Here is a 1119782-nt window from a genome sequence, read left to right as displayed (position 1 = left end):
TCTCTGTCAGTCTGGGATTGGCCACTGGTGCCTTATTTAGTTAGTTTGGTAAGGTCACATTTTCCTGGATGGTCTTAACGTTTGTGGATGATTGTTAGTATTTGAGCATTGAAAGTTTAGATATTCATTTTTAAATTATTTTTTAATTAATTAATTTTTTTTTTTTTTTTTTTTTTTTTTTTGAGACGGAGTCTTGCTCTGTCGCCCAGGCTGGAGTGCAGTGGCCGGATCTCAGCTCACTGCAAGCTCTGCCTCCCGGGTTTACGCCATTCTCCTGCCTCAGCCTCCCGAGTAGCTGGGACTACAGGCGTCCGCCACCTCGCCCGGCTAGTTTTTTGTATTTTTAGTAGAGACGGGGTTTCACCATGTTAGCCAGGATGGTCTCGATCTCCTGACCTCGTGATCCGCCCGTCTCAGCCTCCCAAAGTGCTGGGATTACAGGCTTGAGCCACCGCGCCCGGCAATTTTTTTTTTTTTTTTTTTTTTTTGAGACAGGGTCTCGCTCTGTCACCCAGGCTGGAGTACAGTGATGAGATTGCAGCTCAATGCACCCTTGACTTTCTGGGCTCCAGCAGTCCACCCACCTGAGCCTCCCAAGTAGCTAGGACCACACGCATGTGCCACCACACCTGGCTAATTTTTGCATTTTTGGTAGAGACAGGGTTTCACTTGTTGCCCAGTCTGGTCTTGAACTCCTGAGCTCAAGCAGTCCACCCACCTTGGCCTCACAAAATCCTGGGATTATAGGCATGAGCCACCATGCCCGGCCTGGTTAGATATTTATTACAATTTTTGCAGTCTGGCTTATTTGTTTCTGTCCTTCTTGGGAAGGCTTTCCAAGTATTCAAAGGGAATTGAGTGTTGTGATCTAAGATTTTGGTGACTGCAGCTGTATCTGCATTAGGATGCACCCCAAGCCCAATGATGCTGTGACTCTTGCAGACTTGTAGAGGTACTACCCCAGTGGTCTTGGGTAAGATCTGGGAGAATTCCCTAGATTACCTGGCAGAGACTCTTGTTCTCTTTCCTTGCCTTCCCCTAACCAGAGTCTCTCTCTCTCTCCATGCTGAGCTGACTAGACCTTGGGGAAGGGTGACATATGAACCCCTGTGGCCACGACCACTGGGACTGCACTGGGTCAGACCTAAAGCTAGCACAATACTGGGTCTCACCCAAGGCCTGTGGCAACCACTGCCTGGTTACCGTTGTTTCCTCACAGCCCACAGGCTCTACTGTCAGGAGGTTGTGAAACCAGGCTTACTGTCTTCCTTTCAGGGAAGTGCATTCCCCATGTTTCCAAGTATGTCCAGAGATGTCATCCCATCTGGGAGTCAGGGCCTGGGGTTGGAAAACTTAGGAGTCTATCTGGTGCTCTATTCTACTGCTGACCTGGCACCCATGCCACAAGACAAAGTCCTTCCACTCTTCTCTCTCCTTTCCTCAAACAGAAGGAACCTCTCCCTATGGCCACCACCACCCCAGGCCCGCAGCGAGTATGACTTGGCTACTGCCAGTGTTCACTCAAGCCCCAAGAGCTCTTCAGCCAGCTTCTGGTAATTGCTGCCAGGCTGGGTCTCTTCTTTGAGGACAAAGGGCTCCTTCTCACCTAAAGCAAGTCCAGAAATGCCATACAGGAGCCAAGGCCTGGAATCAGGGACCCCAGGAGCCCACCTGGTGCTCTATCTCACTGTGACCAAGCTGATATCCTAGCTGCAAGAGGAAGTCCGCTTTACTCTTCCTTCTCTTTTCGTCAAGCAGAGGGAGCCTCTCCCCATGGCCATTGCAGCTGGGAATGCACTGGGTCATACCTGAGGCCACCACGGCACTGGGTCTCACCCAAGGCCCACAGTGGGTAGGGCCTGGCAACCACTGATGTTTATTCAAGGCCCAGGCCCTCTTTAGTCAGCAGATGATAAATTCTGCCAGGACCGGGTTTTTCCCTTCAAGGTGGCGGGTTCCGTTCCAGCCCAGGGTGTGTTCAGAAATGTCATCTGGGAGCTAGGGCCTAAATGGGGGCCTCAGGACTCTGCCTGGTGCCCTATTCTACTGTGGCTGAGCTGGTATCCAAGCTGCAAGATACAGTCCTCTTTACTATCCCCTGTCCTCTCTTCAAGCAGAAGAAAAAAGTCTTGGCCAGCTATGGTGGCCCATACCTGTAATCCCAGCACTTTGGGCCATCAAGGCTGGAGGACTGCGTTAGCCCAGGAGTTTGAGAGCAGCCTGGGCAACATAGTGAGACCCTTGTCTCTACAGAGAAAAACAAATTAGCCAGGCATCGTGGGGCATGTCTGTAGTCCCAGCTCCTTGGGAGGCTGATGTGAGAGGATCACTTGAGCCTGGGAGGTCAAGCCTGCAGTGAGCCATGACTGCATCACTGCATTCCAGTTTGGGTGACAAACCAAGAGCCTGTCTCAAAAAAAAAAAGAAAAAAGAAAAAAAAGAAAAGAGTCTCTCCCACAGCTACACTACCTGGGGTGCTGGGCCCTCAGCCACCCCATCTGATGTCTCATTATGTCATGTGCACCCCAAGTTCACTGGCTCTGAGCCCAACAAAGCACAGCACCGGAGTTGCTAAGAAATTGCAGTCCTTGTGGCCTGGACTGCCTTCTAAGTTTAGTGCCCTAGGACAGGAGGGCACTTTGGCCCACGGTGACAAGGCTTGCTGGAGTTCAGGTTCTGACAGCTAGGACGGATAGTTCCCTTCTGGCTAGGGCTGGTCTAAATGCTGCCTCCAAGGGTACCTGCTGAATGTTGCCCTGTGTTGCTTTCCGGTGTTACAGGGAAGCACTGAGTTCCAAGGCAAAGTTTCACAATCACGGCACTGTCCCTCCCCAGATCACACAGATTCTCTCTCGTCATGAGGCCGCTGCTACTTCTGGGGAGATGGGGGAAAGGTGGCATCAGCTGTTCAAGACAGTCTTTCCTTCCCTCTTCAATGCCTCTTTCCTTGATATGATGTTACAAACTAGTACTGTGATCGCTCGTCTGATCTTTGTGTCTTATGAAGGTGCTTTCTTGTGCAGATAGTTGTTCCATTTGGTGTTCCTGCAGGGCAGAGGATTGGGGCGATGCTTGCTGGAGGGTTCTATTCAGACATGTGCTCTGCCTCGTCCTCTAAAAGCTCACTTTTGAAAAAGTGGTACAGACCAAAACCCAAGGGCCTATGGAAAAGGAGGAAGTAGGTGGTAAGGAAACAGGTGCTCAAAGTGGTGATTACCTTTTTGTGAAATAGAGAGAATGGATATAGGTATTTTCAGTATATAATCATATAGAAAAGTTGCCCATTTAGGGGGTGTAGAGTTCTACATGTTTTTTTTTTTTTTTTTTTTTTTTGAGATGGAGTCTTGCTGTGTCGCCCAGGCTGGAGTACAGTGGTTCAATCTCAGCTCACTGCAACCTCCGCCTCCCAGGTTCAAGCGATTCTCCTGCCTCAGCCTCCTGAGTAACTGGGAGTACAGGCACGCACCATCACACCGGGCTAATTTTTGTATTTTTAGTAGAGGCGGAGTTTCGCCATGTTGGCCAAACTGGTCTCAAACTCCTGACCTCAGGTGATCCACCCGCCTTGGCCTCCCAAAATTCTGGAATTACAGGCGTGAACCAATGCGCCCGGCCAGTTCTACAAATTTTTTGTAGAAAAAATTTGACATGTACGTCCAGATTCATGTAACCACTACCACAGTAAGGATACATAACAATTCCAACATTCTAAAAACTCATTCATATTATTATTCCTTTTATAGTTATACCTTCCACTCACCCCCTTACCACTGATTACTTCTCCACACTATATACCATATAAATGGACTTATATGGTATGTAACCCTTTGATAAGTTTGCTCACAATGGTGTGTAACCATCATCACTATCCATTTCCAAAACTTTTGATCATCTCAAATAGAAACTCTGTGCCTATTAAACAATTACTCCCCACTCCCCACTCCACAAGCCCCTGGTAACCCTAACTCTACTTTTTGTCTTTATGAATTTGCCTACTAGCATTTTTTTCTTATTGTTTTGTTTTGTTTTTTGAAACAGAGTCCTGCTGTGTCGCTCAGCCTGGAGTGCAGTGGCATGATCTTGGCTCACTGCAACCTCCGCCTACTGGTTTCAAGTGATTCTCAAGCCTCAGTCTCCTGAGTAGCTGAGACTACAGGCGTGTGCTACCACGCACAGATAATTTTTGTATTTTCAGTAGAGATGGGGTCTCGCCATATTGGCCAGGCTGGTCTCGAACTCCTGGCCTCAAGTGATCCACCTGCCTCAGCCTCCCAAAATGCTAGGATTACAGGCATGAGCCAGTGCGCCCGACGTTGTAGCTTTTAATGACTGAATGTGTGTTAACATTTTATAAACTACTTGATTCAATTTGCAAATTTTTTTTGAGGGTTTTGGCATCTAATTTCAAGAGGGATATTTATATTTTCTAATTTCTCTTCAAATATTCTCTTTGATACATGGATTAATTTAGAAGTCTGTTGTTTAATTTATAAGTGTTCAGGGATGCTCCTATTACGTTTGTCTTATGGATTCCTGGTCTACTTTTGTTATGGTCAGAGACCACGCTTGGCATGATTTCACTTCATTTAAGTTTGCTAAGGCTTGTTTTATGACCCAGGATATGGTCTATCTTGGTGAATGGTTCTGTGTGCACTTGAAATAATGTATAGTCTGCTGTTTACGGGTAGCATGTTCCTCAAAGTTCAATTAGATCCAGTTGGCTAGTGGTGCTGTTTAATTCTCCTCTTCTTTGCTGATTTTCTTTTTCTTTTTTTTCTTTCTTTCTTTTTTTTTTTTTTGAGACGGAGTCTCCCTCTGTCGCCCAGACTAGAGTGCAGTGGCGCGATCTCGGCTCACTGCAAGCTCCGCCTCCCAGGTTCACGCCATTCTCCTGCCTCAGCCTCCCGAGTAGCTGGGACTACAGGTGCCCGCCACCATGCCCAGCTAATTTTCTGTATTTTTAGTAGAGACGGGGTTTCACCGTGTTAGCCAGGATGGTCTTGATCTCCTGACCTTGTGATCCGCCCATCTCGGCCTCCCAAAGTGCTGGAATTACAGGCGTGAGCCACCATGCCCAGCCTTCTTTGCTGATTTTCTATCTAATAGTTCTACCAGTGATTGAGAGAGGAGTATTGAAGTCTCCAAATATAATTTTGGGTTTGTCTATTTGCTTTGAGAATTTTGAAGCTGTGGTGTAAGGCGCAAACATATTTAGGATTGTTATGTCTCCTTGGTGAATGAACTATTTTATCAGGATGTATGATCCTTTTTGGTCCCTAATGATTTTCATTGCTCTGGAATTTGCTGTGTATGATATTAACACAGCCACACCAGCTCTTTTGATTAATATTTCCATGGTATATGTTTTCCTTTTTTTTTTTTTTTGAGATGGAGTCTTGTTCTGTCACCTGGGCTGGAGTGCAGTGGCGTGATCTCAGCTCGCTGCAACCTCCACCTCTCGGATTCAAGTGATTCTCCTGCCACTGCCTTCTGAGTAAATGGGGCTACAGGCAACACCACTACACCTGACTAAGTTTTGTGTTTTTGGTAGAGATGGGGTTTCGCCGTGTTGGCCAGGCTGGTGTCGAACTCCTGACCTCAAGCAATCCACCCGCCTTGGCCTCCCAAAGTGCTGGGATTACAGGCATGAGCCACTCGGCCCAGCCTCTATTCTTTACTTTTAACCTACATATATAATGTTTAAAGCAAGTTTTGACTGGGTATGGTGGCTAATGCTTGTAATTCCCGTGCTTTGGAAGGCTGAGGTGGGGGGATTGCTTGAGGCCAGGAATTTGAGACTAGCCTGGGCAACTTGGTGAGCCCCTGTCTCTATAAACAAAACAAAACACAGCAAAACAAAAAACTAGTCAGACATGATGGTACATGCCTGTAGTCTTAGCTACATGGGAAGCTGAGGCAGGAGGATTGCCTGAGTCCAGGAGCTGGGAGCTGCAGTGAGCTATGATCATTCCATTGCACTCCAGTCTGGGCAACAGAGCAAAACCTTGTCTAATAAATAAATAAATGAATAAATAAATGCAAAACTTTTTTTTTTTTTTTTTTTTTTTTTTTTTTTTTTTTTTTTGAGACGGAGTCTAGCTCTGTAGCCCAGGCTAGAGTGCAGTGGCCAGATCTCAGCTCACTGCAAGCTCCACCTCCTGGGTTCACGCCATTCTCCGGCCTCAGCCTCCAGAGTAGCTGGGACTACAGGCGCCCGCCACCTCGCCCGGCTAGTTTTTTGTATTTTTAGTAGAGACGGAGTTTCACCGTGTTAGCCAGGATGGTCTCGATCTCCTGACCTCGTGATCCGCCCATCTCGGCCTCCCAAAGTGCTGGGATTACAGGCTTGAGCCACCGCGCCCGGCCAGAACACTCTTTAGCATAAACAATATGCTAGAGCATAAGACAAACCTCAATGATTCTTTTTTCAATAAGCCTTTGTACTCCTAAACCCTCAATAAATTTAAAATAATTGAAATAATAAAGCATATGTGTTCTGACCAGAATGAAATGAAATTAGAAATCAACAACAGAAATTTGAGAAATTCACAAACATTTGGACATTAAACAACACACTTCTAAATAACCAATGAGTCAAATAAGAAATCACAAGGGAGGCCGGGTGTGATGACTCACGCCTGTAATCCCAACACTTTGGGAGGCTGAGGTGGGCGGATCACGAGGTCAGGAGATTGAGAACATCCTGACTAACACGGTGAAACCCGTCTCTACTAAAAATACAAAAAAACCCAAACCAAAACAAAAAATTAGCCAGGCGTGGTGGCGGGCGCCTGTAATCCCAGCTACTCACGAGGGTGAGGTAGGAGAATGGCGTGAACCCAGGAAGCAGAGCTTGCAGTGAGCTGAGATCGCGCCACTGCACTCCAGCCTGGGTGACAGAGCGAGAATCCGACGCAAAATGAAAAAAAAAAAAAAAAAGAAAGAAATCACAAGGGAAATTAGAAAGTACACAGGAAATTAGAAGAAATCACAACTTGTGAAATTAGAAAATTAGAGAAATTTGAGATGGATAAAATGAAGATACAACATACAAAAACGTATGGGATGCAGCTAAAGCAACACTAAGAAGGAAGTGTATACCTGTAAAGACTATGTTTAAAGAAGAATGACCTCTAAAAAGTAAGGTATCAAAGCATACCACTACAGAAAGTCATCTAATCATAAAGGAAGACAGCAAGAGGGGAAGAAAGGAAAAAAGGATCTATAAAACAACTAGAAAACAATTTTTTTTATTTTTGAGACACAGTCTTACTCTGTCACCCAGGCTGGTGGAGTGCAGTGGCGCAATCTTGGCTCACTGCAACCTCTGCCTCCCGGGTTCAAGCAATCCTTGTGCCTCAGCCTCCCAGGTAGCTGGGACCACAGGTGTGCACCACCTAGTGGGACTAATTTTTGTATTTTTAGTAAAGACAGAATTTCACCATGCTGGCCAGGCTGGTCTTGAACTCATGGCCTCAAGTGATCCGCCCACCTCAGCCTCCCAAAATGCTGGAATTACAGGCATGATGGGATTACAGGCATGAGCCACTGTGCCCAGCCGGAAAACATTTTTTTTTTTTTTTTTGATATGGAGTTTTGCTCTTGTTGCCCAGGCTGGAGTGCAATGGCACGATCTTGGCTTACGACAACCTCCGCCCACCGGGTTCAAGTGATTCTCCTACCTCAGCCTCCTGAGTAGCTGGGATTACAGGCATGTGCCACCACGCCTGGCTAATTTTGTATTTTTAGTAGAGACTGGGTTTCTTCATGTTTGTCAGGCTGGTCTTGAACTCCCAACCTCAGGTGATCCGCCTGCCTCGGCCTTCCAAAGTGCTGGGATTACAGGTGTGAGCTACTGCGCCCGGCCCGGAAAACAATTTTTTAAATGACAGTGGTAATCCTTACCTATCAATAATTACCTTGAATATCAGTGGACTTAAAAAGAATGATCTCAAATCAATAGCCTGGGAAAAAAAGAACAAACCACGCCTAAGGCAAGCAGAAGGAAGGACATAAAGGTCAAAGCTGAAATTAGTGAAATAGAAACTAGAAAGACAACAGAGACCTCAACAACAACAAACAAAAGTGAGCAAAATGCTTGACATTTTTCTAAAGATGATACACAAATGTATAAAAAACATAAGAAAAGATGCTCAGGCTGGGCGCGGTGACTCACGCCTGCAATTCCAGCATTTTGGGAGGCCAAGGCGCAGTGGATCACTTGAGGTCAGGAGCTCAAGACCAGCCTGGCCAACGTGGCAAAACCCCGTCTTTATTAAAAATACAAAAATTGGAATTTGCACCAAAGCAGCAGCTGCATTCCCACAGTTCTTTCTTCACCTTCACAAAGTTTCACTTGGTCAAAAACCGCACTAAGTCATCTGCAAGTTTGAAGCATTCAGCAAACAATGGCAAGGCAGAGCCACCAGAAAAGTACACCTGATTTTCATGACAAATACGGTAATGCTGTATTAACTAGTGGAGCCACTTGCTATATGGACATATGTAGCAACACAAATCGGAATAGAATGGAACTTGTCCTCTGTTGGCAGAGTCACCCAAAGGAATGGAGACATCAGTAATCATCCCGGCTGGTATGATAATGAATTGTTTAAAAAACAGCTCATAATTGATGGCAAGTTAAAACACTGTGACTCATTAAGATATGGCATTATTGAAGAAATAAAGTATATTTGAAACCTTCAAAAAAAAAAAATTAGCCGGGCATGGTGGCAGGCACCTGTAATCCCAGTTACTTGGGAAGCAGAGGCACGAGAATAGCTTGAACTCAGGAGGCAGAGGTTTCAGTGAGCCAGGATCGCAACACTGTACTCCAGCCTGAGTGACAGAGTGAGACTGTGTCTCAAAACAAAACCAACACCAAAAACAAAACAAAACAAAACAAAAAAGATGCTCAACATTCCTAATCATCATTAGAGAAATGCAAATGAAAATCACAAGGAAACATTATCTTACACCCATTAGGATGTCTACTGTCAAAAAAGCAGAAAACACAAGTGTTAAAGAGGATGTACAGAAATTGGAGCCTTTGTGCAATGCAAGGTGTAGCTACTACCGAAAACAATTTGATGGGTTCTCAAAAGAATAAAAATAGAATTGCCATATTCACTTCTGGACATATATCCAAAAGAATTGAGAACAGGGTCTTTAAGAGATATTTACACATCCATATTTATAGCAGTATTATTCATAATAGCCAACATGCAGAAGTAGCCTAAATGTCTATCAACAAACGAGGGGATAAACAAAATGTGGTGTATACAAATAATGGAATGTTACTCAGCCTTAAAAAGGAAAGGAATTCTGTTACATGATGTAACATGGAAGAACCTTGAGGACATCATGCTAAGTGGAATAAGCCAGTTGCAAAAATACAAATACTGTATGCTTCCACTTATATGAGGTATCTAAAGTAGTCAAATTCACAGAAACAGCAAATCAAATGATTGTCACTAGAAACTAGGGGGAGGAGAAAATGGAGAGTTGTTGTTTCATGGGTATAGATGTTCAGTTTTAAAAGATAAAAAGTTGGGCCAAGTGGTGGCTCACTCCTGTAATCCCAGCACTTTGGGAGGCTGAGGTGGGAGAATTGCTTGAAGCCAGGAGTTCAAGAACAGCTTAGGCAACAAAGCAAGACTCTCTCCAAAAAAAAAAAAAAAAATTAACCCAGTTCAGTGGTGCACATCTGTAGTCCCCAGCTACCTGGGAGGCTGAGGCAGGAGGATTGATTGAGCACAAGAGTTCAAAGTTGCAGTGACCTATAATCACACCAATGCATTCCAGCCCAGGTGACAGTGAGATCATGTCTCAAAATAATAAATAAATAAATAAATAAATAAATAAATAAATAAATAAATAGAAATAAAAGATGAAAACGTCCTGGAAATATATTGCACAACAACATAAGGCTACTGCATTGCACACTTAAAAATGGTTAAGTTGGGCCGGGCACGGTGGCTCATGCCTGTAATCCCAGCACTTCAGGAGGTCGAGGTGGGCTGATCATGAGGTCAGGAGATCAAGACCATCCTGGCTAACACAGTGAAACCCCGACTCTACTAAAAAATACAAAAAAAAAAAAAAAAAAAAAAATTAGTTGGGCGTGGTGGCAGGCACCTGTAGTCCCAGCTACTCAGGAGGCTGAGGCAGGAGAATGGCATGAACTCTGGAGGCAAGCTTGCAGTGAGCCAAGATTACGCCACTGCACTCCAGCCTGGGTGACAGACTCCATCTCAAAAAAAAAAAAGGTTAAGTTGGGCTGGGTGCGGTGGCTCACGCCAGTAAACCCAGTACTTTGGGAGGCCGAGGTGGGCAGATCACGAGGTCAGGAGTTCGAGACCAGCCTGCCAACATAGTGAAACCCTGTCTCTAATAAAAATACAAAAAATAAGCCAGGCATGGTCGTGGGCGCCTGTAATTCCAGCTACTCAGGAGGCTGAGGCAGGAGAATTGCTTGAACCCGGGAGGCAGAGGTTGCAGTGAGCCAAGATTGTGCCATTGCACTCCAGCCTGGGCCAAAGTGTGAGACTCCATGTCAAAACAAAACAAAAAAAAAACAAAACAAAAACTTGACTTGCAAGGATGCCTTCTTTCTTCACTTTTATTTAACACTGTACTGGATGTTCTAGCCCAGGCAATTAGGCAAGAAATGCAAACAAAAGGCATCGAAATAGGAATAGAATAAATAAAACTATATTCTAGATGACATGATCTTATATATAGAAAACCCTAATGAAACTTCAAAAAAAAAAAAAAGATCTAAACTATCAGTGATAATAAATGAGTTCAAGGAGATTGTACGATACAAGGTCAATTAAAAAAATGAGTTGTCTACTTACACACTAGCAATGAACAATTCAAATAAAATTAAGTAACCAATTCCATTTATAATATTATCAAAAATAATAAAATAATTATGAATAAATTTAATCCAAAAGGGTAAGCCTTGTAGACTGGAAACTACACAACACTGTTGAAAGAAAGAAGAGCTAAATCAATGGAAAGACACACGGTGTTCATTAATTGGATGTAAACATGTCTACACAAAAACTTGTGTACAGGCCAGGCATGGTGGCTCACGCCTGTAATCCCAGCACTTTGGGAGTTCTCAATGGCAGGATCACTTGAGTCCAGCAGCTTGAGACTAGCCTGGGTAACACAGCGAGACCCCCATCTCTACAAAAAAGAAAAAACAAAAACAAAAGAAAACTTACACATGAATGTTATAACAGTACTATTTTTATTAGTAAAAGGTAGAAATAGTCCAAATTTCCATCTACTGAAGATGGATTTTTTTAAAATGTGGTATTGCTGGGCACAGACACACATGTCTATAGTCCCAGCTACTGGGGAGGTTGAGGCAGGAGGGTCGCTTGAGCCTGAGAGTTTGAAGTTGCAGTTTGAAGCTGCAGTGACACTCTTTGATCCATGCAGGAGCTGTAATCAGGCCTGTGAAGAGCCACTATACTCCAGCCTGGGGGACATAGTGAGATCTCTGTCTCAAAGAAAAATGTGGTATAGCCAAACAATAGAGCATTACTTTTGCATAAAAAAATAATGAAGTACCAATGCATACTGCAACATGAATCAGTCTTGAAAACATTCTTCTAAATGAAAGGAGCCAATCACAAAACCTCATATATCATTTCATTTATATGAAATATCCAGGCCGGGCGCGGTGGCTCAAGCCTGTAATCCCAGCACTTTGGGAGGCCGAGACGGGTGGATCACGAGGTCAGGAGATCGAGACCATCCTGGTGAACACAGTGAAACCCCGTCTCTACTAAAACTACAAAAAAAACTAGCCGGGCGAGGTGGCGGGCGCCTGTAGTCCCAGGTACTCGGGAGGCTGAGGCAGGAGAATGGCGTGAACCCGGGAGGCGGAGCTTGCAGTGAGCTGAGATCAGGCCACTGCACTCCAGCCTGGGCGACAGAGCGAGACTCCGTCTCAGAAAAAAAAAAAAAAGAAAAAAAAAGAAATATCCAGAGTAGGCAAACTCAAAGACACGGAAAGTAGATTAGTGATTGCCAAGGGCTTGGCGGAGGGAGAATCTGGGAGGGCATGTGACTGGCAACATGAATGGAGTCTCTCATTGGGGTGATAGAGGTATTTTGGAATTAGATTTTGGGGATGGCTGTAAAACACTGCAAATTTACTTAAAAAAATCACTGAATGAAATTAAATGCTATGGAGATTGTAGATATTTTCATTTTGGCCAGGCAATCTACCTGATTTAGGTTCAAACCACAAGTTCCCACCCCTCCATTCTGCAGTCTGTGGTTCCAAAGCCAGTTCAGTGTCCAAAGTCTTCACAGGACTATTCAGTTCTGTCCCACTTGTGCGCCACCCAGTGGCCAGTTGTGTCTGTGGGTGATGGTCTCTCAGTTCAGCTCTCGGCCTCTGGTGTGTTGAACAGGACCAGATCTATGTGGGAGCAGCTCAAGAATGAGCCCTGGGGTTCATAAACAACTTAGTGGGTTTGCTTCACTGATTAACTCTCTCTCAGCAATTACCCTGTTGCTTTCATTTGCTGAGGCTTCTCTCTTTCGTCTTCCAAGCAGAAAACTGAGGCTTTCGTTATCTGGCTCTACCATGCATTTCTACATCTGAAACCAAGCAGTGGGAGGACTGAATTGGAAGAGAAGCAACATGGGCTGTTTCTGCCCTTTTGGGACCACAGCTCTGTCAACTGGAGAAGGTTCCCGCCTGCGTCTTGGCGCTTCTGGGGCTCCTCTTGGGGCTGGTGCCAGTGCCACTGTGGGACTGCTTGGGGGCTGAGGTATGAGAGAATAGGGAAAAGAAACATGGGGAGGAACGAACTTCTGGATTCCCTTGGAAAGTTAGGAGACCCTTTTCCTGTTACTTGAGCTAGAAATAGAGGCATGTTCTGGAGCTCTTTCTATCTACACCCTGGTGCCCACTGCCAGGTTAGTCAGGGGATACCATACGGGAAACATGGTTATCTCACCACCGATTTGGTGTTACTTCCAGTTCTGGTCTTCCTGGGAAAGCTGCCTGCAACGATTTCGTTTTCAGTGCCTTGCAATAGCTGCTCCATGCATTCCGTGCTGTCTCCTGGCTGCACTCCATGCAGGACGCCTGTCTCCTCCACAGTGTGCGCTCACTCAGGTCATTGCTCAGTTTTATTGTTGGCATTTGTTTGCTTTAATTTTTCAGACTGGCTTCCTAGAGGTCACTTCTTATCTGCATAGTTTGTCAGTCAAACATCAGTTAAAGCCAATACGGTTTCCACCATCTGCTGCTGGCTCTACGCGCAATGGGGAGGAGGCACGCCCCGGGCCATTTGCAGTGGTGTTCTGGCTTTTACTTCCTAACACTGGCACCGGCACAGACACAGGCTGTGTGCCCTGGGCATATGGACATGGCTTGGGCTTGCTCTAATCTCTGCCAGCCGGGAGCCTTCAGTCCATTTGGGTAGTGTGAAGAGTTTACCAAGCTCCCTTTGGCTCTCCCATCTCCTGGAGCTCCCTCTTACATCCCTGACTAGTCTGTAGGCCATTTGGTTATCTCCAAAGGCCCAGAGCCTCAGGCTAGGAGTCAGCGGCCTTTCTTCCTCCTGGTCATTGATATCACCACCTTAACTAGCCATGCTGCAAATCAAAACCTTCCTCAATCTTGCATCCAGCCCCTGCAGCGAGGTGGCGGGGGATCTTATTTCCACAGGCTGCCCTGCTGGGGGCTGCGGTGTGTGTTACCAGCAGCTGGGGTAGATGGGGGTAGCAGCCTGGGCAAAGATGCCATGGACACAGGCTGGTCTTCTCCAAGGCTCACTTTAATTCTTTTTTTTTTTTTTCTTTTGAGACAGGGTCTGCCTCACTCTGTTGCCCAGGTTGGAGCGCAGTGGTGTGATCACAGCTCACTGCAGACTCAATCTCCTGGGCTCAAATGATTCTCCTGCCTTAGCCTCCCATGTAGCTGGGACCACAGGTGTGTACCACCATGCCTTTTTTTATTTTTTATTTTTTTGTAGAGACGGGGATCTCACTACTTTGCCCAGGCTGTTCTTGAACTCCTGAGCTCAAGTGGTCCTCCTGCTTCAGCCTCCCAAAGTGCTGGGGTTACAGGCATGAGCCACTGCGCCCAGCGAGCTTTCATTCTTAAACACATCCCCATTTGCGCCTTTGGTAAAATTACAGAATGCTCAATGGTTTGTCCAGCTATATAGTTACATTTTGGAAAGATTTGTTGACCTCCGCACTTCATCATGCTAGAAGTGGGAACTTCGATTACTCTTTAAAGAATCTGAAGATGAAGGGAAGGCCGATGCATGATTTGAGAGAACGGCAAGACTGAGAAAGGTTTCTGTAGCATGGTGCATGCATGTGTGTGTATGCGTGTGTTGGGGGAGGAGGCAAAGGGTTCTGACAAGAGGAAGAGACAGAGAGCAGGCTCATCTCCACAACATGCTGCTGCCACCCAGTCATAGGGTCTCTTGCAGCAGTTTTAGTCCTGATCTCACAGTGCTCTCTTGGACAAACCTCACGCCCTGACTACTGTCCCCTTAATTGGGGTCCCTCCTCAGAGCTTTCCTAAGCCACCCAACGTCTGACAATTAATCAGCAGATATTACTGACTGCCTCTGCCGTGTCAGGTGCTGTGCTAGGCACAGGTCCACGTTCGCCATCCGTCTCCAACTTCATCTCTCTCACCAGAGCTTAACCTCAACTCAGTGAGAATTCTCACCATTCTCTGATCAGACCAGGCTCTTCTTACAGGCGCGTCTCTTTGCCTAAAAAGCCCGCTCACCCCCCTGCCCTTTCCCCTTTCTCCCTCTGGAAAGCTCCTTCCATGTCTTTCAAACCCCAGTGCAGCCATCACCACCTTTGGGAAATCTTTGCAGATGCCCTACAATCACCCAGTCTCTCTGAGCAATCGCTGTATCCCATTCATACATATATATACACACACACACACATTTTATATATATATATTTATACATAAATATATATACATATATACACATATATATTTATATATATATACACACACACATATATATATTTCTTTAGATGGAGTCTCGCTCTGTCACCCAGGCTGGAGTGCACTGGCACAATTGCGGCTCACTGCAACCTCTGCCTCCCAGGTTCAAGCAATTCTCCTGCCTCAGCCTCCTGAGTAGTTGGGACTACAGGCGCCCACCAACACGGCCAGCTAATTTTTGTATTTTCAGTAGAGACAAGGTTTCACCATGTTGGTCAGGCTGGTCTCGAACTCCTGATCTCAGGTGATCCACCCGCCTCGGCCTCTCAAAGTACTGGGATTACAGGCGTGAGCTACCACGCCCGGCCTCGCATTCATATTTCTAACATTGATTCTTATCACATTATATGCTGATGCTTTTGTTTTGTTTGTTTGAGACAAGGTCTCACTTTGTCGCCCAGGCTGGAGTGCAGTGGTATGATCATGGCTCACTGCAGCCTTGACGTCCTGGGCTCAGGACCCTCAGCCTCCCAAGTAGCTGGGACTACAGGTGCATGCTACCATACTTGGCTAATTTTTTGTATTTTTAGTAGAGAGAGGGTTTCGTTGTGTTGCTCAGGCTGGTTTTGAACTCCTGGACTCAAGCCATCTGCCTGCCTAGGCCTCTCAAAGTGCTGGGATTACAGCCTTGAGGCGCCGTGCCTGGCCTCTGATGCACTTCTTTTTTTTGTTGACACAGAGTCTAGCTCTGTCACCCGGCTGGAGTGCAGTGACTCGATCTCAGCTCACCACAACCTCCACCCTCCCGGGTTCAAGCGATTCTCTTGCCTCAGCCTCCTGAGTAGCTAGGAATACAGGCGTGCACCACCACGCCCGGCTAATTTTTGTAATTTTAGTAGAGATGAGGTTTCACCATGTTGGTCAGACTGGGCTCGAGCTCCTGACCTTGTGATCCGCCCACCTCGGCCTCCCAAAGTGTTGGGATTACAGGCCTGAGCCACCGTGACCGGCCACTGATGCACTTCTTATAGCCCCTGGTAAACCATAAGCTTTTCAAGGACTGAAGGTTTATTGTTGTTTAACTATCTTCCGGCACAGTGGCTGACAACAGTTGACATTCAATGTCTCTTTAATTTGCTTGCCTTTAGTCTACCCTCTCCCCGCTTTTAATCTGCGGTCTTTGTTTGGTATAGGAAACTCAGGAAGTTTGTTAGAGCTGTGTAAACATTTCTAGTACGCAGCTGATAAGCAAGGCCCAAGGGATATTTCTAAGAGTAAAGATAGGAACTTTAGAGTATTTGGCATACATTTTGGTCTTTTTAAGGCTTTTAGGTCCTAATTTTTGCCTATAACTTGAGGGAAGTTGCCAGGAAGATCAGTTCCAAATAGTTCAGGTCTCATTACAGGTACACAAAATTAGAAGACTCTAGCTCGGCTGGGCGCAGTGGCTCATGCCTGTTATCCCAGCACTTTGGGAGGCCGAGGCGGGTGGATCACGAGGTCAGGAGTTCAAGACCAGCCTGGCCAAGATGGTGAAACCCCATCTCTACTAAAAATACAAAAAAAGTAGCCGGGCGTGGTGGCGTGTGCCTGTAATCCCAGCTACTCCGGAGGCTGAGGCAGAGAATTGCTTAAACCTGGAGGGGCGGAGGTTGCAGTGAGCCGAGATTGTGCCACTGCACTCCAGCCTGGGCGACAGAGGGAGACTCTGTCTCAAAAAAAAAAAAAAAAAAAAAAAAAGAAGACTCTAGGTCAGTGGTCCTCAACCTTTTTGGCACCATGGACCAGTTTCGTGGAAAGCAATTTTCCACAGACGGTGGTGGTGGGAGTGGTTTCAGGATTATTCAAGTGCATTACATTTATTGTGCACCTTATTTCTATTATTATTACATTGTAATATATAAGGAGATAATTATACAACTCACCATAATGTAGAATCTGCGGGAGCCTGAGCTTGTTTTCCTGCAACTAGATGGTCCCATCTGAGGGTGATGGGGGACAGTGACAGATCATCAGGCATGAGATTCTCATAAGGAGCGTGAAACCTAGATTCCCCACATGGATCTAGTGGAATTTACCACTTGAGAGAAAATAGGCACGTAAAAGTCTCGGAAAAAAGTCTTTGAACTCATGTTCAAACACAATACCTCTTGATTAAACGTGGGGTTTGGTGTAGGGGACTGTGGAATCATTAAAGTATGTGAATAATTTTCGAAATACTGATATCAATGCTTTGATATCAACATAATCTCTCTTATGTTATCTGACATGATGCTAAACATATGTGGAAAAGGAATATCCTTATAAGCTGTTCTTTCCATGATGCTTGTCTCTACTATCTTTGGGATTAAGATCTTCTTGGACCATATAAATGAAACTGGTATTTCTAGTAGTGAACTTATTCTATTCCAAGTGTGCTTCAAATACTGTATCGTGACTGCCTGAACCTGAAGGGCTTACCCAGTAAGGACTCCATGATCATGAGTTCAGTGGTCCCTGACCCACAACCCTCCCCATGTCTTGAGCTCCCAGGGGACACTGGGTAGCACAAGTGAGCTTGCTACTAGATCCTAACCTGTGCCTTCACACTCCATCCCCAAAGAGACATCTCAGTGTTTTACAAAGAGAACAGGGCAGTTTCTCCTCACCTCTGAAACGTGGGGTTTCCTGCTTTTCTTTTTAATTTTGCCGATATATTAGAATTTTTGTCTGTTTTAGACAGAGTCTCACTCTGTCACCCAGGCTGGAGTGCAGTGGTGTGGTCATAGCTCACTGCAGCCTTCAACTCCTGAGCTCAAGCGATCCTCCCACCTCAGCCTCCTGAGTTGCTGGCATGAGCCACTGTGCCCTGGCCAGTATTACAATTTTTGATGCCCTTCTACAGGGTCAAGTAGAAGATTCTCTACTTAATGATTGTCACTATTTTTTTTTTTTTTTTGAGAGAGTTTCACTCTTGTTGCCCAGGCTGGAGTGCAATGGTGCGATCTCAGCTCTCCACAACCTCTGCCTCGTGGGTTCCAGCAAACCTTGTGGGTTCCAGTTCCTGACTCAGCCTCCCAAGTAGCTGGGATTACAGGCATGTGCCACCTCGCCTGGCTAATTTTGTATTTGTAGTTGAGACGGGGGTTTCTCCATGTTGGTCAGGCTGGTCTCGAACTCCCAACCTCAGGTGATCTGCCCGCCTCGGCCTCCCAAAGTGCTGAGATTACAGGTGTGAGCCACTGCGCCTGGCCAGAATGTCACTAATTTTTATTGCAAGGGTAAATGGCTTCTGAGATCTAAAATTTTACCAGGCAGGGTGACTGGTTCATCAGAGTGAAGACTTTACTTTTAGCTCTACTAAGTTAGAATTTGCAATAACTAAGACAGGAGCTGCTTAAAAGCAGCTAAAGTTCAGCATGGCTCCATCTATGGGAAAAATTTTGCTAAAAAATTATGAAAACAATGTTGTAGCATATGCATTTAATTCATTTAACAGAGCACGTTCAAAAAATAGTTACTATTTCCTATTATTATAGAGTTTTTTTTGGCAAGCTGAAAACACCACCTGAAGAGTCCCCTTTCTCAAAAAAAACTCCAAACAAAATTTTTTTTTTTTTTTTTTTTTTTTTTTTTTTTTTTTTTTGAGACGGAGTCTCGCTCTGTCGCCCAGGCTGGAGTGCAGTGGCCTGATCTCAGCTCACTGCAAGCTCCGCCTCCCGGGTTCACGCCATTCTCCTGCCTCAGCCTCCCGAGTAGCTGGGACTACAGGCGCCCGCCACCTCGCCCGGCTAGTTTTTTGTGTAGTTTTAGTAGAGACGGGGTTTCACCGTGTTCACCAGGATGGTCTCGATCTCCTGACCTCGTGATCCACCCGTCTCGGCCTCCCAAAGTGCTGGGATTACAGGCTTGAGCCACCGCGCCCGGCCAACAAAAAATTTAAAAAGCATTTCTGTAACATTTTGATGTATTTCCTCCATCTTTACAAAAGGCCATTTTGCACATATTTGTGATCATGTGTAGTATTTTTAGATCCTGTTTTTACATTCTAAGTATTCCCCAAGTAGACTGTGTTTAAATTTAATTATTTTTCAGACAGGGTCTTGCTGTCGCCCAAGCCAGAGTACAGTGGTGCGATCATAGCTCACTGCAGCCTTGACCTGGACTCAAGCCATCCTCAGCTTCCAGAGTAGCTAGGGACCATACGCATGTGCCACCATGCCTAACTTTCTGATTTGTTTGTAGAGATGGGGTCTCACCACCACACCTGCCTAATTTTTAATTTTTTATAGAACTGAGGTCTTGCTATGTTGCCCAGGCTTGTCTTCAACTCTTGGGCTCAAGCAGTCCTTCTGCCGTGGCCTCCCAAAGTGCTGGCATTAGAGGCGTAAGCTACCATGCTCGGCCCCAAGTAGACTTTTTTTTTTTTTTTTGAGACGGAGTCTCGCTCTGTCGCCCAGGCTGGAGTGCAGTGGCCGGATCTCAGCTCACTGCAAGCTCCGCCTCCCGGGTTCACGCCATTCTCCTGCCTCAGCCTCCCGAGTAGCTGGGACTACAGGCGCCCGCCACCTCGCCCGGCTAGTTTTTTGTATTTTTTAGTGGAGACGGGGTTTCACCATGTTAGCCCATGTTGGGATGGTCTCGATCTCCTGACCTCGTGATCCGCCCGTCTCGGCCTCCCAAAGTGCTGGGATTACAGGCTTGAGCCACCGCGCCCGGCCTTGACTTTTTTTTTTTAAGCAAGGAAGGAGTATTTTTGTTTTTTAGTAAGAAAACCCTGGTTGTGGTCTTTGTGCTGATTTTTAGTTTTAACAGCTTTTAGAATACTTGAATATGGCAAGGGCGTAACGTATACTGCCCACGTATTCACTCACTCATTCAGTGATCACCGAGTTCTTATTGGGGGCTGGGCACTGTGACTGGCAGAGGATACAATGATAAAGTTGCCACAGTCCTTCCCCTCAGGGAGCCAACCTTCTGGTGGGAACATAAACCAATACTTAAATGGCACATCAGAACCACTGAGACAGAGGTGCATACCAAGAACTAGGGGAACAAAGAGAGGGTGACTTGTTGCTTGAAAAAGTCAGGAAACGCTTCACAAGTCAGGTGATATTGAGCTGAGTCTCAAAAGCAAGAAGGGTCCATTTACTAGAAGAGGGCGGGTCAAGATCCGGGAAGACGATCAATTCTGTGGGCACTTGCATTGGCCACTGAGAGAAAAACACACGGACAACCAGTTGCCATGGGAGAGCTGGGACTTCTTGGACTATCCTGCTTCAGCGAGCCAAACCGAGGCTGACAGCAAGGGCAAGGTGACTGATGGGTACCTAGCAAGGGCAGCTAAGGCAGGCAGGGGCTGCAAGTCAGGAGCAGAATAAAGATTTCTGGGAACTTTCCACAGCGGAGGTGATGAATTTTGGAGTTAGATGTGGGGGCAAATGTAGGTTGTAGGGAGGAGGCATTGAAGTCAAACTGTTATTAGCTTGGCAGCCTGCACTGATGGTAACGCCACCAAGAGAAATAGAGAAAACGGGAGTGGAAGAGGGCCTGGGATGCCCACTCCCTATCCTCCTTCCCTGCCTGGCCAACTTCTGTTCATCTCTCAAGATCCAGCTCCTTTAGGAAGCCTGCCGTCTCCTCCCCTCCCTGGGCTCCTGCCACTGTGGTCTAGCATGCTCTGTGCTCACCCCATCCAATACCTCCTACAGGGAGATGTAATGACCTGTCTCACCTCGCCAGGGAAGGAAATGGAATGCAAGACTCAGAGGCCCCAGGATTCTCTACATTTAAGGTGGATGCAGAGCTGGGCAGGCCAAGCACTGGAAGAGGAATGCCCTGGTAGTGGGTATCTTCCCAACACACTGCACACAGTGACTCAGGGCTGGCTCAATGTTTTTATTAAGCTGTATCTCTCCATTTTTTTTTTTTTTTGAGACAGGGTCTTACTCTGTCAGTCAAGCTGGAGTGCAATGGCGCAATCTCAGCTCACTGTAACCTCTGTCTCCTGGGTTCAAGGGATTCTCCTGCCTCAGCCTCCCAAGTAGCTGGGACTACAGGTGCACACCACCACGCCCTACTAATTTTTGTATTTTTAGTAGAGATGAGGTTTCACCGTGTTGGCCAGGCTGGTCTCAAACTCCTGACCTCAAGTGATCCACTGGCCTCGGCCTCCCAAAGTGTTGGGATTACAGGTGTGAGCCACCATGCCTGGCCTGTATCTCCTTTCTTAATAATAATAATAATAATAAAAACCCAGCATTTATATTGAATAGAAGGAAGACTACACCATTGTTCTAGATGGTTTAAAATTTGGCTTATCTATAGTAACCAGGTCATTTTATTCATTTACTTATTTCTATTATACATTCATGAATACTTCAATTTTCATAGGTATTTCATATATATACCATTCAAATTAAACAATATACAACAGGTTATTGTTAATTATAAACATTTATTAAGCACCAAGAGTATACTGTGATGGTTGCTATATGAAAACATAATGATCGATATAGTATCCCTGCCATTGAGCTTACAATCTAAAATGAAATACAAGGCTATCAGCCTACCTAAAAATTTCCTTAACTTAGAAATGGCTACTTTGGCAAATGAGTGAGGCAAAATGACCTATTATTCAGGTGCAGTGTTAATAAGGCTATGAGTATGATCCAAAGAATGTTTTACTTGTACCCATTTTTCCTGATTATATTATACTTGCTAAGAAAAACAGTACTTAGAATTTTGGCATGAACAATGAATTATTTCAAATTGTCTTATAGGACTTGAAACAAAGAGATGCTTACTGGCCTAAGTTTTCCAGCAGCCAGGGAAAGCCGTATTAAAAATATTATGAACTAGACCAAGTTTCTCTTTTAATCCACTTACAATTCTTTTTTTTTTTTTTTTTTTGAGAGGGAGTCTTGCTCTGTCGCCCAGGCTGGAGTACAGTGGCGCGATCTCGGCTCACTGCAAGCTCTGCCTCCTGGGTTCAGGCCATTCTCCTGCCTCAGCCTCCTGAGTAGCTGGGACTACAGGCACCGGCCGCCACGCCCAACTGATTTTTTGTATTTTTAGTAGAGACGGGGTTTCACCATGTTAGCCAGGATGGTCTCGATCTCCTGACCTCGTGATCCACCTGCCTCGGCCTCCCAAAGTGCTAGGACTACAGGCTTGAGCCACCGCGCCCAGCCCACTTACACTTTTTAAACTTCTTCCTCTTCTCCTATATTTAAGGGCTCCAATGATACTACTTATCAGGGAAGAAAGTACTGTATCTAGATAAACTACCCTTAAATATTAGAGGCTTAGCAAGTTGAAATTCTAGAAAACACTAATTCATAATTTTTTTTTTAAATTGTTTTATTTGAGACGGAGTCTTGCTCTGTCACCCAGGTTGGAGTGCAGTGGCATGATCTGGGCTCACTGCAAGCTCTGCCTCCTGGGCTCATGCCATTCTCCTGCCTCAGCCTCCCGAGTAGCTGGGACTACAGGCGCCCGCCACCTCGCCCAGCTAATTTTTTTGTAGTAGAGACGGGGTTTCACCGTGTTAGCCAGGATGGTCTCGATCTCCTGACTTCGTGATCTACCCACCTCGGCCTCCCAAAGTGCTGGGATTACAGGCATAAGCCACCATGTCCGGTCTATTTTTATTTTTATTTTTGAGATGGAGTCTCACTCTGTTGCCCAGGCTGCAGTGCAGTGGCGCGATCTCGGCTCACTGCAACCTCTGCCTCCCTGGTTCAAGCGATTCTCCTGCCTCAGCCTCCCGAGTAGCTGGGACTATAGGCGCCCGCCACCACTCCTGGCTAATTTTTTTGTATTTTTAGTAGAGACAGGGTTTTACTGTGTTAGCCAGGATGGTCTCGATCTCCTGACCTCGTGATCCAGCCGCCTCGGCCTCCCAAAGTGCTGGGATTACAGGTGTGAGCCACTGCATCTGGCCACTAATTTGTATTTTAAAAGAGGACTGAGTAAAGACAGCAGTGGAACCTCTAGCTACAGGAGATGCTTGGCTATGCCTGATACGTAAACAAACACAAGCAGTTGAGTTCAGGCCATGCATCTTCAAAGTGATGAAGAATGTATGTAAATGCTTGTTTTCCTGCTCCATATTTCTCGTGTAGAGGTATATGAAAATTTAGCATCAAGACTCTGTACTGCAAACCCTGTCCTATGTTGCCTATATTCATAGTATAATACTTAATAAATATTCCCAAGGTTGTCATTGCTGGTCACATATTAGCTGACAAAGGCACACTGAAGGGACTTTGATTCTTACTGTCAAATGCAAAGATTGTTTTAAACTACTGAATACATACAATCTTCAACTATGTGATGATTATTTTCAATCATTTATGATAATTTTAATTTTAAAAGATTACTAAAAAAATAATTGGTTGTAGGGTATCTGAAAACAAAAATAGAATGTACTCCATAACGTACATGCACAGAATTTTTAAAAATGCAGGCATACAAATATTTAATGGCAGAGTGGTAATAACCTGAGACTCTTTAAAAATGGCAAAACAATATTTCAGCAATTTTTGGAAAACACAGTATTTTCCCTAAGAAGTCTCTCTTGGCAACTTTCTCTTTAAGTAACAAAGCAGCAGCAACATTTTTTAAATGTTCATAAAGCTCGCTTTACATTAACAAGTTTATTAAGGAAGAGTGGTCCTGAAACCTCAGGATAAAAATTTGATAAAAGTAGAAGCACTAATTTTGACCTAAAACAGACACTAAAACACTCCTCCTTCCAATTTAAGAGTGTCATTTATACCTCCTACTTGTAGTAAATAAATCCAATTAATTATAAGATTTGAAACGGAAAATCTGAAACACCTATCAACATCATTTTCTTCTAAGATGACAGAAATTAACAATGGATTTCCCCCAAAAAAGGAGAAGAGAGTTTTTAAAAACTTCATTATAGCTGTGGTAAATGAATCTGGGTTTACCAATCTCAGATCTCAATGCACTTAGTTTTAGTTGGTATTCTGTGAGATGGCTACAATTCCTGATTTAAGTATGCAGTATGTATTTTTTTAAGGCAAGGCAAGTTTGAATATGTATAAAGCATAGATATCAGCATGGTTATAAAGGCAATATGATGGACATACACATTCACTTTTCTGAAGCAAGACATTCCAAGCTACATACAATTTAATTTCATGTCCTATTCTAAGATTACATGCTTAACATTAAGCTTAGAAACATAATTGCTGTAATACATTAAAAATACTTCATTTTCCAATATTGTAAAGTATATTTTCAAATGCCTGGTATAAATTTTTTTGCACAAAAATTTAAAAGACATCCTACTAGCTAGCTATTCCTACTGTGTTACATAATCATTCGAAGGAAGAATTCACAAGGAGAGCAGGTTATAAAACTAAGTATAATAATTATTGCATTTAACTAAAAAAAAAATCAAGTAGTTCTGAATTACACTTGTTTTTTGTCTTAGTAATGGGTATATTCACTTTATAGCTACTCGTTTGATAAATATACTAAGATCGTATAAGATTCATTTTTCTTGTTTTTGTTTTTCTTGGGTGGTTATTTTTTCTGTGTCCTTCCCCAACAGCAGTTGGAATTTTCTTTTGAATACAAAGTAAATTCATGTTTATACTGTGTTTTCACCTGAGTCATGTAGAAGGTGACTCCTTTCATTTTAAAAAGTTATATTTAATTTTGGGGGGCCCTAATTAAAATTTAACATTTAACCATGTGTTTTTTTTGTAAACAATCTACATGTCAACAAATGGATAAGGGTTAACAAAGGTGAATACTGACTTCATCTGTGTTTTAAACACGATTATATGAATTTTTCTTTTTTAATTAAAAAACAGCATAAAACCATTCATATAGGTCCTTTTCTCGCTCAACTGCTTTGAGATATAGCTTTAAATATGGGTAGATCAAGACAAGTATGTTGGTAATCTCTTATCTTGCATAGAAAAGAAAAAATAACGCAACTTATTTCCTTCCTAAGGTCTCAGCTAGTTTCTTAAGTCTTTTCTTCAGCTCCAGTGGAAATTTCTCATAGCACTTCTTACAGACCGGCTTCATGTCAAACTCCACAAACTTATTCCTAAAGATAATAATTATAAAAAAAAAAGAAATTAGTGGAAACATATTCAACAAAGATATATAAATAATGTGAAGTAATTGTACTGAACTAAATGAAGGCAACTAGGTGATGATATCTATATTCATGTTAGTAAAAAAACCATAATTCTAACCTCAATTCTTATTGTGATATATATATATAAATTCAGTATCATTTGAAAAAAAAAGTCCTTATAAATTGGTTCTATACATCCACCTGTGTAACACAGACTGTAGATTACATATATAATTTACTTAAGTATAGTCAATCACTTTTTTTTTTGGAAACAGAGCCTCAACTGTCACCCAGGCTGGAGTGCAGTGGTGATCACAGCTCACTGCAGCCTCTAACTCCTGGACTCAAGTCATCCTCCCACCTCAACCTCCTGAATGGCTGGGACACAAGTGCATACTACTATGCCTGGCTAACTTAAAAAAAATTTTTTTTTGGAGAGACAGGGTCCTGCTGTATTGCCCAGGATGGTAATCACATTTTAAAATATCTTGGGAATACCTTAAAGATAAATTTATCTAAAGGAAAGAATCATATTTTTATAATGTGAATGATTTCTTTACTGGAGGCAATATGATCTTACTTAGTACTTTAAATTAGGTAGCCATGAGGTTTCATTAATTTTAAATTATAAGGGGTTATTTTGGTTATCTGACAGAAAGGTTGGAAGAAAGTTTTCAATCACTCTTAACATAAACGTAACGAAATCACCTGTGGTTGTATTGTAAATGGTAGCTATTTGAAGAACTCAACTATTCTTTTGAAAAGCTAGGGCAATACACATCAATTTATTTTTAAAACAGTCCTGGAGAAGACAACTTTTCAGATAGCCTCCTGACCATCTGTAATGCATTTCCAACAGGTAATTACAGGAGCATATTACTGTTGAAATCCAGAGTGTTTAATTTTGAATTGAATAAATATACAACTTGATAACTTGTTCATTGTCCGTGAAATCATATTGAGGTAGCATTTGTGAAATAAATCTAGTGGTATATTGCTATCTATGACAAAAATGATAAAATCTACTGATATTTTTTACTGCATTTAAACATTAAACTAGACTTTGCTTCAAGATCATTTTAAAGGACAATACTAGTAACAAAGGAAATTCCTAAACACATATTTAAAATGAAAAATCTTCTCTTTTAAAACACCACACTGGGAATTATTTTACGGCTTTTCTCCCAAGGTCTTCTTAGAGCAAAAGCTATTAAAACTGCCATTTTTGTGACAAACACAAAAAAATTATTCCTGTTTTCAGAGAGACTACCTTAGCAAGCTTTCCACTGTTTGAATCTTTTTGTTTTTGAGACGGAGTCTCACTCTGTTGCCCAGGGTAGAATGCAGTGGCACGATCCTGGCTCACTGCAACCTCTGCCTCTCAGGTTCAAGCGATCCTCCTGTCTCAGCCTCACAAGTAGCTGGGATTACAGGCGCCCGCCACCATGCCTGGCTAATTTTTTTTGTATTTTTAGTAGAGATGGGGTTTCAACATGTTGCCCAGGCTGGTCTCAAGTAATCTGCTGCCTCGGCCTCTCAAAGTGCTGGCATCACAGGCGTGAGCCACCATGCCCTGCCTCATTGTTTTAATCTTACATTTACATTTAATTCCTCTTTATAGAAGGAAACATGTAAACTGAAACAAAATATTTTTAGAGCTCCAAACACAATGGTAACTCTGAGGGAAAACTGGAACAATCATGCCAGTAATTCAAGAGAATTTCAAAGATTGAAATACTTCTCATAAAAATCACGAATAAAAAAAAGAGTTTGAAGACACTGAGGACATGAATTCATAAACAATAGCATATGGGTATTGTATCAATGCATATTCAAACATCATAGAAGAGGTCTTATGTAAATCAGATAGACTTTGCTTAGATATGAAACATGTTGTAAGAGTTTTTTTTTTTTTTTTTTTTTTTTGAGACAAGAGTCTCACTCTGTCAGAGCCCAAGCTGGAGTGTGGTGGCACAGTCATGGCTCACTGCAACCTCAGCCTCCTGAGTAGCTGGGACTATAGGTATGGGCCACCACACCTGGCTAATTTTTTTTTTTTTTTTTACGGATGGGGTCTAGGCATGTTGTCCAGGCTGGTCTCAAAATTCTGGGCTCAAGCAATCCTTCCGCTCTGGCTTCCCAAAGTGCTGGGATTATAGGCATGAGCCACCATGCCTGGCCATGCTGAAATAATTTAATACATAACTTAGAATATATGCATTTTTAAAAATAGCAAACAACACTTATAATTTATCAATTAAATGATTTTGGCAAGGAAACCAAAAACCAGGGTTTTAAAAGCTACAGTTATCAGACAAAAATCCTTTAAAACTTTTTCCAGGTTCTATTAACAGATTAGAATTCTTCCCTTTGAATCCATTAAAAAAAGGAAAGAAATGTACACCATATGGTATTTAAAAAATGAGGTGAGTGACTCTACAGAGTAAGTGAAATATATGACCACAAACTTGTATTAAGTATGGAGCGTATTCATTTAATCTTTGTAATTTTAGCAATTATGCAAAAGGACCAGTTCTACACAGGACAAATACTTGTATTTCAATCTCTGATGACTACAAATACATGCCCAAAAGTTGTGATGAGGGGGGAAGAAAGCAAAAGACAGAAACAGAACACAAACATATTCCAAAGAACTAACCAAAGGAGAAAGTAGCGAAAATGATGACAGAGCGATAGAAAAGTTTACAAACAGACTGGCTTTTTCTTTTTCTGCTTGTCCTTATCCTTTGCTTCTCTCTCCCGTTTGGCAAGCCGCCTCTTAAATTCTTCTGGCATTTTCTCATAACAGTGTTTGCAGACTGGCTTTAGGTCAATTTCAACAAACTTATCCCTTTGAGTAGGACAAAGAAGGAATAGAAAAAAGAACAGGGAACAATTAAAGGAAGAACCTTTACTTTCAGAAGGCCTGAACAGAAAGAGGAAATAAGAAATCAAATAATTCTTTTTCTAAATTCTAGGATTTTTTTTAAGTGTCACCCCAAAGTTTTCAGTCTTAGGATTCACACTGGACAAAACCGTAGACTTACTTGAGTGTTAACTTAGTGTTGCAGGTAGAACAGGCAAAGCAGTTCACACACCAGGCCTTATTAAGAGCAGAGACCACTAGAGAAAGAGGAAAGAGATCTGGTCACATGGAAATACATCCTTATGGGGAGCAGGGCAGCTCAGAATTTCAACTCTAAAACAGAACTACGACTGTGTCTGTGGCACTTGGTGGAGGTTCTCAATAACCTTAAAAAAAAAAAAAAAAGAGACAGGGTCTTGCTCTATTGCCCAGGCTGGAGTACAGTGGCACAATCATGGCTCACTGTAGCCCCAACCTCCCAGGCTCAAGTGATCCTCCCACCTCAGCCTCCTGACTAGCTGAGACTACAGGTGCACGCCACTAAACCTGGCTAATTTTTTTTTTTGATACGGACTGTTACTCTGTTGCCAGGCTGGAGTGCAGTGACACAATCGTGGCTCACTGCAACCTCTGCCTCCTGGGTTCAAGTGATTCTCCTGCCTCATTTTCTTGAGTAGCTGGGACTACAGGCGTGCGCCACCATGACCAGCTAATTTTTGTATTTTTAGCAGAGACAGGATTTCACCATGTTGGCCAGGATGGTCTCGATCTCTTGACTTTGTGATCCGCCCGTCTTGGCCTCCCAAAGTGCTGGGACTACAGGCGTGAGCCACTGCGCCCGGCTTATACCTGGCTAATTTTTATATTTTTTGTAGAAACACAGTTTTGCCATGTTTCCCAGGCCGGTCTTGAACTCCTGGGCTCAAGCAATCTCCCTGCCTCAGTCTCCCAAAATGCTGAGATTACAGGCATGAGCCACCATGCCCAGCCAAAGAACCTCTTTCTTGAGAGCTTCTTTTCTTTTGTTTTTCAGACAGGGTCTCGCTCTGTTGCCCAGGCTGTACTGCAGTGGTGTGATCACAGCTCGAACTCCTGGGCTCAGGCAGTCTTCTCATCTCATCCTCCTGTGTAGCTGGGACCACAGGTGTGTGCCACCATATCTGGCTAATTTTTTATTTTTATTTTGTAGAGATGGAGGGTCTTGCTATGTTGCCCAGGCTGGTCTTGAACGCCTGGCCCCAAGAAATTCTTCTGCCTTGGCCTCCTTAAGTGCTGGGATTACAGGTGTAAGCCACCACACCCGGCCCTCAACCTTTATGTATACAGTTGTTGCTCAGTATGTGCAGGATGCTGTTTCTAGGATGCCTTGAGGATACCAAAATCTAAGATGCTCAAGTCCCTGATATAAAATGCATATAGCAGCTTTCCAGCTTGGACCCGGCAGAATGGCTCCCGCAAAGAAGGGTGGCGAGAAGAAAAAGGGCCGTTCTGCCATCGACGAGGTGGTGACCCGAGAATACACCATCAACATTCACAAGCGCATCCATGGAGGGGGCTTCCAGAAGTGTGCCCCTCGGGCACTCAAAGAGATTCGGAAATTTGCCATGAAGGAGATGGGAACTCCAGATGTGCGCATTGATACCAGGCTCAACAAAGCTGTCTGGGCCAAAGGAATAAGGAATGTCCCATACCGAATCCGTGTGCGGCTGTCCAGAAAACATAATGAGGATGAAGATTCACCAAATAAACTCTATACTTTGGTTGCCTATGTACCTGTTACCACTTTCAAAAATCTACAGACAGTCAATGTGGATGAGAACTAATTGCTGATCATCAAATACATCAAATAAAGTTATAAAATTGAAAAAATAAAATAAAATAAAATAAAATGCATATAGCCTATGTACATTGTCTTGTATACTTTTTTTTTTTTTTTCTGAGACGAAGTTTCGCTCTTGTTGCCCAGGCTGGAGTGCAATGGTGTGATCTTGGCTCACGGCAACCTCAAGTGATTCTCCTGCCTCTGCCTCCCGAGTAGCTGGGATTACAGGCATGCACCACCACACCCGGATAATATTTTGTATTTTTAGTAGAGACGGGGTTTCACCATGTTGGCCAGACTGGTCTTGAACTCCTGACCTCAGGTGATCTGCCCGCCTCAGCCTCCCAAAGTGTTGGAATTACAGGCGTGAGCCACTGCTCCTGGTCCTGTCTCATATAGTTTAGATCATCTCTAGATTAATTACAATGCCTAGTACAATGCAAATGATATGTAAATAGTCATTATACTGTATTATTTGTATTGTTATACTGTTATTTTTCTCTAAATATTTTTGATTCATAGTTGGCTGAATCCACGGATGTTTGCATCCAGCTGTTGGATACGGAGGGCTGACTTTAATCTTTCCCTGTCCTTAAGTATCCTGTGAAGTTATAAATGTGTGCCATGTCTTACACCAGCAACTGTGCCCCCTAGACCTGGGCACATGTGGCGACTGTCCATGCCTCATGTTGTTTAGGTGAGCTTGCTGTTTCTGTCCCTACTGCTGTTGGCCCAACACGGAAATATGAACTAGGTATATAATTTTCAAAAATCCAGACATTAACTTATTCGCCCCTGTAGGAGTCTTTTTTCCAGAGCTGGTAACAAGACAGCTTCCTTTGCAGCTTCTTTCACCTGGCGTCTGTTTCACAGAGGAGGGAGGTAAGTTTTATTTTCAATGGCACTAAAGATTGTTTTCCTGGGTTGTTTTCACAAACTGCACATGAACAGTGTTTCAAAAGTATTTCCTGAATTAGGTGATGTCTGCAGGGAGCCATGAATCATGCTGAAAACAGGATTGTTCAAAACTTTGCCAGGAAGTCTCTGGCAGAATTGTGTTAGCGACTGTTAGCAAACACAGCTGCTTCCTTTCTGTTCCAATCAATCAGCCCAGCCTAATTACCAAAGTACATTACCAAAGGGTGGTAAGTCCTAGATATGCTTGCTGATAACTGCCAGGTTTTAGTATATGGAGGTTAAAGTGCCTCTTCCTAACTACAATAGCAGATGAAACCGTTCCTAATAAACGTTGTTGTAGAGTTTCCTGAAACTGGACACAGAAACTAGTCTTAGGGTCCACCAGGGACAGTTCCCATGATTGCTGGCATACAACACTGTGGTAGTGACCGGAAGTAGTATCATAAATCAGTAACAAATCCAACTCTTTGATACTATCATCTTACTGCTACAGATTACTTGGGAAATATGCCAAAGAAAGAGAAAAAGCAACTGATAACGATCATATTCCAAACAATAGCAATCACCAACCTGAATTTCCACATTACCCTAGTGTTTTTGTGTCAAAGTGGTACGAATCTAAAACTCACACAGATACTTACCATCACCTTCTATAACACGATTGCAGTGGAAGCAAACATCACCAAATAGCTGAAAATACAAAAAGGTGGTCAAAGTTCAAGATGTGTTAAATATTTTAGAACACTGAACATTTAAAAATAGCTGGTTATCTAAATTGAGAATTTATCACTACTAGAGAAAATTAGTAAAAGTTCTTTGACAAGTTTTTACTTCTTACAATGAAAGTAATTCACTGTCATCAATTAAAAAGAAAAACTTTCCAGATGACAGTTTGAACACCCAAATAAGTAATGCAAAATACAGAAATCTGTGAGTCCATATGGATAAGAAACAGATAAATGAATAAACCTATAGATAGGAGAGGAGGTGGGCTGTTCCTCAGGCAGAGCCCTGAGGTGGAGACTATGGGTGGAGGATGTGGGGCTGGAGAACTGTCGTTTGCAGCTGGCACAGAGACAAGAATCATCAAGGGGTGCTAAATCTAGGGCAGGTTGATGAGGAACAGGACATTTCCATGGTCATAAAATGAATGCCCACAGATTGCTTCTTTCTTACAAAAGAGGGAAGGAAATTGTAATTCATAGTGATGTTATCGGCCAGCACCATGCCTGGGAGATCACCAGTGGCAGGAGAGGTATAAAGTGCTCCAGAGACAAGGTTCTGAGAGGATGCCTGCCACTGTTATGGGGCTGCAACCTGCTGTGTATAACCTCATCTAAGCACAGAGAAGCAGCAGGTGAACCCAAGTGGAAAGTAGTCTATTAAAAGGGGGTAGGGGCCCTCTGTACCCCTCCAAAATGTCAATGTCATCAAAAATTTGAAAAGGCTCTGGAAATATTCCAGATTTAAGAAGGCTAAAGAAACATCACAACCCCAGGCTGGGTCCAGTCTGGGAGTGGAAAAAGTGCTGTGAGGATGTTACTGACTCAAGCGACAAAATTGGAATAAATGGGTTAAAGTATGGTATCAATATTGATAACTACGATTATGTTAGAGAGTCCCATATTCTTGGGAAATATACACTGAAGTATTTAGGGGTAAAGGAGTATGATGAACTTACTGGCAAATGCTTTAGAAACGGCCATCATACTTGTATATAATATTTACGTAAGTACGTGTTTTACACAGGAAGACCGAGCGCGGGAAACGATAAAGCGAACTGTGGACTTGAATGAAAGGCATACAGGTATTCTTTGTATTTTCCATTTTATAGTTAGCTTCTGAGTCTGAAATTATTTCCCAAATACAAAGTTAAAAACAAATTTCTACTGAACAATGTACATCTTCCAAGAGATTTACTTGTAGTTAAACTACTGATAAGCTTAGGTTCATAAAAGTCTATCTGGCACCCAGTGACTAAGGTCAATACCTGGTTATAGTGGGTTTCACAATACGCCAGGCCTTTCCTCTCGTAATGGCGATGTCCAAGAAAGGGTTTCTCACACTTGGCGCACACAAAATGCTGAAAAGAAAAACTGCTATAGGTCATTTTTGAATTGCCATATTTTATATCTAATAAAGGAAACCCCGAAGTTAACCTATTTTCAGAGAAGACGAATGAAAGTTTGAGACAGTCATTTCATTTGGCCATAAGTGGCCTCATAATATAATACTTTCGCAGTTTTAATTCAGGTGTCTGTCTTTAAAGGTTACTTTAAGACATAGCCTATTACAATAGCCCAAAAAGAGAACAGAGGTGAGCATCTCAGTAGCACCTATAAAGGACGAGCTGCTGCTGGATATAGACCGTGGCACTTCCTGCTTCAAGAAGGCTTTAGGAGCAAAAGTGCACATCCTGTATCATTACTGAGACATTCACAAAAGCAGTGTACATTCTATATTCTTAACTGTCAGCAAAGTCAATTGTCTTTAAAATGTCCATGTTTAATCTTTAGACTCTCCTAATCTTGCCAGGACACCTGAATCACAGAGATTTGAAAGTACTAGTTACCCCTGAATCATGAAGATTTGAAAGTATTGGTTACACCTTAATCATGGAGATTTGAAAGAACTGGTTGCCCTTTGCCATTCAGAACTCACCTCCACATGCCACTGCTTGCCCATGGCGTTCACCACGCGCCCTTCAATGGGCCGTCGGCAAGCGCCACAGATGGGGACCCCCATTTTATCATGGCATGGCAGGCAGTACAGCTCCCCTTTCAGCTCCCGTGCATCGGCAGTCAGTTCCTTCCTGTCCATGAGAAAGACAGCCAGCTTAATACTAATACTAAGAGAGAAAAACGGCCAACCGATGGGGCTAGCACACTTTTCAGGTTTTTAAAGACATTACTATGACGATTCCTGCAAACTTCTTTTTCCCCCTTTAGAGGTGATCAGAGTAACCTGAATTAATAGGCCCGAACAGGTTTCAGACTCCTACCAAAAAATCTGTATCTTAAAAGGATAAGATGCAAGACTAGGTCAGATACACACCAACACACCAGGCATATTCATCATTTCCTTCTTATATTATCACATTACATTTTAGTCCATTTGCCTTCCTTTAAAAGTTACAGGGAATAATCACAGTGCTGAGGGTAGACTCAGTAATACTACCTGCTATGGTGTGACTGTGCCCTCCAAAGTTCATGATTCCCAGTGCAGGTGTTGGGAAGTAAGACCTCTAAGGGTTGATTACATCATGAAGGCTCTGACCTCACGGATGGATTAATGCTGTTATTGAGGGGGTGGGTTCCTTATAAAAGGACGAGTTCAGCCTCCTTCCTTCTCTTCCTTCCCCCCTCTTCTCTCCCCCACCATGTGATGCCCTCTGCTATGTTTTGATGCAGAAGGTCCTCACCAGATGCCAGCCCCTTGATCTTGGACTTTCCAGCCTCCAGAACCATGAGCCAAATACATTTCTGCTGGTTACAAATTACCCAGTTTGTGGTATTCTGTTATAAGCGCATACAATAGACTAAGACATGACCTTTCCAAGCAAACTGAGAAGTTGGGAGACTAGTTCCATTTACTAACATATTTAAATTGTCACAAGCTGTTGAAAAGAGTTATAGGTTAACAGGTTTATTTTCATAAACAATAAAATTCCCAGAATTTCCTTCTCCAAATACTCAAATTAAATATTATTTTCAGTCTCCTGCATCAATAAACATTTGGTCAGAGATGGTCCCAATTAGTCAAATGGATTTGTTCGGATTTCACCCCTTTTATGTAATTCTCTAGGAGAGATGCTAATGAAAAGTGGACAGAGGAGAATCCCCCAAGAGGAAGGATAGGTAAGAAAATGAAGTAAGGCACAAACTGATAATTCATTCATAAAAGATGAGATGGCTGAACTTATACGACCAAACTGTTTTCTTTTTTTTCACTTTTTTTTAATGAGACGGAGTCTTGCTCTGTCATGCAGGCTGAGTGCAGTGGTGCGATCTTGGCTCACGGCAAGCTCCGCCTCCCGGGTTCACACCATTCTCCTGCCCCAGCCTCCCGAGTAGCTGGGACTACAGGTGCCTGCCACCATGCCCGGCTAATTTTTGTATTTTTAGTAGAGATAGGGTTTCACTGTGCTAGCCAGGATGGTCTTGATCTCCTGACCTCGTGATCTACCTGCCTCGGCCTCCCAAAGTGCTGGGATTACAGGTGTGAGCCACCACGCCTGGCCAGTTATTGCTAATTTTCTCAGGCACAATAAGAGTATTGTGGTTCTGACCAGGTGCAGTGGCTCATGCCTATAATCCCAGCACTTTGGGAGGCTGAGATGGGTGCACTGCTTGAGCCCAGGAGTTTGAGACCAGTCTGGGCAACACAGCAAGACTCCATCTCTACAAAAAATTAAAAAAGGGTGGCGTGTGCCTGTGGTCCCAGCTATTCTGGAGGCTGAGGGGGGAGGATTGCTTGAGCCCAGGAGGATGTGGCTGCAGTGAGCTATGACTGCCCACTGCACTTCAGCCTGGGCAATAGAGCGAGACCCTGTCTCAAGAGAAAAATAAAAAAAATTAAAAATAGTATCGTGGTTCCATAGGAAAATGCCCTTATTCTCAGGAGATATATACTGAGAGTCATGAGAAATTTTAGAGGTATGTGTATACATGCACACGCACACACATACACAGGAGGGTGAAACGAGAATGTACTGTATACACACAAGCCTGGCAAAATGTTAACTGGTGAAACAAAATTAAGGGTATACAGGTTTCATTATATCATTCTCTTAACTCTTCTATAGTTTAACATTTTCTAGACTAAAAATTGGAGAAAAACAATTTGGTTTGCTAGAGTAACAGAACTATAGATAAATGTAGTCTTTCATTCCCACTGCTTGTGTAATAAAAAAGAAACAATTCCAGTACCCGCAGTTGGCACAGTTGAAATGGTCTGGATGGTAGGGGTCGTTCTTGAATATCAGAGGCTGCTCGTCGATGATAGCATGGCATTTCTGGCAGATATATTTCCCAAGGCCTCTCGCTTTCTCACGATTATGACAGGGGCGACACAGGTGTCTAAACAGAGCCAAAACTTAAATTTAAAATTTTAGGTTCTTTCTAATGGTTAAAAAGAAATATGCTTCCCTTATCTCTGAAAAGAAATTAAACACACCATTTCTTAAAAAAATCACTCCTGTGCTTAACAGAGCAGAATCAAGCTACACGAAAATTGTGTTCCAACCCTAATATCTGACTGATTTTCATGAAACTCCATCTAGGCACATCCCCCGTTGGTAGTTCAGCCATGCATGGAGCAGTTATGCCCTGTGCACAGCAATGCAAGGGTCCTCTCCCAGCAGCAGCACTCAGTCAACACACTGCAGTGTCTGAGTTCCCATGCCCTCAATTCGGTGTCCTACAGAACTGCCTTACATCCCGCGTGGAGAAGACACGTGATCTTGTCACAGTCACATTATCCACCCACATCTGACAAGGATGAAAATCCACCTACCTCCCAGCATTCTTGACAAACCCGATATCCGCCAGAACTTCCTGGCAGAGGTCACAGCGGAAGCACTCTGGATGCCAGCTGTTATTCATGGCTTTGATAACTCGGCCAATGATGAATTCACCTGTGGGAAAGCAACACACAAAGGATGTTACTAAGTAACAAGCATGGCACTTTATTTACCAAGAGAGCAATTAAGGAAAAACAGTGAGGGAAAAAACCATTTAAGCCTTTCTCAATAAAGGAACTATTTTCATTTTTTTTTTTTTTGAGACAGAGTTTCGCCCTTGTTGTCCAGGCTGGAGTGTAATGGTGCCATCTTGGCTCACTGCAACCTCCACCTCCTGGGTTCAAGCGATTCTCCTGCCTCAGCCTTCCAAGTAGCTGGGATTACAGGCATGCACCACCACGCCCGGCTAATTTTGTATTTTCAGTAGAGATGGGGTTTCTCCATGTTGGTCAGGCTGGTCTCAAATTCCCGACCTCAGGTGATCCTCCCGCCTTGGCCTCCCAAAGTGCTAGGATTATAGGTGTGAGCCACCACACCTGGCCAGTAGAGGAACTTTTTATTTATGTGTCTACCAGAGTAAGCACATTAAAAAAAAGTTTTTATTTCATCTGAGTTTTTGTTTTTGATTCAGTAGCCATGTTTTTGGGCTGTTGTTTCATCTCTGAATCTAGTTTTCCTTTCCAAATGAGGTACTGGGCTGTCTTGAATGCCTTTTGGTTATTTCTGTCATTGTCAACATAGACAACTGAAATCTCCAGCACAGTTTCTAATAACCTATACTTAATTTATTCTTTCATTAAACCTTTAGAACATTCTACTCAGTTCCTTCAATCTCTGGAAACCTAGCAGAGGGATTAGCAACCAGTGAAGTGGACAACATGCAAGCAAGTCCATCGCTTACGCGCCATGCAAGCAATGCTGAAGCATCCCTAAGCATCGAAAGCACCTCACTGATGTCTTCCCTGCCTCTTTCCTGGCAAAACCAAAAGCAAGTAGATAAAGGTTGTGTTAACACAGGAAAAGAACAATCCTAATCGCCACCCGATAGGAGTCCTAGTTCATCCCAAAATACCTCTACCTTAAATGTCCATAAAAATCAATTCTCTCTAGGTTTTGATACTCCTCCAGCTAGTTATATATTAACAATAGGGAAATGGAGTGATGAAGTATCCAACAGTTATTCATAATGAGCACCAAAAACCATCTTTACCATTGATACTTCACCAGTGTGAAATGACTTAAGGAATTTGGAAACTTATTTTTTTTTTCCCCCCAAGATGGAGTTTTGCTCTGTTGCCCAGGCTGGAGTGAAGTGGCCCAATCTGGGCTCACTGCAACCTCTGCCACCTGGGTTAAAGCGATTCTCCTGCCTCAGCCTCTTGAGTAACTGGGATTACAGGCACCTGCCACCACGTCCAGCTAATTTTTGAATTTTTAGTAGAGATGGGGTTTCCCCATGTTGGCCAGGCTGGTGTCAAACTCCTGACCTCAGGTGATCCTCCTCCCTCCGCCTCCCAAAGTGCTAGGATTACAGGTGTGAGCCACCGCACCTGGCCGGAAACTTACTTTTTACTTGACGTTCAGCAGTAAAACTTACCACACTGATGACAGCAAGGGGCAAAGAGCATCTGAAAGTCATGTTCACAGTACTTTCTTCCTTCAAACTGAAAGAGAGGGTACCACCAACTTACAAACACGAAATAATCACAGGAGAAATATAATTATTTGATGGAGATATACAGGAAAGGTGTTTCCGAGCTAAGAGTTTATAACTCTACCGGGATTTAGAAAAGGAGATACACTTTCGCACCATCCATACATCTGCATGTTGGTACAGGAAAGACACATGGAATGAGCTGAGGCCAGAGTGACTAGTACACCTACAGGGATGGTGACCCGGCCTCTGACTGCGCTGAATTGTTTTCTGGCTCAAATACCCTGCCTTTAATGAATCTGATGAAAGCTACGGATCACCTCTCCCTCCAGAAAATATGCACATACATACAACTCACTTCCCACATTTTTTAGGTCGATATCTGTAATTCTCACTGTAACCTTAAATATTTACAAAGGGCAAATATTCTAGCACACTGTACTTTATTTATTTTTTTTAAATGGGAGTCGTGCTATGTTGCCTAGACTGGTTATTGGACTCCTGGCCCAAAGCAATCCTCCTACCTCAGCCTCTCAAAGCACTGGGACCACAGGCGTTAGCCAGTACGCTCAGCCCCAGCACATTTTAAAATGACCAAAATCCATTAAAAAAAATCCTTTTAACAGCCGCGATTTTTACATCTTTCATTTCTTGAACTGTTTCCATTTCATGTCCTCCAATTTTATCCGAGTATATTTTTTGTACTTGTCTTTAACTGATCGCCCTGCCATACTTTTCTGCAATTAAAAAAAAAAAATATATATATACAAAAACCACGAAACTTTAAAATGTGCTTTCTGAATCCATAAGGCTGTAAAGGTTAACATTTATTTTCTTCTGTAATATCATTACAATGATTAGTACAGGACAAGCAAGACATAAATATTAATTTTTTAATACTATCTGTTTACTTGAAAAGCATATCTTAGTGATAGTGAAATGAGTAGGGCTGCCCTTTCCTCCTCCAATTATTTCATGTATCTCATGCATCAATATGGCTTTCCACTAGAAGACTCAGGTTCAATATGAATTCTAGGTCTATTTTCTATTTTGGGTGTTGCTTTTTTAAAAAAATATATAAATGCTAAGAAGCCTTTTTCATATTACCAAGTCGTGAGACTTGTTATAGTACTGTCTCCCCTTGAGTCTTTGAGCTCCTTACAAGTTACATGTCAAAAGTCATACACTGTTTGATTATCAAAATCCATCTTTAACGACATCCATTTTTAATGTATCACTTGTCAACTCAATTTCCTCAAATTATGGCTATAGATTTAGTTCATCCAATTTAGTGAACATATCTACCACAGCTTAACTGGCAAAGTCAGTTCTTACTATTGAACCAACCAAAGCAGATTTTCTCCTAGAAAAATAACTTTTTTTTCCCCCCCGAGTCTCACTCTGTTGCCCAGGCTGGAGTGCAGAGGTACAATCTTGGCTCACTGTAACCTCTGCCTCTTGGGTTCAAGCGATTCTCCTGCCTCAGCTTCCTGAGTAGCTGGGATTAGAGGCACCCGCCACCATATCCAGCTAATTTTTGTATTTTTAATAGAGACAGGGTTTCACCATGTTGGCCAGGCTGGTCTTGAACTCCTGACCTCAAGTGATCCGCCTGCCTTGGCCTCCCAAAGTGCTGGGATTACAGGTGTGAGCTACTATGTTCAGCTTTCATTTAATTCAAATTAATAAGCTGTCATATATTTAATGTATCTTTTTGTTTTTAGACTAGGTCTTGCTATGTTGTTCAGGCTTGTCTTGAACTCTTGGGCTCAAGTGATCCTTCCACATCAGCCTCTTGAGTAGCTGGGATTACAGGCACACACTACCTTGCCCAGATTAATGTATTTGGTTTTAAAGTTTATTAACAGAGGAGAATAAATTGATATGCTATTACTCATACTCTGCCATACTACATTATAATGTGAAGTCAAAAGTACAAGTATTTATGAAGTGTGATATATTTCTGATAAATGTATGCCATCTATGTGTATAAAAATCTGATGTTTAGCTTTTAGCAGTAATTCATGGAACTACCATATGATCCAGCAATCTCACTACTGGGAATATATCCAAAGGAAATAGAATCAATATGTGGAAGAGATATCTGCACTCTCATGTTTAGTGCAGCACTATTCACAATAGCCAAGATTTGGAAGCAACCTAACTGTCCATCAACAGATGAATGGATAAAAAAAATATGGTACATATACCCAGTGGAGTACTCTTTGGCCATACAAAAGAATGAGATCTTGTCATCTGTGGCGACATGGATGAACCTGGAGGACGTTACATTAAGTGAAATAAGCACTGAAGGACAAATACTACATGATCTCACTCATATGTGGAATCTTTTTTTTTTTTTTTTTTTTTTTGAGACGGAGTCTGGCTCTGTTGCCCAGGCTAGAGTGCAGTGGCCGGATCTCAGCTCACTGCAAGCTCCGCCTCCCGGGTTTACGCCATTCTCCTGCCTCAGCGTCCCGAGTAGCTGGGACTACAGGCGCCCGCCACCTCGCCCGGCTAGTTTTTTTGTATTTTTTAGTAGAGACGGGGTTTCACCGTGTTAGCCAGGATGGTCTCGATCTCCTGACCTCGTGATCCGCCCGTCTCGGCCTCCCAAAGTGCTGAGATTACAGGCTTGACCCACCGCGCCCGGCCATGTGGAATCTAAAGAGGTTGATTTCATAGAAATAGTAAGATAGAGGCTGCCGGAGCCTGGGGAGAATGGAGTGGAGAGCATGGGGAGAAGATGATCAATGGGTACAAAGTTACAGTTGGGATGAGTAAGTTCTAGTGTTCTATTGCACAGTAGCGTGACTGTGGTTAATAATATTGCATTTCAAAATAGCTATTTCAAAATAGCTAGGAAAGGGGTATTCTGAATGTTCTCACTACAAAGAAATTATAAATGTACGAGGTGATGGATATGTTAAATACCCTGATTTGATTTTTACACAATGTATACATGTATTGAAACATCACACTGTGCCTCATATGTGTAATTATTATGTCAGTTAGAAACAAACAAACAAAAAAATAAAACGACCACAAAACAGCCTTCTGTATATTCTGGGTCTGCATCCTTGGATTCAATCAACCAAGGATAAAAAAATATGTGGAGGGAAAAACCCCAAACAATAAAAAATACCACTAGAAAAATAAAAATAAGACAAATTTAAAAACACAGTATAACAACTATTTACAGAGCATTTACATTTCATTAGCTATTATAAGTAATCTAGAGGTAATGAAAAGTATAAGGAGGATGTGCATAGGTTATATGCAAATAAGTACACCATTTTATATCAGGGACTTGAGCGTTCGAAGATTTTGGTAAACTCTGAGGGTGAGGTGGGAGTGGGGTGGAGGGGGTGTCCTGGAACCAATCCTCTGTGGACACCATAAGACAACTGTATAAAAACTCAGAAATAACTCCATTAATTTAGTTAGAAATGATCAACTTTTATTCTGTATTAAATGAAAGAGAATGATGCATATTGCATAAAAACACAAAAAAGTAGCCCAGCAGTTAACATATATATAGATTTTAGAAGGTGTATATATATATATATATTTTGGAAGGTTGAAAATATAATCCCTGGCTAAGATAAAATAAAATTAGGATTAGCTGTAATTTGGAAACACCTTTTAACAAGACAGGTAGGAGTCAAGAACACTGACCATGGATCCAGACTGCCTGCGTTCAAGATCTGACTGAAAGACTCATTCAAGTTGCTTAACCTTTCAGGGCCTCCCAAGAGTCAAAAAGCGATAATGCTTTGGTCTGTTTGTTCTAGCTCATGGCATGCCCTCACTGGGACATTGTGAAATACATATTTGGTCTTCCTCCCAGTTTCTTGGCATACAGCTCCTAAAATCCTTGGAATCTTAAAAGTGATGTCTTTTTATATGTTAATGAGGTGACTCATGACTGGCAGCCCCTGGGTAGATTCAGGATGGGACTGGGTTACCAGAAAGACCAAGGCAGACTTAGACGGTTGGGGTTTTCAGCCCCACCCTCCAGCCTCCAGGGAAGGCAGAGAGGAGCTGAAGGTGAAGTTGATCACGATGGCCAAGTGTTTAATGAATCACGCCCACATAACGAAGCCTCCGTAAACACGTGAAAGGACAGGTGCAGACAGCCTCTGGACAGCTGAACACAGTGCAGCTTCCCAGAGGGTGGTGCAGCCAGAGAAGGTGCGGAGGCTCTGACCACCTTCCCCCATATACCTCACCCTATTTATCTCTTCATCTGTAGCCTTTGTAATATCCTTTTTTAAAGTTTATTTTTATGTATTATTATTATTATTATTTTTTCAGAAACAGGGTCTTGCCCTGTTTTTCAGGCTGGAGTGCAGTGGCATGAGTATAGCTCACTGTAGCCTCCAACTCCTGGGCTCAAATGATCTTCCCACCTCAGCCTCCCAAGTAGCTGGGACTGTGTGTGTCATCATGCCTGGCTAATTTTGTTATTTTTTGTAGAGACGGGATCTCACTATGTTGTCCAGGCTGCTCTTGAACTCCTGGCTTCAAGCAATCCTCCCACCTGAGTCTGTCAAAGTGCTAGGATTACAGGTGTGCTCCACCATGCCTGGCTGGTAATATTGTTTATAATAAACTGGTAAAGCCAGGCATGGTATCATGTGCCTATAGTCCCAGCTACTGGGAAGGCGGAGGCAGGAAGACTGCTTGAGTCCACGAGATGGAGGCTGCAGTGAACTGCGATTGTTCCACTGCACTCCAGTTTAGGCGACAGAGCTTGGCCTTGTCTCAAAACAAACAAACAAACAAAATACTAATAATAAACCAGTAAACGTGTTTCCCTGAGCTCTATGAGTTGCTCTAGCAAATTAACAGAACCAGAAGAGGGGGCTGTGGGATCCCCAATTTACAGAGCATGTCAGCCAGAAGTACAGAGAAAGCAATCTGGGGCTTTCAATTGGCATCAGAAGGAGAAGACAGTCCTGTGGCTGACCCCTCAATCTGTGGGATCTGAGGCTATCTCCAGGTAGATAGTGTGGGAACTGAATCAGAGAACGCCCAGCTGGTGTCCACTGCAGAACTGATTGCTTGCTTTGTGTGTGGGGAAAAACTTCCATATATTTGGTCACAGAAGAACTTCTGTGGTGACTGTTGTGGTGTGCAAGCAGAAGAAAAATGGTTTGTGTTTTCTATCCAGCTCATTCACAATTTCTTACCAATGCTCTTTGCTTTGCTCTCCCAGAGCTTTCTCTTAAAAAGGATGAATTCTTCTGAAATTAGTCGGGGGATGAAAAAGGCTAAGTCCTAAAAGGAAAGCTGTTGGCTGGGCGCAGTGGCTCACGCCTGTAATCTCAGCACTTTGGAAGGCTGAGATGGGCAGATCACAAGATCAGGAGTTCGAGACCAGCCTGACCAACATGTTGAAACCTGTCTCTACTAAAAATACAAAAATTAGCCAGCTGTGGTGGCATGCGCCTGTAATTCCAGCTACTGAGGAGGCCGAGTCAGGAGAATTGCTTGAACCCAGGAGGCAGAGGTTGCAGTGAGCCGAGATGGTGCCACTGCACTCCAGCCTGGGCAACAGAGCAAAACTCAGAAAGAAATAAAGAAAGAAGAAAGAAGCAAGAAAAGAAAGGAAAAGAAAGGAAAAGGAAAGGAAAGGAAAGAAGGAAGGAAGGAAGAAAGAGAGAAAAAAAAAAAAGAAAGAAAGAAAGAGAAAAAGAAAGAAAGAAAGCTGTTGTAACTACTGTCTACATCTCTAAACTCAGCATATACAATCATGCGCTGGATAACATTTCTGTCAACAATGAACCATATACACTACCATGGTATATGGTATATTTACTGTACTTTTTCTAAGTTTGGATACTTTTAGATACACAAATACTCACCATTGTGTTACAACTGCCTGCGGTATTCTGTATAGTAACATGCTGTACAGGTTTGTAGCCTAGAGGAATAGCTTATACCATATAGACTAGATGTGCTGTAGGCTATTACACTTAGGTTAAATACATTCTCTGATTTTTGCACAACAATGAACTCGCCTAATGACACCTTTCTCAGACATTTCCCTGTGGTTAAGGGACGTGCATATCTGTACCTGAATACAGGATATCCAACACAGTTCCTAAAGCCAAGCTTCTCCTTAACAAGAAAATATACAAGGCAGGGAAAGACTAAGCTTATGGGTTTCAGCACTCCTAACTAATCCTTTTTGATGGGTATCCTGGAGCAATTAATGGTAGTAAGATTTGAGATTTCTTTCTTTTGCAATGTGAGAGAAGTGCTATTGTGAATATAAGTATGTTTTCAGTCAAAGAGAAAAGGATCCAGAAATTGAGACCTTTAAAACCAGAATAAGAGGACTTAGAAATAGATTTCCTTGCCACCATTCATCCTGCAAATCTCCTGCACTCTGGGCTATGCTTCTCCAGTGTCACAACGACTGTTAATTCCAGGTGGAGAACTTCTGCTATAACGAGCTGCCTCTTTTCTACAGAGTGTAGAAATGATCAAACACAGTATAGCCCAACTTTTGGGTCTGACAGGCCAGAAGTTTATCCAAAGTAAAACTCCAGGATTTAAATTTTTTAAAAAGTCAAGAATCATAAATTGGGAAGAATTAAACTTCTATAAACATAGCTTTTCTAGGTAACTCCACATTACATCCCAAAATTGATTTAAACAAGGAATACAATAAGCCTATTAGAAATATTAAAGGTCCAAATTAGTGGTATTTATAAACAAAATGCCGTAAGAACCCTGAGGTCCCACCACCTGTGGAAATGGGTCGCTCTGTGTGGGGGAAGATGAACTCCAAGAACGGCTCTGTTCTTAACTGTTTTAAGTTTTGGAGTTCTGTAAATATTCCCTTCAGGGGAAAAAACAGAATTATTCTGAGCTTTCAAGTAAGCTCAGGATGAGAAATCAGCTGCAAGTCTCATTTCCAGTCAAGTGCAGATTTGCAAATCTTCATTTGGTGCTTTACACCGGTTTGTCATAAACTGCCCTGAAGTGAGTGGGTCCACAGATAAACAGATGTGCTGGTTGGAAGTGGCTTCCATTCTCAGTTTCCGCCTTCCTGAATAATCAGAGTAAATGAGTGAAGAAACCTCTCTGTAAAACATCTTGCTACAAACTTACTCATCATAAATGGGTCTTTCCTGGCCAGGGGCAGTGGCTCACGCCTGTAAACTCAGCACTTTGGGAGGACAAGGCGAGCAGATCACCTGAGGTCGGGAGTTTGAGACCAGCCTGACCAACATGGAGAAACCCCGTCTCTACTAAAAATACAAAATTAGCCGGGCGTGGTGGCACATGCCTGTAATCCCAGCTACTTGGGAGGCTGAGGCAGGAGAATTGCTTGAACCTGCGAGATGGAGGTTGTCGTGAGCTAAGATTGCGCATTTGCATTCCAGCCTGGGCAACAAGAGTGAAACTCCATCTCAAAAAAAATAAAAAAAAAAATAAAAATATGGATCTTTCCTGTTAATGCATTTTGTGATGGGAAAAAAGGACATTTGTGAAATTCAAACTAAGGAGAGAGAAATGTGAAGCACCAACAAAGAACCCAGCCCTGAGAATGTACTAAGTCAGGGTTAATCAGCTGCACACCAGGTCCCTGGTCCTTGGTTCAGTCCATCACACTCTGCAACACTTCCTGGACTTAAATCACTCTTGCAACTGTTGGCTCCACCTCACTCCCAAAAGTATTTTCTTATGGAAAAAATTAAGATATTCCTTTTACTGGAGATAACGCTGGATGTCACAAAGTTAGATTGAGGAATCACTAAAGTTAGCGTTAGGGCCTCTAGGCTGAAAGCGTATTTTCCCAGGGAAATGGCATCTAATCACTTGAGTACAGGAAGTCGAGACCAGCCTGGGCAACATGGCAAGACCCTGTTTCTGCAAAAAAATTTTTTTAATTATCTGGCTGTGGTAGTGTGCGCCTGTAGTCCCAGCTCCTAGGGAGGCTGAGATGGGAGGATTGCTTGAGCCCAGAAGTCAAGGCTGCAGTGAGCCATGATGGTGCCACTGCACTCCAGCCTGGGTAACAGGGTGAGACCCTGTCTTAAGAAAAAGAAAAAAAGGCCAGGCGTGGTGGCTCAAGCCTGTAATCCCAGCACTTTGGAGGCCGAGATGGGCGGATCACAAGGTCAGGAGATCGAGACCATCCTGTCTAACATGGTGAAACCCCATCTCTACTAAAAAAAATACAAAAAACTAGCCGGGCGAGGTGGCAGGTGCCTGTAGTCCCAGCTACTCGGGAGGCTGAGGCAGGAGAACGGTGTAAACCCGGGAGGGAGAGCTTGCAGTGAGCCGAGATCCGGCCACTGCACTCCAGCCTGGGCGACAGAGCAAGACTCCGTCTCAAAAAAAAAAAAAAAAAAAAGAAAAGAAAAGAGAAACTGTAGTTGAGACAGAAATACTGGTGCTCATTTCTTCAGATATATGTTCTAGTTAAGTGGTTAGGAAACAAGGATCTCATTCCATACTTGCCTCTGTGGCCAAAGGGAAGAATGTCCTATTTAATTCAAAGTACCACAAAGTTCTACCATAAAAGTAAATCACATTTTCAAGGGGAAGCCAGTGCACAGAACCCACCTCTAAGTCTTCACAGCTAGTCTTCTAGAGAAAAGAACACATAGAGGCTGTGGAAATCAGGGAAGGAAGTTGTTCTGATAATGAGACAAAAGCAATAACCAAGATACAGAGTGGCGAAGATGCATTTGTTATTATACAAAGACTGAAGCACATCAGTCATGTCCCACATGGAAGGCAAACCGGGTAAGCTTCCAAGCTTCCTTTTCTGGAAAACAACTTATTGCTGATATAATTGAAAGTAAAGATTATTTGTTAGCAGCCTTGGATGGTTTTTTCTCTAATATCATTTAACCAAAAAGAAATTTCTTATTCTCCACATGCGGGTTTACACATTCCTGGGCTGGTTTTAATGATAAACAATGTAGCCAAAATAGTAATCTTCCTCAGGACCCAACAGCTTGAACTGGGCAACAGCCCATGAATAGCCTAGTTCTGGGTATTCAACACATCTTTTGGAATAACAGCACACAGACCCAGGGAGGGTATTTATAGTCCAGTGTGAGGGGTGGGCAGGACGAGATGAGTCACACTTTATTCTTCGCTGCTCAAGGCTGTTCTGAGCCTTTCCCTCTGACTCAGCACCAGTGGCCTCACAGCTGACAGGGCCTAAATGCGGCAGCAGGAGCTCAGGAAGCGGTCATGCTGCTTAATGAAGGTAGCTTAACCATCATGTTCATTCCTAAGTCACAGGCAAAATGGGAGAAAGAAGGTGACGGAGTGCTGGGGCTCCAGGGTGCTCTCATGGGAAACAGCAGGCCAGGGATATAAGGAAAATGTTTGGGACAACAGAGCCTGTCTTTTTCTCTGAGTTCTTCTCTATTGCTCCCCTGGACCAAGCTCTCCTAAGGCCTTTGTCATAATCGCCCATTTCAATAAAAATATATTTAAAAAGAATATGTCAGGGAAAGAATACTGTATTGGATACTAGGAGACCAGATAGGTTCTCATCTCTTTCATGTCACAAACAAGCTGTGTTATCAGACATTTCAACCTCTCTGGACCACAGGATTAAAAAAAAAAAAAGGGAGGGATAAAGAAGGGATTCATATAGTGAGAAGACCAATGCTCTCTCCAAGCCAGCTTTCCAGAATTCCCTTCAATGTGCCTTGGGAGTCTCATCTCCTTCCTTGCCACAGTCCTGGCAGGCCTCCATGGTGCTGAGGTAGAGCAGGTCCTCAGGTCCCTCTACCTGAATTGAGTCATGGCTCACCACCACTAGCACCAGCAAACGCCCTCTCTTCTTGCTGCCTTAGCACCTAGGGATTTCCTTTTCCTTCTCCTCACCAGCCAATCACAGTCTACCTATAGCCTCAGTAGGGGTCTCTATGCCTGATGCCTCCATTCACACCTCTGGAGCTCCTCTCCCGCCCTCTTCTGCTGTGGTACATTGGCCTCTCCTGCTCCTGTCCATCCTCACAACTGTCATTTGCCCATCCCTAAACCCATCATCCTTGCCCAAAAGACTCCCACTGCCCAGGGAAGGAGTCAGGAAGAACAGGAAAAACTGCAAGAAAATACACAGAGCATGTTTGGAGGTCTAAAGAAATAAAGTAAAAAAAAGAATTAGAAGAAAAGAGAAAATGAAGACCTCTTTCCACTGCTAAGGTTTTTGTTGTCGGGAATGTGTGTTTTGGGGACACAATAGGAGCTTAAAAAAAATGTGTACTAGTGAATAAAATAGCATTCCCTAACCCAAACCCTTAAAGCTGTTTCCCAGAGTGACATTATTACATACTTGCTAGCCCTAAATTTCATGTACCCGTGATGGGGTAAACAGCTTTTCTGTGGGCTGGCCTGGGAACCCCCATCTCATGATGTTTGTTTCTATGGGAAAATGCTGCCTGAGAGGCACACAACGGACTTACCAATGATCTTTGTAAACTACCTTTCCTTGCTCAAGCATGGTTTATATAACAGGGAAATATAAAAATCCACTAGGCAAAGGAAGAAATCAAAGAGCAGCCACCTCCAGCTATAAAATAATTCTACATACATATATTATCATATATAGATGTGCAGATATGTACAAATATGTAAGAAGTAAGGTGGTAACAGTAAATTACCTATTTGATCTAACACACACCAAATACCTCATTCTCACCTTCATTTACAGCCTGGGGTCAGCATCCCTAGATTATCCCCCAAAATACATGTTTACTGTGAGAAAGGGGTTTCAGTAGGCTGGACATGGTGGTTCATGCCTGTAATCCTAGCACTTTGGGAGGCCGAGGATCACCTGAGACCAGGAGTTCAAGACCAGCCTGGGCAACATAGACTCCGTTCTAGAAAAAATAAAATTAGTCGGGCGTGGTGGCATACGCCTGTAGTCCCAGCTACTCAGGAGGCAGAGGCTGGAGGATCACTTGAGCTTAGCAGTTCAAGGCTGCAATGAGCTATAATCATACCACTACACTCTAGCCTGGGCTATACAATAGGACTTTGTCTCAAACAAAACAAAACAATACAAAACAACGAGAAAGGGGTTTCAGTAATGTTGAGAATACCAAATACACTACAAAGGAAGTGCAGACCATATGCTAACACCTGACGGCCAAGAAAAACAAGTATTTGGAAAAGAACATACACACCCAGAAGAGCTAAATGTAGATAAATGTAGACAGTCTAGTTCCCTAAAATACTTATTTTTTCCTTAGAAAATAAATGCATGGACGCTCCTGGCTCGAGGCTGGGAAGTTGTGGAGGGGGTGACGTACAGCACACACTGTCCTTTAGAGCGGGTCCAGTGGTCCTCTGAGAAGCGGGACAGACACAGAGACAGGAATGGGTGAGGTGTGTTGGGGGCCTGAGTGTGGGTGAAGACTCGGAAAGAATTTTGTATGTGGAGCTGAGCTGCTTAGGTCTGAAAGGCTCTGTCATAAGGGACTCTGGGTTCTGAAATAGGACAACGAACTGAGCAATATGAATGCAGGGTTTGTGAGGGTGTCCCATCCATGCCACTGTCCATACGGGCCATACAGATTCCACCTCTGACCTCATAGCTATCAAATACCTGGCATGCATCCGACACTTCAATTCAGTCTTTCCTCATGAAACTGAACATGAAGGAGGAGGCCTCAGAAAAGAAGGGCAGGAAGCGGGAGGGCGGGGAATGGCACCTCCCTGCTTTTGTCTAGCACAACTCACCTCATAGAAGAGTCCTTCTGGGAACTGCTGGAAGCACTGAGCGCACACGAAACACTGTTCATGGTACAGCTCCCCGTTACTGTTTACGATCTTCTCAGCGGGTGCAAAGCCGCCCTTGCAGCGCTCACAAGTGGCGCTGGCCAGGGCATTGGCCATGTTGCTGTAACACACAAAGAACAGCAGGTTGCAGACCGTCAGCCTCTTCTTAGATTGAAGACCAAACCACACCAAGAACCGTGAGCAGCGAATTCTATCTGATCACAAAAACCCTATTTTATCTAAAAAGTTTAGTTTTTCGCTTGTTCCTTACGTGCTCTGAACTTGGACTCCTCAGCCTCTACCCTAGCATCTGAGGCTCTGTAAGGGTGTCCCACTTTGATTCTGTCTCTAACATTTTTGGCATTTTTCTTGCTAAATATATTATGAGTGCGTGCCTACTATGTGTTAGGCACCTGAGACAGAGATGAAAGTTATAAGCTGCTCTCAAGGAACTTGGTTTACGGCTTTATAAGAAGCTTAATTAAAATATCCAAAAGTCAGCATCTCAAGGCCAATTTCTTTCCCTTCTAAGAATAGAATCTAAAATGCTTGTCAACTAAATGCCATACCATATAACCTAGACACAGGTTACCCCTTTGATTAAATTCTGTGGAAAGCAACTGCTTAAGTAACCTTAAAACCAGCCAAGATGCCCCGGTCCTGTTCCCTAATCGGTAAGACGAACCTGATTACCAGTATTATAAAGTGTATCTTAAAACCACAAAATTTTACATAATAAAGATCATTTTACAGATGGCAAAAGAGGTTCACAGAGATGGAAGGATCAGACCAACATCACAAGGCTAATTAGTTAAAGGAAGGCACGGGACTAGAAATCCAGGTTCCCTGCTCATAAAATCACACTCTCAATCAAAACAGATTACACCACGAATTTCAAACACTTGAAAGGACATGACAGGGATACCATCACGTTTCATGGTTAGGAAAGTGATACCAGGCTGTCAAGTAACCACTGTTGTGGCTGGTGGTGTGGGAAATCCCCCCATCAGTAACCCCACTACACCTTAAAACACAGAAGGCATTCAATAAATAATCTCAGGCTCTAACCATTGTGCAGTTTGCAAGAAGAAAAGCAACATGGCAGCTGGGTGAGGTGGCTCACACCTGTAATCCCAGGACTTTGGGAGGCTGAGGCCGATGGATTACTTGAGGTCAAGAGTTCGAGACCAGTGTGACCAACATGGTAAAACCTCGTCTCTAATAAAAATACAAAATTAGCCAGGTGTGGTGGTGCATGCCTGTAGTCCCAGCTGCTTGGGAGGCTGAGGCAAGAGAATCACTTGAACCTGGGAGGCAGAGGTTGCAGTGAGCCGAGATTTCACCACTGCACTCCAGCCTGGGCAACAAGAACAAAACTCCATTTCAAAAAGGAAAAAAAAAAAAGAAAAGAAAAGCAACACGGCTTCGACAGGCATACAATTAGATCAGGATTTCACATGAAGACCTATTTGTAGGGAGAAGGTCCCCCATGCAGGGCAGGAACTGGTCAAGTGGTCCTTCAATTTTTGGCCAGTTTATTTTCACAGAACTACTCACAGCATGAGCTCTACACCTGTGTGTCTAGTCCGCTGGTACAGCTTCTGACCTTCCAAATATTTAATCAATGTACTTCATGAAGTTATTACCAACTTTCTCCTGAATTTTCACAACCAACTAGTGAGACAGACAGGTGGACAGTCTCCATTCTATAGACAGAGTAACTAACTGCCTTGCCCCTATTGGTTTCCAAATTTTGCTGTTTCCTTAGCAAAAGTGGTCCCACTTACTTGCTTCACTCCCCTCCACACCTCTGGAAGACAACTTTCCCTCTGCCTTCCTCCCACAAATGTTTCACAAAACAGTCAGCCCGTTTTGTAGCCTTGCCATAAATAACTGCGTGTAGACACACCATGTTCATCACTTCAGACCAGTCAAAGATCAACTTTATCTAACAGGTTTGAATGCAGAATTAAATGTCACAAAAAAAAGGAAGGAAGGGAGAAAGGGAAGCAGCTTCACTGCTCAGTAAACCTGGCCTAAGCCTCATGTTAAAATGAATTTCCATTTTGTCATTTCAAAGTTCCTGTGGGCTGGGGAAAAAATCTGTACAATTCTCATCATCGCCCAGCTTTGCCACAAGCCAGATGACTGTGGCAGTTTCACAAAACTCTGGAGAGGTCTGTGCTTCTTCCTTCTTCCTGACCAAAGTCCACAGGTGTTCCTGGATGGAGCAACATGGTAAGCTCCACACCTGCCTGGTCATTCTCAGTACTGTTCTCATTATTGTTCCAAGGAAAAAGTATTTAAAACCATTTGGAAACCAGAAGATGCTGCTCAAATATATGGCACTGTGGTTAATTCTAAACCCTCTCAAAAGATTCACCAAACCTCAACAATCTTAATGGGACTCTAAAAGAGCCCAAAAAGAATATTCTAGAATGTCCTGGCTCATTATCACCTAAATCAGTGGTTTCCAAAATGTCGGGGTCACCATGACTCTTTCAGGAGGTGGAAAGCTCCTCTGTTTTCCAACTACATCTCTGTGGGAGGCCACATTTTCTTCATATATTTCATCTAAAACAATATACCGTAATAGGTTGAATGCAGAAACAAATATGAGAAACTTTTATTAAGACAGATATTAACGGCCGGGCGCGGTGGCTCAAGCCTGTAATCCCAGCACTTTGGGAGGCCGAGACGGGCGGATCACGAGGTCAGGAGATCGAGACCATCCTGGCGAACACGGTGAAACCCCGTCTCTACTAAAAAAATACAAAAAACTAGCCGGGTGAGGCGGCGGGCGCCTGTAGTCCCAGCTACTCGGGAGGCTGAGGCAGGAGAATGGCGTAAACCCGGGGGGCGGAGCTTGCAGTGAGCTGAGATCAGGCCACTGCACTCCAGCCCGGGCGACAGAGCCAGACTCCGTCTCAAAGGAAAAAAAAAAAAAAAAAAAAAAAAAAAGACAGATATTAACAAGATTCACAAAAATGTAACATAATGCCATCCTTTCCTCTAAACCTCTTCCATTTTGGAAAACAGTTATTTTTCATGAAAACATTAATATTAACATTTGCTATTAACATGTAATAAGCTTATTGTTTTTTTTTAAATGAAATAATAAGTATTTTAAATTGTTCCCAGTTTAAATTTCTCATACAGTAAATACTGATAAATGAAAGTTCTTTGGAGACCTTAATAGTTTTTAAGTGTTAAGAGGCCCTTAGATGAAAATGTTTGATTATCACTGACCAGTTTAAACTCATTATAATATAGATTGTTTCTACTTAAGTTCAAATACTCAAGTAGAATTAGGAAATAGGTAGCTACATCATAAAAACAAGCACATAGTTACTTCCCACACACGGGAAAAATGCGCTAGTTTTAGAAGTAACATAATATGTATTTTGCAAGAAGTATTCCTTTTTATAACAAGCAGAGGAAAAAAGGAAACAGAACAATCCCCTTGCTGCCCCCTGAACCAGTCAGGCTTCCCTTTCCTCTTTTGCCTTTGACCCTCTGGCACAATGCCTGTTTTTTATTTTTTATTTTTTTTAAATGTTGATTTTATATTTAATACAGATGACAGAAATTACTTTAAAAAAGTCATTAGTGACAGTTATAGCTATCGGATTAGTTATAATTAATTAGCTAATTTTTAAGAAAAAGATTTTCACTAAAAACTGTTGATGACAAGAAATACATAAGTGGGGAAGTATCTACCTATCTATAGATATTTATATGTAAAAATCAGGCCAGGCATGACTGATGAAGCTGATCTACTTCCACAAATCAACCTCACACAGCACACTTGATATCTTGCTTTCCATTATTCAAGTGTGCAAAACAAATTGTTTGGTCCTAAAATGCAGCAATGTATAAATCCAAAAATCATCTTGAGAGTTCAAGCAGTGAAAAAATTGGTGACTGTATTATTACAATTCCCCAGTTACTGTCCAACTGACCAAGAGCTCTCGGTGAGTTGTGAAGATAAGTGACATCTGTACCACAGAGAACGGATTATGGAAGTAGAGAACCGGGTCAGTTAAATTCCTATTAACTCTTACTTGACAAATTGGGGATATGCAGTAATTCTAAGCTCACAACTTTGAATGAGGTCAATAATCTTGAGCTGGTCTGATGGCTACTCTGCATTTTCTCAAAAAATGTGTTTACTAAAACCCATTTAATAATATAAATTAGCCTAGCTTTTTCGAGTTAACAGTATGTTCTATATGTGTATTGATTTGCTACTTATACAATGTATGTATTTATTCATTCAATTAAGAAACCCAGTTAGCTTACTTCAAACTGTTGATTGTTACACATAACAAAAATATTTATCTTTAAACAGTCTGTAATTTGTTTTTTTCACTGTTCCAACCCATCTGCCCCTTATCTTTGGGCTGTTTTAGAGTGCAGAATTTTTCTAATGTAATTCCTGACAGCGACAACGATAAGCCTCCCCTGCGGACGACATGATGAAAATGCAGCTACCAAGTGATCAGGAATCTACTGAAGACGGGGCCGCGGTGCTCTCAGTGAGGGCAGCACCTCCCTCCCATCTGCGTGTCGCTGCATGTCTTACCGACAAGGAGCCTCCTGTCTCCCTAAACGTGCTGTACTGCGAGCCCCTCAGAGCCCTACCACCCTGGAAAACTCCCACTCAAAGTCCAGTCAATAAAATTGTATGGGCCAGCTCAGGATGGCTCCTGAACAGCCAGCCAAGAACGCCCGACCTGGAAGAGGGCACTCCAGGAGAGGAGACACTCACAATTTTGCATAAAAGTCACAGAACTCCTTGTAGACTTTCACGTCACTGTGCCTGCGCTGCAGTTTGGAGACAGCCCTCTCGTCCTCGGTCCCATTGGCCTCGGGGACACTGTTAAGGGCCGCTGGTGGGATTTCTTCGTTCTCTGGGATAACGCAGGGGCGCGCTCGGCCTGAGAAGGCCATCGTGGGTGCTTGCGAGCTCTGAGCACAGGGACGAGAGCCGCAGGACACAGAGCCAGGAGAAACAATATCCAGGCCTCCCTGCTTCCCAGCCAGGGTCACTCCCACCGTTCCCACGCACGTCAGCCCGACCCGCCAGGGTCACTGCTGCTGCTTCATGTTAAGAGCTCAGCAGCACAGGACAGTTACATGGCAGTCAGGATTTACTGAGGCTTTCTGGAAGTTCCAAAAAACATTCCACAAAATAGTGACACAGTCTGTCAGAGCAGCAGTCCCAGTGGACTATGCTATAAACACCGCACTAGGAGACAGGGGCTACCTCCTAAGCCTCCAAGAGAAGGAAATATCCACATGTGCCTTGCATATTTGCCACAGGACTTCATCACCAATGCCGTGCTTTTCACTCTGAAGGGCATAAGAGGCTTTTGGAGACCTTGTAAAACACCCCCTGACAAGCTCTCCCTGAGGCTGAGGCTGCTGGCACACTCTGAGGAGCATTTGAACCCTGCCTGGCCCTGGGTTTCCACAACCCTGGCCATGACTGCCAGCTATGCCCGATGGGTCCCTTCCCCAGCAGGCCGTGAGCCCCTAAAACTAACAGCAATGTTTGACTTCTATCACCTTTGCAACTGGTACATAGTCACAGTCCAATCTCAGCTTCAATGAATGGGCACCAGTGGAAACAGACAAGGGCCGGTGCTTAGTTATAACTCTTCTACTGGACTCCAGCTAACCTCAAAGCTTAGGTGAGCTGACGTTTCTCAATCTCTACCATGACTAAGGAAGCTGTTACATACTCTGGCATTCTTGCTATAATCAGTCCACACTCCTGTCTCCTGTGATTGAGTTAGCAATGCAAAAGGAAACTAAATCACTAAGCCAAGAGAAAAGTCAAGCTGGAAACTACGTCAGGCAAACCTGCCTCCCATTTTATTTGCTAAATAAGATAGCTACAAAGATAACAACCCACATCCCTTCCTCACCATTTGCCCACAAGAAAATTCCTTATGGACAAAGGACAGACACAACTCAAAGTCATCCCTCTGAAGCTCACCTGAGACAAATACGTATCTGATTGCTTCCTCTACCCTATTGCTCATGTAAAAATGTAGGTTCACTGAGTCACACACAATTGTGTATTCATTAGAAGGCTGATAAAGAACTCAAAAGAATGCAACTTTTTGTCTCTTACCTACTTGACTTGGAAACCCCCCACCCACTTCGAATTGCTCCGCCTTACTGGACCGAACATATATGTATGTACATCTTACATACATTGCTTGATGTCTCATGTCTCCCTAAAGTGTATAAAAGCAAGCTGTACCTCGACCACCCTGGGGCACATGTTGTCGGGACCTCCTGAGGCTGTGTCATGGGTGCGTCATTAACTTTAGCAAAACACACATTCTAAATCGACTAAGACTTGTCTCAGATACTTTTTGGTTTACAGCAATGATGACAATCATGATGTAGCACTAGAGACAACTAAAGGGCTCAGAATCCTTCTCACGTCCCCGTCCTCTCAGGGCAGTGTGCCACCCACCAAAACCAAGAGACTGTGAAATAAAATCTACAGAACAGGCACAAGGCACACTGATGGGCAGTCACGGAACCGGCAGCGGATAAACAAAATGCAGTAGAGACACCAAGTAATGACCATAAATAATGACATCCAAGAGTCAGTGAGTGCTTCCTACCACGGCCCTTAATCCTTCCCATGGCTTCTGAGATAGGTGGTAGTTACAAATGAAGAAACTGAGGCACAAAGAGACTGAAGAACTACTAAGGAGGTAGTGGAGTCAAGACTTAAACCTAGGCACTCTGAGTCCAGAGCCTATGCTGTTAATCCCTATGTCAGAAAATGGTAAACATAATTACTGGGAAGCACAATTAGCCAGAAAAGATTAGGCAGCGGGTACCAGACAGGACTGGAAGCAGAAAGTGGGACCAAATCTTTCTACTTTGAACCCTAAAAATCTCACAGAATGGGTCCAGAACTCAAAGGCTGCGGGCTACAGATCCTGCCCAGGCCCAAGGGACTCACCATATTTAAATAAGAAAGAAACCACCTCATGGTTTAAAATTTTTCCTTTCAATTTATCTACATTTCCTAATTTTTTAGGTTTCTCTTTTATAATGACCATGTGAAACAGTGAGGAGGCAGGGAGGGAGGGAGGAAAAGAGACAGACAGACAGAGGGATGAGGACAGAGGCAGGCTGACTCAGACTGTAAGTTTAATGCATCCGGTGGAGGTGGCATGGTAGGAGGCAGGAAGCCACGTGAGCCTTCTGCTTAGAATTCTCCCTCACAGTCTCCCCAGTTATCATGTTACGTGACTACAGTACAGGAGTAAAACCAGGAATCTGACATTGCTGCAACGTGTGTGTGCAGGTCTCTGTCATTTCATCACACGGGTGGCTTCCTGTAACAACAGCCTCTATCAACTTACAGGACTATTCCATCACCACAGAGTTCTCTTTCATGTTATCTCTGACCATCACATACCTCCGCACACTGCAACACTCCTAACCTCTGGCAACCACTCCTTTGTTTTTCATTTCTATGATTCTGCTATTTAAAGAATGTTACCTAAATGGAATCGTTCACGTGACATCTTCAGGCTTTTCATTCAGCACAATGCCCTGAGACCAAGTTGCTCCACATGCCCACAGTTTGCTCTTGTTTACTGCCAAGTAATATTCCATGACATGGATGCGTAATTTGTTTCACCGTTCACCCGCTGAAGGACATTTAAGTACTTTCCTTCCAATTTGTGGCACTGTGAATAAAACTATAGACATTTCTGTATTGAATATATTTTATTTCTCTGGGATAAATGCCCAACAGTAAAACTGCTGAGTTGTACGGTAAGTGAATGTTTAGTTTTTAAAGAAACTGCCTGTGATATTGTGACTTTTAATAATAAATCTATTATTGGTCTCTGCCCCCATTTCCTGGCACAGGGCTCCGAAAACTCTTGACTCTCTGAAGTGGTACATGTCTTTTGCAGGCTAATGTGACAGGTGTGGGGCTGGTTGCTGGAGAACCCATCATGCAATAAGAAGGCTGAAACTTCCGGCTCCAGCCCCAACCCCTTGGAAACGAGAGGAGCTGGGGATTTTGATAATCACCAGTTGTCAATGATCAAATCAATCATGCCTATGAAATGAAGCCTCCATAAAAACTCAATAGGATAGAGTTTGGGGAACTTCTGGGTTGCTGAACATATGGAGGTGCTGGGAGGGTGGCGCTCCCAGAGGAGAGAAGCTCTGCTGCTTCCCTACACCTTGCCCCATGTATCTCTTCCATCTGGCTGTTCTTAAGTTATGCTAGGTAAGGATTGCTAGGGGGAAGCAGATAGAGATCTTCCTTTTATCTGGTTTCCTCTACCTACATCTGTGACTATTTTAATGAGGGTGGTTGGCACACAGTGACCCTAAACAGAACTCTTCAATAGAGGTCACCTTAATATGACCTGGTTTTATGATCAAAGGTACCATATACTATGAAGATATTTTTAAACTGTTTAATCAATCAATGTAACATTTTATGTGAATGTAAAATAGGTTTGTGGCTCTGTTCCTTTGTTTACAATTTTGCTCGATCTCATTCTCTCCTCTTGGCCTTTTTTTCACTTCGGAGTATCCTAATGGGAGTCGGGCGGGAGAAGAGAGGCTGAAGTTCTGAAGGAAGAAAAGATGCAGCAAGAAAGCTTGATTGTCTTCTATCACATTGTATAGATCACCTTCCCATTAGCTTCTCCCTAGGAACTGACCACCCAACCAGCTGATTCTCAGCATAAATAACACAAGGCAAAGAAATTCTCTGCACATTACCCAAGCTACTTACACTGAAACAACGAAGGAGCTAATGTGGCAGGTAAAGCCAAGCAGGAGGTTCAGACACGTCCTCCACTGCAATGGTGGGAGTAAACAAGCCCTGGGGTTTCAGGAGCTGGTGACAGCACTGATGGGCTGCCCTTCCTTTAGCAGCCCATTTTGGCATTCTGGTAAAGTCTATTTCTTCTCGAAAAACAGTTGCTCGCATTATTCCACTGTTGGCTTTACATCATTCCTGGACATATGGAACTTTTACTATGTGCCCATGATGCAATAGGCCCAGTGTGGTACCTAAGAAGTATCCAGCCCACCATCAGTAGAAGATACTACAATCTGCTGAATGAATGAATGAATAAATAAATAAAAGTCATAGCCTCTGCTTCTATGAGTATACAGTGTATAGTTTGGTGCCCAGTGCTGAGTGAACAAGGTTGTTTTTATGTCCCTACTACTCTGAATAAGGATCTGTAACAGTGTGGCCATGGAAAGTTGAGGTGGTGGTCGGGTGCGGTGCCTCACGCCTGTAATCCCTGCACTTTGGGAGGCCGAGGCGGGTGGATCACCTGAGGTCAGGAGTTTGAGACTTGGCCAGGAGCCTGGCCAACATGATGAAACCCCATCTCTACTAAAAATACAAAAAATTAGCTGGGCGTGGTGGTGGGCACCTATAATCCCAGCTACTCAGGAGGCTGAGGCAGGAGAATCGCTTGAACCCAGGAGGCAAAGGCTGCAGTGAGCCAAGATCGTACCACTGCACTCAGACCTGGGCAATGAGAGCAAAACTCCGTCTCAAAAGGAAAAAAAGAAAAAAAGAGAGAGAAAGTATAGGCAGTACACAATTCTCCCAAAAAGATTACCTGTAGTCACTCCTCTTATTTAGCTACAAGAGAGTAAAGCTAAAAGAAATATGTTATTTTTCCAAGAGGACAAGGGAGTGGTTTAATTCTGAATAAACACCATAGCTCAACTTTTATATTCAGCATTTTGATACTGTGAAATCATTTTCAGGAATTATTAATGCCACTCTAAGAACTGCAAACAAATTTAATTCGAACTACTACTGCCACGGCAGTGGCATCAGAATAGCCATTGAAGTAGGGTGGGAGGATGTTATTTGAAAATACCAAAAACGTCAGATTCGTCTGAATAGCAGGTCTGCTAGGTGGCTTTTGATGAAGAATTAGGATTGTGTGAGGTCCTCAATACCCTAAGGGTGTTTCTTTTTTTAAATGTTGAAAGTATTTATTTATTTTACTGTTGAAAGTATTTATTTATTTTATTATACTTTAAGTTCTGAGGTAGGTACATATGCAGAATGTACAGGTTTGTTACATGGGTATACATGTGCCGTGGTGGTTTGCTGCACCCATCAACCTGTCATCTACATTAGGTATTTCTCCTAATGCTATCCCTCCCCTAGTCCCCACCCACTGACAGGCCCCAGTGTGTGATGTTCCCCTCCCTGTGTCCATGTGTTCTCATTGATCAACTCCCACTTATGAGTGAGAACATGCGGTGTTTGGTTTTCTGTTCTTGTGATAGTTTGCCGAGAATGATGGTTTCCAGAGTCATCCATGTCCCTGCAAAGGGCATGAACTCATCCTTTTTTATGGCTGCATAATATTCTATGGTGTATATGTGCTACATTTTCTTTATCCAGTCTATCATTGATGGGCATTTGGGTTGGTTCCAAGTCTTTGCTATTGTAAACAGTGTGGCAATCAACATACACGTGCATGTGTCTTTATAGAAAGATTTATAATACTTTGGGTATATAACCAGTAATGGGATTGCTGGGTCAAATGGTATTTCTAGTTCCAGATCCTTGAGGAATCGCCACACTGTCTTCCACAATGGTTGAACTAATATACACTCCCACCAACAGTGCAAAAGTGTTCCTATTTCTCCACATCCACTCCAGCATCTGTTGTTTGCTGACTTTTTAATGATCGCCACTCTAACTGGTCTGAGATGGTATCTCATTGTGGTTTTGATTTCCATTTCTCTAATGATCAGTGATGATGAGCTGTTTTTCATGTTTGTTGGCTGCATAAGTATCTTCTTTTGAGAAGTGTCTGTTCATATCCTTTGCCCACTTTTTGATGGTTTTTTTTTTTTTTTTTTTTTTGTAAATCTGTTTCAGTTCTTTCTAGATTCTGGATATTAGCCCTTTGTCAGAGGAATACATTGCAAAAACCTTCTCCCATTCTGTAGGTTGCCTGTTCACTCTGATGATTGTTTCTTCTGCTGGGCAGAAGCTCTTTAGTTTAGTCAGATCCCATTTGTCAATTCTGGCTTTTGTTGCCATTGCTTTTGGTGTTTTACTCATGAAGTCTTTGCCCATGCCTATGTCCTGAATGGTACTGTCTAGGTTTTCTTCTAGGGTTTTTATGGTTTTAGGTCTTACATTTTAAGTCTTTAAACCGTCTTAACTTTTGTATAAGGTGATCTAGTTTCAGCTTTCTGCATATGGCTAGCCAGTTTTCCCAACACCACTTATTAAATAGGGAAACATTTCCCTATGGCTTTTGTCAGGTTTGTCAAAGATCAGATGGTTGTAGATGTGTGGCATTATTTCTGAGGCTTCTGTTCTGTTCCATTGGTCTATATATCTGTTTTGGTATCAGTACCATGCTGTTTTTGTTACTGTAGCCTTGTAGTATAGTTTGAAATCAGGTAGCATGCTGTCTCCAGCTTTGTTCTTTTTGCTTAGGATTGTCTTGGCTATGTGGGCTCTTTTTTGGTTCCATGTGAAATTCAAAGTAGTTTTTTCCAATTCTGTGAAGAAACTCAATGTAGCTTGATGGGGACAGCATTTAATCTATAAATTACTTTGGGCAGTATAGCCATTTTCATGATATTGATTCTTCCTATCCATAAGCATGGAATATTTTTCCATTTGTTTGTGTCCTCTCTTATTTCCTTGAGCAGTGGTTTGTACTTCTCCTTGAAGAGGTCCTTCACATTCCTTGTAAGTTGTATTCCTAGGTGTTTTATTCTCTTAGTAACAACTGTGAATGGGAGTTTACTCGTGATTTGGCTCTCTGTTTGTCTGTTATTGGTGTATAGGAATGCTTGTGATTCTTGCACGTTAATTTTGTATCTCGAGACTTTACTGAAGTTGCTTATCAGCTTAAGGAGTTTCTGGGCTGACACAATGGGGTTTTCTAAATATACAATCATGTCATCTGCAAACAGAGACAATTTGACTTGCTCTTTTCCTAACTGAATACCCTTTATTTCTTTCTCTTGCCTGACTGCCCTGGCCAGAACTTCCAATACTATGTTGAATAGGAGTGGTGAGAGAGGGCATCCTTGTCTTGTGCTGGTTTTTAAAGGTAATGCTTCCAGTTTTTGCCCATTCAGTATGCTATTGGCTGTGGGTTTGTCATAAATAGCTCTTATTATTTTGAGATACACTCCATCAATGCCTAGTTTATTGAGAGTTTTTAGCATGGAGCACTGCTGAATTTTGTCGAAGGCCTTTTGTGCATCTATTGAGATAATCATGTGGTATTTATCATTGGTTCTGTTTATGTGATGGATTACGTTTATTGATTTGCGTATGTCGAATGAGCCTTGTATCCCAGGGATGAAGCTGACTTTACCGAGGTGGATAAGCTTCTTGATATCTGCTGGATTCAGTTTGCTAGTATTTATTGAGGATTTTCACACTGATGTTCATCAGGGATATTGGTCTGAAATTTTTTTTGTTGTTGTGTCTCTGCCAGATTTTGGTATCAGGATGATGCTGGCCTCATAAAATGAGTTAGGGAGGAGTCCCTCTTTTTCTATTGTTTGGAATAGTTTCAGAAGGAATGGTACCAGCTCCTCTTTGTACCTCTGGTAGAATTCGGCTGTGGATCTGTTTGGTCCTGGACTTTTTTTGGTTGGTAGGCTATTAATTGCTGCCTCAATTTCAGAACTTGTTATTGGTCTATTCAGGGATTTGACTTCTTCTTGGTTTAGTCTTGGGAGTGTGTACGTGTCCAGCGATTTATCCATTTCTTCTAGATCTTCTGGTTTATTTGTGTAGAGATGTTTATAGTATTCTCTGATGGCTCTGATGGTAGTCTGTATTTCTGTGGAATCAGTGGTGATACCCCCTTTATCATTTTTCATTGCATCTATTTGATTCTTCTCTCTTTTCTTCTTTATTAGGCTCACTAGTGGTCTATTTTGTTGATCTTTTCAAAAAACCAGCTCCTGGATTCACTGATTTTTTAAAGGGTTTTTCGTGTCTCTATCTCCTTCAGTTCTGCTCTTAGTTATTTCTTGTCTTCTGCTAGCTTTTGAATTTGTTTGCTCTTGCCTCTCTAATTCTTTTAATTGTGATGTTCAGGTGTCGATTTTAGATCTTTCCTGCTTTCTCTTGTGAGCATTTAGTGCTATAAATTTCCCTCTACACACTGCTTTAAATGTGTCCCAGAGATTCTGGTACATTGTGTCTTTGCTCTCACTGGCTTCTAATAACATCTTTATTTCCGCCTTCATTTTGTTACCTACCCAGTAGTCATTCAGGAGCAGGTTGTTCAGTTTCAACGCAGTTGTGTGGTTTTGAGTGAGTTTCTTAGTACTGAGTTCTACTTTCATTGCACTGTGGTCTGAGAGACTGTTACGATTTCCGTTCTTTTGCATTTGCTGAGGAGTGTTTTACTTCCAATTATGTGGTCAATTTTAGAATAAGTGCTATGTGGTGCTGAGAAGAATGTATATTCTGTTGATTTATGGTGGAGAGTTCTGTAGATGTCTATTAGGTCTGCTTGCTCCACAGCTGAGTTCAAGTCCTGGTTAATTTTCTGTCTCATTGATCTGTCTAATATTGACAGTGAGGTGTCAAAGTCTCCCACTATTATTGTGTGGGAGTCTAAGTCTCTTTGTAGATCTCTAAGAACTTGCGTTACAAATCTGGGTAGTCCTGTATTGAGTGCATATATATTTAGAATAGTTAGCCCTTCTCATTGCATTGATCTCTCTACCATTACGTAATGCCCTTCTTTGCCTCTTTTGATCTTTGTGGTTTAAACTCTGGTTTATCAGACACTAGGATTGCAGCTCCTGGTTTTTTCTGCTATTTGCTTGGTAAATATTCCTCCACCCCTTTATTTTGAGCCTATGTGTGTCTTTTCATTTGAGATGGGTCTCCTGAATACAGCACACTGATGGGTCTTGACTCTTCATCCAATTTGCCATTCTGTGTCTTTTAATTGGGGCATTTAGCCCGTTTACATTTAAGGTTAATATTGTTATGTGTGAATTTGATACTATCATTATGATGCTAGTTGGTTATTTTGCCGTTAGTTGACGCAGTTTCTTCATAGCGTTGATGGTCTTTACAATTTGGTATGCTTTTGCAGTGGCTGGTACTGGTTGTTCCTTTCCATGTTTAGTGCTTCCTTCAGGAGCTCTTGTAAGGCAGGCCTGGTGGTAACAAACTCTCTCAGTGTTTCCTTGTCTGTAAAGGATTTTATTTCTCCTTTGCTTATGAAGTTTTGTTTGGCTGTATATGAAATTCTGGATTGAATATTCAGCATTTAAGAATGCTGAATATTGGCCCCCATTCTCTTCTGGCTTGTAGGGTTTCTGCCAAGATCCACTGTTAGTCTGATGGGCTTCCCTTTATGGGTAACCCGACCTTTCTCTCTGGCTGCCCTTAACATTTTTTCCTTCATTTCAACCTTGGTGATCTGATGATTATGGGTCTTGGCGCTGCTCTTCTCGAGGAGTATCTTTCAGGTGTTCTATTTACTTAATTTGAATGTTGGCCTGCCTTGCTAGGTTGGAGAAGTTCTCCAAGATAATATCCTGAAGAGTGTTTTCCAACTTGGTTCCATTCTCCCTGTCACTTTCAGGTATACCAATCAAACATAGATTTGGTCTTTTCACATAGTCCTATATTTCTTGGAGGCTTTGTTTGTTTCTTTTCACTTTTTTCCCTCTGATCTTGTCTTCACGCTTTATTTCATTGAGTTGATCTTCAATCTCTGATATCCTTTCTTCTGCTTGATCGATTCGGCTATTGATACTTGTGTATGCTTCATGAAGTTCTTGTGCTGTGTTTTTCAGCTCCATCAGATCATTTATGTTCTTCTCTAACTGGTTATTCTAGTTAGCAATTCATCTAACCTTTTTTCAGCGTTCTTAGCGTCCTTGCATTGGGTTAGCACATGTTCCTTTATCTCGCAGGAGTTTGTTATTACCCACCTTCCGAAGCCTACTTCTGTCATTCATCAAACTCATTCTCCTTCCAGTTTTGTTCCCTTGCTGGTGAGGAGTTGTGATCCTTTGGAGGAGAAGAGATGTTCTGGTTTTTGGAATTTTCAGCCTTTTTGTGCTGGTTTTTCCCCATCTTTGTGGATTTATGTACCTTTGGTCTTTGAAGTTGGTGACCTTCAGATGGGGTCTCTGAGTGGATGTCATTTTTGTTGATGTTGACGCTATCCCCTTTCTGTTTGTTAGTATTCCTTCTAACAGTCAGACCCCCATCTCTGCTGCAGGTCTGCTGGAGTTTGCTGGAGGTCCGCTCCAGACCCTGTTTGCCTGGGTATCACCGGTGGAGGCTGCAGGAACAGCAAAGATTGCTGTCTGTTCCTTCCTCCGGATGCTTCATTCCAGAGGGGCACCCACCAGATGCCAGCCAGAGCTCTCCTGCGTGAGGTATCTGTCGGCCCCTACTAGGAGGTGTCTCCCAGTTAGGATACATGGGGATCAGGGACCCACTTGAGGAGGCAGGCTGTCCCTTATCAGAGCTCCAATGCTGTGCTGGGAGATCTGCTGTTCTCTTCAGAGCTGCCAGGTAGGGACAGCTGAAGCTGTGCCCACAACCACCCCTTCCCCCAGGTGCTCTGTCCCAGGGAGGTGGGGGTTTTATCTATAAGTCCCTGACTGGGGCTGCTGCCTTTTTTTCAGAGATGCCCTGTCCAAAGAGGAGGGAATCTCTGCTGGTAGCGGCCTTGCTGAGCTGCGGTGGGCTCTGCCAAGTTTGAACTTCCCAGCGGTTTTGTTTACATTGTGAGGGTAAAACCACCTACTCAAGCCTCAGCAATGGTGGGCGCCCCTCCCCCAACCAAGCTTGAGCATCCCAGGTCGAGCTCAGTCTGCTGTGCTGGCACAAGAATTTCAAGCCAGTGGATGTTAGCTTGCTGGGCTCTTGGGGTGGGACCCACCAAGCCAGATCTCTTGGCTCCCTGGCTTCAGCCCACTTTCCAGGGCTGTGAATGATTCTGTCTCGTTGGCATTCCAGGCGCCGCTGGGGTATGAAAAAAAACTCAAATGCCACCACTGGGGTATGAAAAAAAAAAAAAACAAAACTGCAGTTAGCTCAGTGTCTGCCCTAAAGGTCGCCCAGTTCTGTGCTGGAAACCCAGGGCCCTAGTGGTGTAGACGTAGGAGGGAATCTCCTGGTCTGTGGGTTGCGAAGACCGTGGGAAAAGTGCAGTATCTGGGCCAGGGTGCACGGTACAGTCCCTAATGGCTTCCCTTGGCTAGAAGAGGGAGTTCCTCGATCCCTTGCGCTTCCCGGGTGAGGCAACGCCCCACCCTGCTTCGGCTCACCCTCCTTGGGCTGTACCCACTGTCCAACCAGTCCCAATGAGATGAACTGGGTACCTTAGTTGGAAATGCAGAAATCACCCGCTTTCTGTGCCAATCTCGCCGGGAGCTACAGAACGGAGCTGTTCCTATTTGCCATCTTGCCAGCAAATCCAGGGCGTTTCTTAAGAGGTTCTATACTCTAATCAACCCTCATGGCTAAGTTGGGTCTTTGGGAGATCCCACAGGACAGGTCTGAACCCCAAATGTTCCTTAAATCCACTCACAGCAGAGCGATTTCTACTTTATGAAAACAGTTGATGAATTTGTCATTTTTTGATCATCTACTGCGTGTTTCACTTACGGAATGACTGACCTACTGTGGCAAATCTGGGACCCCAGCTGCATGGGTCCAATAGCTTGGTTAAGGGCCCCCACTCACTGCACAGTGATGCAAAGTTGGCACACAGTAGTGTCCTGTAAAGAAGGTTGTAGAGCTTTAGATTCCAACTGTCTGCTAACTTTATGGTTTTAGTCAAAACTAACTCCACCTCTGACATAAGGCATGGCCAAAAACAAATAAGCTACTTAGAGATATCATACAAAAAATTACAGCTATTTCTAGCAGCTTAAATAATTAAAGCCTGGATAAACTCATGAAAATAGCAGCCAACATTTTTTAAAAAGCAGCTTTTAAAAAACCACTAGCAGCTTAAAATTACTCCTCTTAAGAAGTAACGATGGAATTATGTACATCATTACCAAATATTTCATCTGTAGGATTTAAAAGCCAAACTGGACATTTTAACCAATTGTCTCTAAAATACAGGACTCCAATACAGAAAAAGAGGAGTGCTTAGTAAATGCTTCACTCTATTCCACAAAGAGATTTGTATAACTGATGACTAAACAGAGCACTTGGCAATAACAACTACTAGATGAAGCTTCTCCAACTGCATTCAAAGGCTTCCAGGTCATAATGGGGCATCTGAATTGTTGGGGTGGCCTGGTTAAATTACCATATGCCAAAATGAACTGTTTCCACTATCATCCTCTATCCTGCTCAAATGGAAAAATATAATCTAATTTTCCCCAGACTATGAAAAACAAAACAATCATGACACGCAAGTAAAGATAATGAAACTGGGAAGTTCCTTCCCATTTCGTAGCTTCCAGAACAAATGCACTGTGTTTTATTTCAACAGAGAGTGAGAAAATAGACAAAGTTTGGCCACAAAAAGATTTGAATTTGTAATTAATATGCCATTTGGCCTTGTCAGTTTTTTTTCCCCTAATTCTTGATTGAACAGGCAAAAAGAAATTATTCATTACCACAGAAGCAAGAGAGTGATAAAGAAATAATGTACATTTCCTCAAGCTAGCTTAAAATAAAGAAAATAGCACGTTTTTTATGTGTTTGTATTAGCATTGCTTATTGGGATTATTATCAAAGGCAGAGCTACTGTGGCTTTGTTACGTATGTTAAAAATAACTGAAGAGTCACTAAAAGATTATCACCTAACAAAGATGAAATGAACGAAACAAATTCTCTCCCTATGCACCATCAACCCCATCCCAGGGGCCCAAACCATCCCAAACACTGGAATCAAAGTCCAGAAATTACAATGAGGTTGTAATTGTGAGAAGGCTATTTGCATCTGACAGTTTGCAAGAAACTCCCTCTGAAATGAAACTTAATCTAAGAGTTAGGAGACTCTCTTTGGTGTTGCAGATAGGTTTCTAGCATCCCAAACTTTATGATATCTTAACTGCATTTATTTCCCTTAAAAGGAAAATGAGTGAAATGCCATTCGATTATCAGGTTGAAATATTTCTGGAAGGAAACTAGCAGGCACCTATTTAAGTCTTAAAATCAGCTAAAATACAGTGTTTCAGATGGAATATCATCAGCCACAAAAAAAGAGAAAGAATTAGATCCTGTCAGTTGTGGCATCATGATGAGACTGGGGTACATTATGTTAAGTGAGATAAGTCAGGCACTGAACGACAAATGCCAGATGTTCTCACTCATATGTGAAAGCAAACATAAAACTGAACTCATAGAAGTAGAGCACAGAGTTGGTTATTAGAGGGTGGGAAGGGTGGCTGGGAGGGGAGACAGGGAGAGGTTGCTTAAGGGACTCAACATTACAGCCAAATAACAGGAATAGTTCTCGGGTTCCTCAGCACTGTAGAGTGACTAATGTTAACAATAATTTATTGCATATGTCCAAAAAGCTAGAAGAGGAATGTGAAAGTTCTAAACCCAAGGAAATGATAAATGTTTGAAGTGATGGATATGCTGGTTACCCCGATTTGATCCTTATGCATTACATGCATGCATCAAAATAACACATGCACCCCATAAATATGTACAATTATTATGTATCAATAAAAAATTCCTCCTCCAGTATCTGAGGGAAAAGTATCCTAGTTTTATTCCCAAAGCCCACAAAAGAGAGGCAAAACAGAGTGGCCACTCAGAAGCCCCAGGCAGAGGTGTGTCGAGGGACAGCCCAGAGAAGGCAGGAATGGCCCCACATTCAACCTCAACGCCCATGGGGTTCTGCAATACAAGGCAGGTCTGAAAGTGCTGTGTTGCCTCAGAGACACTGCCCACAACAGGCAGAAAGTACTGCAAATAAATAGTTCAGTTACTCAATCCTAACCAGTTTTTAAAGTCTTGACGGCCTATGTGGTGGCCTGTTGCTTAAGAAGCGCCTCTCCCTGGATGATCTCTAAAAAAGTTTCTAACATGAACCAAGCAACAAATACCTGCCCACAAAGGACTCTGTAAAGGACATGGAGCCTGGGGAAGGGAAAGGAGAAAGACTGAAATCAAGCTCCTCCCAGCACTCTCTCCTTTCCCGTGATATTCCCTGAGTGCCTCAGACACTCTTGTGACGCTCTTGCTCCCTGCAACAAGCCATCCTGTCCCTATGATAATGGAGACACTTCCATCACACAGGAAACCCATCATGGAAAGACACGAGACTGGATGGGAAAACAGAATGGGCAGCAAAAAGGTGTAATCATTAAAAGCAGAACACTAACAAATGACTGTACAATGGCAAGCCTGTTTCTGTAAGCCCGTGAGCTTGGATGTGTAAGTGCTTTGGGATGGGATCACTGGATTGTACTGTTTTGGTTTGGCAAGTTGTATTTGTCAACTTTTGTCAGCCCAACAGCAATATAGCTTATTACAGAAAATGTATGAAAGGCAGAGAAGAATCACTCATATTCCTGCCAACTAGAAACAAACTTTAACATTTTGAACTCTATTCTTTTTAAAATACATGTACACGGCTGGGCATGGTGGCTCACGCCTGTAATCCCAGCACTTTGGGAGGCCGAAGTGGGTGGATCACAAGGTAAGGAGTTCAAGATCAGCCTGACCAACATGGTGAAACTCTGTCTCTACTAAAAATACAAAAATTAGCCGGGCATGATGGCAGGTGCCTGTATTCCCAGCTACTCAGGAGGCTAAGGCAGGAGAATCACTTGAACCCAGGAGGTGGAGGTTGCAATGAGCCGAGATGGCTCAACTGTACTCCAGCCTGGGCAACAGAGCGAGACTTCGTCTCAAAACAAAACAAAAACATGTACACATATAGGATATATGATCTTAAATATAAATACAGGGTTGTTGCAAGGTGACTTTAGAATTATCTTTAAATGTGATGATCAACATTTCTAGCACTGGGTGAAACATATAAAGGACACATAATTTTCTGGATGAATGCCACTGTCCCCTTTTTCTCCTGAACTTTCTGCTCATCAGAAACCTGCCCAGTCCTCAAGTACCTGCTCAAGATCTTCTCCAGGAAGCTTTCTTGACATTCCAGGCCTTATCAATCTTCTGTTCAGCAGCCACAGCAGCCACTGTGTGTCCCATGCAGTGAGTGGGTAAGATTTTCATTGGATATAATGTTGTGTTTTGTATTGCAAAGGTGCTCCTCATCTCCTCAAGAACACCAGGAGGCCCTTAAGTAGACATTTCTTTTTTTTTGTTTGTTTTGAGACGGAGTCTCGCACTGTCGCCCAGGCTGGAGTGCAGTGGCGCAATCTCGGCTCACTGCAAACTCTGCCTCCTGGGTTCATGCCATTCTCCTGCCTCAGTCTCCTGAGTAGCTGGGACTACAGGCGCCCGCCACCACGTCTGGCTAATTTTTGTATTTTTAGTAGAGACAGGATTTCACTGTGTTAGCCAGGATGGTCTCCATCTCCTGCCCTCATGATCTGCCCGCCTCAGCCTCCCAAAGTGCTGGGATTACAGGCATGAGCCACCGTGCCCAGGCTGTGTTTTGTTTTGTTTTGAGACAGAGTCTCACTCTGTCGCCAGACTGGAGTGCAGTGGTGCAATTTTCACTCACTGCAACCTGTATCTCCTGGGTTCAAGTGATTCTTGTGCCTCAGCCTCCCGAGTAGCTGGAATTATAGGCATATGCAACCACACCAGGCTAATTTTTTATTTTTAGTAGCAGAGACAGGGTTTCACCATGTTGGCCACGCTGGTCTCGAACTCCTGACCTCAGGTGATCCGCCCGCTCCAGCTTCCCAAAGTGCTGGGATTACAGGCATGAGCCACCACGCCCAGCCTCTGTTGAATCTTTATACCCCTCATGGCACCAAGTACACTGTCATCATGTAATTAATCAAACTGGACATCTTGAAAGAAGTCCCTAGACTGCCCGCAGAGGGCGTCTAAAGAGGACAAGCCCTGGTGAGCTGTGTCTCTCCCCAGACACCCAGACAGCTCAGTCTATCTTGTGGCCTTCGGCGTAACTTTCTCTCCTCAAGAAAGACAGCTCAATTAACCAGAATCACTATAGTTTGAAATCTACAAGCCATCTCACAATTATTTTTCTTCCATGGTCCCTCAAATAAGCAGTGTTTGGTCAGTTTAAAAACATTCTTGGGCTGGGCATGGCACCTCATGCCTGTAATCCCAGCACTTTGGGAAGCTGAGGCAGGAGGATCACCTGAGCTCAGGAGCTGGAGACCAGCCTGGGCAACATGGTGACACCCCATCTCTACAAAAAATACAAAAATTAGCCGGGCATGTTGGCATGCACCTGTAGGCGCTACTAAGGATGCTGAGGTGGGAGGATTGCTTGAGCCTGTGAGCTGTGATCACGCCACTGCACTCCAGCCTGGGAGACATAGCTACTGTCTAAAAAAAAAAAAAAAAAACCTTCACATTTTCTCTCATAGGTTAGGTGATTTTTGTTTAGAAACTTTTACTAGAAAATGTCTCTGTACTAGTTCCTTCATATTTCAAATCACATATCTTTTTATTCTTTTATTGTTATTCATATTGTGATCCATTAACATACATTCTCACACCTAAACATCTTTTTTAAAAGATAACATTGTGTTCTGGTCAAAACAGACAAATTAGAGGAAGCCATATTTCCAATACAGAATGGCAGTATTTTTAGCTAGGAATGCTGACTTAGGAGAACGCCCACATCACCAGTGACAGCCTCCAGTGTGTCAGGAGCTCTTGACATGGCTGTAGTGGCTGCAGCACCAGAGTCTCTGGCTCTAAATCACACCCTTATTTTAGTTCTGACTCAGTCAAGGCTATCTCCCCGGACACTGACCTTCAGCTACACCGGGAGGGAAGTCCGTGGGAGTTTTTATTTCGCGACTAAGCTTAATGTGGGGTTTACTTGCCTCAGTAAGGTAAAAGAGAACCATGAGAATTTCAGAATAGAAGAACAGAATAAAAAACATTTTACTTGATTCAAGTGAAAACAATGAACCCCTTCAAATTCAAATGTACATTATCTTTCACTGCCAGTTATTTTCTTTGTGACACAGAACATGTTTTGTGTAGATTTTACTGCATTAAACAGCATTTGAAAATACTGACCAGGATGAAGCAGAGGAACTAAAAAAATATATGTATACACACATATATACACACATATATACATATACACATATACACATACACACACATATATATTTTGCTGAATTTAAAAAGGTTTCCTCTCTTTCATTAACTTTTAATTTTGTGAAATGTACACAGAAAGGCAAGGGATTATTTCAGCTACCGCAACTTAGACTTTGCCATCAGTGCAATGAAAAAAGTTGTGGAAATGATATAAGGTCAGGAGGTCAACTTCTGTAAGCTGGTGCTCATGTAACACCACCCAGCTACAGCCAGGCTGGCAGCATCTCCCGGGGGTCTCAGTTGCTCCTCTTGTTCTGCAGGCTCCTGTGCTCAGCCTTCCTCTCTCCCCACAGAGCTCACCATTCTCTGTCATGGAATGAAGCTATGGTTTTTGAAAGCAGTTCACAGGGCTAAGTAGGAAGCTCTTTGTTCCATTCCTTACCTCTTCTCAAAAAGCGGTATTCTATACATCTAGCAATAATATATAAAATTATGGCAATTACCCACTTAGACAGACCCCTTGTGTCCTGTAGGAGGCAGCACTGGGATATTGCGGGGTGCTGGTGATGCAGTCACTGCCGCCTCCGTGAATCTCTGTCCTCTGTGAGCAGCACTGAGGCCTTGTCAGTAGAGGGTGCTGGAGAGATGCAGGAGGAAGAGGTGTGCTTCCCAGTCCTGCCTGCTCCCTGGGCAAAGCTCCTGCAGCACTCTGGCTTCTTCGGTGTCTAGCTCCCGCAGGGCATGGTGGCCAGCACCAGCTTCCCTGGCACCGGCCCCTCGATAGTTTTGCAGCAGAGTGCCTTGGACCCTGATGGTGCATGCAGCCAGCAGCACCCACCCCTTGGCAGTCAGCTATGTAGGGGGTGCCTTGGGTGAGGGTCCTCACTGGGAACAGCCTTCCCTGGTACTCGAAAGGGGGATTTACAGCAATCTGTGCCAGCGACTTTTCTGCCATGCAGCGCACCCTGGTAGTGTGACCCTGGGCACGGAGGAGGGCTCCTCCCTGGGCGCTCTAACTCAGCTCTAGGGTCCGTGGCTGCTCCTTACAGCGGCTAGTCCTATACTCTTGCTTTCTCTTCCCTTACTAGCCAATTCCTTATTACTCCAAAACCCTGTTAGAGTTAGTAATTCTATCTTTATATTAAACCTTTCCTATTCAAATTAGTGTGTGGGTTTTCTCTCCTGGTTGGACCCAGGCCAACAGAGGCAGCCTATATCAGGACTCTGCAGCTGATGGTACTTAGACCTTTTGGGCTCTTTCTCCAAGATCTCACTTACCAATTTAAACAACTGTATTTACATTCAAAACTAGGAAGAGACTGGGGGAGAAGTGTGTTACCACGTAAAGGTACAAAATAAAAAACCCGTCAGTTAAATGGGAGTCCGGTTCACTGAAACCCCCCCTTCCCGGGTTCAAGCAATTCTCTGCCTCAGCCTCACGTGCAGCTGGGATTACAAGCGCATGCCACCACGCCTGACTAATTTTTGTATTTGTAGTAGAGACAGGTTTCACCATCTTGGCCAGGCTGGTCTTGAATTCCTGACCTCGTGATTCGCCTGTCTCAGCCTCCTGAAGTGCTGGGATTACAGCCATTCTTTTTTTTTTTTTTTTTTTTTGAGATGAAGTCTTGCTCTTGTCCCCCAGGCTGGAGTGTGACGGTGTGATCTCGGCTCACTGCCACCTCCACCTCCTGGGTTCAAGCGATTCTCCTGCTTCAGCCCCCCGAGTAGCTGGAATTACAGGCACCTGCCACCATGCTCAGCTAATCTTTGTATTTTTAGAGATGGGGTTTCACCATGTTGGCCAGCCTGGTCTTGAACTCCTGACCTCAGGTGATCCACCCGCCTGGGCCTCCCAAAGTGCTGGGGTTACAGGCGTGAGCCACCGTGCCCGGCCACAGCCATTCTTTATTTATGTAAATGAGAGGCCACACATGGACTCACTGTTCAAGTCAGGGCCAGAAGATACGGCCACCCCACACCCCCAGTGTAGACCTCCCCATCCTGATGGCACTTTCTGGTCCCAGTGACATGTCTGGGGGCCACTCAATGTGAGCCCCTGAGTTCCTCTGTGACCCCAGCAAAGAGGCAAAGAGGGACACACACCCACTGGTCAGTCCTCAAGGAACAAGAGGAGAATAAAGGAACCGAGGCGGTCAGTGAACTTTGCTTTTGTTGAAGATGACTGGGAGGGTGCTAGGACAGCAGCTCCTCGGTGAGTCGCTGCGCTCTGCTGCGCCTGGCCGTGAGGGCTTCTGTGAAGCTTTACTGTGAGTGCGCCGCACGCTTTCCTGTCATGGTCATTCCTGAGCCTCCCTTCCTGTCACATCACTCCCACAATAGAATGAAGCAGCAGCCTGTTTTCTAAATAGTCCCTCGATTTCAGGACATCTGTGGTGAAAAGGACCATGTGTACCACTTAACACTGACGTGTGTGGCGTCTCTCCAGAGGTGTGGCCAGGACAAGCTGTCACATTCAGAAGGCACAGCTTCAGGGGCCTGAAAGCCAGCCCTGGGAGGGCTGGAAGATTTGCCTCATGCTAGTGGAAGGGGCAATGTTCTGGACGAGCTTCTTTGTTTTCTGAGGGGATTGGGAAAAATCTAAAATGTAATGCAGTAATAGTCTGGACAATTTCTGTTACAAAATGAACTTTTAGGAGATGACATATTACCTCATTATTTCTTCTCTTTCCTCATCATCTACCTCTCTCCCAATCCCCATTGGTATAGACATTAAATTGAACAGCTGGCATGCTGAATTAACATGAGAGTCACTGAAAACTGAGTGCTGCATGAGAGCTGGCAGCTGGCACACCAGAGAGCCCTGCAGTCCTTCCCTGCCCCAGACATCCTGCTAGAAGGAGACCCCAACCTGACACAGGTCAGTTATTGCACAGACTTCCGTGAGCTTTGCCTAGCCTACTTCCTCCCTCTCTAACCTTGCTGGAGTCTTTGAGGACAATGCTCCCTCCTCTTTCCTCTGAAGCCACAAAGGGGCCACAGCCAGCATCCAGTCCCCATCTCAACCACAAACCTCCAAGAAATACTACTTCTAAAGAACGGCGGTGTGCAAGAGAGAATCACAAGAAAAGCTTGGTGGGAGAACCGCCACAATGGAGCCCAGGGAGATGATTTCAGGAAATTTTGTGATTGAGGCACAAGGATGGACACACATACACAACTGTGTGAAAACTTTTTAACATTTAATTACTTAAATAATATAAAATAAAACTTGAATTTCCTGACTGTAGGGCAACAAAACTCCCTGCTCTAATCCTTTCATAAACAGCACTGGCACCAGGGATTTCAGTTCAGGATGGCAAACGTGCACCTGTATGACTCTGGGCCAATCCAGTCCTTTAATTCAAACCTTTCACCGACTATTAGTAAAGCCTAAGACAGAACAATGTCTTCTATGGCAGCTCATAAATAAAAAAGCAAAAATGTAACCAAAACTAACTTGGCACGAGGCCAAATTCATAGGCTGAGAAAACAGAACAAAATAACTGAGCTTCAAAGAGCTTAGAACCTATTAGGAAAGCAAATCAAACGGTGAAACTGAGAGTGGTTCAAATAAACTAATAAATACAGTGACTGTTTGGACTGAATATAAGTAGAAGAGGTCTGACCCTCTAATGATAGCACCTATGCTGGTTGTATAAAAAGTCAATAATTTAAGCCTATTTAAAAGCAGCAGTCATTTTTACTCTTCTATGTATGGCAATATTCTAACCTGTTAGAGACAAACCACCACATGACTATTTCAAGAGACAGTTTTATTCTTTTAAATAAAACTGCTCTGAAATACAGAAAATAATTATGTGTTAAAAGAATACATAAAAAGAATCTCACCAAATCAATTAGTAAGAATTAAGATGCTGGCAAAAAACAAAGGGACGGAAGAGCAGGAAGCAATTCAAAAGGCAAAAGCAAATCTTCCACTGCCGTCATGATGAACATTAAATGTTCTACGTCAGAGCAGAGCAGAGGATACATGGATGCTTCCTGAAGTGGAGGGTGAAGGGGACGGGGGAGTCACCTGGTACACCTTATTAACCTGAGCACAAACATAATCAGAAGAACAATATAATGGCTCATAAGGCAATGTCAGTGCTTTCTCATTCAGAAATCAATGTGTACACTTGCTATGCAGGTACAGATTGCCTCTAAGTAATCTGCTTATATAAACAGACTTGTCAAGGTCAATTTACCTTCCTTTTGGTTTCATATTTTCATCTACATTTAAGTAGCCTGAGCCAGTATTCCAGTTCTCTGAGGCCACAATCCCAGGCACTCACGCACAGCTCTGCAGAAGCTGCTGAAGTCACGCCGCTACTCACATGTTGGTTCTATAGCAGTGTCTGCATCCCCTTTTACATCTTCAAAGCTGAGGAGGCACAGAGGCTTGTCTTTGGCTCGCTTACCATTTTCATTTGGCCCCAAATACCATTTTATGCAATAAGGTCTAGCACTGCCTGATAAAGAACAAGGTGTCCAGAACATCAGGACTCTGGCTACATTCTCCCTTGAGTTTTCCTTCACTGTTCATCACGCTCTCTGAGAACGCACGTTGCCTGATTTTCAGACACCTGAACCCTACATCCTGTGCAGCATCAGCACTTAACTTTTAACATGGTGTCTTTCAAGGTGGAGAAGATGGCTGAATTCAGCGGATGAAATCACTGACACGAGCTACTTAGAAAGAAAAGGGCAATTAACTTTCTGCTTTTCAAACATGTGTGGCTTCCCAAAGAGTAAAAAGGGAAAGTATTAGCCGGGCTGGATGGCTCAAGCCTATAATTCCAGCACTTTGGGAGGCCAAGGCGGGTGGATCACCTGAGGTCAGGAGTTTGAGACCAGCATGGCCAACATGGTGAAAACCTGTCTCTACTAAAAATAGAAACATTAGCGAGGCGTGGTGGCAGGCACCTGTACTCCCAGCTACTCGGGAGGCTAAGGCAGGAGAAACGCTTGGACCCAGGAGGTGGAGGTTACAGTGAGCCAAGGCTGCACCACTGCACTCCAGCCGGGGTGACAAGAGCAAAACTACATCTCAAAAAAAAAAAAAAAATCTATTCTGTGAAGGAGGCATATATGCAAAGCGGCCCCAAATGTGAAGGAGCTGAGACACTAAAGAAGGAGGAAGACAAATCTAGTTTGTTGGTACTGGGTGATTTACTGAGGAACTTACAGACAGAAGTGTGGTCTCGGTCAGCCACAAGACAGGCAGATCTCTGCACCACTGCCCCCAGACCCAGGGCTTACAGACCATGAGGAAAGGGCATGCGTGCAGAGAACCCTCCAGAACATGGATGCTGTGCGCATCACAGCCTGGAATCTGTGTGGCAACATCCAGGCTGACATGCTCTCACACTAGGGACAGTAAGAAAGTAGTAATCAGGAGGCATTCAAAGGTCTTGAAGGAGGTTGATCAGAAGTCAACATGGCATGCTATAACAGATGTCTTAGAAAAAAAAAAAAAGGCAACATGGCAGATTAGCAGCCAAGATGGAGTCCCTTTTGTTTCCACAGCATACAATCATTTGACATTTAAAATGAAACACAATAAATCCTCCTTGAGTAGGTCTAAATCTGTTAATATAAAAACATTCACTTCTTTTACAAATCATATTCAACTAGCAAAGGGAGAAACTCAAGCTCCTAAAAATAACTGACTTGCAGAAGTCAATTACTAAGTAGTTATTCAAGATACTGGACCCAGTCCGTGGGCTATCCCCAGACTCTTCACCCACTCTACACCTATGTCTCACTCAGCAACTTAAAACAAGTGTATTTACACTCAAAACTAGGAAGGGATGGGGGGAGGTAAATATTATCAAGTACAGGTACAGAATAATAAAATTTTCAGTTAAATCAGAGCCCAAGTCAGTCTACCCCATTCTTTATATATCTAAGCCAGAGGCTAGAAGCGGACTCATTAAGTGTCCCACACTCTGTAAGCCAAGTTCATCCTGTCATAATAAATTTAAATTGTCTGACAAATCAAACGATTCCATCTCTGCTCCACAGAGGTAAAAGTAGTAACTTGAGATGCTCATTTTTCTGAATCTAATCTTTTACACCCACATTATCATTTTCACTTTCTAACAACATTAAGAAATACTGGTTTTTTTTGTTTTGACACAAAATATGAAAGGCTTAATGATTACCATAGGAAGACAGACTAGATTAAGGTAAAGAATCCTACTTTTTTCCACCCTCCTCCTCCCACTCAACCTCCAAATTACTCGTATTAGAGCCACCGGTGGTGAAATCCTGGTGTGGCGTACATCCCAACAGACACACAGGCAGCTAACAGCAGAGGGAGCCTCAGGGGCTTTGCTGTATTCCTGACTACTGGGATAGATGTTTGGATGGGGCACAACCACTGATAACCCCTAAATAAATGAAAAACTATAATGTGTTAGTTACATAAAAGGGAAATATTAAAACTGTGCCACTCATCATGATACATATTTCAAAAAATTTAAACCCTTTGATTACTGAAGATTCCCAACATATATTAAATGAGTGAGTATAACGAATCCCTCTGAACCATTACCCAGCTCCAAAAGTCATCAACTCGTGATCAGTTTGTTCTATCTACTCATCAACCATAAAATATTTTGAAACAAATTCCCTACATTGTATCATTGGATCCCTGAGTTCTTAAGCTCCTGTGATATAATTAAGCTCCGATTTCCCATAGCAGCACAGTTAATCTTGAGGGAGGCTCAGTAGAGGGATGCCTGAATTCTACTATTTTTAAAAATCACACTTTTCAGTGAGGCAGGCTGTGTTCTGGTTTTCTTTTTCTTTTCTCTTTTTTTTTGAGACAGGGTCTCACTCTGTTGCCCAGGCTGAAGTACAATGGAGTGATCTCACCTCACTACAGTCTCAACCTCCCAGGCTCAAGCAATCCTCCAGCCTCAGCCTCCCAAGTTGCCAGGACTACAGGTGCATGCCACCACACTTGGCTAATTTTTGTATTTTTTGTGGAAACGTGGTTTTGCCATGTTGACCAGTCTGGTCTTGAACTCCTGGACTCAAGTGATCCACCCGCCTTGGCCTCCCAAAGTGCTGGGGTTACAGGCATGAGCCACTGAGCCTGGCCTTCCCCTGGTTTTCAAATCTTGATCTCCTAAACCGAGACGCCTCTGCAGCTGCCACGGGACAAAGGAAGGGCCTCAGGAACGGAATCTGCAGTCTAGGCCACATAGCCTTCTCTCTTCACATCACCTCCATGGAGAATCGCTGACTTTGTTTCATACACCACAATCCACAGGGAAATCCTGTCTGGGGAAAAAATGACTCTTTAAAGCTTCTGAATGGACCAACCCTTTCTTTTTATATTTGGAGGAAACTGGGCTTCAGAGAGGCCCAAGGTGAAGTTCCACTTCCTCACATGCTAACCAAGCTAATTAAAGGATGCAATGTCAAACAAACACAGTAACGACCCACACCTTTTCTGGAGTCTCAAACGGAAAGTCTTCTATATAACTCATATTTGCATTTTTTCATCTGTTCTTGTGACAATCAGAAGCTCTAAAAACATTGACTGGCTTTCTGAAATAATCCAACCTCTAGCTATTTCTACTATGAGTGAAAGTTAACTCACTAGAGTTGAAAGAGTCAATTTCAGTCTCTGTCTCCTCTCTTTCTTTATATACATCTCTGAAGACCATCCTCGGTTCATTCATAGACAAGAAACTTTTTAGGAAACAATCCTATACATCTTCTTTCCACCCAAACATGGCTGAAACATTACAAATTAGAAGCCAAAATTTAAGTTGTGATCCGTTTCTAGTTCCATGCATATGAATACTTCTTCCCTATAACACTGTCATTTTTTCATTCTCATTATCTCTAATCAATTAGAATTCTGGCAATAAAATGTTCCATTTCCTCCCAATACCACACCACACTGGCTTCCTTTAAACAGCTGTAATAGCGGATGGCCACAGAGATAGACAAAGGTGATGGCAATACATTTCTGTTGAATTGTACAGCTGCTTATGATGGACACCAAACCTATCGATATTGCTTTAAGCACATACGGTCAAAGAAGCATTCTGCTTTTAAAAAAAATACTTTAATGCAGTCCCAGCTACTCAGAAGGCTGAAGATTGCTTGAGCCCGGGAGCAAAGATCGTGCCACTGCACTCCAGCCTGGGTGAGAGAGCAAGACCCTGTCTCAGAAAAAAACAACAAAAACCTTCATAAAACTCATTACTGTTATATCTTCAAAAGCTAATGCACTGAGGCTGGGTGCAGTGGCTCATGCCTGTAATCCCAGCACTTTGGGAGGCCGAGGAGGGTGGATCACTGAGGTCAGGAGTTCGAGACCAGCCTGGTCAACATGGTGAAACCCCGTCTCTACTAAAAATACAAAAATTAGCCGGATGTGGTGGTTCACCTCTAATCCTAGCTACTCGGGAGGCTGAGGTGGGAGAATTGCTTGAACCTGGGAGGCGAAGGCTACAGTGAGCCAAGATGATGCCACTGCGCTCCAACCTAGGAAACAGAGCAAGAGCCCGTCTTAAAAAAAAAAAAAAAAAAAAAAAATTAATGGACTGAAATGCCTTTTCACATTTTAAAATACATTAAAACATACTCTGCACTCCTCTACCTAGGTAACAAGTGCTTTACTTTGGAGGGGTTTGAAAGGAGGTACAGTCACAATCTTGTCTTCAAAATCTCTACTTATGTTATATTGTATTACCTTTTTAATGGCTTTAAGTTTAGTTTGTAAAGAAAAATCCAAATACTGTATTTTGATTTCACTGCCTATTCAATAAATGATCCAATAAATTGCTTTCATAGCTCATTTCATTCATTTATTGATTCACAAATATTAACTGGAAATCCCTAGTTTAAACTGGTGCTAGTCACTAAGTGACAGCTAGAAATGACTCCTGGCCTCATTTGACAGTGACTGCACATGGATGGTATCTGAGCCATACATACTGAAGAGCTATGGGAGACACCGAAAGACAAGGGAAAAATTGAAAAGAAGTAACTAGCAGGAAAACTAGGAAAAGGCAGGGCTGAGAAGACAAGGGAGGAGAAAATTTTAAGAAGAAAGTATTGCTGCTGTCAAACCAAGAAGTCAAGGGAAAGTGACCAGAGCTGTGGTGAAGACAGACACACTGAGAAGATGGCCTTATGACCACAGGGGCAGAAACAGGAGCAAGGCACCTGCAAGTCAGGAACACTCAGCACTGTAGGCAAAGCCCAGTGCTCGGAAAGGCAAGGAAGCATCTCCCTTCAGGGTTCAGAGTGGGCATGGCCCTGCTGACATGCTGGTTTCTGACTTCTGGTGTCCCGAACTCTAAGACAACAAATTTCTGTAGTTTGAAGCTACAAAGTTTATGGTACTTGGTGATGACAGCCCTAGGAAACAGATATAAGCATTTAAAAAAACATAAGGAGGTTCATATTTATGTGAAACATATTTAATCATTATTTCTAAAAGATTTTTTTAAAGTAAGAAAATATTCACTTCTAAAGTTTGTTTTAGTCACAGAATAGCCACTGGGTAGCACAGACATTGCTGTGTCTCTAAGATATACACATGTAGAATAAATAGTACTGTTTCCTTTTAATAACATCTATCCAAAGTCAGGTAGGTAAAGCACAAGTTTTGGACAACTGTCTTTTCTGACTTTTATAAGTAATTTATACCTGAGACTTCAAGATTTTGTTTGCTTTTTAAAAAACCAACAGGAAAGCAACCAAATTATTAATATTTTGGAATTGTCACAATAAATAATTTAGATAATTTGATGTTTACTGACAACAAAATTACAGATTGATTCTGTTAAAGTGGAGGTTGGTTCATTCCTAAATGTCTCTTATAGCAGTGCAAAAAAAAAAAAAACCAGAAAGGGATCATTATTCATTAACTTTTTACTTCTTATCATTCCTTTAACAGACCTGATTTTTAAGCATCAACACTGCTATTTTTAATTTCAGCATAAACTCCCTCTACTATAGTCATACATTGCTTAATAACAAGGATATGATCTGAGAAATGCATCGTCAGGTGATTTAGTCATGTGTGAACATCATAAATATATAAATGTTCACATAAACATACATAACCCTGGACAGTACAGCCTATTACATGCCTAGGCTATGTGGTATAGCCTGTTGCTCCAAGGCCACAAACCTGTACAGCACAGGACGGTACCGAATACTGTAGGCAACTGTAACACAATGGATTAAGTGTACATATAAAATAGCTAAAAATATTATAGTATAGTAGAGTAAAAATATGGCTTAAAAGATTAAAATGGTACATCTGCATAGGGCAACTTCCTTATAATCTTAAGAGACCAATGTCATGTCTGTAGTCTCTCGTTGACTGAAACGTTTTAGGCAGCACATGACTATATACAGAAATATTTTAGATGACTGAAAAATATATTTCCCTTCGGAAATTAAGCTTTCCAGAACTACTGAAAGAGAAAAGCAAAATAATCATGATCTATACTCTGGTAGATGCATCCCTCTCTTAGTCTTCTCTCAGTGTGATACTGTACATAAATAAAAAGTTAATAATTAAGACTTCAAAAGTAGAGTGTAAAGAGTTTAATGTAGAATAAAAGAGGTAGCTTTAGGCCAGTTCAGTTTCTCATTCCTTAACTCACTCAATGAGAGACAGATTCTGAACCTCGGTAGGTGCTAGACGCACAGGAAATATGGTAAAGTCTCTCGCCTTGCAGAATCCCCTCTCTATTATATGGGGGAGGGAGGTGAGAGGGGGTGAAGAGGGGACCTGTAAAACCAGTTATTACAATATAAGTATTTGCAGGTTACAATCAAACATATAGGAGAAAACACTATTAACTTTTAAAAAGCAACACTAGCAAGTGGTTTTTCTCTTTGCTGCAGCAAAGAGAAAATTCAATTAATTTCTTATTGTCCCATGTGTTTGCTCATTGTTAGGCAGACTAAACGTGCCCTCACTGAACCATCAAATAATAAGAACAGATAATATCACATAATAAGATGATAGCAAAACTGCAATTTTATCCCTATTGTCTAACAGACTACATTTCTAAAACTAAAATTCAAACATAATTTTTCAGTTAAAAGTTGGGCCGAAAAGTGATCGGCAAACTGCAAAAGACGTAAGCAAGAAACACACAGCCCAGGCTGAGCTACTCCAGCGTTGACTGAACTCTAGGCACTAACTTAGTTGAATCAAGGACAGAAACTGGTTTCATAACGATGACCAGCTTTATAGCCTTCAGTTCTTTCTCCCTTAAACGGGATCATGAGAAGTTGTGGGCCCACACACAAAAAAGCCCTTATTTAATGCAGTGCCTGGCCTATCACAGGGGTTCAATTAATGGTAATGTACTAGTCAGGAATACATGATCTGAGTTTTCACTCTCAAACCAAAGCAAGGACATTCCCGCAACTTAAAAATGATTTTACATGCTATATCTATAAAAATACGAGCTTGGAAGGTTTATTCTATAACCAGAAAGTCAAGGTTACATTTCTTTGCACTTCCATTCTTGGTTAACGTGATCCATCTAGGAATCAGGAGAAGGGCACTACTTCAAGGTCAACGCTGCAGGCAAGGAGGAAAAGGAGGTCTAAGAAGCCAAGAGCTCACTGCTGCAGTGTGGCAACTTCACATTTTCACTTTACTCCTAAACTATTAGGGATACAAATTTCAAACTGCATTTTGTTTGTTTGGTTTTTTTTTTTGGATTCACATTCTTTTCAAATGGCTGACGTAGCCCTGATTTTATCCAGGCAAGATAAACCTAACTGGGAGGTGAGGCCGTGAGGAGGGCAGAAGCATGGCCGAAGGAACAGGGAAAAGGGAAAGCTCTAGGAGTTCTTATCTCAGCACTAGACCAGGGTCAGCCCAGGTTTTCCGTGAAGGGCCTGAAGGTAAATAAATTGTTGTCTTTGTGGGCCACATTGGTCTGTGTCACAAAACCACCACAGGCAACACACACAAATAAGCATGGCTGTGTTCCAGTAAAACTTCATTTGTGGACACTGAAATTTGAATTTCATGTATTTCACACGTGAAAAATATTTTTATTTCCAACCATTCAAAAACGTAAAATCCATCCTGAGCTTATAGGCCATACACAAAAGGCAGCAGGCCAGATTTGGCCTGAGGGTCATAGTTCACCTGCCCCTATATATATATATATATTTTGTTTGTTTGTTTGTTTGAGATAGAGTCTCACCCTGTAGCCCAAGCTGCAGTGCAACGGCATGATCTCGGCTCACTGCAACCTCTGCTTTCCAGGCTCAAGCAATTCTCGTGCCTTAGCATCCTCAGTAGCTGGGACTATAGGTGTGCACCTCTACACCTGGCTAATTTTTTGTATTTTAGTAGAGACGGGGTTTCACCATGTTGCCCAGAGTGGTCTTGAACTCCTGAGCTCAGGTGATCTGTCTGCCTCAGCCTCCCAAAGTGTTGGGATTACAGGCGTGAGCCACCTACCAGCCCCATATTTTTATTTATTTATTTATTTAGAGACATAGTCTTGCTCAGTCACCCAGGCTACAGTGCAGTGGCGCAATCTCGGCTCACTGCAACCTCTGTCTCCTGGGTTCAAGCAATTCTCCTGCCTCAGCCTCCACAGTAGCTGCGACTACAGGCGCGTGCCACCAAGCCCAGCTAATTTTTGTATTTTTAGTAGAGATGGGGTTTCACTATGTTGGCCAGACTGGTCTTGAACTTCTGACCTCAAGTGATCCACCTGCATTGGCCTCCCAAAGTGCTGGGATTATAGGCGTGAGCCACTGCATCCAGCCACCAGCCCCTATATTAAGCTGTTTTGAACCCAACCAGGAGAAACTTGAATTTTGCACTGTTTCTAATCAGTTATTTATAGATCCCTTCCATCTGAGGCAGAGAAAAAGTGACTTTGAGAATTTTTAAAGGGCAGGAATTTCTCAGGTGTGTTTGTCATTCAGGTATCCTCAAAAAACAACTATGTTTGACTACAACATAATTTAAAAGATAGAACAGCTAAAGGAGTAAGTATATGTACGTGGGTTTATCTTAGATGTTATTTTGGGACACCAAAAACTTCAGGGAAAAAAGGGTCAATGCCTTGTGAAGGTCTGGGGCTTCCGACCCACCGGAACGAGCATGTCACTTGTGTCACTTCACTCTAACTGTAACCCCCAAACACAGTGGGCAATGCTCCACTGTACAAAGTATGTGAATAAAGTCAGCTTCAAGTCATATTTAATGCTTTAAAACAAAAGTCTAGGAAGCCCAGTGTTTGTCATGCCACCTTTTACCTGCTTCAGTTTTGAATAATTTCAAGTTTGAAGCCAGAACTATTTTCATGTGTTACAGTGCTCTTTAAGCACCTGCCTCGCACGTTTCAGAGCACAGCCTTTTATTTAAACTTTAGGAGAAAAAAATGTTTTCTGGCAGTGGCCACGGCCAATTTTAGTCTCTGAAAGTTTTTTGTTAAGAGTCCACAAACACAACAAGAAATGAACACGTGAGTAAGAAGGAATGAGAGTTGGAACGGGTCTTATGCAATACTTGCGACAGAATAAAAGATGTTTGATAGCACATGTATTCAAAATCAAATAACTGCTCATGGAGAGAAAATCTGTGGTCATATTCAATATGCACAAACCTAGGTGGGTGTTCCTATGGCGAGGCCTGTGTCTTATTCATCACTGTATCTTTACTTTGCAAATAGTAGGCACTCAATAAAAACTAAACAATGAATTAACTGTATGGCACTATTCGCAAGATAACAATGCCACCCACCTCACTGAATTAGTAGTTCGAATTCTGTAAGAGAGTAAATAATGTTCAATAACAGTAGTTACTTTTATTCTCATTTTAAAAAAATAAACCAAGGCTTAAAAAGATTATACAACTTGTCCAGCTGAGTGACACTGAAACTTCGGTGTACCTAACTTCAAAGTCCTTATTCTGTCTGATTCCTATTAGCTCAGAAACCTCATTTAATCCTGAAAACAGGCTTAGTATAACTAGGGTAAAAAAAAAAATTACCTTTCTAAGCTGATTTAAAAAAAAATCCAGGGATAAACAGACAATGGTTTACCTTTCTTGGCTAACCTATGCTTCTAAATAAGGAAAATGATCATTTTCTCGACATTAAGGGACAAAAGTGGCAGAAATAAAAGTTCCGTCCATCACCAGATACCTGCATCACCAGAATGGGTGACAAAATATTTCTCTTTAAACAATTAGGCAATACTCAAGAATTACTCTTCCTCTTTTAATTAAATTCTAAGCAAAAAATAACAACAACAACTAGTTGTTTGAAAGAACATTGTAACTATGTAAATATATGTAAATAACTACCTCCTTGGCATTTACGTTATTTTATTCATGGGTACTTTGGCTATTGTCTGAAAATAAAGAAAAGGTTGGTTTAGAATATTACTTTATATAACTTAATTTTTTTAAAAAAGGAAATTCCTCCAAACCCCGAAATCTGATATTAAAACTGTTTTTGATAGATAACTTCACTCTTGGATCCATTGTAGACTGGAGTCTACCAATAAATGTTGGTTTCGGAGGTCACTTCCAATTGTCTCTCTGGTTAGCAATATAGAGCTCAATATTTTCACTAACCTCACATATAAAATTCATAACAATTTAAACTCTGAGACTTTTAAATTGTTTAATCCAGTCAATTCAAAGTTAATACATTAAATGTAACTAAGAGACACTTGACATAGTAGGCAATAAACTCTAATAATGTTAGTGTCAATAATAGTCCTTTAATGTTACCCTCTTCAAAAACTGGTGAGTCAACAATTTTAAAATAAATATGTCTTTAGCAAATTACAGTTCCTGTAGTATAGCTGTCTATGACAAATACAAATTTAATAGAGAATTTTTAAGCTCGTCAATCTGTCCTTACTACATACAAATAGATAATTTAAAATAAACTCTGGAAGTGAGTGTAGGAAAAAGAGCAATGGTACACAAAGTATAGATAATCTTCCCGCCATCTAATTAGTATATTCACACACTTAAATCAAGACCTCCAAATTAAAGTACTAAACAGTAAATGTAACCTAGAAAAAGGAAGTCTCTCTTTACTGCAGCCTTCTGTCATCAGTAAAACAGGAACGTCCTAGGAACAGAGAAAATCTAAACCCTTCAGTTAACGCGGGATTTTAACACATAGGCTTAATGTTGTAGAGGCTTTCAGAACCTCACATCTAAAATAAATTTTCAGTAGTTGCAACACAAAACTACAATTGTGTTGTTTTAGGGAAATTCAGTTTGAAAGCCAAGAACTCTAACCTTTTTAGTTAAAGAGGTTTCCAGATTTTTGATGTCCTTCCTTCCTAGGCTACATTCAATAGTTCCATTGCATTCCTTTGTTACACCATTCCAGCAACAATCCCCACGACACCCCTCCCCCAACCCCAAACCACCACAAGCTACCCCCCTTCATCAAAACGCAGACAAAAACATGTTCCAATCAGCCAAAGAAAACTCTCTTTAAAATAAGGGGAAAAATTAATCGTTTTCAATTTAAAATATTACTCTGGTGAGTATATAATTTTTAAAGACATAACAACACTGCAGGTTTGGAGAAGAGGTAAAACAACTTAAAGGATTTGTGAAGAAATGGGCAAGTGTTCTGGTTTTGCACAGTTCCAATCAGTACAATCTTGATATTGTGTTCAGTCTTTAATTACAGACTAGAAGGTTACTTTTCAATGAGTACTTCCCAATGCTGCATCCACTTAGGCATGAATCCCCACTGCACTTACTAGATTAGATGCCTTGACCTTTAGCCAACCATGACTTTGCACTCACCTTAGCTCTTCCTCCGGTAATCCATTTACTCTCAAACTATCGGGACGATCTCGTCTCCTCCTGTAGAGACCTGAATGTGAAAGCTCTTTAAGCTGTAATGCAGTCATACTTCTCTCCACACATCAATTGCTGACACTTTAAGCATTTATGCTCAGCAGTGTGGCCGCCAGGGGAAAGCAATGTCCCTTGCCGAGGGACCTCAGCACACCTGACTCAGCCTTAGAAACCTCCAGGCAGGCCAGGCTGCTGAAGCACAGCTTCCTGTTTCTCACTGGTTGGTACACACCCTCCTTAGCAAGGCACAACTTGCCTTATCTCTGGGCCTTGCACCTTGGGAAGGGGGGAGTCGGTGACCAAGAAGGCAGGTTACTTACTTGTTTATTAATAAGAAAAATGTAATTGTTATGAATAATCACACCAATTCCTTTATAAACCTTGCCAGGACCACTCTGAACTAAAATTGGGCTAAAAAGCTCCAGTAAGGTAGTCACTAAAGAAGGGTCCTGCTGTTTTATTTCCCAGGAAATCCATTAACACTTCACAGGCAGTTGTCAGTTTAAAGAACTGCCTGGTTACAGTGAGCTCCTTAGGGACAATTCTCCTTAAAAAGGAGAGGAGGGGCAGAATTCTAAAGGGAAGCAGTCCAATTCCTCCCCCTTACCACTCTACTCCAAATTCTCTTCAGAAGGGAAGGAAGTGTCTTTGGTCCACCCACCCCTCATTAAATATTACTAAAAAATTCATAACTGAAAGGAAGACGGTTTCTTCCTTCATTCAGTGATTTTCCGAATCTGTAATTACTGGCTGTGAATAATGCCCTCTTGTAGTGCAGGCCACCCCGGATGACACAATGCTGTTGCCTTTAAGGTGGAATGGGTCCTATGTACCCTATATTTATCTGTACATCTGACCTTGGAAAGTGACAATGTTTAGGAAGGTTTTGGGTGTGGGGATGTGGACAATAGAGGGCAGGTTTGGGGCAAGTGTCATCCAGCTCAAAGTGATGCTACCCCACAGCAGGCACAGTGCGGCCCTCCAATCCACTTCAGTCCCGCTGGGAACATAGGACCACACCACAAACACAGGCTACCTCCCAGCAAGCTCTTAGCCAGTAGTATGACTGCATGGTTCTAGGAATTTCTCTCTGGGCAATTTATACCAGCCTCTTTTCCTTTAGAATCTTCTCGACAAGAGCACACAGAAATGGGTCTGATACTATTTTTACACCAAGAGTTAGAGAGTTAATATATTCCCATCTTTGAGAGAATCTGCACTATACACACAAAAATGAAGGCAACCCACAGGAAAGGGAAGTCTACATCTTACTCCTTCACTCAGGACATAGATGCTAGTTCCCCTGAGGGCTACCATTTGTTATGCTAGGTCTATGGCCCCAGGAAAAACAAGTGACTTTTCATAATTGCCATCCAAACACAGCACATGCTTTTAAAGATGCAGGGACAAAATTTACCATTTTTGTCACTACATTAGATTTAATGAGTGATGAAACACGTTTTAAAAAATCAGTTGACAGTTATATCTATCTCTGGAATGGCACACAAAACACTGGTAATACTGGCTGCTTCTGAGGGACCTGGGAGGATAGGAGCAGAAGGAAGCATTTCCACTACATACCACTCTACCTTCTGAACTTTGAATATATTGCCACTCAAAATCAAATAGAATTTAGAAGATTTAAATACCAAACAACTTAGTTTACAGTAATAGGAACATTTTAATTTAGACCTCCTAAAGTATCCAATTCTTTTTTTTTTTTTTTTTTTTTGAGACAGAGTCTCCTTCTGTCACCCAGGCTGGAGTGCAGCGGCACAATCTCGGCTCACTGCAGCCTCCGCCTCCCGGGTTCAAGTGATTCTCGTGCCTCAGCCTCCCCAGTAGCTGGGATTACAGGTTTGTGCCACCATGCCCAGCAGAGATAGGGTTTTGCCATGTTGGCCAGGCTAGTCTGGAACTCCTGGCCTCAAGTGATCCACCCGCCTCGGCCTCCCAAATTGCTGGGATTATGGGCGTGTGCCACCGTGCCCAGCCTTCGTTTTTAAAAATCAAGACGAGTTAAAAAAAAAAGAACAGAAATAACCACTAATCTTCCTTGTTTTCCCCTCACCATCAATACAGAATAGACGCCTAATGAATAAAACATAAATCAATTGTATATTCGTTGCAAATACAGAAATCCCAACATTAAATATGACCTGTCTCCATAGGAAATGTAAATAATTGCTTTCTTTTTAAAAGAGTTTTTAAAAATTAATGCAGCTTGCTGACAAGGGAAAAGAACTTGGTGACTACTAAAGGTTAACCAGACAGGAAACACCTAACTGTGTAGGATGAATCCTGTATTTGATGAGACTAGTGTTAAAAGGATGTGCAGGGGTGGGACAGGGCGGGGAAGAGCGGTAACAGGGACAGTTAGTTACCAAGCCATAAAACAAACGAGCTGAAACAATTCTTGCCCTCTGACTTTTAAAATGGCTGTACTGACAAACAGGAACTTCAGCAAATCAATGCTTATGTTCTGATGAAACTGCCACAACTGAGTAAAATTAAATTTTGGGCCTTTGGGGAAGGCCCTTTTAACCAGGATCTTTTTTTTTTCTTTTTTTTCTTTTTTTTTCTTTTTTTTTTTTTTTGAGACGGAGTCTAGCTCTGTTGCCCAGGCTGGAGTGCAATGGCAGGATCTCAGCTCACTGCAAGCCCCGCCTCCCGGGTTCACGCCATTCTCCTGCCTCAGCCTCCCGAGTAGCTGGGACTACAGGCGCCCGCCACCTTGCCCGGCTAGTTTTTTTTGTATTTTAGTAGAGACGGGGTTTCACCGTGTTAGCCAGGATGGTCTCGATCTCCTGAACTCGTGATCCGCCCGTCTCGGCCTCCCAAAGTGCTGGGATTACAGGCTTGAGCCACCGCGCCCGGCCTTTTTTTTCTTTTTGAGACGGAGTCTTGCTCTGTGGCCAGGCTGGAGTGCAGTGGCGCAATCTCAGCTCACTGCAACCTCCACCTCCCGGGTTCAAGCGATTCCCCTGCCTCAGCCTTCCAAGTAGCTGGGATTACAGGCAAGCGCCACCGCGCCACCATGCCGGGCTAATTTTTTGTATTTTAGTAGAGATGGGGTTTCACCATGTTGGCCAAGACGGTCTCGATTTCCTGCCCTCGTGATCCGAGGGCTGGGATTACAGGCGTGAGCCACCGTGCCCGGCCTAACCAGGATCTTTTCACTGAAGACAGAGACAGAGACAGAGACAGAGGACTGCTTTCCCTCCCCAGCACCCTTCAGACAGCAGCACATCAGCACAGGGAAGGGGGGCAGATGCACAAACACCCAGCACACACAGCAGGGCCGTGACAAAGAGGAGGAGGAGGAGTCCCCATCTACTTATCCTTTCAAATGTACTTCCCCATGGAAATGGAATTATTAATTATGCCTGAATTCTCAGATCAGGCCAATTTAAAAAGCTTTTAAATTTCAAATAACTGTCTTAGCATGATTTTGACAGTACAGAGGGAGGCCTGTATAAATGCATTTTCTGTGGGTTTCCATATAGATATGTTTTTCATTTTAGCACTCTAAAAAAATCTTTGAAGGTCAGTCCAGACTCTCATTCAATGCAGAATTCCCCACCGTCATTTTCCCCATGGCCTCATCCCTATACAATATCTACGACCTGGGATTTTGTCTCTTCATGGACACTTGCAGTGATGGGGAACTCACTACCTCATAAAACTCCTGGGGCTTTCCCCCATATGCCCCGTGGTTGCCAAGGAACAACAGTTCACAAAAACTGTGAATAAGACAAATTTGCCTTAACAACTGGTCTGGTCTTTGAACCTCATGACAACTTTTGTCCTTTTTTCCGAACTGTCGGGTTCTCCTCAAATCTGTACTTTGACTCCAGCAGATCTCACGTCCCCATCCCAGCTGAGAGGACTGGACTCCAGGAGTTCCCTGGATAGACTGTGCTTCCTCTCACTTTCTAGCCTTTGCACATACGGCTTGGTAAGACTGGAAGAAAGATCACTGGCAGGACTAGCTCCTGATCATCCCACTAGGACTCACTGCAAGGATCATCTCTTCCAAGAAACCTTTCTAAACCCCATACCCAACTTATCACTGCATCTGTAGGGCCAGGGACATGGAAGAGAGTCATGTTTGTTAAATAAGCTTTACGCTTTAGTTGTTCAACCAATTAATTTTGAGAGCCTAATCATTTTGCAATGTTATGTTTGAGGAGAAATCTCCAGAGTTTTGAAGCTTTTTCATTTCTGCATGTAATACTCAATGTTACCTAAATGAGATTTTAAAAGACACACTCGTTCTACGGTTTTGGAAAAATTTACTTTCTTGGTGAGACTAAAACTCTGAAGCTTTCATATTTGTGGGGTTGAACAGTACCTTCCACAAGTATAAACATTTTCCATTTGTGATAAGAATAAAAAATTAGCCTGGATTTTTGCCTAAACTTGTCACAGTCCAGCTTTTAGCATCCTGTTGCAATTAACCCCTTCAGATATAAGAGGGTAAAGAAACCTAATTAAACATCAAGCCGTTTGTTAAATATGATCATTGATGAATCATCAATTATTTCTCGTATACAGAGTTAAGAAAGCTGCAAGCTGGTTTCCATGGCTAACTGGGGCTCACTGCCAGTACACTAGGTACTAATGGCCTGTAAACTGGTCAAGCAGCTGTACATTTCCAGGCCATTAATTTCCTTGTGCGACATAAAAGAAGAATTTTATGTTTTGCAGCTAACTTTGAACTTGATGGAAAGGAATCATTTTTAGTTTATGTTTTATCTCATAAATAATCATTTACAGGGAAAATCAAATTTTATCTAATAAAGCAAGAATATCCATCCATACTGTCCAACACACATTCATCTGGCAAACATTTATTTGCCAGCCAAGCCGTCTTCCTAAATGAGGCCTCTCAAGAGTGCTCTAGGCTATACATTTGAAGGAAGAACAGTGCTATATATCTGCTGCAGAAAAGGGTTCAATGATGTACCATTGTGAGTAGGCTCAAGGTCAAGCTAACTGGAGCAGAGAGTATGAGAAGGCAGAAGCAACTGTCCACAAAAACTGTTCACTGTGCGGAAAAAAATCTCCAAAATATGGTCCCACTCACAAGCAGATAATATTGCAACTGTCTATAAGCCCCTCTGAACTTTCTCCTTAATCAGGCTTCCTGGACCTCTGCCACATCTAAGTGGATAGGCTGAGCTGTCATTAAAGCTCATGTGAAGCCAGTGTGGTGGCTCACGCCTGGAATCCCAGCAATGTGGGAGGCCGAGGTGAACAGACGGCTTGAGCCCAGGAGTTTGAGACCAGCCTGGGCAGCACAGTGAGACCTCATCTTTACAATACAAAATGAGCTGGGCGTGGTGGCGAGTGCCTGTAGCCCCAACTATTAGGGAGGCTGAGATGGGGGGATCATGATCACCTGAGCCTGGGAGGTCGAGGCAGGAATGAGCTATGGTCATACCACTGTGCTCCAGCCTGGGTGACAGAGTAAGACCCCTATATACCAAAAAAAAAAAAAAAAAAAAAAGTCATGAAAACCTGCCTGTGTCATTCTCATTCAGCAGCCTCTTCCACAACCAGTAACATGGGGTCATCAACAGTTTTCAATTTAGACCATTAATAAATGTTCTCAAAAGCCACTGATACAAAACGGCAAATTTTCCGGGTATAATTCCAGGTATATTCCCAAATAATTTAGAATGAAATTCTAAGTAACCTATCCAATCCCACACTTTCGAGGGGCCAAGGGAGAGTACAAGGTATGTTAGTGGAAGGATACAAGAGAGGACCAGTAGACATTTAGCTGACAGATCCACATTTGGAAACTTCCTTGCTGTGACTACCTTAGAAGTACACAGGAAGTCATTTAACTACCACAGTCCTCCATTGTTCCATTTGGAACAGAAGTGACTGAATTAGGTGACCTCCATGGTCTTCTCTGTAGGCAAACATTACTTGGTTTTCCAGACAGGATCTGTGCAACGTGACTCCCTGACTGAGCACACTTTTCTCCTTCGTCATTTAGTCAGAAATCTCATTCCTGAATAAAGTAGGCACACGTGGGCAGGCTCTGCACATTCAGCAATTCAACAGACATTTCCCAAAGGCCTCAGCGTGCCAGGCCTTTGGGGTGTGGAAGAGAACCCTGAGCAGCCTCTGGGCTCCCCAGATCCTTCTCCATGAACACCTTTTCTTTGGTCACAAAGCTGCTTGAGGATAAGAGCTCTAGAGGAGATAAAGGACCACAAAAAGGTATGCTGATCACCCTAGACCCAACATACACCCGACCTTGCCCAAAGAGAACAGAGGATCCTCCTCAACAGAGCACTGACCTTTCAGGGTAGGAACACAGACTAAAGCTTGCAGCGGGACTGCACTTTTCTTCCCTGAGAGCAAAATACAGGGTATCTCACTGAATGTAGTACACTTGCTTCTGGAAAACTACAGATAAAGCTAAGACTTCAGCACATAGATTAATTTTTCTTTCCCTAAATGAACCTGTTTTTAAAAGGAATTCTAGTGGTACTCTTCACAAATGAGAGCTTTTCTACAATCCAGATTTTCCCATAATTTGACTTAAAACAAGATACATATTAATGTATTGAAGTAACTTTTTAGATACTGTTTCTATCCATTCTGCCTGTCCACCACTATACATAGAACTACACGCTATAGATTCTAGTGTATCTATATCTGCTTAGCATATTTCTAAACCAAACTGTCATTACAAAAAAATCCAATAGGTGAAATACTTCTTTGTGAGAGGAGAAATGTAACAGTTACTTGCAAGCTAACAGTTCTGATATTCTGAAGACCAGAAAGAACAAAAACGGTTCTTCTCCCTACCCTGGAATTCAAGGGGTGTGTCTTAAAAAATAAACCACAATTCCTGCCCCACCCAGTATAGGTTCATGACTATAGCCAATACTGTCAACACATTGGCTTTCACTTCAAAATTGTTTTTACCAGGTTATCAAAATACTTCCCAGATTTTATGTGAAGCCTAATCTTAAAGGCAACAACACACATAACAAGTTGTATGGACACATTTCTGATATCTGTATTATCCCTTTATTTACTGTTATTTTTTCCTAACTCAGATATAAAAGTTCAATTCAATGATACAAATATAATTTAGAAATTTAAGGATATCTAGCACTAAAGACAAAAGTTTTTCAAAAACTTGTATTTCCTATATAGTGTTACGATGCCAGAGTGATTGATGGCAACTGAAAACGATAATGTAAACATGTATTTGGCATAAAAAGGTGTGTTCATGATCTACCATTGAGTGAAAAAAAAGACCATAGGATACAAGCTATGAGATTCCATTCCACATGAAAAGACCACATATGTATGTATCATGTAAGTATGTCTGGCTCATGCTGTACTTCACCAGGTCTGTTTGTTGCTATGTCCACGAAAGAATGTGGGGAGAAACGTTAGCAGGGTCGGAGCTCCAGCCTCCCTCCCTGGCCCTCTGTGTCCAGTCTGCCCTTCTCTCCTCCCTTCCTACACATCTCTGTGTCCACTCTCCTTGCTCTTCTCTCTGTCACCACCCTGGCTAGCTCAAGCTGCTATCTGTTCCCTGGACTGCCATGTGGCTCTGCACAGCTCTGCTGGTCCTCACCCTGGGGCCTCTGCTGCCTCAGAGAGAGGAGTCCTAAGCAAACAGATAGGGTCTTGTCAGTACCCTGCTTAAGACATGGGCTGCCCTTGGCTCTGAGGGTGAAGAACACTAGGCCCTTCGAAACATGCCACCTCCCGTGTCTCTTGTCTCATTTCACCTCCCAGCCTTCCCCTCAGCCACAGGATCAGGCCCTCTTGCTTTTGAGCCTGGTTTCTTGGATGAGATCCAGTGTTTCTCAGGAAGCTTGCCCCTGCTGTCCTGCTCGCCTCCCTGCTTTCAGCATCCACTCTGCACCCTACCTTCTACCACTTGACATGTTTCACATTACATATTCATCTGTGTGATTATATGGTTGATACCAGTGTCCCCTACTCGACTGCAGGCTCCATGAGGCCACTGAGTCTCTGCTGCTAAGAGCAGACCCCAGCCTAGGTTAGACGCTCACTAAAGGTTTGTGAGGGCCACAGCTGGGTTGGGGGCACACCAGGCACCCTTCTGTGTTGCCTCTTATACTTGGCTGACGACACACCCGCCGCATGTGACTTTTGCTGTTTTCTTATCCACTTTAAACCTGTGTTTCCAGTTTGGAAGGCCCGTGCCTCTGCCAGTCTCATCCCCTTGACAGGTCCTCACCATGCTCAGACATCTCCTCCACGTGAACTGCCCTGCGCTTGCTCTCTCACCACCCAGACACTGCCTAGGCTTCCAGCCCCTGCCAACCAGAGATGTCTTGGTAGACACTCTCCCAGATGCTGGGGAGGGTGTGGACACATTATGTTGCCTTAATCTTGTCCACAGAAAGGTAAGCGTTTTAAACCTACTTTGACTCTAATAATAAAGACTTTTATGAGTTTACAAAAGAAAAAAGCTAGGACACAAAAATGTTTGCTTTTCAACTATCGCAAGGACAAAAAACCAAACACTGCATGTTCGCACTCATAGGTGGGAACTGAACAATAAGAACCCTTGGACACAGGAAGGGGAACATCACACACCAGGGCCTGTCGTGGGGAGGGGGGAGGGATAGCATCAGGAGATATACCTAATGTAAATGATGAGTTAATGGGTGCAGCACACCAACAGGGCACATGTATACGTATGTAACAAACCTGCACATGCACCCTAGAACTTAAAGAATAATAATTTAAAAAAAGTTTGCTTCTCACTATTGTAAAGCTCAGTCTCTCAACTATTTATGTAACATAATTATTACTAACAACTGAGGTTAGAGTACCTACCCAGCACACTATGTGTTGTTAACCTCCATCTCAACTCTGTGAGGTATGTATCACCATTATTCCCATTTACAGATGGGAAAACTGAGTCTTAAAGCAGTTAAATGACTTGACCAAACAATATAACCAATAAAGAGAGTGTGGGTCCAACCAAAGTCGATTTGACTAAAACAATCCTGTTTCAGTCATTAAACTGCACTGTCCCATGGCCTAAAACATTCTCCCCCACAGACCATCACAAGGTCAAGTCTGAACTAGCATTGCCTCTCAACAAGACAACCTAATCATGGAAGCTTCTGGGAAACGGGGTGCATGACAGGCGCAGGAGCTGCAGCGCAAGCCCCAGACTGTAAACACAGACTAGAAACCACCCAGACACCTCCGCCAGCCCACACCTTCCCTCCCTCCAAATGACCCAGACCTAGTCCACGTGAATACTGCGAATGGTCGGTTTGAGGGTTCTGAAAGGAGCCTTTTGGGGTGCTCAGGTGCAGTCCCCACTCATATGTGTGTTCCTTTTCAGCTGGTTTTCTCCTGCAGGTTTGGAGGCAAAAGCTAGTGAAAGAAAGTGACCTTCTATGTAACTGAATTCCTAGATTCCTTAGGAGTCTTTGGGTCCAAATTACCCAAACTACTTTATTTCCTTTTACAGTACATGGAATTATTCAATGTTTCCAACAGTTCTGAAAAAAAAAAAAAAAAAAAAGGCAGATTCTAACAGGTTTTCATCATCATAGCAACTATCCTGAAACCAAGGGTACTGTTGAACAGCAACAGGCGCTAGAAGCAACACAAACAGCAACCTTCAGGAGGGCGTGGGTGTATGAAGAGGCACTGATGATGTGTGACCACACCGATTTCGGTTCCTCTGAGAACACTTCATACCACAAACACACTTTAGAGCTCAAGCCAGTTAAGCAGCCACTTGCTCCTACTGCTTCATGCAAAGGAAGTCTGGTAAAGAAGGTGATTCTAATTCGAAAGCACAAATCAAACCAGTCACTCTGTGAGACTAATAAAAGAAAGGCCTGCAGTTTTAATCCTCCAATCCTGATCTCAAGAACTCCTGCCAAGAGAAAAAATCACTCTTAGGGTGTCTATATATATAAATACACACACACACATATATATATTTATATAATATGTAAATACAATTATATTTATATATAAATATATGTACATGTATGTACATATATTTATACATTTATATAAAAATATATTTACACACATATATCTATATATATATTAGATCACAGCTCACAGCAACCTCCGCCTCCACAGCTCAAGCAATCCTCCCACCTCAGCCTCCTGAGTAGCTGAGACTACAGGCTCACGCCACCACGCCCAGCTAATTTCTGTATTTTTGTAGAGACAGGGTTTCGCCATGTTGCCCAGGCTGGTCTCGAATTCCTGAGCTCAAGCGATCCCCATGCCCCGGCCTCCCACAGAGCTGGGATTACAGGTGAGCTACTGCACCCCGCCTAAAGCCAATATTTTCGATTGATCAAAACATACTAGGGAACTATGTTCTACTGAATAAAAATTCCCAAAATAGAAGTGAAACACCTCAAAACGTAGTGAGACCACTATACAGAACCAAAGCAAATGCACTATTTCTAAGGCAAGTGGAAAAAAACATCGATACAGTATTTTCTAAATAATAGTGAGCCTCGGGGAAGACCCAGTTCCTTCCCCGGGGTTTGGTATGATTTAGGAATAGCACCTTGGTCAAGAGCTAGGTGTACTGAGTGCTTCTTATGTGCCCAGAACTGTGATAAGCACTTTGTATACACTTACCAAATTTATTTTTTTTTACAATAATCCAATGAAACGGTACTATTATTATTCCCATTTCAAAGGTGATGAGACAGACATGGAAAGTATAACTTACTATACAGTTATTACGTAATTGAGTGGAAAACTGAAACCTGGCCTCAGCCTGGTTTTTAAACCGTAACGGTGTACTGCCTTCTAGTCAGAAAATGGTTATTTTTTTCAGCAGTAGATGAGAACTTATAACCAGAAATCATTTAAATATTGAACTATGGCTAAACACAATGTGGTATCCTGGATTGGATGATGGCACAGAAAAAAGACATGATGAAGGTAATGGAAGGTGCTGACAAGAGGGGAAGCTAGGTGAGGACTATGTGAGGATTCTCTTGAGCTCCTGACCTCTGCAACTTTTCTATAAATCTAAAATTATTCCAAAATAAGGTTTATTTTAAAAATTCAAAACTTTAATTCTACATGACAACAGAGCTGGTGTCTCTGTCAGTGACTGGAGGAAAAACAGAGAAGGGGTTTTCCTGAAGATTAAGAGACACTTAAGAGACATATCAATTAAACGTATTATTAAACTATGGCCTTTGTTTAGATCTTGGTTTAAACAAAACAAATGTAAAAGGCTACTCTTGGGACAAGTGAGGACATTTGATTATGGGTGGCGTACTGGATGGTGATAAAGAATTACCACTCATTTGTTAGATATGGTAATAGCATGTCCATCTTCTCAGACACCAGCTTATATAAGAAAATGTCCATCTCCTCAGGCACCAGCTCTGATGTATTTTGGGATGAAATGTCCTGATGTCTCGGATTTGCTTTTAAATAATTAAGAAAGAAAAGAAAAGAAAAAAGAACATGTGAAGCAAATATGGCAAGATGGTATTAAGTGTGGGTGATGAGTATAAGAGGATTGTTTCTTCTATTTTTATATCAGAATGAAAATTTTCAGGCTAAGTGCAGTGGCTCACGCCTGTAATTCCAGCACTCTGGGAGGCCAAGGCAGAAGGACTGCTTGAGGCCAGGAGTCTGAGACCACCTTGACCAACATAGTGAGACTCCATCTCTATTTTTAGAAAATAAAAAATAACATTTTTATAATAATATATATGTATACACATACACACACATATATACATATATATATATGTGTGTGTGTGTGTGTGTGTGTGTGTGTGTGTATATATATATATATATGAAATGGAGTCTCACTCTGTTGCCCAGTCTGGAGTGCAGTGGCGTGATCTCAGCTCTCTGCAAGCTCCACCTGCCGGGTTCATGCTATTCTCCTGCCTCAGCCTCCCAAGTAGCTGGGACTGCAGGCGCCTGCCACTACGCCCGGCAATTTTTTTGTATTTTTAGTAGAGATGGGGTTTCACCGTGTTAGCCAGGATAGTCTTGATCTCCTGACCTTGTGATCCTCCCGCCTCGGCCTCCCAAAGTGCTGAGATTACAGGCATGAGACACCGTGCCCGGCCAATAAAGTATTTTTAAGTTAAAAAAAAAAAGTTCAACCGTGGGGATGAAAACAAGCATAACTTCCTTAAAGCCAGAACGCCATACACTGCTGTATCACGCGCGCAGTGTGATGCCCCGACGGCACAGCAGAGGGCATCAGGTCAGGATTCCTGGCTTTTCCGGGTGCTTCCTCTAATGAGGGATCTGAAGTGTCATATCTGAGGATGTTAAATAGGTTGCCCAAGATCATATGAAATGCATTCAGGGATATGTTACATTGTGAAAGAATGGCACCAGGAAAGGGGAGGAGAGAATATTCTAGGTGGAGAAGAGAGTGCCAAGGCATGGGAAGGTGGAGAAGTGAGCCAGGGAACAGTGGGTGCCTCACTCTGGAAGCAGTAGGAGCAATGACTGCGGGGAGCCAGGCAGTTTAGAGTCAGCTTTTGAAAAAGTCAGAGCCAGGCTGATGGGGGTATGTGACAGGTGAGAGCCGCACAAGGTTAGAATTCCAGGTGGGGAGGGTGCAATCCTGGAGACAAGCAGTAGTGGAAGCGGCTCCAGGTAGCAACACCTGCCATGGCAGAGGGGAGAGAAGACTCTAGAGGAGAAGCCTTTTATACTTTGCCAGGTAAACAGGTTGCTAAGAAAAAAATCAAACAAGATTAGCACACGCACCAACACAGGAAATTATTTTGCATGTATTTAGCCAGATCGTGCCGCAAACAAGGACACTTGAAACCCTCAGTACTCTCGAATCACCGATCCCACCCTCTTTTTCTATTACCACCTACGTCAGAGAAAACAGACGTCTTCAGAAAGACGCCACCTCAGCTGTCTCAAGCTATTGTCCCCACTTCTTTCAGCGTGCCCTCTGTTCGACTGGAAATTAAAACATAGCACAAAATTAGCCCTGCCCTGAGTCTGCACTACTGTTATCTTGTTCTAATGGCAGTAATGTCATCTTGTTCTAATGGCAGTAATGATCATGCACTACTATCATCTTCTTCTAATAGCAGTAATGATCATGGTGCTAATGCTTCACATACTATTTCATCTGATCCCCCTAACACCCTGTGAAATGAGCGGTATCCCTACTTCGCGGAAGTAGAAACTGGGCCCTCAACTGGTGAGTGACAGAATGGGGACTGGAATGGGCATCAGGGGCCCCATCTATGATCACTCTACTACCCTGCTTCTCTCAAGATCAAGAAAACAGATTTCTAAAATTGTGATGTCTTCAACGAAACGCTGTAGAGCTGTAAAAGAAAATTCACTGAAGCACAAATCTACATAAATGTTTTTAAAAAGTGAGTGAAAAAGGCAACTTGCACAGTAACACAAACAGTAAACACCAAGTAAAATCTGAAACGAAAGAAGGAATCCCATGCACTGTTAAGAATATATAAATGTGTAATGAAAGTATAAAGATATGCACAAAAGTGAGCCAAAAGCCAAACTCCGTTAAGGAAAGGGTTTCCTCGTGGATGAAAACAGGAGGGGGGAATGTGATTGATTGGAAGAGGAAACTGAACCAAGAGACCTCAACTCTGTTTGTAAGGTTTTATTTCTTGAGGTGGGTGGTAGATATTTGGAGGTTCTTTTTTATTAATTTCAATATCTTCATTGTTTTTAAAGGAAGGAAAGATGAAGATGCACAGCAAACACTCTGAGTATGTAAGTCCACAAAGTTTCAAAGCACTGTGCCTGCCACCATGTGGCTCCTAAAGACATTACAGGCACACAATTTTCAGAGGATGAAAGAAAGGGGCATTAACTCTGAGACAAATATCACATGAATGTTACCCACAGTGAAAGCCCAAGGAGCCCCTACCTGATACATAACCAATACTAAAATCATATCCATTTCCAAATACTGCTTAATAAAACAGAAGACATAAAACATTATGCTAGGAGCCCACTCAAAGGAAGATGAGAAAAGTTACAGGATATAAACTCTAAGACTAGCAAAAACAGATGGGAAAGACTGGGTTTCAGGCACAATTAACAGGTAAATGAGGACCTGTGAACCGACTTTAAGACCCAGAAGTAAATAAGCAAAAAGAATACAGTAAAAAGGAACTCTGCCCATGGTATTAATAATTTCACTTGTAAAACTTAGTACTTTTAATAGGCAGATTTATTAGAGAGATCAATATCTCTTTTCTGGTTATATCCAGGTTAGAGAGAAATACCTAAAAACTACACCATAGTGAATCCTATTAGATGCACAAAAATATACTCTTATGTAAAAATCACTTCTATATGTGCACACACGTACTATTTATGTGATGATACCAGACAACTGGTGTGCTCAATTATGTTCTATTTGTGTTTCATCTGGAGGGGGAATAACTCAATATTGTGCAACAGCACCCCCCATGTCATGTATCTTGATTCAGCGCGTCCCTCATCACCTTGGCTGTCCAAGCTAAGCTCTCCGTGCTCACAGATGGCACCCTCTCACTGTTTCCTCACATGCAGGAAGGGGCAAGCAGGCTCCCTTGGGCCTATTTTATAAGGGCACTAATCTCATTCATGAAAGCTCTGTTCTCATGACCTAATCATCTCTCCAAAAGCTTCACCTCCTAATACCCTCACTTTGGGGTTAGAAGTTCAACATACGAATTTGGGGGAGACACATTCGGACCACAGCAGCAAGGTACATGAGACATATCCTTTACTGCATACTCACCTGTGTGGCCTCATTCCAATCACCTTTTCCCTTCTAACAACTGATTGTGCTATATTTTAATTTCCCAACCACTGCCCTAGACTCAGCACACTCTTGTGTTTCCAGGATCTACCATTTCTCTACGTGGATGAACCTCCAGCCTCTCTCCTCACATAGGACTCCCGCAATATTGCCATTTGGTGGAGCCTTCTAGAGCTCTCCCAGGGAGGCAGTGGAAGCTGTTCTCTCCTCTGGGATCCTACTGAACTTTAGACAAATCCATTCTGTTGCACTTGCTGTACTGTGTGTTGTTCATATGTTGGTTGGTCTTCCTCACTGAAATGTGAGCTCTTCAAGCCTGGCAACAGTAGGTACCTAAGAAATGCTTCTTGAATGGTTGAATTAAGTTCAGAAGCTTCACAGAAACATGAAAGTGCTGATAAAATTTTTAAAGTATCTTACAAATTGTGATTTTTCTTACTGACATACACACACGCACATATACTGAAGTCCACCCCCCCTCCCAAAAAAAAAGTCCTCAGTTCAGTGACAGAGTTTGCTGGTGAATCCAGCTGGCTTCCTATAAAGAATCCCACCTTCGTGAATTTTTAAGAATGTAAAGTCTGACCTTCAGCTTCTGAAGCTGGGTAATCAATGTTGTCAACACACCTAAGGTAGATGTGCCACTTAAGCATCCTCATTCACCAACTTTTAGAACTGATGTGTAAAATCAGAACTCCAACTTGCAAACTAAAATATCTAGCTTTCATAAGTAATGTGTTCTCTCCTAGGCACAGGTCAAATGAAAATCTAAGTTATAATCAGAAGGTTGTCTGGTGTGCTTGAATTCATAAAAATAGCTACACAGTCTGAATATTCAGTGACTATGACATCCAGATTCACCTCCCCCAAACTGGGGGCAGAGCTGGCAACAGGAACCTGGTACTTGGGCCCGAGGGCTACGCTGCCTGGCCCCCAGGCCTGGTTGCCAGCTTCACCTCTGTGACTGCCCATACACCTGCTGCTTCCATGCTCACCGGGCCTTTCAGATGGTCATGTCCTTTCTTTACATATACATCCAGAGCCACTCCATCCCCTTTAGGAGACTACAGAGCTCTACTCCTGGGTCAAGTCTGAAGTTTCACTCTCAGAGGATAATCTGACTTCTTTTCTTTCCAAGTTGCCGTTGGGACCCTCACTGTAGTCAAGTGTGGCCCACAATACACAGATACAATGACCTGGTTATAAGGATCAAGACTACACTGTATGGCATTCTCTAAGTGGGGCATCACTAAATCCAAACACTGACACATTCTTCCGCCTGTGTTTCTGCTTATGTGAAGCCATGTGCTGGGCATGTAGTAGGTACTCGGCAGACATTTTTGGAACAAATAAAGAGGAAAACGGGGACAGCATAAGATGCTGAAAGAAATGAATTTCAGTAAGTTTCAAAATAGGGAAATTTTTTCAAAATTTTATAAAACATTAGATATTTTGAGTGAGCTCTTTATTTAGCTTGACACATGTAGGTTTCTAAGATGCAAGCAACAGAAACCACCTTGGGTTAGTTTTAAGCAGAAGAGATATTTAATAATGATATTGCAATGCTCACAGACTCTGCAGGATTAACAAAGAACCCAGCTTGTAACAACACCCTGCCCAGCGGGGGAAGTCTGCCCCCAGCCCTACACCTCTGGACCGAGTGTACCACATGGACCAAGGCTGGGTACTGGACTGTGCTGCTCACACCGGGTTCTACTGCTGCCCCTAAACAATGGGTGTCGTGAGTGCTGTTACAACCGAGCTCTCCAGAAATGATTCCAGGCAATCCCTATTTCTTTGCATCTCTAGCAGGTCACAGTCCAGTACAAGTGTACCTGATGGCCAGAGTCCAAGGCACATTCCTGTGCCTCGGCTGCAGCTGCAGGGGAGGCTGTGAAGGCAGGCATCTGGCCCTTCCGGATTCTCAAGAGGGAGCAAGCTTCAGTATCCTGTTCAGACTCACAAGGTAGGGAATCACCAGACAACTGGATTCCAATGAAAAAGGAACTATGTGGCATTAATCCGTGACCCATCAATCCTTCCTGCAAGTAAACTGCTCCTACCTGGCAGAGATCAAATTTCAGACTACCAAGTGCTCTGTACAGTCGAGATGCTGCCACACACTCTGTCCAACAGACTCTACTCCTGCTGGTCCCCTGCTCCTCCTTCATCCAACTCAGAGGAGCAGGGGCAGTGGGGCGGTCTTAGACAACTCTCTAGTAGTCTTCCGGGACAGAAAGAAAGGAAGCTAACTAATCCTAGTTACAAGAAGCCCATCTTGAGGAAGGGGGATGAGGAGCAAGACTTGTTTTAAGGTAATTAAAATACGTTAATATCCAGTCATTTCTATTAGAACAAAATTTAATTTGAGAGGCTAAGGATAAAAGATCTGAAGGCAGTAACCATCTAAAATTTGAAAATGTTAATGTTTTCAAAAACTGCTACAACTCTTCTATGGCAGGAATCATCAAACTTCTGTAAAAGGCCAGATAGTAAATATTTTAGGCCTTGCAGGCTACAAAGTCTTTGTGGTGACTAGCCAACCCTGCCCTCGTGGTTCAAAAACAGCCACAAACAATAGTAAATATGTAAATGTGGTTGTGGTCCCAAGAAGACTTTATTTATGAACACTGAAACTTGAATTTCGTAAAATTTCCATATCATCCTTTTATTTTTTTCTCAACCATTAAAAAAGGTCAAAATATTCTTAGCTCACAGGCTGCAAAACAAAACAAAACAAAACTGGAGGCCAGAATAAAACTACAAATAAATAACAAGAGGAATTTTGGAAACGATATAAATACATGGAAATTAAACAATATGTTACTGAATGACCAGTGGGCCAGTGAAGAAATTAAGGAAAATGAAAAAGTTCTTCAAACAAATGATAATAGAAACATAACATACCAAAACCTATGAGATATAGGAAAAGCAGTAATAACAGGGATGTTTAGAGCTCTAAATGTCTACATCAACAACCAAAAACCCTTCAAATAAATAACCTAACAATGCATCTTAAAGAACTAGACAGGCAAGAGCAAACCAAACCCAAAATTAATAATAGAAGAAAAGAAATAGTAAAGTTCAGAATAGAAATAAATGAAACTGAAATGAAGGAAACAAAAAAATCAGTAAAATAGTTTTTTTGAAAAGTTAAACAAAATTGATAAACCTTTAGCCAGACTGAGAAAAAGAGAGGACCCAAATAAAATCAGAGATTAAAAGGAGGCCAGGCATGGTGGCTCACAGTACTTTGGGAGGCCAAGGTAGGCGGATCATTTGAGGTCAGGAGCTCAAGACCAGCCTGACCAAGAGGTAAAACTCCGTCTCTACAAAAACAAAACAAAACAAAACAAAAAAACTTAGCCAGGCATGGCGGCACATGCTTGTAATCCCAGCTAGTCAGGAGGCTGAAGCAGAAGAATCACTTGAACCCAGGAGGTGGAGGTTGCAGTAAGCCAAGATCACTCCAGCCTGGGTGACACAGCAAGACTGTCTCGGGGGGTGGGGGGAGAAGGGGGATGAAAAGGAGACATTACAACTGAGACTGCAGAAATTCAAAGGATCATTAGTGACTACTATGAGCAACTATATGCCAATAAATTGGAAAATTTAGAAGGAATGGAAAAATTTCTAGATACATACAACCTACCAAGATTGAACCATGAAGAAATCCAAAACCCGAACAGACCAATAAGAAGTAATGAGATCAAAGCCGTAATAAAAAGTCTCCCAGTAAATAAAAGGCCAGGACCTGACGGCTTCACTGCTGAATTATACCAGACATTTAAAGAAGAACTAATACTAATCCTACTCAAACTATTCTGAAAAATAGAGGAGAGGGGAATACTTCCAAACTCATTCTACAAGGCCAGTGTTACCCTGACAACAAAACCAGAAAAAGACATGTCGAAAAAAAGAAAACCTGGCCGGGCGAGTGGCTCATGCCTGTAAATCTCAGCATTTTGGGACACCAAGGCCGGCAGATCATTTGAACCCAGGTGTTCCAGACCAGCCTGGGTACCATGGCGAAACCCTAAAAATACAAATACGTCTCTACAAAAAATACAAAAAAATTCGCCGGGCATAGTGGCACATGCCTATACTCCCAGCTGCTCAGGTGGATGAGATGGGAGGATTGCTTGAACTCAGTAGGTTGAGGTTTCAATGAACCATGATTAAACTACTCACTCCAGCCTGGGCAACACAGCAAGACCCTGTCTCAATAAAAAAATAATAATAATAAAACAAAACTACAGGTCAATATCTCTGATGAATTTTGACGCAAAAATCTTCAGCAAAATATTACAAAACAGAATTCAACAATACAATCATTCATTGTAATCAAGTGGGATTTATGCAAGGATGGTTCAACACATGCAAACCAATCAATGTGATAAATCAATCAATGTGATACATCATATCAACAGAACGAAGGATAAAAACCTTATGATCATTTCAACTGATGCTGAAAAAGCATTTGATAAAATTTGACATCACTTCCTGATTGTAAAAAACCCTAAAAAAACTGGGTATAGAAGCATTCCTCAACATAATAAAAGCCATATATGACAGACCCACAGCTAGTATCATACTGTGGGGAAAAACTGAAAGCCTTTGCTCTAAAATCTGGAACATGACAATATGCCACTGTCACCACTGTTATCAACACAGTACTGGAAGTGCTAGCTAGGGCAATCAGAGAAGAGAAATAAAGGGCATCCAAATTGGAAAGGAAGTCTTCAAACTATCCTTGTTTGCAGATATGATTTTATATTTGGAAAAACCTAAAGACTTCACCAAAAAACTATTACAGTTGATAAATTCAGTAAAGTTGGAGTATACAAAATCAACATACAAAAGTCAGTACCATTTCTATATGCCAACAGTGAATGACCCGAAAAAGAAATTTAAAAAGTACTCCCATTTACAATAGATACAAATAAAATAAAATACCCAGGAATTAATTTAACCAAAGAAGTGAAACATTTCTTACAATGAAAACTATAAAACACTGATGAACAAAATTGAAGAGAACACCAAAAAATGGAAAGACATTCCATGGGTTGAAAGAATCAATATTGTTAATATGTCCATACTACTCAATTTCTAGATTCAATAAAATCCTCATCAAAATGCCAATGACATTCTTCACAGAAATAGAATAAACAATTCTAGGCTGGGTGCAGTGGCTCACATCTATAATCCCAGCACTCTGGGAGGCCAAGGTGGGTGGATCACCTGAGTTCAGGAGTTTGAGACCAGCCTGGCCAACATGGTGAAACCCTGTCTCTACCAAAAATACAAAAATTAGCCAGGCGTGTGTGGAGGAAAAGTTAAATATTATATTTGAACTCAACTGAACATGGACACAAACAATGGTCACCAAGTTCTGGAACAGGCTGTGTGAGCCCTTTGAGGCATTCATCCAGCGCTGTTTCGGAGAAATCTCTATTTCAATCTATTCCTATACGTTAGTTATTGAAAAACAATAGACAATCGCAAAAACAAGTTGTGACCTTTTTGTGTTCCTTGAGCCCAGTCACGAAGGGCACTCGTGACTGGGTCTCATGCCAAACAACTTGTTACAAAAAGAGCTAGAGTCCCAGACAGCACTGAAACTTCATGAGACCCTCCCTCGCTGCGCACAGACAAGCGGCTGACTCTGGAGCCCAGGCTGTTGCTTCCTACTCTGGTGGTGAATCCTCCATAGTTTGGTGAGTGTAATACGTTACGTATATATATAGTAACCAAAACAGCATGGTATTGGCATAAAAACACACATACAGACCAATGGAACAGAACAGAGAACCCAGAAAGAAAATCCACACACCTACAGTGAAGTCATTTTCCACAAAGGTGCCAAGAACATACACTTTGAGGAAAAGACAGTCTCTTTAATAAATGGTGCTGGGAAAACTGGATATCCATAATGCAGAAGAATGAAACTAGACCCCTACCTCTCATCATAAACAAAAATCAAATCAAAATGAATTAAATACTTAAATCTAAGATCTTAAACTATGAAACTAGTATAAGGAAATGTTTGGGAAACTCTCAAACGGAAATACTATGAACTGATGATATACCGGCAAACTTACCAGATGGAGGGCTTTGAGCCAGCTACTTACACATCAGGTCCTAACCTATGAAATAACACATGCTGCAGTTGTAGGGATAAGGGGCAAAGTTCATAAGCCACCCAGTGCACAGCCAACCACGGTGGGTGCTCATAATTGGCAGCTATTCCTGGGATGATGAAAAACAAGGATATATTAGAAAACATGCAGAATTCATCTGTAGAACATGTGGGAGAAGGCTTTTAAAAAAACAGCATTTCTGGCTAGGCATGGTGGCTCACGAGGTCAGGAGTTCAAGACCAGCCTTGCCAACATAGTGAAACTCTGTCTCTACTAAAAAATACAAAAAATTAGCTGGGTGTGGCAGCAGGCACCTGTAATCCCAGTTATTCAGGAGGCTGAGGCAGGGGAATCACTTGAACCCGGGAGGCAGAGGATGCAGTGAGACGAGATTGCGTCATTGCACTCCAGCCTGGGTAACATGCAAGACTCTGTCTCAAAAAAAAAAAAGAGGAAAAAGCATTTCTGCTTGTATTACAGATAAGTGAAAAGGAGAAAAAAGAAACATGCACAAAGAAATTCTTTTAGCTATGCAGGTAGAGACAGTGTGTGTGTGCCTCTGTCTCTCTCACACACAGACACAGACATACATACAAGCAAGCACATACACAGGAACCTACAATGGCAACCTGCCAGAAAGAACTTGATGTTGTATGCTAGAAAATATCACCCTCTAGTGACTGCTAGTGAATTTGCTGCTTATTCAATTATCGAGAATTCACATTTTAACTCTCCTATCCAAAAAAAGGCTTTAAAAAAGTCTTCAGAAATGCAATCATCATTACAATCATGTGTTGCTGTGGAGGGACTGGGGGCATGAATTCCTTGACGTTACACACAAATTTTCTATGCATGTGCCTTTGTGCATTTTTTTCTATGAAGGTCGTAAGTGTTAGAGTCTCAAAGTGGTCTGTGAATTTAAAAAAGGTCCAATTAAGATGTTTTGACCAAGCACAGTGGCTCACTCCTGTAATCCCAGCACTTTCGGAGGCTGAGGTGGGCATATCACCTGAGGTCAGGAGTTCGACACCAGACTGGCCAACAAGGAGAAACTCCGCTTCAACTAAAAACACAAAAATTAGCTATGTGTGGTGGCGTGTGCCTGTAATCTCAGCTTCTCAGGAGGCTGAGGCAGGATAATTGCTTGAACCCAGGAGGTGGAGGCTGCAGTGAGCCAAGATCATGCCACTGCACTCCAGCAACAGAGCAAGACTCTGTCTTAAAAAAAAAAAAAAAGGTTTCGTAGGGAAATTAATGAACCATTGCACATACTTCAAGCTCCTATTTCCTCAACATGCCCAACATGCCCTTTCTTTTTTGAGACGGAGTTTCGCTCTTGTTGCCCAGGCTGTGCAATGGCGCGATCTCGGCTCACCGCAACCTCCGCCTCCCAGGTTCAAGCGATTCTCCTGCCTCAGCCTCCTGAGTAGCAGGGATTACAGGCATGCGCCACCACGCCTGGCTAATTTTGTATTTTTAGTAGAGATGAGGTTTCTCCATGTTGGTCAGGCTGGTCTCAAACTCCTGACCTCAGGTGATCTGCCCGTCTCGGCCTCCCAAAGTGCTGGGGATTAAAGGCGTGAACTACCACGCCTGGCCAACATGCCCTTTCTTTACATACACCCTTAATGGGGAACGTAAAATCTGAGACCTAACTGAATTCCATTGAAATGTTCTGTAAATCATTTTACATTTATGTTAATATTCCAAAAAGTGATTTTCCCCACCTCTTATTTTTAAAATGTTGTCATCATATGTATCACCAGACTCCTGAGCCACTCTCTGGCTTCTCTGCCCCTTCCACAGCTACCGTGTGATCTACAGCTCATCTTCCTCAGACCCTTTCATTTCCTCCTTTGTCAACTGAAGACAGCACATGCTCATTTATCTCACACTCTTGTAAGAATTACGAATTGATTTGTATTAATACTAAGAGTATTAATTATTAATTAAAAATAAGCTGAGAAAGATAAAATACTATACAAATGTTGGCTGCTGAATGGCTACTGAGACACAGGAAGTCAAAACAGTATCAGGTCTTTCTATGTCTGGACAGAATGCCAAAGCCCTGACACACATACTTTTAGCAGTTTTAAGTTACTTCTGCAAGTGAATACTGGGAGATCGTTCCCTCACTCCTGATCTTCGCTCTCAGGGAGCCACTCCAGCATAAGCCTTCCACCCTCCACAGATAACCTCAGGTTCTCCTCAAGCCTCTAGATCTTATTTGACATTTTATTATAAGTAGCAACTTCTTGTGCACTTAACACTGTTGAACTGTCGAGTTTAAAAATGATTAAGATGGTACATTTTATGTGTTTTTTACCACAATAAAAAAATGAGGCTCCAAATGAGCTGCAAAATGAGGGCCCCCCAAAATTATAAAGGACTCTAATTCTAATCCTTTTCATTTTTCAGATGAAGGAACCGAATTAAAGTCCCATAGCTCAGCGCCAAGAACAGGACCTGGGGGGTACACTGATTCCTAGTACATAGTTGACTACAAAACAGCAGCAGCAACAAAATAAACCATGTATAATGCAACAAACAACCAAGTGGGACAAAGACCATAAAGGAGGCAGAGTCACAAGGAGAAAGAAGACCAAGCGGAAATTTCAAGAATATTTTTTAAAGTAAGAAAGCATGGAAGAAATGACTGAATATTACAAACACAGGACGGCCCCTGTTCTGCTGGAATAGCAGTCTGAAACCATCATTTATCTTGGTCTGGGTGGAGCTGAAGTCTGGGAATTCCCATATAAGGTAGTTGGTTCATGCTTACTTCCTCAAGCACACATCACACCTCCTCATCTGAAAAAGGCACTGGAAGAAAAGATTCTTTGGGAATGACATCCACACACACGTTAAAGGCTGTGGTTTCCACTCCTAATGGTGAGTAGATTTGCCAAGACACAGCACCCTCGCAACTCCGCCCAAATACGGTTCAGCATCTAGCAGTCAACACCACAGAGCCTTCCTGTGGTCACCACGGGCGGTGGTGATAAAGGTCGGTATGACCTTGCTGCTCTCCATAAATAGCCCTTCAGTCAGTAATGTCCTCGCATGATAAGGTCACATTCTTTCCTTTCAAGAGCAGCCCTGCTTTTACGTATGGTACCTTCCTTCCACACAGCTTTCCACCTCAGGTGAAGCTGCTTTCTTTCCCCACCATAATTCCTCTCAATGGCTTCAAAGCAGGGCCTCTACCTTCAATTTTTTTAGGATGAGTCTCTCTACCTTTTTTTTAGAGCTATGCTGTCCACTTTGGTAGCCAGCAGTCACATGCAGCAACTTGAAATGTGGCTAGTCTGAATTCAGATGGACTTTAAAGTACACACTGGATTCTCTTGGTAATTTTAAAATGCTGATGACATGATATGTATATAGCTTGGACATGACAGTTTGATATACTGGGTTAAATTAAACATACTATTAAAATTAATCTTCCCTATCTCTTCTTGCCTGTTTTAAATGGCTACCAGAAAGTCTTAAACTACACATGGGGTTCACATTATATTTCTAAAGGATAGCACCATTCTAGACAGTATAATAAGCCCTACTTATTGAATAAGCTCAGTAGAAAGAAACCCTGGAATCCTTTCATTTCAAACGATCTCTTATCGGCCAGGCGACTTTCTTCATTTGCACGTGAGATTCTTCATCTGTAATGTAGACAAAATAAACCCCCCTCACAGACTGGTAAGGACTGAGAACACAAAGAAAGCATTTTAAGCATGCAGCAGCATAAAATGTGTTCTCAGTAAATGTCACTTCCCTTTCTGTGGGTGCATTCAGTTTAGTCATCTTGGGGTTAGTCATGGAACGTCTGGATTCCAACCCTCTTTGTTCCTTCTCCACTCTAATCACTTCCACAGAATTCACTGCAACTTATAGGGCAGGCGTGTGTGGTGAACTTTCTAAGCAAAAGCTACCCCTTCCCCACAGCTGAATTCTTCATTCCTGCCACTTGTTGACCATATCCTTCCCACTTCTTCCCTGCTGGTCCATTCATTAATAAATTATTAAAATTAATCTCAAAATTCTGGCTGCTGCTCATTTTCTCCTTAGGGCTGTTACCAGTAGCTCATTGCCACTGCCTGAATTTAAAGGGTGCTTTGTTACTATTCTAGCTATTTCAGATACGAACACTTCCTTCCCCTCAAGTGCATGGATATCCTTTACTTATCACTAAGGTCTCACCAGATATGTAATGACTGAAGGATTCTATAATGGTCCTAGAAATAAGTAAAATAAAACTGAATGTTGACTTTTAATTATTGACCAGGCCAATCAGGATTACAGGAATGAAAAGTACCTTTTATGACTAAGAAATCACACTGACTTGGCAGTCTGGTGTTTATTTCTGGCTGGTTTGTCTGTGGAAAATTCACTTTATGATTTCTTCCCAGCTGTTGCTAGCAGCGTGCTAGGCTGGCAGCCCTGACAGTTGAATTACTCCCATGGATGATGCTATTTTCTCATTCCCCACCCAACCTTTCCCAAATACTTGGCATTTTTTAGTATTATACAGGTGCTAATTTTTCTGAAAGTCTGGCTTACAGTTTATTGTAAATTGATGTTATCTAGCATCTGGATGTCATTCTGTTTCTATGTCCCTCTTCACAAAGACAGCAACTCCAGGTCTGGGTAGGCTTGAGAGTGGCGATGGAGAAGTAACCCCTGCAAGACCTTTTCCCCAGCATTCCTTTATAGAAGGCAGGAGGTGAGAAGGAAAGAATTAGTGAGGGAAAGAAAAGGCAATCGAAGGGGAGAAGATTTAAGAAAGAAAAAAGCAAAAGAAAGAAGAACGGCTTTTTTCACAGTAGAAGTCAGACAGTGGGAGGCTTGGACAAGGTTTGGACATGTTTGGAAGTGGAGAAAAACCATGAGACTACCAGGCACTAAAGTGAATTTGGCTGATCTCAACCTTGACCTCTAGCAATTCTGGATCTTAAAGGAGATATGCATAAATGATGCAGAGTAAACTAAAAAACAAAGGCAGAGAATGACTGGAAGTCCCTCAAAAAGTTAAACATAGAATTACCATATTACCCAGCAACCCCAGTTCTGGGTATATATCCAAAAGAACTGAAAACAAGGATGCAAACAGGTATGTGTACACGCATGTTTACAGCAGCATTATTCACAATATCCAAGGTATGGAACTAACCTAAGTGTCCTTCACAGGTGAATGTTATACACATTTTACTATTAATACAATAAAAAGGGGAACATTTGTTGGCCACCTAGATCCCACCAAATATCAAGCTAGGATCCTTTTACATACACTACTCACAGATTAAATACTATTGCCATTTACAGATGAGGAATATACAACTCAGATATTAAATAATTTGTTCAAAATCACACAAATGGCAGAAGTAAAATTTAAACCTGTAGTCTTTCAACTTACACCACAGTATTTCAAGGATAAACAGGCTCAACGAATAAGGAACAAGTGACAATATGCTCCTTATGTTCTGAAACTGTTAAATAAGTGACAAGAAAAACCATAAACAGTTGAACCCAAAGAACTAGGTAGTCTAAATGTCTTCCCAGGCTGCAAACAAACTTTCTTTTAGCATAGCACATTTTAAAGCCCTATAAGGGAATCTCTGTCTCTTCTCCACACATCCCCTCCCACACACAAAAATTGGTAAAAGTTATTTTTCAATTTTTTAGATTCTATATGTCCCATCTGGGCTGATAAAGTATCCATTTCTCCCAACAATATTACCATACATTTGTGGCAACATGTGGGGTATAAAATACCTCCCTACAGACAGGTGCGGTGGTTCTCACCTGTAATCCCAGCACTTTGGGAAGCTGAGGCGGGTGGATCACAAGGTCAGGAGATCGAGAACATTCTGGCTAACATGGTAAAACCCTGTCTCTACTAAAAATACAAAACATTAGCTGGGTGTGGTGGCTCATGCCTGTAGTCCCAGCTACTTGGGAGGCTGAGGCAGGAGAATGGCATGAACCCAGGAAGCGAAGCTTGCAGTGAGCTGAGATCGCGCCACTGCACTCCAGCCTGGGCAACAGTGCAAGACTCCGTCTCAAAATAAATAAAGAATGGCATGAACCCAGGAAGCGAAGCTTGCAGTGAGCTGAGATCGCACCACTGCACTCCAGCCTGGGCAACAGTGCAAGACTCCGTCTCAAAATAAATAAGGAATGGCATGAACCCAGGAAGCAAAGCTTGCAGTGAGCTGAGATTGCGCCACTGCACTCCAGCCTGGGCAACAGTGCAAGACTCCGTCTCAAAATAAATAAAATAAAATAAAATAAAATAAAAATAAATAAATAAAATACCTCCCCACCTGCCACTTCACTTATTTTAATCAAGCACTCTACAGGACATCAATATTTCATCCTGTAACTATTCTGACAAACTGTGCCCCAGAAGTGACACTTTGACTCGGAGTTAAAACACTGCTCCTGTATACCTCTTTCTCCTGGAACTAATGGGTCAATCAACACATTACTAATTTTTGGGCAAGATGCAATTTAAAATCACTGTTAAGTCCCTGTATTAAAAAAATAAAACTAGGCTGGGCATGGTGGCTCACGTCTGTAATCCCAGCACTTTGGGAGGCCAAGGTAGGTGGATCACCTGAGGTCAGGAGTTCAAGAACAGCCTGGTCAACATGGTGAAACCTCGTCTCTACCAAAAATACAAAAATTAGCCGGGCATGGTGGTGCATGCCTATAATTCCAGCTACTTGGGAGGCTGAGACAGGAGAATCACTTGAACCTGCAAGGCGGAGGTTGCAGTGAGCTGAGATCGCGCCACTGCACTCCAGCCTGGATGTCGGCGAGACTCTGTCTCAAAAAAAAAAAAAACTAAAAACATTTTTAAAAGTTCCCTTAAAGGGCCAAGCATGGTGGCTCAAGTCTGTAATCTCAGCAGGTTGAGAGGCCAAAGCAAGAAGATCTCTTGAGGCCAGGAGTTCAAGACAAGCCTGGGCAACACAGCGAGACTCTGTTTTTACAAAAATTTAAAAAATTACCCAGTCATGGTGGTACGTGTTTGTAGTCATAGCTATTTGGGAGGCTGGAGCAGGAGAATCTCTTGAGCCCAGAAGGTCAGGGCTGCAGTGAGCCATGATCGTGCCACTGCACTCTAGCCTGGGTGACAGAGCAAGACCTTGTCAATCAATCAATTTTTTAAAACAAAAGTTTCACTGAAGGCTTCCTCTTTTTTTCTGGGAACTCTCGGAACTACTGACATCAAGAAACTACCAATGAGACTTCAGACTCCTTCCCACGCCTCTGACAAGGCCCAGGTTCAGGCCCCACCACATCATTTGCTCAGTCCTTTGCTACAAGATGTTCACACATCTGGCACTACCCATGGAAACCATTTCTCAGTCACCTTTGTGTACCCCAGAACCTAACACAGTGCTTAGCATGGGGAAACCACTCAAATGTCAACTGAATGAAGGACCCACTGACACATCCTTTCATTTGGTATTGCTATCTTGCTCTTTTGTCCTTCTAATCCATTCTCTACACTGTAATATTAGCAAACACTTCACAGCAACATCATAGATGCTTCCCTAATGTCCCCAAATTTTACACTGCCCTCAAGACCAGTACTCCACATACACCCTCCCTCCCTGCCATTCTTATCCTTCAAACATTCCAGCACAGTAGATAATTTTAGAATTTCTTTCATTCATTCAACATTTATTTATTGAGCACTTACTACTGCTCTGGGCACTGGGAATACAGAGGTTAACAAGAGGAAACAAAGCCCCTGCTTTAACATATCTTCCAGGCTAATGCGGAAAACACAGCACAGAAAGGAATAGGGCAGGGAGTAGATCCAGAAAGCACTTGCAGCCCAGAATAAAAACTGGATTTTACTCTAAGTGAGATGGAAAGGCAGTGGAGGATTCTGAACAGAAAGTAACATTGATCTGCAAACCTTTGCTCAAGCTATTGCCAACTCTGCCTAGAACAACACTCTTTTCCATCATTTGTCAAATTCTTCAAAGCCCAACTCAAAAGTCACTACCTCCATGGTGCCATCTCTTAGACTTACAGGGGGTTCCCCGTTTTTTGGTTAGCCTCAAAATCTTGACACAATCTGTGATGGCCTGATGTTTATTTCTGTATATTTTAAAAAACACCACCAAGTGTTTATGTTCATTAAGAATATTTTATCCTATTTTCATTCTATCAGCTATGCAGTGCTGCCTTGTTTGCAAACTAAAAAGCATGAACCCTTTTTATCAACTGAAAGACTAAATTAAAATGATCATCCTCTTTTCAACGTTTCCTTTCTTATCCATGAAAAATACTTGTGTTCTCCTGTTCATTATAACTATTCCTTATTTCCTGACTACATATGTAAATGTACACATATACATGTGTACATACACACAACATACATCTACATAAGAGAATCCCTTACACATGCAATCAGTATCACTCTTAATGTTCTTGAAGGTTAACTGTAAAATCAATGCTTTTGCAAATACATTTAAATCTATAGGAAGTCCACTGTATAGGGCAAGTCATGTAGTAAAGTAAAAGATTCTTTTGTGGGTAAATAATCACCCCTTAATAAATGTTTTCCAAATGTAGGTCTGAGGCATTAGAGTTCCTTTAAGGGTGGCCTGCAGGGGAAATTCCACCCAACAGCAACAGAATACATATTCTTCTCAAGTGCACATGAAACATTCTCTAGGACAGGTCAAGAAGCGTGAAATTATATCAGGAATCTTTTCTGATCACAATGGTATGAAACTAGAATAGTTTCTACATTAACAGGAGGACATGGAAAATTAACAAATATGTGGAAATTAAACAATACGCTCCTAAACGACTATCGAGTCAAAGAAAAAATTAAAGGGGAAATTAAAGAAAATAAAGGAAAAATGTAAAAATATCTTGTGACAAACGAAGATGGAAACACAACATACTAAAACTTATGTGATGCAGCAAAAGTTAGTGCTAAAGGAAGTTTACAGCAATAGACACCTACATCAAAAAAGAAAGATCTCAAATAACAGCCTGACATTACACCTCAAGGAACTAGAAAAATAACAAACTAGGCTCAATGTTAGCAGAAGGAAGGAAATAACAAATATTGGAACAGAAATAATTGAAAAAGAGACTAGAAAAACAACAGAATCAATGAAACTAAGAGTTTGTCAACAGGTACAAAATTAGATGGGAAGAGTAAGTTCTGGTGATCTATTGTACAGCAAGGTGATTATAATTAATAATACTGTATTGTATATCTCAAAATACCTCAAGAGGATTTTAAGTGTTGTTACCACAAAAAAGTGATATTTAAGATGATTGATTGGCTAATTACCCTGCTTTGATCACTGTACAATGTACATATGAACCAAAACATCACACTGTACTCCATAAATATGTGTCAATTAAAAAACAAAACTTTAAAAAAAATGACCAGCAGTTTTTTCTTTCGTTTTTTTTTTTTTAAACTAGAGTTTTACAAGTTAATGAATAAGAGTAACTCCTTAATTAGTTATAGCTGCTTTCTTCTTACCATGACAGGACAAAAGTTCACTAAACATATTGTTAAATAGTACATTTCCCCGCCAAAGATCCTAGGCAGCAGAAATAATGTTTCAAAAAATTAATGTAATAAAATGCCAAAAGCTAAAGTCTTTTATAGAAGGTTCTGCAGGACATAACCATATGACACTAAATACTATTTATCAATTGTTTTTAAATTTTTCTTTGCAAACAAAAGGCATAGTTTCCCTTCCATACCCACCCTACTTTCAAACCAATAAAACATAAAGTTTTCACATATTTCAATAATTAAATATATATCTACAAGATAAAAGAACCACAATCATAACCTCTGCAGCAGGGGGAAATTTTAATCAGCACGGCTAAAGGTGACTACAACTCACCCAAGACCCGTTCTGCATAGAGAGTTTCAACAAACATCCTTTAGATTTGCTTCTTAAATAACTGAGAAAGATAGGTCATAAGGAAAACAAATCCAGAAATACAACAATACCCTGTGTTTGGCTGATTTAGGCGATCAGGTCCATTTCTTCTCTTAAACTTCCACTCCCCCGCCTTAGTCACTTTACACACACAGACCTAGTTCTGCAAACCTCCGCACCCTACCTGAGGCACCTCCAGCTCCCCTTCTCTTAATTCAAGAGTAAAGAACCTCCCTCTGGGCTCCTACTCTTATTTAACTTACTTATCAGGGCTTGGGAGGCCAGTTTCACATCACTGTGAATTATCTTTGAAAGCCCCTATTTCCTAAACTGTATAGAACTTCCTCATCTTAGCTTTGCCTCCGTTGTCTTGAACTATATTTGAGCCAATGAAACCAAGTTTAGGGTTTTTTTTTCCTGTATTTAGTCAAATCATGTGACATGGTGTATTACACGAAAACCCCACTGTTCTGAAGCAATAGGACAACACCCCTAAATGTCATAACTCATATCCTGCTAAGTTGTTTTATATACTTTATGAAGTTAAGAAATTCATCCAAAACTTACTGAAAGCACATATAACATGCAGACAAATATTTAGAAAAATGAATAACTGATCAGCATAGAAAGAGGTTACTTTAAAAAAATGACAGCCTCTGGCCCTCTGGATCTCTATAATACCTACGTGTTTGAATTAACGGAGCTTCTTTATGTGCCCTCTGAATGCTACTTTGGGGTCAAGCAGCTTCTCTACATTACATCTTCCGGTGGCAAGGCGCAGGCCAGCTTAGAGACGGGCATGCCAGGCTCTGGCTGCCCCAGCAGCGGAAATTATTTTCTGTCCCAGATATCCCTGACAAACACAGTGCAGAGAAGCAGCAAAGCCAGTGGTGCCAAGGCCTCACATATCCGACTGAGTCACCTCCTGGGACTCCTCAGTGCCAAGTTTCCACTGAAGAATAAGGGGATCTTTAGTTGAAGCTAAGAAAGAACTTGAGAGCAATTAATTCAGCCTTCCCCTTCCATGAATGAAGGTGTCCTCGCCTGGATTCACTAAAAATACAGTAAGAAAGCTCCTTTACCCAATTTCTTTATTATAGAGGAATCATTTTTTAGGATGACGGCATTTCCAGGATGATAACATAACTAGGGCCTGAGGTTAATCTTTAAAAACAAGAAAATGGCCAGGTGCAGTGGCTTACACCTGCCTGTAATATCAGTGCTTTCCGAGGCTGAAGTAGATCACTTGAGCCCAGGAGTTCAGGACCAGACTAGCCAACACAGGGAGACCGTCTCTAAAAAAACAAAAACAAAAACAAACATACCACCACAACAAAACAAACCAAACACACAAAAATCCCAAGAAAACAACTCATTACTTTTGCTTGTTATCCAACACTGAGACTGGGCACTAGCCCCTTTTAGAGCTGGTGACAAGCTATATAACCTGAGGGCACCCTGGCAGGTGACTATTTGCAGGGAAGGGTTTAGAGCTTGAAAGAGTGGAAGAGCACATCCAAGACAAGCTAAAGGCAGAGGGAGTTCTAAAACTCAGGGTTCTGCCCAGCACTCCTGGGAGAACCTCACAGGCTTCACCTTTATTCTGAAGTCCAACCATCACAGCGAGTTTGGGAGCTTTCACACAGTATTGAATCTAATAAAATTCCAGCCAGAATGTTTTTCTGGCTTTGATTTATTTACTTTATTTTGGGAGGTGGGAGTGGAAGGCGGATGGAAGCTGGAAGTGAAAAGGCTGCTTTGGAGTGGGAAGCAGTTCCCTCTCCCATTCCCAGCAGGGACAGTCCTATGTCATGGACATAAACCCTGGGAAGCAGCTGCGATCTCTCTCGGGAGAGGGGAAAGAGAATGGAAGTCTTCTGAGCTACAGCCCCAAAATACAGAATTCCCTCTAGGAAGGCAGCTCACGATGCTGCAGTTAAAATCTAAAGGAAGGAAACTGGGTGTTTTTCTGTGTCCCAGCAGAACATCCTGGGCAGACTGGCATTGTTGTTAACATCTCTACTCATGGATGGGCCCCACCAACCCTCCTCTTGAAGACACGCACCACTTGCATAAGGACTTACTGTGCTTGAGAGGCTTCCCGTAATCGACCTTTCTTCTCTCAGCAGATACTACCTTATTACTTATTCATGAAGAAAACAGATCATCTGGAAGGTTCTCTTTCAACTACCTCCCACCCATATGCTTAACTCTTCAGGCCTTCAGTCCCAACAAGGTCTGTCTGATGTCAGTCCATAAACTCACATCCAGACAGCCACTTTCCTTCTTTTTGGGTTCTTTCCCACGAACATTTTGTAAATAGGCTCCAGTTTCTGCTACATTAAAATGAATCTATCTTGAGTCACTCTCCAGCTACCATCACAGCTCTCTCCTCTTTTCAGACACCATTTTCTTTTTCGTCTGCTGCTTTTTTTTTTTTTCCTTGAGACGGAGTCTCGCTCTGTCGTCCAGGCTGGAGTGCAGTAGCGCGATCTGAGTTCACTGCAAGCTCCGCATTCCGGGTTCACACCATTCTCCTGCCTCAGCCTCCCGAGTAGCTGGGACCACAGGCGCCCGCCACCTCGCCCGGCTAATTTTCTGTATTTTTAGTAGAGACGGGGTTTCACCGTGTTAGCCAGGATGGTCTCCATCTCCTGATCTCGTGATCCGCCCGCCTGGGCCTCCTGAAGTGCCGAGATTACAGGGATGAGCCACCACGCCCAGCCTCAGACACCATTTTCTAAAAGTTATCTCAACTCCTATTTACTCATTAACCTACTGCAGTCTGGAAACACCTCTTACAGTCACAGTCAGCTCTTAGAAGCCAAATCCAGAGGACATTTTTCAGTTCTTATCTTACATTTGACATTTTTAAATGACGCTTTCCTGGGAATTTTCTATTCCTTTGGCTTCCAGATCATCGTACTTTTATCCCTCTGGTCATCCTATTACCATCTCCTTTGCAAGAGCCTCTGCCTGGCTGTAGGTATGGCTACTCCCCAGCCTGACCTTGGTTTTTTGCTCTTCTCATTGTGCACATTCTCCCTGATGACTTCAACATTTCTCATGGCTCAACTACTTCCTCCCTGTTAGTGGCACTAGCTGGACCTTCTTAAACTTCACAATCATACATCGAATTGTCTGCTGATGTCTCCATACAGATATCGTCACAGGCGACTCAAACTCATGATGCCTAAAATAAACTTCCCTCCCCACTATGCCTAAATCCAATTCTTCCTCTTAATGTGCCCTCTCTCAGGCATGGCAACATTATCCAAGCAGGCATGCCGCAGCCTCCTAGATAGAGTCCCCATCTCCAGCCTGGTCCCCTTCAATCAAATCCAACAGACACAGCCAGTAAGTGGTCTCTCTAAGGAACCTGCTATCACTACCCTGCTTAAACTCTTTACTGCACTGAGGACAGTCAGCATCCCTTAAGGTAACATACAAAACCCTACATCACCTGGCCCCATCTTTTTTTTTTTTTTTTTGAGACAGAGTTGTGCTCTGTTGCCCAGGCTGGAGGGCAGTGGAGCGATTTCAGCTCGCTGCAGTCTTCACTTCCTAGGTTCAAGTCATTTTCCTGCCTCAGCCTCCCAAGTAGCTGGGACAACAGGTGTGTGCCACCACGCTTGGCTAATTTTTGTATTTTTGGTAGAGATATGATTTCGCCATGTTGCCAAGATGGTCTTGAACTCCTGACCTCAAATGATCCGCCCATCTTGGCCTCCCGAAATGCTGGGATTACAAGTGTGAACCTACTGCGTCAGGCCCTACCTGGCTCCATCTATGTCCCCAAACCCTCATCCCTGGACACTTCCTGCTGCTCAGTTTACATAGCCTAAGAGGGACATACACACACCACACAGGCCCTCATCTCCATGCCGCTGCTCACGCTGACCTCGGCTGGGAAGGGCGTCCCTTCGCTAATGCTCACATCCTCAAACAACTCAGAAAACCCGTCCATACATTCCTAGTCGACTCTCCTGCCTGGATCCCACACTCCTCCTCAGGGATCCCATTATACATTCTCATTTACTCTGCGAGGATCCTTTTATGAGCTCCTGTTTCTAACCTCGTGGTGGGCAGGGACTAGATTCCTACTCATCTTTATGCTCCTTGGGCCTCTGCCTAATAGACACACTATATATTTAATAAAGTTTAGCTAAACTGAGGCCTATAGGAGGGGCCCTGTTATTCCTTACCTCTGAAAAGGAACAGGAAGCTCAGAATGAGGTTACATGGCTTTAAAAGTCACCCAAGGAGAAGTCTAGGGGGAAACCTAGAATGCATAAGCGCACCAGCTAAAACAAGTCTTCTTGACAGCAGAAGGCCTCTCAGAGCTAAGCATGGTGGGAACAGGGAACATGCCTATGTTTTTCCTCTGTTACCCTAAGCCTGACAAAGTGTTACACAGTGGCCGGGCGCGGTGGCTCAAGCCTGTAATCCCAGCACTTTGGGAGGCCGAGACGGGCGGATCACGAGGTCAGGAGTTCGAGACCATCCTGGCTAACACGGTGAAACCCCGTCTCTACTAAAAAATACAAAAAACTAGCCGGGCGAGGTGGTGGGCGCCTGTAGTCCCGGCTACTCGGGAGGCTGAGGCAGGAGAATGGCGTAAAAACCCGGGAGGCGGAGCTTGCAGTGAGCTGAGATCCGGCCACTGCACTCCACCCTGGGCGACACAGCAAGACTCCGTCTCAAAAAAAAGACAAAACAAAAAAACAAAAAAAAAAACAAAGTGTTACACAGTGTACAGCAAGTGCTTAGCAAACACGGGCTGGCTCACTATGATTGTGGAGAGATCACTTTCATTTATAGACTATGCAAGAGAGAGTTTGCTTCTCTCCAGCAGATGGAGCTACAACTCTGTGTTATCTCCAGCTCTGGGAACCCTGAGAGAAGAACCAGCCTTTTCCATCCATCCCTTGCCAGGCTTCTTTTTGTCCTTTATTAGTCTCACACAGAAACAGCAATGACAGCCGGGTGCAGTGGTTCACGCCTGTAATCTCAGCACTTTGGGAGGCCAAGGCAAGCAGATCACTTGAGGTCAGGAGTTCAAAATCAGCCTGGCCAACATGGTGAAACCTCATCTCTACTAAAAAATACAAAAATCAGCCAGGTGTGGTAGTGGGTGCCTGTGATCCCGGTTGCCCAGGAGGCTGAGGCAGGAGAATCCCTTGAACCCGGGAGTCAGAGGTTGCAGTGAGCCCGAGATCATACTACTGCACTCCGCCTGAGCAACAGAGTAAGACTCTGTTTCAAAAAAAGAAAAAAAAAAAAAAAAAAGAAACAGCAACAAAATAGCAGGATAAATGTTTTCCACAGAATATTCTGAATGGACATAGATCTTTTTTAAAAACAATTTGTTCAATGCCCAACATACTTGCATATCTTTTCCTCCCAGGACTTTAAAAAAATCAGGGATAATTTCACCCAACTTGATTTGCCCAATCTATCAAGTGTGAATCAGTGTTTCTACCTTTATATACTCTTCATAGGTCCTTGCTATGAAAGTCATTTATAACCCAAAATGTTCACCATATTCATCTCTATGTATATACCCTATGTCACCTGGGAAAATATTAGTTTACTAACCATCTCTCATTTAAAAACAAAACCCTTTGGGCCAGGTGTGGTGGCTCACATCTGTGGTCCCGGAACTTTGGGAGGTCTAGGCGGGCGGATCATCTGAGGTCAGGAGTTCGAGACCAGCCTGCCCAACATGGTGAGACCCCATCTCTACTAAAAACAAAATACAAACATTAGCCGGGTGTGGTGGCAGGCACCTGTAATCCCAGCTACTCAGGAGGCTGAGGCAGGAGAATCGCTTGAACTCGGGAGGCAGAGGTTGGAGTGAGCTGAGGTTGCGCCACTGCACTCCAGCCTGGGAAATAAGAATGAAACTCCGTCACAAAACAAAACAAAACAAAACAAAACAAAAACATACCCCTTTTAAATATATTCTAAACATTGTCTTTTTTTTTTTTTTTTTTTTTTTTTTTTGAGACGGAGTCTCGCTCTGTCGCCCAGGCTGGAGTGCAGTGGCCGGATCTCAGCTCACTGCAAGCTCCGCCTCCCGGGTTTACGCCATTCTCCTGCCTCAGCCTCCCGAGTAGCTGGGACTACAGGCGCCCGCCACCTCGCCCGGCTAGTTTTTTTTGTATTTTTAGTAGAGACGGGGTTTCACCATGTTAGCCAGGATGGTCTCGATCTCCTGACCTTGTGATCCGCCCGTCTCGGCCTCCCAAAGTGCTGGGATTACAGGCTTGAGCCATCTAAACATTGTCTTAAAGGATTTGAGCTTCTAAACAGAATATGAAAGAACAATTAAGGGCAAAATGTTCATAGGTGGTAATGTCAGTAAAGCATAAAGTCCAAGCAAATTTCATTCTTCACTCAATTTATAATTTCATGGCATTCCCAGAAAACTTAGTGCTTACTGAAACTGTTGAAAAGTACTTCATGATGGTATCTTATTTATTTATTTATTTTCTTGAGACAAGATCTTGTTCTGCTGCCCAGGCTTGAGTGCCCAGGCAGTGGTGTGATCTTGGCTCACTGCAACCTCTGCCTCCTGGATTCAAACGATCCTTCCACCTTAGTCTCTCAAGTAGCTGGGACTGCAGGCGCGCGCCACCATACCTAGGAAATTTTTGTATTTTTAGTAGAAACGGGGTTTCATCATGTTGGCCAGGCTGGTCTCAAACTCCTGGACTCAAGTGATCCACCCACCTTGGCCTCCCAAAACTGCTGGGATTACAGGTGTGAGCCACTGTGCCCAGCCGATGATATCTGAAACAGATATCAACCTAAACACAGTTAGGTTCTATGTTCATCATTATACAAAGGTGTTTTTCTTTCTTATGTTCTTAACCAGCATCAAAGTCCTGTGGATGAATACTTCATGACATTCAGCATCTCTGGCCTTAGTCCATTTAGTGCCTATGGTACCCCTTTCCTCAAACCATCGAGATAAACTAAAAATGCCCCACAAGTTCCCACTTGCTCCTTAGGGAACAGTTCCAGATCCACTGAGGACGACAGACTCAGAGGATTTCTGAGGCCAGTAAGCATTAATGCCAAAAGTGCTCACTAAAGTACCTAAGGGAACCACTTGTCAGGGTTTGGCTTAACTCATTAATATTATACAACATTGAATACTATTAAAATTAAAGCACTGTAACTAAATTCATTTATCAACTTTACATTTTAATCAAGGAAGTCCCCAATCTGAAGCTCTGTCAAGAAAACAGTGTCAGCATATAGCAAGCTTTATTTATTTATTTATTTATTTATTTATTTATTTATTGAGATGGAGTTTTACTCTTATTGCCTAGACTGGAGTGCAATGGTGCAATCTTGGCTCACTGCAACCTCCACCCCCTGGGTTCAAGCAATTCTGTTGCCTCAGCCTCCCTAGTAGCTGGGATTACAGGCATGCGCCTGTAATGGAGAGTTCTGTCTGCTCTGCTTCCTGCTGTATCCCCAGAGCCCAGCACACGCCCGGTCTCTACCAGGCATTCAGCAGTATTTGTTAAATAATACCTGATTACAAGTGAGGTAATTCATCCCTGCAGTGGGGCTAATACCACTTACTTTGCAGGGTTGTTTTGAGGGTCACCTAGAAATAAAAAATAAAAATGCTTTGCCCATTGGCTGGTGTATCCTTAAGTATTCAGGAGCTACTGTAAGTTTCTTTTCATTTCTTAGACCAAAATAACTGGCCAAAAGCTGCAGAATATTCCAAATGGAAAACTCTAAAAGCGTGGCCAAAAGATCACTGTACCCCTTGTGGGGAGGGGGGGGAAGAAAATGGGAGAAGCAGGACTGCCAATCAGCGTTGCTCAGTGTGGCTCATGAATCACAAAATTTTGCAATCACTCTGCAATAAAATCCATGCAGAAATTGAGTATAAGTATTTAGAAACTTACCAATGTACATAGAAATTTTATATCTGCTGAATCTAAAGAGAAACAACTGGGACTTGTATTCATATGACTTTTTAAATTTCATTTTTCTAGTATCCCATTTTAATTGTCTTTTACAGAAGTATCACTTAACAATAGACCAGAAATTATTTCTTAAAATCCTCGTTCTTCACCAGTTTGGAAAGCACCGGCAAGCATCCACTCAGTCTGATGTGGCCCAGGAAGCTGTGGAACAGCAACAAAGCTAGCACACACTACAAGTTTACAACTGCAATTTATGTGGGTTCTAGGACAAAAGAGACCTCGATGCCAGAAGGGTGGCGAGGCAGGTTCAGTGGCCTGTTCCAGAATTTAGAGAATTCTCTAAAACAGTGTTTCTCAGAATGTTTTCCTATACACATCAAGAGCAAGAGTCAGGCTGGGCGTAGTGGCTCACGCCTGTAATCCCAGCACTTTGGAAGGCCGAGGCAGGCGGATCACAAGGTCAGGAGTTCGAGACCCGCCTGGCCAACATGGTGAAACCCTATCTCTACTAAAAATACAAAAAATTAGCTGGGCGTAGTAATCCTGCCTGTAATCCCAGATACTCGGGAGGCTGAGGCAGGAGAATCACTTGAATCTGGGAGGCAGACTTGCAGTGAGCTGAGACTGCACCATTGCACTCCAGCCTGGGCAACAGAGTGAGACTCTATTTCAAAAAAAGAAAAAAGAAAAAAAGCTAAAGAGTCCCAGAGACCAAGGGAGAGGAGGATTACAAAGGTTTATGCTCATTTTCTTGACTGTAGTAACAATATCATGGGTCAGAACTTATATTGTAAAATGGAATACAAGTAGCTTATTGTATGTAAAGTATATTTCAATGAAAGGAAGTTTAAGGAAGGGAGACGAGAACACTAAGACACAACAGACATGTATACAAAGTCAGGATTAGAATATAAATTCCACGATTAAAAAAAAGCCCAGTCCCTCAAATCCTCTTTCAAAAGAACTTTTCTAGTGGCTTTATAATAGGCCACTCATGACACAACCAGTATTTAGACATAAGCTCAACATGCATTCATGTATATTATTACAGTTTTGGCATTGCTACACTACATGCATATTTTCCAACAGAACATCCCCTTACCCATCCTTTTTACATTATAAGGGCCCATGGTTCCTGGCTTAGAGACAGCTGTTGTCAGGTCCAGTTGAGCTCTGGAAGAGCAGCTGGGCTCAATGAGACACATTTCAAGACAGTTTCTCAGGTGCCCATCTCTACATCGAACAGCTTTCCTCAATAGCATGAGGCCCATGTCCCCATCTGTATTTTCTTATCATACAGAATTATGTGCTAAATTGTCAGAAACTGAAAAGCAAGAGTCTTCAACGAAAGATTAAATGTTTAAGATGCACTGTCTAAAACACTCATTCCTACTTCTATCACAGCATTAGTAAGCTTTTATACTAGTCATGTTATATAACAGACTGCTTTGTTCACAATAAAATGCTATTCCAATGTAACGGATTACAACATTTTTTAAAGACTTTATTGTACCACTTTAGATGAGTAACATGGAGTCAGTGCAATTGTGTACGCCCATGTTTATTTTCAAAGAAGTATATTTCCTGTTTGCAAATAGCTCAAGGAGAATGTCCAGCACACTGGGAACAGTAGTGGACTGTGGCTCAAAACATTCACGATCACTATTCACACTAACATGACCAACAGAGTCACTTTCATGGAGCCTCTTGCTATTTACATGTCAGATATAATGTGTGGAAGACCCAGACCTGTAAAGTTTACATAATCTTTAGCTCTCAGTTTCTCCATCCTTAAAAAGATCTTTCTCCTCCCTCCAGATAAGCCTCAAAAGGTTAACTAGAAAGACAACATTATGTCTTATGATTACTATTATTACCACTGGTATCATAACTATTTACCATTATTTATAAACATTCTGTCTTCTCTACTGCAATCTAAGCTTCCTGAGCTTACATCCCTCCCAACAAACAGTATACGTAATAATATCTGATGCAGAGAGGAAAGGAAATAAAGATACAAATAAGATTTCTATAACTGATTAATGCCAGAGATTTTAACAGAAGATGCAGACATTTGAAATGTTTTAGCAACTTTGAGAAATGTTACCACATTAGCCCAAAAGCTATATAATTTTGCTTCAGTTAGCTATTAAAAGCTCCTAGAGGCTGGGATTAGTTAGCTGAGGGCTAACACTTAAGGGATGGAGGAGCAGTCTTGGCCTCCCTTTCCCCTCCAGGGCAGGACTACAGAGCCGGTACCTTTAGCCTGGTGTTCTTCCTCAAGGTTGCTGCTCACAACCACCCTCAGCACTGCCGACCTCCAGGGCTCTCCCTTGCTAACTCCTCCTGCTCTTCTCCACTGCCTCCCAGGATGGCCACATTCCCTCTGAGACACGGCCACTCCCTCTGTGAATCAGGCCATCACAGTATACAGGAGACAACCTCTTAGAGTTCAGCTTTTTTAATCTTCTATGTTTGTTTGCTTGTGGGAGTTCAGAGACTTATTAGTTTGGCATTAAAAGGTTTCCTCCCCCACCACCAACCTGCCAGCAACTTCTGGATTCCAGAAACCCTGAGTTTCTGGAAAGCTGGTCTCTTCGTAGCCAAAGAGAATATAGTATTACTTTATTTATTTATTTATTTATTTATTTTTGAGATGGAGTCTTGCTCTGCCGCCCAGGCTGGAAGCAGTGGTGAGATCTTGGCTCACTGCAACCTCCACCTCCTGGGTTCAAGCGATTCTCCTACCTTGGCCACCCAAGTAGCTGGGATTACAGGCACACGCCACCATGTCGGCTAATGTTTGTATTTTTAATAGAGATAGGGGTTCACCATGTTGGCCAAGCGGGTCTTGAACTCCTAACCTCAAGTGATCTGCCCCCCCTTGGCCTGGGATTACAGGCGTGAGCCACCATTCCCAGACTAGTATTACTATAATGTCTTGATTTGCTTTCCCCATACAAACAAATATTAATAATAAACTCCTCTATATCTGTCAAACAAGTTCTCCATAATTCCTGTAAATATATTATCCTAGCAAAGATTTATGTACACTTTTCTCCATTTATGTAGCGGCAAACAAGCTAAAAAATACTTCTGCATTATTTTTTCTCCCAAAATAAATATCCCCTCTCTTCACTCTCTCTCCTCTACCCTTACAAAACAGCATGATGGATGAGCACAGTGGCTCACGCCTGTAATCCCAGCACTTTGGGAAGCCAAGATCACTTGAGGTCAGGAGTTCGAGATCAGCCTGGGCAACACAGCACACAGCAAGACCTCATCACTTAAAAAAAAAAAAAAAAAAAAAAAAAAAAAAGAGCCAGACTTGGTAGTGAGTGTTTGTAATTCTATAATAGCTACTTGGGAGACTAAGGTAGGAGGATTCCTGGAGCCTAGGTGTTCAAGGCCATAGTGAACTAGGATTATACCACTTCAGCATGGATGACACAAGAGAGACCCTGTCTCAAAAACAACAACAAACAACAAAAACCCCAGCAAGATGGAAAAGAACAGTTTCTTCAACAAATGATGCTAGGAAAACTGGACATCCACATTCAAGAGAATGAATTACATACAAAAATTAACTCAAAATGGATTAAAGACCTAAACATAAGTCCCCAAAGTATAAAACTCCTAGAAGAAAATACAAGGAGAAAGGCATGACATTGGACTAGGCAATGGTTTCCCAGTCCAAAACTAAAAGCACAGGCAACGAAAGCAAAACTAGACAAATGGAACTATATCAAACTTCGAAACTTCTGTGCATCAAAGGATCCAATCAGAGGGAAAAGGCAAACATGAAACAGGAGAAAATATTTGCAAATCATGTATGGGATGAGGCTTTAATATCCAGAATATATAAAGAACAGCTGTACCTCAAGAACAACAACACGGCCGGGTGTGGTGGCTCACGCCCACAATCTCAGCACTTTGGGAGGATGAAGCAGGCAGATCATGAGGTCAAGAGTTTCAGACCAGCCTGGTCAACACAGTGAAACCCCGTCTCTACTAAAAATGCAAAAAATTAGCTGGGCGTGGTGGTGCATGCCTGTAGTACCAGCTTCCCAGGAGGCTGAGGCAGGAGAATCGCTGGAACCTGGGAGGTGGAAGTTGCAGTAAACTGAGATCACGCCACTGCACTCCAGCCTGGGCAACAGAGTGAGATTCCATCTCAAAAAAAAAAAAAGAAAGAATAACAACAAAAAAAATCAAATAGCCTGGTTACAACATGGGCAAATAACTTAACAGACATTTTTCCAAAGATGGAAATACAAATAACAAGCATATTAAAAAAAGGTGTTCAACAGCATTGACTATCAGAAATACAAATCAAAACCACAATGAAACATCACCTCACACCCATTACGATGGCTACTATTAAAACGAAACAAAACAACAACGAACAACAAGCGTTGGTGGGGATGTAGAGAAATTGGAACCCTTGTGTGTTGTCGGTGTAAAATGGTGTGGTTACTATGGAAAACAGTAAGGTGGTTCTTCAAAAATCTAAAAATTGACCTACCATTTGATCCAGCAATCCTACTTCTGAGTAAATATCCAGAACAATCTAAAGCAGGGTACTGAAGAGGTATTTGTAACCCATGTTCATAGCAGCACTATTCACAATAGCTAAAAGGTGGAAGAACTCAAGGGTCCCCTAACAGATTAATAGATAAATAAAATGTGGTATACATAACAACGGAATACTATGAACCCGAAGGAAATCTTGTTATAAGCTACAACATGGATGAAGCTTGAGGACATTATGTGAAGTGAAATATAAAGCCAGTCACAAAAAACAAATATTACATGATTCCACCTATACAAGGTATCTAAAGTACAGGAAATCCTCAATATTATCAATTGGTTGTCAGAAACCTATGACTTTAAATGAAGGGACACATAATGAAACCATTTTTTCTACAGGCTAATTGATACAAACAACAGTTAAGTTCCTATGGCTGATTTCTGGTCACAAAAATATCACCAAACTTCTAAATACCAAAACACTTCTAATATTGAGCACTAAAATAAATATGAGCTATACAGACATTTAAGACAGATGAATAAAAATAATTATTTACCCAATTTTTGGTGAATCAGTGAGTGACAGCAGTCATAATGGTGGTTAAATCAATGAATCAACGTTTGCAAAGTGAAAATTGCAAGTAGCACCTCCTGACACCACGCTATTTGGAAACTAATAAGAACACAGGGCAGGCTGGGTGAGGTGGCTCACGCCGGTAATCCTAGCATTTTGGGAGGCCGAGGTGGGAGGATCACTTGAGGTCAGGAGTTCAAAACCAGCCTGAACAACATGGAGAAACCCTGTCTCTACTAAAAATACAAAACTTAGTTGGGCGTGGTGACGCATGTCTATAATTCCAGCTACTTGGGAGGCTGAGGCAGGAGAATCGCTTGAACCCAGGAGGCAGAGGTTGCAGTGAGCCAAGATTACGACACTGCACTCCAGCCTGGATGACAGAGTGAAACTCCATCTCAAAAAACAAAAAACAAACAAAAAAAGGAAAACATGGCATGTTCATTGAGTGCTTTTGTACCACATCGTTTACTGTCATGTATTTTATTATTTATTGTATGATCATATACTTTACAAATTTTTATTTTACAATAATGTATGTCCATTCATTCATGCATTTTCCACCCTGCTTATTCCAGTTCAGGGTTGTAGGTGGCTGGAGCCTATCCCAGCTGCTCAGGGAGCAAGATGGGAACCAACCCTGGACAAGACTCCATCCCGTCACAGGGCACACTCACAGCCACACCCACTCACACTGCGACGATTTAAACACCAATTAACCTAACATGTACATCTTTGGGATGCGGGAGGAAACTGCAGTACCAGGAGAAAACCCAAGCAGACATGGGAGAAACACGTAAACCCCACACAGACACTGGCCCCAACTGGGAATCAATTTTTTGTTCTCATCAACATTATAACAAAATCATGTTGAATAAAACAACATTTGAGAATCTGCTGTATTCAAATTTATAGACATAGAAAGTAGAATAGTGGTTGCCAGGAGCTGGGGATAAAGCAGGAGTTGCCATTCAGTGGATATAGAGTTTCAGTCCTGCAAGATGAAAAAGTTCTGGAGAGCTAATTCATAACAATATAAACATACTTAACACCACTGAACTACACACTTAAAAAGGGTTTCGATGGGCCAGGCACAGTGGCTCACACCTGTAATCCCAGCACTCTGGGAAGCTGAGGTGGGCACACCACCTGAGGTCAGGAGTTTGAGACCAGCCTGGCCAACATGGCGAAACCCCATCTCTACTAAAAATACAAAAATTAGCCGGGTGTGGTGCTGGGCACCTGTAATCCCAGCTACTTGGGAGGCTGAGACAGGAGAATCGCTTAAACCCAGGCGGCAGAGGTTGCAATGAGCTGAGATCATGCCACTGCACTCCAGCCTGGGTAACAAGAGCGAAACTCCATCTCGAAAAAAAAAAGGTTAAGATGGTAAATTTTATGTTGGCATTTTATGACAACAACAGCATGATACACTGGAAAGAGTAGGGTTTGGGTTTTAAAGACCCAAGTTTGAAACTCTAACAGCTCTGCCACTTACTGTGTGGCCCTGGGCAATTTACCCTCTGAGAATCAGTTTCCTCATCTATATAAATGGGGGTATAAATAATACATATCTTAAAAGTGATCTGAAGAGTAGATGAGAACTGCTGACATAGAAGACACTCACAGCTGGATTCCCTAAATCTTCTTCTGGGGATTGCATCAATGCATCACTCTCATCAAAGCAGCTAACACGAATTAAAGGCTGAGTCTTGCACTGCTCTGGGTGATATGCCAGGAACCACATTTAATACTTGCAGAAAGGAAAGTAGGGAGGACTGTAATCCCCACTTTGCTGATGAGGAAAGCAAAGCAGAGAAGTGGCCTAACTTGCCCAGACACCACAGTAAGTGATGGAGCCTGCTTCATTTGACTTCAGAGACATGAGACAGAGCTAGCAACACAGAAAATAAAACTGACAGCAAAACATCAAACTCAACAAGGAGCTGCTATGGTGTGAATGTCTGTGTTCCCTCCAAAATTCATGTTGAAACTTAATCCCCAATGCAACAGTATTAAGAAGTGAGGCCTTTAGGAGGTGATTAGGCATGAGGGCTCTGTCTCACGGATGAGAAGAGTGCTTTGTGAAGGGCTGATGGGAACTGTCCGTGCCCTTTTGTTGCTTCCTGCCATATGAAGCCAGGGCCTTCAAGGTGCCATCCTGGAGAAGATGGCAGCCCTCACCAGACACTGAACCTGCTGGCACCTTCATTTAGGACTTCCCAGCCTCCAAAACTGTGAAAAGTATGTTTCTGTTATTTAAAAATTACCCAGTCTGTGGTATTTTGTTATAGCAGCAGGAATGCACTAAGACAGGATCACAATATATAAAACAGTCTACAAGGGCTGTGTCTCAGAGGTCAATGATCAGATAAGATTAAGGAAAACCATTTTATTTTTAAAATTTACATTTCCAAAGAATGGTTTAAAAGGTCATGATTTCCCTGTTTACCTTTTAAACAAATTCATTCCCTCCTTCAGCATTCACTTTAATATTCAGTTGTCTTTCAAGATAGAACTATAACTCTAACTCATAATGCAGTTTAAGTAACTTTACTTCTTACTCCAATTAAGATAGAAAATAGTTACTTAACACCATCTATGATTACTAGATGACTAAATAATGTGCCACCCAATTTTTTTTTTTTTTTTTTTTTTTTTTTTTTTTTTTTTGAGACGGAGTCTCGCTCTGCCGCCCAGGCTGGAGTGCAGTGGCCGGATCTCAGCTCACTGCAAGCTCCGCCTCCCGGGTTCACGCCATTCTCCTGCCTCAGCCTCCGGAGTAGCTGGGACTACAGGCGCCCGCCACCGCGCCCGGCTAGTTTTTTGTATTTTTTAGTAGAGACGGGGTTTCACCGTGTTAGCCAGGATGGTCTCGATCTCCTGACCTCGTGATCCGCCCGTCTCGGCCTCCCAAAGTGCTGGGATTACAGGCTTGAGCCACCGCGCCCGGCCTACCCAAATTTTATTAGACTTTTGTGCTACCAAATTTTAAAGTAGCTACTGTAATAAACTTCCCAGAAATTGTGTCATCTTGGCTCTGTCCTAATGAGTCGACACAGCTGTAGCAACCTTTCCATACATTCCATTTCAAAAACCCTGTGGAATGAAGACAGGGTATCCAAGTAAGGAAAAAGTTACCTCCTGGCTTTTAACAGTAGCCATAAGTAACAAAGTTGAGTTGAGAGAATCAAGTATTCCAGAGGTCAACTCAGTTATAGAGTAGTTCTGAATTTTGACAGAAATGGACTTGGAGAAAGCTCAGAGATTTTGTCCAGCACAAACACTTCCTGAAACTACGGGTTTCTCTTAAAGAACGAGGGCAGAGCGCTGGCCCTTTCCTTCCCTGTAACCCTGGGGTACAGTGACCACAGTACAGAGTGCTCATTTTGGACGTTTACAACAGACAAGTTCCCCTAGGCTACACAGCGTTACCCACACCCTTATTTCTTTTACGGTGTTGCCATTCCCTCTTTGACAATCCCAATTCCAGCTTCAGCCCTAACATGACAACACAGCTGTAGCAATCTTACATACCTTACATTTCAAACATTCTTGTGAAATACTAAATTGTATGATGTGCCAAGCACTGAGCTAACGGGCTTATGTAAGAGGCACAGCATAATGGTAAAAGCAACTGAGAAGTACAAGTGAGTTTGAATTGTGCCAATATACAGCGTTCAGACTTGAAATGCAACACCGGCTCCTCCCTGGGTCTCAAGATTGGGGCGGCCTCTGTGGATTTTAAACTTGCCAGCCTCCAAAATCCTGCAAGCCTGTTCCTCAAAATAAGTCTCTCTATCTCTTTATCTATCTCTATACAGGCATACCTTGGAGCTACTAAGGGTTCAGCTTCAGACCACCACAATGGAGTGTGTATCACAATAAAGCGAGTCACATGAATTTTTTGGTTTCCCAGTGCATATAAAATTATGTTCACACTACACTGTGGTCTATTAAGTGTGCAAGAGCATTATGTCTAAAATGTGCAAGAGTATTAGGTCTAGAAAGAAGTACAAACCTTCATATTAAAATACTTCATTGCTCAAAAATGCTAACAATCATCGGAGCCTTCAGCAAGTCATTATCTTTCGCAGGGTCTTCCGTGATGTAGACAGCTGCTGACTGATCAGGATGGTGGCTGCTGAAGCCTGGGGTGGCTGGGGCAATTGAAGAAAACCTCATTGTGGCAAACAATGTTTCTTTTCTTGTTCCTTTTTTTTTGAGACAGGGTCTTGGCCTGTCACCCAGGTGTGATCAGAGCTCACTGTGGCCTTAAACTCCTGGGCTTAAGCGATCCTCCCACCTCAGCCTCCTAAGTAGCTGGGATTATAGTGCACCACCACACCTGGCTAATTATTTTTATTTTTGTAGAGACGGGATCTCACTGTATTGCCCAGGGACATCTTAAATTCCGGTGCTCATGCAATCCTCCCACCTTGGCCTCCCAAAGTGCTGGGTTTACAGGCATGAGCTACACACCTGGCCACTAGAACATTCAAAACTGCAGTCAGTTCTCTCAAACTCTGTCACTGCTTTACTAAGTTTATGTATTATTCTAAATCCTTTGTTATAATTTCAATAATGTTCACAGGAAGTTCACCAGGAGTAGACCACATTTCAAGAAATCACTTTCTTTGTTCATCCATTAGAAGCAACCCCTCATCTGTTCAAGTTTTATCATGAAATTGCAACAATTCAGTGACATCTTAGACTCCACTTCTAATTCTAGTTATCTTGTGATTTCCACCACATCTGCAGTTACTTCTTCCACTGAAGTCTTGAGCCCCTGAAAGTCATCCATGAAGGCTGGAATCAACTTCTTCCAAACTCCTATTAATGTTGATATTTTGACCTCCTGCCATAAATCATGAATGTTCTTAATGGCAAGAAGAATGGTTAATCTTTTTCAGAAGGTTTTCATTTTACTTGCCCAGGTTCATTAGAGGATCATCATCTGCAACAGCTATAGCCTATGGAATGTATTTGTTAAATAATAAGAATGAAGTTACTCCTTCATCCCTGGGCTGCAGAATGGATGCTGTGTTAACAGGCATGGAAATAACATTAATCTCCTTATACATCTCCATCAGAGCTCTTAGGTGATCAGATGCATTGTCAATGAACAATAATGTTTTGAAAGGAATCTTTTTTTCTGAGCAGGTCTCAACAGTGGGCTTAAAGTATTCAGGAAACCATGCTGTACACACATACCTGGTCATCCAGAATTCAGTGTTCCATTTACAGAGCAGAGGCAGAGTAGATTTAGTATAATTCTTAAGGGCTCTGGCTTTTTTTGGAATAGTAAATGAGCACTGGCTTCAATTTAAAGTCACCAGGTACATTATCTCCTAACAAGAGAGTCAACCTGCCCTTTGAGGCTTTGAAACCTTGAAGCCAGGCATTCACTTTCCCCTCTCCAGCCACGAGTCCTAGATGGCATCTTCTCCCAACAGAAGGCTATTCTGTCTACACTGACAATCTGTTGTTTGGTGTAGTCACCTTCATTAATCATCTTGCCAGATCTTCTGGATAACTTGGTGCAGCTTCTACATCAACACTTGCTGCTTCACCTTGCACTTTTATGTTTCGGAGATCTTTCCTCATGAATGAACTTCTGCTAGCTTCTAACTTTTCTTCTGCAGCTTCCTCACCTCTCTCTGCCTTCACAGAATTGAAGAGTTAAGGCCTTGCTTTGGATTAGGTTTTGACTTAAGGGAATGTTGTGGCTGGTTTTATGTTCTACCCAAACCACTAAAACTTTCCCTGTATCAGCAATAAAGCTGTTCTGCTGTCTTATCATTTGCGTTTTCACTGGAGTAGCACTTTTCCAAGAACTTTTCCTTTGTATTCCCAACTTGGCCAGCTGGTGCAAGAGGCTTAGCTTTCAGCCTGTCTTGGCTTTCAACACGCCTTCCTCACTAAGCTTAATCATTTCTCGCTTTTGATTTAAAGTGAGAGATGTGTGATTCTTTCTTTCACTGTAACACTTAAAAGATTATTGTAGGGCTATTAATTGGTCTAATTTCAACATTGTTGTGTCTCAGGGAACAGGGAGGCCCAAGGAGAGGGTGAGAGATGGGCAAATGGCCAGTAAGTACAGCAGTTAGAACACATACAACATTTATCAATTGAGTTTGGTATCTTGTTTTACGTGCATTTTGTAGTATCTCAAAACAATTACAATGGTAACATAAAAGACTGCTGATCACTGGCCAGGCGTGGTGGCTCACGCCTGTAATCCCAACACTATGGGGGGCCAAGGCGGTCGGATCATGAGGTCAAGAGATCGAGACCATTCTGGCCAACATTGTGAAACCCTATCTCTACTAAAAATAGAAAAATTAGCCGGGTGCGGTGGCGCGTGCCTGTAATCCCAGCTATTCGGGAGGCTGAGGCTGGAGAGTCGCTTGAACCCGGGAGGTGGAGCTTGCAGTGAGCCAAGATCACGCCACTGCACTCCAGCCTGGCGAAAGAGCGACACTTCGTCTCAAAAAAGAAAAAAAAAAAAGACTGCTGATCCCAGAGAACGATAACATATAATTATAACAAAGAAGTTTGAAATATTGTGAGAATTACCAAAATGTGACACACAGACATGAAGTGAGCACATGCCATTGGAAAAATGGCACCAACAGACTTGCTTGACGTAGGGTTTTACAAACCTTAATTTTGTAAAATATGCAATATCTGTGAAGTACAATAAAATGAAGTATGTCTTTCTCCATCTACACACACATAGATGCATACACTCCCCCCACCCCACACACACATATATACTGCATTGGTTCTGCCTCAATACCAATTATTGTTAATTTACCACATGACCTTGATCACACTGTTTAGCCTTTCTAAACCTCGGGTTCCTTATCTGTCAGATGGGCTCATAATAGTACCTACTTCATAGGCCACTTATGAAGATACACTGTGTTAAACAGAGATCCAAACAGATTAAGCACAGTCAGAAAATAACAGATGCTGGTGAGGCTGCAGAGAAAAGGAACACTTTACACTGCTGGTAGGAATGGAAATTAGTTCAGCCACTGTGGAAAGCAGTTTGGAGACTTCTCAAACAAAATACCCAGAGTGAGAGATTCCAACAGCAGGTAAGTGACAAATACCAAACAACTGAGAGGAAGGTCTGTACTGGTGTTTGCACTTTGCAGGCGAATGACAAATGCAGCTGATTTTTTCACTGAGCTACTGGGTTTATCAGGAAAGACAGGGGTTCAACCTTTCTTTTGACCCATTGGTAACAGAATCAGACCAATTAGCATTGAGCTACAGTGTGGCAAAACCAATGATTATTTATCAAAGCACATACAGACACGCAGAAGGCATCATTTTGGCCCTACTAAAAGTGTACTTCAGGCAGAAACGTTGGTTAAGAGTTTTTAAAATTAATTTGACAAATATTGACTGGGTGTACTAACAGGCACTCTTCCAGCTGTTGTGGATACAATGAACAAAACAGAAAAACTCTTGCCATGGTGAGAAATGACAACAAAATTAAAATCCACCCATCCATCCATCCACTGAAGCTGTGTGTGTGTGTTTGTGTTTAGCAGTGAACAAAGAGACATTTATATTCTAAGTGTCAGGAGAAAAGCAAGCCGGGAGGGGGCAATCAGGAGTGTCAGGGCAATTTTTGATAGGCCAGCTATGGAGGACCCCCCAGAGGAGGTGAAAGAGTGAGCTCTGCCAGTCTTTGGGTAGGAAGGCTGGTAAAAGCCTCTGGGATTGAAGCCTGGCTGGTGAGTTTGAAAAGAGCTAGGGGACAGATGTGGATAAAGCAGAATGAATGAGGGGAAGAATAGTAGGAGATGAGATCAGAGGGCAGCAGGGGGCCAAACACTGTGAGGCCTCATGGGTCTCTCTAAAGACTATGGCTTTCCTTAGGGTAAAACGGAGACCCACTGGAGGGCTTTGAACAAGACTAACAGGATCTGACTTAGTAAATTTTAACAAGATCATGTTGGCTGCTTTGTTAAGAATAGACTGGAGCTGGCGAGGGGCAGGGAGGGAGACTCGTTAGGAAGCTAATAAAACAGTCCAGTTGAGAGGTGACAGCAACCTCACCATCCACTCAGAAAACACCTGTGGACACCCACGCTGTGGCCCGTCATCTGCTGGCCCTGAGAATACACAGTTGAACAACTCCCTGCAGGAAGGACACCAGGGAGGCATTCTCCACCACCTCTTCCTCAGGCAGGAAATGAGGAGGCAAAGGACACTCCAACCTGGGGAGAACCCAGGACTCCATGGGAGGTGGTGGGGCTGGCGGGTGAGCTCCATTTGTTCACTGCTGACTCCCCAGCACCTATGACAGTCCCTGGGATAAATATTTGTGCTCGAAGTGACTTTCAGATAACAGTTTTTAAGGCTGCTTTAGTGTCAAACCAGTTTATAATTGTTTGCCAGTTTAAATGTTGATCAACTCACTGAAAATATAAAAGGACACACACCCACATACCTACACACGCCACACACTTCCCACAAGTATATGTTGAAGACTGACAGATTCTATAACAAGCACATTGGAGATAGAATATTTCCAATTTCATAGAAGTTTCATTTGAGGGAGAGGGTAATAGAAAAATGTCTTTTAAATGCGAAGAATGTGATCCCTATAAAGAGATTAGATTTTTATCATGCCTCTTCATAATTATAGTTTCTAATATAAAACTAGCACTGTGCTGCAAACTAAAAGTAACAGTTTTTAAAAATTAAGAGAGTTGATTAGAAGACCACAATTAGAAAGTCTTATTTTCTTACTCCTTATGGAACGTAATTATGTATCACAGGCAATTCAAATCAACTCATATTTACCGACTAACAAACGTTTTAAATTACATGTAATGTAAATCACTCTAGAACAACATATTTTTACAAGTTATTCTGAAGTGTTTTATTGTCACTGAGGACATTTTAAAATTCTCAGGAACTAATTCTCAAATTTTCCTGGCTAGCATTTCTCATACCCATGGATGTCAAGGGATACTGTGATTATGTATTTTCATAGCCTTCTACAGAAGACTTTATGTGCAAACTCTGAATTAAAGCCAATGTCTAAGGGTATATAAATTATTCTATACAGAATAATTTCGTGGAAGTGATATTTCGCTCCTCGCTCAGCCAGTCATAACAGTGGGAATCAGAAGCTACCCCCGGCACCTCGGCAGTTTCTGAAGAGTTATTCTTGCACGTTTAAATATGTTCTTGGCCGGGTGCCGTGGCTCACGCCTGTAATCCCAGCACTTTGGGAGACCAAAGTGGGTGGATCACCTGAGGCCAGGAGTTTGGGACCAGCCTGGCCAACATGGTGAAACCTTGTCTCTACTAAAAATAAAACATTAGCCAGGTGTGGTGGTATACAACTGTAGGCCCAGCTACTCAAGAGGCTGAGGCAGAAGAATTGCCTGAACCCAGGCGGCAGAGGTTGCAGTGAGCCGAGGCTGCACCACTGCATTCCAGGCTGGGTGACAGAGTGAGAATCCGTCTCAAATAAATAAATAAATAAATAAATAAATTCTTACAAGTTTTCTCACAGTTGATGTAAAAGGATATTTGTCTCCAATGCACTCTATAGACTGTCAATTTATTCATATTTAACAAAAGACGAGAAATGCCAGTGCAACAAAGGCATTTTGAGTACTACAAAAACGCACAAATCCGCCAGGCGCAGTGGCTCACGCCTGTAATCCCAGCACTTTGGGAGGCCTAGGCGGGTGGATCACAAGGTCAGGAGATCGAGACCATCCTGGCTAACATGGTGAAACCCTGTCTCCACTAAAAAATTCAAAAAATTAGCTGGACGTGGTGGCAGGCGCCTGTAGTCCCAGCTACTAGGGAGGCTGGGGCAGGAAAATTGCTTGAACACGGGAAGTAGAGGTTGCAGTGAGCCTAGATTGCGCCACTGCACTCTAGTCTGGGCAACAGAGCAAGACTAGGTTTCAAACAAAAAATCCTACTATTTTCTAACGAGGGTAAAATAAGAATCTGTTCGTATGTTCAATATCTCATAAAATGGTCAGTTCAGAAGTTCCACGTTAAAATTATTAAGTCCTCTCAATCAATGAAAAACTACAATCTTAAGAAAAAAAGGCTGGGCGTGGTAGCTCACACCTGTAATCTCAACACTTTGGGAGGCTGAAGCAGGAGCAACACTTGAGCCCAGGAGTTCAAGACCAGTCTGGGCAACATAGAGAGACACCATCTCTACAAAAAATGAAAAATTAGCCGGGCATGGTAGTGTGCGCCTGCGGTCCCAGCTACTCAGAAGGCTGAAGTGGGAGGATTGCTTGAGCTCAGGAGGTTGTGGCTGCAATGAGCTGTGATGACTCTACTGCACTCTAGCCTGGGAGACACAATGAGACCCTATGGCAAGGGTAGGAGAAGGAAGGAAGGAAAGTAGGTAGGTAGGTAGGCAGTGACAGTTACTATGGGACTGAACAAAGGGGGATGAATGCAGAAATGAAAACAAAAACAAAAGAAACTGTTTTAAAGAAGGGGTCAGGGGGATCCTTGCTTCTAGTGAGCAAAGGCAGCCCTGAGCTTCTATAGCCTTTGTATTTATTGGGTAGAAAGAGCAGGGAGGAGGAGGTAACTATTGGTCAGCTGCTTGATTGATCACAGGTTCATATTATTGCTAACAGGCTCCAGATTTGCCTAATCACAAGAAACACTGTGCCTGGGGTGTGACTGCCCTCAGCATTCCTTCCGGGCTGCAGACGCAGTTGTTAGCTTGCCAACATCCTGCATTCATGAGAACAGTTTGCTGTTTACCCATATAGCCCCCAGTGGTATACTGAGTTGATCACCAACACTTATCCTTTCAGTCTCCAACAAAGGAAGGGAGGGAGGGAAAGGACACAAAGAGAAAAAGCCTAAGTCCATCTTCCAATCTATGTCTGAAAATATAAATAACATAAGAGTTAAGTTTTCAACAGTTTGACAGGTCCTAAAAGGTAAATACAGAATTAACATATGATCTGGCAACTCCACTCCTAGGTATATGCCCCAAAGCATTAAAAGCAGGGACTCTAACAGATACTTGTACACCAGCGTTCACAGTACTCAGGTGTTCGTAAGTGACATTACTCACAATAGCCAAAAGGTGAAAATCACCCATGTCCATCAACAGATAAATGGATAAACAAGTACAGTATATACATACAATGGAATATTATTCAGCCATAAAAAGGAACAAAATTCTGATACAGCTGCAACATGGATGAACCTTGGGGACATTATGCCAAGTAAAATTAGCAAGACACAAAAGGATAAAAATATATACTTCTACTTATATGAAGTACCTACAGCAGGCAAATTCATAGAGACAAAAAGTAGAACAGAAGCTACCAGGGGCCGGGAGGAAGGGAGAATGGGAGTTATTGTTTAATGTGTACAGAGTTTCTGTTTAGGAAGATGAAGAAGTTCTGGAAATAGTGGTGATGGTTGAACATTGTGAATGTGAAGTTACTATCACTGAATTATACACTTAAAAATGATTATGATGATACATTTTGTGTTATTTATATTTTGCTATAGTAAAAAAGAAAAAAAAACAGGATAATTAAACTGGGCAAAAAAGAGTCAAGTTTTCAAAGCATTTCCAATCTACCTCCACTATTTCATGATGATTCTTTTTATTTTACAGATAAGGAAACTGAGGTTCAAACACCAAATGAGGCGCAAAGCGTGGACCAGCACTCTAGCCAGTGGGCTCCACAGCCAGCCAATTGCAGCCTGGCTCACCCCACAGTCCAGCACACAACACTTCTGAGTGCAAGGCTGCCTTCCCTCAGGACAGTCTCCCAGTTCTTCTCTCTGCCCTTATAGCTTTCCTCTCCCTCCGCCAACTTCCATGTGAACAATGGAATAATCATCACAGGGTAAAAGCACAATTCACAAGACTAGGGGCAAAGCCTAGGAGCACCTGAGAATGTAGGCCTTTCACAAGAGGACCACGCACACAGCACCACGTGCTCAGAGCGCTCATTACCAAAGCAGAGCTAACTAGGATGCTTCCAGCTGCAGAAAATCAGAAAACCCAAAGTCAAACTGGCATAAACCATAAGAAAATTTATTATCACACATAACTATGAGATGAGAGGCAGAGAGAGACCCCGGCCTAGATCCTATGACCAGCAGGTGAGTGCCAGAACCAAAAATGCAGGTTCCTTCCGTCTTTCGGCTCTGACTTCAGTGTCAGACTCATCTCACGACCGATCCCCTCATGGTCACAGAATGGCTGCCAGTGGAAATGCGGTCACGGCTATGCTTCATTATTTGCTCTCTCATTCTGGATGTGAAGGAAAATGCTTCCCCCACCCCCCTCAAAAAATAAAGTCTTTACTTATGACTGAGTCAACCCAGATTATGCAGGACCGTAAACAGTCACCATGGGAAAACCACGCTCTCACCGACTCAAAGAATGGATTCTCATGGCTGTCTAAGGGTGAAGGGAAAGTAACTGAAGAAAATCTGAATCTCGTTATTAGGAAAGACAAAGGAAATGGATGCTGATAGGCAGCCAGCACTGTCCACTATTCCTGTGTTTCTCAAACTGTAATGCACATGAACTCCCACAGGATCTCACTACAACACAGATTTGGATTTGGTAGGTCTGAGATAGATAGGGCCCAAGATTCTACATCTTCGATAAGCTTCCAGATAACGATCATGCCCCTGGTCCCTCTCTGCACACAGGAGCTACTCAACAATGGTTTGTGTGTACTTACCTAAAGAGCACACCTCCCCTAGTGACCAGGGTGTCTGGCCGCCTTCTGAGAGCATTACGTCATGTACTTTTGTCAGGCTGGTTGCCAGCTGTGCTCTGAACATTAGAGGCCAGCCCACTCCCCTCAGCTGTAATGGCACGGATGTTGAATAGTGCAGGTGACAAATTACCCTGAGGCATCAGGAAACTAAGAAGCTTTTTAAACAAAACACTTGGCAAAATAATCAATGGTGATAAATAATATACTCCAGCTCTAATGGCAAGCCATTATAAATTTCTTGCATTTTATCACCCCATCTATGTTAAGAGTTTCTACCCCAAGAATAAGGAAGATACTCTTCTTCAGAGACTGTCCTCCAGCAGCACTACCCCAATGGGACACCATGCCAAGAACAGGGGGAGAAGGTGACCAGTCCTCGGGAATAGAGTGTAGTCTGGGATGAAGTGGAGCCATGGGTTGGTCTGGCTCATATTGAAGAAGACGTAAAAGGCAGTAGGTATCAAGCGAATACAGACGAAACAAGCAGCAGCATCGCCTAGATTTTCCACAGGATCTCAATACAGACCCCACCAAGAGCTGTCATTCCTCCTCTACCTCTTCTATCTTCTCCTCAGCAATTCTATCCTCTCCTGGCAATTTCCTTGGCTTCAGAATAACAGGGTGTTCCCCACCACTGAATAGATTCCTCAGAGAAAATGTAATGCTACAGGAAAGGCACGGGATCTGAAATTCCAGGGCCCAGGTCTCAGTATCAGCTCTGTCATTTTACCAACCAACTATGTGAGTAAACAAGCATTTCCTGAGTCTTGGTTTGCTCATCTAAAAACATAAAAGAGAATGAGGATAATCATGCCTATCTATATCATCAAATACTACATACATGTTTGTCCCTATCATTCAAAGTTCTCTGTATGGCAGAAGAGTAATTTCAGTTTTCCCCATACACCAGGACCTCTGTAATTCTCACAAATCCTGGACATTCAGATTGCAAATTATCCGAGGCATGGCTCCTCCACATACTATAATGTCCAAGAGAGTCATCACAGCATTTCTGGGGGTGCATGGCCTGAAGCTAGGTTCACAGAGATTCTGGGAAGGCTGGTCTGGGTCTGTACTAGCCTGCAATTTGGAATTTCCTGTTCCTTAGTAGTTTATGGCACTACTAAGAGTGGTTTGCAAAGCAAGGGATCTTCTTTCCAAGTAGAGAGAAGACCACAAAATAGGAATGTCAATGCAAAACTATCATTATTTCTAATGAAAGAGAACTGGATAGTTCTCCAAAGTCTCTTCTAACTCTAGTATTTTGGGACTGTGTGATCCCGGGCCTTTCCTAGAGAAACGTTAGCCCAGAATCCACTGCTAACAAAGCTTCTATTATGACCCCCACTTACTCCTGCCAAGTACAAAGCATTGTCCTCACTGGTTCTCCAAATTTATATAACAGTGAAAGGCCATTTGCTTCAATCGTGGAGCAATGATTTTAAAATGACCAAAAGAATAAAAGCACACAAACGGCAGTGAGCCCCAGACAAGTACTAACTCTCTCCCTCAAAAGATATTTATCTGCACTCAGGCTGCATCTGGACAGCGAGAGAAGGAAACCTTGACCCCTACACATTGTGTCCAGGAGAGGGCATGGAAGACCATGCTAGAAAGTGGCAGCAGATTCTCTTATGTAAGGAGGAGGCCCACATGAATTATGACGCTTTTTATCCTTTTCTCTTTAACATCCCATCAGTGCCCACCGTGATTTCTCATGCACTGGTACCTTCTTCGGAGCCTTCCTGATTAAACTTTAGTTTTCATTGGATATGGCTGTGACAAAGGGTTCTAAGATGAAGATCCTTCATTTTCCCCAATCTATCTCTATGCCTCAGAAACATAAGTACTGAAAAAACTTCTGGTGTTTATAGTTAAATTGGACTAGGCACAGTGGCTCATGCCTGTAATTCCAGCACTTTGGGAGGCCAAGCTGAAAGGATTGCTTGAGCCCAGGAGTTCCAGACTAGCCTGGGCAACATGGTGTGACCTCATCTCTACAAAAAAATGTAAAAATTAGCTTGTCATGGTGGCACATGCCTGTAGTCCCAGCTACTTGGGAGGACTGCTTGAGTCTGGGAGGTCAAGGCTGCGGTGAGTGGTGATCATGCAGTATGGCCGACAGAGTAATACCCTGTCTCCAAAAAACAAAAAAAATTGTGTATATTATATATATACACACATACACCCCCAAATATATATATATCCCAAAGTTCACTCATAGTGAACTTAAAGTATATATGTGTATATATACTTTATATATAATATATAAATATATATAAGCTCACCTATATATAAATATATATAAGTTCACCTTTATATAAATATATATAAGTTCACTTATATATAAGATATATTTATATATTTTATTTCTATATAATATATAACTAATGTATTATATAGTATATATTAATATATATTTAACTGTATATTTTATATTTATATATTTAACTATATACAATTACATAGTTAAGTATATTCAGTATGCATAATATATATAGGTATATATATATGGAGGAACCATGCCTCAGCTCATTTTCAATCTGAATGTCCAGGATTTGTGAGAATTAAAGAGGTTTCCGGTGCGTGTGTGTGTGTGTGTGTGTGTGTGTGTGTCTGTGTGTGTATATATATAAAGAGAGAGAGTTAACTATATATTACATATACCACATCTATATTAATATATAATACATTAGTTATATATTATAAAATCTATTATATATAAATATATATTACATATTTATATGTGTATATATATACACGAGTGAACTTTGGAGTGATGAAACTATTCTCAAACAGCATTGTTGTAATGGTTGTGCAACTGTATAAATACATAAAAGCCTTATACACTTGTAACAAGTGAATTTTATAGTATTTAAATTATACTTCAACAAAGCTGTGTGTGGCTTTGTTTTTGTTTCTTGAGGTAGGCTCTTGCTCTGTAGCCCAGGCTGGAGTGCAGCTGGGTGCAATCATAGCTCCCTGCACCCAACTTCCTGGGCTCCAGTGATCTTCACACCTCAGCCTCCCAATTAGCTGGGACTACAAGTTTGTGCCACCATGCCCAGCTGAATTAGAGAAACAATTTTTTTTTTTGTAGAGTGAGGTCTTGCTATTTTGCCCAGGCTGGTCTCAAACTTCTGGCCTCAAGCAATCCTCCCACCTTGGCCTCCCAAAGTGCTGGGATTACAGGCACAAGTCACTGCACCTGGCCTAAAGCTGTTTATTTTTTAAAAAGCACTTTGTATTTTTCCTAGTCATTTTATGTTTAAACATTATAAAGTTCTAATCATACCACATTTATAATTTCACATCCTGTTTTTCTTAAAATGTCATGACATTAAAATATTACAAAGCTTTAATAAATATGATAAATATTGTATAATTTCACTAAACTCTAGGGTATCATCATGCATTTTAAGTGATCCTTTTATTATCTACATAGTTTCAAACCTTCTGCTAGTATAAATAATGCTGCCAAAATCTACTCACACCCAGTTTTCTCCACACATTCTTAGATCTGATTAACAAAAGTAGAAATTATGAATTACAAGTTATAAATCATTTTAAACTTGATGCATACTGACAAATTATTTTACTAACAGATTTTATCCATTTATCTTTCTTTTTAATAATTAGCTTTTTGCTATTCTTGCCTGTTTATTCCAAATCTCAATGAACTTCATAATTCTGTCCATTTTACCAAAAGAATTCCACTTGGAATTCTGATTAATAGTATTGAAGCTATATATTAATATGGAAAATTGAGGAAATTCATAAGAAAAAAATTAATGTTTCAGCTAAAAAATTTAACCCAGTAATCTGGAAGCTTCATTTATCTAAAATATAGCCTCTTCCCATATCAAGTAACTTGTTCCTGCATTGCCTGTTAACGGAGAAAGCAAACACTGTACTTACCATCCTTGCCAACATGGTGAAACCCTATTTCTACTAAAAATACAAAACTTAGCTGGGCATGGTGGTACACGCCTGTAGTCCCAGCTACTAGGGAGGGTGAGGCAGGAGAATTGCTTGAACTCAGGAGGCAGAGGTTGCAGTGAGCCAAGATGGTGCCACCACACTCCAGCCTGAGCCTGGGAGACAGAGCAAGACTGCGTTTCCAAAAAAAAAAAAAAAAAAAAGAAAGAAAGAAACATTGTACTTGTACAGTATTATTGAAATAATTCATGTCTAATTTAATGTCAACTGAAAGGTTACTTACTAGCAACTACCTACATGTTATTTTATGGCAATATTTAAAGAAATATACTTCACTAAACCAAACAAAAAGCCATATATACCAAATAAAATGTACTGCATCATTATTTATTCATTTGACAAGTATTCACTGAATGGTTACTATATGCAATGTACTGTCTCATGAGCATGAGATTTTTAAGTATCTCAAAAAGCATAAGTAGCTTTTTGCAGAAAAATGCTATATTCTTATAAAGTAACGTTTCATCAAAATTTATTTAAAATATCCAACTGCATATTTTAGCTTTCATCTCATTTGTTCAGCTAATCTCCAGTAATGCTCTATCCTGGAAAGCATGACAGTGCAGAACAAAACTTCATTTCTAAAAAGTTCCCAAGCCTTATATCCTTGGAGTTCCCATCACCCTCCACATTCCAAAACCTATCGCCACAACTTCCTTCATAGAAAGCATTCTAAGTGAATGAGCAAATTATTAGAGATGTTGGTTTTTATCTGTTCCCACGGTCCCAAAATGACCCTTTGCCAGGGGACTGGTGGGGGGAGCAGGGAACAGACCTCTGAAATTTTGAGGAACTGCTGGAACTTGTTTTGTCTTTCATCAAACTCAGTAGAGAGTTCTGTATTAAAATTAAGTGTCACATTCTACCCTTCACCAATGTCCTCTGTCATCATGAATACCACTCCCAAAGGGAAAGCACCCGAATACTGGAAAACCCAGGTCTAAAACAAAGTAGCTTTCATACAGTATATACCACATGCTCAGGGTTAAAACATTCTATTATGAAATATAAAGAAATTGCGTTAAACAGACATCTGCAGATGTTTCATGCTTTGTATAGATCTGGCAAACGCCCAAAAGACAAAAAAGTTCTCAGTTCCTGATGTGGGTTAGCCAGCATTGAAAAAAAAAAAAAAAAAAAAAAATCCCAAACATTGTTAAATTGTTTCAGAAATTACCCTTACACCCACCCACCTCAAAGTTACATCACTGTAATTCTCATCCACCTTACTAACCAGGTAACCTAGTGTCCTAGATATCTATCATTTTAAAATCTTTAACCACATTTTTTCATCATCATCCTCAGTCACGTAAATACACTCAATGACCTGAAATGGGCTAAGTGCGAACACAGCTTTCCAGATTTCATGGGGCTAGTCACAAAGCTCCTACTTTCTTGAACTCATTTTTAAAAAGAGAAAACCAGTCTCTAGCCATGTTTACAAAGGTTTCATGGCTATTGCAAAAATATCACTACCCACGCTCCTAAAACAAAAGGCTGCTCATTTGATGGATGAATTACTCCATCTCCAGATTCTAATTAAGACTACTATATATTCCCTAAAACATGCTTCACTATGACAAAGTCCATATTGTATTCCAAAGAAAGAACTATTCTGACAACAATCCAGTAAAACCCAAGGGAACCGATATATTCTAATGTAGGCAATGACCTTAAACTCTGGTATTTTGGGCACCATTTCCTCCACACTCTCTCTCAATGAGAAAATTTGAAAGTGGAGAATGAATAATTGTTTTGTTCTGAAACTTCCCATTAGAATAACAGAAAGAGACGTTCAACACAACACTGAGGAACCAGGCTAAATTTTAACCTGTATTCCTATGCTTTAGCTTCTAGGACACCCAAAGAACAAACCTCAACTGGATAGAAGACATAAGTCAAACTGCCAACAGCCCCTTTTGGCTAATTATGCGCCTAGCACCTGTCATTTTTAACTCTTTCTTCCTCTGTGTTGTGGGCCCAGCTATGAGAACTACCCCACTCAAGAGAGTGTCCAGACTCTTGGAGCCAGCAGTTAGCAAACTGTCCTGTGCTGGAGACACTAAGCATCACGTTCTAAGGGTATGAAAGAGAAAGACACCCTCAACCTCATCAATTCCACCTCTGCCCTACACTGTCCCTTGGTGATGAAGGGTACAGCAGGGTAATCCCTAAGGATGTCCTGCCTGACCATCCACCACCCAATCCACAACAGGACTTGGCCTATTTCCCAGCAACTTAAAAGTTTCACAACACTATCAGTAAGTGTGGAAGCACACCAGTCTTGTGTTGAAGTTAAAGTCTAATTTGTAATACAAAGCGCAAGGTGAAAACTTTATCCAAAATTTACATGAAACAACTTCAAACCACAACTCCCCCAATGAACTCCATCAACCCTTCTTCTTACCTTGTAATGAAATCAGAACTCTTATCTACCAGCCGTTTCATTTTTTCTGTAACAGACTAAAGATATAACACAATTATAGCCAGGGAGACCATTACTGAAAAGCAAAACGTCACACTTCAAACACAAGCATCATTAAGGAAACTTTATTCTCCATTATAAAATATGCAGAGTATTAACACCCAAATGATTTACAGGTGCTTTACAGAAATCTCCATAACCAACTTACTTTGCCCTATAGAGATTAGCTTCCTTCCATTTCTCATTGAACATTTCAAACTCTGTATGACATTTAACATAAAACTATACCATTGTCTTTTTAAAAAAAAAAAAAAAAGATCACTCAAATTAGACAGGCTTGCTAGAGAATGATCCGCTAGGCTCTGCTGGTTTAGCTATAAATGACGCAAACATTAATGACTGAATGCTAATCAGCCAATGAACAGGGATTACTTAATATATTGAGTGGGAAGTTATCACCATTCCAGTGGACTTCCAAGTGCAGATGCCATCCTAACCAGAGGGGCTCATAATACAAGAGCAACATCCACTTAAAGAGTAGGAGGGCGGGGCAGGCACTGTGGCTCACACCTGTAATCCCAGCATTTTGGGAGGCTGATGCAGGAGGACCCCTTGAGCCCAGGAGTTCAAGGTTTACAGTGAGCTGTGATCAATCCACTGCATGCACTCCAGCCTCAAGGACAGAATAAGACTCTGTATCCCTTAAAAAAAAAAAAAAAAAAAAAAGAAGAAGGCAGCAGTCCGATAGCAAGGAAAAACAATCACTCGTCCAAGTCAGAAAGTGACACTTCAACCCTAATTTAGTACTCTGTAAACCTAAAGCATCCAAAAGTGAAGGACTATCTAGATACCATAAACAATGTATTTTTGGGGCACAGATTCTATAACCACTATTATACTAAAGTGATACATGCTAAGGCGATACACATATTATTGAGTAGGAGACTGGACAGGATTACATGCTAACAACATAAGAGTGATGTGTAATCTGTCAAATTACATCATCAGATTACCAAATAGTTAAGGAGGGCTACTCTTTTTAGAAGTACAGCAGGTAAGACCTGCAATGTCTTCAATAACAATTAAAATATTTCCATCTTTCAAACCCCCTAATGCATTAATAATAATCTAGACTGAACCGTCTGCAAAGTGGGGTCCAGAGGCCAAACCAGCCTGTCCCTGTTTTTATACAGCCTGGGAGGTAAAATAGTTCTGTCATTTTCCCATTTATTATGAAAGAGGTGCATCTGAATCAGATATGGGTAAGACTCAAGGCACCATTCATCCTGAGGCAAATTCTCCTCTAGCTGTGAACCCTTAAGATCAAACAAGTTACCTATTTCCAAAAGACACAGCAGTCCTCAATAATTTCTAAGAGTAAAAACGGAGCCAAGAACGGAGACCAAGAACGGAGAACTGCTTTTTTAGATCCAACTACCAATTTACAGAATATATTAATGTAATAGAGGATGTGCCAGCGGGGTGACTCAGGCCTGTAATCCCTGCACTTTGGGAAGCTGAGGTGGGTGGATCACTTGAGGTCAAGAGTTTGAGATCAGCCAGGCCAACATGGTGAAATCCCGTCTCTACTAAAAATACAAAAAATTAGCTAGGTGTGGTGGCGGACGCCTGTAATCCCAGCTACTTGGGAGGCTGAAGCAGGAGAACCGCTTGAACCTGGGAGGTGGAGGTTGCAATGAGCCGAGATCAAGCCACTGCACTTCAGCTTGGGTAATAAGACTGACTCACTCATTCTCTCTTTACATAGATAGATTAGATAGATAGGCAGATAGATAGATAGATACATACATAGATAGATAGATAGGAAGGAAACCATATACCCTGAGGATACAAGTTGGTAAATCCAGATGGTAGGAAATTCTTCAAGATAACCAGCAATTTCTTCAACAACAAAATCACAAGAGAAAAGAAAAAGATGGAAGGTGTACTTATACGTTGAAAGAGACTAAAAGACTTATCAACCTATCAAATTTGTGAACCTTATTCAGATCTCAATTTAGAAAAACCACAAAATAAAATCGATGTTTGAGATAAACAGAAATTTAAACACGTACTGTGTAGTTGATGATATCAAGCAATTACTACTCTTCTTTTTTAGGTGTGATGATGCTGAGGTTATGTTTAAAGTTTTTCGAAGAGTCCTTATCTTTTAAGGATACATATTAAAATCTCTATAATATGACATAGTGGAGAGAAAAGTGAAAAAAGATTGGCCTTCAGTCAAAGATTTACCATCAGTCAGTAATTACTGAAGCTGGCCGGGTGTGGTGGTTCACACCTGTAATCCTAGCACTTTGGGAGGCTAAGGTGGGTGGATCACCTGAGGCCAAGAGTTTGAGACCAGCCTGGCCAACACGGTAAAACCTCATGTCTACTAAAAATACAAAAATTAGCCAGGCGTGGTGGTAGGCACCTGTAATCCCAGCTACTTGGGAGGCTGAGGCAGGAGAATTGCTTGAACCCAAGAGGCGGAGGTTGCAATGAGCCAAGAGTGCTACTGAACTCCAGCCTGGGCAACAGAGCAAAAACTTCACCTCAAAAATTAATAAATAAAATAATAATAATAATAATTGGGTTTTTTTGTTTTTTGTTTTTTTGAGGCGGAGTCTCGCTCTGTCACCCAGGCTGGAGTGCAGTGGCCGGATCTCGGCTCACTGCAAGCTCCGCCTCCCGGATTTACACCATTCTCCTGCCTCAGCCTCCCGAGTAGCTGGGACTACAGGCGCCCGCCACCTCGCCCGGCTAGTTTTTTTGTATTTTTTAGTAGAGACGGGGTTTCACCGTGTTAGCCAGGATGGTCTCGATCTCCTGACCTCATGATCCGCCCGTCTCGGCCTCCCAAAGTGCTGGGATTACAGGCGTGAGCCACCGCGCCCGGCCCAATAATAATAATTGTTGAAGCTGAGCGGAAGCACATGGAGACACATTATTCTCTCTGCTTTTGTATATGTTTGAAATCCTCCACAATAAAAAATTAAAAAGCACAGACTTCATGACATTTCTCCCTCAAGAAGTACGGGATGAGGCTGAGCAACCAGCATTTTTAGCACGAACCCCATGCCATGAGAAGTCTGCAGCCCATGTTTTGAGAGCGCTGCTCTCCCTGATTCTTGAATTTTCCCTACAACATTCCAAATCAGCCAGGCGTCTGGTTGAACCCTACAATGACCGATACATCTCTACCTGCTGAGAATCCAATAACATTTGACTGGTCCTAATGTCTTCAGTAAGTAACAACTAATCTATAATAACTAGTGACAAATTACCACTTCCTTCTTTAAATTTCTTATTTCTTTTTTCTTTTTTGAGAGAGAGAGGGAAAGAAAGAAGAGAGAAGATAGAGGGAAGGAAAGGAGAGAGAAAAGAGAGGGAGAGAAAGAGAAAGAGTCTTGCTGTGTTGCCCAGGCTGGAGTGCAGTGGCAAGACTCAACCTCCCAGGCTCAAGGGATCCTCCCACCTCAGCCTGCTGAGTATCTGGGACTGTTCCCAGACCAAACTGAGGGTCGGGCTGCTATTTCTCGTGGCCCAATAGAGAGATGCAGACAAACTTGGGAGGAAAAGAGTTTTTATTTCTGCAACCAGTTACAGGGAGAAGGCCTGGAAATTATCACCAGACCCACTCAAAATTACAAAGTTTTCCAGAGCTTATATACCTTCTAAGCCATATGTCTACGTGTAAGTGTGCATTCATCTAAAGACATAAGTGATTCACTTCTTTTAATCTATAACTAAGGTCTGAGTGTTGGAGACCTTCTTCTGGATCCTCAGTAAATTTACTTCATGTAAATGGGTCCAGGTGCTAAGGTGATTACCCTTATCTTGTCTCCTACTAAATCACAGAGGTTTGGGTAGCTTCTTCAGACCCACAATAAAATTTGTTTAATCCTAAAAGGGTCCTGTTAAGAATTCTTTTGTTGGCCGGGTGTGGTGGCTCATGCCTGTAATCCCAGCACTTTGGGAGGCCGAGGAGGGCGGATCACAAGGTCAGAAGATTTGAGACCACGGTGAAACCCCATCTCTACTAAAAATACAAAAAATTAGCTGGGCGTGGTGGCGGGCGCCTGTAGTCCCAGCTACTCTGGAGGCTGAGGCAGGAGAATGGCGTGAACCCGGGAGGCGGAGCTTGCAGTGAGCCGAGATCTCGCCACTGCACTCCAGCCTGGGCGACAGAGCGAGACTCCGTCTCAAGAAAATAAATAAATAAAATAAAAAATAAATAATTATTTTGTTATTTTGTCATGCTTTAAGGCCCAGGAAAGGCCTAGGCAAAACTCTTGGTGGGTTTCATTTGCAGTCCAGCCTTTGATAAGGGCACTGGCTTTTTGAGCTTTTACTATTTAACTTAACCACTCACTCAGTATTGAAACAGTTGTTATGGAGGCCCGCATTAGCGAGACCTGGCCGCCACAGGACTACGGGCGCGTGCCACTATGCCTAGCTAATTTTAAAATTTTTTGTAGAGATGGGGTACCACTATGTTGCCCAGGCTCATCTTGAACTCCTGGGCTCAAGTGATCCTCTTGCTTCAGCCTCCCAAAGTGCTGAGATTACAGGTGTGAGCCACCATGCCCAGTCAAATTTCTAAAAGACTTTTCTAAACAGTCTCTTATGGGAGTTGTACACACAAAGCTACAATATTAGACAATGTGTCCTTCACTCTATTACAGCTGTATACTCCATGGCCTATAGCATAGTACAGTGTATATAATGGACACAAACTGTACTGAAAGATGTCTTCCGAAATTTGTAAATATCACTTTCACATATACAAGCACAGCCGAGAGTTCAACTAAAAATAATGAAGTCTGTGTGTTGCACACAAATATAGACACACTAAATCTGGGTAAAGAACTGAATCTTACCCAATGCATTCTCCGGGAGGTCAAGGACAGAAAGCCTAACAGGTGTTGAAGCAGCCAGGGAAGCCATCTTCAAGATAGAGGAGTTTGCTGAGACTTGAGTGTAAGACTTGGGAACTCCTACCCCCTTCAAAAAGGAAAGGCTACTCCTGGCAGAATAACAAAAATCAAGTTCAGAAAGAGGGACTGTGGTATGGTTGGCAATAAGATGATGGAAGCTTAAGGGTAGTAGGGAATAAAACTGGATAGGTTGTCTGGACATGCCAAGAAAAAGCCTTGAGACTTGGAAAAACAATTAGCAAGCTGTGACCTCTTCTTGACCAGTGATGTGAAGTGAGGAGACACAGGGCTCTACAGGGCACTTCGGTTTGAACCCCAGCTGTCACTAATTGTAAGACCTGGTGAGTTTTTAATCTCTTGAGCTTGGCTTCCTTATCTGTAAAATAGATACAAAGATCCTATTTCATGGTGTGGCTATGATGGTAAGATTATATAAAATAGTATCTTTAAGGTATTTGTGTGGAAGTAGGTAATTAAGAAAAGGTGGTTATGACTAAGAGAGTTTCCAAAAGAGTGGCCTAGGAGGAAACTAGACTAAACAAGGATGCCTAAATATCATTTGAATTTCTCTTCAATGTTTCATGATGTTGGGTCTCTGCCAGCAGTCTGTAATACACTGTAGACTCACTAAACCAAAGAAAATGATTCTGTCTTACTCAGTTTTGTGAATTTATTCAAACAATGTCAAAGACACTAAGCAGAGCTAGCTCTGAACTTTCTGATTCACTAACAAAAGGAGAAATAAAGCCTAATGTCCAGTTTGTTTTTCTTTGGATATTTAACAAATTTGATTAAGACATTCCTTTACTTCCAGAGATTACATTTTGGAGAAAAGATTAGACATATATACAAAAAAACTATAAAACAAAATAGAAATTGGTAATTACCAAAAAAGAATTCAAAATGCTTTGGGAGAACAGAAAAAGCTCTGAATCCCTAATTCCCTACTGCACAGCAGGGGCTAAATTAATGCTCCAGGAATTCGTTGTTTTATAAGGGAAGTGGCAATTTTGCTCCCCCTGCCAAGAAAACACAAAAGATTATGATTTTCCAGGCCAAGAGAAGGGCATGAACAGCACTGAGGCAGGAAATCATCATTTTCAGAAAAGGCAGTGGGCTAGAGAGACACAGGCTAAGGAAATAGTGTGTGACAAGGCTATTAAGATGGGCTGGGCCAGATCACAAACAGCCTTAAATTCCAGGAGCTGGAGTTTGGACCTACTTGACAGGCAATAAGCAGCTTCTCAATATTTTGAAAACATGTGACCAAAGTAGTGCTTTAGAAAAATCTGAAACCGGCCGGGCGCGGTGGCTCAAGCCTGTAATCCCAGCACTTTGGGAGGCCGAGACGGGCGGATCACGAGGTCAGGAGATCGAGACCATCCTGGGTAACACAGTGAAACCCCGTCTCTACTAAAAATACAAAAACTTAGCCGGGCGAGGTGGCAGGCGCCTGTAGTCCCAGCTACTTGGGAGGCTGAGGCAGGAGAATGGCGTGAACCCGGGAGGCGGAGCTTGCAGTGAGCTGAGATCCGGCCACTGCACTCCAGCCTGGGTGACAGAGCGAGACTCCGTCTCAAAAAAAAAAAAAAAAAAAAAAAAAAAAAAAGAAAAATCTGAAACCAACACGGATGACAGATCAGTCAGGTGTACCTGCACTGTACCTTCCACAGAAAAACAAATCCTGTTGAATCTACTGCACTGAGAAGGAGAAACAGCCAGCTGTGGCAAAAGCTGCAACTGCCTACCCAATGTCCATTCTCCCTCCCTTCCTTGCTGTATTAACAAGGCAGATTTTACATGGGACAGCAATGTGCCTAGCTTTAAAAGCAAACAAAAACAAAACAACAACTACATTTACCAATGAGAAATAAACATATGTTTAAGTAGTTGGTAACATTTGTCACTCAGCTGATGCATCGGTAAGGAAGCCCATCAATAGGAAGGGATCTCTCTGGAGAGGAAAAAGTTGCAAGCACCAGCACATGTGGCTAGGATATCAGGTCTTCAACAACACTTCTGAAGTGTTCTTCAAAAGGAATCACTTGAAAGAGCCTGACATCCAGGACACCTGTAATAGAACAATTCTGGGCCAATATCCATAATTCATTCAGACATTTCCAAATACACCATGTTAACGGGCTCAGCTATAGGCCTTAGTCCTCAAGGTATTTACTACATACTGTAGACAAAAAGATAAAATATATACATACAACAAACTGTAACAATGCAATGTGAATAAAGTAACAGAGCAAACCAGTGTAATACAGCAGAGGAGACCCCACAATACAACTATAGCTTGGGCTGTATTCCTAACCCTGCTGTTAACTCACTTTTCAGCCTTGAATAAACTATTTTACCTCTCTAGCCAAATCCTGTCCTATAAAATAAAGGAGCAGTTTAAATAAAGGGCTAACACAGGAGACCCACTAAAGTGCTTAGCGCATTAGTTCAGTAGGTTCCAACTTTTTCACATATAAAGCCATTTTTAAAATGTTAAATAAATTATCTTAGATCTTCACATCACTATGATTGTCTTTTTAGCACATGTTAACAGATAAAGCATGCACTATATAAATACCACCACAAATTCCACAAACCCCTTAAAAGAATCTGTACTTTATCAACATTTAAATGAAAATTAGAAACATTCACAAACATTATTTCTTCCACTTCAAACACTTCATATGTGCATGGATTTTTATTTCCAGCCAGTTGGAGTAAGTTTACAGTCCACAGGTCACTGGCTCTGCATTCTCTCAAGTCTTTCCCAGCCTTAATACTGTCATCTTATGTTCATTTGAAAGATTTTCAGAACCAGGGTGAAAAGGAAATCAGTAAGAAAGGAGTGAAAAAAGAAAACAAAGGATTCAAAAGAAAATTCGAAGGTAAGAACTCAGCCAGAAAGTGGCTATAGGGAGGGGAAGGACAGGAAGAAACAAAAGCAACCATGTTAAGTGCCATCAGCAGCAGTATAAGTCCGGGGGAAAAGAACCAGGATGATGGGAAACGATGACTCACTGAGCAACTACTATGTTCCTGGCATGGCGTTCAATGGTTTAAAAATGAAAACATATACATGATTTTAAAAATCAAAACAGTTTGCGGCACTATTCACAATAGCAAAGACTTGGAATCAACCCAAATGTCCATCAGTGGCAGACTGGATTAAGAAAATGTGGCACATATACACCATGGGATACTATGCAGCCATAAAAAAGGATGAGTTTGTGTCCTTTGTAGGGACATGGATGCAGCTGGAAACCATCATTCTCAGCAAACTATCGCAAGAACAGAAAACCAAACACCGCATGTTCTCACTCGTAAGTGGGAACTGAACAACGAGATCACTTGGACTCGGGAAGGGGAACATCACACACCGGGGCCTATTATGGGGAGGGGGGAGAGAGCAGGGATTGCATTGGGAGTTATATCTGATGTAAATGACGAGTTGATGGGTGCTGACGAGTTGATGGGTGCAGCACACCAACATGGCACAAATATACATATGTAACAAACCTGCATGTTATGCACATGTACCCTAGAACTTAAACTATAATAATAAAAAAAGAAAAAAAATCAAAACAGTACAAAAAGCTATACAACAAAAAATTTCCCTCTCATCCTGGATTCTCAGGTGCCTAGACTCCCTCTCCAGAAGCAACAATCACTAAAAATTTCTCCTGTATCCTTTCAGAAATATTTGCATTTGCCTTCATATTTAATTATCACAACAACCTCTGAGATAGGTGGGATTACTTTATAAATTAAGAATCTGAGGCTTAAAGATGCTGACAGGTCCAAGATCAAAGAGCCTTGAAGGGACAGAACTAGGACTAGAACATGGACCCAACCACCCATGTACATACTAACTCTACACTCAGAAAGCTACGAAAACTCTGGTAGCTGGATGCAGTGGCTCACGCCTATAATCCCAGAACTTTGGGAGGCCGAGGAGGGAGGATCGCTTGAGTCCAGGAATTGAAGACTACGCTGGGCAACATGGGGAAACCCTGTCTCTACAAAAAATACAAAATATTAGCCGGGCATAGTGGCGTGCACCTGTTGTCCCAGCTACTCTGGAGGCTAAGGTGAAAGGATCACCTGACCCCAGGAGGTTGAGGCCGCAGTGAGCCATGACTGTACCACTTTACTCCAGCCACGGTGACAGAGTGAGACCCTGTCTCAAAAACAAAACAAAACAAAACAAAACAAAAAACACTGTGGCAGAGATGTTCAAAGTGTTTGCGATAATTAAAAAACAGAACCCAAATAACCACTAGTCAAAGACTGGTTGTATAAATCATATCACATGTACACTGTGAAATACTATGCAGCCATTAAAACTAAGGTTAAAAAAATAAGGCAAACCCAGATATACCACTCTAAGACAGCTTGTTGAAGTAAAAAGGCAATTGCAAGAAATGGGCAGTTGGTATTTATTGGACATAGAGTCTCAGTTTAGGAAGATGAAAAAGTTCTCGGAAGGAAGGGTAATGATGGTTGCACAGCAACGTGAATGTACATAATGCCACAAAACTGTACACTTAAAAACAGTTAAAATAGCAAATTTTGTTTTGCATATTTTACCGTAACTTTTTTTTTTTTTTTTTTTTTTTGAGACGGAGTCTCGCTCTGCCGCCCAGGCTGGAGTGCAGTGGCCGGATCTCAGCTCACTGCAAGCTCCGCCTCCCGGGTTCACGCCATTCTCCTGCCTCAGCCTCCCGAGTAGCTGGGACTACAGGCGCCGCCACCTCGCCCGGCTAGTTTTTTGTATTTTTAAAGTAGAGACGGGGTTTCACCGTGTCAGCCAGGATGGTCTCGATCTCCTGACCTCGTGATCCGCCCGTCTCGGCCTCCCAAAGTGCTGGGATTACAGGCTTGAGCCACCGCGCCCGGCCTACCGTAACTTTTTTATTTTATTTTATTTTTATTTTATTTTATTTTTTTTTTTTTTGAGACGGAGTCTCGCTTTGTCGCCCAGGCTGGAGTGCAGTGGCCGGATCTCAGCTCACTGCAAGCTCCCCTCCCGGGTTTACGCCATTCTCCTGCCTCAGCCTCCCGAGTAGCTGGGACTACAGGCGCCCACCACCTCACCCGGCTAGTTTTTTGTATTTTTAGTAGAGACGGGGTTTCACCATATTAGCCAGGATGGTCTCGATCTCCTGACCTCGTGATCCGCCCGTCTCGGCCTCCCAAAGTGCTGGGATTACAGGCTTGAGCCACCGCGCCCGGCCCGTAATTTTTTAATACTAAAAAAAGCAACTGCAGAACAGTATGGCTATGATTCCACTTTTGTAGAAAGTATGTGTAAACATTTTTTGTAAATGCATGTTGTCTATTATCTTGCTTTACCTTGCCTGCTACTTAGACATCCTGAAAGCCCTGGATTCCTGGTGTGCTGATGCTGAGTCCCATGCCTCCCACCGCCAAGCACATACTGCCAGCAGTTGAACTACTACCTTCACCTTTCTTCCAACTTCTCATGGAATGCACTCTTCAGCCCTTGCTTTATCTGCAGCTGCCCCGCCCCACTGTTAAATGTCACTGCAGACTCATCGAGCTCCAAAACATGCTCCAACGTGAAAAAAGATGCAGCAAAATGACTCCCTTACTCACCCCTGCAGTAAGCTCCAGGGTGGAAATGTCTGATATGATCAAATAAAAGAGATGAGATTATATCAGAAAGAGGGAAAAGAAAACCTCTGTTGCTGAAGAATGCACAGTATATGGCAACAGGTAGTGCAGCTCCTGCTTCTCAAGTCTCTTAAAATTAAAGTTTTTGGAAGATAATGTGGCAACAGTCCAGCATGTAACGTAGACGACATCCCTGTGGGTGGAAAACCACAGCTTAAAGTACAGTTACGAGAACTATAAAACTGACAGAATGGTTTGAGATGTTTTTCCTTCCATGTAAGTGCAAACCTAGGTAAGAATATGACCTATACTGAGGTGTATTTATTTAAATGATTATCCAAAGAGCAAACACAACATTGCTAAAAACAGAGGCTTTCAGAGTAAAGCTCTGCTCTCCTGTTACTGATCTGTTGTAGCTACGGAAGTTTCTCTGACCCAGTGGAGGGGCTCCAAGGTCCCCCTCTCTAGGAGGAAAGGAAAGCCTACTTGCTGTACCCACATTTAGCAAAGGAAAGAACTGCCCAGGAGACAGGTCAAGGGGCTATAGCAAAGGGAAAAGGGTGGGAATGATCAAATAAAATCAAGACAGCACAATCCTGATGGACGGTTTTCTCTAAGCCTGCGAGAAACGGAACCACCAGAACTGAAATGATCTTTTCTACCACCAAACTTTCCTTAGCTTTCTTAAACATCAAGAGTTTGATTTTCTCACCATACAAACAGGGACAGCGCACTGAAAAGGTGTGAAGACACACAGGCCCATGGCATTTTCCCTCTTCACAGTGGCACTGGCCATTTTCTTACCAGGGAAAATCCTGAAAGGCAGAGAGTTGCTTCTTCCATAGTGGTCGAAGTCTTAGTCATTATGTCCTACTAAATCTCCCCAAAACTACAAGGCACACACTACCACAAGCATTCAAGAACAATTTTAAGAGAAACCTTGTTTTTGTTCCTTTTTAAATATCCCCAATACCTGCATATCCCTCATCATTTAGGATTATGTCTTTAACAGTGGTTCTTAAAGTATGGCCTTGAACCCCTGAGGGTCTCCAAGACCTTTTTAAGGGGTCTGAGAGATCGAAGCTATTTTCATCAAACTAAGATATTCCTAAGAAGTCACTGTAGCATTGTGCACTGTGTTGACACACAGATAGTGCAAAAACAACAGTCGGTACAACTGCTGGCCGCTCAGCACTAAAGAGGGCCACGGTAGCGTCCCTAATCTTTACCTCTAGGTACTCACAGGAAAATAATGTCAATTTCACCTTTTTAAGTGAAATGGTACAGTCACGCTGGAAAAAAACTGTCAGTTTCTTAAAAAGCTAAACATGCAATTTCTGTACAACCTGGCAATTGCACACTCTTGGACATTTATCCCAGAAAAGGAAAACTTACGTTCACATAAAACCTAGACAGTCCGGGCACAGTGGCTCTAAAATTCCAGCACTTTGGGAGGCTGAGGTGGGTGGATTGCTGGAACCCAGGAGTTTGGGACTCCTGGACTAGCCTGGACAACATGGCGAAACGCTGTCTCTACCAAAAAAACACAAAAATCATCCAGGCATGGTGGCGTGTGCCTGTAGTCCCAGCTAGGTGGGGGACTGAGGTAGGAGGACTGCTTCAGCCTGGGAGGTCGAGAGTGCAGTCAGTCATGACCATGTTACTGCACTCCACTCCAGCCTGGGTGACAGAGCAAGACACTGTCTCAAAAACAACAACAAATACTTGTCTATTTGTTCATAGTAGTTTTCTTAACAGTCCAAAACTAACAGCTTGAATGTCCTTCAACACGTGAACAGTTAAACTCCTGTACATCCATACCACGAAGCACTACTCAGCAACAAAAAGGAACAAACCATGACATACACAACAAATAGTGTATGATTCCACTTACATGAGATATGAGGTACCAGCAGTAGTTAAAGTCATAGAAAGTAGGATGATGGCTGCCAGGGGCTGGCGGGAGAAGGGGAATGGAGAGTTGTTTAATAGGTACAGAGTTTCAGTTTTGGTAAGACAAAGATTCCTGGACATGTATGATGGTTATGAATGCACAATAATTTGAATGAACTTATTACCCTCCCCCCAAAAAGTAAATTATTAATGGTAAATTCAGGATGGGAAGGGGACAGGAGGGGGAGGGACACTGCACTAGAGAGGTTTGAAGGTCTTAAAAGGAAACTATTATCTCCTTTATTACACTACATATCCATTATTCTTAATATCTCACAAATACTTTAAATTTTATATCAACTTACTAATCAATACTTGAAGGAAAAAAGTCCATGATGAAGGAGTACAAATTATTGTTATCAAATCTTGAGCTTTGACTCTTTTTTGTTACTTGTGACCAACTGGCAGGTGTGCACTTCTGTAATAGAACGATGAGCTGAATTACTTGCTTGTTTCATGAAATACCATTTTTACTGGAAAGAACAACTGACAAACTAGGGTTATTTAAACCTGCATTGCCAGACATTCCCTTGAAACTGAACAAAGTGAGTCTGTCACTTTAAGGAAAACAATTGACAATATTTGGTTTCCAATGATAAAAAGCAAGCTTTCAACTGAAAATTAGAATTTTGGAAAACTTGTAAGCACCACACCTTGTATCTGACAGCTTTTAACATAAAGACTTTGCTAATGAAATCAATAGTGATAGTAACGAATGTTATTCGGCGCTATTAATGAAATGTGTCAGCTTGGGATCTGCCAAACTCAGTGAGCCAGTATCTTCCAAATGACAAACACATGGCGTTACAATGGGTAACAGGTCCATTCAAACTGCAAGACAGACCAAGGAATTTTAATGTAACTCTGTGCAAAGGCCATTGACAGAAGCTTCAGCTGCATTCAAACTGCAAGACAGACCAAGGAATTTCTAACGAAACTGTGTGAAAAGTCCGCTGACAGCAGCTTCAGATAACTGCAAGACAGACCAAGAAATTTTAATATAACTGTGTGAAAAGTCCACTGATAGTAGCTTCAGATTCCACGCCCAAACCAGCCTTTGAGAAACTTCCACTTACGTAGTTTTGGGGTAGTAATAAAGAATACCCATAATTATCTGAAAAAGCTATTAAGACAGTACTCCCTTTTTCAACTATACATCTGTGTAAGATCAGATTTTCTTCATATGAAAACATACCGCAACAGACTGAACGCAAAGCAGATGGAAAAACGCAGTTGTCTCTAAGTCAGACAACTCAAGAGATTCGCAAACTGTAAAGGACGCCACTAGTCCCACGAACTCTTTGTTTTAGCAAAACCCTACGTTGCATAAAAATGCGGAACCCTATGTTGCATAAAAATGCGGTATGTACGTTAACATACCACGGATTTATTCAATTAGTTAATTGTAACTTCACTGTCTCGGTTTTGCTTTCTAGTATAGTCTATGGAGACAGCCATCCTTCCAGGTCCTCTAGTCCCAAGAGGGGTCCCGAGACCAAGACGTCTGCGACCTGCTGATCCCTAGTGCTAGAAGATAAATGATTAGCTAGGCAAATACTGATTTGTCTTAAGGAACTCTGGGGGCAGCGAGGCGGCGTCAGCGCCCGTGCCACCGCGGACACCCGGGAGTGAACAGCAGGGGTCTCCTCCGCGGGCCCGCACGCAGCCACGCCGCCGCCCGAGCGCTGGGGGTCCGGTCTCCGGGCTCCGGGCTCCGCGCCGCCCGGGTGAGGCCGCAGGGAGGCCGCGGGGAAAGCCCGGCCGCCCGCCCGCGCCAGGCCCGGCCCGAAGGCCCGCCGGGAGCGGCGGGGCGGACGTGGCGGGCGCCGCGCGGCGCGGCCCGTACCTGTGGGTCATCCCGGCCGCCACGCCCAGCATCTCTCCGCTTTCCACCGCCGCAGTCTCTCAGCCCCTCGCCTCACGGCACCACTCCAGCCGCGTCCTAGTCCCTCGTCGCCGCGGCCGGGTACTGGCGGGCCCGGAGCAGGAAGGGGAGGAGGGCCGGGGTGGGCCGCGCGGGGGCGAGCGAGGCGGGGGCAGGAGAGGCAGGCCGCGCGGGAAGGCGGGGAGGGGCGGGGACTGGCGGGGCGGGCGCGGGAGGGCGGGGACTGGAGAGGTAGGCGCGGGGGGCGGGGAGGGGCGTGGTAGGGCGGGGCGCGGGTCAGACCCCGCCCCAACCCGTGGCTCGGGCCCGCCCCCATCTCAGCACCCCAGGCGAGCTAGTCTGGGAGGCTGGCGCAAAGGCAGCTGGTGGCGGGGTTGGGGGCTACTTTGGGATCCCCCGACGTGCGGCGGCTACTCTGAGGCCGACTTCCCTACAACAAGGATGGCGGTGACGGGCGCAGAGAGCGGGCCCGGCTCTCCTTGCGTCGAGGCTCCTTTGATTCCACTCGCGTAGCTGCGCGGCCCTGGCAGCGGCCTCGGTCCCGGGGGTGGGCGCTCCACAGGGTTCCGCCCCGTCCTGGCCACTACGCCTGAGGGGACTCTATGCTAAAGTTCTGTCGGGCAGGCGGGGCGTCCGGGAGAACCTGGTCTGGATCGGCCACCGCTGGGTCCCTGAGCTCCGCACGGAGCCTGCAGGCTTTGTTTAACTTGTGAGTTAAGAAGTTAACCTTTCTTGGAGAGATTTCCAGTCTTGCCTCTGAATCCTGTTCTTCCTTGCTAGCTCTCATTGTCTTCACTCATTCCATCTATCAAAATCTGAAATTTCGGGGCCGTGCAGTGACTCATGCCTGTAATCCCAGCACTTTGGGAGGCCAAGGCAGGCGGATCACCTGGGGTCAGGAGTTCGAGACCAGCCTGACCAACATGGAGAAACCCCGTCTCTGCTAAAAATACAAAATTAGCAGGGCATGGTGTTGGCGCATGCATGTAATCCCAGCTACTCGGGAGGCTGAGGCAGGAGAATCGCTTGAACTTGGAAGGCGGAGGTTACGGTGAGCTGGGAGATCGTGCCACTGCACTCCAGCCTAGGCAACAGGAGCGAAACTCCGTCAAAAACAAACAAACAAACAAAAAACCCCTGCAATCTCCAAAGGATCTAATAGATAAGACAGGTTATTCATCCTGAGCATAAATGATCTCTCTCAGGGTACCTGATTCAGTAACTATACTTACTCTCTGGTAATAGAATGGAAACTTTGGTCTCCTGCCAGTCGAGGCATGTGGGAGAAAAACACTGGATCTATTTGATATCCTGACATCAAAGTAAATTCCAAACAAAGCAAATAGTTAAATATTCAAAAAAAATAAAAAATAAAAAAATAAAGAGAGGGAGAGAGAGGATATAAAAATACCAGAAGAAAACAAGGGGAAAAAAACTAAGGTTGGAGTGGTGAGAGGCTTTTCAAAGAGCATATAAACCATAAAATTAAAAATTGATAAACGTAGGCTGGGCGCGGTGACTCCCGCCTGTAATCCAAGCACTTTGAGAGGCTGAGGTGGGTGGATCACCTGTGGTCAGGAGTTTGAGACCAGCCTGACCAACATGGTGAAACCCTGTCTCTACCAAAAATGCAAAACTTTCGCCAGGTGTGGTGGAGGGTGCCTGTAATCCCAGCTACTTGGGAGACTGAGGCAGGAGAATTACTTGAACCCGGGACACAGAGGTTGCAGTGAGCCGAGGTCGTGCCATTGCACTCCAGCCTGGGTGACAGAGCGAGATTCTGTCTCTAAATAAATAAATAAAAATTGATAAACATTTAAATTGATAAATATAATGTAGAAATTAAATTTTCTGCATAGCAAATAAATATAACAAACCCCAAGAAAAATATCTGTAAAATGTATGACAAAAATTATATTTTTATCTAATTTTTAAAAAAAGAAGTACAAAAATGTTCAACTCAGAGAAAAACAGGCTTCTACAGAAAATACAAACGATTTTTTGGAGTACAAGAATCTAACACCATAAAACAAAAATAAAATATGATTTTTCACAAATGCAAAGATGAAAAGTTTGACTATGTACTGTTTTGATGAGGATATAGGGAAACCCCTTTTTTCCCCCCTAGAGGAGGTCTCCCTATGTTACCCACACTGGTCTTGAACTCTTGGACTTAAACTATCCTTTTGAATAGCAGGGCTTATGAGTGCATGCCAGCATGCCTGGCTAATTTATTGTTGATAGGAGTATAAATCCATACACGCTTTGTAAAGAACAAGTGGGCAATAGGTGTCAATGTAAAATTCAGCTCTACTTTGACCCAGGAAATTCATATTTTGGAATTTATCTTACAAATGTATTCTTATATGTACACCAAAAGAATGTACAAATTTGACTGGGCACGGTGGCTCACACCTGTAACTCCAGCACTTTTGGAGGTTGAAGTCGGAGGATCCCTTGAGGTTAGGAGTTCAAGACCAGCCTGGGAAGAAAAGGGAGACCCCCATCTCTACAAAAAAAAATTTTTTTTAATTAGCTGGGCATGGTGGTGGGCACCTGTAGTTCCAACCAGCCATAATTGCACCACTGCACTGCAGCCTGGGTGACAGAGTGAGACCCCGATTCAAAGAAAAAAAAAAAAAAACAAATTTTAAAGATCCCTTGGCAACTCTCTGTACACTAAATGATATCACTGAAATTTACTTTAAAATAAAATGTAGGGGTGGGGAATGTGGGTTGATAACTTGAAACTACCTCATAAATACATGATATTCTTTATATTAGCTTGTCTACTTTAGTGTATATGTGAAAATTTCTATAATAAAAAAGTTTTTAAAAATTGAAAGCGGCCAGGCTCAGTGGCTCAGGCCTGTAATCCCAGCAATTTGGGAGGCCAAGGCAGGTGGAGCACGACGTCAGGAGATTGAGACCATCTTGGCTAACACCGTGAAACCCCGTCTCTACCAAAAATTACAAAAAAAAAAAATTAGCCAGGCGTGGTGGGCGCGCGCCTGTAGTCCCAGCTACTCCGGAGGCGGAGGCAGGAGAATGGCGTGAACCCCGGGAGGCTGAGCTTGCAGTTAGCCAAGATCATGCCACTGCACTCCAGCCTGGGTCGACAGAGCGAGACTCGGTCTAAAAAAAAAAAAAAAAAAAGAAATCGAAAACAGAAGAATGTACAAGGAGAGTCATTGCAGTTTTGTTTTTAAGAACTGAGAAAGTTTATTTATCCAGGACATTCTTTAAGTAAATTATGGTTTCTACCAGTAATACTCTGCAGCTGTTAAATAAGAATAGCCAGTAAGTATATGAAAAAATGCTCAACATCACTAATCATTAGGGAAATGCAAATCAAAACCATGGTGAGATATACCTCCTACCCTTTCAGATGGCTACTATCAAAAAAACAGAAAATAATGTTGGCAAGGATGTGAAGAAATTGGAACCTTGTGCACTGTTGGAGGGAGTGTAAAATGGTGCAGCTCCTGTGGAAAACAATAAGGCAGTTCTTTAAAAAATTCAAGATACAGTTGCCATATGATCTAGCAATTCCACTTCTGGATATATATCCCAAAGAAGTGAAAGCAAGGTCTGGAAGAGATATTTGCACGTGCACATTCATAGTAGCATTATTCACAATAGCTGAAAGGTGGAAACCACCCAAATGTCCAGAAATGGATAAATGGATAAGTAAAATGTGGTACATTCATACAATGGAATATTTATTCACCCTTATAAAGGAAGGAAATGTTGGCTGGGCGTGGTGGCTCATGCCTGTAATCCCAGCACTTTGGGAGGCCAAGGCAGGCAGATCACCTGAGGTCAGGAGTTCGAGACCAGCCTGGCCAACATGGTGAAACCCCATCTCTACTGAAAATACAAAAATTAGCTGGGCGTTGTGGCGGGCACCTGTAATCCTAGCTATTTGGGAGGCTGAGGCAGGAGAATCACTTGAACCCAGCAGGTGGAGGTTGCAGGGAGCTGAGATTGTGCCATTGCACTCCAGTCTGGGCAACAAGAGCAAGACTCCATCTCAAAAAAAAAAAAAAAAAAAAGGAAGGAAATTCTGACTCATGCTGCAAAATGGATGAACCTTGAGAACGTTACACTAAGTGAAAGAAGCAAATCATAAAAAGGACAAATATTGTATGATCCCACTTACATAAGGTACCTAGAGTAATGAAATTCAGAGAGAGAAAGTAGAATGGGTGTTGTCAAGGGTATGGATTGGGGAGTGGAGAGTTGTTGTTTAATGGGGACAGAGTTTCAGTTTTGCAAGAGAAAAAATTCTGGAGATGGATGGTGGTGATGGTTGCACAGCAATGTGAATGTACTTCACGCTACAGCACTGTGCATTTAAAAACAGTTAAGACAAATACATCTTAATTTAAAAAATAAAAGGAAGTTGACTGGCTGTATGGGTGTAAAGATGGTGGCATGATCTGGGAATAAGTAGCCAAAGGAATGGGCATAAAGTTGAAACAAGCAAGGAAGAGCCAGGTCATTAGGGTCCTGAATGTTAGGGGATGCCAGGTTTTATTATGAAAAAAAATGTAAGCCGGCTGCGGTGGCTCGCGCCGTAATTCCAGCACTCTGGGAGGCCGAGGCAGGCGGATCACGAAGTCACGAGATCGAGACCATCCTGGCTAACATGGTGAAACCCTGTCTCTACTAAAAATAAAAATAAAAAAATTAGGCGGGCGTGATGGCGGGCGTTTGTACTCCCAGCTACTCCGGAGGCTGAGGCAGGAGAATGGCGTGAACCTGGAAGGCCGAGCTTGCAGTGAGCCGAGATTGCGCCGCTGCACTCCAGCCTGGGCGACAATGCAAGACTCCGTCTCAAAAAAAAAAAAAAAAGAAAAAGAAAAAAATGTATAAATAAGAATGTGTAGTGTAGATATGGATGTTTTTATTTTATTTTTATTTATTTATTTATTTATTTATTTTGAGACGGAGTCTCGCTCTGTCGCCCAGGCTGGAGTGCAGTGGCCGGATCTCAGCTCACTGCAAGCTCCGCCTCCCGGGTTTACGCCATTCTCCTGCCTCAGCCTCCCGAGTAGCTGGGACTACAGGCGCCCGCCACCGCGCCCGGCCGATATGGATGTTTTTAAATAAAAACTTAATGAAGGGCATTATTTATGAAAGTGTTCATGTGTATGTGCTTTGAGAGAAGGAACTCACGTGCCAAGGAGAGAAGTTAGGAGTCGGTTTTAATAATTCAGCAAGTGATATTTATAGAAATGGAGGAAGGGTGTAGAAAACACCTATCCAACTCTCCCTGTCTGTGGGACCTGCCCCATATTTGTACAATGGACCCCACTCTTCTGGCTGGAGGTCATTAGACCAGAGAAGGGCACCAAAGTCTGCAGGACCAGAACCCCTACATAGGGATTTAGAATTGAAGCTAAGAGGTTTCAGTCTCACTCGGAGCTGGGTTCTTCAGTGGAGGTGCAAACTCTTGGGAGCTTTGGAGAGAAGCCCTTTCCTACTGTGTGAAACCAGTAGTTGAGAATGAGTGTCCACGGAGAAATATAAGTAAATATAGATCAAAACAAATACAAAGAAATGATAAAAGTGTAAGCATAAAGTAATATAATCGTATTTTAAAGCTAACATGAGGCCAGGCTCGGTGACTCACACCTGTAATGCCAGCACTTTGGGAGGCGGAGGCGGATGGATCACGACGTCAGGAGATAGAGACCACCGTGGCTAACACGGTGAAACCACATCTCTACTAAAAAAAAATATAAAAAATTAGCCGCGCATGGTGGCGGGCGCCTATAGTCCCAGCTACTCGGGAGGCTGAGGCAGGAGAATGGTGTGAACCCACGAGGTGGAGCTTGCAGTGAGCCGAGATCACACCACTGCACTCCAGCCTGGGCGACAGAAGGAGACTCCGTCTGAGGGGGGAAAAAAAAAAGCTAACTTGAAAATTGCAGTCCCTATAATCCTGCTTCCTAGATCGAATTGGTGATCTTGCACTTTTAGTGTCATTTTCTGTCCATCATAGTTATATGTATCCCAATGTAATACATATATTACCTATTAACATGAAAAATTTTAAGCACAAAGAAATTTAAAGGAAATATGCTCATCTATGAATATTATAAAGCCACCATCTAGATTTATCAATTAATATTTTGCAGTGTTTAATTTTTTTACTGTAGTTTGAAGTAAATAACTTTAAACTCTTCATCCCTAAATACTTTAGAATGCATCTTTTTTTTTAAGAGGCAGTTCTTTTACAGTATAATCACACAATTTTCACAAGTAATAGTGCTTTCTAAATGTTGTCTAATAACCAAACTATATTCACATTTCCCTTTTTGATCCCAAAAAATGTCTTTGAGAGCTGGTTTGTTTAAATAGCGTTCTAATTAAGGAGCATAGGTTGCATTTCATTGTTTGTCTCTAAGCTTTTTAAAAATCAAGTGTAGGCCGGGCGCGGTGGCTCAAGCCTGTAATCCCAGCACTTTGGGAGGCCGAGACGGGCGGATCACGAGGTCAGGAGATCCAGACCATCCTGGCTAACATGGTGAAACCCCGTCTCTACTAAAAAATACAAAAAAACTAGCCGGGCGATGTGGCGGGCGCCTGTAGTCCCAGCTACTCGGGAGGCTGAGGCAGGAGAATGGCGTGAACCCGGGAGGCGGAGCTTGCAGTGAGCTGAGATCCGGCCACTGCACTCCAGCCTGGACGACAGAGCGAGACTCTGTCTCAAAAAAAAAAAAAAAAAAAAAAAAAAAAAAAAAAAAATCAAGCGTAGTACCTGGCCCCCCCCCTTTTTTTTTTCTTGACTTTGAACTTATTGGAGAAACCTAGCCAGCTTGTAGAAGTTGGGTCAATGTTCTCACTTTCTGTATGTATCTGATTGTTTCCTCATGGTGTTCTTTAACTGTATTCCCTTTTGTTTCCGGTAAAGCAGAATTTTAGGCTTGAATACAATTACATTAAACGTGTTGGGCAACAATTCTTCACCGTTGATGCCATTTTCTTTCTTCCTCGCTTGCTTGCTGGCTTTCTTTCTTTGTCTTTTTTTTCTTTTTTTGACGGAGTTTCACTCTTGTCACCCAGGCTGGCGTGCAGTGGCACTATCTTGGCTCACTGCAACCTCCGCTTCCCAGGTTCAAGTGATTCTCCTCCCTCAGCCTCCCAAGTAGCTGGGATTACAGGCGCTCGCCACCACGCCCAGCAAATTTTGGTATTTTTAGTAGAGATGGTGTTTTATCATGTTAGTCAGGCTGGTCTCGAACTCCTGATCTCAGGTGATCCACCCACCTCTGCCTCCCAAAGTGCTGGGATTACAAGCATGCGCCAGGACGCCCAGCCTGATGCCATTTTCTTCACATAATATCTAGTGTACTCACTATTAGAGATTCTAAGATCGTAGGGTTAAGGTAACTATTCCTTTATCTTCTTGCTACTAGAAAGTATTCTATGGGTTGATACACCGAGATCTTTGACATCTTTCCCTAAATGGTTTTAGCATGCAGTAATGATTCTTTCTCACATCAGTTACTTAATTAGAAGTTGCCAAATGGTAATTAAATTCTCTTCTTTTTTCTACATTTATTAACTGTCATTCTAATCTCTAATGAAGTTTCCCTCATCCACTGGGGTTATTTTGTATCTAAAACTTAGTTCCACTGCAGAGAAAGAATAAATTATTCTTTATTTACCTTTAATTACCAAGTTTTAGAATAAGAAATTGAATAATAGCCAACCCCAGCAGTGACAAAAAAGATGGTTTGTTTTCATCTTTATTGAATATGATTATGGACTCAAGAAGTTTTATGCTTTAAATGTGTTCCAGTCAATTATGGTTCATTACTTTTATTGATGCTCAAACTGTCAAAATGTTCCAGATTTGGCCAAGAGGAGTCCTTTCTGCTGGCTCCTGAGACCTTTTCAGACCATAGCTGTATCTATCATTAATTTGGGGAAATTTTCAGTCCCTGTTGCTTCAAATGTTTCTTCTGTTAATTTCTCTTTTTCTTCTCTTTCTGGTATTTCCAAAAGTCTCCATGTTCCACCTTTTGTAATTGTCTTGCAGTTCTTTACTCTTGTTCAGTTTTCCCTTTTTCATTCTTTTTTCTCATTGTATGTCAGCTTTTGAAGTATCTATTGACATCTCTTCGAGCTCACTGATGCTTTCACTGGCCATATCCATTCTTTTGATGAATCCATCAAAGGCATTCTTCATTTTTGTTACGGTGTTTTTTATTTCTAATATTTCATTTTTATTTCTTCTTAGTGTTTTTATCTCTCTGCTTACATTATCCATCTGTTCTTGCATGTTATGCTCTTTTTACATTAGAGGCCCTAGCATGTTAATCTTAGTTATTGTAAATTCCTAGTTGGATACTTCCAATATCTCTTTCATATCTGAGTCTGGTTCTGATGCTTGCTCTGTGTCTTCAAACTGTGGGGCTTTTTGTGTTTTAGTATGCTTTGTAATTTCTTGTTTGAGGCTGTACATGATGTACTGGGTGAAAGGAACTGAATTAAATAAGGTTTTAGTATGAGGTTTTGTGTTTCTCTGACTGGGAGATAGGCTTTGTTTGCTATTTGCTATAGTCATGGATGTCAGAGGCTAAAATTTCCTCTAGTGTCCTTGTGTTGTCTCCCCTGTTTTCTCTGGGGAGCTCGCTAGAGGCTTCTTTGTAAAGTGGCTCTGAGTCTTGCAGTGTCTATCCCTCATCATGGGAAAACATCAAACAAACCCATACAGAGGGACATCTGACAAAGTACCAAGTGTGAAGGATCATGGATTGAATCCTGAAACAGAGGAAGGACACTGAAGGAAAGACTGGGAAAACCTGACGGAAGTCTGGAGTTCAGTTAGTGATATTATACCAAGACTAATTTCTTAGTTTTGATAATTTGTTAACAGTTATGTTAACATTGGGGGTAGCTGCGCAAGGGGTGTGAGAATGCTTTTATATCTTTAACTTTGGTCCCTGTGTTTCCAGTGTAAGGTCACTGTTATTACTTGTAGTTCACATATTTGGCACCACAGGATTCATTATGGAATTCTCCTTGGCTTATTTATAACTTTTTTTCTTTTTCTAGTAGTGAGAAACCTGGTTTTCATATCTCATGCAGAGTTTACAAAGTCAGTTTAAACTTTTGTTTTGTCATATGCAATGATTTTATTACCTGTATTTATTTCAAAGCTTATGAATTTTTAATTATTCTAAGGGCTAACAGAACTTCTTCTTGTTTTCTACTCTTCAAGAGTAGGTAAGACTTTAATTTAGTTTGTAATTCATGAATCACATTACAAAAGGAATCCTGTGGCTCTCTGAGAGCTAATTTATCTTGGCAAAAGGCTTTAGAGAGCTGTGAGTGATGGCTCACGCCTGTAATCCCAGCACTTTCACCTGAGGCGGGTGGATCACCTGAGGCCAGGAGTATGAGACCAGTCTTGCCAACATGGCGAAACCCCATCTCTACTAAAAATACAAAAAATTAGCCAGGCATAATGGCATGCACCTGTAGTCCCAGCTACTTGGGAGGCTGAGTCAGGAGAATCTCTTGAACCTCAGAAGCGGAGGTTGCAGTGAGCTGAGATCGTGCCACTGCACTCCAGCCTGGGAAACAGAGAGACTCCATCTCAAAACAAACAGACAAACAAAAAAACAAAAACAAAAAAATTAGACGGGCGTGGTGGCATGCACCTATAGTCCCAGCTACTCAGGAGGCAGAGGCAGGAGAATTGCTTGAACCTGGGAGTTGGAGGTTGCAATGAGCAGAGATCACGCAGCTGCACTCCAGCCTGGGTGACACAGTCTCCATCTCAAAAACAAACAAACCAACCAACAACAACAAAACAAGCAAACAAACAAAAAAACTAAACAGGCTTTAGGGAAAGAGCAATCTAATCATCTGATTATATAATTGGCACTCAGCTCGGGAATGACTCTGGCCTAATTTCTTCAATTTGCATTTTAAAATAGGAGCTTAGTTAGCCTCCCAATAATACGCAATTGATGTATTAGGGTTGGGGAGTGAATATTTTTCAAAGCAGAAGATATTTCTCAATTCTTGCTTACTTTTAGAGGCTGAAGTTCAAGGAAGCCCCTACCTTGGCACTATATTCCAGGGAGGTATTTGGAGTTAATTTCAGGGCTTAGCAGAGTGACTCTTTAGAACAGCAGTATTATGATTGAAATGTAATGTGTTACAAATGAGATCACTACAAGTAATTTAAAAATGTTCTGGCCGGGCGCGGTGGCTCAAGCCTGTAATCCCAGCACTTTGGGAGGCCGAGACGGGCGGATCACGAGGTCAGGAGATCGAGACCATCCTGGCTAATATGGTGAAACCCCGTCTCTACTAAAAATACAAAAAACTAGCCGGGCGAGGTGGTGGGCGCCTGTAGTCCCAGCTACTCGGGAGGCTGAGGCAGGAGAATGGCGTAAACCCGGGAGGCGGAGCTTGCAGTGAGCTGAGATCCGGCCACTGCACTCCAGCCTGGGCGACAAAGTGAGACTCCGTCTCAAAAAAAAAAAAAAAAAAAAAAAAAAAAAAATGTTCTAGTAGTACTTTTATCAAAAGTAAATAGAAACATGAAATTTTCACAATATATTTTATTTAAACTAATACGTTCACGATGTTAAAATTTCAACATGTACTCTCTATAAAAACTACTAGTGAGATATTTCACATTAATTTTTTCATGTAAGCTTTTGAAATCTGGTGTTTATTTTATATTTACCGTACGCCCTGATTTGGAATAACCAAATTTCAATCTTTCAATAGCCACATGTGGCCAGTAGCTACTGTATTAGAGCAGTCCTAGAACGAAGGAGTCCCTTTAAAAATATTTTGAGGCTGGGCGCGGTGGCTCAAGCCTGTAATCCCAGCACTTTGGGAGGCCAAGACGGGTGGATCACGAGGTCAGGAGATCCAGACCATCCTGGCTAACATGGTGAAACCCCGTCTCTACTAAAAAAATACAAAAAAACTAGCCAGACGTGGTGGCGGGCGCCTGTAGTCCCAGATACTCAGGAGGCCGAGGCAGGAGAATGGTGTAAACCAGGGAGGCGGAGCTTGCAGTGAGCTGAGATCGGGCCACTGCACTCCAGCCTGGGCGACAGAGCAAGACTCTGTCTCAAAAAAAAAAAAAATTTTTTTTTTGAGGTCATAGTCTATAAGGCATTATGAAAGCTGATCTGAATAATTTCTCCTTTTCCAGGAAAGGAAACAAAAATGAAATCATGTTAGGGCTGCATATTTTATGAGTCCCAGGAGAAATACACAGTCTGAAAGAATGATCTCAGTCAGAAACTCAGAATGAATCATATGAATTAAACATTGGACAATGTCCAGTGCTCAGCATGTGTTTTTGGTTTACAATAAGGCATATTATGCCACCAAATACAGAGATTTACTATTATACTTAGGGTAGGAGGTATGTTGAGACATTGTTCTAGACTACTGCAGTTCCATATTTTGTGAAAACTTATACTGCACCTTTTTTTTTTTTTTTTTGAGACGGAGTTTCACTCCTGTCACCCAGGCTGGAGTGCAATGGCGCGATCTCAGCTCACTCCAGGCTCCGCCTCCCGGGTTCAAGTGATTCTCCTGCCTCAGCCTCCCTAGTAGCTGGGATTACAGGTGCATGCCACCATGCCTGGCTAATTATTATATTTTTAGTAGAGACGGGGTTTTACCACGTTGGCCAGGCTGGTCTCGAACTCCTGACCTCAGGTGATCCACCCACTTCGGCCTCCCAAACTGTTAGGATTACAGGCACAATCCCCCGTGCCCAGCCTTATATTTCACTCTTTAGGAATTATATCTTATTGTAATCTTAAACTACACCAAAATAAATAATGTAAACCTTTTGTCAAATTGCTCAGAGTAGGTTTCTACTTTGGTTATAAGGAATAAAAAATCATGCTTTTGTGTACACACTAGACATCTAAAGCAATCAACTGTAGTTAACAAGCAGTGCTCTTACCAAAAGGTAACTCTTTCTAGAATCTGGCACACCATTTAATATCCGTATGAGCATATGGTTGGTTTAATAATTGTTTTCCATGTTTATAAGTTTTCTTTACTTTTATAAGCAGTTAAAAAGAATCCCTTTCACTGAAATACAATCTGTGGTGGGACTTCTAGCTTTCCTCGATCTTACTCTGCTAGATTTATGTCGCTGCCATAGCTATGCGATGGGTGATGTTTACACTATGCTCAAAGAAAGTAACCATAAAAACACATCACTGGGCCGGGTGCGGTGGCTCAACCCTGTAATCCGAGCACTTTGGGAGGCCGAGACAGGCGGATCACGAGGTCAGGAGATCGAGACCATCCTGGCTAACACAGTGAAACCCTGTCTCTACTAAAAAATACAAAAAACTAGCCGGGCGAGGTGGCGGGCGCCTGTAGTCCCAGCTACTCGGGAGGCTGAGGCAGGAGAATGGCGTAAACCCGGAGGCGGAGCTTGCAGTGAGCTGAGATCCGGCCACTGCACTCCAGCCTGGGCGACAGAGCAGACTCCGTCTCAAAAAAAAAAAAAAAAAAAAAAAAAAAAAAAAAAAAAACCAACAACAAAAAAAACACATCACTGAATAATACAGATATTCTGAAGTCAGGCAAACCAGCCTTCATTAACTGATCAATTTCCTTAGAAAAGTTGATGAAACTAAAGACTGAGGTTCAAACAAAAAGCCCTCTCAAGGGGGTATGAATTTCTGATAACTTAGGGGGTAAGAAAAAGAGCAAGAAACTTGGAAGTAGGGAAGAGAAAAAAAAGAAAAGGAGCAAGAGGGGATAGCCAGCTCTCAAAAGAGTCTTCACTAGGAAAGCAAAATCTGTATCTAACCAGTACCAACATGTGAAGAAAGAGTGAGCATAGCAAAATTTAGAAGGGTTGCTTGAAAACCAAACAAAAAACGAAACACCTGGCTGGGCATGGTGGCTCACGCCTGTAATCCTAGCACTTTGGGAAGGCGAGGTGGGCAGATTGCCTGCACTCAGGAGTTCGAGACCAGCCTGGGCAACATGGTGAAACCTCATCTCTACTAAAATAATAATAATTAAAAAAAAAAAAAAAAAAGCTGGGCTTGGTGGTGGGCACCTGTAGTTCCAGCTACTCGGGAGGCTGAGGCAGGAGACTCGCATGAACCCGGGAGGTGGAGCTTGCAGTGAGTTGACATCGTGCCACTGCACTCCAGCCTCGGCGACAGAACGAGACTCCGTCTCAAACGAACAAACAAACAAAAACCCCAAATACCCATTTACTCCTAAGGTAACAAAAACTAACAGAAATTGCCCTATTCTGAATAAACTGTGTTTAGATTGCTTTTGCTAATTGGGAAAGCAGTAACAGAAATGAACTCAAAAGCCATTTATAATAACTTTTCAAATATTTACATTTGTATTTAGACTTCAGTATGTCTCTTGGAAAAGAGTTGTAGCCATAAACAATTATTTGACTAAATAACAATAATTTAGGGTAGGAGCAGAGGCTTATGCCTGTAATCCCAGCACTTTGGGAGGCCCGGGTGGGCGGATCACTTGAGGTGAGGAATTTGAGACCAGCCTGGCCAACATGGTGAAACCCTGTCTCTACTAGTAATACCAAAATTAGCCAGGTGTGGTGGCCCATGCCTGTAATCGCAGCTACTCGGGAGGCTGAGGCAGGAGAATTGCTTGAACCTGGGAAGCGCAGGTGGCAGTGAGCAGAGATCGTGCCCCTGCACTCCAGCCTAGGTGACAGAGTGAGACTTAGTCTCAAAAAAAAGAAAAGAAAAGAAAAAAAACATTATTGTTAATCTTCTGGTTAGTGACAGTGACAAGAGCATGCTGAAATTTGTTTGTAATTACACATTTGAAGTGGACAATAAAAACATTTAACATGTATTGTGTATGTCCTGTGTACCAGGTACTGTGCCGAGTCAGCCTTTTCCCTGCATTATTTCACTTAATTCCATTATATTATTATCTTTATTTGAAAATTAGGAGTGAGCCAGAGGCACGCAACAGGAATTATACTAATAAGGGTTTATTTTTCTCATATAACAAGAAATGAGAGATAAGTCATGGACAATTGGTTAACAAGAATTAATTAAAATTTTTTCTGTTTTCAAATCCACCATTCTTAGCATATCTGTTGCCTCATGGTCACAAGATGGTTGCCACAGCTCTAGGCAGCAGTACTTTCTTTTTTTTGACAGAGTCTCGCTCTGTCGCCCAGGCTGGAGTACAGTGGCACTGTCTCGGCTCGCTGCAAGCTCTGCCTCCTGGGTTCACGCCATTCTCCTGCCTCAGCCTCCCGAGTAGCTGGGACTACAGGTGCCTACCACCACATCCAGCTAATTTGTATATTTTTAGTAGAGATGGGGTTTCACCATGTTGGCCAGGCTGGTCTTGAACTCCTGACCTCAGGTGATCCACTCGCTTTGGCCTCCCCAGGTGTTGGGATTACTGGCATGAGTCACTGCACCCAGCCATGTTTTACTTTCAAATATGTGATCGATTTTAGAGGAAGTGCCATGTATTGCTGAGAAGAATGTATGTTTGTTGTTTTTGGGTGGTGAGTTCTGTAGATATCTATCAGGTCCACTTGATCCAGAACTGAGTTCAAGTCCCGAATATCTTTGTTAATTTTCTATCTCGATGATCTGTCTAATATAGACAGTGGGATATTAAAATCTCCTGCTATTATTGTATGGTGCTCTAAGTTTCTTTATAGGTCTTCAAGAACTTGTTTTATGAATCTGGGTGCTCCTGTATTGGGTGCATATATATTTAGGATAGTTAGCTCTTCTCATTGAATTGAACCCTTTACCATTAAATAATGCCCTTCTTTGTCTTTTTTGACCTTTGTTGGTTAAAGTCTACTTTGTTAGAAACTAGGATTGCAACCCCTGCTTTTTTCTGTTTCCGCTTTCTTAGTAAATTTTCCTCCATCCCTTTATTTTGAACCTATGTGTGTCTTTGCATGTGAGTTGTGTCTCTTGAATACAGCCCACCAATCGATCTTCTCTTTTTATCTAGCTTGCCATTCTGTGTCTTTTAATTGGGGCATTTAGCCCATTTACATTTATGGCTAATATTGTTATGTGTGAATTTGATCCAGTCATCATGATGCTGGCTGGTTAATTTTGCAAACTTGTTAATATAATTGCTTCATAGTGTTGTTGGTTTGTGTACTTCAGTGTGTTTTCCTAGTGGCAGGTAATGGTTTTTCCTCTCCATGTTTAGCACTTCCTTCAGGAGCTCTTGCAAGGCAGGCCTGGTGGTGACAAAATCCCTCAGGATTTGCTTGTCTGAAAAGGATGTTTGGTCGGATAGGAAAAGCTTAGTTTAGCTGGATATGAAATTCTGGGTTGAAAATTTTTTTCTTCAAGAATGTTGAATATTGGCTCCCACTCTCTTTTGGCTTGTAGGGTTTCTGCTGAGAAATCCACTGTTAGTCTGACGGGCTTCCCTTTGTAGGTGACCTGGCCATTGTCTCTGACTGCCCTTAACATTTTTTCTTTCATTTCAACCTTGGAGAATCTGATGATTATGTGTCTTGGGTTTAATCTTCTTACGAAGTATCTTATTGAGGTTCTCTGGATTTCCTGAATTTGAATGTTGGCCTGTCTTGCTAGGCTGGGGAAGTTTTCCTGGATGATATCCTGAAGTGTGTTTTCTCCAACTTGGTTCCATTTTCCCCATCTCTTTCAGCTACTCCAATCAGTCATATGTTCAGTCTTTTGACTAGTCCCATAGTTCTTGGAGGTGTTGTTCATTCCTTTGGGTTGTTTTTTCTCTAATCTTGTCTGCTTGCCTTATTTCAGAAGATAGTCTTCAAGCACTGATATTCTCTCTTTCACTTGGCTGATTTGGCTACTGATACTTGTGCTTGCATCATGAAATTCTTGTGCTGTGTTTTTCAGCTCCATCAGGCCATTTATGTTCCTCTCTAAACTAGTTATTCTAGTTAACAGCTCCTGTAATCTTTTATCATGGTTCTTAGCTTCTTTGCATTGGGTTAGAACATAATCCTTTAGCTTAGTGAAGTTGATTGTTGGGGTCCGCGTGTTTCCTAAACAAAGGAATGAACACACAAGACAACACAGGACAAGACATACATGGCGGCCACCCCGAACGGCACACACTGCTTTATTTTATCCAGCCGTTTGTGGAATGTTGCCAAGTAACGGGACATGTGTTGCTTCTCTGACCTTTCCTTGACTCGCAAGATCAGTAAAACACTGACCAGTTCCCAGAGCCCACTGTTTACAGCTGGCTCCTTTATCCTTCTTGTTTGCAGAGAAGGAATGTCCTGCTTTGTTTGCAAGAGCTGGGCTTATTGGGAACTTCTCGTTTGTGAGCACACAGTCCTCTACAGTTGATTATTACCCACTTTCTGATGCCAGCTTCTGTCAGTTCATCCCTCTCAGCTTCAGTCCAGTTCCGTGCCTTTGCTGGAGAGGTGTTGTGATCATTTGGAGGAGAAAAGGCATTCTGGCTTTTGGAATTTTCGGTGTTTTTGTGTTTTTTCCCCCTCATCTTCGTGGATTCTACCTTTGATCTTTGAGTCTGTTGACCTTTGATGGGGGTTTTGTGGGGTCTTTTTTGTTGATGTGGTTGTTGTTGCTTTCTCTTTCTTTGTTTTTCTTTTAACAGTCAGGCCCTTCCTCTGCAGGTTTGCTGCAGTTTGCTAGGGGTCTACTACAGATTGTTTGCCTGGGTATCACCAGTGGAGGGAGCAGAACAGCAAAGATTGCTGCCTGCTCCTTCCTCTGGAAGCTTCATTTCAGAGGGGCACTGACCTGATGCCAGCGAGAACTCTTCTGTATGAGGTGTCTGGCAACCCCTGTTGGGAGGTCTTGCCCAATCAGGGTGACCCACTTAAGGAAGCAGTCTGGCTGCCCCTTAGCAGTGCGGGTGCACTGTGCTGGGGTGAATCCCCCTCTCATCTGAATTGCCCATACTCTTCAGAGACAGCAGGCAGGAAAGATTGTGTCCACTGAACCTGAGACCATGGCTGCCCCTCCCCCGAGGTGCTGTGTCTCAGGCTGATGAGAGTTCTGTCTGTGAACTGCTGGCGGAGTTGCTGGAATTTCTGCAGGGAGACCCTGCCTGGTGAAGAGAGATGGATCCAGGTCCCACCTAAAGAAGCAGTCTGGCCACCATCTCCCACAGCCACTGTGCTGCACTGTGGGGAATTCCACCCAGTCCAAACCTCCCAGTCTCCCTAGCACTCACAAAGGAAAACCTCTGACTAGAACCACAGTAATAGCCGGTCCCCCTTCCGCCAGGAACTCAGTCCTCTTAGGCAGACTCCAGGCTGCTGTGCTGGCCGGCAGGGATTCCAAGCCAGTGGGTCTTAGCTTGCCTGGTTCTGTGGGAGTGGGACCTGCTGAGCAAGGCCTTTTGGCTCCCTGGCTTCAGCCCCCTTCCCACGGGAGTGGATGGATCTCCTGCCTCACTGGAGTTCTGGGAGTTGTTGGAGTATGCAAAAATTCCTGCAGCTCAGTGCTTGTATAAAACATCAATGAAATTAAGTTAGTTTTTTGAAAAGATAAACAAAATCAACAAATCACTAGCTAACCATGAGAAAAAAAGAGCCAAGAAAATAAGGAATAAAAAAAGGAAACATTAAAACTCATACCACAAAAATACAAAGGATCATTACAGACTATTATGAACAAGTATACACTAACAAATTGGAAAACCTAGCAGAAATAGATACATTTCAAGACACAATCTACCAAGATTGAATCAAGAAGAAATAGAAAACCTGAACAGACTGTGAATAACAAACTGAATTTATAATAAAAAGTGTCCCATTAAAAAAAGCCCTTGACTCAATGACTTCACTGTAGAATTCTGCCAAACATTTAAGGAACTAACACCAACTCTTTTCAAACTGTTGCAGAAAATTGAAGTGGATCTCTTCCAAGCTCATTCTACAGTATTTCCCTGATATCAAAACCAGACAGGGACTAAAAAAAAAAAAAAAGGAAACTATAGACCAATATCCCTGATGAACATAGATGCAAAAATCCTCAACATAATACTAGCAAATTGAATCTAGCAGCACATTAAAAAGATCATTCACTATTATCAAGTGGGATTTATCTCAGGGATGCAAGGATGGTTCCATATATGCAAATTAATAAATGTGACACATCTGGTCAACAAAGTGAAGGACAAAAACCATATACTCATCTTAAGAGACAGAAAAAGTATTTGGTAAAATTCAACATCCATCCTTGATAAAACTCCTAACAAATTAGGTGTAGAAGAACCATATCTCAACACAGTAGAAGCCGTGTATGACAAACCCATAGCCAACATCATACTGAATAGCAAAAAGTTGAAAGCTTTTCCTCTAAGAACTGGAAAAAGACAAGGATGCCCCCTTTCACCACTCTTAATCGACATAGTAAAGTAAATATTAGCCAGAAAAATTAGGATAAGAGAAAGAAAAAAAAGGTCATCCAAATTGGTGAGAAGGAAATCAGATTGTCCCTGTTTGCAGATAACATGATCGTATATACATATAAACCCTAAACACTCCACAGAACACTCCGAATTGATAAACTGATGAAGTTGCAGGATACAAAAAATCAACATACAAAAATTAGCTGAAAAACAAATCAAGAAAGCAAGCCCATTTACAATAGCAAAAACAAGATACCTAAGAATAAATTTAACTATGGAAGTGAAAGATCTCTACAAGGAAAACTATAACACATTAATGAAAGAAATTGAAGAGGACAGAAAAAGATAGAAAGATATCCCATGTTTATGAATTGGAAGAATTGATATTATAAAAATGGCCATACTACTAAAATCAATCTACAGATTCTATGTAATTCCTATCAAAATTCCAATGATATTCAGTGTCTCAAGTCTGTAATCTCAGTACTTTAGAAGGCCAAGGCAAGAGGACTGCTTGAGTCCAGGAGTTGGAGACCAGCACGGGAACCATAGTGAGACCCCGCCTCTACAGAAATAAAAAATTAGCCAGGTGTGGTGTCACACGTCTGTGGTCCAAGCTACTTGGGATGTTGAGGTAGAGGGATCACTTGAGCCCAGGAGTTAGAGGCTGTAGGGAGCCATAATTGTGCCACTGCAGTCCAGCCTGGACAAAAGAGTGAGACCCTGTCCTGGAAGGAAAGGGAAGGGGAGGGGAGGCGCAGGGAGGGGGGAAAAAAGGGAAGGGAAAGGAGAAAGAAGGGAAGGGGGAAGGGAGAAGGAAGGGAAGGGAAGGTAGGAGGAAGGAAGAAAGGAATGAAGAAAGGAAGGGAGGAAGGGAGGGAGGAAGAAGGAAGGAAGGAAGGAAGGACGGACGGACGGACGGAAGGAAGGAAGGAAGGAAGGAAAGAAGGAAGGAAGGAAGGAAGGAAGGAAGGAAGGAAGGAGCTGGAGGAATCACACTACCAGACTAAAAAATATAATAGAAAGCTGTAGTAATCAAAACATCATGGCACTGGCATAAAAACCGACACATAGACCAGTGTAACAAAAGAGAGCCCAGAAATAAATCCACATATTTACAGCCAACTTATTTTCAACAAAGGTACCAAGAATATTCATTAGGGGAAGGGAAAGTTTCTTCAATAAAGGATGCTGGGAAAATTGGATACTCATACTCAGAAAATCAAAATGAGACCTCTATCTCTTACCATACACAAATATCAACTAAAAATGGATTAAAGACTTAAATGTAAGACCTGAAAATATGAAACTACGAAACTACTAGAAGAAAACACAGCGAAAATGTGTCAGGACATTGGTCTAGGCAAATATTTTATGGCTGAGACCTCAAAAGCATAGGCAACAAAAGCAAAAATAGACAAATGATACATATCAAACTACAAAGTTTCTGCACGGCAAAGGAAACAGTCAACAAGGTGAAGAGGCAGTCTGCAAAGTTGGAGAAAATATTTGCAAACGATTCATCCAACAACGGAGTAATATCCAAACCTCAGTATTATGCAATATACTCTTGTAACAAACCTGCATATGTACTCCTTGAATCTTAAAAACAACAAAGCAAAAAAGGCTTTGCTTTTGGCCTCAGTCTCAGCTTTTGACTTGCTTTCTTCACTAAGCTTAATTATCTCTAGCTTTTGATTTTGAGTGAGAGATGTGTGAGTCTTTCTATGACTTAAACACTTAGAAGGCATTGTAGGGTTTGTAATTTGCCTAATTTCAATATTGCTGTGTTTCAGGGAACAGGTAGGCTCTGTCGCCCAGGCTGGAGTGCAGTGTCGCAATCTCGGCTCACTGCAACCCCCAACTCCTGGGTTCATGCCATTCTCCTGCCTCAGCCTCCCAAGTAGCTGGGACTACAGGCGCCCACCACCACACCTGGCTAATTTTTTTGTATTTTTAGTAGAGACGGGGTTTCACCGTGTTAGCCAGGATGGTCTCGATCTCCTGACCTCATGATCCACCCACCTCGGCCTCCCAAAGTGCTGGGATTACAGGCGTGAGCCACTGCGCCCGGCCGTCTGTGCTGGGTTTTATGATGTCATCCAATAACTCACAACTATGTAATTTATCTCCTTTTTACAGATAAAGAAATGGGGGCTCAGAGCAGTCAAGAACGTTCCCCAAGTTATTCGTCAGTGAAGCAGAAATTGTGGTGTCCTTGTGTAAGTTCAGTTTATACTTTACCATTATACTGTGCTCCAAAATATCTGATATTCACTTTCAAAGTATGTGTAGGAAGTTTACTATGATGATGCAGAGACATTGTACAGAATCCAGTCCCTTGACTCTCAGGTCCCCAGAATACTCACTTCACAATTTTGTTGACCTCTTACATCAAATTAAAGTTGGCACTCTCTTGGCTGGTTTTCTCTGCTCTTTCTGGGCACTCCAAAGCTTCTGTACTTACATGCTACAATTCCAGTCACAGGAAGATGCTGACTTGATTCTTTAGTCCCAGATCCATATTCCTGAGAAAACCTAACTGCCTAGGCACAGGTCAGAACTCTTGTTTCAGTTGATTATGGCTGGGCCTACTGCCCCTCTGTATGGTGGTGGGGCAAAAGTTCCCAGAGAGAGGCAGGGGTGACACGGACTGTTGTCTCAAATGCTAGGCAGACATCTGGGGTGGTAACCACTACATCTGTTCACAGTGAGCACATCCTTGCAGGGAAACTGGGTTAATCATCTCTATTATTGAAACTCAGAGGCATAGTGTTTCTTCATAGGAATTTTCTTTCCTTTTTTGAGATGGGGTCTCGCTTTGTCGTCCAGAATGGAGTGCAGTGGTGTGATCTTGGCTCACTGCAGTCTCGCCTCCCGAGTTCAAGCAATTCTCCTATCTCAGCCTGCTGAGCAGCTATGACTACAGGCATGGGCCAACACGCCTGGGTAATTTTTGTATTTCTAGTAGAGACAAGGTTTCACCATATAGGCCAGGCTGGTCTTGGACTCCTGACCTCAGGTGATCTGCCCACCTGGGCCTCCCAAACTGCTGGGAATACAGGTGTGAGCCATCGCGCCCAGCCTATTTATAGGAATTTTCTCTATGTATATAATAATTTGAAGATCACAACTAGATGCCTTTTCGTGTAATCGTATCTTGAATGGAATAAATATTTTCATTCTGCATAGAAATTATACATAAATAACTCACTGCTTTTTAATACCCATGAAAAAGCATTAGCTCAAGGACACTTGCAAAATTGTTATCAGGTTGTTTTCCTTGGTGTGTATTAAGTTTGAAGCAAAGGGGATTTTCAGATACCAAGACAAAGTAGAAGTCTTCCAGCAAGCTGAAATCATTACATTGCAATTTAATCATATGATACAACCAACTTTTTGATGTGTTATGCCATTCACCAAATACCAACGATTTTTAGGGGAAACTTTACATCCTCAATACTGTACACTTCCAGCTACGCCACCACCTAACATGGACTTTAAAAAGAATACAAAGTACAGTATGCCTTCTCAGTGCCTTGGTAGTAATTCAGTTACAATTCTGCCAAACTTTAAGAAATACAATTCTCAATCTTACACTGTTCAGAGCACAAGCACAGCTTATTGTACACAAGAGATGTGCATCTGTTCCCACTCCTCAGGGACTGTATGAATTTGGCTTTTTTTTTAGATGGAGTCTCACTCTGTTGCCAGGCTAGAGTGCAGTGGTGTGATCTCGACTCACTGAACTCTGTCTTCTGGGTTCAAGTGATTCTCCTGCCTCAGCCTCCCAAGTAGCTAGGACTACAGGCACACACCACCAAGCCCAGTTGATTTTTTTTTATTTTTTTATTTTTAGTAGACACGGGGTTTCACCATGTTGGCCAGGATGGTCTTGATCTCTTAACCTCATGATCCACCCACTTCAGCCTCCCAAGGTGCTGGGATTACAGGCTTGAGCCACTGTGCCCAGTCAAATTTGGCTCTTAAGAAACCAAGGAGAAATGTGTGCAGTAGGCCCAGGGCTGAAGAGCTGCTTCTCATCAGATGCCTCTCTTGGTCTGGCTGCTGTATCCAGTCCTGTCCGGGGTTAGCTCTGTTCCTCCTCCTTGTGGCATCTGTGTTCTCTGTCTGCTCTGTCTCTCCCCATCTCCCAGTCCAAACATCCAAAGAAATTAGTTATCTCCAGGAGATCGAGACCATCCTGGCTAACACGGTGAAACCCCATCTCTACTAAAAATACAAAAAATTAGCCGGGCGTGGTGGTGGGCGCCTGTAGTCCCAGCTACTCAGGAGGCTGAGGCAGGAGAATGGCATAAACCCGGGAGGTGGAGGTTGCAGTAAGCTGAGATTGCGCCACCGCACTCCAGCCTGGGCGACAGAGCGAGACTCTGTCTCAAAAAAAAAAAAAAATTAATGACCTCTGCCCCTAACTAAACAAAGCCTTTCATCTAAGGCCAACCTTACGTTGGCAGCCTTAGCTAGACATCTGCCTCTGGTCAAATCAATGTCTTGTCCACAGGGAGGCCCAGTGCTGTTTCTAGTTTTAGCTGGATGCAGGGTGTCAGACATGGCAGGTACCACGGTCTACCTGGCGGGTATCAAAGAGTTGGCCAACATTCTCTCAACCACCTAATAGGTCCCAACCATGTAAGGCCAGTAGTAAAGGAGTTTGCAGTTCCATTTCATAGACCAATGAACAACCCCAAAGAGACAGTGTGTAACATAAAAGAACAGCCATAAAAATATACATATTTTTATGTATATTTAATAGAAGTTAAACATATTTAATAGAAATATTAAAATAATCATTACACTTCCTCTCATTGCGGAAACCATGAAAGAATAGGCCTTTTGTAATCAAAGTAATAATTTTTTATCATGCAAAAAGGTATTTTTGTTATGACATTCATAAGTAGAGACTGTATTTTAAAACAAGTTTATACAGACTTCAAAAGGTCTAAAGTCAAAGAGAAAGTAAAATATATTTAAATATGATTAGTTACATTGTAGGCAGGTGGCATACTCAAATTCACAGTTTATAAAGTAAAAAAACTAAACTCTTCATGTCAGCTCTGAAATAGATGCATTTTCATTAATACATTCACTAGTTAGGTCTGTTCTTCTAAGACAGGAGGAAAGACAGATATATGAGATATTATTTAAAGAACAAACTCAACATATCAGCAGCAAATTTCAGTTAAACTAAATTGGAAACCAATGTTCTGCATAACCAAAGTGCAAAGTCAGTTCTCCAGCTCAGAATGAGAATTAAGAGTATAAACTGAAGGCTTAAGAGAACTTCAGAGAGCATACTGTGTGGTGATTAACACATAAATATTAAAAATAGAATTATCAAATTTTTGATTGAAGAACACCACAATTTTGATCTAGTCATTAAAACATATGCAGAGGCGTCAAAGGCAAGTAATGCTACCACCTAAGTTTATTCAGAGGAACTGTGAAGATGTAGCACGGACCTCCAAGGTGTCTTTCTAAAATCCCTTCTGATGGAAAGCTGATGGAAAGCTTACGGAACACTATCTGCCACAACACTGAAAGCACCAGTTTTATACTTAGATACAACGCTGAGTGATCTAGTCACTGTTGTGACAGGTTTTTATTTGGGAAAATGGAGAGGATTCTCAAAACGGATTCATGGCTTGCATGTAGCGACACCATACCAAGAGCCTGGAGAGAGAGCATGAAATCACCTCAACTCAGGGGGTGGGCCCGCCTATTCAGAGTCAGTGTTACACTAGCCAGCTCTAGGGCTCTGACAACATCGTGAGTTTTGAGAGAATATACTTTAAAGAAAAAAAGAACAGTTTATTTTAAAGTAACTAAATTATATTTCAACTTCACATAATTAACTGCAGCATATTTACTTCATAGCCCCTTAATAAACATGTCACTTTTACCAATAAAGCTTTTTCCTTCATATTCTAATCACAAAAATTTCTCAACAATTTATAACTAGTAACAATCTACAAATCTGACCTTGCAATAAATAGTCATAAAACATTATTTTTATTTTATTACTATTATTATTTTTAGAGACAAGGTCTCGCTCGCTCTGTTCCCCGAGCTGGAGTGCAGTGGTACGATCACAGCTCACTAGCCTCAAGTGATTCTCCAGCCTCAGCCTCCCAAAGTGCTGGGATTACAGGCCTGAATCACCACACATGGCCTTGAAACATTATTTTTAAAGCCTAAATTCCAGTTGGTATGGTACCAAAATTTAGTTTAACTTCAAAATTCACAGTACTGCCGAGAAATGGGTCCTGAGGTTCCAGAGAAGTGGGGAGTGAATTCATTCCTGGTGGTTTGATTCTGGCAGCATGCACGGGAGATCACATGAGTTAGAGGGCTGTCGCCTGGTATCAGCACTTCAAGCTGTTATACTTTTACTTCAAGTTGAAACTTTTAAAATACATCTGTCATATAGATGTACAAATATATGTAGATGCAAACATATATACACACTTTTGGACAAAAGGATGATGGTAATATACATGAACCATTTTTGTAAATAGATTCTATTTGGTTAATAAAAATACTCCTTCCATCAATCTATCGAAGTCCAGACCAACTATGAAGATAGGATGCCCATCCAGAAGAACGGGAAGCATTTTCTTCCTCACCTTTGGAAAGTAAAAAGAGAGTATTAAAATTTCTCAATGTAAAATCTGTATTTTAGAACCACTCTACAATATAAGCAAATAATGTCTTTTTTACTGATTATATGCCTTTTTTGGGGGCCGGGGGGTTCTTTTTTGTTGAGACAAGGTCTTGCTCTGTTGCCCAGGCTGGAGTGCAGTGGCGTGATGAGACTTCAATGCAGCCTTGGTCTCCCAGGCTCAAGTGATTCCCCCACCTCAGCCTCCCAAGTAACTGGCACCATAAGATGTGTGCCACCGTGCCTGGGTAAGTTTTTTTTTTTTTTTTTTTTTTTTGTAGAGTTTTTTTTTTGCGGGTCTCACTATTTTCCAGGCTGGTCTCAAACTCCTGGGCTCAAGTGATCCTCCCACGTCAGCCTCACAAAGTGTTGGGATTATAGCCGTGAGCCACTGCATCCATCCATAGGTCATCCTTTAGACATATTACTTACTAAATTTCTCTTTTTAAAGGATATACTGAATTTCTGGTTGAGCCAACCTAACAGCTACTTTTATTTTAGCTTTAAAACATTGATAAGCAACATGAAGCAATCTAGAACTTAACCTCTGAATGGCTTTATTAAAGAAATCCAGCTATGAAAATTATGCAGAAATGATTCTCTACAAACAATCCTACCAGCACATAAGAAATTCTTCCTCCATTCTGAAATACCATCTTCTCATAACATACTTTGATGTTATGAATCAATGTCTGTTCTTGAACATTATTTATTGTCTCTATTAAACAATTCCAAAATAAGATTTCTAGCACAACTAAATATTGTTGACAATAAGAGAATGAAAAATAAAATTCTTTTAAAACAGAAGCTTATATGCAACTTGGAATCTAAAATCAATAGATTTATGGTAAACCTTAAAACTTAACCAAAACAAACAAAAACCAAAGTTTTAATCATTTAAAAATCATGTTTATTGAGGTACAACTTACTTATAGTAAAACCTGCCCTTTTCAGCATATAGCACTGAGTCTTGACAAATGCACAGTTATGTACCATCACTGACCAAGGCCTGGCACATTTTCACCTCCTCAAAGCTCCCCCTGGCTTCTTCTCCCACTCTTTGGCAACCACTAATCTGTTTTCTGTCCTTACAGTTCTGCTTTTTTCCGAATGTCATATAAGTAGAATCACACTGCATGTAGTCTTTTGAGTCTGACCTCTGTCAACTGGCATAATGCATTTGAGAATTATCCATGTACTGGCAGTGCATTCTTTTTTTATTGCTGAGCAGTATTAAACTGCATGGCTGTACCAGTTTGTTTATTCATTTGCTAGCTGAAGGATAACTGAGACTTCCTAGTTTTTAGCAATTTTTAAAGAAAGTTTCTATGAATAATTGTGTACAGGTTTTTCATGAAATGTTTTGGAGATATAATTCATATAGCACATAATTCACCTTTTCAAAGTGCACAGTTCACTGGTTTTTAATGTATTCACAAGGTTTGTGCATACGTTTCTGTGTGAATACTGGTTTTCATTCCTCTTGGATAAAGATATTTAATTTGGTATTACCCTTCCAGACACCTTTCTGTGTTTTCATACATATACATGTACCACAGTTTGATCTCAGGCAGAGAAGCATTTTCAAAATTTTACATGGGGAAACTCTTTCTAGAGTTAAAGCCATTTTCATTTATTTTTCTGTTCTGTCTGGTTTTATCTGCATATTATTTACAATCGGCTGCATAACAAATTACTACAAACTTAGTACCTTAACACATTTCAGAGTTTCTGTGGGTCAGGAGATCAGAAACGGTTCTGTTTTCAAGGTCTCTCACAGGGGTGCAATCAAGATGTTGGCATGGCTGGGGTCTCATCTGAAGGCTGGACTGGAGAAGAATCTACTTCCAAACTTATGTGCTAGTTGGAAGAATTTAGTTCCTCAAGGCTGCTAAGCTGATGGCCTGTTCCTTGCCTATGGGCCTGTCTGGGATGGTAGCTTGTTTCATCAAAGTGTTCAAGCAATGAAGGCAGAGAGAGTCTGCTAGCAAGATAGAAGCCACAATCTCTTGTAATTTATCACTTTTGCTGTATTCTACTGGTTAAAAATAACTCATTAGGTTAACCTACTGGCTCTCAAGGGGAAGAGATTATACAAAGGCATGAATTTCTGGAGGAGTGAATGAGGGCAAAGAATTCTGAGAAGTCTGGCTTCCACAATCTTTAGAACTTCCAGAAAGTAAGAGGAAGAAATAATGCTTAGGGATGGACAACTTGGCACTGGTTATGTGTTCCAAGTGAGGTAACCTTGTTTCCAAGAATAAAGAGAACCAGATGACTGTAAACATTTCCCTAAACTGAAATGCAGACTGCTTGCTGTATGTTCACCTGAAATGAATGGTATAAGCCGAGTATAAGATTTTTGACAAAATAAAAATTTTGCTGTGTTCTCAGATCTGGCAGGCCCCTGCCCTTGTGCAGACAATGTTCCTGGCAGCTATTCATCTCCTTAGGTAAATAAGAACTGGAGAAAAGCTGTGCCGAGATAGGGTGCATTTGCTTTTGCCTTGGAAGGTCATTTTCTGATAAGGTTCTATATCCTCTGCAAATCAAGTCAGGTACTTATAGCGAGTATGCATTCTCCTCCTGCCAGTCTGGAGATGATCAAAAAGCATATAACAGGTTGGGCGCGGTGGCTCACGCCTGTAATCCCAGCACTTTGGGAGGCCGAGGTGGGCGGATCATGAGGTCAGGAGATCGAGACCATCCTGGCTAACACGGTAAAATTCCGTCTCTACTAAAAATGCAAAAAATTAGCTGGGCGTGGCGGTGGGCGCCTGTAGTCCCAGCTATTCGGGAGGCTGAGGCAGGAGAATGGCGTGAACTCGGGAGGCGGAGCTTGCAGTGAGCCGAGATTGCGCCACTGCACTCCAGCCTGGGCGACTGAGCAAGACTCCATCTCAAAAAAAAAAAAAAAAAAGCCTATAACAGGCTTGGTCTATTTTCCTATTGGGTTGTTGGGCTTTTTTTCCTCTTTATTTACTTGTATAGAGTTTTAGACCTCTGTGTATGTATGGTGTACAAGTGACAATATTCAGATCTGTAAATTGTAACCCAGTCTGGGAGCAAAGAAGATACAGAAAAATGACTTACTTTCTGCTTGAGTAGTAAAATTGAGATTCAAATTTTGCATACAGAATTACTATATGGCTAACTTACTTGGGGAGCAAAGCTGACTTACCAAAGTCTATCTCAAATAGAAATGAAACAATTTGTGAACGATGCTGAATTTTAATGTGTGTGGGGGCAGGGTGAATGAACATTTGAGATACAATGAGAGGAGCAATCTACACTTAGCAGTATCTATTTGACATTAATTGTTCGGGGACTACTGCTACACTCTAAGTCATTTTACCTTGTAACACAGAATTGTAACAGGCTACTCTGAACAGCTCATGCCATCTGCTTGAAATTTAATGTGTTTATTTATAAAGAGTTTGTGTTTGTTTCTTTATAAGGAGTTTGATGCTGCTTTTCAGAGTTGGGTAATCTACTTTACCCCCTAAGCTAACGTTTCCCAAATACACCCAAACCCACAGAAAGGAAAACTATTCCCCATAAACTTACAGCCAACATCATAAACATTTTATATCTAGAGCTGATGATACAGTCAGGTATTTACCAATACTCATGCACATATGTAGAGTTTCAAGAAATAACTGCTTACCCTTACTAACATATTCTAATGTTTGACATACCATTTTAATTTTTTTAAAAAAATGGGATTTTACTGTCGCCCAGGCTGAAATGCAGTGGCATGACCAGGATTTCAACCAGAAGTTTGATTGCAGCCTCAAATTCCTTATAGTAAACAATCCTGCTGTCTTAGCCTCCTGGTAGCTAGGACTACAGGCACATGCCACCACGTCTGATATTTTCTAAAATTTTTGTAGCCATAGGTTCTTGCCATGTTGCCCAGGCCGATTTTGAACTCCTGTCCTCAAGCAATCCTCCTGCCTGGTATTCCCAAACTGTTGGGATTACAGGTATGAGTCACTGAGCCCAGCTTGTATTCTTCTGATTAAAAAAAAAATATTCTGAATGTGATCCACCAAATTAATTTCACCATCCACTAATAGGTAGCAACCTGAATGAAAAATACTGTTATAAACTTTAGACAAAACCAGAGATTACAAACATTTGCTTCCAAGGAGATGAAGGAGGCAAGAGGTACTTGTTTGCTCTGATGGGCCCTGTTTCCTTCAGTGCCAGGAAGAGTGGCTCTCAGACCTTTAGTACTTTCAAGGCTTTGGTAACAAAATGCCCCTAGTGTGACCAGTCAGGCTGACAGTCCACACCTGTAATACGGTGGTTACGTTTCCTTTGCATGTCTTTCTTGCATCTTAGACTTTTTATCTAGGAAATTTTCTTTTTGCTTGGAGTACATCATTAAGAATTTTCGATGAAGGCGAATTCTTAAAAAGTTTTTGTTTTCCAGAAGAGATCTTGGAAAATATAAAAGGTTGGCAGTTATTTCTTTTAGTACATGAGATAGTATCACACCAATGGTGTTGAGAAGTCTATTGTGAGGCAATGTGTCTTCTTTCTCTGGCTGCTTTTGAGATTTCTCTGTCTTGTTTATTTAGAGGCAGTTTTACTCTTATGTGACTAGAAGTAGATTTCTTCTTTTTTTTAAATACTGCTTGAGATTTTATTGGGTTTTTGAATCTGTGGATAGACATCCGTCTCCATTTCTAAAAGATTTCTAGACATTCTCTTCATAAATGATCTGTGCTCTATTCTTTTCTCTCCTTTTAGAACTTCAATTAGTAAAAACATGTTTGATGTCTTTATTTATCCTCTATGTCTTTTCCCATTCTTTTTCTTTTTTGTTTCTCCCATGCTGAATTCTGTGTAATTTCTTCTGAACTATCTTCTAGTTTACATTCTCTTTTTTTTTTTTTTTGAGACAGAGTTTTGCTCTTGTTACCCAGGCTGGAGTGCAACGGCACCATCTTGGCTCACTGCAACCTCCACCTCCTGGGTTCGAGCGATTCTCCTACCTCAGCCTCCCAAGTAGCTGGGATTACAGGCATGTGCCACCACGCCTGGCTAATTTTTGTATTTTTAGTAGAGACGGGGGTTTCACCATGTTGGCCAGGCTGGTCTCAAACTCCTGACCTCAGGTGATTCGCCCTCCTCGGCCTCCCAAAGTTCTGGGATTACAGGTGTGAGCCACCACACCTGCCCTTACATTGTCTAAATCTGTTGCTAAACCATCATTGCTTTTAATTGTTATAAGATGTCTTTTATGTACTCACATTGATAAGAGACAAGTAGTAAATAATCTCTAAAGGGCAAACTAATTTAAATGTAAGTGTTTTCCTGTATGTTTACAGGACTTAGCAAATGCACACCTTCGAGTTCTGGGATTCTAATGTATATCTCCTCTATGATATTCTTTAAAAATATGTTATTGGTATCCCTTAGGTTAGTCTCTTTTAGAACTTCTAATCAACGGACGCTTAACTTACAGGAGCCACCTGGATGTTAGCAACATCCACATTAAACGTGCTGAGCTTTTAAAAGAGGGCTGTTAGACATGCTAAGTATTTTGAGATATCATTGTTCTATTGAAAACTATTGAAAACTTTAATTTTAAAATGCAAATGTTCTTAAAGTCCTGGTTAATTTTATAATTATAAAATTAGTTATAATTTTGAGATTTCTCTGTCTTGTTTTTATAGGGGCAGTTTTACTCTTATGTGACTAGAAGTAGATTTCTTCTTTTTTACAACTATAAAATTAGGTTTACTTTTGTTAGAATAAATTAAAGACAGTGAATTTGTAATTTGCAAATTTGTAACTGGAATAACTATTTACTAAAAATATACATGATGTATTCTTATTTGGGCTCTTGTGACAAAAATACTATTGTGGCTATAGAAATCTAAGAACTGAGATTACTGTCAGTATTGAGAACATTCCTCCTTCATCATTAGAAAGACTATAAAAAACCAGATTCAAAGAAACTATCAATACTACTTATGAAGTACGTCTGTAAAAAAAAAAAATTAAGCCTGCATCTTATCAGGCCTCTAGACCAGGGGTTCTCAAGGTATGGGCCCCAGACCAGAAGTATCAGCAACAAATTGTTAAAAATGCAGAATCTTGCGTCAGAAACTGGGGACCAGCAACTGGAATTTTAGTAAGTATACCAGATGATTCAGATGTCTGCTCAATTTTGAGGATGACTCTATCAGTTTAGTTATTAGGATTTACAGGGGATAGGGGAACATGTTAAAGAGCACCAACTAGATGAGGTCAATCAGTCAAAAGTAAGACGTCTGGACATTCTGGGCCTCCTGATGTCTTAGAAAGTACACAGTACTATCTATGATGTATTTCTGTCTACCATCCCACCCAATTGCACCTGGATCTTCCTATTTATAGGCAATTGGAACAAGCTCAGTGTTACCCTGTAATGATTAAAACCAGAATATAGGACTGCTATAGCATAAATGACCAGTTTCTTCAATTAATAAGTGGCACATTAAAAAAATATATTTATATATATAATTGTCATAGATTAAAACAACAACAAAATGGCCGGGCGTGGTGGCTCACGCCTGTAATCACAGCACTTTGGGAGGCTGAGGTGGGCAGATCACAAGGTCAAGAGATTGAGACCATCCTGGTCAACATGGTGAAAGCTCGTCTCTACTAAAAATACAAAAATTAGCTGGGTGTGGTGGTGCGTGCCTGTAGTCCCAGCTACTCGGGAGGCTGAGGCAGAAGAATTGCTTGAATCCAGGAGGCAGAGGTTGTAGTGAGCCGAGATTGGACCACTGCCCTCTAGCCTGGGTAACAGAGCAACACTACATCTCAAACAAACAAAACAACAACAACAAAATAAAGCTTAAGGAACATCAACCAAATGCAATATATAAGCCCTATTTAGGATACTATACAAAGACATTCACAATAACCCAGGCAAAATGAACATAAACTGGGTATAGGTGACAAAGAAATCCAATAAACACTGAATTATTCATTGGGCAAATAAATGATGTGTGGGATTTGTTTTAAAGTCTCTAACTCTCCCCTGTTTGTGCCAAGATTGTCCATGAGTTGAAAACTGTTAGAGGTGGGTGACAGCTACAAGAGAGATTGTAGTGTCCTCCTTGTATGCTTGAAAATGTCAACAATAAAATTTAAAACTAAAAATAAAAATGAAACCATAATTCTTAAGATGCAGTTTGAATTAACTACAGCAGCTGTATGTGAAGCATTTCAAAGGAGTTAATGACATCACAGTATTAAATCCATCTGACATGGAAACCAACTCCAACCACATCATAGTTGTTTTTTTTTTGAGACGGAATCTTGCCCTGTTGTCAGGCTGGAGTACTGTGGCGTGACAGATCACTGCATCCTCCGTCTCCAGGGTTCAAGTGATTCTCCTACCTCAGCCTCCCAAGTAGCTGGGACTACAGGTGCACGCTACCACGCCCAGCTAATTTTTGTATTTTTAGTAGAGACGAGATTTCACCATGTTGGCCAGGATGGTCTCGATATCCTGACCTCGTGATCTGCCCGCCTCAGCCTCTCAATGTGGTGGGAATACAGGTGTGAGCCACCGGTGCCTGGCCTATGGCACAGTTTTAAAACTGCATTTGCCTAGAAAGTGGATTTCTGTATATAGACCAAGTGTTGGGCTATATGACTCCATTGTCTTAGGCTATTTGGGGTTGGAGGAGGGAAGAGGGGTGAAGTAGAAAAGGAACAAGCTAACAAATGTCTTTTAAAAAGTAGAATTTAAAACAAAACCACATTCAACTGAACACCAGAACTCAATACCAGGATACAAGTTCAATTTTCAAAGAGCTAGAAGATCAAGCTAAGCACTGTATTGTATTTTGCTGAACGTTAAAATGACATAAATGTACTACAATTGCCTAAAGATGTTAAAAAAGCCAGCTTTTCAAATCTAGTCATGGCCTACTCATATGATAAACCCAATCCAAATGAGCAAAATTTAAAAGTTACACATACAGACAAATTCTCAACCACAAGACTGTTTAGTTTAAGTTATAAGTTAGAAGTTCTAAGACTCTCCTTTTACCCACCTTGAGCAATCGCAGCAAGTTTTCCCTTTTCTTCAGGGCTGAGCTGCAACATTGTATTTATAACAGGAAGAAGTCTTTCTCTTTCACTACCTGGTTTCAGGAAAATGAACTGTAGCAAGACATTCTTCAAGTATTCCAGGTTAGCTGCAGACTTCTCTCGCTCTTGATTCCTTTCTAATCTTCTTATTTCACTTTTGAGAAGCTGGTGTTAGAGAAATGAATTAAAAATGGGCTTTAGGAGCTTCTGATTAAATATGGCAGACTGAACTCATGTATTTTTCTTCTCCCCGCTAAACGTCCCCCTTCCCTCCATATGGCAATAAAGGAGGGAATTTAGTTAACTGTAGCAGCTGTATGTGAAGCATTTCAAAGGAGTTTATGACATTACAGTATAAAATCCATTTGACATGAAAACCTGAACTCCAACTATGAGATAGTTTCAAAGCTGCATTTGCCTAGAAAGTGGATTGCTGCATATGCACCAAGTGTTGGGCTATATGACTCCATTGTCCTAAGCTATTTAGGGTTGGAGGGAAGAGGGGTGAAGTTGAAAAGGAACAAGCTAATACAAGAGGAGAAAAAGTAGATGAGACACATCAAGAAATTCTCACAAGATGAGAAGCAGACGAAGAAGTGGAAATGAGTCAGTCCAGCAGCTTACCAAGTATCACTGACAAGAGGAGAGGATGCATCCTGTGTAAATACCGGGGTTATTGCTTCAGAAGCACAGGGTATCATGGAAATTGGAGTTGAAAGCTGGGGAACTGATGGAATGTCTACATGAGGAGCAACTAACTGGAGCCATGGGTTGGTACCAAGATGTTTCCTCTGCCTTCTACTTTCTATAGAAACTAAGCCTGTATGGCATGGGGCTCTGAAAATGGGCTGAGGGGAACATCTGTAGCCTCCACTAACTCCCTGCCCCTATCTTGTTCCTAAAGTCCCAGGCAGTTAAGACGTCCACAGTGAATGGCACTTAATCAAAAGTTCAGACACGGTGAAAATTCAAGAATATAAGACAATGTAAAACACTATCAAAGAAATGAGGCAAAGAATGATATAAAAAAGGTAACAGCATGTTCAAGTCTTTGAGGAAGATTTCCAGGTTGAAACCAAGCCGTGGCTTTTAGCATATTTTCATTTTAGGTTAGACAAGAAAGTTAGCCAACTTTGTCCTAAAACCTAGGACCATTTAAAAAAGTGACAATAAAGAAGACTAAGAAATCATCAAGAGAGTATAAATTTATGAAAATATAACATTTGGCCAGGCGGGGTGGCTCATGCCTGTAATCCCAACACTTTGGGAGGCTGAGGCGGGCAGATCATGAGGTCAGGACATCAAGACCATCCTGGCCAACATGGTGAAACCCTGTCTTTACTAAAATACAAAAAATTAGCCGGGCATGGTGGTGCGTGCCTGTAGTCCCAGCTACTTGGGAGGCTGAGGCAGGGGAATCGCTTTAACCTGGGAGGCGGAGATTGCAGTGAGCCGAGATCACACCAGTGCACTCCAACCTGGTGACAGAGCAAGACTCTGTCTCAAAAAAGAAAAAAAAAAAAAAAAAGAAAATAAAACATTTAAATAAGTAACTTAGGTTTACTGGGCTAGTTAGTGATTTGTTAGCTAATGATGTTTTTATTAGTGTGAAAATGTTATTTTATAGAGATGCATACTGAAGTATTTAGTGGTGGAATGTCATGATATATTAAATTTACTAAAAATAACTGAATTCAGCTTTAAAATAATCTGATAAGGATAGCTAGTGGCCTTGCACAGTGGCAGGACAGATCTATTAGGAGCAGCAAAGTACAGGGGAAAAGTATGTACTTTTCAGACAGCTATGAGTTTGAACTTTGTTCCACCATTCACCAGCCTCAATTTTTCTCTCAACCAGTGATGAGATTAAATAATATATGTAAAGCCTAGGGCCTGGGTCATAAGAACTCCTCAGTAAGTAGTATGACTGTATTCTGAGGGGTGATTATCAGTGAGCCAGGGTGGAAATATCTCATTTGAGTAATTCTCAACTGCTCTACAACATTCCTACATGTTTCTGGTGTCTACTTGAAACAGGAGAAAAACTTCCCATGCCACTTTGCCATCTCCACTTGAAAACTGTTTAGTAGTTCAGTACCATAAATATCATGTGAATGATTTAAATTTACTGTTTATCTTTAGAATTCAAAGACTCACACCCAGTAAGTTTTATTTAAGCATATGTGGAACAATGACTTGTGAGCATCTCTCTAGTTTCTAAATCTATTATGGTTTCTTAGAAAAAGTAGGAATTAAGAAATAATCTTTATGTAATAGGTATAAAAGCAATATTTTGGCCGGGCACAGTGGCTCATGCCTGTAATACCAGCACTTTGGGAGGCTGAGGTGGGTGGATCACAAGGTCAGGAGATCGAGACCATCCTGGCTAACATGGTGAAACCCTGTCTCTACTAAAAATACAAAAAAATTAGTAGGGTGTGGTGGCGGGCGCCTGTAGTCCCAGCTACTCGGGAGGCTGAGGCAGGAGAATGGTGCGAACCCGGGAGGCGGAGCTTGCAGTGAGCCGAGATTGTGACACTGCACTCCAGTCTGGGCGACAGAGTAAGACTCTGTCTCAAAAAAAAAAAAAAAAAAAAAAAAAGAAAAGAAAAGCAGTATTTCTCACCATCAGGAATCTAATATAAAGATCAAGACGTTATGGATGCATCTGCAATGTGAATTTTTAAACTTGGGTGCCTGTGTATGGAGGACCAAGAAAACCAAACTGGCGGTTTTCATGGTGGCCAGGTTCGCTGATCTCACCTTAATTTGCTCCATAAGGATTGCATTGGTTGCTTCTGTTTCCCGAAGCAGGCCGTTTAAGTGATCTGCACTTTTTGTGGTGGAACTGAGTTTCTGAACCAATTCTTCTTTGGTAAATTTGGCATGCCATAATGGAGGCTCTGCAAGATGTTCCAAGAATTAATTTTCAAAATCACAGATACAGATGAAGATTCTAAATAAGAAAACATCTAAATATAAATATCTTACTATGTGATATTTTATAGGTCTGCTTTCTTTGCCATTCATCTATTCAACATACCTTGATCAACAGATTATATTGTAGGTGACACAAATAACACAGTATCCCTGTTGTAAAGCATATAATCTAACTGAATATAAGCCCTATAAGTCCCAGTTCTGAAATTTGTCAGAACTGTGTTTATAGGCAGTTTTATTACACATCTTCTTCCCATCTATGAATATTGCAAGACTTTATGTCATTTCACTTATAATGAGGAAAGCATTAACATTTACTGGTCATGTATCATGTACCCTCATAAGAATCTTCTATCAGGTGGGGTAGGTATCATTATTCAAACTTTATAGACGATGAAACAGGCTCACAGATGACAGGTAATTTTGGCAGGAATCACAAAGTCAAATCGGCTTCTGGAGTCTGCTGCTGCTCTATCACGATGCCTCCATGTCACCACTACTAACTTTGCCTGAAGGAACCATGACTTGCAATTTCTACCCCACATAGTCAGTGACCATGAATACAAATGACCCTTACTCCAGGTGATCCTGAAGTTTCAGGAAGATGACAAACAGATTCCCCCTAAATTTTGAACAGTAATATTGATTATAGGTAAGAATAAAATATACCAAAACATCACTACAAAAATTTAGCATTACTTCATCAAGAGGAATAAACTGAAACTGTCAGTTTCTTGGAAGGGTGAGAAGATAGTTTATCCTGCTTTCTAATACCCACTGCCTATTTGTGACTGTAAACTTCCCACCACTTATTTATGGTTCAAACCTAGGGCAAGAGTTAACATTTTATTTTAAAAAAGATTTGTTTTGTAATTTTCCCATTTGGACAGTGTGATGGTTAATGCTGGGTGTCAACTTGATTGGATTAAAGGATGCAACGTATTAATCCTGAGTGTGTCTGTGAGGGTGTTGCCAAAGGAGATTAACATTTGAGTCAGTGGGCTGGGGAAGGCAGACCCACCCTTAATCTGGTAGGTACCATTTAATCAGCTGCCAGCGAACATAAAGCAGGCAGAAAAACGTGAAAAGGTGAGACTGGCCTAGCCTCCCAGCCTACATCTTTCTCCTGTGCTGGATGCTTCCTGCCCTTGAACATCAGACTCTTAGTTCTTCAGTTTTGGAACTTGGACTGGCTCTCGTTGCTCCTCAGCCTGCAGATGGCCTAGTGATCGTGTAAGGTAATACTTAATAAGCATCCATCTGTCCATCAAATTAGTTCTGTCCCTCTAGAGAACCGTAATACAAACAGGTAGTGGAATATTGAAATAAATTTTATTGGAGCAGCCCAAAAAAGCATATGTAACTTAGAGTAATAGTAATTAAATAAGACAAAGAAATTAAATAAGAAAAACATATTTAGATAGAGTAACATACCAAATTTAGTTTCGGGAGAATTAAGCAGCTGTTCTAAAGACTGTGTATATGTGCTGGCGGAAGACACAGACTCAGTATCAGTTGTCTCCATGCCTTCTCCCTCTTCCCGGGTTACAGTGTGCATGTCTAGAAGTGGGAGGTCTGTGTTTCTCCTTTCTCGAAGGTTCTTCAAAGATTGTTGAGAGGAAACTGGGCCTATTAGATTTTTTTTTAAAGGTTAAGTGTGAGATTGTTCAAAATCTATGGATTTGACCTTACAGAGATACACAATAAAATGAAAATATCAAATGATAAGAGCAGAGGAATTAAGTAACTATAAGACAAGTGAAAGGTACATGAAGAATTGCTAAAACATTTCTTAAAATTTAGTCATCAAGGCTGGGCATGGTTGCTCACACCTGTAATCCTAGCACTTTGGGAGGCTGAGGTGGGTGGCTCACGAGGTCAGGAAGTTCAAGACCAGCCTGGCCAAGATGGTGAAACCCTATCTCTACTAAAAATACAAAAGGTGGGCACGGTGGCAGGTGCCTGTAATCCCAGCTGCTGGGGAGGCTGAGGCAGAGAATTGCTGGAACCCAGCAGGCAGAGGTTGCAGTGAGCTGAGACCACGCCACTGTGCTTCAGTCTGGTGACAGAGCGAGTCTCAAAAGAAAAAAAAAAAATTTAGTTATCAAATATCAAACTTTTAACTACGTTAGTCATTTTAGCAGAAGCTATAAATTAATTGCTACTAGCTAAGATAAACTGTGAGATAACACAGCTCATAATACAGTACTACTTGTTTTTTATTAATTTAGAGTAGAGGGCCATACTGCTGCTAAATACTGGCCAAAATTAAAAAACTAGATTCTGGCAATTTTTCAGGATTAGGTATTTGAGATTGCTGCATACTTCTTGAAACACACTTGCTGAAATCTGCTCGGCAGACATCCTCGATCACTGCCCTTATACCTTTACCTCTGCAGCTTCTTAACTGTTGCTGCTCATACCTACAGTGTTCATACAATAAGAGCCCAGAATCCAGAGCATGGAACGAATCAATTACATTGTCTAGCAAGACTTTCCTGTTTGCTGATGAACTGTAAAGTGCTTTTTTTTTTTTCCCCCCGAGACGGGTCTCACTCTGTCACACAGTTTGGAGTGCAGTGGCACAATCTTGGCTCACAGCAACCTCTGCCTCCTAGGCTTAAGCCATCCTCCCACCTCAGCCCCACGAGTAGCTGGGACTTACATGTGCATGCCATGCTGCCCAGATAATTTCTGTGTTTTTAGTAGAGATGAGGTTTCACCATGTTGCCCAGACCGGTCTCAAACTCCTGGCCTCATGTGATCCACCTGACTTGGCCTCCCAAAGTGCTGAGACTGCAGGCGTGAGCCACCATGTCCGGTCTAAACTGTCAAGTTTATCAGGCCCTTTGACATCTATTAGTTTATTGACCCTGAAACATCTGAAGTTCAGATAAATTTAATGACTTTGCCCAAGGTCTCATAACTGAGTTAGAAACCAGAACTGTAATCTAGATTTTTAAACTTCAGATTTCATTTATTTTGCATTTCATTAAGTTGCCTTAGGCCTGACTGCCCTTTCTAAAGCATTTTCCTGAGTTTCTGATAAGCTGACTACTTATTCCACTGCTAATTCCTAGATTACAATCTCCTGTACGAACTTTGCCCTGGCCAATTACTTCTTTTGTTGATTCTTTGGCATATGTTAAATTATCTTGAAGTTGCTTTTTTACCCTAATAAGTGACCGATAGCTGCTAATGCTCCAGTGACAGTATTTCCCATGGGAAACCAAAACACTATCAACTTGCTACTAAAATACTACATCATCATGGCTGACATTTTTCCACTTCTTCCTGGAAGCAGAATGGAAGACACTGGGTGCAGGTGAACTAAAACTCCAACTAGTTGTAAATGTGAAAGGAAAGAAGCTATATTGGCCATGCAATTCTACACATTCAGTGCCGCCTGAGTGTTTCTAAGCTCCTTGCTCTATCTCTAATGTTTCTATTTAAAAAGTAGACAAACTTGATGACTAACAACAAAGAACATGAAACAAATCTGGTGAATACTAGAATTAAGACATATGTTATGAGACTACCAGAGTATGTTTAAGTCAGAGAAAAAGAAATACTCCTTTCCATTGAGGGTAAGAAATACATCAAAGTCAGCATTCTAAGAGGTTATACAGGCCTCTATAAGTATAATCAAGGAAGGATTCAGATGGTTCAAATATCTTCCTAGTAAGCAAATCCAAAATTCATTAATCACAGAATTGATTCTGGTGACACCTAGTAAATTTTCTTTCTTATGAATTTGGAAGAATGTATTTAAGAGACATAAACACACGAAAATTTGAACAACTAATATTTCCATGTGTACATACATACTTCTTGTGGTCGGTTCATTCTTAAGCTGGAAGAGCTGTGCTTCCACCCTGGAGAGCTGCTGCTGTAATGTCTCCACTGTCTTTCTGTGCTCTTCCTGCAAATGTCGCACTTGATCTCGGAAGCTATTTCGAAGGACCTCATTCTGGGATGTTAGCTGACTCACAGTCTGTGTATGCTCAGACTTCATCATCATGTTCTCTGATTGTATGGAACACAATCTGAAAGACGAGAAACTTAGTTCACAAAAGATCTTTCAACTTTATATGTTGACTTTAGCCTTTCTCCACTGGGTTCTGCAAGAGAATTAGCTCTAAGACCTCTATTGAATGTATGAATCAACTTCTCTCCTACATACCTACATTGTACTCATTGTGTAATAACTTGATGAGAACTGACACTGGCTGTCATCTAGTTCAAATAATCTGCGTTCCACATTTCAGATGAAGAACCCCAGTTGAGAAACTGCGTTGTGTGGTCCAGACTAGGAACTTCATAGTTCATCAGAAAAAAGGACCATATTTAAAGCAAAAAATAATTATACTTTTAATTAGTTCACTTCTTCATGTCATCGTACGTGGTAGCTCACATAAAGATTAATCTCCCTTTTATCTACTACCCTGAAAATATGAGGGGGGGGAACTCACACTCTTAATTCACTCAGAAAACTTTAGAGGAAAGTATCCATTTTTGAGTTGATTAACACGAACCACAAACACAGACTTGGTTTACTATAGCTGTTTCAAATCTCACTGCACGTACGAATTGCTGGAGTACCTTGTTGAAAATAGAGACATCTAGTTTTCATGTTACACCCACTGAATCAGGATCTCAGTAGTATTCTAGGAATTCCCTACTTTTAGCAGTTTTCAATGTGATTTTTATGTGCTCAGCCTGAAACTAACCAGTGGGCCTACAATTTGGGAACCATCACTTTTAAGGGTTTACCTGCAGTTTTCATGTTTTATATGTTTGGCTTTGGTAAAACAAAAGAAAACAAAAAAAATTTCCTTTTATACAGGGGATCCACATAATTCTCTCATAAAAATACAAAAGCTGTCGGAGAAAAAAGTAAAAGCCCTCATTAATTACTCTCATGCCTGGCAGGATGAAATCCCAATTCCACAGGTAGATAAATGTTGTTAACGGTTTAGCCTATACTTTTCCAAGATATTTTTTCTACCTGCTACACTTATACGCACCATATAAGGTTTAAAACAGGGGTTAGTGGCTGAAGAGAGAAAGGCAATAAAATACCATGTTTTAGGAAAGAAATCTTAATTACTAAGTTCATATTGATTAATGAATCTAGAAAATACTAGTGTATACACATTTCTCTGCAAGCATTTTGTTCAAACAATATCTACCAAGAAAGTAAAGGAAGAACCATCGGTAGTTACAAAAATAGTCCAAGCAGGATAAATATTAGAGGTAGGGTAAAGTGTCTATTCTCAGGCAGTATCAGTGACATTTCTAAATTTACCTACTTGAAAGCTAAATATTTAAACCCCCCATCTGGAATAAGAATGACTGTGCTGATGAAAGTTCACTGTTCTGTCTCAGTTGTTACTGAAGTGTTTATATTAACTGTAGTCTCTGGGTAATACAGATATTAATTAGCCTAATTATCACATTCCTCTGGAACCATTTTCACAATCTACTACAGAGAAAGTATAAATATTAAAACATTTTTAAAAGTGGAGACTATATAAAGAGGCTATTTCTTCATACTTGGGCACAGACAGTAACAATACTGTTAGTTTTTAACATTTCTGAAGAAGAGCAAAGACTCCTAAAGATACCTCAAAATGCTATGAAAAGTGACTGGCACATAGTAGGTGCTCAAAAAACACTTACTGAAAGATTGAATTACTTTAGAGGAATCAACAGTTACTTTGTGTTAGCAATGTAATTTGCAATAACTTTCCTAAAGAATAAGTGTTGGAGAATATCAAGCAAACATCACCTAATCTCATGGTAAACCCTGGTGATAGGCAGCTAGAAAACTGGTCCATCTCCCTGAAACTTTTGGTTTACATGATTAACATGCACATTACACTGTTAACAGACAGAAGCCACAAAAAGCTAAGTGCTTTCACTTTTCAGATTAGCATAAGATTAGATATATATTATATAAGAAAATCTGTGATAAAAGTATCAACACCCTTGATAAAAGATGCTCAATGAAGAATTCTTTTCCTCAGCCTAATACTCCTATTACCCTATTTCTTTATCACAGGAGTTGAAAACTTCTTGTTCACAATCTATTTTGCCAATATTCCTACTGTCTATTTAAAGTATTATAGTGATGAACAAAATATGACAAATTGAAGACAGAATTGCAAAGATAAGTTGCATATTCTTTTTCAGTTAGCAACTATTTGGGTGTTTTCTTCTAGAAAAAAAAATGCTTATGATTTGGATTGGAAAGTAGTATGTTTTTGTTTTTTTAGAGAAACATCCTAGCCAAGAAGGCTGTAGGAGATGCAGAATACTGGATGAGCAGACAGACATTAGTTGTTCTTAAAAATGCAAAATACAAAAGCAACGTAAAAGGTGAAGCTCTAAGGTAGATAAAGCAAAGTTACCAAGCCTTTAGATATGTCTGTTTTTTATTTTCTCATCTGCATTTATCTCAAGGAGCAACATATTAGAAGTTTCAACAAAGAAATACATTGCTGTCTGGTACAGCGTTAGTGCTGCTAACAACCTTACTTTTCCCGGAGTTCCGCCTCTTTGGACACAGTTTCCTGAAGCATCTTGTTGTGCCTTTCTAGCAGTGTATCATGTTCAGACTGCAATGTTTGAAGTTCAGATACATTCATCTGTAAGTTATTTTGGCTATCTTGTAATTTGATTTTTAGTTGGTCAATCAGCATTTCCAGATGTTCCCTAAAACAGAAATACAGTTTTAAAATTTTTTGAAAAAGGTGAATTTGATTTTGTGGTTTTAAATATAGTTAACCATTTAATCTTTCAATGTCATACTCTTGGATGATTCTAAAGGAAATATAATAGAAGAATTCAAGACTAGGATTAAATATAATACAAAAGATACAGCCAGATTTAAAATCTTAGGCACTATAGATTTACAAAAAATTTCTCCAAAATTTAGAATTTCATATTCAAAAAGGGGCATCAAAATAGCCTATTTTATGTTACAGGACTACGTCAGCTAAAGAAAAAACGTCACGTTACTTTTTTTTTTTTTTTTTTTTTTTTGAGATGGAGTTTGGCTCTGTTGCCCAGGCTGGAGTGCAGTGGCGCAATCTTGGCTCACTGCAACCTCTGCCTCCCAGGTTCAAGCGATTCTCCTGACTCAGCCTCCCGAGTAGCTGGGACTACAGGCACACACCACCACACTCAGTTAATTTTTTATTTTTAGTAGAGGCGGGGTTTCACCATGTTGGTCAGGTTAGTCTTGAACTCCTGACCTCAGGTGATCCGCCAGCCTTGGACTCCCAATGTGCTGGGATTACAGGTGTGAACCACCACACCTGGCACACTCACAGTTCTTAAATTGTTGTTTTAAAAATGGTATGTCAGACCAAGTTACAGTGAAAGATAATCCCTGAAGAAAAGCAGGTCTTTTCAGACTTGGAAAAAAAACTAGGTGGAAATAGTTAAAATCCTAATTCTGCCACAATAAGTACAATACACTATTAGTTTCTTTTTTAAAAAATGTATTTATATTATAAGAAAGTAGAAGCAACACAAAACATTTACATTCATATAATCTGAACTCAAAATTTAGGCATGGTCAAAAATGGCTCTTGAAAATGGTGACTTTTTTTTTTTTTTTTTTTTTTTTGAGACGGAGTCTCGCTCTGTCACCCAGGCTGGAGTGCAGTGGCCGGACCTCAGCTCACTGCAAGCTCCGCCTCCCGGGTTTACGCCATTCTCCTGCCTCAGCCTCCCAAGTAGCTGGGACTACAAGCGCCCGCCACCTCGCCCGGCTAGTTTTTTTTTTTGTATTTTTTAGTAGAGACGGGGTTTCACGGTGTTCGCCAGGATGGTCTCGATCTCCTGACCTCGTGATCCGCCCGTCTCGGCCTCCCAAAGTGCTGGGATTACAGGCTTGAGCCACCGCGCCCGGCGAAAATGGTGACTTTTTTAATTTATGAAATGCATCAGTATCTAATTTCCCCTTTATATAATGGGCTACTGGAGAGAAAATACCATGTTTCAATCTACAGTCTCTATATTTAATAGATTCCTAAATGAAAGTAACAGAAACATAAACATACAAAAATCCATAATAATTAGTCTTGTTTAGAACAGTAAGAGTCAGATGTAAAACTGCTTTGAATACTGAACTGCTACTCAAAGACAAAACACAGATGCCATGGAATGCCCCATCTCTTACTCCCAGTGCAAACAGGATTTGTATGCTACTTTTAAAGCAGCATAAACAACATACCATTCATATAGAACTGAAATGGTCATAAACAAGAAAAGTTTAATTCTAGACCAAAATTCAGTATGAAATTTAAAATTTTTTGAAATAAGTAAAATATTTTAAAGCAACTTCTGTTTAACCTAAATTAATGGCAAATAAGTATACTTTGCATTTTAATTTTCACTTCTGAATTTTCAAAATTGGAAAAACAAATCATAATGTAATTTTAATGCCGGTATTTCTACCATGACAAGATCTTATTAAGACCAGATTGAACTGTTAGCCTATTATCTCATATCCTGGCCTCACTGTGCACTTTAACATCTAATTTTAGAGTTTGTAACAGTGTCCTTTGTAATGAAGTTTCCCTGTTACTGTCTGCAGACACAGTGAAGCCAAGAAATCCTGTTTTCTTTGGTAACAATATACATAATTTCACAGTTGAAAATCATAATAGGATTTTAGGCTGGGTGCCGTGGCTCACGCCTGTAATCCCAGCACTCTGAGAGGCTGAGGTGGGTGGATCATCTGAGGTCAGGAGTTTGAGACCAGCCTGGCCAACATGGTGAAACCCTGTCTCTACTAAAAATACAAAAATTAGCTGGGCGTGATGGTGCATGCCTGTAATCCCAGCTACTCAGGAGGCTGAGGCAGGAGAATCACTTGAACCCGGGAAGCGGAGGTGACAGCAAGCTGAGATTGCATCACTGCACTCCAGCCTGGGCAACAAGAGCGAAACTCTGTCTCAAAAAAAAAAAGCCACACAAAAAAACACAAAAAAATCACACACAAAACATAATAGGATTTTCAATCTACTTGGTGAAGAACCTGCATTGTGGGAGGAAAACTCTGCATATTTAATTTAGACTTTACCTTTCTTGTTTAGCGCCCTCAGTTTCAGCCTGAGACATAGATTTATTTTTCTGTTGTTTTAGAACGTTATGAACTCGGACTTTGTAGCTCTCGAATTCAGAGGTTACAGTAGCTTGTTCTGCCTATAACATTTAAAAGAGAGAAACGTTTTGTATCATAACAGGGTCCTTCTATTTTCTTTCAGAGATTAACAAATTGAGATAAAAACCTGTTTTTTAAAGTAAGAAAAATGGCTGACATACTTTTTGGTTCCTTGATTAACCCTGCTAAAAAGTATACTTCTGTTGGCTTTACACGTAATTTTTTCAATTGATACATAATTGTACATATTTATGGGGTGCATGTGATATTCTGATGGATACACACAATGTGTAATAAGCAAATCAGGGTAATTAGGATATCCATTGCCTCAAATATTTATCAGGTCTTTGTGTTGGGAGGCCTTACACTTTTTAAAGGCCTCTCAATAATACATTTTTTTTTTTCTGATAAGAGATCCGTTTCTACCATGTCTTCTACCCTGGTAGATTAATTTACTAACCATACATTTTATAGTGGCACTATGTGCTTTTGGAACTTTATAAACATTTTCTCTTATGATATCCCTTTTATAAATTTGAGGCAAATTAACTCAAATAAATTATTTGAACTTCAGTTTTCAAAACAGAGTGGTAAGCGTTAAGTTCTAGGTCTTCCACTTTCCTGAAGTGATCTGTGAACTCCCACAACAGTGTTGCCATGATTGCTTAAATAAGACCTGCATCTAACACAACCACTGCACTTGGCCTGTTTTGGATGATGACAAGAAAGTAGGCCCCCACAGCCGTGCTACTAAAATGTTATTTTATCATCATTTAGCCCTAGAAAGAACCGTAACACCTTCCTAATAAAAAAAAGTTTTATAAAGAAGTGACACATAAATTGCAAAACAAGGTTGAAATGGAAAAAAACATCATGTTTTTCCTTTTGGCAAAAAAAGTGATCCAAATTATGACTGGGGTTGGCACGGGATTGGGGTTAGAGGCAGATTAACTGAACAGGTCTTAATCTAATAAGTGCTCTTAACAGCAAAATACTAAAAAGGGAGAGCACAGCCCTGGAGTAAACACCAATGACTAGCTGACAATAAAATCCCAGTGGCTCGCTGTGGCTGCTCTGAAGAACGCACCTTGGCGGCACGACTCTCCTCCTGTAGCGCTGTCACTCTCTGCCGGTACGCACTTAGCGTACGCTGGTGCTGTTCTGCAGAGGTTTTCAGGTGCTCGTGGATTTTGTGTTTCTCTGATGTTATTTCAGCCAGCTGTATCTGGGGGTAAATCTTTAAACTTAGCTTTAGCAAATCCTACCTTCACTAGTTAAAGAGGTTTTCCTTAAAACACAAACTTTAGGTTTGAGACATAAGTACATATAAGGCATAATTAAGTAGCGAAATATTTTTATTTTTAAATATTTTATATTTTTTATTCTTGAAAAAGAGACAAGTAGAACATTTTCTCACTAATTTATCTTTTCTTAAACCAACATCGATTAAAAAAAAATGAAAATCCCAGACTACATATTTAACATACAATATTTAAATACTTCAAGACATTATATATATAAAAATATATACAAACGTAGCAAACATAGAAAATCATTTTATAAACTGTTTCTTGTGACTGCAATATCATTTAGAAAGTTCGGATGCATGCTTATTTTGCACTATTCTACCGTGTATTACAAATTTCCAAATATATGAAAATAATCTAGCTTGAGCTAAACAATATACTCCAGTTATATACCAGACTTGATTTATTGTTGCAAATTCCTCAAAATGTTGAGGAATCTTTCTAGATATCCTTACAGGATAATTAGTAAAATCTCTGAATGGTACCTCACTTCTACATGAAAAAACATTTTTTTAATCTTAAAAAGTAAAAACCTTACTTTATAGACTTCTACTTGCTGCTGGCTTGCCTCCAGCTCACCTTTTAAAGATGCTTGAAGTATTAAGTGATCAGTTTCCTACAAGAATGAGAATCTTGGTTAAATTTTTAAAAATGTTACTCATAAATAAATTATAAATAAGTACTAAAATATGAAACTAAAAAAATTAACATACTGCTTGCTTTGAATCTGCCAGTTCCTTTTTGGTTTTCACAAGCAATTGCTTGATTTTGGTGTTTTTTTCTTCATATTGTTGTACTGAAGACTGTAATGAAGCTAGCACAAGAAATAATTTCAGCAGAAAAAGATGAAACATTTTTTATGAGTGAATTTGAATACACAAATAATGTCTTCTTTGTATTGGCTTATCTTTAAAAGAAGCCTGTTTTAGCTTTTTATTATGGAATACTTCAAACATATGTGACAGTAGTAATAACAGTGCCATAAACTCTACTGTACCCATCTCCCAGCTTTTACAATTACAACCCATGACAATCTCAGTTAATCCAGACAACAGCAAGGTACTTAAGAAATGTTAAAGTGAATAAATGTGGACTATAAACATCTTAATGGCAAACAGTTTTACACCCATTCTGGACCCCAGTAACATTTATCCCGTTAAACACCCGACAGTGAAAGACTGGTGAAATAAACAAGAAATGCCCCCCACTAAATCAAGTTGTTATGATGAAATAATTAAAAGGCAAAGTGAACTTTATTTAACTCACTTATTTCTTCTTGTAGGGTTTCTTGTTTCTGTTTTTGAATTTTTATTTCTTGCTCCAAATCTTCTATCTTGTTGTTTTTATTACTTAACTTTTGATTTAGTTCTTTCATCAAACGTTCATAATCAGCTATTTCCATATTCATCAATGTGGTTTGTTGGGCATCCTGCACATTTATAAATAAAAGATTTAGACAATAGTAGATCAGTTCATTTGTAAAATTGCTAAAATGATGCCACAGCAATAAATGGATGCTTTTCTGTAATACTCAAATCGTTTACACTGTAACGAAAAAATGAGGAGTTGGATATTTTCTAGTTTTTAATTTCACAAAATATTTTCTAATAGTTTAACCCAACTTTCTTAGTTTCATTTTATTTCATTATAACGAACTACAACGGGCAGTTGTAGCCTGTGGAGCTCTTATTTATAAAATACTAATATTTCAAGTGGCTCTTATATAATAGTACATTTCTTTTTAGCCTAATCTTTGAATGAGTAAAGTCAGCCAAAGTTTTAAGTATAATACAAATTTCAAGCTTTGACATTAATTAAATCTTAATGTGTCATACAACAATCATGTACATAAAATGAAATGTCAAACCAAAATCTTGTAACTCATGAGCCTAGATTCTTCTGAAAGGACTGGTACTTAGAGAAGTTAAATTTTCAATTTTTTGAGCAAATAATTTATAAAGCATTATTTTAGTACCACAAGTAACATTCTAAAATATTTCTTTTCAACATGTATAGAATAGTTTAACAATGCAGGCTGGGTGTGGTGGCTCACACCTGTAATCCCAGCACTTTGGGAGGCTGAGATGGGCAGATCATTTGAAGTCAGGAGTTCCAGACAAGCCTCACCAAAATGGTGAAACTCCTTCACTACCAAAAATACAAAAAGTTAGCCGGGTGTGGTGGTGCATGCATGGAATCTCGGCTACTCGGGAGGCTGAGGCTCAATAATTGCTTTGAACTCGGAAGGCAGAGGTTGCAGTGAGCCGAGATCATGCCACTGCACTCCAGCCTGGACCACAGAGCAGGAACACAGAAAGAACAGAACAAACAGAAAAACAAAACAGAACAACGTGAATATTACACCAATTTTGATCCTAGTGTTTTGTTTTACCTTTTTAACCAGCTCTAATTCTTGCATGGTTTTCTGAAGCTGTTTCTTTTCCTTTTGAAGTTGTACCTGAAGTTCTTCAAGTTCATTTACAGTAGTGGCATGTTCCTGAAATTAAAAATAAAAACAACCCACACAACCCAACCAACATTAAAAAGGTATTTTTAAGGGGCTTTAAAATAAATCTGACGGTCGGGCGCAGTGGTTCACGCCTGTAATCCCAGCACTTTGAGAGGCCCAGGCAGGCAGATCATAAGGTCAGGAGACTGAGACCATCCTGGCTAACACAGTGAAGCCCCGTCTACTAAAAACACACACAAAAAATTAGCTGGGCTTGGTGGTGAGTGCCTGTAATCCTAGCTACTCGGGAGGCTCAGGCAGGAGAATGGCGTGAATCTGGGAGGCGGAGCTTGCAGTGAGCTGAGACTGCGCCACTGCACTCCAGCCTGGGCAACAGAGCAAGACTCCGTCTCTAAATAAATAAATAAATAAATAAATAAAATAAATCGGACACACTAAAATACAAAAAGTTTGGTAATATTTCAATGTTTAAAATATATACACCCCCAGATCACAGCATGGATTCTCAAATTTATGGTTGGTATTAAGGAATTAATGAACTGTGCTGTATTCATAAATGCTACTCTTTAGTAAGTCTTCCCTTCATTTAAATAATATTTTGGTAAATGCATCATATATATGTGAATCAATCTCGCAGGATTGTTTTTACCTTTATCTTCTGTTCTTTCTGAAGTTTTTCAGCTTCTAATTCTTTGTCTACCATTGCTTTGGCTCTCTGGACTTCTAAAATCTGTACTTCTAATAATTTGGCATTAGACTGTAGTGTCTCAATACGAGCCAGCAGATCTTCATTATCAGAATTTATTTTTTCACACTGAAATGACCAATGATTCATTACTATAAACATGCAGAAAACATATACAGCAGAGAAGAATGAACAGGTACATTAATGAGAATACTGGTATAGTGTGACAAATGAAGATTTCAAAGTCCATGCTACAGAACGATAATGTTAAATTAAGAATAAGTTTTAAAATCTGTCACTGAAACACTAAAATGGTAAACCTTACAAGAGACCAGGTGCACTGGCAGAGTAAAGAGCAGAAATGAAAAACCCACCCCCAACCAACCAACCAATCCTCTAGGGGAATTAAGACTAGAATAATAAGCAAGATAGTTGCTGTTTCGTCTTATTCTTCTCTCACAAGTGGGGAGGAGGGTAAAGCGGGGGGTGGGGGGAACAAATTCTGTTTCCGACTATTTTTTTTTATGTTTATGCACAAAGTATTGAGATTAAAATACACCTGTTATAGTTTTCATTTTTGAATTTATTAAAAAATTACCTGCAAAGTCGAATTTCTTAGTTGTCTTGTAAGGTCTTCAACATGATGCTCAAAATTGTTAGCACGTTCTTTTTCCACATCCAGTTGCTCTGACTGCTTTTCATATTCTAATAAAAGATTCTTCAATAAAAGAAGGATTTAACTTTGGTATATTATTATGCATTCAACAGGTCAGACTTTATCATCAAGCCACCTTAAGATTCATGAGTCCATTCTGGATGCTTAAAATATTTACCCAAGTTGAACAGAATACCTAACTGGCATTAGGTAATAAAAATAGCACATTTTGGAAAACTTTTAGTATTGGAGGGTGGGGGAAATGTATGAAAGGAGAAGAAAATTTTAAATACAAACAATATAATAGCTCCAAGGTTAAATAGTCTACTCATTAACAACAATGAACTTCCAAAATGTAAACACAACTTAAGGATAGAGGATAAAAAGTTTAACCTGGATACCTAACTCCACCTGAAGAATTCTGATGAGAGAAATACTCCAGGCCTGGCCTAATATAAGGTAAAGGTGCTAATGAAAGAACACTGGAAGACATTCATAGATTTAGTCTCTCATACTCTGCAGTGACACTTTCAATATTTCCTGAAGAATCCAAAGCCAACTGAATTTGCTTTGATATTCCCAGTTGGCCTACTGAAGGACAGAATGATCAGACTTTTTTTTGCCACACACAAGCTAATTAGGTTATCCACCAAAATATGTAAATGAGATTGTTTTGAGACTACATGTAGTTCTTTATGTTCTTCTCTCTCTCCTTCCTTATAAATCCTGTTTTTGCCTTTGTTTCTGGAAAACTTCTATTCTTCCCACAAATGTGCATGCAAAATTACTAGCAAAATGGTGTGTTTTTTTTTTTTTCCTAGAGGTTCATATTTATTGACATTTGACCTAGAGTCCTCAGCATAAGGAAGGCACAGCCCTGGGCCATGGGTAGGAAAATCAGCATCCTACTCTCTCCTCAATTCCATCTGTTAATCCACCAACCCAAATCCCTCCCACCCCACTTGTAGTCCAAAGAAGATAAAATGATAAAAATGATGTGCTGCTCTCTCAACAGTCAGGTGAGTCTGAATTGGAGGGAAGGAAGTATTTGAAGTTCTGCTCATTTAGTTCCAGAACAAGAAATAAGCAGAGGCAGGAGGTGGAGAGCAAAGATGCTGGTAGCCCTGCAGCTTGCTAGGTCTTTATAGCTGTGTCTCTGGATTTGTAGGCACTTCGACTTTTCAGCTCCCACACAATTCCTTGAGGCAGGCAACCAGTGACCGACACCGCATATACACCCGGCTTAAAGTCACTGACTCGCTGCCACTTGGAGACCCAGCTGTCCTCTGGACTCATCATCACAATGATTCCATCAAAGGAAGAGCTGGTGGAGTCATACGCCATCTCTCAGTTACCTTTCGTTTGTAGATATGCATCACAACTGTCAAAACCATCACATTCAAACTGGTCTATAGTCTTGACCAGTCAACACAGCAAACAGGCCCACAGATGCCGCAGGTCCTTCGGCACCATCTCCAGGGCCATCTTCTCTGATGGGAAGAGCAACAGAGAGGTAGATGGCCACAGCCTGCGCACCCGCAGGAAGTAAATGGTGTTTTTAAAAAAATTGTAACTTTTCATTTCAGGGGTACATGTGCAGGTTTGTTATGTAGGCAAACTTGTGTCACAGGGGTTTGCTGTACAGATTATTTCACCATCCAAGTATTAAGCCTAGTACCCATTAGTTATTTTTCCTGATCCTCTCCCTCCTTCCACCCTCCGTTAGGCCCCAGTGTCTGTTGTTCCTCTGTATGTGTCCCTGTGTTCTCATCATTTAGCTCCCACTTGTAAGAGAGAACATGTGGTATTTGGTTTTCCGTTCCTGCATTAGTGTGCTCAGGATAGTGGCTTCCAGCTTCATCCATGTCCCTGCAAAGGACATAATCTCATATTTTTTTATGGCTGTGTAGTATTCCATGGTGTATATATACCAATTTTCTTTATCCAGTCTACCACTGACAGGCCTTTAGGTTGATTCCATGTCTTTGCTATCATGAATAGTGCTGCAGAGAACATACGCGTACATGTGTCTTTATTACACAATGACTTATATTCCTTTGGGTATATACCCAGGAACGGGATTGCTGGGTCAAATGGTATTTCTGTTTTTAGGTCTTTGAGGAATCTGTTTTCCACAATGGCTGAACTAATTTACACTCCCACCAAAAGTGTAAGTGTTCCTTTTTCTCTGCAACCTCACCAGCACCTGTTATTCTTTTGACTTTTTAATAGTAGCCATCCTGACTTAAGTGAGGTGGTATCTAAATGTGGTTTTATTGTTAGCACAGTGTTTACGTTTTCTTGCAAAGTTTACTTTTGGAAGTTCCACTGAGATACTATGCGTAAAAAAGAAATGACATTAACCAAGAGGACTGTGAAGCCTGGCAGTGGCCTTCCTCTGGACCTGGACCTCTTACGTCCTTGGCTCACCTCTGCAGGCTTCTCCGGTGGGTTTTTTTTTTTTTTTTTTTTGAGATGGAGTCTCTGTTGCCAGGCTGGGGTGCAGTGGCGCGATCTTGGCTCACTGCACCCTCCGCCTCCCAGGTTCCAGTGATTCTCCTGCCTCAGCCTCCTGGGTAGTTGGGATTACAGGCACGTGCCACCACATCCGGCTAATTTTTATATTTTTAGTAGAGACAGGGTTTCACCATGTTGGCCAGGCTGGTGTTGAACTGACCTCAGGTGATCCACATGCCTCAGCCTCCCAAAGTGTTGGAATTACAGGCATAAGCCACTGAGCCTGGCCTCTGGTGGGTCTTCTGGGGCATTTACACTCTTTTGGATCGTGCTTGCCAGATCTTTTTTTTTTGAGATGGGGTCTTGCTCCGTCGCCCAGGCTGGAGTGCAGCGGCGCAACTTCAGCTCACTGTAACCTTTGTCTCCTGGGTTCAAGTGATTCTCCTCCCTCAGCCTCCCAAGTATCTGGGACTATAGGTGTGTGCCACTACGGCCAACTAATATTTGTATTTTTAGTAGAGACAGGGTTTTGCCATGTTGCCCAGGCTGGTCTCAAACTCCTGAGCTCAGGCAATCTGCCTGCCTAGGTCTCCCAAAGTGCTAGGGTAACAGGTGTGAGCCACCATGCCCGGCTCTTGCTTCCCAGATCAGATCCTTGACTAATGCACTTTTGTTTCTAATTCTGATCTACACATGGTGAATTATTTGACTCAACTGGTGGCTGACTGTTAGAATCTGAATTTTGATTTTATAGTCTGTCCATTTAGTGATTTCGAAAAGTGGTAGAAGACAGCACTTGGGAATCTAGAATCTGCCTTATTTTTTATTTTTTTTGAGACGTTGTCTTGCTCTGTCACTAGGCTGGAGTGCAGTGGTGCGATCTTAGCTCACTGCAACCTCCATCTCCCTGCTTCAAGCAATTCCCCTGCCTCAGCCTCCCGAGTAGCTGGGACTACAGGCACACACCACCACATCCGGCTATTTTTTCTGTATCTTTAGTAGAGAGGGGGTTTCACTATGTGGCCAGACTGGTCTTGAACTCCTAACCTCAGGCAGTCCTCAAGCCACGGCCTCCCAAAGTGTGTTTTTGTATGTTTATTTATCTGAGTCTGCTACTTCCTGGCACACATGCACACAGGGCTGAGGTATCACTAAGGTCTTTTCTTTTCCATAGAAAGAAGATTCTGTGCTTCTTTTATATTTGGGTAGGCTCCTCTAAAAATCAGAGATATTTATCCACTTAGTCTCTAACTGGCCTTCTTCATTTTTACTCATTCTGGTTCCATTGCTGTCAATAGCTGTAAAAACTGAATTGCTATGCCAAGGCATAATAAATAATGGCTCCCTATGGGAAATTCTGATTTTAATCAAGTATTATTCCTAAGGGGAGTCTTGGAACAAAAACGAATGCCAGGCATACAAGAGTCTACTTTTACTTTCCGTATGTAGGGTAGACACTTCTAAACATCCGAATAATTATAAATTATTGTTCCTCTAGGACTCCTGTGTGTTCAGATCTTTTAATAAACTGATACAAGTTATTACAAGTGATGTGAACACTGAAAAAAACAGCCAAATTAACAAACTCCAAAATTATTCAGTATCTTTATAATGATGCATCCTGAAGAACTTAAGAGCGTAGGTATATGTGTTTTTAAAAGTGATCATTCTTGGCCGGGCGCGGTGGCTCAAGCCTGTAATCCCAGCACTTTGGGAGGCCGAGACGGGTGGATCACGAGGTCAGGAGATCGAGACCATCCTGGCTAACACGGTGAAACCCCATCTCTACTAAAAAAAAATACAAAAAACTAGCCGGGCGAGGTGGCGGGCGCCTGTAGTCCCAGCTACTCAGGAGGCTGAGGCAGGAGAATGGCGTAAACCCGGGAGGTGGAGCTTGCAGTGAGCTGAGATCCGGCCACTGCACCCCAGCCTGGGCGACAGAGCAAGACTCCGTCTCAAAAAAAAAAAAAAAAAAAAAAAAAAGTGATCATTCTTAAACATTTCAGCACTTCTAGTTCTACCTTAAATCCTGTCACATTTTTATACATGTTTATATTACATATGAAAATATGGTAATGAAATTTGAAAATTTAAATCTACACATGACAAAATTAGTATGCTCATATATAAAGATCTTACAAATCCATTAAAAAACCCATTTAAAATTTATATATGGGCTTCTTCATAAGAGCAAGTTACATGAGGAACTTGCTTCTTTACATTTTAAGAGACCTTATAATCAATTAATTTCTTCCAGAGGTACACCAGGCATATCAATTTCAAATAGTTAAATCTTTCAATCTTTCCCTTTGTAATTCATTAAAATACTTTAGGTAGGAGTACAGTGGTACAATCTCCCCGCTCACTGCAACTGCCACCTTGCATGTTCAAGTGATTCTCGTGCCTCAGCCATCAGAGTAGCTAGGAATACAGGCATGTGCCACCATGCCCAGCTAAATTTTGTATATTTTGTAGAAATAGGGTTTCACTGTGTTGGCTAGGCTGATCTCAAACTCCTGGACTCAAGTGACTCACCCACCTCGGCCTCCCAAAGTGCTGGAATTATAGGCGTAAGCAACTGCACCCGGCCTAAATTTAGTATTTCAAGTTTGAAAAAGTCTTTTGTATCCAGAAGTCAGTTAAAGGATCAAGTATTTCATTCTAGGTTTTTAAAAAATATTTTTCACAAAATTTTTTAATCCATCCAGAATACATTTTGGTACGTGGAGCGAAATAAAAAGCTAATTCCTTAGAAGGAATTTCTTTCTTCATTGGTTTCTGTTTCAAATTTTACTGGGATGGTATAGCTTAGTGGATGAAACAACAGATCTGGAACGAGACTGCCTGAATTCAAATTCCAGCTCTGCTCTGTCACTTGTTCTGTGACCCGGAGGTCTCTTAAGAAATCTGAGTCTGCGACTTTTGAGTTCTTTAATCGATTTATGCCTCAGAGTCCTCACTTGTAAAGTGTTGATGCTAATATACTTGGGGGTTGTTTTGAGAATTAAGTGTATTGAGATATGTAAAGTGCTTAGAAGAGAGCCTGGCACCTGTTTGTTGTTATGCGGAAGTAACTATCTCTTCTGCTATGTTAATCTGTACCATTCCTGCATCAGAATTCTACCACATTACTGTAATTCTGTCATAAGTTTTAGTGTCTCTTTCAGTAGGATGTCACTTTATTCTTTTCATTAAAAAAAAAAATTTAGCTGCTCTTGCTAGTTTTTTACTTAAAACTTAGAATTTTGTGTCAAGATCCAGCCAAAAAAAAAAAAATCTAAAATGTTTAATGAATTTGTTTTAGAATTTATAAGCCAATTTGAGAACTGATAGTTCAAATATAGTCAGTCACCGTACGTAAGTTTTGCAGTTTTTTTCACTGAGTGCCAAAACTTCTCATTTAAGTGCTTCTTAAGATTGGATTTTATGACTGTTGTGGTATTTTTTTTTCATCAAATCCTGCCTGATTACCGCTCACTCTCTTCTCCCTACCCAACTAACTTTTCTACATAGTATGTATCTTCTATTTTTGTATGTTTGCCTGTTATTGCCATTGGGATTTTTTTAAGTCCTAAGAGGACAGGAACTTAGTCTATTTGGTTGACCTCCAACTTGCCCCAGAACTCAGAACTCAGTCTGCCATATAAAATTTGCTGAATGAATACCTGAAGAAATGTAGTGATGTCTATCTTGCGTTCAGTGATTTTGTTGTACTTTCATTTTTAATTCTTGTATTTTTAATAATACATTTTCGTGTTACTAAGATAAACAAGCATATTGCCTCCAAATAACAATGCTTCACCTTGTTTAAGCTTCAGGTTTATTCACTTGGCCAGAAAAATATCAAATAATCGTAGTAGTAATAGGTTATCTTTTTGTTACTGATTTTATTAGGAAATCCCAAAACTAAATTTTACTTTTATAAACAACAGTTTAAAGGCACTATTTAGGCCAGGTGCAGTGGCGCATGCCTGTAATCCTAGCACTATGGAAGGCCGAGGCAGGTGGATCACGAAGTCAGGAGTTCAAGACCAGCCTGGCCAGCATAGTGAAACCCTGTCTCTACTAAAAATACAAAAATTAGCCGGGCATGGTGTCATGCGCCTGTAGTCCCAGCTACTCGGGAGGCTGTGGCAGGAGAATTGCTGGAACCTGGGGGCAGAGGTTGCAGTGAGCCAAGATTACACCACTGCACTCCAGCCTGGGCGACAAGACCGAGACTTCATTAAAAAAAAAAAAAAGCATGCCACTATTTAAAGCTTAACCACTTTAAAATCTTGATGTTAGTATTCTATTACATTGCACTCCAAAACAGAATATTTACTGAAAAATACAAGGTGACTGTTTTGTGGACAATAGTTTTATATTTCCACTACATTTCTTAGAAGTTATAACTTTTATAACTTGTTATTAAAATGACTATTTTTACCTTATAGCTTTCTGCTGCTTGAATGAGATCTCTCATGGAAGCAGATAACTGGTCCTTTTCTGACCGAAGAGATTCAAGTTCTTCCCTTACAGTCTGGGTCTGTTTTAAATACAAGCAAAATTAAAGAGGTTTTTGTTTGTTTTTTTTAATGGATAGAAAAACTCTTGATTTTTTAAAATATAAGATTCCTGAATCTTACATTTTTAAAGTAAGCTCACCTCTTTTCTGCTGGAATCTAGTTCTTTCTTTGCCTTCACGGCAACTAATTTTATCTTATTTATTTTCTCCTCCTTTTCTTTGCCTTCTTTTTCCAGATTTTCTAAAAATAGAAAATATATGGATTACATACGAACTCAAAAGGAAAAAATTCAAATTACTTGCTTATTTTAGCCCTAGATTATTTGGAAGCACAAAATTGGTAATTTGATATTAAAATAAGCAGTAAAAACAGTAATACCATTTTTTAAAGTGGAAGCTTATTTGTTATGTGAGGCAATGTAAAAAGTTTCCATTGTCTTTAATTCTCCAAAATAGTCTACTTTTCTCTAGCCATTTCATAAGTTTCTAGGAATTACAGGCTTTTAAAACTTCTCATTAGATTTCCTGGAAATGCAGGTATGCCAGGACTTTAGATAATAGTGTGCCAATTAGGATCAAGTATTGGAGATATCAGATGCAGATCAGTATTTATGCTCCATAGGTACACTCTTCCTCTTGGCTGGTGGGTCTGACTTTCCCAACTAAACCTGTAATATGTTTTACCTATCCAATATGGATCTCTCTGTTAACTTCTTTAGCTACCTACCCCATTTGAACTCCAGAGTTCAGGACTTCTTGGTATTTGTTTCTAAAAATTCAGTTATGATCCAAATTTCTGTCCTGGCCTATTAATTTACTTGCAGCGGTACCTTCCCTCTGGCTACCATAGTGAAGTGTCTCTGTGTGGAGCAAAGGCCAATCGTTCCACATCTGCATTTCATCCTATGTCTCCTTACCTACTCAAGCATCAGAGCAACAATTCTCCCTCCTTCTTCTCCAGCAGCAATTTTCCCCTTTCTAGCAGATTTTTTCCCAATATTTTATAAACATGCAACAAGAAAAATTACCATCAAGAAATTAAGGCCAGGAATAAATAGTGAAAGCAGTTAAAGAGGGTAGGGGATAGGTGAAACATCTCAAACATGCTGTTATTCTTCCCATAAAATAAAAAATTAAACCACAAGGTCCCTCTAGTTTTGTCCCATTGCTTTTTCTTTCCCCTATAGCAAATCCCTTGAAAAGAGTCATCTATATATGCTCTCAAACATTGCCTCCCCCATTTTTTTCTAGAATCAACTACAATCAAGCTCTGGTTCCAGCATGTCATGGACACTGACCTCTTTGTTGCTTAAGGCAGTGGTCTTAAGTGTTGCTTAAGGCATCTTATTTGATACATCAGGAGCACTAGCAATGGCTAACCACTTTTTCCCTCTTGAAGCACTTCACTTCCTGTCACTTGCCTTAGCTTTCAAGACATTTTATGTTCCAGGTTTTCCTACCTCACTAGCTGCTCCTTCTCAATTTCCTGTGTTGTCTCTATCTTCTCTATCTTTACATGAATGGACAACTGTCTCTGGTCTCCATCTTTTGGCTATACTCCCTTAATAATTTCAATCTCCCAGCTTTTTTTTTGGTTTTTTTTTGAGACGGAGTCTTGCTCTGTCACCCAGGCTGGAGTGCAGTGGCGTGATCTTGGCTCACTGTAAGCTCCGCCTCCTGGGTTCACGCCATTCTACTGCCTCAGCCTCCCAAGTAGCTGGGACTATAGGCACCCACCACCATGCCCGGCTAATTTTTTTTTGTTTTGATTTTTAGTAGAGACGGGGTTTCACAGCGTTAGCCAGGATAGTCTCCATCTCCTGACCTCGTGATTTGCCCACCTCGGCCTCCCAAAGTGCTGGGATTACAGGTGTGAACCACCGGGCCCCCTCTCTCGGCTTTTATGCCCACTCTTTAACTACAAATATTTATCTCTAGCTTAGGTCTCTCCCCTTAACTCCAGATTTGCGTAGCATTCTAACATCTCTACTTGGACTGGTATTTCAACTTACTTCTAAAACTGAACATCCCAATCTGCCCCAATAACCTATTATAAACAACTGGGAGTTATTCTACTCTTCAACTTCCCTTACCCTAATCTAATAGGGCACTAAATTCAGGATCATTGGCACATTACATACTTCTAAGTCTTTGTTTCCTGATCCTTATATGGGAATAAGAGAGCTATCCTATAATGTTACTGTGAGGAATAAATGGATAAGATAAAGCCCTAACTCCTCTGCATATCAATCATACTGTTGGGTTCATGATCTGGCTCTTATCTCTCCAGGAACTTTCTAGTATGTGCCTTGATGTATGCTATATGTCAATCTACAAGCACCTGCTCTTCCTTCTTCCTAGAATACCTTTCTTCCCGTGTAAAATTTCTCATTCTTCAAGACTTGGCTAAAAACACTATTCTATGCTGCTTTTCTTAACTCGAAACAGTGTAAGTTCCTATGTTGTCAGTACTGTATCTTGTCCATACCTCAAACTACTGCAATAACAGTGAGATCTTTGAGCACATGGTCTGTACCTCAACCACTTTTCTATCACCAGTGTCTAGAATAATTGGGCATTTAAATAAAGTTTGCTAAATAACTGAAAAATCCAAAATAAATCAGGAAACCATTTATAAATCACACCAATCTTGCCTGGGTTAAACAATAGAAAGTAACACTTTTGAAAGAGAAGGTAAACAGGTGTCAGAGGGGCAAGAATGTGAGCTCGAGGAAAAGACAGCTACGAACTGTGCTTTTAACAACACATTATTTGGCTACTGTATTTCCCAATCTATTCTAACACTAACAAGAATCTGTCTAATTGTGACAACATCTGTAAAACCATAGTTACCTAATTTTTCTTCCAACTCTTTTACTGAAGACAGAGGATCATTTTGTACAGAAGGTGATTTTGCTAAGGAATCCTAGATTTTACAGGGGGAAAAAACAAAACAAAACAAAATAAAAATCAGAATCAGAATTCATTTTCCATAATGAACCGGCCATCATGTTAAGTATAAGAAAATCATTATCAAAGAGAATTCCTACAAAAAGCAATTTGGTCACAGATTTTCCCTTGTTAGACCAGAAAATTAATACTGACCTTACTATGCATATGGCATTTACTATTAAAAAAAAATAGTAACCAAGGCCAAGATACATAACCTGATACATCAAATACATGTGTAATAAGGAAATGAATAAACGACTTTTATTCTTTAATTTTTAAAGAAAACCCTAAAAATTTTAGCAATACCACCAAAGCTCACTCTCTTGCTTAAAAGTGCTCTTTACAAAAGATAACTAGACATTTCACACAAGAATGAAACTCAAGTTTTTTCATGTTTAGTTGTTTTGCTAGCGACTGATAAACTTCTGACCAAGACATTTAAATCCCTAATCATTTACTCTTCTATAAACTCAAGATTTTAAAATTATCTAAAACTCCCCAAAAATAAATGTAATAAACTGGACATACAACATGGAAATGTCTAACGCACTTTTCAGAAAGTTGCCACTTGAACTTGAATGGTAAAAATTTACTTTTGATGTCAAGGTGTAAAAATGTTTAACGTATATATTTTAGAGTTGAACTAAGAATTTATTTGAAACAATACAATTCAAATGAACAGTACCTTTAATAGTATCAACTCTGCTCTCGTATCTCGTAATTCTGATTCTTTTTGTTCTAGTAATGGCTTTAGGTTTTCATGTTCCTTTATAGAACATTTTTCTTTTTCATTATGGATTTCATTTTTGTTACATGTTTGAGATACTTCTTCAACTTGAATTAGAAGATTCTGATTTTCAAGCCTTGTTTTTTCATTAGCATTCTTCATTTCTAGAAGATCAGATTGCAGGGCCTCTTTTTCTGACTGGATTTCTTCTAACTCTTTCCTTAAGAGAACTTTCTCTTGCTCATAGTCTCTCAATAAAGACTTAAGTTCTTCACACTGAACTACACTCTCTTCTTGAAGGCACTTAATCTCTTTTTCTAACTCGAATACCTTTTTATCACACTGAAAAACCAGGTTGCATTTTTCCTCATTTATTTTTGCCAAGGATTCACTGACTGCCTGTAGGATATTAACAACATCTTTCTCTTCACCGTCTTCTGAAACTTCAGACCCCATATCTTTAAGAAAACCATACAACTGAGTTTTGACAAATAACTTCTGAACTTGTTCATTTTCAAGCAATTTATTTAAATTATCTCGCTCTTCAACCATTAACTGAAGTTTCTTTTCTAATTCAGTAGTATGTTCTTTAAGGATAACATCATTTTTTTGAGACAAAAAAACTTCCAAATCCCTACTCAATTGTTTTTTTTCTGAACTGAGTTTATTGTTTTCCTCATAAAGAGACTTCACTTCAGCTGACAATACTTCTTTGTCTTCAGAGAGAACTTTCATTTGAACCATAAGTTTTTCTAGTTTTTGGTCATTTTGATCCTTTTCTTTTAAAGTCTCCTCTAGTCCTCCTGTTAATTCATTTACCTTTTGTTCTAGTTCACTGTTGTACTGGGTTGTCTGCTCTACTTTCTTCCCAAGTTCAAGAATCAATCTTTCTTCCCTCTCACATTTCTTATGGAAATTATCCATTTCTTCATAGGAATTTTTCAGTTTATTTATAAAATCATCTTTTTCCTCAGTAAGAGAATTTATCTTTGCTTCTAATTCTTTTAACATGGTATCTCTTTGACTGAGACTAAGTAAGTATACTCCATTCTTTTCTTCAAGGTTCTTTATGGTATTTTCAAGTTCTGGTACCAATTCTTGTTGAGATAGTAACTTTTCATTTTCTCCCTGGAGGTGATTCACAGTTTCGAGAAGAGCATCTTTCTCAGTAAAGGCAGTTCTGAGCTTCTGCTGCAGTTCATGAACATCAGATGCTTGCTGTTGCTTCATTGATTCAAATTCTTGACTTATTTTTCCAGCAGATTCCCCCAGTTCTGTCTGTAAAATTTCCATAATCTCTCGTAAACTCTCATAATTTAAAATTGCTTCTTGCTTTTCTTGCTGTAGGTTGTCACACTGTTCCTTAAGACCCTGTATTTCAAACATTAATGTTAATTTTTCTTTTTCTGAATCTGACAAAAATGTCTCATTTAGCTCTGATATTTCTTTTTGATGTTGTTCCTTAAGACTCTGTACTTCTTTGTTATGCTGTTCTACGGTACAGCAAAACTGTTTATTTAAACCTGCTAGCTCAGATTTTAATTTTTCAATTACACAGCCCTGTTCTTCTTTAGCTAGTAATAACTCATTAATTTTAAACTCTAAGTCTTCCCGTTCATGAAAAAACTCATCCTTTATATGTTGAGCATCCATTTCAAGTTTTAACTTAAGATTATTCATATAAGTTACCTCATCTTTTAAGATACTATGTTGAGATTCAAGTTCTTTTAAGGTATCTTCTAAGTGTTTGACTTTTTCATTTACTACTTGTTCTACAAATGTATTTTCTTGGAAGAGAAGAGAACACATCTGATTGTCTTGGTTTGCATTTGAGGTGGCTTTCCTTAAATTTTCTAACTCACATTCATATTTCTCCTGGATGTTCTTTTCACTTGCCTCACATTGTTTTACTAAGTTCTCTTTTAGCTCATTCAACTTATTTATCTCTGTTTCATGTTCCTTAGCTGATGCTTCAATCTGGCACATTAATTCTTTCACCTCTTCTTGGTGTATAGCTTTCAACTGTAAAAGTTCCTCCTGCAAACTATTAATATTTTTTTGGTAATGCTGAGAATTAGCCTCAATGATATTTTGGAGTTGAGTAACTGTTTCCTTCTTTTCATCAGTGGTAGTGTCTAATTGCTTTTGCAGATATAAAATTTGCTCCTCAAAGGCTGGCCTAATTTTCTCAATCTCTTCTTGTAGTTTTTTAACATTATCTTCAGAGTTGTTCTGAAACTTAAGTTGTTCTGAGAGCTCTAATTGCTTATTCATTGCTTCTTCCAGTTCCTTTTGTAAGTTAGCTTTGTCTTCACTGTATTTGGCACGTACCGCCATCAATTCATTTTTCAAATTTTCAATTTCTTTCACATAGTTTATATGTGATTGTTCCAACTCCTTATGTGCATCTTCCATCTTAGTTACAGAATCCTATTACAAAACATAAGCACACATAAATTATTTAAGTAAGACAAAAGAAGCCTCTGCCCTTAGGAAAAATATTAGCCACAAACTAAGTAGAGAGAAAAGTAAATGAGAATAAACGTATTTGGAGAAACATGATACTGATATTCCAATAATTCTCCTTAGGTGCTGCCTATCTAAAGTATGACAATATACATCTACAATATTAGATCTACAACTCAAATTAGCTCAGACCTAATAGGCAAGAAACAGAAGCATGTCTCTGAATAGCCTAGAACTAAAGAGATAACGGTATTTAGTCATGTGTGAAAATCAACTTACTTTTTTTTGCTTTTATTAAAGAATAGCATTATAGCTGTAAAAAAGATAAAGCAACAAGTAAATTCACCTCTGTTGCTGTATAGTTAGGTGATTCAGTTATTTTTCTTTTAAAATCTCAATCTCAGTTTCTTTGTTTATATTACAAAATGTTAATCAGATTAGATGCTTTTTAAAGTCTTACCTCTAAAATTAGTGACTACACTATATAAGTTAATAAAAAAGAACACTAAAATATTGACTTACCTCAACCTCTTGCTTCATTTTTATATTTTCCTTTTTCAGAGAAAGACACTGTTGCTCAGTCTCTGCTTTTTCCAGAAGAATAGCATCCAGACGTTCAGTTAATGCCTATTTTAGAACAGGATTTATATGCCTGGGGTTAAAAAAATGGCGGATTGACCACATGCATAATTTTCTCCTGACCTTTTCAAAACACACTAAAGTGAGAATAAGAGATTTTAAAAGGTAGAATACATTAAGCAAAGAGAAAAGGAGAAAAGACATAAGGGTAAGAGAAATTTCAACACATTTTTGGAAAACTGAATTATGGAGGAGGATGAACTGAATTAGAAGCAGGAAGAAAGCTATAACCTAAGGACCTACACAAGGAAACACATATGAGAACCTGGCAAATATTTTGCAGAACTGAAATGCTCAGAATTGGAGGCAACAGATATTGTTGAGGGAGGTGTAATGTGTGGGCTCAAAAATTGGGGATTGGTCAACAATCTGAATAGGGACCAGTCAGAGAGTAAGTAAGAAATAATCTATGTCCTTCTCCCATCAGAGACAGGCTATTCTCTGCAGAAATTAAAGAGGAAGTTAATGAGATGGAAAAAAAAAACTCAATAAGCCAAGAGTCAGCTCTTTTAAGACAGCTATCAAAATAGACACCTTTTAGTAAAACTGATCAAAAGACAGAATTTCCAAAAAATAATACAGTGTAAAAGGATGCACATCTACATAAGTCGGGCATGGTGGCTCATGCCTGTAATCCTAGCACTTTGGGAGGCCGAGGTGGGCAGATCACCTGAGGTCAGGAGTTCGAGACCAGCCTGGACAACATGGTGAAACCCTGTCTCTACTAAAAAATACAAAGAAAATTAGCTGGGTGTGGTGGTGGGTGCCTGTAGTCCCAGTTACCCTGGAGGCTAAGGCAGGAGCATTCCTTGAACCCAGGAGGTGGGGGTTGCAGTGAGCCAAGATTGCTCCACTGTACTCTAGCCTGGTCCAGCCTGGGTGACAGAGCAAGACTATGTCTCAAAAAAAAAAAAAAAAAAAAGAAAGTTAAAGAAAATTATTATGAGTAACTATTTGTCAATAATAATGAAAACTCAATGGAAATGGATTCCTATAAAAATAAACCTTGGCTGGGCGCGGTGGCTCAAGCCTGTAATCCCAGCACTTTGGGAGGCTGAGACGGGTGGATCACGAGGTCAGGAGATTGAGACCATCTTTGGCTAACACGGTGAAACCCCGTCTCCACTAAGAAATACAAAAAACTAGCCAGGCGAGGTGGCGGGCACCTGTAGTCCCAGCTACTCGGGAGGCTGAGGCCGGAGAATGGCGTGAACCCGGGAGGCGGAGCTTGCAGTGAGCTGAGATCCGGCCACTGCACTCCAGCCTGGGCTACAGAGCGAGACTCCATCTCAAAAAAAATAAATAAATAAAAAATAAACCTTTACTGACTCACAAAAAATTTAAAAAGCATAATACTATATTTAAAAATCAAAAAAAACAGTTAAAAATTGTCCACCAAAGACAACAGGAGGAATAGATGGTTTTTAAGCTGAGTTCTATCAAATTTTCAAGGAACAGACAGATCATCCCAATTTCATACAAACTTGTTCAGACAAAGTAAGAAGCAAGAATAATTCCCAAGGTATTCTATAAAATCAGCATAACTTGAAACCAATATCCATGTACTTACAGAAAGGAAAAATCAAAGACCCATTTTATGACAAATCTAGATGCAAAAATCCTAAATAAAACATTAGTACACTATCACTATTGCTAATCAACAATTGTTATTAAAGACCTCAGCCTGTAAATAAAGCTTTAAGAGGACAGGAGGTGGTCAGGAGTGGTGGCTCATGCCTGTAATCCCAACACTGGGAGACGGAAGTGGGAGGATCAATGTTTAAGCCTCGGCAACAGGCGAGGCTCTGTCTCAAAAATAAATAAAAAAATAAGACGTGAGGCATAAAGACTCAAAAAAAAATGTTTTTTTCAGATGATATGACTGTTTATATAAAAAATCTAGAAGAATCTATAGGTAATTAGAAACAACAGTTTCACAAAGTAGATATAGGATTAATATACAAAGTCAGTTCCATTTCTGGATACTAAAGAATTAGAAAATACAGTTAAAAAGAAGACAGCATTTACAATGGTATCAAAGAATATCGACGGTCTAGAAAAAACTTTACCAGAAGATGTGTGAAGGCATTCCACAGGGGAAACTATAAAACTACAGATTCCATGCAATTCCAATTAATTGCAATGAAGTTTTTCATGGAATATGACAAGATTCTAAATGCATATGGAAAAGTAAAAAACCAAGAATAGCCAGGACACTTTTGAAGAGAACAAAGAGAGGACTTACTCTCCTAGATACCATGATTTACTATAAGGCTATAAAAAATAATAAAGACAATACAGTATTGGCAAAGGCACAGACAACCAATGGAATAGAAAAAAGAGTTCAGACAATTCAGACAAACACAAACATTTTTAACTATAATATTAGATTAATGGAGAAAGACTATTCAATAATTAAGGTTGTAAAATAGTTATTTATATTAAAAAATACTTCGAACCATATTATAAACAACCTCCAGATGGATTAATATTTAAATGTCAAAAACACAGTTTTAAATTCTTAAGAAACCTTAAGATGGCCGGGCGCAGTGGCTTATGCCTATAATCCCAGCACTTTGGGAGGCCAAGGCGGGCGGATCACAAGGTGAGGAGATTGAGACCATCCTGGCTAACACAGTGAAACCCCGTCTCTACTAAAAATACAAAAAATTAGCCAGGCGTGGTGGCAGGTGCCTGTGGTCCCAGCTACTCAGGAGGCTCAGGCAGGAGAACGGCAGGGACCCAGGAGGCGGAGCTTGCAGTGAGCCAGGATCGGGCTACTGCACTCCAGCCTGGGCAACAGAGCGAGACCGTCTCAAAAAAAACAAAAAAAACCATAAGCTGGGAGAAGGTATTTAACACATAAACAACAAAAATAACAAAAAATATATATTTTTAAAAATTCTACAAACCCGTAGGAAACCCATTGGCCCATTAAAAAAATGGATGTTGGTCAGGCGTGGGGGCTGACACCTGTAATACCAGCACTTTGGGAGGCTGAGGTGGGTGGATCACAAGGTCAGGAGATCAAGACCGTCGTGGACAACACGGTGAAACCCCGTCTCTACTAAAATACAAAAAATTAGCTGGGCGTGGTGGCACATGCCTGTAATCCCAGCTACTTGGGAGGCTGAGGCAGAGGAACCGCTTGAACCGAGAAGGTGGAGATTGCAGTGAGCTGAGATTGTGCCACTGTACTCCAGCCTGGCAACAGAGCAAGACTCCGTCTTAAAAAAAAAAAAAAAAAAAGAAAGAAGAAAAAATAAAATGGATGTTATACACAAAAAGAATACTTTCAATCCAGACCACATGATCTATCATTTTATACCTATTTGGCAAAAATAAAAATGTATGACAATACCTAGTGCTGGAGAGGATATGGATCCACAGTATCCCTTGTACATTGCTGGTAAAAGTTATTTCCAATACTTAATAGTGGTTTGGCACTATCTCCCGAGGTTGAACCTTCATGTAACTTTTGACACAAAGATTTCACCCATTTACTTATAAGAATCCTTTGCACATTTATAAAGGAGATGTATACGAGAAGGTTCATTCTGCTTGTACTCCATCGCATAAACCTCAGCATAACCCCAACATCCATTAACAGTCTAGTTCATGAATGAACTGTTATTGTAATACAATGTCATACTCTATAGCAGCATGGTGACATGCAATGATACAGATGAGCTTTAGAAAAATATTAAGTGCAAAAAGTCCTAATACATTACAAACAACGTGATACCCTTTTAGTGAAGTTAAAAACTAAAATGAAAAAAAATTATAAAATGATACTTATAAATGCCATAAAACTTCATAAAAGGAAAAGGAATGATGAACATGGGACTTAGGATTATGGTTTCCTGAGGTGTGGGAAACTAGGGGGGGTGGAGTAGCAAGGGGGTGGGGATTACACTGCAAGATGTCTATTATTTTAAAGATCCTAGCTTTTGGGGGAGTTCATTTGTGATTATATCACAAATAATTAAATTGGAAGGAAATGGAGACAATGCAAAGGAGGCAGAAATGAAGTCCAAGACAGAAAAAATTTATTAGCTCAGAAAGATTATAGAACTTGTTGAATCTTTAAGATGAAAACAGAATATTCATGTATCAAGAATGAGCTCTTTGAAATATTTAACATCAAATAGAAATTTTAATACAGTGATGGAAAAATTAAAAGTGGATGACATTTCTTCTTAGACAAAAGGGAAAACTATTGAGAAAAAGGAAAAATTCTATTGAAAATATAAATCTAGATGAGCATTCTAGAAAGTTTTGTGGCATACTCTATATATAGACTGTCTCCTTCAGCTTCTATAATCAACAAGTTCTTTCTTGCCTGTCTCTTTTACATACAGTATAAAAGCTAAAACCTAAAACCCCTGATTTCTCAGATCAACAGGATAAGGATACAGGAGCACAGGGATGAAGAGTGTCTGGGTCCTGATGACATCACTGGAAGACTGCACCAGCCTGAGAACTGCTATGTCTAAACTTCTTAGATGAAATAATACTAATTTAAAAACTTTATTATTTAAGAAAACAAAAACAAAACAGATATAGAAAAATTCAGAGTTCTATATCAAGTTACAGCTATCATTCAAACGTGAAAGTAAAATAAAGGAATATTTAAATACAAGACAATACAAAAATTTACCTACATGTGTTCATTCTTAGGAAGCTACAGAAGAATGTGCTCTACCAAAATGAGACGGTTAACCCAGAGAGTGAATGACGTGTGACCTAGCAAAGAACAGGGGGTCAATACAAGTAAGCAGTGTAGTTCACAGGATCATCACAAAAGGCCTGTCCCAAAGTACAGGAAGACAGAAGGCAGGTACCAGGAATAAAGATAAAACAAAGATTATTTAATCTGTTTGATCATTTGGAAAGTAGAAGGGGTGGTGAAAGACAGCTAGATTTTCATCTGTTGTAACAGGAAGTTTTAGAACTGATAATTCATGTAATAGCAGTATAAGCATATTATTTAGAAATACAGAGATAATTTTCAGAAGTTATTGGGTATTATAAGTTATTTAGAATTTAGTATTAAAAATTACGTGGATATGACTTTGGTTAAAACAACCTGAATTTTAAAATTAGTTTTTTCACATTATACGTAAGTATTGCAATAAAACTTCTGATTGGTAAGTATCGAAAGTCTCAATAAATTAATTTTAGGAGATCTATATATACAGGCTAAATGCAAACAACTATTTAAAAAAAAACTTAAAGATCAGAAGCACAGAATGGACAGTATTTCTTAGGAAATACAAATTTGATTTCAACTTAAAAGAAAAATTATTAACAGTGATATGGACTAGAAATTCAAGTATCTTAACATGCAACTTTTTCATGTTTCTTGCATTTAGAAGCAGCATAAATATTAACCATAATGCTGTGCACCTCAAATTTTGACATGAGAAATATGGTTTCTTAGTCTTTCTTTAAAAGTCAAACCTGTGAGGTTTGCAATGAAACTAAGATTGTATTCTAATGCACTAGATGTTTACCAGAGGTTTTAGTCACAATTTAAACTTGTAAGGACATACATTTTGACATGTTATATAAAGAATAAAAAAGTTTCTATTAAAAGCTATAGGTTTTTCCAGTGTATTTTCCCAAAAAAGTGATATAACTTAGCAAGAAAGCCTTTTCAGTTTTCTAGAAATGTAGAGAACATATTATATTGCTATATGAGTTTTCTAAAATAGAGAACTTAATTGTAGCAGTTAAGTGATGAACACCTGTTAACACTCCCAAAATAATTTTCTTAAATTGTTACCTTCTGAGACTTGAATGGTCAGGATAACACGCTTTAATATTAAATCAATAACCTGGCCTAAGCAAAGAATTCATGACTAATACCTCAAAAGCAAATGTAACATAAACAAAAATAAACAAATAGGACCTAATTAAACTCTTTAATTGCTTATACCCCAAAAGCTACTGAAATAAAAATTAAACTTTTTAATTAGCTTCTGCACAGCAAAAGAAATAATCAACCAAGTACAGACCACTCACAGAATGGGAGAAAATATTTGCAAACTACGCATCTGACAAAGCACTAGTATCCAGAATCTACAAGGACTCAACAAATCAGCAATAAAAAAACCCCAAATAATTCCATTAAAAAGTGGGCAAAGGACACGAATAGACATATGAATAGACATTTCTTAAAAGGATATATACAAATGGCCAACAAATATATTAAAAAATGCTCAACATCATAATCATCAGGGAAATGCAACTTAAAGCCACAATGAGATACCACCTTAATCCCAGCTACTCGGGAGACTGAGGGAGAATTGCTTGAACCTGGGAAGCAGAGGTTGCAGTGAGACGAGACTGCGACACTGTACTCCGGCCTGGGCGACAGAGTAAGACTACATTTCAAAAAAAGTCAAAAAACAAATGTTTGTGTGGATGTGGGGAAAAGGGAACACTTATACACTGCTGGTGGGAATGCAAATTAGTACAACTTCTATGGAAAACAGTATGGAGATACCTTAAAGAGCTAAACAGATCTATCAATCAATTCAGCAATCCAAAATGACTTATTTTCTTTTGGGTAGATACCAAAAGAACGTAAGTCATTAGATGACTACACTTGTAAACAAATGTTTATGGCAGCACAATTCACCATTGTAAAGATGTGGAACCAACCTAAGTGTCCACTGACTAATGAGTAGATAAAAGTAAACGTGGCACATATACACCATGGAATACTACTCAGTCATAAAAAGGAATGAAATAATGTCTTTTTAGGCAACTTGGATGGAGCTAGAGGCCATTATTCCAAATGAAATAAAACCAAAAACCATACATATTCCCACTTATAAGTGGGAGCTAAGCTATGAGTATGCAAAGCCATACAGAGTGACATAATGGACGTTAGAGACTCAAAAGAGGGAGGGTGGAAGGGGAGCTAGGGATAAAAAACTACACAGTAGGTATTATGTTCACCACTCTGGTGATGGGTACACTAAAATCTCAGACTTCACCACTATATAATTCATCCATGTAACAAAAAACCTCTTGTACCCCAAAAGCTATTGACGTAAAAACTTTTTAAAAAATCAATAATCTGAGAGGAAGGTTAGGAGAGGGCTTCAAAGGTGGCTGATTAGAGGCATCTCTTACTTCCTCCACTATGAACCAAAATAGTGAGTAGATAATTACATACATATAGATCATCCAAGAGAGAACATAAATTCAACAGAGAAGTGACAGAAAACACCTTAAGGTGGTAGTTTGGAAATTTGTCCCCACCCAAATCTCATGTTGAAATGTAATCCCCAATGTTGGTGGTGGGGTCTGGTGGGAGGTGTTTGGATCATGTGGGTGGATCCCTCACGAATGGCTTGGGCCATCCCCTTGGTGAAAAGTGAGCTCTCACTCTGCGTTCACAAGATTTGGGTGTTTAAAATTGTGTGGCACCTCTTCCCACAGTGCTCTCTCACATGCTCCTGCTTTCGCCATGTGATGTGCCTTGCTTCCCCTTTGCCTTCTGCCATAAATAAAAGCTCCCAGAGGCCTCCCTAGAAGCCAAGCAGATGCCAAAACTATGCTTCCTGAACAGCCTGCAGAACGATGAGCCAATTAAACCTCTTTTCTTTTTAATTACCCAGTCTCAGGTCTCCCTCCCTTCCTTTTTCCCTCTTTCCTTCCATCCTTCCATTTTTCCCATAGACTTCTGGTATTTCTTTATAGCAATGCAAAAATGGCCTAAAACATAAGGAAAGAGTTCGAAGCAAGGCAGCCTGCTCAGCTACAGTTGGCTGGGAGAAGAGAGAAATTCCCCAATGCTCAGAAAGGCTAAGTGAGAGACTCTCAGCTATCCACATTCCTGTTGCAGACTTCTAGAATCCTAGCCACAGAAGGGTCCCTTGACCCCTGTGGGTCCCAAGACTCACATAGGGAGTTTCCTGGAAGCCGCATGAAGGCACTGCTCCAGAGAGCTCACGCTGCCCCCACAAGCCTCTGAGTTTTGAATAGTGGCAGCACAGTGCCATGGCCTCCACTCCACTGGATTATATCTTGTCCGGCAACCTGGGCTGAGGTGTCAGCATGGGTGGCAATCTTGCCCCTTCTAACCATGCAGAGGGGGGCAGCTGAGCATTGTTATGAACCCTGAGGACAAATTCTACTGCCTGCAGCTGCTGTGGCTAAAGACTGCTGCGGGCCGAGGCACAGGTGATGCTGCCTACCTACGGCTGCTCCCAGGGGAAGCAACTTCACTCTCCTCAGTAGCAGGGACACAACACACTGCTGTCTTCACCTGAACGTTCCGCTGGTGGCCTGGGACGCTCACCCCACCCTTATACACCACAGTCGGAATCTTCACGCACCACCGAGGAACCTAAGGGCACACAGCCTGTCCTGGCTCCAGCCCCTACCAGAACCTGAGCGCAATGTCCAGGGGACTAGGTATTGTCCAGCCCAGTCCATTACCAGTGGCACCTGAGCCCTCCTCCTGGGGCCTGAGATAGGGCCCACTGAACCTGCTGCTACCACCACAGCTGGCACTCATTGCCATGTACCACCTGTGGATATGGAGACTGGCCCAATCAACAAATCAGTCACTGCCAAAACCAATGCTGATCAGTGAGGCCCCAGAGGGTTGTCCTACCACTGCTGTTGCCAATTCCCATGCTATATCCACTGCCCGGGGGCTTAAGAACCCACCCAACAGCCTGGCCCACTGTTGCCATTCCCAGCACCTGATCAAGCTACCTGGAGGCTCAAGAATTGGCCTGCTAACACTGGTGCCAGCAGACACACCTTGGGGCCCAGGGACAGGCATGCTGAATCCACAACTGCCACCACTGCGACTTGAAGACTGGCTTACTTGGCATTCCAGGCCCCAGCAAAACTTTACCACAGCCTCCACTAAAAACTGCACCCTAAGTCACTCACGAAATCACAGTCACCACTGACGCTGTTTACAGCCAAGTCAGTCATACTGATCCTATGCTACAGCACCCACCTAGAATCAAAGCCACTGTGCTCTACCCAATCAATCCTAAAGATACGTCCTCAGGAAAAAGTTCTTCCCTAAAAAAGTAAATTAAAAAAAAAAAACTGGAAAAAGTGACTATTATACCAGATGCAGATATCAAGGTAAAGGACATAGAAAGCATTAAAAAGCACGGAAATATGACATCTCCAAAGGAACACAATAATTCTCTAGCAACAGATCTCAAATCAAGAAGAATTTCATAAAATCCTGGAAAACGAATTCAAAATTTTGATACTAAAGAAGCTCAGTGAGATACAAAAATTTCCAAAAAACAATACAAAGAAATCAGAAAAACAATTCAGGATATGAATGACAAATTTATCAGAGATAGGTATCAGAAAAAAGAACCACATAGAAATTCTAGAACTGAAGAATTCATAGAAAAAAAAATACATTCAAAAGCTTCAACAATGGACTAGATCAAGCAAAAGAAAGAATGTCAGAACTTAAAGACAGGTCTTTTTTTTCTGATATAGTCACACACACAAAAATAACGGAAAAAGAATTTTCAAAAATGAGCAAAGTCGGCCGGGTGTCGTGGCTCGTGCCTGTAATCCCAGCACTTTGGGAGGCCGAGGCAGGTGGATCATCTGAGGTCAGGAGTTCAAGACCAGCCTGGCCAACATGGTGAAACCTCATCTCTACTAAAACTACAAAAATTTTAGTAGCTGGGCGAGGTGATAGGCATCTGTAATCCCAGCTACTTGGGAGCCTGAGGCAGAAGAATAGCTTGAACCCAGGAGGCAGAGGTTGCAGTGAGCAGAGATCACATCACTGCACTCCAGCCTGGGCGACAGAGTGAGATTTTGTCTCAACAACAACAACAGGCAGCAAAGTCTTTGTGACCTATGCAGCTCCATAAAGTGACCAAATATTTATTTGAATTATTGGGGTATCTGAAAGCAAAGAGAGAACAAAAGGATTAGAAAACCTATTTAGTGGCCAGGTACAGTGGCTCATGCTTGTAATTCCAGCACTTTGGGAGGCTGAGGCGGGTGGATCACCTGAGGTCAGGAGTTTCAGACCAGCCTGGCAAACATGGTGAAATCCGGTCTCTACTAAAAATACAAAAAATTAGCTGGGCGTGGTGGCAGACAGCTGTAATCCCAGCTACTTGGGAGCCTGAGAGAGGATCACTTGAACCCGGGAGGCGGAGGTTGCAGCGAGCTGAAATTGTGCCACTGCACTCCAGCCTGGGCAGCAAGAGTGAAAATATGCCTCCAAATCAAAACAAAACAAAACCAAAAAATACCAGAAAACCTATTTAGCGAAATAATACATGAAAGCTCACCAACTCTAGCAAGAGAGGTAGACATCCAGATACAGGAGGCCCAGGTATCCCCAAACAAATACAACGCAAAAAGGTATTCTCCATGGCATATTTATAGTCAATTGCCATAAGTCAAAGACAAAGAGAATTCTAAAAGCAGCAAAGAGAAAAAAAAAAAAAATCCAGCAAAGAGAAAAGCATCTAGTCACCTATAAAGGAGCCTCCATCAGACTAACAGCAGGTTTCTCAGCAGGAAGCTTACAGACCCAGAGAAAAGAGAGTAATATATTCATTGGAGATAAGAGAACGATATATTCAAAATGCTGAAGGAAAAACTCTCAGCCAAAGTATATTAGTCTGATCTTGCACTGCTATAAAGAACTGAGATTGGATAATTTATAAAGAAAAGAGATTAAATTGGCTTATGGTTCTTCAAGCTGTAGAGGAAGCATGGCTGGGAAGGCCTCAGGAAACTTATAATCATGGCAGAAGGCAAAGAGGAAGGAGGCACGTCATACACGGTTGGAGCAGAAGGACGAGAGCGAAGGGGAAAATGCTACACACTTTTAAACAACCAGATCTTGTGAGAAGTCACTCACTATCATGAGAACAGCAAGAAGGAAGTTCATCCCCATGATCCAGTCATTTCCTACTAGGCCTCGCCTCCAACACTGAAGATTACAATTTGACAAGAAATTTGGGCAGGGACACAAATCCAAACCATATCACAAAGATACTATAATCAGCAAAATTACCATTCATAAATGAAGGAGAAATGAAGTCTTCTCCAGACAAGCAAAAGCTGAGGGAATTCATTACCACTAGACCAGACCTACAAGAAATGTTCAAGGAAGTCCTAAACCTGAAAGTGAAAGGATGACATTTACAATCATAAAAACACAAACAGAAAACTCACTGGTAAAGCAACACAAAAATAAGGAAGAGAAAGGACTCAAATGGTACCACTATAAAAAGCCAGCAAACCACTATAACAAACAATGAGAGAAAGAGAAAGGAACGAAGAAAATATAAAGCAAAGAGAAAACCATTAATATGACAAAAAATAGGCTCACACATCATTAATAACTTTGCATGTAAATGGAGTTCAGTTCTCTTCTTAAAAGATACAGGCTGGCTAAAAGGACAAAAAACATAATCTAACCATGTCCTACCCACAACAAATGCACTTTCCCTGTAAAGAGACATATAGAAGAAAGTTAAAGCGTAGAAAAAGATATTCCATGGAAATAAAAACCAAATGAGCAGAGAGAACAAAAGGATTTGAAAACCTATTTAGTGGCCAGGCACAGTGGCTCATGCTTGTAAACCTAGCACTTTGGGAGGCTGAGGCGGGTTCATCACCTGAGGTCATGAGCTCGAGACCAGACTGGCCAACATGGTGAAACCCTGTCTCTACTAAAAATACAAAAAATTAGCTGGGCATGGTGGTAGACGGCTGGAATCCCAGCTACTTGGGGGGCTGAGGCAGGATTGCTTGAACCCGGGAGGCGGAGACTGCAGTGAGCCGAGATCGCGCCACTGCACTCCAGCCTGGCAGTGGCGTGATCTCCGCTCATTGCAACCTCTGCCTCCCGGGTTCAAGCGATTTTCCTGCCTCAGGCTCCTGTGTAGCTATACTTATATTAGATAAAACAGACTTTAAGTCAAAAATAGTAAAAAAAAAAAAAAAAAAAAAAAAGGCAAAGAAGGTCATTATATAATGGCAAAAGAATCAAACCAGCAAACAGATATAACAATTCCAAACATATATGAACCCGACATTGCAGCACCCAGATTCCTAAAGCATTACTAGATCTAGAGAGAGACAGACTCCAACGCAATAATACTGGGCAACCTCACCCCGCTCTCAGCATTAGACAGATCTAGACAGAAAATTAACAAAGAAATATTGCATTTAAACCAGACTTCAGACCAAATGGACCTAACAGATGTTTACAGAACATTTTATCCAAAAACTGCAGAATACATATTTTTCTCAACAGCATATGACACATTCATTCTCCAGAAAGACCATATGTTAGGCCACAAAACCATTTTCAACAAATTTTTAAAAATCAAAATCATATCAAGTATGTTCTCAAACCACAATGAAATATTAGAAATCAGTACCAAGGGGAACTTTGGAAGTGACAGAAATACATGAAAATTAAATAACATGGTCCCAAATGACCATGGGTCAATAAGGAAATTAAAACAAAAATAAAAAAATTTCTTGGAACAAATGAAAATGGAAACTACAACATACCAAAACCTATGTGATACAACAAAAGCAGTGCTAAGAGGTAAGTTCATGGCAATAAACGCCTACATCCAAAAAGTAAAAAGATTTCAAACAATCTAATGATGTACCTCAATGAACCAGAAAGAACAAGCCAAACCCAAAGTTAGCAGAAGTAATACAGATCAAAGCAGAACTAAATGAAATAGAGACTTTTTAAAAAGGCAGAAGATTAACAAAATGAAAAGCTGGTTCTTCAAAAAAAGAAACAACACTGATAAACTACTAGTTAGGCTAACAACAACAAAAAAGAGGACCTAAATAAAATCAGAAATGGAAAAGGAGACATTACAACCATTATCATGGAAATAAATAGACCATCAGAGAATATTATGAACAGCTATGCACTCACAAGCTGGAAAACCTGGAGGAAATGGATAAATTTCTGGAAACACACAACCTACAAAAAAAAATCCAGGAAAAAACAGAAAACCTGAACAAATTAATAAAGAGTAGCAAGAATGAATCAGTAATAAAAAGTCTCCCCACAAAGAAAAGCCCAGAACCAGATGGATGCACACTGAATTCTACCAAATGCATAAAGACCTAATACCAAATCCTCCTGAAATACTCCAAAAAACTGAAGAGATGGCAATTTCCCCTCATTCATTCTAGAAAGCTGGCACTACCCTGATACTAAAACCAGACAAGGACACAGCAAAAACAAACAAACAAACAAAAACCAACAACAACCAATATCCTTGATGAACACCAATGCAAAAATCCTCAACAAAATACTAGCAAACCAAATCTAACAGCACATTGAAAAGATAATACACCATGATCAAGTGAATTTATTCCAGGGATGCAAGGATGGTTCAACATATGGAAATCAACGTGACATATCACATCAACAGAATCAAGGACAAAAGTCATACGTCACCTCAATAGACGCAGAAAAAGGAATTCATAAACTTCAACATCCCTTCAGGATAAAAACTCTTAGCAAACTAGGCACAGAAGGATTAAACCTCAAAATAATAAAGGCCACATATGACAAACTCAAATTAACAGCACACAAAAATGGGGAAAAATTGAAAATCTTTCCTCTAAGAACCGAAACAAGACAAGAGGCCCACTTTCACCACTACTATTCAACATGGGACTGACAGTCCTAGCCAGAACAATCAGGCAAGAGAAAGAAATAAAAGGCATCCAAATTGGAAACATGAAAGTTAAACTGTCCCTCTCTACAGATGACAAAAGACTATCAAAAAACTCTTAGAGCTGATAAATTCAGTAAAGTTGCTGGATACAAACAATATACAAAAACCAGTAACATTTCTATAGACTGACAATAAAATAGCTAAAAAAGGAAATCAAGAACCTTTTACAACCTTTCACAGCAGCTCAAAAAAAAAAAAAAAAAAAAAGCAAAAAACAAAAGCCAAAGAAGTGAAAGATCTCTATAATGAAAACCACAAAAACACAGATGAATTAACTGAAGAGGACACAAATAAGTGGGAAGACATTTCATGCTCATAGAATATTGTTAAAATGACCATACTACCCAAAGTAACGTACAGTTCAATGAAATCCCTATTAAAATACCAACATCATTTTTCGCAGAAACAGAAAAAAGAATCCTAATATTTTTATGAAACCAAAAAAAAAAAAAAAAAAAAAGGCAGAAGAGCTAAAGAAATTCTGAGTTAAAAAACAAAGTGGAGGCATCACACTACTTGACTTCAAAACATATTACAAGGCTATAGTAACCAAAGAAACAAAGTATTGGTATATAAACAAGCATACAGACCAACAGAACAAAATAGAGAACCAAAAAATAAATCCTCATATTTATAGACAACCGATCTTCGACAATGCCATTAAGAACACACACTGGGCAAAGGACACCCTCTTCAACAAATGGTGCTAGGAAAACCAGGTAACTATATGCAGAAGAATGAAAGTGAGTCCCTCTCTCACCATTCACTTGATACAAATATCAACTAAAATAGATTAAAAACTTAAATATAAGACCCAAAAGTGTAAAACTAGAAGAAGAAAACACAGGGTAAACGCATCAAGATATTGGCCTAGAAAGATTTTATTAAGATCTCAAAAGCCCAGGCATCAAAAACAGACAAATAGGACATTAAACTGAAAGGCTTCTTAAAATTTTTTGTTTTTTAGATGAGGGCCCCCTCTGTCACCCAGGCTGGAGTGCAGTAGTGTGATTATGGCTCACAGCAGCCTCAACCTAACGGGATCAAGTGATCTTCCTAGTGTCCCAAGAAGATGGGACTACATGCACTCTCCACCATGTCTGGCTAATTTTTATTTTTTTTTTTTGTGGAAATGGATCTTGCTATGTTTCTCACGATGGTCTGAAAATGCTGGGCTCAAGTGATCCTCCTGCCATGGCTTCCCTTAATGCTGAAATTATAGGCTAAAAAGCTTCTGCATAGCAAAACAATCAACAGCGTGAAGAAGACAACTCTTAAATGGGACAAAATATTTACAATCTCTTCATCCAATATGGGACTAATATCCAGAGTATACAAAGAACTCAAACACAACATTTAAAAATAACCCCATTAAAAGACAGGCAAGGGACATGAATAGACATTTCTCAAAAGACAAAGAAATGGTCAACAAATATATGATACTCAACATCACTAATCATCAGGGATGTGCAAATCAAAACCACAATGAGGAATGGCTATTAAGAATAAAAAAATGTAACAGACGTTGGTGACAATGTGGAGAAAGGAGAACCCTTCTACATTGTTGGTGGAAGTGTAGGTAAGTATAGCCACTATAGAAAACAGTTGGGGATTCCTCAGGCCGGGAGCGGGGGCTCTCGCCAGTACTTTGGGAGGCCGAGGTGGGCAAATCACAAAGTCAGGGGATCGAGACCATCCTGGCTAATATGGTGAAACCCCGTCTCTACTAAAAATACAAAAAACTAGCCAGGCGTGGTGGCGGGCGCCTGTAGTTCCAGCTACTCGGAAGCTGAGGCAGGAGAATGATGTGAACCCGGGAGGCGGAGCTTGCAGTGAGCCGAGATCGCGCCACTGCACTCCAGCCTGGGCAACAGAAGGAGGCTCCGTCTCAAAAAAAAAAAACCCCAAAAAATTAGCCCGGCATGGTGGCAGGCACCTTTAGTCACAGCTACTCAGGATGGTGAGGCAGGAGAATGGTGTGAACCTGGGAGGAAGAGCTTGCAGTGAGCTCTCGAGATCACGTCACTGCTCTACAGCCTAGGTGACAGAGCAAGACTCCATCTAAAAAACAAAACAGTCGGGGATTTCTCAAAAAACTAAAAATAGAGCTACCATACAATCCAAAAACCCCAATGTTGGTAGTTATTGAAAAGAAATCAATACAACAAAGGGATACATGCACTCCCGTGTTTACTGCAGCACTATTCACAATAGCAAACATGAAATCAACCTAAGTGCCCATCAAAGGATGAATGCTATATATATACAATGTATATAGCCATAAAAAAGAATGAGATCACATCATTTCCAGCAATATGGATGGAGCTGAGGTCATTATGTTAAGTAAAATCTAAGTCAGGCAGAGAAAGATAAGTATTTTTCAAAATAGCCAGAAGACCTGAAATGTACCCAACACATATATATGATAAATACCTGGGTGTGGATACTACTCTGATTTGATGATTATTCTATGCATTTAACAAAATTTCACATGTACCCCATGAATACGTATAAATATAACGGATTAAGAAAAAAAAAAAAAGAAGGAAAAGAAAAAAAACCCTTAAAGGTAAAGTTGGCTAACTTGGATAAATTTTGTTTTTCTTGAGACGGAATCTCATTCTGTTGCCCAGGCTGTAGTACAGTGGCACTATCTCGGCTCACTCAACTTCTGCCTCCTGGGTTCAAGCGACTCTTCTGCCTCAGCCTCCTGAGTAGCCTGAGCTACAGGTGTGTGCCACCATGCCCGGTTAATTTTTGTATTTTGAGATGGGGTTTCACAAGTTGGCCAGGCTGGTCTCCAACTCCTGACCTTAGGTGATCCATCTGCCTCAGCCTCCCAAAGTGCTGGGATTACAGGTGTGAGCCACTGAGCTCAGCCGAAATTTTCTAATCTTGTCTTTAGGAGCAGTTTTGACAGTGGGAGAATACATTGATGAGTGATAAGAAGGAAATAGCAGGTAGGTATTTAAACGTTCTTATTCTGAAATGCAATTCTGTAAAAAGTATTTTAAGAATTAATGGATAAAAAACTAGAAAACACTCTAGAGGTTGCAGTGGACGGAGATCATGCCACTGCACTCCAGCCTGGGCGATAGGGAGAAACCCTATCTCAAGAAAAAAAAAAAATCCCCCAGAAATAATACATGGTAATAACAACAATGATAACTAACAATTATTGGGTACTTACGTGGCCAACCCAGTTCTATGTGCAGTAGATGTATTACCTTATCAATCCTACATTTCTACATCAATCCTATTTGTACCTCAATCCTACAAACAAAGTATTATTATCGCTGTTCTACAGATGACAAAACTGAATCATAGAGAAAGAATTTAAGAAACTTAGTCAAGGTCACACAGCTGGTCAGTGGAGGAACAAGGATTTGAAAGCCTAACTCAGGCAGTCTGGGTGTAATTGACCTTCTTCCTTAATTACCATATAGTTGTGTTGTGGCTATCATGGATTAAGAAAACACATAATGATCAAATATACAAAGAAGACTACTGTGAACTCAATAATACTTAAATGAAACAGTACATTATAAAACGAAATGGCATTTGTGTACATCATTCTAGCTTCATAGATTGTAACTAAATAAAGAACAAAATGATACAGCGTGACATGCATATGGATTTAAAGATGCCTTGTAATAACTCTCTGGGAGTCCCTCAGTAGTCCACAGCTCATAAGTAGGGAGCCACTGATGAGAAAGTAAGATAATATATAACCACGCTGGGCGCAGTGGCTCACGCTTGTAATTTCAGCACTTTGGGAGGACGAGGCGGGTAGATCACGAGGTCAGGAGATTGAGACCATTCCGGCTAATGCGGTGAAACCCCGTCTCTACTAAAAGGACAAAAAATTAACCAGGTGTAGTGGTGGGTGCCTGTAGTCCCAGCTACTTGGGAGGCTGAAGCAGGAGAACAGCATGAACCCAGGAGGCGGAGCTTACAGTGAGCTGAGATTGTGCCATTGCACTCTAGCCTGGGTGGCAGGGCAAGACTCCATCTCAAAAATAAATAAATAAATATATAACCAAAGGATATTATGCAAAAGCAGTGAATACAGTATTGCAGAGCTCTGACATGCAAAAGAAACTTTACAGAAGCTTGGCCTAAGGTGGGGAATAAAAAAGCATTTGTTAGCATTAAGGGAGTGGAAATAATAAGCAACTCAGTTTTTTTTTTTTTTTTTTGAGATGGAGTCTTACTCTGTTGCCCAGGCTGGAGTACAGTGGCTCAATCTCAACACACTGCAATCTCTGCCTCCTGGGTTCAAGCAAACCTCGTGCCTCAGCCTCCTGAGTAGCTGGGATTTCAGGTGTGGGCAATCACGCCCAGCTAAATGTATTTTTAGTAGAGACCGGGTTTCACCATGCTGGCCAGGCTGATCTCAAACTCCTAACTTCAAGTGATCCTCCCACCTTGGCCTCCCAAAGTGCTGGGATTACAGGTGTGAGCCACTGCGTCCGGCCTGCAACTCAGGTTTTTAAACAGGGAATAAAAATAATATTTTGTTATCTGGCAGGATTATATAAGACTAAAAAGAGAAAGAGAACCCAGTTAGGTTTTTATTGAAATAGGTTAAGTATTTGATGTTTTTAACATAAAGCCATAGAAATGGAGAGAAAAGAGATAAACTGGAACAATATCTTATAGCTATGATAGGTCTCTGGTGGCTGACGCATATAGAGAATAAAGGAAATAGAAAAGTTAAAGTGTCTCTAAAGTCAAAAGGTATGAAAAACTGTGGTGCCACTGGTCTAACCAAGGGAAGCAATTTGGTTATGTTGAGTTTGATGAGATAAGTGAGATGTGTGAGAGGGAAACACAACTGTGATATCTGGGTCAGTAGTCATGTCCAGGGATATGAATCTATCTATAGATTATATACTGCACACCTAAAATCACTGAAGTCCTGAGCATGGCCAGGTTTTCTCAGGAGGCTGGGGAAGAGCAGACAGAGAATGAAGTAATAACCATAATTAGAAAATATGGGCTGGGCGTGGTGGCTCATGCCTGTAATCCCAGCACTTTGGGAGGCCAAAGTGGGTGGATCATGAGGTCAAGAGAGCAAGACCATCTTGGCCAACATGGTGAAATCCCGTCTCTACTAAAAATACAAAAATTAGCTGGGCATGGTGACGTGCACCTGTAGTCCCAGCTACTTGCGAGGCTGAGGCAGGAGAATCGCCTGAACCCAGGAGGCAGAGGTTACAGTGAGCCAAGATCACACCACTGCACTCCAGCCTGGTGACAGAGTGAGAGTCCATCTCAGAAAAAGAAAGAAAGAAAAAAGAAAATACGTGGGAAGAAAGAGTAGAATAATTTCAGAACAGAAAGAGACCTAAAGGTAATTAACCCACTCTTTTTACAGTGAATCAGATAGGTAAAACCAACCATGGCAGAGAGGAAGTAGAAGAACAGGGACACAAAGCCAGACAGCCTCCAGCAGACTGACAATCCTCATGGAAATTTTATTTCTCTTTAGACATTTCCCAACTTAATAATTACCTTAATAATATCATCAGTTCCTTCAGTAACAGGTTTTGATTTGAGTTCTTCAATTTCTTTCTCCAATTCTAAACAATTAAAAAATAAAGGACTCCGGTTCAGAAATAAAGAACATAATTACTGGGAAACTGATAAGTACATTCTTACAAAACCCCCCAAAATCTGCAAATTAGAATATATGTAAGCAGAATAGTATGATTAATCTCTGCACTCATCACTATGCTTCAACATTATTACATGGCCAATTTTGTTTCCTCCCAACCTGTATTCACTTCCTCCTTCACTGCTCTTATCCATCTGATAATTTTCAAGCATACTCCAGACATCATATTATTTCACCTGTAAGTACATATAACCTTAAAAGCCACAATCGCATATTAAGAATAAACATTATTGAGAACGGCCTGGCCAACATGGTGAAATCTTGTCTTTACTAAAAATACAAAAATTAGCCAGGCATGGTGGTGGCCGCCTGCAGTCCCAGTTACTCGGGAGGACTTGGCAGGCTGAGGCAGGAGAATCGCTTGAACCCAGGAAGGGGAGGTTGCAGTGAGCTGAGATTGTGCCCCTGCACTCCAGCCTAGCCAACAAGAGCAACACTGTCTCAAAAAAAAAAAAAAAAAGAAGAAACGAAACGTTAATCGAAGTGTTTCACTAGCGAATGCCTAGATCTCAGGCCTAGAACTTCTTTCCAAATAAATTATTCTCTTTATTGCAAAGTGATCCAAACTCCCAAGACATAATTTTATCTTTTCTAATAGAAAACAAGTCTCGGCTTTTAGGCTAAGCAGTTAATATTTGTAAGTCACTGGAAATTCAAGAGCTCATGTACATATACTAAGAAAAAGATCTAAGATCTTTTTCCTTCTGGAATAAAAAGAAAACTGAATAGGGAATCAATCAACTTCAACAGATAAATATACTTTAATGTCTATAAATGGAAATCTTTTATTATTTTAATTGAGGAAGCGTTCCATCTCTTTGGGCTTATCTTCTGTCTCTAACATTTCAACTGACTTCTCTTGAAAAAACGCTTTACTCAGAATAATCTAAAGTCTACATGAAGGAAAAACACTTAACTTGCACAAACTTTAAAAATCCTCCTCCCTGACTTTAACAACTCAAAAGTCACTGTGGTTTAAAGACGTGGGAATAATTTAGAAATCAGAGGTAAATTTTTAGAATGTTAAATAACAGATTCTACTACACTAAGGTGTACTTGGAATCACTGGAAAACAAAAACAAGCCAATGCATTATTTTAAAAACTACCATTTTAAACCACGATTAAAGAGACTGTGATCAAGATGAGTATTTTCAACCCAATACCTGTACACCTTGACTTAGCTTTCTGTATTAGCATCATCTGTTTCTTGGCAAACTTGATGAGGTCTTCTTTGGGCAATGTTTCCAGCTGAAAGATGTGGTTATGTTACCAACTTGTTACAACTCATGTTTCTAGTATACCACAAAAAACAAACAATGTCTGCCAGAAAACAAAAACATTCTACAGAATAAATCTTTATGCCAACAGCATACTTTGTTCCACTTTTTTTTTTTTTGAGACAGAGTCTCGCTCTATTGCCCAGGCCGGAGTGCAATGACACGATTTTGGCTCACTGCAACCTCTGCCTCCCAGGTTCAAGCAATTCTCCTGCCTCAGCCTCCCAAATAGCTGGGATCACAGGCGCCCGCTACCACGCCCGGCTAATTTTTGTAGTCTGAGTAGAAACGGGGTTTCACCATGTTGGCCAGGCTGGTCTCAAACTCCTGACCTCAGGTGATCCACCCGCCTCGGCCTCCCAAAGTGTTGGGATTACAGGCGTGAGCCACCGCGCCCGGCCACATCTTTTAAAATAAGGAAATGCAACGTCAACTCTGTAATTGCTATGCAAGTACTAAAAATTAGTTATGCGACTACTATTAAACGCAAATACCAGGGCATATCCTCTTATAGCTAATGTTACAGGTTGACATTGCTAGCTTTTGATTTAATTGTAAAATTAGTGGGTTGGAGCTAATGCTACTTAAAATTGCTTGGAGCTGTAAAAGTATTTCATTCTATTTAAGGCTGAAAGTGTCACAAGAAAATGTAAGCATAATTACAGCAGCAAGATGAACCAGGTGACATTCAGGCTTTAATTAAAAAATTAAGCTTTACCACTTGAAAAAATTACTTAAGCCTGTAGTCTCAGGTTTAAGCTTTACCACTTGAGAAAATTACTTAAGCCTGTGGTCTCAGGTTTCTCAACAACAGTACCTATCTCACGGTTATCATGAAGCTTAAATGAAGTAACTGAGTGGTTAGGCAAGTGCCTGAAATTTAGCATGCAAGCAATAAACCTTAGCAATAAACTACTATCGTTTAGCATGATTAAATGTTAAACACCGTACAAGGCCATAAAACTGGACTAATTCAACGCTTTGACAATGTAAAAACTGGAGCCCACAGATCAGAATCCCTTGATCCCTACACTATGTCACTGCTCCTTCCACTACATCACTATATAAACCTTCTTAAATTAGACTGCTTTGTTTCATGTTCGAAAAATCGCAGGATCTCCCAGCAGTGCTAACCAGGAGCAGGAAGTAAACAAAAAGTCTTTTTATATCGGGGTGGGCGGGGGAGAAAGAAACAGGAAATGGATTGGTGACTGCGTCAACTAAAATTGAGATCCCTTGGAGCAAGGATATTAAAAAAATAAATTATATGTGTGTGTGTATATATACATATATATATAGCGCCCCCCTTCTTCATGCCAAAGTTTTCCAATTCATCACCCTTCCAGTCTTCAGGGAGCCCGCTATTCAAGTATCCTCTTCACCTTAGATTTCCCGGTCCCAGGGGTAGCTGGTGAAGCCACCCCATCTTGAACAGGATCCTACAAAACAAAATCAAACGCAGGTGTCAGAAGAACTCTTTTCCTAATCCCACACGGAACGCGTGGAACCTTTACAGGGAAAAACCTTCTATGGAATCAAGTGGTGGAAAGCCTTGTGAGACAGAGAATGAGGGCGGACGGAGGCGGTCGCTGTGGCAAATCGTATACAAACGGGCTCTATGGGGACAGGTAACCGCCAGGGATGGAGTTTAGGGAAGATGTGGCAGGCGACTGCAGAGCGGGCTTCGGGGTACCCTCCGCGCCCTCCCACCGGGCCCACCCCCACATCCCAAGTAGCTGCGCGGAAGGCTTGATGGGAGGCAGTGGGCCCGACCTGAGTTACCTCCATCGCCGCCTGCCTGCCGCTGGCCCGCAACCAGCCGCCGCCACCGCTGCACTTCTGTTTGCGCCAGCCTCTGACGTAGGCTCGACTGCAGGTCAAAGGTCGCGCTCTCCGGGCGGCCCGCCCCCCGCGTCTCCATAGCTACGGCTCGGCAGCACTTCCGCTTACGCCTCTGTGTCCGGGTTAAGGTTTCCCGCGCCGCGCCGAGGGCGGAGTCGGTGTAGGCGTTCTACCTGGGGCTCGACCCCTGGGCCTGCGGGTCACAGGGTAGGTGTGGTTCCCGCCACCGCCGGTTATTGGCATGGGAACGCGGGCCGATTACCCCTTGGGGCCTCGGTTTCCACGTCTGTAAAATCTTGTGAGAGTGAGGAGAGCATTGGATTGAAGTACAAGTCCCTCAGGCCCCGAAGGTGTCTACTAGCCTGCGAGTGCCTGCGGGACCCACAGTTGCTTCCGGGGGTGGCTCCTTAGGCATTTGTGGCCAGCATGGTGCCCGGGAGCTCCGTGACTCACAGGTCAGTGATGAGGTGGAGGACTTCCCTGAGGAGGCGTTCCTTGACTCTGGAGGCTGTGAGGAGGTCCCGGGACAGCTCTGCCCTGTAGCCGCCCAGTACTGCTGGTGATGTGGTAGAGGCAAGATAGTCTGCCAGGGAGCTGGGCAGCTGTGGGAGGAGACTCTGTAGAATAGGGGGCACGAGGGCACGCCGAAGAATCTGTGGTCGAATCCCAGAGCTGCTGCAGTGTCCTGATTGGCGGTCCAGTGCTCTGAGAGCCTTTCTGTTAACTGCTGAAGTGGTTTGCTACACTTTTACCTTTCCATTCATGTTTTCCATACACTCCCATAACTAAGGTGACCTGAAGATAACTCAGTTTCCTGTAGTTTAAATGGTCAAAAGGATGAAGAGGCAGCATACAGTATGTAACCAGTAAATGGTAGCTGCTTATTACTAGGTAAAAGAAGTGTTATTGTGGACATCTACTCTTTGTCTTTGACAGGGTGTATCACCCATAGTGTTTGACTAGGATTGGTTCAGGGGTGGTGTGTGACCTAAGATGTACAGTCAGAAATTTTGAGACTTCTATTTAGTATTTTGGTTTAGTGATACTATTTTCTCTTTCTTTGGATGTGATTGAAGAAACATACAGCCCTGATTGCTGTTGGCAGACAGCTGCCGCTATGGTAGAAAGCAGCCTGAGGACAAAATTGTTAAGAGGAAAAAGCAGCCTAAGGACAAAATTGTTAAGAGGAAAAAAGCAGAGCCGAGGCAGCTCCGGAGGAATGAAACTGGAGCTTTGATAGGTTATCACTGAGTCGGTAAATTCCCTTTAAGTGATCCAGTTAACACTGGGGTTTGCTGTTACTTGTAACAGTGTACACATCTATTGGGAGGAAGAGTTTTCCAACTTGAAGAAAAAAATCTCTATTAATGAGATGACTAGAGAAAATGTCCATAAATCTGGACATTGTGCAGTGGTATAAAATGGGCAACTTTCCTACTGGAGTAGAAAAATTACTGCAGACAATATTTGAAGAAAAGATCTAAGAGCCACCAACATTTTATGGCAGCACATGCTATTAAAGAAGCATTCTCCTTGAAAACCGGCACAAGGTTGAGTGGGGTGGCTCACGCCTGTAATCCCAGCACTTTGGGAGGCCAAGGCGGGCAGATCACTTGAGACCAGGAGTTTGAGACCATCCTGGCCAACATGGTGAAACCCCGTCTCTACTAAAAATACAAAAATTAGCTGGTCGTGGTGGTGCATGCCTGTAGTTGTAGCTACTTAGGAGGCTGAGGCAGGAGAATCTGTTGAACCTGAGAGGCGGAGGTTGTGTGGAGGTTGTAGTGAGTTGAGATTGTGCCGCTGCTCTCCAGCTGGGGTGACAGTGAGACTCCGTCTCAAAAAAAAAAAAAAAAAAAAAAAAGCTGGCACAAGACAAGGATGCCCTCTCAGCACTCCTATTCAACATAGTATTGAAGGTTCTGGCCACAGCAATCAGGAAAGAGAAATAAAGGGCATTCAAATAGGAAGAGAGGAAGCCAAACTACCTGTTTGCAGATGCCGTGATCCTATATCTAGAAAACCCCATTGTCTCAGCCCAAAAGCTTCTTAAGCTGATACGCAAGTTCAGCAGTCTCATGATACACAATCAATGTGCAGAAATTGCTAGCATTCCTATACATTGACAACAGTCAAGCTGAGAGCCAAATCACAAGAGAACTCATTCACAATTGCCACAAAAAGAATAAAGTACCTAGAAATACAGCTAACAAGGGAAGGGAAAGAGCTCTACAAATCAGATGACACAAATGAAAAAATATTCCATGCTCATGGATAGGAAGAATCAATATCATTGAAATGGCCACACTGCCCAAAGCAGTTTATAGATTCAATACTATTCCTATCAAACTACCACCTACTTTATTTGCAGAATTAGAAAAAGCTATTTTAAAATTCATGTGGAACTTGCTGGGCGTGGTGGCTTACGCCTGTAATCCCAGCACTTTGGGAAGCCAAGGCGGGTGGATCACAAGGTCAGGAGATCCAGATCATCCTGGCTAACACAGTGAAACCCTGTGTCTACTAAAAATACAAAAATAAAGTTAGCCAGGCATGGTGGTGGACGCCTGTAGTCCCCACTACTCGGGAGGCTGAGGCAGGAGAATGGCATGAACCCAGGAGGCAGAGCTTACAGTGAGCTGAGATCGCGCCACTGCACTCCAGCCTGGGTGACAGAGCAAGACTCCGTCTCAAAAAAATAAATAAATAAAAATAAAATTCATGTAGAACTAAAAAAGAGCCCAAATAGCCAAGGCAGTCCTAAGCAAAAAGAACAAAGCTGGAGGCATCATGGTACCTGACTTCAAACTATATTGCAGGGCTACAGTAACCAAAACAGCATGGCACTGGTACAAGAGCATACACATTGACCAATGGAACAGAATAGACAACCCAGAAATAAGATCGTATACCTACAACCATCTGATCTTCAACAAACCTGATGGAAACAAGCAATGGGGAAAGGATTCCCTATTCAGTAAATGGTGCTGGGATAACTGGCTAGCCATATGCAGAAAATTGAAACTGGACCCCTTTCTTACACTATATAGAAAAACTAACTCAAGATGGATTAAAGACTTAAATGTAAAACCCAAAACTATAGAAATCCTGGAAGACAATCTAGGCAATACCGTTCAGGATATAGGCATGGGCAAAGATTTCATGACAAAGCAATTGCAACAAAAGCAAAAATTGACAAGTGGGATCTAATTAAACTAAAGAGCTTCTCACAGCAAAATAAACTATCAGAGTAAACAACCTACAGAATGGGAGAAAATTTTTGCAAACTATGATCTGACAAAGGTCTAATAGCCAACACCTATAAGAAACTTAAATTTATTTATTTATTTTATTATACTTTAAGTTCTAGGGTACATGTGCACAATGTGCAGGTTTGTTACATATGCATACATGTGCCATGTTGGTGTGCTGCACCCGTTAACTCGTCATTTACATTAGGTATATCTAAATACCGCATGTTCTCACTCATAGGTGGGAATTGAACAATGAGATCACTGGGACACAGGAAGGGGGTCATCACATACCGGGTCCTATGGTGGGGGCGGGGCGGGGAGGGATACCATTAAGAAACTTAAATTTACAAGAAAAAAATCTATTGAAAAGTTGGCAAAAGACGTGAACAGACACTTCTCCAAAGAAGACATACATGTGGCCAACAAACAAAAAAAAGCTCAACATCACTGATCATTAGAGAAATGCAAATCAAAATCACAATGAGATACCATCTTATGCCAGTCAGAATGACCATTATTAAAAAGTAAAAAAAAAATAACAGATGCTGGCAAGGTTGTGGAGAAAAAGGAATGCTTATACACTGTTGGTGGGTGTGTAAATTAGTTCAACCATTATGGAAGACAGTGTGGCAGTATGGTGATTCCTCAAAGATCTAAAAACAGAAATACCATTTGACCAGCAATCGCCTTATTGTGTATATACCCAAAGCAGTATAAATCATTCTCTTATAAAGACACGTGCACATATATGTTCACTGCAGCACTATTTAAAATATCAAAGACATGGAATCAACCTAACTGCCCATCAATGATAGACTGGATAAAGGAAACGTAGTACATATACACCATGGAATACTATGTAGCTATTAAAAGAAACAAGATCATGTCCTTTGCAGGAACATGAATGAGGCTGGAGGCCATTATCCTCAGAAAACTAATGCAGGAACAGAAAACCAATACCACATGTTCTCACTTATAAGTGGGAGCTAAATGATAAGAACAAATTGACACATAGTGGGGAACAACACACAGTGGGGCCTAATGGAGGGGTTGGAGGGTGGGAGAAGGGAGAGGATCAGGAAAAATAACTAATAGATACTAGGCTTAATAACTGGGTGATGAAGTAATTGGTACAACCACCATGACACATGCTTACCTATGTAACCTGCATGTCATGCACAGGTACCCCTGAACTTAAATGTTAAAAAAAAAGTGGATAAATGATTTCACAGACAGCATTGTTAGAACTGGAAGACTGAGCGGCGTTTGAGAAAAGAGGAATTCCTACATAAAGTATAATACATTGCCTTTTATATAGCAGGCATTCCATGAATGCTTAATTGAATCAATTAATGTATTAAAGGATCAAGGAACAGAACATAAGATCACTAGTCAGTTTTTCCCCAGGTTTTGAATAAGCTTGAAGCTAAAACTTTGGAGTTATTTGTTCTATCTGTTGATACAAATGATGTTATAGCATTTTTTTTTTTCCTTTCTGGTATGGAATCCAGTCTGGGATCAGGTATTACATTTGTCACGTCTCTTCAGACTCCTTTAATCTGGAGCACACAGTTTTTTTTGGTGTTTTGTAAAATTAACATTTTCAAGACTGTAATTCTCCCCATCTTTTTTTTTTTTCAGTTAACATAGAATGGATTTTCCTTTTGGCATGCAGTTCTTTGAATTTTTTTTTTTTTTTTTTTTTTAGACGGGGTCTTGCTCTGTCACCCAGGCTGGAGTGCAGTGGCCAGATCTAAGCTCACTGCAAGCTCCGCCTCCCGGGTTCACGCCATTCTCCTGCCTCAGCCTCCCGAGTAGCTGGGACTACAGGCGCCCGCCACCTCGCCCGGCTAGTTTTTTGTATTTTTAAAGTAGAGACGGGGTTTCACCGGGTTCGCCAGGATGGTCTCGATCTCCTGACCTCGTGATCTGCCCGTCTTGGCCTCCCAAAGTGCTGGGATTACAGGCTTGAGCCACCGCGCCCGGCCCAGTTCTTTGAATTTTAATACACATATAGACATGTAACCATCAGCACAATCAAGTTACAAAAAAGCACTATTATCTTTCAAACTCCCTTATACTTGTCTGTTTTAGCCACGCTCTCCTTCCATCCCTAATTCCTGGCAACACCATGATCTGTTTTTCATCACTATACTTTTGTCCTTTCATGAATATAACATAAATGGAAATATACAGTATGAACCTTTTGAGACTGGCTTCTTCCAGTCAGCATAATGCCTTTGAGATTCATCCAAATTGTTGCATTTACTGATAATTTGTTTCTTTTTATTGCTAAGTAATATTCATGGTACGGATGCATGACAATTTGCTTATTAGGTTATTAATCCTAATAAAATTAAACAGTAAGTATATGTTTAACTTTTTTTTCTTTTTTTTTGTTTGTTTGTTTGTTTTTGAGACAGAGTCTCACTCTGTTGCCCAGGCTGGAGTGCAGTGGCAAGATCTCGGCTCACTGCAAGCCATGCCTCCTGCGTTCACACCATTGTCCTGCCTCAGCCTCCCAAGTATGTATGTAGGACTATAGGCACCTGCCACCACGCCCAGCTATTTTTTTTTTGTCTTTTTAGTAGAGATGGGGTTTCACTGTATTAGCCAGGATGGTCTCGATCTCCTGACCTCGTGATCCACCCGCCTCGATCTCCAAAAGTGCTGAGATTACAGGTGTGAGCCACCGCGCCCGGCCATTTTTTTTTTTGTTTTTTTGAGACAAGGCCTCACTCTTTCACCCAGGTGGGAGTGCAGTGGTGTGATCATGGCTCACTGCAGCCTTGAACTCCTAGGCTCAAGAGATCCTCCCACCTCAACCTCCTAAGTAGCTGTGACTACAGGCACATGCCACCATGCCTGGCTAATTTTTAATTTTTTTTTTTTTTTTGTAGACATGACGTCTCACTATGTTGCTCAGGCTGATTTGAGCTTCTGGCCTCAAGTGATCCTCCTATCTCGGCCTCCAAAGTGCTGGGATTACAGACATAAGCCACTGTGCCCAGCCATGTTTAACTTTTTAAGAAACTGCCAAACTGTTAATCCTGATTGTTACCCAGGACATCACCAAGAGGAGATGATCTTTTCCTGGGGATGGCTGCATTTAGTGACCAACTGCCTGAGCAAGAGGCACAGACCACGAGATGAGAAAGACAATCAAAAAGCTTTCTGGGCTGGATAAAGTGGCTCACACCTGTAATCCCAGCACTTTGAGAGGCCAAGGTGGGTGGATTGCTTGAGCCCAGGAGTTCAAGACCAGCCTGGGCAATGTGGCAAGACCCCATCTCAAAAAAACCAAAAAAAACCCTTTCTGATTTTGTTTTAATGGAGGCTTTTTGAATGCTTAACAATATCAGATGCCTTTGGATGGGAAACAGCATTGAGTACCTTGGCTATCAACCCATTGTTGAGTAGCTGTTGCAATAAAAGTTGTACCATGGTTAGGTTGCAAATTGTCCAGAAAACCAAACACAGGATACATATTAGTTTCAGGGCCATACAAGTGTAACTATGGTTGGCTGATTGGACTGAAATGACAGCACTGTAGCCTGAAAAATTGTCAACAGAGTTGAGGCACCACCAATAGCCTGGGAGGGCTCAAAGGTCTACTGTCATCAGTCTGCTGGAGAGAATCAGACCAACTTTGGGCAGGAGCCACAAGTGACAGCCTCTGCAGAACAGAGTCCTTCCCTTTTTGCCTTGTCTGCCGTGGTGGATATGTGGCCATATCTGGTGTGATGATGGATCTAGGTAGCAACAGAGTAGCAATCAAGGCAATGCAAACTCAGCAACTTGATTCTGGTTGGTCTCATCAGGGAATGGGCCCTTCCTGTGGGTGTTTACATAGGAATCCCCAAAAGTTTAATCAGCAGCTGTAATTCATTTCGACAGTTCACAGCCCTATGATGCATGTCTTTAATCTGCTAATCTGTAGTTTTCAAAGTGACAGACCAATGGCTAGGCCGTTGGCAACAGCGTAAGTCTGTAAACATATAGCAAAATTCACCAAGGGAGGTATTGGCCGAAACTCTGAGAAGGTCCTTGAGTTCTGTTCTTTGAGTAGAGGTACTATATCTGTTTTTAGTTCTGCAAAGCTGGCACTGAAGTTGAAAAGCTGCTGCAGTCTGGTGGAAACCATTCAGATTCAACCTAGCCACACCAGACTCAAGATTTAAGAGAATCTTTGTGAAGTGAGGGCCCCATTGAGCTAGTAAAATGGCTCACATGGCTGAGTCAGGGTAAAATTTTCCCAAGAGAGCCGCGAATTTTTTTTTCGAGACAGAGTCTTGCTCTGTCGCCCAGGCTGGAGTGCAGAGGTGGGATCTCAGCTCACTGCAACCTCCACCTCCCAGGTTCAACCAGTTCTCCTGCCTCAGCCTCTCAGTTAGTGGGATTACAGGCGCTCGCTACCATGCCCGGCTAATTTTTTGCCGGGGAAAGGTGGGAATGCAAATTAATTCAGACCCTATGGAAAACAGTTTGGAGATTTCTCAAAGAATCCAAAGGGAAACAAATCATTCTACAAAAAAGACACCTGCATTTATATGTTTACTGCAGCACTATTTATTTATAATAGCAAAGACAGATCATCAACCTAGCTGCCCATCAGTGGTGGATTGGATAAAGAAAATGTGATACATATATACCAGGGAATACTATGTAGCCATAAAAAGAATGAAATCATGGCCAGGTGTGATGGCTCACACCTGTAATCCCAGCACAATGGGAGGCCTAGGCGGGTGGATTGAGCGCAGGAGTTTGAGACCAACCTGGACAACATGGGAAAACCCCATCTCCACAAAAAATACAAAAATTAGCTGGGTGTGGTGGCATGCCTCTGTAGTCCTAGGTACTTGGGAGGCTGAGGTGGGGGGATGGCTTGAGCCCAGGAGGCAGAGGTTGCAATGAGCTGAGATCATGCCACTGTACTTCAGCCTGGGCGGCAGAGCCATACCCTGCCTCAAAAAGAAAAAAAAAAAAAAAGGAAAAAGAAATCATGTCCTTTCCAGTAACATGTATGCAGCTGAAGGCCATTATCCTAAGTGAATTAATGCAGAAACATAAAGCCAAATACTGCAGATTCTCACTTACAAGTCAAAGCTAAACATTGGGTACACACAGACAGAAAGATGGGAACAATAGACAACGGGGATTCCAAAAGTGGAGAGGGAGGAAGGGAAGGGTTGGAAAACTATCTATCTGGTATTATGTTTACTACTCGGGCAACAGCATCATTAGGAGCCCAAACCTCAGCATCCCACAATATACCCATGTAACAAACCTGCACAAGTACCCCCTGAATCTAAAATAAAAATGAAAATAAAAGCTGCTTTTGAAAAGGGATGGTAGCCATGCCAGAGAGACAATGAGTCCAAAACCCAAGGGGTACTTCCAGGTGAAGGCTGCCTCCCTTCACTAGAGGCTATCATCGACAAAATCATCAGTCACAGGCACTTTTGGATTCAAGTGGTAATTAGGGGTGTGGAACCCTCTAAGTAGCGAGCATGCTACAGCTCAACAGCTTCCAGTGCAGCCTATCAATTTGCAGCCCACTTAAATGATACTCATTTATGAGTTAGCCAAGTAGAATGCCCAAATGAAGCAGATACTGTCTCTGGTGTCCAAAGAGCCCCATAAGGCTCTGGGCCTCCATTTTGTTGGGAGAGAGCAAATAGATAGCCGTCTTTCCTTCACTTTCAAAGTGATGGAGCATTGTGAGTTCACTCAATCCACATAGTTCTAAGAAACTTGTTAACAGGCCCCTCAATTTATTTACTTTTATTATTATTTTCTGAGTCAGTCTCACTCTGTTGCCCAGACTGGAGTGTAGTGGTGCAATCTCAACTCACTGCAACCTCTACCTCCTGGGTTCAAGCAATTCTTGTACCTCAGTCTCCTGAGTAGCTAGGATTATAGGCAAGCACCACCACACACTGATAATTTTTTTAAATTAATTAATTAATTTTGAGACAGTCTCGCTCTGTCGCCCAGGCTGGAGTGCAGTGGTGTGATCTCGGCTCATTGCAAGTTCTGCCTTCCGAGTTCACTCCATTCTCCTGCCTCAGCCTCCCGAGTAGCCAGGACTATAGGTTCCTGCTACCAGGCCTGGCTAATTTTTTTTGTATTTTTAGTAGAGACAGGGTCTCACTGTGTTAGCCAGGATGGTCTCAATCTCCTGACCTCATGATCTGCCTGCCTCAGTCCCCCAAAGTGCTGGGATTACAGGCGTGAGCCATCGCACCTGTCTCACACTACTAATTTTTGTATTTTTAGTAGAGATGGAGTTTTGTCATGTTGGCCAGACTGGTCTTGTATTCCTGGCCTTAAGTGATCTGCCTGCCTCTTCCTCCCAAAGTGCTAGGATTACAGGCATTAGCCACCTCACCCGGCTCAGGCCCCTGAATTTCACTGGGGTTATTGGCAGAGGTGTGGTAGCACCACAATCAGGTCCATTGAAACCAAGGTTGCTGATTTGCCAACCAATAGCACACTCTATGGTGAATGATTTGGATATCAGAGGGGAGATGCATTTACATTAAATCTTCACCCACCCACTGGTAGCAAATGACAGAAGAGTTTGTCCCACTAGCTGTTTTTAACATGAAGCCGTTTCTTATTGGAAAGATCGTCTTTGGCACTTATGGGAGAGGGAAGTACAAACATGGAATCCAGTGGTTCCTATATAACAGGGGTCCCCAACCCCCTGGCTGTGGCCATTAGATTCTCATAGTGCAAACTCTATGGTGAACTGTGCATGTGAGTTTGCATGCTCCTTATGATAATCTTTACACCTTGAAACAATTTCATCCTGAAACTGTTACTGGAAAGGGGTCCTGATCCAGACCCCAAGAGAGGATTCTTGGATCTTGTGCAAGAAAGAATTCAAGGTGAGTCCATAAAGTGAGAACAAGTTTATTAAGAAAGTAAAGGAATAAAATAATGGCTACTCCATAGGCAGAGCAGCCCTGAGCTGCTGGTTGCCCATTTTATGGTTATTTCTTGATTATATGCTAAACAAGGAGTGAATTATTCATGAATTTTCTTAGAAAGGGGTGGGCAATTCCTGGAGCTGAGGGTTCCTCCCTTTTTTGGACCATGTAGGTAACTTCCTGATGTTGCCATGGTATCGGGGGAATCACTCCCCAATATTTCAACTAAATGTTGGCCAGTCTGAGAAATAAAGAGAAAGAGTACAAAGAGAGGAATTTTACAGCTCGGCTGCCGGGGGTGACATCACATATTGGTAGGTCCGTGATGCCTCCTGAGCCGCAAAACCAGCAAGTTTTTATTAGGGATTTCAAAAGGGGAGGGGGTGTACGAACAGGGAGTAGGGCACAAAGATCACATGCTTCAAAGGGCAAAAAAGGAGAACAAAGTTCACATGCTTCTGAGGCCAATAAAGATCACAAGGCAAAGGGCAAAGCAAGATTACAAGGCAAGGGCAAAATTAGAATTACTGATGAGGGTCTATGTTTGGCTATGCACGTATTGATAAACATTTTAAACAACAGAAAACAGAGTTCAAGAGCAGAGAACCGGTCTGACCTCAAATTCACCAGGGTGGGATTTTTTTCCTACCCTAATAAGTCTGAGGGTACTGCAGGAGACCAGGGCATATTTCAGTCCTTATCTGAACCACATAAGATAGATACTCTCAGAGTGGCTGTTTATAGACCTCCCCCCAGGAATCCATGCCATGCCATGCCATGCCATGCCATGCCATTCCATTCCAGTCCATTCCATTCGTCTTAATATTTAATATTCCTTGCTAGGATAAGAATTGCTAGAGATATCTGTCCTACTTGCACGTCCATTTATAGGCTCCCTGCAAGAAGAAAAATATTGCTCTATTCTGCCCGACCCTGCAGGCAGTCACACCTAATGGTTGTCTTCCCTTGTTCCCGAAAATCACTGTTACTCTGTTTGTTTTCAAGGTGCACTGATTTCATGTTGTTCAAACACCCATGTTTTAAAATTTGTACAATAGTGGTCCTGAGGTGATGTATATCCTTAGCTTACGAAGATAACAGGATTAAGAGATTAAAGTAAGACAGGCGTAAGAAATTATAAGAATATTATTAGGGAAGTGATAAATGTCCGTGTTAAAATGAAATCTTCACAATTTATGTTCAGAGATTGCAGTAGAGACAGGCATATGAAATTATAAAAGTATTAATTTTTGGAACTGATAAATGTCCATGAGATCTTCACAATTTATGTTCCTCTGCTGTGGCTCCAGCTGGTCCCTCCATTTGGGGTCCCTGACTTCCTGCAACACCATGGCATTTGTAAACTGTCATGGTGCTGGTAGGAGTGTAGCAGTGATGACAACCTGAGGTCACTCTCATAGCCATCTTGGTTTTGGTGGATTTTAGCAGGCTTCTTTACTGCAACCTGTTATCAGCAAGGTCTTTATGACCTGTATCTTTTTTTTTTTTTTTTTGAGATGAAGTTTTGCTCTTGTTGCGCAGGCTGGAGTGCAATGGCATGATCTCAGCACACTGCAACATCCGCCTCCTGGGTTCAAGCAATTCTACTACCTCAGCCTCCTAAGTAGCTGGGATTACAGGAATGCACCACTACGCCCAGCTACTTTTTGTATTTTTAGTAGAGACAGGGTTTCTCTATGTTGGTCAGGCTGATCTCAAACTCCCAACCTCAGGTGATTCATCCGCCTCGGCCTCCCAAAGTGCTGGGATTACAGGCATGAGCCACCGCACCCAGCCTATGACCTGTATCTTATACTGACCTCCTATCTCATCCTGTGACTAACAATCTGGGAACACAGCCCAGTAGCTCTCAGCCTTATTTACCCAGTACCTATTCAAGATAGAGTTGCTCTGGTTCAAACATCTCTGACAAAACCATTCCTACCCCCTGGTCTGTGGAAATGTTGTTTTCTACAAAACTAGTCCCTGGTGCCAAAAAATTTGGGGACCCCTGCTATATAACATACAGGCCAAGAAAAAAACAACAAAACAACGATACATTGAATCAACTGAAAGGGCCCTTCCACAAGGTCACTTTAGCTTCCTTCCTCCACTGTGAACCCTGTGCTGACCCTGTCAATTGAATGTGGGTGTTTTCTCCCAATAATGGACCAGGGAGGGGGGTGACTTTGATGTCTTTGTCTAACGAGTCACACAAATTGTAGTCCCTTTCTTTTGAGGTTTCCTAGCATATTCAGCTGGGTACATATGGACTTATATCCCCCTCTTGTGGAAACAGACACCTCTGCCCAAATCCTAATCACCTTTTAAAAGCAGCTCAGTAGAGAGAGTAGAAGGGAAGCAAAGTGGTTCAGAGGGAGAGGATGGCTCCATATCAGTAAACAAGGCATTATATTACATTTTGTTTTGATCAGAGTGGTGACTGCTTGGGGCTCAAATACATAAACTTTGAATGCTTATGATCCACCAAAAGCTCTATGCCATAATTGCTACACCATTTATTTCAGCTATATAACATCCCTGAAAAGATAGTCCAATAAAAAACTGTTTATAGGCCAGGCATGGTGGCCCACGCCTGTAATGCCAGCACTTCGGGGGGGGCCTAGGCATGTGGGTCACCTGAGGTCAGGAGTTCAGGATCATCCTGCCCAATATGGTGAAACCCTGTCTCTACTGAAAATACAAAAATTAGCTGGGTGTGGTGGCGCACACCTGTAATCCCACCTGCTCAGGAAGCTGAGGCAGGAGAATTGCTTAAACCTGGGAGGCAGAAGTTGCAGTGAGCAGAGATCATGCCACTGCACTCCAGCCTGGATGACAGAGCAAGACTCTCTCAACAACAACAACAACAACAACAACAACAACAAAAACCAAAAAACGGTTTCTCTGCTTGAAAGATTTACAGAAATGTGAGAAATCCATGCAGAATTGCCTAGTATCCTGTGACCTTGCTAAACATATTACTTGTAGATATTTTTTCCTGGATATTTTTATGTAGACAATCATGTCACTGTTTTATTTTTTATTTTCTAATATGTATGCTTAAATTAAGCTAAGATTAATAGGAGTGTGAGAGTGCATATTCTTGCCTTGATCTGATCCAAAGGGAAAGGCATTCAGTCTTTCACTGTGAAGTATAATGTTAGCTGTAAGTTTTTGTGGATGCCCTTCCTTTATCAACCCTCTGCATCTGCAGTTAAACCCTTTCTTTTATAACAACATCTGTCTTTATTATGAAAATTAAATGCAGGTCTGGTGAAATGAAAGTGAGCAAATAAATAAAAATAAATGAATAAATACAATGTGCCTCAACCTACTACACTTCTGGAAGTGCTCCTGTTCTTGTCCTATCACCTTTGTCTCACTAAGTGGCCCGTTCCTTCACTTTGTATATACTTAGTTGACATTCTAATTACATTGAAGTCTTTGTGGCCCAAAACGTTATGGTCTTGTTTATTTAGGGCCTCTGTTTCACTGGGGTAACATGGCCAAGGAGGTTACATTTTTTTGTTATCCATCCATTCATCCATCCATCCATCCATCCATCCATCCATCCATCCATCCATCCATCCATCTTTCTGTCTACATTCCCAAACATATATACACCCATATATATTAATCTATCTTCAATAATCGGCAACTTAGAACTAATCTTGTTTCACTTCTACTCACATCTACTACTTCTCCTAATTTTCCTATATTATTTTTAAATAAATCTAAGCCATCATGTCATTTCATTTATAAGTATTTCTGGATGTATCGCTAAAAGACAGAGACACTTTTTAAGAAGTAGAACAATACCACAGTCACACAAATAACAGTGATTTCTTTATATAATCACACGTCCAATTGCTGTGCACATTTGCCAGATTTTCTTAACAAAATATTCTTCTAGAGTTTGGTTGGTTGATTCAGGATTTTAAACAAGGTCCATACATTGACTGTCTTATCCTCATGAGCAGCCTGCTCTGAATTGTCTCTCAGAGTATACTGCCTATTCTGCACCTAGTTTTTTTAAAAAAGGTCCAGGCCAGGCGTGGTGGCTCCTGCTTGTAATCCTAGCACTTTGGGAGGCAGAAGAGGGCAGATCATCTGAGGTCAGGAGTTCGAGACCAGCCTGGCTAATATGGTGAAACCCCAGCTCTACAAAAAAAATCAGCCAGGTGTGGTAGTGGGCGCCTGTAATCCCAGCTACTGGGGATGCTGAGGCAGGAGAATCACTTGAACCTGGGAGGCAGAGGTTGCAGTTAACCAAGATCACACCATTACAGTCCAGCCTGAGCAACAAGAGCAAAACTCCATCTCAAAAAAAAAAAAAAAAAAAAAAATCCATTATATCCAATTGAATTCATGTCTCTTGAGTCTCTTTTAATCTGAAGGTTCCCTCTTTATTTTTTTATTCCTTGCAATTATTAAGGAGTCATTTGCCCCAGAGACTTTTTACCATTGGATTTTGCTGATTGTATTCTTATGGTCTCATTGACCGTGGCACCTTTCTCACAGTATTTTCTATAAATTACTGGTTTAATTTAATGGCTTTACCAAGCTCAATTTGTGTGATGCATGTGTGTGTGTAAAGAATACTTCATAGATGATAATGTAATTCCATGAGGAAATGGATAAAATCTGCAGTCTTGTGAAGTGAGCAGTAACTGATGATCATTGCCTGGATCTATTAATTCATCAGGAGTCACAAAATGGTAATTTTCTGATCCAATCTTTTGATTTATTAGCTGAGATGCTCCTCTAAGGAGAAATTTCCTCTCATCAACAGTTACATTATCCTGATGATTAGTATTTGACTCTCATTTTACTTTTACTTATAGTTTTCAAAGTGATGGATTTCAAAGCAATTCTCCAAAAGTGGCCAGAATTTTTTTTTTTTTCAGAATCATTCAGGATTCTTGGGTTTAAAATTATTTGATGAGTGCCAATCTATTTTAGCTCTTATCCTCCCAATGTTTACATTGTCCCATTCTTGGCTTATAGGAGGGAGCCACTTCAAGTTGGCTCCGTAGTTGGCCATGTCCTTTTACATAGACCCTTGGTGTTTAACTCTCAAGGTTGGATTGTACGTTAGAGGTCAGCTTCTTCAATCTCTCTTCTCTTCTCATTTCTGCTTGCTATTCAAAGAGGCATCTTGAGGCCCTCTAATTAAATTTTTTTTTTTTTTTTTTTGAGACAGGGTCTCACTCTGTTGCCAAGGCTGGAGAGCAGTGGCACAATCGTGACAGTCTTAACCTCTCAGGCTCAAGCAATCCTCCCACCTCAGCCTTCCAAGTAGCTGGAACTACAGGCATGCATATGCCATCACGCCTGGCTAATATTTTATTTTTTGTAGGGTCAGGGTCTCAGTATGTTACCCAGGCTGGTCTCTAACTCCTGAGCTTAAGTGATGCTCCTGCCTTGGCCTCACAAAGTGTTGGAATTATAGGCGTGAGCCATCACTCCTGGCTCCTAATTGTATATTTACAGCTAACTTCCTTCTTATGCTAATTGTTATCGATATTGCCCCAACACAACAATCATTTCTAGTTGAATTTAGAATATTTTTGTGCTTTTTTGCTTTAACCTGACAATTCAAATACAGCAACAAAACTATATATATATACACACAGGTTAACTAGATGCTATGCACGTTCCAATCCTGTAAACATTTCTCAGAGAAACACTATAAGAAATAGTTACATTCCAGGAATCTGGCTACATGAATAGCTACAGAAGAGTTGATGTTCTCCCAGTGGAACTCTCTTTTTCTCATACTTGAAATCAAAAAGAACCTTTCTTATCTTCCTTTTGATCTTCCTTCCCTCGCCAGCTCTCCACTGCACTTGGTTGGGTAACAGGGTCTGTGAGTTGCAGCCACAGGTAGGGCGGCATCTCCTGGGAATCCCCAGGGAGATGAGGGTCAGCGCACCCCTAAGCTCCAGGTCACCTGTGGCCTCCTTACACAGCTCCAGCTCACCCCCATCTGCCTTCCTGGTTGCCATTGGACAGGGATTTTATTTTCTGAGATGATGGAGGCAGGTATAATGTTCTTGACCATCGGATACCTTCCGTTGTTCCTCTTAAGGAAGAAAATCATTTATTTCTTCCTTCATCAGTTATAGTAAGTGCTAAAATCTTCTAAATATATTTATCATCTTTCATGCTTTAAGAATGAATATTTGTGAATTGACTGTGAGTACTCTGAGATCTTGTGATATTCATAAACCTATAGGAAAGGCCTTAATTTAGATTTTAGGAAAAAAAAGTCTTTATATTTCACATTCTCTGGACTGCAGATAAGTTCACATTTTAAAGATGTATATTACCTTAATGAGCAGAACTATGACCTGTTTAATGAATATGTTTCTTTCCAGTTGTAAAAGTAACACAGTTTCATTGTAGAAGATCTGGAAAATATAGGAAAATTCCAAAAAGAAAATAAAAATCACCTTGAACCATTTATGGAAATAGAAAATAGGAACAATGTTAATAACAATGTCAATAATATGTGCTGTGCTGGTCACATTGTATACTAGATAGAGACTGCTGTATGTTAACCAGCACTACTGACATAATATAATTTGAGCAAGTTGCAGGGCCTTGCCTAAGTAAAAATAGCTTCTTTACCAGCTTGGAATGGTGCCAACATTCCATTATTTCCTGAAGAGCCACATTAAAAGGCACTTGTTGCTCAGGGAGGGTTCAGAGAGACACTTGATCTTTTTTGGTTAGTTCGCTAGCAAGTTTTATTTCAGAAAAATCCTTGGCTCTTCAGCACTTCCATTAACTCTTCAGGTAAGTATGGAAAAATCACATTTGCATTGTATTCTTTTTTCTTTTTTTTTTTTTTTGAGACAGAGTCTTGCTGTGTTACCCAGGCTGGAGTGCTGTGGCGTGATCTTGGCTCACTGCAACCTCTGCTTCTTGGGTTCAAGTGATTCTCTTGCCTCAGCCTCCCGAGTAGTGGAGACTACAGGCAAGTGCCACCATACCTGGCTAATTTTTGTATTTTTAGTAGAGACGGGGTTTCACCATCTTGGCCAGGCTGGTCTTGAACTCCTGACCTCAGGTGATCCACCTGCCTCAGCCTCCCAAAGTGCTAGGATTACAGGCATGAGCCACCACGCCTGGCCCATTTATATTGTATTGATGCAGCTAAAAGATACGACATATGTTTTAATTTACTTTTAATATACTTATTACTTACAAGTGAATGTAGTTCTGACCTAACCTATTGCCTCTTATTATACAGGATAAGAAACCAAGCCAGAATTTAAGGTACTTGCTAAGGTCCATAATATGATTAGGGGTAGAGCCAGTACCAGAACTGAGGATTTTTTTTTTTTTTTTTTAGACTGAGTTTTGCTCTTGTTGCCCAGGCTGGAGTGCAGTGGCACAATCTCGGCTCACTGCAACCTCCGACTCCCAGGTTCTAGCGATTCTCCTGCCTCAGCCTCCCGAATAGCTGGGATTACAGGCATGCGCCACCACACCCAGCTAATTTTTGTATTTTTAGTAGAGACGGGGTTTCACCATGTTGGTCAGGCTGGTCTCGAACTCCCAACCTTAGGTGATCTGCCCACCTCAGCCTCTCAAAGTGCTGGGACTACAGGTGTGAGCCACCACACCCAGTCAGAACTGAGGATTCTTGACCCTCAGTGCAATGCTTTCTCCTCCATGACACAAAAATATTATCTACCTGGTATTATACTGTAGTCACATGAACATGCTATAGCTAGCCAGCATTATTTTTTAATTTATAAAGTAAATTGTTATAACAATATTGAAAATAAATGTTCATGAGTCTTAGATGTTCATACTGGTGATGCAGGATTTTTTTGCTCCTTAGTTCAGCTAATCTGGATTCTTTTCTCATGATCAGGAAGAATTAGGCATGCAGACACATTGAAGGATGAGAAAAGTGGAATTTATTAAGTGAAAAGAAAGCTCTCAGCAAAGAGAGGGGCCCTGAGAGCAAGTTTTCACCTCACAAATTGAATACCAGGGCCACCACACATGAGTTGAAGAGGCCAGGCTCCTCCCCTGCATAAGGCGCAAATTCCTGGTGACTCCATCCTATTCCCCCAGTGCATGTGGGCCTCCAGTCCACTGCGGGCATGCCCAGGCATGCCCCCTGTGCAGGTTCCCCTATCTGCACAAAACATCTGGTGTAAACCCTTGTGTGGCTGGTCAGAGATTCTCTGGGGACCCTTCCCTATCTGCCTAGGCATTTGGCTGTCTCCTGCTTCTGTCGCTGGTGAATTTGGTTTCTGCTTTAAGTCAGGATACACTTCTGTGCATTTAGTTTATTCGATTATGTAATTATTTTATTTGTTTGCCAGGGCTTCTGTAACAGGGTATCACAGACTGGTTGGCTTACACAACAGAAATGTATTGTTTCACAGTCCTGGAGGCTGGAAGTTCAGAGGTGTTGGCAGTGCTGGTTCCTCAGAGGCTGTGAGGAAAGGATCTGTTTCTGGCCTCACTCCTTGGCTCATAGATGGCTGTCTTCCCTTTGTTTCTCTTCCCATCATTTTCCTTCTATGCATGTTTTTGTGGCCAAATTTCCCCTTTTTGTAAGGAGCACAATTACATTGGATCAGGGTATATCTTAATGACCTCATTTTGAGTTGATTACCTTTGTAAAGACCCATCTCCAAAAGGTCACATTTTGTGGGACTCTGGGAGTTAGGACTTTAAAATATGAGTTTGGGGGATGGGGCACAATTCATCCCATAGCAGTTATTTTAAAAAGGCACATAACTGACTTTCAGCCTATGAGATTCAGGAATATCATGTCTTGGAGGAAACGGAGATGATGAAGCCAAAGAGCAGTGGTGATAATGAAACTGACCCAATAGTCCCATAGATAGTATTTTTGATAAACACAGAAATGGACCTTCTGGTCTTAAAACTTGAAACTTACATTTGTTTTATCCGGAGTTCCTTCCTCAGGAAATGACTTTTAGGCCTCTCAAAAAAGTATCAAAGAATTGAAACTTACCAGATCACCGCATCCTGACAATGAGATGGTGGACCCTTCATTCATTATGATTGCTTCCTTGCCCCTCCCTAGTTCCTATTTCCTTATACGTTGTTACATTTCTTCCCTGTTGTATACACTCCTAATTTTAGTCAGTCAGAGAAATGGATTTGAGAATGAGCTCCCATCTCCTCAGCTGCAGCACCCAATTAAAGTCTTCTTCCTTGGTGATACTCATCATCTCAGTGATTGGCTTTCCTTTGTGGTGAGCGGCAGAGCATAGACTTTCCCCTTGGTGTTTCTGTAACAGATTTTAGTTCCCTGATTGGGAATGTCTTGCTCTTGGCTTGGCTGTTAGGGCTGGGAGTCTCAGAAGACCACCTAAGTGGCTGCCCACCCAATTTTGACTGGAAGTGAGTTTCCATCTCTCTCTGGCCCTGATGCTGCTGGCCCCAAATGCATTCCTGATTTCCTAGGAAGAACTGCCTTTGAAATTTCACATCTACATCCAGATAGGTGAGTGTCCTTTGTGGGCCCAGAAAGCAGGATCTGCTCCTCCTAATTTGGGAAATTTTAAACTGAATTTCCATTTGTAGGTTGAACAAGGCCAACTGACAGAGAGGGAAGCATTCTGACTGTTTCAATTTGGACAGTTTTGGAGGCTTCTTCATAATTGTGTGTTTTGTGTCTGGGCAAGTGAGTGTCTTTTGTGGGTACCAGACAGTGGGATCAGTTCCTCTTAATTTGGGAATTTTTTTTTTTTTTTTTCGAGATGGAGTCTCACTCTGTTGCCCAGGCTGGAGTGCAGTGGCGCGATCTCGGCTCACTGCAAGCTCCACCTCCCCCAAGTTCATGCCATTCTCCTGCCTCAGCCTCCTGAGTAGCTGGGACTACAGGCGCCCACCACCACGCCTGGCTAATTTTTTGTATTTTTGGTAGAGACAGGGTTTCAGCGTGTTAGCTAGGATAGTCTCCATCTCCTGACCTTGTGATCTGCCTTGGCCTCCCAAAGTGCTGGGATTACAGGCATGAGCCACCGTGCCCGGCCAATTTGGGAAATTATGAAGGAATTTTTGTTTGCAGGTTGACCAAGCTCATCCCATGGAGAGAGGAAACACCCTGTCTGTTTCAGTTTGGACACTTTTGGGACTTGTTTGTTCCTGTTGCAGTTGAATTGTGTTTTCGTTATTGTGTGTGTGTTTGGTATCATCATGGGAAACTAGAATTCAGTAAAGTGATATTATTTTGTAATGCTGTTTGGCCCCAATATTCTTTGGAATCTGGAGTTAAATGGAAAAGTGGACCATGTATTGCGGCTTTCATTTTGCTATTCTAAACAAGGTTGGGCCTAATTGATAGGTTGCAGGTGGTGTTCTTCTGTAGTGTTGTTTGGCCCTGGTGTTCTTTGGAGTCTGGGATGTATGGCCTTTAAAAATCCAATTTCCATGGAGACTGCTTTGCCCAAAATTTTGGTTTACAGCCTTCATTGGATTACCTACTGGGTCTAACAGAGTTCAGCCATGTGAACATGTTTGTAGACTGATGAGTTTGTATTGCTATCTCATGGCTAGAGTTTTCAAATAAAAGCCCCTGGATCTTTGTTTATGTGTATATACATATCTAGATGTTTTTATGTGAATGTTTATTTATTTGTTTATTTGAGACAGAGTCTCTCTGTTACTGGTATGTTACCCCATACTGGAGTGCAGTGGCACAATCTTGGCTCACTGCAACCTCTGCCTCCTGGGTTCAAGCGATTGTCCTTCCTCAGCCTCCTGAGTAGCTGGAATTACAGGTGCCCACTGCCACACACAACTAATTTCTGTATTTTTAGTAGAGATGGGGTTTCACCATATTGGCCAGGCTGGCCTCAAACTCCTGACCTCACATGATCAGCCCGTCTTGGCCTCCCAAAGTGTTGGGATTACAGACATGAGCCACTGTATCTGGCCTGAGTGTACATTTATTAAGTTATATGTTGTGTCTATCAAATTGGCTTATAAATAAAAGAGTAGTCATAAATAGAGTAAATATGTCCAAAGTATTTTTCAAATTCACGTGACCTAAATAAATCTTTACCAAACTAGCTAGCTGGCTTTAAAATTATTGGTACAATAAAAATAGAAATGTCTTCGGAATTGTCAGCACATATGTTTTTATCTGAGGTTTATATTTGTCTCTGCTAGATATTTTGAGATATCAGGGTTTTGCATAGAAGGTTATAAAACTATAAACCCAGTCAAAGCAAAATGATCTTGGTTAATGTGCCTTCTTTGACAAATGAGACTAATGCTGTTAGCTGAATCTTCTGAGTTATTGACAAAAATACCTATGTATTTAACTTTGAGACTCTTACATAGGTGAGCACCTGATGTTCACTGACTATTGAAAAATGGTTAACAAGGAAATAACTTTACATGATGATGTCTAATATTTTAGTTTTCAGAAGTAAGATAAACTGTTAAAAATGAAAGAATTGAGTACATATAAATGAGAAACTTGTTTTAGGTAAACTTTTTGTGTAATTTAAAATCTTTAAATTATTTTTGATGCTTTTTGGATGCTTATTGGATACCTGGGTCATTTCCAATTAAGAAAGGATTACAATATGGGAAAATACATTTCTGAAAATTGTATAATTGTTCTTCTCTATAGAGTGCTGATATCTGATATTTCAAGGAAATTTTCAATAAAATTTAAGGTTACTATGATCATAATTATAGTTAATATATAATTCTTTATATAAAATGTGCCATAAAGGTGTGTTGTTAGAAAAAGAATAATTTTGTCTAATTCAAAGTTATCAAAGATTAATTCGAATTCTGGACTTGCAAAAGGTTATTTGTAAAACAAGGTAGTAAAGAACCAATAAGTGGGGGAGAGAGATGTGAAGAAAGTTATGGATATGAAGATGTATGTTTGGTAAGGAAAGTTATAGAGAAAAGAGAATAATTTTGTATGAGAAAGGATCTTGTATGGTGAATTTTTGTTCTAAAATAAAATGACTGGTTATTTAAAAAAAGAATTGGCTGGGCTTGGTGGCTCATGCCTGTAATCCCAGAACTTTGGGAGGCCAAGGTGGGTGGATCACAAGATCAGGAAATTGAGACCATCCAACCCCGTATCTACTAAAAATACAAAAACAGGCTGGGTGTGGTGGCTCAAACCTGTAATCCCAGAACTTTGGGAGGCCAAGGCAGGTGGATCATGAGGTCAGCAGATTGAGACCATCCTGGCTAACATGGTGAAACGCCGTCTGTACTAAAAAATACAAAAAATTAGCCAGGCGTGGTGGCGGGTGCTGGTAGTCCCAGCTACTCAGGAGGCTGAGGCAGGAGAATGGTGTGAACCCAGGAGGCAGATCTTGCAATGAACCGAGGTTGTGCCACTGCACTGCAGCCTGGGTGAGAGAGCGAGACTCCTCAAAAAAAAACAAAAACAAAAACAAAATTAGCTAGGTGTTGTGGCAGGTGCCTATAGCCCCCTGAGATGGGAGAATGGCGTGAACCGGGAGGTGGAGCTTTCAGTGAGCTAATATTGTGCCACTGCACTCCAGCCTGGGCGACAGAGCAAGACTCCGTCTCAAAACAAAAAAAAAATGTAGGACAAAACAGAAAGTCCAAACATGTCATAGATGGTCTGTGTAAGTCATACATGCTTTTCTGACTGCTTCTCTGTATGTCTATATTTGTGCACATACAGAGAAAATATGAAGTTGAAAAAGTTTAGATAATATTCTTTAAAACCTGATAGAAAATTGGAGAAATTTGGCTAATTAACATTGCATTTAAACATTTGTTTAAATGCTCTTAGTTTAAAGCTCTTAAATACTATTGTTTAAAGCTCTTAGTTTTGATGAAAATAAAATAAATATTATGAAGAAATACATTTGCAGTTTGGCAATTCTTTTTTAATATAGTTAAGCATGAAGCAAGATTTAACATGGAGCCAGGTTTAACATGGAGCCAAATTTCACATAAATGTTTGCATTGCTTTGTTTTACACTGTATAGATAATACTAGCACAAAGTACTTACTGGTCATGTGCCTAAAGTGAATTTCTTAATTGTACAAAATGTACAGTGGTATTGGTGAACTTAAATACATTAATTTACATACCTAGAACAAAATATCTACCTTGTGTATGTGTGTGGATTTTTTTGGCACTAGGTAACACTTTAGCTTCCAAGATAAACTGAGTAGGAGAAAAACTTGGGGTTGGTTTTCTGTTGGTTTTCACTTCTAATTTTCGCTTATTCGCTCTTTTTTTTTGGGGGGGGGTTTACTTATATATACATATATAAAACCATTAATGTTTTTTAGTTTCTAATGGAATGCTTTTATTTGGCTTCATGAATAGCCATTTTGTTTCCTGTGCATTTGTAACAATTCATTATTTGTTCTGTTTATCTAGAATTCCTAAGCTACAGTTGTCAATCCTGGAAAAATTGGTAGAGCACACCAGCCACTTAAAATTTGCTTGGTTTTTCTTACCTCTAATGATCTCTAGAGCTAAAAGAGCTTTAAGGTTCCTGGAAAAAGTAAAACAAAAGACTTAAGTTCTGAACAGAAATAGTACATTATACATTTTGTTATTTGGAAAGTAGATGAGAGCAGAAATATTTAAATGGTGTTTATTTCCAGGGTAATTCTCTTCAATCAATAGCTTGAATTGGTTTCAGATCTTTTCCTTTAATGAGGAAAAACTGATATGGATACAAAGTTTTAAGGTTCAGGAAAGAGTGGCCTTATCTTTAAGGAAATTATGTTGATTGGGATTTCTCTCAAATTAAAGACTTTAGTTGTGTTGAACATTATTAAAATTAAGTGACATTCATCTGGATTAAGTAGTAATAAAAGATGTGAGACTTTCTACTGATGTGTGATCCCAAGCCATTTATCACTGATGGGCCTTCCTGTGTGTACTTGGAAACACAATGTATATAAGTGTTGCACTGGTCTGAAGATTTTTGGTTATGAAAGTTACCTAATCAGTTTTCAGTACTGTATCTAGAAATCAATCTTGGGAAGTGTGTGATGATGCTCTTTTAAAATAGCTGAGAAGAAATTATTGTGTGCTTGTTCTTACTTTGTCCCTGTTTTGTTGTATTTAAGTGAAAGAAAAGTATTTATTTTTATTGAATTTTCAAAACTGATATTTGTGCTTACCATTTTTTTAAAAATAGAAAAGTTAACCATCTTACTTTGATAAGTTTGGTATAGAACCTATCCCTATGATGCTTTTGCTCACAGTTTTGTCACTAGAATACTAGCAATTAGGCATATGCAATGTATAACCTAACTACTTTAATACAGTGGTTTGAAGTGCTTCAGGCAGTAACTCCTGAACAGCAAATCACATTGTTTTAATTTGTAACAGGTTAGAAAGAATGATATGACTTTCTGTTGTGTAAATTTCCTATTAACTAATCCATGTGCTGTTAAGTTACAGAGCTTTGACTCCTGGGTCTGAAAAAGTCACTGACCTCTGCTAAATCTTGAGCATTAACATAGGTTGAAGCCTCATCTTAAGTACCAGGAGAAGGTGATTGACCAAATAACTTGGTTTCATGAGACACAGGGCCAGAAATTAAAATGACTCAATCCCTCTAGGCCCAGGGACTATTGTGGAAGAGGTGGACCCATGAGATTGTAAGTGCAGATTTTGAGGGATAAGATTAAAGTGTTTCTATAAATTTAACATTAATATCAAAAGCCAGTGATGCAAACCCAGTGTCTGGGATCGTGTCAGAATAACAGGGTTTTCTTGGAACATTGATCTGCACTTTAATAGAAAATTGTAAAACATTATAAAAGGTTTATGGAAATCTTACCTTATAGTCAAACTGATTAAAATCAGATACATTTGTTTATAAAGTTTTATTAAAATTAGCTTTAATGTTAATTATATATGATACAAAGGTAAAATTTTGGTTTTCTCTTTTGAACAAAATATTTGTGTAATATTAATAAGAGATAACAGATTTATTTTACCTTTTGAGTAAACTGCAGGGAGAAAATGGAGGAGGGAGAGACAGGTTTAGTTGGTCTCATGCTGTCTTTATTAGGGCTTATTGTTTGGGAAACTGAGTCTCTTTTCTATCAAATAGAAGATGTTTTTGTATTATAATTTTGGCTAAATGAATGACTCTTTTATAGTAAATTGTGATCCTATTTTGAGATATCAAGTGTCTTGAACCTTTGATATTTGACAGATTTTCCAATAGCAAAATTTCAAGTTCTAAATTCAGACTTTTTGAATTTACACTACTTGTTTGGATATTCACATTCCCTGAAGTCCAAAGAGATAGTAGGCATACTTGTTATGTTAGAATTATATAGGAAGTGTTGTCAAATGTGAGGTGGTACTTAACTTTCTTTGGGTTATATTTGTACAGATATGTTGTTAATATGTGTTCCAGGATTGTATACATTTCTGAAATTCTGATATGTCTTAATATATTTTGTCATAATTATGACAAAGTAATAATTATGGCTATTATGTTAAATTGTTGTATGCCATAGAAAGAACCGAATTTCTTTGTCACCTGTGTCTTTGATTATGGCTGTCTTAAGACTTTTGTCATCCACAATTGATGTTTGCTTTGATCCTTCTCAAAAAATTGATATATCAGCTACAGTTCAGGGCTTGTTTCTTTGAAGTAGTTCATGAAAAGGACTCTTGAATGGAGGTTTCTGATAACTTTGGGTGTGCCATTGGATTGGAGAGAAAACTTTCAGGGCACTAATTGAAAGGCTGATGTGTTCGTAAAGATTGCTAACCCAATATGAAGCAGAGCAGGAGTTAATTGCATAGACTGAACTAATGGATGACAGAAATAATTTTGTATGGCTATTTTCCTTTGAAATATTGCTTATTCTTTTTGTTTTGTTTTTCAGAGTCTGGAGGACTTTTTTCTTTTGAGCTATTTATAGCCTATAAGTATATTTTAAGTATATTGAGTAGAGTATACTTTTATAAACAGAATTTGAGGCATTAATTTCTCCCGAGTTTGTAAACTATTTTTGAAGATTGTTAATTGGGAATATGGTTAATAACAACATATTTTCTTTTATAATGGGACACAGTTGGAGGAACTGCTTACTTTCTGTGGGACTTGTTTGAAATGGCCCTGTGAGATGTTCTAACAAAGCCAGTTTAGGAGCGCCTATGTAAACAACGATTCTTGCTGCACTTTGTGTGGGTAATCTAGGCCAAGTATATGGGACTGAAGCTTATTTTGCAGGTAGATTGGTCCTGCTGTGATTTGCCTTTGGTGGAATTGTTGGGGGTCCTGGAAAGAGAAAGATTGTGTTTCAGAAGAAAACTATAGTATTAGATTAACCTTTGATTCCTGGGTGGCCATGAGGTCACCTGTGGTATTGAGGTGCCCAGGACATCCTTCCTTAGCATGAAACAGCCAGAAAGATTAATGACCAGATTCCCCATGACTGAGGAATTGATAAATAAAAAGGGGGCGGGGACTGACATCAACTTAATAGTGCCTAAGGTAGTTTTTTGGATATACATAGACATTGACTTTCTGGTCTTAAAGCTTGAAACTTACATTTGCTTTATCTGAGTTCCTTCCTCAGGAAATTACCTTCAGGCCTCTAAAAAAAGTATCAAAGAACTGAAACTTACCAGACCACCACATCCCTCCAATGAGACTTGGCCCCTCAATCATCATGATTGCTTCCTTGCCTCTCACTAGTTCCTGTTTTCTTACACATTGTTACATTTCTTCCCTGCTATATAAATCCCTAATTTTAGTCAATCAGAAAAATGGATTTGAAATTGAACTTCCATCTCCTTGGCTGCAGCTCCTAATTAAAGTTTTCTTCCTTGGCAATACTCACTGTCTCAGTGATTGGCTTTCTGTGCGGAGAGCAGCAGGACTTAGACCGAACCCCAGGTGTTTTGGTAACAATAATGTCTGAATGTTTGGGGCAGATTAAGGGGCTGGCAGAGGCAGGCCTAGGCACAGCCTGCTGTTAGGCATTCACAAATGGAAGGGCTTTCTTTCCACTCCATAATCCACCATTTTACTTGGTCTTTCAGATTTAAAAGTTACGAAAATGTATACCTTTTATCCAGATTAATAACTTACTGAATTTGCTTTATCATTCTTTATGTATATACATAATTATTTTTTCTAAGCTGTTGAGAATAAATTGCAGACATCATGCTTCTTTATCCCTAAACACTTCAGTGTATTTCCTCAAAACATTATTCAACGTAATCATACAACAATCAAAATCAGAAACTCAACATGGATTCTGTTATTATCTAATCTACAGATCTGAAATTCCACTTATTGTCCCACCAATGCCCATTATAATAAAAGGGGGAAAATGCCTTTGTGCTCCAGGGTCCAGTGCATTTAGGTATCATCTTCTTTAATCCCTTTTTAAAAAATTATTATACTTTAAATTCTGGGATACATGTGTAGAACATGCAGGTTTGTTGTATACATGTGCCGTGGTGGTTTGCTGCACTCATCAACCTGTCATCTATATTAGGTATTTCTGCTAATGCTATCCCTCCCCTAGCCCCCACCCACTGACAGGCCCCAGTGTGTGATGTTCCCCTCCCTGTGTCCATGTGTCCTCATTGATCAACTCCCACTTATGAGTGAGAACTTGCAGTTTTTGGTTTTCTGTTCCTGTGTTAGTTTGCTGAGAATGATGGTTTCCAGCTTCATCCATGTCCCCGCAAAGGACATGAACTCATCCTTTTTTATGGCTGCACAGTATTCCATGGTGTATCTGTGCCACATTTTCTTTATCCAGTCTGTCATTGATGGGCATTTGGGTTGGTTCCAAGACTTTGCTATTGTGAATAGTGCTGTAATAAACATATGTGTGCATGTGTGTTTATAGTAGAATAATTTATAACTCTTTGGGTATATACCCAGTAATGGGATTGCTGGGTCAAATGGTGTTTCTGGTTGTAGATCCTTGAGGAATCGCCACACTGTGTTCCACAATGGTTGAATTAATTTACACTTTCACCAACAGTGTAAAAGCGTTCCTATTTCTCCACATCCTCTCCATCATCTGTTGTTTCCTGACTTTTGTTTTAGACAGAGTCTCGCTCTGTCACCCAGGCTGGAGTGCAGGGATGTGATCTCTGCTCAGTGCAAGCTCTGGCTCCCGGGTTCATGCCATTCTCCTGCCTCAGCCTCCCAAGTAGCTGGGACTACAGGTGTCTGCCACCATACCCGTCTAATTTTTTGTATTTTTAGCAGAGACGGGGTTTCACCGTGTTAGGCAGGATGGTCTTGATCTCCTGACCTCGTGATCCACCTGCATTGGCCTCCCAAAGTGCTGGGATTACAGATGTGAGCCACTGCATCCGGGGATTTCCTGACTTTTTAATGATCACCATTCTAACTGACATGAGATGGTATCTCATTGTGGTTTTGATTTGCATTTCTCTAATGACCAGTGATGATGAGCATTTTTTTCATATGCTTGTTGGCTGCATAAAAGTCTTTGAGAAGTGTCTGTTCATATCCTTTTCCCACTTTTTGATGGGGTTGTTTTTTTTTTCCTGTAAATTTATTTAAATTCTTTGTAGATTCTGGATATTAGCCTTTTGTCGGATGGATAGACTGCAAAAATTTTCACCCATTCTGTAGGTTGCCTTTTCACTCTGATGATAGTTTCTTTTGCTGTGCAGAAGCTCTTTAGTTTACTTAGATACCATTTGTCAGTTTTGGCTTTTGTTGCCATTTCTTTCGGTGTTTAGTCATGAAGCCTTTGCTCATGACTATGTCCTGAATGGTATTGTCTAGGTTTCCTTCTAGGGTTTTTATGGTTTTAGGTCTTACGTTAAAGTTTTTTTTTTTTTTTTTTTTTTTTTTTTCTTTTTGAGACAGAGTCTTGCTCTGTCGCCCAGGCTGGAGTGCAGTGGCACGATCTTGGTTCACTGCAAGCTCTCCCTCCGGGGTTCATGCCATTCTCCTGCCTCAGTCTCCCACGTAGCTGGGACTACAGGCACCTGCCACCATGCCTGGCTAATTTTTTGTATTTTTAGTAGAGACGGGGTTTCACCATGTTAGACAGGATGGTCTCAATCTCCTGACCTCATGATCTGTCTGCCTTGGCCTCCCAAAGTGCTGGGATTACAGGCATGAGCCACCACACCCGGCCACATCTAAGTCTTTAGTCTATCTTGAGTTGATTTTTTAATAAGGTGTAAGGAAGGGGTCTAGTTTCAGTTTTCTGCATATGGCTAGCCGGTTTTCCCAACACCATTTATTAAATAGGGAATCCTTTCCCCATTGCTTGTTTGTGTCAGGTTTGTGAAAGATCAGATGGTGGTAGATGTGTGGTATTATTTCTGAGGCCTCTGTTGTGTTCCATTGGTCTATATATCTGTTTTGGCACCAGTACCATGCTGTTTTGGTTACTGTAGCCTTGTAGTATAAATTGAGTTCAAGTAGCATGATGCCTCCAGCTTTCTTCTTTTTGCTTAGGATTATTTTGGCTATATGGGCTCTTTTTTGGTTCCATATGAAATTTAAAGTAGTTTTTTCCAATTCTGTGAAGAAAGTAAATTGTAGCTTGATGGGGATAGCATTGAATCTATAAATTACTTTGGGCAGTATGGCCATTTTCATGATATTGATTCTTCCTATCCATGAGCATGGAATGTTTTTTCATTTGTTTGTGTACTCTCTTATTTCCTTGAGCAGATCCTTCACATCCCTTGTAAGTTGTATTCCTAGGTATTTTATTCTGTTTGTAGCAATTGTAAATGGGAGTTCATTTACGATTTTGCTCTCTATTATTGGTGTATAGGAATGCTTGTGATTTTTGCACACTGATTTCGTATCCTGAGACTTTGCTGAACTTGCTTATTAGCTTAGGGAGATTTTGTGCTGAGACAATGGGGTTTTTTAAATACACAATCATGTCATTTGCAAATAGAGACAATTTGACTTGTTTTCTTTCTATTAGAATACCCTTCATTTCTTTCTCTTGCCTGATTGCCCTGTTCAGAACTTCCAATACTATGTTAAATAGGAGGCATGAGAGAGGGCATCCTTGTCTTGTGCCAGTTTTCAAAGAGAATGCTTCCAGCTTTTGCCTAGTCAGTATGATGTTGGCTGTGGGTTTGTCATAAATAGCTCTTATTATTTTGAGATCTGTTCCATCAATACCTAGTTTATTGAGAGTTTTTAGCATTAAGTGGTGTTGAATTTTACCAAAGGCCTTTTCTGCATCTGTTAAGATAATCATGTGGTTTTTGTCATTGGTTCTGTTTATATGATAGATTGTATTTATTGATTTGCACATGTTGAAGCAGCCTTGCATCCCAGGGATGAAGCCAACTTGATCATGGTGGATAAGCTTTTTGATGTGCTACTGGATTTGGTTTGCCAGTATTTTATGGAGGATTTTTGCATCGATGTTCATCAGGGATATTGACCTGAAATTTTCTTTCTTTCTTTCTTTTTTTTTTTGTGTGTGTGTGTCTCTGCCAGGTTTTGTTATCAGGATGATGCTGGCCTCATAAAATGAGGTAGGGTGGCGTCCGTCTTTTTCTATTGTTTGGAATAGTTTCAGAAGGAATGGCACCAGCTCCTCTTTTTACCTCAGATAGAATTCAGCTGTGAATCTTTCTGGTCCTGGGCTTTTTTTGGTTGGCAGACTAGTAATTACTGCCTCAATTTAAGAACTTGTTATTGGTGCATTTAGGGATTCCCCGTCTTCCTGGTTTAGTCTTGGGAGGGTGTGTGTGTCCAGAAATTTATCAGTTTCTTCTAGATCTTCTAGTTTATTTGGGTAGAGGTGTTTATAGTATTCTTTGTATTTCTGTGGGATCAGTGGTGATATCCCCTTTATTATTTTTTATCATGTCTATTTGATTCTTCTCTCTTTTCTTCTTTATTAGTCTGGCTAGCATTTTATTTTGTTAATCTTTTTAAAAAATTAGCTTCTTGATTTATTGATTTTTTGAAGGATTTTTCATGTCTCTATCTCCTTCAGTTCTGCTCTGATCTTAGTTATTTCTTGTTTTCTGCTAGTTTTTGAATTTGTTTGCTCTTGCTTCTCCAGTTCTTTTAATTTTGATGTTAAGATGTTGAATTTAGGTCTTTTCTCCTTTCTCCTGTGGCCATTTAGTGCTATAAACTTCCCTGTAAACACTGCTTTAGCTGTGCTCCAGAGATTCTTGTACATTGTGTCTTTGTTCTCATTCGTTTCAAATAACTTATTTATTTCTGCCTTAAGTTTATTATTTATCCAGTAGTCATTCAGGAGCAGGTTGTTCAGTTTTCATGTAGTTGTGTGGTTTTGAGTGAATTTCTTAAACCTGAGTTCTAATTTGATTGCGCTGTGGTCTGAGAGACTGTTTGTTATGATTTTAGTTCTTTTGCATTTGCTGAGGAGGGTTTTACTTCTAATTATGTGGTCAATTTTAGAATAAGTGCTATATGGTGCTGAGAAGAATGTATATTCTGTTGATTTGTTGTGGAGAGATCTGTAGATGTCTATTAGGTCCGCTTGGCCCAGAGCTGAGTTCAAGTCCTGAATATCCTTGTTAATTTTCTGTCTCATTGATCTAATATTGACCGTGGGGTGTTAAAGTCTCCCACTAGTATTGTGTGGGAGTCCTAAGTCTTTTTGTAGGTTTCTGAGGACTTGCATTATGAATCTGGGTGCGCCTGTATTGGGTGCATATATATTGAGGATAGTTAACTCTTTTTGTTGCATTGATCCCTTTACCATTACATAATACCCTTTGTCTCTTTTGATCTTTGTGGTTTAAAGTCTGTTTTATCAGAAACTAGGATTGCAACCTCTGCCTCTTTTTTGCTTTCCATTTGCTTGTTAAATACTCCTCCATCCCTTTATTTTGAGCCTATGTGTGTCTTTCCATGTGAGATGGGTCTCCTGAATACAGCACACTGATGGGTCTTGATTCTTCATCCAATTTGCCAGTATGTGTCTTTTAATTGGGGCATTTAGCCCATTTATGTTTAAGGTTAATATTGTTATGTGTGAATTTCATCCTGTCATTGTGATGCTAGCTGGTTATTTTGCCTGTTAGTTGACGCAATTTCTTCATAGTGTTGATGATCTTAACAATTTGATATGTTTTTGCAGTGGCTGGTACCAGTTGTTCCTTTCCATGTTGAGCACTTCCTTCAGGAGTCCTTGTAAGGCAGACCTGGTGGTGACAAAATCTCTCAGCATTTCCTTTTCTGTAAAGGATTTTATTTCTCCTTCACTTGTGAAGTTTAGTTTGGCTGGATATGAAATTCTGGGTTGAAAATTCTTTTCTTTAATAATGTTGAATATTGGCCCCCACTCTCTTCTGGCATGTAGGGTTTCTATAGAGAGATCCACTGTTAGTATGATGGGCTTCCCTTTGTGCATAACCCGTCCCTTCTCTCTGGCTGCCCTTAACATCTTTTTCTTCATTTCAACTTTGGTAAATCTGACAATTATGTATCTTGGGGAGTATCTTAGTGGTGTTCTCTGTATTTCCTGAATTTGAATGTTGGCCGGTCTTGCTAGATTGGGGAAGTTCTCCTGAATTATATCCTGAAGAGTATTTTCCAACTTGGTTCCATTCTCCTGGTTACTTTATCAAACAAATGTAGGTTTGGTCTTTTGACACCAGTCAAATGTAGGTTTGATCTTTTCACGTAGTCCCATATTTCTTGGAGGCTTTGTTCATTCCTTTTCATTTTTTTCTCTAATCTTGTCTTCATGCTTTATTTCATTAAGTTGATCTTCTATCTCTGATATCCTTTCTTCTGCTCAATTGGTTCGGCTATTGATATTTGTGTGTGCTTCACTAAGTTCTTGTGCTGTGTTTTTCAGCTCCATCAGGTCATTTATGTTCTTCTCTAAACTGGTTATTCTAGTTAGCAATTTGTGTACCCCTTTTTCAAGTTTCTTAACTTCCTTGCATTTGGTTAGAACATGCTCCTTTAGCTCGGAGGAGTTTGTTATTATCCACCTTCTGAAGCCTACTTCTGTCAATTCGTCAAACTCATTCTCCTTCCAGTTTTGTTTCCTTGCTGGTGAGCAGTTGTTATCCTTTGGAGGAGAAGAGGCATTCTGGTTTTTGGAATTTTCAGCCTTTTTGCTCTGGTTTTTCCTCATCTTCATGGGTTCATCTATATTTGATCTTTGATGTTGGTGACCTTCAAATGGGGTTTTTGTGTGGATGTCCTTTTTCTTGATGTTGATGCTATTCCTTGCTGTTTGCTAGTTTTCCTTCTAACAGTCATGCCCATCTACTGCAGGTCTGTTGGAGTTTGCTGGAGGTCCACTCCAGACCCTGTTTGCCCATGCATCACCAGCAGAGGCTGCAGAACAGCAAAGATTGCTGCCTGTTCCTTCCTGTGGAAGCTTTGTCCCAGTGGGGCACCCACCAGATGCTGGCTGGAGCTCTCCTGTATCAAGTGTCTGTTGACCCCAGCTGGGAGGTATCTCCCAGTCAGGAGGCACGGGGGTCAGGGGCCCACTTGAGGAGGCAGTCTGTCCCTTAGTAGAGCTCGAGCACTGTCGAGCACTGTCCTGGGAGATCTGCTGTTCTCTTCAGAGCTGGCAGGCAGGAACGTTCAAGTCTGCTGAAGCTGCGCCCTGTGGCGGCAAGCCACCCAGGTGCTGAGGCAAGAGATCAAGGGCACAAGCTATTCCAGTATAATAAAATATATAAAATAAGAATAGTTATACTAGATATAGATAATAGACATGATTATATATGAATATCATTAATCATTAGTTTGTAGTAATTACTCTTTATTCCAATATTATAATAATCCTTGCTCTATAATCATAACCTAGGAAAAACCAGGCCATACAGAGATGGGAGCTGATGGGACATAGTGAGAAATGACCAGAAGACAGGAGTGTGAGCCTTTTGTTATGCCCGGGCAGGGCTACCAGAAGGCTCCTTGGTCTAGCGGTAACACCAGCGTCTGCGAAGATGCCCGTTGCCAAGCGGACCGTGGTCTAGCAGTAGCGTCAGTGTCAAGGAAAAACACTCGCTACTTAGCAGACTGGGAAAGGGAGTCTCCCTTTCACCAGAGGAGTTCAGAGAAGACTCTACTCCTCCACTTCTTGTGGAGGGCCTGACTGATGTCAGTCCTTCCTGCAGTTATCTGGAGGCCTAACCATCTCCCGGTGATGCTGTGCTTCAGTGGTCAGGCTCCTAGTCCGCCTTCATGTTCCATCCTGTACACCTGGCTCTGCCTTCTAGATAACAGTAGCAAATTAGTGAAAGTACTAAAAGTCTCTGATATGCAGAAATAATGGCGTAGTCTGTGTCCTCTCTCTTTCTCTCTCTGTCTCTCTGCCTCGGCTGCCAGGCAGGGAAGGGCCCCCGTCCACTGGACATGTGACCCACGTGACCTTCCATATAACTGGAGATGGTTCTCACTCCTTACCCTGCCCCTTTGTCTTGTATCCAACAAATATCAGCGCAGCCTGGCATTCGGGGCCACTACCGGTCTCTGCGTGTTGGTGGTAGTGGTCCCCTGGGCCTAGCTGTCTTTTCTTTTATTTCTTTGTCTTGTGTCTTTACCTACAATCTCTCGTCTCTGCACATGGGGAGAAAAACCCACCGACCCTGTAGCGCTGGACCCTACAGTGCCCACAGCCACCCCTTCCCCCAGGTGCTCTGTCCCAGGAAGATGGGAGTTCTATCTATGAGCCCCTGACTGGGGCTGCTGCCTTTCTTTCAGCTATGCCCTGCCTAGGGAGGAGGAATCTAGAGAGGCAGTCTGGCTATAGCGGCTTTGCCGAGCTGCAGTGGGCTTTACCCAATTTGAACTTCCCTGTAGCTTTGTTTACAGCGTGAGGGGAAAACCACCTACTGAAGCCTCAGTAGTGGCAGATGCTTCTCCCCACACCAACCTCCAGCATCTTGGGTCGACTTCAGACTGCTGTGCTGGCAGTGAGAATTTCAAGCCAGTGGATCTTAGCTTGTTGGGCTCCGTGGGGGTGGGACCTGCTGAGTTAGACCACTTGGCTCTCTGGTTTCAGCCCTTTTTCCAGGGGGAGTGAATGGTTCTGTCTTGCTGTGGTTCCAGGTACCCCTGGGTATGAAAAAAAAGTCCTGCAGCTAGCTCAGTATCTCCCCAGATGGCTGCTCAGTTTTGTGCTTGAAACCCAGGGACCTGGTGGTGTAGGCACCCGAGGGAATCTCCTGGTCTGCAGGTTGCAAAGACCACAGGAAAAGTGTAGTTTCTGGGCTGGAATGTACCATTCCTCATGGTACTGTCCCTCAAGGCTTCCCTTGGCTATGGGAGGGAGTTCCCTGACCCCTTGTGCTTCCCGGGTGAGGTGATGTCCTACCCCGATTCGGCTAGCCCTCTCTGGGCTGCATCCACTGTCTAACCAGTCCCAGTGAGATGAGCTGGGTACCTCAGTTGGAAATGCAGAAATCACCCACCTTCTGCGTTGATCTTGCTGAGAGCTGCAGACCGGAGCTGTTCCTAGTCAGCCATCTTGCCAGCCACCTCTTTAATATCTTTAAATCCAAAAAACTTATCTTTCATGACCCTGACATTTTTTAAGATAACAGGCCCATAATTTTTTAGGGTCTCCCTCAGTTTGGGTGTGCAGGTTCTGCAGTTTTGCCAGCATTACCAATGAAGCCATGTTGTGTCATATCACGAGGCATATGATGTTGATATATCTTGCTATTGGTGATGTTAACAGTGACCATTTCATTAGGGTGGTGTCTGCCAGGTTCCTCACCTTAAAGTTGTGATTTTTTTCCCATTATCATTAACAAGTATCTTGTGGGAGATGCCTTGACACTATATAAATATCCAGTGTCTCATTAAACTTTCATCCACTAGTTTAAGCATCCCCTGATAATTCTTGCTTGTAACTTATTACTTTTATGGTGAGTTTCTGATACCATAATTCCTCCTACATTTATTAGTCATTTTATTGTAAGAAAGAGCTCTCCCTTTTTCTCCTATTTATTTATTTATTTATTTATTTATAATACTATGAATTCTTGGATTCTTATTTTATCCTATGGGTTATAATCTGTTATGAATGCTGTTTATTTTGATATTTAAATTGTACAAGATTTGATCAGGGGATAACCTTTCAAGCTGATTCCTGTGTTCTTTTTACATGTCCCCCTGGTGCTTAGAGCCTTTTCTCATTTCCTGTTAGAAAAAGATATTCTGACTAACCTTATGTTTTCCCTGCCCCCGTTCTAAAATCAACCATGTCTCTAAGGAGCTCTGGTTCCTGTTGCTGGAGTATGGTATTTAGAAATCAGGAACTGGGGAAGCATTGTGCTCATTGCCAGTGAGTACCATGGCTTCTAGGTCTTCTCAGCCTAGAAGAGTGAGGACTGGGGAATATATGTATATACAGGTGTGTGTATATATACATATCTCCCCCCCTCCACATACACATTGTGGTGCATAGAAAAGTGGCTGCCCTTGGCTGGGCGCAGTGGCTCACGCCTGTAATCTCAGCACTTTGGGAGGCTGAGGTAGATGGATCACGAGGTCAGGAGATAGAGACCATCCTGGTAGCCAAACCCCGTCTCCACTAAAAATACGAAAAATTAGCTGGGAGTGGTGGCGGGCGCCTGTAGTCCCGGCTACTTGGGAGGCTGAGGCAGGAGAATGGCGAATGGCATGAACCCGGGAGGTGGAGCTTGCAATGAGCTGAGATTGCACCAGTGCACTCCAGCCGGGGTGACAGAGCGAGACTCCATCTCAAAAAAAAAAAAAAAAAAAAAAAAAAAAAAAAAAAAGAAAAAAAGAAAAATGCCTTCATATGTCCTAATCCTGGAACCTGTGAATATATTACCTTACATTCAAAAGGAACTCTGTGGATGAAGTTAAGGATCTTAAGATAATTACCCTGGTTTATCTGGGTGGGCCTGGTATAATCACAGGGTTCTTATGAGAGGGAGGGAAGAATCAAAGAGGAGGGGAACAGATTCTCTTCTGAGGTCCTTGATTTTAGACTTCTGTCCTCCAGAACTGTAAAAGAATAAATTTGTACTGTTTTAAACCACTAAGTTTGTGCTAATTTGTTACAGTACCAATAGGAAACTAATTCCGAAGTAAGAGATATATGTATGTGTATGTATATCTATATCTATATGATATATAGATATTTATATAATACACTCACACCCACACCCACTGGTATCTATTTATCTAGTAAAAACTATGAGTTTCTATTGATACCTAAAATTCCATTTAAACACTGCAAGGATTATTGTAACTTCCCCCCTGTGAGAGGAAAAAAAAAACCACTGAGATTTTTTTCTATTCTTTCACTCTACAATAGCCATCAAGTTTGTGACCAAATGAGTGGGTTTTTTTCCCCACATGCCAAGTAGCAGACACTAGCTAGATGTCCTATAATTCAAATCCGACACTCTCTGCCTGGAGATAGCTTTAGATTCCACAGGTTGAGGGCTCAGTCCCCAAACTGCCCCCTCCTTCAGACACCAGTCGCAAGTCCAGGCCTCTGGAATTTCTGGCTGATCCACTCCAAGTTGAAGTTCCCATGGCCCCGTTTTTAGATATGGTTAATTTGCAGGAGCTGTTCACAAAACTCAGGGAAACTCATTTACCAGTTCATTATAAAGAAGGATTTTTTTTTTTGACAGAGTCTTGCTCTGTTACTCACGCTGGAGTGCAGTGGTGCAATCTCGGCTCACTGCAACCTCTGCCTCCTGGGTTCAAGCGATCCTTGTGCCTCAGCCTCCCTGGTAGCTGGGACGACAAACATGCACCACTGTGCTTGGCTAATTTTTGTATTTTTAGTAGAGACAAGGTTTCATTATGTTGGCCAGGCTGGTCTGGAACTCCTGGCGTCAAGTGATCCACCTGCCTTGGCCTCTCAAAGTGGGGATTTACAGGCATGAGCCACTGCACCTGGACACAAAGGGTATTTTAGAGGATACAAATAAATAGCCAGATGGAGATACACAGGGCAAGGTCACGATTAAACTGCAGTAAAATTGTGGATTGAGTGGGCATTGGTGATCTCTAGAACTAGGGACTATAAAGTGGATTGCAGAGTAAAGAGAAACATGAGATTCACAGAGTGCATAACTTAGAAATGAGTAATTACAGCAGCTTGTCCTGGCATAAAGACCTAAAAAGTATTTTTATGTGGATCCTCATGGAAGCCAGTGTGATAGGATACACAGCATCCCTGACAACATTGCTCAAACAAATAGACTTGGTTTCTTATGATTCTCAAGGAAAGCAGTTCTATAATGAGTGAAGATGGTGTGGTCCAGGTTGTCAGGCTTATTGTTGTAGTAATTTTATGTGCTATTTTTAAATGTATATATTTATTTTCACTTTTTGTTACGGAAAATTTCAAATACATTCGAAACTTGAATGCCCATGTTCCTAATCACCCAGCTTTAACAATTACCAACTGATGGCTAGTCTTGTTTCATCTGTTGCTCCTCCTCTACCTCCAAGTACCTTTTTTTCTTTAATATTTTAGAGCAAATTCTAGATATGATGATGATTTCCCTCTTGAGTACTTCAGCATGTGTCAGGGTCTTTACTCATTTCTTTTTTTTTTTCTTCAACTTTTAAGTTCCAAGGTACAAGTGCAGGATGTGCAGGTTTGTTACATAGGTATACATGTGCCACGGTGGTTTGCTGCACAGATCAACCCATCACCCAGGTATTAAGCTGAGCATCCATTAGCTATTCTTCCTGATGCTCTCCCTCCCCCTGCCCCACTGATAGGCCCCAGTGTGTGTTGTTCCCCCAATGTGCCCATGTGTTCTCATTGTTCAGCTCCCACTTATAAGTGAGAACATGCAGTGTTTGCTTTTCTGTTCTTGTGTTAGTTTGCTGAGAATAATGGCTCCCAGCTCCATTCATGTCCCTGCAAAGGACATTATCTCATTCCTTTGTATGGCTGCATAGTATTCTGCAGTGTATATGTACCACATAGTATTCCATAGTGTATATGTACCAGTCTATCATTGATGGGCATTTGGGTTGGTTTCATATCTTTGCTATTGTGAATAGTGCTGCAATGAACATACTCATGAACGTATCTTTACATAATAATGGAATGATTTGTATTCCTTTGGGTATATACCCAGTAATGGCATTGCTGGGTCAAATGGTATTTCTGCTTCTGGATCTCTAAGGAATTGCTGTACTGTCTTTTATAATGGTTGAACTAATTTATACTCCCACCAACAGTGTAAAAGCATTCTGTTTTCTCTGCAGCCTCACTAGCATCTGTGGTTTCTTGACTTTTTAATAATTGCCATTCTGACTGGCATGAGGGGGTATCTCATTGTGGTTTTGATTAGGTGCTTTACTTTTTTTTGAGATGGAGTTTCGCTCTTGTTACCCAGGCTAGAGTGCAATGGTGCGGTCTCGGCTCACTGCAACCTCCGCCTCCTGGGTTCAAGCGATTCTCCTACCTCATCCTCCCGAGTAGCTGGGATTACAGGTGCCTGCCACCACACTCAGCTAATTTTTCTATTTTTAATAGAGACGGGGTTTCATCATGTTGGCCAAGCTGGTCTTGAACTCCTGACCTCAGGTGATCTGTCTACCTCGACCTCTCAAAGTGCTGGAATTACAGGCGTGAGCCACTGTGCCTGGCACCGTGTCTGTCTTATTTGATGTTTCTTCACACCTGGGATGGCCTTACACAGTGCTTTGCACATTGCAGATACTCAGTGAATGTTTGTCCATTAAATGTACTTTATTTATTCCTAACAAGAAGCTTTGGTAATTCTGTGACACTGTCTTATCTAAAATTGCATGTATTTTTTGTTATTTAGACATAGTTATTTAAACATTATGTTTAATTTAAAAAATGTATTAGGCCCCCCAAAGGGCATAAAAGCAGTAATAGTTAAAAACAATATGGTATATACAATGTAAACTTTTTCTGGGGTGAGGGTGAGAATTTATGAACAAGAGAGTGTCCTTGATTGTGAATAGCTGACTGTCTTCTAGATGGTTGCCAGTTGGCTCACTTCCTTCCCACCTCCAGATTTTGAGAGGAACCTTGGGGTCTCTTGTTTGCATGCTTGCATGTATATATTTAATTCCAACACTATGAAGTATGCATATGGCATGGCATACGTTATAAAAGGCAGTAAGCCTCTGCCTCACCCCATTCTGACTTTCCATTTGCATTTTATGTGATTATATCAGCACAGGGTGAATACAGCCTTCTAGCATTCAATATGAACACAGTTCTAGAGACAGTGATGATTCTAGTCTACTGGCGAGGACCTTGTGTTTGTTAGGTAATCATAGATACATAGAATTGAGTGAAAGACTGGCTTTAGAATCAGCCGCTACTGGTTTGGTTTTGACTTTTTAATAATAAATTTTCACATTCAGTTTCTTTGGTTCCAAGATACTGTTCAAGTACCCAAACAATCTTTTCAGTCTTTTGGTCTAGGATTTTGTCCTAATCTAAACTAAAATCTATCCTAAATGATTCTCCTATTGTTCAGCCCTGGAAACCTGGCCCTTACAAGAACCTGTTATTCAGGTTTTTGTTGTTCTGCAGAAGCCATGACATTCTTGCATAAAGATGAGATTATTTATTGTATAAGCCATACCCAGGTACATGTTGATAGTCATTAACCCACTTCTTCACAGTAGCGATCTGTTTGACCACAAGAAAAAAAGTCTAGATCATTCTTTTTAATTTTTATTTTAATTTAGCTGGTTTTATTTTGGTCATGTCAAGTGATTGATGTGCAATAGATGTAATCATTTCATTGAAAAGATGTTAGCCCAGCAAAGTGTCAACTGCTCAGCGTCCCACTATTAAACAACAGCATTCTGATTCACTTCCAAACCAGAGACTTCAAGCTTCTGTTAATTAGGAATAGGCAATCCAAAAGCAAAAACCAAGGCAAAAGCAGTGACAAAAGTACTTGACAGATCTTTAAAGTGTCAAAGAATCAGATTATGTTAAACACAACTTACTGTTAAATAAAAGGTAAAACAATAACCACACACATAGAGCAATAATTGAAAAATCATAAATTCTTTGTTTTGCAACTCCTAGCTATAATTGCTCTCTATTGTTATCTCCCTTCAGGAAGATAATTAATCTTGAAATTGTCAATAACTTTAAAATGTATATTTCTTTGAGAAAACTGAATAATAGATTTCAATATTTTTTTAACAGCTATTTTGCAAGTCATTTTTACACTGCTTCTAAAGACAAATTACATCATTATATAAGTATTATTTTACCCACTTTGACGAGATACATACTGAAAGATGGTTTATGTAGTAAGTCTGGAGTAATTCAATTTAATTTTTTTGGCAAACTAGTGAAGGGAACCAGGTAGATTTTTTTTTTTTTTTTTTTTTGAGACAGAGTCTCCCTCTGTCATCCAGGCTGGAGTGCAATGGTGCCATCATGGCTCCCTGCTGCCTTGACCTCCCAAGGGCTCAGGTGATACTCCCACCTCAGTCTCTCTAGTAGCTGGGACTACATAGGCATGTGCCACCACACTTGCCTATTCTTGCATTTTTTTTTTTTTTTGAGACAGAGTTTCACTCTTGTTGCTGAGGCTGGAGTGCAATGGCACAATCTTGGCTCACTGCAACCTCTACCTCCTAGGTTCAAGCAATTCTTCTGTCTCATCCTCCCTAGTAGCTGGGATTACAGGCGCCTGCCACCACACCCAGCTAATTTCTTTTTATATATATTTTTAGTAGACGGGGTTTCACTACCTACATTGGCCAGGCTGGTCTCGAACTCCTGACCTCAGGCGATCCACCCGCCTCGGCCTCTCAAAGTGCTGGGATTACAGGCCTGAGCCCCTGCGCCCGGCCTATTCTTGTATTTTTTCTAGAGATGTGGTCTGTCTCCCTGTGTTGCCCAGGCTGGCCTCAAACTCCTGGGCTTGAGCAATCCTCCCTCCTCAACTGTCTCAAGTGTTAGGATTACAGGCATGAGCCACCATGCCTGGTCAGATGGATTTTTGAACTCTTCCCATTGCAAACTGAAAAGAGACAAGTAACTATCCCTTCTCAAGGCAACACCCACATCCCATCCATTCTCCCTTGAGGCCAAACTGCTTTCCCACGGAGACTGACAGCCAGTGTGCATTTCATAACACTCTTCCCCACAGTGCACCCATAGGCTTGGAAGCCTGAACATTTGTGGCCACTATACAACAGATGCAGTTTTCAGCCAGAACCCTCTAGTGCCTTCCTTTTCCCTGGCCCTCAGCTGCTGCTGGCTCTGCCTGCCATCAAGGAGCAGCCAGTGTGTGTGTGGCTGAGGTGTGGGAGGGGCCAGGGTGAGCAACAAAGCAGATCAGAGGTGAATTCTGGGGCTGGGTGGACACAGTGGCAGGACCAGTCGTGGCCCACAGTAAGACCAAAGGGCCTTGTGTCCTCCATTAATTCTTTTCTGGGCGATTTCTGCTAAGGACACCTTCAGGGAAAATTCCAGCTTGCCCTTAAGGCTCATCACCTGGGTGTGCTCCTTGTCAAGCAACTCACCGAGTTTGTGATCCTCCCAGTGCTCTGAGATGCTCTTCTCCTCCTCCACAGGCCTGGGATCCTTTTCCCTGATGAACTGTTCCAGGTGGCATCCCATCCATAGCCCTAACTATGAAGGCCACAGGAAATGTGACATAGCGAGCATAGGTATGCATCACAGTTCAAAGTACAGGGCATGTGACATTTGCGGCCCAGTCTGGCCTGCTCTCCCTGGCTCTCCTAGAGCACATCACAGACATTGCTGCTCCCAGACCCTAGTTTTTCTTTTATTCATTGCTTTTTTATTAGGATTTGGCTGCAAAATTGTTGCATCCCGTCCAGACTATATTCTACACATGAAATATCCAGAGGAATTGAGAGGTCCATTCTTGAAGCATTCCCAGAAGAATGAGAAATGTCCTACAAGTCAGAATTCTCTTCCAGCCTCTTCCTGACTCTTATTGACCAAAGTACATTCCAAGGCAGCTCCTAAACGGACCACTGCCCAGGAGAATGGCTTATTCTTAGCCAATCAGTCTAGTTCCTGAAGCTGAAGTTGAGATCAATGTCCTTGGAGGCATGTGGGCTGCATGGGGAAGAGGCAGACACCAGAACTGGGTTTTATTAGGAAGAATGAAGAGGAGATAGATGCTGGGTATGGAATCAACAATGTCCAATTCAGTGAGAATGGAAGGAGGCAGGAAGGTTTGAAAAATATTAAGGGGATTAATGTGTGGGGAAGTGTTGTGGGGAATATGGGAAGAGATTTGGACTTGGCAACTGGTTGGGTATTTGATGAAATAAGAAACCAGACAAAACAGGTGTAGTGCTGGGGAGGTGATAAGTTCAGTTTTGAATGAGCTGAATCTGAGATGCCAATGGGATATCCAAATAGTAGTTTGATGTTCTCAAGAACAAGCATTGGCCTGAAGGTACGTCTGAGAGTCCAAGAGGCATCAGCATGTAGAAAGAATTGAAGCCATTGAGTGGATGACTCAGAGAATAAAGAGAATGAAACAAAAACAAACAGAAAAACAAAACTAGAAGAATTTTGGAACCCCTCAGAAAGAAGATGCGAGTAGGTGAGAAAGTATTGTGGGAAAGGTGGGAGGAAAAGTCTGGAATGTTCGTTATCAGAGAAACTGAGGGATGAGAGCATTTCATGAAAGTAATGATGGTTACATTGTCAAAGGCTGCAAGAAATATTTGGATTTAAAAGTATCCATTGGATTTAGTGGCAAGAAGGTTCTTAAGACCTTGGCAATAACACTTTTGATGGACTTCTGGAGACAGAGCCTGACTCTGCTGGAGTGAGATGGAAAATGAGAAAATGGAGAAGGTGTGTGTAATCACCTATTTTAAAAGGCAAAAATAATTTTTTTGAAAAAACCAGGAGAGACTTTAGCATATTTAAATGCTAAACAGCCATTCTGATTCAAGATGGGTGGCTACTCAGTACACACTTTAATCTTTGCTCCTTTCAAAATGCTGTGCGGTTAAAGAGCAAGATCTGCAGCAGCGCTGGGAAACGTTCACATTGCCGTCCGCAAACAGGAAACAGTGAGGGATTTCTGGGAGACACAAAGCATGGGATTCGATCTTTGGCAAAAGCAAAGATCCTAAAAAGCAATATAGTAGAGGAAGAGACTATTGGAACATTGAGGTTTTTTGAAAGAACCTTGAAAAAATCCTCAAGACTACAGTCATTAGTAGCTGTGTGGGGGAAGAAGCAGTGGAGAAGAGTAGATTATGGGGCAGAGGGCCGGGTCATTAGTTCCAAGACGGCTGGAATAGGGTCAGGCCCAGAGAGTGCCCAAATGAGTGTTCCTCTTCTAGGCTATAGCTAGAGACAGCCTTGCTCTTAATGACCAGAAAGTGGGGAGGGCCTCCTTTGGGAGACGGAATGTCGTAGTATAATCTTGGAGAGAGATAGTTCAGGTTCTAGCCACCAAAATGGACACAGAGTCTCACATTCTGAAAGCAAGTTCCCCAAGAAGCGTGAAAGGTGATTTTCCTGGCTGCACTTCGCTGTCCACTCACCATGGCCAGTGCTCTGCCCTCAGCCATATATTCACACTGCAAAGGACACAGTGACTTTAGAACACTAGCTAGAAACACTTCTCATTTATAAACTTGAATAGATAACTAAAAGTCATCAGACATTAGCATGAAGAAGAAGAACAAAGAAGAATAATTAGTAAATAGTTACTGAGAAAACGGATAATTTAGAAAATTAGATAACTTAAATTTTCAGTATTTCTAGAAATGATTGAGATTATGTTGCACTCACAAAGCATTTCTAGGCTACTCTGGGCCAAGTGCTGGTGGCTCACACTTGTAATCACAGCATTTTGGGAGGCCGGGGCAGGCGGATGATATAAGGATCACTTAAGATCAGGAGTTCGTCTCTACTAAAAAAAAAAATACAAAAAAAAAAAAAAAAAAAAATCAGGAGTTTGAGACCAGCCTGGCCAATATGATGAAACCCCATCTCTACTAAAAATACAAAAATTAGCTGGGTGTTGCACACCTGTAGTCCTAGCTACTCAGGAGGCTGAGGCAGGAGAATTGCTTGAACCTGGGAGGTGGAGGCTGCAGTGAGCAGAGATCACGCCACTGCACTCCAGCTGGGCAACAGAGTGAGACTGTCTCAAAGGAAAAAAACAAAACAAAACAAAAAGAACAAGTTACCAAAACAGTATGAAAATAAGTTTATAAGTAGACTGGACGTGGAGGAAAATTATTTTATAAGCTGAAATATGGTGCCAATGAATTTCCCAGAACTTACTGCAGAAAGACAAATAGTTGAAATTATGGAAGAAAAGTTAGAAGACAATTTATTATTTCATTTGATAAGTACTTTGAATGCCTACTAGGTGCCCTCTTGGTGGCCTCATAGAGTCTATAATTTAGTGAGGAGTAAGGCAATAAACCAAACGTTACAACAATGAGTATATAAATTGGAATTGTGATAATTTGCTATGAAGAACAAGAACAAAGAGTCATAATATTAATAATAGCTGAAATTTACATAACTTAGAAACTGTGCCAAGAACAGTTGAAAGTGCAAACTTTGTTTATTTAATTTTTTAAATTAAAAAAATTTTTTTTTTTTTTGGATGGAGTCTTGTTCTGTCACCAAGCTGGAGTGTAGTGGGTGCAGTGGCACGATCTCGGCTCACTGCAACCTCCACCTCCCGGGTTCAAGCGATTCTCCTGCCTTAGCCTCCTGAGTAGCTGGGACTACAGGCACGTGCCGCCACGCTCAGCTGATTTTTGTATTTTTAGTAGAGACAGGGTTTCACCATGTTTGCCAGGATGGTCTTGATCTCTTGACCTCGTGATCCACCTGCCTTGGCCCCCCAAAGTGCTGGGATTACAGGCGTGAGCCACCGCTCCTGGACTTTGCTTTGTCACCCAGGCTAGAGTGCAGTGGTGTGATCTCAGCTCACTGCAGCCTCGACTTCCAGGCTCAAGCCATCCTTCCACTTCAGCCTCCCCAAGTAGTTGGGACTACAGGCATGCACCACCACACCCGGCAAATTTGTAATTTTTGTAGAGATGGGGTTTTGCTGTGTTGCCCAGGCTGGTCTCAAACTCCTGAACTCAGGCAATCCACCTGCCTTGTCCTTCCAAAGTGCTCAAATTATAAGCATCAGCCACCACACCCAGCCTGTATTTGTTTATTTAATCTTTAACATAATCCTATGTCAGTCAGGGAGTAAATATTTTAGACTTTATAGGAAATATACAATCTCTGTCACATATTTCTTTTTTCAATTCTATAAATGTATTATTATTTTAAATTAAAAAAATTGAAAAAATTTTTGGTAGAATCAGAGTCTCCCTATTTTGCCTATAAATGTATTATGATGTCAGGAACTTTGAAGGATCTGAGATTTTACCCTAGTTATATCCTAATAAGTTAGATAGAAGCTGACAGAAGACATGAGACTTCTGGGTCAGAGACAAAGGACTTTATTACTGAAGACATAATGGGTGGCATAGATCTCATGGACTTCAGGTTTTCAGGTGTGCATACAGTGGGTCTGTGTTACAGCTGAGGAGTACTGAGATCAGGGAACCCAATCTTATGGTGGGCTGAAGCACACCCACTCTTTCTTAGAGGGAGATATTATCATTGTTACACTTGACAGTAAACGAGGCTGCTCTTTACTGCAGAGGGAAGCACTCTCTTTTCCAAGGCTGTTCTCTATATAAATATCTTTGAAAAAGTAGTTCGTGACAAAGATGTACAGAAATGAGATAAATCCATGGTGAATTGTCTCCTATCAGAAAGCCAAGGCATAGAGAGGTTGAGGCTTGTCTGAGGCCCCAGAACTAAGTAGATGCAGAGCCAGGATTCAATCCCACGCTGTCTATGTAAGACATACTCTTAACCAAGGGTTGGTACACCATGACCTTCCAGCCTAATGTGGACCTGTTTTGCATAGCTGGTGAGCCAAGAATAGTTTTTACATTTATAAAGCGTTGTAAAAAACAAAGAATATGTGATAGAGATTGTTTATGTCCTATAAAGTCTAAAATATTTACTATCTGGCTGACACTTTACAAAAAAATGTTTGCCCACCCATACTCCTAGCCAGTGCACCTGACTGCCTTTTAGGATGTTTAGTAGGGTGTGCATGGGGGGCTAGCATAGTTCTAGGTAATGGTAGTAGGGAAGACATGAATTAAAAATTGAATCAGAGGCCAGGCACAGTGGCTCATGCCTGTAATCCCAGCACTCTGGGTGGCCGAGGTGGACAGATCACCTGAAGTCAGGATTAAGAGCAGCCTGGCCAACATGGGGAAGCCCTGTCTGTACTGAAAATAGAAAAATTAGCCGGGCATAGTGGCAGGCGCTTGTAATCCCAGCTACTTGGGAGGCTGAGGCAGGAGAATCGCTGGAACCAGGGGAGCAGAGGTTGCAATGAGCCAAGACTGCGCTACTGCACTCCAGCCTGGGTGACAGAGTGAGACTCCATCTCAAAATAAACAAAAAGTGAAAAAAATAAAAATAAAGATTGAATCAGGCCCTGAAAGGTGAGTAAGAGTTGAATGAAGAAAAGAGGGAAGCTGGTTCCATGAAGAAAAAAATTTCCCTGAGTGGAGAGATACTTGGGTTTTTAGACAAACTACCACCCACACTGTGTGAATGTGCACCGTCCCCTAAGCCCAGCGTGGGTGGTGGTTGTCGTCACTGAGTGCTGTGCACTGAGCCAGTACGTGGGAGTCGGGACAAAGAGATACCGGACAAAGTCTTCTGAGAAGACGTGGCTAAAATGTGGCCACTTAACCGCTGGTCTACACAGCTCTCAGACCAGAACCCTAGGAGTCATCCTTGATTCCTTTCTTTTCCTTACCCTACTTCTAATTTATCTGGCACTACCTCCAAAATATAGACTGAATCCAACTGCTAGTAATCTTCATCACCACCCCTGCATTCCAGCCACAATTAGAACAGCTTCCTAAGCAGATCTAACTGCATTCACTGTTGCTGCTTTCTATTTTCCATGCAGCAACCAGAGTTTTACTTTTAGAACTCAAGTCAGATAATGTTATTCTCCTGCCTCAATCCTCTGCTGACTTCTCCACACTTTTAAAATAAAATTCAAACTCCTTCCTATGGCTCTGTCCACCTTTTCAGCTGCATTTCTTATTCTTTCTATCTATGTTCACCTTGGTTTCTCAAGTCAATCTCTTCAGAGATACCTTCTCTGACTAACCTCCCTAAAATTAACTCATCCCTGCAATTATATAACCCTGGACCCTGCTTTATTTTCTCCATGACACTTATCCCTTCTTAAAAGTTATATTTATTGATTTATTTGCTTAAAAACACAATATACGCCTTTCTCAATGAGAAAGACTAGAATATACTTATTAGAATGAAGGATTCCTGAATGCAGGGATTTAGTCTTTTTTAGCACTGTATTCTCTGTGCTTGGGGTGCTTGGGAAAGTGTCTGCTACATAAGTGGAAGGTTAATGCATATTTATTGAAAGAATAAACACATCTTTTAATTAATTTGTGAGCTTCTTATGAAAACGCACCAAGTGTCTCCTATGATTTAATAAAACTTTAACAGTGAAGAAGATAAGCTGATCCTATTGATGACAGAGTTTGGCAAGAACCACCTGCCTTTTCTGGTTTTAACATTGAGGGTCTATGAAATAAGTAGACAAGGAGGAAGACATAGATAGATGTGTAGGCCACATAACATGGGGTGCCACCAAGCAAATCAAACCTTGTTTTTGTGACTGTCATGTTTGCAGCCTGCCTTTAGTCATGGCCACTGCGTAACTCCCTTGGGGTGGATAGTCTACCGCTAGGTAGAATGTTGGAATGCAACCTGGTGGAATGGACCACACTTTCCTTACCAGTAGAGTCGATAATATGCTGCTGACACCAAGTCAGCCAGATACTTCCCATTGGCTCAGGGGCTGAGAAGGACATCCTACAATTAGCTGTGAGCTTGGTAAGGATAGTGAAATGGTTTACATGGAATTTGAAACATTATTTCCAGGCCTCTAAGTGACTACAAAAATAACCAGTAGGGGATTTCAAAACTGTCTGACAGAGCATCAGTTAATCTTGCATTTTAGTTTAAGAACTTCTTTGATACAATCAAGAGATGGCCTAAAAATATGGGCTGTGTTTTTGCATACCATGTATTCCACCTACCATATCATCCTGGCAACGTCTACTGACAGACCCTGCTCCTCCTTCTCCCCATCCCAAGCGTTAAGAGTAGTGACTAATTCTTTTCTGTTTTAGAAAGCTAAACTGTTTCTATAAAGGGTTAGATAACAAATATTTTAGGTTTTCTGGGCCATATGGTCTCTGCCACAACTTCTCAACTCTGCCGTTGTAGTGCAAAAGCAGCCGGAGACAATACCTATTTAAATGAATGATCATGACTGTGTTCCAATAAAACTTTTTTTTTGTTTTTTTTTGTTTTTTTTTGAGTGAGGGTCTCACTCTGTCACACAGGTTGGAGTGCAGTGGCACAATCTCGGCTCACTGCAATCTCCACCTCCCCAGTAGCTGGGACTACAGGCACGTGCCACCACGCCTGCATAATTTTTGTATATTTTGTAGAAACGGGGTTTCACCTTGTTGGCCAGGCTGGTCTTGAACTCCAGACCTCAGGTGATCTGCCTGCCTCTGCCTCCTAAAGTGCTGGGATTACAGGTGTGAGCCAGTACACCTGACCCCAATAAAATTTATTTACAAAAGCAAGTGGATTTGGCCAAAGGGCCATAGTTGGCTGATGTGATTTAGACTATCACATAAACACAACTGGGAGATTAGAACAGTGGGCCTGTCAGTCATTTGCTCTGATTCGTACTCCATTGTGGATGAGTCACTATCTATTGATTTAATACGGTACATCTTTTAGGAGACTCAGTAAGGTATTAGCAAGCAACCTTCTTCTCTCAAAGATTTGGTCACTGTGTGCTCTATTTCAAGATACTGTTACTTTTTCCAAGTAAACAACTTTTGCTTGCTATCAAAATTTTACTCTTGGTAAACCAAACACCCTTCTATAAAGATGGAAAAATTACGTTAGAACCCCAGAAGAATATATAATCCTATCCCTTATATAATTCATCTTTTAATTCTCAGAGCGCCTTATTCAAACCCTTAAGGAGTCCTTGTTTCTATTCATATAAAATTAAACCAGAAACTGAGATCTTTATCAAGTTATGGATCATATAAGAAATCACAGCTATAATCTGATTTCTTCAGTCCAGCTTGAGTTTTAGGTGTACTCATTTCTGATTATCTATTATTATAGGACTGAATTTGGGACGTGTCCAAAACAAGGTGACTTACGTGTTTAGAATGACTGATCTCTACTGTATCTGAAGAACAGTGGCCTCATGAAGCTGTTCTGTCATTGTATATTTTAAAAATATATATAAAGTATATATATTTATATATAAATAAATATATACTTTGTATATATATTATATACAATATATCAAATCTATTATATATACTATATATTGTATACATAAAATATATAGTATACATTGTATACTATGTATATGTTGTATACATAGTATACTATATATGTGTATATAGTATATATTGTATACTATATATTTGAGTATATATATTGTATATATTACACACACACACACACACACACACACACACACACACACACACACACTAGCACCAACTAAAGACCAGGACACGGTCAGAGAAGGCACTGGTAGAGTGGATATTTCCCATTGGCTTAGGGACCGAGAAGGACATCCCACAATTGACTGTTGAATAGACTTTGGATTCAGCTAGAAGAGTATAAGATAGGAGAAGCTATTGTGTAGCAGTTCCTTCAGTCTGGTATACATTTACAGAGCATCTACCGTGCACTAACCATTATGCTAGGCACTGGTCAGGGAAGGGGGAATGATGCAATTGTAATTAAGACAGAAAAATTCTCACTTGTTGAATTAGTAGTAGACATAGGCTATATGTGCATAAATGAGCAATATTAATTGTTTTTAGTTCTAGGAATGAAAATGGCTTCCCACCGTTGCTAGCCCTGGGAGACTAACCATTCCTTATTGGTTTTGCTGCTCACATCTTTGTAAACAATCCCTTTTTGAATTGTCCTGTTGGATTCCCAACTGACATAGATGATAATGACCTTGTCATGTTTGAGGAAGAGCAAGAAGACCAAGGTGATTAGAGAGTCATGACTAGTGGGTAGTAGTCACTTCGCATTCTCTAATCACCTTTGCCTTCTTGCTCTTCCTCAAACATGCCAAGGTCATGTAGTAGGAGGTGCAGTTGAAAAGGACTTGGGCAGTTCCTGGGGGCTTTGAAGTTTGTGCTGAGTTTGGGCTGTGTTGTTTGCAAAATGGAAAAGCATTGGTTGGTTTTAAGCAGGGGAAACATGATCTGAATTATGCATCAAGAAGGTCATTCTGGCTCTTTTGTGTAAAGAGGCTATTGGAGCAGGTGTATAGGAGTGAAAGCTGTTAGGAAGACTTGTAGTGGTTCTGAGGTGATGGTGCTGTGGGTGAGGGGGGTTGTAAAGGAGGTAATGAACAGTGATCGGATTAGGATAACATTTGAAATTAGTGCCAATTTTGAGGAACAACTTGGATTTTCTGTTGCACTTATATGGGCATGAGGGAAAGAGAGGGTTCAAAGAAGACTCTTAGGTTTTAGGCCAGAGTAACTCTGAATAGTGGGACTGTTAATCAAGGTGGCAGAAGGCTAGGGGTGAAGATCAGGTAGGATATTTACAAGCCATGTTTTGGGCATATTTGAACAAATTCGAGTTGTCTATTAGGCATCCAAGTAGATATGCTAATTAGGCAATTAGTTTAAAGACCATCTGTCAAATGTGAAATTTGAGTTTGAATTTCAATGCTACTCTTTTCTAGCTGTTTATTGTTATCTTCTCCCCCTGGTTTTCTTGTTTGCCCTGGATGTCGACATCCAATGATAGAATGGAAAACAGACTTTCAAAGTAGCAGGTTGAAGATTTAAAAACTCAGCTGGGGCTGTATGAAAGGGGTAGGGAGAACGCAGATGTGTATGGACACTAGAGGAAGTGGAGCCAGATCCCACTGCTGCAGAAGGGGAGACTGAGAGCAATGTTTCTACTCCCATGAAAGCCACACAAGTCACTGAGGGCCCAGATAACTCAAAAGCAGACAGAACACAAAGTTTTGAGGAACAGGACATGGTTTGGGCAATATCAATCCTCACATAGACTTTATGAAATGATTTATAGTAATTATAATAATCATCAACATTATAATTGATAGCTTTCATTGGTTGCGGATGATGTCCCAAGCACATTTCTTTTTTTTTTGAGATGGAGTCTCACTCTGTTGCCCAGGCCAGAGTGCAGGGGCGTGATCTCGGCTCACTGTAAGCTCTGCCTCTTGGGTTCACCCATTCTCCTGCCTCAGCCTCCCGAGTAGCTGGGACTACAGGCATCTGCCATGCCTGGCTAATTTTTTTTGTATTTTTAGTATTTTTAGTAGAGACAGGGTATTATACAGGATGGTCTCGATCTCCTGACCTCATGATCTACCCACCTCAGCCTCCCAAAGTGCTGGGATTACAGGCGTGGGCCACCGTGCCCGGCCCCAAGCACATTTCTAAATGCTTCACATGCATTAGCTCACATAATTCTTAAAGCAAAAGAGAAGTAGTTACTATTAGTAGTTACTATTAGTAGCTCCAGTTACAGAGGAGGAAACTGAGGTGCAGTTAAATAAATTGCTGACATTTCACACAGTGAGAAAAGTGGAGTGGGGTCTGGAACCTGAGCAATCTGATTGCAGACCTCATTTGACCACTATGCTAAGAATCTTTCAAGAAGGATAATTTCTAGTTGGGAGACTAAAAATAAACACTGATTGAGAGATGACTAATCAATGGTGAGACCAACAGTGTCTGTTCTGTCAGTGAATCCTCCTTCCCTTTTCCTTCATTCCCACTGCTCTGGTTTTGGCACCATGATGAGAACCTAAGTTTTTAAACTGCACCTTCCAACATCATTTTAAGTGGCTGTGAACCACAGCAGTAGAAAGTATGCCTATACCTGAGGGCTGCTAGCTCACCTCTTCATTCTAACTGGCTTCATAGCAGGTATGATCTCAATGAAGTTAACATCAGGGGCTGGAGGCCGGATGGCCCTCAGGGGCCGACTGTAGGTCTCTTGACCTCTGGGAACAGCAGTGAAAGAGTCCTGCATGACTCATCGCCCCAGGCAGTGGGGTTCTGGAAGAGAGCTACCACACAGCTCATGTCCAGTCTGTTAGAGGACCACCCAAGTGGAAAGGGGACAATTTGGGTCTCTCGCTTGCCTATTGCACAAGTGTAACAGTCATTTTTGTTTAGTGTGCGAACAGAATATTTAATGCATTCCAGCCAAGAATTTGCGTCCTGATACCCTGTTTCAATTGCTATAGTTTGTTTTAAATCTTTCACCTCTACAACAGCTACTTTGGTTTTATCATTGGGTATATAACAAGAGAACTTAGGAGAGGGAGAAGGGGTGCAGGAGGTGGGGAAGCAATGAAGCACATTTCAAAGGATCCTATGGAGTCCTTCCCTGAGACTTCTGCTCTGATACCATAGAATAGGCTTAATGAAGGGGAAGACGTCTGGGGAGCAGAGATGGTCATCTGTACTGGATTACATTGGTTCAGCTGACAATTGGGAGGGGTAACTCCTTTAGTGAAATGAATATATGGTTTCAAGAAACTCCAAGTACTAGTTGGGGCAGTCCATCCTTGCTCTTTAGTATTTCATAGAGCATTGGACCAACTTTGGCAGAAAAGCTCTGCTCGAGGAGGACAAGATTTCCAGTTCATACTGGAATCTTTGTCAAACTATTCCCAGACTAACTTATCCCAGTTAACAGATTTCCAGTCTGAGGAGAGCTAGGAAGGACAAAGATACTTTTCTGAAGTGGAGAGTTTCCTCTGGCTTGGCAAATCTCCACAGGGCATCACAAGGCAAGCATCAGAAGTAATAGTTTGGGGTGAACTCGACCTAGGTGCATTAATAATGAGAGGACTAACAATAGAAGGGGAAAAGAAAGGGATGCAACATAAGAGGATCAAACCCATTTTAGCTTTAGCTTGGTTGGAGTTGGTGCTGGAATAGCTGTCTATGATTCTGAAGGAGGTGGTGCTCTTTTGACCCGGGTGTGATGAGTCCATCCTCTTTCTGCTGTTTGAACTGTGGCCTCGGTGTTTAGAAACACTAGGTAGGGTCCTTCCCAAGCTGGTTTGAGTTTTCCTTCTCTCCAACTTTTGATGAGGATGTGGTCCCCAGGCTGATGTTGGTGTACTGGAAACTCCAGGGGTGGCGCCTACGCTAAAAAAACCTTTAGTTCTGAGGGAAGAGAAAGTGGAAGATAAACCAAGTGTATAATTTCTGAGAAACTGATCTTTTGTTTCAAATGTCGGAAGATCAGTAGTAGAATGTAGATAAGGCAATTCATAAAGGTTAACAACCAGCGGGTCTTAATTTCTCCTTACCACTAGAGTGCTCAGTAATCGTACAAGTTTGTTGTTTTTCTTGTTATTAGTTTGTTTCTGTTTTTGTTGTTGTTTTGTGCTTTTTCCCATTTGGGTTACATCAACTCTATCTGACTTGATCACATCTGAAGGAAAGTTCCAAATTATGGGGAACAAGGCCTTCGAAGTGCCTAAATTTCCACATACAAAAAAGGTGGTGTGGTGTTGGGAGAAAAATGGCTGGCAAAAGGTGGTGCTGGGAGGCGGTGGAAAGGGAAGGTTTTTTATTTTGACTATTTAAGGGGTTTTATTTATATAACAAGGCCACCTTTTAGCTAGGCAGGCTAAACTGGAACAGCAATGGCTGTCACCCCACACTGCAGTTCCATAGCTAAGGATTCTGCCTTCTTTTTTCCACCATGACAGCCTGGTTTTTCCTAAATCAAGTCCTTTCTGGTTTGATACTTGGTACTTCTGAAATAGCAGCAATTTGTTCTAGCTGAAATATGGTAATGAAATATAAAAAGATTTTTTTTTTTCTTTTTGAGATGGAGTTTCGCTCTTGTTGCCCAAGCTGGAGTGCAATGGTGCGATGTCGGCTCACTGCAACCTCTGCCTCCTGGGTTCAAGAGATTCTCCTACCTCAGCCTCCCAAGTAACTGGGGTTACAGGCACATGCCACCATGCCCTGCTAATTTTTTGTATTTTTAGTAGAGATGGGCTTTCACCATGTTGGCCAAGCTGGTCCTGAACTCCTGACCTCAGGTGATCTGCCCACCTCAGCCTCCCAAAGTGCTGGGATTACAGGAATGAGCCACTGCACCCGGCCTTAAAAGGATTTTTTAAAAGGTGCTCAGTGGTTAAAAGTCAGCTTAATTAAAAGATAACTTTCAACATGTGTGTATATGTGCATGTGTATGTGTGTTTGTATTTAAAAGGCCTTCAAGTTTTAATTTTGCTCCTAGGACCTCGTTCCTTTTTTGAGCGAAAGTTTTCTTCTTTTCAGTTGACTGAATTCTGTTTTCTAAATTTACTGGTGCTGTCTCTCCTTTCTCTTGCACCCTCTGCTGCATGAGGGACTTCAAATAGTTTATAATAGCCTGGGATTTTTTTTGTTTTTTTTTTTTTCCCATTTTTTTAATTTTAATTTTTTTAAATTATACTTTAAGTTCCAGGGTACATGTGCATAACGTGCAGGTTTGTTACATATGTATACTTGTGCCGTGTTGGTGTGCTGCACCCATCAACTCGTCAGCACCCATCAACTCGTCATTTACATCAGGTGTAACTCACAGTGCAATCCCTCCCCCCTCCCTCCTCCCCATAATAGGCCCCGGTGTGTGATGTTCCCCTTCCCGAGTCCAACTGATCTCATTATTCAGTTCCCACCTATGAGTGAGAACATGCGGTGTTTGGTTTTCTGTTCTTGCGATAGTTTGCTGAGAATGATGGTTTCCAGCGGCATCCATGTCCCTACAAAGGACACAAACTCATCCTTTTTTATGGCTGCATAGTATTCCATGGTGTATATGTGCCACATTTGCTTAATCCAGTCTGTCACTGATGGACATTTGGGTTGATTCCAAGTCTTTGCTATTGTGAATAGTGCCGCAATAAACATACGTGTGCATGTGTCTTTATAGCAGCATGATTTATAATCCTTTGGGTATATACCCAGTAATGGGATGGCTGAGTCATATGGTACTTCTAGTTCTAGATCCTTGAGGAATCGCCATACTGTTTTCCATAATGGTTGAACTAGTTTACAATCCCACCAACAGTGTAAAAGTGTTCCTATTCCTTCACATCCTCTCCAGCACCTGTTGTTTCCTGACTTTTTAATGATCGCCATTCTAACTGGTGTGAGATGGTATCTCATTGTGGTTTTGATTTGCATTTCTCTGATGGCCAGTGATGACAAGCATTTTTTCATGTGTCTGTTGAATAGCCTGGGGTTTCTTAAAGAAGATGGAGAAGGTGCCAGACTCGCTTTGGGAGAGACCTGTTTTCCCTTATGGAACCCTGGGAGTGTAAGCAGACAAGTTCATCTCAGCTCTTAAATTGCTTCCTTTCATGTTGTGTTACCTGATTTATTAACTAGAATAGTTATCGCAACAGAGGCTACTCTTGGGTTTCTAAGGAAGAGCGTAGTTTAGACACTTAGAAATGCCTTTGTTTAAAAAGAATTTTTTAAAGTGCACTGTAAAAGCATCACGTGGTCTAGCCTCATAGTAATTCTCCTTTTTTGGAGACCCAGGATTCACTGTGGGCGCTGCCCAGAGCTCAGAGATCCAGTTAAAAGATAGGTAGTTCCTAGCTAAATAAAACTGGTCTCCTCATACAATCTTATGATAGATTTCTATAAATTTTATGTTTGATTTGGCATCCATCTTTAATCTCCCTCTAGCACCATTAGACTTTTTCTCTCAGTACTTTAAGATGTAAATTTTGCTATCTGATTTTTTGTCTAAGAGTTGTTTTCCTTCAATATGCAGATTTAGGCCTGCTTATCTGACAACTGCCTAGGGTAGCAAACAGATTATTGAGAATTTGAAAGTCTAAGACAAGAAAAAAAGGTTTTTATGAATCTATAAGATGTACTTCTATTGGCATGCCTAATGTATCTATGTATTTATGTGTTGTGTACGCAATGGTTTACTGCATACATATATATGAGCTCTAATTAATTGACTTAAGAAAAAAGCGCTTGAATCAAATACTTTTATCAGGAAAAAAGACTAGTCAAAAGCTTTTTCAAGGTTATATAACTTAAGTAAAATTTTAAATAAATAAGTTGGCTTTAAAATTATTGGTAATGTTAGAAATGTCTTGAGAACTCCCAGAATATATTTTTATTTGCATTTATTGATCAAGCAATTTTATACTTATCCCTGCCAAATACTATAAGAGGTCAAAATTTGGCATAGGGGTTACAAAACTATAAACCCAGCCCAAAACAGAATGATCTTTGCTTGTGTAATATTTAATAAATAAGATATTGATATTGGTTTAAGGAAAATGGCTACATCTTGAATTATTCAGTAAAATTACTATAACTTCTAATTTTGTGGCTTTAGGCAGTTTAGTCCACAGGCAGTAAGGTTTGTTTTGGGAAAGGACTGTTATCATCTTGTTTCAAAACTAAAGTAGAAATTAAATTCCTCCCAAAGTTAGTTTGGCCCACGTCCAGGAATGAACAAGGACAACTTGGAGGTTAGAAGCAAAATGGAGGAGTTGGTTAGGTCATATCTTTTTAACTGTTTCGGTTATAATTTTGCAATGGTGAGTTTCATATCTTTAAATGATGACTATCGCGGTTTTCATAGTCTAGGTAAACAATTAAAATAAGATAATTAGGTGAATGTAATGGAATAAATACTTGTAGACTTGTCATAATTTGGAATCTGAAGTTAAAATAATAATAGATATTTCATTATTTGAATATTTTTTAATAAAAATATATTGTAGGAAAACATTCTAAAAAAAGTGAACAACTTTTGTCTAATTCAAAGCATTTTTAAAGGTTATGGGTCAGTCACGGTGGCTCACGCCTGTAATCTCAGGACTTTGGGAGGCTGAGGCAGGTGGATCACCTGAGATCAGGAGATCAAGACCAGCCTGACCGACATGGAGAAACCCCGTCTCTACTAAAAAAATACAAAATTGGCCAGGCACGGTGACTCACGCCTGTAATCCCAGCACTTTGGGAGGCCGAGGCGGGTGGATCACGAGGTCAGGAGATTGAGACCATCCTGGTGAACACGGTGAAACCCCGTCTCTACTGAAAATACAAAAAAATTAGCTGGGCGTGGTGTGGGCGCCTGTAGTCCAGCTTCTAGGGAGGCTGAGGTAGGAGAATGGCCTTAACCTGGCAGGCGGTGGAGCTTGCAGTGAGCCGAGATCGTGCCACTGCACTCCAGCCTGGGCGACAGAGCAAGACTCTGTCTCAAAAACAACAACAACAACAACAAAAAACAACAACAAAAAACAAAATTAGTGAGGCATGGTGGCACATGCCTGTAATCTGACCTCCTCGGGAGGCTGAGGCAGGAGAATCACTTGAACCTGGGAGGCGGAGGTTGCAGTGAGCTGAGATCAAGCCATTGCACTTCAGCCTGGGCAATAAGAGTGAAACTCCGTCTCATAAAAAAAAAAAAAAAAAAAAATTCAATGCAGTGCAGAAGGGTGCTATAATGAGCCACCTTTGTTCTCAGTGGCACCCAACCTGAGTATGCTGTTGTTTCTGTTAGCACTTCAAGTTAGGTGATATGGAAACCATCTACTTTGTAATTTTCTGTTTCATGTGGTATTTCTAATTCTAGGGTGAATTTTCATTTCTCAAACACTGGATTTAAGTTTGAAACAGTATGACATGTATTTATTTTTAAAATTATGTTCCTACTGGTTATTCAGAGATAAATAGGATCCAGGTGGCCTCCTGAGGCCTTTCAGTCATATAAAATCTCCTCTTAACATTGCCAAAGTGTATGAGTTTCTAAATACTTTACATAGAATCGTAATACTTATATTATTGCAGTAGGTTACCTCTTGCATCTCTACACATGAGCTTTGATTTCCTTTAATATTTTCTTGGTTCAAGTCCAGACCTCCTCCACAGAAGTAAAAGGTTATTGCTTTGGTGTGGCAAAACACCAAATGTGTACCCTGTATTTACAAACGCAATGTATCAGAAAGGTTCCAAAGTCTAAATGCATTATTTTAATTCTCTGATGAAATGGAAATAATCTTGAATAGATCTAGAATATAATATCCTAATCACTAGTTTCAAAAGACTTGAGAGAATAGGCCAAGTGAAGACCAAACCGAGTTGGTCTAGTTGGGGCTGGAGCTAAAGTAACTAAACCACAGAGATTGGTTTTGCTTGCTGGGGATATGGAGGGGGTTTGCAGGAAAGTAAGAGGTAGGCTGGGCATGGTGGCTCATGCCTGTGATCCCAGCACTTTAGGAAGCCAAGGCAGGTGGATTGCTTGTGCCTAGGACTTCGAGACCAGCCTGGGGCAACTGGCAAAATCTTGTCTCTACAAAAAACAACAAAACCAAAAAAAGTAGCTGGGAGTGGTGGTGCATGCTCGTAGTCCCAGCTACTCTGGTGGCAGAGGTGGGAGGATCACTTGAGCTCAAGGGTTTGAGATCAGCCTGGGCAACAGGGTTGAAACTCTGCTCTACAAAAATTAGCCAGTGTGGTGGTGTGAGCCTCTGGTCCCAGTTGCTTGGGAGGCTGAGGTGAGAGGATTGCCCTTGAGCACAGCAGGTGGAGGTTTCAGTGAGCTATGATCACGCCACTGCATTCCAGCCTCGGTGACAAAGCGAGACCCTGTCTCAAAAAAAAAAAAAAAAAAAAAAAAAAATCTTGTCCAATAGAAAGTTCTCTGATGTTAGAAATGTTTTAGAATCTGCACCGTCCAATATGATACCCTCTAGCCATTCATGGCTACTGAGCAATTGAAAGTTGGCTGGTAAAAATGAAGAACTGAATTATAATTGTATTTTGTTTTAATTAATTTAAATTTAAATAGCCACATGTGACTAGTGTCTAGCATATTGAACATCATAGCTGTAAATTAGAGTGCTTTTAGGGACTGTCTGCTTGAAATATAAGAGTTAGCTTTTTAGAATTTCCCTGACATGTTTTTTCAGCCATTTATATTTGAGCGTGTTATATACCGTTTGGTGTGCAATGAAATATACAGCAATATCCCTATCTTGGAGAAAAAAGCAAACAAGTAAAAATTAAAATAAGCAAAGAGAGACAATACAGAAACACGAGAGTTGCCATAATACACTTTAATCTTCATCACAGAAGAGTTACCCCAAGTGTAGAGGACTTCGGAAAAGCAAGAGTGCTTTCCAGGTTGTAGGGTTTGTAGGAGGAAGGGACTGGTTATTGAAGCATATTATATGTCTTGGGTAGGTAGAAAGAAAGGAAAGGAAATTTCAGGAGGAGGCTTGGTATAAATAAAACTGGGAGGGTAGGAAGCTGTAAGATGTGACTAGGAACAAGTAAGTAGGCTAATTTGCTGGAATATGGAGGTGGTTTGGAAGGTGAAGCTGGAAGTGAAGGCTAGAGTCATTATGGTTACAGCTGCTTTTGAATTCATAGCTAAAAGCTTGGGATTTATCTTCCAGGCAGTGAAAATTCAGTCATTGAAGGATTTTGAGCTAAGGAACAACATAATAAGGGTCTTTTTAAGGAAAATAACCTTACCATATGTGTGAAATAGAGAGAAAGGAGTTAGGAAGCTATTACATTAGTTGAGACAAGAAGTAAAAGGTTTCTGAACCAGAAGGATGGCTATAGAAATAGAAGGAAAACAAGGAATGGTTAGATGGAAATACTGTAAGAGATTTCATAGATTAAAACTGACAGATTTTGCTGACAGGTGAGAATGGATTGTGGCGGCACTGGGAAAGATGAGTCAAAAGGTGACTCCAGGATTGTAGCATTAGCTGAAGATGGGAGAGTGAGTCCAGTTAAATATATAGGCTGGTGAGAAATGGGGCCAGATGTATTACACTAGGACCCTGAAGTTTTTCTTGGAGGGTTCCAAGAGGAAACTGAGTCATTTGACAGTTCACCACCAAAAAATTGCTGGAACGAACAGTCTCTATTTACACATTAGTGATGCATTTAAAAATTAACTTGAACGAAAACTTAATCTGAAAATGTTAGTGTATTATCATGTGAGGACTGAAGCATTTTCAATATGTTAATAAGCACATGATTGTAGGAAATGTAAATATGATAATTGGCAATGATATCAGGATTGTAACTAGTGACTTATTGAGCTTCCCTCTCTCCATGTTGCCACCCTGCTGCCTGTCACCACCTTGCCCCCAGCCTTTTTAATTTTTTTTTTAGTAGAGTGAACAAGAGCAAACACAATAAACTATTCTGATAACTGGAATCCGATATCATTTGTTGTGAGAATTAAACTTTCATTATTACCTAAATATACTGGGTAATAAACTAAAATATTTTTAGTTCTTTTTCTTCCTTACTAGAATTGGAAGTGGAAAGTTAGTCTGGTATCCGCCATTTTCTTCTTGTAATCTTCATCAAATCTCTCATTCTGAGCCACGGTGAAGTGTTTCTTCCAATCTCCCACTGCCCCTGAAATACAGTTATGTGGGAGAGGGTCAGTAGTTGTTGGAAGAGTCTGTACTTCCCTGTTCTCCTGTTTCTGTGTGATGATTTCTATGCCATGTTCCAGGAAGAGCAGTATTGGACAAAACGTTTCTCTTGCTATCCTGTCACTTCCTTATCCTGAAGGGAAGACGACTTTCCTGTCTGATTTGTGAGACGAGGAGAGCCTCTTACCGCCTGGCTGCATTAGTGAGTGAGCAAGACCACTGTGTTACAACAGCAGGCCTGAAGGCTTTCTTGTCTTTCTCTGTGCCCTGCTGCACATCGAAGCATGGTGGGTGCTCATGACTGTAGCTCCCATGCTGTAAGCTGACCAAGAAGGGCCTATTTCTGGGAGGCCCAAGGTACCATTTGAAGAAGAAAAAATATGACCCCTCCCCCAAATTCTCTGATTGTAATCCCTGTTACCTTTCCCAGTTTTATTTTTCTTAATGTTATCTATGTATTCTTTTATTTTGCTTATCACTAGAATATAATTTCCATGCAGGAATGAATTTTTGTGTTTTGTTCACTGCTGCAAACAGTGACTAGAACAGTGCCTGGCACATAGAAGCCCCTCAGTAAGTACCTTTGAATGACTGAATCTGATAGCATAGAACCGACTATAAAATGGATTCTTTCCCCTCTCTGACTTAATTCCATATATTTTCATGTTATTAGCCAGAACTCTTAAGGGAAAGTGGGGATAAGTGGTTGGATTTAGACATCAAATCTTACTCTCTGAATCTTAATAATAATTGGCTAATTAAATACTATTTTCATTTTATCAGTGGCTTCTTAAATACTTCTTTTCCCCAAATCATTTATTAAAGATATTATTTTTTCCTAGCCATAGGAAAGAAAACTCCTCTCAAATGCTATAAAATATTTGACAGTTCTTTTAAGATTATAACGAAAAGAAACTATAAAAACCTTTTCTCATGAATGGAGAAATGGAGTGGTCCATAATTTCAGCAGGAATCGATGAATAGTTTGCCATTGAATTCTGTTTCATAACATCAAATGAAGTGTAATGGACAATTTTATCTAGAACTTTGTCATCTAGTTTCTTCTCAATAAATTCTGTTAGCTTCTGAACTTCATGCTTTGGGTTCTATGATCAGAGTCAAAAGAAGAGTAATGATTTAATAGAATTAGTTTAAAAAGAATATTGTGATGGATTAATGACAGTAACCGGTAACATATTCGAGTTAAAATAAAAATCAAATCTTAACAAATGCTCAAGTGACTCATTTTAACGTGATGACCCATATTGTTCTTTTTTTAGTAATTGGAATCACTAATAATTTTTTCCCCTTAATATGTAATCAACTGGGTAAGCTTAGTGAAACATTCACCAGACAATGACGTACAGTGCCTAGTGAATGGTTCACTGAGGGAGTGTGCCAGGGTTATGTCCACAAGCCCTGCGCAAGACATTTCAGAAGCACAGGAGCAGAAGATTAAAGACCTGACCAAGAGGAAGCTATATCCTGTTTCTGACATTGACAGAAATGTCCCCAGACTGCAGTGATGGCAGGAGGAGGGGAGAGAAATTTTTATTTTTATTTTTTGCATATGTCAAGAGGTACCCATGGCTAGTACCTCTGGTACCAGACCACCAAGTCAAGTGGAACTGAGAGTAGCTCAGTTCCAGTGTAACCACTGATTTCTCATCAGAGGGACATACAACCTTGTGACATCACTGTGGCTGTGGGACTCCTCCGTCTCTGGGAGCAGGGAGCGGGTGGGAAGGGAAAGTGGAAGCGCTTACCCCAACCACTGTGTCTGTAGTGGGCTTCTGCTGTAAAAGCTTGTATGTCAGAAATGTTTCATTTAATTGACCTCACACAGACTAGGAATCAGAGTACTGAGAATTGTGAGCTTTGTGAGGGGACATTCCCAAACAAGATCACAGCAATATTTTAAAAAGTTTTAGGGACTCTGAGGTTAGATTACCTGTTTCGGTAAAGTTTCTTCCTGGCATGCATAATACGCTAGGGTCTACCTAAGCAAAAGAGCCCGATTCCCGGCGACATATCCTTTCTCTGACACGGCTATGATACATGCCGTAGGCAAACATCATCTGCCCGGAGTCTTCCTATGGGGCACAACACTGTTGTACCAAGTAAAAACAATGTAAACACAAGGAGGGAATTTTATACTGATAACCTCATAGGTTGTTCTGCTGGTTCTTTAGTCATGCTTCTGAAAATCCTGGAGCTATAACAATTATTTTAAAAACCACATGAAAATGGTCTGTGTTTACCACTCCTTTGATATTTTGTAGAAATCACTGATATCACAAGGCCCAGCAGTGATTGAACCTTAGAGAAGTGCATCTAAATGGTGATGTGCGCTTGAATCTCGTGGGAATTTTATAAAACTCCAGACTTAGCAGGCCTAGAGCAGGCTCCAGTAGCTTATGCAAACTAGTCTGTGAAGTACCTGTTGAGAATCAAGGCTTTCAATGACCAATTCAAGAACAGAGACTATAATTCTGTATAGAGCTCTGTATTTAGTGGGGTCACAGAAAGTAGCAGAGTAGATGATTATTTACAACAAACATCCACTGATATTTAGTCCTCAAATAAATCTTGAATAGGTAAATCTTATTATCTTCATTTTTACATTTAAGAAAACTAAGCCCCCAAGATGTTAAGTGTCTTTACCAAGAATTGACGGAACTTGATTTCAAGAATTTTGAATCTAAATCCATTTTCCATTGAACTACTTCCTAAACTGTTTCTTAAAGCTATTGGCTGGGCGTCGTGGCTCACGCCTATAATCCCAGCACTTTGGGAGGCCGGGCGGGCAGATCACAGGGTCAGGAGATAGAGACCATCCTGGCTAACACGGTGAAACCCCGTCTCTACTAAAAAATACAAAAAATTAGCCGGGCGTGGTGGCGGGTGCCTGTAGTCCCAGCTATTCGGGAGGCTGACGCAGGAGAATGGCGTGAACCCGGGAGGCGGAGCTTGCAGTGAGCCGAGATCGGGCCACCGCACTCCAGGCTGGGCGACAGAGCAAGACTCCGTCTCAAAAAAAAACAAAAAACAAAAAACCGTATTATGTTCCTCAGTGCTAATAAAAAAACCCAAAAACTCCGGGCACGGTAGTTCATGCCTGTAATCCTAGCACTTTGGCAGGTGGAGGTGGGTGGAACACTTGAGGTCAGAAGTTCAAAATCAGCCTGGCCAACATGGTGAAACCCCGTTTCTACTAAAAGTACAAATAATTAGCTGGGTGTGGTGGCAGGCGACTGTAATCCCAACTACTCCAGAGGCTGAGGCAGGAGAATCGCTTGAACTTGGGATGCGGAGCTTGCAGTAACTTGAGATCGCATCACTGCACTCCAGTCTGGGCGACAGAGTGAAACTCCTCTGTCTTAAAACAACAACAACAACAACAACAACAACAACAACAAAACAAAACCAAAGAAACCAAAATGTGCTAGGATTTTTTTCCTGCTAAACTGCATTTTAAAATAGATATGCAAGGGAGAAATGACACAATCCATATTGGGTAATAACCTCCCTGTAAGGGAGATGTGCAGCATCCTGGGGAGCACCAGGAAGCTGCAGGTGAGACTGTGTGATACTTAAACTCATGATCAGCCATGTGCATTTGGACAAATGACAGCTGTAGCCAACGAAGTGCAGCAATTTTCTGTTCCCCACATCAATCTGAGTCCCTGATGGGGTCAATACATTATGACTTACATGTTTTATGGCCCAGTGGGCACACATTAGATGGCACTGTGCTCACCTTCTTCATGTCCTCATAGAAGAGATAGAGAATACGGTGTTTGTCTTTGGCTTCCCACCATCCTTTCACATGTTCATGCCAGGAGCCCCAGCACACTGGAAGATGGGATGGAAAACAGGGCAATGAGTCACAGAGGTCCTATTATCCCTCTGAAAGGAGAATTTCTGAAGTGAGAGTGTTCCATTAGAGAAGGTAGAGCCCCTGCCGTTCAAAAGAGAGGATTCTTTCCTTCTAGGGTGTTTGGAGATTTTGAGAAATGAAGGGAAACAAAACTAAATTCTCTCACCTTTCCCAGCCAGAAAAGTCTCAAAATACTCTTCCCATGTTCCTGGATCAGGAAGTGCTTTATTCATTCTTTGGAAATGGTAATAGGACACCATGTTGTCCTTGGGATTTCTTGCTACATAGATTATCTGGGAATGATGAGGGGAGGGGAGGGAAGAAGCAAAAAAAAAAACAACAGGTTTTTTTTTTTTGTTTGTTTTTGCTATTACTGCCCAGGCGAGTCGTGTTAGGGTGGATACATTTCACACAGTTCAGTTTTTCTGAGGCTGCATTTTTGTCATCCTCGTTATGGGAGACTTTTTTGTTTTGTTTTGTTTTTGAGATGGAGTCTCGCTCTGTCACCCAGGCTGGAGTGCAGTGGCACCATCTTGGCTCACTGCAACCTCCGCCTCCCGTGTTCAAGCAAGTCTCCTGCCTCAGCCTCCCGAGTAGCTTGGATTACAGGCGTGTGCCACCCCATCCTGCGAATTTTGTGTTTTTAGTAGAGATGGGGTTTCACCATGTTGGTCAGGCTGGTCTCGAAGTCCTGACCTCAGCTGATCCACCCATCTCAGTCTCCCAAAATGCTATGATTACAGGCATAAGCCACTGTGCCTGGCTAGGATTTGTATTAATTTGTGTATTGATGATTGTGAAGAGGTAGACTTTTTTTTTTTTTAAACAAGTGAAGTGTTTTAAGAGGAAATGGAAGACTAAGGTTGTTTTAAGGAGTACAGCTCTGAATTCCTTTTGCTTTTTACCTTACAGTTTTTCTCTAGGAAGGATGGTGGCAACAAGTGAAAAGGAAGATGTGTTTTCAGGATCCGTGGTGAGGGCATTGCCTGAGCTTGTTCCAAACCTGCAAAATTGGTTTTTGATCAATTTCTACTATTTTTTTCTCTATTTGCTTCCAGGTTCTGCTGCTTCCGTTATTGCTACTACAAGTCAAAGCATCTGCAAGAACATTGTAACTATAGATCTGGTGTGAGAGAATATGTCTAGCCCATGAAGAGATGTTTGGCTAGAACTATTCCTAACCATAACAGTCAACCAAATAAATAAGAACCTAAAAAATTCAAATCCTTTCACCAGGGTTATCTTACTTGAGCTTATCCTTTTGAAGTAAAATTAATTTCTAACTAGAGAAACAAAATTTAACTCACTTTTGTATAAACAATAATTCCATTAGAAAACGTCTGTAGTATAACAGTGGCCAGACACAGTTAAAAAAAGACAAAACCACAAAACTCACCAATCATTGTTTGAAAGCCTATAATTTTGAAAGGTTCAAAGACAGTAAAAATCCTAAGTGCATTTTAGGACTGTAGTGAAGTGTGGCTATTCCATACTTACCAGATCCTAAGGATGGGATTTTCCATTCGAGGAAAGGAAATCGTTGATGAGTTGGTGCCCGTTTACTTTTCTCTACATCACCTTCATTTTGTATTAATTCCACTATCTCCTGTGTCCATGTTGTTCCTTATCCCACATGTAAAATGAAGATGGATGGACATTTAGTACAGCATATTCCTTAAAATATGATCAAATACTTGTTAGAACATCTATGTCTTTTTTTTTTTTTTTTTGAGACAGGGTCTTGCTCTGTAGCAAGGCTGGAGTTCAATGGTGCAATCTCAGCTCACTGCGACCTCTGCCTCCTGGGTTCAAATGATCTCACCTCAGCCTCCTGAGTAGTGGGGGTTACACGTATGCACAATCACCCCTGGCTAATTTTTGTGCTTTTTGTAGAGACAGGATTTTCCCATGTTGCTCAGGCTGATCTGGAACTCCTGAGCTCAAGTGATCTGCTTGCCTTGGCCTCCTAAAATCCTGGGATTACAGGTGAGAGTCACCCTGACTGGACCATCTATGTGAATTTAAAAGATAGGTTTTAAATGGGATTCAGAAGATAACATTCCTTATTTATATCTTATTATCATAATATGAATTTTAAAAAAATACTCCAATTTTGAATGGACATTAGACTGATAAATATATATTTTTTTCTGTCACAACTATTAATTTGGATTGTTATTGTTCTCTTGATTTAGCTGTATTGTCCTTAGAAAGGGCATTCTCCCCAAATTGTGTTCTCCTATAGAGAAATGACTAAATGGCTTTCAAACTCTCTTTTTCCCAGTCACATAGCATAGGAGACACTTAGTATTTGTTGGCTGAATAAATGAACCATTAGGGTTTGAACTTGATATTGACTATTAGCACTTAGTATTCATTTTTCTATTTTCTCTGTTTCCCCCATATTTCATGGGCTGAAAGGCTATAAAAGGCCTTCCCTAAACTCCTTTGCCACTAAGATTCTGAAGGCTATTTAGATCCCTCCAGTGAGATGCATTAGCCTGAGTTTTGGAAGGCAGTGGGGAGATAGAAGTCATCCTTCCTGAGGAGGTGTCTGCTGATAGTAGCCCCAGCAGACAGAAATTTTGCAAAGACCATTCCACATTCCATGGCCCAGTGCCCTAGACCCAACCACTGCCACTGTGGCCATAGGTAGAATGGAATCCCCCAGCTTCAGTCTGTCTGTGTCTTGCACTGATCCTGACTTATACAGTGATATTGTGCTATCAACATAATCTTCACCCTTTGATGAATATCTGTTGCACCAGTTGTTTTGGCAAAATCCAGGTTAAGAGGATGTTGAGTTATTTTAAGACGGCTTTTTTATCCAGAGACAGGGTCTTGCTCTATTGCCCAGGCTGGAGTGCAGTGGTGGGATCCTAGCTCTGTGCAGCCTCCCAACTCCTGGGCTCAATGGTCCTCTTGCTTCAGCCTCCCAAATAGCTAGGACTATGAGTACACACCACCACGCCCGGCTAATTTTTAATTTTTTTTTTTGTAGATAGGAGTCTCCCTATGTTGCCCAGGCTGGACGCAATCTTCTGGCCTCAAACAATCCTCCTGCCTTGGCCTCCCAAATTGATGGGATTACAGGTGTGAGCCACCACGCCTAGCCAGGATGGCTTTCTGAATCCTGATCTAGGTTGATCTTTCCTGTATTATCTGGCTGAAGTTCTATAGATTCCTTTTTCCATATTCTCAATGTAGTGCTTTTAAAGGCCTAGAATAAGGGCATAAGTTAGAAATAAATTAAATTATATTTTATATTTTATATGAGTTGGTCTCCTGTATTTTCTGGCAGCAACTTTTATTACAGGACGAAGGGTCAAGATATCTTTAGTTATCCATGCAAAGAATATTCTAGCCATTTGTACTAGTTTTATGACAATTCATAGCCACAACACTGAATGTCTATAATGAATGAATTGAATGAATTTATAGACATGAGCCAACATGAGGGCAGATTGAAATGTTGCTAGAGGTTCTGGGGTGAGTGGAATGACTTCTCAATTTATTCTCTAGAGGTCAGTGATTCCATGATGTATTTTTTCTTGTCATTCAGAGTATTATTCTTTTAAAAATTTAGGGTGAACTATTTTTGCCATCTATGCTTGTTTCTTCTTCCTTTTAATAAAATAGACTTCATTAACGTATATGGTTTTAGTTATGATTAAATATTACTTTAGATGGCAAGCATTTAATTTTCTTAGTGTGCTTTTTGAATTGCTTAAACCTCATTAATGCCAGGAAAAACCTAAATGAACCATATTTTAGTACTTGCATTTGGCAGGTAGAGAAAAGATTATTTAGGTACTGAATTGATAATCAAGTGGAATTGTCGATGAAGTTAAGATGGTAAGATGTGATCCTCACCAGTGGCTACTTTTAGAAATTTACATTCAGACAAATTTGATCCTGAATGGGCTCCCGATGAGTAAGTTTGGGAAATCAGGACCAACATGAAACAGACGGACAAAGAAGAGACCAAGGCCTCCGTGTTCCTGCAGAATCTTCTGTCAGGATCTTGAGAGATAAGAACAAAAGAGGGTTTTGAACAGTCTCAGAAAATACTGAGGTTTAGATTTTTTGGTGTGTGTGTATTTGTGTGTGTATAACAAGAGTTTTTGACAGCTTGATTTTGCAAAGAGCAAACGTATATATAATTTGTGTGTAGACCAAGTAAACTATTTCTGGTAGATATGTAGATATGCAAAAATATTTATAGAGAACTATTTCCACCTCATCATCCCCCAATTTTTATGATGTGGTTGCTGGGCTCAAGCTAGTCCTACTTTTACAGACAACTTTGTTAAACTGATTGTTGAGATAAGAGAGTTGGTTCACAATTTACCACAAAGGAAGGTGGAAATCAGAAGGATGGTTCTCAGACCGTGAGATGGGAGGGCTGCTGAGGTGGTATCAGCATTGCAGAACCAAAGCTCCCCTATTTCTTTTCCAAATCAGCCTCGGGATCTCCTTTCTAGCTCACACACTCAAAGCAGCTTTTTACAAGATTTGCAATAAGGGCCTAGATTGGGAACGAATAAATAAACAAGTATACCCTTTTGCTCTTAGCTGTTTTCACTGTCTCCTGGGAAAGTAAAAAAAAAAAAAAAAAAAGTAAGTACATCATAACATCATAGGAAGGTTGAATTCTAAAAATTTGTGTGTCATTTTAGTATGTTTCGGTATAGCTTCAGTTTCCACTAGTAACTTTCTTTAGCCGTATCACTCCGTCCAGTAGAGTTTTCCAGATCAACTTCTTTATTTCATGACTAATGCATCCTTCCCACTTACCTTCCTAACTCTCCTCTTCCCCTTCCCCTGTAAGCCCTTCCACCTACCTGCTTTAGGATAGGTAGAAATAAGCAGGTCATCAGGCTTGGCTTGGAAGTTCCAGATCTCATCCCAGATGTCACAGGTGACTGTGGGTTGAAGAATTCCCTTCACGTAGTTGACACTTAAGCGCTTTGTTCCATCAAATGTAAAATCCTCCATCTTGTGTAAGGCCGTTAGTATAGGAAATCAGAGGGCTCTTCCAGACACAAAGTTATCTCTCAGTCAGCATATGGCTGCATTGTGGATAGAAGCAGCTCTCTGTCCACCACTCTACCACACTATCCAGCCCTCTAGCATAGGCCTGTCTGGGAAAGCCTGGTGCTGGCCAGCAAACAGACAGAAAGTGAACTGCAGGCCTCCCGACTCAGGTTCCAGGGAACTGGAACTCTTGTTTGAACTTTGTCCACTGGCAGTTTCCTGAGGACTGCAGCCCCCTCCCTACCAGGCTGTGACGTCACAGCAGAGGCGGTCATAAACCCTGCTGTCTGGGTCCCGTTCCAGCCCTTCTGTTCTCTGTCAGTTAACAGGACATAGTGTCACATTGTTTATATCCCTCGTCTCTGTATCCATTCAACCCTTCACAGATATTTTCATTAATTGTTTCTTAGTTGTAGGATTTGCCTGTGAAATTACGGATTCTACACAGAATGACTTCCCTGAGAGACTGCAGGGACTTTCCCATGGGCTATTAACAGTGGTGGCCTGGATGGATCTGAACCTCCCAGTACAAACATCTGCCAGGGTCAGCTTTGTTATTTTTTAAGAGTAACATAAATATTGCTAAACTGGAGAAGGCTCCTTCCTTTGTAGGGGTTTCATCACAGCCATGAAAACATGCATGCCTCATTTAAAGCAAAATGGATGCAGAAAACTCCAGAGTTAACAGAAGACAGTGGCTGCCTTAGGAATCCATTCTGCCCCTGGCAATCAGAAATTTTACAACTTGCTTCAGTCCCTGCCCCCAGCCTGGCCTGCACCCCAGGGCCATGCCACACTTGCTCCCCGTGGCAGCACTCCTTCTTCTGGAGATCTTGTTGGCTCTTGTGTGTCTGGCTCTTGTCTGATTCTCTTTCTTCATGTCCCGGCTTGGGTGCCCCCTTTCTGGAGAAGTCTTCTTTGACTTTCAGTGTCATCTCAAGTAGGTCCCTCCTATTTCCCTGCTCATGGCAACTTGTGTTCCTTTAGAGCAACCATTGACAGTTAGTTTTGCTTGTTTACTTGTTGGCATTTTCTGTCTCTTTCACTATAAGGTGCATGAAATGGGGTCTGTTGTTTTCTCACTGTTTGCCAGCTGTATGCCTAGTGCCTGGCATCCTTCTATTTCTCGAAAGAATGAACGAGTAAAACTAAGCAAAAATTGAGGAAGCGAGTTCTTTGGGCCATGATTATGTGGGGACTAGGTGAGTATGGTGACTGTGGCTTGACATCCTTCAGACAGATGTCAGGCTGCCTGTATTTGGATCCTGTGCCAACTCCCAGTAGCTGTGGGCAATGGCAGGTTACAGAATCTCTCTGTTTCATATCACGCTTTTCCTCAGGTTTGAATTGAGGATCTTAACATTTCCTACCTAATAGCATGGTTGTGGGGAGATAAAACAGCTTATTTAATGCTTGGGAACAGGGAAATGTTGAATAAATTGTAGTTATTAATAATAATCAGTGACTTTGTGCACCATTTCTCTGTGGTCCACTTTCTGGATGCAAACTCAGAAAAGATCAGTTCTTTGGCTTTCCCTGTTCCTCATCCCCTCCCTCCTGGCTGTGGTGAGGTGGATGGGCCTTTGAGACAGAGACTACCAGGTGGAATGCCTGGGATGCATATGCATTTAAACAGACTGATAAAAATCACCTATAATTTTTCAGTTAGATTTTGTTCTACAATCTTTTCAGCCCTGTGTGCCATCAGAGTACAGTGGTAGATATTTGGCAATGCCTTAGCAGTTTTGACTAGTGCGTTGTGTGCTAGAGGGGAAGGGCTGGGAGACGGGGGAGGTTATGCTCCCGGACCCAAAGATGACTGATTGGCATTGAAAATAGATTCGGGAAAGATAGAAAGTTCCAAATAATCTGAAAAGTGATCTCGACTACGAACACTGCTCTTACTCTTACTTAATGTTTTTACTCAATAGTACTTTCTCATGAGGTTAGGAGAATTAAACAGATGTATTTAGTGATTATAAGAATAAAATTGGTGCTAAGTCTACATTTGACAAGCATTGCTTTGGAATTCTAAATATATGGGTTTGAATTTAAACGACCCCTTAATAGCTGTGTAACTTTTCTAGTACTTATCTCTTCTGAACCTTTCATTTTTTGTTAATCTCACTGGGTTAATGTAAAGTTGGATGTAAATAAGGTAGCCTGTAGTCTTGGGACATATTGGGTACCCAAGATAAAGCTAATATACTCTCCTCCTCTAATTCTTCCCTGAACCTCCTTTTCAACCCTGTCACTGTTTGTTTCTGAGCATGGAGAGGAGATTCCAACTCTCAACGCACTTTAGACGTCCTTGTTATAATCGTCCTTGTTATAATCTACCATCTTGTTCAGGCCTCTAATGTGATTCATTTGCAAAATTTATAACTGGGGTTTCCAAACTCTTTTTTTTTTTTGTTAGGAAAATCCAGAATGCTGGTTACTACCCTTAAACAGGTCTCTGTTTGTTTGCTTTTTCTAAAAGGAATATGTCTAAAAGATGTTTTGACTCAGCACACTGTTTTAAAAGACACCCGGCCAGGCGCGATGGCTCATGCCTGTAATCCTAGCACCTTGGGAGGCCAAGGTGGGCAGATCACCTGAGGTCAGGAGTTCGAGACTAGCCGGGCCAACGTAACGAAACCATTACTCTACTAAAAATACAAAAATTAGCCAGGTGTGGTGGTGCATGCCTGTAATCCCAACTACTCAGGAGGCTGAGGCAGGAGACTCGCTTGAACCCGGGAGGTGGAGGTTGCAGTGAGCCCAGACTGCACCACTGCCCTCCAGCCTGGGCGACAGAGCAAGACTCCGTCTCAAAAAGAAAAAAACAAAAAGACACCCATTGGAGAGTGAACTAAGCCTGTGTTGAAAAATTTGAATCGAAATGGTCTTTGATCTTTGAATCAATATTTAGCATAGGGTTATTATAAATTACTTATTTGTTGTTCAGTACTTGAAACCAAAGCAAGAGGAAGAACTAACAAGTCCACATAATTAAAACTGGAATCAAATCCAGATTGTTTAATTATTGATAAATATCTATGGTTTATTCATAACTTTTCTCCCTTCCTCTATTTAGATGGCCTTAAGGTCATTCTATTTGCAGTGCACTATTCCAGAAGCTGAGTAGGGAGAAAATGAAACTCAAGTGAATTATATTACTCTTTGCTATAATACTTTAATCAGCTTCAGAGATTGAGGGTAATTGTGAGTTCTTAGTGAGGGGAAGCAAGGATGTAGGCAATCTGTAATTTCAGACAATTCCTTAAAACACAACCTAAGAACCTCTTACATTCTCAGAAAAAATGAAAAGCTGTGTCAAATGGTGGGTCATGTAGAGCTTCCAGCTGCAGCAAATATAGATACAGGAAGCCCAGTTAAATTTGAATTTTAGATAAACAGTGAATTAATTTTTAGTACATGCATTTTCTGTGCAATATTTGGAAGATGAATGGTGGCCTACCCCTCCACACCTGTAGGTATTTCTCATCAGGTGGGACGAGAGACTGAGAAAAGAAATAAGACACAGAGACAAAGGACAGAGAAAGAACAGTGGGCCCAGGAGACCAGTGCTCAGCATACAGAGGATGTACACCAGCAGTGGTCTCTGATTTCCCTCAGTATTTATTGATTAGTATTTTCACTATCTCAGCAAGGGGAATGTGGCAGGAGAATAGGGTGATAGTGGGGAGAAGGTCAGCAAGAAAACATGTGAGCAAAGGAATCTGTGTCACAAGTTCAAGGGAAGGTACTATGCCTGGATGTGCACGTGGGCCAGATTTATGCTTCTCTCCACCCAAACATTTTAGTGTAGTAAAGAATAACAGAGCAGCATTGCCACCAGCATGTGTCACCTCCTGCCACAGGGCGGTTTTTCTCCTATCTCAGAATAGAACAAATGTACAATCGGGTTTTATACCCAGACATTCTGTATAATGTCCCAGGGGCAGGCAGGAGACAGAGGCCTTTCTCTTATCTCATCTGCAAAAGACCTTCCTCTTTCACTAATCCTCCTCACCACAGACCCTTCACGGGTGTCAGGCTGGGGGACGGTCAGGTCCTTCCCATCCCATGAGGCCATATCTCAGGCTATCTCAGTGGGGAGAAACCCTGGACAATACCCGACTTTCCAGGGCAGAGGTCCCTGTGGCTTTCCACAGTGCATTGTGCCCCTGGTTTATCGAGAATGGAGAATGGCGATGACTTTTACCAAGCATACTGCCCCGTAAACATATTGTTAACAAGGCACATCCTGCACAGCCCTAGATCCCTTAACCTTTATTCCATAGAACACGTGTTTTTGTGAGCACAAGGTTGGGGCTAAAGTGACAGATTAACAGCATCTCAAGGCAAAACAATTGTTAAGGGTACAGATCAAAATGGAGTTTGTTATGTCTTCCTTTTCTACATAGACACAGTCACAGTCTGATCTCTCTTTGCCTGACATATCCCCCTTTTCTTTTTGACAAAACCGCCATCGTCATTATGTCTCGTTTTTGCGGGTTGCTGTCTCTTCGGAGCTGCTGGATATACCTGTAGACTAACAACAGACAGAACAGGCATGCAAGGATTGATACAGAATTTACAATAGTGGAACTTTTGATGGTTTTAACCCAAGTGACGGGGTTAAGATTTGTGAGGCCACCAGCAGCTTTCACGATTGCCTCAGTTCCTGGCACCACATTTAAATGGGCTTTTGATACCTCAAAAATTTGTTCTTTTAATTTTGAAATATCTAAAGTAAAATTATTTTCTCTTTCTTGTAGATGGCATTTAACCATGTCCCAGTGATGCTCAGACTCATTATGGGCTTGGAGTGTAATACAGAAATCTGACATATTCTAGTCACACTGTAACTGAAAAAGATATTTCAAGCACATGAGCCTATCTCCCATCCAAATGACAGTTTGTCTAAGATCATTAATTTGGTTTGCCAATTTTGATTTATTTGGGTCTGAGAATTCCACTATTTTGAGGAATTCTTTTGCCAATTATTTACATATTCTGCAGTTTGAACAGCAGCTGCAGCAGTAGCTGTGACTGCAGTAAGGCCCATAATCACTGCAATCAAAGTAAAAATAAATCTTTTGGATCTAGTTAGAACTCCTTTTAATACTTTTGTTAAAATACAGATGGATGACGAAGCTTCCCATGGTCGGTCTATGGACACAGGGATCCACACGCCCTCTCTTGCCCTCACCAGCAGAATATGGTGCTACCACTTAAAAGTTGAATCAATGCAAGGAAACAATCTACAATTTTCACAGTTGTAGTTTGGGAATCTGGTTTAATAATTATGTTTCCTACAACTAGCACATAAGGGGGTTTTACACAACTCTGCGAAGGAATTGTCAGATTGGAATTTAGGTAGATAGTATAATATGGCTTACGATCTCTTGTTCCTATAGCTTGATTTCCAGACCAAATTCTAATGTGGTGCGAGAACACAGTAAGCTTCCATTATTCTGGATGTTCAGGACCAGTAACAGGACTAACTAACTTTGGTCGAGGTGATGAAATTACCTTTTCACCCCATTTCCATGGATAGGGTGATTTTAACCTTCTATAAACCTGGTCCAGCTTTTCAGTTAAATCACTATCGTAGCCGGATTAATGGGGCAGATGGATGGGGCCTGTGAACATGAGTGAGTCTGGTCCGTACAATTATAATATAATTGGCCTCGAGGGGCCCAGTCTGTAATAGTTCCAAATTTATTGTTTTGTAATACCACCACCGTTATTAGCCACACATTCTTTCCAAACTAAGACTTCCGGGCCTTTGATTCTTTGGGAATTTCCTTGGGGCAAGGCTTCCCCTTAGGCCTAAATTTTAATGATCTTTGACAAGAAGAGTCCTTTAAATTATTTATCTGTGGCCCGAGTGACATTCCATTTACCATGTGATAAGTAAATCTACTGGTGGCACTGACAGTAGGTACTTCTACTAACCAATTTTGGGTTGTAGGCATTAAACATTCTGGTGCCTTCCCTAGGTAAATAGGAGGATAATGATACCCAATGGAAATATTTATCATTATTCCTTCTTTTTTAGGTTGGGCAGCGCAACGATCATCTGTGGGGCCTGGTACCCATGCACTGTTATTAACATATACTTCAATAGGATTATCCATCCATGTGACTGCCGGAATTAAGGACGGGAAAGGCACATAGGTCAAGTAAGTATAATTAGCTGCAGCTGCTTCTGCAGACATGGGGAGACATCACCGTTGATATAATCATCAAAGCTGCAAGCAGCATATTCTCTGGAGTTCATGTTACCCTTGTGTTTTTTAGGCTTTTTTTTTTTTTTTTTTTTAAAACTAACTGTGACAGCTTCTTTAATTGGGCCCAAGTCAGCGGCTCCGCTTTCTTGGTGGATGGCAACTTCATCTCTTCCTCTGATATCACCATTTTTGTTTACCTGGCAAGTCAGTGATAGTCGATTGCCGGTTTTCTGTGTCTGTGGAGGTGCATTTTTCTGCATCTCCAATGGGTTTATTGTAGAACTTTAGATGTCTAGTGGGTATCCAAACAGGAAGCTGATTTTTCTCCTGGTGAAACACAAGCAAAGCCTCTTCCCATGTTATCACCTTCCCTATTTTCCATGTCCTATTTTTGATGTCTTTTTACCAAATCAGTTTTTCTTTATGTGGGCTGTTTTTTTTTCCCCAGTAAAATGTTGTTTTGCAGAAGTAGCGGTCTGATTTTTATAAATGTTTAAAAAGTGTAAAGTATAGAGTGCTAGGTTAAGTTGCATCTGGGGAGTGTTATACTCCTTTTTCCTTTATTTGTTTCGCCCATTGAGCTTTGAGTGTTTTATTAGTTTTTTCAATTATGGCCTGTCTTTGGGAATTATAGGGGATTCCTGTGTATGTGTAATTTTTCACTGATTTAAGAATTTTTGTAATGTTTTACTACAGTATTCTGGCTCATTATTTGTTTAGTCGTGTTTTATGACTGGAGAGAATGTGTGGGGAATTAAGAGAGCAATGAATGATGTTCAGGTCAAGTAGTAATGTGGCTGAGACCTGGTCACAGTGCCTTTAATTTGTGTAGTGCTTTGCCTCACTTGCATGTTCTTACATATCCGCCTGAAGACATGACAGCATAAGCCTTGAGGGCAGCAGAGCATGGAATACTCAGAGAAATTCTAAGTGGAATGGCACCCAAACTTGGAAGCAGTACCCATAGCAGATGTCCTTGATGGAGGATCCAGGCAAGGAGACTATCTTGTTCCTCCTCATCACCACTTTCCAGTGTTTATGAATGAGACTTATGGGCATGTAAAGATTGAGATTGCCTGGTGATTTGATCAGTGTCAATTCTTACAGTTTTAGGGATTGCCATTGTGTATTTTCTCTATTTAGACCTTTTCCAATAGACCCAGGAGTGCTGGGAAGTGGAAGAGGTGGAATTATCTACCCAGAAGGTAGAGAAGCTTGAGGTGATAGTTTAGGGCAGGGGGTCCCCAACCTTTTTGGCATCAGGGACCAGTTTCATGCAAGACAATTTTTTTTCAGACGGAGGGAGGGGGCAGTGCAGTGGATGGTTTTGGGTTGATTCAAGCACATTACATTTATTGTGCACTTTATTTATATTATTATTACATTGTAATATATAATGAAGTAATTATACAACTCACCATAATGTAGAATCAGTGGGAGCCCTGAGCTTGTTTTCCTGCAACTAGACAGTCCCATCTAGGGAGGATGGTAGACAGTGACAGATCATCAGGCATTAGATTCTCATAAGGAGCGTGAAACCTAGATCCCTTGCATGTGCTGTTCACAATAGGGTTTGTGTTCCTATGAGAATCTAATGGCACTGCTGATCTGACAGGATGTGGAGCTTGGGCAGCGATGGAGGGAGGCTGTAAATACAGATGAAACTTCACTCACTCACATGCTGCCTACTTCTTGTTTTGTGGCCCTGTTCCTAACAGGCCATGGACCGGTACCGGTCCCATCTCTCATCTCTCTCCTCCTGTTAGAATTAATGACACTGAACTTGTATCTTTTGGTTTGCATGTCCTCTTGAACAATGAATATTTTTATTTTGAGTGCATGTATTTTTAAATTCATATAAATTGTATTGAGTTAGGTTTAGTCATTTGTTAGGTTAGCCATTTGTTTACTTTCTTCCTTCAAGCACAATATTTTAAAGATACCTGCACACCAGTATAAACCTGTTGCTTCTAGCAAATTGCTTTCTAATATCCCAAGATGTGCATCCACTACATTTTTACCTATTTATTCTCCTAGCAGTGGGAACCCAGACAACCTTCAACTCCCATCCAGCACAAATAAGGCTGCAGAAAACATGAATATGAATATTTTTGTACATGTTGTCTTACGGAACTGCTTATACGTGTTTTTGGAGTATGTAGCTACAGGTGGAATTTCTGGGTCAAATAATGTTTGTTTACTTATTTCGATTAAGGATTGTCAGAGTGCTCTTCTGAATTGCTGTGCTTGTCTACAGTTCACCAGCAGGGTATTACCTGGCTTCCTAACTTTTGCTTAACAGATACAAAGTTATAGCTCATTCTTTTCATTTGTATTTACTCTTATTCATGATTTTGAGCATCTCTTCAAAGACTTGTTCATTTTGGGGGTTTTATCTTCTGAAAATTGCCTTCCCCTAGGTCTTCTTTGTCCATTTCTCTGGATTATTATCTTTTCCTTGCTGATTTGAGAATTTCTTGTGCATTCTGAATATTCTCCCTTTTTAGTTTTAGACGTCACAAATAACTTTTTCCATTCTGTCATCTATGAACATTTTTCATGGTGCTTGTTGCTAAACAGAAAATTTTAATATTGATGTATTCGTTAAGTATTTTTGCATTATGTTTTGTGTGTTTGAAGTTTTGCTTTAAAAATCTCTTTTGTCATTAGGTTACAAAAACAGGTTATCATCTTTTTGAATGGAATGCACTTTTTTTTTTTCTGAGATGGAGTCTCACTCTGTCACCCAGGCTGGACTGTAGTGCTGCCATCTTGGGTCACTGCAACCTACACCTCCTGGGTTCAAGTGATTCTCCTGCTTCAGCCTCCTGAGTAGCTGGGATTACAGGTGCATGCCACCATGCCTGGCTAATTTTTGTATTTTTAGTAGAGACGGGGTTTTACTATGTTGGCCAGACTGGTCTCGAACTCCAGACCACAAGCAATGCACCCATCTTGGCCTCCCAAATAGCTGGGATTACAGGCATGAGCCAACTTGCCTGACTGAATGGAATACACTCTTATCCCTACACTTTTACCTCTCACATTTAGTGTTTACCTAGATTCCTCCTTTGCATAAGTCGATAGACTGGAATTCAGCTTTATTTTTTCCATATGTTAAGCTAAAGCCATTTTAAAAATATGATCTATTAGCCATCAGTGCTTTCCCCATTGATTTGAGATGGCTACTTTATCATATACGAAGTTTCCACATACTCGGCCTCCAGTCTTTGGGCTTTCTGTTCTGTTCCCTGACTGTGTGTCTACTCTGGTGACATGCCACCTGGGGGCATTGGTCCTGCTCTGGGGCCGTCCTGCTGGCTGGCAGAGCAGGTCCCATAGCTGCTGCTTTTTCAGATTGGCTTGGTTGTTGTGAGCCTTTCATTCCTTCCTGTACATTTTACATTAAGATTTCTTAAGCTTGACTGGGGTTGTGCTGAATTTGTGTTAATTTAGAAATTGTGACTGGGCGCGGTGACTCACGCCTGTAATCCCAACACTTTGGGAGGCTGAGGTGGGCAGATCACAAGGTCAGGAGATCGAGACCATCCTGACCAATATGGTGAAACCCCATCTCTACTAAAAACAAAAAAAATTAGCTGGGTGTGGTGGCGCGTGACTGTAATCCCAGCTACTTCGGAGGCTGAGGCAGGAGAATTGCTTGAATCAGGGAGCCAGAGGCCGCAGTGAGCCGAGATCGTGCCACTGCACTACAGCCTGGTGATAGAGCAAGACTCCATCTCAAAAAACAAAACAAAACAAAATAAAACAAAACAAAAAGAAATTGTATTAGTAGATGTAATTCTTTTTCTACAATGTTTTAAAGTAATGACCACATTTAGAATTTTTCTTTGGCTTTTTCTTAAACATATAGATTTTTATCTATGTGAGTTTTTTTCATCTGCTCCTTTCTGCTAGTCTGACCCCTGAATCCTCTCCCCAGTACCTGTTTCCCACCTCTCTTGTTAACCCAGTAGTGTGGGACACCACCACCCCGTCCCTAGCTGCTCACCATTATCCCATCAAAATCTAATTAAAAGACCCCTCCAAATTTCCCAATGTTTCCCAATACCCCATCTCTCTCACCTACCAAAAAGGCCTACAGGCCATTATAAACAAGTTCTGCTTGTGTGGTCTCCTTAGACCAACTCACTCTCCATATAACACCCCCATCCTCCCTGTTAAGAAATCAGATGGCTTGTACCGACTTGTCCAGTACCTCTGAGCCATCAATTAGGCTGTTGTCCCTACTCATCCTGTAGTCCCTAACCCCTATACACTTCTCTCTCTTGTCCCCTCCAACAGTACCCACCATACCGCCATTGACCTAAAGGATGCCTTCTTTACCATTCCCTTACACCCTGATTCCCAAAACCTTTTTGCTTTCACCTGGACTGACCCTGAGACCCTTCAATCACAACAACTCACATGGACTGTCTTCTCCCAAGGCTTCAGAGATAGTCCTCATTTCTTTGAACAAGCCCTAGCCTGAGACCTCACCTCCTTAGACCTTTACCCCAGCCGTCTTCTTCAATATGTGGATGACCTCCTTCTCTGTAGCCCCTCCCTAGAAGACTCTCAAACTTACACTATTACCCTTCTAAACTCTCTTGCTAATAAAGGATATAAGTTCTCCCCTTCCAAAGCACAACTCTCCACCCCAACAGTAACATACTTAGGAGTCCAACTCTCTCCCAGGGCCTGAGCCATGACCCCAGCATGGGCAGCCTTAATAGACAGCCTACCTCCACCTTCCTCTAAGAGTAAAATTCTCTCTTTCTTAGGACTGACAGGCTTCGTTAGGATATAGATTCCCAACTTTGCCCTCCTAGCTTGCCCCCTCTATAAAGCAGCCAAAGCCACCCTCAGTGAACCCCTGAGCCCCTCACATAACATACTCCTCAGTTTCCACAAGCCCCAAACTGCTCTTATGACTGCCCCAGCCCTGTCCTTACCTGATATCTCCAAACCTTTCACTCTCTATACTGCTGAAAGCCAAGGGATATCCCTCGGTGTCTTAGGGCAACAGGAAAGAAATCCTCCTTCCTTTGCCCCTGTAGCTTACCTCTCTGAACAACTAGACAACAGTCAAAGGGTGGCCAACCTGTCTTACAGCACTAGTAGCAGTGGCCATTTTAGCTCTGGAAAGCAAGAAACTTACATTCGGCCAAAACACCACTGTCCACAGTCATCACAATTAATGAGATCTCCTCTCTTCTGGAGGATTAAGCTCCTTTTCTCCTTCCCGGATCCACTCACTCCATGCCCTCTTTATTGAAAATCCCGAATTCTGTCTTGCCAAAAGTGCTCCCCTCAACCCGGTGTCCTTACTCCCCATGTCCTCTTCCTCTCCTACTCATTCTTGCACTGACATCCTCGACCACCTACAGCCACATTTTCGAAACATCTCTGAGCCTCTCACCAACCCCAATGACCAACTATTCATAGATGGCTCTTCCTGCGGGCCCACTGACTCCCCCAAAGTGGCTAGATGTATGGTCGTTTCTCTTAACTGAGTAATTAAAGCCAAGCCCCTATGCCCAAAACCTCCTCCCAAAAGGCAGTACTCATAGCCCTCACTAGGGCCCTAACTCTTTCCAAATGCAAATGAGCCAACATTTACACAGACTCCAAATACACCTCACATTCTGTATTCCCATGCCACCATCTGGCAGGAGAGAGGATTCCTTACTGCCAAAGGCACCCCCATCACTAACAGACCCCTCATTTACCAACTCCTTCAGGCTGTGAACCTCCCCACTAAAGTGGGAGTTACACACTGTCAGGGACATCAAATAGGATCAGATGAGATCTTAAGAGGGAACAGAAAGGCCAATAAGGTAGCAAAGGAACTCTCCCTTTCTTCTGCACCTGCCTTCCTCCTCATTACTCCCACAATCCAACCCCAATATTCTCCCACCAAAAAAGCTTCGCTACTACAACAAGGAGCTTCCTTCCAAGGAAACTGGCCAGTGAAAAATCAAAAACTCATCCTCCCCCAAGAACAAACCAAAGAAATTCTAACATCCCTTCACTAATCTTTCCATATTAGTGCCTACCCCCTGTATCTTCTCCTTTGCCCATATTTCTCTTCCCTGCACCTATTTGCCTTACTAAAAGACATAGCCAGTTCTGTCTGCCTAGCCAAAGTATATTTTTCTTGTGCGGAACTTCAATCTATGTGTGCCTCCCTATGAATTAGACTGGTACTTGCACCCTAGTCTTCTTAAGCCCCAAAACTGACATTGCCCCTGGAAATCAGAGTTTACCAGTCCTTATTAAAGCTCAAGTCCATCAACACAGAGCCGTACAGCTAACACCCCTGCTTATAGGACTAAGAATTGCCACTGAGACAGGAACAAAGATAGCAGGCTTGTCCACCTTCCTGTCCCACTATCACTCCTTTCAAAAGATCTCTCAGACAGCCTACAAGATGTAGCCAAATCCATCCTTACTCTCCAATCCCAAATAGACTCTTTTTTTTTTTTTTTTGTTAGAACAACTCAGCAAAATAAAATTCCTGTTTATTGTTGGACAACATTGTTTCACACATACATCAAACAGGCCAAAAAAAATAAACAGCAACTTCATAGACAAAAAAGGAAAAAAATGAAACCTTTTATCTTTGGCCTTTTTAACAATCTCATACAAACCAACTACTTATAGTACAGCTAAGTACATACACAAAAAAGTTACTGGAATGCTCGGAATAAGATTGTTTTTCTCTTGTCGTTTTTGCTTTTTTTACAAGGTTTTTTTTCTCCTTTGAGATTATAATGAACACGGTCACACCACAAGTAAAGTCAGAAGTAGGACAGAGAACGCTCCGAAGGCTGGTTTGGTCATCTGAGATCATTAAAAATGGCTGACCCTAACAATATGTACAAAAATATAAAATGTAAATAAAAAATACAAACAAATTTCCTTTTTAAAGTACTTTTAAGAAAAAAAGCAGGGCCTTGGAAGTTTTGGTTCTTTTTTCCTCCCCTGTTGCAAATTCTCATGGTTTGGGTTGGGTGGTGGAGAGCGCGTGTCATCTGCGGGTGGCACTGCCCACGGTGGGCGGGCGGGCGGGCCTCTCTACTCGAAGGTGACCACGTTTAGATTCTGAGACGGGAAGTGGAGGGTGAATAGGTCACGGCGGCCTTTTTTTTTTAGTTTAACTTTTCCTTTTTTGCTGTCTAGTCATCCTCGTCGGTCTTCTGCTTCTTGGTATCAACATCGTCATCCTCATCATCTTCAGCTGCCCGCTTGCCCGCAGCTGACTCAGCTTCTTCATCTTCATCTCCATCCTCTTCCTCACCATCACCTTCTTCTTCCTCCTCCTCTTCCTCCCCACCTTCTTCCTCTTCTTCGTCTACCTCATTGTCAGCCTCTCGCTCCCCATTTTCCTCATTCTCAGCATTCCCGTTAGCAGGGGCGTCTCTTCCATTTTCTGCCTCTTCCACAACTTCCTTCTTCTCCTTTAAGTCCTTGGTGGTGATTTCGGAGCTGGTGTCTACGGCTGCGTCTGACATGGTGGGGCACGCCGGTGATGCGATGCAGGGGATTTTAAAAGAAAGCGAGAGTTCAGGGACTCCGGCGATAAAGCTGCCGGAGTCCGCGGCCGCGGAGGAGGCGCGCGGCAGAGGCGGAGGAGGAACAATGCAAAGATGGCTTTTCAGAGCAGCCAGTGGGGGCCCAAATAGACTCTTTAGCAGCAGTAACTCTTCAAAACCGTCAAAGTTTAGATCTCCTCGCTGCCGAAAAAGGTGGACTGTGCATCTCTTTAAGAATGCTGTTTCTATACTAACTAGTCAGGAATTGTACGAGATGCTGCCTGACAGTTAAATAAAAAAGCTTCTTTGGGTATATACCCAGTAATGGGATGGCTGGGTCATATGGTACATCTAGTTCTAGATCCTTGAGGAATCGCCATACTGTTTTCCACAATGGTTGAACTAGTTTACAGTCCCACCAACAGTGTAAAAGTGTTCCTATTTCTCCACATCCTCTCCAGCACCTGTTGTTTCCTGACAAGAACAGAAAACCAAACACCGCATGTTCTCACTCATAGGTGGGAACTGAACAATGAGATCACTTGGACTCGGGAAGGGGAACATCACACACCTGGGCCTATCATGGGGGGAGGGGGGAGGGGGGAGGGGGGAGGGGGAGGGGGAGGGGGAGGGATTGCATTGGGAGTTATACCTGATGTAAATGACGAGTTGATGGGTGCTGACGAGTTGATGGGTGCAGCACAGCAACATGGCACAAGTATACATATGTAACAAACCTGCACGTTATGCACATGTACCCTAGAACTTAAAGTATAATAATAATAATAATAAAAAGCTTCTAAAATCAGTCAATGCCTTTCAGAGTCCTGGTCCCAGTAGTTTTGTAATTCCTAGGCACCCTGGCTACTGCCCCTCCTAGGCCCTGCCATAACCGTTTTTCTCCTTTTAGCATTTGGCCCCTGCCTCTTACGTCTCCTTAACCAGGTTTTACGAGATGGTATTAGAGCCTTCACCCATGGAACAGTACAAGGCATGATGCTACTCCAAGGACACCGACAGCTCCAGGAATGGCAGTCCCTACCATCCAGCCTCTCCCACTAACCGTCGCCCCTACCCAGCAGGAAGCAGCCGGATGACAACGGTGCCCCTCTTCTGTTACCTACTAAAAGGCTGGAATGTTAAGGACCCCAAAAGAATGCAACAAGCCCCCTCCCCTAAATGCAGTTTATATTTCTTCCAAAAAGTTGCCCCTGCCCCAAGTTCCCAGAATGACAGGTACAGCTATAACCACTCCCAGGCTAAACCATATCCTGATACCCTGAGCCAAGTAAGGCAAGAACTGACAATTGCAGATGTAGACACACCCCAAAAGCCCCTAAACACCCCCACACCCTCTCCAGAAAATACTTACACCCCCTAGCCTGTAAGCTCAGGTGCTGCCTCCTCTGACTGTTAAGGAGCAGCCCGGCAGGTTAATAAATTTGCTTGCCTGACTTTAGGTCTTCTCATCCTTTCTCTAGGCTAACGTTACACTTTCTACTTACCTCGGCGTTGCTTCTACATTTCCCATCTTTTTAAATCATTTCCTGCTATCCCTCTGTCTGCAAGAATTCCTCCATCTGATCTTTCCTTCATTAATAACTTGTTTTTAAGATGTAGCTATTCTACTATGTATTTGATCTGTTGTGTACTTCTACTATTCTACCTTTCATACTTCATTTGGATGGCATGTGATTTCTTATTTTGTTCCCATACTTTGGCAAGTGCTCTCTAGTTGTCTTTCTTTTGAGGTGGCTGTGTTCCCCAAGGGTCCAGTTATTCTGGCCTGTGAACTTTGGGAAGCTGAGGTAGATGGATCACAAGGTCAGGAGTTTGAGACCAGCCTGGCCAACATGGTGAAACGCTTTTTCTACTAAAATTACAAAAATTAGCCAGGTGTGGTGGCAGGCACCTGTAATTCCAGCTACTCAGGAAGCTGAGGCAGGAGAATCACTTGAACCCGGGAGGTGGAGGTTGCAGTGAGCCGAGATCGCGCCACTGCTCTCCAGCCTGGCAACAGAGCGAGACTCTATCTCAAAACAAAAACAAAAACAAACAAAAATATATATCTATAAAAGATTGTAAGCCTTAGTTTTCTTACCTGTAAAATGGGAGTAATATTACTTTCCTGATGTATTGCTGAACATTCGAATGTGTTTGAACTGTCAGACATATAAATGCTTAACACAGTGTCTGGTGCAAAGACTCCTTACACTCTAAGTCCTTTCGTACTTGGCGTGGGGCACTCCATCTTCCCCTTTAGCAAGGGGCACCCATTCTCATTGCTGCCTTCTGCAGATGCCCTGATTCATGGAGTTGGTTTGAATACCCTGAGCTTACTGGGATATTTAGCATCCACAAGACAACATCAGTTTTTCAAATGTATCACCAGGGCTTTCAAACACGATTATGAGATAAGTTCTTCATTTGGCAAATGGTATATTGTTAAGCTCATCCTCAGGTTGAAGTGAAAGTTCAATTGTCATTCACTATGTCATCCAGCCTGGCTTACATCTCAAGCTAGAAAAAAATGTGCATCTAACTTAGCAGAGACAAAGCCTCTGGGCAGATTTTCTCTCCACAAAGTGTTCGCTGTTGTCCCATCTCTATTCCTGGGGAAGAAACTAGATAAAGTGGGAGGCCAGGTCCTACCATGTGAGCCAAAAAATGGGGGGAGCTGGGGTACAGAGGTCAGGGGACACAATGGAAAAGAATGCCTTAAAGCAGTGCTAGAGCACATGCTGGGGCTGAGGTGGGGAACTACGTGCCTGTGTGTGCACACGCATGCGCCCGGAGGGATTGCAGAGCCAGCAAAGGGCAAAGGGCAATAATTGGAACAAGAAGAAAGGGAGATTGCCTGGTTAAATACCACAGGTAGTGCCTCTAGCTGAGTTTGTGCCTGCTCCTAGCTACAAGTACAAAATCAATATTCTGGAGCAAATAAACACCTGTGAGAAGGTTCTGACTGTTCTCTTTCATTTCAAGAACATTCAGGGCTTCCTATTTTTGGAAGCTGTTGTCTTTCACTTTCAAAGTGTGTCTCTCTTCTCCCTCTCTCTGTTATTTCACTCCTCCAGGGCTAGGAAAGGACCTGCTTGCCCCTGGTTCCTTGGAGCTCAGGCCCATTTTCGATTCTCTCCTAGCATCTTCCTTATGTTACTCTCAGGCTGACCTGTTAGCTCTTGGTATCTATCGTGCAAACAGGCTTTTCAAACCCTCATGGGGGTGGGGGGACCACTCTGCAAACTCAACCCCTTTTGGTCCAGTTGTTTAGCTTCCCCTGTGTGTTCATCACACAGTCAGAGATAAACTCTCAGAGAATAAAACATGTCCTTTTTGACACTTGATGGCATGAGCTGGGCCCCTGGCATAGTCTGCTATGGCCCATTTGTGGAAGCCTGCATGTGTAACCCAAGCAGAGAGGGGATGAACAATCTGCAGCATCAGGAATTCTGCTCTGAACAGACTGTAATTCTAAGACTATTCATTTAGCGAAGTAATAATTTTTTGCTTTCATTACTGGATTAGCAAGTTGGTGTGTTTTGCGTTTTTACTAATATCCTTGAGGTATGTCTTAGGAAATATTAAATACTTGGCCAAGATTGCTGTATTATTTATTATTCATTAGGAACTAAAAAGATTATTAAAGGTCTTGTATATGCCTCATGGGAGAGAGCAGTACTCCACCTGCTTTAAACATTTAATATATGCTAAAATGTACTTTTTTGGTCTACAGGTCTGTGAGTTTTAGCAGATGTATAGGTTAGTGTAACCACCACCAGTCAGGAAACTGGTCCTACCATCCCACAAAACTCCATCGTACTTGCCTTCGTAGTCGCATTTCCCCCTGACCTGTAGCCTCTGGACACCACTGATCTGTTCTCTATCATTATAGTTTTATCTTCACAAAAGTATTATAAATGGAATCACACAGCATGTGACCTTTTGAAACAGACTCCTGTCACTCACCGAAATGTTTCTGAGATTCATCCAAGTTGTTGCCTGTGTTAATAGTTGGTGCATTTTTGTTGCTATAATATCCATTTTATGGATGGACTACAGTTTGTAAATCCATTCACTAGTTGAATGATGTTTGGGCTGTTTTCAGTTTTTAACGATCATGAACAGATGTGCTATAAACATCCATGTACATATTTTTTTTGTAAATATGAATTTTCATTTCTCTAGGGAAGAGGTTGGCAAACTTTATCTATAAAGGGCCAGATGGTAATTTTTCTGTCTTGTAAAGTCACGGGATCTCACTGTGTTGTCTGGGCTGGAGTGCAGTAGCTGTCATACGTGTGATCATAGTGCATTGCAGCCCCAAACTCATGTGATCTTCCTGCCTCAGCCTCCAGAGTAGCTGGGGCTATAGGTGCATGCCACCACGCCTGGCTCTCAGATGGTAAATATATGAAGATTTGTGGACTTTGTGGTCTCTGTTGCAATTACTCAACTCTGCTGTTATAGTATAAAAACAGGCAGAGATAATATGTAAATGGATGAATGTGGATGTGTACCACACGCTTTTTTTTTTTTTTTTTTTTTTTTCTGAGAGGGCGCCTGGCTCTGTCGTCCAGGCTGGAGTGCAGTGGCGTGATCTTGGCTCACTGCAAGCCCCACCACCCAGGTTCATGCCATTCTCCTGCCTCAGCCTCCTGAGTAGCGGGGACTACAGGCGCCCACCACCATGCCTGGCTAATTTTTTTTTTTGTATTTTTAGTAGAGACAGGGTTTCACCGTGTTAGCCAGGATGGTCTTGATCTCCTGACCTCGTGATCTGCCTGCCTTGGCCTCACAAAGTGCTGGAATTACAGGCGTGAGCCACCATGCCCGGGCGTACCGCACTCTTAAAATAAAAGATGGATTTGACTGATGGAGGTAGTTTGCCAACCACTATTCAAGGTAAATATCTAGGAGTGTGATTTCTGGGCCACGTAGTAAGTGTGTGTGTAATGTTATCAGTGCACGGCCAAATTACTTTCCAGAGTGGATGTATCATTTTGTATTCCCACTATTAATATATTAGAGATCTAGTTAAATTGTATTTTTGTATTCAGGTATTGTCTGTATTTTTTTTAGTCATTCTGATAAGTATTCTATGGTATCTCATTGATCTCACTGTGGTTTTGCTTCGTATTTCTCTAATGGGTAATGAGATTGAACATCTTTTCATGTGCATATTTGCCATTCACATGTCTTCTTTGGTGAAGCATATGTTCAAATCTTTTGCTTCTCTTTAAATTGTAAGGGAATTTATATCCTCAAATCTTTTATTCTGTTGAAAAGCAATTCTACTCTTCAGTATTGGTAACAAACAGTCTTGATGTTTCAGTGGCTACTAGCATAAGTCTTTTTCTGTCTCATGCTGCCTGTCTGTTGTGGGTCACCTGAGATCTGTTCATGATGCCTTAGTCCAGGCTTCTCACTGTGAAACCCAGCCTGGCACCCTGCCCCATCTGGAGTCTTGTTGATTGGCATGGTAAAGGTAAGCCACGCTCTAACTCTTCACATTTCTACCCATGAGAAATACATGTAACTTCATCTTATATTTAATTAGCCAAGCAGGCCATCTGGCATATCTTAACTTCAGAGGTGGGGACGTCCAATCTTTCCATGTCCCTAGGAGAAGAATGTAGCCATAATGACAACAGCAACATTGTTACTAACAATAAGGTATCTAGGCAGTTCTCATGTATGTCATATTCTCTTACCATTTCTTTTCAATTAAATTTCTAAAATATACCTGTAATCTCAGCACTTTGGGAGGCTGAGGTGGGCAGATCACTTGAGGCCAGGCGTTTGGGACCAGCCTGGCCAACATGGCAAAACCCCATCTCTGCTAGAACACAAAAATCAGCTGGGCTTGGTGGCACACACCTGTAATCCCAGCTACTCAGGAGGCTGAGGCAAGAGAATCGCTTGAACCTGGGAGGCAGAGGTTGCAGTGAACCAAGATCATCCCACTGCACTCCAGGCTGGGTGAGAGAGAAACACTGTCTCAAAAAAATTTTTTTTTCTAAAATGTAAAAGCACTACTAACAGAAGCTATCTTTTAAGGGGAGGCTCACTGACTTATGTATTTCATAAATCAATGTAAAAAATGTAGGGCCTGATGTTTATTTTTCCAAGTAAGAATATTTCCAAAAAAAGTTACAATCACACTTCCATTTCATTAAGAAGGATATTTTAACATCAAGTGTGAGAGCATAATCTCAGAGTAAAAAGAAAATTGAATGTACCTAGTTGTATGAAAAACTTGTATTATCCTTAACTTTTACATCTCATTAGTAACTCATACCATTGTAAGGATGACATATGAGATTTCTTAGTAGTGGATTTTGGATTAGGAATTACAGGGAAATGGTCCTGGGTATGTATCCAGGATTAGGAATGACTGTGCCATGATCAAATTAGGGCCTCACAGAGGTTTAGAAAGGCCATTAGAGAGAAAACTAATGCATATTTCTTTTACTTTAGGTTATTATTTATTTTAAAAAGTGTTACAAGGAACCACATGGGTTATTAATTGCATTGAAAACAAAATGTACTTTGGCTGCATTGTAACTGGTCGGTGTGAGTGATGAGGTAGTCTCTATCACTTGTCTTGATTTTTATCTAGCTTTACTTTTCAGAGCCCTGCAGAAAGTACAAGAGCAGTCAAACCTTTTCATAGTCATTTAATTGCTCATTCTGAACCACTATGAAGTGACTTTTTCCAGCCTCCAACAGTACTTAAAATGTAGCAACAAAAAATACTTTACCATAAAAATACATGTATAGTGGCTGGGCGCGGTGGCTCACGCCTGTAATCCCAGTACTTTGGGAGGCCGAGGTGGGTGGATCACAAGGTCAGGAGATCAAGACCATCCTGGCTAACACGGTGCAACCCTGTCTCTACTAAAAATATAAAAAGAAATTAGCCGGGCGTGGTGGTGGGCGCCTGTAGTTCCAGCTACTTGGGAGGCTGAGGCAGGAGAATGGCATGAACTCAGGAAGTGAAGCTTGTAGTGAGCCGAGATCACACCACTGCACTCCAGCCTGGGCAACAGAGTGAGACTCGGTCTCAAAAACAAACAAAAAAGCAAACAAACAAAAAAATCAAAAAACATGCGTAGAAAAACTTGATGAATGTATGCTAAAACGTTAAAGCTATCTCTAGAAGATGGGATGACATTTAACTTAATATCTGGAATGTTCAATAAGTATATATTATTTTATAATATGAAAGTTATTTAAAAATTAGAACAGTTCATAATTTAAATATCATGGGAAACTTTTTTGGAGATTCAAAGTGTCTCAAAGTTGGTTTTCTTCTAACATCTTAGTGAGAAATGAATTATTATTAGGTTCCTATAATATATCAGGAAACATGGGCTAGGAAAATTCTGTAATTTTGGTCTGGACAAATGAATGAGAGATCAGAAGAGTCTGGTGTTCGGATTCCTACCTCTGTGTTAATTGTATCTCTTTGAGGAGGGGTTGCAATGTTGCAGGTGTCATCCTAAACTCTTTACATGTAATAATTCATTTACTGTCCACAACATCTACTTGAAGTGGATACTAATATTTTCCCATTTTATGTAAGATACAACAGAAGAACAGAGAGGTTGAGTAACTTGTCCAAGGTAATACACCCCATGGGTGGCAGCACTGGTATTTGAATGCAGGAAATTTGGCCACTGCCCTAAGTATCAGCAGCTGCCTTTCACAAAGATTCTTACTTCTTAATTTGAACTCTGTAATGATGAAGGATGCACACAAATGACATGTATGCTAAATGCTGACAGAATGACAGATATGTTATAATATCACGGAGTCTACCTATAACAGTTTTTATAGCCATTTTATTGAGAGCCCTAGGCCTCCAGGTATTGTCTTCCAGAGGTTACTGTGCATTGGGACGGGAAGAGGAACAGGGCGGGGAATGGGAGAGGGATAGTGTCATTGGGTAAGATCATATACTTAATATTGTTATTTACTGTTTATTACACGAGGTTCAATTATTTGTTCACATTGCTGCCTCGCACCATGGTGTCATAATCTTCACAAGGGCAACCACAATGATTTATTTCTTTCTGCTTCATCATTACCTTAGAATATACTTGATACATAGTAGACAATGTGGTTAAGAATAAATGAAGGAATGAGTTACATTCATACCTTTCTATCCTGTTGCCCTCAAAACAAAGCATACTAAATGTAATGCCCCAGGTGTTACATTTAGTATGTAATGTAATAGGTGACTCATCTCAAGCTTATGCTATACCAATACTTATTTTACAACCTGCTCTTCAAAGTAAAATCATTTTTAAACAAATAGAACCCCTTCTTTCTCTTCTTCAGCCCCATCTTCAGAGGTACTGGAAGTGCAGGCAACTGTGGCTGGAGCCACTGTCTGATTCTTTAGTTCAGACAAAATTTCCAGCACCGCTGATGTTCTGAAGTGTAATTTTAAAATCTATACCTTCTCCCTGAACATTTAATCCAGAGGGAAAGTAATGTGAAGAAGAGATTGAATTGGCCATATTCGTTTCAGACATACTCAATTTTGCCCTAGGAGCTTCCAGCTCTTCTTGTTATTGAAGAATTTATGAGCCAGGTAATTGAGAATTGGTTGTTATATTAAAAGCAAAAAGGAAGATGTAAAGATCCATGTGGTGTGATCTCACTTACGTAAAAAATACATAAAATGCTGAAAGGAAATGTACAAATAGAACATCTCTGGGTGCAGTTAGAGGTGATTGTACATTTTAATAAATAATCATGGATTCATTATAAATTTGGGGAGAATTAAGCTTCTGATGTCATCTACTGCCACCTCCTTACTAATGTGCCAGGTGATGTTCAAGACAGAGTTTTTCATTACGGAAAGAAACAAAAGAACTTCCCATCACATCCTTTGCACAGGACTTTCAGGTGGAGCTTTGTTTGTGAAATATCTTTATACCAAAGCCCCTGTCCTGTTCCCTAGGAAGACCACTGCTATTGCCTGCAGACTAACCTTTCCATCATTCATTCATCAACACTTCATGTGTACCTGATGTATGTACAACATGTACAGAGCAAATGCTACTGTACTTATTCACTTGATTCAAAATGGAAGACATCTGGAGAGCATCACCTACCGTACATCGTTTGCCATTGCTGGGAAAGGATGCTTCAGAGTGTTCACGGTCCTAGTTCTGGAAGTACATTATTTATCCTGTGATTATGGCAAAAAGATACAATATCATCATTGACATTTCTTATCTCATAAACTAGCTGGAATATATTTTTAAAAATAGAGCAAGAGACTGTAAAATGGAAAAAGATATGTATGAAATGGCATTATATTTTATAGGCTTTGTGTGTTTTGAGGGCAACAGGATAGAAAGGTATGAATGTAGAATGTAAATCATTCCTTCATTTATACCTAACTATATTGTTTACTATGTACTAAGTATATTCTAAGATAATGAGGAAGCAGAAAGAAAGAAATCATAGTGGTTGCCCTCGTGAAGATTATGACAGAGCGGTGGGAGGCAGAAATGTAAATAAATAATTGAACCTCATGTAATAAATAGTAAATAATTATATTAAGTATATGGACTTACCCAATGACATCAAATTACCACAATGCAAAGAATTTCTGGTGCTCTCACCTTAAATTACTTGGTAAATATGGTATCAACTCAAAATAAGAGGCATATATGGTTTAGGGGAGCACTTTGTAAATTCAGAATTTGTGAAGTATACAATTCTAATTGTTACACTAAGATGGACATGACAAATAAATAATGGGAAGTGTGCTGTAGACTTTTTCCTAGGAATAGGAATGGATATTTCATTCTCCTGCATGTTGGGAAAGTTTTAAAACAATTGATTTTAGATTGCTTCAGAAAGAATCAAGCTCTAATCTAACTTTTGGGGCAATGGATGCCACATGTTAGGTCAAAAAAGTAGAATATTAATGTGATCACTCAGGCGATCAAAGGGACTATGCTGGCCTGTTGGAACTGGTGTGCCAGATCGATGTCCTGGGGAGAGGTGATGTTTAAATTTGTACCAGCTGGCTGGGCGCAGTGGTTCATTTCTGTAATCCCAGCACATTGGTATGCTGAGGCAGGCAGATCACCTGAGGTCAAGAGTTCAAGACCAGCCTGACCAACATGGTGAAGCCCGTCTCTACTAAAAATACAAAAATTAGCTGGCACACTCCCGTAATCCCAGCTGCTCCGGAGGCTGAGACAGGAGAATTGCTTGAACTCAGGAGGCAGAGGTTGCAGTGAGCTGAGAGTGTGCCACTGCACTCTAGCCTGGGCGACAGAGCGAGACTTCATCTCAAAAACAAAACAAAACAACACAAAACACGTGTACCACAGTGTACCATGGACACTGTGATCTTTGCCTATGTTCTAGATCTTTCTTTGTTTAAATTCCACATCCGTAGAGAAAGACATGCCAAAAATAATACAGCAGCTACTGTAGTGACTGAAATCCTGTTTTGCTTCCTGACATATGCTATTGACATATGCTTCCTGACAATGTTTATGCATTTCTGACATTTGTTGTATTTTTTCTTTTGGAATGTTTTTTGTAGGAAATTACAGCAGATACATAAGAGAAAAATGAGAAGTTTCCTATTCATTTTCATCACCCCTTTTCCTGGTTATTTTTAAGGGTGAAGATATAATATTTACTAGTTCCAGTGCAAATAAATTTCTCACTGCTCTGGAAGAATTCCGGTTGTACTCTACTACATGATGATTCTGTGTGTTGTGCTTGAAACTAATGTTGCAGTTGATAAGTGGCAGGAAGTCAAGGCTGAAGTTAAACTCAACAGTTGTCTACCAGCTGAACTCCCCAGCCTTGGCATGCTTTTTACAACTCATGCTGTTCTTTTCAAGGTGTTCTTTATTTGACGTTCTCATTTTCAACTTCATGGTCTTCTGCTCTTTGAACGTGGCAAACCATTGCTGTTTGTATGTGGAGGATGCCCAGGCTGAAGATTCCAGGGACGACAGATCATTGATGATGTGACCTAATCTGATTTGCCTCACCAATGAAATGCTTTTCCTTCTTTGGTTTTACGGAAGACAGTGTCTTCAAAAATTTTAAATGTATCTGGGAAACCTGGCATCTTCTTCACTTAGAGGCAAGCATTAATGATTTATTTCAAGACAACACTAGAAGAAAGAACTGCATTGTTTCCTTACGTTACAAGTGGGTTAGAACATAGAGGAGTTGCTGCGTGAGATTTTACAATGTTTTCCGAAAAGTTCCTCACAGGTGAGTCACCAACTTGTTTAGAATCCATTTAAGACACATTTTGCACCTTTCTAAAAAAAAAATTGAATTGAATCATAGCTCCCTACTGATGTGGGAGAGCCACAAATTGTTTTCTTATTTTTTTATTTTTATTTTTATTTATTTATTTATTTATTATACTTTAAGTTCCAGGGTACATATGTACAACTTGCAGGTTTGTTACATATGTATACATGTGCCATGTTGGTGTGCTGCACCCATCAACTTGTCAGTACCCATCAACTTGTCATTTACATCAGTTATAACTCCCAATGCCATCCGTCCCCGCCTTCCCCCTCCCCATAATAGGCCCCGGTATGTGATGTTCCCTTTCCCATGTCCAAGTGATCTCATTGTTCAATTCCCACCTATGAGTGAGAACATGCGGTGTTTGGTTTTCTGTTCTTGCGATAGTTTGCTGAGAATGATGGTTTCCAGCTGCACCCATGTCCCTACAAAGGACACAAACTCATCCTTTTTTATGGCTGCATAGTATCCCATGGTGTATATGTGCCACATTTTCTTAATCCAGTCTGTCACTGATGGACATTTGGGTTGATTCCAAGTCTTTGCTATTGTGAATAGTGCCACAATAAACATACATGTGCATGTCTTTATAGCAGCATGATTTATAATCCTTTGGGTATATACCCAGTAATGGGATGGCTGGGTCATATGGTACATCTAGTTCTAGATCCTTGAGGAATCGCCATACTGTTTTCCACAATGGTTGAACTAGTTTACAATCCCACCAACAGTGTAAAAGTGTTCCTGTTTCTCCACATCCTCTCCAGCACCTGTTGTTTCCTGACTTTTTAATGATTGCCATTCTAACTGGTGTGAGGTGGTATCTCATTGTGGTTTTGATTTGCATTTCTCTGATGGCCAGTGATGATGAGCATTTTTTCATGTATCTGTTGGCTGTATGCATGTCTTCTTTTGAGAAATGTCTGTTCATATCCTTTGCCCACTTTTTGATTGGGTTGTTTGTTTTTTTCTTGTAAATTTGTTTGAGTTCTTTGTAGGTTCTGGATATTAGCCCTTTGTCAGACGAGTAGATTGCAAAAATTTTCTCCCATTTTGTAGGTTGCCTGTTTACTCTGATGGTAGTTTATTTTACTGTGCAGAAGCTCTTTAGTTTAATGAGATCCCATTTGTCAATTTTGGCTTTTGTTGCCGTTGCTTTTGGTGTTTTAGACATGAAGTCCTTACCCGTGCCTGTGTCCTGAATGGTATTACCTAGGTTTTCTTCTAGGGTTTTTATGGTATTAGGTCTAACATTTAAATCTCTAATCCATCTTGAATTAATTTTCGTATACGGAGTAAGGAAAGGATCCAGTTTCAGCTTTCTGCTTATGGGCAGCCAATTTTCCTAGCACCATTTATGAAATAGGGAATCCTTTCCCCATTTCTTGTTTTTGTCAGGTTTGGCAAAGATCAGATGGCTGTAGATGTGTGGTATTATTTCTGAGGGCTCTGTTCTGTTCCATTGGTCTATATCTCTGTTTTGGTACCAGTACCATGCTGTTTTGGTTACTGTAGCCTTGTAGTATAGTTTGAAGTCAGGTCGCGTGATGCCTCCAGCTTTGTTCTTTTGACTTAGGATTGTCTTGGCAGTGCAGGCTCTTTTTTGGTTCCGTATGAACTTTAAAGCAGTTTTTCCAATTCTGTGAAGAAACTCATTGGTAGCTTGATGGAGATGGCATTGAATCTATAAATTACCTTGGGCAGTTTGGGCATTTTCACAATATTGATTCTTCCTATCCATGAGCATGGTATGTTCTTCCATTTGTTTGTGTCCTCTTTTATTTCACTGAGCAGTAGTTTGTAGTTCTCCTTGAAGAGGTCCTTTACATCCCTTGTAAGTTGGATTCCTAGGTATTTTATTCTCTTTGAAGCAATTGTGAATGGAAGTTCATTCATGATTTGGCTCTCTGTTTGTCTGTTACTGGTGTATAAGAATGTTTGTAATTTTTTGCACATTAATTTTGTATCCTGAGACTTTGCTGAAGTTGCTTATCAGCTTAAGGAGATTTTGGGCTGAGATGATGGGCTTTTCTAAATATACAATCATGTCATCTGCAAACAGGGACAGTTTGACTTCTTCTTTTCCTAACTGAATACCCTTGATTTCTTTCTCTTGCCTGATTGCCCTAGCCAGAACTTCCAACACTATGTTGAATAGGAGTGGTGAGAGAGGGCATCCCTGTCTTGTGCCAGTTTTCAAAGGGAATTTTTCCAGTTTTTGCCCATTCAGTATGATATTGGCTGTGGGTTTGTCATAAATAGCTCTTATTATTTTGAGATATGTTCCATCAATACTGAATTTTTTGAGAGTTTTTAGCATGAAGGGCTGTTGAATTTTGTCAAAGGCCTTTTCTGCATCTATTGAGATAATCATGTGGTTTTTTTTCTTTGGTTCTGTTTATATGCTGGATTATGTTTATTGATTTGTGCATGTTGAACAAGCCTTGCATCCCAGGGATGAAGCCCACTTGATCATGGTGGATAAGCTTTTTGATGTGCTGCTGGATTTGGTTTGCCAGTATTTTATTGAGGATTTTTGCATCGATGTTTATCAGGGATATTGGTCTAAAATTCTCTTTTTTTGTTTGTCTCTGCCAGGTTTTTTGTATCAGGATGATGTTGGCCTCGTAAAATGAGTTAGGGAGGATTCCCTCTTTTTCTATTGATTGGAATAGTTTCAGAAGGAATGGTACCAGCTCCTCCTTGTACCTCTGGTAGAATTCGACTGTGAATCCATCTGGTCCTGGACTTTTTTTGGTTGGTAGGCTATTAATCATTGCCTCAATTTCACAGCCTGCTATTGGTCTATTCAGGGATTCAGCTTCTTCCTGGTTTAGTCTTGAGAGAGTGTAGGTGTCCATGAAATTATCCGTTTCTTTTAGGTTTTCTAGTTTATTTGCGTAGAGGTGTTTATAGTATTCTCTGATGGTAGTTTGTATTTCTGTGGGGTCGGTGGTGATATCCTCTTTATCATTTTTTATTACATCTATTTGATTCTTCTCTCTTTTCTTCTTTATTAGTCTTGCTAGCAGTCTATCAATTTTGTTGATGTTTTCAAAAACCGGCTCCTGGATTCATTGATAATTTTGAAGGGTTTTTTGTGTCTCTATCTCCTTCAGTTCTGCTCTGATCTTAGTTATTTCTTGCCTTCTGCTAGCTTTTGAATGTGTTTGCTCTTGCTTCTCTAGTTCTTTTGTGATGTTAGGGTGTCAATTTTAGATCTTTCCTGCTTTCTCTTGTGGGCATTTAGTGCTATAAATTTCCCTCTACACACTGCTTGAAATGTGTCCCAGAGATTCTGGTATGTTGTATCTTTGTTCTCATTGGTTTCAAAGAACATCTTTATTTCTGCCTTCATTTCATTATGTACCCAGTAGTCATTCAGGAGCAGGTTATTCAGTTTCCATGTAGTTGAGCGGTTTTGATTGAGTTTCTTAGTCCTGAGTTCTAGTTTGATTGCACTGTGGTCTGACAGACAGTTTGTTACAATTTCTGTTCTTTCACATTTGCTGAGGAGTGCTTTACTTCCAATTTTGTGGTCAATTTTGGAGTAAGTGTGATGTGGTGCTGAGAAGAATGTATATTCTGTTGACTTAGGGTAGAGAGTTCTGTAGGTATCTATTAGGTCTGCTTGGTGCAGAGTTGAGTTCAACTCCTGGATATCCTTGTCAACTTTCTGTCTCTTTGATCTGTCTAATGTTGACAGTAGGGTGTTAAAGTTTCCCATTATTATTGTATGGGATTCTAAGTTTCATTTTAAGTCTCTAAGGACTTGCTTTATGAATCTGGGTGCTCCTGTATTGGGTGCATATGTATTTAGGATAGTTAGCTCTTCCTGTTGAATTGATCCCTTTACCATTATGTAATGGCCTTATTTGTCTCTTGATCTTTGATGGTTTAAAGTCTGTTTTATCAGAGACTAGGATTGCAACCCCTGCTTTTTTTTTGTTTTCCATTTGCTTGGTAGCTCTTTCTCCATCCCTTTATTTTGAGAGTATGTGTGTCTCTGCATGTGAGATGCATCTCCTTAATACAGCAAACTGATGGGTCTTGACTCTATCCAATTTGCCAGTCTGTGTCTTTTAATTGGACTGTTTACATTTAAGATTAATATTGTTATGTGTGAACTTGATCCTGTCATTATGATATTAGTTGGTTATTTTGCTCACTAGTTGATGCAGTTTCTTCCTAGCATCGATGGACTTTACATTTTGACATGTTTTTTGCAATGGCTGGTACCTGTTGTCCCTTTCCATGTTTAGTGTTTCCTTCAGGATCTCTTGTAGGGCAGGCCTGGTGGTGACAAAATCTCGAAGCATTTGCTTGTCTGTAAAGTATTTTATTTCTCCTTCACTTATGAAACTTAGTTTGGCTGGATATGAAATTCTTGGTTGAAAATTCTTTTCTTTAAGAATGTTGAATATTGGCTCCCACTCTCTTATGGCTTGGAGAGTTTCTGCCAAGAGATCTGCTGTTAGTCTGATGGGCTTCCCTTTGTGGGTAACCCGACCTTTGTCTCTGGCTGTCCTTCACATTTTTTCCTTCATTTCAACTTTGGTGAATCTGACAATTATGTGTCTTGGAGTTGCTCTTCTCGAGTATTATCTTTGTGGCATTCTCTGTATTTCCTGAATTTGAATGTTGGCCTACCTTACTACGTTGGGGAAGTTCTCCTGGATGATATCCTGCAGAGTGTTTTCCAATTTGGTTCCATTTTCCCCGTCACTTTCAGGCACACCAATCAGACGTAGATTTGGTCTTTTCACATATTCCTATATTTCTTGGTGGCTTTGTTCATTTCTTTTTACTCTTTTTTCTCTACACTTCTCACTTCATGTCATTCATTTGATCTTCAATCACTGATACTCTTTTTTCCAGTTGATGCAGTCAGTTACTGAAGCTTGTGCATTTGTCACGTAGTTCTCGTGTTATGGTTTTCATCTCTCAGTTCTTTTAAGGACTTCTCTACATTAGTCTAGTTGGCCATTCGTCGAATCATTTTTCAAGGTTTTTAGTTTCTTTGCGCTGGTTACATAGTTCCTCCTTTAGCTCTGAGAAGTTTGATGGACTGAAGCCTTCTTTTCTCAACTCGTCAAAGTGATTCTCTGTCCAGCTTTGTTCTGTTGCTGGCAATGAGCTGCATTCCTTCGGAGGAGGAGAAGCGCTCTGATTTTTTGAATTTCCAGCTTTTCGGCACTGCTTTTTCCCTATCTTTGTGGTTTTATCTGCCTTTGGTCTTTGATGATGGTGATGTACTGATGGGGTTTTGGTGTGGGTGTCCTTTCTGTTTGTTAGTTTTCCTCCTAACCGTCAGTACCCTCAGCTGCAGGTCTATTGGAGTTTGCTTGAGGTCCACTCCAGACCCTGATTGCCTGGGTATCAGTAGTGGAGTCTGCAGAAAATAGAATATTGCCAAACAGCGAGTGTTGCTGTCTGATTCTTGCTCTGGAAGCTTCATCTCAGCGGTGTACCCAGCTGTGTGAGGTGTGAGGTGTCGGTCTGCACCTAGTGGGGGATGTCTCCCAGTTAGGCTACTCAGGGGTCAGGGACCCACTTGAGCAGGCAGTCTGTCCGTTCTTAGATCTCAACCTCCGTGCTGGGAGATCCACTGCTCTCTTCAAAGCTGTCAGACAGGGATATTTACCTCTGCCGAGGTTTCTGCTGCTTTTTGTGTAGCTGTGCCTTGTCCCCAGAGGTGGAGTCTACAGAGTCAGTCAGGCCTCCTTGAGCTGTGGTGGGCTCCACCGAATTCGAGCTTCCCAGCAGCTTTGTTTACCTACTTAAGCCTCAGCAATGGCGGGCGCCCCTCTCCCAGCCTCCCTGCTGCCTTGCAGTTAGATCTCAGACTGCTGTGCTAGCAATGAGGGAGGCTCTGTGGGTGTGGAACCCTCTGGGCCAGGTGTAGGATATCATCTCTTGGTGTGCCGTTTGCTAAGACCCTTGTTAAAGCACAGTATTAGGATGGAGTTACCCGATTTTCCAGGTGTTGTGTGTTTCAATTTCCTTTCACTAGGTAAAGGAATTCCCTTCCCCCTTGTGCTTCCCAGGTGAGGCAATACCTCACCCTGCTTCAGCTCTCGCTGGTGGGGCTGCATCAACGGACCAGCACCGACCTAGTGAGATGAACCCGGTACCTCATTTGAAAATGCAGAAATCACCCATCTTCTGTGTCACTGACGCTGGCAGCTGGAGGCTTGAGCTGTTCCTATTTGGCCATCTTGGTCGTGTCCCCCACTTTTTTTTGTTTTTTGAGATAGGGTCTTCCTATTTTGCCCAGGGTGGTCTCAAACTCCTGGGCTCAAGCCATTCTCTTGCCTCACCTCTCGAGTAGCTGGGACTACAGGCGTGAGCTACCAGGCCTCTCTATTTTATTATTATTATTTTTTTGTAGAGATGGGGTTTTACTATGTTGCCTAGGCTGGTCTGAAACTCCTGGGCTCAAGCAGTCCTCCCACTTCAGTCTCCTGAGTAGCTGGAATACATGCATGCACCACGATTCCTGGTTTTATTTATTTCTTAGTAAAGAGGATTGCTAAAATTGAGTTACTTGTCCAAGGTTACATAGCTTGAGTGGTAGAGCTAAGATCCTGATCATCTATCTTTATGTTCATTTAACTCATGCCTACTTTCTAAACACTAGCAAATACCAACATTTCAAATGCTGCAAATCATGGAACTGTTTCTGTGGCAGATGTATACTATCTCCCAACTTTGAACGCTAGAGATAAATATCTCGTTTTGCTTTTTGGAAGGAATGGGGCAGAAAATTTATTAAATGAACAACAAATACCAGTCTCTTGGTTGTTAAACTTAGTATCTACAGCTGATAAGCCACTTGCATATATGAGTTACTCCTTTACATTCACTGAAGAGGGGTAACAAGTAATGCATTGATGCCAGTCATTTCTAGGTGTTCTGACTGGGGCATGGATTCTGGGTGTGTATGTTTTCCTTGCTGGTTCCTGTGGCTGAGTTACTTATAAATCAGATGATTTTGTATGGGAAACTGCTTGCATCAGATACCAAAGTGGACTGGTCTTACCCACTCAAGCACTGAATGCTGAGATTGAATGGCAGCTTGTCTTTTTCCAGTATTTTCATTATTCTGTGCCATATCTATAATCTCATGTCCAAGTGATTCCTGATGGGATATAAGAAAAGAAAATCAAGGTACGTTAATTATCTGTAAAATATTAGTTAGAGAAACTTTCTATAGTAAAAAGTGAAATCTGTAATGGCAATTTTAGCAAAAGATGAACAGAAAAACTAGGTTATAAGTGGGAATAATGAGCAAGGCTAGTAAAGATAACTCTGGAAATTTGCAGAAAATCTGTAAGTGTAATTTTAGTGACTGTATTATTTTGGGAATGGGTGCTTGGTGTCACAAAAATCAACACTGAGACAAAGGATCTCTCAACAAGGCTAGTTTACTTTCTGCAGAAAGGGTGCTGCTCACTAGCAGTCTTGCCATGAGAGCACACATGAACAAAGAAGATAGGGTCATTTATAACCTGACACATCCACCCTGCTGCAGTGTCTGGTTTCTGTTGGCTGGAACAGGACCTCACATTCTGTACTTGACTCGATTGGCTAGCAACTTAGAACTTCCCAAAACAGGCAAAGGCAGAGGAGAGAACAAAGGAAGAGAAGAAGTAACTTGTGGAATGCTGAGAGAGGCAAAAACACTTCCAAATAAGGAAAAGAAATAGGCTGTGACCTAACCCTTGCTTGGACTGGTTCAGGCATGCCAGGGCAAATATCTAGGTTAAAATGTGGGGACTAAGAACACAGAGTATATTGATTTCTTTATTACAGCTGGCAGATATTTAAGAATATTAGCACAGGTCTTTGAGTAAATTATGCTTCTAAGAGAGATTAATATCTATTCTCAATTAGACTGGGAGGAAAGTCCCTTTGAAGAGGAACCTCTACTTATTTCTTTTTCTACATATTAGCAAATAGTAAAACAGATCTGAGATTTCCCTTGCTTTTCTTCCTCTGTCCTCCCTTTTAGATTCCTGCCATGGTCAAACGAAGGGAAAAGAAGTGATTCATGTCAGAAAAATTGCATATATTGGAAAATAATTAACATTTTAGGGGATGAGAATTTGCAAATCTTTCTTGTTAAAAAAATTAGATAATGAAGGATAACAGGATTAGGATTCTGAGGTAGCCTCTAAGTGAAAACAACTTTTGGTTCTTTTCGGTTGCTTACTTTTTCTCTCTATAGGTTCTTTTATCAGAATCACTAAAGAACTATGAATATGAGGAAAAAAATCCAAGAATGTTCCCTATTCTCCTCTGTCTTCCTGAAGCTTATTTATTTATATTGTAAATTGATAAATGATACTTATATATATTTTGGGGATATAAAATGATGTTATCATTTATGAATACAATGTGGAATAATTATATCAGCTAATTAACATTTCTATTACTTCAAATATTTATCATTTCTAAAATTTGTTTTGTTTTCATTTTATGGAGTTATTTGTGTTCTTTGTATATTTTGGAGACTATCCCCTTATTAGATGTATGACTGACAGATATTTTCTCCCAATTTTTAGGTTGTCTTTTCAATCTGTTAATTGTTTCTTTTGTTGTGCAGAAGTCTTTTATTTTGTGGTAATCTCATCTTTGCTTTCATTGCCTACACTTTTGGGATCAAATCTCAAAAAGTCATTGCTCAGAACAATGCCATATAGTTTCCCTCTAATATTTTCTTCTAGTAGCTTTACAGTTTCAGGTCTTATGTTTAAGTCTTTAATCCATTTTGAGTTGATTTTCATATATGGCATGAGATAAGGATCCAGTTTTATTTTTCTACGTCTGAATATTCAGTTTCCCCAACACCATTTATTGAAGAGCCTGTTCTTTTCTCATTGTGTATTCTTGGCATTTTTGTTGAAAATCAACCATACATATAAATGTTCATTTCTGGGCACATATTCTGTTCCATTGTTCAGTATGTCTACTTTTATACTAGTACCATGCTGCTTTAATTACTACTGCTTTGTAATATAGCTTGAAATCAGCTTGTGTGATGTCTACAGCTTTGTTGTTTTTCCTCATGGTTGCCTTTGCTATTTGTTTTTTTTGTGTGTGTGGTTCCATATGAATTTTAGATTTTTAAAATTTCTGTGAAAAATGACATTGGAATTCTGATAGAGGCTGCATTAAATCTGTAGATTGCTTCAGGGACATTTTAGCAATATTAATTATTTGGTTCCACAAACATGGGATATTACATCATTAATCTGTGTCTTCTTTAACTTCTTTTATCAGTTTTTTGTAGTTTTTATGGTACATTTCTTTTACCTACTAGGTTAAATTTATTCCTAAGAATTTTATTTTATTTTATTTTGTGGCTATTATCAGTGGAATTGCTTTCTTGATTTCTTTTTCAGAAAGCTCATTGTTAGAGTATTAGAAATTCTACTGATTTTTGTATGTTGATGTTGTATCCTGCAACTTTACTGTGTTTTTTATTAGTCCTAACAGTTTTGTGGTGGAATTTTTAGGGTTTTCTATATATAAGATCATGTCATTTGCAAATAGTGGCAATTTCATTTCTTTCTTTCCTATTTGGATGACTTTTATTTCTTTCTCTTGTCTACTGCTCTAGCAAGAATGTCCAATACTGTGTTGACTAGAAATGGCAAAAGTAGGCATCCTTGTGTTATTCCAGATCTTTGAGGAAAGGTTTTCAGCTTTTCACTATTGAATGTAATGTTAACTTTTGGCTTATCATTTATGCCCTTTATTGCGTTGAGGTACATTCCATCCATATCTAATTTTTGGAGTTTTTTTAATGACGAAAGGATGTTGAATTTTGTCAAATGCTTTTGTTTGAATCATATTAGATGATCATATGGTTTTTGTCCTGCATTCTGTTAATGTGATGTGGCACATTTATTGATTTGTGTTTGTTGAACCATTCTTACATCTCAGGGATAAAAATCCACTTAATCGTAAGTGGGATTTATGATCAAATAAGTAATCCATTAATGTGTTGGATTAATTCATTTAATGTGTTGTCGAATATGGATTGCTGGTATTTTGATGAGGATTTTTGCATCTATATTAATCAATAATATAGCCTGTAATTTTTTTTTTTTTCTTGTGTGTGTGTGTGTGATGTTCTTGTCTGGCACTAGGATCAGATAATGCTGGCCTTGTAAAAAGAGTTTGGAAGCAGTAGCTCCTCTTTGCCTTTTGGAAGAGTTTGTGAAGGGTTGGTATTAGTTCTTCTTTAAATGTTTGGTAGAATTCAGCAGTAAAGCAATCAGATCCTGGGCTTCTCTTTGATGGGAGTTTTTTTGTTTTGTTTTTTGTTTTTTTTTACTGATTACATTTCCTTACTTGCTATTGACCTTTTTAAATTTTCTATTTTTGATGGTTCAGTCTTAGTAGGTTTATATGTCTAGTAATTCATTAATTTCTTCTAATTTGTCCAATTTTTTTTTATAAACTATGAGCTGTTAAACTAACATTAACAGTTAATATGAACATAGAGTTGTTCATAATAGTCTCTTATGATTCTTTGTATTTCTGTGGCATCAGTTCTAATGTCTCCACTTTCTGATTTTATTAATTTGAGTCCTCTATTTTTTTTAGTCTGCCAAAGGTTTGCCAACTTTGTTTATCCTTTCAAAACAGCAAACTCTTAGTTCTGTTGATATTTTATATTGTTTTTCTAGCCTCACATTTATTTATGGTCTATTGTTTATTTCTGTTCTTCTGTGAACATTGGCTTACTTTGTTTTTCTCTATTTACTTGGTTCCTTGGGGTGTAACATTAAGTTGTTTATTTGAGATCTTTCTTCTTCTTCTCTTTTTTTTTTTTGAGATGGAGCCTCCTTCTGTCGCTCAGGCTGGAGTGCAGTGGCACAATCTTGGCTCACTGCAAGCTCCACCTCCCGGGTTCATACCATTCTCCTGCCTCAGTCTCCCAAGTAGCTGGGACTACAGGTGCGCGCCACCGTGCCCGCTAATTTTTTTTGGATTTTTAGTAGAGATGGGATTTCACCATGTTAGCCAGGATGGTCTTGATCTCCTGACCTCGTGATCCACCCGCCTCGGCCTCTCAAAGTGCTGGGATTACAGGCGTGAGACACTGTGCTTGGATGAGACCTTTCTTCTTTTCTGATGTAATCATTTATTGCTATAAAATTTCCTTTTAGAATTGTTTTTGCTGCATCTCGTAAGTTTTGGTATATTGTTTCCATTTCTGTTTGTCTCATGGTATTTTTAGATATTGTTTTCTTTTTAATTTATTTATTGACATAAGTTGTTCAGGAGCATAGTGTTTAATTTCTATGTGTTTGTGAATTTTCTAAAAGTCCTCCTGTTATTGATGTCTGGTTTCATACTATTGTGATTGGAAAAGCTACTTGGTATGATTTCGGGCTTCTTAAATGTGCTGACTTGCGTTGTGGTTGAATGTGTGATTTATCCAGGAGAATGTTTTGTGTGTGTTTGGGTGGAATGTTCTTTACATATGTTAGGTTCATTTGGTCTAAAGGTGTTCTTCAAGTCCAGTGTTTCTTTATTAATTTTATGTCTCGATAATCTGTCCCTTATTGAAAGTGGGGTAATGAAGTTTCCTACTCTTATTGTATTGAGATCTATTGCTTCTGTTCGATTCTTTAATATTTGTTTTATATATTTAGGTGCTCTGATGCTGGGATATATTGTTATATCTCTTTTATCATGATATAATGTCCTTCTTTGTCTCTTTTTATAGTTTTTGATTAAAGTATATTTTGTCTTATGTAAGTATAGCTATCCATGCTCTCTTTTGATTTTCATTTGTATGAAATACATTTTTCCATCCCTTCACTTTCAGTTTATGTGTATCCTTAAAGGTGAGGTCAATCTCATTTAGACAGCATGTAGTTGAGTCTCTTTAAAATGTCCATTCAGTCACTCTCTTTGGAGAATTAAATTCATTTACATTTGGTAATGATAGATAGGTAAGTACCTACTACTGTTATTTTATTACTCTCTGGTTATTTTATAGATACTTTCTTTCTTCCTATCTTGCTATCTTTCTTTGTGGTTGGATGATTTCTGTAGCAGGTTGCTTTGAATCCTTTATATTTTTATTTTATGCATCTATGATAGATTTTGCTTTGTGATTTCCATGAGGCTTATCTTGGACATCTTATCACACATACACACATACACACACACACACGTACACACACAGAACTATTTGACAGATGGTACCCTGTCTTATTCATCACAGTATTCTCATCTCCTAAAACACAGGAATGACTCAATACATATTTACTGAATTAAAGAATTAAAAGAATGTTCTAAGTACTAAGTCATCCAATCACCAAAGGCTGTGACAATTGGGAAAATGTTCGTGAGATGCCTAGGACTTTGAGTCATAGAGAAAGGGAAGATAATTCTAGGGAGGTATATGGAAGCATAAAAATGGAAGGCATATTGAAAAACAGTCTATATAAAGAAAATGATTAAGAATTATCCTGTTGGCCGGGTGCAGTGGCTCACGCCTGTGATCCCAGCACTTTGGGACGCCGAGGTTGGCAGATTGCCTGAGGTCAGGAGTTCAAGACTAGCCTGGCCAACATGGTGAAACCCCATCTCTACTAAAAATACAAAAAATTAGCTGGGCATGGTGGAGTATGCCTGTAATCCCAGCAACTTGAGAGGCTGAGGCAGGAGAATTGCTTGAACTGGGACCTGGGAGGCAGAGGTTGCAGTGAGCTGAGATTGCGCCACTGCACTCCAGCCTGGGTTACAGAGCAAGACTCTGTCTAAAAAACAAACAAACAAACAAAAGAATTATCCTGTCAAAGTAAGTAGAACCACAGTGCAACTGCTCTGTTAAAGAGTTAGGCTGTTCCTCAAAAAGTTAAACATATATTTACCATATTCCACTCCTAGGTATATACCCTAGAGAACTGAAAAACATATGTCCACAAAAACTTGTACACAAATGTTCATAGCGGCACTATTCACAACAACCAAAAGGTGAAAATGACCCAAATGCCCATTAACTGATGAATGAATAACAAAACGTGGTATATTCTTATAATGGGATATTATTCAGCCATAAAAGTAATAAAGTACTGATGTATGATACAATATGGATGAACCCTGAAATTATTATGCTAAGTGAAAAGAGACATACATAAAAGGCCACATATTATATGTCTGCATTCATATGAAATATCCAGAATGAGCAAATACAGAGACAGAAAGAAGATGAGTGGTTGCCAGGGAATGGAAAAGGATGCCGGAAGAGAGGGGAATGAGAAGTGGCTGCTCCTGGGTTTGTGGGGAGAAGTGATGTAATAAAAATTAGATAGTGGTGGTTGCACAGCTTCGTGAATATAAACCCCTTGATTGTACACTACAAAAAATTTTTAAAATAAACTTTAAAAATTTTACCTATATAAAAATGAAAAAAATAAAAGTAAATAAAGGCGGGAAGCAGAAGGCACTGTATAACATCAGACACTCTTGAGTGCCTGAACATTAACGATTTCTGGGCAGGAAAAAGGCAACAAGGCAGTGCTTAAGCCAATAAGCTTTTCAAAGAATTGGAGAAACACCTTGGGGGAAGGATAGCCAGTGAGAGGACAACTGTTAAGGCACCAGTCAGTGAGGGCCTGGATTTGACTTTTGACAATGGAATTGAAAGGAAAGAGAGATTCAAAAGACAGGACACAAGAAAAACAGACAGGATTTTATGACTGAGGGACTGTGGAAAGAAAAGTAGATGGTGCTAACAGAGCTGATTTAGAAGCCAGCTTCATGGAAGGAGGAAAAAAGGAGAAGCTAGCACGAAGCTTTGAAAGCCAAGGCAATGAAAATATCATGAAGACCAAAGTAGAAGTGGTTTTCAAGAAACTGTAGTGAAACACTTTAAAAGCTGCAGGTAGGTGATAGCAGCAAAATGGCAGAATAGAAGGTCCGAGGCTTCACTACGCCCAACAGAAAGCTCAACTAACAACAAAAAAACACCTTGGTAAAAGTCCCAAACTTTGGGTATAAGCTGAAGTTGCCTGCATTGTCCCCAGAACTGAATAAAAACGACATTAAAAGGATAAGAGAAATAGAAACGACATTAAAAGGATAAGACATTAACCACGTCACCCTTTCCACTCCCGCAAATTGGCACGGTGCCACACAGAGGGTATTCCCCAGGACCCATGATTTCTACAGTGAGAAATAGAGCCAAAGGAGGACATCCAACTTCCCTAGGCTTCCGAGATGCTTCCCAGAAAGCCCTTTCCAGTTTTACTTTATGGAAATACAGCGGGAAACAGCACGGCTAGACCACTTGGGGTTAGGTAGAAACAAAGCAAAGAGGTGGTAACAAAGCAGTGTCGGTGGTAACTCAGTGTATCTGTCAGCGGTGGCGCCCAATCAGAGGTACCAGCTAACAGATGTGATGTAATGCTCTACCTAGCTTGAGTCTCTAGATGGTCAGCCTCCATGACCTGCCTTAGACCCTACCCAGGGATTCCACTCAAGGAGGAAGATGATCACTGCAGCAAATTTCAGCAAAGGGTAGGGACTAGTTCTGCCACACCCAGAAGTTCAAACTGCATTTAAAGCATCTTCAAAGCCCATCCCCAAACCCCACCCACAGAGGGGGACAACCGCTGCAGCAAAATTTGGCAAAGAGCCAAGGCTAGATCTGCCATACGCAGGAGTTTAAATAGTTCTCAGCCCAACCTTAAAGCCCACCCAAGGACTCACTTAGGCAGGGCAGCAAACCTCAACCATCCATTGCTATTAAGCATAGCAGCTGGTTCCATCCATCCCAATCAATGACTCCACCTAACCTCATGGTCCCTCCTGCAACACTGTTTAGCTGCTGAACTCAAATATCAGTACCGTCTGACCAGGGAATACACCCTATGGCCCTGCCTGATCAGAAGCCATTGTAGCACCAATTGTGCAGCTCGGCCTGATAGCAGAGCTCAGCCAGTAAGTTTTGTCAGACAGCAGAGCCTAGCCATCTGTCCCATTTAATTTCAGAGCAAAAACAGGAGTCCAGCCATCTAGAGAAGCTGAAAGTAAGCTCTGCCTTCTCTGAGTCATTACCAACTGACCCATCCAGGGATAGGTCCTGTTCTTTTTTTTTTTTTTTTTCCAAGATGGAGTCTTGCTCTGTCACCTAGGCTGGAGTGCAGTGGCACAATCTCGGCTCACTCCAGCCTCCACCTCCTGGTTTCAAGCGATTCTCCTGCCTCAGCCTCCTGAGCAACTGGGACTACAGGCGCCCACCACCACGCCCAGCTAATTTTTTTTATTTTTAGTAGAGATAGGGTTTCACTAAGTTGGCCAGGCTGGTCTCGAACTCTTGACCTCAGGTGATGTGCCCGCCTTGGCCTTCCAAAGTGCTGGGATTATAGGTGTGAGTCACTGAGCCTGGCCCTAATTTTGAAAGAGTTTGAGAAGAATTGGTGTTCATTCTGTGAATATTTGGTATAATTCACTAGTGAAACCCTCTGAACATGAGTTTTTCTTTGTTGGAAGTTGTGTCACTACTGACATTTTCTTTGCTTATTATAGATTTATTTAGGTTTTTTATTTTTTCATGAGTCAGTTTCAGTAGCATGTGTATGTCTAGCAATTTCGCCATTTCATCTGGGTTATCTAGCTTGGTATACATTTGTTCATAGTGTTCTATTCCTTTTATTTCTGTGAAGTCAGTAGTATGAAAGAGGTGGGGTCTCTTTCATCTCTGGCTTTAGTAAGTTGAATCTTCTGTCTACTTTTCTTGGTCAGTCTCACGAAAGATTTGTTAATTTTGTTGTTATTTTCAAAGAATCAACTTTTGGGGTCATTGATTCAATTGTTTTTCTATGTTCTATTTCCTTTATCTCCACATTAATCTTTACTATTTTCTCCCTTCTTCTTGCTTTAGGTTTGGTGTACTGTTATTTTTCTATTTTCTTGAGGTGGGAGAAAGGTACATAATGATGCAGAGGTGATCCGCCAGTGGTGGTGGTAGGTGGAAAGGAAGAGGGATAGAGTGAAGGAGTAGGGTCATGCTGAAGCATATTAACTTCATCCTAAGGAAAATGACAAGCTACTGAAGGGATTTAAGTGGAAAAGTGAGAAAATCAGAGTTCTGATTTAGACAAATCATCCTAACTATAGTGAAAAAACCAACCAACCAAACAAAAAAACTCGGAGTGGGGGAATATGGGAGCCAGAGTCCAGAATCCAGAACCTTAGAGTTGGAAAGGACATTGCAAGTGTTCTAATCCTAGTCCTACTTCCCAGATGGTGTAAGAATCTCCTCTACCACATCTCTACAGTTGCTGTTATACTTTTTCAGCCTAGTTATCACCACCTAACAGGTTGTCTATTCCATTTTTATCAGCTCTATTTTTAGAACTTTTTTTCTTATCCTGAATTAAACTCCTCACTGTAGCATCCATCCATTGTCCAACTTTTGTTCATTGGAGCCATACAGAATAAGCTCATTCTGCTTTTCATGAAAACTTTTTAAACAGTTGAAGAATTATATCTTCCCCAAGTCTACTTTTTTCCAAGATGCTTTAAATGTTTCTTACGCTACATAATTTTAAGATCCCTGTCACTTCAGTTACCTTCCTCTGGACACACCCTGGCAGGTCAAGATCTAATTTATTCTGAAGTGCCAAGTAAGTCTTTACTTTTCAGTTTTATGAAGAATACTATTTCCATAATTTTTAAACATAAATAGTAAATAATTTCATAGTAGCAAGAAAGCCTATGAGCATAGTTGTTAAACTAACTTTGTAATGATCATAGCTCAGGTTTATAAGTTGAATTTATGTAGTCACTTGAGATTTATTATTTTTATTTTTTTATTTTTCCATAAGTTATTGGGGTACAGGTGGTATTGGTTTCATGAGTAAGTTCTTTAGTGGTAATTTGTGAGATTTTGGTGTATCCATCACCTGAACAGTATGCACTGCACCGTATTTGTAGTCTCTTATCCCTTGCCCCCTCCCACTCTTCCCACAAAGTCCCCAAAGTCCACTGTATCATTCTTATGCTTTCTCATCCTCATAGCTTAGCTCCCACATATCAGTGAGACCATACTGTGTCCGTAATTGATGGGTTTTTGGTCTCACTGACTTCAGGAATGAAACTGCAGCCCCTCACAGTGAGTGTTACAGTTCTTAAAGATGGTGTGTCCGGAGTTTGTTCCTTCTGATGTTCGGACGTGTTTGGAGTTTCTTCCTTCTGGTGGGTTCGTGGTCTCACTGGCTTCAGGAGTGAAGCTGCAGACCTTCGCGGTGAGTGTTACCACTCATAAAGGTAGTGTGGACCCAAAGAGTGAGCAGCAGCAAGATTTATTGCAAAGAGCGAAAGAACAAAGCGTCCACAGTGTGGAAGTAGACCCCAGCCGGTTGCTGCTGCTGGCTGGGGCAACCTGCTTTTATTCCCTTATCTGACTCCACCCACATCCTGCTGATTGGTCCATTTTACAGAGAGCTAATTGGTCCATTTTACAGAGAGCTGATTGGTCTGTTTTGACAGAGTGCTGATTGGTGCGTTTACAATCTCTGAGCTAGACACAGAGTGCTGATTGGTGCATTTACAATCCTTTAGCTAGAAACAAAAGTTCTCCAAGCCCCCACTAGATTAGCTAGATACAGACCACTGATTGCTGCATTTACAAACCTTGAGCTAGACACAGAGTGCTGATTGGTGCATTTACAATCCTTTAGCTAGACATAAAAGTTCTCCAAGTCCCCACCCAACTCAGGAGCCCAGCTGGCTTCCTCTAGTGGATCCTGCGTCCAGGCTGCAGGCAGAGCTGCCTGCCAGTCCCTGTGGGATCCCATAGGGTTGGGGGGCTCAGGCATGGCTGGCTGCAGGTCCAGAGCCCTGCCCCGTGGGGAGGCAGCTGAGGCCTGGGGATTATTTGGGCACAGCGCAGGCAGGGCGGCACTGCTGGGGAACCTGGTGCACCCTCCGCAGCTGCTGGCCCAGGTGCTAAGCCCCTCACTGTCTGGGGCCAGTGGCTCCCGCGGGTGCTGTGAGTGTGGGGCCCGCCCAGCCTGCACCCACCCGGAACTCGCATTGGCCTGCGGGCGCCTTGCACAGCCTCCATTCCCGCCCACTCCTCTCCCTCCACACCTCCCTGCAAGCAGAAGGAGCCGGCTCTGGCCTCTGCCAGCCCAGAGAGGGGCTCCCACAGTACAGCAGCAGGCTGAAGGGCTACTCAAGCACGGCCAGAGTGGGTGCTGAGGCCGAGGAGGCACCGAGAGCAAGCAAGGGCCGCCAGCATGCTGTCACCTCTCAAGACCATGTTTGGTTTTCCATTCCTGAGTTACTTCACTTAGAATAATAGTCTCCAATTTCATTCAGGTAGCTGCAAATGCTGTTAATTCATTCCTTTTGTTAAAGGAATCCCCACACTGTTTTCCACAGTGGCTTGTACTAGTTGACATTCCCACCAGCAGTGTAGAAGTATTTCCTGATCACCACATCAATGCCAGCATCTACTGTTTTTTTTTTGATTATGGCCATTCTTGCAGGAATGAGGTGGTATCACATTGTGGTTTTGATTTGCATTTCCCTGATCATTAGATCATTAGTAATGTTGAGCATTTTTTTCATGTCTGTTGTCCATTTGTATATCTTCTTTTGAGAATTGTCTATTCATGTCCTTAGCCCACTTTTTGATGGGTTTGTTTGTTTGTTTCTTACTGATTTGTTTGAGTTTGTTGTAGATTCTGGATATTAGTCCTTTGTCAGGTGTATAGATTGTGAAGATTTTCTCCCACTCTGTGGGTTGTCTGTTTACTCTGCTGACTCTTCCTTTTGCCATACAAAAGCTCTTAGTTTAATTAGGTCCCAGTTATTTCTCTTTGTTTTTATTGCATTTGCTTTTGGGTTCTGGATCATGAAATCCTTGCCTAAGCCAGTGTCTAGAAGGGTTTTTCCAATGTTATGTTCTAGAATTTTTATAGTTTTAGGTCTTAGATTTAAGTCCTTAATCCATCTTGAGTTGATTTTTGTGTAAGGAGAGAAATGAGGATCCAGTTTCATTCTCCTGCATGTGGCTAGCCAAGTATCCCAGCACCATTTGTTGAAAAGGGTGTCCTTTCCCCACTTTATGTTTTTGTTTGCTTTGTTGAAGATTAGATGGCTGTAAGTATTTGAGTTTATTTCTGGGTTCTCTATTTTGTTCCATTGGTCTATGTGCCTATTTTTATACCAGTACTACTTTGTTTTGGTGCCTGTAGCCTCATAGTATAGTTTGAAATCAGGTAGTGTGATGCCTCCAGATTTCTTCTTTTTGCTTAGTCTTGCTTTGGCTATGTGGTCTCTTTTTTGGTTCCATATGAATTTAAAAATCATCTTTTTTTTAATTCTGTGAAGAATGATAGTCGTATTTTGATAGGGATTGCATTGAATTTGTAGATTGCTTTTTTCAGTATGGTCATTTTTACAATATTAGTTCTACCCATCCATGAGCATGGGATGTGTTTCCATCTGTTTGTGTCGTCTGTTATTTCTTTCAGCAGTGTTTTGTAGTTTTCCTTTTAGAAGTCTTCTGACTCCTTGGTTAGGTATTTTCCTAAGTATTTTATTATGACTATTTTTTACATCTATTGTAAAAGAGGTTGAGTTCTTGATTTGATTCTCCACTTGATTTCTGTTGGTGTACGGAAGAGCTGCTGATTTGTGTACATTAATCTTGTATCCAGAAACTTTGCTGAATTCTTTTATCAGTTCTAGGAGCTTTCTGGAGGAGTCTTAAGGGTTTTCAAGGTAAACGTATCATCAGCAAACAGTGACAGTTTGATTTCCTCTTTACCGATTTGGATGCCCTTTATTTCTTTCTCCTGTCTGATTGTTCTGGCTAGGACTACCAGTACTATGTTGAAGAGGAGTGGTAAGAGTGGGCATCCTTGTCTCATTCCCATTCTCAAGAGAATGCTTTCAACTTTTTTTCCATTCAATGTTACGTTGGCTGTGGATTTGTCATAGATGGCTTTAATTACATTGAAATATGTCCCTTCTATGCCAATTTTGCTGAAAGTTTTAATCATGAAGGGATGATGGATTTTGTTGGATGCTTTTTCTGCATTCATCAAGATGATAATGTGATTTTTGTTTATAATTCTGTTTATGTGGTGCATCATATTTATTGACTTGCATATGTTAAACCATCCCTGCATCCCTGGTGTGAAACCCACTTGATCATGGTGGATTATCTTTTTGATATGTTGTTGGATTTGGTTAGCTAGTATTTCGTTAAGGATTTTAACGTCTATGTTCATCAAGGATATTGGTCTGTAGTTTTCTTCTTTGGTTATGTCCTTTCCTGGTTTTGTTATTAGGGCGATGCTGGCTTCATAGAATGAATTAGGGGAGGGTTCCTTCTTTCTCTATCTTGTGGAATAGGCTCAATAGAAATGGTACCAATTATTCTTTGAATGTCTGGTAGAATTCTCCTGTGACTGCATCTGGTCCTGGACTGTTTTTTATTGTTATTTTTTAAATTACCATTTCAATCTCGCTGATTGTTATTGGTCTGTTGCAGGTATCTAATTCTTCCCAATTTAAACTAGGAGGGTTTTATTTTTCCAGGAATTTATCCATCTCTTCTAGGTTTTATAGTTTATGTGCATAAAGGTGTTCATAGTAGCCTTGAATGATCTTTTGTATTTCAGTGGTGTCAGTTGTAATAGCTCCTATTTCATTTCTTAGTGAGGTTATTTGGATTCTTCTCCTTCTCCTTCTCCTTCTCCTTCTCCTTCTCCTTCTCCTTCTCTTTCTCCTTCTCCTTCTCCTTCTCCTTCTCCTTCTTCTTCTTCTGCGTCTTCGTCTTTCTTCTTCTTCTTCCTTTTGATGAAGTCTCACCCTTATCACCCAGGCTGGAGGGCAATGGCACAATCTCAGCTCACTGCAACCTCTGCCTCTTGGGTTCAAGCAATTTTCCTGCCTCTGCCTCCTGAGTAGCTGGGATTACAGGTGCCTGCCACCATGCCCAGCTAATTTTTGTATTTTTAGTAGAGTTAGGGTTTCACCATATTGGCTAGCCTGGTCTCTAACTACTGACCTCAGGTGATCTGCCTGCCTTGGCCTCCCAAAGTGCTGGGATTACAGGCATGAGTCACCATGCCTGGCCCTCTCTTGTCTTAGTTAATCTTGCTAATGTTCTATCTATTTTATTTATCTTTTCAAAGAACTAGCTTTTTGTTTCATTTATCTTTTGTATTGTTTTTCTTTGTTTCAATTTCATTTAGTTCTGCACTGATTTTGGTTATTCCCTTTCCTCTGCTGGATTTGGATTTGTTTTTGTTCTTGTTTCTCTAGTTCCTTGAGGTCTGACCTTAGAAGGTCAGTTTGTGCTCTGTCCGTCTTTTTGATGTAGGCATTTATGGCTGTGAACTTTCCTCTTAGCACTGCCTTTGTTGTATCCCGGAGGTTTTGATAGGTTGTGTCATTATTGTTGTTCAGTTTGAAGAATTTTTACATTTCCATGTTGGTTTCTTTTTTGACCCAATGCTTGCTCAGGAGCAGATTATTTAATTTCCATGTATTTGCTGGGTTTTGAAGGTCCCTTTTGAAGTTGATTTCCAGTTTTATTCCACTGTGGTCTGAGAGAGTGCTTGATATAATTTCAACTTTCTTAAATTTATTGAGACTTTTTTGTTTTTTTCTATTATATAGTCTAACCTTGGAGAAAGTTCCATGTGCTGTTGAATAGAATGTGTATTCTGTGGTTGTTGGATGAAATGTTCTGTATATATCTGTTAAGTCCATTTGTTCCAAGGTATATTTTAAATCCATTGTTTCTCTGTTGACTTTCTGTCTTAATGACCTGTGTAATGCTGTCAGTGGAGTATTGAAGTCCCCAACTATTATTGTGTTGCTGTATATCTCATTTACTATTATTGTGTTGCTGTCTGTCTCATTTACTAACCCTATTAGTAGTTGTTTTATGAACTTGAGAGCTCCAGTGTTAGGTGCGTATATGTTTAGGATTGTGATATTTTCCTGTTGGATAAGGCTTTTTACCATTACACAATGTCCCTCTTTGTCTCTTTTAACTGCTGTGCTTTAAAGTTTGTTTTGTCTGATATAAGAATAGCTACCCTGCTCACTTTTGGTGTCCATTTGCATGAAATGCCTTTTTCCACCCCTTTACTTAAGTTTATGTGAGTCCTTATGTGTTAGGTGAGTCTTCTGAAGGCAGCAGATAAATTGGTTGATGAATTCTTATCCATTCTGTGGTTCTGTATTTTTTTTTTTTGAGACAGAGTCTCGCTCCGTCACCTAGGCTGTAGTGCAGTGGCGCTATCTCAGCTCACTGCAAGCTCCGTCTCCTGGGTTCACGCCATTCTCCTTCCTCTGTCTCCCAAGTATGTAGGACTGCAGGTGCCTGCAACCACGCCTGGCTAATTTTTTTGGTATTTGAAGTAGAGACGGAGTTTCACCGTGTTAGCCAGGATAGTCTTGATCTCCTGACCTTGTGATCTGCCTGCCTCAGCCTCCCAAAGTGCTGAGATTACAGGCGTGAGCCACGTCGCCCAGCCTTCTGTATTTTTTAAGTGGAGCATTTAGGCCATTTACATTCAATGTTAGTATTGAGATGTGAGATGCCATTTCAATCATTGTGCTATTTGTTGCCTGCATACTTTTTTTTTTGTTTGTTTTTTGTTTTTGATTTTTAACTTGTATTTTTGTTTTATAGGTCCTGTGTGATTTATGCTCTAAAGAGGTTCTTTTTTGATGTGTTTCCAGGATTTCTTTCAAGATTTAGAACCCTTTTAGCAGTTCTTGCAGTGGTGGCTTGGTAATGGCAAATTGTTTCAGCATTTCTTTGTCTGAAAAAGACTGTATCTTTCCTTTGTATGTGATATTTAATTTTGCTGGATACAAATTCTTGGCTGATAATTGTTTTGTTTGAGGAGGCTGAAAATAGGGCCCATTCCCTTATACCTTGTTGGGTTTCTGCTGAGAAATCTGCTGTTAATCTGAGACAGGTTACTTGGTGCTTCTGTCTCACAGCTCTTGAGATCCTTCCTTTGCCTTAACTTTGGATAACCTGATGACAATGTGCCTAGACAATGATCTGAATTTCCCAGGTGTTCTTTGAGCCTCTTGTATTTTGATGTCTGGGTCTGGTTTTCCTTAATTATTCCCCCAAATATGTTTTCCAAGCTTTTAGAATTCTCTTCTTCCTCAGGAACACTGATTATTCTTAGGTATGGTCATTTAATTTAATCCCAGACTTCTTGGAGACTTTGTTCATATTTTCTTATTCTTTTTTATTTTTCTTTGTTGGACTGGGTTAATTCAAAGACCTTGTCTTTGAGCTCTGAATTTCTTTCTTCTACTCATTTAGTTCTATTTCTGAGACTTTCAGGAGTATTTTGCATTTCTATAAGTGTGTCCAATGTTTCATGAATTTTTGATTGTTCTTTCTTTAAGCTATCGATCTTGAATATTTCTCCCTTCACTTCTTGTAATGTGTTTTGGATTTCCTTGCATTGGGCTTTGCTTTTCTCTGGTGCCTCCCTGATTAGCTTAATAACTAACCTCCTGAATTCTTTTTCCGGTAAATCAAGATTTCTTCTTGGTTTGGATCAATTGCTGGTGAACTAGTCTGAATTTTTGGGGTGTTAAACTGCCTTGTTTTGTCATATTACTAGAATAGGTTTTCTGGCTCCTTCTCATTTCAGTAGGCTCTGTCAGAGGGAAGGTCTTAGGCTGAAGGCTGTTGTTCAGATTCTTTTGTCCCTTGGGGTGTTCCCTTGATGTAGTACTCTCCCCCTTTTCCTATGTGTGTGGCTTCCTGTGGGCTGAACTGTAGTGATTGTTGTCTCTCTTCTGGGTCTAGCCACCTAGCAAATCTACCTGGCTCTGGGCTGATACTGGGGGTTGTCTGCACCGAGTCCCATGATGTGAACTATCTATGGGTCTCTCAGCTGTGGATACCAGAGCCTGTTTTGGCGGAGGTGGCAGTGGGTACAATGGACTCCATGAGAGTTCTTAGCTTTGGTGGTTTAATGCTCTATTTTTGTTCTGGTTGGCCTTCTGCTGGGAGGTGGCACTTTCCAGAGAGCACCAGCTGTGGTAGTATGGAGAAACCAGTGGTGATTGGACCCTATAACTGCCAAGATTATATGCCCTTTGTCTTGCTAGAAACACACATCCTCCTGAAACTGACTCATGAAGAAATAGAAAATCTAAACAAATCTATAATAAGCAAAGAAGTCAGTAATGACACAACTTCCAACAAAGAAAAAAAAAACTCATGTTCAGATGGCTTCAATAGAGAATTCTACCAAATATTCACAGAATAAACACCAATCCTCAAACTCTTCCAAAAATTAAAAAAGAAGAGAACACTTTCTAATTCATTCTATGAGGCCAACATTACCCTAATACCAAAGCCAGAGAAATACATAACCAACAAAGAAAACTATAGACCAATATTCCTTATTAATATAAGTGCAAAATCCTCAAAAAAATAATAAACTGAATCCAGCAGCATAGAGAAACGATTATACACTATGATGAAGTGGGATTTCTTCCAGGAATGCAGGATTGATTCAACGTATCAAAATCAATGTAATGTACAATATTAATAGAATTATAATTTGAAAAACATAAGTTTCTTAATAGATGCAGAAAAAGCAGTCAACAAAATCCAATACCCTTTCATAAATAAAATAAAACAAACTGGTAATAGAAGATATTCTAGACTGAATAATGCTCTTCTAAAAGATATCCATGTCCTAATCCCTGGAACCTGAAAACACTAACTTGTATGCCAAAAAGGAGTCTGAAGATGTGATTAAATTAAGGATCTTGAGATGAGAAGATTTCCCTGAATTCTGTGTGGTCACAAGATGCAATCACATGTATCCTTACAAAAGGGAGACAGAGATTTGTCCACAGAAAATAAGAAGGCAATGTGACCATGGAGGCAGATTAGAGTGATGTGGCTACAAGACAAGGAATGCCAGTAGCTACCAGAAGCCAGAAGAGGCAAGGTACAAATTGTCTCCTAGGGCCTCTGGAGGGAGCCCAGCCTTGTTGCAACCTTGATCTTGGCCCAGTGAAACTGATTTTACACATCTGGCCTCTGTAAAAGAGTAAATATGTGTTGTTTTCAGCCACCAAGTTTGTGGTAATTTGCTGAGGGTTTTGCAGCCATAGGAAATGAATGTAGATCTGTTAGTCATGTTACAAAATCCAACATATTTCCATGATAAAAATATTCACCCATGTAGTAATAGAAGGGAACTTGTTCATTCTTATAAAGGGCACTTATGAAAGTCACACAGTTAACATTATACTTATGGTGAAAGCGAAATATTTGCCTTTAAAATCTGGAATGAGGCAAGGATGTCTGCTCTCACTATTTCCAATCAACATTACACTTGAAGCCCTAGTCACAAAACTTGCATAAGAAAAAGATATCCAGATGGGAAAAGAGGAAGTATAACTATCTCTATTTGCGTATGACATGATCTTATATCATCATGAGCCATATAATGACGTTTTAGTCAACAATGGACTGCATATATGAGAATGGTCCCATAAGATTATAATGGAGCCATATGATGGAGTAGGGTGTACCATCCAGGTTTGTGTAAGTACACTCTATGATGTTCACTCAGTGACAAAATTGTCTAATGACACATTTCTCAGACATTTCCCCATCATTAAGCAAGGCATGACTGCATACAGAAAGCCCTAATGAATCCCTTCAAAACTATTAGAGCTAATAAATGAATTTAGCAAAGTTGCAGATTACCTGATCAATATACAAAAATTCATTATATTTCTTTACACTAATAATGAACAATCCAAAAATGCAATTGAGAAAATAATTCCATTTATTATAGCATTGAAAAGAAAAAATATTAAGAAATGAAACCATAAAACATTGTTGAAATAAATTAAAGGCCTAAATATGGAATAATATCCTATGTTTGTGGATTGGGTCACTTAACATTGTTAAGATGCCACTACTTCCCAAGTTGATCTACAGATTCAATACAATCCCTATCAAAATTCCAACTGTATTTTTTTTGCAGAAATTGATGATTTGATTGTAAAGTTCATATGGGAATACAAGGGAACCACAATAGCTAAAACAATCTTGAAAAGAAGAATGAAGTTGGAGGACTCACATTTCCTGATTTAAAACTTAGTTTGAGGCTACAGTAGTCAAGACAGTGTGGTAGTGACATAAGGATAAACACATAGATCAATAGAATAGAATTTAGCATCCAGATATAAACCCATATAACTACAGTTAACTGATGTTTGACAAGACCATATAATGGGGAGTCTTTTAAACAAATGATTCTGGGACAACTGGATGTAAACATGTGAAAGAATAGGGGAATCAGGAGTGACTGCTACATGGTATGGGGTTTCTTTCTGGGGTAGTGTAAGTATTCTAGAAAACTGTAGTGGTGATTGATGGTTGTACAACATTGCAAATATGCTAAAACAACGGAATTATATACTTTAAAATGGTTAAAATTGTAAACTTTGTGTTATATAAATTTTAGCTTAATAAACTATTGCAAGAAAAGAGGAAATTTGAAAAGATGTTGATTGTTAATGTTGAGTTTAGAGATTTAATAACATAAAAAGCATGAGAAAGGTATTTATTTCTCTTTAGAAAGATAAATGGATGAAATAGCTCTATTTCTCAGATACCTAGTTTAGTCTATACTTAATGCCAGTACTTCAAAATATTGACTTAAAGGGATTTTATTTGGTTGGGATCTCTTAATTCTCCACTATTTATTCTGTGGCCACAGATCCTAACTCTAAGCCAACAGCTTACAAAGTTGTGCTCTTAAAGATGATAATTTCAAATCCATTATTGCAACCGGACAACTCTCTGCAATATATGCTTAAGAAAACACCTCAGGACAGGCGCAGTGGCTCACGCCTGTAATCCCAGCACTATGGGAGGCCAAGGTGGGCAGATCACGAGGTCAAGAGATCGAGACCATCTGGCCAACATGGTGAAACCGCTTCTCTACTAAAAAATACAAAACTTAGCTGGGCCTGGTGGCGCGCACTTGTATGTAGTCCCAGCTACTAGAGAGGCCGAGGCAGGAGAATCACTTGGACCTGGGAGGCAGAGGTTGCAGTGAGCTGAGATTGTACCACTGCACTCCAGCCTGGTGATGGAGCAAGACTCCGTCTCAAAAAAAAAAAAAAAAAAAAAAAAAAAAAAAAGAAAAGACCTCTAAGAAGAGCCTGCGGGGCCGGGCGCGGTGGCTCAAGCCTGTAATCCCAGCACTTTGGGAGGCCGAGACGGGTGGATCACGAGGTCAGGAGATCGAGACCATCCTGGCGAACACCGTGAAACCCCGTCTCTACTAAAAAATACAAAAAACTAGCCGGGCGAGGTGGCGGGCGCCTGTAGTCCCAGCTACTCGGGAGGCTGAGGCAGGAGAATGGCGTAAACCTGGGAGGCGGAGCTTACAGTGAGCTGAGATCCGGCCACTGCACTCCAGCCCGGGCTACAGAGCGAGACTCCGTCTCAAAAAAAAAAAAAAAAAAAGAAGAGCCTGCGGTGTGTGTGTGAGGATGGGTCAGCAGAGCAGCTGCACTTCAGCACTTTCTCCTGACGAAGTTTGATCACTCCCTTAGTCTCTGTGTTTTATCCTTAATCGCTATCATCATACCAAATTTGCCTTTCTCTAACTTGAGAAAGTTTTCCAAAACTAACTTTATTAAAGGGAAACAAAAATCTGAAATAAAATAAAATAAAAGTACATGGAAATGGGTGGTTTTATTTATCTGAAGATTATTATTCAGGAGTCTGCCTCCATTGGCTGGCACAATTCCCTGCCTCCAAGGCTTTGGATCCCCTTTCCTGCATGAGTCCTGTTAAGCTCTGTGTCAGGATTTATGGATTTATGCATTTCAATCGCAAACTGTGAGCCACACAGTCTGTTAGAGTCGCAACCCCAGTGTCTGAAGGGGCAGGGCAGTAAGCAGGTGGAGTGAACTTTTTGGCATCTGGAGAATGCCAGCCCCATTTACAGCAGGAGACCATGGAGCTCTGGGGGCTATTGGTGGCAGAAATTGGGAGTTTATGGAACATCTCCTGACTTTTACACGTTGACAACTAATTCAACATTTAAAAAAAAAACACAACTGCAAGCCGTAGTCAACCTAAAAGCCACTAGTTGGAAACCTCTGCTCCGAGTGGAGAGCTTGGTGGAATTATGTCTTTGAGACCAAGGTATTTTCCCTAGGTGGAGTTTAGCCTGACTCCCACAGCCGTGGTGTTACTCCAAGCAGTATTAGTTTGCTGTTTCTGGGTCCAGAGTTTGAGCTCCTGAAGGGCAGAATCCAGAAGCTTCTCACCTTTATACTCTCCTCAGCTCCAAATCATGAAATTGTGCATTAAGAAACAGACCCAAAACGTGGTGAGAAGACTCATATTCATTTCTCTGCAAGGAGAGAGCAGGAAATTGGCACATGCTCCCCACTCCTGATGTTTTCAAAACAAGACGGTTACATGTGAGAATATGTGTTTTAATTCCAAAGTTCTGTTTTGAGACAATCCTTAGTAACACAGGACTTGGTGCCAAAAGCTTTTAGTACTTACATTGGGTTACATAAAATTAGAATTCTGCATGTTGCCCAACCATTTCAATGCCCAGTGGTCAGAGAGAAAATAAAAGCAAGAACAAGACTTATAGTTCATTCTGTGTCTCCCCACAGAAGCACCTCAAGGGTAGGGGCTGTGTCTGATTCCTCCTTTCCTCTCCAGTATGTGGCACTAGGTCTACAGAGTCAGCTGTGAATCTGTAATACTCATTATTAAAAGTATTAATACCTTTAATACTCACTATTAATACTATTAATGTTTTTAGTACTCATTATTAAAAGTATTATCTTAGGCTAGTGTCCTTAAGCTCTTTTTGACCTGTCTCACAGCATCCATTGTCGTAGAAGCCTCCGATTGATCTCAAAGCCCCCGCATCTGACTTTGTATAGATCTTCAAAGCCCCCCATCTGACTCTGTATAGATCAGTGTGTGGGTAGGCTGCCATGACCAGGGAACTCCCAACACACAGAAGACCACACTCCTTTCCTTAGATCAGCTTTAATCAGAAGTTAGCTCAGAGGTGAGGAGCCAAATGTGGATAAGACATCCCCACCTTCCAGGTTAAGACAGGTTCTACATTTTACATTTTGCTGACTGGTCTGCTGCTTGCTCCCTGGATGTGCTCAGTCTCCAGTGGGACACAGGGAGGGATGAAGAAAACCCGACTTACTTGGGACCTGTTGGTGCCAAACTGATCTTTTGGATATTCTGAGAACAACGTGTAGTGTCCATTTCTGAGTCAAAATTTATAATTCTATAAATAGCAAGAACAAATTTTACTGCTTACTCAGACTTATAATTAGATTTTGCAAAGAATTTGGGCATCCCTCAAACAGGAAGGCTGTCATTTTATTGACTTACCGTGAAGTGAGAACAGTCTATGACTAGGGTCAGGGGTCAGTATCTCTTGGCAGATTCCTACCCCTGGAAGCAACCTATAGCATCAGCCTATCCACACACTTTAACCTTCCTAGATCTATACAAAATTAGATAGAGAGAGCAAGCTTCAAGATTTAATATAATAAAAGGTAAGAATCTGAGGAAGTTACGTGGGTGATGACTTTTCAGACCCACCCTTTCATGTCCTGCGGATATTTGTTTAAAGCAGTACCATTTGCCTGAGATGGAGGTGTTTGCGATTGGGCAGGCTGGCTTTGCTAATTTTCAATTCACCAAAATATATCATTTTGGCATTGACAGGTATATTAGTCTGTTCTCACGCTGCTATAAGGACATACCTGAGGCTGGGTAATTTACAAAGAAAACAGGTTTAATTGACTCACAGTTTCTCATGGCTGGGGAGGCCTCAGCAAATTTACAATCATGGTGGAAGGGGAAGCAAACATGTCCTTCACATGGTGGCAACAAAAGGAAGTGCTGAGCAAAAGGGGAAAAGGCCCTTAGAAAACCATCAGATCCCATGAGAACTCACTCTCATGAGAACAGCATGGAGGTAACCTCCCATGATTCCATTACCTCCCACTGGATCCCTCCCGCAACATGTGGGGATTATGGAAACTACAAGGTGAGATTTGGGTGGGGACACAGCCGAACCATAACAACAGGAGCAACCAATTTCTCTGATGTGGCAGTAACTCATTATACCCACTGTAGCGTGCTACTCTACCTCCTCAAGATAGGCAGTTTCCATGATTGTTGATTAATTGATTCATTCATTCAGTTACATATTGAATGGGGACAAGGCTCTTCCAGGTCCTGTGCTCACACGGTGGCCTCCTTCATGTGATGGTGGGGTTGAGTTGTTTGCACATCCAACTTTGCCCAAACCCCTCTTCATCTCGAGGTATGCCTGCTACACCCTCCTGGTGCTTTCTCCTCTGTATTTCTTCTGTTGTTGACCTGGGTGAACAGGATTTGTGTGTGTGTGTGTGTTTTTTTTTTCTCTGGTGTCTCCTCTCCTTCATCTCTCTGCCACACCGCCATACCCTACCCCTGATAAGACGGGATGGGAGTGGATGATCTCAGGGAAGTGGGACTCACATTCTCCCTCTTGGGCACTGGAGCAAAAATACAGAAAGAGCTTGTCAATTTGTAGTGAAAATGGCCCACCTAAGGAAAGTGTTGAGGAGGCAGAAAATAGGAAAAAGTAGAAGAAATAGCTGGGGAGGAGCAAGAGGAAAATGGAATCCCTACTTGGCTAGAAGCAGCAGTGAAAGGGAGCCAGGCAGACCACAGAGAAACAAAGTTTCATCAGCCCAGGCTCCCACTTCCAGTTCAGCTGCCCTTGTCCTGTCTCCTCCCATGAGCACCTCTTTTGCCAGGATAAATTGAGAAAGTCTGTAGCTTGCATCCTGTCTAAGTGGGGCAGCTGGGTGTAACCCCTGAGATTTGTTGTGGGTTCTCTCTTTGCAGAAAGATGTTCCCACATGGGTCTGTTTATCTTAAGAGATCATATTTTCAATAATCTTTAATTTCTCTGGGTGAAAGCCACCTCTGGAACCCTCTCCTTTATATTTGCCAGCCTTTGGCCTTGTTTCTGTTGTATATAATCAGCCATAGACATTTTACCTTACCTCAAAATACTCTGACAAGAAAGGGAGAAGACTGGGGCCCTGAACTTGGGAAAGAAAGACTGGACAGAGGGTCTTAGCAGAGTGAGAGAAACAGCAGCAAGCCAGGGACCCAAGGGGAAGAGGACTAGGTAAGGAGATTTCCCAGCAATTATTGACAGATGAGTTGAATAATAATGAGGTCTGTGTTAGATTTTTTTTCTTCTTATTTGATGCAAGTACCTTAGATTTGTCCCAATCTTCAGCAAAGGTCTGCTATAATAGTCTTGCATTTGTGGTTCCCTGGCAGTGCAGGGAGGTTGTTCTCTCTTTGGATTAAGAGGGGCAAGGCATGTGGTCCAAACTATGTAGGTCAAGTGGCAGGCAGGCAAATGGGACTGGGGATTGAATTGGCTGCAAGACCCTTGAGAGCAGGAGGTGAAGAGCCACCTCCAGCAGAATAGCAACTCTCTCCATCTCCACTTCTTATTTTCTACAATGAAGTCCTTGGAGGTCTCAGAGAGGTTTGCCTGTTGAGCATCCTCGTTTTCTTTTCCTTGGTATTTTATTGTTGTGGACAGGAATAAATTGTCAGTTTTGAAACATCTTCATAAGGGGCTGTTTAGACCAACCCTGGGCAACTAAATCTGGATTTAATATTAGAGATTAATAAACTTCTATCAGACTTTTATGTTGTTATAACCACTGGATTTTCTATTAACTGCAGACAAACCTATACATTGAGGAGAATATTGGATCTCCTGTCATGCGTGATGAGTGCCTGAGTTATTTTCTTTTACATTATTCCAAATTTAAACCCTATGTATTAAGCAGTGTTATTTAAAATAATGGTTAAGCAATTTTACAAATACAAAATCGCCTTTTAATGTCAGTTTTATTTCAAACCAAGGAATGTCAGCTTTAAACCTACAGTGTTTCCAGCATGTAAGAATGTCTCTCATGAATAAAATATCTGACACTGGGCATGGTGGCTCACACCTGTAATCCCAGCACTTTGGAAGGCCAAGGTGGGTGGATCATTTGAGGTCAGGAATTCGAGACCAGCTTGGCCAACAGGGCGAAACCCTGTCTCTACTGAAAATACAAAAATTAGGCCAGGCGCGGTGGCTCATGCCTGTAATCCCAGCACTTTGGGAGGCTGAGGTGGGTGGATCACTTGAGGTCACGAGTTCCAGACCAGCCTGACCAATATAGTGAAGCCTCATCTGTACTAAAAGTACAAAAATTAACCGGGCATGGTGGGGCATGCCTGTAATCCCAGCTACTTGGGAGGCTGAGACAGAAGAATCACTTGAACCCAGGAGGCAGAGGTTGCAGTGAGCTGAGATTATACCACTGCACTCCAGCATGAGTGACAGAGCGAGACTCCATCTCAAAAAACCAAACCAAACCAAACCAAACCAAACAAACAAAAAAATTAGCTGGGCATGGTGGTGCATGCCTATAATCCCAGCTACTCAGGAGAATCACACTCTGACTCAACCTGGGAGATGGAGGTTGCAGTGAGCCAAGATTGCACCCCTGCACTCCGTCTCAAAAAGAAAAAAATCTGACAATAACCATACCAATTAATCCCATATTCTGTGCCAGGCACTTTATACACATTAACTTATTTAATGCCTCCAACAACCCAGTGATAAGGTAAATCACCAACCACCTTCTACATGGTGTAGAAGGAGTACAAGGTGGATAATCTAGCCAAAGATGCCACCTAGTGGGTAAAGACAACTGCCCTGGTGCCTGGAAGGCTGGTTCAGCACCATGCCCTGCTGCTTCTGAGAGCCTCAGCCTGGCCACAGACCCACAAGACCTCCCTGGATTCTTGTCCTTTCGTATTCCTGTCTGTGGAACTGTCTGCTGAGCCTGTCTGGAAAACAGGGAAATTCTTTGCCCTGGATTTTGCTCTCTTTCTCTCTGAGGAGAAGTAGAAGGTGAGTTGTTTTCTCTAGCTCTTTCTTGGTGTACCATGGATGGAAAGTGCCAGGAACTACTGATTCTGAGAGTTCCTATATATTTTGACTCAAGCAAAGATCCTAAAGTAATAATATTTGCTAACATATCTTGTGTTACTCATGATATTTCTTTCTTCTTCTCATGTCATCATTATTTTTTCTTGAATCAAGATATAGCCAGGTCCTAAGTGTACCAGTCTAAATTATGACAAGTCTCACTTATTTCTGTGTTCTAATGGGACTATTTGAGTGACTTGCATTTTGCTGACTTTGGCTTCTACCTACCCCGTGGTCAGAGCGCTGCCTTCCACAGGGCTCTTGGGTGAGTCAAGCTGGGGTTTAGTGGGACACACTTCTGAATGTCACACACCACACCATCTGCAGATGGCTCTGCTGCTCCTCTGCCAGAGACATAGTGACCAGATTATACTCATCCATGAGACGTCTCAATTTTTATGCATACAGACATCTGATGTGCTTTCTCACTAACTCACCCATGAATTCATCATGCATCCCTGCATCCATCCATCCATCCATCCATCCATCCATCCATCCATCCATCCGACAGGTGCTTGCTGAAAACTTGCCAAATGCAGAGGATGATAATGCAGTGAAAAGGCAGACACAGTTCCTGCTTGCTTAGAGTTCACAGCCTTTTGACAGAAAGCATGGCCAAGGAGCTCATTTGTGGATGAGAAACGTAGGTGGAGAGACAAGGTAACCTGCCAGCATCCTCAGGCTCTTGGCCGCACTGCATTGCCCATCCTTAGTCTCCTCATCTCATGCCCTTTCCCCATGCTGGTGTTTCCCCAGTCTGCCTGAGCATGGGTATCCACTCAGGTGCTTAGGTGCATACCCAGGTGGCTTCCCTGAGAGTCAGATTCAGTCTGTCCAGAGGGAGGCAAATGGGTGGGAATTGGAAGCCAACCAGGCACATCTGGAACATGCTGCATTACACCAGAGTTTGTGAAAAGGTCATGTGTTGAAGACACAATATCTGAAATGATAAATAGTGAGCTTCTCTTTCTCTTCTGCTTCTGCTGCCACAGTTGCCTTCAGCTTCTCCCATAGTTTCTTTCTTAGAAAGATGAGGGTAAAAACCAAAAAGTCTTTAGCTTCCATGGAGATAGTGCTTTGCCTCATTCTATTCCAGATTAGATAGCCTTGTGTTGTATCCTAAACTTTGATTAAGGAATTTCAAGTGAACTTTGTAATGAATCTCCCTGCATGAGTTACATTTTTCCCCTCTCTCTTTTTTATCATATGTATTTAAGGTATACAACATAATATTTTGATATACATAGTGAAGTGGTTACTACAGTCAAACAAATTAACGTATCAATCATCTCACATAGGAACCTTTTAAAAAATTATTGTGGAAACAGTACCTAAAATCTGTTCTCTTAGCAAATTTATAGTATACAATACAATATTACTAACTATAATGCTCACTGCATGAATGACTTATTGGCTCTATCCTTGGTTCAATGTGGGCAAATTAGAAAATGAGAATAGAATGAACTCATTGGTACAACAGAAGAGGGGTGGTAAGTGTTTGGAGTAAGTATTTGTAGTTCTGTAGACCCACAGGTAGCATTGGGGTAGCATTGGGAAGGACCACTGATTACATTCAGGCTACCAGATATTGCACAGAAATGAGAAAACTAGTACTGGAGATGCTGAGGCACCAGCTGAAGACTACATATTCAACGTTGGAGGGTCCATACTAGAACCCAGCTGTCTTCTACTCTATAAAGCAGGTTCATCGAGTTTTACTGCAGTAGACAAATAAAGATTGACTGTGTGAATGCCATTTTCTTTTTGTTTTCACTTCACCCTTTCGATTTCTCTGCATTACCAAAAAGACAAAAAATAACAAACACTGGCAGGGATGTGGAGAAAGGCAAACCCAGGCTCAGGCAGATTGGGGAAACTCCAACATGGGGGAGGAGCAGGAGGTGAGGAGACTGGGGTGGGGATGGACATCGCAGTGCTACCAAGAGCCAGGGGAGTTCCCCTTTCTCCACACCTTTAGTGAGAATGTAAATTAGTAGAGCCATCATGAAAAACAATATGGGGGTTCTTCAAAAAATAAAAAATAGAGCTACCATATGATCCAGCAATACCACTGCTGGGTATGTAGCCAAAGGAAATGAAATCAATATGTTAAAGAGATAGCTGCACTCCCATGTTTATTGCAGCACTATTCACAATAGCCAAGATATGGAATCAATGTAAGTGTCCTTTAATGGATGAATAGATTTAAAAATGTGTTATATATACACAGTGGAATACTATGGAGCTATAAAAATAATAAAATCTTGTCATTTGTGACACCATGGATTAACTAGAGGACGTTATGTGAAGTGAAATAAGTTAGGCACAGAAGGACAAATACTGCATGATCTCACTCAAATGTGGAATCTAAAACAGTTCATCTCATAGAAATAGAGAGTGTGATAGTGGTTACCAGAAACTGGCGAGAAGGTGAGGTAGGGCAGCTTGGGGAGCGATTTGTCAATGAGAACAAGGTTGCAGTTAGATAGGAGAAGTTCTGGTGTTTTGTTGCAAAGTAGGGTGATTATAGTTGACAGTAATGTATTGTGTATTTCAAAATGTCTAAAGAGAGGATTTTGAATGTTCTCACCACAAATGACAAGTGTTTGAGGTGATGGATATCCTAACTACTCTTATTTTATTATTAGATGATATATTCATATATTGAAATGTCACACTGTAGCCCATAAATATGTACAATTATGTGTCAATTAGAAACAAAATAAAACTTAAAAAGTCAGATGATTCCTTTTCCTTTTTAACCTTGTTTCTCCCTCTTATCTATGTATTATAGCCGCTCTGTGTGTTTCTCCTTCTCCCCCTGAATCCCTTGTTCTTGTCAGTGGCACCATGTGAGACACTCTCGTTGGACAGATGACTGAGATGCAAAAGAGGCAGAATGAGTGAAGCCGTTATCTGTGAGGTGGGTCTATTGTTCATTGTATTAATCTTGGGTCCTGCTTAGGATCCTTGACCTCATTCTTTAGTGCCCATCTACCTCCTCCCCGACCTTTTCTATGTGGTCTGAGGATTCTTCTCTTACTCCAGCATCGGCTTTAGAGCAGCGGTTTCCTTTCTCAATTTGGGAAGCTGGAATCTCAGATCTTGTTCTGCTCACTTCCTCTAGACTTCCTTCTTTTGAGTTGTGACTATTTATTTTCTGCTTTTTCCATAGTTGCATGCACAGAGGAATATGGGAGTATAGAAGGCACCAAGTCTTAATAGGACTCCCCTGTTGCTCCCCCCAACCTCCTGTCCCTCCTCCATTGCAGCTGCTCACCAAGGTGTTTTCCTGATAGCTGTTCAGCAGTGCTTTATTTGCTTGTTCTGGCCAAATGTTGCCTCCTGACTTCTTTTGCTTGCTTATTGGTTTGACTCTTTCCTGGATCTTCCTGATTCTCATTGTCCTCAGCTGCCCCTTTTGTCCATGCACATCTTGCCAAGTCCTCAACATCTTGATTCTCCAGATTTCCACTTCCTCTCCTGCCCTTCTGCCTGGTGCCGCCACCATCTCTCTCTTCATCTCTGCCTATTCTCTCTAGAAACCAAGCCTGCTTCCCTGAGTTTTTAGTCTAACATGCCAAAGAAGAACCAAACCTGTGACCCAGATGTAAACACGTTGCTTTCATTTTTGGAGCGTTTTATTGCTAGGAGTCTACCTAAGTAGCCTGTCCACATGTTGATCCTATATCTCTGGCATTCTGGCCTTGGCCTTTGTTCAGAGGAATAATCCAATGGTCACACTGGTAGACAGGTGGGCAGGATGCCAGTGTAAAATGTGCACTTGAATAAGGAAATGGTTGAACACTCATTTGTTTAAAAAAAATCTTTGTTGTGGTTTATAGTTTTATAAGGTTAAGCGGTAGCAACATAGTATTTTAGTTTGTACTGAAACCAGTAGTTCCATTTCAAAACAACATCTCTATGTGGACTTCCTCTTATATTTGTGATGGGTTTGTGATCCTCACTGGTGGCTTTTTTCCCCTGGATCTACTAAGCAGAATCCTTGTTAGCTGAAGTGTGAGGCTGTGTCTCCATGTCTTCTAAGTTGAGGTGAAAGGACCTAAGGAACAGGCTCCTCTCTCCTCTCTTTTTCTTCCTCTTCTGTGACCACAGATGTTATGTCCTCTCTTTCCCAAAAGGAAAGAGTCAGGAAGCATTACTGTAGCAGGATGAGCCGCAGACAAAACCTCTCAGACACCGAGTTGTAGAAGGAAGGGCTTTATTCAGCTGGGAGCATCGGCAAGCTACTGCCTTAAAATCCGAGCTCCCCGAGTGCACAATTTCTGTTCCTTTTAAGGGCTCACAACACTAAAGATTTCATAGGAAAGGCTTGTGATTGATTAAGCAAAATAGGGGATACATGACAGGAGTTTCATGCACTGGTAGTCAGAGAGAAACAGGACAGGGCAGGGAGTTTCACAGTGTTCTTCTATACAATGTCAGGAACATCGGTTTCTAAGTCATGAGTTGATTTTTAACTACTGGGTTTAGGCCAGGCAGACCCAGGCCTGGTTCTGGGCCTGGCATTGGGCTGCCTGTCTTTGATTTTACTTCCTTTTTTCTTAAAAGAGGTACTGAGTATAAAACAATATAAAACAATTTGAGAGGGTCTCTCTCTTTCCTCCTTCCCCCCTTTTGAGACTCTCACTTTTCATTAGTGGGAGTTCTCACTCTTATTTTTGCTACTTATGTATTTTTGTGCAATAAATTGATAGTGATTCATATAGTACACTTGTGCTGAAGCATTTTGGTGAACTAAAGTAGCAACAAAGCTTTTTATCATTTGGAGAAGTACAGGTATCAGACAAGGGAGCAGTAAGTAGGTTCTTCTTATTATTATAACTTTTATTATAAGAGTTTTAAATCCTCCTAGTGCTGGGAAATAATTTTTAAATATGGTTTCAGGGTTGAATTTGTGCTACACTAGTATGGGCACATGTGACTATGTCTTTAAGTACTTGTCTTTGATTATCTATGTGCAGACAGTAATTAGTAAGGTTAAATTTCTTATAGACCTCTCTTTCAGCTGCTAGCAAGTAGTTGAGAGCCAATCTATTTTGATAGACAGCATTTCTTATCTGAGTTTCTTGCCGGGCCAGAATAGTCAAGGCTTGACCGGTTTTATTAGTGATGATTTTTAAAACAGCTTGCAACCATATGATTCAGTTGAGCATGTAAATGGGGGTCCAGTATTCCTATGAGCCTTCTTGTGTCTAAGTGGCAGGCCTATAGTATTGTATAATTTTTTAGGAGGTCATTTATCATCTTTTTAATTCCCTATGGCTATGCTTCATTTTCTACGGGAAGCATAGACAGGGAAGCCCCGAAGTTCACCTGTTTTTATGGGCAGTAAGAACAAAGATGATTTAATAGTGCCAATAACACAACCACCTGTCTACAGGTCAGGCAGCTTAGCGTAGGCTCTGTCTACATATTCAGTATAAACTGGTGGGGGCAGTCTAGTCCTGGTGGAATTCTGGGTGGGACTAGACAGTCTGCTACCTTGGATATTTACTGAATGGATCTCTCTGTGTAATTGGAACTCCACCATGTAACTGTTTTTTTTTTTTTTGTTTGTTTGTTTGTTTTTTTGTGGGAGGGTATCATTATACAGTTTTTGCCCTAGACAACTAAGTCATCCTACAGAATAACTGAATTTTTTTTTTCATAGCTATGCAATATTGTCTAATAATTGAGACTTTTAGAACCTAGAGATGATCAAGGTGATTCTTTTTGGGTTGGGAATTCATCAGGAACTAGGTTTGTGGGCACTAATTCTCGGACTTTTTATGGCCATTGATCTCTTATTATAGTTTTTTTACAAACATAATATGAAGTGACCTTTAGAGACTGGGCTACATGCTCAGCTAATTGCAAAAAAAAATTTCTGGTTTTTCCTGGAGTCTCTGGTACTGGCATATTTAGTTTATCATAGAAAGTCTGAAATACTGGTTCTGGAGAGAGTTTACAAACCTCCTCTTTTACTAAGATATTTACTTTAGGACCTAATCCTTTTCTATTGATGCCCAGAGATAAGTGTTTTCTTTTTTTTCTTTTTCTTTTTACCTTGGGTTTAAGGGATTTGTAATTACCAATTCTAAAGGGTTGTAGCTCCCACTCATGCAGGAGGGGCTAACTTTTTCTGTTTTTGAAGCTAAACAGGATCTTTTTCATCCTTTTTTAAAGTAGTCTAGATGACACAAGACCAGTAATTACACACATTTGCACATAAGCTTAATTTATGGCAGATATACTTATTTTTTGCCGTGTAACCTTTTTTTCCTAATCTAGAGAACCACATCCCATCCCATGCTGCTTATTATTCACAGTGGCACAGGCGTCAAATTTTAAGGTTACATTTTTGGGGACCTCTCTCTCTTTTTTTTTTTTTTTTTTTTTTTTTCTGTTCTAGCTATTACTTTACTTGTGTCACTTAGAAAAGGACCAATCTTTAATTTTATTTTAAAAACTGTGATCATGGGAGGTTCAGAGGAGTCATAGCACACATTAGGCTATTCACTTTTTGGATTATATACTTTGTACTGGGTGTCATTATACAAACAAGTTTCTTTTAGAGTCCTGGTACACTTATAATAACCATAAAATAATAGGACTGTAGCAATCTTTTGTCCTACCTCAGTGACTTGACGTATACACTGGGAACAGCCCTCAGTCTGAGAAAGGTTAGTTGAAGTCCTTACTGTACACGTCCAAATTTTAAGGAAAATGAGTCCCACGATGAGATTCCTCATGCTTCGGCCTTGTGTGAACCAGTCAGCTTCCAGATGTGACTGGAGCAGGGCTTGTCGTCTTTCTCAGAGTCACTTTGCAGGGGTTAGTGAAGCCGCTCCCATCCATGTACAGCTCCCAGTCTACAGATGTTTAAGGATGGTCTCGGAGGTTAGGCCCACTAGAATAAACTGAGTCCAGTACTTTTACACAGTTATGTTTAACTGGGTTCTCTGATACCAGGAGCAAAGTGGTGGTTTTAGGGTATTGCAGACTTCAATGGTTATGTGGGGATTTTCACAGAGCAAGCTTTGGTATCTAGTTAGTCTAGCATTTATTACCTAATGGTGTCCTTTAGTATTTATTAAAATCACCACAGCATTGGGGGACTTTAGGTTTTGCCTAAGAGTTAGCTTATCTGCTTCTTGTGCTAACAGTGCCATTGCTGCCAGGGCCCTTGGACATGGGGGCCAGCCTTTGGAAACCTCGTCTAGTTGTTTTGAGAGAGGCCACTGGCCTTGGCCAGGGCCCTACAGTCTGGGTTAAAACTCTAACTGCCATTTTTTTTTTTTTTGGACACATACAGTGTAAAGAATTTTGACAGGTCAGGTAGCCTCAGGGCTGGGGCCGACATGAGTTTTTCTTTTTAACTCATGAGAACTTGTTGCTTTTGGTTGTAATAGATGTAGTTTATTTAATGTACATTTTTATTGACTGTCATCTACTAAAATATTGACTTAAATCCTGTAACTATTTGATTTCAAGCTTTAAATTGATCTAGTATTCCTTGCTGGGCTCTAATTTCATCTAAATAGATGTGAGAGTTGAAAGACTTATAAGGGGCTTCTCTCGCTTTATCATTTCTTCTTCTTCTTCTTCTTCTTCTTCTTCTTCTTCTTCTTCTTCTTCTTCTTCTTCTTCTTCTTCTTCTTCTTCTTCTTCTTCTTCTTCTTCTTCTTCTTCTTCTTCTTCTTCTTCTTCTTCTTCTTCTTCTTCTTCTTCTTCTTCTTCTTCTTCTTCTTCTTCTTCTTCTTCTTCTTCCTGTTCTTCTTCTTCTTCTTCCTGTTCTTCCTTTTCTTCTTCTTCTTCTTCTTCTTCTTCCTCTTCTTCTTCCTCTTCCTCCTCCTCTTCCTCCTCCTCTTCTTCTTCCTCCTCTTCTTCTTCCTCTTCTTCTTCCTCCTCTTCTTCTTCTTCTTCCTCTTCTTCCTCCTCTTCCTCCTCCTCTTCTTCCTCCTCTTCCTCCTCCTCTTCCTCCTCTTCTTCCTCCTGTTCTTCTTCTCCTCCTTCTGTTCTTCTTCTCCTCCCCCTCTTCTTCCTCCTCCTCCTCCTCCTCCTCCTCCTCCTCCTCCTCCTCCTCCTCCTCCTCCTCCTCCTCCTCCTCCTCCTCCTCCTCCTCCTCCTCCTTCTTCTTCTTCTTCTTCTTCTTCTTCTTCTTCTTCTTCTTCTTCTTCTTCTTCTTCTTCTTCTTCTTCTTCTTCTTCTTCTTCTTCTTCTTTCTTCTTCTTTCTTCTTCTTTCTTCTTTCTTCTTTCTTCTTCTTTCTTCCAATGCCAGAGTGAGAGGGATAGCCAAATGGACTAAAGCACAAGTGCCACTCTAGTTATTTGACAGAGTGCCCAGTAAAGGTCCACCACAATATCACCACACATCTGCTCAGGGATGAACAAGGGCTGACTGATTGATAAACTCTTGAAAAATCTTAAGCTCACTGCATCCCTTCAGGTCTCCAAGTAATGCTAAGTTTCCTCTCTGCCATGAGAGACATGAAGTGAACTTAGTGTTGGGAGATGGAAGCTGGATGGCCCTTGGGGGCTGACCTGCAGGGACTTTGGGATATAGCAGAGAGAGCTTGGCATGACTTATTACTCCAGGCTGTAGAATCCTGGAAAAGAGCTACCATGCAGCCCATGCCTGGTCGACTGGAGGACCAGCTTAGCAGAAGGGGGACAATCAGGGCCTCTGGTCTGCCATGTGCACAAGCATAACAATTGCTTTTGTTTAATGTGCAGATGGAATATTTGATCCATTTCAACCAGGCATTTGCATCTTGGTATGCTGTCTTAATTGCCAAAGTTTAAGTCTTTAACTTCTGTGATCCTCTAGTAAAATGAATGTTTTCTTTAGCACCTGTTTTTATTAGTTTTCAGACCAAAGAAAGTTAAACACCATTTTATATTTAATAATACTTCTTGTATGATTTTTTTTACCAGATAAGCTAAATTTTACCTTTATATTAGTATGTTACTAATTTTAATAAAACCTTGTAGACATATTTATCCAATTTTTCATGTTTGACCATAAGGTAAGATTTTACAGACTCTTTTTAACCTTTTATAATTTTTGTTAAAGAGAAGGTTGATATTTTAAGAAAAACCTGTTGCATTTTTACATTAATGTCCAGTTCACAGAAAAACTGGATGATACCTTTTTAACTTTAGCTATTATGTTTTCACACAGAATTTTCTTTACAGTGAATGTTTTAAAACTTGCCTAAACTTTGAAAACAATAATTTTTTGACCTTTTAATGTAGGTAAAAATCCACATTCTTATGCCTCTTTATAATCTTTTTACTAAAGGTATATTTTACTTTTTTATACACCTTGCACATAAACTGTTTTTTCAGTAGTACTCAGGAGGCCTTATTACTTTTAAATTATACAACATTTTTGGAATAAAAATTTTTTTATAACTTTTTTCTTTTACAATTTTCACAGAAAATTTTTTTTGACATGTCTCAATATTTTGACTTATGATAAATATTTTAAAAAAATAACCAGTTAATTTATTTCAGGAGAAGAATTTGCCATATAACATTCTTTTTATATAAATTCTGCTTCCACCCCGCTTTTTTTTTCTTTATTAAAATTTTTCAACATAGTTCTTAGTAGGGTGGGCTTATTTTGCGCCTGACCCATGTTTTCTCAAGACAGAATACTACACTCACACCACACACACTCACCACAAAACAAAGAATGGGTAAAGAGAGCACACACACACTTTTATCATTTATACCAAACCAAAATCAGAATACCATGAATTCAAAATCTGAGTACCAAGAAATTTAAGCCAAGTCAAAACCAAAACCAAAGTATCCGGCAATGTAAGTCAAGACAAAACCAGAACAAAAGTGCTGATACAGGCACACCGTGGGTGATCAGGCCACGCTTCCACTCAGATGGAGTGGGGAAAGTTCCAGAGACTAGTCTTACCAAGTCAAGTCAAGTCAAAACCAGAACAAAAGTGCCAATCCAGGCACACTGTGGGTGATCAGGCCACACTTCCACTCAGATGGAGTGGGGCAAGTTCCAAAGACTATTCTTACCAAGTTTCAGATGTCTGGACTCTAAGTGCCAGTTCCTTCCCAGTGTTAAGCCACTGTGTTAATCCTCTGGGGGGGCCTGCTATGCGCTGCTCTGGTGAGGTGTTCCACCGGGACAATTGCCTACCAGGGAGCACTCTTGGATCGCGTCACTTAGGCTGGTCGGAGTCCCCTGCAGGGAAGCTCCACAGGGCAGGCCTAAGCCACCTAAGGGGCTGCCTTGGCAGTCCGTCAGTTACCTCACTTTACTGGTCAGGGAACCAAGAAATGTAGCAGGACAAGTCACAGACAAAACCTCTGAGACACCGAGTTGTAGAAGGAAGGGCTTTATTCAGATGGGAGCATCGGCAAGCTACTGCCTTAAAATCCAAGCTCCCTGAGTGCAAAATTTCTGTCCCTTTTAAGGGCTCACAACACTAAAGATTTCATATGAAAGGCTTGTGATTGATTAAGCAATCTAGGGGATACGTGACAGGGGTTTCATGCACTGGTAGTCAGAGAGAAAGAGAACAGGGCAGCGAATTTCACAGTGTTCTTCTATACAATGTCAGGAACATCAGTTTCTAAGTCATGAGTTGATTTTTAACTACTGGGTTTAGGCCAGGCAGACCCAGGCCTGATTCCAGGCCTGGTTTCGGGCTGCCTGTCTTTGGTTTTACTTCCTTGTTTTTTTCTTAAAAGAGGTACTGAATATAAAACAATGTAAAACCATATGAGAGGGTCTCTCTCTTTCCTCATTACTGTGAATACCACTTTCTCAACTCTGGCTTCTTGTTAAAACCATCTGGTGGAGGAGGCGCCAAGAGGCTGACTAGGAACAGCTGTGGTCAGAGGCTCCCACTGAGAAGAACAAAAATGGCGAGTGAATCCTGCACTGGCAACTGAGGTATCCAGGTTCTCTCACTGGAACTGACTAGGCAGTTGGCGTGACCCGCAGAAAGTGAGGATAAGCAGGGTTGAGCAATGGTCCACCTGGGAGCTGCATGGTCAAGGGGAGTCCCCACCCCCAGCCAAGGGAGGTGGTGAATTGATTGTGCTACCCTGCCTGGGAAACCAGTTTTTCCACGGATTTGTGCAACCGGCGGATCAGGAGATCTTCTCATGAGCCCACACCACCAGGGCCTTGGGACCCAAGCACAGAGCTATGCAGATTTCTCGGCAGCCACTGGGCTGGAGACTGCCTAAGGCTACGGAGTTCCTGTGGGGAGGGGTGGCAGCCATTGCTGCAGGTCCAGTCTGCCATTTTCCCCTGCTGGTGCCTGGGAGACTGGGCAATTTGAACCTAGGAGGCATTCCCCACAGTGCAGCACAGTGGCTGTGGCAGATCATGGCCAGATTACCTCTTTGGGCTGGATCTGGACCCATCTCTCCTCACCAGGCAGGGCCTCCCTGTGGGAATTTCAGCAACTTCAGCCAGAGGTTTACAGACAGAACTCTGATCTCCCTGGGACAGAGCCCCTCAGGGGAGGGTTGTCTGTCATCTCAGTGTATCAGCAGACTTAGTCTTTCCCCCTGCTGGCTCTGAGGAATCTGGAGAGTTCAGATGAGTGGCATTCTACCCAGCACAGTGCATCCCCTTTGACAAGGGGCAGCCAGAGTGCTTCGTTAAGTGGGTCCCTGATCCTGTGCCTCCTGACTGGGTGAAACCCCCAAACAGGGTTCACCAGACACCTCATACTGGAGTATTCCCACTGGTATCAGGTTGGTGCCACTCAGACTCAGGGTTGGAGCTCCCAGAGGAATGAGCAGGCAGCCATCTTTGCTGCTCTGCAACCTCTGCTGGTGACACCTCCAAGTGCAGGAGAGACCCAGGAAAATAGGGTCTGAAGTGGACCCCTAGAAAACCACAGCAGCCCTATGGAAGAGGAATCTTACTGTTAAATGAAAAACAAATAGAAAGCAATAAAAACAACAGCATCAACAAAAAAGTTCCCACAAAAACCCCATCCAAAGGTCAGCAACCTCAGAGATCAAAGTTAGATAAACTCATGAAGATGAGAAAGAATCAATGAAAAAACATTGAAAACTCAAAAAGCCAGAGCGTCTTTCTTTTCTTCTCCTAATGATTGCAACACCTCTCCAGCTAGGGCATGGAGTTGGCTGAGGCTGAGATGGTTGAACTGACAGAATTAGGCTTCAGAAGGTGGGTAGTAATGAAAGTCAGTGAGCTAAAAGAGCATGTTCTAACCCAATGCAAAGAACTAAGAATCATGATGAAACATTACAAGAGCTGTTAACCAAAATAACCAGTTTAGAGAGGGACATAAATGACTTAATGGAGCTGAGAAACACAACATGAGGACTTCACAATGCAACCATAAGTATAAATAGCAGAATAGACCAAGTTGAGGGGAGAATTTCAGAGCCTGAAGACTACCTTGCTTAAATAAGACAGGCAGACAAGATTAGAGAAAAGAGAATGAAAAGGATTGAACAAAACTTCTGAGAATGAAGGGATAATGTAAAAAGGCCGAACCTATGACTGATTGGGGTACCTGAAGGAGACAGGGAGAATGGAACCAAGCTGGAAAACATATTTTAGGATATTATCCAGGAGAACTTCCCCAATCTAGTGAAATAGGCCAACATTCAAATTCAGGAAATTCAGAGAACCCCTGTAAGTATTCCATGAGAAGATCAACCTCAAGACACATAATCATCAGATTCTCTGAGGTTGAAATGAAGAAAAAAATGTTAAGGGCACCCAGAGAGAAAAATCCAGGTCACCTACAAAGGAAAGCCCATCAGACTTAGCAGCACACCCCTCAGCAGAAACCCTATAAGCCAGAAGAGATTGGGGACCAATATTCAACATTCTTAAAGAAAAGAATTTCCAACCCAGAATTTCATATCTGGTTAAACTAAACTTCATAGGTGAAGGAGAAATAAAATCCGTTTCAGACAAGAAAATGCTGAGGGAATTCACCACCAGGCCTGCCTTGAAAGAGCTCCTAAAGGAAGCACTAAATATAGAAAGGAAAAATCATTACCAGTCACTAAAGAAACACACTGAAGTACAAAGACCAATGACACTGTAAAGCAACTACATCACAAGCCTGCAAAATAATTAGTTAGCATCATGATGACAGAACCAAATTCACACATAATAAAATTAACCTTAAATGTAAATGCACTAAATGTCCCCAATTAAAAGACACAGAATGGGACACTGGATAAAGAATCAAGACCCATAGGTGTGCTGTATTCAAGAGACCCATCTCACATGCAAAGACACACATAGGCTCAAAATAAAGGGACAGAGGAAAATTTACTAAACAAATGGAAAGCAGAAAAAAAAACAGGGATTGTGATCCTAGTTTCTGACAAAACAGACTTTAAACCAACAAAGATAAAAAAAGACAAGGGCATTACATAATGGTAAAGGGTTCAATTCAATAAGAAGAGCTAACTATCCAAAAACTGTGTACCCAGTAAAGGAGCACCCAAATTCATAAAGCAAGTTCTTAGAGACCTACAAAGAGACTTAGACTCCCACACAATAGTAGTGGGAGATTTAACACCCCATTGTCAATATTAGGTCATTGAGACGGAAAATTAACAAAGATATTCAGGACTTGAAATTAGCTCTGGTTCAAGTAGACCTAATAAATATCTACAGAACTCTCCACCCCAAAACAACAGAATATATAACACATTCTTCTCAGCACGATGTGTCACTTACTCTAAAATCAATAATCACATGATCAAATCATTCCTCAGCAAATGCAAAATTAAGATAAATCATAACAGTCTCTCAGACCACAGTACAATAAAATTAGAACTCAAGATTAAGAAACTCACTCAAAACCACCCAACTACATGGAAATTGAACAACCTGCTCCTGAATGACTCCTGGGTAAATAATGAAATTAAGGCAGATATCAAGAAGTTCTTTGAAACCAATGAGAACAAAGAGACAATGTACCATAATCTCTGGGTCACAGCCAAGCAGTGTTAAGAGGGAAATTTTTAGCACTAAATGCCCACATCAAACAGCTAGAAATACCTCAAATGACACCATAACATCACAACTGAAAGAACTAGAAAACCAAGAGCAAACAAATCCGACAGCTGGCAGAAGACAAACAACCAAGATCAGAGCAGAACTGAAGGAGATAGAGACATGAAAAACCATTAAAATCAATAAATCCAGGAGCTGTTTTTTTTTTTTTTTTGAGAGGGAGTCTCGCTCTGTCGCCCAGGCTGGAGTACAGTGGCCGGATCTCAGCTCACTGCAAGCTCCACCTCCCGGGTTTATGCCATTCTCCTGCCTCAGCCTCCAGAGTAGCTGGGACTACAGGCGCCCACCACCTCGCCTGGCTAGTTTTTTTGTATTTTTCAGTAGAGACGGGGTTTCACCGTGTTAGCCAGGATGGTCTCGATCTCCTGACCTCGTGATCCACCCATCTCGGCCTCCCAAAGTGCTAGGATTACAGGCTTGAGCCACCGTGCCCGGCCTGGGAGCTGTTTTTTTTGAAAAAATGAATAAAATAGACTGCTAGCTAAACTCAGAAAGAATAAAGAGAGAAGACTCAAATAGACACAATAAAAAAAGATAAAGAGGATATCACCACTGTCCCCACAGAAATATACACAACCATCAGAGAATACTGTAAATACCTCTATGCAAAAAAACTAGAAAATCTAGAAGAAATGGATAAATTCCTGAACACATACACCCTTCCAAGACTGAACCAGGAAGAAGTTGAATCTCTGAATAGAATACTAACAAGTTCTGAATTTGAGGGAGTAATTCATCCCTGAACAGAATAACAATTACTGGGTATATACCCAAAGGATTATAAGTCATGCTGCTATAAAGACACATGCACACATATGTTTATTGCGGCACTATTCACAATAGCAAAGACTTGGAATCAACCCAAATGTCCATCAGTGACAGACTGGATTAAGAAAATGTGGCACATATACACCATGGAATACTATGCAGTCATAAGAAAGGATGAGTTTGTGTCTTTTGTAGGGACATGGATGTAGCTGGAAACCATCATTCTCAGCAAAGTATTGCAAGAACGGAAAACCAAATATTGCATGTTCTCACTCATAGGTGGGAATTGAACAATGAGATCTCTTGGACACAGGAAGGGGAACATCACACACTGGGTCCTATTGTGGGGAGGGGGTAGGGGATAGGGATAGCATTAGGAGATATACCTAATATAAATGATAAGTTAATGGGTGCAGCACACCAACACGGCACATGTATACATATGTAACAAACCTGCGCATTGTGCTTATGTACCCTAGAACTTGAAGTATAATAAATATAAATAAATAAAATGTAGGGGGGCGGAGCAAGATGGCCGAATAGGAACAGCTCCAGTCTCCAACTCCCAGCGCAAGCGACACAGAAGACCGGTGATTTCTGCATTTTCAACCGAGGTACTGGGTTCATCTCACTGGGGAGTGCCGGACGATCGGTGCTGGTCAGCTGCTGCAGCCCGACCAGCGAGAGCTGAAGCAGGGCGAGGCATTGCCTCACCTGGGAAGGGCAAGGGGGAAGGGAATCCCTTTTCCTAGCCAGGGGAACTGAGACACACAACACCTGGAAAATAGGGTAACTCCCACCCCAATACTGCGCTTTAAGCAAACAGGCACACCAGGAGATCATATCCCACACCTGGCCGGGAGGGTCCCACACCCACGGAGCCTCCCTCATTGCTAGCACAGCAGTCTGCGATCTACCGGCAAGGCAGCAGCGAGGCTGGGGGAGGGGCGCCTGCCATTGCTGAGGCTTAAGTAGGTAAACAAAGCTGCTGGGAAGCTCGAACTGGGTGGAGCTCACAGCAGCTCAAGGAAACCTGCCTGTCTCTGTATACTCCACCTCTGGGGACAGGGCACAGTAAACAATAACAAACGCAGCAGAAAGCTCTGCAGACGCAAATGACTCTGTCTGACAGCTTTGAAGAGAGCAGTGGATCTCCCAACACGGAGGTTGAGATCTGAGAAGGGACAGACTCCCTGCTCAAGTGGGTCCCTGACCCCTGAGTAGCCTAACTGGGAGACATCCCCCACTAGGGGCAGTCTGACACCCCACACCTCACAGGGTGGAGTACACCCCTGAGAGGAAGCTTCCAAAACAAGAATCAGACAGGTACACTCGCTGTTCAGAAATATTCTATCTTCTGCAGCCTCTGCTGCTGATACCCAGGCAAACAGGGTCTGGAGTGGACCGCAAGCAATCTCCAACAGACCTACAGCTGAGGGTCCTGACTGTTAGAAGGAAAACTATCAAACAGGAAGGACACCTACACCAAAACCCCATCAGTACATCACCATCATCAAAGACCAGAGGCAGATAAAACCACAAAGATGGGGAAAAAGCAGGGCAGAAAAGCTGGAAATTCAAAAAATAAGAGCGCATCTCCCCCGGCAAAGGAGCGCAGCTCATCGCCAGCAACGGATCAAAGCTGGACGGAGAATGACTTTGACGAGGTGAGAGAAGAAGGCTTCAGTCCATCAAATTTCTCAGAGCTAAAGGAGGAATTACGTACCCAGCACAAAGAAACTAAAAATCTTGAAAAAAAAAGTGGAAGAATTGATGGCTAGAGTAATTAATGCAGAGAAGGTCCTAAACGAAATGAAAGAGATGAAAACCATGACACGAGAAATACGTGACAAATGCACAAGCTTCAGTAACCGACTCAATCAACTGGAAGAAAGAGTATCTGCGATTGAGGATCAAATGAATGAAATGAAGCGAGAAGAGAAACCAAAAGAAAAAAGAAGAAAAAGAAATGAACAAAGCCTGCAAGAAGTATGGGATTATGTAAAAAGACCAAATCTACGTCTGATTGGGGTGCCTGAAAGTGAGGGGGAAAATGTAACCAAGTTGGAAAACACTCTTCAGGATATCATCCAGGAGAACTTCCCCAACCTAGTAGGGCAGGCCAACATTCAAATCCAGGAAATACAGAGAACGCCACAAAGATACTCCTCGAGAAGAGCAACTCCAACACACATAATTGCCAGATTCACCAAAGTTGAAATGAAGGAAAAACTGTTAAGGGCAGCCAGAGAGAAAGGTCGGGTTACCCACAAAGGGAAGCCCATCAGACTAACAGCAGATCTCTCGGCAGAAACTCTCCAAGCCAGAAGAGAGTGGGGGCCAATATTCAACGTTCTTAAAGAAAAGAATTTTAAACCCAGAATTTCATATCCAGCCAAACTAAGTTTCATAAGTGAAGGAGAAATAAAATCCTTTACAGATAAGCAAATGCTTAGAGGTTTTGTCACCACTAGGCCTGCCTTACAAGAGACCCTGAAGGAAGCACTCAACATGGAAAGGAACAACTGGTACCAGCCATTGCAAAAACATGCCAAAATGTAAAGACCATCGAGGCTAGGAAGAAACTGCATCAACTAACGAGCAAAATAACCAGTTAATATCATAATGGCAGGATCAAGTTCACACATAACAATCTTAACCTTAAATGTAAATGGACTAAATGGTCCAATTAAAAGACACAGACTGGCAAACTGGATAAAGAGTCAAGACCCATCAGTCTGCTGTATTCAGGAGACCCTTTTCACACGCAGAGACATACATAGGCTCAAAATAAAGGGATGGAGGAAGATTTACCAAGCAAATGGAGAACAAAAAAAAGCGGGGGTTGCAATACTAGTCTCTGATAAAACAGACTTTAAACCATCAAAGATCAAAAGAGACAAAGAAGGCCATTACATAATGGTAAAGGGATCAATTCAACAGGAAGAGCTAACTATCCTAAATATATATGCACCCAATACAGGAGCACCCAGATTCATAAAGCAAGTCCTTAGAGACTTACAAAGAGACTTAGACTCCCATACAATAATAATGGGAGACTTCAACACTCCACTGTCAACATTAGACAGATCAACGAGACAGAAAGTTAACAAGGATATCCAGGAATTGAACTCATCTCTGCAGCAAGCAGACCTAATAGACATCTATAGAACTCTCCACCCCAAATCAACAGAATATACATTCTTCTCAGCACCACATCGTACTTACTCCAAAATCGACCACGTAATTGGAAGTAAAGCACTCCTCAGCAAATGTACAAGAACAGAAATTATAACAAACTGTCTCTCAGACCACAGTGCAATCAAACTAGAACTCAGGACTAAGAAACTCAATCAAAACCGCTCAACTACATGGAAACTGAACAACCTGCTCCTGAATGACTACTGGGTACATAACGAAATGAAGGCAGAAATAAAGATGTTCTTTGAAACCAATGAGAACAAAGATACAACATACCAGAATCTCTGGGACACATTTAAAGCAGTGTGTAGAGGGAAATTTATAGCACTAAATGCCCACAAGAGAAAGCAGGAAAGATCTAAAATTGACACTCTAACATCACAATTAAAAGAACTAGAGAAGCAAGAGCAAACACATTCGAAAGCTAGCAGAAGGCAAGAAATAACTAAGATCAGAGCAGAACTGAAGGAGATAGAGACACAAAAAACCCTCCAAAAAATCAATGAATCCAGGAGTTGGTTTTTTGAAAAGATCAACAAAATTGACAGACCACTAGCAAGACTAATAAAGAAGAAAAGAGACTAATAAAGAGAGAAGAATCAAATTGACGCAATTAAAAATGATAAAGGGGATATCACCACCGACCCCACAGAAATACAAACTACCATCAGAGAATACTATAAACACCTCTACGCAAATAAACTGGAAAATCTAGAAGAAATGGATAATTTCCTGGACACTTACACTCTCCCAAGACTAAACCAGGAAGAAGTTGAATCCCTGAATAGACCAATAGCAGGCTCTGAAATTGAGGCAAAAATTAATAGCCTACCAACCAAAAAAAGTCCAGGACCAGATGGATTCACAGCTGAATTCTACCAGAGGTACAAGGAGGAGTTGGTACCATTCCTTCTGAAACTATTCCAATCAATAGGAAAAGAGGGAATCCTCCCTAACTCATTTTATGAGGCCAACATCATCCTGATACCAAAGCCTGGCAGAGACACAACAAAAAAAGAGAATTTTAGACCAATATCCCTGATAAACATCGATGCAAAAATCCTCAATAAAATACTGGCAAACCGGATTCAGCAACACATCAAAAAGCTTATCCACCATGATCAAGTGGGCTTCATCCCTGGGATGCAAGGTTGGTTCAATATTCGCAAATCAATAAACATAATCCAGCATATAAACAGAACCAAAGACAAGAACCACATGATTATCTCAATAGATGCAGAAAAGGCTTTTGACAAAATTCAACAGCCCTTCATGCTAAAAACGCTCAATAAATTCGGTATTGATGGAACGTACCTCAAAATAATAAGAGCTATTTATGATAAACCCACAGCCAATATCATACTGAATGGGCAAAAACTGGAAAAATTCCCTTTGAAAACTGGCACAAGACAGGGATGCCCTCTCTCACCACTCCTATTCAACATAGTGTTGGAAGTTCTGGCTAGGGCAATTAGTCAAGAGAAAGAAATCAAGGGTATTCAGTTAGGAAAAGAAGAAATCAAATTGTCCCTCTTTGCAGATGACATGATTGTATATTTAGAAAACCCCATTGTCTCAGCCCAAAATCTTCTTAAGCTGATCAGCAACTTCAGCAAAGTCTCAGGATACAAAATTAATGTGCAAAAATCACAAGCATTCTTATACACCAGTAACAGACAAACAGAGAGCCAAATCAGGAATGAACTTCCATTCACAATTGCTTCAAAGAGAATAAAATACCTAGGAATCCAACTTACAAGGGATGTAAAGGACCTCTTCAAGGAGAACTACAAACCACTGCTCAGTGAAATCAAAGAGGACACAAACAAATGGAAGAACATACCATGCTCATGGATAGGAAGAATCAATATCGTGAAAATGGCCATACTGCACAAGGTAATTTATAGATTCAATGCCATCCCCATCAAGCTACCAATGCGTTTCTTCACAGAATTGGAAAAACTGCTTTAAAGTTCATATGGAACCAAAAAAGAGCCCGCATCTCCAAGACAATCCTAAGTCAAAAGAACAAAGCTGGAGGCATCACGCTACCTGACTTCAAACTATACTACAAGGCTACAGTAACCAAAACAGCATGGTACTGGTACCAAAACAGAGATATAGACCAATGGAACAGAACAGAGTCCTCAGAAATAATACCACACATCTACAGCCATCTGATCTTTGACAAACCTGAGAGAAACAAGAAATGGGGAAAGGATTCCCTATTTAATAAATGGTGCTGGGAAAATTGGCTAGCCATAAGTAGAAAGCTGAAACTGGATCCTTTCCTTACTTCTTATACGAAAATTAATTCAAGATGGATTAGAGACTTAAATGTTAGACCTAATACCATAAAAATCCTAGAGGAAAACCTAGGTAGTACCATTCAGGACATAGGCATGGGCAAAGACTTCATGTCTAAAACACCAAAAACAACAGCAGCAAAAGCCAAAATTGACAAATGGGATCTAATTAAACTAAAGAGCTTCTGCACAGCAAAAGAAACTACCATCAGAGTGAACAGGCAACCTACAGAATGGGAGAAAATTTTTGCAATCTACTCATCTGACAAAGGGCTAATATCCAGAACCTACAAAGAACTCAAACAAATTTACAAGAAAAAAACAAACAACCCCATCAAAAAGTGGGCAAAGGATATGAACAGACATTTCTCAAAAGAAGACATTCATACAGCCAACAGACACATGAAAAAATGCTCATCATCACTGGCCATCAGAGAATTGCAAATCAAAACCACAATGAGATACCATCTCACACCAGTTAGAATGGCAATCATTCAAAAGTGAGGAAACAACAGGTGCTGGAGAGGATGTGGAGAAATAGGAACACTTTTACACTGTTGGTGGGATTGTAAACTAGTTCAACCATTATGGAAAACAGTATGGCGATTCCTCAAGGATCTAGAACTAGATGTACCATATGACCCAGCCATCCCATTACTGGGTATTTACCCAAAGGATTATAAATCATGCTGCTATAAAGACACATGCACACGTATGTTTATTGCGGCACTATTCATAAGAGCAAAGACTTGGAATCAACCCAAATGTCCATCAGTGACAGATTGGATTAAGAAAATGTGGCACATATACACCATGGAATACTATGCAGCCATAAAAAAGGATGAGTTTGTGTCCTTTGTAGGGACATGGATGCAGCTGGAAACCATCATTCTTAGCAAACTATCACAAGAACAGAAAACCAAACACCGCATGTTCTCACTCATAGGTGGGAACTGAACAATGAGATCACTTGGACTCAGGAAGGGGAACATCACACACCGGGGCCTATCATGGGGAGGGGGGAGGGGGGAGGGATTGCATTGGGATTTATACCTGATGTAAATGACTAGGTGATGGGTGCAGCACACCAACATGGCACAAATATACATATGTAACAAACCTGCACGTTATGCACATGTACCCTACAACTTAAAGTATAATAATAATAAATAAATTAAAAAAATAAATATAAATAAATAGAATAAAATACCTGCAAAAGCAGAGACAGCAAAAAAAAAAAAAACTGCATTTTCAATATGGGATTAAAAAAATAAAGATTTCACAAGTTAAAAAAAAAGAATAATAATAGTTCTGAATTTGAGGCAGTAATTAATAGCCTGCCAAACAAAAAAAGCCCAGGACCAGATGGATTTAAAGCTGAATTCTAGTAGAGGTACAAAGAGGAGCTGATACTGTTTTTTCTGAAACTATTCCAAACAGTTGAAAAGGAGGGACTCCTCCCTAACTCATTTTATGAGGCCTGCATCATCCTGATACAAAAATCTGGAAGAGTTACAAGAAAAAAAGAAAACTTCAGGCCAACATTTGTGACAAACATTGATGCACAAATCCTCAATAAAATACTGGCAAACCAAACCCAGCAACACATCAAGAAGTGTATCCACCACGATCAAATCTACTTCATCCTAGAGATGCAAAGTTGGCTCAACATATGCAAATCAATAAACATAATTCATCACATAAACAGAACTAAAGACAAAAACTACATGATTATCTGAATAGACACCGAAAAGACCTTTGATAAAATTCAATATCCCTTCATGTCAAAAACTCTCAATAAACTAGGTATTGATACAACATGTCTCAAAATAAAAAGTCATTTATGACAAACCCACAGCCAATATCATACTGAATGGGCAAAAGCTGGAAGCATTCCAGTTGAAAACTGGCACAGGACAAGGAGACCCTCTCTCACCACTCCTATTCAACAGAGTATTGGAAGTTCTGGAGTTCTGGCCAGGGCAATCAGGCAAGAGAAAGAAAGAAAAGGTATTCAAATAGGAGGAGAGGAAGTCAAACTGTCTTTGTTTGCAGAGGACATGATCCTTTATCTAGAAAACCCCATTATCTTGGCCCAAAAGCTTCTTAAGCTGATAAGCAACTGAGCAAAGTGTGAGGATACAAAATCAATGTGCAAAAATTACTAACATTCCTATATACCAACAATAGACAAGCAGATAGCCAAATCATGATCGAAACCTCATTCACAATTGCTACGAAGAAAATAAAATACCTATAAATACAGCTAACAAGGGAAGTGAATGAACTCTTCAAGGAGACCTGCAAACCACTTCTCAAGGAAATCAGAGAGGACACAAACAAATGGAAAAACTTTCCATGTTCATGACTAGGAAGAATCAATATTGTGAAAATGGCCATACTGCCCAAAGCAATTTATACATTCAATGTTATTCCCTTTAAACTACCATTGACATTCTTCACAGAATTTGAAAAAAAAAAGTGTTTAAAAATTCAGATGGAACCAAAAAAGAGCCGAAATAGCCAAGGCAATCCTAAGCAAAAAGAACAAAGCTGAAGGCATTGTGCTACCTGATTTCAAACTATACTGCAAGGCTATGGTAAGCAAAACAGCATGATACTGGTACAAAGAAGAAAATCTAGGCAATACCATTGAGGACATAGGCACAGGCAAAGATTTCATGATAAAAGCATCAAAAGCAATTGCAACAAAAGCAAAAATTGACATATGGGGTCAAGAAACTATCATCAGAGTGAACAGACTACCTACAGAATGGGAGAGAATGTTTGGAATGTATCCATCTGACAGTGGCCTAATATCCAGAATTTACAAGGAACTTAAACAAATTTGCAGGAAAAAAAAAACCCATTAAAAAGTGGGCAAAGAACAAGAACAGACACTTCTCAAAAGAAGACATTTATGCAGCCAACAAACATACGAAAAAAGCTCAACGTCACTGATCATTACTAAAAAGCAAATCAAAACCACAATTAGATGCCATCTCATGTCAGAATGGCAGTTGCTAAAAAGTCAAGAAACAACAGAAGGTGCAAGGCTGTGGAGAAATAGGAATGCTTTTACACTACTGGTGGGAATATAAATTAGTTCAACCATTGTGAACGACAGTGTGGTGATTCCTTAAAGACCTAGAATCAGAAATATGATTTGACCCAGCAATTCCATTACTGGTTATATGCCCAAAGGAATATAAATCATTCTATTTTAAAGATACATTCTTGCATATGTTCATTGCAACACTATTCACAATAACAAAGACATGGAATCAACCCAAATGCACATCAATGATAGACTACAGAAAGAAAACGTGGTTTTCTTTCTGTAGTCTATACCTAATGGAATACTTTGCAGCCATAAAAAGGAATAAGATCATGTGCTTTGCAGGCTCATGGATGGAGCTGGAAGCCATTATCCTCAGCAAACTAATGTGGGAAAGAAAATAAAACACTGCATGTTCTCACTTATAAGTGGGAGCTGATTGATGAGAACACATGGACACAGGAATGGGAACAACACACACTGGGGTCTGTTGGCAGGGCGTGGAGGGAGAGCATCGGGAATAACAGCTAATACATGCTGGGCTTAATACCTAGGTGATGGGTTAACAGGTGCAGCAAACCACCATAGCATGTGTTTACCTATGTAACAAACCTGCACATCCTGCACATGTATCCTGGAACTTAAATTAAAAAACAAAACAAAACAAAACAAACTCATCTAGCGAGCTTCAGAAGAGCATCTATATCCAGGCCCCATCTCAGATGATTCTAATGCATGGCAGGGTGAGTCCGCTGCCGTAAAGGGGTGCCTGATTTCTCCTGGGATCCGACTCTGACTCCCTTTATCCTCATCCCAATCCTAAGCCCATAGGTGGCCAGAGAAAATGGAAGTGGGTTATGTTCACCAGTTCACATGCCTATGAAATTGGCCAAAGTCTGTAATGTGTGCATGTGAGGCTCCTCTGAGTGTTCTATGCCAAAACAACAAGCAGAAAGTGAAACAGGACAAAATGGATCAAAAAGCCTTATCTCCCTTAGTGACCTAGAATTCCTATTTGTTCAAAAGTCCCTAGACACTATTTCCCTTTTTGCCTTGATTTCCATAAGCCCAGAGCTAGATTTGACGAATCACATGAACTATTCTTAGCCTTTGCTTTGTGTGATTATATTTCCTGCTTCACAATATGAATTTTGAGCTTTTATTGAAACACACAATAATATTGTGCAAACAACTACTCCTATGTGGGTTTTGGACATCACATAGGAATATGCATTAGGGAAGAGTGTGGGTTATGGGGTTATGGGGTTGATGGGGAAAATGTACCCACAGGAAGCTGGCAGGACTTGCCAAAGGGATGGCTTTAGTGGGAGAGATGAAGAAATATGACAGTAATAACAGAAAGTTTTCTTGGTACACTAGAGAGCATTCCTCCTGTAATTCATTGTGGTTAAGGTCAGCTAAGGCAGACATGCCCATAGTTGAAAGCTGCTAATGACTATTTATGGCCCACCTTTGAAATCTAGGGCTGGCAGCAGTTGAGCTGTCAAGCTTATATACTCTCACACATGGCTCATTCAGAGTCTTTGCCATTTCTCTGCATGGGGTTTATTGTGTACCTATTCAGAAAGCTTTCAGGGTTCACTTTATTTTCCTTTTTACTGATGTACTTTTCCCTTTCTGATCACAATTCTTCCTTACACTTTATTTTCTTTAGGAATATCTCATCATAGCACAGACTGCCCTGCAAGATCCCCTAGGCTCATGCCTCCGGGTTAGGGTGCTGTGCCCCTTTTGCAGCTACTTCAGGTACTTCAGCTCCTGGTTCAGCTCTCACTCTTTTGCTACTTTGCCTCAAGGTGCCTGGAAGTTAAAGTAGGAAATCCTCCCTCCTTGCGTTGGTTGTACAGAAGTCCTCTTGCCTCAAAGCATGACAGCTTCTGCAGCCCCCTGACCCCCATTTTTTCTGAAGTCCTATTCTTGTGGTTCCTTTCTCTTCCCTGTCCTGGATTGCCTCAGTTAACCACAGTGCCTATGAATCCCTGTCTCAGTTTCTGCTTCTTGGGAACCTACTGGAGACACTGGTGTGACTACTTCTTGAAAGAAAAAATGGATACTTCAGAGGAAACTATATTGTTCCTCCTATTTATGTCTTTCCTTCCAAGTCAAAGTATTAGCAAGAGCCTGAGGACTAACCTCTGATTTTTTTTTTTATCTTGCCCAAATTCCTATCTAAGAGATCTGGAGAGTCATGCTATACAAAGCATAAATTCTCATCAATGGGTTTTATTTAATCCTATATATCATGATTTACTTTCCAATCTGACTCTGACATAACATTATGTGACAAAGAAGAAAGTAAAAATATTTTACCCCAAAACATGTTTCTTTGCCATATTTTGAAATGGCCTGCAAAGCTATCTTTTGTGGGGGAAAATTTGCATTCTATAAAGAATCTCTATTAACATAGCTATAGCTTTTCTTCCAGGCTCTCCCAGTCCTGAAGAGATTAAGAGTCTGACATCTTTTAAAGGAATGAATGGGAGACATTTGTCATCTATTCTCTCTAAGGGTAGCCATATAAGACTTCAAAAGAACCTCGGTTTCCACAATCTTTTAACCTGAACATTTCCTTTCTATTGATCTCAGGTCTTAAACTCAACCAGTTGTCAACCAGAGAATGTTTAAATTTACCTACATCCTTGAAGATCCTCTACCTTTTGACTTGTCCCACCTTTCTGAACCAAACCAATGTATTTCTTAAATGTATTTGATTGATGTCTCATTCCTCCCTGAAATGTATAAAACCAAGCTACACCCCGACGGCCTTGAGAACACGTTCTGAGGACCTCCTGGGGGCTGGTTTATTCTGGTTCAGAATAAATCTCTTCAAAATATTTTACAGAGTTTGACTCTTTTGTCAACAAGTCTTTGAACCCCCTATTTTAATAGTATTAGTGATCAATGTTTCAGTTTTATTCATTCAGAATTAACTAGCATCTGTTATGGAAAGAGTCCCTGGCATTTTGGCCACAGAGTAGGTGCAGGTATAGGTGCAGGTGTTACAGGAAGGGTCTTGATTCAGATCTCCAGAGAGGGTTCTTAGATTTCATGCAGGAAAGAATTCAGGGAAAGTGAAAGCAAATTTAATAAGAAAGTGAAGGAATGAAGAATGCCTACTCCATAGACAGAGCAGCCCCAAGGGCTTCTGGTTGCCTGTTTTTATGGTTATTTCTTAGTTATATGCTAAACTAGGGGTGGATTACTCATGCCTCCCCTTTTTAGACCATATAGGATAACTTCCTGATGTTGCCATAACATTTATTAACTGTCATGGCGCTGGTGGGAGTGCAGCAGTGAGGACGACCAGAGGTCACTGTCATTACCATTTTGGTTTTGGTGGGTTTTAGCCAGCTTCTTTACTGCAACCTGTTTTATCAGCAAGGTGTTTATGACCTATCTTTTGCTGACCTCCTATCTCATCCTGTGACTTACCGTGCCTTAGCTGTCTGGGAATGAAGTCCAGCAGGTGTCTGCCTCATCCAGCCCCTATTCAGTATGGAGTTGTTCTGGTTTACATACCACTGACATATTTTCCCTATTCCTTTTATAAGAGAACCCTTAATCCTAAGGGTTGTAGAGGGATGAAGATCCATCTTCTGTAACTTTTTCAGACTAAGTAGAGGTGATGATTTTCCTACCTAACCATTAGAGTCTGTTGTATTCAGGGTAGAGAGGAACTCAGTCAGAAAGTATCAGTATGGCAAGTACCATTCATGACTCTTGAGTTCTGACAAGAGGTGATATCTGGAATATTAATAAATATTCAATTAAAGAAAACATTCAGGAAGCTTATCCTGCATTCCTATACAAAGAGCACAACAGCAGTATATTCCACAAGAGTAAAGCAAAATAAGCAAAACTATCCCAAGTAAACTAAATTGGAAGGCTTTCAATGAAATGGGCAACTGTTGGGACCAAACTGATATAGGATTGCTAGCTGATTGCAATGTGCCCAGAATTAGAATACTGATCTGGATTTTTGCATTACCTATCCTTCTTGTTTCTTCTGAGCAGCAGTCAGAGACCAATGGTTGGTTCACAAGAATAGGAAGGGTTAACCTAAATTGCAGAAACAACTTTAAAAACAACTGATCAGACTAGAATCTAATAACAAGTGTTTGTTCCATAATTCTTTTTTTTTTTTTTTTGAGACGGAGTCTCGCTCTGTAGCCCGGGCTGGAGTGCAGTGGCCGGATCTCAGCTCACTGCCAGCTCCGCCTCCCAGGTTTACGCCATTCTCCTGCCTCAGCCTCCTGAGTAGCTGGGACTACAGGCGCCCGCCACCTCGCCCGGCTAGTTTTTTGTATTTTTTAGTAGAGATGGGGTTTCACGGTGTTCGCCAGGATGGTCTCGATCTCCTGACCTCGTGATCCGCCCGTCTCGGCCTCCCAAAGTGCTGGGATTACAGGCTTGAGCCACCGCGCCCGGCCCGTGTTCCATAATTCTTGAAACATAATTTCTTTCTCTAGTTTCCCATTTTTACAAAGACATACCGTAGCAAGAGCAATTTGATTTATTATACTTGTCCTGATTATTTGCATACAGTGCAGCAAGAATAATTGTTTTCTACATAAGCTTCTTGTAAATTGGCTTTGATGGAACTCTGTTCCATGGAAGGAATCTCAGATAATACTTTAAAGCTGAGCCCTGCCATGGGTTTGTACCCTCCAATACTTATGAATTGAATAAATTCGTCTCCTCCTGAGGTCTCAAGATAACCTGGGCATCCTGGACCTGTTAGAAAGCAACATTCTTTACTTACTATCAGTCAGAAAACCTGTACAGGGCCTGTGTAGGCAAAGTATGAGGCCAGTTCCCCAAAAACCTTTTATTGACTTTACAAGTCAAGTTTGATTCCTTAATGGAGAGCACACAATTCTAGTCAAAGCCTTGTAAAATAACCAATTTCTCTAATTGTGTCCTGTTACAAATGAAAATATATTCTTATTGCACTTATGCAAATAACTATATTACCATAAATTAAGAATACTCACAAATAGTTTTCAAATTCTAGAGAAATTAGTTGGAGAGAAATAAATATGCTCCAAATTTTTTTCACAGGTATATACTTTATTCAATTGCTATGAGCTATAAATAGCTCAAAAGAAAAGTTTTATTGACTCTGAAAAACAAAACAAGAGATTAGCAAAGTTTTAAGCAAATATAAAAAGATTACTTTAGACTTCTTTAGTTTATGCAGTTAACTCCTGTTCTGCTTGATATTCATGAACATTTGAGCTTTCCATGAGTCTTGAAAGTTTTCCCTCTATTCTAATGTCACAGTCTTCAAAGTTATCAGACACCTGCATTCAAGAACACCTGTTAGAGTCCCATAGCTGATTATAAACCACCTTTTAAAGAGGATCAAAACAAGACAATTGTCTGTAGATGACAAAACATCTTAGAATAGCCACAGTCAAAAACACGATTGACAAAGAAATTTGGTTACCTCTGTGGCATACAATGATTTAATGCATCAATTATTAATAACTTATGCTGTCATATTAGAATTATAAGTGTTTCTTATAATTTTGGAGTACATACCAATAACATATTTATGCAAATATAGCCCAAAGAAAGCCAAACACCATTTCATATTTGACAGTGTTTCCTGTATGATTTTTATACAAAATAAGCCAAATGTCACGGTTACATTAGTGCATTATTGATGTCTAACCCAATTCTTAATAAAACCTTAGAGACAAAAGTATCCAATTTTAATTAATTTGACCATAAGGTAAGATTTTTATAAACCTTTATAATCTTTTACAATTTTTTGTTAAAGACCTATATCATAAGCAGGTTTTTGCTCTAAGAAAAACCGGTTGTGCTTTTGTTCCAATGTTGAATTACAGAAAAACTGAAGAATACCCCTTTAACTGTAGCCAATATGTTCACACACAGAATTTCTTTTACAAGATTAATTTTTCACAAACCTTCCACAACTTGGTAAAAGCTTTAGCTATATCTTGACTTAAAACAATCCTTTAACCCTTTAGGCAAAAAAAAAAAAAAAAAAAAAAAAAAAAAATTCCACATTCCCATGCCTTCTTATAATCTTCTACCAAAAGTATTAGTGTATTCTACTTTCCTTACATGCCTTGCACGTAGAATTGTTTCTTCAGTAGTCTCAATTACATGTTACAACATTAACTCTTAGCAACTTTTACTTTTGGTGGAAACCTTGGTAAGTTTGGGATTTTAATTATGTACTAGCTGTGGAGTCTAGCCTAGGACACACCAGGCAAAAGTGCAGACAAAGCCTATTCTTTCCAGCATCTAACTCCATGTGTCCCTTACCTAGCTGTAAAGCATGCAAGTTGTACTGTTAAGAGTCATAGTGGCATTTTTGAAGCATTTAGGAGGCCTAATCATTAAGTTGGGCATTTTTGAGTAAATTCCCTTTCATAAATTCTTTTATGACTTACACAGACCATGTAAGATATATTTAGACTTTCTGACTTGTGTAAACATCCCTCTTTTTAAACAATCAGTCATTTTACTTTAGGACAAGAATTTACCATACAAGATCTTTTCTTATATAAATTGTTGCAGGAAGTCAGGGACCCCGAATAGAGGGACTGGCTGGAGCTGCAGCAGAGAAACATAAATTGTGAAGATTTCATGGACATTTAACAGTTCCCAAATAATACTTTTACAATTTCTTATGCCTGTCTTTACTTTAATCTCTTAATCCTGTTATCTTCGGAAGCTGAGGATGTACATCACCTCAAGACCATTGTGATAATTGTGTTAACTGTACCAATTGATTGTACAATATGAAACAATATGAAATCAGTGCACCTTGAAAAAGAACAGAGTAACAGCGATTTTTAGGGAACAAGGGAAGACAACCATAAGGTCTGACTGCCTGAGGGGTTGGGCAAAAAGAGCTATATTTTTCTTCTTGCAGAGAGCCTATAAACAGATGTGCAAGTAGGAGAGATATCACTAAATTCTTTTCCTAGCAAGGAATATTAATATTAATACCCTGGAAAAGGAATGCATTCCTGGGGGGAGGTCTATAAATGGCCGCTCTGGGAATGTCTGTTGAGATAAGGACTGAGATATGCCCTGGTCTCCTGCAGTACCCTCAGGCTTACTAGGGAGAGGAAAAACTCTGCCCTGGTAAATTTGTGGTCAGACCAGTTCTCTGCTCTCGAACCCTGTTTTCTGTTGTTTAAGACGTTTATCAAGACAATATGTGCACTGCTGAACATAGACCCTTATCAGTGGTTCTGCTTTTTCCCTTTGTCCTGTTACCTCAGAAGCATGTGATCTTTGTTACACCCTTATTAGTAGTTCTGCTTTTTGCCCTTTGGAGTATGTGATCTTTGTACCTACTCCCTGTTCTTACACCCCCTCCCCTTTTGAAACCCTTAATAAAAACATCCTGGTCTGAGACTCAGGTGGGCATCACAGTCCTACCAATATGTGATGTTACCCCTGGTGGCCCAGCTGTAAAATTCCTTTTTTGTACTGTCTCTCTTTCTCATCTGGCCGACACTTATGGAAAATAGGAAGAACCTATGTTGAAATATTGGGGGCGGGTTCCCCCAATAATAAATTTCTTTTCTTTATAACTTTCTTTGCATAGCTAGGGACCATGGATAATCCACATGTTCCAAGGTCTTATCTAGACTTCAATGCTCCCAAATAAATTGAACAAGTTTTTAAAGTCAAATAAGCAGTTTGTGACCTGAAAGCATTTAATAAACTTAATATCTGACCTGAAAAATTTAGACCAAATGTTTACATTTTTGAAGATATTTATATTTTACCAATAATCTTTAAAACTGTCTTTATTTCCCAAAGATTACTTAAGTCACATGGACCAAAAGGCATTACACTTTTTACTTTTCTGACAAAATATTTCATTTAAGATATTATTATTATATAAAGCAATTAATTAAAACTCTTTCATATATAAACATCACACAGATAATACGTATAAATACACAGACAAAAGATAAAGGATCATCCTCTAAGCCAAGAATTGTACCCTGGACCTGGGCTACCATTGTAAAAAGAGAAAGCATGGCCACATGGTTACAAGGGCAAGCTCCCAAGGACATACAAGACAAGAGGGAAACCTCATACAGTGTTTTCAGGGATCTGCAGCAAAGTTTGTAACTGATCAGTTTGCTGGGCCATCTTGAAAAGTGGGCTTACAGGTGTCCTAAGCCCACATTCTATCACAAGGTACTCCTCTCCATTACAGAACACAGAAAGACACAAAAAGCACACCAAATTCACTGCAGCTTAAGACTAGCCTCGTAAGTCCTTTTTCCCATTAATTAAAATATTACAGGAAATAACCAGTGATTTTTTTTTCCATTTATTCAACCAGTTTATACAGAGAAAGAGAGAGAGAGAGAAAGAGAGATACTGAGTAAGAGGAAAGCATTGCCTGAGGCAGAGTGGGGAAGGCAAGGCACTCAGGACGGCCAGAGAAAAGACCCATCCATTGCAGCTGACACTGAAAAGTTCAGGCAGCTGCTTGTTAGTACAGTAGCAAAGGGATCTTTTCCAGCAGTCCCATTTATTGGGAGATCCCGCTCCCAATGTTTAACGTGGGTTCTTTTCTATTTCCTAGGTGTCGGCTGGTTTGAGAAATAAAGGGAAAGAGCTTAAGAGAGAGAAATTTAAAGCTGGATGTCCAGGGGAGACATCACATATTGGCAGGATCCATGATGTTCCCTGAGCTGTAAAACCAGCAAGTTTTTATTAGCGATTTTCAAAAGAGGAGGGAGTGCATGAATAGGGTGTGGGTTACAGAGATCACATACTTCACAAGGTAATAAAATATCACAAAACAAATGGAGGCAGGGCGAGGTCACAGGACCAAGGTCACAGGACCACCGGATGGGGCAAAATTAAAATTGCTAATGAAGTTTTGGGCACGCATTGTTGTTGATAACATCTTATCAGGAAACAGGGTTTGAGAGCAGATAACCTGTCTGACCAAAATTTATTAGGTGGGAATTTTCCTCTTCCTAATAAGCCTGGGAGCGCTACAGGAGACCGAGGCTTATTTCATCCCTTCGGCTTCGACCATAAAAGATGCACACCTTGAGGGGGCTGTTCATAAGCCTATCCTCAGGGCACATTCTCTTTCTCAGGGATGTTCCTTGCTGAAAAAAAGAATTCAGTGATATTTCTCCTATTTGCTTTTGAAAGAGGAGAAATATAGCTCTGTTCCGTCTGGCTCACCGGCGGCCAGTTCAAAGTTACCTCTCTTGTTCCCTGAACATTGCTGTTATCCTGTTCTTTTTGCAAGATGCCCAGATTTCATGTTGTTCAAACACACATGCTCTACAAACAATTTGTGCAGTTAACACAATCATCACAGGGTCCTGAGGTGACATTCATCCTCCTCAGCTTAAGTGTCCATGAAATCTTCACAATTTATGTTCAGAGATTGCAGTAAATACAGGCATAATAAATTATAAAAGTATTAATTTGGGGAACTAATAAATGTCCATGAAATCTTCACAATTTATGTTCTTCTGCTGTGGCTTCAGCCTGTCCCTCCGTTTGGGGTCCCTGACTTCCTGCAACACCCATTAGCTCTCAAGTTTCGTCTTTTAGGGAGGAAAAAGCTCTCCATGTCCAATGGTCCTGTCCATGCCTAGTCCTGTCACCTATAACCATTATCAAGCAGTGCAGGGCAGATTAATTCGAAGAGAATAGCAGTTAACATCCCATAGTGCCAAACCTGTTCTTAGCTGAAAGGGACTTTACCAAGAGGGACCTCTAAACCCCTAAATTGGGCCTCTAACCCAAGGTCAGTCAAGTGTCCATGCCTTTTAAGAACAGTCTCTAACCCGCTCTGTCTTAGGAGAGACTCTAACTCCCCTAAGTTGGGCCTCTAACCCAATCCCATCCTTTACCTAGCTACTCCACCACTTATCCAAAGTTGGTCAATCAGTGCTGCAGTCTATTTCCTTTGGATAGGAGGGGTCTTCTCAGTATCATCCCTTTAAGGTTAGCCAGAAAGGTTTTACTGGAGCCCATCACTTACCAAAAGTTAAGTCATTGAGTCAGAAGTTTCGGCACTATTGTCGCTTCCATGGTTGCCAGAAAGATGTTACAGGAAAGGGGTATTGATCCAGACCCCCAGAGAGGGTTCTTGGATGTTGCACAAGAAAGAATTCAGGGCGAGTCCATAGAATAAAGTGAAAGCAAGTTTATTAAGACAGCAAAGGAATAAAGAATGGCTACTCCATAGAGCAGGGCCAACAACTGCTGGTTGCCCATTTTTATGGTTATTTCTTGATTACATGCTAAACAATGGGTGGATTATTCATGCCTCCCCTTTTTAGACCAATAGGGTAACTTCCTGATGTTGCCATGGCATTTGTAAACTGTCATGGCGCTGGTGGGAATGTAGTAGTGAGGATGACCAGAGGTCACTCTCGTGGCCATGTTGCTTTTAGTGGGTTTCAGCCGGCTTCTTTACTGCAAGCTGTTTTATCAGTAAGGACTTTATGACCTGTATCTTGTACCAATCTCCTATCTCATCCTGTGACTCAGAATGCCTCAGCAGGTCTCTGCCTCATTTTACCCAGCCCCTATTCAAGATGCAGTCGCCCTGGTTTACACACCTCTGACACAGGGGTTGGGGGAAATGATAGAACTACATTCTCTTTTTCCTAAATATTGCTCTGCTTCTTGCTGCCTTTGGGTTTTGTCACTGGAGACTTACTTCATTGGGCCTTAAAGGATTTCTGGGTCTCAGGAGAGACCCCTGAAATGGGTGTCCCTAAGGTTTTTAAAAGTAAGCTATTAAGTAGGGCAAACTTGAACTCTTGAGGAAGAGGAGACATGAATGTTGACTGTGCTGAATGTGGAATGTGTGCTTTGAGGCCGGAGCATGGACTGTTGAAAAATATCCAAGGCTGCATATCTTAATTTCCACTGTTGCTTTCCTGGGACTCCATGCCATACAACTTTGTTTATTCTCCTCTTTGATCCCTCTGCACCAACAGTTTAGTGTAGTGCTTACCTGGTAATAACAGCTGTGCTCATGCTGTGATCTTTTATTAGGCTGTGCATTTCTTAGGGGTAAGGATCTTATTCTTATCATCTTTTGGTGCTGCCCATTGCCTGGCATGAAAAAGGTGCTCAAAATATGTCTGTTTTCAAATGAATGGGGCTGAAATTTTTGCTAAGTAAGATTATATTGCATAAAACTCTTGCAAGTAATGAAATAGATGTTTTAATTCAAATAAAACTATAAGAAAATACAGAAGGAGAATATATACATGGAACAGAAATGATTAAATATGTTTTATGTATATTACATGTTGAGATGTTGAAATTCACCCAAACCCTAAAAATCTGTGGAGAAGGGAGAAAAACACAAAGCATAATAATTACATAACAAGTCGGATTGTGGGTAATCCAAAAAGCAGATCAGATATTCAAGGATAAAGAATGTTCATGCCTTTGTTTAAAAACTCTTACACTGAGTCAGACAAACCATTAGTGGTATTTGGAAACAGATTTCTTTTTCACTTTGCAGAGGCTAGGGAGAGAATAAGTTTTATCCTCTCGCTGTGTTTATTTGAGTCCCATGCAAAATGACAGTGAAGTGTCAGCCATATTTTTCTCATGATATTCATTAAATTGCTTGTTCTGAGCTTCAGTGAACTGATTTTTCCAATCTCCCACAACTCCTGCAAAGAGTAATGCAGAGCATATTCAATGATATTTTCATAAACTTTGACTATTTTGGATTTAGATAATCTCATGCCTCTCAATACTTAGATTGCTTATATAGATATTAACACATTGTCCTGCTGACATTGAAATGAGAAAAGAGGTCACAGGTATGATTACTCCATTTCATAGGTGAGGTATTTGTAAATAGCAAATTTTGTGTTTCAGTAAAGCCTGAACTCTAGATCACAGGTTCCCTAATTATCTGCACTTCTCTACTGTACCAGCACTTTCTTAAACCTCAATACATCTAACATTCTATTCAAGTTAGTGAGACCTAATTTTCTTACCCTCTCTTCAGAGGTCACCGAATGACCACATTCTCAGAGTATCATATGCTCCTTCCATCTGTGCCTCTAGTTCAGGCAAAATTCTCAGTTGAACACAACTGAGAATTCTCCTTTCCTATCTAAATTCTCATTGCTGTAAACATATCATTAAATTAAAGTAATAGAATATGAAGGAATGGTAGGATTGGCTAACTTTGTTTTATACTTATGCAATAGAGTATTCAATTTTTTTTTGGCTTCAACAGCCAAAAATTGTCAGACAGCTGACAGCAAGCTATTTTTCTTCTATTTGCCCCATAGTATTGAATCTATTTAGGCACTTTGAGCTGTATAACGTAATTTTCATGTGTGCTATGTAAATTTGCTTAATTGTCTATGAGTAATACCATCACATCACTTACCAGTTGGTTTAAAAGAAAACTAGGCTAATTGATTAAATTGGAGTGGATACTTCTCCAATAAGCCTTGGATTTTTGCTTACTTTTTTAAAAAAAGGTACTAGATAATTTTTTTAAAAGTTACCAAAATAAAGAGAATGAAACAAAATTTGTCTTCATTTAAGGAGCCAACCATTGGATAGTGAAGGGTGCTCAATGGGCTGGAGGCTGAATCCTGTTCTGGCTAGCCTCTGACAATGATGACTCATAGTCCTACCTTGGCCATTCTGTGAGATGACACAGACTGAGTAACACTCGAAGCGCCACCCTCTGACTCCTACGGCCAACAACATTTGCCACTATCTCCCAGAATATATTGGGAGGAACACTTGTTTCATGGAGATTAATAGGCTTTACTGGAGAAAGAGTTTTTGGTCACATATATTTTTGAAGCTTTGAGTTATGCAGAGTTAAACCAGTTTCCTTGCAGAAACTATAATATGCTTCAAAGGGTGTAGGGCAAGGTGTGTAGTGTCCCACACTTCTCTGATGGCGAAGCACATGCTCTCAGAATAAAGCTTTGAACAACTCACTTCAGGAAACACTGTAAACAGTGGTTTCAACTAGCTTGAACGTGGGAAGACATTGATAAATTGATATTGTTTATTCTGTTGTCAGAAGAAAGAGAAAGCAACTATACCTCACCTTTTCTCAAGAATGGAGAGAGATTATGATTCATTTTAATTTCATTTATGTAGTTGGTCATGGGGTTCTTTTTCATTACATCAAATGAAGTGTTATAGACAATTTTGTCTAAAATCTCTTCTTTTAGGTTCTTCCCAAGGAATTCCATTATCTTTCTAATTTCACGTTTTGGATCCTGTTGGGGAGAGTAGAAGAAGAGAGCTCTCTAACAAAGGAAAAAATATAACAACAGTCAAACCTTAAAGAATTATGGGAATAATGGTTAAAATATTTTAAACAATGTCAGTTTATGTTTAAAAGTAATTTTGAAATGCTTTGCTTATTAACATATGCAGATCTGTAAATGTCAGTTCAACAAATATGGCAATCTTAAAGTGCAGTGATATGCAAACAAGTGTGTTTGTTCCTGTGCTGTAGCTGATGTTAAGGGGACATGCTGAGAACGGTTTCATCTGGGAAGTTTAATGTTTTACTGGGAAGTATAATATTTTACTCACTTTCATTGTTAGCAGATAAGAAGTTATTTGGGAAAAACATCACAAGACAGCTGAAAAATTCTGAAGAGAAAAGACACAAACTCTTGGGAGCTCTATCACCTGAGAAACTCAAGTACTCATCCTGGAAGACGTAGGGCAAGATTATATTGCCTTTCTACTGCTGCAGCTGGTGGTCTCTTGAAAGGTCTACCTCCTGGCTGGAGGCCATGCAACTCAAGTCATTATAGCAACTCATAACAGAACAACCCTGCTCCAAAGAAGGAGAAAAAACAATAGCTAATTCCACTGCCCACATCACCCTGGCTAACCAGAAGTCTTGAGTCTTTCCATGTGGCAACTTCATTGCTAGAATAACCAGCATTCAAGAAAACCAGTGCACTAAACAAAACTACGAACAAGGACTCCTACAGAGTTCATTTCACTCCCTTGCCACCTCCATCACAATAGGTGCTGGTATCCATTGCTGAGACACCTGAAGATGGATCACATCACAGGACTCTCTGCAGACACTCCCCAGTGTCAGCCCATAGCCTGGTAACTCTATTCGGTGGTTAGGCCCAGAAGGGCAATAACAATCACTGCAGTATGGCTCTCAGAAAGCCCTAATCTTAGAGGAAAAGCAGGGAGAGCACCACATCAAGGAGTTACCCTGTGGGACAAAAGAATCTGAACAACAGTCCTTGGATTCCAGATCTTTCCACTGAAAGAGTCTACCCAAATGAGAAGGAACCAGAAAAGTATTTCTGGTAGTATGACAAAACGAGGTTCTGTAACATCCCTAAAAGATCACACTAGTTCTCCAGCAATGAATCCAAACCAAGAAGAAATCTCTGAATTACCAGAAAAAGAATTCAGAAGATTGATTATTAAGCTACTCAAGAAGATACCAGAGAAAGATAAAAACCAATTTAAAGATATTTAAAAAATTAGAGGATATGAATGAAAAAGTCTCCAGAGAAATAGATATCATAGGGAAAAGACAATCAGAACTTCTGGAAATGAAAGACACACTTAGAGAAATGGAAAATATACTGGCAAATTTCAACAATAGAATTGAACAAGTAGAAAAAAGTAGTTCAGAACTTGAAGGCAAGGCTTTTGAATTAACCCCATTCAACAGAGACAAAAAAGAACCAAAAAATGAACAAAGCCTTCAAGAAATTTGGGATTATGTTAAACAAAAATAAGAATAATTGGTGTTCCTGAAGAAGAGAAATCTAACAGTTTGGGAAAGTTATTTAAGAGAATAATCGAGAAAAATTTCCCTGGTCTTGCTAGAGATCTGGACATCCAAATACAAGAAGCTCAAAGAATACCTAGGAAATTCATTGTGAAAAAGATCTTCACCCGGGTACATAGTCATCAGGTTATCTAAAGTCCAGACAAAGTAACGATTTTTTTTTTTTTTTTTGATATGGTCTTTTGCTCTTGTCGCTCAGGCTAGAGTGCAATGAATGGCATGATCTTGGGTCATCGCAACCTACACCTCCCAGGTTCAAGCGATTCTCCTTCCTGCCTCAGCCTTCCAAGTAGCTGGGATTACAGGCATGCACCACCACTCCCCACTACTTTTGCATTTTTAGTAGAGATGGGGTTTCTCCATGTTGGTCAGGCTGGTCTTGAACTCCAAACCTCAGGTGATCCACCCGCCTTGGCCTCCCAAAGTGCTGGGATTACAGGCATAAGCCACCATGCCCGGCTAGAATCTTAAGAGCTGTGAATCAAAAACATCAGTTAACCTATATAGAAAAACCTATTGGATTAATGCAGATTTCTCAGCAGAAACCTTGCAAACCAGAAGGGATTAGGGTCCTACCTTTAGCCTCCTTAAACAATATAATTAACAGCCAAGAACTTTGTATCTAACAAAACTAGCTTTGTAATGAAGGAGAGATAAACTCTTTTTCAGACAAACAAATGCTCAGGGAATTCAGCGCTTGCAGAGTGCTGGCAAGCTCTGCAAGACATGCCAAAAGGAGTTCTAAATCTTGAAACAAAACCTTAAAATACGCAAAAATAGAACCTCCTTAAGGCATAAACCTCACAGGACCTATAAAACAATAACACAGTGAAAAAAGCCCAAAGTATTCAGGCAACAACTAGCATCATGAATAGAACGGCACCTCAAATCTCATTACAGACATTGAATGTAAATGACCTACAGGCTCCACTTACAAGATACAGAATGGCAGAATGGATAAAAATCCACCAACCACATATCTCCTGTCTTCAAGAGACTCACCTAACACATAAAGACTCATATAAACTTAAGGTAAGGGGGTGGAGAAAGATAATCCATGAAAATGGAAACCAAAAGTGAGCAGGAGTAGCTATTCTTATATTGGACAAAACAGACTTTAAAGCAACAACAGTTAAAAAAGACAAAAGGGAAGATGGTCAAATAGGAACAGCTCTGGTCTACAGCTCCCAGTGAGATCGATGCAGAAGATGGGTGATTTCTGCATTTCCAACTGAGGTACCTGGTTCATCTCATGGGGACTGGTTGGACAGTGGGTGCAGCTCACGGAGGGTGAGCTGAAGCAGGGCAGGGTGTCACCTCACCCAGGAAGTGCAAGGGGTCAGGGGATTTCCCTTTCCTAGCCATGGGAAGCCATGAGTGACTGTACCTGGAGGAGCAGTACACTCCTGCCCAAATACTGCAATTTTCCCACTGTCTTTGCAACCAGCAGACCAGGAGATCCCCTCCTGTGCCTGGCTTGGCAGCTCCCACACTCATGGAGCCGTGTTTGCTGCTAGCGCAGCAGTCTGAGATTGACCTGGGACGTGGTAGCTTGGTGGGGGGAGGGGCATCCACCATTGATGAGGCTTGAGTAGATAATTCCATGCTCACAGTGTAAACAAAGTGGCAGGGAAGCTCGAACTGGGTGGAGCCCACCACAGCTCAGCAAGGCCTAATACCTCTCTAGATTCCACCTCTGGGGGTAGGGCATATCTGAACAAAAGGCAGCAGACAGCTTATCCAGACTTAAACATCCCTGTCTAACAGCTCTGAAGGAGGAGTGGATCTCCCAGCATCGTGTTCGAGCTCCAATAATGGACAGACTGCCTCCTCAAGTGGGTCCCTGAGTCCCATGTAGCCTGACTGGGAGAAACCTCCCAGTAGGGGCCGACAGACACCTTATACAGGCAGGTGCCCCTCTGGGATGAAGCTTCCAGAAGAAGGATCAGGCAGCAATATTTGCTGTCCTTCAGCCTCCACTGGTGATACCTAGGCAAACAGGGTCTGGAGCGGACCTCCAGCAAACTTCAACAGACCTGCAGCTAAGGGGCCTGTTAGAAAATTCCAAAAACCAGAAGGCCTCTTCTCCTCCAAAGTATCACAGCTCCTCACTAGCAAGGGAAGAAAACTGGACAGAGAATGAGTTTGATGAGTTGAGAGAAGTAGGCTTCAGAAGGTGGGCAATAACAAACTTCTCCAAGCTAAAGGAGCATGTTCTAACCCATTGCAAGGAAGCGAAAATTCTTGAAAAAAGGTTAGATGAATGGCTAACTATAATAAACAGTGCAGAAAAGAGCTTAAATGACCTGACGGAGCTGAAAACCACAGTACAAGAACTTAGTGAAGCATACACAAGCTTCAGTAGCCAATTTGATCAAATGGAAGAAAGGATATCAGTGATTGAAGATCAAATGGAATAAAGTGAGAAGACAAGATTAGAGAAAAAAGAGTGAAAAGAAATGAACAAAGCCTCCAAGAAATATGGGACTATGTGAAAAGACCAAGTCTACGTTTGCTTGGTGTACCTGAAAGTGACCGGGAGAATGGAACCAAGTTAGAAAACACTCTTCAGGATATTATCCAGGAGAACTTCCCCAGTGAAGGAGAAATAAAATCCTTTACAGACAAGGAAATGCTGAGAGATTTTGTCATCACTAGGCCGGCCTTACAAGAGCTCCTGAAGTAAGCAGTAAACATGGATAGGAACAACCGGTACCAGCCACTGAAAAAACATGCCAGATTATAAAGACCATTGTTGCTATGAAGAAACTGCATCAATTAACAGGCAAAATAATCAGCTAGCATCATAATGACAGGATCAAATTCACACATAAAAATATTAACCTTAAATGTAAATGGGCTAAATGCCCCAGTTAAAAGACACAGACTAGCAAACTGGATAAAGAGTCAAGACTCATTGGTGTGCTGTATTCAGGAGACCCATCTCATGTGCAAAGACACACATAGGCTCAAAATAAAGGGATGGAGGAATATTTACCAAGCAAATGGAAAGCAAAAAAAATGCAGGGCATTGCAATCCTGGTCTCTGATAAAACATACTTTAAGCCATCAAAGATCAAAAGAGACAAAGAAGGCCATTACATAATGGTAAATGGATCAATTCAACAAGAAGAGCTAACTATCCTAAACATATATGCACCCAATACAGGAGCATCCAGATTCATAAAGCAAGTTCTTACAGACCTACAAAGAGACTTACACTCCCACACAATAATAATGGGAGACTTTAACACCCCACTGTCAATATTGGACAGATCAACAAGACAGAAAATTGACAAGGATATCCAGGACTTGAACGTAGCTCTGGACCAAGCAGACCTAAGAGACATCTACACAACTCTCCACCCCAAATCAGCAGAATATACATTCTTCTCAGCATCACATCACACTTATTCTAAAATTGAGCACATAATTGGAAGTAAAACATTCCTCAGCAAATGTAAAAGAACAGAAATCACAACAAACTGTCTCTTAGACCACAGTGCAATCAAATTAGAACTCAGGATTAAGAAACTCACTCAAAACTGCACAACTACATGGAAACTGAACAACCTGTTCCTAAATGACTACTGGGTAAATAACAAAATAAAGGCAAAAATAAAGCTGTTCTTTGAAACCAATGAGAACAAAAACACAACGTACCACAATCTCGGACACATTTAAAGCAGTGTATAGAGGGAAATTTATAGTGCACTAAATGCCCATAAGAAAAAGCAGGAGAGATATAAATTTGACACCTTAACATTACAATTGAAAGAAGCAATGCTTCTAGAGAAGCAAGAGCAAACAAATTCGAAAGCTAACAGAAGACAAGAAATAACTAAGATCAGAGCAGAACTGAAGGAGATAGAGGCACAAAACCCTTCAAAAAAATCAATGAATCCAGGAGCTGGTTTTTTGAAAAGATCAACAAAATAGACCAATTGCAAGAGTAATAAAGAAGAAAAGAGAGAAGAATCAAATAGACGCAATAAAAAATGATAAAGGGGATATCACCACCAATCCCACAGAAATACAAACTGCTGTCAGAGAATACTATAAACACCACTATGCAAATAAACTAGAAAATCTAGAAGAAATAGACAAATTCCCAGATACATACACCCTTCCAAGACTAAACCGGGAAGAAGGTGAGTCTCTGAATAGACCAATAACAGGTTCTGAAATTGAGGCAATAATTAATAGTCTACCAACCAAAAAAAGTCCAGAACCAGACAGATTCACTGCTGAATTCTACCAGAGGTACAAAGAGGAGCTGGTACTATTCCTTCTGAAACTATTCGACCAATGGAAAAAGAGGGAATCCTCCCTAACTCATTTTATGAGGCCATTATCATCCTGATACCAAAGCCTGGCAGAGACACAACAAAAGAAGAGAATTTTAGGCCAATATTTCTGATGAACATTGATGCAAAAATCCTCAATAAAATACTGGCAAACCAAATCCAGCAGCACATCAAAAAGCTTATCCACCATGATCAAGTCAGCTTCATCCCTGGGCTGCAAGGCTGGTTCCACATAGGCAAATGAATAAATGTAATCCATCACATAAACGGAACCAATGACAAAATCCACATGATTATCTCAATAGATGCAGAAAAGGCCTTTGACAAAATTTAATAGCCTTTTGTGCTAAAAACTCCCAAAAAACTAGGTATTGATGCAATGTATCTCAACATAATAAGAGCTATTTATGACAAGCCCACAGCCAATATCATACTGAATGGGCAAAAACTGGAAGCATTCCCTTTGAAAACTGGCACAAGACAAGGATGCCCTCTCTCACCACTCCTATTCAACATAGTATTGGAAGTTCTGCCCAGGGCAATCAGGCAAGAGAAAGCAATAAATGGCATTCAAATAGGAAGAAAGGAAGTTAAATTGTCTCTGTTTGCAGATGACATGATTGTATATTTAGAAAACCCCATCATCTCAGCCCCAAATCTCTTCAGGCTGATAGGCAACTTCAGCAAAGTCTCAGGATACAAAATCAATGTGCAAAAATCACAAGCATTCCTATACACCAATAACAGACAAACAGAGAGCCAAATCATGAGTGAACTCCCATTCACAATTGCTTCAAAGAGAACAAAATACCTAGGAATACAACTTACAAGGGATGTGAAGGACGTCTTCAAGGAGAACTACAAACCACTGCTCAACAAAATAAAAGAGGACACAAACAAATGGAAGAACATTCCATGCTGATGTATAGGAAGAACCAATCTCGTGAAAATGGCCTTATTGCCCAAAGTAATTTATAGATTCAATGCTATTCCCATCAAACTACCACTGACTTTCTTCACAAAATTGGAAAAAAAACTACTTTAAACTTCATATGGAACCAAAAAAGAGCCTGTATAGCCAAGACAATCCTTCACAAGAAGAACAAAGCTGGAGGCATCACGCGACCTGACTTCAAACTTTACTACAAGGCTACAGTAACCAATACATCATGGTACTGGTACCAAAATAGATATATAGACCAATGGAACCTAACGGAGGGCTCAGAAATAACATCACACATCTGCCACCATCTGATCTTTGACAAACTTGACACACACAAGCAATGGGGAAAAGATTCCCTATTTAATAAATGCTGTTGGGAAAACTGGCTAGCCATATGCAGAAAACTGAAACTAGACCCCTTCCTTACACCTTATACAAAAATCAACTCAAGATGGATCAAAGACTTAAACATAAGGCCTAGGACCATAAAAATCCTAGAAGAAAACCAGGCCAATACCATTCAGGACATAGGCATGGACAAAGCCTTCATATCTAAAACACCAAAAGCAATGACAACAAAAGCCAAAATTGGCACATGGGATCTAATTAAACTAAAGAGCTTCTGCACAGCAAAAGAAACTATCATCAGAGTGAGCAGGCAACCCACAGAATGGGAGAAAATTTTTGCAATCTATTGATCTGACAAAGGGCTAATATCCAGAATCTACAAATAACTTAAAAAAAAATTTATAAGGAAAAAGCAAACAACCCCATCAAAAAATGGGCAAAGGATATGAACAGACACTTCTCAAAAGAAGGCATTTCTGCAGTCAACAGACATATGAAAAAGTGCTCATCATCACTGGTCATTAGAGAAATGCAAATCAAAACCACAATGAGATACCATCTCGTGCCAGTTAGAATGGCCATCATTACAAAGTCAGGAAACAACAGATGCTGGAGAGGTTGTGGAAAAACAGGAACACTTTTACACTGTTGGTGGAAGTGTAAATTAGTTCAACTATTGTGGAAGACAGTGTGGCGATTCCTCAAGGATCTAGAACTAGCAATCACATTACTGGGAATATACCCAAAGGATTATAAATCATTCTATGATAAATACACATGCATACATGTGTTTATTGTGGCACTATTCCAATAGCAAAGACTTGGAACCAACCCAAATGTCCATCAGTGATCGAATGGATTAAGAAAATGTGGCACATATACACCATGGAATCCTATGCAGCCATAAAAAAGAATGAGTTCATGTCCTTTGCAGGGACATGGATAAAGCCGGAAACCATCATTCGCAGCAAACTATCACAAGATCAAAAAACCAAACACTGTCTGTTCTCATTCATAAGTGGGAGTTGAACAATGAGAACACATGAGACACAGGGAGGGGATCATCACACACTAGGGCCCGTGGGTGTGGGGGCTTGGGGAGGGATAACATCAGGAGAAATACCTAATGTAGGTGATGGGTTGATGGGTGCGGCAAACCACCATGGCACATGTATTTCTATATAACAAAACTGCATGTTCTGCATATGTAACCCAGAAGTTAAAGTATGATAATAATAAAAGAAGACAAAAGGGACAGTATACAATCATGAAAGGACTAGCCAAATAGGAAAATATCACAAACCTAAATATATATGCACCTAACACTGGAGCTCCCAATTTTATAAAGCAATCACTACTGGACCTGAGAAATGAGATAAATGGCAACACAATAGTAGCGGGGGACTTCAATACTCCACTGACAGCACTAGACAGGTCATCAAGACAGAAAATCAACAAACAAACAATGGATTTAAACTATATCCTAGAACAAATAGACTTAACAGACATTTACAGGACATTCTATGCAACAACTGCAGAATATAAATTCTTTTTATCAGCACATGAAACATTCTCCAAGACAGACCTTGTAATAGGCCACAAAATAAGCCTCAATAAATTTAAGAAAACTGAAATCATATCAATCTCTCAGATCAAGTGGAATAAAACTGGAAATTAACTTCAAAAGGAATCCGCAAAGCTATACGAATACATGGAAATTAAATACTCTTTTCTTGAATGATCCTTGGGTCAACAATGAAATCAAGATGGAAATTAAAAAATTATTTGAATAAAATGATAATAGTGACATGACCAACCAAAACCTCTGGTATACAGCCAAAGTGGAGCTAAGAGGAAAGTTCATAGTATTAAATGCCTACATCAAAATGTCTGAAAGAGCACAAATAGAAAATGTAAACTCACACCTCAAGGAACTAGAGAAAACAGAACAAACCAAATCCAAACCCAGGAGAAGAAAAGAAATGACCAAGACCAGGGCAGAACTAAATGATATTAAAACAAAAAAGATAAATGAAACAAAAAGCTCATTCTTTGAAATGATAAAATCAATAGACCATTAGTGAGATTAATCAAGAAAAGAGAGAAGATCAAAATAAGTTCAATTAGAAAATGGGAGATATTACAACCAATATCACAAAAATAGAAAAGATCATTTAAGACTACTATGAACACCTTTAAGCACACAAACTAGCAAACCTAGAAGAGATGGATAAGTTCCTGGAAGTATATAACTCTCCTAGATTAAACCAGGAAGAAATAGAAACTCTGAGCAGACCAATAGCAAGTAGTGACATTGAAACAGTATTAAAAAATTGCCAACAAAAAAGTCTAGGAACAGATGAATTAAGAGCTGAATTCTATGAGACATTCAAAGAAGAATTGGCACCAATCTTATTGAAACTATTCGAAAGATAGAGAAAGAGGCAGTCCTCCCTAAATGACTCCGTGAAGCCAGTATTATCCTAATATAAAAGCCAGGAAAGGACATAACAAAAAAAATTACAGACCAATATCCCTCGTGAACATAGATGCAAAAATATTCAACAAAATACTAGCTAACTGAATCCCACAGCATATCAAAAAGATAATACACCATGATCAAGTGGGGTTCATACCAGGGAGGCATAGAATGATTTATAATCCTTTGGGTATATTCCCAGTAATGTGATTGCTAGTTCTAGATCCTTGAGGAATCGCCACACTGTCTTCCACAATAGTTGAACTAATTTACACTTCCACCAACAGTGTAAAAGTGTTCCTGTTTTTCCACAACCTCTCCAGCATCTGTTGTTTCCTGACTTTGTAATGATGGCCATTCTGCCATGCAAGTGAATAAATGTGATACACCACATAAACAGAAGTAAAAACAAAAATCATACGATCATCTCAATAGATTCAGGAAAAGCCTTTGACAAAATCCAGTACCCCTTTATGATCAAAACCCTCAGCAAAATCAGCATTGAAGGGACGTACCTTAAGATAGTAAAAGCCATCTAGGACAAGCCCACAGCCAGCGTTATACTGAATAGGGGAAAGATGAAAGTATTTTTCCTGAGAACTGGAAGAAGAAAAGGTTGCCCACTTTCACCACTTCTATTCAACATAGTACTGGAAGTCCTAGCCAGACAAGAGAAAGAAATAAAGGGCATCCAAATTGGTAAAGAGGAAGTCAAAATGTTGCTGTTTTCCAGTAACATGACTGCATACCTAGAAAACGCTAAAGACTCATCCAATAAGCTCCTAGATCTGATGAATGAATTCAGTAAAGTTTCAGGATACAAAATCAATGTACACAAATTAGTAGCACTGCTATACACCAACTGTGACCAAGCTAAGAATCAAATCAAGAACTCAACCCCCTTTACAATAGCTGCAAAAAATAAAATACTTAGTAATATGCCTAATTAAAGAGGTGAAATACTCTACAAGGAAAACTACAAAAAACTTGTGAAAGAAATCATAGATGACACAAACAAATAGAAGCACACCCCATGCTGACGGATGGGTAGGATCAATATTGTGAAAATGACCATACTGCCAAAAGCAATCTATAAATTCAATGCAATTCCCATCAAAATACCATCTTTTTTTTTTTTTTTTTGAGACAGAGTCTCACTCTCGTCTAGGCTGGAGTGCAATGGCGTGATCTTGGCTCACCGCAACCTCCACCTCCCGGGTTCAAGTGATTCTCCTGCCTCAGCCTCTTGAGTAGCTGGGATTACAGGCATGTGCCACCATGGCCAGCTAATTTTGTATTTTTAGTAGAGATGGGGTTTCACCATGTTGACCAGGTTGGTCTTGAACTCCTGACCCGCCTTGGCCTCCCAAAGTGTTGGGATTATAGGCATGAGTGTCTGTGCCCAACTGTCATTATTTTATACAGAACTAGAAAAAACAATTGTAAAACTTATATGGAACAAAAAAGGAGCTTGCATAGCCAAAGCAAGCCTAAGCAAAAAGAACATATCTGGAGACATCACATTACCCAACTTTAAACTATACTACAAATCTATAGTTACCAAAACAGCATGGTACTTGTATAAAAACAGGCACATAGACCAATGGAACAGAATAGAAAACTCAGAAATAAAGTGAAATACTTACAGCCAACTGGCCTTTGACAAGGCAAACAAAAACATAAAGTGGGGAAAGGACATCCTATTCAACAAATGGTGCTGGGATAATTGGCAAGCCACATATAGAAGAATGAAACTGGATTCTCATTTTTAACCTTATACAAAAATCAACTCAAGATGGATCAAAGACTTAAATCTAAGACCTGAAACCATAAAAGTTATAGAAGATAACATTGGAAAATCTCTTCTAGACATTGGCCTAGGCAAAGAGTTTATGGCCAAGACACCCTAGAAGCAAACACAACAAAAACAAAGATAAATAGACGGGAATTAATTAAACTAAAAAGCTTCTGCACAGCAAAAGAAATAATCAGCAGAGTTAACAGACAACCCACAGTGTGGGAGAAAATATTAACAAACTATGCATCTGATACAGGAGTAATATCCAGAATTGACAAGGAACTCAAAGAAATCAACAAGAAGAAACAAACCCATCAAAAAGTGGTCTAAGGACATGAATAGACAATTCTCAAAATAAGATATACACATGGCCAACCAACATATGAAAATGCACATCACTAATTATTAGGAAAATGCAAATAAAATTACAATGTGATACCACCTTATTCCTGCAAGAATGACCATGATTAAAAAATTAAAAAATGATAGATGTTGGCATGGATATGGTAAAAAGGAAATAGTTTTACACTGCTGGTGTGAATGTAAACTAGTACAACCACTATGGAAGACAGTATGGGGAGTCCTGAAAGAACTAAAAGTAGAGCTACCACTTGATCCAGCAAACTAGTAAAACTCTACTGGATATCTACCCAGAGGAAATGAAGTCATTATATGAAAAAGACACTTGCACATGCATGTTTATAACAGCACAATTTGCAACTGCAAAAATATGGAAAAGGCCTAAATGCTTATCAACCAATGAGTGGATAAATGTGATGTATATATCATGGACTACTACTCAGCTATAAACAGAAATGAAGTAATGGTATTCACAGCAACCTGGATGCAGTTGGTGACTATTATTCCTTTTTATTTATTTATTTATATTTTGAGACAGAGTCTCACTCTGTTGCCCAGGCTGGAATGCAGTGGCGCAATTTTGGCTCGCTGCAAGTTCCACCTCCCGGGGTTCACACCATTCTCCTGCCTCAACTTCCTGAGTAGCTGGGACTACAGTCACCCACCACCACACCTGGCTAATTTTTTGTATTTTTTGTAGAGACAAGGTTTCACAGTGCTAGCCAGGATGATCTCAATCTCCTGTCTTCGTGATCTGCCCGCCTCAGGCTCTGAAAGTGCTGGGATTACAGGCGTGAGCCACTGCACCCAGCCTGGAGACCATTAGAAGTAATTCAGGAATGAAAAACCAAACATGGTGTGTTCTCATTTATAAGTGGGAGCTAAACTATGAGGATGCAAAGGCATAAGAATGATATAAAGGACTATGGGCACTTGGGCAGAAGTGTGGGAGGAGGTGAGGGATAGAAGATTACACATTGGGTGCAGTGTACCCTGCTTGGGTGATGGGTGCACCAAAATCTCAGAAATCACACACAGAGAACTTATCCATGTAACAACACACAGGTTTCCCCAAAACTATTGAAATAATAATAGTAATAAGTAAATAAAAAAAGAAGGTACTTGGGAGAAGAGGTGGGTATCTTTCAAAATAAGCAAGCTGTATTTCCTCCTTCTGATTGGAGAAACAAAAATATATGGCATCCTCACTGCTCTGGCATGGCACAAAAGCAGCATGGTGCCGTTTTGTCTCTGTTGCTGCTTTTGATGTCTCCTGACTCTACATCTGAGCTTATTCCTGACTGTGGGCCTCCTGGGAAGACCTCTTGGCAGATAGACCTCACAAAAGCCCCTTACCCTCTGAGATAAGTTCCCACCTCATCCAGAAGTGAAGAGGAGGGGTTCAGTTTGGTGTGAGAGTCACCTGGTTTGGAGATCTCCAGGCTCGCCTTGCAGGCCTCCTCTCTCCTCACTAGCAGTTCTGTCTCGTGTCTGTCCTTCTTGCCTAGCTTGCCCAGCCCGTGCTGCTCCTTTGCTCCCTGGCACAGACACAGGGCTGGGGGAGGTGAGGGCTGTGCTAGCACCTACAAAGCTGTATAGAGCAAGGACAAACAGAAAGAGGAACTTTGACATTACCTGAATAGATAGAAGGAAAGAAGCCAGGATTCTGTCTACCCAGAGGGGAAAGAGGAAATAGAAGCCATGGTCAGTGAAGGACACAAGTTGGTTATTGAACCCAGTCCTAAATCAAGGCTTGGAGACCAGTCAGGAACACTGTGCCATAATTATTTATTTTACATAGAAACTTATGAGACAGATTTGAATCAGGAATTGCACATGCAAAAGATGTTGCTGATGAAGATCTTTTGTTTAAAATGACAAAATTTTAGTATTTTAAGAAAGCATACAAATCAAATCAGCTATATTCTTCCTCACTAGTTCTTTCCTGTTAGGGTTCTTAATTCTTTTCCTCAGAAGTCAGAGCAAGTTATGGTGGGAGGTAGAGATTTTGGAAGGAGGAATCTAGAGACCTAGAGAGGAAGAAAACTGGCTCAAAAAGGACATGTCTTCTATGCTTTTGGATGAGGTAGGAATCGACTCCAGAGTGCAGTGAGACTGCAGGAGGAAGCAGGCTGCCTACTATGGAAAACCATATATAAGGTATTTTGTGTGGAATTTCGTATGCTACATGGCAAGGTGGTTGGAGAAGTTGGAGTTGACATGCAAAATATTTTACATAGATAAACTTTCAAGTATGACTTGCCTTCTTTTCTGTCATGGAACTCTAACTCTGAGACAAAATACTGTGAAATTAAAATTCAAATATTATTCTTACTTTCATCATATCTTCATAGAAAAGATAAAGAATGGGGTGGCTGTCTTTCTTCTTCCACCAGCCTTTCACATGGTTGAACCAGGACCCCCATACCACTGAAAGAAAGACACATACATATGTGGGCCATGGGAAGCTGATAGTAGAAAAACCCAGGGAAAAAAACTAAGCTGTTTCCATAAGATACAAATGGAAGATGTGATCAGGAGAACTTACTTATCACACTTCCTGTCTCTGTTTCAGCACAACTTTTCTTCCTTTTGGAAGCTGGCAAGATTACTATCTTAGTCTCCAGAACCTGTTAGGCTTGAATCTTAGCTTTGACCCTTAGAGCTGCATGACCCTGGGCAAGTTACTTAACCTCTCCCATTCTGTGCTTTTTAAAAACAATCTTCTGAAAGGAGGTTAGTAATAGTAACTGTCTTGTAAGGTAATGTTTGTATAAATGTATTCTGTAACATCTACTGTGTGCTCAGCACTGTCCTAGGTATTAGAGACAGAGCAGTGCACACAAGATAGTCAGAAAGCCCTGCTTTTGGAAGTACATTTTATGGGGGAGACAAAAGAGATAGATGTGAAATATGCAGAATGCTAGAACACAGTGTGTGCTTAGCAAAACAAATAACCCAAATAACAAAACAAATACCCAGGGAAGGATAGGGAAAACTTTGATAGTACATAGGAGGCTGACAGGTAGGTAGGCTGGTCAGAAGAAGGGATTATTGAGCACAACCCTGAAAAAAGGGAAAGGAGGAACCCTGCTGGGCAGAGAGTACAGCCAGGGGAGGCACTGGGTAGGAGGTTCTGGGTGTGCCTGGGGGACCAGGACAGAGTGAGTGAGGCCAGGGGAGTGGGGAGAGATGCAAGAAGTGTGAGGCCTGGCCCTGTGGGCCTGTGCGATGCCCTAAGTACTCTGACTTTACTCTGAGTGAGATGGGATGCCAGTCGTGGGCTTCCGATATAGGAGTTGCATGATCTGACTTCCCTTTTAGTAGAATCTCTCTGGTTTCTCTGTTGAGAGTAGAGTGTAGGTTGGCAAGGGCAAAAGTGGGGGCAGAGGCTGTTTCATTCATCCAGGGAAAATCTGATGATACTTTGGCCCAAACTAAGTCCAGAATCTGACCGATCCTCGCACTTCCGGAAGTGTGCAATCTAATCACACTTAGCGTTGACAGATTTTCTTGTGGGGTTTTTCTTTCGGGGGCTGGATGGGGTATATGAGAAACAAAGAGGCTCAAGATAAGATCAAGATTTTAGGCCTGAGTAATTTAAGGGACAGAGTCACAATTAACAAGAAGGAGAGGCTGAAGGAAAAGCAGGTTCTGCAGGAGAGGCAGGAATTAAGATTTGGACACATGAAGTCTAAGATGCCCCGTAAACATCCCGGTGGAATGTTGGTAAGGCAGCTGGGTCTATGCACCTGGAGCCCACAGCCAAGGCCAGGACTAGTGCAAATCTTGGAGTCATCAGCAGACAGCTGACATCTGAAACCACAAAGTGAGTGATATTGAGCAAGGAATGATGTAGGTAGAAGAGAGAAAGGAGCCAACTGTAGACATCTGGGAGATAAAGAGAAACCAGCAAAGGAGATGGGAAGGAACAGAGACATGAGAGGAATGTCAGGGGAGGCTGGGGTCCTGGGAGCCAATAAGAAATCATTTCAAGGAAGAGAGAGTGTGACCAATTGCGTTAGATGATGTTGATGGATTAAATGAGATGAGGACAGAGTATTGATCATTGGGTTTAGTGATGTGGAAGTCATGGTGACCCTGGCAGAACAGGTTTGGTGGTGTTGGGAGAGAAACTGAGGATAATAGTGTAAGCCAGTGCTACAAGGTGTTTGCAGTAAATGGAGGGAAAGATGGGGGAGGTAACTGGGGTTGGGGAGGTAGGGTCGACAGAGTGGTTTTTAAATGTTATTTTATTTTAAGGTGGGAGAAATAATAGCATGGGCCAATGCTAAGACATATAAAAGCATTAGTCTGGTAGTGCCTAGGACACAGTATAATAGTAAGTGTCTGACACATAGTAGCTACTCAACAAAAGTCATTTAAAAATTTAACTAAAAACTTCAGTAATATTTTCCCCTTTCTTCTATTATATTATCCCTTCTGTCAAAATTTTCCTTTCTTATGTTTTATTCACACAGCGTAAAGATTAGGTAGGCTGTGTCTAAAAGTCTCTTTGATACTAGGATGTCTAAGAGCACTTCGGTCCCACTCCCAGTGATAGCTTCCAATCATTAGGGAGTATCTATTCAACCCCTTTCTCTCTTCTGGCATGCAATGTAGTCGTAGGGTGACCAGACATTCTATTCTGTATAGGGCTGTGTCAGTTTAATTACTGAGAATCCTGTGCTGCAGGAACCTGCTTAGGTCAGGGCAAGCTGTATAGGTAGATGACCGAGACATAGGGCCAGTCTATCTGTACTTTGGCAGAAAGCACTTGTGCTACTCCAGCTGGGTGAAATGCCTCAGCATGGCACTCCCCCTCATAAATAGGGGGAGCTGCTACTGTTCTACTTCTTATTCTTGATTCCTTCTACCCATGTTCCATGCTATTGGCCCTGAAGATGCTTCTTCAGGAGTTTCTCTCTCTCTGTCTCTCTCTGTCTCTCTCTCTCTCTTTCTCTCTCTCTCTGTGTGTGTGTGTGTGTAGAGGGGTAGCCCTAAGGCTGTGTTTGACGTCAGTGCTTCTCTTCTCTGGTGTGCAACTTGCCTGATGCAGGGCAAGGAGTTGGAACTATCCTCTCAGCTCTCTGATTTAGGAACAGTCGTCTACATCAGCCCAGTCCTGGCCCTGCAGAAGCCCAATGTCTCAACTTGTCAATGAGGTCACTTTCTTGGGGATCACTCTTTGTCCAAAGACATTCTGACATCATTGTTAGAACACCTACAAGGAAATTTACTGGAGACATTCAACCAGTGAAACTACCTTGGGGTACATTTTCAAAGTATATCTCATAAGCAAAAGACTATAATAATAATAATAATTTTTGTCATTTAAGGTTATGAAAGTCAAATGGCAATCAAAGGTATCATTTTCCTGCATTACTGGTGGTTTGTTACTAATGGAAAGGACTACTTTATTACATTTATTTATAATTATTTTAGAGAAAAAAATATAGGTGACAAGGCAGTTTTTTCTCCATAGGACTATATAAATAATTAGCAAAGGTGTTTCAGTTATAAATTTTGAACTTGAATAATAAAAAGTCCTTTGGTGCAAATATTTAGGTTTTAATCCTGCAAAGCTGTCAATTCAACTTCATAGTGCAAACCAGTTTGATGTTACATTTATATTGTACTTCCCCAAAAGTATAACCTTGTAAAGCTTCCTTAAATTACCATTTTTGAAAACTTTTGAGAAATCTTTTAATTATGAAAGTATTCAAATATATGCAAGAGTAGAGGAAATAGTGTAATGAATTTCCATGAAATAATGAAATGAATTTCCAGCTTCAATAATCTCATCACCTTTTCATACTCTTTAGGCTTCTTTAGGAGAACAGTTGATGTATTAAAAGATATAGCAGCATTTGAGACTTAGAAAAACATCAAGAAACTTGTAAAGACTCAGTTTTGACACTAGAAGCATGATTGAAAGATCATACATTTTTGCACGTGACAGTTTGTGAGCCTGCAGTGTCAGGGGCCACCACTGCACCACCAATTCAAATGATGGTTGTGATTGGAAAACTTGCATGCACACTAAACCTTTTCTTTCTTTCCAGTTGAACATGTAGGCAATTGGACATGGTTACCAGCCGGTCAAGACTTCAACTGCCAAGCACACAGGGTTTGAGCTTAACCAAACCTGCCTATGTTCAAATTCTAGCCACTGCTCTCACTAACAGGGTAATCATAGGCAAGTTACTCAAACTCACTGAGCCTCAGTTTCATCACCTACAAATGATGAATATTCTTACCAAGTTTATGAGGTTGTTCTAAAGATTAAACAAGTTAATGCATGTAAAACATTTAACATAGGCTTAGAGTTGGGACCTTCTCTTATAGCTGGCTTGCCTGTAATACTGGTTTGACTTCCTTCAGAGGATATATTGCAATTGGAAGCAAATCCACTGACCACAGATTACAGCCAGGGCTATGCCACATCTCTCAGGATGTGGCCTCTAGTCCTTCCCTCCAAGAAAATCTGAGCCCCTTCTATGGATGAATTTTGTTTCCCAAGAAAGAGAATTTGATGGGAAAGCTTATCCTCTGCAGACATAGGTGAAGGCTGGTTTCATGCACTTGGCTCACCGTTGCCTGCCAGGAATGTTTCGAAGTACTCATCCCAGCTTCCCGGGTCAGGGAGTGCTTTGTTCATCCTTTGAAAATGGTAGTAGGACACCAGATTATCCTTGGGATTTCTGGCCACATAGATTATCTAAAGTGATGAGAAGAAACAAAATAAACGATAGGACAAGTTAGAAATCGGGCATTCAGTGTGCAGAGCATATGTGTTCTGGTAACCATGTCCTAAAGGTCATGAATGCATCTTTGTTGTCTTCCACTCATCATCCAGCAGCCAGAATGATCTTATAAAAATGCAAATCAGATGACGTTGCTTCCTTGTGCAAAACTTCTCAATTTCTGTACATTGTTCTTATGATTAAGGTCAAAGTTCTCAACCTGGTGGTCAGGGTCTGTGTAATCTCACCCTCTGATTCCCTTTGCTCATTCTTCCCCAGTCACACTTACCTTCCCTTCTTCTGTGGTAGTGCTGATTTCGTGGTTGTCCTATAATGTTTCTGGTTGTCCTTTAGTGTGTCCTGCTCTGCCATTTTGCTCTTAAATCAGAGTGTCTTAAAATGATGACCTTCAAGAGGTCTGTCCCTCTCTCTAAAAGTGTATGCAAAATTTTTTTATAGACGTGCACTTTGTCAGGAGTGGAGTCACAACTTTCTGTAGATTCTTGATGGAGTTTATGATCACTAAAAGTTTGAAATCTTTAAATGTTGGCCTTCTTTAGTGCTCTGCCTAGGGCCTACTTTTATTTTCACTATATTTATTTTTTCTGTTTTGTTTTTTTTTGTTATCTGTTTCTATTGCGATAAATTTCATATGTTTATGACTCACAAATTTGTTTCTAGTACATGTCTGTCTCCTGAGCTAGAGACTCATGTATCTGTATCCCTATCTGAATGTTCTGCATGCATTTTAGACTCGATGGGTTCAAAATTCAATCCATCTTCACACAAACTAACTGCTTCTCTTTTATGATCTCTTTCCATTAATGGTACCACCATCAACAGTTACAATGACAAAATGATAAGAGATGCTTCTTTTTCCATGTCTTCTATAGCCAGTCCTTGAGAGATCTTGTAAATTCTGTCTGTTGTTACATTTGGAATTCATTTTCTCACTGCCTCTGCCTTAACCCAAGCCTTTTAAATTCTTTTCCTGGACTATTGCCACCATCTCCTCACTGATATCCTGTTTTCAGTCTTGCCCCAGTTCTGTTCACCCTCCACATCCCCCAGTGGAGCTTTCTAAAATGTAAATGGGATCATGTCACTTCCTTGTTCACTTCACATTCTTCAGTGGGATCCAAGTAGCCTACAGGTTAAGTCCAAACATCTTAGCAGGCAAGGCTGGGCAACAGGGCATCTCTGCCTCCTTTCCAACTCTCATGCCTCTTTTCTGGCTTTGGACCTATTTTCTTAAGTCTTGGCTTCTGCTCTTTCAGTAACATGGAATGTCCTTGCCTCTTTTATCTCTTAACAAATTTATGTCTGTTCCTCATGCCCTGACTCCTCTGTCACTTTTGTTGACCCTCTTTGTCAAGAAGTTTTGTACTCCCCACTTACTGCTCCCATGACACCTTTCCTGGTTCTTAATCTCTCATTGATAAGGGTGGGCTCAATATATACCCACTTTGAGAAGAGAGGACCAACATCTACTAAGCTCAGTTCTGAGCCTCTAAGCCTCTTAATAATGCGATAAGGTGGAGGTACCTGAGCATGCTTTTGGTACTTGCTAGTTTGCTGTTATAGTTATTCTTATTTTACTGACACTCCTAGCCCAGGCCTGGCTCTATCTGTGCTAACAATATATTTCCATTTGCTTTCAGTCATTCAGCCACCCCTGCCCCCAGACTCCAGATCTACATAGGAAGATCCACTAGGGTCAGTAAGGTAGAGTGAGTAAGACCCTGGATGTGCTCTGGAGAACCAGAGACAGTAAAGGTGTGGATCTTGACAAGCTGTCAGAGGGAACAGTAACGCCACATGGAAAGGGAAGGTGGGGACTGCTTTGGCTTAGTGCCAAGGCCATTTATAGACCCTCCCTCTAGAGGGAGGCAATAAATGGTCTCTTGGTGTTCTGAAAGAGTTAAAAATATTCCTTAGTGACCAATTTAAGACATACATGAAAATGCATCTGCACCCCTGTAGGCTTCAATATGGAAGATAAATTTCATGTTTACAAAAATTTGACTTTCATCAGGTCTCAGAATGACGAGGGTTTGCAGCTTGTAGGCACTTTTGGATGTTTGCAAGAGACAGTTTAGCTACAAATGAGATAAAGTGAGAGGACAGTAGCGCATGTAGTTTTTAAGATTCCTTCAGTGCCACTTTCTGATCATTTAAATACTCATTACCTTAAGACTGGTGGGAGGCCAACTACATAGAAGCTTTGGAAGACTTCTGTGGTTATAGGAGGCACAGAGTAGGTGGTGTAGAGTAACAGAAAGAGCATGGGCTGTCGGGTAATGAAGAGGTGGATTTGCAGCCCATCTCTTCCACCTTCCATGTGTTTGTCATTGGACAAGTTATGTAACACCTCTGAGCTACAATGTGCTCAGATACCTCCACCTTATAGCATTATGAAGGGGCTAAGATGCTAAGAAATGAGCCTAGTATATGTTTATCCTCTCCCTCTTCTTGATATAGGTGTATGCTAAGCACATCCTTATCAATGAGAGATTAAGAACATAGAAGATGATGGTAGGTTCTATAATCTGCTCCTGGCAGACACACTGTAGGGATGGCTGGGCAATGGTTATGACACAATAAACTGCTCCCTATGTTCTCATGAGGAAAATTTGTCTCTGAATACTTTGCTTTAAGCTTACCTTACAGTTTTCCTCCCAGAAGGATGGAGGCAGTAGTTGTACAGGAAGATGAGTTTTCAGCGTCCTTGGGGAAGGCATTGCATTAGCCTGGTCAATCCCTGCAAAAATTTTCCTGGCTTATTCTTTAATTTTTAAAAAAGTTTTAATTTTTATGTAGTTGATCTTATCAGTTTTTTCATAATGGCTTCTGGGTTTTGTGCCATGTTATGCCTTCTTCACTCCTAAATGATAAGAAACCATTTCTCCCTATTTTTTTTTTTTAGTACTTAGCACTTTGTATGTCCTTTTGTACCTCTGATTCTTTGCTACATTGGCCTTCATTTGGTATGTTATTCACTGTTAAGTGTCCTCTCCATTTCTCATCCCATTAGCCTTTAGAAATTACCACAGTTCCACTTGGCAACAGGGGATTGTTGGCACCAATGCAAACGAGGACAATGAGACCACATTGGCGGAATTCTGGTTACATGGTGATCATCCAGGTGACCTAGAATGTGCTTACTTTATATTTTTTAATTACCATGAAAATAAAATCATAATTAAGAAATTGTTGTAGAGGTCTTGAGGACTCTCAAAAATATATCCACAGATGGCCTCTAGGGTAAAACCAAGATCACTTAGTATGGACTAGAACACTTTTCAAAACCTGTTCCCCATTATATTTAACCCTCATTTTGGTGATTTTTCTCAAGCACACTGGTATGACACCAAATGAGCGGTTTGGGAAACCTGGCACATGTTCATCTAGTTCCCCCCACCCTACCTCTCCTCCCACAAAAAGGGAATGAGAGAGAAGACAATGAGCAAGATTTGGTTTTAGGCCATTAGTTTGTTCATTTATTTCCCAAGATGAGGTCACAAGTCAGTTGTTCAGATGGAACTAGAATAGATTTCTGTAGAAAAAGTCTAATTAAAGATGACCAGGTATCAATGCTGGTCCAACATGGACTATTTAATTCCACTCTATCCCTCAGATACCTATACCTGGAGTCCACATAGGAGACACACACACATTCACGCACACTGCATAGCTTAGTGGTTGAGAGCATGGACTTAGGAAACAGAATTCCTGGGTCCAAATCTTGGGTCTACTACCTATTAATTGTGGACCTTGAGCAATCATAATCCCTCTGTATCTCAATTTCTTCACATATAACCTGGCAGCTACCTCACAAGTTGTGAAGAATAGTGAGTTAATATGCAAAAAGTTTTTAGAATAATGTCAGCCATTTAAATACCCATCAATGATAGACTGGATAAAGAAATGTGGCACATATATACCATGGAATACAAAAAGGATGAGTTTATGTCCTTTGCAGGGACAGGGATGAAGCTAGAAGCCATCATTCTCATCAAACTAACACAAGAACAGAAAACAAAACACTGCATGTTCTCATAAGTGGGAGTTGAACAATGAGAACACATAGACATATGGAGGGGAACATCACACACTGGGGCCTGTCAGTGGGTGGGGGGGCTAGGGAAGGGATAGCATTAGGAGAAATACCTAATGTAGATGACGGGTTGATGGGTGCAGCAAATCACCATGGCACGTGTATACCTATGTAACAAACCTGCACATTCTGCACATGTACCCCAGAACTTAAAGTATATATATATATAAATATATATATATAAATAATAATGCTTGGCACCTGATGTGTACTATGGAAGTCTTAGCTATGACTATGACACTTATTATTTTTTCATGGGAAGTGCATGGTGCATCCCAAATTTGAATCTGTGGTTCTTGGTGCCAGACGCCTTTGGCACTGACATGGGGGTGCCACATGAGCAAGCAGGGACTCTGTTGGGTGAGAACTGTGTAGCTAATGCTTGGCACTTGTAACTGGTTGAACACTTTGTTTAATAGAGAGATTATACCTCTCTATTGTTAAGTGTTGAAGCAAAATACGTTAGGTGAAAGGATCTATCTAGATTTGCATGTGCACAAGAAAAGTTATTTTTCATCCAGTACTTAGAATTAGGGATTAATGGGAGTTTTTCCCCACCAGAATATGTTCGACTTTCAGACTGTTTACTCTTGAATTGTTCATCTTTATACGAGGACTGTGAGTTTGTAAACAGAAGACTTACCACAGTGTGTCATTCGTATCCATTCCAGGAAAGGGTGTCGAAGTTGAATGGAAGCGCGCCTGCTTTTCTCAATGTCTCCATCATTTTGTATCAGATCTACAATTTCCTGTGTCCAAGTGGTTCCTGAAAGAAAGTAGAATAGAGATCTGAGGAATTGATTTATTGATTTTCTGCAACTTAGAATTTAGAAACATGCTATAAAAAATTAATTTGCCTGTTAATACCTCACTTATGTTGCCTATGACATTGATTTAAAACCAACTATTAAGGTTATCTTTTCCTCACCAGAAAGGTTAAGGGCAGAAATGTGACTTCTTTATTTTCGTACTCCAATGATGTATTTAAAAAAATCTGAATATTCATTGGTATTTCTATAAAATGATAATACAAATAACTATTGTATGTAACAACAGGGATTATTTAAAATATTTCCATTTGAAGAAAATCACAGAAGTTCCCAAACCCTAACTTTTACCATTAAAAGCTCTGGCTGCTAATAAGTAGTCTAGTTTCTCTTCCTTTGATTACTTTTAAAAAAAATTTAAAAAATTTTTTTAGAACCAATGAACTGACACAATGTCAATAATACGAAAAGGAAGGAAAAATAAGAATTTCAAATAATTCACAAACTGAAAAAATGAGATTGAATGAATTCCTCTTTCAAAAAAACAAGAAAAGTTAAACAGTGGCTTCTACAAGAAAGGTGAACTCCTTATAAATGAAAAAATGACCTTTGCTGCATTTGAGGGTAAAATTTGTTTTTCTTCACGGTCTTGTCTGCGATCTCCTTCCTGATTCTGGGCTTCCTTGGACTGGGCCCTGGCCTCTGCAGTGTCTGTCCTCAGAAAGTGCATCCTTGTTTGGCTTCTGGGACCCTTGGCTGACCTGGTCCTGTTTTTCTGGGGGAAGCATGGATTTGATGTGTGTGGGGCTGTGGAGTTAAATGGACTCGACTCCTATATATGATGTATGAGTCGGGTGGTTTCGGATGAATTACGTAAACCGGATGCACATTAATGATTCTCGTGTGGTTTCGCGAGTTGGAAGAGAAAATAGGCAGAATCCAGCTTGTCACAGGCACTAAAGAAGTAGTACGTGTCTTCATGTTTCGATGGTGTTGGTGTACATCCTGAGGGCCAGAGCTAGAATAGATGGGACCACTGTGCTTGGGGAAGCCCTGGGGAAGAAGGTGCCATTCTCCTTGTGGCTGCCCCGTGCCAGTTTTCTGTGATCCTGGTCTCCTTTCCCTAGTACTCTGATGGAGGTACCTGGGTGCAGTGCCATGGCTCTGGCTCCTCCTCTAGACTGTGCCCTTGTGCCAGCTGCTCAGCTCCTGGTCAGTTCCTACTCTGCACTAAAACTAATTTCTCTTTCTGCCCTTCTGGGGTCAGCACTGGCTTCGTCTTCAAACCTTGTTGTCTCCTGATGATGTGCTGTCCTAATTCTGAATCCAGGCTACTTTGACAGTTCCAGAGAGTCCTTCTCCACATAGGCTAGCTCTGCTTTTTCCCCTCAACTCTGAGCATGGAATTTGGGCCTTGCTTGCCAGCAGCCTCTCAGAGGAAGTCATGGGTGCCTCTACCTCCAGACTCTACCTTTGTACTTGACTTTGCTGTCGTAGATGCTGTGAGCATCTCAGGAAACCAGGGCTCCCTCAGTGGCCCCTGACCCTATTCCTGTTTGGTTGGTCCACACTATGCAAGGGCTTCTGTCAGACCTCCTTGCCTCATATTCCAGACTTGCTCCCAACTCAGCCCGCAGACAGGGCACCTTGCATCATGACTCGTACTCACCAGTAACTGTCCCCCTCTTCCCCTGGGGAGCTGAGTTCCACTAGATTATGCTTCTCAGTCACCACTATGGCCTGGTTTCCAGCACGTGCTGATGTCTGCTTTTCCATGGACTCCACCTACAAGGTGGCAATTACAGGCACAGATGTTGACTTGAATGGCAACTCAGCAAGCCATGGCATAGCTCAGGCAAGCTGTGGCAAGAACTGTGCTCTACAGCTATTCATGGAGATTGTAAAAGGTGCCGGATACACAGCCCAGATTTGCTTCTGAATGGAATTGTTTATTCCCCCAGCTGCTGGGGATGCTGCTGGCAGATGGCCCCCAGCTATTCAGCCCTTTCCAGGTCCCTTCCTGGGACATCTTACATCCAGGGACTGACTGACACTCTGTTCCCCTCTCTTCAACTGGGATGGAACCAACTTTGCAGGGCCATCCCAGCTTCAGATCATCCCATATGAGGCTTTTTGCTGGGACTGAGTTGAAGCTCAACTTCTCCCTCTAGACAATCCTACTTTCTTCCCTTCACTTCCAGGGGGAGTAATCCCAGGAGCACTCCCTAATAAACATCTCACATACTTATCTTCAACTCAGTATCTGCTTCCTGGGAAGTAAAGGGGCTGGTTTGGGAGTGAGGATCATGATTTCAGGTCAGGACACGCTGACTTAGGTAAGTAGTAGTTGGGACCTGGAACCTAGCATCTGGGATGGCTTGTGATTTATAGGGTTACCGTAACCTTCCAACTTGCCCAGGTCTATACAGGTTGATTCTGTTGTCCCAGATTAATTATCAACAGTGTCTCTTTCTATCTCAGATGACTTAGTTTGGAGGATAAATGATGAAGTCACTACAGCATCAGGTCAGCTGTTTCCTGCATGTCTCGAGTATCTGTCATGCCCTGTAGCTGGTCTCAGAAAAAATGTTCTTTCTCATTTTCCAGATTTGAGCTGGGAAAATGCTCAGTTCTCATGAGTCCCAGGGAGATGAACTTCTCACTCAAATGAAGTTCTCTTTTCATAATTATTTCCCACTTGTAGCATAGTATTTCTTGTTCCACATTGATTAAGTGTTATCCTAGAGGGAAGTTACTAAGAGTGTGATCCTGGATAACTTGACTTGCTTTGTAAAAAAGGCAGTTCAAGTTTTCAGGGGATAATCTTGCCACCAGGAGATTCAAGTAGAATCCGTGTTGATAGAACTGACAACTTGAGGAAAGAAAACCCAGTAGTCATTCTAGCCTGTGGCTGGGGCTGTTTACAAGCAGCAAGTGCAGTGCCCATCTGACAGCCACGTGATTAATTCGATCAAAACAGGCACTCAATTCAGATCTTTCTGGCTCGAAGATTCACTCCACTGGCTGCCAGGACACCACTCACTTCCGGCTTCTTCTCTGTCCAACGTCTAAGTGAGGAAGCTTCTTGGGGTTTGGTCCTGTGCCCTCTTTTTCCTCTATGCTTTCTTCCCATGTGGTTCCATTCATTCCCACTGCTTTAAACATCATCTTTAGTAGACACTTTTGGTGACTTCATCAGATCTTCTGTACCAGCCTCTTGCACCCCCTATCTCCTCCACTGCTGTGAGCGTTGGCCGCTCATGTCTCTCGGCTCCCTGCTTTGCTAGAGAAGTGTCCTCTTCTGAAGCGGGGCTCCTAACGGAGAAAGTGTCCATCCTTCCACTCCTTCCTCTCCTGCCCTAACCACATAGGGCAAGGCTTTACCCAATGCCACATCTTTGCTTAGCCCCTTCCCCTTCCCTATCCTGTACATACCCTTACTGTTTTTTTTTTTCCCCCTAAAGAGCACCCTTCCAATAAATCATGTGTACCTGAATCCTTGCCTCAGGCTCTGCCTTAGGGCATTTAACCTGAGATTTCACTATTTACAGCAACTCCAGTTATATCTCCAGCCAGAGTGGGCTTCCCTCTGTGCTCTATATCTGACAGCCCCCCTGACATCAACACTTAGTGGTCTAAAGGTCATCTCAAACTTAAAACGTCCCAAACTGAGCTGTAGTTTAACCTGCCCACCTCCTGCACAGGCTCCATGCCTTTCCCTCCCCCAGGCTTTCCCATCCCAGCCCAAGGGGCCACTCAGTTGATAAAGCCAGAAGAGAGTCACCCAGGAGTCATCCCTTCCTCTCGGATCTCAAGTAATTTTACCTGCAAAATACATCTCAATTTTTTTTCTCACTCTCCATTTGCACTCTTGCCCCCTTAGTCCAAGCTACTTTCTTTCTCATCTGGAAATGGCAACACACACATACTGTGTTCCCCAGTCCATTTTTGACCCCCTTCAATCCATTCAACTGCCTAATAGATGCCCTGGCCCCTCTCAGTACTGTTCCTCTCTGGACTTTCCTGACTCAGTGCTTGGCACTGGCATCCACCTCATCATTCTAGCCCCAAATCTTGTCTGCTCTCTTTCCCTCACCCCCCATTTATCATCTATCAGTAAGTCCTACTGCTCCTGTCTGCATATGCAAACACTTCCTCTCCATGCTCCCTGTTATGGGCTAACTTGTGTGCTCCCCAAATTAATATGTTGAAGTTCTAACCCACAGTACCACAGAATGTGACCTTATGGAGATAGAATCTTTATAGAGGTAATCAAATAGAAATGATGTTATTAGGATGGCTCTAACTCAGTATGACTAATGTCTATACAAAAAGGCAGAATTTGGAGGTAGATGTGCACACATGGAGAGTGCAATGTGAATGTGAAGATGCCATATACCTCCCAAAGAGAGAGGCCTGGAACAGTGCCTTTCCCCATAGCCCCCAAAAGAAACCAAGTCTGCAGGTATCTTGATTTTGCACTTCTGGCCTCCCAAACTGTGAGACAATAAATATCATTGTTTAAGCCACTGAGCTAGTGGTACTTTGTTTCATAGCCATAGCAAACTGATAATACATTCCCTTTGTAATAATCACAGTGGCTCAGAATTTCAGAGTACTACTTCCTTAATCTAAATTAGGACCCCCAATGTTCTCTCATTACACCCTCTGCATTTCTTTCTAAGGTCTTATCACAGGTAATCACAGATCTGTGAAATGATTTTTTTAATGATTTAATGTTCTTCTCTCGACTGTACTGTAAATCGCTGCAAGGCAAAGATAACGAACATTTTACCCATCACTATGTTCGGTGCCAGTCTCTGACATTTAGAAGATTCTTGATACGTGATTGTTGAACGAAAGAAAAAATTGAATAACATGGATTTTTTTAACCTGAAAAATCGGCTTTGACTAGTTATGTAGTTTTGATAAACCAACTACTCTATCTCTAAAAAAATCCCTATGGTTTCATAGAAAATCTTAGATCCTTTGCCATTCTGTCTGATTTATAGACAAGGACACTTCCTTCCTCTGCTCTTTGACTTTACTACATGACCCCGTAAGGTGCTGATACAACTTCTATTTCCCTCCTCTCATGTCCATGTACATACCTGCTTTGGGGTAAGAAGCAATGAGCAGGTCATCAGGCTTGGCTTGGAAGTTCCAGATCTTATCCCAGAAATCGCATGTTTTCTTTTGAAGAATGATTCCATTCACTTGGGAAAATTCCTCTGGGGGTAAAAAGCCCCATTCTAACTCACTTGTCTCCTCCACCTTATCCTTAGCCATTCCTTCTGCCATGGTCTTGGGCACCAGTAGGGGAAAGTAAAAAGTAAATGAAAGTTGAGATTCACACGGGCTTTATGTATTCAGTGTTTTAGGCACAGAGCTCTGGTCATTCATTACAGGTAAATATGCTCAGGCAAACAAAGAGACAATTTGCATGGCTCCTGGGTAGAACTGGAACAAAATCTTCAGCATTGTGCCAGAATAGGCCTTACTCTTTCTACCGGTGAGATTCTGGCAGGGTTGCACCTCCATACAGCCAGGAGGAAGAACAGCAATGGGGCACCCGTCCAGGGGCCTGCCCAAGTCCAGGAGGTCACTTCCTGGTCCTGTGGATGCCCATGGAGATGGGGAATTGAGAGGAAATGTTGAAGGAATGCCTGGAGCAAGTCTCCAGGAATTCCCTTCCTTCTTCCTTCTCTTCACCTGGAGTTACTTTCCCTACAGAAAGGAAAGTGCTTCTCTCTTCTGGGTTTGGTTATCTATGGAGATTTGGAGAAACACCTTCCCCAGACCCGAGCAGACTCATGCTTCTATTGACATATCACATGCTAGGTGCCCATGTTAGGTGCACATGTTGCCAGCTGGGACAGTCCAGCTGGGAATTCCATCCCAACTTCCAAGACTGACTTAGAGAGTTACCTAAATCTCAGGTCTGTTTCTGTTCTGTGAGAGGTTAGACTGCAATATTTGAGGACCATTATTGCAACAAGTTTTTTTATATTGAGGCACAGTTTACATACAGACAAATGCACAAAGTGTAAGTTTATGTCTTGATGAATTTATACTTCTATATGACCCACATAACCACCATCCAGATCGAGATACAGGACATTCCCATTGCTTCGGGCAATTCCCTCATGCTGTTTCCCAGTCAATGCTGCACCAGTGCCCCACACTTAAGGCAGAGGCTGTTCTGACTTTTGTCACCATAGTTTAGTTTTGCCTATTCTTAAACCTCATATTAATGGAATCATACATTATGTCCTCCTTTGTGTCTGGCTCTGGTCTTTCAACATAATGTCTTTGAAATTCAAGTATCAGCAGCAAGTATCAGTAGTTCATTTATTTCTATTGCCATATACTATATCACTGAATGAATATACCAGAATTTTTAAATCCATTCTTCTTTTGATGGACATACATGTTGATACCAGTTTTTGGTAATTATGAATAGAGCTTCTGTGAGATTTTCACACTTTGTTTTCTTGGGGTGGGGGCCAGATGCATTCTCTCTTGTTCTCTTGGGTGTATGACTATGATTTGAATTGCTGGATCATTGGTGTATTTAACCGTAGTAGAAACTTCCAGTTTCTTCATACATAGACAGTGACACTTCAGTTAATGACATCAAAAGAGCTACCTGACCACCTGTCTGAATGATCTCTAAGTGCTTTTTTTTAATTCTGAGATTCTGGTTCCCTGGTAGTGTGGGAGGACTGGCAGCCCTTTATTTACGTCACTTAGCTTCTGGCTCAGCCAGGTGTCTGCCTTATCGGGGCTATAAGTTCCACTCAGTTTGAAGTGAGTGGCCGTTGAACAATGGGCCACTAAACAAATGGGCCCCTGTCACTGTGTTGGAGAGGCAGGCTTTTCTAGGGACCACCTCTGCCAGGATTTCTCTCAGCATTTACATTGACTCAACCCAAGGACGAGTGCTTCCCTCAGTCACGTTGGAGGGATTTTAGAGCTCATACTGTTCATTTACTTTCTAGAATGTGTCATCTGGCATGCTGGACATTGGCATTAACCACACATTTCAAACAAACCATTATAAAGGCCATCAGAGAAACATTGCCTCAGTTGGTCAGATGGAGAGGATTCTTCCAAGCTCACAACAGCCACTGTGGCATCCCACTCTCAGTCATTTCACAGCCTCAGCTTCAGGCACTACCGCTGCTCCAGAGAGCCCTTGCAGGGGATTTGAGACTTCAGAGAAGACCTGCCACCTGGAGTCCCCAACAGAAGGTAGGAGAGGGAGTGTTTGCCAACAATAGTAAGTCTATTGATTTATTTCTTTTAGGTAAGTTTAGATTTTTTTAATTTATTTTTATTTTTTGCGATGGAGTTTCACTCTTTTTGCCCAGGCTGGAGTGCAATGACATGATCTCGGTTCACTGCAACCTCCACCTCCCGGGTTCAAGCGATTCTCCTCAGCTTCCCGGGTAGCTGGGATTACAGGCATGTGCCGCCATGCCCAGCTAAATTGGCATTTTTAGTAGAGACGAGGTTTCTCCATGTTGGTCAGGCTGGTCTCGAACTCCCATCCTCAGGTGATCCTCCCGCCTCGGCTTCCCAAAGTGCAAAGTGCTGGGATTACAGGCGTGAGCCACTGTGCCTGGCCTGGGTTTTTTTTTTTTTTTTTTTTACATGGGAATATATATATATACACACACACATCTATTTACATATATACATTTATATTTACACACACAAAGACACACAAATTAGCTTGAACTATTTGAAATGGCCATTTTGAGCTTAAAAACGTCTGGCCTGCTTATAAAGTTATTGCCTCTCATGTCCTAGTCACGTGTCTCGGGTTTTCTTTGAGATGCTGGGCTGGAACTCTGCCATCCGTGTTTCCACTGGGCCAGCTGGTGCCTCTTCTCTGAGTCTCTGTTCACATAGAGACTGAGAGACGGGAGGAGGAGAAGGGACTTGGTCTGTTCGCTGCCTTCTTGCTCCAGCGAGCGATACTCCCGAGATAATTCACTTCCTGTAGCAGCAGCAGAGTCCAGTGTGCAGATCACTTCAGAGTAAGTGTCTTCACAGTGTCCTCAGGAACAGAGCCCTGGCCAAGTTGCACTCCTTGCCCAGGAGTGGGGGTTTTCTCCACACGCTCCTCCTCCAAGATCCTGTTTCAGTAATTCTCATCTTTCTGAAGTTGCTGCCTCTGTGATACCTAAATGTTTGCTTTCTTTTTTGATACCAATTTCAAATGACTTAACCTAGTACTTGCACATCTGAGTTTCACAGTAAATCATAAATATAATGGCCACTCTAACAAAGGGAGAATATTGCTCCCTTTTCAGTGACAGGAAGATGCTTGGCCTATCACTGAGATAGAGTAAGAGTAAGAGATTTATTGGGGGACAATTCTTGTGAGGGATAAATGAGCAGGGCTGTCAGAGCCTGGTGTAGTAGTAACCCCTGTGGAGAAGGGCAGGAAAGAGGGAAGGAAGGCAGGCTGGGTAGGCAAAGTCTTAGACTGGTTTAGTTCTCAGAGAACTTTAGTAAAGCTGTCGGGGGGTTCTCCTGCCAATCGTTCATCAGAGAAGATGCTCCTCCTGGGAAGGACAGGGCCAGGTGACGGGTGGAAAAACATGGCCACCTGACCTGAGGACCTCGAAACTTTGGTTTGGAGACTTAACCACCAGACTTTTGAAAAAGGTTCCACGGTTTCTGTTACAACTATTCAGTCAGTTTGTGAAGAATGTTGAGCCCAGCTCCTTAGCTAACAAAATGATTTTACTTTCCAGGTGCATGCAGAGAGGAAAAGGTAATTTATAGTTCTTGCCTGAACAATTTGAGCCAGCTCAGGAAGTCATTTCTAGGGAAAAGCAGTGATAAGGCGGAATAAAAATTGGAAGACAGGATAATAAAATTGCCCCTGTGTAGTATAGACTTTGTCTCTCTTTAGAGCTCCATGTGGAAGGTCAGAGAAGAGTCAGCCATTTTCCTCCTTAGTCTTCATCAGATCTCTCATTCTGTGCCACTGAGAAGTAATGCTTCCACTCTCCAATGGTCCCTGAAAAGCAATGCAATTGTGCTTGAGAGATTGGATAGGAAGTCTATTCTGAATGTTTTTTCCATAAAGTGAAACTTCAGAGATAATTAAAAAGTGTGAATTCTTATTACAGGCACACATCACAATCTATTTTCTTTCAAAGACATTAATATTTTGAGAAAACCTCAGAATTATTGGCAGCATCATGTTAATTAAAAAGGTAATAAGGCCAGTCATGGTGGCTCATGCCTGTAATCCCAGCACTTTGGAGACCAGGGTGGGAGAATTGCTTGAGCCCGGAAGTTCAAGACCAGCCTGGGCAACATAGTGAGACCCTGTCTATACAAAAAATAAAAAACCTTAGCTGGGCATGGTGGTGTGTACCTGTGGTCTCAGCTACTTGGGAGGCTGGAGGTGGGAGGATTGCTTGAACACAAGGGTTTAAGGTTGCAGTGAGCTATGATTGCACCACTGCACTCCAGCCTGGGTGACACAGTGAGATCCTGTCTTTAAAAAAATAAAATAAAATACAAAAGGAAACAGGCGTGTTAATATTCTTTCCCAAAATACTAGTTATGTAATAATATTGTTCTCAAAGAAATTCATGATGATTGGCAGGCGGCTTTCCTCATAAGTGGGGAGATGGAGTGGTCCATGATGTCATAGGTTATCATTATATAGTTGGTCATCTGGTTTTTCTTCATCCTTTCAAATGATGTGTGCTGAGCAATTCTTTTGACAGTCTCTTCATCTAGTTTCTTCCCCATAAATTCCGTTATCCCTTTGAACTTCATGTTCTGGGTTCTGTGGGGAAGGGCAACAAGTAGTCAGTAGGGGATCTGGGGGAGAGAACAAGGAAAAGCCAGGAAGTCAAATCTGGGAGAAGTTCTTTCAATTCTCTTCATCTCGATATTTGTGATATTGTTGATCTTGCTCACCTAAACTTTCCCTATTGTGCCCAGCACTGCAGCTGTGTCTCTGATGTAAGAAACTTCCCACCAGCAGAAGGATCTGGAACTCAAGGCCGGCTCTGCAGATTCTTTTGTCCCATGAGGTGATCACTTGATGTGGTGGTCTCCCCCTTCCCCTGAGAATGGGGCTTCCTGAGAGCTGGACTTCAGTGATTATTATTGCTCTTCGGGGTCTAACCACTCAACGGGGCTACCAGGCTCTTGTCTGGTGCTGGGGAACATCTACAAAGATGCGACCCATATTCAGGTCTCCCAGCAGTGGATGCCAGCCCCTGCAGGGGTGGAAGTGGCAGGGAAGTGATGTAGACTCTGCGATTCCTTGGTCGTAGAGTACGTTCAGTGTGCTGGCTTTCTCAAGTGGTGGTGATGCTAGCAGTGAAGTTGTCATGTGGGTAGACTCAGGACCAGGCTGTTACAGACAATGGTGTTAGCTGTTGGTTTTTCCTTCCTGGGAGCAGTGTTTCTCTGCCAAGAGTGGCTGTAATGGTCTGAGTTGGATGGCTTCCGGCCAGGAGGTGGAATTTGCAAGAGAACGCCTGCTGCAGTAGTAGTAGTGGGACATAAGCTTGCTCTAAGTTGACCAGGGTAAGTATTCTTGTTTCTCAGCTGATGGGTGGGACCATAAAGCTCCCAAGAGTTTATGTCTTTTGTATTTTGCTGCCAGGGCAGGTAGAGAAATACCATCAGTTAGGGGCAGGGTTAGGCGGGTCTGAGCTTTTGGGCGGGGCTTGCTGCGGCCACTGTGGGGGATGCAGGGGTAGTTCTCAGGCCAACGGGATTATGATCCAGAGGGGAGTATGGCTGTCTCTGCTGTGCAGTAGAATTCGTCAGGGGAGTGGGGGATAGCCAGTAGCGAGAGGCCTCACCCAGCTCCCACGCCGTTGGTGAGGTCAGTCTCTCTCCTGCAGCACCCTGCTAGCAGCGCCTAGTTTAGATCCAGGCAGCCTGCGCGCAGAGCTCAGACCTGGCGCAGTCCATAGGCTTCCCTGCTGAGAAAGCAAGCACAGCTTTCCTCCTTCTTTTTTATACATTAACCTCCGTTAATATCTCACACGGTTAGGCCATGGTAATCTTTTGTTGAAAATCTACGTTAAGTATTCTCTTGAGGGGACAGGAAATGCTAGAAGTTATCTGCACTTCCCCTGTGTTTTTAATATTCCCCATTTCGAAATGATTGGCCAGCTCATCCTTTGATGAGTGGGAGAGGTGGGAAGAAGGAGCGGGAAAAGTGTGGCTGGGTGAAGAGAGGCAGGAAAGGGCAAGGCGGAATGGCCATGGACCAACCTCTATTCTGTATCCTATTGATGCCCTTGACTAGGCATGTTCCCAGACCAAACCGAGGGTCAGGCTGCTTGTTCTCACGGCCCAGGAACGAGATGCAGATGAACTAGGAAAGAAGAGAGTTTAATTCTGTAACTGGGCACTAGGAGAAGGCCTGGAAAATATTGCCAGACCAACTCAAAATTACAGTTTTCCGGGGATTATATACCTTCTAAGCTATATGTCTACATGTAAGTGTACATTCATCTAAAGACATAGTGATTAACATCTTCTAATCTATAATTAAGGTCTGAGTTTTGAAGACCTTCCTCTGGAGCCTCAGTAAATTTGCTTAATCTAGGTGGGTCCAGGTGCTGGGGTAATTACCCTTATCTTGTCTCCTGCTAAATCATGGAGGTTTATGGAGTTCCTTTAGAACACCAATAAAACTTGTTTGTGGAGGTCTGGGGAGTTTCTTTAGACCCCCAATAAAAACTTGTTTAATCCTTTATGGGTCCTGTGAAGAATTCCTTCATTATTTGTCATGCTTCAAGGCCCAGGAAAGACCCAGGCAAAACTCTTTGTGGGCTTTTGTTACATTCCAGCCTTTGTATAAGGGCACTGGTTCTTTCAGCTTTTAATATTTAACCAGTCAGTCAGTGCTGAAACAGTTGTTATGGAGGCCTGCCTGTTCAGCTGTTAATGAGACCTGGCCTGGCACAGGCAGGGCGGAAAATACCACACCAGTCACTCTCACAAGCACTTGACAACCTGACCAGCATTGGGCTAATCTCTGAGATCTCTGACTTGCAACAACCTGCTTGGGTGAGTCTAGTTCTGTATTATTAAGACATTAACTAAATTGTGTCCTTTGAGTCAGACATATTGCTGCATATGAGAAACAGTCCTGATAGAGAATCTGTTAAATACCTCAGGCCATATTTTTCTTTTCAGAGAGAACTGTGAATCTCTTATAGTTTGCTTGCTGATCTGAGGCTTGGTCACCCTTATCTCTTCCTATTACTCTTTCTCTTCTCATGAATCACCAGTGGTACTTAGCATACTAGGTACTAAAGAACTGTGTCTGCAATTAAAATGAAAAAGACCAGGCACAGTGTCTCATGCCTGTAATCCCAGTGCTTTCGGAAACCAAGGTGGGAGGATTGTTTGAGGCCAGGAGTTTTAGACCAGCCTGGGCAACATAGTGAGATCCTGTCTCTACAAAAAGTAAGAAATAAAAATTAGCCAGGTATGATGGTACACATCTGTGGTCCTAGCAACTCAGGATGCTGAGCTGGGAGGATTGCTTGAACCCAGGAGGTTGAGGCTACAGTGAGCCATGATTGTGACACTATACTCCAACCTGGGCAACAGAGTGAGACCTTGTCTTATACACACACACACACACACACACACACACACACACACACACACACATATATATAAAATTTTTTTTTTCCCCCAAGGAATGGGTATCCTGCTGGTCAACCTGAAATTCTACTTCCTGCTTTTGTAACCAGGTGTGAGAGGCTGAGGGAGGAGGCCAGCTTCCTACCTCTTACCTTTATCCTGAAAGTCTCCCCACTTATGAAGAATTCCCAGCCCTTTCAACTGGACCAGTGTGGCTCCCACCCTTGTGCTGTGTGTATGGCATAGACACAGTGGACATATTGACATGGTAGTCTGAGTGTCTCACCATTTTTCTTGAAGCCTGCAGGGGCTTCCTGATGCTCCTAGGATAAAGTCTAACATTCTGCCATCACCATCAAGGCCCCGTGTGTCATGCCTGCCTTTCTTTGGGGCCTCATTTTGTCAATTCTCCCTGAGATTGCTGCTCTTCCCCTCAGCCTTTCCTCCTGGCCCTCAAACAGGCCCCCCTCACCAAGCCTGCTCCTGGCTCTCTTTCTCTCTGCCCAGTCTCTTGCCTAGTTAAAGCCAGCACATGCTTCACACCTGGGAAGGACCATGTCCTCTCAGGAAAGCTGTGCCTCAGGCCCCAGTCTCAGCTGATGTGCTCTGGCGTCTCGAAGCCTGAAACCATCTCACATGGCACTCTCCTCGATTGGTGACGTGTGTCACGAGTTAGTGGACTTTTGCTTCACATGCTAGACCATAAAATCCATAGGGGAGGGGCTTTGCTCACCGCTGTATCTCCATCATTCACACAGTACCTGGCACATAGTACTTGTACAATTGACAATGAATGAATGAATAAATGGATAAATGAAGGATGGCTGTAACTCTAGGAGGAAAGAAACATAAAATCATTTCTTTTTAACTGTTAGTACATACTTATGGTGCAGGCATATGTGGGGAGAGGGTGTGCTAGGGCCTTCTGCATGTTAGCTTGAATACTGAATTTCCTGGGGCTGGTTCTATTTCTTGTGTCTCTGTTCCTGTTAGATTGGTCCCTCCTTGCTTGAGCTGTGGACAACTGGTCGAGTTGCAAAACACTGTGCTTTACCATTGTGGTGGCTTTTCATTCTTGACCCCGATTCTAATGTGTTCCAGTTGCCGCGTAGTTTCCACTGGTTGTTGGAAGCCTGAATTTAAATGTGATTTGTGGGTGTTTGAAAAACTCATAGTCCCATGTAATCTCACAGCATTAAACTTCAAAGCTCTTTGAAATACTAAACCTCAAAGTCGGCATGTTTAGGTCCTAGCTAGTGAAGAAAAAGGAAGTAGAAAGAGTTTAAATCAAATGACAAAGATTATTTTCTTGATGAAACTTTAGTAAGGCTCTTAACATATCTCCTATACCCCTCTGTGTAATCCCTTGAAAAATCCTGTTTTTGCAAGAAAACTATTAAGTCAATGTAGAAGAAACTCTCTACCCTCAACATCTGATCAGGTTCTTCATCCTCCACCACCACCCAGGTGATATCTAATCACCCTGGTCTATCTTTAGCAAGAATCCTGTTGGATCACTGTAGCCAGAACCCATCCCTTTCCTTACCCATGATGTTTCCTCTTAGGAATTTTCTATCCTTCCTTCTCCACCCTTCTACATGGCTATAAATTCCCACTTTCCCATGTTATATTAAGAGTTGAACACAATATCTTCCACTGCAAGACCCCATTGCCATGGTCCCTACACCTATGGAGATGGTGCTGACTAAAATCTGGCCTACCGTGCTTTAATAAGTGTCAGTGAATAATTTTTTCTTTAGCAGGACCAACCAATCAGCCAACCACCAACCCACCAACCAACCAACCAATTAAAAGTCAGAACTCATTTTATCATTTGGGATCATAGCTCACCCTGGGGTGAATTATTTTCTTTTTTTTAACCATCTTTGTATTAATCCATTTTGATGCTGCTGATAAAGACATACACAAGACTGGGTAAATTAAGAAGAAAAGAGCTTAATGGACTCACTTTTCCACGTGGCTTGGGAGGCCTCACAAGCATGCAAGTACTAAAGAACTGTGTCTGCAATTAAAATGCAAAAGACCAGGCACAGTGGCTCATGCTTGTAATCCCAGTGCTTTGGGAAACTGAAGTGGGAGGATTCACAAGCGTGGTGGAAGGTGAAAGGCATGTCTTACATGGCAGCAGACAAGAGAAAATGAGAGCCAAGTGAAAGGGGAAACCCCTTATAAAATCATCAGATCTCATGAGACATATTCACTACCAAGGGAACGGTATGGGGGAAACTGTACCATGATTCAATTATCTCCCACCAGCCCCCTCCCCACAACATGTGGGAATTATGGGAGCTACAATTCAAGGTGAGATATATGTGAGGACAGAACCAAACCATATCATTCCTCCCCTGGCCCCCTCTCATATCTCATGTCCTCACATTTCAAAACCAATCATGCCTTCCCAACAGTTCCCCAAAGTCTTAACTCATTTCAGCATTAACTCAAAAGTCCACAGTCCAAAGCCTCATCTAAGACAAGGCAAGTACCTTTCATCCATGGGCCTTAAAATCAAAAGCAAGTTAGTTACTTCCTAGCTACAGTGGGGGTATAGGCATTGGGTAAATACAGCTATTCCAAATGGGAGAAATTGGCTAAAGCAAAGGGGCTACAGGCTGCATGCAAGTCTGAAATTTGGTGGGGCAGTCAAATCTTAAAACTCCAAATGGTCTCCTTTGACTACATGTTCACATCCAGGTCATTCTGATGCAAGAGACAGGTTCCTGTGGTCTTGGGCAGCTCCACCCCTTTGGCTTTGCAGGGTACAGCCTCCCCCCAGGCTGCTTTCACAGGCTGACATTGAGTTCCTATGGTTTTTCCAGGTGCACTGTGCAAGCTGTGAGTGGACCTACCATTCTAGGGTCTGGAGGATGGTGGCCCTCTTCTCATGGCTCCACTAGGCAGTACCCCAGTGGGGACTCTTTGTGGGGGCTTCAACCCCACATTTCTCTTCTGCACTGGCCTAGAGGAGGTTCTCCATAAGGACACTTCCCCTGCAGCAAACTTCTGTCTGGACATCCAGGCATTTCCATACATCTTCTGAAATCTAGGTGGAGGTTTCCAAACCTCAGTTCTCAACTTCTGTGCACCTGCAGGCTCAATGCCACATGGAAGCTGCCAAGGCTTGGGGCTTGCACCCTCTGAAGCCATGGCCTGAGCTCTACATTGGCCTCTTTCAGCCATGGCCAGAGTGGCTGGGATACAGGGCACCAAGTCCCTCAGGTACACACAGCAGTGAAGACCCTAGGCCCAGTCCATGGAACCATCTTTTCCTCCTAGGCCTCTGGGCTTGTGATGGGAGGGGCTGCCAGGAAGGTCTCTGTCATGGCCTGGAGATATTTTCCCCATTGTCTTGGTGATTAACATTTGGCTCCTTGTCACTTATGCAAATTTCTGTAGCTGGTTTCAAATTCTCCTTAGAAAATGGGTTTTTCTTTTCTATTGCCTTGTCAGGCTGCAAATTTTCTGAACTTTTATGCTCTGTTTCCATTTTAAAATGGAATGCTTTAAACAGCACCCAAGTCACCTCTTGAACGCTTTGCTGCTTAGAAATTTATTTTGCTAGATACCCTAAATCATCTCCCTCAAGTTCAAAGTTCCACAAATCTCTAGGGTGTGGACAAAATGCCACTACTTTCTTTCCTAAAACATAGCAAGAGTCACCTTTACTCCAGTTCCCAACAAGTTTCTCATCTCCACCTGAGACCACCTCAGCATGGATTTGATTGTCCATATTATTATAAGCACTTTGGTCAAAGCCATTCAACAAGTCTCTAGGAAGTTCCAAACTTTTCCACATTTTCCTGTCTTCTTCTGAGCCCTCCAAACTCTTCCAGCCTCTGCCTGTTACCCAGTTCCAAAGTAACTTCCACATTTTTGGGTGTCTTTATGATAGCGCCCCACTCTACCAGTACCAATTTACTTTATTAGTCTATTTTCACACTGCTGATAATGACGTACCCAAGACTGGGTAAATTATAAAGGAAAAGAGGTTTAATGGACTCAGTTCCACGTGGCTGAGGAGGCCTCACAATCATGGCAGAAGGTGAAAAGGTATGTCTTACCTGGTGACAGGCAAGAGAGAATGAGAGGCAAGTGAAAGGGGAAACCCCTTATAAAATCATCCAATCTTATTCACTATTATGAGAACAGTATGGGGAAAACCGCCTCAATGATTCAATGATCTCCCACGGGGTCCCTCCTACAACATGTGGGAATTACAGGAACTATAATTCAAGATGAAATTTGAGTGGGGGCACAGCCAAACCATATCAACATTACTTCTTTATACAACAAAATTATTTTCAGTGTTAATCATGAATAGAGACAAATAATAATAATAGTAAAGAAATGTAGTCAGTGAAACTTGTATTCAACTTTTTGTATAGACTCACGTCAGTAAAAAAATCAGAATGACAATTTTAATAAAACTAAAATGTCTACAAAAAGTATAAGTCAGACAATTACTAAATCATACCACTGGTGTAACGTTTTATTTTCTTGATCCCTTCTTAAATTTTAAAACAAATAACACTTAGAAAAGAGTAAATTTTGTTTTTAAAGTTGTTATCCAAAGTCAGTAAACGTCCTGTATGAGGACAACTTTGTACTTACTAAACAAAGGTGTGAACGTTGCTGTTCACACTCTTAAATTTTACTGTTTTAAATTCTGGATACAACTGAAAACCCCAAGTCATTTCAGAGAATGAGAGAATTGAACAAACTCATGTGTTCTGCCTCTTTTCCTTTACAACTATTGTGCCACCATCATCTATGCCAAATCTACTGTTTAAACAGCAATATCCAAATATTGCAGGGTTGGAGACACAGGTTATACCTGCAGTGAGCTTTGTTATGAACTTAACCTTGGAAGGAAGGAGGCAGAACTACATCTGCCTGCCGGAATTATAGAGGTAGACTCTATGCCTGGGGTTTCTGAATTAATTTCCATACACAGGTGAATAAGACATGAAACCAAACAACAAAAATTTTACAATCTAGTGGAGATACAGATCACTTTTATTTATTCACATAATAAAAAGGTGCTTATTTGAAGCTCACATGCATATAGTTAAAACTCGGTAGTAACCTAGCTATTATTTAGAACTTAAGCCAATCGGAGTTTTTCTTTTCTTTTCACTTTTCTTTTCTTTTTTTGCTTTTCTTTTCTTTTTTCTTTTCAGGGAGCAGTATTTTAACACTGACATTGTTTGGAATTGCCAGTGCATGGTAATAATAAAAAGCAGTCAGTTAAGACCAGCCTGGGCAACATAGCAAGACCCAATTAAAAAAAAATATCCTATGAAATCCAACAACAAGCAGTCAGAATTTTAGTTGGCTTCATTTATTCCTCTTATTGCCTGCTTCCAGGGTGAACTGCTCCTACTACCCTCAGCTATGGAATGCCACTATTTGGGACTAAAAGGGTCAAAGTTGAAAATCTGTGATTTGTTGCAGTCATTTATCCATGCATTTTTTTTACTCCCTCCACAAGTTCTCAAGGGCACTTGCTGTGTGCCAGGCACTGCATTCGGTACTAGGAGTAAATACTGCGTGAGACTGAACCCCCAAAAATTAACAATTAAGTGAGAGGTATAGATAAGAAATTGCTGAGTAAATACATAACAACAGGGCTGCAACTGGGACAAATATGGGAAGCGAGGGAAAAGAACACCTCACTTGGTTTAGGGCATCCCAAAAGGGTGGCATTGAAGCCAAGACCCAGTTACCTCCATGCCTGGGAGCCATGCCCATGCTGACATTGTTGACAGTCACCCTGTCTCCACCTTTCTGCTTTTACCAGGACACAACTTGGGTTCCCAAAAGGCCACCATCATGCTTTCTGTTTCTTATAGGACCTACCACTAGAACTATTAATCAGGTTTTGGTCTTCTGACATCTCCTCTGGGCACTTCCATTTTATTCCCACCCACCCGTGAGGGCACTCAGGCCATGTTTCCTCAGGACTGGCTGCACCAGGGTTGCCCTCAAAGTGTAGTGTTCCTTCTGATAGTGACCAGACAGAACTCCAGGATTGAAACCAGGCTGCAGGTGCCTGAATGGTCAGGACAGATGCCAGAAATTTTGTTATTAATATAGATATAGCCTAATATTTGGACTTATATTCAAGGTAGTATGATATTATAGACTGGGAGACTAGGACACACTTTCCAGAATAATGGAGATTGAAACAATCCTTTTGTATTCAAGTCATATGTTTTACTTAGTTTATTAAGCTATCTTATATCTTACTTTGGAAAGAATAGTTTGGAAAATGGGCATTAGACATGATCCCTTTTTAAAAATGAAGTAGTGACATACTGTTAATCATCACAGAGATCGTTTGTACTACATCCTATACATTCACAATATGCTTTCAGAGATTCTTCTGGCTGGGACTGAAGGATTGAAGATAGTATTTGCACTCTTGCCATCCATCTTTTAATTGTGTTTACATCTTGCTCAGAGTTCCATGCAGAAGTTTATGGAGGTTCCTTCCATCTTTTTTCTATAGATTTCATCAAACCTCTCATTCTGGGCAACAGTGAAGTGGTTTTTCCAATCCCCCACAGTTCCTAGAAAAAGGGAGCCAAGACATGAGTGTCACTCTCTGATTGAAAGACGTGGTGTCCCTGAGTAAAGTGGTGTAGTGCCCATTCTGAATCTGGCCTGTCCACGTACCTGACTCACCCAACTCCCCCTTCAGTGGACACCTGTCCGTGAGCAGCTCTTCAATAAGAAGCAGTCCTAGGGGACTCTGTGCAGGGGACGGACTTCTAAGTCAGCTGGACAACTGACCCAAGGCAGCTAGTGACCTGCATGACCTGGCCCCACCTGTAGTGTATTTACCCGATGGATTACTACATAGACATAAAAGAAGGATGAACTACAGACACAGAACCACATGGAGGAATCTCAAAACATTATGTTGAGCAAAAGACACCAGACACAAGAAAGTAAATACTGTGAGATTCCATTTATGTGAAGTCCAGCAACAGGCAAAATCAATCTAGAGTAACAGAAATAGGAAAAATGGTTGTCTCCGGAGGTAGACATTGACTGAAAAGGGGCACAAGAGGGAACTTTCTGGGGTGATGAAAATGTTTCCTATCTTGATTGGGGTGCTGGTAGTGTGGGTGTATACATTTATCAAAATGGGTTGAACCGTATACTTAAGATCTGTGCATTTTTGGTATTTTGATTATATCTCAATAAAAAACAATTTTGGAAAAATATGAATGAGATACTATTTTTCACCAAACAACAACTTAAACTAATTTTAAACAGGGGAAATACTATTTTCCCCACCAATGCCTCTTCCAGAAAATTATGCAACAGAAATAAAAGCATCAGGAAATAATAATTTATGCACAAAGATATTTACTTTAACATTATGCATAAAAACAAACATTGAAAACAACAATAATTATAGTGTCTATCATTAAGGGAATAGTTGGATGAATTATGACATATCCTTAGCTTTGTATAACATTGGACCAAAAAATCAATGAGGTGTATGAGTCTATCTGCCTTGCCCTAGAGGGGTTTCTCATATCCTGATAAGTAAAGGTATAAAATATGACCCCATTCTGCATTTTAGGGAGCAAGCTTTCATTATGGTTACATATCTTTGTGTCTGTATGAGTCTGAATAAGTAGGGTGTATAGAAAGATGGTTATGTATGAGCCTGAAGAAGGGCACCTTGACAAATCATTACCACTGATTATCCAGAGAGAAAAGGGGTAGAATTTTTTTGGTTTGTTTGGTTTGGTATGGAACACTGTTGTAGATTGGAAAATGCAACAACATAAATTCAAGCACATGCAAAATCAAAGAGGAAGATGAAAAGATGTTTCAAAGTGGTGTGTATACCATGATTTCACTGTTGTGAATAAAAAATGTGTATGTTATAAATGAGAGAGAAAGGGACTTCCCATACTGTTGGTAGTTACTTCTTGGAGGTGGAGTTTTGGTGGAGAGACTTTTAAAAAATATAATTTTATATTGATTTTATGTATGTATGTATGTATGTATGTATGTATTTATTTATGGAGACAAGTCTTGCTTTGTTGCCAGGCTGGAGTATGGTGGCGTGATCCTGGCTCACTGCAACCTCTGCCTCCTGGGTTCAAGTGATTCTCCTGCCTGAGCCTCCTGAACAGCTGGGACTACAGGCGTGTACCACCATGCTCAGCTAATTTTTGTATTTTTAGTAGAGACAGGGTTTCACCATGTTGGCCAGGATGGTCTCGATCTCTTGACCTCATGATCTGCCTGCCTGGGCCTCCCAAAGTGCTGGGATTACAGGCATGAGCCACCATGCCCAGCCAATTTATTTTTTAAGAAGAGCTGGTGTCTTGCTCTGTCACCCAGGCTGGAGTACAGTGGCAAGGTCCTAGCTCACTGCATTCTCAAACTCCTGAGCTCATGTGATCCTCCCACCTCAGCCTCCTGAGAAGCTGGGAATACAGGGATGCAGCACCACACCCAGCTAATTAATTTTTTTTGTAGAGATGGGGTCTTGCTGTGTTGCCCAGGCTACTTTCGAACTCCTAGCCTCAAGCAATCCTCATGCCTCGGCCTTCCAAGATGTGGGATTATGGGCATGAATCAATCTGCCCAGCCCAATTTAATATTTAACAATGACATGTTTTGCTTTTTAAATTAGAAAGTGATAAAGTTTTTTTCTTAAAAAATACTAGATGGGCCAATTAGAATTCCTCCTTTGGGAGGAACTAAGAAATACTGAGGATGAGGCAGTTCTCAAGAGTAGTTGTTGAAACTCATGAAGTAGAGCAGGTTTGGGCAAGGGTCAAGACCAAGTTATGAGCAGAAACTGAGTCATCAGAAGTTATAAAGAGGGAGAAAGTTGTGATGGGTGGAGAGACGGGAAGCTGGTCAGCAGAGGAAGCCATGCCTAATAGATACGTGAAAAGCAGCCGAGTCCTGTAAGTGGTGGAGCGTTGAAGCAAAGACCCATCCCTCCTGCTGCTGATTCCTGGACCCTGAGAACCAGGGGCCCCTGGGAGGTCTGGACCAGTGGTGGCTCCTCTTCCTAGTTTTCTATGTGATTGCATTTCCTTTATTGTCCAGTGTGAATCCTCACAGTAAGCCCCTTTCATTGGGGCTGGCTTGGGGGACTCTCTGTTCCTTGCAACCAAATACTGGAGCAATATCCTAGAAAGCTCTCTTTTACAGCAGGATCAAATCCCTGCTTTTATTTGAAACACATATTGGGAATAGTTGAAGTACATTGTTTTAGAATTAATAAAACTCAATATTGTATGCTAAGAGGCAGGCAGGATGTTATGAGACAATCTGAGTGTATGATAAAAGAGGCCCCACACACCTTTTCTCATGAAGGAGGAAATTGACTGGTCCATGATAGATTTGGAAACTGTAGAACGATTTGTCATGGGATTTTCTTTCATTTTCTCAAACGACGTCTCCTGGACAATTTTATCTAGCACTGTTTCATCCAAGTTCTTTCCCATGAAGTGCATCACCTTCCGAATTTCATGCTTTGGGTCCTGTGGCAAGGGTAACATTGGACTGGAATGGCTGAGAGTATCAGAAAAAAATACTACAATTCTCTGGGATGTCCTTTGAAACAACTTTGAATTTCTCAGCACCTGAAGAACCACTTTAAAATGGTTCTTCTGCAGAGCCTTCACTCACCCTCTTTATGTCCTCATAGAAGAGGAAGAGAATCTGGTGTCTGTCTTTCATCTCCCACCATCCTTTCACATGGTCAAACCAGGAACCCCAAACCACTGAAATAGACACAAGAAACAGAATGGTCTATGTAGGCATCGTACAAAGCCTTGTGAGTGTTAGGGATTTTCCTGTGAGTTAGAGAGAGAAAACGCAAATTCTGGGTTAGATATGTTGTAAGAGTTCTGATCTGTTTGATTTTGAGGGTGATGTAGATGGGGACAGCCTTGGAGTTACTTGCCCCAACATCTTCCCTAAAGTGGCTTCCTGTCTATTATGTGCAATCACATAGGGACAAGGACACCCCTTGGAAGAGGATGACGCTAATTAAAGGCTTTGAATCAGGTGGAAGATGTTTGCTGAGGGCTGTGGGCATATACTTAGAAAGTGGCCAGCTTGCTTTGCCCAGTCCCAGTCTGTGGTAGGACACACCTGATGAGGTGCAGGCATTCTAGGGGATAAAAGGCTACCTGTGATTCCCTAGACCCAGCCTAGCTGGAGTGAGAATGCAAGGGTGTGAAGGATGTTCCTGTACCTTTTCCATTGATGAAGGTTTCAAAATATTCTTCCCAGGTACCAGGGTCAGGAAGCATGTGGTTCATCCTTTGGAAATGGTAGTAGGAAACCATACAGTCTTTGGCATTTCGAGCTACATAAAGGAACTTCGGGGTAAGAAAAGAGGTGGGTAAAAGATGGTATAAAAAGTGGACTTTCACAGAGTTCCCTTAGGCGGAGCCATTCTGCAGGTTGCTGTGCACTCTGGCTCAGTGTTGTGGTGCTTGGCCTTGTGACCTCTCTCCTTTTTCTGTCTCTGCTTCATCATCAGTCTGCTCTCTACTTCAAACTCAGTCCTTTTAATTAGCTAATCAATTAGGGATTGTTGAGGATTAGATTGCCTGATTGCCCCTTTGGTATCAAGAGCAAAATCTTTCTCTATAAACTATGACCTGCCACGTGAATAGGAGACTTCCACAGTATCAGCGTAAACTGATGACCCCTCTCGCACCCTCCCAAAGATGCACAGAAGCTTCATGTTTAAGAGTTTGAGTCACAGAGCAAGAAAATAGCTTCTATTTTTCTCCTGGCCTCCTCAGCTTGAATGATTTCCATCTCTAATCATTTCAGCTCTGCCCCTACAAACATCCCTTCAAGTTCCACTTTGCTCACAACTTCACATCCCTCCACCCTCCCAACAAATCTGACCTTTTATCCAGTACTCAGTTCACATTTTAATAGCGTCAATCCCCAATGGGCCTCTTGATTACACATCTCAGATCTATGAGCAGCTATTTCAATGCTGTGCTTTTTCATTCATTCGCTTTTAAGTGGTTCTCAACTGGGGATGATGGGATGGTTGTGTCCACTACGGGGACATTTGGCAATGTCTGGAGACATTTTTGGTTTCACAACTTGGAGTGGTGGTGCTACCGGCATCCATGCAGGGGCCAAGGATGCTGTTCAATATTCTACAATACACAGAAGGGTCCCCCTGCTCCCACCCACAAGAAAGAAAAATCTGCCCCAAATGTCAGGAGTGCTGTATTAATTATGTCTTTTATATTCTGCATCTGATACTTTGACATCCTAGGGTTTTGCTGACTCTGGAGGAACTGCCTACAATACCCTAGAACCTACACCCCCAACACCTCCACTGCTGGGCTCTTACACACTGGGCCACTATTCACCTGCCCTGATCACCCCAGGGTCAGATACCAGATGACTAGGCCCAGCCCCTGTGGCTGAAAGCCTGCTGCAATGGTTCAAACTGGCCAATCCCAAGCCTCCTTACCCTGTCTCATCTGTTCCTTCCCAAAGAAACCACATCAAGGCTCTTGCCCATGTCTCCTACTCACTCTCTCTGCCTCCTGACCTATCCCGTTGCTTCCCTGTGAGGCTCTGTATGACATGCCATGCCTCCCGTTGTAGGGATCTGCGAGGATACACTTCTTCCTTGTGACAGTCACCACTGTACCTGCGTGTCTTGTCATGCCTGATTATATCAAGTCCCAGGCCCTTTAGAGCAAGTGCTAAGGTTGAGAAACACTTCTCCTGAAAGCACTGACTCTATGACTGTCTACTAAGTCCTACTGCCCATCTTCTCTTCTCCAACTTACCAAGCTGCCAAGCACCAGTAAAGAAGGTTTCAAGAAATGTTGATTTAAAAAATTCCCCGAGTTTCTAAATTTTTTATCCTCAGTTTTCTTCCTCTTCATTGCTGCTTGGTAATCCTTTTATTAATCCCTCCCGTGCTCCATCTCTTGGCTCTTAGCTCTAGCCACAGGTCTCTCTTCTCGCCTCAAACCTTTACCCTCAAACCTTCCTGTCTGAGTTCACTAATTCTCTGTGCAGCTGTTCTGCACTTTAACCTACGCTTGAGTTTTTAATTTCCATGATCTTATATTTTTTTGTTATAGAAATTCCATTTATTCACTTAATAATTCTGTGTCTGAAAGTAGCATCTTATTTCTTTTTTATTTTTGATTCACTCTTTCATTGATTCACACAACTTGAACCTTCTTTTATTTCTACAACTGATCATTATATTGTCTGAAGTTCCTGAGGTCTGACTCTTCCACAGGTTCTTTCTGACGACTGTGTCTCATGGTGGCTTGTTCTTTTGTGTAGTTTGTAATGTGGGATGGTGAGCTCAAGTGGGGATCCTATGGGGGTCTGAGTTGCGGCTGTGTCCCTCCAGAGAGGACCTGGGAACACTGGCTGTGGGGACTACCTTGTGTAATTTCTCTGCCTGTAGTTTCTTGGACAATGCAAGGAGGGAAATTTTGAATTTCAAACCCTGAGAGAGGAAACCTGTGGCTACACATTCTCAAGGGAGCTGAGAGCCTAGGTCGAGGCGGAGTGGTTCCCCAAGGTCTTCCTCTGCCTCCTCCACCCATCCATTGAGGATGTAGCCCTTCAGCAGTCCCGGCTTTGGCTCTTTATTCTTCTGCTTCCTTGTGCCCTGGGCTTTGACCCTGTCACTGTGCAGCCATTAAAACTCAAGTTGTTGGATTATCCAGGTCATCAAATTTCCCCAGGAGAGTCCCAGTCTCAACTTGAGTTTCAGTTCCCTCTGCAGTTTATAAACCTAGGGACTTTATTTTAATCTCAGTTATGCATTTAAAAGGAAACTTGTGATTTTTTAAATGCAGTAATCCTGGATGTTTTACATATAAGTGCTTCAGGGGTTCAGAATACCTAGTTTGCCATAGTTCTGGAAATGGAAGTTTTTGTCCCCTTATCCAACATTACTGAAAAGACTGAAGTCATTTGATGTGAGTCCTCCAACTTCACTCCAGTCCCCCAGAAACTATCTTTCTTAGCCCTTCTTTCCCCTTCCTTCCTGCCTTTAAGAAAACAGTGCCCCACTTTCTCACCAAGGCTGGCAGCTCAGTTTGCACCCTTGACTCTACTTGCTCCACAGCCGCTTCTGTATTTATGCAAAAAGCACGTGTCTAATGCCCTCTACATGCCAGGAGCTTATTAGGCACTGTGGTGCATACAGATAAAGTCACAGAATAAATAAAACAAGGAACTCAGAGTCTACCAGAGGCTGAGGTGGGGTGTCCTCAAGAGCATTGCTCTGTCTGTTCATCTGTTTACAGTTTGGGGAGATCTTTAGCTCTTTTCCTCTCATTCTTCCCTCCCTGGTCTGTTAGAGCGCCTCCCCATGGCCTGCAGCCTGGGATCACCATCTTCTCCCCTTCATTTCACAGCTACACTTACTGCACTCACTGCCTCCTCATTTCTCTAGTTTCCTCCAAATATGTAGTCTGGCTCCTGCCTTCATGTCCTATTTGAAACTGTTCAGGTGAATGTCCTGCTGAGTCTAGAACTTTACTTTTTTGTTTGCTGGTAAGCATCAGAGACAGTGGAGAGGCAAAGGTGATGACGAATGTTCTGCGTTGGGGTCCGCAGGACTCGCTTTGGTTGGCTTACTCTCCCTTCTGTCACAGGGAGCTGTTGGTATCTTACCTTGCAGTTGTTTTCCCAGAAAGATGGCGGCAGCAGCTGAGTGGAAAGGTGAGTCTTTAGTATCCGTGGAGAGGGCGTTGCTTTGGCTTTTTCCACACCTTTAAAATAGTTCAAGAGGAAACATCTGTGTAGTACAAGCACTACCCGGGGACCTCATGATCCAGGCTCTGTCCAGGATATCCCATCACCCATCTATCTTTCTGCTAGTCTCTTGACTTTCTTTTGGGATTTTACAATGGGATTATTAATTTTCATTTTTGTGGAATCACACAGCTTCAGTCCTGGATGGGGCCTTAGAGTTAATTTACTCTGTCACTTTAAGGATGAGGTGATAGAAGCTGAGAAAGGGCAGGTGATGTCTTGCTGAGGCACAGTCAGCTAGGACCAGAGAGCAGAGGCCTCCCACACCTTCCTGCCAGCCAGAGATAACCCCCATGTGTCTGCAGCAGGCTGTCTCGTGTACCTGGCCTGTTTGCAATCACTTGTTTCATTTCTAAAAACATATATACTTGCTGGCCTGTGAGTCATGATTTCTACTCTCTCATCTTAAAGCCTTAATGAGCACTTTGTGCAATCGTGGTGTTAAGCTGAGGTTAGGGGGAAAAGGCAACAAAGACGAGAAAAACACAGACCTTTTCCCTAAGGAGCTTCCACTCTGGTGTGGGAATCAGAGGCTCATGCAAATCACATCAGAGGAGCTGGGTCAAGTTAGTGCTGAGGATCTCCTTCCTAAGACCGAATACTGTTCCATTGTGTGTGAATCCACATCTTGTTTCTCAATTCGTTCACTGGTGGCCACTTGGGTTGTTTCCACCTTTGGGCTATTGTGAATGATGTGATTTTGAATGTGGGTGTACAGGTATCTGTTTGAGACCATGTTTTTATTTCTTTGGGATATATTCCCAGAAGAGGAATTGCTGGATCATGTAGTCATGGTAATTTTTGTTAAATAAAAAAGTGTTTGGGCACTAAAAAGAAAAGTTGGAAAACCACCTTTAGCTGTTTTTGAAGTCCGTATTCCTTAGAAGACCTGCAAAGCTGTCCTGCCTCTAGTCTGTTTCCTCAGCTCCACCTCTACGCCAGCTCACACTCGGTCCTTTCACGTGCCCTGGTCCTGTTGCCCCAGGCCCCTGTGCCTCCCTCCAGCCCTCGTCTCTACACATCTGGTCCTGCTGCCCCAGGCCCCTGTGCCTCCCTCCAGCCCTCATCTCTACACATCTGGTCCTGCCGCCCCAGGCCCCTGTGCCTCCCTCCAGCCCTCGTCTCTACACATCTGGTCCTGCTGCCCCAGGCCCCTGTGCCTCCCTCCAGCCCTCGTCTCTACACATCTGGTCCTGCCGCCCCAGGTCCCTGTGCCTCCCTCCAGCCCTCATCTCTACACATCTGGTCCTGCCGCCCCAGGCCCCTGTGCCTCCCTCCAGCCCTGTCTCTACACATCTGGTCCTGCTGCCCCAGGCCCCTGTGCCTCCCTCCAGCCCTGTCTCTACACATCTGGTCCTGCTGCCCCAGGCCCCTGTGCCTCCCTCCAGCCCTCATCTCTATGCATCTGGTCAGTCCCGCTCACTCTTCAAGGGTCTCTCCAAGTACTTTCAGTGCTGGTGATATGGTGGCATGAACATTATGAAGATCTTTCCTGTTAATCACACACCTGCAGATTCTGATGAAAACACCAAACACTCATTTAAGTGCAGAATCAGGCTCATAAGAAAATCAGGGGAGCCTCCAGGGACCCAAGTGAAGAGGGAGGGAGCTGCAAGATGGAGAAGTGGGCAAAGGCTTTGATGACAGCTGCCCGGAGTGGGTTCACCCACCGGACACCCAGTCCTCAGTTCAGTGACTCCTGCTCAGGGAGGAGGCTGGTAGGCCTGGGCTTTAGTGAGGCACAGATTAGGAACAGAGACCCATGCATTAGCAGGAGAAACTCAAATGCCTGCTATGTCAGTGAAAGGTGAGAGAGAAAAACACCATCTACTGACAAAGAGAGGTGAAGTAATTTCCTTGCCTCACCTCTGGGTGCAGAAAAAGAGGCTTTCTTGAGAACTCATAACCACAATCCTGTTTTCATACTACATGCATGGACCAGAAGTTAACTTAAACTATTGTAGATTGGAAATGTTCCAATGTAGGTGTGAGATCAAGAGAGGGAGAAAAAAACTTTTTATACAAAATTACAAAACAAATGAGGGAAAAGCCTTATGAACAAGAGCAGAAAAAAACAGGTGGAAGAACTAAACCCTTAGTGACCTCCATTATTGGGTACCTGATAGAGAATATAAATAACTATGTTTACAATATGCAAAGAAGACCAGGTGCAGTGGCTCACGTCTGTAATTTTGGTGCTTTGGGAGGTTGAGGCAGGTGGATTGCTTGAGCTCAGGAGTTCGAGACCAACCTGGGCAACACAGTGAAATCTTGTCTCTAAAAAAAAAAAAATACCAAAATTAGCTGGGCATGGTGATACACACCTATAGTCCCAGCTACTTACTCAGGAGGCTGAGATGGGAGGATTGTTTGAGCTCGAGAGATTGAGGCTGCAGTGAGCTGTGATTGCACGACTGCACTCTAGCCTGGGTGACAGAGTAAGACCCTGTCTCATAAAAAAGTGCAGAGGAATGCAAGAGAAAGTTGAAAACATGATCAAGGAAACAAGAGATTACTAAAAAGACTGGGAAGATTTATAAAGTGTTTGGACATGAAAACCTACAATGAGTAGGGTTAAATAGCAGAACATACATAGCTGAAAAGAAAAACAGTAGCAGAGCTAAAGAAGCACAATGTAGAGAAACACAGAGATGAAAACTATAAGAAACCTTAGCAGACATAGAGGACAGAAGGGAAGGTTATGGGTGGAGTTGGACTCTCAGTCCCAAGCTGGGGAGCAAATTCAGGGAATCTGCCAGAAAGTGAGATCTGCAGGCCGCTTGATTTCCTTCCTGGTACTGGTGGCTCTCCTCTTTCCTGTTACACCTGATTTAATGTCCTGTGGGCAGTAACCACTTAATGCCTAAAAGAGACCCAGTCCTCTAATTAGGAAATCTGTACTCAGTCATTATGGTCCTCTGATGGCTCACAGTCATCCTTCCTGCCTATGACAAGCAAGAAACCCCGCTCCTACTCCTGATCCAGCCCTGTTGGTGGACTCAGCCCAGCTCCAGCTCCACATTTTTCTGCCAAAAAACCCCTACAGGAGAGAGATACTGTGGAGCTGAGGCTTTACATAAAGCAGTTGACCAGTGTTTTCTTTTACGAACATAGGTACATTGTATATTCTGTCCCACCACACCCTTGCCCCACCTCTCATCAGTGATTCGGAAAAGCCCCATGGGGTTGCCTCACCCACCAGGAACACCATGATAGTTGCTCAGACTCAGGGTGGAGAAGCACAGCATGGAGAGTATGCATGACACAGCCCAGGCTGCAGGGCCCATTCCCAAGCCCACTAGCAGGAAAGAAGGGGAGCAAACGAGGTCATTTTTGGCCTTCATCAGCTGCACTAAGATTTTAGCCTTGGGATTTGAGCCAAATTGCATGTGACTGTGTGGGATAAATCAATTCAGCCAATACTGTAGAAACGGCCCCATGGGAGTACAAAGTCAAACAGAACTTGTTTCTTGCCATCAGAGTTTGTGGTCTGGCAGGAGACAGAGGCAGAAAATTAGTAATGACAGCAGTTTATCATTTCAGTTGTCACCTCCAGGAACTATTCTTTGGCCATGTTCCCCTCACCCTGCCAATAGCGCTTCATGCTTGTTGTTACATCATCTGCATTGGTTTCTTCCATGGGACCATAACTTATTGAGGGCAAGTAGGTGTGAAGTCTTATGAGCAGCATAGGCCCTTGAGCATAGATGTTTGCTGAAATGGAGTGGATCATTCCTAGATTTCACCTATATACAGTTCACACACACGCATGCATGCACACACATGCACACAGGTCTTTTCAAAGTCTTTCCAAACCAATTCTTTGTGGGTCACAGATGTAATCCCTTTTGTCACAGAACGTCTGTGAGGCTGGGAGTTGATGGAGGAGCAGAAGGGGGGCCTGGAAGGGAGACTGACCATGCAGAGCACAAGCTCATCCATTGTCCAGTAGTGCCTGACCACTCCAGAATGCTCCAAGGGTGGTTGAGACCTTTGGCCAACAGCCATGAGTCTACATCAGCACCTGGTCTCCTCCCAGTGGTGCTCCTCACCTCGGCTGGCAGGGATTATCTGCTGTGAAAGAAAGCCACTGGCCGGGTGCAGTGGCTCATGCCTATAATCTCAACGCTTTGGGAGGCCGAGGCGGGTGGACCACGAGGTTAGGAGTTCGAGACCAGCCTGGCCAACATGGTGAAACCCCCCAACTCTACTAAAAATACCAAAAATTAGCCAGGCACGCTGGCAGGTGCCTGTAATTCCAGCTACTCGGGAGGCTGAGGCAGGAGAATTGCTTGAACCCAGGAGGCAGAGGTTGCAGTGGGCCGAGACCACGCCATTGCACTCCAGCCTGGGCAATAGAGCCAGACTTCGTCTCAAACAAACAACCAACCAACCAACCACTGCACAGCTGAGTCTCCAGCCAGCATTCAGCTGTCGGTGGCCGGGCAGATTATAAAGGCTGAGACCGTTTGTTACTCTCACACAGGGCACCCTCGTTCATAAAGAGGCCAGGATTCCTTTGTAGAACATGCCACGCTGGCTGATTGATTACCATTCTTTCTCCGGATTCTATAGCTCTATCCTGGTTTTTATGCTGATTTAGTGATTGAACACTCTGCTCTCTACTGCTAAGAATACTTCATTAGAAATCTTGCTTAGGCCTCTCCTCTTTCTTTAATCTCTCACATTGTCAGAGGTAAGACATTGGGCAGCAGCAGGGGCAGGAGGCAGAACAAAGATCAAAAGCTGTTCTTGGGCTGGGTCTGGTGGCTCATGTTTGTGATCCCAGTGGCTTGGAAGGCCAAGGCAGGAGGATTGGTTGAAGCCAGATGTTTGAGACCAATCTAGGAAACATAATGAAACCCTATCTCTACAAACAATTAAAAAATTTGCCAGGTGTGGCAGTGTTCACCTGTAGTCCCAGCTACTCAGGAGTCTGAGGTGGGAAGATTGCCTAAGCCCAGGAGTTCCAGGTTGCAGTGACCTATGATGGCACCACTGCACTCCAGCCTGGGTGACAGAGCTAGTCTCCATCTTTAAATAAACAAAAAATGCTGGTCTTAGATAATTAGGGAACACATGGGGTCATGGGGCCTAGGGAGGTGGTTAGTAAAGATACCTAACATGTAGATAGTATCCTCTGAGTGTCAGGCAATGCTTCAGGCTTTTTACCTGTATTGGATTTGTTAATGCTCACAACAACTCTTTGAGATAGGCCTTGATTCTATCCACACTTTGCAGCTAAGGAAACTGTAACACAGAGAGGTTATGTAAACATTGTGAGGTGAGTGACAGAGTCAAGATTTAAACGTCGTGAGGTAAGTGATGGAGTCAGGATTTAAACCCTGGTAGACCTTAACTATTATACCATCCTGCTGCTCAAGGAGCAGAAGACTAGACACACACAAAACAGCAGGCCCTGATGGCACATGGAGTGAGACTGTGGTTAAGCAGGCAGAGTCTGGCCTGTTTATGGGGTCAGAGCCCCACAGGTAGTTCAGAGCAGGGCACTGGGTTACAAAGCCAGTGGTTACCTACCTAGTGACCATTGTCTCCTCTTTGAGAGCCAGAGGAGCCACAGGGGCTGGATGGTAGGATCATAGGGGAGAGCAAAATCCTTTAAGGCTATTCTGACTTGGAGACACCTCCTTGTACAGGTTACAAGTGTCTTGTATGCATCAGATCAGGGACTTTCTATCTCAGGACATTTTTAGAGATTTATCGGACCTCTGTCTACAGTTGCTCCAAGTCTAGACTTCATGCTAGAGCTGCATTGACTACGTTTTCATAGCTTCAGCTACTGTGCTTCCAGTTTCCTATCACATGGATCTCTGCAATGCTGCAACTTAGGGAAGTAGGCCTTCCTCCTATCCTTGTTTTGCAAAATAGTTCCAGCAGCTCTAGTTACCTGAAATATAGCCTTCTGGTTATATTTTTTAGCTTCCTTTATTTTTTGATGTGAAGAGAAACACTTCCAGGTTGAGCATTACCTGAAAAGTCTTCTCTATTGAATAGAAATAATTGGTTCCAAATGCAATGGCGTGTGTGTGTGTGTGTGTGTGTGTGTGTGTGTGTGTGTGTATGTGTGTGTGAATTATTGATTCTTGGATACTCTCCTGGTTGCACTGGGCTTTATCAGGTTGGGGTACAGAGAGAAGAGGGAATAAATGGCTTACAGTTTCTCACATCTTCAGTATGTTCTACAGTTGCACATGATCAGAGGGAGGGCTTAAGAAGAAAACAAGGCAGAATCTGACCCTAGCGCACACCCTTTTCACTTGGTGATTCACTTTTGGCAAAAAATCTTAAATAATATGTAGACAGAAGATGAGAGGAAGATAAAAGGAAGAAACATATGACAGTGAAAATGAGAGAGAAAGAGAAAGAGAAGAGGAAGGAGAGAGGGAGGGAGAGAGAGAAGAGGAAGGGGGGGGAGAGAGAGAGAGGAGAGAAGAGAAAAGTGAGAAAAGACAGGGGAAAACAGAAGAGAGAGTGAAAGAAAGCAGGAAGAAAGAAAGAGGGAGGTGCTCTCACCAGAAGGTTGGGGTGGCCGAGCCCACTCAATGAAAGGATGGCGGTGTTGGATGATGGCTCGCTGGCACTTCTCCACGTCCCCATTCTGTTCAATCATATCCACAATTTCCTGAATCCATGTTGTCCCTGAGGCTCAGAAAGGAAGGGTGAGAAGGAGAAAGCTGTTAGACAATCTTCCCTGAAGAGTCCCGAGTAAACAAAGGAGATGTAGAGCTTGGTGTTTGCATAAACCTCCCCTCGGGTCAGGATCCTGTTAGCCATGAGTGATGGAAGTCCATGAGGGATGGATGGACTTTGGATCTCTGTAGGGAGTGGAGCAGCACAGGCAAGGCTCCCCCAACCCAGGACCAGTGCATGGCAGAGCACAGCAGCTTTCCTGGAAACCCCAGGGATATCAGGCATCCTGCATGAGTCCTGAGCTCTGAACCCCACTGTGGAACAATAAGAAGGAGCAGGTTTCCTCTCAAGAGGAATTCTAACTTAAGTTACAAACCGGTGCTGGCTCAGCAGGTCTTTGCTGTCCCTCCTGCCCTGCAGTCACCTGCTTTAGGGTAGGTGCAGATGAGGAGATCATCTGGTTTGGCCTCGAAGCTCTGGATTTGGCTCCAGTTGTCCACAGTTGCAGACTGCAGGAGGGTCCCCTCCACCTCTTTCAGTTTTATCTGTTTCCCCAACTCTGAGGTCAGGGCCATAGTGTCTCAGCGTTGGGGGTCCCTATGGGAAAAGAATAGAGGAGATTTTTAAAGAAGTTGTGGTAAAATACACTTAATACAAAATTGATCATTTTAACTGTCTTTAGGCATACAGTTCAGAGGCATTAAGTACATTCACATTGTTGTGCAATCATTATAACCATCCTTTTCCAGAATTTTTTTCATCTTCCCAGACAGAAACTCTGTATCCATTAAACAATAACTTCCCGTTCCCCCTCCCTCAGCTCCTGGCAACCACCATTTTACTCTATTTCTCTATGGACTCTATATACCTTATTTAGGTGGAATCACATAATATCTGTCCTTTTGTGAATGTCTTATTAATTAAGCTTAATCTTATGCTTAATTGCAAACTTGATTTAATCTCTTCAAGGCTCATCTGTGTTGTAGCATGTGATAGGATTTCCTTCCTTAGTTCACTGTAGGTATATACCATTTTTATTTTTTGAGACAGAGTCCAACTCTGTTGCCCAGGCTGGAGTGCAATGGCATGATCTTGGCTCACTGCAACCTCTGCCTCCAGGGTTCAAGCGATTCTCAAGCCTCAGCCTCCTGAGTGGCTAGGATTACAGGTGCCCACCACCATGCCTGGCTAATTTTTGTAATTTTAGTAGAGACAGAGTTTTGCCATGTTGGCCAGGCTGGTCTTGAACTCCTGACTTCAGGTGATCCACCCACCTTGACTTCCCAAAGTGTTGGGATTACAGGCGTGAGCCACCATGCCCAGCTTATATTTTGTTTATCCATTCATCTGTTGATGGAAACTTTTGGCTGTCGTGAATTAGGTCTCTGTGAACATCGATGTACAAATATCTCTTTGAATTATTGCTTTCAGTTCTTTTTGGTATATACTCAGAAGAGAGATTGCCAGATCATCTGGTAATTCTATGTTTAATATTTTGAGAAAATGTTACAGCATCTTCCATAGCAGCTGCACCATTTTAAATTTTACAAGCAGTGCATAAGTGTTCCAGTTTTTCCAAATTGTCATTAACACTCGTTTCCTGTGTTGTTTGTTTGTTTTTTTGTTTTTGATAATAGCCATCCTAATGGGTGTGGGGTGATAAATAGCTCATTGGGGTTTTGATTCACATTTCCCTAATGATTAATGATGTTGAGCATCTTTTCATGTGCTTATTGGCCATTTGTAGGAGAAATATCTCCTTTGCCCAGTTTTGCATTGTGTGTGTGTGTGTGTGTGTGTGTTTTGTCATTGTTATATTGAGGGAAGACTTTTAAATGCACCAAAAGGAGAAAGCTGAAGAAGTAAGCCACTATTACTCAAGGATAACTGGCTACTGGGGTTCCAGAAGACATTTATTACTACTATTACTAAGGAAATAGTAGTTAAAAGCTAACATTTATCAAACACTTCAATTTACCATCGCTGGGCTGAGTGCCTTGTATACATTAATTTATTTTAACTTTTGCTGAATATGAGTAATAGAACTTCAGAGCTGAAAGGGTCCTTACAGAAAATGTAACAGTACATGCTTGCTAGAGGTTGAATAAAATAATCTGGCCCAGCTGCTTCATGGAATGGATGAGAAAACCAGGTGCCCAGATTAGCGAGGCCAGTTTTCGTGGTGGCTTCTGCCTCCAGATTGAGCTGAGCCCTTTAAGATGAAGACAATTTTCGGAAAATGAAAGGCAAATTATTTCTGAAAAATTTCAAATATGAAAAGCAGCTGTATTTATAATACATCAAAGAAGGTGGAGTTTGGACAGTACTCCTGAGATTACGGTGTGATCAAATTCAGAAGAGGAGGGATAAGAACAAACATTTCTTGCAGGCCTTCTATGTTAGGTCCTTCATGGACTTTTCTTTTTCTCTCTTAATTCATATGACAATTTTATTAGGAAGGAATAATTATCACCCTCATAAATGTGAGGAAGCTGAGAGTTACACAATCATAACTTGCCCAGGATCACAGCCAACATCTGTATACAAATCCTATATTCCTTCTTTAAAAATTGCCTCTTTTTTTAAATTGTGAATTTAAAGGCATACATTGCAGAAAATTTGGAAAAAGTCCAAATATACAAGGAAAACATCTATCACACAGAGTTGTATTTCTGTCTTTTTCAAATGTATATTGTTGTAGGCAGAATAATGGCCCTACAGATGTCCACGTCCTAATTCCTAATACATTACATTGTGTGGCAAAGGGCTTTGCATGTGGAATTTAGGTTAAGAAGCTTAAGGCAGGCTGGGCGTGGTGGCTCATGCCTGTAGTCCCAGCTACTTGGGAGGCTGAGGCAGGAGAATGACGTGAACCCGGGAGGTGGAGGGCGACAAAGCGAGATTCCGTCTTACAAAAAAAAGAGAAGAACCTTAAGGCCATGAGCATGTCCTGTATTATCCAGGTGGGCCTAATGTGACCACAAGGGCACTTAAAAGTGGGCAAGGGTGCAGAGGAACCAGTCAGAGAGTCATGTGGTAGAAGAAGTGACTGGAGAGTTTGGAAACATGAGAAGGACTCAACTTGCCATTGATGGCTTAGAGACAAAGGGGAACACAAGACAAAGCATGGCCTCCAGAGGCTGAGAATGAACCTCAATCAACAGGCAAATGGGACCTCTGTCCTACAGCCACATGAATCTGAATTCTGCCAACAACCAGAATGAGCTTGGAAGGGATTCTTCTTCAGAGCCTCCAGAAGGGAACACAGCCCTGCCAACACCTTGATTTTACGCAGAGACACCTGTTTGGATAAACTTGTGTTGTTTTAAGCTGCTAAATTTTTGATAATTTGTTATGGCAGTCATAGTTATAGAAAACTATTTATACATAGTTATGAACAAAAAGTATATATATATAAATGTAAAATTACAAAATTTTATACTTTTTGGATACTGCTGTGGTTTGGATGTGGTTAGTCCCCACCAAAACTCTCTGTTGAGGTTTAACTGCCAGTATGGCAGTGCTGGGAGATGGGGTCTCGTGAGAGGTGTTTGGGCCATAAGGGTGGATTCCACATGAGCAGATTAATGCCATCTCCCAGAAGTGGGTGAGTTTGGTCCCTTTGCACATGCTCACTTGCCTTTCTATTTCTTCACCACGTCTTGATGCAGCATGGCTCTCACCGGAAGCTGAGCAGATGCCAGCACCATGCTCTTGGACTTTTCAGCCATCAGAATCATGATTCAAAATAAACCTCTTATATTTATAAATTACCTAGCCTCAGGTATTTGGTTATAGCAACACAAAATGAACTAAGACGGATGTTATCATGGTTTGAATTGTGTCTCTCTAAGTTCGTATGTTGAAGTCTTAATCCATAGTATGTTAGCATGTGGCTGTATTTGGAGATAATGTCTTTGAGGAGGTGATTAAGTTAAAATGAGGCCACTAGGATGAGACCCATTCCTATTTGGTGTCCTTGTAATGAGAGGAGATTAGGACACACAAGGCAACACCAGGGATGTGTGCACATAGAGGAAAGACCATGTAAGGACACAGTGAGAAGTTTCTCCATAGGGTGGGGGTGAGGGGAATGGTGAGTCCAATTCTGGGGTTGAGTCTGATGTATTTGTGGGACTTCCCAATGTACACCTGTAGGCAGGTATACATGTGAGCTTAGGGCTCTGGCCTGGAAATAATGTCTTGAGAATCATTCATGCAACACATTGACCAACTCTGTGGTAGGTGTTGCTCTGGGCAGGTAGCTGATGACCGAGGGCATGGGCATGGCTGTGAGTGTGTGCAGAAGGGCGCCTGCTGCTGAGGACTAGGGCAGTTAAGGGCTTGGCTGTCCAGTGTACTATGGATCCCACTGTATTGCCCTTGTTGGAGGCCTGCACGGGGAGTGATAGAACCTGGCTAAAGCTGGGAGAAGGAGATGCGGCAAGAGATTGGGGCAGCTGGGTAGTGCAGTGGGAGCAGAGGGATCTGCTGGTTCCCACAGGAGAAGTCCCAAGTCCTTCTCACCCTCCCCAAGCCCCTCATTGCTGGGCCACATCAGCACATGGTTCCTGTCCTTGAAGAATCAGGCATTTAGACACACACATTTCCCCTTGAGCAGCCAGCATGAACCTTTTCATCCTATCAGGCCAGATCACTATGGCCTCCTTTGTGAAGGCATCCCTGACTCTGTAAACAGAAGTAATCACTCCTTTCCATGGGATCTTATAGTATTTTGTGTGCAAAATTTTATAGTTCTTACTCCATGTCCTATAGTTACTTGCTTATAAATCTGGACCCCTGGAGCACAGGATCTGGTTCAGGCCCTTGCAGGCCCAGCATGTGTCTTGGTCAATGGCTGGCATAAGAGGAGGACTCTCATGGAAGAAGAAATAGTCTTGGCCAGAGAAGTTGAGCTGGCCCTGGAGGAGGATGCGACAGAGAGTGTATCTGGGAAAAGATCGGGTTGGAAGACAGAGATAGTATTATAGGGGAGAGAGCCTTTGGAGGTGATTGCCTGGGGTCCTGAATCTAGGTCTGAATTTTTAGGCTGGAGGCTTTTGGTTACAAAGCTCTTTTATATTATTTTATCAGATTCTTAGGATCTTTTCTGGTTTGAGTAAATGCATCTATAAAGTCACACCTATGTGGCTAAAGGTTAAAAAAAATCAATTAACGAGTTAGGTACAGAATTTCTTTTAAGCTGTATTCTTACCTTCAAGTTCCAGCTGAACGTCAACAGCTCAAAGGCCCACTCAAGGGTCAGTGGGCACGGAAGGGACTTTCACAGGAAGCAGACGGCAATTGCAGAGGCTCAAATTACTACTGTGTCAGAGTTACAGGGGCGCTCAGCAGGTAGCCAGCACTTTGGGAGGCTCTCAGCTTCACTGTGGAAAGTTGAAGCTTTTACTGGAAGAATCCGGATTGAACAGAAACAAACCCTGTGACCTGGCCCTGGGAGGGAGAACTTCTCGCTGTACCATGATCACTCATGTGACCCTGACTACTGTGCAAATATCAGCTCCCTCCAGTGCACACGAACTGAGGGCACACTCTGCCCTCCCCTTTGTCTCCACCTAGAGTTTTTCACATCTCTCCTGGCCCTCAGCTGCTTTGACCCCTCCCTCCTCCTGCTGGTCTAGAAGCTTAAACAGGTGGAGGCTGGGGGGAAATGGAAAGCTGGCTCTAGGACCAGATGCATCAGGCTTCAGATAGGCTCCTGCTTATTTGGTGAACTCCCTTTTCCTCCCGCCTTAGCCTGAGATTTACTTTCTGCATCTGTGAAGTGTAGGTAATACTGCCTGTCTTCAATCCATGCTTTAAGATTGAAAGCAACAATGTTAATGAACACACTTTGCATAGCACATAGTAAGGGCTTAAAACTGCTGGTTCTTCTTTCCTTTCTTCCCAAACTGTATTCATCCACACTGAAATGCAGAGAGGATAGAACAAAAGTCTAGAGCTTAGGTGTGTACTTATTTATACCTTGCCATATTGTACAAAAGGTGTACTTTTGAAGAGGCAGATTATATTCCATGGTGTCTTTGGTTACCTAGGAAATTAAATGGATCAGGTGTTAATGATCTCTGAGCTGCTACTCTTCTGCCAGCCCCAACCTTGTATCTACCCCAGTGCTTTCCTTTCTGGAATTGAAGCATAATTCTGCACCCCATCTGCCCTTCTTGCCAAAGCTTTCCTTGTCTTCCTTGAGCCTGTACCTCATAATGCTTTTTGCCAACACTACTTCTTCCTCATTGTTTCCAATTTATTTTTTTTAAATAAATTGAACTTTATTTTTCTACTTCTGCTGTCTTCCCAGTTCCACTTATTCCAATGCTGTCAATTTTCAGCCCCATAGGGCTGATTCACAGTTCTTAGTGCAACCTCACCTTTTCTCTGCAGTTGAAGTCCCTAAGTCTGCTAAGGTGTCTGCCAGTTATTGGTGCCACGCTGCGCTGCATGCTGCATCTCCCTGCCTTTGCCATCTACACGGGCCACAGTCTTTACATTTTGCAGTTAGTAACCACTGCTAGTATCTACTTCCTCCACATTTGTGGCAGATGAACTGGGATGTTGCACAATCTTCCAGCGGTCTCCTTATTTCTCGTCTCTTCCCTACTAGTCTCTCATACTTTCAGCATATAAATTAAGCTCAGCTCAGATCAGGCTATCCTTTGGTTGTTTATGGCTCAGATTCTGGATACTTCCCCTTGGAATTCAAGACCTTCTAAATTCATTAATTATTATTTTTATAAGGCAGGGTCTCACGCTTTTGCCCAGGCTTCAGTGAAGAGGCATGATCATAGCTCACTGCAGCCTTGACCTCCTGAGCTCAAGTGATCCTCCCACCTCAAGCCTCCTGAATGCCTGGCTCAAGGCCTTCTTTAATACACCACCATCCTCACTGTGGATCCCACACACCAGGTGAGCTGAATGACTTACTGTCCCCTATATGCATCCTGTAAATTCCTGCCTCCCTGCTTCACTCTTGTTGTTCTCCCTGCCAAAGGGCTCTTACTCTTAGCCTAGCACACTGCTGTGCACCTATAGTCTCAGTTATTTGAGTCCAGCCTGGGCAACATAGTGAGATCCCATTTCTAAAAAAATATTCTTACTCTGATTCCACAGAGTCAAATTCTTCAGCTTCAAACCCATCTTTTCCTTGAAGCCTTTCCTTAGGTTAGATAGCTGGAAGCAATCTCTACTGTGAACTACCATATGCTTTTTTAAAAATAAGTTTTATTGAGATCAAATTCACATACCGTGCACTTCACCCAAGTGTACAGTTCAGCGTTTTTAGTTGTGCAACCATCATCACAATCAATTTTGTAATATTTTCATCACCCCAAAATGAAACCCCATATTTATTAATAGTCATGCCTCATTCTTCCTACCCCCATGTCCAGCTTTAAGAAACCAAAAATCTACTTTGTGTCTATAGACTTGTCTATTGTGAACATTTTATATAAATTGGATCATAGAGTGTGTGGTCAATAGGATTAATTTGCCCTTCTCTTACAGCAGATTTTCTCTCTTTACTTTAATGAAGAAATCAACTACCCTCCCAGTGTGTCGACTGGGGCCTAGCTCTAAGACCAACTGTACCATTTTTTAATGAACATATTTTAACCAGAATGCGCTATAGTATGAGCTCAATGAATAGTTTGTCACCATATACTCATTCAACTGGATTAATATACTTATTGAATGAATAAACAAATGAATGAAACAAAAACTTTGGTTTTCACCAAGACTGGGACTTGGATGAGGGAACTAAGGTGCAAAATGTAAGGAGACACTGACTCCAGGGCTGGGCAAGACAATGAGTGCCTCCTTCAATGCTGTGCCCTTACCTCCCCCTAGTCCCTGCCCTGGTTTATACATAATCCATCCACATGGATTTTCACTGAATTGTGATTCATGTATCTCTGGAACTTTCTGAGCTGTTTCTGAGAACCAGGTAAAGTGTGCCCTCTTTGGAGTTAGGGAAATGTCTACAAGGCATCCTCTGTCCACTAGAAAGACCAAAGCGACCATTGCCTCCTGGACGAGTTTTGTGAGGGATCTGATCACGATTTACAACTGGGAAAAGTAGCCAAGCTGCTTTGTGCCACTGGCACAAAGTGGAAGGTGCCTGTGTTCCAGCAGGCTGGCTTTGAGGAGCAGCGGGAGCAAAGGTCTCCCCGCTGGACATTCCCGTCCCTTCTGGGTACACTACCTCCTACAGCTGCAACTGCTTGGGGCAAGCTTTGTAACACTTGCCTCAGTCACACAGATCCTTTGACCAAGTCTGCAAGAGAGCAGACGAGTTGTTTCCTGCAGGTCCTGTAGTACTAGGTGGGCAAACTGACTCCTTTGTAACTTCATGGATCTCGCTTATTATCCAGGAAACTGGCTCAGCATTCTGCTGGCCTGTGCTCCCTTATTGTTTAAAATGTTTTTCTTCTGTTTTTGACCATCCACAATTCACATAATTACATGTCTCTCAAGCCATTTTTCTCCCTTTGCAATGCTCATTGGCTTTAATTCTCCCTTTCCCTTTTCTTGTCTAATTCTTGTCCAGTCACCCAGGCAAAGATGGAACAAATCTCTTTCTCCCTCGTTTTCTACTATCTCCTTCCCTTCATATTCTGCTACTCATCCTTCCATTTGCTGACCTTGGCCCCACTCCAGCCATGGCTGATGGCTGTTGGGATGTGGCACATTTGTATTAAAGAAGAGAGAAATCCTGAGATGTGATTGATGCAAAGTTAGAAATAATGAAGAATCACATTGCATGAATTCCCTGGGGCTTCTGTACAAATTGGGTGGCTTAAGGTACAGAAACTTCTTGTTCCACAGCTCTGATAAGTAAAAGTCCAAGGTCAAGGTGCAGTATGGGCTCCTTCTGGAGCTGTGGGGGAACTCTGTTTCATGCCTCTTTCCCAGCTTCTGGTGGTTTGCAGGCGCCACCCCAATCTCTGTCTTCATCCTCACGTGTTGTGTGTGTCTGTGTCCAAATTTCCCCCTTTTATAAGGGTATCAGTCATATTGGATTAGGGTTCACCTTAATTATCTCCTCTGCAAATGCCATATTTCCAAATAAAGTCACATTCACGAGCACTGGGAGTTAAGACTTCAACATTTTTGAGGCGGACTCAATTCAACCCATACCACACTAATATCAGTGTGTGGAGCTTTGAAAAAATAGATATTTCTTTCAAAATTCCGTAGTACTTTTCAAATTCATTTACCATTTTCTCCACCTAAATTGGCAGTTTGTTTTAAGGCACAGACATTCAAGTAAATGCAATAATCTGTTTTATTTGATAGCTAGTTTTGCAGTAGTGTTATCTTTTTACTTATGTTTCATTTGGAGTGCCTGTTGTTTCAGCTACCTTGTGAGTTCATTGTAGATATTACTCTAATCTTGAGAACCTAGTACTCATTTCAGCATTGTTTCTTGGGAAAATATCTTTCAAGTTTCAAAAGACTGAAAGTATCCTTTGAGCACAGTCAATTTTTAACTGGGGGCTTCCTGTGCAAGTTTCTGGGCCTATCATGTGTGATAATTGAACCCTTCAAAAACACAGAAAAGCAGACCCATGACAGTCCCAACACACTTTTAGGCTTTCTCAAATTAATAAATAATGTTTTATACATATGTTAGGACACTGAAAAACTGATCGTATAGTGAGCGAAACAGCATGTTACAAAATGATGTGTTTTGTGTGAGTCTTTGTAAGAAATGTTTTGTCCATCAACAACTGTATGGAAAAAGACACACCAAAGCCTCTACCCCTGTGTTAGCCGTACTCATCTCTTGGGATGGGATGTGTCACTGGGGGTGGGAATGGGGGAAGGATGTGGGAACTGCTTGTTGAATGTGATTGCATTCATCCATTTTCATACTGCTAAGAAGAAATAACTGAGACTATAATTTATAAAGAAAAAAATTTAATGGACTCACAGTTCCACATTGCTGGGGAGGCCTCACAATCATGGCAGAAGGTAAAGGAGGAGCAAAGGCACATCTTACATGGCAGCAGGCAAGAGAGCCTGTGAAGGGGAAAATGCCCTTTATAAAATCACCAGATCTCGTGAGACTTATTCACTATCACAAGAACAGCGTGGGGAAAACCTGCCCCCATGATTCAATCACCTCCCACCAGGCAAGCTACAAGGTGGAAGAAGATAGTTGTAACATAGAAGTTGTTAAAAAATTTGTATCCAGATTATATAAAGAACTCCTACAAATCTATGAGAAAAAGACTGACAGCCAAATAGAAAACTGGGCAAGAGACCTGAACAGGTACTTCACAAATGATGATCTGACCAATAAATACATGAAGATGCTAACATCAGTAATTACCAGATAAATACATCAAATCAAGTAATTAAATAAGCTATTTTATTTATGTATTTATTTATTTTTTAGACACAGTTTCACTCTGTTACCCAGGCTGGAGTGCAGTGGTGCAATCTTGGCTCACTGCAACCTCCGCCTCCTGGGTTCAAGCGATTCTCCTTCCTCAGCCTCCCGAGTAGCTGGGATTACAGGTGCGCAGCACCACACCTGGCTAATTTTTTGTATTAGAAGTAGAGAAGGGGTTTCACCATGTTGGCCAGGCTGGTCTCAAACCCCTGGCCTCAAGTGATCCGCTTGCCTCAGCCTCCCAAAGTGCTGGGATTACAGTCATGAGCCACTTCACCTAGCTCAGGCTATTTTAAATAAATTCAATGGAAAATTATATCACAATTATTTCACTACTACCCAACCACCAGAATGTCTAAAATCAAAAGGTCAGGATATGTAAAATTTTAGTGATGATGAGAAGCTAGGATTCAATTACAGTTGCTTTTTCTTTCTGTCTTTCTATGTTTTCCACATTTTCTACTCAATTTAGGTTCTTCTCCAATCAGAATATAATGATATTTTTCTCCAGAGCAGATTCCTTTTTTCTTAATGCTTTCCAGCTCAGCAACTAAAACCAAAAGATGGGCAGAACTGAAGGATATATCCAAATAAATCTGGTGGGTTTTAGACTGGTTCTTTAGAGGGCATGGGACAATTAACAGAACCAGGTTGTAGAGAGTAATTGAAGGGGCAGAATTTTTGACTTCTGAAAAGAACTTCAGCAGGCACAGACTCTGGGTTGCAGCCTCTCAGCAGGTAGAGTGTAGATGACTGTGACATTAGGTAGCTCACTGTCCCACTGAACTGTAATAGTCTCATGGGGCCAATGACAGGGTCTTGGTGACTGAGCCTATTTCTTCTGCATCAGTTCTTCCAGGACTTCCTAATCTAATATACTTCTCTCCAGAAATTGTTATAATTCTTGGCCATCCAAGTACACAGCGGGCTTATAAAGTCCAGTATTTTATCTGTACGTTTATGTACCAGATATAGATATCAGCCAATCCAAGTGGGTTATTTTGACACTATAGTTATTGTTCTTCAAGGTATCCATGTTTCAGTAAACAAACTTCTGCTTTTTACTGTTTAGAAGCTTTTCTTTAAGTCAAAATATCTCTGTATGATATTAATGATGATATAATATGTCTTACTATATAACTGGCACAATTCTGGGAATTTCACATTTTTATTACATCAGGTAGACCTCTAGTAACCCTGTGGGATGGCTGCTATTATTATTTCCCTGTCATGATGACACTGAGGGGTAAATACCTTGCTCCAGATTACAGCTGCAAAGTGCGGATTTGGACCCCAGCAGGCTGCTTCTCTAATTGAGGCTTTTGAATACCACATCACTCTCCATTTTAAGGCTACCTGCTATAGCTTTGTTTCCTGGTGAATGCAGAGTAGTGGGATTGGCACCAACATGAGATGTATTCCTTGCTGAGTCATTTCTCTCAAGGCTGGGCCTCCAGGCTGCATTTCTGGAGGCAAAGGGCCTCAGCTACTTTCTCACGGCAGAGCTTAACCCTGAGTCCCCTCCTCAAATACCTGTGGGTGCTCTGGCCACATATTTAAAACAGTTATAACTTACTCTCTTCTCTGTGGAAGTTCGCTCATCCTTGGGGTCTCACATGTCAAGTGTAAAGGGTAATTTGATGGTTGAAGGTGTGGAGCAGTATCACTTTTTGAAGACATTTTTCTTACTAGCCAAGGTCAAGGTCATCTGAAGTTTGTTCTTGTCTTTTAAAGGGCTGAGAATTCCACACACTTATCAAATTAATAGCATATTTTATATTTAATGTTTTAATCCATTTCTTTTAAAGGACTAAAAGAAAGGCTCATAAGTGGGAGTTGAACAATGAGAACACATGGCACAGGGAGGTGAACATCACACACCAGGACCTGTTTGGGGGTGGGCGGCTAGGGAAGAGATAACATTAGGAGAAATACCTAATGTAGATGACTCATTTATGGGTGCAGCAAACCACCATGGCACGTGTATACCTATGTAACAAACCTGCACATTCTGCACATGTACCCCAGAACTTAAAGTATATACAAAGAATACTATTAGTAAGAGATAAAATGGTACAGTTTGAAGGGCCTTTGGTAATCTGATTGAATATATTAAAATGCATATTTTTTTTTCCAACAAAACAACAAAAAAAGAAAAGTTACAAATACATTCTCTCTCTGTCTGTCTCTCTGTCTCTCTGATTACTTACACTCAGCATTTAAGGACAAGTAGTGTATCATCAGGTGAGGAAGTTAGGGTTCAGGTCCTGGTTTTGCTGAAAGGGCCATTAGTCAGGTCCTGCTTGTGGGCTATCTGAGAACCCTGACTCAGGGTTAACTGGCAGCATGAAGGCCCGATTGCCATTGGCCCCACCATTGAGGTGTGTGGCCACATCCTGGCAGAGCTGCAGCTCCTATGTTGCTACAGCTTTCTTCTCCAATAACTCATTTTCTGGGATCACCTTATCAGGATGTTGATTAATGAGTTTACCTTTGATAGCATTGGCCACACCTAGGTACAAAATCAGAGTTGGATTTTTGTCCTCTGGGGATAAGCACACCCAGGGTGAATTCATTCTCCAGAGTGGGAGGAAATCACTGAGTGAACAGCTTCTGTGAAAATCAGGCCACAGAGAGAGGGCCATGTGTTCTCCCCAGTTCCTGTGAGATTTAAGGGGTCTGCCCTTAAATCTCCTTCTCATGGGACTGGCTACTAGTTCAAATGTTGATGCTGGCATCATGATACTGTTACAGAAAGCCAGAAACTTGGAGGGAGCCTAGGAATTCTATAAAAACACGCAGAAGGACACAAAGAACTCTCCCCTCAGAAATAAAAGAGAAGGCATCCAGAGATACTGAGATTTCCATAGTAGACTAGTGAGGATCACCATTCATTCATTCATTCACTCATTCACTCATTCATTCATTCATTCGTTCACCATTCATTGATCACCAGGCACTGCGTTAGGAAGTGAGAAAACAAAGACATAAGAGCTTTATGAGAGCTTTATATGATTTATGGAATTTAGCACTTGTGGATTTTGCTACTTCCCTCTTTATTTCCTTATAGTGATGAGACACAAAAATCTCAAAATGAAAGAGTCTGCAACCCCCTGTCTTAGGGGCAGGGGGAAGTAGAATGCTGGGCCATGCTTTCCTTCGTGGAGTCCCCAGCAGAGAGAAAGGCAGGAGGTTCCAGCAGGAGCTGACGGCTCTGGGGAAGAGAAAGAGACTGACGAAGTTTTGGGGGCCTGTGAGAAGAAAGAATACGGTACTGGAGCAAGTGTGCTCTCCTTGTTCTCCATCAAACCACCCTCCAAGTAGCCATCAGAGATACCTTCCTAAACATCCCAGAGGCTTCACCCTGTGCGTAGCAGGGGTCAGCAAGCTTTCTTTGTAAGAGGCCAAGTGGTGACTGCTTTAGGCTTTGCCAATCACATGATGTCGGTTGCAGCTACTCAAGTCCGCCGCTGATTTGTGACAGCAGCCACAGACAACATTACACAGATGGTTGAGGCTGTGTTCCAATAAAACTGTATTTACAAAAACAGGCAGTGAGCTTTGACTTGCCCACTCTGCTGTATAGAATAAAGAGGAAACTCTTGAACTTGACATAAAAGTCACTTTCAGTAAACTTTTTCCTCCCTGCACCTCTGGCTTCTTTGTGATCATTCTCCTCATGTGAGTTGCCAGTGTCATCCTGAAGGCCCCATATTGCTGATCTTTTTTTCTTTTTGTAACAACTTTATTTAGATATAATTCACACACTATACAATTTACCCACTCACCTAAAACGTACAATTCAGTGTATTTTTTTTTAGCATATTCAGAGTTGTGCCACAATCAATTTTAGAACATTTTCATCACCCTCCCAAAATGCTGCACTCTTTAGATGCCATCCTTCAACCTCCTGCTCCCAGCCCTCACAATCTCAATTCTACTTTATATCCCTGTAGGTTTCCCTAGTCTGCACATCTCACATAAATGGAATCACACAGTATGTGGCCTTTTATGACAGGCTTCTTTCATAATATTCTCAATCTTGCATTTTAATTTCGTTATCTTTTCAAGGTTCACCCGTGTTGTAGCCTGTCTCGCACTTCATTCCGTTTTATGGCTGAATAGTATTCTGTTCTAGGAATATGCTACATTTTGTGTATCCTTCCATCAGTTGATGGACATTTGGGTTGTTTCCTTCTTTTAGCTTTGGGAGTAATGCCACTATAGACATCCATGTGTAAGTTTTTGTGTGGACAGATCTTTTCATTTCTTTTGAGTATATACCTAGAAGTGGAATTGCTGGGTCAAATGGTGACTCTATTGAACCTTTTCTGGAACTGCCAGACTATTTTCCCAAGTAGTTGCATCATTTTACATTCCTACCCCCAGTGTATGAGGGATAAAATTTCTCTACATCCTCCACCAACTGTTGTTATCATCTTCCTTTTATATCATAGCCATCCCAAAGAGTAGGAGATGGCATCTCATGGTGGTTTTAATTTGTCTTCCTTAATGACTCATTAAGCTAAGTATCTTTTGGCTATTTTTGTATCTTCTTTGGAAAAAATGTCTATTCAAGTCCTTTGCCCATTACAAAAATCATTTTTAACAGTTATATAATTACATGTATGTTTAAGCCAGAGCATTTAATGTGGAAAATTTTTAACTCTTATGTGCTAGCAACATCACAGTATATAAGGAGGAAGGGGGTACTACAAAACATTCAACTAAGAGCTAAGTATTTAAAACAAAATTATGTTAAAAAAATTCAAGATTCCTTTATGAGAGTTCAACACAAGTTAAATGTCCTTTTGAATGATTCTGTCATCAAGGCAGTTTATTCTTTTAAAATATCATGAAATGGACAAATACTCATTAACAGATATAGCCACCCTCAAGATTTCAATCTCGGTGGCTTTCTTTAAATTAAAATTCACGAAGTGCGCAATTAAAATGTGTCAAAAAACTGAATCTGCTACTCTAACAGATGTTCATGCTTAACACTTAGTAGTTTATCTGACTAAATTGAATTTTATTAGGGGAAGAAAATGAACCACTGTAAAGCATATAGTTTGAAATAGATGCTAATATTTTTCTTAGAAATAAAAATTTATGCAGGAAAAGTTATTTATCATAAGGAAAACAAAATAAAACCCTAGAATGAGCAAACATTTTCAAAGAACAAGCACCACAAAGGACACTTACATTGAATTTTTAGTATTTATCAATGCATATTTCTTTCTCCAACCAGTCTACTTCATCAAATTTGGAAACATTTCCTGAATCACTAGATTCCACAGCAGTATGGCAAGACAGGATGGTGGCAACATCATTTTCAATGTCTTCATGGTGAGCTTTCTTTTCACCCTGCTCTTCTACTTTGTGTAACTGAACACCTTTTCTTACTGCTTCCAGAAGTACACTCTTGGCAACCCAGACTATAGGTATGGCTGGAAGATGACACTTTGGCTCATGAAGTAACTTGTGTTGGAGGAGATGGAGTCATTCATGGAGCTTGGGGACTTGGGACAGCAGTAGGTGAAGCTGGATGTAGCCAGAGGGAGGATGAGCAGGACTGCAACTGTGACAGATGATGATGGCTGAATACCAAGTGGAGCCAGAGAAGGTAGGGTGGGGGTGGAAGTAGCCTTGGATGTCTTGTGGGATGGATGAACTGGGGCAGCACTAGCTCCTAACAGAGAGGACTGTGTAGAGGAGCAGCTGGAGGAGGACCTGGGTGAAGAGGGCTGGGGAAAATGTGGAAAGGAGCTGAAGGAGTTGGCACTGCTGGAGTTCCCAAGGCAGTGGTTGGAGGTGGAGGCAGAGGTGGGGGAGGTCTTGGTGGAGAGCAGTTGAAGTCACTGAAGCTCCTAATGAAGACATTGACAGGGGAGATGGAAGAGTTGGTGGAGGAGGTGTGGGGGTGGAGCTCCCAGAGACATGTGTATTGCCTATAGCTGGTGACTGAGCATGATTTTCTATCAAACCTGCAGCAGCATTTACGCAGGTGGGCATGGGTTTTTCCCCTCCTGTTCCTTGAATTAGTGGAGGTGGAGGTGGTTCATGTGGCCTGACTGAGACCTTTTACTCAGCTCTTATCTGAGTCTCAGTTGTCAGACTAAATGACAAGGCAGAAAGTGAAATGATCCATCCACACAATCCACCTGCTTCGGGGACTTTGCTGCAAAGAGATTGGCATCATCTTCAGCCAGCTCCAGACTTGGGCCAGCTTCTGCCATCCTCTATCTGGCTCATGAAGACAATCTAGATTTTTCTAGCTTCTGCTTCCTCCTTTCCTTTCTCTGATCTTCTGTATGTTGCAATATGTGTTCTTTCATAAACCAAATAAATATGAAGGCTTGATAAAAGTTTGCCCATTTAAAAATTGGATGGTTTGTCCATTTTTATTTTGAGTTGTAAGAGTTCTTTATATAGTTTAGGCTGAAGTCCCTTGTCAGATACAGGATTAAAGAATATTTTCTTCTATTCTACAGGTTTTTTTTTTTTTTTAAACTTTCTTGATAGTATCTTTTGAAGTCCAAAGTCTGTAATTTTGATGAAGCTCCATTTACTTATTTTTAAATTTTGTTTGTGCTTTCTTTGAGGATGGGCCTCAGTATACCACCAACATTTATAATCTTTCTTCCAGCCTTCCTCCAAAGGACTTATTATCTTTTACCAGGGTGACATGCATTGAGGAAAGAAAATAATCAGACTCTTGGGGCACTATTAAACACATGGGCCCTGAACTGACACTAAGTTCCAGAGATCCAGAATTCCACTGTGGCCCACCACAGTCAGAGTAGGGGCTTACGGTGGTCAGACGACCAATGGAATTCAGCTCAGGTCCTTCTCACAGTGGGTCCAGTGTGTTCCTGAACCCGTCCTGTGGGTATTTCCCCAGTTCTGAAATGCACAATTCAGCAGCTGGCAGAATTATCACATTATTCCCTTGACTTGTAGAGTGAGGGCTATTAAGGTGGAAAAAGCCAAGTGGCAGCCACTAGATCTGCCTTTACCTAGGAAAATGGTAAATCAAAAGCAAATCCACATTTCTAGAGGGGCTGCAGAGATTAGTGCCACCATCAAGGATTTGAAAGATGCAAGGATGGTGACTCCCATCACATCCCCATGGAACTTTCCTGTTTGGCCCATGCAGAGGACAGATGGATCTTAAAGAATGACAGTGGATTATCATAAGTTTAACCAGATGGTGACGCTAATTACAGTTGCTACCCCAGGTGTGGTTTCATTGCTTGAGCAAATTAACACATCCCTGAGAACTGACATGTAGCTACTCATCTGGTAAATTCATTTCTCTCCATGCCTGTCCATAACGCTCACAAGAAGCAGTTTGCTTTTACCTGCAAGGCCAGCACCACGCCTCACTATTGTTCCTTGGGGTTCTATCAATTCTCCAGCTCTATGTTATAATTTAGTTCACAGAGATGTGATCACCTTTCTCTTCCATGAGATATTACACTGTTCTGTTTATTGATGACATTATGCTGATTGGACCTAGTGAGCGAGAAGTAGCAACCACTCTGGGCTTATTGGTTCAGCATTTGAGTGTCAGAGGGTAAGAAATAAATTTGACTAAAATTCAGGGGCCTTCTGCCTCCATGAAATTTATAAGGGTCCAGTGGTATGGGGCATGTTGAAATATCCCTTCTCATGTGAAGGGTAAGTTCTTGCATCTTTTCCCTTCCAGTACCAAAAATGAGGCACAATGCTCAGTAGGCCTCTTGGGATTTTGGAGGTATCATCTTCCTCTTTGTGTGTCTTACATCGGCCCATTTGCTGAGCAGTCTGAAAATTCATTATAAGAAGGACCCGGAAGAGCAGAAATCTCTGCAATAGGTCCAGGCTGCTGCACAAGCTGTTCTGCCATTCGTGCCACATGACCAAGCAGATCCAATAGTGCTTGAGGTGTCAGTGGCAGACAGGGATGCTGTGTGGAATCTTTGGCAGGTGAATCACAGCACAGGTCTTTACGATTTTGGAGTGAGCCAATGCTATCTTCCACAGATAACTACTTTCCTTTTGAGCGACAGCTCTTGGACTGCTGTTGGGCCGAGGTAGAGACTGAATGCTTAACCATGGACCCCCCAAGTTACCACGTGACCTGAGATACCCATCATGAATTATCTAATCCACAAAGTCATAAACTTGGGCGTGCAGAGCAGCAACTCACCATGAAATAGAAGTGATGTATATATGATTGGGCCTGAGCAGGCCCTAAAGGCACAAGTAAGTTACATAAAGAAGTGTCCCAAATGCCCATGGCCCCCATGCTCCACCATAGAAACAAGCAAGAGTTGTCTGGAATCCAGGAGATAACTTTGAGTGTTTGTATACCATGCCTTGTGATTAAGTTCAGTGGAAAACTACAGCTGAATTCGGGCAGGAATACTTATGGTCCAGACCCTTCAGGATGAAGGCTTGGGTAACCTTACCAGGTAATGGTGCATGACTAGCTGAGGTGTTCATTGAAAGCATGGGAATATGGAATGGGTAGTGGAAGAAGGTAGTTATAAATATCAGCTATGACCACATGACCATTTACAGAAATGAGGGCTGTAATTGTCATGAGTATTTTTTGTTATGAATGTGTATATATAAGTGTATATTAAGCAAAGTCTTTGTTTTCTTCCTTCTCTTATCCCCATCAAGTAACAGAGGATGTATTGATTTTAAATTATAATGCTTAAGTATTATTACTTTTATATCATAGTATTTAAGTTGCTGGACATCAAGGGGAAAGATACCCAATAAAATACTGCTTTCATAAACAGCAATTGGAAATCAGAAATTACAAGGAATAAATGGTTAAGGAGGAGAAGAAGCAGCAGGAGGAGGGTCATTTTAAACATTTCCAACACAGAGGTACTGTGGAGGGATATTACTTGTGGAGATGGGAAGATCTACTGGGCAGTTGAAAACATAATAATCCTGCAGAATATTTGGAACTAGAGAATTAGATGTGGGAGCAAATCACATAGAGATGCCATTTGGAGCTTTTGAAGGGAGAAGATGATCTATTCACATTTGAATTTCAAGTTCATAGGCTCTAGGTTGGAAGGAGCCTTAGAGTGTTTTCTTATTTCCATCTCCCACTCAGCTGGAAGCTTATAATGTTCCATCTCTGTCTCTCTCTTTTTTGAGATGGAATCTTGCTCTGTCGCCCAGGCTGGAGCGTAATGGTGCTATTTTGGCGCACTGCAACCTCTGCCTCCCAGGTTCAAGCGATTGTCTTGCCTCAGCCTCCCAAGTAGCTGGGATTACAGGTACCCACCACCAAGGACAGCTAATTTTTGTATTTCTCTTTTAGTAGAGACAGGGTTTCACCATGTTGGCCATTGCTGGTCTTGAACTCCTAGCCTCAAGTGATCCGCTTGCCTCGGCCTCCCAAAGTGCTAGGATTACAGGCATGAGCCACTGCACCCAGCCTGAACCCCCATCTCTTAATCAGAAAAATATTTAAAGTGAGATGCCCTTGGATGGGTTGACAGAGGTATAAGTGTGCTTGAGAAGCATGAGTCAGGTCCCTGTGCCTGAGAAATGAAAGACTTCCAGTTCTATAGATTGTCGACTAACATTTATGACAACATTCCAGAAACGAGGCTGAAATTCAAGGCTTTTAATCACAGACCTTCACAGGCACACTATGTAAAGCCTGGTGTTCAGATTGCTTTATTATTTCCAAGTAGTTTTTCAGCTTTAGATTGACTTTGGCATAATCACACACTGGGTTGAATGTCCAAAGCCTTCTTGCCAAGGCAAAGCCTTGGAAGACAGCAGCATCCTGCTGGGGGCTGATTGCCAGGCAGACATCTCTGTGAAATCCCATGGCATGCGGGCATCAAGGTGTACTCACATAGCTAAATACACTGAAAACCAGTTCTTCCTCTGTCTGTATATATCTATCTCTATCTCTATCTCTATCTCTATTGCTATCTCTATCTCTATCTCTATCGCTATCTCTATCTCTATCTCTATCGCTATCTCTATCTCTATCTCTATCGCTATATCTCTATCTATCTCTATCTCTATCATCTATCTATCATCGATATATCACAATCAGAGATTTCATTATAATATTCAACATCACTGGAAAAGTATAGCAGTTTTATATTTTCAGCTTTCTTTCATAAATTAAGTAAAGATCCATTTAATATACTCAAAAAACAAACCATTATTTTGTCCCTTTAGTTTAAGTGGAGCAAGTCTGTCTATGAGTTTTGTCATCATCATAGCCCAGCAGTCAGGCATTTTCCCAGGGATCCTTTCTGGTTGTTTACTTTCCCCGTTCCTCCTGTTTCTTTTGCATCCCCTGTGCCTCCAGTGTTGTGTTTGAATCATGAGACATGCCTCGAGCCCTCCCCAGAGTGTCTTTTCCAGCTTCCTGGTCTCAGGTTCCATCTTTGTTTCTGTGACTTTCGACTCCGACTCCAGGTCTCTCAATTACAGGAGGGCCTGCTGCCCTGAGTGGGAAACACCCTGTCCTAGGACCTCCCTGGCTTGGACCTGTACCCCCTGCCCCGTGGAAAGGGGCTAGGATGTTGCATCTCACATTCTAGGTGTTTCCTACCTAGGTAGCCACACTCCGTATCAGGGCAGCAGGGTGTGGTGGGATAAGAAGGGGGACTTCCCCTTAAGGCTGAAGGCCCCCAGCTTGGCTGGCAAAGACCAGGGCAGAGCTCACAGATCAATGCTGACCTGGCAGATCAGTCAATCCCACATGTGCCACCACTGTAGTTCATCGCCATCCTCAACTCCCATGTGCACCCTGTATTCAGCGACTACTCAGCTCCAGCTTCAGAAGGAAGCTTTTCAACCATACAGAGCTCAAGGTTCTCGGTGGCACTCACACAGTGCTGGATTTCTCATGTGAGATTCAGAAGTGGGTTCATCCTCACTGATGCTCCCTCGTAATGAAGCTGAGTTCCTAGTGCTCCGCCCAGATGCCCTCGGATCCCCACCACCAGTCCTCGCCTCACCCCCTACTCTTTCTTCTATGAGCCTGGACCTTGGGGACTGAGTAGCTTTGCCCAGAAGCTTAGAGAGCACAGGCTCAGAGAACACAGGTCTGGGAGCTGACATTGCTCTGGGGCATCTCAAAGGGAGTGACTGTGAGATGCCCCAGGAAAGCCCAGTTCCCTTCCTCAGGTAAGGACAATCCTTGCACTGCCCCCCTGAGGATCACGCTGCACCTAGGACTGTGCTAAGTCCATACCCTTGCTTGGCTACTTCCTCTCCAGCCTGCCTCACAACACCCTGATAATTCTCTCCTAGGAAGACTTTTTAAATAAATCACTTGCACAGAAACCCTCATACCAGGATCTGCTTCTGGCAACCCAAACCCAAATACAGGATGGCACAGGTTGCTTGCACACTGTGGGATTTCACAATGATGTCTGCCTGGCACACCAGCCCCTAGCAGGATGCTCCTAAGGCTTTGCCTGTGCAAACAGCTTTTGGACATTAAGCCCGGCGTGCAGTTATGCCAAAGTGCTGTGACTGATTGCAGTTTCCTGCTTGATGACAACCAGGGTGTGACCTGACATTCCCTCAAATTCCAGCTCCCTGGGACCTCAAGGGGCATGACTGGAGATATTTTGTGCTAGTTTCTTAGGCTCATGTCCACATGAGTTGCTGGGGAGGGCATCTGAACTTTTATTTGGCTGTTGCAGCTGATTCTACACTGAGTCTTGTGTCAGAAGCCAGCCTGGTCTGCCTCTCCCTGCACCTGTATTGTTCACTAATTTCCATGATTGGTACTGGTGGTGGTCGGGGATGTTCTCCATCAGTTTGGAGCTTAGGGGGGCAGCCAGTGGCCTTCTGGTTAGGGACATGCTGGACTCTAGAGTTTTAAACCTAGGGGTAGACCAAACCCTAGTCAGTTAGTCCACCTTTTTCTGCTAAACTTTGCACCTAGGGCTGAACTCTGTGAGTGGACATCACTAATGACTGCTCCTGGAGGCCTGATGACCCACAAGCCCACAGCAATCCAGCGGCACACTGGGGATGACCTAACCTGTGGAGAGCTGTCCATCAGCCAAGCATAACCCTTCTTGATCCTCACCTTCTGGCTGGAGGCCATGTTCAGGTCACCATGTGAAAACTGCACCTGCACTTACTTTACGGTCCTTGCCATCATGGCCCACAAAACCACTGGTCCCATCTATACCCACCTGCTTATTCCTGGGACCATAACATGTACACTGCTTCCAGATGGGAAGGTGGGTGGAGGAAAAACTCCTGCCTCGGGAGGATGAGAGCTGTGGTGGCCTGGGACCTCTCTTGGCTTGGAGAGCTGGGCGTACTTCCCCTACAAGTTTCAAAGGGAGGCAGGCCCTTTACCATGCACAGGCTCCCGCTGTTGGGAGTGCTCCTCAGAACTCTTTGGGAAGAAGGCTGGGAGGGTCTGATGACCTCTGGATTTCTGGGACTCCCATGCGATCCTCACCCAGGACACCTGTATTCACAAATACGGATCTTCAGGAGCCTTCTCATTCATCCACATAAGACCCAGTGCAAGCCAACCCACAAACTCAGCTTGAGCCGACTGAGGCTGGCTGCCTTTGTCAGCTGGGGTAGCTCGGACACATCTTCTGTTTGTCTGAACTCAAACCATTCTCTGCTCTGACTGGGCCTTCCTCACTTAACCCCAGTTAAGGCGCAGATGAGTCAATTCAGGGATGGTCAACCAAGGCAGATAGAGATTTACAGAAAGTGCTAAAATCCCTGAGTTCTGCTTGGTAGAGTTTGGAGGACGTTGGTGTGACACATTCCATGGGGTTTCCAAGAACCAGCTGCCAATGTAAGACAATTCCAGGACCTGGCCATGTGAGTGTGTCCCCAAGAAGATGTGGTCGCCCTGGGCACATGCAGAGAGGCTGCGTGGGGAGGGAGATTTCCCAGAGGACTGCCAAGAATCTCATGAAAGGCAAGGGCTCTCTTGCTTGCTTGGCTTATGGTGAAGATGGAACATGAATGGTTGATTGTTCTCATGAAGAGGCTTCAGAATGAGGAAAGTGGAAGCCACAGCGTGCTTGGGAGTCACTGAAATGCAGAGACTGATCATGGGCCAGGGCTGGCTGGGTGGAGGGCGAGAAGGAAGAGAAGCGGCACCACCGAGGAGGGGCGACCACTTCACTTCTACTCTCCCAGTGTGCCCCCTGGGTGGAAGGTGGTGCCCAGAGACTGACAAGAGTGATGACCCTGAAGGAGACAACTCTGCTGGAAACAGTCCACATTGCCAACAAAGACGCAGCACTCCAGGGTGGCCTGCAGACAGCTGAGGACCCCTGATTGTCTTAGACCCATCGGAGGGTCCCTGATTCCTGCTGCCTTCAGCCCAATGCTTAGCCCTCCTTGATGAAAAGAGGTCTCTGGGGAGCACTGCCTCTTCTTCCTGAGGAGGGATTCTGAAGCACCCAGTGAGAGGCAAGACATTACCATGTGCTGAGAGAGCCCAGATGTACATACTGGAGAAAGCACTGCTGACAGGGCAGGCTGTGAGGGAAGAGAGGACTCCAGGGCTTGGATGTTTGTGCCAGCCATGCATGGTGGTCTTGCAGCATGCTCTGTTCCAGCCACGGCTGGGCCTAGGGTGTTTGTTAATATTTATTCATTTGTAAAACCAAATTTGGCTTTACTCAATTTTTGTTCCCTTCTCTCCTCCTCTGCCCTCTCTCCATGGAGCAGGTGTGCAGCAGTGGTGCCTGCATGGCTGTGGTGCCTACAGCAGGGCTGAGTTGATGGTCATCCAGGGCCTCTGTGTACAGAACGGGCCTGCTGGGGGGTTCTCCTAGACTAGGGGTCAGAAAATAGTTTCTGTAAAGGATCAGATAGCAAATATTTTAGGCTTTGTGGGTCACATATTCTTCTTTGTCATTTCTGTTGTTTTTATAACAACTGTTTAAAAGTATAAAAACAGTTTATTCATAGCTCCCAGCCATACTAAATGGCTGGAATTTTTGGCCCACAGGACACCTCTGTGGCCTAGATCAACCTCTGTGAGCCTAGACCAACAATCCACGAATGTAGAGAGAGAAAGGGCACTGATAACGGAGAACGGCTGGGAGGGTCTTCTACTGATGGAAAACCTCTTTGGAGAAGACTGATCATTAGACTCCTCAAGTATGAACTCTAATTCTACCAAGCTGGAAAAAAATAGAATAGGAGCTGTTAAGAGGTAAACTCTGACCGGTTAACATTTTGAAGAGTTTATCTGAGCAGGCAATGATTCATGAATCTGGCACTCCAAGCCAGAATGATTCAGGCCTCCTTTGAAGGAGCATGTGGGGAGACTTTTATAGAGTGAATGGGAAGCAGGGTAGGGGAAATGTTTAATTGGTCAAAGTGGAGCAATAATTGAAAAGTCCCTAGTCTGAGATTGACTGGTGGTTTCTGACTGGTTGAATCCTCAGTGAAACTGAGTTGGGTCTTGCTTTGCTTCCATAAGAACCCGGGACACTTGAGGCACTCAGGTCCGATGGCCTCCCAGGTGATCATTTTAACAACACCTAGAAAGGGTTAAGGATTTTCATTCCAGTCCCTAACCCTCCTCTCTGTCATTTGTTTCCTGGAATTCCCCATACTTGAGTTTATTTGGAGTAAAATTTGCCTCAGATGTTTTGAAGTTCCCTTAACAACAAAACCCTCACTAGATTATTAAGGGTAAAATGAGGAAAAGAGCAGTAGAACATAGCCTTTGGGGCTGCATAGGGAGCTCGGTCCACACCACTGAGAGCAGGCCCTGTGGGAGATGTGGTGAGATTGGGCAGGATGCAGGAGGTATCTGCCTGGTACCTACAAGCCAAAGAAATCCCAGAAGTCTCGACAGGGGTGGAGGGCAGAACTGGGCTTTACTCAGCTTTGGGGAAGGGCAGTTTCTGCTGGGGGCTCCCTCCTGCTCACAGACATCTCCAAGACGCTCTGATGCAGAGACCCTCTCTTGGAAGAGCTGCCTTTCTAAGTGGATCCCCATCAGGCTTTGTTGTTTTTCTAAGTAGGTCATTAGAAAAGTTTTGGAATTTCTTATGTAATCAGAAAGAATCCATAGAACACCCAAGCAGTTCCAAGTGCTAAGAGGAAGTGAGTGAGTGCAAGATGAAGTCTGCAGAGAAGACTTTCACAATCTGTGTGACTCCTGCAGTGTGTGGGGAGCTAGCCAGGGGCTGGGGGATCCCGATTTAAGCGTGTCTGCATGACCTGTTTGTGGGGGCCATCCCTCTCTCCCTGGTTCTTAGTCTTCTCATCTGAAAAGTAAGATTGTTGAATGATGTGATCTTTCTGACTCTTGCAATTCTCACTCTAAAATTTTATGAGTCTAACTTCCCATTGCTGCTTTTCATTTTCTTCTACGTGAAGGGTTCCAAAGTAAATTGAACATTTACAATTTGATCTTCTATGACTGTGGTATATTTAGGAGTCTCTCTCTCTCTCTAAGTATGTAATAAGTGATCAGAACACAAGATTATCTAGGATACATGGAGGGTCATCTTCATCATGTTTATTTTATGCAGCTGGACCAAAGATATTTTAAGATTGAATTAAATCATTAATTCTTCTTCATGGTACTTTTAGCATTGTTTAAAAGGACATAGCAGAGTTTTGTAAAAGAGGAGTCTAGAAATATTTTCTGTGGCTGAAATTTATAGAGAATATAAGAATGGGATGTATTTTTACAATTAAAGTAAAAAATTAGTTTATAAAGGAAGAAAAGCAAGTTTTGTCTACTCGTAAACTCTAGACCTATTGCCTGTATTCTGATCAATACTGCCCATGTGTCCAGTTTCTATCATAGTCACAGAGGGAGTCATTATGTGATTATGTGCTTGCTATCTAAATTGTTAGGCAGCTCTTAGAACATGAACCCAAGACATTTGGTGTGGTTGTTCCTGATAAAAATTTATTTGCTATTGAATCATGCTGGTTCAGTTCACCATATCTTTCCTCAGCGCGGGCTGGAACTCTACATAAATACTATACTGGGATATTTGTCATGTGGTTAATGATTTGCATGCTTACCCTAGAGAGGGAATGGTGAAAAAATGCAAAGGGATATACTTTGTTACTGGGTGGAGTAGATAATTTTTTGTGTTTTATGGTTTAATGATAAGGAAATCACCTATCCCACAAAATGTACCTTCCTGACATTAAAAAAATAATAATACGTGGATCTTTGTATAGCTCACATAAATGATGGCAGATATTTTCTTGGTACAGGTTTTAATAAAAAGAAGGAAAAGAACATAATCATTAGTACAGCTGAAGAACTTGGCAATGCTGACAGTTTCGCTAAGAGCCCTTTTTAAAAAAAGTATAAAAAACGATTTTCCAAAGAGATGTCAAATTTAAGGTTTTCTTAATGTGCATGAGTTACTGAATATTTTATTTTATTTTTCTCTTGAGCTCACTGAAGACTTCCTCTCTCTCTCAGAAGTCCATCTGAAAGATAAAATCTTTCTCTGCTTTCCAGCCTTGTGTTGACCACGGAAGTAGGCTGTTTCTTGTTCCTCTTGTGTTCCTCATCGCTCTCCTGTGGCCTTTGTCTTTTTTGGGGGGACCATTTCAGCTTGAAGCCACCTAAGTCAAACCCAGCTCACAGCATTCCATCCTTCATGCCACGCTCTGCACCTCCTAATCTAATATCTTCAAGAGTAAGACTATCCTCTGCCTCTCATTCCCGACATTTAAAAATAAAAACCAGTTCCCCCTCACATTCTCCCTGGTGCCCACTTCTCATCCTCATTCTTCTCTTGCTCACTTTCTCTTACGTAGAAATTCTACTCTTATTTATCGTTTTATTTATTTCACTATTGTAAACTAGTGATGGAACTAAGTTGCCTTTATTTTGCCTTAGGACAGGCGAGTACATTAGGTGTTTGGTGTCTAAATGAGAGATCATGTATCTTAATTAAAAACTCTACCCAGGATTTGGTTACATTTTGATGAAGTATTATCACAGTGGCATAGGATCTACAGCTAGTGTGTGACAGCTTCAGACTGGAGGAAGCGTGTCTTTGTTTTAAGTATCCTTGATCATGAGGCTCAAATGGCAAAAATCTGGTAAGAAAGTCCAGGGCAGACTCCCTGACTGCTCTCAGATCTCTGTGCGGAAGGTTAGGGTGCTTCCTGCCATCTTGTTCTGGTAGTCCTTGTCAAATTCTTCATTCTGGGCCACAGTAAAATAGTTCTTCCAGTCTCCAGGCATCCCTGAAACAAGGCAAAATCTCAATGATTGCTGCAGGAGTACAGGGAGAGGTAAGCATGCACCCTTAGGACCCCACCAAGAATGGGGAGAAACAGGCAACTTGCCTCTCAAAGGTTGTACAGTGGTGCTGCTGGAAAGAATAAATAATGGAGCATGAAACATTACTGGAAAATCTAAGCAGACCATGGGGACCACAGAGTTCCATTTGACATCTTAGACTACAAAGCTTATCTACCTTTCCTCATAAAAGGGGAGATGGAATGATCCATAATGCTGGTGGGCCAAGTGGTATAGTTGGCCATTGGGTTTTGCTTCATTACATCAAACGAGGTGTGATAGATGATTTTATTCAGAATTTCCTCTGATATGTCTTTCTCCAGGAACTTCAGTATCTTCTCAATTTCCCGCTTTGGGTCCTGTATGTGGAACAGTCACACCAAACAAATCATGTTGGGCCTCCCTTGGGGATGATGTTCCATTTGGACAGGATTTGGAGAGAAATGGGTTAAAGGATCAATTCAAACACATTTTAAAAATATTTCTCAAGTGACTCCTACTGCCAGGCACTGTACTGTCCCAGATACTGTAGCAACACAAAGATGAGGGCTGTCCCTGCCCTCAAGAGGCTTACCTTGAAGGAAAGGAATTAAACACAAACACAAACAACTGCACGGCTGGCTGAGAAAGTACATGCTGCCTGTGTACAGACAGAGTGCCAGGAGATTTGGTGGGAAGGAGCAACAGTATCTCCTGCGGCAGAACAAGGAAGGCTGTGTGAAGGAGGAACAATGTTGGTGGTGAAGCATAGTATGACTAACTCTAGTATTTGGACTACAACAGATGGCAAAAAGAACCTATGAACTTAACAGAAGGTCACTAAGAGGAGGAATAAAAGGAATCTCAAGTCGACCCAGAAATATGGATCCTTATTTCTTGAATCTTTTTGATCAAAGAGATACAGAAAGAGAGAAAGCTATAGCTTTTGATTAAGTTTCTGAGGACATTTTAGACGCTAGTTTTGTAATTCTAGGATGCTGATGACTGGGTCATGAGAGTGAATTTGTGCAGCCACTCATACACAATGGTTTGAAATTCAGAAATCAGTCCACTGTCCCAATACGTGGGACTAATCCTACCAGTGTTTATACGGATTAAACTTTGCTTTATGATGTGGGGTTGAGGTGTGCAAGAGGGAGAAGGAAGCTAAATTTCTTGAACACAACTATGTACACTTTACAAATATGATAGTGTAAATCTTTACAATGATCTCATGAGATAGACATGATACCATTTTGCAGATAAAGATATCTGGCTTATAAGTGTCAGGATCCAACAGATTGATTCAACTATAAAGCATGTGCTATTTCCTGAAGAAGAAGAATATTTTGAAAACTGTGAATTAAAGCAAAGCAAATTTAGAATGCCAAAAAAGTAGTTAGAGCTTTTGAGGATAAAACTGAGTTGCAAACAGTGTCATGGACTTGCACTGAAGGCTCTTCTGCAGGAAAGCCCATGCACTAGGGTTCTAAACAGGGATTGATGTATCCTAGGATGTGGGAGGATCTGATGGAGATGGCACTGCCCTCACCTCCTTCATGTCCTCGTAGAAGAGGTAGAGAATGCGGTGCTGGTCTTTTGCATCCCACCATCCCTTTACGTGGTCATACCAGGAACCCCAAAGCACTGAGGGGAAGGAGAGAGATGAGATGTCAATGCCAGCATGAAACTTGTAAAACAAACATGAATATTTCAAATAAATGGGGACATTTAATAAATACAACCAGAAGACAAAGACCTTGGGCAGAATTCTTATTTGCAGAAGAGAGGGATTTTTTTTTTTTTAAGTAGGGTGATGATAAAAAGTATTCTGGATCCCTTGGTTTATATTTCCAACCTTGAACTTATTACTCCATGAAAGATTGTCTTGTGGCCAGGGATTCAACACCTTTATTTTCCTTGCATCATCACATAGTGCATTGGTCAATATTACACAATAAATATTGTTTCTGAACAGGCTGATTTTAAAAAGAAGACTTTTACTGTGAAAAATTTATAAGTACTGGATATTTGGGCACCTTCACTCTCTGATGGTAAATAGAGAGGCTCACGGGGTATTTTCTGTTGTCTCTGCCAACTCCACTTTCCATCGTCTTGTGCTCTGCTTGGTGCCCTGCAAAGCAACCTGCATGGACTTTGTCAATGACCTCCTTTGTCCTCAGGATTGCAGATGGACTGTGTCAGCAAGAGGTGTAGGAAGGCATTTAGAGGCAGAACGAGAGGAGGACATTGTGTTTATTTCCCTGATGCCATTCCTGTTGGCTCACTGCTTCCCCCACCAAAGGCTTTAGCTCCTGTCAAGGGGTCCTCTTTTGTCTCTGGAGAGATATGGCTCCTTGCTGGTACTCTCCCCAGAATACTGCACTAGCCCTTGTCAGTTTCCTTAAACTCTGCTATAGCCTTGGAAATAGTCTCTTTGTTAGAGTCTTCCAGATGACCCAGTTTGAGTGCCATCTACTTCCTCACAAGACCTTGATGGATGCAGCCATTCAGTGAAAATTATCTTTCTTTCTGCTGTCAGCAGGTGAATGAATAAGGAAATATGAACTCACAGTTTTCTTCCACTCACCTTTTCCAGCTTTGAATGTCTCAACATATTCCTCCCATGTACCAGGGTCAGGCAACATTTTATTCATTCTTGAGAAATGATAGTAGGAGACCAGACAGTCCTTGGCATTTCTAGCCACATAGATAATCTGGAATCAGCCAGCAAGAGGAATGAGACGCAGAGAGAAAACAAGACAGAGAAATATCATTATTCAGTGCAGAGGACCATAATCTTAGAAAGCCTCTTTGTAGAATCTTGGACTATCCTATTGGAATAATTGCATGTTCATGCATTTTCTATGATCAAAGGTGACTAACCCTTCCAGTTTGTCTAGGTGCAGTTCCAATTTATAGCTGTGGTCTTAGCATGATCATTAAGAGCACCCCTTTTCTCTGATAGAAGTGTCCTGGGCTCTCCACTCATGGCCTAATCTCCTTTCAAAGGTCCCACCTCCTAATACTATCACTATTGGGGTTAAAATTTCACATATTAATTTTGAAGGGACAAATGTAGACGATAGCATGTGCTATATTTTTCAGTGTGTGAAGGTTCCCCTTGGCTTTCACTAAGCAAGGAATCTAAAGTAAGTTCTAGGCTGGGAGGAGCTAAAGCAGCTAGCCATTTGGTTTAATTTCCATGATATAAATCCCAGCCTTAGTGATAAATTATCACTCCTACATTCATTTGCTGACTAGGTTGAAGGACGCTTGAGGCAGTGCTAAGTCCATCTTTGGAACTGTGTGTGATGGTCTTCTCATAGGGCAGGCATTGTCTGGTGAGAAGGAGCTGACTTCTTGACTTCTTGTCCTGGCGACCCCTTCCTCCCCTCATTACTCTGGCTCCCATCCCATCCTGCCCTGCTGTATGCTATCTTAGCAGGGCTTGGGAAGAACCATTCTCAGTGGTTTCTCAAGAATTTTTGTCCTGTGTCTCACTACGGAACTTCTGTGTCCAACACAACCAATCATCCAGCCTTATTTTACTCTAAATGAATTGCCCTAGGTTCTTGCTTTCCATCTTTGCTCACTCAGATGAACACAGTCCTGGCATGACTCTGTTTTTCTGCCCCCTTTCTTGCTGCTGGATTTCCATCCAGCATTTATGAAAGCATTTATGGTGTCAAAAAGTATGATGCAAGTACAAAGTCTTATTATTATGTACATATATTTTGTGTAATATTCCTTAATGCTTATGTTGCTTATTGCCTTCTAGGCCTAAATGGAAATGGGAAGTCCTAGGATAAACAGGGAACATATTCAAATATACATTAGGTGTGGGATCCAATGTCAAATAAAATTTCTGAGAACCTCTTGATTCATCTGTATTAATTTCCAATTGCTGCTGTAACAAATTACCACAAATGGCTTAAAACAATGTAGATTTATTCTCTCACTGTTCTGAAGGTCAGATTTCACTGGGCTAAAGTCAAGGTGTCAGCAAGGCTGGTTCCTTTAATGGGTCTGGGGAGAATTCATTTTCTTGTTTTTAGCATCTAGAGGCCACCTGTACTTCTTGGCTCTTGACCCCTTCCTTGAATCACTCCAGATTCTTGCTTCAGTTGTCACAGCTCCTATTTTCTCCTCTGATATGCTTGTCTCCATCTTTTAAATACCCTTGTGCTGATATTTAAGACCAAGACAATCCAAGATAATCTCCCCATCTCAAGATCCTTAACTTAGTCACTTCTGTGTAGTCCATTTTGCAACATATGTTAATACTCCCAGGTCTGGTGATTAGGATGTAGCTATCTTGGAGTGACTATTATTCAGCCTACCATACCATGATAAAATGAAAAACTTGGACTAAGCTCCCTACAGTCTTTTACTACTCAAATAATTCACACCAAGTCTAAGTGGATAAATGGAAGTGCTGCCACTAAGATGTTTACATTATTTAGAAGACCCGATTTTACAAAAAGAAGATGTTAGTATGATGACTAACCAAGTGTTAGTGTGTCTTCTGACAATGAGTCTACAAGATTTGGAAATAATATTGGTTCTTGAGGAATAAAATTAACATACAATAAGTGAAGGTATTTATCTGTAGGAATAAACCAAGAAGTTTTCAGAAATCCAGGTGATCTGGGCATGATCTCAGGGAAGCAAATCAGCAAATTGGGGGAGCCAAGCAAACAGATACTTGGAAAACTATTCAATTGTATTGTACCTTATTTGGAGATAGGAGATGGACAAAATAAAGAGCTAGTGAGTCATGGAATCTCAGAAAAAATAGGAAATCAAAAGCAATCACTCGCATCATGTATCTGAGCACTGCACCAAGGAGAGATAGTTTTGGTTAGACTTGACCATTATGGTTTCCTTGGTAAATTTAGTCTAGAAGGTTGAAAGATTGCAGCTGTCATAGCTGAAAAACACTGTTTAACATCAACTCACTTTCTCAGCAATCTTCAGACAACTGTGTTTACAAAGCAGCTTGCCCACAAGGAGATGATGTGCTGGTCTAGCTGATACAAGCATTTGGTTCTGCTGAGTGGCTATACTTTTCATTGCAAATGTATAAGTTGATATTTTGTTTATATTACACATTTCATTAACTTAAGACTAACTTATAAAGCAGAAATCAAAAGGAAACCCCGCTACACTCAATGTACACTGCACTTATAGGATCTGAATTAGAAAGTGTCAAAATAAAAATATATTTTTTGAAAATGAAGGAAATAAAGGTCTAACAGTACCTAGGATCTTGCTTCATGAGATATGCTTTCTGAGAGTCTGTTGATCTCTCAGTTAGCATTAAGGGTGGGCCAGATCAAAATAAGACAAAGTTATATTTCTCATCCTGAAAAGAAGAGGAGCAGATTTTGGATACCAAGGTATACATAATCTCATCAGGGCAGCCAAATGGTGGCCATGAACATGGGCTGTTCAGATCTCTGGATATGGAAAGTAAGTGATGGATGACCTCAGCTGCTGTATTCTGAATCCACTACCATGTTCTTTATAAGACCACATTCCCAAACGACTGCTCTTGGCTAATGAGTAAGCACAGCAGGCATGCTAAGGCAGGTGCAGTTTATGAGATATGGGACTCTCTGATGGTTGACTTTGGCTGGAGGACTCCCCATCAGCTTGGATGAATCATGACTCATGACTGTAGTCTGAGTCTTCAACTCTCCTTCCTTGACTCTCCTTCATAGGGGTCAGACTTGCATCATGGTCTTATTGCTCTCCATACTTGTTTGTCTTACTCCTCGTTTCACAGGTTTTCCTCCAAATAGTTATCTTTCGGGTCTGACTCTGCCAGCTCGTTAGAGGACACAATCTAAGAGATCACTCTTCCTCAGGAAATACCTGCTTTGTTTCATTGATCACCTTCTTTGAATGTGGCTTAGATGGCAGATGGTCAGAATAATTTTGTCTGAAAATTTCCCAGTGTGTACCCAAAAATAATATTTTGAAGGAAGATGAATCCAGAATGGAGTGTGTGGGAATGTGGGGTAATGCCACCATCTGCCCTATGGCTCCATGGGCTATCTTTCTTTTAGTATCTTTGACTGTTTCTACTTAGAGACATTATTTGGCCATGCCAATCAAACTCAGTTTGAAGAGTTGGCTCTTCTTACCTTTGAATTTTCTTTCCAGAAGGAAGGTGGTAGCATCTGAACAGGCAGATGAGTCTTCAGAGTTCTAGGAGAAGGCATCTTGTTAGCCAGATCCAGACCTGGGAAATAAGGCCACATCATTCAGCCAAACATTTCTCATCAGCTGCATAGATTTGATATTACTACTGTGCCAATTATTTGAAATCAGATTGACCCAATAGTCAGCTCTCTGTCTAAAATAATAATTTTTATGCCTGTGTTTCCTTTTTGATGACAACTTTACTGCTCATTCTGGTAGAGGAAAGCACTGATGAAATATTGAAAACTATGGGGACACATTACTTCCCTTGCTTGTTGGGCGTTGGTGTGTACTTGTGTGGGCAGATAAAGATGTTTGAGATTGGTGAGAACAGCTCTATAATAGCCCCAGTAGCTCTAAAGCATGCTAGATTTTCTTTCAACTTTTACTTTCAAGGACAAGAACCACAACAGCTATCAGACATGTGCAAGAATTGTGCTGGGAAGTATTTTTAGTTGAAAAACTGCCTTATAGTGATCAAGTAATTTTTCCAAGTTAGTAAATGTGAAAGCCAGGATTAGAAATCAGTGAGTCTATGAGTGTGGAGAGTCAAGAAAGAGAAACTTTGTAAAAAAATAGTAGAGAGGCAAGAAGGACTTAGATAAAGTACAGACAAAATCATTCCTGGAAATCGAAAATCCAACGCTAACTGTTAAAATGCTGAATATAAGCTGGATGTAGCCATGTGCAGCACCAACCTCAGGGGAAAGGCTTGCAAGTAAAGCATAAGTGTCAGTAATGGAGAAGGTAGCTTCTAGTGGAGAATGAGATATGTAAGGAAAGGGAAGTTCTCCTTGGTGGCACAGCAGTAAAGGGATAGAAGGAAGCAAGAGGGAGAAAATTAAAGTAAAAATTTTGCATAAAAGAGAGAAAGAAAAAGCATGCCAATTTCTTCTCCTCCCCACTAACCAGTACTAAATACTTATAAACAAAACTGCACAGAAGAAGGTAGAACTGACAGAAGAGGATGTTTTCAAGCTAGAAACTATGTTCATGAAGTATATAAAAATAGAAAAAACCCCACAGATTTCACTGACACAAAGCTATTACAAAGATCAAGGAGTCAAATACAAAAAATAAATCAAATCCCCACAAAATCAACTACAAAGCTGAAAATGAAAATGCAACATTTTAAACTAAATTAAATATCTTGAAACAAACATTTGAGAATACGAAAATAAAATCTGAAATCACAAGTACAAAAAGTAAGGAAGAACGTGGACAAAAAAGGAAAATGAAAAAGATTTGATTGAACTCAACGAAGAAGTAGAAGAAAAAGGCAAAATAACATTAAAAATTAAATTATAAAGTGGATAATGGGGAATAGATTTAAGTGAAAATATAAATGCTGTTGATGAAAAGCACTAAAACAATTAAGACAATGACACAAGAAAAAGAAAGAAGTAAAAAGTTTCAGAGAGCAAGTGGCTGACATTGAAGACAGGTAAAGAAGGTCTAACACTAGTAGAAGTTGGAGTCCCTGAGAATAAAATGAAAACAGTGGAATAAAACTAGTATTTAAACCTGTATTCTGAAACAGTTTTCTGGAGAAAAAGCCTGGAATTTATATGTTAACCATGGGATATCGGGAAAGTTGATTCATAATGATCAACTCTGAAATATATGGTAAAATTATTATATTTTATGATTAAAAAAATTCATGCCTCATGCAAAAGAAGAAATAATCCTTAAGGTCAATAGAACCAAATTGGCATCAGACCATCAGACTCCTGAAAACATCATCAAAAGCAAGGAAACTGTTGATCAGCATTGTAAAGAAATTAAGGACAGAAAATATGAACAAAAGATGTTATCCCCAGGCAGGCTGTGCTTCAAGTATCAAGGATAGACAAAAAAAGGTTTAAATGTGCAAGGAGTAGGGAATACAGTACACATGTGCCTTTCCTGATGAATTAGCTAGAATAGGTTCCATTCAATCAATAAATGGTTTGGAAATCTTTGCAAAAAGGATCGATGGTGAATATTTCACGTTATATAATATTACAACTAAATTAATGAGGGTAGATCAAGAGTAGAAAAATAATGTGTAAACCTTATAGGTTTCCACAAAGTAGTAATCATACAACTTAATATTTGAAATATAATTATTTGCTATTGTATAATTAATAGGAGGAGTCACGGGATTCCTTTGAAACCAGCAGATCAGATAGTAAAATGTTAAGTAAGAGAAAGGAGGAATTAAGGTTTTGTAAAATAATACACAAATTTGTTATTTTGTAAAACAAATAACAATTTGTTATTTGTGTAAAATAATACACAAGTAACCACTATGATGAAAATACAAACTTTTCTAAATACCAAATACACCATCAAAACAAACAATCCCCCACTTTTTTTTAAAACAAAAAGGAAAATAAAAAGGATACATTAAATAGGGAAAGAAACACAGTAAATATTACTTATTACCACAGTAATTTGAACAAATGACAATATGACATAATTGTGACCAAACATATCAGTCATATCAATAAATGTGAGTGGCTTAAATAACCTATTAATATTTTTCAAATTGGCTTGTAAAGGAAAACCTAACTGTATGCATTATACAAGTGAATACCTGGAAGCATAATAATTAATATAAGGTAAAAATAAAAGAATGGATAAAGATATAAAACACAATGAAAACTGTAAGAAAGCAAGGATTGTGGAGAGCAAGATGATGAATAGAAGGCTCCACTGATCATGCCACCTCTCTGCCCCCTCTGCCGTGCAAGGAATGCCACCTTAATAACTATCTACACCAAAGAAACTCCTTCATAAGAACCAAAAATCAGATGAGCACTCACAGTACTTGGTTTTAACTTTGTATCCCTGAAAGAGTCACCGAAGAAGTTAAAAAAAAACATGACTCTTGAATTGCCAACAACACCCCTCCTTCTCCCCCATGAAGTGGCAGCGTGGTGCTGAGAGCGTTTCTGTGCACTGGGGTAGGGAGAGCTCAGCAATTGTGAGGCATTGAACTCAGTGCTGTCTTCTTACAGCAGAAAGCAAAACTGGACCAAACTCAGCAGGTGCCTGCCCACAGAGGGAGCATTTAAACCAGCGCTAATAAGAGGGGAGTCACTGATTGCAGTGGTTGAAATTTGAGTTCCTGCAAGCTTTGAGGTCCAAAGTGCTTTGGGGTTATAAATAAACTCAAAAGGCAGTCTAGGCGACAAGGACTGCCACTTCTAGGAGAGTCCTAGTGCTGAACTGGGCTCAGAGACAATGGACTGGTCAGGGTACAAGACCTACTGAGACACCAGCGGGTGTGGCTAAGGGAGTCCTGGCATCATCCCTCCCCTATTTCCAGGCCGCACAACTCATAGGCCCAAAAGAGATCTGTTACTTCCATCTGAGGAGAGAAGTGGGAAGAGTGGGGTGGAGTTTGTCTTGCATCTTGGATACCAGCTCAGTCACAGCAGGATAAGGCACAGATACGAGTTTTGAGGCTTCCCTTCCAGGACCTAGCTCCCAGACATTTCTAGACACACTTTGGGCCAGAAGGGAATCCGCTGTCTTAAAGGGAAGGATCTTTAAGAATGAGTCCTGGCCAGGCATGGTGGCTCACGCCTGTAATCTTAGCACTTTGGGAGACTGAGACAAGCGGATCACAAGGTCAGGAGTTTGAGACCAGCCTGGCCATTATAGTAAAACACCATCTCTACTAAAAATACAAAAATTAACTGGGCGTGATGGCATGCACATGTAATCTCAGCTACTTGGGAGGCTGAGGCAGGGGAATCGCTTGAACCTGGGAGGTGGAGGTTGCAGTGAAACAAGATTGCACCTTTGCACTCCAGACTGGTTGACAGAGTGAGAGTCTGTCTCAAAAAAAAAAAAAAAAAAAAAAAAAGAGTCCTGGCAGCATTCATCACCTGCTAACTGAAAAGTCCTTGGGTCCTGAATAACCAACAGCAACATTCAGGTACTATGTTGAGGGCCTTGAGTGAGACCTTGAGATATGCTGGCTTCAGGTACCAGGTTGACCACAGTGGGGCACAGCACCAAGTCGGCTGTTGGAGACTCTGATTCCAGAACTTGGCTCTTGGATGACATTTCTGAACCTTCCTTGGGGCAGAGGGGAGAACACTTCCCTGATGGGTGTGTCCCAGGCCAGGCAACATTCACCACAAGCTGAAGAGCCCTTGGGCCTTAAGGGAACATCAGTGGTAGTCTGGCAGCATTCCCTATGGGCCTGTGGTGGCGGTGGCCCTGGGATGAGGCTCCTCTGCCTTTGGAAAGGGGAAGGAAGAGTGGGCAGGACTACATCTTGTGGTTTGAATGCTGGTTTAGTCACAGTACAGTAGAATACCAGGTTGACTTCTAAGGTTTTTGACTGTAGTCTCTGGCTCCCAGATGGCACCTCTGGAGCAGGTGGGAACTCATGATGAAAATCCTCAAAAAAACAGGCTATAGAAGAAACATACCTCAACATAATAAAAGCCATATATGACAGACCCACAGCTAGTATCATACTGAATGTGGAAAAACTGAAAGCCTTTGCTCTAAAATCTAGAACATGACAAGGATGCCACTGTCACCACGGTTATTCAATACAGTACTAGAAGTCTCAGCTAGAACAATCAGAGAAGACAAGGAAATAAAAGACATCCAAATTGGAAAGGAAGAAGTTAAATTATCCTTGTTTGCAGATGATATAATCTTATATTTGGAAAATCCTAAAGACTCCACAGAAAAACTATTAGAGCTGATGAAAAAATTTGGTAACACAGCAGGATTCAAAATCAACATACAAAAATAAGTAGTATTTCTATATGACAACAGTAAATGATCTGAAAAAGAAGTTTTAAAAGTACTCCTGATTATAATAACTACAAATAAAATTAAATACCTAGGAAGTAACTTTATCAAATAACTGAAAGATCTTTATAATAAAAACTATAAAACACTGATGAAAGAAGTTGAAGAGGACACCAAAAAATGGAAAGATATTCTGCGTTCCTGAACTGGAAGAATCAATATTGTTAAAATGATCATACTACCCAAAGCAATCTATATATATAATGTAATCTCTCTCAAAATACTGATGACATTTTTTCACAGAAATAGAATAAACAATCCTAAAATTTACATGGAACCACAAAAGACCCAGAATAGCCAAGGCTATCCTAAGCAAAATGAACAAAACTGGAGGAATCACATTACCTGACTTCAAATAACCAAAGCACCATGGTACTAGCAGAAAAACAGACACACAGATCAATGGAATGGAATGGAGAACCCAGAAACAAATTCACACTCTTACAGTGAACCATTTTTGACAAAGGTGCCAAGAATATACACTGGGGAAAAGACAGTCTCTTCAAAAAATGGTGCTTGGGAAAACTGGATATCAGTAAGCAGAAAAATGAAACTAGACCTCTATCTCTCACTGTATATAAAAATGAAATAAAAATGAATTAAAGACTTAAACCTAAGATCTCAAACTATGAAACTACTACAAGAAAACATTGGGAAAACTCTTCAGGACATTGGTCTGGGCAAAAATATCTTGAGTAATACCCCACAAGCACAGGCAACAGAAGCCAAAATGGACGAATGGGATCACGTCGAGTTAAAAAGGTCCTGCACAGCTGAAAATACAACCGACAAAGTGAAGAGACAATCCACAGAATGAGAGAAAATATTTGCAAACTACCCATTTGACAAGGGATTAATAACCAGAATATATAAGGAGCTTAAACAACTGTATGGGAAAAAAATCCAATAATCCAATCAAAAAATGGGTAAAAGATTTGAATAGACATTTCTGAAAAGAAGACAAACAAATGGCAAACAGGCATATGAAAAGGTGCACAACATTGTTGATAATCAGAGAAATCCAAATCGAAACTACAGTGAAATATCATTTCATCCTAGTAAAAATGGCTTATATCCAAAAGGCAATAAACAATGCTGGTGAGGATGCAGAGAAAAGGGAACTTTTCTACACTGTTGTTGGCAATGTAAATTAGTACAACCACTATAAGGAACACTTTGGAGATTCCTCAAAAAGCTAAATATAGAGCTGCCATAGGATCCAGCAATCCCACTGCTGGGTATATACCCAAAAGAAAGGAAATCAGTATATCAAAGAATTATTTGCAATCTCATGTTTGTTGTAGCACTGTTCACAATAGCCAAGATTTGGAAGCAAGCTAAGTCTCCATCAGATGAATGAATAGACACACTTTGGCCCAGAAGGGAATTTGCTGTATTAAAGGGAGTATTATTCAGCCATAAAAAAAAAGATCTTGTCATTTGCAACAACATGGATGGAACTGGAGATCATTTTATTAAGCAAAATAAGCTAGGCACAAAAAGACAAACATTGCATGTTCTCACAAAAAATCTAAACAATTGAACTCATGGAGATGGTTACCAGAAGCTGGGAATGGTAGTGTGGGTGTGTGTGAGGGATGTGGGGATGGTTAACGGGTACAAAAATTAGTTAGAAAGAATTAATAAGACCTACTATTTGTTAGCACAACAGAGTGAGTGACTATAGTCAATGATAATTTAATTGTAAATTTTAAAATAACTAAAAGAGTATAGTTGGATTGTTTGTAACATGAAGCATAGATGCCTGCGGGGATGGATAGCCCATTCTCCATGATGTAATTATTATGCACTGTATGCCTGTATTAAGACATCTATGTATCCTGTAAATATATACATTTACTATGAACCTACAAATGTTAAAAATTAAAAAAAGAAAGCAAGGATTGTGATGCTATAAGATAAATTAGAATTCAACCCTAAATATGTATGACACAAAGAAGAAACTTCATAATGTGAAAGATTCCATTATACTAATAAAATATAGTAATCATGGATATCTATGTACCACATAATCAAGTAACCACTTACACAAAACAGAAACCACAGCAGATGCAAACAGAACACATTAATAATAGGATATTTTAACTTTCAGTGCAAAATAAGTTAACTGGAAAAAAAGAGAAGAATACAAAGAATTTAAACAACATAATATATTAAATCTTTTGGGTAATAGAGAATATACTTTCTTCTCAAGCAAACATAGAAAATCCACAAAATAATTATATATTAAGGCACAAGTAAAACATCAGTAGATTTCATAGCATTGACATTTTACAAACAATAGCCTCTTATTCCAATGCAATAAAACTAGAAATCAAACACAAAGACAAAAACCAAAGAAGCACTTTCATCTGGAAATTAAAAACTTCTACTAAACACCTCTGGTATAAAATTACAAAAATTCTGAAAAATGTAGTGAAATTAAATGTAACAAAACACTACATATTAAAAACAAGTACATTTAACACGATGATCAGACAAAAATTGATAACCCTAAACAAAGAATAAGTTTAAATACATTAATTGAATTCCCAAGTCAAAAAATATTTGACTAAATGCAACCGTGGTTTATTCTTAAAAACTCTGAGAAAACAAGGAATAAAAAGAAACTTCTTCAGTCTGATAAATGGTATCTAAAAAAATCTGCATCTAATATTATACTTAATGATGAAAGAATGAATCCTTTTCCACTAAGATTAGAGCCCAAGGCAAGAATTTTGCTCTAATTATTTCTATTCAACACTGCACTGGAGACTCCAGATGATAGTGAAATAAGGCAAGAAAAAGAAATAGTAGAAATCAAGACTAGAAAGCAAGAAGTAAAATTGTCTTCATTCAAAGAAGACATCATTGTCTGTGTAGAAAATCCACTATGCAATCGAAAAGTACAAAAAATCTGGAACTAATAAGTCAAGTTGCAAGATACAAGGGCAAACAAAAAATCAATATATTTTAACATATCAGCAACATATAAATTAAAATATAACAATATTAAAAAATATTTTAACAAAATAATAAAACAAAAATACTTATGATTAAATTTGACTAAAGATGTGACAGATATAATGAAAGCTGTAAATCATTACTGAGTGATATTTAAAACGTTCTAAATAATTGGAGACATAAAGCACTTTCATAGGCCAGAAAAGCCAATTTTGTTAGGGTATTAATTCTTTCCAAACAGATGTATAGATTTAATGCAATGCCAACCAAAACATGAGGGGGTTGTTGGTTCTTTGTTGGTTTTAGTAGCAACTGACAACTTGATTATAGAATTTATATGAAAATGCAAAGATCCTAGAATAGCTAAAGCAAAAAAAAAAAAAAAAAAAAAAAAGAGAGAGAGAGAAAGAATGGGAGGTCTTATTTCTACTTAACTTCAAAACTTATTATAAAGACTACAGGAATTATTATGAAACAGTGTTTCAACAATTATTATGAAGCAGAATAGAAAATCCAGAAATATACCCATACATAAACAGTTAATTAATTTTGGCAAAAGGGTCAAGACAATTCAATGGGAGGAAAGATTAAAAAATATTTTTCAATAAGTGTTGCTGAAATAATTGTTCCAATCAATAATAGGGTTTCAATACGTATTAGGTATTATTATTTTACAAATGAAGAAAAATTAAGCTTTGAAATGCTTAATGACTTGCTCAAGGTACCCAGATAAAAAATCCATACCAGCATTTGAAGCTTGACTGTGTGATTTTAATGTCTATGCCTTCTCTCCAAAGGCTTGTCTCCTACTGTGAAAACTACTATTTATTACAATTGGCTTTATAAAAATATGTCCTTTATTCCCAACTTGATTACAGAATCTTCAAGGGTGCCTTCTATATCTTGCATTCTTAATATATTTGGTGTAAAGTGTAATCATTTATGGTAGTACTTTTATCCCCAGGTATTTTGACATGAACCCCCTTCGAACTCCTTCCCAGTTCCTTATGGACATAGTTTCTAAAAGGCTAACTGCAGAAATGATTTTCCTCTTGGGTGAAAACTGACCCAGGACAGTGGTCCCAACCCCGTAGGACTCACTCGGGCAGACTTACCTGAGTTGAGGGGTGGGGGCAGTGTCCACTCGATGAAAGGATGGCGGTCAAAGGTGTTGGCCCTCTGGCACTTCTGCACATCCCCATCATTTTGGATCATGTCCACAATCTCCTGTGTCCAGGTTGTGCCTAGAAGCATTGGTTATTCTCATCTTCACCTATTCGTGGCACAATTTAATTCTATTTTCATGGTTACTCATGTATTTAGTTAATCTCCCAATTGCTGAGTGTTGAGCAGGATCAGCTCACCCGCCCTCTCTTCCACATGAACCCCAAGGTGAGTGGGGCTTCCGCATACCACCCAGAGTGGGTGGGGCCTCTCCTCTGAGCACCAGACCCCGTCTGCACTCTTTGATTATCATAGTCTGCTTATATATTGCTTCCTTGCCACTAAGAGCTCTTTGGAGGTAAGAACTCATTTTTTTTTCCTTTGTTCCTAGTACATACCATGGGGCTTTGCACCTAATGAATATAGCTTCATGGTTGAATATTGAAGCAAATGAAAGTAGGGAGAGACAAAGATGAATTAGCCATTATATCTGCTCTAACAAGCTTACAATATTTTGGGAGGAGATAAGATGTGACAGAGAGTGCTTCTTGCCATAGCTACTATGCATTCTTCCCTTCCCTTTCAAATTAATAGATTCTCAATTTTTAGCTTGGCATATAGCTGTTGGGCTTAAACGTTATATTTTCTACTACTTCTTGCAGATAAATGTGGCCATGCCAGTAAATTCTGGGACCTGTCGTGAAAGGAAAGGGCATGACCTTCTTCATTCCTTCCTACCTCCTTGCTGGTATTTGGAATGTGCCGGTGGTGATTGGAGCCCCAGCAGTCATACTGGACCATAAACTCGAAAGCCACACCTCAGGATAGTGGAGCAGAAAGCTAGAAGGAACCAGGGTGGCTCATGACCAAGGCAGCCGCTGTTTCAGCCCCAGGCTACCAGCCTCCTGACTGCTTTTCTCTTTGTGTTATTTTGGGTTTTCTAACACTTGTAGTCAAATAGAATCTTAACTGATACAGAAGAGGCCTGTAAATGGACATGTGGGTAGGCAAAAAGGTGGACTGAAGCAGAGAGAGCTAATTGTCCACCAAATATCCATTTTCTTCTTACTACTTTTGATGGCTCTGTGGCTCGCAGCCAAACCTGATGCTAACTGAAGCATGAGACACATGCAGATAAACGAAAGAGAAACTGTTCCAGGAAGGGCTGTAAAGATGTGTAAAGTGGTCTAGGAGTTCACAGGAGGGTGGACCCACTGAGAAAGGGGTTGGTAGGGCTCCGTAGAGGAAGGGGATGGTAGCTCTGAAATGAAGGGCTGAAGTGGGAATAGAATGTCCATGTTAACAAAGGAGGCACAGCATCCTAGGCAAGGAGCCTCAGGAGCTAAGACAAAGGCGTGCATATTCCACACTAGGAAGGAAGGAGGGCTCGCAGGAAGTTGAGAGGTGCTGGGAGAGATGGGGGAGTAAGACTGGGGAAGCATTGAGGCCTTGGTATGGAGGGCCTTGGGGCCAACTGCATAATTTCCCATACAAACTGAAACAAAATTTCTGCCCTTAGGTAATACAGGTTTACCTTCACATCTGGACAAAGAGAAGTGTCCAATGCAAATCAAACTGATAGGAGATTCTAGAGAAACTGAAACTTACTAATAGCAAGCCCCTACCTAAGTTTATTAAGAACGCCCTGGCCAGCCAATGCTGAGTTAATAAGAAGGCAGTGAGGTTAAGGAGGGGAGTTTGGAGCCAAAGAGGACAGAAACACATTTCCATGAACTGTGGTGAAGGGACCCTTTTCTGAAATCTTTCGGTTATAGTATCTAGTGTTCTTCATGTTGAGTCAAGTGGCCACTGACTTTCCCAAACTCATTAAAGTCCTTTACCTCACTTGGTCACACTGCCTGAAATTATATATTCATATAACACGGGGGATTATGAGTCATCATCACAGTCTTGCTGGTGGTGATGTTCCCATTCCTCCACCCTGCACAAGCCTAGGACACTCTTTGCCATTTCTGACTCTTGCTTTTCCCACAAACTCCTCTTCCTTTCATAAGATTCTGGTAAATGCCACCTTCCCTTTCTCACATCTTCCCCATCATGCTCACATACATTTTGGCCCCAACTCTATCAGTGCTTTTTATAGTGGGGTGAAAGCGTTCAGTTCCACATGTCTCCACTGGGAGGAGCTTCTTAAGGGCAAGAACTGTGGTTAATTCCAGGAGGGCTTAGCAGATGGGAGCAGGGACTGGCTGGCTGGCAAGTTTACTGTAAGAACCTCTGTGCTCTGTAATTCTTTCAGTCCTTTGGGAATTTGGGATTCTGGCAGTCTCTTCTACAGGGACCAACTAAAAGGAAGATCTTGGACTGTAGAGGATTGGAGATCATGAGCAAGTCTGGTTTTCATTTTTTTCCAGGGCCAGCACTGGTGACAACCTGCATTTTTCAATTGGGAAACTCACCCCAGGTGTCAGTGCTCTGCTAAATCTGGCTTTCCTGCCATTTCCTCACACCCACCTGCCTTTGCATAGGTTGCAATGAGGAGATCATCAGGTTTTGCTTGGAAATTCCAGATTTTGTCCCAATTATCACTAATCATTTTGGCCATGAGGATTCCATTCACTTCTCTAGTTTCTGGGTGTAGAAATTTTTCCTCCAGCTGAAGCTCTTTCATCTTCTCCAAGGACATCTTACTGGGAGGACTTGACAGCTGCTTAAAACAAAGGTGTGCTGTGTCATTTCTAATACTTAGAACTGTCAGTCCTTTTTTAAAAAAAGATTATTGTCTGAGACAGTCAGAAGAGACATCTGGTGGGAATTTATTGCTGTGTTTCATGTTAATTTAAGTGAGAGAAGTAAAAACCATGGGAGCCTGAGCATTGCAAATAGCTTTGTTTCCGGGTAAAGAAAGATGGTAAAGAAACAAGTGCACCTCTGCTGGGGATGGACGCTAGGGAGGACCACAAACCTGGGAGATTTTTTAGCCAAGAGCTGGTTTGTGTTAGCTCATCAGAGACGCCTGAGGCCTGAACCACAAGCAGGGGCCCTAGCGTGGAGCCCAGGGACAGAGGCGCCACTCAGTTCACAGACTTCTGTCAAGTTTGAGCAAGGAAAGGAAGGCTCTCATGCAGTCAGTGCTTAGACTGGTTGGATGCAAACCAGTACTGAAGCAGGCGGGGGGTGGGCCCTCTAGATTGCATCTGACCCAGACCCAGTCTACTACAGAGCTGGGAGAAGGCACAGAACAGGCTTCATTAACTCATATTGGGTCTCTATAAGACAGTGATCTTCAGAAGGTTTCAGTCTGGCGGTCTGGGTTACATAGAAATATCCCTGCATGTTTACAACTCTAGATCTCACAGCCTGCCCAAATCTCTGGGGAAGAGCAATATGGCAGCTATGGAGGAACTTCACTTTGCTGGGGGAGGAACTCTAACGAGCTTGGGATGTCATCATTGTTCCCAGAGTAGTTCACTTTAGTTCACCATAGTGAATCTTAGTATATACTTATTAATGTTTCATATAAAAATAATTTCCTTCTACCCAGAAGGTGCAAGTACAATTGATGCTTCAGGCCAGGTGCAGTGGCTCACACCTGTAATCCCAGCACTTTTGGAGGCTGAGGCAGGCAGATCACGAGGTCAGGAGTTCGAGACCAGCCTGGCCAATATGGTGAAATCCTGTCTCTACTAAATATACAAAAATTAGCCAATCTTGGTGATACGCACCTGTAGTCCCAGCTACTTGGGAGGCTGAGACAGGAGAATTGCTTGAACACGGGAGGCGGAGGTTGCAGTGAGCCAAGATTGCACCACTATACTCCAGCCTGGGTGACAGAGTGAGACTCTGTCTCAAAAAAAAAAAAAAAAAAATTTCAGAAATATGTAATGTGCTTCCAGCACACATATTTTCTGTGGCATTCATGATCTCATTTAAGAACAAAACTGATGGGTTTCCAGTACCTAGTAGGATAGCTTTAATAGGGCCATGGAGATGTAGGTCTTAACTTAAAGGAGCAATTGCAAAGGTGGAAAGTTTCTCCAGGCCAATGGAGTCAATCATGGCAGGTGTTAACACTGTACCCAGTAGTGCTACTGCTTCCTCCTAAATAGAAGACGTGTTCTAATGAGTTCTTTTAGAAGTTGTTCTAAGTTTGGGCAGAATTTTGAGATATTAAAAAGATGGCATGATTTTCCAAGTGTGCAGAAGTGTGATCTATGAACTATTCCAAAGGAAGCCTCAAAGAAGAGAGAATCTGGTCCTTGATGGGCATTCCTTTTCATCTCCCGTCACTCCCTTGCCCCCATGACCTGTGTTTCCTCGTCGTTGAACTGACTTCAATCTCCTGAACAACCTTAGACCTTTCATGACCCTGTTTTTTGTCTTTATGCCCATGCTCCTAGGTAATCAATCTTCAACTCGTTCTTTAAAACACTCTAAAATGTAACATTCTTTAAAACACTCTAAAATGTAACTCTACTAAACCTTGACTGTATGTCTTTTAATGCATGGTTATCATTTGGAAAAATCTCTATTTCCAGTTTAGACACTATGTTCTTGAAGATAAAAGATTAAGTCATTCATTTAGCTCAAAGAAAAGTCAAATAGATGTTATCTGTTCCAGGGAGGTAGCCCAGAATATATAAAGAGCTTATCCTATGAATTGGAAAGTATACACCTATTACTCGTTCATCACTTTTGTACCAAACCATATTTCCTTGTGGTATTTTATGAATGGAACTAGGCAGAGCCCGTGTGACCAGAAATAGGACCTCTAGCACCCCTTCTTCAGCAAAGCCCTGTAGCTCCTGTGACCTAGGCTGGATGCCACCAGTGCTATGTTGAGGGAATGTGGAGCTGCAGCTGAATCCTGTTGCTGGGGACTATCAAGACATCCATGTGTGTTCAGAGGGACACACTTCACCTGCAGAGGCCTCTGAACAGGAAGGAGCCCTTTCACTAACTTCCTCTGCAATCACACAGCGCTGGGAAGAATGAAGCAACAGGCACGATAATGTCTCCCAAAGATGTCTATGTCCTGATGCCTGGAAACTGTGAATATGTCACCTTTCATGGCAAAAGGGACTTTGCACATGTGGTTGAGTGAAAAAATCTTGAGATGGGGAGACTATCCTGGATTATCTGGGTGAGCCCAATGTGATCAGAAGTGTTCTTATAAGAGGAAGGCAGGAGGTCATGTAATAGTGAAATAGCAAAAGAATTAATATAACTAACTATTGTTGAAGGGGCCTTTAACTCATTTTATATGTAGGCTAAGATAATTTTGGAGTACTGAGATAATATATAAAAAACAATCACGAAGTTTTAAAAACTAACTCTGGGATTAAAAAAAGTTATGTTAACAACTATGTTTTTTGAAACATTTGTAAAACATTGTGACCTGGTCAAAGACAAAAACGTTCTTAACCTCCTCAGACCCTTGCTGGCTCTCAGATTGTCAGTCACCTCTCTATTGCCACCCTCTCTTCTTCCCCCTGCCCTGAACATAAAAAGAGCCTAAAATCTGTGGTGACTTGAGATGGTACTTTAGGATGCTAGTATGGCATCTTCTTGGTTTGTTTGCTCTCTTAAAAAATCTGCTTTTCCTTCCACCAGCTCTTGTCTCTCATGTTTCTCTTTCGAGTGGCGGGCAGCTGAATCTGGATTTGGTTAAAACTATGGAGCCCAACATGGGACTGTGTGCCTCAGATGGTCTATCGTTCCTGGTTTCCAATGGATGGAGCAATTGGCTCTAGCAGCACAGCAGGGCTGCTACCTGGCAGAGCTACATTACCAGGCAGAGCAACAACCACTCGTTGAGTGCCATCTGCTTGTGGCTAGCTGATCTCATGACTAGGATTCCAGGGATGTCCCAGCAACTGTTGAGAATACTTTTGTCTTGGGGATCCTCCCTTCTCTCCTGGGTGTAACATCAGCTACCTACAATGCTTCACAGGTGCAAGGAGAAGCAGTGTCTGGGGGAGTCAGTGGACTCCAGGACTGGGTAAGTTGCTCCAGTTTGTGTAACCAGGAACTCCCTTCCCCTCCATGTGGGCTTTTCCTCTGAAGAAGCCACTTTGTTTTTGTCTTTGATTGGCATACCCTGTTGGATAGGGAAATAGTTGCTGGACTGTTACCCAATGTGAGAACTGGTTTGTTTTCATTTGTCTGCCAGTTATTTTCATGCACTCTTGCTTACGTGTTTAAAAACATGAGAAAGTTCAAAGGCAAGCCAGGTTGTCTGAGACTCCAGCTGGTTACATATTATGGCCCATTTTTATACACATTTTGAACTGCTGGACAAATTACAGCAAGAAAACTTCAGAGCTCAAATGGTTAACCTACAACTATAGAGTTAAACAGAGTCTTCTAAAACTCTCTATTTCTTTCTTTATTGTTTTTCCTTCCTGCTTTGAATCTACTGCTATTAAACTCCTGGTGTTGAGATAAAACTCCCTTTTTATAATACCACCAATTCAAGGTTGTTTGGAGATTTCGTTTTTCTTATACAGTTCAACCAGTTCTGTAGACAATAAGCACTCATTTAAAACAAAAGGTAGATAATAAACACTCATTTTAAACAAAAATAGAAGGGTAAAAACTTTTTTTAAAAAAAATCAAATTGCCATAAAAACTACTTTAGCCAAAATTTTTGTTCACAGTCTTCACTGAATTGCCTATTGACAGATCCCAATTTTATCAAAAATAATTTGGATCTAGCTATCTTTTGTAGGCCAGTGATTTTTGTGATGCTGTCTCATGGCAAGAGTTCCAAGGTAAAAGCTGGTAAATCTTTGTGTGTACGTACATGTTTAAATATGTTTAAACTTTGGCTCCTATAAGTCTTCCCTCTCGTTCTAACTTGTGGCCTGATGCTAAAATGTTTTATCTTAAAGGTCTAAAACACCAATATTTTCCTCCAGTAGAACATGATTCTGTACTCTTGGCTTTTCTTAATATGTCTACATTTTTCAATATAATCTAATAACTTCTTAGGCAATTTCTAAGAGTAATGTATCTCCCTCCTATATTCACAACTTTAAACACATTCTTCCTGAGTCTGATTAAACTCAAGTACTCTTTATCATCAGGTTTGAATTCCCAGTTATCTAAATCAACTTCCCATAAAATAGAACAGTCACACTTCAAAAGGTTTTTCTTTGCCTCTTTGATAACTGGCTTGAAAAGCAAAATTTTGTGTTTTATCAAGATAATTTTTATATTATCTTTATTTAGTTTTTGACTACTTAAAAACCTGAGATTTAAAATAATTAAGATTTTCACATTTGTTTAACCTTCTGTATGCCTTTGTGGTCTTTTAATTATCACTCTTTGTTAAATAAATGACTGTCATTTTATAATAACCTGTAATTCTGTTTCAACCAAATGGTTTGAGCCTTTTAACATCTTTAATAAATGTCCTCAAAATCAAAATTCTAAACTAAGTCTCTGACCTAGACTTATTACTGGGGACTTTTCAAAGCTATAAAAATTAGTCACTGCAAGCTTGTAAAATCTTTTTACAACTTCCAGTCAGATCATAGACTCTGGTATCATTACCTCCAGCCACTTAGATGCGTCCTTATCAGGTGCTATTAACTAATCCTTGTGTTGTTAAGTTATAGGGTTTTGACTTCTGAGTTTATATTTCATCAAAAAAGTCACTAACTGGCTGGGCATGATGGCTCACACATGTAATCCCAGCATTTTGGGAGACCGAAGCAGGAGGATAACTTAAAGTCAGGAGTTTGAGACCAGCCATGGCCAACATGGTAAAATCCTGTCTCTACTAAAAATACAAAAATTAGCTGGGCATGGTGGCATGTGCCTGTAATTCCAGCCACTCAGGAGGCTTATGCAGGAGAATTGCTTGAACCCAGGAGGCAGAGGTTACAGTGAGCTGAGATCTTGCCACTGCACTCCAACTTGGGGGGCAGAGTGAGACTTCATCTCAAAAAAAAAAAAAAAGAAAAAAGAAAAAAGTCACCAATTGCTGCCAAATCTTAAATGTTGACACCGGTATCTGATACCAACTCAAGTTAACCAAAGCCTTGTCTTTGGAACTCCAGGGGAATAAAAACCTTTAAAACCTAGTTCCCCAGCCATGATGGGATGGGAAGTCAGACACACCTTGCTATGCCCCCTTCCTTTTATGGTTTAGACACAACAACTTACCAATATTAATATTAAATACAAATCATAAGACTGACAAAACAGACTCTTTCTAACAATGAAATTCCAAATTATAAACAAGACCTAAGGCCATCCCAGGCAAGAGTTAAGTCACACAATCCTACACTTACGAAGTAAACGATGTTCCACCTGCCACAGGTTTTTCTTTTTCTCTAACAGCCAAACACGGGCCTCAAAATAAACAATATTAAAGCAATTTAACTAAAGCTTTACCAGATACTGACTAACTGACCCCCAGCCCTTGTTACAACAGCCATAACTATGGCTTTAATTAGACAATAGACTGATTTCAGTAACTTTCTCCTAATAAAAAGACCACGGACCATAGACTAGTTCTGGTTGGTTCATAAAAATCATACATTTGCATGACTTTGAATCCTAATATAACATTTTACATATAGGACCTAATTGTAATATATTTAAATATTAGGTCTCCACCCTAATGTAAGCGTATTATTATCTACGTGTTTTTCAAAACACCTTCATAAATATTCATAAGTCCTCGTTAAATGTATATGGTTTAGCCAACCTGTCATCATAGTCCCGTAACAGCTCCATGTACAATTGACAGTGGGAAACACATTTATTAACTTCCTTTTTTTTTTTTTCTGACGGAGTTTTGCTTTTATTGCTCAGGCTGGAGTGCAGTGGCACAGTCTTAGCCTGCTGCAACCTTTGCCTCCTGGGTTCAAGCAATTCTCCTGCCTCAGCCTCTGGAGTAGCTGGGACTACAGGCGTGCGCCATGATGCCTGGCTAATTTTTTGTATTTTTAGTAGAGACGGGGTTTCACCGCATTGGCCAGGCTGGTCTTGAACTCCTGACCTCCGGTGATCCACCCTCCTTGGCTTCCCAAAGTGCTGGGATTACAGGGGTGAGCCATCGTGCTCAGCCAGCTTTCTTTCTATCTTTCTTCCCTTCTTTCCTTCTTTCTTTCTTTTTTTGAGACGGAGTCTCAATCTGTCCTCCAGGTCCAGGTTAGAGGGCAGTGGCGCAATCTCGGCTCACTGCCAGCTCACGCCCAGGTTCACGCCATTCTCCTGCCTCAGTCTCCCAAGTAGCTGGGACTACCGGCGTCCGCCACCACGCCCAGCTAATTTTTTGTATTTTTAGTAGAGACGGGGTTTCGCCGTGTTAGCCAGGATGGTCTCGATCCCATGACCTCGTGATCCACCCGCCTCGGCCTCCCAAAGTGCTAGGATTACAGGCATGAGCCACTGCACCCGGCCCCAACTTTCTTATAAATATGGGAGACATATAGTCTATAATTAACACCTGTTTATTCCCTAATTCAGAAAAGACTATGATAATTACAAAGATGTCAGGAGAAACTATGACTCACACCTTCCTACAGCCTTTAGATTGTCATTTTAATAACCACAATTGACAAAAAAACTTAAAAAAATTGCCAAAATGTTTTTTAAAAACTACTTTGACTTGAGGTAAGACATTGCTGATTCCCTGTTATATATTAAAATTAGTCCCCAAAGTAGAATCAAATTGAGCCCCTTTAAAATATTATATATGAACCATTCCAGGTTTCTGCCCTGATTAAAAAAAAATCAATTGATACTTTAAAAAATTAAACAATTGGCCAGGCACGGTGGCCCACACCTGTAATCCCAGCACTTTGGGAGGCCGAGCTGGGTGGATCACGAGGTCAGGAGATCGAAGCCATCCTGGCTAACACGGTGAAACCCCATCTCTACTAAAAATACAAAAATATTAGCTGGGCGTGGTGGCGGGTGCCTGCAGTCCCAGCTACTCAAGAGGCTGAGGCAGGAGAATGGCGTGAACCCAGGAGGTGGAGATTGCAGTGAGCTGAGATCACTTCACTGCACTCCAGCCTGAGCAACGGAGCAAGACTACGTCAAAAAAATAAAATAAAATAAAATAAACAATTACCAGATTGCGTAATATGTGGTACACTTGTCCTGTCACCTTTCTTACATCCATACACTCTAGTCCTGGAAATGTCTGGACCCGGGGCTTTCTGGCAAGTGACTGTGGACTGTATTAAAGACTGCGTGAAAAACATCTTGGTAAAAGAGTTAAGATTGTAGAGATAATATCCCTGAAGCACCTGTAAGACTTCCCGGTATAGAATGGATGGTCCCTGTGGACAAGAGTGTGACAAGGAGCTGGTGGGACAAGACCCAGACCAGACTCGCAATACAGTCAGATCCTGTGTGCAGAGGACGTGGTGACACTCCTCCATGTGGTTTGGGGCTAGAAATAGGTAGTCCTTGTTATGTAAAGTGGATTCAGCTGTTCTCAAGTTCTTGGTGGATTTGATTCATCGTTGCAGGAATATTCTCTTTAGATGTGAATCTTGGGCCAGCTGGCCTCCTACCTACTTTAGATTCTGGCGGCCAGGGCAGCCAAAAGTAGACCAGTTGCTTTCCACCTCCTTAAATAATTTGGTCCAAACAAGGCTGAAGTGTCTGACAATGGAGAGGAAAATTACTCCACTTCCCATCTAACTTCCGTTGAGAAAAGGAAATTCAGGAAGGGCATTAGTCATATGTTAACATGAATATTGGAAATCTGTGGTAATGGCTCCCATCCAGCAGAGACCCCATGGAAGGTTATACTGGATTTGACTTGCATGTCTGTTTCCACACATCTCCCCCCGTCCCCACTGCACAAACGAATGAAATTATTATGGGTTTATGTTTTATATTTTCAATTATTAATTATGAAATAAGGCACATATACCAAAAGAACAGTGAGAGATCTAACAGACACTTGTGTATATACCAGTAAAGTTCAGAAGCTGTTAACATTTTGCCTTATTTGGTTAAATAGACACAACACTACAGATAGCTAAAACCCTTTTGCCAATTGCTATCCCGTTTTCTTTCCCTAGAGTAAAAATTGTAATCATATAATAGATTGTAATCACAATTTAATACAAATTGATTGTGTGTCATCCTCATATTTTTATAATTTTAATTTATTTTTATTTATAATAAACAATTTCTATGAGTTAAAATTTGGACATAAAAATATTGTACACATCTTTTTGATTTTTTCACTTATATTTTTAAAGATTTATTAATTTAATTAATATCTGGTTAATATATTCGACCGTTTTGCTAAAATTACTTAATCTGAATCTAAACAGAAGAAACAATCATTTAAATCCAGAATGTGGAACATTCTACAAGGCAATTGGCCTGAATTCCTCAAAAAGGTTAATACCATGAAAAACCAAAAAAGGCTGGAGACTATTCTAGATGAAAAGAGACTAAAGAGAAATACTTTGAACGGATCCTTTTTTATTTTAAAGCTGTATGAGATACTGTTGAGACAGTTGGGGGAGTGTGACTGTTGACGATGTTTAGTGGGATTATGGTTACGTGAGAGAGTCCTTCATGGATTTAGTTCATTTATCCTAATCACTGTGCTGTGATTCGTTATATGATAAACTCAGTTCCTTTCCTCATTCCTTGGCTGATGTTTGTTGCTTGCATTGTTAAAATTCTCAACAGATTTGCCATATTGTCTGATACATTATTTAGTGGAGAAGGACATAGAACAGCCAAAATAATTATAAAATTGATCAATTTCTTCTTGTAATCTTCTCAATTTTTGCTCACTATAACTTTGAGTCTGTTAATGCATGCATACCAGTTCAGAAAAGTTTCCCCTGCTGGGTGAATTTTCCCTTTTAACATTATGAAATGCTATCTTTATTTCTAATATTGCTTTTGTGGTTAAAGTTTAATTGGTCTGATACCAAGAGAATGTCCTCATTCTTAGGAGGTAGTGGCCGAACTATGTTGTGGTAAAGTGTCACAGTGACCTTAACTTACATTTAAATAGCTCAGTGAAATACAGTACACTTATGTGTGTGTACATGCACATATGTATATACAGAACACACACATGCACATATGCATATACAATGCATATACATGTGACTATGCATATACAGGTCCTATGCACGCATTTGTGCATTTACAGGGCCTGTACACATGCCTATGCATGTACAGTACATATACACCCACATATGCTTACATTTGGGGGAGTGTACATGCAGCAAAATTGAGTTGAAAATGCAGCAAAATTGAGTTGAAAATGCAGCAAAATTAAGTTGGCAATTCTAGAAGAGGATTCGAATGTATTTTTTGCACACTTTTTCAACTTTTCTGTAGGTTTAAAATTCTCTTGAGAGAAAAATGTCTCATTCATTTGTCAGACTGCTTATGTAATGCGATGTGGGTGGCCAATGCGCGTGACATCCAGCTTCTGATTTCATAATCACAGTGAGCATTGTTCTCCTTCCTCCTATACCTATGCCAAGCAGGGGAACTGTCTTCTGCACTTCTTCTCAGGGTGTGCTTTCTCTGGATTTGGTCTTGTCTCAGAACCCCCTCCTGTGGTCTTGGAATTTGTGTGCTGGCCCCCAGCCCCTCTGGCTGCTGGAAAGAGAGCCCTCCCGTACCTCAGAGGAGCTTTCATTTCTCTTTCATTTTTCTGGATTTCCCTTACAGTTTTGCCAGTTCAGCAACACAGTTAAGAAGATATACTTTAGACCATATTTTATCCAGCTTTCGAGAAAGACGTTCTGCAGCTATAGGGTTGCAGAGGATATTTCCTCTTCCATACTAATGATTCCCTTTTCTGTTATGTCTAATCTATAGTTTGAAATATTAATGGCTATGTATTCATACTCTGTTACCTGAAGTTGTGGGAGGTTTTAATATGCTGCTAAGGCTTTCTGCTCATTCCTTCTGAGTGGGGTTTCCATTTTGGATGATGAGTGTACTTTCTGGAAGGATGTTCATCACAAACCTCTGCAGCCTGGTTGAGGGCTTCTCTCTCCAGAGAAGTTCTGAACCTGCCCCTGCCAGGTGGTCCAGAATATTACTAACTTGTGATTTATTTTTATGTTCATTTATTGTCTTGGCGGTGGGCAAGTGAGTTGCATACTTTGCTCTGTTGCACAGGCCCACACTTGCAAATCCCAAGGGAAGCTTCCCGTTCACCCACAGCCCAGGATGGCCCTGTCGAGCTTCTCCACTGTCTCCCTGATGATGAACAGTCCCCTCCAGAGCCCTTTGAAAAATCCTAGCTAGGATTAGGGCTGTGCAATTCTACCTCCCTTCCTCAGACTCTCCTCTCCTGACCTTCCAGGGGTGAAAATGTAGCAATGGGCACTACCATTCCCTGCAACCCTGATTGCCATGCTGAAACTACCTTTGCAAAGTTAAAAACTGAAGAAATTATGACAGCGAAAGACATCAGAACTAACTGACTCCATCTTGCTTCTAACCTTTAAGCTGTCCTTGTTTATTCCTGGGCATAGGCCGAACTAACTTTGGGAAGGAATTTAGTGGTTTGACTGAAAAAAGTTGCTGACAGCCCTCTCCTGCAAAGATCGCCTTCTTGCTGGGGACCAGTCTGCTTTTGCAGGACCAACAAATTAGCTACAAGATTAGAAATTAGTTTAGCAGTCGTGCAGCCTCTGGCTCCAAGAGTCTGAACCTCCCCAAATTGTTCCAGGGGATAACATCACTATTGGAAAACCTAAGATCAGCGCTCGAGATATTTTGCAGACCCTGCACTCGATGGATCAACTGACACCACCCAGACCCTGGTAATCTGGCTCAGCTAGTTCTGTCATTCCACCCAGGAACAAAAGACAGCAAGAGAAACTGACTTTGACCCCCTATGATTCCATCTCCAGTCTGACCAATCAGCACTCTCCATTTCCCAAGCCCCTACCCTACCAATTTATCTTTAAAAACTCTGATCCCCGAATGCTGGGGAGACTGATTTGAGTATAAAAAATCTCCAGTCTCCCACACAGCCAGCTCTGCATGAATTACTCTTTCTCCATTGCAATTCCCATGTCTTGATAAATCAGCTCTCTCTAGGCAGCGGGCAAGGTGAACCCACCGGGCGGTTACCATGCTGGGCCTTGGGCTGTAGTCCCTTCTTTCAGGGCACCATGCAATGTCCTTTACTCCCTCCATGCTCAGCTCCACATTTAAAAAGAAAAGGAGAGGTTGTATTTATCTAGAAATCCTTGTGTTTATATTGGGAGGGTTTTCAAGAAACCTGATGTGTTTTGTTACCAGTACTGGAAGTTTTTTAATCTATTATTTTTGGCTTAAGTAAAAAAGGTACTTATTCTGTAAACTGGCAGAAAGAATCTCCCTGGATACATGTTTTAAACTTTTTAAAGTTCTTACACCTAGACTGGAAATAAAAACATTTACCTAAAAAGCAAATATTTTCTTCATTTAAAAAGCTAAGCTAAACAGATTAAGTTTAGTGAAAACAATTTCAATGACATAGGAAAACAGTGATACTTAAGCAGACTTTGCTCTAAAAACCTACAAATAAATGAGGTTCAGCCTTCTGATTGCAGGAACTACATCTAGTCACCTTCATGCCTCCATGCCTGGTGATAAGTGATACAGAGTGGGTGCTGTATTTCTGTTGTTGTTGAGTGACTTTGAACTTGCTTATCCACCTGAGATAGGAAGACATACTTTTCTTCTTGAGTTAGAGCTTGCTTCCTTCCTAGTGCTAACCAATGGCACACGGTCATTACTGTTACGTACAGACTCAGCCCCAGCCTGTGCAAAATGAATTGGCTCATGGCCAGCTCTCCCATTCTTGGGGGAAGGAGAGGGTTTCACGCTGGGCTCCCAAGGGAGATCCAGGCCCTCTGCACCCAGCCTCTACCACAGCCAAGCCTGTTGGGGAAGTGTGAGACGGGACTTGCCCAGAAAACCAGCATGTGAGTGTTCCCCGCAGATACCTGGTCCAGTCGCCTGCCCTGGCGGATGGGATTGTACCCTGTCAGGCTAGGGATGTATCTTCTATCCCAAGCTACACATTTTATGTGTCCTCATGCACTTTTGCTGGGCTCCAAAACAAGGTGAAGGGCCCAGAAGCCAATACTGCTGCAGAGGCCCTTGTAGAGTGGTCTCAAGGAGATCACTGGGGGCCTGGCCCCTCCATGCTCATTACCAGTGTCCACCTGAGAAGGCGGCTAAGTTCTGAGGTTCTTATTCAGGTGGAGCCTCGATGGTGCAGAGGGGCCAGAGAAGAGGTCAGAGTAGAGTCCACTGCCTGGCTGGTGCCAGGCACACAGGTGCTGTCTCCACTGCTCGAGTTCATGTCTAAGGGTTTCTAGCACATGGGGAGCCTTCAGTAAAACATCCACCTGTTACTGGGGTGAAGGGCAAAGCTTTCATGGAACCTCTGGGTCTGGTTAATCTGAGGTCCAGGTACTTGCAGAAGATCTTCCTTCTTCCTCTCCTGTGTTCTTGGAATGTCATGACTATCTGGGCTGCAGCTCCAGGGTGACTGGAACTCACCTCTTGTGCACTGCCCCCCTGCCGCCTGGGTATAGGGCTTTTTGAGGCCTGTGTGTGAATACAGACTGTGAGATCTGAGTGTCTGTAGTTGTGTAGCCTGAGTCCTTTGTGAGGATGATAAGTTAAGAGGAGAAAATCCTGTGTGCAGCCAAAGGAAAGGCACGGAAGCCTGTGCTCAGGCCTTGCTCCACATCCCTGCCCTGGAGCTGTAGCCTCCTTGCCAGGACCCCTGAACCTGCTGCCAGTTTGCTCCTCCGTTCTTTTCAAAACAATTTCCTGTGAACAGACAGTGAAAGATGGCTCTGTAGTTGACACCCTTGGCCACAGAACCCAGGACTGTGCATGTCCTTGGTCTGTGTGGGCGCCATTGAGAAGATCCTGGCCCTGTTTTAGTACAGACAGTTTGAAATTGGGAGCATACACCTTGGAGGTGGGTCAAGATGCCTCCCACCTGCAGGGAGGGGAAGGACCTGGTAGTAGCTTGCTCAGAGTGAATTTAAGTTAATCCTCTAGGAAAGGGTTTCTCTTTAATCTAATAAGGCCACCATAGAACCAAAGGACAGAGGCCTTGGGAAATTTGGGACTAAGGGGAGGAAAATACATCTTTTTCCTCCTTCATATCTTTGAAAAAAATTTTTTTTCTCTTCTGTGCTGGAGCAAGTGGCCAATTCTTTCCCTTTTTTCCCTAAGTTTGCTATCTGTTCATCTTGAAGGAATCTAACCTGGGAATTCACTGGGAGGATTTTTAGCCAGTACTCACAAGATTCCAAGAGGAAGTAGTTTTTCAGGGCCTTGATCTTTGCTTTCTGTTTGTGGAGTCTTGAAGACTTTAGTCTCTTCCTCCAGGATGGTTCATGAGTTCTGAAGCCCTGACATACAGAGGAGGGCCTGTGGAGAGGTTCTTGCATTAATCGTGTCCCTTTCTTCCCTTGATATAGGACCTGCTTAAGGCAGATTAGGGATTGGGTTGCGTCTAAGTGCTTAACAACTGAAAGAGGAGATCAAGATAGTAACTAATGAAAGCCCTGGTGATGAACTCCAGCCAATCAGCCCAGCAGCACAGCCTGACCCTTGCTTCCAAGCTGTTTTGTCCCATGGCCACTTATTTCTTGGCAGTGGCAATCCACTTTGAAAGTACAAGTTTGAAATGACAAGGGGCAGTATTAGGAGTCAAATGCAGCATCACATTCCCTCTTGTACCTGTAGTGTACATCAGGAAATGAGCTGGGAACTGTTTCCCAACGAAACCATATGTGTGCTCAGAATTCTCCTTAACATAGTTTTCCAGAGAGTCACTTTTAACCGAGAAGAACTGGCTAAAAGATAGGACCTGTTAGTTTATCCCTAGTTTATAGTGTACCCAATGTTCTGGTGGAATTAAAGTCAAAGGTTTAAAATGCCATAGAAGTCTTTTCTTGTTGTTTAGTATTCTACTTTTTTTTCATTTATTGATAATTGCAAACTCAGCATTTTTATTTGGTTTTACTTGTTTGGTTTAGTTACCCTGATACTTCAAACAGTTCTCTTATAAAATGTCCTTGTGGACATACTGACTGCATGTTTATCTTGCACGTTTGCTAAAATCACTATCTGTTTGTATTTCATAAAGTTATAGCTACTTTTATCCTAAAGTTATTTTGCATATTTTTATTCTATTTGCATTTTAAATGGGATTTAAATATATTTTATTATATTAATGAGGCTTAAAATGAAGCCTCATGAATATTAATGGTTTAACGTTAATGATAATAATTGTTAATTTTTATTCATTTATGGTAGTTACCATGCAAAGAACCTGTGGGACCCCAAATGAAACAAACCAAACAATAAATAGCAAACCATCATTAAAGGCTAATATATATTGAGCCCAATTTCTAAGTGCTTTACTTGTCATTTGTGATATGAAAATCCTTACTACAGTTCTGCCAAATAAATATATCTTTTTTTGCCCCCATCTTACAGGTGAGAAATGTAAGGCCTAGAGAGTTTCAGTAATCCACCCAGAGTTACACAGCTAATTTGGGAACCTAGGCAGTTGAGGTCAACATGATTGTTCCTATGGTGGAGAGATCTTAATGTAAAGGAAGTTAATGTGGTCCAGTGCCGTATATTCATTTTAAATATACGGAATATTTAGTCTGTTGGGCTCTCCAGATTTTGAAGCAATGACTTTGAAAGAAGTTAAATTAGCAAATATATAATTATCAAAATAAACTGAACTTCAAAATTTTATCTGTTAATCTATAATCTTAGAAGTTCACCAAGTCATATATATGTATATTAACACATTTAAAAATGTTGTTAAATCAGGTGTCTCCTAACAATGCTTGCTCTAAGCTATAAAACTTTAAATTTTTAAATACTATGCATTTGATGTCAATTTGCTCCACATTTCTATTCTATGAGAAAAAGGTGAAGTTGGAGAAATAGTATATTTTCTTTTTTTTGTGGTTTCTAGAAATTTTATGTTCCAGACTTTCAGTGACACTATGAATATTCATCAACTTTTGAGGCCCACATTTGGAATTTCAATGATGGTTATCTAAAAGATGTGTCTTTAATTGTGAATCAGCAATAAAACATAAAAAATTGTATTGATTATGCTGTCCATGTACAAATGCCTTGGTACCCGTAACTGGACCCAGCCAGTGGTAGGGATAGAATCCTAAAGGGGAAATGACCAAACGATATGAATGGCAATCTGTGTCCTTTGGTCATTAGAAAACCACAACAACGTCTGAAAATCATAAGTGAGTCTATGGTTACTGTGGAATGAAATACAGACTACAGGCACTTACTTGGATAATTCCAGACAAGATAACTATGGAGTTTCTTTTTTTGGTCTGAACTCTATAGGTAGGTAGGTGGTTCTCATTTGTCTATCCAGCTTCCCAACCATCCAACCATCCAACCATCCAACCATCCATCTCCATCCATCCCTCCATCCATCCATCCATCCATCCATCCATCCATCCATCCATCCATCCTCCCATCCATCCATCCATCCACCCACCCACTATCCATCTGCTCAACAAATAGTTACTGGACACTATCTACATGCTAGGCATTGCTTAACTGTTGGGAGTGGTTTTTTCCAATCAGGTATGAGGAGACACATAATAAAATAATAAAGAAGATTGCAGCTGACGCTATGCTATGACAAAAGGGATAGTTCGTTATGAAAATAGATGGGGTGGTGGCCAAGAAATTGGGAACATGCTCTCTGAAGTAGGCGAATTTAGACCTGAAGGAGCCAGGCTAGAGAAGACCCTTGGAAAGGGAATACCAGGCAGAGGGAGTTCCGGTTCTAAGACCTGGGGCTTGACCTGCTCCTGGAGGCAACAGGGGACTTGAGCCCATGTGGTCATCAGGGGTGAGTGGTTCAAATGAGATCAGAAACGTAGGTAGAGATCAAGGAGGCTTTGGGACTGTGAGAGAATTTGGGTTTTATTCTAACTCAAGGGGGGTCCTTTGAAGGGTTTAGATCTCTTTCTTAAAATCAAGATTCTGATTTCCACTGGGCAGAGTATTGCGGGAACTGGCCAGCAGACTGCAATGCAACAGGGCTCTTTCTTTGTTCCCAGGCAGATCGGCAGGTCGAGAAATAATAGACACACACAAGATAGTGAAAGCTGAGCCCAGGGGGTCACCGCCTTCTGGTCCCGCGACGCCACCAATGCACTGGATATACCAGCATTTACTATTAAGTTTAGTGAGGGCGGGGGTAGGTTAGTGAGGGATTTAGGGCCATTTGATTATGAGGTGAGATGGTCACATGGGGATGAAGTAATTCTTTAACATAACATCTGTATGCAGAAGTACAGTATACAGAGATAAGAATTTACAATATAATGTGTGCATCAGTAATTTCTAAAAGAGCGTTAGAACACAAACACAGTCTTTCCATAACGTATGATTAGCAAGATATTAATCAGCAGTAACAGTTGCAGCAAAAGCTGGTTACAAACAATCCATAGAAACAGGATGTGAAGCTAGACAACCGGTTAGACCAGAAATTCTCAGAAGGGAGTATGCATTCACCCTAAAGAGGCCTAGAAGAGCTGTGGCAAGATGAGGGCATTTATAGCCCTATCTTATCCATATGAACAGGCGCCCCTCATGTGTCCATTTATAGGTTCTCCACAAGGGTTGCATTCCATTCCCAGCGCTATGAACATCTGCTTTTCTGGGATAGGAATCTTGGTGATGTGAAACCTCCCTGACTGCACGTTCATTCGTAGGCTCTCTGAAACGGGGAGCATATCATACGCTGTTGGCTCATTCTTGCAGTCCAACCTGGCGTTGTCTTTACACAATCCTGCATGCAATTTTGTATTTACAATAATCAGGAACATTTCATCTTTTATTCTGTAGCAATAGTTTCGGGGGTCTCCCTACATCTCCCCCTTTTGTATGATTTAAATGAAGCATAGCAATGGTTAAATGAACCATTGCTATGGTGTGGCACTGATCACGATTGGATTGAAGAATATTTTTTCCAATTTTACACATGAACAATAAGCCAATAGCACAAATGATACACGGAATAAAAATAATGATAGTGGATCCTCCCAAAGATTTTACCCATTGAACGGGGTTGAGATTAGATAACCCCTCAGATATACCGTCTAAAACTTCAGCACCGGGTAAAGCAGTTAAGTGTGCTTGAGAGGCCTCAAAAATCTCTTCTTTTGGCTTGCTTATGTCTAAACTTAAATTATCTTCACTTCCTTGTAAATGGCATTTTACTGATTCCCAATTGTGAGCAGACTCATTATATTGAAATGAAGTTATATAAATATCAGAAGTATTCCAATCACATTGCATTTGCCATCTATGTTCTAAACTCATAATTCTATTTCCCATCCATATAGCAGTTTGTCTTAGATCATTAATTTGATTGGTCAATTTTTGATCAATACCTGAGAATTCCACATCTGGGTAGAATTTTTTTTTTTTTTTTTTTTTTGCCATTTATCCACAAAATGAGCAGTTTGAATAGACTGATGTAATACAACACCAACTCCAGCAGTAGCAGCAGTCCCTGTAACAGCAATCAAGCCCATTATTACTGCAATTAATATAAAAACAAATCATTTACTCCTTTTAAGAATTTTCTGTAGAATGTTATTAGTAACATGGATAGAAGGGGAAGATTCCCAAAGCCTATGTAAGGCTGTGGGGAGCCAAATACCTTCTCTGGCTCTGACCATTAAAATACTATGATATTGATTAAACAATGAGTCAATACAAGTATACAAGTAATGATTAACACAGGTAATTATGTTGGTTTTTGAATTAATATGCATCTTTCCTACTAATAACATATATGGTGGTTTAACACAACTTTTAAGTGGTATAGTTTTGTTGGACTCCATATAGAAAGTTTACATACTTTGGGATGGTACTCTTTTTTGTGAACGTGGGGTGGGGGGAATAGGTTGTATGAGAGGTGCTGGGGGGACATTAGTAATGGGGGGGTATAAGTCCTCATAATCTTTACTGTCCCATCTTTGAATTGACCTTTTGATGATTGCCATAGTGATATTTTTGACTGTGTGGAAATAGTAGTGTAAATCAATCTGTTGTCTTGGTTTTTGAGATGACAAGGTAAATTTACTTATAATGCTTTCTCCACCCCAACCTCTCGTACCAGTCATAGCTAGAGTTAATCTCCATAATTCTGAATGTTCAGGTCCTAAATGGGGAACAACGAGCCTTGGCTTTGGAGGGGCAACCCTTGCCCCTTTCCACTTACAAGGAGAAAAGGTGTTAAATCTATGATATAATAGGGAGGGTTATCACTACTTTTTTGATAAGTAATATCATAGAGAAAATGTTGACAATTTCTATGACCTTGAGCGCAATCACTAGTAATATGACATTTGGGAGCCCAATCAACAATGGTGTAGTGAGAAGAATTAAATAACACAGTTCCTTCTGGACTAACACAATCCTTCCATATTAATTTGTCAGCATTTGAAGACAAATTGAGAGGACACGGAGGTCCTAAAGGCTTATATTGGGATGTGTGAATATAATCAGCGATTCCTATTTTGATCTGCCTTAGAGGTTTTAATGAGAGCCCTGATACCAAGTGTCCCAAAAGAGGGACAGAGTGAACAGACGGTAGTGAGACCACCAAAGTTTGAATATCTGATAAGAGACATCCATTAGTGGGTCCCAGGCACAAAGGTGGATGCCTAAAACCTACAGTGATATTGAAAGGGGTTCCTTCTTCTGAAGGTTGGGAAGGACAATGATCATCTACAGAACCAGGCATCCAAATACTATCATTAACATAGACCTCGACAGGAATGTCCATCCATGTCATGGCTCGAATAAGAGGAGGAAAAGGAATATAGGCCCAATATATATAGTTTTTAACAGTCTGGAGTGACAGAGGGTAGAAGCATCAGTGTCATCAGGAGGAGGCAGAGATTGAGCTGGATCTGGATCGCTGGAGACAAGTTGTTCAGGATGGCTGACTGGATTGTCTGTTGTAAAGGAGTTAGCGTGGTTTTTTTCTTTTTTTGGATAGTTGGATGTGTTAGTTGTTTTTTGCAGTGGACTTTTTTCAGCAAATTTCTCCATCTTGTTGTTGCATGCATCTTCAGGACACAATTTCAGGTGTCTAGTAGGAATCCAAACAGGAGATTGATGTTCACGTGGGGAAACACAAGCATAGCCTCTTTCCCATGTTAAAATAGAACCTTTTGACCATACATTAGATTGAACATCTTTCCACCATATTTCCCTTCCTTGGTTTACTGTGGGACGGTTACCAGAGAAATGTTTTTTGGCAGTAGTAACAGAATTAGATTTAGGAATATTAAGAAAATTTAACGTGAGCAATGCCAAGTTTAGTTGTATGTGGAGGGTAGACAACTCTTTTTAAGTAATTGTGATTTTAAAGTTCTGTTACTTCTTTGTACAATAGCTTGACCTTGTGGGTTATAAGGAATGCCAGTAATTATGTTTAATACACCACTGATTAAGAAAAATTTTAAAAGCTTTACTGCAGTATGCTGGGCCATTGTCTGTTTTGAGCTCACTGGGAATTCCCATAACCAAAAAACACGAAAACGCATGTTTTTAAACATGAGAAGTGGCTTCTCCGGTTTATAGGAAGCCCAGATGAAATTGAAAAATGTGTCAACTGTGACAGACACATAAACTAATTTTCCAAAAGAAGGAACATGAGTAACATCCATTTGCCAGATAACATTAGGAGAAAGGCCTCGGGGATTAACTCCAGGAGATTGTGTGGCTAAGACAAGAACCTGACATTGAGAACAGTGTTGTATAACTTGTTTAGCTTGTTTCCAACTGAGAGAATATTTATGTTTAAGACCTGAGGCATTAGTATGAGTGAGTTGATGAAATTGTTCTGCATCTGTAATGGCTAGAGAAACTAGAATATCAACTTTATGATTACCACTGGATAAAGGTCCAGGCAAATTAGCATGAGCTCGAATGTGAGTGAGGAAAAAAGGGTGGTTTTGGTTTCTGACAGTTTTTTTTTTTTTTTTTTGAGACGGAGTCTTGCTCTGTCACCCAGGCTAGAGTGCAGTGGCCGGATCTCAGCTCACTGCAAGCTCCGCCTCCCGGGTTTACGCCATTCTCCTGCCTCAGCCTCCCGAGTAGCTGGGACTACAGGCGCCCACCACCTCGCCCGGCTATTTTTTTGTATTTTTTAGTAGAGACGGGGTTTCACCGTGTTAGCCGGGATCGTCTCTCGATCTCTTGACCTCATGATCCGCCCGTCTCGGCCTCCCAAAGTGCTGGGATTACAGGCTTGAGCCACCGCGCCCAGCCTTCTGACAGTTTTTTTGTAATAAAGAGAACAAGGAAACCAGATTAGCATCAGTAATATTTTTGATGGTAGTTGTTTCTATTGCCTTAGTGGCATGGAATACATAAGCTGAGTCAGAGACAATATTAAGAGGCTGATCAAAATCTTGTAATGCATAGAGAACAGCAAACAACTCAGCTTTTTGAGCAGAAGTGTGTGGAGTAGAAATGACTTTATCTTTTGGTCCTACATACCCTGCCTCTCCATTACTGGATCCATCAGTAAAAATGGTAATGGCTGCCTCTAGTGGTGATGAACGAGTAAGTTTTGGTAGAATCTAGGAAGTGTTTCATATAAATTGAAAGAATTTTGACTTAGGCAAATGATTATCAATAATGCCAATGAAGTCAGCCAGATTAGTCTGCCAGCACAAGGATGTTGAAAAGGCATTTTTAACTTCATTTTTTGACAAAGGGACCACGATAATGTTTGGATCAAAGCTGGAAATTTTACTGATGTGTTGACGTCCTAACCCAATTAACACAGAACACGCACTGGTTGTTGTTGGAGAATCGTTTGTAGAGGACAAGAATTCCAATGATGAGGCTGGCTCAGAGACTCTTCTGCAGACAAATTGCTCACTGGCATTTATTCGGCCTTGAGCATGTTATGGATTAAATGTTTTGGTAGTGGTGATGGGAACATGTGCTCTGGTTAATATTACAGACCCAAGTTGTCCAGAGAGAAAGAACTAGTTAAGGGTCCCAGCTGCCTTACCTGCTGGCCCAGTTACAGAGGGAACACCTGCTGGAGTGTATTGACTTACCACTTGGACACCTGCAGGGATCATTTATCACTCTCCATAATAGAAGTGTTTTCAGCGGAAGCCAGACTCCCCACACTCAGTTACCTGGAGGACTTACAGGATTTCATAATTGGTGGAAATAGGCTCAATCGTGTGTGACTACAAAGGGATTAAAGAATTATTTACCTTCTCCTGAGGAGGCAGAGCACGTTAGTGCCTGTGAACAGATGTGTGGGCTGTGGGCAGTGGGTCTGACGGGACCTCCCACTGACTTCCTCCTTCCTCCTAAAGAGGGAAAATGCTGTGGAGGAAAATTCACTTCTCAGAAAGTGACAGGGCTATAATTTTAGGTAAATCTGTGTTTGGAAAAAAGCAAATAAACAACAAAAAGAATTAAAAATAACAACCCCTGTGAAAAAAGTACACTTTCTCCTGAGAGATGGCGTCCCACCCCCAGGGGTGCCCCACCATTGGCTGCCCCACCATTGATTTCCTGAATAGACTTTTTTGTAATGACTGAGGTTCCTGAGGTCTGGGGTGAGGCTTATCTGCATGTCCCCAGTGTCTGTTTTTTGTACTAGTTTGGAGAAGGCAGTCCTAGGCAGTGTGTGAGGAAGAGTTGGTGGGACTCTTCTTTTTTCCTCATCTATTCTTACATGTTTATTAATAAAGTATTGCTTTGTCATATTTTAAAAAAATAAGAAAAGGAATCCTTTGCCCCAGAAAAAAGAAAGACAGAAAAGAAAAAGTAACAGCAAAAAAGAAATCATAATACCATTTCAATTAAATTGGCTAATTTAAGTGGAATTGAATGACAGATTTCAATATTAAGTCTTTTCTACCAAAAACCATGATATTATTAAAAATATTTAAATCTTTTTTAATGTTCAGAGTTTTTAATACAAGAGATGTAACAAACATGAATATTTGCATAGTAAAGTGCATTGGATTAAATCATTCAAAGTAAAAATTGATAGTTTAATAAATCTTTTGTTTCATGGTAGAGTTTGTTACATATTTCTCTGAATTTGGGAAATCACATAATTAAAAATAAGCAAGGGTGTACAGCAGGGAATAAACTAAAATATTTTAAGCACCAACTGGTAAAATTATTGTGGGAGGGGGTAGGTATGGTAGGACCTGTGGTGAACTGTACAGACTGTACACGACCTCAAGGCAGTCAAAGTAAAGGTATTTTCAAAGATAAAATAAACACTAGGAACAGTGTAAATACTAGATTTTCACTAGCGTAAATAGTGTAATTACTATATATTGTCTCAAAAATTAGGAATATATCAAGATATATACGCAGAAGTGGTAATCACTGGAAATCTCACCATGCAAAAAAAATCACCAATAATATATTGGTGGCCTTCATTTGTACATTTCCACATCCATACATATAATCAAATATAAATATTTTACATCTATTCTTATAAATATGTTATATCTACAAATATTTATATTTACATATTGTGATGGTTAGTTTTATGTATCAATCTGGCTGGATTGAGGGATGCCTAGATGGCTGGTGAAGCATTGTTTCTGGGGGCTTCTGTGAGGGTATTTCCAAAGGTAATTGACATGTGAGTGAAGTGTATATGTACATGTTTATGGTTTATTTTGCAAAAAGAAGATCACATTTTATACACTACTCAGCATTTCATCCCTGTGTAAATTCTGCTAAGATAGCTGATAAATAGTTCATACTCATTCATTTTTTAAAATCCTCACCCTAGCCGTAACCCTTCCAACTCATTGACTAAGTTTGAATTGGCTGAATAGTATTCTATTGGAATAATATTTTGTTGGTTGAATAATATTCTATTCTACAACATTCTGTTGGCTGAATAATATTCTATAAGGTGAACAGATGGGGAAATAAAACTTCCCCAGATGGATCAGTGCTTGTGGAAGAAACTCCAGCTTCCAGAGACTGTCTACATTAATGAGATTAGATCTGCAGCGAACTTCCCCAGATGGATTAGTGCTTGTGGAAGAAACTCCAGCTTCTAGAGACTGTATACATTAATGAGATTGAATCTGCAGCCATTTGTTTAGTTCATTGCTCTGATTCAAGAAGATAATAAAACTTCTCCTTAGCTCTTTCCAGAGGGTCAAAATGTATGGTTTACGATAGGTCCCCAGGTTAAGCCTCAGGATGCCTGGGAGTCTAATGTAGCTATCTTCCCAGGTGATTGCATTTCAAAGGGGAACGAGCCCCAGACCTTGGTGACATCTCTAGGTCAGAGGTGCTCCTGCTCCTAGAGAAATTTTATTTATATAAAAAAGGGCTGGATTAAGGAGGAGGCCCTTTCAGGAGAAGAGGGAGACAGGTGCCTCTTTCCCATTTGTAACCAGGGCATTTATTTCCTCATCCCTGGCCTATGCGATATCTGGCTGCTGTGTAGAAAGGTTTTCCATCTGACTTTCATAGTGTCAGTGCAGGTATAGGTCTGAGCTTGGGTGTTAGGGGGTTTGAGGGAGGATGACATTCCAATATGGTAGTAAGTTAATTAATAAGAAATCCATTCCTTATCTGGAATATCTCTCATGAACAATGAAGACAAATATGAAAAACCAAACAGGATGTCTGACAATTTATTACCTCCTTCCTTTTTCATAGGCACTCGCATAGTTTACAGATTATAGCCACTATACTACAAACCATATTGCAATATATATCCCATATGTATATCTGTATATACTGTGTTTTTCCTGGAAAAGTTCCCATAGTAATAGGACGGTTTATGGCTCAAATTGATTATGTTTTATGTATTTTTTATTTATTTATTTTTTATTATTATACTTTAAGTTCTAGGGTACATGTGCACAATGTGCAGGTTTGTTACATATGCATACATGTGCCATGTTGGTGTGCTGCACCCATTAATTCGTCATTTACTTTAGGTATATCTCCTAATGCTAACCCTCCTCCCTCCCCCCTTCCCACAACAGGCCCCAGTGTGTGATGTTCCCCTTCCTGTGTCCAAGTGATCTCATTGTTCAGTTCCCACCTATGAGTGAGAACATGCGGTGTTTGGTTTTCTGTTCTTGTGATAGTTTGCTGAGAATGATGGTTTCCAGCTGCATCCATGTCCCTACAAAGGACACAAACTCATCCTTTTTTATGGCTGCATAGTATTCTATGGTGTATATGTGCCACATTTTCTTAATCCAGTCTGTCACTGATGGACATTTGGGTTGATTCCAAGTCTTTGCTCTTGTGAATAGTGCTGCAATAAACATACATGTGCATGTGTCTTTATAGCAGCATGATTTATAATCCTTTGGGTATATACCCAGTAATGGGATGGCTGAGTCAAATGGTATTTCTAGTGCTAGATCCTTGAGGAATCGCCACACTGTTTTCCACAATGATTGAACTAGTTTACAGTCCCACCAACAGTGTAAAAGTGTTCCTATTTCTGCACATCCTCTCCAGCACCTGTTGTTTCCTGACTTTTTAATGATTGCCATTCTAACTGGTGTGAGGTGGTATCTCATTGTGGTTTTGATTTCCTTTTCTCTGATGGCCAGTGATGATGAGAATTTTTTCATGTGTCTGTTGGCTGTATGAATGTCTTCTTTTGAGGAGTGTCTGTTCATATCCTTTGCCCACTTTTTGATGGGGTTGTTTGTTTTTTTTCTTGTAAATTTAATTGAGTCTTTTATAGGTACTGGATATTAGCCCTTTGTCAGATGAGTAGATTGCAAAAATTTTCTCCCATTCTGTAGGTTGTCTGTTCACTCTGATGGTAGTTTCTTTTGCTGTGCAGAAGCTCGTTAATTAGATTCCATTTGTCAATTTTGGCTTTTGTTGCCGTTGCTTTTGGTGTTTTAGACTGAAGTCCTTGCCCATGCCTATGTCCTGAATGGTATTACCTAGGTTTTCTTCTAGGGTTTTTATGGTATTAGGTCTAACATTTAAGTCTCTAATCCATCTTGAATTAATTTTTGTGTAAGGAGTAAGGAAAGGATCCAGTTTCAGCTTTCTACTTATGGCTAGCCAATTTTCCCAGCACTATTTATTAAATAGGGAATCCTTTCCCCATTTCTTGTTTTTGTCAGGTTTGTCAAAGATCAGATGGCTGTAGATGTGTGGTATTATTTCTGAGGACTCTGTTCTGTTCCATTGGTCTCTATCTCTGTTTTGGTACCAGTACCATGCTGTTTGGTTACTGTAGCCTTGTAGTATAGTTTGAAGTCAGGTAGCGTGATGCCTCCAGCTTTGTTCTTTTGACTTAGGATTGTCTTGGCAATGCAGGCTCTTTTTTGGTTCCATACGAACTTTAAAGCAGTTTTTTCCAATTCTGTGAAGAACCTCATTGGTAGCTTGATGGGGATGGCATTGAATCTATAAATTACCTTGGGCAGTATGGCCATTTTCACGATATTGATTCTTCCTATCCATGAGCGTGGTATGTTCTTCCATTTGTTTGTGTCCTCTTTTATTTCACCGAGTGGTGGTTTGTAGTTCTCCTTGAAGAGGTCCTTTACATCCCTTGTAAGTTGGATTCCTAGGTATTTTATTCTCTTTGAAGCAATTGTGAATGGAAGTTCATTCATGATTTGGCTCTCTGTTTGTCTGTTACTGGTGTATAAGAATGCTTGTGATTTTTGTACATTAATTTTGTATCCTGAGACTTTGCTGAAGTTTCTTATCAGCTTAAGGAGATTTTGGGCTGAGACGATGGGGTTTTCTAAATATACAATCATGTCATCTGCAAAGAGGGACAATTTGACTTCTTCTTTTCCTAACTGAAAACCTTTTATTTCTTTCTCTTGCCTGATTGCCCTAGCCAAAACGTCCAACACTATGTTGAATAAGAGTGGTGAGAGAGGGCATCCCTGTCTTGTGCCAGTTTTCAAAGGGAATTTTTCCAGGTTTTTCCCATTCAGTATGATATTGGCTGTGGGTTTGTCATAAATAGCTCTTATGATTTTGAGATACGTTCCATCAATACTGAATTTATTGAGAGTTTTTAGCATGGAGGGCTGTTGAATTTTGTCAAAGGCCTTTTCTGCATCTATTGAGATAATCATGTGGTTTTTGTCTTTGTTTCTGTTTGTATGCTGGATTATGTTTATTGATTTGCATATGTTGAACCAGTCTTGCATCCCAGGGATGAAGCCCACTTGATCATGGTGGATCAGCTTTTTGTGATGTGCTGCTGAATCCGGTTTGCCAGTATTTTATTGAGGATTTTTGCATCGATGTTCATCAGGGATGTTGGTCTAAAATTCTCTTTTTTTGTTGTATCTCTGCCAGGCTTTGGTATCATGATGAGGTTGGCCTCATAAAAGGAGTTAGAGAGGATTCCCTCTTTTTCTATTGATTGGAATAGTTTCAGAAGGAATGGTACCAGCTCCTCCTTGTACCTCTGGTAGAATTCAGCTGTGAATCCATCTGGTCCTGGACTTGTTTTCATTGGTAGGCTATTAATTATTGCCTCAATTTCAGAGCCTACTATTGGTCTATTCAGGGATTCAGCTTCTTCCTGGTTTAGTCTTGGGATAGTGTAAGTGTCCAGGAAATTATCCATTTCTTCTAGATTTTCTAGTTTGTTTGCATAGAGGTGTTTATAGTATTCTCTGATGGTAGTTTGTATTTCTGTGGGGTCAGTGGTGATATCCCCTTTATCATTTTTTATTGCTTCTGTTTGATTCTTCTCTCTTTTCTTCTTTATTAGTCTTGCTAGCAGTCTATCAATTTTGTTGATCTTTTCGAAAAAACAACTCCTGGATTCATTGATTTTTTTGGAGGGTTTTTTGTGTCTCTATCTCCTTCAGTTCTGTTCTGATCTTAGTTATTTCTTGCCTTCTGCTAGCTTTTGAATGTGATTGCACTGTGGTCTGAGAGACAGTTTGTTATAATTTCTGTTCTTTTACATTTGCTGAGGAGTGCTTTACTTCCAGCTATGTGGTCAATTTTGGAATAAGTGTGATGTGGTGCTGAGAAGAATGTATATTCTGTTGATTTGGGGTGGAGAGTTCTGTAGATATCTGTTAGGTCTGCTTGGTGCAGAGTTGAGTTCAATTCCTAGATATCCTTGTTAACTTTCTGTCTCGTTGATCTGTCTAATGTTGACAGTGGGGTGTTGAAGTCTCCCATTATTATTGTATGGGAGTCTAAGTCTCTTTGTAAGTCTCTAAGGACTTGCTTTATGAATCTGGGTGCTCCTGTATTGGGTGCATATATATTTAGGATAGTTAGCTCTTCCTGTTGAATTGATCCCTTTACCATTATGTAATGGCCTTCTTTGTCTCTTTTGATCTTTGATGGTTTAAAGTCTGTTTTATCAGAGACTAGTATTGCAACCCCTGCTTTTTTTTGTTCTCCATTTGCTTGGTAGATCTTCCTCCATCCCTTTATTTTGAGCCTATGTATGTCTCTGCATGTGAGATGGGTCTCCTGAGTACAGCAAACTGATGGGTCTTGACTCTTTATCCAGTTTGCCAGTCTGTGTCTTTTAATTGGAGCATTTAGTCCATTTACATTTAAGGTTAATATTGTTATGTGTGAACTTGATCCTGCCATTATGATATTAACTGGTTATTTTGCTCGTTAGTTGATGCAGTTTCTTCCTTGCCTAAATGGTCTTTACATTTTGGCATGTTTTTGCAATGGCTGGTACCAGTTGTTCCTTTCCATGTTTAGTGCTTCCTTCAGGGTCTCTTGTAAGGCAGGCCTAGTGGTGACAAAATCTCTAAGCATTTGCTTATCTGTAAAGGATTTTATTTCTCCTTCACTTATGAAACTTAGTTTGGCTGGATATGAAATTCTGGGTTGAAAATTCTTTTCTTTGAGAATGTTGAATATTGGCCCCCACTCTCTTCTGGCTTGGAGAGTTTCTGCTGAGAGATCTGCTGTTAGTCTGATGGGCTTCCCTTTGTGGGTAACCCGACCTTTCTCTCTGGCTGCCCTTAACAGTTTTTCCTTCATTTCAACTTTGGTGAATCTGGCAATTATGTGTGTTGGAGTTGCTCTTCTCGAGGAATATCTTTGTGGCGTTCTCTGTATTTCCTGGATTTGAATGTTGGCCTGCCCTACTAGGTTGGGGAAGTTCTCCTGGATGATATCCTGAAGAGTGTTTTCCAACTTGGTTCCATTTTCCCCCTCACTTTCAGGCACCCCAATCAGACGTAGATTTGGTCTTTTTACATAATCCCATACTTCTTGCAGGCTTTGTTCATTTCTTTTTCTTCTTTTTTCTTTAGATTTTTCTTCTTGCTTCATTTCATTCATTTGATTCTCAATTGCTGATACCTTTCTTCCAATTGATCGAGTCGGTTACTGAAGCTTGTGCATTTGTCACGTATTTCTCGTGTCATGGTTTTCATCTCTGTCCGTTTGTTTATGGCCTTCTCTGCATTAATTATTCTAGTTGTCAATTCTTCTACTCTTTTTTCAAGATTTTTAGTTTCTTTGTTCTGGGTACGTAATTCTTCCTTTAGCTCTGAGAATTTTGATGGACTGGAGCCTTCTTCTCTCATCTCGTCAAAGTCATTCTCCGTCCAGCTTTGATCCGTTGCTGGCGATGAGCTGCGTTCCTTTGCAGGGGGAGATGCGCTCTTATTTTTTGAATTTCCAGCTTTTCTGCCCTGCTTTTTCCCCATCTTTGTGGTTTTATCTGCCTCTGGTCTTTGATGATGGTGACGTACTGATGGGGTTTTGGTGTAGGTGTCCTTCCTGTTTGTTAGTTTTCCTTCTAACAGTCAGGACCCTCAGCTGTCGGTCTGTTGGAGATTGCTTGAGGTCCACTCCAGACCCTGTTTGCCTGGGTATCAGCAGCAGAGGCTGCAGAAGATAGAATATTGCTGAACAGTGAGTGTACCTGTCTGATTCTTGCTTTGGAAGCTTCCTCTCAGGGGTGTACTCCACCGTGTGAGGTGTGGGGTGTCAGTCTGCCCCTAGTGGGGGATGTCTCCCACTTAGGCTACTCAGGGGTCAGGGACCCACTTGAGCAGGCAGTCTGTCTGTTCTCAGATCTCAACCTCTGTGTTGGGAGATCCACTGCTCTCTTCAAAGCTGTCAGACAGAGTCGTTTGTGTCTGCAGAGGTTTCAGCTGCTTTTGTTGTTGTTGTTGTTGTTTAGCTGTGCCCTGTCCCCAGAGGTGGAGTCTACAGAGACAGGCAGGACTCCTTGAGCTCCTGTGAGCTCCACCCAGTTCGAGCTTCCCAGTGGCTTTGTTTACCTACTTAAGCCTCAGCAATGGCAGGTGCCCCTCCCCCAGCCTCGCTTCTGCCTTGTCATTAGATCGCAGACTACTGTGCTAGCAATGAGGGAGGCTCCATGGGCATGGGATCCTCCCAGCCAGGTTTGGGATATACTCTCCTGATTTGCCCGTTTGCTAAGATCCTTGGTAAAGCGCAGTATTGGGGTGGGAGTTACCCGATTTTCCAGGTGTTGTGTGTCTCAGGTCCCCTGGCTAGGAAAAAGGATGCCCTTCCCCCTTGCACTTCCCAGGTGAGGCAATGCCTCGCCCTGCTTCAGCTCTCACTGGTTGGGCTGCAGCAGCTGACCAGCACCGATTGTCCCGCATTCCCTAGTGAGATGAGCCCAGTACCTCAGTTGAAAATGCAGAAATCACCTGTCTTCTGTGTCGCTCGCGCTGGGAGTTGGAGACTGGAGCTGTTCCTATTTGGCCATCGTACTCTGCCCCCCTCTGTTTTCTTAATCTTGAAATAAATACCAAAAGCCATAAAAGAAAATGATTTTAGAATCTGATTTTAAATTCTGAAAATTTGAAAAAAGAAAATTATTTGCATGATAATATGTAGGATAAACAAAGTTAAAATATAAAGAAAGAAAATTAGGTGAAATTAAATGTATTCACACTGATAAATATAATATATAAACATATTTGTACTGTATAAATCAATATATAAAAGAGGACCATCTCCAATGGGTAGAGGTAATGGGTATGAACAGGCAGATTCTTCACACACACTTGCACCCACATGCACAGAAACTCCAAAGCAGGAATGGTGCACAATAATACCAGTAAAACAAAAAATATGCACACAAAGCAAAAATGAGTAAATATTTTTGACTTTCAAATGAGGAAAAATTAAATAACATTGATAATATTCATTGCTGGCATGGGAATGGTATGGGAAAACTGGTGTTCTCATTTGCTCCTCATGGGAGGCCATGCGGCAGGCCAGGGTTCACTAATGCAGGCCTCCATCACAACTGTCTCAGTATTCAATGAGTGTTTAAATTAAATATTAAAAGCTTAAAAAAAAAACCAGTGCCCTTATGCAAAGGCTGGAATGTCACAAAAGCCTGTGAAGAGTTTTGCCTAGGCCTTTTCTGGCCCTTAAAGAATGACAAAATAATGAAGGAATTCTTAACAGTAACCATTTAGGATTATACAAGTCTTACTGGGAGTCTGAAGAAACTCTCCAGGCCTTCACAAACAAGTTTATTGGAGGTCTGAAGGAACTTCCAAAATCTCAGTGATTTACCAGGAGACAAGATAAGGGCAATCACCCAGCACCTAGACCCATGTAAATTAAGCAAAACTCCTGAGGCTCCAGAAGAGGGTCTTCAGGACTCAGACCTTAGTTATAAATTAAAAGATGTTAATGACTTATGTCTTTAGATGAATGCACACTTACATGTAGATATACAGCTTAGAAGGTATAGAAGTTCTGGAAAACTTTGTAATTTTGAGTTGGTTTGATGATAATTTCCAGGCGGTCTGAATGTAACTGGTTACAGAAATAAAAACTCTCTTCCTCCCCAGTTCATCTACGTCTCTATTATGCCAGAGAAATAGCCACCCAACCCTCAGTTGGCTCCAGGAACAAATTCAGTGAGCCAGCCGGAAGAGACTGGGATGGCGCTGTGTTCAGTGGCCAGCTACTTGCAATGAGACAGTCTTCAGGAGTACCCCAGCAGATGTCGGTGAGATTTCCCAGGAAGCTCTCAAAGGCTGTCCCATGCACAAAATTGCATGTCCCTTTCACTACTGGGGAAGAACAGAGATCAGGAGCAGACATGCTCAAAAGGTGAGTTAACCGGATTATATGCTGGGAGCCTATTGTTTTCCTATCTGGGCTTGTTAAGCCATTTGTCCGGTACCACCAAGGGAAGCAATCAGGCTCATCCCTAGGCCCACTTTGCATTTTACTTGAGATCTGGTTTTGAGTTGGTTTTGAGTCTGTTTTGCCGGAGTGCACCCCCCTTGTGTTTGTCTGAAATTTGTCTCCACTTATTTATGTATCTGTTTCCTCCTTTTAATGCAGTGTAAACTTGAAAGTGGGAAGTATTGGGTCCATTCCTGCTGAGAGGCCTCTTGGAAGGAAAAATAATGTTTTCAGGAGCTCAGTGGTTAAAAGTCACTTCAATTAAAAGCTAACATCCAAGATGTGTACATGTATGTGTTCAGTTTGTATTTATAGGCTTTCATGTATTTATTTTCATTTGTCTCCTAGGACCTTGTCTTTTTGAGCAAAGGTTTTTTTGATCTCAGTTGACTGAATTCTGTTTTCTTTATTAATAGCAATTGCAACAGAAGATACTCTAGGGTGTTTAAGAAAAAAGTGTAATTTAGACACTTAGGAATGTCTTTGTTTGGAAAATACTTTTTTTTTTTAAGTGCACTGTGAAAGCATCACATGGACTAGCCTCATAATCACTCTCCATTTCTGAAAACCCAGGATTTGGTGTGGGTTCTGCCCAGAGCTAAAAAATCCAATTAAAACAATAGGAAAAAGGAGGTCTTATGATTCTATAAAATGTACTTCTATTGGCTTTCCGTATATGTCTGTATATTTATATCTTGTTTACACCATGTTTCACTACTGAAAAATATAAAAGTGTTCTAATTAATTGGCTCAAAGAAAAATAAAAGCACTTAAATACTTTAACAGAGAAAAATAAAAGACTAGTCAAATGTTTTTTCATGTTTATGTAACTTAAGTAAAATCTTTAATAAATAAGCTAGTTTTAATATTAATTGGTAAATGCCAGGTGCGGTGGATCACGCCTGTAATCCCAGCACTTTGGGAGGCCAAGCTGGGTGGATCATGAGGTCGGGAGATTGAGACCATCCTGGCTAACACGGTGAAACCCATCTGTACTACAAATACAAAAAATTGGCCGGGTGTGGTGGCGGATGCCTGTAGTCCCAGCTACTCAGGAAGCTGAGGCAGGAGAATGGCGTGAACCCGGGAGGTGGAGCTTACAGTGGAATAAGATCGTGCCACTGCACTCCAGCCTGTAGGATAGAGCAAGACTTCATCTCAAAAAACAAAAACAAAAAACAAAGAAAAGTTATTGGTAACGTAATATTAGAAATGTCCTAAGAGTTGTCAGCATGCATTTTTGTTTGCTTTCATTGATCAAGCAATTTCATACTTATCTCTGCCAAAAATGTGTCAAAATGTGACACAGAGGCTACAAAACTATAACTTAGCCCAAAACAGAATAATCTTTGCTCATGTAATTTTTAATAAATGAAACATTAATATTGGCTTAATGAAGATAACTATATCTTGAAATACCCTAACTTCTAATTTTGTGGCCTTAGGCAGTCTAGTCCACAGACATAAAGTTTGTTCTGGGAAAAGACGATTATCATCTTTGTTTCTAAGCAAAACCACAAACTAATTAATAAACAAGAATAGCTTGGAATTAGAAGCAAGATGGAGTCAGTTAGGTCAGATCATTTTCACTGTCTTGGTTACAATTTTGCAATGGCAGTTTCACAACTTTAAATGATGACTATCAGTTTTCCTGAATAATCTAGAGAAATGGATAAAATAAATAATTAAAAAATGTAATGAGATAAATGCTCATAAAGAAACTTGTCATAATTTAGAATCTAAAGTTATATTAAACAACATATATTTCATTATTTGTGTATTTTCCAGTAAAAATACATTGTAGGAAAACATTCTTCTAAAAATTATGTCCTTTTATAAGAGTAACTAATTTTTGTCTACTTCAAAGCTTATTTCAAGGTTCTATATAAAACAAGGAAAAAGAAACCAGGACATGAAAGAGATACAATGAAAGTTATAAAAATGAAGAGGGTTTTAAAGATTATGGGTAAAATAAAACTATCTTCAAAAATGTAAACATTTGGTCTAAATTATGCAGGTCAAATATTAGGTTTCCTAAATGCTTTAGGTCATAAACTGCTTCTTTGACTTAAAAACTATTCAATTTATTTTGCAGTGTTAAATTCTAGATAAGGCCTGGGGAGATGTTAAATTAGCCATGCCCCTTAGCTATGCAAAATGATATTAAAAAAAGAGAATATATATAAGAATATATATATATATAATATATATATAAGAAAGGATATACATTGTATGGTAAATTCTTGTCCTAAAGTAAAATAACTGGTTCCTTAAAGAGAGGGATGTTTAAGGCAAGTCAGAAAGTCAAGGCATGTCAACGATTTTGTAAGTCATAAAAGGGCATATGAAAGGGAATTTATACAAGAAATGTTGCACAGTTTAAAGGCAATTAGGCCTCCTAAATGCTTTACAAAATGCTACTATGATTCTTAGCTGTACAACTTGCCTGCTTTCAGCTAGGTAAGGCCTGAGACACATGGGAGTTGGACGCTGTGATAAGCCAGACCTTATCTCCATTTCTGTCTGGGTCCCAGACTCCCCACCTAGTACATAATTAAAATCCCATAAGTACCAAGGTTTTCACCAAATGCAAAGGTTCCTAAGAGTTAACTGTGTAGTGTATATTTATGACCATTAAAGAAAAGTTTACATGTAAGGTGTATAAGGAAAGTAAAATATAGTTTTAGTAAAAACATCATAAAAAGACATGAGAATGTGGATTTTTGCCTAGATTAAAAAGTAAAAGGGTTAAGTTGGATAAAATGAAAATAAAGGTTTCTGCAAGTTGTGTAGGGTTAAAATGAAATATATAAAATGAAGTTTGGCTTTCCTTGGGCTACATTTGTATAAATATGTTATTTGTATGTGTTCTAAAGTTATGGGAAACTCCTGTAATTCTGATATATCTTAGTGTACATTATTAGTAATAATTATAATTGTTATGTTATAATTATTGTGTGCCACAGGGATAACAGATTTCCTTCTCAAGTGTGTCTTTAATGCAATATGGCTACCCTAAAGCTTTTTGTCACCCATAAACAACTGTTGTCTTGCTTCAGTCCTCTTTAGAAGGTGGTTTCAGAATCAGCTATAAAGCTCTAACAGGTGTAATGCAGTTTTCTGATAACTTTGGAGATAGTGACATCAGAATAGAGGAAAAACATTCAGGACATGTGAAGAGCTAAAATATTCGTTAGTGTCAAGCAGGACAGGAATTAACTGTCTGAACTGAACTAGTAGGAGACCTGAGTGATCTTTTTGACATTTTACTTTATAATATTGCTAATCCTTTGTTTTGTTTTTTAAAGTCAAAGAAACTTTTCTGTTGAGCTATTAACAAGTTTGAACAATTTAGTAGACTCCCATGAACAAAATTTGGAGCGTACTTGTTTCTCTCTCTCTGATTTTCTCCATAAATGGGAAACTATCTGTGAGTATTCTTAAGTTACAGCAATATAGTTATTTGCACAAGTGCAATAGATGTGTGGTTTTTTTTTGTTTTTGTTTTTTTTTTTTGTAACAGAACGCAATAGAAGATACTGGTTATTATTTTTTTTTTTTTACCACAGTTTGATAGGAATGGCATGCTTTCCTTCAAGGAATCAAATTTGATGCACGGAGGCAATAAAGCCCTTGGAAAACTGGCCACGTATTTAGTGTACACAGTCCCCGTACCGGGTTTCTGACCTGTGGTAAGTAAAGAATGCCACTTTCTCACAGACCGGGATCCCCAAGTTAACTTGAAACCTCCAGAGGAGACGAATTCACCAAACCCATAGGTATTTAATGGTACAAATCTATAGCTGGGCTTGGCTTTAAAAAGTTCTTATCTGAGATTCCTTCTATGAAACAGTTTCATCAAAGCCGATTTGAAGGGCCTATGTGAACAGTAATTATTCTTGATGGACTTTAAACTAATAATCTGGCAAAGTATAATAAAGCAAACCAGTCCTACCATAATTTGTCTTTTTATAAAAATGGAAAACTGGAGAGAAAAAAATTATGTTTCAAAATTATAGTACACCTGTTGTTAAACTCCAGTCTTGCCTAAGGTTTTTCCATTTTTATTATTTTCTACAGTTTGGATTAAATTCTGATTTTCTGGCTAGAAGTCTCCAAGGCAGTGTTTTCAATTTTTTTCTTTTTCTTTTCCTTTTTCGCCATTTTTCCTAACTGGAAATCACTGAAACCTAAGCTGTTGTTTCTTAAAGCCCTGTGAACTAAAGACTAAATGTTTCAGCAGGTGCTGCCTCTAAGCCCCTGAAACAAAGAGTGCTACTGGGAACAAATAGACCTCCTCACTCCAGTTCTGCATTCAGTGCCTCATAGCAATGACCATCTCTCAGCAGGAAGTAGCCGGAAATATTACAATGTCCCATATCCATGCAGTTCTCATGACAAATAAATATACAGTATGATAGGAATTCCGCACAAATTGACAGTGGGGATTGTGGCAGGCAGGTTTCATTAATGCAGGCCTCCATCACAGCTGTTTCACTATTCAATGAGTGATTAAGTTGAACATTAAAAGCTAAAAGAAGCCAGTGCCCTTATACAAAGCCTGGAATGTAACAAAAGTTCATCAAGAGTTTTGCTTAGGCCTACCTGGGCCTTAATGCATGACAAAATAATGAAGGAGTTCTTAACAGTACCCATTTAGGGTTATATAAGTTTTATTGGGGCTCTGAAGAAACTCCCCAGACCTCCACAAACAAGTTTATTGGAGGTCTGAAGGAACTCCCCAGACCTCCACAAACAAGTTTATTGGAGGTCTGAAGGAACTCCCCAATCCTCAGTGGTTTAACAGGAGACAAGATAATGGTGACCACCCCAGCCCCTAGAGACCCATTTAAATTCAGCAAACTTCATGAGGCTCCAGAGGAAGGTCTTCGGGACTCAGATCTTAGTTACAAATTTGAAGAAGTGAATTACTTAAGTCTTTAAGATGAATGCACACTTACATACAGACATATAGCTTAGAAGGTATGTAAGTTCAGGCCGGGCGTGGTGGCTCAAGCCTGTAATCCCAGCACTTTGGGAGGCCGAGGCGGGTGGATCACGAGGTCAGGAGATCGAGACCATCCTGGCTAACATGGTGATACCCCATCTCTACTAAAAATACAAAAAAAAAAACCTAGCCGGGCGTGGTGGCGGGCGCCTGTAGTCCCAGCTACTCGGAGGCTGAGGCGGGAGAATGGCGTGAACCCGGGAGGCGGAGCTTGCAGTGAGCCGAGATCGCGCCACTGCACTCCAGCCTGGGTGACACAGTGAGACTCCGTCTCAAAAAAAAAAAAAAAGAAGGTATGTAAGTTCTGAAGAACTTTGTAATTTTGAGTTGGTCTGGTGATAATTTCCAGGCCTTCTGCCTGTAACTGGTTACAGAAATAAAAAGTCTCTTCCTCCCCAGTTAATCTGCATCTGGTTATTGGGCCACGAGGAATAGCAGCCCCACCCTCAGTTTGGTCCAGGAACAGTCACATTGCGGACATTTCCAGGAGAGGCCATGGGGCACATTATATATGTGAACTTTCTGAATCCCAGCAGCCTGTTTCCAAATTATGGCTCTAGAGAATCAAGACTCGTTCACATCTTCCTTGCAGAAATGCACAGCAACTCTGTAGCTTTTAGAATTATTAACATTATATAGCCAAAATGCTTTGCCCAAAACACATGAGCCCATCATCTACACCTAGACTATCAGCCTCATACCCCTTAATAGCTGCAAAGACAGGCAGGTATCATCCATTGCATGAAGGAAATAATCTGTGTAGTTGGTCATCAATACTCTGAGTCCAAGGACAGTACAGGAAATGTTTTTATTGACAACATTCAATAATTTTTCAAATAGTGGAAAATCATTTCTGAGTAGGAAAATAATGTTTGCTTTTCCTTTATTCTGCCTCCTCCTCTTTGAGGCCCACTTTGCACTCTGACAGTACCTGGCGCCCAGCGCTGTTTACTCTTTATGGATTCTGATGTCTCCAATTGAAAAGCACAGTGGCCCTGTGAACCAGTTTTTCAGTGCATTGACAAGGCAAGGGTGATCAATGAATCTCTTTTTTTTCTTGCTATAACTTTAAGGAATCTCTTCTCTGGATCACCAACTGAATATGAGGATGGTATTTCAGGTGGTCGGGTTTCGTGGCTGGATGGAGGCAGTGGGGTGAGGGCTGATGGGGAACTTTTATCTGAGGGTCCCCTCTGGGCTAGTTTAGATGCCCCAATTTTCATCCTCTCTGTTTCCTTACAGCAGGCCTTAGGGACTAGCTGCTGTCTTTTCTTAAAATCTCATCATCTATTCTTTACCTTTCAGTTTGTCTTTCATTCCATTGGCTAGAGAATAGGATGTCATTTCCCCTTTGCCTGGGGTGACAATAGCACTGCTTTGTTACTATGATAACCTCCACAGGCAGGATACTTTGCTCTGTGCCTTGGGAGCTCTGTATATTGTTCCTGATTCCCTTTCAAGATGTTAATTGAAATATATTTTTACATATCTTTAATTTTATCACTGAATTTAAGTCTTTCCAAATTTACCCCCGTTCTGACATGTTTCATGAGGTCCTCTCTGAGGCCATCACCCTGTCGGCATCCACCCACTCGCTAAGGCCTCTCAGGACCTTGTCTTCTAATAAGACAATTGTATTTGGTCATATAAAGAGTCAGGTCTTCACTGGCACATGGTTGAAGCCCTAAATTTATGTTAAATCTGAGGTCATACCTGTTGTTAGAGTGATGCAATTATTAAGAGAATGGCAATGCATAGTCATGGTGCATTTGTCCCAGATCTCAATTTATAGATGAGATACATTATGCATTTTATTTATTTCATGGGAAGATTTTTTTCAGGAATAGTCACTGCCTGATTTCCCCAACTCAAACTCTTTTGATTAAGAAAATTAGTTACAAGACAAATTTAGAAGACTAATCATTTTCCAATTGATTGATATTTTGCAGTAGTAAATTTATTTTTATATCATTCTATTACATAAATGGTGACTCTGAAACCTACTTATGAGTTCTTTAATCTTGGAAGTTATTATTTATACATAAAAGTACAGAATGTTCACTCCAAGGTGTTGCATTTTCTCTTAATAATGTGGCTTCTGATACCTATGCATGATTTTCTTGTGGCGTCTACTTGGGATCACACATGGGAAGGCATGAGGCAATTGTTTGTTTTTGCTGTATCTGTCATGCGCAATAAAATATACCTGTACTTAAGAAAATAAAAAACTCATGTAGGCAGACTCTGCTCTCTAATTTTCTATTTTATTTTTTTTACTGGAATAGCTGGTTCGTTGATATTTTAAATCATGTTTTAATAGTATAGCAGACTAGCCACCCTATAGGAGACGGACTGAGGCTCATACGCTCCATATTCAGTCACAGTTCCTTGCCCAACAGAATAAAAGGCAAAATAGTTGGCATAGTCTCTGTCTCTTATTTTGTTGTTGTTCCTCTCAGATATCAGGGCAGAAGTTCAGTGTGGATCCTGCCATTTTCTTCTCATAATGCTTATCAAAGTTCTCATTCATAGCCACAGTGAAATGGTTCTTCCAGTCTCCAGGCATCCCTGTAGGACATCAAAGAAGTTCATGACAGACTCTGCACCCATTCAACCTGACCTTTCTACAGTGAATGGTTCCTAAGCCTAACCACATGATTTTCCCATGAGTGATGGTCCCTCAGTCCCACTCCACCTGGTCTTTCCACTATGAATGGTCCCTCATATCCACTCCACTTGGCTTTCTTACCACAAGGCACACAGCATCCTTATATTCCTTCCTCAAATGCTGCAGGCCCCACTGAGGTGCCGCACTGTGCTGAATCTTCTGCTCCAGGGTACACTCCTGGCTCTAGTGCACCCAACCCAAAGTCTACAGCTCGTTACCATCATGGACTTCCTTGGGGACATCCTATCTTGTTTTCCCAGGGACAGTGAAAGACCTTATAAGATGTCAGTAACCTCACTGGAGCGGATATTTCTTGCGGAGTAAAATTAAAGAGTAAAGGCACCAGAAGTGACATTTAGATACCAGTGATCTTCTGCAAATTGTTGTACCTTGTCAGCCCAACAAAAGCTGTACTAAATTATTCTAGTGCTTTATTTCTACTGGTTTATTTAAATTATTTCTCTAAATTATTTGTTTGTTTCTCTAAATTATTCTAGTGCTTTATTTCTACTGGTTTACTACCCTTTGAAAAAGTTAATCTGAAATGCTTGACCATAATATCAAATTCTAGATTCCAACTTCAACAAGTTAACTGGAATCTTCAGGAATGGGGTCACTGTTTTTAAAGGTAATTTTGATACAGTCGGGAGAACTGGTATTGGGGAATTCCTAGTATAGCCTCCATTTTACTTTCTTGTTTGTAATTTTTTTGCAGCTATTTCTTCATGTATCTAGAATGTTAGCTTGTTGAGGACAGAAACTGTTCATTCATCAGTACACTCACACAACAGACCTTTATTGAGTTATTTTGAGGTGTGAGTCTCTGTACTAGGTTCTAGTGGAAAAAAACTGAACACAGCTCTCTCTTCGAGGCAGCTTGTTATCTTATCTTGGAGACAGACATGAATGCCAATAGTTACAAATCTGAGTACTAAGTGCTTAGCTGGGGTTTTGAACAACAGGGAGAGACAAAAGATAAGAGTTCAAAGCTGCTCAGAGGATGCACGAGCCTTCAAGGGGGTGTTCATGGTTGAGCTGGGTATTCTAATCAAAGTGAACAGCACCATCAGCATCACCTGAGTACTTGAGAGAAAGGCAAATTTGAGGGCAACTCCTGGACCCACAGAATAAGTATCTCGGAGTGGAGATCAGCAATGAGAGCTTTAGCAAGGCTTTCAGAGATTCTAATGTGACTAAAGTTTCAGAACCACTGACATTGGCTTTCAGCAAACAGGCAGTGTGAAGGGAGCAGAGATTCAAAATTTAACTGAAATGAGTCACTTCTTCCTGAAAATTAGGTTTAAAATTATCTTAGCTTAGAGGGCAGAATATTTTTTAGAATTGAGCTAAGGAAAAGAAATGCCACCAACCTTTCCTCATGAAGTTTGAGATGGAGTGATTGAATATGTGAGATGGTATCCCAGTTTGGTTGGCCATGGGATTATCCTTCATTACATCAAATGAGGTATGGTGGACGATCTTGTTTATAACGTCCTCTGACAAAGTTTTCTCCAAGAATTTCAACAACTTGTGGATCTCATGTTTTGGATTCTGACCATGGAAGAAAAAGGCATTGTGAAGAGAGGGGAAAGAAGAAGAGCTCGGCCAATTAAAGCAACAGCTCGTTTAACAGAATAACGTTGCAGGAGGGTTTCTGGGTCTGACCTATAAGTCTCAGTGCCACTTACTTTTTTTATATCCTCGTAGAAGAGGTAGAGGATCCGGTGCGTGTCTTTTGCAGCCCACCATCCTTTCACATGGTCAAACCAGGACCCATAGAAAACTGGAAGAAGACAAAGCACTGTTAGTTCCAATTACCGGGAGAAAACCCAAGGCTATAAAATAAATTAGCGCTGCTTTGAAATAATCTTCTGTAACTTTCATTCTGGTTAATTAATGAAGTGGAAGTAATTGTCTACTATACACTTTGTCTATATGGTGTAAAGCAGAGATTTATAGTACACATTTATTATACGTGCCTTTGCACACACCGACTATGTCTTGTGACATGCCTTAAAACATTAGACAATAAAGTACTTCCCCTGTTCCTGGTAAACAGTGTTTAGTTTCAGACTCAACTAATTCAGGCCATCAGATATAGGGGTAGGATCCTCCTGCTGCTTTCCCTGTATCGCTGTGCTATGAAGTTTGTAAGTTCCTGTTCCGAAAGAGACACAGCAGCAGCAGAAAGAAAGGTGCCCTCGAGGACAACATCTATTTCCAGCTGAGACGGCGTCTACGTGGTAAACACGGGATGCATTTTCTTTCCACCAGTTGGTAAGAGAATGCATGCACACATGAGTTAGCCAGCAGCATATTTTATCCCAGAATATTTTAGTTCCCTGACAGGTTGTAACTTTTGGCAGCTTCCCGGTTTGGTTCTGGGTAGTCATTATAAACACAGGAATTATCTTTATTCAGTGTGAGCTATGTTGCAAGCATTGTGCTAAGTGGACGTGAAGGTTTGTCTGAAGGATGATGGAAAACATTCTCCAGAGGAAAATGACCACAGACCTAGTGAGCAAGTGTGTGAAATGCTCTCTTTTGAATCAGGACGAACAGCGATGTACATTTTCAGTGACTCGAACCTTGGCATGTCTCATGGTGACTGGTATCTGTGTCAGCCAGGTTCTCCAGAGAAACAGAGCAATAGGCAAATCGAGAGGAGAATACATTATTCCTCCTGTATGCACAGGGGATATATCCCATAATCCCCAGCGCATGCCTGAAACCACAGGTACCACCAAGTTATAATAGTGTATGTCTTTTTTCCTCTACACACATTTGTATGTTACTTTAATTTATATATTAGGCACTGTGAGTGAATTACAACAAAACTAATAATAAAACAGAGCTATTATAACAATATTCTGAAATATATTCACATCTATGTGAATGTACTCTCCCTCTCTCTATCCTTTTTTCTCTTGAAATTCTGTAATATTTTTGGATTGGGGTTGACTGTGGGTGACTGAAACTGTAGAAAGGGAAACTAAGTAAAAAGGAGACTCATCCATGTATATGTATGTATGTGTGTGTTTTATCTATGTGCATTATATATATGTGTACCTGTATAATTTATTTTAAGCAATGGTTTTATCCTATGTATATATAGTTAAATGTACATATATAATGTTAATTATGTATATGTGGTTTATTTAAAGGAATTGGCTCCTGCAATTGTGGGGCTTAGTGTGTTTGAAATCTGTAGGGGATGCTGAAAAGTCAGGCAAGATTTGATATAACAACCTTGAGGCAGAATCCTTTCTTTTGGAAACCTGAGTTTTTTTTCTCTTAAGACCTTCAACTGATTTCATAAGGAACACCCATATTATTAATATTTAACATTATCTCCTTTTCTTAAAGTCAACTGATTATAGATGTAAATCACAATTACAAAGTTGATACTTTCACAGAAACACCAGGATTGGTGTCTGTTGAAATAAGTAGGTGCCACAGTCCAGCCAAATTGACACAAAGAATAGTAAGACAACCCAGGCCTTGGGAAAAATCATATAAGAAAAGAAGCTTGGATCTCCTCTTCCTCTGCTTCCTTCTACTTTTCCGGCTCTCAAAACTTCTCTGCATAAACATTGGAAATCTATTCACCTGGGGTGCAATCTAGATTTGTTTTTTTTCTTATTGGCATCTGTCAGTCAATTTTATTTACGTTTCTAGAGAAAATGTTCTAATGAGGTTATTTCTCTTGATTGTCACTGGACAGACACGCTTGGTGAAAATTATTATTTATTGACTTTTCCACAGATACCTGTTTTTATTCAGGTCATGTTGTGGAAGTCACTTCATTTTGATTCTTCTTTTCCCTCAAAAGAATATGAATGTTGTGGTCAGAACTGGTTATAATGAAGCTCAGGTCCCTGATACAGTTCCTCAAGGATAGTTAAGTTGCTCAAGGACCGGGAGCTCTTAGCGTTACAACTCAGCCATTTCACTTATGGAAGTTCTAATTATTTGAGAGACATTAATGAAATGGAGGCGACACCATGTAATTTTCATACATTTGTCTAGGTTCTGCTCACTGCTGTTACAATGCAATACTATAATCATGTTTCTGTATTAATGCTCATACAAATATGTAAAGATGGTCCTTACATCCTAAATCACCTTATGTAGTCATCTTGTCTTTCTTCTGTCTAGAGATTGCTGTTTCCATGAGACATTCTTCTTCTGTGAAGGGTTTGACATCCTTGCCAATCTGATTTGACACCTGGTACAATCCAGTCAACTGCTGTTTTGAAAAGTGTGGCCCTCATGTGTTCACTGGTTCTCTGGATGGTGTGATCTTGCTAGTAAGCAGATGAGGGGTTATGGCTGCTAATTCTAATGTGAAGTTTCTGCAGGTGAACAGGTCTAAGATTGTTCACTAAGACCTATGGGAAAGGCTCTCTGTGGCTGTGCGGTGTGTGACTTTCGTAACTATACGTGGTGGCCCGGCAGTCCAATGACACTGCTAGATTAAACCGCAGGATATCATCTCATGCCTTCGCACTGCCAGGTCTTTCCATAGGAAATGTTGCCTCTTCTTATTTTGAAGTTGATTGTTTGAATCTCAAGTCAAGGATTTTGGGCTTTTTACGTTTATCTCAAATCTTACGACCCTAGTTGACCTCAATGTACATTTGTATTCTATTTTGGAAAAATACCTCTTCTACCTGGCTTCTCCAGTCCCAGATCATCAAGATAGGACCTCGTCAATCAGGATGTCTTTTGTACCTTTCCCCTCCAGTTTACAGAGGTGCTTATTGTTAGAGTCTCCTGAAAGAGGGTACCAAAAAACCAGTTTGCACTCACCTTTTCCTAATACGAATTTCTCATAAAATTCCTCTAAGTTCTGAGGATCAGGCAAGTAGGAAGCCATCCTGTGAAAGTGGTAGTAAGACACCAGGCAATCCTTGGGATTTCTGGCCACATAGACAATCTGAAATCAAGGGGAGGGAAGGAAGCCAGGGAGAGAAAAACAGACTGAGGAGAAATAGTCTAAGCGAGGGTTTCAGTACCATGGTAACTTTATCCTGTAAGTTTATAGCATTAGATACGCTAGTTATAAATTAAAATATTAAATAAAGGGAACCTTTTTGACTCTGCAATCCTGATAGCCACGGAGAACGCTAAGACAAAGGAGAGTGCCCCACTTCAGAGTGGTTTTGACAAACCAAACAAGCAAAGCGTTCTCGGGCATTCAGGGAACAGTCCATGAAATGGTGAGTTTCAACTGTGTCTCAATTAATTGAAAGAAATTTTCCAGACTCCTACAACAGGGGAAAGACTAGAGAGTGAGAAAACATTTTTGTGCATGCCATCTCATTTGGCTCCTATTAGGGTTAGTGTTAGGTAAAGAGAGAACAGGTGTTATCTTTCAATAGAAGAAGTAAATGACCTTCAGAGAACTGGAGGGACTCCCACTGATTCCTGCTTAGTACATGAGTGGGTCAGGCCTAGTCACGATAATTGGGACACTGAGTCCAGAGCTAGTTCCTTGATATTTGTATGAGACTCACAGGGAGGAATGTTGCAGACAGTGGTTCTCAAAGATTAGAGTGTCTTTGCTGATATATGTGTGTGTGTGTGTGTATGATATATTATATGTTACATGGGTTATACATATAACTATATATGTGTGTACACACAGACACATACACATATAACATTGTTGGGACAGAGGAGCATAGTAATGTGATGACTGGAAATTCAGTATTGTTCAGTCAACAAATGCAGAACAGAGACGTTAACCCTTCCTATGTGCCAGACAATGTTTAACCTGACAGGTATTGGGTACAATCAAGTCCCCACCTATCAGGAACTCACAGTCTGATCATTGATGTAAGAAGAGAGAAAATTATAATGTAACGTGTTGAACCAAATGATGAGGTAAACCCTTGCACAGATACAAAAATATAGATGCATAGAACTCACCCAGCCATGGAGACAGAGAAGCATCCTATAGGAGGTCTCTATGAAAAGACCAGGAGAGCAAGAAGGAATTATTCAAGTAAAGATGAGGAGATGCTTGAGTCTAATGGGAGCATGTGGAAGGTGTGGGGATGCTCCGCGTGTGAAAGGACATGTAGGATTTCAGGAGGATTGTAGTGACGATCAGGGAATGGGAAGACACTGGGGAGGAGATGAAGCAAGGTGCAGACTGTCAAGGGCATTGAAGTCATATAGGGGATATGGAGGCATCTTCATCCACCTGTGGAAGTGTTTATAGTAGGGAAATGCCTTAGTCACATTTGTGTTTTCAGAAGAATAGCGGTTATAGGGAGGAGGGGTTGGAGGGGGCAGGTCTAGAGGCAGGCTGACAAAGTGGGAGGAGAAGAGAGCAGTGAGCTGACTTGGGTACAGGTGGTAGTGATGCAGGGTAGTGCACAGATTACAGGATGGGAAGAATGAACTGGACTTTGTGACAGATCAGATATAGAGGTGAGGGGGATAAAAATGAAGACAGGTTTGAGCTTAGTCCACTGAGTAGATTATGGAGGCGTGGAAGCCTTAACAAGGAGCAGATTCTATACTTCTGCTTCTGAGGCCAGGAGAGTATCTTCTAGTACTTTGGCAGAGCAAAGCAACATGGTTTTATTTTTCAATGTGTTTCCCTCCATTCTAGCTCCCGATCCACTCTCTGATTTGGAGCAACAGAGACTCAATTTTGGAAAATTTGACCAAGAATTTTTCATGAAATATATTTAGAGGGAAAAGAATTTTAGAAAACATAGACTTTGCAGATTTCAAATTTACATAATCCATGATACCAAGAACTTTGTCTAAGAAAAATAGCAAATTATATTTTGGAAAATGTATTTGGAAGCATATTATTTTGAAAAATACCTTCAGTTTTATAGTTTATATCCCCAAGTTAGGGGAAGTTTGAAATACCCACTCTTTTTACCTTGCAGTTTTCTTTCCAGATAGATGGTGGAATCATTTGTGAAGGGAGATGTGTTTTTATCAGTCGTGGTGAGGACATTTCAAGAGCAATCACCCAATCTAGCAAGAAACAATTTACATTCTTTATTTATTCTTGCCAATCTCCCAAAATACTTGACTTCCATTTGTATCTTAGTCTAAAGAGTGATTACATTTTGTTTTCTACTCATTGGAAAGAGTAATTGTTTTCCACAAGGACATACAACGCATTCAGTCCTGTCTAACCTTCTAGGAGACTTTTTCTTATTTCCTTATTCTCTCAGCTTTTAGACTTTCAGGAAAGCTCTTTCTTGCCCTCAAATTATTCTGGGAGTGTTCATTGTATATCTGGTTGTTCTTTTCCTTTCTCTTCTTTCTCTCTCTTTTGTTTCTTAAAAATCACACCCATCCTTTTACAATAGGCTGCCATTCTTGGAAGATCTTTGAAATTAAATTTATTTCTTTTTTGTTTTCCTTTTTCTATATTTTTTATTATACTTTAAGTTCTAGGGTACATGTGCACAACGTGCCGGTTTGCTACATATGTATATATGTGCCATGTTGGTGTGCTGCACCCATTAACTCATCATTTACATTAGGTATATCTCCTAATGCTATCCCTCCTCCCTCCCCCTTTCCCACAACAGGACCCGGTGTGTGATGTTCCCCTTCCTGTGTCCAAGTGATCTCATTGTTCAATTCCCACCTATGAGTGAGAACACTGATGGTCGTTTCTTTTGCTGTGCCGAAGCTCTTTAGTTTAATTAGATCCCATTTGTCAATTTTGGCTTTTGTTGCTGTTGCTTTTGGTGTTTTAGACGTGAAGTCCTTGCCCATGCCTATGTTCTGAATTGTATTACCATCAGAGTGAACAGGCAACCTACAGAATGGGAGAAAATTTTTGCATCTACTCATCTGACAAAGGGCTAATATCCAGAACCTATAAAGAACTCAATCAAATTTACAAGAAAAAAAAACCCCATCAAAAAGTGGGCAAAATATATGAACAGACACTTCTCAAAAGAAATTAAATTTCTTTCTTCAACTAAAATTGGTTTAGTTTCTTTTCACTTTTTTTTCCCATGGGAAATATTAGCTGTCTATCCACAAACACATGTAAAGCATTTTTCTTTCTGAAAGCCTTCTAGGAGATCTTTCTTTATTTCATGTTACTCACCAGGTTTTACACTCTGAGGAAACCTTTTCAGCTCCCACAGTGAATTCTGCATGTCTATGGTGTATCCCCCCTACTTCTCCTCCTTTTTCTTCAGAAATCACACCTGTCCTTTTACAATAGCAGATTGCTGATTTCTGGCCTTTCCACTGATTCAAACATATGAAGGTGAATACAAAGGAGAGGGAGTGTTCTTTATTGTAAAATTGGGAAGGAGAAGTATGAGAAATATAATGAAAATCTTATTGGGAAGCCAAAGGCCACCAGCTTAGAACAGGAGGGAGCCCTGAAGACCCAGTCTAGGGTTTGACTCGTTGGCCTGTGAACAATTTCACCTCGTGAAAGATGCAGGCTACTTCTGGCTACCACGGAAGCTCTGTTGAAGACAGTACACATTGCTCTGGAATCTTGAAGTGAAAGTCCTTTCTATTTTGGTGCTTATTACTCACCTGGTTTTTCTTTATGGGGAAATTTCAGTTCAAGGAAAGGATGTCTATGTAGAGAATGGTCTCTTTTGCATTTCTCCACATCACCATCATTTTGAATCATGTCTAAAATTTCTTGCATCCAATGTGTCCCTGAAAATATTTGAAATAGTTCTTTAATTTTAGTCAACTGATCTTTCATTCTAAGTTATTGAATATTTTGAAGAAAGGGAGCAACATGAGAGCACTTGGAAATTAGATCAATGTTGCCAAGGCAAAAAATGAAGCTGTTGTATTGCACTTTTATCTATCTATCTATCTATCTATCTATCTATCTATCTATCTATCTGTCTATCAATCATTCTATCTATCTATCATCTATCTCTCTGTGTATCTAAGTATCTATCTATGCATCTATGTATGTATGTATATATGTATATATCTGTCTGTCTATCTCCTTTTTACTCTATAGTCTCTCAACTATCATGTTTGAGTGAACCATTTCTGCATTTCCTATATTATAACACTTCATGCCTAAAAATGCTGTATCTCCCAATATGACATTCTGTTATCATGGTTGCTAAATGTTTCTCATCACATCTAGTTTATTATAAATCCTTAATAACATGAGGTACTCGACCTATGTTAAAATTTTTTCCTCTATTTACGAGGTAGGTCTTCATATAAGGAACTTTCCCTCATAAATTAGGGAAGAACTACAATTCCTCTAAATTCTTTTGCTTAATTACTTCTTTTTAGCCTAAGAGAAGAATAATAGTTATCTTCAATCATAATACAGAAGTTTTTCTTTCTTTTTGTTTTTTTCATCATTATGGCATCATGTTTTTTAAAATAAACGTCAGTGTGGTAAAAATTACATAGAATAGAATGAACCTATTAGAAATGTATAGTTTAATGAAATTTGACAACTGTATGTAGCCATTACAAAAGTCAAGAGTAGAACCTTCTATTGCAGTTATTCCTTTCCTCACTTTTGACTCCACGAAACTGCTGATTTATTTTTTGTCAATATAAATTAGTTTTGTAAATTGTTGAATATCATATAAATGAAACCATACAGCATGTCCTCATATGTCTGAATTTTTTCACACACCCTCATTATTTTGGGATTCCTTTATGTTCTTGTATATATCTGTTTTTCATTTCTTTTTATTACTGAGAACAGTTCAACTTTATGGATAAGCAATGATTTGTTTATTCATTTGTATGATAATACAAATTTAGGTTTTCTTCAGTGCTGGGCTAGTTTTGAGTAAGTCTGCTATAATATTTGTGTACAGGTTTTTGGGTGAACATAGATTTTTATTTTGGGGGTGGGGGTGAATCTCTAGGACTGAAATTGCTGGGTTGTTTGTTAGGTGCATGTTTAATTTTATAAGAAACTGTTCAACATTAATACCATGTTACATCCTCCCCAACAGTGCATGGGAATTTCAGTTGCTCCGTGTCCTTATCGACACTTGTTATTTTCAGGTTTTTAGCCATTTGAAGTGGTGTGTAGTGGTATTTCATTATAGTATTAATTCACATTTTTTCATCATAAGTGATGCTAAGTATCTTGTTTTGTGTTTATTGGTTAATAGTGAACCTTTTTGGTGATACATTTTTACATCTTTGCCCAGTTTAATAAATTTAGTTTTTTGTTTTCTGTTCTAACAGTTCTTTATACCATCTGGCCAGATATATGTATTGTAAATATCTTCTCTCCATGTGTGTCACATATTTATTTATTTTTATATTATACTTTAAGTTCTAGGGTACATGTGCACAATGTGCAGGTTTGTTACATATGTATACATATGCCATGTTGGTGTGCTGCACCCATTAACTCGTCATTTACATTAGGTATATCTCCTAGTGCTATCCCTCCCCGCTCCCCACTCCCCACAATAGGCCCTGGTATGTGATGTTCCCCTTCCTGTGTCCAAGTGATCTGATTGTTCACTTCCCACATATGAGTGAGAACATGCGGTGTTTAGTTTTCTGTTCTGGTGATAGTTTGCTGAGAATGATGGTTTCCAGCTTCATCCATGTCCCTACAAAAGACACATACTCATCGTTTTTCTTGCCTGCATAGTATTCCATGGTGTATATGTGTCACATTTTCTTAATCCCTTCTGTCACTGATGGACATTTGGGTTGATTCCAAGTCTTTGCTCTTGTGAATAGTGGTGCAATAAACATACGTGTGCTTATGTCTTTATAGCAGCATGATTTTAATCCTTTGGGTATATACCCAGTAATGGGTTGGCGGGGTCAAATGGTATTTCTAGTTCTAGATCCTTGAGGAATTGCCACCGATTCCTCAAGGTTGGAAAACACCGTTTTCCACAATGGTTGAACTAGTTTACAGTCCTACCAACAGTATAAAAGTGTTCCTATTTCTCCACATCCTCTCCAGCACCTGCTGTTTCCTGACTTTTTAATGATTGCCATTCTAACTGGTATGAGGTGGTATAACTGGGTCTTTAGAAGAACAGAAGTTTTCATTTTGAAGAAGTCTAATTTATATTGAACTTACATTAAATGCAAACCATAATTGTTAGTGCTTTCCATTTTTTCCCCAAATTATTGATGCCTAACCTAAAGTTTGAAGCTATTCTCCTATCTGTACTTCCATGGTTTTATAGATTTAATTTTAATATTTTGAGGTCTGATGCCTTGCACTTTGACTTTTTTGCATGCCCCACCAAGTAAGGGTCAATTCTTTATGTCTATCCTTACAAAAATATCACAGTCTTTTGAATGCTGAAGCTGAGTTAAATGTCAGGAAATCAGCTCATATAAACCTTACCACTGTGTTCTTTGTTTCAAAAAATTGGCTTTTAATGACAATTACATTTTCATATATATATAAATATTGTAATCAATTCATCAGTTTCTGATTGAGATTGAATTTATAGATTAATTTAGAAACAGTTGATATCTTAAAAATATTAATTCTTTTGATCCATAGATATGGTATGCTTCCTTATTTATTTAAGACTTATACACCTTCTCCCTGTAAGTGTTTTCACTTTGAAATCATGCACAACTTTGTTAAATTTACTTCTGAATATTTCATGTTTTCAGGTGCGATTTATTTTATCAATGGTAGTTTTAAAATGTCATGTTCAATTGTGTGTTGCTGGAATGTGGAAAGATAATAGAGTTTTGTATATTGACTATGTATCTTATTGTGACCTCACTAAATTTGCTTAGTAGGTTAAGTGATTTTTTTATTAAGCTCCTTAGTATTTTAGAAATCTATGATGTTTCCATTACACTACTAAATAATGTGGATTTTTTTATAGATGTCCCTTATCAGGTAGAGAAAGTTCCCAATTTGAGCTTAATTTCCTCTACTTTTTAATCTTGTTATGTTGGAACTTTAAATTACTTATTGTAGATCTTTCGTATACCTACATACACTTCCACTATAAGTGTAAGTTATACTTACCTACATATATAACATGTATAAAATTCATTTAAAAAAATCTTTCGTCAAGTGCTAATTTAACTGCTTCTCACAAATTGTAATAGGCTCTTTTTATTATCATTCCATTTATAGTATTTTCTACTATCCTTTATAGTGATATGTTATTTAGAATTATATTGTTTTATTTCTAAATATTTGTGCATATATTTCTGTTGTTGATTTCTAATTTAATTCTAATTGTATTCAAATAGCATGTTCTGTATAATTCCAAATATTTTAGATATATTTGAGAATTTTTGTTTAAATCCCATCCGATGGTTTACAGTTGTAAGCGTTTCATGTGCACTTGGAAAGAATGTGGGTTCTGGTACTGTTGAGTAGAGTAGTATTTTTTAGGGTTCTAAAAATATCTTTAGATCAAGCTTGCTGATAATATGGTTAAGGTCTTCAAAATTTTTACATATCTTTTCTACTTATTCTAGAAATTACTGAATGAGAAGTATTGAAACTTTTATTTATAATTATGAATTTATCTATTTCTCCTTTTAATTTTCACGTATTTGCTTTATGTATTTGGAAGTCCTGTTATTTAAGTATACACACATGCAGGAATATTTTGCCTTGATGAATTACCCTTTTTATCATTATGAAATGTTTCTCCTTATCCTTAGTAAAATACTTGTTCCCTTATGATATAGTTATTCTAGCTATGGTATATGTATTATTTGTTGGGTATATATTTTCCTATTCTTTTCCTTTCAACCTATCATGGTTTATGTGTAAAGTACACTCTAATTGGGGTCGTTTAAAATGTTTTATTTAATAAAATAGTAATCATTTATTCACTGTTTTGCATTCTGTGGTTTCAGTTATCTGAGGCTAATTGTGGTCTGAAATCATAAAATGAAAAATTTCAGAAATTAACCATTCATATGTTTTAAGTTTCATGTTGATCTGAGTAGCATAATGAAATTTTGGGCCACCATCTCCATCCCTCCTGGGATGTGACTCATTCCTTTTCCTGGCTTCTATGTCACCTGTTCGTTAGTCGCTTAGTAGCTATCTAGTATATTAGATTGACTCTTGTGGTATTGTAGGGCTTGTGCTCTTGAGCAACCCTTATTTTACGTAATAATGCCCCTAAAGTGCAAGAGTAGCGATGCTGCATTTTTTTTACAAAGATTATATTTTATTGTTATTTGTTGGTAATCTCTTAACATTTCTAATTTATAATTAAATTTCATCATAGATATGTATAACACATAGTGTATAAAATGGTACAATGTAATTTCAGGTATCAATGTGGATGTTGAAATTTGCCTTTTACAAATAATTGGGAACTATACTACAATTGTCTGTATAATTGGCTGTAAATCTTCCACCTTACTATTTATTTTCTATATTTCCACCTTTATTCCTTTGCTATTCTTCTCCTGCCTCTTTTGGATTGACTGCATTTTAGAATTCCATTTGCCATATCTGGTAATACCACTTGGTTTTGTTTTTCTAACAGGTACTCTAGGGTGTACAGTATGCATCTCTATCTTATCCTAGTCTATGTTTAACTAACATTATATTATTTCATGTGTTATGTGAAAACTTTACAACAGTATTTTTTATTTTTTCTTCTGTTCCAAGCCTTATTTCGGTCATACATTTGACTTGCACTTATGTTATAAACTCTGTAATATGTTATCCTTTAAGAAATTTAAGAATGAGAAAAATTGTCTGTTATATCCTCTCATGTTGTTATTATTTCTGACATTCCTTATTACTTTGTGTAACAGATCTATGTTTTCAGTACTATCATTTTCTGTTACACTGAAGAAATTTCAATATAACTTTTTATTTATTTATTTTTAGTGCAGCTGTGCTGGCAACACATTCTCTCAGCTTTTGTCTTTCTCAGAAAAAGTCTTTATTTCACCTTTATTTTTCAGAAATATTTTAAAATGTTACTTTTACTGTGTCATTGGAGTTTCAGGTTGAAAAATTTGTGGTAACAAATTACTACAAGATGGGTTAGAAGTTGGGCTTAACATGGCTGGTCCTCTGTTTAGGGTCTCACTAGGCTAAAATCCAGGTATCAGCCAGGGCTGTCATTCTCATCTGGGACTTCAGAGTATTTTGCCAAGCTCCTAGATGCCAAGAGATTTCAGTTGCTTGTGGCTGTAGTATTGAGATAACTGTTTCATCGGTACTGTGTCTTTTCATCTTTAAGTCTCTAATCATGCAGTGAACTTTTATTATACTTTAATTTTCTCAGACTTTCCCCTCTAACACATCACTCTGACTTCCTCTTTTTCTTTGAAGGGCTCACGTGATTCCACTGGGTCCATCCAGATAGTCCAAGATAATCTCCCTATTTAAATATCAGCTGATTAGTTACTTTAATAGCAGCTGCAAAATCCCTTTGGGAATGTAATATGAATAACTGCACAAGTAATAACAGAGGGCTAATGTCATGGGGATCAAAATTCTGCCCATCGTGTCCTGATTGGAGCACAAATGTCTCTCACCCTTGTATAATCTCTAGGGATTATATGACTAATAGATTTCTGGTAGCTCCTTGACTGATCTCATGGAGCTGGGCTCTATGCAAGTGCCATCTACCATTCAACAATAGACTCAAAGGGTCCTCTCTAAAGATATCTAAAGGTGTTTATTTGTGTAGTTCATTCTCTCTGGTACTCATACCTGCCAATAGCAGCCACTTCAATCTCTCAGAACTCCTATATCTGGCTCTTGAACTCAATGAGTTTGTTATGACTTTTTCTTTTGCTCCCTAAAACTAAACCCTGTTCAGAAAGCATCTTCAGTCTGAAGATGGAGACAACTGAAATCCAATGAGAGAAACCCGTGGTTTCATATATTTTATCCAGGATTGTTTTTTATTATGGTTAGAGGACACATCCAATCTTGTCCCTTCAGCATGGCTGACCAGGAGGATTTTATTTAATGTTCTCCCAGTCAGTTAGAGATTATTCTTTTTGATGCTCAAACTGTCCCAGATGTTGTTATTGTGAGCCCTTTCACATTGGTTCTTTTATGCTTCTACATGTCCCCATTAATTTTTTTTCTGGTTATTATATGTGCTTTATTTTCACAGATACTTAATAAAAACAAACAGTTCTGGGAATGTATACTGTTCATTTACTCCTTCAAAAAGAAGATGGAGAACATTCACCTTTCATATTCTGTTCCCAAGAGTGGGATCATCAATTCTTCTAATATCTGCGATTCCTTTTAATGGAGAACGGCCTATCAGAAGTGAGTTCTGGGCATTAGGTGTGCCTATTGTTCCTAGGATGTATTCCAGTCTAGGAATTTTTAGAGAAGAATTAGAAATTCTAAGGCATTTTAAATCAAAGTCAATCATTGAGGTTTTCTGAATGCCACTTATTTGGTACAGAGCAGAAAATTCATGACTGACATCCTCCAAGAACTTTAGAGGATTAGAAAATCAATTTGTGTTTAATATCTGGGATAATAGATTAATACTTAAGAGTATGACATGTTTTTAGAAGGCAGCCTTTAGGTTTAGAAAAGTCATATGTCTTTCTATTTATTGACCTTATATTTGATGTATGTTATGGGTTCTGGAATGGGAGCATTATCTGACCTACTCCCAAGGCATTTAGAAATCTTTTCTGTTCTCTTCAGAGAGTGCTATTGGAAATTGTTGCCCTAGGGATCAGGAATGCTAAATGTCCTGCAACACTAAAGAACAGATATCCATAATGAGGAATTTTTTCTCTCCAAATCCCAATCATGCTTCATTAGTCAATAAGATTATGCAAACAATTTTTGTGAAAATATTGAATATTTGTATGTTTTGATACCCTTACCTGACTTTGGGTAAGTTGCCAGAATAAGATCATCAGGCTTGGCTTGGAAATTATAGATTTGATCCCACAATTCTTTGGTTAATCCCGGCAAAGGGACTTCATCTACTTCCCAGATGCTAAATAGTTTTAGCTCTTTTTCCATCGTGGGAGCATTTTTCTCAATCATGGCCATTGGGAATCTGCGAAGGGTATGATCAATACTAATTAAAATTTTTAAAAATTTTGTTTTATGGCTTATAGTATGGGCTATTGTCTTACTGGTGTTGATTAGAATAATATAAAATAAATGAAAGCTAACATATAACATGCTAACAAGTGACTGTATGTACCTTAATTATTTAATCTTCATAGCAACCACATAAAATAGGTAATATTTCCTCCATTTTCTTGATGTGGAAACTTGAGTAATTATAAGTTTAATTAATTTGACAGAAGTAAAATAATCAATACCTCTTGGGGCTGAGATTTATACCCGTATAGTCTTCTTTCTACTGCATGACCTAACAACCACATTACCTGTTAATAGGGAATATAATGGCTTATGTGTCACATATTGCTTCATCATCTTCAAGATATTATTTTGTACAGTTAGAAGTGAGACCATTACATTGAAGAAAATTCAAAACAATGCTTTTAAGGTACATTCTATACTCAATTTGCTTGAATAGTTTTCACAGGGAAAATCTTCATAAAACAGTTTTATATAAAGATTTTTTTCAATCACTGAATCATTTTTGAAATTTTAGGCTTCTGTTACAGCATAAAAAACTCTCATGCCCAAAAACTCTCATGTCTATTAACTCTGGAAACTTGGAATTACGTTCAGGTATGATATGGTTTGTCTGTGTCCCCAAACAAATCTCATCTTGAATTCCCATGTGTTGTGGGAGGGACCCAGTGGGAGATAATGGGATTGTGGTGTCTGGTCTTTCCCATGGAGTTCTTACGCTGGTGGACAGGTCTTATGAGATCTGATGGCTCTATAAGGGGGAGTTTCCCTGCACAACCTCTTTTTTCCTTTGCCTGCTGCCATTCATATAAGATGAGACTTTCTCCTCCTTGCCTTCTGCCATGAATGTGAGGCTTCCCCAGCCACATGGAACTTTAAGTCTGTTAAACCTCTTTATTTTTTAAATTGCCCAGTCTCGGGTATGTCTTTATCAGTCACATGAAAAGGGACTAATACAATAAATTTGTAGTAGTAGAGTGGGATGTTACTGTAGATACCTGAAAATGTAAAATTGATTTTGGAACTGAGTAACAGGCAAAGGTTGGAATACTTTGGAGGGTCAGAAGAAGATGGGAAAATGTGAGAAAGCTTAGAACTCCATAAAGACTTGTTGAATGACCCTTACAAAAATGCCAATAATGATATGGACAATGAAATTCAGGTTGATGTGGTCTCAGATGGAGATGAGAATCTTCTTGGGAACTGAAGTAAAAGTCACTCTTGCTATGTTTTAGCAAAGAGAATGGTGACATTTTACCCCTGCCCTAAAAATCTGTGGAACTTTGAACATAGAGAGATGATTTAGGATATGTGGTGGGATAAATTTCTAAGCATCAAAGAATTCCAGAGGTGACTCGGGTGCTGTAAAAGGCATTCAGTTTTATAAGGAGAGCAGATCATAAAAGTTTGGAAAATTTGCAGCCTGACAATGCAATAGAAAATAATATCTTATTTTGTGGGGAGAAATTCAAGCCAGCTGCAGATATTTGCATAAGTAATGAGGAGCTGAATTAATCACCAAGACAATGAGAAAAATGTCTCCAGGGCACATCAGAAGTCTTCATGGCAGCACCTGTCATCACAAGCCTGGAGGCCTGGGAGGAAAAAATGGTTTTGTGGACTGGTCCCAGGGTCCACATGTTGTTTGCAACCTAGGGTCTTGGTGCCCTGCTTCCCAGCCAGTCCAGGCATGGCTGAAAAGATCCAACACAGAGCTTGGGTAATGGCTTCAGCGGGTGCTTTGGAAGTTTCCACACGGTGTTGATCCTTTGGACGCACAGAAGTCAACAACTAAGGTTTGGGAACCTCTGCCTGGATTTCAGAAGATGTATAGAAACACTTGGATACCCAGGCAGAAATTTGCTGCAGGTGTGGGGCCCTCATGGAGAACCAGTGCTAGAGCAGCGAGTAGGGAAATGTGGGATCAGAGCCATCACACAGACCACTGGGGCACTACGTAGTGGAGCTGTAAGAAGAGGGCCACCAGTATTCTCCAGACCCAGGAATGGTAGATCCTTTGACACCTTGCACTGTGCACCTGGAAAAGCTGTAGACACTCAAGGCCAGCCCATGAAAGCAGTCAGGAGGGAGGCTGTACCCTGTAAAGTCACAGGGTTGGAGCTGCCCAAGACAATGGGAACCTACCTCTTGCATCAGTGTGACCTGGATGTGAGACATAGAGTCAAAGGAGATCATTTTGGAGCTTTAAGATATGACTGCCCCACTGGATTTAGGGCTTGCATGGGGCCTGCAGCCCCTTTGTTTTGGCCAATTTCTCCCATTTGGAATGGGTGTATTTAATCAATGCCTATACCTACATTGTATCTAGGAAGTAATTAACCTGCTTTTCATTTTACAGGATCATAGGTGAAAGGGACTTGCCTTCTTTCAGATGACAATTTAGATTGTGGACTTTTGAGTTAATACTGAAATGACTTAAGACTTTGGGGGACTATTGGGAAGGCATGATTGGTTTTGAAATGTGAGGACATGAGATTGAGTGGAATGATATGGTTTGGCTGTGTCCCTACACAAATCCCATTTTGAATTTCCACGTGCTGTGGGAGAGACCTGGTGTAAGGTAACTGCATCATGTGGGCAGGTTTTCGCTTGGAATTCTTGTGGTGGTGGGTGGGTGTAACTAGATCTGATGGATTATAAGAGGGAGTTCTCGTATACAACCTCTTTTTCTCTTTGCTTGCTGCCATCCATATAAGACAAGGCTTGCTCCTTCTTGCCTTCTGCCATGATCGTGAGGCTTCCCCAGTCACCTGGGACTGTAAGTTGATGTTAAACCTCTTTCCCTTGTAATTTGCTCAGTCTCGGGTATGTCTTTATCAGAAGCATGAAAGTGGAGTAATACAGTAAATATGTGGAACATTTAATCTTGCTGTACACGTTGAGGTTCTTTGTCCGATTTGGAAGGAAACGAAATCCTTTCAGGATCAGATGTATATTAGTTTGGAGAAAAGAAGTTATGCATTGAGATTAAAGAAGTATTTAGGGTGACAGTGACATTTATTAATGCAAAAATTCATAAACTGTCATTGTACTATACCTGTAATGTAGTTGACTTTGAACAAATGATAATCCCCCATTCTTGATTGTGAGAGAAAATAAAAAAAATATGTCAAAATGACCGGAGGAATGTATTTCTATAGTTTGTTAATCAGTGTTCTGAAAGAAGTAGATTCCATGGGGACATGAACTTGAGAGCTTTCTGAGAAACAGTGAAACAGGCTTCCTTCCTGCAGAATGTCTTGGATCATTAAATTCATCAGTGGTGATTTTGAATCCTTACAAAAAGAATGTAGTTGGTACCACTTTCAAGTGCTGTAAGTCTTTTATTTTTTAAAAGGAGAGTTTTCATAGTATTTGAATTATTGAAAACACACTGTGGGTAATTCTGACCATGTGAATATGTAAAAGCAATGGATGGCTGCCGTCCTGAGGTGGCCTCCTGGCCTCATACTCAGCCAACCTTTCGTCTTGTATCCAATCCAAGGAAATTTGCATAATTTCACTTATTTTGTGCACCAGAATCAGGTGGAATGACCTGTTATAGGTTTCAATTCAAGGTGCAAAGTGTCTTTTTCCATGAATGTGGTGTTTGCGATGCTTAATCATTTTTGGAAGCAGAACCAAGTGTCCGTTTTGCTTAATTTCCCAAGTTGGGATGCAAAATAATAATAAAAAAAATGTTCTTTCCACCATTACACTAGGAACTCTCCTTCATCAAGCATAAGGCTCAATCCACCAGGGAATATACATTAAGCAGAATAAAGAGAATGTATGCAGCCTACTTGGGCTCGGAGTCCTGGAAGTTTGGCTTTCTGCCTGTGTCCCATGTTTACAGTCCTGCCCAGGTGGTCTCATTCGCAGGCAGGACGTGCTGTGGAAGCATCTTTGACCAGATGCTTAAGATTACCCATCAGTGCTCCTTCAGTATCATGGACAATGTGTACCTGCTCACATGGGCAATCTTGTGAAGCAATTTGTTGCTTGAATAATGGCTATCGTTTAGGATAATATAATAGTAAAACACATGAAGGTCTTCTACTTGGACATTTATTTTATAGGATTTCCTGAGAGCCAGGGAATCCTTGTTCAAAAAGTTTTTGGAAGATGTGGACTTTCCCAAATCCTAGTTCTCCTATCAACGTAGATTGTGATTCCTTGATTATTGTTGGTTAGCAGGTTTGGGCTCCATCAATTAATTTAAACATTTGAACTAATTCAATGTATGTGAGAAGTTTTAAATTTCAAAGGTTAATTGAAATTTGTGATAGCATAGCCAGTTTGGAAATTTTTGGAGTTGACTTTTTTTAAAGTAAATATCACAAGGCAAACTAAGTAACCACTGGATTCCTCTTCAGGCAAAGAATGAAGTTTGCTTGGTTATAATGTTACTGAAATGAACGATAAGATTAATACTTTGGGCCTTGGGTAAAATAATATATCAAAGGAGGTTAGATCGCCAGCTCAAATTTGGTAACTATTTTTTTGTCAAGAGAAAAGTCTTTTGAGGAGTCTAATAGAAGATATTAGTCACTGAAAATGTGATTGTAAAAGAAACAAGAGAATAATTAGATGAGTGTCTGGAATTTAGTTAACAGCAGTATTAAAGCTAAACAAATTGGGCATTAGAGTTGCCTGAAAGAATAAATTTTATATATCATTAGGATATATCAACCCTTTTGAGGACACCAAAAAAAAAATATATATACACACACACACACACACACACACACACATATATACATATTATTATTTACAACCATGTGGTTATTTTCTAAGAAAGAGATCCAATACGTTAGTAAAATATTTTAATTTATCCTCATTTCATAAAATGAAAATCAATTAGACCCAACAGTGCTGTTTACTTTTGAAGTAACTTTGACTTTTCCTGTTGATATCAGCTAATTAATTATAATATTTTAAAGTCAATGGCATAAAGAATGTTGGTAATTTAAACTGACATTTTTCATGATAGAGAAATCATCAACAGCCTTAGTAATTACTAGGGATTCAGGATGTTCCTGATAGTTATACCAGTTCACTTTTCTTTTCAACAGATATTTTTAAGCAGCTACACCGTGAAAACACGGATGTATGTTAGAACTAAGAAAGACTTTGGGGATGACCTGTGAGCAAAAGGCACCTGGCCCCCACCTTCACCAAACCTATAGTCTGGTCGTGAAGATAGACAATGAATAAATAATTGCATAAAGACAGAGAAATACCCTGGAAATAGAAGTACCATGGAAAGCATGAAGCAAGGAAACAAAGCAATGATGGGTGTGGTAGGAGTCTGGATAGTGATAGTAAAGGAAAGTTGGAGAAGTTTGTTGAAGGACATTTGTAAATTTTCAGAAGATCAGTGGCATACCTGTGAGTTTGTAAAGGCTTTGCTCCAAGCCATCCCTTTAGTATTCCAAAGGGTGGTTGACTGGGATAAAATACAATAATGTCAACAAAAGCCAGGTGAGTCAGTAATGCCATACTTTGATAGATTTGAAAAATATTCTAACAATATTGAAGATTCTCTGAAAAGAGCTATGCCCATCATCAAAATGATACTCTCCTCCATTCCAATTTCTTAAACAGGTTATATACAGAATTGGCATTAATAATAAAATGATAACAACGTAATTGGGCTAAGTCCCAAAATTATGATTTGGATACTCTTATTGATAAATTATCTCATGCCTTAACTAAAGGAGTGAGTTAGAAAAGGTAAACAACCAAACAAATATGAACTTGCAACTAAAACAACTATCCACCCAGTCTGAATCTTTAAAATACTCCAATAAATCTCCGAGTGGACTTCAAATTCTGCTGTATAATTGCTGTAAAAAACCTGGACAGATTAAGAAAGATTGCCAGAAACTATAGTGGAAGGACCAATGACAGGCAAAGGAAGAGGAGATAGAATGTGGTTTCTCTAATCAACTGAAAGATTTTCTTTTTCTCCTTACTAGCACTATGAGAGAAATAGAAATTGTTCAAAATGGAGATCAATCACAAGCTATTGTTGACCCTGAAGCTATGTTAGCTGTAGTAAATCCCACCTTATTACAAGGCCTCATTCCTTGGATCAAACAGACACTTCAAATGGTGGATGTCACTAATACCATTATACTGGCATATACATCTTACCCTGTAGCTTTTCAGTTAGAACCTTTACAAGGAACTCAGGTTTTTGTATTAGTTTCCTCAGCCCCATTCATTTGATAGAAGGAGACTTCTTACAGCTACATAATGCCCATCCTTTTTTCTTTTTTTCCCCAAAAAATAGGAAAGGTGATTAGAATTAGAAGACAAAATTGAATTACCAGATATAATGAATGTTTTGGAATATGATCCTCTTAAACTCACAAATTGCAACTCCTATTGCCATAGAAGACACCAAATTATTGAATAATGAAGACTCACAAAAGCTCTTAAAGGTAGTACCTGATTAATCCATTTCTTTAAACTAGTCATTGGTGCTTGACACTAGTATGACTAAGAATAATGTACATCACCAGCCTATTAATAACACTTTATAGAATAAAGGGCATCGGAAGAGCTTCTTGGTCAAAGAAACTAGTTCATTAGCTTTAACACAGTCACTGCCCCAACTGAGAGATGGAATGACAATGCCTGAATTGAAAGATAAGATAATTCAATTTCAGAATGGTTTAACACAAATTGGGGGTAGTCTCATCTAGCTTACCCACTGCTTTGGTCAGCTCAGTCAGCTTGCTCCTTTACATTAGGAATAGAGAAATCATACCAAAGATACTTGGACCAGTAGCAGTAGAGATATGGGACAGATACTCAAACAATGATATAGCCACACCATTATATTACAACATACTGATTGGCATGCCGTAACAACTGAGTTATTTATTGGTTTGTTCCAGATGAAAACCTTTGGCTATATGGCACTAGTTAAAGGCCATATTTACCCTCATGATGGTTAGGACAGTATTCCTTGGGTTGGGTTATATGTGGGCACAAACTTGATTAGGTTGTATACTATCAAAACCTGCAACTTTTTCTGATTGACAATCACATTGGGTTAATTCTGTGTTCTCTGATATGATCATTTAGCTTCCATCTTTGTACCTTAACTAGGTATTGACATGTAGAGACTCTAACCAATTATACACAAAAGGCCCAAAATGATAGCCACATGGGTATTTCAGTATTAAATAATGAAGTTGCTCTTTTAAGGCAGGCTGTACAATGGAACCATATTGTTTTAGACATCCTCACTGCAGCCCAAGTGTAAACCTGCTCTACCAGAAAAACTGAAGCTTCTGTCTATATCTCAGATGAATGAGATAACGTCACTAAATTAGGGACTGATACAAAAACCCAAATAACTAAACATTCAGATCCAACACCTTCCCGAAACAATTGGTTGGGTAGTTGTTTTGGGCCTTGAGAAAGTTGGCAGCAAAAGCTATTACTATTCTAAGAAGTACACAGTCATTCACTGTGTTTTGTCCTGTTTCTGTCAACACTGTTTTTATGATAGCTGTTTGCAATTGAGTCAAAGCACAACTGAAAAGGCTAGAATAATGGTGGCTCAACTAATTATTTTGATTGAGGAGGTAGTCATGTAGCCTGAATCAGGTTCGGCGATCACTGCTCCCTTATTTGCTTTAAAATTTGGCCTGGGCACTTTCCATTTTTTTCCCCCTGTATGGGACATACAGTCCTAGGAATGAGCCTCCCACATGATGTGGGATTTTTACCTAAATATACAGGCTATATGCATGATTCTTCTCCAATGCTTTCTCCACAATATTTTGAAGGAAAGAGGGAAATGTAAAAGAAAATAAAATTTCTGGACACTCTATTATGCCAAGAGGTGAGTTAATCTCTAGATGTTGAGTCACATAGCATGTTTGGTATTCAGCTTCTCAACTTATAGTTTAGTTATCTTCCTCGTTATTCTTGTTCTATGTATTTCTAGGAAGAAGTAGAGAGCAGACCTCCACACTTCCAATTACTAATCTTTGCTATAACTGTCTTTTTCATTGTCCTGTACCAGATGGTGCCCAAGACTCCATGACTGCTGCATCTTTATTATAGAATATTCAATATACCTTTCTCAGAAGAAATAGGCTACTTTGACTAATCAAATCATTGTAACTATGCATTCAGCCTTATATACAAAGATGTGGGAATTCTGTTAGGCTTCCCTAAACTTTGTCTATATAAATGCTCCCAAACATCTACGCTTCACAACACTGACTTCCATTCTTTGGAATCTGTGCTTACTGGGCCGCTTGTTCTGAAACTTTCCACTTGAATAAACTCTTTTAAACTCGATTCTGACACTTTTCACTGCTTTAGATGGACAAGTTTAATACAGATGGATATGGAATCTTGATTTCCATGCCCTGATTTCCCTATTCCTTTTGTGTATTTTCCATCTTGGTCAATGTCGACTTTGTACTCTCTGTTGCTGATGCCAAAAACCTTGGAATCATCCCTGGCCCATCCCTTTTGCTCACACCTTCATCCAATCCATCATCAAACTCTGCCAAACCTACCTACAAAATTGTACAACAAAGAGGGTTTCAAGTTTAGATTGTGTCAAACTCATAAGACACAATAGATTTTCCAAGCATCAGTCTTTCTTAGCATTGAGAAATAACACAGGACATAGAACAGGGTTTGTATAGCAACAGCATCATAGGTCTGGTGACATCCAAGGGGAGCTTCCGATCTTCCCAGTTGTTATGCCTGGGTATACGCCTGCCACAAGAAGTGAGATTAAGTAAGGAAGTGTCCACCATTTTAGCTCAGGGAAGCCACTAGGTAGTGAGCCCTTAGTTTTAGCACTTTGCTAGTGATTTATCCCCATTCTTCAGTGTAGCTACATCTCGTGCATTACCAGTTACACAGTAAACTATCCTGAATCCAGGAAGAGTGTGGCATGATAGTGACACTGGGCACACAGTGACATCAGCACAGCCTTCATCTACCTGTGACCTGGTAGACTCTATATCTTCTTCAGCTTAGTATTACAAGGAGTTCAACTTGTGGTCAAATCCTTAGGTATCTCTGAAGCTGAAGGGATATTAGTTCCACGTGTAACACTTTTGTCTCAAAAAAAAAAATTCCCTTATGATCACCTTGTTACCTCCCATGAAGCCTCTGTCATTGTCATCTTTCCAAGTACTATTGCAATAGCCTCAAGAATTCCTGCCCGGCCCACTCAGCTTTCTATAGTTACTCTTCACAGGACGATCAGAATAATCATGAAAGTATATGTTATGTTATATCTCTCCATTGATGTAACCTTCCAGTGACTTCTGTTCTCATTCTAAGTGAAAGCCGAGGTACTCACAGCACCCCCTTAATATGCCATTTAAATATCATATTCATCTATTAACCTGGTTTTGTCATGTTAAGGGCATGAGGACAGGGTCTTTGTTGTCTTGTCCTTTCTTGTCCTTTGTCCTCTGTCCAGCACAGTGCTTAGCTCCCTGCAGGTGCTCACTAAAGGTTTGTCAAGTAAGGGAATGTATCTACTTATAGCTCTCCTTCACTCTCGTTATACACTTAGAGACATAGCTGGAGTGATGCTCAACAAATCTTGATGACACTTATATATAGGTCTCAGAACTGTGGGTGAATGTGAAATTTGTTAACTACAGTTTTGTATGTTACAACAGTTTGCCAGTTGAAAAATATGTTACATAACTGTAAAAACAAACAAATAAAAACACTAATAATCTTCCTATATAAAAGGATCAACAGGCAGTCATGCACGAACTTTTGCTCCTGCTTTTTCCAGGTGGGCCTGGTCCCCATGGCCATCTGTATCCCTGACTCCTCCCAGAGCAGCGAGAGCACTGTGGAGGGCACTACTATGCTGCTGAAAAAAACTAATAGGGTTTGGGCCAGCAGGATGTCCATAGCTCATCTGTGCCCCCTTGGAGATTCCATGAGCACAGACTGAATCAATGTTGGCTTAACACATTCTTAGGACAAGGAAAGCAGTTTGAGAACATGGACATTCTTTAATTAGCTCTTTCGATACTCAAAACTATATTTTTAAAACAGAAAATGGAACAGAGCCCAGTTACACAGAGTTGGTCAAATAAGTTTTTTTTTTTTTTAATACTTTAAGTTCTAGGGTACATGTGCACAACGTGCAGGTTTGTTACATATGTATACATGTGCCATGTTGGTGTGCTGCACCCATTAACTCATCATTTACATTAGGTATATCTCCTGATGCTATCCCTCCCCCTCCCCCTCCCCCAAAATAGGCCCCAGTGTGTGATGTTCCCCTTCCTGTGTCCAAGTGATCTCATTGTTCAATTCCCACCTATGAGTGGGAACATGCGGTGTTTGGTTTTCTGTTCTTGCGATAGTTTGCTGTGAATGATGGTTACCTTTTTGAGCTATGCAGCAGCTGCTTAAGAGCTAATAGTACTTGTGGTAAAGACATACTTACTTGAGGTCCTAACATTTCTTTATTTCACATTGCCTATTTCCTGTTGGATTAATTTGGTTTCCTCTGTACTTTTCTCAGATTAAAAAGAAGGTGTGAAAGCCTTTCAGGCTCCCTGTCAGGTCACAGGACCTGGTGCTGACCCACCAGGGTACTGTTCCTCCTGCTGAGGCGGAGGCTGTCCCGGTGCCTTTGTCTTAAGCTGGGTGCTCAGTGACAGCAGCTTTGAAGTTAGGAGACCCAAGGGGCTGGACCTGGGGTCACTGGACTTGAGATCTAGAGGGCACTTTGCATGCCAATGAGCTGCACCATTCACTTTACACAGTGGGCAAGAAAAATCCTTTAATGTTGCCACTATTGAGGATGAATTTGCTTATTAGGATTTGAATTTAAAAAATTGAAAAGTGACAAATTCCAAGCTGATGCTGACAGGGAACCTAGCAATATGGGCTCACCCTGTGTCTCCTGCTCTCAGTTGTGTCCATGTGCAGCACCCTTTCAGTTAAACTTTGAGAGGAGGCTGGAATCTGGCATTTCATGAGTATGGTTTTGCTTACAGTAAGTCAGCTCTGGGTGCAAATATCAGGTTGATTTCTTTTACCTTTTCATCTTTGACTTTTAGTGCTAGCATTTCAGGTTGACTACCTCTTAGAATTTGCATCTCTGTGTGCCATTGTCCATCTCTATTTGCCTGTTGTTCACCATTTCCATTACAAGTTTTAGCACTTATTTATACTTATTTTAATTTCTAGTCTCGTGATTCCAATATCTCTATGCTACCTGAGTCTGGTTCAGATTCTTGCTTATCTCTTCAGACTGTGTTTTACATTGTAGTATGCCTTGTAATTTTTTGTTGAACTCTGCATGGTGTATTGTGTATAAGAAGCTGAAATCAATAGGACTTCATTGTGATGTTTTTGTTTATCTGGCTAGGAGTTAGACTGTGATTCTTATTTGCTGTGGCTGTAATGTCAGAGGACAAAATTTCCTCTGGTGTCCCTATTTTTATTTCCCTTGTCTTTGTGTTTCCCCAGTGACTCCATCTTATTCTGATCTGAGGTTTGAAGTTCTTTTAGCTGTCATCCCCTGTTATTATAAAGGAGTCCACTAATGTGGTTAGGTGCAGAAGAAGGAGAAACTTCCAATAGGTCTATGATCAGGTCTCAGGCTTTCAGAGGGCCTGGCTGCTGTGCTTTGACCTTCACACACTGCTCCAACTTTTCTCTTCCTAATTTAGGTGAGACAGGAGGACGAGAGGAGATGGAGTTGAATTTGTATGAGCATAATTCTTCCCCATGTTGGTTTGGCTCTGATAAAACAGTTTCTCTTGAGTGCAGGCCTTTGTTAGTGAAAATCGAATGCTCTGGGCATATTTCAAAAAATGGTTCTAGTTCCCTCATTTCTACCAGAAACATGACAGGATTTTCTCCAGTCTTAGCAGTGAGTACCTGGTGTGGCTCTAGGAGGTGAAATTCATGAATGTATTCTCTATGCACCCCCACATTTGAGCACCACTAACATTGTTAACTCTCAAGCTAGTGCCTCCTGAGCTTCCGACAATTCATTCATTACAACTTAAGTTGTTCTGTCCCTACACCTACTGCAGCTGTGGGCTTCTTCTTCTGTTCAGCTGAGATTCTCTGTATTCACATGTCTGGCTAGTATTTGGCACAGCTGTTTGCCCCATAAACTTGATTATCTGAAGAACTTATGAGGATATTCAGTTCAATCTTTTTCTTGTTCTAGAGACAGGAGTGTCCTTCAAGCTTCTTTTATCTTGGACTGGAAATTAGAAGTTCACCATATTTAATATTTCTAAGGATAATTTTACTCATCTATAAGTGAGGCTAGTATTTATTGCGTCTCACAGGATTTAAAATGATTGCATGAAAAAATAATGAAAAGAAGTTAGCACAATGCTGGATGAACCAAATATTAACCAAAGAAGAGAAGCAAATAGAGAAGTTCATAAGCTTTATATCATGGCGAAATCCCGTCTCTACTAAAAATACAAAAATTAGCCGGGCATCGTGGTGCACACCTGTAGTTGCGAAGCCGAGGCAGGAGAATCGCTTGAACCTGGAAGCTGGAGGTTGCAGTGACTCAAGATTGTGCCATTTTATTGCACCCCAGCCTGCGCGAAAAGAGTGAAACTTTGAAAAAAAATGGAGAAAATGTGAAATGGAAAGAAAACCTCAGAATCTCAAAGTCACTGAGCCAAAGGGAAAAATCAGGCAAAGGAAAATGGGTCAGACAAACCTCCCGCCCCTTTTGTTCCTGAGCAGATAGTTACATACTTCCCTCACATTTTCCTCAGAAGAAAATTCCCTGTGGTCTCCAAGATCTTTACCCTATGGCAGGTCTGTTGAACTTCACCCTGAAAATGTCAGTGAAGCGTTACCTTCACAGGCAAAGGACATAACTGAACGTCATCCCTTCACTCACCTGAAACAAATGTATATCTGACTGCTCCCTACACTCTATAATTATTTTATTCACTCATCATTTTATTCACTCGTTTAACTTATGTAAAAAGGCAGATTCATGAAATGACTGCATGATTGACTATTCTGCCACCTGCTCCTTTCACTTGAACAATGTGGATTCTGAGAAACTAATCAAAAGACTCAACGGAATGCAACTCTTGCTTCTTTTATCTACTCTCCTTTTTTTCTCTTTCCTATTTGCCCTACTGCCTGCTGTTTTCTCTTTAGATACTGAAGCCCCAAAACCCTCTCTGGAAAAAGCATGGACCACACGTCAACAGGTGTTACCTGTGGTTATGTGTCCCTTTTTCCTGGATGCATCCTTAATCTTAGCAAAAGAAACTTCTCAGAAATAATTGGGTGGCAGGGGGTTCCTCTTTCAAAATTGGAGCCTCCCTCCTTCTCTCTCTGTACAGGGGAGCTTCTTCCTTCTGTCTTCTCCCTTCTTTCTTGCCTATTTAAACTCTCTGATCCTTAAATCCACCCCAGGTGTGTACGTGTCACTTTAATTCATGTGAGACAATAGCCCTGGTGTTCCTCCACTCATTGGAGCTGTATCATTTTGGTGCATTGGCTGGGAAAGGGAATTTATTTATCAGGCTGGCAAGCATGCAGTGAATCTCAACTTCAAATCTGTCCTTTAATTTCAAGGCTCTCGTCCGGCTATCCTATCGCCAAAGTTTCTTTCTTTTATTATCCACGGTCTCTTACCCCCTCTCTGTGTGTCTAATATTCAAGAATATTTACAATTCAGGGAAACAGGTATGTTGGAAAAGATCATGAATCACAGCAGGCAGGAACTCAGTAAACGTCTCTCTCTATGATTTCTCTGGTGAACACATGATATTTCTAAGGCACCTGGTGAAAAAAAAAATCCTCTACATGAGGCACACTGTTCCTCTTTTTTCACAGTGAGACTGCAGCCTCCTTTCACACTGTTAGAAATCCGGCTCTAGGCGTCTTCTGGGAACGGGAATTTTCTGCCTTCAGCAGTTAGCAGTAAAATGTCTTCTGTAGCCAAATGTTAGTCTTGATATTGCCCCATTGGCAGGAAAATGGACATTCAGTTCCTGCATTCCTTTAAGGCACCTATTCTGTGTCCTATTCAAACAGTTCTTAATTAGTGGGGATTCTAAGTCCAGAAGTTAACTAGAACCCCTTTTCTATGGGTAAATGATTTAGCATAGCCATCATAACAGGATATAGAGTTCAATCTCGCATGCTCCCTCACTTAAAGGGGCCTTGCCCAATTATGTGATTTTTCTTGAAACTCTTTTTTTTTGGAGGGCACACAGGCCACGCAAGTGTAGGAGGTCAAAGGGAAATAAAAGGCTAAAGCCTAAAAGTTTAGTTCCTCTAGGGCCATGACTTGGAGGGTCACGTCTACTGTCATGGTTGGTACATTTAAGAGGGTGCCAGGATTCAGGAGCCAAAGAGAGAAAATAGTTGGGGAATGCCCTCTACTGTTTTCTTCTCGATCCTGGATCACATACTGAGAGGAAGGAGACTGAAAGGACGCCTTTATTCCCACTTCTCTTTCTAGACGGGTAACAGATCATCTTCAACATGCACCCCGCTGGGGTATATTTTGAAGCCCTGGGACTCCTTCAACCTTGAAACTTTGAGGAAAAAATGGCTTATTTCCTATTGCACAAGAGTATGGCCTTTTTACTAGACCTTTGCAAGTGTTGCAAAATCAACCCAGCTCTTTTAGCAATCATATCAGGCAGGCCCAAAGAGAAGAATTCCCCAAAAGCAGAAAAGCAAGTTCCAGGGGAACCATCTGAGGATTCTCTTATTTGGGGCCCCTTCAGGTTCCCTTCTCATTGCAGGACTTTAGACAAGTAAAGGCAGACTTAGGTCAATTTTCTGACCACTTCATAGCTATATACCAGCTTGGCAAAATTTAATTCAGGTATTTGCCCTCTCATGGAGGAAAGTTATGCTGCTCCTAAGGCAAACCCTAACTGCAGCTAAAATAGGCAGCCCTGCAAGCAAAAGAGATTTCTGGAAATAGTAATATGTCTCCTACAGTATGCCAAAATGGAAAAGAAAAAAATAGGGAAGGCAAAAAAAAAAAAAAAAATAGAGGAAACACCATTCCTAATAGCAAGAGAGGAAATACCTCATAACAACCCTAATTGGAACCACTTTCTATGGTATTTTTTTTTTCTTTTGTGGTTTATAATGGCTTCTGTCTCTTTTATAATGTTCTCCTAACCTGAGAAAAGCTAATTTTCCAAACGTTAAAATGCTTGCCTTAGAGTTGAGCTGGGGAAAGGGAAACCTGAAGCCTGATAAGCTTGCAAAAGGGTAAAAATTTCTCATCAGTGGGGCTTTTGGCTTCTCTCTCCCTGTGCAAGCCAGTAAAGGGGATAATAAGGATCATTGTTTATATTCTCCGTGAATTTATAATGAATGAAAAAGGATTCTTGAGGTTGGTCTTAAGCTGTAGACAATTTGGTGTGCTTTGCCTGCCTTTCTGTATGGTTCTGTCAAAGAAAGGGTACCTTGGGTTAGGATGCAGACCCAGAACCCCACAAGCCTGCTGTTCAAGCCAGCACAACATAGCAGTCAGTAGCAAACTTGGCTACAGGCCTCCATCTTGTTTCATGTCCTTGTAAACATGACTTGTAACTACATGGCAACAGTACATTTTACTCTCTGCCATTTTACAATGGTTGCTGTCTTCCTGTGCTAAGTCAGTTCCTGACTCAGGGCCAAAAAATCCTGTAAGCCAGTTTGTCAATCTGAGTGGTGCCAGCTGATTCATCAAGGGACGATTTTACAAAATATCTTAGCACTGATCTTGAAAGCAGTTTAGAGAGGGTCAAAATCTCATAGTCTCTAGGTGCATGACTCCTAAGTCATGGTTTCAAATCTTCTGGCTCGTTTCTTGGTCTGGTCCCCAGACAAGAGGGAACTACATCTTAAGAAGGAGCTGTTACTATCTTTGTTTTAAACTATAAACTGTAAACCAGGCTCCTTCCAAAGTTGGTGAAGCCTATGCCCAGGGATGGGGAAGGACAGCTTGGGCACTGGAAATAAAAATGGAGTTGTTTGGGTCAGATCTTTTTCACTGTCTCAGTCACAGTTTTGCAATGATAGTTTCAAAAGCTGCTTATCCCCCCTTTGAAAATACCTTGCACACTCAGGATTAAATCAAAACCTAATTAAGGCTCAGTGGTTTCACCTGTAAGTGAAATTGTAAAATTGAAAAGTCGAAAATCTTAACTGCGTGGCATGGCTAAAGTCGAGTAAAAAGGGATTTAAAAGGATTTTCTTAAAGAGTGCTCAGCTTAATTAAAAATGGATATTCAAGTTATAGGTATATTTAAAACTTTTCCTGGGAAAAGCCTATTTTCCTCTCAGTCAACTGAATCATTTTTCTCCAATTTTTGTCTTACCACTCCTAACGCATGCATGAGAGGCCCAAAGATAACTTCCAGTAGCATGGGACTCGTTAGGAAAAACAGGAGGTGCCACAGATCCTGTTTTGGGAAAATAAAAAGCCCTCTGTTTTTCCCATGAATCCCCTAAATTAAAAGTAGATAGTTTCCTCTCAAAATCAAAATCTCTGTTCTGTTATGTATTGTGTTATATACTGCTTCTGTTTTAGGGGTTTCACATTACTTCACATTATGAGAGAGATTTGCTGTTTAATAACCTGATAGAAAATACTCTGTAAGGAAGGCTAATAGTAGTAATAAATCATAGAAGCATGCTCTTGGCCACCTGAAAGATATGAAAACATCCCCACCCTCCCCTAAAAAATAAGACTCCGATGGACGATGGGCTAATTGCCTTCAGCTGTGTCTGCTTGTTAGGCCCTAAAAATTGCATGGTACCTGACCCTGCTCCTCCAAGGGTTCCACCCTAAAGCTGGTAATCCCATTAAAAAACTGGCAAATGAAAAATCTTTAACAAGTGCCAAATCTTCTGTCTGTGCTGCTATATATGTATTGTGTGTAATGTCTATAAAAAGAGCTCTAATTGATTGGCTTAATGAAAAATAATCGCTTAAATCAAATAGGTTTTTAGTTCACATGGCTGTAAGACATAAAAATCCTCTTAAGAATTATTGGTAGGGGGGGGCGGAGCAAGATGGCCGAATAGGAGCAGCTCCAGTCTCCAACTCCCAGCGCCAGCGACACAGAAGACCGGTGATTTCTGCATTTTCAACTGAGGTACTGGGTTCATCTCACTGGGGAGTGCCGGACGATCGGAGCTGGTCAGCTGCTGCAGCCCGACCAGCGAGAGCTGAAGCAGGGCGAGGCATCGCCTCACCTGGGAAGCGCAAGGGGGAAGGGAGTCCCTTTTCCTAGCCAGGGGAACTGAGACACACAACACCTGGAAAATCGGGTAACTCCCACCCCAATACTGCGCTTTAGGAAACAGGCACACCAGGAGATCATATCCCACACCTGGCCGGGAGGGTCCCACACCCACGGAGCCTCCCTCGTTGCTAGCGCAGCAGTCTGTGATCTACCAGCAAGGCAGCAGCGAGGCTGGGGGAGGGGCGCCCGCCATTGCTGAGGCTTAAGTAGGTAAACAAAGCTGCTGGGAAGCTCGAACTGGGTGGAGCTCACAGCAGCTCAAGGAAACCTGCCGGTCTCTGTAGACTCCACCTCTGGGGACAGGGCACAGTAAAATAAGACACACAGACACCTCTACACAGACGCAAACGACTCTGTCTGACAGCTTTGAAGAGAGCAGTGGATCTCCCAACACGGAGGTTGAGATCTGAGAAGGGACAGACTCCCTGCTCAAGCGGGTCCCTGACCCCTGAGTAGCCTAACTGGGAGACATCCCCCACTAGGGGCAGTCTGACACCCCACACCTCACAGGGAGGAGTACACCCCTGAGAGGAAGCTTCCAAAGCAAGAATCAGACAGGTACACTCGCTGTTCAGAAATATTCTATCTTCTGCAGCCTCTGCTGCTGATACCCAGGCAAACAGGGTCTGGAGTGGACCTCAAGCAATCTCCAACAGACCTACAGCTGAGGGTCCTGACTGTTAGAAGGAAAACTATCAAACAGGAAGGACACCTACACCAAAACCCCATCAGTACATCACCATCATCAAAGACCAGAGGCAGATAAAACCACAAAGATGGGGAAAAAGCAGGGCAGAAAAGCTGGAAATTCAAAAAATAAGAGCGCATCTCCCCCGGCAAAGGAGCGCAGCTCATCGCCAGCAACGGATCAAAGCTGGACGGAGAATGACTTTGACGAGATGAGAGAAGAAGGCTTCAGTCCATCAAATTTCTCAGAGCTAAAGGAGGAATTACGTACCCAGCGCAAAGAAACTAAAAATCTTGAAAAAAAAGTGGAAGAATTGATGGCTAGAGTAATTAATGCAGAGAAGGTCCTAAACGAAATGAAAGAGATGAAAACCATGACACGAGAAATACGTGACAAATGCACAAGCTTCAGTAACCGACTCGATCAACTGGAAGAAAGAGTATCAGCGATTGAGGATCAAATGAATGAAATGAAGCGAGAAGAGAAACCAAAAGAAAAAAGAAGAAAAAGAAACGAACAAAGCCTGCAAGAAGTATGGGATTATGTAAAAAGACCAAATCTACGTCTGATTGGGGTGCCTGAAAGTGAGGGGGAAAATGGAACCAAGTTGGAAAACACTCTTCAGGATATCATCCAGGAGAACTTCCCCAACCTAGTAGGGCAGGCCAACATTCAAATCCAGGAAATACAGAGAACGCCACAAAGATACTCCTCGAGAAGAGCAACTCCAAGACACATAATTGCCAGATTCACCAAAGTTGAAATGAAGGAAAAAATCTTAAGGGCAGCCAGAGAGAAAGGTCGGGTTACCCACAAAGGGAAGCCCATCAGACTAACAGCAGATCTCTCAGCAGAAACTCTACAAGCCAGAAGAGAGTGGGGGCCAATATTCAACATTCTTAAAGAAAAGAATTTTAAACCCAGAATTTCATATCCAGCCAAACTAAGTTTCATAAGTGAAGGAGAAATAAAATCCTTTACAGATAAGCAAATGCTTAGAGATTTTGTCACCACTAGGCCTGCCTTACAAGAGATCCTGAAGGAAGCACTAAACATGGAAAGGAACAACCGGTACCAGCCATTGCAAAAACATGCCAAAATGTAAAGACCATTGAGGCTAGGAAGAAACTGCATCAACTAATGAGCAAAATAACCAGTTAATATCATAATGGCAGGATCAAGTTCACACATAACAATATTAACCTTAAATGTAAATGGACTAAATGCTCCAATTAAAAGACACAGACTGGCAAACTGGATAAAGAGTCAAGACCCATCAGTCTGCTGTATTCAGGAGACCCATCTCACACGCAGAGACATACATAGGCTCAAAATAAAGGGATGGAGGAAGATTTACCAAGCAAATGGAGAACAAAAAAAAGCAGGGGTTGCAATACTAGTCTCTGATAAAACAGACTTTAAACCATCAAAGATCAAAAGAGACAAAGAAGGCCATTACATAATGGTAAAGGGATCAATTCAACAGGAAGAGCTAACTATCCTAAATATATATGCACCCAATACAGGAGCACCCAGATTCATAAAGCAAGTCCTTAGAGACTTACAAAGAGACTTAGACTCCCATACAATAATAATGGGAGACTTCAACACTCCACTGTCAACATTAGACAGATCAACGAGACAGAAAGTTAACAAGGATATCCAGGAATTGAACTCATCTCTGCAGCAAGCAGACCTAATAGACATCTATAGAACTCTCCACCCCAAATCAACAGAATATACATTCTTCTCAGCACCACATCATACTTACTCCAAAATTGACCACGTAATTGGAAGTAAAGCACTCCTCAGCAAATGTACAAGAACAGAAATTATAACAAACTGTCTCTCAGACCACAGTGCAATCAAACTAGAACTCAGGACTAAGAAACTCAATCAAAACCGCTCAACTACATGGAAACTGAACAACCTGCTCCTGAATGACTACTGGGTACATAACGAAATGAAGGCAGAAATAAAGATGTTCTTTGAAACCAATGAGAACAAAGATACAACATACCAGAATCTCTGGGACACATTTAAAGCAGTGTGTAGAGGGAAATTTATAGCACTAAATGCCCACAAGAGAAAGCAGGAAAGATGTAAAATTGACACTCTAACATCGCAATTAAAAGAACTAGAGAAGCAAGAGCAAACACATTCGAAAGCTAGCAGAAGGCAAGAAATAACTAAGATCAGAGCAGAACTGAAGGAGATAGAAACACAAAAAACCCTCCAAAAAATCAATGAATCCAGGAGTTGGTTTTTTGAAAAGATCAACAAAATTGACAGACCACTAGCCAGACTAATAAAGAAGAAAAGAGAGAAGAATCAAATCGACGCAATTAAAAATGATCAAGGGGATATCACCACCGACCCCACAGAAATACAAACTACCATCAGAGAATACTATAAACACCTCTACGCAAATAAACTGGAAAATCTAGAAGAAATGGATAATTTCCTGGACACTTACACTCTTCCAAGACTAAACCAGGAAGAAGTTGAATCCCTGAATAGACCAATAGCAGGCTCTGAAATTGAGGCAACAATTAATAGCCTACCAACCAAAAAAAGTCCAGGACCAGATGGATTCACAGCTGAATTCTACCAGAGGTACAAAGAGGAGTTGGTACCATTCCTTCTGAAACTATTCCAATCAATAGAAAAAGAGGGAATCCTCCCTAACTCATTTTATGAGGCCAACATCATCCTGATACCAAAGCCTGGCAGAGACACAACAAAAAAAGAGAATTTTAGACCAATATCCCTGATGAACATCGATGCAAAAATCCTCAATAAAATACTGGCAAACCGGATTCAGCAACACATCAAAAAGCTTATCCACCATGATCAAGTGGGCTTCATCCCTGGGATGCAAGGCTGGTTCAACATTCGCAAATCAATAAACATAATCCAGCATATAAACAGAACCAAAGACAAGAACCACATGATTATCTCAATTGATGCAGAAAAGGCTTTTGACAAAATTCAACAGCCCTTCATGCTAAAAACGCTCAATAAATTCGGTATTGATGGAACGTACCTCAAAATAATAAGAGCTATTTATGACAAACCCACAGCCAATATCATACTGAATGGGCAAAAACTGGAAAAATTCCCTTTGAAAACTGGCACAAGACAGGGATGCCCTCTCTCACCACTCCTATTCAACATAGTGTTGGAAGTTCTGGCTAGGGCAATCAGGCAAGAGAAAGAAATCAAGGGTATTCAGTTAGGAAAAGAAGAAGTCAAATTGTCCCTGTTTGCAGATGACATGATTGTATATTTAGAAAACCCCATTGTCTCAGCCCAAAATCTCCTTAAGCTGATAAGCAACTTCAGCAAAGTCTCAGGATACAAAATTAATGTGCAAAAATCACAAGCATTCTTATACACCAGTAACAGACAAACAGAGAGCCAAATCAGGAATGAACTTCCATTCACAATTGCTTCAAAGAGAATCAAATACCTAGGAATCCAACTTACAAGGGATGTAAAGGACCTCTTCAAGGAGAACTACAAACCACTGCTCAGTGAAATCAAAGAGGACACAAACAAATGGAAGAACATACCATGCTCATGGATAGGAAGAATCAATATCGTGAAAATGGCCATACTGCCCAAGGTAATTTATAGATTCAATGCCATCCCCATCAAGCTACCAATGAGTTTCTTCACAGAATTGGAAAAAACTGCTTTAAAGTTCATATGGAACCAAAAAAGAGCCCGCATTGCCAAGACAATCCTAAGTCAAAAGAACAAAGCTGGAGGCATCACCTACCTGACTTCAAACTATACTACAAGGCTACAGTAACCAAAACAGCATGGTACTGGTACCAAAACAGAGATATAGACCAATGGAACAGAACAGAGTCCTCAGAAATAATACCACACATCTACAGCCATTTGATCTTTGACAAACCTGAGAGAAACAAGAAATGGGGAAAGGATTCCCTATTTAATAAATGGTGCTGGGAAAATTGGCTAGCCATAAGTAGAAAGCTGAAACTGGATCCTTTCCTTACTCCTTATACGAAAATTAATTCAAGATGGATTAGAGACTTAAATGTTAGACCTAATACCATAAAAATCCTAGAGGAAAACCTAGGTAGTACCATTCAGGACATAGGCATGGGCAAAGATTTCATGTCTAAAACACCAAAAGCAATGGCAGCAAAAGCCAAAATTGACAAATGGGATCTCATTAAACTAAAGAGCTTCTGCACAGCAAAAGACACTACCATCAGAGTGAACAGGCAACCTACAGAATGGGAGAAAATTTTTGCAATCTACTCATCTGACAAAGGGCTAATATCCAGAACCTACAAAGAACTCAAACAAATTTACAAGAAAAAAACAAACAACCCCATCAAAAAGTGGGCAAAGGACATGAACAGACATTTCTCAAAAGAAGACATTCATACAGCCAACAGACACATGAAAAAATGCTCATCATCACTGGCCATCAGAGAAATGCAAATCAAAACCACCATGAGATACCATCTCACACCAGTTAGAATGGCAATCATTAAAAAGTCAGGAAACAACAGGTGCTGGAGAGGATGTGGAGAAATAGGAACACTTTTACACTGTTGGTGGGATTGTAAACTAGTTCAACCATTATGGAAAACAGTATGGCGATTCCTCAAGGATCTAGAACTAGATGTACCATATGACCCAGCCATCCCATTACTGGGTATATACCCAAAGGATTATAAATTATGCTGCTATAAAGACACATGCACACGTATGTTTATTGCAGCACTATTCACAATAGCAAAGACTTGGAATCAACCCAAATGTCCATCAGTGACAGATTGGATTAAGAAAATGTGGCACATATACACCATGGAATACTATGCAGCCATAAAAAAGGATGAGTTTGAGTCCTTTGTAGGGACTTGGATGCAGCTGGAATCCATCATTCTTAGCAAACTATCACAAGAACAGAAAACCAAACACCGCATGTTCTCACTCATAGGTGGGAACTGAACAATGAGATCATTCGGACTCAGGAAGGGGAACATCACACACCGGGGCCTATCATGGGGAGGGGGGAGGGGGGAGGGATTGCATTGGGAGTTATACCTGATGTAAATGACGAGTTGATGGGTGCAGCACAGCAACATGGCACAAGTATACATATGTAACAAACCTGCACGTTATGCACATGTACCCTACAACTTAAAGTATAATAATAATAAATAAATTAAAAAAAAAAAAAAAAAAAAAAAAAAAAGAATTATTGGTAGAATGCAAGTGTCGTCCAAATGCAAATAGGTGGTCAGAATCGTATAACTTAGATACCAGGGTTGCTAAATGTTCCCAGGTTGTATACTGCCTGCTTTACAAATGGGTAAGGCCTGGGACACATGGAGCCAGATCCTGAAAAGTCAAGCTTTGTCTGCATTTCTATCTGGGTCCTAGAATCCACACCTGGTGTATAATTAAAATTGCTTACTAACTAGGTTTTCTAGTGATTTTTTTTTCTTTCTTTTTTTTTTGAGACAGAGGCTCGCTTTGTCACCCAAACTGGAGTGCAGTGGCACCATCTCTGCTTACTGCAAACTCCACTTCCTGGGTTCACATCATTCTCCTGACTCAGCCTCCTGAGTAGCTGGGACTACAGGCACCCACCACCACGCCCATCTTATTTTTTGTAATTTTAGTAGAGACAGGTTTTCACCGTGTTAGCCAGGATAGTTTTGATCTCCTGACCTCATGATTCACCCACCTTGGTCTCCCAAAGTGCTGGGATTACAGGCATGAGCCACCACTCCTGGCCTCAGTCATGTTTTTAACTGTAACTATTTGGAAATATTGTCATTCGCATATAGTTGTCTTGCTTTGTTCCTCAAATATCAAGCAAGACAAGAGTTAAATAAGTGGACTGCACTCAGAAAGTTAAAACAAGCTTTTTAACTTTTGCTTGGAATATTGCTGATCTTTGTTTTGTTTTGTAGCATCAAGGAAACTTATTTTTAACTATTTATGGCCTTTAATAATTGAGTATCGTACACTACTATGAACCAAATTTGGAGCAAGTTTATTTTTCTCTGCCTGCTTCCTCTAGAATTTGGAGACTATCTGTGAGTACTCTTAACTTATGGTAATACAGTTGCTTGCATCAGTGCAATAATAATCCATTTTTCTTTGTCAACATGACACAATTGGAAAAACTGGTTATTTTACACATGCTTTGACTGAAAGGGTGTGTTTCCCTTTAAGGAATCAAGCTTGACATGCAGAACCAATAAAGCCCCTTAGGGAGAACTGGCCTCATACCTTGTCTACACAGTCTGGCACAGGTTTCCTAACCTGTGGTCAGTCAAGAATGTCACTTTGTAACAGGTCTGGGAACCCCTTGTTTATCTTGGCACCTCTTGTTTATCTTGGGAACCCCTTGTTTATCTTGGGACCTCAAGAGAGAGACTCACACAACTCACAGGTATTGGAGGATACAAACCCATGGCTGGGCTCGGCTTTAAAGTTCTTACCTGAAATTCCTTGTGGAACAGAGTTTCATCAAAGTCAGTCCAAAAGGCCTATGTAGAAATAACCATTCTTGCTGCATATTATACAAACAATCAGGCCAAGTATAAGACTAAAATTTATTCTACCCACAGCACACGTGGTCTCATCATAATTTGTTTTTACCAAAAATGAGGACTGGAGAGAGGAATTGTGCTCCAAATGTCCTCATACATTTGTCATTAAATCCCAGTCTCTTTCATTGTTTTTAAGTTTTTTGCCTACATTTTAGACTAACTCTGCTTATTCCTGTGAATCAAGCTGTATCTCCTATAGCTTGGAAGAAACAAAAAGGGATGGCTAATGTAAAAATATGAATCAATATTCCAGTTCTGGGCAATGATCCTGCAAATTCTGCCAGGTAATAAAATTAAGTAGGGTGCCCATAACCTGGAGGTTTCTTTGTTTGGGAAAACAAAACCAAGAAGGTTCATAGACCCACAAAGGGAAATTCTATATCTTGGTACATAAAATTTTAGATGGAAATTATCTACTCCACCACACTTATGGGAATTGCTGTACTCACTCTACTATTTGCAATAGGGTTACAAGTATTTAAAGATCAAATCAAAATTATTGAGAAGCTCAGGGAAAATGCAGGTTTCAGCCCCAGGTGGCTACCATCCCTCTTTTAATGAATTCCAGTCTTCTTTGTGGAATTGGTTAACTCCCTTATTTAGCCCTCTTGCTTATATGACTTTTATTAATATTTTGACCCTATATACTCAAATTATAACTTGAATTGTGTTTTCTCAGCTACAAGCAATCAAACTCCAAATGGTGCCACAAACTGAAACACGCATAGACACGCTGTTCTTCCGAGAATCCTAAGATCGACCACAGGAGGAGCCTTAGCTGCTGTTCCCCATTCGACACCCCTTTTCAGCAGGGAGTAGTCAGAGTCATCGTCCAAAACGTCCTAACAGCAATTAGGGTGAGATCTCCACAGGACGCAGTGTTATAGGAGTTATTAAGAAATAATTTTAGGCAGATAGAGAGGAAAAGGGGTCCTAGGAGAGTTTTTGTCTCCTTTAGAGCAGCTCCAGAAATGTTTCTTTTCTAGCAGGAAAGCGGTGGCTCTTAGAACCAGTCTGAGAACCTTTGCTATGCAAACGCCAGCCATTAGATACTGGGTCCACCAATATGGAGATTCCCACCATTGTCCTCTTGACCTTGACTCACATGTGCCTGGCAGGATGATTGCCCCCACATATCCCCACGTGTGTAGAACATCATGGCACCCTGAATTTGCGTATTGAAAGGCTAGGGTGGGAGGATCAGTTTCTTTGTGGACTTTGTGAATGACATGCATGGTCAAACTAATCTCTTGAGCCCTATGGAAATCAGACACCTCTTCCTCCAGCTTCCTCATGTAATTGACTGGTATCTGCTGCATGTGGGGTCTCCTCTATCAACATTGGAGCTCCCTGCACCCCGAACTGCCTGTGTGCAGGGCAGTTTCTTCCTTATTTCTTCTCCCTTCTTTCTTTCCTGTTAAACTCTCCAGTCCTTAAAACCACACACACACACAAAAGAAATGACTGGGACATGACTCAGTAATTTTCTTTGATTTACATATGTTAATTAGTTCAATTTAGCCATACCAGAATGTATGCATATTCGAAAACATTGCATTGCACATAAGAAATATATATAATTTTTAGTTGTCAATTAAAAAATATATATAATTTTAAAAATCATGCTATTTTGCTTATTGATATTAACAATACAATAGGTATATTTTATAAAAGATTAATCTGTAATGAATAGTTTGCAGAAATTCTTATTTTAATTTTCATAACTTTGAGTAGGTAATTATGTTGGTGATAGTGAATCTGAGGCTTAGAGGGCTAAAGTCATTCACCGAATAATAAATAAATCTGAGACTTGTCTCCTGGCCCGTCACCCTCTGAAGGAAAAGGCCTCAATAGCTATGCAGTGTCCACTTCCCATGGGTTTCAGCTCTAGTCTGCTGCAGCAGCATAACACAGTTGTACACACAGACATGCGTTTAGTATCTCCTTCATTCTCTCAGCCCATCAGGGAAAGATATCAATAGAGTTAGATTTCTGCTTCAGTGTTACCTCAGGACCCAACACCTTCTGAAGATGCATGAAGCATTCAATTTACAACTTACCTGAGTTTTATTTGCAGCCACCAAGTCTGAAGACCCGAAAGCTATTTTTTATATGATTAATAAGGGTTGAATATCCCTACCCTTTTCTAGGGTCTGGTGGTCATCAGACACTAGGATGAGACTGTCTAAGTTGGCAAGGCTTACCTGGTATCTCAGGGACCAGAGGAAGCAGCTTGCTGCCTTTAGTCAAACCGGTTCCTGGAAACCCAGAGCCAGGTTTAGCTCTTGGACACTGCGCAAGCAAGAGCACAGCAGGTGAGGATGATGCTGACTGTCTGGAGCTTATAAATCTGGGAGGATGGGTGGGGTGGCTGCGTCAGGCTGGGGTAAGACTTACAGTAGGTGGATACCAGGGCAGGATTTTGCACCTGCTGCTGTGTCCTGCCTCCACTGGATCCTGATGTACTTGCCAAGGTACAAATCTAGTCCTGGCTTTGCTCTCTGCAGATACCACAAAGTTGAGGGTCTCTGCTTTCCTTTTGATACCAGCTACTCAGAATGTAAATGAACAGGTTGAACATGAGTAAATACAAACCAATAATTCATTATTAATTATCCCAGTGAGTCTGTATTTATATTGAAGGGCTTCCCAGACCAGCTCTCAGGACGGGAACTTGCACAATTATTTCATCCTGTTCCCTTTGACTCAGTAGAAAACATATTCTTCTGCCTCTTCACTGAATTCATAGTTAAAATTGGTGTAGAAGAAAGTTCATTTTAGGAAACTACAAGGCCTATAATAAAACCATGAAGCCTCCATGTCTCCCCTCCCCCGTGTGTGTGTGTGTGTGTGTGTGTGTGTGTGTGTGTGTGTGTGTGTGTATTTCAGGGAAAGAATGTTGGGGTTAGTGGATGCAGTGGGAAACACTGTGGTTGTCAGTGAGTGTGGGCAGGGGAGAACAGTCTCCAGAGCTTCTGACCTTGCACCATTCACCTGGTTCTTAACAACATTTCCATCTGTTGAGCTGATCTAACTGTTGATTTTACTCTTCTCATTATACATAATAACACTCAGTATGCTAGAGTGAAGTAAATATTGTACAGAGTTCATTGTTAAAATTCCATATGTTTGCATGGTCTGTCCTCGTTTTCAAGACTCCCAGACACCATTCTCAAACTACAATTTCAGTTATACTTTTCAGACAAATTCATTGCTTTTAAATCTCTTTCTAAACTTTTGTTCCTGATGTTGGAGAGGTAGAACACAGACCTTTAGAGCATGACTTTTAAGCCATATGGCTGGGTTCTGTATTGTCTGACAAGCTGGTTGTAAGGATCATGTGATGTAAATTATGTAAAGCATCAGAACAGTGCCCAGGACAAAGGATACAGGGCATGTGGTGGTTCATCTCATGATTACACTTGACTGCTGAGCTGATATCTTGTGGAAAACCTAAATGAAGTATCTTTGTGAAAACTCCTGGTGGAGGAGGAGGATTAAAATGCTCCCTTTATAGTTGCCAGTGCATATGCATGATTTAGACTGTTCTCAGTGTGAAACATGACCACTCCTGCTACAGGCCTTCTTGAAGGGGTGAACATATCAAAACAGGAAAAATGTGAGTGTGAAAAGAGGTTCTGCTGATTACATTGACAGTTAAGGTAAGAAGTGGGACTTTTCCAGCTAAAAGGACAGTCCCCATCCAATTGGATCATTTGGTCACCCTGTCAAGACAGACTTGAGCCAATAACAATTTTGATAATTGGCCCAGGGGCTGCTGCAGGCAGAACTGGGTTGTTTTCTTGGATAGAGTCCGCTTGACTTGAACAGATGCTTTAATTGTCACAAAACCATCTCTGCATGCCCCATTGTTTTGTGCTGTCTCTGGTCTTCTTTTGGAGGCAGGAACTGCATGTGTTCAGACCCAAGGGCCGAGCAACCTTGGTTCAATTATTTTAGTTGGAAAAATTGACACACTTCTATAACTGCCAGGTGTTGGTGAACATCTTGTTGTGGGAATTAATGAGGACCAGAAAGATGACATGGTGAAAGAGGAGGATTTCATTGAGAGCACTCAGAACCAGTGGATTAAAATCCAAAAACTGGGGCCAGAACAAAGACAGCCCTTGACTTTTATACACACTTCAAAAAGGGTGTGGGCTAGCTAGAAACAAGCTTACAATGGTGCAAAGCATAGTGATGCAAAAGCAAGAATATGGAGGTAGAACATAGGCTCTTAATCAAATTGTGATAGATTCATAAGCCAGGATTACATGCAACTCTTTCTATGCAGTCCAGATGACTGTTATCTAGGCTTGCTCTAGTGCCTTGCATGGGCTTATCTCATAATGTTCGCTATGGGGCCTAGATGGCTGTAGCACAGGCCTGTTCAGGCATGTCTTATAACCTTCAATGTGCTGCTTAGATAAAACAGAATACTTGAAGTTACTAGTTACAGAATACAGGAATCGATAAACTCATAACTTTAACCATATCATAGGGGAAAAGAAAATTTGTTTTCTTTTTCCTATGTTGAAGGAGTGCTGGGAGAGTCTCTAGAGTGCACTCCTTTGAGCCCTGGCTTCTTTGATGATGTTAACGAGACTTTGCCTGGGTCCCGGCTTTGCCTGCTATTGCCTTTGGGATGAGTCAGCCTAATATAGAAGACTTGCTTTTCTTTCCTTTTTTTTTTTTTTTTAAATTTTATTTTTCTTTACTCCTTTAATTTCCTGCCTCAATTTGGGCAAGTAGAAACTTGTGTAACTTATGCCTCTATGGAATCAATCAAATTATTTGGGATGTTTCATATAATATGTAACCTTTTGTGTTATAGCACTTTAATTATTTTATGACTGAAAAACATTTCTTTGTATGCATGTGCCATATTTTGTTTATTCATTCATCCATTGGCAGGAATGTGGGCTGTTTACAGCTCATGGTCATTGTGAGCAATGCTGCTGTGAACAGTTCATTTGTGCTTAAGTATTTCATAACTCTTTTTCAATTCATTTGGGTATATACCTAGGAAAAGCATTGTTGAGTCTTATGTTAATCTCTTGGTTACACAAAGGCATGAAGAAATGTGCCATCTTTACCATTTTTAAGTGTACAATGTAATTCCCATTTTCTTTCTCTTTCCAGTTCCTAGGAACCACAATTTTAACTTCTCATTCTATGAATTTGTCTACTTTAGATAACTTACAGAAATTGAATGATAGTATATTTGTGGTTTTAGGACTGACCTATTTCTCTTAGAGTAACATCCTCATGGCTCATCCGCATAAGTATGTGATAGGATTATTTTTTTTAAAAACTGAAAACTACTCTATTTTATGTGTATAACATATGTTGCTTCTCCGTTCATTCCTTGATAGACATTGGGTTGTTTCCACCATTTGGTTATTGTGAATAATCCTGCTTTGAAAATGGTTGGAAAATATCTCTTTAAGAACATGTTTTTGATTATTTTGAGACGCTGCTTTCCAATTCTAATCAGAACTGGGATTGCTGAATCATATACTAGTTTTATTTGCAATTTTTTGAGGAGTCATTTTTCTGTTTTGGGTTTTGTTTTTATGGTTTCCATCTCTACTGAGTGTGAGGTGATATCTCATTGTTTTGCTTGAAATTGAGTATATTTTATTATGCTTGTTGGCTATTGGTATTCATTTTGGAGAAATGTCTTTTCAAGTCCCTTGTCTGTTTTGTAATTGGGTATTTTATTTGTAGGTCTCCTTTATGTATTTTTGATAGTAATTCCATATGACATATATAATTTACAAGTATTTTCTCCCATGCTTTTTCACTCAGTTGAATATAACTCTTGATACACAAATGATTTTAAGCTTGATGTAGTTCCATTTGCTTATTTTTTTTTCATTGACTGTGCTTTTAGTGTCATATCCACGAAATCCTTGCCAAAGTCAGTATCATGAGTTTTCCCCCTTATGTTTGTTTCTAGATTTTTTACAGTTTTAGGTCTTTCATGTAGATCTTTATTACTTTAGTTTTTCTGAAGTATAATTGACAAATTAAAATTGCATATATTTTAGATGTATAAAAGTTGATGTCTTGATAGAATATATACTGAAAAAATCAACACTATCAAGATAATGAATATATCCATTACATCAGACAGTTACCATTTTCTTGTTTCTCTCTTTGTTGTGTGGTGAGAATGACCTTTCACAAATTTTGAGTATATGACACAGTATTATTAACTAAAATTACACACTATTCATTGGATTTCCAGAAGTTATTCATGTTGCATAACTGAAACTTTGTAACCTTTGTCCAAGATCTTCCCATTTTCCTTTACTTCCACCCCTGGCAAACATCATTCTGTTCTCTGCTTCTATGATTTTCACTATTTTAGACTCTACATATAAAGAGTTCATGCAGTGTATTAGTCTGTTCTTGCATTGCTAATAAAGACATACCTAAGGCTGCATAATTTATAAAGAAAAGATGGTTAATGGCTTCACAGTTTCATACAGCTGGGAGGCCTCACAATCATGGTGGAAGGCAAACAAGAAGCAAAGGCACATCTTACATGGCTGCAGGCAAGAGAGCTTTTGCAGGGTCACTCCCATTTAAAAAACCGTCAGATCTCCTGAGACCTCTTCATTACTAGGAGAAGAGTGTGGGGGAAACTGACCACATGATTTAGTTATCTCCACCTGGCCCTGCCCTTGACCTGTGAGGATTGTTACAATTTGAAGTGATATTTGGTGGAGAGACAGCCAAACAATATTATTCTGTCCTGGCCCCTCCCAAATCTCATGTCCTCACATATCAAGATCAACCTTGCCTTCCCAACTGTCTTCCAGTTTTAACTCACTTCAACATTAATTTAAAAGTCAACAGTCCAAAGTCTTATCTGAGACAAGCCAAGTCCCTTCCACCTATGAGCCTGTAAAATCAAAAGCAAGTTAATTACTCTAAGGTTCAATATGGATACAGGGATTGGGTAAATACACTTATTCCAACTGGGAGAAATGGACCAAAACGAAGGGGCTACAGGTCCTATGCAAGTTCAAAATTCAGCAGGATAGTCAAGGCTTACATCTCCAAAATGAACCCCTTTGACTCCATGTCTCATTTCCAGGTCACATTGATATAAGGTGTGGATTTCCTTGACTTTGAGCAGAGCAGCTCTGAAATTTTACAAAATTTTCTGTTCTGCTTCTCTTCTAAAAATAAGGAATTCCAAACCATATCTTTGTGAATACATAAAACTCTGTTACTATATTTGTCAACGTGTTTATTGTTACCACAGAACCTTATATTTTTATACAGCTTCATGTTACTTTCTAGCATCCAGTTTTTCAATTTGAAGGATTCCTTATATTATTTATTTCAGAGCAAGTCTAGTGGTAACAAACTCAGCTTTTTTAATTTTCAAAAAGCTTTGATTTCTCCTTCATGTTTGAAGGTCATTTTGCTAGGCACAGCATTGTTGGTGACAATTTGTCTCTTTCAGGACTTGTAACATATGACCTCACCTCCATCTGGCCTGGAATGTTTCTGCTGAGAAATTGGATGATAATCTTAAGGAAGCCCTTCATATGCAGCAAATTGTTTTGTCTTGCTACTTCCGAGATTATAGGTTTTTCAGTTAGCTAGGAAGAGTAAGTTCAAGAGATCTATTGTACAATATGGATCATAGCTAATAACAATAGATTGTATTTTTGAAAACACTGACAGTAAATTTTAGGGGTTCTCACCACACACATACAAAATAATAAATATATGCACACATGGTAATGCACATATTAAAATACTCAATTTAGCAATTCCACAATGTATGCATTTTTAAAACATAATGTTGTACATAATAAATATATACCTTTTGTCAATTAAAAATAAATTAATTTTTAAAATAAAATAAAAACAAAAGTTACAATTTAAAAAGATTCTCCCATTGTGAATGATGTTAGAAAATTCAATTATACTGTGTCATGGTGTGGTTCTCTTTGGATTTATGCTTGCTGAATATTCTATTCCTAGTTTGTTCAGTGTTTCTATCATGAAGAGATATTGAATTTCTCAAATGTATCTTGTAAATTAGTCAATATGATTATGTAGTTCTCATCCTTTATTCTATTGATGTGGAATATTATAATGATTGATTTTCATTTATTTATTTTTTTTATTTTTTTATTTTTTTGAGACGGAGTCTCGCTCTGTCGCCCGGGCTGGAGTGCAGTGGCCGGATCTCAGCTCACTGCAAGCTCTGCCTCCCAGGTTCACGCCATTCTCCTGCCTCAGCCTCCCAAGTAGCTGGGACTACAGGCGCCCGCCACCTCGCCCGGCTAGTTTTTTGTATTTTTTAGTAGAGATGGGGTTTCACCGTGTTAGCCAGGATGGTCTCGATCTCCTGACCTCGTGATCCGCCCATCTCGGCCTCCCAAAGTGCTGGGATTACAGGCTTGAGCCACCGCGCCCGGCCAATTTTCATTTATTGAACCTCTGTCAAATCCTGTAATAAATCTCAGTTGGTCATGGTATATAACTCTTTTAATGATTCTGCTAGATTGTTTTCTAGTATTTGTAGAGGATTTTTCAACCTATATTCAAAAGGGACATTAGTCTGTAGTTTTGTTTTCTCATAATGTCTTTGTGTCTTCATCTCTGGAAAACAATGATTGAAGAAATATTTGTGTTGCTAGCAGAAAGGAATTTGAAACCTTGAAGTATTCTCTGGTATCCTGTGTGTACACAGTTCTTCTTCAAAGAGAACTTAGAGACATTTACTTGGGTGACTTGATATGAAGAGGAAGAGATTGCCTAGAACAGGGGGCAGCACACTATGGACTGAGAACCAAATCAAGCCAGGCACCTGTTTTTGCAAATAAAATTTTATTGGAACACAGCAGTCTCCATTCATTTACATATTGTCTATGGCTGATTTCATGCTACAGTAGCAGACTCCTAATTGTTATGGTTTGCAAAACCTAAACTATTCACCAACTAACATTTTATAAAATATGTTTGCTGACCTTTGACCTTTTGAGGACAGTTGGACATGGGTCTAAGGTGACATTGATACCCAAAGAGCCAAAGCATCATCACTGACCCTTGTTAAAGTAGGAGCTTATAGGGTTATGTAATAATTATTGTCCTGGGTGAATTCCAGTTAAATTCTGCATACCAACCCAGCAGTTCTCTTCCCAGTCCCTGACTGGATAATTTGATTAATATACTTGACCATTGGGATAGGTCCTGCATTGGGCCCTTGGCCTGTCAAGTAAGAAGGACATGTGGAACCAGCTGAATCTGCCAACCAAATCACTTACATAGCAAATTGATAACAATATTGCATGCTCGTAGGGGGCTGGAGTTGTGTTGAAGAGATGAGTGTCATTTTAAAGTCTTTAAGGTTGTGAAAGGACACGGAGTGGTGGAGTTTTTAATCATATTTCCTCTTAACACTTCAGTGCAGCCTCTTTAGTAGCAAGCTGGATCCTGAAGGAGAACCGGAGTTCACCTCAAGTAACTACATTGCTGCTCTGATGGCAGCTTCAGCTCCAGACACAGAGTTGTTTTTAGAATCGATTCCAACAGCCAACTGGGCACATGGTGCACAGCTCTGAATTGTTAAATATACTCTTCTCTTCTGATCAGAACAGAAGTCTTGTAGGAGTTCATGTGGCAAGGACAATAGTTACTACTAGTCTTGCCCTACAATTATGGTTACTCCACTGCACTCTGCTATATAAGAGAACAAAGCCATCTGGTGCATCCGTAGAACACTATGCTGATCCAAGTTGTTGAGATGTCATGCTGATCAGGCTGGATAAGCAAGAAGCCATGGAGGTCTTGGGGAGACACATGCACTCCAGAGAGTGGATGCAGGGGCTAAACTCTGAGAAGATTCAGGGATTTGTCACTTAAATAAAGTTTTGGTGTCCAGAAATCAGAGGATTTGTACAATGTTTCTTACAGAGTTCAAGCAAATGGTTGTTGCATCTTGCATCTCCTGCCACAAAGAAGGAAGTTGATCACTTGGATAGGTCTGTTGGGATCTGGAGATAACACCTTCTACACCAGATGACTTAGACCATGGGCAGCTAGGTCCTTGGGACAGGAAAGGGCTCTGAAGTAGGTTGATTCTGTAGTGGATGCTTCCCAGCCACATGGTCTTTGAAACCTACACTCCCCATGGGGGTGTCAGTAGTGAGTGCACATGCATTGGGAGAAACACAACACTGGCTCTGGGGATAGAGGTAGTCCATGCTATGTGCTGCTGAAAATTACCCCCCACCACCCCTTCGGACATAGGTCCGGGCATACTACTAGGCCCAGGTAAGATTGGAATGGCTGGCCATAGGGTGCATATGTCCATGCATTTGAAATTGAGCATTATGTGTCTGTCACATTTACCAAGTTACAGTGAATAGGCCACCCAGCATTCCTTTGGAGGTCGGAAACGGTACATTCAAGGTCAGGGCTGTGAGTAACCAGCAGTCACTACCCAATTAAAAGAAATCTGGGCTTGGAGCCTCTATTCAAACAGATTGTAGGAGAGAGAGGAGGAGGACTTTTGCAACAGGGAGGACCCTAGACATGAGATTGGCAAGTGTCTCTAAGGTCAGCCAGAGAGGAGCTTTTATGTTATATGGAGGAGTAAGAATGCTAGAAAAACAAACAAACAAACAAAACAAAACAAACAAAAAGAACGGACTGCTTCAGGTGCTCAGACACTGTGTGTTTGAGACCAGCTGATACTTAGGAGCATTAAGGAGGCATCATTCTCCATTCAAATGCTGAGTTAGGTTGATGGTGGGCTGAGGAGATGAGAAAAGGAAAGTCCTGTAGGAGGTGACCTAAAGGAAGAAAAGGCTCTCCCACAAGCGTGACTGGTTGCAGTCACAGCTCCCAGGAGTCTGCCTTCCTGGATCACTTCTATTTTCAGAATGATTTCCCTGCCCCTTTCGTCAAATGATAAATGCTCTTTCTCCAGCTCCTTGAGACTGGGCTGGCCTGTGGCTTGCTTTATCTGATAGGAGGTGCTGGAGAGGTGTGTGAGCTGGAGGCCTCGGAGGCCTCGCAGCTTCTGCTTAGAACCTCTTCCAATGCCGACATCGGCTCCCCATCAGCCTCCTGGGAAGAAGCCTAGTAACACCCACGGGAGCCTGGGACGCCCTAGGAGAGGAATTGAGATGCCATCGCCAACAGCTGGCACCAGCGTTCCAAAGTCTGAATCAGGCTTCTTTGGATCCCGATCAGCTGCATGATTGACCCCAGGTGAGGCCAACAGAACTGCCCGTATTGCCAACTCTCAGAATCATGATAAAATATGGTAAATCATTATAAGCCACTACATTCTGGGAATAGTGTGTACAGTTCATTGAAGGCTCACCCATTGGGGAATGTGAAGGTGCCAGTTATTAACCTATCATTTCTTAGCTTCCAACCCACCCATCTGTTCCACTTTGTGAGGTCAGAGCTAGGACTCTGCACTTTACATTATGCTTGCCAGCTGGCTCCAATGAGGCCCTGCCAACACAGGCAGAGAAGGATATTGGGAGGCTGCAGCAAGGAGGACAAACTTTCGTCCAAACCTGTGAGTGATACCCAAATATCTTGGTCACTGCATCTGAAGTAGGGCCTTCCTGTAGCAGCAGTTACACTCAGTGGGTGGGCTTTTCAATATGTGCACACTTTCCTCGTGGCTCTGCTCGGAGATATCAACACCTGCCCAGCCCTGGGTTACTGTGTCGGGGGACTTTTCCTCTAAGCTTTTAAATTTTAAGAACTCAGCTCCCTCTTTTTGTTCCAACAGCCTTAGGAGTGGCAGCTGCTTCTTGCCATTGCTACTTTTAGAATACCCCAGTGTTTTATTTTATTTTGCTTTCTGGTTCTTCAACATCTAGTTAGTCATCTCTTACATTAAAATCCCTCTGTTAAAATGCTGCTGCTGCGGTTTCTGTTTCCTGGCTGCTCTGATACGGTGATTATGGTTAATTCCTTATCATTTGTGAGGGAAACTCATCACTTCATTAGGAAACTCAGTGAGACCGGCTGCTCAAAAGTTTAATGATGGGGCTCATACCAACTATAGAAACAATATGGGTAATATGGCCCAGGGAATGACAATCACCTCCCTCCCTCCCTCCCTTCCTTCCTCCCTTCCTCCCTTCCTCCTTTCCTTCCTCCCTTCCTCCCTTCCTCCCTTCCTCCCTTCCTCCCTTCCTCCCTTCCTCCCTTCCTTCCTTCCTCCCTTCCTTCCTTCCTTCCTTCCTTCCTCCCTTCCTTCCTTCCTTCCTCATAATATATTGAGAAAAGATGGGCTATCAAGTCAGAGATATCAATTAAAATTCTAAATCAATTACTTATTAGCATTGTAGCCTTGGGAACATCATTTACCATGTTCACACTCTGTTACTCCTTCCCCCACTAACTGCCCACCCTATCCCAGTACACCCTTAGCAGCTTAGGAAGAGAACTATTAGTTGTATTTACTGTCAAGGAAACACAGACACGTCTCAGGGCTTTCTTAATAAAGGAGATACTTTATTAAGGGCAGTTCGTGCAACAGAGAGATGCTCAGGCTGTATGCCAGAAAAACCTCTTGGAATAGGTGGTCAAGCAAAGCTTTTATATGCAAAGACATGGACAGATGACTGTGCGAAGAGAAAAACTAAAAAACACTGAGTTGTCTTGATACTTAAGGAACTGTGTCAAATGTTGCAACAACAGGAAGGCAGGGAATGTACATTTTCATTTAAGTACATGGGCAGAGGTTTGGACCTGAGATAGAGCAAAAACAGTTACAATGAGGGAAGTCCATATAAAGATGAGGGCCAGCCATCATAGTATATCCAACCTCAAGTTACGTCAAATGTAGTTTCATTAGCCTTGTCAGTCTCTCCTCTGTTTCAACACAGGCTCAGAAAAACCATCCCTGAACAACTCAGGGATAAGGGAAATTTGAAGTTGGAGATGGCTGAGTGCAATAGTCTTCAGGGCCAGAGATTCCTGAGTGTTGTCCCTGTATAACCAATGGAAAAGTCTGTGGAGCATGCTGGCAATGGTGAGCTGTTTTCAGTCCCACAGATGAGGCATTTTAGAAGTGGAATGCCTAAAGTGAAAAACATAAATATAACATAAAATGTTGTATTACATAAACAGCCAGGAGTTGAACCCCAAGGGTATCCAGTCTAGCAGATTCCAGGATGGCTTTGGATGGGAATCTTTGGATTATACATATTGCTTGTTGAGTTTCTTGAAGTGAAGAGTCGATGCTCTGGGTGACGTTGTCCACAGTATGGTTTCCTTTTTGAAAAACAGCCAGTGTTTCACCAGACAGCCTTGGTAGCTCACACAGTGGATTGTATGTCGGAGAATCCAGCACAGTCTTAAGTGGTTTTCAGTTTTTCCAGGTTCAGTAAGTTGTCAGGTTTCAACTCTCGGAACTTCTTCAGATCTTGAGGAAAAGGCCAGCTCAGGGTAACTTAGACTCTTGATAGGGATCTGTGTGGTCAAGCTGTGGTTCTCAGTAATGCTGAGTTAGGAGGGAGAGAGAAAAATTTAAAATATTGATCTGGAGGGCTGGAAACAGAAATTGAAGGAAACCGGAAGACCTGAAAACGTGGTAAAACTTGACAGTGTGTACAAGGTGATGGGTAGGAAATAAAACTGTCTTCTGTTTTCACAGTGGAAGAAATCAAGACAGTTTGCTTATCCATCATGTATTTACATTTCTTAAAGATATTCAAAGTAGCTTAAAGATAATGAATATGATCAGAATGTGATATCCCTGAGGGATGCTGTGGGTTGAATTGTGTGCCCCAGAAGATATGTTCAAATCCTAACCTCTGGTGACTATAAACATCATCCCATTTAGAAGTAGTGTCTGTATTAGTCTGCACCAAAATACAATACTCTAGGGGGTGTAAACAATGGAAATGTAATTCTTACAGTTCTTGAGGAAGAGAATTGGAAGGCACATTGAAGGTACTGTGCCTACCTGCTAAGGAGTTCAGAAAGTTCAAAAGCCAGTATGGATAAGGAGATAATAAATGGGAAGAGGGCAGTTCAAAGATCATATATCTCCCCAAGCTGATAGCATCATGAAATACCTACTTTGTGACAGTGTTTTATTGATTCTGCAAACTTATCTCACAGACTTAAAAAAAAAAACTGAGCAATATTTATTCAGCAATTAGGAGGTCTATGCCCCACTCAGTCAGAGAAAACAGCAAGCTTGATAGGTTTGCTATTTTCAGAAGATGATCTTACATCAGGTATTGGAACTGACTAGTTAGCAGGTTCCCTTTTGCCTGAAGGAACATTCATAAGAACTCTATTCTAAGCTGATATTCATCGATGTTTGAAAGGAAGGAAAAGTTGGATCCATGTCCAAGTTAGGAAGTCCAAAATCATCAGTGTTTTGTTGATCCCCATGAGGGCTTTTCTCCTGGCTTATTGATGTTCACCTTCCTGCTGTGTCCTCACATGATCTTTCCTTGTGTGATTGTGAAGAGAGAGAACAGGCTCTCTGGTGTCTTTTCTTAGACTGGCACTAACCCCATTAGATCAAGGGCCCACCCTTATGGCTACTTTTACCCTTAATCACTTTCTTCCTCCAAATATAGCTCCACTGGTGTTTAGAGCTTCAAAGTATGAAATTGGTGGGGAGACATGATTTAGCTTACAATTTGGCCTTTGTGGGATGTAATCAAGTTAAATGGGACCATATCAATTAGAATGGTCCATAATTCAATGATTAGTGTCCTTAAAGTAAGAGGATATTTGGACACAAATGCACAGAAGGTCAAACAGGGGAAACACACACACACACACAGCAGAAGGCCCTGTGAGGATGGGCAGAGATGAGAGTGATGCATCTCACAAGCCACGCTAGCCAAGGGTTACTGGCCACCATGTGAAGCTAGAAGAGGCGCTGAAGCATTCTTCCTAAGTCTCAGGGGGAGCACAGACCTGCTGACACAATTCCAGATTTCTAGTCCTCACAGCTGTTAGGAAATAAATTTAAGCCACTCCCTTTGTAGTACTTGTTACAGCATCCTTAGGAAATGAATGCAAATTTGCTAGAGTCTTCTATTAAAAGACAACATTTATCCCTACAGTCACCCCCATTCCTCATTTTGATCAAAGGCAATCTCAAAGAGAGAACGTTCTGGGCCACAAGCTAGTAACACATGGCTGGTCTCATTAGATTTGGCCTCATTATTTCACAGATACAGGAAAAAGGACAATCTGCCATATAGGCATTTTAAAGTTTTTTTTTTTTTTTTTTTTTTGGTAGGAAGTTTCCATAAGGAATCTTAGATTAGACTTGTAAACCTTCTTGGAAAGCAAGCCATTACACTTCAGCAGCAGCACTTCTAGTTTTGGGTGAATTCTTCTCTTCTCAAGGACCTAAAATATGTTAAATTTATTAAAGCTGCCAGGAAATGATCTCGGTTTTTTACCTATACATTTGGGAACATAGAAGTCATGTATGGCTTTTCCAAGATGGCTTTGAAAGCACTGACTCTAACAAGTCAACATTAGTTCCTTAAAAATGTCTGGTCATACCTGAGTAAGCGACCATCATTTTAAAATGTCATGTCTCAGGCAGGACCTTGAACCAATGCTTTAAATTATATCCTGTTAACCAGAACAGATTCCTACTAAATGTATGTAAATAACTATATTGCCATGAAAATAAGAATTGCTGGGTTCCGGAAGGGTCAGGCAGGGAAAAAAGGATAAATGATTCATTTTTGTTAGCACAATCAAAGTCCATTAAATTGCTAAGTTATAGATGTCCTACGAGAACAGATAAAAGCTTCCTTGTATTTAGAAAGTATACCATTAAAGCATCAGCAATACTCCAAGCAAAGTCCACGATCATTCTTCATCAGTTCATTCAGTCCTATGTAATAAATTACTGTTCTGCTCATGTTGGGTTAGCAGTCTCATAAATTCATCTGCTTCTTGACTAGTGTTCTGGAAATCTTAACCCAGTCCACTGTATAGTTTCAAATTTTTCCTGATGATGCCATCAAATGCCTGTGCCTATGAGTACCTGGTATAGTTATTAACCATGGACCCCTGAGAAAGCTCTTTTTTGCTGAAGATGAAGACTCTGGCTTGTTGGTGATTTGCAGGTGTTTTCAAGGAAGCCTCAGGGTAAAAACAAAACAAAACAAAACAAAAAGCCCATCTGTAATGACAAAGACTTAAAACGACTGTGATTACCTTACTGCTGACAATTTTCAAAGTTGAAATATCTGAGGAGAGTTCATTACAATATAATGCAACTGAGAAGGAAGTGTGTTTTTTTCCTGTGGCATGCAAAATAAAATAAAATTCATCTAATTTTTTGGGATAAAATATCTAAACATAATCCTTACAGAGAAATATTTTATTATAATCCTGAGATATACTATACCATGCATATTTAAATAGCATACCAAAAATATACCAAGATCATCAAGTAAAGAGTATCAGCAAGTCTGGAGAAAGTCCTAAATATGTCTATATTAATAATCCTCAGTGAGTAAATAATGTGAATTCCGAGTTGGGAAGATTTGTACCTTTATTATTTGTCTCCATCATTTGGACTAATGTTCTTCTCCACTTAGTAGATAATTTTTTTATATTTTAAATACCATCACCTGGTTTCCCATTCTGGGCAATGAGAATTTACTTCCATTAACCTTATAATAAATAGAATGCAATGTACTTCTATTAATGGTACAGTTTATTAAGTGTATAGACACACACACACACACACCACTTCCCTTCCCATATCCTACAAAAATAATTGAATCATATTTTAAGAAATCATGACTATTTACACATTCTTCCTACCTAAACCCCAAAGAAAAATATGATCACCTTTCATTGTATTTTTAGACTCTCATTTTTCCTATAGTTAGTTATTGCTTCACTTTCTTTTTATCTATTTACATTTCTATGTATCTCTCACTAATTCATTGCCAAACTCTCTGCCAGAACTCTAAGACTCTTATAAAAATTAAACGTATTTCACACTTTATCAGTTCTACTTCTTAATTTTAATATATCCTTCATTTGTCTGTGTGGGCAGCTCTCTAAGCTTGCTGCACAGATATCCTCCTAGAAATTTCCCAAGCTTTTCTTTTAGCCTGCCTTTGCCTTACAGATGATTGGGAGTTTAGCCACTAGAATTCTTGGTCAGAAGTCATCATCTCACTATCTGTTAACTTTCTGCATTACTGTTAAAACATCCTGTGTTAGACTTGATGCCTAAATATATTCTTCATATATATGCTTTTAAGAACATCTCTTATTTCTGGAGTTCTGAAGTTGATTATTTGCTTTAGGATGCCAGTCATTCTATGTCTTCCAGTCAGTACAATCTTATCCTTCAGTGTTTTCTTGTATATTTTCTTTGATTGTTTCCCTTTCGTTTATTCTTTGGCTTCTTAACTGTTTTTCTGAACATGATGAATTGATAATATCCCTTTCTAACTTTTCTTGTCTAATTTCCATTTATTTGACTTGTCTATTTTTCGGAGAATTTCTTATTTCTATTCCTTTTAAAAAATTTTTTCTTATAGCCTAGTTTTTTAATTTTTCATTTCTGCTCTCCAAGGTTTTATTTCAAAGAATATTTTCTTATTCTCTAAATGTTTCCTTTTAAATATTCTTCCATTTTTAGATGCCTAGGATTATAGGGAAGTTTCTGGCTAGGATTAATTCGTTCACTTTTGGAGGAGGTGAAGTAGTATCATATAATAGACATAAATTGATGATTCTCTAAACACAGCATTCACCCTTCAATATTTTGATTGGAGAAGGTAATAACTTCAGGTGTGGTTTTAAGCATGCCTGCCTGCATATATTTGATCGTTATTTACTGATTAAGTAGTACAGCAATCATTTGCTCAAGGGCTGCTCTCTAGTGTTGGTAAAATATAGATCTAACCTTCAAGTAGATAATGCTGTGCTCTTAGTCCAAGTAAGGGCTTTGTAAGCATAAAAATATTAAATACAGGAGACACTGGATGGCCTGAATGGAGTAAAGAAATACAATGAAGGGGATACTGCAGGGCTGTGGGTAATAAGCACTTTAAGGATCCCAGGGGATTAGAGTCATGGATTATAAAGGAAATGTCTGTCTCTCAAGACCTTAGGTAAAGAGGATCCAATTTTACAGCTCAAACAAGGCCATTTTGCCTAACTAAATTTTGTCTGAAATTACAGCATAGAAACATAAATGGATGACAATCGTGCTCTTCCATCTTTTGCCGTAAAGTCTTTATTTTAGTATGCTACACTCAGTCTCAAATTACTCATTTCTCAATGAATTTCAGAACTGGTACTGTTTTTCAGGAAGTTTTACATTAGCATTCCTCTAAATTATCCTTTTTGTTTTACAACAAGTCATTTCAAAACTTCTGAGAAATAAAAAAATCTTTTTGTTAAAAAAAACTGGAAATTCTGAATCAAGTGTTATGTGTAGGTGACCATGCCATAAAGAAATACAGAAATCTAGGAGAGGTAGACTCTCTATTTTTTCTCATTACCTCACATTTTTTCCTTAAGGATCAGGAGATACAGAGTGGTGCACAGGAACTTTATGCTGTAGGACTGTGTCAATGTCAGCATTTAGAAATTAAGTAATGATTCATAAAGTAAGCAAGCTGTAATGAAGTGCTGCACTTGCTCAGGTGAGGAAAATTGTAAATGTAGACCATTATTTAGATAACTTGAAGAATGGGTATGACCCAAGTTGCCTGTCATTCTGTGGCCCTTAGAACACTGGTCCCAGCTAAATGCTTAAAAACCTATAAAATCATAGGCAGGAACTCGTAGATCCCCTTTACTGATTCCTTTGTGTAACCAGAAATATGTAGTACTAATTTATTTCTACAAAAAAAAGCATCATAATATTGGACCTCATTTCTATCAGACCGAGCAAAAACTTAGTGTTGAATAATGCAACATTCCCCCTGGGCTGGAGAATTGGGATTTATGCCATGATGATCTCTCATCCTTTGGACACAGGATGTTTCCAGGCTGTGGTCCAAAGCTATGTCCTGGTGATAGATGGTGAAATACATCAAACAGAGCAGGTATGCATTGTGATAGTCCAGTATTAAATTAAGAAAAAAATTAAAAAGGGTGGCACCTGTATCACGATATTCACTTCCAAACCAATTTCTTGCTAAATCCTATAGCTTCTTTAACACGTTCACGTAAATGAAAATATAAAATATATGGAGCTGAGTTTTTTCATATAGCACAAACATTGTCCTAAATGCTCAGACCCATGAAGGTCGTTTGTTATTCCCACTTCCATTACCATTGCCCACTTCCATTACCTTCTTGCTTTTTGATCCTGGAGACAGGTTTTCTATCAGTGTTTGCATGCTCTGCGTACATAGAACACAATGGCCGTGCTTCCTTTTCTGCGCCACACTCAGTGCATCATGGGAAGTGAGAGTGGGTGCTACTGGGAAGAAACACCTGGCAAGGTGGGCCTACCTCTACTCCGGATCCTATGAATGCAGTAATAGCTGCGTTCATACTCCACTACAGTGCTGAGAATGGGTACTGGCAACAGAAAGAGTCTTTATAAGCACACATTTGGGAAAGGCTTTCCTTTTCAAAGTTTTATTTCTTATGTGTAGTTTTTGTTAGTAAACGAGCATTCTTTTTTCCTGATTTTTTCTCTACAAAATTGCCCTGACAGGCTGTGGGAATGATAAAGAAATACTCAAATTGAAATCCTCTTTTTCACCAAAAGATGTGAATGCTGAAGAGGGGAGATAAACTGCTTGGCTTGTTCAGGGATGGAGAAGAAACTCCTTGGCAAATCAGTGTAATATTATATATTGTTTATGCTTATATTCATATGTGTCAATGTTATAAAATTCCAGTAAGAACATAAACATACAAGTTTTGATGCCTTGTTTGTTCTACTTGCTTAGATTTCCTTAACTGTAGGGAAGTACAAGGTGAAGAAACCAAGATGTGGCAGCTAGGCCTTCAATTTTCTTGAAATATCTAATTTCCTTCTTATAAAAAATTAATGCAGCTATGGAAAAATGCTAATAATGCTTGCATCTGAATAGTGGTATGTATAAATTTGTGTTTTCTCTACTTGTCAGTATGCTTGAATTATTTTATAAAATTTTTATTTTTAAAATGAATAACTTGAACACAGGCTGATATTGAGATGTTTTAAATATTAGCAAGGAAGGAAATTGTTTTCCTCTGAGGTGCTGTACTCTATTTAATATCTACTGTTGCACTCTCGGTTAAGAGCCAGCAATTGCAATCTCACCCACCCTCAACCACAGAATGTGGCAGCAAAAAGAGGACAAATTGCTCGTGCAGGGAAAAGGGAAAATGGAAGAGTGAGGGCTGGGGAACAGTTACTCAATTGAAAAAGACTCAAGAATTGATGGTAAAAATGAAGAAGTGGCTGTGAGCACCCCTTCTGAACTCCCCACATTGCAATCAGCCAGTGGCCAGAGTGCTTTCCTTCATGAAAGAGTTACCTAAGTGGCTTTCCAGAACTTACGGGGCAGAGTGCTGGGGTCTCTTTTATGTCACAGTTACTGGTATGCTGGGGCAGAGCATCATGTTGCAAGGACCAATCTGAAGATGACACCAGCCCAGAGGACAGGAAATCTAAGAGACATGGGGGGTGCAATCCAGAGGACTGCATGTGAGGCCAGGCACAGTGGCTCATGCCTGTAATCCCAGCACTATGCCAGACCAAAATAGCTGGATAAATTGAGGTGAGGAGTTCAAGACCAGCCTGTCCAACATGGAGAAACCCTGTCTATACTAAAAATACAAAAATTAGCCTGTCGTGGTTGTATGTGCCTGTAATCCCAGGTACTTGGGAGTCTGAGGCAGGAGAACTGCTTGAACCTGGGAGGCAAAGTTTGCAGATTGCACCACTGTACTCCAGCCTGAGTGACAGAGCCAGACCCTGTCTTAAAGAAAAAAAACAATGGAGGTGTCTTTCACAATGGTTGAACTAATTTACATTCCCACCAATGATAAAAGCATTCCAATTTCCACATCCTGTCCAGCATCTGCTATTACCTGACTTTTTAATAATCGCCATTCTCGCTGGCATGGTATCTCACTGTGGTTTGATTTGCCTTTCTCTAATGACCAGTGATGATGAGCTTTTTTCATATATTTGTTGGCCACATAAATGTCTTCTTTTGAGAAGTGCCTGTTCATCTCCTTTGCCTACTTTTTGATGGGGTTGTTTGTTTTTCTCTTGTGCAATTGTTTAAGTTCCTTGTAGACACTGGATATTAGTGCTTTGTCAGATGGATAGATTGCAAAAATTTTCTCCCATTCTGTAGTTGTCTGTTCACTCTGATGATAGTATCTTTTGCTGTGCTGAAGTTCTTTAGTTTAATTAGATCCTATTTGTCAATTTTGGCTTTTGTTGCAATTGCTTTTGGTGTTTTAGCCATGAAGACTTTGCCCATGCCTATGTCCTGAGTGGTATTGCCTAGGTTTTCTTCTAGAGTTTTTATGGTTTTAGGTCTTATGTTTAAGTCTTTAATCCACTTCGAGTTAATTTTTGTATAAGGTGTAAGGAACAGGTCCAGTTTCAGTTTTCTGCAAATGGCTAGCCAGTTTTCCCGGCACCATTTATTATATAGGGACTCCTTGCTCCATTGCTTGTTTTTGTCAGGTTTGTCAAAGATCAGATGGTTGTAGATGTGTGGTGTTCTTTCTGAGGCCTCTGTTCTGTTCCATTGGTCTACATATCTGTTTTGGTACCAGTATTATGCTGTTTCGGTTACTGTAGTCTTGTAGTATAGTTTGAAGTCAGGCAATGTTTCATCAAGTGATTTTTAGGTCAATTCTTAGGCCACCCACTAACTCATTTCTCTCACACACAGCATTTTTCAGAGTGCAGGAGACAGCTCATTGACCTGTATTGTTGGGTTTTCTACTTAGAAGCATTTCGAAGTTTGGGGATTCTCTGTTTTCTAGGCTACGATGAAGGTAAAAGGTCTTCTGATCATTTCTTAAACTTAATTTTTATTGACAAATAGAAACTTTGTACATATATATATATCATGTATTGCATGATGTTTTATAATATGCATGCATTTAGGAATGGCTTAATTCAGCTCATTTACATATGCATTACCTTACAACTCTATTTTTTTAAAGATGAGAACACTTAAATCTACCCTCTTAGTGATTTTCTGTAGAATACCTTGTTATTAACTGTAGTCACCATGTTGTACAACAAATCTCTTGAACTTACTCCTCCTGTCTAACTGAAATTTTGTATTTTTATCAACATCTCCTCAGTCGCCAAGATTCTGGGAACCATTGTTCTGCTCTTGGTCTTGTATGGCTGTATTTGTTACTATTTTTGTGTGTGTGTGTCCGTCTTTCCAATTGTGTATTATTTCTGGGATGGTTTGGGAGATTAGGGCTTATTCAGTTGCCCATACTTCAGCTTGCATCCTTATTTTTAGGTTGGATCTGTGTGTGTCTGTGAGTGGGTGTGAATGTGGGGTGTAAAAATTCCAGATTTTATCTTTTTGTCACCTACATTTGATTTTATTCACTTTGGGTTCCCTTTCCAGTGTCTTAAAATGTTCCAAAAATTTTGATGTAACTATTTCTTACTTCCCATTGTCTTGTTTTTTCTCACCAGTTGGTCAGTCCCATGTAGATGCCCTTTTTGTGTCCTTGGTTCTCTCATCTTTGTTATTGCTTCTTACAGGCCCAGTGCTTCTACAGGCTGGGCTCAGTATTCTAGGAAAAGGGATTCTATAGTGATGTACTCCATGGATGGTAGTACGATCACAGAGTAAATTGATGAAGATAATACAGATGCTGAAATATTACATGTAGTTAATAAATGTATAAAGCGAAATTGATAAAAGTTGAAGGAGAAACTGAGATCACATAAAAAAATTTCATTAGCTTCCCCTGATTGAAAACAAAGTGAGCCAACTTGTTTTGCCAAATACCAAGAAGTCACATCTTAACATAAAAAATAAATATAAAACTATTGGCCAGGCACGGTGACTCACACCTCTAATCCCAGCACTTTGGGAAGTTGAGGTGGGTGGATCACAGGGTCAGGAGTTCGAGGCCAGCCTGGCCAAGATGCTGAAACCCCATCTCTACTAAAAAGTACAAAAATTAGCTGGGAGTGGTGGCGGGCACCTGTAGTCCCAGCTCCTTGGGAAACTGAATCAGAAGACTCGCTTGAACCCAGAAGGTGGAGGTTGCAGTGAGCCAAGATTGTGCCACTGCACTCCAGCCTGGGTGACAGAGTGAGACTCTGTCTAAAAACAAAACAAAACAGAACAAAATTATAATTAAGACATATGGTATTGGCCCAGTGATAGGCGAGTAGATTAATGGAGTAGAAACATGACCATAGATACACGCCTGAGTTATAAAAGAGCACATACCACAGACAAACAGGGAAAAGAGAAACCATTTAACATATGCACTGAGATGTTTGGCTACCTACCTAAAAGTTACATGGAATTTCTACTTTAGAGCATACACAAAAATAAATTCCCCATGAATCAACACTTGTACAAAATTAACATTTTTTGGGAGAAAATAGAGGAGAATTTGACCTTGAAGAAAGCCAGGCTCTCCTTAACCAACGTGAAACCATAAATAAAGATTGACAAATTCAGCGTCAATAAAACTGAGAGCTTTTGTTTATTCAAAAAACTGATAAAAAAGTGAGTAAGCATGCCAGAGCCTGGAAGAAGATACATATCTATAGTTGTTGAGAAATTCAATTGTTAGGACACACAAAGAAGCACTGTCCCACTTGGAAAATGAGCCAATGATGTGGACACATAATTCTCAGGAGAGGAGAATTATGGTTTTAGGTCTTATGTTTAAGTCTTTAATCCACTTAATCTTTTAAACATTCTCAATTTAAAAGATTCTCAATTTCACTAGTAAACAAGGACATGTAAATCAAAACCCCAGTGGAGGACTATTTTACAGTTTCTGGATTGGCAGTAATGAAACAATTCTATGTGTTGGTGAGAATGAGAATCAATAGAAACACCCACTGATGATGGGACTGAAAAATCAGTAAAAATCACTTTAGAAACAGTCCAGACTTCTCATGTAAAATTGAGGAGATATGTCCCCTGTTACCCAAGAATGCCAAATCTCTCTTCATTACTTAGAAAGCTCTTTCAAAAGTCACCAGGGGACATGTATAAGAGTATTTAGAGAAACATTTTTACAATATAAAATATTAGAGCTTCCCCATCAACAGAATAAGTACATTCAATGCAACATATTCATACGATACATGAAAAAGAAGCAAGCGATGGCTATTAATTTCAACACGAGTGCACCTCAGAGACAGAGTGTGGAAAAAGCTGGTCCTGAACAAACACTAAATGTACAACTACATAGTTTATAAAAACAAATGTAAAATAAAACTAAGATGAAAAGCAAGAACATGATAAACCGATGTCAGAGAGAGGGATGGGAAGGAGCTCCTCAGGATTAACTGACAGAGCAGGAGTATTGCCATCTTGGACAAGCATTGCTGTTTTAAAGTTCCCCTTGATCACAAACCACCTAAATCCAAAGGGCATCAACCTAATGACTAAGGTCAGCATGACCATAAACCACAAATGACATCTCCAACCAGAAACATTCCAATCCCCTCCCCAACCAGAGACATGCCAGACCCCAGATAACCTCCCTTCCAACCAGAGGCATTCGAACCGCTCCATAAACTTCTCCTGCACACAGAAACTTTCCAAGTCTGGGTTGCAAGATAATCTCTCTCACCCTAAAACCCATAAATACTCTTAGTCTGTAAGAGAGAGAGCACTTCTGAATGAAATCAGCCAGAAGCCCTTCTCAGGTTTATTCTCCAAAATAAACCAGGTTGACTGTTGAACCACTTTTCATATTTCTTTCCTGTTTCTTTAACTCTTAGATTAATAACATGATTTGTAAATGATAGTCTTAATACTGCTTTAATGATATTCGTAATATTGTACATCTTTAACTGGGTGGTGAGTGTGAAGCTGTAAAAGTCAAACTCTGTTTATTCTGGGTCAATATGAGTGACTACAGCCAGGGGAACAATCCTAATTGGTCCTGAGGAAATGTGCCTGAAATGGTCAGATTATAGATTGGTTTTATATATTTTAGGGAAACAGAAGTTACACACAATGACACAAATCAATATGTATGTAAAGTAGACATTGGTTTGGCCTGAAACAGCGGGATGTTTTAAGGTAAGGATGGGGGATAGAGTTAAGATTTGTTTAAAGATTTGAAGTCAGTAGAAAGAAATGCTTGAGTTACGACGGGGGGTTGTGGAAGCCAAGGTTCTTGTTATAAAAATAAAGCCTCCAGGTAGCAGGCTTCAGAAGAATAGATGGCAAATGTCCCTTTTTAGACCTTAAAGGTGTCAGATTCTCATTTAATCTCTCTTAACTACAGGAAAGACCTAGAAATGTAAGCAGATTTTCTACAGATGCAAATTTCCACATCAAAAATGGCTTTGCAGTGCCATTTCAAAGTATATTAAGGGAGTCTATTTTGGGATAAAATATTTTGATTTCCTTTAGGGCCTGCTATCTGTCACATGATGCTATTCCAGAGTCAGATTGGGATGGGATATCTTAGTGCTACAAAGGGTCTATTTGGTCAGTCTTAATATCTCTGTTTTAATGCTAATACTAGTCAATTGTGGCTAACCTCCAGCTGGGATGAGGTACAACAAGCTGTGTCCAGCCTACCTACCTGTTATGGCCTGAAATTTAGTTTTTCACATTTCTCTAGGGTTCCCTTGGCTAAAAGTGAGTCCATTCAGTCATGGGAGGGCTTAGCATTTTACTTTTGGTTTCTACAGCTATTCACCATATGATTCTCTGTGTCTGTTTATATTGTGTATGATTTACACTCTACTGGTCTGCAACCAACAGCATCAGCTTTGGTAACAGGTGTGACAAACTGTTGCCTCAATTTACTACTTATGGTCTCTTAAAGGTAGAAAACTTTTTGCCATCATGAAACATTTTTAAAAAGTGACCCCAGAATTTTATGTCAAAAAAAGATCTCCACATAGAAACAGAACTTCTCAGACATTTACTACTTTGAGACAAATAATGGTTATGAGCTCTTATCATAAACAATGAGTCAGTCAATCAAAGAACAGCTAATATATAATAATGTTTTTGGATTCTGAACATCACCAAATGGAGTCACTTATGATGAGTGACTCAGCCCACAGTGAAAATGCTGACCCTTCCTAGTGACAAGCACTGAGGTAATAATGATAGATGCAGGAGGCAGAAAAGGGGACAGGGGTCCTTGGAGAATCTCCAACCCACCCCACAAGCATTTACAGCTGATGCTTTTGTGAAGATGAGGGAACCTACCCAGGATCTTGTCTGTGAAAGCCTGCAATGGACTGGGGACCCACCTATGCACTGGGAAGAAGTTTGCACATTGTGCAGGAGTGAGGAGCCTGGCCTCTTCAGCTGATGTGTGGTGGCCTTGTATTCAGTATTTGAAGTGGGAACTGTTAGGAGGACCCCTTCCTTTTTCACTGAGAACTTTCTTTATTTAATAAATTCTTGTCTCTTCACCTTCAGTGGGTTTGTATGTCTAATCTTTCCTGGTGGTGTGACAAGAACCCGGTTTTAGGTGAACTAAGGAGAAAAAATCCTGCATGATTTTGGTGGCCTTTCTGGGGAAATGAGGAAGGATTAGTAAGATGCAAATCAAAATATTTTTTCCCTTTTGTTTCTAAGCCATTTTGTCCTTGACTTCTTCTGAGGGTAGAGGAAAGTGTGTCATAATTATAGTCACCAGTTATCTAAGTGTGTCACCGGACTCACATCTCTCATTGGTGGAGGACTCAATTCCAGTTTCAGCTTAGCATTCCATTCGTAATAAGGAGTCCTTGCAACCCTTCCTCACCCCGAGACACATTTTTGTCCCACACTCAATTCCAGTCTTCGGGTGAAAGCCCTAGGAAAGAAAACTGGATCTGAGAGATCTGGAGGCAGACGATAATACAAGTTAAAAGGCACAGCACAGGTGAACATGACTAATTCCTAAATAATCCAAACCTTCCAAATCAGGGACAAAGGTGATGCTGGCATCCATGGTATAAATGAGGTGTAGGGAATTTGAAGGCTACTAACAGCAGGGGAGATAGGGTGTGCATGGGTAAATGTGGATATTCCCACTCCCTAGGCCCCCCTGTTAACATGGGTGAGAGCCACTTTGACACCCATGGGTGGCACCCTGTTGCAGTTGCCAGGACATCCTACAGCAATAAATGTTGCCTCCTGTGGAGAGGCACCAAGTCCTGACAAGAAAGTGAAGCCAAAATGTGGAGAAAGATCACAGAAACTCCTGCAGAGGGCAATAAAAGCAACAAAGAAATTCTTCATGGCCGAGGCATCTGCAGATTCTCTGTCCCTGAGAACTCTGAGACCTCTTTTGCATTGGAAAAGGCTGGCTGGACTGCCGGAAGCTCTTCTGAGAAGACAGCAGCCACCCCCCACCCTTCACAGTGGTCAGTGTTGTGCATTGAAAGGGAAAACTGGACCTGTTGGTCAGGCAGCTTGCTGGTCTCCTGAGCTACTCTACTTACTGTGGTTCCTTTCCTTCCCTTATTTCTGCCTATGTGTGTTGAATATATTTGCCTGACTCTTGGTGTGTCCTCACAATACACTGTGAATTCAGAGAGGATTCAATTGGCCATTGAGTTATTGTGGAACCTCCTGCACAATCAGGCTGATTTTAACCTGACAGGGGAGGAGCCATTATCAACCTGGGTAGAGGGAAGCTGGAGGTGAGCCTCGAGTGCACTGACATGTAGTCATGATATTAAATTCAAGTTGGAATCACAAGAGAAAATGTAAATGATTTAAACATAGACATTGCACACACAATATTATAACTAGATATTGAGACATGGGTGTAGGGAGGCAGAAGATTAATAGGTAAATTAATGTTCTCACACTTCAGAGGATGGAGCCAATATGTAGTGTAAAACCAAGCTATTTTTATTCAAAACTAGAGAAGAATAAATGTCAGTTTATTCTGGGCTGCACCATCAGAGCTTCTTCAGGTGGGACTGGGTGTGCCCAAGAAGTTGCACTTCTAACATTTCTAAGAAGTCTCCAGGTGATGCCTAAGCTCCTGATCTCAGTCCCCCACTTTGAGAACAATACACCTAACACATCCATTATATGCAATACATTGACATCATTCCTATGTAGCAGAGAATGGTATTAATTTTGTACCACCTTTAGAAAATTGGGAAAAATTGTCCTATTATGATCCCTCATTTTCTGTATTCTGAGGCTCTGACACAGAATCCTGGTAGGTAAAAACTGGAGGACTGGGATGGGGAAGACTAAGAGGAAAGAGGAGAATGGGAGGTCAACTGAGGCAAAAGGTTAGAGCATCCAGGAGAAAAAATCTATCCAGAGAGCCTAGCCTGCCCAATATTAACTAGAGAGGAATCAATGTCAGTTTTAACTTAAGTGAATTAGGAGAACTGTGCAATCCTCATATGCCTTCCAGGGTTATTGCAAGAACTCAGTAAGATAGATAATCATTGAAGGTAAAGTATTTGGTAAGCAAATACCAGTAGACAAATATAAATTATGACTATTATTCTGCACTGCTAGGCTTTTAATCATTTGTACTGCTTTTCACCAACAATGAGACTTCATGGGTCTTCAAAGAAGATGAAATAGCAGAATCTTTAAGTTTTGAACTATTATTAATAAAAAAATTCCCATTTTTGTAGTATTTAACAGAATAAAGATAGCATTTTCACCTGTATTATTTAATTGGATTTTAAAAAGTAATCCCTATTTTAAGAAGGAGTGAACTTAATTTCAGGCCCAGGACCATGGGGTGTCTGGGATAGGAACCGTGTTTTTGGCTCCTGAGGCTGCAGAGGGCATCTCAGGTAGCTTCTGAGAATTGGCCAGGATCAGCTCTGGTCCCACAGCAGGGATGGAGCCCAAGGCCTGCCTGTGGCCACACACGCCCTGTGCTACCTGTCGCTTCCCTGTGTCCTGAGGAAAGTCAACTTGCAACAACCACTAGGGTGCCTAGAGGCCCAGAACTGTACAGAGTGGGCAGGCCTGGGCTTCCAGAAAGGAGCATTAGAGCAGGAGCCTGCCCAGAGCCCTTCCTGCTGGCTGCCCTGCCCGCTGTGCCCAGGCTAGGTCTGATCTCTCTGTGGGCCCCAGAGTCTGCAGCCTGGTTCCCCTCGCCTTGGGAACCCTGTGTGCTGCTATGCCCAGAAGTGCTTGGCAGCCTTCCCTGACCTGGGACCATTGGAGGATTTTACTCCAAGCTGAGGTGACAGTTTGTTCCTTCATTCTAAATGTGAAGTGTGCAGCCTTTTAACTTGGGCTTCGTGTCCCATTGAGGACACTGTCTTTTCAAATCCCATACTGATGTGCTTCACTGGGGTCTGACCAAATTTGAATCTTTTTCGCAAGCCTTTTCCGCATTTCTTCGGAGAAGAGAGTTATCCTTCCAGTCCGACCTCCTGACCCGCACACCTGGGACTCTCTCCACAGGGCCTTGCTTCTGCTGCTTCAACACTCTGCAGACTTGCTCTGAATCTCACGCTTCAGGGTTCAGTGCAGGTCCCTTTCCTGAATTAATAAAAGGCTCTTCTTGAAATCAAAATTGGACTAATTTTGCTTCCTATTGTATTATTTATAACGACAATATGTCAGGTCTATTGAAATGCTTAACCTAATGGATTTTACCTACACAACCTCACTTGTCCCAACAGCTAGAGAAAGCAGTTAATATCATGACTCCTGTGTCTCCAGTGAAGCAGCTGTGGTTCAGAGAGATGAAGTGGTGGGTTCAAAGTCACAGTTCTGGTATACGGCACAGCAAAATTAGCCTCAAACCAAAGTCTCAGCCCGAAACAGCCAGGCCATGCTGTGCTGTCCTCCAGGAACAGGTGGAGGTCTCTCCCTCCTCCTATGCCAGCTGCTTAGACGCTGGAGCACAATCACCTGACAACACGTGACCTTTAATGGATCACCATTCTTTGTGCACCTGTCCAATGAACACTGTATCCTTTCAGTGAGGAAAGGAAAACACTCTGCCCTCAGGAACACTCTGCACCTTAGACTTGGTCCAAGTCTACCTGGGACAAGCCTTATCTCTAAATCTAGAATATTTTTATTGAGATTTTATAGTTGAAGACCTGTGACAGGCAGAATGATGACCCCCAAAGATATTCATAGTGTAGTCACCAGAACCTGTGAATATGTTCATCAGTTTGCTTCAAGTTTACTTCTTGAGATGAGGGAGGTAAAAAATATGGCAAAAAGTTTTAAAATGTGTTTTGGAGCTAAACTGCTCCATTGCAAGACTGGTTTGAAGTCTGGTGGAGGTTGGGGCAGAGCCAGAGTTTGGTTTGTTGATAGCTGCATCCAGCAGGAAGTGAGGGGGAATAAGCAGGAAAGACCTTGGAGCCATTGACCAGGTCCTTGGTGTTTCTGTGCCACATACGCTAAAAAGGTCGGATTGAAGCATAGGACACTGGCCTATGCCTCAGGAGACCTTCCCAGATTCTTCCCAGGTTCTGCAACTCGGAGTCCCCTTTTGTCCTCCCTCCCAGCAGATTTAGATTAATCTCTTCTCTAAACAAGAGTTTAGATGTTTTTCAGATTTGCTGCTTGGCTTCGGTTCACAGTTGTTAAAAAGTGTGAGTCATCCGTTTAATACTGACTTATTCAAAGCTTAATTTGTTATATTTCTCAGCATCTGCCTTAGGTAAATCTCTCAGATTGCACCAAAAGCTGCTATGTCCAAAATCCAACATCCAATACATAAAGTGTTGACTAATTAGTTTGTGTGTGTAGGAACTCTAGCACCAGAGCCTGGCCCATGGTTACAGTGCATTAAGGGTGAGCTACATTTTTTAAGCTGTCATGAAGTTGGAAAAAAAGACCATGATTTTTTGCATTTTCTTATTTTGATCTTGGTGCAAGAATGTTGAAATTATTTAGAATTCAATGCGTGGTATTCATGGCAGTACTTATGGAGATGAGTGGAAGTATTTTGGTTGAACATTACTATAATATTCATAAGAAATATAAGCCCATTACTTTCTCATTTGGTACCTAATTGGACTGCATTTGATTTATTTCTTCAATAAGCGCTCATATTATTTCTTGGTTATTTTATTGTTGTCAGTATTGACCACAGAATTTACTAAACTTTAAAAATAACATTTAGGTCTAACATTTAAGTCTCTAATCCATCTTGAGTTAATTTTCATATAAGGAGTAAGGAAAGGATCCAGTTTCAGCTTTCTACTTATGGCTAGCCAATTTTCCTACCACCATTTATTAAATAGGGAATCCTTTCCCCATTTCTTGTTTTTCTCAGGTTTGTCAAAGATCAGATGGCTGTAGATGTGTGGTATTATTTCTGAGGACTCTGTTGTGTTCCATTGGTCTATATCTCTGTTTTGGCACCAGTACCATGCTGTTTTGGTTACTGTAGCCTTGTAGTACAGTTTGAAGTCAGGTAGTGTGATGCTTCCAGTTTGTTCTTTTGACTTAGGATTGTCTTGGCAATGCGGGCTCTTTTTTGGTTCCATATGAACTTTAAAGCAGTTTTTTCCAATTCTGTGAAGAAACTCATTGGCAGCTTGATGGGGATGGCATTGAATCTATAAATTACCTTGGGCAGTATGGCCATTTTCACGATATTGATTCTTCCTATCCTTGAGCATGGTATGTTCTTCCATTTGTTTGTGTCCTCCTTGATTTCACTGAGCAGTGGTTTGTAGTTCTCCTTGAGGAGGTCCTTTACATCCTTTGTAAGTTCGATTCCTAATACCATAAAAACCTTAGAAGAAAACCTAGGTAATACCATTCAGGACATAGGCATGGGCAAGGACTTCATGTCTAAAACACCAAAAGTAATGGCAACAAAAGCCAAAATTGACAAATGGGATCTAATTAAACTAAAGAGCTTCTGCACAGCAAAAGAAACTACCATCAGAGTGAACAGGCAACCTACAGAATGGGAGAAAATTTTTGCAATCTACTCATCTGACAAAGAGCTAATATCCAGAACCTACAAAGAACTCAAACAAATTTACAAGAAAAAAACAAACAACCCCATCAAAAAGTGGGCAAAGGATATGAACAGACATTTCTCAAAAGAAGACATGAATACAGCCAACAGACACATGAAAAAATGCTCGTCATACTGGCCATCAGAAAAATGCAAATCAAAACCACAATAAGATACCATCTCACACCAGTTAGAATGGCAATTATTAAAAAGTCAGGAAACAACAGGTGCTGGAGAGGATGTGGAGAAATAGGAACACTTTTACACTGTTGGTGGGACTGTAAACTAGTTCAACCATTATGGAAAACAGTATGGCGATTCCTCAAGGATCTAGAACTAGAAATACCATTTTACCCAGCCATCCCATTACTGGGTATATACCCAAAGAATTATAAATCATGCTCCTATAAAGACAAATGCACACGTATGTTTTTTGTGGCACTATTCACAATAGCAAAGACTTGGAATCAACCCAAATGTCCATCAGTGACAGACTGGATTAAGAAAATGTGGCACATATACACCGTGGAATACTATGCAGCCATAAAAAAAGGATGAGTTCGTGTCCTTTGTAGGGACATGGATGCAGCTGGAAACCATCATTCTCAGCAAACTATCACAAGAACAGAAAACCAAACATCGCATGTTGTCACTCATAGGTGGGAATTGAACAATGAGATCACTTGGACTTGGGAAGGGGAACATCACCCACTGGGGCCTATTACGGGGAGGGGGGAGGGGGGAGGGATGGCAATGGGAGTTATACCTGATGTAAATGTCGAGTTGATGGGTGCTGATGAGTTGATGGGTGCAGCACACCAACATGGCACAGATATACATATGTAACAAACCTGCACATTGTGCACATGTACCCTAGAACTTAAAGTATAATGATAATTAAAAATACATAAATAAATAAATAAAACATTTAAATAGAAACTTAATTGTTACTCTAAAGACTCACATAATAAATGATAGTCTTCCAGTTTCCATTCAATTCATTAGGCATTTATTAAGCACCTACCTTGGATCAGATACTGTTCCAAGTTTTTCAGTATCGTCAGTGTTTTATATATACATGTTTTATATACATTATATACATATATATACACACACACATATATTAAATCTGTGCCAAGGACCTGTACTTTTAGCCATAATCTGGGACAAGAAAGTAGTGAATTTATTTCCTTTAAGGACATGTATTTGTATATAATTTTTATGCTGTGTCTTTGTGCTGGTGATATTTTACAATTGTCACAGTGACTTATGAAATCTTCTAAGGCACACTTTTAAACTCACGGTTTAAAAAAGTCTGGCCATTAAGTGCAACGATTAAGGTTAAATTTGTGTACCTTTTACCTAAGAGGCCAAAAGTGAGATTGTCCTCAGAGTCTCATTCATGAACAACACATTCAATTGATTATGGTGAAAGATGCTTGAATTTCTATCACCAGGCCTGTCTTTAGGCCTGGGGAGGGTATTAATCTATTCCTGAGGGATCTCCCACTATTGCCCAAACACCTTCTGGTAGACCCCACCTCCAACATTCGGAATCAAAGGTCAACATAAGGTTTGGAAGGGACAAATGACCAAACCACAGCAATCTCTTTCCCAGAAATACTCGTCCTGTATATTTTTCTATGTGAGATCCAACCATAACCTAGGCATATCTTATGAGAAAAACATGATGGTAGAATTCTGAGATTCAGTCCACTGGACACCTGTGGGAGGCCTGGAATGTTGCCTTTGTAAATCATCTCTACTCGTGGCCATGTGATTGCTGGGCACTGACCAGAGGCTGAGAATGGTCTTCCTGGAGCCTCCCATTTAGGAGGGACAGGTAATCATAGTGAGCAAAGTGTAGAGTGTGCTAGAAGAGATGTTACTTGTGATGGAAATGATTAGGGCAGTAAAAGGGGAACCAGGAAGCACTGGATTGTAAGTAGAATGATCAGAAGAGACATAACTGAAATGATGCTTTCTAGGTAAAGATTGAAGGAGACGAGGAGTGGGTGATGTAGCTGTTTGAGCGAACAGCATTCTTGGCAGAGGGAAATGCCAGGCCAAAGTCTCTATGGCAGGAGTACACTAGGTGAGTTCAAGGAAGAGTGGGAAAGTCACTAGGTCTGAAGAGAAGTGAGTGCTCAGAGGGTAGGTGGTTAGAAAGGGACCTGGGGACAGATGGTGTAGGACTGAAGGCTGTGATACAGTTCAGCTTAGACTGAATGGGATGGGGCACTGCTGCAGCATTTTGATCAGCACAGTGATGTGACCCACTTAGGATCAGATGGTGACTGGGTAATTATGACATAGAAGGAGGGATATTCATTAGGTTGTGATTGCAATTCTTCAGGGAACACATGCCAGTCACTCAGAGGAGGGTGGTAACGGTCATGTTGATAAGAAGTGGTCATGTTCTGGATGTAGTTTGAAGACACAGCCAAATGATGTATGGATTGGATGTAGTGTGTAAGAGAGAACAGAATAAGCTTTGGCTGAGCAACTGAAAAGACGGAGTTGCCTTTTCATTGAGATGAAGAAGACTGTGGGTGAATTAGGTTTGTGGGTTTGACCTTTTCTGTTTGAAATGTGTATAAAACAAGCGAGCAGAGATATGAAGTAGGCAGTTTGATTGACAATTTAGGAATTCAGGGTTGAGATCTGAGGTGGAGATAAAAGTATGGAAGATGGCACCATGTAGAAGACATATAAAATCCATGCGAGAGAATGAGATTATCTAAGAAGCAAGCCAGAGAAAGGAGAGATAGAAAGCAGAAGTAACCTAAAAGCTGTAATACTATGTAAGCCTTTTTCTGTTTTTATGATGTTTCTTTCATTAAGGTCATTTTAAAAATTTATTTGCCACATTATTCTAATGAGTTCGCTCTCTATTTTTACAAAAACACATAAGAATGTTCCTCAATATCTGTATTCCACCAGGCCACTCGACCTACCCAGCATTTAAAGGTACATTTGAGTGTTTATGAAACGTTCTTTTAACCTCCTGCTATATAAAAAGGAAAAGGTCAAAAATATTAACAGCTGATGGACCAAGAAATAAATTCCATATTTGCATTTGGAAACAATAAAGCTAGTTAGAACTAAATCACAAAGTTATCTGGGATGAACATTGAATGTTTTACTGTAAATCTTTAACATAACTCAAAAATTATTAATAGTATTGGAGAATATGCAAACCTCATATTAGTTTACATTTCAAAATCAATTATTAATATCAGAAAGCATGTTCAAATTTCTGTGAAAATTTAGAAGATATGTATCACAAATAAAGGCATTTGAAATGCTCACACAGGACTTTTAGGAGACAGGAGAGAAAAATCACACTAATTTAAACAAGAAAAGTTTATGATAGAGAATGATTAACTATAACAAGAGATTGGAGTAACGAGATGTTGGCTAGTTAAGAAGTAAAACTCTGAAGAATATAGGAATATCAAATATAAGACGCAGCCACTACCTCTAGGGCTGAGATAGAGTAAGAGCCTCTTCAAAAAGAACCTGTCTTCCCATGCCCACCAGGACTGAGATCCAGACCTTATGGGAGAGGATGTGGCATGACTCATGGGACAAGAGAGAAGCTATTGCGGTTCAGTTCTGGAAGAACTTGCTCTATCCTCTGAAACTTGCAGGAAATCCACCCTCTAGGGTGTGGGGAAAGCTATTCACAAGGATGTGTCTCCCTGGAGGCATCCTACTACAAAACCATCCTGGGGGGAAGCTGGGGAAGCACTGGATGCCCCTACTGCAGAAGTTGGATGCTGGGGAAACCATGTGTGCTGCAGGAGTGAGACCTGCAGGAGCTGTCACAGGGGAGAAAAACCACAGGAGCCTGGCCAGTGAAAACCCTGAACCAGGAAGCAAAACTCTTTCCTCCTGCAATGTCTCTCCACTGCTCTCTGCTGACAACCTTTTAACATCACACCAGCTGGCAAAGGAAAAATATTGAAAAGGTTCCGATTCAGTTTCCCAGAGCAGGCAGACAGTGAATTTGGACTGAGAAGCAATCGATCGATTACTGGACAGCATGGAACAATTTGTATGGGTTTGTGTAGCTTTATAAAATTATCAGAGTCCATCGAAAACACATTTTAAAAGTCACACACATCGTTAAATACCAGAGCATTTCATTACTATTTAAACTTTTTATTACATTTTTATATTTCAACAAACATGAAATTTCCTGATATTTTGCCATAGTATCAATTTTGGGTGATCAGACAGAAAATTTAGAAAACTGAAGTATTACATTTCTGAAACAGTTTGTGTATATGTGTGTGTGTGTTTGTGTGTGTGTATTCTGTGGTAGTGGAGTAACAACCACAAAGATTACATTTATTTTGAGAATTGTAAAATGTATGTAACATATAATTCACTATTATTTTAATTACTTTTAAGTGTGCTCTTAAGTAGCTTTAAGTACATTCACAATGTTATGTTACTATCATCACTATCCATTTCCAGAACTGTTTTGTTATCCCAAACAGAAACTATACTCACTAAAAATGTCTCTATTACCTTCTCTTCCAATCTCTGGTGATGTTATGCCTAGACCGTTTGTTCTTTAAAGAAGACTACCAGAGTCCAGAGTCAAAGCCAAGCAGCAAGGATCTTTACTACAAGTTCGAACCTGGTCTTTCTATTCCACAGCATACAAGAGGGCAAGAGGGCCCCGAACAATGCGAGCGTTTGCTTTTTATAGCCCGAAATTTGCAGGGGAACAAAGAAATTCTTTTGGCTCCTGCGCTTTCAGTAACCTTGAACGGCTGTCTCTTTATCAGAGACTTTCCAGGTGGTGTTTGTACTGGGCTCAGGGAGTTTGAGAGATATATGGCGGTATGTGGTGGGATGGGAGGATGGGATGTGTTTGTACTGGGCTCAGGGAGTTTTGAGCCCGGGGCTGAGGAATGTGCCCAGCTCCTTTCATTCCCCCCTTCTTTTCAGGTATCTTTAGAGCCAATCTTGGGTCTTATAAGTCTGATTCTGTCTCAGTGTTTACAGGTTGGTATTGGGCTCTGAGGACCATGAGTTGTATGGTGTCAAATCTCTCCTTAACAAATTGTAAAATTCTGTTAACAACACAAGGTCCTACAGTAAGCAGAAATAGTAGACTTAGCAGGGGTCCAAGGAAGGGGGCTAACAGAGAAAACATAGAGGAATTCCACCATTGGTCTGCAGCTGAAGCAAACTGCCGTGTTTTTACTTCAGTGCTTAACTTGCGTAACTGTTGGACCCGGTCCTCTACAAGTCCTGATTCATTTATGTAGAAATAACAGTCTTCTTTTAGAAATATACATGTACCACCTTTTTCTGCAGTGAGTAGGTCTAGGGCCCTCCGGTTCTGCAAGGTTACCTGAGCTAGGGACGTGAGCTGTCGCTGAAGGGAGGCAAGGGACTTAGCCGACTCCTCCATAGCAACGGCAAATTGTTGGTATAACTTGTTGCTTTCTATGAGGGTGTGACCTAGGGCTCCCCCTGCCAGTCTGGCCGCAATGAAGGATGCGGTGAGGGAGATTCCTGCAATGAGGGGGAGAAATATGGCTCATGCAGGTCTCGGTCTAGGGTCTGGGTGAATAACAGCACTAGTCCAGTTACCGGTATACCTTAGGAACTCGCCGGCAGTAAGTAGAGTCAACCGGGGAACTAATGTGACAGGAAGACACAGTAGGTTGGTAACAGAGGGGCTTGATAGGTTTTTAGATAAGGTTCTATTACACCAGAAGAATATGCCTGATGGAGCCTTTAAGGTGATATTAGGGGGCGTTGCAGTGATGCTGCAGAGGCTGGAATTGGTTCCTGAGAAACAGTAGGGAAACTTCTCTTGACTGGGGTTTAGGTATAGGGGCACGTTTAGGATAGGAGCATATGAGAGGTTTCGAAGGTTGTTAGCTTGGGCAAAGGTAGAGGATCTTTATGACAGAGGGACAGCGGTTAGCAGTGGATGCCCTAGAGTGGCACACAGAAAGCAGCCAGACAGGCTGTGAAGTCCTGTAAGGTTAGCAAGTTCTAGTCCTTCCTGTAATAACTTTAACCAGGAGAAAGGACGTAAGTCTTGTGTTAGTCTGTTTTCTTGTCATTGGATATTCCTGTGGACCAGGGGCAGTACTTGCACTAGGCCTTGCCACAGATAGAGGTGACTGCTAGGCCATGTGGAGGAGGGGGAGTAGTATACAGCCTTATGTTGAGGCGTGGTCCAGCGGGAGTTCCAGGGGTCTCTAACTATCCATGTATATGAAAAGTCTCTATCCTGTCTACGATGGAAGGGCCACTTAGGGTCTAACTGTTTTCTTTCTCCTTAATAACGGGGTCTATGGATGTTACAATAGTTATAAGGACAGCCGGCATTTTGGTGCTACTAATAGTGTTTACAATTGTATTTAGTCTGATCAAACTCAAAGCATATTGTTGGTGTCATAGGTTTGGCTATTTGGAAACCAGTAAAATTTAGTAGAATTGGGCTGTTGCACCTTGAGGAGGGGCAATCAGCACTGGCCAATAATTTCCCGGGCTTATGAGGTTGCCCAGGGTGTGTTCGGTTTTCATAAAGCCAGAGTCTCCAGACAAAGGGATTAAGAGCTGGTTTTGTGATTTCTCCAGCGGCCACTAGGGCGACTAACGTTAGGGTTAGACTACTTAACTGCGTGTTTGCAGTGAGCTATGCTGCCGGCGCAGGGTAAGTTTTAAGGGGTTTTTTTTAGCTCTGTCCACAGTCCACGTGTCTGGTGCTTCAGCCGCCGCCGTGATTGGTCCTAGGAGGTCGGAGGTTGGGTCCACCGGCTTGACGTGGGTGTAGTGGATCTATGACATGATGCCTTCTACCTTTAGGGCGGTGGGTGTGGTTAGGAGTACCTGGAGTGGTCCTTTCCACCTGGGTTCTAGGGTCTCTTGTCGGTGTCGCCTGACCAGGACCTAGTCTCCTGGCTGGTATGGATGGGGTGTCAGTGGGGGACCGGTCTCATATAGTTCCTTCAGCTTGGGCCAGATTTCTTGATGAATTTTCTGCAAGGCTTGTAGGGAAAATAAGAGTTCAGAGACATTTTCTCTTTCAGATTTGAGCAGATCATCTTTTAGGCTGGGAACTAAGGGTGGGGGTCTGCCATACATAATTTCATAAGGGGTAAGGCCTAGTCTGTAAGGGGTATTACGGGCCTGGAACAGAGCGTAGGGGAGAAGGACCACCTAATTAGCGCCAGTCTCCATAGTTAATTTAGTTAAGGTCTCTTTTAGGGTCCGATTCATTCTCTTTACCTGTCCTGAACTCTGGGGCCTGTAAGCGCAATGTAGTTTCTAATTTGCCTTAAGGATGGAAGCCAAATCCTGACTTACCTTAGCGACGAAGGCCAGCCTATTATCTGACTTTATCTGGACGGGGAAGCCATACCTGGGGAGGATATCTTCCAGGATTTTTTTTGCTACAACCTGAGCAGTTTCTTTCTTGGTGGGGAATGCTTCAGTCCACCCTGAAAAAGTATCTACAAAGACAAGTAAGTACCGATACCCGTATCTTCCTGGCTTTATCTCAGTAAAATCTACTTCCTAGTAGATACCAGGCCTGGTTCCCCTGAGCCTTGTTCCTGTTGTAGCCTGGGATTGGGGGTAGGCATTGTTAAGCTGGCAGACTTTGCAATTTGTCACGATGTTGCTGGCCATCTCGGCTGTATGTCTGAATTTGAGTTTAGAGCGTCTGATCAGGTCTATCATCCGCCGAGCACCCAGGTGGGTGGTTCGGTGGATGTGTTCTAACACTTGTTGTCCTAATTTTTCTGGTAGGATGGTTTGGTCATTAGTATCAGTCTACCACCTATTCTGGATCTGTTTTAGGGGAAGCTTGTCAATCTACTGGAGATCTTGTTCTGAATAATCAGGGAAATATGGCAAATCCTGGGGGCCCGGGTCAGGGAGCTGGAGTGCAAGGAGTTGGCTGGGAGCCTTTGCCACCTTTCTTGCAGTTTGGTCCGCCAGAAAGTTGCCTTGAGCAGTTGGAGTAGTTAGTTTCTGATGCCCTGGGCAATGCACAATGGCTAACTTTTCTGGCCTCCATAGGGCTGTTAGCAGGGCTAGGATTTCTTGCTTGTTTTTTATCTCTTTTCTTTCAGCCGTCAGTAACCCCCGCTCCCTGTAAATGGCCCTATGTATATGCGCCGTTGCAAAAGCATATCGGCTGTCTGTATATACCGTCAGCTTTTTCCCCGCCCTTAAGGTAAGAGCTTGGGTGAGCGCTATCAGTTCGGCCTTCTGGGCTGATGTCCCCGGGAGCAGGGGTTCCGCCCAGATTACCTCAGTCTCTGAAGTCACTGCTGCTCTAGCGTACCTCTGGCCCTGATGCATGAAGCTGCTCCTATCAGTGAACCAGACGAGGTCGGCGTCAGGAAGTGGGCAGTCCTGCAGGTCTTCTCGAACTCCGTGCACCTGAGCTAGTATCTTGGTGCAGTCGTGGAGTGGGGCGTCCAGGTCCGGGTTGGGCAGCAGCGAGGCAGGGTTTAAGGTCGTTGGGGGCAGGAATGTTATCCTGAGAGGATTTAGTAGTAGTCCTTGGTAGTGGGTGAGTCGGGCGTTACTCATCCATCGATTAGGTGGCTGTTTGAGTACACCTTCGATGGCATGTGGAGTAACGACCCGCAATTCTTGCCCTATGACAAGTTTATTAGCATCCTGCACCATCAGAGCCGTGGCTGCAATCATTCAGAGACAAGGGGGCCACCTGGCAGCCACTGGGTCTAACTTCTTTGACAGGTAGGCAACTGGCCTCCGCCAGGGGCCTAAGTTCTGAGTTATTACCGCCATGGCGACACCTTTATTTTCATCTATGTATAAATGGAAGGGCTTGGTAACATCAGGTAGTCCTAGTGCAGGCACGGAGAGTAGGGTGGTTTTAATCTGTTGGAAAGCCGACTCGGCTTCGTCTGTCCACTTAAATGGCTGCTGCCCCCGTGTTGCCTGATATAAGGGTTTAGCCAGTTCCGCGAACCTAAGTATCCATAGTCTGCAAAACCCCGCCGACCTCAGGAATTCCTTCACTTGTCAGGTGGATTGCGGCCTGGGGATCTGCAGAACAGTTTGTTTCCGGGCGTCTGTCAACCAGCGCTGCCTTTCTTTAAGTAGGTACCTTAGATATGTTACCTCTGGCTTACAGATTTGAGCTTTCTTTGCCGAGGCTCGGTAGCCTAGATTTCCTAGAGCTTGTAAGAGACCCTTGGTCCCTTGGATGCAAGCTTCTTGGGTCTCAGCAGCAATCAGGAGGTCATCAACATACTGTAGTAAGGCTATTTCAGGGTGTTTGTGTCGGTACTCACCTAGGTCTTCATGGAGGGCCTCATCGAACAGGGTAGGAGAGTTTTTGAATCCTTGCGGCAGTCTGGTCTATGTCAGTTGGCCACTTATGCCCTTATCAGGGTCATTCTACTAGAAGGCGAAGAGCTTTTGGCTCTGAGGGGCTAAAGGCAAACTGAAGAAAGCATCTTTTAAATCTAAAACAGTGTACCATTGATGTTTAGGGTACTCAGGAGGGTATATGGGTTAGGCACAGTTGGATGTATGTCCACAACCTTCTTATTGATTTCTCTTAAGTCTTGTACAGGTCTGTATTCTCCACTATTAGGTTTTTGTACCGGCAACAATGGAGTATTCCAGGGTGAGTGGCATGAGTGAAGGACTCCTTGGTTAAGGAGCCGGCGGATATGTGGGGCAATTCCTTTCTTGGCCTCTAGGGGCATCGGGTATTGGCGTACCCGCACGGGGTCTGCCCTAGGTTTAAGTTCAACAAATAAAGCAGGATGGTGTTTTGCTAGTCCTAAGCCCCCTGTTTCTGCCCAAGCTTCTGGATATTGCTGGAGCCAGGTTGCCATGTCCTGATCAGGGGCCGTTTGCTCCTGGTGGAGCCGGTACTTATCTTCTAGGGTTATAGTCAGGACGGACACGGGTTGATTGTGGGAGTTGGTCACGACAGGCCCCTCAGGTAGGAAATGGATCTGTGCTCCTATTTTAGTTAACAGGTCTCTCCTTAATAGGGGACAGGGGCGCTCAGGGATGACCAGGAAAGAATGGGTTACATTCTTGGCTCCGAGGTTTACTGTTCTTTGTGTTGTCCATGGGTATTTTTTAACTCCTGTGGCCTTTTGTACCCACGAGGACTTGGAGGATAAGTTTCCATTAGTTTTAACTGAGTGCTGTGCTCCCGTATTGACCAAGAACTGGACCGGGGACCCCTCCACTTGCAAAGTTACCTTAGGTTCGGGGAGGGGATCCGAACCCCGTCTTCCCTAGTCTTCATCTTGTGTGACTAGTATGGGTGTAGACCTAGGGGGTCCCTGTCCTCGTTTTTTGTTTTTGGGGAAGTCTCTTACCTAGTGGCCAGTCTCCTTGCAGTAGGCACATTGGTCTTTTCTCAGATTATCCTGCCTAGGGGGCCGCCTGGGTTGGGTGTACTCTGGCTGTAGATGCTCTTTCTGTACCACTGCTGCCAGGACCTTGGTCATTTTTTCAGTGGCCTTAAATTGCCTTTCCTCTGGAGTATCTCTGTTATTGTAAACCTGCTGGGCTATCTGAAGGAGGTCCTGAATCCGCTTTCCTTCCAAGTCTTCTAATTTTTGGAGTTTCCTTTTAATATCTGGGGCTGCCTGATTTACGAATGACATTACTATAGCTGCCTGACTTCCTGGAGCCTCTGGATCTATGGGGGTGTACTGTCTAAAAGCTTCCATTAATCTCTCTAAGTAGGTAGCTGGGCTCTCTGTCTTTCTCTGTAGAATAGAATATACTTTGGCCAAATTAGTGGGCTTGCGAGCAGCTGCCTGGAGACCCGCCATTATAGTCTGGCGATAAAGGTGTAGCCGTCCTCTACTTTCTGCCGTGTTGTAGTCCTACGCCGGCCTGGTCAGAGGAAAAGTCGCGTTTATGAGGTCAGGGTTGGCAGTCGGTTGACCGTCGTCCCCCCGGGACCAGCTTTCTAGCTTCTACCTGTATTCTCTCTCGCTCTTCCGTGGTAAACAAGATTTGGAGGAGCTGCTGACAATCATCCTAAGTGGGTGAACATGACACTATCCAGTAAAGCCAGTAAATCTTTGGGGTTGTCTGAAAACCAAGCACTCTGAGTCTTCTAGTTATAGAGATCACTGGTGGAGAATGGCCAGTACTGGAGCTTGGGGATTCCTGTGTCATCTGGGGGTCCTATTCCCCGAAGGGGTAAAGCCACTGTGGAGTCAGGTGGCTGGGGGGGGGGTAGTCCGCGAAGTGCACCCTCGCGTCTGCCCTGCCGGCCCTTCAAAGTTACTTTCCCTTTCAGCGGGCTCGTGAGTGCCGGCCGCCTCCCCTCCTCCCGCTCCTTCCTGCGACTCAGCCCGGGGGGCGGGTCCGGGTGCGGCGGCTGCTTCCCGTCCACCTGCTCTCTCCCTCTATCTGTCATCCCGTGTCCTCTCTCCTTTACACTCAGTCTCTTTCTCTTTCTGATTTCCTTCTCTGACTCTCCACGTCTGCCGTTTCCTCCCCTTTCTCTTTCCGATTTCCATTCTCACTTTCTCCCTTTCTCCTTCTCCCGTCTCTTATGGTCTCTCTCTCAATCATTCTCACTTTCTGTGTCTCTTCCTGTAAAGGAATGTGGGTTAGAATCCCTGTAAAGGAAATCTGATCTGACTTATTAATGATATCTAGTCGCAGGCGCGCTTCGGAAGTCCGGAACCGGGGCCGCACGTGCGCGCCGGAAGCCGGAAGCCCGGGGACCGGGGCAATTCAGATCGCCTGCGCCCGGGAACCGGGGCAATTCAGACCGCACGTGCGCGCCCGGGAACCGGGGCAATTCAGACCGTATGCGCGCTCCCGGGAACTAGGGCAATTCAGATCGCACGCGCGCACCCGGGAACCGGGGTCAGAGACAGCTAGATCAGACGAGAGCCAGGGGACGTCTCCCACCGGCCTCCACTGGCCGTCCTATAGCGCGTCCGCCAGGACTGTGCCAGCTCCAGTTTCAGACCTCGCGAGTCACACATTCAGATTCAGAACAGACATACAGACACAGACAGACAAACGGAGACGAGCCAGCTCACCTATCAGTAGATCGATCCTACCAGATCCGTTGACCAGGGGTCTGGTGGGCTTGGGGAATCCCGGACGGGCCCCCAGATGTTATGCCCAGACTGTTTGTTCCTTAAAGAAGACCACCAGAGTCCAGAGTCAAAGCCAAGCGGCAAGGATCTTTACTACAAGTTCGAACCTGGTCCCTCCATTCCACAGCATACAAGAGGGCAAGAGGGCCCCGAACAATGCGAGCGTTTGCTTTTTATAGCCCGAAAGTTGCAGGGGAACAAAGAAATTCTTTTGGCTCCCGCGCTTTCAGTAACCTTGAATGGCTGTCTCTTTATCGGAGACTTTCCAGGTGGTGTTTGTACTGGGCTCAGGGAGTTTGAGAGATATATGGCGGTATGTGGTGGGATGGGAGGATGGGATGTGTTTGTACTGGGCTCAGGGAGTTTTGAACCCGGGGCTGAGGAATGTGCCTAGCTCCTTTCAGTAACTTCTACTCTCTGTCTCCACAAATGTGACTACTCTAGGTGAGTCATAGAATGAACGAGCTATTTTTCTGTCTCCAATTTTTTGAAGAGTTTGAGTGGGGTTTTTGTTCCCCTTTAAATGCTCAGTGGAATATGCCACTGAAGCTAACTAGCTCTAGGCTTTTCTTTGTTCCTTTTATTAGTTATATGTCTGTTCATATTTTCTATTTTTTCACAAGTCAGTTTAGTATATTGTGTTTTTCTAGGAACTTGTCTATTTTGTCTAGGGTATCCAAGTTGTCGATGTACTGTTGTTCATAGTATTCTTCCATAATCATTTTTATTTCTATAAAATCAGTAGTGATGTTCCACTTTCATTTCTGATTTTAGTAATTTGAGTCTTTTCTTAGTCAACCTGGCTAAATATTTGTCAATTTTGTTGATCTTTTCAAATAACCAAATTTTGTCACCATTGATTTTCTCTTTTTCTTTATTCTATCTATCTTCACTCTAATCATTATTTCCTTCCCTCTGCTAGTTCTGAGTTTAGTTTGCTTTTATTTTTAAAATTTCTTAATATATATAAGCGCATGATTGATTTGTGATCTTTCTTCTTTTTTAATATATTTTTGTAGTCATAAATTTTTCCTTTATCCTTGTTTTCACTGTATCCTGTAAGTTTGGATTCTCTATTTTTATTTTCTATTATGTCAATGTATTTCCCTTGTGGTCCCTTCTTTGACCCACTGGTTGTTCAAGAGTATGTTGTTTAATACTTGTAAATTTTCCAGTTTTTCTTCTGTTACTCATTTCTAGTTTGAATCCACTATGATTAGAAAAAAATACTTGTATTATTTCAATCTTTTAAAATTTATTGAAACTTGTTTTATGGTTTAATATGTGACCCATCCTGGAGAATGTTCTTTATGCATTTGAGAAAAATGTGTGTTCTTTTGTTGTTGTGTAGCACACTTTTTAGATGTCCTTTAGGGTCCTGAAATGTAGAAGAACCTCACTTTCTGGAAAAGAATTCTTACAGTCACATACGTAAGAGAAAATCTTCTAGCTTGAAGTGGGAGTAGAGATTATACTTTTTCTGTTTTGTTTTGATTATTGTTTATTTATTTTTTGTCTTATCAGAATAATTCAGCTGCATGGTTAAAAGTTCAACATTGTAATTAAGATCACTATCATTTATTATGTTGTCTATTGCAATCCATCATTTTCCTCCAGTTTGCACTCTTCCTGCTCTTTTGTTTATTCTCTATGCATAGTAAGCTTTTCACATGAATTATGTCATGTCATTCTCATGCTCAAAGCCCTCTTTGGCTTCCCAAGATATTCAGCATAGGACTGGAAGTTCTTACCACAGCTTCCAGTGTCCTATCTGATCAGGTTCATGGCTTCCTCTCTGGCCCTGTCTCCTGCTCAGCATTACTCAGCACTGCCATTCTTGCTCTTCCTGAATCCACCTACTAAGCCCCATTCTCTTAATAACTTTGTAGATACTGGTCCCTCTGCCGGAGGTCAGAGAGCTTTATTGAAAGCATTTGATGAATAAATGTGATGCCTTTAGAATGAATAAGTTAATGGGAAATTACTGAAAGGGGTGATGATATTTCATTGGTGTACCCGGCATTGGCTTTCCTTGTGTTAAAATATTAGAATATCTCTGTACCATTTGTTTCGTAAATACCATCCAAGTTCCCAAGTCCTTTTGTATGCCCCATCCTCCTCCCCCAAGATTCCCAGATTCCACTTGATAAAGTAACTCAAAATTTATGTTCTGGCACACAAAGAAACACAATAACTCAGTTTCAATATGTTCATCATCACACCAGGTTGGGTCCTTCAAGATGTAGATGGAAAGGCATGATTAGATGTATAAGAGAATTATGGAGAGATGTGCAGATAAAGGATAAAGGAGGAGAGAACAGTTGTAAGACCTTTCAGTCTGTGATGTAAGGTTGACACCTGTGAAAAGAGGCAGGGAAGGAAGAAGTGGCCTAGCCCTCGGACCTCTGCTGTGCCCATTCATTGACTGAGATCAGCTCAAGGTGATGTGGCTGGCTTCTGAATTGGATCCAAAGGTGTGGCAGCTGGGGCTGTCTGTCAACTCTGAGTGGAGAGCTGAGTGGCACAGCCAGTCTGATTGATTGGTTTCCGCTGGTATCTATTGTTAAAGATCTTGAATTATACTGCTCCTGGTGGAAGAGTTTTAAATAGAATGCTGGCTTCATGAGATATCACTCTAAAAAGAATGCATTAGCTGTAGTATAAAAAGAAGATTAGATGCAAATAAGAATGGAGACAGGGAACTAACAAGGAGCCCATGGCAAAAATACAAGATAGTAGGAATCGAAATGTGTTAGGAATTTCAAGATTAGAAAATCTCTGTAAGCCCACATATTTGATTATAGCACTCTAGCGCTGAAAGTGGTTAGAAAATTCATCTGGGCTGTTGTTGGTGAAACTACCTAGCTTTGTTTTTGCGTGTGAGATATGAGCAGCAGGAATAGAGAAACTTCAGTTAGTTTTTAATTCACATACACTTAAGAGAAGGCTGAATTTAAGATATTTAGAAATAAGTGATAAATTTACCATAAGTACCTTTAGTCCTTAAACCTGCTGGCATTAGATTCCTTCTGCTGCTGTTTTATCACTCTTGCTGCCTCCAGGTGGTGTGCAACATTTTACAGAAGTCTGTAAATTCTTTGAATCAATAGTGTATGAGCAAGAATTTAAGTGCTGAAATCAGTGTTATTCGAGTTCAAAATTTGACTCTGCTTCTTATAATTGTTTATCCATCACCAACAAAATAAACTCTTAGATTCAGTTTCTGTATAAAGAAAATAATCCTTCCTAATGCATAGCATTGCTAGGAGAACTAAATAAAATTATCCATGCTTACTTTGGGAGTGTGTGTGCTATTACACCATTGATAGTTTTGACCAGCCTTACCATGCAACTAACCACTGGCATTTAGCTACTGAAATCCAGAAGGCAGTGATGATGTTTCAGGGCAGAAATGTGGGAAATTAGAATAGAACCTCAAGGAAGAGGAGACCGACTATGCATTGTTGGGATAAAGTTTAAAGGGAAAATTGTAAATACATTCTGAGCTGAAACAAGAAAGGAAGACATCATTCTGTAACCAAGACTCAGCATGAGAGATAACGAGGGAAATGAGATGAGATTCAGGAAAAAAATATCCATTAGCAGGGCTGTGGAAAGAGATGTGTTGGTGATGTGCCTCACAAAGAAGTCAGCTTTGTGTCCCTGGACCAAAGATCTTTGCCCCTGAGTTATGGCAAATTTCTCTTCTCAGATACTTGGAATCACTCTGTGATATTATCTTTTGACAAAAGTAACGACTCTCAGTTACTGTACTATGTTTGAAGTTCCTCTATACATACTCACACCACTGTAGAAAAATCTTGTAAGAAAAAACCCAAATGACCAACCCAAATGTCCATCAATGATAGACTGGATTAAGAAAATGTGGCATACATACACCATGGAATACTATGCAGCCAAAAAAAAGATGAGTTCATGTCCTTTGTAGGGACATGGATGAAGCTGGAAACCATCATTCTCAGCAAACTATCGTAGGGACAAAAAGCCAAACTCCGCATGTTCTCACTCATAGGTTTGAATTGAACAATGAGAGCACTGGGACATAGGAAGGGGAACATCACTCACTGGGGTCTGTCGTGGGGTGGGGTAGCAGGGGAAGGATAGCATTAGGAGATACACCTGATGTAAATGACAAGGTAATGGGTGCAGCACACAAACATGGCACATGTATACATATGTAACAAACCTAGAACTTAAAGTATAATAATAGTTAAAAATAAATAAATAAGAAAAAATACCCAAACCTATTTATCCTATCCCTTTTGAGTATGCCCTCTCATTAGTCAGAGATTCTGACTAATACATGTTCTCTCAGAAAGGAATGTTGTTACTAAATGCATTTTAAACACCTAGTAATTAACGAATAAAAGAAACTAGAGTAATATTAATCTTTATAATTTATTATTAAGAGGAATTAAAGAGGCCTAAACAGAGGGATATGTCATATTCATAAATTAGAAGAGTAAGTACTGACAAGATGTCAGTTTATCAAAACTGATCCAATGCAATTCTGATCAGATTTCCTGTGTGTGTGTGTGTGTGTGTGAGAGAGAGAGAGAGAGAGAGAGAGCGTGTCTGTCTGTGTGTTGATGAGCTGATTTTGCAATTTTTAGGGAAATGGTTACATAAAATATTCTCAGCTTCGTTTTTAGCAGTAAATACAAATTTAAACTACAATAAGAACCACTATGCACCCAAAGGCATTATAAAAATTAAAAGATAAACACAACAAAACATGTGCAATGTTGTGCAACAATGGAAATTTTCATGTACTCCTGCCAGAACATAAATGTCTGAATTCAACCAATTCGGAAAACTGGCAGCATTTGCCAAACCTGAGCATATGTGTAACCTTGGTCATAGTAATTCCACCCCCAGGAATATAGCGAAGAGAAATACATACACATGTTCATCAAAAATGCCACATATACTTATAGCAACATTCATAACAGCACTATTTGCAATAGCCCCAACCTGGGGACAACTTCATATGCATCAAGAGTAGAATGCATGATGTCTGGTGTATTTATACAATGGAATAATACAAAGCAATGAGAATGAATGAACCATGCTGCAGTCGGAAATAATCTGACATATATACTGTTGAGCAATAATAGGCTAAGCCAGACAGAAAGTATATTCTTTATAATTCTATTTATATGAAGGTCAAATTAGGAAAAACTAATTTATGCTGCCAGGAGAGGGTGGAAGTATTGACTAGAACTAGTAGGAAAGCTGCCTCTGGCACACTTGAAAAATTCTAGCTCCAGATCTAGGTGCGGGTTACATGGGCGTATTCACTGTGAAAATTCACTGGGTTGTACACTGATAGTTTGTGACCTTTCTTCTATGTGTGTGTGTGTGTGTGTGTGTTTCTAAATATCAGTTTATTGAAATATAACTCATATATTATAAAATTTGTTTTTTGAAGCTTTACTTTGAGTCAACGGTTAATAATTATGTACATATTTGGGGTACAATGTGATGTTTCATTATATGTATACTCTATGGAATGATCAATTCAGACTAACAAACATATCCATCACCTCAAATATTTATTATTTATTTGTGGTGAGAATATTTAAAATCCTCTCTTTTAGCTAATGTAGAGTACATTTTTATTCAGTATAGTTATGTTGTGCAATAGATCACTACAAATTATTCCTCCTGTCTTACTGAAACTTTGTATCTTTCAACTACAGCCTCCCTTTTCCCTCACCTACTTCCCCTCCCCGCAAGCCCTAGTAACCACCATTTTACTCTGCACTTCTCTGAGTGTGATTTTTTGGTTCCATGTATAAGTGATATCATGCAGTATTTGTCCTTCTGTGCCTGACTTATTTACTCAACATTATGTCTTCTAGGCTTATCCATGTTGTTGAAAATGGCACAATTTCATGTTTTTAAAGGCTAAATAGTATTCCATTGTGTATAAATACCAAATATTTGTATACATTCACCCACAGACAGGCACTACAGTTGTTTCCATATTGTGGCTCTTGTGACTAATGCTGCAATCAATATGTGAGTATAGCTGTCTCTTCAACGTACTGATTTCATTTCCTTTGGATGTATACCCAGTAGTGGCAGAGCTGTGAAACCCACCCAATAGTCCCATAGACAGTTTTTTTGACAAACATGGAAATTGACCTTTCTGGTCTTAAAGTTTAAAACTTACATTCATTTTTTCTGCATTCCTTCCCCAGGAAATGACCACCAGGCCTCTAAACAAAAGTATCAAAGAACTGAAACTCACCCATCACCACATCCAGACAATGCGATCCAGGCTTCCTCATTTGTCATGATTTTCTTGCCCCTCTCTAGTTCCTGTTTTCTTAACACATTGTTACATGTCTTCCCTGCTATATAACCCCCTAGTTGAAGTTGGTCAGGGAAATTGATTTGACACTGATATCCTGTCTCCTTAGTTGCAGCACCCTGTTAAATCCTTCTTCCTGGCTATACTCATTGTGCTAATCATTGACTTTCTGTATGGTGAGCTGCAGGACCTATACTGAACCCCTGGCATTTTGGCAACCTGTGGATCATGAGTGATTGTATTTTTAGTTTTTTGAAGAGCCTTCATATTGTTTTCCAAAGTGGCTGTACTAATTTACAATGCCAGTGATGCAGTACAAGGGTTCTCTTTTTTGTATACCTTCCCCCCACTTGGTATTTGTTGTCTATTTGATAATAGATAATCTAACATGTGTGAGGTGATATATCGTTGCGGATTTAATTTTCATTTCTCTGATTATCAGAGAGGTTCAGCACTTTTTCCTATATCTGTAGTCCATTTATATGTATTCTTTTGAGAAATGTCTATTTAGATCCTTCGTCCATTTTTAAATAGGGTTTTTTTTTTGTTATTGAGTTGCATGAGTTCCTTGTGTAATTTAAATATTGGCCTCTAATCCAATCTATGATTTGCAAATATTTTCTCCCAGGTTGTGGGTTGTCTTTTCAATCCGTTATTTGTTTCCTTTGATGTGTACAAAGCTTTCAGATCAATGCAGTGACATTTGTCTACTTTTGTCCATCACAGTGATTTCACATAGCCCCAGACCTATGCCATGGAGCTTTACCACTATGTTTATGTTCTCCTCTAGCAGTTTTACAGTTTCAGCTCATATATTTTAAGTCTTTAGCCCTTTTCTAGTTGATTCCTGTATAAGGAGTAAGAAAAGAGTTTACTTTTATTCTTCTGTATGTGGATATCCAATTTTCCCAACACCATTTATTGAAGAGACTGTTCTTTTTCCATTGTGTGTTACTGGCACTTTTTTCTAAAATTAATAGACTGTAATTGTGGGTGTTTATTTCTGAACTCTCTATCCTAGTACATTGGATGATGTATCTGTTTTATGCCAGCACCATGCTGTTTTGATGACTATAGCTTTGTAAAGTATTTTGGAATCTGATGGCATGATGCCTCTAGCTCTGTTCTTTTTGCTCAAGATGGCTTTGGCAATTTGGGGCCTTTTGTGGTTTCATATGAATTTTATAACTTCTCTATTTCTGTGAAGAATGACCTTGAGACTTTGAGATTGCATAGAATCTATAAATGTCTTTGGGTAGTACAGATATTTTAAAAATATTCTTTTAATCCATTAACACAAAATATCTTTCCGTTTATTTGTGTCATCTTCAATTTCTTTCATCAATGTTTTACCATTTTCAGTATACAGATCTTTCACATTCTTGATTAAGTTTATTTCTAAGTATTTTATATTTGATGCTTTTGTAAATTGGATTATTTTCTCATTTTTAAAAAAGATAGTTCATTGTTAGTGTATAGAAATGCTACTGGATTTTGTAAGCTGAATTTGTTTCCTGCAACTTTACTGAATTTCTTTAGCAGTTCTCAGAGATTTTGTGAGGAGTCTTTAGAATTTTCTCTATATAAGATCATATCATTAGCAAACACAACATTTCACTTCTTCCTTTTCTATTTGCGTGACTTTTATTTATTTTTATTGCATGATTTTTCTGGCTGGAACTTTTAGTACAATGTTAAACATAGTGGTGAGAAGAGGCATCTTTGACCTGTTTTTGGTTTTAGAGGAAAAGCCTTCAACTTTTCACCATTTATTATGATGTTAGCTGTGGGCTTTTTGAATATAGCCTTTATCGTGTTGAGAAACATTCCTTTTATACCTAATTTATTGAGAGTTTTTTAATCATGAAAAGATGTGAAATTTAGTCAAATGCTTTTTGTGTGTGTTGATTGAGATACTGATATGTTTTTGTCCTTCATTCTGTTATTAAATTATGTTGCATCTATTGATTTGTATACATTGAATCATCCTTGCATCCCACGGATAAATCCCACTTGATCATGGTGAACGATCTTTTAAATGTACTGTTGAATATGGTTTGCTTGTATTTTGTTGACAATATTTTTATCTGTGTTCATTAGGAATAGTGGTCTGTGGTTTTCTTTTCTTATAGTGTTTTTCTTTGGCTTTGGCATGGGGATCATTCCAGCCTTGTAAAGTGAGTTTGGCAGTGCTTCCTGCACTTCAGGTTTGGCAAGAATTTGAATAGGATTGGTATTAGCTCTTCTTTAAATGTTTAGTAGAATTCAGCCATGATGCTATGAAGTCTTGGGGTTTTCTTTGATGAGAGACTTAATTAATTATGTAATCTCCTTACTCATTATTGGTCTGTTCAGATTTCCTATTTTATTGTGTTTTAGTCTTGCTAGGTTATGTTTCAAGGAATTTACCCATTTCTATCAGATTAATTTGTTGACATATAGTTGTTTATATTATTCTGATGATTTGTATTTCTGTGTTATTCATTGTAATGTCTCTTTCATTTCTGATTTTATTGAAGCCTCTCTTAGTTTGTGTAGCTAAAGGTTTGTCAGTTTTGTTTACCTTTTCAAAAAACCAACTCATAGATTCTTCAATTTCTTTAGGTGTTTTAAAGTCTCTATTTTATTTATTTTTGCTCTGGTTTTGTTATTTCTTTCCTTCTGCTAACTTTGGGCTTATTTTATTCCTTTTTTTCCCCCAGTTCCTTCAGGTGTAACACTGGGTTTTTCAGATCTTTCTTTTTTTAAAAATAGTATTTTTAGAGGCAAAGTCTTACAACATAGCCTACACTGGCTTTGAACTCAGGCTCGATTGATCCTCCCTCTGGGTAGGAGAGAGTACAGGCATGCAGCATTACCCATGGGATTGTTTTTCATTTTCTTTATGAAGCAAAATAAGAATTGCTGTAAGTTTCCTTCTTAGAACTGTTTTTGCTGCACCCCATAAATTTTGATATTCTGTGTTCTATTTTTAGGTGCTAAAGATATTTTTAATTTTTGCCTATAATTTATTCTTTGACCCAATACTTGTTCTAGAGCACATTGTTTAATGTCCACATTTGTTAATTTCCCATAATTCATCCTATTATTGAATTCTAGTCTCAAACCATCATGGTTGTAAAAGATACTTAACATGATTTAATCTTCCTAAATTTGTTAAGAATTGTTTTGTGCCTAACATATGATCTAAGTTGGAGAATGATAGGTGTATACTTGAAAAGAACGTGTATTCTGTTGCTGTTGTGTGGAAAACTCTGTGTATATCTGTTAGATACATTTGCTCTATAGTTGAAATCCAATGCTTCCTTATTGATTTTCTAACTGGATAATCTATTGTTTAAAGTGGGGAACTGAAATCTCCTACTATTACTATGTTGCAATCTATATCTTTCTTCAGATCTCTTAATGCTTGTTTTATATATTTAGAAGCTCCCAATTTAGGGTGCATGTTTATGTATAATTCTTATATCCCCTTGAGGAGTTAATTGCTTCATCACTACATAATAACCTTCTTTGTTACAGTTTTTGACATAAAGTCTGTTTTGCCTGAAATAATAGATGTAGCTACCTCTTCTTTTTCTTTCCATGTTCATGGAATATCTTTTTAAAAATATTTTATATTTATTTTAGATCCAGAAGGTACATGTGTCAGTTTTTTATGTGGATATATTGCATGATGCAGACGTTTTGGTTACTAATGAGTCTGTCACCCAAATAGATAACATAGTATCCACTAGGTAATTTTTCAATTTTTGTTTACCTCCCCCCTTCTCCCTTTGTGGAATCCCTAGTGTCTACTGTTGCCATATTTATGTTCATGTATACCCAATGTTTAGCTCCCACTTATAAGTGAGAACATGCAATATTTGGTTTTATGTTTCTGCATTAATTCATTTCGGATAATGCCTCTAGCTGCATTCAGTTGTTGCAAAGCACAAGATTTCATTCATTTTTATAACTATGTAGTAGTCTGTGATGTGTATGTACCACATTCCTTTAGTCTCTCGGCCATTGATTGGCATTTAGGTTGATTTCATGTTTTTGCTATTGCGAATGGTGCTATGAAGAACATATATGAGTGCATGTGTCTTTTTGGTAGAATAATTTTTCTTTTGGGTGTGTACTCAGCACTGAGATTGCTGGGTTGACTGATATTTCTGTTCGTAGTTATTTGAGAAATCTTCAAACTCCTTTCCACAGTGGCTCAACTAATTTTTATTCCTACCAACAATGTATAAATGTTGCCATTTCTCCACAACCTTGAAAACAACCCTTTTTTTTTTTTACTTTTTATAATAATCATTATGACTGGTGTGAGATGGTATCTCATTGTGGTTTAACTCAAATCTCTCTGTTGACTAGTAATGTTGAGAATTTTTTATATTCTTGTTGCCTGCTTCTACGTCTTCTTTTGAGAAGTATCTGCTGATTCCCTTTTCCCACTTTTTAGTGGATTTGTTCTTATCTCATTGATTTTAGTTTCTTATAGTTCTTAGATATTAGTCCTTTGTCAGATGCATATTTTACTAATATTTTCTCTCATTTTGTAGGTTGCCTGTTTATTCTGTTGATAGTTTCTCTTGCTGTGCAGAAGCTCTTTCATTTAGTTAATTCTTTTTTTTTTTTAGGTTGTGTGCACTTTATTGAATGCAAATTATATGACCATAAAACAATTTTAAAAAGCAAATATGTTTTAAAATTCTTCTATTGGCACAACTTCAAGACTCCATGTTACATTTTTCTTCTGTTGGTCTCAATTTTGCCTAAAGGTGGTACAAATTTCATTATATTGAATCTGTGTCAAAGCAAAGAACCACCACCACAAAACTTTGTTAATTCTGAACCTAACTCATGAGATGTGCCAAATTCCTGTTGCCATGGAAATTAAACTAGCTAAACTAACGTTGCTATGACCTCATCTCTTACTGCAACACTAAAGATCATCCGGGTAAGAGGAATGTGTCTCTGCATAGCATTCAGCTCACGTTTACATGTCGTTTTTCCCTGAATATGGTTATGTGAGATAGAAATCAGTAAGATGGGGTGTAACATCTAGTATAGGATCGTTGTGTCTCCTAGGCTCACACACTTCCTTTAAGATCCTCAGAAAATGAAGTTTAACTCTGGGGACGTGAGTTACATAGTAACTTGTTTTGGATACTGTCTCTTTCACAATCCAAATATCAACACCAAAGAAGTTCTTGAGTTCCTTTTGAAATTGAAAGGAATTTACAAACCATAAAAGCCCCAATATTAAAGGATACAATTCAGTCTTTTTAGCATATTCTCAAAGCTGTACATCAACCACTAGTATGTAATTCCGGGACTTTTTCACCACGGGCCGAAGAAACTTTGAACCCATTAAGAGTCAGCACCTGCTCCTTCCTTCCACCAGCCCCTGGCAATCGCCAGCCGACTTCCGTTTCTCTGGATTTGCCCATTCTGGACACCTGTTGTGAGGAGAATCGTACAGTGCGTGACCTTCGGTGCTGACATCTTTCACGTCCAAGGAGAGTGGAATCTCACAGTGAGTGACCTGTTGACAGATACCTGGACTCTTTCTACTACTACAAATAATGCTGCTATGAAGACTCTTGCATAAGATTTTTTTGGCAAAAATATTTTCCATTTTCTTGGGCGTATGCCTAGGAGTGAAATTGCTGGGTTGTACGGTGATTTCATGCTTAACTTTTCTGAGAAACTGCCAGACTTTTCCAAATCAACTGTACCATTTTACTTCCCCTCCCACTAGCAATATATCAAGATTTCAGTTTTCCCAAATTCACCACCATGTCACTGTCCAATACTGGGGTTTTACCCATCCCGGTGGTTGTGAAGTGGTATCTCACGGTAGTTTTGATTTCCATTTCTAAGATGATGAATTCTGCTAAACATCTCATGTGCTTTTTAAGGCATTTATATGTCTTTCTTTGGAGAATGTCTGTTCAAATCTCTTGTCCATTTTTAACTTGGATTTTTACTAAGAGCTTTTAAATATATTCATGATATCAGGTCCTTATCATGATAATGTATCCTGTTCTGTGGGTTGTCTTTTTACTTTAAGAGTATCCTCTGAAATGAACATTTTTAATTTTGATCCCGTCTTTTTCCCTTCAGTTGCTTGTTACAGCTTTAGACGTCTCAGCCAAGGAAACATTGCCTAATCCAAAGTAGCAGTTTCACCAGGATTCTTCCCTAAAGGTGTCATGGGCTGAACTGTCCCCCCTCTCAAGATTCCCATGTTAAAGTCACAACCCCGGAAACTCAAAATGTAACTGTACCTAAGTGTACAGGGCCTTTAACTTGGAAATTTAGGTCACGTAAGATCTTAAGAGTAGGCCCTGATCCAGTATGACTGGTATTCTTTTGCGAGAATTTAGACACAGTCCTCAGTGCTGCATGCACATAAGAGAAACCTCTGAGGACACAGAGAGGACGCCGTCTACACAGCACGGGGTGAGGCCCCAGAGAATCCAACACTGGCCGCACCTTGATCCCAGGCTTCCAGTCTCCACAAAAAAGCAAATAAGATGCTGTTGTTTAAGCCGCACGGTCTGTGGTGTCCGTTATGGTACCCAGCAGACTGACAGAATGGGTCTCACAGTCGACTCCTTACGCTGGATCCATTTTGAGCTTTGCGTGTAGGGTGAGGAAGGGTCCAGTCCATCCTTTTCCATGTGGATACCCTAGTTGTCCCAGCACCATTGAGTTCTGAAAGGAAAAAAGTAAAGCAACCCTTACCGTCCTTTCTCCATCAACAGATTAGAAGATACACTGAAAAATCGTGGACAATTTTCTCAGTTTAAGCCAGTAGTTTTCAAATTTTTGGGTCTCAGGAACCCTTTGCACTTTATTCAAGATCACAAAAAAGCTTTCTCATCAGGCCGGGAGTGGTGGCTGCTCATGCCTGTAATCCCAGCACTTTGGGAGGCAGAGGCAAGTGGATCACTTGAGGTCAGGAGTTCAAGACTGGGCTGGCCAACATGGCGAAACCCCATCTCTACTAAAATACAAAAATTAGCCTGGCATGGTGGCGAACACCTGTAGTACCAGCTACTAGGGAGGCTGAGGCACAAGAATCACTTGAACTCAGGAGACAGAGGTTGAAGTGAGCTAAGGTCACACCACTACACTCCAGCCTGGGTGGCAGAGTAAGAATCCGTCTCAAAAAAAAAAAAAAGAAAAAAGATAACAATTTAGTTTATTTTACAACGATAAAGTCATTACATCTTAACACAGTCTTCAAGAAGAAACCATTTTCCAAAATAAGTAGCAGCGTGGCAAGAGTTTGTGCTGCTGTGAAAACACCTAACATCTCTGCACCTCAGACAGCAGGGTTCTCACGCCTGCATCTGCGTTCAGTGGGCTGCAGAGCCGTGGCTGAAGTTTATGAAAGAAGTCCGACCCCACGCTGATATACAAGTAGGAAGCAGTATTTTCATTGTGTTTTCAGATCATTTTAGGTATTCTCTGCTGACAAATGTAACAAGTGGCACTTCCGTACAGGCTGTCTGCAACGCAGAGACTGCGCTCTGGTCGACGGGCCTTTCTGCCCCAATTCCTTCTGAGTCGAATGGTCCGTCCTGCACTTGAATGGCTTTTACCAGCACACGATTTTGTAATCACACATTGGTTAGAAAACACTGGTTCAGAATTATGAGCAACTTCCACATTTCGTTCTATATCAAAAAACAAACAAAAACACATCAATATCACCATTGATCACATGAGAAAGTGGTGGACACAAGATTTTTGTATTTTAATACTCATTGGAAAGCTCAAATGTCTATCATTGGGAATAATGTAAGGTACTTTCCTTGAGATGAAAGTCATTTTTTTCATTTTTCAGGCCACACCTGCAAATACCTCCATCTGAAGTGGCATCGTTTGCAAGTCATTCTTTCTATAAAGGCGGCCGTTAGTGGAAGAAGTGGTTCTGCAGGTTCATAGCTCAGAGGCACCAGTGCTCTCTCAAGATAACCATAAAATCCGCAGAAGACGCACCTGTGCACACTTCCTGTTTCTCACTCAGAACATTCCAGAAGGAACCCTGAATCCCGATGCCGCAGTGGGACTGAAGTTTACTCTCACCCACACAATAAACCCAGCGAGCTCCCCCAGCCCCCACCCCGAGGCCACAGCCTTGGTCCTCTGTCTGGTCTAGGAGGGCTCCTGCAGCTCCAGCCTAACAGGGAAAAGCAGGCACCCACATGTCAGAAAGCCCTCCCAAAGCCCGGCGAGCACTTCTGCTTATGTGCCAGCTAAGTGCGTTTGAGAAGGATACAACCAGCTGTACGGCAGGCAGCGAGGTACCCAGCAAATACTCAGGGTTCATGTTACTGAGGAAGGAAGGTGAACAGCGAGATACCCAGCAAGTACTCAGGGCTCACGTTATGGATGAGGAAGCCAGGCAGATAATGAGGTACCCAGCAGGGTTCACGTTTCCGAGGAGGAAAGGAGGGTGAAGACAAGGGGGATGGAACAGCCTGTCATAAACTTTAGCATTTACAAGGCTCACTGAAGATTATCCGATTTGATCTTAACAGCTCACAAGATAGGCAGAGGCACGGCTCTTTCACTTCATAAAGAGATCCCGAGAACTGATGATGACCACGTGCTCTTCCCACAGGCTCCCAGAAATCATTCTCAAATCATCTCTCAGTTGTATACATGTGATAGTATCTCAGTCACGTCCCCTCTCTGCAGGGGAATTTTAATGCCGCCCTGCTGTTGCTTCGCACCCCTGCCCTCTCCTGCATTTCAGCCATGCCCACCATCCATGGGGAGTCTGCACCACCCCAACCCCGCTGCTGCTGAGGGCTTGGATCACCCTTATCTTTCATTTCCACCTACAGGGACCTGTTCTTCCTTCAAATGCAGCTCAAACTCTCTCATTGTGTGAGAAGCCTTTTCCAGCCATCACAGCCGTCATGTGTAAAATCAGTCTGTGGAATGCTTCATTCAGGAGGTACTTATGTTGACTCATCGGCTGTGATCAGGACCAAATTCTGAGCAAACCAGGTGGTCCCCGCTCCCCAGCTCTGCTCCAGTGCACTTAAAACAAGGATTCCTGGAAGCACCTTTTTAGCCCAATTCACACATGAGTCTGCCCCACACCCTACAGAAAAGCCCTGGTGGTCGGTGGTCAGGGCTCGGGGCCCCCAGGTGGGTAAGGAGAGCTTAGTGCCCTCTCTGGACTTGTCGCTCAGAGACCCGTGGCTGGAAGGGAAGAAACTTGCATCCTGTGAAACATCCAGACCCCGAGACCCACTCAGGAGCAGAAAATGGGGAAAGAGCCTCGAACACACCCACGGGAGGGCAGACAGCAGGAGCCACGGAGGCCACCAGGAGGGAGGGAGGCAGGCAGTGAGGCCAGAGGTGATGTGGCCAGGAGGGAGTTGATGTCGCCAGAGGTGACGTGCTGTGGGGATAACACGGTGTGGTGTGGGGAGGAGATGTGGCCAGAGGCAACGTGGCCAGGGAAGGAGACACGGCTGGAAGTGACAAGAGGGGTCTCCAGGCCTCAGATTGTGCCTCATTTTTAGATGACATTTTAATTAAGATGTTATATCTAACTTTAATGAAAAATAGCAATTTAGAACCATTGTGTACATTTAAAGCACGATACAAATAGACCACATTTCCCAAACCAAAGAACAGTGCATTAAAGGAAAAAATAGCAGCTCACCAAAAAAAAAAAAAAAAAAAAAAAAAAAAAGGTGAGTAATGAAAAAATTCATTTAAGATCAGAAATAAAGAGATCCTACAGCTCTTCTAGTCCAATCCCCACCCTAACGTGAATGGGGGGAAAAAGAAAGTAGATCCTAGTCAGTCAGAATTAAAGACAAAACCGATCCAATTTACCTTCCACTTGACAGAAAACAAGAAGCTCATCAAGGAATCCCTACAAACAGTAGCTTTAGTAGTTCCCAAAATGCAAAATTCACCTACAAATTAAATCAACTGCTAAGTGTGTATAGAGTAATTTTTTTCATTATTGCCTTCCTCATCCCCAGGGGCTTTTTTAGACCTTTTTTCCCCAATTGCCTCCAACACCCAGGAAATTTAAACCCCACAAGTAAACCGTGTCTCGATTCATCCACAGCGTCCTTTAGAGCAGACAGTCCGTTGCTCTAAGACGCTCTTGTCACCTAAGCACCGATTACAGCCTGAGAACGCACAACACGTACTCACACGAACTCTGACAGACAATAGGTGAGATATGGCACATGAGGAGGAAGACAAGATAAATGAGCTTCACCGACATCCCAGATCCGAGAAGTGAAACAGGCAGCCTGCTCGGGTGCACGTGACTCCTGGAAAACAGCCAAGGGCAGCATTTGGAGAAGCAGCACCGCAGGCCAGGAGGGTCTGGGGGCTTTAGAAGGGAGGGGCGCCCCGACCAGGTACTGGGGGATTCAGAAGGGAGGGGCGCCCCGACCAGGTTCTGGGGCCTCAGAGGGGAGTGATGCCCCAATCACTTGCTGGGGGCTTCAGAGGGGAGGGCCACCCTGACCTCGTGCTGGGACTTCAGATGAGAAGGCGCCCCGATCGGGTCCTGGGGGCGGCAAGACAAGCCCAGGGTTCCGTCCTCACTTTTCACTCCCTACTTCCGAATCTCGTCCTGAAGTTGCAGCCAGTCCAGGTATTCATTTACCCATAAAATTATGTATCTGCGAGTAACACAAGTCACTAATCCACACAGATCTGAGTCCACAGATACCTCCCAGAGATGCCACCATCCCTTCTGGTAGAAGAGCAGCCCAGGGGCCCACGCTGCTAGGAAGGGAGACTGTCTCCAGCCTGACGCTGCAGAGTCCTCAACACAAAGTCTACCTTCGGGAACATGCCGTCTCCTACAGAAGCAACTAGGGGCATGTAGGGTTTTGTAAAATCTTTTTTTTCTTATGACAGAGTCTCCCTTTGTCACCCAGGCTGAAGTGCAGTGGCTCGATCTCGGCTTGCTGCAACCTCTGCCTCTCGAGTTCAAGTGATTCTGATGTCTTGGCCTCCCGAGTAGCTGGGATTACAGGCGCCTGTCACCACGCCCGACTAATTTTTTATATTTTTAAGTACAGATGGGATTTCACCTTGTTGGTCAGGCTAGTCTTGAACACCTCACCTGACCAGCAGTGAGGGTGGAAGGGGCGCCATGTGAGTGCCCCTGAAAACACACACAAGCCTGGCTGCTTAAAAGGAATGAATATAGCTCAACACTCCTATGTGAACATTGATGTGTCTACTGCCTTACAGAATCCTCCTAGCTGAGCTGCAGGAATCTTCCTTGGAGCCTTTTCTCACCTACACTGCCTACAGGTGTCCACTGGGCTTCCTGGGCAGTATCGTGTCTTTGTTTAGAATATCACAGTATTTGGAGGCTTGTTTAATCCCAAGTCAGAGCCTTATCATAACTCAGACACCATCCCTCAGGGCTTGTGGGCCAACTTCGGCCAACGCAGGCTGCTCCACAGTGCCCTGCAGATGGGCTTGGTGCATCCACACGATTTTAAGATTTAGGGCTGCCGTTTTCTGCAGTCACAGATGCGGACTTACATATTCATCATGACTGAAGGCAGCACGTGTCTTTATGTTCCTTCTGTAATGGTAATAATCATGGCAACATTTCCTTGATCCTTAAAAAAGCCTCCTAACAGCAGTTGCATTCCACCCCCTTCCTTAAAATTAATAGAATTTACCAAACTAGGTGAAATCAGTCTTCATGAGAAAGTGACAAATCAGTGTTCACTCAATGGCATAGTAGCTGGGCATAGAGTGTACGTCAACATCCCAAACTAAGCACCCATCACAGTTATTCCCAACTCGCAGGAAAGCTAGAAAAATTAGAAGGCTTAAAACATACTTATAAATGAAAATAACAAGAAACCAACGTTCCTGAGGAGCATTTGTTAGCCCAGCAAGGAAAGCCATTAACCAGTGCTGATTATATTGCATTTGATTACAGCAGCCAAAGACGTGTCCAGAGGAAGAGAGTTTTAAAGATTAGTCTTTCGGTAAGAATGGTTGCTTAACAAGTTCACACTACTGGGCTACACCAATCGTCAATTATAAAGCAAGGCAAACGAGTGTGAGTCATTTTCCTTAATCCTTAATGCGTCAAAAATTACCACATTGGCCAAGCTGGTCTCCAACTCCTGATCTCAGGTGATCCGCCCGCCCCGGCCTCCCAAAGCGCTGGGATTACAGACATGAGCCACCACGCCTGGCTGAGAAGTGTTTGACAGAGGCTGAGGGGAGGCTCCTGTCCCTTCCTGGGACATCCACATCCCACCCAGTTTCCCATATCGACAATGACACTCGAAGCATCACAGCAAGGGCAGCTGCATCCCCGCAGTTCTCTGCAGTAATGCCACAGTTGCGTGAGCAGCCACAGCCCTGGAGCTGCCACGCAGCCTTACCGTGCTGGCACAAGCACAGCAGAAACTACCAAGCCCCCAAAAGAGGGAGGAGTGGGGACCCAGGGGAGTGAACCAGGAAGGAGGAATGCGGCTCAGGAGAGTAGGGAGGCGTGGGGCCCCAGGGCAGTGAACCAGGAGGGAGGCGTGGGGGCCCAGGGCAGTGAACCAGGAGGGAGGCGTGGGGGCCCAGGGCAGTGAACCAGGAAGGAGGCGTGGGGGCCCAGGGCAGTGAACCGGGAGGGAGGCGTGGGGGCCCTGGGCAGTGAACCGGGAGGGAGGCGTGGGGGCCCAGGGCAGTGAACCAGGAGGGAGGAGGGTGGAGGAGTTTGACCCAGGGAGTGAACCAGGAGGGAGGTGTGTGGTCCAGGGGAGTGAGCCAGGAAGGAGGAGGGAGGAATGAGGTCCAGGGAATGAACCACGAGGGAGGAGTACAGTCTATGGGAGTAGGGAGGAGTAGGGAGGAGTATGATCCAGGGGAGTGAACAAGGAGCCTCTAGGGGTAGCAAGTTCACACACCACAAATACCTCCCAATCCATCCGCGTGCAGGGAGGGGACGGAAACCACGCAGGACCTGCAGCGCTTTCTCCTCGCAGAAGAGGAGTGAGGATACCGGCTTATGCATGAAATCAGAGCTAAAGTTCTACCACGGTGGGGAGACGCTTCACAGCCCAAATGGGTGCAAAAAGAAACCAATCATACAAGATCAGTGGATGGAAAGGGATCAGAAATTTAAGCCTGTAACAAGCTTTCAGAAAAAACTTCACTTGATCTGCAAGATGACTGCAGCTCCGCTTGATCATTTCTGCAAGTGCCTAACTCGCGATGAGCCATCGCAGAGCCGTTCAAGAGGAGTAACAAAATCAAAACGCCAAGGCATGCTCCGTATTTTAGATAGCCTGCAATAGTATGGAAATGAGCAGCGGTGCCAGAGCTTTCAAGTTTGTTTGAAGTAAATTCCAGCATGAGGGCAGCATCTTCCTGGCTGAAGCAATGAGGTGGGCTCCTGCTCACCGCATGGGAGACCAGCTTTCACCTCAGCTGCTGTCAAGGGTCTGCAAACCATGATCCCCGACTGAGCCTTGGCCAGGGAACCAGAAGTGGTTTTTACCCTTTGAAGTTTTAACAAAAGAAATATATGCAGAGACTTCTGTGACCCACAAAACATAACACGTTGCCTACCCTGCCCTTTACAGGAACTTCTAGGTTTGGTGTCAGTCACAAAATGTTTCTATAAAATAATGTCACTGATTCTCAAGCATGCCAGGAAAAGTCACACTTCTCAACAACCCTCAATGGACATGCACCATCCTGTGTGTTTCACACAGATTTTAGTTTTTTAAAAGCCAAAATAAGGGAGGTAATTCAGCTAAGTATTATAGTAACACAATTTGAGATACTTAATGATGTGTGACAACAGAATAATTGGCATTCCTGTGACACAATAAACTAGCTGAAACAAAAAATAACAAATCAAAGCATGTTTTGGCATCTCAAAGTGATCAGTGAAATTGGCAATAACATTCAGTTAAATGATACTTTAAAAAACAAAAAGCAAAAACAAAACAAATACCACTAAACCATCACTCCTTAAATGTATTTACCTACTGCTGCAAAATAAAGTGGAGAGACTTCTTAGTGCAGGGTAATAATCAGCCATCGTCACCATGAAATAGACCACTGTGCAGGCTCAGGCCCTCCAGCCCACAAAGGCAGGGGGAGGGAGCAGAAACGATGGCCAGAAAGAAAGGGACAGGGCAACCATGACCTACTCAGCAATTGTACCCTCCCACCTGTCTTCTGGACTTACAATTTTGGAGCCATCTGGGTTTACCTTCCTATGTCCATAAGTCAGCAAGTTCTAGAAGCCAGAAATCTACAATGCTTCTGGCCGCCAAGTCCTCTCGGCCTTCCCCCATGTTTTAGGGCCCCGTCAGCTCACCCCTGAATAGTATCAATGGCCACGGAGATCCAGTCAACCTTGCACTCCACAGACTGAAGTATGCCAAGAGCCACTCGAGGCTGCCACTGCCATGATTAAAGGCTTTCAGAGACAGTCGCCAGCACTGCACAAGTCCATGTGGCTTCACCAGGTGCAAAGCGGCTCCAGCATTCCATCCAGTCTGTCGCTGCTACCATAGCTGTGAGTCTAGGATGTGTCAGGAAGGGAAGGAAGACACCATGTAGATCATCTCATTTAAGCTTCAGTGTCACAAGGTGGATTTTGTTGTGCCCGTTTTATGGATCGGGAAAGCTTTAAGGAGGGCAAGCACAGGGCCCTGCTGACACAGCAGCAAGCTCCGCAGAGGCCTGGGCATGACCCCCGCCCCACGCTCCCTGGGTTCTGATGTCCACTCCTCCCCCATGGGAGCCTGATCCTGAATCTGCCTGAATTGCTACCATTCCTAAGACACGACTCATGTCTGCCCACCTCCTCCTTTATCTGTTTCCCCCAGCCCAGAGGCATGTGCTCTTCCATCCAGCCAGACATCACGCTTCAGCACCTGCACCTGACACCACTTCAGCCAAAAGCTTCTCTCAAACCTCCCCCAACACCTGCCGGTCACACAGGTCTGCACCCATCGCCTTTCTCACACGAATTCTCACATATTCCTGTGTAGCACCATCCAGCTGATTATAGTCTGAGAGGAGGAAGCTTCGTAGAGAAGTCCACATTCTACTTTGCTCCCAGCATTCCGTCTTGCATGAGGCAACCCATTAACAGCAAATTCATTTCAGCACAACATTTCCATTTGAAGAAAAGCAGGGCATAGAGCTCTGGTCATAATTAAAAGCTTGTTTCATTCGTCGTTTGAAATTCCATGTACTGCTGCAACAGCAGCACCCCCTCCTCGCCAGGCTCTGCCTAAAGGACATCATTCTTCCAGCGCATGACTCCCATCAGAACCCCGGCAGCAAGAGCCACGCAGGTTTCCCAGTGCCTCCGGCTGTGGCTTCCATGCTAGGCCAGCACTGACACGATGGGAGTGGTGTCCCTAACAACTACAGGATCGGAAGCTGGCCGACTGCTCTGTAGAATGCAGACATGTTAGTAATCACTGACAGTTCCACTGACAGGCTGCTCAGCTAAACTGGGAAAACTCCACAAAATAGAAAGAACCCATGGGGAGCACTTCTCTCTCCAACCTGGCAGCAAACGGTGGCTGTGCAAACGACCTCTTCGGGATAACCATCGACTGCATCTCAGGTCAGCAAACAGCCCCGCTGAGGGCCAAAAAATCAGCTCCCCCCAGCCCTAACTTCCTAAGGGTCAGCCCTCCCAGGCCACCTCTCCTGGAAGACCAGATCTGACGCACCCACGACTGTTAGGAACCGACTCTAGGACTCATTTCCCAGGCTCCTGCCCACCGCCCTCTCTCTTCTTCCTCCTCCTCCATCTCCCTCTTTATTCCCATCCTCCCTCCCCCTTTCACTTCCTTTCTCTCCTTTCCTCTCCCTCCTTCATTTCCTTTCAGTCCTCACCTTCCTCACTGCACTTCCCCATCCAACTCAGCCGACGCATTCTCAGGTCAGTAGAGGGTTTTCTTTCACTGTATGTTTTTATTGCAACGATCATTCTTAATGAACAGAAATGAACAGAAACCTATTTCCGACCATGTGGATACCACCTCATGACCAACTACTGCCCCGCGGCTCCGTGTCCACTCAGTGTCCTCACGGCACAGGTGCCCAGTAGTATGGCTGTGACCAGGGGTAGCAACATGGGACACGGGAGACGTATCCCAGCCAAGAGGCCCTGCCAAGCCTCCCCAGCAAACCGGAGCAAGGCCCAGGGCGGTAGGGAGAGCGCTGCGCTCATGCTGTAGGCAGTTCAGCTTCTGCAAACTGTCCATGGACTGCAAATTACTTTGTTTCCATGGTTACAAAAGAACCATAAGCATTCTAAAATATGTTCTTGGTTTCGTGTTTGCGAAATCTAAGCAACATCATAAGAAAAATCACTGAATTCTGTCCGAGGCTCTAGGGGTGTTTTCCTCTCTGAAAGGAGCCCCTTCCGGGACTTGGGATTGAGTGACAGCCTTCAATCACGGTTCTCCTGGTGGTAACAGGGAACTCCTCAGCCTGCCGGGAGCTGGGGCCCTCGACAGCCTCATGGCTCCACACGCCAGGGTTCTAAGGATCACACGTGTGCAGATAGCAAAGCTTGCTGCACACACGCCAGGTGCTAACAAGCCCCAAACTTCTCACTCATACTTGCTAACTACATCTCTTCTCCCAGCCTCCATGGCGTTTCACACTCTGCCTTTATATAGAGATGAACCATGCGTCCTGAGTGCTACAAAGATTCACCTCCTTCCGGGCAGAGGGGTGCATCTTTCCATCATGGGGTCTTCACGCGAGCCGGCCCAGGATTTGCAGAGTGGGTGAGTCTAACGTTGATGATACTTTCTCAATATTCCCTTCACACCCTTCCAAAAACAAGAGTACTGCCAGCTTCTTACCGAGGTTGTAATGAGCAAAATATTTTTCTCTTCTTTGTCACTTTTTAACGTAATACTAGTGAAGAATGTGACTCTACATGTACACTGTAAGCACCCACACCGTGAACATTCTGCTCTCCCGTGACTGTATTCACAGGTCACAAGGACAAAACTTCTCCATAGTAGCCAAAATATATACATTTATTTATTTATTTATTTATTTATTTATTTATTTATTTATTTATTTATTTATTTTAACATGACTTCCACTCATCTGAAAGTCACAGATGTGGCTTTTCCTTCATAAAAAGATCCAAATGATCCACAAGCCAGGTTTAATAAACACGTTGGTCCAGGTAGGAAAATGACCCCTCAGTCTCCCTCCCCTCAAAGACCAGGGCAGCCAGGAAACTGCGCTCTCCAGTCAATGACAGCCGGCAGGATTCCCTAAGTAAGCAACCGGAAGATTCCCATCTCGCAGAGCGCGCCTTTCAAGACAAAGAACACACTACCCAACTGAGGACTGAGGCAGTAAAGAAACATGTTTTCGGCCGGGTGCGGCGGCTCACGCTTGTAATCCCAGCACTTTGGGAGGAGGAGGCAGGCGGATCACAAGGTCAGGCGATCGAGACCATCCCGGCTAAGACGGTGAAATCCCCGTCTCTACCAAAAATACAAAAAATTAGCCAGGCGTGGTAGCGGGCACCTGTAGTCTCAGCTACTAGGGAGGCTGAGGCAGAAGAGAGGAGTGAAGCTGGGAGGCAGAGTTTGCAGTGAGCCAAGATCACGCCACTGCACTCCAGCCTGGGCGACAGAGCAAGACTCTGTCTCAAAAAAATAAATAAATAAATAAAAATAAAAATAAAAATAAATAAAAGTAAAAATAAAAATAAATAAAATTAAAAATGTGTCCTCATGTTTTGGCCTTTGAGACAAAGCCTCTTATTTAAGCGAGTTCTGACTGAATTTGACTCACAGTACTCTGGCAGATTCTTCATTCTCTGGTGAGATAGACGAATGTCGCAGGGTGAGGGCAATGCCAGCCCTTTCAGGGTCAACTTTTTGAGGAGTGATGTCTGGCAGAACACAATCCAACACCATAGTAGGATCCCCCACCCAACAACTTAGACGCTTTCTGGTACTTACTCTGTCTGCTTGTTTCCCTTTCTTGAATTCAGCTGGGGGGAAAAAAAAAACAAAAAAATCAAAACCAGAAATGAACAGCCCATGTGTTTTTGTGTCTGAAAAGTTAATACATCCACATCCAACTTTCTAAATGAGACACGGCAGGTATGATGGTCACCGAACAGTGGCCACTGTTGACAAAATGCAAAGTCTTCTGCAAACATGAACGAGTTTCTAGGAATACAAAAGTCAAGGGAATTTACTCCACATATTAAAGCTGTCAAGGGTGCTCATCAAAAATGTACTTAGAGGTTTTCCTTTAAAGTTATTTTTGAAGATTTTTAAGTTGCAATAGTTAAAAGCCTCTGGGAAAAGAAAGGATACAGCTATCTGGAAGATTTTTACTAAATGATTTTCATGTCTTTTTGATAAAGTTAAATAAGATCAGCCTTGAAGTAATGGGTTCCACTACTCTGAGGCTGTGGATGGAATCCACACCACGAGACAACTGAATAAACAGCAAGGCTGCACACACAGGACGCAGGCAGTGAGCCAGCCTGACTAGTCATGTTCTGGGTCAGTTCTACCCAGTTCTGCCCAGGCCCCACTGGAGATGAAAACCTGCCCTGTAGAAGCCTTCAATCCCCACCTTTCAAAATCTAATCCTCTTCAACTGAGGCCTGAGTCCAAAAATCTACTGACATCTTAGCCCGCGTTAGACCAGCTGTCCCCCAGCCTTTTTGGCACCAGGGATGTGTTTCATGGAAGACAATTTTTCTGGGGGCTGGTTTTGAATTGTAACTGTTCCATCTCAGGTCAGGTATTGGATCCTCATAAGAAGCACCTCCGAGATCCCTCACATACAGTTTACAATAGGGTCCCAGCGCCTAGGAGAACATGCGGCTTACAAGAGGGTCCCAGCGCCTAGGAGAACACGTGGCTTATGATAGGGCCCCAGCACCTAGGAAAACATGCGGCTTACGAACAGGTATTATATCTAGGAGAACAGGTATGAAATGAATTGGTAAAGCCAAAATCCACCGGATCTACCACTCCAAAACAAACACCACTGTCCAATATTGATGTGAGCCAAAAACATGGAAGTCCTGAGGGCCCACACTGACCACAGCCAGACACCACTTCTACAAGAAGCAAGCAAGCGCCTAGAGATCACCCGTGATGACCCAGGAGAACAGTTTGAGCAGAGACAAGTGTGAAGGAGAGGCATATAGGCCAGGGTGCTGGGTGTGCCCGTCTTTGTGACCTCACTGAGATTGCTGACCTCTAGCCCTTGGTGTCTGTCCTATTGAGGAGGTAGCCCCCAAATCCCTGCCTCCCTTCAGCACTGACTGAGGTGGCCCTGAAGTCTCCCCAGGGCTGAGACTGCTTCTAAATCCTGTTAACTGCACCATCCACATAAAAAACAAAAAACAAAATATCAAGTATGTAGACAGGAAAACAAAAATACGTGAATCCTCCCTTATTCAACAGGCATTTAAAAAGTAACAGGAAAATTGTGATAGGCTTTAAACAACCACCAGCTATCACGTCCTGTTGACATGTTTTAGCTAATCAGGAACGTCTTTACCAAGCACCTGTGTGTTCAGGAAATCAGTTGACAGGTCCCAAATAACCTCAGAGCCTGCGACCTGGCCCCCACTCACGCACATCACCTCCCCAGAGGAACGAGCCCTGGACACCTTTCAAATGGTGAGGAACAGGAACAAGGGTAGCTTTCCCTCAACACCACAAAACAAGCTCGACCCCGAGGAGCCCGGAGAACAGCGACGTTTGTTTAGATGCTTTCCCACTGACCTTGTCAGAGGGAACGTTCCCATCCCACACGGCCCAGTGTTTTACTCTCCCTGGGATACCAGCAGCCATCAACTCTCAACAAGCTGGAAACAGAGGCCAAGCTGACAGGAGGCCTCTCTCCATTCCCTACTGAATTCGCTCAGGACACGGATGTTCCCAAACACACACGGCCCCGAGTATTCCACACCTGGAGAACATTCAAACAACAGACGCTGCAAAGACGTTCCCCTAAAGAGAAACTCAGTTTCTAACTTCCCTTAGGGAAAAATATGAGATCCAGAACTTTCCAAAAAATCAAGTGTGGGATGAAGCCACTCACCTCTGGCACTTCCTAACCTTGCCTTCCCACAGGTGCTCAGGCATGGCCCCGTGACAGCCCCGTCCACCCAGGACGGCAGCAGGCCTCAGGCAGCCAGCACCTGGGCAGCTGGCGAAGCAACCCCAGGGTGAAAACGTCATCCCAGGCACCACTTCCCGGAGCCCCTCAGCAAGAAAAACAGAGGCGGGACAGAACTGAGGGCTGACTTGAGGCTGGGGAGCCATAGACCCACACAGCTCAATCATCAGACATGCTCTTCTGTGGACAGAGCCCAGGGTGAGGCCAGCACAGAGACCCTCGTGCTGGCTCCATGAACCAGCGTCCTCCAGGGCTGCAAGTTTGTGATCACAACTTCAGAATTTGGTTGCAGAATCTTCTGGAATCAAAGACACACCAAACTGTAAAACTGCCAGGACAGCAGGGCCCAGGAGCAGGCTCAGGGGAGGACCACGTAGAAACCCCACACACAGCACACACGTGTGCATGCTTACTCCACACATGCCACCCCTTCACCCAATACTATACGTGCAAACGCATGTATGCACTCCATACACACCCTCAAATACACTCACCAAATATGATGCGTGTACACACTCCACACATACCCTCAAATACATACGACACACATGAACATGCTCACTCCACCCACACCTGCTAAATACACTCACCACACACGCACAAACGTGACACACCTGCACACTCATTCCAGACATCACACCCCTCACCAAGTACACAGGTGCACACAACCCCAAGTCCAGAACCTGCAGACTCCACAAGCTTTGGTTTCCCCCACTGTTTCTCTCATCACATGAGATCCACACACAGGTGTCATTTACTGACATCTAACACCCGGGGAGGCCCTTAGAACTGCAGTCACAAGTCGACTTCATTCAGGCATTCATCACCAGCCTCCTGAAGCCATCTCCTGTCCCTACGGGGAGCGGGGGCCGACATCGGAGACGTCACTGGGCTTACAGATCCCCAGGCTGGAAACCCAGCAAAATCAGGAGGGCTCGGCCACGGCCCTGGAGGGAGATGGGTACTGGCTCAGGTATGCGAAATATGAGTTCTCATTTCCATACAGTGTCACCTACGGCAGCATCAGGTGAAAGCCAGTGGTTTGGCATTCCTGGGATAGACAGTCCTGGAATTACAAGGGAAGCTTTTTACTCCTCCCCTCTGAACACATGAGGTCCTTGGTCCCCTCATATCTAACACTGGGAATCCGAATCGGTGACTCCTTGTCCACCTGAGGACCACCCAAGAGGATCCACACACTTGCTACAACAGCAGCACTGCACCTGGTCTGCAGGGGAGCAAAGCAAATCCCACCTTTATGACTAAAACTGGATTACCCCGACACTGGCAGCCTGCAGTGTGTATATCATCAAGCTCCCACATCTGCGCCACCTGCAAGAGGAACACAAGCCCTTAGTCCCAGGTTCTCAGGACGGCCTGTGAGGTGGATGCTGGCACCCTTCTCATCTCCCAGTGGAGAGGAGAGAAGGCCAGGATCAGGCCTGGTGTATCAGGAGGGTCGGGGTTCAAACCCCATCTGCCTCACAAAGCAGCCCTTCCCGTTCAAGTGACTTCTATCATCAGCCTTAAAATGTACCACAGCTACCAGCAATTCTGAGTGCTGTTCCTTGGGACGTCAGAAGCAAACATTTTGTTAGAAAGATTTTGCCAAGTCTGCTTTCAAAATCCTGTGTTATGAAATGACTAATGAAAATTTGAGCTATGAAATAAAGCACATAGTTAAATGAATCCCAAAATGACTATCGCGAAGGAAGTTTTAATTTGAAGTGAAAAATATCCTCTAAATGACATCAGCCAGAATTATCATCAATCATTACTGATCCCATATGCTTCATGAATTATACAGCATCATCTCAGATATGAACTTAAAACCGTTAGCTGAATGCACATTTCACCGCAACCAAAGTTCTGCTATAATAAGTAGCACAGGCGTCTCTGGAGAGGATTTTAATTGAGACTACAAACAATGCGCATGATCGTGGTAAGAGGTTTCATGCTGGCTGTTCTCCAAGGTGCAACACAGAGAAACACCACTAACCTCAAAGAAACCTGCTGCTCTGTAATGAGATGAGAGATGAGAGATGATGTGGACGGACTACTGTAAATATTTGAAAAGGAGAAACAATGCAAGGAAAGAATCATATCAGTTACCCTTCACATTCTTAGAAAAAAAGATTTTTCTTTTGGGATGATTTAAAAAGAAAATGACATTTCTGGATTTTTTTTTTAACTTTTCTTTCTGAGACAGGGTCTTGGCTCTGTCGCCAAGATTGGAGTACAGCGGAGCAATCGCAGCTCACTGTAGCCTTAAGTGATCTTCCCACCTCAGCCTCCAGAGTAGCAGAGACCACAGGCACGCACCACCACACTCAGCTAATTTTTCTGTTATACAGATGGGGTCTTGCTATGTTGTCCAGGCTGATCTTCAACCCCTTCACCTCAAGTGATCCTCCTGTCTTGACCTCCCAAAGATTTAGCCTAAGCGACCATTTCTTATTGGAAAACAGACATTAGAGCAAATGCATTTCTATAAGATTTTCTACCTCTTTTCACTGGGGAAAAAGGTAACTTGCCTCCAAGGGTTGGAGACAAAGACGTTACTGCAGACAAGAGTGCTGTGCATCCCAGGAACCGCTACACCACGAGGCACGGCCGTGCACCCTGGATGCCGGAGTAGCACATGAGGCTAGCACAGGCCGACGCCGGCCCTCTCCAGAAGCAGGTCTATCCTTCCCTCCTCTCCTCAGCCCCCTCTCCCTTCAGGCCTCAGTGGCTGCTGACAGGGGAGAGGCCACAACTAGAGGAGGCTCTCAACTCCACCAGGGACAGGAGCCCCGGACGCTGGGGACTCAACTGCTGCCCTCCGTGCCCACCTCCTTCTGGTTCAGCCTTCTCAGGAGTCAGGCGTGGCCACTTTGACCCTCTTTCCCTTCTGTGGCTCCTACAAAAACCAGTCCAGCGAGCCCAGGCTGCCTCACACACCAGGGACACCTGGCACAGGCCCCCTCCATGTCCTTATCCAAGCTCCTGGGGCCAGAAGGGTCTTGCAATATTTCACTTTCCAGTTGAGCATCCCCAGCCTGAAATCCAAAGTGCTCTGAAGAGTATTTCCTTCGAGTGTCATGGGAAAGCTCGGAATGTTTCAGGTTTCAGAGCATTTTGGAGTAGGGACTCTCAGCCTTAATTTGAACCTCTTCAAGGAAGCCACACACTGAAGTCCCCGATGTCCACCCTACACAATCCCAGCACACCCTCTGAAGTCCTCAGCAACAGATTTTCTTTCTTCAAAAATAACCACAAGTCACAAACTCACACGCAATCACAGAAGGGGGTTGTGGACACCCGCACAGACGATGAAATTTAACTGTCACATTTTTACCTGGGTAATTTAAAGTCATTCCTCAAAACACACCTGTTTTACTGAGTTGCATTTTAAGGTGAACACACACAAATCATTCCAGGGAAACAAACGTCTCTTTGGGCTGCGTGTGGTTTCTTGACTCCCGTGAATAACTCAGCGTTCACCCTCACTTCTGGATAAGGGAGACGATGCAAAGAAATCTGTTAAAATAAAGACATGAAAACAAGTTTAAGAAGGGTTTGAAAGGTTCCTCCTGTCCCCCCGGAGGGGAGAGGAGGACGCCTGGAAAGCTCATGGGGGACAGGAGCACAGCCTCCTCGGTGTGCCATGGACGCCACCTCGCCAAGCCTCGGAGAGGATGATGCCTGGAAGACTCACAGGGGTGGGAGCACAGCCTCCTCAGTGATTTCTACACTCAGCAGCTTCAGAAATTCCCGTAGAAGCAGAACACATGAGAATTGAGACTGGAACACCCCAAAGAAAGGGGACGAGGGGTCAAAAAAAGCATTCGATCATTACCAAGGAGCGCGGGCATGAAGCCGCTTCAAAGACCGTGTGAGAAGTCACTCATAGGCGTTTCAGAAAATATGGGTAGTGCGGGATTGCTCGATTAGCTCAAACAGGCTGCCGTCCCTCAGGCCATGAAGTCCCTGAGATGAGCCTCTCACTGAGCGAAGTCACTCGCATCTCTGCCAGAGAAAGTACTACAAGCCGACACATAACGTCATGAAACCTGGGCTTCAGCCTGTCGACAACAGTGAGTCTGACACGGTACATCCCTCCAGATGGTTAAAGACCCCAGGGGTTCATCAGACAACCTCAAAGGGCTGTGTCTGTCCTTTTCCAAGTTCTGGATGATTTTTCCTAATGTACTATAAGTAGCATGTTCCAGTAGAGACGCAGTTAACTGACTCTGGGTCCTCTTAATTTTGAAATTAGAAACACACTTGGCCAGGCACAGTGGCTCATGCCTGTGATCTCAGTACTTTGGGAGGCTGAGGCAGCTGGACTGCTTAAGTCCAGGAGTTCGAGTCCAGCCTGGGCAACATTGCAAAACTCCATCTCTACAAAAAATACAAAAATAAGTCAGGCATGGGGACACGTGGAACATATGCCTGTGGGTCCTGGCTACCCAGGAGACTGAGGCAGGAGGATCGCTTGAGCCTGGGAGGTTGAGGCTGTAGTAAGCTGTGCTCACACCACTGCCTGGGCAACAAAAAGGGTTTTTTTGCCTGTCTCAAAAACATCAAAGAGATAAAGAATTATATACCTGACTAGGCCAAAATAAAAGAGGCTTTGTGGAACGACCTGAAACACAGCTGCAAATTCTGGCAGGGCCTCCCCTGGCTTGATTTGTGGTGAGTGTAGGACCACTCTGAAGGATAGCACCCCAGGCATCTTCCGATACTAGACCTTACAGTACAACTTCCCATCGCTGGACAGAACACTGGCCTTGGAGCCTGGGACACCCTGGGGCAGTGCCACCATCCGGAGGCCGCCATGGCACAAGGAGCCCCTACCATCATGAAGCCTGGGACGTCCATCAGAGCAGTGCCACCCACCTGAGGCCGCCATGCCAGAGGAGCCTGGACATCATGAAGCCTGGGACATCCTGGGGCAGTGCCACCAACCTGAGACTGCTGTGACACAAGGGGGCCCTGGTGCCACTGAGAGGCTACACAGCAGGTCCAGGCCCAGGCCAAGAGTGAAGAGGCTCCATATCCTTTCCATCCCTCTAGCTGAGTCCACAGACGTCTTGGAGCAGAAGTGCATCACCCTCAATGTCCACGGGTAAGTTTTTGGCCACAGAATCTGGAAGCATAAAAGATAGTTCTGGGCTGGTTGGTTGCCAGCTCGGACCTGTCCTCTTTCTACACAAAACCTGGCTCACACCAAGCAGCGTCTAAGTCCTGGAAGACCTGCTAAACACAAGTGCAGCTACAAAGCGGAGAAACTGGAGGGGGCCGGGCTGTGCTCCAGTGGCACCAGCGTTTCTCAGGAAGACGCCAGGGGTTACAGGGTCCAGGACAAAGGCTTCCTGGGATCCAGGACATGGAATAAGAACCCATTCCCTGGTCCTGTTGAATGTGAATCGTCTACGGGCCAATTCCCTCCCTCGGAGGACTGAGCACCGCCCCACAACACATACCAAGGTAATAACAAGCCCGTTACCAGCAAGAGGCTGGTGATGAAGACGTGAGGACCAGTTGAGCATGAGGGATCCTGACAGATCATCCCTGGCACCGAACAAGGGGCAGACAGCACCCCCTGTTCCTGACGCATCAGTCCTGGCACTGAGCGAGGGATGGAAGCACGGCCTGTGCCCCTGCAGATGCAGAGGGATGTGAGGGGGGTGCAGGCTGGGCTTGGAGGCTAACTCAACCACCTGCGCTTGCACTTCCGTTCCTCAAGGCGGGGAGGCGAGGCACAGGCAACATTAGGGCTCACCTTGCACCTGGGCTGCACTTTTTTCTGCTTATGACTTGTGCTCGCTTTACATGGACAGGCATAGCTATAATAATGGTTCCCTGATTATTTCGCTACCTACATAAAGGGCTTTCAGAATTCACCTCCATCCTTAGGAAAGGAGGCCAACACCAGGCTGTCTCCCTTAAGATGCAATGTCTCATATGGGGAAAAAAAATCAAGAGAAATCAAATAAAGGCCATAAAATACATCAGTTTCAACATTAAAATTTAATAGTACGCTTTAAATTGAAGATGAGTTAAGTCACATTTCCAAACCTCTGAAAGCACGGTTACTGGGAGGGAGTGATTTGCAACACACAAAGGCAGCTCTGTAGAAGGGCCCAGGCTGGATGAGGGCTCAAATGTCAGTGCAAGGAGAAAGTCTGAACAAACTCTCTCCTGCCCTGCTGCTGTCCTCTTCCAAAACACACTGGTTATCTGTCAGTTTAGAACAAGGCCTAGGGAGGTGGGAGGCAGGCCTGGGAGGGTCACCTAGCAACCAAGCTCCTCACCCACACAACCGTACCAGGCTGAGCTGAGCAGCACACACAAACACGACTAATTCTCCCCAGAAGCAAGACGGAAGGCAGCACACTGCCACGCCAGGCGTCCTGCAGGTGAGAAGACTGAGGGGAGCCAGAGGTACCTTTAATCTTACTTGCATGGTGGAAGGAGAGGAATAATGCCACTCACTTGAGTGTTGCACAATGCTTTCTAGCAGTGAGTGGCAGAAAACAAAAATTATAGATGCTTCCTCAGACAAATGTTTCTGAAGAACTGAACATAAATTATGTTCAGGAAATAGCATTATGAATGCCTCAAGTGCTTTTGTTTTTAATAATCCCAGAGTAATTCTATAAACCCGGGAATCAGTCTCACCCAACTCCAGGATCACGGCCCAGGTGACGTGGGCACACACATCCTGAATCTCTAATGCTCAACTAAAGTGGGGTGAGTGAAAATGATCCTGGGTATAATTTACACAGACACAGGAAGGTGGCTGAGCCCCAAACCCCTAAACCAGGAAGACCAGCGTCCTTCAGGGGCCTCACCTCTGTCCTTTCCCAGCCTCTGGGAACCACCACTCTGCTCTCTACTGACACAAACGCCCCTCCAAGGTACAACCATCTGACCTGGCTGGAATCCAAGTATCCAAGTGCAGGATTGTACGTCAGCCCCGTGAAGCCAGGATTACAGCCACTGAATGGCAGTTTTCCATCCCACGGCAACCGGCTTTGCTAGGGGCTTCCTCGGGGACCACTGACCTCACGCCACTACCCCTCAACTACTTCAACTAACGTGCATCATGGCAGAGGCCTCTCCAGGCAGACCAGCCCTGCCCGAGTCCTGCTTCATGGCAAACCCTCCAGGCAAACGTCCTTGGCCTCCTCCGGGAGGCTGTGTTCGGAAGGTGTCCTCATTTACTTCTGTGGCTCTCAGACATTTAACTGGAGCCCAACACACTTCTTCTGTTCACATAGTATTGAGTTAACAGATTTTTATGAGTCAATTTTCACTGGGAAAAACACCATTTCAGGAGCCCCAATGACCACAATGAAAATGTTTTTACCTCCCCTTACATGACATCGGCAACGCCAGGTCCAGGAAACGTTCTGGATCTCAGATAATGGCATATCCACTCATAGTAAGTCTTTGTCTTGTTTCACAAGGTATCAAATGCTGCCCAGAAGCAGGAAAAACCCCACAACGTGGCAAGGAAGGGCGACCAGCGTGAGTTCTAAGGCCAGACCACCCGGGTCTGCTGACAGCATGGCGAGATCCATGGCGAGTGCAAACAGTGCAGGGTCTAAGGACAGACCACCTGGGTCCCGCTGACAGTGTGGCTTCAGGAGTTTCCTAAACCCTCTCCTCTCCAAGTTTCATGACAGAAAAATATGGTGATAACCGTGTCCACCTCGTGGGATGACGGGAACACACACAGTAACAGTGTCAGCAGGTGGCTTGCTGAGAACCTGGTGAGGCCACACTGCTGTAGGTTGCCCCACGTGAAATCCAATTCGTTTAAAAATATATATACATATATATACCCCAAACCTACAACCGTATAAAGCTCATTAATCCTAGTTATCCTCAAGGCATTGAGCTATCAATAATGAGCCATCCCCCTGCTGCTGACCTGCCTCAGCCCCACCCTCCGGAAACCCCGCATCCACACCAGCCACACAAGATGAGGCCAGGGAAGGAGCAGGACTGTGTCTTGGGAACTTAAACTCTGGAAGCTGAGTTAAATCAGTGTCGCTCAAATCTTGTCACCAACTATCTTGTTAAATTGGGAGATTCCATCTCTGGGGATCTTGAGGGAACCTGAGGCTCTGCATTGAGTGAGGTGAGCACTCGTGCTGGAATAAGACGGCAGAGAAAGCAACAGAATCTGGGGTCGCAGCTGCCCGAGACTTGGGTCCCACGAGGAAAGTGGCATCAGGGCCCTCAGGACAGTGGCGGAGATCCCAGGAGGCAAGTCCCCGCGCAGAGACTCATGGACCTAAAGTTTGCTCCAGGGCCAGGAGGGGCTGTTGCACTGACAGCCACGAGGCAGGCAGCCTTCGAGTTCCTCCAGCTGCCGTCCGGCAGGCAGGGAGGACAGTGCCCAGACCACCCCGGGGCTTCCCCAGCCTGCCAGGCTGGTACTCTTACTCCAGCCACTGACAAGAGTCCCCATGTTCCAAGCTAGGTTGGAACAGTGCCTCAGGCCTCGGGGCACATGCACCCCCCTGCAGGGCCACTCCTACCCAACACCTGGGGATGGCAATTCCCACACATCCCCAACTCACAGCAAAGCTTCAAAATGAAAGTCGGAAGATACAGCCAGGAAACCAATGCTCAAGAAGTAACTCTAGGGTGACTCTTCCTACAGCTATTGCTACTGAACATCTTTAAAAACATTTCCAGGGTGACTTTCTAGAGCTATTGTTGTTAAAAATCTTTCAAATTCTTCATTTCAAAATTAGCTTTTATTACACTGTCTTCCCTATTCTACCAAGACTCTAGAAAACAAAACCATTATAAATTCCAATTCTATCTTATAGGAAGTTAGAACACATGTTTCTTCAAAGGATTCTACATGTTTCCTTGGCGATATCCTTTTCATGCCCCATGCTACTGCCCACAATAGGAAATGCTTTTCCAACCCAACAAAACTCAACCCAACCCAATCCAACCCAACCCAACCCAAAGGCCCTGAGACAGGCCCCTAACGAATCGTCTACCAACTCCTGAGACAGGCTTGCCCTAATGAATCATCTGCAAACTCCATCTTCCATTAAAAACAGTACTGAAAATGAGCATATTACTGCTTTTTAAAAATTGCTGTAGAGCGGACAGTGTTCAGTTCTGTGAATTTCAGCACAAATATTCCCATAATCATCATCACACAAACAGAACAGTCCAACAGCCATCTGCCATCTCCATCACAGATGATGCAATCAGGTTTCCATTACCGGGTTTTTTTTTTTTTTTTTTTTTTTTTTTTTTTTTCTATTTTGAGATGGAGTTTCTGCTCTGTCGCCCAGGGTCGAGGGCAGTGGCGCGATCTCGGCTCACTGCAACCTCTGCCTCCCGGGTACAAGTGATTCTCCTGCCTCAGCCTCCCAAGTAGCTGGGATTACAGGTACCTGTCACCATGCCCGGCTAATTTTCATATTTTCAGTACAGACGGGGTTTCACCATGGTGACCAGGCTGGTCTCAAGCTCCTAACGTCAGGGGATCCACCTGCCTCCTCCTCTCAAAGTGCTGGAATTACAGGTGTAAGCCACCACGCCCAACCATTACTGGTGTAATTTCTAAGCCACTCTCTCACACCCACTCCCTTTTTTTTTTTTTTTTTTTTTTTTTTTTTTTTTTAAAGAACCAGCTTTATGGCTATATTTTTTCCAAGAGAATCAGTTACCCATTTGAAGTACAAATAAGACATCGTGTTTAAAAACCAAAAATGCCCATTTGCACAGAAGTCTCCAATTACCCAGTCGATTTGAGCTTTGAGAATAAGATCAAGCTGTTGGCTGAATACAACTTCCCTTTCCATCTGTCTGCCTGTGAGTTAGACACAAGGACAAAGCCACGAGCTAGGGACATAAAGGCAGGAACCAACAAGGCAGCCGAGACTCCAAATAAAACCTCGAAGGACCAACACAAATGCACCACACCCTGTACGCCCTCCTCTCCTTCCTTTTCCGAATTTCCAGAGGATGAAACAGGGACCTCCTCAGACGTCCCATGATGCAGGCGGCCAGAGGGGAAGGCGGCGGCAGCCTGAATGAGGTGATCGGGAAATCACATTCCACAAACAGAAATTTTCCATGTGCTTTACATCCTCTGTCTCTGAAGAACTATGCCAGGCTAACAGTGGCTAGAAAACCGCCTTCAAATGTCATTTCCCATTTCAAGCAAAGAAAACAGTGGTGGGGCATGAGGGAAAAACATATCCATGTGTTCTTGAGTATTAAATAAGTTTTTTTTCTGTCATAAACATATAATTTTATATTCTCAGATTTCTGTATAATTGATATGCTTCCTAATTAGCAGACATAGTAATAAAAAGTGAATTCCAAGTGTAAGATCAGAGGACCCGTTCACATGGATTCAGGTTCTGCTACTGTGTTTCAACTTAAGAAAATGGTTCTGTGCGTTTGTAACAAGGCCTGAGAGTCTGTGTGAGAGTCTGTGTGGCTGTAATCAGGGTTCGTGTTGGCTCCGTAGCAGAGGATGTTACACTGTTACATTATCTTCTACAAAATATCCTGAAAAAACGAAGGCTGAATAGACATACACACCCTCCCGAAATAATCCAAATGTCCACCGATATGAAAAACAGATGAATTACAGTTTCCATCATGGAATATTCCTCAGCAGTGAAAACAAACTATAGCCACAGGTGCCAACTAGGATAAAGAAAACATTTTAAACAAGTTTAAAGTGAACTGACTAGGCGGAATTCCTCGATTACAGGCGTCTGCTCCAAAATGGTCCTGTTCTGAATCCTGTGATGTAGAATGATAGTTAGCAACCCTGTTTCAGGGCATATCTAGAAAAAAGCAAAATAATGACTACACAATTTTAAATTCTTTGTAAATTATAACTATTACTATGAAAATTCTAAAAATGTGAAAATCTTCCCAACTGTTATTGGACAAGCTTCAAAATAAATACCCTGGCCTTGCTTGCCACATCCACAGATGTGCCAAAATAAATGAAAATATAGCCCAAGTTAGTAGAATCGAAACCTGAAGATGCACAAGCCGTCCCTGCCTCGCTATCTATACATCATGTAGAAATTTAAGAGCAGGTAGTGACACTGCAATGCAAGGCTCAAACCAACTGGGTATTTGGAAACTTCTATGCAAATTGGCATTTTCGGTTTTTAAACACGGTGTTATTTGTACTTCAAACAGGTAACTGTTTGGTTCCCTTGGAAAAAATATAGCCATAAACCTAGTCTAAAAAAAAAAAAAAATACTGGAGTGGGTATGAGAGAGAGTAGCTTAGAAATTTTAAAAGTATTGGCAGGGAGCAGTGGCTCATGCCTGTAATCCCAGCACTTTGAGAGGCAGGCCCCACGGGGCCTTTGAGGACACCGGTCTCCTCTGCTGCCTTCCTCCTGGACTGACCCCACGACATTCACTGGGTTTCCACCCCTGTCTCATTCAACATCCCAAGGGTGGTCTTCATCCTCATCTGGGGCTCAGCTCTGCCCCAATTTCCTAAATCTTTGCCTTCAGAGCCTGAAAATACCCACGCTCAGGGTCACCCTAAGTCCACATTTACCCCAGAGAGTCCCAATTTTATGTTTTACCAGCATCGCCTTAGTGATAATTTATCCTGTCAATTCCAACTGCCTTCACACCTCACCCCTGCTGTCTCCCAGCAGACCCCACTCAGATGCACATGCCCCAGACCCCACACCCAGGTCTGTGCATGCTGCCCTGCTCTGCCCATGTGGGGACCACCTCTCTTTCTTGAGGAATCAGCTGGCGATCATCTCCTTGTGGAGGGCTGCCCTGACTTCCAACTCTCTCCAGCAAAGGTAGAAGCCATCCTCGGTGCTTCCCCAAAACTCAGGCCAAGTATGAAGATGGCGCAGATGCTAGCTGTGCCTGGGATGCCATGGGCAGTGTCCCCAGATGCTCTACACATGGCCCGGGGCACCGCCTGAACACAACAAGTGCTGAAGAAATAAAACTGACGTGCGCTGACCTCTGATAGGGCCCCCTTCACCGTCCACATCTGTCTCCCCTCTGGACAGTAAAATCCACAAGACAGGGAGGGCTTGTCTCACTCATCTTCAAACTCCCAGGGTCACCCTGGTAGGTAAAGGGGACTCAAATGTCTTCTGAAGGAAGCCACTGGTTAGCTGCCGAGTTAAAGGGCCTCTGAAATTCAGAGCTCTGCATAGAAGTCCAGCACACTTTATTATGAATGACCCCAACCACGGCAGAAGTGGCCGTGGAACCAGTGCTAACCAATTCAGGGTTTGTTCACTGTTTTTCAGTTCATTATCACAACTCATTCTCACAGAGCAGCCGCGCACAGATCCTCAGACGTCTACACAGAGTGGGCCGATGGCGCCGAGTCACGTCAACGTCCTGTTGCAGACTGGGAGACACCGGTCAGACACGGACCCAGGCAGAGCACAGATCTCGCGTTAAATTGGCTCCATGTAAACAGCACTCCCTGCCAGGCCCTTTCCTATCCGCACAGCTTCTACAAATTCAACTCTCGCACCTGACACCTAAGAATACTGCACACCCCCATGTGAACCCCCCATTTACCTCTCAAATGACCTGGCATGGCCGAGTACAAAAAATTTCAACATAAGGGAACTGGAGGGCATGTGCGGCTTTCTCGAGTCCCTCCTGCCTCCTAATGGGTGGGCCCAATGCTTCACACCCCGAGTGAAGGGCGGGTCCCTTCGGCCCCCCGGCTTTGACCTGGAGCTAATCAGCATTAACTAATTTCACTTTCCAGGACCAACTTCAAAGGCCTGCAAAGCCAGAGAAGGGAGAGGAGATGGAACACGCCCTCACCTCAGACCTGCTGCAAGCACGTACTTCTCAGATGCGTCCCAAGGTGCACAGCGTGTCCGTTGCCTGTTTCACATGCATCGACCTGCAGGTCTTCTATATGACATCAGCATCCTGGGCACTGGAAACAAGAGGAATAATGGCAAGTCCCCTCTGCAGCAAAGGTGAGGAAAAGGGACCCAACACAATGGAACTGTCCTTTTTCTGACAGTCTCAAAACAGAAGGAAAATACTGTACAGCCAACTTACCCTCACACAGGTTTATTTACCTGTGACTCAGAGGCCATGACACACAACTTCAGGTTCTCACCGATTCCTATTTTCCCCATCCAGGAAGCCTTTGTTTTTAATATCGTACGAACTTGCCATTTTGTAGACCAAAAACAGCAAATATTGGCAGTTTCCTACAGTTCAACCGAATAAAATATGATCATGGCCTTTAGTGAAACCATGAAGAAAAGGTGGATATCTCAATATGTGTTTCCAGACGGGCTTTGTTCCTGAAGCACTAACTCTGTTCACTCAGGATTTTAGACACTGAAGAATAAACATCAATATCCCATCAAGAAAACCAAAAGGATGAAATAATTTTGCATCTACCTTGGAGCCATTTTAGGACAAGGCAGGACACAAACTTTTAAAAAGCTGCAGTTGTCCCTCTGTATACACAGGGACATGGATTCCAGAACACCCCCCGAGTTTACCCAAATCTATGTATCCACAGGACCCGCGGCCACCCTATGGAACCGCATGTAGGAAACGTCGGCCCTCCACAAAGCCAGGTTTTTTCAGTAAGGGTTGGTTGGAAAATAATTACCATAAGTGATCCTTCGAAGCTCAAAACCTATGTTGTTCAGGGTCAGCTGCATTTACTACTTGTGTCATATCTGAGGCCTGAAAGCCATCATTCTCGATACCTTAACGTGATGGTTAACAAACTAACTGTTCTGATTAGAAAGAGGAAAAAGCTTATTTTTAAGCTGACAATGAGAGTGGATGTGCTACGGTGAACGGAGAACAGACCTAAGCAAGCATCAATGCTGGGGTGACTGCCTGTGCTCAGACGCACCAGGGCGTGTTCCTCTATCTCCCTCTGCTGAAAGGGGTAACGGCTTCTCCCCCACCAGTAAAGGGCCTTTTTTAAATATTCACACGAGAAGTGCTATGAAAAGCTGAAAGGTCACAGATAACATTTTTAAAAATAAACATTAACGTAAGCATTTAACAAGCCCATTATGATTTAAAAAAAAAAAGGTATTAAGTTCTTGGGTGTGGTGGCTCATGGCCGTAATCCCAGCAGTTTGGGTGACCGAGGTGGGTGCATCACCTGAGGTCAAGAGTTTAAGACCAACCTGGCCAACATGGTGAAACCCCGTCTCTAACGAAAATATGAAAATTAGCCAGGCATGGTGGCAGACGCCTATAGCCCCAGTTACTTGGGAGGCTGAGGGAGGAGAATCACTTCAACCCGGGAGGGAGAGTTTGCAATCAGCCAAGATCATGTCATTGCACTTCAGCCTGGGCATTGAGTGTGAAACTCCATCCCAAAAAGAAAAAAAAAAGTATAAAGTTTTCCTTCTAATGAACCTATCATTCAGCCACCGAGGTATACTATAGCTACTTATTCAACCATGAGATACACCACAGGAGATATAGGCGAACAGGACACAGTTCTTCTCTGAAAGAAGGCTGCACCCTCAACAGAAGGGAGGCACACCCTCCGAATGGAATCGGCATAGGGAACAGATGCTGCTGCAGGTGGAACTGGCTGCACAGAGCACCCGCTCAAGTGTCTGAGAAACAAGGAGCCGTTGATGCCATCACCTTCCATACCTGAGCTGGGGTAGTGGGGAGCCTGTCATCACCACCACCACCACCCGGACAAAGAGCCCCAGAACCACACAACGAGCTTACAAACTCACCGAGGCGATGACCGAGCAATGTGTGTGGAGTGATGCGAACACGCAGACGTCAGGGCCACGCGCAGCGTTGGTTTTGTGCATCAACCTGAGCGTGCCCGGGGTGCCCAGATGGCTGGTTCTGCATTATTTCTGTGTGAGATGCATGTTTGCCTCTGGACTGAGTGGACACCCATCCTCGCTGATGTGGGGGACACCACCCCATCCACCCAGGGCCCGAGTAAAACAGCAAGGCGGGGAAAACTGGGTTCACTCCACCTGTCTGGCTGATGGGCCAGTGACATTTGTCTTCTGCAGCCCGTGCTCCTGGGTCTCAGCTCCTCAGACCCGGGTGGGATCTGCACCCTCCACTTCTCAAGTCTTCAAGCCACACCCTCCCAGGACTCTAGCTTGCAGGCTGTGGGTCCTGGAGCTTCTTGGACTCCGTACCCCTGCAACAGCCCTCCCGCTGGAGACACATGCACACCTGGCTGGCTGTCTCTCTGGAGAGCCCTGACCAGAAGCCGCCCCTAAAAGTGGTCTTCAGAGTTTCTTTCTAGCCCTAAGATCCTAGCGCCCCTCCTACAATTCTAGGCGGAAAGGTGAACGGAGACCAATGGACAGAGTTGTGTGCGAGGACACGCCAGGCAGCAGCACTGGGCAGGAGGGCACTAACGCTCACTAAACAAAAAATCAATGTTGCTTGCCACAAAAATGAGAATCGTCAAGATTTCTTCAAACAGAAATGAGTTTGTTTCATGATTTGCTCTTAATACATAAGAAAGCATAAAAGTAGGCCTATTAACAATTACGTAAATCTTTAGAGGCCCTTGAACTACTTCTGTCCCTTTGTGTTTTTATACAAAATAAGCCTGAGGTTAAAGAGAATATCATCACTGGCCACAGCTGGGGCCACGCGAGGACACAGCTTATACCCCCTGAGGTCCCTGGGTGCCCCGAGTCCTTCCCTTGCTATTTATGGAAATATGGGAGAAACCAGGAGGTCTGAGCATGGACCTGGCCATGCTCCCAGGGGCCGAGGAAAGCACCCATCTGTCCAGTCTTCCCTCCACCCCGCGGTTCCCTCCTACCCAGCCACTTGGGCTGACGTGGCTCATGCACTCAGCAGCGCCATCATTAAACGTTTAGCTTCGCATCACGAGGGCCTCCTCTGACCACTCCTGAACCTACAGTCAGCACTAGTCTACAGGACACGCGTGGACAAGGTTGATGGATCGTGGCCTCCAACGAAGAAGATGCCAGGCAAGGAGTCGGAGAGCCGGGGATGGAGCAATACTCACCCACGGAGGCGAAGGCCAAAGCGGCCACCACCGAGGACCTCCCTGCCTACTCTGAGGGCAGCTCACCCAGGGAAACGAAGGCCGACACCGCCCACCACTGAGGGCCTCAAGGGCTCTCCCCACCCTGAAGGCGGCTGCGGTCACATTTCTCATCGCACCAAGAGACCCGTGTATTGAGCACAAACCTTTTCAACCTTCAAATCAATAAGGAATCACAACACGGACATTCCCTCAATCCAAATGGCCGGCCCACAAAACAGACATGCAATCATACACATTTCCTGTGGGAAAATCAGTCAGTCCCTGGGGCCTTGCGCCAGGGGTGGGGGAGCAACATGAGGAGATGCCGCAGCCCCAGCCTGGCTCTTCCCTCTACAGCTCCTTTTCCCTTCTCTTCCCACCGCCCCTTCCCACCCTCTCCTAGCCTCAGAGGCTCCTTCCTCAAATTCTTTCCCCTTGATGAAGTCATTCATGCCCAAAATACAAGGCAAAGTCATGGGGGCTCAAGAGAAAATCCATACCGTGGCTCGCGTTTTAGATTCTCATAAGTTTGAGAATAACCAAGCAAGAATCTTTGGCATCTGAATGTGGTCTGAATGCATCTGAGCTCAATGTCCGGCACTGGCCCGGAGTGGATCATGGGTGTCTCGGACATCTTCGTAACTCTACACCAATTATTTTGAAACACCCTAGCAGAATAGAACCATGTGAATAGCTACTTCTCAGTTAAAATTAGGAAAAGACTCCAAAAGTTGCCCTCAAGGAACATCCTTCCCACGAGGAGTTTCTGCGAGGAGTTTCTGCATCGGGCCCTTCAGGCACAGACAAGGCCCCCGGGCCCAACTTCCTCATCCCTGCATTATAAAGCAACAAAGACGGTGGGGAATAAAGCAAGTGAAGGAGTCAGTCCCGCACAAAACGGGCTCCAGAAGCCACAGCCACTCTCCCAGTGTGGGAGCCAAGTTCAGAGACCTGGAAACACCAGCATTCCCAGGGAGGAGGGCAGAACAAGTCATTTCCCCCTAGTTTAGGGAGACACCACCCCACGTCCTCTGGCCTTAATAGAAGAGAGACTTCACATAAATGATTTCAATGACTCCACCACACACAGAAAGTGGGCTAAGGGCTAACACACCCATTCAAATGCCTGGCAAAAACACATTAAATGAACACACAGATAAACAAGGTTCTCCTGTTATCCACGAAATATTCAGAAACAAATCCAGTAAGCAATCTCTTTGCAATCAAAAGACCAATTCAGAGGTGCAGATTAAAAAGAAACATACAACTGAACCATTAATACACACCAAGAACCACGTTCCAAGGAAGTGTTATCACATCACCACCTCCAAGCTGCAGGAAGAAGCACTGGCCATGGACCAGCTGTTCACTCGTGGGTCAGTGAACGAATGGCAGTGCTGTCCAGGACAACGATGAGATATTAACCTGAAAAGGGCAAAATGGCAGAGGCTGGAGGGACCTTCCAGGTAACCCGGCCCCTCAGTGGACAGAGGACCCCCGTAGGGCCACAGAGCCCAGAGCCCCAGTGTGTTCAGGGCAAGCACTCAACTGCAACCCTGATGATGCCCGAACGCCTTCTGCCCTTCTGCATCTCTGCCCCACTAACAGGGAATCCATAAATGCTAAGGAAATGTAATGCATTTCACAATACCTGTAGATTTTTAGCAAATTAAAGATAAACAGTGACAAACTTTGAGAATTAACCAAAATATAGTTCCAGTGAATGCCCAAACTCAAAGCTAGTCTCCAAGAGGTGATAAGCTGTGTGTGGTGGTTAACGCCTGTAGATCCCAGCAGTTGGGGAGGCTGAGGCAAGAGAATCACTTGAGCCTAGAAGGTTGAGGGTGCAGTGAGCTGTCATTGTACTACTGCACCCAACCTGAGAAACAGAGTGAGACTGTCAAAAACAAACAAACAAAAACAAATTAAAGGAGTTCAGATGAATTCGCCCATACCCTTTAAATTTTCATTTGGGTACATGGGGTGATCGAGTTCCTTTTTCCCTTGCAATAAATGAATAATCTAATAATTAAATATAATCTAACAATTAAATGGGAAAATTTAATTATTTTCCCATTTCATTATTTCCTATCTCAGGGAAAAAGTTAAAATTATTCCCTGTTTCAGGGAAAAAGCTAAAAATCATTTTAAACCTTCCTTCCACAAAACAGTATACTCAGTCATCTCTATCTGCTTGATCATGTGGAATTCAGCTTCACATGTCTACAATACAGTTTTTGTTAAACAGCGTTTATGTAGACAGGCAAGAGAAAGAAACATTTTGTCTATGTAGAAGCAGCAGAAGATACGTTTTAACAGAAAAGGGAGAAGATACCACCGTGTGAATCTGGAAATTCTGTCATCTTGTCCTCACACACAGAAAACACCCAAGCACGTGCCTAATGTCCAACAGGAGCACAGAAAGGACAGGGGTCCCTCCAGTTGTTTAATGACCAGCCCCCACATGTCACCGCCACATAACAAAATCCACACGGCAACTTCAGCACGTTTCATTCACGATTCCATGGAAATCAGGCTGAAGAACATACAGATGTTTTGCCCACATTTAAAAATCCAAGTGTGGGACTCATAGAAATAAAACACATTATGGGTTCACTTAACTTTTCCAAATTTTTACTTGGAGAAACCTATAAAGTACTTGTCAGTTACATCCTTAAGTTTTTCAATAATTTTTATATGCAAAGGTCAGGCAAGACTTGTAAAGAGGTACACACATACGGCCCGGTGCGGTGGCTCACAACTATAATCCCAGCACTTTGGGAGGCCGAGGTGGGCAGATCACGAGGTCAGGAAACCGAGACCATCCTGGCTTACACGGTGAAACCCCGTCTCTACTAAAAATACAATTAGCCAGGCGTGGTGGCGGGTGCCTGTAGTCCCAGCTACTCGGGAGGCTGAGGCTGGAGAATGGCATGAACCCGGGAGGCAGAGCTTGCAGTGAGCTGAGATCGTACCACCGCACTCCAGCCTGGGTGACAGAGGGAAACTGTCTCAAAAAAAAAAAAAAAAAAAAAAAAGGAGGTACACACACACATCCAGATTCTTCTCTCAGGGAGACGGGCCCTTTTTTAAGATTCCACATGTAAATGTGGTTGTCACCCTGCCTTTGAGAGGATGGGCTGTGTTTTAAGGGTGAACACACTTTCCTCCATGCACCAAGGATGCACCATGGGGGACAATGCTGCCACCGCCTGCCCAGTCTCTGCTCAGGGTGGGGCAAAGGGAGCTCATTTGTCTCCCGTGTACACCATCAAAAAAAAAAAAAAAAAAAGAAAAAAGATTTTGCTGCTTCATACTAGTAAAGTGGGCAGATTCTACATGCCAACTCTTATTCAAAGGTCGCCTAACACTGACTCAGGAACTCTGGCCCTGATGTGCTTGGAGTTTTAATGCTAACAGTGTTAAAGACCACTCCCCCAGGAGCTCTGAACAAGTACTCCAGGTATACACTGAACAAGACCACACACTCTCTGACCGAAATCTAACTTCCCAGACCCAAACTACAGAACCACAGAAGACACTGCTTCTGTCCAACTTTGTGTTCTGCCGTCGTTTGTGTCCATTATTTCCTACAAACCATCTCATTAGAATTTAGGGCACACAAAAGGCCGATACAACAGGGTTACTTTTCAAAGGTTTGGAGGTGAAGAACAGATACACTGCATTAACTTCCTATTGCTGCTGCAACAAATTACCACAAATGCAAACCTCCTCTCAGCCCTGGAAGTCAGGAGTCCCAGGGCTGAAGTCAAGGGGTCAGTAGGTTGTGTTCCTGCCTGGAGTCTCCCAATTCATAGAGGCCACCATGCAGCTTGGCTCACAGCCCAACACCCCTTCTCCCACTGCCCCGGCCTCAGCCCTGCACCCCTCAGGCCCCTGTCCCACCCTTGGCCCCATGCCTCTCTGGCCCCCACCCCACACCCGCCCTCAGCCCCACAGCCCTCTGGCCTCTATCTCATCCTCAGGTCTCCTCCTCTGAGATGGACGACTGGACCATAGACGGAGGGATGAACATTCTGAACAGAATCAACGTAACTCAACATTTGAGTCGGAGAGGCCAAGCAATAAGACTTTCAAAAAAGCTATCACAAAGTATGTACCGTGCCTGTAGTTCACAGCTGAGCGTGGCGTCATGAGTACGAGTGTGCGGCCACACACACCAGGCCCAAGTTTAAGATCAAATATAAGGAGCTTTCCACTGTGGTATTTAACTAGATCATATTACAAAATAGCCTCCTGATTGCAGTTTTTATCCAAAAAGTTCTCTGTAATTAAAGAAATTAATTTTTCCCTAAAAGACATTTCTCTATCTATCGTCCCATAAAAACTAAATGGGCATATTAAAGAAAAAAGAGAAATGTTTGATTTAGGGGTTTGCCTACGACTTGGATAAGCATGATTTTCTTCTGGCCAAGCAGGGAGCAGCTGGACCAGACTGGAGGGAAGGAAAAAAGGAATTTCCACTCTGACCTCAGTTGGGCACCAGAGTCTTTCCTATCAGAATGTGGGTGTGGTGCTTCCCACACACCAGCCTCTGACAAAACTCAGCCCAAGGGTGTGGGAAAAGGCCGTCTACTTCTGAAAAATCTATAAAGTCCAGACACATCAAAAGCCTCCGAAGACTGTAAAGCACCAAGGAGACCACTACACCCTTGGAGTTTACAGAAAATGGTCAATATCACACGTGTCTGAGGTCCAGGGTCAGCTCCCAGCTGCCGCGACGCCATAAACGCAGCCCTGGCTTCCCCTCTGACGCTGAGAGCTGGCCACTCTGCCGGCAGCACTCAGAGCTTAGAACATTCTAGATGAAAGCAACGTGTTCCTTTTAAATTGGGGAAGTGGGGCAGCACAACTGAAGCTCTACGACTATGTCTACTACTGGGTTTCAGGGTAGCATTAGGAAATCGTGGGAATCCAAATCTCAATTTCATACAGATTCACTGCAGGTTCCAGAATTTCCTGAAACATTCTTCCAATTTATCACTCAGGATTCCCTTGCCAAAGCTAATAAAGTCTAAATTCCTTACGGAAAAGCCACCATAAGCACCACCACAAATAAGATCAACTGACGCCCGCCCTTTGCACCAAACATATAAACTGTTACTCACACAAGACTGTGCTGGAGGCAGCTCTCAGCTGAAGCCGAATCCGTGAGACTTCATTATCCCATTTTGGATCGAGTACGAAGACTGTCAGCAAACCAGGGCCCCAGTGTGTAGCAGAGAACAGATCCTCTGACGCCTGCCTGAACATTTCCTTCCCACCTGTCTTGGATACTGAACACCCTCAGAGCTATTGAGTCACCCACATTTGCAGGTCATTAATCCAGCCACCAGGATAACATAATTATGCAATAAAAATGCCTTCTCAGGGCTTTGTCATACTCAACAAGGCAGCTCAGAAGGCTAGGTAAGCCCAACAAAGGGGGAAGCGTCCCTCAAATAGACAAAGACCAAGGAAAACCGTGCAGAGACTCTTTCAAGAGAGAGCAGAAACAGAGCCCGCTGTAGCCTTTCAGGCCCTGCTGGCCGCAGCCCTGCGTTAGGTGGCACCATTTCCACAGATGCATCCTGCTGGGCCCATTTGAAAAGTCCCGCTGGCGAGAAACTCACCCCCACTTCCAGCTCCTGCAAGACCTGCTACAGCCCCACTCCACCCTGGGGGCCGACTGTGCAAGTTTTCCTGGCGAGACCCCTCAGAGCCTGCACAGCGTCTGAGACTGGGAAGCGCCAAGGATCCAGAAACGCACAAACCTGTTCTCCTCGTGCTGCTTTCTGGGTTCCAAGTTGTCTTCAGAATGAGTCCTGCATAAACCCCAGGCTGGGGAGCCAGCCACGGCCCAGCAGCACCCAGTTCATGTGCTCCACCCACCCCACAGAGGACCACGGAGGCCCCAGCACGCTCTGTCCGGGGCAAGACACCAGATACAGCCACAGTTCAGGGTTCTGCCACCCGCCCGGCTGCCCTAATTACCTACTGGGATCTGAATTCTCATTGGTTGGAAAGGTGATCCCACAGATCCGCTGCCCTAATTACCTGCTGTAATCTGAAATTGCATTGGTTGGAAAGGGGATCTCACTGCTCAAGCGCTCCCTGCTGCCTCCTTGCAAACAACATAAAAAATCCAAAACCCCTCTTAAAGAACGTTTACTATAACCTCAAAACAAGACCAATCCTGAGACCAGGGAAGATACACACACACATCTGACAGCTGGTGGGCGTCAGTGACTGACGCCACGGCTTCCATGTGGCGTGTGAAGTGGGCGGCCTGTCACGGTGACTCAGGCTGGGGTCTGAATAGTGGTCTTCCAAACAACTAGGCAACCAGGACGCACACCCCAAAACCCAAGTCCCCGCAGTCATGTACCTGGAAGAAATGCTGCGTGGCCATCGACACCAGTTGTAAACCAAGACCGATCTGTGTCCTGTGGTTCTCACAATGTCCGTACACGTCTGGGCCCAGCACAGGCACGCACGGCACCCTGCTCGCCTCCAGTGGGGCTCTCTTATGCCAAGGGGGATGGCCCTGAAGTCCGTTGAGATTTCCAAAGCTCTACAAAGTCACCCTTCCTCCTGCTTGTTCAGAAGGCCTAAAGCCCTGAAGACACCAATGAGCGCCCTAGCCTCTTAAGGCAGCTCAAACACCTAAACACAGGAACGCTGGACCTCTCTGCCCTCGGGAGCAGCCAATAACCCACTGGGCTAAGCAGAAGACACAGATGTTACATCCAGAAGGCAGTGGCACTCACGTTTGCATTCCATGAGCCACCCTTTTGAGTCCCTTCAAGGCTTCCAAGTCCCACTTGATTGTTTTCATCATATCTCTATAACATCAGAGACATTATATCTCATGGTATCTATGAGATCCTCTCTACTTTTATGAGCATATATGCTCCCTGACTTACCATGGGATGAAACTGTTCCAATAAACCCAGTGTAAGCTGAAAATATCCTAAATAGAAAGTGCATTTGACATAATACTTTCAACTTACAATGGGTTCATCCAGAGGCAGCCCATCTCGGGCCGAACAATGCACTGAGTGTGACTAGTTCAAGCAATACTGGAGCAAGCTTTAAATATTAGCCACATTCTGTCAGGGCTGACTAATATGAAATCAGCATCAGTCTCATGTCTTGCAGCATCCACAGCTCATCTTCTTAAAACCACTTAAGATTTCATAATTAACTCAATTAAACAATGTAAGTCATCTCCTTGATCTTTGACATGAAGGGGTCATTTTCCCCCAAAATAGTACCTCTTTCCTTGACATGATTTAATCTGTGGTTAGAGTATTTAACAGGATTTCTTTCCTTCTTAGAAAATAAAATATACACCTTTCCAATATGAAAAACACTAACCGATAATGCTATAGCTTAACCAGGTCAAAAGCGTTTTTTTTGTTTTTTCTTTTAAAGTTAAAAAAAGAACCTAACTGCATCTTTGGACCTTATATGAAGTAGTGTCCAGGGTCACTGGGACCCCCACTTGGCCAGTGCAGCTGGGTACCAATTAAACCCAGAAACCCAAGCGTTCACTCAAAGCCCTTTCCCAGCTGTTCATCCTAGTGGAAGCCATGGGCACAAAGGAATGCGGCATTCTACGGAGGGCTTTGGGGAATGGCTGCTTGAGAACATCAAAGTGGCTCACGTCCCCCGAGTATAAAGCCAGTGACTGCTCTCAGCTTCAATGCAGCGCCATCCACAGCAGACAACGTCCGGAATCACCTGAGTGCCCGTCAACAGGGGATGAAGGGAACGTGGCCTGAACATACAAAGGAGCAATACTCCACCACACAGCTGAGATCCTTGTCATCCAAGACAGGATGGATGGAGCTGGAGGACATTACGTTAAGCAAACGAGCCAAGCAAAGAAACGGAGTATGTTCTCACTCATAAGCAGGAGCTGAGAGCAAATCTCATGGAGGCCAAGAGTACGTGGTCAACAGGGCCCAGCAGAGCCCACTCATAAGCAGGATGGGCAGAGGCTAGTAACGGACACAAACACACAGCCTAATGGGAGCACAAGTCCTACTATTGATAAATCAGCAGGGGGATGGCAGTGGGTCATCTACTGTGGATTTCAAAGCAGCTAGGAGAGAATAACTTGAACATTACCAGCATAAGGAAAAGAAAATACTTAAAGTGAAAGACATCCCAAGTACCCAGATTTCATCAATATAGGGATGAATCAAGATATCACATGCACTCTGAAAATATGTACATATATTATATATCAACAAAAACCAATGACAGAACCATTTGCAAAGCACGTGCAGGAGAAGAATGGGAAGCCTGACATGGTGTGACTGTGTCCCCCCGACCCAAATCTCATGCTGAACTCTAACCCTTTGTTGGAAGTGAGTCCTGGTGGGAGGTGACTGACTCATGGGGGTGGTTTCTAACGGTTTAGCACAATCCCCCAAGTGCTGTCCTCATGATAGTTCTGAGATCTGGTTGTTTGGAGGTGCATGGCACCTTCCCCTTCACTCTCTCCCCTTTCAGCCATGTGAAGACACGCCTGCCTCCCCTTCACCTTCCACTCTAAGTTTCCCCAGATGTAGAAGCCTGTACAGCCCACAGAACTGTATGCTGATTAAACCTTTTTTTCCTTATGACCCAGCCTCAGGTAGTTCTTTATAGCAGTGGAAGAATAGTACAGTCCTCAGGACCAGCAATGTTTTCCTTCCACACAGTGGCCAACAAGGTCCCACACCCTAGCTGGTTTTCCAAAGTCTTTGCCAGATGCTGAGGCTGTTTTGGGGATACTAACTTTCCCCATCTCTGGCAAACCAGATGGGGAATCCTATTTGCCTCTTACCACTTTTCTCAGAGAAACCCCACCACTGAAATGGCCTCCTTCAGCAGCAGCAAAGCTGAGTATTCCTTGCAATTCCCTTCTTCTGAACAAGTAAACATCTTAGGCTTGTCTTTCCATCTTCCCAGCTCATTGAAAAAAATATCTTATGCTTTCTATTTTCCTAACACACACATGGAAGAGAAGTGCCGTGAGGGCAGGGGATCTTGCTTTCCCGGATCTGAGCCTGGCCCTCAAACACTAGCCGAATTCATACTGACACGATATCCAGAAGCAGAAATGCAAATATCCACATGACTTCAAATACCCTAAGGATCTAACAGGCCGAGTGGCCCATGTAACTATGGTTTGTGCTGGGCCATTCAACTGGTGTCCAAATCCCTGTCCAAGTGAGCTCTTTAATTTCGGGACTTTTCAGAGAGTTGTTTATGTTGTTGTTGTTGTTGTTGTTATTCTATTTTGTTTTTATTAAAGGGATCTATTACAGTTACAATCAAGAATATCACAGGCCGAGGGTGGTGGCTCATGCCTGTAATCCCAGCACTTTGGGAGGGCAACGTGAGCGAATCAAATGAGGTCAGGAGTTCAAGACCAGCCTGGCCAACATGTTGAAACCCAATCTCTACTAATACAAAAATGAACCAGCCATGGTGGCAGGCACTTATAATCCCAGCTACTCAGGAGGCTGAGACAGGAGAATGGCGTGAACCAGGAGGTGAGGCTGCAGTGAGCCAAGATCGTGCCACTGCATTCCGGCCTGGGCAACACAAGACTGTCTCCAAAAAATAAAAATACACCAATACGCCCAGATAGTTTTTCACCAATGTCAGATACATCAGTTTAAAGAAAAATAATATGAAAGCATGTTTTTAAATTTCAGTGTTGAATTTAACCACATCTTTTAAGAAGATACGAAGATAGAAGTTCCCCAAGGATCGGGGGAGAAAAAAGCAGTTAAGAAAATGTTAAAACTTCAGGAGAAAAACAAGTATGGGGTAAGACCTCAAGGCAAAACTTTTTCTTTGCACTTTGATTTCAAAAGAACAGAGATGCCCAAAATATGAACTCTCCCATCTGCATTTTATATTCCTCTATGTCCTTTGAAAGGCTGGAGATGGAATCCCAGGTTCCAAAGTGCCTGGTCACGGCTCACATCAGGCGGCATCTTTCACAGCCGTTTACTCCCCTGACTGTGCCCAGAGAGCTCTGTGGCCCAATTTACACAAAAAGGTCCTAATTTACACACGTTCATCACTTTGAGCAGAGTCTCAACGAATGAGACAAATATTGACACTCCACAGAAGCAAGTATTCTCTTCCGAAAAGTTAAGTGTGAGGTTCCCATGAGCCAGGCAGCTTGGTTACAGAAAGCACTGGCTGACTTGCTGGTTTAATGTTAAATGCATTTAAAATGTTAAGTGATCCGGCCCCCCTCCCAGTGGGTGTGTACGTTGAATTGGCTGCAGTACTGATGCACAGACCACGTGGTTTTACTTCAAGCAGAGCACCCCACACCCAGGAAGAGGCCAAAGGACGGCATCGAGGTCTAGGACAGTTCTAAGGAGAGCTGCAGCCTGAATGCCTCGTCTGCAAATAGTCTCTCATTTCAGAGGAAATCACTGAACAGAGTTCGTAACACGTGAAATTTAAAAATTCATATTTCTAATTTCATCCCATTAGAACTCTTGAAGAACCGATGTACACCTGCTCCAAGTCAATGAGAGGACACTCGGATAGTCCCTCACAGGTCCTCGGCCTCCGCCTCCCACCTAGAGAACGTCAGCTCAAGCTGATCACAGCGCAGTGCGATTTTCTATAATATACAGGCCTGCATCTGAGCTGAGATGTGAATGTCTGGAATGTGCCTGCCAGGCCCAGGAGGAACTGCAGCAGCTGTAGGGACAGAAGCTGCTAAGGAATCCGACTTGGAGGGAACTTGAGGCAACTAAAACTAGTTCCACTGGTTTTTCTTGGCAAGGCTTGACCAGGCAAACTGTTATCACTGTTGCTAATTCATGGTAATTGGGATGGGGACTTAACAGTAAGTAATTAGAGCAATTACAGAATTTGATACTCAATTACAATGGCACAGATTCCTGAGAATGGAAGAACTGTTGCCCAGGAATAGAGTTCAACAGGTCCTCCACATGCCCCGGGAAACATGGCATTTCCATGCACCCCTGCTTTGGTCCCTGGTCACCTGATCTCGGCCATCTGATGGCATCACTCCCCACAGCTGGAAACACCTGACCTCTTGTCACCCTCCCGTCTGCCCTGCCTTCCTCCAGCCCGGGATATTCAGCGATGCCCACATACAGGACCAGGAAACCAGGGTTATCCTAAACCAGTGCCTGCATTCAAAGTCCTCCATGGCAGGACAATCACCAATGGCCAATACTCCCAGAACCTTCCACTTCAAAACGGGAGCACATCTGGATTCAAGCTGACAACGCTGCATTCTCTTTGCCATGTACACATGGAGGCATGTCAGGTTCCACCTAAAGGTATCAGGTTTCACACTGGTCAGGAGCCCAAGCCTAGTCACTCTGCATGATCTCAATTCACCATCCAGAGAGAAGCCGGCAGTTTTTCTCTGGTGCACGGTGTGGATGGTGGATGCATTTCCTCTGAAAACTTGGAGAGGGGATCCTGGCCAAGGAGGCCAGTCACCCCAGCCCCTGCAAGACCCAGACGTGCCCCTCTGCTGTCTGCACACAGTATCCAAGTCTAGCAGTGTTGACTCTGTGGTGGGATAGTTCTGGGTCTGCAGGGGACGTGGGGCACAGGAACCGTGCAGCCTGGCTGTAGCCAGAGGCCTAAAGGATCCCCACGAGGCTCTCCAGCCAAGGTGTCATCACCACAGGCAGAGCCATTCAAGAGAACTGCCAGCCGAACTGGAAACATCCCAATCTGCTGAGCCAACACAGGAAGACAACAGCCACCTACAGCTGCTGAGCCCCGAAACGTGACCACTGGGCCTGAAGGGCTGAATCTGGGATTTAATCTGTGAAGTTCTTTTCAAATGTGTTTGGCTATGTAATCAAATCTTTATTCTAATTAAATTTAAAGGAGCCTCTGGCTATGGGCTACCTTGTCCGGCATCACAGCTCCAGGGAGTAAGAATGGGAAGGAGAGGCCCAGAGCCTCTCTGCATTGTCCACGCTAATTTAACACGTCATCATAAGGAAAGGCACTCCAGGAGAGGTGTGCATGGGAAGAACTGGGTTGGCCCTGACACAAACATGACCCCCATGACATCACAGCTGCCTCAGCCAACAGGCAAAAGACAATGATGCCCACCTGGACAGGTCACCGGATGTGATGATGCACCCCAAGTCCTAGTCCCACAGCAGCCAGAGACCACCCGCTGCTCGTCCCAGGTGAAACAGGCAGAGCTGTCCGAGCCCTCAAAAGCAGGAAGAATTAAAGAGGCAATTCCTGCTATTCCCACAACACAGGACACTCCTCGGAGACAGATACAGGCTTCGCTGTGAAAGTGCAGAGGACGGTGCAGTCCCTAGGCGGGCTGCTTCTTCCAACGATCAGGGAAGAAACCAGATCCATTTCCTTGTAGGAGAAACATTTGTACCGTCATTAGACAGAAGGTGGCTGATGTTATCAAATCATCAAGCACCGCACGGCTGTGTCTCCAAGGAGGGCCTGGAAACTTGCAGCCACCTGCATAGAGGTCACAGTGCTTACAATGGAGATACGTGTGACTGAGGTCTGGCTTCCTCAGGCAAGCTAAATTTGAACTTTCATCACTGAGGAATTGGTCATTTACAGTCACTCACCCTCAATGCAGAAGAGGGCTCAAAACACTGCACCAGACTTCAACACTCAGGGTTAGGGTCAGGGTCAAATTCACAAGTTTTACAAAATGTATTTACTTGGGATGCCAGAAAAGATGTAACTTCACACCGCCCCAGCTCCAGGGTTTGCTTAGCCCCTTCACCACTGGATCTCACCAACAGATGACCCATCCACGCCTCATCCATGGCAGCACAGAAAACCACTCGGAAGACAGCCACTCCCACCAAGCTTCCTGACTTTGGTATTTAAAATATGCATCATTTAAAATCTGCATCTCATACGTGAGATTACACTTCTCCGAACAGACATTGTGATTGTCATTTCACACAAAAGGGCTTTAGGAAATGACACGCGGCCCAGACGCCAAAGGTCGCCGGCCGCCTTACTCTAGCCTAATTCCTTTGTGCCTGTATGGAGCCTTCACAGATACAGCCCGGTCACATTAATGACCATATGAGAAGCTCAGGGCATAGATGAACTCAGTGCTGAATTTTTCCATTTCTCATCCTTTTGTTTTATCCAGAAGACAGCTGAGAAAGGCTGGGGCAGATCATCTCGAGTGTAATGACTCCAGCCACTTCTCTTCACCCCAGGTCACCCCTCAGTCACACGCTTTTGAGAAACCAAAGTAATTCTGTTCTCTTCACTCTGGGTTCCAAGTACTAAATTCCTCCGTTTTATCAATTAGATTATCAAGCAGCCGTTTGTAATCTGGACTGCAATCTGATACAAAATTTAAAGCTAATTTAGGTTGCGGTAATAGCTCCTATTTACGTTATAGACAAGGCATGAATGAAAACTTTAATCTGTTCATAGGACCAATTTGGTAAACAAACCAATTATTCAAGCAATGATTGTTTTCAGTTAGATGCAAATTTCTTTGCTCATAAAAGATTTTCCAGTAGGAATTTTTAAATCCATGGTCTGTATTTCCTGAGCCTGTCTCTGCACCTTCCCCGAGTGCACAGCAGAACTTCTCAGGGCATCCCATCAGCAGGCCCACGGAAGAGAATAAGCCCACAGCCCTCAGCCCAGGAATCAAGTCTGAGCCCCAGCAGCCCCTCGTCCAGCCGGGGCTTCCTCACCAGCACAGCACCCAGAGGTTTTCCAGGTTTAATGCCATGTGTGCATGTGTGCGTGGAAAGTAGAGTGCTGGAAAGACCACAGTGGACATTCTACAAATGCAACTTTCCTCCTGGAACAGCCCAGCAACCCTCTGTACCTTCCCCAAAGTACCCATGCCAGGTAGGCATAGAGAGTCTAATGGGGTGCCTAGGAATCAGCATTTAACACGATTCTGATGAATAAAAAAGTTTGAGAGGCCGGTCAGCGAGAGGCTGCCGTGGCCTCCACTCATTTGCAGGCTCTGAAGAGCCACAGATTCAGGTAACAGGCCAGACAGGACGGGACAAGGATGGGGAAGTGGAGGGCAAATTCCATGGACCACCAACCACCCCTCCATCCCCACTGAGACTCCGTGATTTAAGGAGAGGCAAAGCCAGGGAGAAAAGATGCCCGCACCACACAAGGGACTGAGATTTCACCTGAAGTGCACAGCATATGGCTGAGGCCCAAGGTTGGGCAAGCCGAGAGCACAGGCCCAGAGGTGCCACCCACACCCCACACAGACCTCCCAAGCACTGCCTGTGTCTCCTGCCTGGTTTATTTCCTTCCCCCATTCTACTGTGTTGGTTTCTTAACCGCCCCCCACCACCACACACCCCTCTCTACAAGCTAGGTGAACTGAAAAGAGCAGGGGGGGTTAAGATCTAGGCTCTCGGGCCAACGTCCTGCCTGAGACATTAGTTCCAACCCACCCAGCTGTGATGTAAGCCCCTGAGATTTCTCAAATGTGAGAAAGGAAGGTGACTGAACCCACTTCCCAGGACGGCTGTGGAGACTGAGATCACAGATAGCCACACCTCGGCATCCAGCACACGTGGGACCCCAGCCGTGTTGCCCCTGACGTGAATCCCTCTATGCCCCCTCTGCTACCAGAGCCAACTCCCAGCAGTAGCTGTGGAGGGTGCATCCTCTATTCCCACTCCACTCACCTCAAATCGCTCCCCGGAGTGACCTGCCACTCAGCGGCCAACAGCAAATCTGGCCCCATTGGATAACTGACCACACCCCCCAGCCCCACTCTGGGGCGTCTTCCACTTGCAGTTCTGAAGCAGAGCGAGAAACCGCCCTCAAGGGCGCTCACCTGTTCCTTATTGCACGTAATTACCTGCCACGCAGGGCCACCAGCAAACCCAGCTCCACCATCCAGCTTCTGGTGGGTAACTGCCTCCCTCTCCCGCTTCCTCCTGGGGTGTCTGGGAGGCTCAGAAACTGCCCTCCAAGGGCACTCATCTGTTCCTTATTGCACTAATACCTCCTTTACAGAAATCCACTTTGACTTCCAGCACTGCAGGTGTGACAGTTTAGGAATCTTATTTGTAAGCTCCAAGAGCTTGAGGTCACGTACACCTCACCAGCATCCCAGAGACCCAGCACTGTCCCACTGTATTTACGATTCCAAAATACTCCTTCAAAATGCTACTGGCATTTGATTTGCGCATAAAATGCTAAAAATCTTCAAGTGAAACCAATATCTTCAACAGTTGGATTCAATCATAACATGCGAGTTATACATCTGCCAAGTTGTAAAGCCTCATGCATTTATAACATCTTATGTATGGTCAAATGGTTCATTAACATAAATTACGAGAATCTCTAAGAAACGGGTTTTCTGGCATTAGATGACCAAAGGAAAACTGGGTTCTGGCGGGCTTGCGGGCCTGTAGAGGCAGACATATCTGCTGACACAACCAAGCTCCTTCCCACTGACGTGGCCTCATCCCAGGCCCCTCGCCCGGACGCCTGCAGGCCCCTGGAGGAGCAAGCTGACCTGCCCACATTTCTCAAATGCACAGCTGTTGTTCACACTGCAGATGGAGCTCAAGGCACGAGCAGGCCACCACACAAAATACCACACAGCGTCCACGCCAGGGGATGGTTTTCACTCCATCCCAATGCCCCATGTATGAGTTAACAGCCATGCTACTAAACGGATTTTTAGACTCTCAAGACATACTTTGTTTGCTTTTATGCAACAAAGTTAAAAGACTATCACTCAGATATAGGCTCTGAAACTGGCATAATCATTTGGGAACAGAGCCTCTGCTAGATCAGGATAAGCACTTGGGACAACACCCCGTGACCTCAGTCCACACAAACCCATCCAGACCAGAGGCCTCCTGCACAGCTCTAATTTCTGTGGATTTCTGTAAATGAGGTATTAGTGCAATAAGGAACAGATGAGTGCTCTTGGAGGGCAGTTTCTGAGCCTCCTAGCCACACGGCCACATTCAGGCTGAAGCCGCGCCACCTCCAGAAACACTGTCCGTCACCGAGGTGTGCCTGGCTTCTCCCTTTTTCCAGAACTTAACAAAACCTGAAAGGACAGATCTGTGTAGAAAAACACAAACTACTTGCGATTCCTCTGCCCAGTTCAGGCTGTAGGAAGCTCGTTTCAGCCCTCACCGTGTTCTGACCTTGGTTCCCATAAGAAATAAAGTCAGAATTCTAGTCCCTGTCTCCTGGGCAGTGTGGCAGGCATACATACCTTCAGTTACATGAGGAAAGGCGTGGTGAGCCCCCTTCCTTCAGTAAAACTGCACAGTTCCCAGAACCCTGATGCCATCCCCCTCACGCCACTGTGAACACCTGGACAGAGCACATTTCAATGCGTGCACCTTCGTGGGCTGGTTTTCTATTTCTCCACTAAATCACCCCAAATTTAGCGCCCTAAACACTGACTTATTTTCTCCCACTTCTGAAAGCTGGAGTCCAAAACAGGTCCCACCAGCTAACGTCGAGGTGTCGGCAGGGCTGGCTCTGGGGAAGCGACTGTCTCCTTGCCTCCCGCAGCCTCTAGAGGCTTCCGCATCCCCTGGTCCATATGGCACCTACTGTCTTCAGGACCCACAGCGGCCCTGATGGCCCCTCAACAGGGAGACGCAGAACATCAGGAGCCCGGGCTCCAGTGCTAAGGCCAAACCTCACCACCCTCCCAGCTCCTCACACACTCCCGTGCGAGCTAATATAGATTCCACCTTAACTAGTATCACCTGTGTAAGGGGTAAGTGCCCAGCTGTGAACTGGTTAACCTCGCTCACACAGACCCCGGGAATAAACTCACAGGCCATGGACCACTCCACAAGTAATGAGTGACCACCTGCTCGGGGACCTCCATGGCCCAGCAGAGCCCTCCTTTGCCTCCCCGTGGACTCAGGGTCTGCAGCGCCAGAGGGCCCTGGATAAAAAAAACAGCTCCCATGTCGGGAGGCACCCAACAGTGGTTGGGTTCCCGGTACTTTAAGTAGCCCAGGTGGACAGGCCGCGCCCCGTGCAACTCCATCACAAGAATAACAGCTGCACGTGGCTAGTGCACGGGTGGCCACCCCTCGGCCCAGCTGGCCACGCTAAGCACATCACCGCCGTGACGTCCAATCAGACTCAGCTGCTGGCACAGTCCAGGTATCGGCCCCCAAGAACATTCTGGATCACAATTCACAGTACTGATTGCGATCTGGGCCACACGTGGCTGAATGTATTTACAGGAGGACGCCACAGCCGATCTGGCTGGACTGAGAACATTTCCCACTGTACATTCTTACAACACCATTTTATTTGCACTTTATTAAACTTTTATGGCTTTTTTCTGCCTATCTACTTTATGGGAGTGTTTCTTGTTCTTATGACTGCAGTGATACTTTAAGGTACAACTATTAATGTGTAAAATTAGTTTGGAAGTCGCCTTATCATTAAACATTTCACAAGCAAGCAGTCAAAGACACCTAACCCGGAGGCCTCTTTTCTTCTCTGAGCCAAACCTACATTGGACTCAAAGAAAATGGCACACGGAGAGGGGCTGGATCTCTAGCGCCCATCCCTAGGGGGCCTCCTGGGGAGCAGATATGGAGGGAGAAGCCCTGGGCTACGGCACCGTCTTACTAAAGAAAAGTCCATTTGGGTAAATGTAAGTGCCAGACTTAAGAGATTAAGCAAACCATGAAAAGAAACCACTAACCACAGCTTCTCCAAAACAGAACTAAACTCCCTTTAGTTTGAATTGGAAAAGCAGAAGTGATGATCAGGATACAAAAAAAAATGACAAAGCATCTGAAACAGGAGAATAATCAAGGGCCACTGTCTCTTCCTGTGTGAGTGGGAGCCTCGCATCTAAGCTGGTTTTAGAAGGTTGCTACTTTGGACTGAAAGTTATCCCCAACCCCAGTTTGTAAGCAAGTGGAGCAGAACTCTTCAATTATTTCAAGGTTTAGCGGTAAAGCTCTGCAACTGTCACAACCATTTTAATTGGTGTGAATTTTAAAGTGACTCAATCTGTTAGCTGGAGTATCTAACGGCTTAACCACGGGGTCATGTTGGAAAATTATTCCAATTGCTTTTGTTTTCTCTACTGAAGATGCATTTGAATGTTCTTGTAGTTTGCAGTTGGCTGGTTCTGATGTTTGGTCTGAGGAGGCCCAAGTAACCGGAGAGGAAGAATCTGAAACCTCAAGCCACTCGAGTGCTGTCTGGGGAGATGGAGACCCCAACCCGAGAGCCACTGACGGAGTCAGCACGGGCGCAGGGCCGCCAGAAGCATCGGGCCACGTATTTGTTGCTTACAAAACAACATAAGCACACACCCCCAGGTGTGTACACATGCCCTGTACACGCTAATGTCTGTCTATGCTAACACCAGCACACACCCCCAGGTGTGTACACTTCCTCTGTACACGCTCACGTCTGTCCATGCCAACAGCACACACCCCCGAGGTGTGCACACACACTCTGTACACATCTGTCCCTGCCAAGGCCAGCACACATGCCCAGGTGTGCACACACGCTCTGTACACACTCACATCCCTCCCTGCCAATATGAGCACACACCCCCAGGGGTGCACACACACTCTGCACATACTCACGTCTGTCCCTGCAGCCTGAGTCAGTCACAGAGAGGCAGAGGAGGAGTAGGAAGGACGTAATGGGCACTGAGGTTCTGGGCTGGTTCCCCTCTCTACCTCGGGAGAGACCCCTCATGTGATCCTGCTGTCACTCACCGTTCCGCCTCCATCCTCCATCCTCCCACCGGGATCAGGAGGACGCCCACTGCACAGAGCTGTGATGAGCATGAACAGAAGATTGCAAGAGCTCACGCCAAGGTGCTGAGCATGGGGCCTATGGAGTACTTCTTTCTGCTGTGGCTGACATCAACAAACAAGAGGCTGACACGGCTTCCGCAGAGAATGTCACTCGCTGAGAAACTGAAACGTGTGACCTAGGATCCTGTGAAGGTCTAAGAACAAACCAACAAACCAAACGGTTTTGTTTGTTTTTCGAACACCATAGCCTGTTTTTTCTTTTTTCTCATGCTGTACCTTGGATATCATTTAGTTTAATTTCAAAGTAAGTCCAATAAATACAGAAAATCACAGGACTGAGCATGGAGCATTGTTTCACTTCATGTCCTCCAGCCTTTAGGACACATTAAGGAAAGACATGATTCCAGGTCTCCCATTAGAAAGGCTGCCCTGAGGCACCTGCTGGGGCAGCCAAATTGCAGCTGTTGATGCTGCCCCCAAGCTGCTTGGATGAAGCACAAGATTCCGGAGGTCTCTTCTCTCCTGCCCTTCACCCCAGGAGAGAAGGTGGGGGGAGAAAGGTGAGAGAAAACAGGAAGAAGGAGGGGGGAACGAGGGAGAGAGGAGGGGGGAGAGAGGGAGAGAGGAGGGCGAGGGAGGGAGAGAGGAGGCAGGAGGGAGGGAGAGGAGAGGACAGAGGGCGAGGAGAGGGGGGAAGGAGGCAGAGGAGAGGGGGAGGGAGGGAGAGAGGAGGAGGGAGGGAAGAAGCGAGGAGGGGGGAGGAAGGGAGAGAGGATGAGGGAGGGAAGGAGAGAGGAGGGTGGAGGGAGGGAGGAGGGGCATGTTCCATCCACCAAGGCAGCTGCACTGCAGAGAGAATGGAGGGTGTGTTGCCTCTCAGGACAGCAAGTTCATGCTGTTTATAATTGTTAGCATAAACAATGACCCGCTGAGGACAGGGCTGCAATTGGAGTTGACAACGTTTTATTTCCATAGTTGATATTGGGGACCTGGACCTAAAGCACCGTGCCTTGCCCTTTCGCCAGATGGGCCAATGCCTCTCCATACTTGCCTCTATTTTAACTAAATACCCGATATTGACTAGGAATTATGACGTGTAGGATACCCCTTATCACAGTAACGTCAAACTCACGTTCTAAATGCAATTTGCTCAGGGACTGGCTTCTAAGTCTGGGTAGGAATGTTAAGCTCAGGCCAGTTCAATTCAATGAGCATTTATCAAGAAACTCCTAGACCAAGAGCTGTGTTAGACACTGGGTATGGGGTGATGGGGATACGAAGATGTGGAAATAGAACTCGAGAAGCTCAAATGTTCTCGTTTCATTCCCTAATGCAATTACCTTGCTTCAACCTGAAGGCTGTAATGTCTAAATTCACTTTTTCTTTATTCCAGTTCTACATAACAAAGCATAAATAATCACAGAGGAATGATTCTGTGTTGGACTATTCAGTGGACAGAGAAGAGCATTCTGACCAGTGTGAGACACTGTCTCCGTTCCCAGGGAGCCCGTGAGGTGGCTGCACGGAGCACACGCGTGAAGATTCAGGAGCACGAGTGTCAGGTGATGGGAGGGGCATGGAGGCAGCACCAGACAGATGTCTGCCGAGGGGCCACTGCAGCCGGGCTGGCAGGGAAGGTCACGGGAGTGGGTGCAGGCATCTACCTCCAGCCGCACTTCGTTTTCATGAGGACACGTGCAGGGAAGGGGATGACACCGAAATGCTGTGGCGCTGAGGGGAGGAGGGAAGGGATGCAGGGCTGAGGGCTGGCCACCACCCCTTGCGTCCCTGCCCCTATGAACGCTGCCAAAATCAGCCCTAACGGGGAGAAGTGAGGGGGGTGAAAGAGGTGGACAGACTTGGCTTCCATGGAATTCACAGATTCCAGTCATTAAAAATCCCTTCTGAGTTTTCATCTGGAAAACTTTGCAAATGTATTTAGGGACAAGAGGCAGAAGATGAAGCCAACACAGTTGGGCTCAAACCACCGCCCTTCTCCTTGTCTCTGCATCCAGGACCCGCCCTGAGCCCCTGAGTGCGAGGACCCTGAGCTGCCCAGCCCAAGGGCATGGCCCCTGACCAGAGAAGGGAGCCGCACAGCGGGGCCCCCAGCACGTGGATGGCAGAATCTGTGCTATCTCAGCCCCAGGACCCCAAGCAGAGAAGGCCTGGGACTCCCAGCTGAAGCTTTGCTGTCTCCTCTGTCACCAAAGTCGAGAAGGACTGAGTGGGACCAAGGCCGGACCTGCCGGCTCCTCAGTGGCTGCCGATGTGTCCCTCAGGCTGCAGGTGAGACCGTCTTGTGATTCTCCAGACAGTGGCGAAAATCACAGCCAGGAGTGCTCCACTTGCCCCAAAACTCAAGCATAGACTGAGGAAGGCACCGCCCGTTCAGATCCCCGTCCAGGCTTGTGTGCCACACTCGAGAGGCACACGGCACCAGAACATGGCACTTTAAGTGGCTTTGTGGGGTGTAGAAACACAAAGTGTGGTCTCGAGTCTCTCAGAAGTCACTCCCACCAGCCTGCGGGACCCAGATGGCCCCTTTGGAGGTGGCTGGAGTCTCTCCAGGGCGGGCTCCAAACTCCCAAGGATGAGGTGAGCGTTGGTCTTGCTCTGACCTGAGGAAGGCCCCTGACAAGTATCCTGAACATGCAGGCACACAGCTGGCTGACTCATGAAGGGACCTGCTGAGCCATGAGCCAGGGACTCGACTGACACACGAACCCTGCCCAGGCGCCCACCTGGGGCGCCCACGAGAAAACTACGGAAGCTGTGAAGACGGAGGTGTGCACGGGTCTGGGAGAATCCTGGGAGAAGCCGCACTGGGGACCGGGAGGGACGGAAGGCTGGGCCCCACAAGCAAACGGCGGAGGCACTCGGTGCCCTGTAGACCCCTCTGCACCCACAACTGCAGGCCTGGCTGGCAGCACGACCTTGTCTGCAGGGGCCCAGGAGCATGTGTGTTTGGCAGGCGCTTCCCTCCTGGAGCCACACTACAGGTACCGTCATTTTAGAGGCAGGTACCTGATATCAACGATGACAATCAACCATGCCACCCTGAATTACAGCCGTGTCCTCAGCGGGTCACTATTTACGCTGACAATTACAAAGAGTTTGAACTCGCTGTCCCAAGAGGCAACAAACCCTTCATTATCAGGGCCGCAAGCTTCTGTGCAGCCCTCCTCCCCCGCCGCTTCCCGTCGGGGCAACGTGAAGTCCCATGACGGTGACTCAGAGCCAGCCCAGTAGCTTCAGTGCAGGAAAAATCACAAAAATTCAAACACATCCTAAACATGGGCAGTTGGTAGGAGCCGATTCCTCAATTCAACCTGTTCGGAGGCTTTCTGGGCTAGCACAGCTCTGATCACAGGCTTGCGCTTTCTGCTCCCCATGAAGGGCGGCAAGAAGGCCGGGCTCTGCTATTCTGCAGGCTCCGCTACGTGGAACCTGCCCTGTGGCCTCGGTGGCCTGTGCCAGACAGTGTGACCGTCGCCCGCAGTGAACACTCCCCACAGCGGAGCAGGCTTGGGGAAGAACAAAAACTTACCTGTAAGCCTAGAGAAGACACTAAGCCACGCACGGCCTCACGCGCACTGCATGTCAATCGCCGCCGAAGCAGGAACGAGCTCTTAATAGTTCCAGTAAATGCAAAGGCCGCCCTGGAAAACTCTGTGAACCTTTCTGACCACTCACAGGTGGGGAGCCACTGCCTGAGACACAAAGGTGAAGAATTAACCTGAAACTGCATATTATAAAACATATTTTTAAATGATGGTGCTTAATTTAAAAGACTCCCAAAGAGTACTGCATTAGAAAGTGACAGAGTGAAACCGTGAGGCTGACCACAGGAGTCCCTGGAAATGTCACCAAATGTTGTGTCAAAACTGGGAAACAGAAGAACTGCACCTGATGAAACATTCGATTAATCACTCGAGTCCTCCCCACATACGAAGCTATGTAAAAAGTGTTCCCAGAAGGTAAAGTGAGCAGGAGGGCTGTGAACACACAAAGAGAGAGCCACTTCATCCACGGACCACAATAAAAGAAACGCTAACAAGTGCCGACGACACGCTGGAGTCCAGGGCTCTGGGCGCAGCTGTGACAGGGACACTCAGGGTCCCACTGTCCAGATGAGAAACCAGGGTGGAAACACCAGGGAGCCTGTCTCAGGGGGCAGAGCCAGTGAACGGTGGTTCGTACTGGGCCAATCCCAGCTGCCAGGCTCTGGGGCTTCTGGGCACAGAATCCTGTTGACTTCACTCTGGGGTGCGAGAGGCGGCAGCATCCCCCAAAGGCACCTGGAGAAGTGGTGTTACCCTACAACCCCTGTCCCCGGCGTTACCCTCCATGCCCCTGTCCCTGGCGTTACCCTCCATGCCCCTGTCCCTGGCGTTACCCTCCATGCCCCTGTCCCCAGTGTTGCTCACCATCCTCATCACCTCCAGGCCCCTCTCCCTGTCCTCCCTCATTTTCCTGTTCAGCCAGAACACATCACATGTCTCTTCCCTTTTCAAGAGGCTCAGCTGCACCCAGAGGCATTCCAGCCTATTCGGAATGGGGCACACACCCTGGGGAATTGCCAGCACAGGGCCGGAAGGGCCTGAGACCCTCTCACTGTCGCCCAGGAAGGATGGAACAGCCCACAGTCACGCTGATTGTCAGGCAGGATGAAAACTTCTGTGTTTGAAATGTTCTTTTCACTGGAACTGCTCGGACCATTCGAGAACGAATCAGTTAAATACCAGCAAGGGCCACTCCTACTTATTCTCTGGCTACAGTTTTCCACCCATCAGCAACCACACTCCTAGGAATTATCCCTAACGCAGAATCAGCGCCTTGTGCCTTTAGGAAAACCTCTTTCCCTCCAGCTTTGTCCTCCTTCCACAAAAGGTGCCTCTGACTGCCTCACTCGCCGTACCAGGATTTCACTCGGCTACAGAGGAAAATCTACGTGGGGCTCAGAGGTGGGTGGTCCCCGCGTGGGCAGCAGCTCTGTGACATCCTCCGAGGAGCCTGGCCCAGGCCTGCCTCACACGCCAGGACTCTGCCTTCGGGCCTTCGGGCCCCCGAAGCTGCTTTCCCTCCAGGCGTCCTGCTCCAGGCAAGAAGGCCGGACAAGGGCTCAGGGCTGCTGAGGGTCGGGAAAGCCTCCTGACACCTCCCTCTCCAGGACCCCCCATCGGCATCCCAGCATCTGGACCTGTGTCACCAGCCGCTCCGCCGTGCAAGAGAATTGGATTTTCAACTGGGTGTGCTGCTTCCCTAAACAAAGTAGGGTGTTGTTACTGAGGAAAAAGGAAAAAAATGGCATCTTCTTGGCAACTCCGCAACATCCAGCCACCGGTTCTCATCACCCCAGAGATGTCCACCCAGGGCAGATAGTGTCTTCAACCAAGCGCCACTGACCCAGAAGTGCAGTAATTAGTACACTATCACCAGAGTCACCCACTCCTTCAACTTTACACCCAAGAAAAACATGTTTGCCAGGCAAACTAGATGTCCAGGAGGTATAAGGAAATCCCAAGCCTGCTTTAAGCCTCAGACTTTTGAGACCGTTGAGGGCCATGCACACAAGAGCAAGGCTGCACCCGAAAGCTCTGCTCCTGCTGGACGTCATGAACAGACCACACGGCTTAGCCACATGGACCCTTCCAGGACGTCACGAGAGGGACCTCCGTGGTACACGCAATGACGTGCACTTCGTTGAGCCTCGAACAGACCACGCCCCGGTTACAGGGTCGGTGATCCACCTCCTGCCGTCAGTCACCCACCTCGCCGAGGGTCTGCGTCTGCATCTGTAATAACTTTGCTGTTTTACCTGGGTACCAAAATGCAGCATCGTGATGTTTAAAGGACTTTAAATATCAACACCCCGGGTGCAGTTCTTGTCACTTTAATGCAGTCACTCGATGCAGGCCTCACTCACGACTCTGAGGTAGCTCATACCTTCCCTACCTAACCAAGGAAGAAACGAAGGCATGGAAGGTGCAGCTCCTAAGGAGCAGATTAGGATTCAAACCAGTGATCTTCGTCACATGCTGACCTACCTCTCAGGCTGAGATAACGTTGAAAATTAACCAGGTAGAACAGCGTTCCATAAATCAGCTGGAAATGGTGCTCGTGGATGGGCCTGTGGTTACTCCCTGAAGACAAGACCATTAGCCCAAAAATCCACCTGTGTCACACTCAAGTGTTTACATATCCAATTATTTTTAAAATAACCCAATCAAGCATGTTCACAGCCATTTAGAGCCATATAGATTGTCTGCTTCGCTGACAATCAACCCAAGACCTCTGTCGGCAAAGGGCACGGTGCCAGGTCCAGAGAAGGTGGGACAGAGACACAAACAGGAACCTCTCCTTCCCTGGGAGCCTCGCTCTGATGGGCCCGCGAGGACATGGTACAGACCGTGGGGTGCAGGCAGACGGCAGGCCAGGAGAAGGGGCTGCGTTGCCGGGAGGCAGTGCTTTGAGCTCTAATGGATGGAACACAGCTAACCAGTGAAGGTGGAGAGAGGGCACCCGTCTGAGAGGATGCAGAGGCAGCAAAGCACAACCGGCCTCAGGGAACCAGAAGCCACAGGGACATCAGGTTGGGTGCTGCTGTCTGCTGGCCACCGGCTGGGGGACTGTACTGGGCCTGGAGGGACATCCCTGACACTCCCCACCAGATGCCAGGGGCACCCCCAGCCCCAGGTGAGAATCACGGATCCCATAGCGAATGAGGCCAGCCTGTGGGAAGTGGGGCTGGGACAGCTCTGCACAGCTTAATAGGAAGTTGGGTTCTATTTTGTGGGGTTTTGGTCACGCCAATGGCTAGTCAGGGCTGTCCGTCAGGAAGTGATTTGAGGGCAGACTGGAGAAGCGGCTACCAAGGCCAGCGGGGCATTCGCTGCCTGGGTCCAAGGAAAAGGAAATAAAGGCTGGTGATGTGACAGTGGGGGGCAGCACAGAGGGAAGGAACTGGTGGAGACACAGGGCTGGCCCCGCACAGGGCTTTGAGCAGCTACCCGGGGGTCGTCCTATTAATTCTCCTCATGGCCCCAAGAGGCGGCTGTGAGGATCCGTCTCCTGAGGACAGAACTGCTCCAGAGCCACACAGCGAGGATCCACAGAACCAAGATCCGGGCCAGCTCCAAAGCGGGCGAACTTAAAACCTCACGCATGGTCCTGAGGCAGGGATCGGAGCCCCCTGGACACACAGACACAGGAGCTGCAGGAAAGGGAAGCAGACACCCCGGACTAGTGGCAGGACCCAAGGTTTCTGCCCTCCAGGGCACACTGGGACCAGCCACTGCACAGGTGGACACACGGTGCTTTAACCTGTGCTGGGGGAAGGAGCCCTCACTCTCAGGGTGGAGACCGCAGCTCGATCGGGCCAGCCTCCCTGCTGGGCACAGCCTGAGCCACACAGGATGCTGAGGTGCCCCAACGTTGGGGTGCTCAGAGCCACTCAGCTGAGATCGTGGTGCTTTCTGTAACCACCCTCGTTTCTTTATGGTATAGATCTGGACTCCATCCTTTGCAATGTGTGGGGTTCTAGGAAGAGGCTGGCCAGCCGGGGAAGTATCCTGGGCTCTGTCCCAGTGATGACGAACTTGGCTCCTCACAGGGCGGCCTATTCACCACAGTGACCCCTGGGGACCACGCCTGCACCCACCTTGCTGAAGATAATTCACTTCTCATCCGTGAAAGAATAAAGCTGGACCAACTCAATTTCACACTCACTTCCAACTTTAACAACTTGTGTTAGGAAATCAAAGACAAGGACTCTGACCATGTCACAAACCCAGGAAGAAAAACCCGAGACTAACGGAACGATGCCACCTTCGCGGTTCCGAGCTTAACTAGTTGTTTTTCTTTTCTGGTCTGTTTTTCTCTTTTGGTTTAAATAATTAAAGATCCTCGTTGACAAGTAAAAAAAAATTCTCTATGAAGCTAAAAAAAGGGGTTCTAAGTAAACATTTAAACATTCTTCCCTATACTTTTAAAAACAGTTGCAATTATAGCTCTACTTACTGCTAAGTACTTTAACTAAATGAAAGATTAATTATACAGACTGGTAATTATAAAAAATAAGGCTACATATTCATGGCATCATGAATAATTAATAAGAACTCTTTGATTTCATTCAGACCAGGGATTCTGTGCTAATAGGCTCTCAGCTGTCTTGAAATAATGGTGAAATTTTAAAATTACTTTTGTACTTAAACGTGTCCCCAAAGTGAAGCACAGCGGCTAACATCCATCATGGTGCCCAGCAGTGCGACCCGCCACACTATGGCAGACACCCTGATTCACCAGGGCTGCATCCCGGAGCTGTGCTAGTGCAGAGAATGTTCAGGAAACAGACCAGGTGGCAGGAGGGGGTCTTGTCCTCAAGGAACCTCATGAGTCTTGCTAGGGGGACAAACAGCGAGAGAATGAAACCTGTAGCCATGGAATCTGGACAGCGATACCCAGGCCTCGCCATGCATACCCCCTACCTAGCATATCCGTGAGACCCGTCTGGCACAGGCAGCAGCAGGGTCCGGCCCTTGGAGCACAGGGATGGCAAAGCAGGGCCATGAAAGCGGGTGGCATGCCGACAGCGGCTTCTCTGCAAGAGCTCCTGGCTCTCACGGAGCTGAGGGCTCCTCAATGGGAAATTCTGGCCGAGCTCCAGGGGAAAGCCGGTGGGAGACCCGTCTCCTCTGTCCCCATCTCCTCTGCCCCAACCCTGGAAGAGGGTCAGATATCAATGCTAACTCTTGTGCTGACTCAATTAATTCAAACAATTCAGAAAACAAACTTGCTTTAAGTATTAATTTCCTAAAAAGAACTAACATGAGTTCAAATAATTCACATAATTAAAATGATTTTAATTGTTAATTTAATTAAAACATCTCCGTTTTCACAGCGTCACGTACCTTGGTACTTTCTCCTTATTGCGTTTCCCATCTTCCAGGGCAGGTATCCTTCCACCCAGGGCAGCAGCGACTCTGGTGTCTCGGGTGTTCCCAGGCTTCCGTCAGCCCCTTGGGGGGCTTACAGTTCTGCAGCGGTCCCCATCCTCATTAATCTGCATAAGAACATCCATCTGCCGAGATGCCCTGTGGCCCCGTGGCCACATCTGACGTGCAGCTAAACGCTGGGCGTGTCGCCTGGTGACAGCAGGTGACAAAACTGTGGGCAAGGTAGCACCTCTGGGCGCCGACACTCTTAATGAGTTTTTTACAAGACCATTCTTTAATGGGTGAACCCCGACAGGAAACACTAAAGATTGTTTTTAACTATTTTTTTATCAAGACATATCTTTATCTAACGTTCACTCAATGCTAAATGTCACTTCTCCAGCCTACCCATTTAAGAATACCTAAAAGTTAAGACTGGAATGACGCTTTCAAACACATACTCTACTCATGCATTCCCGGGAGCAGAGAGCAGCTTAATGTTTTCACGATATGCAGGCATGAAGTTTGGCGAAGGCATTTTAATATTTTTACCTGAATATTTTAATAAAATCAAAAGATCATTTTCACTCTAATACTCTACTTAGAATGTAATTTTCCATTAAATAAACAGTCAATGTTCAGTAACCCACATGCTGATAAACTTTTGAAAAGTTTAGAAAGTATTAAGTATAATCAAAGATTACTTTTAATTTTCGAGCTGGCAAGAGCCTGTGTCAGGGAACAGAGTTCAGATTGAAGATTATTTTCTTAAAGAAGATTATTTTCTTAAAGAAGATTATTAAAGAAGATTATTTTCTTAAAGAAAAGCGAAACTCATAAAAGAGACCAGGTGATTCTATAAAGCAACACAGAATCCGTTTTCAGAAAAGGCAAACGTGGACCACAGAACATCAGTGTTGCCCGTGATGAGAGAAACAGTTAAAAAGAAGAATTCACAGTGGCCCAGCATAGATCAGGTGTGGGAGGACAGAGAGGTGAAGAAATCATCCTCCTTCTAACTTCCCAGAAAGGCACAAATGGCCAGCACTGTAACTGAAGACCACGCAGGCACCAGTGTGAACTCAAAACTCCATGGCCAGCACCGTAACTGGAGACCACATGGGCAATGCTGTGAACTCAGACCCCACAGCCCACACCATAACTGGAGACGACACGGGCACCAGTGTGAACTCAGACCCAACAGCACCTGCCTGGGCTGCTCCAGCCACTAGCAGAACCTGTTGTGCAGCTGAACTGGAAGCTGATTCTGGAAAGAACTGAGGAGCATGAGGACGAGATCCTTCTACCTCAACAGGGATCAATTTTTTAACGATTTCTTTCTGTCAGAAAACTGTTAATAAAATACTTTGTTCTAAAATGACCAGGATTTCAGCAGCCTCTACATTCCTTCATGTCAATCAAAGCTTAGGCACGTGGGTTACTTCACTGTTCATGACACCTTTTTCAAATAAACCCCGGGGCCGCCTGTGTACCCAAGAGCCTGGGCCCTGAGCATTCAGAGAAAACGTCCAGGGCGAGAGTGTTCACGTCCCAGCGGTGCAGTAGAGCGCATGGGGGGAGTTTAAGCCACAAGTGGCCACACCTCCCCTGCCTCTGGCCAGTGCCCACTGCTCACACACACACTCCTTCCTCAGCCCATCCTGAGCCACGGGGCCCTCGCGTAACCAAAGTCACTGCAGCACCTCCAGGAACAAACTGGTTACAGGTGGACTGCTCTCTACGCAAGGTACGCTAGATTAAGAAAACTGACTAAAAACAGTAGGAAGAAAAACTCACTCCGCCCATTGAGGCAAGAGAAATGCACACAGCCTCTGAAATCACTGCAGAGGAGTTTTCCTGGGTTAGGTACGCGGTGGGGTGACCCTACCCCATAGCGGGGCAATGGCACATGGTGGGAACCAAGGAACATCTCCGAATAAATGTAGGAAAATGCACTCAACTCCCAAACAGAGAGAGAAACTGCTTTTTTCCTTAAAAGCTTCTGTCTTTTATTCTCAGAAAGACTCTCTTTGGTGTCTTGACTGCTGACAGGACAAGCCCATCTTCCCCAGAAAGCCGTCCTGGACAGTCTCCAGATCCTACAGCCCTCAGGTCCACCTTGCCTACTGATGATCCCACATTACAAAACCTAATCATCAGAAAAAGCTTCCCAGTCCGCAGCTCACAAGTGACATTTTATTCAGGGAAATGCTATTAAAAACCTGGGGCTCTGTGTAAACGCTGTCCCCTAGGTACTGAGGCTCCACACAGATGGCACACAGGGAGACAGGCCTCACCCCTTCCTGGTGCCCCATGTCTCTCTTGACATTTTATTAGCTGAGTTTTGTGGCGGTTTGTTACTTTTAACCTGCCTGTCCAAGGCAGCTGCACTAAACTACTTGTCAGGGCAGATCCACTCATAATGACCATCAGCTCAGAGTTGGAAGTAGCACTGGAGAATGAGGTGGTTTCAGGGCACTATGCTTCCCTGCCCTCTTTTCCAGGGGTGCCAAGTAAGTTTCTGCCGTGGCTGAGGATGTCAGCACTACACTAACATTAGTTCAATGGCAGGCCACCAATTAATACTTAAAGAACAATCTCCTTAAAAGCGAAACCCCATCTCTACCAAAAATACAAAAAATTAGCTGGGCATGGTGGTGAGTGCCTATAATCTCAGCTACTGGGGGACTGAGGCAGGAGAACTGTTTGAACCCAGGAGGCAGAGATTGCAGTGAGCTGAGATTGCACCATTGCACTCCAGCCTGGGCAACAAGAGTGAGACTCCATCAAAAAAAGAAAAGAAAAGAAAAGAAAGGAAGGAAGGAAGGAAGGAAGGAAGGAAGGAAGGAAGGAAGGAAGGAAGGAAGGAAGGAAGGGAGAAGAGAAAAGAAAAGAAAAGAAAAAAAGAAAAGAAAGAAAGAAAGAGATTCTCACGACACTGTCAACATCTTCAGTTCTTCCCGAGCGTAGCATAAAATTATCACACACAACGTAAACTCAATCAGATCAACGTTCTTTCCTCACCGATCCATACCTAAATCCTTATTTCAAACTGGCCCCAATTTTTCAGAATTTAAGAAGACTGAGAGGAATAACCACGAACAAGCAAGGTTTACGCAGACGTCAGTCTTCCCAACTCTCGCTCAGGAGCTCACCCCCAACTCCTCCTGTGGAATCAGCCTGGATAACAGTCCCTGGTGGCCTCACAAGAACAGACGCTCCCACGAACCCACGACAGACCCCACCATTCAGCCCCAGGCAGAGGAGGGAGGCAGACGGTCACGAAAGCCGGAAAAGCAGGGAACTGTGACTTGTCTGACTTAATGTAGGCGATTGGGCTAAAAAACAAGGCACGTCCACCAGTGAATGGGGTGAGCCCCCAGCTGTCTGCGCAGAGGCTGTAAATATGAAGGAACTCACTTCCCTGCACACTGAAGTCCATCAACGTCTCCACATCGACCGCACCTGGGCTCTGCTCACCCCTCACAGACTAGGATGAGAGTGGCCGCGTCTGGATAGAATGTCAAGGACGGATGGACAGACATCCTGGACAGACACTGTACAGAGACCAGGGGCTGGGCAGGGGGAAGCGGCACAGCCTTGGGGCCAGCAGGGGCGAGGCCGGGAAGCCTCGGTGAAGGCCTGCATCTCCTCCTCCAAAAGAAGCAGGAGCGGCCACGCAGTGTGGGCTGCAGCTGTCGTGAAGTGGCCAGTGGGACATAGCAGGAGGTCGTGGCCAGCCTTACCCCCAGCCCAGGAGGAGGGGCCCAGCTGCGGGCACTGCCCCGGGAGCTGGCATCCTGAGCCCCCAGAGAAGGCGGGAAATTGCCCCTGGGCACTGGGTGCTCAGGCTGGAGGTGGTGAGACCTCGAGGCCCTGCAGTCGGGGAGGCGAGGGCAGAGGTGGCCAAACTGAAGCTCAGTGAAGGGCTTTGTCAGGAAAGGCCCCCAGAGGCTGCCTTACCAGCCCAAGGGAGGTTACTTCCGGCCCAGAGGCTCAACAGGGCCCTCGGTGGTGACGCTTAACCTTGTCCTCTGACAGAGGACCATCGAGACAGGGTCACTCAAACCTCTGCCAAGCTCTGCACCCAAATGAAGCTGTTACCACAGACACTGAGGCAGACAGTGCTCATCTCAACTCTGTACAAGTGGTTTCTTTAGCCAGTTCTCCAAATTCTTAATGACAAACCACACTAAACGTGTGTTTTCAGTATCACCTATGTTCATAGCTATGTATAAAATAATGATCACCAGGAAAACTAGGTGGTGAACCCAGGAGGAGGAAATCCCCACGACGAGTCGAGAGAACACCAGCGGACCATTGGCTCTTCCCGGCTGAACCCAAGAGCACTTGGCTGGGCTCACTTCCGTTCTAATTCCCAGATTTGTTTTTACTTCCCCACATTTTCATTATGAAAATGTTCTAACATATTTAAAAAGTGGAAGAACAGTACAACGAGTGGTCAAGTTTTCTCCACTTGGAGCTCCAACAACTGCTAACATTTCCTTAGATTTTCTTTCTCACTCTCTCTGTAGATCAGACACAGAGACAGATTTGTTTCTCCTCTGGAGCCACTTGAAGGTGAGAGGCTCCTGCTGCCTCACCGAGTCCTCAGGCACACATTCCCTAGGAATAAGGGCCCCTCTGCAGCCGCAGTGCCATCATCAGCAGACAAGAATGATTTCAGAGCATCGCTGTCCAGGTTATGTTCAGGTAGCACAATCGTACCGAAAACATCTTTTCTATCCGGGCCACACACTGCACCGAGTGAGTCTCCTTCCCCGTCTTCGTCAGGGACAGCCTCGAACCCCTTTTATCTGTGATCTTCACTTTTCGAGAGTCCGGGGCCATTGTCCTGCAGAATATCCCCTACCCCAGAGGCATCTGTTTCTAGGGCCATCATTAAATTCCCTACTATACACCTCCATTTCCTGTAAACAGGAAGTTTCAGTCTTGAGGCGCGATCACCTTCTGTCAAACGCTTCTTCTCGGCAGCTTCCGGGTGAGGCTGCTGGTTCACGAGGGGCGGGAGCTCCTACTCCTGGTCACTGACGGCGCGGCCGCGACCAGCACCACACCCCGAATCAGAAACATCTGGAGGGGCCGTGGGCAGCCGAGACACCCGGAGGGGTGAACGGCACAGGCGTGGGGCAAGAACAAGGTCAAATCATAACGGAACGTCTGATTCCAGACAGTCCCACCTGGGTAAGATGGTGACATCTCCCTAGCAAGTATTTGAAGCCAGAAAGTACGACAGAAAACTCACGACCTGCCTTCGTTCACCCAGGCTGCTCTAACAACACACCACAGGGTGGGAGGGGGCTGGTGAACGACACAAGTTCATTTCTAACAGCTCTCAGTCTCAGTCTCAGGCTGGGAAGTCCATAGCCAAGGCCTGACAGGTTTGCCTGGTGAGGGCTTCCTGGTTCATAGACGGCGACTTCTCACTGGGTCCGCACACCGTGGAAGGAGCAAGGGAGCTCTCTGTAGTCCCTTTTTGAGGGCACAAATCCCATTTATGAGACCCTCACGACCTCCTCACCGCCCAAAGCTCCCCCTCCTAGCACTATCTCCTCGCGGGTGAGGATTCCAACTTGTGAATCTTGGAGAGATACAAACATTACAAAAGCCCATCATTTAATTTTTTTAAAGGCATTTTTGCTTCTACAAAGTCTCAAGATAAAATCAAAAGAAAGAGGTCTGAGTCAATCCACACAGTTCTCCCAAAAAGGGAAGTGATCAATTGCCACCACTTTTTATCGGAGACCCGCTGGGTGCCCTGGTCTGCATGACTGATTCTAAATCGCCATCCTCTCCTCTGCCACTCAGAGGTCAGTGTCAGTCCAGAGCTTAACACCAAGGCAGAGCTGACTGAAAGACACCAGCTAATCCAGTAAGACAAGCCAAGACTCCTGCCCAAGGCCTAATCCTTTCCCCAGGGAAACATGGAAGGGCCAGACACCTGGCAGCCCTTCCTTCCTGCTCTAAAGCCCCAGAGACACAGCCCCGCCAGGTGTGTGCCTTGGGCAATGCACGGTAATGTCAGCTGGGCACCGAGTCTGAGAACATGTTCTCAAGTAAAAATGAAAACAAGACTGCTGAGAAAAGTTCATGCTTAATCACCTCTGTGCTAAATTCTAAATGCAATGTTATTTCAGAGCTAGGTGGAAGTAATTCCTTAAAAATATATATGAACAGTGACTAGCAACCAGGTTGATAAGTACTCAATATGTGTTTGATGAATAAATGAATTTTTAAAATTTATGAAAAGAACACGCTCTATTTAGGAGAATTCTATTTAATTGGACATCCTAACTATACAGTGGCTCCTTCGTGCTGACAGCAGAGTTTGCTTCAGTTAACTCAAAAAATGGTAAGTCACTCTAACAGGAAACCAAAAGGCTTTACAGAGAGTCAAATTATGGTGCCAATTCAACTGTGCATGGCAATTTCACCTTAATATTTAAATTCTCGAAGCACCATACTCAGAAAACAAGACATACCATATCTAAATGCATCGCCTGAAGCACCATCATCTAGAATTTGACAAAGTTTGACTGTGAGTTTCAAGAAAAGGGCTGACGAGGCCAAGAAGTTCCTTCCCCTCTCCCCTTACCTCCCATTTTGGTGACCAACTTCATGCAGAGAAATTCCTGTTTCAGGTTTGCAGACATTGGAACAATCCTGGTATCTATTCCCCCAAGACACCAACAGGCTGAAGTCTGCAGGGTGCACATATTGAAAATCACAGGAGCACTGGAGTGGCGGAAAGAGGTGCCCGTGAAGACGTCATCCTTTCCAAGACAGGCTCTGATTCCGCCTCCAGGCCCTTTTGCAAAAAGCCATTGCTACAAATTCACAGCCACCAGGAGGAAACACACAAAAGACCCCACTGCCCTTCTGGCTTCCCAGAAGGCCTCAGAAGGACGAGACACGGAGCCTGTGTGCAATCCTGGACCCTCCTCCCTGCATTCAGTTTGACGCGTGTCATTTGTTTGACTGACGGAGGTCCCACAATGGGCACAAGGAGACCCGTCAGGTCAAGAGGGTGCTGCCCGGCTCATGGTCCACACATGGGGATCTGTCAGGTCAGGATGCGCAGCTCATGGTCCACACATGGGGATGCGTCAGGTCGGGAGGGTGCTGCCCGGCTCACGGTCCACACACGGGCACCTGTCATGTCAGGAGGGTGCTGCGCAGCTCTCAGTATCAGCCGCATATGCACATTCTTCACTGAAGCCACTGCATGAAACCACTGCATGAAGCCACGCTGGAAGCACTTTCTGGCAGGTTTAGGAGGCTCGTGTCCAAGGTCATTAAACACATGGCAAGCTCGCCTTGGAGGCATTTTACTTTGCTTATGACAATGAAGCATTCTCATTGCACTGAATAGAGCACGCTTTCTTGTTCAGTGCCTCTTTGAGATAGGCATTTTGTGCCTGTCTTACAGATTACATCAAAGCCCTAATACATTTAGACCCTTGTCTCAGGTACACACAAAGCAGCGGCCTCTCTAGAATGTGTTTTGGACCACGGGAGGAAACCAAATTGCAGCATTATCCATTGACGTTGCTTGAAGTGTATTTCCAAATGTATCTCCCGACCCTGGCCTGTGTTCACGGCTTCCGCTGACCACACGGCATCTGCTGGGCACTCTGTGCACTTTCTCCCACACTCGCCATGCCTGTGGTCCTGTGCCTGTCCTTCCACACATCCCCAGGCGGCTAAATCTCCCACACTCTCCACGCCTGTGGGCCTGTGCCTGTCCCTCCAAGGGGTCCGCACCTACCACGCGGCTAACGCACACCTCCCACTGGCGGCAAGTGCCTGAACATCCCCATGGCTGGAGGGGCTCCGGGTAGGTTCTACAGTACCCACAGACAGGCATGGCCACCCCGCCCACGGCCACCAGAGGCTTTGCTTTGTCTCTAGAGGTGCCTTCGATGAGGCGACATTGCAGATGACCCAGTGTTAGGTAATTAAGACTCAGGAAATCACGGCGGTCCTACTTTTAGAACTCACCTCTCTGCCCAGCACTACATCGCGAAGGGTGGGTCGCCAGAGCTGCGGAAGAGATGCCCAAGGCTCCCTCTTGCCCTGACAGGCTGGGACACTGCTCCCCTCTGTTGGTTTCTCACCGCACCTCAATAAACTGAGCTCACAGCAAGAGGCGGGCATAGGCTGAGTAGAAACACACAGCAGACCCCGGGTGGGCAGGACGGAAGACGAGGGTGCTCGCGAAGACGAGGGTGTGCCCCAGGAAGAAGGTGCACGCGGGGTAGAGGGTGCACAGGCTCTGAGAACCTGGTGGCAGCAAGGCCGGTCAAGGCTGAACTCCAACAGAGGCAGCAGCAACGGTGTTGGGAAGTCACAAAGAAAGCACCACCCAGAGGGGCTGCAAGAACCAGCAGCGACCCCAACCCAACGTGCTCATCGGACTGGGCACACACACACACTGTGGACACGTGTGAATATGTTCCAATTAATGTGATGTTACGTAATAATCAACAATGTTAATCCCACGACTTCATTACATGGCATCTGGCACATTGAGACTTTTTATTCTATCTCTCTTCCTATAGAAAGAAGTGAAAATAGGTCCAAGACCAATCACAACAAATTATTGCTAATTGCAAAAAAAAAAAAAAAAAAAAAAATTCTACCCTCACCTTGGAGGATCTCAAGGCAACACCTCGTTCTTTGAGGTCATGGTTTGGACGCTCTCCGGAACCCTAGGTGGATCTGAAACTGCAAGGAATCCCCAAATGGGCAGTTTTGGGGCCAGCCATACATCCAGGCAGGTCTTGGCAGGTTGCTCCCTGACCTCGGCTGGTTCACTAACCTTTTCTTGCACTCAGAACCCGCCAGGAACGAGGGCACCGGCCCGCACGTCTCTGCTCCCAAGGCTACATCCCCTATGTTCTGCTGCACTCTGGGTTCCATGCCTTAGATCCCAGGCACCTTAAAGTTGACGTTTCCCCACCAGCCCTCATGAAGATGATACTCAGATAACGTCCTTCCTCTCTCACCTGGTCAGTACCCAGGGAGAAAGGAACCCGGGTCTCAGTTTGATTTTCTGCCAGTCCATCGAAAAAACAGCTGGCCAGCAGCACTGGTGCACAGCACTGTCAGGTTACCCGTGAGGAAAACAAAACAAAACGAGATATACTCAAGTCAGCTACGACAAGTGCTTCCACATCCCTGCTCCAACAAGGCAAGACAGGAGGCCGGGAGTGTGGCTCACACCTCTTGTCCTTCCTTGTTGGGTCAGGGGTACAAAAGCATTTTGGGAGACTGAGGCAGGACAAATGCTTGAATTTGAGACCAGCCTGGGCAACATAGCAAGACCCCGTCTCTACAAAAAAAAAAAAAAAAATTAGCCAGGTGTGGTATCGTGCCTGTAGTCCCAGATACTCAGGGGGCTGAGGTGAGAGGATCACCTGAGTCCAGGAGGCAGAGGTTGCAGGGAGCCAAGACTGCACAACTGCACACCAACCTGGGCATCAGGGTGAGACCCTGTATCAAAAAAAAAAAAAAAAAAAAAAAAAAAGATAAGAAATACAGGAGACCACTAATAATTCCAAATAGTGCCTGCTAATTTGAAATCTTTTTCAGATATGGTGAAGGAAATCATTTTTCTTCCTACACCCATTCTAAGGAAACGTTTCTATTTTTCTGCTATACAATTTGGTAACCTGCCATTTCAGATCCTGACCTCTTTAAGCAGGACTTCCTGGAGTGCCAGCAAAGCAGCGCTCTGAAACCTCAGCATCCTCAGGTCCACCTGGAGGGCAGGTGAAGGATTCTGGGCCTCCACCTCCAAAAGTCACACTGGGGTGGGGCAGATCTGGGGTGAGGCAGGGTTTGTACTTCTAATGCATTCCAGTCTAGGGCCACACCACCCTAAACACGCCCATCTCATCTAATGCATACCAGAGGGAGAAGCCACGTGGGGCAGGTCACAGAGCAAGCGTCCAGGCACCAGGTCACCAGTTGTCTATTTAAATGCAAACCCGTCAAACAGCTTAAGTCAAACAGGTTCACCCTCCTAACACATTGGTCAACACAGCTAGTGATAAATATCACTGCTGTTAGACCTTCTGCTCACTGATGACCAGAGCAATGGCCTGAAGCATCAAAGCTGAAGGGTGTGTGCCACAGTCAGGGCTCTGCACACCCCCATCCCAGGCCATCTCACACGGGTGCCTTCACCGGCACCGGGGTCTCACAGACCAGCTCCACGCTCACACTTACTGGGACGCAACCACCCTTTCAGCCCTTCATGCGTCTGTACCCTATAGCAGTGTTCAACGGAGGCTAATTTAAGAAGGAAATGTAATACAGACATCTGTGAACTCTTCCTCCATATCCACTGAGTGGCCGTCCAGAAGCAAAAATATTAAAAAGAAAAAGAAGATTTAAGAGTCAAACACAGGGCCGGGTGCAGTGGCCCATGCCTGTAATCTCAGCACTTTGGGAGGCCAAGGCGGGCGGATCACATGGGGCCAACAGTTTAAGACCAGCCGACCAGCATGGCAAAATCCTGTCTCTACTAAAAATACAAAAATCAGCCAGGCATGGTGGCACATGCCTGTAATCCCAGCTACTAGGGGGGCTGAGGCAAGAGAATTGCTCGAACTGAAAGGCAGAGGTTGCAGTGAGTGGAGGTTGCAGTAAGCCAAGATCATGACACTGCACTTCAATCTGGACGACAGAGCAAGACTCCGTCTCAAAAAACAAAAACAGGCCAGGCACGGTGGCTCACGCCTGCAATCCCAGCACTTCAGGAGGCCAAGGTGGGTAGATCACAGTGTCAGGAGATCGAGACCATCCTGGTTAATACTGTGAAACCCCGTCTCTACTAAAAATACAAAAAATTTAGCAGGGCGTGGTGCAGACACCTGTAGTCCCAGCTACTCGGGAGGCTGAGGCAGGAGAATGGCGTGAACCCGGGAGGCGGAGCTTTCAGTGAGCCTGGATCGCACCACTGCACTCCAGCCTGTGTGACAGAGAGAGACTCCATCTCAAAAAAAAATAGCAACAACAACAACAACAAAAACACAGAAACTCGTGGAACAAGCGCTTGCCCCACTCCATGTCAGCTGTGCTGTGCCACCCAGGAGCATGCCAAGCTCAAACAGTCGTCCACCTGCCTTGCGTAAACGATGTCACTACTCGAATCACAGAGACTGAGATTCCCTAGCACTCGCCATGTGCATGTCACTCAAAAGCAGGCCTGAGGACCCCCGCAATTCACAGGGAATCCCTCTGGCCATCCGATGACCATCCATTCATAAATAAAAAGCATTAATTCCTGCTGGGTTGCAGAGGTGTACACATCAATACTTGTTACCGTTCACAAATGTTCCACTCGAGGATGGAGTGACGCTACGGAATTGGGAAGAACTTCACAGACATACGAGGGTTGCATTTAAGGAAAAAGTGTAAGGAAAAGGTGAAAAAATGGAATATGCTAAGCTCTGTCTTTTCATCACCCTCTAAATCTTATGATTCCAGTTCTGTTCATTCTGCAGTGAAAAATAACAAGTGATTCACATTCAGACACAAGGTGGCTTAGGAAACTGTGGCTGTTTTACAAAGATGAAACAACTTAGAAGATCAGGATTCCATGAACCTACTTACTTAAAGAGAGAAGAGACTGGGAGTTACATATCAGCTTACCAAGGCTGCCCCGAAGTCCAGGAGCCCCTTAGGAGAACAGAGAATGTGCAGCCTCCACAGACCAACGCAGGTGGCTGGGCCCAAGAGTGGGGACAGGGAGGCTGCAGGAGGCTTGCAGAGGGAGCTGTCCCGCCAGCCTCTCGCAGAAATTCCTAATTAAACCCTGACCGCAACTCTGTTTAGGGAATTGTCTCCTGGTCACTAAGAAGAGTGAAGCTGTTGAAAGCCTACAGCCAACCCTGTGGATAACAGTTGAGATGTATTTTAGAGAAGGAAATCATCCTATCACAATCCCAGACCTGCCAACAGCTGCAAGCACGTCCTGGGAGTGCGGCTTCTTGCTCTGTCAGCACCAGAGCCCACCGTAGAGCCACACGGGATCTGCCCGATGTTCCCACTTCAGGGAGTCTGGGCAGGTGCAGCTGGAACACCCAGGGGGCAACCCCCACCCCCACTTCTCAAAAGCACATGCAGAGGCAGACAGAATGAAACACGGCCCCCAAACCTCAGACGTACGGTTCAGCAACACGGCCCACCATAGAGCCACATGGGCTCTGCCTGATGCCCCCAATCCACAGAGTCTGGGCAGGTCCAGCCGAAACAGCACCTGGGGGGCAACCTCCAACCCCACTTCTCAGAAGTAGATGCAGAGGCAAACAGAATAAAACATGGCCCCCGAGCCTCAGACATAAAGTTTGGCACGGGCATCTGTGAAACAAGAACAAAAGTCGCATGGGAAAGTGAGCACAAAAATGAAAAAAATAACGGAATTACAGTGAAGATGGATGAGATGGGGAGGATTGCGAGGAAGTTGAGAAAGGGACTGAGGACCTGAAGGGGCACATAAGGGCTGGGCATTCCCGACAAGGTAACAAAAACACCTCTGGATGAGGTGGGACATCATCTTCATTATGTAAATAAAGGGGAAAAGCCTGAAAACATCAGTTTCCTACCATGAAGCAAAAATCAAACTGGCTTCAGACTTCTCCTCTACAACACTGGGTTCCAAAAGAGGAGGATGTGGCATCCGTGGGGTCTTCAGGGAGAGCTGGCACAAACGTCCCAGAGCTGCCGTCTCCAGAAGCAGCTGAAACAGCCTCAGATCCAGCAAACTCTTATCTTGAAAAATCTATCAGAGTACACTCCCTTATCAAAGGGGCGCATGGCTGCAGGGCCTGTGGTGTAAGGCGATTTAGAAATCTTACTCTGTGCAGACCCTAAACTTGGGAGGCTGCTGGTCACACCCTGGGAGGACCTCAGCCAGCGGGAGGCCCTTTGCCTCCTCTCTGCTCCATCTCTAATGCCAAGAAACATTTTATGCATAAAATTACGTTATTTCCAATTTGTTAAATTGTATATATTAAGTCCATAAAGAGACCAAGAAAATGTATAAAAACATTGATGACTTCATGGTGGTATTATAATTAATTTTTAAACAAAACATGTTGTCTAAATTTTCCAGACTGAAAAAAATACTCTTTTTAGCAAGAAAGGTGCTTTTAAAGTCACCATAAACAATTACATATCCATCCTATGAACGTGATCTTAAAATCAAAAGTGAAGAGCAAAAACAGCAGAAGGAAGTGCATGAATATGTTGATAACGTTTATCTCTGAATGGGGGGGGGCTGTTTTGCCTTCCATTTCCCTATGTTTCAAGTGTCACCTCTGTAATGTAATAATAGAGCAAACACAACAGTTGAGGAAACACTACTGCCCACTAGGACATAAACCAAGTCGCCTCCAAAATGCTGTGACCCCAACCTCTGATTTTATCTTTTAAATCAGTTAGGTTTTCTCCCCTAAAAAGAAGCATATTGTATCATTACTCTTTAAAGTTAGGTGACTTAACAGGCATACAGACTTAAACACCTTCTGGAAAGTCGATGTGTCAAGTTTAACTAAGATTTGTTTTGTTCTGAAAAGAGCAGGGGCACGTTCCCACGTGAGGGGACTCCAGGTAACACTGGCTGTGTCCGATGGGCCCTCACCTGGAGAAACAAGCACTCGATGCCTCCACCCTCCACCTGGACTCAGCAGGAAAGGGGTGCAGAGCTGAAGACAGACTCGTCTATAAAAACCTCAAGGGTTGTTTCCAGGAGCTACTCACTGCCCGGTGCCGCCGCACCCTGCCCCCCTGTGCAGGTACCGGAGCTGCTGTCCAGCCTTCCCCAGGCTCTCCACTTCTCCTTCCACCCCACGCCAACCTGCACCACCCAACTCCCCACCGTCACTTACTGACCACCCGCCTCAACTCCCGCATAGCCTGGAAACTACAAAGCTGCCTGGCAGCAAGAGGGGACAGGCAGCGACCACACCAGCCAGGTGGCACCTGCTCCCACCAGACTACAGGGTCACAGCGCCTGCCTCATGGAGCCGTTGTTATGCACAAGTACAGTGGGAAATCAATGCAGCTTTAGCTTTACTTTGGTACTAAATTAACTTTATAACACTTGGTTATAACATACATTAATTTTTACAGCAATTACTAAAATAACAACTCATAATGCATTCATTTACCATATTCAGAAAAGCAACTGAAAAACCAAACACACAGCAGAATTTTATAGGACTGTAGTAGTTTTTGTTAGGCTGTCAAATAATTTTAAGCTCAAAATTAAAGTAATTAAATCTGTGACTCTCAACTGGGGGAGGTGGGCACACACAGAGAGGGGAAGGTAAAATCCTTTTTTTCTTCCAAACCTCACACAGACCCACTCAGCTGGTCATTTCCATTGCTGGAATTGTGTCCTGCTTCTTAGGTTAAAAATAACTGCCTTCATGCCTATTAAAAATAATGTTTCTTCCTTTCCTGAGTGATTATGAAATGAGCCATGGTGGCAAGGTAGGCACGAACAGAGGGAAACTGAGTCCATGTCCACATTTGATGGTGTGCGAAAACAGAAGGAAATTGGGTCCACATCCACATTTGATGGTGGGTGAGAACAGAAGGTAACTAGGTCCACATCTATATTTGATGGTGGACAAGAACAGAGGGAAACTGAATCCGTGTCCACATTTGATGGTGGGCAAGAACAGAGGGAAAGTGTGTCCAAGTCCACATTTAATGGTTAGCCAGAACAGGGGGAAGCTGGGTCCACATCCACATTTGATGGTGGGAGAGAACGGGCGAAGCTGGGTCCAGGTCCACATTTGATGATGGGCGAGAACACGGGGAAACTGGGTCAACGTCCACATTTGATGATGGGCGAGACCGGGGGAAACTGAGTCCACATCCACATTTGATGGTGGGAGAGAACAGGGGAAAACTCGGTCCACGTCCACATTTGATGGTGGCTTTTAATGCACTGCAGCCTGTGTCCCCTTGACCTTCACGAATTTTCAGGTAGTAAGAAAGCAATTTTTCGTATTGGAAAGGAGAAAACTAAGTGGCTGCAAAATAATATAATTTCCTTAAAGCAAAACAACAGAGAACCAACTTTGACTTTTTCCACATTACCCAGTAATTCTAAGACTCAGGGTTTTGTCATGTTACAGCAAATGCCGTTCATTAGGGGGAAATGGGAAGTCAGAACAGTGTGTGCTATTCAAATTCTCAATGAATAATTAACTCAAATGGGTTCAGAGTGCTATACAATGAAATTAATTTGTTTTTAGTTTAACCCCAAATCCCCAATCCTTTGCCAAATGATCCTCTATGTATCCTACATAAAGGACAGGGTCTTTCTGGCAGAAAACCATTAAAAGTTTTATTTGCAGTAAGAGAAGCATGCCTTCTTATTATCAAACATGTGCATGGCCCCCTTGCGGGGGGGTCACCCATCACCCGCATCCCCGTGTGTCACGGTGTTGCCACACACCATTAACGCATCAAAACAGAAAAGGAAATGTAAGCAGTGTTTGCTGTCCAAAGTTCAAGTCAACAACTCCTTATTATGAAGGCACTTCTGAGCCTTTCCTCCTGCATCTGGGAGCTGCCAGCAACCCAGTTCCAGGAGAGAAAATAGCTCGACACCTCCTGCAGCCCATGGAGTCCTCTTGTTGGGACAAGGTCCCCCCCAGCAGAGAGGAACCCCCAGCAGGGTCAACACTGGAGGTCCTGTGGGTGGGTGGTACTGGGGAGGCCATGCGGGGAGGGCTGTTTCCTGTTCCCTTCCCCTCAGGAGACAGCTGGCCCAAGGTGACACAGCACCGGATGGGATTTCAGGGTCAGGGACCACGGAGCCCGGGGCTGTGGACCACACCAGCCCAAAGCCACTGCATTCCCCAGACCGGGGCTGTGGACCACACCAGCCCACGGCCACTGCATGCCCCAGACCAACACGAGAAGAGTGCAGACCAACAACATCTTCATCTACAGTAGGTGCCACGGTTATCGTTCCTAAGAGAGTCCATGGCCACTTCTACCAGGTGCCCTCCACTCTTCCCCTGCCCCAGCTGGTCCCCCTGTGACAGCCGTGTCTCTGAGAATGGGGTGTAGAGCCAGGGGGAAAACACAAAATAAACCACCTGCTACTAGAAACAGCCTCGCTGTCCTCAGGGAGCCGGTCCCGGGGCCAGTCTCGCTGTCCTCAAGGAGTCGATCCCGGGGCCAGCCTCGCTGGACTCAGAAAGTCAGTTCCAGGACCCCATGGACACCAAATCCAGGCACTTTCAAGCCGCACAGGTGGACCTGCCGAACCTGCGTGTACAAAGAGTCGGCCCTCCGACACGCGTTTCACATGGCAGGAACACTGTATTTTCTGCGTGTACAAAGAATCAGCCCTCCGACATGCGTTTCACGTAGCAGAACACTGTATTTTCTCCCTGAGTTTGGTTGAAAAAATCCACCTATAAGTTGACCCGCAAAGCTCAAGCTTGTGTTGGACAAGAGTCAACTGTATGCAATTGACACTGATTCCTACCAACAATATCCAAATCTTACCATGACCAGCACGATAAACAGAATGAGCAAAATTTAAAAACTAAAGCAGAGTTTTTTCCTGCGAGTTGGCGCACTGCGTATCCCCTGTGGGAAAGACCACACTGGCTGCTGACCAAACTCCACCGGCCTCTTCCTCCGTCCTGAGGGCATCTTCCTCCATCCTGACAGCAGCCTGGGCTCACCTCAGTCCCAGGGCGGGGAAGGGGGACGCACTGTGCACCCTCCCAGCTCTCCTCCGCCCCTTCTCTCAGGCTGGCCCAAGAGCAGCCTGGACAGTCACGTGCTGGGGACACCGCGCTGCCCCTCCTCCGCCCACAGCCTCAGGCCACCTGTCTCATCTGTGACTGAGAAATAGAGCTGCAGCTGGAGGCGGGAGGCGGGACACGCTGGGATCTACCCATGGCTGGGATCTACCCATGGCCAGGCCGAGCTGCTCGGATCACTCAAACTTCACTTTCGTCACTCGCTCTACCAAATAGACTAGAATAAAATACGCCGCGTCCTCCTTTCCACACACTCCCAAGCCTCCCATCCCACTTCCCGGCGCTGGCCCCATAAGAACACTTTGTGCGTCTTTCCAGGTATTTTCTATCCTCCTCAAGCACAGAACCACATTCAGAGTGAATTTTTCTTTTTTTTTTTTTTAAACAGAAATGGCACCAGGGCAGATGATGATTTTTTTGTATCATTTCTTTACTTTCTTGGGTATTTTCCGCACCAGGACAGATGGGCTCTGCTCTCCTTCCTCCCCGCCCAAAGCTGCCTCACAGCAGCCACACACAGAGCCGTAAACCTTCGCAAGACTGTGGGTGTCTCGGGGTGCCCCACGTCCCCAAAGACCAAGGGTCACAGATCCACATTGTCCAACAACACTTCAGACATGGCCTCGAGCCTGGGAACCCTGCTGGCCAGCCCAGGCCAGCCCCAGAATAGAGGTGTGAGGTGTAACATCTGCACTTCTTAAAAAAAAAAAGGCAGATATTCAGTGCCACATTTCAAATGGTCATGGCGGCCAGGCACAGTGGCTCATGCCTGTAATGCCAGCACTTTGAGAGGCCAAGGTTGGCAGATCACTTGAGGTCAGGAGTTCAAGACCAGCCTGGCCAACACGGTGAGACCCCTGTCTCTACTAAAAATACAAAAATTAGCTGGGCATGGTGGCAGGCACCTGTAATCCCAGCTACTCGGGAGGCTGAGACACAAGATTCTCTTGAACCCTGGAAGCAGAGGTTACAAAGCTGAGATTATGCCACTGCAATCCAGCCTGGGTGACAGAGCAAGACTCTGTCTCAAAAATAAAAATAATAAATAATAACAAAACAAAAAAATATATATGCATTCCTAGTCCCTTGGAGCTGCAACAACAAAGCTGGTGATATATTTTGGGTGTTCCTAATCAATGTTTTCCTTGAGCTACACTGCAAGTCTCAACCTTGACCCTGCTACAGTCATCATCTATTACAAATTAAAACAAGAGCCATAAGTCTGTCTCCTACTAAAATATTCTAATTGAGACATGTTAACAGAATACATTTTTTTTGGGTCAGAAAGTATCCACCAGGGTGGGGAACAGACGGCCCACCAATTGTGCTGTGGCCCTGACCACCAAGGACTCACGAATCATCCACAGCAAGGCTGGCGACTTGAAAAGAACACTAAATTGCTCTTTGACATTAATTCTTAAACCTTGAGAAACCAAAGTTCTCTTTGTAACAGACTTGAAAAAGGATGAAGTCAGAAGTAGCTCAGCAGAGATGCACCAACTCTTACCTGGGAGAGACACCCCTTGCTAATCACGTCTGGATTAACCGATGTGCTAAAAGCATCTCTTCCAACAGAGACACAGACTGCAAACAGGAATGCTGTGAACACCTTCCCCAGATAACCCAGTCCTGACCCATCCACCCCTCAAGAGGTCCCCAGACAAGTCCAATAAGGAAATGACCCCACAGCAGATTCAGGTGCAGGCAGTGAGGATAGTGGCATCAGGGAATTCCACCGTAAACGTTGGCAGCACGCAGGGAGGTGTACCCAGCTGGACAGGGGAAGTCAAAAGTGCAGGATGATCTGGCCATTCCAAATATGCAGGGCATTCCAATTTTGTTAAAATGAAACCCAGCCTTTGAAAAGGCCTGGACTTCCCACAATGTATGGTATTCATAGTGTGGAGGGCACTGTAGAGAAGTTATCAGAGGGTTCATGATGGCAAGATCCACGGAGGCTCTGCCATGTGCCAGGTATGAGACAACTATTTACATAAAACACCTCATTTCACCTTACACAGAGTCCACGGACTGCTCCACAGTCTCCCAGGTAAGAGTTGGTGCATCTCTGCTGAGCTACTTCTGACTTCATCCTTTCTCAACTGCTTCATGTTTCACCTTACACAGAGTCCACAGACTGCTCCACATTTCACCCTACAGAGTCCACAGACTGCTCCACATTTCACCCTACAGAGTCCACAGACTGCTTCACATTTCACCCTACAGAGTCCACAGACTGCCCCACATTTCACCCTACACAGAGTCCACAGTCTGCCCCACATTTCACCCTACAGAGTCCACAGACTGCTCCACATTTCACCCTACAGAGTCCACAGACTGCTTCACATTTCACCCTACAGAGTCCACAGACTGCCCCACATTTCACCCTACAGAGTCCACAGACTGCCCCACATTTCACCCTACAGAGTCCACAGACTGCCCCACATTTCACCCTACAGAGTCCACAGACTGCCCCACATTTCACCCTACAGAGTCCACAGACTTCTCCACATTTCACCCTACAGAGTCCACAGACTGCCCCACATTTCAACCCACACAGAGTACAGAGACTGCTTCACAGAATACTACCAAAGGGGAGCATCAAATGATCCCCAAGAAGTAATGAGCGCCTTAAAACTAAGAAAGCCAACCTCCTCCCCCTCTCTTAATTCCCTCTCCTCATTTCCGCAGAACCAAAGAAATATGAAGGGCCAGTGGCGCCCCACTGAAGAACGCTCTCCTGGTGGTTACACTCTGTACATAGGGAGCACAACACTGCTCCGTGCTGCCTGAGGCTACTATTCTATACTACACTAGTACGATCTGTTTGTTCTATTCTATACTATTCCATTCTCTACGATAGAATACTACAGCTTCATTCTATACTGTAAAATACTGTACTATCTGTTCTATTCTATTCTATTTTCTTCTATACGGAAAGCAGTTAGCCAGCTTCCTTTAGGCAGATAGTAAGGGAAGGGTCCCAGAGAGCCTCCAGCCCATGTTTTGTGCAGATAGGGGGACTTGCACGGGGGTCTCGTCTAAACATGCTCACAGCAGACTAAGGGTCCCCATGCACACGGGGGAATGGGGTGGAACCACCAGAAATTTGCTCCTTAGACAGGGAGCCCAGCCCCATCAGCTTCTATATAAAAGCCCTTGTAGTCAACTGGGAAGGGGGCAACCAGCAACCTGCTCTCAGGACCCCTCTTTTCGCCGAGAGCTTAACTTTTAGCTTAATAAGTTCCGCTGCACTCACTCTTCGATGCCCCCGTGCCTGTTTCTTCCTGGTCATGAGACAAGAACCTGGACCCAGCCGAGCTAAAGAGCAAAACTCCTGCGTCAGTGCTACAGAACACTATCCTCTCTGTTCTGTGCCATGCGACTCTACTATTCCACACCATACTACTTAATATTAATACTAGGCTGTGTGTTCTAATCTAGACTTCATTATGCTATGCAATACTACGTCATTAGTTCAACTGTATACTCTACAATACTATCCCACTTGTTCTATTCTAGACCATGTCATACTATTTGTCCTATTGTATACTATACTACATAATGTTACAATGTTTCTTCTATTCTATGCTACCCTATATAACATTATACTATTTGTTCTATTCTGCGCTACTCTATATAATTCTAATCTGTTTGTTCCATTCTATACAATACCTTGCATCATTTTACCATGTTCCACGATACAAGAGTAGAGTCAGTTATACTTTCATAATCTTTTTTCCAAGCTCTTACCCAGTAAGAAATGTGATGTTTTACTATGCCTCACATAAATGCACATTTCATGATAATCAATGCCATTTCCTATGGTTATAGAATTCTGTCTCTATGATTCTATTGATACGGCTTCTTTGGGCTTTTCTGTAAGTCCTTTGCAGTGTCTGGTTTCCTAGTGAAAAGATGACTAAGGTCCCGATAAGATCCTACAAAACCAGCATCCACACAGGCTCACTTGTGTGCACACTGCTGGACTCCGTGTTGAAGGAGGGACAGGAAGACAGACGGCTGTCGGTGGATGGAAGGCAACAAGCACAGAGTAGATTCCAGAACTGAGACAGGAACCAAGGCTCTGGCACAGCTGAGGGTCGATCCCAATTCTAGCCTCTCACAGAAAGGCAGAGGAGACTTAGCACAAAGAGCATGGAACTTTGCTTTAATAAAGCAAATGCTTACCATCCACTATGAGGAGCTCAAGGAGAAATGGCAGTAGGCTCTACTAATAACTACTGCTTTAAAAAATGGAAGGGAAAGGGTACATTTTCACATGGGCCAGGTGGAAAGTTGGCTGGACCTGCCGCTGGACCTGACACTGGACCTGACACTGGACCTGCCGCTGGACCTGCCCCTGGACCTGCCGCTGGACCTGCCCCTGGACCTGCCACTCAGTCTGCTACTGGACTGCTAACAAATGCTGCAGATTTTTATGGAGAGAAAAGTACAATGCGTCTGAGAACAGCGCTCCCAGCTCTGGATGAAGCCGGCAGAACAAGGAAGCAGCAGAGAGGCTGGTATCATTCAGTGGGCAGAGTCAATGACCCTCCTCTAAGTCCAGCAAAGCTCAACCTGCATGTCTGCAACTAGAAATACCAATCGTAAGCCAGACCTCCTGGCAAATACCATTGCCCCGCTGTAATTCTGTGTGGTGTATTATGTCCCATGTACAGGAAATCATTCACAAACCCTTTAACCAGGAAGTACTAAGATGACTTTTAATGCAATATAACACCTTTGCACCCATTTAACATATATTTAACCCCAGGGGTATAAATATATATTTTATAGAACATCAGGCATGTTTACCTAATGGCTCGAATTTCACAATGTCTCTCTCCCTGAGAGGACAGCGGAGGATCCCATGCACTGTCTCCAGGAACATGCCCCTCCCAGAGAGGATTCACAAATCAAATGTGCACATGCATGCATGCACAGACACATATCACACACACACATACACGTGAACACGCACACCTACATGTAATACATACATTCACACATGCACACACATTCACATAATCACATAATACCAACACAAAACACATGCATACACATACACACAACACTCAAACACACACGCACAAACATACACACAACACTCAAACAAACACACACAAGCATATGCACAACACTCAAACACACATGCATATACATACACATTCTGACACACATACATATGTAAATGCGTAGAGATAACATGCACAAATATACATGTATAACTATACACACACGAGCATCCATGCATGCCTACTTGCACATGTGTGCAGTCGTGCCTAAACATGTAACACATGCACACACATACATGCAACACAAATACACATGCACACATATACACATGCATGCACATATACATCACACACAAAGGCACACATACATGCACAACACATATACATGCAATACAAACTTTCATACACATAAATGCAAACACACATACATATATACACCCCTCAAAGACCCCATTATTCAATTCTAAACAAAGTGGTTTATCCCCCAAATGTACCTTCTCGTAATTAATAAGCTCTACTGCACATTTCTTGTTTCAAATAATGAGGTCTCACACACAGCACACACACATTTATACTCCAATACGTGTGAACATATACATAGAAATAGGCACACGGGCACGAAGGCCCTCTTCTGTAAAGGTATTCTCAAACTTGAACTGAACCAATTCTGCTAATTATAGTCAGAGTCAGCAAAGATATATATTTGACCTCGGAATGATTATACTCGTTCTTTTCGTTACCCCTGGCAACAGCAAGAATGTAAAACAGAGTTGTGTGATACCATGTCACTTATTCAATCCCACTTCCTGGGATCTGACCCACTTGTAATAGGGTTTCTGTCTGAGTGATTTCCTTCTGACTAAAATCATGAGATAATTCCTTCTCTTCCTGCTTTCTCTTTCCCAGGCCTTTTCACTGCCCTTTCCTCAATCTCAGAAACTAAATCATACTTGTCAAAATGGAAGGCAAAGAAACAGTCTTAGGAGTGAATCCCACAATGGAATGGACTCAAGAGAGGAAAAAATATTCTTTTTGAAAATGTACAAAAGGAAAAGTCAAGAGGCCTGCGTTCCCTCTCACGACAGAAACAGACGTCAGCATAGCAGGTCACTCAGCACAGTTCAGCTCTGTGTATGAAACAGAGATTCTAGTCCTTGTCCCTGTTTCATGATGTTGCAGTGAAGGAAACAAAACAGACAAAGGGCACAGGCTGCAGAAAAGGATTTTAAAAGGATGACTTTTAAAATGTGCACCTGCTTTTCGAGGGCACAATGAGGATATTTTCAAGTATATTAAAGCTGATTTATAAGAGATGGGTATAAAGACTCTACAAGGTCATTAGACTTTAGACTTACAAAGAAAACAAATCACATTCTCCTAGCATCACGAGTCAGGTGTTCCACAAATACTAAGAAGAGCCACCGCAACGGGATCCACTATGAGGGGTCAAAACATAACCCATGAAGCGTGGCCGAGAGCTCCTATAATTAGATTATAGGAATCTATAATCAGGAATCTCCTGATTTCTAGGAATCTAATTTTAAACATCCTCACAGCTAGCACATCACAAAAATACAGAGCTCCAAATGCCGTAACACAAGTGCTAAGAAGACCTAAGCCAAAAATATACGAGGCATTTCAGGCAAGAATCCAGAATCAGAAGAACACAAGTTTTCTAAGTTCTTCAAAAGCTGGTGCTGGTTCAGGCTCTTCTGCAGACTTCAACAAAAGACACGCTAGAATTAGCCATTGACGGTAACCCTGAGTCAACACGCACGGTGTTCGGAAAAGCACAAGGCCTGCTCCGGCCTTGAGACCCCTGGGAACTTTCTCTGGACCGCACCGAGTGGATGACTTTGAGAACTCAAAATAACCAACAACCAGTCCATGAACAGAGAAAGAAGACTGCAGCCTCCCTGGGGACCTGGCTCCATGCCTGCCCGCTTTCTTCCGGATACCTTTGCCCTTCCCGGCTCCCTGCTTCACCTGGCGACGCTCTGGGTTCAGGCCCCTCTCCAGCTGTGTCTTGGTCCACGGCTGGCTGCCCGTGTGAAGCACCAGGCCTTGAAGGACCATCTCCACCTGCTCCCTGCACTTCCCACCCACTTCCGCGAGACTCCCAGGCTCTGGCTGCTCTCAGGGATCAGGGCCGCCAGGCTCCCCTCACAGGCTCCAACTGGAGTCCTGCCCCCTGGTTTTCAACAACACTTGGGACTTTCTCCTGGAAACTCTCGGCTCTGGACTTTAGTGAACTGCGCCATCCAGCTCTTCTCTGGACTCTAAGCAGGGCTTTTTCTGGGTCTTCCAACCCTGCCTCCATTTCCAAATGTGGGCTTTCCTTTGGCCTCCTCTCTCCAGACATGCACGCCTCACACTCTGGCTACTTGACCTGCCCTTCTACCTAAGAGGCTCCCAAATGCACCTTGCTCCAGATTTTCCCCAAGCCTCCTCCTATATTTCCAGACTCGCAGCTTGCAGTGGTGTCTGTAAGTATCTCCGAGTCAGATCCACACTTGCTTCTGATTTCCAGCAAAGCGCAACGCCGACCTCAGGGTGCAGACTCGCAGCTTCTTCCGCCTTCCTGCACTCCCTCTTCCCCTCCTGACCCAGGCACCGAATCGCTCAGCTCACTGGCTGCCTTCTGTCCTCCTCTCGCCACGGCGAGTGCCCTGCATGAGCCTGCTCTGTCCCTCCGGCTCCACGGCGTGCCGCACATCAGAGGCGATTCTCTCCGAAACCCTCAGTGGCTCCCTCGTATCCGACAGGTAAGGACTTCCACATTCTGGCCCCAATCTAACTTTCTGGCCTCAGATATGCACATGCATATTTTATCTATGCAAGGAGAGTACAGGCCTCACACCTGCTCTCATTCCTGGGCTCCTAGCTCCTCCTGAAGGTGCTGTATGAGCTACCTATGCACTTTCCAAACACTAATTGAATATGCGCTTGGAGAACATTTACTTGATAATTTTGTGGCATTGCTGGATAACGTGGACAAAGTGAGAACTACGCAGGTGTGTGGATGCTGCCTTGCCCAGACCTCACTTACCCAGACACTCCCAGATGCTCAAGGTGACCAGCCCTATTGGCGCACAGGCAGGCGCAGGCTGCACTCCCACAGCTGGGCCCCGCGAGCTGAACTATAATCATGAAGCAGCTGTTTGCTCCTAAATCTGTGTATGCCGGTGCACTTGTCACACATTACTGAAACCAATAAAGTATGACTCCAAGGAGAGAATAATTGTATGAAAACTAAGTTGGATGCCTTTCAAAGACTTAATATGGGGGAAATTTTTTTTTCATTTTAATCTTTTCTACATTGCTATCATATTAGGTATGGGCAAAACATATACACAATGTTTGAGGAAATAATTTTTAAAGGTTTCAAATGTAACATAACTTGTTTCTCTTGTGTTGCCTATTCTCTTCTAGAAGAATCAAAACTGTGGCAGGCCTGCGATGGCTGTGGTTGAGGAAAGAGGCCACACCCACAGCCAGTAGAACCACGCTCAGCAGCAGCCTAGCCCCGCGTGGAAGGGGCGTGAACACTCTCGGGAGAGGTGGATGTGCACTAACCGTTCCCAGCTCTGACCTCTTTGATTAACTGAATATGGTGATTGGTTTTATCTGAACGTCAGACAAAAGGGTGTCTACGCCCAGGAAAGACTCTAAACACTCTGGACCCTGCTGGGGCAGATGGTGACCTTGACCCAGTGATACCACTCTCCATTGGGCACACAGCCCAGTCTCCTAATCGTAAAGGACATTCATAGCAACACTACGAAAAAGAAACACGACTGTTCTGACCCGGAAAAGTGAAATTTAAAACATTAAATATACAGGTTCTAACTAAGAGGCAGACGGACCGGGCGGGTGGCTCATGCCTGTAATCCCAACCCCTTGGAAGGCCGTGGTGGGTGGATCACTTGAGGTCAGGAGTTCGAGACCAGCCTGGCCAACATGGTGAAACCCCATCTCTACTAAAAATGCAAAAATTACCCTGATGTGGTGGCGGGCACCTGTAATCCCAGCTACTTAGGCGACTGAGGCAGGAGAATCGCTTGAACCCGGGAGGTGGAGGTTGCAGTGAGCCGAGATCGCACCACCGCAGTCCAGCTTGGGCAACACTTTCTCAAAAAAAGTAAAATAAAATAAAATAAAATAAAATAAAATAAAATAAAATAAAAGGCAGACAAACAAAAGGAGATTTCCTCTGATCTTAAAAACAGAAGTATTTGATTCACAGCCTGGATAATTGAAGATCTGTATAGAAATCACCTAGGGCCCCGCCCTCCCTCACAACAGACTGGGGTAGAGGGAAGGAGGGCAGGAGGGGGGCCCCTTATCCACGAGAGGCTCCTCCCACCCCATCCCCTTCCTCAGGAGGGCGGCCTGCCCAGCACAGGCTCCATTCTCCCCAGGTAAGACCCTGGTGTCTCTACAGGAACACCCACCTCCCTTCCCTGCAATCCACTCCAGCTGCTCACGGCCAGTCAAGGGGGCGCTCTTCAGAGAGGAGCAAACGGCTTAGGGGAGAGCCTGAACTCCCACGTCCCAGGTGTGGCTTGCCAGGGAGCACAGAGGAAGGATGCAGGTCCCGAGAAGGAGGAGGCGCAGGAGGACGATGAGAGAGACAAAAGAGACAAGAGAGGCTGCCTAGCGACGCGCTGAGCGCAGGACCTGGCGGAGGCCTCCTGGGGACGGGCAGAGGCAAACATGCTGCTGCTTCTAGGCTGCTCCGGAGGATACAAACTCGGAAGGGGCTGCAAGGCAGGACTCGCTGAGGAGCAGTCATGTGGATGCCCCGCCTCTCACACGGCACACACTGAAAACATGCAACTAACAAACAACACAACACGCATGTACAATGCGCTTATACAACACTGACAACACACAATGCACACAAACAAACACAACCTATACAACACATACCCAATACATGCAACTCACAACACAATATGCATTTTTAACACTCAGGCAACACATAACCAATACATGCAATGCACAACACAACATGTACGTACAACACACTCATACACACATACAGCACACGTAACTCACATACAACACAACACGCACGTACAATGCACTCATACAGCACACACAACACACAACTCACACACAACATGCACATGCAACACACTCATACGACACACAACACTCATATAACACACAACACACACAACTCACAACACAACATGCACACACAACACTCACACAACATGCACACAATACATACAACTCACAACATACACATACAACATACTCATACAGCTCACGTACAAAACATGCAACTCACGTTCAACACAACATGCACATACAACATACATGACACACGCAAATCAATGCAACATTCACATACTCACAACATACACATACAATACACTCAAACAACACATACAAGAAATGTAACTCACGCACAACACAACATGCACATACAACACACTACACAACATTCAACACATACAACATACACAATACATGCAACTCAACACAAATACATGTACAATGCACTCACAACACACAACACTTACACAACACACAACACATGCAACTCACAAACACACGTACAACACACTCATACAACACACAACACTCACACAACATACACACAATACATGCAACTCATATACAACATACACATACACACGTACAATGCACAACACTCATATAACACACAACACACATACAACATACAAAACATACAACTCACAAATACACGTACAACACACTCATACAACACACATACAACATACAAAACATACAACTCACAAATACACGTACAACACACTCATACAACACACAACACTCAAACATACAATAAATGCAACTCAACACAATATGCACATACAACACACATACAACCCATGCAACTCACATACAACACAACACACTCATGCAACACATTCATACAACACACACTGTACAGATTCTAAGTATGAAATAGAAAACAGCACACGCACGGTTTCTAAAGTATGATGAAAGTGTTTTCAAGAAGGTCGTCCAACATCCAAACTGGTACCATGTCCTCATTTTCAGCTGCTGCTCAGATTCAAGCATTTTTATCATCCGCTCTATGAATTATAATAATACAGCATAAACCCAGTTTTCATTTTACACCCACTTTGGCGTGGGGTGCTCCAAAACAGGGGCCAGGAGCCTCAGAGTCGTCCCTCAGAACAAAACACAACCCACACTCAGAGGCCAGGAAGGGAACTCGGGGGGCGACACACACTCTCTCATCTGCAGAGCTCTGCTTCAATTATTTCATACGTAACCAGGGCTGGAACGGGGTTGCTGAGGGTACAGACATGGCAAACTGAGAAGAAACTGGCAGGTGGAGAAAGATCGGTCAAAATCCAAGGAAAAATGCTGAACGTTTTCCACAAATAGTTCACACGACATGATACTCGGGCTACTGAAAGTTTATTGAGAGGGGTCTTGCTCCAAAGAAAAAGTTCTCTCTCAAGGTTATCGAAGATTCACAGCAGACACCTGCCCCCAACACACCATCTGCCGAGGGCCTATGAGTCAAAAAGAAGGTAAGACAGAAGTCAGGGTGCAGGGGAAGGAGAGCAGGAGGGGACCGAGTACTCGGAACCAAGTGAAGTGATGGGCGGACACTGAATGCCTGACTCCAGGGTTATCACCTGGGAAAACAAGTCTGTTGAAGTCTGTAGTAACAGTGTTAGTGCTTTCACTGAACCTGCACTCAACACTGGAGAACCTCCCTGTGTTATGAAGACGATCTGAAAAATAACATTAATTCACAAGGTAGAGTGACAATTCAGCCACAGAAAATAAAACTGATATAATCCACTACAAGTCACACTGTGTCTTTCTTTAAGACTGGTCTATGATGCAGAAAAGAGGCAGCTTGAGATCTAAAATACTGAAACTGGCAGACACCTTGTTTCCCTGAATTCTCACAACCGTGGCACCAGCTAGGGTAAGACAGAGTGGCTTTCAGAGCTTCCAGAACAACAGAACAGATCAATCATAAATATGCAAAGGTGATCTGAAGACAGAATTAATATTCCACGTTTTGGCTTAAACTAGTCATGTGATTTCCAATAAGTGGGAAACATCCACACCAATTTTTATAGGAAAGTTCAATGTGAACACATAGTACAGAACACTATCTTTGTTTTGGAATGTATTTCTTTAATATGACAATTTCAATTGTCTTTAGGGATTCCTGATATTGAATGCTCATCTTTATTAATGATGAGCTACCCATTTTCTGACTGAGGAAATGGAAAGTTGTCACTGCCTAACAGCAATACTCAACACGGCATGTATGAAAGGGAAAGCTACACCTGTGTGCACACACATGCATACACATGCATACACATACCTACACATGTACACGAACACACATACACGTGTATGCACGTGCACACACATGTACACATGTGTGCATACATACATATGCACGCACACATACGCACATACATGCATACACACGCATATACGCACACACATACATATACACACGTACACATGTACATACATACATGCATATACACGTGCACATGGACACGCATACACGCACATACACACGTGCACACACATGCATGTGTACATGCATACGTAAGTATCATCTCAGGTATGTGGATTCAAAATTCTGATGCAAACAAGAATAATCACAAAACAAGGCAGGGTGTCAACAAGTGAGAATTGAGATGGAAGTCCTGGAATGTTCCAGAGACGATATGAGGGAGGTCTGCACATCACATAAACATCTTACCCATTTTAAACGTGACCATTCCTGCCAACATCGGCCTGGATTAAGAAGATTTCATTTACATAAGGAACAGAAAATATAATACTTGTTCTAATGAGGTTCTCTAATCATTAGATTATTTTCATAATTATAAGTAATCACTAAATAACTTCCTTTCAAGGGTCTAAAAATAAAAATAAGATAACAAAGTCACAGTCCTGACAGTTTTATCATGCAAATCACAGCTGTGAAAATAAAGCATGGCTTTGAGACTATGCCCTCCTCAAATACCCTTCATGGAATTTTGTACCAGTAATGGCTGGTAATTAATTGTTACACCAGGTGGAAAAGTATATCATTTGGGGTATATGAAGTAAGCATGTAAAGAGAAATGACCACACACACCTGAAACCAGGTCTCATTTCACAACTGTTTCCTACTTTAGATTTGCTTAATTTACTTCATGAGGTGCCTTGAGGAGAGAAAGCAGAGCTGGGATCTGCCCCGAGGCTGCTTCGGGAAGAGCTGGGTGGGCACCAAGCCCCTCAGACAGAGGGCTGAGCTGCGTGGCCATGACCCCATCACTGCGGCTCCCCAAGCGTGTGTCCCTGTGTGTCACGCAAACCCCTGCCACACAGGTGACACACGCCACACGCCTGACACAGGCTCAGCACACAGGGAGCGATCAGTAAGTGGTGACTAGAGAGAAGCGACGGCCTTCAGCGTGGACGGAGAAAACAGGTCACAGACTCACAGAGGAAACGCCGCAGATCCACAGACGGATAAAACACCACAGATGCATGGACGGAGGAAACAGACCACAGACGCACGGAGCGAAGAAAAGCACCACAGACGCACGGAGGGAGGAAAAGCGCCACAGACGCACACATGGAGAAAACGCCACAGACGCACAGACGAAAGAAACGCCACTGACGCACGGACAGAAGAAATGCTACAGACGCATGGATGGAGGAAACGCGCCACTGCGGCACGCATGGAGAAAATAGGCCACAGACGCACGAAGGGAGAAAACGCCACAGACGCACGGACGGAAGAAACAAGGCAGAGACGCGCACACACCAGTGTGGAACATGGGACAGGAACGTCCCGGCCATGCACCTTCCACTCCCACTAGGGACTTCCCACCCCAGAGCACTCAGGATGGCTGTGGAGCTCCTGCCACCCACCCCAGAGGTGAAGCTGGGGAGCCAGAGATGAGCAGGTTCACGTCCATCAAATGCGGCTGCAATCCCTGTAATAACAGGAGGTCACCATTAAACAGAAGGGCACTTCACTTGGAATAAAAGCACTCTGCATAAAAGACTAAAGATTGGCCGGAGACCGCTTAGAAACCATCACAATCATTCTTGCTAGTGACAGTGAAGCTTCAAGAGTGGTCACTTTTCCTGTAGAAACGCCACAGAGGTGATTCCTGGAACTCAGTTAGAATATTTCTTTCCCGGAAACCACACAACCAAGAGTTTAATAATGCCATCTCTTGAGCAGAAAGATTAAGATTTGTGATGAAACAAAACCCTGGCAAGCCTCCTGATTCTAGAAGATGCTATACAGAAAAGCTAACTCAAAGGGCTTGCATTTCTTTTGTCGTCCATGACACACATGAAAAAAATTTTAAATATACAAAAAATGTAGGATTTGTACAGTGAGTACCAATGTATCTACTCCCTGGATCACAGATTAGATTTTAAATGTAAAGTTCTAAAGGTTCCCAGCTAAGGAAATGTGCAGTGTAAGCCTCTACCTGGTTAGAACCAAGGGGAATGGAATGAACTTTCCCCAGCCTTGCTACTCAGCTGGGAGGGGTTGCCACAGCTCCGCCACCCCACACCAGAGCACCCAGGATGGCTGTGGAGTTCCTGCCACCCATCCCAGAGGTGAGGCTGGATCCCCAATCGAGGTGTTAAGAGTGAGCCAGCTGGGCGCGGTGTCTCAAGCCTACAATCCCAGCACTTTGGAAGGCCAAGATGGGTGGATTACGAAGGCAAGAGATCGAGATCATCCTGGCTAACACGGTGAAACTCCGTCTCTGCTAAAAAAAAAAATACAAAAAACTAGCCGGGCGAGGTGGCGGGCGCCTGTAGTCCCAGCTACTCTGGAGGCTGATGCAGGAATGGCATAAACGTGGGAGGCAGAGCTTGCAGTGAGCTGGGATCTGGCCACCGCACTCCAGCCTGGGCGACAGAGCGAGACTCCATCTCAAAAAACAAAACAAACAAACAAAAAGAGTGAGCCAGCCTTTAGAGGCCATGTGGTCTATACTTGAATAGAAAATGTTCCAGAAAACCAAAGATTCCAATGCCTGTGATGAATTCCTAACCATTTGAAACCCAGGCTCCTCATCTATATAAAGAGAACAATGCTCTCTCCTGAGAAAGCATTTCAGAAGGATGAAAAAGGATCCACATGAGAGCAGCTGAAAACTACAAAGCACGCTGCAGTTAAAAGATTTATAAGATTTTTTCCATATCTTTGTTTCAAAGAATGTCAGCATTCTAAATATTGCGCTTCATCCCACATCACCTTTCAGGATCAAATCATAACGATCAAAAGTGTCAGCAGAAGGCCGGGCGCGGTGGCTCACGCCTGTAATCCCAGCACTTTGGGAGGCCGAGGCGGGCGGATCACAAGGTCAGGAGATCGAGACCACGGTGAAACCCCGTCTCTACTAAAAATACAAAAAAAATTAGCCGGGCGCGGTTGTGGGCGCCTGTAGTCCCAGCTACTCGGGAGGCTGAGGCAGGAGAATGGCGTGAACCCGGGAGGCGGAGCTTGCAGTGAGCCGAGATCGCGCCACTGCACTCCAGCCTGGGCTGGGCGACAGAGCGAGACTCCGTCTCAAAAAAAAAAAAAAAAAAAAAAAAGTATCAGCAGAATCCCTACGAGCTCAGTCGCCGTGTGCTTCTTCTCCCTGCATGAGAATTCCTGCAGAACGATGGGACCATCCAAGAATGGCTCCCTGCCATCATGTGCCCATATTCCTTCCCCAGGGAGCTATTCCTGTACTCATGGGGCATGGGAAACCTGTATAACACCACCAGAAAGTCCTTGTTTGATTTACACACTTCCCAGAAGGGCTGATTTTATCCAGAATCCGAACTGTGTCAAACACTAAACCTAAGAAATCATCAAAAACCAAGGAAATGTAAGGTCATCTCCTGCCCAGGGTGCATGGCTACTAGGGGAGAAATAGAAAATGAGACACGAAAGCAAACTTTTAAGATATTCAGAACACCACTGGATGATTCCAGGAACCCATTACAGATCATTGCTGTTCCTAATAACAGGAAAGAAATTCTAAAATTCCAACAGGCATGGTGAGTCCCTCACTTGCATGAAATCAAAATAATAATCCATCACTATCTTTAAAAGACAAAAGAAAAACTCTATTTCCTCTTCATATTAATTTGTGTACAAATAACTTAAGTGAGGAAATCTTAATGTCTGGACTGTGATATCAATAGCAAAATAACCCCAAGCTTCCCAATTAAAGGATATAGACGGGCTGAGTGGATTTAAAGAAGAAAAACCAACTATATGCTGCCTACAAAAAACTCACTTCAGCCGTAAAGACACACATAGACTAAATGTGAAGGGATGGAAAAACATGTTCCACATTAATGGAACTCAAAAGTGAGCAAGAGTAGCTATATTTATTTCAGACCAATCACAAGTTAAGTCAAAAACTCTAAAAAGGTAATTATATAATAAAGAGATCAACATAGCAAGAGGATATAACAATTACGAGTATATGGGCACCCAACAACAAAGCACCCAGATACATAAAGCAAATATTAGTAGATCTAGAGAGAGAGGTTGGGCACGGTGCCTCATGCATGTAATCCCAGCACTTTGGGGGGTGGAGGCAGGTGGATCACCTGAGGTCAGGAGATCAAGACCAGCCTGGCCAACATGGTGAAACCCTGTCTCTACTAATACAAAAAATTAGGCCAGGATGGTGGCACACGCCTGTAATCCCAGCTACTTGGGAGGCTGAGGCCGGAGAATCATTTGAACTCGGGAGGTGGAGGTTGCAATGAGTTGAGATTGCACCTCTGCACTCTAGTCTAGGCAACAAGAGCAAAACTCCGTCTCAAATATATACACACACACACACACACATATATATATATATATATAGAGAGAGAGAGACACCAACACATCAATAGTAGGGGCCTCAAAACCCCACTGTCAGCACTGGAGATCATCTAGACAGAAAATAACAACAAATTATCAAGTTGAAAGTACAGTGTAGACCAAATGGACCTAACAGACATTTACAGAACATTTCATCCAACAGATACAAACGCACATTTTTCTCATCGGCACATGGAACATTCTCTAGAATCAACCACATGCTAGGCTGCTAAAGAAGTCTCAATACATTTTTTAAAAATTGAAATAACATCTAGGATATTCTCAGACGGTAACAGAATAAAGCTATAAATCAACAACAAGGAACAGATACTTCTCAAAAGAAGACATTTATGCAGCCAATAGACACATGAAAAAATGCTCATCATCACTCGCCATCAGAGAAATGCAAATCAAAACCACAATGAGATACCATCTCACACCAGTTAGAATGGCAATCATTAAAAAGTCAGGAAACGACAGGTGCTGGAGAGGATGTGGAGAAATAGGAACACTTTTACACTGTTGGTGGGATTGTAAACTAGTTCAACCATTATGGAAAACAGTATGGCGATTCCTCAAGGATCTAGAACTAGATGTACCATATGACCCAGCCATCCCATTATTGGGTATATACCCAAAGGATTATAAATCATGTTGCTATGGAGACACATGCACACATATGTTTATTGCGGCCCTATTCGCAATAGCAAAGACTTGGAATCAACCCAAATGTCCATCAGTGACAGACTGGATTAAGAAAATGTGGCACATATACACCATGGAATACTATGCAGCCATCAAAAAGGATGAGTTTGTGTCCTTTGTAGGGACACGGATGCAGCTGGAAACCATCATTCTTAGCAAACTATCAGAAGAACAGAAAACCAAACACTGCATGTTCTCACTCATAGGTGGGAACTGAACAATGAGATCACTTGGTCTCGGGAAAGGGAATATCACACACCAGGGCCTATCATGGGGTGCGGGGAGAGGGGAGGGATTGCACTAGGAGTTATACCTGATGTAAATGACGAGTTGATGGGTGCTGACGAGTTGATGGGTGCAGCACAGCAACATGGCACAAGTATACATATGTAACAAACCTGCACTTTATGCACATGTACCCTAGAACTTAAAGTATAATAATAATAAGAAAGAAAGAAAGAAAGAAAGAAAGAAAGAAAGAAAGAAAGAAAGAAAGAAAAAAGAAAGAAAGAAAAAAGAAAGAAAGAAAGAAAGAAAAGTCAGGAAACAACAGGTGCTGGAGAGGATGTGGAGAAATAGGAACACTTTTACACTGTTGGTGGGACTGTGAACTAGTTCAGTCATTGTGGAAAACAGTGTGGCGATTCCTCAAGGATCTAGAACTGGAAATACCATTTGACCCAGCAATCCCATTACTGGGTATATACCCAAAGGATTATAAATCATGCTTCCATAAAGACACATGCACACGTATGTTTATTGCGGCACTATTCACAATAGCAAAGACTTGGAAGCAACCCAAATGTCCATCAATGACAGACTGGATTAAGAGAATGTGGCACATTTACACCATGGCATACTATGCAGCCATAAAAAAGGATGAGTTCATGTCCTTTGTAGGGACTCGGATGCAGCTGGAAACCATCATTCTCAGCAAACTATCGCGAGGACAGAAAACCAAACACCGCATGTTCTCACTCATAGGTGGGAAATGAACAGTGAGATCACTTGGACACAGGAAGGGGAACATCACACACCGGGGCCTGTTGTGGGGTGAGGGGAGGGGGGAAGGATAGCATTACAAGATATACCTAATTTAAATGACAAGTTAATGGGGACAGCACACCAGCTTGGCACATATATACATATGTAACAAACCTGCACATTGTGGACATATACCCTGGAACATAAAGTTTAATAAACAATCAAACAAAAAACAAATCAACAACAAGGAGAACTTTCAAAACTGTATAAATACATAGAAATTAAACAATATGCCCTTGAATAGCCAATGGGTCAATGAAGAAATTAAGAAGGAAATTTAAAAATGTCTTGAAATAATTGAAAACAGAAACAAGACATATCAAAGCCTATGGCATACAGCAAAAGCAGTATTAAGAGGAAAGTTTAGAACAATAAACTCCTACATTTAAAAAACAGATTTAAAATAAACAACCTAACAATGAACTGCAATGAGCTAGAAGAGCAGGAACAAATCAAATCCAGAAGTGGTAGCAGAAAAGAAATAACAAAGATCAAAGAGGAAGTAAATAATATGGAAACTAACAAATATAAAAGATGAAGAAAAGAGTGTTGGTTTTTTGAAAAGATAAATAAAATAGACAAGCCATTCGCTACACTAAGAAAGAAAAAGAAATCCCAAATAAATAAAATTAGAAACCAAAAAGGAGAATTACATTTGATACCACAGAAATACAAGGGATCATTAGAAACTATTTTTAACAACTGTTATGTCAACAGATTGGAAAACCTAGAGGAAATGGATAAATTCCTGGACATGTACAACCTACCTAGATGGAACCAAGAAGAAACGGAAATCCTAAACAGACCAATAATGAGTAACACGTATGACTATATAATAATAAAATGTCTCCAACAAAGAAAACCCCAGAACTAGGTGGCTTCACAGCTGAATTCTACAAATTTTTATTTCAATTCTTCGCAAACTATTCCAAAAATATTGAAGACGAGGGAATTCTGCCAAGTTCATTCTTCAAGCCAAGCATTACCCTGATACCAAAATAAGACAAGGACACAATAAAAAGAGAAAACTATAGGTCAATACCCCTGATGAACACAGATGCAAAAATCCTCAGCAAAATACTAACAAACTGAATCCAACAGTAAATCAAAAAGATTATACACCATGATCAAGTGGGATTTATCCCAGGATGCAAGGATTGCTCAACAAACACAAATCAATAAACACGCTACATCACATCAACAGAATTAAGGACAAAAACCATATCATTTCGACAGATACAGAAAAAGCATTTGATAAAATTCAACGCTGCTTCATGATAAAAAGTTTCAACAAACGAGGCACTGAAAGAAACATATCTCAACACGATAAAGGCCATATGTGACAAACCCACAGCTAACATAATGGTGAATGGGGAAATACTAAGCGCTTTTTCTCTGACACCTGTAACAAGACAAGGACGCCCACTTGTGCCACTCCTATCCAACACAGCACTGAACGTCCTAGTCAAGAGCAGTTAGGCAAGAGAAAGAAATCAAGGGCACCCAAAGTGGAAAAGAGGAACTCTAATTGTCTGTTTGCAGACAATATGCTCTTATATATTAAAAAAAAAAAAAAAGCTCCAGCAAAAATCTCTTTGAACCGATAAACAAATTCAGTAAAGTTACAGAATACAAAATAAACATATAAAAGTCAGTAGCATCTCTATAGACTAACAATGAGCCAGTGGAAAAAGAAATCAAGAAAGCAATCCAATTTAGCTACAAAAATATAAAATAAAAATAAAAATACCTCAGAAGAAGTCTAACCAAGAGGGTTAAAGATCTCTATGAGGAAAATGATATTCTACCCTCTGAAGGTAGAACAGTGGAACCTAGAGACAGGAAAGGGCGGCGGGAAGGCAGAAAGGGAGAGGTTGGCTAATGGATACAAAATTACATCTAGATAGTAAAAATGAGGTTTAGCGTGCTATAGCCTTGTACGGTGACTGTAGTTTATAATTTATTGTATATTTTCAAGCAGCTAGAAGGGAGGATTTTAAATATTCCCAGCATTAAGAAATGACAAATGTTTGAGAAGACGGACATGCTAATTATCCTGATTTGCTAATTACACATGATAAACATGTATTGAAATATCAGACTGTATCCCATGGATATGTACCATAATGTGTCCATTAAAAATAATAATTGTTAAAAACCCAAGGGCCATTTCTCATTTGTCCTATGTCAATGTCGTGGTCCATTGGTGGAGACCTAGCCATTTGCAAGTTAGACTATAGTCACTTGAGCTGAAAGCAAATGAATCGTCACAAAAACTACCACTGGCACCAAGTCTTCTTTCCAGAATTTCCTGGCCACAGCACTGCCACAGTCACTGTGGGCAGGAAAGACACACTAGCAACCAACTTTCAACCCCAGTACAGTTGAAGCTTATATTTCTCTGGTTTGGAATAAGTGTGTGTTCATAACTTACATTTACTCCAACTGTCCCCTTGCTTAAATAGCTCCTTAAGGATGATTTCCTGTTACTAAATTCCAACAGCTTCCGAGCACCCATTATATTCTCCAAAGCAAATAAAAAGAGAAAATGTGTTGAAAGCCTGATAATGTTCACTGAAGAATCCAGAATGATGTACTGCTTGAAATGGCCACTCCACCTTGTTCCTTTACATGACTTTTAAAGTAGCCCCAGTTATTACACATAATTGAAGCCATAATTTCTGCAATACCATTAGGTCCACAAAGGGTGGGGCCAGGGGACTTCAAAGTCTGTCTCTGAATTTTTTTTAAAAAAAGGAAAGCTTATGAGAGTAGGTAATGAAAATAAATATTCACACAACTCAGAGCAGGGCATGGTGACACATAAAGCTCCAGCCTGGCACAGGTGTCCAGCCAGTGAGGGTGGGGACACAGACTCATATGGTCCCCACAATCCCCCAGAAGTGCCACAGACAGGTGGATGGCCTGAGGTAGAATCAGGCTCCGAATTCCAGGAGCTGTCTGGCTCATGTGCACCGCTTGTGGTCCACAGTGCACGAGGATGCCCCACGTCAACAGTCCCGGTGCAGAGCACAAGAATGCCCCATGTCACGAGCCCCCGCTGCAGAGCATAGCCCGAAGGTGCCAGCCCAGCCTCCTACACACACTGGCCACCAAGGCACTGCCCTCCAGGAAGGAGGACCCCAGAGGTCGTGGCAGGATGAGGTTCTGCTCTTCATCATCCCCGAGCAGAGGGGAAAGTCCCAGAAGACATTTGGGGAGCCTCTACAGGTGGTTGGGGGACTCTGAATGGAGGTTCAAAGTTGTCCCCAGATACACTAGACTCAAACCTAAAACAGGTCATTCTTCCAGATATGCCCAGACTGGAACCTATACAGGCCATCCTTCCTAGCTTTCCTCTGGAAAAGCAGGCTTAAAAGAGTATCGACTAAAAGGGGCCACCAGGAAGAGGGAAGTCCTATCTTTAAAAAAAGAAATAATTTTTCTAAAAAAGAGGCACTGAGGCTCTGACCCATCTGATCACTGAGTACGTGCTCAGCAGCATCTGTCAGAGCAGAGCAAGTACACACATGCTCTCCATATCCTGTGCTCCGGGTCCCCGTGCTCCCTGCTCCCATGCCCCCCGCAGCCGTGCTCCCCACACCTGTGCTCCGGGCACCCGTGCTGCCCACACCCGTGCTCCCCGCACCCATCCTCACCTCCCCACACCTATCTGTGCTCACCATGCCTATGTTCCCTGCACCCGTGCTCCCCGCACTGTGTTCCCTGCACCCATGTCTGCTCCTCGAGCTCTCTTCCACTGATTTCCTCTGTACGTCCCTCTTGATAGTCACTGTCACCTCGAATCACCTGGCTAAATGGAGGTAAAGAAAAAGTCTAGAGTAGCACATTGGAGGACAGAGTGGAAGTGGCTGTTTACCAAGCAGGGCTATGAGATGAGCGCATCTGATCCCCATTAATCCTGACGGTCAGTTGATTAGCCCTGTTCAACAGCTGGGGACACTGAAGTGTGGAGGGACGGGCTTGCTTACCCCGGACGATGCTGACAGTGTGGGCCCAGCCCGGTCCCACAGCCACCAGGAGGAGGCTCCTGAGTGGGCAGGCGCCGAGGTGCAGCGCAGAGAACGCCTGGGACCCTGGCATAGACTCCTCAGGAAGGAAACAGAGAAAGGTCCACAGAGACTCAAGCAGCACAGAAGAAGGTCACCCACAAGTTAAAAATAGATGTTTGTGCTCTATCGTCCCAGCGTGCTAAACATCCAGCTCGCTCACACGCACGGCCTGACGTGAGCCCGGCCTCCTTCAGCATTGGGCTAAGCGAGAGAGGCACCTGCCCCTCTCCCGACAATAGCAGGCTCGGCAGCTATTCTTCAATGTACTTGACACCCCTCCGTGAGGATTAAGCTACACTCTGTCGACACTGGGTAAGTTTAATCCCGACACAGCTAACCGTGTCGATCTGCAGTGAACAAACAACTTACTTTGGATGACTCTGTCACTGACAAAGACCCTGAATCTCCCAGCAAAGCTTAGTGACACGACTTACCTTTCTGTTTTCATTTCAGGTACACTGGCCCATACGGTCTAGTTTACCTGCTGATAATGCCTTGGAAAGACCACCAGGGGGCCCCACACCATTTTCGGCTTCATAGGGATGTGAATTTCCCTTTGATGACAAAGGTAATGGGGAAATAAAACAGGGATCCAAAACAAATGCCTGTGTGTTTCCTGGGAGTGATAAGGTCAGGAACTGCCGCTCTGTGTCAGGTGAGGGAGTAACAGAGAGAATGACACCAACTCCTGAGACAGGACGTGATGCATGGTGCAGCCACCGCCTGTGGCCATGGAAATTCCAGGGAATGCAGGCCCCAGTTGCATGGTACAGCCACCATCTGCAACCACAGAAATTCCAGGGAATGCAGACCCTCAGTCACATGGTACAGTTACCATCCGCAGCCACAGAAATTCCAGGGAAGGCAGACCCTCAGACACATGGTACAGCCACCATCTATAGCCATGGAAATTCCAGGGAACACAGACCCTCATTCACATGGTACAGTCACCACCTTTGGCCACGGAAATTCCAGGGACACCAGTTGCATGGTGCAGACACCACCTGCAGCCACAGAAATTCCGGGGAACGCAGACTCCAGTCGCACGGTACAGCCACCACCTGTGGCCATGAAATTCCGGGGAATGCAGGCCCCAGTCTCTAAAGTGTTATTTGTTTTAGGAACTTCACCGCAGTGAATGTGGAAGAGTTTCTCTCTGTGCAGAGCTCAGTATCCAGAAGGGAAGTCGGCCCTAGGAATGCCTTCCTCCTCTTCAGAGCTCAGGGCCCAGGGCTGACGCCCTTGGGAGGGGTCCTTGTTCAGCAACTGTGCCTGTGGAGGGTTCCCCAACACTCACTGTGCACCTCCTAGGAGCGGAGGCTACAACAGGGAGCCAGAGATCAAGCTCTGCTCAGACAACAGTGAGCTGATGGCCTTCCACTCTAAGTTCCAACTGCAAGGAGTGTGTATTCCATGAATACTTGCTAAATGAATGATTCATAGAAGGTCGTCTGTGCTGACCTTTGCTGGTCTGCTGACTGTGGGTTTCAGAGCATAGACCTCATTCCTGGAGCAGCCAGTCCTTCCCAGAGTGATGGCTGCTGGAGGACAAAGCCCAGGGCTTCTGTCCTGCAGCAACGCGCTCAGGACCCTGCCCTGGGCACGCCGGGGGCCTCTCCAGCAGGAGATCCCCAGTCCTGACCTTGCAATATCAGTGAATCCCAGGGGAGTTCCAAGTGCTCAAAATCAAGTAAATGTCCATTGTGATTCAACATATCAATTATAGAAGAAAGGGCAGATTGCCACTTCCCTCCTCAAAGTAGGGACCATAAATCGATCCGCGGCCCTAACTGAGGCTCTGCCTTAAATCCTGTTAAAACTACCAGCCAAATACTCAAATTTACATTAGAGTTAAAGGGAAAAAAAAAAAAAAAAAAAAAAAAAAACTAAACCAAACACCTGTAAGAAATGATCAAGCAACCTGTGATACATCAACCTAAAGATTAAACATTAAAACAATGAAGTAGCAAGATATTAAAAGAGTATAAACTCTGTGTACATCGTGGTTCACGGTTCTAAAATTACACAGAGACAAAGACTGGAATGGAAGGGGGATAGGTTTACAGATACATTTTTTATTTTTAGTTTTTTAATTTTAAATATTACTTCTGTAATGTATGATTTGACTAACCAGATAATTGGACCAAAAAAAAAATCAATTATGCCTATAGATAAATATGCACAGAATCCTTCTCTCTGATGCCAATGGAATTAGTTTGGGTCTGGCCCACAGTCTTCAATCTTTTAATTAAGACACAAAAACCAGGGCCGGGCGCGGTGGCTCAAGCCTGTAATCCCAGCACTTTGGGAGGCCGAGATGGGCGGATCACGAGGTCAGGAGATCGAGACCATCCTGGCTAACACAGTGAAACCCCGTCTCTACTAAAAAATACAAAAAAAAAATAGCCGGGCGAGGTGGCGGGCGCCTGTAGTCCCAGCTACTCGGGAGACTGAGGCAGGAGAATGGCGTAAACCCGGGAGGCGGAGCTTGCAGTGAGCTGAGATCTGGCCACTGCACTCCAGCCCGGGCGGCAGAGCCAGACTCCGTCTCAAAAAAAAAAAAAAAAGACACAAAAACCATCTGTCAGGCTATTAGGAAAAAAAAAAAGATTTATAACCAGGAGCCCAGAAGAAAAGGACCTGCTATGTATCACAGCGTCTCTCCACGCCTCTCCACCCGGGACAGTGCTCCCTCTTTCCCCATTTTCATACCTACAGCACAAAGCACTTAGTAAGGAACTATCTCAATTCATGAGTCGCACAGCACAAAGGTCCGATGTCGCTGCCAAACATACCCTGCAGCCCCAAAACGAAGTGGCAACCCCCAGTGAAGGAAGAATGAGAGGCTGCTGGTTGTCATTTTAAATCTCGCAACTCAATGTCTTTGCACTTTCCTGCTTTGTTGGTTTCAAGGGCTTATTCAAATTAACCCCCCTACTGGATATTGAAGAAAGAAAGCAGGATGGTTGTGCAGGCTCTGAAGAGGCAGAGCCCTCGTTCCGCGGCCACCGCTGTCTTTCTACCCACAGCAGACGGGTTGACCAATTAGTCTCCCTTAGAGGGCACTGTTTATGATCATCGCGAACAAATGGATGCAATTGCTTCTTTTGAGATGTAGCAAATTCTGGGACCTCCGCAGGAAAAAAATAAAATAAAATAAGGGCACTGGCGCAATAGTCGTAACCTCTGCGTGACACACACACAGAAGGAAAATTAAAGCCCTGGAGGCGGAGGCGTTTGGAAAGGGAAGGTGGAAGCAGGAAGGACGCCCACAGAATAGAGTGGTCAGAAACGGACCATGTCACTAAAGGGCGCCTTAGACGGTCCAGAGGACAAAATGTCCCTCTTTCCAGGGTAAACACCCATTTGCCAAACAGCCAGTGACAGCAAGCAGGAGTTTGCTTTTTTTTTTTAAGGCGTCGAAGAGCAAGAAATAAGCTTAATAATGGGACTGACAGGGCCCTGGGCTGCTGACTCAGCTGATGTGCACAGCATCAAAATCCAGGTTCCTCAGTGCGCTCCCTCTGCAGTTCAGGACAGCACTACAACTCACCCCATCAATCACTGCTTAAAAAAGAAGTTCTAAAAAAAGAGACGACCCATTTGAAAGCAGCTGGAGGAGGAAGACAGAGAGCGACTCGCAGAATCCAACCGCTTGTAGCTTCGGAACCATAACAAGAATATGAAACTAGCGGGTCCAGCCGGGCGCGGTGGCTCAAGCCTGTAATCCCAGCACTTTAGGAGGCCGAGATGGGCGGATCACAAGGTCAGGAGATCGAGACCATCCTGGTTAACACGGTGAAACCCCGTCTCTACTAAAAAATACAAAAAACTAGCCGGGCGAGGTGGCGGGCGTCTGTAGTCCCAGCTACTCGGGAGGCTGAGGCAGGAGAATGGCGTGCACCCGGGAGGCGGAGCTTGCAGTGAGCTGAGATCTGGCCACTGCACTCCAGTCTGGGCGACAAAGCGAGACTCTGTCTCAACAAAAAAAAAAAAAAAAAGAAACTAGCGGGTCCAGTGTGAGGCAGAACAGAGACGCCATCACGGCTCTCAAGAGGCTGAACGGGAAGCCCATGGCTCAGGCCCCGCAACGCCCTAATGGTGCCTGGAGCAGCCCACAGGTCTGTGTCCTTCGTGTGGGTTCACCTTCCTAGTTTCCTGGGTAAATTCAATGTACAGCATTTATTCGCCAAGAAAAGAACATTCAAATCAAACTACTGTCATGACTCTGAAGGACTCTTAACACTCCAGTCCACACGTTCAAAAGCCCACAAATATCAGTGCTGCCACTGTGCAGGTAACAATGTTTTGGATGCATCATGCACGTAACCAGTAACGATGTTTTCATGTTTTCCGTAGCCATCTCATTCAGGATACATAAATATCTGTGACGACTTGACACTTAGTTATCTGTGACTTTCAGATAGATTTAACAAGTCTACCTGAGGGAGAAGGCCTCACCCTCCCGATCCCAGGCACAGGCGCCCCTACGTGCACCCGGGGCCTGGGGAGCGCACTCTCCATCACCTCCCGCTCTTCAATGTTAAATGTCCTCCCGGCGCGCCCGCGTCGTGGGTCCAGGCTCGGGCCCCTCCTGGAGAGCCGCTTCCACATTGCAGGGCAGGGGAAGCCCAGAGCCCGCGCCGCGGCGCCGCTGACGTCCCGGAGTCCCCGCTTCCTGGTCCTTCCGGTCCGCGGAGGCTGGCGGGGAGGGCCTGAGACCCACTTTAGTTTTCAGTTTTGTCACGAGCCGGAAGGCGACAGCACATGCGAGCACAAGAAACCCTTTTTGTAAATCTTCCAGCGGAAACGCGAGGGGCTGCCGGACCGCCTCGGAGACGCCAGGCGGGAACCCAGAGCACCCCCGCCGCGTCCTGCATTGCAGCAGCCAGGACCCCGCCCACACCGCGCGGGGCACGAGGCTACAGGAGGTGTGCGGGGACCCGGCCGTTTCTTCCTCGACATGCTGGGTGGTGGCGTGGGGCGGAGTTGGGGGGCGGGGGGCCACTTAGGAAGTGATCGCGCTGTACCCTCGCTTCGGAGGGGAAGCCCGGCCCAGTCCTACAGCTCAGAGGCAGAACGACCCCCGAGGGCGCTCCAGGCGACCCCTCTGCCAGGTTCAATTTAAAACATAAACCGGACCGGATGGAAAGCTCACTATCTTTCGGATGGAGGTTCCTACCGCCATGTCCCTTCCTCCTCCGCCCCACCCGGCAAGGACCCCGGGGCTGCCTTGACGGTTCACGCTGCCCCGCAGGTACCCCTGCCCTGCCGCTCCCGGGCACAGGCTTCGACCCAGTTCTCCCGATCGCTTCCCCGCTCTTCTCCCCGGTTCTTCCCATCGCTTCCCCATCTTTCCCCGGGTCCTCCCATCGCTCCCCCCCTCTTCTGCCCTATCCCCCCATCCCCTTCGCCCTGTTCTCCCTCTCTCCATCCGTCCCGACCTCGCCGCCTGGAGGGGTCGCGCACCTTGAGCATCCCCGCCACTGGTCAGCACGCCGATGGCCTTGCCGGCCCCGGAGAGGTGCTCCAGGAACTTCCGCAAAGAGCCCTTGGGGGCCGGGGAGTCGTCCGCGTCCATGGCGAGGAGGCCGAGGGTAGTCGCTAGTCCGGGTGCGCGGCAGGCAATGGGGACCCTGCCAGTGCGCGCCGGACTCGGAACTGCTGCCCCGCCCGCGCCCCCGCCTGGCGCCAGCGCCAATGGGCAGTGACGGGCGGGTCCCGAGCGCACCGGAGGGCCTGCGGGGGCGGGGGCGCGGCTAGGGGCAGGAGCAGGGAAAGGGGCAGGGAAAGGGCAGGGGCTGGCGGGGAGGGGGCGTGTGTAGGCAGGAGCACCTACGCGGGGGTCGTCGTAGGTAGGGGCCGCGCTAGCGATGGGGGAGGTCGCAGATGCGGGGGTACCGCCACAGGTGGGCGGGGTCCCTGTGGGTGGGGTCGCGTTGCTGGTGCGCGAGCCTCGCGGGTGGGTTGGTGGACTCTGGTTGGGGGCTTTAGAGATGCCCGGAGCGCCACAGGTGGGGGCAGGGGCAGTGTCAGGGGAGGGGGAGACCGCAGGGGGGTGAGGTCACAACGTTTGCTGGGCGCGCCAAGGCGGGGCGGAATAGAACGCGGGGAGCATCTCCCGGGGGGGCAAGGGAGACCGTGAGTGGGCGCGAACGCCGGGGCGGGTGGAAACCCCGCACTTGTTGGGAGCGCCGATGGCGGGGCGGGATGGAATTGGGGCTCGGAGACCCTACCTGGACGCGGAGGCTCGCGGCAGGCCCGGCCGCTCCTGCTGTTGTCGGCGCCTAGCCCGGCCGCTCGCACAGCTTGTTGTTGCCCGTAGGATTCCTCTGGGGGCTGCACTGGGAGCCCCGGGGCGCGGCTTCCTCGACCCCCGCCCCCAAGTTTTCTCTGCAGCCTGAGGTCGGGAAGGACGCACGGAGAGTGGATCATTCAGGTGGCGAGAAAAGCTGAGCGCGGCGGGCTTAGCTATGACGAAGCTGCGATTTCCCGGGCCCACGGGGGCTGTGGCGCTCCTCAGCCACCAGCCCGGCCCTTTGGGAGAAGATGCCTTGGGGTGGAGGAGGGTATCGGGGCGCGACCCTCAGAGACGCCTGGGGGCGCGGAAGTCAGAGTGGGGCAGGAGGAGGCGCAACAGGACTGGCCTGAAGGGGAGGCGGGACGACCCTTCCTCCCCACGGACACGCGCGCTGCTGTACGCTGTGCTGACCTCGGCTGACTTCACTGGCCAACTCCACGTACTGAAATCCGCACACCCGATGGGGTGTGCGGTTGTCCATCCACAGCTTAACAGCCTGGTGCCGGTTACCCTGAGACGGGAGAGGGGGCAGCCCCCACAAAAGCACGGGCTTATGGGGCCCCGGTTCCTTCAGTGCTCACCCCACGAAGTAGGGCTGCCAAACGGCCCCACTCGAGGGCTTACCGGAGGATGGTCCTGCGCAGTGGGTGTTTGTTGAACAGATAAGAGACAACAAAAGAGACTAAGAAGAGGTTTGTTGGATGAACCGGGGAATACGAAGCAATCGCAAAGGAGAGTCTCGCCAAAGGGCAATCCTGGGGAAAAGATGGAGAGGCATGGATTTTTCTTGGATGTGTGTCTCATCCTGGGGCTCATCCCGCTGAGCATCAAATATTCATTGCAAAAGAGGAAAAAAAAATATGCTGCGGACAATGCTGGATGGTCTGATCTCTCCCTTGGCCAGAATGAACGGGGAAATTCCTAACCCCTCGTGGTCCTCAGAATCACCTGTCCTATGCACACGCCCACGAAACCACTGAAGTCCAGTTTCTGCCAGCGCAGCCAGGGAATGTATATTTTTAGACAAACCACCTAGGTTACTCTGATGAATGCAAAGTCAGAGAGCGCTGCTCTCATGCACTGAGCCTGAGCATTATTCTATTAATAAAAAAGGAGAGGAGAATCCTGGGTGTCTTAAGGTGGCAGTTGAGTGGCCTTTGCCCTCTGGCAGGCAGAAGAGCAGACCGAGGCTCTGAGCACCTGCACCCACCGCTGGACTCAGGATCTGTGCTGGAGAATAGAAGGGCTAATTTAATTATTCATGCCTTTTCAGAGCATATTACATGTGGAGAAGGTAGGGCACACTGAATTTTATTCAGCCAAATACCCCTTATCTCCTTATACAATTGATACTTTTATATTGAACATTAGGGGATGGGTCATTTGTCATCAAATTGTCTATAACACAGAAAACCATAGACACAACCTAACAGTTCAAACATGATGAGTTAAAAAATGATGGTAAAAATAGACGCTGCAATAATATTTAGTTGCTGTTACCGCTACGAAGATAAGTGTCTACTGACATGGAAATAAGTTCAGGACATACAAATAAGTGAAAAGGCAGGCCTAGACACAGTGCGAGCCTGTGTGTGCGAGTGTGTGTGTGTGTCTGCATATATATGTAAATGTTTCTGAGCATTTTATTTCCTTTCTTTTGCTTAGTATAGGTAATGCCATTTTTCTCTCCGATGAACAGGTATTGCTTAGGGAATAGAAATAGTTAATTAAAATAATAAAATTTAGAGTGTCAAGACCCCCAAGGCTACAAATTATGTTCAAAAGTTTGTCTGTATATAAGAGCTGAGGTCAGGGTGGTCACTGACGGTCCTCACACATCTGTTCTTATGAGTTTGGCGCATTGCTCAGTCAGTCAGAGAATTAACATATATTAGTATATACCTGTAGCTAAGATGGAAAAGAATGGCTATGGCTCTTTTTTTTTTTTTTTTTGCAAGTCATGTATTTTAATGGTGCTACAATTAGAGGTTCTCTTTTTTTAAAAATCTTTGGCCTTAGCAATGAATCTTCTAATTCACCTGGAAGATATTGTCATGCGTGTCCCTGCGAAGAGACCACCAAAGAGGTTTTGTGTGAGCAACATGGCTGTTTATTTCACCAGGGCGCAGGTGGGCTGAGTCCGAAAAGAGAGTCAGCAAAGGGAGATAAGGGTGGGACCGTTTTATAGGATTTGGGTAAGTAAAGGAAAATTACAGTCAAAGGGGGGTTGTTCTCTGGCGGGCAGGAGTGGGGGTCACAAGGTGCTCAGTGGGGAAGCTTGTTGAACCAGGATGAGCCAGGAAAAGGAATTTCACAAGATAATATCATGGCTTAAGGCAAGGACCAGCCATTTTCACTTCTTTTGTGGTGGAATGTCATCGGTTAAGGCGAGGCAGGCCATTTGCACTTCTTCTGTGATTCTTCAGTTACTTCAGACCATCTGGGCCTACACCTGCAAGTCACAGGGGATGCCATGGCTTGGCTTGGGCTCAGAGGCCTGACAGATATTACATGCCGTGCTGACCGTACAGCTTCCACCCAGTAGGACCTGAGGTGTGTGTTTGTTCTTCATTGTCCCTTGACAGGTTACTCCAAACTGTGGCCCACACCAGCACACAGTTATACCCCAGGAATGATTACTCCTTGGGCCGGGAGTTCAGGCTTCACTGGGCCCTCTGCCCCAGGCGCTCTCCGCGGCTGCAGCAGGTGTCTGCCCAGGGCTGCCCTGTCTTCTGAAAGCTCAGGCTCATCAGGGAAGGAGCTGCTTCCACGCTCGCTTCTGTGTTGCTGGCAGGATTCTATTGCTTGCAGGCTGTTGGACTGAAGGCCCCAGACTCTCCGTGGCATCAGCTTCAGGCCGCCCTCTGCCCTGGGCAGGTGACTGGCTATGCCAGAACTAGCACCTATGAAGACCCAGGGGGAGAGTTCCAATGGACGGAACCTGCAGCCCTCCCAATCCAATCTCAGGAGAGACCGCCATCTCTTTTGCCTGGTTCTGTTCATTAGAAGGGAGCCGCTGAGTCCAGCCCTCTTCGAGGGTCTGGCTGTGAACACTAGGGGCAGGAGCCAAGGTGAGCCACTTGGGAGGGGAGGTGCTGCCTGGGACCTGCCTAGGACCAGGTGAAGGAGAACATGCATAGGGACAGATGTCCTTCCCGCTTCCCCTCTGTGGTGAGCGCAGGAGTTGCCGATGTGCTCTAAAGGAGTTGTGGCATCCCAGGAGGGAAGCAGCTCCCAGCCATGAGGGCACCATGACCCAGTGCCCCAGCATGTCGGGCTGCACGTTCCAGGGCTACCTGAGCTGCAGCCTCTTCCCCTTCCCTGCCGTCTCTGCCTGTGCATGGAGTGGGCATCTCAAATCTGCAGGGGCCACACTGAGCTCAGGCCTCTGCATCCCCGCACAACCCCCCACCGCTCAGTATTCCTCACCTCAGCTCATGGTGACTCCATCCTCCCAGGGACTCAGGCTGAAGCCTTGCAGTGCTCCTCCGCCCTGGCATCTAAGTCCCTCAGGAAAGTCCCTCAGGAATTGAGGCTCTTCATTGAATCTGGAGCCACTGGGGCCAAGTCACTTCCTCTGACCTGGACCGGAACAGGCTCCCTCCCCATCCCCTGATCTGCCCCCACATCCACCCCACCTCCATGCCTCGGGTATGCTCAACTTCAAAGTCAGGGTGCACCTATCAGGAGGTAATTCAGGCATCTTCTCTGCTGACTTGGAGTCACAGGCCCCACACATGGTACACTGGCCTGTCCTCTGGTCCCTTCAGATCCTGGTGTTGCCCAGAGGCCGATGCAGGCACCCGACAACCTCAGGCCCAGCCTGCTCTTTCCTCAGCCCAGGCCCTCCTCTCCCTACCCACTCTGCCCACCTTCCTCAAGTCTGTCCTGCAAGGTCTTCTGCAGTGCTGAGGCGTCCCCAGATCACCCTCTTAGAAATTCTGGGCTCCATGCACACTCCTGTTCCCTCCCTGCTTCTCTTAAAACATCCTCATCAGTGTCACACATGGGGCATTTCACCTATCTACTGGGCTTCTCCAGAGGTCCCCCTGCTGAACTCTGAATGCCATGGATTCAGAGATCTTTGACTATTCCCTGCTGCAGGCCCAGGGCAACAGCAGAGCCCACGACAGAGTGAACCTGTCATGGATGCTGATGAATGAATGAATGCAGGAGTGAGTGAGTGAGTGAAGGAGTAAATGAGTCAGTAAATGAGTGAATGAGTGAACGTGAGTGAGTGAGTGAATTGCTAAGTGAGTGAATGAGTGAAAGAGTGAGTGAGTGAATGGGTGAGTGAATAAGTAAGTGAATGAATGAGCGACTTAGTGAATGAGTGAGTGAATGAGTGAGTGACTGAGGGAATGAGTGATGAGCGAGTGAGTGAGTGAATGAATGAGTGAGTGAGTGAATGAATGAGTGAGTGAATGGGTGAGTGGGTGAATGAGTGAGTGAACAAACGAGTGGGTGAGTGAGTGAATGGGTGAGGGAAAGAGTGAGTGAATGAGTCAGTGAGTGAACAAGTGAATGAGTGAGTGAAGAAGTGAGTGAGTGAATGAACGAATGAGTGAGTGAATGAGTCGGTAAATGAGTGAGTGTGTGAGTAAAGGGTGAGTGAATGAGTGAGTGAATGAATGAATGAAGAGGTGAATGAGTGAGTGAATGATTGAGTGAATGAATGAGGAAATGAGTGAGTAAGTGAATGAGTGAGCGAATGAGTGAATGGCTGAGTGAGTGAATGAGGGAATGAATGAGTGAGTGAATGGGTGAGTGAATGAGTGAGTGAATGGCTTAGTGAATGAGTGAATGAGTAAGTGAATGGGTTAGTGAATAAGTGAATGAGTGAGTGAATGGGTTAGTTAATGAGCGAGTGAATGGGTGAGTGAGTGAATGGGTGAGTGAGTGAATGGGTGAGTGAGTGAATGGGTGAGTGAGTAAGTGAATGGGATAGTGAATGGGTGATTAAATGAGTAAATGAATGAGCGAGTGAGTAAAACGGTGAGTGAATGAATAAAGGACTGAGTGAGTGAATGAGTGAGTGAGCGAGTGAAGCAGTGAATGAGTGAGTGAGTGAGTGAATGAGTTAAGGAGTGAGTGAATGAGTGAGTGGGTCGCTCAGCGGAGATGAGGACCGGAGCTGCCCTCTGACTGCTACAGTAGACAGGAGCTGAGGGAGGAGTCTGAATGGTGGGATGTGCCCACTCAGTACATATACCCTGCTCCACACATCCCCAAGAAACCCAATCTCACCAGAGTGGTCTCTTGAGAATTATTAGTAATAACCTTTTTTCCCAATGTTTCATATATGCAGGATGATTTCTTACTTTCCTTAAAATGCCAATCGTTTTTTGGACTTGGAATTCTCCACTGCTGGTCCATGCCACTGTATTCTCCCAGAGGGGCATCCCCCGAGTTGGAGAAAGAGTCATTCCCAGGAATGGATAAAAGCCAGAAGGGCATCATCAGATGGGGCACCTTCTCCTATCATCCTCTCCTTCCTGCTTGGGTAACCCTGAGTGACTTGGTTTGGAGGTCTACAAAATGCAGACATACCAAATTTGGATAAAAGCCTAAGCAGTTTAAGAGGCTGCAATGCTAGCAGGAAGGTCTTTGGCTCCCGGCACCCTCCTCCCCTCCAGTCTCTGCTGGACCCAGGACTCTGTCTCTACCTTCGGGCTTGGGAATTTCCTTCCTTCCTTCCCAGCCACTGAGCCGCCTTGGGCTAATCTGCAACCTCAGAGGCGCAGCCCTCCTCCTTTCCTCCCACCTCTTCCTCCCTTCTCACTTGCCTTCTACTTCTTTCGGGACTTTGGAAAGTCCAAGAATAAGCAAAACCGTAGACCAAAAAACGCTGCCTTCAGCCCATTCCCCTCCCACAAGCTTCCCTTCAGATTCCTTGATCTTTAAACGTTATTTTGCTTTGTATCTAGATGCTAAACTTTATACAGAAAACAGGTGGAGCTGATTTCTTGGCCAGGTACAGTGGCTCACACCTATAATCCCACCGATTTGGAGGCCAAGGCGGAACGATTGCTTGAGGTCACATGTTTGAGACTAGCCTGGGCAACACAGGGAGACCTCGTCTCTACAAAATTAAAAAAAAAAAAATTAGCCTGGAGCGATGGCACATCTGTAGTCCCAGCTACTTGGGAGGCTGAGGCAGGAGGATCACTTGAACTCAGGAGTTTGAGATTACAGTGAGTTATGCTTATATCACTGCACTCCAGCTTGAGTAAGAGAGTGAGACACTATCTCTTAGAAAATAAAAATAAAAAGTGCTGGAGTTCATATCCAAGCCCACAGTGAATTGCGACATGTGGATCTTTTATTTTTATAATCCGCCTCTCTTGTCTAAGTGCCAAATGACACTCACATCGTGTGTAACTACTTCCACCTTTGTCTGGCTTCTATTTCCTTATGTATTAAGAATCAGGTCGCATAGTTCTGAGAAAATAAATAAATAAATCAGCTGTGTGCCGTGGCTCATGTCTATAATCTCAGCGCATTAGGAGGCTGACATAAGTATTGTTTGAGACCAGGAGTTTGAGACCGGCTTTGGCCACATAACAAGATCCTGACTCTACACAAAATAAAACAATAAAAATAAAACATTAGCAGGACATGGTGGCACACCTGCAGTCCCAGGTGCTCAGGTGGTGGAGGCCTGAGGATTGGCTTGAGCCTGGGAGGTTGAGACTGCAGTGAGCTGTGATCACACCACTACACTTTGGCCTGGGTGACAGTGAGACTCTATTTCTAAATAAATAAATAAAATAAAATAAAATAAAATAAAATAAAAACAGGTGGAAGCTTCCCAAGACTTTGATGCAGAAACAGGTTGCCCTGAACCAATTAATATTAATATCTAAAAACTGGAAAGAAACGAAAGAAGAAAGTTGCATTATTTCTGTAAAGTATGAGGCCATTACAAGTTTTACTTTCTCTAGGACAATTTCTCAGTGGTGTTAACTGGAGTCCACTTCACAGAATGACTTCATCTCCTGAGCACCTTGGAGAGCGATGATTAAAGAGACTTCCTGGCACTCCTGATACTTTTAGTGTCACATGGAAGCAGCAAGAGTCATATGTGTGAAATGGGTGGTATTACAGCGGAAGACATTGGTTTGTTCTTTCACGAACATCATCAGAACATTTCCCTAATGACTAGCGTTATGTCAGAAAAAGGGGGAGAGAGATGGTTCTTTATTGGCAAATCAGTTACATAAATTTCCCAGTTAGAAAAACAATCATGATTTTAGCCATGTCAGATGAGGTCAGATATGCCCTATGCTTCAGTTATGGAATGCTACCTCTGAATATTGATTGACAGGCATCTTCCAGAGACCTGTGACCTGTCGCTGTGTACAAGCTTGAATTCGTAACTACCAGTCCTTGACGCTCCCTTGCTGCCCACGCTGAACTGAAGTGGCTCCCGACAGAGGCATTCAAGGGAGAACTCACTGAAATATTTGAAACCACCGCCATGAACAAGAATGCTCTTCCTGTGTGCCAGGATGTACACCCACAGTGTTATCTTGTTAGCTGTATATGCCAGCATCCTGCAGGAGCTTTTACCTTTTTTTGTGTCAGCATTGAGATTCTCAAGTAAGCCCCAGACCTCTTCCTCTGCCTGCAAGCACGCCCACCCACAACCACGTGTTGCCTGGGTTAGAGAACTCCTGAGCCTGTGGCCGCGGCCGCCTACAGGAGGAGGAGTGAAGCCCAGACCAGGGACAGGGTCAGAGCTGCGGTCACTCATCCAGGAATGGACAGCTCTGCATTCTTGGGAGGACCCAGATACCTCTTCTCTTGGAAGGCCAAGCCCAGAGCCTAGGTGATCTTTGAACCCAAATAGACTTTGTGGTCTAGGGGATGAGAGCCCCACTCACCAAGTGAAGAAATTGGGGATCTTGGTCCTGAGTTTGTGGGGCAGACTTCTGCCATTTTCCGCCCCCTTTCCCTGCCATGCCCTATTTGAAAAGAAGTCACTTCCATTTCAGTGAGCCAAGATCACGCCGCTGCAGTCCAACCTGGGCAAACAGAGTGAGACTCTGTCTCAAGAAAAGAAAAGAGGTCACTTCAAAACTTCCCTGTTCAAACAGTTGACCCTTGAACAACAGGGTTTAAACCGCATGGATCACTTACTTACACTTGGACTTTCTTTCACTTCTGTCACCCCTTAGACAGCAAGACCAATCCTTCCTGCTCTCCTCCCACCTCCTCCTCCTCAGCCTACTCAATGCAAAAATGAGGAGAAGAAACTCTATGATGAGCCACTTAATGAATAGTAAACACATTTTTCCTATGATTTCCTCTAGCTTACTTTACTGTAAGAATACACTATACAATACATACAACACACAAAATGTGCGTTAACCGACTCTCTGCGTGATCACGGAGGCTTCCACCCAAGAATAGGCTATTAGTAAATTCCTTTTGGTATAGCCAAAAGTTATTGTAGAAATTTCAACTGTGTGGCGGCTTGGTGCCCGAATCTCTGCATTGTTCACGGGTCAATTGTATTGCTTAAGAGGTGGTCATTGGAACACTCCTTAGGGGCTATTTTTTTTTTTTTTTTTTTGAGATGGAGTCTCGCTTTGTCGCCCAGGCTGGAGTGCAGTGGCCGGATCTCAGCGCACTGCAAGCTCCGCTCCTGGGTTTACACCATTCTCCTGCCTCAGCCTCCCGAGTAGCAGGGACTACAGGCGCCTGCCACCTCGCCCGGCTAGTTTTTTGTATTTTTTTTTAGTAGAGACGGGGTTTCACCGTGTTAGCCAGGATGGTCTCGATCTCCTGACCTCGTGATCTGCCCGTCTCGGCCTCCCAAAGTGCTGGGATTACAGGCCTGAGCCACCACGCGTGGCCCAAGGGGCTTTTTTTTTGTTAAAAAAGTTTTTGCCACAATGAGCCACTCATTTAAGGCCCTAGGATTCCTCACTTCTGAGCTCCTGCTGCCATAGACCAAGTGCTGGTCATTTTTGTTGCTCAACATACTTGTCACTTCCATCCATCACAGAACCCACTCTGACCTTCCAGGAGCTGCTCCTTCCACTGCCTGTGATCCTGAGGGTCAACATGTCCAGCCAGGCCAAGTAGCGAGATCAGTCCTCTCCTCTGCCCCAGTTCATGGATGGGCACAGGATGCGGGTGGTGGGGGTAGTCCACCCGGTTCCTGCTAATACTACTGGATCATCAGGTGGGGAAAGTCAGCTTGCATAGTGAAACCAAAGAGAGCTGCGAGATGGAGAGTGAGAGTGAGAAACCAAGAGAGTGAGACACACACACACGCAGAGAGAGAGAGAAAGAAAGAAAGAAAGAAAGAAAGAAAGAAAGAAAGAAAGAAAGAAAGAAAGAAAGAAAGAAAGAGAGAGAGACAGAGAGAGAGACAGACAGAAAAAGCCAGAGAAGCAGAGACACAGAGAGACATGGAAAGATGGAGAAAGAAATGAGGGGAAGAGAGAGACAGAGACACACACAGAGTCTTGAAAAGAGACAAAGAGAGACAGAGCAACCAGGAGAGAGGCACAGAGAGGGAGAAACAGAGACAGACAAAGTGAGAGGCAGAGAGAGATGGAAAGAGAGATGGGGAGAGGGACAGAAAGAGGGAAGCAAAAGCACAACATTCCTTGAATTGCTTCTCCCTGAAGTCACCATTCTATTTCTGCACTTCCAGTTGCCACCAAGAATCTTTCTAAGTCACCTGTCCTCCTTCCTTGCCCATCTTCCTCACGCACTCTTACGAAAGCCTCCTGAAATCTGCCTTCCCAATGACAACTCCTCCTTGAAATGTCACCACTGACTTCCAAACAACCAACAAATAAAAAAGGTTTTTAAAACAATTACTTCCACCAGTTTCTCAGTTTAACTAAAGTTATGGTGCTGTTTCTTAATACTTCTCTCAAAAATCTTTCTCTTTGTTTTTTATTTCTTTGCATAAAGTAACATGAAAATAGAGCACAACATATTATAGTGAATATAGACTATAAATGATGTTTTGTGCATACCTTATTATTAGTGATAAACACTGTCTAAGTAATTTATTTTTGCCATTTCTTTCTTACTATGGCTTGAAAGTGTCCCCCAAATTTCAAGTGTTGGAAACTGAATCCCCCATGCAGTAGTGCTGAGGGGAGGGATGTTTAAGGGGTGATCAGGTCATGAGGGTTTCGCCCTGGTGAGTGGACTAATGTTGTTATTGGGGGAGTGGGTTCCTTATCACAAGAATTGGTCTGCTACAAAAGTGAGTTTGACCCCTCTTACTCCTTCATGCTCTCTTGCCCTTCCACCTTCCTGTGGGATGACACAGCACAAAGGTCCTTGCCAGATGCCCACCACCCCTTCACCTTGTACTTCCTACTTCCAGGACTGTGAGAAGTGAATCTCTGTTTTTGTAAATTACCCAGTCTCAGGCACTCTGCTAATAGAAGCAGAAAACAGGCTAAGACAAAATGTTTTAGGATTCTCTTCCCTCACAGTTGCAGTGAGAAGTTTATAGCTTTGTTTTGCTTTGTGGAAGATAAAATGCTAAATAATAGGCATAATTTTGAAGGTTTCTCCTTCCATCCAAATATTTTATTCATTTTAAAATTTCTATGACACTGAGTTGTTGACCCTTGCTTCTGATGCCTCAGAGATGTCTGGAAGAACACCACGGAGGAAACCTTGAGTGCCATGTAATCCGTCTTATCTAAGTGCCCTCTGGACTTCCAGAAGGCTCTTTCTGTGAAGGAGAGAGCTAACAATGTAGCCCAGCTCAAGACAGTTTCCTGGAAAAGCTTTCAGAACACAGCCATTCCTGGGGAGCATCACAGCTTTTAGACTTCACAACAGGCACCAGAGAACAATCAGAAGACCATGGGATATTTTGCCTGAATTCCTTCCAGCATTTTGTTCCTGGAACCTTGAAACTCCCTCCCCCTGCACTTGGGTCTTAGGTTTCTCTTTCCCAACCCAAACGGACTAGTGTTTAAACAATCCCCAAGAAGACGACGTCTCAGCGTTACATATAATTGAATTGTAAATCTTCTAAATTCAGAAAGAAAAAGTATGGAAATAATTCAGAAGCCCTTGAGTTTTTAGCAAGAAGAATCTGCAGTGAGGGGGAGACTCTTTTTATCCTCCGAATTCCCAGCGTGCTTCTTCCACACACGATCCTTGCTTGTGTCTCTCTCCAAGCCTGTCTGTGAATAACCCACTCATCCTTCCAAGCTCAACTAAAACGCCATGTGACAGAAACAGTTGGTTCAACATCCATTTCTTCCTCCTCTTCTGACCAAGGCTCTGCACTAAATGCTTCATTTCCCAGCTGTCTTTGTGCACCCATGTGGCCATGTTGGTGCATTCTGGCCCATGTGATATAAGTGGAATTGTTGAGTAGGACATCCAAAAGGACTTAAAAGAAGCCAAACTACTGAGTATGACATTGTTTTATTTTTTCTTTTTCCTGCTGCTTTGAATGCAGCTGTGATTGCAGGAACAAAGCTGCTCTCTTGGGGTGTGAGGTGATCTAGAAGATACAACCACCTTCAGTCAAAGTGCCTGAGGGAATGATAGGAGAAGCTGGGCTCTCTGATAACATCACAGATCCAGTGCACAGGGGAGGACTGCCTGCCTTCAGATTCCTTTCATGTGAAAAGACAGACCTTTCTATGTGTGAGCCTCTGTTAGCTTGTGTCTTCTGTTTTATGCAGCCAAACTTAACCCTAACTGCCACACACCGTCTACTTATATTTTAGGATGCTCTCTCTAATCTCTTAGGTAATTGTGTCCCCCCAGAAACCTATGGAGAGCTGAAGTTGTTTTAGGATCATGGAATTCACCCTCCTCCTTTGGTAAAAGAGGACAAAAGCCAGGGAGCTCTGTGATGGCTGAGGCATGCGATTGTAAACCAAAAGGTACCTGAGACCAATCTCAATCCATTTAAAAGGTAATTCTGTCAAGGTTAAGGACATGCTTGGAAGAAAAAAACATGGAATCACAGAAACAATCTGTGGTCTGTGCCTTCCTCCCAAGATGATTTTGAGGGCTTCAGTAGTTAAAGGGGAAGGGTGGGCTGGAGGGAAGGGTGGGCTGGAGGGGAAGGGTGGGCTGGAGGGAAGGGTGGGCTGGAGGGAAGGGTGGGCTGGAGGGGAAGGGTGGGCTGGAGGAAAAGGGTGGGCTGGAGGGAAGGGTGGGCTGGAGGGAAGGGTGGGCTGGAGGGGAAGGGTGGGCTGGAGGGAAGGGTGGGCTGGAGGGAAGGGTGGGCTGGAGGGGAAAGAGGGAGCCTGTGGTCGTCCTCAGGTTGCAAGAGAAAGAGAGCAGGTGGGGAATGGTCAGTTATGTCTTCATCTCACATGCGGTAAATCAGTCCTTTACATAAGATAAGGTGAACATAGACCAGCTTCCTGTGGAGATATGTAACCCTTTATCTGTAGCTATCCGCTTAGGAACAAAAGGAAAGGCAGTTTCTTGCATGATTCAGCTTCCAGCTTAATGTTGTTTTCTTTTTGGCTGTGAATTAGGGTCCTGAGGCTTCATTTTTCCCTGCATACTATATTGTATGTGAAAATTGTTGTTCAGGATCTCAAGTTGTTTACTTACTCCAGCTACATCCCTTAGCTCAATTTCCATTTGGAGTGGCTTCTGGAAGGCTGGAATTGAAATCCACCAGTGCCCATTTCAAGGTGTTCCCAACATCGCCTGGAAAAAAGGAGCCCAGATTCGCTTCCCTGTGGATGCAGGTCAGTCATCATAATGCACAGAAACAGCGTTGACCTCAGCCTGGAGCCATTGTCCTGAAAGGGGATTCTTCCCAGCTCAGGCCTGAGACTGATCCCTGAGAAGCGGCCGCTCCATCCCTGAACCCTTCCTGCTTGTGTCTCCTCACTTCCTAGTGATCACGGCATTCAGGTTCAGAATGCCACAAGCCTATCCCACTGGAAGCTGCCGAGGTGTGTCCTGCCACACAGGACGCCCGGCACGGCAGCAGCATCAAGGGACGAGCAGGGAAGAGGCTGCAGTGATTTTGGGGAACAGCCTGAAAATCACCTGGAGCCTGGTGGCAGGTGGTCCCACCTCCTCCCCAATATTGGTTCCCAGAGAAAATGACAATATGAGCACCTCATGTCGTCATTATTAGCAGAGTCTTTTTATCTTTCTTTAAATTTTGCCATTAAATTGAGCTCTATAATAGGCCCATTTTCTTCTCTTTTCTTTCTTTTTTTTTTTTTTAGACAGAGTCTTGCTCTGTTGCCCAGGCTGGAGGGCAGTGAGGCGATCTCAGCTCACTGCAAGCTCCGCCTCCCCGGTTCACGCCATTCTCCTGCCTCAGCCTCCTGAGTAGCTGGAAGTACAGGCGTCCGCCACCATGCCTGGCTAATTTTTTGTATTTTTAGTAGAGACGGGGTTTCACCGTGTTAGCCAGGATGGTCTCAATCTCCTGACCCCGTGATCCTCCTGCTTCAGCCTCCCAAAGTGCTGGGATTACAGGCATGAGCCACTCCACCACGCCTATAGGCCCATTTTCTGCTTTTAATGCCACCAATACATGAAATTCCAGAGCTGCTTCTGTAAAAAAAGTTTCATTTTCATTATTTTATTATTCATTACATTAATTCTATTCTTTTATTCTCTTCGTTTTTTTTAGAAGAACTTCAGCGAGAGAGGGGCTATCCCTGCTGCCTTGTGGCTGCAGAAAGAGAGAGAAGGAGCCTCTTCTAAAAAGGGTTTCGTGAAAGCCCTGAGGCGAGATACCCACTTCAGAGGGTTCAGGACAAGGACACTCACTTTGTTCTGTGCGGTGTGGAGACACGGGCGAGTGTTCCTCAGTGGTGCCAACTGGTTCTCTCTCGTCCTCAGCTGCCAGTGCTCTGGGGCATGTCATTTGGACAGAACACTTTTCCATGTGCTGCCATCCATTCCACGGAGGCAGGAGAAAAGGATCTGCAGGCAGTAACATAAGGCTGATTCACCCTGACTTCGGAGAACGAAATCAAATGGAAACTCTTGGGCTATGACAGGAAATATCCTCTCCATTTACACAGGGCATACACCGAGTACATGACATTGTAATTGTACTTCCTCCTTTTCATTTACATAGGGTGCACACCAAGTAACCAAAGGACACCTCTAGAGGGGATTCAAACTCCAGAAACTTCAGTAACGGGCTCCCTGTGCTCAGGCGCTCCCACCCTGTGGAGTGTGCTTTCATTTTCCGTCAATCTCTGCTTTGCTGCTTCATTCTTTCCTTGCTCCATTTTTGCGTTGTGTCCGAGTCTTGGTTCAAGGCACCAAGAACCTGGAAACCTTCAACCAGTAACATTATCTTAATATCTTGTTTTAAAACTGAATTCTGTTTTTCATCTGTTCACCTAGTTTTTAGAAAATTACAGTGAAATGCAGCTTGGAACTTACCACAGCTTAATACGAGGGTCACTATGAGCTATACGACAGGTTTGATGTTTAAAAGTTTGCAACATTTTTTATTGCTCTTTCATTTACAAACTACAGTAAATATTTTATTTTTTATGTTTAATTTTGAAATATATGACACGTAAGAGTCTATAAAATTTGGCTGGGCACGGTGGCTCATGCCTGTAACCCCAACACTTTCGGAGGCTGAGGCAGGTGGATCATTTGAGGTCAAGTGTTCAAGACCAGCCTGGCCAACATGGTGAAACCCGTCTCTACTAAAAAAATACAAAAAGTTGGCTGAGCATCATGGCAGGCACCTGTGATCCCAGCTACTCAGGAGGCTGAGGTGGGAGAATTGTTTGAACCCGGGAAAGAGGAGTTGCAGTGAGCTGAGATCATACCATTACACTCTAGCCTGGGCAACATGAGCAAAACTCTGCCTCAAAAACCAACCAACAAACAAAACTGAATGCAGAATACCAAAGATTAATAATTGCACTGCTGCCATCATCCATTAGCATCAACTGCCTTGAAAGGCTACAATATGCCCTTCCTTGATCACCTGGATCTCCCTTCTTCACCCAGAGATAGGACTAATGTGTTAATGTTTGTATTGCTTTTCATAAGGTTTATCATTTCTCTGTATATTATGAAGCCATGTCATATGTTATAGTTTGTGAACTGTATATGGAATAGCAGTGTATTTTTCAGTAATTTCCTTTGTTCACTGTAATTTTTCATTGTTGATGCTTCTAACTGCAGTTCATTTTCACAGCTGTATCATATTCCACAATGTGACTATGCCAACTTTGTACACATGGGCATACACCGAGTACATGACATTGTAATTGTACTTCCTCCTTTTCATTTACATAGGGTGCACACCAAGTAACCAAAGGACACCTCTAGAGGGGATTCAAACTCCAGAAACTTCAGTAACGGGCTCCCTGTGCTCAGGCGCTCCCACCCTGTGGAGTGTGCTTTCATTTTCCGTCAATCTCTGCTTTGCTGCTTCATTCTTTCCTTGCTCCATTTTTGCGTTGTGTCCGAGTCCGTTGATAGAGGTGTGTTTGGATGGCTTTCAGGTGTTTTCTATTTCTACAATCACTGCCTAAATATTCTTGTCCCATACGTTTCTCTTGGAGAAGATAGTGCAAGGGCATTTCTGGGACAGACATGCCTGACAAGGCAAGTGTGAAGCCACAGAGGGGCGTGTCTAGCTTTTTATGAAATACAGTCTCATAACAGGAGCAACAGCAGTGGATCCTTTGCCACCAGTTGATCTTTTCCACCTTTTGGATTTTTGTGACTCTGCTGAATTTGTTTCTTGAATTATTGGATGTATCCACAGTACTTTGTTGACTTAAGTTTTGTAACTTTTTGCACGCGGACTTATCTTCCTTGGAATTTTATGTGGGGAGATATTTTGAGGACAGGGTTGCATTGTTTCAGCAAAGATGTTCACTCACATGGGGTAGAGGTGAAGTGAGCAGCCACCTGGTGCCACGTCGATTTGACCCATGCTCTCCAGGTCTTCCAGCATGAACTCCTGGAGGACTGTTTCTCGTCGGTTCTCAGGGTCAGGGTTTTCCCTCCACCCGGCACCAATGCAGGGACAGCTGCTCTCCTCGCTGCTCCTGCTCTGAGGTGGGCTTTCATTTTAAGTCTAAGATGTCAGATTTCTGACCTCATTTTGGAGAGACATACACTTTTGTTTCTGATGCCCCATCCTCTGTGCAACTGCCTAAACAGAAAAAAAAAAATGCCACTTTGGTTCCTGCCAATTCTTTATTGACTGCTGTGGATTCCATCCTTCAATGCCAGCTCAGTAATGCACTTACAAAGATGCATTTTGGTAGGTTTTACCCAACATCTCAGTTGTTTTCATTGGGAAAGCTATTTAGTGTCCCTTATGTTGAAAGTTGGAAGCACCTGGCAACACCATAGGTGAGAGAGCTGCTCTTACCCCTTTTCGTCATCTTCGTGCTGGGTCCAGGCCTTCTTTTCCTCTGTGATTAAGCTGCCACAATGGGCCGGGTACTGTAGCTCATGCCTGTAATCTTAGCACTTTAGGAGGGCAAGGTGGGTGAATCACCCGAGGCCAGGAGTTCAAGACCAACCTCGCCCACATGGTGAAAGTCCGTCTCTACTAAAAGTACACAAAATTAGCCCGGCATGGGGGTGCATGTCTGTAATCTCAGCTATTCGGGAGGCTGAGGAAGGACAATTGCTTGAACCAGGACCCGGCAGGCGGAGGTTGTAGTGAGCCGAGATCATGCCACTGCACTCCAACGTGAGATACAGAGTGAGACTCTGTCTAAAATATATATATATATCTGTATGTGTATATGTATATTTATGTATACATTCTTATTTGAAGTATTATCCAATGAGAGCAGGTGTTCCGGAAGACCTCATCTAAATACAGAATCTGAATGGGGGCCCATGTCACACATGCCAATTTTTTATCATTGCAACTGGGGCTTTTCTCCTCTTCTCTGCTGGACTCTGCTGTTCTTCACAAGGTGTTCAGAGAGTCTGCCCTTACAACCAGGAGATGAGAAGCACAGAGTGACACCAGCAGGAGAACATGAAGATGCGGTGACAGTTGTCCTCCTCCTGCAGAGTCCAGAGCAGTGCACTCCTACTGCTGGTGCCCTAGCTAAGCCTGGGGGCCAACATGCCCAATGATAGTCTGGGAGTGCTGCAGTCAGGGTCCCCACAATGGGCACCCAGCCTGTGCCCTTGCACTCTGCATGACCGTGGCCATTGTCACCTCAGAGCCCCAGTGTACAGATCAATGCATCCTACCAGAGCTGCATGTGAGGAAGGACCACGTGAGTCCTGGGAGAGAGCTGAGGCCCTGCAGGGGGTGGTGGCCAGGACCGAGACCTGATGCCTGTCTGCAGAATCATCTGTGGATGTGAGTGGTACTGTGGGGTCAGTGCCCGGGTTCTGCTGCTCCCCCTCCTCAAAGATCAGGACCTGAGCAGGGGCTGGCGTGTGTGTGGCACCTGGAACTGCAGGGCCACCACCCATGTATGAAGCCGTCATGGGGACCTGAACCCGGTGTCGTTGCAGACCCCACCCATCCATTGGCCCCAATTCCTGGCCAGCTTCTGCCAAGGTGAGAGGGTGGAATTTGGAAGGTGGGTGTAAGCTGAAGCCTGTCCCCCGGTGGCTGACATACAGTGGTGACACTCTCTGTGTGGGGGAAAGAAAGAGAGATCAGACTGTTATTGTGTCTATGGAGAAAGACGAAGACATAAGAAAGTCCATTTTGATCTGTACTGAGAAAAATTCTTCTGCCTTGAGATGCTGTTAATCTGTAACCCTAGACCCAACCCTGTGCTCACAGAAGCATGTGCTGTATTGACTCAAGGTTGAATGGATTTAGGGCTCTGCAGGACGTGCCTTAGTGAAAATGTGTTTGCACCTCTTGGGCTCCAGGCTGCCAGCTGTCTGCCCAGGGTCTGAATGTCCTACTATGACCTCTTTCCTCACCTGGCCCAGAGGACAGATAGGGAAGGCTTGTTTTGAGGATTAGGCAGGGTAATCCCAGTCAGTCCTCATCAGCTTGCCTATCCTTCAGGTCTTTTTGATTTCTTTTTTCTCTTCTTTGTTAGGAAACTCTGGAGAACTGTCCGGCAGCCTGTCTTCAGCTGGGGAGGTGGAAAGACTGGACCATGCCCTTGACTTCAGGGCCCCTTCTAGGTGCCCCCTCCTCCTAGGGTTTTTAAAAGCATATACTTAGCAACATACGCTATACCTGAGAGAGTTACAGAGAACCTCCTACGTGTCCAAACCAGAACACTTTGTTCCCTGACCCCAGGCCCTCATCACACCCCAAAGCCCAAATACTTTCAGGTGGCCAACTTCAGAGAAGAGTCTGAACTCAATGCTTGTTTTCTGGGGTCTACACAGGCCTGTATGATGGGGCTACCTCCATTCTACCCCTGTGCCTCCCCCAATCCATTAGGGGCCTCAACTCCAGTGATCCCTAACTGGGAGCAAGGTTCCCCAGGCAGGGAATGCAGCCCTCCCCAGGATGCTGGCCTGGCCATGTCCCAATGGACATCAGTCCTGGAGCAAGAAGTCCAAGAAAGGGAGTTTCACCCCCCATTTCACCAGGTGTGGTGACGTTTCTGGGTTCCTAGCCTTCAAGATGGGATTTTTACATTGTGCCACAGTGGGGGAAACCGAGACACAGGGCCGGTGAGCGGTAAAGAAAGAAAACCTCTGTGACTAGGAAATGTGTCCCTTGCCCAGCACAGCCACTCCAGGATAGCACCCTTTGGGATGTACCGCTGAGCTGTTCCTGGCATGTGGCATGGCACTGTGGTGGAGGTCAGCAGCTTGTGGAGTTGGGGGTGGGGGTGCTGGCAGGAACAGGTAATTTTGGACCCACCAAGGGAAGGAAGGGGACATTGCCCCTTTCCCCACACCTTGGGCACAGCAGCAATTTTCTTCTCTGATGTGTGTGGGCACCAATGCCTATGTGGATGTGGGCGCGTCCTCTCCTTTTGTTGATGAAGAACCTTCCTGCAGCCGTTGGGGTTGTTATGGGAACCTCGTGTGCCTGGCAGCAGGGTGGTGCCTGTGGAGGTTTGGCTACTATATGTCTCACTGCCACCTCCCCAGGGGAAGCAGACCCTGTGCCCTAGTGCCCCTCATAGCCAGTCCCTCACATTCTTCACTTGGCATCTCCCTGCCTGATTCTCCCAACTCAGCCCCTGCCAGGTTTCTCCAGGCCCTGTGGGCCCTGGGATGGGATCAAAGAAGGCAGCAACTGTGCTGTTTGCCTCCGCCTGACGTCAGGGATCCCTGGCCGCTACTGGCATCTGGTGGGTAGGATAGGTGGGGAGGTCGGGGGTCAGCTTTTCCACTCCCCAGCCTGCACTGGGTAAGTCACCAGGTATAACTGGTCTGGAGGCTGATCTGTGTCCTCCACAGTCCTTTGATGCATTATATTGAAGCCAATCCTCGTGTGAATGACTTCACCTGTTGTTACCGCCCAGATCAAACCAGAACCGGAAGACTGTTGCACTTGGGCCCAGAGTCTGGGGCTGAGACTGCCATGACCACTCTGTTCTCTTCCTTCTGTTGCGCTTGGGCGCAGAGCCTGGGGCTGAGGCTGCCATGGCCACCCTGTTCTCTTCCTTTTGGGGTCCCCAGGAGGCTCCCAGGACTGAATGATTCCCATAAAACACAGTGGCCAGGATGGGAGGGCTGGAGGTCAACACCCCCCCACCCCTGCCACCACAACCAAGAAAACCCCATGGAGGTTGGCCCCGAGCTGTGGGTCCCTGTGGGATGCAGGCTCCCACAGATAGTTCAGGGGATGAGCACGGGTCCTCCTGGCTGACAGGAGCCTGCTGGGCACTGGGTGTGTGGGACCTGTTTAGGTGGGTTGGACAGCACTGGGTCTAACCAGGCAGCCAGGGACTGGTGTGGCCAAAGAGGGCAGCAATATGTTGCCAGAACCAAAACTACAGTGCCACCAGCCCAGCTGGTAGGGAGAAGGAGGCCTGGCTAGCAGGACCACCCACCCCTATCCTGGCCCCAAGCCCAGACTGCCTTCCTGTACTGGACATTGCCTGATCCAGGAGGCCTGGGCATAAGGGACAGGTGGTGTGTCCCTGGGTTCCAGGCTTTGGTGGTCCCTTGGGAGCTGAGCATCCTCTGGGCAGGAGGAGGGCCCGAGGTCCACTGTTTGCATCGGCCCCTGGGGGTGTGCCCCCACCCCAGCTTCTCAGCGCACACGGGGACGTAGCCAGGGCTCCTCCCCTGCTCTGTGGCTCCAGCTCTGAGCAGCTCACTGGGTGACTCTGACAGCTTCCTCCCCAAAGCTTGGGTCCTCCTCTGTGGGAATGGGGTGTCCCAGGCCCCCTGCAGGCAGGAACCCACCCCCAGCGCCTCTGGTGGGCCCTCCTGGGCTTTCTTACCTACTGGCTTGTGAGACCCGGTTGGCCAAACTTGGTGTCCTATTTTTATTTTGGCCGTTTTCTTAGCGTGCGTTTTCTGGAACTACTGCTGTGTAGATCTTCTATTTGACTTTTATGTAGAGAATCTTGCCCACCCAGAGGTCCCCCATCAGAGAGCCTCCACTTCGGTCCCCCGGGCTGGTCCTGCCTGTGCTCCGCTTGGTGTGAATGTTGAGTGTGATGGATCCACACGGCTGCTTGACCCTGCATCTCCTTCCTTCTTGTTGCTGAGGCCGGTTCTGTTCTCTTTCTCCACCTGAACTGCACTTGAAGCCAAGACGAAGGATGAGAAGTGGTTGCTACGAAGGACCCTCCTGCAGCGAATCCCCTGTGAGGAGGCTGCGCTGGCCCAGCCTGTCCGTTCCTTCTCTAAGCTCATTCCAGAGGTCGGCAAGGGGCAGCCTGTCCCTGCCTGTTCTTGTGGCCCGTGAATCAAGAACAGATTTTACATTTCCAAATGGTTGAACAAATAAAAAACTAACACTTCATGACACTGAGAAATTTCCATGTCCATAAGTAAAGTTTGATGGGGGTGCAGTCATGCCCATCTCTTCACAGGCCACCTGCAGAAGGCAGCTGTCGTGCAGCTATTGCAGAGTTGCATCCTGGAGGCAAAGATCAGTTGGCAAAGCTGAAAATACTGACTCCTGGCTCTTTAGGGAAACAGTTTCCAGTCCCTGGTTTAAGGGCTGTGTGGCAGGACCCCAGGATCTTGGTCAGATTGTTCCTCTCTCAGGGCCTGCTGTGGCCTTTCCTAGTATGTCTGCAAAGTCTGCGTGCTATGGTGCCTCTCATGCGGCGTTGAGCTCTGTCGTGCTAGATTTCAGGGTGTCTGCCTCATGGTCATCTGTCTCACCAACAGAGACCCTGTATCCAGATTCAAACTAGCAGGAGCAGTTGGTCTTTGGCAGCAAGGATACCTTTGAGCTGAGCTGCCACCCACCCTGAGGTGGTCCCATGACACCCACTGTCTGGGTCAAGTTTGGGGCAGGGCTGGTGTCCTGAATTGCCCTGCGATGTGGATCGTAAGAGCCAGCGGGGAGAGGGGGTTGATATTACTCCCCATATAGTGGGGAGTTCCTCACCCCTTGCGATGTGGATCGTAATAGCCAATTACTCCCCCCTGCAATGTGTGTCCATTACTAGCAGTTTCCTTTGTTCAGGATATTAGGAAGAATTTCACAGGTTGTGTGTACACAGCCTGCGACAGGAGAACGAATACCATCCTCTGCACCTCCGGATATTAGCAACCATATCACACAATGGGTGTATGCTTTTTGGGAGATTTGGGGTATATGTCCTCCTGTGTTTCCCTGAATATTCGGAGACATATCACAGGGCGGCTGTACACCCACTACTCTCTTGGCAGGAACATTGTACTTTACCTACTGGAAATTAGGAGCAATATCACAGACTGGGTGTCAAGCCACTGTCATACTGGAAGTAATATCATGCTCTCCTCCACAGGTTATGAGGAACAATATTACAGGGGGGTATGTACCTCCTCCGGTAGTGGGAGTAGTATCATCATCTCTTCCTTTAGATGACAGGAACAATATCACAAGGTGGGTGTACACCCCGTGAGTGTTTGGAAGCAATGTCATTCTCTCTTCTTCTAGGTTTTACGATTCATATCACAGGCGGGGTGTACACCCCTTGTTATATTGGATGGAATCTCATCCTCCTTCAACCTGTATCTTTAGAACAATATCCCTTGGGGGCTGTCCATCCCTTCAATATTGGTAGTAATACCATCTTCTCCTCTCCTGGATATAAAAAACAATATCACAGGAGGGGTGTACACCCCTTGCAATGTTGGTAGTAATATCACCTCTCCCCTGTGGTTATTAAGGACAAAATCCCAGGGTGGCTGTACGGTTCCTACTTTGTTGAGAGTAATATCCATTCACCCCTTGGATATCAGGAACCATATCACGGAAGAAGTGTCCACCCCCTTCGATATTGTCAGCCATGTCATCTTCTTCCCGCTTGGATATTAGGAACGATACCCCGGGGTTGGGGGCGGTGTACACCCACTGCGATATCGAAAGTAAAATCGGCCTCTTTCCCGCTGGATATTAGGAACTATATCACAGGTGTGTGTGCACCTTCTGGGATATTGGGAGTACTATCAGCCTCTACCCCGCTGCATATGAGGAACAACATACAGGGGGCAGGGTGGTTACACCCCCTGCGATATTGAGAGCAATATTCTTCTCTTTCCCCTGTACATTAGGAACTACATCACAGGGGTCTGTACACCTTCAGTGATATTGGGATTCAGGTTATCCTCTCCCCAACTGAATGTCAAAAACGATATCACAGAAGGGTGTTCACCCCCTGCAATATGGCCAGTAACATCATCGTCTGGCCAACATCACAGAGGGTGTGACACTGCCCCGCAGTATTGGGCATAATGTTATCCTCTCTTCCTCTGGATATTAGGAACGATATACCTGGTGGTGGGAGGTGGAGTACATTAAGAACAATATCACTGGGTGGGTGTACTCCCCCTGCAATATTGGGTGTAGTATCATCCTCTCGTCCCTAGCATATTAAGAACAGTATCACAGGAGGGGTGTACAGCAACAGTCTCTGCGCTATTGGGAGCAATAGCATCTTCTCCCCCTCTCTATATAAGGAACAATATCCTAGTGTGGGTATACATCCCCTGAGATATTGGGCGTAGTGCCATCGTCTCCCAAAGTGGATATTTGGCATAGTGTCATGGGGGGTGTATGCCTTCTTCGATATTGGGAGCAATATCATCTTCTCCCCTCAGGATTACAGGCAAAATATCAAAGGGGTTTTACAACTCGAGCGGTATGAGCAGTAATATCATCCTCTCCCCACCCAGATGTTAGGAACTATATCACAGGTGGCTGTACACTTCTTGCGATATTGGGAGTCATATCATCCTCTCCCATCGTGGATATTAAGAACAATATTACAAAGTAGGTGTACACCCCCTACGATATTGAGAGAAATATTATGCTCTCCCCTTCGGGATATTAGGAACAATATCGCAGGAGGTGTGTGCAACCCCTGCCATATTGGCAGTCATATCATCCTCTCCCCCTGATTGTAAGAAACAATATCACAGGAAGATGTACACCCCCTGTGATATTTGGAGTCATATCAATTTCTTTCCCTCTGGATATTCGGAACAATATCACAGTGGATGTGTACACCCCCTGCGATATTACCACTGGCATCATCGTCTCCCTCCCAGGATATAGGAAACAATATCACAAGGTGGTGTACACCCCCTACAATATTGGGAGTAATGTCTTCCTCTCCCCCGCTGGCTATCAGGAACAATGTCACAGAAGGAGTGAACACCCCCTGCTCTATAGGGGGTGATATCCTCTCCATCCCTGAATATTATGAACAATATCACCCGGCAGTGTACACCTCCTGCAATATTGAGACTATTTCTCTCGCTGGATGTTAGGAATCATATCACAGGGGTGGTGTACACCCACTGCTAAAGGGGAAGAAATATCATCCTCTCCACCTTTGGATGTAAGGGAGAAGATCACGGGGGAGGTCTACACCCACTGGGACATTGGGAGTCATATCATCCTCTCCCACCCAGAATATAAGAAACAAGACCACTGAGGGGATAGACACCCATTGTGATAGTTTGAAAAATATTATCCTATACCTCCTGGCTATTGGGAATAACATCATAGAGGGGTGTACACTTTCTTCAATGTTGGGAGTAATATCATCTACTTTGACGGATATCAGGAACAAGTTTATTAATTATTAATATTAATAAATATAAAAATTAATAATAATTATGGATATTAATAATCATAATACAGATAGTAAAAATTAATACTCGTTACAAACATTAATTATTAATATTAATAATTAATACTAATATCATTATTAATAAAATAATGATATCAGCAATTAATGTCACTGAAATCATTACCAAGAGATGTTGTTAATAAAATAATGATTCTTATTAAGAATTAATAATATTGTTAAATGACATTAATATTAATAATTAATTTTAAGCGTGTATAATCATATACATAAAATAGTTATCCAAAATTAATAATGGTATCTTATTAATTAATAGTGTCATTGATAATTATTAAAATCAATCATTGATGTTTAATAATTAACCATATTATTACTCCTAATACCACAAGGGGTGTACACCTACCTGTGATGTCGTTCCCAATATCAAGGGACGGAGATTATGATATTAGTTTTAATATCGCAGTAGGTGTACACTAAAGCTGTGATAATAATCCAAATATCTATGGGGAAAGAGTATGACATGACACAAACATAACAACGAACAAGAGCCACCTGATATTCATCCTAATAATAACGGAAGAAGCGTATGATATTGCTCGAAATAGCCCAGGGAGAGTACAACTCTTCTGTGAAATGGTTCCTAGTATCCGGAGGGGGAGAGGATGATAATAATTCCAGTGTCACGGACTGTGTACACCCGACCTGTGATATTGTTATTAATACCCTGGAAGAGAGAGGATGATATGACCGTCGATAGACCAGGAGGCGTACACCCAGCCTGGGATAGTGTTCCTAATATTCATGGAGAGGAGAGGCTGACATTACTCCAAGTATGGCAGGGGGGTGAGCCACCCCCCGCGAGGTGGGGACCAATAGCCACCCCCTCTCCCCCCTTGGCTATTGGGAGCCACCTCGCAGGGGGTGAGCCACCCCCCGCGAGGTGGGGACCAATAGCCACCCCCTCTCCCCCCTTGGCTATTGGGAGCCACCTCGCAGGGGGTGAGCCACCCCCCGCGAGGTGGGGACCAATAGCCACCCCCTCTCCCCCCTTGGCTATTGGGAGCCACCTCGCAGGGGGGTGAGCCACCCCCCGCGAGGTGGGGACCAATAGCCACCCCCTCTCCCCCCTTGGCTATTGGGAGCCACCTCGCAGGGGGGTGAGCCACCCCCCGCGAGGTGGGGACCAATAGCCACCCCCTCTCCCCCCTTGGCTATTGGGAGCCACCTCGCAGGGGGGTGAGCCACCCCCCGCGAGGTGGGGACCAATAGCCACCCCCTCTCCCCCCTTGGCTATTGGGAGCCACCTCGCAGGGGGTGAGCCACCCCCCGCGAGGTGGGGACCAATAGCCACCCCCTCTCCCCCCTTGGCTATTGGGAGCCACCTCGCAGGGGGGTGAGCCACCCCCGCGAGGTGGGGACCAATAGCCACCCCCTCTCCCCCCTTGGCTATTGGGAGCCACCTCGCAGGGGGTGAGCCACCCCCCGCGAGGTGGGGACCAATAGCCACCCCCTCTCCCCCCTTGGCTATTGGGAGCCACCTCGCAGGGGGGTGAGCCACCCCCCGCGAGGTGGGGACCAATAGCCACCCCCTCTCCCCCCTTGGCTATTGGGAGCCACCTCGCAGGGGGGTGAGCCACCCCCCGCGAGGTGGGGACCAATAGCCACCCCCTCTCCCCCCTTGGCTATTGGGAGCCACCTCGCAGGGGGTGAGCCACCCCCCGCGAGGTGGGGACCAATAGCCACCCCCTCTCCCCCCTTGGCTATTGGGAGCCACCTCGCAGGGGGTGAGCCACCCCCCGCGAGGTGGGGACCAATAGCCACCCCCTCTCCCCCCTTGGCTATTGGGAGCCACCTCGCAGGGGGTGAGCCACCCCCCGCGAGGTGGGGACCAATAGCCACCCCCTCTCCCCCCTTGGCTATTGGGAGCCACCTCGCAGGGGGGTGAGCCACCCCCCGCGAGGTGGGGACCAATAGCCACCCCCTCTCCCCCCTTGGCTATTGGGAGCCACCTCGCAGGGGGTGAGCCACCCCCCGCGAGGTGGGGACCAATAGCCACCCCCTCTCCCCCCTTGGCTATTGGGAGCCACCTCGCAGGGGGGTGAGCCACCCCCCGCGAGGTGGGGACCAATAGCCACCCCCTCTCCCCCCTTGGCTATTGGGAGCCACCTCGCAGGGGGGTGAGCCACCCCCCGCGAGGTGGGGACCAATAGCCACCCCCTCTCCCCCCTTGGCTATTGGGAGCCACCTCGCAGGGGGGTGAGCCACCCCCCGCGAGGTGGGGACCAATAGCCACCCCCTCTCCCCCCTTGGCTATTGGGAGCCACCTCGCAGGGGGGTGAGCCACCCCCCGCGAGGTGGGGACCAATAGCCACCCCCTCTCCCCCCCTTGGCTATTGGGAGCCACCTCGCAGGGGGGTGAGCCACCCCCGCGAGGTGGGGACCAATAGCCACCCCCTCTCCCCCCCTTGGCTATTGGGAGCCACCTCGCAGGGGGGTGAGCCACCCCCCGCGAGGTGGGGACCAATAGCCACCCCCTCTCCCCCCTTGGCTATTGGGAGCCACCTCGCAGGGGGGTGAGCCACCCCCGCGAGGTGGGGACCAATAGCCACCCCCTCTCCCCCCTTGGCTATTGGGAGCCACCTCGCAGGGGGTGAGCCACCCCCCGCGAGGTGGGGACCAATAGCCACCCCCTCTCCCCCCTTGGCTATTGGGAGCCACCTCGCAGGGGGTGAGCCACCCCCCGCGAGGTGGGGACCAATAGCCACCCCCTCTCCCCCCTTGGCTATTGGGAGCCACCTCGCAGGGGGTGAGCCACCCCCCGCGAGGTGGGGACCAATAGCCACCCCCTCTCCCCCCCTTGGCTATTGGGAGCCACCTCGCAGGGGGTGAGCCACCCCCCGCGAGGTGGGGACCAATAGCCACCCCCTCTCCCCCCTTGGCTATTGGGAGCCACCTCGCAGGGGGGTGAGCCACCCCCCGCGAGGTGGGGACCAATAGCCACCCCCTCTCCCCCTTGGCTATTGGGAGCCACCTCGCAGGGGGTGAGCCACCCCCCGCGAGGTGGGGACCAATAGCCACCCCCTCTCCCCCCTTGGCTATTGGGAGCCACCTCGCAGGGGGTGAGCCACCCCCCGCGAGGTGGGGACCAATAGCCACCCCCTCTCCCCCCTTGGCTATTGGGAGCCACCTCGCAGGGGGGTGAGCCACCCCCCGCGAGGTGGGGACCAATAGCCACCCCCTCTCCCCCCCTTGGCTATTGGGAGCCACCTCGCAGGGGGTGAGCCACCCCCGCGAGGTGGGGACCAATAGCCACCCCCTCTCCCCCCTTGGCTATTGGGAGCCACCTCGCAGGGGGTGAGCCACCCCCCGCGAGGTGGGGACCAATAGCCACCCCCTCTCCCCCCTTGGCTATTGGGAGCCACCTCGCAGGGGGTGAGCCACCCCCCGCGAGGTGGGGACCAATAGCCACCCCCTCTCCCCCCTTGGCTATTGGGAGCCACCTCGCAGGGGGGTGAGCCACCCCCCGCGAGGTGGGGACCAATAGCCACCCCCTCTCCCCCCTTGGCTATTGGGAGCCACCTCGCAGGGGGGTGAGCCACCCCCCGCGAGGTGGGGACCAATAGCCACCCCCTCTCCCCCCTTGGCTATTGGGAGCCACCTCGCAGGGGGTGAGCCACCCCCCGCGAGGTGGGGACCAATAGCCACCCCCTCTCCCCCCTTGGCTATTGGGAGCCACCTCGCAGGGGGTGAGCCACCCCCCGCGAGGTGGGGACCAATAGCCACCCCCTCTCCCCCCTTGGCTATTGGGAGCCACCTCGCAGGGGGTGAGCCACCCCCCGCGAGGTGGGGACCAATAGCCACCCCCTCTCCCCCCCTTGGCTATTGGGAGCCACCTCGCAGGGGGGTGAGCCACCCCCCGCGAGGTGGGGACCAATAGCCACCCCCTCTCCCCCCTTGGCTATTGGGAGCCACCTCGCAGGGGGTGAGCCACCCCCCGCGAGGTGGGGACCAATAGCCACCCCCTCTCCCCCCCCTTGGCTATTGGGAGCCACCTCGCAGGGGGGTGAGCCACCCCCCGCGAGGTGGGGACCAATAGCCACCCCCTCTCCCCCCTTGGCTATTGGGAGCCACCTCGCAGGGGGTGAGCCACCCCCCGCGAGGTGGGGACCAATAGCCACCCCCTCTCCCCCCCTTGGCTATTGGGAGCCACCTCGCAGGGGGTGAGCCACCCCCCGCGAGGTGGGGACCAATAGCCACCCCCTCTCCCCCCTTGGCTATTGGGAGCCACCTCGCAGGGGGTGAGCCACCCCCCGCGAGGTGGGGACCAATAGCCACCCCCTCTCCCCCTTGGCTATTGGGAGCCACCTCGCAGGGGGGTGAGCCACCCCCCGCGAGGTGGGGACCAATAGCCACCCCCTCTCCCCCCCTTGGCTATTGGGAGCCACCTCGCAGGGGGTGAGCCACCCCCCGCGAGGTGGGGACCAATAGCCACCCCCTCTCCCCCCCTTGGCTATTGGGAGCCACCTCGCAGGGGGGTGAGCCACCCCCCGCGAGGTGGGGACCAATAGCCACCCCCTCTCCCCCCTTGGCTATTGGGAGCCACCTCGCAGGGGGGTGAGCCACCCCCCGCGAGGTGGGGACCAATAGCCACCCCCTCTCCCCCTTGGCTATTGGGAGCCACCTCGCAGGGGGGTGAGCCACCCCCCGCGAGGTGGGGACCAATAGCCACCCCCTCTCCCCCCTTGGCTATTGGGAGCCACCTCGCAGGGGGTGAGCCACCCCCCGCGAGGTGGGGACCAATAGCCACCCCCTCTCCCCCCTTGGCTATTGGGAGCCACCTCGCAGGGGGGTGAGCCACCCCCCGCGAGGTGGGGACCAATAGCCACCCCCTCTCCCCCCTTGGCTATTGGGAGCCACCTCGCAGGGGGTGAGCCACCCCCCGCGAGGTGGGGACCAATAGCCACCCCCTCTCCCCCCTTGGCTATTGGGAGCCACCTCGCAGGGGGGTGAGCCACCCCCCGCGAGGTGGGGACCAATAGCCACCCCCTCTCCCCCCTTGGCTATTGGGAGCCACCTCGCAGGGGGGTGAGCCACCCCCCGCGAGGTGGGGACCAATAGCCACCCCCTCTCCCCCCTTGGCTATTGGGAGCCACCTCGCAGGGGGTGAGCCACCCCCCGCGAGGTGGGGACCAATAGCCACCCCCTCTCCCCCCCTTGGCTATTGGGAGCCACCTCGCAGGGGGGTGAGCCACCCCCCGCGAGGTGGGGACCAATAGCCACCCCCTCTCCCCCCTTGGCTATTGGGAGCCACCTCGCAGGGGGGTGAGCCACCCCCCGCGAGGTGGGGACCAATAGCCACCCCCTCTCCCCCCTTGGCTATTGGGAGCCACCTCGCAGGGGGGTGAGCCACCCCCCGCGAGGTGGGGACCAATAGCCACCCCCTCTCCCCCCTTGGCTATTGGGAGCCACCTCGCAGGGGGTGAGCCACCCCCCGCGAGGTGGGGACCAATAGCCACCCCCTCTCCCCCCCTTGGCTATTGGGAGCCACCTCGCAGGGGGGTGAGCCACCCCCCGCGAGGTGGGGACCAATAGCCACCCCCTCTCCCCCCTTGGCTATTGGGAGCCACCTCGCAGGGGGTGAGCCACCCCCCGCGAGGTGGGGACCAATAGCCACCCCCTCTCCCCCCTTGGCTATTGGGAGCCACCTCGCAGGGGGTGAGCCACCCCCCGCGAGGTGGGGACCAATAGCCACCCCCTCTCCCCCCTTGGCTATTGGGAGCCACCTCGCAGGGGGTGAGCCACCCCCGCGAGGTGGGGACCAATAGCCACCCCCTCTCCCCCCTTGGCTATTGGGAGCCACCTCGCAGGGGGTGAGCCACCCCCCGCGAGGTGGGGACCAATAGCCACCCCCTCTCCCCCCTTGGCTATTGGGAGCCACCTCGCAGGGGGGTGAGCCACCCCCGCGAGGTGGGGACCAATAGCCACCCCCTCTCCCCCCTTGGCTATTGGGAGCCACCTCGCAGGGGGGTGAGCCACCCCCCGCGAGGTGGGGACCAATAGCCACCCCCTCTCCCCCCTTGGCTATTGGGAGCCACCTCGCAGGGGGTGAGCCACCCCCCGCGAGGTGGGGACCAATAGCCACCCCTCTCCCCCCCTTGGCTATTGGGAGCCACCTCGCAGGGGGGTGAGCCACCCCCGCGAGGTGGGGACCAATAGCCACCCCCTCTCCCCCCTTGGCTATTGGGAGCCACCTCGCAGGGGGTGAGCCACCCCCCGCGAGGTGGGGACCAATAGCCACCCCCTCTCCCCCCTTGGCTATTGGGAGCCACCTCGCAGGGGGGTGAGCCACCCCCCGCGAGGTGGGGACCAATAGCCACCCCCTCTCCCCCCTTGGCTATTGGGAGCCACCTCGCAGGGGGGTGAGCCACCCCCCGCGAGGTGGGGACCAATAGCCACCCCCTCTCCCCCCTTGGCTATTGGGAGCCACCTCGCAGGGGGTGAGCCACCCCCCGCGAGGTGGGGACCAATAGCCACCCCCTCTCCCCCCTTGGCTATTGGGAGCCACCTCGCAGGGGGGTGAGCCACCCCCCGCGAGGTGGGGACCAATAGCCACCCCCTCTCCCCCCCTTGGCTATTGGGAGCCACCTCGCAGGGGGGTGAGCCACCCCCCGCGAGGTGGGGACCAATAGCCACCCCCTCTCCCCCCTTGGCTATTGGGAGCCACCTCGCAGGGGGGTGAGCCACCCCCCGCGAGGTGGGGACCAATAGCCACCCCCTCTCCCCCCCTTGGCTATTGGGAGCCACCTCGCAGGGGGGTGAGCCACCCCCCGCGAGGTGGGGACCAATAGCCACCCCCTCTCCCCCCCTTGGCTATTGGGAGCCACCTCGCAGGGGGGTGAGCCACCCCCCGCGAGGTGGGGACCAATAGCCACCCCCTCTCCCCCCTTGGCTATTGGGAGCCACCTCGCAGGGGGGTGAGCCACCCCCCGCGAGGTGGGGACCAATAGCCACCCCCTCTCCCCCCTTGGCTATTGGGAGCCACCTCGCAGGGGGGTGAGCCACCCCCCGCGAGGTGGGGACCAATAGCCACCCCCTCTCCCCCCTTGGCTATTGGGAGCCACCTCGCAGGGGGGTGAGCCACCCCCCGCGAGGTGGGGACCAATAGCCACCCCCTCTCCCCCCCTTGGCTATTGGGAGCCACCTCGCAGGGGGGTGAGCCACCCCCCGCGAGGTGGGGACCAATAGCCACCCCCTCTCCCCCCTTGGCTATTGGGAGCCACCTCGCAGGGGGTGAGCCACCCCCCGCGAGGTGGGGACCAATAGCCACCCCCTCTCCCCCTTGGCTATTGGGAGCCACCTCGCAGGGGGTGAGCCACCCCCCGCGAGGTGGGGACCAATAGCCACCCCCTCTCCCCCCTTGGCTATTGGGAGCCACCTCGCAGGGGGTGAGCCACCCCCCGCGAGGTGGGGACCAATAGCCACCCCCTCTCCCCCCCTTGGCTATTGGGAGCCACCTCGCAGGGGGGTGAGCCACCCCCCGCGAGGTGGGGACCAATAGCCACCCCCTCTCCCCCCTTGGCTATTGGGAGCCACCTCGCAGGGGGGTGAGCCACCCCCCGCGAGGTGGGGACCAATAGCCACCCCCTCTCCCCCCCTTGGCTATTGGGAGCCACCTCGCAGGGGGGTGAGCCACCCCCCGCGAGGTGGGGACCAATAGCCACCCCCTCTCCCCCCTTGGCTATTGGGAGCCACCTCGCAGGGGGTGAGCCACCCCCCGCGAGGTGGGGACCAATAGCCACCCCCTCTCCCCCCCTTGGCTATTGGGAGCCACCTCGCAGGGGGGTGAGCCACCCCCCGCGAGGTGGGGACCAATAGCCACCCCCTCTCCCCCCTTGGCTATTGGGAGCCACCTCGCAGGGGGTGAGCCACCCCCCGCGAGGTGGGGACCAATAGCCACCCCCTCTCCCCCCTTGGCTATTGGGAGCCACCTCGCAGGGGGGTGAGCCACCCCCCGCGAGGTGGGGACCAATAGCCACCCCCTCTCCCCCCCTTGGCTATTGGGAGCCATGGTGGTCCCACAGCCTGTTTAGAATATTATGAGTAGTATCGTCTCGTCCTCTGCAAATAATGATCTATTTCACTGACGTGTGTGCATCTTTAGTGTATTGCTCAGAAAACGATATAATTATTTATTAAATATCAATAATCAATTGTAATAATTATCAGTAATACTATCAATTAATATTTTACTGTTAATATTGATGATTTTAATTAGATGATGGATGTCAAAAATTAATTTTTAATAATTATGTCATTTATTAATATTAATTCGTAATATTAATTATTTTTTTGCAGTATCACTTAGTTTTGATTTAAGTAACATTAATTGTTGATATCATTATTTTATTATTAATAGTGTTAATATTAATTATTAATACTAATATTAAAATTTTTAATCCCCATTAATATTTAGTATCTTTATTGTCATTGTTAATGTCAATGATTAGTATTAATTTTATTATATTTATTAATATTAATAATTAATGGACCACTTCCTGATATCCCATGTGGAGAAGATGATTTTACTCCCAATATCGCAGAAAGTGTACATTCCTCTATGATGTTGTTCCTAACAACCAGGGGATAGAGGATCCCATAATTGAATCTACCGCAGTGTTTTTACATCCTTTGTGTCATTTTATTCCTTTTATCCAGGGTGCGAGAGGATGATATTTCTCTCAATATCGCAAGCGGCCTGGACCTCCATTTTGATATTTTCCCTCACATCCAGCAGGGGTGAGGAAGATATTACTAATAGCCAGCCGGGGAGAGGAAGATATCATCCCCAATATCACAGGGATGTACATCCCCTTTTGATATTGTTCCTTATATCCTGGGATGGACAAGATAATACTAGTGGCAATATCGCAGGGGTTTTACACACCCACTGTGCTTTTGTTCCGAATAACATGATATGACTCTTAGTATCACAGGGGGGGTACACCCTCCTTTGATATTGTTTTTTATATTCAAGGGGAGAGAATATTACCCCCAATATCGCAGGGGTTGTACACACCTCCTGCGATACTGTTCCTAATATCCCGAAGAGGAGAGCGTAATATTTCTCTCAATATCTCAGGGGGTGTACACCTCGTTTCTAATATTTTTCATAATATCCAACATGGGAGAGGATGATAAGACTCCCAACATGCCAAGAAGTGTACAGCTGCCTGTGATATAGTTCCTAACATCCAGGTGGGGATAGGAGGATATTGCTGCCCATATCGCACGAGTTGTAAAACCCCTTCGATATTTAGCCTACGAACCTGAGGGAAGAGGATGATATTACTCCCAATATCGAAGAAGGTGTACACCTCCCTAAGACACTGCACCCAATATCCACGTTGTGTGACGATGACAATATGCCCAATATAGCAAGGGATGTACACAATCCATGGAATATTGTTCCTTATATCTAGAGTGGGAGAAGACGCTATTACTCTCAATAACGCAGAGACTTTGGCTGTACACCCCTCCTGTGATATTATTCTTAATATCTTAGGCAATAGAGGATGATACTACACCCAATATCGCAGGGGGAGTACACCCACCCAGTGATGTTGTTCTTCATGTACTCCACCTCCCTCCACCAGGGATATCGTTTCTAATATCCAGGCGAAGAGATTATAACATTATGCCCATTGCAGGGGAGTGTACACATCCTCTGTGATGTTGTTCCTAGTATCTAAAGGTAGAGACGATGATGTTACTGGCCATATTGCAGGGGGTGTACACCCTTCTGTGATGTCATTTTTGGCATTCAATTGGGGAGAGGATAACATGAATCCCAGTATCTCTGACGGTGTACAGACCCCTGTGATGTAGTTCCTAATGTACAGGGGAAAGAGAAGAATATTGCTCTCAATATCGCAGGGGTTGTAACCACCCTGCCCCCTGTATGTTTTTCCTAATATGCAGTGGGGTGGAGGCTGATAGTACTCTCAATATCCCAGAAGGTGCACACGCACCTGTGATATAGTTCCTAATATCCAGCGGGAAAGAGGCTGATTTTACTTTCGATATCGCAGTGGGTGTACACCGCCCCCTGCCCCGGGGTATCGTTCCTAATATCCAGGCGGGAAGAAGATGACATGACTGACAATATTGAAGGGGGTGGACAACTCTTCTGTGATATGGTTCCTGATATCCAGGGGGTGAATGGATGTTATTACTCCCAATAACGTAGGAACCGTACAGCCACCCTGGGATTTTGTCCTTAATAACCACAGGGGAGAGGTGAGATTACTACCAACATTGCGAGGGGTGTACACCCTCCTGTGATATTGTTTCTTATACCCAGGAAAGGAGAAGATGGTATTACTACCAATATTGAAGAGATATACAACCCCCATGGGATATTGTTCTAAAGATACAGGTTGAAAGAGGATGAGACTCCATCCAATATAACAAGGGGTGTACATCCCGCCTGTGATGTGAATCGTAAAACCTAGAAGAAGAGAGAATGACGTTGCTTCCCAAAACACGGGGTGTACACCCACCCTGTGACATCGTTTCTGTCATCTAAAGGTAGAGATGATGATACTACTCCCACCACCAGAGAAGGTACACACCCCCCTGTGATATTGTTCCTCATAACTTGGGGGAGAGCATGATATTACTTCCAGTATGACAGTGGCTTGACACCCAGTCTGTGATATTGGTTCTGCACACCAACTCTGTGCCCCTCGTTTCCCATGCGTTCTCTCCACACTTTTGGAACCTCGGGGAAGGCTTTGTCTTTGGTTACAGATGAAGAGACGAAGGGTCTGAGAGGTTAAGCAAGTTTGTTACTGGAAAGTGGTTCCGATCCAGACCCCAAGAGAGGTTTCTCGGATCTCACAGAAGAAAGAATTCGGGGCGAGTCCATAAAGTGAAAGCAAGTTTATTAGGAAAGAAAAGGAATAAAAGCATGGCTACTCTGGCCGGGCGCAGCGGCTCACTCCTGGAATCCTATAACTTTGGGATGCCGAGGCAGGTGGATCACCTGATGTGAGAAGTTCGAGACCAGCCTGGTCCAACATGGCAAAACCCTGTCGCCACTAAAATACAAAAGATTAACTGGGCGTGGTGGCAGGTGTCTGCAATCCCAGCTACTAGGAAGGCTGAGGCAGGAGAATCGCTTGAACCCAGGAGGTGGAGGTTGCAATGAGCCAAGATCACGCCACTGCATTCCAGTTCGGCCAACAGAGCGAGACTCCATCTCAAAAAAAAAAAAAAAAAGAAAAAAGAAAATAAAGAATGGCTGCTCCATAGGCAGAGAGGCACCAAAGGTCGCTGGTTGCCCATTTTCATGGTTATTTCTTGATCATACGCTAAACAAGGGTTGGACTATTCATGAGTGTTCTAGGAAAGGGGTGGACAATTCCCAGAAATGAGAGTTTCTGCCCTCCCTTCTGAGACCATGTAGGGAAACCTCCAGATGTTGCCATGGCATCTGTAAACTGTCGCGGTGCTAGTGGGAGTGTCTTGTAGTAGCTAATGCGTTATAATTAGCACATAATGAGCCGTGAGGACAATCAGAGGTCACTCTCGTGGTCATCTTGGGCTTGGCGGGCTTTGGCCGACTTTACTGCAACCCGCTTTATCAGTAAGGTCTTTATGGCCTGTATCTTGTACCGACCTCCTATCTCATCCTGTGACTAAGAATGCTCAGCCTCCTGGGAATGCGGCCCAGCAGGTCTCAGCCTCCCTTTACCCAGCCCCCATTCAAGATGCAGTCGCTCTGGTTCACGTGCCTTTGACAAGTTGGCCTGGGTTGAGTGTTCCCTAGTGTGTGGTTGTTGGAGCTGTTCCTAGGAGTAAGAGGTATTGTCAGTAGGAAACAGGCCTCTCTGTCAGCCCGGGGGCTGGCACTCTGCCCCATTATATCGGCCTCATTTTAGTGGTGACAAAACTGGGGCTCAGAGACATCAACTCCCTCATCCCGAACCCCCAGACTGTCAGTGGTGGGCTGGGGTTTGAATGTGGGGCTTGAAGACCCATCATCTCCTCTGGTCCCCCAGTCTCTGCTGCCCAAGAGGAACAGGATCCCAGGATCCAGGCCCCTCATGGCACCAGCCAGGGTGGGAGTAGATGGGGAGGCAGAGTTCCAAAGCCCCCCGGACTCTGAAGCAGGTCAGGGACCAAGAGCAACCCGGACCTACGGGCCCCACCCCGAGAAGAATGGCTGCAGGCCCGGCCCAGCGGGCAGGAGGTCTGTGTCCTCAGTCAACGTGACGGCGCTTCCGGCTGCTCCAGCCAGGCCGTGCTGTCTTCACGTTTCCAATCATGCGGCCTCCCCTCCAATTCCCAAACCCAACCCACAGAGACAGCGATCTGGGGTCTACGTGAGGTTTGTCAGCAGCTCTGACCCGCTGCTTCCCGCCAGCCCCGTGGCCGGTTCTGGAAAGCTCTCTGCTGCCCCCTGGTGGGGAGGCTTAGGGTAGGGCTCTGGCTGCAAGCATGGGGTCCCAGAAGCTCCTGGCTCTGTCACTTCTGCTGGGTGGAAAACCAACCCAGGACTGAACCAGTGACACCTGTGGCGCTCCCAGAACCTCCTGGCTCTGTCACCTCTGCTGGGTGGAAAACCAACCCAGGGCTGAAGCAGCAGATGGGTGCCTGATTCCTTATTATCAGAGCGCTGCCCACTGGCAAGTCTCTCTCCGGGCCTCAGCTTCTCCTTCCATTCAACGAGGGGCTTGGGGGATACCAAGGAGGGGTAACTGCTTAGTGAGGATGGGAGGTTTCTTCTGGGGAGATGAATACATTTTGAAACTAGATGGCGTGGGTGGTTGCACAGGACTGTGAATGTATAAATGCCACCGCATTATTTGCGTTGAAATAGTTAATTGCATGAGATGTGAAAATCACCTCATTTAAAGTGTTTAAAAGAGGGGTCTGGGAGAGTGCAGTGTATGTGAGAATCACGTGGGACACCCACAGTCTCTGAACGTCAGTTTCCTTGCGTAAACTGGCAAAGAGACCGTGTGAACTGTATTCCCTGGGGCCAAGAGATTCCAAGAAGGAAAACCTGGGATTCCTGGGACTGGGATGAGGGCCGGGGTCCGGAAGCGGAGTGGGTGGGTGGGGACAGCTGGGGGGCAGCCTAGATAAGGCTTTCAATACTGGGTAGCAGCGTCTACACAGGCGGAGATCCCTGCATCTCACTTCCCGCAGGGCTGACCAGTGGCCAGAGGTGGGACTGGCCAGGCTCGGCCCAACCAAGTCTGGGAGCAAAGGACACTGAGTGAGGGATCCCCGGGGCCACCCTCACTGGCCTGTGGCTCTCCTGACACCACGAGAGAGGTCCAGGAGCTGACCTTGGGTCCTAATGGGGGACACCTTCCTGGCTGCAGGCTGGCAGGGTGGTGTGGTGGTCAGTGTACTGGGCTCTGCGTGTCCGCCTCTACCTGCTGTGTGACGGTGGGCCAGACACCTAACCTCTCTGGGCCTCTATTTCTTCAATGGCGAACAGGGACACTAGCAGCTCCCACATCTGGGCACAGTGGCCTGAAGGTTAAAGGCAAGGGTGGCACGAGACCTACAGCAAGAACTCTGAGCAGGGAGAGCAGGGAGCTGCCCAGAGTTCAATCACCATCTCCCCTCTGGCCGCCGAGGAAACCGAGGCTCATGGTGACCTGGCCCAGGTCTGTTGGACTCACGGTCCTTCTCATCCCCAAGATCAGAGGGCTGCCACTAGGGAAGGAGCTGGCCCCTAGACACAGCCCAGGAAGCACACAGGGAAGGATGCCATGGGGACTTCGGTATGTTTTTGCAAAAAAACACAAAAAAACATTTATTGCTATTTGAACCCTGCTTTTATGCTTCCATTACCCAGAAAATGAGCTACGGGAGACACCAGGAGAGGCAGGAGATCATCCTCCTTGCACAAAACCCACTCCCTCGGATACTGTCCTCAGCGAGGGTGGCTGGAGGCCAACCAGGGGGCCCACCCGCAGAGTAGCAGAGGAGGTAGGTTGACCCTGTGGACGCTGAGCTCTGTGGCGAAGGTCCTGGCCTTCTGGTAGAAGAAGAGCCACTTCTCGCAGTCCAGGAGGAAGCTGTGGGAGATGGTGGCTGGCCGCGTGTAGATCTTCAGCTGTGCCTTCTTGTTGCCCAGGTCCACGGCGGCTGCCAGTGCCAGCTGGTAGTACCCGGCTGCATCAAACGGGTCCTGAAGGGGACAGGTCATGGTCAGCAAAAGGGGGACTTGGAACCCGTCTTCCCAGAGGCCGTTCCTGTCTCCCGGTCATTCCACATGTCCTTCCGATGCTGGCTCGCCCCAGGAGCCCCGAAGCCTGTGACACTGCTGTGGTCTCAGCTGCAGGAGGTGGGGATGACCCTGACACCCCTGGAAGCCTTCCTGACTGTCCCTACGCCCCACTCACCCCAAGCCTCCTGCCCCAGTGCCACCCTCTCTGCAGGCAGTGGCTGCTTTCCCCATGGGCTGAGGTCAGGGCAGATCCTGCCTGCTCTGAGAGTTCCATGCAGGACCCGTGGCTCCAAGCCACAGCAGGGGCACGGTGTTGAGTGACCCAGGCTCCCCTCTGGCCCCTGTCCATGCTGACCATTTCCAGGCCCTCCACGGGCCAGGCCAGGTACAAAACCATCTCACAGGTGTCCTCTCTGGCAATGTTCCCTGAAATATTCACGGAGCGTGACTCCCCAGACATCCACTCCCATTGTCAATGCGTCTTTGGCTCAAACTCACCATCCCTGGGTTGGGATGCCGCCTCCCAGACCTCCTCCTTCACCCTCCCATCCCCCACCCGGCTTCTCCCCAGGCACCTCCTCCACATGGCGGTCACCCAAGGGACCTAAGACCCATGCCTGGCCTGTCCCTCTTTACCATCTCAAGATGGCTCCCAGGGCCAATGACAAAGTCCAAGATGCAGCAGTCAATTCCCTCACTGCCCCGCCCCACACACGGAGCAGGGTCTTGAGAAGGCCCCGAGTCACCGCCACTGCTCATCCAATGCCCCCTGGCCCAGCCGAACACTGCACTCTGTGCTGGGTGCATGGTTGAGCCTAACGTCCTTGCTTCCGGTCTGAGGGACCTGGGAGTGAACACTGACCACACAGGGTGGCCCGGGCTGTGGCAGAGGGAAGCCCAGGAGGCCCCAGACTCAGCCGGGGGTGGAAGGCAAAGGCTTCCTGAAGGGGTGGGGGCTTCCCAACTAAACAGGAAGGAGCCAGGCAATACATATGTCTCTGCGTGTGCCTTTGCATGTGAATGTGCGTGTTTGTGTTCCTGTGCGTGCATGTCCCTGTGTGTGTGCATGTCTGTGTGTGCGCGCCTGTGTGTGCGCGCCTGTGTGTGCGCGCCTGTGTGTGCGTGTGCGTGTGCCTGTGTGCATTTGCGTGTGAATTTCCATGTGCCTGTAGTGTGTGCTGCAGCTAGGGAGTGACAGCGTGAGCCAGTGAACACTTAATCCACCCTATTCCAGGGCTCACTCTCATGTGTAGACTACAGGGGACCCCATTTTAGAGGCAATTGGCAAAGATGCTCATTTACCCCTGCTTCTCTGCCAGCCTTCCAGGTCCCATCCAGCCTGGCTTTTTCTCCCACTCCTCTGGGCCCTGGGTCCAGAGCCTCCTATACAAGAAAGAGTGTGTAGCCTTGGAAAGACAGCCGCCCTTGGGGAATTCCAAGGGGGCCTCCCTCTGGGAAGCTGGCCTGTGCTGACAGCATAGTCACGATGAGGCCCAGAGGGCTGCGCATGGGAAGGACGACTGTGCATGGGAAGGAGGACTGCGCATGGGAAGGAGGGCTGCGCAAGGGAAGGAGGACTGTGCATGGGAAGGAGGACTGTGCATGGGAAGGAGGGCTGTGCACGGGAAGGAGGACTGTGCATGGGAAGGAGGACTGTGCACGGGAAGGAGGACTGTGCACGGGAAGGAGGACTGTGCACGGGAAGGAGGGCTGTGCATGGGAAGGAGGACTGTGCATGGGAAGGAGGACTGTGCATGGGAAGGAGGACTGTGCATGGGAAGGAGGGCTGTGCATGGGAAGGAGGACTGTGCATGGGAAGGAGGGTTGTGCATGGGAAGGAGGGTTGTGCATGGGAGGGAGGACTATGCATGGGAAGGAGGGCTGTGCATGGGAAGGAGGACTGTGCATGGGAAGGAGGGTTGTGCATGGGAAGGAGGGTTGTGCATGGGAGGGAGGACTGTGCATGGGAAGGAGGGCTGTGCATGGGAAGGAGGACTGTGCATGGGAAGGAGGACTGTGCATGGGAAGGAGGACTGTGCATGGGAAGGAGGGCTGTGCATGGGAAGGAGGACTGTGCATGGGAAGGAGGACTGTGCATGGGAAGGAGGACTGTGCATGGGAAGGAGGGCTGTACATGGGAAGGAGGTGAAGGAGGCCTCTGTCCCTCGACCCCAACCGTGGACTTTGGCCTCTCAGGTACTACTTGGCGCTTTCCTTTCTCCTGGACGGGCGGAGTGGGCGGCAGGCTTGACCAAGAGAGATAAAGGCCTCTTCTGGGAGGTCCGTCCCCCTGGGTCCCAGGCGAGCCCCTGAGCGGTGAGCAGCGTCCCCCTGGGCCTGATACTTGGCACCTCCCTGTCTGGCTGGGACTTGGGAGGCCACAGAAACCACGTCTGACCACCAGGTGTCGCCAGTACTGGGCGGGGGCCTCCCGGGCAGCCCCAGGCCTGCGGTGGGGTATACGGGGCAGGGTCTTAGGGCTGCCCCAGCTCCTCATGTTGTTCTAAGGCCCCCAAGATCTCGGTCCCTGGACTGGAGTGCCCTGGCCCCTCAGCCCGTAAGGAGCACTGACACGAGGCTGGTGTGATGCTAAGGAGGGGCGGTGCCTGCTGGGCAGATGGGTGGAGACACCACAGGTCTCAGTCTGCCAATCTCAGCTCTCCACCCCTACAGGGCTGGGGGCAGAGGGAGCACAGCACCTCCCCTCGAGACACACCCGACCTAACAAGGCCTCAGCCTGGCTGGCTGGGGCCCCGCCCCACTGCACCTGCCCTGAGCTGGGGTTTCCCTATCTGTGAACCCAATGGTAAGACACTGGTCCCACCCCACCCTTCCTGGGTGATGTGAAGATTCAAGGTGTCTCGGGACTCCAGGAAGGAGTTGCTCAGTGCAGGCTGGCACCCTGGGCAGGCTTCCTAGAGGAGGCGCCAGGATTTGGGTTGGATCTTGCAACGTGGATTCAATGTGAGGATGATGCCGTCCTCTGAAATGTCACTCTCCCGACCCTGTTTTCTTTGTTAAATGCACCTTGACACTTGACTGTCAAGACTCAGCTTTGGTGTCACCTCCTCCAGGAGGGCCCCCTGACTACAATCCCCCTTCTTTACCCAGAGGCCACCATTGCCCACTCATGTGGCAGCCTCCCTGGCTGAGACTGAGTTGAGGGTGGGGCCTGGCCATCTGGGGAGCTGGGTTTTACCTGCTAACCTTGCCGGCTCCTCCAGCTGGGTGTAGAGCTCGAGGGAGGCCACTGGGCCATTCCTAAGAAAGGCTGGAACCCAGGCCTCTGGGGTCCGGGTGGAGATCCCACTCCAAGGGGGCCAGGAACACCCCGAGCCCTGCTCCTCCCCACCCACCTTCAGGTCGTAGAAGATGATGTCACCGAGCACCAGGTACACCTTCACGTAGTAGAGGGTCTCCTCATCGAACTCCAGCGGCGAGTTGCAGAGCTAAACGGCCTTGAGGTAGAAGTGCTCCGCCAGCTTGCCATGGTCCAGCCGGTGGTGCAGGGCGGCCAGCCGGTGGTAGGCCACGTGTTCGTTCAGCCGGTCCCCTGGGGTGCAGGCCAAAGGGGCAGGTGTGAGGATGTGGCTCCCTGGGGCAGGGAGGGCACAGGCCCCTCAGGAGCAGGTATACAGATCCCAGGCAGCACACCTGGCTTGTCTCCAGGCACCTGTGGTCACCCGGGCAGCTCTGGCCATTCCCTTCCAGGTTCCCAGACTCACTTTCCCATCTGCAAAGCAGAACAAATAAGGCCTGCCCCTGTCTACTGAGAGGCTTTGGCAAAGTCGGACTTGGATGGCCCAGTTCTGTGCCTACACATAGCCACCTGCCTTTGCTCACTGGTTTAACCAGGGGAGCCCAAAAGCCATGCAGTGCAGGTGCTCCCGGGCTCCCCGGCTCCAGGCAACCCACAGACGTGACATCCGACTCCTCCTGGGTGTGTCATGATCAGAGCCCCCTACCTTGGGGAGTCAGCTGCATACCTACTGTGTACTGGGCCACGGGGCACAAGGCGCTGAGGCATGTGGCCTGCCTAGGGTTCCCTGTCTCTGGAGGAGGACAGACGACCCTGGCACAGCACCAGGGGATGCACGGCCTTAAGAGGCAGACTGCTGGAAGGGGAACTGGGATTTTATCAGCCAGAGAACCGTGTGGTTGATGAGGGTGGGAAGGGCACAAGAGAAAGGGAATGTGCCACTCAGTCTGGCACATACAGGGACCAACGAGATGCCTGGCATGTCTGGAAGGCAGAGGGCACACTGGACGGCCCTTGTGGTCAGCAGCGGGAACAGGCAGAGGAAGTAGAGCTCAGTCAGGCAGGGAGCTCTGCACTGCGTGAGAGACCTCGGGCTGTGCCCCACAGCCGGACGGGGAAGCCAGTTGGGCAGATCTGCCTGCCTGGACAGGAGACCAGGAAAATCCAGCAGCTGTTTCAGCTCCTGGCCTGCAGACCTGGAGGCTGGGCTCTGGCAAAGTGTGGGTCCTGGCAGGGCGGGGGCTCAGGGGACTTACCCAGAGTGATCCTGAGTGCTAGGGCCATGTAAGCAAACTCCAAGTCCTCCTGGGGCTCCTCCAGTGTGGCCAGCAGTGACACCAGCTTGTTGCACAGCTGTAGCTGCAGCTCCACCTTGCGGTTGCCCGTAGTCACTGCCGGGGCAGAGCCCGGTCCTACCACACAGGCAGGTGGGGTCAGGTTTCCCGCAGCACCCACCTTGCCCAGCGCCCTCCTCAGAGCTCAAACACGTGCTTCGAGCTTCCCACACCCCAGCTACCCCTGCACCTCGACACAGCTCTGTGCTCTGGGATAACACACAGTTCAGACATCCAAGTTGGGGGCTGAAGAGTCACCTGAGGCCCATCCAGCTACACCCGATAGCCGCAGACCAGCCTCTCCCACCTGGGCACCGGAGGTCTGACTGGGGGGAGCCAGCACTCCTCTCTGCTCTAAAAACACCACATTCATCTGTGCCCAGGGCTGAGCCACACCGTGAGCTCAGAGGAAGGGAGAAGCCGTCCCACTTCGGGATGCGTGCAGACCTGGGCCTCCCACTGATATGCTGTGTGTCCTTTGACATGTCCCTGTGCCTCTCTGAGCCTCAGTTTCCTCATCTGGAAGATGGGGACAGGACTTCCCACTCATGGTTGCTTGAGGTCATCAGGTACAAGGGTAGAGCCATTATCACGTCCAGGCCCCGAGAGTTTGTCCCAGGCAGGGGCATGGTCAATATCATTCCCGGTCAGACCACTTGGAAACTCATCATGTGCATGGGTGGCCCTGCCTCCATTTGGGAGGCCTCTACCCTGCCACACCTGTGCCTCAGCCCTCCAGCTTCCCCACTGAGGCCCACCCACATCAGCCCACAGGCCAGCTCACCCAGTAGAAGGACATGCCTTCCTCCCGCTCCCAGGCCCCATTGAAGAAGATGTCTCCAGCTGCCTCAAACAGCTCCAGCCCCAGGTTGGGGTCGCCTGTGTACAGGTCCACATTCTGAGCCACCTGAGAGGAGACAGAAGTTCCCTCAAGACCCACACCTGGCGAGGTGGCTATGCGCATCTTTGCCAGGCTCCTTCCTCTCACACAGTACAGGTACACTTGAGCATTTTTCAGAACCTGTGCATGAGGGCTGCCCCCACCACTGGCATGAGGACAATGAACTGATGCTCCTGAGTGCTAGGAAGTGACTGAGCAGCTGCAGCCCAGAGGCCCGACACCTGTGAATCCTACCACCAGGGCTAGCCCTAGCCCACTCCCCCTGCACTCAAACCAGTCTCCGTGGCTCCCAGATTGCTGGGAGCCCAGCCCCTGGCTCCTTTCTGCGTTGCCACATCAGCAGTGTTTGTGGGTGGGCCTGGTCCCCTCTTGGCCATAAGCTCTTCATCCCTCTCCTCAGCTCAAGGAGATATACAGCAGGTGCTCAATAATGAAAGCTTCATCAGTCTCGTGGGCTTCACAATTTGTTCCAGATCACACTGTGTTTGGGAAAGCCTCTGAAAACAGCCACTATGATAGATTCATTTTGTAAGTAGATGTGCCACATGTCGCTTGGAGCAAGTTCTTCTGTGTGTTAATTGAGTGGTCACATTATTTGAGCATGTGCTGTATACCAGCAGGTGCTGTGCACTGTGAGGGGCCGCGCCTCTGCCCTCAGGGAGAAGATGCTGGCCACCGGGGGAGGATGTGAGGGAACCAGTTGGAGGAAGGGAAAAGGCACACAACAGGTGCTCAGCAGTGGCTTACGAATGAGTGGGTGGACGGATGAATGGATGAGATGTAGACACATGGATGGATGAATGGGTGTGTGGATAGATTAATGCTTGGATGGATGGATGGATGGATGGGTGGGTGGAATGATGTGTGTATGTATGTATGTATGCGTGGATAGACAATGTATGGATGGGTGGAGGGTAGATGATGTATGTACATGTGGATGGATAGATGGTGGATAGACGAATGTATGGATAAACAAATGGAGAGATAGATGAATGCAGGGATGGATTAATAGGTAGATTGGTGGGTAGATGGATGAATGATGGATGGATGAATGGACGAACAGCTGGATGGATGGGTGAAAGGATGGATGATGGATGGATGGAAGGATGAACAGGTGAATGGATGGATGATGGAAGGATGAATGGACGGATGGATGGATGAACAGATGAATGGATGGATAGACGGGTGAATGGATGGATAAATGGATGGATGAATGAACAGATGGATGGATGATGGATGGATGGATGGAAGCATGAACAGATGAATGGATGGATGATGGAAGGATGGATGGATGGATGGATAGATGGATGAACGATGGATGGATGGAAGGATGAACAGGAGGTGAGTGGATGGATGATGGAAGGATGGATGGATGGATGATGGAAGGATGAATGGATGGATGGATGTACACATGAAAAAGTGAATGGATGGATACACGGGTGAATGGATGGATGATAAAAGGATGGATGAATGATGGATGGATGAATGGACACTGGGATGGATGATGGATGAATGGTTGGATAAATGGATGGATGGATAAATGGACGGATGGATCGATGGAAGGATGAATAGATGAATGGATGAATGAGGGAAGGATGAACAGGAGGTGAGTAGATGGATGAGGGAAGGATGGATGGATGATAGATTGATGGATATATGGACGAATGGATAAATGGATGGATGAATGATGGATGGATGAATGATGGATGGATGGAAGGACAAACAGGTGAATGGATGGATGATGGAAGGATGGATGGATGAAAGGATGGACGGACGAACAGGTGGATGGATGGTTGCTGAATGGATGAACAATAAAAGAATGGATGAATGATGGATGGATGAGTGGATGATGGATGGATGAATGGAAGGATGAACAGGTGAATGGATGGATGATGGATGGGTGGATGGATGGATGGAAGGATGAGCAGGCGAGTGGATAGATGATGGAAGGATGGATGGTGGAAGGATGGATGATGGAAGAATGAACAGGTAAATGGATGGATGAGGGAAGGATGGATGGAAGATGGATGGAGGGATGGATGAACAGGTGAATGGATAGATAATGAAAGGATGGATGGGTGGAAGGATGAGCAGGTGAGTAGATAGATGATGAAAGGATGAATGGATGGAAGAATGAAGAGGTGAATGGATGGATGATGGAAGGATGGATGGAGGCATGGATGAACAGGTGAATGGATGAATGAACAGGTGAATGAATGGATGGATGGACAGGTGAATGAATGGATGATAAAAAGATGAATGATGAATGAATAAATGGACAGGTGAATGGATGGACAGGTGAATGGATGGATCATGGATGGATGGAAGATGGTTGGATGGATAGAAGGATGAACAGCTGAATGGATGGATAATGGAAGGATGGATGAAAGGATGGATGGATGGACAAACAGGTGAATGGATAGATGAACAAGTGAACAGATTAATGAATGACAGATGAACAGTTGGATCAATGACAGAAAGATAGATGGAAGGATGGATGGATGGACGAACAGGTGAATAGCTGGATAAAAAGATGGATAGATGATGGATGGATGCATGATGGATGCGTGGTAAGACGAACAGGTGAATGGATGGATGATGGAAGGATGGATGGATGGATGGATGGAAGGACCCACAGGTGTATGGGAAGATGATGGAAGAATGGATGGATGGATAGTTGGTGGATGGATGGAAGGATGAACAGGTAAACAGATAGATGACGGAAGGATGAATGGATGGATAGACAGGTGAATAGATGGATGATAAAAGGATGGATGAATGATGGATGGATGAAAGGACAGATGGATGGATGATGGATGGATGGAAGGATGAACAGGTAAATAGATGATGGAAGGATGAGTGGATGGGTGGATGGACAGAGAGCGAACAGCACAGGGGCCCTCCTGCATCCCTTGCCACTCACCTGGATGTACAGGTCCACCAGCTCGCTCTGCCGCAGGAGGTAATAGATCTTCCCTGCTTGCAGCCAGGCATGCGCCTCCTTCTCTTCTGGAGGTCAATGAAAATTCCCAGACTTCGTTTGGTGTAGTCCAGAGCAGATTTGTAGGCCCTGGAATCACTGGAATCAGACACAGGTGTCAGAACAAGGGCTCTCATCCTCCTGGAACCAGTCTGCCTCCTCCCGTGGGTCTGGTGACAGATGAATCTGGCATGTGGGGACTGGGAACGGCCCTCTTGTGTGTGCAGTGTTCTGCCCTTCCCAGGCTGCTGGGAGGGCCAGGGTGAACACACACGGCATGGAAAAGATGAAGGACATCCTTCTGAGGGAATCGAGCATCATGCTGCCCTGTGGCAGGAGGAGTGTGCTAGTCCATCTCCCCTGCCTCCCAGACATGGCCTGTGTCTTCTCCAGACGCACCAGGAGCCGTTAGTGTTCAGAGGCTATCTAGGCCGATGGTTCTCAAGGTGTGCAGGCATCACAGTCACCCGGAGGACTGTCCTTATAGCTTGCTGGCCCTGCCCCCAGAGCTTCCGGCTCCACAGGCCTGGGGCAGGCCCTAGAACTCCCACTTGCCACAAGCTCCTAGGTGACATGGATGCTGCTCTGCTGGTCCAGGGACTACACTTTGAGAAGCATGGCTCTAGCACACTGGCCCATTTTCCTTCTGTGAACCTGAGGCCAAGACTGGAGCCAGTCTCCCGGGTCCCCATGGAATCTGGCCCCTTCCCTGCTCTCTCAGTAAGTCCAACACTTGAGGGGCTGTGACTGCAGCAATGTCACCAGGCCCTGTGGGTGGGGTGGCCAGGGCCATGGTTACCCCACCAGGTCAGCATGCTCGGGGGAAGCCCAGTGGGCCACATATGGGACGTGAGACCTTGAAACCCTGCCCCAGGGAAGCAGGTGACACAATTGGCTCTGTCTTCTGTGGGAGAGAAGCCACAGGTGGCTGCTGTGGTCACATTTAAGGGGACAGATGAAGGCCAGGAGTGAAGACTCGGGGCAGGCAGAGGTCAGATGACAAAGGCCACCATAGTAGGAAGAACAGCCCAGTGTGCATGTACTGTCTCTGCTGGGGTTGAGATGACCTTTGACCCAACAAGGGAGACTCAAGCTGGGACTCACAAGCCAGCAGCAGCCCTGGGACGACCCCAGACCCACCAGCTCAAAGCATCTGATGCCAAGGAACCAAATGATCCAAAGGAAAGGGGCTGAGGAGGCCCTGGGCCAGCTTCCCTGTGCCCCCCTCCCAGTCCCCCCAACCCCCTTGCCCCCCTCCACACCCCCACCACTGCAAAGCTAGCCCTCACCGCTCGGTGCCCAGGGACCGGTAGAGCTGACTGGTGGTCTCCAGGAGCTGCCCCCTCCAGCACCTTGTCGGCCACCTTGCGGGCAAGGGAGAGCTGGAACTCGTGGTAGATGACACACTGGGTCTCGCTGGGCATGACGACGCTGTAGAAGTAGCACAGCCGCTGGACGGCCCGCAGCTGGCCTGGGCAGAAGACAAAATGGAAGACGTCAGCCTCCCAGCATCGAAGCGAGGCTGGCTGGGTTCGGAGGCCCCTGCTCTGTGCTTGTCTCTTTCACACCTCTGTGAACCTGGGCCCCATAGGCAGGGAGCCTGGGCTCAGACAGGCCATGCACCTGTGCAAGGGCAGGCGCCGAGCACACCGTGACATGGGCACAGCTTGGTGCACATGCTCATGGTACAGGCTGGCCTTCTTTACAACTCCCAGGGCCAAGGTCCTGGCCAGGCTCGGCCCCTGCACCAGGCCATCTATTTCTGCTTCACAAAGCCCCTCTGGCCAGGACCAGGGCCGTCTTCAGCCTGAGATGATGAGACCAGGGGCACAAGTAGCCCCTGTCGCAGATGGAACCCTGAGAGAGCAAAGCCAAGCGTCATGTCTGCCACACATGGCATCATGTTGGGGGAATGGGGTTCAAAGCCGGCCCCTGGCATTTCCACACATGCTTCACTCATGCAACCAGGCTCCAAACCCACAGGCTCGCTGGCCTCTCCCAAAGCCAGGGCGCTGGGAACGGTGGAAAGCTTCTGATTTTCTAGTGTCAGAAACATTCCGAAGATTAACACTGGAAACCAGGTACGCCAAATGGACATCTGTCACACACGCCCCCCAACAACAGCTGAATACACAGTCCTCTTGAGCGCCCATGGGACATTCCCCATGACAGACCATGTGCCAGGCCACAAAATGAGCCTCGGTGAAGGGAGAAGGACCGAGACCAAAGCAGAGGTGTTCTTCAGCTGTACTGGCACGAAACTGGAAATCGACAGTGAAGGAAACGTGGGAAATTCAAAAATATGTGGAAACCACACACTCCTAAACAACCAGTGAGTCAAAGAAGAGACCATCAGGGAAACTGAAAATTAATTTGAAAAGAATACAAACAAATGCACAGCCCGGGCCAGCACGGTGGCTCACGCCTCTCATCCCAGCACTGTGGGAGGCCGAGGCGGGAGGATCGCTTGAGTCCAGGAGTTTGAGATCAGCCTGGGAAACATGGTGAAACTCTGTCTCTATAAAAAAAATACAAAAATTAGCCGGGTGTGGTGGTGCACATCTGTAATTCCAGCTACTCAGGAGGCTGAGGCATGAGAATGACTTGAACCTGGGTAGAAGTTGCAGTGAGCCAAGATTGCACCACTGCAACCCAGCCTGGGCAATAGAGCAAAACTTTAAAAAGAAAAAAAATAGCACAGTGTATCAAAAACACCAAGATGTAGCTAAGGCAGTGCTGAAAGGGAAATTTATAACTGTAAATGTCTACATTCAAAGAAAGAAGAAAAATCTCAAATCAAAAGCCTAACTTTCCACCTTGAGAAACTAGAAAATGAACTAAACCCAAAGTGAATAAAAGGAAGAAAATAATAAACGTGAGAGTGGAAATGGGAAGTAAAAATACAGAGAATGGAAAAACAAAAGAGATAATCAACAGAACCAAAAGTGGGTTTTTTGAAAATAATAACAAAATTGACAAATCTTTCACCAGACTGACCAAGAAAAGAAAGATGGGGCACAAACGACTAAAATCAGAGACTGAGCACCATGGCTCACGCCTGTCATCCCAGCACTTTGTGAGACCGAGGGGGAAGGATCGCTGAGGCCAGCATTCAAGACCCCCCTGGGAGAACATGATAAGACCGCATCTCTAATAAAAATAAATAAACAATTACAAACCCAAGTTTCTAAAATCAGAAATGAAAGAGGAAACATTATTGCCGACCTGACAGAAATAAAAGGATTCCATAAAAACACTACGAACAATTGTACACCAAGAAACCAGACCATCTAGACACAACAGCCAAACTCTTAGAAGGACACAAACTACCGAAAGTGACTCAAAAATGACCCCAAGGAAGCATGTGGGGTGTCAGCCCCGCCCTCGGTCTCCTCGACCGTTCAGCGCAGGGTGGGGAGACAGGGAAGCATGATCCCCGTTCCCTGGCCTGCATTTCCAAGTCTGAATCCCCCAGCACCCAGGGGAGGGCCTCGTAGGAGGAGGTGCCACAGGCTATTGTGCCAGGAGCCACCGGAGGCTGCAGCGGGGGCTGGGGCGCTGGGTTCCTGGAGGGTCTCCTTCCAGTCACAGAATGCCCCTGGGGAAGAAGCCTGGGTCTGAACCCCCCAACCCTCCTTGGGCAGATGTGTGGGACCGGGGCCCCTTCACATGGTCCTTTCCAAAATCTCATCCCTCCTAGGGCCAAGAGTGGGTGTCAGGCCTGTGCTGGGAAATGAGCACATTCAGATTTGGGCACAGCCCCTGGAGCTCTGGTCCAGGCCACAGGAGGCACCTCTGAGTAGTCTCACTATGCCATGACAAAGCGCTGCAAGGCAGAGGGCAGTCAACAGTATCCCTTGTCTCAGCCGTTTCCCTGCACTCAACTTCCTCATCTATTCTCTGCGGCCTACATTTCGGACAGCCCTGCCCACCTACTGTCCGTTCACTGCTCGGTCTGCACTGACTGTTCGATAGCACTCCATGGCTCCCCAGTGCTCTTGGGGAAAAGGCCAAGCCACAGCCTGAGGCCCCAGACCCTGCTTAGCTCTCCAGAAGAGCTTCTCACTATCCAGCACCCAGCCCACCTACTCCCAACTCTGCACCTCCCTGCATAAGCCCTGCTCACTCACCCCCACTCACACCCCACTCATCCCCGCTCCCACTCCCGTTCACTCACCCCCACTCACACCCCACTCACACTCCTGCTCACTCACCCCCACTCACACCCCACTCATCCCCACTCACACTCCCGCTCACTCACCACCACTCAAACCCCACCCATCCTCGCTGACTCACCCCCACTCTCTCACCCCTGGGCCTTCACACAGGCTACACCACCAGCCCCTCATCCACACCTATTACTTGACTAAATCCTCTCAACCCTCTGGTCCCAGACTAAAGAGGCTTCCCTCATCCGGGGCCAAGTGCTGCCCCGCCATCACACCACTCACCCTTTTGTGGCTTCTCTGGCCTGAAGCTCACATTCCCACGCTCAGCACCTCCCTCCCGAGGACCCCACAAGCCCCATTTGTGGGTGTGGCCTGGCACACTCAGCACAAGCTGCTTTTGCGTGAACTGCTCTGTGGCTTTGGGCAATCACCCGCCCCGTGTCCTCTGTGAAGTGGGATGACCGGTACACAGGGCTGCCGAGATTCCAAGCAAACACAGGCACAAGAACTGGCGTTCAGGGCCTGGCTCATGGAGGGGCCACAAGTCCCAGCTCAGCACAACATGCCTTGATCCCAGGGTTATGTCTAGGGATTCCCAGCATGCAGGACTTTCCATGCTCAAGGCAGGATGGTCCCTGGGCAAACCAGGAAGAACTGGCTGCTTCAGTAGGGCACAGAGGGCCTGGCCCTGCATGGGAACGGCCTGTCTCCAGGGCATTTGCCAACATCTGCTGCTGGCCATGACTCAGCACTTTCGATGGTGGAAAAACCACCACTTGTTTCCGAATCACAAACCCTAGGTGTGCCCTGACCCAAGTGGTCCCAGAAGGCGCACAGGAGGAACTGGGGCACTCACTCTCCACGTGGTCCATCTCCACGGCGACCAGAAGGGCCCACTCGTAGTAGCCCTTGCACTGCTGGGCCGGGCCCTGGCGGGTGAAGCCCAGGAGTATGTGGGTGAAGTGCCGGCCACACTCCCCACAGGGAAGCCTCGAGAACAGACGTACAGCCTCCAGGAGGTAGTGCTGGGCCAGCCTGCTGGCACCCGCGTGCAGGCACAAGGTGCCAAAGTTGGCCAGCAACACTGCCTGGTTCCTCCGCTGGCCCAGGTCCCAAGCCACCCATAGGGCGTGGTAGTAGCCCTCGGCTGCCTGCCTCGTCCGTCCCGTCCTCTTCAGAGCCACGGCCACCAATGTTGGCAATCACACCCTCCTGGTCCTCGCTGACTACCACTGCATCCTGGACAGACTGCAGGATGTTCAGGGCCACCAGGCTCTGCCCATGAAGCACATGCAGCCAGGCCAGGGCCACCAGGGGGTCCACGATGGCACGGACTCCGGCAACAGCACTGGTTTCCACCGACTGTGTCATGAAGGTGATGGCTGGGCCATGGTAGCCATGGTGGCTGTACGGCTGGGCCAGGCTGGCGTGGAGAAGGCCGCGCAGTGCCTGGCCTGTGCCTGGGGTTAGGGAGGCCAGCGCTCGCCTGAGGTAGTGGGAAGTCTGGGTGGGGAGGCTGTGGGGCTGGAGGGCGTTCTGGAGCACCAGGTTCACGTTCCTCAGCGAACCAGCCAGCGAGTCCTGTGTCCTCAATGAGGCCACCTTGACACAGGTCAGCACCAGGTGGGGCAGGCACTCGCGGCTGTAGATGTCAGCCAGGAGTAGGCAGCAGTCTGAGAGCCACGCAGCGTCTGGGGCTCCCGAGTCCCTGTGCAAAAACAACAGCTGCTCTAGGAAGGGCAGGGCCTCCTCAGGCTGCTTGAGGTGCACGTGGTGCCTGGCCAGCAGGAAGCAGGCCCGGGCCTAGGCCTGCTGGCTCTGGCCACCCACCGCCCACTGCAGCACCAGCTGCAGGAGCTCCCCGTCTGCCTCGGTGCTGCAGATGTGGCCGGGCGTCCCCAGGAGCAGGGCCATGGCTTTGGGAACCACGTGTGTACACTTCTCCTGGTTCTGCTTCCAGTAAATGCTGGCCAGGTTGGCGTACACAGCCACCACCAGGAACAGGTCCCCAAAGCTGCCCTCCAGGACCCCCAGTGTTTCCTCCAAGTACACCCGGGCCTGGGACAGCTTGAGCCTCCTGCTGCACAGCTGCCCCAGGAGGAAGCAGAACCTGGCCAGGGCCATGAGGAGGCCACCTTTCTTGGCTGCCCCTGGGGCCTGTGCCAGGCGCCCAGTCAGCTCCTCCTCATCGCTAAAGCTGCTGAACATGCTGCTCAGCCATGGCAGCGCCACGTTGTACAGGCCACAGAAGCTGGCCTTGAATCCAGAGGTGTTCAGGAACAGCAGCAGTGATCTCAGGGCCTCTGGATCCTCCCAGTTGTCCTCAGCTTCCAAGCAGAAGGAGGGCTCCTCGGGGTCCTGCAAGCTCACGTTGCTGGATGCTACACAGAGACCCCAGGACGCTGGCTCCTGGGGGCAGCCTGGGCAGGTCTTGCATTGTTCCAGAACATTCTTCACCTTCGGCAGGGTCTCCTGTGGCTCCAGGCCCAGGCAAGGTGGAGGTATTTCTGCAAGTCACAAAAACACCTAGACAGATTAGAGTCCAACAGTGAGTCCTTGGTCCACTTGGGGCAGGATCCCCGCATCCCCGTCCTCTGTGTCCCTGGCGCAGCTTGCCATGAGCCCTTGAGAATTATGCGCAATGCAAACCCGGGGTCTGGAGTACGTACGAACTCTGGGGACACAGAGAACACGCAGGCCTGTGGCCCGACTCTCCTACAAAATCACCCTTCTGTCCTGCTTTGTCGCCACCTCACAGCATGGTTTTAGGAGACTATGTCAGCTCAGTGATCCCTCAGAGATGCCTTTCCCTTTAGAAAGAATCAAAGCCTTCTAACTGGACCCATGTATATGCAGCACAACAAGTACAAATGTAACTTTTGTCAGCATATTGGGGCCCCCCGGTGGGGTACAGGAATCCATGAAATCCTCAACAGCCAATCAGAGCTATGGATCAGCTCAAAAGCTGCTATGCAAAATTGGTAAAGCCACCGACGGCACAGGCCAGGGGTGTTGTACCCATGTACCCAGCTCCGTGCAGGGAAACGGACCATCCCTGCAGGAAGGATGGGAAAGCTTCCAGGCCCCTGTGGCCACTTTCACCTTGGATGGTCTGAAAACCTGAAGCCCACAGTTCCTAAAGGGTTAACAAAGGCCAGACTGCTCCAGCAGCCTACTGGTGTCTGCTGGCTTTGGTGGATTCCTAGCCAAAGCCCCCTCCCAGAGGTGAGCAAACAAGCGCATTTCCTGTTGGAAAACCTGGGATGAAAGGAGGCATTACTGGGAAGGAAAAAACTAGATTTAAACACACTCTCTGTTTCAAGCTCACATGTAAAAACTATTTTCAATACAAACTGTCTCCTTATTCATCTGTAAAGCCTTGGAATTAAAAAAATAAATAAATATGATTTAGAGGCAAATGTGACTTGACTACACTAGATGAGCTAAGAATTCTCCCCCACCCGGCAGAGGCACACAGCCCCTCCCAGCCACTATCCTGGCCTCCGGGGCAGCTGGAGAGCCACGTGCCTTTGCTCCAGAGACTTTGGCAGAGAGTGGAACCACTCCCTCCCCGAGGCAAACCTACAACAGCCTTCCCTTTCCCACTGGCTTCCCGGGCCTCCTCTGGGACCTTGTGCCTGCATCCCAAATGTACTGGGATGGATCCCATTCCCAGGGAACTTCCAAGGGCCCTTGGTGCATCCACATCACCAGGCTGTCCACATGCGGGCCCTGTGTGAGGGGAAGCGACAGAGTCACACAGGGGAGACGGGAGGGCCTCCCTGAATCAGCCCCTCAGGAAGGAGCAGACCCTTCAGGGACCTCAGTCGAGGCCCCTGCAACCTAAGGCTCTGAATTCTGCTCCCCGCTGAGGGCTGTGTGGCCTCCCATCTCTGAGGCAGAGCACAGGGCAAGCTGCAGCTTCTCCAGGTCATGAAAAAGGAACCCACAGCTACGTGTGGGCCCCAGCAGTGGAAAGGATGCCCCACCTCGGTCGGGGACCAGGCGGGGGTCAGCATGTTCATTGGAAGAAGTGTGGGACCCCACAGCCTCCAGTGCCAGAGTAGACGGGAGGTTCAGGCCCACCTCAGGCGACGTCCCCCAAGCCCCCAGCCCGCACCACAGAGGGGTGACTGTCGCATCCAATGCCCACTGTACTCAGCTCTGTCCCCTCCCCCGGCATTACCCCAAGGCCCAACTCATAACCAGAGGAAGCCTGAGCCACGGGCAAAACCCACCTTGTTCCTGTGGCTGTTCGGTCTCAGCTTCCTCTACTGAGTCTGGCAAGGAAGAAAAGAGAAGCAATGAACACCCCCAGCCAGCACCTCTGCTCCCATGTCAGGTTGAGCTGGTGTCGGTGTTGCAGGGTGAGAGCATTCCAGGATGCAAGGGTTGAAAGTCATATCATCCTCTTCCCTCCTGGATCATGGGAACAACATCACTGGGGGGTGTACACTTTCTGCGATATTGGGAGTAACATCGTCTTCTGTGCCTTGGAATATTAAGGACAATATCACGGGGGGGCGTGTACATCTTCTGCAATATTGGGAATAATATTATCCCCTCTCCCCATGCATACTAGGAAAGATATCACAGTGGGTATTCACCTCCTGCGATATGGGGATTAATACCATCTTCTCCCCTTCTGGATATCAGGAAGAGTATCACACGGGGGTGTACGGTGTCTGCGATACTGGGAGTAATATCAACCTCTCAGCCTTGGAATATTAAGAAGAATATCACAGGGTGGATGTACACCCCCTACCATATTGGGAGTAATATCAGCCTCTCCTCTCCATGGATATTATGAACAATATCCCAGGCTGGATGTACGCCTCCTGCTCTATGGGGAGTCATATCCCTTCCAGGATACTCATAACAATATCACAGGGCGGGTGAACACAGCCTGCGATACTGGAACTATTATCATCCTCTCCCCATCCGGATACTGGGAACCATATCACAGAAGAGCTGTACCCTCCCTGCGATATTGGGAGTAATATCATGTGCTTCTTCCATGAATATTAGGAGCAATGTCACCGGGTGGCTGTCCATTCATTGCTATGTTGGGAGTCATGTCATACTCTACCCCCTGGATATTAGGATCAGTATCACAGGGTGAGTGTACACCTACTGCGATATTAAAACTAAGATCATGTTCTCTGTCCCTGGATATTAGGAACAACACCACAGGTAGGTGTACATCCCCTGCAGTATTAGGAGCAATAATATGATTAATTAGTAAACATCAATGATCGATTTTAATAATTATCAGGCTGATCTCGAACTCTTGACCTCAGGTGATCTGCCTACCTCAGCCACCCAAAGTGCTGTAATTACAGGCGTGAGCCACCGCGACCAGCCAACACTTCTTGACATCTCTTTTTGGACCTCAAATTTAGCATGCCAAAAACACACTTTTGATTCCCCCTGCTATAACCCACTCCTCCCATAGTCTTCCCGATCCCAATAACAGCATCTCTAGTCTTCCAGTTACTCAGGCCAAAATCCTTGACATCATCCTGAAAACTTCTTTTTCTCTCTCTTGTCATCCAACCCATTTAAACTCTCCTTTCAATATATATGCCAGACCTAACCACTTCTCACCTTCCTCATCATTTCCAACCAGGTCCAGCCCTCATCATAGCACTTTGAGTTACTGCAAAAGCCTCCCAATCGCCAGGCACAGTGGCTCATGCCTGTAATCCCAAGCACTTTGGTAGGCCAAGGCAGGTGGATCATCAGAGGTCAGGAGCTCAAGACCAGCCTGGCCAACATGGTGAAACCCCTCTACTAAAAATACAAAACATTAACCAAACATGGTGATGGGTGCCTGTACTCCCAGCTATTCGGGAGGCTGAAGCAGGAGAATCACTTGAACTCAGAAGACAGAGTTTACAGTGAGCCGAGATCGTGCCGTTGCACTCCAGCCTGGGTGACAAGAGCAAAACTCCATCTCAGGAGGTTAAAAAAAAAAAAAAGCCTCCCAACCCACCTCTCTCCTTCCACCTTTCACCCTGCCCTGCATTCTACCTTCCTCTCTAAAACATTTCAGAAGAGAAAAAAATTATATCCACAGAGAGAGAAAGTACAAATGGGGTGAAATGTTTGGGGAATCTGAGGGAAGAGTATATGGGAATTCTCCGTACTATTTTTGCAACTTTTCCATAAGTCTGGATTATTTCGAATTGAAGAATTAAACAAAGAAAAAAAAAAAAAAACACTATCTCCCTTTGTGAATCCATCCTGTCTTTCCCCTGGCAACTTAAGGACGCTCTCAACTAACACATCTATTTTTTCATGAACACTAAAAGAAATGTTGCCTAGCTTTGACTTTCTGTGCTTGGCAGTAGAAGTGTGTGTGTGTGTGTGTGTGTGTGTGTGTGTGTGTTTCATATATATGTGTGTGTGCATATATATGTGTGGGTTGTATGTACATATAGAGAGGGAGAAATATATATGTGTGTATATATATAAATATATATTGTATATTTACAACGGTAATGTGTGTATATATATAAATATATGTGTGTGTAGATATATATAATACATACCCCATAGCCTGTCCTTAACCAGTTCTAAACTTAGTCGGAAAAATACATACCTAAGCAGAGAATTTCAATTTAATATGATGAATATTTTGATAGAGGGATGTGTTGCTATGGAACACGTTGCTAAGACACAAAACCTCCTAGATGGGACAATGAATGAACGAAGTTTTCCACCTATAGGCACCCCCTCTGATATCCCCTCAAACCTTTATAGTTATATGCATTTGCTTCCCCCAGGACCCTCATTTCATAACGGTTAGTCCTAGAGCCTAGCAAGTTCCTACTACAGCTGGCAAACATATGCCATTCAAGAAACAGTGGCGGAGTGAATGACTAGTTAAGAACCACTTGTCAGCCAGTGCTCAGTAATACAACATGCACTGGTATGCAAATTATATTTTTGTTGAAAGCAACAGCAGGATCACAAATTATCTTTCCAGAGAAAGCAAACCTCAAAAGCTTCTTTACCCTACTAAAGCACGTTCTAAGAAGCTCCCCTTATATAAAAGAAAACCTCCTCATTCGTTATCAATGGCATGTAAACCTAATAAGCCTCCGCCTCTGATGACATCTCTTCCATCCCCAGGGCTAGATAAAGGAGGTTCCGGAAACCCTGGTAGTTGTGAAGGTGGCTCCCAGCTCTGACAGTCTTGAACCCTGCGGGCGCGGAGGTCACACAGCAGAAGAACAACCGAGGGAAGCATCATCAGGCTTCGAGTATGTTTGAACCAGAGATGGCAAATAGGCTGCAGCCAACTGAAAACACCAGAGATTCATGGTGGCCACCTGAGGGGTTGTGCTCTTAAAAAAATAATAATAAAATAAAAATTAAAAAACGAAGAAAGGAAGGGGTCAAGAATCCATCAGGTCTGACTGAGACGTGTATCAGTGACTAACACCCCGTATGGCAAAAGTACTGTGGTGCGCTTTGGGTACTCACAGCTTCAGCAGTATTCAAAGGCGTGTGTTTCCCTAAGACTAAGCCACGGGAATACCCCCAGCAACACTGCCAGGAGAAACGTCTCCCATGGATTTGGTAGAAACACAGTTGTCTTTAACAAATTAACACTGAATAAATCCTGACTTATTAGAGCCTGTGAGAATGACATTCTGAATGATAACAGTTATCACTACAATCTCCAAACATCTGCGATCCTGCAGGGAGGAGCTGTGACAGTGCAGGCCAAGTGTCCAGAATGCTTCCCAGACTGCCTGTTAAACAATAAAAGAAATGAAACCCCCTGTAAGAATGTCTTCCCTCACATTTAGCCAGTTGTTCCTTTGTGTGCATCTCTGTGCTAACATGGCCATTCTTCCCCACAGCCTGAAGTCATATGCTAAAATCAATGAGACTCACATGAAGCCAGAAACGTGCAGATGCGAGGAAACCACCACAAAGGAAATGGGCTGGAGAGTGTGGCCAGGAGGATGGTACTTCCTAGGAAGCAATTACTTCATCTCTGCCCATGAAGCAGGCAGCTGTCATTGCCCCCCAGGCCCACGCCAGCCACTCGAAGTAGGTTCTAACCAAACTACCTCCAACAAGCAATGTAAATACACCACACAATCGGCTTCTGAAAGGACACCTTGCAACCAACAAGAAACTGTAAGCACAACTTTGACAAACTGTGCAACTAAAAACCTTGGAAAGGGATAAACACTGCCACATTTTGACTCAAATACTGTTACGTGGTAGCACTGCGATAATTCACTGAAACAAAAGAATGAATGAGGAATACGTTTATATAGGAATCAGAGGAAGCATGACTAATCATTTAAATAAATAGGTCAAGAAACTGCTACGTTCAAATGCTACCGTGAGACACTGTCTGGGCCTTAGGCAAATTCACTTCTCTTGGTCCCGTTTCTAGGTTCATCAAAACCCAGCTTTGGACTAGGGAATCTGTTGCTTCCCAAAGCCTTCCTTCTGTGATTCCAGCCCAGATTTTAGGATTTTAGGACTGCTCTCCCACTTGGTATATGAAAGCACTTTCGATGTAGAACAGCAAGAGTACATTTCTGTGTTGAATGTGGTTTGGGACCTACTCTATGAGGCAGAATATCATCATGTAACTTTAAGCATGACGACAAGGCACACTCTAGATAAGGATAACACATAAGATGTGGCCATACACCTGTGCGTGCCTGGCAGGGAGATGGAGAAGTCTCATTTAATGAAGCCGGGGTGCCTGTTGCACCTGAACATCCTCAGTCCACATCAAGTTCACAACGTCCTTCTGACATCAAACCACAGGTTTCACATACTTTTCCATACTTTCCACCCAAGATTAAAATATGCAGAGCACCGTGATAAAGACGCCTTCATTCCCAGCATGTTGGCTCTCATTCCGTAGAATTACATACTTTCGGTGCAAAATGGTGACCAGGTTGCAGCGGCAAGCAAGACTGGGCTCCGTGGGAACAGCAGGCCCTGCAGGAGCCACCACTCCTGTCTCCACAGTCTGATGCAGCTGCAGAGAAGCTGTGGCTGAGGCCATTCACTTTGTGAGAGAACTGCACAGGAGGGAAAAGGTAGGGAAGGTCGGGAAGAGGGCAATGTCATGCTTCTGAGCCCAAGCCGAGCCATCGCATCCCCTGTGACTTGCAGGTATACACCCAGATGGCCTGAAGTAACTGAAGAATCACAAAAGAAGTGCAAATGCCCTGTCCCGCCTTAACTGATGACATTCTACCACAAAAGAAGTGAAAATGACCGGTCCTTGCCCTAAGCGATTATATTAGCTTGTGAAATTCCTTTTCCTGGCTCATCCTGGCTCAAAAAGCTCCCACACTGAGCACCTTGTGACCCCCACTCCTGCCCACCAGAGAACAACCCCCCTTTAGCTGTAATCTTCCTTTACCTACCCAAAACCTATAAAACGGCCCCACCCTTATCTGCCTTCGCTGACTCTTTTTCGGACACAGCCTGCCTGCACCCAGGTGATTAAAAAACTTTATTGTTCACACAAAGCCTGTTTGGTGGTCTCCTCACACGGACGTGCGTGACAGACAGCTGCAGAGCCAGGGAAGGACCTGCGATGAGAACAGAAAAGAATGTGTCTCCCTGTACGCACACTCGGATTTTATGACAATGTGCGCAGGGGGGCTGAACTGGATGCCTGAGAACATTCCTCCAAGTTCTTTTGCTGATTTTCTAAATATTGGTGTAAAATCTGAACTCAGACAAAATTTTTTTAAATCACTTCAATCAACATTTTTGTCTAGTGCTCAGCATCATGTCTACGTGATCATCTAGAAAAGCAACTTCTCTTCTAATGCTCACAGCCTCCTATAAAGTCCCAGGGATTTTACCAGGGAATGCACCTCTCATTCACATCAAGAACACACACAACTACCATTAAATAAATGCTTAATTTGCTTATATAATTTTTTAAACACCCAGATTTGAAATACAATAGAGAAGATAACTTTTGATAGCTCTGCTTTCCAACTGCGAACTGCGGGTGAAGAAAATAACCTGCCATGATTTCTAACCAGTCAACAACCTGTCTTCCCTGGCTGCAGTAGGAACAATCTTTCTGAGCTCAGGAGGAAAAAGAACCCAGCTGGTTAGGGGACAGACAATCATCAGTTCTCAGTGGGCTGCCCGAGTCCCAAATCCCCATGTGATACGTGGAAGTAAAAAGCTATCAATGACCAAGCATCTGAACACTTATCCCGCCTCGCCATCTGCTTCTCCTGCCATGCAAATTTAAAATTAATAAGCCTGCTGTTAGAGAACAGAGTTGGTGCTGCATCTGTCTTCCTAAAATTACAGATAATTACCAGCCCACAATGGCTTCTAATCAGATTTGAGTAGTCCCTTAGACAGGAAGCTAAAGTACCTCAGCCCTAAACTGAGAAGAAAACAGAAACTGGAATGCTCTAGGTTTGATTTTTTACCCTTTGTTCTAAAGTTGCTGTTCCCGAATCTCCTTCTAATGTCTTGTTTATAAAATGTATGAGAAACAGGGAAATTTAAAGACATGATAGAAATGGCCACTTTTTCTAGGTACAAACTTTGTGAACATTATTTTCAGCTGCTGGGCTTTTTCTCCACAAACTGTGAGCCTGGAGTACATTTTCTCCCTCGTGGTTACACATTCAGAGTCAGGGAAGGTGGCTTTAGCAGTAAAGAGGGGAGTGCAGTGAGAAGTGCCCGGACACTGAGAAGGGCAGACAGGGACTCTACCTCGGTGGTCTGCAGCACTCCTGGGCCTTGGCCTTTATTTTTCTATCTGTACAGGGGATCTAAAGGCTCGTGATTCTAGGCCACGACAGCTCTTCATACACACATACGCAAACATCACACGCCTGTGTGAAAAGCTGTGACACTTGGCTGATTTTCTGAAGAAGTTATCTTGTATCATTTCTACTCAAGTACTCCACCTCCTTCCAGACAATTATCTGAGGATGATGGGCTATCCCACAGCCATGTGTGTAACCTCTCCTGCTTATGATCCCTGTTCACATAGCATTTTCCAAAAGCATTTGGTGGGAAGTGACAGAAGAAAGAAGAATAAGGTTCTTTCAGCCCATTCATTCATTCATTCATTCATTCAACAAATATTGACTAACTATCTATGTGCCAGGCACTGGTGATATAACAGGGAACATATATTTTTGTAGGTAGAAACAGACAACCAAAAAGTATGTTAAAGAGAGATCAATACTCTAGAGGAAAATACACCAGGAAACAGGAAAGAAGAATACCCCTAGCCACCCTACACTGGGGTGACGCTAGCGTTACAAAATGGAAACAGCGGCTGGGCGCAGTGGCTCACACCTGTACTCTCAGCTCTTTGGGAGACTGAGGCAGGCAGATCACCTGAGTTCAGGAGTTCAAGATCAGCCTGACCAACACGGAGAAACCCTGTCTCTACTAAAAACATAAAAATTAGCTGGACGTGGTAGCACACGCCTGTAATCCCAGTTACTCAGGAAGCTGAGGCACAAAAATCACTTAAACCTGGGAGGCAGAGGTTGGAGTGAGCTGAGATCACACCACTGCACTCCGGCCTGGGTGACAGAGCAAGGATCTGTCTCAAAAAAAAAAATAATAAAATAAAAATAAAATGTAAACAGAGAATAAGATACCAAAAAAAAAGAACATGAACGATTAATTGTAACAAAAGCCTTTGTAAGCTGATACTTCCCTTCCTGGATCCTTGCCCCTTACAAATGGAAAAAAAGGGCGGGTAGTGGGTAGCATCAAAATGATGTTTTAAGATGGCTTCGGGTTTCAGATGTCTGACAGCCATACTCATGTACTTCAAGGAAAAAGCTCTAGCTCTAGAAGCCATCTGGGCAATGGTTTAATGTCTTTTTTTTTTTTTTCCAGAGAGTTTTAAAATACAGGAAAATGTGTGTGTTTATTTGGCTGCTCTGTGCCCGCACACGTGCAAACTGTGCTAACGGGTTTTTCCATGTTTTGCTGAATTTGCCAGCTTGCCATAAACAGGCTTCCATGTCTTAATTGTCTATAAATAGCACAAACACACAAAAATGCAAATCAAGACAAACTGTCCCTTCCGTTGCTGCTACCATGATGACAGCGAGCGACAATTGGCCAAATCAATATGCGGAGACTGAAGCTGTCGGGCAGAGAGCACAGGGTCCACGGCTTTTCCCATAGCATTTAAAGAAACAAGCAGAAACGGCTCTCCACACAGGACAGACACGTCCTTTGTTCTTTGAATCAATACTGCCAATGCCCCAAATACTTTCTCCATCACACTATCTATATGGAATTCAAGTTCCTTCCAATACCATGAGTAACACCAGTGATAGACTATGTTTAGCCATAATGACCCATTAGCATTCATTTTCCTCTAAAATGTTGAAATAACAACATTGAGTGTGGGCTCATGAGGTGCCAGGCTCTGAGTTTGATCTCGTTTAGTTCTCATTGAAATCCTGCAAGATCAGTACCATATTCTCTCATTTTTCATAGATGAGGAAACTGAGGCATAGAAAGGCTAAGTAAGTTGTCCATGGTCACAGGTGATTTAGGAAGTTTTCTTCAAACTTTCAAAAGTTAACTACTGCCACTATTACACATGGGTTTTTGTTTGCTTTTGTTTGTTTTGAGACAAGGTCTTGCTCTGACCAGGCTGGAGTACAGTGGCACGATGATGGTTCACTGCAGCCTCGACTTCCCGGGCTCAAGTGATTCTCACACCTCAGCCTCTCCAGTAGCTGGGATTACAGGCATGAGCCACCACACCTGGCTAATTTTTTAATTTTTATTTTTTGTAGGGATGGGCTTTCACCATGTTGCCCAGACTGGTTCCAAACTCTGGGCTCAAGAGATCCTCCCAGGTCGGCCTCCCAAAGTGCTGGGATTACAGGTGTAAGCCACTGGGCACAGCCCTACACATGTGACTTATACAAAGTCAGAGCAGTGAGCAGGAAGAGAACAGAGATTTCAGCGAGTCTCCTGGCTGTTGTAACACCATATCCCTCCTCCGTACCGTAATGTGTCTACACCCACCAAGCTCCTAGACGTTGAAGGCAGGCCAGCTCAGAGACGAAACAGCAGTCAAGAAAGGGAAGATGCAGACATGCGTCTTGATTTCAGCTCGAGCGTGCCTCTCTGCCCTGCAGCTGCACAGGCAGAAACCAGGGGCCGTGAGTCTCAGGCAGTGTTTGGTTCCTGGCAGGTCATCTTTTGGGAGACCATCCCATACAATTAGTGTTACACTTCTCAAAAAGGAAGTGTGACTTTTATAGAAAAATCGATTCCATTTGGGAGAAAGGCCTAATAAAACCACAAATGCATAGCACATTCATACAACAACAAATTCAATTCATCTGTCACAAACTGAAATCCCAAAGCCCTCTGGGCACACAGCTGCTTTTCTGAGCTGAAATTCAACTCTAGTTGAGAAACAGGTCAATTTTTCTAAAAAGATTTCTTTTTCACATGCCTTCAATAAAAATTCCTTTCCTTCACTTGCCATTTCCCGGATTTAATGGCTCTGTTGGCCTTCCTCTCATTTAGGCCATGAACACTGACTGCATGTCTGCTACGGCCGGGACTCCAAGGGAGGCACCCTAGGGAACACAGATGACCGCCACACAGCGACAACCTCAAGAAAGACACACAGGGAAGGCAAGATGATACAATCGCAGACTTCACACAGAAAAGAACTTGGCATCCATACCCCGTCCCATTTCTAGAAAGCAACGATGCTGAGACAGGAACATTTACCAAACAGCCTGCAGTGTGGAGGCAGCACGAGGGGGTTCCATGCCGGGAAGAGCACCTTCAGAAGGGAGCATGCAAACAATGTGGAGGCAGGAGACGCCCCCATGGACAAGGGCCAGCCTGGGGGCCTGCAGAAATGCCCATGCATCTGGGAAGAGGGAGAGAGGACAAGATACTTAAATGCTCCAAAATGAATAGAAGCCTCCCAAGAACCTCCCCCGAAATGGGGCAGGGATTTACAAAAGACCAAACCGAGCATGTGCCCTTACCTGAGCATAGCGCCACGAGAGCGAGCTATTCGAGGAAGAAACAGGGTCCCTAGAAGCCTGAGCCTCTACTCCCAGCTCTGCGACTCATTCACCCTATGACCTTGGTGAAGGCTCTTAGCTTCTGTGAGCCACAAGAGAATCACGGGAAAACAGAAGATAGGAAAACTGCTCTGCCTTTTTCACAGAACTGCTGAGGGAATAAAATCAGATAACGGATTTTTAAATTCTCTGTGAATTACAAAGCAAAATGCAAACGTATGAAATCATTCTTACCATTCATAACAGCACCATCAAATTAAGAGCAGAGTTAAGACCACAGCATTTTCCAACCCCCGACTCCCGAGAGAAATAGTGAGTCCAGCCAATATATTTGGGCAACCCCAGTATCTAGGCTTTGAGAGCCTCAAACCGCTCATGAACTCTGACAGTGTCACTCCAGCCCAGTGCTCATTAAGTTCTCCAAGACAGCCAACTGACATAAAATACTACAGCTTTTCCAGCTGGGCTTGAAGCCCTCCAAGCTCACAGCACAGCTCAACAATGAAGAAGAGGTTTTCTGCCACTAGACTCAAAACCTGGCTTTTGTAGATTCCCATAGAAAGAACATTCAAGGCCAGGTGTGGCGGCGCATGCCTGTAATCCCAGCAATTTGGGAAGCCGAGGCAGGAGGATCACCTGAGGTCAGAAGTTCAAGAACAGCCTGGTCAATATGGCAAAGCCCCATCTGTACTAAAAATATAAACATTAGCCGGGCATGCTGGTGAGCACCTGTAATCCCAGCTACTCGGGAGGCTGAGGCAGGAAAATCGCTTGAACTCAAGAGGCCGAGGTAGCAGTGAGCTGAGATCACACCACTGCACTCCAGCCTGGGCGACAAGAACGAAACTCCATCTCAAAGGAAAAAAAAAAAAAAAAAAAAAAAGAAACAGCATTCTTTTTTGCTGATGTTAAATTTCCTGTGCTTAACACAGAGAAATCACACAACACTGACATCCTGAAAAACATATCATAAAAAGCATTTAGTGACTGAAAACACATTCAATATAACCTGTAACAGTGAGTTCCCCTCCTCTTTCCAGCCTGCTCCACTAACGCTGTCACCCTTAACAATGCTTCTACTACCACAGAGGAAAATTAATAGAACTGCTTACCCCTCTCAGCGGACAGCTAAACCACTGTTTCTCCCTGGGCTCACTAAAGATGACCTTTACCCAAAACCAGGCTGCAACAACCCTGTAGATGTTGACTAACAATTTCAAAATTCCCATATTCTTTGTCCACTCCTAAGGAAGATGAAATGAAGCCAGGTGTCTCCAAGTCAAAACTAACAGAGGCCTTCAACATCAGACGGCCCATTCCCTACTTTGACAACCGGGGGCCTAAAGCTGAGCTTATGGGAGAAAACAGCCTGTTTAGTAACAAAGCGAAAACCAAACCCTAGTCACCCAACCTCTGGTCCGGAACTCCTGCAACAACCCAGCGCCCATACAGGATGAGTCTCCCTAACCAGAAACTCCGAAATCCACAACTTCTGAGTGCCGACGTGACGCTCAACGAAATGTTCATTGGAAGAGCTCAGACTCTGGATTTTTGAATTCAGGATGCTCAACCAACAAGTATAATACAAATATTCAAAAATCCAAAAATGCAAAAAAATCTGAGACACTTCTGGTTCCAGACAGTTTGGATGAGGGATTTTCAACCTGCATTTTTTTTTTTTTTTCCTCTAATGAAGGAAATTAAAAACGAGGCCTGAGCAAAGTCATTCAATCCATACTAAAGTCATTCAATAGTTTAATTAGTACCCATTTAAAGTTAAGTGCTACCCGCAGATATTTAAAAGGATGAATACATACATGCCTATAATCCCAGAACTTTGGAAGGCCGAGGTGGGAGGATCACCTGATGTCAGGAGTCCAAGACCAGCCCAGCCAGCACGGTGAAACTCCATCTCTACTATAAATGCAAAAATTAGCCAGGCGTGGTGGTGCACACCTGTTATCCCAGCTACTCGGGAGGCTGAGGCACGAGAATCACTTGAACCTCGGGGGAGCACGTTGCAGTGAGCCGAGATCACACCACTGTACTCCAGCCTGGACCACAGAGCAAGACTCTGTCTCAAAAAAAAAAAAAAGAAAGAAAGAAAGAAAAAAGAAAATTTAAATTGTGTTTTCACATGGAGCCCCTGTTCCCAGAACACAAGCCCTGCTCTATGCTCCAAGGGCACACAGGGTGCCCCTTTATCTTAATGCTCACCATATTCCATGGCAGCCATTGGCACGTGTCTGTCCATCGCACTAGACTTCCTGAGCATGAGGCAGGGATCATATATTATTACCTTTCTGTCCCCAATGTCTGGCCTAGAAGACATTCAGTAAATGATTCCTGAACTAAGTCAGTTACTAAGATATGTTAAACTTGCATTAACAAAATTGATTGAATAAGTTTGCCAATGCAGCATTCATACCACACAGCTTAAATCTCAACCTGTGGATTTATCTTGTGTTCTGCTAGATTATCACCTATTAACATTCAGGAAGCACCTAGTATATGCTAGGCATTACTAATTGCTAGGGACCTAGCAGTGACAAAACAACATTCCTTGTTCAAAGAGAAGTTCTAGTATAAAGAGGAATAGAAGGAACAGGCTAGATTGATGAGAGAGCTAAGAAAAGGACAGGCTGCCATGGGAAGCACCTGCTCTTGTCTGGATGGTACACAGTTAACAAAGTCTGAGTGCTTCATATAGCATAAGATCATCTCCTCCAAAGAGGTTAATGAAGCTTTGATTCCCCAGTACCAGAAGTCATCATAAAGGTGTGCACAGCCGCATGCTTAGTGTAGGAAGTGAAACCAAACAAACAAACAAAACTCCAACTTCCAGAGGCAATGGTCCAATTATGAAATCCTCTGGCTACGTTCAATTGAAATTCAAGGTATTCAAGAGGCCAATATTTAAGGCATAAATTAACCCAACCACTTAAAACTAAAGTAGTCTTTGGTTCAAGGGGTAAAGGTATAGTACCTTTTACAAATTTATTAGCTCTTAATATTTACATTTAAATATGATGATGATGGTGTAATAATAACTTTACTGAGTAGTTACTATGTGTTAGGCACCAAACTAAGCACTTTACACACACATTTGCACGATCCTGTAAGATGATAATGACCCCTTGTCCTCCCATTTCATAGATGAAGGTCAGGTTTATATAAGCTTAAAAACTTGTCCCAAATGGCACAGCTAGTTAGCAAAACCCAGGCAGCCTGACTCCATAGGCCTTGTTTAAAGAAGTAATATTTATAAACTGTCCAGCACAGCGGTGGTACAAACAAGAGTTCAATAAATGTCTAAAGAGTACTTCATACCCAAAATCGTTTCCTGCCAATCAAACTAGACTTACTCTGGTTCTGCATAACCAACTGTCAAATTATTGTTCCATGAAGAAAACGTGGAATGGGTAGAGATCAGAACAGAGTGAATAACTGGTAAATATACTTCATGACAGGTAGTAACAGGATGTGGCATTTAGGCTATTTCCACATTTGTTGCATAACACTTTTTCACAGTTCTAAAGCATAAGAGCCATTCTAAGCTGGTGAAAGCGTAAGGCATGTCTATGATCCAGGACTCCAATTCACTGTGGATCAGTGGATCTCAACCTGTACGGTATATCAGAACCACCTGGAGGTTTTTTAACAGCACTAGAGCTGCCCAGGCTCCATTCCTGCAGATTCTATTTCAACTGGTCGGGAGTAAGCACGCATGCTTTTTTCACAGCCCCCCAGATGCAGCTAGGTTTGCAAACCACTGTCCAAGATGCTCTCACACTTCCGCTCCGTTCAACACACACTCACTGAGATTCTAAGCACTACGAATCGGGCTAAGTTAACAAGTCAGGCTCCACTCCCTAATAATATTGGCCAAGAAACCAATAGCAGAGATTTATTCCAGTCCAAACCAAATAAATTGCCGGGTGAAAAAAATGCCCTGGCATAGTTTGTCATACAAAACAACTTCCTGTATCTTCCCGGTCAGTAGCCTAGAGACTGACTCTGAGCCATGAGAAATCAGAATTCAGAAAATGCCAATCTCAGGCATCTGCCACACTCCTAGCACACCCCAAAAAGCGCCCAGCTACATTTCACATCTACTGTCCTAACAGGGGTCGAAATAGGGAAGAGCAGTGCAATACAGAAAACAGAGCCTGCTGGGCAACAAAAGGCTGGGAAGTTCCAGTCCTAGCCCTGCTACCAATCGGTCTGGTCACTTCTCTCTGGTCCTGGTGTGGCCAACAGTTATGCACGAGGGTGAGGCATAAAAACACAGATGTCAGGCAAGCTCCAGCATCCAAAGTACATCGAAATTAAAAAGCATTAAGGTGATATCAAGGAATGTATGCCATCAACCAGAAAAGTAACTGAAGTATTCCTTTTCCCATTCTTAGGAAATCAAAAGTGGAAGCAGAAAATTGAACAATCAGCCTACCAAGTTGACTGGGGCAACAGAATACACTCACGGATTCTGTTCACAACAGCGGGGGTGACAGACCAAAAGGAGAACGGCAGAGCGTCCCTTTCTCCTCTGTCCACCCATGCCACCAGCACATGAGTGCGTCCACACGCAGCGCCCAGTCTCCTGTTACACTGACGCCAGCGTCCACTCACCACAAGCCTACTAAGTGCCACATGTGCTAGGATGCTCCCTCATCTCATCACCATAGACGTCCCTGCTGGAGATGAGTATGTGGCAGACGAAAATCACAGAGGCCTAGAGAGGTTGAGACCCGCATTCCCACTGCGGTCAGGGTGTGTTTGAGAGGGACCCCACGGCTGGGCCCTCCATGCCGCTCTCCTCAGTAATCACTCCCAGACCAGAGCAGCGACGGTGAATTTTCTTCCTCTCACTATTTGCAGCCCCTTGGCTGACCCACCGTTCCCCAGAAAGCTATCGAGTTCTGGCAGCTCTGAGGCCACAAAGCCATAAAGGCACGGGACACACAGCCCATCTGTCTCTAACGGGTCTTTTACTTGTCATGCTGGTCATTTCTAAGAGCAGATGGGTTAAGAAAGACTTGGCAAGTTACCACGAAATGACCCCTCCACTCCTTCCTGGGGGAAGGCTGACTAGTTAGCAGTCAGGCCGCCTTTCTTCCCCAACTCCCTACATTGCTGTCCCTAAGGAGCCACAGACAATCCCACCAAATAGAGGCAGGAGACAGCCGCCTCCTTCCTACAGCTGGAGGGGGGAAGGGTCCTCTCGGGCCTTTCTAACTGAATGAAAACCAAACTGTGAGCTGTACTGACCCGGGCCTCACCCATGTTGCAGGCATGTACAACACAGGTGCCCAGTGCCATCATCAGGCAGAACTACGAATGTGCTTTCCATCATTTTCACACAATGATTCCGGAACCACTATTCACACAGCTCCACTTCTCACACATACGACGTGCTTCACGGATTACACAGCATGTTCACCATGCCCCTCATCTGCTCCTCCCAGTAGCCTTGTGTGATCCCTTGAGTATGCTTCCTCATACTGAGGTTTGAAACCAAAACTTTCTCAAGAACATCCAGCTAGTGTTAGAACCAGGATATGAGGGCTTCTGATTCTAGAACCGGTATTTGTGCCACTATTCCACATGGGCCCCTCCAGGGATTTCTGCCTGATCTTAAAATGCAGACAGCAAATCCGTCTCTCTACAGTCCTGGGGTTCCCTATAGACAAGAAGTCAAACTTCTAACAGAAAGCTTATTCTTATTTGGAAGGCTACCTGGGATATTTCTTTTAAGTTAGTTTGTTCATGTTTTGGAAAGATTGCTCCAATGACAATATGGGGCATGAAGAGTAGAAAGGATTCCATGATGAGGCAGAGAAACAATTTGGTGGCTCTTAAAACAGTTCAAATCAGGTATGAGGCGCAAGCAGAAAGGACAGAGGGAAAATACATTGGAAAGAAATGCAAAATGAAATCCACTCAGACCCAGGATGGAAAAAAGGGGAGTAAGCATGATGGTGGTTTCTAGTTTGAAAAACTGATGAACAAGGATGTCATTAACTACTGCAGAGTGGTATCTGGGGCCTGGGTGCACCAGTTTGTTTAACCATTCACCTGCTGAGCAGTCTCCGGGCTGTTTCCAGTTTCTAGCCTTCATAAATAATGCTGCTATGAAGAGATACATAAAGGCTTTTGTGTCAACATAAGTCCTCATTTCTCTGGGATAACTGCCTATGAATGTGAGTGCTGCCTCCTATGGCAATTGCACATTGAGTTTTTTAAGAAACTGTCAAGCTGTTTTCCAGAATGGCTGTACCGTCTTCCTTTCCCACCAGCCAAGTGTGAGTGATCCCGTTTCCCTGCGTCCTCACCAGCATTGGTCTTGTTACTACTTTTTATTTTAGACATTCTGATAGGTGTATAGTGACGTGGCTTTAGTGTGCATTTTTCTGATGGTTCATGATGTTGAACATCTTTTCATGTGCTTATATGTTATCTGAAATGTCTCTTCAGGTCTTTTATTCATTTTCAAAGTAGACGATTTGGTTTCACTGCTGAATTTTGATAGTTCTTTATATATTATAGATATGAGTCCTTTATCAGACATGTGGTTTGCAAATAGTTTCTCCCAGTCTCTAGCTCCTCTTTTCATCTTTATTTTGCATTTTACATTTTATCCCACGATCCATTTTGAGTTAATTTTTGTATGACGTATGAGGTTTAGAGCAGAGTTCAAGTTTTTTTCCTATGAAAAATCAGGTAGCCAGTAACTTTTTTTAAGAGACAAGGTCTCACTCTGTCACCCAGGCTGGAATGCAATGACAAGATCACAGCTCACTGCAGCCTTGACTCCTAGGCTCAAGTTATCCTCCTGCCTCAGCCTCCCGGAGTAGCTGGGACCACAGGCAGGTGCCACCATGACCAGTTAATTTTTTTAGTTTTTGTAGAGACAGGGTCTTGTACCATGTTACCCAGGCTGCTGTGGAACTCCTAGGCTAAAGTCATCATCCCACTTATATAGGGCCAGGCAGTGGCACATGCCTGTAATCACAGCACTTTGGGTAGATGAAGCAGGAGAATCACTTGAACCCAGGAATTCCAGACCAGCCTGAGCAACAGAGGGAGGCCCTGTCTCTGCAAAAAATTTTAAACATTAGCTGGGCATGGTGTTGTATACCTGTGGTCCCAGCTACTTGAGAGGCTGAGGTGGGAGGATCTCTCGTGCCTATGAGGCTGAGGCTGCAGTGAGCCATGATCGCACCACTACACTCCAGCCTGGGAGAAAGTGAGACCCTGTCTCAAAAAAAAAAAAAAAAAAAAAAAAAAAAAAAAAAAAAATGCTAGCGCATCACTTATATTAAAGACAGGTATTGTCTTTTTGAAAATTTAATTATGGTTATATAATGGACATGTAAAATGTCCAGTTTGAAAGTTTGAAACATATATAACTCTAAATATTCTTACCTTAAAATTCTGATTCCTACCTAAGATATCGCATACTGTTTGCATAAGTATCACAATGTCTGGACAACAACTAAAAATGTGTACGGGGGAGAAAAATGAGCATTTATGCCTATTAATTAAGGTATATTTCCCCCTTATTACATAAAAAAGTCATCACGGCAAACCCCTGTGACTGTATCTAAAGCAAGCCTACAGTTTTACTTCTCTGTATTATAAAATGCAAGGCTAAAATTCAAATACTAAACATTTCCTGAAGCCAAGGGTAGTTTACTTAAAATAAATGCCTAAGGTCTATATCAAAAATATGAAAAAGCTACCTACACTTCATAGCCATTCCAATCTAAGTTCAGCTTTTTTTAATTGACACATAATTGTGTACTGTACATATGCATGGAGTACACATAGTGATGTTATAATACATGTAATGTATGTGATCAGCGTAATTAGCATATCCACCATCTCAAACATTTATCATTTCTTTGTGTTGGTAACGTTCAATACCCTTCCTCCAATTATCTGGAACTATATATTCTTTCTTTTTTTTGAGACAAAGTCTTGGCCTGTTGCCCAAGCTGGAGTGCAGTGGTGTGATCTCAGCTCACTGCAACATCTGCTTCCTAGGTTCAAGCTATTCTCCTGCCTCGGCCTCCCTGGTAGCTGGGGTTACAGGCACCCACCACTATGCCCGGCTAATTTTTGTATTTTTAGTAGAGATGGGGTTTCTCTACACGTTGGCCAGGCTGGTCTCAAACTTCTGACCTCAGGTGATCCACGCACCTCAGCCTCTCAAAGTGCTAGGATTACAGGCATGAGCCACCGCCCCCAGCCTGAAACTATATATTCCTATTAACTATAGTCATCCTATGTTATAGAACACTAGAACTTATTCCTATCCAGCTATAATTTTGTATCCTTTAACAAATTTCTCCCTATCTCCCTCTTCCCCCACCCTTCTCACCCTCTAGGATCCTCTGTCTACTTTCAACTTCCATGAGATCCACTCTTTTTTGCCTTCCACATAAGAGAACATGTGCTGTGTAACTTTCTGTCCCTGGTTTATTTCATAATATCTTCCAGTTCCATCCACGTTGCTGAGAATAACAGGACTTCATCCTGTGTTATGGCTGAATAGTACTCCATTGTGTATAAACACCACATTTTCTCTATCCATCATCTGCTGTTGGACACCGAGGCTGATTCCGTATCTTGGCTATGGTGAACAGTGCTGTAGGAAACATAGAGGTGCGGATGCCCCTCCGACACTGATTTCCTTTTCTTTGGGTATCTATTCTGTAGTGGGACTGCTGGATCACACTGTAATTTCATTTGCAGTTTTCTGAGGAACCTCCATACTGTTTGCCATAGTGGGTGCCCTAGCTTACTCTTACTCTTTTTCTTTTCTCTCTTTGAGACAAAGTCTCACTGTTGCCCAGGCTAGAATACAGTGGTGTAATCTCGGCTTGCTCACTGTAGCATCTGCCTCACGGGTTCCAGTGGTTCTCATGCGTCAGCCTCCTGAGTAGCTGGGATTACGGGCGCCCGCCACTGCACCTGGCAAATTTTTGTATTTTTTAGTAGAGACGGGGTTTCACCACGTTGGCCAGGCTGGTCTTGAACTCCTGGCTTCAAGTGACCCACCCACCTCAGCCGCCCAACAGTGCTGGGATTACAGGTGTGATCCACCGCTCCCAGCTAATTTTTGTGTTTTTAATAGAGACGGGGTTTCACCATGTTGGCCAGGCTGGTTTCAAACTCCTGACCTCAGGTGATCTGCCCGCCTCGGCCTCCCAAAGTGCTGGGATGTCAGCGTGTGCCCCGCGCCCAGCCAGCTGCTCTAGTGTACACCCCCCTAGAGTGTGTAAGAGCTCCCTTGTCTCCATATCCTCACCAGCACTTGTTATTTTTTGTCTTTTTGGTAATACTCATCCTAACAGGTGAGATGATACCTCACTGTGGTTTTGATTTGCATTTCTCTGATTATAAGTGATACTGAACATTTTTTTCACATTTTTTTTGGCCATTTGTATGTCTTCTTTAAAGAAATGTCTGTTCTGTTGGGTATGGTGACACAAACCTGTAAGCCCAGCACTCAGAACGCTAAGGTAGGGGGACAGCTTGAGCCTAGACCAGCCTAGGCAGCATAGCGAAACCCTAGCTAAAAAAAAAAAAAAAAAGAAGAAGAAGAAGAAGAAAAAAGAAATATCTGTGTCTGTTCAGCTTTTTGACCTCCAAAAATTAAGAGCCCATTTTGGAATCTGATGACCTGCCTGATTCAGAGACAACCTGTGTTTGGTTCTACTCTGCTACTTCCTATGTGACTTTGGGAAGTTCCCTTAGCCACTTTGAGCTCAACTTTCTCAACATTAACCAGGAATAAGTACCACCTGCCTCTGCTGGTTAACGCTGAGGACTGAAAGGAGAACCTCCACAATGCCATTTGACAATGCCGCCTGGCGAAAGCCCCTCAATGCGGGGCTGGTAGGATCATTTGAAGCTAAATACAACTTTCCTTTCCACTGTCCCAGGCTCACTCTGCATACGATTAGCAAGGAATAGTGAATAAAGGAAACCAAAATACTGCTCAATTTTTAATAAGAAATTTTTAAGCCAGGCGCGGTGGCTCAAGCCTGTAACGGGCGAATCACGAGGTCAGGAGATCGAGACCATCCTGACTAACACAGTGAAACCCTGTCTCTAACAAAAATAGAAAAAACTAGCAGGGCGAGGTGGCGAGCGCCTGCAGTCCGAGCTACTCGGGGAGGCTGAGGCAGAAGAATGGCGTAAACCCGGGAGGCGGAGCTTGCAGTGAGCTGAGATCCGGCCACTGCACTCCAGCCTGGGCGACAGAGCGAGACTCCATCTCAAAAAAAAAAAAAAAAAGAAATTTTTAAAAAGTGGGGGTGGTGGAAAAATAGGAAGGAGAGGAGGAGAAGGAAAAGCAGCCGGTCACAAGTTCTAGTCCAGGGCTCATCCCCGGCCTCCTCACTCAGGCAATCATCAGTCCCCACCTCCTGGGGGGGAGGTACTTTCTCGGCTGGCTTCACCCACATGGAAGGCACTGCCACAGATGTTCAGAAACCAGGAGCACCTTGAAATGGGCAATGTGCTTTGGGTAGGAGACCTACAATTTCCCCCAAGGAAATTACGGCACAAAAGTGACCCACATAGGAGGCACCAACGGCTGTAAATACTTGGTGGCAAAAACTGATGTCATACCTTCTGTACAGGAGACACACACACAAATAAAACTTGCCAAAATAGCAGAGAAAAAAATACAGCAGACATCCAGTGCCATTCTGTTACAGAAATATTTATATCCCAAAGCCAGGGACCTCTCTGGAACACTGTGTTTATTTCCACGTTTCATGGAAGATGTTTGAGTGCACTCACGTGTGTCTCAACAAACTTCCAGTCCCTGCTCTAAACCCTGTGGCTTCTCAGCAAAACCCAAAAACAAGTATCCGTTTTCCTTCCAAATGAGAAATTTCCTAACCTAGCGAAACCAGCATCAAATCCACTTATTATGAGATAGCCGATTACAGGCGAAGCTCTCTAGTCCCAGGATGGCTCCCCTCCTGCAGGAGTGGGAAGGATGGCCATAGCACTGGCCTTCCAGACCACATCTCCAGCCAGTTTGAAACCATGGCTGCCCAGGTGAACCATGATAAAAATCAAAACCAAGTATCTCTGAAAAGTGTACGTGTCAAGAACCAGACCTCGGACCCGATTCAGCAGAAATGGATGTTGCAAGGTTTGTTCAGAGATCTCCTCTCCATGCCCCCTCTCCTCAGGACCTCCCTCCTTGCACTAGGGGCAAAGGGCCAATGGACAGCTCCCTTACCACTAGCCCAGTGCATTTTCAGGAACAGTTCCCAGACTGTACCAGACCCTGAAATGTATTCACTGAATGCACTATTTCTTCAAATGATCATAAATCACCTGACTGTAACAACAATTGTTTTAAAAGTGTTCTCTCTCTCTTTGGGGGAATCGTGCCATGAGTTTGAGCAAGCAGCTTTGCTTCTCTCTACTGCAATTCTATCATTTACAAAATGTTAACAATTACTGCGTTCACCCATAGCATTGTTGTAAAAAGCCTTAAGATCCACTTCATGTAGTCTGCCTGGAGCACAGACCCTGTCACATGGTAAATCCCCACTGAAGGTGAGTTATCTGTAGCTATTAGTACCTAGCACTCCAGCAAACAAAAGGAGTCGATCAGGTCTCATCGTATCACCATGAAAGGATGTCCATGTAGACTGCGCAGTGGGAGTAGGGGGACTCAGTGTTTATCAGGTACTATTTTGTGTTTTACAAAGTGTACATATATATTTGTAGGTACACTGGAAAAGATCTGGAAGGAAATACACCCAGTGTTAATAGTGACTACCCCAAAGACACATTCATCCAAACACACAACAGAAAAACACTCCCTATCTTTCTGTCTTCCATATCATTTGAACTATTTTCAATAAGCATCTATGGCTTTTGTAAAGTTTTTGAAAGGAATTTATTGCATTTTTTTCTGGAGAAACAAGCAGGAGCATGAAAAAGGTGGAAACAGAAGGTAAAATGGAATGGGACTCAATGGAATTGAGTCCAAGCCAGGCTCAGCAGGCACATGAACCATGCAACTATCACTACAACTCAACACCAGCTCTCTTTGCTCTTGGTCCAGTGGCCCAAGACTTAGAGATAAAATGTTTATTGTGATCACATCAATCACACCAAGGAGCTTGGAACCACCCTTCCAAACTCCTCTGGTTCTGTGTACCTGCCCGGGGCTGTTAGCTTTCCTCCTGTGTCTTTGGCTGGCCTGTAATCCCCTAGTGGTGGAAATGCACCCTGACACTTAGCCATCATCCCCACAACACTCAGCCCTGCATAGAGACCAGGGCAGTGATGTCCACTCGGACTGTGATTCTACTTATAAAGTGAAGGACCAGAGGCCAGATGCGACCTATCTTTGGTAACTCACCAGCTGTTGCTTGAACCAGAACAAAGCCAGGTCTCCTGATGCCCAGAAAAGAGCTAGTGCCTGTCCCACTAGAAACGCGGCAAAAATGTTTTGCTTGCTGTGAAAAGATGCACTACTGGAGAAGATGGGTGCAACTTCTCATGGAGCCACTCAGCCCAGATGACCAGGAAACAGGGCTGCCAGATGAGACACTCGGCCCAGATCACCAGGAAACAGGGCTGCCGGATGAGACACTCGGCCCAGGTCACCAGGAAACAGGCTGCCGGATGAGACACTCGGCCCAGGTCACCAGGAAACAGGATTACAGGTGTGAGCCACCACACCCGGCCTGGTTTCTCTTCTTCTAAGGGCACTAATCCTGTCAGACCAGGGCCCACGCTCATGACCTCATCTAACCCTAATCACCTCCCAGAGGTCCTACGCCCTAATACCATCACACTGGCAGTTAGGGCTCCAGTACAAGAATCTGGGGGAGACATAAACAATCAGTTTATAACAATGTCTTTTCAATCCTGTTGAAAAAAACAACCAAATGAGTAGGCGACAAAGTACCTTATATGTAAACAAGTCAGGACTTTTCATATTTCTGCTAACACATTAAGGTCAATTTAAAATGTCTGATAACAAGAGTCAGAAGCAGAGATAAATGAAAGTTAGTTACTCTGCATTTTAGGCCCACATTGAGCTGTCTTCCAATGACATTGTGACACAAAGAACACTGCTTTCTATTCCTGGTTTTGCCACCAAAAAAGCTGGAACATTTCCCTGTATTTCCGTTTATCTCTAAAATCACTGGGCTGACCCAGCAGACCTCCAAAGTCCCTTTCATTCACAAATTCCACAAATAACTTCCTACCAACAGATGCTACACAAATAAACTACACTGACGAAGGGGAAAACTAACACTAGCAAACAATGAGATGCACACAAGACAAGACGTATAGAGAAGTGGATCAACCACAAACTGGTGGACGATGAGCCGGCCATGGATAAAAACACATTCCCTAACGATGGACAGACAGGCAATGGCGCCGAGGTAGTATTGTTGAAGATTTCCTATTTTCAACTTTCAAGATAAACGGCCCAATTGTTTATATTCATTCTGATTAAATGTGAACGTGAAAATTTCCTCCAGGGGACACAGACACGTAAAAAATTCCCAATGTATCCAATTTGTCATTTGATATCTTTACTGACAAGAAAAATGTGGGACTGAATATACAAACAGACCATGCCTGATCATATGTAGAAAGACAGAACTCAGACCACAACCTGTAGCTGACCACCCAGGAAACCAATCCCCTATCTACAGTCAACAGCCAGGAGGCCAGCCAGGCTAGCACATCAGACAGGAAGCCAGACTGCTCTCTCTCCACAACCCAGAAACTAAACCACAACTCTGTCCCACGTGGCCAGGGCTTGACTCAAAACTGACAGCCACCCTAATTTTGGCCCCTGTTTCCAGTTAGGATACTTCAAAGAAAGCCAAATGTGCCCCTACCCAATCACATAGGACACCCCACTTCTGTACAGCCGCCTCCAGCCCCCACAACAGCCTCCACTGGGGGCCGTTCTTTCCATCCTGAAGCTTCCTCACTCCTCATCCGCCACTCACTTGCGTGTCAGTCTCTGCCACACGCAAGTGATAATGCCGACTCCCTTGCCACAGCAGCTCTGAGAAAGTCGCCTCTGCCTGTCTCATGTGGGCGGCCTTCCTTTATTTCCCCCAAAGAATAAGTCTTAAATGAGGGTCTTCTTTCTATATGGCCAAGCTATACAATTCAGAAGCCCAGCATGGCCGATTCCAAGCCTGGAAAGACCATACACCCCTCAGGTCCTCTTTCCACAAAACACAGATTCCTTCAGTTCTTCAGTCACTCCGACCAACCAGGGAAGGAACCACGTGTTATGGAAAGATCAAGGGCCTTGAAGTCAAACTTCTGAGTTCATCAAGTACTTCATCTTTCCACTTAAGAAATTACATGGCCTTGGCCAGGCGTGGTGGCTCACACCTGTAATCCCAACACTTGGGCAGGCTGAGTTGGATGGATCACCCAAGGATGGGATGGGAGTTCAAGGCCAGCCTAACCAACATGGAAAAACCCCATCCCTACTAAAAATACAAAATCAGGGAGGGCGTGGTGGCTCAAGCCTGTAATCCCAGCACTGTGGGAGGCCGAAATGGGTGGATCACGAGGTCAGGAGATAGAGACCATCCTGGCTAACACGGTGAAACTCCGTCTCTACTAAAAAATACAAAAAACTAGCCGGGCGAGGTGGCGGGTGCCTGTAGTCCCAGCTACTCGGGAGGCTGAGGCAGGAGAATGGCGTGAACCTGGGAGGCAGAGCTTGCAGTGAGCTGAGATCCAGCCACTGCACTCCAGCCTGGGCCACAGAGCGAGACTCCGTCTCAAAAAAAAAAAAAAAATACAAAATCAGCCTGGTGTGGTGGCACATGCCTGTCATCCCAGCTACTCAGGAGGCTGAGGCAGGAGAATCACTTGAACCCGGGAAGCAGAGGTTGTGGTGAGCCGAGATCTCGCCATTGCACTCCAGCCTGGGCAAGAACAGCAAAACTCTGTCTCAAAATAAAACAAAACAAATGACGTGATCTTGAACAATTTTCTTAACTTCTCTAAGCCTCTATCTTCATCTTCAATAAAATGATTTTCCCTCCAAGATTGCATTAAATGGAATCCCACATGTAACCCAGCTGACAAATATCAGGGACCCAACAGCTGTGCGCTCCTACTGCCGCCCCACTTTACCCCAAGGGAGGAGCGCAAGATGTCCAGAAAAAGCCTGTTGATCCCTGCACCTCAGCATCCTGTGTTCACACAAGGTGCAGTGGCATCCAGACTTACCGGGGTCACCCAAATACAAGGCATGTTTACATGTTTTGATTTTTCAACTTAGGTACATATGGCTTCTAACGTTCACCATATATGATCCATAATTTAGAAGAGATTTTCCTACACTACCCCGTGGTTCTATTTTAGCAGACTTAGATGTGCCATAATAGCTCACTCTCTTAAGCTCTCCTCAGTATCAAAAACAAAACTTTCATTTGTAACACAGTTATCAGTAGTGAAAGTGGAAAAGGCACCTATGAGTCAAAATGACCCTCTGCCCCGCCCTGCCCCACCCTACAAAAAGCTGTTCAGGAGTATTTGGGCTGCTTATGAGAATGCTGTCTGTATTCCCAGGGACAGACAAACGCCTACCCTGGTTAGAAGCTGCGCTGCTCAGCCTCCAGGGTAGAAAGCTCCCCACACCCTCTACCCAAGGAGAAGAGAAGCAAATGGGGTGGCCAGGCTCCAGGATGTGGAGTATTTAGTTTGGTTTCTGCAGTCCAGGTCACCGCCATGGGTGAAGCTCTTCCTTCCTTCTTTTCCACCCAAGTGGCCAAGGTCCTACGGCTGCTGTGGGACCTCTTCCCTATGAGTCAGCTTAGCCATTCCCCTTCCCCATTCTTCTTCTTCTTCTTTTTTTTTTTTTTTTTTTTTTTTTTTTTTTGAGACAGAGTCTCACTCTGTCACCCAAGCTGGAGTGCAGTGGTGTAATCTTAGCTCACTGCCACCTCTACCAACTGGGTTCAAGCAATTCTCCTGCCTCAGCCTCCCAACTACCTGGGATTACAGGCACCTGCCACCACGCCCAGCTAATTTTTATATTTTTAGTAGAGATGGAGTTTCAACTGGTTGGTCAGGCTGCTCTCGAGCTCCCGACCTCAGGTGATCCACCTGCCTCGGCCTCTCAAAGTGCGGGGATTACAGGCATGAGCCACCGCATCTGGCCGAGTCAGCTCAGCCATCCTGACTTTTTGTTCTGGCAAAATTACTCTCTTCTACATCTACCTTCCAAGTAGCTAAATCAGAGATCTGGCCCTTGGGGCAGGCTTGAAGAATCCCTGTTTTTGGTCCTCAAGAGGTCCTACCAGGGTCTGCGACAATTCCAAGACTTGTGTTCTTAAAGAGGAAAGAAACCTCACATACACGGCTCTCGCAGAGCTCAGACGAGCCCGTATCGGAGGCAAGGCTTGGGAGGCGGCCCTAAGGTTTGGGTGTGCCATCTACGATAACAGCTAAGAGATCTGAAGCCAGCTGTCTGGGTTCAAACCTCAATTCCAACAACACTGGCTGTGTGATGTTAGACGACGTCCCCAGCCTCTCTGTGGTTCAGTTTCCTCACTGTAAAAGGGCCACAATAATAGAGCTGCTCTAAAAATTAAGTGAATTGGTGCATATAAGGTATTCAGAACAATGCTTGACACATGGGGGAGTTCAATAGACACGTATTGAACAGTGACTTAGCAATTAGTAAAGATACTCATGCAGGCCAGGTGCGGTGGCTCACACCTGTAATTCCAAAACTTTGGGAGGCTGAGACGAGAGGGTCACTTGAGCCCAGGAGTTTGAGACTAGCATGGGCAACACAGCAATATTCCATCTCTAAAACTGTGTGTAACATACATGTATATATATACTCATATTTCCAGTGTATTTATAGTATACAAAATAGCTGGAATACAGACTTAACTATTCACAATGGTTACTTCTAGAGAGGGGGAATGCAAATTTCAGCTTTTTAGCCCACACATATATTCTTGTATCATCCGAAATATTTAAGCAAATTGTATGTATAAATTTGCCCCGAAACACAGCAGAAAAATGTAGTTTTGACTCAAAAATCTTCAAATCATGATGGAATTGTCCTGTGAAAGTACAGAGATGAAAAGTCTCCCTCCAGCCTAAATGCTCTTTCATATGACCTGTATTACACACACCAATGCAGACGCCCCAATCCTTTCCCCACTGTCATAAGAATTTTTCAGTGAACTGCATTCCCCTTTACAAACTAGATGATAGTTAGAGTTACCAGGCAAGAACGTGGATCCAGTTCTGCTTTTTCAAAGCCCAATGTTCCTCCCATAATAGCAATGCATTCTTCAACCGGTCAAATGCCCCCAACACCTGAGCTCTCTGTTGTACACAACTCAACGAGGCCTGGGAGAAAACAGAAGCAAATTTCACTTACTCAGTAACAACACATCCCGCCTGATTCCTCTGCTGGGCTAGTTCTCAAGTCATCTTTTTCTAAGCTTTCATTTGGCTCTACCACACGTACCTAGCCTGGGTAAAACACTTTACCAGGTTTTCTCTTTTTTTTTCCAGACGGAGTTTCACTCTGTCGCCCAGGTTGGAGTGCAGTGACGCCATCTCGGCTCACTGCAACCTCTGCCTCCCGGGTTCAAATGATTCTCCTGCTTCAACCTCCCAAGTAGCTGGGACTACAGGCATGCCACCACATCCAGCTAATTTTTGTATTCTTAGGTAAGATTGGGTTTCACCATATTGGCCAGGCTGGTCTCAAACTCCTGACTTCATGATCCGCCCGCCTCGGCCTCCCAAAGTGCTGGGATTACAGGCGTGAGTCACCGCACCTGGCCTACTTTACCAGTTTTGTTCCTGAATTAAACCTGTTATTACTATCAATAATGTCAATCAGTGCCATTTCATTCACCATATGACACACACACACAAAGCACTTTCATACTCGCTCCACCTATCTGCTTTTCTGCAATGGCCACAGTGTTCCCCATCTTACATGAGAGGCACAGACAAAGACAATGACTTCTCCAAGGTTTTGTAAGTCACAATCAGTGGCAGAACCAACATGCCCAACCAGGTCTGGCCAAGGCCTGTGTTTCAGCCACACCACCTGGTTGCTGCCTCTAAGGCTCAATGGGCAAGTAACAGATCACTCCGATTGCAGAGGCTTCAGAAATGCCTTCCACCGTGGTACAATGGACGGTTCGCTCTCAGGAGGGGAGGCGGGGTGGGAATCAGCACACAGTTCTGCTAGGTCTCTCATGCAGGGCACAGACTATGTATTTTGTGCCTTGCTTTGCAGGTGAAATGTCTCCTGCCCCCTGTACAACAGCTTTCTTTGTCCTCTCCACATAAAAGTACAACTGAGTTCCTCAGGGGCAGGCAGTGATCACTGCCCTGTGCCACACCTGACTGGTGTCCCAACAGGTGGACACACAGGCTCTCCTCTTATGACCCAGGCTGCCCCCATCTGCTAAGCATCGAAAACTACACACAGGATTTGCAGAACATGAATGACATGGAGGTGATTGCTTCATCTCTGTTGAAAACTTACCGCAGTGTTGTAAAAAAGAGAATTCAGGAAAAGCTGAACATTTGAGACTGGCTGGCTGTAATCTTCAGCTGCTGAGAAAGCCTCAGCTGCTCGGTTCCACCGTGGAAATCCAACTCCTCCCTCAAAGTCCAACTCAAGTACACCTCCTCTGTGGTGCCTGCCCCTTCCGCCCTTTCACAAGCACGTGCTCCCTCTGCAGTCCCAGAGCATTCTATCGCCACCTCTGGAGCCACACTGTCCCAGCCTACAGCCAGCTCAGTGCAGAGCTGCCTCTCCCTGTGTGTACCTGCAGGCCCCACCTGGGCTGGAAGGCTGCCTCCTTCTCCTCCACACAGAGGCGGCACTCAGGAACTACTGAAGGAGGGAGGGAGTGGATGAGCAAGATCAGCCAAGGGCCACAGGGAGTGGCCTGCAGCTCCCAGCAGGAACAGCCCCTGCCCTGCCAATCCGGAGGTGCTGACTCTGTTCTCAGCAGGGCTGCTAAAAGCTCCCTTATAACAGCTCTAGACTACAACGATCAACTTGGTGTCAGGCCCTAGAGACACCAAAAATCCTAACAAATAAAGAGGCCGCGTATGCAGCATGCTGGTTAAAAGCACAGGCTTTGGAGTCAGCTTGAATTCCACTTGTTATGTGACCTTGAGCAAGTTACTCAATGTATCAGTCTCATTTTGTCACCGGCAAAATGAGGACATTATCTGCCACACAGTTTGCTGAAAAAGTAAGAGAGGTGACAGATGCAAAGTGCTTGGCACTTACTTACTCTTACTGATTTATTACAAAGAACAGAACACAGGAACAGCCAAATACAAGAGATGCAAGGGGCACACCATGGGGCAGAGAGGTCGGGGCTCCCATGCCGTCCCTGGAAGTGCCACCTCCCCAGCACCAATTGAGTTCACCAAACCAGAAGCTATCCAAACCCAATATTTAGAGGGTTTTATGGAATTTTCATAACATAGACATGATGAAGTCATTGGCCACCTGTGACTAGCTCAATCTCCAGCCTGTCTCGTCTCCCCTCCTAGAGGTAGGGGTGGGGCTGGTATGTCCAACTCTTTACTCATGACTCATCTTTCTGGCAACCACCCCTAATCCTGAACCTGTCCAGGGGCCCGAAGCCACCTGTCATCTCATTACATAGAAAAGACACTCCTATCACCCCAGAGATTCTACAAGTCTGAGAAGCTCTTGTGTCAGGTATTGAAACCTAAGACCAAATCTTATAAGCAATGATGTTCCTATCACTCAGGAAATTACAAGGGTTTTAGAAACTCTGGGCCAAAAACCAAGAAGAATACTAAATATATACACTATTGTAGTATGTATCCCACTATCACGATACTTTTTGTTTGAGACAGAGTCTACCTCTGTTGCCCAGGTTGGAGTGCAGTGGTGCGATCTCAGCTTATGGTGCGATCTCAGCTCACTGCAACCTTCACCTCCCAGGTTCAAGCAATTCTTGTGCCTCACCCTCCTGAGTAGCTGGGACTACAGGAGTGCGACACTACAACTGACTAATTTTCGTATTTTTTAGTAGAGAGGGGGTTTCACTGTGTTGGCCAGGCTGGCCTTCAACTCCTGGACTCAAGTGATCTGCCCGCCTCGGCCTCCCAAAAATCTGGGATCAGTCACGAGCCACCATGCCTGGCCTCATTATCACAATAATTATACTGAGAGGATGGGGGAGAAAAACGTGGGCAACAGGAGGAGGGGGGAGGGTAAGCAACCTGAATCCTTGTCTTCCACAGTAGGACATCTCCCTGTCTTTCACACAATCTAGAAGAACCAGCTAAAACATAAACACAGTAACCTCCAAGGAGCAGGGATCAGGGTGGAGAAGGGTAAGGTAGGGGATTGCTGGGTTTTGTTCTAAGCCTTGTTAATTTCTGACTCTTAGAGCTGTATGCCTGTACAACTTTGCTAAAAATGAGTATTTACCTGTAATCCCAGCACTTTGGGAAGCCAAGGTGGATGGATCACGAGGTCAGGAGATCGAGACCACCCTGGCTAACATGGTGAAACCCCATCTCTACTAAAAGTATAAAATATTAGCCAGGCGTGGTGGCGGGCACCTGTAGTCCCAGCTACTCAGGAGGCTTAGGCAGGAGAATGCTGTGAACCCAGGAGGCGGAGATTGTAGTGACCTGAGATCATGCCACTGCACTCCAGCCTGGGCAACAGAGCAACAGCCTGGGCAACAGATCTCAAAAAAAAAAAAGAGTATTTAATTTTTAAACAAAATCTGATACTTGACCAACAACAATAGTATATTAAGTGATATGGTTTTTTGTATTTGTTTGAGAGAGGGTCTTGCTCTGTTGCCCAGGCTGGAAGGCTGTGGTGCAATTCTAGCTTACTACAGCCTCAAATTATTGGGATCAGGTGATTAACCTCCCGAGCAGCTAGAACCACAGGTGTGCACCACCACGTCCAGCATTTTTTTTTTTTTTTTTGGTAGAGGTGGAGGTCTCGTTATGTTGCTGGTCTTAAACTGCTGATCTCAGTGGATCCTACTGCCTCAGCCTCCCTAAGTGCTGGGATTACAGGTGTGAGCCACCACACCAGGCCCAAGTGGTGTATTCTAAAATTTTTTGGAATCCAACCACTTTGAAAATGTATGGAGAGCTATAAATCGTCTCCCTTAAACACACATGGATGCATATACAAAAAATTGTTGCACAGGATTTTGGGGACTTCATAAATTTTTGAAAGCCAGGTTAAAAACCTTAGGATTATAGATTCTGGTTTCTTTTTTCTTTTTCTTCTTTTTTTTTTTTTTTTTTTTTTTTTTTGAGACTGAGTCTCACTTTGTCGTCCAGGCTGGAGAGCAGTTGCGTGATCTTGGCTCACTGCAAGCTCCGCCTCCAGGTTCACGCCATTCTCCTGACTCAGCCTCCCGAGTAGCTGGGATTACAGGTGCCCGCGACCATGCCTGGCTAATTTTTTGTGTTTTTAGTAGATGCAGGGTTTCACCATAGCCAGGATCGTCTGAATCTCCTGACCTCATGATCTGCCCTCCTCGGCCTCTCAAAGTCTCGGATTACAGGCGTGAGCCACCGCGCCCGGCCCTAGATTCTGGTTTATTAAAGGAAATGTATTTCAAGTCAGAGCTTGTCATTTATTGCACAGGAAAATAAAAACTTCATTTAAAAAATCAAAAACACCCACATGATAAAATGAGGTCCTGCTTGGTTTTAAACTACTTGGTGACCACCATCAGTTGTTTATTGACCACGGGATGCACCTAATTCCTAACTACGAATAAAGGTACAAACATTGTTTATTGGGCTTTTGGCTTCGGCCTTGAAATAATCAGATTCTCTCAAACTCAGGAATGTGAATCGCTGTTGGGTTGATGCAGCTGTTTCCATTCTAGAAATGGACCTGGAATCATGTACTTTTCACCCATGAAGAGTCCTTTGTGAAAAACTTGAAAAGTCAAAGTCCCAAATTCCCCATATGGGTGTTTCTTCCAGTAGAGGAATTACTCTAATGACTTCTTAGCAAAACTTACATAATCAGGGCAGGCCATCAAAATACTCCAAAACACAAAGTTTAGCTCCGTTTCTGATGGACCTGTCGCCACTGCTATCAGTCTCACCAACAGCCTCACATCAAGTCAGAGGAACGGTTTTCTCATTTAAGAAGGATCTTCATGGCTGGGTGCAGTGGCTCACGCCTGTAATCCCAGCACTTTGGGAGGCCAAGGCGGGCGGATCACAAGGTAAGGAATTTGTGACCAGCCTGGCCAACTCCATCTCTATTAAAACTACAAAAATTAGCCAGGCTTGGTGGCACGTGCCTGTAGTCCCAGCTACTCAGGAGGCTGAGGCAGGAGAATTGCTTGAACCCGGGAGTTGGAAGTTGTGGTGAGCCAAGATTACACCACTGCACTCCAGCCTGGGCAAGAGAATGAGACTCCGTCTGAAAAAAAAAAAGAAAAAGAAAAAGAGGGATCTTCATGTTCCTGCCAATTTGCAAAAAAAAAAAAAAAAAAAAAAATTGTATCTGTTAAACAGAGGCAATGAAAAGCACCTCTCAGGCTGCTGTGGTAAGTGGATCGGTAACTGTGGTGGGAGATTCCAATACCCGAGACCTGTGACTATGTCACGCAGCAAAAAGGCTTTGCCACAGGCCTTAGTAGGAGCATCCTGGGCTATCCAGGGAGGTCCAATCTAATCCCATGAGCCTCTAAGAGCATAGAACTGGCCAGGCGGTGGCTCACGCCTGTAATCTCCACACTTTGGGAGGCTAAGGCAGGCAGATCACGAGATCAAGAGATGGAGACAATCCTGGCTAAAATGGTGAAACCCCATCTCTACTAAAAACACAAAAATTAGTCAGGCATCGTGGTGGGCACCTGTAGTCCCAGCTACTCAGGAGGCTGAGGCAGGAGAATCACTTGAACCTGGGAGGTAGAGGTTGCAGTGAGCTGAGATCATGCCACTGCACTGCAGCCTGGGCGACAGTGTGAGATTCCATCTCAAAAAATATTTTAAAATAGGGCATAGAACTTTCTCCGAGTGGAAGAAGAGAAATGCACACAGGGGAACTGGAGAGCCTGACCAGGTCCCTGGCCTAGCTAGTCCTGAGCTGATGGGACCACGTGCAAAGACCAGATAAAGGCCTCAGGAACTGAGGGCAGCCCCCAACAGATGGTCAGCAAGGGAACAGACACCTCAGCCCTGCAACCACAAGGAACTATATTTGGCTAAAAGCGCTTGGAAACAATTCTCCAGTGAGGAATGCAGCCCAGCCCACATGGTGATTTTTGCCCAGTGACACCCACGTCAGACTTCTGCCCCTCAGAACTGTGAGATGATACAATTTCAATTGTTTTAAGCCACGAAATTTGTGGAAATGTGGTAAAGCAGCAACAGAAATGAATATGGTGATTTACGTGGAAACCCCTAGAAGAGTGTCTGGCACGGTGTTGACACCTGACAAGCATTTCCTGATTTCCTTACATCACAAGGCAGGGCTGGCCACACTCCGTCCAAAACAATAGATGATAGACTTGTTCTGACAAAACAGATTCAGTGAATTATAAATGGCCCAGAACACCTACAAATTTCAGGTTTCAGGTAAGTGATTGCCTTTCCTTTCACTTAGAAACCTCCCAATGCTCATCTTACTGATACACTCTAAGTACCACACAGGAGACTGAACACCAGACAAACCCAGCCCCAGATGCCCCGAGGGAGCCCATCCCAGCACTCACTCCGCTGCACTGAAATGATGTCCAGGTCAGCGTATCCCACTAGATCAAGAACTCCAGCTCTCCATGTGTGTCACCAGTGCTGCCTCCGCATCTCTGCTTCTAGGATGGTGCTTCTGCACTTCACAAGAAATCTGTATCAATGTTTGTCAACACTATATATGACAGTGTCACTTAATATCTGCACAGAAAACATCAATTCTTTGAGGACCAGGGCCGGGTTTATTAGCCTCTGTACTCCCACTGCCGCTGTCTGGGACATCAGAGGCACTCGGTAGAAGTTGGTGAAGAGAAAGAAAAGGCAGAGGATAGACAGGAAAGCAGGACCAACACCGCAGACACAGATTCTGAGGTGGCTGGAGGAGAGGCAGGGCAGAGAAACTTCTTGGATGCTGGAATGGGGTTCACTGTGATACCTGCTGCCGGATTTCAAATGTCAAAGGTGATGCTTTTCTGACCTTCACCTCTGACTGCCCTTTAGCTTTCCCAACCTCAAGACAGGGCACTTAGAAACTGCAATGTCAAGAAATTATGCTTCATTAAAGCATGGGAATGTTATTTACATGGACATTCATTACTGCATTTTTTACATGGGAATGTAAATAATTGAAGAGATTGTTAAAGACTAAATCATGCACATTCAATAACTTCGTAAAACATTAATAACTGAAACACAAATTTTGATGTTCCCCAAAAATGTTAAAATATAAAACAATACTGGCCAATTAAAGATAGAAAACAATCCTAATGAAGTTCCCCAACAGATACATTAAAATTTCTCTGTACATTAAACATTTGGGATTTGAAAGGAAAACTCAGATTCATTCCATTCTTAATATGGCATTTAAAAAAAAATCTGAGGTATTACAATATTTCATTTAAAATTTACAAAATTCCATTACATTCATGATTTCATTTGATCCCCAAAACAATCTCCTGAGTTAGGCAGAACAGGTATTACTAACAACTAACTCCATTTTACAGGTAAGGGAACTGAAGTTCAGAAAGTACTTGGACTTAACAAAAGCTTTAATAGGGCCACATATCGAAACCAAATCCTCTGCTCAAAAGAACTAGAAGAAGTTATCTTTTACATATTATTCATACTTGTATCCTGTCAATATCCAAAAATGTTTTGAGGTAGCCTGCAATAATAGACACCTATCCAATAAAAACATTAAAATGAAAAACGGTGGGGGGGGGGGAACAGCAGGTGACATGGGACACAAAGGTAGATAGCAAAGACTGAGACTTATAATCTAAGAAAACTTCATCTCTGACCTTCCAGTTCCAGGGAGATAATACTAAAGGAAACAAGATGGTTTATAGACTCATCAACTGACAAAAGAGAGGTTGCATCAGTTCTTAACTATGAAACACTCCTGGCAGCCACAGCAAATCTCTAGGACAACATACCAATGGCATCAAAACAAGGGTATACTTCAGTGATAGAGTGAATTCAGTTCCCTGTTTGGGACCCAGGCCAGGGCTAGAGAAAAGAACTCTGAAAAGTAGAGCTCAAAAATGTATCCTCTGTCGGCCAGGCGCAGTGGCTCACACCTGTAATCCCCAGCACTCTGGAAGGCTGAGGTGGGCACATCATGAAGTCAGGAAATGGAGACCATCCTGCCTAGCACAGTGAAATCCTGTTTCTACTAAAAATACAAAAAATTAGCTGGCCGTGCTCGCAGGCATATATAGTCCCAGCTGCTTGGGAGGCTGAGGTAGGAGAATGGAGTGAACCCAGGGGACAGAGCTTGCAGTGAGCCGAGATCCTGTCACTGCACTCCAGCCTGGGCAACAGAGCAAAACTCCATCTCCTACATATATACATACATATATACATACATACATACATATATATATATATATATATATATATATATATATAAAATACCCTCTGTCTTTTCCATACCCATGTGTTCCCTTCTGTGAGAGACTTCCTTACACCTTTGCGGGGAAAAGAATTTTTCTCTGCTATATTTGCTAGGAAGAATTAAAGGTGTAGGACAAAAATTCTTGGAAATTATGTAATTTACAATCCTCAAAAGTGAGAAAAATGAAGCCCAGAAGAGAAGGCCTTCCAGGAAAATTCCAGAGCCGGAGGTAGACCCAGTACATTGTTTTTGTTTTTGTTTTGAGAGGAAGTCTCACTCTATGGTCCAGGCTGGAGTGCAGTGGAGCCATTTCACTCACTGCAACCTCCGCCTCCTGGGTTCAAGCTATTCTCCTGCCTCAGCCTCCTGAGTAGCTGCGATTACAGGCACCCACCACCACGCCCAACTAATTTTTGTATTTTTAGTAGAGACAGGGTTTCACCATGTTGGCCAGGTTGGTCTTGAACTTCTGACCTCAAGTGATCTGCCTGCCTAGAACTCCCAAAGTCCTCCGATTACAGGCGTGAACCACCGCGCCTGGCCGACCTGGTAAGTTTTAATCAAGTACTCTGAACTATACAACGAACACTAGGAAGTAATAGAAAAAAAATGAATCTAAAAACCCTCTGGAGAGTCAAAGAAATGCAGATTTAAAATAGCATGAATACTTGGATTCATGGTATTGAAAAAGGACCTCGCATTTACCCGCATGTACAAACTGCCTGCCCACCTCTATCAGAGCATTTTTCAAGCTGTGCTACAGTTAACTATGTACTGCCCAAAGCCAATCTGTCCCTGCAGATCATAAGCTCTTAAAGACCAGGACTTCAGGAGAACAAGCAAAACTTCAGAGAGAAGGGAGCCACCGAAACAGAGTTCATAGCAATGGGTTGGCAGGAGCTGATGACTGGAGGTGCGTGGTAGCGTTGGGGTCTGGGACAGGGGGGCAGAGAAGGCAAAAGGGCCTACATGACGCGCTACAGGTCTGGAGCCACAGTTGCGGTGATTAGTTCAGTTTTGTCTCGTATGCCTGTTACTTATACACCATCTCTTGTTCAGAAAGAACTTCAGGTTGAGTATTTGGACTCCTTGAGCCTTCTGCTGTTTGTCTCCGGGACGTTTAACACTCTTAAAAGGGGAAAACTGTCCAGTTCGATTTTCCTTCCTGGGACATTACAGGTTTTTCAAAAGTTTGATGAAAGCATTCACTAAGGAGTGATTCCACTTTCTCTGGTGGCTGAGAAATACAGCGTCTGAGGGGCAGCATCAGGTCTCCCCACCCACGGACCTCACCCTCGCTCTCCCCTCATAAATCTGACCTCTAACTGTAACTGCCTTGGCCTCATTCCGTGGATGTGGATGCTCCTGCTTGAAACGCATTTTCCAGCCGGCCAAATTCTTGGGAGAGTTTCTTCCACTCTCCAAGCGCTGAGAGCTACAAAGTTCAATCCGGCTTTCCAGATTTTTTTTCTTCCCATTACTAACGGAAGAAATCAAGAAGCGCAGGGCAGAAGGGCCCTGCTCCCTCCAATCAGAGCCCAGTTCGGGGCCAGAGGAGGAAGTGCGGCGGTGGGACGTGCGGTGACAGCCCCTCGCCCCCCGGGACCCGCTGGCCAGGGCAGAGGTCGGTGCGGCCGCTGCGCGACAACTCCCGGCCCGCGCCTCCCGCTTCCTCCCGCCGGGCAAGTGAGAGGATAAACCATGCGGCGGGGGCAGTGCGCCCCCACCAACCGCGCCCCCCGCGCACGGACCCCCATACACGCGCGTCCCAGGCGGGGTCGACCCAGAAGAGCCACGGGGCGGCGCACAGCCCCACTAACAGGGCGGCCAGTACTCACGCGAGCGGGTCCACGCAGCCACCTATATAGGTGACAAAACACTCAGGAAGCCGTCATGCGGCGTCGGGAAAGAGCCCCCACCCAGAGTCACGGACTCCCTCGTCGGAGGGTCCGCTCAGTCCCCTCGGTGAGTCTAGCGAAGCGGTCTCGCTGCGAGAGAGGGCGGGGAGGACGGCGGAGTCTCCCACTCGCGATGACCCGGACCCCACCCCACGAGTGGGTCCTCGCAGGGCTCCCTCTGCCTCACGCGGGGACCAGCCACGCAGCGCGGGAGCGGGCAGAAGCCAGCGCCCGGGTCCATGCAGTCCCCTCCGCGGCAGACGCGGGGAGCCGGGGAGGAGTGGGGACCTGCCCCCACCCGCAGGGCGACCGGGACCCCCGCGCGGGCCCACGCAGTATCGCAGCAGGCGCGAAGCCCCCGGTGCCACCCGAGGCCAAGACAAATCCCAGGCGCAAGGACCCCGGATCCCGACCTCGGACCCTGAGGAGCTGAGCTCGGAGCCGCCACGCCCGGGGCAGAGACCCCAACCCGGTCAGGAGACCCCGTCTCCCGTCGCGCCATCTCACCTCAGGCAGCCGCCTCGCAGCGCTCGTTCCTCCCCGCGGCGCCTGGGCCGACTGGAGCGCAGCTGAGCAGCCGACAGAGCCGCGGCAGCCTCAACAATGGAGCCCCGGTGCGGGGCCGCCCCCGCCGCTTCAGCCCGTGTTCCACGCTCAGGATCCGGCTCAGATCAAGGAGCTGCAGCTGGCGCGGGGCTGCGGCCGGGACACACACAGTGCAGGTGCACACGGCCCCGCCCGCAGCCCGCCGCCCCGGGGGAGCGATCCGCGCGGAGAGGGCGGGGCCTGGGGAAACAAAGGGATGTTGGGCGGGGCGGCGCTGGGACTGGGCGTGCGGGGTTCCGCGGGAGGACCAGACCCAAGAGCTGGCCTGGTGCTGGCCTCCTAGAGACCCAGCTCAACGTCCACCTGGAGTCTGCTCTACAGGACGCGCGCATCTCAAGCCCAGAACTCAGGCTTTTAGGGCAGAGAGCGAGAGATAGCCTTGCTTTACAAAAAGTGAAACTGAGCTCCAAGAAATACGATTGCCTGCTGCCCGAAGTCACGTAGTCCCATTCACTCGTTCACCTTGTCATTCAGCAAACATTAGGAAGCACGTATGGTGGGCGTTAGGAGTGAAGTAGGAGTGAAGTAGGGCAGGGCGCGGTGGCTCGCGCCTGTAATCCCAGCACTTTGTGGGGCCAAGGCAGGTGGATCACTTGAGGCCAGGAGTTCGAAACCAGCCTGGCCAACAAGATGAAACCCCATCTCTGCCAAAAATACAAAAACTTAACCGATCGTGGTGGCGCGTACCTGTGGTCCCAGCTACTGGGAAGGCTGAGGCAGGAGAATCGTTTGAACCCGGGAGGTGGAGGTTGCAGTGAGCTGAGATCATGCCACTGCATGCACTCCAGCCTGGGCGACAGAGTGAGACTGTCTCCAAAAAAAAAAAAAAAAAAAAAAAAAAAAAATTAATAGATGGGAAGTAGAAGCAAACTTAGGCCTTCCCTGAAGGAGCTCGGCCAAGGAGTACCTGAAATGTCTCTGCATCTCTTTAAGGTCTGATAAAGGAACCAGGAGCGAGCACTAATCACTACCCTTTCCTGCCTCAGAGCTTTCATGTGTTTGCTGTTCCCCGCCTGAAATGCCAAGTACCAATGGTATTTATTTATTTATAGAAATGGGGTCTCCTTATATTGCCCAGGGTGGTCTCAAACTCCTGGCCTCAAGCTATCCTCTCATCTCAGCCTCCCAAAGTCTTGGGATTACAGGCATGAACCACTGTCTCCAGCCCTGATCGTCTTTAAAACCTCTTTCCTCATCTTATTTGAGCTTCCTGCATCATGTGCCCCCACACCGTTGGTTTTCCTGTACTTCCATAGCTGCTTCCTCTGTGGGTACCGGGAACCCACCCCCTTCTCTGCCCAACTGGTATATGTCTGGGCTCAGGCCAAATGTCCTTCCATTTGCAGTGGGCGCTGCTACAGGAAATCTCATGCCCTTCCAGGCTTCACAAACCATCCACATGCTCTGCTCCCTGCCAGACATCCATCCCAGTCAGATGCCAACCCTGACCTTTCCCAAAGCCCCAGCTGGACAGAGGGAAGCATCTCAAATTTTCCGTGGACCAAAACAGAGTGGTTTATTAGTGCCCTAACCTGCTCATCCACATTCTTGTGATTCTCTGTAAACAGCCCCTCCATCCACCCAGTTGCTCAGGTGAAAATCTCAAATCCTCCTCCAGTCCTTCCTCCCCCAACATCTCATGCAGCCCTCTGCCTTCCTAGGACGCTGAGCACCTCTCACTCCCAGCACCAACTACGGTGCTGTCTGAGTGGCTGCCACCCACTTGGCATGAAGTGTGACCTCTCGCCCGGTGTGGTGGCTTACACCTGTAGTCACAGCACTTTGGGAGGCTGAGGCGGGCAGTTCACTTGAGGCCAGGAGACTGGGACCAGCCGAGCCAATATGGTGAAACTAAAATACAACAATTAGCCAGACATGGTAATGCGTGCCTATCATCCCAGCTACCCTACCCAGGAGGCTGAGGCAGGAAAATTGCTTGAATCTGGGAGGCAGACGTTGCAGTGAGCCAAGGTCACACCACTGAACTCCAGCCTGGGTAACAGAGTGAGACTCTGTCACAAATTTAAAAAAGAAGAAGAAGGAGGAGGAGGAGGAGGAGGAGGAGGAGAAGGAGAAGGAGAAGAAGTGTGACCTCTCTAAGGCAAGGCAGTGTCCCACTCTGATTCACTTCCATGTGTAAAACAAGACCTGCACCCTGAAGACACTCACTCAGGGATACTGCTGGGATGGGTGGATACACAGTTAAGGTCTTCATGGTGGCTGGGGCTGACCCCATCCCCATCGCTCTTCCCACACACACCCGCACACTCATCACTCCCACACTCGCACCCACCACTGAAAGCCTGGCCCCTAATCTGATTTGCCTAACAAGGTCTCCAGATGAACAACACAGGCTTCCCTACCTCTCCCCTGCTAGGGCCCCACCGTGTTCTGGGATGTACTCAGGGATCAGGAGAACAAAACCTCAGGGAGTGAAAGGACATTCCAGGGTGCAGGCCTCTGCATCCCCCTCCATGCCCTCACCCCTGCCTGACACACCCTCACCCCTGTACCTGGCCAGCTCCTACCAACCCTTAAATTCTCACCAAGTTCAGTGGTGGCAGCCACACCCTAAAGTGGCTGACTCCCCCAATAACCTATGCCCTTGTATAGTCTTCCTGACCTTGGGTACGAGCAAAACCGGTGACTGGCTTCTAACCCATAGAGCCTGGCAAAAGCAATGGGATGTCACGGTCACGGTGCATCACCTTCGCACACTAGAGAGAAAAGTTCCACCTGCAGGCGCTGCAGGAGGTAGATGCTGTGGTGAGAAAAGACCTTTGGAGGGGCTCCGTAGGCAAGGAAGCAAAAAGCTGGGCCCTTGCCAAGCGGGTCCGAGGAAATGAATTCTGCCAAAAACCTCAACGGACCTGGAAATGGATTCTGCCCTGGTAGAACCTCAGATGAGGATGCAGCCCAGCTGCTTAGCGTGAGATCCCAAGCACAGGACCCGCTAAAATGTGCTCAACTCCTAGCTTGCCAAAATTGGCTTAAAGATGTGTGTTGTTTTAAGCTTCTAAGTATTTAGTTATTGCCTGTGAAAGTGTTAAAATATGAGACAATAACTTAGGTCCCCTCCCGATCACACACATTTTTCTTTCTGGCATTCATCACAATTCTACTTATTGATTGAAAATCTCCCTCTTGACTGGGTGCAGTGGCTCAGGAGTTCCAGACCAGCCTGGCCAACATGGTGAAACCCCATCTCTACTAAAAATACAAAAATGAGCTAGACGTGGTGGTGCAATCCTGTAATCCCAGCTATTCGGAAGGCTGAGGCAGGAGAATTGCTTGAATCCAGGAGGCAGAGGTTGCAGTGAGCCGAGATGACACCATTGCACTCCAGCCTGAGTGACAAGAACAAAACTCTGTCTCAAAAAAAAAAAAAAAAAAATTGTCTCTTGCCACTAGCATGAAGGTCCCATGAGAAGAAAAATGGGAACTCTTGCTCATAACAGTGCCCCAAATGCCCAGCATGGTGTAGTTCTAGGGCAGTGGGTCGATGGTGGACGCTGCTGGTTGGAGGGCCCAGCTGGCCCTCCCAACTGCCTCCTCCCTGGTCACGTTCCATTATAGAGAACAGAATAGTTTCTTGCCTTTCTAGAGTCCCTCTTAGTGGGGATTGGCCAAGTGACATTGTCCCGCCCCAGGAGATATAAGTGGAAGTTGGCTGAAAGGTTTCTAGCCTTGGTGTGCTGGGACGATTTGAACCAGGACATGACAGCTGACTGTCCATTGTTCGGGAATTCTGCAAGTTGGTTGTTCAACACATTCAGTACTTCAAAATCTTAAATAACATAAACTCCCAAATTAAAAAATGCATTAGACCAGATGCAGTGGCCCACGTCTAACACATTGGAAGCCTGAGGCAGGAAGATCACTTGAGCCCAGGAGTTCAAGACCAGCTTAGGCAAAAAAGGAAGACTCTGTCTCTACAAAAAATTTTAAAATTAGCTACGCATGGTGTTGTGTGCATGCAATCCTAGCCACTCAGGAGGCTGAGGTGGGAGGATCGCTTGAGCCATCTGTTCAAGGCTCCAATGAGCTATGATAGTGCCACTGCACTCCAGCCTGGGTGACAGAGCCAGACCCTGTCTCAGAAATAAATATATTTCATATATTAATAAATTTATAATAAATGTATGTATATACACATTTATGTATTATAATTATATATTTAGACATAAATATGTATTTCTTGTTTTATTGATTGATTGATTGATTTTGAGATGGAGTTTAACCCTTGTCACCCAGGCTGGAGTGCAATGACACAATCTGGGCTCACCGCAACCTCCACTTCCCGGGTTCAAGTGATTTTCCTGCTTCAGTCTCCTGAGTAGCTGGGATTAAAGACATGCACCACCACGTCTGGCTAATTTTTGTATCTTTAGTAGAGACGGGATTTCTCCATGTTGGTCAGGCTAGTCTCGAACTCCTGACCTCAAATGATCTGCCCACCTCGGCCTCCCAAATTGCTGGGATTACAGGTGTAAGCCACTGTGCACAGCCCATATGATATATTTATATATTATAATTATGTATATTAATTTTATATAATTATATATAAATATAAATATAAACTTTCCTTGCCTTCTCTTGTTTCTACCTACAGTCAGTCCCGTGACTTCAAATATCTACAAGTAGTAATTTTAAATGTATTTATATATATATTTTTTTGTTGTTGTTGTTTTGTCGTTGTTGAGACGGAGTCTCGTCCTGTCACTAGGCAGGAGTGTAATGGCACAGTCTCAGCTCACTGCAGCCTCTGACTCCTGGGTTCAAGCAATTCTCCTGCCTCAGCCTCCCAAGTTGCTGGGCTTATAAGATCCCACCACCACGTCCAACTAATTTTTGTACTTTTCGTAGAGACAGGGTTTTGCCATGTTGGTTAGGTTAGTTTTGAACTCCTGACCTTAACTGATCACCCACTTCGGCCTCCTAAAGCGCTGGGAATACAAGCGTGAGCCACATTGGCCAAAATATTTTTCTGTTTCCAAACATTTTACATGAGAGGAAAGCGGAGAATAAATCATCTGACACTCTACTATAAAAAGTAATCTTGTGCCTCTCTTCTTTTCGTCTTTCCTAAGTGTGCATATTACCAAAATGTCTTTAAGTTGAGGTCCCCCCGTGAAAACTTGACAGGATGTTGTGTCCTCAGCCACCCTCCTGTCTTTTCCTACTCCTGGCATTTTAGAACTGTTTGGGGATGACCCAGGATACCCACTATGGGTGTCTGTTGGAGGGTCTAGTGAGTATCAGCCCCGGGGTCATCTCATCGCCAAGGACAGCCTGAGGTAGGGGGTAGAGTCTCTCAGGGGAGCAGCTGGATGCTCTTGGCCTTAGAGGAATCTCCTGGTATAGTTTCATCTAAAATGGTGACCCCTTTGGGTTATTAAAATTTTAGGACATTAAAATGAATGGACAATACAACATAATGTGATTAAATCTAGGTCATTAAAACTGTTCCTCCAGCTGGAGTTTTTATTCCTCGGAGACACATTGATGGTCTGTCAATGGGATGCTGATATTGAGAGGAAAAGGCAGAAATGGTTTCTGCTCTCTAGATTGTCTCAGACTTGTGAAGAGAGAAAAACTGTCCCAAAGGACAAGGAAAACCCACCCCAGAGAGGATGTGCAAGAACCTGAACATGAAAATGCACTGAAGGCACACAGGAGGACAAAGAGCAGTGCCAGTGCCTCCTAGGTGGTCACTGAGCACTTTACTGAACACGATGGGTGTCCCGAGGGATGGAATGGCCTGCCGTGACACTTACAAAGGCCTGTGTTGGAGTCAGCACTGCCTCTCCCTGAGTTTGTTACCTTGAAAAGGCTTGTCCGCTTCTTTGTGTTTCAGTTTTTCATTGACTGTAAGATATATTTTCTCAGTACAGCTTGAAAGATAAACATACTATTTCCAAAAAGGCAAGGTAAAATGGTGTATTTTATTTGCTAAAAATTCATATTTATTTCTTCCCCAGAGTGAGTGTAGTAAGTTTTAAAGGTCTGTTCTTTTTAAGGGTAAGTTCAAATGAAATTGTAGGACTTAGCTTTGTCAATGTTACTGGTGAAATAAAAGTGTGATAGATAAATTGATGATTTACAAAGATTCACCAAAATGTCAGTTTCCTTCTTGTAACATGGTGAAGAATTTATGACAGTGGACACATTTGTATCCTCTTATCTGGATATTCGAGGGTTTTTTTTTTTTTTTTTTTTTTTTTTTTTTTTTTTTTGAGACACTGTCTTGCTCTGTAGCCCGGCTGGAGTGCAGTGGCGCCATCTCTGCTTACTGCAACCTCCGCCTCCCGGGTTCAAGTGATTCTCCTGTGTCAGCCTCCCGAGTAACTGGGATTATAGGCACCCACTACCACACCCAGCTAATTTTTGTAGTTTCAGTAAACACGGGTTTTTAGGCCTGACACAGTGGCTCAGGTCTGTAATCCCAGTCCTTTGAGAGGCCAAGGTGGGCTGATCATGAGGTCAGGAGTTCCAGAGCAGCCTGACCAACATGGTGAAACCCTGTCTCTACAAAATATACAAAAAAATTCTCTGAGCCTCGTCGCAGGCACCTGTAATCCCAGCTACTCGGGAGGCTGAGGCAAGAGAATTGCTTGAACCCGGGAGGTGGAGGTTGCAGTGAGCCAAGATCTTGCCATTGCACCCCAGCCCAAGCGACAATGGGAGACTCCGTCTCAAAAAACCAACAAACAACAAAGAGACGGGGTTTTGATATGTTGGCCAGGCTGATCTCAACCTCCTGACCTCAGGTGATCGCTCTCCTCAGCCTCCCAAGCTGCTGGGATTATAGGCATGAGCCACCATGCCCTGCCCATTGTATTTTCTTTTTGTTCCCTAAATTTTAATATGTTTGAGTTTGTCTGTTCCTTTATCACTGTTTTCTTACATAAAAGAAATTCTGCCTAACCCTTCATAAAAAAAAATCTTCCTGTAATTTCTGAAAGTGTTCTGGTTTTATCTTTCATATTCGAATGTATAATAAGTTGATTATGGCTCACGGAATAGAGAAGAATGCAATGCATTTTCCCAAGTAGATGCCAGCCTGGTTTGCCTCATATTTTAAAGTGCATGTGATTTCTTTTTCTATTCTACAGTGCCTACTCTATCATTCCTCAACTTTCCATATAAATGCTGGGTCATTAACACTTTTTTTCCCCTTGGTCTGCTTGCTCATCTCTCTGCTAATACTGTGCTGTCCTGAATATTTTCGTTTGAAAATCTTAGAAGTATGTTAGACAAGCCATCAGTCTTTTTTTAGATGACTAAAAATCATTAGACATTTGTCATTTTTACTACTTATGAAAAAATAGTTTTCCTTGCCTAAAAACAACCTGAGTTGGGAATTTATGTGATTTCATAGGAATAGCAACTGGAAGTGATGACATTAATGTCATTTTAAAAAACATGTGTCGTATTTCCTCTTATTCCTTTCTGCCTTGACATTGTGCAATAGAAATTTTTAAAATTGTTCTATTAGTATTGTCAAATATCAATTATTGGTTTTATTTACTACTCAATTAAATTTAATGAGCCTACTCTGTCTTGGTGTAATCACATGGAATGGGCTCAACTCCCCAGTTAACAAGTGACAGCACGTGTAAAATATTGTCTACCAGGGAAACTCATTGAACACTTAGTGTTCAGACAGTGTCTTGGTGTCTGGTTCCCTAAGAACCACTGCAGTGACACAAAATAATACACCTTCAGCAGAAAAAGTTTTGGCAAATATATTGCATAAGCCATTTAGATGCAGTGAGTCATTCTTATTAGGGTTGGTGGAATCCCTTTCAAAATGTAAGTTACTAATACAAAGATGGAACTTTGCGAGCAGGCGTTTTTAAGAATAAGTAGTCGGAGGACTGATCATATTAACTCCCTTATGCACATCAGGTAGGACTTTATTATGACAGATACTAGAAATGTACAAAGTGAAGTTAAATGGTAACTCCTAGCAGCACATCTTACTCCCTGGATTCTCTAATAAGATGGGTGTTTCTACTTTGCTGTTGCCTTTTTGAATAGTTCAATTCTAGCATTCATACTGCTGTGTGGGAGGGAGTATGTGTGAACAGAGTAAGAGTTGTGACAATCAAGGCACAGAATAAATGCTTGGAAATTTTAGAATCATGTAAACAGCTTATGGATTGAGTACAGATTCCCAGTACTGTCAGTCTCACCCATCCATCTATCTACATGTGTGGAATGTTCTAGGACTCCGTGGCTTTTGAGGATGTGGCTGCGAACTGTACCCAGGAGGAATGGGCTTTGCTAGATCCTTCTCAGAAGATTCTCTGCAGAGAAGTGATGCAGGAAACCTGCAGGAACCTGGCTTCTGTAGGTGAGAATGACAACACATTTCACTTAATTACAGAAGTATTTCCCTATCATCAGTGCTATTTGTGATTTGGAATGTGGCAAGGGAATGATTTGGTGAAGAAATCAGGCATGGCACTGTGTACAATAAACATTAAATCTAGTAATGTTTCTATAGTTTGTAATAATTTGTGATAATTTTGTGGGTCTGCATTTTAGGAAACAAATGGAAAGGCCAGAATATTGAAGATCACTTTGAAAAATCTGGGAAAGAGATAAGATAATTTGCACTGAGAAGAAGAAATAAAGTCCTCTGAAGGAATCTTAGCTTGTCATGAACTTAAAAACAAGCAATCAAAACAAATAAGAGTCACTTGAAATTTATTTCTTTTTAGAAAAATTTCACCCAAAATGTAATGTGCTTCAGTGTAGCAGTGTTTGGAAAACAGTTTACTTGAAAATAGTACTACAAAATTGTGTACATGAATGTTACTAATTTGGTCATAGCCATGCAGGTGGTAGCTGTGTTTTCAGTAGTAACCCATTTACTTTCAAATAATTCAGTTATGGCAAAAAAAAAAAAAAAAAAAAAAAAAAAAAAAGCATTTCCCTTGGTATTGGTAGCAGTGTAAGTCAAAGACCTATTAATAAGTAGAAAGTTATTAAACCAAGCAATAATAATGTGCTTGTCTTTTTTTTTTTTTTTTTTTTTTTTTTTTTTTTTTTTTTTTTTTTTTTTACAGAAATCAAATGATACAGAGACTGTGTGAAAGCAAAGACAGTAGTCAGTATGGACTGTTGTCAGCCAAATACAAAAGCTTGATCTGAATGAGAGCATTTCTCCTGGATTGAAACAATGTGAATGAAGTATTTGTGGAAAAGTCTTTGTACGTCATTCCCTCCTTAATAGGCACATCCTAGCTCACTCAGGATACAAACCATATGGAGAGAAGCAATATAATGTGAACAGTGTGGCAAATTCTTGGTTTCTGTTCCAGGTGTTAGAAGACACATGATAACGGACAGTGGAAATCCAGTTATACCTGTATGATATGTGGAAAAGCTTTTTATTTTCTCAATTCATTTGAAAGACATCAGAGAACTCACACAGGACAAAAACCCTATAAATGTAAACAATGTGGTAAAGCGTTCACTGTTTCCGGTTTTGTCTAATACGTGAACGAACTCACACTGGAGAGAAACCCTATGAATATAAGGAATGTGAAAAAACATTCCGATTTTCTTGTTCTTTTAAGACTCATGAAAGGACTCACACTGGAGAAAGATCCTATCCATGTACCAAATGTGATAAAGCCTTCAGCTGTTCCACTTCCCTTGGTTACTATGGAGGCATTCATACTGGAGAGAGACCCTATGAATGTAAACAATGTGGCAAAGCCTTTAGTGGTTTGAGTTCCCTTTGTAACCATAGAAGTACTCATACTGGAGAGAAAGCCTATGAATGTAAACAATGTGACCAAGCCTTCAGTCGCCTCAGTTCCCTTCACCTCCACGGAAGAATTCATACTGGAGAAAAACCCTATGAATGTAAGAGATGCGGTAAAGTCTACATTCGTTCCAGTCACTTTACTTGCCATGAAAGAAGTCATGATATAGAGGCTGGGTATAGTGACTCAGCCTATAATCCCAGCACTTTGGGAGGCCAAGGAGTGTGTATTGCTTGAGCCCAGGAGTTTATAACCAGCCTGGATTAAAACAATGTGAAACAACCTGGGCCTCATGGTGAAACCCCGTCTCTACAAAAAATAAAATAATGCTGGGAACGGTGGCTCACGCCAGCTACTCGGGAGGCTGAGACAGGAGAATGGAGTGAATTCGGGAGGCGGAGCTTGCAGTGAGCTGAGATAGCACCAGTGCACTCCAGCCTGGGCAACAGAGCGAGACTCCGTCTCAAAACAAATAAATAAAAATAATTAGCTGTGCATGGTGGCACATTTCAGTTGTCTTAGTTCTTTTTCAAGGACATAAAAACCAACGGGGGGTTGGGGGAAAGCCCTGTGCATGCGGATCACGAGGTCAGGAGATCGAGATCATCCTGGCCAACATGATGAAACCTCGTCTCTACTAAAAATACAAAAACTAGCTGGGTGTGGTAGCATATGGTTGTAATCTCAGCTACTCAGGAGGCTGAGGCAGGAGAATCACTTGAACCCAGGAGGCGGAGGTTTCAGTGACCCGAGATTGTGCCACTGCACTCCAGCCTGGCGACAGAGTGAGACTCCATCTCTAAATAAATAAATAAATAAATAAATAAAGCCCCTTGAATGTAAGAAATGTGGTAAAACATTTACACTTTCTCATTCCCTCATAAACATGAAAAGGTTCACACTGCAGAGAAACCTTAAGAATGTAGGAAATGTGGTCAAGCCTTCAGATTTTCCTGTTTTTGAAGATTTGGGAGGACTTGGAGTGGAGAAAAGCCTTTTGAATTTAAATTTGTGGTAAGGCCTTCAGTTGTGTTAGTTCCTTTTGAAGACATCAGCTCATTCCTGAGAAAAACCCTATGAATATCCAGAACGTGGGAACGTTTCATTTCTCCCATCCCCACTCAAGGACAAATGAAAATGCACACTGTAGCTCCCTGGACCTTGTAAATACAAGAACGTACACAGGATTAAAACTCTAATAGTTTAGAATCTGCAAGAATATTTTCCGTTTTCACATTTACTTGAAAAGTCATGTGAAAACTCCCATGGGAAAGAAGTTCTATAAGTGAAGCTTTTCTAATTTGGAAAGCCTGATGCAAATTAATTATCGTGCAGTGTTCGAAAAAAATGTATGAAATATTACACAAGTTACAAGTATATTGTTTTTATCAGTGGCTCATTCTTAAAGAGTCTTGAGAATGCATTTCACGTTGTTTTGCAGGGAAACCTTGAGGTGAGAGTTCTGTAAATGCTCTTTAAGCAGTAGTACTTGAGTTTCATAGATAATGAAATTGTTTGTTGGTAGAATTCTTGTCTATTGATTTGATAATGTGCTGGATTCATGGTTGAATTTTGATGTTTTTCTAATATGCAGGTAAGTTTAATTTTTTTATTTTATTATTATCTTTTTTTGAGACGGAGTCTCACTCTGTTGCCCAGGCTGGAGTGCAGTGGTGCGATCTGGGCTCACTGCAACCTCCACCTCCTGGGTTTAAGCGATTCTCCTGCCTCAGCCTCCCGAGTACCTGGGACTACAAGCGCCCACCACTACGTCCAGCTAATTCTTCGTATTTTTAGTAGAGACAGGGTTTCGCCATGTTGGCTAGGCTGGTCTTGAACTCCCGACCTCATGATTTGCCTGCCTCGGCCTCCCAACGTGCTGGGATTACAGGCATGAGCCACCACACCCGGCCAGGTAAGTTTCATTTGTATGTATTGCCTTGTGATAAATGGACCAGTGAATAATGATTGTGAATTGTCGGGATAGTCTTACTAGCCTCATTTGGCAAATTTTGATTATCCCTTGTCCATTATACACATTTCACCTTTCTTCATTAAAGGAAAAACTACTCTTGATGTAAAGATGTTTATTTTTTGCTAATACTGAGTTGGTATTAATTCCTAAGTACATAAACTTTACCATAGAGTATCATCTCGTGAGTTCTTTGCATCTGTTGCCCTTTATTCTTTATTGTTTCTGTCTGTTATTTGGATCGTTCACTTTGAATGAAGGAGAGAGGACTGTGATAGGACGATACGTTGTAACCAATCTGAGGGAGGAAGCATTCAGTCTCTCTGTCAGATATGATAACATTGGGCTTTTCATCGATGTCTTTGGTATTGTAGTAGATCGTATTACACCATTAAGGTATGATAGTTTATATATTGTATTTTAGAATATTACAGTCTTACGAGTCAGTGTCTCATGATTCAGTTCCCTGCCAGCCAACAGACAAACCAATCACATACTCCTGTAGGAACAAAGGAACATCCTCGGCCTGGCGCGGTGGCTCACGCCAGTAATCCCAGCACTTAGGGAGGCCGAGGCGGGTGAATCACGAGGTCAGGAGATCGAGACCATCCTGGCTAACACGGTGAAACCCCGTCTCTACTAAAAATACAAAAAATTAGCCGTGCGTGGTGGTGGGCGCCTGTAGTCCCAGCTTCTAGCGAGGCCGAGGCAGGAGAAGGACATGAACCCGGGAGACAGAGCTTGCAGTGAGCCGAGATCACACCACTGTGCTCCAGCAAGGGTGACAGAGCGAGATTCTGTCTCAAAAAAAAAAAAAAAAAAAAGAACATCCTTACTTTTTTAATGCTATACCACTCTCTGCTCCCAAGTTAATCCCTGTTTGGGCCTGTGGAAACTTACACCTTTCTGCTATATGTAATTAATAACTGATGTTTGGTTTATCTGTTTAGTAATAGATGTTATGTTTAACGGTGTTTAACGGTGCCCGTAAACGTAGGGTGCGAATTCCTTCCTCACCAGTGGGGTGCATGAGACGCTATTGAAACAATTGACAACACAAATGGAATGGACCAGCCCTCATGCAGGACACCTGCTCAACTTGACCTACCTGCTGTCGGCTGATGGTTCCGTAACACATCAGCAGTCACCTGAGTCAGAACCCTGAGCTGACGATGGGCCTTCCCTTTGTTCTGCACAGTGTTTTGTGGTCTTCAGGTGTTGTCATCTTCTCCCACACTAAAATGCTCTCATCTCCTAGACATGAATGTTTAATTGCACCCCAGCATGACATTTGGCCTGTGCTTAGCAGGCAGTTTGGAGGCCCTGGCTTATGAATGCACAGAAGTGCAGCACATAAGCCGACACTTAAGTCCTAATTAGCAAGAATCAGGCTGTATCTCTGTAGTCCCTGCATCTACTCTGGTCACCATCTCTGTATGCTGAGGGCAGCCATTGAACATTATTAATTATTGTACACTCCAAGACAATAGTTATTATGTAGGCAGAAGTAGTGGCCTTGTTTGTTTCTTGTGCTACTGTTTCCCTTGCCACTGTCCCCTACACCCTCCTGATGAGGTGTACATCTATGGTGCCTCATGGTTCAGGCACTGATGAGTAAAGAAAATGGGAAGAAAGAGTTTGATATTAGCCCCTACCGAAGAATATGAAGAAGCGTCTCAGCTGCTTGCATTGAAAAATTCCTAGCCAGTGTGTGGGCTTTTCTTATCACTGCTGCTTATCAGCATGTTAAAAGTCTCATCTTCGGACTGCAAGTCTTGATGGCCTTAGACATAATGGCCTTACTGAATGTGGAGCTAACCCCAGGAAGATGGAGTGGCACTCTCTGGAGGATTAGGTGGTCTCCTGCAATGTGGGTTGATGGGCTCCTAAACTCTTTCTTGTAACCATGCAGAGAGTGTACACTGCCAGCGATCATGTGCCTCAACTCTGTAGATGTAGAAACTCAAAATATTCAAAATATTCTGAAACAGTTTCCATTGAAAGGAAAGAGAAAAGAGATCAGCTGCCATGCTCTGGTCAAGAGAACTAGTAGATGGCTCACAAGAACACTCTGTCGCTACTGTCTGTGCCTCTGTCACAACAAATATCCTGATCCTTCAGTTTTAAGGGTGCAGGGCCATTTTCCTCCCTTTCCTACTGGTAATTCTCAAGATAACTGTATGATATGCTGGGAAGGCAATATCCTGATAATCAGGTGACATTAGTCAGAACAGCCCAGGCTCTGTTAGAGTCCCTGCTCGAAACAGAACGGCCTTTAACGCTTGTGTCCAGCAACCACATCGTGGGAGAAAACCCAAGGTGGGCTGCTTTCTGGGGTCCCTCAGTTGTAGTGCAAGTGAAGCGTTTACAGTCAAAACTCCATCCATCTGCTCTGGGTAGCCTTCCTGATCTTGTGGTAGCGGTTCATATTGAATCCTAGACTTCTGTTGTCTTTTGTTTGCTATTTGTAAGTAATAAATTCACTTCATGGAATTTATGTATGAATGTGTTTGGTCTCATTGTACTCAGAAAAGTTGGTAGCCATTGCACAGTGAACCCGCTTCATAATTGGTGAAAACACCTATGCCCCCTTGTGCCACAGGAAGAAGGTTCATTCAGCCAAACATAGACTTCATGTTTATAAAACCCTGTAGCACAATTATTACCATGTGGGAGGCCTTTAACAATGGTGATGCTGATTTGAAGAACTCTGAAGGAAGAAATTTATACAAATGGGTTGGGTACACAGGAGTCCCTCCTAACTTAAAGCAACCCTTACTCCCCTCCGTTTAAAAAGAGTGGAGAGGCCAGGCACAGTGGCTCAGACCTGTAATCCGATCACTCTGGGAGGCCGAGGTGGGCAGATCACAAGGTCAGGGGTTCAAGACCATCCTGACCAACATGGGGAAGCCACATCTCTACTAAAAATACAAAAATTTGCCGGGCGTGGTGGTGGGCACCTGTAATCCCAGCTACTTGGGAGGCTGAGGCAGGAGAATTGCTTGAACCTGGGAGGCGGAGATTTAAGTGAGTCAAGACCATGCCACTGCACTGCAGCCTGGGTGACAGGGCAAGACTCTGTCTCAGGAAAAAAAAAAAAAAAAAAAAAAAGGGTGGATAAGAACTGAAACAGGTTTAAAATTTCACCTAATTGTAAATGCAAAGTTTACAAAAATAATATTTAAAGTAAAAGGTTGAGTGTTCACTGAATTTTATGCCTCCACAAAGTAGGTTGTGAATTAACTTCCACATCTGTTGAAAGCCACCAAATTTGGGAAGCCTCCGTGTCTAAAATTCACATGTAGCTCAAATAAGAATTATACCTGGGGATACCCCAAAGTTTAAATATGGTATCCCCTGTGATATTATGAGGAATTACTGTACATAAAACAGGTTGCCTTCCTTTAACTCTGTAAATCATATTATCTTGCCTAAATTCTCCAAAACGCATCGCTCTGCAGTATCCTATAGAGGACATAGGTTTCCTGACCAATGAGCAGTAAAAGTAAGTGTGTGCGACTCACCTATGTTCTTATCAAAATGGAAATCCCCGAATCCCACCAGTTAGAATAACATGACAGAATGTCAGATTTTTGGAATATATAGGTTTTCTGTAAGGTTATTAGGTATTGATTCCATTTTTAAAATAGATATCAATATATTCAGATTACCTATTTCTCCTATGTTTTAGTGTTAATAGATTGTGTCTTTTAATTCATCCAGTTGGTCTAAGTTACCAAGTTTGTGACTTATGGAGATTGTAATATTCTTTATTATTTTATCATCCATGGGCTCTCTAATGTAAAGGCCTCTTTTAGTTCTTCTATTATTAGGTTGGTGTCAAAGTAACTGTGGTTTTGGACCATTAATTTTAAATTTTTATAACTAGGCTACAACACATCTTTATTAATCAAAATAGAATCCATTACAATGGACTGGGCACAGTGGCTTACGTCTGTAATCCCAGCACTTTGGGAGGCTGTGGCAGGTGAATCAGGATGTCAGGAGTTTGAGACCAGCCTGACCAACATGGTGAAATACCATCTCTACTAAAAATATAAAAAGTAGCCGGGTGTGGTGGCAAGTGCCTGTAATCCCAGCTACTCAAGAGGCTGAGGCAGGAGAATCTCTTGAACCCAGGAGGCAGAGGTTACAGTGAGCCGAGATTGCACCTTTGCACTCTGGCCTAGGTGACAGTGAGACTGTCTTAAAAAAAAAAAAAAAAAAAAAGAAACCATTACTTTGAACACATTTTTGCCAATGAGAAATAAACTTGTTTATTCCATGCTTTCAGGGTTCGAAGAACTCTTGGAAAGCATTTTCCGCATCCCGCTGGATGTGTAAGTGTTTTCCCTGCAAAAAGTTGTCAAGATGCTTAAAGAAGTGGTAGTTGGTTGGCGAGAGGTCAGATGAATATGGCAGATGAGGCAAAACTTCATAGCCCAGTTTATTCAACTTTTGAATCCCTGGTTGTATGACATGTGGTCAGGCGTTGTGGAGAACTGGGCCCTTCCTGTTGACCAGTGCCAGCTCCAGGTGCTGCAGTGTTCCGTGCATCTCATCGAATGGCGTGGCATACTTCTCAGATGTAATGATTTCACTAGGATTCAAAAAGTGTAGTGGATCAGAAGACCGGCAGCTGACCACCAAACAGTGACCATGACCTTTTTTTGGTACAAGTTTGACTTTGGGAAGTGGTTTGGAACTTCTTCTCAGTCCAACCAGTGAGCTGGCTGTTGTATGAAATCCACTTTTTGTGGCATGTCACAATCTGATCAAGAAATGGTTCATTGCTGTTTCATAGAATAAGAGAAGATGACACTTCAAAAGGATGATTTTTAAAATATTTGGTCAGCTCATGAGGCACCCACTTATCAAGATTTTTCAGCTTTCCAATTGGCTTCAAATGCCAGATGGCCATAGAATGGTCTACATTTAGTTCTTCACCAACTTCTCGTGGAACTGTAAGAGGATCGAATTCAGTGGTTGCTCTCAATTGGTCGTTATCAAATTCCGGCCCAGAGCCTGGGGCTGAGGCTGCCATGACCACCCTGTTCTCTTCCTTCTGGCATCCCCAGGAAGCTCCCAGGACTGAATGATCCCCACAAAATACAGTGGCCAGGATGGGAGGGCTGGAGGTCAACTCCCCCCCCGCCCCTACCACCATGACCAAGAGGCCCACATGGAGGTTGGCCCTGAGCTGTGGGTCCCTGTCGGACGCAGGCTCCCATGGAAACTTCAGGGGATGAGAATGGGTCCTCCTGGCTGACAGAGCCTAGTGGGCACTGGGTGTGTGGGGCCTGTGTAGGTAGGTTGGACAGCACTGGGCCTAGCCAGGGAACCGGGGACTGGTGTGGCCAAAGTGGGCAGCAATATGTTGCCAGAACCAAAACTACAGTGCAACCAGCCCAGCTGGTAGGGAGAAGGAGGCCTGCCTAGCAGGACCATCCACCCCTGTCCTGGCCCCAAGCCCAGATTGCCTGCCTGTACTGGACATTGCCTGATCCAGGAGGCCTGGGCATGATGGTCAGGAGGTGTGTCCCTGGGTTCCAGGTCTTGGTAGTCCCTTGGGAGCTGAGCATCCTCTGGGCAGGAGGAGGGCCCAAGGTCCACTGTTTGCATCTGCCCCTGGGGGTGTGCCCCCACCCCAGCTTCTCAGCGCACACGGGGACATGGCCAGGACTCCTCACCTGCTCTGTGGCTCCAGCTCTGAACAGCTCACTGGGTGACTCTGACAGCTTCCTCCCTAAAACTTGGGTCCTCATCTGTGGGAATGGGGTGTCCCAGGCCCCCTGCAGGCAGGAACCCACCCCCAGCTCCTCTGGTGGGCCCTCCTGGGCTTTTTTACCTACTGGCTTGTGAGACCCGGTTGGCCAAACTTGGTGTCCTATTTTTATTTTGGCCTTTTTCTTAGTGTGTGTTTTCTGTAACTACTGCTGTGTAGATCTTCTATATGAGTTTTAGGTAGAGAATCTTGCCCACCCAGAGGTTCCGCACCCCAGAGAGCCTCCACTTCGACCCCCCGGGCTGGTGCTGCCTGTGCTTCACTTGGTGTGAATGTTGAGTGTGATGGATCCACATGGCTGCTCGATCCTGCATCTCCTTCCTTCTTGTTGCCGAGGCCAGTTCTGTTCTTTCTTTCTCCACCTGAACTGCACTTGAAGCCAAGACGAAGGATGAGAAGTGGTTGCTAAGAAGGACCCTCCTGCAGTGAATCTGCTGTGAGGAGTCTGCGCTGGCCCAGCCTGTCATTTCCTTCTCTATGTTCATTCCAGAGGTCGGCCAGGGACAGCCTGTCCCTGCCTGCTCTTGTGGCCCGTGAATCAAGAATGGATTTTACATTTCCAAAAGGTTGAACAAATAAAAAACTAACACTTCATGACACTGAGAAGCTTCTATGTCCATAAGTAAAGTTTGATGGGGGGTGCAGTCATGTCCATCTCTTCACAGGCCACCTGCAGAAGGCTGCTGTCGTGCACGTGCAGCCATGGCAGAGTTGCATCCTTGAGGCAAAGATCAGTTGGCAAAGCTGAAAATACTGACTCCTGGCTCTTTAGGGAAACAGTTTCCAGTCCCTGGTTTAAGGGCTGTGTGGCAGAACCTCAGGATCTTGGTCAGCTTGTTCCTCACTCAGCGCCTGCTGTGGCCTTCGCTAGTATGTCTGCAAAGTTTGCGTGCTATGGTGCCTGTCATGGGGCGTTGAGCTCTGTCGTGCTAGATTTCAGGGTATCTGACTCATGGTCACCTGTCTCACCAACAGAGACCCTGTGGCCAGATTCAAACTAGCAGGAACAGTTGGTCTTTGGCAGCAGGGAAACCTTTGAGCTGAACTGCCACCCACCCTGAGGTAGTCCCATGACACCCACTGTCTCAGTCAAGGTTGGGACAGAACTGGTGTCCTGAAGTGCCCTGCGATGTGGATCATAATAGCCAGGGGGGAGAGGGGGTTGTATTACTCCCCATATCGCGGGGAGTGTCTCACGCCCTGCGATGTGGATCGTAATAGCCAATTACTCCCCCCTGCAATGTGTGTCTATTATTAGCAGTGTCTTTTGTTCAGGATATTAGGAGCAATTTCCCATGTTGTGTGTAAACAGCCTGCGATCGGAGAACGAATACCATCCTCTGCAGCTCCGGATATTAGGAACCATATCACACAATGGGTGTACACTTTTTGGGACATTTGGGTTAATTTCATCCCGTGTTTCCCTGAATATTCGGAGAAATATCACAGGGTGGCTGTACACCCACTACTCTCTTGGCAGGAACATCATACTTTACCTACTGGAAATTAGGAGCAATATCACAGACTGGGTGCCAAGCCACTGTCATATTGGAAGTAATATCATGCTTTCCCCCACAAGTTACAGGAACAATATCACAGGGGGGTGTGTACCTTCTCCAGTAGTGGGAGTAGTATCATCATCTCTTCCTTTAGATGACAAGAACAATATCACGGTGGGTGTACAATCCGTGTGTTTTTGGAAGCAATGTCATTCTCTCTTCTTCTAGGTTTTATGACTCATATCACAGGTGGGGTGTACACCCCTTGTTATATTGGATGGAATCTCATCCTCTTTCCACATGTATCTTTAGAACAATATCCCATGGGGGCTGTCCATCCCTTCAATATTGGTACTAATACCATCTTCTCCTTTCCTGGATATGAGAAACAATATCACAGGAGGGGTGTACACCCCTTGCAATATTGGTAGTAATGTCACCAATCCCCTGTGGTTATTAAGGAAAAAATCCCAGGGTGGCTGTACGGTTCCTACTTTATTGGGAGTAATATCATCCTCTCACCCCCTGGATAAGGGGAACCATATCACTGAAGAGGTGTCCACCCCCTTCGATATTGTCAGCCATGTCATCTTCTTCCCGCCTGGATATTAGGAATGATACCCTGGGGTTGGGGGCGGTGTACACCCACTGCAATATCGAAAGTAAAATCAGCCTCTTTCCCGCTAGATATTAGGAACTACATCACAGGCGTGTGTGCACCTTCTGGGATATTGAGAGTACTATCAGCCTCCACCCCACTGCATATTAGGAAAAACATACAGGGGGCAGGGTGGTTACAACCCCTGCGATATTGAGAGCAATATTCTTCTCTTTCCCCTGTACATTAGGAACTACATCACAGGGGTTGTACGCCTTCTGTGATATTGGGATTAATGTTATCCTCTCCCCCACTGAACGTCAAAAACAGTATCACAGAAGGTTGTACACCCGCTGCGATATGGCCAGTAACATCATCGTCTCTATCTTTGGATACTAGGAACAACATCTAAGAGGGTGTGTACACTCCCCTGCAATATTGGGCATAATGTTATCCTCTCTTCCCCTGGATATTAGAAACGATATCCCTGGCGGACAGAGGTGGAGTACATTAAGAACAATATCACCGGGTGAATGTACACCCCCTGCGATATTGGGTGTAGTGTCATCCTCTCTTGCCTAGGATATTAAAAACAATTACACAGGAGGGGTGTACAGCCACAGCCCCTGCGTTATTGGGAGTAATGACATCTTCTCCCCCTCTCGATATAAGGAACAATATCCCAAGGTGGATGTACATCCTCTGCGATATTGGGTGTAATGTCATCGTCTCCCAAAGTGGATATTGAACATAGCGTCACAGAGGGTTATACATCTTCTTCGATATTGGGAGTAATATCATCCTCTCCCCTCAGGATCGTAGGCAAAATATCGAAGGGGTTTTACAACTCGTGCGATATGGGCAGTAATATCATCCTCTTCCCACCTAGATGTTAGGAACTATATTACAGGCGGTAGTACACTTCTTGTGATATTGGGAGTCATATCAACCTCTCCCACTCAGGATATAAGGAACAAAATGACCGAAGGGATGGACACCCACTGCGATAGTTTCAATAATGTCATCCTCTACCCCCTGACTATTAGAAATAATATCACAGAGGGATGTACACTTTCTTCGATATTGGGAGTAATATCATCCTCTCCCCGTCGGATATCAGGAACAAGTCTGTTAATTATTAATATTAATAAATACAATAAAAATTGATAGCAATCATCAATATTAATAATCACAATAAAGATAGTATAAATTAATACTGGTAAAAAATGTTAACGATTAGTATAACAATTAATCATAATATCACTATTAATAAAATAATGATATCAGCAATTAATGTTACTGAAATCAATACTAAGTGATGTTGGTAATAAAATAATTATTAATATTAAGAACTAATAATATTGTTAAATGACATTAATATTACTAATTATTCTCAAGAGTACATAATCATATATTTAAAATAATTATCCATAGCTAATAATGGTATCCTATTAATTGTGTCATTGATAATTATTAAAATCGACCATAGATGTTTAATAATTAATCATATTATTACTCCTAATACCACAGGGGGTGTACACCTACCTGTGATGTTGTTCCTAATATCCAAGGACGGAGAGCATGATTTTAGTTTTAATATCGCAGTAGGTGTGCACTCACCCTGTGCAGTGATGCTAATATCTAGGGGGTAGAGTATGACATGACTTCCAACATAGCAATGAATGGACAGCCGCCCAGTGATATTGCTCCTAATATTCACGGAAGAAGCGTATAATATCTCTCCCAATATCGCAGGGAGGGTACAACTCATCTGTGATATGGTTCCTAGTATCCAGAGGGGGAGAGGATGATAATAATTCCAGTATCGCAGGCTGTGTTCACCTGCCCTGTGATATTGTTATTTATATCATAGACGGGAGAGGATGATATTACTCCCCGTAGAGCAGGAGGCATACACCCAGTCTGGGATATTGTTCCTAATATCCATGGGGGGGAGAGGCTAATGTTACTTCCAATATGACAGGGGGTATACATCCACCGTGTGATACTCTTCTTAATATTCCTAGGCCGAGAGGTTGATATTACTCCCAGTATCACAGACACTGTACATCCCCGTGTGATATTCCTCCTGATATCCGGAACAGGAGAAGATGGTTTTAATCCCCATATCGAAGGAGGTGAACACCCACTCTGTGATATCTTTCCTAATATGCAGGGGGAGAGAGGATAATATTATTCCCAATATTGCAGAAGATGTACACATGCCCCCGTGATATTATCCTTAATAATCCAAGGCACAGAAGATAATGTTACTCCCAATATCGCAGAAAGTGTACACCCCCACAGTGATGTTGTTTCCATGATCCAGGAGGGAAGAGGATGATATTACTTTCAATATCGCAGGGTGTGTACACACCCCCGGTGATACTGTTCCCAATTTCCACCCAAGAGAGGATGATACTACTCCGAATATCGCAGGGATTAAAAACACGGGGGTGTACAGTGTCTGTGATACTAGGAGTAATATCAACCTCTCGGCCTTGGAATATAAAGAATATCACAGGGTGGATGTACACCCCCTGCCACATTGGGAGTAATATCCTCTCCCTTCGAAGATATTAATAACAATGTCACAGGGCCGGTGAACACAGCCTACGACACTGGGATTATTATCATCCTCTCCTCCTCTGGATATTAGAAATCATAACACAGAAGACCTGTACCCTCCCTGCGATATTGGGACTAATATCATACTCATCTTCCGTGAATATAAGGAGCCATATCACCGGGTGGCTGTCTATTCATTGCTATGTTGGGAGTCATGTCATACTCTACCACACTGGATATTAGGATTTGTGTCACAGGGTGAGTGTGCGCTTATTGCGATATTAAAACTAAAACCATGCTCTCCCTCCCTGGATATTAGGAATGACATCACAGGTAGGTGTACACACCCTGCGGTATTAGGAGTAATAATATGATTAATTATTAAACACTAATGACCAATTTTAATAATTATCGATGACACTATTAATCTGGGAAGTAAACTCCCAGATTTGGGACGTACTTCAGAGGTAGAATGTTCATCCCGTCTTCTTTCCAGATGCCTGAGCACAGGGCCTTTCCATGCTTCTCCCCCGATCCTAAGAGTAGCTGAGGTCGAGACTCACTGAAAGCTCTAGGTAAAGATATCCCACCATGCACAGGCTATCTCCGTTCTCTGACCTGGGAACAACTCTGACCAGGATTCCACATCTAGGAGGCCTGGGAACTGAGTGGGATTTTCTGAGCAACGCCAAATGGCTGCTCCCTTTCCGCCGCCGTTGAGGGTCGTACCCTGGTTATCCAGATCACCTAGAAACTATCAGTATCCAGAATCAACAAGATCAACTCTCTGCTCCTCTGACAGCAGAAGGAACATGACCAAAATGAACCAAAGAGCATGGCAGGAAACGATGTGACCGGAAAGCTCAGAGAACAGCCACAGGGGGATGTAAGCAGGCGTTCCCACCTGAATCATGAATAATTAATGAAGCGCAAATCCAGGGGAAATCGAGTTTCAGCAGGTGCAACTCATCCAACAGGAGATCGCCAGAGGGCCAACAACATTCAGCAACTGAGAGTCGGGTGTAGTGTCAAGTGGGACGCGACTGGTTCCAAAGCTCTAGAAGACCATGGGGTCACTTGGACCAAGTGAGAAAATGCCCCCAGTGTGCTGGTTCACCATTCCGACTCCTGCCTGTCTCTTCCCGTCCAGGGAACTTGGACCCTAACTCGTGCAGGTGCAGATGACGAAGGGCAGAATGAGGGGACGTGGCACCCAAGTTCCCCGACAAGAGAGTTCCACAGAAAGTCCGCTGGATCTTCGCAAATCCAGAGAAATGGCAACGGGACCCAAGGAAATAGAGCCGCACCGGTGTCCTGGAGACTCTTCAGGCATAATGCCTGGAGCCGCAGGACGAGCTGAAAAAGGAGCCAGGCACCGAAGGACAAAGCGGTGTTGACTTTCTTCATCTGGGTTTCCCAGTACAGTCCAATTCACGGTGGTTTCCAAGGGCCTCCTGGAGGAGAAAACACGTGAGGGTGTGGTCAGGGTTTTCTGCTGAGGCACTTACTGTGGGGAAGAAGGAGAAGCTCTGAAGATGGATAACGACCGAGATTGCATGTCAAGGTGTACCTTCTTGATGACACTGTGGCCTACGTTGAAATAGAGTAAATATGGTCCAATTACACTGTGTCTATTTTAGCACCTTGTTTAAAAAAAAAAAAAAAAAGATGTAAAACCAGACAGGGGTACTTGCACCAGTGCTACATACCTGACGGGAAACATCTATTCTTCAAAGCTTGCAGCTGTACAGGTAGGTATTAGAATGTCTGTCCATAGTGAACATCATCTTAGAGTGGGCTGGGCAAATAGACCTTTCCAGGTCATGTAATTGGATTAAGTTGATTAGGTTAGGGTCCGTTTCGCGTCAGGGGTCCAGAGGCAGTATAAAAGGCAACCTGGAAAGCAAAGGTCCCTCTCTGCCCGTTCCTCCGGCTTCCTGAAGGCTGCACCGCTTCCAGCAGGGCTGCTCCAGCACCTGCCCATCTGAGCGCCAGCTCACCTGTCCATCTGAGCGCCAGCCGAGGAAAGAAAGTAGACCTGTAATTTCAGGTTAGTTTCCCTGAACGACTGGTTGTTTCACGCAATCCCTGAGGGGTTGGGGGAAAAGAGACAAAGGAGAGTGAAAGAAACAGATCACAATGGGGCTCGCTGATGTGGTAGGATGTGTTCTCCTTACCCGTAATTCTTGGAACAGAAAGCGAGAAAACATTTCCATCTCCGTGCCTGGGATAAGAGCCAGATGGAAATGCAAAAAGAAATTTATTCCAGCATGCTGAATTGGTGGGTAAATGGAAAAAGAACTTTGGAAAAGGGGTGGTTTGCCCTTTAGCCATGTAAGAAATTCATATGCCACTTGTTCAGCGTTTGTTTAGATGAATTCGTATGGCGTGTGTAAAATACCAGAAAAATAAATAAAGAGGGGCTGGAGCTAAAGCCAAAAAGACAGAGCAGGAAAGACCATCACCTGCTAGTGTGGTAGAGAGGGAGATAACTTCTCTCGATGAATTTGTGTTTGGAAGTTGCCTAATGAAACGGCAAGAGTAGTGATTTGAGTTCTGATAGGAAGCATCCCTTATCCCTGCCTTCAAGCAGACCTGCCAAGGGGTGACATCGGCCATGCCCTGTAGCTTCTATTCTTTTGTCCCTCAGGGGAGAGAGAATCATTGTGTCTTCTACTGGAGTGAATGGTGATAGACCTAAGTCCAGTCTCCAGAATCAGTTGTTTGGTTGGGATTGAAATCTCAACTCCAACTCCACATACCTAGGCCGTGGGCCATGTGGCAGGCAAAGTTTACTCCTGGACCAGGTAGTCACGGCAGAGGAACACACAATATCTGAGGATGCACACACCACATTGTGATCCACAGATTTGACCGACGGGTGGTGAGGTCTCCTCATGACCACACCGTCATGGAATTAGCTGAGGGTTTCTTGTGGGTGTGTGAATATCCAATGTGCCTAACCATCGCTTTGTGTGTGTTTGTGTGTGATTCAGGTGACCCAACCATCAACCCCTGAAAAAGGCGGCCATAAAACGCCAGGAGACGAAGAAGATGGCACGTCGTGACCCCAAAAGTGGGGCAAACAGACTCGTGAGAGCCCAGACCCTCCAGAAGCAGCAGAGGGCCCCAGTTGGGCCAAGGGCTCCCCCACCCGATGAAGAAGATCCCAGGGTATGTCTAGCCTTGGAATCTTTTGGGTATCGAGGGGGGAGGAGGGGGCGAGTGTCACACGGTCCTCAGAGACTGGGTTGGATTCCAAAGAGTTCTGCCAGCACCACCCGGGTTGCTTTTCCCATCCAAGTTGGGCCTGGCTTGGGACCTCCTCCCCGGCCCGACAGGTCCCTGGAGAGACTCTTGGGAGCAACCTCCCTTTCCACTCAGAATCCTGTGTAGCCAGTTGGGCTGTGTTGTGGACACCGGGTTCATGTTCGTCCCCGCTAGAACCCTGAGTCCTTCCTTTGAGAGTTCCTCCGTCACATGGGCTTTGGGAGGGAACATCGTAACCGAACCCTCCCGCCACTTAAGGGCCCCCATGCCGGTGTCCCCGCTTTGGAATCCTCACTCAGTTCTGAATTCACAATCCGTCTCAATGTTGACATTGGATCACTGCCTGTGGCTTCAGCTCATTCACTGGCATCACTTCCTTTCCACCCACAGGTCAAGTGCAAAAACTGCGGGGCCTTTGGCCACACGGCCAGAAGTACCAAGTGCCCCATGAAGTGCTGGAACGGAGCCCTGGTTCCCTAGACCTTTGGGAGAAAGGAAGGGAAGGAAAACCGGAAACCATGGAAGCCCCAGGTTCGAAGGAACCCTGGGCCCTTGAACAAGGAAAAGGGAGAGAAGGAAGCGAGACCAAGGTGAGCAGTGGGAGGGGTTTTCACCACCCTTAGGGTACTGCCACCTAAGGACACAGTGTCTCTGCACCCGCACACCGTGTGCCTTTCCGTCTCTGGGACAGGGAAGGAACGCTGCAGAGAAACAGACCAGAGCTCCGTGTCCTCCCGGGTTCCCCATCCGGGAGCTCCTTTGGCTCTGGGAGATTCAGGGACGGTGGAGAGGCGGGGGCGCTTCGTGCGGGTTCCCCATGACAGGGGGAAAAGCAACGGAATCCAAATGACAGTACTTACTTGGGAAGCCTAGAGGGCCACCAGCAGGATGGGAAGGTTGGCACATGAGGGAAGGTGCAGAGGCGGAAAGGGCGCAAAAGTTCCATTTATGTATCACAAAACACAGAACGGGACTGGGCCCCAGACAGGGTTCTCCCTGTCTCCTGGGGAGAACCAGGGGGCAGGGCCTGAACTTTTGCTCTTCTGCAGGCAACAAGACCTGCAGAGGAAGGCTCTCCTCCAGATCTTTTCCGGGACACCTCCGGAGAAGCTGCCGCCAAATCGAAAAGAATCCATGGAATCTTGTGATTATCTGAGGGTGAGTGTCACCCTGGGCCCCTGGTCTTTTTCTCCTCTGGGTCACCCTGGTTGATTTCCTTTCAGGTTCCCGTGTGTGTGAGGGGATCGGGGAACCCTTCTTCCTGCCTTCTTGGGGTCAGGGACTCCATGATCCTTCCAGGTCCATTTGATTCCAGATGAAGGCATCTGAAGATGCCGTATTTCCTGTTGCTTTCTCTCTGTGCAATGATAGCAAGCCTGCCAACAACGTCTTCCTAGCGGCGTGAGGAAATTAGTCCCTCAGGGGCCCCAAACATGGAGGCGGCTCACCCCAGGAACATGCATGTTTTCAGAAAAGACGTCCTGGGAACCCTTGAGCCACCGACCTGCCTTCAGAAGGGCATTAGTCCGTCCCACTTCATGGAAGGCTGAGTGGAGGCGCTTTGATCCAGTGAATGCCCAAGACACAGTCTTTAGAAAAATGGTATTCTCAGATCATAGCTCGAGAGTGCATTTTTCATGGGTCTTGCCCCGATCAGCACTCACCTTGAGGATCTGTCCCTACTTCCAAGGACCGCCTGTCCTTACCTTATTAAGAATTTCCTGCTGTGTACACCTTGTCTTTGGATGTGGTTGATTTCCATGTTGGCTCGATGCCGAGGAACTTCTAACGTGTGTGGTCTCCTTTCTTTCAGGTTGCAAGCAGGCCAATGCCGGTCCAAGCAACTAATAAGAGGCCACGCGTGGACCGTGCCCTCACTGATGGCTCAGCTACGAAAATGTCTGACACGGTATCCATCTTGGCTTCACTGTCTCCCCTCAGAAAAGCCAGTCTGAGCTCCTTGTCAAGTCTCCGACCAAAGGAACGACAGACAGGGGCTGTGGCCGACATCCCTCAGCCTGGAGTCAGGCAGCAGGGCCCGGAGCCTCTCGTCGTGAGGAAGCCGACACACAGCAGGCCTCAGGGTGGCCGTCGAGAAGTTCCCCAGGCTGCCTCCAAGCCCCACGGCCTGATCCGGGTCATCAGCCCCCAGGCACAAGACAAACGTCCTGCGGTGACCTCACAGCCCTGCCCACCAGCCGACACACACAGCTTGGGCCTCGGCTCCAATCTCAGTTTCAGGCCAGGAGCCAAGAGACCTGCCCAGGCTCCGACTCAGGCTTGCCTGAACTTCCCCAAGAAACCGAGAATGGGTCCCTTCCAGATGCCCGAAAATGCCATCCAGGGAGGTGAGCTGGGGGCCCCGGAGACTCTCCAACCTCCGCCAGCTGCAACCGAACTCAGACCAAGTCCGTCGCCCCAGATGAGCAGGAGGACACCCGCCCAGGTGCCCAGCAGCGACCGGCAGCCTCCGCACAGCAGACCTTGCCTGCCTACTGCCCAGGCCTGCACCATGTCCCATCACCCAGCGGCCAGCCACGATGGGGCCCAGCCTCTCAGAATGCTCTTCCGGAGACTGGAAAACGGATGGTGGAGCTCCAGCCTCCTGACAGCTCCCTTGTTTCCCTCTCCTGAGAAGCCGGGAGCCTTCCTCGCTCACAGCCGTCATGTCTCAGAGAAGTCTGAGGCTCCCTGTGTTCCTGTCCCCCTGAGTGTCCTCTATGAGGACCTTCAGGTTTTCTCCTCCTCAGAGGACAGCGATTCTGACCTGGAGTGAGACTACAGGTGGCCAGGGCTCCATTGCATCCAGCTCCCGTGATTTGGAGGGGTCTGTGGGACTAAGGAGCACAGAGCAGAGAGCAGACTGTGTGTGGTGACTCCCAAACTCCCCAGCTGTGGTGCTTCTGGGGATGTTGGAGCCCAGGCCAGGCAGGGACCACATGCAGAGACTCTGCCTCATCGAATTCTGGTGAGGGACATTGTAGTTCGCAGGGCGCTCCGGAAACCCGCCACCAGAAGCATCTGTGCCAATGATTCGTTGCCTCAGAAACTGGGTGACGGTGACGCGTGGGAGTCAGACTTCCGCTGTGATGTCAGTAGGAAACTGGGGAATGACTGTGCATTTGCTCTCTAGATGACTGAATCAGGGAACAGTTAGGGAACCCTGAGAGACGCAGGCCTTCAGCTGTGCCCCGCCCTGACAGCAGTGTTTTGGACGCTGTGAAGCGTTCTGCACAAAGCGTTCTTGGGGTGTTTCCTCAGCCTCGAAAATTGGGCTCTGGAATGCCATTGGAAATAGGTGTGTTTAATTTGTTTTGAAGTGAATAAAATTCTCAAAAAGATGACGTACTCTCTTTTGACTTTCATTCCGTGTTTGTGTGTAACTGATTTTCCAAGGGCTTGAAAATTTCTTGACTTGTCAGCAATCCACGTCATTTTGTCTCCGAAACAGAGTTGATTGAGGGGACCGCAGGTCTTCGCAGGACCTGTGACTTCTTAAGCATCCACAGGGGCAAGAGAACCTCAGCCCCACTCTACCAACACGCACCTAGTCAAATTCCGCCAAGTGAATCTCACGCACACTAACACGTGAGGAGTGTTGCTTACACCACGAGTCCCCATTTGGCTCACGGCGATGCCACATATGGGGTTTCACACGTATGTGTTGCACCGCAGTCCATTTCACAGTGGTAGAATAAATGTATTGGTTTTTTGTCGGTTTGTTGGAGGCAAAAGCCTGTGATGTTGTTGGTTTTTGGTGGGAGAGTTTCACTTTCGAAAAGAAAATACTCTGAAAATGGAGGTTGTCCTAGATTGTATTTCAAAGTGAGTCTACTTGATGCCAGTGAAGCATATTTTGGCATATAATACATACGGTTATATTATATTTTGTCTATATTACCTCATTTAAAAAAACTATTTTGTGAAAAATGTCAGAGTTAGATATACCAATGTTCAATTTCTGATCACGTGTCCAGAAGCACTGTAAAATGCAGCCTAGAATGCAAAAACTTCTTTGTTGAATTCTCTGCAGAGCGGCATTGCATTCAGGGGTTTTCAAGGTGCACTAGTGTGGTATGAGCTGGTCTTTGGCTTCCTGCTGAAGTTAGAATCCTGTAGATTGTTTAGGGGTGGTGTCTGCTTGTCCCATCTTTCCAGGTCATCATTAACCTTTCCTTGGCACCCACGTGGACTCAGAACTTACCTAGAGTCACAGGCAGGTCTGGGAAGCTGGCCTTGAGCCTTTGTGCAGTCCATGATGGTTCCATCCTCTGATCCGCTGGGGCACATTCTGCAGAGGGATGGGCTGGCATAAGCTGTCCCTGCCTTTCTGAAAATCACGGAGATTCCTGGTACCTGAGGCCACATAGAAATATCTGTGGAGTTTCAGGCAGGACAAGGATGCCATTCACAGGCTCCTGTTCTTCCACTTAATGGCAGCAAGAGTGATTCCTGGGTTTCCTAATTGACTTCAAAACAATTTTGGTGACTTTGTTGTGTCAATGACCACTCCTGTTTCTGTGGCATCCAGTTCACCTGTAAGGTTTTTGGGGATTATGTGGAAACTCGTGCATTTTTCCAGAGCCTCACTTCATCCTGAATGCTCTCAGGCATGCACAAGCAGATCCCTGCCTTGGTGGCATCTTGGAGCATTGCAGGAGACCCCTTAGGTCTAGGAGGCACTAGGAGGTCCATCAGGAATTGGGAGGGCATGTGTCTGCCCATCTGTAGTGTGAACTTCTATTCACCTTCAGAATGCAGATTCTTCCTGAACTAATACATTATCTTCATCTTGGTGTAAGTAGCCACAAAAGAATAATTCATATTAACTCCATGAATAAAAATAACTGAAAACCAACAATGGAGTTAATAACGACAATGTTAATTATTATAATATTGATAGTAATAATAAAACAAAGGCATTAGAGATTACAGATTCCCTTAGGTGAAGGACAATGTGAAGATATAGGGATACATGAGTTGTTTGGACTCAGAGTCCAATGAAACGTGTTCCTCAAAGGCAAAGACAAGAAGCATAAGGAAAATACAAAGTTCATGGATGATCACCTGGGCTACCTTGGAACTCATGTGGGAACACTGCAGGCAAAGTGTACTTCGTCCTGGGACTGCCCACCACCTAGCCCCCATTCACCTTCATGAGGTAGGACAGCAGGATAACGGGGAAGGAGTCCATGCAAGGGATGCAAGACTTGTGTCACACCTGATTCAAAGAAGCACTGCTTATGACAGATGTTTATCTCCTAACACTGTGGCACCTCTAACTACCTGGCTGCATGTCTGCCACTTGTTCTTCTTAGGTCACAGGAGGGACAGATATTACTGTCCACCCATCTGCATACAGCGCCATTGGAGGACTTTATCCTTGTTGCTTCCTCTTTGGAAAGGGGCAACATACATGGCAGATGCCATTCTCTGTCTCTTTGGAAAACTTTGCCAGCACATTTAAGGTTTTCTTCAGCCACAGAAAGCCACCTGCTTCAAAGTCTCACCCTCCACAAGTGGCAAGCACACAATTATTAATGGAGGCAAGGGATGCATAGACTTTGCCATTTGATTCAATTGGGACAAATAGGGGAGGCCTTCTTAGCTGAACAGCTCTGTCTGTGCGGCCAGTTGACAAAGTCAGGCTGCGTTGCCATTAGACTTGTCCCTTTGCACAGAAGGCTTCCCTCTAATCCTTTCTACAGATGTGGATCCTGACATTACTTCCTAATAAACATCCTGCACACTAAACTTCATCTATATCCAGCTCCCTGGGAACCAAACCTGTGACAAAAGTGAAAAGTTTCTAGGGAAAATATGGTTTCCTTATCAGACAGGGATCAAATTCTGCTGAGCTAGAACATAAGGTAAAGTCTGATGCCATCTCATGATTTTTTTTATTAGGACATTACCACTGCCAGCAAAAATTATGTGCATCAATTCATGGGGACAAAAATCATATTGGAGTGGGATGAGGTTGTTGTGAGTTGAGGAGAAATTTTGACGAATGAACTTTACCCTCAGTTGACTTCAGGAGAGGAGATGAAGATGAAAACAGCTGGAAATAAAAGATGTCCAAAAACATTTTTCTGGTTTTTTAAAAATCAAATTTCAGGTTGGGAGACACTATGTTTAAATTCTAAAAGTATGTAGCATACTGAGAGGAAATAACAATAGATAAATTGTTCTTTTTGTAAATAATACACTTCATGGTACGACAGGAGACCAAGGGACACAACACAAATTTGGAGTTAAAGAAACTAAGAGACACTGTCGATACTCAGCTGTTATGGCAGAGATGCCGGAATGATGGATGTCCATGTAGCAGTATTTTTTTTTTTTTAGACATAATCTTGATCTATAACCAGGCTGGGGTGCAATAGTGTGATCTCAGCTCACTGCAACCTCCGCCTCCTTGGTTCAAGAAATCGTCCTGCCTCAGCCTCCCAAGCAGCTGGGACTACTTGCGCACCACCACACTCAGCTAATTTTTGTATTTTTAGTAGAGATGTGGTTTCACCATGTTGGCTAGGATGGTCTCGATCTCCTGATCTTGTGATCTGCACCCCTTGGTCTCCCAAAGGGTTAGGATTAGAGGTATGAGCCACTATGCCCGGCCCATGTAGCAGTACTTTTGAACTTAATGGCTGAAAGCATCCACCTCCAAACTTATGTATTATATTCGCAAAAGAGTACAAACCATGTAATGAATTTTAAGGGGAAGACAAGCCTGTGGGAATTCAACAGCCATGGCAAGGTTTTGAACTTCTTTTTATTAAACATATAAGAAGTAAGTGAAGTTCAAGACCTAACAGAATTGCCAGGAATTATTTGAAGAATTACCAAGATGACTTAGACACTATGAAATCCTTACGATGCCCTCTGGTGGAGTTTCCTCCTGGAGCCAGTGATTTTAAGCCAGAGGCAAATGTCTCTGCAGGCATAAGAATTCGACCCAAATGTACTCTTCAATTTTAAATGAGATGACAATAAAATTGTCTCCTATATAGTAACAACTTTTTTTTTTCTTTCAGACAGAGTCTTTTTCTGTTGCCTAGGCTGGAGTGGAATGGGGCACTCTTGGCTCACTGCAATCTCTGCCTCCTGGGTTCAAGTGATTTTCCCACCTCATCCTCCTAAGTAGCTAGGATTATAAGCATGTGCCACCATGTCTGACTGATTTTTGTATCAGCAAAATTATTTCTCGGGTGGAGAGTTAGGGACCTTTATTCTCCCACATCCAAAAACGTGTTCTCCAAATGATCTGTCAATAGAAATAACTGACACGTATATTTGCTAACCTATCTTTTTCTGTCTTTAAATTCAGAACTAGAGTGTGGAAAAGTTATATTAAGAAGGTTTTCTCAATTTTCAACACAAGTGATGGGCTAGGCACTATTCTAGGTGCTACAGATACACATTCACATACCCACAATAGTTATGCACCAAAAGAAAAGTACAGATTAGCTTTTTGTTTTTTTGAGATGAAGGTTAATTCTATCACCCAGGATGGAATGCAGAGGCGCAATCTCAGCTCACTGCAACCTCTGCCTCCTGGGTTCAAGCGATTCTCCTGCCTCAGCCTCCTGAGTAGCTGGGATTACAGGCATGTGCCACCATGCCCAGAAAACTTTTGTATTTTTCAGAAAGACGGCTTTCATTATGTTGGCCAGGCTGGTCTCAAACCCCTGGTCTCAAGTGATCCCTGCACCTCGACCTTCCAAAGTGCTGGGATTATAAGCATGAGCCATAGTGCCCAGCCAAAGAGAATAGCTTTAAATAGAAAGCATGAAAACAAAAGAAACGTATGCCCATCAATTTTATACTGTATTTGGCCAGGTGCAGAAGACCGACTTGTAGTATTGTAAGGAATAAGGTCAGTTCACATCTAATTGTTTGGACAAGTCACCAGAAACCAAAAGTTGGAGGAGCTGTATCTTTTGAGGTGGGTTGCACAGGCAAGCAGCAAGTTGCTATCTCTCCAAAGTCCTAAACTGTTCTATGTGTCCTACTGTGGAAAAACGCATCTTCTACTTGATTTCAATTTATATAGGAAAATGCTTAATAAAACTAATAAGGGCTACATTCTTGGGACACAGCTAGACCACACATATACTGAATCTTGATTCTGGAAACACATCTTGTTCAATGTAATTGGATTTTCATGACAACAAAAATGTAACCCTGACACAATATTGGAGAGTCAAAAGGAAAGGACATTTTGGATTGAATTTTTTTATCTTAAAAAATGTCCTTGAGTTCTATTAACAATAGCTAAAATCTGGGAACAACTCAAATGTCTACTGAGAGGAAATCGATAAACAAATTATACGCATATTATAGAGTAATATTGGGCAATAAAGGGGGATGATCAACTCTATTAATCAACATCTTGGATCAATATAATCTTTCTCACCCTGAGTGGGGAAAGCTAAGCTAAAAAGTGTCCTATAATATAAATAAATGTGCACAAAATTCTAGAACAGACAAACCTAATATAAGCTAAAAAAAATTCAGAAAAGCCAGGTACAGTGGCTCATGCCTGTTACGCCAGCACTTTGTGAGGTGGGTGGATCACATGAGCTCAGGATTTTGAGACCAGACTGGCCAACATGCTGAAGCTACTCCGTCTTTACCAAAAATACAAAAATTAGCCCAGTGTGGTATTGTGTGCAGGAACAGAAAACCAAATACTACATATTCACCGTTATAAGTGAGAGCTAAACATTGGGTTATACATTGCTTAGCTCTCACTTATATGGAAACAATAGACACCGGAGATTCTTAGAGGGAGGAGGGAGGGTTGGGTACAAGGCCTTAAAAACTGTCTATTGGGTATTATGTTCACTATGTGTGTGATGAGATCATTCATACTCTAAACCTCAGCGTCACACAAGACATCCATGGAACAAACCTGCACATGTATCCTCTGTGTATAAAATTAAAATTAAAAAACTAAAATGAACTAACAGATATGAGTAGGAATTTCTCAAAAGAAGAGATACAAATGGACGATATATATATAAACAATTCTTACCCTCTCTAGTCATCACGGGAATGCAAATGAAAACTACCATGAAATATCACCTCACACCTGTTAGAATAACTATTATCAAAAAGATGGATGATAACAAGTGTTGGTAAGGATGTGGAGAAAAGGGAGCCTTTGTATACTGGTGGTGGGAATGTAAATTAGTATGGCCATCTTGGAAAATAGTATGGAGGTTTCTCAAAAAATTAACAATAAAAATACCATTTTGTTCCAGCAATCCCATTTATTTTTTATATATATATATATAACATATAATATATATATGAAGTCATTGAAATCATTATGTGAAAGAGATATCTGCACTCATATGTTCCTTTCAGCTCTGTTCACAATAATCAAGATATATGAAGAAGACACACATGTTATCATTCATTCACGGACGGATGAATTAACGTTTTATATATATATGTACGCACAATGGAATATTATTCAGTATTATATAATAATGAAACCCTGTCATTTGTGACAGCATCGGTGGATCTGAAGGGCATGAAGTCATGTGAAATAAACCAAACACAGAATGACAAATATTGTATGATTTCACTTGTATTTGAAATCTCAAATAAACTCAGAAGCAGAGAGTTGACTGGAGGTTGCCAGGAGCTCTGGTGCAGGCAAATGAGTAGGTGTGATTATAGTACAAAGTTTTAGATATACAAACATAAATAAGTTCAGGAGGTCTAATCTACAGCATAGTGCTTATAGTTATGAATGCTGTATTGCATACTTAAAATATAATAGGAGGGTGAATTTTATGTTAATTGTTCTTACTAATAGAAGTAATAATTAGAATGGGAGGGAGAACTTCAGGAGGTGATGATTATGTTTATAATCCTGATAGTAGTGATGCTTTCACAATGTATCCCTATCCTCAAACTCACTGAGATATACACATTAAATAGGTACAGCTTTTTGAATGTAATCATATCTCAACAAAGTGTTTTTAAGGGAGGTTGGTTAAAAAATTTAAAAAGGAAGGGTAGATGTTCCTTTGCCCTTCTCCCACACCTTTTTTCTTCCTGCTGTCTAGAATTCAGAAATAATAGGTGGGAATTTAGCAGCCAATCTAGGGTATTTTCTAAAGTATAGCAGAGCAGATACCTGGAAGGGACCTGCATCCCTAATGATATTAGAAAGTATCTGTACTAGGGTGTAACTACAGGTTAATTTTAAGTGACAAAGAAATCAACTTCTGTCTTGTTTAAGCAACTTCATTCAGGCATTACTTTTATAAACATGTAGAGAATACATACTCGTTATGAGCAGAAACAATGTTTATAAATAAAACAATGGTGATAAATAAAAGAAAATAAAAAGCAGTGAAACAAAGTGGTTTAATAGCTATACATAGTTGTTTTGTTGAAAGATTCTGCTGCTAATATTATTCAATATTTTTGTATGCTGGTGCAAGTAAGGAAATTTACATTGTCTAATAAAAATTATTTATCAATTTATAAAACAGTAAACATTTCATAGAATGGGGCTAAGAATCTGCATTGCAAAATAACTTTCAGTTGATTTTATGCACAGTAATTATTGAGAATCCCAACAGATCTGGACCTACATAGGTGCTATCAAGACTTAAGGAAGAAAATTTTCCTGACTCTATCCACGCCTCCAGTTAGTAACAGATCTAGAGATTCAGAACTCAAATCCAGACCTCCTGCTTCCATGTGCAGTGGCCTTTCACTGTCCTGTTTTGCTTCACTTGTTGAAGAGGATTTGAGAATAAATGACCACATGATTCAACTCTCTCCTCAGCTCTGAGGAATATAGCCCTGTCCTGGCAAACAAGAAGCTCACACAGTAGTAGAGGAGGCAAATAGACATTCACTAATCTAGCATACAAGCAGTAGGCACTGTACCATAAACAAGGCACTGTGGGGGTTCAGACCAGGAGCAAAGCAGGGATTAGCAGGGCTAGTAAAGTCTGGGAAGTGTTCACTAACAAAATGTCTAATCATTAACTAAACCAAATGGTTTCTCAACATGGCCTAATTAATTGTAACTTAATATAAATGGTTGGTTGTTCATAAACCTTAACCTTTTGCCAAAATATTTGTAGCTTATGTTCCCATTTAACAAGGTTTTCTGGTCAAAACTGTGCACCCACATCTTTCTAATGAACTTAGTGTCCAATAAAACGTGGACTTTCAGTCATCCCATGAAGGTGATTTTGCGTGCATAATACATCTCTGTCTGTGAATATGCCTAATGAGGTATGGAAGGACATTTATTATCCAAACAAAGACATTCCACTGGTGCTAGAGAGCTACAGACGGAAGGTTTTTCTGCCTACTGGAAATAAAGGCAAGCTTTCTTCTTCCTTCAGCAGTGAGGATTGCTGTCCTCCTCTTTATCATTCTCTCTCTCTCTTTTTTTTGAATGGGCAAAACTCTACCAAATAACAAGATAAACTTTGTGTAAGCCTTGCTAAGAGCAGAGTTCTGACACCTTATGGTGCTATAATACTCAAAGCAAAAGCAAAATCACCTATGACCAGAAAACGGAGTCACAGGAAATCTAGAAGACTTATTGGCCGAGAGACCTGTAGCCTCATAGTTCATTAGCTCTCCATAAGAACTCTCAAGTGAAATGAAGTCAGTGGTGGTTCAAGTACTTGAAACCCTCATTACGCTACCTCTAAATGTGAATTAATTAGGCAAGTTTACTAGCAGTTACTAGACCTCAAAAGCAAGAGAATCAGGCATTATTCTACTAAATATTGTTCTCCATAACTCCTCTATTTTCTTTAGGAAAAGCTAGTTAGCCTAAGACACTTGGCATAAGGGCTATGCCAAAGCTATGTTGGGGTCAGCCAGGAAGGATTCATGGGGGTCTCCTTGAAAATATTACAATAATCGAAGAAATCTTCAACCTATTGCCCCTCAGTACTGTTGGTCCCTTGTACTTGATTTTTCCCCTTAAGTTTTATTCCAATTTCTAATATTATCATTCCCTCTTCTTTCTCAGCAACTAGTCCTCCAAAGTAGAACCTAAACAATGACCAGACATGGCCCTGCAACAGAGCATATCCTTCTACATTTAGCATGCAATCATGAATCACAGGTATAAGACCCCTTGAACAGACATGATTTTGGTGACTACATGTAGGACTTACTGCTTTTACCCAAGAAGAGGATCAGACATCCTAAGTAGCTCAGAAATTTTTCTGGAGCTCTTGAATGTGTATAGGCAAGAAAGATTAAGCAACCTGTTGCCTTACATGAGGCATACTATTTTCTTATGTTTTCTTTTGAATTCAGGATTTCAAGGTTGGGGAAGGAGTGGGAAAGTAGCCATGGACATGTGAGAATGTGGATGATCCTTTTACATTGTCAGGAACGGTTAAATTCTATGCTTTATGTTGTTTGCTAAAAGACACTTTCCAAAGCTTTCAACAGAAAATATAATGGCACACATGCCTATTCTTGGTGAACCCAGACTTTTTATCTAGTCTGTGATAGTCAGTTTCGAAAGACTGCTTAGGGTAATGAATCCTTCAAGTTGTAAAGATGAAGGGAAGTTTTTGGACAATTCTCATTTTGCTGTAGGAAAACTAATCTGGAAGAAGTAAAAGGGAGAGATTGAAGTGGGAGAGAACGGAGGTGGAAAATGAGTTCAGTTGATCAAATATTTGTTAAGTATGTCGGGCCCTTACAAGGAAGCAAGCAAAGAACAAAAGCATGCGATGGCCTTGCTCCTAAGAAGCCAGAGGCCAGTAACCTGGATGGCTATAGACCAGAAAAACGTTCACAAGCCCCTACAATACAGCACTGGCATAGGATGAAGAAGAAGATTCTTTCTATGAGATAAATAGCATACAACCAAATAAGAAAGCCAAAAGTTACACAAAGTTCAAAAACCTAAGGCACCAACCTTTAAGAGATCTGATTATCGGTGATGACTTTGGAAGGAAAGTTATTATTAGGATTATTTTAGTACTAAGAGTTTTGAGCTGTCTATCCAATATTTTCATCTGCACCTCTGCCTTAGTAATACTGTCTGTGTGTGTGCGTGCGTGTGTGTGTGTGTGTGTGTGTGCACATGCGCCTTTTCATGTATTTGAAATATATTATCTATACCACACTCCCCATAGGTTTGGGGGTTAATTACAAACAGGCTGATCTGAATCTATACTCTTAGGGACGGGGTTAGGCTACTCTACCACATTGTGAAGGGTTGATATGTAAGAGACTCTGAACATCTTATAAATTATCTTTAAAATGTTTCCTTTCTTGGGAAGGGAGGAATAAGTATTTGTAAACAAATGCAGAAATATCTTTACCTAAACAAAAGAACAGTTAGTTAACCTTGTTGTGATTAGCAGAGAGGATAGCTGCAGACACTATAAAATCACTCAGCAACAAGATTTGACAAAACGTTAAAGATGGCTCTATTTTTCCTGTTTTATACAGGAAAATATTAAGGCCCTGGGAATTGAAGTACTTTTCCCAACAGTGGAGTAAATGTCAGAGTCAAGGCTGTGTTTTACATCTCGTTTTTCCCACACATCCTACCCTATGGTTCTGTTGTGCTGTTCCTTTGTGTGACTCCTCAAAGCCTGGTTAAAGGTGATACCGTATCAAATTGTATTAACTCAGTAGCACAAAACACCAGGGAATTGATTTATAAGTGTATTAACCTTGTGGCATTACTGAAGACCTATCTGATTAGTAGTTATCAAGTAGTCACCCTGGCTAAATATATAGGTTTGATTTTTAATTTTGAAAATGAAAAATATTTTAAAATATATGTCTTACATCCATATCTCCAGGAAATTTTAATCAAGTTTTAAAACTTTCAAATTTAGATAAACTCATGTTTTTTGTTGTTTTAATTTTCACTCAATGAAAATAGTAAAAAACTAATTGGATAGAACAGCACAGCAGAAGCATTACTTATCGCCAAAAATGGGATACAACAAGACTAAAGAAGAAAATGCAGGACAGTGCTTAAAAAAGCAGTCTAATGAAAAGTGGGGTCTCCTCAGGATGTCCTTAGGTAGACATTGCAGCAGAACTGCAAAGTTTTCTTTAGAAGGCTGTGGAAGAGAGGAGGAAACAGAGAAGGGGCAAGAGTGGAAACTAGAATGAGGCTCAGAATACCAAGCGTTAGTGCTGTCCCTATCACCTTCCTCACTTGATCACTGGGTGATCTTGGGCAAGTTTCTTCCTTTCCCTCAGCTCATTTCCTCATCTGGAAGGTAAGTCACTAGACAAGATAGCCTTTGATGTTCATTGTAACTCTAACTGATCTTCCCCAAGCAAATAGCTGGGAAAGACACTGTGCCCACAATATGCAAGACACAAGGTTTACAAGCAAAGAACAAATCAAAACAAAAGATGTTTTAAAACCCCTAATGTCACTTGAATTCTTACAACTAAGCAATGGTACATCATACTTTTACAAAGCCCTTCTGTGATTTCATTTTTAAAATCATTTCAAGTTTTATTTTACTTCATATTAAGATAATGGGAGATAAAGTGTTACATGGGTTCATGCAGGAATATATGTAAGAGACACAAAAATCCAAAATAGGTAATTGTTATATTAGTTGTTCCCTTTACTGAGGGGGAGCAGACAAAAGAATGTTAGAAAAAGCTTCATAAAGTGGATTACATAGAATGTGCTTTTAAAAAGTTTGGTATTTTATTGAGTGGGAAAGAGCAATATGGGGAGTTATTGTTCAAGGGTTAAAGCTATGCAAAATGAGTCAATTACAAAGATAGGCTCTAAAACATAGTACCTATAGTTATTACTGAGGTATTTTGTATTTAACAATTTGTTAAAAGGGTCGATCTTAGGGGTTCTGACAACAACAACAACAATAAAGGGACGTAGGAAACACCTGGAGGTGATGGATATATTATTACCTGGATATTGGTTGTGGTAACAAGAGTAATATCTATGTGCAAATTTGCCAAACTATATCCATTAATTACGTACAGTTTTTGTATAACAATTTTACTTCAGTTCCTACTATATTGCCTGGCAAACAATACTTTATACTTAAAGTAAGAGCAATGACTATTGCATGTGTATGTTGAAAATAATAAAGAAAGCAGGTGACAATAAGACATTCTGAGTCTTTTGGAAATAAACAGCATTCACCTGCTTTCTCATCCATTGAGATATCACCACATTTATGTACTTATGTGTCCCTGGAAGTTTCTTGTGGGAGATTTAGTTATTCTCTTTTCGTTAGGCTCTACTAACCAAGAACAAATCACAGACTCAGACAGCATCATAAAAAGGCCCAGACCCACGATGTCCAGAGACTCCAGGCTCAACCTACATTGATGCTGGCCCTTCAGCCATGAGACTCCATTTGCTTCTTCTTATTCTCCTTCTTTTTTCAATTCTTTTATCCTCAGGTAAGTTAGTAGCTGATTACTACAAGGTTCTGCAGATTAGAAGGCTATATCCCTGGACAGACAAGATCCTAGAATCAGTCCTGTGAGTTCAAGAACCTAATATTTACAGCTTCACTAGGATAATAATAGGGAAAAATAGAAAAGAGACTCATTTAGCAGTAGCTCCTGTTGATAAGATTCCATCCATGTTTTTTGATCTAGTGAGTGTATATAATAATGGATGCTGCTGAAATTCAATCCTGTCAGATCAAACTGCCTACATATAAATTTCCATGTCCCACCAAGGCATCTCAAGATACAAAGTAAGAATACAACAGAATGTGACCTCAATGAGATGTCTTTGTGGGACCTGGAAATTTATATGCAGGCAGTTAGATCTGACAGGATTGAATTTCAGCAGCATTTATTATTATATTTGCAGAGGTTGCAGTGAGACAAGATCGCGCCATTGCACTCCAGCCTAGGCGACAGAGTGAGACTCCAAAGAAAGAAAGAGAGAGAGAGAGAGAGACAGACAGGAAGGAAGGGAGGGAGGGAGGAAGGAAGGAAAGAAGGAGGGAAGGAAGGAAGGAAGGAAGGAAGGAAGGAAGGAAGGAAGGAGAGAGAAAGAAAGAAAGAAAGAGAAAGAAAGAAAAGAAAGAAAGAAGAAAGAAAGAAAGAAAGAAAGAAAGAAAGAAAGAAAGAAAGAAAAAAGAAAGAAAAAAGAAAGAAAGAAAGAAAGCATTAGTGAGGGAGAGTGAGTGAGAGTGAGTGTGTTTGGGCCTCTACTGATGATGCTAAACTATCACAAGCCCACACTCAGCCTTTCAACATTTGCTGGAGATTCACTTGTTTCCTTGTTATCTCCACCAAGGGCAGCTTCCTCCTGCTTCTGCTGCTGCAACTCAGCTAGGCACAAAGCATCTGTGGATCCGTTCTTTTTTCAGCAGGGCTTCATCGCTCTGAATTTAAGTTAATTAGCTTTTTTTGAGACCCCAGTTCTGTGTTTTAAAATGAAATCTATGATCTATAGTTTATCCAGCTTATTCTCTTTGTCAGGGCAAGAGCATTTTTCTATAACTTTCTAAATTCTAAACAAAAGTAAAAGTTCACTTCTTTTCAGAATCCCCACGTGTCAGAAAGTGTTACTATTATCATCAGTTCAGTGATATTTATGGAATTCCAAGTTGACTCTAATATCAGCTTTTGGGTTAAATTCTTTCTTTCTGATATGTAGCCTTTGAAATTTTATTTGCTGCGGATCTCTTGGTAGTGAACAATTTTCATTTTTCTCTGTCAATTTCATATTGTGATTTTTGATCTGGAAAGACGGCATTACTGAGTACCCAATTCTATATTAACAGTTATTTGCTCTCGACATTTGTTGATACTAGTTTACTCATTTTTAGTTTTTGCTTTACTATAATAATCAGATAAATATTATTTCATTATAAATTATCCTTTTTTCAATGTTTGTATGGTCTGGTGTTTGGTTTTAATGTTTTATAATTTAACTAAAGTGAGTTTATTTTTATATCATCTGTTAGAAATATATTGTTTGAATCAATGGATTTATACCTTTTCTTAATTTCTTTTTGAGAATCTCTTGAAATGGTGAATCCTTTTACACTTCTCTCCCCCCATATTTGAATTAAATAAATGTTAGACCTTGTGTTTCCATGCTACATTCTGGGTATATCATTTAAACATTTTTTTCTTCACTAGTTATCCTCTTACCTGTGTCTAATATATCATTAATAACTTGCATTTATTTTTAAATTATTTTTTGTTTCAGACCTGCCTTTTTTTTTTTTTTTTTTTTTTTTTTGGAGGTGGAGTCTCGCTCTGTTGCCCAGGCTGGAGTGCAGTGGTGCGATCTTGGCTCACTGCAACCTCCAACTCCCGGGTTCAAGCGATTCTTCTATCTCAGCCTCCTGAGTAGCTGGGACTACAGGCACCTGCCACCATGTTCGGCTAATTTTTATATATATATTTTTTAGTAGAGACAAGGTTTCACCATCTTGGGCATGCTGGTCTTGAACTCCTGACCTCGTGATCCACCCATCTTGGCCTCCCAAAATGCTGGGATTACAGGCATGAGCCACCACGCCCAGCCAGACCTGCCCGTTTTTTCTATCATCTATATTGTCTTACTATTGTTTTTACATCTTTGTAATAGTAGATTGTTTCTTTAAACAATTGATACATACCTGCTTAATTATTTCTCCACATTGACGATTTCAATACATCTAGTTTTAAAGGGTCTAGATATGCTATTCATTTCATTAACTTTTATTCATGGTGTCTTGCTTACCTGATCATTTTTAATACTGAACTCATTGTTCATCCTTAACCTGACATCATTTTATGGTCTGAAATGAGAATGCTATTATCCAGACTTCCTCTGTGAAGCCGACCCAATGCTTTAACTCAATATAGAAGTTTCAGCATTAACAAACTGGAACTTCTGATGGCCCCAGAGTCAGTAGTACCATCATTAGCATTACTGATCATAGCAGATCTTCCCAGAAGATCTGGGAAACCCTCACCCCCCTCCATCAGTTATCCAATACAAAGTGCCCACTGCTCAAGCTCCAGTTCACAGACTATTTTTGTGTTTGAAAGAGGAGATATTTTAAGAACTTGCCTAACCATTTTCAGGGATAGAAATGTTTCAAAGAGATCCTCTACTATATATATGTTCTATAGCAGCAGTCACTTGAGAGCAGCTCACTTGCAGTCATGGCCAAAAGCCTAAATCTTTCTTTCATTCTAGTCACACCTATTTTGTATCTTTTGGGGATATCTCAGATTCAGATGCATTCATAGTATTCTATGATTTGCGAAACTACTATAGATTCTTCAAAATGTTACAACATTCCAATGGTATGTTGGGAGGTATAGAAGGAGAGGAAAAACAATGGGCTCAAATCCCCTCTGACTTCTCTTCTTACAATATGTTTCATTGTTCAAAACTTTTAGAACTATATCAATACAGCATTGACAGTGGGAATTCTTTTCCTTCTGACTTAAATAGGATTAAAGGAAGTGTTTTGCTATGAAATTGCTATATGGGTTGTATTCAGATAAATTTTGACTTTATAAAGGCAATATTCTCCTCATTATTTTTAAATGCTTACCAGGATTCACAGTATTATTTTCAGTTCTCCCTGTTTAAAGGCATATTTAAATAACTTGATGACGTGGATATAGTATATATGTTACTCTGCTACAGAAACAGAAAAACCACCACCAAATTATATTCTAAGATACTTGGTACACCAATTGCACCATCTTTTTTTATCTAAGACATTCAATTCTTCCACAGGTGGGAGTACATGAATTAGCATCATTTACTACTCATAGCTTTCACTACAGACTTTCAGACTTATGGTGCCTAAAAGAAATAGAATACTTCTAGCTGGGTTTAAAAGCTACAAATAAACAGAGGAAATATACACTATTTTGAAAGTATCACTTGAGTGTTATGCATGTATTTCAACATTATATTGCTAATTTTAATTGTTCAAAGTTAAAGAGCTTAAACCTCCCCCTCATGCATTCCTGAATCACCCATTACTCCCACACATACATTGTTCGATACAGCATAAACCTAAGTAAATAAAGATGTGGCAAAATGAAAAAAATAAAATAACGTTATACCATTCTCATCTGTGAATGGCATCAGTAGACAGATGTGAATAAAAGTAATGTGATTATAATTTTAAAAATCATATTTAATAGGATCCATTTATTATTAAATGAACATTAGGCTACTTAATGAATAATAAATCTTTGACACAATGAAAACTCTTAATGCAGAGTGAGACCAAAATGAAAGTAATAACTGTTTTTCTCCTAACCCTTGCTTTAGTTGGTCTTTCCACCAGACTGTCACTTTAAGGATATTATAATAGCACAAAGCCACCAGCTTTACCATTAGAGAGATCTTCATTAAATTATCTTTGTTTTAATAAACGTTATCTGGAGGAAATACTGGTCTGGACACAATAATAAATGTCAAGTTTTCTAATATTTTCCAGTTTTAGACACAAATTGAAAGGATCATTTATAATGTCAAAAATATACTTTTTTCTAACTAATCTATCCTATGACTAAGACACTATTAGCAATTAAAGTAGAGAGAGCAAATCTAAATGTGGAGAGAAAAAGTAATTTCCACTTGTTTGAACAGATGAAAGCACGAATAAATTGAAAGCCTGAAATATTAGCTTGGGGGAATAAAATCACTCGGGGGAGCAAAAGCAGGACATACCAGCCTTTAACTCTACACTTCCCCCAAGAAAAAATTTATAGATAGTTATGTACAAACCAAAATAGCGCTGGGAGGGTTCAAGGGACCACTTAAGAAACTACAGCAACACAGTGAAGCCAAAAAAAAAAAAAAAAAAAAAAAGAAGAGAGAGAGAGAGAGAAAGAGTGAAAGAAAAAAAAAAAAAAAAAAACGAATAGCCATATAGAAAAAACAACTCCTGAAATCGGCATACCTGAGACAGCAGAAACATCTTTTCTGGCTAGGAACGAAAAAAGCAGAAAGGGACTATCAGTATCAGCCACAAGGTGGAACCACTATGGCCCTCAGTAACCCTCTCTGGCAGAAGACACTGGCATTTTTGCCCCGCAGTAAGCAACAGCCATTTCTGAGAGAAAACCCAGAGGAAAAGATGAAGATGTACCATCCCCTCCCACATCCCTTTTCCCCCACCAAAAATACCGTGACTGTTGTGCCAAACCAGGATCGGAACTACTACCTTTCTTAATCTGCATGTGTCACTGACATATGAGCAGCAACCATTTCAAAAGCTCCCACATAGAAATGCTCATACTAAGTGTATTCTGTTACTGAAGAGTGTTTATGGATTTACATTCCATTTGTGGACTATCTCACTGGATCTTCTTTCCTGCAGTAAGAGGTGGTTTGGGTGCTGCTGAAGGTCATTGTCTCAATTGGTCTGGTGTTTGCAGAAGAGATGTCTGCAAAGTAGTAGAAGATCAAATTGGTGCCTGCTGAAGAAGGATGAAGTGCTGTAGAGCATGGTGGATTTTAATGCCAATTCCAACACCACTTATCATGTCAGATTATCAAGAACCCCTTAAACCTAAGTTGAAATGAAACTGATGTAAAATAAAAATACATCAAAAGTGAAGTTATTTGCATCTAAGAATATTGAAATATACATATTAAGTACTTCCATCTTGATAACCATCTTGTGTTTTCACTTATCAACATAAATGAATAAATACTAATTTCAAATATACCCAATACTATTTCTTTGTGAGTCATTAACAGATCTTAACAAAACCTTTAAAAATGAGAAAACTGTTACTTTTGTTTTCCAAGATGGTGGATTGAAGGCATTGTTAGCCTGCCTCTTGCACTTGGAAAGACAAAATGGTGTGTAGAGATTCACACTGAACTTTCTTTCAAGAAGCAACACAGGAACTTAACAGGAAAATTGAAATAAGCCACAGACCATTTGAAAGAAGCAGCAGGATGCAGCTTACACCATAAGCTAGGCAGAAAATTTTGAGTTTCCAGGGTGTGAGATGGGGATAAACTGACTGTAAGATATACACTTCCATTGGGAAACCTATCAATCTAGGCCATGGGGGAAGGCCTTAATCGTACTCAGGGCTGGAGTTGATTCAGTGAAGAGTGATGAGTATATGAGGAGTGGCATTGGGATGTGCTTTGAGTCTCCAGCACGTTCCCAGTTTCTGGCAGGATGGAGGGAAGCCATTTCTGATTCTACCTCAGAGAGAACCTCCCAGAAGTCTGCCAGCTAACTCAAATGGTGGTCACAGATTGAGAGAACCTCCCAACTGAAATGTTTGATATAATTTTCTGTGGGGACAAACTCCCCAGGCCAGAACTGAGAGGCGAGTGGGACGTGTGATGCAGCAGCAAGCACGGGAGCTGGATGCCCCTGCTCTGCAGGTGGATCAGGAGGGGTTTGGCCTGAAGGTTGCAGTTACTGTCTCAATAGGAGAGGCTTATGGTATGGGTCAGTTTTGAGCTCTGAGTTTAGACTTCTTGAAACTTAGCTAACTACTCCCAGTGGAACACTGTGGGTGTGAGACCTGCCTCGCCAAGGGTGTGGGAGCTGGATGGGGCTTACTGCCAAGCTGCTACTCCCCATTCTTCATATGGACTCTCCTTGCACAGAGGCAGAGGCAGCTTCACTTCTCTCTGGAAAATTACCCCAGTGGCCTAAGAACTGCCTTCCAATTCCCACTGGAGCCACTGCTTGTCCCACACATAGAGAGCCAGAGCATCACTTTACCTGACCTAGTTCCCACCTGGTTTTGCTCAACCACCTACCCTGGTAGATTAACACAAATAACAGAAGAAACTTTTAGAAGCCCTTTGGCTCTACCCGTTCCCTGAGACACCAGAGTACCTCCCATGGGTAACATAAGGCAAGTCCAAATCTCACCACTACCACCACAGCTGGCGGTCTTTTGCAAGCACCACCTCCTGGCTGAAGGCCAACTGACACAGTCCATTAGAGCATCTTGAATTCAGAACATTCAATGTCATGACAGGCCGGGGAGCCTCCTCTGCCCTAATTTGGCTCTCTATCACACATTCTCACACACACACACACACACACACACATCACACACACACATCAACCTACTGGCAAACCGAGGTAAAAGCACACACACACACACACACCTGCTCAATTCAGGCCATTATCCCTGATGAACATCAATGCAAAAATTCTCAATAAAATACTGGCAAACGGAATCCAGCAGCACATCAAAAACCTTATCCACCACGATCAAGTGGGCTGCATCTTTGGGGTGAAAGGCTGATTCAACATACACAAATCAATAAATGTAATTGATCACATAAACAGAACCAAAGGCAAACACCAGACAATTATTTTGATACACGCAAAAATGCCTCTGATAAAATTCAACATCCCTTCCTGTTAAAAACTCTCAATAAACTACGTATTGATGGAACATACCTTAAAATAATAAGAGCTATTTCATACAGCCAATATCATAAAGAATAGGCAAAAGCTGGAAGCATTCCATTTGAAAACCGGTACAAGACAAGGAAGCCCTTTGTAACCACTTCTATTCAACATAGTATTGGAAGTTCTCGCCAGGGCAATCAGGCAATAGAAAGAAATAAAGGGTATTCCAATAGGAAGAGAGAAAGTCAACTTGTCTCTGTTTGCAGATGACATGACTTCCTATTTAGAAAACCCCATCATCTCAACTGAAAAACTTCTTGAACTGATAAGCAACTTCACCAAGGTCTCAAGATACAAAATCATTGTGCAAAAATCACAAGCATTCCATTACACCAACAATAGTCAAGCAGAGAGCCAAATCAAGAATGAACTCCCATTCACAATTGCTACAAAGAGAGTAAAATACCTAGGAATACAACTAGGAGTACAACGGATGTGAAGGACCTCTTCAAGGACAACGGCAAACCACTGCTCAAGGTAATAAGAGAGGATACAGACGAATGGAAAAACATTCCATCCTCATGAATAGGAAGAATCAACATTGTGAAAATGGCCATACTGCCCAAACATTATAGATTCAATGCTATACCCATCAAAATACCGTTGACATTTTTCACAGAATTAGAAAGAACTATTTGAAATGTCATATGGAATCAAAGAATACCCCATATAGCCAAGACAATCATAAACAAAAATAACAAAGCTGGAGGCATTACGCTAACTTCAAACTGTACTAGAAGGCTATGGTACCAAAACAGCAGGCTACTGCTGCCAAAACAGACATATAGACCAATGGAGCAGAGCAAAGACCTCAGAAATAACACCACACATCTATGACCACCTGATCTTTGACAAACCTGACAAAAACAAGCAAGGGAGAAAGGATCTCCTATTCAGTAAATGATGTTGGGAAAACTAGCTTGCCATATACAGAAAACCAAAACTTGACCCCTTCCTTACACCTTATACAATAATTAACTCAAGCTGGATTAAAGATTTAAATGTAAAATCCAAAACCATAAAAACCCTAGAAGAAAACCTAGGCAATATCATTCAGGACACAGGCAAGGACAAAGATTTCATGACAAAAATGTCAAAAGCAATTGCAACAAAAGCCAAAATTGACAAATCGGATCTAATTAAACTAAAGACCTTCTGCACAGCAAAGAAACTATCATCAGCATGAACAATCAACCTACAGGATGGGAGAAAGTTATTGCAATCTACCCATCTGACAAAGGTCTAATAACAAAAATTGACAAGGAACTTAAACATATTTACAAGCAAAAAAAAACAAACAACCCCATCAAAAGTGAGCAAAGGATATGAACAGAAACTTATCAAAAGAAGATATTTATCTAACCAACAAATATATTTTTAAAAGCTCAACAATACTGATCATCAGAGAAGTGAAAATCAAAACTACAATGAGATACCATCTCACACCCATCAGAATGGTGATTATTAAAAAGTTAAGAAACAATAGATGCTGGTGAGGCTGAGAAGAAAGAGGAACGCTTTTACACTGTTGGGGAAACTGTAAATTAGTTCAACCATTGTGGAAGACAGTATGGTGATTCCTCAAGGATCTAGAACCAGAAACACCATTTGACCCAGTAATCCCTTTAGTGGCTATATACCCAAAGGAATATAAATCATTCCACTCTAAAGACACATGCACATGTAAGTTTATTGCAGCACTATATACAATACCAAAGACATGAAACCAACCCAAATGCGCTTCAGTGCTAGACTGGATAAAGAAAACGTGGTACCTATACACCATAAAATACTATGCAGTCATAAAAAGGAATGAGATCATGTCTTTTGCAGGCACATGGATGAAGCCATCATACTGAGCAAACTAACACAGTAACAAAAAAATCAAACACCGCATGTTCTCACTAATAAGTGAAAGTTGAACATTGAGAAAACAAGGACACAGTGAGGGGAACAACACACAACACGGCCCGCTGAGGACTGGGGATGAGGGAAGAGAACTTAGAGGATGAGTCAATAGGTGCAACAAACCATCATGGCAAAGGATACCTACATAACAAACCTGTACGTTCTGCACATGTGTCCCGCATTTTTTAAATTTAAAAACAGGAAATACTTATGGACATACATACATACACACACACACACATTCTTCCCAGATCTTCATTCCTGGTAAGCCAAGGAACCTGGAGAAACACCAGAATTCTGTCCCTCTGAAAATGCAGGACAGGTCTATCTTCATCAGCATAAAATTTTGGACCAAATGTGGTAACTGCAGGTCCACCCCACAATGAGTAACTGAAAATTGAGGCAGTATTTCAGATCCTAAAAAACTGATGAAGCAATTCGTGACACATTTGGGTTGTTTTTGCCTTTTCCTACTATGAAGAGTGCTAGTAGGAAGAAGGAAGAACGGTGTACAAATATCTGTTTGATTCTCTGCTTTCAGAATCCTTTGCTTGTTTGTGTGTTTGTTTGTTCTTTCTTGAGACAGGACATCACTCCAGTCAGCCAGGCTTTTCCAGTCTGTAATTTTTGTTGTTTCCTTTTGTCAAGTTTTAGAAGATTTTATTTAATTTCTATTGAATTTTAAGGCATTTTTAGATATGTATTAAAACATTATCTCACACGCTGTGTGTTACATTTCATTTATTTTCATCGTCCCTTTTTTATTTTATTATTTTATTTTATTATAGTTTATATTCTAGGGAATATATGCACAAAGTGCAGGTTTGTTACATATGTATACATGTGCCATGTTGGTGTGCTGCACCCATTAACTCGTCATATATATTAGGTGTATCTCCTAATGCTATCCTTCCCTCCTCCCCCCACCCCACAACAGGCCCTGGTGTGTGATATTCCCCTTCCTGTGTCCAGGTGTTCTCATTGTTCAATTCCCATCCATGAGTGAGAACATGTGGTGTTTGGTTTTCTGTTCTTGCAGTAGTTTGCTGAGAATGATGGTTTTCAGCTGCATCCATGTCCCTACAAAGGACATGAACTCATCCTCTTTTATGGCTGCATAGTATTCCATGGTGTATATGTGCCCACATTTTCTTAATCCAGTCTATCATTGATGAACATTTGGGTTGGTTCCAAGTCTTTACTGTTGTGAATAGTGACGCAATAAACATATGTGTGCATGTGTCTTTATAGCAGCATGATTTATAATCCTTTGGGGATATAGCCAGTAATGGGATGTCTGGGTCAAATGGTATTTCTAGTTCTAGATCCTTAAGGAATTGCCATGCTGTTTTCCACAATGGTTGAACTAGTTGACAGTTCCACCAACAGTGTAAAAGTGTTCCTATTTCTCCACATCCTCTCCAGCACCTGTTGTTTCCTGACTTTTTAATGATCACCATTCTAAAGGGTGTGAGACGGTATCTCATTGTGGTCTTGATTTGCATTTCTTTGATGGCTAGTGATGATGAGCATTTTTTCGTGTGTCTGTTGACTGCATAAATGTCTTCTTTTGAGAAGTGTCTGTTCATATCCTTTGCCCACTTTTTGATGGGATTGTTTTTGTTTTTGTTTTTTTCTTGTAAATTTCTTTGAGTTCTTTGTAGGTTCCGGATATTAGCCCTTTGTCAGATGAGTAGATTGCAAAATTTTTCTCCCATTCTGTAGGTTGCCTGTTTATTCTGATGGTAGTTTCTTCTGCTGTGCAGAAGCTCTTTAGTTTAATTAGATCCCATTTGTCAATTTTGGCTTTTGTTGCCGTTGCTTTTGTTATTTTAGACATGAAGTCCTTGCCCACGCTTGTGTCCTGAATGGTATCGCCTAGGTTTTCTTCTAGGGTTTTTATGGTTTTAGGTCTAACATTTAAGTCTCTAATCCATCTTGAATTAATTTTTGTATAAGGTGTAAGGAAAGGATACAGTTTCAGCTTTCTACTTATGGCTAGCCAGTTTTCCCAGCAGTATTTATTAAATAGGGAATCCTTTCTCCATTTCTTGTTTTTGTCAGGTTTGTCAAAGATCAGATAGTTGTAGAAGTGTGGTATTATTTCTGAGGGCTCTGTTCTGTTCCGTTGGTCTATAGCTCTGTTTTGGTACCAGTACCATGCTGTTTTGGTTACCATAGCCTTGTAGTATAGTTTGAAGTCAGGTAGTGTGATGACTCCAGCTTTGTTCTTTTGACTTAGGATTGTCTTGGCAATGCGGGCTCTTTTTTGGTTCCATATGAACTTTAAAGTAGTTTTTTCCAATTCTGTGAAGAAAGTCACTGGTAGCTTAATGGGGATGGCATTGAATCTATAAATTACCTTGCACAGTATGGCCACTTTCACTATATTGATTCTTCCTATCCATGAGCATGGCATGTATGGAATGTTCTCCCATTTGTTTCTGTCCTCTTTTATTTCATTGAGCAGTGGTTTGTAGTTCTCCTTGAAGAGGTCCTTCACATCCCTTGTAAGTTGGATTCCTAGATATTTTATTCTCTTTGAAGCAATTGTGAATGGGAGTTCACTTATGATTTGGTTCTCTGTTTGTCTGTCATTGGTGTATAAGAATGCTTGTGATTTTTGCAAATTGATTTTGTATCCTGAGACTTTGCTGAAGTTGCTTATCAGCTTAAGGAGATTTTGGGCTGAGAGGATGAGGTTTTCTAAATATACAATCATGTCATCTGCAAACAGGGACAATTTGACTTCCTCTTTTCCTAATTGAATACCCTTTATTTCTTTCTCTTGCCTGGTTGCCCTGGCCAGAAGTTCAACACTATGTTGAATAGGAGTGGTGAAAGAGGGCATCCCTGTCTTGTGCTAGCTTTCAAGGGGAATGCTTCCAGTTTTTGCCTATTCAATATGATATAGGCTGTGGGTTTGTCATAAATAGCTCTTATTATTTTGAGATAGGTTCCATCAATTCTGGATTTATTAAGTTTTTAGCATGAAGAGCTGTTGAATTTTGTCAAAGGCCTTTTCTGCATCTATTGAGATAATCATGTGGTTTTTGTCTTTGGTTCTGTTTATATGCTGGATTACATTTATTGATTTGTGTATGTTCAACCAGTCTTGCATCCCAGGGATGAAGCCCACTTGATCATGGTGGATAAGCTTTTTGAAGTGCTGTGGATTTGGTTTACCAGTATTTTATTGAGGATTTTTGCATGGATGTTCATCAGAGATATTGGTCTAAAATTCTCTCTTTTTTTGTTGTGTCTCTGCCAGGCTTTGGTATCAGGATGATGTTGGTCTTATAAAATGAGTTAGGGAGAATTCTCTCTTTTTCTATTGATTAGAATACTTTCAGAAGAAATGGTACCAGCTCCTCCTTGTACCTCTGGTAGAATTCGGCTATGAATCTTTCTGGTCCTGGACTTTTTTGGTTGGTAGGCTATTAATTATTGCCTCAATTTCAGAGCCTGTTATTGGTCTCTTCAGGGATTCAACTTCTTCCTGGTTTAGTCTTGGGAGAATGTATGTGTCCAGGAATTTATCCATTTACTCTAGGTTTTCTAGCTTATTTATGTAGAGGTGTTTTTAGTATTCTCTGATGGTACTTTGTATTTCTGTGGGGTCAGTGGTGATATCCCCTTTATCATTTTTTATTGCATCTATTTGATTCTTCTCTCTTTTCTTCTTTATTAGTCTTGCTAGCTGTCTATCAATTTTGTTAATCTTTTCAGAAAACCAGCTTCTGGATTCATTGACTTTTTGGAGGGTTTTTTGTGTCTCTGTCTCCTTCAGTTCTGCTCTGATCTTAGTTATTTCTTACCTTCTGCTAGCTTTTGAATGTGTTTGCTCTTGCTTCTCTAGTTCTTTTAGTTGTGATATTAGGATGTCAATTTTAGATCTTTCCTGCTTTCTCTTGTGGGCATTTATTGGTATAAATTTTGCTCTACACACTGCTTTAAATGTGTCCAGAGATTCTGGTATGATGTATCTTTGTTCTCATTGGTTTCAAAGAACATCTTTATTTCTGCCTTCATTTCGTTATGTAACCAGTAGTCATTCAGGAGCAGGTTGTTTAGTTTCCATTTAGTTGAGCAGTTTTGATTGAGTTTCTTAATCCTGAGTTCTTGTTTGATTGCACTGTGGTCTGAGAGACAGTTTGTTACAGTTTCTGTTCTTTTATATTTCCTGAGGAGTGCTTTACTTCCAACTATGTGGTCAATTTTGGAATAAGTGCGATGTGGTGTTGAGAAGAATGTATATTCTGTTGGTTTGGAGTGGAGAGTTCTGTAGATGTCTATTAGGTCTGCTTGGTGCAGAGTTGGGTTCAATTTCTGTATATCCTTAACTTTCTGTCTCGTTGATCTGTCTAATGTTGACAGTGGGGTATTAAAGTCTCCCATTATCATTGTGTGGGAGTCTAAGTCTCTTTGTAAGTCTCTAAGGACTTGCTTTATGAATCTGGGTGCTCCTGAATTGGGTGCATATATATTTAGGATAGTTAGCTCTTCTTGTTGAATTGATCCCTTTACGATTGTGTAATGGCCTTCTTTGTCTCTTTTGATCTTTCTTGGTTTAAACTCTGTTTTATCAGAGACTAGGATTGCACCCCCTGCCATTTTTTGTTTTCCATTTGCTTGGTAGATCTTCCTCCATCCCTTTATTTTGAGCCTATGTGTGTCTCTGCACGTGAGATGGGTCTCCTGAATACAGCAAACTGATGGGTCTTGTCACCACCAGGCCTGCCCTACAAGAGCTCCTGACTCTTTATCCAACTTGCCAGTCTGTGTCTTTTAATTGGAACATTTAGCCCATTTACATTTAGGTTAATATTGTTACACGTGAACTTGATCCTGTCATTATGATGTTGGCTGGTTATTTTGCTCATTAGATGATGCAGTTTCTTCCTAGCATCGATGGTCTTTACATTTTGGCATGTTTTTGCAGTGGCTGGTACCTGTTGTTCATTTCCATGTTTAGTGCTTCCTTCAGGAGCTCTTGTAGGGCAGGCCTGGTGGTGACAAAATCTCTCCGCCTTTGCTTGTCTGTAAGGATTTTACTTCTCCCTCACTTATGAAACTTAATTTGGTTGGATGTGAAATTCTGGGTTGAAAATTCTTTTCTTTAAGAATGTTGAATATTGCCCCACCCCTCCCTTCTGGCTTGTAGAGTTTCTGCTGAGAGATCCACTGTTAGTCTAATGGGCTTCCCTTTGTGGGTAACCCGACCTTTCTTTCTGGCTGCCCTTAACATTTTTTCCTTCATTTCAACTTTGGTGAATCTGACAATTATGTGTCTTGGAGTTGCTCTTCTAGAGGAGTATATTTGTGGCGTTCTCTGTATTTCCTGAATTTGAATGTCAGCCTGCCTTGCTAGATTGGGAGAGTTCTCCTGGATGATATCCGGCAGAATGTTTTCCAACTTGGTTCCATTCTCCCCCTCACTTTCAGGTTCACAAATCAGACGTAGATTTTGCCTTTTCCCATATTCCCATATTTCTTGGAGGCTTTGTTCATTTCTTTTTACTCTTTTTTCTCTAAACTTCTCTTCTCACTTCATTTTATTCATTTGGTCTTCAATCACTGACGCCCTTTCTTCCAGTTGACCGAGTCGGTTACTGAAGCTTGCACATTTGTCATGTAGTTCGCATGTCATGGTTTTCAGCTCTCTCAGGTCATTTAAGGACTTCTTTACATTGGTTATTCTAGTTAGCCATTCAGGAAATCTTTTTTCAAGGTTTTTAGCTTCTTTGCTATGGGTTCGAACTTCCTCCTTTAGCTCGGAGAAGTTTGATCGTCTGAAGCCTTCTTCTCTCAACTCGTCAAAGTCATTGTCTGTTCAGCTTTGTTCCATTGCTGGAGAGGAGCTGCATTCCTTTGGAGGGGGAGTGGTGCTCAGATTTTTAGAATTTTCAGTTTTTCTGCACTTCTTTTTCCCCATCTTTGTGGTTTTATCTACCTTTGGTCTTTGATGATGTTGATGTACAGATGGGGTTTTGGTGTGGATGTCCTTTCTGTTTGTTTGTTAGCTTTCTTTCTAATAGTCATGACCCTCAACTGCAGGTCTGTTGGAGTTTGCTCAAGGTCCACTTCAGACCCTGTTTGCCTGGGTGGCAGCAGCGGAGGCTGCAGAAGAGTGAATATTGCTGAACAGCAAATGTTTCTGCCTGATTAATCCTCTGGAAGCTTCGTCTCAGATGGGTACCCGGTTGTGTGAGGTGTGAGGTGTCAATCTGACCCTAGTGGGGGTGTCTCCCAGTTAGGCTACTCCAGGGTCAGGGACCCACTTGAGCAGGCAGTCTGTCTGTTCTCAGATCTCAAACTCCATGCTGGGAGAACCACTACTCTCTTCAAAGCTGTCAGACAGGGACATTTAAATCTGCAGAGGTTTCTGCTGCCTTTTGTTTGGCTATGCCCTCTCCCCAGAGGTGGAGTCTACAGAGGCAGGCAGGCCTCTTTGAGCTGTGGTGGGCTCCACCCAGTTCGAGCTTCCCCACCACTTCGTTTACCTACTCAAGCCTCAGCAATGGCGAGCGCCCCTCCCCCAGCCTTGCAGCCTCCTTGCAGTTAGATCTTGGACTACTGTGCTAGCAATGAGGGAGGCTCTGTGGGTGTGGGACTCTCCAAGCCAGATGTGGGATATAATCTCCTAGTGTGACGTTAGCTGAGACCCTTGATAAAGGACAGTGTTAGGGTGAGAGTAACCCAATTTTCCAGGTGCTATGTATCACGGTTTCTCTTGGCTAGGAAAGAGAATTCCCTTCCCCCTTGCACTTCCTGGGTGGGGTGATGGCTCGCCCTGCTTCGGTTGTTGCTCTGTGTGCTGCATTCACTGTTCTGCCCACACTGTCCAACAAGCCCCAGTGAGATGAACCCGGTACCTCAGTTGGAAATGCAGAAATCACCTGTCTCCTGTGTTGCTCACGCTGGGAGCTGGAGGCTGGATTGGTTCCTATTCGGCCATCTTGGAACTGCCTCTCATCGCTCCTTTAATGAACAAAAGGTTTTAGCTTAGATATCTTCCTGTTTGTCAAGTTTTTCTGATTTTGACTTTTCAAAATATGCTGTCATATACAAGAAACCCTTGGATATAAAATTCCATGAATATTTCTCTTTTCTTGCACTCATAACTTCGGTGGATGTCATCAATTAATCTCTGGGTTATAGCATGTTTTCTTGAAAGTGTTCTGCAGTCTATTTTGGGCATTGAGAATTTCATCAAACTTAAGTGAATATTTCTGCAAATTGAAGGCATAGTCCCTTTTGATGTTTTATTATTTGCATATATTGCTTCCACAAGACCATTTCATGCAAAGACTTGTCTTGTCCCCACAGCCAGATCATTGCAACATGATATAGAATCAATCGGTCAAAAATGGGAAGGTTATCTCTGGAATGTCAATTTGACTCCATTGATCTCTCCATTTTAATTAAGACAGAATATGCTGCGTTAATTACATAACATCGCTGCACATTCTCAAATCAGAAAGTGTAGTCCCAACTTCTTGTCGTTCTATCACGGAAAGAATGATCTTATCTCCCAGATGCACATGCTTGGAAGTACTTCTCAACACACACACACACACACTCACATCCAGACACAAAGATACAAATACACACACAGACACAAACTGTTTAATATGTACACAATTGTTAACTGGCATTGTTTTACATGAAGTAAGGCAAATGTGTAGCCACTGTCCTAACCCAGTTCCACTCCTATCATATTTGCCCATAACACTGATTAGTAAATCTGATTCAGTTGTTCTATAATCACAATTTAAGCTGTGTCCATTAAATTCCCTGAGGAATGCAAAAGGATACAACCTAAGACACAAAACTTAATTGACTGCTGACATTTCATTGGTAAATTGGGTAATTGATGGGTAAATGTAGTGGAACCAGTGGGTGGGCATTAGTTATATAAGGGGTGAAGCAGCAAGGTACTTCATTATTAAAAGGTGTTTGAAAGAAATTGAAACACAGGAATGTGTATATTCAGCTGAAATAAAATTAGAATACCCAGAAATAAATCTCACTTGGGGTGTAAAAAAATGGCATTAGGGGAGATTCTGGGTCAATCGTCCAACTGTGCAAACTGGATCTTGGAAGCAGGATCCCTTTCCTGCAATGAGACTTGTTTATTGGTGGTGGTGTTTCAGTGGAAACGATTTTGGAGAATGGCCCCTTCCTTTTGTGTATCTGCTGATTAGATTTCATGGCTGATTAGATTTCATGGGAAATCTGGGGTTTTAAACTCTATTTAAATGTTAACATAATTCATTCAAATGACAAAAAATCAACAGGTTCTTTGATGTGGAATCATCACAGATCCATTTCTTCTTAGGTACAGTTATTAAAGTTGACCAACCAGAGTGAAACAATTGTGGAGAATGGCCCCTTCCTTTAGTGTATTTGCTGATTAGATTTAATGGTACGTTTATAATTAGGTACAGTGATCAAAGTTGACCTACCCAAGAGTAGAGATGTCCAGGACAGAACTCAGGACTCTGTAGAATCACAGAATCTTGGGCGCAACACTGTTCAAGCACATAAATATGCTCATTCAGAGTGTTTCGGTGTGACGTGTGTGTGAATTGCAGTGTAATGAGCATGACACGCAGACAGGTTATCAAGTGGACTCACCTCAAAATCAGCTATGGGCATTACAGAACACCGATGCCAAGTTCCCGGATCCAGAGGAAAGAAACTCCAGCATCCTGTGTAAAGCCACGGCATCTGGATTTCTCATGCTTCTGGGGATCATGCTCCTGAAAATAGTGACTCCTTCCTCCTTGTGGAGCATCTTTCTCAGCAGCGCTCATTTCTTCTTCCAGGACTCTGTCCAACAGAAAGGGGAAGCCTTCTGATAGAGCACACCTGACCCATGAAAAGAAAAGGGAAAGAAAGGAGGCCAAAGGTCACACTCTCCTCATTCCACCATCCTCCCTAAAATCATCCTGATTTCATGGGCCCTGAGACCAGGGATGCTTCTGTACACCTCAAGGCCTTGGCGCCTGGCCTAAATTCTATTCTCTTTCTCATTATCTGAAAAATTTTAAGAAAATCCCTAGAGCCAGGATCTTTATTCCTAGTAAGCCAAAAGTCCCAAAGAAACACCCAAATTCTGTCCCTCTTAGTTTGGGAAACAAGTCTACCTTCATCAGCATGACATTTTCCACCAAATGTAACTGCAAGTCCACCACACAATGCTTAACTGGAATTGGAAGCAACATCTCAGACGATGAAAAATACATACAAGAAACCCTAAGACAAATGGTTTATTTTTCCCTTTCTTACTAAAACAACTGCCAGTATTAACAATGGTATGCAAATCTCCTTTAGACGCCCTGCTTTTAAATCTCTATGTTTCTTCCTGAGACAGGGACTCACTCCCATCACCCAGGCATTTACAGTGTTTAATTCTGGTTATATGCTATTCTCAAATTTACAACTATTTATTTCATCTCTCTCAAATGTTGATCCATTATCACATACGTATTAAAATATTATCTCCCATGCTGTGTGATATGTTATTTTTATATTCATCCTTTCTTAAATGAACCAAAGGTTTTAGTTGGATTAGATTGTGATTAGTTAAGTTTTCTGATTTCATGATTTCTTAAATTGTGGTCATACGACCTCAATCACTGGAAATAGAATGTCATGAGTATTTCTCTTTACTTGCAATCATAAATACAGGGAATGTCATCAATTGGTATGTCGGTGATTGCATGATTTCCTGAAAGTCTTTCACAGTCTAATTTGGGCACTGAGTATTTCGTCTAAGTTCAGTGCATGTTTCCAACACTTGATGCTTTATGATTTGGGTATATAGCTTCCACAAGAACATTTCCTGCAAAGACATATCTTGGTTCCCACTGGTAAGTCATTTCACTCGAACACAGAATCAATAGGCTGAACATGGAAAGGTTATCGCTAGAATACTTATTAGACTGCACAGATCTCTTCTTTGATATTAAGGAAACAAATACACTGTGTTATTAACTGTACTTCATTGATGATTCTCAAGTCAGAAAGTACAGGTCTGACTTCCTGTCCTTCAATGCCTGAAAGGATGATCGTATCGGCCAAAAGCACATAGTTAGAAGCACATTGCAGCTTAAACACACACACACCCAGACATATAAACAAACACAAAGAAACACTCACATGGGCATAATTCCGCATGCCCACAAGCTCACGCAAGCAAACACATACACACAAACACACACATTGTTTCGTGAGGACAGAATTATTCCCTAGCACTGTTTTAAGTAAACTAACGGATTCCCCAGGAGTTTTAAGTGAACTCCCTGGGGAATAAAAGGGGACACACCCTATGACTCATTCTTTAACTGAGTGCTGATATTGGATTGGTGGACCGCGTACCTGATGGGTGGGTGGGGTGTTCGCGGTAGGCGGGGGTTAGTTATATAGGGTGATGCAGTCAAATGGCGCGTCATTTGAAGACTCTTTCGGAAGAGATAGCGTCTTTCTGCAACGTGCGGTCCCAGCAGAAAAAGCTTGTGATCCTTGCTCCTGGCGACATGGATACCGATTCACTCCACTTGGGAGGTGAGTGGCAGTTCAACCACTTTTCAAAACTCACATCTTCTCGGCCAGATGCAGCTTTTGCTGAAATCCAGCGGACTTCTCTACCTGAGAAGTCACCACTGTCATCTGAGACCCATGTCAACCTCTGTGATGGTTTGGCTCCTGTGGCAAGACAGCCTGCCCCCGGAAAGAAGCTTCCTCTCAGTAGCAGGAGACCTGTTGCGGTGGGGGCTGGGCTCCAGAATATGGGAAATACTTGCTACGTGAATGCTTCCCTGTAGTGCCTGACATACACACCACCCCTTGCCAACTACATGCTGTCCCAGGAGCACTCTCAACTTTGTCATCGTCACAAGTGCTGCATGCTGTGTACGATGGAAGCTCACATCACACGGGCCCTCCACTGTCCTGGCCACATCATCCAGCCCTCATAGGCATTGGCTACTGGCTTCCATCGAGGCAAGCAGGAAGATGCCCATGAATTTCTGATGTTCATTGTGGATGCCATGAAAAAGGCATGTCTTCCCGGGCACAAGCAAGTAGATCATGACTCTGAGGACACCACCCTCATCCACCAGATATTTGGAGGCTGCTGGAGATCTCAAATCAAGTGTCTCCACTGCCAGGGCGTTTCGGACACCTTTGACCCTTACCTGGACATCGCCCTGGATATCCAGGCAGTTCAGGGTGTGAAGCAAGCTTTGGAACAGGTGGTGAAGCCCGAAGAACTCAATGGAGAGAATGCCTATCATTGTGGTCTTTGTCTCCAGAAGGCGCCTGCCTCCAAGACATTCACTCTACACACTTCTGCCAAGGTCCTCATCCTTTTATTGAAGAGATTCTCCAATGTCACAGGCAACAAACTTGCCAAGAATGTGCAATACCCTGAGTGCCTTGACATGCAGCCATACATGTCTCAGCAGAACACAGGACCTCTTGTCTATGTCCTCTATGCTGTGCTGGTCCACGCTGGGTGGTGTTGTCACAACGGACATCACCTCTCTTATGTCAAAGCTCCAGGAAGCCAGTGGAATAAAATGGATGACACCGAGGTCACTGCCTGTAGCATCGCTTCTGTCCTGAGTCAACAGGCCTATGTCCTCTTTTACATCCAGAAGAGTGAACTGGAAAGATGCAGTGAGAGTGTGTCAATAGTCAGGGAACCAGGAGCCCTTGGCGCTGAACAAAGACAGGCGAGCAACGCAAGGAGAGCTCCAGAGAGAACCCTGCCTCCAGGTACCTGACTTGGAGGAGCACTTGGTGGAAAGAGCCACTCAGGAAAGCACCTTAGACCACTGGAAGTTCCTCCAAGACCAAAACAAAACCAAGCCTGACTTCAACGTCAGAAAAGTTGAATGTACCCTGCCTCCCAACGTGCTTGTGATTCATCCATCAAAATACAAGAGTGGGATGAACAACTGTCATCCTGAACAGCAAAGCTCCCTGCTGAACCTCTCTTCAAGGAACCTGACATCTCAGGAGTCCATGAACACTGACACACTCACTTCTCTGCAAGGGAGGACCAGGAGATCCAAAGGGAGGAACAAACACAGCAAGAGGGCTCTGTTTGTGTGCCAGTGATCTCAGGAAAAGTCTCCACCCAAACGCAGGAGTGCATGCGCACACACACTGACACACACACACATACACGTACACACACACACACCCACGAGGGGGTTCGTGCGCGCACACACACACACCATCACATCACATACACAGTCAATCCGACATAAAGTAATGAGGAGCCCAGGTTTCTGTCTACACAAGAGGGACAACTGGATAGTGATGGCTGCGTTTCAGGATGAGCCCAGACATGGGAAACATCGAGTTTTGCAGTCGTCAGTCTTCTGAACCTGTGGAGGCAGTGTCTGTGTGTTTGTGTTCATGGTAGATGACATTCAGTGTGAATTTCTGAATAGGACATATTGCAGTGTAGGGTTGCGCGTGAGGTTATTGCAGGGGACGGGGTTGACTATTTTCTCTTGGGGTGTGTTTCATTCGTCAGTTGTTGGTGAGCACCAGAAGTTGAAATTTGGCGAATGTGGGACTTCTGTGGATCCTTCTTGCTACCTTGAGTAGTGGAAACTGGGACGCATTTGAAGAGAGGAAGGATGTTCTTCTTTTGAACCTGCCTCGCCGTTTTTACATTGCTTGTTCAATGGACCTCAGGCGCCCTAGGACTTGTGCCCTTGGTGGAACCCACAGAATGCTGGAGACAGACAGACAGACACACTTGCCTATTGAATGCTGCCCATTTCCAATGAATTGAAGCAGAAAATCATCCCACTGGTATGTGAGTCATTTGGAAGTAAATCGTATTGATAATCAAGGAAATCAAACACAGGAGCGTGTGTGTATTCAACTAAAATAAAAGCAGTAAGCACTGAAATAAAACTCATTTGGTGTGCATCAAAATGGCATTTGGGAGATTCCGGGTCAATCATCCAGCTGCGAAAGGTGCATCTCTGAAGCATAGTCCCTGACCTGCAATGAGACTTGTTCATCCGAGGTGGTGTTGCAGTGGAAATGATTGTGGGAAATGGCCCCTTCCTTTTGTGTATTCGCCGATTGGATTTCAGGCTCCATTTCTCGTTCGGTACAGTGATCCAAGTTGACCAACCCGAGAGTAAAGATGTCCAGGGCATAACTCAGGGCTCCGTACAACCACAGAATCTTGGGTGCAACCCTGCTCAAGCACACAAATGTGCGTATTAACAATGTCTCTGTGTGACGTGTGTGTAAAGTAGTGTGATGAGCATGACTGGCAGACAGGTGATCCATTGGGCTCACCTGAAAATCAGTTATGAGCATGAAAGAACACCGATGCCCAGGTCCCGGCTTCAGACGTAACACCCTCCAGCGTCTTGTGTGAAGCCACGGCATCTGGACTGCTCATGCTTCTGGGGATCATTCTCCTGAAAATGGTGGCTCCTTTCTCCCTGTGGAGCAACTCTCTAAGCAGTGCTTCTTTCCTCCCCCAGGACTCTTTTCATCGGGCACGGGAAGCCTTCTGATTGAACACACCTGCCCCATGAAAGACAATGGAAAGAAACGGGGCCAAAGGTCACAGTCCTCTCATTCCACCATCCTCCCTAAAATCATCCTGATTTCATGGGCCCTGAGGCCAGCATGTTTCTTTACACCTCGAGGCCTTGGCGCCGGGCCTAAATTCTGCCCCGTTTCTCACTCTCTAAGACATTTTGACAAAATCCCTGGAGCCAGGATCTTCATTCCTGGTAAGCCAAAGGACCTGAAGACACACCCAAATTCTGCCCCTCCTAGTTTGGGGAGCATGTCTACGTTCATCAGCTTTAAATTTTGCACCAAATGTGGGAACTGCCAGTCCACCACACAATGCCTAACTGGAAACGGAGGCAACATCCCAGATCCTGAGCAATCCATGCAAGAATCCATGAGATAAATGCCTTCTTTTCGCCTTTTCCTACTGAAACACGGGCCAGTAGTAACAATGGTGTACAAACCTCTGTTTCACTCCCTGCTTTTAAATCTCTCTGTTTCTTTCTTCTTGAGACAGGGCGCTCCACTCCCGTCACCCAGGCTTTTCCAGTGTTTAATTCTGGTTGTTTGCTTTTGTCAAATTTACAACTTTTTATTGCATCTCTCTCAAATGTTGATCCATTATCACATACATATGAAAATGTCCTCTCCCATGCTGTGTGATATGTGGTTTTTGTTTTCATCCTTTGTTAAAGGAATCGAAGGTTTTAGTTGGCATACCTTCCGATTACTCAAGTTTCTTGATTTCATGATTTCTTAAATTGCCATCGTATGTCCCCAACCACCGGAAATAGAATGTCATGAATATTTGTCTCTTCTTGCAATCATAAATTCGGGGAACGTCATCAATCAGCCTCTCGGTGACTGCATGATTACCCAAAAGTCTTTCACCGTCTAAATTGTGCGTGGAGTATTTCGTCTAACTTCAGTGCATGTTTCCAACACTCGATGCTTTATGATTTGGGTATCTAGCTCCCACCAGAGCACTTCCTGCAAAGACTTATCTTGTTCCCCACTGGCAAGTCATTTCACTCGGATATAGAATCAAGAGGCTGAACATGAAAAGGTTATCACTGGAATGTCTATTGGATTCCCCGGATCCCTACACACACACACACGCACACAAGTGTACAGTCATTCCTACATAACATAATGTGGTCCTCAGGTTTTTGTCTATGTAAAAGGGACAACTGGTTAGTGATGGCCGCATTTCAAGATGATCCTATATCTAATATATTCTTGTGGAGTTGTGAGTATTCTGATCATGTGAAGGGACTGTCTCTGTGCACGTGTTTTCACAGTAGATGACATCCTGTGTGAATATCTGTATACTACATTTTGAGGTGTAGGTTTTCCCCTCAGTGTACTGGATGAATTTGAATTTATTATTCTGTCTTGGTTTGTTTTGATTAGTCAATTGGTAGTCGAGAGTAGGTGAAATTTTGCTAAAGTGGGATATAGGTGAATCATTCTCGTGAATGTGAATAATTGAGACTGGGATGCATTTGTAACATTGGAAGGGTGTTCTTACTTTTTATTCCAACTTTTTTTGCTTTTGTTTTCAACTGACCTCAGGTGCCCTGGGTAGAACCTATTTAATTCTTGGAACAGACAAACAGATGCTGCTAATTTTATGGTGTGAGTTTAAGTTTAATTTAAAGGGAAAATTTCCTCACCAGTATGTAATTCATTTCCAAATAAGTTATTCTTATCATCAATGGAATAATACACAACACACTGAAGTGTGTGAGTATGAAACTACAGTCAAATTAGAAAGTTCTTAAATAAACTGCATTTCATGAGTAAAGGATGGAATTTTCGGAAATTCTAGATCAACCATCCAGCTGTGAAATCTGTGTCTTTGAAGCAGTATCCCTGTCCTGAGAGTTGTTTTTCTCTGGTGGTATTTCAGTGGAAACTACTTTGGGGAATAGCCCCTTCACTTTTTATATTTGCTTCTTACTTTTCATTGTAAAGCTGTGTTTTTAAACTGTATTTAAATGTTAATAGAATCCATCCCAATAAAACATAACCAACAGATCTTCTCATTTCTAATCATCACAGATCAATCTCTTGTTAGTTATGTGATCAGTTTACTTACCTGAGAGTAAATTACACCTGGGCAGAACACAGGGCTCCATAGAAGTACAGAATCTTGGGTCCAACCCTGTCCAAGCATCAAAATGTGTATATTAACAATGTGTGTGAATTGTGTGTCGAGTAAAGTGAGTTTAGTAAAACTTGCAGTAGATTATTTATTTGGCTCACTTTGTAATCAGTGAATGAGCTTTAAAGAGTATCAGTGACCAGTGCCTACCCCCCAGAGATAAGAACTTCCAGTGTCTTGTGTGAAACCATGGCATCTGGATTGCTCATGATTCTGAAGATAATTCTGTCCCCCATGGTTTCAGAATCACTGCAGGAGGTGGAAACAGATAACACATCAGTCCCTTGCTCTCTCTGCTCTCTTCACTCAGAAAAAGTCTCACTGGGACCAAAGAAAATCCTATGGTTTCCTAGGGAGAAGGATTTTTCTCAGGAGAGAAAATGGTGGCTCCTTCCTCCCTGTTGAGCCTCTTCCTCAGGATTGCCCCTTTGTCTCTCCAGGACTCTGTTCATCAGACCTGAGATGCCCCCTAGTTGAGCACATCTGGCCTATGAACAAATAAGGGGAAGGAATGGTTCCAAAGACTGTACTATGCTCACTCCACCATCATCTCTGAAACTAACCTGACTTCATGAGCCCTGGGTCAGAAGCTGTTTCTTTATATCTCTAGGCTTTGCCTCACAACCTAAACCCTGCCCCATTTCCTACATATTGTATATTTTGACAAAACCTGTAGAGTCTAGATCTTTATTCCTGACAGGGCAAAGGGAGACACACCAGAATACTGTCCCTCTGAGACTGCAGGACATCTCAGCTTCCATCAACATGAAATTTTGCATCAAATATAGTTACTGTAGGTCCACCTCACAATGAGTAATAGAAGTTGAGACAACATCTCAGACCCTGTACAGTCTTTGGCCAAGCTCATTTAGTTTGGCAATGCTTTTACTCTATAAATCAGTTGTGAAAACACTTAGGATTCATATTATTTAGTCTTTTAATCAGTCTGTTATTATTTTCAATGTATTTACTACACTTTAGCTTAATATTTCTGATAAACTTTGTTGCAAAATTCTCAATATAATAGTGGCAAACCAAATCCAGCAACACATCAAAAAGCTTATCCACCAAGATTAAATCGGCCTCATCCCTTGGGTGCAAGGCTGGTTCAACATATGCAAATCAATAAATGTAATTCACCACATAAACAGAACTAAAGACAAAAACCCCATGATTATTTCAGTTGACTCAGAAAAGGTCTTTGATAAAATTCAACATTCCTTTATGCTAAAAACTCTCATGAAACTAGGTATTGATGGAGCTTGCCTCAAAATAATAAGAGCCATTTATGACAAACCCACAGTCATTATCATATTGAACAGGCAAAAGCTGGAAGTATTCCATTTGAAATTTGGCACAAGGCAAGGATGCCCTCTCACCACTCCTATTCAATATAGTGTTGGAAGTTCTGGCCAAGGCAATCAGGCAAGAGAAAGAATAAAGCATATTCAAACAGGAAAAGCGGAAGTCGGACTTTCTTTTCTTGCAGATGACATGATCCTATATCTATAAGATCTCATCACCTCAGCCCAAAAGATTCTTAAGCTACAAGCAACTTCAGCAAAGTCTCAAGATACAAAATCAGTGTGCAAAAGTCTCAAGCACTCTTATACACCAACAATAGACAAGAAGAGAGCCAAATCACAAATTAATTCACATTTACAATTGCTACAAAGAGTATAAAATACCTACCTAGGAATACAGCTAACAAGGCAAGTGAAGGACCTCTTCAAGGAGAACTACAAACCACTACTCAAGGAAATAAGAGAGGACACAAACAGATGGAAAAACATTCCATGCTCATGGGTAAGAAGAATCAATATCATGAAAATGGCCATACTTCCCAAAGTAATTCATAGATTCAATGCTATTCCCATAAACTACCATGGACATTCTTTACAAAATTAGAAAAAACTACTTCAGAATTCATATGAAACGAAAAAAGAGTCCATATACCTGGGACAATCCTAAGTAAAAATAACAAAGCTGGAGGCATCCTGTTACCTGACTTCAAACCATATTACAAGGGTACAGTAACCCAAACAGCATGGTAGTGGTACAAAACAGACACATAGACCAATGGAATGGAATAGAGATATCAGAAATAAGACTGCACATCTACAACCATTTTATTTTGGATGAAAACAAACAATGGGGAAAGGATTCCCTATTTAATAATAAATGGTGCTGGAAAAACTATCTAGACATATGCAGAAAACTGAAACTGGACCCCTTCCTTATACCTTATGCAAAAGTGAACTGAAAATGGATTAAAGATTTAAATGTAAAACCCAAAACTATAAAAATCCAACCCCATATAAAAGTGGGCAAAAACTGGGTGCAGTAGCTCATACCTGTAATCCCAGAAGTCTGGGAAGGTGAGGTGGGCAGATAACTTGAGGCCAGGAGTTCAAGATCAGCCTGGCCAACCTGGTGAAACTCAGTCTCTACTCAAAATACAATAAATTAGCCAGATGTGGTGGCAGGTGCCTGTAATCCCAACTACTCAGGAGGCTGAGACAGAAGAACCACCTGAATCTGGGAGGTAGAGGTTGCAGTGACCCGAGATTGTGCCACTGAACTCCACCCTGGGTGACACAGCAAGACTCTGTCTTAAAAAGTGAAAATAAAAATATTTTAAAAAGTGGGCAAAGGATATGAACAGACACTTATGCAGCCAACAAACATATGAAAAAAAAAAAAAAGCCCAACGTTACTGATCATTAGAGAAATACAAATCAAAACCACAGTGAGATGTCATCTCATGCCAGTCAGAATGGTGATTATTAAAAAGTCAAGAAACAACAGATGCTGGTGAGACTGTGGGGAAACAGGAACACTTTTACACTGTTGGAGTGAATGTAAATTCAAACGCTGTGGAAGACAGTGTGGTGATTTTTCAAAGACCTAGAATCAGAAATACCATTTGATCCAGCAATGCCATTACTGGGTATATACCCAAAGGAATATAAATTCTTGTTTTATAAAGATACTTGTATGCATATGTTCGTTGCCACACTCTTCACAATAGCAAAGACATGGAATCAACCCAAATGCCCATCAGTGACAGACTGGATACAGAAAATGTGATACATATACACCATGGAATACTATACAGCCATAAAAAGGAATGAGATCATGTCCTTTGCAAGGACATGGATGAAGCTGGGAGCCATTATTCTCAGCAAACTAATGCAGGAACAGAAAACCAAATACACATGTTCTCACTTATAAGTGGCAGATGAACAATGAGAAAACATAGACACAGGGAGGGGAACAACATACACTGGAGCCTGTCTGGGGGTGAGTGAGGAGGGAGTGCGTCAGAATAAATAGCTAATCCATGTGGGGCTGAATACCTAGGTTACGGGTTGATAGGTACAGCAAACCACCATCGCACACACTTACCTATGTAGCAAACCTGCACGTCCTGCACATGTATCCTGGAAATTAAAATGAAATTAAAAAAAATTTTTTTAAACTTTATTTTTTCTATGTCGTGTTTGCAATTTTCAACGTGAATTTTCTAGTAGACATTTATCATATATAGCATTATATAGTTGATTTTTGAACAACTATGGTTCTGCCATTCTTTAAAATGCAAATTCTTTATGAGTGTGTGTGTATGTGTACACATATGTGTGTATATATATTTGTGTGTGTATATATATGTGTACGTGTGTGTGTGTGCATAGATAGATAGATAGATAGATAGATAGATAGATAGATAATGCTCCTGGTCTTCTGTTTGAGTAGGCTGAGAAGGAGGAGGGGGAGGAGTGATTGTTCTTGCAGTCTCAGAGGTAGCTAGGTGGAAGAGAATCTGTACAAATGAACACATGAAGTTCTCATTTGTAAGTGTGAGTTAAATAATTGTACACTTGGACATAGAAGTGGAATGATAGACACTAGAGATCTGGGAGGGTGAGAGGGTGGGAGGGGCAAATAATAAACAATGGTTCAGATATCTGGATTCGTTGATCCCAAATGGTGTACAATTATTTCTCTTTAATTTGTGTCTATTTACCAGCAAGTTTGAGAGGAGTGAGCCAAGCTCAGAAAGGCATTCAGCTCTAAAATCAGATGTGCATGGCAATGGGCAGAAGTACCCTCTCCCTTTCTCAGAACAAATCCAAGCTTCCTTTGTACCCCTTACCACAGGAAAGTTATGTTTTATATTTTATGAAAAAAAAAACTTGTAACTTGGTAAAACTTAGAAATTAATATTGGAAAAACAGTAGGGCACTCTCTTTGGGACATAATCTTTGAGACACTTCAGCAGCATATACAGCTTGTAATTCATCCTGAGAAAATCCAGATAGCATAAACTTGAGAATGTTCATGAGGAACGGAAAAGTACACATTTACTCACATATTTTATACTAAAGTTTATCAAGGGTAGAAATTAAAAAATCTGTTTTACTATGAATGTTCATATGAAAGTACAGACATTCACCTAAATTTTCCTGAAATTATTTAAAAATTAATTTGTCATTGGTAATAGAAACTTCCAAACATCTCCATCTTACAAGTCTCATTATCCATTTTTTCTCTAAAATATTCAGAAGTAGAAAACAAAAATATAGATTAAAATAGCTCATATTTTTCCAATTTAAAATAATTGTTCAGTAACTGGGAAGAAAGGTTTACACAAATTGGAAATTCTGTATGTATATAGAAATTAATAAGATGAGAAAATTATGGCAAATAATAGGGGGCTTCAATAAGTTCATGCAAAATAACAATTATGAAAAAACTATGCGTGAACTTTTAGCTTTTGCATCAAAACACACATATACTAGTTTATTTTAACTTTTTCTTATTTTTGAGACAGGGTTTCACTCCTCTCACCGAGGTTGCAGTGCAGTGGAGCAATCTTGGCTCAAAGTAACCTCTGCTTCCAGGCTGAAGCGATTCTCCTGCCTCAGCCTTCCAAGTAGCTGGGACCTTGTCTGGTTAATTTTTGTATTTTTTGTAGAGGCTAATTTTTGTATTTTCTGTCGAGGCAGGGTTTTGCCATGTTTCCCAACCTCCCAAAGTGCAGGGATTACAGGCGTGAGCCACCATGCCCGGCCGTGTTTTAACATATGTGAATAGGATTTAAAACATCAGTCTGAAAAGAACCACATGAATTCTGCCAAACTTGAATTCTGCCAAACCTGAAACAAGAACAAACATCAAATTTATGGTGAAGCTGGGGTACAAAAAACGGTGAAATAAATTATTCTTTAAGAAAAGTCTATGGGAAAAATGACCTGAAGGATCAGTCGTTTACAAAGGGATACCTGATTCTAAGAAGAGATAAGACAATGTTGAAGATGAAGCCCACAGAGGAGGGGCATCCATTCCAATTTTTGAGAGAAAAAAAATTGTTTCTATGCCCTAATTGAGGAGGACTGACAATTAACGAGAGATATTATAGCCAACACCACAGACATCTCAATTGGTTCAGCTTACACAATACTGACTATAACGTGAAAGTTGAGAAACTTTACATTTGATGAGTCCCAAATACCCTTGTGCCTAGATCAGCTATGGACAAAAGTAGAGCTATTAGTGACTATTTTGAACAAGCAGAATCAAGATCCTGAAGCATTATTTTGAAGAATTATAACAGGGAGTGAAACTGACTTTATCAATAGGATCCTGAAGGCAAAGCACAATTAAAACAATGGCTACCAAGAAGTAGAAGTGGTCCAGTCAAAGCAAAAGCAAACTTCTCAAAAGCAAAAGCCATAGAGGTTTTGGGGATGCTCAAGGCATTTTGCTTGTTGACATTCTGTAGGATCAAAGCACCATAATATTTGCTTAGTAGGAGAGTTCTTAGAGAAAATTAGCAAATACTTTTGCAGAAAAGTGCCCTGTAAAGCTTCACTAGAGAGTCCCTCTGCACCACAACAACACTTCTGTTCCTTCCTCTCGTCAAACACCGGTAATTTTGAAAGAGTTTTCATGAGAAATTATTAGGCATCAACATTACAGTCCTGATTTGGTTTCTTCTGACCTTATTTTTCCTAATCTTAAAATAACTGTAAAGGGCACCCATTTTTCTTCAGTTAATAGTAGAAGATTGCATTGACATGGTTAAATTCCCATGACCCTCAGTTCTTTAGCAATGGACTGAATGGTTGGGATCATCCCTTAATGCAGTGTCTTGACCTCAGTAGAGATTATATTGAGAAATAAAGTTGATACTTATATTTTTATTTTTAATTCGATTTTTCACTGACATTTTTAAATCCCTTCACAATTCATGTTTGTCTCAAAGGCATTTAAATTTAGAAATCATATCAAGTGAGGTTGGTGCCACAATGGCCAAATAGGAACAGCTCCAGCCTCCAGCTGCCAGCGTGAGCAACACCGAAGATGGGTGATTTCTGCATTTCCAATTGAGGTACCAGGTTCATCTCACTGGGGCATGTTGGACAGTTGGTGCAGGACAGTGGGTGCAGCCCAACGAGTGAGAGCCGAAGCAGGGCAAGTCATCGCCTCACCTAGGAAGTGCAAGGGGGAAGGGAATTCCTTTTCTTAGCGAAGGGAAACTGTGACACAGAACACTGGAAAATTGCGTCACTCCCATCCAATACTGTGCTTTACCAAGGGTCTTAGCAAACAGCACACCAGGAGATTATATCCCACACCTGGCTCGGAGGGTCCTAAGCCCACAGAGCCTCTCTCATTGCTAGCACAGCAGTCTGAGATCTAACTGCAAGGTGGCAGTGAGGCTGGGGGAGGGGTGCCCACCATTGCTGAGGCTTAAGTAGGTAAACAAAGCAGCCAGGAAGCTCGAACTGGGTGGAGCCCACTGCAGCTCAAGGAGGCCTGCCTGCCTCTGTAGACTCCACCTCTGGGGACAGGGCATAGCTAAACAAAAAGCAGCAGAAACCTCTGCAGATGTAAATGTCCCTGTGTGACAGCTTCAAAGAGAGTAGTGATTCTCCCAGCATGGAGGTTGGGATCTGAGAACTGACAGACTGCCTGCTCAAGTGGGTCCCTGACCCCCGAGTAGCCTAACTGGAGAGCCTAACTGGGAGGAGCCTACCTGGAGTGAACCTCAAGCAAACTCCAACAGACCTGAAGCTGAGGGTCCCGACTGTTAGAAGGAAAACTAACAAGCAGAAAGGACATCCACACCAAAACCTCACCCATACATCACCATCATCAAAGACCAAAGGTAGATAAAACCACAAACAGGGGGAAAAAGCAGTGCAGAAAAGCTCAAAATTCAAAAAATCAGAGCACCTCTCCCCCTCCAAAGGAACGCAGCTCCTCACCAGCAACAGAACAAAGATGGATGGAGAATGACTTTGACAAGTTGAGAGAGGAAGGCTTCAGTTGATCAAACTTCTCAGAGCTAAAGGAGGAACTACAAACCCAGCACAAAGAAACTAAAAACCTTGAAAAAAGATTTGACGAATGGATAACTAGAATAACCAATGCAGAGAAGTCCATAAACAACCTGATAGAGATGAAAACCATGACGCAAGAACTACATGACAAATGCACAAGCTTCAGTAACCGACCTGATCAATTGGAAGAAAGAGTATCAGAGATTGAAGATCAAATGAATCAAATGAAGCAAGAAGAGAAATTTAGAGAAGAAAGAGTAAAAAGAAATGAACAAAGCCTCCAAGAAATATGGGATTATGTGAAAAGACCAAATCTACATCTGATTGGTGTACCTGAAAGTGATGGGGAGAATGGAACCAAGTTGGAAAATACTCTGCAGGATATCATCCAGGAGAACTTCCCTAACCCAGCAAGGCAGGCCAACATTCAAATTCGGGAAATACAGAGGATGCCACAAAGATACTCCTCAAGAAGAGCAACTTCAAAACACATAATTGTCAGATTCACCAAAGTTGAAAAGAAGGAAAAAATGTTACGGGCAGTCAGAGAGAAAGGTTACATTACCCACAAAGGGAAGCCCATCAGACTAACAGCAGATATCTTGGCAGAAACTCTACAAGCCAGAAGAGAGTGGGGGCCGATAGTCAACATTCTTAAAGAATTTTCAAACCAGAATTTCATATCCAGTCAACTAAGTTTCATAAGTGAAGGAGAAATAAAATCTTTTATAGACAAGCAAATGCTGAGAGATTCTGTCACCACCAGGCCTGCCCTACAAGAGTTCCTGAAGGAAGTACTAAACATGGAAAGGAACAAACAGTACTAACCATTGCAAAAACATGCCAACATGTAAAGACCATCGATGCTAGGAAGAAACTGCATCAACTAACGAGCAAAATAACCAGCTAACATCATAACAACAGGATCAAGTTCACACATAACAATATTAACCTTAAATGTAAATGGGTTAAATGCTCCAATTAAAAGCACAGACTGGCAAATTGAATAAAGAGTCAAGACCCATCAGTTTGCTGTATTCAGGAGACTCATCTCACGTGCAGAGACACACATAGGCTCAAAATAAAGGGATGGAACAAGATCTACCAAGCAAATGGAAAACAAAAAAAATGTCAGGGGTTACAATCCTAGTCTCTGATAACACAGACATTAAACCACAAAGATCAAAAGAGACAAACAAGGTCATTACATAATGATAAAGGGATCAATTCAACAAGAAGAGTTAACTACCCTAAATATATATGCACCCAATACAGGAGCACCCAGATTCATAAAACAAGGCCTTAGAGACTTACAAAGAGAGTTAGACTCCCACACAATAATAGTGGGAGAATTTAACCCCCCACTGTCAACATTGGACAGATCAACGAGACAGAAAGTCAATAAGGATATCCAGGAATTGAACTCAACTCTGCACCAAGCGGACCTAATAGACTTCTACAGAACTCTCCACCCCAAATCAACAGAATACACATTCTTCTCAGCACCACATTGTACTTATTCCAAAATTGACCACATAGTTTGAAGTAAAGCACCCCTCAGTAAGTGTAAAAGAACAGAAATTATAACAAACTGTCTCTCAGACCACAGTGCAATCAAACAAGAACTCAGGATTAAGAAACTCAATCAAAACCACTCAACTACATGGAAACTGAACAACTTGCTCTTGAATGACTACTGGGTACATAACGAAATGAAGGCAGAAATAAAGATGTTCTTTGAAACCAATGAGAACAAAGATACAACATACCAGGATCTCTGGGACACATTTAAAGCAGTGTGTAGAGGGAAATTTATAGCACTAAATTCTCACAAGAGAAAGCAGGAAAGATCTAAAATTGACACCCTAACATCACAATTAAAAGAACTAGAGAAGCAAGAGCAAACACATTCAAAAGCTAGCAGAAGGCAAGAAATAACTAAGATCAGAGCAGAACTGAAGGAGACAGAGACACAAAAAACCCTTCAAAAAATCATTGAATCCAGAAGCTAGTTTTTTGAAAAGATCAACAAAATTGATAGACCACTAGCAAGAGCAATAAAGAAGAAAAGAGAGAAGAATCAAATAGATGCAATAAAAAATGATAAAGGGATATCACCACCGACCCCACAGAAATACAAACTACCATCAGAGAATACTATAAAAACCTCTACGCAAATAAACTAGAAAACTTAGAAGAAATGGATACATTCCTGGACACATACACTCTCCCAAGACTAAACCAGGAAGAAGTTGAATCCCTGAAGAGACCAATAGCAGGCTCTGAAATTGAGGTAATAATTAATAGCCTACTAACCAAAAAAAGTCCAGGACCAGACAGATTCACAGCTGAATTCTACCAGAGGTACAAAGAGGAGCTGGTACTATTCCTTCTGAAACGATTCCAATCAATAGAAAAACAGGGAATCCTCTCTAACTCATTTTATGAGGCCAGTATCATCCTGATACCAAAGCCTGGCAGAGACACACCAAAACAAGAGAATTTTAGACCAATATCCCTGATGAACATTGACAGAAAAATCCTCAATAAAATACTGGCTAACCGAATCCAGAAGCACATCAAAAAGCTTATCCACCATGATCAAGTGGGCTTCATCCCTGGGATGCAAGGCTGGTTCAACATACGCAAATCAATAAACGTAATCCAACATATAAACAGAACCAAAGACAAAAACCACATGATTATCTCAATAGATGCAGAAAAGGCCTTTGACAAAATTCAACAACCCTTCATGCTAAAAACTCTCAATAAATTCAGTATTGATGGAACGTATCTCAAAATAATAAGAGCTATTCATGACAAACCCACAGCCAGTATCATACCGAATGGGCAAAAACTGGAAGCATTCCCCTTAAAAACTGGCACAAGACAGGGATGCCCTCTCACACCACTCCTATTCAACATAGTGTTGGAAGTTCTGGCTAGGGCAATCAGGCAAGAGAAATAAATAAAGAGTATTTCATTAGGAAAAGAAGAAGTCAAATTGTCCCTGTTTGCAGATAACATGCTTGTCTATTTAGAAAACCCCATCGTCTCAGCCCAAAATCTCCTCAAACTGATAAGCAACTTTAGCAAAGTCTCAGGATACAAAATTAATGTGCAACAATCACAAGCATTCTTATACACCAATAACAGACAAACAGAGAGCCAAATCATGAATGAACTCCCATTCACAATTGCTTCAAAGAGAATAAAATACCTAGGAATCCAACTTACAACAGATGTGAAGGACCTCTTCAGGAGAACTACAAACCACTGCTCAATGAAATAAAGGAGGACACAAACAAATGGAAGAACATTCCATGCTCATGAACAGGAAGAATCAATATCGTGAAAATGGTCATACTGTCCAAGGTAATTTATAGATTCAATGCCATCCCCATTAAGCTACCAATGACTTCCTTTACAGAATTGGAAAAAAACTACTTTAAAGTTCATATGGAACCAAAAAAGAGCCCGCATTGTCAAGACAATCCTAGTCAAAAGAACAAAGCTGGAGGCATCACGCTACCTGACTTCAAACTATACAGCAAGGCTACAGTAACCAAAACAGCATGATACTGCTATGAAAACAGAGCTATAGACCAATGGAACAGAATAGAGCCCTCAGAAATAATACCACACTTCTACAACCATCTGATCTTTGACAAACCTGACAAAAATAAGAAATGGGGAAAGGATTCCCTATTTAATAAATGCTGCTGGGAAAACTGGCTAGCCATAAATAAAAAGCTGAAACTGGATCCCTTCCTTACTCCTTACACAAAAATTAATTCAAGAGGGATTAGAGACTTAAATATTAGACCTAAAACCATAAAACCCCTAGAAGAAAACCTAGGCAATACCATTCAGGACATAGGCATGGGCAAGGACTTCATATCTACAACACCAAAAGCAATGGCAACAAAAGCCAAAATAGACAAATGGGATCTAATTAAACTAAAGAGCTTCTGCACAGCAAAAGAAACTACCATCAGAGTGAACAGACAACCTACAGAATGGGAGAAAATTGTGGCAATATACTCATCTGACAAAGGGCTAATATCCAGAACCGACAAAGAACTCAAACAAATTTACAAGAAAAAAACAAACAACCCCATCCAAAAGTGGGCAAAGGATAAGAACAGACACTTCTCAAAAGAAGACATTTATGCAGCCAACAGACACATGAAAAAATACTCATCATCACTAGCCATCAGAGAAATGCAAATCAAAACCACAATAAGATGCCATCTCACACCAGTTAGAATGGCAATTATTAAAAAGTCAGGAAACAACAGGTGCTGGAGAGGATGTGGAGAAATAGGAACGCTTTTACACTGTTGGTGGGACTGTAAACTAGTTCAACCACTGTGAAAGACAGTGTGGCGATTCCTCAAGGATGTAGAACTTGAAATACCATTTGACCCAGCCATCCTATTACTGGGTATATCCCCAAAGGATTATAAATCATGCTGCTATAAAGACACATGCTCATGTATGTTTACTGCAGCACTATTCACAATAGCAGAGACTTGGAACCAACCCAAATGCCTATAATGACAGACTGGATTAAGAAAATGTGCCACATATACACCATGGAATACCATGCAGCCATAAAAAAGGATGAGTTTGCATCCTTTGTAGGGACATGGATGTAGCCGGAAACCATCATTCTCAGCAAACTATCACAAGAACAGAAAACCAAACACCGCATGTCCTCACTCATAGGTGGTAACTGAACAATGAGATCACTTGGACACAGTAAGGGGAACGTCACACACTGGGGCCTGATGTAGGGTGGGGGGAGGGGGGAGGGATAGCATTAGGAGATATACCTAATGTAAATGATGAGTTAATGGGTGCAGCACACCAACATGGCACATGTATATATATGTAACAAACCTATACATTGTGCACATGTACCCTAGAACACAAAGTATAATAAAAAAAATCATATCAAGTGTGAAATAAAGAAAATTATATAGAGAGAGGAAGAACAGAATCTATAAATATGCATATTTGTGTACATACATCCATATACATACATATGTGTGTGCATGCAGTAATTTTATTCTCCTAAAGCAATGCCTCTGCCTTCCACCCTCACTGTACATGTCCTAGTCCTGTGATGTCCCTAGAACTGAGCGCCTGATTTCCTTCTCTGCCTCCCACATGAACAGGGAATAGAAATGGAAACTACACTCTGTGGTTACTGTTGTGAAAATCCATGTCCCCCACAGGCTAGTTTGGCATCTTACATTCCAGTTCCCATTGTAAAAAAAAGCAAGCAACAAACACAAACTACAAAAGAAAAAATGAAATATTTGAAAGTCTAGAGCCACAGAGGTTCCGGCTTCACCCACCACCCACAGTGACCTCCGCCGCCCTCCAGACCTGAGGGCAGTTGCGCCTGAACAGCCTGCCTCTTCACCATCCATGAAAAGAGGTGACCTTAAACTTCAATAGATTTTACTCTGTTCAAAAGGAACCAGGTCAACATTCAAAGTCAGTGGTCTGACAACTCTAAACTTTGGCCAGAAAGTATTGGAAACATTGAACGTGCAGTGGATGAAGCAGCCTGGCCCCACTGCACACAACACACTCGTGGGGACTCAAAGGAGGATACTCAAGATCCGCTGGGTGGAAGTGAGGACAGACCCAGAAACACGGGGGGTAGGGGGGGTCAAAGCAGGAAGGCTCAGGCCCTGACCTCCTCCTAGGCCCTGCCCCTCCAGAACTTGCAGTTTTTTCTGACTCGGAAGTGGATTTCACTGATGGAAAAGAAGTTCAGTATTTCTGGTCCAGCCCTGTAAGCTGCTCCCGTCGCCCAGCCTTCCACACCCCTGCAGACGTCACAATGCCTACTCCCACTAACCCCACAAGGGAGCTATGCATCGCCTAGAGACGGTCCTTGGCCTGCAACCCCGCGATGGGGTCCAGGGTCTGTGTCCATTTCTGGTTAAAATCGCTCTAAGGCTGGTCGCTGTCTTGGCCTTCCCTGCTTCCTCTCTGTTTACTTCTCCCCTCCTCACCCCATATGAAGCTTTTACTCAGGAGATGGATTATCACCCCTCTTGGAACATCAAGGACACCACCAGGACACCGCACTGTCTCCTTGACCCTGGGATTCTGCAGACCTCAGTCTTCCTCTGAGGTCCCCTCACTCCCCACCTCATTTTTTCCATCCTTCTGGGGCCTGAGTCTGCTATACCTCAGGCTTCCTCTTCACAGTCACAGACAGAAGGAGCCCCCTTCATCCTTGGGCTCTGGCCACAGTTCACCTACTGCAGGACACTCAGTGGCTTTCAGTGGTTCATCCAGACATCCAGATGGAAGTGGGATTTCCTGGAAGAAAAGCAGGACCCCAGAATTACATTGAATTCTAACACAAGAGCCCAGAGTCCCCTTCTGCATGGGACATTAAGCTGCAAACACTACACAGGCACTTAATGCTCAGCTGCCCTTTTAACATCTGGTCCAGTTGTGTCCCTCCTCCTTGGAATATCTCAGAAAATATATCTCCACCTAGAGTTGTTTGAACGCATCATCCTATGTGATTCCAGACCATCGGGGGTACAAAGGGTCCTCACCAGAACTTCCACTCTGCTTGGAAGACTTAGAAAATTCTGAGGCTGCTCAGAGGGTCAGATTCCCATTTCTGTGTTCCAGAAAAACTTCAGTCTTTTCCGGACAAGTGAGGAAACAGAAAATGTCTAGTCTCTGGCACATCTTTTGCAAGCAATGGCGGCTCCCAGGAACCAAAACTATCAATGAATATATTTTTGAGACTCTGGTCAAAAGAAGAGTCATTCTGCAATTTCAGGTAGGATGGAGTGGTTCTATGGCTTCTGAGGTGATTTTGAAAAGATCTGGACCCTCACAAGAACCACGGAGGACATTTCTGGCATTTCCAGACCAGGAGGAGTGACTGATGGACCTCCAGTGTTACTAGGAAAACTTTTTGTTGGACAGCTTTGCTTTGGCTTTCAGGCCTTCACATAGGTTGCTTAGATCATGGAAGTGCTTCTGCATTTCTGCATGGGCTCAGGATGCCTTCTCAAGTCGTCCCTGCAATTATGAGACAGTTTCTGTCTCCAGAGGTCACTTAGAATAAGACAAGAGGCTTCACCTTCAAAGGGACACCAGACAATATAGCCACAGTTCAGCCAAGATTATCTGTGTTTACATACCTGTAAAGTAACACTCCTAGTTACCTCCATTAACGTGGACATCTTTCATGAATAGAGAAACTCTAGTGATTGTTATATAACAGCTGCCACAAAAAATTAACCAATAAAAATAAATGATAAATGAAAAATATTTAATAATTATGATAGTGAACGCAATGACCTAAATAGTAAGAATTTTAATACTGGTGACAATATGAACATAAGGATACAAAAATCAATGTGGAGATTCTCCTAAATATATGAAAAGTTGACAAATTGGGTCCTCCTTGTGTAATTTGGAGTCAGAGTCAAAGAATTTCACTATGAAATGTGTTCCATGACGGCAAACATGAGAAACAGGTGAAAGGAAAGCAAGCCACAGGAGAGCATGGGCTAATAGGACCACTTGTGTGCAAACCTCTCTAGTCAAGGACTACCAGCCAGAGGTGAAGAGAGTTTGGCTTGTGTCTTACCTACCACTGGGCACACAAAAGCTTTCAGTAGTGCAACCAGATGGCTGGTTTGGCCTGGCTCCCTGCAAAGAAGACATGTATCTCATCCCCACCAGCCCATCAGTCCTGGAACTCAGAATCCTACATGCTTTAAACATGAAGCTCCACCTCCATAGCTGACTTCACCTCCTTACTGTCCTTCTGCCATCTGGTGTTTCAGGTGCTCTCCAGATCTGGACTTCTTGGCTCCCCTACCTTTATCAAGTGAAGTCAGGATGTATCATTCTCAGAGTTCTCCTGCCAGTCCAAGGTGAAACTCACCAATACAGGCATACCCTGGATGGACTTCCTTGGAATATTTAGAAAACAATGAGCTTGCTCAGGGGTGGTGTCAGCTCTAGGAGTAGAGATACGGTTTCCCATGGAAATCTGAGGGGACTTAGAATAGTCCCAGAGGCCCAAGCAGTCCAATCTGCCCTGGAAACATCAGGAATGATATACTTGGTCTTCCTGAGGCTCCAAACATTTTCTAAATAAACTCAGAGGTTACAGAACCATTTTTCTCTCAAGAACTGAAGTGGAGTTATTTGCCTTCTGCCAGCATCTCACTTTTTTTATTATCTAATGTTGGGGTCCGTGTCGGGGGTGGTGGAGAATGAAAGAACACACAAAAGACAAAGACACACAGAGAACATGGCGGCCGCGCTCAGAGCCTCCGCCTCACTTTATTTATACTCCATAAACCCCACGTCAGCAGAAAGAATGCAATGTAAAACAAACTTTCTTTTCCCAGATGTAACCTTCTACTCAGTTCCTTGTTTCTATGCTCTTCCTTATCTGCCCGCCTTCTTGGCGCCTACGGGAGTTCATTAAAAGTTCAATTGGAGATACTGTCCTTGAGCCCTATCTATTCTCAGCATACTGTTTTTAAAGGCCCCTGCAATCTAAGTTAGCTTTTGAGCCCAGAAGTAGATATTCCTTGTATTTGATTTACACAGGGAGCTTCCTAGAATGCCCATGCGTCTGGATACTTTCTGCATTCACTCAGGTATTCACAAAATGCTGCAGTTCTGCTGAAAATCTATGAGATGACCATTTGATCACCCGAGCAACTTTAGAATGTGTCTTCTATGGAAGCCCTGGAGCCTCCCTTCCGGTATTTCATCCATTGCTGGTACTGAGTACCCAGGGTGAAACCCTCCATCAGACATTGTCAGCAATTCCAGGATGGAGATGGCACTTACGTGATGGGGCTCAAGAATCAGATGGTAGAAGACCAGCCAGGAGGTGAAGTCTCAGTAGGCTTGGGGGCTTAATGTTCGATGCACACCAGACTTCTGAGACTCAGGAAGCAGGTGTGGATCTGTCTGCCCAGTGCTTCTCATCTACAGCCTGGACCAGCCATTTCTTGGGGCGAACTACTGAAAGCTTTTGTATGACCTGTGTCAGGCAGGACTCTGGCCAGACCCTTTTCCATAGTCCATTTGTAATGTATTTCCACGTGGCACAGGCATCTCCACTTTTGCCCAAGCCCTCGTGTGGCTCAGAATTATTCTCCCTACTGCCACTCTTCTTTGCCATCACAGAAGATATTTCAAGATGCAGCCCCAAGCCTCTCCCTGTAATCAATAACACGAGGGCTCATATGGGAACAATGTCACAGGCTTACAGGAATATGCTCTTAAATATCTGCTCTTTTATTATTCTCTTCTTTAAAATGACATTTATATCACACCATTGTGATTGCTATTAATGTTATTATTATGTGGGTACAGTTCTTTATCATGGATAGATTTGTGGTAGTTATTATGCAATGTTGAATAATTTTTTTTTATGTTCTGAAGACTGTTGAATTTGCTGAAGATGATTAAAAGACAACCTTAAAACATACATACCACAGCAACCCCAAGACTCCTACTGTACCACCTGGTGTCCTGTAGAAGAATGGGCTTCCTGAGTTATTCTTTTCTTTTTCGGGCAAGTACCTATTCATACCAGCATAGTAGATGGATGAAGTGCACCCTGCTCTTGCCATGGGCTCAGAAAGAATTCATACATATGCTTTATGTGCTAGCAACTCTATGTGTAGGCCTGTGAGCCCTAGAATGCACTTTCTTTCACCAACTAGTCCACCTAAAAGTTTTCTAAGTCAAATTCCCCCTCCATGCTTGGATAGGTCATGAATGGCTTTCTGTTACCCACCTAAGATGAAGGGATACTGCTAAATCAGGTTTGTGGCCAAGAAACTTTTACCTGGAGTGGCAGGAGAGGGACTACCTGTTCACCAGAGTCTCTGCAACATTTTCTTTTTCTTCTTCTTCTTTTTTTTTTTCTTGTGATAGAGTCTCGCACTGTCGCCCAGGCTGGAGTCCAGTGGCACAATCTTGGCTCACTGCAACTTCCGACTCCCAGGTTTAAGCGATTCTCCCGCCTCAGCCTCCTGAGTAGCTGGGTTACAGGTGCATGCCACCACGCCCCCCTCATTTTTGTATTTTTAGTAGAGATGGGGTTTCAGGCTGGTCTCAAACTCCTGACCTCGAGAACTGCCTGCCTCGGCCTCCCAAAGTGCTGGTATTACAGGCATGAGCCACCGCGCCCAGCCTCTGCAACATTTTCTAAGTCAGAACAGTAGTTTTTTGAACCACCTTTTCAGTCAAAGAACTCATGAAAAAGTCCTCCAAGAACTTGTGACCTTCTGGAAATTGTCAAAATCTCTACAGGTGTCCAGAGTCATCCAGAGCTGTATTGCAAACCGTTGACTGGGTTCCACCATTAGTAAAGCAAATGCGAAATATGCCATGCCCACCAAAAAGAATCCAGAAACCATGGTATTTAGCTCTTTCCATCTTTCTTGCCTCCTGCAGGTGGGTGAGTACTGAGTATGATGCCCTCCTACAGCCTCTGGAGGACATGCCAGTGCCTAGAGGTACCAGTAGAGAGGGGCCATGAAAGAGCAGATGACAGTCAGCTGGCTGGGAATGACATTATCCTGGGGTTTATTGCTTGTCATGAACTCTGCCACTGGGCAACATGTACTGGTCTGGACACGTAACTTCTCTGGATCCCTGTTCCATCAGCCAGCTATCTTATCTCCTGAAAACTGGTAGGTGTTAGTCAGCATGGTGTTACAGGACCAGGGTTATATTAACATTCCCTCTTAGGCTGAAACACCAGAAGTTAACACAGGAGTCCCCAGGTGTGCACTTGCCAACCTCCAGATTGTTTTTCTTCTCGTTCTAGATGTTCATCCTTGCTTTCTGGGACTTGAAATAACCCTACACCACCAAATATTTATGCCTATTATCCACTTAGGGAAAACTCGTATGTCCCAAGTCCATAGGGTTAGTATTATTATCAGTATTATAACCATTGGTACTAGTATCATGATGATCGTCATTCCTGTTAATATTCATCAATATTTTTATTATTACCATTGTTAATATGAATTTTTCACTATTGTACAGCAAGGAATATAGTTTATCCATTCACAAATGGTGTTCAGTTACTAAAGATGACTACAAGGCATGCTCTGCAGACATATACACACACAGCTGTCCTGGAGACCCAGCTTTGCCACCAATTGCTCTTTCATAAGATGAGCTCCCCCAATACCCACCAGTTTTTCAGGACTCGACCTGAGCTGGTTGGGCTAGACCTGGAAAAGTTTCCTATTCTCAGCTGTACCTGGAAAAATTTTAAAGACTCTTCCAAGGCCCAGTAATAGCTTTTGGCAGCTTCCAAGACCAGAGAGGGTTTCTTGGCCATTCAGAGCCATTCAGATATTCTAAGTAAACTCAAGGAACCAGAAACCCCACTTGCAGTCATGAAATACCAGTGAATGGCCTCTGTGAGTCTCTTCAAGTTTTTCAAAGATAACTGCCTGGAAAGGCTGGCCAGGAAGTCACCCAAGCCCATCCCTCTGCAGGATGTTCTATGTCAGCCAGGGACCCAGTGAATTGCCATTGAACAGAAGGGAGGAACAGAGACAGCATGCCTGAGCTTCTGGAAACATTCTAAGTGCCCTTGTTGGCCCAGAAAAGACTGGTGCTGCCATACGAGGCACAGATATGGCAACCTAGCCACTCTAGGAACCACACAAGGTTTAAAGGCTCCCAGGAAGTCCAGGAAGGGCAAACACGGCCTTTTAGAGCCATCAGATTTTATTCTAAGTCTACGTGGGAGACAGTGCACTGGCTTCATAAAAACACCAGTGGAGGTGCTATCACTTGCCCCAGTGTCCGGTCTTTTCCACCTCATCTCAGAGCCAGGCAGCCACCATTTCCCAAAGCTGCTGTGCAATGAAAGGGGAATATTCTAGGTGCTCTCCTGTGCCCACGAAATTCTGTGGCTGCACTAAAGGCAGGGGTTGTCCTCCGGAATGCTCTTCAGGAATCTGACAACACTAGTCAAGATTAGAGAAGTTCAATTCAACATCATATAAAACCAATCACAAAAAAAAAAAAAAAAAAAAAAATGCATAGTGAGACAAAATGATGAACCCACCTGCTAATAATCATGAATGACAATAACAACAATGATGATCTTAGTGATAATGCCACCAACACTGTTAATGGCAATAACAATAAAACTGAGGTAACGGGTGTTAGGGTCCCGATTCACCGATGTGAAGGATGGCGCCAATTTCTGGCCTTACAGAAATAAAGGAAAAGTAAACACCTGAAGGAGGAGGAGGTGAACCTGGAGCTCCCGCTGGCCTCTGGGCGCTCCTTGGTGGAAGGAGAGGGACTTGGTCCTGAGCCTGCCCAGGATCCACCCGCACCAGAACCCGGGAGTCCCAGTCCCTGGATGGGCTCAGTCCCATCCAGGCCAGACGCCCCGGAGCCCCGGAGCCCGGGTCCTCCAGCCCTCGCTGCCGCCACTCCTCGCGGAACCCAGGCCCCCGCGCCACCTCAGCCTCAGTGCGGCTCTGCGAGGGCAGGGCCAAGGATGCTCCGGGCCCAGCGGGGGCATCCGGCCCCAATGGGATACTGACGCCCTGAGGGCGCGGAACAGCGCGGCCTGTGCAGGGCCCGCCATCTTGGGCCTTGCAAAAAGAGCTGCCTCTTCAACGCCCCCACCCGGAACCTCCCCGGAGGCCCCAGCCCCAAAGCCAGGGCGGCGGCGGCTCCCTCACCCTGGGTAAAAAAAACTCAGGTCCTCCCTGGAGATCCGGCTCGCTGCGGGAAGCAGACCGCGCATGGGCCCTGCATGGCCGGAACGATGGATTTCATTGCCCTTTGCCGGCCATGAGGTGGCAGCACAGGACGTTTGGCCTTTACTGCTTAGCGGTGGACCTGAATCTGAATCACTGAAATTCAGGTATGGATTATTCAGTACCTTTCTTTTGGAAGATCAAATGGAAATTGAGTACGATATCTTGTGCTTTAATTAAAGAAGATGGGAATAAAGAAACAAATTCGAAAGTTAGTATACAAAAGTCGATTGATTCCCTCTATGTGAAGGGAAGAAGAGCTTCAATAAGAGAAGCATCCTGTGTTATGCTTTAATGCTGGAGATCTGCCACCATGCATTTGTCAAATCTCGTAGAATTTCACAGCACAAATAGTACATCTTAATGTGGCTCAGGACTACATATAATGTCAGCCACAGTTTGAGGGTAAATTACATATTTAATTAAATAGATTAAACAATAAATAATGTTATGAGCTCTACCTGGACACAATCCTTGCCTCTCCAACCAGTTTGCCAAGGGCTTGAATTTCTTGCTCATTATCCTCACTCTTGACATAAACCCTGGCTGCTGAGTAAAATCAATCACTTGTGGAGATTTTTTAATATAATGATGTGTCCATTTCAACCATGGATAAGGCCATTTAGCCTTAGTAAGGCCTATCGTATTAAGATTGTGCCTGTTTTGCAAAATTTCAAGTCGTCATCCCACTTATTATTCAGGAAACGTTTTCTCTTGAGTTTTAGGTTCAGTACTGAGGCTCCTTGATGGACAATACATTTTCCAATTCTGAGGACAAGGCAGAGGAGGCCCCATCTGTGAGAACTTTCATTTTGCTTCTGGAAAAGTACATTGAATCAAATATAGGAAAGGCTTGCATGGTGGCTGACAGGTTCGGCTGTTTTATCATGCTGGTGTTTTATCTTCTGGACAGAAGTAAAAGGAACACAGCTGTGTCTGTCTCTGTGTAATAACTCAGGACTTACCTGAGTAAACTCTGGGGTGTCATGAGATGAACTGCTACCTCCACTTAGAGAGGCTTCAGGGACAAAATTTCAAGACATTTCTGAGGGATAGAAGAGTAGGGCTGCCTTATTCTCTGATCCCAGGTAACTACTCAGAGACAGAGGCAAGGGCTGGGGACACCCAAATGCATATACTAGGTGTCTTTGATCCAGCCTCCGTTTCCTTGCTAAATCTATGCAATGACACACTGATAAATCTGGCAAGTGGGGCCGAAGATCCCTGATGTGTCAGTTCCAGGGTTGGATGGAAACAAGTGGTTTTAGTGAACATGGAAGTAAAGGGAGGTGAGCTGTGAGGAAAGAGCCGTTGAAGACTGGGGAGACTCAGAAGTTGGGGTAGAATCTCGGCCCATAAGCCGAGGATTGCAGATGCAAATCGATTTGTTGGGGCTGCATAAATGAAAGAAGGACTTCACCAACACACTAAATTTTTTCAACATCCGATTGTATTCTTTCAATATTTGTAAGTATTGATCTTTTGGAAATGTTTAATGAGATTTCTTATACAATTCTGCATTCAATGTATGCCCAGGTCACTTTGCTATTATACATTTATGTGCTGCATTTTTATGAATAGACATTTTCTCAAATTTCTGAATTATTTTGCTAAACTATGTGTTAAGAGTTTTTTCTAGAGGTCCACCTTCTTGACTCACTTTTCTGATGAGAAATCTATCAGGTTTCTCCACGGTGATTTTCAAGTTTGATAGCTTCTCAATGTGAGAAACTTAATGTTAACTAAGAAATGAATTACCACTTAAGAATCTTCTCCTTTCAAGATGCTAACTGTGTTTTGTCCAGTGTGAAATCTCACATGTGCCACAAGCGTTACTCTGTGAAGAAAGGATTTCTCATGATTTTTCAAGACATAACTTCTCCAGTAAGAAGTGTTTGGTATTCCAAGAGAATTCATTGCCCTTGGAAAGACTTTCCCTTCTTATTTAGCTTATAAAGGATTTCCTCTCTTATTTTCCATTTTAGCAGCATTTTATCACTGTGTTTTCTTGTGAACATCAAGCCTAGTGCTTGGCTGAATGTTTATTCACAGAAAATACAAATAAAGGGTTCATCCAAGTAAAGTTTTCTTATGTTAGTTGACAACAAATTGCACATAAAAACATTTTCACACTGAATGCAGAGCTAGAGATTCTCTACCTGAAAGTCCCACGTTTTAAGTTATTAAAACTGTTGCTGAAGACTTTTAGTTTATTATGTTGACAGTTTCAGCTCTCTCGTGTCATTTATGATCAGATCACTAACAAGTCTTTGGTACATACATGTCGTACAATTTCTCTTCCATATGAATTTATTGATGAGGACTGAAGAATAAAGGTAACTGAAGTAACGTCCATGTTGATTATAGTAATTCTTCAAAATGTGAGTCCTTTGTCATTTTTAGATGTTACAACTACAGCTGAAGTCTCTTCCATATTCCTTACATTCGTCATTCCTAACACCATGTCATCTAAAGTCAGAATATGTTCTGAAGACATTTATCATTTTCTCTCCAGGGTGACTTTTCTGATGTTATTTAAGATTAGTACACTAGCTGAAGGCTTTCCCACATAAATGGCATTCATATGGCTTTTCTCCAGTGCATGTTCTCTCATATCATCTAAGGTCAGAAGATAGACTAAAGTCTTTCCCACATAGAAGACAAGTATGTGGTTTCTCTTCAGTGTGAATTCTTGTGTGTCCTCTAAAGCCAGAGCTTTGACTAAAGACTTTCCCACTTTTATCACATTCATAACGCTTTTATTCAAGGTGAGTTCTCTCACGTCTTCGAAGGTTAAAGGATTGAATAAAACCTTTCCCACACTGATGACACTTATACGGTCTCTCTCCCGTGTGAGTTTTCTCATGTCTTCTAAGGTGAGAACACAGAGTGAAGGATTTTCCACATAGCTGACATGCATATGGCCTCTCTCCAGTGTGAGTCATCTTGTGCCATCTAAGGTGAAAGCAATTAGTATAGGCCTTTTCACATATATTACATTGATATGATTTACCTTTAGTATGAATTTGTTTATGTGGTTTAGGGAATAACTGATTACTAAGGGATTTTCCACACTGTTTGCTGATGTAGGGTTTCTTTCCACTCTGAGTTAACAAACGCTGAGTCATTGTGGAACTGTGAGTGCAATCTTCTCTCAAATCATTACATTCAAAGGGATCCTCCAGAGTGAGAGAGTTCTCCTTTAGGGACAAAGATTAAAAGCTCTTATTGATTTACCGACATACATCTATACGTTCATTTCACCACCTTTGAATCCTAGACCAACCATTCAGTAGTAGAGTCCAGTTGAAATCTTTCCAATGTTACTTGTGTGAAAGGAAATTAAATGTTGGCACCCCAAACTCATTTAACCAAAGGGAAAAATCAAGCTGAGAACAGGGTCACACAAACTTGCCTCCCCCTTCTGGTTCCTAAATAATATGGCTACAAGATGAAAAGCTACTTGCCTCCCCCGTATTTTGCCCACAAGGAAATTCCTCATGAGCTGTTAAAGTTACACCATGGCAATGCAAACTGATAGCTTGTCTTTACAGGCGCAGTCATCCCCAGTTCACCAGACACAAATACATATCTGATTGTTTCCCTGCCCCATTTTGCCTACGTTGTCTTATATAAAATGCAGCTCTCCTGCATTATTCCTCTGCCTCATTTGTTTATGTCATCTCATGTAAAAACAATCCAGATTCACTGAGCCAGAAAAATGTACGAATTACTATTTTTTTCTACCCACCTTTTACATGAAAATTGTGTACTTCTCAATATCCCACCCTTTCCCCCTTTAAATTTAGAGAAAATCATCTTTGGAGAAAGGCATACACCTGTCCCCCAGGTGCATGTCCTTAACTCTGGCAAATAAATCTCCTACAATGATTGAGACTTGTCTCGTCATTTTTCTCGATTGACACTTGCATACACATTGTCTCCTGCAGACACAGATATTTTCTCTTTTATAAGATCCCAACTATAGAGTTATTCTATTAATTGTGATGATATCAATATCTTTCAAAGTCTGAGCATGAGCAATGTACACGCACTTGTTCTATTTTAAAGATCTCATGTTATGGTTTAGAACACAGGTCACTTTATTCACTGAATTCAAACTATCAAATTTTTTTTGCTTAGAAACCACTTAATGCCAGCCTAATTACACTCAGGTGACTGTGTGTCATTACTAACTTAACCCATTACCAGGTCTTTAACTTAGATGGCTGGTGTACACAGCTATAAAACTCACCATTGTCATACCAGTGGATGCATCTTTTCTGATAGGATGCATGAATATCGTGTGTTTTTTCTTAAGGGCACTTTCCTTGTCTGAAATAATTGAAAAATAAATTGTTACCTTGCTATTATGGTAATAAAATTGTTTGAAAAACCCCAAGGCCCGTTTACTTTTTTCAAAAATTGACACTTAGATGTGGCAAATGTGTCAAATGAAGAAAATACTTCAATTGAAGAAAATACTTCAATAGAAGAAACAGATTGTACAGCGTCAGCAATTAGAAAAGAGTTTTAAAATTAAAACGTGAAAAGAGTTAAAATGGAAATGAGATATCAGGCAGGTAAATAGAGGGATAGTCTTCACAGGGGTATCGGGAAAAGGGTCAGCATGTGACAGTTTAACCCCAACAAGTACATGAATTATCCTTTTCCCGAAAGTAAAAGAAAAGGCAAGAGGACACAAGAGTAGCATCTGACATATGAACAAAATGATAATAACATCTAAGGAATTCTGCTCCAGTAACTTAACCTACATTTTAGAAATTACCACTCATTTAATAAAACCGCTAATTAATATTTGACTGATATTATTCACTGACGAAGCACCTCCTCCTATTAGAGCACAGGACCCTGTTGCTTAACCAGATTCTAGCCTTGGAGAAATTCTCTTCCTTCCCGCCAGAGCTCTTTTCCTTGCTCCAGCTGCAAAGTTACATAGGATTTGCTTATCTGGCACCCTGTTAGTGGAAACAGTACATGTGTTTTGAGTTCACTGTCAATAAATGTGCATTATCACCAACTGTAAGGCAGGCTATCAAGGAAGAATAAAAACAGTGAAGGTCAGCTCAGGCCACAAGACCTAGAACACAGAAAACTCCCCAGGATTTTTCTGACCCAACGTGAGACTAGAAAATAAATTCAAACAAAAGGTCCATCAGGAAAAGGAAATTCAAAACAGTCAGGACCTATGAATGCTGAGTCCATGCCTAAGTTCCAAGACACAACGCGTAATACACAGTCTTTTCAGAAAGAGATTAATTAAATCTCTGCACAATATGTTTATTATTATTCTCATACAGAACAGAAAAACAATTCGATTTACAGAAATAATTGGTGTTCTACACAAAAAAGATATTGCTATTGTTTTCACTAATTGGTCTCAGCATAAGCATAGCGACTAAAGCAGAAGAGTTATTTAGAAAATATTTAATTTAATACATTGAAAATATTCATTATGTTCTCAGGTCTGTTCTGAGTATTAGAGACTGAGTACCAAGGAAACCATGACATCCTTGTCAAGATTACATTCTAATTGAGTGACAAACTAAATAAAATAAAATAAAATAAAGATATTTCTTTCAGACAGATTTAGAGAGCTCAAATTTTTTTTCAGATAAGATCTGCGAGAGAATCAGAGATTAGAGTGAGATATGGGGAAGCTGTTCCAACACTTATTGAATGAATGAGTCAATGTGTGTCTACATACGTATGTGAATGTTGAGGGACTCACCGAGGGACACCAGTTGACACACGTTTTCCAGCATTACATCTCTGTACAGCTTTCTCTTGGATGTGTCCGTCATGGCCCACTCTTCCTGGGTGAAGTCAATAGCTACATTTTCAAAAGTCACTTTGTTCTAAAACATCAGACATTTTAGTTTAGACAGAGAATCCCTTTTAATGTCCAGAGGAGGAAGGCTGAGATGACATAGGTAGGATCTGGGTATGCAGAACACTCAGTGTTTTAGGTTCCAGCCAGTTCATTCTCAACACTAAACTGGTATCTGCCTTTCAAATTCACTCACAGAGACATACCCACTCTTAATTCATTAAACTTTCCTATGAAGAAATATCGCATGAGATGTGGCATAATATAGCCCAGATATTTTTCAGTAATGTGTTAATCACCTGTACATAACTGATTATAAAATTTTCACTTGAACCTTCATAAATAAAACAAATTTACCATGAATTTCAAGTAAATTACAGATTTGTCACAAGGCAAATAACCATGATTTACTACTTTTTAAACATGACCGTGATTAAATGAATTATTTCTCTAGATAAACCACAGGTTTCTCACCAATCAAATGGTTAAAAGACCTATTATGTGTTTTGAATAATCTAAAGAAGTAATAGAAAACATGTTTCCTATCCAGCAAATATTTACTAAATACAGGTCATTTGTCCCTTATTCATTAAAAAGGTAGAAAGCAATGAACCAGACTCCAGCATTCTTCAGAACTGAACAAGTTTTACACAGAATATAGGACTCAATTCATACATAGAGTCACTCTAATGTTATGTAATTCAGGTGTTCATGACAAGGCTTAAAGACAGTCCAGCCGCACAAGACAAGACCGCTGAGGCTGCTATACTGAGGAAGTCTTAGTCTGATGATTCCTGTGATATGAAGCCTCCTGTTCTCAACTTTCTCTGGTCAACCCAAACATCAGTTATCACTGCCTCTCTTTTAACTTTACCTTGTCACTTGGCTTGTTCAAGGATAAAAAGGCCTCTTTACTGTTTTCTTTTTTTCTAACCAGCCCTTATAGAGCATTTCCACAGAACCCTAAATTGTACTATATCTACTATATTCCTTCTCCTGAGTGTGCAACCATAATTAAGTAATTGTATTTCTTATATGTTACTTTCAGTTACCAGAAGGCAAAAAGGTTAATTACCAAAAGGTAAAATGAATGGGGATAAGAATAATAATGACTTCTTTAGTTGTCCTTTTGCAAAGTTTTTAAAAGCATAAATATATTTTATCAAACTCTCCTTTTTCCTCAGCACTGTGCAGCTCTTGCCCAAGGCCTATCACATGGGATTTATTGAACTCAGCTGCTAGAACATCAGCCTCATTATTGGGCTGTGATCTTCTGCTCTTCACGCATCTCTATTGCCTGCATTCATCACAATCCTAAGTCTATGTCAGCCAATGGTACAGTTAATGGGTCAATTATTTCCCTATGAGGTTATAGGATGGATAGAAGAAAAAGAAATACATAAATGAGACCTCTCATGTCTTTTTTTGTAAATAGCCTGCATAGGGGCCGGAATAAAGTAGTGTAATATTAGAAATTATATTGATAATTTAGGAATCATTGACACATGATACCCAACCTAGAGTCCTGAGAAAACTTAATTGGAGGCCAGATACCTGAAAGTCTCCTGATTGCATTTGGAACACCCAGGCTGGGTGGATTTTGCATCATAAAAACAAACAAAAAAAGAATAAAAATGAAACACCCATGCAAACTGGAGAAAACTGCCCATTTGCCAGCAATATGGGTATAATTTCAGTAGAAAGAGCCATCCCCCACTCACTAGTGAATGCATTGTCAAGAACTCAGTTTCTCTCTGTCTTCTTCTGGATTTCCACTTGCAGACACTTCAGGCACTAAGAAAAGCTGAGGTTGGAGAAAGAACACCTGAGACACCAGCCTTGTACATAATTTTCAGACCAACCTGTGATGAAAAGCCAGACCTTCACTGAAGGGTGACACCCCCTGCACCACAGCCTGACCAACAGTCACAAACACACAGAGGCCTCTCCTCTTTTCCCAAGGTCAAAATTAGGAAGCCTATGACTATGGTTTCTGACAAAGAAGGAACACAGATATCTTGTGAATGAGAACATCAAAAGCACTGAGTTTTGTATGTTAATTGACACAAGTCCAGATATTCAATTCCCTCACTGATTTTAAAACACAGGGATCCCTGACTCCGCCCACATGTGGAATACGATTTCCACCTGTAGATAAACACTGTGGGATTTCTCAGATTTTATTATCCCAGCTTTATGCCCTAGTAGTGTTTCTCCAACACCAATCACAGCCTTCTGAGGCCTTACTCCACTTTTACTTTCTCTCAATTTCGACTTTTGTATTTTCCCTTGGAACTCGGAAATCAATCAAGTAAGAAGCTGTTTTAGGGTCAAGTGCGGTTTCTCTCACCTGTAATCCCAGCATTTTGGGAGGCCAAGGCAGGTGGATCACCTGAGGTCAGGAGTTCGAGACCAGCCTGGCCAAAATGGTGAAACCCTATTTCTACTACAAATACACAAATTAGCTGGGCATGGTGGTGCTTGCCTGTAATCCCAGCTACTCAGGAGGCTGAAGCAGGAGAATTGCTTGAACCCAGGAGGCAATTACAGTGAGCCGAGATCCTAACACTGCACTCCAGCCAGGGTGACAGAGCAAGACTCTGTATCACCAAAAAAAAAAAAAAAAAAAAAAAAAAGTTTGTTTTAGGATGGAGATAATCAATTCAGGAATTTATTTCACTTGGAGGGTCAACACTCCCATCCTGCTGATCTAGCCCTTAAAATCCCCTGCATCAGAAATTCGCAGCAGTACCCTGCGTCATGGTGTTTCTGTCCTGTGTATACAGTCACAATCCTCTAGGATGCTCAGAAAATACAAAATGACTTAGGGCTGAGAGAAATTTAGCAGCTCAATCTGATATTTTACTAAGGTGGTATCTAAAATTCTTGCAATCATGGTTTATATTAGTGTTTGTTAGTTGCAATATCTCTGATTATCATGATGCATACTTGCTGAGAAATACTGATATCCATGTGTATATTCATACATAGATATGTAGGTATATAGATGGATATGTTTATATGAACGCATGTGTTTGAGACGGGGGAAAACATGCATGTATTATTTCCCTGCTAAAAATATAAAAATAATTAAATATATTTTATGTACAAATGATAATTATGTGTTATAAACAAAAAATTAACTGACCCATTTGTACATGAAGTCCAGGAAAAATAAAAAGGGTAGCTTTGTATTAATTATGACATTGTGCTTATAGATATACATAAATTTCCTTATTTAACTCTTATAATAACCCTGTTGATTATAGTTTATTTACCAGTTTAATAAATGATCAACAGAGTTTGAAAAATATGACAAAATTACAAAATTAGAAAATGACACAGCAATACTTTTAATTATATTCTGCCTTGTCACTGTCTCTTCTTGCTTTTTTACAAAATTACTCCCCTAACCAAGGTTCTCTATGATTCTGGGGACTCCAGGATTTAGACCCCAGTTCCCAAACTTCACTGTGTCTATTTTTACTGCCACATTTTAATGCACATTTACAGACTTCAACAAGCACTTTTCAGTATCAACTTTTTTCTTATTCCTTGGACTATTTCCTACATCTGTTCATCGAGACTCCAGTAACATATGACTCCATCTGCCTATCCCTTCCATGAATGTACCTGACAGTACATGTATTATGTAGTCTATAATTCAAGCAGAACAGATATTCCTTCAAAACAATAAGGTATTAGAGAATGCCTACAAAGCTTCAGTGAAACCAGCTGTAACCCTTAATATTATTACCATGTAAACTCTTCCTCAAATATCAAAATAAGATTTGGACTTTAGAGAATATTTGTGTGTGATTATAACCCAAACATGAACTAAAAGTAATTTAAATGGTCATATACAGACTGTGTCAGGGGCAAAAAAGGACAAATATTATAAGAAAATTAAAGCACACTTTTTTCCTAAAGGACTCTTGTGTGGAATCTATAAAAACTATTTCAATATGTAGAGATTAAATATATTTCAAAACACACACATACACAAGCAATCTTTAGGATAAATTTTTTAAAATTTATGTTATGGGTCTAAAATTTTCATTAATTCATGGAAAAAATGTATTGACAAACTTCTCACCAGAGCAGGAATAGCAACTTACGTATTTGGTGACTTCAAGATGAGAGCATGCACAGCTTAGTATCTCCCTCCAGATCTCTCTCTCTCTCTCTCTCTCTCTCTCTCTCTCTCTCTCTCCTTTTTTGTTTTTTGACAGAGTTTCGCTTTTGTTGCCCAGGCTGGAGTGCAATGGTGAAATCTCAGCTCACTGCAACCTCCACCTCCCAGGTTCAAGCTATTCTCCTGCCTCAGCCTTCCAAGTAGCTGGGATGACAGGCGTGCACCACCACGCTTGGCTGATTTTGTATTTTCAGTCGAGATGGGGTTTCTCCATTTTGGTCAGGCTGGTCTGAAACTCCTGACCTCAGGTGATCCACCTGCCTCAGCCTCTCAAAGTGCTGGGATTACAGGTGTGAGCCACAGCGCCCGGCCCAGATCTCTTAAAAAGTCATGAGGAAGGAGCCATTCTGCATTCTCAATATTACCTTAATATTTTAAGGACACCCATAACAATTAAGAAGCTGACTTATGACTTCCTAACCCCTTCAGGGCTATTTAGGCACATCTTAGTGAAGTATTAGGAATGCAGTATTCGGTCTCAAGTTCCTGGACACCAAAACCATGTTCTCCAACAGATCTTCAGTAAAAATAGCTGATGTCTATATTCTTTTGCCTGTCCTTTCCCTTCCTTTTAATTCAGAACTGCGGTCTCAAAAAAATGCTATTATTTAGTAGATTCTCTCAATTCTCAACACCAGCGCTATACAGTGTTGAGTAACGTCTCAGGTGCCAGGGAAACAGCAGCTGACATTCTAGCAATGCACAAATAGAAAAGCAAAGATCACCACAGAGTAAAAGAGAATAGGTTCTTTAAAAGTATGAAACCAAAATGAATATGTATCACATTACACTATAAATGGAAAATCCTATTATCTTGACTGGATTGCAAGTCAAAACCTCTCATGGCTTCCAACATCCAATATATTCAAAGCAGTTCAGGAATGGTGAAAGTGGAATGGAATTTAAAATTATTCTAAGGTTGCATGTGTGAAAGCACCATGCCCTGAAACAAAATATTTATTTTTAAAGTGCATAATGAACACTGCATACAAAGTTTGTGTAACAAGAGAGAGAAAAAATCTCACATTTTTAAAAAAGGAATATGCAACATATTTACATATAATAAAATAAAATTAAACTAAAATAACAGTAATGGAAGACACAATCTGACCTACAAAAGTCAAGGGAGAAATCTCTTTTAAATAAACTTGGCACAATTTTTAAAGTAAGTTATGAAAAATAGTAATACCTGAATATAGTATGTAAAAGTACCAACACAATAAAGCTAAAACAATATCCGTGGAAAAATTATTTGCTGTACATTATTTTTAAAAAATGATCTAAGTACTTTCCTCAAGAAGGTAAATGAATGAAATTTAAAAATTGCCTGAGAAAATCTGTGAAAGGAAATGAATGTAGGGAAGCAGAATATAATTTAACTATAAAGCACACAAATAGAATTTAAAAGTAAGGCCGGGCGCAGTGGCTCATACCTGTAATTCCAGCACTTTGGGTGGCTGAGGCAGGCGGATCACCTGAGATGAGGAGTTTGAGACCAGCCTGACCAACATGGAAAAACCCGGTCTCTACTAAAAATAATAATAATAATAAAAAAACAACAGGCAGGCGTGGTGGCGCATGCCTGTAATCCCAGCTACTAGGGAAGCTTAGGCAGGAGAATCGCTTGAACCTGGGAGGCGGAGGTTGCGATGAGCTGAGATCACGCCATTGCACTCCAGCCTGGGCAACAAGAGCAAAACTCTGTCTCAAAGGAATAAAAAATAAAAATAAAATAAAAATAAGTGGCAGCCAACATGCCCAACATGATTTTCTGTGATGAAAGAAATTCTTTGTATCTACATTGTCCAATGCAGTAACTACCACACATATGTAGTTACAGAATTTCTAGTTTGGCCACAAATTTGGCTATTACTACTAAGGATATGCCATTTAGTTATTTAATTATAATTAATTTACAGTTTATAGCCACATGTGACTAGTAGTTACTCTATTGGTCAATGCAGATCTAGAGTCTTGGAGAAGGCAGTTAAAATAATGAGATATGGTCAAAACAAAAATGGAAAAGGCACACAAATAGTGAACACAGAATATGAGAATGTGAAGTAACAATTCACACAGTAAAGTTTAATAATGAGGTGCTGCCTTGATGGGACACATGTCTGATGATATGCAAGGCTTGTCTTGTTACAGGTAGAAGAGCAGGAGCAGGGCAGGAGAGGGCTCTTCCCCTACCCACTAGAAATGTCAGGTGATGGTCTGTTAATGATCACTTTGCCTCTCTAATAATGATAATTAGGCAGCACCAGAGACAGGCCATTTCCTGGTGGTCTACACCTGTTAACATCAAAAATGTTAACTAAATGCAGACCCCAGGAAGAAGCAACTTCTTGGGCATTCATGTTAAGAGACAAAAATGACAAAGTATAATCTTCTGGGGACACACTCCACTGGAAAAGGAAAGAAAACTTCGGATGGACATGCACATAACTCCCTAAACACAACGTGCATGCTCAATTCCAAAGGATAAGGAAAGCACTGTTCATGCCGGAAACTCTCCCTAAAGGAAGAATCATGGGAAAGAGGCAAGCCCATCCCAGGATCAAGGTTAGAGGCCCTTCTCTTTTCTCTCTTGGACCCTCAGGCATCCACTTGGGTCTCTTCCAAGAGAATTTTCCTTTCCTTTCTGTTCTAAAGCCTTTTTAAATAAACTTCCTCTCCTGCTCTGAAACTTAGTCTCTTTTTCGGCTGTATGCCCCTCAGTCGAATTCTTTCTTCTGAGGAGGCAAGGACTGAAGTTGCTTATGGACCCATGCAGATATGCTGCCAGTAACTCGAATCTCTTCTACTGGTAACAGTATCATTGTAAGGGAATGAGGCCAGTTCACATCTCAGTGCTCCGAGAACTCACCAAAAATAAAAAGTTGGAGGATGCTGTGAACTTATCTACCTTCCAAGGCAAGTCCCACAAGCAAGCAGCAAGACTCTCTTCCCCAAAGGTCTTAAACTCTTCTGATGCTCCTTCTCTGGGAAAACGCATCCTCTGATTGGCTTCCCCTTATATAGGAAAAAACAATTAATAAACCTAATCAGCACTACATTCCAAGAGACATGCCCTGATTGCACAGATACTGAACTTCATCAAAACTTCATTCTGGAGACACACCCGGTTCAATTTGATTGGATTTTTGAGACAAGTACTAAAAACCCCACGTAAACTTGGAAACCAAAGAGTTAAGGCTATTTTGAAGGAAAAATAAGAAGATTCATTCCTTTTTTCATTCATAAGTACTTTTTTTTTTTTTTTTGAGATGGAGTCTTGCTCTGTCGCCCAGGCTAGAGCGCAGTAGTAGTACGATCTCGGCTCTCTGCAAGCTCCGTCTCCCGGGTTCACGCCGTTCTCCTGCCTCAGCCTCCCGAGTAATTGGGACTACAGGCGCCCGATACCACGTCCGGCTATTTTTTTTTTTTTTCAGTAGAGACGGGGTTTCACCCATGTTAGCCGGGTTGGTCTCGATCTCCTGACCTCGTGATCCGCCCACCTCGGCCTCCCAAAGTGCTAGGATTACAGGCGTGGGCCACCGCATGCAGCCTCGTAAGTACTTTTGAGTGTATTATATGTACTAGAAAGCATTCATAGTCATGGGGTACAGCAAGAAACCAGACAAAATAGAGTCTTATGGAGACTCTATATTCTAAAATTATTTGGAAGTAAACTGGACTTGAAAACAAATGGAAAGTGAATAGATATAAAAAGTTTCAATATTCATGATGATGTAAAAAATTAAAATACATTGCAGAAATGAAGTCAGGAAGTGTTAGGGGTCATATGGTACTTTTTTTTTTTTTGGCGGAGGGGCGCGGAGTTTCGCTCTGTCGCCCAGGCTGGAGTGCAGTGGCGCAATCTCGGCTCACTGCAAGTTCCGCCTCCTGGGTTCACGCCATTCTCCTGGCTCAGCCTCCCCAGTAGGTGGGACTACAGGCGCCCGCCACCACGCCCGGCTAATTTTTTGTATTTTTAGTAGAGACGGGGTTTCACCGTGTTAGCCAGGGTGGTCTCGATCTCCTGACCTCATGATCCGCCCGTCTTGGCCTCCCAAAGTGCTGGGATTACAGGCGTGAGCCACCGCGCCCGGCCCATGTGGTACTTTTAAGGCCATTAGTATCCTCTGAAATTCAAGCAGGCTGAAGACATTTGCATAACTAAAAGGAAAGCAGATGCTTATAGAAGACAATGAAGAAAGAGCCTGAAAGGCATTTCAGAGACCTTGGCTGGTGGCAGCCCCTCCCTTCAAAGGTCTGGAGGCCTATAAGGGAAGACTGGTTTTGTGGGCTGGGCCTAGGGCTGAACCACCCAGGGCAAGTGCAGGACAGTGCTCACAGCATTCTACCTCCCAACCACTCCAGCTCCAGCCATGGCTAAAAAGGCCCCAGACACAGTTTGGGTCACTGCTTTGAGGGTGCAAGCCATAAGCCTTGGCAATTTCCATGGGATATTAAACCTGCAGTTGCACAAAGTACAGGAGTGCGCTGCTGATAAAGACATACCCGAGACTGGGCAATTTTCAAAAGAAAGAGGTTTAATTAGACTTACAGTTCCACATGGCTGGGGGGAGGCAGAAGGCGAAAGGCAGGTCTTACAACACAGCAGGGAAGTGAGAGAACGAGAGCCAAGCAAAACTGGTTTCGCCTTATCAAACCATCAGAACTCGTAAGACTTATTCACTACCACGAGAACGATACGGGAGAAACTGCCCCCATGATTCAATTATTTCCCACTGGGTCCCCCCACAACATGTGGGAATTGTGGGAGTACAATTTGAGGTGAGATTTGGGGGAGGGGGACACAGAGCCAAACCCTATCAGAAGCCTTCACCTGGATTTCAAAAGATGTATGGAAAAGCCTGTATGTCCAGTAGAAGCCTGCCGGGGTGGAGACCTCATGGCAAATGTCTACTATAGCAGTGCAGAGGGAGAATATGGGGTAGGAGCCCCGACAGAGTCCCCACTGGGGCACTGCCTAGTGGAGCTCTGAGAAGACGGCCACCATCCTCCAGACCCCAGAATGATAGATCCACTGACAGCTTGCACCCTGAGCCTGGAAAAGCTGCAGGCACTCAACGCTAGCCCTTGACAGCAGCCATGGGGACTGACCCTTGTATCCAAAAGAAAATAAATTGTTCTACCATAAAGACATGTGCACTCATATATTTATTATAGCATTATTTGCAATAGCAAATACATGAATATTTTCTCTATCATTGGATAGAGAAAATGTAGTATATGTACACCATGGAATACTATGCAACCATTAAAAAATTATGTCCTTTGCACCAACATGGATGCAGCTAGAGGCCATTATTCTAAAATAATGCAGGAATAAAAAACCAAATACCATGTGTTCTTAGTTATAAGTAAGAACAAAGCACTGATTACACATGGATGTAAAGATGGGAACAATGGATACTGGGGATTGCAAGAAGGGGAAGGGAAGGTGGGGACCAAGACCTGAAAAACATTTACACCATGAAATACTATGTTTTCTACCTGGGTTACAAGATCATTCATACTCCAAGCCTCAGCATCACACAATGTGCCAATGTAAAACCCTGCACATGCATTCACTGAATCTAAAATAAAAGTTGAATTTTTTTTTAAATAGGTGAAGATCTGAATAGACGTTTCCCAGAAGAAGAGATACAAATTGTCAACAAATATATGACAAAATTCTTACCATCTCTAATTGTCAGGGGGATGCAAATAAAAACCACCATGAAATGTCACCTGACACCTCTTAGAATAGCTGTTATCGAAAAGATGACTAGCAAGTATTAGTGAGGATGTGGATAAAAGATAACCCTTGTATACTCGTGGTGGAAATACAAACTACTATGGCCATTTAGTATAATAGTATGAAGGTTTCTCAAAAATTTTTTAAATAATACTACCTGCTGACGAGGCTGTTGAGATATAGGAACACTTTTACACTGTTAGTGGAATGTAAATTAGTTCAACCATTGTGGAAGACAGTATGGTGATTCCTCAAAGACCTAGAACCAGAAATATCACTTGACCCAGCAATCTCATTACTGTGTATAAACCCAAAGGAATATGAAGGGGTGGCCTGCCCCTCCACACCTGTGGGTGTTTCTCGTAAGGTGGAACGAGAGACTTGAGAAAAGAAATAAGACACAGAGACAAAGTATAGAGAAAGAAAAGCGGGGCCCAGGGGACCGGCGCTCAGCTTACAGAGGACCCACGCCGGCCCCGGTCTCTGAGTTCCCTTAGTATTTATTGATAATTATCTTTACCATCTTAAAGACAGGGGAGTGGCAGGACAATAGGGTTAAACAAAAAAAAGAGGAAATCGGCAGTAAGACATATGAACAAAAACCTCTGTGACATGAATAAGTTCAAAGGACAATGCTGTGCCTTGAGATGCATATGCAAACATCTCCATAAACCTTTTGGCAGCATAGTTTCAGTCTATCACATGGGGAGAAACCTTAGACAATACCTAGCTTATCTAGGAACAAAGTCACACCCTGCACGCCCAAAATCCATTAAACCTTGAGTTACCACAGCACATGTCTCTTGCAAGGACAAGGTTGGGGGTAGGGTCACAGACTAACAGCATCTCAAATACAGAACAAAATGGAGTCTCTTATGTCTACTTCTTTCTTTTTTTTTTTTTTTTTTTTTTTTTTTTTTTTTTTGAGACGGAGTCTCGCTCTGTCGCCCAGGCTGGAGTGCAGTGGCCGGGTCTCAGCTCACTGCAAGCTCCACCTCCCGGGTTCACGCCATTCTCCAGCCTCAGCCTCCGGAGTAGCTGGGACTACAGGCGCCCGCCACCTCGCCCGGCTAGTTTTTTGTATTTTTAGTAGAGACGGGGTTTCACCGTGTTAGCCAGGATGGTCTCGATCTCCTGACCTTGTGATCCGCCCGTCTCGGCCTCCCAAAGTGCTGGGATTACAGGCTTGAGCCACCGCGCCCGGCGTCTACTTCTTTCTATATAGACACAGTAACAGGCTGATCTCTTTCTTTTCCCCACATTTCCCCCTTTTCTTTTCAACAAAACCACCACTGTCATCATGACACAAAGTAATAGAATATCACAAAGCAAGTGGAGGCAGGATGAGATCACAGGATGGTGTTAAAATTAAAATTTTTGGGCATGCATAGTCATGGATAACATCTTATCAGAAAACAGGGTTTGAGAGCAGACAACCTGTCTGACCAAAATTTATTAGGTGGGAATTTCCTCGTCCTAATAAGCCTGGGAGCGCTACAGGAGGCCGGGGCTTATTTCATCCCTTCGGCTTCAACCGTAAAAGGCGGCACGCCTCCAAGGGGGTCGTTTATAGGCCTACCCTCAGAGCGCATTCTCTTTCTCAGGGATGTTCCTTGCTGAGAAAAAGAATTCAGCGATATTTCTCCTATTTGCATAATGAAAAGAGAAGAAATATGGCTCTGTTCCGTCCGGCTCACCGGCGGCCAGTTCAAGGTTGCCTCCCTTGTTCCCTGAACATTGCTGTTATCCTGTTCTTTCTCCAAGATGCCCAGATTTCATATTGTTCAAACACACATGCTCCATAAACAATTTGTGCAGTTAAGGCAATCATCACAGGGTCCTGAGGTGACATATATCCTCCTCAGTTTACAAAGAAGATGATAGAATTAAGAGATTAAAGACATAAGAGATTATGAAAGGACACAAAGATAGATGTGTACCTGCCCCCCACCCGCTACACCCTTGTTCTGCTCTCTAATCTTTGCACGTACCAGAGGTTTTGTAAGTTCTGTAAGTACATGTTTCTCTTTCTGAGGCCAGGTCACAAGGAATGTTTAAGTAAGATAGCCAGGTCACAAGGTGTGTTTAAGCAAGATAGCCATAAACTGGTCGAGCAACCTGATGCAATATAATTAACTGCCTTTGTGTAAAACTGCTCTTCTGCCTCAAGGGTTGTACTGAAATATCAGAAATGGCGGGAACCAATCATAGTTTGCCAAATCGCTTTGTTCAAACTCCAGCCAATCATACCTCTAATTTGTATAATGATTCTATGCCTACTTTCCTTAGACTATATAACATTGTTCGGAGCTCAGTAGGGGAGCTCTCCTGCCCGTCTCGTTTCACGAGCAAGTGAGAGCTCCAGGTTCGAACCTGTAATAAAGATCCTTGCTGCTTAGCTTTGACTCTGGACTCTGGTGGTCTTCTTCGGGGAATAAACGGTCTGGGCATAACAAATGGGGGCTCGTCCGGGATTTCCCCCAAGCCCACCAGACCCCCAAGTCAACGGATCTTAATCTGTAGGTAAGCCGGCTTTGTCACTGTCTCTGTCTTTGTCTCTGTCTGTCTCCCTGAAATTTCGCGAAATCCGTAATCTGTAATCTGTATTGGTCTGTTCTGTAAGTGGCACGGTCTTGGCGGACGCGCTAGAAGACAGCCACTCGGGACTGGTGGGAGACGTTCCCCAGTGCCCATCTGGGGGCCTCCATCCTTGGTTGCCCCGTCTGACTCAGGTCGGAAGTCCGACACGCGCTCGCGAATGCTCATCGTTATTACTGTCTGTCCGTTATTGTTAAGTGTTAAGTGTAAGCCCAAAACGAAACATAAAACCTTTTCTTCCCCCTCCAGGACCGGACCTGTCGGATACTCCCCTCTGCTTCACACTCATTTTCGTCCCCCCTTCTCTTTGTAGAAGCAGTCCAAAGATGGGCAACAACCAGAGCACGCCGCTCTCACTCCTTGTTACCAATTTTAAGGATGTGAAGGCTCGGGGGCGTAACTTAAGCGTAGAACTAAAGAAGGGAAAGCTAGTTACTTTCTGCCGTTCGGAGTGGCCCTCTTTCGGCGTAGGGTGGCCCTCTGAAGGAACTTTCTGTCTCTCTATTATTACTAAGGTAAAAACTAAGATTTTCCTGCCAGGGCAGTCAGGACATCCTGATCAAATTCCTTATATTCTAGTGTGGCAGGATCTTGTGGAAAACCCACCACCCTGGATAACTCCATTCATCCTTGAGCCCTGCAAAGTCCTAGTAACGCGACCTACAAGACAAAAGACTCCCTCTGCTCCCTCGGCCCCTGTGCTGCCGGACAGCCAGGACCCCCTAACGTTAGAACCCACATTTCCCCCACCATATCAGCACCTTATCCCGCAGGACCCAGTCCCCCAGGGTGGTGCTTCCGTAGAGGGAAACCGAGAAGCGGAAGCAGCCGAGAGTGAAAGTAACCTGGGGGGGCCGGCCGGCCGAACACGAGGCCGCGTACAGCGGGACCAAGCTTCCCGACTCCCTGACTCCACTGTAGCCCTGCCTCTCAGAGAAATAGGATCGCTCGATGATACCGGGCTCTCCCGTCTCATGTATTGGCCTTTTTCCACCAGTGATTTATACAATTGGAAGTCCCAAAATGCTCGGTTCTCAGATAATCCCAAAGATCTAACCTCGTTGTTAGACAGTGTCATGTTTACTCACCAGCCGACCTGGGATGACTGTCAACAGCTCCTCCGAATCCTGTTCACAACGGAGGAGCGGGAAAGAATCCAAGTTGAGGCCAGAAAACTGGTTCCAGGAGATGACGGCCAGCCAACTGCAAATCCTGACCTCATTAATGCGGCTTTCCCTTTGACCCGGCCCAGATGGGACTACAACACGGCAGAAGGTAGGGGACGACTGCTCATTTATCGCCAGACTCTAATGGCGGGTCTCCGGGCTGCAGCTCGCAAGCCCACCAATTTGGCTAAAGTATATTCTGTGTTACAAGGTAAGACAGAAAGCCCCGCTGTGTATTTAGAGAGATTAATGGAAGCCTTCAGACAGTTTACCCCTATGGACCCGGAAGCACCGGAAAATCAGGCAGCGGTAGTAATGTCCTTTGTAAACCAGGCAACACCAGATATTAAAAGAAAACTCCAGAAATTAGAAGGTTTAGAGGGAAAGCAGATTCAGGACCTCCTTCAGATGGCCCAGCGAGTTTATAATAATAGGGATACTCCAGAAGAAAAACAGTTCAAGGCAACCAAAGAAATGACCAAAGTCTTAGTAGCAGCTTTCCCCCAGGCAGGAAATGGCCAAAACAGAAAGCAGAAAAAGCAAGGCCCTAGGCAAGGATTAGAAAAAGATCAGTGTGCTTATTGCAAGGAACGTGGCCACTGGATTAAAGACTGCCCAAAGAAACGGAGACCAGCTAACCCTACCTCCGTACTCGTTACCCAGGACTCTGACTAGGGAGGACGGGGTTCGGACCCCCTCCCCGAACCCAGGGTAACTTTGCAAGTGGAGGGGTCCCCAGTTCGCTTCTTGGTCGATACTGGGGCGGAACGCTCAGTCCTAACCAAACCAATTGGAAAAATGTCTAAGAAAACATCCTGGGTGCACGGGGCCACAGGCATCAAAAAATACCCCTGGACAACCCAGAGGACTGTAGACTTAGGAACGGGAAAAGTCTCCCATTCCTTCCTAGTCATCCCAGAGAGCCCCTGCCCTCTACTAGGGAGGGACTTGCTGACAAAGATGGGGGCCCAAATCCACTTTGAGCCAGAAGGGCCCAAGATAACTGATTCCCAAAACAGGCCAATATCTATCCTGACTGTCACCTTAGAAGATGAGTACCGACTCCATCAAGAGCAAAAGCCCCCCGATCAGGGAATTGACTCTTGGCTCCAGCGTTTCCCTGAAGCGTGGGCAGAAACTGGGGGCTTGGGGCTAGCTAAACATCGACCTGCCATATTTGTGGAAGTTAAGCCAGGGACGGACCCCGTTCGGGTTCGGCAATATCCTATGCCCCTGGAGGCAAGAGAAGGAATTACGCCCCATATCCGCCGACTCCTAGACCAGGGAGTCCTACGGGCTTGCCACTCATCCTGGAATACTCCACTGTTACCTGTTCGTAAACCCAACAGTACGGACTACAGGCCAGTACAGGATTTAAGAGAAGTTAATAAAAGGGTCATGGACATACATCCCACTGTGCCCAATCCATACACCCTTCTGAGTGCCTTACATCCCAAAAAACAGTGGTATACCGTTCTTGATCTAAAAGACGCTTTCTTCAGCCTTCCTCTGGCTCCCAAAAGTCAAGAACTCTTTGCATTTCAATGGACGGATCCTGAGAGGGGCATCAACGGTCAGCTAACATGGACCAGACTGCCACAAGGGTTCAAGAACTCGCCAACTCTGTTCGATGAAGCCCTTCATGAAGATCTGGGTGAGTACCGGCGGCAACACCCTGAAATAACTCTTTTGCAATATGTTGATGATCTCTTAATAGCGGCCAGGTCCCCGGAAACTTGTGTTCGAGGGACTGAGGACCTCCTGAAGACTCTGGGGGAGCTAGGCTACCGAGCCTCAGCAACAAAGGCTCAGATCTGCAAGTCGGAGGTAACTTATCTGGGGTACCTATTAAAAGGGGGGCAACGCTGGCTAACCAAAGCCCGAAAGGAAACAGTCCTACGCATCCCTAGACCCCAGTCAACACGGCAAGTGAGAGAATTCCTGGGGTCGGCAGGGTTCTGTAGGTTATGGATACCCGGATTTGCTGAGTTAGCCAAGCCCCTATACCAGGCAACAAAGGAACGGCAGCCCTTCAATTGGACGGAAGAGGCTGAGCTGGCCTTTCAGCAAATCAAAACTGCCTTGTTATCAGCCCCCGCGCTGGGGCTCCCTGATGTCTCCAAACCCTTCCACTTATACGTGGATGAAAGTAAGGGTGTTGCAAAAGCCGTGTTAACACAGTACCTAGGCCCCTGGCAGAGGCCAGTTGCCTATTTGTCAAAAAAATTAGATTCAGTGGCTGCTGGCTGGCCACCCTGCCTCCGGATAATCGCGGCGACCGCCCTAATGGTCCGAGACGCTGATAAACTTATCATGGGGCAAGAGTTGCGCGTTATAACCCCGCATGCCATTGAAGGCGTCCTCCGGCAGCCGCCGGACCGATGGATGAGTAACGCCCGGCTCACCCACTATCAAGGACTGCTGTTAAACCCCCTCAGAATAACTTTTCTGCCCCCAACCTCTTTAAACCCTGCTTCACTGCTGCCAAATCCAGACTTGGACGCCCCGTCCCATGAGTGCACTGAGATACTGGCTCAGGTGCATGGGGTGCGGGAGGACCTGCAAGATCGTCCGCTCCCCGACACAGAACTCACCTGGTTCACTGATGGCAGCAGCTATGTCCACCAAGGCCAGCGGTATGCAGGAGCGGCTGTAACGTCAGAGACTGAGGTAATCTGGGCGGAACCCTTGCCTCCAGGGACATCGGCCCAAAGAGCCGAACTGATAGCCCTTACACAGGCCCTCACCCTAGGGGCAGAGAAAAAACTAACAGTATACACGGATAGCCGCTATGCTTTCGCTACTGCGCACATACATGGGGCCATCTACAGAGAAAGGGGACTATTAACAGCCGAAGGCAAAGAAATAAAAAACAAGCAAGAGATCCTAGCTCTATTAACTGCTTTGTGGAAACCAAAGAAATTGGCTATTGTACATTGCCCTGGGCATCAGAAACCAACTACGCCAATTGCTCGAGGCAACTTCTTAGCCGACCAAACCGCAAGGAGCATAGCAAAAGCTCCCAGTCAGCTCCTCGCGCTCCAGCTCCCCGATCCTGGCCCGCGAAATTTGCCATGTTTTCCCGACTATACCGAACAGGATCGCGAATGGATGAACACGCTTCCCCTAAAACAGGTTAAAAATGGGTGGTGGACTGATATAAATGACCAAACCATCCTACCAGAAAAATTAGGACGGCAGGTGTTGGAACACATCCACCGGACAACCCACCTGGGTGCCCGGCGAATGATGGACTTAATCAGGCACGCCAAGTTTAGAATCAGGCGCATAGCTGAACTGGCCAGCGATGTCACAACAAATTGCAAAGCCTGCCAACTAAACAACGCTTGCCCCCAAACCCAGACCGCCACAGGAATTAGGTGTAGAGGAACTAGGCCTGGTATCTATTGGGAAATAGACTTTACTGAGATAAAGCCTGGAAAATATGGGTATCAGTACTTACTTGTCTTTGTAGATACTTTTTCAGGATGGACAGAAGCGTTCCCAACTAAGAGAGAAACTGCTCAGGTTGTAGCAAAGAAAATTTTGGAAGAAATCCTCCCCAGGTATGGCTTTCCCGTCCAAATAGGGTCAGACAATGGACCAGCCTTCGTTGCTAAGGTAAGTCAGGATTTGGCTTCCATTCTGGGGGCAAATTGGAAATTACATTGTGCTTATAGGCCCCAAAGCTCAGGACAGGTAGAAAGGATGAATCGGACTCTGAAGGAGACCTTAACTAAATTGACCATGGAGACTGGCGCTAATTGGGTAGTACTTCTCCCCTACGCTCTGTTCCGGGCCCGAAATACCCCTTACAGACTAGGCCTCACACCATATGAAATCATGTATGGCAGACCCCCACCCCTGGTCCCCAGTCTAAAAGATGACTTACTCAAACCTGAAACTGAAAATGTCTCTGAGCTCCTGTTCTCCTTACAAGCCTTACAGAAAATTCACCAGGAAATTTGGCCCAGACTACGAGAACTGTACGAGGCAGGACCTCCGCCGACGCCTCATCCGTTCCAGCCGGGAGACTGGGTCCTAGTCAAGCGCCACCGGCAAGAAACTCTTCAACCCAGGTGGAAAGGACCACTGCAAGTACTCCTGACTACTCCCACCGCTCTCAAAGTAGAAGGCATCGCTTCGTGGATCCACTACACACACGTCAAACCAGTGGACCCAACATCCGACCTTCTCGAGCCGTCTGGAGCACCGGTTACATGGACTGTAGACAAAGCTAAGAACAATCCCTTAAAGCTAACCCTGCGCCGTCATCCCCATAGCCGTAACCATGTCTAGCTTACCTATGCTTTTATGCCTTATGCATCTGACTCTCCTCACTGCTGCGCCGTCTAATCCCTATGTCTGGAGGTTCTGGCTCTATGAAAACAAAACTCACCCCGGGGAAACCCCCCAAGCGGGTAAACTGCTAGCTAGCGCAGACTGCCCCCCCTCAGGGTGTAATACTATAGTTTACCTCAATTTCACTAGGTTCCAGATTGCCCAACCAGCAACACCCATGATCTGTTTTGAATATGATCAAACTGAATATAATTGTAAAAATTATTGGTGGCACCAGAGTGCAGGTTGCCCATATAGCTACTGTAAGACGCACTCTGTCCGATACTGGAGAGAACGACAAGGGTGGTATTTTTACAAAACTGAGTCTCCCGTCACTTACACTTGGATAATTAGAGACCCATGGGACTCTCGGTGGACAACCCCACAACATGGGGGAGTATATTACTCATCAACTAGTACCTGGCCCAGTAGCCATTTATATCTGTGGAGAAGTCTAGTCCAGATTCAACCCTTAATCCACACACAAATCCACAGGCAAGAAACCAAGTTATCACAAGACTTGCAGCCCTTCTCCTGGCTAACTCTATTACGGGAAGGGCTAGCATTCGCCAACCTCACTGGTTTAGGCGACCTGTCCTCTTGCTTTATGTGTGCAACCCTAGGAAGACCACCATTAACGGCTGTTCCTCTATCCTCCCCTCCCACAAACTATACAGGTTTTAACTCATCGATAGTCACGATACCCGATGTAGCCCTGTACCGTGACCCATACCAAGAGAAATACCCCTATTGTTATTCGGCATTTAGCAACAGCCTCTGCAACCAATCGGCTACATACCCTAATAGTCCCATATATGCTCCCCCTGGTGTGTTCTTCTGGTGTAATATGACTCTGTTAAAAACTCTGTCCAAAAGCATCTCTGACGGACAGTTGTGTATCCCTGTTACCCTAGTTCCCCGACTGACACTGCTAACCCCGGCAGAGTTCATAGGCTGGGCAGGGACCGCCCCAACTAAAACTGCGCGACATAGACGAGCAGTTTTTCTACCACTAATTGCCGGAATATCCTTAACCACCTCTGTCGTCGCAGCGGGGTTAGCAGGAGGGGCCCTACAACACTCCATGATAGAAAACGACAAGCTGTTACAACAATTCTCTGTTGCTATGGAAGACTCCGCCTATTCCCTAGCCTCCCTTCAGCGGCAGCTCACCTCCCTAGCACAGGTCACCCTTCAAAACCGCAGAGCCTTAGACTTACTCACGGCTGAGAAAGGAGGTACCTGTATGTTCCTCAAAGAAGAATGCTGTTTCTATATAAATGAGTCAGGGTTAGTTGAGGAAAGAGTCCAACGCCTACACGAACTAAGCTTAGAAATGAAAAAGCAACAATTCACTACAGCCGCTAACAATTGGTGGAGCTCTTCAATGTTTTCCCTTCTGGCACCCCTTTTAGGCCCCCTAATGTCTTTACTACTTCTATTCACTATAGGCCCCTGTGTGGTAAATAAAATTTTACAATTTGTCAGAGAAAGGTTTGATACCATCCAACTAATGGTCCTCCGTAGCCATCACCAGCCTCTCCTGCACCCAGAAAGTGAGGCTATATTATAAGACTCTGGAAATCCAAGATTGGACATCCAGTTACTTATGAGAAGGGAGAAATGAAAGGACACAAAGATAGATGTGTACCTGCCCCCCACCCGCTACACCCTTGTTCTGCTCTCTAATCTTTGCACGTACCAGAGGTTTTGTAAGTTCTGTAAGTACATGTTTCTCTTTCTGAGGCCAGGTCACAAGGAATGTTTAAGTAAGATAGCCAGGTCACAAGGTGTGTTTAAGCAAGATAGCCATAAACTGGTCGAGCAACCTGATGCAATATAATTAACTGCCTTTGTGTAAAACTGCTCTTCTGCCTCAAGGGTTGTACTGAAATATCAGAAATGGCGGGAACCAATCATAGTTTGCCAAATCGCTTTGTTCAAACTCCAGCCAATCATACCTCTAATTTGTATAATGATTCTATGCCTACTTTCCTTAGACTATATAACATTGTTCGGAGCTCAGTAGGGGAGCTCTCCTGCCCGTCTCGTTTCACGAGCAAGTGAGAGCTCCAGGTTCGAACCTGTAATAAAGATCCTTGCTGCTTAGCTTTGACTCTGGACTCTGGTGGTCTTCTTCGGGGAATAAACGGTCTGGGCATAACAATTACAAAAGTATTAATTTTGGAGAACTAATAAATGTCCATGAAATCTTCACATTTTATGTTTTTCTGCTGTGGCTTCAGCCAGTCCCTGCGTTCAAGGTCCCTGACTTCCCGCAACGTTCTCCCTCCCTTTTCCTCTTTTTTCTTTGTTTATATTGTCCTGCCACTCCCCTGTCTTTAAGATGGTAAAGATAATTATCAATAAATACTAAGGGAACTCAGAGACCTGGGCCGGCTTGGGTCCTCTGTAAGCTGAGCGCCGGTCCCCTGGGCCCCGCTTTTCTTTCTCTATACTTTGTCTCTGTGTCTTATTTCTTTTCTCAAGTCTCTCGTTCCACCTAACGAGAAACACCCACAGGTGTGGAGGGGCAGGCCACCCCTCCAACTTTTGATTTTTGCTACTGCACATTCTCCAACAGGCATCATTATTCAAAACACTGATCTTGTGGAGTGGTCATTTCTTTCTCACAGTACAATTAAGACTTTTACATTGTACTTGGATCAAATAGCTACATTAATTGGTCAGGCAAGACTACGGATAATAAAATTGTGTGGTAATGACCCAGACAAAATAGTTGTTCCTTTAACCAAGGAACAAGTTAGGCAAGCCTTTATCAATTCTGGTGCATGGCAGATTGGCCTTGCTAATTTTGTGGGAGTTATTGATAATCATTACCCAAAAACAAAAATCTTCCAGTTTTTAAAATTGACTACTTGGATTTTACCTAAAATCACCAGACATGAGCCTTTAGAAAATGCTCTGACAGTATTTACTGATGGTTCCAGCAATGGAAAAGCGGCTTACACAGGACCAAAAGAGCGAGTAATCAAAACTCAGTATCAATCAGCTCAAAGAGCAGAGTTGGTTGCAGTCATTACAGTGTTACAAGATTTTAATCAACCTGTTAATATTATATCAGATTCTGCATATGTAGTACAGACTACAAGGGATGTTGAGACAGCTCTAATTAAATATAGCATGGATGATCAGTTAAACCAGTTGTTTAATTTATTACAACAAACTGTAAGAAAAAGAAATTTCCCATTTTATATTACTCATATTCGAGCACACACTAATTTGCCAGGACCTTTAACTATAGCAAATGAACAAGCTGACTTACTGGTATCCTCTGCATTCATAAAAGCACAAGAACTTCATGCTTTGACTCATGTAAATGCAGCAGGGTTAAAAAACAAATTTGATGTCACATGGAAACAGGCAAAAGATATTGTACAACATTGCACCCAGTGTCAAGTACTACACCTGCCCACTCAAGAGGCAGGAGTGAATCCCAGAGGTCTGTGTCCTAATGCATTATGGCAAATGGATGTTACCCATGTACCTTCATTTGGAAAATTATCATATGTTCATGTAACAGTTGATACTTATTCACATTTCATATGGGCAACATGCCAGACAGGAGAAAGTACTTTTCAGCCAATGATTACTTCAATTCCTGTTAATCTATGGGGTCGAGATTTATTACAGCAATGGGGTGCGGAAATCATTATGCCTGCTCCATTATACAGCCCCACGAGTCAAAAAATCATGACTAAGATGGGATATATACCAGGAAAGGGGTTAGGAAAAAATGAAAATGGCATTAAAGTCCCAATTGAGACTAAGAAAAATCAAGAAAGAAAAGGAGGCCGGGCGCGGTGGCTCACGCCTGTAATCCCAGCACTTTGGGAGGCCGAGGCGGGTGGATCACAAGGTCAGGAGATCGAGACCACGGTGAAACCCCGTCTCTACTAAAAATACAAAAAATTAGCCGGGCGCGGTGGCGGGCGCCTGTAGTCCCAGCTACTCAGGAGGCTGAGGCAGGAGAATGGCGTAAACCCAGGAGGCGGAGCTTGCAGTGAGCCGAGATCGCGCCACTGCACTCCAGCCTGGGCGACAGAGCGAGACTCTGTCTCAAAAAAAAAAAAAAAAAAAAGAAAGAAAAGGAATAGGGTATCCTTTTTAGCGGCGGCCACTGTAGCGCCTCCTAAACCCATTCCATTAACTTGGAAAACAGAAAAACCGGTATGGGTAAATCAGTGGCTGCTACCGAAGCAAAAACTGGAGGCTTTACATTCATTAGCAAAGGAACAATTAAAAAAAGGACACATTGAGCCTTCATTCTCACCCTGGAATTCTCCTGTATTTGTAATTCAGAAAAAATCAGGCAAATGGCGTATGTTAATGGACTTAAGAGCCGTAAATGCTGTAATTCAACCCATGGGGCCTCTTCAACCCGGATTGCCCTCTCCGGCCATGATCCCAAAAGACTGGCCTTTAATTATAATTGATCTTAAGGATTGCTTTTTTACCATTCCTCTGGCAGAGCAAGATTGTGAAAAATTTGCCTTTACTATACCAGCCATAAATAAAAAAGAACCAGCCACCAGGTTCCAGTGGAAAGTACTACCTCAGGGATTGCTTAATAGTCCAACTATTTGTCAAACTTTCGTAGGTCAAGTCCTTCAACCAGTTAGAGACAAATTTTCAGACTGTTATAGCATTCACTATATTGATGATATTTTATGTGCTGCAGAAACAAGAGAAAAATTAATTGACTGTTACACATTTCTGCAAGCAGAGGTTGCCAACGCAGGACTAACAATAGCATCGGATAAGATCCAAACCTCTGCTCCTTTTCATTATTTAGGGATGCAGATAGAAAATAGAAAAATTAAGCCATTAAAAGGAAAGGTTCCCGCAGGATCAGATGTAATCTCAGAGTACGTTAAGGCCTGCGATGGAATTGGAGGAGCTATGCATAAAGCTATGCTTATGGCTCAAGCAATCACAGGAGTTGCTTTAGGAGGACAGGTTAGAACATTTGGGGGAAGATGTTATAATTGTGGTCAAATTGGTCATCTAAAAAAGAATTGCCTAGTCTCAAATAAACAAAATGTAACTACTCAAGCTACTACAAGAACAGATAAAGAGCCACCTGGCCTATGTCCAAGATGTAAAAAGGGAAAACATTGGGGTGATCAATGTCGTTCTAAATTTGATAAAAATGGGCAACCACTGTCGGGAAACGAGAGGAGGGGCCAGCCTCAGGCCCCGCAACAAACTGGGGCATTCCAAATTCAGCCCTTTGTTCCTCAGGGTTTTCAGGAACAACAACCCCCACTGCCACAAGTGTCTCAGGGAATAAGCCAGTTATCACAATACAGCAATTATCCCCCGCCACAAGCGGCAGTGCAGCAGTAGATTTATGCACCATACAAGCAGTCTCTCTGCTTCCAGGGGAGCCTCCTCGAAAAATCCCCACAGGGGTATATGGCCCATTGCCTGAGGGGACTGTAGGACTAATCTTAGGAAGATCAAGTTTAAATCTAAAAGGAGTTCAAATTCATACTGGTGTGGTTGATTCAGACTTTAAAGGCGAAATTCAATTGGTTATTAGTTCCTCAATTCCTTGGAGTGCCAGTCCAGGAGACAGGATTGCTCAATTATTACTCCTACCTTATATTAAAGTTGGAAACAGTGAGATAAAAAGAACAGGAGGGTTCGGAAGCACTGATCCGGCAGGAAAGGCCGCATATTGGGCAAATCTGGTCTCTGAGAGCAGACCTGTGTGTAAGGCCATTATTCAAGGAAAACAGTTTGAAGGGTTGGTAGACACTGGAGCAGATATCTCTGTCATTGCTTTAAATCAATGGCCAAAAAATTGGCCTAAACAAAAGCCTGTTACAAGACTTGTCGGCGTAGGCACAGCTTCAGAAGTGTACGAAAGTACAATGATTTTACATTGTTTAGGACCAGATAATGAAGAAAGTACTTCCCATGTTAAAAAACATTTATTATCTTGTTTTGCTGTAATGGGAGTTCCAGAAAAAATTAAAACTGACAATGGACCAGGTTATTGTAGTAAAGCTTTCCAAAAATTCTTAAATCAGTGGAATATTACACATACAACAGGAATTCCTTATAATTCCCAAGGACAGGCCATAGTTGAAAGAACTAATAGAACACTCAAAACTCAGTTAGTTAAACAAAGAAAAGGGGGAAATGTGGGGAAAAGAAAGAGATCAGCCTGTTACTGTGTCTATATAGAAAGAAGTAGACATAAGAGACTCCATTTTGTTCTGTATTTGAGATGCTGTTAGTCTGTGACCCTACCCCCAACCTTGTCCTTGCAAGAGACATGTGCTGTGGTAACTCAAGGTTTAATGGCTGATTGACATTCAGGATTGGCGTTTTCATATGCCATCAACTCCACTATGACCTTACGGGCATTCTCATCGGTAATTGACTTTTGAGCAGCATCTTGAAGTCTTGCTACAAAATCAGGGTAGGGCTCTTTAGAGCCTTGTCTTATTGTATTAAAGGAGGGGCAGGCGGTTCCTGGGTCTTGGATTTTCTCCCAGGCCCTAAGGCAGATAGCCCTAATTTGCTCAATGGCCTCATTTGGCATTATTACTTGTTGGTCAACAGTGCTCCAATTTTGACCTATTCCTAATAGTTGATCTGCATCTATGTCAATTGGAGGATTGGCAGTCCTATTTTTTCGGACCTGTACTTGTGCCCCATCAATCCACCAAGTCTTAAATTATAAAAATTGAGAGGGTGAGAGTGAGGATTTTGCCAGAATCTCCCAATCATAAGGAATGAGTCTATGTCCATGAGCAATGGAATCTAATAATGTTCTCATGTAAGGAGAGTTGGGTCCATACTGTTTTACTCCCTCTTTCATTTCTTTTAGCATTTTTATAGAAAAAGACTTATATCTGGCTTCAGCTACGGGAAACTCTCCCTCTTGGGCCCCTTCTCCAGGTGGTCTTGCTTCTAATATTACTGGGAATTGCCACGCCTCAGTATCTCCTTGTTTTCTTGCCTCATCAATAATTTTATGTAACGCACTACCCTGTGTACTAGGCGGTGCTGTAGGATTAAGTCTCATGGTGGGCGGTTGAGGATATGGCGCCCTGCCCTGTGGCGCTAGAAATGTTCCTGGCTGTCCACACGGATTTTCTGGGGGCAACCGATACTGCAGTTCGGCTGGCGGCCAGTATTGATAGGCTACTGGCGGCTGGGTCTTATCTTCTACCGGCTGATATTGTGGACACTGTATTTGGAATGGCATTGCCATGACAGAGACTCTATCTTTTTCTATTTGATCTTCTTTTGGAGTTTGTACTTGTTTAACCTGCATTTGAGGTTGTAAAGTTACAGGCATTTGAGCTGCTGGAAGAGCAGTTGGCCATCGTGGTTTAGACTCTGATGGCTCTGCTAATTCTGGATTTTTTTCTTCTAATTTTAACGTTTCAGGATATACTACCTCCTGTAATTGATTATTGTCAACATTTTGCGTTGACCGAGCCATAGCCGGCTCTGATACACATTCACAGTGTGAACTTTCCTTTCCTTTCCGGGATTCTATCCCTGCCTCTTTTTCACAATCTACTGCACAGCTTTTAGGGACATCAGAAATTGGAACGCTATCTTCTTCTGTTTGAAATGGTTCTAAAGCTACTTTAATAATGACCCAATCATTCCATACTGTGAGCGGAATGATTTTACCTTCCCTGCTTGCTTGTTTTAATTCTTTGCCAATTTTTTCCCAATCTTTTAGATCTAAAGTTCCCTGTTCCGGAAACCATGGACAAAACTGCTCTATTGTTTGAAATAGCGTAATTAGATTTTTGGTAGAGACTTTAACTCCCCCTCTTTTTAAGAGAATTTTAATAAAGCTGCGATAAGAGGCATATTTACTCTTAGTTTGCCCCATTGTTACCCTAGGTTCTTCCGAGCGCACAAGCTTACCGCAAGGCTGACTGTAGACGTACTCGGGAGTCTCTCGTCGACTTGTCCTCAATGACCACGCTCCAGCGTACCTTCACCTTAGAGAAAAGCTTCCACGTTGGGCACCAGATGAAGGGGTGGCCTGCCCCTCCACACCTGTGGGTGTTTCTCGTAAGGTGGAACGAGAGACTTGAGAAAAGAAATAAGACACAGAGACAAAGTATAGAGAAAGAAAAGCGGGGCCCAGGGGACCGGCGCTCAGCTTACAGAGGACCCACGCCGGCCCCGGTCTCTGAGTTCCCTTAGTATTTATTGATAATTATCTTTACCATCTTAAAGACAGGGGAGTGGCAGGACAATAGGGTTAAACAAAAAAAAGAGGAAATCGGCAGTAAGACATATGAACAAAAACCTCTGTGACATGAATAAGTTCAAAGGACAATGCTGTGCCTTGAGATGCATATGCAAACATCTCCATAAACCTTTTGGCAGCATAGTTTCAGTCTATCACATGGGGAGAAACCTTAGACAATACCTAGCTTATCTAGGAACAAAGTCACACCCTGCACGCCCAAAATCCATTAAACCTTGAGTTACCACAGCACATGTCTCTTGCAAGGACAAGGTTGGGGGTAGGGTCACAGACTAACAGCATCTCAAATACAGAACAAAATGGAGTCTCTTATGTCTACTTCTTTCTATATAGACACAGTAACAGGCTGATCTCTTTCTTTTCCCCACAGAATATAAATCATTCTGTTATAAAGATACATGCACACACATGTTCATTGCAGCACTAGTCACAATAGCAAAGACATGGAATCAACCCAAATGTCCATCAATGATAGACTGGATAAAGAAAATGTGGTACATATACACCATGAAATACTATGCAGCCATAAACGGGAATGAAATCATGTCCTTTGTATGGACATAGATGGAGCTGGAAGCCATTATCCTCAGCAAACTAACCTGGGAACAGAAAATCAAACACTGCATGTTCTCACATACAAGTGGAAGCAGAACAATGAGAACACATGGATACTGAGAGGGGAACAACACATACTGGGGCCTGTTGGGAGGCAGGTGGAGGGAGAGTGTCAGGATAAATGGGTAATACATATATGCATGTGAATAGTATTCAGTGTTACACAATAATGAAACCCTGTCATTTGTGACAACATGGGTGGACTTCGAGGGCATTACGTTATATGAAATAGGCCAGCCACAGAATGACAATTACTATATGATTTCACTTGCATTTGAAATCTAAAATAGACAAACTCACAAAAGCAGAGAGTAGAATGGTGGTTTCCTGGGGCCGTGGTGCAGGGGAAATGGATACATGTGGTTAGAGCACAAAGTTTCAGATATACCATATAAGTAAGTTCTGGAGGTCTCATTTACAGCATAGTGCTTATAGCTAAGAATACTGTATTGCATACTTAAAATTTGCTAAAAGGGTGGATTTTGTGTTCTTACCAAAATTTCTTACCAGTAATAATAATAATAATAATAATTGGGGGGGACTTTGGGAGGTGAAGGATATGTCTATAATCTTAAGGGTAGTGGTGTTCATGATGTATACTTATCCCCAGACTCACTGAGATGCATACCTTAGACATGGACAGCTTTTTAAATGTAATCATAGCTCAAAAAATTGGGTTAAAAAAACAGAGGTGGTTGGTTAAAAAATTTAAAAGGAGGGGTAGATGTTCCCTTGTTTTTCTCTCTTGGCTATTTTCTTTCCTGCTGCCTGGAATTAAAAAATGATAGGTGGGCATTTAGCAGCCAAACTGGAGCCTCTTCTAAAGCACAGCAGAGCAGACAGCTGGAAGGGGCCTGCGTCCCTAATGAATTTGGCAAGCATCTGTACCAGCCATGATAGGTGTAACTATAGATTTAAGTGAGAAAGAAATAAACTTCTGCCTTGTTTAAGCCACTTTGTTCAGACATTAATTTCATATGCATATAGAGAATATATGCTCCTTGTGAGTAGGAAAAATGTTTATGCCATATGGTTCATAATGGCTGTTCAGCAATGTAGGATGATGCTGATTATGATGACAATGATGACAAACAGCATGAAATAATAAGTAATGAAAAAAGGTGGTTTAATAGTTGTATATGGTTACTTTATTTAAAGATTCTGCTGCCAATATCATTCAATGTATTTGTATGCCGGTGGGAGTTTTATTAGAGGTAGACTAAGAAAGTTTACATTATTTAATGAAAAATACTAGATCAATTTTAAGAAACAGTAAAAATATCATGAGATGGAACTAAGCATGTGTATTACAAAGCAACTGTCCCAGTTGATTTTATGCATAGTAATGATTGAGAATCCCCTGATCTAGATCCAACAGATCTCAACCTTTATAGGTGCTATCAAGGAAGCACCTAAGGAAGACAATTTTCCTGACTATATCCATACCTCCAGTTAGTAATCGATCTAGAGATCTAGAACCCAAATCCAGACCTCCTGCTTCCATGTGCAGTGGTCTTTCGCTGTTCTGTTTTGTTCCACTTGGTGAAGAGGATTTGAGAATAAATGGGCGCATGATTCAACTCCCTCCTCTGCTCTGAGGAATATAGCCTTGTCCTAGCAAGCAAGAAGCTCATACAGTAGTGGAAGAGGCAAATATACATTCACTAATCTAACATACGAGGCATAAGCACTGTAACATCAACAAACACTTTGGGGTTTCAGACCAGGAGCAAGTGGGGTGATTAATTCTTAGCAGGGCTAGTAAAGTCTGGGAAGTGTTCACTAACAAAATGTCTGGTCATTAACGAAAGCAACTGGTTTCTCAACACAGTCTAATTTATTGTAACAATATAAATGGTTGTTTGTTCATAAACTTTCATCTTTTGCCAAAATGTTTGTAGCTTATGTTCCCATTTAACAAGGTTTTCTGGCCAAAACTGTGCATCTACATCAGTCCTCCCATCAAAGCAATTTTGCATGCATAGAACACCTCTATCTATGAATATCCCTAATGAGGTACAGAAAGGCTCTTCTTATCCAAACAGAGACATTCCACTGGTGCTAGAGAGCCACGGACGGAAGTTTTCTCTGCCTCGTGGAAATGAAGCCAAACTTTCTTCTTTCTTCAGCCATGAGGATTCCTGTCCTCCTCTTCACCATTTTCTTCTTTATGAGCCAAGTTCTACCAGGTAACAAAATAAACTTGGTAAGAATGGAGCGCCTAACACCTTACAGGGATTCAGAGCAATCACCATCATCTATGACCAGATAGGGGATCTCATAGGAAATCTGGAAGACACACCAGTCTCCGGCTCCCTGGTTAGGCCCAGTTCTGTCCAACCCACCTGTACAGGCCCCGCACACCCAGTGCCCACCAGGTCCTGTCAGCCAGGAGGACCCGTGCTCATCCCCTGAAGTATCCGTGGGAGCCTGCATTCCGCAGGGACCCACATCTCGGGGCCAACCACCTTGGGGGCCTCTTGGTTGTGGTGGCGGGGTGGGGGTAGTTGACCTCCAGCCCTCCCATCCTGCCCACTGTATTTGTGGGGATCATTCAGTCCTGGGAGCTTCCTGGGGACCCCAGAAGGAAGAGAACAGGGTGGTCATGGCAGCCTCAGCCCCAGCCTCTGGGCCCAAGTGCAACAGAAAGTAGAGAACAGGGTGGTCATGGCAGCCTCAGCCCCAGGCTCTGGGCCAGAATTTGATAATGACTAATTGAGAGCAACCACTGAATTCGATCCTCTTACAGCTACACGAGAAGTTGGCGAAAAACTGAATGTCGACCATTCTATGGTCATCCAGCATTTGAAGCCAATTGGAAAGTTGAAAAAGCTTGATAAGTGGGTGCCTCATGAGCTGACCAAATATTTTAAAAATCATCCTTTTGAAGTGTCATCTTCTCTTATTCTATGAAACAACAATGAACCATTTCTTGATCAGATTGTGACATGCCATGAATAGTGGATTTCATACAACAGCCAGCTCACTGGTTGGACTGAGAAGAAGCTCCAAACCACTTCCCAAAGTCAAACTTGTACCAAAAAAAGGTCATGGTCACTGTTTGGTGGTCAGCTGCCGGTCTTCTGATCCACTACACTTTTTGAATCCTGGTGAAATCATTACATCTGAGAAGTATGCCAAGTTAATCGATGAGATGCATGGAAAACTGCAGCACCTGGAGCTGGCACTGGTCAACATGAAGGGCCCAGTTCTCCACAACGCATGACCACATGTCATGCAACCAGGACTTCAAAAGTTCAATAAACTGAGCTAGAAGTTTTGTCTCATCTGCCATATTCACCTGAATTCTCGCCAACCAACTACCACTTCTTTAAGCATTTTGACAACTTTTTGCAGGGAAAACACTTACACAACCATCAGGATGCAGAAAATGCTTTCCAAGAGTTCATCGAACCCTGAAAGCATGGAATAAACAAGTTTATTTATCATTGGCAAAAATGTGTTCAAAGTAATGGTTTCTTTTTTTTTTTTTTTTTTTTAAGACCTACTCTCACTCTGTCGCCCAGGCCAGAGTGCAAAGGTGCAATCTTGGCTCACTGCAACCTCTGCCTCCTGGGTTCAAGAGATTCTTCTGCCTCAGCCTCTTGAGTAGCTGGGATTACAGGCACTTGCCACCACACTGGCTACTTTTTGTATTTTTAGTAGAGACGGGATTTCACCACATTGGTCAGGCTGGTCTCAAACTCCTGACATCCTGATTCACCCGACTTAGTCTCCCAAAGTGCTGGGATTACAGGTGTAAGCCACTGTGCCCAGTCCATTGTAATGGGTTCTATTTTGATTAATAAACATGTGTTGCAGCCTAGTTATAAAAATTTAAAATTCACGGTCCAAAACCACAATTACTTTGGCACCAACCTAATAATAGAAGAATTAAAAGAGGCCTTTATATTAGAGAGCCCATGGATGATAAAATAATAAAGAATATTACAATCTCCATAACCCACAAACTTGGTAAATTAGACCAACTGGATGAATTAAAAGACACAATCTATTAATACTAAAACATAGGAGAAATAGGTAATCTAAAAATATTGATATCTACTTTAAAAATGGAATCAATACCTAATAACCTTACAGAAAACCTATGTATTCCAAAAACCTGACATTCTGTCATGTTATTCTAACTGGTGGGATTCGGGGATTTCCATTTTGATAAGAACATAGGTGAGTCGCACACACTTACTTTTACTGCTCATTGGTCAGGAAACCTATGTCCTCTATAGGATACTGCAGAGCGATGTGTTTTGGAGAATTTAGGCAAGATAATATGATTTTCAGAGTTAAAGGAAGACAACCTGTTTTATGTACAGTAATTCCTCATAATATCACAGGGGATACCATATTTAAACTTTGGGGTATCCCCAGGTATAATTCTTATTTGAGCCACATGTGAATTTCAGACACGGAGGCTTCCCAAATTTGGTGGCTTTCAACAGATGTGGAAGTTAATTCACAACCTACTTTGTGGAGGCATAAAATTCAATGAGCACTCATTTAGCATTTTATTTTAAATATTATTTTTGTAAACTTTGCATTTCCAATTAGGTGAAATTTTAAACCTGTTTCAGTTCTTATCCACTTTTTTTTTTTTTCCCTGGGACGGAGTCTTGCCCTCTCACCCAGACTGGAGTGCAGTGGCATGGTCTTGATTCACTTCAACCTCCACCTCCCAGGTTCAAGCAATTCTCCTGCCTCAGCCTCCCAAGTAGCTGGGATTACAGGTGCCCACCACCACACCCGCCTAATTTTTGTATTTTTAGTAGAGATGTGGCTTCCCCATGTTGGTCAGGATGGTCTTGAACCCCTCATCTTGTGATCTGCCCACCTCGGCCTCCCAAAGTGCTCAGATTACAGGCCTAAGCCACCGTGCCTGCCCTCTCTACTCCTTTTACGCAGAGGGGAGTAAGGTTTGCTTTAAGTTAGGAGGGACTCCCGTGTACCCAACCCATTTGTGTAAATTTCTTCCTTCAGAGTTCTTCAAATCAGCATCACCATTGTTAAAGGCCTCCCACATGGTAATAATTGTGCTACAGGGTTTTAGGAACATGAAGTTTATGTTTGGCTGAATTAATCTCCTTGCTGAGGCACAAGGGGGGCATAGGTGTTTTCACCAATTATGAAGTGGGTTCACTGTGCAATGGCTACCAACTTTTCTGAGTACAATGAGACCAAACACATCCATACATAAATTCCATAAAGTGAATTTATTACTTACAAATAGCAAACAAAAGACAACAGAAGCCTAGGATTCAATATGAACCGCTACCACAAGATCAGGAAGGCTACCCAGAGCAGATGGATGGAGTTTTGACTGTAAACGCTTCACTTGCACTACAACTGAGGGACCCCAGAAAGCAGCCCACCTTGGGTTTTCTCCCACGATGTGGTTTGCTGGACACAAACGTTAAAGGCCACTCTGTTTCGAGCAGGGACTCTAACAGAGCCTGGGCTGTTCTGACCAATGTCACCTAATTATTAGGATATTGCATTCCCAGCATATCATACAGTTATCTTGAGAACTACCAGTAAGAAAGGGAGGAAAATGGCCCTGCACCCTTAAAACTGAAGGATCAGGATATTTGTTGTGACAGAGGCACAGACAGTAGCGACAGAGTGTTCTTGTGAGCCATCTACTAGTTCTCTTGAACCATGAGGCACCATGGATGTACACCTCATCAGGAGGGTGTAGGGGACAGCGGCAAGGGGAGCAGCAGCACAAGAAACAAACAAGGCCACTACTTCTGCCTACATAATTACTATTGTCTTGGAGTGTACAGTAATTAATAATGTTCACATGGCTGCCCTAAACATACAGAGATGGTGACCAGAGTAGATGCAGGGACTACAGAGATACAGCCTGATTCTTGCTAATTAGGACTTAAGTGTCGGCTTATGTGCTGTGCTTCTGTGCCTTAATAAGCCAGGGCCTCCAAACTGCCTGCTAAGCACAGGCCAAATGTCATGCTGGGGTGCAATTAAACATTCATGTCTAGGAGATGAGAGCATTTTAGTGTGGGAGAAGATGACAACACCTGAAGACCACAAAACACTGTGCAGAACAAAGGGAAGGCCCATCGTCAGCTCAGGTTTCTGACTCAGGTGACTGCTGATGTGTTACGGAACCATCAGCCGACAGCAGGTAGGTCAAGTTGAGCAGGTGTCCTGCATGAGGGCTGGTCCATTCCATTCGTGTTGCGTTGCCAATTGTTTCAATAGCGTCTCATGCACCCCACTGGTGAGGAAGAAATGAGCACCCTAAGTTTACTGGCACCGTTAAACACATAATATCTATTACTAAACAGATAAGCCAGACATCAGTTATTAATTACATACAGGAAGATGGCGTAAGCTCCCACAGGCCCAAACAGGGATTAACTTGGGAGCAGGGAGTGGTATCACATTAAAGAAGTGAGGATGTTCCTTTTTTTTTTTCCTTTTTTTTGAGACAGAATCTCGCTCTATCACCCTTGCTGGAGTGCAGTGGTGTGATCTCGGCTCACTGCAAGCTCCGTCTCCCATGTTCATGCCATTCTCCCGCCTCAGCCTCCCTAGAAGCTGGGACTACAGGTGCCCACCACCATGAGTGGCTGATTTTTTGTAGTTTTAGTAGAGACGGGGTTTCACCGTGTTAGCCAGGATGGTCTCAATCTCCTGACCTCGTGATCCGCCCGCCTCGACCTCTCTAAGTGCTGGGATTACAGGCGTGAGTCACTGTGCCCGGCTGAGGATGTTCCTTTGTTCCTACAGGAGAACGTGATTGGTTTGTCTGTTGGCTGGTAGGGAACTGAATCATGTGACACTGACTGGTAAGACTGTAATACTCTAAAATACAATATATAAACTATCATACCTTAATGGTGTAATACGATCTACTACAATACCAAAGGGATCGATGAAAAGCCCAACGCTATCATATGTGACTGAGAGACTGAATGCTTCCTCCCTCAGATTGGTTACAACGTATCGTCCTATCACAGTCCTCTCTCCTTCATTCAAAGTGAACGATCCAAATAACAGACAGAAATAATAAAGAATAAAGGGCAACAGATGCAAAGAACTCACGAGATGATACTCTATGATAAACTTTATGTACTTAGGAATTAATACCAACTCAGTATTAGCAAAACAGAAACATCTTTACATCAAGAGTAATTTTACCTTTAATAAAGAAAGGTGGAATGTGTATAATGAACAAGGTATAATCAAAGTTTACCAAATGAGGCTAGTAAGACTATCTCAACAATTCACAATCATTATTCACTGGTCCATTAATCACAAGGCAATACATACAAATGAAACTTACCTGGCCGGGCACGGTGGCTCATGTCTGTAATCCCAGCACGTTGGGAGGCCGAGGCAGGCAAATCATGAGGTCAGGAGTTCAAGACCAGCCTAGCCAACATGGCGAAATCCTGTCTCTACTAAAAATACAAAGAATTAGCTGGATGTAGTGGCAGGCGCTTGTAGTCTCAAGTACTCAGGAGGCTGAGGCAGGAGAATCGCTTAAACCTAGGAGGTGGAGGTTGCAGTGAGCCGAGATCGCACCACTGCACTCCAGCCTGGGCAACAGAGTGAGACTCTATCTCAAAAAAAGATAATAATGAAATAAAAAAATTGAACTTACCTACATATTAGAAAAACATCAAAATTCAACCATGAATCCAGCAAATTATCAAATGAATAGACAAAAATTCTACCAACAAACTTAATATCATTATCTATAAAACTCAAGTACTACTGCTTAAAGAGCATTTACAGAACTCTCACCTCAAGGTTTCCCTGCAAAACAACGTGAAATGCATACTCAAGACTCTTTAAGAATGAGTCACTGATAAAAACAATATACTTGTAACTTGTGTAACATTTCATACACTTTTTTCAAACACTGCACGATAATTAATTTGCATCAGGCTTTCCAAATTAGAAAAGCTTCACTTATAGAACTTCTTTCCCATGGGAGTTTTCACATGACTTTTCAAGTAAATGTGAAAACTGAAAATATTCTTGCAGTTTCTAAACTATTAGAGTCTTAATCCTGTGTACGTTCTTGTATTTACAAGGTCCAGCCAGCGACAGTGTGCATTTTCATATGTCCTTGAGTGAGTATGAGAGAAATGAAACATTCCCACATTCTGGACATTCATAGGGTTTTTCTCAGGACTGAGCTGATGTCTTCAAATGAAACTAACACAACTGAAGGCCTTACCACAAATTTAAATTCAAAAGGCTTTTCTCCAGTCTGAGGCCTCCCAAATCTTCAAAAACAGGAAAATCTGAAGGTTTGACCACATTTCCTACATTCTTAAGGTTTCTCTGCAGTGTGAGCCTTTTCATGTTTATGAGAGAACGGGAAAGAGTAAATGTTTTACCACATTTCTTACATTCAAGGGGCTTTATTTATTTATTTGTTTATTGATTTATTTATTTAGAAATGGAGTCTCACTCTGTCACCAGGCTGGAGTGCAGTGGCACAATCTCGGGTCACTGAAACCTCCGCCTCCTGGGTTCAAGTGATTCTACTGCCTCAGCCTCCTGAGTAGCTGGGATTACAACCATATGCTACCACACCAGCTAATTTTTGCATTTTTAGTAGAGACGAGGTTTCACCATGTTGGCCAGGATGGTCTCGATCTCCTGACCTCGTGATCTGCATGCACAGGGCTTTCCCCCAACCCCCCATTGCTTTTTATGTCCTTGAAAAAGAACTAAGACAACTGAAATGTGCCACCATACCCAGCTAATTATTTTTATTTATTTATTTGTTTTGAGACGGAGTCTCGCTGTGTCGCCCAGGCTGGCGTGCAGTGGTGCGATCTCGGCTCACTGCAAGCTCCGCCTCCTGGGTTCACGCCCTTCTCCTGCCTCAGCCTCCCGAGTAGCTGGCGTGAGCCACCGCGCCTGGCATTATTTTATTTTTTGTAGAGACAGGGTTTCACCATGATGCCCAGGTTGTTTCACATTGTTTTAATCCATGCTGGTTATAAACTCCTGGGCTCAAGCAATACACACTCCTTGGCCTCCCAAAGTGCTGGGATTATAGGCTGAGTCACTACACCCAGCCTCTATATCATGTCTTCTTTCATGGCGAGTAAGGTGACTAGAACGAATGTAGGCTTTACCGCATCTCTGACATTCATAGAGTTTTTCTTCAGTATGAATTCTTTCATGGAGGTGAAGGGAACTGAGGCGACTGAAGGCTTGGTCACATTGTTTACATTCATAGGCTTTCTCTCCAGTATGAGGACTTCTATGGTTACAAAGGGAACTCAAATGACTAAAGGCTTTCCACATTGTTTACATTCATAGGGTCTCTCTCCAGTATGAATGCCTCCATAGTAACCAAGAGAAGTGGAACAGCTGAAGGCTTTATCACATTTGGTACATTTATAGGGTCTTTCTCCCGTGTGAGTCCTTTCATGCGTCTTAAAGGAACAAGAAAATCTGAATGTTTTTCTACATTCCTCACATTCGTAGGGTTTCTCTCTAGTGTGAGTTTGTTCATATATTAGACAAGAACCGGAAACAGTGAACGCTTTACCACATTGTTTACATTTATAGGGTTTTTGTCCTGTGTGAGTTCTCTGATGTCTTTCAATTGAATTGAGAACATAAAAAGCTTTCCCACATATCGTACATTTATAACTGGAGTTCCGCTGTGCATTATCATGTGTCTTCCAACACCTGGAACAGAAACGAAGAGTTTCCCACACTGTTCACATTTATATTGCTTCTCTCCATATGGTTTGTATCCTGAGTGAGCTAGGATGTGACTATTAAGGAGGGAATGACGTACAAAGACTTTTCCACAAATACTTCATTCACATTGTTTTAATCCAGGAGAAATGTTCTCATTCAGATCAAGCTTTGGAATTTGGCTGACAACTGTCCATACTGACTACTGTCTTTTCTTTCACACAGTCTCTGTGTCATATGAATTCTGTAAAAAAAAAAAAAAAAAAAAAAAAAAAAAAGACAAGCACATTATTATTGGTTGGTTTAATAACTTTCTACTTATTAATAGGTCTTTGACTTACACTGCTACCAATACCAAGGAAAATGCTTTTTTTTTTTTTTTTTTTTTTTTTTTTGCCATGACTGAATTATTTGAAAGTAAATGGGTTACTACTGAAAACACAGCTACCACCTGCATGGCTATGACCAAATTAGTAACATTGATGTACACAATTTTGTAGTACTATTTTCAAGTAAACTGTTTTCCAAACACTGACTGCTACACTGAAGCACATTACATTTTGGGTGAAATTTTTCTAAAAAGAAATAAATTTCAAGTGACTCTTATTTGTTTTGATCGCTTGTTTTTAAGTTCATGACTAGCTAAGATTCCTTCAGAGGACTTTATTTCCTCTTCTCAGTGCAAATTATCTTATCTCTTTCCCAGATTTTTCAAAGTGATCTTCAATATTCTGGCCTTTCCATTTGTTTCCTAAAATACAGACCCACAAAATTATCATAAATTATTACAAACTATAGAAATATTACTAGATTTCATGTTCATTGTACAGAGTGCCCATGCCTGATTTCTTCACCAAATCATTCCCTTGCCACATTCCAAATCACAAATAGCACTGATGATAGGGAAATACTTCTGTAATTAAGTGAAATGTGTTGTCATTCTCACCTACAGAAGCCAGGTTCCTGCAGGTTTCCTGCATCACTTCTCTGCAGAGAATCTTCTGAGAAGAATCTAGCAAAGCCCATTCCTCCTGGGTAAAGTTCACAGCCACATCCTCAAAAGCCACGGGGTCCTAGAACATCCCACACATGTGGATAGAAGGATGGGTGGGACTGACAGCACTGGGAATCTATACTCAATCCATACGCTGTTTACATGATTCTAAAATTTCAAGCATTTATTCTGTGACTTGATTGTCACAACTCTTACTCTGTTCACACATACTCCCTCCCACACAGCAGTACGAATGCTAGAATTGAACTATTCAAAAAGGCAACAGCAAAGTAGAAACTCCCATCTTATTAGAGAATCCAGGGAGTAAGATGTGCTGCTAGGAGTTACCATTTAACTTCACTTTGTACATTTCTAGTATCTGTCATAATAAAGTCCTACCTGATGTGCATAAGAGAGTTAACATTATCAGTCCTGAGACTACTTATTCTTAAAAACGCCTGCTCACAAAGTTCCATCTTTGTTTGTATTAGTAACTTACATTTTGAAAAGGATTCCACCAACCCAAGTAATAAGAATGACTCACTGCATCTAAATGGCTTATATTTGCCAAAACTTTTTCTGCTGAAGGTCTATTATTTTGTGTCACTGCAGTGGTGCTTAGGGAACCAGACACCAAAACACAGTCTGAACACTAAGTGTTCAATGAGTTTCCCTGGTAGACAATATTTTACAAATGCTGTCACTTGTTAACTGAGGAGTTGAGCCCATGCCATGTGATTACACCAAGACAGAGTAGGCTCATTAGATTTAACTGAGTAGTAAATAAAACCAATAATTGATATTTGGTAATACTAATGCCACAATTTTAAAAATTTCTATTGCACAATATCAAGGTAGAAAGGAATAAGAGGAAATGCGACACATGTTTTTTAAAATGACATTTATATCCCCACTTCCAGATGTTATTCCTATGAAATCACAAAAATTCCCAACTCAGGTTGTTTTTGGGCAAGAAAAACTACTTTTTCTTACGTAGTAAAAATGACAAATGTCTAATGATTTTTAGTCATCTAAAAAAAGACTGATGGCTTGTCTAACATACTTCTAAGATTTTCAAACGAAAATATTCAGGACAGCACAGTATTAGCAGAGATGAGCAAGCAGATCAAAGGGAAAAAAAAGTGTTAATGACCCAGCATTTATATGGAAAGTTGATGAATGATAGAGTAGGCACTGTAGAATAGAAAAAGAAATCACATGCATTTTAAAATATGAGACAAACCAGGCTGGCATCTACTTGGGAAAATGCATTGTATTCTTCTCTATTCCATGAACCATAATCAACTTATTATATATTCAAATGTGAAAGATAAAACCAGAACACTTTCAGAAGTCACAGGAAGATTTTTTTTTTTTAACGAAGGATTAGGCAGAATTTCTTTTATGTAAGAAAACAGTAACAAAGTAACAGACAAACTCAAACATATTAAAATTTAGGGAATAAAAAGAAAATAGAGTGGGCAGGGCATGGTGGCTCACGCCTGTCATCCCAGCAGCTTGGGAGGTTGAGGAGGGCGATCACCTGTGGTCAGGAGTTTGAGACCAGCCTGACCAACATATCAAAACCCTGTCGTTTTGTTGTTTGTTTGTTTGTTTGTTTTTTGAGACAGAGTCTCACATTGTCGCTTGGGCTGGGGTGCAGTGGCAATATCTTGGCTCACTGCAACCTCCACCTCCCGGGTTCAAGCAATTCTCTTGCCTCAGCCTCCCGAGTAGCTGGGATTACAGGTGCCTACCACGAGACTCAGCTAATTTTTTTGTATTTTTAATAGAGACAGGTTTTCATCATGTTGGTCAGGCTGCTCTGGAACTCCTGACCTCATGATCCGCCCACCTTGGCCTCCCAAAGTGCTGGGATTACAGGCCTGAGCCACTGTGCCAGGCCTAATACCCCATGTTTACTAAAAACACAAAAATTAGCTGGGTGTGGTAGTGGGTGCCTATAATCCCAGTTACTCAGGAGGCTGACACAGGAGAATCACTTGAACCCGGGAGGCGGAGGTTGCAGTAAGCAGAGATGGCGCCACTGCACTCCAGTCGGGCTACAGAGCAAGACAGTGTCTCCAAAAAAAAAAAAAAAAAAACCCTCAGGTATCCAGATAAGAGGATACAAATGTGTCCACTGTCATAAATTCTTCACCATGCTGCAAGAGGGAAACTGACATTTTGGTGAATCTTTGTAAATCATCAATTTATCTATCACACTTTTATTTCAGCGGTAGCATTGACAAAGCTAAGTCCTACAATTCCATTTGAAATTACCTTTGAAAAGAACAGACCTTTAAAACTTACTACACTCACTCTGGGGAAGAAATAAATACGAATTTTTAGCAAATAAAATACATCATTTTACCTTGCCTCTTTGGAAATAGTATGTTTATCTTTCAAGCTGTACAGATAAAATGTATCTTACAGTCAATGAAAAACTGAAACTCAAATAAGTGGAGAAGCCTTTTCAAGGTAACAAATTCAGGAAGAGGCAGTGCAGACTCCAACACCTTTCTAAGTGTCACGGCAGGCCATTCTATCCCTCGGGACACCCATCCTGTTCAGTAAAGTGCTCAGTGACCACCTAGGAGGCACTGGCACTGCTCTTTGTCCTTCTGTGCGCCTTCAGTGCATTTTCATGTTCAGGTTGTTGCACATCCTCTCTGGGGTGGGTTTTCCTTGTCCTTTGGGACAGTTTTTCTCTCTTCACAAGTCTGTGACAATCTAGAGAGCAGAAACCATTTTTGCCTTTTCCTCTCAATATCAGCATCCCATTTGCAGACCATCAATGTGTCTCCGAGGAATAAAAACTCCAGCTGGAAGAACAGTTTTAATGACCTAGCTTTAATCACATTACGTTGTATTGTCCATTCATTTTAATGTCCTAAAATTTTAATAACCCTAAGGGGTCACCATTTTAGATGAAACTATACCAGGAGATTCCTCTAAGGCCAAGAGCATCCAGCTACTCCCCTGAGAGACTCTACCCCCTACCTCAGGCTGTCCTTGGCGATGAGGTGACCCCGGGGCTGATACTCACTAGACCCTCCAACAGACATGGCCACTGTAGGTATCCTGGGTCATCCCCAGACAGTTCTAAAATACCAGGACTAGGAAAAGACAGGAGGGTGGTTGAGAACTCAACACCCTGTAAAGTTTTCACGTGGGGACCTCAACCTAAAGACATTTTGATAATATGTACACTTAGGAAAGATGAAAAGAAGAGAGGCACAAAGATTTTTTTTTACAGTAGAGTGTCAGATGATTTATTCTCCGCTTTCCTCTCATGTAAAGTGCTTGGAAACAGAAAAATATTTTGACCAGCACTGTATTCCCAGCACCTTACGAGGCCGAGGCGGGAGATAAATTAAAGTCAGGAGTTCGAAACCCACCCAGCCAACATGGCAAAACCCTGTCTCTACTAAAAATACAAAAATTAGTTGGACGTGGTGCTGGGGGCCTATAAGCCCAGCTACTTGGGAAGCTGAGGCAGGAGAATCGCTTGAACCCAGGAGTCAGAGGTTGCAGTGATCTGAGACTGCATCATTGCACTCCAGCCTGGCTACAGGGCGAGACTCCGTCTCAAAAAAAAAAAATATATATATATATATAAAATATATACATTTAAAATTATTACATGTAGATAGTATTTGAAGTCATGGGACTGACTGTAGGTAGAAACAAGAGAAGGCAAGGAAAGTTTTTATATTTATATATAATTATATAAAATTAATATATATAATTATAATATATAAATATAACATATAGGCTGGGCACAGTGGCTTACACCTGTAATCCCAGCAATTTGGGAGTCCGAGGTGGGCAGATCACTTGAGGTCAGGAGTTCGAGACTAGCCTGACCAACATGGAGAAACTCTATCTCTACTAAAGATACAAAAATTAGCCAGGCATGGTGGTGCGTGCCTGTAATCGCAGCTACTCAGGAGACTGAGGCAGGAAAATCACTTGAACCCGGAAGGTGGAGGGTGTGGTGAGCCCAGATTGCGTCATTGCACTCCAGCCTGGGTGACAAAGGTTAAACTCCGTCTCAAAATAAATAAATAAATAAAACAAGAAATATATATTTACGTCTAAATATATAATTGTAATACATAAATGTATATATAAATATACATTTGTTATAAATTTATTGATGTATGAAATATGCTTATTTCTGAGATAGGCTCTGGCTCTGTCACCCAGGCTGGAGTGCAGTGGCACTATCATAGCTCATTGGAGCCTTGAACAGATGGCTCAAGCGATCCTCCCACCTCAGCCTCCTGAGTGGCTAGGATTGGATGCACACACCACCATGCCTAGCTAATTTTAAAATTTTTTGTGGAGACAGGGTCTTCCTTTTTTGCCTAAGCTGGTCTTGAACTCCTGGGCTCAAATGATCTTCCTGCCTCATGCTTCCAATGTGTTAGACGTGGGCCACTGCATCTGGTCTAATGCATTTTTTAATTTGCGAGTTTATATTATTTAATATTTTGAAGTACTGAATGTGTTGAACAACCAACTTGCAGAATTCCCGAACAATGGATAGTCAGCTCTCATGTCCTGGTTCCAATCGCCCCAGCACACCATGGCTAGAAATCTTTCAGCCAACTTCCACTTATATGTCCCGGGGCAGGACAATGTCACTTGGCCAATCCCCACTAAGAGGGACTCTAGAAAGGCAAGAAACTATTCTGTTCTCTATAATGGAACCTCACCAGGGAGAAGGCAGCTGAGAGGGCCAGCTGGGCCCTTCAACCAGAAGCTTCCACCATCGACCCACTGCCCTAGAACTACACCGTGCTGGGCATTTGGGGCACTGTTATGAGCAAGAGTTTCCATTTTTCTTCTCATGGGACCTTCAAGCTAGTGGCAAGAGACAATTTATTTTTTTTTTTTTGAGACGGAGTTTTGTTCTTGTCACTCAGGCTGGAGTGCAATGTTGTCATCTCGGCTCGCTGCAACCTCTGCCTTCTAGATTCAAGCAATTCTCCTGCCTCAGCCTTCCGAGTAGCTGGGATTACAGGATTGCACCACCATGTCTAGCTAATTTTTGTATTTTTAGTAGAAATGGGGTTTCACCATGTTGGCCAGGCTGGTCTGGAACTCCTGAGCCACTGCACCCAGTCAAGAGGGAGATTTTCAATCAATAACTATAATTGTGATGAATGCCAGAAAGAAGAATGTGTGTGATGGGGAAGGGACCTAAGTTATTGTCTCATATTTTAACACTTTCACAGGCGATAACTATAAACTTAGAAGGTTAAAACAACACACACTTTTAAGCCAATTTTGGCAAGCTAAGAGTTGAGCGCATTTTAGCGGGTCCTGTGCTTGGGATCTCACGCTAAGCAGCTGGGCTGCATCCTCATCTGAGGCTCCACCAGGGCAGAATGCATTTCCACATCCGCTGAGGTTACTGGCAGAATTCATTTCCTCGGACCCGCTTGGCAAGGGCCCAGCTTTTTGCTTCCTTGCCTACGGGGCGCCTCCAAAGGTCTTTTCTCAGCACATCATCTCCCTCTGGCAGCCCCTGCAGGCGGAACCTTTCTCTCAAGTCTGCGAAGGTGATGCACTGTGACAGTGACATCCCATTGCTTTTGCCAGGCTCTATGGGTTAGAAGCCAGTCACTGGTTTTGCTCGTACCCAAGGTCAGGAAGACTATACAAGGACATAGGTTATTGGGGGGTCAGCCACTTTAGGGTGTGGCTGCCACCACTGAACTTGGTGAGAATTTAAGGGTTGGTAGGAGCTGGCCAGGTACGGGGTGAGGGTGTGTCAGGCAGGGGTGAGGGCATGCAGGGGGATGCAGAGGCCTGCACCCTGGAATGTCCTTTCACTCCCTGAGGGTTTGTTCTCTTGATCCCTGAGTACATCCCAGAACACGGTGGGGCCCTAGCAGGGGAGAGGTAGGGCAGCATGTGTTGTTCATCTGGAGACCTTGTTAGGCAAATCAGATTAGGGGCCAGGCTTTCAGTGGTGGGTGTGAGCGTGGGAGTGATGAGTGTTCAGGTGTGTGTGGGAAGAGCGATGGGGATGAGGTCAGCCTCAGCCACCATGAAGACCTTAACTGTGCATCCACCCATCCCAGCAGTATCCCTGAGTGAGTGCCTTCAGGGTGCAGGTCCTGTTTTACACAGGTCCCAGTAGCTGGGACCACAAGTACGCGCCACCACGATCGGCTAAGTTTTTGTATTTTTAGCAGAGATGGGGTTTCATCTTGTTGGCCAGGCTGGTTTCGAACTCCTGGCCTCAAGTGACCCACCTGCCTCGGCCCCACAAAGTACTGGGATTACAGGCGCGAGCCACCGTGCCCGGCCCTACTTCACTCCTAAAGCCCACCATACGTGCTTTCAAATGTTTGGTGAATCACAAAGTGAACGAGTGAATGGGACTACGTGACTTCGGGCAGCGGGCAATCCTATTCCTTGGACCTCAGTTTCACTTTTTGTAAAGCAAGCCTGTCTCTCGCTCTCTGCCCTAAAAGCCTGAGTTCTGGGCTTGAGATGAGCGCGTCCTGTAGACCAGACTGCAGGTGGACGTAGAGCTGGGTCTTCTAGGAGGCCAGGATCCGGCCAGCTCTTGGGTACCGTCCTCCCGCGGAAACCTGTACGCCCAATCCCAGCACCGCCCCGCCCAGCCTCCATTTGTTCCCCTAGGCCCCGCCCTCTCCGCGCGGCTCGCTCCCCATTGGCCGGGGGGCGGGCCCTGGGCGCCCGGCTCCGCTGGGGGCGGGGCAGCGGGCGGCAGGCGGGGCCCTGTGCACCTGCATGATGTGTTTTCCGGCCGCAGCCCGGCGCCAGCTGCAGCTCCTTGATCCGAGCCGGATCCTGAGCGTGGAACACGGGCTGAAGCGGCGGCAGCGGCCCCGCCCCGGGGCTCCGTGGTTGAGGCTGCCTCGGCTCTGTCGGCTGCTCAGCTGCGCTCCAGTCGGCCCAGGCGCCGCGGCGAGGAGCGAGCGCTCCGAGGCGGCGGCCTGAGGTGAGAACGGGCAACGAGGTCTCCGGACCGGGCGGGGGTCTCTGCCCCGGGCGAGGCGGCTCCGAGCTGGGTTCCGCAGGGTCCGAGGTCGGGATCCGGGGTCCTTGCGCCTGGGCTTTGTCTCGGCCTCGGGTGGTACCGGGGGCTTCGCGCCTGCTACGATACCGCGTGGGCCCGCGCGGGGGTCCCGGTCGTCCTGCCGGTAGGGGCCGGTCCCCACTGCTCCCCGGCTCCCCGCATCTGCCACGGAGGGGGCTGCATGGACCCGGGCGCTGGCTTCTGAGCCGAGATGGCGTCACTGCACTCCAGCGTGGGCGACTGAGTGAAACTCCGTCTCGAAGAAAAAAACCTGGTCAATTGTTTTACCCAGCCTAGGTACGTGTGGCAGAGCCGAATGAAAGCTTAGAAAAAGACGACTTGAGAACTAACCTAGCAGAGGAATCAGGCGGGATGTGTTGTTACTAAGTGAAATTTGCACTGTTTTCTCCCAGGCCTCACTGAGTTGTGTACAACAGAGAGCTCAGGTGTTGGGGGCAGTTGACCGGTTGAAGAATGCATTACTATTATGTGAGAAATACTGGCCTTTGAAAAAGCAGAACTGGATCCACGTTCTTGCCTGGTAACTCTATCATCTAGTTTGTAAGTTCACTGAAAAATTCTTATGACAGTGGGGAAAGGATTGGGGCGTCTGCATTGGTTTGTGTAATATAGGTCATATGAAAGAGCATTTAGGCTGGAGGGAGACTTTTCACCTCTCTAACTTTACTTTCACAGGACAATTCCATCATGATTTGAAGATTTTTGAGTGAAAACTACATTGTTCTGCTATGTATTTCGGGGCAAATTTATACATACAATTTGCTTAAATATTTCAGATGATACAAGAATATATGTGTGGGGTAAAAAGCTGAAATTTGCATTCCCCCTTCTCTAGAAGTAACCATTGTGAATAGTTAAGTCTGTATTCCAGCTATTTTGTATACTATAAATACACTGTGAACATTTGAGTGTATATAGACATGTATGTTACACACAGTTTTAGAGGTGGAATATTGCTCTGTTGCCCATGCTAGTCTCAAACTCCTGGGCTCAAGTGACCCTCTCGCCTCAACCTCCCAAAGTTTTGGAATTACAGGCGTAAGCCACCGCGCCTGGCCTGCATGAGTATATTTAGTAATTGCTAAGTTACTCTGTCCAGTACGTGTCTATTGAAGTCCCCCATGTGCCAAGCATTATTCTGAATACCTTATATGCACCAATTGACTTAATTTTTAGAGCAGCTCTCTTATTGTGGCCCTTTTACAGTGAGGAAACTGAACCACAGAGAGGCTGGGGACGTCGTCTAACATCACACAGCCAGTGCTGTTGGAATTGAGGTTTGAACCCAGACAGCTGGCTTCAGATCTCTTAGCTGTTATCGTAGATGGCACACCCAAACCTTAGGGCCGCCTCCCAAGCCTTGCCTGAGCTCTGCGAGAGCCGTGTATGTGAGGTTTCTTTCCTCTTTAAGAACACAAGTCTTGGAATTGTCCCAGACCCTGGTAGGACCTCTTGAGGACCAAAAACAGGGATTCTTCAAGCCTGTCCCAAGGGCCAGATCTCTGATTTAGCTACTTGGAAGGTAGATGTAGAAGAGAGTAATTTTACCAGAACAAAAAGTCAGGATGGCTGGGCTGACTCGGCCAGATGCAGTGGCTCATGCCTGTAATCCCAGCACTTTGGGAGGCCGAGACAGGTGGATCACCTGAGGTCGGGAGTTCGAGAGCAGCCTGACCAACAAGTTGAAAGTATGTCTCTACTAAAAATATGAAAATTAGCTGGGCGTTTTGGCGGGTGCCTGTAATCCCAGGTACTTGGGAGGCTGAGGCAAGAGAATTGCTTGAACCCGGGATGCAGAGGTGGCAGTGAGCTAAGATTATGCCACTGCACTCCAGCTTGGGTGACAGAGCGAGACTTCATCTCAAAAAAACAGAAGGAAGGGGAAAGGGAATGCCTGGGCTGACTCACAGGGAAGAGGCCCTACAGCAGCCGTAGGACATTGGCCACTTGGGTGGAAAAGAAGGAAGGAAGAGCTTCACCCATGGCGGTGACCTGGACTGCAGAAACCACACTAAACAGTCCACATCCTGGAGCCTGGCCACCCCATTTGCTTCTCTTCTCCTTGGGTAGAGGGTATGGGAAGCTTTCTACCCCGGAGGCTGAGCAGCGCAGCTTCTAACCAGGGTAGGCGTTTGTCTGTCCCTGGGAATACAGACAGCATTCTCATAAGCAGCCCAAATACTCCTGAACAGCTTTTTGTAGGGTGGGGCAGGGTGGGGCAGAGGATCATTTTGACTCCTAGGTACCTTTTCCACTTTCACTGCTGATAACTGTGTTACAGATTAAAGTTTTGTTTTTGATACTGAAGAGGGCTTAAGAGAGTGAGCTATTATGGCACATCTAAGTCTACTAAAATAGAACCACAGAGTAGTGTAGGAAAATCTCTTCTAAATTATGGATCATATATGGTGAACGTTAGAAGCCATGTGTACCTAAGTTGAAAAATCAAACCATGTCTTGTATTTGGGTGACCCCGGTAAGTCTGGATGTCACTGCGCCTTGTGTGAACACAGGATGCTGAGGTGCAGGGATCAACAGGCTTTTTCTGGACATCTTGCGCTTCTCCCTTGGGGTAAAGTGGGGCGGCAGTAGCAGCGCACAGCTGTAGGGCCCCTAATATTTGTCAGCTGGCTTACATGTGGGATTCCATTTAATGCAATCTTGGAGGTAAAATTATGTTATTGAAGATGAAGATAGAGGCTTAGAGAAGTTAAGAAAATTGTTCAAGGTCACATCATTTGTTTTGTTTCGTTTTGTTTTTGAGACAGTTTTGCTGTTCTTGCCCAGGCTGGAGTGCAATGGTGCGATCTCGGCTCACCACAACCTCTGCTTCCCAGGTTCAAGTGATTCTCCTGCCTCAGCCTCCCGAGTAGCTGGGATGACAGGCATGCGCCACCACGCCACGCTGATTTTGTATTTTTAGTAGGGATGGGGTTTTTCCGTGTTGGTTACGCTGGCCTTGAACTCCCAACTTTGGGTGATCCACCCAACTCAGCCTGCCCAAGTGCTGGGATTACAGATGCGAGCCACCACGCCTGGCCAAGGCCATGTAATTTCTTAAGTTGAAAGATGAAGTACTGGATGAACTCAGAAGTTTGACTTCAAGGCCCTTGATCTTTCCATAACACGTGGTTCCTTCCCTGGTTGGTCGGAGTGACTGAAGAACTCAAGGAAGCTGTGTTTTGTGGAAAGAGGACCTGAGGGGTGTATGGTCTTTCCAGGCTTGGAATCTGCCATGCTGGGCTTCTGAATTGTATAACTTGACCATATAGAAAGAAGCCCCTCATTTAAGACTTATTCTTTGGGGAAAATGAAGGAAAGCCGCCCACATGAGACAGGCAGAGGCGACTTTCTCAGAGCTGCTGTGGCAAGAGAGTCGGCACCGTCACTTGCGTGTGGCAGAGACTGACATGCAAGTGAGTGGCGGATGAGGAGTGAGGAAGCTTCAGGATGGAAAGAACGGCCCCCAGTGGAGGCTGTTGTGGGGGTTGGAGGCTGCTGTACAGAAGTGGGGTGTCCTATGTGATTGGGTAGGGGCATATTTGACTTTCTCTGAATGATCCTAACTGGAAACACTGGGCCAAAATTAGGGTGGCTGTCAGTTTTGAGTCAAGTCCTGGTCACCTGGGACAGAGTTGTGGTTTAGTTTCTGGGTTGTGGAGAGAGAGCAGTCTGGCTTCCTGTCTGATGTGCTAGCCTGGCTGGCCTCCTGGCTGTTGACTGTAGATAGGGGATTGGTTTCCTGGGTGGGCAGCTACAGGTTGTGATCTGAGTTCTGTCTTTATACATATGATCAGGCATGGTCTGTTTGTATATTCAGTCCCTCATTTTTCTTGTCAGTAAAAATATCAAGTGACAAATTGGATACATTGGGAAGATTTTAGATGTCTGTGTCCCCTGGAGGAAGTTTTCACATTCACATTGAATCAGAATGAATATAAACAATGGGGCTATTTATCTTGAAGATTTAAAAGAGGAAATCTTCAACAATACTACCTCGGCGCCATTGCCTCTCTGTCCATCGTTAGGGAATGTGTTTTTATGCACCGCCGGCTCATCGTCCACCAGTTTGTGGTTGATCCAGTTCTCTATACGTCTTACCTTGTGTGTATTTCATTGTTTGCTAGTGTTACCTTTCCCCTTCATCAGTGTAGTTTATTTGTGTAGCCTCTGTTGATAGGAAGTTATTTGTGGAATTTGTGAATGGAAGGGACCTTGGAGGTCTGCTAAGTCAACCAAGTGATTTTAGAGATAAACGGAAATACAGGGAAATGTTCCAGCTTTTTTGGTGGCAAAACCAGGAATAGAAAGCAGTGTTCTTTGTGCCACAATGTCATTGGAAGACAGCTCAATGTGGGCCTAAAATGCAGAGTAACTAACTTTCATTTATCTCTGCTTCTGACTCTTGTTATCAGACATTTTAAATTGACCTAAATGTGTTAGCAGAAATATGAAAAGTCCTGACTTGTTTACATATAAGGTACTTTGTCGCCTACTCATTTGGTTGTTTTTTTCAACAGGATTGAAAAGACATTGTTATAAACTGAATGTTTATGTCTCCCCCAGATTCTTGTACTGGAGCTCTAACTGCCTGTGTGATGGTATTAGGGGGTAGGACCTTTGGGAGGTGATTAGGGTTAGATGAGGTCATGAGCATGGGCCCTGGTCTGACAGGATTAGTGCCCTTAGAAGAAGAGAAACCAGGCCGGGTGTGGTGGCTCACACCTGTAATCCCAGCACTTTGGGAGTCCGAGGTGGGCAGATCACGAGGTCAGGAGATTGAGACCATCCTGAAATCCTGTTTCTACTAAAAATACAAAAATTAGTTGGGTGTGGTGGCATGTGCCTGTAATCCCAGCTCCTCGGGAGGCTGAGGCAGGAGAGTTGCTCGAACCAGGGAGTCGGAGGTTGCAGTGAGCTGAGATTGTGCCACTGCACTCCAGCCTGGTGACAGAGTGAGATACTTTCTCAAAAATAAAAAGAGAAAGCAGAGAGCTTGCACTGCCCTGGTGTGAGGAAACAAGAAGAAAGGTGGCTGTCTGCAAGCCAGGAAGAGGTCCCTGTCCTGGAACTGAGTTGGCCGACACTTTGATCTTGGACTTCCAGCCTCCAGAGCTGTGAGAAATAAACTAATGTTTAAACCACACAGCCTATGGTGTTTTTGATGGTATTTGCCTACGGTATTATGGCCATCTGATTTGACTGATACAGAGATGGTTCCAGAATACTGTAGCCTGTATCTGAGTTGGTGATGCCATGAAAATAAATGTGGTAGTTCATTTCTTTATATAAAGATAACGCTGTGAGCCCAGGGCCTTTGCTCATGTCTTAGTTGAGTCTTGTTTTCTTATAATAGCTTCCTAATTTCTCTTTTCCCCTTCTAATTTATATTATATAGCTGGATTAAATCATATATGGTATGATTTTATACTTTATGTCTGTACAAACTTGTAGTGATTTTATTTCATTTTATTTGATTTTTGAGACATGCCCTTGCTCTGTTGCTCAGGCTGGAATGCAGGCGTGCCATGAGAGCTCACTGTAACCCTAAATTCCTGGGCTCAAGTGATCCTCCCGCCTCAGCCTCCTGAGTAGCTGGGACTACAGGTGTGCTATCCTGCCTAGCTAATTTTTAAATTTTTTGTAAGGACAGAGTCTTGCCGTGTTGTCCAGAGTGGTTTCAAACTCCTGGCCTCAAGCAGTCCTCTCGCTCAGCCTCTCAAAGCACTGGATTACAGGCATGAGCCGCCACACCCGGCCCAGTGATTTTTCATTGTTAAGATCAAGGACGGGTTCCCTGGCTTGGCATTCAAGGCTCATGATCAGGGCGTGATATGCAAGTTTGGGTTTCAGTGGTTCCATTCCCGCCATCAGCCTTGCACTCCAGCTTGTTGCCTAAGCCCTGTTCTGAAGCCCAGCCTGAGAGCTGCACTTAGAATTTATACCTTCTCATCTCTTCATCGTCTTCGCCTATGTTCTTATCTCCATCTGGGCCATGGTCTTCGCCTATGTTCTTATCTCCATCTGGGATATCGTCTTTGCCTATGTTCTTATCTCCATCTGGGACATCGTCTTCGCCTATGTTCTTATCTCCATCTGGGACATCATCTCCACACTTCTGCCTCTTTAAATCTTCTCCATCCTTCAAGACTTGAAATACTCACTTCCTTTACATGATCCCCGCTCTGACATCCAAGCTAGAATTAATCTTTCTTCCTTTGAACTCTGATAGTGCCTGTTTTTCATCCTTTAATTATACAGCAGTTCTGTGTGTTAGATATTATTTTCCCAGTTTTTCATAGTTACTTTGAAAATATTTGCTGTAGTCATATATTTTGAATATGTAATATGAGCGACATTCAAAACGTACTGGAGAGTGAAAGGCAGTCCTACTCCCATCACTGCCCTGTGACCACTGTTGCCAGTTTTTGTTTGTTTGTTTGTTTTTCCAAGGCAGAGTCTTGCTCTGTCACCAGGCTGGCGTGATCTCGGCTCACTGCAACCTCCGCCTCCCGGGTTCAAGCGATTCTCCTGCCTCAACCTCCTGTGTAGCTGGGACTACAGATGTGCTCCACCACGCCCAGATAATTTTTGTGTTTTCAGTATAGACGAGGTTTCACCATGTTGGCCAGGATGGTTTGGATATCTTGGCCTCGTGATCCACCTGCCTCAGCCTCTCAAAGTGCTGGGATTACACGCATGAGCCACTGTGCCCAGCATATGTGTCTTGTTTTTAAAAACACAGATGTTGGCATAAGATAAACACGGTTCTCCACCAGTTCCCCACTGGTAAGTATTTAGGTTGTTCCCAACCGTTTGGATTAATCAATGCTGAGTTGTACATAATTCTTGCATATTTGCGTGAATATGTTCATAGGATGCATTGCTAGAAATGGAATTGTGGGATCCAGGGTTCTGCGCATTTTAAATATTGATGGGTGTTGCCGGATTCCCTTCCGTTAGGGCCATACCGTTATCTTACTGTCAATGTGTAAGGGCGCCTATTTCTATTTCCTTGCCAACAGTTTCTTCTCAGCTGTTTTCTTTGACATCACATACACACAAAAATAGCCCACTTGTTCCAAAAACATGGACATTTTACATTTCTACTTAAAGTGTGCGCACACTGACTGAAGCTCTGTGTTGCAGTGATGTGTGCTGCTAGGATTGTGGCTCTGTTTTGAATTTGCTAGCCAGGCTATGGCTTTCCAGTCAGGTATTTCTTGTTTTGTTCATGCTGTTGCTGTCCTTGGGCTGTGTGAATTTCCCTCCACTGCCCAGCCAGATTTCCTTTCCGGTGGACGGGCTTAGTGTCTCATCCGGCAGCCCTGTTTCCTAGTGACCTGGGCCGAATGTCTCATCCAGCAGCCCTGTTTCCTGGTGATCTGGGCCGAGTGTCTCATCCAGCAGCCCTGTTTCCTGGTGATCTGGGCGGAGTGTCTCATCCGGCAGCCCTGTTTCCTAATGACCTGGGCCGAGTGTCTCATCCAGCAGCCCTGTTTCCTGGTGACTTGGGCCGAGTGTCTCATCCGGCAGCCCTGTTTCTTGGTGATCTGGGCCCCGTGTCTCATCTGGCAGCCCTGTTTCCTGGTGATCTGGGCCGAGTGTCTCATCTGGTAGCCCTGTTTCCTGGTGATCTGGGCCGAGTGTCTCATCTGGCAGCCCTGTTTCCTGGTGATCTGGGCCGAGTGTCTCATCTGGCAGCCCTGTTTCCTGGTCATCTGGGCTGAGTGCCTCCATGAGAACTTGCACCCATCTTCTCCAGGAGTGCATCTTTTCACAGCAAGCAAAACATTTTCATCACTTTTCTAGTGGGAGAGGCACTAGTTCTTTTCTGGGCATCAGGAGACCTGAGTTTGTTCTGGTTCAAGCAACAGCTGGTGAGTTACCAAAGACAAGTCGCATCTGGTCCCTAGTCCTTTGCTTTATAAGTAGAATCACAGTCCGAGTGGACATCACTGCCCTGGTCTCTATGCGGGGCTGAGTGTTGTGGGGATGATGGCTAAGTGTCAGGGTGCATTTCCACCACTAGGGGATTACAGGCCAGCCAAAGACACAGGAGGAAAGCTAACAGCCCCGGGCAGGTACACAGAACCAGAGGAGTTTGGAAGGGTGGTTCCAAGCTCCGTGGTGTGATTGATGTGATCACAATAAACATTTTATCTCTAAGTCTTTGGCCATTGGATCAAGAGAAGAGAGAGCTGGTGTTGAGTTGTAGTGAGAGGTGCGTGGTTCGTGTGCCTGCTGAGCCTGGCTTGGACTCAATTCCATTGAGTCCCATTCCATTTTACCTTCTGTTTCCACCTTTTTCATCCTCTTGCTTGTTTCTCCGGGAAAAAATTGAAACAAATTCCTTTCAAAAACTTTACAAAAGCCATGGATGCTTATTGAAAATAGTTCAAATGATATGGAAGACAGAAAGATAGTGAGTGTTTTTCTGTTGTGTGTTTGGATGAATGTGTCTTTGGGGTAGTCATTATTAACACTGGGTGTATTTCCTTCCAGATCTTTTCCAGTGTACCTACAAATATATATGTACACTTTGTAAAACACAAAATAGTACCTGATAAACACTGAGTCCCCCTACTCCCACTGCGCAGTCTACATGGACATCCTTTCATGGTGATACGATGAGACCTGATCGACTCCTTTTGTTCGCTGGACTGCTAGGTACTAATAGCTACAGACAACTCACCTTCAGTGGACGTTTGCCATGTGACAGGGTCTGTGCTCCAGGCAGACTACATGAAGTGGATCTTAAGGCTTTTTACAACAATGCTATGGGTGAACGCAGTAATTGTTAACATTTTGCAAATGATAGGATTGCAGTAGAGAGAAGCAAAGCTGCTTGCTCAAACTCATGGCACGATTCCCAACAGAGAGAGAGAACACTTTTAAAACAATTGTTGTTATAGTCAGGTGATTTATGATCATTTGAAGAAATAGTGCATTCAGTGAATACATTTCAGGGTCTGGTAGAGTCTGGGAGCTGTTCCTGAAAATGCACTGGGCTAGAGGTAAGGGAGCGGTCCATTGGCCCTGGGCCCCTAGTGCAAGGAGGGAGGTGCCGGGGAGAGGGGGCATGGAGAGGAGGTCTCTGAACAAACCTTGCAACGTCCATTTCTGCTGAGTCTGGTTCGAGGTGTGGCTCTTGACATGTACACTTTTCAGAGATACTTGGTTTCGATTTTTATCATGGTTCACCTGAGCAGCAATGGTTTCGAACTGCCTGGAGATGTGGTCTGGCAGGCCAGTGCTATGCCCATCCTTCCCGCTCCTGCAGGAGGGGAGTCATCCTGGGACTAGAGGGCTGCGCCTGTAATCAGCTATCTCATAATAAGTGGATTTGATGCTAGTTTCGCTAGGTCAGGAAATTTCCCATTTGGAAGGAAAACTGATACTTGTTTTTGGGTTTTGCTGAGGAGCCACAGGGTTTAGAACAGAGACTGGAAGTTTGTTGAGACACACGTGAGTGCACTCAAACATCTTCCATGAAACATGGAAATAAACAGTGTTCCAGAGAGGTTCCTGGCTTTGGGATATAAATATTTCTGTAACAGAATGGCACTGGATGTCTGCTGTATTTTTTTCTCTGCTATTTTGGCAAGTTTTATTTGGGTGTGTGTCTCCTGTACAGAAGGTATGACATCAGTTTTTGCCACCAAGTATTTACAGCCGTTGGTTACCTCCTATGTGGGTCACTTTTGTGCCGTGGTTTCTTTGAGGAAATTGTAGGTCTCCTACCCAAAGCACATTGCCCATTTCAAGGTGCTCCTGGTTTCTGAACACCTGTGGCAGTGCCTTCCATGTGGGTGAAGCCCGCCGAGAAAGTACCCCCCCCTCCAGGAGGTGGGGACTGGTGATTGCCTGAGTGAGGAGGCCAGGGATGAGCCCTGGACTAGAACTTGTGACCGGCTGCTTTTCCTTCCCCTCATCTCCCTCCTATTTTTCTACCACCCCCACTTTTTAAAAATTTCTTATAAAAAATTAAGCAAGTATTTTGGTTTCCTTTATTCGCTATTCCTTGCTAATCGTATGCAGAATGAGCCTGGGAAAGTGGAAAGGAAAGTTGTACTTAGCTTCAGATGATCCTACCAGCCCCGCATTGAGGGGCTTCCGCCAGGTGACATTGTCAAGTGGCGTTGTGGAGGTCCTCCTTTCAGTCCTCAGCGTTAACCAGCAGAGGCAGGTGGCACTTATTCCTGGTTAATGTTGAGGAAGTTGAGCTCAAAGTGGCTAAGGGAACTTCCCAAAGTCACATAGGAAGTAGCAGAGTAGAACCAAACACAGATTGTCTCTGAATCAGGCAGGTCATCGGATTCCAAAATGGGCTCTTAATTTTTGGAGGTCAAAAAGCTGAACAGACAACGCTATTTCTTTTTTCTTCTACTTCTTCTTTTTTTTTTTTTTTGAGCTAGGATTTCGCTATGCTGCCTAGGCTGGTCTAGGCTCAAGCTGTCCTCCTGCCTTAGCGTTCTGAGTACTGGGCTTACAGGTTTGTGTCACCACACCCAACAGAACAGACATTTGTTTAAAGAAGACATACAAATGGCCAAAAAATATGTGAGAAAAATGCTCAGTATCACTTATAATCAGAGAAATGCAAATCAAAACCACAGTGAGGTATCATCTCACCTGTCAGGATGAGTATTACCAAAAAGACAAAAAATAACAAGTGCCGGTGAGGATATGGAGACAAGGGAGCTCTTACACACTCTAGGGGGGTGTACACTAGAGCAGCTGGCTGGGCGCGGGGCGCACGGTGACATCCCAGCACTTTGGGAGGCGGAGGCGGGCAGATCACCTGAGGTCAGGAGTTTGAAACCAGCCTGGCCAACATGGTGAAACCCCATCTCTACTAAAAACACAAAAATTAGCTGGGAGCGGTGGATCACACCTGTAATCCCAGCACTGTTGGGCGGCTGAGGTGGGTGGGTCACTTGAGGCCAGGAGTTCAAGACCAGCCTGGCCAATGTGGTGAAACCCCATCTCTACTAAAAAATACAAAAATTTGCCAGGTGCAGTGGCGGGTGCCCGTAATCCCAGCTACTCAGGTGGCTGAGGCATGAGAACCACTGGAACCCGGGAGGCAGATGCTACAGTGTGCAAGCCGAGATTACACTACTATACTCCAGCCTGGGCAACAGTGAGACTCTGTCTCGAAGGGAAAAAAGAGAAAGAGTAAGAGTAAGCTAAGGCACCCACTATGGCAAACAGTATGGAGGCTCCTCAGAAAACTGCAAATGAAATTACAGTGTGATCCAGCAGTCCCATTACAGTGTAGATACCCAAAGAAAAGGAAATCAGTGTCGGAGGGGCATCCACACCTCCGTTTCCTACAGCACTGTTCACCATAGCCAAGATACGGAATCAGCCTCGGTGTCCAACAGCAGATGATGGATAGAGAAAATGTGGTCTTTATACACAGTAGCATACTATTCAGCCATAACACAGGATGAAGTCCTGTTATTCTCAGCAACGTGGATGGAACTGGAAGATATTATGAAATAAACCAGGGACAGAAAGTTACACAGCACATGTTCTCTTATGTGGAAGGCAAAAAAGAGTGGATCTCATGGAAGTTGAAAGTAGACAGCGGATCCTAGAGGGTGAGAAGGGTGGGGGAAGAGGGAGATAGGGAGAAATTTGTTAAAGGATACAAAATTATAGCTGGATAGGAATAAGTTCTAGTGTTCTATAACATAGGATGACTATAGTTAACAAGAATATATAGTTTCAGACTGGGAGCGGTGGCTCATGCCTGTAATCCTAGCACTTTGGGAGGCTGAGGTGGGTGGATCACCTGAGGTCAGGAGTTTGAGACAAGCCTGGCCAACGTGGTGAAACCCCGTCTCTACTAAAAATACAAAAATTACCTGGGCATAGTGGTGAGTGCCTGTGTAATCCCAGCTACCAGGGAGGCCGAGGCAGGAGAATAGCTTGAACCTGGGAAGCAGATGTTGCAGTGAGCTGTGATCACACCACTGCCCTGTAGCCTGGGCAACAGAGGAAGACTTTGTCTCAAAAAAAAAAAAAAAAAAAAAAAAAAAAATATATATATATATATATATATATATATATATATATATATATATATATATATAGTTCCAGATAACTGGAGGAAGGGTATTGAACGTTACCAACACAAAGAAATGATAAATGTTTCAGATGGTGGATATGCTAATTATGCTGATCACCTACAATACATGTATTATAACATCACCATGTGTACTACATACATATGTACAGTACGCAATTATGTGTCAATTAAAAAAGAAAAAACTGAACTTAGATTGGAATGGCTATGAAGTAGCTAGCTTTTTCATATTTTTTATATAGACCCTAGGCATTTATTTTAAGTAAACTACCCTTGGCTTCAGGAAATGTTTAGTATTTGAATTTTAGCCTTGCATTTTATAATACAGAGAAGTAAAACTGTAGGCTTGCCTTAGATACAGTCACAGGGATTTGCCGTGATGACATTTTTATGTAATAAGGGGGAATATACCTTAATTAATAGGCATACATGCTCAGTTTTCTCCCTCGTACACATTTTTAGTTGTTGTCCCGGCATTGTGATACTTATGTAAACAGTATGAGATATCTTAGGTAGGAATCAGAATTTTAAGGTAAGAATACTTAAAGTTATGTATTTTTCAAACTTCCAAACTGGATATTTTACATGTCCATTATATAACTGTAATTAAATTATCAAAAAGACAATACCTGTCTTTAATATGGGTGATGCTCTAGCTTTTCTTTTCTTTTCTTTTCTTTTTTTTTTTTTTTTTTTTGAGACAGGGTCTCACTTTCTCCCAGGCTGGAGTGTAGTGGTGCGATCATGGCTCACTGCAGCCTCAGCCTCATAGGCTTGAGAGATCCTCCCACCTCAGCCTCCCAAGTAGCTGGGACCACAGGTGTACAACACCATGCCCAGCTAATGTTTAAAATGTTTTGCAGAGACAGGGCCTCCCTCTGTTGCTCAGGCTGGTCTGGGATTCCTGGATTCAAGTGATTCTCCTGCTTCATCCTCCCAAAGTGCTGTGATTACAGGCATGTGCCACTGCCTGGCCCCATATAAGTGGGATGATGACTTGAGCCTAGGAGTTCCACACCAGCCTGGGTAACATGGCACAAGACCCTGTCTCTACAAAAACTAAAAAAATTAACTGGTCATGGTGGCACCTGCCTGTGGTCCCAGCTACTCCAGGAGGCTGAGGCGGGAGGATAACTTGAGCCCAGGAGTCAAGGCTGCAGTGAGCTCTGATCTTGTCATTGCATTGCAGCCTGGGTGACAGAGTGAGACCTTGTCTCTTAAAAAAAGTTACTGGCTACCTGATTATTCATAGGAAAAAAACCTGAACTCTGCTCTAAACCTCATACCTCGTACAAAAATTAACTCAAAATGGATCATGGACTAAAATGTAAAATGCAAAATAAAGATGAAAAGAGGAGCTAGAGACTGGGAGAAACTATTTGCAAACCACATGTCTGATAAAGGCCTCATATCTATAATATATAAAGAACTATCAAAATTCAGCAGTGAAACTGAATCATCTAGTTTGAAAATGAATAAAAGACCTGAAGAGACATTTCAGATAACATATAAGCACATGAAAAGCTGTTCAACATCATGAGCAATCAGAAAAATGCACACTAAAGCCACGTCACTATACACCTATCAGAATGCCTAAAATAAAAAGTAGTAACAAGACCAATGCTGCTGAGGACGCAGGGAAATGGGATCACTCACACTTGGCTGGTGGGAATGGAAGACGGTACAGCCATTCTGGAAAACAGCTTGACAGTTTCTTAAAAAACTCAATGTGCAATTGCCATAGGAGGCAGCACTCACATTCATGGGCAGTTATCCCAGAGAAATGAAGACTTATGTTGACACAAAAGCCTATATGTATCTGTTCATAGCAGCATTATTTATAAAGGCTAGAAACTGGAAACAACCTGGAGACTGCTCAGCAGGTGAATGGTTAAACAAACTGGTGCACCCAGGCCCCAGATACCACTCTGCAGTAGTTAATGACATCCGTGTTCATCAGTCTTTCAAACTAGAAACCACCATTATGTTTACTCCCCTTTTTTCCATCCTGGGTCTGAGTGGATTTCATTTTGCATTTCTTTCCAATGCATTTTCCCTCTGTCCTTTCTGCTTGCGCCTCATGCCTCATTTGAACCGTTGTAAGAGCCACCGAATTGTTTCTCTGACTCATCATGGAATCCTTTCTACACTTCATGCCCCGCATTGCCATTGGAGCAATCTTTCCAAAACATGAACAAACTAACTTAAAAGAAATATCCCAGGTAGCCTTCCAAATAAGTATAAGCTTTCTGTTAGAAGTTTGACTTCTTGTCTATAGGGAACCCCAGGACTGTAGAGAGACGGATTTGCTGTCCGCATTTTAAGATCAGGCAGAAATCCCTGGAGGGGCCCATGTGGAATAGTGGCACAAATACCAGTTCTAGAATCAGAAGCCCTCATATCCTGGTTCTAACACTAGCTGGATGTTCTTGGGAAAGTTTTGATTTCATAACCTCAGAAACTCCATTTCTTAAGAAATGGAGATGGGAAAACATACTCAAGGGATCACACAAGGCTACTGGGAGGAGCAGATGAGGGGCATGGTGAACATGCTGTGTAATCCGTGAAGTACGTCGTATGTGTGAGAAGTGGAACTGTGTGGATAACGGTTCTGGAATCATTGTATGAAAACGATGGAAAGCACATTCGTAGTTCTGCCTGATGATACCACTGGGCACCTGTGTTGTACGTGACTGCAACATGGGTGAGGCCCAGGTCAGTACAGCTCACAGTTTGGTTTTCATGCAGTTAGAAAGGCCCGAGAGGACCCTTCCCCCCACCAGCTGTAGGAAGGAGGAGGCTGTCTCCTGCCTCTATTTGGTGGGATTGTCTGTGGCTCCTTAGGGACAGGAATGCAGGGAGTGGGGGAAGAAAGGCAGCCTGACTGCTAACTAGTCACCCTTCCCCCAGGAAGGAGTGGAGGGGTCATTTCGTGGTAACTTGCCAAGTCTTTCTTAACCCATCTGCTCTTTGAAATGACGAGCATGACAAGTAAAAGACCCGTTAGAGACAGATGGGCTGTGTGTCCCGTGCGTTTATGGCTTTGTGGCCTCAGAGCTGCCAGAACGCGATAGCTTTCTGGGGAACGGTGGGTCAGCCAAGGGGCTGAAAATAGTAAGAGGAAGAAAATTCTCCCTCACTGCTCTGGTCTGGGAGTGATTACTGAGGAGAGCGGCATGGAGGGCCCAGCCGTGGGGTCCCTCTCAAACACACCCTCACCGCAGTGGGAATGCGGGTCTCAACCTCCCTAGGCCTCCGTGATTTTCGTCTGTCACATACTCACCTCCAGCAGGGATGTCTATGGTGATGAGATGAGGGAGCATCCTAGCACATGTGGCACTTAGTAGGCTTGTGGTGAGTGGACGCTGGCGTCAGTGGGACAGGAGACTGGGAGCTGCATGTGGACGCACTCACGTGCTGGTTGCATGAGTGGACAGAGGAGAGAGGGACGCTGTGCCATTCTCCTTTTGGTCTGTCACCCCCGCTGTTGTGAACAGAATCCGTGAGTGTATTCTGTTGCCCCAGTCAACTTGGTAGGCTGATTGCTCAATTTTTTGCTTCCACTTTTGATTTCTTAAGAATGGGAAAAGGAATACTTCAGTTACTTTTCTGGTTGATGGCATACATTCCTTGATATCACCTTAATGCTTTTTAATTTCTATGTATTTTGGATGCTGGAGCTTGCCTGACTTCTGTGTTTTTATGCCTCACCCTCGTGCATAACTGTTGGCCACACCAGGACCAGAGAGAAGTGACCAGACCGATTGGTAGCAGGGCTAGGACTGGAATTCTCCAGCCTTTTGATGCCCAGCAGGCTCTGTTTTCTGTATTGCACTGCTCTTCCCTATTTCGACCCCTGTTAGGAGAGTGGATGTGAAATGTAGCTGGGTGCTTTTGGGGGTGTGCTAGGAGTGTGGCAGATGCCTCAAACTGGCATTTTCCCCTGATTCTGAATTCTCGTGGCTCAGAGTCAGTCTCTAGGCTACTGACCGGGAAGATACAGGAAGTTGTTTTGTATGACAAACTATGCCAGGGCATTTTTTTCACCCGGCAATTTATTTGGTTTGGACTGGAATAAATCTCTGATATTGGTTTCTTTGCCAATATTATTAGGGAGTGGAGCAACTTAGTCCGATTCATAGTGCTTAGAATCTCAGTGAGTGTGTGTTGAACGGAGCGGAAGTGTGAGAGCATCTTGGACAGTGGTTTGCAAACCTAGCTGCATCTGGGGGGCTGTGAAAAACACATGCGTGCTTACTCCAGACCAGTTGAAATAGAATCTGCAGGAATGGAGCCTGGGCAGCTCTAGTGCGGTTAAAAACCCCCAGGTGGTTCTGATATACCCTAAAGGTTGAGTAAAGGTTGAGATCCACTGATCCACAGTGAATTGGAGTCCGGGATCATAGACATGCCTTACGCTTTCACCAGCTTAGAATGGCTCTTGTGCTTTAGAACTGTGAAAAAGTGTTATGCAAACAAGTGTGGAAATAGCCTAAATGCCACATCCTGTTACTACCTGTCATGAAGTACATTGACCAGTTTTTCACTCTATTCTGATCTCTACCCATTCCACCTTTTCTTCATGGAACAATAATTTGACAGTTGGTTATGCAGAAGCATTGTAAGTCCAGTTTGATTGGCAGGAAACGATTTTGGGTATGAAGTACTCTTTAGGCATTTATTGAACTCTTGTTTGTACCACCGCTGTGCTGGACAGTTTATAAATATTACTTCTTCAAACAAGGCCTATGGAGTCAGGCTGCCTGGGTTTTGCTAACTAGCTGTGTCATTTGGGACAAGTTTTTAAGCATATATAAACCTGACTTTCATCTATGAAATGGGATGACAAGGGGTCATTATCATCTCACAGGATCGTGCAAATGTGTGTGTAAAGTGCTTAGTTTGGTGCCTAACACATAGTAACTACTCAGTAAAGTTATTATTACACCATCATCATCATATTTAAATGTAAATATTAAGAGCTAATAAATTTGTAAAAGGTACTATACCTTTACCCCTTGAACCAAAGACTACTTTAGTTTTAAGCGGTTGGGTGAATTTATCACTTAAATATTGGCCTCTTGAATACCTTGAATTTCAATTGAACGTAGCCAGAGGATTTCATAATTGGACCGTTGCCTCTGGAAGTTGGAGTTTTGTTTGTTTGGTTGGTTTCACTTCCTACACTAAGCATGGGGCTGTACGCACCTTTATGATGACTTCTGGTACTGGGGAATCAAAGCTTCATTCGCTTCTTTGGAGGAGATGATCTTATGCTATATGAAGCACTCAGACTTTGTTAACTGTGTACCATCCAGACAAGAGCAGGTGCTTCCCATGGCAGCCTGTCCTTTTCTTAGCTCTCTCATCAATCTAGCCTGTTCCTTCTATTCCTCTTTATACTAGAACTTCTCTTTGAACAAGGAATGTTGTTTTGTCACTACTAGGTCCCCAGCAATTAGTAATGCCTAGCACATACTAGGTGCTTCCTGAATGTTAATAGGTGATAGTCTAGCAGAACACAAGATAAATCCGCAGGTTGAGATTTAAGCTGAGTGGTACGAGCGCTGCATTAGCAAACTTATTAAATCAATTTTGTTAATACAAGTTTAACATATCTTAGTAACTGACTTAGTTCAGGAGTCATTTACTGAGTGTCTTCTAGGGCAGACATTGGGGACAGAAAGGTAATAATATATGATCCCTGCCTCATGCGCAGGAAGTCTAGTGTGATGGACAGACACGTGCCAATGGCTGCCATGGAATATGGTGAGCATTAAGATAAAGGGGCACCCTGTGTGCCCTTGGAGCATACAGCAGGGCTTGTGTTCTGGGAACATGGGCTCCATGTGAAAACACAATTTAAAATTTTTTTTTTTGTTTTGTTTTGTTTTTTTTTGAGATAGAGTCTTGCTCTGTGGTCCAGGCTGGAGTACAGTGGTGTGATCTCAGCTCACTGCAACGTGCTCCCCCGAGGTTCAAGCGGTTCTCGTGCCTCAGCCTCCCGAGTAGCTGGGATAACAGGTGTGCACCACCATGCCCGGCTAATTTTTGCATTTATAGTAGAGATGGAGTTTCACCGTGCTGGCCGGGTTGGTCTTGGACTCCTGACATCAGGTGATCCTCCCGCCTCGGCCTTCCAAAGTTCTGGGATTATAGGCATGTAAGTATTCGTCCTTTTAAATATCTGCGGGTAGCACTTAACTTTAAATGGGTACTAATTAAACTATTGAATGATTTTAGTATGGATTGAATGACTTTGCTCAGGCCTCGTTTTTAATTTCCTTCATTAGAGAAAAAAAAAAATGCAGGTTGAATATCCCTCATTCAAACTGCTTGGAACCAGAAGTGTCTCAGATTTTTTTACATTTTTGGATTTTTGAATATTTGTATTATACTTGCTGGTTGAGCCTCCTGAATTCAAAAATCGAGTCTGAGCTGTTCCAATGAACATTTCGTTGAGCGTCACGTCGGCACTCAAAAGTTGTGGATTTTGGAGTTTCTGGTTAGGGAGACTCATCCTGTATGGGTGCTGGATTGTCACAGGAGTTCCGGGCCAGAGGTTGGGTGACTAGGGTTTGGTTTTCACTTTGTTACTAAACAGGTTGTTTTCTTCCATATGCTCAGCTTTAGATCCCCCGGTTGTCAAAGAAGGGAATGGGCCATCTCATGTTTAAGGCCTCTGTTAGTTCTGACTTGGAGACACCTGGCTTCAGTTCATCTTCCTTAGGAGTGGACAAAGAATGTGGGAATTTTGAAATTGTTAGTCAACATCTACAGGGTCGTTGCAGCCTGGTTTTGGGTAAAGGTCATCTTTAGTGAGCCCAGGGAGAAACAGTGGTTTAGCTGTCAGCTGAGAGGGGTAAGTGGTCCTATTAATTTTCCTCTGTGGTAGTGGAAGCATTGTTTAGGGTCACAGCGTCAGTGGAGCTGGCTGGAAAGAGGAGGGGAACTCACTCTTACAGGTTATATTGAATGTGTTTTCAGTCACTAAATGCTTTTTATGATATGTTTTTCAGGATTTACGTGTTGTATGATTTCTCTGTGTTAAGCACAGGAAATTTAACATCAGCAAAAAAGAATGCTCTTTTTTTCTTTTTTTTTTTTTTTTTGAGATGGGGTTTCCCTCTTGTCATCCAGTCTGGAGGGCAGTGGCGTGACCTCAGCTCACTGCTACCTCGGCCTCCTGAGTTCAAGCGATTTTCTTGCCTCAGCCTCCCGAGTAGCTGGGATTACAGGTGCCCGCCAGCATGCCCGGCTAATTTTTGTAGTTTTAGTACAGATGGGGCTTTGCCATATTGGCCAGGGTGTTCTTGAACTTCTGACCTCAGGTGATCCTCCTGCCTCGGCTTCCCAAATTGCTGGGATTACAGGCATGAGCTGCCATGCCTGGCCTTGAATGTTCTTTCTATGGGAATCTACAAAAGCCAGGTTTTGAGTCTAGTGGCAGAAAACCTCTTCTTCATTGTTGAGCTGTGCTGTGAGCTTGGAGGGCTTCAAGCCCAGCTGGAAAAGCTGTAGTATTTTATGTCAGTTGGCTGTCTTGGAGAACTTAATGAGCACTGGGCTGGAGTGATACTGTCAGAGTTCATGAGCGGTTTGAGGCTCTCAAAGCCTAGATACTGGGGTCGCCCAAATACATCGGCTGGACTCACTATTTCTCTCGGGAGTCGGGGGTTGGAAAATGCTGTGGTCTTAACTCTGCTCTTAATTTGATGGTGCTGTTATGAATGGTAAGAATGATTTCATACGTTTGCATTTTGCTTTGTAATTCACAGAGAATTTAAAAATCCATTATCTGATTTTATTCCCTCAGCAGTTCTGTGAAAAAGGCAGAGCAGTTTTCCTATCTTCTGTTTTCCCGTGATTCTCTTATGGCTCACAGAAGCTAAGAGCCTTCACCAAGGTCACAGGGTGAATGAGTCGCAGAGCTGGGAGTAGAGGCTCAGGCTTCTAGGGACCCTGTTTCTTCCTCGAATAGCTCGCTCCCGTGGCGCTATGCTCAGGTAACGGCACATGCTCGGTTTGGTCTTTTGTAAATCCCTGCCCCATTTCGGGGGAGGTTCTTGGGAGGCTTCTGTTCATTTTGGAGCATTTAAGTATCTTGTCCTCTCTCCCTCTTCCCAGATGCATGAGCATTTCTGCAGGCCCCCAGGCTGGCCCTTGTGCGTGGGGGCGTCTCCTACCTCCACATTGCTTGCATGCCCTCTTCTGAAGGTGCTTTTCCCCGCATGGAACCCCCTCGTGCTGCCTCCACACTGCAGGCTGTTCGGTAAATGTTACTGACTGAGCATCGTTGTTTTCTAGAAACGGGACGGGGTACGGATGCCAAGTTCTTTTCTGTGTGAAGGCTGCGATTGTATCATCTTGCCTTCCTCGTGTGTGCTCCTTGAGGGTGTCGCTGTGCTGCGGTCATCTGTGTTCCCTAGGGTGCTTCCCTTGGAGTCCCGGCCATAGCAGACATGCAGTCAGTGTTCATGGCCTAAATGAGAGGAAGGCCAACAGAGCCATTAAATCTGGAAAAGGGAAAGGAATTTTTATTGAAGGCATGTGAAAAAGAAATCTTTTTAGAAAAGTTGACCTGTTTCTCAACTGGAGTTGAATTTCAGCTCAGAAAAGCAGCTGTGTGCCCAGAGGGCTTTGGGATTTCAGTTTGTGACAGATGAATTGAATTCGTTGTTGTATGAATGTATTATCCTTTTGTGGTTTTATTAGGCCTTTCTCCCAAATGGAATCGATTTTTCTATAAAAGTCTCACTTCCTTTTTGAGAAGTGTAACACTAATTGTATGGGATGGTCTCCCAAAAGATTACCTGCCAGGAACCAAACACTGCCTGAGACTCACGGCCCCTGGTTTCTGCCTGTGCAGCTGCAGGGCAGAGAGGCACGCTCGAGCTGAAATCAAGACGCATGTCTGCATCTTCCCTTTCTTGACTGCTGTTTCGTCTCTGAGCTGGCCTGCCTTCAACGTCTAGGAGCTTGGTGGGTGTAGACACATTACGGTACGGAGGAGGGATATGGTGTTACAACAGCCAGGAGACTCGCTGAACTCTCTGTTCTCTTCCTGCTCACTGCTCTGACTTTGTATAAGTCACATGTGTAGGGCTGTGCCCAGTGGCTTACACCTGTAATCCCAGCACTTTGGGAGGCCGACCTGGGAGGATCTCTTGAGCCCAGAGTTTGGAACCAGTCTGGGCAACATGGTGAAAGCCCATCCCTACAAAAAATAAAAATTAAAAAATTAGCCAGGTGTGGTGGCTCATGCCTGTAATCCCAGCTACTGGAGAGGCTGAGGTGTGAGAATCACTTGAGCCGGGGAAGTCGAGGCTGCAGTGAACCATCATCATGCCACTGCACTCCAGCCTGGTCAGAGCAAGACCTTGTGTCAAAACAAACAAAAGCAAACAAAAACCCATGTGTAATAGTGGCAGTAGTTAACTTTTGAAAGTTTGAAGAAAACTTCCTAAATCACCTGTGACCATGGACAACTTACTTAGCCTTTCTATGCCTCAGTTTCCTCATCTATGAAAAATGAGAGAATATGGTACTGATCTTGCAGGATTTCAATGAGAACTAAACGAGATCAAACTCAGAGCCTGGCACCTCGTGAGCCCACACTCAGTGTTATTATTTCAACATTTTAGAGGAAAATGAATGCTAATGGGTCATTATGGCTCAACATAGTCTATCACTGATGTTACTCATGGCATTGGAAGGAACGTGAATTCCATATAGATAGTGTGATGGAGAAAGTATTTTGGGCATTGGCAGTATTGATTCAAAGAACAAAGGACGTGTCTGTCCTGTGTGGAGAGCCGTTTCCACTTGTTTCTTTAAATGCTATGGGAAAAGCCGTGGACCCTGTGCTCTCTGCCCGACAGCTTCAGTCTCCGCATATTGATTTGGCCACTTGTCGCTTGCTGTCATCATGGCAGCAGCAGTTGAAGGGACAGTTTGTCTTGATTTGCATTTTTGTGTGTTTGTGTTATTTATAGACAATTAAGACATGGAAGCCTGTTTATGGCAAGCTGGCAAATTCAGCAAAACTTGGAGAAACCTGTTAGCACAGTTTGCACGTGTGCGGGCACAGAGCAGCCAAATAAACACACACGTTTTCCTGTATTTTAAAACTCTCTGGAAAAAAAAAAAAAAAAAAAAAAGACATTAAACCATTGCCCAGATGGCTTCTAGAGCTAGAGCTTTTTCCTTGAAGTACATGAGTATGGCTGTCAGACATCTGAAACCCGAAGCCATCTTAAAACATCATTTTGATGCTACCCCCTATCCGCCTTTTTTTTCTGTTTGTAAGGGACAAGGATCCAGGAAGGAAAGTAACAGCTTACAAAGGCTTTTGTTACAACTAATCGTTCATGTTCTTTCTTTTGGTATCTTATTCTCTGTTTACATTTTTTTTTAATTTTTACATTTTTTGAGACAGATCCTTGCTCTGTCACCCAGGCTGGAGTGCAGTGGCATGATCTCAGCTCACTCCAACCTCTGCCTCCCAGGTTCAAGTGATTCTTGTGCCTCAGCTTCCTGAGTAACTGAGATTACAGGCATGTGCCACCACGTCCAGCTAATTTTTATGTTTTTAGTAGAGACAGGGTTTCACCGTTTTGGTCAAGCTGATCTTGAACTCCTGAACTCAGGTGATCTGCCTGCCTCAGTCTCCCAAAGAGCTGAGAGTACAGGTGTGAGCCACGGCGCCCGGCCGCTGTTTCCATTTTGTAACGCTAGCGTCACCCCAGTGTAGGGTGGCTAGGGGTATTCTTCTTTCCTGTTTCCTGGTGTATTTTCCTCTACAGTATTGATCACTCTTTAACATACTTTTTGGTTGTCTGTCTCTACCTACAAAAATGTATGTTCCCTGTTATATCACCAGTGATTGGCAAGTAGATAGTTAGTCAATATTTGTTGAATGAATGAATGAATGAATGAATGGGCTGAAAGAACCTTATTCTTCTTTCTTCTGTCACTTCCCACCAAATGCTTTTGGAAAACGCTATGTGAACAGGGATCGTAAGCAGGAGAGGTTACACACATGGCTGTGGGATAGCCCATCATCCTCAGATACTTGTCTGGAAGGAGGTGGAGTACTTGAGTAGAAATGATACAAGATAACTTCTTCAGAAAATCAGCCAAGTGTCACAGCTTTTCACACAGGCGTGTGATATTTGTGTATGTGTGTATGAAGAGCTGTCGTGGCCTGGAATCACTGGCCTTTAGATCCCTTGTACAGATGGAAAAGTAAAGTCGGAGGCCCAGGAATGCTGTAGGCCACCGAGGTAGAGTCCCTGTCTGCCCTTCTCAGTGCCCAATCACTTCTCACTGCACTCCCCTCTTTACTGCTAAAGTCACATTCCCTGACTCTGAATGTGTAACCACGAGGGAGAAAATGTACTCCAGGCTCACAATTTGTGGAGAAAAAGCCCAGCAGCTGAAAATAATGTTCACAAAGTTTGTACCTAGAAAAAGTGGCCATTTCTATCATGTCTTTGAATTTCCTTGTTTCTTATACATTTTATAAACAAGACAGTAGAAGGAGATTCGGGAACAGCAACTTTAGAACAAGGGGGAAAAAATCGAACCTAAAGCGGTCCAGTTTCTGTTTTCTTCTCAGTTTAGGGCTGAGGCAATTTAGCTTCCTGTCTAAGGGACTACTCAAATCTGATTAGAAGCCATTGTGGGCTGGTAATTATCTGTAATTTTAGGAAGACAGATGCAGCACCAACTCTGTTCTCTAATAGCAGGCTTATAATTTTTAAATTTGCATGGCAGGAGAAGCAGATGGCGAGGTGGGATAAGCGTTCTGATGCTTGGTCATTGATAGCTTTTTACTTCCACGTATCACATGGGGATTTGGGACCCGGGAAGCCCGCTGAGAACTGATGATTGTCTGTCCCCTAATCAGCTGGGTTCTTTTTCATCCTGAGCTCAGAAAGATTGCTCCTACTGCAGCCAGGGAAGACAGGTTGTTGACTGGTTAGAAATCATGGCAGGTCATTTTCTCCACCCGCAGTTCGCAGTTGGAAAGCAGAGCTTTCAAAAAGTGGTCTTCTCTGTTGTATTTCAAATCTGGGTGTTTAAAAAATTATGTAAGTAAATTAAGCATTTCTTTAACGGTAGTTGTGTGTGTTCTTTGAAGGGGTGGCCTGCCCCTCCACACCTGTGGGTGTTTCTCGTTAGGTGGAACGAGAGACTTGAGAAAAGAAATAAGACACAGAGACAAAGTATAGAGAAAGAAAAGCGGGGGCCCAGGGGACCGGCGCTCAGCTTACAGAGGACCCAAGCCGGCACTGGTCTCTGAGTTCCCTTAGTATTTATTGATAATTATCTTTACCATCTTAAAGATAAGGGAGTGGCAGGACAATAGGATCATTGTAGGGAGGAAATCGGCAGTAAGACATATGAACAAAAATCTCTGTGACATGAATAAGTTTAAAGGAAAATGCTGTGCCTTGAGATGCATATGCAAACATCTCCATAAACCTTTTAGCATTATTGTTTCAGTCTATCACATGGGGAGAAACCTTGGACAATACCTAGCTTTCCTAGGCAGAGGTCCCTGCGACGTTTGGCCGTGTAGGTGTCCCTGGGTAGTTGAAATTAAGAGAATGGTGATGACTTTTAACCAGCAAGCTGCCTTCAGGCACTTGTTTAACAAAGACACATCCTGCACAGCCCAAAATCCATTAAACCTTGAGTCACCGCAGCACATGTCTCTTGCAAGGACAAGGTTGGGGGTAGGGTCACAGATTAACAGTATCTCAAATACAGAACAAAATGGAGTCTCTTATGTCTACTTCTTTCTATATAGACACAGTAACAGGCTGATCTCTCTTTCTTTTCCCCACAGTTCTTGATGCGAATGAGAGGTGCATTCCCTTGTAAAATCCCTGAGAATTAATAGGAGGCTGTGAGCCTTAGAAGAGAAGTTGCTTTTCTAGATGATCACGTAGGTATGATGCTGAGCACTAGACAAAGATGTTGATTGAAGCGATTTTAAAAAATTTTGTCTGAGTTCAGATTTTACACCAATATTTAGAAAATCAGCAAAAGAACTTGGAGGAATGTTCTCAGGCATCCAGTTCAGCCCCCTGCGCACATTGTCATAAAATCCGAGTGTGTGTACAGGGAGACGCATTCCTTTCTGTTCTCATCACAGGTCCTTCCCTGGCTCTGCACCTACCTGTCATGCGCGTCCGTGTGAAGAGCCCACCAAACAGGCTTTGTGTGAGCAATAAACCTTTTTAGTCACCTGGGTGCAGGCGGGCTGAGTCCAAAAAAGAGAGTCAGCGAAGGGAAATAAGGGTGGGGCCGTTTTATAGGTTTTGGGTAGGTAAAGGAAAATTACAGTCAAAGGGGGGTTGTTCTTTGGTGGGCAGGAGTGGGGGTCACAAGGTGCTCAGTGTGGGAGCTTTTTGAGCCAGGATGAGCCAGGAAAAGGAATTTCACAAGATAATATAATCGCTTAAGGAAAGGACCGGTCATTTTCACTTATTTTGTGGTGGAATGTCATCAGTTAAGGTGGGACAGGGCATTTGCACTTCTTTTGTGATTCTTCAGTTACTTCAGGCCATCTAGGCATATAAGTGCAAGTCACAGGGGATGCGATGGCTTGGCTTGGGCTCAGAAGCATGACATTGCCCTCTTCCCGACCTTCCCTACCTTTTTTCTCCTGTGCGGTTCTCTCACAAAGTGAATGGCCTCAGCCACAGCTTCTCTGCAGCTGCATCAGACTGTGGAGACAGGAGTGGTGGCTCCTGCAGGGCCTGCTGTTCCCACGGAGCCCAGTCTTGCTTGCCGCTGCAACCTGGTCACCATTTTGCACCGAAAGTATGTAATTCTACGGAATGAGAGCCAACATGCTGGGAATGAAGGCGTCTTTATCACGGTGCTCTGCATATTTTAATCTTGGGTAGAAAGTATGGAACAGTATGTGAAACCTGTGGTTTGATGTCAGAAGGACGTTGTGAACTTGACATGGACTGAGGATGTTCAGGTGCAACAGGCACCCCGGCTTCATTAAATGAGACTTCTCCATCTCCCTGCCAGGCACGCACAGGTGTATGGCCACATCTTATGTGTTATCCTTATCTAGAGTGTGCCTTGGCATCATGCTTAAAGTTACATGATGATATTCTTCCTCATAGAGTAGGTCCCAAACCACATTCAACACAGAAATGTACTCTTGCTGTTCTACATCGAAAGTGCTTTCATATACCAAGTGGGAGAGCAGTCCTAAAATCTGGGCTGGAATCACAGAAGGAAGGCTTTGGGAAGCAATAGATTCCCTAGTCCAAAGCTGGGTTTTGATGAACCTAGAAACAGGACCAAGAGAAGTGAATTTGCCTAAGGCCCAGACAGTGTCTCACGGTAGCATTTGAACGTAGCAGTTTCTTGACCTATTTCTTTAAATGATTAGTCATGCTTCCTCTGATTCCTATATAAACGTATTCCTCATTCATTCTTTTGTTTCAGTGAATTATCGCAGTGCTACCACGTAACAGTATTTGAGTCAAAATGTGGCAGTGTTTATCCCTTTCCAAGGTTTTTAGTTGCACAGTTTGTCAAAGTTGTGCTTACAGTTTCTTGTTGGTTGCAAGGTGTCCTTTCAGAAGCCAATTGTGTGGTGTATTTACATTGCTTGTTGGAGGTAGTTTGGTTAGAACCTACTTCGAGTGGCTGGCGTGGGCCTGGGGGACAATGACAGCTGCCTGCTTCATGGGCAGAGATGAAGTAATTGCTTCCTAGGAAGTACCATCCTCCTGGCCACACTCTCCAGCCCATTTCCTTTGTGGTGGTTTCCTCGCATCTGCACGTTTCTGGCTTCATGTGAGTCTCATTGATTTTAGCATATGACTTCAGGCTGTGGGGAAGAATGGCCATGTTAGCACAGAGATGCACACAAAGGAACAACTGGCTAAATGTGAGGGAAGACATTCTTACAGGGGGTTTCATTTCTTTTATTCTTTAACAGGCAGTCTGGGAAGCATTCTGGACACTTGGCCTGCACTGTCACAGCTCCTCCCTGCAGGATCGCAGATGTTTGGAGATTGTAGTGATAACTGTTATCATTGAGAATGCCATTCTCACAGGCTCTAATAAGTCAGGATTTATTCAGTGTTAATTTGTTAAAGACAACTGTGTTTCTACCAAATCCATGGGAGACGTTTCTCCTGGCAGTGTTGCTGGGGGTATTCCCGTGGCTTAGTCTTAGGGAAACACACGCCTTTGAATACTGCTGAAGCTGTGAGTACCCAAAGCGCACCACAGTACTTTTGCCATACGGGGTGTTAGTCACTGATACACGTCTCAGTCAGACCTGATGGATTCTTGACCTCTTCCTTTTTTAATTTTTTAATTTTTATTTTATTATTATTTTTTTAAGAGCACAACCCCTCAGGTGGCCACCATGAATCTCTGGTGTTTTCAGTTGGCTGCAGCCTATTTGCCGTCTCTGGTTCAAACATACTGGAAGCCTGATGATGCTTGCCTCGGTTGTTCTTCTACTGTGTGACCTCCGCGCCCGCAGGGTTCAAGACTGTCAGAGCTGGGAGCCACCTTCACAACTACCAGGGTTTCCGGAACCTCCTTTATCTAGCCCTGGGGATGGAAGAGATGTCATCAGAGGCGGAGGCTTATTAGGTTTACATGCCATTGATAACGAATGAGGAGGTTTTCTTTTATATAAGGGGAACTTCTTATAACGTGCTTTAGTAGGGTAAAGAAGCTTTTGAGGTTTGCTTTCTCTGGAAAGATAATTTGTGATCCTGCTGTTGCTTTCAACAAAAATATAATTTGCATACCAGTGCATGTTGTATTACTGAGCACTGGCTGACAAGTGGTTCTTAACTCGTCATTCACTCTGCCACTGTTTCTTGAATGGCATATGTTTGCCAGCTGTAGTAGGAACTTGCTAGGCTCTAGGACTAACCGTTATGAAACGAGGGTCCTGGGGGAAGCAAATGCATATAACTATAAAGGTTTGAGGGGATATCAGAGGGGGTGCCTATAGGTGGAAAACTTCGTTCATTCATTGTCCCATCTAGGAGGTTTTGTGTCTTAGCAACGTGTTCCATAGCAACACATCCCTCTATCAAAATATTCATCATATTAAATTGAAATTCTCTGCTTAGGTATGTATTTTTCCGACTAAGTTTAGAACTGCTTAAGGACAGGCTATGGGGTATGTATTATATATATCTACACACACACATATATTTATATATATACACACATTACCGTTGTAAATATACAATATATATTTATATATATACACACATATATATTTCTCCCTCTCTATATGTACATACAACCCACACATATATATGCACACACACATATATATGAAACACACACACACACACACACACTTCTACTGCCAAGCACAGAAAGTCAAAGCTAGGCAACATTTCTTTTAGTGTTCATGAAAAAATAGATGTGTTAGTTGAGAACGTCCTTAAGTTGCCAGGGGAAAGACAGGATGGATTCACAAAGGGAGATAGTGTTTTTTTTTTTTCTTTGTTTAATTCTTCAATTCGAAATAATCCAGACTTATGGAAAAGTTGCAAAAATAGTATGGAGAATTCCCATATACTCTTCCCTCAGATTCCCCAAACATTTCACCCCATTTGTACTTTCTCTCTCTGTGGATATAATTTTTTTCTCTTCTGAAATGTTTTAGAGAGGAAGGTAGAATGCAGGGCAGGGTGAAAGGTGGAAGGAGAGAGGTGGGTTGGGAGGCTTTTTTTTTTTTTTTTAACCTCCTGAGATGGAGTTTTGCTCTTGTCACCCAGGCTGGAGTGCAACGGCACGATCTCGGCTCACTGTAAACTCTGTCTTCTGAGTTCAAGTGATTCTCCTGCTTCAGCCTCCCGAATAGCTGGGAGTACAGGCACCCATCACCATGCTTGGTTAATGTTTTGTATTTTTAGTAGAGGGGTTTCACCATGTAGGCCAGGCTGGTCTTGAGCTCCTGACCTCTGATGATCCACCTGCCTTGGCCTACCAAAGTGCTTGGGATTACAGGCATGAGCCACTGTGCCTGGCGATTGGGAGGCTTTTGCAGTAACTCAAAGTGCTATGATGAGGGCTGGACCTGTTTGGAAATGATGAGGAAGGTGAGAAGTGGTTAGGTCTGGCATATATATTGAAAGGAGAGTTTAAATGGGTTGGATGACAAGAGAGAGAAAAAGAAGTTTTCAGGATGATGTCAAGGATTTTGGCCTGAGTAACTGGAAGACTAGAGATGCTGTTATTGGGATCGGGAAGACTATGGGAGGAGTGGGTTATAGCAGGGGGAATCAAAAGTGTGTTTTTGGCATGCTAAATTTGAGGTCCAAAAAGAGATGTCAAGAAGTGTTGGCTGGTCGCGGTGGCTCACGCCTGTAATTACAGCACTTTGGGTGGCTGAGGTAGGCAGATCACCTGAGGTCAAGAGTTCGAGATCAGCCTGATAATTATTAAAATCGATCATTGATGTTTACTAATTAATCATATTATTGCTCCTAATACTGCAGGGGGTGTACACCTACCTGTGGTGTTGTTCCTAATATCCAGGGACAGAGAACATGATCTTAGTTTTAATATCACAGTAGGTGTACACTCACCCTGTGATACTGATCCTAATATCCAGGGGGTAGAGTATGACATGACTCCCAACATAGCAATGAATGGACAGCCACCCGGTGACATTGCTCCTAATATTCATGGAAGAAGCACATGATATTACTCCCAATATCGCAGGGAGGGTACAGCTCTTCTGTGATATGGTTCCCAGTATCCGGATGGGGAGAGGATGATAATAGTTCCAGTATCGCAGGCTGTGTTCACCCGCCCTGTGATATTGTTATGAGTATCCTGGAAGGGATATGACTCCCCATAGAGCAGGAGGCGTACATCCAGCCTGGGATATTGTTCATAATATCCATGGAGAGGAGAGGCTGATATTACTCCCAATATGGTAGGGGGTGTACATCCACCCTGTGATATTCTTCTTAATATTCCAAGGCTGAGAGGATGATATTACTCCCAGTATCGCAGACACCGTACACCCCCGTGTGATACTCTTCCTGATATCCAGAAGGGGAGAAGATGGTATTAATCCCCATATCGCAGGAGGTGAACACCCACTCTGATATCTTTCCTAGTATGCATGGGGAGAGGGGATAATATTATTCCCAATATTGCAGAAGATGTACACGCCCCCCCGTGATATTGTCCTTAATATTCCAAGGCACAGAAGACGATGTTACTCCCAATATCGCAGAAAGTGTACACCCCCCAGTGATGTTGTTCCCATGATCCAGGAGGGAAGAGGATGATATGACTTTCAACCCTTGCACCCTGCAATGCTCTCACCCTGCAACACCGACACCAGCTCAACCTGACATGGGAGCAGAGGTGCTGGCTGGGGGTGTTCATTGCTTCTCTTTTCTCCCTTGCCAGACTCAGTAGAGGAAGCTGAGACCGAACAGCCACAGGAACAAGGTGGGTTTTGCCAGTGGCTCAGGCTTCCTCTGGTTATGAGTTGGGCCTTGGGGTAATGCCGGGGGAGGGGACAGAGCTGAGTACAGTGGGCATTGGATGCGACAGTCACCCCTCTGTGGTGCGGGCTGGGGGCTTGGGGGACGTCGCCTGAGGTGGGCCTGAACCTCCCGTCTACTCTGGCACTGGAGGCTGTGGGGTCCCACACTTCTTCCAATGAACATGCTGACCAGCGCCTGGTCCCCGACCGAGGTGGGGCATCCTTTCCACTGCTGGGGCCCACACGTAGCTGTGGGTTCCTTTTTCATGACCTGGAGAAGCTGCAGCTTGCCCTGTGCTCTGCCTCAGAGATGGGAGGCCACACAGCCCTCAGCGGGGAGCAGAATTCAGAGCCTTAGGTTGCAGGGGCCTCGACTGAGGTCCCTGAAGGGTCTGCTCCTTCCTGAGGGGCTGATTCAGGGAGGCCCTCCCGTCTCCCCTGTGCGACTCTGTCGCTTCCCCTCACACAGGGCCCGCATGTGGACAGCCTGCTGATGTGGATGCACCAAGGGCCCTTGGAAGTTCCCTGGGAATGGGATCCATCCCAGTACATTTGGGATGCAGGCACAAGGTCCCAGAGGAGGCCCGGGAAGCCAGTGGGGAAGGGAAGGCTGTTGTAGGTTTGCCTCGGGGAGGGGGTGGTTCCACTCTCTGCCAAAGTCTCTGGAGCAAAGGCACGTGGCTCTCCAGCTGCCCCGGAGGCCAGGGTAGTGGCTGGGAGGGGCTGTGTGCCTCTGCCGGGTGGGGGAGATTTCTTAGCTCATCTAGTGTAGTCAAGTCACATTTGCCTCTAAATCATATTTATTTATTTTTTTAATTCCAAGGCTTTACAGATGAATAAGGAGACAGTTTGTATTGAAAATAGTTTTTACATGTGAGCTTGAAACAGAGAGTCTGTTTAAATCTAGTTTTTTCCTTCCCAGTAATGCCTCCTTTCATCCCAGGTTTTCCAACAGGAAATGCGCTTGTTTGCTCACCTCTGGGAGGGGGCTTTGGCTAGGAATCCACCAAAGCCAGCAGACACCAGTGGGCTGTTGGAGCAGTCTGGCCTTTGTTAACCCTTTAGGAACTGTGGGCTTCAGGTTTTCAGACCATCCAAGGTGAAAGTGGCCACAGGGGCCTGGAAGCTTTCCCATCCTTCCTGCAGGGATGGTCCGTTTCCCTGCACGGAGCTGGGTACATGGGTACAACACCCCTGTCCTGTGCCGTCGGTGGCTTTACCAATTTTGCATAGCAGCTTTTGAGCTGATCCATAGCTCTGATTGGCTGTTGAGGATTTCATGGATTCCTGTACCCCACCGGGGGGCCCCAATATGCTGACAAAAGTTACATTTGTACTTGTTGTGCTGCATATACATGGGTCCAGTTAGAAGGCTTTGATTCTTTCTAAAGGGAAAGGCATCTCTGAGGGATCACTGAGCTGACATAGTCTCCTAAAACCATGCTGTGAGGTGGCGACAAAGCAGGACAGAAGGGTGATTTTGTAGGAGAGTCGGGCCACGGGCCTGCGTGTTCTGTGTGTCCCCGGAGTTCGTACGTGCTCCAGACCCCGGGTTTGCATTGCGCATAATTCTCAAGGGCTCATGGCAAGCTGCGCCAGGGACACAGAGGATGGGGATGCGGGGATCCTGCCCCAAGTGGACCAAGGACTCACTGTTGGACTCTAATCTGTCTAGGTGTTTTTGTGACTTGCAGAAATACCTCCACCTTGCCTGGGCCTGGAGCCACAGGAGACCCTGCCGAAGGTGAAGAATGTTCTGGAACAATGCAAGACCTGCCCAGGCTGCCCCCAGGAGCCAGCGTCCTGGGGTCTCTGTGTAGCATCCAGCAACGTGAGCTTGCAGGACCCCGAGGAGCCCTCCTTCTGCTTGGAAGCTGAGGACAACTGGGAGGATCCAGAGGCCCTGAGATCACTGCTGCTGTTCCTGAACACCTCTGGATTCAAGGCCAGCTTCTGTGGCCTGTACAACGTGGCGCTGCCATGGCTGAGCAGCATGTTCAGCAGCTTTAGCGACGAGGAGGAGCTGACTGGGCGCCTGGCACAGGCCCCAGGGGCGGCCAAGAAAGGTGGCCTCCTCATGGCCCTGGCCAGGTTCTGCTTCCTCCTGGGGCGGCTGTGCAGCAGGAAGCTCAAGCTGTCCCAGGCCCGGGTGTACTTGGAGGAAACACTGGGGGTCCTGGAGGGCAGCTTTGGGGACCTGTTCCTGGTGGTGGCTGTGTACGCCAACCTGGCCAGCATTTACTGGAAGCAGAACCAGGAGAAGTGTACACAGGTGGTTCCCAAAGCCATGGCCCTGCTCCTGGGGATGCCCGGCCACATCTTCAGCACCGAGGCAGACGGGGAGCTCCTGCAGCTGGTGCTGCAGTGGGCGGTGGGTGGCCAGAGCCAGCAGGCCTAGGCCCGGGCCTGCTTCCTGCTGGCCAGGCACCACGTGCACCTCAAGCAGCCTGAGGAGGCCCTGCCCTTCCTAGAGCAGCTGTTGTTTTTGCACAGGGACTCGGGAGCCCCAGACGCTGCGTGGCTCTCAGACTGCTGCCTACTCCTGGCTGACATCTACAGCCGCGAGTGCCTGCCCCACTTGGTGCTGACCTGTGTCAAGGTGGCCTCATTGAGGACACAGGACTCGCTGGCTGGTTCGCTGAGGAACGTGAACCTGGTGCTCCAGAACGCCCTCCAGCCCCACAGCCTCCCCACCCAGACTTCCCACTACCTCAGGCGAGCGCTGGCCTCCCTAACCCCAGGCACAGGCCAGGCACTGCGCGGCCTTCTCCACGCCAGCCTGGCCCAGCCGTACAGCCACCATGGCTACCATGGCCCAGCCATCACCTTCATGACACAGTCGGTGGAAACCAGTGCTGTTGCCGGAGTCCGTGCCATCGTGGACCCCCTGGTGGCCCTGGCCTGGCTGCATGTGCTTCATGGGCAGAGCCTGGTGGCCCTGAACATCCTGCAGTCTGTCCAGGATGCAGTGGTAGTCAGCGAGGACCAGGAGGGTGTGATTGCCAACATTGGTGGCCGTGGCTCTGAAGAGGACGGGACGGACGAGGCAGGCAGCCGAGGGCTACTACCACGCCCTATGGGTGGCTTGGGACCTGGGCCAGCGGAGGAACCAGGCAGTGTTGCTGGCCAACTTTGGCACCTTGTGCCTGCACGCGGGTGCCAGCAGGCTGGCCCAGCACTACCTCCTGGAGGCTGTACGTCTGTTCTCGAGGCTTCCCCGTGGGGAGTGTGGCCGGGACTTCACCCACATACTCCTGGGCTACCTCTTCACCCACCAGGGCCCGGCCCAGCAGTGCAAGGGCTACTACGAGTGGGCCCTTCTGGTTGCCGTGGAGATGGACCACGTGGAGAGTGAGTGCCCCAGTTCCTCCTGTGCGCCTTCTGGGACCACTTGGGTCATGGCACACCTAGGGTTTGTGATTCGGAAACAAGTGGTGGTTTTTCCACCATCGAAAGTGCTGAGTCATGGCCAGCAGCAGATGTTGGCAAACGCCCTGGAGACAGGCCGTTCCCATGCAGGGCCAGGCCCTCTGTGCCCTACTGAAGCAGCCAGTTCTTCCTGGTTTGCCCATGGACCATCCTGCCTTGAGCATGGAAAGTCCTGCATGCTGGGAATCCCTAGACATAACCCTGGGATCAAGGCATGTTGTGCTGAGCTGGGACTTGGGGCCCCTCCATGAGCCAGGCCCTGAACGCCAGTTCTTGTGCCTGTGTTTGCTTGGAATCTCGGCAGCCCTGTGCACCGGTCATCCCACTTCACAGAGGACACGGGGCCGGTGATTGCCCAAAGCCACAGAGCAGTTCACGCAAAAGCAGCTTGTGCTGAGTGTGCCAGGCCACACCCACAAATGGGGCTTGTGGGGTCCTCGGGAGGGAGGTGCTGAGCGTGGGAATGTGAGCTTCAGGCCAGAGAAGCCACAAAAGGGTGAGTGGCGTGATGGCGGGGCAGCACTTGGCCCCGGATGAGGGAAGCCTCTTTAGTCTGGGACCAGAGGGTTGAGAGGATTTAGTCAAGTAATAGGTGTGGATGAGGGGCTGGTGGTGTAGCCTGTGTGAAGGCCCAGGGGTGAGAGAGTGGGGGTGAGTCAGCGAGGATGGGTGGGGTTTGAGTGGTGGTGAGTGAGCGGGAGTGTGAGTGGGGATGAGTGGGGTGTGAGTGGGGGTGAGTGAGTGGGATTGTGAGTGGGGATGAGTGGGGTGTGAGTGGGAGTGAGTGAACGGGAGTGGGAGCGGGGATGAGTGGGGTGTGAGTGGGGGTGAGTGAGCAGGGCTTATGCAGGGAGGTGCAGAGTTGGGAGTAGGTGGGCTGGGTGCTGGATAGTGAGAAGCTCTTCTGGAGAGCTAAGCAGGGTCTGGGGCCTCAGGCTGTGGCTTGGCCTTTTCCCCAAGAGCACTGGGGAGCCATGGAGTGCTATCGAACAGTCAGTGCAGACCGAGCAGTGAACGGACAGTAGGTGGGCAGGGCTGTCCGAAATGTAGGCCGCAGAGAATAGATGAGGAAGTTGAGTGCAGGGAAATGGCTGAGACAAGGGATACTGTTGACTCCCCTCTGCCTTGCAGCGCTTTGTCATGGCATAGTGAGACTACTCAGAGGTGCCTCCTGTGGCCTGGACCAGAGCTCCAGGGGCTGTGCCCAAATCTGAATGTGCTCATTTCCCAGCACAGGCCTGGCACCCACTCTTGGCCCTAGGAGGGATGAGATTTTGGAAAGGACCGTGTGAAGGGGCCCCGGTCCCACACATCTGCCCAAGGAGGGTTGGGGGGTTCAGACCCAGGCTTCTTCCCCAGGGGCATTCTGTGACTGGAAGGAGACCCTCCAGGAACCCAGCGCCCCAGCCCCCGCTGCAGCCTCCGGTGGCTCCTGGCACAATAGCCTGTGGCACCTCCTCCTACGAGGCCCTCCCCTGGGTGCTGGGGGATTCAGACTTGGAAATGCAGGCCAGGGAACGGGGATCATGCTTCCCTGTCTCCCCACCCTGCGCTGAACGGTCGAGGAGACCGAGGGCGGGGCTGACACCCCACATGCTTCCTTGGGGTCATTTTTGAGTCACTTTCGGTAGTTTGTGTCCTTCTAAGAGTTTGGCTGTTGTGTCTAGATGGTCTGGTTTCTTGGTGTACAATTGTTCGTAGTGTTTTTATGGAATCCTTTTATTTCTGTCAGGTCGGCAATAATGTTTCCTCTTTCATTTCTGATTTTAGAAACTTGGGTTTGTAATTGTTTATTTATTTTTATTAGAGATGGGGTCTTATCATGTTCTCCCAGGGGGATCTTGAATGCTGGCCTCAGCGATCCTTCCCCCTCGGTCTCACAAAATGCTGGGATGACAGGCGTGAGCCATGGTGCTCAGTCTCTGATTTTAGTCGTTTGTGCCCCATCTTTCTTTTCTTGGTCAGTCTGGTGAAAGATTTGTCAATTTTGTTATTATTTTCAAAAAACCCACTTTTGGTTCTGTTGATTATCTCTTTTGTTTTTCCATTCTCTGTATTTTTACTTCCCATTTCCACTCTCACGTTTATTATTTTCTTCCTTTTATTCACTTTGGGTTTAGTTCATTTTCTAGTTTCTCAAGGTGGAAAGTTAGGCTTTTGATTTGAGATTTTTCTTCTTTCTTTGAATGTAGACATTTACAGTTATAAATTTCCCTTTCAGCACTGCCTTAGCTACATCTTGGTGTTTTTGATACACTGTGCTATTTTTTTTCTTTTTAAAGTTTTGCTCTATTGCCCAGGCTGGGTTGCAGTGGTGCAATCTTGGCTCACTGCAACTTCTACCCAGGTTCAAGTCATTCTCATGCCTCAGCCTCCTGAGTAGCTGGAATTACAGATGTGCACCACCACACCCGGCTAATTTTTGTATTTTTTTTATAGAGACAGAGTTTCACCATGTTTCCCAGGCTGATCTCAAACTCCTGGACTCAAGCGATCCTCCCGCCTTGGCCTCCCACAGTGCTGGGATGAGAGGCGTGAGCCACCGTGCTGGCCCGGGCTGTGCATTTGTTTGTATTCTTTTCAAATTAATTTTCAGTTTCCCTGATGGTCTCTTCTTTGACTCACTGGTTGTTTAGGAGTGTGTAGTTTCCACATATTTTTGAATTTCCCACGTTTCCTTCACTGTCGATTTCCAGTTTCGTGCCAGTACAGCTGAAGAACACCTCTGCTTTGGTCTCGGTCCTTCTCCCTTCACCGAGGCTCATTTTGTGGCCTGGCACATGGTCTGTCATGGGCAATGTCCCATGGGCGCTCAAGAGGACTGTGTATTCAGCTGTTGTTGGGGGGCGTGTGTGACAGATGTCCATTTGGCGTACCTGGTTTCCAGTGTTAATCTTCGGAATGTTTCTGACACTAGAAAATCAGAAGCTTTCCACCGTTCCCAGCGCCCTGGCTTTGGGAGAGGCCAGCGAGCCTGTGGGTTTGGAGCCTGGTTGCATGAGAGAAGCATGTGTGGAAATGCCAGGGGCCGGCTTTGAACCCCATTCCCCCAACATGATGCCATGTGTGGCAGACATGACGCTTGGCTTTGCTCTCTCAGGGTTCCATCTGCGACAGGGGCTACTTGTGCCCCTGGTCTCATCATCTCAGGCTGAAGACGGCCCTGGTCCTGGCCAGAGGGGCTTTGTGAAGCAGAAATAGATGGCCTGGTGCAGGGGCCGAGCCTGGCCAGGACCTTGGCCCTGGGAGTTGTAAAGAAGGCCAGCCTGTACCATGAACATGTGCACCAAGCTGTGCCCATGTCACGGTGTGCTCGGCGCCTGCCCTTGCACAGGTGCATGGCCTGTCTGAGCCCAGGCTCCCCGCCTATGGGGCCCAGGTTCACAGAGGTGTGAAAGAGACAAGCACAGAGCAGGGGCCTCCGAACCCAGCCAGCCTCGCTTCGATGCTGGGAGGCTGACGTCTTCCATTTTGTCTTCTGCCCAGGCCAGCTGCGGGCCGTCCAGCGGCTGTGCTACTTCTACAGCGTCGTCATGCCCAGCGAGACCCAGTGTGTCATCTACCACGAGTTCCAGCTCTCCCTTGCCCGCAAGGTGGCCGACAAGGTGCTGGAGGGGGCAGCTCCTGGAGACCACCAGTCAGTTCTACCGGTCCCTGGGCACCGAGCGGTGAGGGCTGGCTTTGCAGTGGTGGGGGTGTGGAGGGGGGCAAGGGGGTTGGGGGGGCTGGGAGGGGGGCACAGGGAAGCTGGCCCAGGGCCTCCTCAGCCCCTTTCCTTTGGATCATTTGGTTCCTTGGCATCAGATGCTTTGAGCTGGTGGGTCTGGGGTCGTCCCAGGGCTGCTGCTGGCTTGTGCTTCCCAGCTTGAGTCTCCCTTGTTGGGTCAAAGGTCATCTCAACCCCAGCAGAGACAGTACATGCACACTGGGCTGTTCTTCCTACTATGGTGGCCTTTGTCATCTGACCTCTGCCTGCCCCGAGTCTTCACTCCTGGCCTTCATCTGTCCCCTTAAATGTGACCACAGCAGCCACCTGTGGCTTCTCTCCCACAGAAGACAGAGCCAATTGTGTCACCTGCTTCCCTGGGGCAGGGTTTCAAGGTCTCACGTCCCATATGTGGCCCACTGGTCTTCCCCCGAGCATGCTGACCTGGTGGGGTAACCATGGCCCTGGCCACCCCACCCACAGGGCCTGGTGACATTGCTGCAGTCACAGCCCCTCAAGTGTTGGACTTACTGAGAGAGCAGGTAAGGGGCCAGATTCCATGGGGACCCGGGAGACTGGCTCCAGTCTTGGCCTCAGGTTCACAGAAGGAAAATGGGCCAGTGTGCTAGAGCCATGCTTCTCAAAGTGTAGTCCCTGGACCAGCAGAGCAGCATCCATGTCACCTAGGAGCTTGTGGCAAGTGGGAGTTCTAGGGCCTGCCCCAGGCCTGTGGAGCCGGAAGCTCTAGGGGCAGGGCCAGCAAGCTATAAGGACAGTCCTCCGGGTGACTGTGATGCCTGCACACCTTGAGAACCATCGGCCTAGATAGCCTCTGAACACTAACGGATCCTGGTGCGTCTGGAGAAGACACAGGCCATGTCTGGGAGGCAGGGGAGATGGACGAGCACACTCCTCCTGCCACAGGGCAGCATGATGCTCGATTCCCTCAGAAGGATATCCTTCATCTTTTCCATGCCGTGTGTGTTCACCCTGGCCCTCCCAGCAGCCTGGGAAGGGCAGAACACTGCACACACAAGAGGGCCGTTCCCAGTCCCCACATGCCAGATTCATCTGTCACCAGACCCACGGGAGGAGGCAGACTGGTTCCAGGAGGATGAGAGCCCTTGTTCTGACACCTGTGTCTGATTCCAGTGATTCCAGGGCCTACAAATCCGCTCTGGACTACACCAAACGAAGTCTGGGAATTTTCATTGACCTCCAGAAGAGAAGGAGGCGCATGCCTGGCTGCAAGCAGGGAAGATCTATTACCTCCTGCGGCAGAGCGAGCTGGTAGACCTGTACATCCAGGTGAGTGGCAAGGGATGCAGGAGGGCCCCTGTGCTGTTCACTCTCTGTCCATCCACCCATCCACTCATCCTTCCATCATCTATTTACCTGTTCATCCTTCCATCCATCCATCATCCATCCATCTGTCCTTTCATCCATCCATCATTCATCCATCCTTTTATCATCCATCTATTCACCTGTCTATCCATCCATTCATCGTTCCGTCATCTATCTGTTTACCTGTTCATCCTTTCATCCATCCACCAACTATCCATCCATTCTTCCATCATCTTCCCATACACCTGTGGGTCCTTCCATCCATCCATCCATCCATCCTTCCATCATCCATCCATTCACCTGTTCGTCTTTCCTCGCATCCATCATGCATCCATCCATCATCTATCCATCTTTTTATCCAGCTATTCACCTGTTCGTCCATCCATCCATCCTTCCATCTATCTTTCTGTCATCGATCCAACTGTTCATCTATCATTCATTAATCTGTTCACTTGTTCATCTATCCATTCACCTGTTTGTCCATCCATCCATCCTTTCATCCATCCTTCCATTATCCATCCATTCAGCTGTTCATCCTTCTATCCATCCAACCATCTTCCATCCATCCATGATCCATCCATTCACCTGTCCATCCATTCACCTGTCCATTTATTCATTCATCATTCATCTTTTTATCATCCATTCATTCACCTGTCCATCCATCCATTCATTCACCTGTTCGTTCATCCATTCACCTGTTCATCCATGCCTCCATCCATCCTTCCATCATCCATCCATTCACCTCTTCATTCTTCCATCCATTCATCCTTTCATCATCTATCTACTTACCTGCTCATCCTTCCATCCATCCATCCTTTCATTATCTGTCCATTCACCTGTTCATACATCCCTCCATCCATCTTCCATCCATCCTTCCCTCATCCATCCATTTACCTGTTCATTCTTCCATCATCCATCCTTCCACCATCCATCCTTCCATCATCTATCCACTCGCCTGCTCATCCTTCCATCCATCCATCCACCCATCCATCATCCATCCATTCACCTGTTCATCCTTCCATTCATCCATCCATCATCCACTCATCCATCCATCATTCATCCATTCTTTTATGGTTCATCCATTCAGCAACCATCCATCCACCTGTTCGTCCGTCCATCCTTTCATCCATCCATCCTTCCATCATCCATCCATTCACCTGTTTGTCCTTCCATCCATCCATCATTCATCCATCCATCATTCATCCATCCATTTATCCATTCGTCCATATATCCATCAATCTATCATCCATCCATCCTTCCCTCATCCATCTACTCACCTCCTGTTCATCCTTCCATCATTCATCCATTCATCTATTCATCCTTCCATCGATCCATCCGTCCATTTATCCATCCATCCATTTATCCAACCATTCATCCATCATCCATCCCAGTGTCCATTCATCCATCCATCATTCATCCATCCTTTTATCATCCATCCATTCACCCGTGTATCCATCCATTCACTTTTTCATGTGTACATCCATCCATCCATTCATCCTTCCATCATCCATCCATCCATCCTTCCATCATCCATCCACTCACCTCCTGTTCATCCTTCCATCCATCCATCATTCATCCATCTATCCATCCATCCATCCATCCTTCCATCATCCATCCATTCATCTGTTCATGCTTCCATCCATCCATCCATCCATCATCCATCTATCTATTCATTCATCCATCCATTTATCCATCCATTCACCCGTCTATCCATCCATTCATCTGTTCATCTATCCATCCGTCCATTCATCCTTCCATCATCCATCCATTCACCTGTTCATCCTTCCATCCATCCATCATCCATCCTTTCACCCATCCATCCAGCTGTTCGTCCATTCATCCATCCATCATTCATCCATCTACCCACCAATCTACCTATTAATCCATCCCTGCATTCATCTATCTCTCCATTTGTTTATCCATACATTCGTCTATCCACCATCTATCCATCCACATGTACATACATCATCTACCCTCCACCCATCCATACGTTGTCTATCCACGCATACATACATACATACACACATCATTCCACCCACCCATCCATCCATCCATCCATCCAAGCATTAATCTATCCACACACCCATTCATCCATCCATGTGTCTACATCTCCTCATCCATTCATCCATCCACCCACTCATTCCTAAGCCACTGCTGAGCACCTGTTGTGTGCCTTTTCCCTTCCTCCAACTGGTTCCCTCACATCCTCCCCCGGTGGCCAGCATCTTCTCCCTGAGGGCAGAGGCGCGGCCCCTCACAGTGCACAGCACCTGCTGGTATACAGCACATGCTCAAATAATGTGACCACTCAATTAACACACAGAAGAACTTGCTCCAAGCGACATGTGGCACATCTACTTACAAAATGAATCTATCATAGTGGCTGTTTTCAGAGGCTTTCCCAAACACAGTGTGATCTGGAACAAATTGTGAAGCCCACGAGACTGATGAAGCTTTCATTATTGAGCACCTGCTGTATACCTCCTTGAGCTGAGGAGAGGGAGGAAGAGCTTATGGTCAAGAGGGGACCAGGCCCACCCACAAACACTGCTGATGTGGCAGGGATGTGGCAACGCAGAAAGGAGCCAGGGGCTGGGCTCCCAGCAATCTGGGGGCCACGGAGACTGGTTTGAGTGCAGGGGGAGTGGGCTAGGGCTAGCCCTGGTGGTAGGATTCACAGGTGTCGGGCTCCTGGGCTGCAGCTGCTCAGTCACTTCCTAGCACTCAGGAGCATCAGTTCATTGTCCTCATGCCAGTGGTGGGGGCAGCCCTCATGCACAGGTTCTGAAAAATGCTCAAGTGTACCTGTACTGTGGGAGAGGAAGGAGCCTGGCAAAGATGCGCGTAGCCACCTCGCCAGGTGTGGGTCTTGAGGGATCTTCTGTCTCCTCTCAGGTGGCTCAGAATGTGGACCTGTACACAGGCGACCCCAACCTGGGGCTGGAGCTGTTTGAGGCAGCTGGAGACATCTTCTTCAATGGGGCCTGGGAGCGGGAGGAAGGCATGTCCTTCTACCGGGTGAGCTGGCCTGTGGGCTGATGTGGGTGGGCCTCAGTGGGGCACCTGGAGGGCTGAGGCACAGGTGTGGCAGGGTAGAGGCCTCCCAAATGGAGGCAGGGCCACCCATGCACATGATGAGTTTCCAAGTGGTCTGACCGGGAATGATATTGACCATGCCCCTGCCTGGGACAAACTCTCGGGGCCTGGACGTGACAATGGCTCTACCCTTGTACCTGATGACCTCAAGCAACCATGAGTGGGAAGTCCTGTCCCCATCTTCCATATGAGGAAACTGAGGCTCAGAGAGGCACAGGGACATGTCAAAGGACACACAGCATATCAGTGGGAGGCCCAGGTCTGCACGCACCCCGAAGTGGGATGGCTTCTCCCTTCCTCTGAGCTCACGGTGTGGCTCAGCCCTGGGCACAGATCAATGTGGTGTTTTTAGAGCAGAGAGGAGTGCTGGCTCCCCCCAGTCAGACCTCCGGTGCCCAGGTGGGAGAGGCTGGTCTGCGGCTATCGGGTGTAGCTGGATGGGCCTCAGGTGACTCTTCAGCCCCCAACTTGGATGTCTGAACTGTGTGTTATCCCAGAGCACAGAGCTGTGTCGAGGTGCAGGGGTAGCTGGGGTGTGGGAAGCTCCAAGCACGTGTTTGAGCTCTGAGGAGGGCGCTGGGCAAGGTGGGTGCTGCGGGAAACCTGACCCCACCTGCCTGTGTGGTAGGACCGGGCCCTGCCCCGGCAGTGACTACGGGCAACCGCAAGGTGGAGCTGCAGCTACAGCTGTGCAACAAGCTGGTGTCACTGCTGGCCACACTGGAGGAGCCCCAGGAGGACTTGGAGTTTGCTTACATGGCCCTAGCACTCAGGATCACTCTGGGTAAGTCCCCTGAGCCCCCGCCCTGCCAGGACCCACACTTTGCCAGAGCCCAGCCTCCAGGTCTGCAGGCCAGGAGCTGAAACAGCTGCTGGATTTTCCTGGTCTCCTGTCCAGGCAGGCAGATCTGCCCAACTGGCTTCCCCGTCCGGCTGTGGGGTACAGCCCGAGGTCTCTCACGCAGTGCAGAGCTCCCTGCCTGACTGAGCTCTGCTTCCTCTGCCTGTTCCCGCTGCTGACCACAAGGGCCGTCCAGTGTGCCCTCTGCCTTCCAGACATGCCAGGCATCTCGTTGGTCCCTGTATGTGCCAGACTGAGTGGCACATTCCCTTTCTCTTGTGCCCTTCCCACCCTCATCAACCACACGGTTCTCTGGCTGATAAAATCCCAGTTCCCCTTCCAGCAGTCTGCCCCTTAAGGCCGTGCATCCCTTGGTGCTGTGCCAGGGTTGTCTGTCCCCCTCCAGAGACAGGGAACCCTAGGCAGGCCACATGCCCCAGCGCCTTGTGCCCCGTGGCCCAGTACATAGTAGGTATGCAGCTGACTCCCCAAGGTAGGGGGATCTGATCATGACACACCCAGGAGGAGTCGGATGTCACGTCTGTGGGTTGCCTGGAGCCGGGGAGCCCGGGAGCACCTGCACTGCATGGCTTTTGGGCTCCCCTGGTTAAAACCAGTGAGCAAAGGCAGGTGGCTATGTGTAGGCACAGAACTGGGCCATCCAAGTCCGACTTTGCCAAAGCCTCTCAGTAGACAGGGGCAGGCCTTATTAGTTCTGCTTTGCAGATGGGAAAGTGAGTCTGGGAACCTGGATGGGAATGGCCAGAGCTGCCCGGGTGACCACAGGTGCCTGGAGACAAGCCAGGTGTGCTGCCTGGGATCCGTATACCTGCTCCTGAGGGACCTGTGCCCTCCCTGCCCCAGGGAGCCACATCCTCACACCTGCCCCTTTGGCCTGCACCCCAGGGGACCGGCTGAACGAACGCGTGGCCTACCACCGGCTGGCCGCCCTGCACCACCGGCTGGACCATGGCAAGCTGGCGGAGCACTTCTACCTCAAGGCCGTTTAGCTCTGCAACTCGCCGCTGGAGTTCGACGAGGAGACCCTCTACTACGTGAAGGTGTACCTGGTGCTCGGTGACATCATCTTCTACGACCTGAAGGTGGGTGGGGAGGAGCAGGGCTCGGGGTGTTCCTGGCCCCCTTGGAGTGGGATCTCCACCCAGACCCCAGAGGCCTGGGTTCCAGCCTTTCTTAGGAATGGCCCAGTGGCCTCCCTCGAGCTCTACACCCAGCTGGAGGAGCCGGCAAGGTTAGCAGGTAAAACCCAGCTCCCCAGATGGCCAGGCCCCACCCTCAACTCAGTCTCAGCCAGGGAGGCTGCCACATGAGTGGGCAATGGTGGCCTCTGGGTAAAGAAGGGGGATTGTAGTCAGGGGGCCCTCCTGGAGGAGGTGACACCAAAGCTGAGTCTTGACAGTCAAGTGTCAAGGTGCATTTAACAAAACAGGGTCGGGAGAGTGACATTTCAGAGGACGGCATCATCCTCACATTGAATCCATGTTGCAAGATCCAACCCAAATCCTGGCGCCTCCTCTAGGAAGCCTGCCCAGGGTGCCAGCCTGCACTGAGCAACTCCTTCCTGGAGTCCCGAGACACCTTGAATCTTCACATCACCCAGGAAGGGTGGGGTGGGACCAGTGTCTTACCATTGGGTTCACAGACAGGGAAACCCCAGCTCAGGGCAGGTGCAGTGGGGCGGGGCCCCAGCCAGCCAGGCTGAGGCCTTGTTAGGTCGGGTGTGTCTCGAGGGGAGGTGCTGTGCTCCCTCTGCCCCCAGCCCTGCAGGGGTGGAGAGCTGAGATTGGCAGACTGAGACCTGTGGTGTCTCCACCCATCTGCCCAGCAGGCACCGCCCCTCCTTAGCATCACACCAGCCTCGTGTCAGTGCTCCTTACGGGCTGAGGGGCCAGGGCACTCCAGTCCAGGGGCCGAGATCTTGGGGGCCTTAGAACAACATGAGGAGCTGGGGCAGCCCTAAGACCCTGCCCCGTATACCCCACCGCAGGCCTGGGGCTGCCCGGGAGGCCCCCGCCCAGTACTGGCGACACCTGGTGGTCAGACGTGGTTTCTGTGGCCTCCCAAGTCCCAGCCAGACAGGGAGGTGCCAAGTATCAGGCCCAGGGGGACGCTCCTCAGCGCTCAGGGGCTCGCCAGGGACCCAGGGGGATGGACCTCCCAGAAGAGGCCTTTATCTCTCTTGGTCAAGCCTGCCGCCCACTCCGCCCGTCCAGGAGAAAGGAAAGCGCCTAGTACCTGAGAGACAAAAGTCCACGGTTGGGGTCGAGGGACAGAGGCCTCCTTCACCTCCTTCCCATGCACAGCCCTCCTTCCCATGCACAGTCCTCCTTCCCATGCATAGTCCTCCTTCCCATGCACAGTCCTCCTTCCCATGCACAGCCCTCCTTCCCATGCACTGTCCTCCTTCCCATGCACAGTCCTCCTTCCCATGCATAGTCCTCCTTCCCATGCACAGCCCTCCTTCCCATGCACAGTCCTCCTTCCCATGCACAGTCCTCCTTCCCATGCACAGTCCTCCTTCCCATGCACAGTCCTCCTTCCCATGCACAGCCCTCCTTCACCTCCTTCCCATGCACAGCCCTCCTTCCCATGCACAGCCCTCCTTCCCATGCACAATCCTCCTTCCCATGCACAGCCCTCCTTCCCATGCACAGTCCTCCTTCCCATGCACAGCCCTCCTTCCCATGCACAGCCCTCCTTCCCATGCACAGTCCTCCTTCCCATGCACAGTCCTCCTTCCCATGCACAGCCCTCTGGGCCTCATCGTGACTATGCTGTCAGCACAGGCCAGCTTCCCAGAGGGAGGCCCCCTTGGAATTCCCCAAGGGCGGCTGTCTTTCCAAGGCTACACCCTCTTCCTTGTATAGGAGGCTCTGGACGCAGGGCCCAGAGGAGTGGGAGAAAAAGCCAGGCTTGATGGGACCTGGAAGGCTGGCAGAGAAGCAGGGGTAAATGAGCATCTTTGCCAATTGCCTCTAAAATGGGGTCCCCTGTAGTCTACACATGAGAGTGAGCCCTGGAATAGGGTGGATTAAGTGTTCACTGGCTCACGCTGTCACTCACTAGCTGCAGCACACACTACAGGCACATGGAAATGCACACGCAAATGCACACAGGCACACGCACACACACACAGGCGCGCACACACAGACATGCACACACAGACATGCACACACAGGCACACACACAGGGACATGCACGCACAGGAACACAAACACGCACATTCACATGCACAGGCACACGCAGAGACATATGTATTGCCTGGCTCCTTCCTGTTTAGTTGGGAAGCCCCCACTCCTTCAGGAAGCCTTTGCCTTCCACCCCCGGCTGAGTCTGGGGCCTCCTGGGCTTCCCTCTGCCACAGCCCGGGCCACCCTGTGTGGTCAGTGTTCACTCCCAGGTCCCTCAGACTGGAAGCAAGGATGTTAGGCTCAACCATGCACCCAGCACAGAGTCCAGTGTTCGGCTGGGCCAGGGGGCATTGGATGAGCAGTGGCGGTGACTCGGGGCCTTCTCACGCCCCTGCTCCGTGTGTGGGGTGGGGCAGTGAGGGAATGGACTGCTGCATCTTGGACTTTGTCATTGGCCCTGGGAGCCATCTTGAGATGGTAAAGAGGGACAGGCCAGGCATGGGTCTCAGAGAGGTCCCTTGGGTGACCGCCATGTGGAGGAGGTGCCTGGGGAGAAGCCGGGTGGGGGATGGGAGGGTGAAGGAGGAGGTCTGGGAGGCGGCATCCCAACCCAGGGATGGTGAGTTTGAGCCAAAGACGCATTGACAATGGGAGTGGATGTCTGGGGAGTCACGCTCCGTGAATATTTCGGGGAACATTGCCAGAGAGGACACCTGTGAGATGGTTTTGTACCTGGCCTGGCCCGTGGAGGGCCTGGAAATGGTCAGCATGGACAGGGGCCAGAGGGGAGCCTGGGTCACTCAACACCGTGCCCCTGCTGTGGCTTGGAGCCACGGGTCCTGCATGGAACTCTCAGAGCAGGCAGGATCTGCCCTGACCTCAGCCCATGGGGAAAGCAGCCACTGACTGCAGAGAGGGTGGCACTGGGGCAGGAGGCTTGGAGTGAGTGGGGCGTAGGGACAGTCAGGAAGGCTTCCAGGGGTGTCAGGGTCATCCCCACCTCCTGCAGCTGAGACCACAGCAGTGTCACAGGCTTCGGGGCTCCTGGGGCGAGCCAGCATCGGAAGGACATGTGGAATGACCTGGAGACAGGAACGGCCTCTGGGAAGACGGGTTCTGAGTCCCCCTTTTGCTGACCATGACCTGTCCCCTTCAGGACCCGTTTGATGCAGCCGGGTACTACCAGCTGGCACTGGCAGCCGCCGTGGACCTGGGCAACAAGAAGGCACAGCTGAAGATCTACACGCGGCCAGCCACCATCTCCCACAACTTCCTCCTGGACTGCGAGAAGTGGCTCTTCTTCTACCAGAAGGCCAGGACCTTCGCCACAGAGCTCAGCGTCCACAGGGTCAACCTACCTCCTCTGCTACTCTGCGGGTGGGCCCCCTGGTTGGCCTCCAGCCACCCTCGCTGAGGACAGTATCCGAGGGAGTGGGTTTTGTGCAAGGAGGATGATCTCCTGCCTCTCCTGGTGTCTCCCGTAGCTCATTTTCTGGGTAATGGAAGCATAAAAGCAGGGTTCAAATAGCAATAAATGTTGTTGTTTTTTTTTTTTTGCAAAAACATACCGAAGTCCCCATGGCATCCTTCCCTGTGTGCTACCTGGGCTGTGTCTAGGGGCCAGCTCCTTCCCTGGTGGCAGCCCTCTGATCTTGGGGATGAGAAGGACCGTGAGTCCAACAGACCTGGGCCAGGTCACCATGAGCCTCGGTTTCCTCGGCGGCCAGAGGGGAGATGGTGATTGAACTCTCTGCAGCTCCCTGCTCTCCCTGCTCAGAGTTCTTGCTGTAGGTCTCGTGCCACCCTTGCCTTTAACCTTCAGGCCATTGTGCCCGGATGTGGGAGCTGCTAGTGTCCCTGTTCGCCATTGAAGAAATAGAGGCACAGAGAGGTTAGGTGTCTGGCCCACCGTCACACAGCAGGTAGAGGCGGACAGGCAGAGCCCAGTACACTGACCACCACACCACCCTGCCAGCCTGCAGCCAGGAAGGTGTCCCCCATTAGGACCCAAGGTCAGCTCCTGGACCTCTCTCATGGTGTCAGGAGAGCCGCAGGCCAGTGAGGGTGGCCCCGGGGATCCCTCACTCAGTGTCCTTTGCTCCCAGACTTGGTTGGGCCGAGCCTGGCCAGTCCCACCTCTGGCCACTGGTCAGCCCTGCGGGAAGTGAGATGCAGGGATCTCCGCCTGTGTAGACGCTGCTACCCAGTATTGAAAGCCTTATCTAGGCTGTCCCCCAGCTGTCCCCACCCACCCACTCCGCTTCCGGACCCCGGCCCTCATCCCAGTCCCAGGAATCCCAGGTTTTCCTTCTTGGAATCTCTTGGCCCCAGGGAATACAGTTCACACGGTCTCTTTGCCAGTTTACGCAAGGAAACTGACGTTCAGAGACTGTGGGTGTCCCACGTGATTCTCACATACACTGCACTCTCCCAGACCCCTCTTTTAAACACTTTAAATGAGGTGATTTTCACATCTCATGCAATTAACTATTTCAACGCAAATAATGTGGTGGCATTTATACATTCACAGTCCTGTGCAACCACCCACGCCATCTAGTTTCAAAATGTATTCATCTCCCCAGAAGAAACCTCCCATCCTCACTAAGCAGTTACCCCTCCTTGGTATCCCCCAAGCCCCTCGTTTAATGGAAGGGGAAGCTGAGGCCCGGAGAGAGACTTGCCAGTGGGCAGCGCTCTGATAATAAGGAATCAGGCACCCATCTGCTGCTTCAGCCCTGGGTTGGTTTTCCACCCAGCAGAGGTGACAGAGCCAGGAAGTTCTGGGAGCGCCACAGGTGTCACTGGTTCAGTCCTGGGTTGGTTTTCCACCCAGCAGAAGTGACAGAGCCAGGAGCTTCTGGGACCCCATGCTTGCAGCCAGAGCCCTACCCTAAGCCTCCCCACCAGGGGGCAGCAGAGAGCTTTCCAGAACCGGCCACGGGGCTGGCGGGAAGCAGCGGGTCAGAGCTGCTGACAAACCTCACGTAGACCCCAGATCGCTGTCTCTGTGGGTTGGGTTTGGGAATTGGAGAGGAGGCCGCATGATTGGAAACGTGAAGACAGCACGGCCTGGCTGGAGCAGCCGGAAGCGCCGTCACGTTGACTGAGGACACAGACCTCCTGCCCGCTGGGCCGGGCCTGCAGCCATTCTTCTCGGGGTGGGTCCCGTAGGTCCGGGTTGCTCTTGGTCCCTGACCTGTTTCAGAGTCCGGGGGGCTTTGGAACTCTGCCTCCCCATCTACGCCCACCCTGGCTGGTGCCATGAGGGGCCTGGATCCTGGGATCCTGTTCCTCTTGGGCAGCAGAGACTGGGGGACCAGAGGAGATGATGGGTCTTCAAGCCCCACATTCAAACCCCAGCCCCCCACTGACAGTCTGGGGGTTCGGGATGAGGGAGTTGATGTCTCTGAGCCCCAGTTTTGTCACCACTAAAATGAGGCCGATATAATGGGGCAGAGTGCCAGCCCCCGGGCTAACAGGGGCTTGTTTCCTACTGACAATACCTCTTACTCCTAGGAACAGCTCCAACAACCACACACTAGGGAACACTCAACCCAGGCCAACTTGTCAGAGGCACGTGAACCAGAGCGACTCCATCTTGAATGGGGGCTGGGTAAAGGGAGGCTGAGACCTGCTGGGCCGCATTCCCAGGAGGCTGAGCATTCTTAGTCACAGGATGAGATAGGAGGTCGGTACAAGATACAGGTCATAAAGACCTTACTGATAAAGCGGGTTGCAGTAAAGTCGGCCAAAGCCCACCAAGCCCAAGATGGCCACGAGAGTGACCTCTGATTGTCCTCACGGCTCATTATGTGCTAATTATAACGCATTAGCTACTACAAGACACTCCCACCAGCACCGCGACAGTTTACAGATGCCATGGCAACATCTGGAGGTTTCCCTACATGGTCTCAGAAGGGAGGGCAGAAACTCATTTCTGGGAATTGTCCACCCCTTTCCTAGAACACTCATGAATAGTCCAACCCTTGTTTAGCGTATGATCAAGAAATAACCATGAAAATGGGCAACCAGCGACCTTTGGTGCCTCTCTGCCTATGGAGCAGCCATTCTTTATTTTCTTTTTTTTTTTTTTTTTTTTTTTAAGATGGAGTCTCGCTCTGTTGGCCGAACTGGAATGCAGTGGCGTGATCTTGGCTCATTACAACCTCCACCTCCTGGGTTCAAGCGATTCTCCTGCCTCAGCCTTCCTAGTAGCTGGGATTGCAGACACCTGCCACCACGCCCAGTTAATCTTTTGTATTTTAGTGGCGACAGGGTTTTGCCATGTTGGACCAGGCTGGTCTCGAACTTCTCACATCAGGTGATCCACCTGCCTCGGCATCCCAAAGTTATAGGATTCCAGGAGTGAGCCGCTGCGCCCGGCCAGAGTAGCCATGCTTTTATTCCTTTTCTTTCCTAATAAACTTGCTTTCACTTTATGGACTCGCCCCGAATTCTTTCTTCTGTGAGATCCGAGAAACCTCTCTTGGGGTCTGGATCGGAACCACTTTCCAGGAACAAACTTGCTTAACCTCTCAGACCCTTCGTCTCTTCATCTGTAACCAAAGACAAAGCCTTCCCCGAGGTTCCAAAAGTGTGGAGAGAACGCATGGGAAACGAGGGGCACAGAGTTGGTGTGCAGAACCAATATCACAGACTGGGTGTCAAGCCACTGTCATACTGGAAGTAATATCATGCTCTCCCCCAAGTTATGAGGAACAATATCACAGGGGGGTGTGTACCTTCTCTGATGGTGGGAGTAGTAGCATCATCTCTACCTTTAGATGACAGAAACGATGTCACAGGGTGGGTGTACACCCCGTGTTTTTGGAAGCAACGTCATTCTCTCTTCTTCTAGGTTTTACGATTCACATCACAGGCGGGATGTACACCCCTTGTTATATTGGATGGAGTCTCATCCTCTTTCAACCTGTATCTTTAGAACAATATCCCATGGGGGTTGTATATCTCTTCAGTATTGGTAGTAATACCATCTACTCCTTTCCTGGATATAAGAAACAATATCACAGGAGGGTGTACACCCCTTGCAATGTTGGTAGTAATCTCACCTCTCCCCTGTGGTTATTAAGGACAAAATCCCAGGGTGGCTGTACGGTTCCTACGTTATTGGGAGTAATAACATCCATTCACCCCCTGGATATCAGGAACCATATCACAGAAGAGTTATCCACCCCCCTCGATATTGTCAGCCATGTCATCTTCTTCCCGCTTGGATATTAGGAACGATACCCCGGGGTTGGGGGCGGTGTACACCCACTGCAATATCGAAAGTAAAATCAGCCTCTTTCCCGCTGGATATTAGGAACTATATCACAGGTGCGTGTGCACCTTCTGGGATATTGAGAGTACTATCAGCCTCCACCCCGCTGCATATGAGGAACAACATACAGGGGGCAGGGTGGTTACAACCCCTGCGATATTGAGAGCAATATTCTTCTCTTTCCCCTGTACATTAGGAACTACATCACAGGGGTCTGTACACCGTCAGAGATACTGGGATTCATGTTATCCTCTCCCCAACTGAATGCCAAAAATGACATCACAGAAGGGTGTACACCCCCTGCAATATGGCCAGTAACATCATCGTCTCTACCTTTAGATACTAGGAACAATATCACAGAGGATGTGTACACTCCCCTGCAATGGGCATAATGTTATACTCTTCGCCTGGATATTAGAAACAATATCCCTGGTGGAGGGAGGTGGAGTACATGAAGAACAACATCACTGGGTGGGTGTACTCCCCCTGCGATATTGGGTATAGTATCATCCTCTATTGCCTAAGATATTAAGAATAATGTCACAGGAGGGGTGTACAGCCAAAGTCCCTGCGTTATTGAGAGTAATAGCGTCTTCTCCCACTCTAGATATAAGGAACAATATTCCAGGGATTGTGTACATCCCTTGCTATATTGGGCATATTGTCATCGTCACCCAACGTGGATATTGGGTGCAGTGTCTTAGGGGGGTGTACACCTTCTTCGATATTGGGAGTAATATCATCCTCTTCCCTCAGGTTCGTAGGCTAAATATCGAAGGGGTTTTACAACTCGTGCGATATGGGCAGTAATATCCTCCTATCCCCACCTGGATGTTAGGAACTATATCACAGGCAGCTGTACACTTCTTGGCATGTTGGGAGTCTTATCATCCTCTCCCATCTTGGATATTATGAAAAATATTAGAAACGAGGTGTACACCCCCTGAGATATTGAGAGAAATATTACGCTCTCCTCTTCGGGATATTAGGAACAGTATCGCAGGAGGTGTGTACAACCCCTGCGATATTGGGGGTAATATTCTCTCCCCTTGAATATAAAAAACAATATCACAGGAGGGTGTACCCCCCCTGTGATACTAAGAGTCATATCATGTTATTCGGAACAAAAGCACAGTGGGTGTGTAAAACCCCGGCGATATTGCCACTAGTATTATCTTGTCCATCCCAGGATATAAGGAACAATATCAAAAGGGGATGTACATCCCTGTGATATTGGGGATGATATCTTCCTCTCCCCGGCTGGCTATTAGTAATATCTTCCTCACCCCTGCTGGATGTGAGGGAAAATATCAAAATGGAGGTCCAGGCCGCTTGCGATATTGGGAGAAATATCATCCCCTCGCACCCTGGATAGAAGGAATAAAATGACCCAAAGGATGTAAAAACACTGCGGTAGATTCAAATATGTCATCCTCTACCCCCTGGTTATTAGGAACAACATCATAGAGGAATGTACACTTTCTGCGATATTGGGAGTAAAATCATCTTCTCCACATGGGATATCAGGAAGTGGTCCATTAATTATTAATATTAATAAATATAATAAAATTAATACTAATCATTGACATTAACAATGACAATAAAGATACAAAATATTAATAGGGATTAAAAATTTTAATATTAGTATTAATAATTAATATTAACACTATTAATAATAAAATAATGATATCAACAATTAATGTTACTTAAATCAAAACTAAGTGATACTGGCAAAAAAATATTAGGAATTAATATTAATAAATGACATAATTATTAAAAATTAATTTTTGACATCCATCATCTAATTAAAATCATCAATATTAACAGTAAGATATTAATTGATAGCATTACTGATAATTATTACCATTGATTATTGATATTTAATAAATAATTATATCGTTTTCTGAGCAATACACTAAAGATGCACACACGTCAGTGAAATAGATCATTATTTGCTGAGGACGAGACGATACTACTCATAATATTCTAAACAGGCTGTGGGACCAACATGGCTCCCAATAGCCAAGGGGGGGAGAGGGGGTGGCTATTGGTCCCCACCTCGCGGGGGGTGGCTCACCCCCCTGCGAGGTGGCTCCCAATAGCCAAGGGGGGGAGAGGGGGTGGCTATTGGTCCCCACCTCGCGGGGGGTGGCTCACCCCCCTGCGAGGTGGCTCCCAATAGCCAAGGGGGGGAGAGGGGGTGGCTATTGGTCCCCACCTCGCGGGGGGTGGCTCACCCCCCTGCGAGGTGGCTCCCAATAGCCAAGGGGGGGAGAGGGGGTGGCTATTGGTCCCCACCTCGCGGGGGGTGGCTCACCCCCCTGCGAGGTGGCTCCCAATAGCCAAGGGGGGGAGAGGGGGTGGCTATTGGTCCCCACCTCGCGGGGGGTGGCTCACCCCCCTGCGAGGTGGCTCCCAATAGCCAAGGGGGGGAGAGGGGGTGGCTATTGGTCCCCACCTCGCGGGGGGTGGCTCACCCCCCTGCGAGGTGGCTCCCAATAGCCAAGGGGGGGAGAGGGGGTGGCTATTGGTCCCCACCTCGCGGGGGGTGGCTCACCCCCCTGCGAGGTGGCTCCCAATAGCCAAGGGGGGGAGAGGGGGTGGCTATTGGTCCCCACCTCGCGGGGGGTGGCTCACCCCCCTGCGAGGTGGCTCCCAATAGCCAAGGGGGGGAGAGGGGGTGGCTATTGGTCCCCACCTCGCGGGGGGTGGCTCACCCCCCTGCGAGGTGGCTCCCAATAGCCAAGGGGGGGAGAGGGGGTGGCTATTGGTCCCCACCTCGCGGGGGGTGGCTCACCCCCCTGCGAGGTGGCTCCCAATAGCCAAGGGGGGGAGAGGGGGTGGCTATTGGTCCCCACCTCGCGGGGGGTGGCTCACCCCCCTGCGAGGTGGCTCCCAATAGCCAAGGGGGGGAGAGGGGGTGGCTATTGGTCCCCACCTCGCGGGGGGTGGCTCACCCCCCTGCGAGGTGGCTCCCAATAGCCAAGGGGGGGAGAGGGGGTGGCTATTGGTCCCCACCTCGCGGGGGGTGGCTCACCCCCCTGCGAGGTGGCTCCCAATAGCCAAGGGGGGGAGAGGGGGTGGCTATTGGTCCCCACCTCGCGGGGGGTGGCTCACCCCCCTGCGAGGTGGCTCCCAATAGCCAAGGGGGGGAGAGGGGGTGGCTATTGGTCCCCACCTCGCGGGGGGTGGCTCACCCCCCTGCGAGGTGGCTCCCAATAGCCAAGGGGGGGAGAGGGGGTGGCTATTGGTCCCCACCTCGCGGGGGGTGGCTCACCCCCCTGCGAGGTGGCTCCCAATAGCCAAGGGGGGGAGAGGGGGTGGCTATTGGTCCCCACCTCGCGGGGGGTGGCTCACCCCCCTGCGAGGTGGCTCCCAATAGCCAAGGGGGGGAGAGGGGGTGGCTATTGGTCCCCACCTCGCGGGGGGTGGCTCACCCCCCTGCGAGGTGGCTCCCAATAGCCAAGGGGGGGAGAGGGGGTGGCTATTGGTCCCCACCTCGCGGGGGGTGGCTCACCCCCCTGCGAGGTGGCTCCCAATAGCCAAGGGGGGGAGAGGGGGTGGCTATTGGTCCCCACCTCGCGGGGGGTGGCTCACCCCCCTGCGAGGTGGCTCCCAATAGCCAAGGGGGGGAGAGGGGGTGGCTATTGGTCCCCACCTCGCGGGGGGTGGCTCACCCCCCTGCGAGGTGGCTCCCAATAGCCAAGGGGGGGAGAGGGGGTGGCTATTGGTCCCCACCTCGCGGGGGGTGGCTCACCCCCCTGCGAGGTGGCTCCCAATAGCCAAGGGGGGGAGAGGGGGTGGCTATTGGTCCCCACCTCGCGGGGGGTGGCTCACCCCCCTGCGAGGTGGCTCCCAATAGCCAAGGGGGGGAGAGGGGGTGGCTATTGGTCCCCACCTCGCGGGGGGTGGCTCACCCCCCTGCGAGGTGGCTCCCAATAGCCAAGGGGGGGAGAGGGGGTGGCTATTGGTCCCCACCTCGCGGGGGGTGGCTCACCCCCCTGCGAGGTGGCTCCCAATAGCCAAGGGGGGGAGAGGGGGTGGCTATTGGTCCCCACCTCGCGGGGGGTGGCTCACCCCCCTGCGAGGTGGCTCCCAATAGCCAAGGGGGGGAGAGGGGGTGGCTATTGGTCCCCACCTCGCGGGGGGTGGCTCACCCCCCTGCGAGGTGGCTCCCAATAGCCAAGGGGGGGAGAGGGGGTGGCTATTGGTCCCCACCTCGCGGGGGGTGGCTCACCCCCCTGCGAGGTGGCTCCCAATAGCCAAGGGGGGGAGAGGGGGTGGCTATTGGTCCCCACCTCGCGGGGGGTGGCTCACCCCCCTGCGAGGTGGCTCCCAATAGCCAAGGGGGGGAGAGGGGGTGGCTATTGGTCCCCACCTCGCGGGGGGTGGCTCACCCCCCTGCGAGGTGGCTCCCAATAGCCAAGGGGGGGAGAGGGGGTGGCTATTGGTCCCCACCTCGCGGGGGGTGGCTCACCCCCCTGCGAGGTGGCTCCCAATAGCCAAGGGGGGGAGAGGGGGTGGCTATTGGTCCCCACCTCGCGGGGGGTGGCTCACCCCCCTGCGAGGTGGCTCCCAATAGCCAAGGGGGGGAGAGGGGGTGGCTATTGGTCCCCACCTCGCGGGGGGTGGCTCACCCCCCTGCGAGGTGGCTCCCAATAGCCAAGGGGGGGAGAGGGGGTGGCTATTGGTCCCCACCTCGCGGGGGGTGGCTCACCCCCCTGCGAGGTGGCTCCCAATAGCCAAGGGGGGGAGAGGGGGTGGCTATTGGTCCCCACCTCGCGGGGGGTGGCTCACCCCCCTGCGAGGTGGCTCCCAATAGCCAAGGGGGGGAGAGGGGGTGGCTATTGGTCCCCACCTCGCGGGGGGTGGCTCACCCCCCTGCGAGGTGGCTCCCAATAGCCAAGGGGGGGAGAGGGGGTGGCTATTGGTCCCCACCTCGCGGGGGGTGGCTCACCCCCCTGCGAGGTGGCTCCCAATAGCCAAGGGGGGGAGAGGGGGTGGCTATTGGTCCCCACCTCGCGGGGGGTGGCTCACCCCCCTGCGAGGTGGCTCCCAATAGCCAAGGGGGGGAGAGGGGGTGGCTATTGGTCCCCACCTCGCGGGGGGTGGCTCACCCCCCTGCGAGGTGGCTCCCAATAGCCAAGGGGGGGAGAGGGGGTGGCTATTGGTCCCCACCTCGCGGGGGGTGGCTCACCCCCCTGCGAGGTGGCTCCCAATAGCCAAGGGGGGGAGAGGGGGTGGCTATTGGTCCCCACCTCGCGGGGGGTGGCTCACCCCCCTGCGAGGTGGCTCCCAATAGCCAAGGGGGGGAGAGGGGGTGGCTATTGGTCCCCACCTCGCGGGGGGTGGCTCACCCCCCTGCGAGGTGGCTCCCAATAGCCAAGGGGGGGAGAGGGGGTGGCTATTGGTCCCCACCTCGCGGGGGGTGGCTCACCCCCCTGCGAGGTGGCTCCCAATAGCCAAGGGGGGGAGAGGGGGTGGCTATTGGTCCCCACCTCGCGGGGGGTGGCTCACCCCCCTGCGAGGTGGCTCCCAATAGCCAAGGGGGGGAGAGGGGGTGGCTATTGGTCCCCACCTCGCGGGGGGTGGCTCACCCCCCTGCGAGGTGGCTCCCAATAGCCAAGGGGGGGAGAGGGGGTGGCTATTGGTCCCCACCTCGCGGGGGGTGGCTCACCCCCCTGCGAGGTGGCTCCCAATAGCCAAGGGGGGGAGAGGGGGTGGCTATTGGTCCCCACCTCGCGGGGGGTGGCTCACCCCCCTGCGAGGTGGCTCCCAATAGCCAAGGGGGGGAGAGGGGGTGGCTATTGGTCCCCACCTCGCGGGGGGTGGCTCACCCCCCTGCGAGGTGGCTCCCAATAGCCAAGGGGGGGAGAGGGGGTGGCTATTGGTCCCCACCTCGCGGGGGGTGGCTCACCCCCCTGCGAGGTGGCTCCCAATAGCCAAGGGGGGGAGAGGGGGTGGCTATTGGTCCCCACCTCGCGGGGGGTGGCTCACCCCCCTGCGAGGTGGCTCCCAATAGCCAAGGGGGGGAGAGGGGGTGGCTATTGGTCCCCACCTCGCGGGGGGTGGCTCACCCCCCTGCGAGGTGGCTCCCAATAGCCAAGGGGGGGAGAGGGGGTGGCTATTGGTCCCCACCTCGCGGGGGGTGGCTCACCCCCCTGCGAGGTGGCTCCCAATAGCCAAGGGGGGGAGAGGGGGTGGCTATTGGTCCCCACCTCGCGGGGGGTGGCTCACCCCCCTGCGAGGTGGCTCCCAATAGCCAAGGGGGGGAGAGGGGGTGGCTATTGGTCCCCACCTCGCGGGGGGTGGCTCACCCCCCTGCGAGGTGGCTCCCAATAGCCAAGGGGGGGAGAGGGGGTGGCTATTGGTCCCCACCTCGCGGGGGGTGGCTCACCCCCCTGCGAGGTGGCTCCCAATAGCCAAGGGGGGGAGAGGGGGTGGCTATTGGTCCCCACCTCGCGGGGGGTGGCTCACCCCCCTGCGAGGTGGCTCCCAATAGCCAAGGGGGGGAGAGGGGGTGGCTATTGGTCCCCACCTCGCGGGGGGTGGCTCACCCCCCTGCGAGGTGGCTCCCAATAGCCAAGGGGGGGAGAGGGGGTGGCTATTGGTCCCCACCTCGCGGGGGGTGGCTCACCCCCCTGCGAGGTGGCTCCCAATAGCCAAGGGGGGGAGAGGGGGTGGCTATTGGTCCCCACCTCGCGGGGGGTGGCTCACCCCCCTGCGAGGTGGCTCCCAATAGCCAAGGGGGGGAGAGGGGGTGGCTATTGGTCCCCACCTCGCGGGGGGTGGCTCACCCCCCTGCGAGGTGGCTCCCAATAGCCAAGGGGGGGAGAGGGGGTGGCTATTGGTCCCCACCTCGCGGGGGGTGGCTCACCCCCCTGCGAGGTGGCTCCCAATAGCCAAGGGGGGGAGAGGGGGTGGCTATTGGTCCCCACCTCGCGGGGGGTGGCTCACCCCCCTGCGAGGTGGCTCCCAATAGCCAAGGGGGGGAGAGGGGGTGGCTATTGGTCCCCACCTCGCGGGGGGTGGCTCACCCCCCTGCGAGGTGGCTCCCAATAGCCAAGGGGGGGAGAGGGGGTGGCTATTGGTCCCCACCTCGCGGGGGGTGGCTCACCCCCCTGCGAGGTGGCTCCCAATAGCCAAGGGGGGGAGAGGGGGTGGCTATTGGTCCCCACCTCGCGGGGGGTGGCTCACCCCCCTGCGAGGTGGCTCCCAATAGCCAAGGGGGGGAGAGGGGGTGGCTATTGGTCCCCACCTCGCGGGGGGTGGCTCACCCCCCTGCGAGGTGGCTCCCAATAGCCAAGGGGGGGAGAGGGGGTGGCTATTGGTCCCCACCTCGCGGGGGGTGGCTCACCCCCCTGCGAGGTGGCTCCCAATAGCCAAGGGGGGGAGAGGGGGTGGCTATTGGTCCCCACCTCGCGGGGGGTGGCTCACCCCCCTGCGAGGTGGCTCCCAATAGCCAAGGGGGGGAGAGGGGGTGGCTATTGGTCCCCACCTCGCGGGGGGTGGCTCACCCCCCTGCGAGGTGGCTCCCAATAGCCAAGGGGGGGAGAGGGGGTGGCTATTGGTCCCCACCTCGCGGGGGGTGGCTCACCCCCCTGCGAGGTGGCTCCCAATAGCCAAGGGGGGGAGAGGGGGTGGCTATTGGTCCCCACCTCGCGGGGGGTGGCTCACCCCCCTGCGAGGTGGCTCCCAATAGCCAAGGGGGGGAGAGGGGGTGGCTATTGGTCCCCACCTCGCGGGGGGTGGCTCACCCCCCTGCGAGGTGGCTCCCAATAGCCAAGGGGGGGAGAGGGGGTGGCTATTGGTCCCCACCTCGCGGGGGGTGGCTCACCCCCCTGCGAGGTGGCTCCCAATAGCCAAGGGGGGGAGAGGGGGTGGCTATTGGTCCCCACCTCGCGGGGGGTGGCTCACCCCCCTGCGAGGTGGCTCCCAATAGCCAAGGGGGGGAGAGGGGGTGGCTATTGGTCCCCACCTCGCGGGGGGTGGCTCACCCCCCTGCGAGGTGGCTCCCAATAGCCAAGGGGGGGAGAGGGGGTGGCTATTGGTCCCCACCTCGCGGGGGGTGGCTCACCCCCCTGCGAGGTGGCTCCCAATAGCCAAGGGGGGGAGAGGGGGTGGCTATTGGTCCCCACCTCGCGGGGGGTGGCTCACCCCCCTGCGAGGTGGCTCCCAATAGCCAAGGGGGGGAGAGGGGGTGGCTATTGGTCCCCACCTCGCGGGGGGTGGCTCACCCCCCTGCGAGGTGGCTCCCAATAGCCAAGGGGGGGAGAGGGGGTGGCTATTGGTCCCCACCTCGCGGGGGGTGGCTCACCCCCCTGCGAGGTGGCTCCCAATAGCCAAGGGGGGGAGAGGGGGTGGCTATTGGTCCCCACCTCGCGGGGGGTGGCTCACCCCCCTGCGAGGTGGCTCCCAATAGCCAAGGGGGGGAGAGGGGGTGGCTATTGGTCCCCACCTCGCGGGGGGTGGCTCACCCCCCTGCGAGGTGGCTCCCAATAGCCAAGGGGGGGAGAGGGGGTGGCTATTGGTCCCCACCTCGCGGGGGGTGGCTCACCCCCCTGCGAGGTGGCTCCCAATAGCCAAGGGGGGGAGAGGGGGTGGCTATTGGTCCCCACCTCGCGGGGGGTGGCTCACCCCCCTGCGAGGTGGCTCCCAATAGCCAAGGGGGGGAGAGGGGGTGGCTATTGGTCCCCACCTCGCGGGGGGTGGCTCACCCCCCTGCGAGGTGGCTCCCAATAGCCAAGGGGGGGAGAGGGGGTGGCTATTGGTCCCCACCTCGCGGGGGGTGGCTCACCCCCCTGCGAGGTGGCTCCCAATAGCCAAGGGGGGGAGAGGGGGTGGCTATTGGTCCCCACCTCGCGGGGGGTGGCTCACCCCCCTGCGAGGTGGCTCCCAATAGCCAAGGGGGGGAGAGGGGGTGGCTATTGGTCCCCACCTCGCGGGGGGTGGCTCACCCCCCTGCGAGGTGGCTCCCAATAGCCAAGGGGGGGAGAGGGGGTGGCTATTGGTCCCCACCTCGCGGGGGGTGGCTCACCCCCCTGCCGTACTTGGAGTAATGTCACCCTCTCCTCTCCATGAATATTAGGAACACAATCCCAGGCTGGATGTACGCCTCCTGGTCTATCGAGGGTCATATCATCCTCTCTCTTTCAGGGTATTAATAACAGTATCACAGGTCGGGTGTACACATTCTGTGACACTGGAATTATTATCATCCTCTCCCCCTTCGGATACTAGGAACCATATCACAGAAGAGTTGTTCTCTCCCTGGGCTATTTCGAGCAATGTCATACGCTTCTTCCGTGATTATTAGGATGAATATCAGGTGGCTGTTTTTCGTTGTTATGTTTGGTGTCATGTCATACTCTTTCCCCAGAGATATTTGGATTATTATCACAGCTTTAGTGTACACCTACTGCGATATTAAAACTAATATCATAATCTCCGTCCCTTGATATTGGGAACGACATCACAAGTAGGTGTACACCCCTTGTGGTATTAGGAGTAATAATATGGTTAATTATTAAACATCAATTATCGATTTTAATAATTATCATTGACACTATTAATTAATAAGATACCGTTATTAATTTTGGATAACTATTTCAGGTATATGATTATACCCGCTTAAAATTAATTATTAATATTAATGTCATTTAACAATATTATTAATTCTTAATAAGAATCATTATTTTATTACCAACATCTCTTGGATAATGATTTCAGTGACATTAATTGCTGATATCATTATTTTATTAATAATTATATTAGTATTAATTATTAATATTAATAATTAATGTATGTAACGAGTATAAATTTTTACTATCTTTATTATGATTATTAATATCCATAATTATTATTAATTTTTATATTCATTAATATTAATAATTAATAAACTTTTTCCTGATATCCGTCGGGAAGAAGATGATATTACTCCCAACACTGAAGAAAGTGTACACCCCTCTATGATGTTATTTCCAATAGCCAGGAGGTATAGGATAACATTTTTCAAACTATCACAGTGGGTGTCTATCCCCTCAGTGGTCTTGTTTCTTATATTCTGGGTGGGAGAGGATGATATGACTCCCAATATCGCAGTGGGCGTAGACCTCCCCCGTGATCTTCTCCCTAACATCCAAAGGTGGAGAGGATGATATTTCTTCCCCTTTCGCAGTGGGTGTACACCACCCCTGTGATATGATTCCTAACATCCAGCGAGAGAAATAGTCTCAATATTGCAGGAGGTGTACACTGCCGGGTGATATTGTTCGTAATATTCAGGGATGGAGAGGATATCACCCCCTATAGAGCAGGGGGTGTTCACTCCTTCTGTGACGTTGTTCCTGATAGCCAGCGGGGGAGAAGAAGACATTACTCCCAATATTGTAGGGGGTGTACACCACCTTGTGATATTGTTTCCTATATCCTGGGAGGGAGACGATGATGCCAGCAGCAATATCGCAGGGTGTGTACACACCCACTGTGATATTGTTCCGAATATCCAGAGGGAAAGAAAATGATATGACTCCCAATATCACAGGGGGTGTACATCTTCCTGTGATATTGTTTCTTATAATCAGGGGGAGAGGATGATATGACTGCCAATATGGCAGGGGTTGCACACACCTCCTGCGATATTGTTCCTAATATCCCGAAGGGGAGAGCATAATATTTCTCTCAATATCGTAGGGGGTGTACACCTACTTTGTAATATTGTTCTTAATATCCACGATGGGAGAGGATGATATGACTCCCAATATCGCAAGAAGTGTACAGCCACCTGTGATATAGTTCCTAACATCTGGGTGGGGAGAGGATGATATTACTGCCCATACCGCTCGAGTTGTAAAACCCCTTTGATATTTTGCCTGTAATCCTGAGGGGAGAGGATGATATTGCTCCCAATATCGAAGAAGGCATACAGCCCCCATGACACTATGCCTAATATCCACTTTGGGAGACGATGGCACTACGCCCAAAATCTCAGGGGATGTACACCCACACTGGGATATTGTTCCTTATATAGAGAGGGGGAGAAGATGCTATTGCTCCCAATAGCGCAGAGACTGTGGCTGTACACCCCTCCTGTGATACTGTTCTTAATATGCTAGGGACGAGAGGATGATACTACACCCAATATTGCAGGGGGAGTACACCCATCCAGTGATATTGTTCGTAATGTACTCCACCTCCCACCACCAGGTATATCGTTCCTAATATCCAGAGGAAGAGAGGATAACATTATGCCCAATACCGCGGGGCAGTGTCACACCCTCTGTGATGTTGGCCAGACGATGATGTTACTGGCCATATTGCAGGGGGTGAACACCCTTCTGTGATATCGTTTTTGACATTCAGTTGGGGAGAGGATGACCTGAATCCCAATATCACTGAAGGTGTACAGACCCCTGTGATGTAGTTCCTAATGTACAGGGGAAAGAGAAGAATATTGCTCTCAATATCGCAGGGGGTGTAACCACCCTGCCCCCTGTATGTTGTTCCTCATATGCAGCGGGGTAGAGGCTGATAGTACTCCCAATATCCCAGAAGGTGCACACACACCTGTGATATAGTTCCTAATATCCAGCGGGAAAGAGGCTGATTTTACTTTCGATATCGCAGTGGGTGTACACCGCCCCCAACCCCGGGGTATCGTTCCTAATATCCAAGCGGGAAGAAGATGACATGGCTGACAATATCGAAGGGGGTGGACACTTCTTCCGTGATATGGTTCCTGATATCCAGGGGGTGAATGGATATTACTCTCAAAAAAGTAGGAACCGTACAGCCACCCTGGGATTTTGTCCTTAATAACCACAGGGGAGAGGTGATATTATTACCAACATGGCAAGGGGTGTACACCCCTCCTGTGATATTGTTTTTTATATCCAGGAGAGGAGAAGATGGTATTACTACCAATATTGAAGGGATGGACAGCCCCCAAGAGATATTGTTCTAAAGATACAGGTTGAAGGAGGATGAGATTCCATCCAATATAACAAGGGGTGTACACCCCGCCTGTGATATGAATCGTAAAACCTAGAAGAAGAGAGAATGACATTGCTTCCAAACACTCACGGGGTGTACACCCACCTTGTGATACTGTTCCTGTCATCTAAAGGAAGAGATGATGATACTACTCCCACTACCGGAGGAGGTACATACCCCCCTGTAATATTGTTCCTCATAACCTGTGGAGGAGAGCATGATATTACTTCCAGTATGACAGTGGCTTGACACCCAGTCTGTGATATTGCTCCTAATTTCCAGTAGGTAAAGTGCAATGTTCCTGCCAAGAGAGTAGTGGGTGTACAGCCGCCCTGTGATATGTCTCCGAATATTCAGGGAAACACAGGAGGACATATACCCCAAATCTCCCAAAAAGCGTACACCCATTGTGTGATATGGTTGCTAATATCCCGAGGTGCAGAGGATGGTATTCGTTCTCCTGTCGCAGGCTGTGTACACACAACCTGTGAAATTCTTCCTAATATCCTGAACAAAAGAAACTGCTAGTAATGGACACACATTGCAGGGGGGAGTAATTGGCTATTACGATCCACATTGCAAGGGGTGAGGAACTCCCCACTATATGGGGAGTAATATCAACCCCCTCTCCCCACTGGCTCTTACGATCCACATCGCAGGGCAATTCAGGACACCAGCCCTGCCCCAAACTTGACCCAGACAGTGGGTGTCGTGGGACCACGTCAGGGTGGGTGGCAGCTCAGCTCAAAGGTATCCTTGCTGCCAAAGACCAACTGCTCCTGCTAGTTTGAATCTGGATACAGGGTCTCTGTTGGTGAGACAGATGACCATGAGGCAGACACCCTGAAATCTAGCACGACAGAGCTCAACGCCCCATGAGAGGCACCATAGCACGCAGACTTTGCAGACATAGTAGCAAAGGCCACAGCAGGCCCTGAGAGAGGAACAATCTGACCAAGATCCTGGGGTCCTGCCACACAGCCCTTAAACCAGGGACTGGAAACTGTTTCCCTAAAGAGCCAGGAGTCAGTATTTTCAGCTTTGCCAACTGATCTTTGCCTCAAGGATGCAACTCTGCAATAGCTGCACGACAGCTGCCTTCTGCAGGTGGCCTGTGAAGATGGGCATGACTGCACCCCCATCAAACTTTACTTATGGACATGGAAATTTCTCAGTGTCATGAAGTGTTAGTTTTTTATTTGTTCAACCATTTGGAAATGTAAAATCTGTTCTTGATTCACGGGCCACAAGAACAGGCAGGGACAGGCTGCCCCTTGCCGACCTCTGGAATGAGCTTAGAGAAGGAACGGACAGGCTTGGCCAGCGCAGCCTCCTCACAGGGGATTCGCTGCAGGAGGGTCCTTCATAGCAACCACTTCTCATCCTTCGTCTTGGCTTCAAGTGCAGTTTAGGTGGAGAAAGAGAACAGAACCGGCCTCAGCAACAAGAAGGAAGGAGATGCAGGGTCAAGCAGCCGTGTGGATCCATCACACTCAACATTCACACCAAGCGGAGCACAGGCAGGACCAGCCCGGGGGACCAAAGTGGAGGCTCTCTGGTGGGGGACCTCTGGGTGGGCAAGATTCTCTACCTAAAAGTCAAATAGAAGATCTACACAGCAGTAGTTCCAGAAAACGCACGCTAAGAAAGCGGCCAAAATAAAAATAGGACACCAAGTTTGGCCAACCGGGTCTCACAAGCCAGTAGGTAAGAAAGCCCAGGAGGGCCCACCAGAGGCGCTGGGGGTGGGTTCCTGCCTGCAGGGGGCCTGGGACACCCCATTCCCACAGAGGAGGACCCAAGCTTTGGGGAGGAAGCTGTCACAGTCACCCAGTGAGCTGCTCAGAGCTGGAGCCACAGAGCAGGGGAGGAGCCCTGGCTACGTCCCCGTGTGCGCTGAGAAGCTGGGGTGGGGGCACACCCCCAGGGGCCGATGCAAACAGTGGACCTCGGGCCCTCCTCCTGCAAAGAGGATGCTCAGCTCCCAAGGGACCACCAAAGCCTGGAACCCAGGGACACACCACCTGCCCCTTATGCCCAGGCCTCCTGGATCAGGCAATGTCCAGTACAGGAAGGCAGTCTGGGCTTGGGGCCAGGATAGGGGTGGGTGGTCCTGCTAGCCAGGCCTCCTTCTCCCTACCAGCTGGGCTGGTGGCACTGTAGTTTTGGTTCTGGCAACATATTGGTGCCCTCTTTGGCCACACCAGTCCCTGGCTCCCTGGTTAGACCCAGTGCTGTCCAACCCACCTAAACAGGTCCCACACACCCAGTGCCCAGCAGGCTCCTGTCAGCCAGGAGGACCCGTGCTCATCCCCTGAACTATCCGTGGGAGCCTGCATCCCACAGGGACCCACATCTCGGGGCCAACCTCCATGGGGTTTTCTTGGTTGTGGTGGCAGGGGTGGGGGGGTGTTGACCTCCAGCCCTCCCATCCTGGCCACTGTGTTTTATGGGAATCATTCAGTCCTGGGAGCCTCCTGGGGACCCCAAAAGGAAGAGAACAGGGTGGCCATGGCAGCCTCAGCCCCAGGCTCTGCGCCCAAGCGCAACAGAAGGAAGAGAACAGAGTGGTCATGGCAGCCTCAGCCCCAGACTCTGGGCCCAAGTGCAACAGTCTTCCGGTTCTGGTTTGATCTGGGCAGTAACAACAGGTGAAGTCATTCACACGAGGATTGGCTTCAATATAATGCATCAAAGGACTGTGGAGGACACAGATCAGCCTCCAGACCAGTTATACCTGGTGACTTACCCAGTGCAGGCTGGGGAGTGGAAAAGCTGACCCCCGACCTCCCCACCTATCCTACCCACCAGATGCCAGTAGCGGCCAGGGATCCCTGACGTCAGGCGGAGGCAAACAGCACAGTTGCTGCCTTCTTTGATCCCATCCCAGGGCCCACAGGGCCTGGAGAAACCTGGCAGGGGCTGAGTTGGGAGAATCAGGCAGGGAGATGCCAAGTGAAGAATGTGAGGGACTGGCTATGAGGGGCACTAGGGCACAGGGTCTGCTTCCCCTGGGGAGGTGGCAGTGAGACATATAGTAGCCAAACCTCCACAGGCACCACCCTGCTGCCAGGCACACGAGGTTCCCATAACAACCCCAACGGCTGCAGGAAGGTTCTTCATCAACAAAAGGAGAGGACGCGCCCACATCCACATAGGCATTGGTGCCCACACACATCAGAGAAGAAAATTGCTGCTGTGCCCAAGGTGTGGGGAAAGGGGCAATGTCCCCTTCCTTCCCTTGGTGGGTCCAAAATTACCTGTTCCTGCCAGCACCCCCACCCCCAACTCCACAAGCTGCTGACCTCCACCACAGTGCCATGCCACATGCCAGGAACAGCTCAGCGGTACATCCCAAAGGGTGCTATCCTGGAGTGGCTGTGCTGGGCAAGGGACACATTTCCTAGTCACAGAGGTTTTCTTTCTTTACCGCTCACCAGCCCTGTGTCTCGGTTTCCCCCACTGTGGCACAATGTAAAAATCCCATCTTGAAGGCTAGGAACCCAGAAACGTCACCACACCTGGTGAAATGGGGGGTGAAACTCCCTGTCTTGGACCTCTTGCTCCAGGACTGATGTCCACTGGGACATGGCCAGGCCAGCATCCTGGGGAGGGCTGCATTCCCTGCCTGGGGAACCTTGCTCCCAGTTAGGGATCACTGGAATTGAGGCCCCTAATGGATTGGGGGAGGCACAGGGGTAGAATGGAGGTAGCCCCATCATACAGGCCTGTGTAGACCCCAGAAAACAAGCATTGAGTTCAGACTCTTCTCTGAAGTTGGCCACCTGAAAGTATTTGGGCTTTGGGGTGTGATGAGGGCCTGGGGTCAGGGAACAAAGTGTTCTGGTTTGGACACGCAGGAGGTTCTCTGTAACTCTCTCAGGTATAGCGTATGTTGCTAAGTATATGCTTTTAAAAACCCTAGGAGGAGGGGGCACCTAGAAGGGGCCCTGAAGTCAAGGGCATGGTCCAGTCTTTCCACCTCCCCAGCTGAAGACAGGCTGCCGGACAGTTCTCCAGAGTTTCCTAACAAAGAAGAGAAAAAAGAAATCAAAAAGACCTGGAGGATAGGCAAGCTGATGAGGACTGACTGGGATTACCCTGCCTAATCCTCAAAACAAGCCTTCCCTATCTGTCCTTTGGGCCAGGTGAGGAAAGAGGTCATAGTAGGACATTCAGACCCTGGGCAGACAGCTGGCAGCCTGGAGCCCAAGAGGTGCAAACACATTTTCACTAAGGCACGTCCTGCAGAGCCCTAAATCCATTCAACCTTGAGTCAATACAGCACATGCTTCTGTGAGCACAGGGTTGGGTCTAGGGTTACAGATTAACAGCATCTCAAGGCAGAAGAATTTTTCTCAGTACAGATCAAAATGGACTTTCTTATGTCTTCGTCTTTCTCCATAGACACAATAACAGTCTGATCTCTCTTTCTTTCCCCCACACAGAGAGTGTCACCACTGTATGTCAGCCACCGGGGGACAGGCTTCAGCTTACACCCACCTTCCAAATTCCACCCTCTCACCTTGGCAGAAGCTGGCCAGGAATTGGGGCCAATGGATGGGTGGGGTCTGCAACGACACCGTGTTCAGGTCCCCATGACGGCTTCATACATGGGTGGTGGCCCTGCAGTTCCAGGTGCCACACACACGCCAGCCCCTGCTCGGGTCCTGATCTTTGAGGAGAGGGAGCAGCAGAACCCGGGCACTGACCCCACAGTACCACTCACATCCACAGATGATTCTGCAGACAGGCTTCAGGTCTCGGTCCTGGCCACCACCCCCTGCAGGGCCTCAGCTCTCTCCCAGGACTCACGTGGTCCTTCCTCACATGCAGCTCTGGTAGGATGCATTGATCTGTACACTGGGGCTCTGAGGTGACAATGGCCACGGTCATGCAGAGTGCAAGGGCACAGGCTGGGTGCCCATTGTGGGGACCCTGACTGCAGCACTCCCAGACTATCATTGGGCATGTTGGCCCCCAGGCTTAGCTAGGGCACCAGCAGTAGGAGTGCACTGCTCTGGACTCTGCAGGAGGAGGACAACTGTCACCGCATCTTCATGTTCTCCTGCTGGTGTCACTCTGTGCTTCTCATCTCCTGGTTGTAAGGGCCGACTCTCTGAACACCTTGTGAGGAACAGCAGAGTCCAGCAGAGAAGAGGAGAAAAGCCCCAGTTGCAATGATAAAAAATTGGCATGTGTGACATGGGCCCCCATTCAGATTCTGTATTTAGATGAGGTCTTCCGGAACACCTGCTCTCATTGGATAATACTTCAAATAAGAATGTATACATAAATATACATATATGCATACATATATATATATATATATTTTAGACAGAGTCTCACTCTGTATCTCACGTTGGAGTGCAGTGGCATGATCTCGGCTCACTACAACCTCCGCCTGCCGGGTCCTGGTTCAAGCAATTGCCCTTCCTCAGCCTCCCGGATAGCTGAGATTACAGACATGCACCCCCATGCCGGGCTAATTTTGTGTACTTTTAGTAGAGACGGACTTTCACCATGTGGGCGAGGTTGGTCTTGAACTCCTGGCCTCGGGTGATTCACCCACCTTGCCCTCCTAAAGTGCTAAGATTACAGGCATGAGCTACAGTACCCGGCCCATTGTGGCAGCTTAATCACAGAGGAAAAGAAGGCCTGGACCCAGCACGAAGATGACGAAAAGGGGTAAGAGCAGCTCTCTCACCTATGGTGTTGCCAGGTGCTTCCAACTTTCAACATAAGGGACACTAAATAGCTTTCCCAATGAAAACAACTGAGATGTTGGGTAAAACCTACCAAAATGCATCTTTGTAAGTGCATTACTGAGCTGGCATTGAAGGATGGAATCCACAGCAGTCAATAAAGAATTGGCAGGAACCAAAGTAGCATTCTTTTTTCTGTTTAGACAGTTGCACAGAGGATGGGGCATCAGAAACAAAACTGTATGTCTCTCCAAAATGAGGTCAGAAATCTGACATCTTAGACTTAAAATGAAAGCCCACCTCAGAGCAGGAGCAGCGAGGAGAGCAGCTGTCCCTGCATTGGTGCTGGGTGGAGGGAAAACCCTGACCCTGAGAACCGACGAGAAACAGTCCTCCAGGAGTTCATGCTGGAAGACCTGGAGAACATGGGTCAAATCGACGTGGCACCAGGCGGCTGCTCACTTCACCTCTACCCCATGTGAGTGAACATCTTTGCTGAAACAATGCAACCCTGTCCTCAAAATATCTCCCCACATAAAATTCCAAGGAAGATAAGTCCGCGTGCAAAATGTTACAAAACTTAAGTCAACAAAGTACTGTGGATACATCCAATAATTCAAGAAACAAATTCAGCAGAGTCACAAAAATCCAAAAGGTGGAAAAGATCAACTGGTGGCAAAGGATCCACTGCTGTTGCTCCTGTTAAGAGACTGTATTTCATAAAAAGCTAGACACGCCCCTCTGTGGCTTCACACTTGCCTTGTCAGGCATGTCTGCCCCAGAAATGCCCTTGCACTATCTTCTCCAAGAGAAACGTATGGGACAAGAATATTTAGGCAGTGATTGTAGAAATAGAAAACACCTGAAAGCCATCCAAACACAACTCTATCAAGGAAAAAAGCTGGCATAGTCACATTGTGGAATATGATACAGCTGTGAAAATGAACTGCAGTTAGAAGCATCAACAATGAAAAATTACAGTGAACAAAGGAAATTACTGAAAAATACACCGCTATTCCATATACAGTTCACAAACTATAACATATGACATGGCTTCATAATATACAGAGAAATGATAAACCTTATGAAAAGCAAGACAAACATTAACACATTAGTCCTATCTCTGGGTGAAGAAGGGAGACCCAGGTGATCAAGGAAGGGCATATTGTAGCCTTTCAAGACAGTTGATGCTAATGGATGATGGCATCAGTGCAATTATTAATCTTTGGTATTCTGCATTCAGTTTTGTTTGTTGGTTGGTTTTTGAGGCAGAGTTTTGCTCATGTTGCCCAGGCTAGAGTGTAATGGTATGATCTCAGCTCACTGCAACTCCTCTTTCCCGGGTTCAAACAATTCTTCCACCTCAGCCTCCTGAGTAGCTGGGATCACAGGTGCCTGCCATGATGCTCAGCCAACTTTTTGTATTTTTTTAGTAGAGACGGGTTTCACCATGTTGGCCAGGCTGGTCTTGAACACTTGACCTCAAATGATCCACCTGCCTCAGCCTCCGAAAGTGTTGGGGTTACAGGCATGAGCCACCGTGCCCAGCCAAATTTTATAGACTCTTACGTGTCATATATTTCAAAATTAAACATAAAAAATAAAATATTTACTGTAGTTTGTAAATGAAAGAGCAATAAAAAATGTTGCAAACTTTTAAACATCAAACCTGTCGTATAGCTCATAGTGACCCTCCTATTAAGCTGTGGTAAGTTCCAAGCTGCATTTCACTGTAATTTTCTAAAAACTAGGTGAACAGATGAAAAACAGAATTCAGTTTTAAAACAAGATATTAAGATAATGTTACTGGTTGAAGGTTTCCAGGTTCTTGGTGCCTTGAACCAAGACTCGGACACAACGCAAAAATGGAGCAAGGAAAGAATGAAGCAGCAAAGCAGAGATTGACGGAAAATGAAAGCACACTCCACAGGGTGGGAGCGCCTGAGCACAGGGAGCCCGTTACTGAAGTTTCTGGAGTTTGAATCCCCTGTAGAGGTGTCCTTTGGTTACTTGGTGTGCACCCTATGTAAATGAAAAGGAGGAAGTACAATTACAATGTCATGTACTCGGTGTATGCCCTGTGTAAATGGAGAGGATATTTCCTGTCATAGCCCAAGAGTTTCCATTTGATTTCGTTCTCCGAAGTCAGGGTGAATCAGCCTTATGTTCCTGCCTGCAGATCCTTTTCTCCTGCCTCCGTGGAATGGATGGCAGCACATGGAAAAGTGTTCTGTCCAAATGACATGCCCCAGAGCACTGGCAGCTGAGGACGAGAGAGAACCAGTTGGCACCACTGAGGAACGCTCGCCCGTGTCTCCACACCGCACAGAACAAAGTGAGTGTCCTTGTCCTGAACCCTCTGAAGTGGGTATCTCGCCTCAGGGCTTTCACGAAACCCTTTTTAGAAGAGGCTCCTTCTCTCTCCTTCTGCAGCCACAAGGCAGCAGGGATAGCTCCTCTCTCGCTGAAGTTCTTCTAAAAAAACCAAAGAGAATAAAAGAATAGAATTAATGTAATGAATAATAAAATAATGAAAATGAAACTTTTTTTACAGAAGCAGCTCTGGAATTTCATGTATTGGTGGCATTAAAAGCAGAAAATGGGCCTATAGGCGTGGTGGAGTGGCTCATGCCTGTAATCCCAGCACTTTGGGAGGCTGAAGCGGGAGGATCACGGGGTCAGGAGATTGAGACCATCCTGGCTAACACGGTGAAACCCCGTCTCTACTAAAAATACAAAAAATTAGCCAGGCATGGTGGCGGACGCCTGTACTTCCAGCTACTCAGGAGGCTGAGGCAGGAGAATGGCGTGAACCGGGGAGGCGGAGCTTGCAGTGAGTTGAGATCGCCTCACTTTCCTCCAGCCTGGGCAACAGAGCAAGACTCTGTCTAAAAAAAAAAAAGAAAGAAAGAAAAGAGAAGAAAATGGGCCTATTATAGAGCTCAATTTAATGGCAAAATTTAAAGAAAGAATAAAAAGACTCTGCTAATAATGACGACATGAGGTGCTCATATTGTCATTTTCTCTGGGAACCAATATTGGGGAGGAGGTGGGACCACCTGCCACCAGGCTCCAGGTGATTTTCAGGCTGTTCCCCAAAATCACTGCAGCCTCTTCCCTGCTCGTCCCTTGATGCTGCTGCCGTGCCGGGCGTCCTGTGTGGCAGGACACACCTCGGCAGCTTCCAGTGGGATAGGCTTGTGGCGTTCTGAACCTGAATGCCGTGATCACTAGGAAGTGAGGAGACACAAGCAGGAAGGGTTCAGGGATGGAGCGGCCGCTTCTCAGGGATCAGTCTCAGGCCTGAGCTGGGAAGAATCCCCTTTCAGGACAATGGCTCCAGGCTGAGGTCAACGCTGTTTCTGTGCATTATGATGACTGACCTGCATCCACAGGGAAGCGTATCTGGGCTCCTTTTTTCCAGGCGATGTTGGGAACACCTTGAAATGGGCACTGGTGGATTTCAATTCCAGCCTTCCAGAAGCCACTCCAAATGGAGATGTAGCTGGAGTAAGTAAACAACTTGAGATCCTGAACAACAATTTTCACGTACAATATAGTATGCAGGGAAAAATGAAGCCTCAGGACCCTAATTCACAGCCAAAAAGAAAACAACATTAAGCTGGAAGCTGAATCATGCAAGAAACTGCCTTTCCTTTTGTTCCTAAGCGGATAGCTACAGATAAAGGGTTACATATCTCCACAGGAAGCTGGTCTATGTTCACCTTATCTTATGTAAAGGACTGATTTACCGCATGTGAGATGAAGACATAACTGACCATTCCCCACCTGCTCTCTTTCTCTTGCAACCTGAGGACGACCACAGGCTCCCTCTTTCCCCTCCAGCCCGCCCTTCCCTCCAGCCCACCCTTTCCTCCAGCCCACCCTTTTCCTCCAGCCCACCCTTCCCTCCAGCCCACCCTTCCCTCCAGCCCACCCTTCCCTCCAGCCCACACTTTTCCTCCAGCCCACCCTTCCCTCCAGCCCACCCTTCCCTCCAGCCCACCCTTCCCTCCAGCCCACCCTTCCCCTTCAGCCCACCCTTCCCCTCCAGCCCACCCTTCCCTCCAGCCCACCCTTCCCCTCCAGCCCACCCTTCCCTCCAGCCCACCCTTCCCCTCCAGCCCACCCTTCCCTCCAGCCCACCCTTCCCTCCAGCCCACCCTTTTCCTCCAGCCCACCCTTCCCTCCAGCCCACCCTTCCCCTTTAACTACTGAAGCCCTCAAAATCATCTTGGGAGGAAGGCACAGACCACAGATTGTTTCTGTGATTCCATGTTTTTTTCTTCCAAGCATGTCCTTAACCTTGGCAGAATTATCTTTTAAATGGATTGAGATTGGTCTCAGGTACCTTTTGGTTTACAATCGCATGCCTCAGCCATCACAGAGCTCCCTGGCTTTTGTCCTCTTTTACCAAAGGAGGAGGGTGAATTCCATGATCCTAAAACCCCTTCAGCTCTCCATAGGTTTCTGGGGGGACACAATTACCTAAGAGATTAGAGAGAGCATCCTAAAATATAAGTAGACGGTGTGTGGCAGTTAGGGTTAAGTTTGGCTGCATAAAACAGAAGACACAAGCTAACAGAGGCTCACACATAGAAAGGTCTGTCTTTTCACATGAAAGGAATCTGAAGGCAGGCAGTCCTCCCCTGTGCACTGGATCTGTGATGTTATCAGAGAGCCCAGCTTCTCCTATCATTCCCTCAGGCACTTTGACTGAAGGTGGTTGTATCTTTTAGATCACCTCACACCCCAAGAGAGCAGCTTTGTTCCTGCAATCACAGCTGCATTCAAAGCAGCAGGAAAAAGAAAAAATAATGTCATACTCAGTAGTTTGGCTTCTTTTAAGTCCTTTTGGATGTCCTACTCAACAATTCCACTTATATCACATGGGCCAGAATGCACCAACATGGCCACATGGGTGCACAAAGACAGCTGGGAAACGAAGCATTTAGTGCAGAGCCTTGGTCAGAAGAGGAGGAAGAAATGGATGTTGAACCAACTGTTTCTGTCACATGGCATTTTAGTTGAGCTTGGAAGGATGAGTGGGTTATTCACAGACAGGCTTGGAGAGAGACACAAGCAAGGATCGTGTGTGGAAGAAGCACGCTGGGAATTCGGAGGATAAAAAGAGTCTCCCCCTCACTGCAGATTCTTCTTGCTAAAAACTCAAGGGCTTCTGAATTATTTCCATACTTTTTCTTTCTGAATTTAGAAGATTTACAATTCAATTATATGTAACGCTGAGACGTCGTCTTCTTGGGGATTGTTTAAACACTAGTCCGTTTGGGTTGGGAAAGAGAAACCTAAGACCCAAGTGCAGGGGGAGGGAGTTGCAAGGTTCCTGGAACAAAATGCTGGAAGGAATTCAGGCAAAATATTCCATGGTCTTCTGATTGCTCTCTGGTGCCTGTTGTGAAGTCTAAAAGCTGTGATGCTCCCCAGGAATGGCTGTGTTCTGAAAGCTTTTCCAGGAAACTGTCTTGAGCTGGGCTACATTGTTAGCTCTCTGCTTCACAGAAAGAGACTTCTGGAAGTCCAGAGGGCACTTAGATAAGACGGATTACATGGCACTCAAGGTTTCCTCCGTGGTTTTCTTCCAGACATCTCTGAGGCATCAGAAGCAGGGGTCAACAACTCAGTGTAATATAAATTTTAAAATGAATAAAATATTTGGATGGAAGGAGAAACCTTCAAAATTATACCTATTATTTAGCATTTTATCTTCCACAAAGCAAAACAAAGCTATAAACTTCTCACTGCAACTGTGAGGGAAGAGAATCCTAAAACATTTTGTCTTTTCCGGTTTTCTGCTTCTCTTAGCAGAGTGCCTGAGACTGGGTAATTTACAAAAACAGAGATTCACTTCTCACAGTCCTGGAAGTAGGAAGTACAAGGTGAAGGGGTGGTGGGCATCTGGCAAGGACCTTTGTGCTGTGTCATCCCACAGGAAGGTGGAAGGGCAAGAGAGCATGAAGGAGTAAGAGGGGTCAAACTCACTTTTGTAGCAGACCAATTCTTGTGATAAGGAACCCACTCCCCCAATAACAACATTAGTCCACTCACCAGGGCGAAACCCTCATGACCTGATCACCCCTTAAACATCCCTCCCCTCAGCACTACTGCATGGGGGATTCAGTTTCCAACACTTGAAATTTGGGGGACACTTTCAAGCCATAGTAAGAAAGAAATGGCAAAAATAAATTACTTAGACAGTGTTTATCACTAATAATAAGGTATGCACAAAACATCATGTATAGTCTATATTCACTATAATATGTTGTGCTCTATTTTCATGTTACTTTATGCAAAGAAATAAAAAACAAAGAGAAAGATTTTTGAGAGAAGTACTAAGAAACAGCACCATAACTTTAGTTAAACTGAGAAACTGGTGGAAGTAATTGTTTTAAAAACCTTTTTTATTTGTTGGTTGTTTGGAAGTCAGTGGTGACATTTCAAGGAGTTGTCATTGGGAAGGCAGATTTCAGGAGGCTTTCGTAAGAGTGCGTGAGGAAGATGGGCAAGGAGGGAGGACAGGTGACTTAGAAAGATTCTTGGTGGCAACTGGAAGTGCAGAAATAGAATGGTGACTTCAGGGAGAAGCAATTCAAGGAATGTTGTGCTTTTGCTTCCCTCTTTCTGTCCCTCTCCCCATCTCTCTTTCCATCTCTCTCTGCCTCTCACTTTGTCTGTCTCTGTTTCTCCCTCTCTGTGCCTCTCTCCTGGTTGCTCTGTCTCTCTTTGTCTCTTTTCAAGACTCTGTGTGTGTCTCTGTCTCTCTCTTCCCCTCATTTCTTTCTCCATCTTTCCATGTCTCTCTGTGTCTCTGCTTCTCTGACTTTTTCTGTCTCTCTCTCTCTGTCTCTCTCTCTCTCTTTCTTTCTTTCTTTCTTTCTTTCTTTCTTTCTTTCTTTCTTTCTTTCTTTCTTTCTTTCTTTCTTTCTTTCTTTCTTCCTTCCTTCCTTCCTTCCTTCCTTTCTTTCTTTCTTTTTCTTTCTTTCTTTCTCTCTCTGCGTGTGTGTGTGTCTCACTCTCTTGGTTTCTCACTCTCACTCTCCATCTCGCAGCTCTCTTTGGTTTCACTATGCAAGCTGACTTTCCCCACCTGATGATCCAGTAGTATTAGCAGGAACCGGGTGGACTACCCCCACCACCCGCATCCTGTGCCCATCCATGAACTGGGGCAGAGGAGAGGACTGATCTCGCTACTTGGCCTGGCTGGACATGTTGACCCTCAGGATCACAGGCAGTGGAAGGAGCAGCTCCTGGAAGGTCAGAGTGGGTTCTGTGATGGATGGAAGTGACAAGTATGTTGAGCAACAAAAATGACCAGCACTTGGTCTATGGCAGCAGGAGCTCAGAAGTGAGGAATCCTAGGGCCTTAAGTGAGTGGCTCATTGTGGCAAAAACTTTTTTAACAAAAAAAAAGCCCCTTGGGCCACGCGTGGTGGCTCAGGCCTGTAATCCCAGCACTTTGGGAGGCCGAGACGGGCATATCACGAGGTCAGGAGATCGAGACCATCCTGGCTAACACGGTGAAACCCCGTCTCTACTAAAAAAAATACAAAAAAATTGCCGGGCGAGGTGGCAGGCGCCTGTAGTCCCTGCTACTCGGGAGGCTGAGGCAGGAGAATGGTGTAAACCCAGGAGCGGAGCTTGCAGTGCGCTGAGATCCGGCCACTGCACTCCAGCCTGGGTGACAAAGCGAGACTCCGTCTCAAAAAAAAAAAAAAAAAAAAAAAAAATATCCCCTAAGGAGTGTTCCAATGACCACCTCTTAAGCAATACAATTGACCCGTGAACAATGCAGAGATTCGGGCACCAAGCCGCCACACAGTTGAAATTTCTACAATAACTTTTGGCTATACCAAAAGGAATTTACTAATAGCCTATTCTTGGGTGGAAGCCTCAGTGATCACTCAGAGAGTCGGTTAACGCACATTTTGTGTGTTGTATGTATTGTATAGTGTATTCTTACAGTAAAGTAAGCTAGAGGAAATCATAGGAAAAATGTGTTTACTATTCATTAAGTGGCTCATCATAGAGTTTCTTCTCCTCATTTTTGCATTGAGTAGGCTGAGGAGGAGGAGGTGGGAGGAGAGCAGGAAGGATTGGTATTGCTGTCTAAGGGGTGACAGAAGTGAAAGAAAGTCCAAGTGTAAGTAAGTGACCCATGCGGTTTAAACCCTGTTGTTCAAGGGTCAACTGTTTGAACAGGGAAGTTTTGAAGTGACCTCTTTTTTTTTTCTTGAGACAGAGTCTCACTCTGTTGCCCAGGTTGGACTCCAGCGGCGTGATCTTGGCTCACTGAAATGGAAGTGACTTCTTTTCAAATAGGGCATGGCAGGGAAAGGGGGCGGAAAATGGCAGAAGTCTGCCCCACAAACTCAGGACCAAGATCCCCAATTTCTTCACCTGGTGAGTGGGACTCTCATTCCCTAGACCACAAAGTCTCTTTGGGTTCAAAGATCACCTAGGCTCTGGGCTTGGCCTTCCAAGAGAAGAGGTATCTGGGTCCTCCCAAGAATGCAGAGCTGTCCATTCCTGGATGAGTGACCACAGCTCTGACCCTGTCCCTGGTCTGGGCTTCACTCCTCCTCCTGTAGGCGGCCGCGGCCACAGGCTCAGGAGTTCTCTAACCCAGGCAACACGTGGTTGTGGGTGGGCGTGCTTGCAGGCAGAGGAAGAGGTCTGGGGCTTACTTGAGAATCTCAATGCTGACACACAAAAAAAGGTAAAAGCTCCTGCAGGATGCTGGCATATACAGCTAACAAGATAACACTGTGGGTGTACATCCTGGCACACAGGAAGAGCATTCTTGTTCATGGCGGTGGTTTCAAATATTTCAGTGAGTTCTCCCTTGAATGCCTCTGTCGGGAGCCACTTCAGTTCAGCGTGGGCAGCATGGGAGCGTCAAGGACTGGTAGTTACGAATTCAAGCTTGTACACAGCGACAGGTCACAGGTCTCTGGAAGATGCCTGTCAATCAATATTCAGAGGTAGCATTCCATAACTGAAGCATAGGGCATATGTGACCTCATCTGACATGGCTAAAATCATGATTGTTTTTCTAACTGGGAAATTTATGTAACTGATTTGCCAATAAAGAACCATCTCTCTCCCCCTTTTTCTGACATAACGCTAGTCATTAGGGAAATGTTCTGATGATGTTCGTGAAAGAACAAACCAATGTCTTCCGCTGTAATACCACCCATTTCACACATATGACTCTTGCTGCTTCCATGTGACACTAAAAGTATCAGGAGTGCCAGGAAGTCTCTTTAATCATCGTTCTCCAAGGTGCTCAGGAGATGAAGTCATTCTGTGAAGTGGACTCCAGTTAACACCACTGAGAAATTGTCCTAGAGAAAGTAAAACTTGTAATGGCCTCATACTTTACAGAAATAATGCAACTTTCTTCTTTCGTTTCTTTCCAGTTTTTAGATATTAATATTAATTGGTTCAGGGCAACCTGTTTCTGCATCAAAGTCTTGGGAAGCTTCCACCTGTTTTTATTTTATTTTATTTTATTTTATTTTATTTATTTATTTAGAAATAGAGTCTCACTGTCACCCAGGCCAAAGTGTAGTGGTGTGATCACAGCTCACTGCAGTCTCAACCTCCCAGGCTCAAGCCAATCCTCAGGCCTCCACCACCTGAGCACCTGGGACTGCAGGTGTGCCACCATGTCCTGCTAATGTTTTATTTTTATTGTTTTATTTTGTGTAGAGTCAGGATCTTGTTATGTGGCCAAAGCCGGTCTCAAACTCCTGGTCTCAAACAATACTTATGTCAGCCTCCTAATGCGCTGAGATTATAGACATGAGCCACGGCACACAGCTGATTTATTTATTTATTTTCTCAGAACTATGCGACCTGATTCTTAATACATAAGGAAATAGAAGCCAGACAAAGGTGGAAGTAGTTACACACGATGTGAGTGTCATTTGGCACTTAGACAAGAGAGGCGGATTATAAAAATAAAAGATCCACATGTCGCAATTCACTGTGGGCTTGGATATGAACTCCAGCACTTTTTATTTTTATTTTCTAAGAGATAGTGTCTCACTCTCTTACTCAAGCTGGAGTGCAATGATATAAGAATAACTCACTGTAATCTCAAACTCCTGAGTTCAAGTGATCCTCCTGCCTCAGCCTCCCAAGTAGCTGGGACTACAGATGTGCCATCGCTCCAGGCTAATTTTTTTTTTTTTTAATTTTGTAGAGACGAGGTCTCCCTGTGTTGCCCAGGCTAGTCTCAAACATGTGACCTCAAGCAATCGTTCCGCCTTGGCCTCCAAATCGGTGGGATTATAGGTGTGAGCCACTGTACCTGGCCAAGAAATCAGCTCCACCTGTTTTCTGTATAAAGTTTAGCATCTAGATACAAAGCAAAATAACGTTTAAAGATCAAGGAATCTGAAGGGAAGCTTGTGGGAGGGGAATGGGCTGAAGGCAGCGTTTTTTGGTCTACGGTTTTGCTTATTCTTGGACTTTCCAAAGTCCCGAAAGAAGCAGAAGGCAAGTGAGAAGGGAGGAAGAGGCGGGAGGAAAGGAGGAGGGCTGCGCCTCTGAGGTTGCAGATTAGCCCAAGGCGGCTCAGTGGCTGGGAAGGAAGGAAGGAAATTCCCAAGCCCGAAGGTAGAGACAGAGTCCTGGGTCCAGCAGAGACTGGAGGGGAGGAGGGTGCCGGGAGCCAAAGACCTTCCTGCTAGCATTGCAGCCTCTTAAACTGCTTAGGCTTTTATCCAAATTTGGTATGTCCGCATTTTGTAGACCTCCAAACCAAGTCACTCAGGGTTACCCAAGCAGGAAGGAGAGGATGATAGGAGAAGGTGCCCCATCTGATGATGCCCTTCTGGCTTTTATCCATTCCTGGGAATGACTCTTTCTCCAACTCGGGGGATGCCCCTCTGGGAGAATACAGTGGCATGGACCAGCAGTGGAGAATTCCAAGTCCAAAAAACGATTGGCATTTTAAGGGAAGTAAGAAATCATCCTGCATATATGAAACATTGGGAAAAAAGGTTATTACTAATAATTCTCAAGAGACCACTCTGGTGAGATTGGGTTTCTTGGGGATGTGTGGAGCAGGGTATATGTACTGAGTGGGCACATCCCACCATTCAGACTCCTCCCTCAGCTCCTGTCTACTGTAGCAGTCAGAGGGCAGCTCCGGTCCTCATCTCCGCTGAGCGACCCACTCACTCATTCACTCACTCCTTAACTCATTCACTCACTCACTCACTCATTCACTGCTTCACTCGCTCACTCACTCATTCACTCACTCAGTCCTTTATTCATTCACTCACCGTTTTACTCACTCGCTCATTCATTTACTCATTCAATCACCCATTCACTAACCCATTCACTTACTCACTCACCCATTCACTCACTCACCCATTCACTCACTCACCCATTCACTCACTCACCCATTCACTCGCTCATTAACTAACCCATTCACTCACTCATTCACTTATTCACTAACCCATTCACTCACTCATTCACTCATTCACTACGCCATTCACTCACTCATTCACTCACCCATTCACTCACTCATTCATTCCCTCATTCACTCACTCAGCCATTCACTCATTCGCTCACTCATTCTCTTACTCACTCATTTCCTCATTCATTCACTCAATCATTCACTCACTCAATCATTCACTCACTCAATCATTCACTCACTCATTCACCTCTTCATTCATTCACTCACTCACTCACTCATTCACTCACCCTTTACTCACACACTCACTCACTTATTGACTCATTCACTCACTCATTCGTTCATTCACTCACTCACTTCTTCACTCACTCATTCACTTGTTCACTCACTGACTCATTCACTCACTCTTTCCCTCACCCATTCACTCACTCACCCACTCGTTTGTTCACTCACTCATTCACCCACTCACCCATTCACTCACTCATTCATTCACTCACTCATTCATTCACTCACTCACTCTCTCATCACTCATTCCCTCAGTCACTCACTCATTCACTCACTCATTCAGTAAGTCGCTCATTCATTCACTTACTTATTCACTCACCCATTCACTCACTCATTCTTTCACTCATTCACTCACTTAGCAATTCACTCACTCACTCACGTTCACTCATTCACTCATTTACCCACTCACTCACTCATTTACTCCTTCCCTCATCCACTCACTCACTCATTCACTGACTGACTCACTCACTCACCCATTCACTCATTTACTCACTCATTTACTCCTTCACTCACTCACTCACTCCTTCATTCATTCATTCAGCAGCATCCATGACAGGTTCACTCTGTCGTGGGCTCTGCTGTTGCCCTGGGCCTGCAGCAGGGAATAGTCAAAGATCTCTGAATCCACGGCATTCAGAGTTCAGCAGGGGGACCTCTGGAGAAGCCCAGTAGATAGGTGAAATGCCGCATGTGTGACACTGATGAGGATGTTTTAAGAGAAGCAGGGAGGGAACAGGAGTGTGCATGGAGCCCAGAATTTCTAAGAGGGTGATCTGGGGACGCCTCAGCACTGCAGAAGACCTTGCAGGACAGACTTGAGGAAGGTGGGCAGAGTGGGTAGGGAGAGGAGGGCCTGGGCTGAGGAAAGAGCAGGCTGGGTCTGAGGTTGTCGGGTGCCTGCATCGGCCTCTGGGCAACACCAGGATCTGAAGGGACCAGAGGACAGGCCAGTGTACCATGTGTGGGGCCTGTGACTCCAAGTCAGCAGAGAAGATGCCTGAATTACCTCCTGATAGGTGCACCCTGACTTTGAAGTTGAGCATACCCGAGGCATGGAGGTGGGGTGGATGTGGGGGCAGATCAGGGGATGGGGAGGGAGCCTGTTCCGGTCCAGGTCAGAGGAAGTGACTTGGCCCCAGTGGCTCCAGATTCAATGAAGAGCCTCAATTCCTGAGGGACTTTCCTGAGGGACTTAGATGCCAGGGCGGAGGAGCACTGCAAGGCTTCAGCCTGAGTCCCTGGGAGGATGGAGTCACCATGAGCTGAGGTGAGGAATACTGAGCGGTGGGGGGTTGTGCGGGGATGCAGAGGCCTGAGCTCAGTGTGGCCCCTGCAGATTTGAGATGCCCACTCCATGCACAGGCAGAGACGGCAGGGAAGGGGAAGAGGCTGCAGCTCAGGTAGCCCTGGAACGTGCAGCCCGACATGCTGGGGCACTGGGTCATGGTGCCCTCATGGCTGGGAGCTGCTTCCCTCCTGGGATGCCACAACTCCTTTAGAGCACATCGGCAACTCCTGCGCTCACCACAGAGGGGAAGCGGGAAGGACATCTGTCCCTATGCATGTTCTCCTTCACCTGGTCCTAGGCAGGTCCCAGGCAGCACCTCCCCTCCCAAGTGGCTCACCTTGGCCCCTGCCCCTAGTGTTCACAGCCAGACCCTCGAAGAGGGCTGGACTCAGCGGCTCCCTTCTAATGAATAGAACCAGGCAAAAGAGATGGCGGTCTCTCCTGAGATTGGATTGGGAGGGCTGCAGGTTCCGTCCATTGGAACTCTCCCCCTGGGTCTTCATAGGTGCTAGTTCTGGCATAGCCAGTCACCTGCCCAGGGCAGAGGGCGGCCTGAAGCTGATGCCACGGAGAGTCTGGGGCCTTCAGTCCAACAGCCTGCAAGCAATAGAATCCTGCCAGCAACACAGAAGCGAGCGTGGAAGCAGCTCCTTCCCTGATGAGCCTGAGCTTTCAGAAGACAGGGCAGCCCTGGGCAGACACCTGCTGCAGCCACGGAGAGCGCCTGGGGCAGAGGGCCCAGTGAAGCCTGAACTCCCCGCCCAAGGAATAATCATTCCTGGGGTATAACTGTGTGCTGGTGTGGGCCACAGTTTGGAGTAACCTGTCAAGGGACAATGAAGAACAAACACACACCTCAGGTCCTACTGGGTGGAAGCTGTACGGTCAGCACGGCATGTAATATCTGTCAGGCCTCTGAGCCCAAGCCAAGCCATGGCATCCCCTGTGACTTGCAGGTGTAGGCCCAGATGGCCTGAAGTAACTGAAGAATCACAAAAGAAGTGCAAATGGCCTGCCTCGCCTTAACCGATGACATTCCACCACAAAAGAAGTGAAAATGGCTGGTCCTTGCCTTAAGCCATGATATTATCTTGTGAAATTCCTTTTCCTGGCTCATCCTGGTTCAAAAAGCTTCCCCACTGAGCACCTTGTGACCCCCACTCCTGCCCGCCAGAGAACAACCCCCCTTTGACTGTAATTTTCCTTTACTTACCCAAATCCTATAAAACGGTCCCACCCTTATCTCCCTTTGCTGACTCTCTTTTCGGACTCAGCCCACCTGCGCCCTGGTGAAATAAACAGCCATGTTGCTCACACAAAACCTCTTTGGTGGTCTCTTCGCAGGGACACGCATGACAATATCTTCCAGGTGAATTAGAAGATTCATTGCTAAGGCCAAAGATTTTTAAAAAAAGAGAACCTCTAATTGTAGCACCATTAAAATACATGACTTGCAAAAAAAAAAAAAAAAAAAAAAAAAAAGAGCCATAGCCATTCTTTTCCATCTTAGCTACAGGTATATATTAATATATGTTAATTCTCTGACTGACTGAGCAATGCGCCAAACTCATAAGAACAGATGTGTGAGGACCGTCAGTGACCACCCTGACCTCAGCTCTTATATACAGACAAACTTTTGAACATAATCTGTAGCCTTGGGGGTCTTGACACTCTAAATTTTATTATTTTTAATTAACTATTTCTATTCCCTAAGCAATACCTGTTCATCGGAGAGAAAAATGGCATTACCTATACTAAGCAAAAGAAAGGAAATAAAATGCTCAGAAACATTTACATATATACGCAGACACACACACACACTCGCACACACAGGCTCGCACTGTGTCTAGGCCTGCCTTTTCACTTATTTGTATGTCCTGAACTTATTTCCATGTCAGTAGACACTTATCTTCGTAGCGGTAACAGCAACTAAATATTATTGCAGCGTCTATTTTTACCATCATTTTTTAACTCATCATGTTTGAACTGTTAGGTTGTGTCTGTGGTTTTCTGTGTTATAGACAATTTGATGACAAATGACCCATCCCCTAATGTTCAATATAAAAGTATCAATTGTATAAGGAGATAAGGGGTATTTGGCTGAATAAAATTCAGTGTGCCCTACCTTCTCCACATGTAATATGCTCTGAAAAGGCATGAATAATTAAATTAGCCCTTCTATTCTCCAGCACAGATCCTGAGTCCAGCGGTGGGTGCAGGTGCTCAGAGCCTCGGTCTGCTCTTCTGCCTGCCAGAGGGCAAAGGCCACTCAACTGCCACCTTAAGACACCCAGGATTCTCCTCTCCTTTTTTATTAATAGAATAATGCTCAGGCTCAGTGCATGAGAGCAGCGCTCTCTGACTTTGCATTCATCAGAGTAACCTAGGTGGTTTGTCTAAAAATATACATTCCCTGGCTGCGCTGGCAGAAACTGGACTTCAGTGGTTTCGTGGGCGTGTGCATAGGACAGGTGATTCTGAGGACCACGAGGGGTTAGGAATTTCCCCGTTCATTCTGGCCAAGGGAGAGATCAGACCATCCAGCATTGTCCGCAGCATATTTTTTTTTCCTCTTTTGCAATGAATATTTGATGCTCAGCGGGATGAGCCCCAGGATGAGACACACATCCAAGAAAAATCCATGCCTCTCCATCTTTTCCCCAGGATTGCCCTTTGGCGAGACTCTCCTTTGCGATTGCTTCGTATTCCCCGGTTCATAGAAAAAACCTCTTCTTAGTCTCTTTTGTTGTCTCTTATCTGTTCAACAAACACCCACTGCGCAGGACCATCCTCCGGTAAGCCCTCGAGTGGGGCCGTTTGGCAGCCCTACTTCGTGGGGTGAGCACTGAAGGAACCGGGGCCCCATAAGCCCGTGCTTTTGTGGGGGCTGCCCCCTCTCCCGTCGCAGGGTAACCGGCACCAGGCTGTTAAGCTGTGGATGGACAACCGCACACCCCATCGGGTGTGCGGATTTCAGTACGTGGAGTTGGCCAGTGAAGTCAGCCGAGGTCAGCACAGCGTACAGCAGCGCGCGTGTCCGTGGGGAGGAAGGGTCGTCCCGCCTCCCCTTCAGGCCAGTCCTGTGGCGCCTCCTCCTGCCCCACTCTGACTTCCGCGCCCCCAGGCGTCTCTGAGGGTCGCGCCCCGATACCCTCCTCCACCCCAAGGCATCTTCTCCCAAAGGGCCGGGCTGGTGGCTGAGGAGCGCCACAGCCCCCGTGGGCCCGGGAAATCGCAGCTTCGTCATAGCTAAGCCCGCCGCGCTCAGCTTTTCTCGCCACCTGAATGATCCACTCTCCCTGCGTCCTTCCCGACCTCAGGCTGCAGAGAAAACTTGGGGGCGGGGGTCGAGGAAGCCGCGCCACGGGGCTCCCAGTGCAGCCCCCAGAGGAATCCTGCGGGCAACAACAAGCTGTGCGAGCGGCCGGGCTAGGCGCCGACAACAGCAGGAGCGGCCGGGCCTGCCGCGAGCCTCCGCGTCCAGGTAGGGTCTCCGCGCCCCAATTCCATCCCGCCCCGCCATCGGCGCTCCCAACAAGTGCGGGGTTTCCACCCGCCCCGGCGTTCGCGCCCACTCACGGTCTCCCTTGCCCCCCCGGGAGATGCTCCCCGCGTTCTATTCCGCCCCGCCTTGGCGCGCCCAGCAAACGTTGTGACCTCACCCCCCTGCGGTCTCCCCCTCCCCTGACACTGCCCCTGCCCCCACCTGTGGCGCTCCGGGCATCTCTAAAGCCCCCAACCAGAGTCCTCCAACCCACCCGCGAGGCTCGCGCACCAGCAACGCGACCCCACCCACAGGGACCCCGCCCACCTGTGGCGGTACCCCCGCATCTGCGACCTCCCCCATCGCTAGCGCGGCCCCTACCTACGACGACCCCCGCGTAGGTGCTCCTGCCTACACACGCCCCCTCCCCGCCAGCCCCTGCCCTTTCCCTGCTCCTGCCCCTAGCCGCGCCCCCGCCCCCGCAGGCCCTCCGGTGCGCTCGGGCCCCGCCCGTCACTGCCCATTGGCGCTGGCGCCAGGCGGGGGCGCGGGCGGGGCAGCAGTTCCGAGTCCGGCGCGCACGGGCAGGGTCCCCATTGCCTGCCGCGCACCCGGACTAGCGACTACCCTCGGCCTCCTCGCCATGGACGCGGACGACTCCCGGGCCCCCAAGGGCTCTTTGCGGAAGTTCCTGGAGCACCTCTCCGGGGCCGGCAAGGCCATCGGCCTGCTGACCAGTGGCGGGGATGCTCAAGGTGCGCGCCCCTCTCCAGGCGGCGAGGTCGGGACGGATGGAGAGAGGGAGAACAGGGCGAAGGGGATGGGGGGATAGGGCAGAAGAGGGGGGAAGCGATGGGAGGACCCGGGGAAAGATGGGGAAGCGATGGGAAGAACCGGGGAGAAGAGCGGGGAAGCGATCGGGAGAACTGGGTCGAAGCCTGTGCCCGGGAGCGGCAGGGCAGGGGTACCTGCGGGGCAGCGTGAACCGTCAAGGCAGCCCCGGGGTCCTTGCCGGGTGGGGCGGAGGAGGAAGGGACATGGCGGTAGGAACCTCCATCCGAAAGATAGTGAGCTTTCCATCCGGTCCGGTTTATGTTTTAAATTGAACCTGGCAGAGGGGTCGCCTGGAGCGCCCTCGGGGGTCGTTCTGCCTCTGAGCTGTAGGACTGGGCAGGGCTTCCCCTCCGAAGCGAGGGTACAGCGCGATCACTTCCTAAGTGGCCCCCCGCCCCCCAACTCCGCCCCACGCCACCACCCAGCATGTCGAGGAAGAAACGGCCGGGTCCCCGCACACCTCCTGTAGCCTCGTGCCCCGCGCGGTGTGGGCGGGGTCCCGGCTGCTGCAATGCAGGACGCGGCGGGGGTGCTCTGGGTTCCCGCCTGGCGTCTCCGAGGCGGTCCGGCAGCCCCTCGCGTTTCCGCTGGAAGATTTACAAAAAGGGTTTCTTGTGCTCGCATGTGCTGTCGCCTTCCGGCTCGTGACAAAACTGAAAACTAAAGTGGGTCTCAGGCCCTCCCCGCCAGCCTCCGCGGACCGGAAGGACCAGGAAGCGGGGACTCCGGGACGTCAGCGGCGCCGCGGCGCGGGCTCTGGGCTTCCCCTGCCCTGCAATGTGGAAGCGGCTCTCCAGGAGGGGCCCGAGCCTGGACCCACGACGCGGGCGCGCCGGGAGGACATTTAACATTGAAGAGCGGGAGGTGATGGAGAGTGCGCTCCCCAGGCCCCGGGTGCACGTAGGGGCGCCTGTGCCCGGGATCGGGAGGGTGAGGCCTTCTCCCTCAGGTAGACTTGTTAAATCTATCTGAAAGTCACAGATAACTAAGTGTCAAGTCGTCACAGATATTTATGTATCCTGAATGAGATGGCTACGGAAAACATGAAAACATCGTTACTGGTTACGTGCATGATGCATCCAAAACATTGTTACCTGCACAGTGGCAGCACTGATATTTGTGGGCTTTTGAACGTGTGGACTGGAGTGTTAAGAGTCCTTCAGAGTCATGACAGTAGTTTGATTTGAATGTTCTTTTCTTGGCGAATAAATGCTGTACATTGAATTTACCCAGGAAACTAGGAAGGTGAACCCACACGAAGGACACAGACCTGTGGGCTGCTCCAGGCACCATTAGGGCGTTGCGGGGCCTGAGCCATGGGCTTCCCGTTCAGCCTCTTGAGAGCCGTGATGGCGTCTCTGTTCTGCCTCACACTGGACCCGCTAGTTTCTTTTCTTTTTTTTTTTTTTTTTGTTGAGACAGAGTCTCGCTTTGTCGCCCAGACTGGAGTGCAGTGGCCAGATCTCAGCTCACTGCAAGCTCCGCCTCCCGGGTGCACGCCATTCTCCTGCCTCAGCCTCCCGAGTAGCTGGGACTACAGACGCCCGCCACCTCGCCCGGCTAGTTTTTTGTATTTTTTAGTAGAGACGGGGTTTCACCGTGTTAACCAGGATGGTCTCGATCTCCTGACCTTGTGATCCGCCCATCTCGGCCTCCTAAAGTGCTGGGATTACAGGCTTGAGCCACCGCGCCCGGCTGGACCCGCTAGTTTCATACTCTTGTTATGGTTCCGAAGCTACAAGTGGTTGGATTCTGCGAGTCGCTCTCTGTCTTCCTCCTCCAGCTGCTTTCAAATGGGTCGTCTCTTTTTTTAGAACTTCTTTTTTAAGCAGTGATTGATGGGGTGAGTTGTAGTGCTGTCCTGAACTGCAGAGGGAGCGCACTGAGGAACCTGGATTTTGATGCTGTGCACATCAGCTGAGTCAGCAGCCCAGGGCCCTGTCAGTCCCATTATTAAGCTTATTTCTTGCTCTTCGACGCCTTAAAAAAAAAGGCAAACTCCTGCTTGCTGTCACTGGCTGTTTGGCAAATGGGTGTTTACCCTGGAAAGAGGGACATTTTGTCCTCTGGACCGTCTAAGGCGCCCTTTAGTGACATGGTCCGTTTCTGACCACTCTATTCTGTGGGCGTCCTTCCTGCTTCCACCTTCCCTTTCCAAACGCCTCCGCCTCCAGGGCTTTAATTTTCCTTCTGTGTGTGTGTCACGCAGAGGTTACGACTATTGCGCCAGTGCCCTTATTTTATTTTATTTTTTTCCTGCGGAGGTCCCAGAATTTGCTACATCTCAAAAGAAGCAATTGCATCCATTTGTTCGCGATGATCATAAACAGTGCCCTCTAAGGGAGACTAATTGGTCAACCCGTCTGCTGTGGGTAGAAAGACAGCGGTGGCCGCGGAACGAGGGCTCTGCCTCTTCAGAGCCTGCACAACCATCCTGCTTTCTTTCTTCAATATCCAGTAGGGGGGTTAATTTGAATAAGCCCTTGAAACCAACAAAGCAGGAAAGTGCAAAGACATTGAGTTGCGAGATTTAAAATGACAACCAGCAGCCTCTCATTCTTCCTTCACTGGGGGTTGCCACTTCGTTTTGGGGCTGCAGGGTATGTTTGGCAGCGACATCGGACCTTTGTGCTGTGCGACTCATGAATTGAGATAGTTCCTTACTAAGTGCTTTGTGCTGTAGGTATGAAAATGGGGAAAGAGGGAGCACTGTCCCGGGTGGAGAGGCGTGGAGAGACGCTGTGATACATAGCAGGTCCTTTTCTTCTGGGCTCCTGGTTATAAATCTTTTTTTTTTTTCTAATAGCCTGACAGATGGTTTTTGTGTCTTTTTTTTTTTTTTTTGAGACGGAGTCTGGCTCTGCCGCCCGGGCTGGAGTGCAGTGGCCAGATCTCAGCTCACTGCAAGCTCCGCCTCCCGGGTTTACGCCATTCTCCTGCCTCAGTCTCCCGAGTAGCTGGGACAACAGGCGCCCGCCACCTCGCCCGGCTATTTTTTTTTTGTATTTTTTAGTAGAGACGGGGTTTCACTGTGTTAGCCAGGATGGTCTCGATCTCCTGACCTCGCGATCCGCCCATCTCGGCCTCCCAAAGTGCTGGGATTACAGGCTTGAGCCACCGCGCCCGGCCCTGGTTTTTGTGTCTTAATTAAAAGATTGAAGACTGTGGGCCAGACCCAAACTAATTCCATTGGCATCAGAGAGAAGGATTCTGTGCATATTTGTCTATAGGCATAATTGATTTTTTTTTTTTTGGTCCAATTATCTGGTTAGTCAAATCATACATTACAGAAGTAATATTTAAAATTAAAAAACTAAAAATAAAAAATGTATCTGTAAACCTATCCCCCTTCCATTCCAGTCTTTGTCTCTGTGTAATTTTAGAACCGTGAACCACGATGTACACAGAGTTTATACTCTTTTAATATCTTGCTACTTCATTGTTTTAATGTTTAATCTTTAGGTTGATGTATCACAGGTTGCTTGATCATTTCTTACAGGTGTTTGGTTTAGTTTTTTTTTTTTTTTTTTTTCCCTTTAACTCTAATGTAAATTTGAGTATTTGGCTGGTAGTTTTAACAGGATTTAAGGCAGAGCCTCAGTTAGGGCCGCGGATCGATTTATGGTCCCTACTTTGAGGAGGGAAGTGGCAATCTGCCCTTTCTTCTATAATTGATATGTTGAATCACAATGGACATTTACTTGATTTTGAGCACTTGGAACTCCCCTGGGATTCACTGATATTGCAAGGTCAGGACTGGGGATCTCCTGCTGGAGAGGCCCCCGGCGTGCCCAGGGCAGGGTCCTGAGCGCGTTGCTGCAGGACAGAAGCCCTGGGCTTTGTCCTCCAGCAGCCATCACTCTGGGAAGGACTGGCTGCTCCAGGAATGAGGTCTATGCTCTGAAACCCACAGTCAGCAGACCAGCAAAGGTCAGCACAGACGACCTTCTATGAATCATTCATTTAGCAAGCATTCATGGAATACACACTCCTTGCAGTTGGAACTTAGAGTGGAAGGCCATCAGCTCACTGTTGTCTGAGCAGAGCTTGATCTCTGGCTCCCTGTTGTAGCCTCCGCTCCTAGGAGGTGCACAGTGAGTGTTGGGGAACCCTCCACAGGCACAGTTGCTGAACAAGGACCCCTCCCAAGGGCGTCAGCCCTGGGCCCTGAGCTCTGAAGAGGAGGAAGGCATTCCTAGGGCCGACTTCCCTTCTGGATACTGAGCTCTGCACAGAGAGAAACTCTTCCACATTCACTGCGGTGAAGTTCCTAAAACAAATAACACTTTAGAGACTGGGGCCTGCATTCCCCGGAATTTCATGGCCACAGGTGGTGGCTGTACCGTGCGACTGGAGTCTGCGTTCCCCGGAATTTCTGTGGCTGCAGGTGGTGTCTGCACCATGCAACTGGTGTCCCTGGAATTTCCGTGGCCAAAGGTGGTAACTGTACCATGTGAATGAGGGTCTGTGTTCCCTGGAATTTCCATGGCTATAGATGGTGGCTGTACCATGTGTCTGAGGGTCTGCCTTCCCTGGAATTTCTGTGGCTGCGGATGGTAACTGTACCATGTGACTGAGGGTCTGCATTCCCTGGAATTTCTGTGGTCGCAGATGGTGGCTGTACCATGCAACTGGGGCCTGCATTCCCTGGAATTTCCATGGCCACAGGCGGTGGCTGCACCATGCATCACGTCCTGTCTCAGGAGTTGGTGTCATTCTCTCTGTTACTCCCTCACCTGACACAGAGCGGCAGTTCCTGACCTTATCACTCCCAGGAAACACACAGGCATTTGTTTTGGATCCCTGTTTTATTTCCCCATTACCTTTGTCATCAAAGGGAAATTCACATCCCTATGAAGCCGAAAATGGTGTGGGGCCCCCTGGTGGTCTTTCCAAGGCATTATCAGCAGGTAAACTAGACCGTATGGGCCAGTGTACCTGAAATGAAAACAGAAAGGTAAGTCGTGTCACTAAGCTTTGCTGGGAGATTCAGGGTCTTTGTCAGTGACAGAGTCATCCAAAGTAAGTTGTTTGTTCACTGCAGATCGACACGGTTAGCTGTGTCGGGATTAAACTTACCCAGTGTCGACAGAGTGTAGCTTAATCCTCACGGAGGGGTGTCAAGTACATTGAAGAATAGCTGCCGAGCCTGCTATTGTCGGGAGAGGGGCAGGTGCCTCTCTCGCTTAGCCCAATGCTGAAGGAGGCCGGGCTCACGTCAGGCGGTGCGTGTGAGCGAGCTGGATGTTTAGCACGCTGGGACGATAGAGCACAAACATCTATTTTTAACTTGTGGGTGACCTTCTTCTGTGCTGCTTGAGTCTCTGTGGACCTTTCTCTGTTTCCTTCCTGAGGAGTCTATGCCAGGGTCCCAGGCGTTCTCTGCGCTGCACCTCGGCGCCTGCCCACTCAGGAGCCTCCTCCTGGTGGCTGTGGGACCGGGCTGGGCCCACACTGTCAGCATCGTCCGGGGTAAGCAAGCCCGTCCCTCCACACCTCAGTGTCCCCAGCTGTTGAACAGGGCTAATCAACTGACCGTCAGGATTAATGGGGATCAGATGCGCTCATCTCATAGCCCTGCTTGGTAAACAGCCACTTCCACTCTGTCCTCCAATGTGCTACTCTAGACTTTTTCTTTACCTCCATTTAGCCAGGTGATTCGAGGTGACAGTGACTATCAAGAGGGACGTACAGAGGAAATCAGTGGAAGAGAGCTCGAGGAGCAGACATGGGTGCAGGAACACAGTGCGGGGAGCACGGGTGCAGGGAACATAGGCATGGGGAGCACAGATAGGTGTGGGGAGGTGAGGATGGGTGCGGGGAGCACGGGTGTGGGCAGCACGGGTGCCCGGAGCACAGGTGTGGGGAGCACGGGTGCGGGGGGCATGGGAGCAGGGAGCACGGGGACCCGGAGCACAGGATATGGAGAGCATGTGTGTACTTGCTCTGCTCTGACAGATGCTGCTGAGCACGTACTCAGTGATCAGATGGGTCAGAGCCTCAGTGCCTCTTTTTTAGAAAAATTATTTCTTTTTTTAAAGATAGGACTTCCCTCTTCCTGGTGGCCCCTTTTAGTCGATACTCTTTTAAGCCTGCTTTTCCAGAGGAAAGCTAGGAAGGATGGCCTGTATAGGTTCCAGTCTGGGCATATCTGGAAGAATGACCTGTTTTAGGTTTGAGTCTAGTGTATCTGGGGACAACTTTGAACCTCCATTCAGAGTCCCCCAGCCACCTGTAGAGGCTCCCCAAATGTCTTCTGGGACTTTCCCCTCTGCTCGGGGATGATGAAGAGCAGAATCTCATCCTGCCACGACCTCTGGGGTCCTCCTTCCTGGAGGGCAGTGCCTTGGTGGCCAGTGTGTGTAGGAGGCTGGGCTGGCACCTTCGGGCTATGCTCTGCAGCGGGGGCTCGTGACATGGGGCATTCTTGTGCTCTGCACCGGGACTGTTGACGTGGGGCATCCTCGTGCACTGTGGACCACAAGCGGTGCACATGAGCCAGACAGCTCCTGGAATTCGGAGCCTGATTCTACCTCAGGCCATCCACCTGTCTGTGGCACTTCTGGGGGATTGTGGGGACCATATGAGTCTGTGTCCCCACCCTCACTGGCTGGACACCTGTGCCAGGCTGGAGCTTTATGTGTCACCATGCCCTGTTCTGAGTTGTGTGAATATTTATTTTCATTACCTACTCTCATAAGCTTTCCTTTTTTTAAAAAAAATTCAGAGACAGACTTTGAAGTCCCCTGGCCCCACCCTTTGTGGACCTAATGGTATTGCAGAAATTATGGCTTCAATTATGTGTAATAACTGGGGCTACTTTAAAAGTCATGTAAAGGAACAAGGTGGAGTGGCCATTTCAAGCAGTACATCATTCTGGATTCTTCAGTGAACATTATCAGGCTTTCAACACATTTTCTCTTTTTATTTGCTTTGGAGAATATAATGGGTGCTCGGAAGCTGTTGGAATTTAGTAACAGGAAATCATCCTTAAGGAGCTATTTAAGCAAGGGGACAGTTGGAGTAAATGTAAGTTATGAACACACACTTATTCCAAACCAGAGAAATATAAGCTTCAACTGTACTGGGGTTGAAAGTTGGTTGCTAGTGTGTCTTTCCTACCCACAGTGACTGTGGCAGTGCTGTGGCCAGGAAATTCTGGAAAGAAGACTTGGTGCCAGTGGTAGTTTTTGTGACGATTCATTTGCTTTCAGCTCAAGTGACTATAGTCTAACTTGCAAATGGCTAGGTCTCCACCAATGGACCACGACATTGACATAGGACAAATGAGAAATGGCCCTTGGGTTTTTAACAATTATTATTTTTAATGGACACATTATGGTACATATCCATGGGATACAGTGTGATATTTCAATACATGTTTATCATGTGTAATTAGCAAATCAGGATAATTAGCATGTCCGTCTTCTCAAACATTTGTCATTTCTTAATGCTGGGAATATTTAAAATCCTCCCTTCTAGCTGCTTGAAAATATACAATAAATTATAAACTACAGTCACCGTACAAGGCTATAGCACGCTAAACCTCATTTTTACTATCTAGATGTAATTTTGTATCCATTAGCCAACCTCTCCCTTTCTGCCTTCCCGCCGCCCTTTCCTGTCTCTAGGTTCCACTGTTCTACCTTCAGAGGGTAGAATATCATTTTCCTCATAGAGATCTTTAACCCTCTTGGTTAGACTTCTTCTGAGGTATTTTTATTTTTATTTTATATTTTTGTAGCTAAATTGGATTGCTTTCTTGATTTCTTTTTCCACTGGCTCATTGTTAGTCTATAGAAATGCTACTGACTTTTATATGTTTATTTTGTATTCTGTAACTTTACTGAATTTGTTTATCGGTTCAAAGAGATTTTTGCTGGAGCCTTTTTTTCTTTTTTTTTTTTAATATATAAGAGCATATAGTCTGCAAACAGACAATTAGAGTTTCTCCTTTCCACTTTGGGTGCCCTTGATTTCTTTCTCTTGCCTAACTGCTCTTGACTAGGACGTTCAGTGCTGTGTTGGATAGGAGTGGCACAAGTGGGCGTCCTTGTCTTGTTACAGGTGTCAGAGAAAAAGCTCTTAGTATTTCCCCATTCACCATTATGTTAGCTGTGGGTTTGTCACATATGGCCTTTATCGTGTTGAGATATGTTTCTTTCAGTGCCTCGTTTGTTGAAACTTTTTATCATGAAGCAGCGTTGAATTTTATCAAATGCTTTTTCTGTATCTGTCGAAATGATATGGTTTTTGTCCTTAATTCTGTTGATGTGATGTAGCGTGTTTATTGATTTGTGTTTGTTGAGCAATCCTTGCATCCTGGGATAAATCCCACTTGATCATGGTGTATAATCTTTTTGATTTACTGTTGGATTCAGTTTGTTAGTATTTTGCTGAGGATTTTTGCATCTGTGTTCATCAGGGGTATTGTCCTATAGTTTTCTCTTTTTATTGTGTCCTTGTTTTATTTTGGTATCAGGGTAATGCTTGGCTTGAAGAATGAACTTGACAGAATTCCCTCGTCTTCAATATTTTTGGAATAGTTTGCGAAGAATTGAAATAAAAATTTGTAGAATTCAGCTGTGAAGCCGCCTAGTTCTGGGGTTTTCTTTGTTGGGAGACATTTTATTATTATATAGTCATACGTGTTACTCATTATTGGTCTGTTTAGGATTTCCGTTTCTTCTTGGTTCCATCTAGGTAGGTTGTACATGTCCAGGAATTTATCCATTTCCTCTAGGTTTTCCAATCTGTTGACATAACAGTTGTTAAAAATAGTTTCTAATGATCCCTTGTATTTCTGTGGTATCAAATGTAATTCTCCTTTTTGGTTTCTAATTTTATTTATTTGGGATTTCTTTTTCTTTCTTAGTGTAGCGAATGGCTTGTCTATTTTATTTATCTTTTCAAAAAACCAACACTTTTCTTCATCTTTTATATTTGTTAGTTTCCATATTATTTACTTCCTCTTTGATCTTTGTTATTTCTTTTCTGCTACCACTTCTGGATTTGATTTGTTCTTGCTCTTCTAGCTCATTGCAGTTCATTGTTAGGTTGTTTATTTTAAATCTGTTTTTTAAATGTAGGAGTTTATTGTTCTAAACTTTCCTCTTAATACTGCTTTTGCTGTATGCCATAGGCTTTGATATGTCGTGTTTCTGTTTTCAATTATTTCAAGAAATTTTTAAATTTCCTTCTTAATTTCTTCATTGACCCATTGGCTATTCAAGGGCATATTGTTTAATTTCTATGTATTTATACAGTTTTGAAAGTTCTCCTTGTTGTTGATTTGTTTTTTGTTTGATTGTTTATTAAACTTTATGTTCCAGGGTACATGTCCACAATGTGCAGGTTTGTTACATATGTATATATGTGCCAAGCTGGTGTGCTGCCCCCATGAACTTGTCATTTAAATTAGGTATATCTCGTAATGCTATCCTTCCCCCCTCCCCTCACCCCACAACAGGCCCCGGTGTGTGATGTTCCTCTTCCTGTGTCCAAGTGATCTCACTGTTCATTTCCCACCTATGAGTGAGAACATGCGGTGTTTGATTTTCTGTCCTCGCGATAGTTTGCTGAGAATGATGGTTTCCAGCTGCATCCGTGTCCCTACAAAGGACATGAACTCATCCTTTTTTATGGCTGCATAGTATGCCATGGTGTAAATGTGCCACATTCTCTTAATCCAGTCTGTCATTGATGGACATTTGGGTTGCTTCCAAGTCTTTGCTATTGTGAATAGTGCCGCAATAAACATACGTGTGCATGTGTCTTTATGGAAGCATGATTTATAATCCTTTGGGTATATACCCAGTAATGGGATTGCTGGGTCAAATGGTATTTCCAGTTCTAGATCCTTGAGGAATCGCCACACTGTTTTCCACAATGATTGAACTAGTTCACAGTCCCACCAACAGTGTAAAAGTGTTCCTATTTCTCCACATCCTCTCCAGCACCTGTTGTTTCCTGACTTTTTTTTCTTTCTTTCTTTCTTTCTTTCTTTCTTTCTTTCTTTCTTTCTTTCTTTCTTTCTTTCTTTCTTTCTTTCTTTCTTATTATTATTATACTTTAAGTTCTAGGGTACATGTGCATAAAGTGCAGGTTTGTTACATATGTATACTTGTGCCATGTTGCTGTGCTGCACCCATCAACTCGTCAGCACCCATCAACTCGTCATTTACATCAGGTATAACTCCCAGTGCAATCCCTCCCCTCTCCCCGCTCCCCATGATAGGCCCTGGTGTGTGATATTCCCTTTCCCGAGACCAAGTGATCTCATTGTTCAGTTCCCACCTATGAGTGAGAACATGCAGTGTTTGGTTTTCTGTTCTTCTGATAGTTTGCTAAGAATGATGGTTTCCAGCTGCATCCGTGTCCCTACAAAGGACACAAACTCATCCTTTTTGAGGGCTGCATAGTATTCCATGGTGTATATGTGCCACATTTTCTTAATCCAGTCTGTCACTGATGGACATTTGGGTTGATTCCAAGTCTTTGCTATTGTGAATAGGGCCGCAATAAACATATGTGTGCATGTGTCTTCATAGCAACATGATTTATAATCCTTTGGGTATATACCCAATAATGGGATGGCTGGGTCATATGGTACATCTAGTTCTAGATCCTTGAGGAATCGCCATACTGTTTTCCATAATGGTTGAACTAGTTTACAATCCCACCAACAGTGTAAAAGTGTTCCTATTTCTCCACATCCTCTCCAGCACCTGTCGTTTCCTGACTTTTTAATGATTGCCATTCTAACTGGTGTGAGATGGTATCTCATTGTGGTTTTGATTTGCATTTCTCTGATGGCGAGTGATGATGAGCATTTTTTCATGTGTCTATTGGCTGCATAAATGTCTTCTTTTGAGAAGTATTTGTTCCTTGTTGTTGATTTATAGCTTTATTCTGTTACAGTCTGAGAATATCCTAGATGTTATTTCAATTTTTAAAAAATGTATTGAGACTTCTTTTGCAGCCTAGCATGTGGTTGATTCTAGAGAATGTTCCATGTGCCGATGAGAAAAATGTGCATTTGTATCTGTTGGATGAAATGTTCTGTAAATGTCTGTTAGGTCCATTTGGTCTACACTGTACTTTCAACTTGATAATTTGTTGTTATTTTCTGTCTAGATGATCTCCAGTGCTGACAGTGGGGTTTTGAGGCCCCTACTATTGATGTGTTGGTGTCTCTCTCTCTCTCTCTCTCTCTCTCTATATATATATATATATATATATATATATATATATATATATGTATGTGTGTATATATATATATTTGAGACGGAGTTTTGCTCTTGTTGCCTAGACTAGAGTGCAGAGGTGCAATCTCAACTCATTGCAACCTCCACCTCCCGAGTTCAAATGATTCTCCGGCCTCAGCCTCCCAAGTAGCTGGGATTACAGGCGTGTGCCACCATCCTGGGCTAATTTTTTGTATTAGTAGAGACAGGGTTTCACCATGCTGGCCAGGCTGGTCTTGATCTCCTGACCTCAGGTGATCCACCTGCCTCCACCCCCCAAAGTGCTGGGATTACATGCATGAGGCACCGTGCCCAACCTCTCTCTCTAGATCTACTAATATTTGCTTTATGTATCTGGGTGCTTTGTTGTTGGGTGCCCATATACTCGTAATTGTTATATCCTCTTGCTATGTTGATCTCTTTATTATATAATTACCTTTTTACAGTTTTTGACTTAACTTGTGATTGGTCTGAAATAAATATAGCTACTCTTGCTCACTTTTGAGTTCCATTAATGTGGAACATGTTTTTCCATCCCTTCACATTTAGTCTATGTGTGTCTTTACGGCTGAAGTGAGTTTTTTGTAGGCAGCATATAGTTGGTTTTTCTTCTTTAAATCCACTCAGCCCGTCTATATCCTTTAATTGGGAAGCTTGGGGTTATTTTGCTATTGATATCACAGTCCAGACATTAAGATTTCCTCACTTAAGTTATTTGTACACAAATTAATATGAAGAGGAAATAGAGTTTTTCTTTTGTCTTTTAAAGATAGCGATGGATTATTATTTTGATTTCATGCAAGTGAGGGACTCACCATGCCTGTTGGAATTTTAGAATTTCTTTCCTGTTATTAGGAACAGCAATGATCTGTAATGGGTTCCTGGAATCATCCAGTGGTGTTCTGAATATCTTAAAAGTTTGCTTTCGTGTCTCATTTTCTATTTCTCCCCTAGTAGCCATGCACCCTGGGCAGGAGATGACCTTACATTTCCTTGGTTTTTAATGATTTCTTAGGTTTAGTGTTTGACACAGTTCGGATTCTGGATAAAATCAGCCCTTCTGGGAAGTGTGTAAATCAAACAAGGACTTTCTGGTGGTGTTATACAGGTTTCCCATGCCCCTGAGTACAGGAATAGCTCCCTGGGGAAGGAATATGGGCACATGATGGCAGGGAGCCATTCTTGGATGGTCCCATCGTTCTGCAGGAATTCTCATGCGGGGAGAAGAAGCACACGGTGACTGAGCTGGTAGGGATTCTGCTGATACTTTTGATCGTTATGATTTGATCCTGAAAGGTGATGTGGGATGAAGCGCAATATTTAGAATGCTGACATTCTTTGAAACAAAGATATGGAAAAAATCTTATAATTGCAGGGTGCTTTGTAGTTTTCAGCTGCTCTCATGTGGATCCTTTTTCATCCTTCTGAAATGCTTTCTCAGGAGAGAGCATTGTTCTCTTTATATAGATGAGGAGCCTGGGTTTCAAATGGTTAGGAATTCATCACAGGCATTGGAATCTTTGGTTTCCTGGAACATTTTCTATTCAAGTATAGACCACATGGCCTCTAAAGGCTGGCTCACTCTTTTTGTTTGTTTGTTTTGTTTTTTGAGATGGAGTCTCACTCTGTCGCCCAGGCTGGAGTGCGGTGGCCAGATCTCAGCTCACTGCAAGCTCCACCTCCCACGTTTATGCCACTCTCCTGCATCAGCCTCCAGAGTAGCTGGGACTACAGGCGCCTGCCACCTCCCCCGGCTAGTTTTTTGTATTTTTTTTTTTTTTAGCAGAGACGGAGTTTCACCGTGTTAGCCAGGATGATCTCGATCTCTTGCCTTCGTAATCCACCCATCTTGGCCTTCCAAAGTGCTGGGATTGTAGGCTTGAGACACCGCGCCCAGCTGGCTCACTCTTAACACCTCGATTGGGGATCCAGCCTCACCTCTGGGATGGATGGCAGGAACTCCACAGCCATCCTGGGTGCTCTGGTGTGGGGTGGCGGAGCTGTGGCAGCCCCTCCCAGCTGAGTAGCAAGGCCGGGGAAAGCTCATTCCATTCCCCTTGGTTCTAACCAGGTAGAGGCTTACACTGCACATTTCCTTAGCTGGGAACCTTTAGAACTTTACATTTAAAATCTAATCTGTGATCCAGGGAGTAGATACATTGGTACTCACTGTACAAATCCTACATTTTTTGTATATTTAAAATTTTTTTCATGTGTGTCATGAACGACAAAAGAAATGCAAGCCCTTTGAGTTAGCTTTTCTGTATAGCATCTTCTAGAATCAGGAGGCTTGCCAGGGTTTTGTTTCATCACAAATCTTAATCTTTCTGCTCAAGAGATGGCATTATTAAACTCTTGGTTGTGTGGTTTCCGGGAAAGAAATATTCTAACTGAGTTCCAGGAATCACCTCTGTGGCGTTTCTACAGGAAAAGTGACCACTCTTGAAGCTTCACTGTCACTAGCAAGAATGATTGTGATGGTTTCTAAGCGGTCTCCGGCCAATCTTTAGTCTTTTATGCAGAGTGCTTTTATTCCAAGTGAAGTGCCCTTCTGTTTAATGGTGACCTCCTGTTATTACAGGGATTGCAGCCGCATTTGATGGACGTGAACCTGCTCATCTCTGGCTCCCCAGCTTCACCTCTGGGGTGGGTGGCAGGAGCTCCACAGCCATCCTGAGTGCTCTGGGGTGGGAAGTCCCTAGTGGGAGTGGAAGGTGCATGGCCGGGACGTTCCTGTCCCATGTTCCACACTGGTGTGTGCGCGTCTCTGCCTTGTTTCTTCCGTCCGTGCGTCTGTGGCGTTTTCTCCCTTCGTGCGTCTGTGGCCTGTTTTTTCCATGCGTGCCTCAGTGGCGCGTTTCCTCCATCCATGCGTCTGTAGCATTTCTTCTGTCCGTGCGTCAGTGGCGTTTCTTTCGTCTGTGCGTCTGTGGCGTTTTCTCCATGTGTGCGTCTGTGGCGCTTTTCCTCCCTCCGTGCGTCTGTGGTGCTTTTCTTCGCTCCGTGCGTCTGTGGTCTGTTTCCTCCGTCCATGCATCTGTGGTGTTTTCTCCGTCTGTGGATCTGCGGCGTTTCCTCTGTGAGTCTGTGACCTGTTTTCTCCGTCCACGCTGAAGGCCGTCGCTTCTCTCTAGTCACCACTTACTGATCGCTCCCTGTGTGCTGAGCCTGTGTCAGGCGTGTGGCGTGTGTCACCTGTGTGGCAGGGGTTTGCGTGACACACAGGGACACACGCTTGGGGAGCCGCAGTGATGGGGTCATGGCCACGCAGCTCAGCCCTCGGTCTGAGGGGCTTGGTGCCCACCCAGCTCTTCCCGAAGCAGCCTCGGGGCAGATCCCAGCTCTGCTTTCTCTCCTCAAGGCACCTCATGAAGTAAATTAAGCAAATCTAAAGTAGGAAACAGTTGTGAAATGAGACCTGGTTTCAGGTGTGTGTGGTCATTTCTCTTTACATGCTTACTTCATATACCCCAAATGATATACTTTTCCACCTGGTGTAGCAATTAATTACCAGCCATTACTGGTACAAAATTCCATGAAGGGTATTTGAGGAGGGCATAGTCTCAAAGCCATGCTTTATTTTCACAGCTGTGATTTGCATGATAAAACTGTCAGGACTGTGACTTTGTTATCTTATTTTTATTTTTAGACCCTTGAAAGGAAGTTATTTAGTGATTACTTATAATTATGAAAATAATCTAATGATTAGAGAACCTCATTAGAACAAGTATTATATTTTCTGTTCCTTATGTAAATGAAATCTTCTTAATCCAGGCCGATGTTGGCAGGAATGGTCACGTTTAAAATGGGTAAGATGTTTATGTGATGTGCAGACCTCCCTCATATCGTCTCTGGAACATTCCAGGACTTCCATCTCAATTCTCACTTGTTGACACCCTACCTTGTTTTGTGATTATTCTTGTTTGCATCAGAATTTTGAATCCACATACCTGAGATGATACTTACGTATGCATGTACACATGCATGTGTGTGCACGTGTGTATGCATGTGTATGTGCGTGTATGCGTGTCCATGTGCACGTGTATATGCATGCATGTATGTACATGTGTACGTGTGTATATGTATGTGTGCGTATATGCGTGTGTATGCATGTATGTGCGTATGTGTGCGTGCATATGTATGTACGCACACATGTGTACATGTGTGTGCACGTGCATACACGTGTATGTGTGTTCGTGTACATGTGTAGGTATGTGTATGCATGTGTATGCATGTGTGTGCACACAGGTGTAGCTTTCCCTTTCATACATGCTGTGTTGAGTATTGCTGTTAGGCAGTGACAACTTTCCATTTCCTCAGTCAGAAAATGGGTAGCTCATCATTAATAAAGATGAGCATTCAATATCAGGAATCCCTAAAGACAATTGAAATTGTCATATTAAGTAAATAAATTCCAAAACAAAGATAGTGTTCTGTACTATGTGTTCACATTGAACTTTCCTATAAAAATTGGTGTGGATGTTTCCCACTTATTGGAAATCACATGACTAGTTTAAGCCAAAACGTGGAATATTAATTCTGTCTTCAGATCACCTTTGCATATTTATGATTGATCTGTTCTGTTGTTCTGGAAGCTCTGAAAGCCACTCTGTCTTACCCTAGCTGGTGCCACGGTTGTGAGAATTCAGGGAAACAAGGTGTCTGCCAGTTTCAGTATTTTAGATCTCAAGCTGCCTCTTTTCTGCATCATAGACCAGTCTTAAAGAAAGACACAGTGTGACTTGTAGTGGATTATATCAGTTTTATTTTCTGTGGCTGAATCGTCACTCTACCTTGTGAATTAATGTTATTTTTCAGATCGTCTTCATAACACAGGGAGGTTCTCCAGTGTTGAGTGCAGGTTCAGTGAAAGCACTAACACTGTTACTACGGACTTCAACAGACTTGTTTTCCGAGGTGATAACCCTGGAGTCAGGCATTCAGTGTCCGCCCATCACTTCACTTGGTTCCGAGTACTCGGTCCCCTCCTGCTCTCCTTCCCCTGCACCCTTACTTCTGTCTTACCTTCTTTTTGACTCATAGGCCCTCGGCAGATGGTGTGTTGGGGGCAGGTGTCTGCTGTGAATCTTCGATAACCTTGAGAGAGAACTTTTTATTTGGAGCAAGACCCCTCTCAATAAACTTTCAGTAGCCCGAGTATCATCTGTCGTGTGAACTATTTGTGGAAAACGTTCAGCATTTTTCCTTGGATTTTGACCGATCTTTCTCCACCTGCCAGTTTCTTCTCAGTTTGCCATGTCTGTACCCTCAGCAACCCCGTTCCAGCCCTGGTTACGTGTGAAGTAATTGAAGCAGAGCTCTGCAGATGAGAGAGTGTGTGTCGCCCCCCGAGTTCCCTTCCTGGCCTCTGAGTGTGGGTTGTGTTTTGTTCTGAGGGACGACTCTGAGGCTTCTGGCCCCTGTTTTGGAGCACCCCACGCCAAAGTGGGTGTAAAATGAAAACTGGGTTTATGCTGTATTATTATAATTCATAGAGCGGATGATGAAAATGCTTGAATCTGAGCAGCAGCTGAAAATGAGGACATGGTACCAGTTTGGATGTTGGACGACCTTCTTGAAAACACTTTCATCATACTTTAGAAACCGTGCGTGTGCTGTTTTCTATTTCATACTTAGAATCTGTACAGTGTGTGTTGTATGAATGTGTTGCATGAGTGTGTTGTGTTGTATGTGAGTTGCATGGGTTGTATGTGTGTTGTATGTGCATATTGTGTTGAGTTGCATTTATTGTATGTTTGAGTGTTGTGTGTTGTATGAGTGTGTTGTACGTGTATTTGTGAGTTGTATGTTTTGTATGTTGTAGGTGTGTTGTATGAGTGTGTTGTACGTGTATTTGTGAGTTGTATGTTTTGTATGTTGTATGTGTGTTGTATGAGTGTGTTGTACGTGTATTTGTGAGTTGTATGTTTTGTATGTTGTATGTGTGTTGTGTGTTATATGAGTGTTGTGCATTGTACGTGTGTATGTGTATGTTGTATATGAGTTGCATGTATTGTGTGTATGTTGTGTGAGTGTTGTGTGTTGTATGAGTGTGTTGTACGTGTGTTTGTGAGTTGCATGTGTTGTGTGTTGTGTAAGTGTTGTGTGTTGTGAGTGCATTGTACATGTATTTGTGTTGAGTTGCATGTATTGTGTATGTTGTATGTGTTGAATGTTGTGTAGTGTGTTGTATGTGCATGTTGTGTTGTGCGTGAGTTACATTTCTTGTATGTGTTGTTTGAGTGTATTGTATGTGTATGTTGTGAGTGTGTGAATGTTGCGTTGATTTGCGTGTGTCATGTATGTTGTACGTGCATGTTGTGTTGAACGTGAGTTGCATGTTTTGTACGTGAGCTGTATGAGTATGTTGTATGTGTATGTTGTGAGTTGTATGTATTGTGTGCATGTTGTGTGAGTGTTGTGTGTGCATGTTGTGTTGTGAGTTGTGTGTGTTGTGTGTTATATGAGTGTTGTGTGTCGTATGAGTGTGTTGCATGTGCATGTTGTGTGTGAGTTGTGTGTTGTGTGTGCTGTATGAGTGCATTGTACGTGCGTGTTGTGTTGTATGTGAGTTACGTGTGCTGTATGTGTGTATGAGTGTGTTGTACGTACATGTTGTGTTGTGCGTTGCATGTATTGGTTATGTGTTGCCTGAGTGTTAAAAATGCATATTGTGTTGTGAGTTGCATGTATTGGGTATGTGTTGTATAGGTTGTGTGTGTTTGTGTGCATTGTGTGTTGTCAGTGTTGTATAAGCGCATTGTACATGCGTGTTGTGTTGTTTGTTAGTTGCATGTTTTCAGTGTGTGCCGTGTGAGAGGCGGGGCATCCACATGACTGCTCCTCAGCGAGTCCTGCCTTGCAGCCCCTTCCGAGCTTGTATCCTCCGGAGCAGCCTAGAAGCAGCAGCATGTTTGCCTCTGCCCGTCCCCAGGAGGCCTCCGCCAGGTCCTGCGCTCAGCGCGTCGCTAGGCAGCCTCTCTTGTCTCTTTTGTCTCTCTCATCGTCCTCCTGCATCTCCTCCTTCTCGGGACCTGCATCCTTTCTCTGTGCTCCCTGGCAAGCCACACCTGGGACGTGGGAGTTCAGGCTCTCCCCTAAGCCGTTTGCTCCTCTCTGAAGAGCGCCCCCTTGACTGGCCGTGAGCAGCTGGAGTGGATTGCAGGGAAGGGAGGTGGTTGTTCCTGTAGAGACGCCAGGGTCTTACCTGGGGAGAATGGAGCCTGTGCTGGGCAGGCCGCCCTCCTGAGGAAGGGGATGGGGTGGGAGGAGCCTCTCGTGGATACGGGGCCCCCCTCCTGCCCTCCTTCCCTCTACCCCAGTCTGTTGTGAGGGAGGGCGGGGCCCTAGGTGATTTCTATACAGATCTTCAATTATCCAGGCTGTGAATCAAATACTTCTGTTTTTAAGATCAGAGGAAATCTCCTTTTGTTTGTCTGCCTTTTATTTTATTTTATTTTATTTTATTTTACTTTTTTTGAGAAAGTGTTGCCCAAGCTGGACTGCGGTGGCGCGATCTCGGCTCACTGCAACCTCCACCTCCCGGGTTCAAGCGATTCTCCTGCCTCAGTCTCCTAAGTAGCTGGGATTACAGGTGCCCGCCACCACATCAGGGTAATTTTTGCATTTTTAGTAGAGATGGGGTTTCACCATGTTGGCCAGGCTGGTCTCGAACTCCTGACCTCAAGTGATCCACCCACCACGGCCTTCCAAGGGGTTGGGATTACAGGCATGAGCCACCGCGCCCGGTCCGTCTGCCTCTTAGTTAGAACCTGTATATTTAATGTTTTAAATTTCACTTTTCCGGGTCAGAACAGTCGTGTTTCTTTTTCGTAGTGTTGCTATGAATGTCCTTTACGATTAGGAGACTGGGCTGGGTGCCCAATGGAGAGTGGTATCACTGGGTCAAGGTCACCATCTGCCCCAGCAGGGTCCAGAGTGTTTAGAGTCTTTCCTGGGCGTAGACACCCTTTTGTCTGACGTTCAGATAAAACCAATCACCATATTCAGTTAATCAAAGAGGTCAGAGCTGGGAACGGTTAGTGCACATCCACCTCTCCCGAGAGTGTTCACGCCCCTTCCACGCGGGGCTAGGCTGCTGCTGAGCGTGGTTCTACTGGCTGTGGGTGTGGCCTCTTTCCTCAACCACAGCCATCGCAGGCCTGCCACAGTTTTGATTCTTCTAGAAGAGAATAGGCAACACAAGAGAAACAAGATATGTTACATTTGAAACCTTTAAAAATTATTTCCTCAAACATTGTGTATATGTTTTGCCCATACCTAATATGATAGCAATGTAGAAAAGATTAAAATGAAAAAAAAATTTCCCCCATATTAAGTCTTTGAAAGGCATCCAACTTAGTTTTCATACAATTATTCTCTCCTTGGAGTCATACTTTATTGGTTTCAGTAATGTGTGACAAGTGCACCGGCATACACAGATTTAGGCGCAAACAGCTGCTTCATAATTATAGTTCAGCTCGCGGGGCCCAGCTGTGGGAGTGCAGCCTGCGCCTGCCTGTGCGCCAATAGGGCTGGTCACCTTGAGCATCTGGGAGTGTCTGGGTAAGTGAGGTCTGGGCAAGGCAGCATCCACACACCTGCGTAGTTCTCACTTTGTCCACGTTATCCAGCAATGCCACAAAATTATCAAGTAAATGTTCTCCAAGCGCATATTCAATTAGTGTTTGGAAAGTGCATAGGTAGCTCATACAGCACCTTCAGGAGGAGCTAGGAGCCCAGGAATGAGAGCAGGTGTGAGGCCTGTACTCTCCTTGCATAGATAAAATATGCATGTGCATATCTGAGGCCAGAAAGTTAGATTGGTGCCAGAATGTGGAAGTCCTTACCTGTCGGATAGGAGGGAGCCACTGAGGGTTTCGGAGAGAATCGCCTCTGATGTGCGGCACGCCGTGGAGCCGGAGGGACAGAGCAGGCTCATGCAGGGCACTCGCCGTGGCGAGAGGAGGACAGAAGGCAGCCAGTGAGCTGAGCGATTCGGTGCCTGGGTCAGGAGGGGAAGAGGGAGTGCAGGAAGGCGGAAGAAGCTGCGAGTCTGCACCCTGAGGTCGGCGTTGCGCTTTGCTGGAAATCAGAAGCAAGTGTGGATCTGACTCGGAGATACTTACAGACACCACTGCAAGCTGCGAGTCTGGAAATACAGGAGGAGGTCTGGGGAAAATCTGGAGCAAGGTGCATTTGGGAGCCTCTTAGGTAGAAGGGCAGGTCAAGTAGCCAGAGTGTGAGGCGTGCATGTCTGGAGAGAGGAGGCCAAAGGAAAGCCCACATTTGGAAATGGAGGCAGGGTTGGAAGACCCAGAAAAAGCCCTGCTTAGAGTCCAGAGAAGAGCTGGATGGCGCAGTTCACTAAAGTCCAGAGCCGAGAGTTTCCAGGAGAAAGTCCCAAGTGTTGTTGAAAACCAGGGGGCAGGACTCCAGTTGGAGCCTGTGAGGGGAGCCTGGCGGCCCTGATCCCTGAGAGCAGCCAGAGCCTGGGAGTCTCGCGGAAGTGGGTGGGAAGTGCAGGGAGCAGGTGGAGATGGTCCTTCAAGGCCTGGTGCTTCACACGGGCAGCCAGCCGTGGACCAAGACACAGCTGGAGAGGGGCCTGAACCCAGAGCGTCGCCAGGTGAAGCAGGGAGCCGGGAAGGGCAAAGGTATCCGGAAGAAAGCGGGCAGGCATGGAGCCAGGTCCCCAGGGAGGCTGCAGTCTTCTTTCTCTGTTCATGGACTGGTTGTTGGTTATTTTGAGTTCTCAAAGTCATCCACTCGGTGCGGTCCAGAGAAAGTTCCCAGGGGTCTCAAGGCCGGAGCAGGCCTTGTGCTTTTCCGAACACGGTGCGTGTTGACTCAGGGTTACCGTCAATGGCTAATTCTAGCGTGTCTTTTGTTGAAGTCTGCAGAAGAGCCTCAACCAGCACCAGCTTTTGAAGAACTTAGAAAACTTGTGTTCTTCTGATTCTGGATTCTTGCCTGAAATGCCTCGTATATTTTTGGCTTAGGTCTTCTTAGCACTTGTGTTACGGCATTTGGAGCTCTGTATTTTTGTGATGTGCTAGCTGTGAGGATGTTTAAAATTAGATTCCTAGAAATCAGGACATTCCTGATTATAGATTCCTATAATCTAATTATAGGAGCTCTCGGCCACGCTTCATGGGTTATGTTTTGACCCCCTCATAGTGGATCCCGTTGCGGTGGCTCTTCTTAGTATTTGTGGAACACCTGACTCGTGATGCTAGGAGAATGTGATTTGTTTTCTTTGTAAGTCTAAAGTCTAATGACCTTGTAGAGTCTTTATACCCATCTCTTATAAATCAGCTTTAATATACTTGAAAATATCCTCATTGTGCCCTTGAAAAGCAGGTGCACATTTTTAAAGTCATCCTTTTAAAATCCTTTTCTGCAGCCTGTGCCCTTTGTCTGTTTTGTTTCCTTCACTGCAACATCATGAAACAGGGACAAGGACTAGAATCTCTGTTTCATACACAGAGCTGAACTGTGCTGAGTGACCTGCTATGCTGACGTCTGTTTCTGTCGTGAGAGGGAACGCAGGCCTCTTGACTTTTCCTTTCGTACATTTTCAAAAAGAATATTTTTTCCTCTCTTGAGTCCATTCCATTGTGGGATTCACTCCTAAGACTGTTTCTTTGCCTTCCATTTTGACAAGTATGATTTAGTTTCTGAGATTGAGGAAAGGGCAGTGAAAAGGCCTGGGAAAGAGAAAGCAGGAAGAGAAGGAATTATCTCATGATTTTAGTCAGAAGGAAATCACTCAGACAGAAACCCTATTACAAGTGGGTCAGATCCCAGGAAGTGGGATTGAATAAGTGACATGGTATCACACAACTCTGTTTTACATTCTTGCTGTTGCCAGGGGTAACGAAAAGAACGAGTATAATCATTCCGAGGTCAAATATATATCTTTGCTGACTCTGACTATAATTAGCAGAATTGGTTCAGTTCAAGTTTGAGAATACCTTTACAGAAGAGGGCCTTCGTGCCCGTGTGCCTATTTCTATGTATATGTTCACACGTATTGGAGTATAAATGTGTGTGTGCTGTGTGTGAGACCTCATTATTTGAAACAAGAAATGTGCAGTAGAGCTTAATAATTACGAGAAGGTACATTTGGGGGATAAACCACTTTGTTTAGAATTGAGTAATGGGGTCTTTGAGGGGTGTATATATGTATATGTGTTTGCATTTATGTGTATGAAAGTTTGTATTGCATGCATATGTGTTGTGCATGTATGTGTGCCTTTGTGTGTGATGTATATGTGCATGCATGTGTATATGTGTGCATGTGTATTTGTGTTGCATGTATGTGTGTGCATGTGTTACATGTTTAGGCACGACTGCACACATGTGCAAGTAGGCATGCATGGATGCTCGTGTGTGTATAGTTATACATGTATATTTGTGCATGTTATGTCTACGCATTTACATATGTATGTGTGTCAGAATGTGTATGTATATGCATGTGTGTTTGAGTGTTGTGCGTATGCTTGTGCGTGTTTGTTTGAGTGTTGTGTGTATGTTTGTGCGTGTGTGTTTGAGTGTTGTGTGTATGTGTATGCATGTGTTTTGTGTTGGTATTATGTGATTATGTGAATGTGCGTGCATGTGTGAATGTATGTATTACATGTAGGTGTGCGTGTTCACGTGTATGTGTGTGTGTGATATGTGTCTGTGCATGCATGCATGTGCACATTTGATTTGTGAATCCTCTCTGGGAGGGGCATGTTCCTGGAGACAGTGCATGGGATCCTCCGCTGTCCTCTCAGGGAGAGAGACATTGTGAAATTCGAGCCATTAGGTAAACATGCCTGATGTTCTATAAAATATATATTTATACCCCTGGGGTTAAATATATGTTAAATGGGTGCAAAGGTGTTATATTGCATTAAAAGTCATCTTAGTACTTCCTGGTTAAAGGGTTTGTGAATGATTTCCTGTACATGGGACATAATACACCACACAGAATTACAGCGGGTCAATGGTATTTGCCAGGAGGTCTGGCTTACGATTGGTATTTCTAGTTGCAGACATGCAGGTTGAGCTTTGCTGGACTTACAGGAGGGTCATTGACTCTGCCCACTGAATGATACCAGCCTCTCTGCTGCTTCCTTGTTCTGCCGGCTTCATCCAGAGCTGGGAGCGCTGCTCTCAGACGCATTGTACTTTTCTCTCCATAAAAATCTGCAGCATTTGTTAGCAGTCCAGTAGCAGACTGAGTGGCAGGTCCAGGGGCAGGTCCAGCGGCAGGTCCAGGGGCAGGTCCAGCGGCAGGTCCAGTGTCAGGTCCAGTGTCAGGTCCAGCGGCAGGTTCAGCCAACTTTCCACCTGGCCCATGTGAAAATGTACCCTCTCCCTTCCATTTTTTAAAGCAGTAGTTATTAGTAGAGCCTACTGCCATTTCTCCTTGAGCTCCTCATAGTGGATGGTAAGCATTTGCTTTATTAAAGCAAAGTTCCATGCTCTTTGTGCTAAGTCTCCTCTGCCTTTCTGTGAGAGGCTAGAATTGGGATCGACCCTCAGCTGTGCCAGAGCCTTGGTTCCTGTCTCAGTTCTGGAATCTACTCTGTGCTTGTTGCCTTCCATCCACCGACAGCCGTCTGTCTTCCTGTCCCTCCTTCAACACGGAGTCCAGCAGTGTGCACACAAGTGAGCCTGTGTGGATGCTGGTTTTGTAGGATCTTATCGGGACCTTAGTCATCTTTTCACTAGGAAACCAGACACTGCAAAGGACTTACAGAAAAGCCCAAAGAAGCCGTATCAATAGAATCATAGAGACAGAATTCTATAACCATAGGAAATGGCATTGATTATCATGAAATGTGCATTTATGTGAGGCATAGTAAAACATCACATTTCTTACTGGGTAAGAGCTTGGAAAAAAGATTATGAAAGAATAACTGACTCTACTCTTGTATCGTGGAACATGGTAAAATGATGCAAGGTATTGTACAGAATGGAACAAACAGATTAGAATTATATAGAGTAGCGCAGAATAGAACAAATAGTATACTGTTATATAAGGTAGCATAGAATAGAAGAAACATTGTAACATTATGTAGTATAGTATACAATAGGACAAATAGTATGACATGGTCTAGAATAGAACAAGTGGGATAGTATTGTAGAGTATACAGTTGAACTAATGACGTAGTATTGCATAGCATAATGCAGTCTAGATTAGAACACACAGCCTAGTATTAATATTAAGTAGTATGGTGTGGAATAGTAGAGTCGCATGGCACAGAACAGAGAGGATAGTGTTCTGTAGCACTGACGCAGGAGTTTTGCTCTTTAGCTCAGCTGGGTCCAGGTTCTTGTCTCATGACCAGGAAGAAACAGGCACGGGGGCATCGAAGAGTGAGTGCAGCGGAACTTACTAAGCTAAAAGTTAAGCTCTCGGCGAAAAGAGGGGTCCTGAGAGCAGGTTGCTGGTTGCCCCCTTCCCAGTTGACTACAAGGGCTTTTATATAGAAGCTGATGGGGCTGGGCTCCCTGTCTAAGGAACAAATTTCTGGTGGTTCCACCCCATTCCCCCGTGTGCATGGGGACCCTTAGTCTGCTGTGAGCATGTTTAGACGAGACCCCCGTGCAAGTCCCCCTATCTGCACAAAACATGGGCTGGAGGCTCTCTGGGACCCTTCCCTTACTATCTGCCTAAAGGAAGCTGGCTAACTGCTTTCCGTATAGAAGAAAATAGAATAGAATAGAACAGATAGTACAGTATTTTATAGTATAGAATGAAGCTGTAGTATTCTATCGTAGAGAATGGAATAGTATAGAATAGAACAAACAGATCGTACTAGTGTAGTATAGAATAGTAGCCTCAGGCAGCACGGAGCAGTGTTGTGCTCCCTATGTACAGAGTGTAACCACCAGGGGAGCGTTCTTCAGTGGGGCGCCACTGGCCCTTCATATTTCTTTGGTTCTGCGGAAATGAGGAGAGGGAATTAAGAGAGGGGGAGGAGGTTGGCTTTCTTACTTTTAAGGCGCTCATTACTTCTTGGGGATCATTTGATGCTCCCCTTTGGTAGTATTCTGTGAAGCAGTCTCTGTACTCTGTGTGGGGTGAAATGTGGGGCAGTCTGTGGACTCTGTAGGGTGAAATGTGGAGAAGTCTGTGGACTCTGTAGGGTGAAATGTGGGGCAGTCTGTGGACTCTGTAGGGTGAAATGTGGGGCAGTCTGTGGACTCTGTAGGGTGAAATGTGGGGCAGTCTGTGGACTCTGTAGGGTGAAATGTGGGGCAGTCTGTGGACTCTGTAGGGTGAAATGTGGAGAAGTCTGTGGACTCTGTAGGGTGAAATGTGGGGCAGTCTGTGGACTCTGTAGGGTGAAATGTGGGGCAGTCTGTGGACTCTGTAGGGTGAAATGTGGGGCAGTCTGTGGACTCTGTAGGGTGAAATGTGGAGCAGTCTGTGGACTCTGTGTAAGGTGAAACATGAAGCAGTTGAGAAAGGATGAAGTCAGAAGTAGCTCAGCAGAGACGCACCAACTCTTACCTGGGAGACTGTGGAGCAGTCTGTGGACTCTGTGTAGGGTGAAATGAGGTGTTTTATGTAAATAGTTGTCTCATACCTGGCACATGGCAGAGCCTCCGTGGATCTTGCCATCATGAACCCTCTGATAACTTCTCTACAGTGCCCTCCACACTATGAATACCATACATTGTGGGAAGTCCAGGCCTTTTCAAAGGCTGGGTTTCATTTTAACAAAATTGGAATGCCCTGCATATTTGGAATGGCCAGATCATCCTGCACTTTTGACTTCCCCTGTCCAGCTGGGTACACCTCCCTGCGTGCTGCCAAGGTTTACGGTGGAATTCCCTGATGCCACTATCCTCACTGCCTGCACCTGAATCTGCTGTGGGGTCATTTCCTTATTGGACTTGTCTGGGGACCTCTTGAGGGGTGGATGGGTCAGGACTGGGTTATCTGGGGAAGGTGTTCACAGCATTCCTGTTTGCAGTCTGTGTCTCTGTTGGAAGAGATGCTTTTAGCACATCGGTTAATCCAGACGTGATTAGCAAGGGGTGTCTCTCCCAGGTAAGAGTTGGTGCATCTCTGCTGAGCTACTTCTGACTTCATCCTTTTTCAAGTCTGTTACAAAGAGAACTTTGGTTTCTCAAGGTTTAAGAATTAATGTCAAAGAGCAATTTAGTGTTCTTTTCGAGTCGCCAGCCTTGCTGTGGATGATTCGTGAGTCCTTGGTGGTCAGGGCCACAGCACAATTGGTGGGCCGTCTGTTCCCCACCCTGGTGGATACTTTCTGACCCAAAAAAATGTATTCTGTTAACATGTCTCAATTAGAATATTTTAGTAGGAGACAGACTTATGGCTCTTGTTTTAATTTGTAATAGATGATGACTGTAGCAGGGTCAAGGTTGAGACTTGCAGTGTAGCTCAAGGAAAACATTGATTAGGAAAACCCAAAATATATCACCAGCTTTGTTGTTGCAGCTCCAAGGGACTAGGAATGCATATATATATTTTTCTTTTGTTATTATTTATTATTTTTATTTTTGAGACAGAGTCTTGCTCTGTCACCCAGGCTGGATTGCAGTGGCATAATCTCAGCTCACTGTAACCTCTGCTTCCAGGGTTCAAGAGAATCTTGTGTCTCAGCCTCCCGAGTAGCTGGGATTACAGGTGCCTGCCACCATGCCCAGCTAATTTTTGTATTTTTAGTAGAGACAGGGGTCTCACCGTGTTGGCCAGGCTGGTCTTGAACTCCTGACCTCAAGTGATCTGCCAACCTTGGCCTCTCAAAGTGCTGGCATTACAGGCATGAGCCACTGTGCCTGGCCGCCATGACCATTTGAAATGTGGCACTGAATATCTGCCTTTTTTTTTTTTAAGAAGTGCAGATGTTACACCTCACACCTCTATTCTGGGGCTGGCCTGGGCTGGCCAGCAGGGTTCCCAGGCTCGAGGCCATGTCTGAAGTGTTGTTGGAAAATGTGGATCTGTGACCCTTGGTCTTTGGGGATGTGGGGCACCCCGAGACACCCACAGTCTTGCGAGGGTTTACGGCTCTGTGTGTGGCTGCTGTGAGGCAGCTTTCGGTGGGGAGGAAGGAGAGCAGAACCCATCTGTCCTGGTGCGGAAAAAGCCCAAGAAAGTAAAGAAATGATACAAAAAAATCATCGTCTGCCCTGGTGCCATTTCTGTTAAAAAAAAAAAAAAAAAAAGAAAAATTCACTCTGAATGTGGTTCTGTGCTTGTGGAGGATAGAAAATACCTGGAAAGACGCACAAAGTGTTCTTATGGGGCCAGCGCCGGGAAGTGGGATGGGAGGCTTGGGAGTGTGTGGAAAGGAGGACGCGGCGTATTTTATTCTAGTCTATTTGGTAGAGCGAGTGACGAAAGTGAAGCTTGAGTGATCGGAGCAGCTCGGCCTGGCCATGGGTAGATCCCAGCGTGTCCCGCCTCCCGCCTCCAGCTGCAGCTCTATTTCTCAGTCACAGATGAGACAGGTGGCCTGAGGCTGTGGGCGGAGGAGGGGAGGCGCGGTGTCCCCAGCACGTGACTGTCCAGGCTGCTCTTGGGCCAGCCTGAGAGAAGGGGCGGAGGAGAGCTGGGAGGGTGCACAGTGCGTCCCCCTTCCCCGCCCTGGGACTGAGGTGAGCCCAGGCTGCTGTCAGGATGGAGGAAGATGCCCTCAGGACGGAGGAAGAGGCCGGTGGAGTTTGGTCAGGAACCAGTGTGGTCTTTCCCACAGGGGATATGCAGTGCGCCAACTCGCAGGAAAAAACTCTGCTTTAGTTTTTAAATTTTGCTCATTCTGTTTGTCGTGCTGGTCATGGTAAGATTTGGATATTGTTGGTAGGAATCAGTGTCAATTGCATACAGTTGACTCTTGTCCAACACAAGCTCGAGCTTTGCGGGTCAACTTATAGGTGGATTTTTTCAACCAAACTCAGGGAGAAAATACAGTGTTCTGCTACGTGAAACGCATGTCGGAGGGCTGATTCTTTGTACACGCAGAAAATACAGTGTTCCTGCCATGTGAAACGCGTGTCGGAGGGCCGACTCTTTGTACACGCAGGTTCAGCAGGTCCACCTGTGCGGCTTGAATGTGCCTGGATTTGGTGTCCATGGGGTCCTGGAACCCACTTTCTGAGTCCAGCGAGGCTGGCCCCGGGATCGACTCCTTGAGGACAGCGAGGCTGGCCCCGGGACCGGCTCCCTGAGGACAGCGAGGCTGTTTCTAGTAGCAGGTGGTTTATTTTGTGTTTTCCCCCTGGCTCTACACCCCATTCTCAGAGACACGGCTGTCACAGGGGGACCAGCTGGGGCAGGGGAAGAGTGGAGGGCAACTGGTAGAAGTGGCCATGGACTCTCTTAGGAACGATAACCGTGGCACCTACCGTAGATGAAGGTGTTGTTGGTCTGCACTCTTCTCGTGTTGGTCTGGGGCATACAGTGGCCGTGGTTTGGTGTGGTCCACAGCCCCGGTCTGAGGCATGTAGTGGCTTTGGGCTGGTGTGGTCCACAGCCCCGGGCTCTGTGGTCCCTGACCCTGAAATCCCATCCAGTGATGTGTCACCTTGGGCCAGCTGTCTCCTGAGGGAAAGGGAACAGGGAACAGCCCTCCCCGCATGGCCTCCCCAGCACCACCCACCCCCAGGACCTCCAGTGTTGACCCTGCTGGGGGTTCCTCTCTGCTGGGGGAGACCTTGTCCCAACAAGAGGACTCCATGAGCTGCAGGAGGTGTCGAGCTATTTTCTCTCCTGGAACTGGGTTGCTGGCAGCTCCCAGATGCAGGAGGAAAGGCTCAGAAGTGCCTTCATAATAAGGAGTTGTTGACTTGAACTTTGGACAGCAAACACTGCTTACATTTCCTTTTCCGTTTTGATGCGTTAATGGTGTGTGGCAACACTGTGACACACGGGGATGCGGGTGATGGGTGACCCCCCCGCAAGGGGGCCATGCACCTGTTTGAGAATAAGAAGGCATGCTTCTCTTACTGCAAATAAAACTTTTAATGGTTTTCTCTCAGAAAGACCCTGTCCTTTATGTAGGATACATAGAGGGTCATTTGGCAAAGGATTGGGGATTTGGGGTTAAACTAAAAATAAATTAATTTCATTTTATAGCACTCTGAACCCATTTGAGTTAATTATTCATTGAGAAGTTGAATAGCACACACTGTTCTGACTTCCAATTTCCCCCTAATGAACGGCATTTGCTGTAACATGACAAAACCCTGAGTCTTAGAATTACTGGGTAATGTGGAAAAAGTCAAAGTTGGTTCTCTGTTGTTTTGCTTTAAGGAAATTATATTATTTTGCAGCCACTTAGTTTTCTCCTTTCCAATATGAAAAATTGCTTTCTTACTACCTGACAATTCGTGAAGGTCAAGGGGACACAGGCTGCAGTGCATTAAAAGCCACCATCAAATGTGGACGTGGACAGAGTTTTCCCCTGTTCTCTCCCACCATCAAATGTGGATGTGGACTCAGTTTCCCCCGGTCTCACCCATCATCAAATGTGGACGTTGACCCAGTTTCCCCGTGTTCTCGCCCATCATCAAATGTGGACGTGGACCCAGTTTCCCCCGTTCTCTCCCACCATCAAATGTGAATGTGGACCCAGCTTCCCCCTGTTCTTGCTAACCATCAAATGTGGACTTGGACACACTTTCCCTCTGTTCTTGCCCACCATCAAATGTGGACACGGATTCAGTTTCCCTCTGTTCTTGCCCACCATCAAATATAGATGTGGACCTAGTTACCTTCTGTTCTCTCCCACCATCAAATGTGAATGTGGACCCAGCTTCCCCCTGTTCTTGCTAACCATCAAATGTGGACTTGGACACACTTTCCCTCTGTTCTTGCCCACCATCAAATGTGGACACGGATTCAGTTTCCCTCTATTCTTGCCCACCATCAAACATAGATGTGGACCTAGTTACCTTCTGTTCTCACCCACCATCAAATGTGGATGTGGACCCAATTTCCTTCTGTTCTCGCCCACCATCAAATGTGGACATGGACTCAGTTTCCCTCTGTTCGTGCCTACCTTGCCACCATGGCTCATTTCATAATCACTCAGGAAAGGAAGAAACATTATTTTTAATAGGCATGAAGGCAGTTTTTTTTTTTTTTTTTTTTTTGAGACAGAGTCTCGCTTAGTCGCCCAGGCTGGAGTGCAGTGGCGCGATCTCGGCTCACTGCAAGCTCCGCCTCCCGGGTTCACGCCATTCTCCTGCCTCAGCCTCCCGAGTAGCTGGGACTACAGGCGCCCGCCGCCTCGCCCGGCTAATTTTTTGCATTTTTAGTAGAGACGGGGTTTCACAGTGTTAGCCAGGATGGTCTCGATCTCCTGACCTTGTGATCCGCCCGCCTCGGCCTCCCAAAGTGCTGGGATTACAGGCGTGAGCCACCGCGCCCAGCCAGAAGGCAGTTATTTTTAACCTAAGAAACAGGACATAATTCCAGCAATGGAAATTACCAGCTGAGTGGGTCTGTGTGAGGTTTGGAAGAAAAAAAGGATTTTACCTTCCCTCCTCTGTGTGTGCCCACCTGCCCCAGTTGAGAGTCACAGATTTAGTTACTTTAATTTTGAGCTTAAAATTATTTGACAGCCTAACAAAAACTACTACAGTCCTATAAAATTCTGCTGTGTGTTTGGTTTTTCAGTTGCTTGGCTTAATATGGTAATTGAATACATTATGAGTTGTTATTTTAGTAATTGCTGTAAAAAATAATGTATGTTATAACCAAGTGTTATAAAGTTAATTTAGCACCAAAGTAAAGCTAAAGCTGCATTGATTTCCCATTGTACTTGTGCATAACAACGGCTCCATGAGGCAGGCGCTGTGACCCTGTAGTCTGGCGGGAGAAGGTGCCACCTGGCTGGTGCGGTCGCTGCCCGTCCCCTCTTGCTGCCAGGCAGCTTTGTAGTTTCCAGGCTATGCGGGAGTTGAGGCGGGTGGTCAGTAAGTGACGGTGGGGAGTTGGGTGGTGCAGTTTGGAGTGGGGTGGAAGGAGACGTGGAGAGCCTGGGGAAGGCTGGACAGCAGCTCCGGAACCTGCACACGGGGGCAGGGTGCGGCGGCACCGGGCAGTGAGTAGCTCCTGGATACAACCCTTGAGGTTTTTATAGACGAGTCTGTCTTCAGCTCTGCACCCCTTTCCTGCTGAGTCCGGGTGGAGGGTGGAGGCGTCGAGCGCTTGTTTCTCCAGGTGAGGGCCCATCGGACACAACCAGTGTTTCCTGGGGTCCCCTCACCTGGGAACGTGCCCCTGCTCTTTTCAGAACAAAACAAATCTTAGTTAAACTTGACACATCACCTTTCCAGAAGGTGTTTAAGTCTGTATGCCTCTTAAGTCACCTAACTTTAAAGAGTAATGATACAATATGCTTCTTTTTAGGGGAGAAAATCTAGCTGATTTAAAAGATAAAATCAGAGGTTGGGGTCGCAGCATTTTGGAGGAGACTTGGTTTATGTCCTAGTGGGCAGCAGTGTTTCCTCAACTGTTGTGTTTGCTCTATTATTACATTACAGAGGTGACACTTCAAACATGGGGAAATGGAAGACAAAACAGCCCCCCCCCACCCCATTCAGAGATAAACGTTATCAACGTATTCATGCACTTCCTTCTGCTGTTTTTGCTCTTCACTTTTTATTTTAAGACCGCGTTCATAGGATGGATATATAATTGTTTATGGTGACTTTAAAAGCACCTTTCTTGCTAAAAAGAGTATTTTTTTCAGTCTGGAAAATTTAGACAACATGTTTTGTTTAAAAATTAATTATAATACCACCATGAAGTCATCAATGTTTTTATACATTTTCTTGGTCTCTTTATGGACTTAATATATACAATTTAACAAATTGGAAATAACGTAATTTTATGCATAAAATGTTTCCTGGCTTTAGAGATGGAGCAGAAAGGAGGCACAGGGCTTCCCGCTGGCTGAGGTCCTCCCAGGGTGTGACCAGCAGCCTCCCAAGTTTAGGGTCTGCACGGAGTAAGATTTCTAAATCGCCTTACACCACAAGCCCTGCAGCCATGCACCCCTTTGATAAGGGAGTGTACTCTGATAGATTTTTCAAGACAAGAGTTTGCTGGATCTGAGGCTGTTTCAGCTGCTTCTGGAGACGGCAGCTCTGGGATGTTTGTGCCAGCTCTCCCTCAAGACCCCACAGATGCCACATCCTCGTCTTTTGGAATCCAGTGTTGTAGAGGAGAAGTCTGAAGCCAGTTTGATTTTTGCTTCCTGGTAGGAAACTGATGTTTTCAGGCTTTTTCCCTTTATTTCCATAATGAAGATGATGTCCCACCTCATCCAGAGGTGTTTTTGTTACCTTGTCGGGAATGTCCAGCCCTTATGTGCCCCTTCAGGTCCTCAGTCCCTTTCTCAACTTCCTCACAATCCTCCCCATCTCATCCATCTTCACTGTAATTCTGTTATTTTTTTCATTTTTGTGCTCACTTTCCCAAGCGACTTTTGTTCTTGTTTCACAGATGCCCATGCCAAACTTTATGTCTGAGGCTCGGGGGCCGTGTTTTATTCTGTCTGCCTCTGCATGTACTTTTGAGAAGTGGGGTTGGATGTTGCCCCCCAGGTGCTGTTTCAGCAGGACCTGCCCAGACTCTGTGAATTAGGGGCGTCGGGCAGAGCCCATGTGGCTCTATGGTGGGCCGTGTTGCTGAACCGTACCTCTGAGGTTTGGGGGCCGTGTTTCATTCTGTCTGCCTCTGCATGTACTTTTGAGAAGTGGAGGTGGGGGTTGCCCCCTGGGTGTTTCAGCTCCACCTGCCCAGACTCCCTGAAGTGGGAACATCGGGTAGAACCCGTGTGGCTCTACGGTGGGCTCTGGTGCTGACAGAGCAAGAAGCCGCACTCCCAGGGCGTGCTTGCAGCTGTTGGCAGGTCTGGGATTGTGACAGGATGATTTCCTTCTCTAAAATACATCTCAACTGTTATCCAGAGGGTTGGCTGTAGGCTTTCAACAGCTTCACTCTTCTTAGTGACCAGGAGACAATTCACTAAACAGAGTTGCGGTCAGGGTTTAATTAGGAATTTCTGCGAGACGCTGGCGGGACAGCTCCCTCTGCAAGCCTCCTGCAGCCTCCCTGTCCCCACTCTTGGGCCCAGCCACCTGCGTTGGTCTGTGGAGGCTGCACATTCCCTGTTCTCCTAAGGGGCTTCTGGACTTCGGGACAGCCTTGGTAAGCTGATGTGTAACTCCCAGTCTCTTCTCTCTTTAAGTAAGTAGGTTCATGGAATCCTGATCTTCTATATTGTTTCATCTTTGTAAAACAGCCACAGTTTCCTAAGCCACCTTGTGTCTGAATGTGAATCACTTGTTATTTTTTCACTGCAGAATGAACAGAACTGGAATCATAAGATTTAGAGGGTGATGAAAAGACAGAGCTTAGCATATTCCATTTTCTCACCTTTTCCTTACACTTTTTCCTTAAATGCACCCCTCGTATGTCTGTGAAGTTCTTCCCAATTCCGTAGCGTCGCTCCATCCTCAAGTGGAACATTTGTGAACAGTAACAAGCATTGATGTGTACACCTCTGCAACCCAGCAGGAATTAATGCTTTTTATTTATGAATGGATGGTCATCGGATGGCCAGAGGGATTCCCTGTGAATTGCGGGGGTCCTCATGCCTGCTTGTGAGTGACATGCACATGGCGAGGGCTAGGGAATCTCAGTCTCTCTGATTCGAGTAGTGACATCGTTTACGCAAGGCAGGTGGACGACTGTTTGAGCTTGGCATGCTCCTGGGTGGCACAGCACAGCTGACATGGAGTGGGGCAAGGGCTTGTTCCACGAGTTTCTGTGTTTGTTGTTGTTGTTGTTGTTATTTTTTTTGAGATGGAGTCTCTCTCTGTCACACAGGCTGGAGTGCAGTGGTGCGATCCAGGCTCACTGAAAGCTCCGCCTCCCGGGTTCACGCCATTCTCCTGCCTCAGCCTCCCGAGTAGCTGGGACTACAGGTGCCCGCACCACGCCCTGCTAAATTTTTTGTATTTTTAGTAGAGACGGGGTTTCACAGTGTTAACCAGGATGGTCTCGATCTCCTGACATTGTGATCCACCCGCCTTGGCCTCCTGAAGTGCTGGGATTGCAGGCATGAGCCACCGTGCCTGGCTTGTTTTTATTTTTTTGAGACGGAGTCTTGCTCTGTTGTCCAGATTGAAGTGCAGTGTCATGATCTTGGCTCACTGCAACCTCCACTCACTGCAACCTCTGCCTTTCAGTTCAAGCAATTCTCTTGCCTCAGCCCCCCTAGTAGCTGGGATTACAGGCATGTGCCACCATGCCTGGCTGATTTTTGTATTTTTAGTAGAGACAGGATTTTGCTATGCTGGTCGGCTGGTCTTAAACTGTTGGCCCCATGTGATCCGCCTGCCTTGGCCTCCCAAAGTACTGAGATTACAGGCATGGGCCACTGCACCCGGCCCTGTTTTGACTCTTAAATCTTCTTTTTCTTTTTAATATTTCTCTTTCTGAAGGGCCACTCAGTGGATATGGAGGAAGAGTTCACAGACGTCCGTATTACATTTGTTTCTTAAATTAGCCTCCCTTGAACACTGCTGTAGGGTACAGACGCATGAAGGGCTGAAAGGGTGGTTGCGTCCCAGTAAGTGTGAGCGTGGAGCTGGTCTGTGAGACCCCGGTGCCGGTGAAGGCACCCGTGTGAGATGGCCTGGGACGGGGGTGTGCAGAGCCCTGACCGTGGCACACACCCTTCAGCTTTGATGTTTCCGGCCATTGCTGTGGTCATCAGTGAGCAGAAGGTCTAACAGCAGTGATATTTATCACTAGCTGTGTTGACCAATGTGTTAGGAGGGTGAACCTGTTTGACTTAAGCTGTTTGATGGGTTTGCATTTAAATAGACAACTGGTGACCTGGTGCCTGGACCCTTGCTCTGTGACCTGCCCCACGTGGCTTCTCCCTCTGCTATGCATTAGATGAGATGGGCGTGTTTAGGGTGGCGTGGCCCTCGACTGGAATGCATTAGAAGTGCAAACCCTGCCTCACCCCAGACCTGCCCCACCCCAGTGTGACTTTTGGAGGTGGAGGCCCAGCATCCCTCACCTGCCCTCCAGGTGGACCTGAGGATGCTGAGGTTTCAGAGCGCTGCTTTGCTGGCACACCAGCAAGTCCTGCTTAAAGAGACCAGGATCTGAAATGGCAGGTTACCAAATTGTGTAGCAGAAAAATAGAAATGTTTGCTTAGAATGGATGTAGGAAGAAAAATGATTTCTTTCACCGTATCTGGAAAAGATTTCAAGTTAGCAGGCACTATTTTTAATTATTAGTGGTCTCTTGTACTTCTTATCTTTTTTTTTTTTTTTTTTTGATATAGGGTCTCACCCTGTTGCCCAGACTAGAGTGCAGTGGTGCAATCTTGGCTCCCTGCAACCTCCGCCTCCTGGACTCAGGTGATCCTCTCACCTCAGGCCCCTGAGTATCTATCTGGGAATACAGGCATGATACCACACCTGGCTAATTTTTGTATTTTTTTTTTTTTTTGTAGAGATGGAGTCTTGCTATGTTGCCCAGGCTGGTCTCAAATTCAAGCATTTGTCCTGCCTCAGTCTTCCAAAATGCTTCTGTACCCCTGACCCAACGAGGAAGGACAAGAGATGTGAGCCACACTCCCGGCCTCTTGTCTTTCCTTGTTAGAGCAGGAATGGAGAAGCACTTGCCGCAGCTGACTTGAGTATATCCCGTTTTGCTTTGTTTACCTCACGGGTAACCTGGCAGTGCTGTGCACCAGTGCTGCTGGCCAGCTGTTTTTTCGATGGACTGGCAGAAAATCAAACTGAGACCCGGGTTCCTTTCTCCCTGGGTACTGACCAGGTGGGAGAGGAGGGACATTATCTGAGTATCATCTTCATGAGGGCTGGTGGGGAAACGTCAACTTGAAGGTGCCTGGGATCTAAGGCATGAAACCCAGCAGTGCAGCGGAACATAGGGGATGTAGCCTTGGGAGCAGAGACGTGTGGGCCGGTGCCCTCGTTCCTGGTGGGTTCTGAGTGCAGGGAAAGGTTAGTGAACCAGCCGAGGTCACGGAGCAACCTGCCAAGACCTGCCTGGATGTATGGCTAGCTGCCATGCTGGCCCCAAAACTGCCCATTTAGGGATTCCTTGCAGTTGCAGACCCACCTAGGAGTCCGGAGAGCGTCCCAACCATGACCTCAAAGAACGAGGTGTTGCCTTGAGATCCTCCAAGGTGAGGTTAGGATTTTTTTTTTTTCAATTAACAATAATTTGTTGTGAGTGATCTTGGACCTATTTTCCACTTCTTTGTATAGGAAGAGAGACAGAATAAAAAGTCTCAATGTGCCAGATGCAACATCAATGGATAATGCTGCGATTTGGTTTCCTCCCGTGGTCCAAAACACGTTCTAGAGATGCCGCTGCTTTGTGTGTACTTGAGACAAGGGTCTAAATGTATTAGGGCCTTGATGTAATCTGTAAGACAGGCACAACATGCCTATTTCAAAGAGGCACTAGACAAGAAAGCATGCTCTACTCAGTACAATAAGAATGCTTCATTGTCATAAGCAAAGTAAAATGCCTTCAAGGCGAGCTTACCATGCGTTTAATGACCTTGGACACGAGCTTCCTAAACCTGCCAGAAAGTGCTTCCAGCGTGGCTTCATGCAGTGGTTTCATGCAGTGGCTTCAGTGGAGAATGTGCATATGCGGCTTATACTGAGAGCTGCGCAGCACCCTCCTGACCTGACGGGTGCCCATGTGTGAACCGTGAGCCGGGCATCCTGACTTGACGGGTCCCCATATGTGGACCGTGAGCCGGGCAGCACCCTCCTGACCTGACGGGTCCCCTTGTGCCCATTGTGGGACCTCCGTCACTCAAGCAAGTGACACGCGTCAAACTGAATGCAGGGAGGAGGGTCCAGGATTGCACGCAGGCTCCGTGTCTCGTCCTTCTGAGGCCTTCTGGGAAGCCAGGAGGGCAGTGGGGTCTTTTGTGTGTTTCCTCCTGGTGGCTGTGAATTTGTAAGCAATGGCTTTTTGTCAAAGGGCCCGGAGGCGGAATCAGAGCCTGTCTTGGAACGGATGACATCTTCACGGACACCTCTTTCCGCCACTCCAGTGCTCCTGTGATTTTCAATATGTGCACCCTGCAGACTTCAGCCTGCTAGTGTCTTGGGGGAATAGATACCAGGATTGCTCCAATGCCTGCAAACCTGAAACAGGAATTTCTCTGCATGAAGTTGGTCACCAAAATGGGAGGTAAGGGGAGAGGGGAAGGAACTTCTTGGCCTCGTCAGCCCTTTTCTTGAAACTCACAGTCAAACTTTGTCAAATTCTAGGTGATGGTGCTTCAGGCGATGCACTTGTGTATGTTATGTCTTGTTTTCTGACTATGGTGCTTCGAGAATTTAAATATTAAGGTGAAATTGCCATGCACAGTTGAATTGGCACCATAATTAGACTCTCTGTAAAGCCTTTTGGTTTCCTGTTAGAGTGACTTACCATTTTTTGAGTTAACTGAAGCAAACTCTGCTGTCAGCACGAAGGAGCCACTGTATAGTTAGGATGTCCAATTAAATAGAATTCTCCTAAATAGAGCGTGCTCTTTTCATAAATTTTAAAAATTCATTTATTCATCAAACACATATTGAGTACTTATCACCCTGGTTGCTAGTCACTGTTCATATATATTTTTAAGGAATTACTTCCACCTAGCTCTGAAATAACATTACATTTAGAATTTAGCCCAGAGGTGATTAAGCATGAACTTTTCTCAGCAGTCTTGTTTTCATTTTTACTTGACAACATGTTCTCAGACTCGGTGCCCAGCTGACATTACCGTGCATTGCCCGAGGCACACACCTGCCCGGGGCTGTGTCTCTGGGGCTTTAGAGCAGGAAGGAAGGGCTGCCAGGTGTCTGGCCCTTCCATGTTTCCCTGGGGTAGGAATTAGGCCTTGGGCAGGAGTCTTGGCTTGTCTTACTGGATTAGCTGGTGTCATTCAGTCAGCTCTGCCTTGGTGTTAAGCTCTGGACTGACACTGACCTCTGAGTGGCAGAGGAGAGGATGGCGATTTAGAATCAGTCATGCAGACCGGGACACCCAGCGGGTCTCGGATACAAAGTGGTAGCAATTGATCACTTGCCTTTTTGGGAGAACTGTGTGGATTGACTCAGACCTCTTTCTTTTGATTTTATCTTGAGACTTTGTAGAAGCAAAAATGCCTTTAGAAAAAATTAAATGATGGGCTTTTGTAATGTTTGTGTCTCCCCAAGATTCACAAGTTGGAATCCCCACCCGCGAGGAGATAGTGCTAGGAGGGGGAGCTTTGGGCGGTGAGGAGGTCGTGAGGGTCTCATAAATGGGATCTGTGCCCTCAAAAAGGGACTACAGAGAGCTCCCTCACTCCTTCCACGGTGTGCGGACCCAGTGAGAAGGCGCCGTCTATGAACCAGGAAGCCCTCACCAGGCAAACCTGTCAGGCCTTGACTATGGATTTCTCAGCCCGAGACTGAGACTGGGAGCTGTGAGAAATGAACTTGTGTCGTTCGCCAGCCCCCACCCAGCCTGTGATATGTTGTTAGAGCAGCCTGGGTGAACGAAGGCAGGTTGTGAATTTTCTGTCGTACTTTCTGGCTTCAGATACTTGCTAAGGAGATGTCACCATCTTACCCAGGTGGCACTGTCTGGAATCAGACGTTTCGTTATGATTTGACCCTGTTCTTGCCCCACGCCTGTGCCGTTCACACCTCCAGGTGTCTCGGCTGCCCGCGGCCCCTCCAGACGTTTCTGATTCGGGGTGTGGTGCTTGTCGCGTCCGCACCGTCAGTGACCAGGAGTAGGAGCTCGCGCCCCTCGTGAACCAGCAGCCTCACCCGGAAGCTGCCGAGAAGCGTTTGACAGAAGGTGATCGCGCCTCAAGACTGAAACTTCCTGTTTACAGGGAATGGAGGTGCATAGTAGGGAATTTAATGATGGCCCTAGAAACAGATGCCTCTGGGGTAGGGGATATTCAGCAGGACAACGGCCCCTGACTCTCGAAAATTGAAGATCACAAATAAAAGGGTGCGAGGCTGTCCCTGACGAAGACGGGGAAGGAGAATCAGTCGGCGCAGTGTGTGGCCCGGATAGAAAAGACGTTTTCGGGACGATTGTGCTACCTGAACATAACCTGGACAGCGATGCTCTGAAATCGTTCTTGTCTGCTGATGATGGCACTGCGGCTGCAGAGGGGCCCTTATTCCTAGGGAATGTGTGCCTGAGGACTCGGTGAGGCAGCAGGAGCCTCTCACCTTCAAGTGGCTCCAGAGGAGAAACAAATCTGTCTCTGTGTCTGATCTACAGACAGAGTGAGAAAGCAAATCTAGCGACACATTAGCAGTTGTTGGAGCTCCACGTGGAGAAAACTTGATCACTCATTGTACTGTTCTTCCACTTTTTAAATATGTTAGAACATTTTCATAATGAAAATGTGGGGAAGTAAAAATAAATCTGGAAATTAGAACGGAAGTGAGCCCAGCCAAGTGCTCTTGGGTTCAGCCGTGAAGAGCCAATGGTCCGCTGGTGTTCTCTTGACTCGTCGTGGGGATTTCCTCCTCCTGGGTTCACCACCTAGTTTTCCTTGTGATAGTTGTTTTATACATAGCTATGAACATAGGTGATGCTGAAAACACACGTTTAGTGTGGTTTGTCATTAAGAATTTGGAGAACTGGCTAAAGAAACCACTTGTACAGAGTTGAGATGAGCACTGCCTGCCTCGGCGTCTGTGGTAACAGCTTCATTTGGGTGCAGAGCTTGGCAGAGGTTTGAGTGACTCTGTCTCGATGGTCCTCTGTCAGAGGACAAGGTTAAGCGTCACCACCAAGGGCCCTGTTGAGCCTCTGGGCTGGAAGTAACCTCCCCCGGGCTGGTGAGGCAGCCTCTGGGGGCCTTTCCTGACAAAGCCCTTCACTGAGCTGCAGTCTGGCCACCTCTGCCCTCGCCTCCCCGACTGCAGGGCCTCGAGGTCTCACCACCTCCAGCCTGAGCGCCCAGTGCCCAGGGGCAATTTCCCGCCTTCTCTGGGGGCTCAGGATGCCGGCTCCCGGGGCAGTGCCCGCAGCTGGGCCCCTCCTCCTGGGCTGGGGGTAAGGCTGGGCACGGCCTCCTGCTATGTCCCACTGGCCACTTCACGACAGCTGCAGCCCACACTGCGTGGCCGCTCCTGCTTCTGTTGGATGAGGAGATGCAGGCCTTCACCGAGGCTTCCCGGCCTCGCCCCTGCTGGCCCCAAGGCTGTGCCGCTTCCCCCTGCCCAGCCCCTGGTCTCTGTACAGTGTCTGTCCAGGATGTCTGTCCATCCGTCCTTGACCTTCTATCCAGACGCGGCCACTCTCATCCTAGTCTGTGAGGGGTGAGCAGAGCCCAGGTGCGGTCGATGTGGAGACGTTGATGGACTTCAGTGTGCAGGGAAGTGAGTTCCTTCATATCTACAGCCTCTGCACAGACAGCTGGGAGCTCACCCCATTGACTGGTGGATGTGCCTTGTTTTTTAGCCCAATCGCCTACATTAAGTCAGACAAGTCACAGTTCCCTGCTTTTCCGGCTTTCGTGACCGTCCGCCTCCCTCCTCTGCCTGGGGCTGAATGGTGGGGTCTGTCGTGGGTTCGTGGGAGCCTCTGTTCTCGTGAGGCCACCAGGGACTGTTATCCAGGCTGATTCCACAGGAGGAGTTTGGGGTGAGCTCCTGAGCGAGAGTTGGGAAGACTGACGTCTGCGTAAACCTTGCTTGTTCGTGGTTATTCCTCTCAGTCTTCTTAAATTCTGAAAAACTGGGGCCAGTTTGAAATAAGGATTTAGGTATGGATCGGTGAGGAAAGAACGTTGATCTGATTGAGTTTACGTTGTGTGTGACAATTTTATGCTACCTTCGGGAAGAACTGAAGATGTTGACAGTGTCGTGAGAATCCTTTCTTTCTTTCTTTCTTTCTTTCTTTCTTTCTTTATTTCTTTCTTTCTTTCTTTCTTTCTTTTTTTTCTTTTCTCTTCTCTTCTCCCTTCCTTCCTTCCTTCCTTCCTTCCTTCCTTCCTTCCTTCCTTCCTTCCTTCCTTCCTTCCTTCCTTCCTTCCTTTCTTTCTTTCTTTCTTTCTTTCTTTCTTTCTTTCTTTCTTTCTTTCTTTCTTTCTTTCTTTCTTTCTTTCCTTCTTTCTTTTCTTTCTTTTTTTTTTTTTTGATGGAGTCTCACTCTTGTTGCCCAGGCTGGAGTGCAATGGTGCAATCTCAGCTCACTGCAATCTCTATCTCCTGGGTTCAAACAATTCTCCTGCCTCAGTCCCCCAGTAGCTGAGATTATAGGCGCTCACCACTATGCCCAGCTAATTTTTTGTTTTTGGTAGAGATGGGGTTTCGCTTTTAAGGAGATTGTTCATTAAGTATTAATTGGTGGCCTGCCGTTGAACTAATGTTAGTGTAGTATTGACATCATCAGCCACGGCAGAAACTTACTTGGCACCCCTGGAAAAGAGGGCAGGGAAGCATAGTGCCCTGAAACCACCTAGTTCTCCAGTGCTACTTCCAACTCTGAGCTGATGGTCATTATGAGTGGATCTGCACTGGACAAGTAGTTTAGTGCAGCTGTCTTGGACAGGCAGGTTAAAAGTAACAAACCGCCACAAAACTCAGCTAATAAAATGTGAGGAGAGACATGGGGCACCAGGAAGGGGTGAGGCCTGTCTCCCTGTGTGCCATCTGTGTGGAGCCTCAGTACCTAGGGGACAGCGTTTACGCAGAGCCCCAGGTTTTTATTAGCGTTTCCCTGAATAAAATGTCACTTGTGAGCTGCGGACTGGGAAGCTTTTTCTGATGATTAGGTTTTGTAATGTGGGATCATCAGTAGGCAAGGTGGACCTGAGGGCTGTAGGATCTGGAGACTGTCCAGGGCGGCTTTCTGGGGATGACAGGCTTGTCCTGTCAGCAGTCAAGACACCAAAGAGAGTCTTTCTGAGAATAAAAGACAGAAGCTTTTAAGGAAAAAAGCAGTTTCTCTCTCTGTTTGGGAGTTGAGTGCATTTTCCTACATTTATTCGGAGATGTTCCTTGGTTCCCACCATGTGCTATTGCCCCGCTATGGGGTAGGGTCACCCCACCGCGTACCTAACCCAGGAAAACTCCTCTGCAGTGATTTCAGAGGCTGTGTGCATTTCTCTTGCCTCAATGGGTGGAGTGAGTTTTTCTTCCTACTGTTTTTTTTTTTTTTTTTTTGAGAAGGAGTCTCGCTCTGTCGCCCAGGCTGGAGTGCAGTGGCGCGATCTCGGCTCACTGCAAGCTCCGCCTCCCGGGCTCACGCCATTCTCCTGCCTCAGCCTCCCGAGTAGCTGGGACTACAGGCTTCCTACTGTTTTTAGTCAGTTTTCTTAATCTAGCGTACCTTGCGTAGAGAGCAGTCCACCTGTAACCAGTTTGTTCCTGGAGGTGCTGCAGTGACCTTGGTTACGCGAGGGCCCCGTGGCCCAGGATGGGCTGAGGAAGGAGTGTGTGTATGAGCTGTGGGCACTGGCCAGAGGCAGGGGAGGTGTGGCCACTTGTGGCTTAAACTCCCCCCATGCGCTCTACTGCACCGCTGGGACGTGAACACTCTCACCCTGGACGTTTTCTCTGAATGCTCAGTGCCCAGGCTCTTGGGTACACAGGCGGCCCCGGGGTTTATTTGAAAAAGGTGTCATGAACAGTGAAGTAACCCACGTGCCTAAGCTTTGATTGACATGAAGGAATGTAGAGGCTGCTGAAATCCTGGTCATTTTAGAGCAAAGTATTTTATTAACAGTTTTCTGACAGAAAGAAATCGTTAAAAAATTGATCCCTGTTGAGGTAGAAGGATCTCGTCCTCATGCTTCTCAGTTCTTTCCAGAATCAGCTTCCAGTTCAGCTGCACAACAGGTTCTGCTGGTGGCTGGAGCAGCCCAGGCAGGTGCTGTTGGGTCTGAGTTCACACTGGTGCCTGTGTGGTCTCCAGTTATGGTGTGGGCTGTGGGGTCTGAGTTCACAGCATTGCCCATGTGGTCTCCAGTTACGATGCTGGCCGTGGAGTCTGAGTTCACACTGGTGCCTGCGTTTAGAACGTGAGGTTGACGTTACTGTGGTAAGGGGTATCCTACACGTCATAATTCCTAGTCAATATCGGGTATTTAGTTAAAATAGAGTCAAGTATAGAGAGGCATTGGCCCCTCTGGCGAAAGGGCAAGGCACGGTGCTTTAGGTCCAGGTCCCCAATATCAACTATGAAAATAAAACGTTGTCAACTCCAATTGCAGCCCTGACCTCAGCGGGTCATTGTTTATGCTAACAATTATAAACAGCGTGAACTTGCTGTCCTGAGAGGGAACACACCCTCCATTCTCTCTGCAGTGCAGCTGCCTTGGTGGATGGAACATGCCCCTCCTCCCTCCCTCCACCCTCCTCTCTCCTTCCCTCCCTCCTCCTCTCTCCCTCCCT

At 43.7% G+C, this 1119782-nt stretch overlaps 14 protein-coding genes, 3 long non-coding RNA genes and 3 pseudogenes across 69 annotated transcripts in view; 5 read left to right on the top strand and 15 right to left on the bottom strand.

The window, feature by feature from the left end:
- Positions 1–22753: 22753 nt before the first annotated feature.
- On the bottom strand, positions 22754–165366 carry LIMS1 (LIM zinc finger domain containing 1). 23 transcript variants are annotated; one of them, XM_065526770.2, is made up of 13 exons: positions 165242–165366; positions 163701–163813; positions 163337–163398; positions 49582–49741; positions 37795–37861; positions 36191–36311; positions 35605–35754; positions 33338–33488; positions 32667–32759; positions 31318–31366; positions 28118–28193; positions 27730–27921; positions 22754–25037 (listed from the first exon to the last, which is right to left on the bottom strand). In XM_065526770.2, the coding sequence occupies exons 3-12, from the start codon at positions 163369–163371 to the stop codon at positions 27774–27776; spliced, it is 1050 nt and encodes a 349-aa protein (XP_065382842.1). In that variant the 5' UTR covers positions 163372–163398; positions 163701–163813; positions 165242–165366; the 3' UTR covers positions 22754–25037; positions 27730–27773. The 23 variants fall into 23 exon arrangements, with proteins under 23 accessions (XP_065382842.1, XP_073867315.1, XP_073867317.1 ...); XM_074011214.1 differs by lacking the exon at positions 163337–163398 and adding an exon at positions 150848–150903; XM_074011216.1 differs by lacking the exon at positions 27730–27921.
- LOC107127041 (large ribosomal subunit protein eL31-like) lies at positions 29358–29820 on the top strand. The gene has a single exon (XM_045368857.3). The coding sequence runs from the start codon at positions 29382–29384 to the stop codon at positions 29757–29759; it is 378 nt and encodes a 125-aa protein (XP_045224792.2). The 5' UTR covers positions 29358–29381; the 3' UTR covers positions 29760–29820.
- Positions 165367–188427: 23061 nt separating the features above from the next.
- On the bottom strand, positions 188428–252016 carry GCC2 (GRIP and coiled-coil domain containing 2). 12 transcript variants are annotated; one of them, XR_283101.5, is made up of 23 exons: positions 251933–252016; positions 251542–251598; positions 250046–250130; positions 248719–248786; positions 229325–229429; positions 226295–228766; positions 225511–225583; positions 222798–222898; positions 222580–222678; positions 215637–215756; positions 215003–215167; positions 214276–214380; positions 213150–213312; positions 212597–212697; positions 212422–212499; positions 211664–211801; positions 210496–210617; positions 207939–208115; positions 205223–205444; positions 202833–203027; positions 201222–201361; positions 198422–198623; positions 188428–190317 (listed from the first exon to the last, which is right to left on the bottom strand). XR_283101.5 is itself a non-coding variant. In XM_005575212.4 (23 exons), the coding sequence occupies exons 1-23, from the start codon at positions 251945–251947 to the stop codon at positions 190247–190249; spliced, it is 5070 nt and encodes a 1689-aa protein (XP_005575269.3). In that variant the 5' UTR covers positions 251948–252016; the 3' UTR covers positions 188428–190246. The 12 variants fall into 12 exon arrangements, 10 of the variants coding, with proteins under 10 accessions (XP_005575269.3, XP_005575270.3, XP_065382835.1 ...); XM_005575212.4 differs by having other exon boundaries at positions 205227–205444; XM_005575213.4 differs by having other exon boundaries at positions 205227–205444; positions 251942–252016.
- LOC141408319 (transcription elongation factor SPT4-A-like) lies at positions 216695–217402 on the bottom strand (annotated as a pseudogene).
- Positions 252017–252127: 111 nt separating the features above from the next.
- LOC135966776 (uncharacterized) lies at positions 252128–660113 on the top strand. 4 transcript variants are annotated; one of them, XR_012422033.1, is made up of 3 exons: positions 252128–252208; positions 328788–328911; positions 657986–660113. It is a non-coding gene; the product is annotated as an uncharacterized lncRNA (long non-coding RNA). The 4 variants fall into 4 exon arrangements; XR_010580361.2 differs by having other exon boundaries at positions 252128–252456; positions 657986–659790; XR_012422035.1 differs by lacking the exon at positions 657986–660113 and adding an exon at positions 550921–551056.
- On the bottom strand, positions 294454–294918 carry LOC102122159 (small integral membrane protein 12-like; annotated as a pseudogene).
- Positions 312457–322945, bottom strand: SULT1C4 (sulfotransferase family 1C member 4). 6 transcript variants are annotated; one of them, XM_045368846.2, is made up of 8 exons: positions 322543–322945; positions 321572–321721; positions 319196–319321; positions 318604–318701; positions 317865–317991; positions 317579–317673; positions 314744–314924; positions 312457–313798 (listed from the first exon to the last, which is right to left on the bottom strand). In XM_045368846.2, exons 1-8 carry the CDS (start codon positions 322694–322696, stop codon positions 313686–313688), a joined length of 1044 nt encoding a protein of 347 aa, XP_045224781.1. In that variant the 5' UTR covers positions 322697–322945; the 3' UTR covers positions 312457–313685. The 6 variants fall into 6 exon arrangements, with proteins under 6 accessions (XP_045224781.1, XP_073867310.1, XP_005575267.1 ...); XM_074011209.1 differs by lacking the exon at positions 318604–318701; XM_005575210.4 differs by lacking the exon at positions 321572–321721.
- LOC102147164 (prothymosin alpha) lies at positions 335880–336641 on the bottom strand. Its single transcript, XM_045368849.3, has one exon. It carries the CDS (start codon positions 336474–336476, stop codon positions 336141–336143), a length of 336 nt encoding a protein of 111 aa, XP_045224784.1. The 5' UTR covers positions 336477–336641; the 3' UTR covers positions 335880–336140.
- Positions 415956–446474, bottom strand: LOC123568331 (sulfotransferase 1C4-like). Its single transcript, XM_045368848.2, has 7 exons — positions 446201–446474; positions 440966–441088; positions 438869–438966; positions 436054–436180; positions 431795–431889; positions 417488–417662; positions 415956–416072 (listed from the first exon to the last, which is right to left on the bottom strand). Exons 1-7 carry the CDS (start codon positions 446388–446390, stop codon positions 415957–415959), a joined length of 924 nt encoding a protein of 307 aa, XP_045224783.1. The 5' UTR covers positions 446391–446474; the 3' UTR covers position 415956.
- LOC102145536 (sulfotransferase 1C2) lies at positions 459959–479630 on the bottom strand. 3 transcript variants are annotated; one of them, XM_065526759.2, is made up of 8 exons: positions 479455–479630; positions 474664–474836; positions 474123–474254; positions 467448–467545; positions 464011–464137; positions 463440–463534; positions 463111–463291; positions 459959–460336 (listed from the first exon to the last, which is right to left on the bottom strand). In XM_065526759.2, exons 2-8 carry the CDS (start codon positions 474812–474814, stop codon positions 460224–460226), a joined length of 897 nt encoding a protein of 298 aa, XP_065382831.1. In that variant the 5' UTR covers positions 474815–474836; positions 479455–479630; the 3' UTR covers positions 459959–460223. The 3 variants fall into 3 exon arrangements, with proteins under 3 accessions (XP_065382831.1, XP_005575262.1, XP_073867311.1); XM_005575205.4 differs by having other exon boundaries at positions 474123–474248; XM_074011210.1 differs by lacking the exons at positions 474123–474254; positions 474664–474836; positions 479455–479630 and adding an exon at positions 468080–468850.
- LOC102146432 (sulfotransferase 1C1) lies at positions 501641–519829 on the bottom strand. Its single transcript, XM_074012519.1, has 8 exons — positions 519551–519829; positions 516941–517155; positions 512056–512194; positions 508066–508163; positions 504504–504630; positions 503466–503560; positions 502113–502293; positions 501641–501879 (listed from the first exon to the last, which is right to left on the bottom strand). Exons 1-8 carry the CDS (start codon positions 519720–519722, stop codon positions 501767–501769), a joined length of 1140 nt encoding a protein of 379 aa, XP_073868620.1. The 5' UTR covers positions 519723–519829; the 3' UTR covers positions 501641–501766.
- LOC102146803 (sulfotransferase 1C3) lies at positions 558527–574974 on the bottom strand. The gene is made up of 7 exons (XM_005575207.5): positions 574750–574974; positions 567487–567615; positions 565847–565944; positions 563752–563878; positions 560628–560722; positions 560310–560490; positions 558527–558839 (listed from the first exon to the last, which is right to left on the bottom strand). The coding sequence occupies exons 1-7, from the start codon at positions 574919–574921 to the stop codon at positions 558727–558729; spliced, it is 915 nt and encodes a 304-aa protein (XP_005575264.4). The 5' UTR covers positions 574922–574974; the 3' UTR covers positions 558527–558726.
- LOC135966774 (ATP-dependent 6-phosphofructokinase, platelet type-like) lies at positions 654679–759295 on the bottom strand. Of its 5 annotated transcripts, XR_012422030.1 has the most exons (4): positions 683161–683334; positions 675214–675463; positions 673703–673851; positions 654679–656847 (listed from the first exon to the last, which is right to left on the bottom strand). XR_012422030.1 is itself a non-coding variant. In XM_065526764.2 (2 exons), the coding sequence occupies exons 1-2, from the start codon at positions 759245–759247 to the stop codon at positions 656735–656737; spliced, it is 225 nt and encodes a 74-aa protein (XP_065382836.2). In that variant the 5' UTR covers positions 759248–759295; the 3' UTR covers positions 654679–656734. The 5 variants fall into 5 exon arrangements, 2 of the variants coding, with proteins under 2 accessions (XP_065382836.2, XP_073867312.1); XM_065526764.2 differs by lacking the exons at positions 673703–673851; positions 675214–675463; positions 683161–683334 and adding an exon at positions 759136–759295; XR_012422032.1 differs by lacking the exons at positions 673703–673851; positions 675214–675463; positions 683161–683334 and adding an exon at positions 664493–664764 and having other exon boundaries at positions 654751–656847.
- Positions 737896–739595, top strand: LOC141408386 (uncharacterized). Its single transcript, XM_074012518.1, has 3 exons — positions 737896–738157; positions 738370–738728; positions 739396–739595. Exons 1-3 carry the CDS (start codon positions 737896–737898, stop codon positions 739462–739464), a joined length of 690 nt encoding a protein of 229 aa, XP_073868619.1. The 3' UTR covers positions 739465–739595.
- Positions 759296–797949: 38654 nt separating the features above from the next.
- On the bottom strand, positions 797950–825048 carry LOC135966726 (SH3 domain and tetratricopeptide repeat-containing protein 1-like). Its single transcript, XM_074010887.1, is given in 13 exon segments — positions 797950–798328; positions 801724–801920; positions 802883–803023; positions 803026–803038; positions 803745–803867; positions 806785–806870; positions 806873–806931; positions 808131–808183; positions 808185–808312; positions 811867–812203; positions 812205–813517; positions 815249–815337; positions 825041–825048. Coding segments are annotated over 13 exon segments (2805 nt in total). The 3' UTR covers positions 797950–798070.
- A 97088-nt stretch (positions 825049–922136) lies between these two features.
- Positions 922137–932486, bottom strand: LOC135966949 (uncharacterized). Its single transcript, XR_010580659.2, has 3 exons — positions 932352–932486; positions 923640–923947; positions 922137–922231 (listed from the first exon to the last, which is right to left on the bottom strand). It is a non-coding gene; the product is annotated as an uncharacterized lncRNA (long non-coding RNA).
- Positions 932487–941531: 9045 nt separating this feature from the next.
- LOC135966948 (uncharacterized) lies at positions 941532–944806 on the bottom strand (annotated as a pseudogene).
- Positions 944807–956690: 11884 nt separating this feature from the next.
- LOC135966773 (uncharacterized) lies at positions 956691–964989 on the top strand. Of its 5 annotated transcripts, XM_065526757.2 has the most exons (4): positions 956691–958641; positions 960250–960359; positions 961027–961202; positions 962008–964989. In XM_065526757.2, the coding sequence occupies exons 1-3, from the start codon at positions 957693–957695 to the stop codon at positions 961186–961188; spliced, it is 1221 nt and encodes a 406-aa protein (XP_065382829.1). In that variant the 5' UTR covers positions 956691–957692; the 3' UTR covers positions 961189–961202; positions 962008–964989. The 5 variants fall into 5 exon arrangements, with proteins under 5 accessions (XP_065382829.1, XP_073867301.1, XP_073867300.1 ...); XM_074011200.1 differs by having other exon boundaries at positions 960250–961202; positions 962020–964989; XM_074011199.1 differs by having other exon boundaries at positions 960250–961202.
- A 54443-nt stretch (positions 964990–1019432) lies between these two features.
- Positions 1019433–1037293, top strand: LOC135966725 (SH3 domain and tetratricopeptide repeat-containing protein 1-like). Its single transcript, XM_074010886.1, is given in 13 exon segments — positions 1019433–1019442; positions 1020112–1020153; positions 1021885–1023197; positions 1023199–1023541; positions 1027106–1027233; positions 1027235–1027287; positions 1028487–1028545; positions 1028548–1028633; positions 1031565–1031687; positions 1032394–1032406; positions 1032409–1032549; positions 1033513–1033709; positions 1036915–1037293. Coding segments are annotated over 13 exon segments (2766 nt in total). The 3' UTR covers positions 1037173–1037293.
- Positions 1037294–1119084: 81791 nt separating this feature from the next.
- The window catches only part of LOC135966772 (uncharacterized), an 8173-nt gene continuing 7475 nt past the window's right edge, over positions 1119085–1119782 (bottom strand). For both annotated transcript variants that reach the window (XR_012422028.1, XR_010580360.2), the window contains exon 3: positions 1119085–1119396. This is a non-coding gene — a long non-coding RNA (uncharacterized lncRNA). The remainder of the gene's footprint in view (positions 1119397–1119782) is intronic.

The sequence above is a fragment of the Macaca fascicularis genome, chromosome 13 (assembly GCF_037993035.2).
Source record: "Macaca fascicularis isolate 582-1 chromosome 13, T2T-MFA8v1.1".
NCBI classification, from domain to species: domain Eukaryota; kingdom Metazoa; phylum Chordata; class Mammalia; order Primates; family Cercopithecidae; genus Macaca; species Macaca fascicularis.
The sequence above is the reverse complement of the archived record's forward strand: the minus strand, read 5'-3'. Positions and strand labels throughout refer to the sequence as shown.

Bases quoted from the DNA above. Each gene is read 5' to 3' on its own strand.
- LOC107127041 (XM_045368857.3), top strand. From the start codon at position 29,382: ATGGCTCCCGCAAAGAAGGGTGGCGAGAAGAAAAAGGGCCGTTCTGCC.
- LIMS1 (XM_074011212.1), bottom strand. From the start codon at position 54,573: ATGGCCTTCTCAGGCCGAGCGCGCCCCTGCGTTATCCCAGAGAACGAA. The intron at 33,489-35,604 runs GTACTGGAATTG...TCTCATGGACAG, and splicing joins TTCAACTGTGCCAACTGCGG to GAAGGAACTGACTGCCGATG. The intron at 32,760-33,337 runs GTGAGTTCTGAA...TTTTCTTTTCAG, and splicing joins GCAAGCAGTGGCATGTGGAG to CATTTTGTGTGCGCCAAGTG.
- GCC2 (XM_074011201.1), bottom strand. The intron at 215,757-222,579 runs GTAAAAATAGTC...CTTTTATTGAAG, and splicing joins AAGCAGCAGAAAGCTATAAG to AATCTTTTATTAGAATATGA. The intron at 192,334-198,421 runs GTGGGTAAAAGG...TCTTGCTAGCAG, and splicing joins ACTTGCTGCGATTGCTCAAG to ACTCTCTCTGCCTTCATTGC.
- SULT1C4 (XM_045368846.2), bottom strand. From the start codon at position 322,696: ATGGAGGATTTTACATTTGATGGAACAAAGCGCTTAAGTGTCAACTAC. The intron at 314,925-317,578 runs GTGAGCACAGTG...CTCTGATCATAG, and splicing joins TCTATGAGGACATGAAGAAG to AACCCAAAGCATGAAGTTCA. The intron at 313,799-314,743 runs GTTTTTATAGTT...ACTGTATTTCAG, and splicing joins TTCTCCATTCATGAGAAAAG to GGGCAGTGGGAGATTGGAAG.
- LOC102147164 (XM_045368849.3), bottom strand. From the start codon at position 336,476: ATGTCAGACGCAGCCGTAGACACCAGCTCCGAAATCACCACCAAGGAC.
- LOC123568331 (XM_045368848.2), bottom strand. From the start codon at position 446,390: ATGGCAGAAGGAATGGCTAAGGATAAGGTGGAGGAGACAAGTGAGTTA. The intron at 431,890-436,053 runs GTGAGCCAAGTG...TCTTTCTTTCAG, and splicing joins AACATTCCTGGCAGGCAACG to TGGTATGGGGGTCCTGGTTC. The intron at 417,663-431,794 runs GTAAGAATAATA...TCTCCCCAACAG, and splicing joins TCTATGAAGATATGATGAAA to GATCCAAAACGTGAAATTAG.
- LOC102145536 (XM_065526759.2), bottom strand. From the start codon at position 474,814: ATGGCCCTGACCTCAGAGTTGGGGAAACAGATAAAACTGAAAGAGGTG. The intron at 463,535-464,010 runs GTACAGGAACAT...TGTCTATTTCAG, and splicing joins AACCTTCATCAATGGAAAAG to TGGTTTGGGGTTCCTGGTTT. The intron at 460,337-463,110 runs GTGTGTGGGGCC...CCCTTTTTCTAG, and splicing joins TTCCTCCTTCATGAGAAAAG to GAACTGTGGGGGATTGGAAA.
- LOC102146432 (XM_074012519.1), bottom strand. From the start codon at position 519,722: ATGTCCTTGGAGAAGATGAAAGAGCTTCAGCTGGAGGAAAAATTTCTA. The intron at 517,156-519,550 runs GTGGGTGTGAGG...CAATGCTTCTAG, and splicing joins TGCAACCTATGCAAAGGCAG to GCACAACCTGGACACAGGAG. The intron at 512,195-516,940 runs GCCTTTTAGAAA...CTCTGCCCCAAG, and splicing joins GAAAATCATTTCTGCAGTTA to GAAGGTTCAGAAATGTCATC.
- LOC102146803 (XM_005575207.5), bottom strand. From the start codon at position 574,921: ATGGCCATGATTGAGAAAAATGCTCCCACGATGGAAAAAGAGCTAAAA. The intron at 567,616-574,749 runs GTAAGGGTATCA...AAATATTTTCAG, and splicing joins GGCAACTTACCCAAAGTCAG to GGACACATTGGATGCAAGAA. The intron at 560,723-563,751 runs GTGAGTGCAAAC...GTCTTCTTCCAG, and splicing joins GAAATTCGTATTAGGAAAAG to TTTTCTATGGGTCCTGGTTT.
- LOC141408386 (XM_074012518.1), top strand. From the start codon at position 737,896: ATGCCTGCCCGCTTTCTTCCGGATACCTTTGCCCTTCCCGGCTCCCTG. The intron at 738,158-738,369 runs GTTTTCAACAAC...CTTCTACCTAAG, and splicing joins AACTGGAGTCCTGCCCCCTG to AGGCTCCCAAATGCACCTTG. The intron at 738,729-739,395 runs GTAAGGACTTCC...ATTCTCTTCTAG, and splicing joins GGCTCCCTCGTATCCGACAG to AAGAATCAAAACTGTGGCAG.
- LOC135966774 (XM_074011211.1), bottom strand. From the start codon at position 759,247: ATGGACGCGGACGACTCCCCGGCCCCCAAGGGCTCTTTGCGGAAGTTC. The intron at 758,392-759,135 runs GTGCGCGACCCC...TGAAAACTAAAG, and splicing joins CAGTGGCGGGGATGCTCAAG to TGGGTCTCAGGCCCTCCCCG.
- LOC135966773 (XM_074011199.1), top strand. From the start codon at position 957,693: ATGGGCAACAACCAGAGCACGCCGCTCTCACTCCTTGTTACCAATTTT. The intron at 958,642-960,249 runs GTAGGGGACGAC...ATCTCTTAATAG, and splicing joins GGACTACAACACGGCAGAAG to CGGCCAGGTCCCCGGAAACT. The intron at 961,203-962,007 runs GTAATCTGGGCG...TTGTCTTTGTAG, and splicing joins CTGTAACGTCAGAGACTGAG to ATACTTTTTCAGGATGGACA.